This window comes from Scyliorhinus torazame, chromosome 5 (genome assembly GCF_047496885.1).
Source record: "Scyliorhinus torazame isolate Kashiwa2021f chromosome 5, sScyTor2.1, whole genome shotgun sequence".
In the NCBI taxonomy this organism is placed as follows: Eukaryota; Metazoa; Chordata; class Chondrichthyes; order Carcharhiniformes; family Scyliorhinidae; genus Scyliorhinus; species Scyliorhinus torazame.
The window spans coordinates 193897941-195009319 of record NC_092711.1 but is presented as its reverse complement, the minus strand read 5'-3'; the positions used below and the strand labels follow the sequence as shown (position 1 = coordinate 195009319).

The 1111379-nt window shown below is 52.1% G+C and overlaps 4 protein-coding genes across 12 annotated transcripts; 3 read left to right on the top strand and 1 right to left on the bottom strand.

The window, feature by feature from the left end:
* Positions 1 to 89740: 89740 nt before the first annotated feature.
* Positions 89741 to 112706, top strand: LOC140422732 (probable G-protein coupled receptor 139). The gene is made up of 2 exons (XM_072507684.1): positions 89741 to 89860; positions 111808 to 112706. The coding sequence occupies exons 1-2, from the start codon at positions 89749 to 89751 to the stop codon at positions 112704 to 112706; spliced, it is 1011 nt and encodes a 336-aa protein (XP_072363785.1). The 5' UTR covers positions 89741 to 89748.
* A 70113-nt stretch (positions 112707 to 182819) lies between these two features.
* LOC140420858 (probable G-protein coupled receptor 139) lies at positions 182820 to 228080 on the top strand. Of its 5 annotated transcripts, none has more exons than XR_011946623.1 (7): positions 182820 to 182990; positions 190347 to 190532; positions 198296 to 198423; positions 200117 to 200601; positions 201020 to 204818; positions 207186 to 207334; positions 227150 to 228080. XR_011946623.1 is itself a non-coding variant. In XM_072504949.1 (7 exons), exons 6-7 carry the CDS (start codon positions 207223 to 207225, stop codon positions 228046 to 228048), a joined length of 1011 nt encoding a protein of 336 aa, XP_072361050.1. In that variant the 5' UTR covers positions 182820 to 182990; positions 190347 to 190532; positions 198296 to 198423; positions 200117 to 200601; positions 202387 to 204818; positions 207186 to 207222; the 3' UTR covers positions 228049 to 228080. The 5 variants fall into 5 exon arrangements, 2 of the variants coding, with proteins under 2 accessions (XP_072361050.1, XP_072361049.1); XM_072504949.1 differs by having other exon boundaries at positions 202387 to 204818; XR_011946625.1 differs by lacking the exons at positions 182820 to 182990; positions 190347 to 190532 and having other exon boundaries at positions 198244 to 198423.
* Positions 228081 to 299798: 71718 nt separating this feature from the next.
* On the top strand, positions 299799 to 814135 carry LOC140420857 (nitric oxide synthase 1-like). Its single transcript, XM_072504947.1, has 26 exons — positions 299799 to 299927; positions 309505 to 309607; positions 529503 to 529651; positions 531179 to 531341; positions 534875 to 534966; positions 535773 to 535914; positions 555728 to 555867; positions 561574 to 561748; positions 574970 to 575071; positions 582847 to 583041; positions 588229 to 588314; positions 588433 to 588577; positions 590682 to 590786; positions 625039 to 625097; positions 628368 to 628478; positions 641634 to 641808; positions 714418 to 714553; positions 716865 to 716943; positions 725633 to 725826; positions 733591 to 733760; positions 749171 to 749381; positions 758256 to 758343; positions 758891 to 759012; positions 765497 to 765645; positions 796830 to 797024; positions 811015 to 814135. The coding sequence occupies exons 1-26, from the start codon at positions 299833 to 299835 to the stop codon at positions 811138 to 811140; spliced, it is 3507 nt and encodes a 1168-aa protein (XP_072361048.1). The 5' UTR covers positions 299799 to 299832; the 3' UTR covers positions 811141 to 814135.
* Positions 814136 to 844759: 30624 nt separating this feature from the next.
* Positions 844760 to 1090395, bottom strand: LOC140420856 (uncharacterized). 5 transcript variants are annotated; one of them, XM_072504945.1, is made up of 5 exons: positions 1090170 to 1090392; positions 1063241 to 1063301; positions 1044099 to 1044431; positions 897258 to 897386; positions 844760 to 847626 (listed from the first exon to the last, which is right to left on the bottom strand). In XM_072504945.1, exons 1-5 carry the CDS (start codon positions 1090210 to 1090212, stop codon positions 846663 to 846665), a joined length of 1530 nt encoding a protein of 509 aa, XP_072361046.1. In that variant the 5' UTR covers positions 1090213 to 1090392; the 3' UTR covers positions 844760 to 846662. The 5 variants fall into 5 exon arrangements, with proteins under 5 accessions (XP_072361046.1, XP_072361045.1, XP_072361042.1 ...); XM_072504944.1 differs by lacking the exon at positions 844760 to 847626 and adding an exon at positions 889574 to 892917 and having other exon boundaries at positions 1063270 to 1063301; positions 1090170 to 1090395; XM_072504941.1 differs by lacking the exon at positions 844760 to 847626 and adding an exon at positions 889574 to 892917 and having other exon boundaries at positions 1090170 to 1090381.
* Positions 1090396 to 1111379: the final 20984 nt, after the last annotated feature.

Genomic DNA, 1111379 nt, shown 5'->3' with positions numbered 1-1111379 from the left:
CATTGGGGACATTTAAGCGATTCTTGGACAGGCTCATGGACAGCAGTAAATTGAAGGGGTGAAGGTTGACTTCCGGGTGCGGCTATGCAGAGCTAGGTCGCATATTCGGCAGCTCCCGCTTGGAACGGACTTTTGGGCTCTTTTACAGGGCCCCCACGGCATTTGTTTGACATTTCCCGGTGTGGGAAGAAGGCTGCAGCATTCCCCTGACAGTGTCCCCCAGGTGTGTTGTGTCTTTTGGCTACCAGACCCGGCAGAAACAATGAAATATTTGGCTTGAGCTGCAGCAGTAGACGAGGGCCTCTTCCAGCATGCAGGCGGGGGAAGGGCAAGCTTAAAGCTGCAATCTGGCTTGACTCTATCAAAGGTGAATTCTAGCAGCAGAGGGAACAACTGAAATGATCTACCAGGGCCATTGAAGAAGCAGGGACCAGGCTTCTGGTGGCGGCCATGGAGGAGTAGGTCGCGCATTCGGCAACTCCCGTCTAGAGCCGACTCTCAGACCTTTTTCAGGAGTTTCCATAGACTTTTTGGGGCAGACTGGTGAAGCAAACACTGCCAACTTCTATGAAACGGACCAGAAGTGTAACGACGAAAGGAGCGGCACTGGAGCAACGGGAGAAGCGAGGGAAAGAAAAAATGGCGGCAGCCAGGGACAAAGGGGAGCTGCAGGAGTTCATCAAGCGCTGCTTCGAGGAGCAGCGCGAGGAGATGCGCAAAGAGATGTTGGCGCCTATGCTTTCGGCAATTGAAGGACTCTGGATCACGCAGAAGGCCCATGAAGCTAAGATCCAGGAGGTACAGAAAAGAGTCAGTCAGAACGAGGACGAGCTCGTGAGCCTGGCGGTGAGAGTGGAGCAGAACAAGGCGCTACACAGGAGGTGGGCGGGAAGACTCGAAGACCTGGAGAACAGGTCGAGGAGAAAGAATCTGCAAATCCTGTGGCTCCCTGAGGGAGTGGAGGGGGCTGATGCCGGGGCATACGCAAGCACGATGCTCGAGGCGATGATGGGCACGAAGGCCCCTTCGAGGCCGCTGGAGTTGGACGGGGCACATCGGGTGCTGGCGAAGAAGCCCCAGGCAAATGAGACGCCAAGGGCGATGGTGGTGAGGTTCCACCGGTTCACGGACAGAGAGTGGGTCCTGAGATGGGCCAAGAAGGAGCAGAGCAGTAAGTGGGACAATGCAGAGATCCGAATATACCCGGACTGGAGCACGGAGGTTGCAAAGCGGAGAGCGGGTTTCAACTGGGCCAAAGCGGCGTTGTACTGGAAAGAAGTGAAATTCGGAATGCTGCAGCCAGCGCGACTGTGGGTCACATACAAGGGCCAACACTATTACTTCGAAACGCCTGAAGAGGCGTGGACCTTTGTACAAGCCGAAAAGTTGGACTCGAACTGAGGGTTTGTGAGGGTGGGGGGGATGTTTTGGGGTTTGATGTGTGATGGTTGTTGTATATAGGGGGTCAATCACGCGCAGGAAATGTTACATGGGCTGGGGGAGAGAGACAAGAAAGGAGCTGCACCAGAGGGGGCGGAGCGGGCTTTGGAAAGTGCGGGTTTTTTCCCCCGCGCGCGGGAAGAAAGGCGGGAAGGGGAACAAAGGAATGCATATGGATTGGGAGACTCCCACGCGGGGAGGTCAATGGGACGGCGGGGGAAGCCGGGGTCAGCAGGCGTCAGCTGACTTACGGGATTGACATGGGGGGAGCAAAAAAGCTAGTCAGGGGTCTAGCGGGAGGGGGGGGAGGGGGGAAGGGGGGGGGGGGGAAGGGTTGCTGCACTGGCCGAAAGGGAATGGGACACAGAAGAGGTGGTCGGGACGGGGGTCCCCCCTCTGGGGGACTGGAGGGTGAGGGAGGCGTGGACACGGGACTGGCCCAGAAAAGGAGATGGCTAGTCGACGGGGCGTGGGGGGGGTGAGAGCCCCTCCAATCCGGCTGATAACGTGGAATGTGAGGGGCCTGAATGGGCCGGTGAAGAGGGCTCGAGTGTTCGCGCACTTAAAGGGACTGAAGGCGGACGTGGCCATGCTCCAAGAGACACATCTGAAGGTGGCGGACCAGGTCAGGTTAAGAAAGGGATGGGTAGGACAGGTGTTCCACTCGGGACTGGACGAGAAGAATAGAGGGGTGGCAATATTGGTGGGAAAGCGGGTGTCATTTGAGGCCAAGACTATTGTAGCGGACAATGGAGGGCGATATGTAATGGTGAGCGGTAGGCTGCAAGGGACGTGGGTGGTGTTGGTAAACGTATACGCCCCGAACTGGAATGATGCAGTATTCATGAAGCGCATGTTGGGGCGCATTCCGGACCTGGAGATAGGAGGCCTGAGAATGGGAGGGGACTTCAATACAGTGTTGGATCCAGCACTGGACCGCTCCAAATCAAGGACTGGAAAGAGGCCGGCGGCGGCCAAGGTACTTAGGGGGTTTATGGATCAGATGGGGGGAGTGGACCCATGGTGGTTTGCAAGGCCGCAGGCCAGGGAATTTTCTTCTCCCATGTACACAAAGCCTACTCCCGGATAGATTTCTTTGTTCTGGGTAGGGCGCTCATCCCGAGGGTGGAGGGGACATAGCCGTTTCGGACCATGCCCCGCACTGGGTGGAACTGGAGCTGGGAGAGGAAAGGGACCAACGCCCGTTGTGGCGGCTGGATGTGGGACTGCTGGCGGACGAGGCGGTGTGTGGGAAGGTGAGGGGGTATATCGAAAGGTACTTGGAGGCCAACGACAACGGGGAGGTGCAGGTGGGGGTGGTATGGGAGGCGGTGATCAGGGGAGAGTTAATTTCCATTAGGGCTTACAGGGAGAAGACCGAGGGTATGGAAAGGGAGAGGTTAGTGGGGGAGATTTTGAGAGTGGACAGGAGATATGCAGAGGCCCTGGAGGAAAGATTACTTGGGGAAAGACGACGGCTCCAGACGGAGTTTGACCTGTTGACCACAGGGAAGGCGGAGGCACAGTGGAGGAAAGCGCAGGGGGCGACATACGAGTATGGGGAAAAGGCTAGTCGGATGCTGGCACACCAGCTCCGTAAGAGGATGGCAGCGAGGGAAATAGGGGGAGTCAAAGATGGAAGGGGAGCCACGGTTCGGAGTGCAACGAAAATAAACGAGGTATTCACAGCCTTTTATGAAGAGCTGTACAGATCCCAGCACCCAGCGGGGGAAGAGAGGATGAGACGATTCCTAGATCAGCTGAGATTCCCAAGGGTGGAGGAGCAAGAGGTGGCTGGTTTGGGGGCACCAATTGGGTTGGAGGAGCTGAGCAAGGGTTTGGGGAGCATGCAGGCGGGGAAGGCCCCGGGACCGGACGGATTCCCGGTGGAGTTCTACAGGAAGTACGCAGACCTGTTGGCCCCGCTACTGGTGAGGACCTTTAATGAGGCAAGAGAGGAGGGGACCCTGCCCCCGACAATGTCGGAAGCGACAATTTCTTTGATCCTAAAGCGGGACAAGGACCCACTGCAATGTGGATCGTACAGGCCGATCTCGCTCCTCAATATTGATGCAAAGTTGCTGGCAAAAGTGCTGACCACGAGGATCGAGGACTGTGTCCCGGGGGTAATCCACGAGGACCAGACGGGATTTGTAAAGGGCAGGCAACTAAACACCAATGTGCAGCGGCTCTTAAACGTGATAATGATGCCATCGGAGGAGGGAGAGGCGGAGATAGTGGCAGCTATGGACGCGGAGAAGGCCTTTGACCGAGTAGAGTGGGAGTACCTCTGGGAGGTGCTGCGTAGGTTTGGGTTTGGGGTAGGGTTTATCAATTGGGTTAAGCTCCTTTACAGAGCACCGATGGCGAGTGTAGTGACGAACCGGTGGAGGTCGGAGTACTTTCGACTGTACCGAGGGACGAGGCAGGGGTGCCCCCTGTCCCCCCTGTTGTTCGCATTGGCGATCGAACCATTGGCCATGTCATTGAGGGAGTCTAATAAATGGAGGGGGGTGGTCCGAGGGGGAGAAGAGCATATAGGTCGCTATATGCGGATGACCTGTTGCTGTACATGGTGGATCCAATGGAGGGGATGGTGGAGGTCATGCAGACTCTAAGGGAGTTTGGGGAGTTTTCGGGCTATAAGCTCAATGTAGGGAAGAGTGAGCTCTTTGTATTACAAGCGGGGGACCAAGAAAGAGGGATAGGGGAGCTTTCGGTATCTGGGGATCTAGATAGCCAGGAGTTGGGGGACCCTACATAAACTGAATCTGACGAGGTTGGTGGAGCAAATGGAGGAGGATTTCAAAAGATGGGACATGTTACCGCTCTCGCTGGCGGGTAGAGTGCAGTCGGTCAAAATGGTGGTCCTTCCGAGGTTTCTGTTTGTGTTTCAGTGCCTTCCCATCGTGATCACTAAGGCCTTCTCTAAGAGAGTAGGCAGGAGTATTATGGGGTTTGTGTGGGCGAATAAGACCCCGAGAGTAAGGAGAGGGTTCCTGGAACGCAGTAGGGACCGAGGAGGGTTGGCGCTGCCAAACCTGGGGAGCTACTACTGGGCAGCAAATGTGGCGATGATCCGCAAGTGGGTTATGGAGGGAGAGGGGGCGGCATGGAAGAGGATGGAGATGGCATCCTGTAAAGGAACGAGCCTGGGGGCGTTGGTGACAGCACCGCTGCCGCTCTCGCCGACAAAGTATACCACGAGCCCGGTGGTGGTGGCAACGCTAAGGATCTGGGGCCAGTGGAGACGGCACCGGGCTGCAGTGGGAGCATCGGTGTGGTCCCCGATCAGGGGTAACCACCGGTTTGTCCCAGGGAAGATGGACGGGGGGTTCCAGAGCTAGCATCGGGCGGGGATTGGAAGAATGGGGGACTGTTCATCGACGGGACGTTTGCGAGCCCAGGGGCACTGGAGGAGAAGTTCGAGTTACCCCCGGGAAATGCCTTTAGATATATGCAGTTGAGGGCTTTTGTGAGGCGACAGGTGAGGGAATTCCCGTTGCTCCCAGCACAAGAAGTTCAAGATAGGGTGATCTCGGGTGTATGGGTCGGGAAGGGCAAGGTGTCGGAAATACACCAGGAGTTGAAAGAAGAGGGGGAATGGGAGGAGGAGCTGGGGGAGGAGATCGAGGAAGGTCTGTGGACTGATGCCCTAGGTAGGGTTAATGCCTCCTCCTCGTGTGCCAGGCTCAGCCTGATACAATTTAAGGTGGTCCACAGAGCGCACTTGACGGGGCGAGGTTGAGTAGGTTCTTTGGGGTAGAGGACAGATGTGGAAGGTGCTCAGGGAGCCCGGCGAACCATGTCCATATGTTTAGGTCATGCCCGGCACTGGAGGGGTTCTGGAGAGGAGTGGCGGGAGCAATAAGGTTTGTGAAGAAGGCCTATGGAGTGTTGGCCTTTATTGGTAGAGGGATTGAGTTCCGGAGTCGGGAGGTCATGTTGCAGCTGTACAGAACTCTGGTACGGCCGCATTTGGAGTATTGCGTACAGTTCTGGTCACCGCATTATAGGAAGGACGTGGAGGCTTTGGAGCGGGTGCAGAGGAGATTTACCAGGATGTTGCCAGGTATGGAGGGAAAATCTTATGAGGAAAGGCTGATGGACTTGAGGTTGTTTTCGTTGGAGAGAAGAAGGTTAAGAGGAGACTTAATAGAGGCATACAAAATGATCAGGGGGTTGGATAGGGTGGACAGTGAGAGCCTTCTCCCGCGGATGGAAATGGCTGGCACGAGGGGACATAACTTTAAACTGAGGGGTGATAGATATAGGACAGAGGTCAGAGGTAGGTTCTTTACGCAAAGAGTAGTGAGGCCGTGGAATGCCCTACCTGCTACAGCAGTGAACTCGCCAACATTAAGGGCATTTAAAAGTTTATTGGATAAACATATGGATGATAATGGCATAGTGTAGGTTAGATGGCTTTTGTTTCGGTGCAACATCGTGGGCCGAAGGGCCTGTACTGCGCTGTATTGTTCTATGTTCTATGTTCTAATATCTCAGGTGGTGAAAGTCCGGGTCAAGCTAAGCTGGGGGCTAGCAATATTTGGAGTAGTGGACGAACCGGGATGCAGGAGTCGAAAGAGGCCGGCATTCTGGCCTTTGCGTCCCTAGTAGCCCGGCGAAGGATCTTGCTAATGTGGAAGGAGGCGAAGCCCCCCAGCCTGGAGGCCTGGATAAATGATATGGCTGGGTTCATAAAGTTGGAGAGGATTAAGTTCGCCTTGAGAGGGTCTGCGCAGGGGTTCTACAGGCGGTGGCAACCGTTCCTAGACTATCTCGCGTAGGGTTAGAGGAAGGTCGGTCAGCAGCAGCAACCTTGGGGGGGGGGACGTCCTGGGAGGGGGGGAGAAAGGGGGGACTGCCTGGGAGGGTGGATGAGCAAGAGATAACATGAAGGGTTGGGGAAACTGGCACGTACGGGTGAGGACCAGTGTACAAAGCTGTGTAAATATATCATTTTGCCATGTATATATCTTGCTCTGCGCGATTTCTCGTTTTTTTTTGTTACGAGGGGGGGTTATTGTTTGTAAGGGAGAAAAATTGTGTTAAAAAAACTTTAATAAATATATATATTTTTTAAAAGATAGATTGGTTAGATTGATCTTTGATTAGGATAAGTGGTCGGCACAACATCGTGGGCCGAAGGGCCTGTGCTGTACTGTTCTATGTTCTAATCCCTGGTCTGCCTTTCCTGAATTTTAAACTGTCCCCAACCCTCAGGTCTATTGCTATTTCTTGCTAACTTATATTCTTCTTTGAATCTAATACTATCTCCAATTGCCCTTGTAAGCCATGGTTTGGCCACAATTCCCTTTCTAATCTTGCGCCAAATAGGAATAAACAACTTTTGGAATTCAACCATGAATGTCTTGAGTGCCTGTCCACTGCATTTCAGTAATGTTTTCCAGTCCATCATGCCTCATTCCATCATAGTTACCTTTACTGAGGTTCGTGACCCTGGTCTCAGAATCAACTACCCAGTCCAAGATGGCCTGTCCCATCGTTGGTTCCTCAATGTGCTGGTCACAAAATCTATCCCGTTGACCCTCCGGAAATTCTCTTCTATTGTATTGTGACTAATTTGACTCACCCAATCTATATGCAGATTAAAGTCACCTATAATCACAGATGTTCCTTTAGCACATGCATCTCTGATTCCATGTATAATGCTATTCCCAACATTACCGCTGCAGTTTGGTGGTCTGTATACAACCCCGATGAATGTTTTTTGCCCGTGGTGTTTCTTAGCTCAACCAATGGTTGAGGTTTTCTCAAAATTGTTTAGCTATCTATTGCCCATAGATAGTGGTCAGGGTTCGGTTCTGTTACCTGGCATCATCCTCCACCCTCCAGGCAATGTGATTCATGGTTTGTGCATGTACTTCTAGTACTGCAACCATAAGGCTACTGGCCCTGTTCCAAGCCACATCTCCCTTGGCATCCCACTGACCGTTTTCATTTAAGTTGGCCAAGGTCTGTTTAAATTGTCGGGTTCGGACCTTGAGCTTATTGTCTAAATCAGCCAAATTGAGCATATGCAGTGGCCAAATCATTCAGGATTTCCCTCTTCTTGCGCCCTTTAATCTGGACATCTCCTCCCCCCTCCCCCTGTTTGTCCTAGTCTTTCGGCTCAGTATCCTTCTGGTCCAATGGAGGTATGAACTCCTGAGTGCAGAGGGACACCAGTCTAGTTACTGTGTTCTGGTGAGGTCTACTAGTACTGGTGCCAATTCTACTGGGTGTTGTTGAATAATACCTTCCCTGTATGTTTTAATGTTGAGCCGTTTTAGGGCCCTGAGGCAGCTTCAGGACTAGTGGAGAGGGGTGTGCTGGCTGTTGGCCGTAATCCATTTTAAATTTCATAATAGATGTACTTGTTCTGTATAACCTTACCTGGGCACCTCTGTCCTTCCAGCCCTTTTTCCAGGCCCTATGCCAGACAGGCTAGCTCCATATACCCATGGTTAGTGTTTACCGACCAATCACTGATGAGAGTTGACTGTAAGGAGTAGTAGCTCCCATTGTCCTTCCTGTACACCACCCTCTGGTTGTTGCACCCATAGGTGACACTCTTATTGGGGTATTGCCATTACAGAGACCTGGTTGAGGGAAGGGCAGGATTGGCAGCTAAACGTTCCAGGATTTAGATGTTTCAGGCGGGATAGAGGGGGATGTAAAAGGGGAGGCGGAGTTGCGCTACTTGTTCAGGAGAGTATCACAGCTATACAGCGAGAGGACACCTCAGAGGGCAGTGAGGCTATATGGGTAGAGATCAGGAATAAGAAGGGTGCAGTCACAATGTTGGGGGTATACTACAGGCCTCCCAACAGCCAGCGGGAGATAGAGGAGCAGATAGGTAGACAGATTTTGGAAAAGAGTAAAAACAACAGGGTTGTGGTGATGGGAGACTTCAACTTCCCCAATATTGACTGGGACTCACTTAGTGCCAGGGGCTTAGACGGGGCAGAGTTTGTAAGGAGCATCCAGGAGGGCTTCTTAAAACAATATGTAAACAGTCCAACTAGGGAAGAGGCGGTACTGGACCTGGTATTGGGGAATGAGCCCGGCCAGGTGGTAGATGTTTCAGTAGGGGAGCATTTCGGTAACAGTGACCACAATTCAGTAAGTTTTAAAGTACTGGTGGACAAGGATAAGAGTGGTCCGAGGATGAATGTGCTAAATTGGGGGAAGGCTAATTATAACAATATTAGGCGGGAACTGAAGAGCATAGATTGGGGGCGGATGTTTGAGGGCAAATCAACATCTGACATGTGGGAGGCTTTCAAGTGTCAGTTGATAGGAATACAGGACAGGCATGTTCCTGTGAGGAAGAAAGACAAATACGGCAATTTTCGGGAACCTTGGATGACGAATGATATTGTAGGCCTCGTCAAAAAGAAAAAGGAGGCATTTGTCAGGGCTAAAAGGCTGGGAACAGACGAAGCCTGTGTGGCATATAAGGAAAGTAGGAAGGAACTTAAGCAGGGAGTCAGGAGGGCTAGAAGGGGTCATGAAAAGTCATTGGCAAATAGGGTTAAGGAAAATCCCAAGGCTTTTTACACTTACATAAAAAGCAAGAGGGTAGCCAGGGAAAGGGTTGGCCCACTGAAGGATAGGCAAGGGAATCTATGTGTGGAGCCAGAGGAAATGGGCGAGGTACTAAATGAATACTTTGCATCAGTATTCACCAAAGAGAAGGAATTGGTAGATGTTGAGTCTGGAGAAGGGGGTGTAGATAGCCTGGGTCACATTGTGATCCAAAAAGACGAGGTGTTGGGTGTCTTAAAAAATATTAAGGTAGATAAGTCCCCAGGGCCGGATGGGATCTACCCCAGAATACTGAAGGAGGCTGGAGAGGAAATTGCTGAGGCCTTGACAGAAATCTTTGGATCCTCGCTGTCTTCAGGGGATGTCCCGGAGGACTGGAGAATAGCCAATGTTGTTCCTCTGTTTAAGAAGGGTGGCAGGGATAATCCCGGGAACTACAGGCCGGTGAGCCTTACTTCAGTGGTAGGGAAATTACTGGAGAGAATTCTTCGAGACAGGATCTACTCCCATTTGGAAGCAAATGGACGTATTAGTGAGAGGCAGCACGGTTTTGTGAAGGGGAGGTCGTGTCTCACTAACTTGATCGAGTTTTTCGAGGAGGTCACTAAGATGATTGATGCAGGTAGGGCAGTAGATGTTGTCTATATGGACTTCAGTAAGGCCTTTGACAAGGTCCCTCATGGTAGACTAGTACAAAAGGTGAAGTCACACGGGATCAGGGGTGAACTGGCAAGGTGGATACAGAACTGGCTAGGCCATAGAAGGCAGAGGGTAGCAATGGAGGGATGCTTTTCTAATTGGAGGGCTGTGACCAGTGGTGTTCCACAGGGATCAGTGCTGGGACCTTTGCTCTTTGTAGTATATATAAATGATTTGGAGGAAAATGTAACTGGTCTGATTAGTAAGTTTGCAGACGACACAAAGGTTGGTGGAATTGCGGATAGCGATGAGGACTGTCTGAGGATACAGCAGGATTTAGATTGTCTGGAGACTTGGGCGGAGAGATGGCAGATGGAGTTTAACCTGGACAAATGTGAGGTAATGCATTTTGGAAGGGCTAATGCAGGTAGGGAATATACAGTGAATGGTAGAACCCTCAAGAGTATTGAAAGTCAAAGAGATCTAGGAGTACAGGTCCACAGATCACTGAAAGGGGCTACACAGGTGGAGAAGGTAGTCAAGAAGGCATACGGCATGCTTGCCTTCATTGGCCGGGGCATTGAGTATAAGAATTGGCAAGTCATGTTGCAGCTGTATAGAACCTTAGTTAGGCCACACTTGGAGTATAGTGTTCAATTCTGGTCGCCACACTACCAGAAGGATGTGGAGGCTTTAGAGAGGGTGCAGAAGAGATTTACCAGAATGTTGCCTGGTATGGAGGGCATAAGCTATGAGGAGCGATTGAATAAACTCGGTTTGTTCTCACTGGAACGAAGGAGGTTGAGGGGCGACCTGATAGAGGTATACAAAATTATGAGGGGCATAGACAGAGTGGATAGTCAGAGGCTTTTCCCCAGGGTAGAGGGGTCAATTACTAGGGGGCATAGGTTTAAGGTGAGAGGGGCAAAGTTTAGAGTAGATGTACGAGGCAAGTTTTTTACGCAGAGGGTAGTGGGTGCCTGGAACTCACTACCGGAGGAGGTAGTGGAGGCAGGGACGATAGGGACATTTAAGGGGCATCTTGACAAATATATGAATAGGTTGGGAATAGAAGGATACGGACCCAGGAAGTGTAGAAGATTGTAGTTTAGTCGGGCAGTATGGTCGGCACGGGCTTGGAGGGCCGAAGGGCCTGTTCCTGTGCTGTACATTTCTTTGTTCTTTGTTCTTTGTTTGTTTGTATGTTATATTACTGAATTGTAATATAAATATTACTCATTTGTCTTGTCGAGTAGTATTGCATTCTGATGATAAACAGTTGAAGTCTTCCAGATGATGACAGATTATTTATTGAGTAATAAAATAATATACTTGAGAATTCATTCACTTTAATACTTTGACCAGTAAAACAAATAACTAAGATTAGATTAAACTAACAATTATGATAATACACCACACTCTGATCTGGTCACGTCTTCACTCTAGCTGTCCTACACACACACTAACTAAAGAAAGAGCGGGAACTCCTTATATAGGTCCTGTTAGTGATGCCATCTAGTGTACTGACTTCACATTAACTAAACATGTATTAATACATTCAGAGATCACGACATCCCCCTTATTTTGCATTATACTTTTCTATGTACTTTATAAAGAAAATTGTACATAAGAAATGCAGTATTCTGTTGTGCATTGTACAGTAAATATGAATTAATCAGTCAAAAGTTCATAAATTCAGATGATTTGGTTGTATTTTACATCTGTTAGATCTTCTCAATTTGATTGGAGAGGTAGAAACTTTGATGTTCTGCTGTTCTGGTTCAACAGTTTGATTTGTAGATGACGATTTAAAGATTGGTTTAAGTTCAGATCTGGAAAAATTGGTTGAGGAACATGGGCTGGATTCTCCCAAAATGGGACTATGTCCCCACGCCAGCATAAAAACGCTGGCGTTTCAGTCCTGAGTTTCCGATAAAAAGATCATCCATTTCACTCACCTGCATGGGGCTAGCAGGGACCCAGAGTAGTTTACGCAGCTTTAGCTGCAAATACGGGGCCCCCACACTACCGGTTTTGAGTCCTCCAGTGGCCACGCCGAGCGCCATGGCGCACCAGGACCGTTGAGGCAGCTGTAATATGTAGGCCTTCCCGATCGGCTGCGTGTCTGAAGATCCAACTGGCCCGATCTGTCCCCTGGCCGCCCATATGCCCCCCCCCCCCCCCCCCCCGGGTGTCAGATCCCCCTGCCCCCCACCAGGGCGGCCGTGGACTGAGTCAGCAGCCGCCACGCGAGCTTCCCGAACGTCAATAGGTGGTTAGGACGACGGCATTGGGAACCCGGCCGGTCAGGTGCAGAGGATCGCTGGGCGTGCCTCTGGCAATAGTCCCCCAGCCGCGCGGAGTACTCCGTGAACAGGCCGATTCTCGGGTCCTGGAGAATTGCCGGGCCCGATTTTGGCGTGAAATTGGATTCTCAGCCTCCCTGCCAAACACGATTTAGGCATGGGGCTGCGGAGAATCCAGCCCATGAACTTTTAAAATATCACGTCTGTTTCTTCTCATCAATCCACCTTCTGAAGTTTTGATTAGATAGGATCTTGTTGTGATTTGCCTAATAACAATAGTGACGAATGTGATATAAAATAGTTACTTTAGAGATATTAGTTACTGTAATGTAGAGATAGGCCAGTCTCATTCTGGTGAGTTCACAGACAAAGGATTTCAGACCGCATGGCAAAGCAAGGAGGAGGTGTGTCCACCAAAGGAGGAGAAAAGGATGCTGGGTAATAGGGGCCAGAGGAAGGGATTGGAAGTGAGCCAATTAGAATGTATGGATAGGTCAGGAGGGGTATAGGATGACCTATGGGAATCGTGTATGTGAGACTTGATGCCAGTTGTGTGAGTAGTAGAGATCCCTTTGTCCTACAGACTCACTTGATTCCGGAGGTGTACGAAGCAAGATGTGCTTTGTACTTGCTGTGAATTGAGAAAGGCTTGCAAGCCAAATAAAATAACTAATGCTGTACCTGCAAATACATCTCGACTTTTATTGAGGCCAGACTGACGGGTAAAGAAATTTGTATTTTGTCATTTGGTGCCGGAAACCCGGGATTTCTCAAGACGGTTCTGACCAACCGCGAAATCAGAATTAGACTGATTATGAACAGGGAGAGTGGGAAGACGGGGCCCACAATGTATAGCTGGAAAATGACCACGCATTGTTTTTTCCCCTCTTCTTATCGTCTGATTAGTCTGGTCACTCGCGGTTGGTACGGAAAGATCGTCTCGACGAAATCAAAGGTCAGTCTGGGGATTAGAAAAATAAACTGATGGGATATCATAATTGACAGTTCAGTTTTGGGTTAATTGTGTTGTTGACGACTGATGTGACTTCAGCAGATGAGGGTTCAGTTAAATAAGTGTTTTTAAATCTGAAGATGGTTCAACTCCATGTGTGAGTTCTGATTCGGCTTGGGTTAGGTTTTGGGTTGATGGGACATCTAAAACGATGATTCAATTCCATGTATAAGTGTTTTTAAGGCTGATGTGACTTCAGTAGATGAAGGTTCAGTTAAGTAAGTGTTTTTAGGGCTGATGGGACTTCAGTAGATGAAGGTTCAGTTCAATAAGTGTTTTTTAATCTGAAGATGATTCAGTTCCATGTGTGAGTGTTTTAAATCTATAGTTGATTAAGCTAAAATTGTACCCTTGGACTGTAGTGGCGAAAAACGCAGTTCTGAGGACTAGTTGAGATTGTGGGGAATTGCTTGGATAAATTTCAAGACAAAGAACATCCATAGAGCTGGATGCTGCATGTTGGTTGAAGCAGAAGCCTCTCAAAGGGTTAACAGCAGCAGCCAAAGTTAAAGACGACAGACAGTGCTTCTCACTCAGGCCTTGAGATAACAGCAGCAGCCTGTAGTGTAATCGGATACCTTTCCTTTGAGTCAGTGAACTCAAGCAAAGTTACGTTTTGAATTGATTAAAGGAAACCAGTGGGTTTCTCCACCTCTTTGATAAAAGTTATTATTTTCGAAAGCAATTGATTGAAATTGCCAGAATCTTAAGTTTTACTTACTTGAAATAATGTTTATCTCATTTTATTTGTGAATTAATAGAAACTTAAAGAAACTCACTGATACCATTTTAAAAAGTTAAAGATAAAGAATTAATTAAGTTGGAAATGTTATACAACTTTGTGTTAAGCAAATCGTAAATTTAGTTCTGAGTTGAGATCAGAGCTAAGCTTGCAAGTTGCAGTAATTCAATTTGAATTTTCAAACATTTTAAGTTTTAAAAGAACACTGTTAGAACCTTTTCAATCATTTTGCCAAGGAGCAAAAATTGCCATTGGTTATAAATAAGCAAATTAAAAAAAGATATATAATAATTTTTTTTTTAAAAACGCGCAAGTAAAGATAGGAAAGGCTCGGGTCAAACAAAAGATGGGCTACGTAGTTCAATGGCTGACCTTGAATTGACAGAAAATGATCAATTCCGATGTTTAAAAATGTCAGTAAAGGTTCCGACTGCACCTGTAGCATTGTCTGCACTAATTCCAGAACCACCAGAGTATAATAATTTAGATCCAGTCACTGCTCCCCAGATTCCAATCATGCCAGTAACTCCAGCCCTTTTGGTTGATAGCGTGGGTCCCGATTTACCATCTTCACGGTCAGTAGGGGAAGAGGAGCTCTGTTCCGCAAGCCCAGTTAGCTCTAGGACCCGATCTCGGACAGCGAGAGAAGGGCTTGATCCTAACCAGAAACAATTAAGCATACCACCTAAATCCCTTCAGACCAAGGGGAAACCGCAAATTTTGAGAACAAAGGGAGATGCCACAGATGATTTTGAAGAGAAAGAACTCCCTCTAGTGGCAGGGAGGGACGTCGAAGTCTTGGAAGAACCAGAGGAAATAGCTAGAGTGCCCCCTGGTGAGACTCGGAGACAGTTGTCGATTAGGAAGATACCAAACCCTGACGCGATGACCGCCGGGGCACAGCCCACGATAGACATTTACTTCCCATGGACACCCAGTGAGATGATGGCTATTATGGCTACAATCCCAGATAGAAAAAAATCTCCTGCTGCTTTCGTGGATTCCCTGAGAACTACCATCTCAATTTATCACGCTGATTCTAGGGACCTCTGGGCCCTAGTCCAGCAGGTTTTAACCCCAGCAGAGTACCGCAATTATCTTAATCACTTGAATTATGCTAGCCACGCCGCACTTCAGCAAGCCCATGCGTTAGACGACGATAGACGGACACAAATCTTGAATGCGTTGAATAGCACATTTCAAAAGCCCATAAATATTTCTGCTATCTTAGACCTAAAACCTAAGAAGATTGAAGAGCCAGAGGTATTTCTGGAACGTTTTAATGAAATCTACCGTGGGCAGTCAGGCGACTTGCCATATCAAAATGGTCAGAATTCCCCTCAATATTGTGCTATGTTAATGCATTGCCTACCACCTTCCGTGGCTACTGCTGTGAAATGTAATAACATGAATTGGACAGAGAACGACCCTTCCCAGATGGCAAGGGCAGTCAGATTTTATTGGAAGGAGGGTGTAGGCCAGGAAAGAGGCTCAGTTACAAAGGTTAAGACTGAGTATGAAATGAAAAAGGATGATCTGCGACCCCAACAAGCGGCAGAAATGGTAGCTTACCAGCTGGAGCCCCAATATTGTGACTTTGGGTGGGTGGATCAGCGAGGGGGAGGATATCAAACCCACCCAAAGGGACCCTCAGGTCCTTTTTATGGCCCACCGTATGCACCAACAGCTTTACAACCGCGGCCCCCTCTGAGGGGCCATTGGTCTACTGGGAGAAGAGGACGGGGCAGATATAGAGGGAGCAATGCATGTTTTAATTGCGGCCGTGCAGATCACTGGCAACAGGAATGCCCCTTTAAAAGACAGGCAGCAGAAGGAGATTATCCGACCCAAAGGAGGGGGTACCCACCAAGGGGAGGACAGACGAGATACACTGACTTCTCCCAGGCAAACCCTTTCCCAACACAGGATTGACTAGCTAATTTAGTCATAAGGACTCTCCAATCGGACAGGGAACCTATTATTTCTCTGCAGATCGGAGATCAGCATCACTCATTTGTAATCGACACTGGAGCAGCCATGTCTTCTGTGCAATCAGAACTTCGACTACCATTATCCGACCACACGCAGCAATTGTCGGGGTTCCAAGGACAGGTGTGTGAGTATCCTATTTCTGAACCTGTGACAGTCACTTATGAGAATAAGTCTGCAGATCATCAGTTTGTAGTGACTACTGGATTGGACTGTAACTTGTTGGCCCGAGATTTACTGTGTATCTTCCAGCTACAGCTAGAGTGCGGAGACGAGGGGGTAACGGTTAAATCATGGAGGATGAGACAGCAGTGCTATATTTTTATCACCCCCCAGTGGTGGACGTTAGACATTGAACATTCACTGCATCACGTTACCCTGGCCTATGACAGAACTGGACAAAACAGGGAGTTGGAGGACAAATACCGGCCATTAATTGGGACCGAATGGCCAGTCAAAGTTACAGCCACAGTCACGGGAAAAGAAGGTACAGCCGATTTTGTTCCAATACCACCACATTTATGGCCACAGTCTGCTTCGGTAAGCCCTCATATTACACGTCAGGTCCACGACCAGTACCATGCCAGGGATCTGGGACCTATGGTAAGGAGGGCAGTGGATCATTCAGATCCAACAGAGTACGCACTTCAAGTCACGCCAGACGGCACTGCCATAAAATATTTTGAGGTCCCTGTAACGATTAACACTCGACTGCACCCCCGTCTATGGACAAATTAATCCGAGAGCTGTTGCAACAGGGTATTTTGGTCCCTTGCCAATCAGAATGTAACACCCCCATACTTGCTGTGCCTAAACCAGCCAAGCCAGACCAGTACTGATTAGTGCAGGATTTACGTTCAATCGATGCCATCGCATAGCCGTTATATGCTCTCATTCTCCAACAGGATATTACGGTGTATAGCTTCCACTCGGTCATCGCACTACTGAGGCAACTGCAGACTCAGCATCTTACCGCAGCTCGACAGAATAGGTATGAGATATACCTTTCGAACAATCCACGTCTGATATTTAAACACTGTACCACGATCAATCCAGCCTGTTTTCTTAGTGGTCCCCCTGCCCATGAAGACGCACCTGGCCACGACTGTTTAGCCTTGATTCAGGAAACTACCACAATAAGGGACGATTTGAGTGATATTTCGTCAGAACAACCTGACATGATTATGTGTGGTCAAATATCCCACTGGGGTTTAGTTAATGACTTACTGCAGGCCCTCCTTATGCCCGCGCAGATTTTCGTCATTAAATGCGCTGCCCTCACAAATGGTAAGACCCCAATTGACGTTGGTAATGAACAAGCAGATTGTGCAGCGCGGACAGCCGCGCAAATTCAGCTAGAAATGGTGCCTAAAATGTTAAGTCAGACTAAACGATCTACTATAAATATGTCTGCTTCTGACAAGTCAATGCCAACCATCCAAGGCGTCATAAGGTTACAGAAGGACGCTCCTGAGAGTGATAAACAAATGTGAAAACAGTTAAGTTGTACATATGATTCTGTTTCCTCTTTATGGACCACGCCAGCACATCAGACTTGTATGTCTGATGTACTGGCTTTATGGGTCACTGAATGTGTACACTTTGTAACTCATTGTGGGGCTCGAGGGACTAGTGATTTGTTGCTGGACACTTAGTGGCACCCTGAAATGCAGGGGTTGGCCCAGTGACTCGCGTGTAATCGGTGTTTGATTTGTCAGCAATATAACACCGGCAAAGGTATCCCTTGTGGGATGGGGCACACCCGGTTACCCAGTGGTCCCTTTGAGACGCTACAAATGGATTACATTGAGTTGCAAAGGTGTCAATGTTCTAAATATGTTTTGGTCATTGTGGATGGGTTCAGCAGATGGGTTGAGGCGTATCCGACTACCGATAATAAAGCTGCTACTGTGGTTAAAGTTCTGATGCGGGAAATCATTCCCCGGTACAGTATACCAGCTCAGTTGAGTTCTGATAACGGGCCTCATTTTCTTGGACAGATTAACCTGCCTCCCTGCCCCAGTGCTATTTTACAGGTGTGGAGCATGATGGGGTGGCTACGCATACCCCATCATGCCCCCAGAGACGAGGACATGGTATCGACTCTTGGAAGGTCATCAGGATAACGAAAAATACAGGAGTCATGAAGCAATTGCACCGGTCCCGGCGATGGGAAGGGAACATTATATGGACATTGCCTTGTTTTTGGAGTGCATGTAAATTTGATTTTGGATGTGTTAAGATTGGTGCGATAAAGGTAACATCAGACCGTCAGGAGAGCGTAGGAAGAGGCTGTGAGAGAGAGAGAGGGACTAGAGAGAGGACGGGGCGTGTGAGAAGGGAAGTACAGCTAGAACGTAGGTTATCGGGAGATACACTTAATTTAGTTAAAGGCCAAACTGAGGAAAACCTGGGTAGTATGAATCTCTTCTACCAGATTTACCACCACTTGTATGGCCACGGACGGGTTGTCTGCTACCCGAACCCCGCAGCGGTGTCTAGGTTATTTTCTGTTTCACCGCTTTGGGGCACTCCCCAAACGGTGGTTCATTGTCAGCGTTCCGAGTCACCGCCCGAGCAAGTCACTCTTCCTTACGATCCGGGTTCAGCACCACCGGCTATTTGCCTTCCCCTTCCTCGGGATAATTCCCACTCACAGTATGATAGGCTGCAACGGTGGAGGGCGTATATACCTAGCCACTTCACTCCCAATAGGGATTCCCGGTCGTACGAGAATTGTTTCAGCAGTGAAGGATAAGGCTGTTTGCTGGTAGAGGTGGAAACGAATATAACATGTCTGTTCCCCACCTGTACGGACAGGATGTGTCATATCACCCAGGCGTCTGGCCAATGCGTTTGTTACAACACCACTGACATTCTATTGAACGCCGGCATCCAGCTCCTTTGTGGCTGGGCGAATGTCTCTCATATCACTGTTGGGACTAGGGCTTTCCACATTGCTAGGCGGCCCGAATGGGCGTTCCAAAGCTGGATAAACTGGGCTACTGGGGGATCCCTACGCAACCGATATACTGATTGTGATGCTCACCTGTACACGGAACAAGGATACTACTTTTTTTAAAAAAAATGGTACAGCAACTAATGTTTTGTCACCCCCATTTCCCCGCCAAATTGCTATTGGGACTCTAGTCCCTACCACAGTCCCCTGGCCCTCGGCGTGGATGCTGCATAATCAGTTAGCACGCCGGGCAGTCTCAGCTGAATTCTGCGAGAACTGGAAAAAAACTCAGGTTCTCGCACCCAACCGGGGCCCCTCAGCCGGGTGGGGAATTCGGAGCGTCTTGACACTGGGAGGTGTGGGGGGTTCCTTGGCTGTCAGCGATAGGAATTATTTTATTTGTGGCCTTACCATCTTGGGAAATGAAACCTTGGGAGCCTTCGGGGCAATAACCAAGGAATTGTCTCAGCTGCGGTTGTTTGCAATGCAGAACCGGTATGCTCGTAACTATCTTCTGGCCCGTGAGGGTGGGGTATGCGCCATAGTACAGGGCAAGTGTATCATGGGAGTTCAAGACTTAACCGCTAACATCACTAAATTTATGGATCACATACGGGATCACCTGGATGGAATGCAGGATCCTGGCTCTTGGGGTGTCTGGGGATTTGGAGGTTGGAAGGACTGGTTGATAAATATGGCCATGTATTTAGCAGTGGCTATTGGCTGCATCTTTGTGGGCCCAGCCATCCTTAAATGTGTGATGGGTAGAATGCGGGGTGCACTGGAACAGATCAACGCCCCTGAAATCTTAGCTGTCAAAATCCATGAGGGTGCAGCCAGGAATTGGAAATGCAGCGACGGATCTTTTTAGATGAGGGACCATAGCTATGGATTGGATAGTTCGGTTATCATGGAATGATAAAAGGAGGGAATGACGAATGTGATATAAAATAGTTACTTTAGAGATATTAGTTACTGTAATGTAGAGATAGGCCAGTCTCATTCTGGTGAGTTCACAGACAAAGGATTTCAGACCGCATGGCAAAGAAAGGAGGAGGCGTGTCCACCAAAGGAGGAGAAAAGGATGCTGGGTAATAGGGCCCAGAGGAAGGGATTGGAAGTGAGCCAATTAGAGTGTATGGATAGGTCAGGAGGGGTATAGGATGACCTATGGGAATCGTGTATGTGAAACTTGATGCCAGTTGTGTGAGTAGTAGAGATCTCTTTGTCCTACAGACTCACTTGATTCCAGAGGTGTACGAAGCAAGATGTGCTTTGTACTTGCTGTGAATTGAGAAAGACTTGCAAGCCAAATAAAATAACTAATGCTGTACCTGCAAATCCATCTCAACTTTTATTGAGGCCAGACTGACGGGTAAAGAAATTTGTATTTTGTCAATTGCAGTGTCAGACCATCCTCCATCCGGACATATGATTCTGACAACATCATCTGCTGCGAGAGGTTTTCGCAGTTTTGCATGTCAGTTGTAGTAACGTTGTTGTTTCCCATGTTGTTGGTGAATGTTCTTCAAAACACCTAGTTGATCTGGATCATCAACTTTAATTTTCGGTCATGTTCTAATTTCAGAATTGTACACCATTTGTGCTGGAGATAAGCCTGAATTCAACTGAGAGGCTCTATAGGATAATAAAGCCAAGTGGAAATCTGAGTGAGAATCTCTTGCTTTATCATAGAATTTACAGTGCAGAAGGAGGCCATTCGGCCCATCGTGTCTGCACCGGCTCTTGGAAAGAGCACCCCACCCAAGGTCAACACCTCCACCCTATCCCCATAACCCTGTAACCCCATCCAACACTAAGGGCAATTTTGGACTCTAAGGGCAATTTATCATGGCCAATCCACCTAACCTGCGCAACTTTGGACTGTGGGAGGAAACCGGAGCACCCGGAGGAAACCCACGCACACATGGGGAGAACGTGCAGACTCCGCACAGACAACGACCCAAGCCGGAATTGAACCTGGGACCCTGGAGCTGTGAAGCAATTGCGCTATCCACAATGCTACCGTGCTGCCCACTTTACTCAACAATTGCTTCACAATGTGTACATCTTTTTCTACTCTTCCATTTGATTGAGGAAAATGAGGACTTAAAGTATTGTGATTGAAGTTATATGTTTCTGAACATTCCGTCCACTCCCAGCTTGCAAAGCACGGACCATTATCTGACATAACAGTTTGCGGTATGCCGTGTCTCGCAAAAAATTCTATACATGCTTTTATTATAGCTGTAGAGGTGAGATCAGGTAGTCTCATTACTTCCGGAAAGTTGGAGTCATAATCAATTACAAGAACATAGTCTTTCCATTTGAATGAAATAAATCTACACCTACTTTCACCCATGGTGACGTAGTAATGCCATGTTGTTGTAATGGTTCTTTGCATTGAGATGGTTGATGTCTTTGACATGTTGAACACAATATAATCATTTCTGCAATGTCTTTGTTTATACCCGACCAGTACACATCTTACGTAGCTCTTCGTTTCCACTTCTCAATGCCAAGATGTCCTTCATGGAGTTTGCTTAACATTTCTGACCTCCGATTTTCTGGAATGACAATTCCATCATTTCTCAATAGTATGCCATCTAATACAGTAAATTCATTTTGAATACTTTGTTACTGAGGGCCGTGCCCTTTTGGTCACCCATTCTGTAGATGATCAATCGCTCTACACAAGGTTACATCCTTCTGTGTTTCTTTATGGAAAGTATATCATGGAGTTCACCTGACCCACAATTTTTGATAGATTTTGGTTATGGGGAGCACAAGGGCCCACTTTCCAGGTGTTGTGCAACAGAGACCTTAACTATTTTAAAAACAAAACAATGTTTATTCTATGAATCCAGTTAACATTTTATAAACACACAGTCAACAGTTTATCAACTACCAATCCTGATAACCCCCAAAAGATACAGTACTCTATTGATAACCCTTAATAACTTTCCAAACAACATCCATAAGTCAAAAAACCCTTTTTAACAAAGACAGTAGGTTTGCATTCCTTACAGAAACGGGTATTACTTTGAAATTATCAAGTGATCTGGAGACATTCTTTAGATTGCAGAGAGAGATCAATACACACATCTGCTTGGTTTGAATGCAGCTCTCCAACTGAAAGCGAAACTGAACACAGAGCCAAAACAGCTCCCAGCTCAAAACGAAAGTAAAAAGCAGAGCAGAGATCAGCTCCACCCACTGCAGCCATTTGATAAAGCACACTTTTCTTGAAGGGACAATTGTCTGTGTTGTCAGATCTCGAAAGTGTATCCGCAATTACTAGATCTTTACCAGGAGTATCGATTAAAGTGAAATCACATCTCCTTAACTTCATCATTATTCTCTGTAATCTGGGAGTCATATCATTGAGATTTTTATCAATGATATTTACAAGAGGCCGATGGTCAGTTTCAACTGTGAATTTTGGTAGACCATATTCAGAATCATGAAACTTAGATATGCCAGTTATGAGTCCGAAGCATTCTTTTTATATTTGCGCATATCTGCACCCTGTGACTGTCATGGCTCTCGATGCACATGCACTGGGTATCCAATTGGTCTGGTCGTCTTGCTGCAGTAAGGCTGCACCTATGCCATCTTGACTTGCATCTGTCGAGACTTTTGTGGACTCGGATCAAAACAATTTAAGCTTGGAGCTTGTATTAATTGAGGTCCAGCCATTCTGCATTATGACGTGGAGTCTACTCAAAATCAGTGTTTTTCTTAATCAAGTTACGTAGCGCAACAGCTCTTGAAAATAAGTTGGAGATGAATTTCCAGAGGAAATTTACAAAACCAAGAAACCTCAGTACAGCTTTCTTGTCTTTTGTTTGCAGCATTTTCTTTATTGCTTCTATCTTTCCTTCATCCGGTCTCATACCTTTGGCTGTGATGGACTCACCTAGAAATTTTAACAACGAGGTAGCAAATGTGCATTTGACTGGTTAAATTTTAAACCATTCTGATGCATGCATTTAAATACTTTCCTCAGCCTAGCAATATGCTCTTCCTCAGCGGGAGACCATATAATGATGTCGTCCACATAGACTCGAACACCATCAATGTTTTCGGTCATTTGCTCCATAATTTGGTGAAAAATCTCTGAGGCAGAGATGACCCAAAGGGCATTCTATTAAAGCAGCACCTTCCAAAAGGCGTGTTGAATGTACAGAGGAGCTTGCTGGAGTTGTCAAGCTGCATCTGCCAAAAACCTTATGATGTGTCCAGCTTTGTGAAATTTTGTGCATTCGACATTTCAGATGTAATTTCTTCTCTTTTGGGAATAGGATAATGTTCCCTATGAATGTTTTTGTTAAGATCTTTGGGATCCATGCAAATTCTTATATCTCCTGTCGTTTTTTTTACACAAACCAAGGAGCTGACCCAATCAGTCGGCTGCGTGATCTTGGATATGATACCTTGAGATTGCCATCTCAGTAGTTCAGCTTTCAATTGCTCTCTTAGAAGTGCTGGAACTCTTCTGGGTGGATGGATGACAGGCTAAGCATCCTTCTTTAACAGAATTTTAGACTGATATGGCCATGTGCCCTCACCATGAAAAACATCAGGGTATTCACTGAGTAACTGTTGAATGTCACCTTCTATTCTCAATGTCCCATTTGTATGCATGGTGATTCGTTGAATTAACTGCAACTGCATGCCTGAGCACCTAATAAAGAAGATCTGTGATCATCCACAATCTCAAAACGCAGTGTTTTCTGTACTTCTCTGTTGACAACTTTTAAATGGCACGAACCATGTGACACAATCTGATTGCCATTATAATCTTTAAATTTGCATGCCGCAGGTAAACTCTTGTAATCCCCTTGGATAGATGATAAATCCTGGCAGTTGAGCAAATTGTCGGAAGCACCAGTGTCAAGCTTAAATAACATAGGGCTGTTAATAACATGTATGGTCATTGTCTATTCATTGTTACTAATGATGTTTATTTGACGAGGAACCTTCTTTGGTGCATGGAGATCTTTTGTTGTTGCTTGAAGGTCTGTTATTGTTGCTTGAAGATCTTTTGTTTCAATGACTCCAACAAAAAATGTGTTTTCCAGAGAAAACGTTTCACCTTCAACTGAAAAATTACTTTGTGAATTTTTATTTTCAGTTTTCTCGATGGATCTAACATTGAAATGCTTTTTCTGTGCGGTAGTGAGACAAATTGCTGATAATTTACATTGAGAAGCAAAGTGGTTTAATTTTGAGCACTTTAAACAACGTTTTCCATGAGCAGGACAATTTCCCTTTAAGTGGAAGTTACCACATCTGTAGCACGTCATGACGTTGTCTCTCTGACTCATGAGTGACGTTCACGCATGCACAGACTTCTTCTGTTGAGTCTCGCATTTCTGGATGAACTGCGCATATCCCACATTTGTCAACTTCTGTCTTAAAGACACTCAACGTCCCGGCCTCCACCGCCCTCTGTGGCAATGAATTCCACAGACCCACCACTCTCTGGCTGAAGAAATTTCTCCTCATCTCTGTTCTAAAGTGACTCCCTTTTATTCTAAGGCTGTGCCCCCGGGTCCTAGTCTCCCCTGCTAATGGAAACAACTTCCCTACGTCCAACCTATCTAAGCCATTCATTATCTTGTAAGTTTCTATTAGATCTCCCCTCAACCTCCTAAACTCCAATGAATATAATCCCAGGATCCTCAGACGTTCATCGTATGTTAGGCCTACCATTCCTGGGATCATCCGTGTGACTCTCCGCTGGACCCGCTCCAGTGCCAGTATGTCCTTCCTGAGGTGTGGGGCCCAAAATTGCCCACAGTATTCTAAATGGGGCCTAACTAATGCTTTGTAAAGCTTCAGAAGTACATCCCTGTTTTTATATTCCAAGCCTCTTGAGATGAATGACAACATTGCATTTGCTTTCTTAATTACGGACTCAACCTGCAAGTTTACCTTTAGAGAATCCTGGACTAGGACTCCCAAGTCCCTTTGCACTTCAGCATTATGAATTTTGTTACCGTTTAGAAAATAGACCATGCCTCTATTCTTTTTTCCAAAGTGCAAGACCTCGCACTTGCCCACGTTGAATTTCATCAGCCATTTCTTGGACCACTCTCCTAAACTGTCTAAATCTTTCTGAAGCCTCCCCAACTCCTCCATACTACCTGCCCCTCCACCTATCTTTGTATCATCGGCAAATTTAGCCAGAATGCCCCCAGTCCCGTCATCTAGATCGTTAATATATAAAGAGAACAGCTGTGGCCCCAACACTGAACCCTGCGGGACACCACTCGTCACCGGTTGCCATTCCGAAAAATAACCCTTTATCCCAACTCTCTGCCTTCTGCCTGACAGCCAATCATCAATCCATGTTAGTACCTTGCCTCGAATATCATGGGCCCTTATTTTACTCAGCAGTCTCCCGTGAGGCACCTTATCAAAGGCCTTTTGGAAGTCAAGATAGATAACATCCATTGGCTCTCCTTGGTCTAACCTGTTTGTTATCTCTTCAAAGAACTCTAACAGGTTTGTCAGGCACGACCTCCCCTTACTAAATCCATGCTGACTTGTCCTAATCCGACCCTGCACTTCCAAGAATTTAGAAATCTCATCCTTAACAATGGATTCTAGAATCTTGCCAACAACCGAGGTTAGGCTAATTGGCCTATAATTTTCCATCTTTTTCTTTGTTCCCTTCTTGAACAGGGGGGTTACAACAGCGATTTTCCGATCCTCTGGTACTTTCCCTGACTCCAGTGACTTTTGAAAGATCATAACTAACGCCTCCACTATTTCTTCAGCTATCTCCTTTAGAACTCTAGGATGTAGCCCATCTGGGCCCGGAGATTTATCAATTTTTAGACTTCTTAGTTTCTCTAGCACTTTCTCCTTTGTGATGGCTACCATATTCAACTCTGCCCCCTGACTCTCCTGAATTGTTGGGATATTACTCATGTCTTCTACTGTGAAGACTGACGCAAAGTACTTATTTAGTTCCTCAGCTATTTCCTTGTCTCCCATCACTAGATTACCAGCGTCATTTTGGAGCGGCCCAATGTCAACTTTTGCCTCCCGTTTGCTTTTAATGTATTTAAAGAAACTTTTACTATCATTCCTAATGTTACTGGCTAGCCTACCTTCATAATTGATCCTCTCTTTCCTTATTTCTCTCTTTGTTATCCTCTGTTTGTTTTTGCAGCCTTCCCAATCTTCTGACCTCCCACTACTCTTTGCCACATTATAGGCTTTCTCTTTTGCTTTGATGCATTCCCTAAGTTCCTTTGTCAGCCATGGCTGCCTAATCCCCCCTCTGATAACCTTTCTTTTCTTTGGGATGAACCTCTGTACTGTGTCCTCAATTACTCCCAGAAACTCCTGCCATTGCTGTTCTACTGTCTTTCCCACTAGGCTCTGCTCCCAGTCGATTTTCGTCAGTTCCTCCCTCATGCCCCTGGAGCTACCTTTATTAAACTGAAACACCTTTACATCTGATTCTACCTTCTTTCTTTCAAATTGGAGATTGAATTCTACCATATTATGATCACTGCCTCCTAAGTGCTCCCTTACTTTAAGATCTTTAATCAAGTCTGGTTCATTACATAACACTAAGTCCAGAATGGCCTGTTCCCTCGTGAGCTCCATCACAAGCTGTTCCAAAAAGCCCTCCTGTAAACATTCAATGAATTCCCTTTCCTTGGGTCCACTGGCAGCATTATTTACCCAGTCCACCTGCATATTGAAGTCCCCATTGATCACTGTGACCTTGCCATTCTGACATGCACTTTCTATTTCGTGGTGCATTTTGTGCCCCCCGGTCCTGACCACTGTTAGGAGGCCTGTACATAACTCCCATTATGGTTTTTTTGCCTTTGTGGTTCCTCAACTCTACCCACACAGACTCCACATCATCTGACCCTATGTCGTTTAGTGCTATTGATTTAATTTCATTCCTAATTAACAAGGCAACCCCGCCCCCTCTGCCCACCTCTCTGTCTTTTCGATAGGTTGTGCCAGTCCTGAACCCCCTGCAACCACGTCTCTGTGATGCCTACCACATCATACCTGCCAGTCACAATCTGGGCCACAAGCTCATCTACCTTGTTCCGTACACTGCGCACATTTAAATATAGCACCTTTAATTCTCTATTGACCGTCCCTTTTTGTTTTCTTAGTGTGGTGGACCTTGGTTTACTGAGCCTTTCCATACACTGTGTCATATTTTGTGGGATGGGGACTATCGTAACCTCTCCTGAGTTTTGTCTTTTCGTGCTTTTTTGTATTCCTCAGCAGCTACGCTTCCCACTGATTACTTCACCTCTTGGTTCCCTGACTTTCCCTTCCCCCCCCCCAATCTCTAGTTGAAAGTCCTATTGACCATCCTATTTACTCTTTTCGCCAGAACAGTGGTCCCAGCTCGGTTCAGGTGGAGACCATCCCAACGGTATAGGTTCCCCCCCTGTCCCAAAACTGATGCCAGTGTCCCATGAAAAGGAACCCCTCTTTCCCACACCACTCTTTCAGCCACGTGTTAACTTCCCTTATTCTTGCCTCCCTATGCCAATTTGCACGTGGCTCGGGCAGTAATCCGGAGATTATGACCCTTGAGGACCTGTTTTTTAATTTGAATCCTAGCTCTTTATAATCTCTAAACAGGTCCTCTTTCCTAGACTTGCCTATGTTGTTGGTACCGAAATGGACCACAACAACTGGATCCTCCCCCTCCCTCTCCAGTATCCTTTCAAGCCGGTCAGAGATGTCCCGCACCCTAGCACCGGGCAGGCAACATACCATGCGGGACTCTTTATCCTGCTCGCAAGGGATACTATCTATCCCCCTGATAATAGAATAAGTGTGAGGTGATTCATTTTGGTAGGGCAAATTTGAATGTGGATTACAGGGTTAACGACAGGGTTCTGAAGAATGTGGAGGAGCAGAGAGATCTCGGAGTTCATGTCCATAGATCTCTGAAAGTTGCCACCGTGAAGAAAGCCTATAGTGCAGTCGCATTTATTAACAGGGGGATTGAGTTTAAGAGCCGTGAGGTTATGCTGCAACTGTACAAGACCTTGGTTAGACCACATTTGGAGTATTGTGTGCAGTTCTGGTCACCTCATTATAGTAGGGATGTGGAAGCATTGGAAAGGGTGCAAAGGAGATTTACCAGGATGCTGCCTGGATTCGTGGATGGGTCTTATGAGGAAAGGTTGAGGGAGCTAGGGCTTTTTTCATTGGAGCAAAGGAGGATGAGAGTTGACTTAATTGAGGTGTATAAGATGATGAGAGGGATAGATATATTGGACGTTCAGCGACTTTTTCCTCGGGTGGATGTAGCTGTTACAAGGGGGAATAACTATAAGGTTCATGGTGGAAGATATAGGAGGGATGTCAGAAGTAGGTTCTTTACTCAGAGAGTGGTTGGGGCGTGGAACGCACTCCCAGTTGTGGTAGTGGAGTCGGACACTTTAGCAACTTTCAAGCAGTTATTGGATAGGCATATGGAGTGCACTAGAATGATTGGGAGCTGGTTGATTTGATCTTAGTTTCAGACTAGTTCGGCACAACATTGTGGGCCGAAGGGCCTGTACTGTGCTGTACAGTTCTATATTCTATGTTCTAGAAGGCACCTTGACAAATACATGGATAGGGTGGGTATAGAGGGATACGGCACAAGGAAGTGCTGAGGGCTTTGGCCAAGGTTGGTATCATGACTGGTACAGGCTTGGAGAGTCGAGGGGCCTGTTCCTGTGCTGTATTGTTCCTTTGCTATAACTACAAATTCTCAAGCATAGTTTAGACTGTTAATATTTATCTAACTTCTAGTAGTGGACTTGTTGAGGATTTCACTACCCAAACATACTTGTCCAGGCACAAGTGGGAATCAGACACCGTCTTCAAACTGGAGTCATGAGGCTTCATTCTTCTGCAGTGCTGTTCCTTGAGGTTTCACTGATGAAATCGCTTTGACTCTCCTTATTCTGATCTCACTAGCACTATCTAAAGCCTCCATTCATCACAGGACAGCACTCATCAATCACTGTTCTTTCTGATCACAAATTGTCAAAGAATCGTGACTGACTCAGGGGCTGTAATTCTCTCAGGAACACATAATCACTGGCTGTCCAAGGCATAACAACAGCCATTGTCCAATCAGTTCCTGTGCTTACTCCCTGACTGCACAACCTGTCCTTCACTGCAGACCTCCACTGTGTAAGCTACTTATGCTGATACAGAGTTAGCCTTTTTAACCATTAGGTGTTGCTGGTGTCTTCACTTTGTTGATGTCTTTACGAAGAGATTATAGTGTCTCTTACCTTGGCGATATTTCCCAGTAGGCTTAGGGCCAGGTCTATAATCTTCACCCAATAGGTGATGATTTTCTATAATAATACTAATCTTTCTTATTGTCACAAGTCGGCTTACGTTAACACTGCATGAAAAGCCCCTGGTCGCCACATTCGGGCACCTGTTGGGGTACACAGAGGGAGAATTCAGAATGTCCAAATTAACAGCATGTCTTGTGAGAGGAAACGGTAACACCCGGAGGAAATTCTTGCAGGTGCGGGGAGAACGTGCAGACTCCGCACAGACAGTGACCCAAGACAGGAATTGAACCTGGGTCATGGCGCTGTGATGCAACAGTGCTAACCACTGTGCTATCATCAATGTAAGACCCTTACTTATATTGCGTCTCCGCATCGGTCACTTGCCTCCTTAGTATTATCCCCTAAGAGCCAGCCGATCGCTCTGGGGTGTCCCTCAAAGATGCCAGGGAGCTCTGACTGCTCCAGGAATATTATTATTATGTAGCTGCTGTGCACACACCCGGAAATGTGCGCACACACTTACATGATTGTGCAGCAGGGTAGCACAGTGGTTAGCCAAGTTGCTTCACAACTCCAGGGTCCCAGGTTCAATGCCTGGCTTGGGTCACTGTCTGTGCGGTGTCTGCACGTTCTCCCTGTGTCTGCATGGGTTTCCCCCGCGTGCTCTGGTTTCCTTCCACAGTCCAAAGATGTGCAGGTCAGGTGGATTGGCTATGCTAACTTGCCCTTAGTGTCCAAAAAGGTTAGGTGGATTACTAGGTTACGAGGGATAGGGTGGAGGTGTGGGCTTGGGTGGGGTGCTCTTTCCAAGGACCAATGCAGACACAATGGGCCGAATGGCCTCCTTCTGCTCTGTAAATTCTATGACCTTCAGGTTGGGCATTTAGGGAGTGGAACCCCTTCCTGTGGCAGTAAGTTAGCTTGTTTCTTATCTAGCTGTAATTACTATATATTTCATCTTTATTCCTGTTATAAATAAACAATAATTGTGTTTCAACTTACAAACCTGGTGACTGTAATTACTGGGCAGCCAAGGCTCAAAGACTTTGGAATTTTTATAAGAATTATTGGTTAATTCACTTGTGTTGTGACTCTGGGCACATGGGCTGGAATTGACCGTGCAACAGCTCAGGGTGGCGTAACACTGCTCAAAATAAATCATGTAATTTGTAAAAAAAGACTAACGGTGCATATTAAAAAATGAAGGAACAATTCTCAATCTCAGTAAGATCAATACTGGAAAAGAAATGAGCTGAAACCAGAGCACGTGAAGGAAACCAGTGTCATGGTGGCATGGCTTAGAACTATCTCATCCCTATCAAGGTCATAATACAGGCCTGGTTAAAAAGACATTCATCTTTGGTTTTTGAAGACAGCAAATGATGGAGGAAGATGTAAGGAGTGGGGATAAATAAGCAAACAAAATACTCAATAAATCACTTATCTCCGGGCTCGAAGTCAGAGGACTATAATTGGCCTCATCAAACTCAGGCGACGGGAAGCTTTGAAATATCAGCTCGGCGTCGAGTTTCTGATTTCCGTCCAGTTTTTGTGCTGGGAAGTGTAATGTATCGGGGAGCGAAATATGTGTGGTATTCGCTCAACCGTCTTCAAAACCCTCGTCCAGGTTTTGGTTTTGGTTGAGTGTGAAGTGATGACACATGTTACTTGTGTAAAGTCAAAATTACTTCCACACATATGGATACTGACTGAGTGTAGTTGAGGTGGCTTCAGTTGAGGCTTTCAAAAGGGTTTTGAGTAAGCAGCTGAAGTGAGAAAAGTTTCAAGTGGGGAGTGGAACTGGCTGAATTGCTCTTGTGGAGATTCTGCATGACATGAGGGACAGAATGACCTGGACTGTAACCAGTCTGGGATACTATGGCTTTCCCAATCTCCTGACATCCCAAAGCAATTCTCAACCAATGAAGTACTTTTAAAGTGTATTCATAGTTTTAATACAACAGCCATATTGTATACAACAGTTTCCCACAAACAGTAATGCATTGATAAGCAGATCATCTCTTTTTATGATGTTGATTGAAGAATAAATATTGCCAGGACACCCGGAGCACTGTCCTGCTCTTCTACTAAGTAGTGCTTGAAGGTCTTTTTATATCCATCTTGGAGAACAGACGTGGTATCATTTAATGTCTCAGCTCTGTCAATACTGCCCTGGCGTGTCAACTTCAATATCTGTACTGAAATCCTAGAGTGGGAATTGAACCCATAACTTCCTGACTCAGGGATAAGAATGCTGCCAGTGGAGTCACACTGTGATTGAACTTATTGATAGTAAACATACCACTGGTGGAGAGGAAGTTGAATGGAATCTAAGACAGGATTGAGTTCTGATGGTGGAAGATATTTAGTTCTTTTCATTTAATGAGGTTTACAAAAAGAGTAAAGGGATATTTCCCCACATTCTTTAACTGCTCTCTGAACTTGGTTTGTGTCACCACATAAATACATGTGTTTGTGCAACAACTGAGGAGCTGGAGCATGAACCCCAGTTCTTGTACAAAATCAGGGAAACGGACAAACACAACCCCGAAATCCCACATTCGTGACCATATTGAATTCACCACAAACACTGACCATAAAAATATGAAATTCCCTGAGATAACAAATAGTAAAATGATGGATTTCCTTCGGATCTCCATCTCTGGATCTCTGGGATTCTCTCCACTGCTGTGAGCCCGGAGCCTCTTGCGGGACTTGTTGGCCATTAAAATGTGTCTGATGGTTAAAACATTGAGCAGAAGAATCAGCAAAAATGGAACCGCTGGTGTTAGGATATAATGAAGCAGCTCAATTACTGCCCAGCCTAGTGACTGCCCAACATTGATCGTTACATAACAAAACCAGGGAAAATTCTGAAGCCTATATTCACCTGCATATGCAAAAAACCAGGTGATGTTCTTTAAACAACTCAATATGATCACTGTTCCCAGAACCACAGCTGCGGATTTCTTGGTGCAATATTTTGTTTTCAGCTTCTGGCAACAAATGGTCACAAATCTATCAAAGGTGAAAGAGACAGTGAACCAGACAGAACAGTCAGTGGTTGCAAAAATCAGGACAGCATGAACATTACACAGAGGGATAGAATACATGAAAGTAAACTGATACCAATAAACAATTGGAATGTGCCTCAATATTAAGTCAAGGATAACGACCAGTAGATCTGCTACAGCCATGGCCACCAAATAGCAAGTAACACATTTGGAGAGACCACAGTTTTCTCGAGATAGTATCACGATCGTAACTAAGTTAGCTGTAAAGAAAGGAAATAAACATCATTCTAATAACAAGGTTATCAGTTTGAGTGAGTACTTATAGAACTTTCACTATTCAGTGAAATAAATCTTTAAATAGAAATTAATATTGCAAGGAATCTCTTTTAAATCCTTGTTTGATCCTTGTGTTGCTTTTACTGTTTTGCTGACTGCTGGAACATTGCAGCTTTTGGGTTTAAACTGCAGACTTTTTTCTTAATTTGAATTCCCCCCACCCCCCGCCCGGAAGCTGCTATTTGACGTGGCTCAAGTGGATTCCCCTCCTTGCAGTGTGCTGTGTTGAAGGGTCCCGTGATGTAATTTTGATGGACTTGGCCAGCAACCAATCGGCTATTCTGGAATTCCAGGTCTCGTTCAATTCTCAATTGTGATTGGTGGACCCCTCGAGAAGTTTCTGGAAGGATTCTTGAAAAGAAGGCAGGTTCCATTTTGGCTTTAAGTCTCTGCCTGGACCTGGAAGTCTACACACAGCAAGTCTGGACTCTCTCTATCACCTCTCAAGCTGGTGACTTGACATGCTTCCAGCCAGCCTGTGAAAGTTCCATTGGAAGCTAACGCAGATCTTTCTTAGCTGAGGGCTTGTGATCTTCATCTTTCAGAATGACCAGGGAGCTGTTGGCAAGTAGTCATTTTTGTTCTGATTAGGCAACTCTGAGACCAGAGCTCTGAATTCTGACTCAGCTGTGGGTTTCTATCTGAGGGTTCAATATAAAGAGAGGGGCTGTTCGAAAACCGACTTAAAATCCTCATGTTGAGAACTGTAGATTTAGCTCAGTGAGGCTGATATATGGTGGACACAAGCTAGAATTGCATAGAACTGAAGGGCCTGTTCCTGTGCTGTTTTGTTCTTTAGGGTTTTGTCCAAGGTTGGTATCATGACCGGTACAGGCTTGGAGGGCTAAAGGGCTTGTTCCTGTGCTGTATTGTTCTTTGTTCTTTGAAATCTTCTCTTTGAAAGCCCAAGTCAGTGGAAGTGCAGGTGACTTCCCAGCCTGAGAGTTCTAATTTCAGACAAACATTAGAAGATCCAAATCAACCAACGATTTCAACACTTTGCATCCCTTGGAAGATTGCCAAATACAAAGGCTACCACCTCAGCAGCAAAGATTCATCTCATGCCCTTTAAATCCCTGTTATTTTTTAACCTTTCCTCCTCGCTCACCATGAGTCTATCTTGTATATGTCTGGGAGGAGGGTGGGACAGGGTTCAGGGAATAATTAGATAAGCAGACAATTGTTTCATTATTTCAATTTCATGTGTATCCCTACTCTTGATATAGCAGTTTCAATGTTGTACTTACAAATCTGGTCCCTGTAAGTCATTGGATCAGTCAATGATCGAAGATCTCTGTAAAATTTTGAATTATTGGTTAATTCACTTCTGTTGGTACTCAGGGGTCGGTGGGGCTGGAATTGACCACACAACCACCAAGGGTGTCATAACAATATTTTGGATGGAATGGCTCCTGATGAAATTAACTTTATAAGCGGTCATTTTTTTTTTTCAACTCCAGTACAAACTACTGACTGTTGTTCAAGACCATAAAGGCTTTGAGCGAAGCTTCAGTTTGGGTAAATAAAACTAAAACATTGGGATCAGTGTGGGAAATCAATTGGGTTTCCTGTTGTTGATCATTACTCAGTGACAGAGGGCAGCACGGTGGCACAGTGGTTAGCACAGTTGCTTCACAGCTCCAGGGTCCCAGGTTCGATTCCAGGCTTGGGTCACTGTGCGGAGCCTGCACATTCTCCCTGTGTCTGTGTGGGTTTCCTCCGGGTGCTCCGGTTTCCTCCCAAAGTTCAAAGATGTGCAGGTTAGGTGGACTGGCCATGATAAATTGCCCTTAGTGTCCAAAAAAGGTTAAGTGGGGTTACTGGATTATGGGGATAGGGTGGAAGCTGGGTGGGCTTGAATGGGGTGCTCTTTCCGGGGGACGGTGCAGACTCGATGAGCACTGTAAATTCTATAACACTGGGTTAGTGTGGGAGAATCAATTGTATTAGCTGATGTTGACCAATTGTTACAACACCCTGGGTCAGTTCCAGCCCCACAGACCTTGGAGTCCGAACATAAGTGAATTAACTAATAATTTGTGTTTTCCCGAGATCTTCAACCTCTGACTGCTTCAATGAGTTACAGACACCAGATTTATAAGTAAAGCATTAACAAATTGTTTATTTATAACAAGAGTAAAAGGTAAACCTAAAAAGGAAACAACGGAACATTGATCTACTCGTCTACCTACGCCAAGAACCCCACCCCACCCTCCACCCAGATACACAAAATAGACACACAGTGTAGAGATGGGAAAAGGGTTTGAATAACAGGATCTGAAGGGAAAGGGTTGAGATGAAACTTCACTGCTGCGGTTGTGGCCTCTGTAGATGATGGACTCCTCCAAGTGTGGACTCCTCCAAATGTGACCTTCGGAAATGTGGCGACTAGGGGCTTTTCACAGTAACTTCATTTGAAGCCTACTTGTGACAATAAGCGATTTTCATTTCATTTCATTTTCATTTCTGCGGAAATGATTTATACAAGAGTTTGAGGTCAGTGCAATTCTGACCTCAGACCACTAGTTGGAGCTCACACAGGAGATTCATGCCAGTGAATTGAGCTCTTGTCTCCCTGAGATATTATTTGAAGTTTAAACCTGAGAATTTTACAGGCTCTGACCTCTGTGCAGAAACATCAGCTGTATTATAAAGAGTGTTCGCAGATTAGGTTCTTCCCAACCATTAAGACAGATATTTTAAGTGTTCCAGACTTGAGGAAAAAAAGCTTGCACTCTGGCACTCCACTGGGTCCCCTCACAAATCTGGGGTAGGATTTCCCATCCCACCGCATCAGATTTCTAGTGCCCACCCCTGGCAGCGGGATTCTCTGGCTTGCCCACAGGCCAATGGGGATTCGTCGGAAATACCTGGTCTTGGGTGCGCTGCCGGCGCAACGTAGGATCCCGAAAGTGGAGAATCCAGTCCCTGATTGCTGCCTGTGTCTTTTAAACAAGAGTGCCGTCACAGATCTGACTGCCAGCCTTTTAAATCACCTGGCAGAGAGAGCAAAGAGAAAACATGTTTTCTAGCTGCACCCTGGCAAAATGGAGCTCTCCAGTTGACCCGCCTTTCTTCCAGAGGAATCTGAATGGCTCCGCCAATCGCAAGCAACAACAGGAGATTTCAGCTTCACTGATCGGCTGTTTGCAAAGTCTATCAAACTGACATCATGCGCTCTGTCACAGAGTCTAAAAGGGAAGTCGTGGCAAGTCCATTAGACCAGGGGGCTTCAACGTTGCCCAAAGTCTGTAGTTTTAAGGAAAAGATCTCACTGGCAGCAGCTAGCAAGAAGTCTGTAGATTAAAGCAATCAGCAGCACATGAATTAAAAAGGAAACACAGAACACACCAACTGTATCCTAATACAATACTCAATGACACTGGGTTAGTGTGGGAAAATCAATCTGGTTTCTGTTGTTAACCAATACTCAGTGACACTGGGTTTGTGTGGGAGAATCCATGAAGTTTCCTGTTGTTAGGGGCGGCACGTGGCGCAGTGGTTAGCACTGGGACTATTGTGCTGAGGACCCGGGTTCGAATCCCGGCCCTGGGTCACTGTCTGTGTGGATTTGCACATTCTCTACGTGTCTGTGGGTTTCACCCCTACAACCCAAAGATGTGCTGGTTAGGTGGATTGGCCATGCTAAATTGCTCTTAATTGGAAAAGAAAAAATATGTAATTGGGTAGTTTAAATTTATTTTTAAAAAAGTATCCTGTTGTTGACCGATAATAGAATCATAGAATTCCTACAATGCAGAATGAGGCCATTTGGCCCATCAGGTCTGCACTGACTGTCTGAAAGAGTACCCTCCCTAGGCCCATCCCACTCTCTATCCCTGTAAACCCATAAATTAACCTACCCTGGACACTTAAGGGCAATTTAGCATGGCTAATCCACCTAACCTGCACTTCCTTGGACTGTGGCAGGAAACCGGAGCACCCGGAGGAAACCCACACAGACACGGGGTGAAAGTCCAAACTACACACAGATTCCACCCGAGGCTGGAATTGAACCTGGGACCCTGGCAGCAATGCTAACCACTGTGCCACCTTGCCACCACCATATCTGCGTGAGTTTCAACGAACAAAGAACAAAGAAAGGACTACGCACAGGACTAGCCTTTCAGCCCTGCAAGTCTGCGCCGACCTTACTGCTCATCTAAGCTAAAACCTTCTACGTTTCTGGGGTCCGTATTCCTCTATTCCCATCACATTCATGTATTTGTTGACGCCCCTTAAACCTTACTATTGTACCTGCTTCCACCACCAACTCCGACAGCGACTTCCAGGCACCCACGACCCTCTGTGTAAAAATACTTCCCTCGCACATCTCCTCTAAACTTTGCCCCTTGTGCCTTAAACCTATGTCCCCTAGGAATTGACTTTCCACCCTGGGAAAAAGCTTCTGACTAACCTTTGGATACTAAAATCTGACTATCCATTCTGTCCATGCGCCTCATCAATTTGTAGACTTTTATCCAGTCACCCCTCAACCCCTGTTGTTCCAGTGAGAACAAGGCGAGTTTATCCAATTTCTCCAAATAACTAATTTACAAGTGTCTTGTGAGCTCAGGTGATCCTTTTCTTGTACTGAATGTTTAACATTTTGTCAGCCGGGTAATGCAACCATAAACATGTGTGTGTGGATTGTACTCTGCCCTGCATACTAGGCAACATCCTGGTAAACCTCTTCTGTACACTCTCCACATTCTGGATGTGGCGACCAGACCATTTCCAGACCAGGCCATTTCCCCCGGGTGCTCCGGTTTCCTTCCTCAGTCCAAAGATGTGCAAGTCAGGTGGTTTGGCATACTAAAATTGCCATTTAATATCCAAAGGTTAGGTGGGATTAAGGGGTTATAGAGATATGGTGGGGAAATGGGCCTATGTAAAGTGCTCATTGGAGGGTCGGGGCAGACTTGATGGACTGAATGGCCTCGTGCACTGTAGGGGTTCTATGAAAGGGATTAGTTGGAGGGGTGAGGTCATGGAGGTATTTGAACATATGAATGCAAATATTAACATTGAGAATTTGAATTTTTCACCTCCACCTTTGGTTCCATGTTTGGATTCCTCTCAGTCAGGATTTTGTCCATGACACGGTATTGAAACGACTCTTATCCAAGTCACAGATGACTTCCTATGACCCCTCATCATTCATAAAAACATAAGAACTAGGAGCAGGAGTAGGCCATCTGGCTCCTCGCGCCTGCTCCACCATTCAATGAGATCATGGCTGATCTTTGTTGGACTCAGCTCCACTTTCCAGCCCGAACACCATGACCCTTAATCCCTTTATTCTTCAAAAAACGATCTATCTTTATCTTAAAAACATTTAATGAAGGAGCCTCAACTGCTTCACTGTGCAAGGAATTCCATAGATTCACAACCCTTTGGGTGAAGAAGTTCCTCCTAAATCTACTTCCCCTTATTTTGAGGCTATGCCCCCTAGTTCTGCTCTCACCCGCCAGTGGAAACAACCTGCCCGCATCTATGCTATCTATTCCCTTCATAATTTTATACGTTTCTATAAGATCCCACCGCATCCTTCTAAATTCCAACGAGTACAGTCCCAGTCTACTCAACCTCTCCTCCTAATCCAACCCCTTCAGATCTGGGATTAACCTAGTCAATCTCCTCTGCACACCCTCCAACACCAGTACGTCCTTTCTCAGGTAAGGAGACCAATACAGAACACAATAGTCCAGGTGTGGCCTCGCTAACACCTTATACAATTGCAACATAATCACCCTAGTCTTAAACTCCATGTTTTAATATCTTATCATTTAAATAATAATCCCTTTTGCTATTATTCCTACCAAAATGGATAACCTCACATTTGTTAACATTGTATTCCATCTGCCAGACCCTAGCCCATTCACTTAAACTATCCAAATCCCTCTGCAGACTTCCGGTATCCTCTGCACTTTTTGCTTTACCACTCATCTTAGTGTTGTCTGCAAATTTGGACACATTGCGCTTGGTCCCCAACTCCAAATCATCGATGTAAATGGTGAACAATTGTGGGCCCAACACTGATCCCTGAGGGACACCACTAGCTATTGATTGCCAACCAGATAAACACCCATTAATCCCCACTCTTTGCTTCCTATTCATTCACCAATCCTCTATCCATGCTACTACTTTACCCTTAATGCCATGCATCTTTATCTTATGCAGCAATCCTTTGTGTGGCACCTTGCCAAAATCTTTCTGGGAATCCAGATATACCACATCCATTGGCTCCCCGTTATCTACCGCACTGGTAATGTCCTCAGAGAATTCCACTAAATTAGTTAGGCACGACTTGCCCTTTATGAACCCATGCTGCATCTGCCCAATGGGACAATTTCCATCCAGATGCCTCGCTATTTCTTCCTTGATGATAGATTCCAGCATCTTCCCTACTACTGAAGTTAAGATAACTGGCCTATAATTACCCGCTTTCTGCTACCTCCTTTTTTAAACAGTGGTGTCACGTTTGCTAGTTTCCAATCCGCCGAGACCACCCCAGAGTCTAGTGAATTTTGGTAAATTATCACTCATGCATTTGCAATTTCCCTAGCCATCTCTTTTAGCACTCTGGGATGCATTCCATCAGGGCCAGGAGACCTGTCTACCTTTAGGCCCATTAGCTTGCCGATCACTACTTCCTCAGTGATAACAATCATCTCAAGGTCCTCATCTGTCATAGCCTCATTTTCATCAATCAGTGGCATGTTATTTGTGTCTTCCACTGTGAAGACTGACCCAAACAACCTGTTCAGTTCCTCAGCCATTTCCTCATCTCCCATTATTAAATCTCCCTTCTCATCCTCTAAAGGACCATTCCTGACCTGTTTTCATCTCTTGACATGACTGACCATATCATATCCCCATCCTTCCCCATCATATCTCAAATGTTATCCCAGCTGATTGGCAATCCACTCGTCTGGTTACATTTTTACCAATCTAATCATAGCTAGAAGATCACTGCTCTTACCTCTGGTATTCACCAAGGATCTATACTTGCACCCCTCCTATTTTTCATCCACATGTGGCCCTGCTCCTTCACAGAAGAACATAGGAGCAGGAGTAGACCATTCAGACCATTGAGCCTTCTCCACCATTCAAATTGATCATGGTGAAATAGATTTGATAAAAAGAGATCAGATATCTCTCCCTCCCTGATCCATTGTCAATCTGTTCGCCATAGCCCACTGTCTTTCTGTCCCCCATACCCCATTGTCTACCTGCCCCTCATAATCCATTGTCTATCTGCCCCATAACCCATTGCCTGTATGCCCCCCATAATCAGAGAATTTACAGTGCAGAAGGAGGCCATTCAGCCCATCGAGTCTGCACCGGCTCTTGGAAAGAGCACCCTACCCAAGGTCAACACCGCCACCCTAGCCCCATAACCCAGTAACCACACCCAACACTAAGGGCAATTTTGGACACTAAGGGCTATTTATCATGGCCAATTCACCTAACCTGCACATCTTTGGACTGGGGAGGAAACCGGAGCACCCAGAGGAAACCCACGCACACGCGGGGAGGATGTGCAGACTCCGCACAGACAGTGACCCAAGCCGGAATCGAACCTGGGACCCTGGAGCTGTGAAGCAATTGTGCTATCCACAAGGCTACCCATAACACATTGGCCATCTGTCCCCCCAATGACCCATTGTCTACCTGTCACCCAACGACCCATTGTCTACCTGTCCCTCAATGACCCATTTTCTATCTGTCCCCCCAATGACCCATTGTTTATCTTCCCCCATAACCCATTGTCCATCTGTCCCCCCCAATGACCCATTATCTACCTGTCCCCCAATAACCCATTGTCTACCTGACCCCCCAATGACCCATTGTCTGCCTGTCCGCCAATGACCCATTGTCTACCTGCCCCCCCAATGACCCTTTGTCTACCTGTTCACCAATGACCCATTGTACACCTGTCCCCCAATGACCCATTGTCTACCTGTCCCTCAATGATGCATTGTCTATCTGTCCCTCCAGTGACCCATTGTCTATCTGCCTCCCATAACCCATTATCCACATGTCCCCCCCCAATGACCCATTATCTACATGTACCCCAATGACCCATTGTCTACCTGTCCCCGAATGACCCATTGTCTACCTGCCCCCAATGACCCATTGCCTACCTGTCCCCCAATGACCCATTGCGTACCTGTCCCCCAATGACCCATTGTCTACCAGTCCCCCAATGACCCTTTGTCTACCTGTCCACCAATGACCCATTGTATACCTGTCCCCCAATGACCTATTGTCTACCTGTCCCTCAATGACGCATTGTCTATCTGTCCCCCCAATGACCCATTGTCTATCTGTCTCCCATAACCCATTGCCCATCTGTCCCCCCAATGACCCATTATCTACCTGCCCCCCAATAACCCATTGTCTACCTGACCCCCCAATGACCCATTGTCTGCCTGTCCGCCAATGACCCATTGTCTACCTGCCCCCCCAATGACCCTTTGTCTACCTGTTCACCAATGACCCATTGTACACCTGTCCCCCAATGACCCATTGTCTACCTGTCCCTCAATGATGCATTGTCTATCTGTCCCTCCAGTGACCCATTGTCTATCTGCCTCCCATAACCCATTGTCCACATGTCCCCCCCAATGACCCATTATCTACATGTACCCCAATGACCCATTGTCTACCTGTCCCCGAATGACCCATTGTCTACCTGCCCCCAATGACCCATTGCCTACCTGTCCCCCAATGACCCATTGCCTACCTGTCCCCCAATGACCCATTGTCTACCAGTCCCCCAATGACCCTTTGTCTACCTGTCCACCAATGACCCATTGTATACCTGTCCCCCAATGACCTATTGTCTACCTGTCCCTCAATGACGCATTGTCTATCTGTCCCCCCAATGACCCATTGTCTATCTGTCTCCCATAACCCATTGCCCATCTGTCCCCCCAATGACCCATTATCTACCTGTACCCCAATGACGCATTGTCTACCTGTCCCCCCCAATGACCCATTGTCTAACTGTCCCCCAATGACCCATTGTCTACCTGTCCCCCAATGACCCATTGTCTACCTGTCCCCCAATGACCCATTGTCTACCTGTCCCCCAATAACCCATTGTCTACCTGTCCCCCCAATGACTCATTGTCTACCTGTCCCCCAATGACCCATTGTCCACCTGTCCGCCAATGATCCATTGTCTATCTGTCACCCAACGACCCATTGTCTACCTGTCCCTCAATGACCCATTTTCTATCTGTCCCCCCAATGACCCATTGACTATCTTCCCCCCCATTACCCATTGTCCATCTGTCCCCCCAATGACCCATTATCTACCGGTCCCCCAATGACCCATTATCTACCTGTCCCCCCAATGACCCATTGTCTACCTGTCCCCCCCAATGACTCATTGCCTACCTGCCCCCCAATGACCCATTGTCTACCTGTCCCCCCAATGACCCATTGTCTACCTGTCCCTCCAATGACCCATTGTCTACCTGTCTCCCCAATGGCCAATTGTCTACCTGTCCCCCAATGACCTATTGTCTACCTGTCCCTCAATGACGCATTGTCTATCTGTCCCCCCAATGACCCATTGTCTATCTGTCTCCCATAACCCATTGCCCATCTGTCCCCCCAATGACCCATTATCTACCTGTACCCCAATGACGCATTGTCTACCTGTCCCCCCCAATGACCCATTGTCTAACTGTCCCCCAATGACCCATTGTCTACCTGTCCCCCAATGACCCATTGTCTACCTGTCCCCCAATGACCCATTGTCTACCTGTCCCCCAATAACCCATTGTCTACCTGTCCCCCCAATGACTCATTGTCTACCTGTCCCCCAATGACCCATTGTCCACCTGTCCGCCAATGATCCATTGTCTATCTGTCACCCAACGACCCATTGTCTACCTGTCCCTCAATGACCCATTTTCTATCTGTCCCCCCAATGACCCATTGACTATCTTCCCCCCCATTACCCATTGTCCATCTGTCCCCCCAATGACCCATTATCTACCGGTCCCCCAATGACCCATTATCTACCTGTCCCCCCAATGACCCATTGTCTACCTGTCCCCCCCAATGACTCATTGCCTACCTGCCCCCCAATGACCCATTGTCTACCTGTCCCCCCAATGACCCATTGTCTACCTGTCCCTCCAATGACCCATTGTCTACCTGTCTCCCCAATGGCCAATTGTCTACCTGTCCCCCAATGACCCATTGTCTACCCGACCCCCAATGACCCTTTGTCTACCTGTTCACCAATGACCCATTGTACACCTGTCCCCCAATGACCCATTGTCTACCTGTCCCTCAATGATGCATTGTCTATCTGTCCCTCCAGTGACCCATTGTCTATCTGCCTCCCATAACCCATTGTCCACATGTCCCCCCCAATGACCCATTATCTACATGTACCAAAATGACCCATTGTCTACCTGTCCCCGAATGACCCATTGTCTACCTGCCCCCAATGACCCATTGCCTACCTGTCCCCCAATGACCCATTGCCTACCTGTCCCCCAATGACCCATTGTCTACCAGTCCCCCAATGACCCTTTGTCTACCTGTCCACCAATGACCCATTGTATACCTGTCCCCCAATGACCTATTGTCTACCTGTCCCTCAATGACGCATTGTCTATCTGTCCCCCCAATGACCCATTGTCTATCTGTCTCCCATAACCCATTGCCCATCTGTCCCCCCAATGACCCATTATCTACCTGTACCCCAATGACGCATTGTCTACCTGTCCCCCCCAATGACCCATTGTCTAACTGTCCCCCAATGACCCATTGTCTACCTGTCCCCCAATGACCCATTGTCTACCTGTCCCCCAATGACCCATTGTCTACCTGTCCCCCAATGACCCATTGTCTACCTGTCCCCCAATAACCCATTGTCTACCTGTCCCCCCAATGACTCATTGTCTACCTGTCCCCCAATGACCCATTGTCCACCTGTCCGCCAATGATCCATTGTCTATCTGTCACCCAACGACCCATTGTCTACCTGTCCCTCAATGACCCATTTTCTATCTGTCCCCCCAATGACCCATTGACTATCTTCCCCCCCATTACCCATTGTCCATCTGTCCCCCCAATGACCCATTATCTACCGGTCCCCCAATGACCCATTATCTACCTGTCCCCCCAATGACCCATTGTCTACCTGTCCCCCCCAATGACTCATTGCCTACCTGCCCCCCAATGACCCATTGTCTACCTGTCCCCCCAATGACCCATTGTCTACCTGTCCCTCCAATGACCCATTGTCTACCTGTCTCCCCAATGGCCAATTGTCTACCTGTCCCCCAATGACCCATTGTCTACCCGACCCCCAATGACCCATTGTCTACCTGTCCCCCAATGACCCATTGTCTACCTGTCCCCCATTGACCCATTGTCTACCTGTCCCTCCAATGACCCATTGTCTACCTGTCCCGCAATGACCATTGTCTACCTGTCCCCCATTGACCCATTGTCTACCTGTCCCCCATTGACCCATTGTCTACCTGTCCCCTGTGGCGCACAAAGACTCCGTGAGACGAATAGAGTGAAGTCGATGAGGCTTTATTAAGCGTGTCTGTTCCCCAGCAGCCCGATAGTAAACTGGCCTGCGGGGGAAGGCACCGGCTTCTTATACTTCGCCTTCAGGGCGGAGTATGAGGTCAACGGCCAACCAGGACCCGGGATCTGTCAGCCAATGACATTAGGGCTTCCAGTCCCACATGACCCCCAATACATACTACCACATCCCCCAATGACCCATTGTCTCCCTGTCCCCCATTGACCCATTGTCTACCTGTCCTCCAATGACCCATTGTCTACCTGTCCCACAATGACCCATTGCCTACCTGTCCCCCAATGACCCATTGCCTACCAGTCCCCCAATGACCCATTGTCTACCTGTCCCCCAATGACCCATTGTCCATCTGTCCCCGTAACCCATTGTTTATATGCCCCCCACAACCCATTGTCAATTTGTCCCCCAATAACCCATTGTCTATTGGTCCCCCATAATCTATTGTCTATCTGTCACCGCCATGACCCATTGTCTATCTGTCCCCCATAACTGTTGAGGGTAATGGCCTCTCATGGGAGAACAGCAACAGCCAAACTTGTGGCACCACGGTTGATTCTGCTGCAGGGTGGAGGGGTAATAATTGTGCCAATGCAATAGTTATGGGGAATCAATTGTAAGGAGACTAGACAGGCATTTCTGTGACTGCAAACGAGACTCCAGGATGGTATGTTGCCTCCCCGGTGCTAGAATCAAAGATGTCTTGGAGCGGGTACAGGACATTCTGGAGGGGGAGGATGAACAGCCAGTGGTACACATCGGTAAAAATGCCATAGGTTAAAAAAAGGGATGAGGTCAGAAAAGCATAATGCAGGGTGCTCGGAAAGAAGTTAAGAAATCAGATCTCAAAGGTAGTGATCTCAGGATTACTACCGCTGCCATGTGCTATTCAGAGTAGAAATGATTGGATGAATACGCAGCTGAAGAAATGGTGTCAGGAGGAGGGTTTCAGATTCCTGGGGCATTGGGACCGGTTCAGTGGGAGGTGGGACCTGTACAAACTGGACAGGTTACACCTGGTCAGGACTGAGACTGATGTCCTAGTGGGACTGTTTGCTCGAGCGGTTGGGGAGGGTTTAAACTAATATGCCAGGGGGATGGGAATCTATGTAATGAGTCAAAGAACGAGGGAGCAAGGACAAAAACAAAAGGTAGAAAAGAGAATAAGAAAAGTGATAGGTGGAGAAACCAAGGACAAACAGGGCAAAAGAGAAAAATATTGTGAGTAAGACAAACAATGTGAAAAAGACAAACTCAAAGGCTTTGTGCCTTAATGCACAGAGCATTTGCAATACAGTGGGTGAACTAATCGCGCATATAGATATAAATAGGTACGATATAATTGGGATTACGGAGACATGGGTGACCAGGGATGGGAACTGAATGTCCTAGGGTATTCGGTATTTAGGAAGGACAAGTATAAAAGAAAAGGTGGTGGCATGACCTTGCTGGTTAAAGAGGAAATTAACAGAATAGTGAGAAAGGATATTAGCTCTGACAATGTGGAGTCTATATGGGTGGAGTTGAGAAATACCAAAGGCTAAAATAATTAATGGGTGTCACACATAGACCCCCAAACTGCAGAGGTGATGTTGGGAATGGCATTAAACACAAAATTAGGGTTTTTTAATAAGGGAATATCGGTGACCATGGGTGATTTTAATCTTCACATAGATTGGGCAAATCAAATTAGCCACAATGTCGTAGAGGAGGAATTCCTTGAGTGTATACTGGATGGTTTTCTTGACCAATATGTGGAGGAACCAACTAGAGAGCAGGCCATCTTAGACTGCGTACTGTGTAATGAGAAAGGAATCATTGCCAATCTGGCTGTTGGAGACCCCTTGGGGATGAGCGACCATAACATGATAGAATTTTTTATCAAGATGGAGAGTGAGGTAGTCAATTGAGTGGCTCGGGTGCTGAATCTTCATAAAGGAAACGTAAAGATATGAGGCGTGAGTTGGCCTTGATAGATTGGGGAGAGTTACTTAAAGGGATGACAGTGGATGGGCAATGGTAAACATTGAAGGAACGCATGGGGAACTGCAGCACCTTTTCATTCTTGTCTGACACAAAAGCAAAATGGGTATGAGGACAAATCCATGGCTTACAAAGGAAATTGGCCAAGAAAAATAATAGGTCTGAGGATTGGAAGCAGTTTAGAATTCAACAAAGAAGGAACAAGGAATTGATTAAGAAGGGGAAAATACAGTCCGAAAATAAGTTGTAGGGAACATAAAGACTGACATGAAGAGTTTCTATAGATATGTGAAGAGAAAGAGATTGGTAAAGATAAATGTAGGCTCCCTGCAGACAGAAACAGGGGAATGTGTAATAAGGGACAAAGAAATGGCTACGCCATTGAATACATACTTTGGTTCTGTCTTCACAAAAGAGGACACCAGAAATGTTGGAGAATAAAAGGTTTAGTGAGCGGGAAGAACTAAGGGAGATCAATATTAGTAGAGAAATGGTGCTTGGAAAATTGATGGGATTGAAGGTGGATAAATCCCCAGGGCCTGAGAATCTGCGTCCCAGAGTGCTAAAGGAGGTGGCTCTGGAAATAGTGGATGAATTGATGGTCATCGTCCGGGATTCTATAGACTCTGGAACTGTCCCTGCAGATTGGAGGGTAGCTAATGTAACACTAATGTTCAAAAAGGGAGGTAGAGAGAAAACAGGGAATTATAGACCAGTAAGCCTAACATCGGTAGTGGGGAAAATTCTTGAATCCATTCTCAAGGACATTATAGTGGAACATTTAGAAAGCAGTGGCAGGATCAGTCAGCACGGATTTATGAAGGGAAAATCATGCTTGACAAATCTGTTGGAATTATTTGAAGTTGTAACTAGTACAGTTGACAAGGAAGAGCCAGTCGATGTGATATATTTGGACTTTCAAAAGGCGTTTGACAAAGTCACCCATAAGAGATTATTGTGCAATATTAAAGCGCAAGGGATTGGGGGGAAGTGTATTGAGGTGGATAGAAAACTGGTTGGCAGAGAAGAAACAAAGAGTAGGAATTAATGGGTCCTTTTCAAATTGGCAGGCAGTGACTCGTGGGGTGCCACAGGGATCGGTGCTGGGACCCCAGCTATTCACAATATATATTAATGTTTTGGATGAGGGAACAAAATGTAACATCTCAAAGTTTGCAGATGATACAAAGTTGGGTGGGAGGGTGAACTGTGACGAGGATGCAGAGATCTTGCAGCTTGATCTGGACAGGTTGGGCGAGTGGGCAAATCAATGGCAGATGGAGTATAATTTGGATAAGTGTGAGGTTATTCACTTTGGCAGCACAAACAGGATGGCAGATTACTACCTGAACGGTCAAAAAATGGGAGAGGGGAGTGTGCAGCAGGACCTGGGTGTCCTTGTACATCAGTCGCTGAAGGTAAGCATGCAGGTGTAGCAAGCGGTAAAGAAGGCTAATGGTATGTTGGCCTTCATTGCGAGAGGTTTTGAGTACAGGAGCAGGGATGTGTTGCAATTATACAGGGCCTTGGTGAGGCCACATCAAGAATATTGTGTGCAGTTTTAGTCTCCCAATGGCAGGGTCTTGTGTTAGAATAGCAAGCGACGGGAAGGACAGGGTCCTGAATGTGCACAGACCGAAGGTGCTCTGCAAAGTGATCACCCAGTCTACATTTGGTCTCTCCGATATAGAGGAGACCACATTGGGAGCAGCAAATGCAATAGACCAAATTGAAAGAGGTGCAACTGAAACGCTGCTTAACCTGGAATGAGTGTTTTGGGCCTCGGATATCAAACATGGAAGAGGTAAAGGGGCAGGTGTTACACCTTCTACGATTGCATGGGAAGGTGCCATGGGTGATGGGAGAGAAGGTGGGTATGGTGGAGGAGTGAACGAGATTATCTTGGAGGGAGTAGTCTCTGCAGACTGCTGACAGAAGGAGTGAAGGGAAGATGTGTTTGGTGGTGGCATCACGCTGGAGTTGGCAAACATGGCGGAGGATCATGCTTTGCATACGGAGGCTGGTTGGGTGAAATGTGACAACGCGGTGGACTCTATCCTTGTTCTGAGTGGGGGCGAGTGTCATGGCGCGGGAGATGTACCGCACACTGTTGAGGGCCCTGTCAACAATTGTAGGTGGGAAATCATGGTTGAGGAAGGAATCATGGTCTTTGCGCACACTGGACCCTGACCTACCCGTTGCTTGCCATTTTAAAACAAGACCCTGCTCCGATGCCCACATATCTATCTTTGCCTGCTGCAGTTTTCCAGTGAAGCTCAATGCAAGCTGGAGTAACAGCATCTCATCTTCCGGTTAGGCACGCTACAGCCTTTCCGGTCTCAACATCGAAATCAACAACTTCAGATGATTAGCTCGACCGCACCTCAACCCCTTTGTTTTCATTCCATTTCATTTTTCTTTTAATAAATTTAGAGTACCTAATTCATTTTTTCCAATTAAGGGGCAATTTAGCATAGCCAATCCACCTAGCCTGCACATCTTTGGTTTGTGGGGGCGAAACCCACGCAGACATGGGGAGAATGTTCTAACACCACATGGACAGTGATCCAGAGCTGGGATCGAACCTGGGAACTCGGCGCCATGAGGCAACAATGCTAACCACTGCGCCACTGTGCTACCCATTCCATTTCATGTTAACTGTCTTTTATCTTTTATTTCTTCCTTTATATATATATATATATATTTCTGCCCCTATCTGATCCCCCCCTCTCCTGACCTTTTCTCCCTTTTGCTTCCCGCTTTCCCCCTACATCTGTTACAGTTACACTCTGATTTTAGTTTCTCTGCTGTTTGGCCTTTCATATCTTTTATTCTTTCTAGGGACTGCCATTAGCACTCTTTTCACTTCGTTTCTGTGGCTATTAGTACTCTTTTCTTTTGGTTTCTGTGGCTATGACTCATCTTTCAATCCCTCATCTCACAATATAAATATCTCCCACTTTCTATGCCTTTTAGTTTTGACAAAGGGTCATCTGAACTCAAAACGTTTGCTCTTTTCTCTCCTTACAGATTCTGCCAGACCTGCTGAGATTATGCAGCATTTTTTCTTTTGGTTCCATTGTCTATCTGTCCCCAAAATCCATTGTTTATCTATCCCCCATAACCCATTGTTTATCTACCCCCCATAACCCATTGTCTATCTGTCCCCATAACCCATTGTCTATCTGTCCCCCCATAATCCATTATCTATCTATCCCCTATAGCCCATTGTCTATCTGTCCCCATAACCCATTGTTTATCTATCCCCCATAATCCATTGTTTATCTACCCCCCCATAACCTATTGTCTATCTGTCCCCATAACCCATTGTCTATCTGTCCCCCCATAATCCATTATCTATCTGTCCCCTATAACCCATTGTCTATCTGTTCCCCATAACCATTGCCTGTCTGTCCCTATAACCCATTGTCTACTTTCCCCTATAACCCAATGCATATCTGCCCCCCATAACCCATTGTCTATCTGTCCCCTGTAACCCATTGTCTATCTGTCCCCTGTAAACCATTGTCTATTAGGAAACTAAGGAAATTCGGCATGTCCACATTGACCCTTACCAACTTTTACAGATGCACCATAGAAAGCATCCTATCGGGCTGCATCACAGCCTGGTATGGCAACTGCTCGGCCCAGGACCGCAAGAAACTTCAGAGAGTCGTGAACACCACCCAGTCCATCACACGAACCTGCCTCCCATCCATTGACTCCATCTACACCTCCCGCTGCCTGGGGAAAGCGGGCAGCATAATCAAAGATCCCTCCCACCCGGCTTACTCACTCTTCCAACTTCTTCCATCGGGCAGGAGATACAGAAGTCCGAGAACACGCATGAACAGACTCAAAAACAGCTTCTTCCCCACTGTCACCAGACTCCTAAATGACCCTCTTATGGACTGACCTCATTAACACTACACCCTGTATGCTTCATCCGATGCCAGTGCTTATGTAGTTACATTGTATATGTTGTGTTGCCCTATTATGTATTTTCTTTTATTCCCTTTTCTTCTCATGTACTTAATGATCTGTTGAGCTGCTCGCAGAAAAATACTTTTCACTGTACCTCGGTACACGTGACAATAAACAAATCCAATCCAATCCAATCCAATAACCCACTGTCTATCTTTCCCCATAACCCATTATCTATCTATCCCCGTGACCCATTGCCTATCTATTCCCCATAATCCATTGTCTATCTGCCCACCATAACCATTGTCTATTTGTCTCCTGTGACCCATGTATATCTGTGCCCCATAACTCATTGTATTCCCCCATAGTCCATTGTCTGCCCCCCATAGCCAATTGTTCATCTGACACCGCTGCTCCCCCCCCCCCTCCCCCCGCAATAACCCATTGTCGATATGCCCCGCCATAGCCCATTGTCTATCAGAAATCTTAATGCACATCAGGTTCCATAACTAAGTGACCAATACCCAGGTTCACCATCTCTCTCACTCCCATCTCTAAATGATCAAATCGCTCGTCTGACATACTATTCTGGATGAACAAATCTTTCCTCCAATTAAATATCATGGAAGATCTAAGCTGCTTTTTTTAGTCCCCACCACCAACTCCATTCCTCAGACACTGACTCCAATACACTCAATGGCAATGAGAACTAGACCAAGTAGACTGCTCGGAGAGATGATGTAGAATAGTTTGATAAAACATGTCTGAGTCAAATATTAGACATTAAAACTGCATTTCAATCTCTGTAACATCAGTTGACTCCATTCCTGCCTCAGGTCATTTGCTGCTGAAATGCCTATCCATGTCTTTGTTACCTCCAGACTTGACTATTCCAACTCACTACCGGCCAGCCTCCAATGTTCCATTTGCTTTGATAGTTGAAGGGATTTCTAGATGAGCTCAGTTTGTTGAGGCTTATCCAAGGTAGCATTGGGATAGTCAAACTGGTTGTAAAAAATGGCATGGATGGGGAATTATGTAGAAGATGTGTTGTTGCAGGGGTGGAGACAGGTGACATGATAGAGATGGCAGTGGGCAGAGTTGGTCATAGGGAGGACATGGAATTGTAAATCAATTTGGGATCAAGTATAAAGACAATATTGTTAACAGTCTGGTTCCAGGTGAGACATTGACTGGGGAGGGAGATGAACTTGTTGGAAGTTATGAAAGGGACTGAAGACAACCACTGTATCTTCCCAAGAGTGAAACAACAAGAAATAATTTTGTGAAAGATAATTTTCAGATCTAACAGTTGGATATAGAAATTTACCAATTTCACCAACAGCATCAAACAAGATAGAACAAAATAAAACATCCGTAATATATCTGGTAAAGGATTGTGAAGTTAATCAGAGACTTAACAGGAATAATAACAGCAAGAAGGGGATAATAAATGCTAGGGATGCAGTTACCAATGGTTTCGAAAGTTAACAGAGACTTACCAGGGACACCAACAAAGGCAAGGAGAGGATAGTAAACCTTCTGAATAATAAGGAGTGCCAACTTTATCCGGTGTGTTAAGGGTAATCTATTATAATACATAGACAGATAGTCAAACTCCCAAGAGAAACTCTTGTCCGTTTGTGTAGCATTCCAATCCATTATACTCTGGTTGCAAGCCATTCCAAAATCCTGCTCTCAGATTCTGAATTCTCCTCTTTTTAGGTTGTGCTGATCCTTGTTAGTGCAGACTTATATTACGGAACAATACAGTGAACACAGTGGCTTATTAATAGCAGAGGGATATCACAATTTGGGTCAATAGAGACTGACGTTAGTTCCAGTTGCTGAACAAACATGTCAGTTAACCCCTTTCAATCCAACACTTTTTAGACCACAAAGTGGAACATATATTCAGGACAGATGGCAATGGACAAAATACTAGAGGAAATATTCAGAATCTTTCAATACTTTCAATATGGGATTGATGCCAGAACACTGGAGGATTGCAAATGAAATCCAAAGATGTGCAGGTTAGGTTGATTGGCCAGGCTAAATTTCCCCTTGGTGTCCAGAAATGTGCATGTTAGGTGAATTGGCCAGGCTAAGTTTCCCCTTGGTGTCCAAAAGGTTAGGTGGATTGGTTAAGCTACGTTTCCCCTTGGTGTCCAGAAATATGCAGGTTAGGTGGATTGGCCAGGCTAAAATTGGCCCTTGGTGTCCAGGAATGTTCAGGTTAGGTTGATTGGCCAGGCTAAGTTTTCCTCTTGGTGTCCAAAAGGTTAGGTGAATTGGCCAGGCTATAATTGCCCCTTGGTGTCCAGAGATGTGCGGGTTAGGTGGATTGGCCAGGCTAAGATTTCCCCTTGGTGTGTCAGGGATGTGCAGGTTAAGTTACAGGGATGGGGGAGGGGGAGGGGAGGGTGGTGGATGCTCTTCCCATTGGCAACTGGTACAGACACCATTTGCAGCTCATGAATGCTGATAAAACAGCTGCCCGTTGGTCTGCCCTCCAAATTTTCAATCTTGCATTGCACCAGCGGGAATTCACATCAGTTTCAAACCTGTTTGACAATGAATGGCGGGTGGCCACATGGTGGTCTGCAGTTCACCAAAGACTTGGGGGTGAGTGCAATAACTTTCTGCCATGGTGCTGCACAGCTCCTGATATGCTGTTCACCACTCTGCCGGGGCAGCCCAGTTCCTGCCTCCAACCCTGCCATTCATTATGATCATGGCTGATCAAGTTCAATACCTGATCACACCTTCCCCTCTTATCAAAGAATAATGAAGGAAAAAAAGTGCAGCACAGAAACAGGCCCTTCAGCCCTGCACTGACCATGCTGCCTGACTAATCTAAAATCTTCTACACTTTTCATAGAATTTACAGTGCAGAAGGAGGCCATTCGGCCCATCGAGTCTGCACCGGCTTTTGGAAAGAGCACACTACCAAAGCCCACACTTCCAACCTACCCCCATAACCCAGTAACCCCACCCAATACAAAGGGCAATTTTGGATACTAAGGGCAATTTAGCATGGCCAATCCACCTAACCTGCACATCTTTCGACTGTGGGAGAAAACCGGAGCACCTGGAGAAAACCCACGCACACACGGGGAGAACGTGCAGACTCCGCACAGACAGTGATCCAAGCCGGGAATCGAACCTGGGACCCTGGAGCTGTGAAGCAATTGTGCTAACCACTATGCTACCGTGCTGCCCAACTTCCGGGGTCCCTATCCCTTTATTCCCATCTTATGTGTTAAAAACGTACCTCACACACCTCCTCTAAACTTTGCCCCTTGCACCTTAAACCTATGCCCCCTAGTAATTGACTCTTCCACCCTGGCTTCTGACCAGCCATTCTGTCCATGCCCCTCATAATTTTGTAGATCTCTATCAGGTCGCCCCTCAACCTCTGTTGTTCCAGTGAGAGCAACCCGACTTTATCCAACCTCTCCTCATAGCTAATGGCCTCCATACCAGGCAACATCCTGGTAAACCTCTTCTGCACCCTCTCCAAAGCCTCCACATCCTTCTGGTAGTGTGTTGACCAGAATTGAACGCTATATTCCAAGTGTGGCCTAACTAAGATTCCATACATCTGCAGCATGACTTGCCAATTTTTATTCAGATTGATTCAGTTTTTCATTCAGATTTACATTAAGAGAGATTCAGATTCTCATTCAGATTCACATTCAAATTGATTCTGATTCGCATTCAGATTGATTCTGATTTGCATTCAGAGTGATTCAGATTCTCATTCAGAGAGATTCAGATTCTCATTCAGATTAATTCAGATCGATTCTGATTCGCATTCAGATTGATTCTGATTCACATTCAGATTGATTCAGGGGCGAGATTCTCCGACCCCCCCGGGGGCTGCCGTGAATCTCGCCCCCGCTGGTTGCCGAATTCTCCGGCACCTGAAATTCGGCGGGGGCGGGAATCGCGCCGCGCCGGTTGGCGGCCCCCCCCCGCGAATCTCCGGCCCGGATGGGCCGAAGTCTCGCTGCTAAAATGCCTGCCCCACCGGCGTAGATTAAACCACCTACCTTATCGGCGGGACAAGGCGGCGCAGGCGGGCTCTGGGGTCCTGGGGGGGCGCGGGTGATCTGGCCCCGGTGGCCTGGCCCGCGATCGGGGCCCACCGATCCGCAGGCGGGCCTGTGCCGTGGGGGCACTCTTTTCCTTCTGCCTTCGCCACGGTCTCTACCATGGCAGAGGCGGAAGAGACTCCCTCCACTACGCATGCGCGGGAATGCCGTCAGCGGCCGCTGACGCTCCCACGCATGCGCCGCCCGGAGATGTCATTTCCGCGCCAGCTGGCGGGGCACCAAAGGCCTTTTCCGCCAGCTGGCGGGGCGGAAATTCGTCCGGCGCGGGCCTAGCCCCTTAAGGTTGGGGCTCGGCCCCCCAAGATGCGGAGCATTCCGCACCTTTGGGGCGGCGCGATGCCCGACTGATTTGCGCCGTTTTGGGCGCCAGTCGGCGGACATCGCGCCGATACTGGAGAATGTCGCCCCAGATTCTCATTCAGATTCCCAAAGAACAAAGAAAAGTACAGCACAGGACCAGGCCCTTCGGCCATCCAAGCCTGCGCTGAACATGCTGCCATCTAACTTCAAATCTTTTACATTTCCAGGGACCATATTCCTCAATTCCCATACTATTCATATCTTTCCCAAGACACCCCTTAAACCTCACTATCATACCTGCTTCCACCACCTCCTCCAGTAGTGAGTTCCAGGCACCCCCAACCTTTGTGTACAAAATGTCCCTCTCACATCTCCTCTAAACTGTGCCCCTCACACCTTAAACCTATATCCCCTAGTAATTGACCCTTCCACCCTGGGAGAGCTGCAACATGACTTGCTAATTTTTATACTCGATGCCACATCCGATGATGGCAAGCATGCTGTGTAGCTTCTTGACTACCTTCTCCACCTGCGTTGCCACTTTCAGTGACCTGTGGACATGTGCAACCAGATCCCTCTGCCTGTCAATGAATCTGCCATTTATTGGATATTTCCCATCTGTATTAGACCTTCCAAAATGCATTACCTCACATTTGTCCAGATTAAACTCGATCTGCCATCTCCCTTGCCCAAGTCTCTAACCGATTTACTTTCTGCTGTATCCTCAGACAATCTTCATCGCTATCCGCAATTCCACCAACCTTTGAGTCACCTGTGTGGGCAGCACGGTGGCACAGTGGTTTATTTAGGATTGTGGGATCACAGAAGCGCATAGTGCAGTGATATAATGATTGAGAAGCAGGCACTAGGACCCTAGTGGAGCCGGGCTGTGGACACAGAACCACAGACAGGCTGCGGCAATTTCATGTTAATTTCCCAACTTCAAAGCGGGAGCTGCTGCTGCCGCCGGATAGCATCGATCACTTTTGTTAGGTGGTGGCAGAACCCAGGGAACGGGATGAATTGACCGCAGTGGGGAGGGATATGTAACGCCCAGGGAAGGGATGACTGTAAAGGCTACCCGAACTGCTGGTTCAGGTAAAGAGACCCCTGCCCACAGCCCAACCAATCGACCCTCACAACTGTCCGATCACCACCAGGGGGCCTGAGAATGGTTTAGTGTAAATAACCCACACACCACTAAACACTAATTAGAACTAACAGGGGGGGAATGTTATATACAATGCCACCCGTCTCCGGGTGGCCAAATTAAAACTGGACCCCACTATACTGGGGCTGTTCACCTGTTTGGACCAACGGCTCGGGCCAGACCTCCCCCTCCCGGGGGTCCGGACTGCCCCTTGCCTCTCCTTCCCCAAAGGGGTTCGGGGATCCCTTTCTGCTCCCTCCGGAGACTGGGCTACCTGTGGCAGCACTGGATAATGTCCTACATCCCTCACCGTTCCCTTCTACTGGGGACCATCTTACCGGGGGCTTGGAGACCCGACTGCTCCTTCGTCCCCTGGATGGTTCCCACGCCCAAGGTGATACCTCCCTCTCCTCTGCCTCCCTAGCCTCTATACTAAGGCAGGCCACCTGACCCACAGGTAATGGCTTGGGAATCGTTACTGTCCCTGGGCTGGGTGCTTGCAGCACTGTCGGTTTCTTTGGGACTGCCCCTTTGGGACAGCACCTTGTCACCGGTTGTGTGACCGTGGAGTCAGGGACCTCCCCCACCGTCGTTAATTCTACGGGGGGTTTCTCCACTACCACCCCCAGTCTTCCCCCCACCTTGCTCTTTCTTGCCCTTATGGGGTGGAACAATTTAAATTGACTGATGTGGCGATCGCAGGGGTCCCACCTTAAGGGATTTAAACTGCAAATAGCCGCTGAGGCAGCCTCCAGAATGGGACCCTGAACCTGGACCGGACCAGGGTCTGGGGCTAGAACAACCCCTGTGCTCCCTTTTTCCTGAGGCTGCTCCCTGGGTAGTCATACGGGTTCTTGTGGTGTGGGTGCGGGCAGGTCCTGGCCCGTTGCCATTGCCACCTGTCCCGACCCAGCTGCTAGGCTCTGCAAAAAGGCTAAAAGCCTTTTCAAGTTGATGGTTTCCGGGGCAGCTGCTCCTGCCGCCGGGGTCTGACTCTCTACTGCGGGAGCCCTCTCCTCCTTGCCAGGGTTCTCACACTCCCTCTTGAAATGCCCGGTCTTTCCACACCCGTAGCATACCGGTCTCTTGTCGGAGGTCCGGGTGCCCTCATGCTTCCACTCGCTCTTAGGGGGTGCTGGTATGATTCCATGCACCTGACTCTTATGGGGCTTTTCCTCACTCCTCTCCCCGTTGCGATATGCAAGGGTGAGTTTTCTAAGGACCTCTGCCTCATTAAGGTCCGGACTCTGCGGGTCGAACCAGTGTTCGGCCTTTGCCGTAACGTGAGGGAGACAGTTAGCTACGAGGGTCTTCAGCCAGTGGGCTGTTCTCTCATCTAAATTCTGCCTATCCGCGGGAGTCCCGCACGCCTCCACATAGACAGTCCACAGCCTGTCTGCGAACATATTTGGCGATTCCCCTAGCTGCTGCTTGGTTTCCCCCACCCTCATGAAAGGGCTACCCAGATTCAAGCCCATTGCCTCCAGAACAGCAGTCCGTGCTGCCACCCATGTGTCAGGTCGTCCCCCATTCCCGGAGGTCACTGCCCTGCATAGTTGGGGATCTAGGGTCATCAGGAGCATCCTTACTTGCTCCCTCTCGTCGCAGTCATTAATGCTGGCAGCCTGCTTCACCTCCATAAAATGAAGCGACGGATCCCCTTTCGAAGTTAGCCTGGGAACGTGGGCCACCATCCCCCTGAGCGCGGATGCCCCATGAGAAATGATAATGTCGCCCTCAACCGGTCCCCTATTCGCCAGCCCCGCCGGGGGACCATACCTTCTCTGCCTGACAGGACACATCTGCCCTACCTGGGGTTCCTGCTCCTCCGCCTCCCCGGCGTCCAGCTCTCCTGCCCCGTTGGGTAGCCCCCCTGTCCCCGGGCTAACTACCCATATAGGAGACGCCGCTATTTGGGGATACACCACTGACCCCTCTTGGACCTACCCCTGACCGGGCGGTCCGAACCCTACCTGCTGACCCGGCCCCATCACCGGCATCCCAGGCAGTGGTCTGTCCCCATCCCATGGGGACCCACATACGAAACCAGGCGGACACGCCGCCAGCTGGGGGTACCCTGCCGACCCCCCTTGGACTTGCCCCTGAACGTGCAGTCCGATCCCCCCCTGCCGACCTGGACACAATCCCGGCACCTCAGGAGGCGGTCTATTCCCCTTAGCCTTTGGGGAATCATCCACTGCGAGGAGCCCCTTGCCCCTTGGGAACCCCCCTGGACCTACCAGGTGTACCTGTCCCCTGACCTTGGACAAGGTCTCCTCCAACTCCGTTATCCGTGCCTGGCACGGCCCGTGAGCACAGTCCCGTACTTCCTCGCGAGCCACTCGGTACGCTGCTTGGATGTCCCGGAACTTCCCCTCCAGCTTCCTACACTGCTCTGTACTCCGAGCATAGAGTTCCTGGAGCCTCCGTTCCTTTGTCTTACCCTCCACTATCTGGCAGTGGAGATATTCCTTCTCGCACCGGTTAGACTCGCTTTCCTGTAGGCTGCCCTGTTTCATTTCTGCCAATTCCTCCCGCAGTCGTTCAGCTGCACTAGCGCTGTCCCCTGCGCTGGCCCTAACTTCTCCCAACTCCTGCTCTAATTCTTCGACCCTTCGCTGTTTTGGCTACCTGCTGGGACAAGCAGACCAGCCACACTGCCTTCTCCAAGTGCCTTTTGTGTGCCTTACTTTCTGTCCATGCGGCCGCTGCCATTACAGGTCGCTCCGCATTGATTAGCTCTGAGACCCAAGGTTTGGTGAGGTTGACCTTTTGCCACATATACGAGGAGATACTCTCCTCCATTTTACTTCGTTCCCTCGCCCCCTCTGCCAAGTCACATACTCCAAACCACCGGGCTCCTGCCGCGGTCGCCATTGTAGAGGGTTCCATCTCTGCTACTCCACTACTGGGCCGATATCTGGGGTTTGAGTATCTGTGTGTGTCTCTCTCCAGCTGGCACTGAAACTTCAGAGGCCAGGGGATGCCGCACTGGGACACCTCCACGGGAGAGAGCACTGAATCAAGCCTGCCGTTTATCCCTAACCGGAAGCCTGCGGCTTATATCACACAGATATCCAGACCCCCACCAATGCCCAGGTGATTCTCTCTCTTGCCAGTGGTACAACCCCCACCCGGTTCCTACTTCGCTGGAGTAGCTTTCCCAAGAGAGAGAATAGGACACTGCTGTTTATTACCTAACCAGCAGCCTGTCCTGAGTGAACGGGTTCGAATCGTTCAAGATGACCCTAGATTCTCGACCCCGGAATTAAGGTGAGGAATATCTTAACAATGACTTGGTCAGAGATCGCTGGTGAGAGATTGAAGAATTGAAACGACTCCAATTATCAGCAAATCGAGGTTTATTGCAAAACCCAGGTCAAAATCATCAAACAGAAGAAATTATAATAAAATCTTAAACTCTAACACAAACTAAGTCTATTCAGGAAGTACTATAACGGACACAACGTAAAATCTTATTGTTACACAATTTTAGCAAAGGCACAAAACACAAATCAAGTCCCCTTCCCCAAAGCCTCAACCACTATCAAAGTCAAGGGAGTTTCGCAAGCTGCTGCAGGGTACTTACGGTCACAGGCTGCGAGAGGTCAAGTCGAAGGTGGAGAGGTCAAGCCAAGAGACCCTCAATCGAAACACAGCCCCTTTTATATCCGTTTTACCTGGCTTTTTCCTGTGTTCGGCCAGCCCCTTTTGCATTGAATCCATAAGGTTTAAAGTTCCCGCTGGTCCTGCCCCCTTTGAGCTGGTCAGACCTGTCAAGATGGGAGTACCTCCCCTAGGTCCGCCTCCAGTCTGCTTTTTGAGATAACGAGGTTGAGCTCCCTTGTGAAGATTTTCAAAGTCTTCCATCTGCTCCGGAGATCGTTTCTATTCTCACCACGCTGTGTTGATGGGGTGTTGATTGGATTCTGCTCTGGTGGAGGCAAAGTCATTTACATCTGCATGGGGCTATGACCATCCCATTGTCCTGCTTGCAGGCAGGGCCCTTACAGCATTACCATTCCCCTTTGTCTCTGTTTTTAATCCTATTTCGTTGTCTGGCTTCTTCTTCCTTGTAGCTCCGGGGGGGAGGGGGGGGGGGTTTGTAAATACCTATGCCCCTACTCAGCTCAGCAGACCAAGCCTGCTGGGAAATTTGGTTACGTTCCTTTGGCTGAAAAATGTCCAGTTTACAGTCTCTGGGTTTGATTCTTGTGCAGTCCAAAAAGGGCCGAATTGCCCGAAAACCTTACAGATTCCTGCCAAGTCCAAGAAATTTCCACCCTTGCCTCCCTCAGCATTCGGGGAGAGATCCCATCAGGTCCTGGGGATTTATTTACTTTCGAGTTTTTCAAGATGCCCAACACTTTTGTGATCGTTTATGATCTTAATGTGACCCAGACTATCTACACACCCTTCCCCAATCTCATCATCCACAAAGTCCTTCTCTTTGGTGAACACTGATACAAAGTACTCATTTAGTATCCCGCCCATTTCCACCGACTCCACGCATAGATTCCCTCCCCTGTCCTTGAGTGGGCCAATCCTCTCTCTGGCTACCCTCTTGCTCTTTATATATGTATAAAAAGCCTTGGGATTTTCCTTCATCCTGTTTGCCAATGACTTTTCATGACTCTTTTTAGCCCTCCTGACTCCTTGTTCCTTTCTACTTTTGTTATATTCCTCACGGGCTTCATCTATTCTCAGCCTTCTTGCCCTTACAAATGATTCGCACAGAGCCTGGGATTGTGGGGTGCAGGGGTTGGGGGTCTATCTGGACAAGACTGTGCTGCCAGTCCCAGAATCAGATTAGTACAGAGCCTGGGGTCGGGGAGTATAGGGGCCTCATGTACACTGCTGTATGGCACCAGGGACAATCTGTTCAAAACTGTGCTGTGGCACACAAACAGTCACCGCAACAGAGGTCCACAGTTGGACTGGGGGTGGAGTGTGATGTGAGCCCGGGGATAGGGGATTTGGGTCTAATGAAGACAAGGTGGGCAATATGGAAGGAGGGCTGTGCAAAGAAATGGGGTAGAAGGGCGAAGGCTCATGATGAATACAGCAAGTAGGCCGCATTTCTGGAGAAAGCGAGAGGGAGAGAGACAGCAGGTCACAACTTCTTCCCTCAGTGTGCAGAACCTGACTGCCCCTTCATGGGTCCTCTGAAAACCATCCCACAGGGGTAGGACCCATCACCACCTGTCACTGTGCAGAATACGGCCATTGGCAAATTCATTGGCCACCAGCCAACCAATCAAATTGAATCCCTCTGATTTCTTGGGTGCCAGAAAGTCTGAGTTATGCTGTTCAAAAGCTAAATCTCCAAGAGCACAGTGTAAAATTGCTGAGTTCCTCATTTCCTCTGCTCGACTTAAAGATATATGTTCATTGAATATAAATGGATCGAAATGCTAACCACAAAGTAAAAGAAATGGGAAATAAGGGAATCAACAAGAAGGAACCAGATGACCCCTTGTCAAAGCTGCAACAGAGGTTTGACAAAGGGTCATCTGGACTTGAAACATCAGCTCTATTCTCTCCCTACAGATGCTGCCAGACCTTCTAAGATTTTCCAGCATTTTCTCTTTGGTTTCAGATTCCAGCATCCGCAGTAATTTGCTTTTAATCAACAAGAAGGACCCTTACATAATACTTCAGCTTAAATTAAGGTAGGGACTTTTGATTATAATAGATGTGTTTGAAACAAAGGAAGGTGCCTAGATTAATTAAATTATCTTAAAGGGAGTAACTAGCTTAATCTAGAGCAAGGTTATGGCAAGAGTCCTCAGATCCATGGTGTGCTTTGCTTGAACAGTGGGAAATAAGGGTTGCTTATGTCCCTGATGACCACGTTTGCAGGAAGTGTGTCCAACAGTGGCTACTGGCTAATCGCATTTGGAGCTGGAGCTCTAGGTAGACTCACTGTGGAGCTTTTGCAATGCTGAGAACGATGGGTGGCACATTTAGCAAGGTAGACAGAGCACAGTTGAGGATTGCACAGGCAGAAAGGGAATGGATGACCAACAGACAAAGTAAAAATACCAGGAAGAAAGTGCAGGACTCCCCTGCGGTCAGCGCCGCTGGTCATGTAGGAGGGAGGGTTTCAGATTTCTTGACCAGTGGGACTTCTTCTGGGGCAGGTGTGACCTGTACAAGAAGGACGAGTTGCATCTAAACTGGAGGGGCACCGATATCCTGGCTGGGAGGTTTGCTAGAGTCACTCGGGAGGATTTAAACTAGTATGGCAGGGGGGTGGGAACCAGAACGCTAGCCTAGAAGGTGTAATAACTGAAGAGGAAATAGAGAACAAAAATAAGAGAACAACACCACCCTATCTGCTCAAACACAGTGGTTTGAAGTGTATTTGTTTCAAGTATAGCGGGTAAGGCAGACAAACATCGAGCACTTATTAGTACTTGGAATTATGATGTTGTGGCCATAACAGAAACTTGGTTAAAGGAAGGGCAGGATTGGCAGCTGAACGTTGGAGGATATAGATGCTTCAGGAGAGATATAGAGGGGGATGTAAAAGGGGTGGGGGAGTAGCATTACTGGTTAAGGAGAATATTGTAGCCATAATGTAGGAGAACATCTCTGAGGGCTCATACAATGAGTCAATCTGGGTAGAGCTCAGGAACAGGAAAGGGGCAGTCACAATGTTGGGCGTTTATTACAGGCCCCCGAACTGCCAGCGAGAGATAGAGGAGCAGATAGTTTGAGAGATTTTGGATAGGTAGGGAATAATAATTTCCCCGATATTGACTCACTTACTGCTAGGGGCTTAGATGGGCAGAGTTTGTAAGGTGTATCCAGGAAGGCTTCTTGATGCAATATGTAGATAGACCAACTAGGGAAGGGGCAGTACTGGACCTGGTATTGGGGGATGAGTCTAGACAGCTGGTTGAAGTTGCAATAGGGAAGCATTTTGGGAGTAGTGACCACAATTCCGTACGTTTTAGAGTACTTTTGGATAGGGATGAGGGTAACCCTTGTGATAAGGTGCTGAGTTGGGGAACGGCAAATTCCGATAACATGAGACAGGATTGAAGAATTTGGATTGGGTGCAGCTGTTGAATGGTAAATCAACATTGGACATGTGGAAGTCTTTCAAGCGACAGTTGATTATGAACAAAGAACAAAGAAATGTATAGCACAGGAACAGGCCCTTCGGCTCTCCAAGCCCGTGCCGACCATGCTGCCCGACTAAACTACAATCTTCTACACTTCCTGGGTCCGTATCCCTCTATTCACATCCTATTCATGTATTTGTCAAGATGCCCCTTAAATGTCACTATCGTCCCTGCTTCCACCACCTCCTCCGGTAGTGAGTTCCAGGCACCCACTACCCTCTGCGTAAAAAACTTGCCTCGTACATCTACTCTAAACCTTGCCCCTCTCACCTTAAACCTATGCCCCCTAGTAATTGACCCCTCTACCCTGGGGAAATGCCTCTGACTATCCACTCTGTCTATGCCCCTCATAATTTTGTAGACCTCTATCAGGTCTCCCCACAACCTCCTTCGTTCCAGTGAGAACAAACCGAGTTTATTCAACCGCTCCTCATAGCTAATGCCCTCAATACCAGGCAACATTCTGGTAAATCTCTTCTGCACCCTCTCTAAAGCCTCCACATCCTTCTGGTAGTGTGGTGACCAGAATTGAACACTATACTCCAAGTGTGGCCTAACTAAGGTTCTATACAGCTGCAACATGACTTGCCAATTCTTATACTCAATGCCCCGGCCAATGAAGGCAAGCATGCCGTATGCCTTCTTGACTACCTTCTCCACCTGTGTTGCCCCTTTCAATGACCTGTGGACCTGTACTCCTAGATCTCTTTGACTTTCAATACTCTTGAGGGTTCTACCATTCACTGTATATTCCCTACCTGCATTAAACCTTCCAAAATGCATTACCTCATTTTGTCCGGATTAAACTCCATCTGCCATCTCTCCGCCCAAGTCTCCAAACAATCTAAATCCTGCTGTATCCTCTGACAGTCCTCATCGCTATCCGCAATTCCACCAACCTTTGTGTCGTCTGCAAACTTACTAATCAGACCAGTTACATTTTCCTCCAAATCATTTATATATACTACGAACAGCAAAGGACCCAGCACTGATCCCTGTGGAACACCACTGGTCACAGCCCTCCAATTAGAAAAGCATCCTTCCATTGCTACTCTCTGCCTTCTATGACCTAGCCAGTTCTGTATCCACCTTGCCAGCTCACCCCTGATTCCGTGTGACTTCACCTTTTGTACTAGTCTACCATGAAGGACCTTGTCAAAGGCCTTACTGAAGTCCATAGAGACAACATCCACTGCCCTACCTGCATCAATCATCTTAGTGACCTCCTCGAAAAACTCTATCAAGTTAGTGAGACACGACCTCCCCTTCACAAAACCATGCTGCCTCTCACTAACCCCATCAGGCAACCAATACCTCGTCTTTTTGGATCTCAATGTGACCCAGGCTATCTACACACCCTTCTCCAGACTCAACATCTACCAATTTCTTCTCTTTGGTGAATACTGATGCAAAGTATTCATTTAGTACCTCGCCCATTTCCTCTGGCTCCACACATAGATTCCCTTGCCTATCCTTCAGTGGGCCAACCCTTTCCCTGGCTACCCTCTTGCTTTTTATGTACGTGTAAAAAGCCTTGGGATTTTCCTTAACCCTATTTGCCAATGACTTTTCGTGACCCCTTCTAGCCCTCCTGACTCCTTGCTTAAGTTCCTTCCTACTTTCCTTATATTCCACACTGGCTTTGTCTGTTCCCAGCCTTTTAGCCCTGACAAATGCCTCCTTTTTCTTTTTGACGAGGCCTACAATATCTCTCGTTATCCAAGGTTCCCGAAAATTGCCGTATTTATCCTTCTTCCTCACAGGAACATGCTGGTCCGGAATTCCTTTCAACTGACACTTGAAAGCCTCCCACATGTCAGATGTTAATTTGCCCTCAAACATCCGCCCCCGATCTATGTTCTTCAGTTCCCGCCTAATATTGTTATAATTAGCCTTCCCCCAATTTAGCACATTCATCCTTGGACCACTCTTATCCTTGTCCACCAGTACTTTAAAACTTACTGAATTGTGGTCACTGTTACCGAAATGCTCCCCTACTGAAACATCTACCACCTGGCCGGGCTCATTCCCCAATACCAGGTCCAGTACCGCCCCTTCCCTAGTTGGACTGTCTACATATTGTTTTAAGAAGCCCTCCTGGATGCTCCTTACAAACTCCACCCCGTCTAAGCCCCTGGCACTAAGTGAGTCCCAGTCAATATTGGGGAAGTTGAAGTCTCCCATCACCACAACCCTGTTGTTTTTACACTTTTCCAAAATCTGTCTACCTATCTGCTCCTCTATCTCCCGCTGGCTGTTGGGAGGCCTGTAGTAAACCCCCAACATTGTGACTGCACCCTTCTTATTCCTGATCTCTACCCATATAGCCTCACTGACCTCTGAGGTGTCCTCCCGCAGTACAGCTGTGATATTCTCCCGAACCAGTAGCGCAACTCCGCCACCCCTTTTACATCCCCCTCTATCCCGCCTGAAACACCTAAATCCTGGAACGTTTAGCTGCCAATCCTGCCCTTCCCTCAACCAGGTCTCTGTAATGGCAACAACATCATAGTTCCAAGTACTCATCCAAGCTCTAAGTTCATCTGCCTTACCCGTAATACTTCATGCATTAAAACATATACACTTCAGGCCACCAGACCCGCTGTGTTCAGCAACTTCTCCCTGTCTGCTCTGCCTCAGAGCCCCACTGTCCCTATTCCCTAGTTCTCCCTCAATGCTCTCACCTTCTGATCTATTGCTCCCGTGCCCATCCCCCTGCCATACTAGTTTAAACCCTCCCGTGTGACACTAGCAAACCTCGCGGCCAGGATATTTATGCCTCTGCAGTTTAGATGCAACCCGTCCTTCTTATATAGGTCACACCTGCCCCGGAAGAGCTCCCAGTGGTCCAGATAATGGAAACCCTCCCTCCTACACCAGCTGTTTAGCCACGTGTTTAGCTGCTCTATCTTCCTATTTCTAGCCTCACTGGCACGTGGCACGGGGAGTCATCCCGAGATTACAACCCTAGAGGTCCTGTCTTTTAACTTTCTGCCTAGCTCCCTGAACTCCTGCTGCAGGACCTCATGCCCCTTCCTGCCTATGTCGTTAGTACCAATATGTACAACGACCACTGCCTGTTTGCCCTCCCCCTTCAGGATGCCCTCTACCCGTTCGGAGACATCCTGGACCCTGGCACCAGGGAGGCAACATACCATCCTGGAGTCTCTTTTACGTCCACAGGAGCGCCTATCTGTGCCTCTGACTGTAGAGTCCCCTATTACTATTGCTCTTCTGCGCTTTGACCCTCCCTTCTGAACATCAGAGCCAGCCGTGGTGCCACTGCTCTGGCTGCTGCTGTTTTCCCCTGATAGGCTATCCCCCCCGACAGTATCCAAAGGGGTATACCTGTTCGAGAGGGGGACAACCACAGGGGATTCCTGCACTGACTGCCTGCCCTTTCTGGTGGTCACCCATTTCTCTGCCTGCACCTTGGTTGTGACCACATTTACATAACTGCGATCTATGATGCTTTCCGCCACCTGCATGCTCCTAAGTGCATCCAATTGCTGCTCCAACCGAACCATGCGGTCTGTGAGCTCCAGTTGGGTGCACTTTCTGCAGATGAAGCCATCCGGGACGCTGGAAGCCTCCCAGACCTGCCACATCTCACAGTCAGAGCACTGCACCCCTCTAACTGACATTGTGTCAATTAATTAAAATTAAAATTAAAAAAATAAAAAAATAGTGTAGATTCCCAACCAGCCACTCAGGTCACAGCTTTTCTGTGATGTCACTTCAGTTTCACGCGACACACACAATTTGAAAAAGGTATAAAAGTAAAAATGAGTAAAAATCACTTACTTACCTTCTTACCTTCTGAGTGTCTTAGATGTTCTCAGGTTCTCTCCCTGACAGAGACTGCTCCTCCACCTCCGAACCTTGACCTGCACAATGCTAATAATATAATATAATAATAATATAATATGGCACTCACACCAATGGGTCTTATTATTAGGTAAGAGGAGGAGGGCGGGTGGGTTTCCTCTCCACCATAATTTATTGGTTGGGGGGAGGGGGGGGGGGGGGTCTTCCCAGAAGTCCGCGGGTCGAAAGAAATTAACAGAAAAGAAGTGTTTTTTTAAAGGATACACTTACCTCCCTGAAATCACTTGCGCACCGCTCCCGCTGAAATCGACTGGCCTGTTCCTGTGAAGGTAAGTGTTTTTAAAGGATACACTTACCTCCCAGAAATCACTTGCGCACCGCTCCCGCTGAAATCGATTGGCCTGCTCCTGTGAAGGTAAGTGTTTTAAAGGATACACTTACCTCCCTGAAATCAGTTGCGCACCGCTCCCGCTGAAATCGACTGGCCTGTTCCTGTGAAGGTAAGTGTTTTTAAAGGATACACTTACCTCCCAGAAATCACTTGCTCACCGCTCCCGCTGAAATCGACTGGCCTGCTCCTGTGAAGGTAAGTGTTTTTAAAGGATACACTTACCTCCCTGAAATCACTTGCGCACCGCTCCCGCTGAAATCGACTGGCCTGTTCCTGTGAAGGTAAGTGTTTTTAAAGGATACACTTACCTCCCTGAAATCAGTTGCGCACCGCTCCCGCTGAAATCGACTGGCCTGTTCCTGTGAAGGTAAGTGTTTTTAAAGGATACACTTACCTCCCTGAAATCAGTTGCGCACCGCTCCCGCTGAAATCGACTGGCCTGTTCCTGTGAAGGTAAGTGTTTTTAAAGGATACACTTACCTCCCTGAAATCACTTGCGCACCGCTCCCGCTGAAATCGACTGGCCTGTTCCTGTGAAGGTAAGTGTTTTTAAAGGATACACTTACCTCCCTGAAATCAGTTGCGCACCGCTCCCGCTGAAATCGACTGGCCTGCTCCTGTGAAGGTAGGTGTTTTTAAAGGATACACTTACCTCCCTGAAATCACTTGCGCACCGCTCCCGCTGAAATCGACTGGCCTGTTCCTGTGAAGGTAAGTGTTTTTAAAGGATACACTTACCTCCCTGAAATCAGTTGCGCACCGCTCCCGCTGAAATCGACTGGCCTGTTCCTGTGAAGGTAAGTGTTTTTAAAGGATACACTTACCTCCCTGAAATCACTTGCGCACCGCTCCCGCTGAAATCGACTGGCCTGTTCCTGTGAAGGTAAGTGTTTTTAAAGGATACACTTACCTCCCTGAAATCAGTTGCGCACCGCTCCCGCTGAAATCGACTGGCCTGTTCCTGTGAAGGTAAGTGTTTTTAAAGGATACACTTACCTCCCTGAAATCAGTTGCGCACCGCTCCCGCTGAAATCGACTGGCCTGCTCCTGTGAAGGTAAGTGTTTTTAAAGGATACACTTACCTCCCAGAAATCACTTGTGCACCGCTCCCGCTGAAATCGACTGGCCTGCTCCTGTGAAGGTAGGTGTTTTTAAAGGATACACTTACCTCCCTGAAATCACTTGCGCACCGCTCCCGCTGAAATCAACTTGATTTCGACTTGAAATCGAAAATGATTCAGGAAAGTCACGTTCCTGAGAGAACAAAGGATAAGTATGGGAAGTTTAAGGATCCTTGGATAACAGGAGATATTGTGAACCTCGTACGGTCTAGGGGACAGTGGAAACCGTTGAGGAATATAAAGAAAGTAGGAAGGGACTGAAGCGTGAAATTAGGAGGGCGAGGAGGGGTCCTAAAAAGTCCTTGGCTGTGGGATGTCCTTTCAATAATTCTCGACCTTTTCCTGCGGACCTGTTCACTATCCGATGTACTATCTGAACTGGCACTGCGTTTCTGTGCCCTCCATTTTTGAACTTCGTTTTCCCAATCCATTGTCTTGACTCCTTCCGCTGAATGCTGTACATTCAACCAATGTTTATACTTTCCAGTGGCCTTCCCTGCTCAACTAATAACAGTTGCATCCTTCCATTGACTAGACCCTTCAGGCAAGTATGTCACTTTTGTACCAACTTTTGGCAGTTGCCATTTCGGAAAAATGGCCTGTTCTGTGTTCCTCTACAGAAACCCTGTCTATATCTGTTAACTGGTCCTCATAGTTCTGTAGCACATGCGTACCAGATGACTCTGGTTCCTCGTCATGTCTGTCTGCTCTGTCTAAATTTGAAAATTTGTAATCTGTACCCATTATCCTTAATGAATGTACCCTAACAGTTTGATTACCATGTTGCAAAATAATTGTTTTGCCATCTATGCCTATGATCTTCCCTAGGCCTTTCCATTCATTAGAATTGTCTCTCTTATAGTATACCATGTCTCCTTGCTGAAAAACGGCATCTGATAGCCGTACGTTATGTCTTAAAGCTCTGCGAATTCTGTCAGAGACTTTTGCTTCCAAAAAAGCATTTCTACTGCTATGCAATGCATTTAAATGGTCAGCAAAACCAGAGCTAATTGTAGTCCCCTCCCAAGCTGGAGACTGGTCATCCAAAATGGATGGAATTTTAGGATTTCTACGAATCACTAATTGATAAGGACTATAGCCTCCAACCATCTGCAATGAATTTTTTGCATGTACTGTCCATGTTAAAGCTGAATTTAGCCAGCAATTTGGTCGATCTGCCACAATTTTCCGAAGCATGTCATCGATGACAGCATGATTTCTTTCACAGACACCATTACTAAATGGGCTTTCTGCAGCCGTATTCATAATGCTGATATTCACGTTTTCACACAGATCCCTAAACTCATCCTTAGCAAATTCTCCCCCATTGTCCGTAAGGAATTTTGCCGGTGGACCCATTCCTGTCCCTATCCATTTTTCCATGATTTGATCCAGAATTATTCTCTTTTCTTTACTTCGTACAATCGTTGATTGACTAAATCTGGTTGCTAAATCTACAAAATGCAAAATAAATATATTATTTGCTTTATCCCAGATCTTAAGGTCCATGGCCAAAATGTTGTTAAAATCCCTGGCCAAAGGTAGGGAAACTAACGGTCGTGCTGGTGTCCTTCTGTACTTCCTACAAACATAACAGCGGTCACTAAACTGTTCTGTCAGTTTAGTATAGTCGTCATCCCTTACCCCTGCATCCTTTAATAAAATTTTCAGCCTGCGAGGAGACGGATGTGCAAATTGCCTATGTTTTAATACCACAAGCTTTTTATCAGCTAAAGTCCCATTTTCAACTGCCATTAACACATCCTTAACCACTCTACTTGAAAGATTATTTGTCAGTAATGGAATACAATAGTGTCCCGACTGCGTAAATTGTAAGTCCACCGTCTTTCCAAAAACCGTTGCCTTATCCTGTTCCATATCCAGTTTCATGTGTGCTTTCTTCATCGACGGTCTGCTCAGAAGCAAAGGTATCTCACTTGATACAACCTCCGTGCTAATGAAGTGATTCACTCCGGCAATATTGCAAGGGATCACCACTCTTTTCAGCGACTTCAGAGTATTATCATCCCCAAACCTAAAACTTGTGGAACTTTCAAATTCCTTAACCCTGTTATGATTTTCAGCATTCAAGGAGTCCAGATAACATTTTAACCAGTCAATTCCACACACAGTAGATGTGCAGCCACTGTCCAATACAGCACAGTTGAAGGATTCTGCAACCAACACCCTCATTACCGGTGTAAAACTGCTTGTCAATAGGACAATGCCTTCTTTCTGGTCACTATCTTTTTCCTCTCCTGACTCTTCCGTGTCATGTGTCGCTTCAAACACTCTATCATAACGAGTTGGACAGTGGAAAGCATAATGGTATTGAGAGTCACACCAAAGACATCGATTTATCATGCCCCGTGTATTTCTGGGTTTCATCTTCCTATTGGAAGCTTCAGACTTCATAATTTCCTTGTCTCGGTCTCCTTCTATAGTCTTGAGCCCTGTTCGTAGCCATACGATTTCGCCATCCTGTTCGTAATGTATCTTCCATATTATGCCTTTTTGCAGGTGGACCTATTTGCGTCATCAGAGCCATCGGAATAGAATGTTTCCCCAGAACATTGGGGAAAACAGCAGCAGCCAGAGCAGTGGCACCACGGCTGGCTCTGATGTTCAGAAGGGAGGGTCAAAGCGCAGAAGAGCAATAGTAATAGGGGACTCTATAGTCAGGGGCACAGATAGGCGCTTCTGTGGACGTGAAAGAGACTCCAGGATGGTATGTTGCCTCCCTGGTGCCAGGGTCCAGGATGTCTCCGAACGGGTAGAGGGCATCCTGAAGGGGGAGGGCAAACAGGCAGTGGTCGTTGTACATATTGGTACTAACGACATAGGCAGGAAGGGGCATGAGGTCCTGCAGCAGGAGTTCAGGGAGCTAGGCAGAAAGTTAAAAGACAGGACCTCTAGGGTTGTAATCTCGGGATTACTCCCTGTGCCACATGCCAGTGAGGCTAGAAATAGGAAGATAGAGCAGCTAAACACGTGGCTAAACAGCTGGTGTAGGAGGGAGGGTTTCCATTATCTGGACCACTGGGAGCTCTTCCGGGGCAGGTGTGACCTATATAAGAAGGACGGGTTGCATCTAAACCGGAGAGGCATAAATATCCTGGCCGCGAGGTTTGCTAGTGTCACACGGGAGGGTTTAAACTAGTATGGCAGGGGGGTGGGCACGGGAGCAATAGGTCAGAAGGTGAGAGCATTGAGGGAGAACTAGGGAATAGGGACAGTGGGGCTCTGAGGCAGAGCAGACAGGGAGAAGTTGCTGAACACAGCGGGTCTGGTGGCCTGAAGTGCATATGTTTTAATGCAAGAAGTATTACGGGTAAGGCAGATGAACTTAGAGCTTGGATGAGTACTTGGAACTATGATGTTGTTGCCATTACAGAGACCTGGTTGAGGGAAGGGCAGGATTGGCAGCTAAACGTTCCAGGATTTAGATGTTTCAGGCGGGATAGAGGGGGATGTAAAAGGGGAGGTGGAGTTGCGCTACTGGTTCGGGAGAATATCATAGCTGTACTGCGGGAGGACACCTCAGAGGGCAGTGAGGCTATATGGGTAGAGATCAGGAATAAGAAGGGTGCAGTCACAATGTTGGGGGTTTACTACAGGCCTCCCAACAGCCAGCGGGAGATAGAGGAGCAGATAGGTAGACAGATTTTGGAAAAGAGTAAAAACAACAGGGTTGTGGTGATGGGAGACTTCAACTTCCCCAATATTGACTGGGACTCACTTAGTGCCAGGGGCTTAGACAAGGTGGAGTTTGTAAGGAGCATCCAGGAGGGCTTCTTAAAACAATATGTAGACAGTCCAACTAGGGAAGGGGCGGTACTGGACCTGGTATTGGGGAATGAGCCCGGCCAGGCGGTAGATGTTTCAGTAGGGGAGCATTTCGGGAACAGTGACCACAATTCAGTAAGTTTTAAAGTACTGGTGGACAAGGATAAGAGTGGTCCAAGGATGAATGTGCTAAATTGGGGGAAGGCTAATTATAACAATATTAGGCGGGAACTGAAGAACATAGATTGGGGGCGGATGTTTGAGGGCAAATCAACATCTGACATGTGGGAGGCTTTCAAGTGTCAGTTGAAAGGAATTCCGGACCGGCATGTTCCTGTGAGGAAGAAGGATAAATACGGCAATTTTCGAGAACCTTGGATGACGAGAGATATTGTAGGCCTCGTCAAAAAGAGAAAGGAGGCATTTGTCAGGGCTAAAAGGCTGGGAACAGACAAAGCCTGCGTGGAATATAAGGAAAGTAGGAAGGAACTTAAGCAAGGAGTCAGGAGGGCTAGAAGGGGTCACGAAAAGTCATTGGCAAATAGGGTTAAGGAAAATCCCAAGGCTTTTTACACGTACATAAAAAGCAAGAGGGTAGCCAGGGAAAGGGTTTGCCCACTGAAGGATAGGCAAGGGAATCTATGTGTGGAGCCAGAGGAAATGGGCGAGGTACTAAATGAATACTTTGCATCAGTAGTCACCAAAGAGAAGAAATTGGTAGATGTTGAGTCTGGAGAAGGGTGTGTAGATAGCCTGGGTCACATTGAGATCCAAAAAGACGAGGTGTTGGGTGTCTTAAAAAATATTAAGGTAGGTAAGTCCCCAGGGCCTGATGGGATCTACCCCAGAATACTGAAGGAGGCTGGAGAGGAAATTGCTGAGGCCTTTACAGAAATATTTGCAACCTCACTGTCTTCAGGGGATGTGCCGGAGGACTGGAGAATAGCCAATGTTGTTCCTCTGTTTAAGAAGGGTAGCAAGGATAATCCAGGGAACTACAGGCCGGCGAGCCTTACTTCAGTGGTAGGGAAATTACTGGAGAGAATTCTTCGAGACAGGATCTACTCCCATTTGGAAGCAAATGGACGTATTGGTGAGAGGCAGCATGGTTTCGTGAAGGGGAGGTCGTGTCTCACTAACTTGATAGAGTTTTTCGAGGAGGTCACTAAGATGATTGATGCAGGTAGGGCAGTGGATGGTGTCTATATGGACTTCAGTAAGGCCTTTGACAAGGTCCCTCATGGTAGACTAGTACAAAAGGTGAAGTCACACGGGATCAGGGGTGAGCTGGCAAGGTGGATACAGAACTGGCTAGGTCATAGAAGGTAGAGAGTAGCAATGGAAGGATGCTTTTCTAATTGGAGGGCTGTGACCAGGGGTGTTCCACAGGGATCAGTGCTGGGACCTTTGCTGTTTGTAGTATATATAAATGATTTGGAGGAAAATGTAACTGGTTTGATTAGTAAGTTTGCAGACGACACAAAGGTTGGTGGAATTGCGGATAGCGATGAGGACTGTCAGAGGATACAGCAGGATTTAGATTGTTTGGAGACTTGGGCGGAGAGATGGCAGATGGAGTTTAATCCGGACAAATGTGAGGTAATGCATTTTGGAAGGTCTAATGCAGGTAGGGAATATACAGTGAATGGTAGAACCCTCAAGAGTATTGAAAGTCAAAGAGATCTAAGAGTACAGGTCCACAGGTCACTGAAAGGGGCAACACAGGTGGAGAAGGTAGCCAAGAAGGCTTTCCTTCATTGGCTGGGGCATTGAGTATAAGAATTGGCAAGTCATGTTGCAGCTGTATAGAACCTTAGTTAGGCCACACTTGGAGTATGGTGTTCAATTCTGGTCGCCACACTACCAGAACGATGTGGAGGCTTTAGAGAGGGTGCAGAAGAGATTTACCAGAATGTTGCCTGGTATGGAGGGCATTAGCTATGAGGAGCGGTTGAATAAACTCGGTTTGTTCTCACTGGAACGAAGGAGGTTGAGGGGCGACCTGATAGAGGCCTACAAAATTATGAGGGGCATAGACAGAGTGGATAGTCAGAGGCTTTTCCCCGGGGTAGAGGGGTCAATTACTAGAGGGCATAGGTTTAAGGTGAGAGGGGCAAGGTTCAGAGTTGATGTACGAGGCAAGTTTTTTACGCAGAGGGTAGTGGGTGCCTGGAACTCGCTACTGGAGGAGGTGGTGGAAGCAGGGACGATAGTGACATTTAAGGGGCATCTTGACAAATACATGAATAGGATGGGATTAGAGGGATACGGACCCAGGAAGTGTAGAAGATTGTAGTTTAGTCGGGCAGCATGGTCGGCACGGGCTTGGAGGGCCGAAGGGCCTGTTCCTTTGCTGTACATAGAACATAGAACATAGAACAGTACAGCGCAGTACAGGCCCTTCGGCCCACGATGTTGCACCCAAACAAAAGCCAGCTAACCTACACTATGCCATTATCATCCATATGTTTATCCAATAAACTTTTAAATGCCCTCAATGTTGGCGAGTTCACTACTGTAGCAGGTAGGGCATTCCACGGCCTCACTACTCTTTGCGTAAAGAACCTACCTCTGACCTCTGTCCTATATCTATTACCCCTCAGTTTAAAGTTATGTCCCCTCGTGCCAGCCATATCCATCGCGGGAGAAGGCTCTCACTGTCCACCCTATCCAATCCCCTGATCATTTTGTATGCCTTTATTAAGTCTCCTCTTAACCTTCTTCTCTCCAACAAAAACAACCTCAAGTCCATCAGCCTTTCCTCATAAGATTTTCCCTCCATACCAGGCAACATCCTGGTAAATCTCCTCTGCACCCGCTCCAAAGCTGCCACGTCCTTCCTATAATGCGGTGACCAGAACTGTACGCAATACTCCAAATGCGGCCGGACCAGAGTTCTGTACAGCTGCAACATGACCTCCCGACTCCGGAACTCAATCCCTCTACCAATAAAGGCCAACACTCCATAGGCCTTCTTCACAACCCTATCAACCTGGGTGGCAACTTTCAGGGATCTATGTACATGGACACCTAGATCCCTCTGCTCATCCACATTTTCAAGAACTTTACCATGAGCCAAATATTCCGCATTCCTTTTATTCCTTCCAAAGTGAATCACCTCACACTTCTCTACATTAAACTCCATTTGCCACCTCTCAGCCCAGCTCTTCAGCTTATCTATATCCCTCTGTAACCTGCTACATCCTTCCACACTATCGACAACACCACCGACTTTAGTATCGTCTGCAAATTTACTCACCCACCCTTCTGCGCCTTCCTCTAGGTCATTGATAAAAATGACAAACAGCAACGGCCCCAGAACAGATCCTTGTGGTACTCCACTTGTGAGTGTACTCCATTCTGAACATTTCCCATCAACCACCACCCTCTGTCTTCTTTCAGCTAGCCAATTTCTGATCCACATCTCTAAATCACCCTCAATCCCCAGCCTCCGTATTTTCTGCAATAGCCTACCGTGGGGAACCTTATCAAACGCTTTGCTGAAATCCATATACACCACATCAACTGCTCTACCCTCGTCTACCTGTCACCTTCTCAAAGAACTCAATAAGGTTTGTGAGGCATGACCTACCCTTCACAAAGCCATGCTGACTATCCCTGATCATATTATTCCTATCTCGATGATTATAAATCTTGTCTCTTATAATCCCCTCCAAGACTTTACCCACGACAGACGTGAGGCTCACCGGTCTATAGTTGCCGGGGTTGTCTCTGCTCCCCTTTTTGAACAAAGGGACCACATTTGCTGTCCTCCAGTCCTCTGGCACTATTCCTGTAGCCAATGATGACATAAAAATCAAAGCCAAAGGTCCAGCAATCTCTTCCCTGGCCTCCCAGAGAATCCTAGGATAAATCCCATCAGGTCCCGGGGACTTATCTATTTTCAGCCTGTCCAGAATTGCCAACACCTCTTCCCTACGTACCTCAATGCCATCTATTCTATTAGCCTGGGGCTCAGCATTCTCCTCCACAACATTATCTTTTTCCTGAGTGAATACTGACGAAAAATATTCATTTAGTATATCGCCTATCTCTTCAGACTCCACACACAATTTCCCATCCCTGTCCTTGACTGGTCCTACTCTTTCCCTATTCATTCGCTTATTCCTGACATACCTATAGAAAGCTTTTGGGTTTTCCTTGATCCTTCCTGCCAAATACTTCTCATGTCCCCTCCTTGCTCGTCTTAGCTCTCTCTTTAGATCCTTCCTCGCTACCTTGTAACTATCCATCGCCCCAACCGAAACTTCACACCTCATCTTCACATAGGCCTCCTTCTTCCTCTTAACAAGAGATTCCACTTCCTTGGTAAACCACGGTTCCCTCGCTCGACGCCTTCCTCCCTGTCTGACCGGTACATACTTATCAAGATCACGCAGTAGCTGATCCTTGAACAAGCCCCACTTATCATTACCCAAAACCAAATCCAACGTGGCCTCGCCTCTTGTTGGCCTGTCAACATATTGTTTCAGGAAACCCACCTGCACACACTGTACAAAAAACGACCCATCTATTGTACTCGAACTATATCTTTTCCAGTCAATATTTGGAAAGTTAAAGTCTCCCATAATAACTACCCTGTTACTTGCGCTCTTATCCAGAATCATCTTCGCCATCCTTTCCTCTACATCCCTAGAACTATTAGGAAGCCTATAAAAAAACTCCCAACAGGGTGACCTCTCCTTTCCTGTTTCTAACTTCAGCCCATACTACCTCGGAAGAAAAGTCCCCATCTAGCATCCTCTCCGTCACCGTAATACTGCAGTTGACTAGCAGCGCCACACCTCCCCCTCTTTTGCCTCCTTCTCTGAGCTTACTAAAACCCTAAACCCCGGAACCTGCAACATCCATTCCTGTCCCTGCTCTCTCCATGTCTCCGAAATGGCCACAACATCGAAGTCCCAGGTACCAACCCATGCTGCCAGTTCCCCTACCTTGTTTCGTATACTCCTGGCATTGAAGTAGACACACTTCAAACCACCTACCTGAACACTGGCCCCCTCCTGCGACGTCAAATCTGTGCTCCTGACCTCTATACTCTCATTCTCCCTTACCATAAAACTACAATCCAGGTTCCCATGCCCCTGCTGCATTAGTTTAAACCCCCCCAAAGAGCACTAACAAATCTCCCCCCCAGGATATTTGTGCCCCTCAGGTTCAGATGTAGACCATCCTGTCTGTAGAGGTCCTACCTTCCCCAGAAAGAGCCCCAGTTATCCAGAAATTTGAATCCCTCCCGCCTGCACCATCCCTGTAGCCACGTGTTTAAATGCTCTCTCTCCCTATTCCTCATCTCACTATCACGTGGCACGGGCAACAACCCAGAGATAACAACTCTGTTTGTTCTAGTTCTGAGCTTCCATCCTAGCTCCCTGAAAGCCTGCCTGACATCCTTGTCCCCTTTCCTACCTATGTCGTTAGTGCCAATGTGGACCACGACTTGGGGCTGCTGCCCCTCCCCCCTAAGGACCCGGAAAACAGGATCCGAGACATCACGTACCCTTGCACCTGGGAGGCAACATACCAAACGTGAGTCTCTCACGCTCCCACAAAATCTCCTATCTGTGCCCCTGACTATAGAGTCCCCAATTACTAATGCTCTGCTCCTCTCCCCCCTTCCCTTCTGAGCAACAGGGACAGACTCCGTGCCAGAGGCCCGTACCCCATGACTTACCCCTGGTAAGTCGGGGTCTCCTGGCTCTTGGGCAGAGGGCTTGTGTCCGGGCTGCTCTCCCCGTCAGTGCTCGGCCGTCTGGGGGCAACTGCTTTGGCACTGGCTGGGGGTTCCAGATGAAACGGCCCCACCTCCGGCAGGTCCTGTGAGACACAAGACGTCATGTATGATTAGACAACGTGCTGGGGGACATGTGGGGGGTGGGAGTGGGGTGACGTGGGTCAGAGGTGTGGGGGGTGCCTACACATGTGTCATCGGGATCTGCAACTGCACAGGGTCTCACTTGCTCGCCCGCCGCCGCCCTCTGCGTCGGCGACCTCCCTTTTCTCCAGGCCGACAACCATGTCCAATGCCCTCTGCTCAGGCATGGTGAGGGACCACAGGTCTGATGGGCCTCCTCCGGTCTTTTCGCGCTCTCGGCGGTTGTGCGCGGCCTTCTCCTGGGGGGGGTGGGAGGGGGGGGTTGGCGGGGGGGGGGGGGGGATTGGGGGGGGTGGGAGGGGGATTGGGGGGAGGAGGCAAACACAAATAAGAACATAAGAACATAAGATCTAGGAGCAGGAGTAGGCCATCTGGCCCCTCGAGCTTGTTGCGCCATTCAATTAAATCATGGCTGATCTTTTGTGGACTCAGCTCCACTTTCCGGCCCGAATCTCATCACCCTTAATCCCTTTATTCTTCAAAAAACTATCTATCTTTATCTTAAAAACATTTAATGAAGGAGCCTCAACTGCTTCACTGGGCAAGGAATTCCATAGATTCACAACCCTTTGTGTGAAGAACATAGAACGATACAGCGCAGTACAGGCCCTTTGGCCCACGATGTTGCACCGACATGGGAAGTCAAAAAACAAAAGCCATCTAACCTACACTATGCCATTATCATCCATATGCTTATCCAATAAACTTTTAAATGCCCTCAATGTTGGCGAGTTCACTACTGTTGCAGGTAGGGCATTCCACGGCCTCACCACTCTTTGCGTAAAGAATCTACCTCTGACCTTTGTCCTATATCTATTACCCCTCAGTTTAAGGCTATGTCCCCTCGTGCTAGCCATTTCCATCCGCGGGAGAAGGCTCTCACTGTCCACCCTATCTAACCCCCTGATCATTTTGTATGCCTCTATTAAGTCTCCTCTTAACCTTCTCCTCTCGAACGAAAACAACCTCAAGTCTATCAGCCTTTCCTCATAAGAATTTCCCTCCATACCAGGCAACATCCTGGTAAATTTCCTCTGCACCCGCTCCAAAGCTTCCACGTCCTTCCTATAATGCGGTGGCCAGAACTGTACGCAATAATCCAAATGCGGCCGTACCAGAGTTTTGTACAGCTGCAACATGACCTCATGATTCCGGAACTCAATCACTCTACCAATAAAGGCCAACACTCCATAGGCCTTCTTCACAACCCTATCAACCTGGGTGGCAACTTTCAGGGATCTATGTACATGGACACCTAGATCCCTCTGCTCACCCACACTTCCAAGAACTTTTCCATTAACCAAATATTCCACATTCCTGTTATTCCTTCCAAAGTGAATCACCTCACACTTCTCTACATTAAACTCCATTTGCCTCCTCTCAGCCCAGCTCTGCAGCTTATCTATGTCCCTCTGTAACCTGCTACATTCTTCTGCACTGTCGACAACACCACCGACTTTCGTGTCGTCTGCAAATTTACTCACCCACCCTCCTCTAGGTCATTGATAAAAATGATAACAAGCAACAGCCCCAGAACAGATCCTTGTGGTACGCCACTTGTAACTGAACTCCATTCGGAACATTTCCCATAAACCACCACCCTCTGTCTTCTTTCAGCTAGCCAATTTCTGATCCACATCTCTAAATCACCCTCAATCCCCAGCCTCCGTATTTTCTGCAATAGCCTACCGTGGGGAACCTTATCAAATGAAATCCATATACACCACATCAACTGCTCTACCCTCGTCTACCTGTTCAGTCACCTTCTCAAAGAACTTGATAAGGTTTGTGAGGCATGACCTACCCTTCACAAAGCCATGCTGACTAACCCTGATCATATTATTCCTATCTAGATGATTATAAATCTTGTCTCTTATAATCCCCTCCAAGACTTTACCCACAACAGATGTGAGGCTCACCAGTCTATAGTTGCCGGGGTTGTCTCTACTCTCCTTCTTGAACAAAGGGACCACATTTGCTATCCTCCAGTCCTCTGGCACTATTCCTGTAACCAATGATGACATAAAAATCAGAGCCAAAGGCCCAGCAATCCCTTCCCTGGCTTCCCAGAGAATCCTAGGATAAATCAGATCAGGCCCCGGGGACTTATCTATTTTCAGCCTGTCCAGAATTGCCAACACCCCTTCCCTACGTACCTCAATGCCATCTATTCGAATAGCCTGAGTCTCAGCATTCTCCTCCACAACATTATCTTTTTCCTGAGTGAACACTGACGAAAAATATTCGTTTAGTATCTCGCATATCTCTTCAGACTCCACGCACAACTTCCCATCCCTGTCCTTGACTGGCCCTACTCTTACCCTAGTCATTCTTTTATTCCTAACATACCTATAGAAAGCTTTTGGGTTTTCCTTGATCCTACCTGCCAAATACTTCTCATGTCCCCTCCTTGCTCGTCTTAGCTCTCTCTTTAGATCCTCCCTCGCTACCTTGTAACTATCAAGCGCCCCAACTGAAACTTCACTCCTCATCTTCACATAGGCCTCCTTCTTCCTCTTAACAAGAGATTCCACTTCTTTGGTAAACCACGGTTCCCTCGCTTGACGCCTTCCTCCCTGCCTGACCGGTACGTACTTATCAAGAACACGCAGTAGCTGTTCCTTAAACAAGCTCCACTTATCCAGTGTGCCCAACACTTGCAGACTACTTCTCCAACCTATCCCCCCCAAGTCATGTCTAATGGCATCATAATTGCCCTTCCCCCAGCTATAACTCTTGCCCTGCGGGGTATACTTATCCCTTTCCATCACTAACGTAAACGTCACCGAATTGTGGTCACTGTCCCCAAAGTGCTCACCTACCTCCAAATCTAACACCTGGCCTGGTTCATTACCCAAAACCAAATCCAATGTGGCCTCTCCTCTTGTTGGCCTGTCAACATATTGTGTCAGGAAACCCTCCTGCACACATTGTACAAAAAACGACCCATCTAATGTACTCGAACTATATCTTTTCCAGTCAATATTTGGAAAGTTAAAGTCTCCCATAATAACTACCCTGTTACATTCGCTCTTATCCAGAATCATCTTCGCCATCCTTTCCTCTACATCCCTAGAACTATTTGGAGGCCTATAGAAAACTCCCAACAGGGTGACCTCTCCTTTCCTGTTTCTAACCTCAGCCCATACTATCTCGGAAGAAGAGTCCCCATCTAGCATCCTCTCCGCCACCGTAATACTGCAGTTGACTAGCAGCGCCACACCTCCCCCTCTTTTGCCTCCTTCTCTGAGCTTACTAAAACACCTAAGCCCCGGAACCTGCAACAACCATTCCTGTCCCTGCTCTATCCATGTCTCCGAAATGGCCACAACATCGAATTCCCAGGTACCAACCCATGCTGCCAGTTCCCCTACCTTATTTCGTATACTCCTGGCATTGAAGTAGACACATTTCAAACCAACTACCTGAACACTGGCCCCCTCCTGCGAAGTCAATTCTGTGCTCCTGACCTCTATACTCTCAATCTCTCGTACCCTAAAACTACAATCCAGGTTCCCATGCCCCTGCTGTATTAGTTTAAACCCCCCCAAAGAGCACTAACAAATCCCGCCCCAGGATATTTGCGCCCCTCAGGTTCAGATGTACACCATCCTGTCTGTAGAGGTCCCACCTTCCCCAGAAAGAGCCCCAGTTATACAGAAATCTGAATCCCTCCTGCCTGCACCATCCCTGTAGCCACGTGTTTAATTGCTCTCTCTCCCTATTCCTCATCTCATTATCACGTGGCACGGGCAACAACCCAGAGATAACAACTCTGTTCTCGTTCTGAGCTTCCATCCTAGCTCCCTGAAAGCCTGCCTGACATCCTTGTCCCCTTTCCTACCTATGTCGTTAGTGCCAATGTGGACCACGACTTGGGGCTGCTCCCCCTCCCCCTTAAGGACCCGGAAAACACGATCCGAGACATCACGTACCCTTGCACCTGGGAGGCAACATACTAAACGTGAGTCTCTCACGCTCCCACAAAATCTCCTATCTGTGCCCCATGGTAAATTTGGTAAATTATCACTAGTGCATTTGCAATTTCCCTAGCCATCTCTTTTAGCACTCTGGGATGCATTCCATCAGGGCCAGGAGACTTGTCTACCTTTAGCCCCATTAGCTTGCCCATCACTGTCTCCTTGGTGATATCAATCCTCTCAAGGTCCTCACCTGTCATAGCCTCATTTCCATCAGTCCCTAGCATGTTATTTGTGTCTTCCACTGTGAAGACCGACCCAAAAAACCTGTTCAGTTCCTCAGCCATTTCCTCATCTCCCATTATTAAATCTCCCTTCTCATCCTCTAAAGGACCAATATTTACCTGAGCCACTCTTTTTTTGTTTTCTATATTTGTATTAACTTTTACTATCTGTTTTTATATTCTGAGAAGTTTACTCTCATAGTCTATCTTACTCTTCTTTATAGCTTTTTTAGTAGCTTTCTGGTGCCCCCTAAAGATTTCCCAGTCCTCTAGTCTCCCACTAATATTTGCCACTTTGTATGCTTTTTGTTCAATTTGATACTCTCCCTTATTTCCTTCGATCTCCATGGTCGATTTTCCCTCTTTCTACCGTCCTTCCTTTTTGTTGGTATAAACCTTTGCTGAGCACTGAAAAATCGCTTGGAAGGTTCTCAACTGTTCCTCAACTGTTTAACCATAAAGTCTTTGCTCCCAGTCTACCTTAGCTAGTTCTTCTCTCATCCCATTGTAATCTCCTTTGTTTAAGCACAAATCACGAGTGTTTGATTTTACCTTCTCACTCTCCATCTGTATTTTAAATCCATCATATTGTGATCGCTCCTTCTGAGAGGATCCCTAACTATGAGATCATGAATCAATCCTGTCTCATTACACAGGACCAGATCTAGGACCGCTTGTTCCTCATAGGTTCCATTACATACTGTTCTAGGAAACAATCGCGGATACATTCTATAAACTGCTGCTCAAGGCTGCCTTGACCGACCTGGTTAAACCAATCGACATGTGGATTAAAATCCCCTATGATAACTGCTGTACCATTTCTACATGCATCCGTTATTTCTTTGTTTATTGCCTGCCCCTCCATAATGTTACTATTTGGTGGCCTATAGACTACTCCTATCAGTGACTTTTTCACCTTACTATTCCTGATTTCCACCAAAATTCCACCTTATCCTCCAGAGCACCAATGTCATCGCTTACTATTGCCCGGATGTCTCAGTAAATAACAGAGCTGTACCACCTCCCTTACCATCCACTCTGTCCTTCCGAATAGTTTGATACACTTGGATATTTAACTCCCAGTCGTGACCATCCTTTAACCATGTTTCAGTAATGGCCACTAAATCATAGTCATTCACGATGATTTGCGCCATCAACTCATTTACCTTATTCCGAATACTACGAGCATTCAGATAAAGTACACTTATGTTGGCTTTCTTACCTCTGTTTTGAATCTTAATACGTCGATCAGTAACCTCTCCTAAGTTAGATTTCCTCTTAACTTTTCTCCTAATTTTCCTTGTCGTGGAAGTCATATCTTCATGTAACAACCTGCCACGTCGCTGACAATTAATGTTTTTACTTCCCGTTTTATTCCTTTCAGTATTACTGGGCCTATTCGCTGAGCACCGTTCAGTCACTGTACCTTGTACTGTCGCCCGATTTGATTTTTGACTCCGATTTCTCTGCCTTACACTTTCCCCCTTACTACCTTTTGATTCTGTCCCTGTTTTACTACCTTCCAACATCCTGCCACATTAGTTTAAACCCTCCCCAACAGCTCTAGCAAACCCCCCCCCCCCCCCAGGACATCGGTTCCAGTCCTGCCCAGGTGCAGACCGTCCGGTTTGTACTGGTCCCACCTCCCCCAGAACCAGTTCCAATGCCCCAGGAATTTGAATCCCTCCCTCTTACACCATCTCTCGAGCCACGCATTCATCCTATCTATCCTGACATTCATACTCTGACTAGCTCGGGGCACTGGTAGCAATCCTGAGATTACTACCTTTGCGGTGCTACTTTTTAGTTTAACTTCTAATTCCCTGAATTCAGCTTGTCGGACCTCGTCCCATTTTTTACCTTTATCGTTGGCGCCTAAGTGCACCACAACAGCTGGCTGTCCCCCCCCCCCCCCCCCCGCCCCCAGAATGTCCTGCAGCCGCACCGAGACATCCTTGATCCTTGCACCAGGGAGGCAACATACTAACCTGGAGTCTCAATTGCGTTCGCAGAACCGCCTGTCTATTCCCCTTACAATTGATCCCCTAGCACTATCGCCCTGCCATTCTTCTTCCTGCCCAGCTGTGCAGCAGGGCCAGCCACGGTGCCATGAACCTGGCTGCTGCTGCCTTCCCCTGGTGAGCCATCTCCCTCAACATTATCTAAAGCGGTATATCTGTTTTGCAGGGAGATGACCGCAGGGGACACCTGCACTGCCTTCCTACTCTTGCTCTGGCTTTTGGTCACCCATTCTATATCTCCCTCAGTAACCTTCACCTGCGGTGTGACCAACTTGCTAAACGTGCTATCCATGATGTCCTCAACATCGCGGATGCTCGAAAGTGAGCCCATCTGCAGCTCCAGAGCCGTCAAGCAGTCTAACAGGAGCTGCAACTGGACACACTTCTTACACATGAAGGAGCCAGGGACAGTGGACATGTCCCTGAGCTCCCACATCGCATATGAGGAGAATGACACGAGTCTGGGATCTTCTGCATGTCTTAAACATTAGGTAAACTTATACAACTACAATTCCAAAAAACGAAAGAAAAAATAAATATATTAGACAATGAAAAGAAAAACTACTTACCAGTCACTTACCAGAAATAAAAAGCACCTCCTCCCCAAGCTTCGAATTCCCACCTCGATTCAAATTTCCAAACTCACTCTTGGTTGTGTCTCACTCTTGGCTGTGTCTTCTCTGGCTCACTGGGAGAACTCACTGGGAGTGGGTTACAAGTTGCACTTTTTAAATTGGCCTGAGTTGACTCCCCTCCCCCACCTGCTTTTAGATCAACGTAGATTAAAGTGACTGACACTTAACTGCCAACCAGTTTTGTGAGTGGGTGGGGCGTCCCTTGTTAACCTACACTGCACAATTCTAGATTCATTTAAATTAATTTAAACTCCTGAAATTTAAAAGGAACAGTCTTACTGATTGGATTGGATTCAGTTCCCACCTAGTCCGCCGCATGCAGCCCAGGGGTTGGGTAGATCATGATATCAGTGGCCAGAACACCTGACCATTGTGGCTGGCGTGGGTGCTGGCATGTGGGGCGGGCTGAGGGTTTGGCCATCCCCTGAGGGGGAAGGGCCAGGTTGCGGGTGTGTGGAGGGGTGGGGTTAGTGCCAGTGGCATAGCGCTCACCTTGGCCATCATGAGGAGGTTGTGCAGTTTCTTCCTGCACTAGATGCCAGTCCAGACGACGTTGCCCATGGCGCTGACTGCATCTGCCACCTGCGTCCATGCATGGAGAACGGCGGCGCCTGGTGGCCTTTCTCCCGGGCTTGGGTACCGGATCATCCACCTCTCCTCCACAGAGCCCAGGAGGGTGTCCAGCTCAGCGTCCCTGAACCATGGCGCTGTTCTCCTTCCAGCCAGCTTGGTGACTGTGATGGTGTTTGTGGGGGTAAGGATCTTTTAAAGGTGCCTAAGAACTCTGTTGAATAACACCTGAAAGGCAGGCTCTTGTACTCATCGTAACCAAAATCAATAAACAGTTATAGGTCAGGTGAACTCCATGGTATACTTTGGAGTTTTCTAAAACTGGCCCAGAACAAATTGGAGACTTGTCTGGGGTAAAAGTCTATCTTTCGTGATTGGGTTGGCTTAGTGAACTTAAAGACAGTGAGTGGTGAGCATATTTGTGTTTGCTTTTCGGGTGTTGTATTCAAGTTTAAATAGGGAGTGTGTTGTGGAGAATGGCTCTTCCAGAGGCTCAGAAATCTTTGGAGGTGGAGAAGGCCGCACGCAGTACCTTACAAATGGAGACTAAAAAAGGCTTTTAGATTTGGCAACAACGTTGCAGTTAACATTGCCTGACAAAATACGAAAGTAGAGGTAATTGCAGCGGTATCTGAGCATTTAAAATTGCCTGAGGCACAGTCAGAATAATTCAATTACAGATCAAGCAGCTGGAATATGAAAAAGAATTAAAGCAGCTTGAATACGAAATGAGGGAAAAAGAAAGAATAGCCTGAGCAGAACAAAAAGAAAGAGAAAGGGAGGTACAGATCAGGGAAAAAGAAAAGGAGAGCGAGGAAAGGGAAAAAGAATGAATACCCTTGCAGAACAAAAAGCGAGCGAAAGGAAGTTACAGATCAGGGAAAAAGAGAGATTTCTAACTTCAGTAAGTGGCCATGAAACGTGAAAGTCAGGTAAAATTGGCGGAGGTAAAGAGAAACACACAGACTGAGGATAGTAATGAGGATAGTGAGAAAGAATGTCATAGTCGAAGGCTTGGTGAGGATCTATTTAAATATGTCCAAGTATTGCCAAGGTTTGATGAGAAGGATGCAGAAAACGTTTTCATTTTGTTTGGGAAGATAACTAAACAAATGAAATCAGCACAGGACATGTGGGTATTACTGATTGAAACAAAGTTGGTAGGTAGCTAATGAAGTGTTGCATCACTATCAGTGGAGGTATCTGGGACATATGAAGAGGTAAAAAAATCCATCTTGGGTGCATATGAACTAGTGCCCGAAGCTTACACAGAAAGGTTTAGAAATTTAAGGAAAGAACCTGGTCAAACATAGAGTTTGAAAGGATCAAACAGTAATGTTGATAAGTGGATAAGGGCTTTGAAAATAGACCAAACGTATGAAGCTCCCAGAGAAATTATACTTTTGGAGGAGTTTAAAAATTTAATTCCTGATGTCGTGAGAACTCATGTGGAAGAGCAAAGGGTTAAAACTGCATGAGTAGCAGCAGAAATGGCAACTAATTATGAATTAGTTCATAAATCAAAGTTTGGTTTCCGACATCAGTTTCAGCTGGTGAGCGATAGAAACTGGGGACATGAGAAATACACAAGTGGTAAAGGTAAAGGGGATATAGTGCACCTCAGAACAAGAAAGAAAACCTGGAGGGTGAAAGACAAACTTAAAGTTTCAGATGTTTTTACTGTAATAAATTGAATACATATTTTGGTTCTGTCTTCACAAAAGATGAAACAATTCAGACACCAGAAATGTTGGAGAATGAAAGGTTAAGTGAGAGGGAAGAACTTAGGAAGATCAATACTGGGGGGGAAATGGTGCTTGGAAAATTCATGGGATTGAAAGTGGATAAATCTCCAGAGCCTGCTAATGAGGGAAAAAGAATCTGCATCCCAGAGTGCTTCAGGAGGTGGCTCTGGAAATAGTGGATGCATCGGTGGTCACCTTCCGGGATTCTTTACGGAATTATCGACCAGTAAGCCTAACATCAGTAGTGGGGAAAATTCTTGCATTCATTCTCAAGAACTTTATAGCGAAATGTTTAGAAAGCAATGGCAGGATCAGTCAGAGTCAGCATGGATTTATGAAGGGGAAATCATGCTTGACAAATCTGTTGGAATTCTTTGAAGATGTAACCAGTACAGTTGACAAGGGGAAGCAAGTCGATGTGTTATATTTGGATTTTCAGAAGGTGTTTGACAAAGTTTGACAGGCGCATAAGAGATTATTGTGCAAGATTAAAGTGCATGGGATTGGTGGATAGAAAACTGGTTGGCATAGAGGAAACAAAGAGTAGGAATTAATGGGTCCTTTTCAAATTGGCAGGTAGTAACTAGTGGGGTGCCACAGGGATCGGTGCTGGGACCCCAGCTATTCACAATATATGTTAATGATTTGGATGAGCGAACAAAATATAACATCTCAAAGTTTGCAGATGATACCAAGTTGTGTGGGAGGGTGAATTGTGACAAGGATGCAGGGATCCTACAGCATGACCTGGACAGGTCGGGCGAGTGGGCAAATGAATGGCATATGCAGAATAATTTGGATAAGTGTTAGATTATCCACTTTGGAAGCAAAAATAGGAAGGCAGATTACTACCTGAATGGTTGTAAATTGGGAGAGGGGGCAGGAGGACCTGGGTGTTCTTGTGCACCAGTTGCTGAAGGGAAGCATGCAGGTGCAGCAGGCGGTAAAGAAGGCTAATGGTATGTTGGCCTTCATTGCGAGACCATTCACCTGAAGAAGGAGCAGTGCTCGGAAAGCTAGTGATTCGAAACAAACCTATTGGACTTTAGCCTGGTGTTGTAAGACGTTTCATTGTGAGAGGTTTCGAGTACAGGAGTAGCGATGTGTTGTTGTAATTCTACAGGGCCTTGGTGAGACCACACCTGGAGTATTGTGTGCAGTTTTGGTCTCCTTTTCTGAAGAAGAGTGTTCTTGCCCTCGAAGAAGTGCAGTGAAGGTTTACCAGACTGATTCCAGGGATGGCGGGACTGTCCTATGAGGAGAGATTGACTAGGTTGGGATTGTTCTCACTGGAGTTCAGAAGAATGAGGGCGGATCTCATAGGGACTTATAAAATTCGAACAGGACTAGACAGGGCAGATGCAAGGAAGATGTTACCAATGGTGGGTGTGTCCAGAACCAGGGGTCACAGTCTGAGGATTCAGGGTAAACAATTTTGGAAAGATATAAGGAGATATTTCTTCACCCAAAGAGTAGTGAGCCTATGGAATTCATTACCACAGGAAGTAGTTGATGCTAAAACATTTAATATATTCAAGAGGCGGCTGGATATAGCACTTGGGAATAATGGGATCAAGGGCTATGGGGAGAAAGCAGGATTAGGCTATTGAGGTGGATGATCAGCCATGCTCGTGATTAATGACGGAGCAGGCTCTGTCTTCTATGTATCTATGAGTTCGGTGAACTCTCCTGGAGCTACTCTAAGTGTGACTATCCTGTTCTTCATCTTACTGCCAACTGGCGTGTATCTCAAGTCACATGACGGATGTCTGATGCTACCAGCTAGTTGGAGGTTGCATTACTAACCATATACAAAACTATGCTCAAGCATATCACCACAGGATGAGAAGGAATTTCTCTGAAAGGGTAGTGAATGTGTGGAATTCTTTACTGTGAAGGGCTGTAGAGGCTGGGTCATTAAGTATGATCAAGGCTGAGATAGACAGTGAGGGAATCAAGGATTATGAGAAAAGTGGTGTTTAGGATTATAATATTCATGATCTCATTATGTGCGGCATGGTAGCATAGTGGTTAGCACTGTTGCTTCACAGCGCCAGGGTTCCAGGTTTGATTCCTGCTTGGGCTACTGTCTGTGCGGAGTCTGCATGTTCTCTCCGTGTCTGCGTGGGTTTCCTCCAGGTGCTCCAGTTTCCTCCCACAAGTCACGAAAGACGTGCTTGCTCGGTAATTTGGACATTGTTAATTCTCCCTCTGTGTACCCAAACAGGCGCCGGAGTGTGGCGACGAGGAGATTTTCATAGTAACTTCATTGCAGTGTTAATGTAAGCCTACTTGTGACAATAATAAAGATTATTATTATCATTGAATGGCAGAGCAGACTCAATGGTCTGAATCTCCTATTCCTGCTCCTGCACTGGAATTAATGCCACTTACTTCAATGCTTAATTGAATTGGAAAAGACTGAAGATGAAAATAATTGCAGTTCTACAGGGGAAAGACGAGTTAAATTGCTGCTGTGGAGTATGGATACGAGGGGCAGAATGGCCTCTTTCTGAACCCACTCTATGAACTGAGGCAGGAGCAGTGCAGCTGAGTTGGCATAGGGAATGAAATTCCTGGATGGAAGCAGACGCCACTACAATCATTCTATTAGTGGAATCAGCAATTTGTAGATTCTGTTCTTGAGGAAAGTGAAAAGTTTGAGCAGTTTCTTGTTCAGTAATTTCTTCATTTTCCAGTCACTTTCTCCTCTTGCGTGCTCCATGTTAGACTATCGCAGGAAGAGAAACTCCAATCTCTCCGCTCTATCTTTGGCCTTTTCTGCACAGCTGAAGTATTTTGCCCTTGCTCAATTTCAGTCTCAAACTCTACAATGCACTGAACTAGATTCTGTCGTAACCAAGTGTTGTAACAGCAGTGCCTCAATACACTTGTTTGTTCATTGAATGGAATTAATGCCACTTACTTTAATGCTTAATGATAGCACTTGGGAATTTCTCAGCTCTATATGATGAGTTCCCATCACTGCGTTACCTTATATTTGTGTGTTGCCACAAGTACAAATGCCATCGGCGATTATCAAAGAACTGAAATCATGGTTTCAAGTACTGATCTTCAAATTTTCTTTCAAAAGCTTCGGATAAGAAAACTATTTAAGGGTCTACAACAGATTTTTTATCCCATCCTAGCGGCAGTTAGTGTCCCTGGTAAGTACTTACGTTTTGTTATTAATTCGAGAAAACATGTTTCACTGTAATATTCGTATAATTTACCTCTGTACGCTCAGCATCACTGATAAGTTTCTCTGTAGAGCTGTGGGGCCATTGAGTTATGTCAGCAAGAACAATCAAGCCCACGCCAGCTCACCATGAAGCAATCAAAGTCAGTCCCATCTCACTGCTCCATCCTTGTAACTCTGAAAGTTTGTCTTTTGTAATCATCGATTGTATTTCCACCACCCTCATTGGCTGTGTGTTCCAGGTCATAACCAGTCATTCTGTAAAATTATTCCCAGATTCTTCTGCATCACTTGCCCAAGACCTTATATCTGTGCCCCCTAGTCCTTGTGCCATAATTCAAATGGATCAGTTTATCCTTGTTTATCTTCTCTAATCCTCGATCACATCTGCCGTCAATCTCCTTCACTCCAAGGAGAACAGCCCCAGCTTCTCCAACTCAACCCCCCCTCATCCCTGGACCCATTCTGGTAAATCTCCTCCACACCCTCTCAAGGACCCTCACATACTTCCGATAGTGTGTTGACCAGAACTGGGTGCAATCCTGCAGTGGGACCTAACCAGAGTTTTATAAAGGTACAGCATACATTCCCCACATCCGTACTCAATGTCTTTATTTCTGATGCTCAAGATCCCATATACTTTGCTAACCACAGTATCAATATATGTTGCCTTCTTCAATGATCTCTTTCTATCCCTGCACATTCCTTAGAACTGTACCATTCAATCTATATTGCATCACCATAGCCCTTCTACCAAAATGCAGCACCTCACACTACCTGTATTATATTTCATTTACATTTGCCTCTTGGCTGCCCATTCTGCTATAGCACATAGAACATAGAACATTCAGTGCAGAAGGAGGCCATTCGGCCCATCGGGTCTGCACCGACCCACTTAAGCCCTCACTTCCACCCTATCCTGTAACCCAATAACCCCTCCTAAACATTTTGGACACTGAGGGCAATTTAACATGGTCAATCCACCTAACCTGCACGTCTTTGGACTGTGGGAGGAAACCGGAGCACCAGGAGGAAACCCACGCAGACACGGGGAGAACGTCCAGACTCCGCACAGACAGTGACCCAGCGGGGAATCAAACCTGGGACCCTGGCGCTGTGAAGCCACAGTGCTAGCCAATTGTGCTACCGTGTTTTTGTTTGTGGGGTTTTCAGTGATGGGAATGCCATTGAATGTCAAGGGCATAGTTAGACCCTCTCTTCTAGGTGATGCTCATTGCCTGGCACATGTGTGGCATGAATATAACTTTCCACTTGTCAGCCCAAGCCTGGATATTGTTCAGGTCTTACTGCATTTCAACATGGACTGCTTCATTATCTGAGGAGGTGTGAATGATGCTGAACATTATGCAGTCATCTGCGAACATCCCCACTTCTGACCTTATTATGGAAGGGGGGTCATTGATAAAGCAACTGTAGATGGTTGGGCCTAGGTCACTACCAGGACATCACTGAGGAACTCCTGCAGTGATGTCCTGGAGCTGAGATGATTAACTTCCAACCAAGACAACCATCTTCCTTTGTGCCAGGTACAGCCAGCAGAGAGTCTTATCCCTGATTCCCATTGATTCCAGTTTAGCTAGGGATCCTTGCCATACTTGGTCAAATACTGCCTTGATGTAAAGGGCATTCACTCTCACCTCACCTCTGGCATTCAGCTCTTTTGTCCATGTTTGAACCAAGGCTGTAATGGGGTCAAGAGCTGAGTGACCCTGGCAGAACCCAAACTGAGCGTCCCTGAGCAAGTAATTGCTGAGTAAAGTCCGCTTAATAGCTCTTTGGATGACTCCTTCCATCACTTTGCTGATGATGGACAGTAGACTGATAGGGCGGTAACTCGCTGGGTTGAATGTGTCCTGTTTCTTGTGTGCAGGACACACCTGGGAAACTTTCCCCATTGCCAGGTAGGCGCCGGTGTTATAGCTGTTCTGGAACAGCTTGGCTAGGGGGTGTGGCAAGTTCAGGAGCAGAAGTGTTCAGTACTATTGCCGGAATAATATCAGGACCCATAGCCTTTTCAGTATCCAGTGCCTTCAGCCGTTTCTTGATGTCACGTGGAGTGAATCGTATTGGCTGAAGACTGACATCTGTGCTGCTGTGGATGTCCGGAGGAGACCGAGATGGATCACCTACTCAGCACTTCTGGCTGAAGATTGTTGCGAATGCCTCAGCTTTGTCTTTTGCACTTATGTGCTAGGCTCCTCCAACATTGAGGATGGGATATTTGTTCAGCCTTCTTCTCCAGTGAGTTGTTTAATTGTCCACCATTATTCACGGCTGGTTGTGGCAGGACTGCTGAACTTAGATCCCTCCCACCCGGCTTACTCACTCTTCCAACTTCTTCCATCAGGCAGGAGTTATAAAAGTCTGAGAGCACGCACTAACAATTCAAAAACAGCTTCTTCCCCGCTGTTACCAGACTCCTAGAAGACCCACTTATGGACTGAGCTGATTAATACTACACCCCTGTATGCTTCACCCGATGCCGGTGTCTATGATTTGGTAAAGTACAGGAAAATCCTCAGTTTTTTACAAGTGCATAAGGGTGTTGCTCTCTTTGCTGTTGTCTCTTAATTTGGCTCTGTTTAATTATGTTTGCTCAAGAGTCGCCAGGTATCTTTCGACACCGCCACAAGGTTCAGAACCGAATCCTGATCAAAGACTCGATACACCAGTTAGTAAGTTCAAAAGCAATGCTCATTTATTTACACACAGTCAGATATACTCATGCATAAACTCTACAAACTAAACTATCACTATTACTAAAGCCTATCCTTAGCTTCGGGTGCCCACTTAGTCAAAGGAACAATGGCCATTGCTCGGTTCTGAGGCTGCTGGGTTGAGCTGTTTACAGGATAGCAACTAGGAGCGTCTATCTCGTAGCGTGCGTTGACTTGGAACTTACTTGGTCTGGCGTAGCTGCTTGGCTGGTCTCTCTTCGCTGAGAGCCAAGAGCCTCTAAAAGGGCTTCGCGCGCTTTTGGGTGAGCCTTGAACTTGGCCTCAATTAATTGGGCCTTTCCCAATCATTCTTATCGATCTTCCTTCAATAGAGAGGTGGGGTCCCTGGTTGCTGGGCGTGTCCTAGGTGGCCATTGTTTTGCTTTGTTTGAGTCTCCTCTGGTGCCGGGGTGTCTGCCTTAACATTGTTTATCTAAATGTTTCCCTTTTGTCCCCGGAGATGGCTCATTAGTATGTAGATGGCTAAGCAGTTTCTGTCCTGTCTGAGAGCCAAGGCTCTAATCAACAGACAGACCTTGCACCTGCTTGTTTCTCAGTATTGTCCAATTTTCCCTGCATTCTTTGCAAGTGTCCATTTTGTAATACCCTCCTTGTGATCCTCAACGGAAGTGTGAAGGATCACACTACTGCGACGTCTTCATCCTCTGACCAAATGGGGCACCCATACTTAGGCTCTACACTGTCCTATCCTATGCAACACAATCTTACCTAAACCATTTTAAATACATTCGTTATCATAAAACTCAGCGGGGCGCTATGACATTAATACATGCATTACAGAAAAGTAAAAAACTGAAATCTCTAACTATTCTCAATAAACTATCCTTCTTCAAACAATCCAAAAATAATCGTTACATCTTAACCTGTACAAAATAGCAGCACACAAATTCCTCTGGCCCGGCAGTCAGACACAGAGGTTTACATCTCTTTATTTCACAGAATACATAAGGAAAAATGGATGCACTTTAATCCGTCCCAAGGGGTTAGGGGGTCTGGTGAGATCCGAAAATGGGGGACCTAAACCTGTATACCGGGATGCGAGAGCGATATGCTCTCTTTCGCCATTTCCTAACTCTAAATGTTTGCACGACACTTCAAAGTGCTTCGACTACATGTGAGAGTGAGTACCAGGTGATAAACTTCTCACACCAGGTCGGGGTATTGCTAGCTGTTGCGGGGCTAGTTATCTCGGGGTTCCGTGTATTGCAGTGGTGAGAATCATTTACAGTTTGTGTGGTAGGGGTTAGGGGGGTAGCGTCCGCGTGCAACTGAAGGGATCCCGCTAAGATCCATCTGAACACGAAGGCTGTCTTCATCTTTGTTGGTCTTCTTCTTTGTCTTCCTCTGGGGTTCCTGAGATTCCGGAGTTCTGTGAACACAAGCATAATATCTGTTATTATCTTGCTTAAGATCTCGTCTGTCTGTCTGTCTGTCCTTTATTGCCAATTTCCCTTTATAATTCATCACCATCTGTGACTCCCTCATTTTTTTTTTCTCTTTAAAACCAAATGTTGAGACAAGACATCAAAGAAAAATACTGCCGTACTGCGAGCCGTCTCGCAGCCTGTGTGATTTACCATCCCAGTGTTTGAGGATGTAAGTAGCATAGGGAAGCAACCTAAGGGTTGTCAAACCAAGCAAAAGAATTTCAAACATAATGAGCCAAAATGGGGTGCGTATGGGCAAGGAATGGGTGGAATCCCCGGGTAGGACGGTGATCAATGCTGTATATGCTCTACCCGAGTGTAGCTGACCAGAGGTGGGGGGTCCTCAGGCAGGGCAGGGACCAATGACGTTTCTCCACTGCCTGAGCAACTGGCAAGAACAGGTATGAATGTGGTCGTCGTAAGGGATTCCTTTTGAATCAGGAGAGTAGCTATGAGTCGTGTCTGTCAACAAACTAGTTCCTCTGAACGGTTGTCTGGCGACAAACTTGTTCCTTTAACAGGCATTGGGCGTCAAAGGAGTGGCGACGTGGGGCCGTGATATCTTTTGAGTTTACGGACAACACTTAACGTTAACACTAACGAACAAACATACAACAAAAATGGTGCAGGTTCCATCAGAAAGGCCACCGTATCTCTCCACCGGTTCCTTTTTCCTCCATCATCTGGACACCTCACTGCTCAATAGCGAATAGGGTTGCAAAAGGATTTTTTTGGTGGGAGTCAGAATGTAAGTCATCATCTTCTCCCAGCTGCCAAACTCTTGACTGCAGAAACCTTGCTAAAGCTGCTTGGGGTGAATTGGGGTCCATCTCATCATTCCGGATGAGCCTGAACAAATTGTTTCGGTGCCAGAATCGTGTGTCGAGGTTGGAGCTACTATGCTTCAATGCGTAATCGTCGGGCGGTGGGTCTGGGTCAGAGGCTTTGATATATGTAATCTCGAAGGGGTCAGCGGAATCATACTCGGATTCGCTGGGAGTGGGGCCTGGTTCAGAGGTATAGTCGTAACGTGGTGTGCTGTGGCTATCATCATCGTGATCGCTATCACTGTCGCTGCTGGTTGAGGGAAGGGAGAGGCGGAGTCGTGCCTCTGGGGGCGGAATTGAAGTCGTGTCTGAGGGCAGGTGGGACTGGGTCGGGGAGGGTAGGAATATGTCATCTGTGGGCGGGGCGTGATCGTCTGCTGCTGCGAGCAGGATGTGGTGTGTGTGGTTATTCTGCGAGCCATAAGCCTTGAGCTGGTTTATATGAAACCACGCAGACTTACCATTGGGATAGGATATTTTGTATACTGAGGGGCTGACTTTATCCGAAATGGAGTACGGTCTGGAAAATTTTGGGGGAAAGGAATGAACTGGGGATGTGAAGGGAAAGCATAACTTGTTGCCCTACTGTAAACTCAGTGGCGTGTACTGTTTTGTTGAAACAAGCCTTGCTCTGTTTCTTCCTGGTCCCAAGTCTCACAGCTGCTGTGAGTTGGGCTGCCTTTCTGTTCTCCAACAATTGTTTAACCGCATTTTCATGCGTGAGGGCTGTAACTGCGGGGCTGGCCAAATCCAGTCCTAATAAATACTCAGTGCCTTTCATGGGGTGTCCGGTCATGAGAGTGTCGGGGGTGTATCCTGTGGACGTGGATACCGTGTTTCTTTAAAATATTAAAGCAAATGGGAGAACTGAATCCCAGATGCTGTTATTCTGCTAAACCATTTTCCTGAGGGTGGCTTTTAATGTCCTATTCATTCATTCTGCAATACCACTTGACTGGGGGTGGTATTCGATATGAAACTTTTGTCGAATGCCGAAAATCGTGAGGACGTTTTCCATTACACGTCCTGTGAAATGGGAGCCTTGATCGGACTCTATACTGCGGGGGAGGCCCCATCTTGTCAAGGTGTGGTGTGTTAATATTTTAGCCGTTGTCTTGGCCGTATTAGTTCGCGATGGAAATGCTTCCACCAATTTTGTGAAGGTGTCTATGACCACCAGCACATACTTATAACCATTTCTGCAAGGGGGTAGGGGTCCTATATAATCTATCTGGAGATTTGTCCAGGGTCCATTAACGGGGCCTTTTTAGCATATCTGTCCGGATTGTTCTGGGCACAGATTAAGCAATTCTCTATGTAGTGTGTTACATCGGTTTTTAAATCAGGCCACCAGCAGAGCGGTCTGAGGTGGGCTAGGGTGGGTTCAATTCCTTGGTGTCCATGATTGTTATGGAACTGACAAATGATCTGGTTCCTGTCCTGGATGGGAACTATATAAATGACATCCTTTAAAATCACACCGTCGTGTGTGGTGGTTGCGTTTTTGTATTTATCATACGAAGCTGGGAAGGTACCTTTTAAAACTTCCCCGAGTTTCTCATCCTCTTTCTGTGCCTTCGCTAAATCCTGAATATTGGTCTGTGAGACGTGAACTGCGTGTACTGGGGTGCTTTCGGGTGGTTTCCAAAAATAACCAAAAATGCCTGGAGCCTGCCTTCGCTGGGGCATCTGCTTTAATGTTACCAGGGGTGGGGGAAGAACGTTGATGACTGCGAACCTTAAATATTCTGTATTTCCTATCCTTCACTATCTCTAAGATATGGCGGAGTAATGGGGCTGAGGGTAGGGGTTTACCGTCCGCAGAAACAAATCCTCTTGTTTCCCACAGGGGTAGGAATTCTATCAAACTATTACAAACAAACAAGCTGTCTGAATAGATGTCTGCTGGGGTCGGGAACGAGTCGGAGTGGTCTACAATGTCTGCAATCGCTACCAGTTCTGCTGCCTGCGAGCCGAAGTGTCCTGGCAACTTTAATGAGACCTCATCTAGGGCGCGTCCCTGTGCGTCCTCTACGTAAATACCGCAACCGGTAATTCTCTTTCCATTTAACACTGTGGAGGAGCCATCCACATAAATCTTCAGGGGTGCGCATGTGTCTGTGGGCTGGGATCTCTGGGGTGTACTATCTTTTTTCCTGGGAGGTGTTTTCAGAATAAATGGGCCTGTGTTCTGTTTTGTGGTGATGATCTCACATTCATGAGGGGTGCCTGCATACTGCAAATTATCGGCAAGGAAGGTGTGGGTCTTGATTCGTTTTACTGTGATGTCCCGTCTCTGTAAAAGAAGGGTCCAATGGGCTGCGTGGATTTGGCTGACTGTGCCATCCTTAAGTCGGCCGTCTAACAATAGCTGTGTCGGGGTGTGTTCTGTGAGGATGGTGATGGGGTTGACTCCTGTAATGTAGGCAAAGTATTGTACTGCCCAAAAAACTGCGAGCAGATGCCTTTCACAGGCAGAAAATCCTAGCTCTACAGGGTCGAACACCCGTGAGGCATATGCTATGGGGCGTAATTGGGCATGACGTTCCTGGAGGAGCACGGCCGAAAGGGTTCGGTCGGTGCTTGCAACTTCGATTGCGTACGGGGAAAGTGGATCTGGGACCTGTAGTGCGGGGGCTGTGCTGAGTACTCTTTTTAAATTATCCACGGCATCGTATGCTGTGGAAGCCATTCCCAAGGTGCCTGCTTATTGAAAAGTTTGGAAATGGGCGCTGCTTTAGTGGCGAAACCGTCAATCTGGTTTCGGCAGTAGCCAACCAGTCCTAAAAATGACCAGAGGGCTGAGACATTATGGGGAAGGGGCAATTTGACGATTGAGTCAATTCTCTTTTGCTCGATCTCGCATTTACCATGTGTGATCACTGTTCCCAAGTAAATCACTTTCTCGTTCAAAATCTGGGCCTTCTTGGGGTTGACTTTACAACCAATTTCTTTTAGGAGTGCTAGGAGTTCGGCGAGAAGCAAAATGTGCTCTCCCTTTGTGTCTGTCTGTAGTAACAAGTCTGGACCAGACAATTGGGGTGGAAAGTTTTGCCAGCTGTCGGTAAAAAATGGAGGGGGAGTTGTGGAAGCCTTGTGGAAGGCACGCCCACGTGTACTGTTGCTCTTGGAATGTAAAGGCGAATTTGTACTGGCACGCTTTAGCCAATGGAATGGACCAAAAGCCGTTACTAATGTCCAAAACCGATAAATCTTTTGACTGGAGTCCCTGTTTGAGCATGGTCTCAGGACTCGTGGCTATAGTAGGGGCTGCTGCCGGGGTTACTTTGTTCAGTTCCCAGTAATTAATGGTCAGTCACCATGATCCATCCGGTTTCCTGACGGGCCAAATTGGTGCGTTGTTTGTGGAGGCTACTGATCTGAGTACGTCTTGATCCAACAAACTCTCTATTACTTTGGAGATTTCTCCCTCTGCTTCCTGGGGAAATCCGTACTGCTTCTGGGGTTTGGTGTCGGGACCTGTAATGTTCACAAAGCCAGCCAATTTGCCACAGTCGTGCTTGTGCTGTGCAAATGCCGCTTTGTGTTCCTGCAGGACTGCCCTAACCTGTTTGTCTGCACTAATGGTTCGAGGGTAGAATCAGAAGTCTCCTACTGAGCTAATCCTGTTTACGTACTCTCCGACTGTGAGCGTGACGGGGGCTCAAAACAAACAAAGAACAAAGAAATGTACAGCACAGGAACAGGCCCTTCGGCTCTCCAAGCCCGTGCCGACCATGCTGCCTGGCTAAACTACAATCTTCTACACTTCCTGGGTCCGTATCCCTCTATTCCCATCCTATTCATGTATTTGTCAAGATGCCCCTTAAATGTCACTATCGTCCCTGCTTCCACCACCTCCTCCAGTAGCGAGTTCCAGGCACCTCCTCCAGTAGCTGGTCCCACTACCCTCTGCGTAGAAAACTTGCCTCGTACATCGACTCTATACCTTGCCCCTCTCACCTTAAACCTATGCCCCCTAGTAATTGACTCTTCTACCCCGGGGAAAAGCCTCTGACTATCCACTCTGTCTATGCCCCTCATAGTTTTGTAGACCTCTATCAGGTCGCCCCTCAACCTCCTTCGTTCCAGTGAGAACAAACCAAGTTTATTCAACCGCTCCTCATAGCTAATGCCCTCCATACCAGGCAACATTCTGGTAAATCTCTTCTGCACCCTCTATAAAGCCTCCAGGTAGTGTGGCGACCAGAATTGAACACTATACTCCAAGTGTGGCCTAACTAAGGTTCTATACAGCTGCAGCATGACTTGCCAATTCTTATACTCAATGCCCCGGCCAATGAAGGCAAGCATGCTGTATGCCTTCTTGACTACCTTCTCCACCTGTGTTGCCCCTTTCAGTGACCTGTGGACCTGTACTCCTAGATCTCTTTGACTTTCAATACTCTTGAGGGTTCTACCATTCACTGTATATTCCCTAACTGCATTAGTACTTCCAAAATGTATTACCTCACATTTGTCCGGATTAAACTCCATCTGCCATTTCTCCGCCCATCTCTCTCGTGCTGCCTTTGCCATTTTCCAAACACGCTTGTTAACTGGGTCAAAAGAAAGGTTATGGGAGCTCATGAAATCGATCCCAAGGATATGTTCTGCTGTCTGGGGCAGATCAACCAAAACTACGGGGTGCTTAGTCGCGATGTTCCCTATTTGTATTGCTTCCGGGGCTGTGCTGTGTACCTGTTGTAAATGGCTTGTAAAGCCGCTGAATGTGATGGTGTTTGTTGTGGGCCACATGTCTCGCTGGAACATCGTGGAGGAATTGAGTGTGGTGCGGGACCCTCCTGTGTCCTAAAGAAATTCTACGGGTTGTCCCCGGACTTTGCCTGCTACTACCGGTCTACAGGACTTGTCCCAAAGGGTGTCGCAGACCCAAGTTGGTGAGCCCGAACACCGTCAGTCAGTGCCATTCATGTCTGCATTCTCTGAACGGGCGCTAACGCTATGGATCGGCTGTGCCTTATTTCTGTTTAGGGTTGGCTTCTCTGCTGCTTCTGGGGCACATTGCACTCTCGTGCAAAGTGTCCTAACTGTCCGCAGTTGTGACATTCCTGAGTTTTAGGCTGGGGTGGGCTGTTCCTGCCCTCATTTGCCCATACTGGGTTCTGGTGCGCTTTAACTGGGTTCATCTCTGCCTGCTCTTCATTGGGTGTTATAAATGCTGTTTTGCCTGCAATTGATTGCTCCCAAAACCCATTTTTCATTGTGGGCCTCATCTGAGGGGTCATAATTTGCGCAAGCTTTTCGTCCTGCGTCTGTGGCATGGGAGACTAGAATAGGGGTCCATTTGGCCATATTATCTGGGGACAAATGGGCGCGGGCTAACTCTCCGAAAACTGCGGTGAAGTGTACCCACAAGCGTCCAGCCAACGCTGTGGGGTGCTCGGTCTTCTTTTGCCTACACTTATTTCGGCCTTCTACGGGGTCTCCTCTGTTGAAACCGATCGCATCAAGGATCGCTGTGTGCATCTCTTGGAGTGTGCCTCCTCCAACATTCTGTGGTCGGGAAGGGTCGAGGCTTAAAACTGTGAGCTTCACTTGCTCCTTTTCGTCCAGGCTGTACATGGTAGCCTGCTGTTTGACTTTAACGAAAAATTGGTGGGGGTCTGAAGTGGGAAGGAACAGTGTAATTTTTCCACGCGCGTCCCGTAATTGGGTCACGGTTAACGGGGTTGTGGAAAGGAGATTTGCTTCTCCTTCTCATGCGCCCCTGCGGTGTGTGGTTACAGGGTTCATTGGGGGGGTGTTCTGCCTGTTCGGTGGGCATTGGGGCGCTTTCCTTTTCTGGGGGTTTTCCTTTGTGCATGTCCCATGTACGTATCTATGGGCAGTCTCGTTCAATTCCTGCCAATCGGTGCTTTGGAACCCATTTTGAATGGAAAGCAGGGGTTGCAATTTGCTTCCGGCACTTTGCGTGGTCTACTGAGCTCTGCCTTTGTTCCGTCGTGGAAGTATGGCGTGCTCGTAGGGCTGCTTTCAAATCATTGCACTGTTTCTGCAATTTCTCAACTTGTTGCTCGGTCTCTTGTCTTACCAAGACCGCACGTTGCGTGTCCTGGTAGGCCTTATCATATTGCGTTTGGAAGCTACTCAAATGCGTGAGACAAGGCTGGTGTGCCCACTTGGCATCATCCACCTCTCTGTCTCTTGCTGCGAATTGCTCTTCAAGATCTCTATTCTCCTTCTCTACTTCGCTCACGTCTACCTCACTACTTCTATCTCTCTCCTCTACCTCTCTACAGAGCATCCCAACGACCTCCTCTGTGCCTCACAATTGTGCCAAACAGGACACGATTGCCATCGGCTTGCGAGCTTTCCCTAAGCTCTTCTTGTGGATCTCTGACAGGTCTCCCACCAAGTATGTCCTATACTCCCGGGACCTCTTTCCTCATTAGAACATAGAACATAGAACGATACAGCGCAGTACAGGCCCTTCGGCCCACGATGTTGCACCGAAACAAAAGCCATCTAACCTACACTATGCCATTATCACCCATATGCTTATCCAATAAACTTTTAAATGCCCTCAATGTTGGCGAGTTCACTACTGTTGCAGGTAGGGCATTCCACGGCCTCACCACTCTTTGCGTAAAGAACCTACCTCTGACCTCTGTCCTATATCTATTACCCCTCAGTTTAAAGCTATGTCCCCTCGTGCCAGCCATTTCCATCCGCGGGAGAAGGCTCTCACTGTCCATCCTATCTAACCCCCTGATCATTTTGTATGCCTCTATTAAGTCTCCTCTTAACCTTCTTCTCTCCAACGAAAACAACCTCAAGTCCATCAGCCTTTCCTCATAAGATTTTCCCAGATTAGCGCAGAATTCACTCCAAAGGGGCCATCCTTTCCCTTTGAGATATTTCCTGATCTCATCTCCCAAACGGGACACTGTCCTACTCTACTGGTCGCTGCGACCTCAAATTCCTGGGGGTTCATAAGGCATTCCATTGCCTTCATTGCCATTTTCTTTGTCTAGGTTCTCTACCAAATTTAGAACAGGGGTGATAAAGTGGTGATGTAAACACGGGTACGGCTTACGCTAATTTCTGGCCTACAAAACTCCCGACAGTTTTACTCACCAAAATCTCTTAGGTTTACCTTATATCCCTGTTAGTACGCATGCATTAACACACTTCCGAATCTCAGAGGCTTGATCAGTACTGTTCTTACGCTTGTGGTTTTTCTGTTTCCAATTGGATTCTCAATTCAAATTTTGGGTTCTCTCGGAGTGGTTAGGCCACTTCTAAGTCGAGTCCCGTCAGATGTCGCCAGTAAATGTTGCTCTCTTTGGTGTTGTCTCTTAATTTGGCTCTGTTTAATTACGTTTGCTCAAGAGTCGGCAGGTATCTTTCGACACCGCCACAAGGTTCAAAACCGAATACTGATCAAAGGCTCGATACACCAGTTAGTAAGTTCAAAAGCAATGCTCATTTATTTACACACAGTCAAATCTACTCATGCATAATCTCTACAAACTAAACTATCACTATTATGAAAGCCTAGCTTCGGGTGCCCACTCAGTCAGAGGAACAATGGCCGTTGCTCGGTTCTGAGGCAGCTGGGTTGAGCTGTTTACAGGATAGCAACTAGGAGCGTCTATCTCGTAGCGTGAGTTGACTTGGAACTTACTTGGTCGGGGGTAGCTGAGAGCCAAGGCCAATGAAGAAAGATTCTCTCTTGGGGAATACCTTTTATCCCTAAAAGGGCTTCGCGCGCTTTTGGGCGGGCCTTGAACTTGGCCTCAATTAATTGGGCCTTTCCCAATCATTCTTATCGATCTTCCTCCAATAGAGGGGTGGGTTCCCTGGTTGCTGGGCGTGTCCTAGGTGGCCATTGTTTTGCTTTGTTTGAGTCTCCTCTGGCACCTGAGTGTCTTGCCTTAACATTGTTTATCTAAATGTTTCCCTTTTGTCCCCGGAGATGGCTCATTGGTATGTAGATGGCTTAGCAGTTTCTGTCCTGCCTGAGAGCCAAGGCTCTAATCAACAGACAGACCTTGCACCTGCTTGTTTCTCAGTATTGTCCAATTTTCCCTGCATTCTTTGCAAGTGTCCATTTTGTAATCGGGACGTGGCCATCCCAGATGGCTACAAGGGTAAAAAGATAACTATGGAAAGAGAAGGGCCCATTAAGGACCACAGTAGTAATTTGTGTGTGGAGCCAAAGGACGTAGGTAGGGTTCTAAATAAATACTTTGCATCAATGTTCACTCATGAGAGGGATGGTGTGGGTATGGAAATCAGGACTGTGATAAAATTAAAAAGATTAACATAGACAGAGAGGAGGTTCGGAGTGGTCTGGCAGGCTTAAAATAAACAAATTTCAAGGGCTAGATGAAATGTCGCCCAGGCTATTCAGTGAGGCAAGGGAGGAAATAGCACAGGCGCTGGCAATAATTTTCAATTCCTCTCTGGCCACAGGAGAGGTGCCGGAAGACTGGAAGATGACCAATGTGGTCCCATTATTCAAGAAGTGAGTTAGGAATAAACCAGGAAACTACAGGCCAGTTATTCTAACCTCAGTGGTGGGTAAACTATTGGAAGCAATTCTGAGGAACAGCATTAATCTGCATTTGGAGAAGCAGGGATCAATCAGGAACATCAGCATGGTTTTGTTAACGGGAGGTCATGTCTGGCCAACTTGATTGAATTTTTCAAAGAGGCGACCAGGTGTGTAGATGAGTGAAATGCATTTTACGTAGACTCATTGGACTTTCAGCATGTCTTTTGAAAAGGTTCCACATGGGAGGCTGATAGTGAAGGTAAGAGCCCATGGGATCCAAGGAAACTTTGCAAATTGGATTCAAAATTGGCTGAGTGACTGAAGCAGAGATTGATCATAGAATCATAGAATTTACAGGGCCGTAGAAGACCATTCGGCCCATTGAGTCTACATCGGCCATTTTAAAGAGCACCCTACTTAATCCCACGCCTCTACCCTATCCCCATAACCCAGTAACCCCACCTAACCCTTCGGACACTAAGGGACAATTTATCACGGCCAATCGACCTAACCTCACATCTTTGGACCGTGGGAGGATACCGGAGCACCCAGAAGAAACCTACGCAGAAAAGGGGAGAAAGTGCAAACTCCAAACAGACAGTCACCCAAGACTGGAACTGAACCAGGGTCCCTGGAACTGTGAAGCAGCATTGCTAACCACTGTGTTGATGGTCAAGAGCTGTTTTTCTGACTGGAAGCCTGTGTCCAGTGGGTTCATGCAGGGATCGGTGTTGGAGATCTAGGTCTTTGTGGTGTATGTAAATTATATGTTAATGATTTTGACAAGATGTTTCCAATTAAGGGGCAATTTAGCATGGCCAATCCACCTTCCCTGTGTTATATTACGTTGTGTAATATTTTGTTACTCATTTGCTTTCTGCCAGAATGGTCAAATGCGTGATGTTCAGTAACACTCAAAGTCTTCAAATAAAGCAAATACTATTTATTAAGTAACGATAATAAATTAACTATGAGTTTGTTCACTCTTCAATAACTAAAACTGTAGATTAGATTAACAAGATTCAATATCTATAATAATGATTAAGTGCACCGCACACTAAGCTCTCTCTCTCTCTAACTCTGTTCACTAGTCACTCCTAACACGAAGAGGCGGGAACTATCTCTGAGTTTATCTTTTATACCCATATCTGGTGCTGCCATCTAGTGGTTATCTAGCTGTTGCTTATGAATGTTAACCCTTTACATACACTCAGATATGCAGATCACTACGTTCTGCACATCTTTGGGTGTGGGGAGGTGAGACCACGCAGACATGAGAAAATGTGCAAATTTCCACTCCACTCGGACAGTGACCTTCTCCATGAGGCAGCAGTGCTCATCACTGATTTCGACATGAATGTAGAAGGGTTGATCAGTAAGCTTGCAGATGACACAAAAAATGGTGGAGTGATATATAGTGGGAAGAATAGCCTTAGATTACAGGAGGATACAGATGGGGTGGTCAGATGGGCTGATCAGTGGCAAATGAAATTCAATCTGGATAACTGTGAGATGATGCACTTGGGCAGGACATATAAGGCAAGGGAATACATGATAAACAGTAGGACCCTGTAAAATACGAAGGACCAGAGAGACCTTGGTGTGAATATGCACAAGTCCATTAAGGTGGCAGAGCAGGTGGATAAAGTGGTTCAGAAGGCATATGGTATACTTGCCTTTATTAGCCAAGGCATAGTGTTTAAGAGTGGGGAGGCAATGCTGGAACTGTATAAAACATTGGATTGGCCGCAGCGAGAGTATTGTGTGCAGTTATGGAATCCACATTATAAGAGGGATGTGATAACACTTTAAAAAGTGCAGTGGAGATTTAGCAGGATGTTGCCTGCGCTGAAGAGTGTGAGTTATGAAGAGAGATTGGATAGACTGGGGTTGTTTTCTTTGGAGCAGAGGATGCTGTGGGGGGACATTATTGAGATATATAAAATTGTGAGGGGCATAGAGTAGACAGGAAGAAACTTTTCCCCTTTGTGGAAGGTTCAATGACCAGGGGGCATAGATTTAAGGTAAGGGGCAGGAAGTTTAGAGGGGATGTTAGGAAAAACATTTTTACCCATTTTAAAAAACATTTTATGGTAAGGGGCAGTACGGTAGCACAGTGGATAGCACTGTGGCTTCACAGTGCCAGGGTCCCAGGTTCGATTCCCCGCTGGGTCACTGTCTGTGCGGAGTCTGCACATTCTCCCTGTATCTGCGTGGGTTTCCTCTGGGTGCTCCGGTTTCCTCCCACAGTCCAAAGACGTGCAGGTTAGGTGGATTGGACATGCTAAATTGCCCTTATCGTCCAAAAAAATGTTATGAGGGGTTATTGAGTTATGGGGATAGGGTGGAAGTGAGGGCTTAAGTGGGTCGGTGCAGACACGATGGGCCGAATGACCTCCTTCTGCACTGTATGTTCTATGTACCCAGAGGGTGATGGAAGTATGAAATTCGCTGCCTGAAAGGCTGGTGGAGGCAGTGACCCTCATAGCATTTAAGAAGTATTTAGATGGGCACTTGCGATGCCAAGGCATACAAGGCTCTGGCGAAGTTGCTGGAAAATGGGATTAGAATAGTTAGGTGGTTGTTTTTGACCGACGCAGATGCGATGGGCCTTTTCTGTGCCTTGGGACTCCGTGGCTACCCGTTAGAGCATATCTGTTGGGTTTTTGTGGTTATTTTGAATTTAAGAATCTGCACCTTTCTCCTTCGATGTCCTGGGCAGATTATGTATCATTGGGAGGACTGGGTTCCATCTGACTCCTCCTTGATGTTGGAATTTTTCCTTTGGGTCTCTTTCTGTAAAGCTATTAGAATGGGAGGAACTGAGTGGTGGGGCATGTCGAGATTGGTTTGGTTAATGCATGGTGGTCTGTTGCAGAGAGAGATTTTTTGCCATGGTTTTGTCTTGTTAGAGCCCTTCCCCTCGTGTGTGAATAGGTTTGATGGCGAAGTCAGGCACCCTCCTCCTCGGGTCTTATATGGCGGTCTCTTATTATCCTCCTCATTGTGGTTGACTTTTCCATGTGTAAGCAGTGCTTGTGCCTCTGTTGAGGTCACACTGCTGAAATTCTTAGTAGCGGTCAGCTGGAGCATTCTTCCCTGCGGGATTTTTGATTTCGTCTTTCTCCTCTTAATCCGGGTGAGTGTGTACTGTCTCTAATCCTGGTTCAGTCCATTGGTTCAGGGAGGTTCCATTGTTTATACCAAGGAGGAGGCAATCACCCCATCCCTTTCCCAGGGCGACCAATTGTTGGGTGTCCTGATGATTCTTCTCCTCTTCCGCGATGGGATCTTCCCACCTGGAGCTGGCGTAATCATCCTTTTTTCTTCAGTATAATTGAGGATGTTATATTGCCCTGGATGTGGTTGGAGATGTACAGAACCTGCTGGGGTGTAGGTTTTAGGGTGTGCTCGAGGTCCTGAGGTGTTACACCGATTCCTGTGTGTCAGGATGTGCTGGGATATGCCCGATTCCAGTGCTGTGGCTTGTATCCCGTTGCCCCCTGTAGCTTGGGATGTCCCTTCTCAAAGGCACTGATTAGGGACGTTCTGAGAGGCTGGGTTTTGCTTTTTGGGTCAGTGGGTCCTGGCGGTGAGCTGAATCCTGTACTTTGGATTATATCCCATTGCCCCACTGGGGTGTGGGACACTTTCTTGCTTCAATAAGCAGCCTGTTCTCTTTTTCATTAATAGGTGATTGGCGTGTACCAGGGAAATATGGAACCAAGGCTGGGGCCTGGTCCTTTCTTATCTTGTGATCTGTGTCTGGTAACTCTAGCTCTTTCTCTTCTCTGATTTTCTTGCGAGGCCCCGAAGGTTTGATCATAATATTAACAAGTTGCTGGTTCTCTTTGTATAAGTATATGGGGCGGGATTCTATGATAATGGGGCTATGTCCTCACGTCCGCGAGAAAACGGGCGGGAATCACTCTGGACTGACCTGGAGAAAGTCCAGAGTGATTCTCCTACCTGAAGGGGGCTAGTTGGGCCCTGGAGTAATCCCCGCAGCTCCGGCTGCTGATACGGGGCCCTGCACTTCTGGCCGGAGGTCTGTGCATGCGCGCGGCGGCGGTCTGCGTCGGGGGCCCCATGCAACATAGTGGACCCACACAGGGGACTGACCCCGAGATCGCACCAGCCCGCTGATTGGTGGCCCTCAATCGCGAGCCTGGCCATCCTGGAGGTTCCCGCTGGTGATGGATCCCCCCACCAGGGTGGCCGTGGACTGAGTCTGCAGCCGCCACTCAGGGTTCCCCCCCGGGTGGAACCATGAGTGAACAATACCGACAGGAACTCAGCCATTTGCCGCTGGAGAATCGCCACGGAGGCCTCTTTCAATGGTCCCCGACTGGCGCCATGTTGATCTCGCGATTGGCAGTGATCCTCCGATCCCTGGAGAATCGCGGGAGCGGCGTTGCACCCGATTGCGGGTCTGACGCCCAATTCTCCGCCCCCATGCCGAGTGCAATTAAGGTGCAGAGACTCGGAGTATCCTGGCCATGGAATGATGGTGATTCTGTACTGGGCCTGAGACTAGGGTTAAGTTACATTGTGTGGTATATATGTAACCCCCCTTTAGAACTGGGGTTTTCTCGTATTTTCTTTATTTTATTTTAATTTGTAAGAGTGGATATAAAGAATCCATGATTTGTTCCTGCATGTGTGCAGACGGGTCTTCTATCCAAGGGGAGGAGGCTGTGGAGTACCATTGTGCTGCTGGAGCTGAGGGAGATATATATTGGTACATGCCCAATCATGGTGCAGAAAACGGATCAAGATCTCTTGGAAGCACACATTGAATGCATCCACAAATGGCATTGTGGAAAGAAAACTCTAACCTTAGCCTTGAACTGCAGTGGAGGTGGTTGTTTGTTCGACAGTGAGCCGCGCCAACTGTAGCTCCACTTTTATTCTCATCGCCAGTTTAGTGACCACACACAGGTCCGAGGCGAGTGAATGAAGAGAAACAAGTTTTATGCAAAAGTAATAATATGTACAATACTCTTCAGATTCAAAGTTGTCCGACTTTTATATCACAGGTTCTTAGAGTGTCCATGGACCCGCTGCCTCACAGCGAGAGGTCTCATACTCAACGAGACTCATGGTTAGACTAATTGCTTCTACTCCGTAGGTCTCGTGTGGGTTATAATAGTTGTGTTATTTGCAAAATGTAAAAGCTGAGTAAACATACTTTTTAAAAAAACTTCAAAAAAGCCTCCATGATGGGTAGCACGGTAGTACAAGTGGATAGCACTGTGGCTTCACGGCGCCAGGGTCCCAGGTTCGATTCTCCGCTGGGTCACTGTGTGAGGAGTCTGCACGTTCTCCCTGTGTCTGCGTGGGATTGCTCCGGGTGCTCCGGTTTCCTCCCACAGTCCAAAGATGTGCAGGTTAGGTGGATTGGCCATGGTAAATTGCCCTTAGTGACCAAAAAGGTTAGGAGGGGTTATTGGGTTTCGGAGATAAGGTGAATGTGAGGGCTTAAGTGGGTCGGTGCAGACTCGATGGGCCAAATGGCCTCCTACTGCATTGTATATTCTATGTTCTATGTTCTAATTGCCAAATATCAATTGGAAAAATGTTTCTTCACCTTCTTCATGACTAATCTATGTCTTACCTTGTAACTATCATCCTTACCCAAATATCTCCTCACAGACATATCATCCACTTGTCCCATCTCCTTCCCCAGCAACAGAATCAGCAGTGTCTCCTTTCTAGCTGGGCTGAGAAAATACTGGGCTAGAAATCTATCCTAATGTATTTGAGAAATTCCTCCACTTCACCACTGACCCAAGGCCTAGGCCGATATTTCCAATAATTAATTTGCTCCTTTCCATTCCCTGACTCATCCTCACTGCTGTCTGCTGTTGATTTTGGACGTGATACCGTATTATCAAGATTCTGTTTTTTCTTCAGAAGCTCCGGTCACTTACATCCCTGTTACCTCTGTCAGGTTTCTAATGTGCTGATCAAAATGTATTTAAATAATTTAATCTCTCCTTGATCAAACATCTGTAAACGTTCATGTTGTATTTATTCACATCAATGCATTGATTCCACATTTTATTGCCAATTATACATATATTTAACCTTATGTATGTGCACAGGTAAAGGATCTAAATTGCATAATTTAAACATAAAGATTGCACAGTGGTCAGCACTGCTGCCTCACAGAGCCAGGAACCTGGGTTCCAATCCGGTCTTTGGTGACTGCGTGGAGTTTGCACATTCTCCACATAGAATATAGAACATAGAACATAGAACATTACAGCGCAGTACAGGCCCTTCGGCCCTCGATATTGCGCTGGCCTGTGAAACCAATCTAAAGCCCATCTACACTATTCCCTTATCATCCATATGTTTATCCAATGACCATTTAAATGCCCTTAATGTTGGCGAGTCCACTACTGTTGCAGGCAGGGCATTCCACGCCCTTACTACTCTCTGAGTAAAAGAACCTACCTCTGACATCTGTCTTATATCTATCGCCCCTCAATTTAAAGCTATGTCCCCTCGTGCTAGCCATCACCATCCGAGGAAAAAGGCTCTCACTGTCCACCCTATCTGATCCGCTGATCATCTTGTATGCCTCAATTAAGTCACCTCTTAAACTTCTTCTCTCTGATGAAAACAGCCTTAAGCCCCTCAGCCTTTCCTCATAAGATCTTCCCTCCATACCAGGCAACATCCTGGTAAATCTCCTCTGCACCTTTCCAATGCTTCCACATCCTTCCTATAATGCGGCGACCAGAACTGCACGCAATACTCCAAATGCGGCCGCACCAGAGTCCTGTACAGCTGCAACATGACCTCATGGCTCCGAAACTCAATCCCTCTGCCAATAAAAGCCAACACACCGTACGCCTTCTTAACAACCCTCTCAACCTGGGTGGCAACTTTCAGGGATCTATGTCATGGACACCGAGATCTCTCTGCTCATCCACACTGCTAAGAATCTTACCATTAACCCAGTACTCTGTATTCCTGTTGCTCCTTCCAAAATGAATCACCTCACACTTTTCTGCATTAAACTCCATTTGCCACCTCTCAGCCCAGCTCTGCAACTTATCTATGTCCCTCTGTAACCTGCAACATCCTTCCGCACTGTCCACAACTCCACCGACTTTAGTGTCATCTGCAAATTTACTCACCCATCCTTCTACACCCTCCTCCAGGTCATTTATAAAAATGACAAACAGCAGTGGCCCCAAAACAGATCCTTGTGGTCCACCACTAGTAACTGAACTCCAGGCTGAACATTTCTCATCAACCACCACACTCTGTCTTCTCACAGCTATCCAATTTCTAATCCAAACCGCTAAATCACCCTGAATCCCATGCCTCTGTATTTTCTGCAGTAGCCTACCAGGGGGAACCTTATCAAACGCTTTACTGAAATCCATATACACAACATCAACTGCTTTACCCTCGTCCACCTGTTTGGTCATCTTCTCAAAGAACTCAAGAAGGTTTGTGAGGCACAACCTACCCTTCACAAAACCGTGTTGACTATCCCTAATCAAATTATTCCTTTCTAGATGATTATAAATCCTATCTCATATAAACTTTTCCAAGACTTTGCCCACAACAGACGTAAGGCTCACTGGTCTTTAGTTACCGGGGTTGTCTCCACTCCCCTTCTTGAACAAGGGGGACAACATTTGCTGTCCTCCAGTCTTCTGGCACTATTCATGTTGACAAAGGTGACTTAAAGATCAAAGCCAAAGGCTCAGCAATCTCCTCCCTAGCTTCCCAAAGAATCCTAGGATAAATCCCATCCGACCCAGAGGACTTATCTATTTTCACACTTTCCAGAATTTCTAACACGTCCTCCTTATGAACCTCAATCCTCTCTAGTCCAGTAGCCTGGATCTCAGTGTTCTCCTCGACAACATTGTCTTTATCCTGTGTGAATACTGATGAAAAATATTCATTTAGCACCTCTCCTATCTCCTCGGACTCCACGCACAACTTTCCACTACTGTCCTTCACTGTCCCTACTCTTACCCTCGTCATTCTTTTATTCCTGACATACCTATAGAAAGATTTAGGGTTATCCTTGATCCTACCTACCTTCATGCGTTTCCTCCGGGTGCTCCAGTTTTATCCCACAGTCCAAAAATGTGTAGGTTAGGTGGATTGGCCACGATAAATGTGCCGGATTAGATGGATGGGGTGAGGGAGTGGGCCGAGGTTCAGTGCGCTTTCGGCGGATCAGTGCAAGCTTGATGGGCCAAATGGCCTCCTTCTGTATTGTAGGGATTCTATGATAATTGAATGTCTGTGATGAGTTGCAGATTTATCTTAAATTCCACAATGTCACTGTTTTTACTCGCAATATGATGTCTAACTTACCTGTTCATTTCTCTTCCTCACAGTTAACATCGTGACAATTATGATCCTAATTCAAAGAAAGTGTGGTCTCTCCAAATGTGTTACCTGCTACCTGGTGGCCATGGCAGTGGCGGATTTACTGGTTATTATCCTCGACTTGATATTGAGACATATTCCAATTGTTTATTGGGAACAGTTTCGTTTTGTGCGGTACATCCCAGTCTGTAATATTCATGCTGTCCTACTTTATGCAGTCACTGATTGTTCTGTCTGGTTCACTGTCAGTTTCACCTTTGATCGATTTGTGGCCATTTGTTCCCAAAAGTTGAAAACTAACTATTGCACCGAGAAAATGGCAACTGTGGTTCTGGGAACAGTGACTGTCCTCAGCTGCTTAAAGAATATTTTCTGGTATTTTATGTATACGAGTAAGTATGAACTTGATAATAGTCCATGGTTTTGCCGTGTAACAGGCGAAAATATGGATTCACTGCTGTGGACAATATTTGAACTGCTTCATTACATTTTTACTCCATGTATCCCATTTGCTCTGATTCTGCTGCTCAATGCTTTAACTGTTAGATACATTTTAGTGAGCAGCAGAGCCCGTAGGAGACTCCGAGCTCACAACAGTGGGGAGAGACCCAGAGACCCAGAGCTGGAGAGTCGAAGGAAATCTATCATTTTACTTTTTGTTATCTCTGGGAATTTCATATTATTATGGTCAAATTTTATGGTATATTATGTGTGGAATCGGATGTGGTATTTTCTTGGTACTGTTGGATCTATTAATGGGATTGTACAAGAAACTGGTTATATGTTCCAGCTTCTGAGTTGCTGCACAAATACTTGTATTTACGCAGTCACCCAGACTAAATTCAGAGAACAGTTCAAGACTGTCGTGAAATATCCCTTTACTGTAATCTGTAAAATCATTAAATAATAGAAGCTGCTGACTTTTCTGGAATAGAACTCACTCGTCTAATATTGTGTCCTTTACAGAACCTCTCTGAATGACCTATTCCCTGTATAAAGTGAGTTTCAATGTAAATGAGGATAGTGAGAATAGCAGAATAAGATACCTGTGTGCAATGTACAATTTCAAAACATACGTTATTAGCTGTAAAGCACTTTGAGACATCTATTAGTCATGCAAAATGCAATATCAAACCATAGAAGAGTTTCATTGTAGAAAGAAGCCAGTCAGCCCATCATATCTGTGCCAGACAGGGAAGAGAAAAAAATGAACTAGAATCATAGAATCTAAGTGCAGAGGGAGACCATTCGGCCCTTCAAGTCTGCACCGGCCCTTGGAAAAAGTACTGTTATAACCTGCCTACTTACCATTGGCTGGGGACTAATGACAATCCCACAATCCTGTGGGAGTATGAGCTTCCCCAATGAGGGGGGCGGAGAAACCATTAGTAAACTCCTAGCATAAATAAAGCTGGCCAGTTTAGCAACCAGCAGGAAGTAGTGTGCAGCAAGGGAAGTTGCTGCTGCTGTTATATATATATATAAATGTTATTGTAAATAAATGTCATTACTTTGTATCCTTAAAACACGTGCTGGATTCTTCGTGGCCCTCACAAAACTGGCGACGAAGGTTAAAGTGAATAGCTGTCTACACTGCTGAAGCCACCTCCCTGGATTTTTGTTGGATACAGGTTGGAAGTTGTTTTCTATTATACCATGCCTCTGTACGGACGTTTGGATGTTTTTGATGCTGCACTGGAAAGCTGGAACCAGTACACACAACGGATGCGTTACTATTTCCGGGCAAACAGTATCACCGAAAACGAGCGCCAGGTGGTCATATTGCTCACCGCCTGCGGCCCGCATACGTTTGGGGTGATTAGGAGCCTTACGTACCCAGCTGCGCCGGACACCAAAACGTTTGATGAACTTGTGAATATAGAGGGGCAACATTTTAACCCAACCCCATCCACGATAGTCCAGCGTTACCGGTTTAATACCGCTGAGAGGACCCCTGGAGAATCCCTTGCCGATTTTCTATCCAGGCTACGCAGGATTGTGGAGTACTGTGACTATGGTGAGACCATGCCAGAAATGTTACGCGACCGTTTGGTTAGCGGTATTAACAATGCGGCCACCCAGAGCAAGTTGTTAGCTGAGCCAACATTGACTTTTCAACAGGCCATTCAAATAGTATTGTCCCGAGAGAGCGTAGAACGATGTGTGCAGGAGCTACAGGGAATGGAAGTACATGCCTTGGGGCGCAACCCCTTCCGTCCGAAAACGTCCCCCCGCACTTCTGCGGTACCTTGGGCGAGGCAACGTCCGGACCGACGCCAGTGGCCGTCGGACATTCCTCCCCGAAGGGAGCCTTCTCCAGAACCAATGGATGAGGAGCCATGTCCGTGTCAGACTTGAAGGCGCCGTCCCCATCGTGGACGGCGGTCCTGGGGACGCCAGAGGCGCCGTCGTTCTGACCGAAACTGGGACCAGCCCAGGGGCCATAACTGGGACCAGCCCAGGGGCTGTACCTTCCATGTGGATGAACCTGCGGCGACTACTCCTGAGGACGTGGAGACAGAGGACGACTGCCTGCAGTTGCATTGTGTGGCAGCTCCCCGTGTGGCCCCCATTAAGGTGACAATACGGGTCAATGGCCACCCGCTTGAGATGGAGTTGGACACTGGCACAGCGGTCTCCGTGATCGCCCAGAGGACATTCGACCACATCAAGCAGGGTATACAGACCCTTACATTAACCGACTCACAGGCCAGGTTGGCCACCGACACGGGGGAACCACTGGATATTGCAGGAACTACAATGACCCCTGTTGTTTATGGACGCCAGGAGGGGCGTTTCCCACTTATCGTGGTGCACGGCCATGGGCCCAGCCTGTTGGGTCAGGACTGGTTGCGCCATTTGCGGTTGCAATGGCAGCACATCCTCCAAACAGTTTCTGAAGGGTTGACTGAGGTGCTAAGACGATACCCAGATGTATTCCAGCCTGGTTTGGGGAAAATAAAAGGGGCCATAGCCCATATCCAAGTTGAACCAGGAGCCACGCCGCGCTATTTCCGGGCGCGCCCGGTGCCTTACGCCTTGCTCGAGAAGGTAGAAGGGGAGCGCACTCGTTTGGAGAGTTTGGGTATTATCAGACCCGTCCGTTTTGCTGACTGGGCAGCACCAATTGTACCTGTAATGAAGCCAGATGCCACAGTTCGCTTGTGTGGCGACTATAAACTTACAGTGAATACGGCTTCCCGACTCGACCGATATCCAATGCCTCGCATAGAGGATCTCTACGCGAAGCTTGCAGGTGGACTCTCGTTCACAAAATTAGATATGAGTCACGCCTACCCGCAGTTGGAGCTGGACCCTGCCTCCCGACCATATGTAACGATTAATACACACCGGGGCCTATATGAATATACACGGTTGCCCTTTGGAATATCCTCTGCCTGCGCAATTTTTCAACGAGTTATGGAGTGATTTTGAGAGGTTTACCACGTGTTGCTGTCTACTTAGATGACGTTTTGATTCCAGGGATGTCGGAGCAGGAACATTTGGAAAATCTGGAGGCTGTCTTCAGACGCCTTTCGGAGGCTGGAGTCCGTTTACGTCGCACAAAGTGCGTATTTCAGGCAAAGGAAGTAGTCTACCTAGGTTATCGGGTGGACCGTGAAGGTTTGCACCCCGTCGCAGAGAAGGTGCGTGGAATTCAAAAGGCCCCCGCCCCGACTGACACTTCGCATCATCGTACTTTTCTCGGTCTCGTAAACTATTACGGGAAGTTCCTCCCCAATCTGGCAACTACGCTGGCCCCTTTGCACCTTCTGCTAAAGAAAAATCACACCTGGGTTTGGGGTCAGCCGCAAGAAACCGCTTTCCGGTGGGTAAAGCAACAATTGTCGTCGTCTGGGTTACTAACCCACTATGATCCTCGAAAGCTTTTGCTCGTCACATGTGATGCATCCCCGTATGGTATTGGGGCCGTCCTGTCCCACAAGATGGAGAACGGGGCCGAGCGACCGATAGCTTTTGCCTCCCGCACATTGACTGCAGCGGAGAAAAAGTACGCGCAGATCGAGAAGGTTGTCCCGGAAAAAGGCCAGGAGCTAATACTAACAGACTTGCACAATGGGCATCCAGGTGTGACCAAAATGAAAATGTTGGCCCGGAGTTATGTCTGGTGGCCAGGCCTCGACACCGACATTGCGAAGGTGGCCCAAAAGGTGCTCCATTTGCCAGGAGCATCAGAAGCTTCCACCGGCCGCGCCCCTACATCACTGGGAATGGCCAGGGCAGCCTTGGGCAAGCTTGCATGCAGATTTTGCAGGCCCTTTTCAAGGATCCATGTTCCTTCTATTAATTGACGCCCAGTCGAAATGGCTAGAGGTGCAGAAGATGCAGGGGACAACGTCCTGCGCAACAATTGAAAAGCTGCGTTTGTCGTTTAATACGCATGGCCTCCCCGAGGTGCTGGTCACGGATAACGGGACTCCATTCACGAGTGAGGAGTTTACGAGGTTCACGAAGATGAACGGCGTATGCCATATCCGCACTGCCCCTTACCACCCGGCTTCAAATGGGTTGGCAGAGTAGACATTCAAAAGAGGCCTAAAGAAGCAGTCTTCCGGATCAGTGGACACGAGACTGGCTCGCTTTTTGCTTACGTATAGGACCACCCCCCATGCGGTGACTGGGGTAGCTCCCGCAGAACTCCTAATGAGCCGGAGACTTCGCACCCGTCTTAGTATGGTTTTCCCGGACATTGGCGCAAAAGTACTCCGCACACAAGAACGGCAGGGACAGGGATTTTCTCGGCATCGGCCGATTCGGCAGTTTGCACCCGGTGACCCAGTGTTCGTTCGGAATTTTGCTGGTGGTGTCCAGTGGGTTCCTGGTGTAATCTTTCGCCAAACGGGCCCTATATCTTACCAGGTGCAAGCCCAGGGTCGTCTCCAGCACAAACATGTAGACCACGTTCGGTCCAGAAGACTATCCCTTCAAAAGATTCCCCGCCCCCGGAGCTCATTTCTACAGCCGCAGAGACCAGATACAAGGGAAGGTAGTCCTCACAGTCTTCCACTGGTGCCTCACTCGAAGCCTGCGCAGGTCGTTACAGAACCGAATGGAGATAGAGACGCTGACATGACGGAGGCAGCAGACTCTGACTCCGAGATGGAGACACAGGATGCATCAGAGGGGGAATCCTCAGGTCCACGGGCAGTGGATGTACAACCGTTGCGCCATTCATCACGGAAGCGCCGGTCTCCGTCTTGTTACACGCCGCCTGATCCAGCGCCGCGTGCAAATGGTGTCCGGCCTGCGGCAAAACGAGTCCGACGCCCTCCTTCGCCAGGGTCTTCGGTGGATTCCTTGGACTTTGGGGGGGAGGGATGTTATAACCTGCCTACTTACCATTGGCTGGGGACTAATGACAATCCCACAATCCTGTGGGAGTATGAGCTTCCCCAATGAGGTGGGGGCGGAGAAACCATTAGTAAACTCCTAGTATAAATAAAGCTGGCCAGTTTAGGAACCAGCAGGAAGGAGTGTGCAGCAAGGAAAGTTGCTGCTGCTGTTATATATATATATGTTATTGTAAATAAATGTTATTACTTTGTATCCTTAAAACACGTGCTGGATTCTTCATGGCCCTCACAAAAAAGCACCTTACCTAAGCCCATACCTCCACCCTATCCCGACACCTCCACCCTATCCCCGTAACTGCACCTAATCTTTTTTGGACACTGAGGACAATTTAGCATAGCCAATCCACCTAACCTGCACATCTTTGGACTGTGGGAGAAAAGTCGAGCACCTGGAGGAAACCCACGCAAACACAGGGAGAACTTGTAGACTCCGCACAGACAGTGAACCAAGCTGGGAATCGAACCTGGGACACTGGAGCTGAGAATATAGAACATAGAATATACAGTGCAGAAGGAGGCCATTCGGCCCATTGAGTCTGCACCAACCCACATAAGCCCTCACTTTCACCCTATCCCCGTAACCAATAACCCCTTCTAACCTTTTTGGACACTAAGGGCAATTTAGCATGGCCAGTCCAACTAACCTGCACGTCTTTGGACTGTGGGAGGAAACCGGAGCACCCAGAGGTTTCCACGCAGACACAGGGAGAACGTGCAGACTCCGCAGTGACCCAGCAGGGAATCGAACCTAGGACCCTACCGTACTGCCCCAGCTGCAAATTTTAATCCCATTTTCCAGCACCTGGTCTATAGCCTTGCAGGTTCCAGCACTACAGATGCAGATCTGAGTACCTGTTAAAGGAATTGAGCATTTCAGCCTTAACCAGCAAATTGGGCAGTAAATTCTAGACATCCACCTACCCTCTGAGTGGAAAATCTTTTCTTCCTGTGCCCTCGAATCTTTCTACCAATCACCTGAAATCTATGGCCACTCAGCTCAGGGTAATAACTCTGACCCTCTGAGAGAAGGAAATTCTGCTTATCTCCGTTTTAAATGGGAGACACTTTATTTTTAAACAATGACCCATGGGTCTAGATTCACCGACAAGAGGAAGCATCCTGTATACATCCACCCTGTCAATACCCCTTAGGACCTTAAAGGTTGGTCAATGGGTTTCCTCTGGGTTCTCCGGTTTCCTCCCACAATGTCCCAAAAGACATGTTTGTTAGATGAATTGGACATTTCTGAATTCTCCCGCTGTGTACCCGAACAGATGCCGTAGCGATTAGGGGATTTTCACAGTAACTTCATTGCAGTTTAATGTAAGCCTACTTGTGACACTGATAAAGATTATTATTATTATTGTTAAAAGTCACCTCTGACTCGTTCAAACTCTGGTGCAAACAAACCTCACGTCTCCAACATTTCCTCCTAAAACAACCGCCTATTCCTGGTTTTAGCTTAGTAAACCTTCCCTGAACTGCTTCTAACACATTTACATCTTTCCTTAAATTGTGAGACCAATATGTACACACAACTCCAGATCTGGTCTCACCAATGCCCTATACAACTTGAGTATAACCTCCTTAATTTTGTAATCAATTCCCCTCCACAATAAATGAATACATTCTATTAGGTTTCCTGATAATTAGCCTTATGTGATTCATGCACTGGGATAGCCAGATTCCTCTACACCTCGGAGCTCTGCAATCTATCACCATTTAGAGAATAAGCTAATATCTTATTCTTCCTGCCAAAATACACAATTTCATATTTGCCCACATTATACTCCATTGCCAGATCAGCCTATCTATATCTTTTTGTGGCTTCCTTATGTCCTCTTCACAGCTTAGTTTCTTAGCTATCTTTGTGACATCGGCAAATTTTGCATCAATCTCTTCAATCCCTTTATCTAGGACATTTATATTTAAATTGTGGAAAGTTGAGGTTCCAGCACTGATCCTTGTGGCACACCACTCATGACATCCTGCCAGCCAGAAAAAATAATTATGCCAACTCTGTTTCCTGTCAACTAGTCAATTTTCTGACTCTGCCAATGCATTATCCCCTACCCCATGAGCTTTAATTTTACACAACAGCGTTTGCAGGGGCAGCACGGTAGCATTGTGGATAGCACACTTGCTTCACAGCTCCAGGGTCCCAGGATCGATTCCGGCTTGGGTCACTGTCTGTGCGGAGTCTGCACATCCTCCCCGTGTGTGCGTGGGTTTCCTCCGGGTGCTCCGGTTTCCTCCCACAGTCCAAAGATGTGCAGGTTAGGTGGATTGGCCATGATATATTGCCCTTAGTGTCCAAAATTGCCCTTAGTGGGGCAGAGTTGACCTAGAGTGGGGTTACTGGGTTATGGGGATAGGGTGGAGGTGTTGACCTTGGGTAGGGTGCTCTTTCCAAGAGTCGGTGCGGACTCGATGGGCCGAATGGCCTCCTTCTGCACTGTAAATTCTATGATAATCTATGATAATCTATGATGTGGCACCTCAACAAATGTCTTCTAGAAATCTTAGTACAGTACCTCCACCGGTTCCCCTTCATCCACAACACATGTGACTCCTCAAATGGCAGTAGAAACAGAGTGTTTAAATATTCTTAAGGCAGAGCTGGATAGATTTTTGATTAGCAAGACAGAGAAAGGTTATTTGGTGCAGGCAGGAATGTGAGATTGAAGTTACAATCCTATCAGCCGTGATCTTAATGAACAGTGCAGCAGGCTCAAAAGGCTAAATTGCCTACTCCCAGCCCTTGAATTCTAATGGTTCGAAGAAACAACTATTTTGTCTAATTCCACCTTCCAGCTCTTGGTCTGTAACCCTGTAGGTAACAGCACCTCAAGCACAAATCTGGTGTTCTTGATTAATAAGGGGATTTCTTGATTTATTAGGGGATCAGGGGTTATAGAACAAACAAAGAAAATTACAGCACAGGAACAGGCCCTTCGGCCCTCCCAGCCTGCGCCGATCCAGATCCTTTATCTAAACCTGTCACCTATTTTCCAAGGATCTACTTCCCTCTGTTCCCTGCCCGTTCATATATCTGTCTAAATGCATCTTAAATGATGCTATCGTGCCCGCCTCTACTACCTCCGCTGGCAAAGCGTTCCAGGCAGCCACCACCCTCTGCGTAAAAAACTTTCCACGCACATCTCCCTTAAACTTTCCCCCTCTCACCTTGAAATCGTGAGCCCTTGGAATTGACACCCCCACTCTTGGAAAAAGCTTGTTGCTATCCACCATGTCCATACCTCTCATAATTTTGTAGACTTCAATCAGGTCCCCCCTCAACCTCCGTCTTTCCAATGAAAACAATCCTAATCTACTCAACTTTTCTTCATAGCTAGCATCCTCCATACCAGGCAACATCCTGGTGAACCTCCTCTGCACCCTCTCTAAAGCATCCACATCCTTCTGGTAATGTGGCGACCAGAACTGCACGCAGTATTCCAAATGTGGCCTAACCAAAGTCCTATACAACTGTAACATGACCTGCCGACTCTTGTACTCAATACCCCGTCCGATGAAGGCAAGCATGCTGTCTGCCTTCTTGACCACTCTATCACCCAAAACTTCCCCCTTCCTTATGCCGACTTGACCTAGAGTATTTAAACATCCATCCTTAGCCTCAACATCCGTGATGTCCCTCTCCTTGGTGAATACCGATGCAAAGTACTCATTAAGAATCTCACCCATTTCCTCTGACTCCACGAATAAATTACCTCTTTTGTATTTGAGTGGGCCAATCCTTTCTCCAGTTACCCTCTTGCTCCTTATATACGAATAAAAGGCTTTGGGAATTTCCATAACCCTGTTAGCCAAAGATATTTCATGACCCTTGTTGCTAACTTTTGGTTGGTTCACTTGGCTCTGTTTTATAACCTTTGCTCTCGAGTCGCCAGGTATCTTTATGATACCGCCACGAGGTTTAAGTTCAAGTAATGACCAATAACTCAATACACCGATTAGTAAGATTTAAATCAAAGCACATTTATTATGCACAGTAATCGCTACGCATGCACAAATGCTACGTCTAAGCTACTTCTACGACTAACAGGCCTGTACTTAGCTTTGGACTGGCCCATCAGGTCAGGGGAACAAATGGCCTTTCGTTCGGGTTCTGAGTCTGCGGGATTCGAAGTTGGTATGGATTGATAGCGAGGAGCGCCTATCTCATAGCGAGCGTTGACTTAAGACGTACGATCTCACGGCGGCCGTTGGGCCGGTCACGGTCAATGTTGGTTCGTGTTGCTGGGTGACGTGGTCAAGAAGAAGGGGCGATTTGAACTTGGGGGCATAACTTTATAGTCCCCAGGGGATTCCCGCCTTTCGGGGAAGACCCTGTACCTGGTTGTAGGTGATTGGACTGCATTCCAATCGCTTGGTTCGATTTCTCCAATACTGGAGCGGTTCCCTGATCGATGGGCGGTCTTGAGGTGTTCGTTAACCTCTTTTGTGTTGGCTCCTGCTGGCGCCGGGGAGTCTGGCTTACTTTTGTTTGTCCCAAATGTTGCTATTGTTCCCGGGGATTGCTTATTAGTATGTAGATGGTTGCTACATTATTATGCAGATGGCTGTTGTATCGATGCTGTCTGGGCCTTTGCAGAGTTAAATACACAGCAAACCTGCCCCTGCTGGTTTCTGCCTGTGTTGACTGAATTTCCCTTCAGCCTTTGCTGTTCGCCATTTTAAATCGGGACTTGGCCAACTCAGGTGGCTACTCACCCTCCTTGTGATCCTAACGCGAAGAGTGAAGGATCACATAACTGCGTTGCTTTCCATTCCCTGACCCGGCGAGCACTCTTCGATGGCCTCCACACTGACCATAACTATGCAAAAATGTTTTAACTAACAATTCCGAGGGGCGCTATGTCAAACTGGGACATGCAATACAAAACAAAAAAATGGGAACCTCTAACTATCCTTAATAAACACTCACTCAAATATTTCATCACACTAACTTCCTAAACCATACAAACAAAATCATAGCAGTTTTATACACATTTTCCTGGCTTGGCAGTCAAGCTCAGGATTGTACAATTGCTCATGAACATTTCTTTATTTACAACAAAACGCAAATGAATGCTCTTTATTATAGATCGCGGGGGTCTGGTCGTATCCGAAAATAGGGGATTTTATTCTATATACCGGGGTGCAAGCGCGGTAGGCTCTCCTTCTCCATTTCCTCAGGCGAATAGTCTGCATGATGCAGCAGAGTATCGCCAATCCTAGTAGGGATTCTATCAAGTAGGACGGGGAGTACCAGGTTATAAACCTGTCACACCAAGGTGGTGTGGTGTCGCTTGTGACTGGGCTCTGGGTACTGTGGGGAAGTGAATCATTAACGGCAGGGGGATGTAAGGTCAGGGGGTTCGCGTTCGCGCGCAACCAAATGTCCATTATAACGATGAGCCACGCGGAGGATGTCCTCATGGTTCTTCTTTCACTTCTCTTCTCTTCTCTTCTCTTTTCCGGCCCTGGAGCTTCTGGAGTTCTGTGTGATCAAGCATAGTGTCTGTTACTATCTTGGTTTAATATCTCGTATGATATCCTGTCTGTCCTTTAGTGCCAATTACTCCCTTTATAATTGGTCACTATGTATGACTCCCTCATTTCGTTTTTCAAAAACCGAATTTCAAGACAAGACACACTTACAAATAATGAACCAGTGCAAGCCGTCTCGCAGGCTGTGAGAGTTACCATCCAAACGTTGGAGGATGTAAATAGCATAAGGTTGGCAACCTAAAGGTTACCTGAAAACAAAACAAAACTTTTTGAACCAAATTTTCCGAAATGAAGTGCGTATGGGCCGCGCCGGGTAAGAGTTGGATGGAATCCCCGCGTAGGACGGCGACCAATGCCGTGTGTGCTCTACACGAGCGTAGCTGATCAGAGGGGGAGTTCCCAGGCAGGGCGGGTCCCAAGCTGTTTCTCCACTGCCTGAGCAACCGACAAGAACGGGCAAGAAATGTAGTCATCGTGGGGGGCTGCCGTATTGGTTCCTTCCTCGAACCAGAAGAGCAGTTACGAACGGGGAACTGTGTTTCCGTCGACAGACAAGTTCCTCTGAACTGGCGTCTGAACATAGAACATTGAAAATACAGCACAGAGCAGGCCCTTCGGCCCACGATGTTGTGCCGAACCTTTGTCCGAGATTAATCATAGATTATCATTGAATTTACAGTGCAGAAGGAGGCCATTTGGCCCTTTGAGTCTGCACCGGCTCTTGGAAAGAGCACCCTACCCAAACTCAACACCTCCACCCAACACCAAGGGCAATTTTGGACACTAAGGGCAATTTATCATGGCCAATCCACCTAACCTGCACATCTTTGGACTGTGGGAGGAAACCGGAGCACCCGGAGGAAACCCACGCAGACACGGGGAGGACGTGCAGACTCCGCACAGACAGTGACCCAAGCCGGAATCGAACCTGGGACCCTGGAGCTGTGAAGCAATTGTGCTATCCACAATGCTACCGTGCTGCCCTTAAGAACAAATAAATCTACACTATATCATTTTACCGTAATCCATGTACCTATCCAATAGCTGCTTGAAGGTCCCTAATGTTTCCGACTCAACTACTTCCACAGGCAGTGCATTCCATGCCCCCACTACTCTCTGGGTAAAGAACCTACCTCTGATATCCCTCCTATATCTTCCACCTTTCACCGAAAATTTATATCCCCTTGTAATGGTTTGTTCCACCCGGGGAAAAAGTCTCTGACTGTCTACTCTATCTATTCCCCTGATCATCTTATAAACCTCTATCAAGTCGCCCCTCATCCTTCTCCGTTCTAATGAGAAAAGGCCTAGCACCCTCAACCTTTCCTTGTAAGACCTACTCTCCATTCCAGGCAACATCCTGGTAAATCTTCTTTGCACCTTTTCCAAAGCTTCCACATCCTTCCTAAAATGAGGCGACCAGAACTGTACACAGTACTCCATATGTGGCCTGACCAAAGTTTTGTACAGCTGCATCATCACCTCACGGCTCTTAAATTCAATCCCTCTGTTAATGAACACGAGCACACCATAGGCCTTCTTCACAGCTCTATCCACTTGAGTGGCAACTTTCAAAGATGTATGAACGTAGACCCCAAGATCTCTCTGCTCCTCCACATTGCCAAGAACTCTACCTTTAACCCTGTATTCCGCATTCATATTTGTCCTTCCAAAATGGACAACCTCACACTTTTCAGGGTTAAACTCCATCTGCCACTTCTCAGCCCAGCTCTGCATCCTATCTATGTCTCTTTGCAGCCGGCAACAGCCCTCCTTACTACCCACAACTCCACCAATCTTCGTATCGTCTGCAAATTTACTGACCCACCCTTCAACTCCCTCATCCAAGTCATTAATGAAAATCACAAACAGCAGAGGACCCAGAACTGATCCCTGCGGTACGCCACTGGTAACTGGGATCCAGGCTGAATATTTGCCATCCACCACCACTCTCTGACTTCTATCGGTGAGCTAGTTCGTTATCCAACTGGCCAAATTTCCCACTACCCCATGCCTCCTTACTTTCTGCATAAGCCTACCATGGGGAACCTTATCAAATGCCTTACTAAAATCCATGTACACTACATCCACTGCTTTACCTTCATCCACATGCTTGGTCACCTCCTCAAAAGAATTCAATAAGACTTGTAAGGCAAGACCGACCCCTCACAAATCCGTGCTGACTATCCCTATCAAGCAGTGTCTTTCCAGATGATCAGAAATCCTATCCTTCAGTACCCTTTCCATTACTTTGCCTACCACCGAAGTAAGACTAACTGGCCTGTAATTCCCAGGGTTATCCCTAGTCCCTTTTTTGAACAGGGGCACAACATTCGCCACTCTCCAATCCCCTGGTACCACCCCTGTTGACAGTGAGGACGAAAAGATCATTGCCAACGGCTCTGCAATTTCATCTCTTGCTTCCCATAGAATCTTTGGATATATCCCGTCAGGCCCGGGGGACTTGTCTATCCTCAAGTTTTTCAAAATGCCCAACACATCTTCCTTCCTAACAATTATTTCCTCGAGCTTACCAATCTGTTTCACACTGTCCTCTCCAACAATATCGCCCCTCTCATTTGTAAATACAGAAGGAAAGTACTCGTTCAAGACCTCTCCTATCTCTTCAGACTCAATACACAATCTCCCGCGACTGTCCTTGATCGGACCTACCCTCGCTCTAGTCATTCTCATATTTCTCACATCTGTAAAAGGCCTTGGGGTTTTCCTTGATCCTACCCGCCAAAGATTGTTCATGCCCTCTCTTAGCTCTCCTAATCCCTTTCTTCAGTTCCCTCCTGGCTATCTTGTATCCCTCCAATGCCCTGTCTGAACCTTGTTTCCTCAGCCTTACATAAGTCTCCTTTTTCCTCTTAACAAGACATTCAACCTCTCTTGTCAACCATGGTTCCCTCACTCGACAATCTCTTCCCTGCCTGACAGGGACATACATATCAAAGACACGTAGTACCTGTTCCTTGAACAATTTCCACATTTCACTTGTATCCTTCCCTGCCAGCCTATGTTCCCAACTTATGCACTTCAATTCTTGTCAGACAACAACGTATTTACCCTTCCCCCAATTGTAAATCTTGCCCTGTTGCACGCACCTATCCCTCTCCATTACTAAAGTGAAAGTCACAGAATTGTGGTCACTATCTCCAAAATGCTCCCCCACTAACAAATCTATCACTTGCCCTGGTTCATTACCAAGTACTAAATCCAATATTGCCCCTCCTCTGGTCGGACAATCTACATACTGTGTTAGAAAAGCTTCCTGGACACACTGCACAAACACCACCCCATCCAAACTATTTGATCTAAAGAGTTTCCACTCAATATTTGGGAAATTAAAGTCACCCATGACTACTACCCTGTGCCTTCCGCACCTTTCCAAAATCTGTTTCCCAATCTGTTCCTCCACATCTCTGCTACTATTGGGGGGCCTATAGAAAACTCCTAACAAGGTGACTGCTCCTTTCCTATTTCTGACTTCAACCCATACTACCTCATTAGGGTGATACTCCTCGAACTGCCTTTCTGCAGCTGTTATACTATCTCTAATTAACAATGTCACCCCCCCCCCCCCCACCTCTTTTACCACCCTCCCTAATCTTATTGAAACATCTATAACCAGGGACCTCCAACAGCCATTTCTGCCCCTCTTCTATCCAAGTTTCCGTGATGGCCACCACACCGTAGTCCCAAATACCGATCCATGCCTTAAGTTCACCCACCTTATTCCTGATGCTTCTTGTGTTGAAGTATACACACTTCAACCCATCTCCGTGCCTGCAAGTACTCTCCTTTGTCAGTGTTCCCTTCCCCACTGCCTCATTACACGCTTTGGCACCCTAAATATCGGCTACCTTAGTTGCTGGACTACAAATCCGGTTCCCATTCCCCAGCCAAATTAGTTTAAACCCTCCCGAAGAGTACTAGAAAACCTCCCTCCCAGGATATTGGTGCCCCTCTGGTTCAGATGCAACCCGTCCTGCTTGTACAGGTCCCACCTTCCCCAGAATGCGCTCCAATTATCCAAATACCTGAAGCCCTCCCTCCTACACCATTCCTGCAGCCACATGTTCAACTGCACTCTCTCCCTATTCCTCGCCTCGCTATCACGTGGCACCGGCAACAAACCAGAGATGACGACTCTGTCTGTCCTGGGTTTTAACTTCCAGCCTAACTCCCTAAACTTGTTTATTACCTCCACACCCCTTTTCCTACCTAAGTCGTTGGTACCAATGTGCACCATGACTTCTGGCTGCTCCCCCTCCCCCTTAAGGATCCTGAAGACATGATCCGAGACATCCCTGGCCCTGGCACCCGGGAGGCAACATACCTTCCGGGAGTCTCGCTCCCGTCCACAGAATCTCCTATCTATTCCCCTAACCATTGAATCTCCTACAACTATTGCTTTTCTATTCTACCCCCTTCCCTTCTGAGCCCCAGAGCCAGACTCAGTGCCAGAGACCTGGCCGCTAGGGCCTTCCCCCGGTAGGTCATCCCCTCCAACAGCATCCAAAATGGTATACTTGTTTTGAAGGGGAACGGCCACGAGGGATCCCTGCACTGTCTGCCTGTTTGTTTTTTTCCCCCTAACTGTAACCCAGCTATTCTTGTCCTGTACCTTGGGTTTGGTTACCTCCCTGTAACTCTTCTCAATCACCCCCTCTGCCTCCCGGATGATCCGAAGTTCATCCATCTTCAGCTCCAGTTGCCTAACACGGTCTTTGAGGAGCTGAAGTTGGGTGCACTTCCCGCAGGTATTATCAGCGGGGACACCGGTGGTATCCCTCACCACCCACATCCTACAGGAGGAGCATGCAACTGGCCTAGCCTCCATCCCCTCTTACCTGACAGAATATTAGCCCTGTGGACTAACTAGATCTCCGCCCTCCGACTCTGCTCCCAGTCAGCTACACTTTCTGTAAACTCCTGGCTCTCTTCTCACTCTTTGCGGAAATGTCGGAAACAAAATGAAAGGAGCACCTTACTCCCTCCTCACCTAACTCCCTCGGTCACCAAACTCTTACTATAGCACTCAAAATGCACCAAATTCAGCACTCCCTCAGTCACCAAACTCTTACTATAGCACTCAAAATGCACCAAATTCAGCACTCAGTGAAAACAAAGTCTGCACTGTCGGGGATCACTTTTATACTGTGAATCTAGCCTCTGAAAACTGGCCTAATCCAATTAACTAATTAACAAGCTCCAGCTGCAAGTGCCTACAAGTAGAAGCTTGTTTAAAGCTGATTGAAAATTCACCTTCTTCTAAACCAAACAGCAACTTTTAAGTTAATTAACTAAAGAAAAGAAAGACTAAACTTTAGATAGAAATGAAGCCTTATAATCCCTCGGTCACCAAACTCTTACTATAGCACTCAAAATGCACCAAATTCAGCACTCAGTGCAAAACCACTGGGACCTTAACAAGTCTTTGTGGGCAAATTCTCAGAGGTTTCGGCTGAAAAGGCGTGGGGCCGTGGAAATTTTGTTTTCCGGTCTGACATACAACATTTAACAAAACGCTACAAACAACATCAAACATGCTGCAGGTTCCATTAGAAATGATACCGTTTCTCCCAGGCGGTTCCTTTTAAAACATCATCTGGACACCTCAGTTATCGGTTGCGAACAGGGTCGCAAAGGGGTTCTCGTTTTGGGAGTCAAACTCAAGGTCGTCATCTTCTCCCGGATGCCACACTCTCGAGTGTATCAGGGCTGATAGGGCTGAATGGTGTGATTTTGGATCGCTCTCGTCATTCCGGACGAGTCTGCATGAGTTATCTCGGTGCCAAAAGGTGGTGTCTAGTTCTGTGGGGACGGAATCGGGGTCGTCATTGTAGGTCGGTGATCGGTGGTGGGGTTTGTTTATGAACGTGATCATGAAGGGATCACTCGAGTCGTGGTCAGATTCGCTGGGTGTCGGTCCTGTTGCATGGGGATAGTAGGGAGGTGTGCTGTGGCTATTGTCTGAGTCACAGTCACTGTCGCTGCTGCTGCTGTCTGTGGGCATTCCGGGGCGGAGTGTATATTTTAGGGGTGGAGTCGAGGTTGAGTCCGTGGCTGGGCTGGACATGTTGGGGGATGGTAGGGTTACGTTGGCTGTGGGCGGGGTGTGGTGTGTTGCGTCGAGCATGACGTGGTGTGCTTGGTTAGACTGTGTTCCATATGCCTTCATCTGGTTGATATGGAACCACGCAGTCTTTCCATTGGGGTACTTTATTTTGTAGACGAGAGGGCTTACTTTGTCCGCAATGGAATATGGACCCGAGTACTTCGGTGACAGGAATGTGCTGGGGTTGTATACGAAGAGCATGACTTGCTGTCCTACACTGAGCTCAGTCGCATGCATTGTCTTATCAAAACAAGCCCTGCTCTGTTTCTTTCTTGTGCCCAATTTCACTGCGGCTGCTAGGTGAGCCGTTTTAATGTTTTCCGCTAATTGTTCGACTGCTTTCTCGTGTGTGAGGGCCGTCACTTCGGGGCTGGTCAAATCTAAACCTAATAAAAATTCTGTGCCTTTCATGGGGCGTCTGGTCATGAGGGTGTGTGGGGTGTAACCTGTGGAAGTTGAAACTGTATTTTGCAAAAACATCAGCGCAAAAGGGAGGACTGAGTTCCAAGTGGTGTTGTTTTGCTGGACCATTTATCTGAGGGTGGATTTTAGGGTCCGATTCATGCGCTCGACGATACCACTTGACTGGGGGTGGTCTGCAATGTGGAATTTTTGGGTGATGGCCAAATATCGTGAGGACGTTCTTCATGACACTTCCCGTAAAATGGGAACCTTGGTCGGATTCAATGCTGCGGGGGAGTCCCCATCTCGTAAAGATGTGGTGGGTTAGGATCTTGGCTGTGGTCTTTGCCGTGTTTGTTCTGGATGGGAATGCTCCCACCCATTTTGTAAACGTGTCTATCACCACGAGTACATATTTGTAACCATTGCTGAAAGGGGGCAATGGGCCTATATAATCAATCTGGAGGTTAGTCCAGGGGCCATTAACGGGCCGGGTGTGACTGAGCTGAGCCTTTTTGGCATATCTGTCCGGAAAATGGAGGGGGAGTTGTGGAACCCTTGTGGAAGGCATGTCCACGTGTGCTGTTGATTTTTAAAGGTGAAGGCAAATTTGTACTGGCACGCCTTTGCCAATGGAATGGACCAGAATCCATTATCTTAACTGTTCGTGCCGTTCCTGAAGGACCACGGCCGAAAGGGTGTGGTCTGTGCTTGCTACCTCTATCGCAAAGGGGGAAAGCGGGTTTGGAACTTGTAGTGCGGGGGCTGCTTATGAGTGCTCTTTTCAACGCATCCACGGCATCCGTATGCTGCGGAAGCCATTCCAGGGGGCTCCTTTCTTTAGGACGTCTGAGAGGGGCGCTGCCTTGCTGGCGAAACCGTCACTGTGGTTTTGGCAGTCGCCAACCAGTCCTAAAAACGACTGGAGGGCTGAAACGTTCTGGGGAAGGGGCAATTTAGCAATCGAGTCAATCCTTTTATGCTCGATCTCGCGTTTACCATGTGTGATAATTGTTCACAAATATATCATTTATCTTCTAAAAACTGGGCCTTTTTGGGGTTAACTTTACAACCAATTGAGTATAAGAGTTCCAGGAGTTCGGACAGAAGCTTAATGTGCTCTTCCTTGGTGTCTGTCTGCAGAAGTAGATCGTCTACGTACTGGACCAGACATTCGGGGCGAGAGAATTTGGCTAAACCATTTGCCAGCTGTCGGTGGAAAATGGAGGGGGAGTTGTGGAATCCTTGTGGAAGGCATGTCCACGTGTACTGCTGATTTTTAAAGGTGAAGGCAAATTTGTACTGGCACGCCTTTGCCAATGGAATGGACTAGAATCCATTACTGATGTCCAAAACCGTAAAGTATCGGGAATTGAGTCCCTGCTTGAGCATGGTCTCAGGACTTGTTGCTACTGTGGGGGCTGCTGCGGGGGTGATTTTGTTGAGTTCCCGGTAATCGATGGTCAGTCGCCATGATCCATCGGGCTTTCTCACTGGCCAAATCGGGGCATTATTAGTGGAGGCTACTGATCTAAGTACGCCCTGCTCTAATAAGCTTTCGATTACTTTTGCGATTTCTCCCTCTGCCTCTTGGGGAAATCCATACTGTTTTTGGGGTCTTGGGTCAGGTCCTGTGATTTGTACGGAACCGGTCATTCGGCCACAGTCGTGCTTGTGGGTCGCGAATGCTGTCCTGTTCCTTTGTAAAACTGCCCTAACCTGCTTGTCCGTGCTAAGTGTCGTTGGGTTAAACCAAAATTCACCTACTGCGCTAATTTTGTTGGCGTATTCACCTATTGTGAGCGTTGCGGGGGCTCCTGCAGATTTTGCCATTTTCCAGACACACTGGTTGACTGGATCAAATGATAGATTGTGGGAATTCATGAAGTCTATTCCCAGAATGCGTTCTGCTGTGTGGGGCAGATCAACTAAAACCACAGGGTGCTTGGTGGTGATGGTGCCGATTTGAATGGGTACAGGGGCTGTGATGTGTCCCTGCTGTGAATGGCCTGTAAAGCCACTGAGGGTGATAGTGGCTGTAGTGGGCCACGTGTCCTTTTGGAACATTGTGGAGGAATTTATTGTGGTGCGGGACCCTCCTGTGTCCCAGAGAAACTCGATGGGCTGTCCCTGAATTTCTGCTGCAACTGCCGGTCGTCCGGACCTATCCCAAAGGGTGTCGCAGACCCAACTGGGGGAGCCCGAACACCGTCAGTCCGTTCCGTTCAGGTCCGTCTGATCTGAACGGGTGCTCACACTATATATGGGCTCTGTCTTATTCTTACTTAGAGTGCCCGTCTGCTGGCTCTCTGTGGCTTTCGTGGGGCATTGCATTCCCTTCCAAAGTGTCCCAACTGTCCACAGTTGTAACACTCCTGTGACTTTTGTGGGGGGCTGTTCTTTCCTTCATTTACCCATGCGGGGTTCTGGCGTGTTTTAACGGCTTGTATGTCTGCTTCTGCCTGCTTTTCAATCTGGATAATCTTTTTACGACCCATTTCTCGTTATGAGCCTCCTCTGAGGGATCATAATTGGCGCAAGCTTTTTGTCCTGTTCCTGTGGCATGGGAGGTAAGGGTGCGGGTCCATTTGGCCATGTTGTCTCCAAAAACTGCTGCAAAGTGGATCCTCAGGCGACAAGCAAACGCCGTGGAGTGCTCGGTTTTCTTTTGCCTGCATTTATTGAGGCCATCTACGGGGTCACCCCGGTTATACCCGATCGCATCCAGGATCGCGGTATGCATTTCTGCAAGGGTGCCTTCTCCTACATTCTGTGGGTCGGGAAGGGCTGCTACGACCGAAGGGTCTAGACTCAAAACTGTGGGCTTTACATGCTCTCGCTCATCCAGGTAGTACATGGTCGCCTGCTGCTTTACTCTGGCAAAGAAATGGTGGGGGTCTGAGGTGGGGAGGAACGGTTTGATTTTATCGCACGCGTCCCGTAATTGGGTCACTGTTAAGGGGGTGGTGTACAGAAATTCCATATCGTCCAATTTGGCTGTGCGGTGGGTGGTTACTGGGTTCATTGGAGCCTGAACTATCTGCTCTGTGGGGGGTTGGGGCGCTTTCCTCTTTTGGGGCTTTCCCTGCGCACATGTTCCCTGAACATATCTCTGCACTGTCTCATTTAGCTCTTCCCAACCAGGGCCGTCTTCCTCATCTAATTTTACTCCAAAGGTTTCCTGGAATCCTTTTTGGACTGAAAGCAGCTCTGCAATCTGCTTCCGGCACTTTGCGTGGTCTAGTGAGCTTTGTCTTTGCTCCGTGGTGGCAGCATGGAGTGCTCTTAACGCTGCCTTCAGGTCACTGCACTGCCTCTGCAATGCTTCTACCTGCTTCTCGGTTTCTTCACGTAGCAGGACTGTACGTTGCGTGTCCTGATAGGCCTTTTCATATTGGGACTGGAAGCTGTTGAAGTGCACCAGACAAGACTGGTGTGCCCACTTGGCATCATCCACCTCTTCATCTTTTGCTGCCAACTTCCTCCTTAACTCTACATTCTCCCTTTCTACCTCACTAACATCGACCTTACTCATTCGATATATGCCTTCTATCTCTTTCCGGAGCGTCCTAACGACCTCCTCTGTGCCTCGCAACTGTGCCAAGCAGGACACGATTGCCATCGGCTTGCGAGCTTTCGCTGAGCTCTTCTGGTGAATCTCGCTCAGGTTCTCCCACCAAGTATGTCCTATACTCCCGGGACCTGTTTCGTCATTAGCACAGAATTCGCTCCAAAGGGGCCATCCTTTCCGAGTTTCCTAGTTTCGGGAACCGTTCGGATGAGGAGGAGCAGTCTCTGTCAGGGAGAGAACCTGAGAACATCGAAGACACTCAGAAGGTAAGAAGGTAAGTAAGTGAGTTTTACTCATTTTTACTTTTATACCTTTTTCAAATTGTGTGTGTCGGGGGAAACTGAAGTGACATCACAGAAAAGCTGTGGCCTGAGTGGCTGGTTGGGAATCTACACTAAATTGAAAAAATTAAGCATTGGTACCTAATTAAACATAATTACTTAATTATAATTTATCTAAGCCAGAGATCGGAGAGTACTATATTTAGCTTTCGCATTTATATTAGAAATCTAGTGCTAGGAAACAGATAGTTAAAAGTAACTTTGAAAAAATGTTTAAAAATATATAAACATTTTAAAAAAAATTTTTAAATTTTAATTAATTGACGCAATGTCAGTTAGAGGGGTGCAGTGCTCTGACTGTGAGATGTGGCAGGTCCGGGAGGCTTCCAATGTCCCGGATAGCTTCATCTGCAGAAAGTGCACCCAACTGGAGCTCCTCACAGACCGCATGGTTCGTTTGGAGCAGCAATTGGATGCACTTAGGAGCATGCAGGTGGCGGAAAGCGTCATAGATCGCACCCAATGTGCAGGCAGAGAAATGGGTGACCACCAGAAAGGGCAGGCAGTCAGTGCAGGAATCCCCTGTGGTTCTCCCCCTCTCGAACAGGTATACCCCTTTGGATACTGTCGGGGGGGGATAGCCTATCAGGGGAAAACAGCAGCAGCCAGAGCAGTGGCACCACGGCTGACTCTGATGTTCAGAAGGGAGGGTCAAAGCGCAGAAGAGCAATAGTAATAGGGGACTCTATAGTCAGGGGCACAGATAGGCGCTTCTGTGGACGTGAAAGAGACTTCAGGATGGTATGTTGCCTCCCTGGTGTCAGGGTCCAGGATGTCTCCGAACGGGTAGAGGGCATCCTGAAGGGGGAGGGCAAACAGGCAGAGGTCGTTGTACATATTGGTACTAACGACATGGGCAGGAAGGGGCATGAGGTCCTGCAGCAGGAGTTCAGGGAGCTAGGCAGAAAGTTAAAAGACAGGACCTCTAGGGTTGTAATCGCGGGATTACTCCCTGTGCCACGTGCCAGTGAGGCTAGAAATAGGAAGATAGAGCAGCTAAACACGTGGCTAAACAGCTGGTGTAGGAGGGAGGGTTTCTGTTATCTGGACCACTGGGAGCTCTTCCGGGGCAGGTGTGACCTATATAAGAAGGACGGGTTGCATCTAAACCGGAGAGGCATAAATATCCTGGCCGCGAGGTTTGCTAGTGTCACACGGGAGGGTTTAAACTAGTATGGCAGGGGGGTGGGCACGGGAGCAATAGGTCAGAAGGTGAGAGCATTGAGGGAGAACTAGGGAATAGGGACAGTGGGGCTCTGAGGCAGAGCAGACAGGGAGAAGTTGCTGAACACAGCGGGTCTGGTGGCCTGAAGTGCATATGTTTTAATGCAAGAAGTATTACGGGTAAGGCAGATGAACTTAGAGCTTGGATTAGTACTTGGAACTATGATGTTGTTGCCATTACAGAGACCTGGTTGAGGGAAGGGCAGGATTGGCAGCTAAACATTCCAGGATTTAGATGTTTCAGGCGGGATAGAGGGGGATGTAAAAGGGGAGGCGGAGTTGCGTTACTGGTTAGGGAGAATATCACAGCTGTACTGCGGGAGGACACCTCAGAGGGCAGTGAGGCTATATGGGTAGAGTTCAGGAATAAGAAGGGTGCAGTCACAATGTTGGGGGTTTACTACAGGCCTCCCAACAGCCAGCGGGAGATAGAGGAGAAGATAGGTAGACAGATTTTAGAAAAGAGTAAAAACAACAGGGTTGTGGTGATGGGAGACTTCAACTTCCCCAATATTGACTGGGACTCAGTTAGTGCCAGGGGCTTAGATGGGGCGGAGTTTGTAAGGAGCATCCAGGAGGGCTTCTTAAAACAATATGTGGATAGTCCAACTAGGGAAGGGGCGGTACTGGACCTGGTATTGGGGAATGAGCCCGGCCAGGTGGTAGATGTTGCAGTAGGGGAGCATTTCGGGAACAGTGACCACAATTCAGTAAGTTTTAAAGTACTGGTGGACAAGGATAAGAGAGGTCCAAGGATGAATGTGCTAAATTGGGGGAAGGCTAATTATAACAATATTAGGTGGGAACTGAAGAACATAGATTGGGGGCGGATGTTTGAGGGCAAATCAACATCTGACATGTGGGAGGCTTTCAAGTGTCAGTTGAAAGGAATTCAGGACCGGCATGTTCCTGTCAGGAGGAAGGATAAATACGGCAACGAGAGATATTGTAGGCCTCGTCAAAAAGAAAAAGGAGGCATTTGTCAGGGCTAAAAGGCTGGGAACAGACGAAGCCTGCGTGGAATATAAGGAAAGTAGGAAGGAACTTAAGCAAGGAGTCAGGAGGGCTAGAAGGGGTCATGAAAAGTCATTGGTAAATAGGGTTAAGGAAAATCCCAAGGCTTTTTACAAGTACATAAAAAGCAAGAGGGTAGCCAGGGAAAGGGTTAGCCCACTAAAGGGTAGGCAAGGGAATCTATGTGTGGAGCCAGAGGAAATGGGCGAGGTACTAAATGATTACTTTGCATCAGTATTCACCAAAGAGAAGAAATTGGTAGATGTTGAGTCTGGAGAAGGGTGTGTAGATAGCCTGGGTCACATTGAGATCCAAAAAGACGAGGTGTTGGGTGTCATAAAAAATATTAAGGTAGATAACTCCCCAGGGCCTGATGGGATCTACACCAGAATACTGAAGGAGGCTGGAGAGGAAATTGCTGAGGCCTTGACAGAAATCTTTGGATCCTCACTGTCTTCAGGGGATGTCCCGGAGGACTGGAGAATAGCCAATGTTGTTCCCCTGTTTAAGAAGGGCAGCAAGGATAATCCAGGGAACTACAGGCCGGTGAGCCTTACTTCAGTGGTAGGGAAACTACTGGAGAGAATTCTTCGAGACAGGATCTACTCCCATTTGGAAGCATATGGACGTATTAGAGAGAGGCAGCATGGTTTTGTGAAGGGGAGGTCGTGTCTCACTAACTTGATAGAGTTTTTCGAGGAGGTCACTAAGATGATTGATGCAGGTAGGGCAGTGGATGTTGTCTATATGGACTTCAGTAAGGCCTTTGACAAGGTCCCTCATGATAGACTAGTACAAAAGGTGAAGTCACACGAGATCATGGGTGAGCTGGCAAGGTGGATACAGAACTGGCTAGGTCATAGAAGGCAGAGAGTAGCAATGGAAGGATGCTTTTCTAATTGGAGGGCCAGTGGTGTTCCACAGGGATCAGTGCTGGGACCTTTGCTGTTTGTAGTATATATAAATGATTTGGAGGAAAATGTAACTGGTTTTGATTAGTAAGTTTGCAGACGACACAAAGGTTGGTGGAATTGCGGATAGCGATGAGGACTGTCAGAGGATACAGCAGGATTTAGATTGTTTGGAGACTTGGGCGGAGAGATGGCAGATGGAGTTTAATCCGGACAAATGTGAGGTAATGCATTTTGGAAGGTCTAATGCAGGTAGGGAATATACAGTGAATGGTAGAACCCTCAGAGTATTGACAGTCAGAGAGATCTTGGTGTACAGGTCCACAGGTCACTGAAAGGGGCAACACAGGTGGAGAAGGTAGTCAAGAAGGCATACGGCATGCTTGCCTTCATTGGCCGGGGCATTGAGTATAAGAATTGGCAAGTCATGTTGCAGCTGTATAGAACCTTAGTTAGGCCACACTTGGAGTATAGTGTTCAATTCTGGTCACCACACTACCAGAAGGATGTGGAGGCTTTAGAGAGGGTGCAGAAGAGATTTACCAGAATGTTGCCTGGTATGGAGGGCATTAGCTATGAGGAGCGGTTGAATAAACTCGGTTTGTTCTCACTGGAACGAAGGAGGTTAAGGGGCGACCTGTTAGAGGTCTACAAAATTATGAGGGGCATAGACAGAGTGGATAGTCAGAGGCTTTTCCCCGGGGTAGAGGGGTCAATTACTCGGGGGCATAGGTTTAAGGTGAGAGGGGCAAGGTTTAGAGGAGATGTACGAGGCAAGTTTTTTTACGCAGAGGGTAGTGGGTGCCTGGAACTCGCTACCGGAGGAGGTGGTGGAAGCAGGGACGATAGTGACATTTAAGGGTCATCTTGACAAATACATGAATAGGATGGGAATAGAGGGATATGGACCCAGGAAGTGTAGAAGATTGTAGTTTAGTCGGGCAGCATGGTCGGCACGGGCTTGGAGGGCCGAAGGGCCTGTTCCTGTGCTGTACATTTCTTTCTTCTTTGTTCTTTGTTCTTTCCCTTTGAGGTACTTCCTGAATTCTTCCTCCCATACGGGACATTGTCCTACTCTACTGCTGCTGGTCGCTGCGACCGCAAATTCTTCTTGTTTCATGAGGCGTTGCATTGCCTGCATTGCCATCTTTCTTGTCCGAATGCTTCTTTTAAGTTTGGAACAGTGGCTCTAAGGCGGTGTTGTAAATACGAGTACTGCTTTCGCTAATTTCCGAAGTAAAAACTCCCGACAGTTTTGTCGCAACAAAAATCTATCAGTTTACCTTATAGCAATGTTAGTTACGCATGCATACACACACTTCCGAATTATGAGGATTGGTCAGAACTTCTTGAACACTTGTGGTTTTCTGTTCCCAATTAGATCTCTAATTCAAATTTATGGGTCCTCCCGGAGTGGTTAAGCCACTTCTAGTTCGGGTCCCATCAGAATGTCGGCAGTAATATGTTACTAACTTCTGGTTGGTTCACTTGGCTCTGTTTTATAACCTTTGCTCTCGAGTCGCCAGGTATCTTTATGATATCGCCACGAGGTTCAAGTTCAAGTAATGACCAATAACTCAATACACCGATTATTAAGATTTAAATCAAAGCACATGTATTATACACAGTAATCGCTACTCATGCACAAATTCTACGTCTAAGCTACTTCTACCACTAACAGGCCTGTACTTAGCTTCAGACTGGCCCACCAGGTCAGGGGAACAAATGGCCTTTCATAGAATTTACAGTGCAGAAGGAGGCCATTCGGCCCATCGAGTCTGTACCGGCTCTTTGAAAGAGCACCCTACCCAAGGTCAACACCTCCACCCTATTCCCATAACCCAGTAATCCCACCCAACACTAAGGGCAATTTTGGACACTAAGGGCAATTTATCATGGCCAATCCACCTAACCTGCACATCTTTGGACTGTGGGAGGAAACTGGAGCACCCGGAGGAAACCCACGCACACTCGGGGAGGATGTGCAGACTCCGCACAGACAGTGACCCAAGCCGGAATCGAACCTGGGACCCTGGAGCTGTGAAGCAATTGTGCTATCCACAATGCTACAGTGCTGCCCTTTCGTTCGGGTTCTGAGTCTGCGGGATTCGAAGTTGGTACGGATTGATAGCGAGGAGCGCATATCTCGTAGCAAGCGTTGACTTAGGACTTACGATCTCTCGGCGGTCGTTGGACTGGTCACGGTCAATGTTGGTTCGTGTTGCTGGGTGACCCGGTCAAGAAGAAGGGGCGATTTGAACTTGGGGGCTTAACTTTATAGTCCCCAGGGTCTTCCCGCCTTTCTGGGTGAACCCCGTACCTGGTTCTAGGTGATTGGACTTTGTTCCAATCGCTTGGTTCAATTTCTCCAATATTGGAGCGGTTCCCTGATTGATGGGCGGTCTTGAGGTGTTCGTTAACCTCTTTTGTGTTGGCTCCTGCTGGCGCCGGGGAGTCTGGCTTACTTTTGTTTGTCCCAAATGTTGCTATTGTTCCCGAGGATTGCTTATTAGTATGTAGATGGTTGCTACATTATTATGCTGATGGTCGCTGGTATCGATGCTGTCTGGGCCTTTGCAGAGTTAAATACACAGCAAACGTGCACCTGCTGGTTTCTGCCAGTGTTGGCTGAATTTCCCTTCAGCCTTTGCCGTTCGCCATTTTAAATTGGGACTTGGCCAACTCAGGTGGCTACATCCCTTTGAGCCCTCTTTATTGCGCGTTTGAGATTTGTTCTACTTTCCCGATATTCCTCTATAGCTTCATCAGATTTAAGTCGCCTAGATCTTATGTATGCTTCCTTTTTCATCTTAGCTAGTCTCACAATTCCACCCGCCATCAATGGTTCCCTCATCTTGCCATTTCTATCCCTCAATTTCACAGGAACATGTCTGTCCTGTACTCTAATCAACCTTTCCTTAAAAGACTCCCACATTTCAAATGTGGATTTACCCTTAAAGAGCTGCTCCCAATCCACATTCCCAAGCTCCTGCCGAATTTTGTTATACTTGACCTTTCCCCAATTTAGCACTCTTTATTTAGGACCACTCTCGTCTTTGTCCATGAGTATTCTAAAACTTATGGAATTGTGATCGCTATTCCCAAAGTAATCACCGACTGAAACTTCAACCATCTTGGCCGGGATCATACTGAAGGACAGATCTGAGACGTTCAAGGCAGACGACCCTGACCTATACAAGAAATCCAGGTACGACCTCCGCAAAGCCATCCGGAATGCCAAAAGAGAACATCAAACCAAGCTAGAGTCACAGACAGACTCTCGGCGGTTGTGGCAAGGACTAAACAACATAACGGGCTACAAAGCAAAGCCGAGCAGTATCTCTGGCAGCAGCGCGCCCCTCCCCGATGAACTCAATGCATTCTATGCTCGGTTCGAGCAGGTAACCAACAATCCGCTGTCGAGTGCCCCAGCAGCCCATAATTCACCCATACCCACCATCACAGCTTCCGAAGTCAGATTGGCCTTCCTGAAAGTGAACCCTCGGAAGGCGACGGGCCCGGACGGGATCCTTGGTCGTGCACTCAGAGCCTGCGCGGACCAGCTGGCAGAGGTATTTGCGGACATCTTTAACCTGCCCCTACTCCACTCCGAGGTCCCCACCTGCTTCAAGAAGACCACCATCATACCGGTACCAAAGAAGAACCAGGCAACGTGCCTCAATGACTACCGACCAGTGGCCCTGACTTCAGTCGTAATGAAGTGCTTCGAGAGGTTGATCATGAAGCGCATCACCTCCATACTCCCAGAACGCCTTGATCCACTGCAATTCGCATACCGCTGCAACCGGTCCACATCGGACACCATTTCCCTGGCCCTACACTCATCCCTTGAGCATCTCGAAAACAAGGACTCCTACATTAGATTCCTATATATTGACTACAGCTCCGCCTTCACCACCATAATCCCAGCCAAGCTCATATCAAAGCACCAAAACCTAGGACTTGGCTCCCCACTCTGCAACTGGATCCTCGATTTTCTGACCAACAGACCACAATCAGTAAGAATGAACAACAACATCTCCTCCACAATAGTCCTCAACACCGGCGCCCCGCAAGGTAGCGTACTTAGGCCCCTACTCTACTCCCTGTACACACACGACTGCGTGGCAAAACTTGGTTCCAACTCCATCTACAAGTTTGCTGATGATACGACCATAGTGGGCCGGATCTTGAATAACGATGAGTCCGAATACAGGAGGGAGACAGAGAACCTAGTGGATTGGTGTAGCGACAACAATCTCTCTCTCAATGCCAGCAAAGCTAAAGAGCTGATAATTGACTTCAGGAAGCAAAGTACTGTACATACCCCTGTCAGCATCAACGGGGCCGAGGTGGAGATGGTTAGCAGTTTCAAATTCCTAGGGGTGCACATCTCCAAAAATCGGTCCTGGTCCAGCCACGTCGACGCTACCACCAAGAAAGCACAACAGCGCCTATACTTCCTCAGGAAACGAAGGAAATTCGGCAGGTCCACATTGACTCTTACCAACTTTTACAGGTGCACCATAGAAAACATCCTATCGGGCTGCATTACAGCCTGGTATGGCAACTGCTCGGCCCAGGACCGCAAGAAACTTCAGAGAGTCGTGAACACCGCCCAGTCCAACACACGAACCTGCCTCCCATCCATTGACTCCATCTACATCTCCCGCTGCCTGGGGAAAGCGGGCAGTATAATCAAAGGTCCCTCCCACCCGGCTTACTCACTCTTCCAACTTCTTCCATCGGGCAGGAGATACAGAAGTCTGAGAACACGCACGAACAGACTCAAAAATAGCTTCTTCCCCCCTGTCACCAGACTCCTAAATGACCCTCTTATGGACTGACCTCATTAACACTACACCCCTGTATGCTTCATCCGATGCCAGTGCTTATGTAGTTACATTGTATATGTTGTGTTGCCCTATTATGTATTTTCTTTTGTTCCCTTTTCTTCTCATGTACTTAATGATCTGTTGAGCTGCTCGCAGAAAAATGCTTTTCACTGTACCTCGGTACACGTGACAATAAACAAATCCAATCCAATCCAATCCAATACCAGGTCCAGTATGGCCCCTTCCCGAGTTGGACTATTTACATACTGCTCTAAAAAACTCTCCTGGATGCTCCTTACAAATTCTGCTCCATCTATGCCTCCAACACTACATGAGTCCCATTCAATGCTGGGGAAGTTAAAATCTCCCATCATGACCACCCTATTGCTCCTACATTTTTCTATAATCTGTCTACATATTTGTACCTCTACTTCACGCTCGCATTTGGGAGGCCTGTAGTAAAGTCCCAACAATGTTACTGCACCCTTCCTATTTCTTAGCTCTACCCATATTGCCTTAGTGCTCGAATCCTCCATCGTGCCTTCCTTCATCATAGCTGTGATATCATCTCTGACCAGTAATGCAACTCCTCCAACCCTTTTACCTCCCTTTCTATCCCTCCTGAAGCACCTATACCTTGGGATATTTAGTTGCCAGTCTTGCCCTTCCCTCAACCAAGTTTCTAATACCAATAACATCATATTCCCAGGTGCTAATCCAAGACCTAAGTACCTTACCTGCTACACTTCTCGCATTGAAACAAATGCACCTCAGACCACCTGTCCCTTTGCGTTCATCATCTCTTCCCTGTCTACTCTTCCCCTTAGTCACATTGAGTTTATTATCTAGTACCTTACTGGCTTTAGTTGCTGCCTCTTTACTGACCTCTAACTTCCTGGAGTCAATTTCAGCGGGAGCGGAGCAGGCTAGTCAATTTCAGCGGGAACAGTGCGCAAGTGATTTCTGGGAGGTAAGTCTCTCCTTTAAAAACACTTGTCTTTGCAGGAGCAGGCCAGTCGATTTCAGCGGGAGCGGAGCAGGTTAGTCAATTTCAGCGGGAGCAGTGCGCAAGTGATTTCTGGGAGGTAAGTCTTTCCTTTAAAAACACTTGTCTTTGCAGGAGCAGGCAAGTCGATTTCAGCGGGAGCGGAGCAGGCTAGTCAATTTCAGCGGGAGCAGTGCGCAAGTGATTTCTGGGAGGTAAGTCTCTCCTTTAAAAACAGTTGTCTTTGCAGGAGCAGGCCAGTCGATTTCAGCGGGAGTGGAGTAGGCTAGTCAATTTCAGCGGGAGCAGTGCGCAAGTGATTTCTGGGAGGTAAGTCTCTCCTTTAAAAACAGTTGTCTTTGCAGGAGCAGGCCAGTCGATTTCAGCGGGAGCGGAGCAGGCGAGTCAATTTCAGCGGGAGCAGTGCGCAAGTGATTTCTGGGAGGTAAATCTCTCCTTTAAAACACTTGTCTTTGCAGGAGCAGGCCAGTCGATTTCAGCGGGAGCGGAGTAGGCTAGTCAATTTCAGTGGGAGCAGTGCGCAAGTGATTTCTGGGAGGTAAGTCTTTCCTTTAAAAACACTTGTCTTTGCAGGAGCAGGCCAGTCGATTTCAGCGGGAGCGGAGTAGGCTAGTCAATTTCAGCGGGAGCAGTGCGCAAGTGATTTCTGGGAGGTAAGTCTCTCCTTTAAAAACACTTGTCTTTGCAGGAGCAGGCAAGTCGATTTCAGCGGGAGCGGAGCAGGCTAGTCAATTTCAGCGGGAGCAGTGCGCAAGTGATTTCTGGGAGCTAAGTCTCTCCTTTAAAAACACTTGTCTTTGCAGGAGCAGGCTAGTCGATTTCAGCGGGAGCGGTGCGTTAGTGATTTCTGGGAGACCTTCACAGGAGCAGGCTAGTCAATTTCAGCGGTAAACACTTACCTGGTCCCGTTTTCGGTCCCTCTTTGCTGTTTGTTTTTAAATTTTAGTGTTTAAGGCGGGAACAGGAAGTTCGACCCGCATTGTTGAGGGACTTCTGGGAAGACCCTCACCAATAAATTCTGGTGGAGAGGAAACCCGAGACACTACACGTGTAGTGTCTCCCACCCGCCCTCCTCCTCTAACCTAATAATAAAACCCATTGGTGTGAGGTAAGTACCATATTTTATTATTATTATTTTTTTAAAATTTGATTTAGTTGTTAGCCAGATCTTGGTAGAAAGTTAGAGGGATGGCAGGGAAGGGAGTGCAATGTTCCTCCTGCAGGATGTTTGAGATGAGGTATGCCGTTAGTGTCCCTGCTGATTTTACCTGCAGGAAGTGCTGCCATCTCCAGCTCCTCCAAGACCGAGTTAGGGAACCGGAGCTAGAGTTGGAAGAACTTCGGATCATTCGGAAGGCAGAGGGGGTCATAGATAGCAGCTTCAGGGAATTAGTTACACCAAAGATTGGAGATAGATGGGTAACTGTAAGAGGGACTAGGAAGAAGCAGTCAGTGCAGGGATCCCCTGCGGTCGTTTCCCTGAGAAACAAGTATACCGCTTTGGATACTTGTGGGGGGGACGACTTACCAGGGGTAAGCCATGGGGTACGGGCCTCTGGCACGGAGTCGGTCCCTGTTGCTCAGAAGGGAAGGGGGGAGAGGAGCAGAGCATTAGTAATTGGGGACTCGATAGTCAGGAGCACAGATAGGAGATTTTGTGGGAGCGTGAGAGACTCACGTTTGGTATGTTGCCTCCCAGGTGCAAGGGTACGTGATGTCTCGGATCGTGTTTTCCGGGTCCTTAGGGGGAGGGGGAGCAACCCCAAGTCGTGGTCCACATTGGCACAAACGACATAGGTAGGAAAGGGGACAAGGATGTCAGGCAGGCCTTCAGGGAGGTAGGATGGAAGCTCAGAACTAGAACAAACAGAGTTGTTATCTCTGGGTTGTTGCCCGTGCCACGTGATAGTGAGATGAGGAATAGGGAGAGAGAGCAATTAAACACGTGGCTACAGGGATGGTGCAGGTGGGAGGGATTCAGATTTCTGGATAACTGGGGCTCTTTCTGGGGAAGGTGGGACCTCTACAGACAGGATGGTCTACATCTGAACCTGACGGGCACAAATATCCTGGGGGGGAGATTTGTTAGTGCTCTTTGGGGTGTTTAAACTAATGCAGCAGGGGCATGGGAACCTGGATTGTAGTTTTAGGGTAAGGGAGAATGAGAGTATAGAGGTCAGGAGCACAGATTTGACGTCGCAGGAGGGGGCCAGTGTTCAGGTAGGTGGTTTGAAGTGTGTCTACTTCAATGCCAGGAGTATACGAAATAAGGTAGGGGAACTGGCAGCATGGGTTGGTACCTGGGACTTCGATGTTGTGGCCATTTCGGAGACATGGATGGAGCAGGGACAGGAATGGATGTTGCAGGTTCCGGGGTTTAGGTGTTTTAGTAAGCTCAGAGAAGGAGGCAAAAGAGGGGGAGGTGTGGCGCTGCTAGTCAAGAGCAGTATTACGGTGGCGGAGAGGATGCTAGATGGGGACTCATCTTCCGAGGTAGTATGGGCTGAGGTTAGAAACATGAAAGGAGAGGTCACACTGTTGGGAGTCTTCTATAGGCCTCCAAATAGTTCTAGGGATGTAGAGGAAAGGATGGTGAGGATGATCCTGGATAAGAGCGAAACTTTCCAAATATTGACTGGAAAAGATATAGTTCGAGTACATTAGATGGATTGTATTTTGTACAGTGTGTGCAGGAGGGTTACCTGACACAATATGTTGACAGGCCAACAAGAGGCGAGGCCACGTTGGATTTGGTTTTGGGTAATGAACCAGGCCAGGTGTTGGAGTGGAGGTAGGAGAGCACTTTGGGGACAGTGACCACAATTCGGTGACGTTTACGTTAATGATGGAAAGGGATAAGTATACACCGCAGGGCAAGAGTTATAGTTGGGGGAAGGGCAATTATGATGCCATTAGACGTGACTTGGGGGGGATAAGGTGGAGAAGTAGGCTGCAAGTGTTGGGCACACTGGATAAGTGGAGCTTGTTCAAGGATCAGCTACTGCGTGTTCTTGATAAGTATGTACCGGTCAGGCAGGGAGGAAGGCGTCGAGCGAGGGAACCGTGGTTTACCAAAGAAGTGGAATCTCTTGTTAAGAGGAGGAAGGAGGCCTATGTGAAGATGAGGTGTGAAGTTTCAGTTGGGGCGATGGATAGTTACAAGGTAGCGAGGAAGGATCTAAAGAGAGAGCTAAGACGAGCAAGGAGGGGACATGAGAAGTATTTGGCAAGTAGGATCAAGGAAAACCCAAAAGCTTTCTATAGGTATGTCAGGAAGAAGCGAATGACTAGGGAAAGAGTAGGACCAGTCAAGGACAGGGATGGGAAGTTGTGTGTGGAGTCTGAAGAGATAGGCGAGATACTAAATGAATATTTTTTGTCAGTATTCACTCAGGGAAAAGATAATTTTGTGGAGGAGAATGCTGAGCCCCAGGCTAATAGAATAGATGGCATTGAGGTACGTAGGGAAGAGGTGTTGGCAATTCTGGACAGGCTGAAAATAGATAAGTCCCCGGGTCTGATGGGATTTATCCCAGGATTCTCTGGGAGGCCAGGGAAGAGATTGCTGGACCTTTGGCTTTGATTTTTATGTCATCATTGGCTACAGGAATAGTGCCAGAGGACTGGAGGATAGCAAATGTGGTCCCTTTGTTCAAAAAGGGGAGCAGAGACAACCCCGGCAACTATAGACCGGTGAGCCTCACGTCTGTAGTGGGTAAAGTCTTGGAGGGGATTATAAGAGACAAGATTTATAATCATCTAGATAGGAATAATATGATCAGGGATAGTCAGCATGGCTTTGTGAAGGGTAGGTCATGCCTCACAAACCTTATCGAGTTCTTTGAGACGGTGACTGAACAGGTAGACGAGGGTAGAGCAGTTGATGTGGTGTATATGGATTTCAGCAAAGCGTTTGATAAGGTTCCCCACGGTAGGCTATTGCAGAAAATACGGAGGCTGGGGATTGAGGGTGATTTAGAGATGTGGATCAGAAATTGGCTAGCTGAAAGAAGACAAAGGGTGGTGGTTGATGGGAAATGTTCAGAATGGAGTTCAGTTACAAGTGGAGTACCACAAGGATCTGTTCTGGGGCCGTTGCTGTTTGTCTTTTTTATCAATGACCTAGAGGAAGGCGCAGAAGGGTGGGTGAGTAAATTTGCAGACGATACTAAAGTCGGTGGTGTTGTCGATAGTGTGGAAGGAAGTAGCAGGTTACAGAGGGATATAGATAAGCTGCAGAGCTGGGCTGAGAGGTGGCAAATGGAGTTTAATGTAGAGAAGTGTGAGGTGATTCACTTTGGAAGGAATAACAGGAATGTGGAATATTTGGCTAATGGAAAAGTTCTTGAAAGTGTGGATGAGCAGAGGGATCTAGGTGTCCATGTACATAGATCCCTGAAAGTTGCCACCCAGGTTGATAGGGTTGTGAAGAAGGCCTATGGAGTGTTGGCTTTTATTGGTAGAGGGATTGAGTTCCGGAGTCAGGAGGTCATGTTGCAGCTGTACAGAACTCTGGTATGTCCGCATTTGGAGTATTGCGTACAGTTTTGGTCACCGCATTATAGGAAGGACGTGGAGGCTTTGGAGCGGGTGCAGAAGAGATTTACCAGGATGTTGCCTGGTATGGAGGGAAAATCTTATGAGGAAAGGCTGATGGACTTGAGGTTGTTTTCGTTGGAGAGAAGAAGGTTAAGAGGAGACTTAATAGAGGCATACAAAATGATCAGGGGGTTGGATAGGGTGGACAGTGAGAGCCTTCTCCCGTGGATGGAAATGGCTGGCACGAGTGGACATAGCTTTAAACTGAGGGGTAATAGATATAGGACAGAGGTCAGAGGTAGGTTCTTTACGCAAAGAGTAGTGAGGCCGTGGAATGCCCTACCTGCTACAGTAGTGAACTCGCCAACATTGAGGGCATTTAAAAGTTTATTGGATAAACATATGGATGATAATGGCATAGTGTAGGTTAGATGGCTTTTGTTTCGGTGCAACATCGTGGGCCGAAGGGCCTGTACTGCGCTGTATCGTTCTATGTTCTATGTTCCTAAGCTGGTTCCCACCCCCCTGCCGCATTAGTTTAAAACCTCCCCAACAGTGTTAGCAAAAGCACCCCCGAGGACATTGTTTCCAGTCCTGCCCAGGTGTAGACCATTCGATTTGTAATGGTCCCACCGCCCCAGAACCAGTTCCAATGTCCCAAAAATCTGAATCCCTCCCTCCTGCACCATCTCTCAAACCACGTATTCATTCTGACTATTCTTGAATTTCTACACTGACTGTCTCGTGGCACTGGTAGCAATCCTGAGATTACTACCTTTGAGGCCCTCCTTTTTAACTTATCTCCTAACTCCCTCAATTCTGATTGTAGGACCTCATCCCGTTTTTTACCTATATCGTTGGTGCCTATATGTACCACGACAACTGGCTGTTCACCCTCCCCCTTCAGTATGTCCTGCAGCCGATCTGGTACAACCCTGACCCGTGCACCCGGGAGGCAACATACCATTCGGGAGTCTCGTTTTCGACCGCAGAAACGCCTGTCTACTCCCCTTATGATTGAATCCCCTATGACTATAGCCCTGCCAGTCGTTTTCCCGCCCTTCTGTGCAGCAGAGCCAGCTACGGTGCCATGATCCTGGCTAATACTGCCTTCCCCTGGTGAGCCATCTCCCCCAACAGTATCCAAAACGGTATACCTGTTTTGGAGGGAGATGACCACAGGGGACACCTGCATTGCCTTCCTGCTCTTTCTCTGCCTTTTGGTCACCCATTCCCTGTCACCCTCACCAACCCTAATCTGCGGTGAGACCAACTCACTGAACGTGCTATCCACGACCTCCTCAGCATCGCAGATGCTCCAAAGTGAGTCCATCCGCAGCTCCAGAGCTGTCATGCGGTCTAACAGGAGCTGCAGCTGGACACACTTCCCGCACATGAAGGAGTCAGGGGCATCGACCTCGTCCCTGAACTCCCACATTGAGCACAAGGAGCATAACACGGGTCTGAATCTCCTGCCATTTTTACACTTTACAGTAACTGATTACAAATATAATATCAAATAATGAATAAGTGAAAGGAATAAGGATTTTACTTACCAATCACAATACTTACCAACCCAGGAAGAGTTAAATTTCTCCTAGCTACTTACCTTCCCGACAGACCCCAGGCCACTGCTCCTGCCGAAACTCTGAAGCGGATAAAAGACGAAGAAAAGAGAAAAGAGATAGCTTACCTGATATTCACTCACCCCCTTAAGTTAGAAGAGGTGGAAGGGTGGGAGACACTACAAGTGTAGTGACTCGGGTTTAGCAACCGCCCAACTTAAATAGAGGTAAAAACACTTAAGCCCCTACCTGATTTCCAAGCTGCACTCGCTGCGCTCCGGCTCCCTCTCTCTCCCGGAAATGAAGGCCGCTGGAACCTGGGGGCAAGTTTAAACACCTACCTGAATCCCAAGCTGCACTCGCTGCGCTCCGGCTCCCTCTCTCTCTCCCGCTCCCTTATGGTGAAATGGCAGGAGAATGGGGATGATGCACATATCAGCCATGATCAAATGGCGGAGCAGACCCATTGGGCCAAATAGCCTAATCCTGCTCCTATATTTTATGGTTTTATGGTCTAATGCTTATGTTCATAAAGAATAAATTAGTTGAGGAGAAATTTCTTCAGCCAGAGAGTGGGGTCTGTGGAATTCATTGCCACAGAGGGCGGTGGAGGCCGGGACGGTGAGTGTCTTTCAGACAGAAGTTGATAAATTCTTGATTTCTCGAGGAATTAAGGGCTATGGAGAGAGAGCGGGTAAATGGAGTTGAAATCAGCCATGATTGAATGGTGGAGTGGACTCGATGGGCCGAATGGCCTTACTTCCGCTCCTATGTCTTATGGTCTTATGGTGTTAAACATGATTTTCCTTTCACAAAACCATGTTGACTTTGCCTGGTTGCCTTGAATTTTTCCAAGTGTCCTGTGATAACATCTTTAATAACATCTTCCAACATTTTCCCAGTGACAGAGGTTAAGCTAACCGACATGTATTTTTCCACTCTCTGTCTTCTTCCAGTTTTGAATAAATGAGTTACATTTGCTACCTGCCAATCGAATAGAATCTTTCCCGGATCTAGGGAATTTTGGAAAATCAAAACCAAAGTGGTCAATTGGTCACTTCTTTCAATACCTGAGGGTGAGGTCCATCCTGTCCTGGAGAATTGTCAGCCTGCAGACACAATAATTTGTTGAATACCACAGGTGATTGTAATCCTGAGTTCCTTCCCTCCCTTCCACTTCCTGATTTACAGTGATATCTGGAATGTTACTTGTATCATCCATAATGAAGATCGATGCAAAATAACTTTACCTCATCTGCCATAGCCTTACTTCCATCACCAATTCCCCAGACACACTTTCGATAGGACCATTGCTCACTTTGTTAACTCTTCTCTTGTTTAAAATTCTACAGAAACATTTTTCTTCAATTTTTTCTTAACAAAAACAATAACAGGTGATGACAAATTCCCTCCTGAGCTCTCCTCCCTTAGAAAACCAAAGAGAAATACCACCAGTCCGCCTCCCCGCCCCCTACCCATTCCCTAAAAACTAACGGTGTAAAACGGTTTAAAGTATAAAATAAACAGCCGCCATCTTCAGTAGAATCCTTCAATTGCTCCCCTCATGCTGTGCTTAACTTTCTCGACGTACAGAAACTCCATAAGATCCCCCAGCCATACCGAGGCACTGGGTGGAGAAGCTGACCTCCAACCCATCTCACCACAATTTGAACAATCAGCGAGGCGATGGCCAGGAAATCAGCCCCCTGCCCCAGTCTGCAGCTCTGGCTGGTCAGATTCACAAATATAATCCCAAAGGGACAAGCCTTCAGTTCAATTTGTAGGATCGCCAACATGGTGCCAAAGAAGGAGACCCAGAATCCCACGAGTTTAGAACATAATCAGAACATGTATACATGGGTAGCTGGGCCCCTCCCACAACCCTCACACTCATCCTCCATACCTGCAAATAGTCTCCTGATCCTGGATTTGGTCAAATGGGCCCTGTGCACTACCTTCAGCTGTATCAACCCTAACCTCTCGCATGATTACATTGCGTTCACCCTACACAGAATCTCACACCACACCCCTCCTCCAGCTCGAACACCAACTACTCCTCCCACTTGGCTTTAATCCCTCCAAGGATACTGCTCCTCTGCTATAAGCTTCCCTTAAATCCCCGGGGTACTCCTCTTCTCCGTCCCTGCTCATGACAAAACCCACTGCAGCAATGCGGAAGGGGGAACAGCGAACATCTCCTCCCATCATCTAATATAGTGTCCAGCCTGGCCAGCTCAAAGATGCAGTTTCTGCAAACCAGCACCAGCTTTGATACCACTCCCGATTTGAAGTGCTGCTGAAACTGTCTCCGTATCTTCAATGTGGAAATGTGAAGGTCAGCACCGGATAGTGAAGCTGTCATAAAACTTTCGGATCCCCACACCATACCAACACCTTCTCAGCGTTCGCTGCCCAATAGTAATATCTCAGACCTGGCAAGGCCAAGCCCTCCGACTGCCAATCCCTCTGAAGCACCGTCTTCCGAATCCTGCATACCATTCCCACCCAAATAAATGTCGCAATCAATCTCTCCAATCCCCCCAAAAATGATTTTGGCAAAAAAACTGGCAAGCAGTGAAATAAACAGAGAAAGTGTGGCAGAACATTCTTTTCCACCGACTGAATTCTGCCAGCCAAGGACAGAGGGATGTTGTCGCACCTCTGCAAGTCCACTTTAACCCTGCTCACCAAGCTCATAAAATTCAAATTCTGAAACCAGGCCCAATCTCGGGCCATGTGCGTCCCTAATTATCTAAAATGAGAACTCGTAAGCGTTCTCCACCTGAGTTACCGGTGACAAATGTTGAATTCTTTACCCATCAGTCTGGCCTCAATAAAACTCGAGATGGATTTGTAGGCATAGTATTATTTATTTTTACCCGACTTGCAAGTCTGACTCGCTTCACAAAAACCCAGAATACAAGCAGCCTCCTGGGTCTTCAGAATCGAGTGCTATTGGAGACAAAGGAATCTCTACAAATACATTCAAATGGCATCAAGTTTCACATAAACGATTCACATAGGTCATCCTATACCCCTCCTGACCTGGCCATACATCCTAATTGGCCCACTTATTATTCCTTTCTCCTGGCCTTTTGTTACCCAGCATCCTAGCATCCTTTTCTCCTCCTCTACTAGACACCCCTCCCCCTTCCGTGCCATGCTTTCTGAAATCCTTTGTCTGTGAACTCACTAGAATTAGACAGGCCTACATCTACATTACTGTAACTAATATATTTAAACTAACTATTTTATATCACATTCGTCATTCCCTCCTTTTATCATTTCATGATAACCTATTTATTCAATCGTAGCTATGGCCCCTCATCTAAAAAGATTCGTCGCTGCATTTCCAATTCCTGTTGCAGCCCCCCCTTCATTTGCTGCACCCTCGTGGATCCTAACAGCCAAGATTCGAGGGGCGTCTATCTGTTCTAGTGCATCCCACATTCTACCCATCACGCATTTAGGGATGGCCAGGCCCACAAAGATGCAGCCGAGTGCCACTGCTAAATACATGGCCATATTTATCAACCAGTCCTTCCAACCTCCAAATCCCCAGACACCCCAAGAGCCAAGATCCTGCATTCCGTCCAGGTGATCCCGTATGCGATCCATAAATTTAGTGATGTTAGCGGTTAAGTCTTGAACTCCCATGATACACTTGCCCTGCACTATGGCGCATACCCCACCCTCACGGGCCAGAAGATAGTCAAGAGCATTGCATTGCAAACAACCGCAGTAGAGACAATTCCTTGGTTATTGCCCCGAGGGCTCCCAAGGTTTCGTTTCCCAGGATGGTAAGGCCACAAATAAAATAATTCCTATCGCTGACCGCCAAGGAACCCCCCACACCTCCCAGTGTCAAGACGCTCAGAATTCCCCATCCGCCTGAGTGGCCCCGGTTGGGTGCGAGAATCTGAGGTTTTTTCCAGTTCTCGCAGAATTCAGTTGAGACTGCCCGGCGTGCTAACTGATTATGCAGCATCCACGCCGAGGGGCAGGGGACTGCGGTAGGGACTAAAGTCCCGCTAGCAATTTGGCGGGGAAATGGGGGTGACAAAACATTGGTCGCTGTGCAATTAAAAAAAAGTAGTATCCTTGCTCCGTGTACAGGCTAGCATCACAATCAGTATATCGGTTGCATAGGGATCCCCCAGTAGCCCAGTTTATCCAGCTTTGGAACGCCCATTCGGGCCTCCCAGCATTGCGGAAAGCCCTAGTCCCAACAGTGATATGAGAGATATTCGCCCAGCCACAAAGGAGCTGGAGGCCGGCGTTCAATGGAACGCAGGTGGTGTTGTAACAAACGCATTGGCCAGACGCCTGACTGATATGACACCTCCAGTCCGTACAGGTGGGGGATAGACATGTTATATTCGTTTCCACCTCTACCAGCAAACAGCCTTATCCTTCACTACGCCCTCCACCGTTGCAGCCTATCATACTGTGAGTGGGAATTATCCCGAGGCAGGGGAAGGCAAATAGCCAGTAGTGCTGAACCCGGATTGTAAGGAAGAGTAACTTGCTCGGGCAGTGGCTCGGAACGCTGACAATGAACCACATTTTGGGGAGTGCCCCAAAGCGGTGAAACAGAAAATAACCTAGACACCGCTGCGGGGTTCGGGTAGCAGACAACCCGTCCCTGGCCATACAAGCGGTGGTAAATCTGGTAGAAGAGATTCATAATACCCGGGTTTTCCTCAGTCTGGGCCCTAAATGAATTAAGTTTATCTCCTGATAACCTACGTTCTAGTTGTACTCCCCTCCTTACACGCCCCGTCCTCTCTCTAGTCCCCCTCTCTCTCTCACAACCTCTTCCTACCCTCTCCTGACGGCCTGATTTTACCTTTATGGCACCAATCTTTCCACATCCAAAATCAAATATACATGTACTCCAAAAACAAGGCAATGTCCATGTAATGTTCCCTTCCCATCGCCGGGACCGGTGCAATTACTTCATGAGTCCTGCATTGTCCGTTAACCTGATGACCTTCCATGAGTCGATACCATGCCCTCGTATATGGGGGCAGCGAAGAACATCACCTCTGCATAAATGAAATGTCCTTGTAGTTTGGTTGCGGTTACAGATGTAGATAATCTTTCCCTTTTCCATGTCCGTCGCCGATGTCACTCCAAGCGAGGTGAGGCCGAAGATCACACAGGCGGTACGTAGCCACCCCATCATTTTTCACACCTGTAAACAGCGCTGGGGAAGGGAGGTTGGTTAGTAACCGACCTTTTTACAGTGGTAGAGGTGGACCCAAGCACTCCGCCCCTCCACTTTAACTGCCGTGGGGGTGGTAAGGAGAACTTGGAAGGGCCCCTCCCATCGCGGCTCCGACCCTTTCCGAGTCCAATTTTTGACCATGACATAACTACCGGGCTGCACTGAAAGTGAGCTAGGTAATGGGGGCGGTGGCTGGTGAGCTGCGCGGACCTGGCCATGGAGCTCTTTGAGGACCTTAGTGAGGGCTAGAACATAGGTGGTCATTTCTTCAGTCATATGGTGAAACTGAACCAGTCTGGGAACATGCAGGCTCCAGGGAGTTCTAAGAGGCCTGCCATAAAGGATCTCGGCAGGAGAGAGCCGGGCCGGTCCCGTAGGTGTAACCCACAGCTGGAAGAGGGCAACGGGGAGAAACTTAAGCCATGTCAGTCCCGTGCCTGCTCTTAATTTAGCCAATTTAGTTTTGAGGGTCTGATTGTGTCTCTCAACCAACCCGGCCGCCTGCGGTCTGTACGCACAGTGTAATTGCTGGCGTATGCCCAACTGGGAGCAGAATTCCTTGTTAATCTGTCCAATAAATGAGGCCCGTTATCAGAACTTAACTGAGCTGGTATACCGTACCGGGGAACGATTTCCCGCATCAGAACTTTAACCACAGTAGCAGCTTTATTATCGGTAGTCGGATACGCCTCGACCCATCTGCTGAACACATCCACAATGACCAAAACATATTTACAACATTGACACCTTTCTAACTCAATGTAATCCATTTGGAGCGTCTCAAAGGGACCATTGGGCAACGGGGTTTGCCCCATACCACAAGGGATACCTTTGCCAGTGTTATATTGCTGACAGATCAAACACCGATTACTGATACTCTGGGCCAACCCCTGCATTTTAGGGTGCCACCAAGTGTCTAGCAACAAATCACTAGTTCCCCGAGCCCCACAATAAGTTGCAAAGTGTACACATTCGATGACCCATAAAGTCAGTACATCAGACATACAAGTCTGATGTGCTGGTGTGGTCCATAAAGAGCAAACAAAATTATATGTACAACCTAACCGTTTCCACATTTGTTTATCACTGTCAGGAGCGTCCTCCTGTAACCTTATGATGTCTTGGATGGTTGGCATTGGCTTGTCAGAAGCAGACATATTTATAGCAGATCGTTTAGTCTGACTTAACATTTTAGGCACCATCACTTGCTGAATTTGCGCGGCTGTCCGCGCTGCACAATCTGCTTGTCCATTACCAACGTTAACTGGGGTTTTACCGTTTGTATGGGCAGCGCATTTAATGACGGAAATCTGCGCGGGCATAAGGAGGGCCTGCAGTAGGTCATTAACTAAACCCCGGTGGGATATTTCCGTGCCGGCCGAGGTAAGGAATCCCCTATTCTTCCAGAGCTGTCCGAAGTCATGAACTACCCCGAAGGCGTATCGGGAGTCAGTGTAAATATCTACCCGACGATCTACCCCAAGTATACATGCACGGGTAAGGTTAAAAAGTTCGGCTTGTTGGGCTGAATAAGGGGTCTGAAAAGCGTCCGCTTCTAGGATCAGACCATCCTGATCTACGATTGCATAACTGGACAGTCTCCGGCCAGTGGGGCTTATTAATGCACTGCCATCAACATACATAATCATCTCAGGTTGTTCTAACGGAATATCACTCAGATCGTCCCTTATTGTGGTAGTTTCCTGAATCAAGGCTAAACAGTCGTGGCCAGGTGCGTCTTCATGGACAGGGGGACTGCTAAGAAAACAGGCTGGATTGATAGCGGTACAGTATTTAAATGTCAGACGTGGATTGTTCAAAAAGTATATTTCATACCTATTCTGACGAGCTGAATAAGATGCTGAGTCTGCAGTTGCCCCAGTAGTGCGATGACCGAGTGGGAGCTATATACCGTAATATCCTGTTGGAGAGTTATATTGGCAGCAGCCTGCAAACTATTGTATATCGCTGCCGTGCAAACAGGGTGGCCCAACGCCACTGGATCAAGTTTGGAAGAGTAATATGCTGCGGGCCGGTGCTTGTCCCCATGTTGCTGGGTGAGTACCGCTGTTGAACATCCTTCCAGAACAGTACAGTATATCTGGAACGGTCAGTCGTACAGGGGCCTACCAAGGGCCGATGCTTGTACCAAGGCCTGCTTCAGGCAACGGAAGGCTTCGAGTGCCTCGGTGGTGAGAGTAAAATTCCCCCCTTCACTATTGTAAGGCGTCAGCAGCTTTGTTTAGACAGCGATGTTTGGTATCCACTGCCTACAATAATTCACCATACCCAGCCAATGATGGACCTCCCTGGCTGTGGTAGGGGCGGGGAATTGGCATATTGGTTCAATCCTATTGGGTTCGAGACTGCTTTCTGTGGCTGTAAGTAAAATCCCTAAGAACTTGACCTTTGTCTGAGCCACCAGGACCTTTGATTGTGAAACAACATAACCCAACGAGGATAGGTGGTTTTATAACTGGATCACATCATCCCTGTTACTGGGCACGTCAGGACTCGCTACCAATATGTCATCTACATACTGCACTAAAGTGGAACCATGCTCCAATGTCGGCCTGGAGTTGAGTCTGCAGACATCTGGAGAAGAGCGTAGGTGAGTTGACGAACCCCTGGTACAGTCAGGTCCAGGTATACTGCTGTCCATTGTAAGTGAAGGCAAAAAAATATTGGCTTTCAGATGCGAGTGGAAGGGCAAAGAAGGCGTGCTGAAGGTCAATTATGGCAAAGACCCTGGCTCGAGCTGGAATTTGAGCCAGTATGTTGGCAGGATTAGGGACGAGAGCATGTAACGGCTGTGCGATGGCATTGATTGGACGTAAATCCTGTACTAATCGGTATTGGTCTGGTTTGGCTGGTTTAGGCACAGCAAGTATGGGGGTGTTACATTCTGATTGGCAAGGGACCAAAATACCCTGTTGCAACAGCTCTCGGATTAATTTGTCTGGGCAGCTTGGGGTTTCAGGGGGTATTGCCGAATGGAAGGCAATGGTCCTTAATTGTTACCTTAATAGGTGTAACATTTGTCTTTCCCACTTGTGATGGGTATTCCGCCCAGACCTGTGGATTGACATATTCCAAAACGTCACGTCCCCGGTGATGCTGAAGTCGAGTGTTAATCGTTTCAGGGACCTCAAAATATTTTATGCAAGTGCCGTCTGGCGTGACTTCAAGTGCGTACTCTGTGGGATCTGAATGATCCACTGCCCTCCTTACCATAGGCCCCAGATCCTTGGCATGGTACTGGTCGTGGACCTGACGTGTAATATGAGGGCCTCCAGAAGCTGACTGTGGCCATAAATGTGGTGGTATTGTAACAAAATTGGCTGTACCTTCTTTTCCCGTGACTGTGGCTGTAACCTTGACTGGCCATTTGGTCCCAATTAATGGCCGGTATTTGTCCTCCAACTCCCTGTTTTGTCCGGTTCTGTCATAGGCCAGGGTAATGTGATGCAGTGAATGTTCAATGTCTAACATCCACCACTGGGGAGTGATAGAAATATAGCACTGTTGTCTCATCCTCCATGATTGAACCGTTACCCCTTCATCTCCGCACTCTAGCTGCAGCTGGAAGATACACAGTAAATCTCGGGCCAACATGTTACAGTCCAATCCAGTAGTCACCACAAACTGATGATCCGCAGACTTATTCTCGTAAGTGACTGTCACAGGTTCAGAAATAGGATACTCACACACTTGTCCTTGGAACCCCGACAAATGCTGGGTGTGGTCGGATAGTGGTAGTCGAAGTTCTGATTGCACCGAAGACATTTCTGCTCCAGAGTCGATGACAAATGGGCAGTGTTGATCTCCTATCTGCAGAGAAATAATAGGTTCCCTGTCCAATTGGAGAGTCCTTATGACTCAATTAGCTAGTCAATCCTGTGTTGGGAAAGGGTTTGCCTGGGAGAAGTCAGTGTATCTCGTCTGTCCTCCCCTTGGTGGGTACCCCCTCCTTTGGGTCGGGTTGTCTCCTTCTGCTGCCCGTCTTTTAAAGGGGCATTCCTGTTGCCAGTGATCTGCACGGCCGCAATTAAAACATGCATTGTTCCCTCTATATCTGCCCCGTCTTCTTTTCCCAGTAGACCAATGGCCCCTCAGAGGGGGCAGCAGTTGTAAAACTGTTGGTACATATGGTGGGCCATAAAGAGGAACTGAGGGTCCATTTGGGTGGGTTTGATATCCACCCACCCAAGGTCACAATATTGGGGTTCCAGCTGGTAAGCCACAGTTTCTGCCGCTGGTTGGGATCTCAGATCATCCTTTTTCATTACATACTCAGTCTTAATCTTTATAACTGAGCCTCCTTCCTGGCCTACACCCTCCTTCCAATAAAATCTGACTGCCCTGGCCATCTGAGAAGGGTCGTTCTCTGTCCAATTCATGTTATTACATTTCACGGCAGTAGCCACGGAAGGTGATAGGCAATGCATTAACATAGCACAATATTGAGGGGAATTCTGACCATTTTGGTATGGTAAGTCGCCTGACTGTAATTGGTAGATTTCGTTAAAACGCTCCAGAAATTCCTCTGGCTCTTCAGTCTTTTTATGTTTGAGGTCTAGGATAGCAGAAATGTTTATGGGCTTTTGAAATGTGACATTCAACACATTCAGAACTTGTGCCCGTCTATCATCGTCCAAAGCATGGGCTTGCTGGAGTGCGGCGTGGCTAGCATAATTCAAGTGATTGAGATGAGTGCGGTACTCTGCTGGGGTTAAAACCTGCTGGACTAAGGCCCAGAGGTCCCTAGAATCAGCTTGCTAAACTGAGATGGTAGTTCTCAGATAATCCACAAAAGCAGCAGGAGATTTCTTCCTGTCTGGGATTGCAGCCAGAATTGCCATCATCTCACTTGGTCTCCATGGGAAATAAATGCCTATAGTGGGCTGGGCGGCTGTCGTTACAGTGTCAGGATTTGGTATTTTCCTAATCGGCAACTGTCTCAGAGTCTCACTACGGGGCACTCTAGCGGATCCCTCTGGCTCTTCAAAGACTTTGATGTCCTTCCCTGTCACTAGGGGGAGCTCCAGCTCCTCAGAACTATCCCCATCCTCTTTCTTTGTTCTCATACTTTTCTGTCCTACCATATCGGTCTGAAGGGATCTAGGTGGTATGTGTGATTGTTTCTGGATAGGATCAGGCCCCTCTCTCATTGTCCGAGATCTGGTCCGAGAGCTAACTGGGCTTGTTGAACAGAGCTCCCCTTCTCTAACAGACAGTGAAGATGCTAAAATAGGACCCAAGCTATCAACCGAAGGGGGTGGAGAGGCTGGCATGATTTGAGTCTGGGGAGCAGTGACTGGATATAAATTATGATACTCTGGTGGTTCCGGAATTAGTGCAGTCAATGCTACTGGTGCAGTCGGGACTCTGGCCGACATGGTCCAATTTTCTAAGTCTTCATCGTCTGTCAATGCAAGGCCAGCCATTGAACTACGTAGCCCATTTTTTTTTTTGAGTCCACCTTCTTTTTACTTGTGCGTTTTTTTGAATGCACACTTCTTTTTCAAGATCTCCAGACTTTTCTGGTTCCCCCCTTCACTAATTGGAATTCCCATTTTAAGGGCATGTTCTTGCCAACTTGATAACATGATCTTATCTCTTTCCTCTTGACAATATTGTCTCCATAATCCAATTAATTCTTTTGCTTTCATACTTTGGCTCTTTTTCCAGATTTTTCTCTGAATTTTCTTAATGATGTCCAGGTCTTTAGTGCCCCCTAGTGGCCATTTGTCACCCAATTTGTTCCTTCAGGTTGCTGACATTTTCCTAAAATCTCTCGCTTTATCTGGATAAATATCACAATATTTGCAATAGTGTGCCTGGATCATTCGTGTTATCCAAGAAATTCCCCATAATCTCAAACTAGTCCTCAAGACTGCGTTTTTTCGCCACTACAGTCCAAGGATACAATTTTAGCTCAATCAACTATAGATTTAAAAACACTCATTGAACTAAACCCTCAATATCTGAGGACCCATCAGTTCATCAAAAACACTCACACATAGAATTAAACCATCATTTTGATGTCCCATCAATTCCAAAACAAACCCAAAACCGAATCATCAATTATGAAATCCTATCAGTTAAATTTTCAAATCCCCAGACTGACCTTTGATTTTGTCGAGACGATCTTTCCATACCAACCGCGAGTGACCAGACCAATCAGACCATAAGAAGAGGGGAACATTTTCCAGCTACACATTGTGGGCCCTTTTCCACTTTCCTTGTCCAAAATCAGTCTAATTCTGATTTCGCGGTTGGTCAGTAACCGTCTTGAGAAATCCCGGGTTTCTGGCACCAAATGACAAATGTTGAATTCTTTACCCGTCAGTCTGGCCTCAATAAAACTCGAGATAGTATTATTTATTTTTACCCGACTTGCTAGACTGACTCGCTTCACAAAAACCCAGAACACAAGCAGCCTCCTGGGTCTTCAGAATCGAGTGCTATTGGAGACAAAGGAATCTCTACAAATACATTAAAATGGCATCAAGTTTCACATAAACGATTCCCATAGGTCATCCTATACCCCTCCTGACCTGGCCATACATCCTAATTGGCTCACTTCTTATTCCTTTCCCCTGGCCTTTTGTTACCCAGCATCCTTTTCTCCTCCTCTACTAGACACCCCTCCCCCTTCCGTGCCATGCTTTCTGAAATCCTTTGTCTGTGAACACACTAGAACTAGACCGGCCTACATCTACATTACTGTAACTAAGATATTTAAACTAACTATTTTATATCACATTCGTCATTCCCTCCTTTTATCATTTCATGATAACCTATCTATTCAATCCGTGACTATGGCCCCTCATTTATAAAGATTCGTCGCTGCATTTCCAATTCCTGTTGCAGCCCCCCCTTCATTCGCTGCACCCTCATGGATCCTGACAGCCAAGATTCGAGGGGCGTCTATCTGTTCTAGTGCACATTACTGTAACTAATATATTTAAACTAACTATTTTATATCACATTCGTCACCAGGAAGCACTCACTTTTCTCCCAATTCAATTTATATCCTGAAAAAGTCTGAAATCGCTTCAGCAATGTCATGATATCAGCCATCGTGGGGATTGGATCAGTTACATATAAAAGAAGATCATCAGCGTATAAGGACACCCGAGGCGGGATTCTCCGTTTGAGAAACTAATTATTGACTCCGGGACTGAATAGGTTGACTTCTATGACAGCAAAATTGGCCCCATTCCCAGAGCAATTCATCAACCGTTAATGGGATACCACTGGCGCCACATGGAACAAGACCGATTGCAATGAAAAAGGGTGCCTGATTCACCAGAGGCGAGACTGACACTTGAAAGGCTGACAAGCTGCAGCCACATATTAACACTCCATTCCCCCACACTCATCGTACACGCAGCAATCAACGTAAATGAATATGCCAACACCGTTACAGACTTCATCAGCAAATGTGTGGATGACTGCGTGCCAAGGAAAGCAGTACATACGTTCCCCAACCGGAAACCATGGCTCAATCGCGAGATTGACTCCCGACTGAAGGACAGATCTGAGGCGTTCAATTCAGACGACGCTGACCTGTACAAGAAATCCAGGTACGACCTCCGCAAAGCCATCCGAGATGCCAAGAGAGAATATCAGACCAAGCTAGAGTCACAAACTAGCGTTACAGACTCTCGGCGGTTGTGGCAAGGCCTAAACAACATAACGGGCTACAAAGCGAAGCCAAGCAGTATCTCCAGCAGAAGCGCACCCCTTTCCGATGAAGTCAACGCATTCAATGCTCGGTTCGGGCAGGAAACCAATGATCCGCTGTCGAGTGCCCAAGCAGTCCATAGCACACCCATACCCACCATCACAGCTTCCGAAGTCAGACCGGCCTCCCTGAAGGTGAACCCTCGGAAGGCGACGGGTCCGGAATGGATCCTTGGCCTGGACTCAGAGCCTGCGCTCCGAGGTCCCCACCTGCTTCAAGAAGACCACCATCATACTGGTGCCATAGAAGAAACAGGCAGCGTGCCGCAATGACTACCGTTTGGTGGCCCTGACTTCAGTTATAATGAAGTGCTTCGAGAGGTTGGTCATGAAGCGCATCAACTCCATGCAATTCGCATACCACCGCAACCGGTCCACAGCAGACACCATCTCCCTGGCCCTACACTCATCCCAAGAGCATCTCGACAACAACATCAGACTCTTATTTATTGACTACAGCTCTGCCTTCAATACCATAACCCCAGCCAAGCTCATATCAAAGCTCCAAAACCTAGGACTTGGCTCCTCACTCTGAAACTGGGCTTTCTGACCCACAGACTACAATCAGTAAGAATAAACAACAACACCTCCTCCACAATAGTCATCAATACCGGGGCCCTGCAAGGCTGCGTACTTAGTCCCCGACTATACTTCCTGTACACACACGACTCCGTGGCAAAATTTGGTTCCAATTCTATCTACAGGTTTGCTGACATCAACAAAAATCTGTCCTGGTCTACCCACATCGATGCTACCACCAAGAATGCATAACAGCGCCTATATTTCCTCAGGAAACTAAGGAAATTCGGCATGTCCGCATTAACTCTTACCAACTTTTTCAGATGCACCATAGAAAATATCCTCTCTGGCTGCATCACAGCCTAGTATGGCAACTGCTCGGACCATGACCGCAAGAAACTTCAGCGAGTCATGAACATAGCCCAGTCCATCACACAAACCTGCCTCCCATCCATTGACTCCATACACCTTCTGCTGTCTGGGGAAAGTGGGCAGCATAATCAAAGATCTCTCCCACCAAGCTTACTCACTCTTCCAACTTCTTTCATCAGCCAGGAGATACAAAAGTCTGAGAACATGTACGAACGGACCTAAAAACAGGTTCTTTCCCGCTGTTACCAGACTCCTAAATGACCCTCTTATGGACTGACCTCATTAACACTACACCCCTGTATGCTTCACCCGATTGTATACAGTTACACTGTGTACCTTGTGTTGCCCTATTATGTATTTTCTTTTATTTCCTTTTCTTTTCATGTACTTAATGATCTGTTGAGCTGCTCGCAGAAAAATACTTCTATTTTAAAAAAAATTTAGAGTACCCAATTATTTTTTTCCAATTAAGGGGCAATTTAGCATGGCCAATCCACCCAGCCTGCACATATTTAGGTTGTGGGGCGAAACCCACGCAAACACGGAGAGAATGTGCAAACTCCACACAGACAGTGACCCAGAGCCGGGATCGAACCTGGGACCTCGGCGCCGTGAGGCAGCAGGGCTAATTCACTGCACCACCGTGCTGCCCTAGAAAAAGACTTTTAACTGTACCTCGGCACACGTGACAGTAAACCTATCCAATCTAATCCCAGCCAACAAGATGGCTGCAAGAAGAGCAGCACCCCGATGGTGAACTAGAGACCCTGTTGGACTCGTGGAGGAATGGCGGGCCAACCTGTACCCCGGGGTGGGATGCAGGTGGCACAGGTCATGAGTATTGTGGGCAACACCACCAGGACTGGCAAGCAGTGCAGGAAAAAGCTGCATGGCCTCCTCAGGGCGGCCAGGATAGGAAGGCAGCACTGTGTCCCTGGCAATAACCCATGACCCACACATCATAACCCTACCCCTCCACCCTCCATCTCCTACCCAGAGGGTGACCGAAGCACCAACCTGCACCACCTGCCACCACCCATACCGGTTGCCATGGCTGGGTGCTGTAGTGATATCATAGTTGTGTTGTAATTCACCGACTGACCACTAGAAGTCTCACTAGCATATATTGAATGTTAGAGTCAGCTGAGCTGAGAGAGGTTGCTTGGGCATGATTTTACTGTTGTTTATCTGTTGTCTTGTATATATTTTACCCAGAGTAAATGTTAATAAATCGTTTATAGCTTTAGCTACAAGCATACTTGTGATAAATCAGGCTATCCAACAAGAATTTTACATGGTACCAGGGCTGGATGGTATTAAACACTAGGAAAGCCTTCCACAGAGATTTCAAGATTTTGCAGGCTGCAGAATTAATAGCATGGAGTCATTGAAGCCACTAAAGAGTCTCAGCTTTCATGGCAATGTGGACAGCAACTGGCAAGTGTTTAAACAACAGTTTAATCTGTTTCTGACTGCAGAAAATTTAGAAGATCAATCAGATTCTCGTAAGGTAGCGATGCTCTGAGCAGCGGCAGGACCCAAAACAATTGCTGTGTTGGTTATGTTTAAATTTGCAAGCGATTAAGGTAGTAAACATTTTAACAAAGTAATTCGAAGATTTGATGCACATTGCAACCCCAGAAAGAATTACATTTATGAATGCTATGTGTTTCGATCACGTTTACAGAAGACAGGAGAGTCCATAGATCATTTCATCACTGATTAAAGCTAAACGTTAAACCTGTAATTTTTCTGCTGTGGACTTTTCCATGATTAGGGACCAGATTGTGTTTGGTGTGAATGAAATTAAGCTGCGGGAATGGTTGCTTAGGGAATCGGAGCTGTCTTTGGAACAAACAATTAAGATTTGCCAAGGTCACGAGCTAGTAGCACAACATTCAAAATGTTTCTCAGTAATAGAGGCATCTTCTTGGAAGAAAGCACGCAGGTTGCCTTCCTATTTCCAATATGGTGGGAAACTTCTGAAAAAAGGTGGGAAAGTTCCTGCGACACCTCGCACATCAACAAACAGGTTAAAGATCAGGAAAAAGTATTTCTGTGTAAAAGATGTGGTCAAAGGCACTATTTAAGGCAGTGTTTAGTGGTACGGTGGTGCAGTGGTTTGCACTGCTGCCTCACAGCGCCGAGGAACCAGGTTCGATCCCTGCCCCGGGTCACTGTCCGTGTGGGGTTTTCACATTCTCCCCGTGTCTGCGTGTGCCCAACCCCCACCACCCAAAGATGTGCATGGTGGGTGGATTGGCCATACTAAATTGCCCCTTAATTGGAAAAAAAGAATTGAGCACTCTAAATTTATTTAAAAAAACTTAAGGCAGTGTCTAGCGTTTGGCATGTCTTGTTCGAAATGCAAAGGAAAATAATCACTTTGCTCAAAATTGTTACTGTTAGCTCAACTCCAGACCCTGTCAGCACAATGGAAGACACTCCACTGATGAAACATCATTGTTTGCTGGAGTAATAACAGAGAAGAATATATTTTTGGAAACATCAAAAAAATTTCCAGCACTTAAAAAAATGCAAACAGGTAATCCACTTAAAATAAACAAGGTTGATGAGGACAAATGGCTGCTACCACTTTAAGCGAATGGTACAGTGGTCCGATTGAAGTTCGACAGTGGTGCCAAAGCCAATTTAATCAGCATGACTGATTTAAAAAATCAAAAAATTCAGCAATAGATAAAATCACAAAATATCTCTGAGAGATTATAATGGTTCAAACATTAAATGTTATGGTGCTTGTGACCAGAGTGTGGTGGTGAAGAACAGTTTATTCTGTCCCATTCTATATTGTATCCGAGGGCTTGGATTCATTATTAGGTGATCACTCCTGTGGAGAATTAGGTCTAGTGCAGTTGATATATAGCATCCACAAAGGATTGGGGCAGCACGGTAGCACAAGTGATTAGCACTGTTGCTTCACAGCGCCAGGGTCCCAGGTTTGATTCCCTGCTGGGTCACTGTCTGTGCGGATTCTCCCCGTGTCTGTCTGGGTTTCCTCCTGGTGCACCGGTTTCCTCACACAGTCCAAAGACGTGCAGGTTAGGTGGATTGGCCATGTTAAATTGCCTTTAGTGACCAAAAAAAGTTGGATGGGGTTATTGGGTTACGGGTATAGGGTGGAAGTGAGGGATTAAGTGGGTCGGTGCAGACTCGATGGGCTGAATTGCCTTCTTCTGCATTGTATGTTCTATGTTCTATGATTGAATCAACTCTCCAACGATTCTGTGAATATTATCAGCAAATTCAGTGATGTGTTCACAGGTTTTGGTACACTACCATTCACCTACAAGATACAACTCAACGAGGATGCAAAATCTGTGATACTGGCACCCAGAAGAGTAGCTGCACCTCTTCAGGATTGCCTCAAAAAGGAGCTAGACAGAATGACAAAATTAAAAGTAATCAGAGAAATAGAAGAACCTACCGACTGCGTAAACTCCATGATTGGGTAAAGAAAAAGAATGGTGACATTCGCATATGCCTGGATCCTAAAGATCTTAATAAGAATATCAAAAGAGAACACTACCAAATACCAAAGCATGAGGAAATCACATCTGAGATAGCTGGTGCACAATTCTTTACGAAACTTGATGCATCGCAGAGTTTCTGACAACTAAAGCTAGAGGAACAAAGTACAAGGTATTGCACTTTTAATGTGCCATTTGGACGCTACTCCTTTCTGAGAATGCCATTTGGCATAATTCCGGCATCAGAAATTTTTCACCGTGCCATGGAGCACATAATCAAAGGCATCGAAGGTGGACGTGTGGATGACATCATTGTTTAGGGCTCAACCATAGAAGTGCACAATTTAAGGTTGCTTAAAGTTCTAACGAGCATCAGGAGAAATGGACTGTTGCTCAACAATCAAAAGTGCCAATTTGGAGAAACTGAGGTCACATTCCTCAGCTCTCATCACATGGCATTGAAACTGGCAAGGACAAAATCCAAACAATTCTCAACATGCCAAAACCACACAACAAGAAAGCCATCTGAATAGTGATGGGTATGATCAATTTTATAGGGAAATTCATTCCAAACCTGTCAGCAAAAACAACACATCTACATGATCTCCTGCACAGGACAACAGATTTCATTTGTACTGAGCAACATGGGCAACAGTGGAAGAGGCTCAAGACTTCACTAACCACCACGCCAGTTCTCACATTTTTTGACCCATCTAAGGACGAGATAGGAGAGGTGCTAAATGAATATTTTTCGTCAGTATTCACACAGGAAAAAAACAATGTTGTTGAGGAGAATACTGGGATTCAGGCTACTAGACTAGAAGGGCTTGAGGTTCATAAGGAGGAGGTGTTAGCAATTCTGGAAAGTGTGAAAATAGACAAGTCCCCTGGATGGGATTTATCATAGGATTCTCTGGGAAGCTAGGGAGGAGATTGCTGACCCTTTGGCTTTGATCTTTAAGTCATCTTTGTCGACAGGAATAGTGCCAGAAGACTGGAGGATAGCAAATGTTGTCTCTTTGTTCAAGAAGGGGAGTAGAGACAACCCCGGTAACTATAGACCAGTGAGCCTTACTTCTGTTGTGGGAAAATTTTGGAAAGGTTGATAAGAGATAGGATGTATAATCATCTGGAAAGGAATAATTTGATTAGAGATAGTCAACACAGTTTTCTGAAGGGTAGGTCGTGCCTCAAAAACCTTATTGAGTTCTTTGAGACGGTGGCCAAACAGGTGGATGAGGGTAAAGCAGTTGATGTGGTACATATGGATTTCAGTAATGCATTTGATAAGGTTCCCCACGGTAGGCTACTGCAGAAAATACGGAGGCATGGGATTCAGGGTGATTTAGCAGTTTGGATCAGACATTGGCTAGCTGGAAGGAGACAAAGGGTGGTGGTTGATGGGAAATGTTCAGACTGGAGTCCAGTTACTAGTGGTGTACCACAAGGATCTGTTTTGGGGCCACTGCTGTTTGTCATTTTATAGATGACCTGGAGGAGGGCGTAGAAGGATGGGTGAGTAAATTTGTAGATGACACTAAAGTTGGTGGAGTTGTGGACAGTACGGAAGGATGTTACAAGTTACAGAGGGACATAAGTAAGCTGCAGCGCTGGGCTGAGAGGTGGCTAATGGAGTTTAATGCAGAAAAGTGTGAGGTGATTCATTTTGGAAGGAATAACAGGAAGACAGAGTACTGGGCTAATGGTAAGATTCTTGGCAGTGTGGGTGAGCAGAGAGATCTCGGTGTCCATGTACATAGATCCCTGAAAGTTGCCACCCAGGTTGAGAGGGTTGTTAATAAGGTGTACGTTGTGTTAGCTTTTATTGGTAGAGGGATTGAGTTTCGGAGCTATGAGCTCATGTTGCAGCTGTACAAAACTCTGTTGCGGCCGCATTTGGAGTATTGCATGCAATTCTAGTCGCCGCATTGTAGGAAGGGAATGCAAGCATTGGAAAGGGTGCAGAGGAGATTTACCAGAATGTTGCCTGGTATGGAGGGAAGATCTTATGAGGAAAGGCTGAGAGACTTGAGGCTGTTTTCGTTAGAGGGAAGAAGGTTAAGAGGTGACTTAATTGAGGCATGCAAGATGATCAGAGGATTGGATAGGGTGGATAGTGAGAGCCTTTTTCCTCGGATGGTAATGTCGAGCACGAGGGGACATACCTTTAAATTGAGGGGAGATAGATATAGGACAGGTGTCAGAGGTAGGTTCTTTACTCAGAGAATAGTAAGGGCATGGAATACCCTGCCTGCAACAGTAGTGGACTCGACAACACTAAGGGCAATCAAATGGTCATTGGATAGACATATGGACGACAAGGGAATAGTGTAGATGGGCTTTAGAGTGGTTTCACAGGTCGGCGCAACATCGAGGGCCGAAGGGCCTGTACTGCGCTGTAATGTTCTATGTTCTATGTTCTAAGCAGATTAAAGTGTCAACAGATGTGTCAAAAGATGGTCTGGGAGCAGTTCTTCTGCAACTCGAGCATGATGATTGGAAACCAGTCGTGTATGCATCACGATCCAAAGAACAGAGGTACGCTCAAATTGAGTGAGACTGCCTGGATTTAGTTGTTGGCTTAGAGAAATTCCATGACTATGTCTATGGGCTTCCAACTTTCACAGTTGTGACAGATCATCCTGGAGCTGTGAAGCAATTGTGATATCCACAAGGCTACCGGGCAGCACGGTAGCCTTGTGGATAGCACAATTGCTTCGCAGCTCCAGGGTCCCAGGTTCGATTCCGGCTTGGGTCACTGTCTGTGCGGAGTCTGCACATCCTCCCCGTGTGTGCGTGGGTTTCCTCCGGGTGCTCCGGTTTCCTCCCACAGTCCAAAGATGTGCAGGTTAGGTGGATTGGCCATGATAAATTGCCCTTAGTGTCCAAAAATTGTCCTTAGCATTGGGTGGGGTTACTGGGTTATGGGGATAGGGTGGAGGTGTTGACCTTGGGTAGGGTGCTCTTTCCAAGAGCCGGTGCAGACTCGATGGGCCGAATGGCCTCCTTCTGCACTGTAAATTCTATGATAATCATCATCATTTGATGAACATAATCAAAAAAAATCTCAACCATATGTCTCTGCGCATTTAGAGGTTGATGATGAAGTTACAACGCTATGACTTCAATCTCATCTGCATGCCAGGCAAATATTTGTTCTTAGACAGTGAAAGAGCGCGAGGAGAGCGGCGGGGGCACAGTTAAAGAGCGCGAGGAGAGCAGCGGGGACACAGTGGAAGAGCGCGAGGAGAGCGGCAGGGACACACAATAAAAGAGCGTGAGGAGAGCAGCGGGGACACAGGATAAAAGAGTACGAGGTGAGCGGCGGGGACACAGTGAAAGAGCGTGAGGAAAGCGGTGGGGACACAGTGAAAGAGCACGAGGAGAGTGGCGGTGACACATCTGCCAGAGAAGCGGCCTTCAGATTTTCGGCGGGAGCAGTGGCCAGTGGTCTGTTGGGAAGGTAAGTTTACCTCTTTAATAACTTACCTTGCAGGAGAAGCGGCCTTCTGATTTTCGGCTGGGGAAGTGGCGAGGGGTCTGTCGGGAATGTAAGTTTACCTCTTTAAAAACTTTAAAAACTTACCTTGAAGAGTGACAGCACAGCAAAGCAGTGACCTGAATGGCTGGTAAGGAAAGTGCTCCAATTGGCAGTAGCTGGGAGAAATTTAACTCTTCGTGTGTTGGTAAGTATTGTGATTGGTAAGTAAAATCTTTATTCCTTTCACTTATTCATTATTTGATATTATATTTGTAATCAGTTAAGGTAAAGTGTAAAAATGGCAGGAGATCCCAGACCCGTGTTATGCTCCACGTGCTCAATGTGGGAGTTCGGGGACACGGCCGATGCCCCTGACTCCTTCATGTGCGGGAAGTGTGTCCAGCTGCAGCTCCTGTTAGACTGCATGACGGCTCTGGAGCTGCGGATGGACTCACTTTGGAGCATCCGTGAGGCTGAGGAGGTCTTGGATAGCATGTTCAGTGAGTTGGTCAGACCGCAGATTAGGATTGGTGAAGGAGACAGGGAATGGGTGACCAAAATGCAAAGAAAGAGCAGGAAGGCAGTGCAGGTGTCCCCTGCGGCCATCTCCCCCCCAAAACAGGTATACCGTTTTGGATACTGTTGGGGGAGATGACTCACCAGGGGAAGGCTGTAGGAGCCAGGCTCATGGCACCGTGGCGGCTGGCTCTGCTGCACGTAAGGGCGGGAAAAAGACTGGCAGGGCTATAGTCCTAAGGGATTCAATCGTAAGGGGTGTAGACAGGCGTTTCTGTGGTTGAAAACGAGACTCCCGAATGGTATGTTGCGTCCCGGGTGCACGGGTCAGGGATGTCTCAGATCGGCTGCAGGACATACTGAAGGGGGAGGGTAAACAGTCAGTTGTCGTGGTGCATGTAGGCACCAACGATATAGGTAAAAAATGGGAGGAGGTCCTACAATCAGAATTTAGGGAGTTAGGAGATAAGTTTAAAAAGTAGGACCTCATAGGTAGGAATCTCAGGATTGCTACCAGTGCCACGAGACAGTCAAAGTAGAAATTCAAGAATAGTCAGAATGAATACGTGGCTTGAGAGATGGTGCAGGAGGGAGGGGTTCAGATTCTTGGGACATTGGAACCGGTTCTGGGGGCGGTGGGAACATTATAAATCGGATTGTCTACACCTGGGCAGGACTGGAACCAATGTCCTCGGGGGTGCTTTTGCTAACACTGTTGGGGAGGTTTTAAACTAATGTGGCAGGGGGGTGGGAACCAGATTAGGAAGTTAGAGGTCACTAAAGAGGCAGCAACTAAATCCAGTAAGCTCATAGATAATAAACTCAATGTGACTAAGGGGAAGAGTAGACAGGGAAGAGATGATGAACGCAAAAGGACAGGTGTTCTGGGGTGCATTTGTTTTAATGCGAGAAGTGTAGCAGGTAAGGCAGATGAACCTAGGGTTTGGATTAGTACCTGAGAATATGATGTTATTGGTATTACTGAGACTTGGTTGAGGGAAGGGCAAGACGGGCAAGAAGGGCAACTAAATATCCCAGGGTATAGATGCTTCAGGAAGGATAGAGTGGGAGGTAAAAGGAGTGGAGGAGTTGCTTTACTGGTCAGAGATGATATCACAGCTGTGATTAAGGAGGGCACGATGGAGGATTCGAGCACTGAGGCAATATGGGTAGAGCTAAGAAATAGGAAGGGTGCAGTAACATTATTGGGACTTTACTACAGGCCTCCCGAAAGCGAGCGTGAAGTAGAGGTACAAATATGTAGACAGATTATAGAAAAATGTAGGAGTAATAGGGTGATCGTGATGGGAGATTTTAACTTCCCAACCATTGAATGGGACTCATGTAGTGTTGGAGGCGTAGATGGAGCAAAATTTGTAAGGAGCATTCAGGAGAGTTTTTTAGAGCAGTATGTAAATAGTCGAACTCGAGAAGGGGCCATACTGGACCAGGTATTGGGGAATGATCCCGGCCAGGTGGTTGAAGTTTCAGTCGGTGATTACTTTGGAAATAGCGATCATAATTCCGTAAGTTTTAGAATACGCATGGACAAAGACGAGAGTGGTCCTAAAGGAAGAGTGCTAAATTGGGGAAAGGCCAAGTATAACAAAATTCGGCAGGAGCTGGGGAATGTGGATTAGGAGCAGCTGTTTAAGGATAAATCCATATTTGAAATGTTGGAGTCTTTTAAGGAAAGGTTGATTAGAGTGCAGGACAGACATGTCCCTGTGAAAATGAGGGATAGAAATGGCAAGATTAGGGAACCATGGATGACGGGTGGAATTGTGAGACTAGCTAAGATGAAAAAGGAAGCATACATAACATCTAGACGACTTAAAACTGATGAAGCTTTGGAGAAATATCAGGAAAGTAGGACAAATCTCAAACGTGCAATAAAGAAGGCTAAAAGGGGTCATATAATATCTTTGGCTAACAGGGTTAAGGAAAATCCCAAAGTCTTTTATTCATATCTCAGGTGGACAAGTCCCCAGGTCCCGATGGGATCTATCCCAGGTTACTGAGGGAAGCGAGGGAAGAAATAGCTGGGGCCTTAACAGATATATTTGCAGCATCCTTGAGCATGGGTGAGGTCCCGGAGGACTGGAGAATTGCTAATCTTGTCCCTTTGTTAAAGAAGGGTAGCAGGGATAATCCAGGGAATTATAGACCTGCAAGTTTGAGGTCAGTGGTAGGTAAACTGTTGGAGAAGATACTGCGGGATAGGATCTATTCACATTTGGAAGAAAATAGACTTATCAGTGATAGGCAGCATAGTTTTGTGCAGGGAAGGTCATGTGTTACAAACCTAATAGAATTCTTTGAGGAAGTGACAAAGTTAATTGATAAGGGAAGGGCTGTAGATGTCATATACATGGACTTCAGTAAGGCGTTTGATAAAGTTTCCCATGGCAGGTTGGTGGAAAAAGTGAAGTCGTATGGGGTTCAGGGTGTACTAGCTCGATGGATAAAGAACTGGCTGGGCAACAGGAGACAGAGAGTCGTGGTGGAAGAGAGTGTCTCAAAATGGAGAAAGGTGACTAGTGGTGTTCCACAGGGATCCGTGCTCGGACCACTGTTATTTGTGATATACATAAATAATCTGGACGAAGGTATAGGTGGTCTGATTAGCAAGTTTGCAGCTGATACTAAGATTGCGAGGAGGACTGTCAGAGAATACAGCAAAATATAGATAGATTGGAGAGTTGGGCAGTGAAATGGCAGATGGAGTTCAATCCAGGCAAATGCGAGATGATGCATTTTGGAAGATCTAATTCATAGAACATAGAACATAGAACGATACAGCGCAGTACAGGCCATTCGGCCCACGATGTTGCACCGAAACAAAAGCCATCTAACCTACATTATGCCATTATCATCCATATGCTTATCCAATAAACTTTTAAATGCCCTCAATGTTGGCGAGTTCACTACTGTTGCAGGTAGGGCATTCCACGGCCTCACCACACTTTACGTAAAGAACCTACCTCTGACCTCTGTCCTATATCTATTACTCCTCAGTTTAAAGCTATGTCCCCTCGTGCCAGCCATTTCCATCCACGGGAGAAGGCTCTCACTGTACACCCTATCTAACCCCCTGATCATTTTGTATGCCTCTATTAAGTCTCCTCTTAACCTTCTTCTCTCCAACGAAAACAACCTCAAGTCCATCAATCTTTCCTCATAAGATTTTCCCTCCATACCAGGCAACATCCTGGTAAATCCCCTCTGCACCCGCTCCAAAGCCTCCACATCCTTCCTATAATGCGGTGACCAGAACTGTACGCAATACTCCAAATGCGGCCGTACCAGAGTTTTGTACAGCTGCAACACAACCTCATGACTCCGGAACTCAATCCCTCTACCAATAAAGGACAACACTCCATCGGCCTTCTTCACAACCCTATCAACCTGGGTGGCAACTTTCAGGGATCTACGTACATGGACACCTAGATCCCTCTGCTCATCCACACTTCCAAGAACTTTACCATTAGCCAAATATTCCGCATTCCTGTTATTCCTTCCAAAGTGAATCACCTCACACTTCTCTACATTAAACTCCATTTGCCACCTCTCAGCCCAGCTCTGCAGCTTATCTATGTCCCTCTGTAACCTGCTACTTCCTTCCACACTGTCGACAACACCACCGACTTTAGTGTCGTCTGCAAATTTACTCACCCACCCTCCTGCGCCTTCCTCTAGGTCATTGATAAAAATGACAAACAGCAACGGCCCCAGAACAGATCCTTGTGGTACTCCACTTGTAACTGAACTCCATTCTGAACATTTCCCATCAACCACCACCCTCTGTCTTCTTTCAGCTAGCCAATTTCTGATCCACATCTCTAAATCACCCTCAATCCCCAGCCTCCGTATTTTCTGCAATAGCCTACCGTGGGGAACCTTATCAAACACTTTGCTGAAATCCATATACACCACATCAACTGCTCTACCCTCGTCTACCTGTTCGGTCACCTTCTCAAAGAACTCGATAAGGTTTGTGAGGCATGACCTACCCTTCACAAAGCCATGCTGACTATCCCTGATCATATTATTCCTATCTAGATGATTATAAATCTTGTCTCTTATAATCCCCTCCAGGACTTTACCCACTACAGACGTGAGGCTCAACGGTCTATAGTTGCCGGGGTTGTCTCTGCTCCACTTTTTGAACAAAGGGACCACATTTGCTATCCTCCAGTCCTCTGGCACTATTCCTGTAGCAAATGATGACATAAAACTCAAAGCCAAAGGTCCAGCAATCTCTTCCCTGGCCTCCCAGAGAATCCTAGGATAAATCCCATCAGGTCCCGGGGACTTATCTATTTTCAGCCTTGTCCAGAATTGCCAACACCTCTTCCCTACGTACATCAGTGCCATCTATTCTATTAGCCTGGGTCTCAGCATTCTCCTCCACAACATTATCTTTTTCCTGAGTGAATACTGACGAAAAATATTCATTTAGTATCTCGCCTATCTCTTCAGACTCCACACACAACTTCCCATCCCTGTCCTTGACTGGTCCTACTCTTTCCCTAGTCATTCGCTTATTCCTGACATACCTATAGAAAGCTTTTGGGTTTTCCTTGATCCTACCTGCCAAATACTTCTCATGTCCCCTCCTTGATCGTCTTAGCTCTCTCTTTAGATCCTTCCTCGCTACCTTGTAACTATCCATCGCCCCAAATGAAACTTCACACCTCATCTTCACATAGGCCTCCTTCTTCCCCTTAACAAGAGATTCCACTTCTTTGGTAAACCACGGTTCCCTCGCTCTACGCCTGCCTCCCTGCCTGACCTGTACGTACTTATCAAGAACACGCAGTAGCTGTTCCTTGAACAAGCTCCACTTATCCAGTGTGCCCAACACTTGCAACCTACTTCTCCAACCTATCCCCCCCAAGTCACGTCTAATGGCATCATAATTGCCCTTCCCCCAGCTATAACTCTTGCCCTGCGGTGTATACTTATCCCTTTCCATCACTAACGTAAACGTCACCGAATTGTGGTCACTGTCCCCAAAATGCTCTCCTACCTCCAAATCTATCACCTGGCCTGGTTCATTACCCAAAACCAAATCCAACGTGGCCTCGCCTCTTGTTGGCCTGTCAACATATTGTGTCAGGAAACCCTCCTGCACACATTGTACAAAAAACGACCCATCTAATGTACTCGAACTATATCTTTTCCAGTCAATATTTGGAAAGTTAAAGTCTCCCATAATAACTACCCTGTTACTTTCGCTCTTATCCAGGATCATCCTCGCCATCCTTTCCTCTACATCCCTCGAACTATTTGGAGGCGTATAGAAAACTCCCTTTCCTGTTTCTAACCTCAGCCCATACTACCTCGGAAGAAGAGTCCCCATCTAGCATCCTCTCCGCCACCGTAATACTGCTCTTGACTAGCAGCGCCACACCTCCCCTCTTTTGCCTCCTTCTCTGAGCTTACTAAAACACCTAAACCCCGGAACCTGCAACATCCATTCCTGTCCCTGCTCTATCCATGTCTCCGAAATGGCCACAACATCGAAGTCCCAGGTACCAACCCATGCTGCCAGTTCCCCTACCTTATTTCGTATACTCCTGGCATTGAAGTAGACACACTTCAAACCACCTACCTGAACGGGCCCCCTCCTGCGACGTCAATTCTGTTCTCCTGACCTCTATACTCTCATTCTCCCTTACCCTAAAACTACAATCCAGGTTCCCATGCCCCTGCTGCATTAGTTTAAACCCCACCAAAGAGCACTGACAAATCTCCCCCCCCAGGATATTTGTGCCCCTCAGGTTCAGATGTAGACCATCCTGTCTGTAGAGGTCCCACCTTCCCCAGAAAGAGCCCCAGTTATCCAGAAATCTGAATCCCTCCCGCCTGCACCATCCCTGTAGCCTCGTGTTTAATTGCTCTCTCTCCCTATTCCTCATCTCATTATCACGTGGCACGGGCAACAACCCAGAGATAACAACTCTGTTTGTTCTATTTCTGAGCTTCCATCCTAGCTCCCTGAAGGCCTGCCTGACATCCTTGTCCCCTTTCCTACCTATGTCATTAGTGCCAATGTGGACCACGACTTGGGGCTGCTCCCCCCCCCCCCCCCCCCCCCCGCAAGGACCCGGAAAACACGATACGAGACATCACGTACCCTTGCACCTGGGAGGCAATATACCAAACGTGAGTCTCTCACGCTCCCACAAAATGTCCTATCTGTGCCCCTGGCTATCGAGTCCCCAATTACTAATGCTCTGCTCTTCTCCCCCCTTCCCTTCTGAGCAACAGGGACCGACTCCGTGCCACAGGCCCGTACCCCATGGCTTACCCCTGGTAAGTCCCCCCCCCACAAGTATCCAAAGCGGTATACTTGTTACTCAGGGGAACGACCGCAGGGGATCCCTGCACTGACTGCTTCTTCCCAGTCCTTCTTATAACTAATTCCCTGAAGCTGCTATCTATGACCTCCTCTGCCTCCCGAATGATCCGAAGTTCTTCCAACTCCAGCTCCAGTTCCCTAACTCGGTCTTGGAGGAGCTGGAGATGGCAGCATTTCCTGCAGGTAAAATCAGCAGGGACACTAACGGCATCCCTCACCTCAAACATCCTGCAGGAGGAACATTGCACTCCCTTCCCTGCCATCCCTCGAACTTTCAACCAAGATCTGGCTAACAAATAAATTAAGAAATTAATAAATTCAAAAGCGGACTATACGGTCAATGGAAGAGTCCTGATGAAAATTGATGTACAGAGAGATCTGGGAGTTCAGGTCCATTGTACCTTGAAGGTGGCAACGCAGGTCGATAGAGTGGTCAAGAAGGCATACAGCATGCTTGCCTTCATCGGACGGGATATTGAGTACAAGAGTCAGCAGGTCATGTTACATTTGTATCGGACTTTGGTTTGGCCACATTTGGAATACTGCGTGCATTTCTGGTCACATTACCAGAAGGATGTGGATGCTTTAGAGAGTGTGCAGAGGATGTTCACCAGGATGTTGCCTGGTATGGAGGGTGCTAGCTATGAAGAAAGGTTGAGTAGATTAGGATTGTTTTCATTGGAAAGACAGAGGTTAAGGGGAGACCTAATTGAGGTCTACAAAATTATGAGAGGTATGGACAGGGTGGATAGCAACAAACTTTTTCCAAGAGTGGGGGTGTCAATTAGAAGGGTCACGATTTCAAGGTGAGAGGGGTAAAGTTTAAGGGAGTTGTGCGTGGAAAGTTTTTTACACAGAGGGTGGTGGGTGCCTGGAACGCTTTGCCAGTGGAGGTGGTAGAGGCGGGCACGATAGCATTATTCAAGATGCATCTAGACAGATATATGAACGGGCAGGGAACAGGGGGAAGTAGATCCTTGGAAAATAGGCGACAGGTTTAGATAAAGGATCTGCATCGGCGCAGGCTGGGAGGGCCGAAGTTCCCTCACAGTTCCTGTGCTGTAATTTTCTTTGGTCTTTTTCAGATGCATTATCGAGAGCGCCAATACAAAGTATTAGTAGTGAAATTGTTGAAGCTGTAGATCTACATGCCAATCTTATTTATGCACTACTACCAGTATCAGATATGAAACTATGTGAGATCCAAGAAGAGACCAGGAAGGATCAAACTCTTCAAGTGGTGATGAAAAACATCAACTCACACTGGTCCAGAGGTCAATGTGTGGAGTTCTACAATGTAAGATCTGAACTCAGTATCATTAATGGAGTGGGACTTTGTTTGAACATCATAGTCATATGTCAGTTTCATTGCAAGAATGTATGAAAGAGGATACACGAAGAACATCATGGGATTGAAAAATGAAAAAGGAGAGATCGTGACTCTGTTTACTGGCCAGATATAAACCAAAATATCGACGGAATGGTCAGTTGTTGTGACACATGCCAGACGCATTGTTGCAAGCAAACAAAATCCTATGCAAATATCTGATTTACCTACGGCACCTTGGCAGAAAGTAGCTATTGATCTCTTTTGTCTGCGAGGGAAAGATTATTTAATGATCCTGAACTATTTTTCAAACTATACTGAGAAGACTCTCCTGTCAAGCATAATGGCAAACAGTGTAATACTGCATACCAAGGCAATTTTTGACAAAACACGGAATTCCTCAAGTCATCGTGAGTGAGAGCGGTCCTTGTTCTAGCTGTAAAGAGTGGCAACACTGCAGTCACGTATGATTTAATCACATCACGTTGAGTCCGTTGTACCCTCAAGCCAATGGAAAAACCGAAAAAGGTGTACATATTGTTAAGCAATTGTTGAGGAAAACAATGGACAGCCAATCTGAACCATATCTTGCAATACTGAGTTACAGAGCATCACCATTGTCACATGGTAGATCGCCAGCAAAGTTACTCATGAATAGAAGGTTGCGTATTCACTTTCATACTTGGAAAAGAAGGAGGAGAATACAGTGGTACTGCAAAACAAAAGCAGCTATATAACATAGTGTCTAGAACTTTACCACCTCTGAGCAATGATGACATTGTGAGAGTAGAAGATTCAGGCAATTGGCCGAGAAAAGCCATTGTACATGAAGAAGTAGCACCTCGATCCTACAATGTACAGACAGAGGATGGGTTGGTTTTAAGAAGAATCATCGCGCGCTCTTGAAAACCAGAGAAGACTTTGACAACAACGTGATGGATGACAAATCTACCTCAGAATCAGCATCAGCTGTAGTGTCAGATAGTTCAACACTTCCTGAACATGAGAATGTCATGGAGAACATTGAATCTACAAGTTCTGAGCAGCAAGGTCAAACTTTGAGAAGATTAACCAGAGTCAGAAGAAAACCTGACTGACTCAATTTGTAGATTTGGACTTTTGTACATACTATGCCTGCTGTTCTTGTGTATCTCTCTCTCTCGAAAATATGAACATGCATGTCTATTTGTTAAACCAGTTTTAACCCATCCCAGTTTTAAAAATTAAAAGTAAAATAATACTGTTAGACTCAGGCTCATAACACGGTGGCGCAGTGGTTAGCCCTGCTGCCTCACGGCGCCGAGGTCCCAGGTTCGATCCCGGCTCTGGGTCACTGCCTGTGTGGACTTTGCACATTCTCCCTGTGTTTGCGTGGGTTTCACCCTCACAACCCAAAGATGTGCAGGTGGTGCGGCCATGCTAAATTGCCACTTAATTGGAAAAAATGAATTGGGTACTCTAAATTTTAAAAGAGAATAAAAAAACTCGCAGACTCATGATATCACATGTAAATATATTGATGATAATATACTGTCAGGCAGGGAGGAAATGGTCAAGTGAGGTAACCATGGTTTACAAAAGAGGTTGAATGTCTTGTCAAGAGGAAGAAGGGGGCTTCTGTAAGGATGAGAAAACAAGGTTCAGTTAGGGCACTTGAGGGATACAAGATAGCTAGGAAGGAGCTCAAGAAAGGGCTTAGGCGAGCTAGGAGGGGGCATGAGAAGTCCTTGGCGGGTAGGATCAAGAAAAACCCCAAGGCTTTTTACACTTATGTGAGGAATAAAAGAACGACCAAGGTGAAGTTAGGGCCAGTCAAGGACAGTAGTGGGAACGTGTGCATGGAGTCTGAAGATATAGGAGAGGCCCTAAATGAATACTTTTCTTCAGTGTTCACAAAGGAGAGGGGCCACGTTGTTGAGGAGGATAGTGCGATACAGGCTGGTAGGCTGGAGGAGGTAGATATTCGGTAGGAAGATGTGTCAGAAATTTTGAGAAACTCGAGGATAGATAAGTCCCCTGGGCCTGATGGGATATATCCTAAGATTCTTTGGGAGGCGAAGGATGAGATTGCAGAGCCTTTGGCTTTGATCTTTATGTCCTCACTGTCTACAGGAATATTGCCAGAAGACTGGAGAGAGGCGAATGTTGTCCCCTTGTTCAAGAAAGGGAATAGGTTTAACCATGGGAATTATAGGCCGATTATCATTTCGGTCATCGGTAAATTATTGGAATGAGTCCTGAGGGATAGGATTTATGATCATTTGGAAAGATACAGCTTAATCCAGGATAGTCAGCATGGATTTGTGAGGGGTAAGTCTTGCCTCACAAGTTTGATTGTATTCTTTGAGGAGGTAACTAAGTACATAGATGAAGGTCGAGCAGTTGCTGTTGTATACATGGATTTTAGTAAGGCGTTTGATAAGGTGCCCCATGGTCGGCTTATGCTGAAAATAAGGAGGCATGGCATAGAGGGAAATTTGGCCAATTGGATCAGTAACTGGCTATCACACAGAAGACAGAGGGTGGTGGTAGATGGTAAATTTTCATCCTGGAGCCCAGTCAGCAGCGGTGTACCACAGGGATCAGTGCTGGGTCCTCTGCTATTTGTGATTTTTATTAATGACTTGGATGATGGAGTTGAAGGTTGGGTTAGTAAATTTGCTGATGGCACCAAGATTGGTGGAGTAGTGGATAATGTGGAGGGCAGTTGTAGGCTGCAAAGAGACATCGATAGGATGTAAAGCTGGGCTGAGAACTGGCAGATGGAGTTTAACCCTGATAAGTGTGAGGTGATTCATTTCGGTAGGACAAATTTGAATGCGGATTACATGGTTAAGGGTAGGGTTCTGAAGAATGGAGCAGAGGGATCTCTGAAAGTTGCCACCCAAGTGGATCGAACCGTGAAGAAAGCCTATAGTGTGTTAACATTTATTAACAGGGGCATTGAGTTTAAGAGCTGTGAGGTTATGTTGCAACTGTACAAGACCTTGGTTAGACCACATTTGGAGTATTGTGTGCAGTTCTGGTCACCTCATTATAGGAAGGATGTGGAAGCATTGGAAAGGGTGCAAAGGAGATTTACCAGGATGCTGCCTGGATTGGTGGATGGGTCTTCTGAGGAAAGGTTGAGGGAGCTAGGGCTTTTCTCATTGGAGCAAAGGAGGATGAGAGGTGACTTAATTGAGGTGTATAAGATGATGAGAGGGATAGATAAGAGTGGACGTTCAGCGACTTTTTCCTCGGGTGGATGTAGCTGTTACAAGGGGGCATAACTATAAGGTTCATGGTGGAAGATATAGGAGGGATGTCTGTAAGAATCTTTACTTTATGGGATCTTAACCTTATATTATGGCTTGTAATCAGAAGATTCTAGGTTCGACTCCTGGCTGGCTCGCCAATTATCGGAATCTTTAATTTATGGGATCTTAACCTGTCGAACTACGCCAAGTTTGGGGGAAGCTTAGTTGATGAATCAAGTCCTGGCGCAATACGACAAGTTGTAAGATTTGTAATATTTCTGGACTATGCCAAGTTGTTCAATTCCTTGTATTATTCGACTGTGTATAGTTGAAGGAATTTATATTATTTCTGCTATTCGGTTACCAGTAGCACTTTGCGAATACTGGGACTCAGCAGAAACTTCAGTTAAAACTTCTCAGGTGCCAAAAAGAATTGTTTTATTTGTAGTTGCTTGATTACAATTTGAAAGTCATTTAAAAGGCAATTCGTAGACAATTCGAAGCTTTCAGAGAATTACAGACATTATCTTTTTTGCTTAGGCAGACAGCTCGAAAGTAACTTTTAAAAGGTCAAAATCTGGCAATGCAACATGAAGTGAGAGAGAGAGAGAGCTAATCTTCAGCTAAACTCAAACTCAAAGTCAAAAGTAGACTAACAGACTGACAGGCTGACAGAATCAAAGACCAGAACCCCCAAAAGACATCTCTAAAATGGTGGGCGGAAACTTTTCAGTTATACACTTTCATATCTGTCTTAAGTCATCTAATCACACCCCAATATAATCCTAATTGGTTTGGGTTCGACTCAAACACATTTGATTTGATGGCAAGCCGTCCATCTTCAATGTGCAACATTAGCTTTTCTGACTTAGCTGTTATCTGCATTGTGAACAATGGTGCCTTCATGTTGCTATGGTATTCAGTCCTTGTCCTTGACAATTAGCACAAGCAGTGTCAAATTGTCTTGCAACTGTGCTGTTTTAATGTCACACTGTCTTTGAAAATATGCATTTGCCAGAACAACGGACCTCAGTAAAAGTGAATTATGCTGTATAAGTGGGTATTTAAAACTGGGGCTTAATATTTATGCTTAAACAGCTATATTTTACCTATACAAGTTGTATTCGAAATACCTGGCTTCTACAAAGATATAGGAGGGATGTCAGAGCAGGTACTTTACTCAGAGAGTGGTGGGGGCGTGGAATGCACTCCCAGCTATGGTAGTGGAGTCGGACACTTTAGGAACTTTCAAACGGTTATTGGATAGGCATATGGAGTGCACTAGAATGATTGGGAGTAGGTTGATTTGATCTTAGTTTCAGACTAGTTCGGCGCAACATCGTGGGCCGAAGGGCCTGTACTGTGCTGTACAGTTCTATGTTCTATGTTCTAATATATTAATTTATTCTTTCAAAGGAAAGGAGATCGTAGATAATAGAATTTACAGTGCAGAAAGAGGCCATTCGGCCCATCGAATCTGTATCATCCCTTGGAAAGAGTACCCTACTTAATCTCATACCCTATCCCCGCAACCCCACCTCACCTTTTGGACAATAAGGGGCAATTTAGCACAGCCAATCCATCTAATCTGCACATCTATGGACTGTGGAAGGAAACCGGAGCATCCAGAGGAAACCCACGCAGACAGGGAGACAATGTACAAACTTCACACACACAGTCACCCGAGGAGGGAATTGAACCCTGGACCCTGTAGCTGTGAGGCAGCAGTGCTAACCACTGTGCCCCATTATATACATTGCCTAAAACCCTGTTTAGATCTCAAGCTGGCATACTGCGTCTTGGGAAGAAGGTCAAGAGGAGATTTACGGGAAGTTTAACTGATCTCCCTCAACCAAGGTAATGTGGAGAGAGAAGCTGGGATTCTTGGCCTTAGAGGTGAAAAAGCTGGGGGGAGGGGGAAGGAGGGAAGAGATTTAATTGTGGTGTTCAAAATCATGGAAGGGTCTTTGGATCGAGTCAAATGAGAAACTCTATTTTCACTGGCAGGAGGGTCGTTAACCAAAGGGGCACAGGTTTACGACAGAACCAGAGGGGAGATGAGGATTATTTAAAAAGAAACAGCAAGTTATGATCTTGACTGCATTGAATGTTAATCTGTTTCCACTGCCCTTTAAGTACAAGGTAAACGATTCACAGCTTTAATGAATATCTTACCATTTCCCCCGCCCCAAGTTACTAATAACTATTGCTATGCTTGTCTCTCCACCTGAGTTCAAACATGTGCAAAAAACCCTCTGCCAGTTGAATGCAGGCGCTGGTTGGCAGCAAGGTGCTGAGTACATTGTACACACACAGAATGGGACAGATGTGTACCCACCCGAGAGGCACAACAGAATAGGTGTCAGGCTGCAACAAAATATCCGGGGATTCAATTATTGAAGGACAATCTGAACTGCAAGAAAAATTCGCCAACAAGACACACAAACTACTGCTCTTCTGTCAAGTAAGGGTGCAGGTGAGACTGTGAGCCCAGATCGAATTCCAATCACTCAGGACAGCCAGACACCCCCCTCCCCACCCACCCCCAGAATTAATTCACCACTACGGCAGCACAAGGGTAGAAGATAATAAAAACACACCCGACAATTTCTTCAGATAACTGCCTCCATTATTTGCATGGAGAAGGTTATTCGGCCAGGAGGTTAACCAGCCGATGCTCATGACTCTTAAACACATCACCCCCCAGCCCCCACCCCCCACCCCCAACTCCCAGGATGTAGGGACTCCCAGAGAGAGTTTTAAAGGGCAGTTTGATAAAGGGTGCGGGAGATTGTGATATCACGGGTGTGTTGTAATTCACTGACTGACCACTAGGAGTCGCACTGGTAGATAAGTGAATGTTAGAGTCAGCTGACCTCAGAATGTCTGGAGGAAGATGAAGAGAGAGGTTGCTTGTGCTTGATATTACTGTTATTCATCTGTGGTCTCATATATAGTTTACCCGCAGTTAATGTTAATAAATCATTCTTGTAATAAATCAGGTGATCCGATAAGAATGTTACAGGCGCCCTGGCCACGAACGTCACCAGATAACCACCACTCCGCTCCCCTCCCCCCCACCGCCACCCATGCTGCACGACTCCTTCTGTTTAACACTGCATTTTCTGTCCCCTCCTCCGCCCCACCAGGACAAGGTGGCCCACAACTGCCGGGACAGGGAAAAGATTGGAGGGGGACCGCCGAACCTGTGACCCTCACCACAGCAGGGCAGTGGGCACTGGACCTGATCGGTGGGCCTGGAGAGAGGCAGAGGTTGGCATCAGGAGACCAACTGAGACTAGCTGAGTTGCCGTTTCCCATGGCGCATGTGTCATCACCCCGACCACTACACCCACAAACCTCCACCACTCTCGAACACCGCCACCCCCTCACATCCCTCCACCACCCCCCTAGACCGCCACCACCCCCTCCGCCATCACACCGCTCTCTACCACCACACCCCCTCCTTCACTGTCACACCGTTCCTCCACCATCACACCACACCCTCCACCAACACACCCCTTCCATCCCCATCACCCCCCTCCACCATCACACCGTCCATCCACCACCCCCTCCACCACCACACCCCCTCCACCACCACACCCCCCCACCACCACGCCCCCTCCACCACCACACCCCCTCCACCACCACGCCCCCTGCACCACCACACCCCCTCCACCACCACGCCCCCTGCACCACCACGCCCCCTCCACCACCACCCCCCCTCCACCACCACCCCCCCACCACCACACCCCCTCTACCACCACACTCTCTACACCACCACCCCCCCTCCACCACCACACCCCCTCTACCACCACACTCCCTACACCACCACACCCCCCTTCACCACCATACCCCCCTCCACCACCACCCCCCTTCACCACCCCCCCGCTTCACCACCATACCCCCTTCACCACCCCCCTCCACCCCCACCCTCCCTTCACCACCACTCCCCCTTCACCACCACCTCCCTTCGCCACCACACCCCCCTCCACCACCACACCCCTGCTCCACCACCACCACCACCCCCCACCACCACACCAATCCCCCTTCACCACCACACCCCCCTCCACCACCACCCCCCTTCACCACCACACCCCCCTCCACCACCACCCCCTCCTTCACCACCACACACCCCCTTCTCCACCACGCCCCCTCCACCAATACCACCCCTCCACCACCCCCCCCCTTCACCACCACACCCCCTCCATCACCACCACCACCCCAGCCGCTCCACCACCACACCCCGCTTCACCACCACACCCCCCCTTCACCACCACCCCCCCTTCACCACCACCCCCCTCTTCACCACCACCACCCCCGTTCACCATCCCCCCCCACTACCACCACCCCCCCACCACCACCTCCCCCCCACCACCACCTCCCCCCACCACAACACCAATCCCCCTCCACCACCACCTCCCCCCTCCACTCCCACCCCCTCCCTTCACCACCACCCCCCCTTCACCACCACACCCCCCTCCACCAAACCCCCCCTTCACCACCCCCCCCCTCCACCACCACCCCCCTCCACCACCATAAACCCCTCCATCACCACCACCACAACCCCAACCCCCTCGACCGCCCATCACACAAATCTACGATCCAATCATACGTCATGTCTTGTGTAATGCGGGTTCACCTGGCAATGAAGCTGGCCTGTCTGGTGCCCCCTGCCCCCAATCACAGCCCCAAGTGCAGAGCAGCGAGGAACAGAAAAAAGACAGCTAAGGGAGCTCTCAACCCACAGCCAGAGACACCTTGCAGCACCATAGAACATAGAACATTACCGCGCAGTACAGGCCCTTCGGCTCTCGATGTTGCGCGACCTGTGAAGCCACTCTAAAGCCCATCTACACTATTCCCTTATCGTCCATATGTCTATCCAATGACCATTTGAATGCCCTTAGTGTTGGCGAGTCCACTACTGTTGCAGGCAGGACATTCCATACCCTTACTACTCTCTGAGTAAAGAACCTACCTCTGACATCTGTCTTATATCTATCTCCCCTCAATTTAAAGCTCTGTCCCCTTGTGCTAGGCATCACAATCCGAGGAAAAAGGCTCTCACTGTCCACCCTATCCAATCCTCTGATCATCTTGTAAGCCTCAATTAAGTCACCTCTTAACCTTCTTCTCTCTAACGAAAACAGCCTCAAGTCCCTCAGCCTTTCCTCATAAGATCTTCCCTCCATACCAGGCAACATTCTGGTAAATCTCCTCTGCACCCTTTCCAATGCTTCCACATCCTTCCTATAATGCAGCGACCAGAATTGCACGCAATACTCCAAATGCGGCCGCAACAGAGTGTTGTACAGCTGCAACATGACCTCATGGCTCCGAAACTCAATCCCTCTGCCAATAAAAGCTAACCCAGTTCAAGGATGACATTGACTTCCCATCACGGCTGTCCCCAACACCCTCCACCATCCCAGAGATACTCACCTCGGTTGGCCATGTGAGTGAAGAGGCTCCTGGAGGCACTCTCTGGTGCGCACCACACACGTGCAGCAGTCCAGCAGGTAGAGGTAGGGGTGGGGGTGGAGGACAGCCTGACCCCAGGGTCAAACTGCCTTACAGACAGGCTTCAGGCTTCTGTATAGGGAAGTCCCATCCATACTGGAGTTGCAGTCGCAGAGCCAGGAACTTCATGAGGGGTTGTGAGCAACCATCCAGGAGGAGTCCAACCACCTGTAGGAGCAGGAAGTGGTGCTGACCATGCGTGTCACCCAAAACACCGCACGGGTGGCATCTGCGGTGGAGACCATGGGAGCATATATTTTGGCCATGGGTCAGAATATCCAAGGCCTGCACTCTTTGTAGGTGGTGTCTGAGGCCCAGGACAGGGCTGCCCTGTCACAGGTGTTATATTACGTTATAGTAATATGTCGTTATTCGTTTGCTTACTTCCAGAATGGTCTGATGGTTGATGTTCAGTCAAACTGTCAGTCTTCAAATTAAGCAAATAACATTTATTGAGTAACGAATATAAATATCTGTCAGTTCGTTCACTCTTCTACAATTATAACTGAAGATTAGGTAAATACAAATAAGTATATATAATGTTTACCTACACATGCCAACTAAGCTATATCTCTAACACTAGTCACTCCTGATATGAAGAGGCAGGAATCTCCTTTGAGTGTAGTTTACATACATAGATCTGGTGCTGCCATCTAGTGGTTGTCTAGCACTATAATACAGATGTTAACCCCTTGCATACCAGCAGGCATACAAATCACTACACCCCCCTTTTTTCTTTTTATTATCATATTTTCTATGTGACTGACAAAATTGTATAACAAGATGTATATCTGTACAATTGAGTAATGACTATACACTATAATACAGTATTTAATACGTTAGGTCTGTTAGGCTTTCGTCATCGTCAAGTTGATCTTAACTGACGTGGTGGTGAATCTGAAAGTTTGACAGTTTTGTGCATGTCATCTGATTTTTCGGTATGCAGTAGATAGCTATGAAATAATGAGTCATTGAAGTTTAAATTTGGAAATATTGGTTGTTGAAGCCTAATTTTCTGCAAAGCACGTCTGTTACATCGAAGAATCGTGCCTTCTGTTGAGTTTACTGTGTAGGAACTTGGAGCTGCTTGGCAAATGATTGTACCTGGAGCAGATCATCCACATTCTGGATTTTTGATTCTGAGAATCCTTTGTCAGTTGTCCTAATTGAGCTGTATTTTGATCATAGTGCGACCTTTGTTTTGAATGTTGTTCTTCAATCTTCTTCAGAACAGGCAAATAGTCTGGATTCTGCAGTCTGATCGCTGGTAAGGTAGTTCTGAGATCCCTGTTGAATAACATTTGAGCTGGCGAGAGTCCTGAAGATAGAGGGGTAGCTCTGTATGACAACAAAGTAAGATGGATGTCTGACCTTGAGTCATTTGCTTTACTTATCAACTGTTTGATTATGTGAACAGAGTGTTGTACAGCTGCAACATGACCTCATGGCTCTGAAACTCAATCCCTCTGCCAATAAAAGCTAACCCAGTTCAAGGATGACATTGACTTCCCATCACGGCTGTCCCCAACACCCTCCACCATCCCAGAGATACTCACCTCGGTTGGCCATGTGAGTGAAGAGGCTCCTGGAGGCACTCTCTGGTGCGCACCACACACGTGCAGCAGTCCAGCAGGTAGAGGTAGGGGTGGGGGTGGAGGACAGCCTGACCCCAGGGTCAAACTACCTTGCCATTGAGCTGACGGTCGTGAGGACTGGATGTCACATGCCTGAAGTTATATTTCTTCGAGAATTCTGACCATTCCAAACTTGCAAAACATGGACCATTGTCCAACATTACTGATTCCGGAATTCCATGCCTTGAGAATATTTCTTTACACGCTTTGATTGCTGAATTGGATGTCAGGTCTGGAAGTTTCATAACTTCTGGGTAGTTAGAATAATAATCCATTATTAAAACATAATCTCGACCAGTTGTATGGAAAAGGTTGATCCCTACTTTGGTCCAAGGAATTGTGATCAGTTCATGCTGTTGAAGGGTCTCCTTGCATTGCACAGATTGGTGTCTTTGATAGGTTTTGCAGGTTATAATCATGTCAATAATTTCCCTATTTATCCCCGGCCAGTAGACTGCCTGTCGTGCTCATAGAACATAGAACGTACAGTGCTGAAGGAGGCAATTCGGCCCATTGAGTCTGCACCGACCCACTTAAGCCCTCACTTCCACCCTATCCCCGTAACCCAATAACCCCTGCTACCCTTCCTACCCCTCGTAACATTTTGCACACTAAGGGCAATTTAGCGTGGCCAATCCACCTAACCTGCACGTTTTTGGACTGGGACTCTTTTACATTTTCCGATACCGAGGTGTCCCTTGTGAATGTTTTCTAAAATGTCGGATCGAAGATATTGTGGAATGACAATTTAGTCTAGTCTCAACAATAGACGATCAACTATTGTCAAATCAGATTGTATGTTACGGTATTGAGGACAACGCCCTTCGGCTACCCATGTTGTAGGTAGTGCATGACCCACTGAAGTGTAGCGTCCTTCTTCGTTTCTGACTTGATTAATTGCAGTTTTTTGTCTGTGCAGGTAGGTTCTCCACACAGAATTGAGCCTGAGCTTCTACATCTCGCATGAATTCCATTGGTGTGCTATCTTCTGCAATGGAACGTGCTAAAGTGTCTGCAATTATTAGCTCTTTCACAGGTGTATAAATTAAATTGAAATCATACCTTCGTAATTTCATCATTATTCGCTGAAGTCTGGCATCATATCGTTTAGATCTTTGTCAATGATGTAGACCAACGGCCTGTGATCCGTCTCAACTGTGAAGGTTGGGAGTCCATAGACATAATCATGGAATTTGAGTATTCCTGTCAATAGACCTAGACGTTCCTTCTCAATTTGTGCGTATCTGCATTCCGTTGCTGTCATTGCTCTTGAAGCATATGTTACAGGAATCCAATGAGAATATTCATCTTGTTGTAATATAGACTGCGCCTATTCCATCCTGACTTGCATCAGTGGATAATTTGGTTGCTCTTTTCGGGACTGAAGAAAGCGAGTATCGGTGCAGTCATAAGTTGTGCTTTTAGATCTGCCCACTCCTTCTGCGTCTACTCAAAAGTAGTAGATTTTCTGATTACATTTCTCAATGCTGTTGTTCTTGCTGACAAGTTGGAAATAAATTTGCCAAGAAAATTGACAAAGCCCAGAAATCTAAGAACAGCTTTCTTGTCTTCTGGAATTAGCATGTTCTGAATTGCTGCTATCTTACCATCATCAGGCCTGACACCTTGATGAGAAATGGTATCTCCCAAGAATTTCAGCGAAGACTGTGCAAATATACATGTGGTTTGAGTCCAAACTTGTTAATGCGTTTGAATACTTGTTTTCTGCGATGAATGTGTTCTCCCCTGATCGTAACCCAAATTATGATGTCGCCAACGTATACCCTCAGAGCAAATGACAGAAGGAATTGATCCTGTGGAATATCTCAGATGCTGATATTGTTCCAAACGGCATATGGTTGAAGCAATATCGTCCAAACGGGCGTGTTGAAAGTATATAATAGTCTGCTCGAGTCTGTTATATTACGTTATAGTAATATCTTGTTACTCATTTGCTTACTTCCAGAATGGTCTGATGGTTGATGTTCAGTAAAACTGTCAGTCTTAAAATTAAGCAAATACTGTTTATTGAGTAACGATTATAAATAACTACGAGTTTGTTCACTCTTCCACAATGATAACTGAAGATTAGATAAATAAGATTAAGTATATATAATGTTTAATTACACCTGCTCACTAAGCTATGTCTCTAATACTCTGTTCACTAGTCACTCCTGATATGAAGAGGCGGGAATCTCCTCTGAGTGTAGCTTATATACATAGATCTGGTGCTGCCGTGCTGCCATCTAGTGGTTGTCCAGCACTGATTTACAGATGTTCACTCCTTTCATACCAGCAGATATACAGATCACTACACCCCCCTTTTTTTTAACTCATCTCGAGAAAATTGTATAACAAATAAGTATAAATCATGAGATGGATATCTGTACAAACATGTTGAATAATGTCTATACACAGTATAATATTTATAATATTTATAAGTTCAGTCTGTTAGGTTTTTGTCGTCTTCCTGTTGATCTTCTTAACTGATGAAGTGGTGAGTCTGAAACTTTGACAGTTTTGTGCATGTCATCTGATTTTCTGGTATGCAGTAAATTTTCTTGAAACACTGAGTCATTGAAGTTTAAGGTTGGAAATATTGGTTGTTGAAGCCTAATTTTCTGCAAATTCAGCTTTGACAAAGGATTCACCTGGACTCTTTTCTCTCCCAACAGATGCTGTCAGTTCTGCTGAGATTTTCCAACATTTTCTTTTGGTTTCTGCAAAGCGTCTATTGACGTCTATTGCGTCATAAAAATCATGCCTTCTGCAGGTTTGACTATATAGGAACGTGGAGCTGCTTGCCTAATGATAGAAGCTGGAGCAGACCATCCTCTTTCTGGATTCATGATTCTGACAAGGTCAGTGGTTCTATTGAGCTGTATGTTGGTCATAGTATAATCTTTGTTGAAACGTTGTTCTTCCATTTTCTTCAGAACAGGCAAATGATCCGGATTCTGCCGTCTGATCGCTGGCAGGGTAGTTCTGAGATCCTTGTTAAATAATATTTGAGCTGGCGAGAGTCCTGAAGATAGAGGAGTAGCTCTGTATGAAAATAAAGTAAGATGGATGTCTGACCTTAAGTGATTTGCTTTACTTATCAACTGTTTGATTATGTGAACACCCTTCTCTACCTTGCCGTTGGAATGAGGGTAGTGAGGACTGGATGTCAAATGTCTAAAGTTATATTTCTTCGAAAATTCTGACCATTCCAAACATGGACCATTGCCCGACATTACTGTTTCCGGTATGCTATGTGTGGAGAATGTTTCTTCACACGCTTTGATTACTGAATTTGATGTCAGGTCTGGAAGTTTCATAACTTCTGGGTATTTAGAATAATAATCCATTATTAGAACGTAGTCTCGACCAGTTGCGTGGAAGAGATTGATCCCTACTTTTGTCCAAAGAGATGTGTTCAGTTTGTGCAGTTGAAGGGTCTGCTTGCATTGCGCAGATTGGTGTCTTTGACAGGTTTCGCAGGTTATTTTAATGTCAGTGATATTCCTATTTATCCCCGGCCAGTAGACTGCCTGTCTTGCTCTTCTTTTGCATTTTTCAATACCGAGGTGCATCGTGAATTTTCTCAGAAAAGTTGGATCGAAGACTTTATGGTATGACAATTTGGTCTTGTCTCAGCAATAGACCATTAACTATTGTTAAATCTGATTGTATGTTGCGGTATTGAGGACAACGCCCCTTTGGCCACCCATGCTGTAGATGGCGCATTGCCCCTGAAGAGTTGTGTCCTTCTTCATTTCTTGCTTTATTAATTGCAGTTTTTCATCTGATGAGGTGAAATTTGAGGAGGTGACAAATTTGATTGATGAGGGGAGGGCGGTGAATGTTGTTTACATGGACTTCAGTGACGCTTTTGACAAGGTGCCTCATGGATGACTGGTACAAAAGATGAAATCACACAGGATCAGAGGTGAGGTGGTAAGATGAGTACAGAACTGGCTCAGTCATAGAAAGCAGCGGGTAGCAGTAGAAGGATGTTTTTCTGAATGAAATATTGTGACTAGTGGTGTTGTAAAGAACAATACTGCACAGGAACAGGCCCTTCAGCCCTCCAAGCCTGTACCGGTCATGATACCAACCTTTGGCAAAATCCTCAGCACTTCCTTGTGCCGTATTTAGGATACAATGATTTAGGATACTTTTAATAAGTACAAGGGGAGCAAATCAACAGAGGCATTAATGGAGTACAGAATGAAGCTTAAGAAAGCAATCAGGAGAGCAAAGACGGGATATAAGAAGCCTCTAGCTGGTAAAAGTAGGGAAAATCCCAAGATATCCAAATCATGGATCAAATCATAGAATCTATAGTGCAGAAGGAGACCATTCGGCCCATCAAGTCTGCACCAGCCCTTGGAAAGGGCAGTCTACCCTAGCCCACACCTCCACCCTATCCCTGTAACCCAGTAACCTGCCCAACATTTGGGACACTGAGGGCAATTTAGAATGGCCAATCCACCTGACTTGGACATCTTTGGACTATGGGAGGAAACCAGAGCTCCCGGAGGAAACCCACGCAGATATGTGGAGAATGTGCAGACTCTGCACAGGCGGTGACCCAAGCCGGGAATCTAACCTGCGACCCTGGAGCTGTGAACCAACTGTGCTAACCACTGTGCATCTGCGTCATCCATTCCATAAGTATATCAATGGGGAGAGGATAACTCGAGAAAAAGTAGGGCCCATTAGGGACCAAGGAGGGAATCTGTGGATGGAGCCAGAGGGCATTGGTAGGCTGGACAAATTGTGCCTCAGGTTGCTGTTGGGCCTGTGCACATTGGAATTTAGAAAAATGGGAGACAAACTTATTGAGGCAGATAGGATTCTCAGGGATGCTGAGAGGATGTTTCTTCTTCTGGGACAGTCAAGGAACAGAGTGCATAATATCACAGTAAGGATTGCTTATTTCAGATGGGGATGAGGAGAAATTTCTTCTCTTAGAGGGTAGTGAATCTGTGGAATTCTTTACCGCAGTGGGCTGTGGAAGCTGGGTCGTTAAGTGTGTTCAAGGATGAGGTAGACAGTTTTTTAATCAATAAGGGAATCAAGGGTTATGGGGATAAGGTGGGAAAGTGGAGTTGAGAATTATCATATTCAGGATCTCATTCTATGGCCAAGCAGACTCAATAGGCTGAATGGCCTATCTCTGCTCCTACATCATATGGTCTTATGGAATTGAAAAAGCATGAATTGGAAAAAAAAGACTGCAGTTCTCGAAGACAAAGACGAGTTACATTGCTGCTGTGGAGACCTAGTATGGACACAACGAACAGAATATCCTCTTTCTGAACCCAGTGTATAAGAACATAAGAACTAGGAGCAGGAGTAGGCCACCTGGCCCCTCGAGCCTGCTCCGCCATTCAATGAGATCATGGCTGATCTTTTGTTGACTCAGCTCCACTTTCTGGCCCGAACACCATAACCTTAATCCTTTTATTCTTCAAAAAACTATCTATCTTTATCTTAAAAACATTTAATGAAGGAGCCTCAACTGCTTCACTGGGCAAGGAATTCCATCGATTTGCAAGCCTTTGTGTGAAGAAGTTCCTCCTAAACTCAGTCCTAAATCTTCTAAATCTAAATCTATTTTGAGGCTATGCCCCCTAGTTCATCTTTCGCCAGTCAGTGGAAACAACCTGCCCGCATCTATCCTATCTATCCTCTTCATAATTTTATATGTTTCTATAAGATCCCCCCCGCATCCTTCTAAATTCCAACAAGTACACTCCCAGTCTAATCAACCTCTCCTCGTAATCCAACCCCCTCAACTCTGGGATTAACCAAGTGAATCTCCTCTGCAAACCCTCCAGCGCCAGTACATCCTTTCTCAGGTAAGGAGACCAAAACTGAACACAATACTCCAGGTGTAGCCTCACTAACACCTTATATAATTGCAGCATAACCTCCCTAGTCTTAAACTCCATCCCTCTAGCAATGAAGGACAAAACTCCATTTGCCTTCTTAATCACCTGTTGCACCTGTAAACCAACTTTTTGCGACTCATGCACTAGCACACCCAGGTCTCTCTGCACAGCAGCATGTTTTAATATTTTATCATTTAAATAATAATCCCTTTTGCTGTTATTCCTACCAAAATGGATAACCTCACATTTGTCAACATTGTATTCCATCTGCCAGACCCTAGCCCATTCACTTAACCTATCCAAATCCCTCTGCAGACTTCCGGTATCCTCCGCACTTTTTGCTTTGCCACTCATCTTAGTGTCATCTGCAAACTTGGACACATTGCACTTGGTCCCCAATCCCAAATCATCTATGTAAATCGTGAACAATTGTGGGCCCAACACTGATCCCTGAGGGACACCACTAGCTACTGATTGCCAATGCGAGAAACACCCATTAATCCCCACTCTTTGCTTTCTATTAATTAACCAATCCTCTATCCATACTACTACATTAACCTTAATGCCATGCATCTTTATCTTATGCAGCAATCTTTTATGTGCCACCTTGTCAAAAGCTTTCTGGAAATCCAGATATACCACATCCATTGGCTACCCGTTATTTACTGCACTGGTAATGTCCTCAAAAAATTCCACTAAATTAGTTAGGCACGACCTGCCCTTTGTGAACCCATGCTGCATCTGCCCAATGGGACAATTTCCATCCAGATGCCTCGCTATTTCTTCCTTGATGATAGATTCCAGCATCTTCCCTACTAAGCTAACTGGCCTATAATTACCAACTTTCTGTCTACCTCCTGTTTGAAACAGTGGTGTCACGTTTGCTAATTTCCAATCCGCCGGGACCACCCCAGAGTCCAGTGAATTTTGGTAAATTATTACGAGTGCATTTCCAATTTCCCAAGCCATCTCTTTTAGCATTCTGGGATGCATTCCATCAGGTCCAGGAGACTTGTCTACCTTTAGCTCCATCAGCTTGCCCATCACTACTTCCTTTGTAATAACAATCATCTATCTGAAGGTCCTTACCTGTCAAGCCTCATTTCCATCAGTCACTGGCATGTTATTTGTGTCTTCCACTGTGAAGACCGACCCAAAAAACCTGTTCAGTTCCTCAGCCATTTCCTCATCTCCCATTATTAAATCTCCCTTCTCATCCTCGAAAGGACCAATATTTCCCTTAGCCACTCTTTTTTGTTTTATATATTTGTAGAAACCTTTACTATCTGTTTTTATATTCTGAGCAAGTTTACTCTCATAATCTATCTAACTCTTCTTTATAGCTTTTTTAGTAGCTTTCTGTTGCCCCCTAAAGATTTCCCAGTCCTCTAGTCTCCCACTAACCTTTGCCACTTTGTATGCTTTTTCCTTCAATTTGATACTCTCCCTTATTTCCTTGGCTATCCATGGTCGATTTTCCCTCTTTCTACGTCCTTCCTTTTTGTTGGTATAAACCTTTGCTGAGCACTGTGAAAAATCACTTGGAAGGTTCTCCACTGTTCCTCAACTGTTTCCCCATAAAGTCTTTGCTCTCAGTCTACTTTAGCTAGCTCTTCTTTCATCACATTGTAATCTCCTTTGTTTAAGCACAAAACACTAGTGTTTAATTTTATCTTCTCACCCTCCATCTGTATTTTAAATTCCACCATATTGTGATCGCTCCTTCCGAGAAGATCAATCAACCCTGTCTCATTACACAGGACCAGATCCAGGACCGACTGTTCCCTCGTAGATTCCATTACATACATTATATACATTACAGGACATTATCGCGGATACATTCTATCAACTCCTCCTCAAGGCTGCCTTGACCGACCTGGTTAAACCAATCGACATGTAGATTAAAATCCCCCATGATAACTGCTGTACCATTTCGACGTGCATCTGTTATTCTTTGTTTATTGCCTGCCCCAACATAATGTTACTATTTGGTGGCCTATAGACTACTCCTATCCGTGACTTTTTCGCCTTACTATTTCTGATTTCCACCCAAGTCGATTCAACCTTATCTTCCATCGCACCAATGTCACCCCTTACTATTGCTCCGATGTCATCCTTAAATAACAGAGCTACACCACCTCCCTTATCATCCACTCTGTCCTTCTGTATAGTTTGATACCCTTGAATATTTAACTCCCAGTCGTGATCATCCTTTAACCATGTTTCAGTAATGGCCACTAAATCATAGTCATTCCTGATGATTTGCGCCATCAACTCATTTACCTTCTTCCGAATGCTACGAACATTCAGGTAAAGTACACTTATGTTGGCTTTTATACCTCTGTTTTGAATCTTAACATCTTGATCAGTAACCTCTCGTAAGTTATTTATCCTCTTAACTTTTCTCCTAATTTTCCGAGTCATTGAACCCATATCTTCATGTAGCAACCTGCCGTGTAGCTTTCCATTTATGTTTTTACTTCCCGTTTTATTCCTTTTAGTATTACTGGGGCTATTCACTGAGCTCCCCTCAGTCACTGTACCTTGTACTGTCGCCCTTTTTGATTTTTGGCTATGATCTCTCTGCCTTACACTTTCCCCCTTACTGCCTTTTGTTTCTGTCCCTGTTTTACTACCTTCCTCTTCCTGCATCGGTTCGCATCCCCCTGCCACATTAGTTTAAACACTCCCCAACCACTCTAGCAAATAGGACATCAGTTCCAGTCCTGCCCAGGTGTAACCTGTCCAGTTTATACAGGTCCCACCTCCCCAAGAACTGGTCCCAATGCCCCAGGAATCTGAAATCCTCCCCCTGACACCATCCCTTCAGCCACGTATTCATCCTATATATCCTGTCATTTCTACTCTGACTAGCACGTGGCACCAGTAATAATCCTGAGATCACTACCTTTGAGGTCCGATTTCTTAACTTCCTTCCTTGCTCTCTGTATTCTGCTTTTAGGACCTCATCCCTTTGTTTACCTGTGTTGTTTGTATCGATGTGTACTACGACCACTGGCTGTTCACCCTCCCCCTCCAAAATGTCCTGAACCCGCTCCGAGACATCCTTGACCCTAGCACCAGGGAGGCAACATACCATCCTGGAGTCTCGTTTGCGGCCACAGAAACGCCTGTGTATTCCCCTTACAATTGAATCCCCTATAACTATTGCACTGTCACACTTATCACCCCTCCCCTCTGCAGCAGAACCAACCGTGGTGCCACAAGTTTGGCTGTTGCTGTTTTCCTCTGAGAGGCCATTCCCCTCAACAGTATCCAAAACGGTACATCTGTTCTGCCGGGGTATGGCCACAGGAGATTCCTGCACTATCTGCCTCACTCTCTTGCTCTGTCTGGTGGTCACCCATTCCCTTCATGCCTGTGGAGTCTGAGCCTGCGGTGTGACTGACGAATGTGATATAAAATAGTTACTTTAGAGATATTAGTTACTGTAATGTAGAGATAGGCCAGTCTCATTCTGGTGCGTTCACAGACAAAGGATTTCAGACCGCATGGCAAAGCAAGGAGGAGGTGTGTCCACCAAAGGAGGAGAAAAGGATGCTGGGTAATAAGGGGGCCAGAGGAAGGGATGAGAAGTGAGCCAATCAGAATGTATGACCAGGTCAGGAGGGGTATAGGATGACCTATGGGAATCGTGTATGTGAAACTTGATGCCATTTGAATGTATTTGCAGAAATCCCTTTGTCTCCTTGTTCATTCGCTTTTCCGGGGTGTAGGAGACTAGATGTGTCCTGTGCCTCTGTGAAATGAATCAGGCTTGCAAGTCAAATAAAATAACTAATGCTGTACCTACAAATCCATCTCGACTTTTATTGAGGCCAGACTGACGGTTAAAGAAATTTAGTTTTGTCATTTGGTGCCGGAAACCCGGGATTTCTCAAGACGGTTCTGACCAACCGCGAAATCAGAATTAGACTGATTATGAACAGGGAGAGTGGGAAGAAGGGGCCCACAATGTGTAGCTGGAAAATGACCGCGTATTGCTTTTTACCCTCTTCTTATCGTCTGATTTGTCTGGTCACTCGCGGTTGGTACGGAAAGATCGTCTCGACGAAATCAAAGGTCAGTCTGGGGATTAGAAAATTAAACTGATGGGATATCATAATTGATAGGTCAGTTTTGGGTTAATTGTGTTGTTGATGGACTGTTGTGACTTCAGCAGATGAAGGTTCAGTTAAGTAAGTGTTTTAAAGACTGATGTGACTTCAGCAGATGAAGGTTCAGTTCAATGAGTATTTTTAAATCTAAAGATGATTCAATTCCATGTGTGAGTGTTTTAAATCTATAGTTGATTAAGCTAACATTGTACCCTTGGACTGTAGTGGCGAAAAACGCAGTTATGAGGACTAGTTGAGATTATGGGGAATTGCTTGGATAAATTTCAAAACAAAGAACATCCATAGAACTGGATGCTGCATGTTAGTTAAAGCAGAAGTCTCTCAAAGGGTTAACAGCAGCAGCCAAAGTTAAAGACGACAGACAGTGCTTCTCACTCAGGCCTTGAGATAACAGCAGCAGCCTGTAGTGTAATCGGATACCTTTCCTTTGAGTCAGTGAACTCCAGCAAAGTTACGTTTTGAATTAATTAAAGGAAACCAATGGGTTTCTCCACCTCTTTGATATAAGTTATTATTTTTGAAAGCAATTGATTGAAACTGCCAGAATCTTAAGTTTTACTTACTTGAAATAATGTTTATCTCATTTTATTTGTGAATTAATAGAAACTGAAAGAAACTCACTGACACCATTTTAAAAAGTGTAAATCTGGAGATGACTTTTGACTTTGCTCCGGTATACATCACCGCAGCTAACTGCTCCCTCATTGATAGCAGCCAACATTTTTGAGAATGTAAGAAAAACTTGTTAAAAGAAAAATTGTTAAGATAAAGAATTAATTAAGTTGTAAATGTTATACAAGTTTGTGTTAAGCAAATCGTAAATTTAGTTCTGTGTTGAGATCAGAGCTAAGTTAGCAAGTTGCAGTAATTCAATTTGAATTTTCAAACAAGTTAAGTTTTAAAAGATCATTGTTAGAACCTTTTGAATAATTTTGCCAAGGAGCAAAAAAAAATAAAAAATTTGCCATTGGTTATAAATAAGCAAATAAAAAAAATATATATAATTTTAAAAAAGAAAGAGCCAAAGTATGAAAGCTAAAGAGTTAATTAGATTATGGAGACAATATTGTCAAGAGGAAAGAGATAAGATCATGTTATCAAGTTGGCAGGACAATGCCCTTAAAATGGGAATTCCAATTAGTGAACAGGGTAACCAAAAAACATTACAGGTCTCGAAAAAGGAATGTGCATTCAAAAAAACGCGCAAGTAAAGACAGGAAAGGCTCAGTCAAACAAAAGATGGGCTACGTAGTTCAATGGCTGGCCTTGAATTCACAGAAAATGACCAATTGGATGAATTGAAAATGTCAGCAAAGGATTTCGACTGCACCTGTAGCATTGTCTGCACTAACTCCAGAACCACCAGAGTTTAATAATTTATATCCAGCCACTGCTCCCCAGATCCCAATCATGCCAGTCACTCCAGCCCTTTTGGTTGATAGCGTGGGTCCCGATTTACCATCTTCACGATCAGTAGGGGAAGAGGAGCTGTGTTCCACAAGCCCAGTTAGCTCTAGGACCCGATCTCGGACAGCGAGAGAAGGGCTTGATCCGAACCAGAAACAATTAAGCATACCACCTAAATCCCTTCAGACCAAGGGGAAACCGCAAATTTCGAGAACAAAGGGAGATGCCAGGGATGATTCTGAAGAGAAAGAACTCCCTCTAGTGACAGGGAGGGACGTCGAAGTCTTGGAAGAAGAGCCAGAGGAATTTCTGGAACGTTTTAATGAAATCTACCGTGGGCAGTCAGGCGACTTGCCATATCAAAATGGTCAGAATTCCCCTCAATATTGTGCTATGTGAATGCATTGCCTACCACCTTCTGTGGCTACTGCTGTGAAATGTAATAACATGAATTGGACAGAGAACGACCCTTCCCAGATGGCACGGGCAGTCAGATTTTATTGGAAGGAGGGTGTAGGCCAGGAAGGAGGCTCAGTTACAAAGATTAAGACTGAGTATGTAATGAAAAAGGATGATCTGCGACCCCAACAAGCGGCAGAAACGGTAGCTTACCAGATGGAGCCCCAATATTGTGACTTTGGGTGGGTGGATCAACGAGGGGGAGGATATCAAACCCACCCAAAGGGACCCTCAGCTCCTTTTTATGGCCCACCGTATGCACCAACAGCTTTACAACCGCCGCCCCCTCTGAGGGGCCATTGGTCTACTGGGAGATATAGAGGGAGCAATGCATGTTGTAATTGCGGCCATGCAGATCACTGGCAACAGGAATGCCCCTTTAAAAGACAGGCAGCAGAAGGAGACTACCCGACCCAAAGGAGGGGGTACCCACCAAGGGGAGGACAGACGAGATACACTGACTTCTCCCAGGCAAACCCTTTCCCAACACAGGATTGACTAGCTAATTTAGTCATAAGGACTCTCCAATCGGACAGGGAACCTATTATCTCTCTGCAGATAGGAGATGAACATCACCCATTTGTAATCGACACTGGAGCAGCCATGTCTTCGGTACAATCAGAACTTCGACTACCACTATCCGACCACACCCAGCATTTGTCGGGGTTCCAAGGACAGGTGTGTGAGTATCCTATCTCTGAACCTGTGGCAGTCACTTACGAGAATAAGTCTGCAGATCATCAGTTTGTAGTGACTACTGGATTGGACTGTAACTTGTTGGCCCGAGATTTACTGTGTATCTTCCAGCTACAGCTAGAGTACGGAGACGAAGGGGTGACGGTCCAATCATGGAGGATGAGACAACAGTGCTATATTTCTATCACCCCCCCAGTGGTGAACTTTAGACATTGAACATTCACTGCATCACGTTACCCTGGCCTATGACAGAACTGGACAAAACAGGGAGTTGGAGGACAAATACCGGCCATTAATTGGGACCGAATGGCCAGTCACAGTTACAGCCACAGTCACGGGAAAAGAAGGTACAGCCAATTTTGTTACAATACCACCACATTTATGGCCACAGTCCGCTTTGGTAAGCCCTCATATTACACGTCAGGTCCACGACCAGTACCATGCCAGGGATCTGGGACCTATGGTAAGGAGGGCAGTGCATCATTCAGATCCAACAGAGTACGCACTTCAAGTCACACCAGACGGCACTGCCATAAAATATTTTGAGGTCCCTGAAACGATTAACACTCGACTGCAGCCCTGTCTATAGACAAATTAATCCGAGAGCTGTTGCAACAGGGTATTTTGGTCCCTTGCAAATCAGAATGTAATACCCCCATACTTGCTGTGCCTAAACCAGCCAAGCCAGACCAGTACTGATTAGTACAGGATTCACGTTCAATCAATGCCATCGCACAGCCGTTACATGCTCTCACTCTCCAACAGGATATTACGGTGTATAGCTCCGACTCGGTCATCGCACTATTGAGGCAACTGCAGACTCAGCATCTTACCGCAGCTCGTCAGAATAGGTATGAGATATACCTTTTGAACAATCCACGTCTGACATTTAAATACTGTACCACTATCAATACAGCCTGTTTTCTTAGCGGTCCCCCTGTCCATGAGGACGCACCTGGTCACGACTGTTTAGCCTTGATTCAGGAAACTACCACAATAAAGGACGATCTGAGTGATATTCCGTTAGAACAACCTGACATGATAATGTATGTTGATGGCAGTGCATTAGTAAGCCCCACTGGCCGGAAATTGTCCGGTTATGCAATCGTAGAACAGGATGGTCTGATTCTAGAAGCGGCTGCTTTCCAGACCCCTTATTCAGCCCAACAAGCCGAACTTTTTGCCCTCACCCGAGCATGTATACTTGGGGTAGATCGTCGGGTAAATATTTACACTGACTCCCGATACGCTTTCGGGGTAGTTCATGACTTCGGACAACTCTGGAAGAATAGGGGATTCCTTACCTCGGCAGGCACGGAAATATCCCACCGGGGTTTAGTTAATGACCTACTGCAGGCACTCCTTATGCCCGCGCAGATTTCCGTCATTAAATGTGCTGCCCGCACAAATGGTAAGACCCCAGTTGACGTTGGTAATGAACAAGCAGATTGTGCAGCGCGGACAGCCGCGCAAATTCAGCAAGTGATGGTGCCTATAATGTTAAGTCAGACTAAACGATCTACTATAAATATGTCTGCTTCTGACACGTCAATGCCAACCATCCAAGACGTCATAAGGTTACAGGAGGACGCTCCTGAGAATGATAAACAAATGTGGAAACGGTTAGGTTGTACATATGATTCTGTTTCCTCTTTATGGACCACGCCAGCACATCAAACTTGTATGTCTGATGTACTGGCTTTATGGATCATTGAATGTGTACACTTTGCAACACATTGTGGGGCTCGGGGGACTAGTGATTTGTTGCTGGACACTTGGTGGCAGGGGTTGGCCCAGAGTATCAGTAATCGGTGTTTGATTTGTCAGCAATATAACACCGGCAAAGCTATCCCTTGTGGGATGGGGCAAACCCCGTTGCCCAGTGGTCCCTTTGAGATGCTACAAATGGATTCCATTGAGTTGGAAAGGTGTCAATGTTATAAATATGTTTTGGTCATTGTGGATGTGTTCAGCAGATGGGTTGAGGCGTATCCAACTACCGATAATAAAGCTGCTACTGTGGTTAAAGTTCTGATGCGGGAAATCATTCCCCGGTACAGTATACCAGCTCAGTTGAGTTCTGATAATGGGCCTCATTTTCTTGGACAGATTAACCTGCCTCCCTTTCCCAGTGCTATTTTACAGGTGTGGAGCATGATGGGGTGGCTACGCACCGTCTGTGTGATCTACGGCCTCACCTCGCTTGGAGTGTTATTGGCGACGGACATGGAAAAGGGAAAGATTATCTATATTTGTAACCCCAACCAAACTACAAGGATATTTCATTTATGCAAAGGTGATGTTCTTCGCTGCCCCCATATACGAGGACATAGCATCGACTCATGGAAGGTCACTAAATTCAAGGAAAATGCAGGATCATGAAGCAATTGCACCGGTCCCGGCGATGGGAAGGAAACATTATATGGACATTGCCTTGTTTTTGGAGTACATGTAAATTTGATTTTGGATGTGTTAAGATTGGTGCGATAAAGGTAACATCAGACCGTCAGCTGAAGGTAGGAAGAGGTTGTGAGAGAGAGAGGGGGACTAGAGAGAGGACGGAGCGTGTGAGAAGGGGAATACAGCTAGAACGTAGGTATCAGGAGATACACTTAATTTAGTTAAAGGCCACACTGAGGAAAACCCGGGTAGTATGAATCTCTTCTACCAGATTTACCACCGCTTGTATGGCCAGGGACGGGTTGTCTGCTACCCGAACCCCGCAGCGGTGTCTAGGTTATTTTCTGTTTCACCGCTTTGGGGCACTCCCCAAAGGGTGGTTCATTGTCAGCATTCCGAGCCACCGCCCGAGCAAGTCACTCTTCCTTACGATCCGGGTTCAGCACCACCGGCTATTTGCCTTCCCCTTCCTCGGGATAATTCCCACTCACAGTATGGTAGGCTGCAAAGGTGGAGGGCGTATATACCTAGCCACTTCACTCCCAATAGGGATTCCCGGTCGTACGAGAATTGTTTCAGCAGTGAAGGATACGGCTGTTTGCTGGTAGAGGTGGAAACGAATATAACATGTCTGTTCCCCACCTGTACGGACAGGAGGTGTCATATCACCCAGGCGTCTGGCCAATGCGTTTGTTACAACACCACTTGCGCTCCTTTGTGGCTGGGCGAATGTCTCTCATATCACTGTTGGGACTAGGCCTTTCCACATTGCTAGGCGGCCCGAATGGGTGTTCCAAAGCTGGATGAACTGGGCTACTGGGGGATCCCTACGCAACCGATATACTGATTGTGATGCTCACCTGTACACGGAACAAGGATACTACTTTTTTTTAAAAAAGTACAGCAACTAATGTTTTGTCACCCCCATTTCCCCGCCAAATTGCTATTGGGACTCTAGTCCCTACCACAGTCCCCTGACCCTCGGCGTGGATGCTGCATAATCACTTAGCACGCCGGGCAGTCTCAGCTGAATTCTGCGAGAACTGGAAAAAACCTCAGGTTCTCGCACCCAACCAGGGCCCCTCAGCCCGGTGGGGAATTCGGAGCGTCTTGACACTGGGAAGTGTGGGGGGTTCCTTGGCTGTCAGCGATAGGAATTATTTTATTTGTGGCCTTGCCACCTTGGGAAATGAAACCTTGGGAGCCCTCGGGGCATTAACCAAGGAATTGTCTCAGCTGCGGTTGTTTGCAATGCAGAACCGGTATGCTCGTAACTATCTTCTGGCCCGTGAGGGTGGGGTATGTGCCATAGTACAGGGCAAGTGTAACATGGGAGTTCAAGACTTAACCGCTAACATCACTAAATTTATGGATCGCATACGGGATCACCTGGACGGAATGCAGGATCTTGGCTCTTGGGGTAACGGGGGATTTGGATGTTGGAAGGTCTGGTTGATAAATATAGCCATGTATTTAGCAGTTGCTATTGGCTGCATCTTTGTGGGCCCAGCCATCCTTAAATGTGTGATGGGTAGAATGCGGGGTGCACTGGAACAGGTCAACGCCCCTAAAATCTTGGCTGTCAAAATCCATGAGGGTGCAGCGGATGAAGGGGGGGCTACTACAGGAATTGGAAATGCAGCGACGGATCTTTTTAGATGAGGGACCGTAGCTATGGATTGGATAGTTCGGTTATCATGGAATAATAAAAGGAGGGAATGACGAATGTGATATAAAATAGTTACTTTAGAGATATTAGTTACTGTAATGTAGAGATAGGCCAGTCTCATTCTGGTGAGTTCACAGACAAAGGATTTCAGACCGCATGGCAAAGCAAGGAGGAGGTGTGTCCACCAAAGGAGGAGAAAAGGATGCTGGGTAATAAGGGGGCCAGAGGAAGGGATGAGAAGTGAGCCAATCAGAATGTATGACCAGGTCAGGAGGGGTATAGGATGACCTATGGGAATCGTGTATGTGAAACCTGATACCATTTGAATGTATTTGCAGAAATCCCTTTGTCTCCTTGTTCATTCGCTTTTCCGGGGTGTAGGAGACTAGATGTGTCCTGTGCCTCTGTGAAATGAATCAGGCTTGCAAGTCAAATAAAATAACTAATGCTGTACCTGCAAATCCATCTCGACTTTTATTGAGGCCAGACTGACGGGTAAAGAAATTTTGTTTTGTCATGACCACTTCTCTATACGTGCTATCCACGATACTCTCCGACTCGTGGACGCTCCACATTGTCTCCAGCCGCCGCTCCAGCTCTGAAACTCGAGCTTCCAGGAGCTGCAACTGGAGACACTTCCTGCACACATGGTGACCCTGGGGACTGGAACTGTCCCCAGCCTGCCACATGGAGCAAGAGGAGCAGACTATGCCTTGGAGCTGTCCTGCCATGCCAATTCCTTTAAATTAAACCTTTGAAATTAAACTTTAGAAAGATGTTTTTGGGTCAGATTAAATCCAATCCCAGAGTACTATTGAATTAGATTTTTTTTTTTAAATTGAGTATTTATCCATTTTGATCTGACAACAAATTAAAAACAGTTATTTAATTGAAATTTAAAAAGTTATTTAAATCAAATTAAAAATATTAATTTAAATCACCCCAGAATAGTTATTTAAGTCAAATTTAAAAATTTTAAAATAGTAATTCAAATCAACTTAAAAATGGTAATTTTTACTCAAATCAAAACTGGTATTTAAATCAGTAACTCCAGATATTTAAATTTAGCCCAGTCTGACTTTCAGCCAATCAGGTTACATTCTCCTGTGACGTCACATTACCGTTTTCTTTTCAATTTTGAAACAAACAAACAGCTGTCTGACCCAAGAACGCTCTTTACTGAAGTCTCACACCCCCTCTCCACGCTCTTTACTGAAGTCTCGCACCCCCTCTCCACGCTCTTTACTGAAGTCTCGCCCCCCCTCCACGCTCTTTACTGAAGTCCCGCCCCCTCTCTCTCCACGCTCTTTACTGAAGTCTCGCCCCCTCTCTCACCGCGCTCTTTACTGAAGTCTCGCACCCCCTCTCCACGCTCTTTACTGAAGTCTCGCCCCCCCTCCACGCTCTTTACTGAAGTCTCGCCCCCCCTCCACGCTCTTTACTGAAGTCTCGCCCCCCCTCCACGCTCTTTACTGAAGTCTCGCACCCCCTCCACGCTCTTTACTGAAGTCTCGCCCCCTCTCTCTCCACGCTCTTTACTGAAGTCTCGCCCCCTCTCTCACCGCGCTCTTTACTGAAGTCTCGCCCCCTCTCTCTCCGCACTCTTTACTGAAGTCTCGCCCCCTCTCTCTCTGCGCTCTTTACTGAAGTCTCGCCCTCTCTCTCTCCGCGCTTTTTACTGAAGTCACGCCCCCCCTCTCTCCGCACTCTTTACTGAAGTCTCGCCCTCTCTCTCTTTGCGTTCTTTACTGAAGTCTCACCCTTCTCACTCTGCGCTCTTTACTGAAGTCTCGCCCCCTCTCGCTCCACGCTCTTTACTGAAGTCTCGCCCCCTCTCTCACCGCGCTCTTTACTGAAGTCTCGCCCCCTCTCTCTCCGCACTCTTTACTGAAGTCTCGCCCTCTCTCTCTTTGCGCTCTTTACTGAAGTCTCACCCTCTCTCTCTGTGCGTTCTTTACTGAAGTCTCGCCCTCTCTCTCTCCGTGCTCTTTACTGAAGTCTCGCCCTCTCCGCGCTCTTTATTGAAGTGTCGCCCTCTCTCTCCACGCTCTTTACTGATATCTCGCCCTCTCTCTCCGCACTCTTTATTGAAATCTCGCCCTCTCTCTCTCTTCTCTTTACTGAAGTTTCGCCCTCTCTCTCTCTGTGCTCTTTACTGAAGTCTCGTCCTCTCTCTCTCTGCGCTCTTTACTGAAGTTTCGCCCTCTCTCTCTTTGCGCTCTTTACTGAAGTCTCGCCCTCTATCTCTCTGCGCTCTTTACTGAAGTCTCGCCCTCTCTCTCTCTGCGCTCTTTACTGAAGTTTCGCCCTCTCTCTCTTTGCGCTCTTTACTGAAGTCTCGCCCTCTATCTCTCCGCGCTCTTTACTGAAGTCTTGCCCTCTCTCTCTCCGCGCTCTGAACTGAGATAGGTTTAGGTGGAATAGGGAATGATATTCCTGGATGGAAGCACAGGCCACTTCACTCATTCTATTAGTGAAATCAGCAATTTGTAGATTCTGTTCTTGTAAGGAGCAGTTTCTTGTTCAGTAATTCCTTCATTTTCCAGTTACTTTCTACTCTTGTGTGCCCTGTTTTAGACCAATGCAGGATGAGAAACTCCAATCTCTCCGTTCTATCTTTGACCTTTTCTGCACAGCTGAAGTATTTTGCAATTGCTCAATTTCAGTTTCAAACTGAACAATGAACTAGATTCTGTATTAACCAAGTGTAACAACAGTGGCTCAGTAAGTTTGTTTGTTCATTGACTGGAATTAATGCCACTCACATCAATGCCTAATGACAGCACTTGGGGATTTCTCAGCTCTATATGACGAGTTCCCTTCACTGCGTTACCTTATATTATCTGTGTTTGTTGCCTCAAGTACAAATGCCATCGGCGATTATCAAAGAACTGAAATCATGGTTTCAAGTATTGGTCTTCAAACATTCCTTCAAAAGCTTCAGATAAGAAAACTATTTAAGGATCTACAACAGATTTTTTATCCCATCCTAGCGGCAGTTAGTGTCCCTGGTAAGTACTTATGTTTTGTTATTAATTCGAGAAAACATGTTTCACTGTAATATTCGTATAATTTACCTCTGTACGCTCAGCGTCACTGATAAGTTTCTCTGTAGAGCTGTGGGGCCATTGAGTAATGCCAACAAGAACAATCAAGCCCACGCCAGCTCACCATGAAGCAATCAAAGTCAGTCCCATCTCACTGCTCCATCCATGTAACCCCGCATGTTTGTCTTTTGAAATCGTCGAATGTCTGTTTCCACCACCCTCACAGGCAGTCAGTTCCAGGTCATGACCATTCATTGTGTAAAATTATTCCCAGATCCTTCTGCATCACTTGCCCAAGACCTTAAATTTGTGCCCTCCAGTCCTTGTGCCATAATTCAAATGGATCAGTTTATCCCTGTTTATCTTCTCTAAAGCTTGTACACCTCGATCACATCTGCCATCAATCTCCTTCACTCCAAGGAGAACAACCCCCCTTATTCCTGGACACATCCTGGTAAATCTCTTCCATGCCCTCTCAAGGACCCTCAGATCCTTCCCGTAGTGTGGTGACCGGAATTGGATTCAATCCTGTAGTGGGGCCTAACCATAGTTTTATAAAGGTTCAGCATAACTTCCCCACAACAGTACTCAGTGCCTCTATTTATGATAGCCATGATGTGGAGATGCCGGCGTTGGACTGAGGTGAGCACAGTACGAAGTCTTACAACACCAGGTTAAAGTCCAACAGGTTTGTTTTGATGTCACTAGCTTTCGGAGCGCTGCTCCTTCCTCAGGTGTTCCTTCCTGAGGAAGGAGCAGCGCTCCGAAAGCTAGTGACATCGAAACAAACCTGTTGGACTTTAACCTGGTGTTGTAAGACTTTGTACTCTATTTATAATGCTCAAGATCATTTCGCTAACCACCACCTCAATATATGTCGCCATCTTCAAAGCTCAATGTGTATCTTTCCATCCCTGCACATTCTTTAGAACTGTACCATTCAATCTATATTGCATCGCCATAGCCCTTCGACCAAATGCAGCACCTCACACTATCTGTATTAAATTTAATTTATATCTGCCTCTTGGCTGCCCATTCTGCTATCTTTTCATCATTCTCACTGTGAAATACTCCTCCAAGTTTACTATTATTCCCAAATTATTTTCTGCAACATCTGTGGTGCCAGCACTGGCTGTTGGGTAAACAAATGTATACAATTTTCCCATCTGACAAAGTACCATTGACCTTGATTGTGAAATTCTGTCCTCAATGTATTTTAATTCATTGGAACATTAATCCTCCTATTCCAGGAGCCAGAGATGTGTTGACCAACCTTTGATGCAGTACTTTGTCAAACCCTTTCTTCAAAACATGTTCCCTTCTTCAGCCTTCACTGTTACTTCATCGAGAAATTCATCAAACACAATCTGCCTTTTACAAACCATGCTGGCTCTCCTTAATTCACTCAAAGTGCTGATGAATGTGTCCCTGATTAGTGTTTTAAAATCTTACCCATCATTGAAGTTAACTACAGAGAGGTAAGTTTATCTGGATTGTCCTTGCACTCTTTCTTGAATAGGGGTGTCACATTCCCACTCTGCAATCCTTTAGTATCTCCTGTATTTTGGGAAGTTTGGAAGATACAGCAAGCTCTTTACTATCTCCACCCCACTTAGAACATAGAACATAGAACAGTACAGCGCAGTACAGGTCCTTCGGCCCACAATGTTGCACCGAAACAAAAGCCATCTAACCTACACTATGCCATTATCATCCATATGTTTATCCAATAAACTTTTAAATGCCCTCAATGTTGGCGAGTTCACTACTGTAGCAGGTAGGGCATTCCACGGCCTCACTACTCTTTGCGTAAAGAACCTACCTCTGACCTCGGTCCTATATCTATTACCCCTCAGTTTAAAGTTATGTCCCCTCGTGCCAGCCATATCCATCCGCGGGAGAAGGCTCTCACTGTCCACCCTATCCAACCCCCTGATCATTTTGTATGCCTCTATTAAGTCTCCTCTTAACCTTCTTCTCTCCAACGAAAACAACCTCAAGTCCATCAGCCTTTCCTCATAAGATTTTCCCTCCATACCAGGCAACATCCTGGTAAATCTCCTCTGCACCCGCTCCAAAGCCTCCACGTCCTTCCTATAATGCGGTGACCAGAACTGTACGCAATACTCCAAATGCGGCCGTACCAGAGTTCTGTACAGCTGCAACATGACCTCCCGACTCCGGAACTCAATCCCTCTACCAATAAAGGCCAACACTCCATAGGCCTTCTTCACAACCCTATCAACCTGGGTGGCAACTTTCAGGGATCGATGTACATGGACACCTAGATCCCTCTGCTCATCCACACTTCCAAGAACTTTACCATTAGCCAAATATTCTGCATTCCTGTTATTCCTTCCAAAGTGAATCACCTCACACTTCTCTACATTAAACTCCATTTGCCACCTCTCAGCCCAGCTCTGCAGCTTATCTATATCCCTCTGTAACCTGCTACATCCTTCCACACTATCGACAACACCACCGACTTTAGTATCGTCTGCAAATTTACTCACCCACCCTTCTGCGCCTTCCTCTAGGTCATTGATAAAAATGACAAACAGCAACGGCCCCAGAACAGATCCTTGTGGTACTCCACTTGTGACTGTACTCCATTCTGAACATTTCCCATCAACCACCACCCTCTGTCTTCTTTCAGCGAGCCAATTTCTGATCCACATCTCTAAATCATCCTCAATCCCCAGCCTCCGTATTTTTTGCAATAGCCTACCGTGGGGAACCTTATCAAATGCTTTGCTGAAATCCATATACACCACATCAACTGCTAACCATCGTCTACCTGTTCAGTCACCTTCTCAAAGAACTCACTAAGGTTTGTGAGGCATGACCTACCCTTCACAAAGCCATGCTGACTATCCCTGATCATATTATTCCTATCTAGATGATTATAAATCTTGTCTCTTATAATCCCCTCCAAGACTTTACCCACTACAGACGTGAGGCTCACCGGTCTATAGTTGCCGGGGTTGTCTCTGCTCCCCTTTTTGAACAAAGGGACCACATTTGCTGTCCTCCAGTCCTCTGGCACTATTCCTGTAGCCAATGATGACATAAAAATCAAAGCCAAAGGTCCAGCAATCTCTTCCCTGGCCTCCCAGAGAATCCTAGGATAAATCCCATCAGGTCCCGGGGACTTATCTATTTTCAGCCTGTCCAGAATTGCCAACACCTCTTCCCTACGTACCTCAATGCCATCTATTCTATTAGCCTGGGGCTCAACATTCTCCTCCACAACATTATCTTTTTCCTGAGTGAATACTGACGAAAAATATTCATTTAGTATCTCGCCTATCTCTTCAGACTCCACACACAATTTCCCATCCCTGTCCTTGACTGGTCCTACTCTTTCCCTAGTCATTCGTTTATTCCTGACATACCTATAGAAAGCTTTTGGGTTTTCCTTGATCCTTCCTGCCAAATACTTCTCATGTCCCCTCCTTGCTCGTCTTAGCTCTCTCTTTAGATCCTTCCTCGCTACCTTGTAACTATCCATCGCCCCAACCGAAACTTCACACCTCATCTTCACATAGGTCTCCTTCTTCCTCTTAACAAGAGATTCCACTTCCTTGGTAAACCACGGTTCCCTCGCTCGACGCCTTCCTCCCTGTCTGACCGGTACATACTTATCAAGAACACGCAGTAGCTGATCCTTGAACAAGCCCCACTTATCCAGTGGGCCCAACACTTGCAGCCTACTTCTCCACCTTATCCCCCCAAGTCACGTCTAATGGCATCATAATTGCCCTTCCCCCAGCTATAACTCTTGCCCTGCGGTGTATACTTATCCCTTTCCATCATTAACGTAAACGTCACCGAATTGTGGTCACTGTCCCCAAAGTGCTCTCCTACCTCCAAATCCAACACCTGGCCTGGTTCATTACGCAAAACCAAATCCAACGTGGCCTCGCCTCTTGTTGGCCTGTCAACATATTGTGTCAGGAAACCCTCCTGCACACACTGTACAAAAAACGACCCATCTATTTTACTCGAACTATATCTTTTCCAGTCAATATTTGGAAAGTTAAAGTCTCCCACAATAACTACCCTGTTACTTTCGCTCTTATCCAGAATCATCTTCGCCATCCTTTCCTCTACATCCCTAGAAATATTTGGAGGCCTATAAAAAACTCCCAACAGGGTGACCTCTCCTTTCCTGTTTCTAACTTCAGCCCATACTACCTCGGAAGAAGAGTCCCCATCTAGCATCCTCTCCGCCACCGTAATACTGCTCTTGACTAGCAGCGCCACACCTCCCCCTCTTTTGCCTCCTTCTCTGAGCTTACTAAAACACCTAAACCCCGGAACCTGCAACATCCATTCCTGTCCCTGCTCTATCCATGTCTCCGAAATGGCCACAACATCGAAGTCCCAGGTACCAACCCATGCTGCCAGTTCCCCTACCTTGTTTCGTATACTCCTGGCATTGAAGTAGACACACTTCAAACCACCTACCTGAACACTGGCCCCCTCCTGCGACGTCAAATCTGTGCTCCTGACCTCTATACTCTCATTCTCCCTTACCCTAAAACTACAATCCAGGTTCCCATGCCCCTGCTGCATTAATTTAAACCCCCCCAAAGAGCACGAACAAATCTCACCCCCAGGATATTTGTGCCCCTCAGGTTCAGATGTAGACCATCCTGTCTGTAGAGGTCCCACCTTCCCGAGAAAGAGCCCCAGTTATCCAGAAATCTGAATCCCTCCCGCCTGCACCATCCCTGTAGCCACGTGTTTAAATGCTCTCTCTCCCTATTCCTCATCTCACTATCACGTGGCACGGGCAACAACCCAGAGATAACAACTCTGTTTGTTCTAGTTCTGAGCTTCCATCCTAGCTCCCTGAAAGCCTGCCTGACATCCTTGTCCCCTTTCCTACCTATGTCGTTAGTGCCAATGTGGACTACGACTTGGGGCTGCTCCCCCTCCCCCTAAGGACCCGGAAAACACGATCCGAGACATCACGTACCCTTGCACCTGGGAGGCAACATACCAAACGTGAGTCTCTCACGCTCCCACAAAATCTCCTATCTGTGCCCCTGACTATAGAGTCCCCAATTACTAATGCTCTGCTCCTCTCCCCCCTTCCCTTCTGAGCAACAGGGACAGACTCCGTGCCAGAGGCCCGTACCCCATGGCTTACCCCTGGTAAGTCCCCCCCCCCACAAGTATCCAAAGCGGTATACTTGTTTCTCAGGGGAACGACCGCAGGGGATCCCTGCACTGACTGCTTTTTCCCAGTCCCTCTTACAGTTACCCACCTATCTCCAATCTTTGGTGTAACTAATTCCCTGAAGCTGCTATCTATGACCCCTTCTGCCTCCCGAATGATCCGAAGTTCTTCCAACTCCAGCTCCAGTTCCCTAACTCGGTCTTGGAGGAGCTGGAGATGGCAGCACTTCCTGCAGGTAAAATCAGCAGGGACACTAACGGCATCCCTCACCTCAAACATCCTGCAGGAGGAACATTGCACTCTCTTCCCTGCCATTCCTCTAACTTTCTACCAAGATCTGGCTAACAACTAAATTAAATTTTTTATAAAAAATAATAATAATATAATAAAATATGGTACTTACCTCAGACCAATGGGTTTTATTATTAGGTTAGAGGAGGAGGGCGGGTGGGAGACACTACACGTGTAGTGTCTCGGGTATCCTCGCCACCAGAATTTATTGGTGAGGGTCTTCCCAGACATCCGCGGGTCGACATCCTGCTCCCGCCTAAAACACTAATTAAAAAAAAAAAATTCTCAGCTCCTGCTGAAATTGACAAACCAGCCAGCTCCACTCCCGCCAAAATCGACTGGCCTGCCCCTGCAAAGACAAGGACAGACTTACCTCCCAGCAACCACTTCCGCACTGCTCCCGCTGAAACGGACTCACCAGCTGTTCTCCTGCCGAAATCGACTGGCCTGCCCCTGCAAAGACAAGTGCTTTTAAAGGACAGACTTACCTCCCAGCAACCACTTCCGCACTGCTCCCGCTGAAACTGACTCACCAGCTGTTCTCCCGCCGAAATCGACTGGCCTGCCCCTGCAAAGACAAGTGCTTTTAAAGGACAGACGTACCTCCCAGCAACCACTTCCGCACTGCTCCCGCTGAAACTGACTCACCAGCTGTTCTCCCGCCGAAATCGACTGGCCTGCCCCTGCAAAGACAAGTGCTTTTAAAGTTCAGACTTACCTCCCAGCAACCACTTCCGCACTGCTCCCGCTGAAACTGACACACCAGCTGTTCTACCGCCGAAATTGACTGGCCTGCCCCTGCAAAGACAAGTGCTTTTAAAGGACAGACTTACCTCCCAGCAACCACTTCCACACTGCTCCCGCTGAAACTGACTCACCAGCTGTTCTCCCGCCGAAATCGACTGGCCTGCCCCTGCAAAGACAAGTGCATTTAAAGGACAGACTGACCTCCCACCAACCACCTCCACACTGCTCCCGCTGAAACTGACTCACCAGCTGTTCTCCCGCCGAAATCGACTGGCGTGCCCCTGCAAAGACAAGTGCTTTTAAAGGACAGACTTACCTCCCAGCAACCACTTCCGCACTGCTCCCGCTGAAACTGACTCACCAGCTGTTCTTCCGCCGAAATCGACTGGCCTGCCCCTGCAAAGACAAGTGCTTTTAAAGGACAGACTTACCTCCCAGCAAACACTTCCGCACTGCTCCCGCTGAAACTGACTCACCAGCTGTTCTCACACCAAAATCGACTGGCCTGCCCCTGCAAAGACAAGTGCTTTTAAAGGACAGTCTTACCTCCCAGCAACCACTTCCGCACTGCTCCCGCTGAAACTGACTCACCAGCTGTTCTCCCGCCGAAATCGACTGGCCTGCCCCTGCAAAGACAAGTGCTTTTAAAGGACAGACTTACCTCCCAGCAACCACTTCCGCACTGCTCCCGCTGAAACTGACTCACCAGCTGTTCTCACGCCGAAATCGACTGGCCTGCCCCTGCAAAGACAAGTGCTTTTAAAGGACAGACTTACCTCCCAGCAACCATTTCCGCACTGCTCCCGCTGAAACTGACTCACCAGCTGTTCTCCCGCCAAAATCGACTGGCCTGCCCCTGCATAGACAAGTGCTTTTAAAGGACAGACTTACCTCCCAGAAACCACTTCCGCACTGCTCCCGCTGAAGCTGACTCACCAGCTGTTCTCACGCCGAAATCGACTGGCCTGCCCCTGCAAAGACAAGTGCTTTTAAAGGACAGACTTACCTCCCAGCAACCACTTCCGCACTGCTCCCGCTGAAGCTGACTCACCAGCTGTTCTCACGCCGAAATCGACTGGCCTGCCCCTGCAAAGACAAGTGCTTTTAAAGGACAGACTTACCTCCCAGCAACCACTTCCGCACTGCTCCCGCTGAAACTGACTCACCAGCTGTTCTCCCGCCGAAATCGACTGGCCTGCCCCTGCAAAGACAAGTGCTTTTAAAGGACAGACTTACCTCCCAGCAACCACTTCCTCACTGCTCCCGCTGAAACTGACTCACCAGCTGTTCTCCCGCCGAAATCGACTGGCCTGCCCCTGCAAAGACAAGTGCTTTTAAAGGACAGACTTACCTCCCAGCAACCACTTCCGCACTGCTCCCGCTGAAACTGACTCACCAGCTGTTCTCCCGCCGAAATCGACTGGCTTGCCCCTGCAAAGACAAGTGCTTTTAAAGGACAGACTTACCTCCCAGCAACCACTTCCGCCCTGCTCCCGCTGAAACTGACTCACCAGCTGTTCTCACGCCGAAATCGAATGGCCTGCCCCTCCAAAGACAAGTGCTTTTAAAGGACAGACTTACCTCCCAGCAACCACATCCGCAGTGCTCCCGCTGAAACTGACTCACCAGCTGTTCTCCCGCCGAAATCGACTGGCCTGCCCCTGCAAAGACAAGTGCTTTTAAAGGACAGACTTACCTCCCAGCAACCACTTCCGCACTGCTCCCGCTGAAACTGACTCACCAGCTGTTCTCCCGCCGAAATCGACTGGCTTGCCCCTGCAAAGACAAGTGCTTTTAAAGGACAGACTTACCTCCCAGCAACCACTTCCGCCCTGCTCCCGCTGAAACTGACTCACCAGCTGTTCTCACGCCGAAATCGAATGGCCTGCCCCTCCAAAGACAAGTGCTTTTAAAGGACAGACTTACCTCCCAGCAACCACATCCGCAGTGCTCCCGCTGAAACTGACTCACCAGCTGTTCTCCCGCCGAAATCGACTGGCCTGCCCCTGCAAAGACAAGTGCTTTTAAAGGACAGACTTACCTCCCAGCAACCACTTCCGCACTGCTCCCGCTGAAACTGACTCACCAGCTGTTCTCCCGCCAAAATCGACTGGCTTGCCCCTGCATAGACAAGTGCTTTTAAAGGACAGACTTACCTCCCAGCAACCACTTCCGCCCTGCTCCCGCTGAAACTGACTCACCAGCTGTTCTCACGCCGAAATCGAATGGCCTGCCCCTCCAAAGACAAGTGCTTTTAAAGGACAGACTTACCTCCCAGCAACCACATCCGCAGTGCTCCCGCTGAAACTGACTCACCAGCTGTTCTCCCGCCGAAATCGACTGGCCTGCCCCTGCAAAGACAAGTGCTTTTAAAGGACAGACTTACCTCCCAGCAACCACTTCCGCACTGCTCCCGCTGAAACTGACTCACCAGCTGTTCTCCCGCCGAAATCGACTGGCCTGCCCCTGCAAAGACAAGTGCTTTTAAAGGACAGACTTACCTCCCAGCAACCACTTCCGCACTGCTCCCGCTGAAACTGACTCACCAGCTGTTCTCCCGCCAAAATCGACTGGCCTGCCCCTGCAAAGACAAGTGCTTTTAAAGGACAGACTTACCTCCCAGCAACCACTTCCGCACTGCTCCCGCTGAAACTGACTCACCAGCTGTTCTGCCGCCGAAATCGACTGGCCTGCCCCTGCAAAGACAAGTGCTTTTAAAGGACAGACTTACCTCCCATAAACCACTTCTGCACTGCTCCCGCAGAAACTGACTCACCAGCTGTTCTCCCGCCGAAATCGACTGGCCTGCACCTGCAAAGACAAGTGCTTTCAAAGGACAGACTTACCTCCCAGCAACCACTTCCGCACTGCTCCCGCTGAAACTGACTCACCAGCTGTTCTCCCGCCGAAATCGACTGGCCTGCACCTGCAAAGACAAGTGCTTTTAAAGGACAGACTTACCTCCCAGCAACCACTTCCGCACTGCTCCCGCTGAAACTGACTCACCAGCTGTTCTCCCGCCGAAATCGACTGGCCTGCCCCTGCAAAGACAAGTGCTTTTAAAGGACAGACTTACCTCCCAGCAACCACTTCCGCACTGCTCCCGCTGAAACTGACTCACCAGCTGTTCTCCCGCCGAAATCGACTGGCCTGCCCCTGCAAAGACAAGTGCTTTTAAAGGACAGACTTACCTCCCAGCAACCACTTCTGCACTGCTCCCGCTGAAACTGACTCACCAGCTGTTCTCCCGCCGAAATCGACTGGCCTGCCCCTGCAAAGACAAGTGCTTTTAAAGGAGTGACTTACCTCCCAGCAACCACTTCCGCACTGCTCCCGCTGAAACTGACTCACCAGCTGTTCTCCCGCCGAAATCGACTGTCCTGCCTCTGCAAAGACAAGTGCTTTTAAAGAACAGACTTACCTCCCAGCAACCACTTCCGCACTGCTCCCGTTGAAATTGACTCACCAGCTGTTCTCCCGACGAAATCAACTGGCCTGCCCCTGCAAAGACATGTGCTTTCAAAGGACAGACTTACCTCCCAGCAACCACTTCCGCACTGCTCCCGCTGAAACTGACTCACCAGCTGTTCTCCCGCCGAAATCGACTGGCCTGCCCCTGCAAAGACAAGTGCTTTTAAAGGACAGACTTACCTCCCAGCAACCACTTCCGCACTGCTCCCGCTGAAACTGACTCACCAGCTGTTCTCCCGCCGAAATCGACTGGCCTGCCCCTGCAAAGACAAGTGCTTTTAATGGACAGACTTACCTCCCAGCAACCACTTCAGCACTGCTCCCGCTGAAACTGAAACAGCAGCTGTTCTCCCGCCGAAATCGACTGGCCTGCCCCTGCAAAGACAAGGGCTTTTAAAGAACAGACTTACCTCCCAGCAACCACTTCCGCACTGCTCCCGTTGAAATTGACTCACCAGCTGTTCTCCCGCCGAAATCGACTGGCCTGCCCCTGCAAAGACAAGTGCTTTCTAAGGACAGACTTACCTCCCAGCAACCACTTCCGCACTGCTCCCGCTGAAACTGACTCACCAGCTGTTCTCCCGCCGAAATCGACTGGCCTGCCCCTGCAAAGACAAGTGCTTTTAAAGGACAGACTTACCTCCCAGCAACCACTTCCGCACTGCTCCCGCTGAAACTGACTCACCAGCTGTTCTCCCGCCGAAATCGACTGGCTTGCCCCTGCAAAGACAAGTGCTTTTAAAGGACAGACGTACCTCCCAGCAACCAGTTCCGCCCTGCTCCCGCTGAAACTGACTCACCAGCTGTTCTCACGCTGAAATCGAATGGCCTGCCCCTCCAAAGACAAGTGCTTTTAAAGGACAGACTTACCTCCCAGCAACCACATCCGCAGTGCTCCCGCTGAAACTGACTCACCAGCTGTTCTCCCGCCGAAATCGACTGGCCTGCCCCTGCAAAGACAAGTGCTTTTAAAGGACAGACTTACCTCCCAGCAACCACTTCCGCACTGCTCCCGCTGAAACTGACTCACCAGCTGTTCTCCCGCCGAAATCGACTGGCTTGCCCCTGCAAAGACAAGTGCTTTTAAAGGACAGACTTACCTCCCAGCAACCACTTCCGCCCTGCTCCCGCTGAAACTGACTCACCAGCTGTTCTCACGCCGAAATCGAATGGCCTGCCCCTCCAAAGACAAGTGCTTTTAAAGGACAGACTTACCTCCCCGCAACCACATCCGCAGTGCTCCCGCTGAAACTGACTCACCAGCTGTTCTCCCGCCGAAATCGACTGGCCTGCCCCTGCAAAGACAAGTGCTTTTAAAGGACAGACTTACCTCCCAGCAACCACTTCCACACTGCTCCCGCTGAAACTGACTCACCAGCTGTTCTCCCGCCGAAATCGACTGGCCTGCCCCTGCAAAGACAAGTGCTTTTAAAGGACAGACTTACCTCCCAGCAACCACTTCCGCACTGCTCCCGCTGAAACTGACTCACCAGCTGTTCTCCCGCCAAAATCGACTGGCCTGCCCCTGCAAAGACAAGTGCTTTCAAAGGACAGACTTACCTCCCAGCAACCACTTCCGCACTGCTCCCGCTGAAACTGACTCACCAGCTGTTCTGCCGCCGAAATCGACTGGCCTGCCCCTGCAAAGACAAGTGCTTTTAAAGGACAGACTTACCTCCCATAAACCACTTCTGCACTGCTCCCGCAGAAACTGACTCACCAGCTGTTCTCCCGCCGAAATCGACTGGCCTGCACCTGCAAAGACAAGTGCTTTCAAAGGACAGACTTACCTCCCAGCAACCACTTCCGCACTGCTCCCGCTGAAACTGACTCACCAGCTGTTCTCCCGCCGAAATCGACTGGCCTGCACCTGCAAAGACAAGTGCTTTTAAAGGACAGACTTACCTCCCAGCAACCACTTCCGCACTGCTCCCGCTGAAACTGACTCACCAGCTGTTCTCCCGCCGAAATCGACTGGCCTGCCCCTGCAAAGACAAGTGCTTTTAAAGGACAGACTTACCTCCCAGCAACCACTTCCGCACTGCTCCCGCTGAAACTGACTCACCAGCTGTTCTCCCGCCGAAATCGACTGGCCTGCCCCTGCAAAGACAAGTGCTTTTAAAGGACAGACTTACCTCCCAGCAACCACTTCTGCACTGCTCCCGCTGAAACTGACTCACCAGCTGTTCTCCCGCCGAAATCGACTGGCCTGCCCCTGCAAAGACAAGTGCTTTTAAAGGACTGACTTACCTCCCAGCAACCACTTCCGCACTGCTCCCGCTGAAACTGACTCACCAGCTGTTCTCCCGCCGAAATCGACTGTCCTGCCTCTGCAAAGACAAGTACTTTTAAAGAACAGACTTACCTCCAGCAACCACTTCCGCACTGCTCCCGTTGAAATTGACTCACCAGCTGTTCTCCCGCCGAAATCGACTGGCCTGCCCCTGCAAAGACATGTGCTTTCAAAGGACAGACTTACCTCCCAGCAACCACTTCCGCACTGCTCCCGCTGAAACTGACTCACCAGCTGTTCTCCCGCCGAAATCGACTGGCCTGCCCCTGCAAAGACAAGTGCTTTTAAAGGACAGACTTACCTCCCAGCAACCACTTCCGCACTGCTCCCGCTGAAACTGACTCACCAGCTGTTCTCCCGCCGAAATCGACTGGCCTGCCCCTGCAAAGACAAGTGCTTTTAAAGGACAGACTTACCTCCCAGCAACCACTTCAGCACTGCTCCCGCTGAAACTGAAACAGCAGCTGTTCTCCCGCCGAAATCGACTGGCCTGCCCCTGCAAAGACAAGGGCTTTTAAAGAACAGACTTACCTCCCAGCAACCACTTCCGCACTGCTCCCGTTGAAATTGACTCACCAGCTGTTCTCCCGCCGAAATCAACTGGCCTGCCCCTGCAAAGACAAGTGCTTTCTAAGGACAGACTTACCTCCCAGCAACCACTTCCGCACTGCTCCCGCTGAAACTGACTCACCAGCTGTTCTCCCGCCGAAATCGACTGGCCTGCCCCTGCAAAGACAAGTGCTTTTAAAGGACAGACTTACCTCCCAGCAACCACTTCCGCACTGCTCCCGCTGAAACTGACTCACCAGCTGTTCTCCCGCCGAAATCAACTGGCCTGCCCCTGCAAAGACAAGTGCTTTTAAAGGACAGACTTACCTCCCAGCAACCACTTCCGCACTGCTCCCGCTGAAACTGACTCACCAGCTGTTCTCACGCTGAAATCAACTGGCCTGCCCCTGCAAAGACAAGTGCTTTTAAAGGACAGACTTACCTCCCATAAACCACTTCCGCACTGCTCCCGCTGAAACTGACTCACCAGCTGTTCTCCCGCCGAAATCGACTGGCCTGCACCTGCAAAGACAAGTGCTTTTAAAGGAAAGACTTACCTCCCAGCAACCACTTCTGCACTGCTCCCGCTGAAACTGACTCACCAGCTGTTCTCCCGCCGAATTCGACTGGCCTGCCCCTGCAAAGACAAGTGCTTTTAAAGGACAGACTTACCTCCCAGCAACCACTTCCGCACTGCTCCCGCTGAAACTGACTCACCAACTGTTCTCACGCCGAAATCGACTGGCCAGACCCTGCAAAGACAAGTGCTTTTAAAGGACAGACTTACCTCCCAGCAACCACTTCCGCACTGCTCCCGCTGAAACTGACTCACCAGCTGTTCTCCCACCGAAATCGACTGGCCTGCCCCTGCAAAGACAAGTCCTTTTAAAGGACAGACTTACCTCCCAGCAACCACTTCCGCACTGCTCCCGCTGAAACTGACTCACCAGCTGTTCTCCCGCCGAAATCGACTGGCCTGCCCCTGCAAAGACAAGTGCTTTTAAAGGACAGACTTACCTCCCAGCAACCACTTCCTCACTGCTCCCGCTGAAACTGACTCACCAGCTGTTCTCCCGCCAAAATCGACTTGTATCCAAATGCAGCAAGACCTGGACAATATTCAGGTTTGGGCTGACAAGGTGCAAGTAACATTCATGCCACATAAGTGCCAGGCAACCTCCAACAAGAGATAATTTAACCATCATCCTTCACATTCAATGGCCTTACCATTGCTGAATCCCCCATCATCAGCATCCTGGGGGTCACCATTGACCAGAAACTGAACTGGATTAGCCATATAAATCAATGAAGGGAAAGGGTGGCAAGCCCCTGGATGTGAAACCCCACTATGGCAGATGGTGATATTTGAATTCAATAAAAATCTGGAATTAGATGTAAAGGTAACTATTGTCGATTGTTGTTAAAAGCCATATTGTTCACTAATGTCCTTCAAGGAACAAAATCTGTCATCCTTACCTTGTCTGGCCTACATGCGCCTCCATACCCTCAGCAATTTGGTTTACTCTTAAATACTCTCAGGGATGGGCAATAAATATTGGCCTAGTCAGCGACGCCCACATCTAATAAACAAAAGCATAAAGGTCAGGGTGGTGAGTGGCTTGGAGGGGAATCTCCAGGTGGTGAGGTACCCAGGAATCTGCTGCTCTTGTCTTTCTAGATAGTAATGGTCGTGGGCTTGGAAATTGCTGTCTTAGGAACCTTGGTGAGTTACTGCAGTACATCTTGTAGGTGGTACACATGGCTGCCACCGTTCTTCGGCGGTGGAGGGTTTGTACGTTTTTTGGAAGGGGGAGCAATCAAGTGAGCTGCTTTGTTGTTGATGATGTTGAGGTTCTTGAGTGTTATTGGAATTGCACTCAACCAGGCAAGTGGAGAGTATTCCATTAAACTCCTGACTCGTGCCTTGTAGATGTGAGAGAGAGAGGAGGAGGGGGGGGGGGTTCAGGAGGTGAGTTATTCGCCATAGGATTCCTAATCTTTTTTCCGATCAATGAAATCCCTGGGAAGTTGATTCTGGAGGTTTCAGTGATGGTAATCCCATTGAATGTCAAGGGAATGGTTAGATCCTCTCTTCCAGGAGTTGGTCATTGCCTGGCACATGTGTGGCGCGAATGTAACTTGCCACTTGTCAGCCCAAGCCTGGATATTGTCCGGGTCTTGCTGAATTTGGACATGGACTGCTTCATTATCTGAGGACGTGAGAATGATGCTGAAAATTGTGCAGTCATCTTCAAACACCCCTACTTCAGACCTTATGGTGGAAGGGAGGTCATTGGTGAAGCCACAGTAGATGGTTGTGCCTAAGTCACTACCCTGAGGAACTCCTGCAGTGATGTCCTGGAGCTGAGTTAATTGACCTCTAACCACGACAACCATCTTTCTTTGTGCCAGGTACAGCCAGCAGAGAGTCTGATCCCTGATTCCCATTGACTCCAGTTTAGCTAGGGCTCCTTGCCATACTTGGTCAAATACTGCCTTGATGTCAAGGGCATTCATTCTCGCCTCACCTTTGGCATTCAGCTCTTTTGTCCATGTTTGAACCAAGGCTGTAATGACGTCAGGAGCTGAGTGACCCTGGCAGAACCCAAACTGAGCGTCCCAGAGCAGGTAATTGCTGAGTAATGTCCGCTTGATAGCACTTTTGATGACTCCTTCCATTACTTTGCTGATGGTGGACAGTAGACTCATAGGACGTAATTGGCTGCGTTGGATTTGTCCTGTTTCTTGTGTACAGGACACACCTGGGAAAGTGTCCACGTTGCCGGGTATATGCCAGTGTTATAGCTGTACTGGAACAGGGCCCAGAATGCGCAGGGTCCTGAGTGCTGAGCACCTTCAGTCTGTGCACATTCAGGACCCTGACCCTCCCGTTGCTTGCCATTTTAACACAAGACCCTGCTCCCATGCGCACATGTCTGTCCTTGGCCTACTGCAATGTTCCAGTGGAGCTCAATGCAAACTGGAGGAACAACATCTCATCTTCCGGTTAGGCACACTGCATCCTTCCGGTCTCAACATTGAATTCAACAACTTCAGATGATTAGTTCTACCCCACCTTGACCCATTTGTTTTCATCCCATTTCATTTTAACTGTCTTTTACCATTTATTTTTTTCTTGTCTTTGTTTATATATATTTACCCCCACATTTCATTTCATTTATCCCCCTTTCCTGACCTTTTCTCCCCTTTGCTTCCCCCTTCCCCTCCCCCACATCTATCCTCTGATGTTAGTTTCTCTGCTGTTTGGCCTTTCACACCTTTGTTCTCTCTGGGGACTGCAATTAGCAATCTTGCCCTTGGTTTCTGTGACTTTGTTTCATCTTTCATTCTCTCACTCCACAGTATAAATATTTCCCACTGTCTCTGTCTTTTAGCTTTGACAAAGGATCAACTGGACTCAAAACGTTAGCTCTTTTCTCTCCCTGCAGATGCTGCCAAACTAGCTGAGAATTTCCAGCATTTTCTCTTGGTTCTCAAGTTTCCTGTTTTGGTGTGCATACAGGTGGTGTAATACCGTTGTCTCATCTATTTGGCAGTGTCCCACAGCTGGTCTGCTGCATCCTGAGTAAAAGTTGAGAATATCTGCTCTATCTTGGTTTCCAGGTTTCAGCGTCTGCTGTAGAGCTGGTGTATGAGGTGGTTGAGCAGTGTGAGAGAGGTGCGACGGCAGAGTCCCTCAGTGCAGTCTGTGGTGTTGGTCGATTTGAGTGTGTTTGTGGTCTATAGTCCTTTCGGGATCTTGTCTGCTTTCTTGCATTACCCGCAGATCCGACCAAAGAACACACCCGCCAACTCGCCAACTCAACAGACTGATCAAAACCTTGGAACCAGTGCTTCAGAGCACCCTACGTGCTCTCATCCCATGTTGCAGATCTCTACTGCCTCCCAAAAATACACAAGGCCAACACACGAGGCCACCCTACCGCATCAGGCAATGGGACCCTGTGTGAGAACCTCTCTGGCTATAACGAGGGCATCTTAAAACCCTGATGTGGAGATGCTGGCGTTGGACTGGGGTGAGCACAGTAAGAAGTCTTACAACACCAGGTTAAAGTCCAACAGGTTTGTTTTGATGTCACTATCTTTCGGAGCGCTGCTCCTTCCTCAGGTGAATGAAGAAGTATGTTCCAGAAACATATATATAGACAGATTCAAAGATGCCAGACAATGCTTGGAATACGAGCATTAGCAGGTGATTAAATCTTTACAGATCCAGAGATGGGGTAACCCCAGGTTAAAGAGGTGTGAATTGTGTCAAGCCAGGACAGTTGGTAGGATTTCGCAGGCCAGATGGTGGGGGATGAATGTAATGTGACATGAATCCCAGGTCCCGGTTGAGGCCGCACTCATGTGTGCGGAACTTGGCTATAAGTTTCTGCTCGGCGATTCTGCGTTGTCGTGCGTCCTGAAGGCCGCCTTGGACAACGCTTACCCAGAGATCAGAGGCTGAATGCCCTTGACTGCTGAAGTGTTCCCTGACTGGAAGGGAACATTCCTGCCTGGTGATTGTCGTGCAATGTCCGTTCATTCGTTGTCGCAGCGTCTGCATGGTCTCGCCAATGTACCACGCTTCGGGACATCCTTTCCTGCAGCGTATGAGGTGGACAACGTTGGCCGAGTCGCACGAGTATGTACCGCGTACCTGGTGGGTGGTGTTCTCATGTGTAATGGTGGTGTCCATGTTGATGATCTGGCACGTCTTGCAGAGATTGCCATGGCAGGGTTGTGTGGTGTCGTGGTCACTGTTCTGAAGGCTGGGTAGTCTGTTGCAAACAATGGTTTGTTTGAGGTTGCGCGGTTGTTTGAAGGCAAGTAGTGGGGGTGTGGGGATGCTTGGCAAGATGTTCATCTTCATCGATGATGTGTTGAAGGTTGAAAAGAAGATGTCGTAGTTTCTCCGCTCCGGGGAAGTACTGGACGACAAAGGGTATTCTGTCGGTTGTGTCCCATGTTTGTCTTCTGAGGAGGTCGGTGCGGCTTTTTGCTGTGGCGCGTTGGAACTGTCGATCGATGAGTCGAGCGCCATATCCCGTTCTTAGGAGGGCATCTTTCAACATCTGTAGATGTCTGTTATGCTCCTCTTCGTCTGAGCAGATCCTGTGTATACAGAGAGCTTGTCCCTAGGGGATGGCTTCTTTAATGTGTTTAGGGTGGAAGCTGGAGAAGTTTGAACAAGACCTCCTCACCGCACAGGATCTTCAACCAACGTTATACACCAGATACATCAATGACATTTTCTTCCTTCGGATCTACGGTGAAGAATCACTGAAACGACTACACGATGACGTCAATAAGTTCCACCCCACCATCAGACTCACCATGGACTACTGTCCAGAATCGGTTGCATTCTTGGACACACTCATCTCCATCAAGGACGGTCACCTCAGCACTTTGCTTTACCCCAAGCCCACGGAGAACCTCACGATGCTCCACTTATCCAGCTTCCAGCCTAAACACATTAAAGAAGCCATCCCTGTGGACAAGCGCTCCGTATATACAGGAACATAACAGACAAACACGGGACACAACCGACAGAGTACCCTTCATCGTCCAGTACTTCCCTGGAGTGGAGAAACTATGACATGTTCTTTGCAGCTTCAACGCATCATCTATAAAGACGAACACCTTGCCAAGGCCATCCCCACGCCCCCACTACTTCATAGAATCATAGCATTTACAGTAGAGAAGGAGGCCATTTGGCCCATCGAGTCTGTCCCGGCCCTTGGAAAGAGCACCCCATTTAAGCCCACACTTCCAACCTACCCCATCACCCAGTAACACCCCACCTAACCTTTCTGGACACTCGGCAATTTAGCATGGCCAATCCACCAAACCTGCACATGTTTGGACTGTGGGAGGAAACCGGAGCACCCGGAGTTAAACCCACGCAGACAGTGACACAAGCCGGGAATCGAACCTGCGATCCTGGAGCTGTGAAGCAGCTGTGCTAACCATTATGCTACCATGCTGCCCAAACAACCGCGCATCCTCAAGCAGACCATTGTTTGCAGCAAACTACCCAGCCTTCAGAAGAACAGCAACCACGACACCACACAACCCTGCCATGGCAACCTCTGCAAGACGTGCCAGATCATCGACATGGGTATCACCATTACATATGAGAACACCACCCACCAGATTCGTGGTACATACTCGTGAGGCTCGGCCAACATGGTCTACCTCATATGCTGCAGGAAAAGATGTCCCGAGGCGTGGTACATTGGCGAGACCATATAGACGCTGCGACAACGGATAAACGGACATCGCGCGACAATCGCCAGGCAGGAACGTTCCCTTCCGGTCGGGGAACACTTCAGCAGTCAAGGGCATTCAGCCTCTGATCTTCGGGTAAGCGTTCTCGAAGGCGGCCTTCAGAACATACAACAACGCAGAATCGCCGAGCAGAAACCGATAGCCAAGTTCCGCACGCATGAGTACGGCCTCAACCAGGACCTTGGATTCATGTCGCATCACATTCATCGCCCACCATCTGGTCTGGGCATGCAAAATCCTATCAACTGTCCTGGCTTGAGACAATTCACATCTGTTTAACCTGGGGTCACCTCTATCCCTGGATCAGTAAAGACTTAATTACCTGCAAAGACTCGAATAAGAAGTATTGTCTTGCATAATTGACTTTGTCTACATATGTGTTTCTCAAACCCACCTCTTCATTCACCTGAGGAAGGAGCTACGCTCTGAAAGCTAGTGATTCAAACCAAACCTGTTGGACTTTAACCTGGTGTTGTAAGGTTTATAATGTGCTCATCAAAAGATATTTAAATCATTTAATCACTCCTGGATCAAACATCTGTCACTTCCATGTTGTATTTATTCCCATTCATGTGTTGAATCCACATTTTATTACCAATTCGAATCCGGCCTTGGGTTACTGCGTAGAGTTTTCACGTTCTCCACATCTCTTCTTGTGTTTCTTCAGGCAGCTCCGGTTTTGTCCCACAGTTCAAAAATGTGTAGGTTAGGTGGATTGGCCATGATAAATGTGTGGGATTACAGGGATAGGGTGGGGGAGTGGGCCGAGGTTCAGAGCTCTTTCGGAAAATTGGTGCAGACTTGATGGGCCAAATGGCCTCCTTCTACATTGTAGGGATTCTATGATAATTGAATGACTGTGATGAGTTGCAGATTTATCTTAAATGTCAGTAGTGTTACTCCCAATTTGATGTCTAACTTACCTGTTCATTTCTCTTCCTCACAGTAAACATAGTGACAATTATGATCCTAATTCAAAGAAAGTGTGGTCTCTCCAAATGCGTTACCTGCTACCTGGTGGCCATGGCAGTGGCGGATTTACTGGTTATTATCCTCGACTTGATATTGAGACATATTCCAATTGTTTATTGGGAACAGTTTCGTTTTGTGCTGCATATTCCAGTCTGTAATATTCATGCTGTCCTACTTTATGCAGTCACCGATTGCTCTGTCTGGTTCACTGTCAGTTTCACCTTTGATCGATTTGTGGCCATTTGTTATCAGAAGTTGAAAACTAACTATTGCACCGAGAAAATGGCAACTGTGGTTCTGGGAACAGTGACTGTCCTCAGCTGCTTAAAGAATATTTTCTGGTATTTTATGTATACGAGTAAGTATGAACTTGATAATAGTCCATGGTTTTGCCGTGTAACAGTTGAAAATACAGAATCACTGCTGTGGGCAATATTTGAACTGCTTCATTACATGTTTACTCCATGTATCCCATTTGCTCTGATTCTGTTGCTCAATGCTTTAACTGTTAGATACATTTTAGTGAGCAGCAGAGCCCGAAGGAGACTCCGAGCTCACAACAGTGGGGAGAAACCCAGAGACCCAGAGCTGGAGAGTCGAAAGAAATCTATCATTTTACTTTTTGTTATCTCTGGGAATTTCATATTATTATGGTCAAATTTTATGGTATATTATATATGGAATCGGATGTGGTATTTTCTTCGTACTGTTGGATCTATTAATGGGATTGTACAAGAAACTGGTTATATGTTCCAACTTCTGAGTTGCTGCACAAATACTTGTATTTACGCCGTCACCCAGACTAAATTCAGAGAACAGTTCAAGTCTGTGGTGAAATATCCCTTTACTGTAATTTGTAAAATCATTAAATAATAGGAGGTGCTGCTGACTTTTCTGGAATAGAACTTGACTGTGTCGAATATTGTGTCCAGTGAGATCCTTTACAGAACCTCCCTAAAGGACCTGGTGCCTGGATAAAGTAAGTTTCAATGTAAACGAGGATAGTGAGGAATGTACAACTTGAAACATACTTCATTACCTGTAAAGCACTTTGAGACATCTATTAGTCACGCAAAATGCTATATTGAACTATAGAAGAGTTACATTGCAGAAAGAAGCCATTAAGCCCATAATATTTGTGCCAGCCAGGGAAGAGAAAAAAATTAGGAAGTAAATTCGAGATACCCACCACCTTCTGAGTGGAAAATCTTTTCCTCCTGTCCCCTCGAGTCTTTCTACCAATCACCTGAAATCTATAGAACATAGAACATAGAACAATACAGCGCAGTACAGGTCCTTCGGCCCACGATGTTGCACCGAAACAAAAGCCATCTAACCTACACTATGCCATTATCATCCATATGGTAAATCTCCTCTGCACCCGCTCCAAAGCCTCCACGTCCTTCCTATAATGCGGTGACCAGAACTGTACGCAATACTCCAAATGCGGCCGTACCAGAGTTCTGTACAGCTGCAACATGACCTCCCGAATCCGGAACTCAATCCCTCTACCAATAAAGGCCAACACTCCATAGGCCTTCTTCACAACCCTATCAACCTGGGTGGCAACTTTCAGGGATCTATGTACATGGACACCTAGATCCCTCTGCTCATCCACACTTTCAAGAACTTTACCATTAGCCAAATATTCCGCATTCCTGTTATTCCTTCCAAAGTGAATCACTTCACACTTCTCTACATTAAACTCCATTTGCCACCTCTCAGCCCAGCTCTGCAGCTTATCTATATCCCTCTGTAACCTGCTACATCCTTCCACACTATCGACAACACCACCGACTTTAGTATCGTCTGCAAATTTACTCATCCATCCTTCTGCGCCTTCCTCTAGGTTATTGATAAAAATGACAAACAGCAACGGCCCCAGAACAGATCCTTGTGGTACTCCACTTGTAACTGAACTCCATTCTGAACATTTCCCATCAACCACCACCCTCTGTCTTCTTTCAGCTAGCCAATTTCTGATCCACATCTCTAAATCACCCTCAATCCCCAGCCTCCGTATTTTCTGCAATAGCCTACCGTGGGGAACCTTATCAAACGCTTTGCTGAAATCCATATACACCACATCAACTGCTCTACCCTCGTCTACCTGTTCAGTCACCTTCTCAAAGAACTCGATAAGGTTTGTGAGGCATGACCTACCCTTCACAAAGCCATGCTGACTATCCCTGATCATATTATTCCTATCTAGATGATAATAAATCTTGTCTCTTATAACCCCCTCCAAGACTTTACCCACTACAGACCTGAGGCTCACCGGTCTATAGTTGCCGGGGTTGTCTCTGCTCCCCTTTTTGAACAAAGGGACCACATTTGCTATCCTCCAGTCCTCTGGCACTATTCCTGTAGCCAATGATGACATAAAAATCAAAGCCAAAGGTCCAGCAATCTCTTCCCTGGCCTCCCAGAGAATCCTAGGATAAATCCCATCAGGTCCCGGGGACTTATCTATTTTTAGCCTGTCCAGAATTGCCAACACCTCTTCCCTACGTACCTCAATGCCATCTATTCTATTAGCCTGGGTCTCAGCATTCTCCTCCACAACATTATCTTTTTCCTGAGTGAATACTGACGAAAAATATTCATTTAGTATCTCGCCTATCTCTTCAGACTCCACACACAACTTCCCATCCCTGTCCTTGACTGGTCCTACTCTTTCTCTAGTCATTCGCTTATTCCTGACATACCTATAGAAAGCTTTTGGGTTTTCCTTGATCCTACCTGCCAAATACTTCTCATGTCCCCTCCTTGCTCGTCTTAGCTCTCTCTTTAGATCCTTCCTCGCTACCTTGTAACTATCCATCGCCCCAACTGAAACTTCACACCTCATCTTCACATAGGCCTCCTTCTTCCTCTTTACAAGAGATTCCACTTCTTTGGTAAACCACGGTTCCCTCGCTCGACGCCTTCCTCCCTGCCTGACCGGTACATACTTATCAAGAACACGCAGTAGCTGATCCTTGAACAAGCTCCACTTATCCAGTGTGCCCAACACTTGCAGCCTACTTCTCCACATTATCCCCCCCAAGTCACATCTAATGGCATCATAATTGCCCTTACCCCAGCTATAACACTTGCCCTGCGGTGTATACTTATCCCTTTCCATCATTAATGTAAACGTCACCGAATTGTGGTCACTGTCCCCAAAGTCTCCTACCTCCAAATCCAACACCTGGCCTGGTTCATTACCCAAAACCAAATCCAACATGGCCTGGCCTCTTGTTGGCCTGTCAACATATTGTGTCAGGAAAACCTCCTGCACACACTGTACAAAAAACGACCCATCTAATGTACTCGAACTATGTACTCGAACCCACTACAGAGGGTGGTGGTTGGTGGGAAATGTTCAGAATGGAGTACAGTCACAAGTGGAGTACCACAAGGATCTGTTCTGGGGCCGTTGCTGTTTGTCATTTTTATCAATGACCTAGAGGAAGGCACAGAAGGGTGGGTGAGTAAATTTGCAGATGATACTAAAGTCGGTGGTGTTGTCGATAGTGTGGAAGGATGTAGCAGGTTACAGGGGGATATAGATAAGCTGCAGAGCTGGGCTGAGAGGTGGCAAATGGAGTTTAATGTAGAGAAGTGTGAGGTGATTCACTTTGGAAGGAATAACAGGAATGCGGAATATTTGGCTAATGGTAAAGCTCTTGAAAGTGTGGCTGAGCAGAGGGATCTAGGTGTCCATGTACACAGATCCCTGAAAGTTGCCACCCAGGTTGATAGGGTTGTGAAGAAGGCCTATGGAGTGTTGGCCTTTATTGGTAGAGGGATTGAGTTCCGGAGTCGGGAGGTCATGTTGCAGCTGTACAGAACTCTGGTCCGGCCGCATTTGGAGTATTGCGTACAGTTCTGGTCACCGCATTATAGGAAGGACGTGGAGGCTTTGGAGCGGGTGCAGAGGAGATTTACCAGGATGTTGCCTGGTATGGAGGGAAAATCTTATGAGGAAAGGCTGACGGACTTGAGGTTGTTTTCGTTGGAGAGAAGAAGGTTAAGAGGAGACTTAATAGAGGCATACAAAATGATCAGGGGGTTGGATAGGGTGGACAGTGAGAGCCTTCTCCCGCGGATGGATATGGCTGGCACGAGGGGACATAACTTTAAACTGAGGGGTAATAGATATAGGACAGAGGTCAGAGGTAGGTTCTTTACGCAAAGAGTAGTGAGGCCGTGGAATGCCCTACCTGCTACAGTAGTGAACTCGCCAACATTGAGGGCATTTAAAAGTTTATTGGATAAACATATGGATGATAATGGCATAGTGTAGGTTAGATGGCTTTTGTTTCGGTGCAACATCGTGGGCCGAAGGGCCTGTACTGCGCTGTATTGTTCTATATGTTCTATATATGTTCTATATCTTTTCCAGTCAATATTTGGAAAGTTAAAGTCTCCCATAATAACTACCCTGTTACTTTCGCTCTTATCCAGGATCATCCTCGCCATCCTTTCCTCTACACCCCTAGAACTAATTGGAGGCCTATAGAAGACTCCCAACAGTGTGACCTCTCCTTTCATGTTTCTAACCTCAGCCCATACTACCTCGGAAGATGAGTCCCCATCTAGCATCCTCTCCGCCACCGTAATACTGCTCTTGACTAGCAGCGCCACACCTCCCCCTCTTTTGCCTCCTTCTCTGAGCTTACTAAAACACCTAAACCCCGGAACCTGCAACATCCATTCCTGTCCCTGCTCTATCCATGTCTCCGAAATGGCCACAACATCGAAGTCCCAGGTACGAACCCATGCTGCCAGTTCCCCTACCTTATTTCGTATACTCCTGGCATTGAAGTAGACACACTTCAAACCACCTACCTGAACACTGGCCCCCTCCTGCGACGTCAAATCTGTTCTCCTGACCTCTATACTCTCATTCTCCCTTACCCTAAAACTACAATCCAGGTTCCCATGCCCCTGCTGCATTAGTTTAAACCCCCCCAAAGAGCACTAACAAATCTCCCCCCCAGGATATTTGTGCCCCTCAGGTTCAGATGTAGGCCATCCTGTCTGTAGAGGTCCCACCTTCCCCAGAAAGAGCCCCAGTTATCCAGAAACCTGAATCCCTCCCGCCTGCACCATCACTGTAGCCACGTGTTTAATTGCTCTCTCTCCCTATTCCTCATCTCACTATCACGTGGCACGGGCAACAACCCAGAGATAACAACTCTGTTTGTTCTAGTTCTGAGCTTCCATCCTAGCTCCCTGAAAGCCTGCCTGACATCCTTGTCCCCTTTCCTACCTATGTCGTTAGTGCCAATGTGGACCACGACTTGGGGCTGCTCCCCCTCCCCCCTAAGGACCCGGAAAACATGATCCGAGACATCACGTACCCTTGCACCTGAGAGGCAACATACCAAACGTGAGTCTCTCACGCTCCCACAAAATGTCCTATCTGTGCCCCTGACTATCGAGTCCCTAATTACTAATGCTCTGCTCCTCTCCCCTCTTCCCTTCTGAGCAACAGGGACAGACTCCGTGCCAGAGGCCCGTACCCCATGGCTTACCCATGGTAAGTCCCCCCCCCCCACAAGTATCCAAAGCGGTATACTTGTTTCTCAGGGGAACGACCGCAGGGGATCCCTGCACTGACTGCTTCTTCCCAGTCCCTCTTACAGTTACCCATCTATCTCCAATCTTTGGTGTAACTAATTCCCTGAAGCTGCTATCTATGACCCCCTCTGCCTCCCGAATGATCCGAAGTTCTTCCAACTACAGCTCCAGTTCCCTAACTCGGTCTTGGAGGAGCTGGAGATGGCAGCAATTCCTGCAGGTAAAATCAGCAGGGACACTAATGGCATCCCTCACCTCAAACATCCTGCAGGAGGAACATTGCACTCCCTTCCCTGCCATCCCTCTAAACTTTCTACCAAGATCTGGCTAACAACTAAATTACACTTTAAAAAAAAAAAAATAATAATAATAATAAAATATGGTACTTACCTCACACCAATGGGTTTTATTATTAGGTTAGAGGAGGACGGCGGGTGGGAGACACTACACGTGTAGTGTCTCGGGTTTCCTCTCCACCAGAATTTATTGGTGAGGGTCTTCCCAGAAGTCCGCGGGTCGAACTTCCTGTTCCCGCCTTAAACACTAAAATTTTTTTTAAAACAGCAAAAGAGGGACCGAAAACGTTCCAGGTAAGTGTTTTTAAAGGAGTGACTTACCTCCCAGAAATCACTTCCGCACTGCTCCCGCTGAAATTGACTAACCTGCTCCGCTCCCGCTGAAATCGACTGGCCTGCTCCTGCAAAGACAAGTGTTTTTAAAGGAGAGACTTACCTCCCAGAAATCACTTCCGCACTGCTCCCGCTGAAATTGACTAACCTGCTCCGCTCCCGCTGAAATCGACTGGCCTGCTCCTGCAAAGACAAGTGTTTTTTAAAGGAGAGACTTACCTCCCAGAAATCACTTCCGCAGTACTCCCGCTGAAATTGACGAACCTGCTCCGCTCCCGCTGAAATCGACTGGCCTGCCCCTGCAAAGGCAAGTGTTTTTTAAAGGAGAGACTTACCTCCCAGAAATCACTTCCGCACTGCTCCCGCTGAAATTGACTAACCTGCTCCGCTCCCGCTGAAATCGACTGGCCTGATCCTGCAAAGACAAGTGTTTTTTAAAGGAGAGACTTACCTCCCAGAAATCACTTCCGCACTGCTCCCGCTGAAATTGACTAACCTGCTCCGCTCCCGCTGAAATCGACTGGCCTGCCCCTGCAAAGACAAGTGTTTTTTAAAGGAGAGACCTACCTCCCAGAAATCACTTCCGCACTGCTCCCGCTGAAATTGACTAACCTGCTCCGCTCCCGCTGAAATCGACTATGGCGACTATGGCCACTCAGCTCAGGGAAATAACTCTGACCCTCTGAGAGAAGAAAATTCTCCTCATCTTCGTTTTAAATGAGGGGCACTTTATTTTTAAACAGTGACCCCTGGGTCGAGTAAACCTTAATTACCCCCACCCCCACCCCTTCCCTAACAACTAACGGTGACCAGCTCTTTAAAGTATAAAATAAACAGCTTCAATTGCTCCCCTCATGCTGTGCTTAACTTTCTCGACGTACAGAAACTCCATAAGATCCCCCAGCCATACCGAGGCACTGGGTGGAGAAGCTGACCTCCAACCCATCTCACCACAATTTGAACATTAAGCGAGGCGATGGCCAGGACATCAGCCCCCTGCCCCAGTCTGCAGCTCTGGCAGGTCAGATTCACAAATACGACCCCGAGGGGACAAGGCTTCAGTTCAATTTGCCGGATCGCCGACATGGTGCCAAAGAAGGAGACCCAGAATCCCACGAGTTTAGGACATAATCAGAACATGTATACATGGGTAGCTGGGCCCCTCCCACAACCCTCACACTCATCTTCCATACCTGCAAATAGCCTCCTGATCCTGGATTTGGTCAAATGGGCCCTGTGCATTACCTTCAGCTGTATCAACCCTGACCTCTCGCATGATTACATTGCGTTCACCCTACACAGAATCTCACACCACACCCCTCCTCCAGCCCGGACACCAACTACTCCTCCCACTTGGCTTTAACCCCAACTAGGATACTGCCTCGTACGCTATAAGCTTCCCCTAAATCCCCGGGGTACTCCTCACCTCCGTCCCTGCTTCCTCTCAGCAATGCGGAAGGGAGAATAGGGACCTCTCCTCCCATCACCTAATATAGTGTCCAGCCTGGCCAGCTCAAAGATGCAGTTTCTGCAAACCAGCACCAGCTTTGATACCACTCCCGATTTGAAGTGCTGCTGAAACTTCTCCGTATCTTCAATGTGGAAATGTGGAGGTCAGCATCGGATTCCCTGAGTACCTCCCCGGAGAAAAGGATAGTGAAGCCGCCATAAAGCTTTCGGATCCCCACACCATACCAGCACCTTCTCCGCGTTCGCTGCCCAATAATAATACATCAGACTTGGCAACGCCAAGCCTTTCGACTGCCGATCCCTCTGACGTCTTCCGAATCTTGAATAATTTTCCCGCCCAGACGTTGAAATCAATCTCTCCACTCCCCCAAAAAAGGGTTTTGGCAAACAAACTGGTAAACAGAAGACGTGGAAGGGCAGTCATTTCCACCGACTGAATTTTGCCAGCCACGACAGAGGGAGGCTGTCGCAACTCTGCAAGTCCACTTTAACCCTGCTCACCAAGCTCATAAAATTCAAATTCTGAAGCTGGGCCCAATCCTGGGCCATCTGCATCCCTAATCATCTAAAATGAGAACTCAGAGTTCTCCGCCTGAATTACCGGGAAACGCTCACTGTATCCCTAAGTATTTAAAATGGTAACCCATAAGAGGAAATGTCAACCCCACCTAATTGAGCCCCCCCCTGTCATAATCAACACACACAACACCGCAGCCAATCACCAGTTAGAGCACACGCACTATAAAGACAGGCGGCATCAGAGTTCCCGCTGATTCGGGACACAGCCTCCTACAAGGACAGAGCTTACAGCGTACAGCACAGTTCTTCACCTTGTGGTGAGTGCATAGACTGGTTCTGACAGGCATAGGTCTTTAGTTTAACCTAACATCATGTTAACCCACAGTGAAAGTATGTTCAGCAGTTTCTAACTGAATTAAATAGTGTTGCACTATTTTAAGTGTTGGTGGCCTGTATGTGTTCCACGGATCCAGAGCACCCAACACATCACCCCCCACCGCCCCCTGCTGTGTTACCGGGAAACACTCACTTCTCTCCCAATTCAATTTGTACCCTGAAAAAGTCCGAGGTGGCTTCAGCAATGTCATGATATCACCCATTGTGGGGTTTGGATCAGTTACATACAAGAGATCATCAGCGTATCAGGACACCCGGGGTAGGATTCTCCGTTTGAGTGTTGACGCTGGGACTGAATCGGTGGACTTCTATGATTGCAAAATTGGCGCCATTCCCAGAGCAATTCATCAACCATTAATGGGATGCCACTGGACATGATCGATTCGAATGAAAAGGGTGTCCGATTCGTCAGAGTCAGGATTGACACTCGAGAGGCTGTCAAGCTGCAGCCACATATTAGCACTCCATTCCCCACACACACCATCCCAGCCAACAAGATGGCTGCAAGAAGTGCAGCACCGCGATTCAATGATGGTGAACTAGAGACCCTGTTGGACACATGGAGAAGTGGCGAGCCACCCTGTTCCCCGGGATGGGGAGGAGTTTGCCACCCACCACTTTACACCGGACCTGGATGCAGGTGGCACAGGTAGTGAGTGCTGTGGGCAACACCGCCAAGGCCAGCCAGCAGTGCAGGAAGAAGCTGCACACCTACCCAGGGTGGCCAGGATGGAACGCAGCACTAACCTATGACCCACACATCATAACCCTACCCCTCCACCCCTCCTCCCACCCAGAGGGTGACCGAACCACCAACCTGTCAGCACCCATACCGGTTCCCATGGCTGGGTGCTGTTGTGATATCATTGTTGTGCTGTAATTAACCCACTAATTAGTCTCACTAGTATATATATGAATGCTTAGAGTCAGCTGAGTTGAGAGAGGTTGCTTGGGCATGATTTTACTGTTATTCATCTGTCGTCTTGTGTATATTTTACCCACAGTAAATGTTAATAAATCATTCATAGCTTTAGCTGCAAGCATTCTTGTAATTAATCAGGCCGTCCGACAAGAACATTACATGGTACCAGGGCTGGACCTTTACTCCCGATTTACGGTGGATTTGACTGACAAAAAAAGGGACTGGTGAAGTAGTAGGGGAGGATTCCCCACCAGTGTATGGATTCGTAGGTCAGAAGTGGTCTTTGTGTTTGTTGAGGATTGTAATGTTTGCATATGTATGTTCGAGCGGGGGGCAGGGAGATCAGTGGGGAGTCAGATGTTTCGCGTCATGGGCTATCAGGCTAGCTGGGTGGGCTAGCTCACGGAAGCTCAGTTGGGGACGAGCAGGTGAAAAGTTTGTTGATAGGGGATGGGATTGTTATTTTGTTATGGGGGGAAGGGAAGGGAAGGAGGGTATTGATCTGCTGACAGGGGTGGGACTGGCGTTTGGCGACAGAATGGGGGCCGATGATGGTGGGTGCCCTGAGGGTGGGCCGGAAGAGGGGCAGAATGCGGTCTGGAAGCTGGACCAATAAGGGTTGTGGTTGATCGGAGACGGGGCTGTGCCCCCTGACCAGGCTGATCACATGGAACGTGAGAGGGTTGAAGTTGAATGGGCAGGTCAAGAGGGCTCGCATGATCGTGTATCTGAAGGCGGACGTGGCAATGTTACAGGAGACATTCCTGAGGGTGATAGATCAGACTAGGCTGAGGAAGGGATGGAAGACTCTAAAATTAGAGCGGTTGTGATCTTGATCAATATGCGGGTGTCGTTTGAAGTGGGGAGCATAGTGGTACGTTATGGTGAGTGGGAAGCTGGAGGGAATGCCGGTGGTATTAGTGAACATCTATGCACCAAACTGGGACGACGCAGAGTTTATGAGGCGGGTGTTGGGGAAGATTCCTGATTTGGACTCGCATAGGCTGATCATGGGGGGGAATTTTAATATGGTTGTAGATCCAAAGCTGGATCGGCCGAGTTCGAGGACAGGGAGGGTGCCAGCCGCCGCAAAGGTGCTAAAGGGGTTTATGGAACAGATGGGAGGGGTAGATCCATGGAGTTTGGGTGACTGAGATCAAAGGAGTTTTCTTATTTCTCCCATGTACACAAAGTGTACTCCCGGATCGACTTTTTAGTTTTGGATAGGGCTTTCCTGGTGGGGGTGGTAGACACCGAGTATTTGCCGATTGTAGACAATGCGCCACACTGGGTGGATTTATGGGTGAGCAAGGAGGGGGGCCAGCGCTGGCACTGGAGATTGGATGTCGGACTGTTGGCAGATGAGGAGGTGTGTGTGCGGGTGAGGGAGGCCATCCAGAACTATGTGGAGGTAAATGGCACAGGGGAGGTTTCGGCAGCAATGGTAGGCATTGAAGGCAGTAGTGAGGGGGGGAGTTTGTTACAATATGGGCTCATAGGGAGAAGGTGGAACGGGCGGAAATGGACAGGCTGGTTAGGAAGATTCTCCAGGTGGACAGGAGCCGGGGCCGTTGAAAGAACGGCAGAAGTTGCAGCTGGAGTTTGGGCTGCTATCCACAGAGAAGGCGCTGGGGCAGCTGTGTGATGTTGTAAAAATTAAGTAATGGCATGATGGTTAAACTGGTCAACTATTTGGTACAATGTCAGAAAAGCTGACCTAGTGATTTTAATGTACCAGAGCGTTGTTGAATCTTTCTACTACAGTCCAGAAGCAGGAAATTATTGACTCCAATATTTGGCGCAAGCGAGCAGCTACCAATACCCTGAGTGAATTCCGTGGGGGACTAAAGAAGTGATCGAGCCACGACCCGTAGGGAAGAGACGGGCGCCGGCACAAGGTAAGATTCACCTTGGTCTCTCTCTCTCTCTCTCGGATTGGTGGTTCGACCCCTCATCCCTGACAGAAGAAACTAACAGGTGACGGTACTCAAATCTAAATTGGACTGTGAGTAGAGTGTTTAGGGTCAGGAACCCGATTGTGGTTAGCCTCAGGTCAGGGACCTCTTGTTATACAGGCTTAGTTTGGGTCAGGGACCCTATGATTTGATTTTAGTACCGGTACTTATTTTTACATTTTTGCCAGGGGCAAAGCATACTAACATTATGGGACAGAGTTTAGACAAAACAGGGGGCAATTCTCCTCCATTTTCTATGTGTTCTGAAACCCCCTCCCAAGAACATAATTTCCGAAGATTATCTGCTGCGCAGATCTTTGAAAATTGCATTGCTGCAGAAAAAGCTATTTGGAAGACAAATACAGGCTTCAAATGGAAAACTTTAATTTCAGAATGGAAAAAACAGTCCAATAAACGCCACGAACAATCACTATGAATGAGTAGGAGGGATAACGCCCGTAAAAAAGGGATTGATGAGTGTGTGGGCGGTAAATCAAAGAACTGGGAAACTTTAAAGTAATAAGAAATCTACAACCAATAGGCAGGTAGGTCTAGCCCATCAGATTAAATGAAAAGAGGATCCTCCCAGTTGCCCTGGCATGCTGATGTTTCCCTTCTCAGGCGATACAGAGGAAGAGGAGGAGTTGGCCCCCAGACCCCACCTTTATCCAGCACTCCCCACTCCTTCAATGCCACCGCCCCAAGTCCAGCCTCCCCCTTATGGTCCCACTGCCAATGAAATTCCCGCTGCAACTTCTCCCGTCGCATCACGCACTCGATCACAAACGCAACTCCTGATTATGGACCAACCCTTCACCTCTGTCAATCGGGCTCTTATTTATTTATCACTCCAACCTAAGGAGGAGGAGGCTTTTCCGCCACCACCTCCCCCCCCCCCCCCGCAAATTATCCCATTAGGAGTGTTATCAACCCCCACGCTGGTGATACTGGCGAACCATTCATTGAGGTGTGGCACGCATTTAAACCTCAGGAACTATGTTTGATCATGGCCCAATGTCCCTCCTGCAAAGATGACCCAGAAGGGTTCACTGAATTTTTGAGACGAATTGCGACCATGTACGGTGCTACTGCACGGGATCAATATTCACTGATTTATTCATCCCTTCCCCCAGAGTTAGGGGAGAGGTGGAAAAATGAATTAGGACTGCATGGGGGCACGTGGACGGCCTTCAGCGTCGCACACCAAACTGAGGACAATCAGCGTACTTTAATGTTCTCGGCACTGAAACGGGCTCTCCGTAAGCCCATTGACATCGGCAAACTCCTTGAATGTACCCCCACTTCTAAGGAAGATGGTCCAGAATTTTTTGACCAATTTGTGGCGTGTACACTCTTTACTCCGGGGACATTGCTTTCAATGAAGGAACACAGTCTCCCCAATTTAATGCACTATTAATGCAGGTATTGCCTGACTGTGTAGCGTCCAGTATTAAAACGAATTAACATGGATTGGTCTGACAATTCTAAATCTCAAATGAAACGGGCTGTTCCTTATTATTGGAGCAATGGCCTCAACCGTGAGACCTGTTATAAAGACACTATGCCTAGAATTGAGTCCGAATTTGTCCAACGTCCCTCTCAAAGAAAACCTCCGAAAGGTCAAAACTCTCAGACAGATTCAGGTTACTGTCGCCCAGATTGCAGATCCTCCTGAATTTGGTTACCGCTCACAGGTTCCTTACTCCTGAACTCCACACATGGAGGATTTCGACAGCGCTCCTCCGCGTCGTCCTCCTGCCAAGTATAATGTCACTTGCTTCAACTGTCAACGGACAGGGCACTACGCTAGGAATCGTCCAGCACCCCGACTACAAGGTAGATTTCAACCCCGTCGGCAGACACCCTTCACTGCCTCTAACCCCTATTGACTAGCCCGATCGAACTTTCTGGTCCTTTCAGCGGACCACTCTGACGAACCCACGGCTACGATTTACATAGAAGGCGTGCCCATCCCCTTCTTGATTGACACCGGCGCGACTAATTCTACGTTAGACTGGACATTAATTCAGAAACATAGATTTCCCCTCTCTGATAAGCATGTGGAACTTGCTGGTTTCATGAGAGAAGGTGCTGTTTATCCGCTTACAAAGCCGCTCTCTGTTCAGTTTGAGGGCCGGGAATGCTGCATTCCTTTCACGGTTACCCGCGTCTTCGGTGTCAACCTGGCCGGACATGATTTGCTGTGTCCCTTGCAGATTGAAATTGTGTGCCTTGATAACGGCATTACTATATCAGCTATCCCACAGGCCCAGCTTCGAAATTTCCCCCTTTTCACTACTCCACAGTGGTCGGTTGATTTTGATCCCTCCCACTTTTCACCTCCCTTAGATATTCCTAATCCACATGTAACTCTTTGCTACGATCATATGGGATGCTCGACTGAATTGGAGAGCATTTACTAAGAGGCCCTCGGTTCTCTACAATCCGTTTCCTTTGTTGGCCTCGCTGAGGGTAAAGAGGGTTCTGCCTTTCTTGTTGAGGTACACCATGGCCTTTGGTATCAGTCGGGACTCGTGTCACCCCACGTGACCCTTACTGTCAACGAAGGCTACAGTGCCAAATCCTTGGGATTTTTGGTAGCTTCCCTACGAGAGAAGGCTGATCCTTTCTTTACTGGACGACAAACCTTTCCCGAAGGCACTTTAGAATATTTTCCACAACCATTTTGTCTCAATGGTACATTGCACCACCATCGAGCAGTCCAGTCTCCGATTTTGGGAGTCCCCGCAGATTTATGGACGGCTTCCAAACACGAGATTGGTCTCCCTGATGTACCTCCCGTCGTTATTAAAGTCAAGCCTGAGATGCCCTTGCCCTCCATTTCACAGTACCCTTTATGCCCCGAGGCTGAAGAAGGAGTCTCGGTCATGATTCAATCATTCCTTCAACAGGGAATTTTGATACCATGCCAATCGCCCTGTAACACCCCGATTCCTCCAGTTCCTAAGATAGGAAGACCATCCGAATGGCGTTTGGTCTAAGACGTATTAATCAGATAGTGGAACCCTTACATCCTATTGTCCCAAACCCGGCTACAATCCTTAGTAATGTTCCACCTGAGGTGACTGTTTTTACCCTTCTGGATTTACAACATGCCTTTTTTTGCAATGCCCCTCGCCCCTGAATCACAGTATTTGTTTGCCTTTACATTTAAGGGCAACCAGTACACTTGGACTAGGCTGCCACATGGCTTCATTCATTCTCTGCCCCTTTTCTCACAGGGACTGCACTCCCAGTTAGAGACATTATCACCCCCTGGTGGCTCCACCATCATCCAATATGTTGATGACTTACTCCTTGCCAACCCTGACTTCACCGCTAACCAGCGTGACACCGTTTACCTGTTCATCCGTCTCCATTCGTGGGGATATGTGATCCCGCCCGCTAAAGTTCATAAAGGCTAATGACAGGTCAAATTTTTGGGTGACCTAATAAGTGCTACTGATCGCTCCCTTACTCAGGAACGTATTAATCTTATACTGCAGACCCCATTTCCTACCTCGCCCAAGCAGGTGCGAGCCTTTTTAGGATTGGTGAACTTTTCAGACAATGGATTTCGAATGTTACTGTCCATACTAAAGAATTAACTCCGTACTCCTCTCAAAATGCTCCTTTTAAGTTTGAACTACCCGATTCAGCAAAGCAATCTTTTGTTACTCTCAAAAACGCCCTGGCTACCGCCCCAGTGCTAGGACGACCTATGTATGACAGACCCTTTCAGTTGTACGTTAATGTTCTTAATGAATATGCCACTGGTGTTCTGACACAAGAGCACGGTGACCGGTGTCGCCTGATCGCCTACTATTCTACTAAATTGAATCCTGTAGTTTGTGGTCTACCTCCCTGCACCCAAATTCTTATGGCTGCCATTTGTTAGCGCAGGCAGCCTCTAATCTGACCCTTCACCAGCCAGTACAAGTGCATACCTCGCACTCTATTGTGGCTCTCCTAACGTCGCAGCAAACCCAGCATCTGACTCAAGCCCGCTTGAGCTGCTATGAGGTTTCACTATTGCAGAACCCCTACCTCTTTTTTCATTACTGTTCAACCTTAAATCCTGCTGTGTTCCTCGAGCAGCTCCCCAATAACTTTGCTGGCCCACTGCACGATTGTTTGCTTAAGAATCACTTCCTTACCGCGCTTCGCCCGGATTTAACGGATCGGCCTCTTGAAAATCCAGATCTCATTTTTTATGTTGATGGCAGTTCCTCCATTTCTCTCACAGTCAGGATATGCCGTTGTAACAGGCACTGACGTTCAGGAAGCAGCAGCCTTCCAGACCCCTGTCTCTGCACAAAAAGCCGAGCTATTCGCCCTTACTCGAGCATGTATTTTGGCCGCAGATAAAAGTGCAAATGTTTACAGTGATTCTAGGTGTACCTTTGGTGTGACCCACAATTTTGGCCGCCTCTGGCAACAACGAGGCTTTCTCACCTCTGCGGGAGCTCCCATTCAAAATGCTCTTTGGGTTAAAAATCTCCTCGATGCTATTCAACTTCCTCATCAATTGGCAATTATTAAATGTGCTGCGCACACGAAGGGGGACACTCCTGTTCAATTAAGTAATACCCATGCTGATTCAGCTGCTAAGGTTGCGGCTACATCAGCCTCTTTGATTGTTCCCAATGGGGCTAATCAGGCTCTAAATCAGGTACCTGCATTAGGAACGAAGGGCATGCCAGAGATAACTGGGGTTCAATATTTACAGAGGGGCGCCTCTGATTCTGAGCACTCACTATGGAAGTCAATGGGGTGTTCGCACTCCTTGACACGGGACCTCTGGCTTACTCCAGTTGGTCAAGTTTGTATTCCGAATTCTTTATTGCCGGTACTTATTGGTTATTTGCATTCTTGTACCCATCTTGGCAAGGAGGGAATGGTACAGCTACTCCTGAAAACTTGGTTGCATCCAGATTTGAATACAGCAGCGCAAACGCAACTGGATCGATGACTCATTTTCATGAAACATAATAAGGGTAAAGGCATTAAATGCCCTCCAGGAACCAATCCCTTGCCAGATGGCCCTTTTGCCTGTATACAGCTTGATTTTATTGAATTGCCAAAAGCACAGTGCTATAAATATTGTTTAGTAATAATCGATGTGTTTAGTAAATGGATTGAAGCCTTCCCCACCACGAATTGTACTGCACATACGGTGGTGAAGTTGTTGTTAACATATGTCATTCCTCGTTTTGGGGTACCCAAAATGGTGAGCTCAGACAATGGACCACATTTTGTGGCTCGGATCAATACTGAATTGTGCGAAGCACTCGTAATTAAACAGCAACTGCACTGCGTGTATCACCCGCAGGCTGCAGGAATTGTGGAAAAGCCAACTGGACTTTAAAAGAAAAATGATCTAAATTGACTGAAGAAACTGAGTTAAATTGGCTAAAGGTATTACCCTTGGCACTGTTTCACATGCGAGTGACTCCACATTCACGGACCGGACTGTCAGCTGCAGAGATAGTCTATGGTCGGCCAATTAGGACTCCCTGGGATGCCCATGAAAAACCCTTGGAGGGAGTAGACCTCCATGCGATGGGGGAACAAATGCAGACTATTTAAAGCAATTAACACTTTCTCTGAAGTTTCTCCACTTACAGGTGAAACAGGCACATCTCCCAGTGACAGCAGGGACAGCCGCCCCTCGATATCGAGTGATCGACCCCGGAGATTACATACTGGTGAAAAACTTGGACAGAAAGAAACTAGGACAACACTGGAGCGGACCTTTTCTAGTACTACTGACTACACCGACTTCTGTCAAGCTTGAAGGACGTTCAGGTTGGATACATCGATCCGATTGCAAGAAGATAGTCTTTCAACCCAGACGAGAACACTGGATGAATATACAGCAAAATATAGATAGATTGGAGAGTTGGGCAGATAAATGGCAGATGGAGTTCAATCCAGGCAAATGCGAGGTGATGCATTTTGGAAGATCTAATTCAAGAGTGGACTATACGGTCAATGGAAGAGTCCTGGAGAAAATTGATGTACAGAGAGATCTGGGTGTTCAGGTCCATTGTACCCTGAAGGTGGCAACGCAGGTCGATAGAGTGGCCAAGAAGGCATACAGCATGCTTGCCTTCATCGGACGGGGTATTGAGTACAAGAGTCGGCAGGTCATGTTACAGTTGTACAGGACTTTGGTTAGGCCACATTTGGAATACTGCGTGCAGTTCTGGTCGCCACATTACCAGAAGGATGTGGATGCTTTAGAGAGGGTGCAGAGGAGGTTCACCAGGATGTTGCCTGGTATGGAGGGTGCCATCTATGAAGAAAGGTTGAGTAGATTAGGATTGTTTTCGTTGGAAAGATGGAGGTTGAGGGGGGACCTAATTGAGGTCTACAAAATTATGAGAGGTATGGACAGGGTGGATAGCAACAAGCTTTTTCCAAGAGAGGCTCAATTACAAGGGGACATGATTACAAGGTGAGAGGGGGAAATTTTAAGGGAGATGTGCATGGAAGGCTTTTTATGCAGAGGGTGGTGGATGCCTGGAACGCTTTGCCAGTGGAGGTGGTAGAGGCGGGCACGATAGCATCATTTAAGATGCATCTAGACAGATATATGAACGGGCGGGGAACAGAGGGAAGTAGATCCTTGGAAAATAGAAGACAGGTTTAGACAAAGGATCTGGATCGGCACAGGCTGGGAGGGCCGAAGGGCCTGTTCCTGTGCTGTAGTTTTCTTTGTTCTTTGTTCTTTAAGATCTTCATTATAATTTTTGGACTCTCTGGACTATTTAGCCTTGATGGCCACTCGGTAGTAAAATAACGAACTACCCGGGAACTGTATTCCAATACCTATTTATATATATATCATATCTTTATGCTGAAAAATTGAATGTAAGCAAGTGGTGGGTTTGTACCCACATCCCCATCCATTCGAGGGAAGGAATACCTCTCCAATCCCTCCCCTTTCATATCGCAGAGACAGGTAAATGGATTTTACGACAAAATCAAACAGGGATCAGAAGAGATAGGGGAGATATGGAAATATGGACATCTGCTGGCTATGACATGACAACATTTTTGGCTTTGTATCAACCTGTTTATAATCATGCCTTGACTCCACCCTCCCTCACTGTCCACTCGTATAATGTTCAAGGTTCCATGTGTTTTAATAAATCAGGGAAAGGAAAGCTGATGGGGCAAAGTAGGTGCAACCTTACAGTTGACTGGCAAGGACCGGTACCAGGCATATCCAACAAGGGTATTTTTAACTCTGATTGGTCCGGGGTATGGAATATAACCTCTGACAGCTCATGGGGACAGACATCCCCAATCCCCTGGATGACGTTAGCTGATAATTTTACGGCCTGTAATGGAACCTATTTTATATGCGACACTAAAGCATACCCGTGGCTCCCTATTGATTGGACAGGATCCTGCTTTTTGGGATATGTCGTACCTCAAATGTGTCACCTACCCACCCTTAAGCACTCCCCCTCGCGAGCCAAGAGGACTATTACTAAAACGGAACAGTTCTTCATGATGGCCTTTCCATTGTATGGAACGGGTAAGGCAGCCAACGAAATGATCCACATGGCCTCAGCATTGGAACAACTGGCGAACGTAACGGCAGCAGAAGCCAGGGAAACTGGACAGGCACTGGCTGAGGTCTCAGCTGAGCTGGTGGCTGCCACGACCGTGGCATTACAAAATTGACTGGCTTTGGATTAACTGTTAGCCTCGCAGGGAGGAACATGCGCTATTGTAGGTCAGGAGTGCTGTACGTATATATCAGATGGCTCTGAAAATATCACCAGCCTGGCCGACCATATTAAGGGGCAGGCTGATCAAATTCAAGAGATTGGCAGTGAATTTCATGACTATAACCCGCCTGGTTGGCTAGGATGGTTGGGTCACGGATTATTTGATTGGATCTTTAAGGCCTTCATTCTACTACTACTAGGGATAGGATTGCTTGGTTGCTTGTCTAAATGCATTTTCAATCGAGTCATGGATATCCCTATTTAACTAGTTGTCATGATATGACAAAAGGAGGGAATGTGATGTTGTAGGAATTAAGTAATGGCATGATGGGAAAACTGGTCAACGATTCGGTACAATGTAAGAAAAGCTGACCTAGCCATTTTAATGTACCAGACCCCTTTGTAAGACCAATAAGGCTGACTCCGCATAACCTAAAGCATGAATAAGATCAGAGAAGGTCAAAGTATTCCAAAATACCTGACCTCTGTAACTTCTGATAAGGCTAACTCGTCATAACCCAGGGCGGTATGAATAAGACAAGATAAGGAATGGATGAGTCTCCTCCGACCTTTTAATGTTCTATCAAAGGACAAGATAATGGTATGAGGGATGAGACAAAGAGTCCGAGAAGATCAACAGGTCAGCAGGTGTATGACATTGCTTCCATTTCTACTTCCGATCGAATTCCTGACTAAGCTGTAGTCACGCAATCTTGATAATGATAATGTAAAAATACTGAGCTAATTCTCTGTGAAAGCGCAGACTTAGGAAAGAATCAGCAATGGTAATAACTGCTCTCTGACCTCAAGTTTCAGCCATTACTGCCTGCAGTCTTTTTGTAAATAAAGACTTGTTATTTTGCCATAACAAGCATTGTTGATTCTTTCTATTACAGTCCAGAAGCAGGAAATTATTGACTCCAACAGCTGAGGAAGGCAAGAGTATGAGTATGGGGAGAAGGCCAGCAGCATGTTAGCGCACCAGCTCAAGAAACGGGAGGCACCTATGGAGATAGGAAGAGTGAAGGATAGAAGGCGGAACACGATCTTGGACCCAGCGGGGTTGAATGGGGTGTTTAAGGAATTTTCTGGGTGGCTGTATGAGTCAGAGTCCCCAGCTGGGGTGGAGGGAATGAGGCGATTCTTGGAATGTTTGGAGTTTCCGAAGGTGGAGCAAGGATTGGTGGTGTGTCTGGGAGCCCCGATTTGGCTTGTTGAAGTAGTGGAGGGATTGAAGGCCATGCAGTCGGGCAAGACCCCTGGGCCAAAAGGATACCCAATGGAATTTTATAAGAAGTTTTCTGGGGTGCTGGGGCCTTTGCTGGTGAGGGCATTTAACGAGGCTAGGGAGTGATGCGTTCTTCCCCCAACAATGTCACAGGCTTCGATTTCTCTGATTCTGAAGCAGGAGAAGGACCCAGAACAATGCAGGTCGTATAGGCCAATCTTCTTACTGAATGTGGCCGCTAAATTGCTGGCCAAGATTCTGGCCTTGAGAATAGAGGATTGTGTTCTGGGGGCTGATGGGGGAGGACCAGATGGGATTTGTCAAAGGAACGCAGTTTATGGCCAATGTTAGAAGGCTCTTGAGTGTTATCATGATTCCCTCCGAGGGTAGGGAGGTGAAGGCAGTGGTCGCTATGAACGCGGAAAAGGCCTTTGACCGGGTGGAATGGAAGTATTTGTGGGAGGTCGTGGGGCGGTTTGGGTTTGGGAAGGGCTTAGTAGACTGAGTCCCGTTGCCGTACCAGGTACCAGTGGTGAGTGTGTGGATGAACCGAGTGAGCTCGGTATATTTCAGGCTGCACCAGGGGACAAGGCAGGGATGTCCACTCCCCACTGCTGTTTGCCTTGACTATAAAGCCATTGGCAATGGTTGAGAGTGCCAAAGAGCAGGAAGGGGTTAGGCCGGGGTGGGTGGGTGGAGCACAGGGTCTTGTTATATGAGTACGACCTACTCCTGTACATTTGGGACCAGTTAGGGAGGATAGGAGAGATTATGTGGATACTAAGGGAATTTGGCCGGTTCTCGGGATATAAATTGGATATGGGTAATAGTGAGATCTCTGTGATCCAGGCGAGGGGGCAGGATAGGAGGCTGGGGGTGATGCCGTTTAAAGGCGTGGGAGGGAGTTTTCGATACTTGGGAATTCAGGTGGCGCGGGGATGGGAGTAGTTACATCAATTAAATCTGATCCGGTTAGTTGAGCAAATGAAGGAGGACTTTTGGAGGTGGGACATGCTCCCGCTGTCACTGTGGGGAGGGTGCAGACCGTAAAGATGATGGTTATCCTGAGATTTTCCAGTGTCTGATGTGTTGGGTGTTCTGGATCACAAACAGGTCACCAACACTTGAAGTGGCGCAACTCTATTTTATTATAAGGTTAACTATATTAACATACTTGAACTGTGGGTAAATGCAATACCAGCTTTAACTGTTGACCCTTGCCTAGTCCTAACCAGGTGATGCACTCAGCACATGGTGAATGTCTGTGTTGCAGGCTGTGGGCTCTGTGCTCCGAGCTGGCTGCTACTAGAATGAGCGGGAACTCTCCTGTCCCCTGTCTTTATAGTGTGTGCACTCTCACTGGTGATTGGCTGCAGTGTTGTGTATGCTGATTGGTCCTACTGCATGTCCATCAGTGTGTGTGTGTGTCTGCATCATAATATACTGGTGTATATTATACGAAGTCTTACAACACCAGGTTAAAGTCCAACAGGTTTGTTTCGATGTCACTAGCTTTCGGAGCGCTGCTCCTTCCTCAGGTGAATGAAGAGGTATGTTCCAGAAACAAATATATAGACAAATTCAAAGATGCCAGACAATGCTTGGAATGCGAGTATTAGCAGGTGATTGAATCTTTACAGATCCAGAGATGGATTAACCTCAGGTTAAAGAGGTGTGAATTGTGTGAAGCCAGGACAGTTGGTAGGATTTTGCAGGCCGGATGGTGGGGGATGAATGTAATGCGACATGAATCCCAGGTCCCGGTTGAGGCCGCACTCATGTGTGCGGAACTTGGGTATAAGTTTCTGCTCGGCAATTCTGCGTTGTCGCGCGTCCTGAAGGCCGCCTTGGAGAACGTTTACCCGGAGATCTGAGGCTGAATGCCCTTGATTGCTGAAGTGTTCCCCGACTGGAAGGGAACATTCCTGCCTGGTGATTGTCGTGCGATGTCCGTTCATTCCACTCACAACATGTGCGGCCGTGGGCGCCGCCATCTTGCTTGCCTCAGAACCAATGGACACCGCCATCTTGCCTGCCCCAGGACACGTGCGGCCCGAGGGAGCCACCATCTCGCCTGCCCCAGGACACGTGCGGCCCGTGGGCGCCGCCATCTTACCTGCCTCTGGACCCCTGCCCATCTGGCACCTCATCGGGCCGCTCATCGCCTGCAACTGCCGACGACCAGCCACGTCTTGCCTCGGTCACGATCGACCAGTCTCAACCGCACAACCTCACAACCTCTTCGACAAAGGTGAAGGTCGACGGGCACGAGATATCCTGCTTTCTGGACTCCGGGAGCACTGAGAGCTTCATCCACCCCGATACGGTAAGGCGCTGCTCCCTCGCGGTACACCCCACTAACCAAAGAATCTCCCTGGCCTCCGGATCCCACTCCATGGCGATCCAGGGATACTGCATCGCCGCCCTCACCGTCCAGGGCGTAGAGTTCAGCGGCTTCCGGCTCTGCGTCCTCCCCAACCTCTGCGCTGCCTTGCTATCTGGCCTAGACTTCCAGTGCAACCTCCAGAGCCTAACCCTGAAATTACCACCCCTTACTGTGTGCGGCCTTGTGACCCTTAAGGTCGACCCGCCTTCCCTGTTTGCGAACCTCACCCCGGATTGCAAACCCGTTACCACCAGGAGCAGACGGTACAGCGCCCAGGACCTGACCTTAGAACATATAGAACATAGAACAATACAGCGCAGTACAGGCCCTTCGGCCCACGATGTTGCACCAAAACAAAAAGCCATCTAACCTACACTATACCATTATCATCCATATGTTTATCCAATAAACTTTTAAATGCCCTCAATGTTGGCGAGTTCACTACTGTAGCAGGTAGGGCATTCCACGGCCTCACTACTCTTTGCGTAAAGAACCTACCTCTGACCTCTGTCCTATATCTATTACCCCTCAGTTTAAAGTTATGTCCCCTCGTGCCAGCCATTTCCATCCGCGGGAGAAGGTTCTCACTGTCCACCCTATCCAACCCCCTGATCATTTTGTATGCCTCTATTAAGTCTCCTCTTAACCTTCTTCTCTCCAACGAAAACAACCTCAAGTCCATCAGCCTTTCCTCATAAGATTTTCCCTCCATACCAGGCAACATCCTGGTAAATCTCCTCTGCACCCGCTCCAAAGCCTCCACGTCCTTCCTATAATGCGGTGACCAGAACTGTACGCAATACTCCAAATGCGACCATACCAGAGTTCTGTACAGCTGCAACATGACCTCCTGACTCCGGAATTCAATCCCTCTACCAATAAAGGCCAACACTCCATAGGCCTTCTTCACAACCCTATCAACCTGGGTGGCAACTTTCAGGGATCTATGTACATGGACACCTAGATCCCTCTGCTCATCCACACTTCCAAGAACTTTACCATTAGCCAAATATTCCGCATTCCTGTTATTCCTTCCAAAGTGAATCACCTCACACTTCTCTACATTAAACTCCATTTGCCACCTCTCAGCCCAGCTCTGCAGCTTATCTATATCCCTCTGTAACCTGCTACTTCCTTCCACACTGTCGACAACACCACCGACTTTAGTATCGTCTGCAAATTTACTCACCCACCCTTCTGCGCCTTCCTCTAGGTCATTGATAAAAATGACAAACAGCAACGGCCCCAGAACAGATCCTTGTGGTACTCCACATGTGACTGAACTCCATTCTGAACATTTCCCATCAACCACCACCCTCTGTCTTCTTTCAGCTAGCCAATTTCTGATCCACATCTCTAAATCACCCTCAATCCCCAGCCTCCGTATTTTCTGTAATAGCCTACCGTGGGGAACCTTATCAAACGCTTTGCTGAAATCCATATACACCACATCAACTGCTCTACCATCTTTGAGAAGGTTCAGTCACCTTCTCAAAGAACTCGATAAGGTTTGTGAGGCATGACCTACCCTTCACAAAGCCATGCTGACTATCCCTGATCATATTATTCCTATCTAGATGATTATAAATCTTGTCTCTTATAATCCCCTCCAAGACTTTACCCACTACAGACGTGAGGCTCACCGGTCTATAGTTGCCGGGGTTATCTCTGCTCCCCTTTTTGAACAAAGGGACCACATTTGCTATCCTCCAGTCCTCTGGCACTATTCCTGTAGCCAATGATGACATAAAAATCAAAGCCAATGGTCCAGCAATCTCTTCCCTGGCCTCCCAGAGAATCCTAGGATAAATCCCATCAGGTCCCGGGGACTTATCTATTTTCAGCCTGTCCAGAATTGCCAACACCTCTTCCCTACGTACCGCAATGCCATCTAATCTATTTACCTGGAGCTCAGCATTCTCCTCCACAACATTATCTTTTTCCTGAGTGAATACTGACGAAAAATATTCATTTAGTATCTCGCCTATCTCTTCAGACTCTACACACAACTTTCCATCCCTGTCCTTGACTGGTCCTACTCTTTCCCTAGTCATTCACTTATTCCTGACATACCTATAGAAAGCTTTTGGGTTTTCCTTGATCCTTTATGCCCTTCATCAGGTCTGAGGTCCAGCGGCTGCCGCGGGAAGGTATCATCGAGGCCGGCAACAGCCCCTGGAGAGCCCAAGTGGTAGTGGTGAAAACCGGGGAGAAAAACAGGATGGTCGTTGACGACAGTCAGACCCTCAATCGGTACACGCAGCTCGACGCCTACCCCCTCCCAGGTTGCACAGTACCGGACCTGAAATCTGCCTACCACCAGCTCCCCATCTGTAAGGCGGAGCGCCTATACACTGCGTTTGAAGCAGACGGCCGCCTACACCATTTCCTTTGGGTTCCCTTCGGCGTCTCCAACGGGGTCTCGGTCTTCCAATGGGAGATGGACCGAATGGTTGACCGGTACGGGCTCCGGGCCACTTTCCCGTACCTGGACAACGTCACCATCTGCGGCCATGACCAGCAGGACCACGACGCTAACCTTTCCAAATTTCTCCACACCGCCACACTCCTCAACCTAACTTACAACAAGGAGAAGTGTGTGTTCAGCACAAACCGATTAGCCATCCTCGGCTATGTGGTTCAGAACAGAGTTCTAGGGCCCGACCCCGATCGCATGCGCCCCCTCATGTAACTCCCCCTTCCCCACTGCCCCAAGGCCCTCAAATGTTGCCTGGGGTTCTTTTCGTATCACGCCCAGTGGGTCCCAAACTATGTGGATAAGGCCCGCCCACTCATTCAATCCACCACTTTCCCCCTGATGGCCGAGGTTCACCAGGCCTTCAACCATATCAAAGCCGACATCGCCAAGGCCACAATGCACGCGGTCGATGAGACAGTTTCCTTCCAAGTCGAGAGTGATGCATCTGACGTCGCTCTGGCCGCCACCCTCAACCAGGCAGGCAGACCCATGGCATTCTTTTCCCGCACTCTCCATGCCTCCGAAATTCGGCACTCCTCCGTCGAAAAGGAGGCCCAAGCGATCGTTGAAGCTTTGCGACATTGGAGGCATTACCTGGCCGGCAAGAGATTCACTCTCCTCACTGACCAACGGTTGGTTGCCTTCATGTTTAGCAACACACAGCGGGGTAAGATCAAAAATGATAAAATCTTGAGGTGGAGGATCGATCTCTCCACCTACAATTATGAGATTTTGTATCGCCCCGGTAAGCTCAACGAGGTACATGTGCCAGCGCACAATGGACCGACTCCGGACCCTGCACGACGATCTCTGTCACCTGAGAGTCACCCGCTTTTACCACTTCATCAAGGCCCGCAATCTGCCTTACTCCATTGAGGAAGTCAGCGTTATCACCAGAGACTGGCAGGTCTGCGCGGAGTGTAAACCGCACTTCCACCGACCAGACCGTGCGCGCCTGGTGAAGGCCTCCCTCCCCTTTGAACGCCTCAGCGTGGACTTCAAAGGACCCCTCCCCTCCACCGACTGCAACACGTGCTTTCTTAATGTGGTCGGCGAGTATTCCCGATTCCCCTTCGCCGTCCCATGCCCCGATATGACGTCTGCCACCGTCATCAAAGCCCTAAACAACATCTTCGCTCTGTTCGGTTTCCCCGCCTACGTCCACAGCGACCAGGGATCCTCATTTATGAGCGAGGAGCTACGCCAGTACCTGCTCAACAGGGTAATTGCCTCGAGCAGGACGACCAGCTACAACCCCAGGGGAAATGGCCAGGTGGAGTGGGGGAATGGGACGGTCTGGAGGGCCGTCCAGCTGGCCCTACAGTCCAGAAATCTCCCGGCCTCCCGCTGGCAGGAGGTCCTCCCCGACGCACTTCACTCCATTCGGTCGCTCCTGTGCACCGCGACCAACGAAACCCCCCATGAACGTCTCTTTGCCTTCCCCAGGAAGTCCACCTCCGAGGTTTCGCTCCCAACATGGCCGGCAGCTCCAGGACCCGCTCTCCTCCGCAAGCATGTGCGGCTCCACATGGTGGACCTGTTGGTTGAGAGAGTACAGCTACTCCATGCGAACCCGCAGTACGCCTACGTAGCGTACCCCGACGGCCGCCAAGACACAGTCTCCCTCAGGGACCTGGCACCAGCTGGGTCCCCGCAGCCCCTCCCCCTGCCCCGGTGCCACCCTCCCCTCCCCCGGTGCACCCCACCGCAGCCCCCGCTCCAGGACAATCCGTCCTCCCCTTGCTCCCACCGCGGATGAAGACGATTTCGACACGCTCCCGGAGTCACCGAAGACCAAGCCGACGCCTGAGTCGCCACCAGCACTGCGGCGCTCTCAACAAAAGATCAAGGCGCCCGATCGTCTAAATTTGTAACCTTTTCTGTAATGTTAAAACCAATCTATATGTAAAGAGTTTTCCACCATCCCCGCTGGACTCATTTTTAACAGGGGGTGAATGTGGTAGTCACCACTGTTGTATTATATTATATGTATGGGTATTACGGTAAGGCCCCTGTACTACAGGTACGGGGGTAGATCCCTGCCTGCTGGCTCCACCCAGGAGGCTGAGTATAAATGTGTGTGCTCTCCGAACAGCAGCCATTTCATAGGCTGCTGTAGGAGGCCATACATCTCTGTGTAATAAAGCCTTGATTACATTCTACTCTCGTCTCATCGTAATTGATAATGCATCAGTTTGAATAATTATAAGTGTAGGGGAATGATCTAGAGAATTTACGGTGTGTCATTGCAAGGATTTCCTTATCCTGTATTTTTTTGTTGCTCTCTTTAGTTGGCTATGAATATGGCAGTCAATATGGTCACCTTCCTTAATTCTCATTACGTTTGCTCGAGAGTCGCGAGGTATCTTTCGATACCGCCACAAGGTTCAAACCCGAATACTGATCAAATACCCGATACACCAGTTAGTTAGTTCAAAGTCAATGCTTATTTATTTACACACACAGTTAAATATACTCATTCAAATCAGGTGAGTAGTTATGATTGGTTGTCTGCCGACAAACTTGTTCCATTAACTGCCAGTGGGAGTCAAAAGAGTGGTGGCGTGGGGCCATGAAAACTTTTAAATTCACAAACAACATTTAACATGTACATTAAACGAACAAACATACATTACAAACATGGTGCAGGTTCCATCAGAAAGGACACCGTACCTCTCCATCGGTTCCTTTTCATCATCATGTGGACACCTCATTGCTCAGTAGCGAACAGGGTCGCAAAGGGATTTGTTTGGTGGGAGTTAGACTCTATGTCATCATCTTCTCCCGGCTGCCATACTCTTAACTGGAGTATAAAGTACAAAGAAAATTACAGCACAGGAACAGGCCCTTCGGCCCTCCCAGCCTGCACCGATCCAGATCATTTATCTTAACCTGTCACCTATTTTCCAAGGATCTACTTCCCTCTGTTCCCCGCCCGTTCATGTATCTGTCTGGATGCATCTTAAATGACGCTATTGTGCCCGCCTCTACCACCTCCGCTGGCAAAGCGTTCCAGGCACCCACCACCCTCTGCATAAAAAACTTTCAACGCACATCTCCCTTAAACTTCCCCCTCTCACCTTGGAATCGTGACCCCTTGTAATTGACACCCCCACTCTTGGAAAAAGCTTGTTGCTATCCACTCTATCCATACCTCTCATAATTTTGTAGACCTCAATCAGGTCCCCCCTCAACCTCCGTCTTTCCAACGAAAACAATCCTAATCTACTCAACCTTTCTTCATAGCTAGCACCCTCCATATCAGGCAACATCCTGGTGAACCTCCTCTGCACCCTCTCTAAAGCATCCACATCCTTCTGGTAATGTGGCGACCAGTACTGCACGCAGTATTCCAAATGTGGCCTAACCAAATTCCTATACAACTGTAACATGACCTGCCGACTCTTGTAATCAACACCCCGTCCGATGAAGGCAAGCATGCTGTATACCTTCTTGGCCACTCTATCGACCTGCGTTGCCACCTTCAGGGTACAATGGACCTGAACTCCCAGATCTCTCTGTACATCAATTTTCCCCAGGACTCTTCCATTGACTGTATAGTCCGCTCTTGAATTAGATCTTCCAAAATGCATCACCTCGCATTTGCCTGGACTGAACTCCATCTGCCATTTCTCTGCCCAACTCTCCAATCTATTTATATTTTGCTGTATTCTCTGACAGCCTTCCTCACTATCTGCAACTCCACCAATCTTAGTATCATCTGCAAACTTGCTATTCAAACCACCTATACCTTCGTCCAGATCATTTATGTATATCACAAACAACAGTGGTCCGAGCACGGATCCCTGTGGAACACGACTAGTCTCCATTCTCCATTTTGAGACACTCCCTTCCACCACTATTCTCTGTCTCCTATTGCCCAACCAGTTCTTTATCCATCTAGCTAGTACACCCTGAACCCCATACGACTTCACTTTTTCCATCAAGTTTGTCTAAAGCTGCTTGGGGCAAATTGGGGTCCATCTCATCATTCCAGATGAGCCTGAACGAATTGTCTCGGTGCCAGAAGCGTGTGTCGAGGTTGGAGCTACTAGGTTTTAATCCGTAATCGTCGGGCGGTGGATCTGGGTCAGGGGCTTTGATGTACGTGATTTTGAAGGGGTCACTAGAATCATGCTCGGATTCGCTGAGAGTGGGGCCTGGTGCAGGGGTGTAATCATAACGTGGTGTGCTGTGGCTGTCGTCATTGCTATCACTATCACTGTCACTGTTGCTGCTGGTTGAAGGAAGGGAGAGGCGGAGTCAGGCCTCTGGGGGTGGAGTTGAAGATGTGTCTGAGGACAGGCTGGACTGGCTGGGGGAGGGTAGGAATGCGTCATCTGTGGGCGGGGCGTGCTCGTCTGCTGCTGCAAGCGAGATGTGGTGTGCATGATTGTTCTGCGAGCCTTAAGCTGGTTTGTGTGAAACCACGCAGAGTTGCCATTGGGATATGTGACCTTGTACACCGAGGGCTGACTTTGTCTGAAATGGTGTGCGGTCCGGAAAATTTGGGGGAAAGGAATGAACTGTGGTTGTATAGGGAAAGCATCACTTGCTGCCCTACTACAAACTCGGTGGTGTGTACCGTTTTATTGAAACAAGCTTTGCTTTGTTACTTCCTGGTCCCAAGTCTTACAGCTGCTGTGAGCTGGGCTGCCTTTATATTCTCAATAAGCTGCTGTACAGCATTTTCATGCGTGAGGGCGGTGACTGCGGGGCTGGGCAAATCCAGTCCTACTAAATACTCTGTCCCTTTCATGGGGCGTCCGGTCATGAGAGTGTGGGGGTGTATCCTGTGGACGTGGATACCGTGTTTCTTATGAACATGAGTGCAAAGGGGAGAACTGAGTCCCAGGTGCTGTTGTTCTGTTGCACCATTTCCCTGAGAGTGGCTTTTAGAGTTCTGTTCATCCTCTCTACAATGCCGCTTGACTGGGGGCAGTAGGCTATGTGAAACTTCTGCCTAATTCCGAAAATTGTGAGGACGTTCTTCATTACTCGTCCTGTAAAATGGGAGCCTTGATCGGACTCTATACTGCATGGGAGGCCCCATCTTGTGAAGATGTGCTGTGTTAGGATTTTAGCTGTTGTTTTGGCTGTATTCGTTCTGGATGGAAAAGCTTCCACCCATTTTGTGAAGGTGTCGATGACCACCAACACATACTTATAACCATTTCTGCAGGGGGGTAGGGGTCCTATGTAATCTATCTGCAAATTCATCCAGGGGCCATTAACAGGGCGGGTGTGACTAAGCTGAGCCTTTCTTGCATATCTGTTCTGGGCACAGATCAAGCAATTTTCAATGTAATGGGTTACATCGGCTTTTAAATCAGGACACCAGCAGAGCGGTCTGAGGTGGGTTAGGGTGGGTTCAATGCCTTGGTGTCCATGATTGTCATGGAACTGACAAATAATCTGGTTCCTGTCCTGGCTGGGAACTACATAAATGCCGTCTTTCAAAAGCACACCGTCATGTGTGGTTATTGCGTTCTTAAACTTATCGAAAGGGGCTGGGAAGGATCCTTTTAAAACTTCCCTGAGCTTTTCATCTTTCTTTTGGGCTTTCGCTAGATCCTGAATGTTGGTCTGTGAGACCTGAACAGTGTGTACTGGGGTGCTCTCGGGGGGGTAGGAATTCTGTTAAACTATTGCAGACATATAAACTGTCCGAATATATGTCTGCTGGGGTCGGAAACGAGTTAGAGTGATCAACAATGTAAGCTATGGCTGCCAGTTCTGCTGCCTGCGAGCCTATATGTCCTGGCAACTTTAATGAAATCTATTCAAGGGCGCGTCCCTGCGCGTCCTCTACATAAATGCCGCAACCGGTGATTCTCATTCCATTCAAAACTGTGGAGGAGCCATCCACATAAATTTTCAGAGGTGCGCACGTGTCTGTGGGCTGGGATCTCTGGGGTGTATTACCTGCTTTCCTGGGAGCTGACTTAGGTATAAATGGGCCTGAATTATGGTTTGTGGTGATGATCTCACACTCATGTGGGGTACCTGCATATTGCAAATTGTCGGCTAGGAAAGTGTGGGTCTTGGTTCTTTTAACTGTAATGTCCCGTCCCTGTAATAGAAGAGTCCAACGGGCTGCGCGGATTTGGCTGAGTGCCATCTTTAAGTCGACAGTGTAATAATAGCTGTGTTGGGGTGAGTTCAATGAGAATGGTGATGGGGTTGAGTCCTGTAATGTAGGCGAAGTACTGAACTGCCCAAAAAACTGCGAGCAGGTGCCTTTCGCAGGCAGAAAATCCTTGCTCGAAAGGATCTAACACGCGTGATGTGTATGCCACGGGGCCTAATCGGTCATGGCGTTCCTGGAGGAGCACGGGCGATTGCTACTTCGATTGCGTACGGGGAAAGTGGATCTAGGACCTATAATGCGGGGGCTGTGCTGAGGGCTCTCTTTAAAACATCCACGGCATCCGTGTGCTGTGGAAGCTATTCCCAAGGTGCTTGTTTCTTGAGAAGGTCGGATAGGGGCGCTGCTTTTGTGGCGAAACCATCGATATGGTTTCTGCAGTAGCCAACCAGTCCTACAAATGACCGGAGGGCTGTGACATTATGGGGAAGGGGCAATTTGACAATCGAGTCAATTCTCTTTTGCTCGATGTCGCGTTTACGATGAGTGATTACTGTACCCAAGTAAATCACTATTTCCTGCAAAATCTGGGCCTTCTTCGGGTTGACTTTACATACAATCTGTTTTAGGAGTCCTAGGGGTTCGGCGAGAAGTGAAATGTGCTCCCCCTTTGTGTCTGTCTGTAGTAGCAAGTTATCTACATACTGGACCAGACAATCGGAGCGGGAAAATTTTGCTAGTCCATTTGCCAGCTGTCGGTGGAAAATGGAGGGGGAGTTGTGGAAGCTTTGTGGAAGGCACGCCCACGTATATTGTCCATAGAATGAAAAGGAGAATTTGTATTGGCACGCTTTATCCAATGGAATGGACCAAAAGCCGTTGCTAATGTCCAAAACCGAAAAAAAGTTTGACTGGAGTCCCTGTTTGAGCATGTTCTCGGGACATGTGGCTACAGTGGGGGCTGCGACTGGGGTTACTTTGTTCAGTTCCCGGTAATCAACCATGATCCGTTGGGTTTCCTGCCGGGCCAAATTGGTGCGTTATTCGTGGAGGTTACTGATCGGAGTATGCTTTGATCAAGCAAACTCTTCAGGGATGTAGATACTCCGAAGAATAAAGATAGATGGGTGATGGTGAGAGGGGCTGGGAGGAAGCAGTCAGTACAGGGATCCCCTGTGGCCGTTCCCCTTAGTGACAAGTATACCGCTTTGGATACTGTTGGGGGGGGGGGGTACTTACCAGGGTTAAGCCATGGGGTACAGGTCTCTGGCACAGAGTCTGTCCCTGTTGCTCAGAAGGGAAGGAGGGAGAGGAGTAGAGCATTAGTCATTGGAGACTCCACAGTTAGGGGGATAGATAGAAGATTCTGTGGGAACGAGAGAGACTCACGGTTGGTGTGTTGCCTCCCAGGTACCAGGGTGCGTGATGTCTCGGATCGTGTTTTCGGGATCCTTAAGGGGGAGGGGGAGCAGCCCCAAGTCGTGATCCACATAGGTACCAACGACATAGGTAGGAAAAGGGATGGGGATGTAAGGCAGGAATTCAGGGAGCTAGGGTGGAATCCTAGAGCTAGAACAAACAGAGTTATTATCTCTGGGTTGTTACCCATGCCACGTGATAGCGAGACGAGGAATAGGGAGAGAGAGGAGTTGAACACGTGGCTACAGGGATGGTGCAGGAGGGAGGGTTTCTGATTTCTGGATAATTGGGGCTCATTCTGGGGTCGGTGGGACCTCTACAAACGGGATGGTCTACACCTGGACCAGAGGGGTACCAATATTCTGGGGGGGAAATTTGCTAATGCTCTTCGGGAGAGTTTAAACTAGTTCAGCAGGGGCTTGGGAACCTGAATTGTAGCTCCAGTATACAGGAGGTTGAGAGTAGTGAGGTCATGAGTAGGGTTTCAAAGTTGCAGGAGTGTACCAGCAGGCAGGAAGGTGGTTTAAAGTGTGTCTTCTTCAATGCCAGGAGCATCCGGAATAAGATGGGTGAACTTGCGGCATGGGTTGGTACCTGGGACTTCGATGTTGTGGCCATTTCGGAGACATGGATAGAGCAGGGACAGGACTGGTTGTTGCAGGTGCCGGGGTTTAGATATTTCAGTAAGCTCAGGGAAGGTGGTAAAAGAGGGGGAGGGGTGGCATTGTTAGTCAAGGACAGTATTACGGTGGCAGAAAGGACGTTTGATGAGGGCTCGTCTACTGAGGTAGTATGGGCTGAGGTTAGAAACAGGAAAGGAGACGTCTCCCTGTTAGGGGTTTGCCATAGGCCTCCGAAAAGTTCCAGAGATGTAGAGGAGAGGATTGCAAAGATGATTCTGGATAGGAACGAAAGCAACAGGGCAGTTGTTATGGGGGACTTTAACTTTCCAAATATTGACTGGAAACGCTATAGTTCGAGTACATTAGAAGGGTACGTTTTTGTCCAATGTGTGCAGGAGGGTTTCATGACACAGTATGTAGATAGGCCAATGAGAGGTGAGGCCATATTGGATTTGGTACTGGGTAATGAACCAGGACAGGTGTTAGATTTGGAAGTAGGTGAGCACTTTGGTGATAGTGACCACAATTCGATTACGTTTACTTTAGTGATGGAAAGGGATAGGTATATACCGCAGGGCAAGAGTTATATCTGGGGGAAAGGCAATTATGATGCGATGAGGCAAGACTTAGCATACATCGGATGGAGAGGAAAACTGCAGGAGATGGGCACAATGGAAATGTGGAGCTTGTTCAAGGAACAGCTACTGCGTGTCCTTGATAAGTATGTACCTGTCAGGCAGGGAGGAAGTGGGCGAGTGAGGGAACCGTGGTTTACTAAAGCAGTTGAAACACTTGTCAAGAGGAAGAAGGAGACTTATGTAAAGATGAGACATGAAGATTCAGTTAGGGCGCTCGAGAGTTACAAGTAAGCTAGGAAGGACCTAAAGAGAGCTAAGAAGAGCCAGGAGGGGACATGAGAAGTCTTTGGCAGGTAGGATCAAGGATAACCCTAAAGCTATGATGCTGTTGCCATTATAGAGACCTGGTTGAGGGAAGGGCAGGATTGGCAGCTAAACGTTCCAGGATTTAGATGTTTCAGGCGGGATAGAGGGGGATGTAAAAGGGGTGGCGGAGTTGCGCTACTGGTTAGGGAGAATATCACAGCTGTACTGCGGGAGGACACCTCAGAGGGCAGTGAGGCTATATGGGTAGAGATCAGGAATAAGAAGGGTGCAGTCACAACGTTGGGGGTTTACACAGGCCTCCCAACAGCCAGCGGGAGATAGAGGAGCAGCTAGGTAGACAGATTTTGGAAAAAAAGTAAAAACAACAGGGTTGTGGTGATGGGAGACTTCAACTTCCCCAATATTGACTGGGACTCACTTAGTGCCAGGGGCTTAGACGGGGCGGAGTTTGTAAGGAGCATCCAGGAGGGCTTCTTAAAACAATATGTAGACAGTCCAACCAGGGAAGGGGCGGTACTGGACCTGGTATTGGGGAATGAGCCCGGCCAGGTGGTAGATGTTTCAGTAGGGGAGCATTCAGTAAGTTTTAAAGTGCTGGTGGACAAGGATAAGAGTGGTCCTAGGATGAATGTGCTAAATTGGGGGAAGGCTAATTATAACAATATTAGGCGGGAACTGAAGAACATAGATTGGGGGCGGATGTTTGAGGGCAAATCAACATCTGACATGTGGGAGGCTTTCAAGTGTCAGTTGAAAGAAATTCAGGACCGGCATGTTCCTGTGAGGAAGAAGGATAAATACGGCAATTTTCGGGAATCTTGGATAACGAGAGATATTGTAGGCCTCGTCAAAAAGAAAAAGGAGGCATTTGTCAGGGCTAAAAGGCTGGGAACAGACGAAGCCTGTGTGGAATATAAGGAATTGGGACTAGCGTAATGGTAAAAACTAGGCGGCATGGACTGGTTGGGCCGAAGGGCCTGTTTCCATGCTGTAAACTTCAATGATTCTATGATTCTATGAATGTAGGAAGGAACTTAAGCAAGGAGTCAGGAGGGCTAGAAGGGGTCACGAAAAGTCATTGGCAAATAGGGTTAAGGAAAATCCCAAGGCTTTTTACATGTACATAAAAAGCAAGAGGGTAGCCAGGAAAAGGGTTGGCCCACTGAAGGATAGGCAAGGGAATCAATGTGTGGAGCCAGAGGAAATGGGCGAGGTACTAAATGAATACTTTGCATCAGTATTCACCAAAGAGAAGAAATTGGTAGATGTTGAGTCTGGAGAAGGGTGTGTAGATAGCCTGGGTCACATTGAGATCCAAAAAGACGAGGTGTTGGGTGTCTTAAAAAATATTAAGGTAGATAAGTCCCCAGGGCCTGATGGGATCTACCCCCAGAATACTGAAGGAGGCTGGAGAGGAAATTGCTGAGGCCTTGACGGAAATCTTTGGATTCTCACTGTCTTCAGGTGATGTCCCGGAGGACTGGAGAATAGCCAATGTTGTTTCTCTGTTTAAGAAGAGTAGCAAGGGCCCCAGTGGCGAGTGTGATCACGAATGGACGGGGATCTGCATACTTTCGACTCCATAGAGGGACAAGGCAGGGATGCCCTCTGTCCCCATTACTCTTTGCACTGGCGATTGAGCCCCTGGCAATAGCATTGAGGGGTTCCAAGAAGTGGAGGGGAGTACTTAGAGGAGGAGAAGAACACCGGCTATCTCTGTATGCGGATGATTTGTTGCTATATGTAGCGGACCCGGCGGAGGGGATGCCAGAGATAATGCGGACACTTCGGGAGTTTGGAGAATTCTCAGGATATAAACTGAACATGGGGAAAAGTGAGTTGTTTGTGGTGCATCCAGGGGAGCAGAGCAGAGAAATAGAGGACTTTCCGCTGAGGAAGGTAACAAGGGACTTTCGTTACTTGGGGATCCAGAGAGCCAAGAATTGGGGTATATTGCATAGGTTAAATTTAACGCGATTGGTGGAACAAATGGAGGAGGACTTCAAGAGATGGGACATGGTATCCCTGTCACTGGCAGGGAAGGTGCAGGCAGTTAAAATGGTAGTCCTCCCGAGATTCCTCTTTGTGTTTCAGTGCCTCCCGGTGGTGATCACGAAGGCTTTTTTCAAAAGGATCGAAAAGAGTATCATGAGTTTTGTGTGGGCCGGGAAGACCCCGAGAGTGAGGAAGGGATTCTTACAGCATAGTAGGGATAGGGGGGGGCTGGCACTACCGAGCCTAAGTGAGTACTACTGGGCCGCCAATATCTCAATGGTGAGTAAGTGGATGGGGGAAGAGGAGGGAGCGGCGTGGAAGAGATTGGAGAGGGCGTCCTGTAGGGGGACTAGCCTACAAGCTATGGTGACGGCCCCATTGCCGTTCTCACCGAAGACATGCACCACAAGCCCGGTGGTGGTGGCGACTTTGAAAATTTGGGGGCAGTGGAGACGGCATAGGGGAAAGACGGGAGCCTTGGTGGGGTTCCCGATAAGAAACAACCATAGGTTTGCCCCAGGGAGAATGGATGGGGGATTTGGAATATGGCAAAGAGCAGGAGTAACGCAACTGAAAGATCTGTTTGTGGATGGGAAGTTCGCAAGTCTGGGAGCGCTGACCGAGAAATATGGGTTGCCCCAAGGGAATGCATTCCGGTATATGCAACTGAGGGCTTTTGCGAGGCAGCAGGTGAGGGAATTCCCGCAGCTCCCGACGCATGAGGAGCAGGACAGAGTAATCTCAAAGACATGGGTGGGGGACGGTAAGGTGTCAGATATATATAGGGAAATGAGGGACGAGGGGGAGATTATGGTAGATGAGCTGAAAGGGAAATGGGAAGAAGAGCTGGGGGAGGAGATTGAGGAGTGGCTGTGGGCGGATGCCCTAAGTAGGGTAAACTCATCGTCCTCGTGTGCCAGGCTAATCCTGATTCAATTTAAGGTGTTACACAGGGCGCATATGACTGGAGCACGGCTCAGTAAATTTTTTGGGGTAGAGGATAGGTGTGCGAGATGCTCGAGAAGCCCAGCGAATCACACCCACATGTTCTGGTCATGTCCGGCACTACAGGGGTTCTGGGTGGGGGTGCCAAAGGTGCTTTCGAAAGTAGTGGGGGTCCAGGTCGAACCAAGCTGGGGGTTGGCTATATTTGGGGTTGCACAAGAGCCGGGAGTGCAGGAGGCGAGAGAGGCCGAAGTTTTGGCCTTTGCGTCCCTAGTAGCCCGGCGCAGGATACTGTTGATATGGAAGGAAGCCAAGCCCCCGGGGGTGGAGACCTGGATAAATGACATGGCAGGGTTTATAAAGCTGGAACGGATTAAGTTCGTCCTAAGGGGATCGGCTCAAGGGTTCACCAGGCGGTGGCAACCGTTCGTCGAAAACCTCACAGAAAGATAGAGGGAATGGAAAAGAAGAAGGCAGCAGCAGCAGCCCAGGGGGGAGGGGGGGGGGGGGGGAGGAACCAGAAGGAGTCTCAGGGTTATTAATATATATGTATAATATGTATAGGTCGTTGCTATAAATAATTGTATATTGGATTGTTAAACCATATTTTTGGAGAGTGTTTATCTGAGACAAGGCAGTTGCCATTTAGTTTTAGTTTTCGTTTTTGTTATATATTATTTATTCTTTGTTTATAAAACAGGTCATTGTTATTTATACTGTTATATTATTGTGTAAAGAATACACAATGTACTGTGATGGTTGACCAAAAATTTTCAATAAAATAGTCTTAAAAAAAAAAAGAAGAGTAGCAAGGATAATCCAGGGAACTACAGGCCGGTGAGCCTCACTTCAGTGGTAGGGAAATTACTGGAGAGAATTCTTCGAGAGAGGATCTACTCCCATTTGGAAGCAAATGGACGTATTAGTGAGAGGCAGCATGGTTTTGTGAAGGAGGTCGTGTCTCACTAACTTTATAGAGTTTTTCGAGGAGGTCACTAAGATGATTGATGCAGGTAGGGCAGTGGATGTTGTCTATATGGACTTTAGTAAGGCCTTTGACAAGGTCCCTCATGGTAGACTAGTACAAAAGGTGAAGTCACACGGGATCAGGGGTCAGCTGGCAAGGTGGATACAGAACTGGCTAGGTCATAGAAGGCAGAGAGTAGCAATGGAAGGATGCATTTCTAATTGGAGGGATGTGTCCAGTGGTGTTCCACAGGGATCAGTGCTGGGGCCTTTGCTGTTTGTAGTATATATAAATGATTTGGAGGAAAATGTAACTGGTCTGATTAGTAAGTTTGCAGACGACACAAAGGTTGGTGGAATTGCGGATAGCGATGAGGACTGTCAGAGGATACAGCAGGATTTAGATTGTTTGGCGACTTGGGCGGAGAGATGGCAGATGGAGTTTAATCCGGACAAATGTGAGGTAATGCATTTTAGAAGGTCTAATGCAGGTAGGGAATATACAGTGAATGGTAGAACCCTCAAGAGTATTGAAAGTCAAAGAGATCTAGGAGTACAGGTCCACAGGTCACTGAAAGGGGCAACATAGGTGGAGAAGGTAGTCAAGAAGACATACGGCATGCTTGCCTTCATTGGCCGGGGCATTGAGTATAAGAATTGGCAAGTCATGTTGCAGCTGTATAGAACCTTAGTTAGGCCACACTTGGAGTACAGTGTTCAATTCTGGTCGCCACACTACCAGAAGGATGTGGAGGCTTTAGAGAGGGTGAAGAAGAGATTTACCAGAATGTTGCCTGGTATGGAGGGCATTAGCTATGAGGAGTGGTTGAATAAACTCGGTTTGTTCTCACTGGAATGAAGGAGGTTGAGGGGCGACCTGATAGAGGTCTACAAAATTATGAGGGGCATAGACAGAGTGGATAGTCAGAGGCTTTTCCCCGTGGTAGAGGGGTCAATTACTAGGGGGCATAGGTTTAAGGTGAGAGTGGCAAGATTTAGAGTAGATGTATGAGGCAAGTTTTTTACGCAGAGGGTAGTGGGTGCCTGGAACTCGCTGCCGGAGGAGGTGGTGGAAGCAGGGACAATAGTGACATTTAAGGGGCATCTTGACAAATACATGAATAGGATGGGAATAGAGGGATACGGATCCAGGAAGTGTAGAAGATTGTAGTTTAGTCGGGCAGCATGGTCGGCACGGGTTTGGAGGGCCGAAGGGCCTGTTCCTGTGCTGTACATTTCTTTGTTCTTTGTAGATATGTCAGGAATAAAAGGATGACTAGGGTAAGAGTAGGGCCAGTCAAGGACAGGAGTGGGAAGTTGTGCTTGGAGTCCGAGGAGATAGGAGAGGTGTTAATGAATATTTTTTGTCAGTGTTCACACAGAAAAAAGACAATGTTGTCGAGGAGAATACTGAGATTCAGGCTACTAGACTAGCAGGGCTTGAGGTTCATAAGGAGGATGTGTTAGCAATTCTGGAAAGTGTGAAAATCGATAAGTCACCTGGGCCGGATGGGATTTATCCTAGGATTCTCTGGGAAGCTAGGGAGGAGATTGCTGAGCCTTTGGCCTTGATCTTTAAGTCATCTTTGTCGACAGGAATTGTGCCATAAGACTGGAGGAGAGCAAATGTTGTCCCCTTGTTCAAGAAGGGGAGTAGAGACAACCCCGGTAAGTATAGACCAGTGAGCCTTACTTCTGTTGTGGGAAAAAACTTGGAAAGGTTTATAAGAGATAGGATGTATAATCATCTGGAAAGGAATAATTTGATTAGAGATAGTCAACACGGTTTTGTGAAGGGTAGGTCGTGCCTCACAAACCTTATAGAATTCTTGGAGAAGGTGAGCAAACAGGTGGATGAGGATAAAGCAGTTGAAGTGGTGTATATGGATTTCAGTAAAGCATTTGATAAGGTTCCCCATGGTAGGCTACTGCAGAAAATACGGAGCCATGGAATTCAGGGAGATTGAGCAGTTTGGATCAGAAATTGGAAATGTTCAGACTGGAGTCCAGTTACTAGTGGTGTACCAGAAGAATCTGTTTTGGGGCCACTGCTGTTTGTCATTTTTATAAATGACCTGGTAGAAGAATGGGTGAGTAGATTTGCAGATGACACTAAAGTCGGTGGATTTGTGGACAGTGCGGAAGGATGTTACAAGTTACAGAGGGGCATAGATAAGCTGCAGCGCTGGGCTGAGAGGTGGCAAATGGAGTTTAATGCAGAAAAATGTGAGGTGATTCATTTTGGAAGGAATAACAGGAAGACAGAGTACTGGGCTAATGGTAAGATTCTTGGCAGTGTGGGTGAGCAGAGGGATCTCAGTGTCCATGTACATAGATCCCTGAAAGTTGCCACCCAGGTTGAGAGAGTTGTTAAGAAGGTGTACGGTGTGTTAGCTTTTATTGCAGTACAAAGTCTTACAACACCAGGTTAAAGTCCAACAGGTTTGTTTCGATGTCACTAGCTTTCGGAGCGCTGCTCCTTCCTCAGGTGAATGAAGAGGTCTGTTCCAGAAACACATATATAGACAAATTCAAAGATGCCAAACAATGCTAGGAATGCGACCATTAGCCGCACTCATGTGTGCGGAACTTGGCTATAAGTTTCTGCTCGGCGATTCTGCGTTGTCGCGGGTCCTGAAGGCTGCCTTGGAGAACGCTTACCCGGAGATCAGAGGCTGAATGCCCTTGACTGCTGAAGTGTTCCCCGACTGGAAGGGAACATTCCTGCCTGGTGATTGTTGCGCGATGTCCGTTCATTCGTTGTCGCAGCGTCTGCATGGTCTCGCCAATGTACCACGCTTCGGGACATCCTTTCCTGCAGCGTATGAGGTAGACAACGTTGGCCGAGTCGCACGAGTATGTACCGCGTATCTGGTGGGTGGTGTTCTCACGTGTAATAGTGGTATCCATGTCGATGATCTGGCACGTCTTGCAGAGATTGTCATGACAGGGTTGTGTGGTGTCGTGGTCACTGTTCTGAAGACTGGGTAGTTTGCTGCAAACAATGGTTCGTTTGATGTTGCGCGGTTGTTTGAAGGCAAGTAGTGGGGGTGTGGGGATGACCTTGGCAAGATGTTCATCGTCATCAATGACGTGTTGAAGGCTGTGAAGAAGATGACGTAGTTTCTCCGCTCCGGGGAAGTACTGGACGACGAAGGGTATTCTGTCGGTTGTGTCCCATGTTTGTCTTCTGAGGAGGTCGGTCCGGTTTTTCGCTGTGGCGCGTTGGAACTGTCGCTCGATGAGTCGAGTGCCATATCCTGTTCGTATGAGGGCATCTTTCAACGTCTGTAGATGTCTGTTACGCTCCTCCTCGTCTGAGCAGATCCTGTGTATACGGAGCGCTTGTCCAGAGGGGATGGCTTCTTTAATGTGTTTAGGGTGGAAGCTGGAGAAGTGGAGCATCATGAGGTTATCTGTGGGTTTGCGGTAAAGCGAAGTGCTGAGGTGACCGTCCTTGATGGAGACGAGTGTGTCCAAGAATGCGACCGATTTGGGAGAGTAGTCCATGGTGAGTCTGATGGTTGGATGGAACTTATTAATGTCATCGTGTAGTTGTTTCAGTGATTCTTCGCCGTGGGTCCAAAGGAAAAAAATGTCATTGATGTATCAGGTGTATAACGTCGGTTGAAAGTCCTGTGCGGTGAGTAGGTCCTGTTCAAACTTGTGCATGAAGATGTTGGCGTATTGGGGTGCGAATTTGGTCCCCATGGCTGTTCCGTGCGTCTGGATGAAGAACTTGTTGTCGAAGGTGAAGACGTTGTGATCCAGAATGAAGCGGATGAGTTGCAGAATTGCGTCTGGAGATTGGCAGTTGTCGGTGTTGAGTACTGAGGCTGTTGCAGCAATGCTGTCGTCATGGGGGATGCTGGTGTAGAGTGCCGAGACGTCCATTGTGACGAGGAATGTTCCTGGTTCAACTTGTCCATGGGTGCTGAGTTTCTGTAGGAAGTCCGTCGTGTCGCGACAGAAGCTGGGTGTACCTTGTACGATGGATTTCAAGATGCCCTCGATGTAGCCAGAGAGGTTCTCACACAGGGTCCCATTGCCTGAAACGATAGAGCGGCCTGGTGTGTTGGCCTTATGTATTTTCGGGAGGCAGTAGAGATCTCCAATGCGGGGAGTACGTGGGATGAGAGCACGTGGATTTGTTAAGTTGGCGAATGTGTTCCTTGGTCGGTTCTGACCAAGGAACATATCCGCCAACTTAACAGACTGATCAAGACCTTGGATCCAGATCTTCAGAGCACCCTACGTGCTCTCATCCCACGTACTCCCCGCATTGGAGATCTCTACTGCCTCCCGAAAATACATAAGGCCAACACACCAGGCCGCTCTATCGTTTCAGGCAATGGGACCCTGTGTGAGAACCTCTCTGGCTACATCGAGGGCATCTTGAAACCCATCGTACAAGGTACACCCATCTTCTGTCGCGACACGACGGACTTCCTACAGAAACTCAGCACCCATGGACAAGTTGAACCAGGAACATTCCTCGTCACAATGGACGTCTCGGCACTCTACACCAGCATCCCCCATGACAACGGCATTGCTGCAACAGCCTCAGTACTCAACACCGACAACTGCCAATCTCCAGACGCAATTCTGCAACTCATCCGCTTCATTCTGGATCACAACGTCTTCACCTTCGACAACAAGTTCTTCATCCAGACGCACGGAACAGCCATGGGGACCAAATTCGCACCCCAATATGCCAACATCTTCATGCACAAGTTTGAACAGGACCTACTCACCGCACAGGACTTTCAACCGACGTTATACACCAGATACATCGATGACATTTTTTTCCTTTGGACCCACGGCGAAGAATCACTGAAACAACTACACGATGACATTAATAAGTTCCATCCAACCATCAGACTCACCATGGACTACTCTCCCAAATCGGTCGCATTCTTGGACACACTCGTCTCCATCAAGGACGGTCACCTCAGCACTTCGCTTTACCGCAAACCCACAGATAACCTCATGATGCTCCACTTCTCCAGCTTCCACCCTAAACACATTAAAGAAGCCATCCCCTCTGGACAAGCGCTCCGTATACACAGGATCTGCTCAGACGAGGAGGAGCGTAACAGACATCTACAGACGTTGAAAGATGCCCTCGTATGAACGGGATATGGCACTCGCCTCATCGATCGACAGTTCCAACGCGCCACAGCGAAGAACCGGACCGACCTCCTCAGAAGACAAACATGGGACACAACCGACAGAATACCCTTCGTCGTCCAGTACTTCCCCGGAGCGGAGAAACTACGTCATCTTCTTCACAGCCTTCAACACGTCATTGATGACGATGAACATCTTGCCAAGGTCATCCCCACACCCCCACTACTTGCCTTCAAACAACCGCACAACATCAAACGAACCATTGTTTGCAGCAAACTACCCAGTCTTCAGAACAGTGACCACGACACCACACAACCCTGTCATGGCAATCTCTGCAAGACGTGCCAGATCATCGACATGGATACCACTATTACACGTGAGAACACCACCCACCAGATACGCGGTACGTACTCGTGCGACTCGGCCAACGTTGTCTACCTCATACGCTGCAGGAAAGGATGTCCCGAAGCGTGGTACATTGGCGAGACCATGCAGACGCTGCGACAACGAATGAACGGACATCGCGCAACAATCACCAGGCAGGAATGTTCCCTTCCAGTCGGGGAACACTTCAGCAGTCAAGGGCATTCAGCCTCTGATCTCCGGGTAAGCGTTCTCCAAGGCAGCCTTCAGGACCCGCGACAACGCAGAATCGCCGAGCAGAAACTTATAGCCAAGTTCCGCACACATGAGTGCGGCCTCAACCGGGACCTGGGATTCATGTCGCATTACATTCATCCCCCACCATCTGGCCTGCGAAATCCTACCAACTGTCCTGGCTTGATACAATTCACACCTCTTTAACCTGGGGTTACCCCATCTCTGGATCTGTAAGGATTTAATCACCTGCTAATGCTCGCATTCCTAGCATTGTTTGGCATCTTTGAATTTGTCTATATATGTGTTTCTGGAACAGACCTCTTCATTCACCTGAGGAAGGAGCAGCGCTCCGAAAGCTAGTGACATCGAAACAAACCTGTTGGACTTTAGCCTGGTGTTGTAAGACTTCGTACTGTGCTGACCCCAGTCCAACGCCGGCATCTCCACATCTTAGCTTTTATTGGTACAGGGATTGAGTCTCGGAGCCATGAGGTCATGTTGCAGTTGAAGTGGTGTATATGGATTTCAGTAAAGCAGTTGATAAGGTTCCCCATGGTAGGCTACTGCAGAAAACACTTGCCTTACAGGAGCAGTCCTCAGAATTTCTGCGGGAGCAGAGTGCAGGGGCCTGTCGGGAGGTACGTTTTGGATTTAAAAACACTTGCCCAACAGGAGCAGTCCTCAGAATTTCGGCGGGAGCAGAGTGCAGGGGCCTGTCGGGAGGTAAGTTTTTGATTTAAAAAACACTTACCTGGTCCCGGTTCTGTTCTTCTTTTCTGTTTTATTTTTTATTTTTTTAATATAAGGCGGGAACCGGAAGTTCGACCCGCGGACTTCTGGGAACGTTCCCCCCCTCACCCAATGAATTCTGGTGGAGAGGAAACCCGAGACACTACACGTGTAGTGTCTCCCACCCGCCCTCCTCCTCTAACCTAATAATAAGACCCATTGGTGTGAGGTAAATGCCATATTATATATATATATTTTTAAAAATTTATTTATTAACCAGAACTTGGTTGTAAGTTAGAGGGATGGCAGGGAAGGTAGTGCAATGTTCCTCCTGCAGGATATTTGAGGTGAGGGATGCCGTTAGCGTCCCTGCTGATTTTACCTGGAGGAAGTGCAGCCATCTCCAGCTCCTCCAAGACCGAGTTAGGGAACTGGAGCTGGAGTTGGATGAACTTCGGATCATTCGGGAGGCAGAGGGGGTCATAGATAGCAGCTTCAGGGAATTAGTTACACCAAAGATTGGAGATAGATGGGTAACTGTAAGAGGGACTGGGAAGAAGCAGTCAGTGCAGGGATCCCCTGCGGTCGTTCCCCTGAGTAACAAGTATACTGCTTTGGATTCTTGTGGGGAGGGGGGGACTTACCAGGGGTAAGCCATGGGGTACAGGCCTCTGGCACGGAGTCTGTCCCTGTTGCTCAGAAGGGAAGGGGGGAGAGGAGCAGAGCATTAGTAATTGGGGACCCGATAGTCAGGGGCACAGATAGGAGATTTTGTGGGAGCGAGAGAGACTCACGTTTGGTATGTTGCCTCCCAGGTGCAAGGGTACGTGATGTCTCGGATCATGTTTTCTGGGTCCTTAAGGGGGAGGGGGAGCAGCCCCAAGTCGTGGTCCACATTGGCACTAATGACATAGGTAGGAAAGGGGACAAGGATGTCAGGCAGGCTTTCAGGGAGCTAGGATGGAAGCTCAGAACGAGAACAAACAGAGTTGTTATCTCTGGGTTGTTGCCCGTGCCACGTGATAATGAGATGAGGAATAGGGAGAGAGAGCAATTAAACACGTGGCTACAGGGATGGTGCAGGCGGGAGGGATTCAGATTTCTGGATAACTGGGGCTCTTTCTGGGGAAGGTGGGACCTCTACAGACAGGATGGTCTACATCTGAACCTGACGGGCACAAATATCCTGGGGGCGAGATTTGTTTGTGCTCTTTGGGGGGGTTTAAACTAATACAGCAGGGGCATGGGAACCTGGATTGTAGTTTTAGGGTACGGGAGATTGAGAGTATAGAGGTCAGGAGCACAGATTTGACTATGCAGGATGGGGCCAGTGTTCAGGTAGGTGGTTTGAAGTGTGTCTACTTCAATGCCAGGAGTATACGAAATAAGGTAGGGGAACTGGCAGCATGGGTTGGTACCTGGGACTTCGATGTTGTGGCCATTTTGGAGACATGGATAGAGCAGGGGCAGGAATGGTTGTTGCAGGTTCCGGGGTTTAGGTGTTTTAGTAAGCTCAGAGAAGGAGGCAAAAGAGGGGGAGGTGTGGCGCTGCTAGTCAAGAACAGTATTACGGTGGCGGAGAGGATGCTGGATGGGGACTCATCTTCCGAGGTAGTATGGGCTGAGGTTTGAAACAAGAAAGGTGAGGTCACCCTGTTGGGAGTTTTCTATCGGCCTCCTAATAGTTCTAGGGATGTAGAGGAAAGGATGGCGAAGATGATTCTGGATAAGAGCGAAAGTAACAGGGTAGTTATTATGGGAGACTTTAACTTTCCAAATATTGACTGGAAAAGATATAGTTCGAGTACATTAGATGGGTCGTTTTTTGTACAATGTGTGCAGGAGGGTTTCCTGACACAATATGTTGACAGGCCAACAAGAGGTGAGGCCACATTGGATTTGGTTATGGGTAATGAACCAGGCCAGGTGTTAGATTTGGAGGTAGGTGAGCACTTTGGGGACAGTGACCACAATTCGGTGATGTTTACGTTAGTGATGGAAAGGGATAAGTATACCCCGCAGGGCAAGAGTTATAGCTGGGGGAAGGGCAATTATGATGCCATTAGACATGACTTGGGAGGGGTAGGTTGGAGAAGTAGGCTGCAAGTGTTGTGCACACTGGATATGTGGAGCTTGTTCAAGGAACAGCTACTGCGTGTTCTTGATAAGTACGTACCGGTCAGGCAGGGAGGAAGACGTCGAGCGAGGGAACCGTGGTTTACCAAAGAAGTGGAATCTCTTGTTAAGAGGAAGAAGGAGGCCTATGTGAAGATGAGGTGTGAAGTTTCAGTTGGAGCGGTTGATAGTTACAAGGTAGTGAGGAAGGATTAAAGAGAGAGCTAAGATGAGCAAGGAGGGGACATGAGAAGTATTTGGCAGGTAGGATCAAGGAAAACTCAAAAGCTTTCTCTAGGTATGTCAGGAATAAAAGAATGACTAGGGTAAGAGTAGGGCCAGTCAAGGACAGGGATGGGAAGCTGTGTGTGGAGTCTGAAGAGATAGGCGAGATACTAAATGAATATTTTTCGTCAGTATTAACTCAGGAATAAGAGAATGTTATAGAATCATAGAATCATAGAAGTTTACAGCATGGAAACAGGCCCTTCGGCCCAACCAGTCCATGCCGCCCAGTTTTTACCATTAAGCTAGTCCCAGTTGCCCGCACTTGGCCCATAACCCTCTATACCCATCTTACCCATGTAACTATCTAAATGCTTTTTGAAAGACACAATTGTACCCGCCTCTACTACTACCTCTGGCAGCCCATTCCAGACACTCACTACCCTTTGAGTGAAGAAATTGCCCCTCTGGGCCCTTCTGAATCTCTCCCCTCTCACCTTAAACCTATGCCCTCTAGTTTTAGACTCCCCTACCTTTGGGAAAAGATGTTGACTATCTACCTTATCTATGCACCTCATTATTTTATAGACCTCTATAAGATCACCCCTAAGCCTCCTACGCTCCAGGGAAAAAAGTCCCAGTCTATCCAGCCTCTCCTTATAACTCAAACCATCAAGTCCCGGCAACATCCTAGTAAATCTTTTCTGCACTCTTTCTAGTTTAATAATATCCTTTCTATAATAGGGTGACCAGAACTGCACACAGTATTCCAAGTGTGGCCGTACCAATGTCTTGTACAACTTCAACAAGACGTCCCAACTCCTGTATTCAATGTTCTGACCAATGAAACCAAGCATGCCGAATGCCTTCTTCACCACCCTGTCCACCTGCGACTCCACCTTCAAGGAGCTATGAACCTGTACTCCTAGATCTCTTTGTTCTATAACTCTCCCCAACGCCATACCATTAACTGAGTAGGTCCTGGCCTGATTCGATCTGCCAAAATGCATCACCTCACATTTATCTAAATTAAACTCCATCTGCCATTCGTCGGCCCACTGGCCTAATTGATCAAGATCCCGTTGCAATCCTAGATAACCTTCTTCACTATCCACTGTGCCACCAATCTTGGTGTCATCTGCAAACTTACTAACCATGCCTCCTAAATTCTCATCCAAATCATTAATATAAATCACAAATAACAGTGGACCCAGCACCGATCCCTGAGGCACACCACTGGTCACAGGCCTCCAGTTTGAAAAACAACCCTCTACAACCACCCTCTGCCTTCTGTCGTCCAGCCAATTTTGAATCCAATTGGCAACCTCACCCTGGATCCCGTGAGCTTTCACCTTCTGCAACAACCTACCATGCGGTACCTTGTCAAAGGCTTTGCTAAAGTCCATGTAGACAACGTCTACTGCACTGCCCTCATCTACCTTCTTGGTCACTCCCTCAAAAAACTCAATCAAATTTGTGAGACATGATTTTCCACGCACAAAGCCATGCTGACTGCCCCGAATCAGTCCTTGCCTCTCTAAATGCTTGTAGATCCTGTCTCTCAGAATACCTTCTAGCAACTTACCTACTACAGACGTTAGGCTCACCGGTCTGTAGTTCCCAGGCTTTTCCCTGCTGCCCTTCTTAAACAAGGGCACAACATACGCCACTCTCCAATCTTCAGGCACCTCACCTGTTGTGGAGGAGAATGCTGAGACCCAGGCTATTAGAATAGATGGCATTGAGGTACGTAGGGAAGAGGTGTTGGCAATTCTGGACAGGCTGGAAATAGATAAGTCCCCGGGGCCTGATGGGATTTATCCTAGGATTCTCTGGGAAGCCAGGGAAGAGATTGCTGAGCCTTTGGCTTTAATTTTTATGTCATCATTGGCTTCCGGAATAGTGACAGAGGACTGGAGGATAGCAAATGTGGTCCCTTTGTTCAAGAAGGGGAATAGAGACAACCCCGGCAAATATAGACCGGTGAGCCTCATGTCTGTTGTGGGTAAAGTCTTGGAGGGGATTATAAGAGACAAGATTTATAATCATCTAGATAGGAATAATATGATTAGGGATAGTCAGCATGGCTTTGTGAAGGGTAGGTCATGCCTCACAAACCTTATTGAGTTCTTTGAGAAGGTGACTGAACAGGTAGACGAGGGTAGAGCAGTTGATGTGGTAGCATTTGATAAGGTTCCCCACGGGAGGCTATTGCAGAAAATACGGAGGCTGGGGATTGAGGGTGATTTAGAGATGTGGATCAGAAATTGGCTAGCTGAAAGAAGACAGAGGGTGGTGGTTGATGGGAAATGTTCAGAATGGAGTTCTGGGGACTCCATTCTGGAGGACTCCATTATGGATCTGTTCTGGGGCCTTTGCTCTTTGTCATTTTTATAAATGACCTTTGTCATTTTTGTCATGTCTCTTTGCTCTTTGTCATTTTTATAAATGACCTAGAGGAGGGCGCAGAAGGGTGGGTGAGTAAATTTGCAGGCGACACTAAAGTCGGTGGTGTTGTTGACAGTGCGGAAGGATGTTGCAGGTTACAGAGGGACATAGATAAGCTGCAGAGCTGGGCTGAGTGGTGGCAAATGGAGTTTAATGTAGAGAAGTGTGAGGTGATTCACTTTGGAAGGAATAACAGGAATGCGGAATATTTGGCTAATGGTAAAGTTCTTGGAAGTGTGGATGAGCAGAGGGATCTAGGTGTCCATGTACATAGATCCCTGAAAGTTGCCACCCAGGTTGATAGGGTTGTGAAGATGGCCTATGGAGTGTTGGCCTTTATTGGTAGAGGGATTGAGTTCCGGAATCATGAGGTCATGTTGCAGCTGTACAAAACTCTGGTACGGCCGCATTTGGAGTATTGCGTACAGTCCTGGTCACCTCATTATAGGAAGGACGTGGAAGCTTTGGAACGGGTGCAGAGGAGATTTACCAGGATGTTGCCTGGTATGGAGGGAAAATCTTATGAGGAAAGGCTGATGGACTTGAGGTTGTTTTCGTTAGAGAGAAGAAGGTTAAGAGGAGACTTAATAGAGGCATACAAAATGATCAGAGGGTTAGATAGAGTGGACAGTGAGAGCCTTCTCCCGCGGATGGAAATGGCTTGCACGAGGGGACATAGCCTTAAACTGAGGGGTAATAGATATAGGACAGAGGTCAGAGGTAGGTTCTTTACGCAAAGTGTGGTGAGGCCGTGGAATGCCCTACCTTCAACAGTAGTGAACTCGCCAACATTGAGGGCATTTAAAAGTTTATTGGATAAGCATATGGATGATAATGGCATATGGATGATAATGGCATAGATTGCTTTTGTTTTTTGACTTCCCATGTCGGTGCAACATCGTGGGCCGAAGGGCCTGTACTGCGCTGTATCGTTCTATGTTCTATGTACTCTAAGTAAACTAACATTAACTATCTAAACCAGGCTATCTCTGGTCCACGTGTAGAAGGTGTTGAATGATTTGTACACCCTGACTGTCACTACAGCTAACACCAGTGGAAAGAGGTAGAGTGCTGATGCCTCATGTGTTTTATAGTTGGAAGCCCCCCTCTGGTGTCCTGTCGTGTGATTGGTCGTGTTTTGTTCTGTACATTGATTGGCTCATCTGGGTGTCTATCACTGCCTGCTTTTACCTCATCATGTGCATGGGTGCATATTATGACAGAGGGTCAGTCACCAGGGGGCATAAGTTTAAGGTCCATGGGGCAAAGTTTAGAGGAGATGTGCGAGGCAGCTTTTTTACGCAGAGGGTACTAAGTTCCTGGAACACGTTGCCAGGGGAGGTTGTGGAAGCAAATACATTAACAGCATTCAAAAGGCATCTTGACAAACACATGGATAGGATGCGTATAGTGGGATACAGCACAAGGAAGTGCTGAGGGTTTTGGCAAAGATTGGTATCATGAGGTACAGGCTTGGAGGGCCGATGGGCCTGTTCCTGTGCTGTATTGTTCTTTGTTCTTTGGGAGTGATGAAAAGTTGCAAAAATGTTTTAGGATTGGGGAGAGTGGATTTTAGTAAAATAAGGCAGGGTCTGGCCAAGGTAGACTGGAAGAAGAGCAATGTTGGAGGGTGGGGGTTCAAAAGGAAATGGGGAGGGTACAGGCCCAACCTGTTCCCTCTAGAGTAACAAGCCCAAAGAATCATGGATGACCAGAGATATTCCGGATTTGATGAGAAGGAAAAGAGAGGCTCCAGCAAGTACAAGGGGAGCAAAGCAACGGAGGCATTAGTGGAGTACAGAAAGTGCAGGGTGGAGCTTAAGAAACCAATTAGGAGAGCAAAGAGGGGAATGTGAGAAAGATCTGGCTGGTAGAAATAGGGAAAATTCCAAGTTATTCCTTAAGTATATCAAAGGGAAGAGAATAACCAGGAAAAGAGTAGGGCCCATTAGGGACCAAGGGGGAAGTCTGTGGGTGGCGCCAGAGGACATTGGTAGAGTGTTGAATGAATACTTCATATCTGTCTTCACCTAAGGAAATGAGGAGGTAGATATGGAACTCAGTGAGAGAGACTGTGAGGTCCATGAGCAAATTGTCTTAGGGAGTGGCAAGGTATTGGAGATATTGGCAGGCTTAAAAGTGGAGAAATCTCCAGATCCTGATTAATTGTATCTCAGGTTGCTATGGGAGGCATGATAGGAGATTGTCAGGGCTCTGACCCAAATTTTTAATTCCTCCCTGTCCATGGGGGAGTTGCCAGATGACTGGAGAACAGCTAATGTGGTCCCACTGTTTAAGAAAGGTTGTAGAGATAAGCCAGGGATCTACAGACCAGTGAGTCTAACCCCAGTGGTATTGAAACTATTGGAGAAAATTCTGTAGGACAGAATCTATCTCCAATTGGAGAGGCAAGGTTTGATCAGGGTTAGTCAGCATGGATTTGTTGGAGGGAGGTCATGCCGAACAAATTTGACTGATTTTTTTGAGCATGTGACCAGGTGTGTAGATGAGTGTAGTGCAATTGATGTAGATTTCAGATTTCAGCAAAGCCTTGGACAAGGTCCCACATGGGATACAGGGTAACCTGATAAAGTAGATTTGAAACTGAGTTAGCTGTAGGAGGCAGAGGGTGATGACAGACAGCTGCTTCAGTGACTGGAAGCCAGTGTCCAGTGGAGTACCACAGGGATCTGTGTTGGGTTCCCTATTATTTGTTATTTATATTAAAAAAACAGATGACTATACATGGTGTCATGTGAGAGTCCCTTTAAGAAATGTACCTTTAAGAAATGGAGCTGCTCATGTTACTGGAGTGATGTCAGAGTGTGGGTGGAGCTGAGCTCTACTTCTGCTTTTTAGTTTCAGTTTGAGAAAAGCTTGGGTGTGTCTGTGTTTTTCAGTGAGCTGCATCTGAAGTTTAAACAAAGAGCTGTACGGTTGATCTCTGCCATCCAAGACTATCTATGGATGTTTTGTTTTAAAAAATACTTTTCTGCTGTACCACACCTGTAGAGTGGGCCGTGTGCTCCCCATACCACAATCTATTAAAAATTGTGGGTCAGATGGACTCCATGATAAACCATGATAACAATGGGTAGGACCAGTATGGTTGCGGATGACTCGAAGATTGACTGGGTGGTTAACAGTGAGGTTGAGTGTCTTGGGTTACAGGAAGATATAGATGGGATGGACAAATGGGTAGAAAAGTGACAGATGGAATTTAAACCCGGGGCAGCATGGTGGCACAGTGGCACAGTCGTTAGCACTGCTGCCTCACAGCACCAGGTACCCGGGTTCAATTCCAGCCTCAGGTGCCTGTCTGTGTGTAGTTCAGATTTCAGCAAAGCCTTGGACAAGGTCCCACATGGGATACAGGGTAACCTGATAAAGTAGATTTGAAACTGAGTTAGCTGTAGGAGGCAGAGGGTGATGACAGACAGCTGCTTCAGTGACTGGAAGCCAGTGTCCAGTGGAGTACCACAGGGATCTGTGCTGGGTTCCCTATTATTTGTTATTTATATTAAAAAAAGAGAGGGTGCAGAAGAGATTTACCAGAATGTTGCCTGGTATGGAGGGCATTAGCTATGAGGAGCAGTTGAATAAACTCGGTTTGTTCTCACTGGAACGAAGGAGGTTGAGGGGAGACCTGATAGAGTATACAAAATTATGAGGGGCATAGACAGAGTGGATAGTCAGAGGCTTTTCCCCAGGGTAGAGGGGTCAATTACTAGGGGGCATAGGTTTAAGATGAGAGGGGCAAGGTTTAGAGTAGATGTACGAGGCAAGTTTTTTACGCAGAGGGTAGTGGGTGCCTGGAACTCGCTACCGGAGGAGGTAGTGGAAGGAGGGACGATAGGGACATTTAAGGGGCATCTTGACAAATATATGAATAGGATGGGAATAGAAGGATACGGACCCAGGAAGTGTAGAAGATTGTAGTTTAGTCGGGCAGCATGGTCGGCATGGGCTTGGAGGGCCGAAGGGCCTGTTCCTGTGCTGTACATTTCTTTGTTCTTTGTCTTTGTTCTTTGTGGAGTTTGCACTTTCTTACCTGGATTTTCTCCGGATGCCCTGGTTTCCTCCCACAGTCTAAAGATGTGGAGGTTAGGTTAATTCGCCATGCTAAATTGCCCCTCAATGTCCAAAAGATTAGGTGGGGTTACTGGGTTACGGGGATACGGTTGCAGCGTTGGCCTTGGACCCTCCATCCAAGGATCGATGCAGACTCGATGGGCCCAATGGCCTCCTTCTGCACTGCACAGAGTCAAAGTGATGTGATTCAGTTTGGAAGGAGTAATTTGACAAGGAAGTATTCAATGAATGTCCTGACGGTGGGAGGTTCTGAGGAATAAAATGACCTTAGAGTGTTTGTTCGTTGAAGGCAGAAGGGCAGGTTAATAAGGTGGTGAAAAAGGCATATAGAACACTTACCTTCATCAATCGAGGCATAGATTACAAAAGCAGGGTGTTCATGTTGGAGTTGTATAAAACTTTGGTGAGGTCACAGCTGGAGTGCTGTGAGCAATTCTGGTCGTCACATTATAGGAAGGGTGTGAATGCACTGAGGGGGTGCAGAGAAGATTCACCAGGATGTTGCCTGGGATGGAACATTTAAGTTATAAAGAGAGGTTGGATAGGCTTGGGCTGTTTTCGCTGGAGCAGAGAAGACTGAGGGGCGACCTAATCGAGGTGTACAAGATTATGAGGAGCATGGGCAAGGTGGATAGGGAACAGCTGTTCCCCTTAGCTGTAGGGTCAGTTACGAAGGGACACAAATTCAAAGGGATGATTAGGGAAAAAAATGTTTACCCAGAGAGTGGTGATGGTCAGGAATGCATTGTCTGGGAGGGTGGAAGAGGTGGGTTGTCTCACATCCTTTAAAAAGTACCTGGATGAGCACTTTGCACATCATAACATTCAAGAAATGGGCCAAGTACTGGAAAATGGGATTAGGTAGGCAGGTCAGGTGTCTTACATGCGTTGGTACAGACTCGATGGGCTGAAGGGCCTCTTGTGCACTGTATTATTCTGTGATTCTGTGTATCTGTGTACAGTTTGTGTCAGTGAGGAATAACACGCTGCCGCCTGTGTATCTGTGCACAGTGTGTGTGTGTGTCCGTAAGGATTGACCGCAGCCTTTGAATTTGTGTGCAGTGTGGGTAGCCGCGTGGATTAAAATGCTGCAGTCTGTGTATTTGTGTACAGTGTGTGTGTGTCAGCAAGGTTTAACTCCCTGCAGCTTGTGTAGCTGTGTACACAGTGTGTGCGTGTAGAAGCCAGGTATTTCGAATACAACTAGTATAGGTAAAAGATAGCTGTTTAAGCATAAATGTTGAGCCCCAGTTTTAAATACCCATTTATTCAGCATAATTCACTTTTACTGAGGTCCGTTGTTCTGGCAAATGCATATTTTCAGAGTCAGTGTGACATTAAAACAGCTCAGTTGCAAGATAATTTGACACTGCTTGTGCTAATTGTCAAGGACAGGGACTGAATACACAGCAACATGAAGGCACCATTGTTCACAATGCAGATAACAGCTGGGTCAGAAAAGCTGATGTTGCACATTGAAGATGGACGGCTTGCCATCAAATCAAATGTGTTTGAATTTAACCCAAACCAATTAGGATTATATTGGGGTGTGATTAGATGACTTAAGTCAGATATGAAAGTGTATAACCGAAAAGTTTCCGCCCGCCATTTTAGTGTTGTCTTTTGGTGTTGTCTTTGATTCTGCCAGTGTTGTCTTTAGGGTGTTGGGGTGTGTTGTCTTTGTGTTGTCTTTCTGTTAGTTCAGTCAGTTTTGTCCTTAATAGTCGCCATTTTAGGAGATGTCTTTTGGGGGTTCTGTCAGCCTATCAGTCTGTTAGTCTGTGTCAGTGATGTTAGTCCACTTTTGACTTTGAGTTTGAGTTTAGCTGAAGATTAGCTTTCTCTCTCTCTTCATGTTTCATTGCCAGACTTTGACCTTTTAAAAGTTACTTTTGAGCTGTCTGCCTAAGCAAAGAAAGATAATGTCTGTAATTCTCTGAAAGCTTCGAAATGTCTACGAATTGCCTTTTAAATGACTTTTAAATTGTAATCAAGCAACTACAAATAAAACAATTCTTTTTGGCACCTGAGAAGTTTTAACTGCAAATTTCTGCTGAGTTCCAGTATTCGCAAAGTGCTACTGATAACCGAATAGCAGAGATGATATAAATTCCTTCAACTATACACAGTCGAATAATACAAGGAATCAAACAACTTGGCATAGTCCAGAAATATTACAAATCTTACAACTTGTATTGCGCCAGGACTTGATTCATCAACTAAGCTTCCCCCAAACTTGGCGTAGTTCGACAGGTTAAGATCCCATAAATTAAAGATTCCTATAATTGGCGAGCCAGCCAGGAGTCGAACCTAGAATCTTCTGATTACAAGCCATATATAATTGGCGTAGTCAGCAGATGGGGGAGGAGTACTGAACAACCTTGGGAGGCCCAGGTGACGACGGAAAGCTTTGAAGATAATCGGAGGAGTTCCGGAACCTTCGGGCAGCTTCGGAGATAATCGGAGGAGGCCCAGAAGACAGCCGGAACCCACGGCTAGACTAGGGTAAGAAATATCTTTTTCACCCATTAAAAGTCTTAAAGCCGCATCAATCAGTATTTCGACCCTTGAAAAGAACATTTTTTATAGACTGTGTTAAATAAATCAAGTGCCAGTCGTTCAGACTATCATAGACGTGACTGGAAGATTAGTCACTGCAGTAACTAAAATAAAACGGCAGTCAGCGATCAAGAAAATTAATGGCTGATCCAAATCAAAGTGTAGATTCAGAGCCTTTAGCAGGCAGAAAATTACTCCCCACTACATCCAAGGGGGTTACTGGAATACCAAATGTTTCTGTAGAAGATATGTTGGGGGATTGTAGATCTTTCACTCGTAGACAATTTAACCTATGTGTAACCTAAAAAAAAATTGAATCAAAGTATGATATCCCCAGAGGACAGTGGTCCTTCAATAATATCAAGAGAGCATGGGGAAAATGCACACGATTACACGGTGCAGAACGTGTAAAATGGTCCCTGGTAATTACGGGACAGATACACAGTCAGCAAAAGATCATTATTAAAAATAAAAGTGATCATCAGCTTCAGTCCACTAAAGACCAACTAATTGAAATTAAAACAGATTTGCAAGATGCAAAATCCAAACTTGAGCATTATGATGAAATCAAAACAGATTTGCAAGTTGCAAAATCCAAACTTGAGCATTATGATGAAATTAGAACAGATTTGCAAAATAAAACCTCTGAACTCCAGCAGTTATCTGTTCAAATTGGAGAATTTCAAAATCAAGTTTTTAAAGTGGAGTCAAAATACCAACAGTTGCAATTCAATACTGAGCGAAGTGATGATGAGTATAGGTCCACTAAAAAGCAACTAATTGCAGTTGTTGAAGAATTGCAAGATGCAAAATCCAAACTTGAGTATTATGATGAAATTAAAACAGAATTGCGAGTTGCAAAATCCAAACTTGAGCATTATGATGAAATTAAAACAGAATTGCGAGTTGCAAAATCCAAACTTGAGCATTATGATGAAATTAAAACAGATGTTTTCCCCTGTGGTCGTTCCCCTGAGAAACAAGTATACCGCTTTGGATACTTGTGGGGGGGGGGGGGGGGGACTTACCAGGGGAAAGCCATGGAGTACGGGCCTCTGGCACGGAGTCTGTCCCTGTTGGTCAGAAGGGAAGGGGGGAGAGGAGCAGAGCATTAGTAATTGGGGACTCGATAGCCAGGGGCACAGATAGGAGATTTTGTGGGAGCGTGAGAGACTCACGTTTGGTATATTGCCTCCCAGGTGCAAGGGTACGTGATGTCTCGGATCGTGTTTTCCGGGTCCTTGGGGGGGGGGGGGGAGCAGCCCCAAGTCGTGGTCCACATTGGCACTAACGACATAGGTAGGAAAGGGGACAAGGATGTCAGGCAGGCTTTCAGGGAGCTAGGATGGAAGCTCAGAACTAGAACAAACAGAGTTGTTACCTCTGGGTTGTTGCCCGTGCCACGTGATAGTGAGTTGAGGAATAGGGAGAGAGAGCAATTAAACACGTGGCTACAGGGATGGTGCAGGCGGGAGTGATTCAGATTTCTGGATAACTGGGGCTCTTTCTGGGGAAGGTGGGACCTCTACAGACAGGATGGTCTACATCTGAACCTGAGGGGCATAAATATCCTGGGGGGGAGATTTGTTAGTGCTCTTTGGCGGGGTTTAAACTAATGCAGGAGGGGCATGGGAACCTGGATTGTAGTTTTAGGGTAAGGGAGAATGAGAGTATAGAGGTCAGGAGAACAGAATTGACCTCTCAGGAGGGGGCCAGTGTTTAGGTAGGTGGTTTGAAGTGTGTCTACTTCAATGCCAGGAGTATACGAAATAAGGTAGGGGAACTGGCAGCATGGGTTCGTACCTGGGACTTCGATGTTGTGGCCATTTCGGAGACATGGCTAGAGCAGGGACAGGAATGGATGTTGCAGGTTCCGGGGTTTAGGTGTTTTAGTAAGCTCAGAGAAGGAGGCAAAAGAGGGGGAGGTGTGGCACTGCTAGTCAAGAGCAGTATTACGGTGGCGGAGAGGATGCTAGATGGGGACTCATCTTCCGAGGTAGTATGGGCTGAGGTTAGAAACATGAAAGGAGAGGTCACACTGTTGGGAGTCTTCTATAGGCCTCCAAATAGTTCTAGGGATGTAGAAGAAAGGATGGCGAGGATGATCCTGGATAAGAGCGAAAGTAACAGGGTAGTTATTATGGGAGACTTTAACTTTCCAAATATTGACTGGAAAAGATATAGTTCGAGTAAAATAGATGGGTCGTTTTTTGTACAGTGTGTGCAGGAGGGTTTCCTGAAACAATATGTTGACAGGCCAACAAGAGGCGAGGCCACGTCGGATTTGGTTTTGGGTAATGAACCAGGCCAGGTGTTGGATTTGGAGGTAGGAGAGCACTTTGGGGACAGTGACCACAATTCGGTGACGTTTAAGTTAATGATGGAAAGGGATAAGTATACCCCGCAGGGCAAGAGTTATAGCTGGGGGAAGGGCAATTATGATGCCATTAAACGTGACTTGGGGGGGATAAGGTGGAGAAGTAGGCTGCAAGTGTTGGGCACACTGGATAAGTGGAGCTTGTTCAAGGATCAGCTACTGCGTGTTCTTGATAAGTATGTACCGGTCAGGCAGGGAGGAAGGCATCGAGCGAGGGAACCGTGGTTTACCAAAGAAGTGGAATCTCTTGTTAAGAGGAAGAAGGAGGCCTATGTGAAGATGAGGTGTGAAGTTTCAGTTGGGGCGATGGATAGTTACAAGGTAGCGAGGAAGGATCTAAAGAGAGAGCTAAGACGAGCAAGGAGGGGACATGAGAAGTATTTGGCAGGTAGGATCAAGGAAAACCCAAAAGCTTTCTATAGGTATGTCAGGAATAAGCGAATGACTAGGGAAAGAGTAGGACCAGTCAAGGACAGGGATGGGAAGTTGTGTGTGGAGTCTGAAGAGATAGGCGAGATACTAAATGAATATTTTTCGTCAGTATTCACTCAGGAAAAAGATAATGTTGTGGAAGAGAATGCTGAGCCCCAGGCTAATAGAATAGATGGCATTGAGGTACGTAGGGAAGAGGTGTTTGCAATTCTGGACAGGCTGAAAATAGATAAGTCCCCGGGTCCTGATGGGATTTATCCAAGGATTCTCTGGGAGGCCAGGGAAGAGATTGCTGGACCTTTGGCTTTGATTTTTATGTCATCATTGGCTACAGGAATAGTGCCAGAGGACTGGAGGATAGCAAATGTGGTCCCTTTGTTCAAAAAGGGGAGCAGAGACAACCCCGGCAACTATAGACCGGTGAGCCTCACGTCTGTAGTGGGTAAAGTCTTGGAGGGGATTATAAGAGACAAGATTTATAATCATCTAGATAGGAATAATATGATCAGGGATAGTCAGCATGGCTTTGTGAAGGGTAGGTCATGCCTCACAAACCTTATCGAGTTCTTTGAGAAGGTGACCGAACAGGTAGACGAGGGTAGAGCAGTTGATGTGGTGTGTATGGATTTCAGCAAAGCGTTTGATAAGGTTCCCCACGGTAGGCTATTGCAGAAAATACGGAGGCTGGGGATTGAGGGTGATTTAGAGATGTGGATCAGAAATTCGCTAGCTGAAAGAAGACAGAGGGTGGTGGTTGATGGGAAATGTTCAGAATGGAGTTCAGTTACAAGTGGAGTACCACAAGGATCTGTTCTGGGGCCGTTGCTGTTTGTCATTTTTATCAATGACCTAGAGGAAGGCGCAGAAGGGTGGGTGAGTAAATTTGCAGACGACACTAAAGTCGGTGGTGTTGTCGATAGTGTGGAAGGATGTAGCAGGTTACAGAGGGATATAGATAAGCTGCAGAGCTGGGCTGAGAGGTGGCAAATGGAGTTTAATGTAGAGAAGTGTGAGGTGATTCACTTTGGAAGGAATAACAGGAATGTGGAATATTTGGCTAATGGTAAAGTTCTTGGAAGTGTGGATGAGCACAGGGATCTAGGTGTCCATGTACATAGATCCCTGAAAGTTGCCACCCAGGTTGATAGGGTGGTGAAGAAGGCCTATGGAGTGTTGGCCTTTATTGGTAGAGGGATTGAGTTCCGGTGTCTGGAGGTCATGTTGCAGCTGTACAGAACTCTAGTACGGCCGCATTTGGAGTATTGCGTACAGTCCTGGTCACCTCATTATAGGAAGGACGTGGAAGCTTTGGAACGGGTGCAGAGGAGATTTACCAGGATGTTGCCTGGTATGGAGGGAAAATCTTATGAGGAAAGGCTGATGGACTTGAGGTTGTTTTCGTTAGAGAGAAGAAGGTTAAGAGGAGACTTAATAGAGGCATACAAAATGATCAGAGGGTTAGATAGAGTGGACAGTGAGAGCCTTCTCCCGCGGATGGAAATGGCTTGCACGAGGGGACATAGCCTTAAACTGAGGGGTAATAGATATAGGACAGAGGTCAGAGGTAGGTTCTTTACGCAAAGAGTGGTGAGGCCGTGGAATGCCCTACCTTCAACAGTAGTGAACTCGCCAACATTGAGGGCATTTAAAAGTTTACTGGATAAACATATGGATGATAATGGCATAGTGTAGGTTAGATGGCTTTTGTTTTGGTGCAACATCGTGGGCCGAAGGGCCTGTACTGCGCTGTATCGTTCTACGTTCTATGTTCTATGTGCAAAACAAAATCTCTGAACTCCAGCAGTTATCTATTCAAATAACAGAATTCCAAAATCAAGTCTTTGAAGTGGAGTCAAAATACCGACAATTGCAATTAAAAACTGAGCGAATTGATCTTGAAAATTGCAAGTTAATCAAAGAAAGATGTGTTTTAGCTGAACACTGCAAAATTTCTGTGCAGAAATTTGAACAAACAGCACAAACTCAGAAAGCAGCCCAAGCACCCCTAGTGGCACAATCGGCAATTGCACAGCCAAGTACAAATGTCACGAATAAATCAGTTACTTTGTCAGATGAATCAGATGAAGATAGTGTTCAAATCCAGCCCATGTTACCTGCTGCTCCAGCGGTGGCTGATGCAGCACCTGCAGGAATATCAGCAGTAACTACAATTTCACCACCAGCGCCAGGGCAAACATGTACCCTTGCTCCATTAAAATCACGTAAGGAAATACCACAATGTCTTTTCTGTGGTAGAGTAGGGCACTGGATGGCAAAATGCTATCAAAAACAACGGATGGATTCAAGAGATGATAATGAAGTAGACAATGTTCACTACAATACATTTCCACCTCGTGGTCAACCATGTAACACGTACCAACAAGACACACCCAGTTTGGCTTCTGGTCAGCAACACTGGCTAAGCAACTACAACCATGGTTTGCTTTTACAGTTAATCAACAACAGTATCATAATAGCCCAACTGTTTACCACATGGCTTTACAGAATCATCTCAGGCAACTGCCTGTTCGGCCTTCCACCATTATCCAATATGAAGATGATGTTCTGATAACCTCCATCAATAAAGATGATCATGACAAAGATTTACGGATGGTCTTGAACCACCTCAGTACTAACAGTCACAAAGCTAGCTTTCACAAAGCACAAATTGCCCAGAAAGATGTTTACTTGGGACAGAAAATTTCCAAACGAAAAAGGGAACTTACTCAGAACAGAACGGCTGCCATCAAAGCAGCTAAAGAAACCTCAATTTATCGCTAAAAAGTTGCCAAGAACTGTCAACTTAAGAAAACTGTCATTATTCTGAACGTTGCTTTATTAATTTAAAGAAATTAACATATCTTGTTAGCTGTGTTTCCTTTAACAGAATCGACAAATTCATCTACAGAAAATCAAGATACAGCACAAGATTGGTTCAGTTATATATTTAATAAGTTATTGTATTTGATATTTTAAAATAAATGTTTAAAATTAGCCTGGAAATTAAAACTACAAACAATGTGGAAGCTGGTTTAAAAAAAAAAACAATCTTTGATTAAAAGCCAAAAGAACAGGTCGTTCAAAGACATTTGATAACGGGAATTTGGCAGCAATCCAACTTTTACTCCCAGTCCATTTGAGTGACAAAAAAAAAGTTTAAAGATGCGAATGGCATCATTCCAAGCTATACACCTCTTTTTGTCTCTGCAAGAAAATTAACCCTTTCAACAAGCTTTTGTGTATTATCCAGAAGATGTCAAAGACTTGACATCAATTTTGATAATCATTTTACCATTTATTACTAGATCATATGTTCAACTTTTATTGTATAATCATTTTATTTGTATACAAGAAGTTATTATTAATTGTTTATTGCTGAAATATGTAATCATGATATCAATTTTCAATCAGAATATCAATATTAAGATCTGTAAAATGTTAACCGTAGTATTACAAAATCGAATGACACTTGACTATATGCTAGCTGAAAAAGCTGCCACCTGCACCCTGATTGGTGCAGAGTGTTGCACTTTCATTCCCGATAACTCGAAAGAAGTTAAAGATTTGGCATTACATATCCAAAAAGAAATCAAAAACTTGATCCACCCCAATTTATCTCTCTCTGGGATAAAATTTGTGGGTGGTTTGGACACACTGGGTGGAATGTCCAGAATAAGAATAATCCTATTCGCCTGTGTAGCTGTATTCATCATTTACATAACATACCAATGTGATCAAATTTGATTAATTTATTAATTATAAGAATTATTTTGAAATGTATGTTGCAATGTTAAGTGTCCATTTTATTGTTTAAAACTGTAATGACAAAATGAATGAGTTATTATTTGTGCTTTTACCTATCCTATCGCATTTTAATCTTTTCTGATATAACTCACTTAATTTTTCGATTTATCAAAGGGCCGACTGTAGAAGCCAGGTATTTCGAATACAACTAGCATAGGTAAAAGATAGCTGTTTAAGCATAAATGTTGAGCCCCAGTTTTAAATACCCATTTATACAGCATAATTCACTTTTACTGAGGTCCGTTGTTCTGGCAAATGCATATTTTCAGAGTCAGTGTGACATTAAAACAGCACAGTTGCAAGATAATTTGACACTGCTTGTGCTAATTGTCAAGGACAGGGACTGAATACACAGCAACATAAAGGCACCATTGTTCACAATGCAGATAACAGCTAGATCAGAAAAGCTGATGTTGCACATTGAAGATGGATGGCTTGCCATCAAATCAAATGTGTTTGAGTCTAACCCAAACCAATTAGGATTATATTGGCGTGTGATTAGATGACTTAAGACAGATATGAAAGTGTATAACTGAAAAGTTTCTGCCCGCCATTTTAGTGTTGTGCTGTGTTGTCTTTGGTGTGTTGTCTTTCTGTTAGTTTAGTCAGTTTTGTCCTTAATAGTCGCCATTTTAGGAGATGTCTTTTGGGGGTTCTGTCAGCCTGTCAGTCTGTTAGTCTGTGTCAGTGATGTTAGTCCACTTTTGACTTTGAGTTTGAGTTTAGCTGAAGATTAGCTTTCTCTCTCTCTTCATGTTTCATTGCCAGACTTTGACCTTTTAAAAGTTACTTTTGAGGTGTCTGCCTAAGCAAAGAAAGATAATGTCTGTAATTCTCTGAAAGCTTCGAATTGTCTACGAATTGCCTTTTAAATGACTTTCAAATTGTAATCAAACAACTACAAATAAAACAATTCCTTTTGGCACCTGAGGAGTTTATACTGCAGATTTCTGCTGAGTTCCAGTATTCGCAAAGTGCTACTGATAACCGAATAGCAGAGATGATATAAATTCCTTCAACTATACACAGTCGAATAATACAAGGAATCGAACAACTTGGCATAGTCCAGAAATATTACAAATCTTACAACTTGTCGTATTGCGCCAGGACTTGATTCATCAACTAAGCTTCCCCCAAACTTGGCGTAGTTCGACAGGTTAAGATTCCATAAATTAAAATTTCCTATAGTGCGTCAGTGAGGATGAACACTCTGCAGCCTGTGTATCTGTGTACACAGTGTGTGTGTGTCAGTGAGGATTAACACGCTACAGCCTGTGTACCTGTGTACACAGTGTGTGTGTCAGTGAGGATTAACACTCTACAGACTGTGTATCTGTGTACACAGGGTGTGTGTCAGTGAGGATTAACACTCTACAGACTGTGTATCTGTGTACACAGGGTGTGTGTCAGTGAGGATTAACACTCTGCAGCCTGTGTGTCTGTGTACACGGTGTATGTGTCAGTGAGGATTAACATTCTGCAGCCTGTGTGTCTGTGTACACAGTGTGTGTGTCAGTGAGGATTAACACTCTGCAGCCTGTGTGTCTGTGTACGCAGTGTATGTGTCAGTGAGGATTAACATTCTGCAGCCTGTGTGTCTGTGTACACAGTGTGTGTGTCAGTGAGGATGAACACTCTGCAGCCTGTGTACCTGTGTACATAGTGTGTGTGTCAGTGAGGATTAACACTCTACAGCCTGTGTGTCTGTGTACGCAGTGTGTGTGTCAGTGAGGATTAACATTCTGCAGCCTGTGTGTCTGTGTACACAGTGTATGTGTCAGTGAGGATTAACATTCTGCAGCCTGTGTGTCTGTGTACACAGTGTATGTGTCAGTGAGGATTAACACTCTGCAGCCTGTGTACAATAATGTTGCTGATTTTCTCCTTGGTTCATTTGCTCTGTTTTATTACCTTTGCTCTCGAGTCGCCAGGTATCTTTATGATACCGCCACGAGGTTCAAGTCTGAGTAATGATCAATAATCCAATACACCGATTAGTAAGATTTAAATCAAAGCACTTTTATTGTGCACAGTAATCGCTACTCATGCACAAATTCCACGTCTAAGCTACTTCTACAACTAACAGGCCTATGCTTAACTTTGGATTGGCCTACCAGGTCAGGGGAACAAATGGTCTTTCGCTCGGGTTCTGAGTCTGCGGGATTCGAAGTTGGTACGGATTGGTAGCTAGGAGCGCCTATCTTGTAGCGAGCGTTGAATTAAGACTTACGATTTCGATGATCACTGGAGTCACTGCACCGGTCACGGTCAATGTTGGTTCCTTTTGCCGGGTGACTCGGGCAGGAAGAAGAGAGCGATGAAGAGAGCGAAGAGGTGAAGCAGAGCGCGGTTTGAACTTGGGGCTCAATTCTTATAGTCCCCAGGGGCTTCCCGCCTTTCGGGGCGGACCCTGTACCTTGTCCCAAGTGATTGGACTTTGTCCCAATCGCTTGGTTCGATTTTCTCCAATACTGGAGCGGTTCCCTGATCGATTGGCGGTCTTGAGGTGCTCGTTCACCTCCTATGTTTTGGCCCCTGCTGGCGCCGAGGAGTCTGGCTTTGCTTTGTGTGTCAAAATGTTACTTATTGTTCCCGGGGATTGCTCATCTGTATGCAGATGGCTGTTCACTTTGTTATGCTGATGGCCGCTGGTATCGATGTTGTCTGGTTTTTGCAGAGGTAAATACACAGCAAACCTGCAGCTGCTGGTTTTTGTCTTGTTGGCTGACTTTCCCATCAGCCTTTGCCATGCGCCATTTTAAATCGGGAGTTGGCCAATTTCAGTGGCTACAGTACCTGTGTCAGTGTCACAGTCGATTTCGGCGGCGTGAGAACAGCTGGTGAGTCAGTTTCAGCGGGAGCATTGCGGAAGGAGGTTGCTGGGAGGTAAGTCAACCTTTAAAAGCACTTGTCTTTGCAGGGGCAGGCCAGTCGATTTCGGCGGCGTGAGAACAGCTGGTGAGTCAGTTTCAGCGGGAGCATTGCGGAAGGAGGTTGCTGGGAGGTAAGTCAACCTTTAAAAGCACTTGTCTTTGCAGGGGCAGGCCAGTCGATTTCGGCGGGAGAACAGCTGGTGAGTCAGTTTCAGCGGGAGCATTGCGGAAGGAGGTTGCTGGGAGGTAAGTCAACCTTTAAAAGCACTTGTCTTTGCAGGGGCAGGCCAGTCGATTTCGGCGGCGGGAGAACAGCTGGTGAGTCAGTTTCAGCGGGAGCACTGCGGAAGGAGGTTGCTGGGAGATAAGTCAACCTTTAAAAGCACTTGTCTTTGCAGGGGCAGGCCAGTCGATTTCGGCGGGAGAACAGCTGGTGAGTCAGTTTCAGCGGGAGCATTGCGGAAGTGGTTGCTGGGAGGTAAGTCAACCTTTAAAAGCACTTGTCTTTGTAGGGGCAGGCCAGTCGATTTCGGCGGGAGAACAGCTGGTGAGTCAGTTTCAGCGGGAGCATTGCGGAAGGAGGTTGCTGGGAGGTAAGTCAACCTTTAAAAGCACTTGTCTTTGCAGTGGCAGGCCAGTCGATTTCGGCGGCGGGAGAACAGCTGGTGAGTCAGTTTCAGCGGGAGCATTGCGGAAGGAGGTTGCTGGGAGGTAAGTCTGTCCTTTAAAAGCACTTGTCTTTGCAGGGGCAGGCCAGTCGATTTCGGCGGGAGAACAGCTGGTGAGTCAGTTTCAGCGGGAGCATTGCGGAAGGAGGTTGCTGGGAGGTCAGTCAACCTTTAAAAGCACTTGTCTTTGCAGGGGCAGGCCAGTCGATTTCGGCGGCGTGAGAACAGCTGGCTGGTTAGTCAATTTCTTTTTTTTTTAATTAGTTTTTTAGGCGGGATCAGGAAGTCGACCCGCGGACGTCTGGGAAGACCCTCACCAATAAATTCTGGTGGAGAGGAAACCCGAGACACTACACGTGTAGTGTCTCCCACCCGCCTTCCTCCTCTAACCTAATAATAAAACCCATTGGTCTGAGGTAAGTACCATATTTTATTATATTATTATTATTTTTTATAAAAATTTAATTTAGTTGTTAGCCAGATCTTGGTAGAAAGTTAGAGGAATGGCAGGGAAGGGAGTGCAATGTTCCTCCTGCAGGATGTTTGAGGTGAGGGATGCAGTTAGTGTCCCTGCTGATTTTACCTGCAGGAAGTGCTGCCATCTCCAGCTCCTCCAAGACCGAGTTAGGGAACTGGAGCTGGAGTTGGAAGAACTTCGGATCATTCGGGAGGCAGAAGGGGTCATAGATAGCAGCTTCAGGGAATTAGTTACACCAAAGATTGGAGATAGGTGGGTAACTGTAAGAGGGACTGGGAAAAAACAGTCAGTGCAGGGATCCACTGCGGTCGTTCCCCTGAGAAACAAGTATACCGCTTTGGATACTTGTGGGGGGGACGACTTACCAGGGGTAAGCCATGGGGTACGGGCCTCTGGCACGGAGTCTGTCCCTGTTGTTCAGAAGGGAAGGGGGGAGAGGAGCAGAGCATTAGTAATTGGGGCCTCTATAGTCAGGGGCACAGATAGGAGATTTTGTGGGAGCGTGAGAGACTCACGTTTGTGATCGTGTTTTCCGGGTCCTTAGAGGGGAGGGGGAGAAGGCCCAAGTCGTGGTCCACATTGGCACCAACGACATAGGTAGGAAAGGGGACAAGGATGTCAGGCAGGCTTTCAGGGAGCTAGGATGGAAGCTCAGAACTAGAACAAACAGAGTTGTTATCTCTGGGTTGTTGCCCGTGCCTCGTGATAGTGAGATGAGGAATAGGGAGAGAGAGCATTTAAACACGTGGCTACAGGGATGGTGCAGGCGGGAGGGATTCAGATTTTTGGATAACTGGGGCTCTTTCTGGGGAAGGTGGGACCTCTACAGACAGGATGGTCTACATCTGAACCTGAGGGGCACAAATATCCTGGGGGGGAGATTTGTTAGTGCTCTTTGGGGGTGTTTAAACTAATGCAGCAGGGGCATGGGAACCTGGATTGTAGTTTTAGGGTAAGGGAGAATGAGAGTATAGAGGTCAGGAGCACAGATTTGACGTCGCAGGAGGGGGCCAGTGTTCAGGTAGGTGGTTTGAAGTGTGTCTACTTCAATGCCAGGAGTATACGAAACAAGGTAGGGGAACTGGCAGCGTGGGTTGGTACCTGGGACTTCGATGTTGTGGCCATTTCGGAGACATGGATAGAGCAGGGACAGGAAAGGATGTTGCAGGTTCCGGGGTTTAGGTGTTTTAGTAAGCTCAGAGAAGGAGGCAAAAGAGGGGGAGGTGTGGCGCTGCTAGTCAAGAGCAGTATTACGGTGGCGGAGAGGATGCTAGATGGGGACTCTTCTTCCGAGGTAGTATTGGCTGAAGTTAGAAACAGGAAAGGAGAGGTCACCCTGTTGGGAGTTTTTTATAGGCCTCCTAATAATTCTAGGGATGTAGAGGAAAGGATGGCGAAGATGATTCTGGATATGAGCGAAAGTAACAGGGTAGTTATTATGGGAGACTTTAACTTTCCAAATATTGACTGGAAAAGATATAGTTTGAGTACAATAGATGGGTCGTTTTTTGTACAGTGTGTGCAGGAGGGTTTCCTGACACAATATGTTGACAGGCCAACAAGAGGCCAGGCCACGTTGGATTTGGTTTTGGGTAATGAACCAGGCCAGGTGTTGGATTTGGAGATAGGAGAGCACTTTGGGGACAGTGACCACAATTCGGTGACGTTTACGTTAATGATGGAAAGGGATAAGTATACACCGCAGGGCAAGAGTTATAGCTGGGGGAAGCGCAATTATGATGCCATTAGACGTGACTTGGGGGGGATAAGGTGGAGAAGTAGGCTGCAAGTGTTGGGCACACTGGATAAGTGGGGCTTGTTCAAGGATCAGCTACTGCGTGTTCTTGATAATTATGTACCGGTCAGACAGGGAGGAAGGCGTCGAGCGAGGGAACCGTGGTTTACCAAGGAAGTGGAATCTCTTGTTAAGAGGAAGAAGGAGGCCTATGTGAAGATGAAGTGTGAAGTTTCGGTTGGGGCGATGGATAGTTACAAGGTAGCGAGGAAGGATCTAAAGAGAGAGCTAAGACGAGCAAGGAGGGGACATGAGAAGTATTTGGCAGGAAGGATCAAGGAAAACCCAAAAGCTTTCTATAGGTCTGTCAGGAATAAGCGAATGACTAAGGAAAGAGTAGGACCAGTCAAGGACAGGGATGGGAAATTGTGTGTGGAGTCTGAAGAGATAGGCGAGATACTAAATGAATATTTTTCGTCAGTATTCACTCAGGAAAAAGATAATGTTGTGGAGGAGAATGCTGAGCCCCAGGCTAATAGAATAGATGGCATTGAGGTACGTAGGGAAGAGGTGTTGGCAATTCTGGACAGGCTGAAAATAGATAAGTCCCCGGGACCTGATGGGATTTATCCTAGGATTCTATGGGAGGCCAGGGAAGAGATTGCTGGACCTTTGGCTTTGATTTTTATGTCATCATTGGCTACAGGAATAGTGCCAGATGACTGGAGGACAGCAAATGTGGTCCCTTTGTTCAAAAAGGGGAGCAGAAACAACCCCGGCAACTATAGACCGGTGAGCCTCACGTCTGTAGTGGGTAAAGTCTTGGAGGGGATTATAAGAGACAAGATTTATAATCATCTAGATAGGAATAATATGATCAGGGATAGTCAGCATGGCTTTGTGAAGGGTAGGTCATGCCTCACAAACCTTATTGAGTTCTTTGAGAAGGTGACTGAACAGGTAGACGAGGGTAGAGCAGTTGATGTGGTGTATATGGATTTCAGCAAAGCGTTTGATAAGGTTCCCCACGGTAGACTATTGCAAAAAATACGGAGGTTGGGGATTGAGGGTGATTTAGAGATGTGGATCAGAAATTGGCTAGCTGAAAGAAGACAGAGGGTGGTGGTTGATGGGAAATGTTCAGAATGGAGTACAGTCACAAGTGGAGTACCACAAGGATCTGTTCTGGGGCCGTTGCTGTTTGTCATTTTTATCAATAACCTAGAGGAAGGCGCAGAAGGATGGATGAGTAAATTTGCAGACGATACTAAAGTCGGTGGTGTTGTCGATAGTGTGGAAGGATGTAGCAGGTTACAGAGGGATATAGATAAGCTGCAGAGCTGGGCTGAGAGGTGGCAAATGGAGTTTAATGTAGAGAAGTGTGAAGTGATTCACTTTGGAAGGAATAACAGGAATGCGGAATATTTGGCTAATGGTAAAGTTCTTGAAAGTGTGGATGAGCAGAGGGATCTAGGTGTCCATGTACATAGATCCCTGAAAGTTGCCACCCAGGTTGATAGGGTTGTGAAGAAGGCCTATGGAGTGTTGGCCTTTATTGGTAGAGGGATTGAGTTCCGGATTCGGGAGGTCATGTTGCAGCTGTACAGAACTCTGGTACGGCCGCATTTGGAGTATTGCGTACAGTTCTGGTCACCGCATTATAGGAAGGACGTGGAGGCTTTGGAGCGGGTGCAGAGGAGATTTACCAGGATGTTGCCTGGTATGGAGGGAAAATCTTATGAGGAAAGGCTGATGGACTTGAGGTTGTTTTCGTTGGAGAGAAGAAGGTTAAGAGGAGACTTAATAGAGGCATACAAAATGATCAGGGGGTTGGATAGGGTGGACAGTGAGAGCCTTCTCCCGCGGATGGATATGGCTGGCACGAGGGGACATAACTTTAAACTGAGGGGTAATAGATATAGGACAGAGGTCAGAGGTAGGTTCTTTATGCAAAGAGTAGTGAGGCCGTGGAATGCCCTACCTGCTACAGTAGTGAACTCGCCAACATTGAGGGCATTTAAAAGTTTATTGGATAAACATATGGATGATAATGGCATAGTGTAGGTTAGATGGCTTTTGTTTCAGTGCAACATCGTGGGCCGAAGGGCCTGTACTGCGCTGTATTGTTCTATGTTCTATGTTCTATGTCAGTGAGGATTAACACTCTACAGCCTGTGTAGCTGTGTACACTGTGTGTGTGTCAGTGAGGATGAACACTCTACAGCCTGTGTATCTGTGTACACAGGGTGTGTGTCAGTGAGGATTAACACTCTGCAGCCTGTGTATCTGTGTACACAGTGTGTGTGTCAGTGAGGATTACCATTCTACAGACTGTGTATCTGTGTACACAGGGTGTGTGTCAGTGAGGATTAACACTCTGCAGCCTGTGTATCTGTGTACACAGTGTGTGTGTCAGTGAGGATTAACACTCTACAGCCTGTGTATAGTGTGTGTCAGGCCTAGGTATATAGTCTGTAATCCAATCTCTTTTCCCATTCTGGCTCCATTAACCCCTGCCAATCCAATAATTTACAAGCTTGTTTAAACACATATGAAATTCAACTGTCTGAATTAAGCAAGTTACTGTGAATGGAGAAGTTTTGAGATAAGGGAATATTGGAATAGTGTGAGTTGTCAGACATTTGAAGTGATATTTATCTGAAATTTATAAAGTGATGGTGGGTCTGGACATATCTAGGGGCAGAGTTAGAGTGAGGTTGGAGTTTTTAAGTGGATGCAAGTTTTGGGACCCACTATCTGAAAGCATCATCTCGGCTGAGAGCATGTTGCTTTTTCAAGCTAAGAATGGACCAAGATTAGCAAAATTGGATTAGGTTTAATGGCTACTTAGAACATAGAACATTACAGCACAGCACAGACCCTTCGGCCAACGATGTTGTGCTGACCACTTAGCCTAAACTAAGGTGAACCTAATCCACATGCCTTCCATTTGCTGCTGTCCATGTGCCTGTCGAAGAGTCGCTTAAATATCCCTAATGTGTCTGCCACCTCTGCTGGCAGCGCATTCCACGCACCCACCACTCTCTGTGTGAAGCACCAACCTCTGATATCACCTCTATATCTTCCTCCAATCGCCTTAAAATTATGTCCCCTCGCGACAGCCATTTCCGCCCTGGGGAAAAGTCTCTGGCTATCCACTCTATCCATGCCTCTCATCACCTTGTACACCTCTATCAAGTCACCACTCTTCATTCTTCGCTCCAGTGAGAAAAGCCCTAGCTCTCTCAACCTTTCTTCATAAGACATGCCCTCCAGTCCAGGCAGAAGCCTGATAAATCTCCTCTGCACCCTCTCCAAAGCATCTACATCCTTTCTATAATGAGGTGACCAGAACTGGACACAATATTCCAAGTGTGGTCTTACCAAGGTTTTATTAAGCTGCAGCAAAACCTCGTGGCTCTTAAACTCAATCCCCCTGTTAATGAAAGCCAACACACCATACGCCTTCTTAACAATCCTATCAACCTGGGTGGCAGGTTGAGGGATCTACGTACCTGGACCCCAAGATCCCTCTGATCCTCCACACTTCCAAGAATCCTGCCTTTAACCCTGTATTCAGCATTCAAATTCGACCTTCCAAAATGAATCAATTCAATATTATCTAGGTTGAACTCCATCTGCCACTTCTCAGCCCAGCTCTGTATCCTGTCAGTTGGTGCAGAATTGTTGGGCCAAGTGACTCTCTGTTATGGTATAAATTTATATTCTGTCTGTGAATCTCTCTCTATACCAGTTTCACTCATTCTGTCTGTCTTATTCTCACTCTATCTGTTGCTCCCTCTCCATCTTTCTCTCTCTCATTCTATATATGTGTCTATTTCATTATTCTAAGTGATTGCCAAAGTCGTTATTGTGAAACTGGATTACTTTTGGCAATAACTTCTTGTCAGGCTTGTTTCAGTTGCCACAGAAATGATTGGTAACTGGGAGATAATGTCCCAACCCAGCTACAGGACCGGCAAAGCAGTAACTAATTGTGCAACGGATCCAGTTACTGGAATGTGACGTGGTAGAAAGCAGCCTTCCTCAGCTCTGATTTCAACCTGTGCTCATAGTTTGGAGAAGCTGAATCCCATCAGTCCACTTTAGATTCTGTTCTGTCACAAAGGCAAGCACAGAATTGGGAAAGGATGGAGGTCAAGGAGCTGAGAAAAGCCAAGGAATTGGATCCAGATTCTGAGGAGAAGACTCCAGCTCCTCAGAACAGCAAGGCAGCTGAGCAAGGGTGAGCATTCCAGCATTGGCTGTCCATTTGTTAAGAGCCAAGTCCATGATACCAGCCCCATACTGAAGGCCAACACACCGAGTCCATTCCTGAGGGAGTACTGAACTGTCAGAGGGTCAGTACTGAGGGAGTTCTGCATAGTCAGGGGGTCAGTACAGAGGGAGTGCTGTCCTGTCAAAGGATCAGAACTGAAGGGGGTTTGCCCTGTCAGGGGGTACTGTACTGTGGGGGTGGAGGGAGGGGTGTTCAATAGTGAGGGAGGGCTGCTTTGTCAGAGTCAGTACTGAGGGAGTGCTGCACTGTTGCTGGTGTCAGAGGGTCAGTACTGAGGGAGTGCTGCACTGTTGGAGGTGTCAGAGGGTCAGTATTGAGGGAGTGCTGCACTGTTGGAGGTGTCAGAGGGTCAGTACTGAGGGAGTGATTCACTGTTGGAGGTGTCAGAGGGTCAGTACTGAAGGAGTGCTGCACTGTTGGAGGTGTCAGAGGGTCAGTACTGAAGGAGTGCTGCACTGTTGGGGGTGTCAGAAGGTCAGTAATCAGGGAGTGTTGCACTGTTGGAGGTGTCAGAGGGTCAGTACTGAGGAAGTGACGCACTGTTGGAGGTGTCAGGGTCAGTAATGAGGGAGTGTTGCATTGTTGGAGGTGTCAGAGGGTCAGTACTGAGGGAGTGCTGCACTGTTGGAGGTGTCAGAGGATCAGTACTGAGGGAGTGCTGCACTGTTGGAGGTGTCAGGGTCAGTAATGAGGGAGTGTTGCATTGTTGGAGGTGTCAGAGGGTCAGTACTGAGGGAGTGCTGCACTGTTGGAGGTGTCAGAGGATCAGTACTGAGGGAGTGCTGATCTGTTGGAGGTGTCAGAAGGTCAGTACTGAGGGAGTGGCGCACTGTTGGAGGTGTCAGAGGGTCAGTACTGAGGGAGTGATACACTGTTGGAGGTGTCAGAGGGTCAGTACTGAGGGAGTGCTGACCTGCTGGAGGTGTCAGAGCGTCAGTACTGAGGGAGTGCTGCACTGTTGGAGGTGTCAGAGGATCAGTACAGAGGGAGTGCTGATCTGTTGGAGGTGTCAGAGGGTCAGTATTGAGGGAGTGCTGATCTGTTGGAGGTGTCAGAGGGTCAGTATTGAGGGAGTGCTGCACTGTTGGAGGTGTCAGAGGGTCAGTACTGAGGGAGTGCTGACCTGTTGGAGGTGTCAGAGGGTCAGTACTGAGGGAGTGCTGACCTGTTGGAGGTGTCAGAGGGTCAGTACTGAGGGAGTGACGCACTCAAATTTTGAGCTCCTTAACTTTTCTTTCCAATGAGAAATATTTGTACTGATTTGTATCTTCCCAACCACCAGATATCTCAATGGGCTGCATAGCCGATTTTTAATTGTAGCCACTGTTGTAATGTGCGAAACACAGCAGCCAATCTGTACATGCAAAATTCCCACAAACAGTGATGAGATATTGAGCTGAAAATCCATTTATTGCTGTTTATTGAGTAATATATATTAGTCAGTACCCTAAGGATAACATTTCTATAATAGCGGCACTGAAATCATTCACACTCGCCCGAGAATCGACAGCGCAGTTATCACCATTGAACAAATCATTAATCTGGTGGTTTCACATATTTACAAGTTCAACTCCAGCTACCATAGTTTTGTACACCCACCTCATCTGTCAAATCCCTTTTGCACACTCCCAGTCTTACTACATCCTTTGCCAACTAGCTTCATTGTGTCAGCAACTTGGATATGTGCCTCTGTACGCAGGGAATCAGGTAACAGCATTTCTGCATTTCTCTGATGTATAAACAAGAACAAAGAACAAAGAAATGTACAGCACAGGAACAGGCCCTTCGGCCCTCCAAGCCCGTGCCGACCATGCTGCCCGACTAAACTACAATCTTCTACACTTCCTGGGTCCGTATCCTTCTATTCCCATCCTTTTCATATATTTGTCAAGATGCCCCTTAAATGTCCCTATCGTCCCTGCTTCCACTACCTCCTCCGGTAGCGAGTTCCAGGCACCCACTACCCTCTGCGTAAAAAACTTGCCTCGTACATCTACTCTAAACCTTGCCCCTCTCATCTTAAACCTATGCCCCCTAGTAATTGACCCCTCTACCCTGGGGAAAAGCCTCTGACTATCCACTCTGTCTATGCCCCTCATAATTTTGTATACCTCTATCAGGTCTCCCCTCAACCTCCTTCGTTCCAGTGAGAACAAACCGAGTTTATTCAACCGCTCCTCATAGCTTATGCCCTCCATACCAGGCAACATTCTGGTAAATCTCTTCTGCACCCTCTCTAAAGCCTCCACATCCTTCTGGTAGTGTGGCGACCAGAATTGAACACTATACTCCAAGTGTGGCCGAACTAAGGTTCTATACAGCTGCAACATGACTTGCCAATTCTTATACTCAATGCCCCGGCCAATGAAGGCAAGATCTCCTAGAGGAAAATGTAACTGGTCTGATTAGTAAGTTTGCAGACGACACAAAGGTTGGTGGAATTGCGGATAGCGATGAGGACTGTCAGAGGATACAGCAGGATTTAGATTGTTTGGAGACTTGGGCGGAGAGATGGCAGATGGAGTTTAATCCGGACAAATGTGAGGTAATGCATTTTGGAAGGTCTAATGCAGGTAGGGAATATACAGTGAATGGTAGAACCTTCAAGAGTATTGAAAGTCAAAGAGATCTAGGAGTACAGGTCCACAGGTCACTGAAAGGGACAACACAGGTGGAGAAGGTAGTCAAGAAGGCATACGGCATGCTTGCCTTCATTGGCCGGGCCATTGAGTATAAGAATTGGCAAGTCATGTTGCAGCTGTATAGAACCTTAGTTAGGCCACACTTGGAGTATGGTGTTCAATTCTGGTCGCCACACTACCAGAAGGATGTGGAGGCTTTAGAGAGGGTGCAGAAGAGATTTACCAGAATGTTGCCTGGTATGGAGGGCATTAGCTATGAGGAGCGGTTGAATAAACTCGGTTTGTTCTCACTGGAACGAAGGAGGTTGAGGGGAGACCTGATAGAGGTATACAAAATTATGAGGGGCATAGACAGAGTGGATAGTCAGAGTTTTTTCCCCAGGGTAGAGGGGTCAATAACTAGGGGGCATAGGTTTAAGGTGAGAGGGGCAAGGTTTAGAGTAGATGTACGAGGCAGGTTTTTTACGCAGAGGGTAGTGGGTGCCTGGAACTCGCTACCGGAGGAGGTAGTGGAAGCAGGGACGATAGGGACATTTAAGGGGCTTCTTGACAAATACATGAATAGGATGGGAATAGAGGGATACGGACCCAGGAAGTGTAGAAGATTGTAGTTTAGTCGGGCAGCATGGTCGGCACGAGCTTGGAGGGCCGAAGGGCCTGTTCCTGTGCTGTACATTTCTTTGTTCTTGTTCTTTGTACCTGTCCCTTGTCATAATATACACATCAGTATATGATGGTGCAGAGACACACACTGACTGACACACTGCAAGACCAATCAACGCACACAACACAGCAGCCAATCACCAATTAGGGCACTGTCACTATAAAGACAGAGGGCACTAGTTTTCCCGCTCATTCGGGATGCAGTCTCTGACACAGACAGAGCCCGCAGTCAGTAGCACAAACATCCACCATGTGCTAGCAGTATAGGCTGGTCAGGTTAGGCATAGGTCTTTAGTCAATCTAACATAGTGTCGACCAACAGTGCAAGTATGTTTAACAGCTCTTATTTAAATAAAATAGAGTTGTACTATTACAAGTGTTGGTAGCCTGCTAAGGTAAATGCAGTCTCCACAGATCCAGAGTACCCAACACATCATCCCTCTCTCTCTCTCTGACTTGTGTACCTGTCTGTATCTCTGTGCTCTGCACCTGTCTCTCTCTGTGTCTCTGAGCTGTGTACCTGTATGTCTCTCTGTGCTATGCACCTGTCTCTCTCTGAGCTGTGTACCCGTCTCACGCTGAGTTGTGTACCCATCTTTCTCTGAGCTGTGTACCCGTCTCTCTCTCTGAGTTGTGTGCCCATCTCTCTCTGAACTGTGTACCCATCCCTCTCTGAGCTGTGTACCCGTCTCTCTCTGAGCTGTGTACCCGTCTCTCTCTGAGATGTGTACCCGTCTCTCTCTGAGCTGTGTACCCGTCTCTCTCTGAGCTGTGTACCCGTCTATCTCTGAGCTGTGTACCTGTCTCTCTCTGAGCTGTGCACACATCGATCTCTGAGCTGTGTATCCATCTCTCTCTGAGCTGTGTACCCATCTCTCTCTGAGTTGTGTACCTGTCCCTCTCTGAGCTGTGTACCTGTGTGTCTCTCTGAGCTGTGTGCCTGTCTCTCTCTCCTGAGCTGTGCACCTGTCTCTCTCTCTGAGCTGTGTACCCATCTCTCTCTGAGCTGTGTACCCGTCTATCTCTGAGCTGTGTACCTGTCTCTCTCTGAGCTGTGTACCCGTCTCTCTGAGATGTGTGACCATCTCTCTCTGAGCTGCATACCCGCCTGTCTCTGAAATGTGTACCTGTCTGTCTCTGTGCTGTGTACCTGTCTCTCTCTCTGAACTGGGTGTGATGATATGCTTAAGCAATCATCTACACAATGATGTACATGACTTCCGACCAGCAGGTGGAAGTGCAAATCTACCATGTGACTCTATACCTCGAGGAGTTGAGAGTTAATCGTGTTAGTGGACAGTCTTACTTGCAGTAGCTCTGGAATAATTTATCAGTATTAGTAGTTTGTAATATATTTCTTATAGTTATCTTTACCTCGCATTTGTTTTCTAATAAAATACTTTAACTAGTCAAGAACTAGATGTTCTACTGTGCATCATTCGGGCGGCCAGCACAAGAACTGTGTACCATCTCTCTCTCTCCCTCTCTGAGCTGTGTAATGTCTCTCAGACTGAGTTGTTTACCTGTCTTTCTGACTGGGCTGTGTACCTGACTCTCTCAGAGCTGTGTACCTGTCTCTCAGAGCTGTGTACCTGTCTCTCAGAGCTGTGTACCTGTCTCTCAGAGCTGTGTACCTGTCTCTCAGAGCTGTGTACCTGTCTCTCAGAGCTGTGTACCTGTTTCTCTGCAACATTGTGTGCTTAGGGCATGTTTCCTCAGCTGTGACTCTCATTTCTAAACTGGGTCACTGAGATTCATTATTTCTCTCCATCGACCCTGCCAGTTCACCTTTAATATTTTGAACAAGGTGATCTAATTTAATCTCAATCTTCTGTCATCTCTCCTCAAAACTGAACCCTTTGAGGCCAGTCATTATTCTGGCAAAGAAATGGTGGAGCTCTGTGACCAGGAAGCTGAACAGTTGAACAACTGCACAGGAAATCCTGCAGCAGATGGGCCCTATCCATGAAACCACAAACTGAAATACTACCGGAACATAAAGAGCAGAGAACTTTGGCAGGCATACTGATCAGAGAGAAGGGTACACAGCTCTGAGAGAGACACGTACAGAGCTTAGAGAGCCATGTACGCAGTTCAGAGCGACAGGTACACAAATCAGAGAGAGACAGGTGCACAGCTCAGAGAGAGAGAGATGGGTACACAGCTCTGAGACGGACACGTACACAGCTTAGAGAGCCATGTACCCAGTTCGGAGAGAGACAGGTACACAAATCAGAGAGAGATAGATACAAAGCTCAGAGAGAGACAGGTACACAGCTCTGAGAGACAGATACACAGCGAGGCATAGGCGACCGGGGCCCATGACGCAGTATCATCCCGCTGCAGGAGCAATGCCCCAATGCCTGACTGGCTGGCATCAGTCGAGATTTTAGTGGCACGAGATGTGTCGAAAAACACCAGTACCGGTGCAGTGGTGAGCTTGAGTTTGAGCTCCTCCCATTCCTGCTGGCGTGTGTGCTGCCACTGGAACTCCGTGGACTTTTTGGCAAGGTGGCGCAGAGCTGTTGTGTGGGAGACATGGTTGGGAATGAAAGTCCACAGGAAGTTGACCATGCCTAGGAAGCTTGGCACTGCTTTCGTGTCTGCCGGCTGCGGCATGGCTGTGATGGCGCTCACCTTGTTTGCATCCGGACGGACCCCTGACCGGGAAATGTGGTCCCCCAGGAACTTCAGCTCGGTTTGGCCGAAAGAACACTTGGCTCGGTTGAGGCGCAGGCCGTTTTCACGTATGCGTGCAAAGACGCGTTGGCGACGATAGATGTGCTCCTGTGTTGTGGTGGACCAGATTATGACGTTGTCCACGTAGACGCGCACCCCTTCGATGCCTTCCATCATCTGCTCCATGATCCTATGAAAGACCTCGGACGCCAAGATGATGCCAAATGGCATTCGGTTGTAGCAGAACCTGCCGAAAGGGGTGTTCAAAGTGCACAGCTTTCGGCTGGACGGATCCAGTTGGATCTGCCAAAAGCCTTTAGAGGCATCCAGTTTGGTAAATATTTTCGCCTGGGCCATTTCACTCGTGATCTCTTACCGTTTGGGTATGGGGTAATGTTCCCTCATAATATTGTTGTTGAGGTCTTTTGGGTCAATACAGATCCGGAGCTCACCGGAGGGCTTCTTGACACACAACATGGAGCTGACCCATGGCGTGGGCTCCGTGACCCTGGATAGGACCCCTTGGTCCTGGAGATCCTGCAGCTGCTGCTTGAGGCAGTCTTTGAGTGGCGCAGGGACCCTGCGAGGTGCGTGAATGACCGGGGTGGCGTCTGGTTTGAGCCGAATTCTATAGGTGTATGGCAACGTTCCCATGCCCTCGAATGCCTCCTGGTTGTGGGCGAGGAGTGATCGGAGCTATGCGTTAAACTCTGCATCCGGGAAGTCAGATGTTCCGTCTGGAGCGAGAGAGTGGACTCGTTGCACGAGGTGGAGAGCTTTGCATGCCTGTGCGCCTAGCAGGGAGTCCTTCGATGAGCCGACTATCTCGAATGAGAGTGTGGCCGTGTGTGTGTTATATGTCACCTGGAGCTGGCAGGATCCCATAGTCGGGATAATGTTCCCATTGTTGTCGACCATCCTGCACCGGGACGGCCAAATTGGTGGTCTGACCTTCATGGCGTAGAAGGCTGACCATGCTATGAGGTTGGCGGAGGCGCCAGTGTCCAGGCGGAAAGTTATCGGCGATCGGTTGACCGTCAGGCTGGCACACCATTCATCACCCGGATTGATCGTGTTAACTCGGTTCCCATCAATGACCGCAACACGGAAGGCGTCTCGGTCATCTGTGTCACCGGTCTGGATGTCGTCTGGGCAAGATTCGTAATGGGGAGGCTGAATGGTCCGCACGTCCCTGCGAGGTTGTCGGAGTTGTGGAAGATTGACAGGTTGAGCTGCTCGACAGTAAGCAACGTAGTGGCCCACCTTGCCACAGCGTAGGCATTGTCGGGTTCTTGCGGGACATTGCCACTTTAAATGTGCAGCTCCACAGTTGCCGCACGTCGTGACGTCATGACGTTCGTTGCGCCACTGCGCATGCGCAGTTTGGTCTTGCGTCGGGCACGCCTGTGTATCACGTCCCTCAGTGTTGCCGTAGGTTTTGGCGCGCGGGAGGCCCCGAAAAGCGCGCAAAATGACCGACGTCGTCCGGGCCGCAGGCCGGGAGGAACTCGATCGCCTGGACCCGTTCGGCCTCGTGGGGCACCTGGCTCACCGATCCGGCCGCGTAGGACCCCTGCCGCGCTGATTCGGTCGCCTGAAATTGTGCATAGCGGCTAGTCGCGTTTTCGTGCAGGACACAGGCTTCGATTGCGGAGGCTAAGGTGAGGCCTTTTATTTTTAAAAGCTGCTGGCGTAGGCTGCCCGAGGCGACCCCAAAAACAATCTGGTCCTGAATCATGGAGTCTGAGGTGGTGTCGTAACCGCAGGACTGCGCGAGGATGCGGAGATGGGTAAGGAATGACTGAAAGGGCTCATCCTTACCTTGCAGGCACTGCTAGAAGACATATCTCTCAAAGCTTTCGTTGACCTCGATGTTGAAGTGTTGGTCGAGCTTGAGAAGGACCGCCTTGTATTTGGATTTGTCCTCGCCTTCCGCGAACACCAGGGAGTTGTAGACATGGATGGCGTGCTGCCCTGCGGTGGTGAGGAGGATGCCGATCTTTCTGGTGTCCGAGGCGCTCTCTCTTTTGTTGGCTTCCAGAAAGAGCTGGAAGCGCTGCTTGAACAGCTTCCAATTTACGCTGAGGTTCCCAGCGACTTGCTGCGGTGTGTTGACGGTGTCCATGGCGCAGGATGGCTGATTTGTGGGTAGGTGTCAAATCACTCCTGGTACCATGAAGTGTTGGGTACTCTGATACACAGACGAACCAACATGGTTGCGAATGGTACAACACAGTTTTATTTCCAATGAACTATTAACATATTAAACTCTGGTATTCAGCACATGGTGAACCTCTGAGTGGCTGGCAATGAGGTCTGTGCCCTGAGCCCTCGCCTGCACGAGTGCCCAGGAAGTGTCGTGTTGCCTGCTTTGTACTGTGTATGCTCTTGTCCGTGATTGGCTGCCATGTTTTGTGTGTTGATTGGTCCGTTGATCTGTCCATCATTATGTATGTGCTGTGATGTTCACCTGAATATCATGACACACAGCTCTGAGAGACAGGTACACAGCTCTGAGAGGCAGGTACACAGCTCTGAGAGACAGGTACACAGCTCTGAGAGACAGGTACACAGCTCTGAGAGACAGTTACACAGCTCAGAGAGAAAGACAGATATACAGTTGAGAGAGAGATAGATGAGCAGCTCAGAGAGGGAGACAAGTAGACAGCGGGGGGTTTGAAGGGTGGAAGTCTTCAAGGCAGTTAAGGAGGGGCCTCCGGGAGTTTGGGGGATGTCGGAAGGGAAAGAGGTGCTGTCAATGTGGTGATGGGCATCAATGTAAATACATGTAGGCTAGCTAGACAATAGAGGGAGCACAAGAGACACCACACACACACACACACACTCAACCAATAAATCAGTTAGATAGGACATGACCAATGGACATTCACGATACACACAGAGGTGACACAACCACAGGAGGGCATTACACCAACCCATATATAAAGGACACCACACACATGATCTGCCTCTTTCCAGTGGAGACAGTCAGTGAGTCGAGACACAGGGTTGATTCAATATCACTCCCACCACGTGGATTGCAGCAACTGGTTAGTCAGTCTGGGTAGCTATTGTAGGATTAGCAGTAGTGTCAAACCCGAGTAATGGAAGTGTAAGTAGTTTAATAAACGTGTTGAAGTTATCTCCATGTCTGAACCTTCCTTTGTCAAGTGCACCACAAGGAAGCAGCTTATGTTACACCTAGAACATAACAAATCAGTCAAGGGGCTTGAAGATGGTGGGGTCAGGTTTCCAAGGAGCCGAGCGGGGTTTCCTCATTTGCGTGGTGTGGGATAGTATCCATGGGTGGGGGTGACATTGCCCATATGTGGGGGATGTGGGGGACCCGCAAGCTCACTTAGAGATCGGAGCACCCTTTTAAATGGGTTAGATACAAAATAAAGCTCCTTCGACACTCCCAGGACATGTACACGTGTTTAGATGCAGAATACAGTGCAATGAGTGAATCCACCCTATGTCCATTTACCATCCCAATGCTTTGATTATTGTTGATCTGACCTTTTTGTATTTTTCCACAGCCTGTCTCTGAACACCCGTTTCCAGAAGCCCAAGTATGTGCGATTGAAGAACTGGCTGAGCGGTGACCTGTTGTATGACACACTCCACCAACAGGCACACAGGGTATGTCTCTCTTTCAGTGTCCAAAGTCTTGGGGTCAGGGGATGAGAGAAGTTGAGCTGCAGAAAATACCAACATCAGTGTCAACGTGGTAGCTGGTGTTTCTATGTGGGCAAGTCTGAGATTATCCATTTCAGGCCTCAAATGCAGCAATGAAATCAATGATAAACTAGGAGCTGCAGAGGAGCTGAGAGCTCCCCAGATCCATATACTGGCTATGTGTAATTAGTAATAGCTCCCAAGAAACAGAGAGGGAGTGAATAATAGTTTGAGGGGCAGCATTCTGCATCCATAATTCTGGACAAGGAGTTTCTCTAACTCTTCCCGTTGCCACCACCATGCCATACAATTATTGGTTTGTTTGGTCATGTCACAAACACGTCTTCAATGGCCAACATGTTTGTGGTGGTTCTTGAACCCAGAACATCAGGGCTGCCACCCAGTATGGCAAAGACTTCCCAAATCCATGTGTAGAAAACAGATAAAGCCTGTGGACAGGTATAAAGACATAATTAGAAAGCTAACAGAAACTTATCGTTACTTAAAGAAATGAGATAGAAAGGGCAGCACGGTAGCATAAGTGGATAGCACTATGGCTTCACAGCGCCAGGGTCCCAGGTTCGATTCCCTACTGGGTCACTGTCTGTGCGGAGTCTGCACGTTCTCCCATGTCTGCGTGAGTTTCCCCCGGGTGCTCCGGTTTCCTCCCACAGTCCAGAAACGTGCAGGGTAGGTGGATTGGCCGGATAAATTGCCCTTAGTGACCCAAAAGGTTTGGAGGGGTTATTGGGTTACGGGGATAGGGTGGAAGTGAAGGGTTAAGTGGGTGGCTGCAGACTCGCTGGGCCGAATGGCCTCTTTCTGCACTGTATGTTCTATGTTCTATGGAAGTGGAGTTATTCTCAAGTTGTAGAAATTCTGCTCAGAGCCAATGGGAGAACTCTTTTTCCTCTGGGCCCTCACCTTCGGAAAGACATGTTGAAGTGAACACTGCAGATTATGTTTTCAAAACTACAACTTTCTGTAGGACATCAGAAACACGCAAAGACATTCAAGGCAGAGTTAGACAGACTTTTTACAGTATGAAGTTTTACAACACCAGGTTAAAGTCCAACTGGTTAGTTTCCAATCACTAGCTTTCGGAGCACTCCTTCCTCAGGCGAATGATTTTTTTTACAGACAGGGGAGTCAAGGGTTACGGAGGGACAAATGGCAAAATAGAGTTGAGACAGCAGCCAGATCAGAGTCAAACTTCTTGAATGGTGAAGCAAGCCCAGAAGGAGAAACAGTAAAACAGGGAAGAAGAATACTGGTCCGAACTGTTTTTTGCTTCGGAGGACCGGAAGGGCTGAATGGACAATTCCAGTTCCAATGTGACTATAGAATCCACAGAATCTCTACAGTGCATTCGGCCCATCGTGTCTGCACTTAGCCTCTGAAAAAGCACCCTACCCAGGCCCATTCCCCCGCCTCATCCCCATAACCCCACCTATGCTTCACACCTTTGGTTACTCAAAGGCAAATTAGCACGGCCAATCCACCTCACCTGAACATCTTTGGACTGTGGGAGGAAACCGGAGCACCCGGAGGAAACCTACACAGAGAACGTGCAGACTCCGCACAGACAGTGACCAATGCGGGAATCAAACCCTGGTCCCTGCTGTGGTAAGGCAGCAGTGCTAACCACAGAGACCCATGCAGGTTATGCAGCCAGGAAGTATCAAACAAACTTTAAGCAATTTAAACAACATTTAAACAACATCAGAATTTTAAAAATCATGAATAACATACAAACGGACTGTGTAGGAGCTGACACTGAGACACACACAGACACAGATCATACAGGAGCTGACACTGAGACACACACAGACACAGATCATACAGGAGCTGACACTGAGACACACACAGACACAGATCATACAGGAGCTGACACTGAGACACACACAGACACAGATCATACAGGAGCTGACACTGAGACACACACAGACACAGATCATACAGGAGCTGACACTGAGACACACACAGACACAGATCATACAGGAGCTGACACTGAGACACACACAGACACAGATCATACAGGAGCTGACACTGAGACACACACAGACACAGATCATACAGGAGCTGACAATGTGCTGGGAATTTGAAACTAGGTGGGAATTGAATTGGCAAGACTGTTCCTTTTTAAATTTCAGCTGTGTAATTTAATTTAATCTAGAAGTTGTGCCCTAAAGGTTAATATGGGGCTGCCCCACCCACTCACATAACTGAGTGGCAGTTACTGTCAGTCACCTAAAGCACAAAAAAGGACACAAATCAGTGGAGAATGTACGGTTTAATGAAAAGGAAAAACTGAGGGAGATCAATATTAGAAGAGAAATGGTGCTGGGAAAATTGATGGGATTGGAGGCGGATAAATCTCCAGGGCCTGATGATCTGAATCCCAGAGTGCTAAGGAGATGGCTCTGGAAATATGGATGCATTGGTGGTCATCTTCCGGGATTCTATAGACTCTGGAACAGTCCCTGCAGATTGGATGGTAGCTAATGTCACTCTAATATTCAAAAAGGGAGGTAGAGAGAAAGCAGGGAATTATAGATGAGTAAGCCTAACATCGGTAGTGGGAAACATTCTTGAATCCATTATCAAGGACTTTATAGCGGAACATTTAGAAAGCAGTGGCAAGATCAGTCAGAGTCAGCATGGATTTATGAAGGGGAAATCATGCTTGACAAATCTGCTGAAATTCTTTGAAGACGTAACCAGTACAGTTGACAAAGGGGAGTCAGTCGATGTGGTATATTTGGACTTTCAGAAGGTGTTTGACAAGGTCCCGCATAAGAGATTATTGTGCAAAATTAAAGCGCACGGGATTGGGGGAAATGTATTGAGGTGGATAGAAAACTGGTTGGCAGAGAGGAAATAAAGAGTAGGAATTAATGGGTCCTTTTCAATTGGCAGACAGTAACTAGTGGGGTGCCACAGGGATCGGTGCTGGGACCCCAGCTCTTCATAATATATATTAATGATTTGGATGAGGGAACAAAATGTAACTTCTCAAAGTTTGCAGATGATACGAAGTTGGGTGGGAGGGTGAATTGTGATGAGGATGCAGGGATCCTACAGCATAATCTGGACAGATTGGACGAGTGGGCAAAGCAATGGCAGATGCAGTATAATTTGGATAAGTGTGAGGTTATTCACTTTGGAAGCAAAAACAGGAAGGTAGATTACTACCTGAATGGTTGTAAATTGGGCGAGGAGAGTGTGCAGCGGGACCTGGGTGTCCTTGTGCACCAGTTGCTGAAGGTAAGCATGCAGGTGCAGCAGGTGGTAAAGAAGGCTAATGGCATGTTGGCCTTCATTGTGAGAGGTTTCGAGTACAGAAGCAGGGATGTGTTGCTGCAATTATACAGGGCCTTGGTGAGGCCACACCTAGAATATTGTGTGCAGTTTTTCTGGGGAAGGATGTTCTTGCTCTCTCTCTCTGTGCAGCAAAGGTTTACCAGACTGATTCCAGGGATGGCGGGACTGTCATATGAGGAGAGATTGACCAGGTTTGGCTTGTTCTCGCTGGAGTTCAGAAGAATGAAGGGGGATCTCATAGAGACTTCTAAAATTCTAACATGACTGGACAGGGTAGATGCAGGGAAGATGTTCCCACTCGTGGGTGTGTCCAGATCCAGGGGTCAAAGTCTGAGGATTCAGGGTAAACCATTTCGGACAGAGATGAGGAGATATTTCTTCACCCAAATAGTGTTGAGACTGTGGAATTCATTACTACAGGAAGTAGTTGATGCTAAAACATTGAATATATTCAAGAGGTGGCTAGATATAGGACTCAGGAAGCGTACTATGACACACACTCCCGTTTGCATCAGTGGCTCCGAAGTGGAGATAATAATAATCGCTTATTGTCACAAGTAGGCTTCAATGAAGTTACTGTGAAAAGCCTCTGGTCGATAGCTTTAAGTTCCTGGGGGTCACCATCACCAACAGTCTGTCCTGGTCCACTCACATTGATGTAAGAGTCAAAAAAGTCCAACAATGTCTCTACTTCCTACGGAAGCTAAAGAAATATGGCATGTCTGCATCGACTCTCACAAACATCTACAGATGTGCGATAGAGAACATTCTATCCGGCTGTTCGGATATGGCAATTGAGATTGCAAGAAACTGCAGAGTGTGGTGAATTCAGCCCAACGCATCACACAAGCTTGCCACCCCTCCATTGATTCTGTATACACCTCCAGCTGCCTCAGGAAGGCAGACAGCATTATCAGAGATCCCCCCCACCCAGGCATTGCCTTCTTCCAGACCCTTCCATCAGGCAGAAGGTACTGAAGTCTGAAGACCTGCACATCCAGACATAGGAACAGCTTCTTCCCCACAGCTACAAGACTCCTCAACAACTCCCCCTCGGACTGATCTGTTCCATGTAAGAACACTATTCACGATGCCCTATGCTGCTCTTGCTCATGTATCTGCTTTGTTTGGCCCCTTGTTCCGCACTGTAACCAATCACTGTTTGCCGATGTACCATTTGTCAATGTTCTCTGTTGATTATTCTTTTGTCTACGATGTACGTACTGTGTACGTTCCCTCGGCCGCAGAAAAATACTTTTCACTGTACTTCGGTACGTGTGACAATACATTAAATCAATAAATTAAATAAAATAAATCAATCAATTTGGGGAGAATGGGATCAAAGGCTATGGGAAGAAAGCAGGATTAGGCTATTGAATTGGATGATCAGCCATGATCGTGATAAATGACAGGGCAGGCTCGAAGGGCTCCTATCTTCGATGTATATGTAGCATAATTAGGAGGCACTGATTGCAATTGTTTTGATCTAAAGTTACCAGGTGTGTGAGACATCTCAGGCCTATTTAAGAAAGGGTTTTGAAACTCACTCCCAGTCAGCCAGCGGACACATCCAGAGGAGACACATCGAAGAGTGAGTTTGGGAGCTGTGAATTTGAAGCTAGGTGGGAATTAAAGACTGGGTGGGAGAAGGTGCTTTTTATCCCTTGAATTGTTACACTCAAATTTCCAGTGAGTGGCCTTGCCCTCTGAACGAACACAGGAGATCCTGAAGGGGGAGGGTGAACAACCAGAGGTCGTAGTACACATAGGTACTAAGCACATAGGCAGGAAGAGTGATGAGGTCCTGCAGAAGAAGTTCAGGGAATTAGGCAGTAAGCTCAAAAGCAGGACCTCTCTGGTTGTAATCTTAGGATTACTCCCTGTGCCACGTGCCAGTGAGGCTAGAAAAAGGAGGATAGTGCAGCTAAATAGGTGGCTAAACTGGTGGAGTAGGAGGGAGCGTTTCAGATTTCTGGACCACTGGGATCTCTTCCCGGGCAGGTGTGACCTGTACAAGAAGGACGGGTTGCATATAAAATGGAGGGGCACCGATATCCTGTCTGGGAGGTTTGCTAGAGTCACTCAGAAGGATTTAAACTAGTATGGCAGAGGGGGTGGGAACCAGAGAGCTAGCTTAGAAGGTGTAATAACTGAAGGGGAAGTAGAGTACAAAAATAAGAGAACAACATCACCCTGTCTGCTCAAACACAGTGGTTTGAAGTATTTTTTTTAACGCCAGAAGGATAGCAGTTAAGGCAGATGAACTTCGAACACATAATAGTACTTGGAATTGGTGTTGTGGCTATCACAGAAACATGGTTAAAGAAAGGGCAGGATTGGCAGCTGAACATTGGAGGATATAGATGCTTCAGGTGAGATAGAGGGGGATGTAAAAGGGGTGGGGGAGTAGCATTACTAGTACAGGGGCAGCACAGTAGCCTTGTGGATAGCACAATTGCTTCACAGCTCCAGGGTCCCAGGTTCGATTCCAGCTTGGGTCACTGTCTGTGCGGAGTCTGCATATCCTCCCCGTGTGTGCGTGGGTTTCCTCCGGGTGCTCCGGTTTCCTCCCACAGTCCAAAGATGTGCAGGTTAGGTGGATTGGCCATAATAAATTGCCCTTAGTGTCCAAAATTGCCCTTAGTGTTGGGTGGGGTTACTGGGTTATGGGGATAGGGTGGCGGTGTTGACCTTGGGTAGGGTGCTCTTTCCAAGAGCCGGTGCAGACTCGATGGGCCGAATGGCCTCCTTCTGCACTGTAAATTCTATGGTAAATTCTATGGTAATGGAGAATATTATAGCCGTACTGGGAGAGGACACCTCTGAGGGCTCATACAATGAGGTAATCTGGGTAGAGCTCACGAACAGGAAGGGGGAAATCACAATGTTGGGCGTTTATAACAGGCCCCCCAACTGCCAGCGAGAGATAGAGGAGCAGGTAGGTAGAGAGATTTTGGTTAGGTGCAAAAGTAACAGGATTGTTGTGGTAGGGGATTTTAATTTCCCCTATATTGATTGGGACTCACTGGGCTTGGATGAGGCAGAATTTGTAAGGTGTATCTAGGAAGGCTTCTCGATGCAATATGGACAGTCCAATGAGGATGGGGCAATACTGGTATTGGGGAATGAGCCTGGACAGGTAGTTGAGGCTTAAGTAGGGGAACATTCTGTGTGTAGTGACCACAATTCCGTAGGTTTTAGGGTACTTTTGGATAGGGATGAGAGTAACCCTTGCGTTAAGGTGCAAAACTGGGGAAAAACAAATTACAATAACATCAGGAGAGGAAATTGCTGAGGCCTTGACAGAAATCTTTGGATCCTCACTGTCTTCAGGGGATGTCCCGGAGGACTGGAGAATAGCCAATGTTGTTCCTCTGTTTAAGAAGGGTAGCAAGGATAATCCAGGGAACTACAGGCACAATTACTGGAGAGAATTCTTCGAGACAGGATGTGCTCCCATTTGGAAGCAAATGGATGTATTAGTGAGAGGCAGCATGGTTTTGTGAAGGGGAGGTCGTGTCTCACTAACTTGATAGAGTTTTTCGAGGAGGTCACTAAGATGATTGATGCAGGTAGGGCAGTGGATGTTGTCTATATGGACTTCAATAAGGCCTTTGACAAGGTCTCTCATGGTAGACTAGTACAAAAGGTGAAGTCACACGGGATCAGGGGTGAGATGGCAAGGTGGATACAGAACTGGCTAGGTCATAGAAGGCAGAGAGTAGCATGGAAGGATGCTTTTCTAATTGGAGGGATGTGACCAGTGGTGTTCCAATGGAGGGATCAGTGCTGGGACCTTTGCTGTTTGTAGTATATATAAATGATTTGGAGGAAAATGTAACTGGTCTGATTAGTAAGTTTGCAGACGACACAAAGGTTGGTGGAATTGCGGATAGCGATGAGGACTGTCAGAGGATACAGCAGGATTTAGATTGTTTGGAGACTTGGGCGGAGAGACGGCAGATGGAGTTTAATCCGGACAAATGTGAGGTAATGCATTTTGGAAGGTCTAATGCAGGTAGGGAATATACAGTGAATGGTAGAACCCTCAAGAGTATTGAAAGTCAAAGAGATCTTGGAGTACAGGTCCACAGGTCACTGAAAGGGGAGAAGGTAGTCAGGAAGGCATACGGCATGCTTGCCTTCATTGGCCGGAGCATTGAGTATAAGAATTGGCAAGTCATGTTGCAGCTGTATAGAACCTTAGTTAGGCCACACTTGGAGTATAGTGTTCAATTCTGGTTGCCACACTACCAGAAGGATGTGGAGGCTTTAGAGAGGGTGCAGACGAGATTTACCAGAATGTTGCCTGGTATGGAGGGCATTAGCTATGAGGAGCGGTTGAATAAACTTGGTTTGTTCTCACTGGAACGAAGGAGGTTGAGGGGCGACCTGATAGAGGTCCACAAAATTATGAGGGGCATAGACAGAGTGGATAGTCAGAGGCTTTTCCCCGGGTTAGAGGGGTCAATTACTAGGGGGCACAGGTTTAAGGTGAGAGGGGCAAGGTTTAGAGTAGATGTACGAGGCAAATATTTTACGCAGAGGGTAGTGGGTGCCTGGAATTCGCTACCGGAGGAGGTGGTGGAAGCAGGGACGATAGTGACATTTAAGGGGCATCTTGACAAATACATGAATAGGATGGGAATAGAGGGATACGGACCCAGGAAGTGTAGAAGATTGTAGTTTAGTCGGGCAGCATGGTCGGCACGGGCTTGGAGGGCTGAAGGGCCTGTTCTTGTGCTGTACATTTCTTTGTTCTATTAGGAATTGAAGAATTTGGATTGGGTGCGGCTGTTGGAGGGTCAATCACACTGGACATGTGGGAGCCTTTCAAGCAACAGTTGATTAGGATTCAGGAAAGTCACGTTCCTGAGAGAACGAAGGATGAGTACGGAAAGTTTAGGGAGCCTTGGATAACGAGCGATATTGTGAACCTTGTCAAAAAGAAAAAGGAGGCTTTTGTACGGTCTAGAAAGGTGGTGACAGTCGAAACCCTTGAGGAGTATAAAGAAAGTAAGAATGTACTTAAGCGGGAAATTAGGAGGGGATCATGAAAAGTCCTTGGCAATAGGGTTAAGGTCAATCCCAAAGCTTTTTATTCATGTGTAAAAGCAAAAGGGTGGCCAGGGAAAGACTATAAGACCATAAGAAATAGGAGCAAAATTAGGCCACTCGGCCCATCGAGCCTGCTCCGCCGTTCAATCATGGCTGATATTTTCTCATCCCCATTCCCCTGCCTTCTCCCCATAACCCCTGATCCCCTTATTAATCAAGAACCTATCTCTCTCCTCATACAACAAGCTCTTCATTCCAGGGATCATTCTTGTGAACCTCCTCGGAACCCTTTCCAAGGCCAGCACATCCTTCCTTCGATACGGGGCCCAAAACTGCTCCCAATACTCCAAATGGGGTCTGACAGCCTCAGAGGTACATCCATGGTCTAGTATTCTAGCCCTCTTGACATGAATGCTAACATGGCATTTGCGTTCTTAACTGCTGACTGAACCTGCACGTTAATCTTAAGAGAATGGTGAACAAGGACTCCCAAGTCCCTTTGTGCTTCTGATTTCCTAAGCATTTCCCCATTTAGAAAATAGCCTATGCCCAAATTCCTCCTTCCAAAGTGCAGAACCTCACACTTTTCCACATTGTATTTCATTTGCCACTTCACTGCCCACTCTCCTACACTGTCCAAATCCTTCTGCAACCCCCTTGCTTCCTCAATACAACCTGTCCCTCTACAGATCTTTGTATCATCTGCAAACTTAGCAACAGTCCCTTCAGAAAGGACACTTAAGGACAGTGGGGGGACTCTATGTGTTGAATCAAAGGAAATGAGCGAGGTACTAAATGAGTACTTTGCATCAGTGTTCACGAAAGAAAAGGACGTTGTGGAAGTTGATTATTGGGTATGGTGCGTGGACAGCCTGGATCATGTTAATATTGCAAAGGAGGAGGTATTGGGCCTTTAAAAAGACAGTAAGATAGATAAGTCTCTTGGGCCGGATGGGATTCACTGCAGAATCCCAAGGGAAGCAAGAGAAGAAATTGCTGGGGCCATGACTGACATCTTTGTATCCGCATTGGCTACAGGTGAGATTCCAGAGGACTGGAGAATAGCTAATGTGGTACTGCTGTTTAAGAAAGGTAGCAGAGAGAATCCAGGAAACTATAGGTCAGTGAGCATCACGTCGGTGGTGGATAAACCTTTGGAGAGAATTCTCAGGGACAGGATTTATACCCATTTGGAAACAAATGGACTCATTGGCGATAGACAGCATGGTTTTGTGAAGGGGACGTCATGCCTCACTACCGTGATCAAGTTTTTTGAGGAGGTGGAAAAATTATTGATGAGGGGGGGGGCATTAGATTTAGTTTACATGGACTTCACACATGGAAAATACAGGAGCTGACAATGAGACACACAAACTGACGGTACAGGAGCTGACAATGGGACACACACATAGACCGTACAGGAGCTGACAATGGGACAAACACATAGACCGTACAGGAGCTGACAATGAGACACACAAACTGACGGTACAGGAGCTGACAATGGGACACACACACAGACCGTACAGGAGCTGACACTGGGACACACACATAGACCGTACAGGAGCTGACACTGAGACACACACATAGACCGTACAGGAGCTGACACTGGGACACACACATAGACCGTACAGGAGCTGACACTGAGACATACACATAGACCGTACAGGAGCTGACACGGGGACACACACATAGACGTACAGGAGCTGACACTGGGACACACACATAGACCGTACAGGAGCTGACACTGGGACACACACATAGACCGTACAGGAGCTGACACTGAGACACACACATAGACGTACAGGAGCAGACACTGAGACACACACATAGACCGTACAGGAGCTGACACTGGGACACACACATAGACCGTACAGGAGCTGACACTGAGACACACACATAGACCGTACAGGAGCTGACACTGAGACACACACATAGACCGTACAGGAGCTGCCACTGGGACACACACATAGACCGTACAGGAGCTGACACTGGGGGACACACATAGACCGTGCAGGAGCTGACACTGAGAAATACACATAGACCGTACAGGAGCTGACACTGAGACACACACATAGACCGTACAGGAGCTGACACTGAGACACACACATAGACCATACAGGAGCTGACACTGAGACACACATATAGACCGTACAGGAGCTGACACTGAGACACACACATAGACCGTACAGGAGCTGACACTGAGACACACACATAGACCGTACAGGAGCTGACACTGAGACACACACATAGACCGTACAGGAGCTAAAACTGGGACACACACATAGACCGTACAGGAGCTGACACTGAGACACACACATAGACCGTACAGGAGCTGACACTGAGACCGACACATAGACCGTACAGGAGCTGACACTGGGACACACACATAGACCGTACAGGAGCTGACACTGGGACACACACATAGACAATACAGGAGCTGACGCTGGGACACGCACATAGACCGTACAGGAGATGACACTGGGACACAAACATAGACCATACAGGAGCTGACACTGGGACACACACATAGACGTACAGGAACTGACACTGGGACACACACATAGACCGTACAGGAGCTGACACTGGGACACACACATAGACCGTACAGGAGCTGACACTGTGTCACACACATAGATGTACAGAAGCTGACACTGGGCCACACACATAGACCGTACAGGAGCTGCCACTGAGACACACAAATAGACCGTACAGGAGCTGACTATGGGTCACACACGTAGACCGTACTGGAGCTGACACTGAGACACACACATAGACCGTACAGTAGCTGACACTGGGACACACACATAGACCGTACAGGAGCTGACACTGGGGGACACACATAGACCGTACAGGAGCTGACACTGAGACACACACATAGACCGTACAGGAGCTGACACTGAGACCGATACATAGACCGTACAGGAGCTGACACTGGGGGACACACATAGACCGTACAGGAGCTGACACTGAGACATACACATAGACCGTACAGGAGCTGACACTGAGACACACACGTAGACCGTACAGGAGCTGACACTGAGACACACACATAGACCATACAGGAGCTGACACTGAGACACACATATAGACCGTACAGGAGCTGACACTGAGACACACACATAGACCGTACAGGAGCTGACACTGAGACACACACATAGACCGTACAGGAGCTGACACTGAGACACACACATAGACCGTACAGGAGCTAAAACTGGGACACACACATAGACCGTACAGGAGCTGACACTGAGACACAGACATAGACCGTACAGGAGCTGACACTGAGACACACACATAGACCGTACAGGAGCTGACACTGAGACCGGCACATAGACCGTACAGGAGCTGACACTGGGACACACACATAGACAGTACAGGAGCTGACACTGGGACACACACATAGACAATAGAGGAGCTGACGCTGGGACACGCACATAGACCGTACAGGAGCTGACACTGGGACACACACATAGACCATACAGGAGCTGACACTGGGACACACACATAGACCGTACAGGAGCTGACACTGAGACACACACATATCGTACAGGAATTGACACTGGGACACACACATAGACCGTACAGGAGCTGACACTGGGACACACACATAGACCGTACAGGAGCTGACACTGTGTCACACACATAGATGTACAGGAGCTGACACTGGGCCACACACATAGACCGTACAGGAGCTGACACTGGGACACACACATAGATCGTACAGGAGCTGTCACAGAGACACACAAATAGACCGTACAGGAGCTGACTCTGGGTCACACACATAGACCGTACTGGAGCTGACACTGGGTCACACACATAGACCGTACTGGAGCTGACACTGGGTCACACACATAGACCGTACAGGAGCTGACACTGAGACACACACATAGACCGTACAGGAGCTGACACATAGACCGTACAGGAGTTGACACTGAGACACACACATGGACAGTACAAGAGCTGATGCTGTGACTCACACACATAGACCGTAGAGGAGCTGATACTGTGTCACACACATCGACATTACAGGAGCTGACACTGGGTCACACACACATAGACCGTACAGGAGCTGACACACAGACCGTACAGGAGTTGACACTGAGACACATACATGGACCGTACAAGAGCTGATGCTGAGACATACACAAAGACCGCACAGGAGCTGACACTGGGTCACACACACATAGACCGTACAGGAGCTGACACTGAGACACACACATAGATCGTATAGGAGCTGATACTGAGACACACACATAGACCGTACAGGTGCTGACACTGTCTCACACACATAGACCGTACAGGAGCTGACACTGGGTCACACACACATAGACCGTACAGGAGCTGACACTGAGACCGGCACATCGACCGTAAAGGAGCTGACACTGGGTCACACACACACAGACCATACAGGAGCTGACACTGAGACCGGCACACAGACCGTACAGGAGCTGACACTGAGACACACACATAGACCGTACAGGAGCTGACACTGTGACCGACACACAGACTGTACAGGAGCTGACACTGAGACACACACATAGACCGTACAGGAGCTGACACTGAGACACACACACAGACCATACAGGAGCTGACACTGAGACACACACATAGACCGTACAGGAGCTGACACTGAGACACACACATAGACCGTACAGGAGCTGACACTGAGACACACACATAGACCGTACAGGAGCTGACACTGAGACACACACATAGACCGTACAGGAGCTGACACTGAGACACACACATAGACCGTACAGGAGCTGACACTGAGACACACACATAGACCGTACAGGAGCTGACACTGAGACACACACATAGACCGTACAGGATCTGACACTGGGACACACACATACACCGTAAAGGAGCTGACACTGAGACACACACATAGACCATACAGGAGCTGACACTGTGACCGACACACAGACTGTACAGGAGCTGACACTGAGACACACACATAGACCGTACAGGAGCTGACACTGAGACACACACACAGACCATACAGGAGCTGACACTGAGACACACACATAGACCGTACAGGAGCTGACACTGAGACACACACACAGACCATACAGGAGCTGGCACTGAGACACACACATAGACCGTACAGGAGCTGACACTGAGACACACACATAGACCGTACAGGAGCTGACACTGAGACACACACATAGACCGTACAGGAGCTGACACTGAGACACACACATAGACCGTACAGGAGCTGACACTGAGACACACACATAGACCGTACAGGAGCTGACACTGAGACACACACATAGACCGTACAGGAGCTGACACTGAGACACACACATAGACCGTACAGGATCTGACACTGGGACACACACATACACCGTAAAGGAGCTGACACTGAGACACACACATAGACCATACAGGAGCTGACACTGGGTCACACACACATAGACCGTACAGGAGCTGACACTGAGACCGGCACATCGATCGAACAGGAGCTGACACAGGGTCACAGACACATAGACCGTACAGGAGCTGACACCGAGAACGGCACACGGACCGTACAGGAGCTGACACTGAGACACACACATAGACCGTACAGGAGCTGACACTGAGACACACACATAGACCATACAGGAGCTGACACTGAGACACACACATAGACCGTACAGGAGCTGACACTGAGACACACACATATACCGTACAGGAGCTGACACTGAGACACACACATAGACCGTACAGGAGCTGACACTGAGACACACACATAGACCGTACAGGAGCTGACACTGAGACACACACATAGACCGTACAGGAGCTGACACTGGGACACACACATAGACCGTACAGGAGCTGACACTGAGACACACACATAGACCGTACAGGAACTGACACTGGGACACACACATAGACCGTACAGGAGCTGACACTGAAACATACACATGGACCGTACCGGAGCTGACACTGGGACACACACATAGACAATACAGGAGCTGACGCTGGGACACGCACATAGACCGTACAGGAGCTGACACTGGGACACACACATAGACCATACAGGAGCTGACACTGGGACACACACATAGACCGTACAGGAGCTGACACTGAGACACACACATAGATCGTATAGGAGCTGACACTGAGACACACACATAGACCGTACAGGAGCTGACACTGAGACACACACATAGACCGTACAGGAGCTGACACTGAGACCGACACATAGACCGTACAGGAGCTGACACTGGGACACACACATAGACCGTACAGGAGCTGACACTGGGACACACACATAGACAATACAGGAGCTGACGCTGGGACACGCACATAGACCGTACAGGAGATGACACTGGGACACACACATAGATCATACAGGAGCTGACACTGGGACACACACATAGACGTACAGGAACTGACACTGGGACACACACATAGACCGTACAGGAGCTGACACTGTGTCACACACATAGATGTACAGAAGCTGACACTGGGCCACACACATAGACCGTACAGGAGCTGTCACTGAGACACACAAATAGACCGTACAGGAGCTGACTCTGGGTCACACACATAGACCGTACTGGAGCTGACACTGGGTCACACACATAGACCGTACAGGAGCTGACACTGAGACACACACATAGACCGTACAGGAGCTGACACATAGACCGTACAGGAGCTGACACTGAGACACACACATAGACCGTACAGGAGTTGACTCTGAGACACACACATAGACCGTACAGGAGCTGACACTGAGACACACACATAGACCGTACAGGAGCTGACACTGGGACACACACATAGACCGTACAGGAGCTGACACTGGGGGACACACATAGACCGTACAGGAGCTGACACTGAGACACACACATAGACCGTACAGGAGCTGACACTGAGACCGATACATAGACCGTACAGGAGCTGACACTGGGGGGGACACATAGACCGTACAGGAGCTGACACTGAGACATACACATAGACCGTACAGGAGCTGACACTGAGACACACACATAGACCGTACAGGAGCTGACACTGAGACACACACATAGACCATACAGGAGCTGACACTGAGACACACATATAGACCGTACAGGAGCTGACACTGAGACACACACATAGACCGTACAGGAGCTGACACTGAGACACACACATAGACCGTACAGGAGCTGACACTGAGACACACACATAGACCGTACAGGAGCTAAAACTGGGACACACACATAGACTGTACAGGAGCTGACACTGAGACACACACATAGACCGTACAGGAGCTGACACTGAGACACACACATAGACCGTACAGGAGCTGACACTGAGACCGACACATAGACCGTACAGGAGCTGACACTGGGACACACACATAGACCGTACAGGAGCTGACACTGGGACACACACATAGACAATAGAGGAACTGACGCTGGGACACGCACATAGACCGTACAGGAGCTGACACTGGGACACACACATAGACCATACAGGAGCTGACACTGGGACACACACAGAGACCGTACAGGAGCTGACACTGAGACACACACATAGACGTACAGGAACTGACACTGGGACACACACATAGACCGTACAGGAGCTGACACTGGGACACACACATAGACCGTACAGGAGCTGACACTGTGTCACACACATAGATGTACAGGAGCTGACACTGGGCCACACACATAGACCGTACTGGAGCTGACACTGGGACACACACATAGATCGTACAGGAGCTGTCACTGAGACACACAAATAGACCGTACAGGAGCTGACTCTGGGTCACACACATAGACCGTACTGGAGCTGACACTGGGTCACACACATAGACCGTACAGGAGCTGACACTGAGACACACACATAGACCGTACAGGAGCTGACACATAGACCGTACAGGAGTTGACACTGAGACACACACATGGACAGTACAAGAGATGATGCTGTGACTCACACACATAGACCGTAGAGGAGCTGATACTGTGTCACACACATCGACATTACAGGAGCTGACACTGGGTCACACACACATAGACCGTACAGGAGCTGAGACATAGACCGTACAGGAGTTGACACTGAGACACAACATGGACCGTACAAGAGCTGATGCTGAGACATACACAAAGACCGCACAGGAGCTGACACTGGGTCACACACACATAGACCGTACAGGAGCTGACACTGAGACACACACATAGATCGTATATGAGCTGATACTGAGACACACACATAGACCGTACAGGTGCTGACACTGTCTCACACACATAGACCGTACAGGAGCTGACACTGGGTCACACACACATAGACCGTACAGGAGCTGACACTGAGACCGGCACATCGACCGTAAAGGAGCTGACACTGGGTCACACACACATAGACCGTACAGGAGCTGACACTGAGACCGGCACATCGATCGAACAGGAGCTGACACAGGGTCACAGACACATAGACCGTACAGGAGCTGACACTGAGAACGGCACACGGACCGTACAGGAGCTGACACTGAGACACACACATAGACCGTACAGGAGCTGACACTGAGACACACACATAGACCATACAGGAGCTGACACTGAGACACACACATAGACCGTACAGGAGCTGACACTGAGACACACACATAGACCGTACAGGAGCTGACACTGAGACACACACATAGACCGTACAGGAGCTGACACTGAGACACACACATAGACCGTACAGGAGCTGACACTGAGACACACACATAGACCGTACAGGAGCTGACACTGGGACACACACATAGACCGTACAGGAGCTGACACTGAGACACACACATAGACCGTACAGGAACTGACACTGGGACACACACATAGACCGTACAGGAGCTGACACTGAAACATACACATGGACCGTACCGGAGCTGACACTGGGACACACACATAGACAATACAGGAGCTGACGCTGGGACACGCACATAGACCGTACAGGAGCTGACACTGGGACACACACATAGACCATACAGGAGCTGACACTGGGACACACACATAGACCGTACAGGAGCTGACACTGAGACACACACATAGATCGTATAGGAGCTGACACTGAGACACACACATAGACCGTACAGGAGCTGACACTGAGACACACACATAGACCGTACAGGAGCTGACACTGAGACCGACACATAGACCGTACAGGAGCTGACACTGGGACACACACATAGACCGTACAGGAGCTGACACTGGGACACACACATAGACAATACAGGAGCTGACGCTGGGACACGCACATAGACCGTACAGGAGATGACACTGGGACACACACATAGATCATACAGGAGCTGACACTGGGACACACACATAGACGTACAGGAACTGACACTGGGACACACACATAGACCGTACAGGAGCTGACACTGGGACACACACATAGACCGTACAGGAGCTGACACTGAGACACACACATAGACCGTACAGGAGCTGACACTGAGACACACACATAGACCGTACAGGAGCTGACACTGGGACACACACATAGACCGTACAGGAGCTGACACTGAGACACACACATAGACCGTACAGGAACTGACACTGGGACACACACATAGACCGTACAGGAGCTGACACTGAAACATACACATGGACCGTACCGGAGCTGACACTGGGACACACACATAGACAATACAGGAGCTGACGCTGGGACACGCACATAGACCGTACAGGAGCTGACACTGGGACACACACATAGACCATACAGGAGCTGACACTGGGACACACACATAGACCGTACAGGAGCTGACACTGAGACACACACATAGATCGTATAGGAGCTGACACTGAGACACACACATAGACCGTACAGGAGCTGACACTGAGACACACACATAGACCGTACAGGAGCTGACACTGAGACCGACACATAGACCGTACAGGAGCTGACACTGGGACACACACATAGACCGTACAGGAGCTGGCACTGGGACACACACATAGACAATACAGGAGCTGACGCTGGGACACGCACATAGACCGTACAGGAGATGACACTGGGACACACACATAGATCATACAGGAGCTGACACTGGGACACACACATAGACGTACAGGAACTGACACTGGGACACACACATAGACCGTACAGGAGCTGACACTGGGACACACACATAGACCGTACAGGAGCTGACACTGTGTCACACACATAGATGTACAGAAGCTGACACTGGGCCACACACATAGACCGTACAGGAGCTGTCACTGAGACACACAAATAGACCGTACAGGAGCTGACTCTGGGTCACACACATAGACCGTACTGGAGCTGACACTGGGTCACACACATAGACCGTACAGGAGCTGACACTGAGACACACACATAGACCGTACGGGAGCTGTCACATAGACCGTACAGGAGCTGACACTGAGACACACACATAGACCGTACAGGGGTTGACTCTGAGACACACACATAGACCGTACAGGAGCTGACACTGAGACATACACATAGACCGTACAGGAGCTGACACTGGGACACACACATAGACCGTACAGGAGCTGACACTGGGGGACACACATAGACCGTACAGGAGCTGACACTGAGACACACACATAGACCGTACAGGAGCTGACACTGAGACCGATACATAGACCGTACAGGAGCTGACACTGGGGGGGACACATAGACCGTACAGGAGCTGACACTGAGACATACACATAGACCGTACAGGAGCTGACACTGAGACACACACATAGACCGTACAGGAGCTGACACTGAGACACACACATAGACCATACAGGAGCTGACACTGAGACACACATATAGACCGTACAGGAGCTGACACTGAGACACACACATAGACCGTACAGGAGCTGACACTGAGACACACACATAGACCGTACAGGAGCTGACACTGAGACACACACATAGACCGTACAGGAGCTAAAACTGGGACACACACATCGACTGTACAGGAGCTGACACTGAGAGACACACATAGACCGTACAGGAGCTGACACTGAGACACACACATAGACCGTACAGGAGCTGACACTGAGACCGACACATAGACCGTACAGGAGCTGACACTGGGACACACACATAGACCGTACAGGAGCTGACACTGGGACACACACATAGACAATAGAGGAGCTGACGCTGGGACACGCACATAGACCGTACAGGAGCTGACACTGGGACACACACATAGACCATACAGGAGCTGACTCTGGGACACACACATAGACCGTACAGGAGCTGACACTGAGACACACACATAGACGTACAGGAACTGACACTGGGACACACACATAGACCGTACAGGAGCTGACACTGGGACACACACATAGACCGTACAGGAGCTGACACTGTGTCACACACATAGATGTACAGGAGCTGACACTGGGCCACACACATAGACCGTACTGGAGCTGACACTGGGACACACACATAGATCGTACAGGAGCTGTCACTGAGACACACAAATAGACCGTACAGGAGCTGACTCTGGGTCACACACATAGACCGTACTGGAGCTGACACTGGGTCACACACATAGACCGTACAGGAGCTGACACTGAGACACACACATGGACAGTACAAGAGCTGATGCTGTGACTCACACACATAGACCGTAGAGGAGCTGATACTGTGTCACACACATCGACATTACAGGAGCTGACACTGGGTCACACACACATAGACCGTACAGGAGCTGAGACATAGACCGTACAGGAGTTGACACTGAGACACAACATGGACCGTACAAGAGCTGATGCTGAGACATACACAAAGACCGCACAGGAGCTGACACTGGGTCACACACACATAGACCGTACAGGAGCTGACACTGAGACACACACATAGATCGTATATGAGCTGATACTGAGACACACACATAGACCGTACAGGTGCTGACACTGTCTCACACACATAGACCGTACAGGAGCTGACACTGGGTCACACACACATAGACCGTACAGGAGCTGACACTGAGACCGGCACATCGACCGTAAAGTAGCTGACACTGGGTCACACACACATAGACCGTACAGGAGCTGACACTGAGACCGGCACACAGACCGTACAGGAGCTGACACTGAGACACACACATAGACCGTACAGGAGCTGACACTGAGACACACACATAGACCATACAGGAGCTGACACTGAGACACACACACAGACCGTACAGGAGCTGACACTGAGACACACACATAGACCGTACAGGAGCTGACACTGAGACACACACATAGACCGTACAGGAGCTGACACTGAGACACACACATAGACCGTACAGGAGCTGACACTGAGACACACACATAGACCGTACAGGATCTGACACTGGGACACACACATACACCGTAAAGGAGCTGACACTGAGACACACACATAGACCGTACAGGAGCTGACACTGGGTCACACACACATAGACCGTACAGGAGCTGACACTGAGACACACACATAGACCGTACAGGAGCTGACACATAGACCGTACAGGAGTTGACACTGAGACACACACATGGACAGTACAAGAGCTGATGCTGTGACTCACACACATAGACCGTAGAGGAGCTGATACTGTGTCACACACATCGACATTACAGGAGCTGACACTGGGTCACACACACATAGACCGTACAGGAGCTGACACATAGACCGTACAGGAGTTGACACTGAGACACAACATGGACCGTACAAGAGCTGATGCTGAGACATACACAAAGACCGCACAGGAGCTGACACTGGGTCACACACACATAGACCGTACAGTAGCTGACACTGAGACACACACATAGATCGTATAGGAGCTGATACTGAGACACACACATAGACCGTACAGGTGCTGACACTGTCTCACACACATAGACCGTACAGGAGCTGACACTGGGTCACACACACATAGACCGTACAGGAGCTGACACTGAGACACACACATAGACCGTACAGGAGCTGACACTGAGACCGGCACATCGACCGTAAAGGAGCTGACACTGGGTCACACACACATAGACCGTACAGGAGCTGACACTGAGACCGGCACACAGACCGTACAGGAGCTGACACTGAGACACACACATAGACCGTACAGGAGCTGACACTGAGACACACACATAGACCATACAGGAGCTGACACTGGGACACACACATAGACCGTACAGGAGCTGACACTGAGACACACACATAGACCGTACAGGAGCTGACACTGAGACACACACATAGACCGTACAGGAGCTGACACTGAGACACACACATAGACCGTACAGGAGCTGACACTGAGACACACACATAGACCGTACAGGATCTGACACTGGGACACACACATACACCGTAAAGGAGCTGACACTGAGAGACACACATAGACCGTACAGGAGCTGACACTGAGACACACACATAGATCGTATATGAGCTGATACTGAGACACACACATAGACCGTACAGGTGCTGACACTGTCTCACACACATAGACCGTACAGGAGCTGACACTGGGTCACACACACATAGACCGTACAGGAGCTGACACTGAGACCGGCACATCGACCGTAAAGGAGCTGACACTGGGTCACACACACATAGACCGTACAGGAGCTGACACTGAGACCGGCACATCGATCGAACAGGAGCTGACACAGGGTCACAGACACATAGACCGTACAGGAGCTGACACTGAGAACGGCACACGGACCGTACAGGAGCTGACACTGAGACACACACATAGACCGTACAGGAGCTGACACTGAGACACACACATAGACCATACAGGAGCTGACACTGAGACACACACATAGACCGTACAGGAGCTGACACTGAGACACACACATAGACCGTACAGGAGCTGACACTGAGACACACACATAGACCGTACAGGAGCTGACACTGAGACACACACATAGACCGTACAGGAGCTGACACTGAGACACACACATAGACCGTACAGGAGCTGACACTGGGACACACACATAGACCGTACAGGAGCTGACACTGAGACACACACATAGACCGTACAGGAACTGACACTGGGACACACACATAGACCGTACAGGAGCTGACACTGAAACATACACATGGACCGTACCGGAGCTGACACTGGGACACACACATAGACAATACAGGAGCTGACGCTGGGACACGCACATAGACCGTACAGGAGCTGACACTGGGACACACACATAGACCATACAGGAGCTGACACTGGGACACACACATAGACCGTACAGGAGCTGACACTGAGACACACACATAGATCGTATAGGAGCTGACACTGAGACACACACATAGACCGTACAGGAGCTGACACTGAGACACACACATAGACCGTACAGGAGCTGACACTGAGACCGACACATAGACCGTACAGGAGCTGACACTGGGACACACACATAGACCGTACAGGAGCTGACACTGGGACACACACATAGACAATACAGGAGCTGACGCTGGGACACGCACATAGACCGTACAGATGATGACACTGGGACACACACATAGATCATACAGGAGCTGACACTGGGACACACACATAGACGTACAGGAACTGACACTGGGACACACACATAGACCGTACAGGAGCTGACACTGGGACACACACATAGACCGTACAGGAGCTGACACTGAGACACACACATAGACCGTACAGGAGCTGACACTGAGACACACACATAGACCGTACAGGAGCTGACACTGGGACACACACATAGACCGTACAGGAGCTGACACTGAGACACACACATAGACCGTACAGGAACTGACACTGGGACACACACATAGACCGTACAGGAGCTGACACTGAAACATACACATGGACCGTACCGGAGCTGACACTGGGACACACACATAGACAATACAGGAGCTGACGCTGGGACACGCACATAGACCGTACAGGAGCTGACACTGGGACACACACATAGACCATACAGGAGCTGACACTGGGACACACACATAGACCGTACAGGAGCTGACACTGAGACACACACATAGATCGTATAGGAGCTGACACTGAGACACACACATAGACCGTACAGGAGCTGACACTGAGACACACACATAGACCGTACAGGAGCTGACACTGAGACCGACACATAGACCGTACAGGAGCTGACACTGGGACACACACATAGACCGTACAGGAGCTGGCACTGGGACACACACATAGACAATACAGGAGCTGACGCTGGGACACGCACATAGACCGTACAGGAGATGACACTGGGACACACACATAGATCATACAGGAGCTGACACTGGGACACACACATAGACGTACAGGAACTGACACTGGGACACACACATAGACCGTACAGGAGCTGACACTGGGACACACACATAGACCGTACAGGAGCTGACACTGTGTCACACACATAGATGTACAGAAGCTGACACTGGGCCACACACATAGACCGTACAGGAGCTGTCACTGAGACACACAAATAGACCGTACAGGAGCTGACTCTGGGTCACACACATAGACCGTACTGGAGCTGACACTGGGTCACACACATAGACCGTACAGGAGCTGACACTGAGACACACACATAGACCGTACGGGAGCTGACACATAGACCGTACAGGAGCTGACACTGAGACACACACATAGACCGTACAGGGGTTGACTCTGAGACACACACATAGACCGTACAGGAGCTGACACTGAGACATACACATAGACCGTACAGGAGCTGACACTGGGACACACACATAGACCGTACAGGAGCTGACACTGGGGGACACACATAGACCGTACAGGAGCTGACACTGAGACACACACATAGACCGTACAGGAGCTGACACTGAGACCGATACATAGACCGTACAGGAGCTGACACTGGGGGGGACACATAGACCGTACAGGAGCTGACACTGAGACATACACATAGACCGTACAGGAGCTGACACTGAGACACACACATAGACCGTACAGGAGCTGACACTGAGACACACACATAGACCATACAGGAGCTGACACTGAGACACACATATAGACCGTACAGGAGCTGACACTGAGACACACACATAGACCGTACAGGAGCTGACACTGAGACACACACATAGACCGTACAGGAGCTGACACTGAGACACACACATAGACCGTACAGGAGCTAAAACTGGGACACACACATCGACTGTACAGGAGCTGACACTGAGAGACACACATAGACCGTACAGGAGCTGACACTGAGACACACACATAGACCGTACAGGAGCTGACACTGAGACCGACACATAGACCGTACAGGAGCTGACACTGGGACACACACATAGACCGTACAGGAGCTGACACTGGGACACACACATAGACAATAGAGGAGCTGACACTGAGACACACACATAGACGTACAGGAACTGACACTGGGACACACACATAGACCGTACAGGAGCTGACACTGGGACACACACATAGACCGTACAGGAGCTGACACTGTGTCACACACATAGATGTACAGGAGCTGACACTGGGCCACACACATAGACCGTACTGGAGCTGACACTGGGACACACACATAGATCGTACAGGAGCTGTCACTGAGACACACAAATAGACCGTACAGGAGCTGACTCTGGGTCACACACATAGACCGTACTGGAGCTGACACTGGGTCACACACATAGAACGTACAGGAGCTGACACTGAGACACACACATGGACAGTACAAGAGCTGATGCTGTGACTCACACACATAGACCGTAGAGGAGCTGATACTGTGTCACACACATCGACATTACAGGAGCTGACACTGGGTCACACACACATAGACCGTACAGGAGCTGAGACATAGACCGTACAGGAGTTGACACTGAGACACAACATGGACCGTACAAGAGCTGATGCTGAGACATACACAAAGACCGCACAGGAGCTGACACTGAGACACACACATAGATCGTATATGAGCTGATACTGAGACACACACATAGACCGTACAGGTGCTGACACTGTCTCACACACATAGACCGTACAGGAGCTGACACTGGGTCACACACACATAGACCGTACAGGAGCTGACACTGAGACCGGCACATCGACCGTAAAGTAGCTGACACTGGGTCACACACACATAGACCGTACAGGAGCTGACACTGAGACCGGCACACAGACCGTACAGGAGCTGACACTGAGACACACACATAGACCGTACAGGAGCTGACACTGAGACACACACATAGACCATACAGGAGCTGACACTGAGACACACACACAGACCGTACAGGAGCTGACACTGAGACACACACATAGACCGTACAGGAGCTGACACTGAGACACACACATAGACCGTACAGGAGCTGACACTGAGACACACACATAGACCGTACAGGAGCTGACACTGAGACACACACATAGACCGTACAGGATCTGACACTGGGACACACACATACACCGTAAAGGAGCTGACACTGAGACACACACATAGACCGTACAGGAGCTGACACTGGGTCACACAAACATAGACCGTACAGGAGCTGACACTGAGACACACACATAGACCGTACAGGAGCTGACACATAGACCGTACAGGAGTTGACACTGAGACACACACATGGACAGTACAAGAGCTGATGCTGTGACTCACACACATAGACCGTAGAGGAGCTGATACTGTGTCACACACATCGACATTACAGGAGCTGACACTGGGTCACACACACATAGACCGTACAGGAGCTGACACATAGACCGTACAGGAGTTGACACTGAGACACAACATGGACCGTACAAGAGCTGATGCTGAGACATACACAAAGACCGCACAGGAGCTGACACTGGGTCACACACACATAGACCGTACAGTAGCTGACACTGAGACACACACATAGATCGTATAGGAGCTGATACTGAGACACACACATAGACCGTACAGGTGCTGACACTGTCTCACACACATAGACCGTACAGGAGCTGACACTGGGTCACACACACATAGACCGTACAGGAGCTGACACTGAGACACACACATAGACCGTACAGGAGCTGACACTGAGACCGGCACATCGACCGTAAAGGAGCTGACACTGGGTCACACACACATAGACCGTACAGGAGCTGACACTGAGACCGGCACACAGACCGTACAGGAGCTGACACTGAGACACACACATAGACCGTACAGGAGCTGACACTGAGACACACACATAGACCATACAGGAGCTGACACTGGGACACACACATAGACCGTACAGGAGCTGACACTGAGACACACACATAGACCGTACAGGAGCTGACACTGAGACACACACATAGACCGTACAGGAGCTGACACTGAGACACACACATAGACCGTACAGGAGCTGACACTGAGACACACACATAGACCGTACAGGATCTGACACTGGGACACACACATACACCGTAAAGGAGCTGACACTGAGACACACACATAGACCGTACAGGAGCTGACACTGGGTCACACACATATAGACCGCACAGGAGCTGACACTGAGACCGGCACATCGACCGAACAGGAGCTGACACAGGGTCACAGACACATAGACCGTACAGGAGCTGACACTGAGAACGGCACACGGACCGTACAGGAGCTGACACTGAGACACACACATAGACCGTACAGGAGCTGACACTGAGACACACACATAGACCATACAGTAGCTGACACTGAGACACACACATAGACCGTACAGGAGCTGACACTGAGACCCACACATAGACCGTACAGGAGCTGACACTGAGACACACACATAGACCGTACAGGAGCTGACACTGAGACACACACATAGACCGTACAGGAGCTGACACTGAGACACACACATAGACCGTACAGGAGCTGACACTGGGACACACACATAGACCGTACAGGAGCTGACACTGAGACACACACATAGACCGTACAGGAACTGACACTGAGACACACACATAGACCGTACAAGAGCTGACACTGAGACCGACACATAGACCGTACAGGAGCTGACACTGGGACACACACATAGACCGTACAGGAGCTGACACTGAAACATACACATAGACCGTACAGGAGCTGACACTGGAACACGCACATAGACAATACAGGAGCTGACGCTTGGACACGCACATAGACCGTACAGGAGCTGACACTGGGACACACACATAGACCATACAGGAGCTGACACTGGGACACACACATAGACCGTACAGGAGCTGACACTGAGACACACACATAGATCATATAGGAGCTGATACTGAGACACACACATAGACCGTACAGGTGCTGACACTGTCACACACACATAGACCGTACAGGAGCTGACACTGGGTCACACACACATAGACCGTACAGGAGCTGACACTGAGACACACACATAGACCGTACAGGAGCTGACACTGAGACACACACATAGACCGTACAGGAGCTGACACTGAGACACACACATAGACCGTACAGGAGCTGACACTGAGACACATACATAGACCGTACAGGAGCTCACACTGAGACACACACATAGACCGTACAGGAGCTGACACTGAGACACACACAAACACCGTAAAGGAGCTGACACTGAGACACACACATAGACCGTACAGGAGCTGACACTGGGTCACACACACATAGACCGTACAGGAGCTGACACTGAGACCGGCACATCGACCGAACAGGAGCTGACACAGGGTCACAGACACATAGACCGTACAGGAGCTGACACTGAGAACGGCACACGGACCGTACAGGAGCTGACACTGAGACACACACATAGACCGTACAGGAGCTGACACTGAGACACACACATAGACCATACAGGAGCTGACACTGAAACACACACATAGACCGTACAGGAGCTGACACTGAGACACACACATAGACCGTACAGGAGCTGACACTGAGACACACACATAGACCGTACAGGAGCTGACACTGAGACACACACATAGACCGTACAGGAGCTGATACTGAGACACACACATAGACCGTACAGGAGCTGACACTGGGACACACACATAGACCGTACAGGAGCTGACACTGAGACACACACATAGACCGTACAGGAACTGACACTGAGACACACACATAGACCGTACAAGAGCTGACACTGAGACCGACACATAGACCGTACAGGAGCTGACACTGGGACACACACATAGACCGTACAGGAGCTGACACTGAAACATACACATAGACCGTACAGGAGCTGACACTGGGACACACACATAAACCATACAGGAGCTGACACTGGGACACACACATAGACTGTACAGGGGCTGACACTGAGACACACACAGAGACGTACAGGAGCTGACACTGGGACACACACATAGACCATACAGGAGCTGACACTGGGACACACACATAGATCAGACAGGAGCTCACACTGGGACACACACATAGACCGTACAGGAACTGACACTGAGACACACACATAGACGTACAGGAGCTGACACTGGGACACACACATAGACCGTACAGGAGCTGACACTGGGACACACACATAGACCGTACTGGAGCTGACACTGAGACACACACATAGACCGTACAGGAGCTGACACTGGGACACACACATAGACCGTACAGGAGCTGACACTGAGACACACACATAGACCGTACAGGAGCTGACACTGAGACACACACATAGATGGTACAGGAGCAGACACTGAGACCGACACATAGACCGTACAGGAGCTGACACTGAGACACACACATAGACCGTACAGGAGCTGACACTGATACACACACATAGACCGTACAGGAGCTGACACTGAGACACACACATAGACCGTACAGTAGCTGACACTGAGACACACACATAGACCGTACAGGAGCTGACACTGAAACACACACATAGACCATACAGGAGCTTACACTGAGACGCACACATAGACCGTACAGGAGCTGACACTGAGACACACACATAGACCGTACAGGAGCTGAAACTGGGACACACACATAGACCGTACAGGAGCTAACACTGAGACACACACATAGACCGTACTGGAGCTGGCACTGAGACCGACACATAGACCGTACAGGAGCTAACACTGAGACACACACATAGACCGTACAGGAGCTGACACTGAGACGCACACTTAGACCGTACAGGAGCTGGCACTGAGACCGACACATAGACCGTACAGGAGCTGACACAGGGACACACACATAGACCGTACAGGAGCTGACACTGAGACACACACGTCGACTGTACAGGAGTTGTCACTGAGACAAACGTGTAACATTCATGAGCTGTCACTGAGAGACACACATGGAACATACATAAGCTGACACTGAGACACACACATGGACCGTACAGGAGCTGATGCTGAGACACACACACAGACCGTACAGGAGCTGACACTGAGAGACACACAAAGATCGAACAGGAGCTGACACTGAGACACATACATAGACTGTAAAGGAGCTGACACTGGGACACACACATAGACCGTACAGGAGCTGGCACTGTGTCACACACATAGACCGAACAGGAACTGACACTGGGTCACACACACATAGACCATACAGGAGCTGACACTGAGACACACATAGACCGTACAGGAGCTCACCCTGGGACACACACATAGACCGTACAGGAGCTGACACTGAGACACACACAGAGACCGTACAGGAGATGACACTGAGACACACACATAGACCGTACAGGAGCTGACACTGAGACACACACATAGACCGTACAGGAGCTGACACTGAGACACACACATAGGTTGTACAGGAGCTGACACTGAGACACTCACATAGACCGTACAGGAGCTGACACTGGGACACACACATAGACCGTACAGGAGCTGATACTGAGACACACATAGACCGTACAGGAGCTGACACTGAGACACACACATAGACCGTACAGGAGCTGGCACTGAGACACACACATAGACGTACAGGAGTTGACACTGAGACACACACATAGACCATACAGGAGCTGACACTGAGACACACACATGGACCGTAAAGGAGCTGACACTGAGACACACACATAGATCGTGCAGGGGCTGACACTGGGACACACATATAGACCGTACAGGAGCTGACACTGGGACACACGCACAGACCGTACAGGAGCTGACACTGAGACACACACATAGACCGTACAGGAGCTGACACTGGGTCACACACACATAGACCGTACAGGAGCTGACACAGAGACACACATATAGACCGTACAGGAGCTGACACTGTGTCACACACATAGACCGTACAGGAGCTGACACTGAGCCACACACAAGGACGGTAGAGGACTTGACACTGACACACATATGTGGACCACAAAGCAGCTCACTCTGAGACACACACGTGAACTGCACAGGAGTTGTCACGGAGACAAACATGTAACATTCGTGAGATGTCACTGAGAGACACTCATGGAATATATATAAGCTGACACTGAGACACACACATGGACCGTACAAGAGCTGATACTGAGACACACACACAGACCGCACAGGAGCTGACACTGTGTCACACACACATAGACCGTACAGGAGCTGACACTGAGACACACACATAGATCGTATAGGTGCTGATACTGAGACACACACATAGACTGTACAGGAGCTGACACTGAGACACACACATAGACGTACAGGAGCTGACACTGCGTCACACACGCATAGACCGTACAGGAGCTGACACTGGGTCACACACTGAGACCGTACAGGAACTGACACTGAGACCCACACATAGACCGTGCAGGAGCTGACACTGGGACCGACACATAGACCGTACAGGAGCTGACACTGAGACACACACATAGACCGTACAGGAGCTGACACTGAGACACACACATAGACCGTACAGGAGCTGACACTGGGACACACAGATAGACCGTACAGGAGCTGACACTGGGACCGACACAAAGGCCGTACAGGAGCTGACACTGAGACACACACATAGACCGCACAGGAGCTGACACTGAGACACACACATAGACCGTACAGGAGCTGACACTGGGACACACACATAGACCGTACAGGAGCTGACACTGGGACCGACACATGGACCGTACAGGAGCTGACATTGAGACACACACATAGACCGTACAGGAGCTGACACTGAGACACACACATAGACCGTACAGGAGCTGACACTGAGACCGGCACACAGACTGTACAGGAGCTGACACTGAGACACACACATAGACCGTACAGGAGCTGACACTGAGACACACACATAGACCATACAGGAGCTGACACTGAGACACACACATAGACCGTACAGGAGCTGACACTGAGACACACACATAGACCGTACAGGAGCTGACACTGAGACACACACATAGACCGTACAGGAGCTGACACTGAGACACACACATAGACCGTACAGGAGCTGACACTGAGACACACACATAGACCGTACAGGATCTGCCACTGGGACACACACATACACCGTAAAGGAGCTGACACTGAGACACACACATAGACCGTACAGGAGCTGACACTGGGTCACACACACATAGACCGTACAGGAGCTGACACTGAGACCGGCACATCGACCGAACAGGAGCTGACACAGGGTCACAGACACATAGACCGTACAGGAGCTGACACTGAGAACGGCACACGGACCGTACAGGAGCTGACACTGAGACACACACATAGACCGTACAGGAGCTGACACTGAGACACACACATAGACCATACAGGAGCTGACACTGAGACACACACATAGACCGTACAGGAGCTGACACTGAGACACACACATAGACCGTACAGGAGCTGACACTGAGACACACACATAGACCGTACAGGAGCTGACACTGAGACACACACATAGACCGTACAGGAGCTGACACTGAGACACACACATAGACCGTACAGGAGCTGACACTGGGACACACACATAGACCGTACAGGAGCTGACACTGAGACACACACATAGACCGTACAGGAACTGACACTGGGACACACACATAGACCGTACAGGAGCTGACACTGAAACATACACATAGACCGTACAGGAGCTGACACTGGGACACACACATAGACCATACAGGAGCTGACACTGGGACACACACAAAGACCGTACAGGAGCTGACACTGAGACACACACATAGATCGTATAGGAGCTGACACTGAGACACACACATAGACCGTACAGGAGCTGACACTGAGACACACACATAGACATTACAGGAGCTGACACTGAGACCGACACATAGACCGTACAGGAGATGACACTGGGACACACACATAGACCATACAGGAGCTGACACTGGGACACACACATAGATGTACAGAAGCTGACACTGGGCCACACACATAGACCGTACAGGAGCTGTCACTGAGACACACAAATAGACCGTACAGGAGCTGACTCTGGGTCACACACATAGACCGTACTGGAGCTGACACTGGGTCACACACATAGACCGTACAGGAGCTGACACTGAGACACACACATAGACCGTACAGGAGCTGACACATAGACCATACAGGAGCTGACACTGAGACACACACATAGACCGTACAGGAGTTGACTCTGAGACACACACATAGACCGTACAGGAGCTGACACTGAGACACACACATAGACCGTACAGGAGCTGACACTGGGACACACACATAGACCGTACAGGAGCTGTCACTGCGGGACACACATAGACCGTACAGGAGCTGACACTGAGACACACACATAGACCGTACAGGAGCTGACACTGAGACCGATACATAGACCGTACAGGAGCTGACACTGGGGGACACACAAGACCGTACAGGAGCTGACAATGAGACATACACATAGACCGTACAGGAGCTGACACTGAGACACACACATAGACCGTACAGGAGCTGACACTGAGACACACACATAGACCATACAGGAGCTGACACTGAGACACACATATAGACCGTACAGGAGCTGACACTGAGACACACACATAGACCGTACAGGAGCTGACACTGAGACACACACATAGACCGTACAGGAGCTGACACTGAGACACACACATAGACCGTACAGGAGCTAAAACTGGGACACACACATAGACCGTACAGGAGCTGACACTGAGACACACACATAGACCGTACAGGAGCTGACACTGAGACACACACATAGACCGTACAGGAGCTGACACTGAGACCGACACATAGACCGTACAGGAGCTGACACTGGGACACACACATAGACCGTACAGGAGCTGACACTGGGACACACACATAGACAATAGAGGAGCTGACGCTGGGACACGCACATAGACCGTACAGGAGCTGACACTGGGACACACACATAGACCATACAGGAGCTGACACTGGGACACACACATAGACCGTACAGGAGCTGACACTGAGACACACACATAGACGTACAGGAACTGACACTGGGACACACACATAGACCGTACAGGAGCTGACACTGGGACACACACATAGACCGTACAGGAGCTGACACTGGGACCGACACAAAGACCGTACAGGAGCTGACACTGAGACACACACATAGACCGCACAGGAGCTGACACTGAGACACACACATAGACCGTACAGGAGCTGACACTGGGACACACACATAGACCGTACAGGAGCTGACACTGGGACCGACACATGGACCGTACAGGAGCTGACATTGAGACACACACATAGACCGTACAGGAGCTGACACTGAGACACACACACAGACCGTACAGGAGCTGACACTGAGACCGGCACACAGACTGTACAGGAGCTGACACTGAGACACACACATAGACCGTACAGGAGCTGACACTGAGACACACACATAGACCATACAGGAGCTGACACTGAGACACACACATAGACCGTACAGGAGCTGACACTGAGACACACACATAGACCGTACAGGAGCTGACACTGAGACACACACATAGACCGTACAGGAGCTGACACTGAGACACACACATAGACCGTACAGGAGCTGACACTGAGACACACACATAGACCGTACAGGATCTGCCACTGGGACACACACATACACCGTAAAGGAGCTGACACTGAGACACACACATAGACCGTACAGGAGCTGACACTGGGTCACACACACATAGACCGTACAGGAGCTGACACTGAGACCGGCACATCGACCGAACAGGAGCTGACACAGGGTCACAGACACATAGACCGTACAGGAGCTGACACTGAGAACGGCACACGGACCGTACAGGAGCTGACACTGAGACACACACATAGACCATACAGGAGCTGACACTGAGACACACACATAGACCGTACTGGAGCTGACACTGAGACACACACATAGACCGTACAGGAGCTGACACTGAGACACACACATAGACCGTACAGGAGCTGACACTGAGACACACACATAGACCGTACAGGAGCTGACACTGGGACACACACATAGACCGTACAGGAGCTGACACTGAGACACACACATAGACCGTACAGGAACTGACACTGGGACACACACATAGACCGTACAGGAGCTGACACTGAAACATACACATAGACCGTACAGGAGCTGACACTGGGACACACACATAGACCATACAGGAGCTGACACTGGGACACACACATAGACCGTACAGGAGCTGACACTGAGACACACAGATAGATCGTATAGGAGCTGACACTGAGACACACACATAGACCGTACAGGAGCTGACACTGAGACACACACATAGACCGTAGAGGAGCTGACACTGAGACCGACACATAGACCGTACAGGAGCTGACACTGGGACACACACATAGACCATACAGGAGCTGACACTGGGACACACACATAGACAATACAGGAGCTGACGCTGGGATACGCAGATAGACCGTACAGGAGATGACACTGGGACACACACATAGACCATACAGGAGCTGACACTGGGACACACACATAGATGTACAGAAGCTGACACTGGGCCACACACATAGACCGTACAGGAGCTGTCACTGAGACACACAAATAGACCGTACAGGAGCTGACTCTGGGTCACACACATAGACCGTACTGGAGCTGACACTGGGTCACACACATAGACCGTACAGGAGCTGACACTGAGACACACACATAGACCGTACAGGAGCTGACACATAGACCGTACAGGAGCTGACACTGAGACACACACATAGACCGTACAGGAGTTGACTCTGAGACACACACATAGACCGTACACGAGCTGACACTGAGACACACACATAGACCGTACAGGAGCTGACACTGGGACACACACATAGACCGTACAGGAGCTGACACTGGGGGACACACATAGACCGTACAGGAGCTGACACTGAGACACACACATAGACCGTACAGGAGCTGACACTGAGACCGATACATAGACCGTACAGGAGCTGACACTGGGGGACACACATAGACCGTACAGGAGCTGACAATGAGACATACACATAGACCGTACAGGAGCTGACACTGAGACACACACATAGACCGTACAGGAGCTGACACTGAGACACACACATAGACCATACAGGAGCTGACACTGAGACACACATATAGACCGTACAGGAGCTGACACTGAGACACACACATAGACCGTACAGGAGCTGACACTGAGACACACACATAGACCGTACAGGAGCTGACACTGAGACACACACATAGACCGTACAGGAGCTAAAACTGGGACACACACATAGACCGTACAGGAGCTGACACTGAGACACACACATAGACCGTACAGGAGCTGACACTGGGACACACACATAGACCGTACAGGAGCTGACACTGAGACACACACATAGACCGTACAGGAACTGACACTGGGACACACACATAGACCGTACAGGAGCTGACACTGAAACATACACATAGACCGTACAGGAGCTGACACTGGGACACACACATAGACCATACAGGAGCTGACACTGGGACACACACATAGACCGTACAGGAGCTGACACTGAGACACACACATAGATCGTATAGGAGCTGACACTGAGACACACACATAGACCGTACAGGAGCTGACACTGAGACACACACATAGACCGTACAGGAGCTGACACTGAGACCGACACATAGACCGTACAGGAGCTGACACTGGGACACACACATAGACCATACAGGAGCTGACACTGGGACACACACATAGACAATACAGGAGCTGACGCTGGGATACGCAGATAGACCGTACAGGAGATGACACTGGGACACACACATAGACCATACAGGAGCTGACACTGGGACACACACATAGATGTACAGAAGCTGACACTGGGCCACACACATAGACCGTACAGGAGCTGTCACTGAGACACACAAATAGACCGTACAGGAGCTGACTCTGGGTCACACACATAGACCGTACTGGAGGTGACACTGGGTCACACACATAGACCGTACAGGAGCTGACACTGAGACACACACATAGACCGTACAGGAGCTGACACATAGACCGTACAGGAGCTGACACTGAGACACACACATAGACCGTACAGGAGTTGACTCTGAGACACACACATAGACCGTACAGGAGCTGACACTGAGACACACACATAGACCGTACAGGAGCTGACACTGCGACACACACATAGACCGTACAGGAGCTGACACTGGGGGACACACATAGACCGTACAGGAGCTGACACTGAGACACACACATAGACCGTACAGGAGCTGACACTGAGACCGATACATAGACCATACAGGAGCTGACACTGGGGGACACACATAGACCGTACAGGAGCTGACAATGAGACATACACATAGACCGTACAGGAGCTGACACTGAGACGCACACATAGACCGTACAGGAGCTGACACTGAGACACACACATAGACCATACAGGAGCTGACACTGAGACACACATATAGACCGTACAGGAGCTGACACTGAGACACACACATAGACCGTACAGGAGCTGACACTGAGACACACACATAGACCGTACAGGAGCTGACACTGAGACACACACATAGACCGTACAGGAGCTAAAACTGGGACACACACATAGACCGTACAGGAGCTGACACTGAGACACACACATAGACCGTACAGGAGCTGACACTGAGACACACACATAGACCGTACAGGAGCTGACACTGAGACCGACACATAGACCGTACAGGAGCTGACACTGGGACACACACATAGACCGTACAGGAGCTGACACTGGGACACGCACATAGACAATAGAGGAGCTGACGCTGGGACACGCACATAGACCGTACAGGAGCTGACACTGGGACACACACATAGACCATACAGGAGCTGACACTGGGACACACACATAGACCGTACAGGAGCTGACACTGAGACACACACATAGACGTACAGGAACTGACACTGGGACACACACATAGACCGTACAGGAGCTGACACTGGGACACACACATAGACCGTACAGGAGCTGACACTGGGACCGACACAAAGACCGTACAGGAGCTGACACTGAGACACACACATAGACCGCACAGGAGCTGACACTGAGACACACATATAGACCGTACAGGAGCTGACACTGGGACACACACATAGACCGTACAGGAGCTGACACTGGGACCGACACATGGACCGTAAAGGAGCTGACATTGAGACACACACATAGACCGTACAGGAGCTGACACTGAGACACACACATAGACCGTACAGGAGCTGACACTGAGACCGGCTCACAGACTGTACAGGAGCTGACACTGAGACACACACATAGACCGTACTGGAGCTGACACTGGGTCACACACATAGACCGTACAGGAGCTGACACTGAGACACACACATAGACCGTACAGGAGCTGACACATAGACCGTACAGGAGTTGACACTGAGACACACACATGGACAGTACAAGAGCTGATGCTGTGACTCACACACATAGACCGTAGAGGAGCTGATACTGTGTCACACACATCGACATTACAGGAGCTGACACTGGGTCACACACACATAGACCGTACAGGAGCTGACACATAGACCGTACAGGAGTTGACACTGAGACACATACATGGACCGTACAAGAGCTGATGCTGAGACATACACAAAGACCGCACAGGAGCTGACACTGGGTCACACACACATAGACCGTACAGGAGCTGACACTGAGACACACACATAGATCGTATAGGAGCTGATACTGAGACACACACATAGACCGTACAGGTGCTGACACTGTCTCACACACATAGACCGTACAGGAGCTGACACTGGGTCACACACCCATAGACCGTACAGGAGCTGACACTGAGACCGGCACACCGACCGTACAGGAGCTGACACTGAGACACACACATAGACCGTACAGGAGCTGACACTGAGACACACACATAGACCGTACAGGAGCTGACACTGAGACACACACATAGACCGTACAGGAGCTGACACTGAGACACACACATAGACCGTACAGGAGCTGACACTGAGACACACATATAGACCGTACAGGATCTGACACTGGGACACACACATACACCGTAAAGGAGCTGACACTGAGACACACACATAGACCGTACAGGAGCTGACACTGGGTCACACACACATAGACCGTACAGGAGCTGACACTGAGACCGGCACATCGACCGAACAGGAGCTGACACAGGGTCACAGACACATAGACCGTACAGGAGCTGACACTGAGAACGGCACACGGACCGTACAGGAGCTGACACTGAGACACACACATAGACCGTACAGGAGCTGACACTGAGACACACACACATAGACCGTACAGGAGCTGACACTGAGACACACACATAGACCGTACAGGAGCTGACACTGAGACACACACATAGACCGTACAGGAGCTGATACTGAGACACACACATAGACCGTACAGGAGCTGACACTGGGACACACACATAGACCGTACAGGAGCTGACACTGAGACACACACATAGACCGTACAGGAACTGACACTGAGACACACACATAGACCGTACAAGAGCTGACACTGAGACCGACACATAGACCGTACAGGAGCTGACACTGGGACACACACATAGACCGTACAGGAGCTGACACTGAAACATACACATAGACCGTACAGGAGCTGACACTGGGACACACACATTAACCATACAGGAGCTGACACTGGGACACACACATAGACTGTACAGGGGCTGACGCTGAGACACACACAGAGACGTACAGGAGCTGACACTGGGACACACACATAGACCGTACAGGAGCTGACACTGGGACACACACATAGATCATACAGGAGCTCACACTGGGACACACACATAGACCGTACAGGAGCTGACACTGAGACACACACATAGACGTACAGGAGCTGACACTGGGACACACACATAGACCGTACAGGAGCTGACACTGGGACACACACATAGACCGTACTGGAGCTGACACTGAGACACACACATAGACCGTACAGGAGCTGACACTGGGACACACACATAGACCGTACAGGAGCTGACACTGAGACACACACATAGACCGTACAGGAGCTGACACTGAGACACACACATAGACGGTACAGGAGCAGACACTGAGACCGACACATAGACCGTACAGGAGCTGACACTGAGACACACACATAGACCGTACAGGAGCTAACACTGAGACACACACATAGACCGTACAGGAGCTGACACTGAGACACACACATAGACCGTACAGGAGCTGGCACTGAGACCGACACATAGACCGTACAGGAGCTAACACTGAGACAAACACATAGACCGTACAGGAGCTGACACTGAGACGCGCACATAGACCGTACAGGAGCTGGCACTGAGACCGACACATAGACCGTACAGGAGCTGACACAGGGACACACACATAGACCGTACAGGAGCTGACACTGAGACACACACGTCGACTGTACAGGAGTTGTCACTGAGACAAACGTGTAACATTCATGAGCTGTCACTGAGAGACACACATGGAACATACATAAGCTGACACTGAGACACACACATGGACCGTACAGGAGCTGATGCTGAGACACACACACAGACCGTACAGGAGCTGACACTGAGAGACACACATAGATCGAACAGGAGCTGACACTGAGACACATACATAGACTGTAAAGGAGCTGACACTGGGACACACACATAGACCGTACAGGAGCTGGCACTGTGTCACACACATAGACCGAACAGGAACTGACACTGGGTCACACACACATAGACCATACAGGAGCTGACACTGAGACACACATAGACCGTACAGGAGCTCACCCTGGGACACACACATAGACCGTACAGGAGCTGACACTGAGACACACACAGAGACCGTACAGGAGATGACACTGAGACACACACATAGACCGTACAGGAGCTGACACTGAGACACACACATAGACCGTACAGGAGCTGACACTGAGACACACATAGACCGTACAGGAGCTGACACTGAGACACACACATAGACCGTACAGGAGCTGGCACTGAGACACACACATAGACGTACAGGAGCTGACACTGAGACACACACATAGACCATACAGGAGCTGACACTGAGACACACACATGGACCGTAAAGGAGCTGACACTGAGACACACACATAGATCGTGCAGGGGCTGACACTGGGACACACATATAGACCGTACAGGAGCTGACACTGGGACACACGCACAGACCGTACAGGAGCTGACACTGAGACACACACATAGACCGTACAGGAGCTGACACTGGGTCACAGACACATAGACCGTACAGGAGCTGACACAGAGACACACACATAGACCTTACGGGAGCTGACACTTTGTCACACACATAGACCGTACAGGAGCTGACACTGAGCCACACACAAGGACGGTAGAGGACTTGACACTGACACACATATGTGGACCACACAGCAGCTCACTCTGAGACACACACATGAACTGCACAGGAGTTGTCACGGAGACAAACATGTAACATTCGTGAGATGTCACTGAGAGACACTCATGGAATATATATAAGCTGACACTGAGACACACACATGGACCGTACAAGAGCTGATACTGAGACACACACACAGACCGCACAGGAGCTGACACTGTGTCACACACACATAGACCGTACAGGAGCTGAAACTGAGAGACACACATAGATCGTATAGGTGCTGATACTGAGACACACACATAGACTGTACAGGAGCTGACACTGAGACACACACATAGACGTACAGGAGCTGACACTGCGTCACACACGCATAGACCGTACAGGAGCTGACACTGGGTCACACACTGAGACCGTACAGGAGCTGACACTGAGACCCACACATAGACCGTGTAGGAGCTGACACTGGGACCGACACATAGACCGTACAGGAGCTGACACTGAGACACACACATAGACCGTACAGGAGCTGACACTGAGACACACACATAGACCGTACAGGAGCTGACACTGGGACACACACATAGACCGTACAGGAGCTGACACTGGGACCGACACAAAGACCGTACAGGAGCTGACACTGAGACACACACATAGACCGCACATAAGCTGACACTGAGACACACACATAGACCGTACAGGAGCTGACACTGGGACACACACATAGACCGTACAGGAGCTGACACTGGGACCGACACATGGACCGTACAGGAGCTGACATTGAGACACACACATAGACCGTACAGGAGCTGACACTGAGACACACACATAGACCGTACAGGAGCTGACAATGAGACCGACACATAGACCGTCCAGGAGCTGACACTGAGACACACACATAGACCGTACAGGAGCTGACACTGAGACACACACATAGACCGCACAGGAGCTGACACTGAGACACACACATAGACCGTACAGGAGCTGACACAGGGACACACACATAGACCGTACAGGAGCTGACACTGAGACATACACGTAGACCGTACAGGAGCTGACACTGGGACACAGACATAGACCTTACAGGAGCTGACACTGGGACACACACATAGACCGTACAGGAGCTGACACTGGGACACACACATAGACCATACAGGAGCTGACACTGGGACACAGACATAGACCTTACAGGAGCTGACACTGGGACACACACATAGACCGTACAGGAGCTGACACTGGGACACACACATAGACCGTACAGGAGCTGACACTGGGTCACACACACATAGACCGTACAGGAGCTGACACTGAGACACACACATAGACCGTACAGGAGCTGACACTGTGTCACACACATAGACGTACAGGAGCTGAAACTGGGCCACACACACATAGACCGTACAGGAGCTGACACTGGGACACACACATAGATCGTACGGGAGCTGACACTGAGACACACAAATGGACCATAAAGGAGTTGACTCTGGGTCACACACATAGACCGTACAGGAGCTGACACTGGGTCACACACATAGACCGTACAGGAGCTGACACTGAGACACACACATAGACCGTACAGGAGCTGACACATAGACCGTACAGGAGTTGACACTGAGACACACACATGGACCGTACTAGAGCTGATGCTGAGACACACACACATAGACCGTAGAGGAGCTGACACTGGGTCACACACACATAGACCGTACAGGAGCTGACACATAGACCGTACAGGAGTTGACACTGAGATACATACATGGACCGTACAAGGGCTGATGCTGAGACACACACAAAGAGCGCACAGGAGCTGACACTGGGTCACAGACACATAGACCGTACAGGAGCAGACACTGAGACACACACATAGATCGTACAGGAGCTGACACTGAGACACACACATAGACCGTACAGGAGTTGACTCTAAGACACACACATAGATCGTACAGGAGCTGACACTGAGACCGACACATAGACCGTCCAGGAGCCGACACTGAGAAACACACATAGACCGTAGAGGAGCTGACACTGAGACACACACATAGACCGTACAGGAGCTGACACTGGGACACACACATAGACCGTCCAGGAGCCGACACTGAGAAACAGACATAGACCGTACAGGAGCTGACACTGAGACCGACACATAGACCGTCCAGGAGCCGACACTGAGAAACACACATAGACCGTAGAGGAGCTGACACTGAGACACACACATGGACCGTACAGGAGCTGACACTGAGACACACACACATAGATCGTACAGGAGCTCACACTGTGACACACACATAGACCGTAGAGGAGCTGACACTGGGTCACACACACATAGACCGTACAGGAGCTGACAATGAGACCAACACATGGAACGTACAGGACCTGACACTGAGAAACACACACAGACGGTACAGGACATGGCACTGATACACATATGTGGACCATACAGCAGTTCACACTGAGACACACATGTCGACTGTACAGGAGTTGTCACTGAGACAAACGTGTAACATTCATGAGCTGTCACTGAGAGACACACATGGAACATACATAAGCTGACACTGAGACACACACATGGACCGTACAGGAGCTGATGCTGAGACACACACACAGACCGTACAGGAGCTGACACTGAGAGACACACATAGATCGAACAGGAGCTGACACTGAGACACACACATAGAATGTAAAGGAGCTGAGACTGGGACACACACATAGACCGTACAGGAGCTGGCACTGTGTCACACACATAGACCGAACAGGAACTGACACTGGGTCACACACACATAGACCATACAGGAGCTGACACTGAGACACACATAGACCGTACAGGAGCTCACCCTGGGACACACACATAGACCGTACAGGAGCTGACACTGAGACACACACAGAGACCGTACAGGAGATGACACTGAGACACACACATAGACCGTACAGGAGCTGACACTGAGACACACACATAGACCGTACAGGAGCTGACACTGAGACACACACATAGGTTGTACAGGAGCTGACACTGAGACACTCACATAGACCGTACAGGAGCTGACACTGGGACACACACATAGACCGTACAGGAGCTGATACTGAGACACACATAGACCGTACAGGAGCTGACACTGAGACACACACATAGACCGTACAGGAGCTGGCACTGAGACACACACATAGACGTACAGGAGCTGACACTGAGACACACACATAGACCATACAGGAGCTGACACTGAGACACACACATGGACCGTAAAGGAGCTGACACTGAGACACACACATAGATCGTGCAGGGGCTGACACTGGGACAAACATATAGACCGTACAGGAGCTGACACTGGGACACACGCACAGACCGTACAGGAGCTGACACTGAGACACACACATAGACCGTACAGGAGCTGACACTGGGTCACACACACATAGACCGTACCGGAGCTGACACAGAGACACACACATAGACCTTACGGAAGCTGACACTGTGTCACACACATAGACCGTACAGGAGCTGACACTGAGCCACACACAAGGACGGTAGAGGACTTGACACTGACACACATATGTGGACCACACAGCAGCTCACTCTGAGACACACACGTGAACTGCACAGGAGTTGTCACGGAGACAAACATGTAACATTCATGAGATGTCACTGAGAGACACTCATGGAATATATATAAGCTGACACTGAGACACACATATGGACCGTACAAGAGCTGATACTGAGACACACACACAGACCGCACAGGAGCTGACACTGTGTCACACACACATAGACCGTACAGGAGCTGACACTGAGACACACACATAGATCGTATAGGTGCTGATACTGAGACACACACATAGACTGTACAGGAGCTGACACTGAGACACACACATAGACGTACAGGAGCTGACACTGCGTCACACACGCATAGACCGTACAGGAGCTGACACTGGGTCACACACTGAGACCGTACAGGAGCTGACACTGAGACCCACACATAGACCGTGCAGGAGCTGACACTGGGACCGACACATAGACCGTACAGGAGCTGACACTGAGACACACACATAGACCGTACAGGAGCTGACACTGAGACACACACATAGACCGTACAGGAGCTGACACTGGGACACACACATAGACCGTACAGGAGCTGACACTGAGACCGACACAAAGACCGTACAGGAGCTGACACTGAGACACACACATAGACCGCACAGGAGCTGACACTGAGACACACACATAGACCGTACAGGAGCTGACACTGGGACACACACATAGACCGTACAGGAGCTGACACTGGGACCGACACATGGACCGTACAGGAGCTGACATTGAGACACACACATAGACCGTACAGGAGCTGACACTGAGACACACACATAGACCGTACAGGAGCTGACAATGAGACCGACACATAGACCGTCCAGGAGCTGACACTGAGACACACACATAGACCGTACAGGAGCTGACACTGAGACACACACATAGACCGCACAGGAGCTGACACTGAGACACACACATAGACCGTACAGGAGCTGACACTGAGACACACACATAGATCGTACAGGAGCTGACACTGAGACACACACATAGACCGTACAGGAGCTGACACTGGGTCACACACACATAGACCGTACAGGAACTGACATTGAGACCCACACATGGAACGTTTAGGACCTGACACTGAGCCACACACAAGGACGGTAGAGGACTTGACACTGACACACATATGTGGACCACACAGCAGCTCACTCTGAGACACACACGTGAACTGCACAGGAGTTGTCACGGAGACAAACATGTAACATTCATGAGATGTCACTGAGAGACACTCATGGAATATATATAAGCTGACACTGTGACACACACATGGACCGTACAAGAGCTGATACTGAGACACACACACAGACAGCACAGGAGCTGACACTGTGTCACACACACACATAGACTGTAAACGAGCTGACACTGAGACACACACATAGATCGTATAGGTGCTGATACTGAGACACACACATAGACTGTACAGGAGCTGACACTGGGACACACACATAGACCGTACAGGTGCTGACACTGTCTCACACACATAGACCGTACAGGAGTTGACACTGGGTCACACACACATAGACCGTACAGGAGCTGACACTGAGACCGGCACATCGACCGGACAGGAGCTGACACTGTGTCACACACATATAGACCGTACAGGAGCTGACACTGAGACCGGCACATAGACCGTACAGGAGCTGACACTGAGAATCACACATAGACCGTACAGGAGCTGACACTGGGACACACACATAGACCGTACAGGAGCTGACACTCAGACACACACATAGACCGTACTGGAGCTGAGACTGAAACACACACATTGACCGTACAGGAGCTGACACTGAGACACACACATTGATCGTACAGGAGCTGACACTGGGCCACACACATAGACCGTACAGGAGCTGACACTGGGACACACACATAGATCGTACAGGAGCTGACACTGGGACACACACATAGACCGTACAGGAGCTGACACTGGGACACACACATAGACCGGACAGGAGCTGACACTGAGACACACACATAGACCGTACAGGAGCTGACACTGAGATCGACACATAGACCGTACAGGAGCTGACACTGAGGCACACACATAGACCGTACAGGAGCTGACACTGGGACCCACACGTAGACCGTACAGGAGCTGACACTGGGACACACTCATAGACCGTACAAGAGCTGACACTGAGACACACACATAGACCGTACAGGAGCTGACACTGAGACACACACATAGACGTACAGGAGCTGACACTGCGTCACACACGCATAGACCGTACAGGAGCTGATATTGGGTCACACACATAGACCGTACAGGAGCTGACACTGAGACACACACATAGACCGTACAGGAGCTGACACTGAGACACACACATAGACCGTACAGGAGCTGACACTGAGACCGACACATAGACCGTCCAGGAGCTGACACTGAGACACACACATAGACCGTACAGGAGCTGACACTGAGACACACACATAGACCGTACAGGAGCTGACACTGAGACCGACACATAGACCGTACAGGAGCTGACACTGAGACACACACATAGATCGTACAGGAGCTGACACAGGGTCACACACACATAGACCATACAGGAGCTGACACTGAGACCCACACATGGAATGTTTAGGACCTGACACTGATACACATATTTGGACCATACAGCAGCTTACACTGAGACACACACGTGGACTGTACAGGAGTTGTCACTGAGACAAACGTGTAACATTCATGAGCTGTCACTGAGAGACGCACATGGAATATACATAAGCTGACACTGAGACACACACATGGACCGTACAGGAGCTGATGCTGAGACACACACACAGACCGTACAGGAGCTGACACTGAGACACACACATAGACCGTACAGGAGCTAATACTGAGACACAGACATAGACCATACAGAAACTGACACTGAGACACACACATTGATCGTACAGGAGCTTACACTGGCTCACACACATAGACCGTACAGGAGCTGACACTGAGACACACACATAGACCGTACAGGAGCTGACACTGAGACCGACACATAGACCGTTCAGGAGCTGACACTGGGACACACACATAGACCGTACAGGAGCTGACACTGAGACATACACATAGACCGTACAGGAGCTGACACTGGGACACACACATAGACAATACAGGAGCTGACACTGGGACACACACATAGACCGTACAGGAGCTGACACTGGGACACACACATAGACCATACAGGAGCTGACACTGGGACACACACATAGACCGTACAGGAGCTGACACTGAGACACACACATAGACGTAGAGGAACTGACACAGGGACACACTCATAGACCGTACAGGAACTGACACTGGGACACACACATAGACCGCACAGGAGCTGACACTGTGTCACACACATAGACGTACAGGAGCTGACACTGGGCCACACACATAGACCGTACAGGAGCTAACACTGGGACACACAAATAGATCGTACAGGAGCTGTCACTGAGACACACAAATAGACCGTACAGGAGCTGACTCTGGGTCACACACATGGACCGTACAGGAGCTGACACTGGGTCACACACATAGACCGTACAGGAGCTGACACTGAGACACACACATAGACCGTACAGGAGCTGACACTGAGACCGACACATAGACCGTTCAGGAGCTGACACTGGGACACACACATAGACCGTACAGGAGCTGACACTGAGACATACACATAGACCGTACAGGAGCTGACACTGGGACACACACATAGACAATACAGGAGCTGACACTGGGACACACACATAGACCGTACAGGAGCTGACACTGGGACACACACATAGACCATACAGGAGCTGACACTGGGACACACACATAGACCGTACAGGAGCTGACACTGAGACACACACATAGACGTAGAGGAACTGACACAGGGACACACTCATAGACCGTACAGGAACTGACACTGGGACACACACATAGACCGCACAGGAGCTGACACTGTGTCACACACATAGACGTACAGGAGCTGACACTGGGCCACACACATAGACCGTACAGGAGCTAACACTGGGACACACAAATAGATCGTACAGGAGCTGTCACTGAGACACACAAATAGACCGTACAGGAGCTGACTCTGGGTCACACACATGGACCGTACAGGAGCTGACACTGGGTCACACACATAGACCGTACAGGAGCTGACACTGAGACACACACATAGACCGTACAGGAGCTGACACATAGACCGTACAGGAGTTGACACTGATACACACACATGGACCGTACAAGAGCTGATGCTGAGACACACACACATCGACATTACAGGAGCTGACACTGGTTCACACACACATAGACCGTACAGAAGCTGACACATAGACCGTACAGGAGTTGACACTGAGACACATACATGGACCGTACAAGAGCTGATGCTGAGACACACACAAAGACCGCACAGGAGCTGACACTGAGACACACACATAGATCGTATAGGAGCTGATACTGAGACACACACATAGACTGTACAGGAGCTGACACTGGGACACACACATAGACCGTACAGGTGCTGACACTGTCTCACACACATAGACCGTACAGGAGCTGACACTGGGTCACAAACACATCGACCGTACAGGAGCTGACACTGAGACACACACATAGATCGTATAGGTGCTGATACTGAGACACACACATAGACGGTACAGGAGCTGACACTGAGACCGACACATAGACCGTACAGGAGCTGACACTGGGACACATACATAGACCGTACAGGAGCTGACACTGAGACACAGACATAGACCGTACAGGAGCTGAAACTGATACACACATATAGACCGTACAGGAGCTGACACTGAGACACACACATAGACCGTACAGTAGCTGACACTGAGACACACACATAGACCGTACAGGAGCTGACACTGAAACACACACATAGACCGTACAGGAGCTTACACTGAGACACACACATAGACCGTACAGGAGCTGACACTGAGACACACACATAGACCGTACAGGAGCTGACACTGAAACACACACATAGACCGTACAGGATCTGACACTGAGACACACACATAGACCGTACAGGAGCTGAAACTGGGACACACACATAGACCGTACAGGAGCTAACACTGAGACACACACATAGACCGTACAGGAGCTGACACTGAGACACACACATAGACCGTACAGGAGCTGACACTGAGACCGACACATAGACCGTACAGGTGCTGACACAGGGACACACACATAGATAGTACAGGAGCTGATACTGAGACATACACATAGACCGTACAGGAGCTGACACTGGGACACACACATAGACCTTACAGGAGCTGATACTGGGACACACACATAGACCGTACAGGAGCTGACACTGAGTCACACACATAGACCGTACAGGAGCTGACACTGGGACACACACATAGACCGTACAGCAGCCGGCACTGGGACACACACATAGACCGTACAGTAGCTGACACTGTGTCACACACATAGACGTACAGGAGCTGAAACTGGGCCACACACATAGACCGTACAGGAGCTGAAACTGGGACACACAAATAGATCGTACAGGAGCTGACACTGAGACACACAAATAGACCGTAAAGGAGTTGACTCTGGGTCACACACATAGACCGTACAGGAGCTGACACTGGGTCACACACATAGACCGTAAAAGAGCTGACACTGAGACACACACATAGACCGTACAGGAGTTGACACATAGACCGTACAGGAGTTGACACTGAGACACACACATGGACCGTACAAGAGTCTGATGCTGAGACACACACACATAGACCGTAGAGGAGCTGACACTGGGTCACACACACATAGACCGTACAGGAGCTGACACATAGACCGTACAGGAGTTGACACTGAGACACATACATGGACCGTACAAGAGCTGATGCTGAGACACACACAAAGAGCGCACAGGAGCTGACACTGGGTCACAGACACATAGACGGTACAGGGGCAGACACTGAGACACACACATAGATCGTACAGGAGCTGACACTGAGACACACACATAGACCGTACAGGAGTTGACTCTGAGATACACACATAGATCGTACAGGAGCTGACACTGAGACCGACACATAGACCATCCAGGAGCTGACACTGAGACACACACACAGACCGTACAGGAGCTGACACTGAGACACACACATAGACCGTACAGGAGCTGACACTGAGACACACACATGGACCGTACAGGAGCTGACACTGAGACACACACACATAGATCGTACAGGAGCTGATACTGAGACACACACATAGACCGTAGAGGAGCTGACACTGGGTCACACACACATAGACCATACAGGAGCTGACACTGAGACACACATAGACCGTACAGGAGCTCACCCTGGGACACACACATAGACCGTACAGGAGCTGACACTGAGACACACACAGAGACCGTACAGGAGATGACACTGAGACAAACACATGGACCGTACAGGAGCTGACACTGAGACACACACATAGACCGTACAGGAGCTTACACTGAGAAACACACATAGGTTGTACAGGAGCTGACACTGAGACACACACATAGACCGTACAGGAGCTGACACTGGGACACACACATAGACCGTACAGGAGCTGATACTGAGACACACATAGACCGTACAGGAGCTGACACTGAGACACACACATAGACCGTACAGGAGCTGGCACTGAGACACACACATAGACGTACAGGAGCTGGCACTGAGACACACACATAGACCATACAGGAGCTGACACTGAGACACACACATAGACCGTAAAGGAGTTGACACTGAGACACACACATAGATCGTGCAGGAGCTGACACTGGGACACACATCTAGACCGTACAGGAGCTGACACTGGGACAAACGCACAGACCGTACAGGAGCTGACACTGAGACACACACATAGACCGGACAGGAGCTGACACTGGGTCACACACACATAGACCGTACAGGAGCTGACACAGAGACACACACATAGACCTTACGGGAGCTGACACTGTGTCACACACATAGACCGTACAGGAGCTGACACTGAGCCACACACAAGGACGGTAGAGGACTTGACACTGACACACATATGTGGACCACACAGCAGCTCACACTGAGACACACACGTGAACTGTACAGGAGTTGTCACGGAGACAAACATGTAACATTCATGAGATGTCACTGAGAGACACTCATGGAATATATATAAGCTGACACTGAGACACACACATGGACCGTACAAGAGCTGATACTGAGACACACACACAGACCGCACAGGAGCTGACACTGTGTCACACACACATAGACCGTACAGTAGCTGACACTGAGACACACACATAGATCGTATAGGTGCTGCTACTGAGACACACACATAGACTGTACAGGAGCTGACACTGAGAGACACACATAGACGTACAGGAGCTGACACTGCGTCACACACGCATAGACCGTACAGGAGCTGACACTGGGTCACACACAGAGACCGTACAGGAGCTGACACTGAGACCCACACATAGACCGTCAGGAGCTAACACTGGGACCGACACATAGACCGTACGGGAGCTGACACTGAGACACACACATAGACCGTACAGGAGCTGACACTGAGACACACACATAGACCGTACAGGAGCTGACACTGGGACCGACACATAGACCGTACAGGAGCTGACACTGAGACACACACATAGACCGTACAGGAGCTGACACTGAGACACACACATAGACCGTACAGGAGCTGACACTGGGACACACACATAGACCGTACAGGAGCTGACACTGGGACCGACACATAGACCGTACTGGAGCTGACACTGAGACACACACATAGACCGTACAGGAGCTGACACTGAGACACACACATAGACCGTACAGGAGCTGACAATGAGACCGACACATAGACCGTACAGGAGCTAATACTGAGACACAGACATAGACCATACAGGAACTGACACTGAGACACACACATTGATCGTACAGGAGCTTACACTGGCTCACACACATAGACCGTACAGGAGCTGACACTGGGACCGACACATAGACCGTACAGGAGCTGACACTGAGACACACACATAGACCGTCCAGGAGCTGACACTGAGACACACACATACACCGTACAGGAGCTGACACTGAGACACACACATAGACCGCACAGGAGCTGACACTGAGACACACACATGGACCGTACAAGAGCTGGTACTGAGACACACACATAGACTGTACAGGAGCTGACACTGGGACACACACATAGACCGTACAGGTGCTGACACTGTCTCACACACATCGACCGTACAGGAGCTGACACTGGGTCACACATACATAGACCGTACAGTAGCTGACACTGAGACCGGCACACCGACCATACAGGAGCTGACACTGGGTCACACACATATAGACCGTACAGGAGCTGACACTGAGACCGGCACATAGACCGTACAGGAGCTGACACTGAGAATCACACATAGGCCGTACAGGAGCTGACACTGGGACACACACATAGACCGTACAGGAGCTGACACTGTTACGGACACATACACCGTACAGGAGCTGATACTGAGACACACACATAGACTGTACAGGAGCTGACACTGGGACACACACAAAGACTGTACAGGAGCTGACACTGTGTCACACACATAGACCGTACAGGAGCTAACACTGTCACACACATAGACCGTACAGGAGCTGACACTGAGAGACACACACAGACCGTTCAGGAGCTGACACTCTGACCGACACATAGACCGTACAGGAGATGACACAGAGAAACACACACATAGACCGTACCGGAGCTGACACTGGGACACACACATAGGCCGTACAGGAGCTGACACGGGGTCACACACACATAGACCGTACAGGAGCTGACACTGTGTCACACACATGGACCGTACAGGATCTGACACTGAGATAAACACATAGACCGTACAGGAGGTGACACTGTGTCACACACATAGACCGTACAGGAGCTGACACTGAGACACACACATAGACCGTACAGGAGCTGACAGTGTGTCACACACATAGACCGTATAGGAGCTGACACTGAGACACACACATAGACCGTACAGGAGCTGACACAGTGTCACACACATAGACCGTACAGGAGCTGACACTGGGGGACACACATAGACCGTACAGGATCTGACACTGTGTCACACACACATACACCTTACAGGAGCTGACACTGAGACACACACATAGACCGTACAGGATCTGACACTGAGTCACACACACATAGACCGTACAGGAGCTGATACTGAGACACACACATAGACCGTAAATGAGCTGACACTGAGACACTCACATAAACCGTACAGGAGCTGACACTGAGACACACACATAGACCGTACAGGAGCTGACACTGGGCCACACACATAGACCGTACAGGAGCTGCCACTGGGACACACACATAGACCGTACAGGAGCTGACACTGGGACACACACATAGACCGTACAGGAGCTGATACTGAGACACACACATAGACCGTACAGGAGCTGACACTGAGATCGACACATAGACCGTACAGGAGCTGACACTGAGACACACACATAGACCGTACAGGAGCTGACACTGGGACCCACACGTAGACCGTACAGGAGCAGACACTGGGACACACACATAGACCGTACAAGATCTGACACTGAGACACGCACATAGACCGTACAGGAGCTGACACTGAGACACACACATAGACGTACAGGAGCTGACACTGCGTCACACACGCATAGACCGTACAGCAGCTGACATTGGGTCACACACATAGACCGTACAGGAGCGGACACTGAGACCCACACATAGACCGTACAGGAGCTGACACTGGGACACACACATAGACCGTACAGGAGCTGACACTGGGACCGACACATAGACCGTACAGGAGCTGAAACTGAGACACACACATAGACCGTACAGGAGCTGACACTGAGACACACACATAGACCGTACAGGAGCTGACACTGAGACCGACACATAGACCGTCCAGGAGCTGACACTGAGACACACACAGACCGTACAGGAGCTGACACTGAGATACACACATAGACCGCACAGGAGCTGACACTGAGACACACACATGGACCATACCGGAGCTGACACTGAGACCCACACATGGAACGTTTAGAACCTGACACTGAGAAACACACACGGACGGTACAGGACCTGACACTGATACACATATTTGGACCATACAGCAGCTCACACTGAGACACACACGTGGGCTGTACAGGAGTTGTCACTGAGACAAACGTGTAACATTCATGAGCTGTCACTGAGAGACGCACATGGAATATACATAAGCTGACACTGAGACACACACATGGACCGTACAGGAGCTGATGCTGAGACACACACACAGACCGTACAGGAGCTGACACTGAGACACACACATAGACCGTACAGGAGCTAACACTGAGACACAGACATAGACCGTACAGGAACTGACACTGAGACACACACATTGATCGTACAGGAGCTGACACTGGGCCACACACATAGACCGTACAGGAGCTTACACTGACTCACACACATAGACCGTACAGGAGCTGACACTGAGACACACACATAGACCGTACAGGAGCTGACACTGATACCGACACATAGACCGTACAGGAGCTGACACTGGGACACACATATAGACCGTACAGGAGCTGACACTGAGACATACACATAGACCGTACAGGAGATGACACTGGGACACACACATAGACAATACAGGAGCTGACACTGGGACACACACATAGACCATAGAGGAGCTGACACTGGGACACACACATAGACCATACAGGAGCTGACACTGGGAAACACACATAGACCGTACAGGAGCTGACACTGAGACACACACATAGACGTACAGGAACTGACACTGGGACACACTCATAGACCGTACAGGAACTGACACTGGGACACACACATAGACCGCACAGGAGCTGACACTGTGTCACACACATGGACGTACAGGAGCTGACACTGGGCCACACACATAGACCGTACAGGAGCTAACATTGGGACACACACATAGACCGTACAGGAGCTGACACTGAGACACACAAATAGACCATACAGGAGCTGACTCTGGGTCACACACATAGACCGTACAGGAGCTGACACTGGGTCACACACATAGACCGTACAGGAGCTGACACTGAGACACACACATAGACCGTACAAGAGCTGACACATAGACCGTACAGGAGTTGACACTGATACACACACATGGACCGTACAAGAGCTGATGCTGAGACACACACACATAGACCATAGAGGAGCTGACACTGTGTCACACACATCGACATTACAGGAGCTGACACTGGGTCACACACACATAGACCGTACAGAAGCTGACACATAGACCGTACAGGAGTTGACACTGAGACACATACATGGACCGTACAAGAGCTGATGCTGAGACACACACAAAGACCGCACAGGAGCTGACACTGGGTCACACACACATAGTCTGTACAGGAGCTGATACTGAGACACACATATAGACCGTACAGGAGCTGACACTGAGACACACACATAGATCGTATAGGAGCTAATACTGAGACACACACATAGACTGTACAGGAGCTGACACTGGGACACACACATAGACCGTACAGGTGCTGACACTGTCTCACACACATAGACCGTACAGGACCTGACACTGGGTCACACACACATCGACCGTAGAGGAGCTGACACTGGGTCACACACACATAGACCGTACAGGAGCTGACACTGAGACCGGCACATAGACCGTACAGGAGCTGACACTGAGACACACACATAGACCGTACAGGAGCTGATACTGAGACACACACATAGACTGTACAGGAGCTGACACGGGGTCACACACACATAGACCGTACAGGAGCTGACACTGGGTCACACACATATAGACCGTACAGGATCTGACACTGAGACACACACCTAGACCGTACAGGAGCTGACACTGTTACGGACACATACATCGTACAGGAGCTGACACTGAGACACACACATAGACCGTACAGGAGCTGACACTGGGACACACACATAGACCGTACAGGAGCTGACACTGTGTCACACACATAGACCGTACAGGAGCTGACACTGTGTCACACACATAGACCGTACAGGAGCTGACACTGTGACCGACACATCGACCGTACAGGAGCTGACACAGAGAAACACACACATAGACCGTACCGGAGCTGACACTGGGACACACACATAGGCCGTACAGGAGCTGACACGGGGTCACACACACATAGACCGTACAGGAGCTGACACTGTGTCACACACATGGACCGTACAGGATCTGACACTGAGATAAACACATAGACCGTACAGGAGGTGACACGGTGTCACACACATAGACCGTACAGGAGCTGACACTGAGACACACACATAGACCGTACAGGAGCTGACAGTGTGTCACACACATAGACCGTATAGGAGCTGACACTGAGACACACACATAGACCGTACAGAAGCTGACACAGTGTCACACACATAGAGCGTACAGGAGCTGACACTGGGGGACACACATAGACCGTACAGGATCTGACACTGTGTCACACACACATACACCGTACAGGAGCTGACACTGAGACACACACATAGACCGTACAGGATCTGACACTGAGTCACACACACATAGACCGTACAGGAGCTGATACTGAGACACACACATAGACAGTAAATGAGCTGACACTGAGACACTCACATAAACCGTACAGGAGCTGACACTGAGACACACACATAGACCGTACAGGAGCTGACACTGAGACACACACATAGACCATACAGGAGCTGACACTGACACACACATATAGACCATACAGGAGCTGACACTGGGTTACACACACATAGACCGTACAGGAGCTTACACTGAGACACACACATAGACCGTACAGGAGCTGACACTGGGTCACACACAGATAGACCGTACAGGAGCTGACACTGAGACACACACATTGACCGTACTGGAGCTGACACTGAAACACACACATAGACCGTACAGGAGCTGGCACTGAGACACACACATAGACCGTACAGGAGCTGACACTGAGACACACAGATAGACAGTACAGGAGCTGACACTGAGACATACACATAGACCGTACAGGAGCTGACACTGAGACCGACACATGGAACGTACAGGACCTGACGCTGAGACACACACACTGTCGGTACAGGACCTGACACTGAGACACACATGGACCATACAGCAGCTCACGCTGAGACACACACGTGGACTTTACAGGAGTTGTCACTGAGACACACATGGAACAAACATGAGCTGTCACTTAGACACACTCGTGGAATATACATAAGATGACACTGAGACGCACACATGGACCGTACAAGAGCTGACACTGAGACACACACATAGACCGTACAGGAGCTGACACTGAGACACACACATAGACCGTACAGGAGCTGACACTGGATCACACACATAGACCGCACAGGAGCTGACACTGGGTCACACACATAGACCGTACAGAAGCTGACACTGGGATCGACACATTGACCATATAGGAGCTGACACTGAGGCACACATCTAGACCGTACAGGAGGTGACACTGAGACACACACATAGACCGTACAGGAGCTGACACTGGGCCACACACATAGACCGTACAGGAGCTTACACTGACTCACACACATAGACCGTACAGGAGCTGACACTGAGACACACACATAGACCGTACAGGAGCTGACACTGAGACCGACACATAGACCGTACAGGAGCTGACACTGGGACACACATATAGACCGTACAGGAGCTGACACTGAGACATACACATAGACCGTACAGGAGATGACACTGGGACACACACATAGACAATACAGGAGCTGACACTGGGACACACACATAGACCATAGAGGAGCTGACACTGGGACACACACATAGACCATACAGGAGCTGACACTGGGAAACACACATAGACCGTACAGGAGCTGACACTGAGACACACACATAGACGTACAGGAACTGACACTGGGACACACTCATAGACCGTACAGGAACTGACACTGGGACACACACATAGACCGCACAGGAGCTGACACTGTGTCACACACATGGACGTACAGGAGCTGACACTGGGCCACACACATAGACCGTACAGAAGCTGACACAGTGTCACACACATAGAGCGTACAGGAGCTGACACTGGGGGACACACATAGACCGTACAGGATCTGACACTGTGTCACACACACATACACCGTACAGGAGCTGACACTGAGACACACACATAGACCGTACAGGATCTGACACTGAGTCACACACACATAGACCGTACAGGAGCTGATACTGAGACACACACATAGACAGTAAATGAGCTGACACTGAGACACTCACATAAACCGTACAGGAGCTGACACTGAGACACACACATAGACCGTACAGGAGCTGACACTGAGACACACACATAGACCATACAGGAGCTGACACTGACACACACATATAGACCATACAGGAGCTGACACTGGGTTACACACACATAGACCGTACAGGAGCTTACACTGAGACACACACATAGACCGTACAGGAGCTGACACTGGGTCACACACAGATAGACCGTACAGGAGCTGACACTGAGACACACACATTGACCGTACTGGAGCTGACACTGAAACACACACATAGACCGTACAGGAGCTGGCACTGAGACACACACATAGACCGTACAGGAGCTGACACTGAGACACACAGATAGACAGTACAGGAGCTGACACTGAGACATACACATAGACCGTACAGGAGCTGACACTGAGACCGACACATGGAACGTACAGGACCTGACGCTGAGACACACACACTGTCGGTACAGGACCTGACACTGAGACACACATGGACCATACAGCAGCTCACGCTGAGACACACACGTGGACTTTACAGGAGTTGTCACTGAGACACACATGGAACAAACATGAGCTGTCACTTAGACACACTCGTGGAATATACATAAGATGACACTGAGACGCACACATGGACCGTACAAGAGCTGACACTGAGACACACACATAGACCGTACAGGAGCTGACACTGAGACACACACATAGACCGTACAGGAGCTGACACTGGATCACACACATAGACCGCACAGGAGCTGACACTGGGTCACACACATAGACCGTACAGAAGCTGACACTGGGATCGACACATTGACCATATAGGAGCTGACACTGAGGCACACATCTAGACCGTACAGGAGGTGACACTGAGACACACACATAGACCGTACAGGAGCTGACACTGGGCCACACACATAGACCGTACAGGAGCTTACACTGACTCACACACATAGACCGTACAGGAGCTGACACTGAGACACACACATAGACCGTACAGGAGCTGACACTGAGACCGACACATAGACCGTACAGGAGCTGACACTGGGACACACATATAGACCGTACAGGAGCTGACACTGAGACATACACATAGACCGTACAGGAGATGACACTGGGACACACACATAGACAATACAGGAGCTGACACTGGGACACACACATAGACCATAGAGGAGCTGACACTGGGACACACACATAGACCATACAGGAGCTGACACTGGGAAACACACATAGACCGTACAGGAGCTGACACTGAGACACACACATAGACGTACAGGAACTGACACTGGGACACACTCATAGACCGTACAGGAACTGACACTGGGACACACACATAGACCGCACAGGAGCTGACACTGTGTCACACACATGGACGTACAGGAGCTGACACTGGGCCACACACATAGACCGTACAGGAGCTAACATTGGGACACACACATAGATCGTACAGGAGCTGTCACTGAGACACACAAATAGACCATACAGGAGCTGACTCTGGGTCACACACATAGACCGTACAGGAGCTGACACTGGGTCACACACATAGACCGTACAGGAGCTGACACTGAGACACACACATAGACCGTACAGGAGCTGACACATAGACCGTACAGGAGTTGACACTGATACACACACATGGACCGTACAAGAGCTGATGCTGAGACACACACACATAGACCATAGAGGAGCTGACACTGTGTCACACACATCGACATTACAGGAGCTGACACTGGGTCACACACACATAGACCGTACAGAAGCTGACACATAGACCGTACAGGAGTTGACACTGAGACACATACATGGACCGTACAAGAGCTGATGCTGAGACACACACAAAGACCGCACAGGAGCTGACACTGGGTCACACACACATAGTCTGTACAGGAGCTGATACTGAGACACACATATAGACCGTACAGGAGCTGACACTGAGACACACACATAGATCGTATAGGAGCTAATACTGAGACACACACATAGACTGTACAGGAGCTGACACTGGGACACACACATAGACCGTACAGGTGCTGACACTGTCTCACACACATAGACCGTACAGGACCTGACACTGGGTCACACACACATCGACCGTAGAGGAGCTGACACTGGGTCACACACACATAGACCGTACAGGAGCTGACACTGAGACCGGCACATAGACCGTACAGGAGCTGACACTGAGACACACACATAGACCGTACAGGAGCTGACACTGAGACACACACATAGATCGTACAGGAGCTGATACTGAGACACACACATAGACTGTACAGGAGCTGACACGGGGTCACACACACATAGACCGTACAGGAGCTGACACTGGGTCACACACATATAGACCGTACAGGATCTGACACTGAGACACACACCTAGACCGTACAGGAGCTGACACTGTTACGGACACATACATCGTACAGGAGCTGACACTGAGACACACACATAGACCGTACAGGAGCTGACACTGGGACACACACATAGACCGTACAGGAGCTGACACTGTGTCACACACATAGACCGTACAGGAGCTGACACTGTGTCACACACATAGACCGTACAGGAGCTGACACTGAAAGACACACACAGACCGTACAGGAGCTGACACTGTGACCGACACATCGACCGTACAGGAGCTGACACAGAGAAACACACACATAGACCGTACCGGAGCTGACACTGGGACACACACATAGGCCGTACAGGAGCTGACACGGGGTCACACACACATAGACCGTACAGGAGCTGACACTGTGTCACACACATGGACCGTACAGGATCTGACACTGAGATAAACACATAGACCGTACAGGAGGTGACACGGTGTCACACACATAGACCGTACAGGAGCTGACACTGAGACACACACATAGACCGTACAGGAGCTGACAGTGTGTCACACACATAGACCGTATAGGAGCTGACACTGAGACACACACATAGACCGTACAGAAGCTGACACAGTGTCACACACATAGACCGTACAGGAGCTGACACTGGGGGACACACATAGACCGTACAGGATCTGACACTGTGTCACACACACATACACCGTACAGGAGCTGACACTGAGACACACACATAGACCGTACAGGATCTGACACTGAGTCACACACACATAGACCGTACAGGAGCTGATACTGAGACACACACATAGACAGTAAATGAGCTGACACTGAGACACTCACATAAACCGTACAGGAGCTGACACTGAGACACACACATAGACCGTACAGGAGCTGACACTGAGACACACACATAGACCATACAGGAGCTGACACTGACACACACATATAGACCATACAGGAGCTGACACTGGGTTACACACACATAGACCGTACAGGAGCTTACACTGAGACACACACATAGACCGTACAGGAGCTGACACTGGGTCACACACAGATAGACCGTACAGGAGCTGACACTGAGACACACACATAGACCGTACTGGAGCTGACACTGAAACACACACATAGACCATACAGGAGCTGGCACTGAGACACACACATAGACCGTACAGGAGCTGACACGGAGACACACAGATAGACAATACAGGAGCTGACACTGAGACATACACATAGACCGTACAGGAGCTGACACTGAGACCGACACATGGAACGTACAGGACCTGACGCTGAGACACACACACTGTCGGTGCAGGACCTGACACTGAGACACACATGGACCATACAGCAGCTCACGCTGAGACACACACGTGGACTTTACAGGAGTTGTCACTGAGACACACATGGAACAAACATGAGCTGTCACTTAGACACACTCGTGGAATATACATAAGATGACACTGAGACGCACACATGGACCGTACAAGAGCTGACACTGAGACACACACATAGACCGTACAGGAGCTGACACTGAGACACACACATAGACCGTACAGGAGCTGACACTGGATCACACACATAGACCGCACAGGAGCTGACACTGGGTCACACACATAGACCGTACAGAAGCTGACACTGGGATCGACACATTGACCATATAGGAGCTGACACTGAGGCACACATCTAGACCGTACAGGAGGTGACACTGAGACACACACATAGACCGTACAGGAGCTGACACTGAGACACACATAGAGACCGTACACGAGCTGACACTGAGGCACACATCTAGACCGTACAGGAGCTGACAATGAGACTCACACATAGACGATACAGGAGCTGACACTGAGACACACATATAGACCGTACAGGAGCTGACACTGTGACCGACACATAGACCGTACAGGAGCTGACACTGAGACACACACACATAGACCGTACCGGAGCTGACACTGGGACACACACATAGGCCGTACAGGAGCTGACATGGGGTCACCCATACATAGATCGTACAGGAGCTGACACTGTGTCACACACATGGACCGTACAGGATCTGTCACTGAGATACACACATAGACCGTACAGGAGCTGACACTGTGTAAGGCACATAGACCGTACAGGAGCTGACACTGAGACACACACATAGACCGTACAGGAGCTGACTCTGTGTCACACACATAGACCGTACCGGAGCTGACACTGGGACACACATATAGACCTTACAGGAGCTGACACTGTGTCACACACATAGACCGTACAGGACCTGACTCTGAGACACACACATAGACCGTACAGGAGCTGACACTGTGTCACACACATAGACCGTACAGGAGCTGACACTGAGACACACACATAAACCGTTTAGGAGCTGATATTGAGCCCGACACATCGACCGTACAGGAGCTGACACTGGGGGACACACATAGACCGTACAGGAGCTGAAACTGAGACACACACAAAGACCGTACAGGATCTGACACAGTGTCACACACACATAGACCGTACAGGAGCTGAAACTGAGACACACACAAAGACCGTACAGGATCTGACACAGTGTCACACACACATAGACCGTACAGGAGCTAATACCGAGACACACACCTAGACCGTAAAGGAGCTGACACTGAGACACACACATAAACCGTACAGGAGCTGGCACTCAGACCCACATATAGACCGTACAGGAGCTGACACTGAGACACACACATAGACCGTACAGGAGCTGGCACTGGTACCGACACATCGACCGCACAGGAGCTGACACTGTGTCACACACATAGACCGTACAGGAGCTGACACTGGGACACACACATAGACCGTACAGGAGCTGACACTGAGACACACACATAGACCGTACAGGAGCTGACACTGGGACCGACACATAGACCGTACAGGAGCTGACACTGAGACACACACATAGACCATACAGGAGCTGACACTGACAGACACACATAGACCGTACAGGAGCTGACACTGGGACACACACATAGACCATAGAGGAGCTGACAGTGAGACACGCACATAGACCGTACAGGAGCTGACACTGTGTCACACACATAGACCATACAGGAGCTGACACTGGGTTACACACACATAGACCGTACAGGAGCTTACACTGAGACACACACATAGACCGTACAGGAGCTGACCCGAGGTCACACACAGATAGACCGTACAGGAGCTGACACTGGGTCACACACACATCGACCGTAATGGAGCAGAAACACTTAAACACACACATAGACCGTACAGGAGCTGACACTGAGACACACACACATAGACCGTACCGGAGCTGACACTGGGACACACACATAGACCGTACAGGAGCTGACACTGAGACACACACATCGACCGTAGAGGAACTGACACTGAGACACACGTAGAATGTACAGGGGCTGACACTGAGACACACACATAGACAGTACAGGAGCTGACACTGAGACATACACATAGACCGTACAGGAGCTGACACTGAGACCGACACATGGAACGTACAGGACCTGACACTGAGACACACACACGGACGGTACAGGACCTGACACTGAGACACACGTGGACCATACAGCAGCTCACACTGAGACACACACGTGGACTGTACAGGAGTTGTCACTGAGACACACATGGAACATACATGAGCTGTCACTTAGACACACACATGGAATATACATAAGATGACACTGAGACGCACACATGGACCGTACAAGAGCTGACACTGAGACACACACATAGACCGTACAGGAGCTGACACTGAGACACACACATAGACCGTACAGGAGCTGACACTGGATCACACACATAGACCGCACAGGAGCTGACACTGGGTCACACACATAGATCGTACAGAAGCTGACACTGGGATCGACACATTGACCATATAGAAGCTGACACTGAGGCTCACATCTAGACCGTACAGGAGCTGACACTGAGACACACACATAGACCGTACAGGAGCTGACACTGAGACACACATATAGACCGAACAGGAGCCGACACTGAGACACACATAGAGACCGTACACGAGCTGACACTGAGGCACACATCTAGACCGTACAGGAGCTGACAATGAGACCCACACATAGACGATACAGGAGCTGACACTGAGACACACATATAGACCGTACAGGAGCTGACACTGTGACCGACACATAGACCGTACAGGAGCTGACACTGAGACACACACACATAGACCGTACCGGAGCTGACACTGGGACACACACATCGGCCGTACAGGAGCTGACACGGGGTCACCCATACATAGACCGTACAGGAGCTGACACTGTGTCACACACATGGACCGTACAGGATCTGTCACTGAGACACACACATAGACCGTACAGGAGCTGACACTGTGTCAGACACATAGACCGTACAGGAGCTGACACTGAGACAAACACATAGACCGTACAGGAGCTGACACTGTGTCACACACATAGACCGTACCGGAGCTGACAATGGGACACACATATAGACCTTACAGGAGCTGACACTGTGTCACACACATAGACCGTACAGGAGCTGACTCTGAGACACACACATAGACCCTACAGGAGCTGACACTGTGTCACACACATAGACCGTAAAGGAGCTGACACTGAGACACACACATAGACCGTACAGGAGCTGACATTGAGACCGACACATCGACCGTACAGGAGCTGACACTGGGGGACACACATAGACCGTACAGGATCTGACACTGTGTCACACACACACAGACCGTACAGGAGCTGAAACGGAGACACACACAAAGACCGTCCAGGATCTGACACAGTGTCACACACACATAGACCGTACAGGAGCTGATACCGAGACACACACCTAGACCGTAAAGGAGCTGACACTGAGACACACACATAAACCGTACAGGTGCTGGCACTCAGACCCACATATAGACCGTACAGGAGCTGACACTGAGACACACACACAGACCGTACAGGAGCTGACACTGGGACCGACACATCGACCGCACAGGAGCTGACACTGTCACACACATAGACCGTACAGGAGCTGACACTGGGACACACACATAGACCGTACAGGAGCTGACACTGAGACACACACATAGACCGTACAGGAGCTGACACTGGGACCGACACATAGACCGTACAGGAGCTGACACTGAGACACACACATAGACCATACAGGAGCTGACACTGACACACACATATAGACCATACACGAGCTGACACTGGGACACACACATAGACCATAGAGGAGCTGACACTGAGACACGCACATAGACCGTACAGGAGCTGACACTGTGTCACACACATAGACCATACAGGAGCTGACACTGGGTTACACACACATAGACCGTACAGGAGCTTACACTGAGACACACACATAGACCGTACAGGAGCTGACCCTAGGTCACACACAGATAGACCGTACAGGAGCTGTCACTGGGTCACACACACATCGACCGGACTGGAGCTGAAACACTTAAACACACACATAGACCGTACAGGAGCTGACACTGAGACACACACACATAGACCGTACCGGAGCTGACACTGGGACACACACATAGACCGTACAGGAGCTGACACTGGGTCACACACACATAGACCGTACAGGAGCTGACACTGTGACCGACACATAGACTGTACAGGAGCTGACACTGAGACACACACATAGATTGTACAGGAGCTGACACTGAGGCACACACATAGACCGTACAGGAGCTGATACTGAGGCACACACACAGATCGTACAGGAGCTGACACTGGGTCACACACATAGACCGTACAGGAGCTGACACTGGGTCACACACATAGACCGTACAGAAGCTGACACTGGGATCGACACATTGACCATACAGGAGCTGACACTGGGGGACACACATAGACCGTACAGGATCTGACACTGTGTCACACACACATAGACCGTACAGGAGCTGACAGTGTGTCACACACATAGACCGTATAGGAGCTGACACTGAGACACACACATAGACCGTACAGAAGCTGACACAGTGTCACACACATAGACCGTACAGGAGCTGACACTGGGGGACACACATAGACCGTACAGGATCTGACACTGTGTCACACACACATACACCGTACAGGAGCTGTCACTGAGACACACACATAGACCGTACAGGATCTGACACTGAGTCACACACACATAGACCGTACAGGAGCTGATACTGAGACACACACATAGACAGTAAATGAGCTGACACTGAGACACTCACATAAACCGTACAGGAGCTGACACTGAGACACACACATAGACCGTACAGGAGCTGACACTGAGACACACACATAGACCATACAGGAGCTGACACTGACACACACATATAGACCATACAGGAGCTGACACTGGGTTACACACACATAGACCGTACAGGAGCTTACACTGAGACACACACATAGACCGTACAGGAGCTGACACTGGGTCACACACAGATAGACCGTACAGGAGCTGACACTGAGACACACACATAGACCGTACTGGAGCTGACACTGAAACACACACATAGACCATACAGGAGCTGGCACTGAGACACACACATAGACCGTACAGGAGCTGACACGGAGACACACAGATAGACAATACAGGAGCTGACACTGAGACATACACATAGACCGTACAGGAGCTGACACTGAGACCGACACATGGAACGTACAGGACCTGACGCTGAGACACACACACTGTCGGTGCAGGACCTGACACTGAGACACACATGGACCATACAGCAGCTCACGCTGAGACACACACGTGGACTTTACAGGAGTTGTCACTGAGACACACATGGAACAAACATGAGCTGTCACTTAGACACACTCGTGGAATATACATAAGATGACACTGAGACGCACACATGGACCGTACAAGAGCTGACACTGAGACACACACACATAGACCGTACAGGAGCTGACACTGAGACACACACATAGACCGTACAGGAGCTGACACTGGATCACACACATAGACCGCACAGGAGCTGACACTGGGTCACACACATAGACCGTACAGAAGCTGACACTGGGATCGACACATTGACCATATAGGAGCTGACACTGAGGCACACATCTAGACCGTACAGGAGGTGACACTGAGACACACACATAGACCGTACAGGAGCTGACACTGAGACACACATAGAGACCGTACACGAGCTGACACTGAGGCACACATCTAGACCGTACAGGAGCTGACAATGAGACTCACACATAGACGATACAGGAGCTGACACTGAGACACACATATAGACCGTACAGGAGCTGACACTGTGACCGACACATAGACCGTACAGGAGCTGACACTGAGACACACACACATAGACCGTACCGGAGCTGACACTGGGACACACACATAGGCCGTACAGGAGCTGACACGGGGTCACCCATACATAGATCGTACAGGAGCTGACACTGTGTCACACACATGGACCGTACAGGATCTGTCACTGAGACACACACATAGACCGTACAGGAGCTGACACTGTGTAAGGCACATAGACCGTACAGGAGCTGACACTGAGACACACACATAGACCGTACAGGAGCTGACTCTGTGTCACACACATAGACCGTACCGGAGCTGACACTGGGACACACATATAGACCTTACAGGAGCTGACACTGTGTCACACACATAGACCGTACAGGACCTGACTCTGAGACACACACATAGACCGTACAGGAGCTGACACTGTGTCACACACATAGACCGTACAGGAGCTGACACTGAGACACACACATAAACCGTTTAGGAGCTGACATTGAGCCCGACACATCGACCGTACAGGAGCTGACACTGGGGGACACACATAGACCGTACAGGAGCTGAAACTGAGACACACACAAAGACCGTACAGGATCTGACACAGTGTCACACACACATAGACCGTACAGGAGCTGAAACTGAGACACACACAAAGACCGTACAGGATCTGACACAGTGTCACACACACATAGACCGTACAGGAGCTAATACCGAGACACACACCTAGACCGTAAAGGAGCTGACACTGAGACACACACATAAACCGTACAGGAGCTGGCACTCAGACCCACATATAGACCGTACAGGAGCTGACACTGAGACACACACATAGACCGTACAGGAGCTGGCACTGGTACCGACACATCGACCGCACAGGAGCTGACAATGTGTCACACACATAGACCGTACAGGAGCTGACACTGGGACACAAACATAGACCGTACAGGAGCTGACACTGAGACACACACATAGACCGTACAGGAGCTGACACTGGGACCGACACATAGACCGTACAGGAGCTGACACTGAGACACACACATAGACCATACAGGAGCTGACACTGACAGACACACATAGACCGTACAGGAGCTGACACTGGGACACACACATAGACCATAGAGGAGCTGACAGTGAGACACGCACATAGACCGTACAGGAGCTGACACTGTGTCACACACATAGACCATACAGGAGCTGACACTGGGTTACACACACATAGACCGTACAGGAGCTTACACTGAGACACACACATAGACCGTACAGGAGCTGACCCTAGGTCACACACAGATAGACCGTACAGGAGCTGACACTGGGTCACACACACATCGACCGTAATGGAGCAGAAACACTTAAACACACACATAGACCGTACAGGAGCTGACACTGAGACACACACACATAGACCGTACCGGAGCTGACACTGGGACACACACATAGACCGTACAGGAGCTGACACTGAGACACACACATCGACCGTAGAGGAACTGACACTGAGACACACGTAGAATGTACAGGGGCTGACACTGAGACACACACATAGACAGTACAGGAGCTGACACTGAGACATACACATAGACCGTACAGGAGCTGACACTGAGACCGACACATGGAACGTACAGGACCTGACACTGAGACACACACACGGACGGTACAGGACCTGACACTGAGACACACGTGGACCATACAGCAGCTCACACTGAGACACACACGTGGACTGTACAGGAGTTGTCACTGAGACACACATGGAACATACATGAGCTGTCACTTAGACACACACATGGAATATACATAAGATGACACTGAGACGCACACATGGACCGTACAAGAGCTGACACTGAGACACACACATAGACCGTACAGGAGCTGACACTGAGACACACACATAGACCGTACAGGAGCTGACACTGGATCACACACATAGACCGCACAGGAGCTGACACTGGGTCACACACATAGATCGTACAGAAGCTGACACTGGGATCGACACATTGACCATATAGAAGCTGACACTGAGGCTCACATCTAGACCGTACAGGAGCTGACACTGAGACACACACATAGACCGTACAGGAGCTGACACTGAGACACACATATAGACCGAACAGGAGCCGACACTGAGACACACATAGAGACCGTACACGAGCTGACACTGAGGCACACATCTAGACCGTACAGGAGCTGACAATGAGACCCACACATAGACGATACAGGAGCTGACACTGAGACACACATATAGACCGTACAGGAGCTGACACTGTGACCGACACATAGACCGTACAGGAGCTGACACTGAGACACACACACATAGACCGTACCGGAGCTGACACTGGGACACACACATAGGCCGTACAGGAGCTGACACGGGGTCACCCATACATAGACCGTACAGGAGCTGACACTGTGTCACACACATGGACCGTACAGGATCTGTCACTGAGACACACACATAGACCTTACAGGAGCTGACACTGTGTCAGACACATAGACCGTACAGGAGCTGACACTGAGACAAACACATAGACCGTACAGGAGCTGACACTGTGTCACACACATAGACCGTACCGGAGCTGACAATGGGAAACACATATAGACCTTACAGGAGCTGACACTGTGTCACACACATAGACCGTACAGGAGCTGACTCTGAGACACACACAAAGACCCTACAGGAGCTGACACTGTGTCACACACATAGACCGTAAAGGAGCTGACACTGAGACACACACATAGACCGTACAGGAGCTGACATTGAGACCGACACATCGACCGTACAGGAGCTGACACTGGGGGACACACATAGACCGTACAGGATCTGACACTGTGTCACACACACAAAGACCGTACAGGAGCTGAAACGGAGACACACACAAAGACCGTCCAGGATCTGACACAGTGTCACACACACATAGACCGTACAGGAGCTGATACCGAGACACACACCTAGACCGTAAAGGAGCTGACACTGAGACACACACATAAACCGTACAGGTGCTGGCACTCAGACCCACATATAGACCGTACAGGAGCTGACACTGAGACACACACACAGACCATACAGGAGCTGACACTGGGACCGACACATCGACCGCACAGGAGCTGACACTGTCACACACATAGACCGTACAGGAGCTGACACTGGGACACACACATAGACCGTACAGGAGCTGACACTGAGACACACACATAGACCGTACAGGAGCTGACACTGGGACCGACACATAGACCGTACAGGAGCTGACACTGAGACACACACATAGACCGTACAGGAGCTGGCACTGGTACCGACACATCGACCGCACAGGAGCTGACAATGTGTCACACACATAGACCGTACAGGAGCTGACACTGGGACACAAACATAGACCGTACAGGAGCTGACACTGAGACACACACATAGACCGTACAGGAGCTGACACTGGGACCGACACATAGACCGTACAGGAGCTGACACTGAGACACACACATAGACCATACAGGAGCTGACACTGACAGACACACATAGACCGTACAGGAGCTGACACTGGGACACACACATAGACCATAGAGGAGCTGACAGTGAGACACGCACATAGACCGTACAGGAGCTGACACTGTGTCACACACATAGACCATACAGGAGCTGACACTGGGTTACACACACATAGACCGTACAGGAGCTTACACTGAGACACACACATAGACCGTACAGGAGCTGACCCTAGGTCACACACAGATAGACCGTACAGGAGCTGACACTGGGTCACACACACATCGACCGTAATGGAGCAGAAACACTTAAACACACACATAGACCGTACAGGAGCTGACACTGAGACACACACACATAGACCGTACCGGAGCTGACACTGGGACACACACATAGACCGTACAGGAGCTGACACTGAGACACACACATCGACCGTAGAGGAACTGACACTGAGACACACGTAGAATGTACAGGGGCTGACACTGAGACACACACATAGACAGTACAGGAGCTGACACTGAGACATACACATAGACCGTACAGGAGCTGACACTGAGACCGACACATGGAACGTACAGGACCTGACACTGAGACACACACACGGACGGTACAGGACCTGACACTGAGACACACGTGGACCATACAGCAGCTCACACTGAGACACACACGTGGACTGTACAGGAGTTGTCACTGAGACACACATGGAACATACATGAGCTGTCACTTAGACACACACATGGAATATACATAAGATGACACTGAGACGCACACATGGACCGTACAAGAGCTGACACTGAGACACACACATAGACCGTACAGGAGCTGACACTGAGACACACACATAGACCGTACAGGAGCTGACACTGGATCACACACATAGACCGCACAGGAGCTGACACTGGGTCACACACATAGATCGTACAGAAGCTGACACTGGGATCGACACATTGACCATATAGAAGCTGACACTGAGGCTCACATCTAGACCGTACAGGAGCTGACACTGAGACACACACATAGACCGTACAGGAGCTGACACTGAGACACACATATAGACCGAACAGGAGCCGACACTGAGACACACATAGAGACCGTACACGAGCTGACACTGAGGCACACATCTAGACCGTACAGGAGCTGACAATGAGACCCACACATAGACGATACAGGAGCTGACACTGAGACACACATATAGACCGTACAGGAGCTGACACTGTGACCGACACATAGACCGTACAGGAGCTGACACTGAGACACACACACATAGACCGTACCGGAGCTGACACTGGGACACACACATAGGCCGTACAGGAGCTGACACGGGGTCACCCATACATAGACCGTACAGGAGCTGACACTGTGTCACACACATGGACCGTACAGGATCTGTCACTGAGACACACACATAGACCTTACAGGAGCTGACACTGTGTCAGACACATAGACCGTACAGGAGCTGACACTGAGACAAACACATAGACCGTACAGGAGCTGACACTGTGTCACACACATAGACCGTACCGGAGCTGACAATGGGAAACACATATAGACCTTACAGGAGCTGACACTGTGTCACACACATAGACCGTACAGGAGCTGACTCTGAGACACACACAAAGACCCTACAGGAGCTGACACTGTGTCACACACATAGACCGTAAAGGAGCTGACACTGAGACACACACATAGACCGTACAGGAGCTGACATTGAGACCGACACATCGACCGTACAGGAGCTGACACTGGGGGACACACATAGACCGTACAGGATCTGACACTGTGTCACACACACAAAGACCGTACAGGAGCTGAAACGGAGACACACACAAAGACCGTCCAGGATCTGACACAGTGTCACACACACATAGACCGTACAGGAGCTGATACCGAGACACACACCTAGACCGTAAAGGAGCTGACACTGAGACACACACATAAACCGTACAGGTGCTGGCACTCAGACCCACATATAGACCGTACAGGAGCTGACACTGAGACACACACACAGACCATACAGGAGCTGACACTGGGACCGACACATCGACCGCACAGGAGCTGACACTGTCACACACATAGACCGTACAGGAGCTGACACTGGGACACACACATAGACCGTACAGGAGCTGACACTGAGACACACACATAGACCGTACAGGAGCTGACACTGGGACCGACACATAGACCGTACAGGAGCTGACACTGAGACACACACATAGACCATACAGGAGCTGACACTGACACACACATATAGACCATACAGGAGCTGACACTGGGACACACACATAGACCATAGAGGAGCTGACACTGAGACACGCACATAGAACGTACAGGAGCTGACACTGTGTCACACACATAGACCATACAGGAGCTGACACTGGGTTACACACACATAGACCGTACAGGAGCTTACACTGAGACACACACATAGACCGTACAGGAGCTGACCCTAGGTCACACACAGATAGACCGTACAGGAGCTGTCACTGGGTCACACACACATCGACCGGACTGGAGCTGAAACACTTAAACACACACATAGACCGTACAGGAGCTGACACTGAGACACACACACATCGACCGTACCGGAGCTGACACTGGGACACACACATAGACCGTACAGGAGCTGACACTGGGTCACACACACATAGACCGTACAGGAGCTGACACTGTGACCGACACATAGACTGTACAGGAGCTGACACTGAGACACACACATAGATTGTACAGGAGCTGACACTGAGGCACACACATAGACCGTACAGGAGCTGATACTGAGGCACACACACAGATCGTACAGGAGCTGACACTGGGTCACACACATAGACCGTACAGGAGCTGACACTGGGTCACACACATAGACCGTACAGAAGCTGACACTGGGATCGACACATTGACCATACAGGAGCTGACACTGGGGGACACACATAGACCGTACAGGATCTGACACTGTGTCACACACACATAGACCGTACAGGAGCTGATACTGAGACACACACATAGACCGTAAAGGAGCTGACACTGAGACACACACATAAACCGTACAGGAGCTGACACTCAGACCCACAAAAAGACCATACAGGAGCTGACACTGAGACACACACATAGACCGCACAGGAGCTGACACTGTGTCACACACATAGACCGTACAGGAGCTGACACTGGGACACACGCATAGACCGTACAGGAGCTGACACTGAGACACACACATAGACCGTACAGGAGCTGACACTGAGACACACACATAGACCATACAGGAGCTGACACTGACACACACATGTAGACCGTACAGGAGCTGACACTGGGACACACACATAGACCATAGAGGAGCTGACACTGAGACACACGCATAAACCGTACAGGAGCTGGCACTCAGACCCACATATAGACCGTACAGGAGCTGACACTGAGACACACACACAGACCGTACAGGAGCTGACACTGGGACCGACACATCGACCGCACAGGAGCTGACACTGTCACACACATAGACCGTACAGGAGCTGACACTGGGACACACACATAGACCGTACAGGAGCTGACACTGAGACTCACACATAGACCGTACAGGAGCTGACACTGGGACCGACACATAGACCGTACAGGAGCTGACACTGAGACACACACATAGACCATACAGGAGCTGACACTGACACACACATATAGACCGTACAGGAGCTGACACTGGGTTACACACACATAGACCGTACAGGAGCTTACACTGAGACACACACATAGACCATACAGGAGCTGACCCTAGGTCACACACAGATAGACCGTACAGGAGCTGACACTGGGTCACACACACATAGACCGTACAGGAGCTGACACTGGGACACACACATAGACCGTACAGTAGCTGACACTGGGTCACACAACACATAGACCGTACAGGAGCTGACACTGTGACCGACACATAGACCGTACAGGAGCTGACACTGAGACACACACATCGACCGTACAGGAACTGACACTGAGACACACGTAGAATGTACAGGAGCTGACACTGAGACACACACATAGACAGTACAGGAGCTGACACTGAAACATACACATAGACCGTACAGGAGCTGACACTGAGACCGACACATGGAACGTACAGGACCTGACACTGAGACACACAAACGGACGGTACAGGACCTGACACTGAGACACACGTGGACCATACAGCAGCTGACACTGAGACACACACGTGGACTGTACAGGAGTTGTCACTGAGACACACATGGTACATACATGAGCTGTCACTTAGACACACACATGGAATACACATAAGATGACACTGAGACGCACACATGGACCGTACAAGAGCTGACACTGAGACACACACATAGACCGTACAGGAGCTGACACTGGATCACACACATAGACCGCACAGGAGCTGACACTGGGTCACACACATAGACCGTACAGAAGCTGACACTGGGATCGACACATAGACCGTACAGGACCTGACACTGAGACACACATCTAGACCGCACAGGAGCTGACACTGAGACACACATATAGACCGAACAGGAGCTGACACTGAGACACACATATAGACCGTACAGGAGCTGACACTGAGGCACACATCTAGACCGTACAGGAGCTGACACTGAGACACACATATAGACCGTACAGGAGCTGACACTGAGGCACACATCAAGACCGTACAGGAGCTGACACTGAGACACACATCTCGACCGAACAGGAGCTGACACTGAGACCGACACATAAACCGTACAGGAGCTGACACTGAGACACACACATAGATTGTACAGGAGCTGACACTGAGACACACACATAGATTGTACAGGAGCTGACACTGAGGCACATACATAGACCGTAAAGGGGCTGATACTTTGGCACACACATAGATCGTACAGGAGCTGACACTGGGTCACACACATAGACCGTACAGAAGCTGACACTGGGATCGACACATAGACCGTACAGGTGCTGACACAGGGACACACACATAGACCGTACAGAAGCTGACACTGAGACACACATATAGACCGTACAGGAGCTGACACTGAGACACACACATAGACCGCACAGGAGCTGACACTGAGACACACACATGGACCGTACAGGAGCTGACACTGAGATACACACATAGACCGAATAGGAGCTGACACTGAGCCACACATATAGACCGTACAGGAGCTGACACTGAGGCACACATCTAGACCGTACAGGAGCTGACAATGAGACCCACACATAGACCATACAGGAGCTGACACTGAGTCACACATATGGACTGTACAGGAGCTGACACTGAGACACACACATAGATTGTACAGGAGCTGACACTGAGATCGACACATAGACCGTACAGAAGCTGACACTGGGATCGACACATAGACCGTACAGGTGCTGACACAGCGACACACACATAGACCGTACATAAGCTGACACTGAGACACACATATAGACCGTACAGGAGCTGACACTGAGACACACACATAGACCGCACAGGAGCTGACACTGAGACACACACATGGACCGTACAGGAGCTGACACTGAGACACACATATAGACCATACAGGAGCTGACACTGAGACACACATATAGACCGTACAGGAGCTTACACTGAGACACACATATAGACCGTACAGGAGCTGACACTGAGACACACATATAGACCGAATAGGAGCTGACACTGAGACACACATATAGACCGTACAGGAGCTGACACTGAGGCACACATCTAGACCGTACAGGAGCTGACAATGAGACCCACACATAGACCATACAGGAGCTGACACTGAGACACACATATGGACCGTACAGGAGCTGACACTGTGACCGACACATAGACCGTACAGGAGCTGACACTGAGACACACACACATAGACCGTACCGGAGCTGACACTGGGACACACACATAGGCCGTACAGGAGCTGACACGGGGTCACACACACCTAGACCGTACAGGAGCTGACACTGTGTCACACACATGGACCGTACAGGATCTGACACTGAGACACACACATAGACCGTACAGGAGCTGACACTGTGTCACACACATAGACCGTACAGGAGCTGACACTGAGACACACACATAGACCGTACAGGAGCTGACACTGTGTCACACACATAGACCGTACCGGAGCTGACACTGGGACACATATATAGACCTTACAGGAGCTGACACTGTGTCACACACATAGACCGTACAGGAGCTGACACTGAGACACACACATAGACCGTACAGGAGCTGACACTGTGTCACACACATAGACCGTACAGGAACTGACACTGAGACACACACATAGACGTTTAGGAGCTGACATTGAGACCGACACATCGACCGTACAGGAGCTGACACTGGGGGATACACATAGACCGTACAGGATCTGACACTGTGTCACACACACATAGACCGTACAGGAGCTGACACTGAGACACACACAAAGACCGTACAGGATCTGACACTGTGTCACACACACATAGACCGTACAGGAGCTGACACTGAGACACACACAAAGACCGTACAGGATCTGACACTGTGTCACACACACATAGACCGTACAGGAGCTGATACTGAGACATACACATAGACCGTAAAGGAGCTGACACTGAGACACACACATAAACCGTACAGGAGCTGACACTCAGACCCACATATAGACCGTACAGGAGCTGACACTGGGACCGACACATCGACCGCACAGGAGCTGACACTGTGTCACACACATAGACCGTACAGGAGCTGACACTGAGACACACACATAGACCGTACAGGAGCTGACACTGGGACCGACACATCGACCGCACAGGAGCTGACACTGTGTCACACACATAGACCGTACAGGAGCTGACACTGGGACACACACATAGACCGTACAGGAGCTGACACTGAGACACACACATAGACCGTACAGGAGCTGACACTGGGACCGACACATTGACCGTACAGGAGCTGACACTGAGACACACACATAGACCATACAGGAGCTGACACTAACACACACATGTAGACCGTACAGGAGCTGACACTGGGACACACACATAGACCATAGAGGAGCTGACACTGAGACACGCACATAGACCGTACAGGATCTGACACTGTGTCACACACATAGACCATACAGGAGCTGACACTGGGTTACACACACATAGACCGTACAGGAGCTTACACTGAGACACACACATAGACCGTACAGGAGCTGACCCTAGGTCACACACAGATAGACCGTACAGGAGCTGATACTGGGTCACACACACATAGACCGTACAGGAGCTGACACACTTAATCACACACATAGACCGTATAAAGAACAAACAAAGAACAAAGAAATGTACAGCACAGGAACAGGCCCTTCGGCCCTCCAAGCCCGTGCCGACCATACTGCCCGACTAAACTACAATCTTCTACACTTCCTGGGTCCGTATCCTTCTATTCCCATCCTATTCATATATTTGTCAAGATGCCCCTTAAATGTCCCTATCGTCCCTGCTTCCACTACCTCCTCCGGTAGTGAGTTCCAGGCACCCACTACCCTCTGCGTAAAAAACTTGCCTCGTACATCTACTCTAAACTTTGCCCCTCTCACCTTAAACCTATGCACCCTAGTAATTGACCCCTCTACCCTGGGGAAAAGCCTCTGACTATCCACTCTGTCTATGCCCCTCATAATTTTGTATACCTCTATCAGGTCGCCCCTCAACCTCCTTCGTTCCAGTGAGTACAGGAGCTGACACTGAGACACACACACATAGACCGTACCGGAGCAGACACTGGGACACACACATAGACCGTACAGGAACTGACACTGAGACACACGTAGAATGTACAGGAGCTGACACTGAGACACACACATAGACAGTACAGGAGCTGACACTGAGACATACACATAGACCGTACAGGAGCTGACACTGAGACCGACACATGGAACATACATGAGCTGTCACTTAGACACACACATGGAATATACATAAGATGACACTGAGACGCACACATGGACCGTACAAGAGCTGATACTGAGACACACACATAGACCGTACAGGAGCTGACACTGGATCACACACATAGACCACACAGGAGCTGACACTGGGTCACACACATAGACTGTACAGAAGCTGACACTGGGATCAACACATAGACCGTACAGGAGCTGACATTGAGGCACACATCTAGACCGTACAGGAGCTGACACTGAGACACACAGATAGACCGAACAGGAGCTGACACTGGGACACACATATAGACCGTACAGGAGCTGACACTGAGGCACACATCTAGACCGTACAGGAGCTGACACTGAGACACATATATAGACCGTACAGGAGCTGACACTGAGGCACACATCTTGACCGTACAGGAGCTGACACTGAGACACACACATAGACCGTTTAGGAGCTGACATTGAGACCGACACATCGACTGTACAGGACCTGACACTGGGGGACACACATAGACCGTACAGGATCTGAAACTGTGTCACACACACATAGACCGTACAGGAGCTGATACTGAGACACACACATAGACCGTAAAGGAGCTGACACTGAGACACATACATAAACCGTACTGGAGCTGACACTCAGACCCACATATAGACCGTACAGGAGCTGACACTGAGACACACACATAGACCGTACAGGAGCGGACACTGGGACAGACACATCGACCGCACAGGAGCTGACACTGTGTCACACACATAGACCGTACAGGAGCTGACACTGGGACACACACATAGACCGTACAGGAGCTGACACTGAGACACACACATAGACCGTACAGGAGCTGACACTGGGACCGACACATAGACCGTACAGGAGCTGACACTGAGACACACACATAGACCATACACGAGCTGACACTGACACACACATGTAGACCGTACAGGAGCTGACACTGGGACACACACATAGACCATAGAGGAGCTGACACTGAGACACGCACATAGACCATACAGGAGCTGAAACTGTGTCACACACACAGACCATACAGGAGCTGACACTGGGTTACACACACATAGACCGTATAGGAGCTTACACTGAGACACACACATAGACCGTATAGGAGCTGACCCTAGGTCACACACAGATAGACCGTACAGGAGCTGACACTGGGTCACACACACATAGACCGTACAGGAGCTGACACACTTAAACACACACATAGACCGTACAGGAGCTGACACTAAGACACACACTCATAGACCGTACCGGAGCTGACACTGGGACACACACATAGACCGTACAGGAGCTGACACTGGGTCCGACACATGGAACGTACAGGACCTGACACTGAGACACACACACGGACGGTACAGGACCTGACACTGAGACACACGTGGACCATACAGCAGCTCACACTGAGACACACACGTGGACTGTACAGGAGTTGTCACTGAGACACACATGGAACATACATGAGCTGTCACTTAGACACACACATGGAATATACATAAGATGACACTGAGACGCACACATGGACCGTACAAGAGCTGACACTGAGACACACACATAGACCGTACAGCAGCTGACACTGGATCACACACATAGACCACACAGGAGCTGACACTGGGTCACACACATAGACCGTACAGAAGCTGACACTGGGATCAACACATAGACCGTACAGGAGCTGACACTGAGGCACACATCTAGACCGTACAGGAGCTGACACTGAGACACACATATAGACCGAACAGGAGCTGACACTGAGACACACATATAGACCGTACAGGAGCTGACACTGAGGCACACATATAGACCGTGCAGGAGCTGACACTGAGGCACACACATAGACCGTACAGGAGCTGACACTGAGACACACACATAGACCGTTTAGGAGCTGACATTGAGACCGACACATCGACTGTACAGGACCTGACACTGAGACACACACATAGACCGTACAGGATCTGACACTGTGTCACACACACATAGAGCGTACAGGAGCTGATACTGAGACACACACATAGACCGTAATGGAGCTGACACTGAGACACACACATAAACCGTACAGGAGCTGACACTCAGACCCACATATAGACCGTACAGGAGCTGACACTGAGACACACACATAGACCGTACAGGAGCTGACACTGGGACCGACACATCGACCGCACAGGAGCTGACACTGTGTCACACACATAGACCGTACAGGAGCTGACACTGGGACACACACATAGACCGTACAGGAGCTGACACTGGGACCGACACATAGACCGTACAGGAGCTGACACTGAGACACACACATACACCATACACGAGCTGACACTGACACACACATGTAGACCGTACAGGAGCTGACACTGGGACACACACATAGACCATAGAGGAGCTGACACTGAGACACGCACATAGACCATACAGGAGCTGACACTGTGTCACACACATAGACCATACAGGAGCTGACACTGGGTTACACACACATAGACCGTATAGGAGCTTACACTGAGACACACACATAGACCGTACAGGAGCTGACCCTAGGTCACACACAGATAGACCGTACAGGAGCTGACACTGGGTCACACACACATAGACCGTACAGGAGCTGACACACTTAAACACACACATAGACCGTACAGGAGCTGACACTGAGACACACACTCATAGACCGTACCGGAGCTGACACTGGGACACACACATAGACCGTACAGGAGCTGACACTGGGTCACACACACATAGACCGTACAGGACCTGACACTGTGACCGACACATAGACCGTACAGGAGCTGACACTGAGACACACACATCGACCGTACAGGAACTGACACTGAGACACACGTAGAATGTACAGGAGCTGACACTGAGACACACACATAGACAGTACAGGAGCTGACACTGAGACATACACATAGACCGTACAGGAGCTGACACTGAGACCGACACATGGAACGTACAGGACCTGACACTGAGACACACACACGGACGGTACAGGACCTGACACTGAGACACAGGTGGACCATACAGCAGCTCACACTGAGACACACACGTGGACTGTACAGGAGTTGTCACTGAGACACACATGGAACATACATGAGCTGTCACTTAGACACACACATGGAATATACATAAGATGACACTGAGACGCACACATGGACCGTACAAGAGCTGACACTGAGACACACACATAGACCGTACAGGAGCTGACACTGGATCACACACATAGACCGCACAGGAGCTGACACTGGGTCACACACATAGACCGTACAGAAGCTGACACTGGGATCGACACATAGACCGTACAGGAGCTGACATTGAGACCGACACATCGACTGTACAGGACCTGACACTGGGGGACACACATAGACCGTACAGGATCTGACACTGTGTCACACACACATAGACCGTACAGGAGCTGATACTGAGACACACACATAGACCGTAAAGGAGCTGACACTGAGACACACACATAAACCGTACTGGAGCTGACACTCAGACCCACATATAGACCGTACAGGAGCTGACACTGAGACACACACATAGACCGTACAGGAGCTGACACTGGGACAGACACATCGACCGCACAGGAGCTGACACTGTGTCACACACATAGACCGTACAGGAGCTGACACTGGGACACACACATAGACCGTAAAGGAGCTGACACTGAGACACACACATAGACCGTACAGGAGCTGACACTGGGACCGACACATAGACCGTACAGGAGCTGACACTGAGACACACACATAGACCATACACGAGCTGACACTGACACACACATGTAGACCGTACAGGAGCTGACACTGGGACACACACATAGACCATAGAGGAGCTGACACTGAGACACGCACATAGACCATACAGGAGCTGAAACTGTGTCACACACATAGACCATACAGGAGCTGACACTGGGTTACACACACATAGACCGTACAAGAGCTGACACTGAGACACACACATAGACCGTACAGGAGCTGACACTGGATCACACACATAGACCGCACAGGAGCTGACACTGGGTCACACACATAGACCGTACAGAAGCTGACACTGGGATCGACACATAGACCGTACAGGAGCTGACATTGAGACCGACACATCGACTGTACAGGACCTGACACTGGGGGACACACATAGACCGTACAGGATCTGACACTGTGTCACACACACATAGACCGTACAGGAGCTGATACTGAGACACACACATAGACCGTAAAGGAGCTGACACTGAGACACACACATAAACCGTACTGGAGCTGACACTCAGACCCACATATAGACCGTACAGGAGCTGACACTGAGACACACACATAGACCGTACAGGAGCTGACACTGGGACAGACACATCGACCGCACAGGAGCTGACACTGTGTCACACACATAGACCGTACAGGAGCTGACACTGGGACACACACATAGACCGTAAAGGAGCTGACACTGAGACACACACATAGACCGTACAGGAGCTGACACTGGGACCGACACATAGACCGTACAGGAGCTGACACTGAGACACACACATAGACCATACACGAGCTGACACTGACACACACATGTAGACCGTACAGGAGCTGACACTGGGACACACACATAGACCATAGAGGAGCTGACACTGAGACACGCACATAGACCATACAGGAGCTGAAACTGTGTCACACACATAGACCATACAGGAGCTGACACTGGGTTACACACACATAGACCGTATAGGAGCTTACACTGAGACACACACATAGACCGTATAGGAGCTGACCCTAGGTCACACACAGATAGACCGTACAGGAGCTGACACTGGGTCACACACACATAGACCGTACAGGAGCTGACACACTTAAACACACACATAGACCGTACAGGAGCTGACACTAAGACACACACTCATAGACCGTACCGGAGCTGACACTGGGACACACACATAGACCGTACAGGAGCTGACACTGGGTCCGACACATGGAACGTACAGGACCTGACACTGAGACACACACACGGACGGTACAGGACCTGACACTGAGACACACGTGGACCATACAGCAGCTCACACTGAGACACACACGTGGACTGTACAGGAGTTGTCACTGAGACACACATGGAACATACATGAGCTGTCACTTAGACACACACATGGAATATACATAAGATGACACTGAGACGCACACATGGACCGTACAAGAGCTGACACTGAGACACACACATAGACCGTACAGGAGCTGACACTGGATCACACACATAGACCACACAGGAGCTGACACTGGGTCACACACATAGACCGTACAGAAGCTGACACTGGGATCAACACATAGACCGTACAGGAGCTGACACTGAGGCACACATCTAGACCGTACAGGAGCTGACACTGAGACACACATATAGACCGAACAGGAGCTGACACTGAGACACACATATAGACCGTACAGGAGCTGACACTGAGGCACACATATAGACCGTACAGGAGCTGACACTGAGGCACACACATAGACCGTACAGGAGCTGACACTGAGACACACACATAGACCGTTTAGGAGCTGACATTGAGACCGACACATCGACTGTACAGGACCTGACACTGAGACACACACATAGACCGTACAGGATCTGACACTGTGTCACACACACATAGACCGTACAGGAGCTGATACTGAGACACACACATAGACCGTAATGGAGCTGACACTGAGACACACACATAAGCCGTACAGGAGCTGACACTCAGACCCACATATAGACCGTACAGGAGCTGACACTGAGACACACACATAGACCGTACAGGAGCTGACACTGGGACCGACACATCGACCGCACAGGAGCTGACACTGTGTCACACACATAGACCGTACAGGAGCTGACACTGGGACACACACATAGACCGTACAAGAGCTGACACTGGGACCGACACATAGACCGTACAGGAGCTGACACTGAGACACACACATACACCATACACGAGCTGACACTGACACACACATGTAGACCGTACAGGAGCTGACACTGGGACACACACATAGACCATAGAGGAGCTGACACTGAGACACGCACATAGACCATACAGGAGCTGACACTGTGTCACACACATAGACCATACAGGAGCTGACACTGGGTTACACACACATAGACCGTATAGGAGCTTACACTGAGACACACACATAGACCGTACAGGAGCTGACCCTAGGTCACACACAGATAGACCGTACAGGAGCTGACACTGGGTCACACACACATAGACCGTACAGGAGCTGACACACTTAAACACACACATAGACCGTACAGGAGCTGACACTGAGACACACACTCATAGACCGTACCGGAGCTGACACTGGGACACACACATAGACCGTACAGGAGCTGACACTGTGTCACACACACATAGACCGTACAGGACCTGACACTGTGACCGACACATAGACCGTACAGGAGCTGACACTGAGACACACACATCGACCGTACAGGAACTGACACTGAGACACACGTAGAATGTACAGGAGCTGACACTGAGACACACACATAGACAGTACAGGAGCTGACACTGAGACATACAGATAGACCGTACAGGAGCTGACACTGAGACCGACACATGGAACGTACAGGACCTGACACTGAGACACACACACGGACGGTACAGGACCTGACACTGAGACACAGGTGGACCATACAGCAGCTCACACTGAGACACACACGTGGACTGTACAGGAGTTGTCACTGAGACACACATGGAACATACATGAGCTGTCACTTAGACACACACATGGAATATACATAAGATGACACTGAGACGCACACATGGACCGTACAAGAGCTGACACTGAGACACACACATAGACCGTACAGGAGCTGACACTGGATCACACACATAGACCGCACAGGAGCTGACACTGGGTCACACACATAGACCGTACAGAAGCTGACACTGGGATCGACACATAGACCGTACAGGAGCTGACACTGAGGCACACATCTAGACCGTACAGGAGCTGACACTGAGACACACACATAGACCATACAGGAGCTGACACTGAGACACACATATAGACCGTACAGGAGCTGACACTGAGACCGACACATAAACCGTACAGGAGCTGACACTGAGACACACACATAGACTGTACAGGAGCTGACACTGAGGCACACATATAGACCGTACAGGAGCTGATACTGAGGCACACACATAGATCGTACAGGAGCTGACACTGTGACACACACACAAACTAATTTACAGTGACCCACACTGATGTCTGACTGACACCACACATGCGTTCGCACTGACGCCCTGGCCCACAAGGATTCAAACTGACCCCCGACCTTCATGAACCCACATTAATCCCTTGAGCCACTCCGACTCATACTGCCTCACAGACTCTCACAGATTCTCACTGACCCCATTGACCCACACTCATTTGATCAAAATTAACTGCGACTCACACAGATCCATTGACCACCTGACCCATATGGACCCTCACTGGCAGCTGACCCCCGCGGTATCGCCCTGACCGCCTGACCCATACATGGAAACATAGAAAATAGGAGCGGAAGGAGACCATTCGGCCCTTCATGTCTGCTGCACCATTCATTATGCTGTGTTTCATGATCGCGCCAGGCAGAGATAATTGGAACACTGTTTTTTCATAGTTAACCAGCCAACACCAACCAGTTGGTAATAGATACCAAACATGATTCGAACCAGGAAAGCTTATATTTTATTTCTCTGTTTGTGTTGGGGAATTTTCGTCAATGAGTTTCCCAGAACTATTTGGATGTTGTCATTAACCGGAATGAGGTGGATGATTGGATTAGAAACAGTCAGAGATTGTTCTTGGTTGTTTTGATTATTGTTTTCATCCAGGGTCTGAATGACAGAACTGGTTTGGCTCCCGTCCCTCCATTCCGAGCAGAGACTGTCCTTTTGTTCCAGCAGATTTGTTTTCAGCTCCATTTACCTGTCAGTTGTGAGCCACACAGAGGTTCTGCTGGGGTTAGGTGACTGGAACTGGAGGGGGTCACTGTAATTTGACCTGTCAACTTACCTCGCCAGAGAATGAAAGGTAGGAATAACAGCAAAAGGGATTATTATTTAAATGAAAAAATAGTAAAACATGCTGCTGTGCAGAGAGATCTGGGTGTGCTAGTGCATGAGTCGCAGAAAGTTGGTTTTCAGATGCAACAGGTGATTAAGAAGGCAAATGGAGTTTTGTCCTTCATTGCTAGAGGGATGGAGTTTAAGACTAGGGAGGTTATGCTGCAATTGTATAAGGTGTTAGTGAGGCCACACCTGGAGTATTGTGTTCAGTTTTGGTCTCCTTACTTGAGAAAGGACGTACTGGCACTGGAGGGTGTGCAGAGGAGATTCACTAGGTTAATCCCAGAGCTGAAGGGGTTGGATTACGAGGAGAGGTTGAGTAGACTGGGACTGTACTCGTTGGAATTTAGAAGGATGAGGGGGGATGTTATAGAAACATATAAGATTATGAAGGGAATAGGTAGGATAGATGCGGGCAGGTTGTTTCCACTGGCGGGTAAAAGCAGAACTAGGGGGCATAGCCTCAAAATAAGGGGAAGTAGATTTAGGACTGAGTTTAGGAGGAACTTCTTCACCCAAAGAGTTGTGAATCTATGGAATTCCTTGCCCAGTGAAGCAGTAGAGGCTCCTTCATTAAATGTTTTTAAGATAAAGATAGATAGTTTTTTGAAGAATAAAGGGATTAAGGGTTATGGTGTTCGGGCCTGAAAGTGGAGCTGAGTCCACAAAAGATCAGCCATGATCTCATTGAATGGTTCGAGGGGCCAGATGGCCTACTCCTGCTCCTAGTTCTTATGTTCTTATGTTCTTATGTCATTGGCTGACTTGTAACTCGCTTCCCTCCAGTCAGAGACAGGCGGCGGCATCCTCCGTTTCTGAGACGAAGTGTTCATGCAGAATTAGTGGAATTTCACGACAGCCATACCTGGACTGATTCCGCTACTATTAAGGGGCTAGCACCAGCGCCACGTGGAACACAATCGATTCCAATGCAAAATGATGTGAGATTCGCTGGGTCCGTGACTGACACTCAGGAGGCTGACAAGCTGCAGCCGCACATACACATTACAATCTCCACACACACTTATCCCAGCCAACCAGATGGCACTGGTTGTGCTGGAGCGCGTACATCCAGGTGATGGGTCGGTGGGGGCTAGAGTGCACCAAGGAGGATGGCCAAAGGAGAAACCCTATATGACCCGTGGCCCTAAGTTCAAAGTGAGCTGTCAGTGTCGTGCGCAGCTGCATGGTCGCTTTGCCAGCTGCGGCAATGGTGTTCCATGCCCGTGCACCTCGACTTCACAGCCCACCTCCTGGCCACTCCCCACTACTCGCACTGGCAGAAGCCCCCAGGCCAGTAGCACAACTGTCAGCAAACTGTGGCAATGTTGGACAATTTCCGCAGCTCCTCTCCCTCTGCAGACACGATGCCGGTTTCACAATTTTTAAAAGCACAAGTGAACTGCGCCATCGGGAACTCGGCCCATTGGAGGCGGAGCAACACGGAGCCCCCGGAGAATACTGTCTCTGGCCCGCTAATGATATGCAAATGGTGTTTAGTGTACGTGTGTTCCGGTATGCATTGATACTGCTGTGGAGGTGAAGGAGAATCGCCATTTGGTGTCAAATCAGCACCCGCCGCAATTCTTTTTGCCGTTGGAACCAATTCTCCACCCAATCGCGTTTCGTAATTTCGGTGTCACAAAACGGGGAATCCCGCCCAGGAATCCTTCACTTCCATGGATCTTGCCAGCTCTGTGTAAACTGCTCTCACACCTTCAGCCTTTTTAAATGCAGTATCGTTCAGATGAATCTGCACTGCCCCACTCCAACAACAGTGGATATTGCTGAGTTACCCGGTAAGAATACTGCTTTGAGCTGATGTTTTGTCTTCAATTCTCGGAATCTCACTTCAGATTTGAGAGGCAGGTTGTTGGATTGGGCAGGCAGATGAAGTGTGAAGTCATTCATTTTGATAAGAAGAATGCAAAACGACAATGTAAAATAGTGTGAGCAACTGTAAAGGCAGCGGACGGAGCTGTGTCTGTACGTGCATATCTCATTGAAGGTGACTGGAGGGCACAGAGGGTCAGTGTACGGAGAGCGCAGAGGGTCAGTGACTGGAGGGCGCAGCGGGTCAGTGACTGGAGGGCGCAGAGGGTCAGTGACTGGAGGGCGCAGCGGGTCAGTGACTGGAGGGCGCAGCGGGTCAGTGACTGGAGGGCGCAGAGGGTCAGTGACTGGAGGGTGCAGAGTGTCAGTGACTGGAGAGCGCAGAGGGTCAGTGACTGGAGGGCGAAGAGGGTCAGTGACTGGAGGGCACAGAGGGTCAGTGACTGGAGGGCGCAGAGGGTCAGTGACTGGAGGGCGCAGAAGGTCAGTGACTGGAGGGCGCAGAGTGTCAGTGACTGGATGGTGCAGAGGGTCACTGACTGGAGGGTATAGAGGGTCAGTGACTGGAGGGCGAAGAGGGTCAGTGACTGGAGGGTGCAGCGGGTCAGTGACTGGAGGGTGCAGAGGGTCAGTGACTGGAGGGCGAAGAGGGTCAGTGACTGGAGGGTGCAGCGGGTCAGTGACTGGAGGGTGCAGAGGGTCAGTGACTGGAGGGCACAGAGGGTCAGTGACTGGAGGGCGAAGAGGGTCAGTGACTGGAGAGCGCAGAGGGTCAGTGACTGGAGGGCATAGAGGGTCAGTGACTGGAGGGCGCAGAGGGTCAGTGACTGGAGGGCGCAGAGGGTCAGTGACTGGAGGACGCAGAGGGTCAGTGACTGGAGGGCGCAGCGGGTCAGTGACTGGAGGGCGAAGAGGGTCAGTGACTGGAGGGTGCAGCGGGTCAGTGACTGGAGGGTGCAGAGGGTCAGTGACTGGAGGGCACAGAGGGTCAGTGACTGGAGGGCGAAGAGGGTCAGTGACTGGAGAGCGCAGAGGGTCAGTGACTGGAGGGCATAGAGGGTCAGTGACTGGAGGGCGCAGAGGGTCAGTGACTGGAGGGCGCAGAGGGTCAGTGACTGGAGGACGCAGAGGGTCAGTGACTGGAGGGCGCAGCGGGTCAGTGACTGGAGGGCGCAGAGGGTCAGTGACTGGAGGGCATAGAGGGTCAGTGACTGGAGGGCGCAGAGGGTCAGTGACTGGAGGGCGCAGAGGGTCAGTGACTGGAGGGCGCAGCGGGTCAGTGACTGGAAGGCGCAGAGGGTCAGTGACTGCAGCTGTATAGAACCTTAGTTAGGCCACACTTGGAGTATAGTGTTCAATTCTGGTCGCCACACTACCAGAAGGATGTGGAGGCTTTAGAGAGGGTGCAGAAGAGATTTACCAGAATGTTGCCTGGTATGGAGGGCATAAGCTATGAGGAGCGATTGAATAAACTCGGTTTGTTCTCACTGGAACGTAGGAGGTTGAGGGGCGACCTGATAGAGGTATACAAAATTATGAGGGGCATAGACAGAGTGGATAGTCAGAGGCTTTTCCCCAGGGTAGAGGGGTCAATTACTAGGGGGCATAGGTTTAAGGTGAGAGGGGCAAAGTTTAGAGTAGATGTACGAGGCAAGTTTTTTACGCAGAGGGTAGTGGGTGCCTGGAACTCACTACCGGAGGAGGTAGTGGAGGCAGGGACGATAGGGACATTTAAGGGGCATCTTGACAAATATATGAATAGGATGGGAATAGAAGGATACGGACCCAGGAAGTGTAGAAGATTGTAGTTTAGTCGGGCAGTATGGTCGGCACGGGCTTGGAGGGCCGAAGGGCCTGTTCCTGTGCTGTACATTTCTTTGTTCTTTGTTCTTTGTTCACAGAGGGTCAGTGACTGGAGGGTGCAGAGGGTCAGTGACTGGAGGGCGAAGAGGGTCAGTGACTGGAGGGCGCAGAGGGTCAGTGACTGGAGGGCGAAGAGGGTCAGTGACTGGAGGGCGCAGAGGGTCAGTGACTGGAGGGCACAGATGTCAGTGACTCGAGAATACAGAGGGTCAGTGACTGGAGGGCGCAGAGGTCAGTGACTGGAGGGCGCAGAGGGTCAGTGACTGGAGGGCGCAGAGAGTGAGTGGCTGGAAAGCACAGATGGTCAGTGACTGGAGGGTGCAGAGGGTCAGTGACTGGAGAACGAAGAGGGTCAGTGACTGGTGGGCGCAGAGGGTCAGTGACTGGAGAGCGCAGAGGGTCAGTGACTGGAGGGCGCAGAGGGTCAGTGACTGGAGGGCGCAGAGGGTCAGTGACTGGAGGGCGCAGAGGGTCAGTGACTGGAGGGCGCAGAGGGTCAGTGACTGGAGGGCGCAGAGGGTCAGTGACTGGAGGGCACAGAGGGTCAGTGACTGGATGGCGCAGAGGGTCAGTGACTGGAGAGCGAAGAGGGTCAGTGACTGGAGGGCGCAGAGGGTCAGTGACTGGAGGGCTCAGAGGTCAGTGACTGGAGGGCTCAGAGGTCAGTGACTGGAGGGTGCAGAGGGTCAGTGACTGGAAGGCGCAGAGGGTCAGTGACTGGAGGGCGCAGCCGGTCAGTGACTGGAGGGTGCAGAGGGTTAGTGACTGGAGGGCGCAGCCGGTCAGTGACTGGAGGGTGCAGAGGGTCAGTGACTGGAGGGCGCAGAGGGTCAGTGACTAGAGGGCGCAGATGTCAGTGACTCGAGAATACAGAGGGTCAGTGACTGGAGGGCGCAGAGGTCAGTGACTGGAGGGCGCAGAGGGTCAGTGACTGGAGGGTGCAGAGGGTCAGTGACTGGAAGGCGCAGAGGGTCAGTGACTGGAGGGCGCAGAGGGTCAGAGACTGGAGAGCGCAGAGGGTCAGTGACTGGAGGGTGCAGAGGGTCAGTGACTGGAAGGCGCAGAGGGTCAGTGACTGGAAGGCGCAGAGGGTCAGTGACTGGAGGGCGCAGAGTGTCAGTGACTGGATGGTGCAGAGGGTCACTGACTGGAGGGTATAGAGGGTCAGTGACTGGAGGGCGAAGAGGGTCAGTGACTGGAGGGTGCAGCGGGTCAGTGACTGGAGGGTGCAGAGGGTCAGTGACTGGAGGGCGAAGAGGGTCAGTGACTGGAGGGTGCAGCGGGTCAGTGACTGGAGGGTGCAGAGGGTCAGTGACTGGAGGGCACAGAGGGTCAGTGACTGGAGGGCGAAGAGGGTCAGTGACTGGAGAGCGCAGAGGGTCAGTGACTGGAGGGCATAGAGGGTCAGTGACTGGAGGGCGCAGAGGGTCAGTGACTGGAGGGCGCAGAGGGTCAGTGACTGGAGGACGCAGAGGGTCAGTGACTGGAGGGCGCAGCGGGTCAGTGACTGGAGGGCGCAGAGGGTCAGTGATTGGAGGGCGCAGCGGGTCAGTGACTGGAGGGCGCAGAGGGTCAGTGACTGGAGGGCGCAGAGGGTCAGTGACTGGAGGGTGCAGAGGTCAGTGACTGGAGGGTGCAGCGGGTCAGTGACTGGAGGGTGCAGAGGGTCAGTGACTGGAGGGCGAAGAGGGTCAGTGACTGGAGGGCGCAGAGGGTCAGTGACTGGAGGGCGCAGCGGGTCAGTGACTGGAGGGCGCAGCGGGTCAGTGACTGGAGGGCGCAGAGGGTCAGTGACTGGAGGGTGCAGAGGTCAGTGACTGGAGGGTGCAGCGGGTCAGTGACTGGAGGGTGCAGAGGGTCAGTGACTGGAGGGCGAAGAGGGTCAGTGACTGGAGGGCGCAGAGGGTCAGTGACTGGAGGGCGAAGAGGGTCAGTGACTGGAGGGCATAGAGGTCAGTGACTGGAGGGTGCAGCGGGTCAGTGACTGGAGGGCGAAGAGGGTCAGTGACTGGAGGGCACAGAGGTCAGTGACTGGAGGGTGCAGCGGGTCAGTGACTGGAGGGTGCAGAGGGTCAGTGACTGGAGGACGCAGAGGGTCAGTGACTGGAGGGCGCAGAGGGTCAGTGACTGCAGGGCGCAGAGGGTCAGTGACTGCAGGGCGCAGAGGGTCAGTGACTGGAGGGCGAAGAAGGTCAGCGACTGGAGGGCGCAGAGGATCAGTGACTGGATGTCATAGAGGGTCAGTGACTGGAGGGAAGGTGGGTCAGTGACTGGAGGGCGCAGAGGTTCTGTGTCTGGAGAATGCAGAGGGTCAGTGACTGGAAGGCGCAGAGGGTCAGTGACTGGAGGGCGCAGCCGGTCAGTGACTGGAGGGTGCAGAGGGTCAGTGACTGGAGGGTGCAGAGGGTCAGTGACTGGAAGGCGCAGAGGGTCAGTGACTGGAGGGCGCAGATGTCAGTGACTCGAGAATACAGAGGGTCAGTGACTGGAGGGCGCAGAGGTCAGTGACTGGAGGGCGCAGAGGGTCAGTGACTGGAGGGTGCAGAGGGTCAGTGACTGGAAGGCGCAGAGGGTCAGTGACTGGAGGGCACAGAGGGTCAGTGACTGGAGGGCGCAGAGGTCAGTGACTGGAGGGCGCAGAGGGTCAGTGACTGGAGGGCGCAGAGAGTGAGTGGCTGGAAAGCACAGATGGTCAGTGACTGGAGGGCGCAGAGGGTCAGTGACTGGAGGGCGCAGATGTCAGTGACTCGAGAATACAGAGGGTCAGTGACTGGAGGGCGCAGAGGTCAGTGACTGGAGGGCGCAGAGGGTCAGTGACTGGAGGGCGCAGAGAGTGAGTGGCTGGAAAGCACAGATGGTCAGTGACTGGAGGGTGCAGAGGGTCAGTGACTGGAGAACGAAGAGGGTCAGTGACTGGTGGGCGCAGAGGGTCAGTGACTGGAGAGCGCAGAGGGTCAGTGACTGGAGGGCGCAGAGGGTCAGTGACTGGAGGGCGCAGAGGGTCAGTGACTGGAGGGCGCAGAGGGTCAGTGACTGGAGGGCGCAGAGGGTCAGTGACTGGAGGGCGCAGAGGGTCAGTGACTGGAGGGCACAGAGGGTCAGTGACTGGATGGCGCAGAGGGTCAGTGACTGGAGAGCGAAGAGGGTCAGTGACTGGAGGGCGCAGAGGGTCAGTGACTGGAGGGCTCAGAGGTCAGTGACTGGAGGGCGCAGAGGGTCAGTGACTGGAGGGTGCAGAGGGTCAGTGACTGGAAGGCGCAGAGGGTCAGTGACTGGAGGGCGCAGCCGGTCAGTGACTGGAGGGTGCAGAGGGTTAGTGACTGGAGGGCGCAGCCGGTCAGTGACTGGAGGGTGCAGAGGGTCAGTGACTGGAGGGCGCAGAGGGTCAGTGACTAGAGGGCGCAGATGTCAGTGACTCGAGAATACAGAGGGTCAGTGACTGGAGGGCGCAGAGGTCAGTGACTGGAGGGCGCAGAGGGTCAGTGACTGGAGGGTGCAGAGGGTCAGTGACTGGAAGGCGCAGAGGGTCAGTGACTGGAGGGCGCAGAGGGTCAGTGACTGGAGAGCGCAGAGGGTCAGTGACTGGAGGGTGCAGAGGGTCAGTGACTGGAAGGCGCAGAGGGTCAGTGACTGGAAGGCGCAGAGGGTCAGTGACTGGAGGGCACAGAGGGTCAGTGACTGGAAGGCGCAGAGGGTCAGTGACTGGAGGGTGCAGAGGGTCAGTGACTGGAAGGCGCAGAGGGTTAGTGACTGGAAGGCGCAGAGGGTCAGTGACTGGAGGGCGCAGATGTCAGTGACTCGAGAATACAGAGGGTCAGTGACTGGAGGGCGCAGAGGTCAGTGACTGGAGGGCGCAGAGGGTCAGTGACTGGAGGGTGCAGAGGGTCAGTGACTGGAAGGCGCAGAGGGTCAGTGACTGGAGGGCGCAGAGGGTCAGTGACTGGAGGGCGCAGATGTCAGTGACTCGAGAATACAGAGGGTCAGTGACTGGAGGGCGCAGAGGTCAGTGACTGGAGGGCGCAGAGGGTCAGTGACTGGAGGGCGCAGAGGGTCAGTGACTGGAGGGCGCAGAGAGTGAGTGGCTGGAAAGTACAGATGGTCAGTGACTGGAGGGTGCAGAGGGTCAGTGACTGGAGAACGAAGAGGGTCAGTGACTGGAGGGCGCAGAGGGTCAGTGACTGGAGAGCGCAGAGGGTCAGTGACTGGAGGGCGCAGAGGGTCAGTGACTGGAGGGCGCAGAGGGTCAGTGACTGGAGGGCGCAGAGGGTCAGTGACTGGAGGGCGCAGAGGGTCAGTGACTGGAGGGCGCAGAGGGTCAGTGACTGGAGGGCAAAGAGGGTCAGTGACTGGATGGCGCAGAGGGTCAGTGACTGGAGAGCGAAGAGGGTCAGTGACTGGAGGGCGCAGAGGGTCAGTGACTGGAGGGCGCAGAGGGTCAGTGACAGGAGGGCGCAGAGGGTCAGCGACTGGAGGGCGCAGAGGGTCAGTGACTGGAGGGCGTAGGGTGTCAGTGATGGAGGGCGCAGAGGGTCAGTGACTGGAGGGCGCAGAGGGTCAGTGACTGGAGGGCACAGAGGGTCAGTGACTGGAGGGCACAGAGGTCAGTGACTGGAGGGTGCAGCGGGTCAGTGACTGGAGGGCGCAGAGGGTCAGTGACTGGAGGGCGCAGAGTGTCAGTGACTGGAGGGCGCAGAGTGTCAGTGACTGGAGGGCACAGAGGGTCAGTGACTGGAGAGCGCAGAGGGTCAGTGACTGGAGGGTGCAGAGGGTCAGTGACTGGAGGGCGCAGAGGGTCAGTGACTGGAGGGTGCAGAGGGTCAGTGACTGGAGGGTGCAGAGGGTCAGTGACTGGAGGGTGCAGAGGGTCAGTGACTGGAGGGCGCAGAGTGTCAGTGACTGGAGGGCGCAGAGGGTCAGTGACTGGAGAGCGAAAAGGGTCAGTGACTGGAGGGCGCAGAGGGTCAGTGACTGGAGGGCGAAGAGGGTGAGTGGCTGGAGAGTGCAGAGGGTCAGTGACTGGAGGGCGCAGAGGGTCAGTGACTGGAGGGCGCAGAGGGTCAGTGACTGGAGGGCGCAGAGGGTCAGTGACTGGAGGGCGCAGAGGGTCAGTGACTGGAGGGCGAAGAGGGTCAGTGACTGGAGGGCGCAGAGGGTCAGTGACTGGAGGGCGCAGAAGGTCAGTGACTGGAGGGCGCAGAGTGTCAGTGACTGGATGGTGCAGACGGTCACTGACTGGAGGGTATAGAGGGTCAGTGACTGGAGGGCGAAGAGGGTCAGTGCCTGGAGGGCGCAGAGTGTCAGTGACTGGAGGGCGAATAGGGTCAGTGACTGGAGGGCACAGAGGGTCAGTGACTGGAGGGCGCAGAGGGTGAGTGACTGGAGGGCGCAGAGGGTCAGTGACTGGAGAGCGAAGAGGGTCAGTGACTGGAGGGTGCAGCGGGTCAGTGACTGGAGGGCACAGAGGGTCAGTGACTGGAGGGCGCAGAGGGTCAGTGACTGGAGGGCACAGAGGGTCAGTGACTGGAGGGCGCAGAGGGTCAGTGACTGGAGGGCGCAGAGGGTCAGTGACTGGAGGGCGCAGAGGGTCAGTGACTGGAGGGCGCAGAGGGTCAGTGACTGGAGGGCGCAGGGGTCAGTGACTGGAGGGCGCAGTGGGTCAGTGACTGGAGGACGCAGAGGGTCAGTGACTGGAGGGCGCAGCGGGTCAGTGACTGGAGGGCGCAGAGGGTCAGTGACTGGAGGGCATAGAGGGTCAGTGACTGGAGCGCGAAGAGGGTCAGTGACTGGAGGGTGCAGCGGGTCAGTGACTGGAGGGCGCAGCGGGTCAGTGACTGGAGGGCGCAGCGGGTCAGTGACTGGAGGGCGCAGAGGGTCAGTGACTGGAGGGTGCAGAGGTCAGTGAGTGGAGGGCGCAGCGGGTCAGTGACTGGAGGGCGCAGAGGGTCAGTGACTGGAGGGCGCAGCGGGTCAGTGACTGGAGGGCGCAGAGGGTCAGTGACTGGAGGGCGCAGAGGTCAGTGTCTGGAGGGCACAGAGGGTCAGTGACTGGAGGGCACAGAGGTCAGTGACTGGAGGGTGCAGCGGGTCAGTGACTGGAGGGTGCAGAGGGTCAGTGACTGGAGGGCGCAGAGGGTCAGTGACTGGAGGGCGAAGAGGGTCAGTGACTGGAGGGCGCAGAGGGTCAGTGACGGCAGGGCGCAGAGGGTCAGTGACTGGAGGGCGAAGAAGGTCAGCGACTGGAGGGCGCAGAGGGTCAGTGACTGGAGGGCACAGAGGGTCAGTGACTGGAGGGCGCAGAGGGTCAGTGACTGGAGGGTGCAGAGGGTCAGTGACTGGAGGGCGCAGAGGGTCAGTGACTGGAGGGCGCAGAGGGTCAGTGACTGGAGGGCGCAGAGTGTCAGTGACTGGAAGGCTCAGAGGTCAGTGACTGGAGGGCGCAGAGGTTCTGTGTCTTGAGGGCGCAGCCGGTCAGTGACTGGAGGGTGCAGAGGGTTAGTGACTGGAGGGCTCAGAGGTCAGTGACTGGAGGGCGCAGAGGTTCTGTGTCTTGAGGGCGCAGCCGGTCAGTGACTGGAGGGTGCAGAGGGTTAGTGACTGGAGGGCGCAGCCGGTCAGTGACTGGAGGGTGCAGAGGGTCAGTGACTGGAGGGTGCAGAGGGTCATTGACTGGAAGGCGCAGAGGGTCAGTGACTGGAGGGCGCAGAGGGTCAGAGACTGGAGGGCGCAGATGTCAGTGACTCGAGAATACAGAGGGTCAGTGACTGGAGGGCGCAGAGGGTCAGTGACTGGAGGGCGCAGAGGGTCAGTGACTGGAGGGCGCAGAGGGTCAGTGACTGGAAAACGAAGAGGGTCAGTGACTGGAGGGCGCAGAGGGTCAGTGACTGGAGAGCGCAGAGGGTCAGTGACTGGAGGGCGCAGAGGGTCAGTGACTGGAGGGCGCAGAGGGTCAGTGACTGGAGGGCGCAGAGGGTCAGTGACTGGAGGGCGCAGAGGGTCAGTGACTGGAGGGCGCAGAGGGTCAGTGACTGGAGGGCGCAGAGGGTCAGTGACTGGAGGGCGCAGAGGGTCAGTGACTGGAGGGCGCAGAGGTCAGTGACTGGTGTGCACAGAGGGTCAGTGACTGGAGGGCACAGAGGTCAGTGACTGGAGGGTGCAGCGGGTCAGTGACTGGAGGGTGCAGAGGGTCAGTGACTGGAGGGCGCAGAGGGTCAGTGACTGGAGGGCGAAGAGGGTCAGTGACTGGAGGGCGCAGAGGGTCAGTGACGGCAGGGCGCAGAGGGTCAGTGACTGGAGGGCGAAGAAGGTCAGCGACTGGAGGGCGCAGAGGGTCAGTGACTGGAGGTCATAGAGGGTCAGTGACTGGAGGGAAGGTGGGTCAGTGACTGGAGGGCGCAGAGGGTCAGTGACTAAAGGGCGCAGAGGGTCATTGACTGGAGGGCACAGAGGGTCAGTGACTGGAGGGCGCAGAGGGTCAGTGACTGGAGGGTGCAGAGGGTCAGTGACTGGAGGGCGCAGAGGGTCAGTGACTGGAGGGCGCAGAGGGTCAGTGACTGGAGGGCGCAGAGGGTCAGTGACTGGAGGGCGCAGAGGGTCAGTGACTGGAGGGCTCAGAGGTCAGTGACTGGAGGGCGCAGAGGTTCTGTGTCTGGAGGGCGCAGCCGGTCAGTGACTGGAGGGTGCAGAGGGTTAGTGACTGGAGGGCGCAGCCGGTCAGTGACTGGTGGGTGCAGAGGGTCAGTGACTGGAGGGTGCAGAGGGTCATTGACTGGAAGGCGCAGAGGGTCAGTGACTGGAGGGCGCAGAGGGTCAGAGACTGGAGGGCGCAGATGTCAGTGACTCGAGAATACAGAGGGTCAGTGACTGGAGGGCGCAGAGGGTCAGTGACTGGAGGGCGCAGAGGGTCAGTGACTGGAGGGCGCAGAGGGTCAGTGACTGGAGAACGAAGAGGGTCAGTGACTGGAGGGCGCAGAGGGTCAGTGACTGGAGAGCGCAGAGGGTCAGTGACGGGAGGGCGCAGAGGGTCAGTGACTGGAGGCCGCAGAGGGTCAGTGACTGGAGGGCGCAGAGGGTCAGTGACTGGAGGGCGCAGAGGGTCAGTGACTGGAGGGCGCAGAGGGTCAGTGACTGGAGGGCGCAGAGGGTCAGTGACTGGAGGGCGCAGAGGGTCAGTGACTGGAGGGCGCAGAGGGTCAGTGACTGGAGGGCGCAGAGGGTCAGTGACTGGAGGGCGCAGAGGGTCAGTGACTGGATGGCGCAGAGGGTCAGTGACTGGAGAGCGAAGAGGGTCAGTGACTGGAGGGCGCAGAGGGTCAGTGACTGGAGGGTGCAGTGGGTCAGTGACTGGAGGACGCAGAGGGTCAGTGACTGGAGGGCGCAGCGGGTCAGTGACTGGAGGGCGCAGAGGGTCAGTGACTGGAGGGCGCAGAGGGTCAGTGACTGGAGGGTGCAGCGGGTCAGTGACTGGAGGGCGCAGCGGGTCAGTGACTAGAGGGCGCAGCGGGTCAGTGACTGGAGGGTGCAGAGGTCAGTGACTGGAGGGTGCAGCGGGTCAGTGACTGGAGGGCGCAGCGGGTCAGTGACTAGAGGGCGCAGCGGGTCAGTGACTGGAGGGTGCAGAGGTCAGTGAGTGAAGGGCGCAGCGGGTCAGTGACTGGAGGGCGCAGAGGGTCAGTGACTGGAGGGCGCAGCGGGTCAGTGACTGGAGGGCGCAGAGGGTCAGTGACTGGAGGGCGCAGCGGGTCAGTGACTGGAGGGCGCAGAGGGTCAGTGACTGGAGGGCGCAGAGGGTCAGTGACTGGAGGGCGCAGAGGGTCACTGACTGGAGGGTGCAGAGGTCAGTGAGTGGAGGGCGCAGCGGGTCAGTGACTGAAGGGCGCAGAGGGTCAGTGACTGGAGGGCGCAGCGGGTCAGTGACTGGAGGGCGCAGAGGGTCAGTGACTGGAGGGCGCAGAGGTCAGTGTCTGGAGGGCACAGAGGGTCAGTGACTGGAGGGCACAGAGGTCAGTGACTGGAGGGTGCAGCGGGTCAGTGACTGGAGGGTGCAGAGGGTCAGTGACTGGAGGGCGCAGAGGGTCAGTGACTGGAGGGCGAAGAGGGTCAGTGACTGGAGGGCGCAGAGGGTCAGTGACTGAAGGGCGCAGAGGGTCAGTGACTGCAGGGCGCAGAGGGTCAGTGACTGGAGGGCGAAGAAGGTCAGCGACTGGAGGGCGCAGAGGGTCAGTGACTGGAGGTCATAGAGGGTCAGTGACTGGAGGGAAGGTGGGTCATTGACTGGAGGGCGCAGAGGGTCAGTGACTAAAGGGCGCAGAGGGTCATTGACTGGAGGGCACAGAGGCCAGTGACTGGAGGGCGCAGAGGGTCAGTGACTGGAGGGCGCAGAGGGTCAGTGACTGGAGGGTGCAGAGGGTCAGTGACTGGAGGGCGCAGAGGGTCAGTGACTGGAGGGCGCAGAGGGTCAGTGACTGGAGGGCGCAGAGGGTCAGTGACTGGAGGGCTCAGAGGTCAGTGACTGGAGGGCGCAGATGTTCTGTGTCTGGAGAATGCAGAGGGTCAGTGACTGGAAGGCGCAGAGGGTCAGTGACTGGAGGGCGCAGAGGGTCAGTGACTGGAGGGCGCAGCCGGTCAGTGACTGGAGGGTGCAGAGGGTTAGTGACTGGAGGGGGCAGCCGGTCAGTGACAGGAGGGTGCAGAGGGTCAGTGACTGGAGTGCGCAGAGGGTCAGTGACTGGAGGGCGCAGAGGGTCAGTGACTGGAGGGCGCAGATGTCAGTGACTCGAGAATACAGAGGGTCAGTGACTGGAGGGCGCAGAAGGTCAGTGACAGGAGGGTGAAGAGGGTCAGTGACTGGTGTGCGCAGAGGTAAGTGACTGGAGGGCGCAGCGGGTCAGTGACTGGAGGGCGCAGAGGGTCAGTGACTGGAGGGCGCAGAGGGTCAGTGACTGGAGGGCGAAGAGGGTCAGTGACTGGAGGGCGCAGAGGGTCAGTGACTGAAGGGCGCAGAGGGTCAGTGACTGCAGGGCGCAGAGGGTCAGTGACTGGAGGGCGCAGAGGGTCAGTGACTGGAGGTCATAGAGGGTCAGTGACTGGAGGGAAGGTGGGTCAGTGACTGGAGGGCGCAGAGGGTCAGTGACTAAAGGGCGCAGAGGGTCATTGACTGGAGGGCTCAGAGGGTCAGTGACTGGAGGGTGCAGAGAGTCAGTGACTGGAGGGCGCAGAGGGTCAGTGACTGGAGGGCGCAGAGGGTCAGTGACTGGAGGGTTCAGAGGTCAGTGACTGGAGGGCGCAGAGGGTCAGTGACTGGAGGGTGCAGAGGGTCAGTGACTGGAGGGCGCAGAGGGTCAGTGACTGGAGGGCGCAGAGGGTCAGTGACTGGAGGGCGCAGAGGGTCAGTGACTGGAGGGCGCAGAGGGTCAGTGACTGGAGGGCGCAGAGGGTCAGTGACTGGAGGGTGCAGAGGGTCAGTGACTGGAGGGCGCAGAGGGTCAGTGACTGGAAGGCGCAGAGGGTCAGTGACTGGAGGGTGCAGAGGTTCTGTGTCTGGAGAATGCAGAGGGTCAGTGACTGGAGGGCGCAGAGGGTCAGTGACTGGAGGGCGCAGCCGGTCAGTGACTGGAGGGTGCAGAGGGTTAGTGACTGGAGGGCGCAGCCGGTCAGTGACTGGAGGGCGCAGAGGGTCAGTGACTGGAGTGCGCAGAGGGTCAGTGACTGGAGGGCGCAGAGGGTCAGTGACTGGAGGGTGCAGAGAGTCAGTGACTGGAGGGCGCAGATGTCAGTGACTCGAGAATACAGAGGGTCAGTGACTGGAGGGCGCAGAGGTCAGTGACTGGAGGGCGCAGAGGCTCAGTGACTGGAGAGCGCAGAGGGTCAGTGACTGGAGGGCGCAGAGGGTCAGTGACTGGAGGGCGCAGAGAGTGAGTGGCTGGAAAGCACAGATGGTCAGTGACTGGAGGGTGCAGAGGGTCAGTGACTGGAGGGCGCAGAGGGTCAGTGACTGGAGAACGAAGAGGGCCAGTGACTGGAGGGCGCAGAGGGTCAGTGACTGGAGAACGAAGAGGGTCAGTGACTGGAGGGCGCAGAGGTCAGTGACTGGAGGGCGCAGAGGGTCAGTGACTGGAGGGCGCAGAGGGTCAGTGACTGGAGGGCGCAGAGGGTCAGTGACTGGAGGGCGCAGAGGGTCAGTGACTGGAGGGCGCAGAGGGTCAGTGACTGGAGGGCGCAGAGGGTCATTGACTGGAGGGCGCAGAGGGTCAGTGACTGGAGGGCGCAGAGGGTCAGTGACTGGAGGGCACAGAGGGTCAGTGACTGGATGGCGCAGAGGGTCAGTGACTGGAGGGCGCAGCGGGTCAGTGACTGGAGGGCGCAGAGGGTCAGTGACTGGAGGGCGCAGCGGGTCAGTGACTGGAGGGCGCAGAGGGTCAGTGACTGGAGCGCGTAGAGGGTCAGTGACTGGAGGGTGCAGCGGGTCAGTGACTGGAGGGCGCAGCGGGTCATTGACTGGAGGGTGCAGCGGATCAGTGACTGGAGGGTGCAGAGGTCAGTGAGTGGAGGGCGCAGCGGGTCAGTGACTGGAGGGCGCAGAGGGTCAGTGACTGGAGGGCGCAGCGGGTCAGTGACTGGAGGGCGCAGAGGGTCAGTGACTGGCGGGCGCAGAGGGTCAGTGACTGGAGGGTGCAGAGGTCAGTGAGTGGAGGGCGCAGCGGGTCAGTGACTGGAGGGCGCAGAGGGTCAGTGACTGGAGGGCGCAGCGGGTCAGTGACTGGAGGGCGCAGAGGGTCAGTGACTGGAGGGCGCAGAGGTCAGTGTCTGGAGGGCACAGAGGGTCAGTGACTGGAGGGCACAGAGGTCAGTGACTGGAGGGTGCAGCGGGTCAGTGACTGGAGGGTGCAGAGGGTCAGTGACTGGAGGGCGCAGAGGGTCAGTGACTGGAGGGCGCAGAGGGTCAGTGACTGGAGGGCGAAGAGGGTCAGTGACTGGAGGGCGCAGAGGGTCAGTGACTGAAGGGCGCAGAGGGTCAGTGACTGCAGGGCGCAGAGGGTCAGTGACTGGAGGGCGAAGAAGGTCAGCGACTGGAGGGCGCAGAGGGTCAGTGACTGGAGGTCATAGAGGGTCAGTGACTGGAGGGAAGGTGGGTCAGTGACTGGAGGGCGCAGAGGGTCAGTGACTAAAGGGCGCAGAGGGTCATTGACTGGAGGGCACAGAGGCCAGTGACTGGAGGGCGCAGAGGGTCAGTGACTGGAGGGCGCAGAGGGTCAGTGATTGCAGGGCGCAGAGGGTCAGTGACTGGAGGGCGAAGAAGGTCAGCGACTGGAGGGCGCAGAGGGTCAGTGACTGGAGGTCATAGAGGGTCAGTGACTGGAGGGAAGGTGGGTCAGTGACTGGAGGGCGCAGAGGGTCAGTGACTAAAGGGCGCAGAGGGTCATTGACTGGAGGGCACAGAGGCCAGTGACTGGAGGGCGCAGAGGGTCAGTGACTGGAGGGTGCAGAGGGTCAGTGACTGGAGGGCGCAGAGGGTCAGTGACTGGAGGGCGCAGAGGGTCAGTGACTGGAGGGCTCAGAGGTCAGTGACTGGAGGGCGCAGAGGTTCTGTGGCTGGAGAATGCAGAAGGTCAGTGACTGGAAGGCGCAGAGGGTCAGTGACTGGAGGGCGCAGAGGGTCAGTGACTGGAGGGCGCAGCCGGTCAGTGACTGGAGGGTGCAGAGGGTCAGTGACTGGAGTGCGCAGAGGGTCAGTGACTGGAGGGCGCAGATGTCAGTGACTCGAGAATACAGAGGGTCAGTGACTGGAGGGCGCAGAGGTCAGTGACTGGAGGGCGCAGAGGGTCAGTGACTAGAGGGCGCAGAGGGTCAGTGACTGGAGGGCGCAGAGGGTCAGTGACTGGAGGGAGCAGAGAGTGAGTGGCTGGAAAGCACAGATGGTCAGTGACTGGAGGGTGCAGAGGGTCAGTGACTGGAGGGCGCAGAGGGTCAGTGACTGGAGGGTGCAGAGGGTCAGTGACTGGAGGGCGCAGAGGGTCAGTGACTGGAGAGCGCAGAGGGTCAGTGACTGGAGGGCGCAGAGGGTCAGTGACTGGAGGGCGCAGAGGGTCAGTGACTGGAGGGCGCAGAGGGTCAGTGACTGGAGGGCGCAGAGGGTCAGTGACTGGAGGGCGCAGAGGGTCAGTGACTGGAGGGCGCAGAGGGTCAGTGACTGGAGGGCACAGAGGGTCAGTGACTGGATGGCGCAGAGGTTCAGTGACTGGAGAGCGAAGAGGGTCAGTGACTGGAGGGCGCAGAGGGTCAGTGACAGGAGGGCACAGAGGGTCAGTGACTGGAGGGCACAGAGGTCAGTGACTGGAGGGTGCAGCGGGTAAGTGAATGGAGGGTGCAGAGGGTCAGTGACTGGAGGGCGCAGAGTGTCAGTGACTGGAGGGCGCAGAGGGTCAGTGACTGGAGGGCGCAGAGGGTCAGTGACTGGAGGGCGCAGAGGGTCAGTGACTGGATGGTGCAGAGGGTCAGTGACTGGAGAGCGAAGAGGGTCAGTGACTGGAGGGCGCAGAGGGTCAGTGACTGGAGGGCGCAGAGTGTCAGTGACTGGAGGGCGCAGAGGGTCAGTGACTGGAGGGCACAGAGGGTCAGTGACTGGAGGGCACAGAGGTCAGTGACTGGAGGGTGCAGCGGGTAAGTGAATGGAGGGTGCAGAGGGTCAGTGACTGGAGGGCGCAGAGTTTCAGTGACTGGAGGGCGCAGAGGGTCAGTGACTGGAGGGCGCAGAGGGTCAGTGACTGGAGGGCGCAGAGGGTCAGTGACAGGATGGTGCAGAGGGTCAGTGACTGGAGAGCGAAGAGGGTCAGTGACTGGAGGGCACAGAGGGTCAGTGACTGGAGGGCGCAGAGTGTCAGTGACTGGAGGGCGCAGAGGGTCAGTGACTGGAGAGCGAAAAGGGTCAGTGACTGGAGGGCGCAGAGGGTCAGTGACTGGAGGGCGAAGAGGGTGAGTGGCTGGAGAGCGCAGAGGGTCAGTGACTGGAGGGCGCAGAGGGTCAGTGACTGGAAGGCGCAGAGGGTCAGTGACTGGAGAGCGAAGAGGGTCAGTGACTGGAGGGCGAAGAGGGTCAGTGACTGGAGGGCGCAGAGGGTGAGTGACTGGAGGGCGCAGAAGTCAGTGACTGGAGGGCGACGAGTGTGAGTGGCTGGAAAGCACAGAGGGTCTGTGACTGAGGGCGCAGAGGGGCAGTGATTGGAGGCGCAGAGAGTGAGTGGCTGGAAAGCACAGATGGTCAGTGATTGGAGGGCGCAGAGGGTCAGTGACTGGAGGGCACAGAGGGTCAGTGACTGGAGAACGAAGAGGGTCAGTGACTGGAGGCCGCAGAGGGTCAGTGATTGGAGGGCGCAGAGGGTCAGTGACTGGAGGGCACAGAGGGTCAGTGACTGGAGGGCGCAGAGGGTCAGTGACTGGAGAGCGAAGAGGGTCAGTGACTGGAGGGCGCAGAGGGTCAGTGACTGGAGGGCGCACAGGGTCAGTGACTGGAGGGCGCAGAGGGTCAGTGACTGGAGAGCGCAGAGGGTCAGTGACTGGAGGGCGAAGAGGGTCAGTGACTGGAATGCGCAGAGGGTCAGTGACTGGAGGGCGCAGCCGGTCAGTGACTGGAGGGTGCAGAGGGTTAGTGACTGGAGGGCGCAGCCGGTCAGTGACTGGAGGGTGCAGAGGGTCAGTGACTGGAAGGCGCAGAGGGTCAGTGACTGGAGGGCGCAGATGTCAGTGACTCGAGAATACAGAGGGTCAGTGACTGGAGGGCGCAGAGGTCAGTGACTTGAGGGCGCAGAGGGTCAGTGACTGGAGGGTGCAGAGGGTCAGTGACTGGAAGGCGCAGAGGGTCAGTGACTGGAGGGCACAGAGGGTCAGTGACTGGAGGGCGCAGAGGTCAGTAACTGGAGGGCGCAGAGGGTCAGTGACTGGAGGGCGCAGAGAGTGAGTGGCTGGAAAGCACAGATGGTCAGTGACTGGAGGGCGCAGAGGGTCAGTGACTGGAGGGCGCAGATGTCAGTGACTCGAGAATACAGAGGGTCAGTGACTGGAGGGCGCAGAGGTCAGTGACTGGAGGGCGCAGAGGGTCAGTGACTGGAGGGCGCAGAGAGTGAGTGGCTGGAAAGCACAAATGGTCAGTGACTGGAGGGTGCAGAGGGTCAGTGACTGGAGAACGAAGAGGGTCAGTGACTGGTGGGCGCAGAGGGTCAGTGACTGGAGAGCGCAGAGGGTCAGTGACTGGAGGGCGCAGAGGGTCAGTGACTGGAGGGCGCAGAGGGTCAGTGACTGGAGGGCGCAGAGGGTCAGTGACTGGAGGGCGCAGAGGGTCAGTGACTGGAGGGCGCAGAGGGTCAGTCACTGGAGGGCACAGAGGGTCAGTGACTGGATGGCGCAGAGGGTCAGTGACTGGAGAGCGAAGAGGGTCAGTGACTGGAGGGCGCAGAGGGTCAGTGACTGGAGGGCTCAGAGGTCAGTGACTGGAGGGCTCAGAGGTCAGTGACTGGAGGGTGCAGAGGGTCAGTGACTGGAAGGCGCAGAGGGTCAGTGACTGGAGGGCGCAGCCGGTCAGTGACTGGAGGGTGCAGAGGGTTAGTGACTGGAGTGCGCAGCCGGTCAGTGACTGGAGGGTGCAGAGGGTCAGTGACTGGAGGGCGCAGAGGGTCAGTGACTAGAGGGCGCAGATGTCAGTGACTCGAGAATACAGAGGGTCAGTGACTGGAGGGCTCAGAGGTCAGTGACTGGAGGGCGCAGAGGGTCAGTGACTGGAGGGTGCAGAGGGTCAGTGACTGGAAGGCGCAGAGGGTCAGTGACGGGAGGGCGCAGAGGGTCAGTGACTGGAGAGCGCAGAGGGTCAGTGACTGGAGGGTGCAGAGGGTCAGTGACTGGAGGGCGCAGAGGTCAGTGACTGGAGGGCGCAGAGGGTCAGTGACTGGAGGGTGCAGAGGGTCAGTGACTGGAAGGCGCAGAGGGTCAGTGACTGGAGGGCGCAGAGGGTCAGTGACTGGAGGGCGCAGAGAGTGAGTGGCTGGAAAGCACAGATGGTCAGTGACTGGAGGGTGCAGAGGGTCAGTGACTGGAGAACGAAGAGGGTCAGTGACTGGAGGGCGCAGAGGGTCAGTGACTGGAGAGCGCAGAGGGTCAGTGACTGGAGGGCGCAGAGGGTCAGTGACTGGAGGGCGCAGAGGGTCAGTGACTGGAGGGCGCAGAGGGTCAGTGACTGGAGGGCGCAGAGGGTCAGTGACTGGAGGGCGCAGAGGGTCAGTGACTGGAGGGCACAGAGGGTCAGTGACTGGATGGCGCAGAGGGTCAGTGACTGGAGAGCGAAGAGGGTCAGTGACTGGAGGGCGCAGAGGGTCAGTGACTGGAGGGCGCAGAGGATCAGTGACTGGAGGGCGCAGGGTGTCAGTGATGGAGGGCGCAGAGGGTCAGTGACTGGAGGGCGCCGAGGGTCAGTGACTGGAGGGCACAGAGGGTCAGTGACTGGAGGGCACAGAGGTCAGTGACTGGAGGGTGCAGCGGGTCAGTGACTGGAGGGCGCAGAGGGTCAGTGACTGGAGGGCGCAGAGTGTCAGTGACTGGAGGGCACAGAGGGTCAGTGACTGGAGAGCGCAGAGGGTCAGTGACTGGAGGGCGCAGAGGGTCAGTGACTGGAGGGCGCAGAGGGTCAGTGACTGGAGGGTGCAGAGGGTCAGTGACTGGAGGGTGCAGAGGGTCAGTGACTGGAGGGTGCAGAGGGTCAGTGACTGGAGGGCGCAGAGTGTCAGTGACTGGAGGGCGCAGAGGGTCAGTGACTGGAGAGCGAAAAGGGTCAGTGACTGGAGGGCGCAGAGGGTCAGTGACTGGAGGGCGAAGAGGGTGAGTGGCTGGAGAGTGCAGAGGGTCAGTGACTGGAGGGCGCAGAGGGTCAGTGACTGGAGGGCGCAGAGGGTCAGTGACTGGAGGGCGCAGAGGGTCAGTGACTGGAGGGCGCAGAGGGTCAGTGACTGGAGGGCGAAGAGGGTCAGTGACTGGAGGGCGCAGAGGGTCAGTGACTGGAGGGCGCAGAAGGTCAGTGACTGGAGGGCGCAGAGTGTCAGTGACTGGATGGTGCAGACGGTCACTGACTGGAGGGTATAGAGGGTCAGTGACTGGAGGGCGAAGAGGGTCAGTGCCTGGAGGGCGCAGAGTGTCAGTGACTGGAGGGCGAAGAGGGTCAGTGACTGGAGGGCACAGAGGGTAAGTGACTGGAGGGCGCAGAGGGTGAGTGACTGGAGGGCGCAGAGGGTTAGTGACTGGAGAGCGAAGAGGGTCAGTGACTGGAGGGTGCAGCGGGTCAGTGACTGGAGGGCACAGAGGGTCAGTGACTGGAGGGCGCAGAGGGTCAGTGACTGGAGGGCACAGAGGGTCAGTGACTGGAGGGCGCAGAGGGTCAGTGACTGGAGGGCGCAGAGGGTCAGTGACTGGAGGGCGCAGAGGGTCAGTGACTGGAGGGCGCAGTGGGTCAGTGACTGGAGGACGCAGAGGGTCAGTGACTGGAGGGCGCAGAGGGTCAGTGACTGGAGGGCGCAGAGGGTCAGTGACTGGAGGGCATAGCGGGTCAGTGACTGGAGGGTGCAGAGGGTCAGTGACTGGAGGGCGCAGAGGGTCAGTGACTGGAGGGCGAAGAGGGTCAGTGACTGGAGGGCGCAGAGGATCAGTGACGGCAGGGCGCAGAGGGTCAGTGACTGGAGGGCGAAGAAGGTCAGCGACTGGAGGGCGCAGAGGGTCAGTGACTGGGGGTCATAGAGGGTCAGTGACTGGAGGGAAGGTGGGTCAGCGACTCGAGGGCGCAGAGGGTCAGTGACTAAAGGGCGCAGAGGGTCATTGACTGGAGGGCACAGAGGGTCAGTGACTGGAGGGCGCAGAGGGTCAGTGACTGGAGGGTGCAGAGGGTCAGTGACTGGAGGGCGCAGAGGGTCAGTGACTGGAGGGCGCAGAGGGTCAGTGACTGGAGGGCGCAGAGTGTCAGTGACTGGAGGGCTCAGAGGTCAGTGACTGGAGGGCGCAGAGGTTCTGTGTCTTGAGTGCGCAGCCGGTCAGTGACTGGAGGGTGCAGAGGGTTAGTGACTGGAGGGCGCAGCCGGTCAGTGACTGGAGGGTGCAGAGGGTCAGTGACTGGAGGGTGCAGAGGGTCATTGACTGGAAGGCGCAGAGGGTCAGTGACTGGAGGGCGCAGAGGGTCAGAGACTGGAGGGCGCAGATGTCAGTGACTCGAGAATACAGAGGGTCAGTGACTGGAGGGCGCAGAGGGTCAGTGACTGGAGGGCGCAGAGGGTCAGTGACTGGAGGGCGCAGAGGGTCAGTGACTGGAGAACGAAGAGGGTCAGTGACTGGAGGGCGCAGAGGGTCAGTGACTGGAGAGCGCAGAGGGTCAGTGACTGGAGGGCGCAGAGGGTCAGTGACTGGAGGGCGCAGAGGGTCAGTGACTGGTGGGCGCAGAGGGTCAGTGACTGGAGGGCACAGAGGGTCAGTGACTGGAGGGCGCAGAGGGTCAGTGACTGGAGGGCGCAGAGGGTCAGTGACTGGAGGGCGCAGAGGGTCAGTGACTGGAGGGCGCAGAGGTCAGTGACTGGTGTGCACAGAGGGTCAGTGACTGGAGGGCACAGAGGTCAGTGACTGGAGGGTGCAGAGGGTCAGTTACTGGAGGGCGCAGAGGGTCAGTGACTGGAGGGCGAAGAGGGTCAGTGACTGGAGGGCGCAGAGGGTCAGTGACGGCAGGGCGCAGAGGGTCAGTGACTGGAGGGCGAAGAAGGTCAGCGACTGGAGGGCGCAGAGGGTCAGTGACTGGAGGTCATAGAGGGTCAGTGACTGGAGGGAAGGTGGGTCAGTGACTGGAGGGCGCAGAGGGTCAGTGACTAAAGGGCGCAGAGGGTCATTGACTGGAGGGCACAGAGGGTCAGTGACTGGAGGGCGCAGAGGGTCAGTGACTGGAGGGTGCAGAGGGTCAGTGACTGGAGGGCGCAGAGGGTCAGTGACTGGAGGGCGCAGAGGGTCAGTGACTGGAGGGCGCAGAGGGTCAGTGACTGGAGGGCGCAGAGGGTCAGTGACTGGAGGGCTCAGAGGTCAGTGACTGGAGGGCGCAGAGGTTCTGTGTCTGGAGGGCGCAGCCGGTCAGTGACTGGAGGGTGCAGAGGGTTAGTGACTGGAGGGCGCAGCCGGTCAGTGACTGGAGGGTGCAGAGGGTCAGTGACTGGAGGGTGCAGAGGGTCATTGACTGGAAGGCGCAGAGGGTCAGTGACTGGAGGGCGCAGAGTGTCAGAGACTGGAGGGCGCAGATGTCAGTGACTCGAGAATACAGAGGGTCAGTGACTGGAGGGCGCAGAGGGTCAGTGACTGGAGGGCGCAGAGGGTCAGTGACTGGAGGGCGCAGAGGGTCAGTGACTGGAGAACGAAGAGGGTCAGTGACTGGAGGGCGCAGAGGGTCAGTGACTGGAGAGCGCAGAGGGTCAGTGACTGGAGGGCGCAGAGGGTCAGTGACTGGAGGCCGCAGAGGGTCAGTGACTGGAGGGCGCAGAGGGTCAGTGACTGGAGGGCGCAGAGGGTCAGTGACTGGAGGGCGCAGAGGGTCAGTGACTGGAGGGCGCAGAGGGTCAGTGACTGGAGGGCGCAGAGGGTCAGTGACTGGAGGGCGCAGAGGGTCAGTGACTGGATGGCGCAGAGGGTCAGTGACTGGAGAGCGAAGAGGGTCAGTGACTGGAGGGCGCAGAGGGTCAGTGACTGGAGGGCGCAGTGGGTCAGTGACTGGAGGACGCAGAGGGTCAGTGACTGGAGGGCGCAGCGGGTCAGTGACTGGAGGGCGCAGAGGGTCAGTGACTGGAGGGCGCAGAGGGTCAGTGACTGGAGCGCGTAGAGGGTCAGTGACTGGAGGGCGCAGAGGGTCAGTGACTAGAGGGCGCAGCGGGTCAGTGACTGGAGGGTGCAGCGGGTCAGTGACTGGAGGGCGCAGCGGGTCAGTGACTAGAGGGCGCAGCGGGTCAGTGACTGGAGGGTGCAGAGGTCAGTGAGTGGAGGGCGCAGCGGGTCAGTGACTGGAGGGCGCAGAGGGTCAGTGACTGGAGGGCGCAGCGGGTCAGTGACTGGAGGGCGCAGAGGGTCAGTGACTGGAGGGTGCAGAGGTCAGTGAGTGGAGGGCGCAGCGGGTCAGTGACTGAAGGGCGCAGAGGGTCAGTGACTGGAGGGCGCAGCGGGTCAGTGACTGGAGGGTGCAGAGGGTCAGTGACTGAAGGGCGCAGAGGGTCAGTGACTGGAGGGCGCAGCGGGTCAGTGACTGGAGGGCGCAGAGGGTCAGTGACTGGAGGGCGCAGAGGTCAGTGTCTGGAGGGCACAGAGGGTCAGTGACTGGAGGGCACAGAGGTCAGTGACTGGAGGGTGCAGCGGGTCAGTGACTGGAGGGTGCAGAGGGTCAGTGACTGGAGGGCGCAGAGGGTCAGTGACTGGAGGGCGAAGAGGGTCAGTGACTGGAGGGCGCAGAGGGTCAGTGACTGAAGGGCGCAGAGGGTCAGTGACTGCAGGGCGCAGAGGGTCAGTGACTGGAGGGCGAAGAAGGTCAGCGACTGGAGGGCGCAGAGGGTCAGTGACTGGAGGTCATAGAGGGTCAGTGACTGGAGGGAAGGTGGGTCATTGACTGGAGGGCGCAGAGGGTCAGTGACTAAAGGGCGCAGAGGGTCATTGACTGGAGGGCACAGAGGCCAGTGACTGGAGAGCGCAGAGGGTCAGTGACTGGAGGGCGCAGAGGGTCAGTGACTGGAGGGTGCAGAGGGTCAGTGACTGGAGGGCGCAGAGGGTCAGTGACTGGAGGGCGCAGAGGGTCAGTGACTGGAGGGCGCAGAGGGTCAGTGACTGGAGGGCTCAGAGGTCAGTGACTGGAGGGCGCAGAGGTTCTGTGTCTGGAGAATGCAGAGGGTCAGTGACTGGAAGGCGCAGAGGGTCAGTGACTGGAGGGCGCAGAGGGTCAGTGACTGGAGGGCGCAGCCGGTCAGTGACTGGAGGGTGCAGAGGGTTAGTGACTGGAGGGCGCAGCCGGTCAGTGACAGGAGGGTGCAGAGGGTCAGTGACTGGAGTGCGCAGAGGGTCAGTGACTGGAGGGCGCAGAGGGTCAGTGACTGGAGGGCGCAGATGTCAGTGACTCGAGAATACAGAGGGTCAGTGACTGGAGGGCGCAGAAGGTCAGTGACAGGAGGGTGCAGAGGGTCAGTGACTGGAGTGCGCAGAGGTCAGTGACTGGAGGGCGCAGCGGGTCAGTGACTGGAGGGCGCAGAGGGTCAGTGTCTGGAGGGCACAGAGGGTCAGTGACTGGAGGGCACAGAGGTCAGTGACTGGAGGGTGCAGCGGGTCAGTGACTGGAGGGTGCAGAGGGTCAGTGACTGGAGGGCGCAGAGGGTCAGTGACTGGAGGGCGAAGAGGGTCAGTGACTGGAGGGCGCAGAGGGTCAGTGACTGAAGGGCGCAGAGGGTCAGTGACTGCAGGGCGCAGAGGGTCAGTGACTGGAGGGCGCAGAGGGTCAGTGACTGGAGGTCATAGAGGGTCAGTGACTGGAGGGAAGGTGGGTCAGTGACTGGAGGGCGCAGAGGGTCAGTGACTAAAGGGCGCAGAGGGTCATTGACTGGAGGGCACAGAGGGTCAGTGACTGGAGGGTGCAGAGGGTCAGTGACTGGAGGGCGCAGAGGGTCAGTGACTGGAGGGCTCAGAGGTCAGTGACTGGAGGGCGCAGAGGGTCAGTGACTGGAGGGTGCAGAGGGTCAGTGACTGGAGGGCGCAGAGGGTCAGTGACTGGAGGGCGCAGAGGGTCAGTGACTGGAGGGCGCAGAGGGTCAGTGACTGGAGGGCGCAGAGGGTCAGTGACTGGAGGGCGCAGAGGGTCAGTGACTGGAGGGTGCAGTGGGTCAGTGACTGGAGGGCGCAGAGGGTCAGTGACTGGAAGGCGCAGAGGGTCAGTGACTGGAGGGTGCAGAGGTTCTGTGTCTGGAGAATGCAGAGGGTCAGTGACTGGAGGGCGCAGAGGGTCAGTGACTGGAGGGCGCAGCCGGTCAGTGACTGGAGGGTGCAGAGGTTTAGTGACTGGAGGGCGCAGCCGGTCAGTGACTGGAGGGTGCAGAGGGTCAGTGACTGGAGTGCGCAGAGGGTCAGTGACTGGAGGGCGCAGATGTCAGTGACTCGAGAATACAGAGGGTCAGTGACTGGAGGGCGCAGAGGTCAGTGACTGGAGGGCGCAGAGGCTCAGTGACTGGAGAGCGCAGAGGGTCAGTGACTGGAGGGCGCAGAGGGTCAGTGACTGGAGGGCGCAGAGAGTGAGGGGCTGGAAAGCACAGATGGTCAGTGACTGGAGGGTGCAGAGGGTCAGTGACTGGAGGGCGCAGAGGGTCAGTGACTGGAGAACGAAGAGGGTCAGTGACTGGAGGGCGCAGAGGGTCAGTGACTGGAGAACGAAGAGGGTCAGTGACTGGAGGGCGCAGAGGGTCAGTGACTGGAGGGCGCAGAGGGTCAGTGACTGGAGGGCGCAGAGGGTCAGTGACTGGAGGGCGCAGAGGGTCAGTGACTGGAGGGCGCAGAGGGTCAGTGACTGGAGGGCGCAGAGGGTCAGTGACTGGAGGGCGCAGAGGGTCAGTGACTGGAGGGCACAGAGGGTCAGTGACTGGATGGCGCAGAGGGTCAGTGACTGGAGAGCGAAGAGGGTCAGTGACTGGAGGGCGCAGAGGGTCAGTGACTGGAGGGCGCAGCGGGTCAGTGACTGGAGGGCGCAGAGGGTCAGTGACTGGAGGGTGCAGCGGGTCAGTGACTGGAGGGCGCAGCGGGTCATTGACTGGAGGGTGCAGCGGGTCAGTGACTGGAGGGTGCAGAGGTCAGTGAGTGGAGGGCGCAGCGGGTCAGTGACTGGAGGGCGCAGAGGGTCAGTGACTGGAGGGCGCAGCGGGTCAGTGACAGGAGGGCGCAGAGGGTCAGTGACTGGAGGGCGCAGAGGGTCAGTGACTGGAGGGTGCAGAGGTCAGTGAGTGGAGGGCGCAGCGGGTCAGTGACTGGAGGGCGCAGAGGGTCAGTGACTGGAGGGCGCAGCGGGTCAGTGACTGGAGGGCGCAGAGGGTCAGTGACTGGAGGGTGCAGAGGTCAGTGTCTGGAGGGCACAGAGGGTCAGTGACTGGAGGGCACAGAGGTCAGTGACTGGAGGGTGCAGCGGGTCAGTGACTGGAGGGTGCAGAGGGTCAGTGACTGGAGGGCGCAGAGGGTCAGTGACTGGAGGGCGAAGAGGGTCAGTGACTGGAGGGCGCAGAGGGTCAGTGACTGAAGGGCGCAGAGGGTCAGTGACTGCAGGGCGCAGAGGGTCAGTGACTGGAGGGCGAAGAAGGTCAGCGACTGGAGGGCGCAGAGGGTCAGTGACTGGAGGTCATAGAGGGTCAGTGACTGGAGGGAAGGTGGGTCAGTGACTGGAGGGCGCAGAGGGTCAGTGACTAAAGGGCGCAGAGGGTCATTGACTGGAGGGCACAGAGGCCAGTGACTGGAGGGCGCAGAGGGTCAGTGACTGGAGGGCGCAGAGGGTCAGTGACTGGAGGGTGCAGAGGGTCAGTGACTGGAGGGCGCAGAGGGTCAGTGACTGGAGGGCGCAGAGGGTCAGTGACTGGAGGGCTCAGAGGTCAGTGACTGGAGGGCGCAGAGGTTCTGTGTCTGGAGAATGCAGAAGGTCAGTGACTGGAAGGCGCAGAGGGTCAGTGACTGGAGGGCGCAGAGGGTCAGTGACTGGAGGGCGCAGCCGGTCAGTGACTGGAGGGTGCAGAGGGTCAGTGACTGGAGTGCGCAGAGGGTCAGTGACTGGAGGGCGCAGATGTCAGTGACTCGAGAATACAGAGGGTCAGTGACTGGAGGGCGCAGAGGTCAGTGACTGGAGGGCGCAGAGGGTCAGTGACTAGAGGGCGCAGAGGGTCAGTGACTGAAGGGCGCAGAGGGTCAGTGACTGGAGGGCGCAGAGAGTGAGTGGCTGGAAAGCACAGATGGTCAGTGACTGGAGGGTGCAGAGGGTCAGTGACTGGAGGGCGCAGAGGGTCAGTGACTGGAGGGTGCAGAGGGTCAGTGACTGGAGGGCGCAGAGGGTCAGTGACTGGAGAGCGCAGAGGGTCAGTGACTGGAGGGCGCAGAGGGTCAGTGACTGGAGGGCGCAGAGGGTCAGTGACTGGAGGGCGCAGAGGGTCAGTGACTGGAGGGCGCAGAGGGTCAGTGACTGGAGGGCGCAGAGGGTCAGTGACTGGAGGGCGCAGAGGGTCAGTGACTGGAGGGCGCAGAGGGTCAGTGACTGGAGGGCACAGAGGGTCAGTGACTGGATGGCGCAGAGGTTCAGTGACTGGAGAGTGAAGAGGGTCAGTGACTGGAGGGCGCAGAGGGTCAGTGACTGGAGGGCACAGAGGGTCAGTGACTGGAGGGCACAGAGGTCAGTGACTGGAGGGTGCAGCGGGTAAGTGAATGGAGGGTGCAGAGGGTCAGTGACTGGAGGGCGCAGAGTGTCAGTGACTGGAGGGCGCAGAGGGTCAGTGACTGGAGGGCGCAGAGGGTCAGTGACTGGAGGGCGCAGAGGGTCAGTGACTGGATGGTGCAGAGGGTTAGTGACTGGAGAGCGAAGAGGGTCAGTGAATGGAGGGCGCAGAGGGTCAGTGACTGGAGGGCGCAGAGTGTCAGTGCCTGGAGGGCGCAGAGGGTCAGTGACTGGAGGGCACAGAGGGTCAGTGACTGGAGGGCACAGAGGTCAGTGACTGGAGGGTGCAGCGGGTAAGTGAATGGAGGGTGCAGAGGGTCAGTGACTGGAGGGCGCAGAGTTTCAGTGACTGGAGGGCGCAGAGGGTCAGTGACTGGTGGGCGCAGAGGGTCAGTGACTGGAGGGCGCAGAGGGTCAGTGACAGGATGGTGCAGAGGGTCAGTGACTGGAGAGCGAAGAGGGTCAGTGACTGGAGGGCACAGAGGGTCAGTGACTGGAGGGCGCAGAGTGTCAGTGACTGGAGGGCGCAGAGGGTCAGTGACTGGAGAGCGAAAAGGGTCAGTGACTGGAGGGCGCAGAGGGTCAGTGACTGGAGGGCGAAGAGGGTGAGTGGCTGGAGAGCGCAGAGGGTCAGTGACTGGAGGGCGCAGAGGGTCAGTGACTGGAAGGCGCAGAGGGTCAGTGACTGGAGAGCGAAGAGGGTCAGTGACTGGAGGGCGAAGAGGGTCAGTGACTGGAGGGCGCAGAGGGTGAGTGACTGGAGGGCGCAGAGGTCAGTGACTGGAGGGCGACGAGTGTGAGTGGCTGGAAAGCACAGAGGGTCTGTGACTGGAGGGCGCAGAGGGGCAGTGATTGGAGGCGCAGAGAGTGAGTGGCTGGAAAGCACAGATGGTCAGTGATTGGAGGGCGCAGAGGGTCAGTGACTGGAGGGCACAGAGGGTCAGTGACTGGAGAACGAAGAGGGTCAGTGACTGGAGGCCGCAGAGGGTCAGTGATTGGAGGGCGCAGAGGGTCAGTGACTGGAGGGCACAGAGGGTCAGTGACTGGAGGGCGCAGAGGGTCAGTGACTGGAGAGCGAAGAGGGTCAGTGACTGGAGGGCGCAGAGGGTCAGTGACTGGAGGGCGCACAGGGTCAGTGACTGGAGGGCGCAGAGGGTCAGTGACTGGAGAGCGCAGAGGGTCAGTGACTGGAGGGCGAAGAGGGTCAGTGACTGGAGGGCGCAGAGGGTCAGTGACTGGAGAGTGCAGAGGTTCAGTGACTGGAGGGTGCAGAGGGTCAGTGACTGGAGGGCACAGAGGGTCAGTGACTGGAGAGCGAAGAGGGTCAGTGACTGGAGGGCATAGAGGGTCAGTGACTGGAGTGCGAAGAGGGTCAGTGACTGGAGGGTGCAGCGGGTCAGTGACTGGAGGGTGCAGAGGGTCAGTGACTGGAGGGCACAGAGGGTCAGTGACTGGAGAGCGAAGAGGGTCAGTGACTGGAGGGTGCAGCGGGTCAGTGACTGGAGGGTGCAGAGGGTCAATGACTGGAGGGCACAGAGGGTCAGTGACTGAAGGGCGAAGAGGGTCAGTGACTGGAGAGCGCAGAGGGTCAGTGACTGGAGGGCGCAGAGGGTCAGTGACTGGAGGGCGCAGCGGGTCAGTGACTGGAGGGCGCAGAGGGTCAGTGACTGGAGGGCATAGAGGGTCAGTGACTGGAGGGCGCAGAGGGTCATTGACTGGAAGGCGCAGAGGGTCAGTGACTGGAGGGCGAAGAGGGTCAGTGACTGGAGGGCGCAGATGTCAGTGACTCGAGAATACAGAGGGTCAGTGACTGGAGGGCGCAGAAGGTCAGTGACTGGAGGGCGCAGAGGTCAGTGACTGGAGAGCGCAGAGGGTCAGTGACTGAAGGGTGCAGGGGGTCAGTGACTGGAGGGCGCAGAGGGTCAGTGACTGGAGAACGAAGAGGGTCAGTGACTGGAGGGCGCAGAGGGTCAGTGACTGGAGAGCGCAGAGGGTCAGTGACTGGAGGGCGCAGAAGGTCAGTGACTGGAGGGTGCAGAGGGTCAGTGACTGGAGGGCGCAGAGGGTGAGTGGCTGGAGGGCGCAGAGTGTCAGTGACTGGAGGGCGCAGAGGGTGAGTGGCTGGAAAGCACAGATGGTCAGTGACTGGAGGGTGCAGAGGGTCAGTGACTGGAGAGCGCAGAGGGTCAGTGACTGGAGAACGAAGAGGGTCAGTGACTGGAGGGCGCAGAGGGTCAGTGACTGGAGAGCGCAGAGGGTCAGTGACTGGAGGGCGCAGAGGGTCAGTGACTGGAGGGCGCAGAGGGTCAGTACTGGAGGGCGCAGAGGGTCAGTGACTGGAGGGCGCAGAGGGTCAGTGACTGGAGGGCGCAGAGTGTCAGTGACTGGAGGGCGCAGAGGGTCAGTGACTGGAGGGCGCAGAGGGTCAGTGACTGGAGGGTGCAGAGGGTCAGTGACTGGAGAGCGCAGAGGGTCAGTGACTGGAGAACGAAGAGGGTCAGTGACTGGAGGGCGCAGAGGGTCAGTGACTGGAGAGAGCAGAGGGTCAGTGACTGGAGGGCGCAGAGGGTCAGTGACTGGAGGGCGCAGAGGGTCAGTGACTGGAGAGCGCAGAGGGTCAGTGACTGGAGGGCGCAGAGGGTCAGTGACTGGAGGGCGCAGAGGTTCAGTGACTGGAGAACGAAGAGGGTCAGTGACTGGAGGGCGCAGAGGGTCAGTGACTGGAGAGCGCAGAGGGTCAGTGACTGGAGGGCGCAGAGGGTCAGTGACTGGAGGGCGCAGAGTGTCAGTGACTGGAGGGCGCAGAGGGTCAGTGACTGGAGGGCGCAGAGGGTCAGTGACTGGAGAGCGCAGAGGTTCAGTGACTGGAGAACGAAGAGGGTCAGTGTCTGGAGGGCGCAGAGGGTCAGTGACTGGAGAGCGCAGAGGGTCAGTGACTGGAGGGCGCAGAGGGTCAGTGACTGGAGGGCGCAGAGTGTCAGTGACTGGAGCGCGCAGAGGGTCAGTGACTGGAGGGTGCAGAGGCTCAGTGACTGGAGGGTGCAGAGGGTCAGTGACTGGAGAGCGCAGAGGGTCAGTGACTGGAGAACGAAGAGGGTCAGTGACTGGAGGGCGCAGAGGGTCAGTGACTGGAGAGCGCAGAGGGTCAGTGACTGGAGAGCGCAGAGGGTCAGTGACTGGAGAGAGCAGAGGGTCAGTGACTGGAGGGCGCAGAGGGTCAGTGACTGGAGGGCGCAGGGTGTCTGTGACTGGAGGGTGCAGAGGGTCAGTGACTGGAGGGCGCAGAGGGTCAGTGACTGGAGAGCGCAGAGGGTCAGTGACTGGAGAGAGCAGAGGGTCAGTGACTGGAGGGCGCAGAGGGTCAGTGACTGGAGGGCGCAGGGTGTCTGTGACTGGAGGGTGCAGAGGGTCAGTGACTGGAGAGCGCAGAGGTTCAGTGACTGGAGAACGAAGAGGGTCAGTGACTGGAGGGCGCAGAGGGTCAGTGACTGGAGAGCGCAGAGGGTCAGTGACTGGAGGGCGCAGAGGGTCAGTGACTGGAGGGCGCAGAGTGTCAGTGACTGGAGGGCGCAGAGGGTCAGTGACTGGAGGGCGCAGAGGGTCTGTGACTGGAGGGCGCAGAGGGTCAGTGACTCGAGAATACAGAGGGTCTGTGACTGGAGGGCGCAGAGGTCAGTGACTGGAGGGCGCAGAGGGTAAGTGACTGGAGGGCGCAGATGCCAGTGACTCGAGAATACAGAGGGTCAGTGACTGGAGGGCGCAGAGGTCAGTGATTGGAGGGCGCAGAGGGTCAGTGACTGGACGGCGCAGAGGTCAGTGACTGGAGAGCGCAGAGGGTCAGTGACTGGAGGGCGCAGAGGGTCAGTGACTGCAGGGCGCAGAGGGTCAGTGACTGGAGGGTGCAGAGGGTCATTGACTGGAAGGCGCAGAGGGTCAGTGACTGGAGGGCGAAGAGGGTTCAGTGACTGGAGGGCCCGGATGTCAGTGACTCGAGAATACAGAGGGTCAGTGTCTGGAGGGCGCAGAGGTCAGTGACTGGAGGGCGCAGAGTGTCAGTGACTGGAGGGCGCAGAGGGTCAGTGACTGGAGGGCGCAGAGGGTCAGTGACTGGAGAACGAAGAGGGTCAGTGACTGGAGGGCGCAGAGGGTCAGTGACTGGAGAACGAAGAGGGTCAGTGACTGGAGGGCGCAGAGGTCAGTGACTGGAGGGCGCAGAGGTCAGTGACTGGAGAGCGCAGAGGGTCAGTGACTGGAGGGCGAAGAGGGTCAGTGACTGGAGGGTGCAGAGGGTGAGTGACTGGAGGGCGCAGAGGTCAGTGACTGGAGGGCGACGAGTGTGAGTGGCTGGAAAGCACAGAGGGTCAGTGACTGGAGGGCGCAGAGGGTCAGTGACTGGAGAGCGCAGAGGGTCAGTGACTGGAGGGCGCAGAGGGTCAGTGACTGGAGAACGAAGAGGGTCAGTGACTGGAGGGCGCAGAGGGTCAGTGACTGGAGAACGAAGAGGGTCAGTGACTGGAGGGCGCAGAGGTCAGTGACTGGAGAGCGCAGAGGGTCAGTGACTGGAGGGCGAAGAGGGTCAGTGACTGGAGGGCGCAGAGGGGCAGTGATTGGAGGGCGCAGAAGGTCAGTGACTGGAGGCGCAGAGAGTGAGTGGCTGGAAAGCACAGAGGGTCAGTGACTGGAGGGTGCAGAGGGTCAGTGACTGGAGGGCACAGAGGGTCAGTGACTGGAGAACGAAGAGGGTCAGTGACTGGAGGCCGCAGAGGGTCAGTGATTGGAGGGCGCAGAGGGTCAGTGACTGGAGGGCTAAGAGGGTCAGTGACTGGAGGGCGCAGTGGGTCAGTGACTGGAGAGCGAAGAGGGTCAGTGACTGGAGGGCGCAGAGGGTCAGTGACTGGAGGGCGCAGAGGGTCAGTGACTGGAGAGCGAAAAGGGTCATTGACTGGAGGGCGAAGAGGGTCAGTGACTGGAGGCACAGAGAGTGAGTGGCTGGAAAGCACAGAGGGTCAGTGACTGGAGGGTGCAGAGGGTCAGTGACTGGAGGACGCAGAGGGTCAGTGACTGGAGAACGAAGAGGGTCAGTGACTGGAGGCCGCAGAGGGTCAGTGACTGGAGGGCGCAGAGGGTCAGTGACTGGAGAGCGCAGAGGGTCAGTGACTGGAGGGCGAAGAGGGTCAGTGACTGGAGGGCGCAGAGGGTCAGTGACTGGAGAGCGCAGAGGTTCAGTGACTGGAGGGTGCAGAGGGTCAGTGCCTGGAGGGCGCAGAGGGTCAGTGACTGAAGGGCGAAGAGGGTCAGTGACTGGAGAGCGCAGAGGGTCAGTGACTGGAGGGCGCAGAGAGTCAGTGACTGGAGGGCGCAGCGGGTCAGTGACTGGAGGGCGCAGAGGGTCAGTGACTGGAGGGCGCAGAGGGTCAGTGACTGGAGGGCGCAGAGGGTCAGTGACTGGAGGGCGCAGAGGGTCAGTGACTGGAGGGCGCAGCGGGTCAGTGACTGGAGGGCATAGAGGGTCAGTGAGTGGAGGGCGCAGCGGGTCAGTGACTGGAGGGCGCAGAGGGTCAGTGACTGGAGGGCGCAGAGGGTCAGTGACTGGAGGGCGCAGATGCCAGTGACTCGAGAATACAGAGGGTCAGTGACTGGAGGGCGCAGAGGTCAGTGACTGGAGGGCGCAGAGGGTCAGTGACTGGAGGGCGCAGAGGGTCAGTGACTGCAGGGCGCAGAGGGTCAGTGACTGGAGGGTGCAGAGGGTCATTGACTGGAAGGCGCAGAGGGTCAGTGACTGGAGGGCGAAGAGGGTCAGTGACTGGAGGGCGCAGATGTCAGTGACTCGAGAATACAGAGGGTCAGTGAATGGAGGGCGCAGAGGGTCAGTGACTGGAGGGCGCAGAGGTCAGTGACTGGAGAGCGCAGAGGGTCAGTGACTGAAGGGTGCAGGGGGTCAGTGACTGGAGGGCGCAGAGGGTCAGTGACTGGAGAACGAAGAGGGTCAGTGACTGGAGGGCGCAGAGGGTCAGTGACTGGAGAGCGCAGAGGGTCAGTGACTGGAGGGCGCAGATGGTCAGTGACTGGAGGGTGCAGAGGGTCAGTGACTGGAGGGCGCAGAGGGTGAGTGGCTGGAGGGCGCAGAGGGTCAGTGACTGCAGGGCTCAGAGGGTCAGTGACTGGAGGGCGCAGAGGGTGAGTGGCTGGAGGGCGCAGAGTGTCAGTGACTGGAGGGCGCAGAGGGTGAGTGGCTGGAGGGCGCAGAGTGTCAGTGACTGGAGGGCGCAGAGGGTGAGTGGCTGGAAAGCACAGATGGTCAGTGACTGGAGGGTGCAGAGGGTCAGTGACTGGAGAGCGCAGAGGGTCAGTGACTGGAGAACGAAGAGGGTCAGTGACTGGAGGGCGCAGAGGGTCAGTGACTGGAGAGCGCAGATCAGTGACTGGAGGGCGCAGAGGGTCAGTGACTGGAGGGCGCAGGGGGTCAGTGACTGGAGGGTGCAGAGGGTCAGTGACTGGAGGGTGCAGAGGGTCAGTGACTGGAGGGTGCAGAGGGTCAGTGACTGGAGAGCGCAGAGGGTCAGTGACTGGAGAACGAAGAGGGTCAGTGACTGGAGGGCGCAGAGGGTCAGTGACTGGAGAACGAAGAGGTTCAGTGACAGGAGAACGAAGAGGGTCAGTGACGGGAGGGTGCAGGGGGTCAGTGACTGGAGGGCGCAGAGGGTCAGTGACTGGAGGGCGCAGAGGGTCAGTGACTGGAGGGCGCAGAGTGTCAGTGACTGGAGGGCGCAGAGGGTCAGTGACTGGAGGGCGCAGAGGGTCAGTGACTGGAGGGTGCAGAGGGTCAGTGACTGGAGAGCGCAGAGGGTCATTGACTGGAGAACGAAGAGGGTCAGTGACTGGAGGGTGCAGAGGGTCAGTGACTGGAGAGAGCAGAGGGTCAGTGACTGGAGGGCGCAGAGGGTCAGTGACTGGAGGGCGCACGGTGTCAGTGACTGGAGGGTGCAGAGGGTCAGTGACTGGAGAGCGCAGAGGTTCAGTGACTGGAGAACGAAGAGGGTCAGTGACTGGAGGGCGCAGAGGGTCAGTGACTGGAGAGCGCAGAGGGTCAGTGACTGGAGGGCGCAGAGGGTCAGTGACTGGAGGGCGCAGAGTGTCAGTGACTGGAGGGCGCAGAGGGTCAGTGACTGGAGGGTGCAGAGGGTCAGTGACTGGAGGGTGCAGAGGGTCAGTGACTGGAGGGTGCAGAGGGTCAGTGACTGGAGAGCGCAGAGGTTCAGTGACTGGAGAACGAAGAGGGTCAGTGACTGGAGGGCGCAGAGGGTCAGTGACTGGAGAACGAAGAGGTTCAGTGACAGGAGAACGAAGAGGGTCAGTGACGGGAGGGTGCAGGGGGTCAGTGACTGGAGGGCGCAGAGGGTCAGTGACTGGAGGGCGCAGAGGGTCAGTGACTGGAGAGCGCAGAGGGTCAGTGACTGGAGGGCGCAGAGTGTCAGTGACTGGAGGGCGCAGAGGGTCAGTGACTGGAGGGCACAGAGTGTCAGTGACTGGAGGGCGCAGAGGGTCAGTGACTGGAGGGCGCAGAGGGTCAGTGACTGGAGGGCGCAGAGGGTCAGTGACTGGAGGGCGCAGAGGGTCAGTGACTGGAGGGCGCAGATGCCAGTGACTCGAGAATACAGAGGGTCAGTGACTGGAGGGCGCAGAGGTCAGTGATTGGAGGGCGCAGAGGGTCAGTGACTGGAGGGCGCAGATGTCAGTGACTCGAGAATACAGAGGGTCAGTGACTGGAGGGCGCAGAGGGTCAGTGACTGGAGTGCGCAGAGGTCAGTGACTGGAGGGCGCAGAGTGTCAGTGACTGGAGGGCGCAGAGGTCAGTGACTGGAGAGCGCAGAGGGTCAGTGACTGGAGGGCGCAGAGGGTCAGTGACTGGAGGGCGCAGAGGGTCAGTGACTGGAGGGCGCAGAGGGTCAGTGACTGGAGGGTGCAGGGGGTCAGTGACTGGAGGGCGCAGAGGGTCAGTGACAGGAGAACGAAGAAGGTCAGTGACTGGAGGGCGCAGAGGTCAGTGACTGGAGAGCGCAGAGGGTCAGTGACTGGAGGGCGCAGTGGGTCAGTGACTGGAGGGCGCAGAGGGTCAGTGACTGGAGGGCGCAGAGGGTGAGTGGCTGGAGGGTGCAGAGTGTCAGTGACTGGAGGGCGCAGAGGGTGAGTGGCTGGAAAGCACAGATGGTCAGTGACTGGAGGGTGCAGAGGGTCAGTGACTGGAGAGCGCAGAGGGTCAGTGACTGGAGAACGAAGAGGGTCAGTGACTGGAGGGCGCAGAGGGTCAGTGACTGGAGAGCGCAGAGGGTCAGTGACTGCAGGGCGCAGAGGGTCAGTGACTGGAGGGCGCAGAGGGTCAGTGACTGGAGGGTGCAGAGGGTCAGTGACTGGAGGGTGCAGAGGGTCAGTGACTGGAGGGTGCAGAGGGTCAGTGACTGGAGAGCGCAGAGGTTCAGTGACTGGAGAACGAAGAGGGTCAGTGACTGGAGGGCGCAGAGGGTCAGTGACTGGAGAACGAAGAGGTTCAGTGACAGGAGAACGAAGAGGGTCAGTGACGGGAGGGTGCAGGGGGTCAGTGACTGGAGGGCGCAGAGGGTCAGTGACTGGAGGGCGCAGAGGGTCAGTGACTGGAGAGCGCAGAGGGTCAGTGACTGGAGGGCGCAGAGTGTCAGTGACTGGAGGGCGCAGAGGGTCAGTGACTGGAGGGCACAGAGTGTCAGTGACTGGAGGGCGCAGAGGGTCAGTGACTGGAGGGCGCAGAGGGTCAGTGACTGGAGGGCGCAGAGGGTCAGTGACTGGAGGGCGCAGAGGGTCAGTGACTGGAGGGCGCAGATGCCAGTGACTCGAGAATACAGAGGGTCAGTGACTGGAGGGCGCAGAGGTCAGTGATTGGAGGGCGCAGAGGGTCAGTGACTGGAGGGCGCAGATGTCAGTGACTCGAGAATACAGAGGGTCAGTGACTGGAGGGCGCAGAGGGTCAGTGACTGGAGTGCGCAGAGGTCAGTGACTGGAGGGCGCAGAGTGTCAGTGACTGGAGGGCGCAGAGGTCAGTGACTGGAGAGCGCAGAGGGTCAGTGACTGGAGGGCGCAGAGGGTCAGTGACTGGAGGGCGCAGAGGGTCAGTGACTGGAGGGCGCAGAGGGTCAGTGACTGGAGGGTGCAGGGGGTCAGTGACTGGAGGGCGCAGAGGGTCAGTGACAGGAGAACGAAGAAGGTCAGTGACTGGAGGGCGCAGAGGTCAGTGACTGGAGAGCGCAGAGGGTCAGTGACTGGAGGGCGCAGTGGGTCAGTGACTGGAGGGCGCAGAGGGTCAGTGACTGGAGGGCGCAGAGGGTGAGTGGCTGGAGGGTGCAGAGTGTCAGTGACTGGAGGGCGCAGAGGGTGAGTGGCTGGAAAGCACAGATGGTCAGTGACTGGAGGGTGCAGAGGGTCAGTGACTGGAGAGCGCAGAGGGTCAGTGACTGGAGAACGAAGAGGGTCAGTGACTGGAGGGCGCAGAGGGTCAGTGACTGGAGAGCGCAGAGGGTCAGTGACTGCAGGGCGCAGAGGGTCAGTGACTGGAGGGCGCAGAGGGTCAGTGACTGGAGGGCGCAGAGGGTCAGTACTGTAGGGCGCAGAGGGTCAGTGACTGGAGAGCGCAGAGGGTCAGTGACTGGAGGGCGCAGAGGGTCAGTGACATGAGAGCGCAGAGGGTCAGTGACTGGAGGGCGCAGAGGGTCAGTGACTGGAGGGCGCAGAGGGTCAGTGACTGGAGGGCGCAGAGTGTCAGTGACTGGAGGGCGCAGAGGCTCAGTGACTGGAGGGCGCAGAGGGTCAGTGACTGGAGAACGAAGAGGGTCATTGACTGGAGGGCGCAGCGGGTCAGTGACTGGAGGGCATAAAGGGTCAGTGACTGGAGGGCGCAGCGGGTCAGTGACTGGAGGGCGCAGAGGGTCAGTGACTGGAGGGCGCAGAGGGTCAGTGACTGGAGGGCGCAGATGCCAGTGACTCGAGAATACAGAGGGTCATTGACTGGAGGGCGCAGAGGTCAGTGACTGGAGGGGCAGAGGGTCAGTGACTGGAGGGCGCAGAGGGTCAGTGACTGCAGGGCGCAGAGGGTCAGTGACTGGAGGGTGCAGAGGGTCATTGACTGGAAGGCGCAGAGGGTCAGTGACTGGAGGGCGAAGAGGGTCAGTGACTGGAGGGCGCAGATGTCAGTGACTCGAGAATACAGAGGGTCAGTGACTGGAGGGCGCAGAGGTCAGTGACTGGAGAGCGCAGAGAGTCAGTGACTGAAGGGTGCAGGGGGTCAGTGACTGGAGGGCGCAGAGGGTCAGTGACTGGAGAACGAAGAGGGTCAGTGACTGGAGGGCGCAGAGGGTCAGTGACTGGAGAGCGCAGAGGATCAGTGACTGGAGGGCGCAGATGGTCAGTGACTGGAGGGTGCAGAGGGTCAGTGACTGGAGGGCGCAGAGGGTGAGTGGCTGGAGGGCGCAGAGGGTCAGTGACTGGAGGGCGCAGAGGGTCAGTGACTGGAGGGCGCAGAGGGTGAGTGGCTGGAGGGCGCAGAGTGTCAGTGACTGGAGGGCGCAGAGGGTGAGTGGCTGGAGGGCGCAGAGTGTCAGTGACTGGAGGGCGCAGAGGGTGAGTGGCTGGAAAGCACAGATGGTCAGTGACTGGAGGGTGCAGAGGGTCAGTGACTGGAGAGCGCAGAGGGTCAGTGACTGGAGAACGAAGAGGGTCAGTGACTGGAGGGCGTACAGGGTCAGTGACTGGAGAGCGCAGAGGGTCAGTGACTGGAGGGCGCAGAGGGTCAGTGACTGGAGGGCGCAGAGGGTCAGTACTGGAGGGCGCAGAGGGTCAGTGACTGGAGGGCGCAGAGGGTCAGTGACTGGAGGGCGCAGAGTGTCAGTGACTGGAGGGCGCAGAGGGTCAGTGACTGGAGGGCGCAGAGGGTCAGTGACTGGAGGGTGCAGAGGGTCAGTGACTGGAGAGCGCAGAGGGTCATTGACTGGAGAACGAAGAGGGTCAGTGACTGGAGGGTGCAGAGGGTCAGTGACTGGAGAGAGCAGAGGGTCAGTGACTGGAGGGCGTACAGGGTCAGTGACTGGAGAGCGCAGAGGGTCAGTGACTGGAGGGCGCAGAGGGTCAGTGACTGGAGGGCGCAGAGGGTCAGTACTGGAGGGCGCAGAGGGTCAGTGACTGGAGGGCGCAGAGGGTCAGTGACTGGAGGGCGCAGAGTGTCAGTGACTGGAGGGCGCAGAGGGTCAGTGACTGGAGGGCGCAGAGGGTCAGTGACTGGAGGGTGCAGAGGGTCAGTGACTGGAGAGCGCAGAGGGTCATTGACTGGAGAACGAAGAGGGTCAGTGACTGGAGGGTGCAGAGGGTCAGTGACTGGAGAGAGCAGAGGGTCAGTGACTGGAGGGCGCAGAGGGTCAGTGACTGGAGGGCGCACGGTGTCAGTGACTGGAGGGTGCAGAGGGTCAGTGACTGGAGGGCGCAGAGGTCAGTGATTGGAGGGCGCAGAGGGTCAGTGACTGGAGGGCGCAGATGTCAGTGACTCGAGAATACAGAGGGTCAGTGACTGGAGGGCGCAGAGGGTCAGTGACTGGAGTGCGCAGAGGTCAGTGACTGGAGGGCGCAGAGTGTCAGTGACTGGAGGGCGCAGAGGTCAGTGACTGGAGAGCGCAGAGGGTCAGTGACTGGAGGGCGCAGAGGGTCAGTGACTGGAGGGCGCAGAGGGTCAGTGACTGGAGGGCGCAGAGGGTCAGTGACTGGAGGGTGCAGGGGGTCAGTGACTGGAGGGCGCAGAGGGTCAGTGACAGGAGAACGAAGAAGGTCAGTGACTGGAGGGCGCAGAGGTCAGTGACTGGAGAGCGCAGAGGGTCAGTGACTGGAGGGCGCAGTGGGTCAGTGACTGGAGGGCGCAGAGGGTCAGTGACTGGAGGGCGCAGAGGGTGAGTGGCTGGAGGGTGCAGAGTGTCAGTGACTGGAGGGCGCAGAGGGTGAGTGGCTGGAAAGCACAGATGGTCAGTGACTGGAGGGTGCAGAGGGTCAGTGACTGGAGAGCGCAGAGGGTCAGTGACTGGAGAACGAAGAGGGTCAGTGACTGGAGGGCGCAGAGGGTCAGTGACTGGAGAGCGCAGAGGGTCAGTGACTGCAGGGCGCAGAGGGTCAGTGACTGGAGGGCGCAGAGGGTCAGTGACTGGAGGGCGCAGAGGGTCAGTACTGTAGGGCGCAGAGGGTCAGTGACTGGAGAGCGCAGAGGGTCAGTGACTGGAGGGCGCAGAGGGTCAGTGACATGAGAGCGCAGAGGGTCAGTGACTGGAGGGCGCAGAGGGTCAGTGACTGGAGGGCGCAGAGGGTCAGTGACTGGAGGGCGCAGAGTGTCAGTGACTGGAGGGCGCAGAGGCTCAGTGACTGGAGGGCGCAGAGGGTCAGTGACTGGAGAACGAAGAGGGTCATTGACTGGAGGGCGCAGCGGGTCAGTGACTGGAGGGCATAAAGGGTCAGTGACTGGAGGGCGCAGCGGGTCAGTGACTGGAGGGCGCAGAGGGTCAGTGACTGGAGGGCGCAGAGGGTCAGTGACTGGAGGGCGCAGATGCCAGTGACTCGAGAATACAGAGGGTCATTGACTGGAGGGCGCAGAGGTCAGTGACTGGAGGGGCAGAGGGTCAGTGACTGGAGGGCGCAGAGGGTCAGTGACTGCAGGGCGCAGAGGGTCAGTGACTGGAGGGTGCAGAGGGTCATTGACTGGAAGGCGCAGAGGGTCAGTGACTGGAGGGCGAAGAGGGTCAGTGACTGGAGGGCGCAGATGTCAGTGACTCGAGAATACAGAGGGTCAGTGACTGGAGGGCGCAGAGGTCAGTGACTGGAGAGCGCAGAGAGTCAGTGACTGAAGGGTGCAGGGGGTCAGTGACTGGAGGGCGCAGAGGGTCAGTGACTGGAGAACGAAGAGGGTCAGTGACTGGAGGGCGCAGAGGGTCAGTGACTGGAGAGCGCAGAGGATCAGTGACTGGAGGGCGCAGATGGTCAGTGACTGGAGGGTGCAGAGGGTCAGTGACTGGAGGGCGCAGAGGGTGAGTGGCTGGAGGGCGCAGAGGGTCAGTGACTGGAGGGCGCAGAGGGTCAGTGACTGGAGGGCGCAGAGGGTGAGTGGCTGGAGGGCGCAGAGTGTCAGTGACTGGAGGGCGCAGAGGGTGAGTGGCTGGAGGGCGCAGAGTGTCAGTGACTGGAGGGCGCAGAGGGTGAGTGGCTGGAAAGCACAGATGGTCAGTGACTGGAGGGTGCAGAGGGTCAGTGACTGGAGAGCGCAGAGGGTCAGTGACTGGAGAACGAAGAGGGTCAGTGACTGGAGGGCGTACAGGGTCAGTGACTGGAGAGCGCAGAGGGTCAGTGACTGGAGGGCGCAGAGGGTCAGTGACTGGAGGGCGCAGAGGGTCAGTACTGGAGGGCGCAGAGGGTCAGTGACTGGAGGGCGCAGAGGGTCAGTGACTGGAGGGCGCAGAGTGTCAGTGACTGGAGGGCGCAGAGGGTCAGTGACTGGAGGGCGCAGAGGGTCAGTGACTGGAGGGTGCAGAGGGTCAGTGACTGGAGAGCGCAGAGGGTCATTGACTGGAGAACGAAGAGGGTCAGTGACTGGAGGGTGCAGAGGGTCAGTGACTGGAGAGAGCAGAGGGTCAGTGACTGGAGGGCGCAGAGGGTCAGTGACTGGAGGGCGCACGGTGTCAGTGACTGGAGGGTGCAGAGGGTCAGTGACTGGAGAGCGCAGAGGTTCAGTGACTGGAGAACGAAGAGGGTCAGTGACTGGAGGGCGCAGAGGGTCAGTGACTGGAGAGCGCAGAGGGTCAGTGACTGGAGGGCGCAGAGGGTCAGTGACTGGAGGGCGCAGAGTGTCAGTGACTGGAGGGTGCAGAGGGTCAGTGACTGGAGGGTGCAGAGGGTCAGTGACTGGAGGGTGCAGAGGGTCAGTGACTGGAGGGTGCAGAGGGTCAGTGACTGGAGAGCGCAGAGGTTCAGTGACTGGAGAACGAAGAGGGTCAGTGACTGGAGGGCGCAGAGGGTCAGTGACTGGAGAACGAAGAGGTTCAGTGACAGGAGAACGAAGAGGGTCAGTGACGGGAGGGTGCAGGGGGTCAGTGACTGGAGGGCGCAGAGGGTCAGTGACTGGAGGGCGCAGAGGGTCAGTGACTGGAGAGCGCAGAGGGTCAGTGACTGGAGGGCGCAGAGTGTCAGTGACTGGAGGGCGCAGAGGGTCAGTGACTGGAGGGCGCAGAGTGTCAGTGAATGGAGGGCGCAGAGGGTCAGTGACTGGAGGGCGCAGAGGGTCAGTGACTGGAGGGCGCAGAGGGTCAGTGACTGGAGGGCGCAGAGGGTCAGTGACTGGAGGGCGCAGATGCCAGTGACTCGAGAATACAGAGGGTCAGTGACTGGAGGGCGCAGAGGTCAGTGATTGGAGGGCGCAGAGGGTCAGTGACTGGAGGGCGCAGAGGTCAGTGACTGGAGAGGGCAGAGGGTCAGTGACTGGAGGGCGCAGAGGGTCAGTGACTGCAGGGCGCAGAGGGTCATTGACTGGAAGGCGCAGAGGGTCAGTGACTGGAGGGCGAAGAGGGTCAGTGACTGGAGGGCGCAGATGTCAGTGACTCGAGAATACAGAGGGTCAGTGACTGGAGGGCGCAGAGGGTCAGTGACTGGAGTGCGCAGAGGTCAGTGACTGGAGGGCGCAGAGTGTCAGTGACTGGAGGGCGCAGAGGTCAGGGACTGGAGAGCGCAGAGGGTCAGTGACTGGAGGGCGCAGAGGGTCAGTGACTGGAGGGCGCAGAGGGTCAGTGACTGGAGGGCGCAGAGGGTCAGTGACTGGAGGGTGCAGGGGGTCAGTGACTGGAGGGCGCAGAGGGTCAGTGACTGGAGAACGAAGAGGGTCAGTGACTGGAGGGCGCAGAGGTCAGTGACTGGAGAGCGCAGAGTGTCAGTGACTGGAGGGCGCAGTGGGTCAGTGACTGGAGGGCGCAGAGGGTCAGTGACTGGAGGGCGCAGAGGGTGAGTGGCTGGAGGGTGCAGAGTGTCAGTGACTGGAGGGCGCAGAGGGTGAGTGGCTGGAAAGCACAGATGGTCAGTGACTGGAGGGTGCAGAGGGTCAGTGACTGGAGAGCGCAGAGGGTCAGTGACTGGAGAACGAAGAGGGTCAGTGACTGGAGGGCGCAAAGGGTCAGTGACTGGAGAGCGCAGAGGGTCAGTGACTGCAGGGCGCAGAGGGTCAGTGACTGGAGGGCGCAGAGGGTCAGTGACTGGAGGGCGCAGAGGGTCAGTACTGTAGGGCGCAGAGGGTCAGTGACTGGAGAGCGCAGAGGGTCAGTGACTGGAGGGCGCAGAGGGTCAGTGACTTGAGAGCGCAGAGGGTCAGTGACTGGAGGGCGCAGAGGGTCAGTGACTGGAGGGCGCAGAGGGTCAGTGACTGGAGGGCGCAGAGGGTCAGTGACTGGAGGGCGCAGAGTGTCAGTGACTGGAGGGCTCAGAGGCTCAGTGACTGGACGGCGCAGAGGGTCAGTGACTGGTGAACGAAGAGGGTCATTGACTGGAGGGCGCAGAGGGTCAGTGACTGGAGGGCGCAGAGGGTCAGTGACTTGAGAGCGCAGAGGGTCAGTGACTGGAGGGGCAGAGGGTCAGTGACTGGAGGGCGCAGAGGGTCAGTGACTGCAGGGCGCAGAGGGTCAGTGACTGGAGGGTGCAGAGGGTCATTGACTGGAAGGCGCAGAGGGTCAGTGACTGGAGGGCGAAGAGGGTCAGTGACTGGAGGGCGCAGATGTCAGTGACTCGAGAATACAGAGGGTCAGTGACTGGAGGGCGCAGAGGTCAGTGACTGGAGAGCGCAGAGAGTCAGTGACTGAAGGGTGCAGGGGGTCAGTGACTGGAGGGCGCAGAGGGTCAGTGACTGGAGAACGAAGAGGGTCAGTGACTGGAGGGCGCAGAGGGTCAGTGACTGGAGAGCGCAGAGGATCAGTGACTGGAGGGCGCAGATGGTCAGTGACTGGAGGGTGCAGAGGGTCAGTGACTGGAGGGCGCAGAGGGTGAGTGGCTGGAGGGCGCAGAGGGTCAGTGACTGGAGGGCGCAGAGGGTCAGTGACTGGAGGGCGCAGAGGGTGAGTGGCTGGAGGGCGCAGAGTGTCAGTGACTGGAGGGCGCAGAGGGTGAGTGGCTGGAGGGCGCAGAGTGTCAGTGACTGGAGGGCGCAGAGGGTGAGTGGCTGGAAAGCACAGATGGTCAGTGACTGGAGGGTGCAGAGGGTCAGTGACTGGAGAGCGCAGAGGGTCAGTGACTGGAGAACGAAGAGGGTCAGTGACTGGAGGGCGTAGAGGGTCAGTGACTGGAGAGCGCAGAGGGTCAGTGACTGGAGGGCGCAGAGGGTCAGTGACTGGAGGGCGCAGAGGGTCAGTACTGGAGGGCGCAGAGGGTCAGTGACTGGAGGGCGCAGAGGGTCAGTGACTGGAGGGCGCAGAGTGTCAGTGACTGGAGGGCGCAGAGGGTCAGTGACTGGAGGGCGCAGAGGGTCAGTGACTGGAGGGTGCAGAGGGTCAGTGACTGGAGAGCGCAGAGGGTCATTGACTGGAGAACGAAGAGGGTCAGTGACTGGAGGGTGCAGAGGGTCAGTGACTGGAGAGAGCAGAGGGTCAGTGACTGGAGGGCGCAGAGGGTCAGTGACTGGAGGGCGCACGGTGTCAGTGACTGGAGGGTGCAGAGGGTCAGTGACTGGAGAGCGCAGAGGTCCAGTGACTGGAGAACTAAGAGGGTCAGTGACTGGAGGGCGCAGAGGGTCAGTGACTGGAGAGCGCAGAGGGTCAGTGACTGGAGGGCGCAGAGGGTCAGTGACTGGAGGGCGCAGAGTGTCAGTGACTGGAGGGTGCAGAGGGTCAGTGACTGGAGGGTGCAGAGGGTCAGTGACTGGAGGGTGCAGAGGGTCAGTGACTGGAGGGTGCAGAGGGTCAGTGACTGGAGAGCGCAGAGGTTCAGTGACTGGAGAACGAAGAGGGTCAGTGACTGGAGGGCGCAGAGGGTCAGTGACTGGAGAACGAAGAGGTTCAGTGACAGGAGAACGAAGAGGGTCAGTGACGGGAGGGTGCAGGGGGTCAGTGACTGGAGGGCGCAGAGGGTCAGTGACTGGAGGGCGCAGAGGGTCAGTGACTGGAGAGCGCAGAGGGTCAGTGACTGGAGGGCGCAGAGTGTCAGTGACTGGAGGGCGCAGAGGGTCAGTGACTGGAGGGCGCAGAGTGTCAGTGAATGGAGGGCGCAGAGGGTCAGTGACTGGAGGGCGCAGAGGGTCAGTGACTGGAGGGCGCAGAGGGTCAGTGACTGGAGGGCGCAGAGGGTCAGTGACTGGAGGGCGCAGATGCCAGTGACTCGAGAATACAGAGGGTCAGTGACTGGAGGGCGCAGAGGTCAGTGATTGGAGGGCGCAGAGGGTCAGTGACTGGAGGGCGCAGAGGTCAGTGACTGGAGAGGGCAGAGGGTCAGTGACTGGAGGGCGCAGAGGGTCAGTGACTGCAGGGCGCAGAGGGTCATTGACTGGAAGGCGCAGAGGGTCAGTGACTGGAGGGCGAAGAGGGTCAGTGACTGGAGGGCGCAGATGTCAGTGACTCGAGAATACAGAGGGTCAGTGACTGGAGGGCGCAGAGGGTCAGTGACTGGAGTGCGCAGAGGTCAGTGACTGGAGGGCGCAGAGTATCAGTGACTGGAGGGCGCAGAGGTCAGGGACTGGAGAGCGCAGAGGGTCAGTGACTGGAGGGCGCAGAGGGTCAGTGACTGGAGGGCGCAGAGGGTCAGTGACTGGAGGGCGCAGAGGGTCAGTGACTGGAGGGTGCAGGGGGTCAGTGACTGGAGGGCGCAGAGGGTCAGTGACTGGAGAACGAAGAGGGTCAGTGACTGGAGGGCGCAGAGGTCAGTGACTGGAGAGCGCAGAGTGTCAGTGACTGGAGGGCGCAGTGGGTCAGTGACTGGAGGGCGCAGAGGGTCAGTGACTGGAGGGCGCAGAGGGTGAGTGGCTGGAGGGTGCAGAGTGTCAGTGACTGGAGGGCGCAGAGGGTGAGTGGCTGGAAAGCACAGATGGTCAGTGACTGGAGGGTGCAGAGGGTCAGTGACTGGAGAGCGCAGAGGGTCAGTGACTGGAGAACGAAGAGGGTCAGTGACTGGAGGGCGCAAAGGGTCAGTGACTGGAGAGCGCAGAGGGTCAGTGACTGCAGGGCGCAGAGGGTCAGTGACTGGAGGGCGCAGAGGGTCAGTGACTGGAGGGCGCAGAGGGTCAGTACTGTAGGGCGCAGAGGGTCAGTGACTGGAGAGCGCAGAGGGTCAGTGACTGGAGGGCGCAGAGGGTCAGTGACTTGAGAGCGCAGAGGGTCAGTGACTGGAGGGCGCAGAGGGTCAGTGACTGGAGGGCGCAGAGGGTCAGTGACTGGAGGGCGCAGAGGGTCAGTGACTGGAGGGCGCAGAGTGTCAGTGACTGGAGGGCGCAGAGGCTCAGTGACTGGACGGCGCAGAGGGTCAGTGACTGGTGAACGAAGAGTGTCATTGACTGGAGGGCGCAGCGGGTCAGTGACTGGAGGGCATAGAGGGTCAGTGACTGGAGGGCGCAGCGGGTCAGTGACTGGAGGGCGCAGAGGGTCAGTGACTGGAGGGCGCAGAGGGTCAGTGACTGGAGGGCGCAGATGCCAGTGACTCGAGAATACAGAGGGTCAGTGACTGGAGGGCGCAGAGGTCAGTGACTGGAGGGGCAGAGGGTCAGTGACTGGAGGGCGCAGAGGGTCAGTGACTGCAGGGCGCAGAGGGTCAGTGACTGGAGGGTGCAGAGGGTCATTGACTGGAAGGCGCAGAGGGTCAGTGACTGGAGGGCGAAGAGGGTCAGTGACTGGAGTGCGCAGATGTCAGTGACTCGAGAATACAGAGGGTCAGTGACTGGAGGGCGCAGAGGGTCAGTGACTGGAGGGCGCAGAGGTCAGTGACTGGAGAGCGCAGAGGGTCTGTGACTGAAGGGTGCAGGGGGTCAGTGACTGGAGGGCGCAGAGGGTCAGTGACTGGAGAACGAAGAGGGTCAGTGACTGGAGGGCGCAGAGGGTCAGTGACTGGAGAGCGCAGAGGGTCAGTGACTGGAGGGCGCAGATGGTCAGTGACTGGAGGGTGCAGAGGGTCAGTGACTGGAGGGCGCAGAGGGTGAGTGGCTGGAGGGCGCAGAGGGTCAGTGACTGGAGGGCGCAGAGGGTCAGTGACTGGAGGGCGCAGAGGGTGAGTGGCTGGAGGGCGCAGAGTGTCAGTGACTGGAGGGCGCAGAGGGTGAGTGGCTGGAGGGCGCAGAGTGTCAGTGACTGGAGGGCGCAGAGGGTGAGTGGCTGGAAAGCACAGATGGTCAGTGACTGGAGGGTGCAGAGGGTCAGTGACTGGAGAGCGCAGAGGGTCAGTGACTGGAGAACGAAGAGGGTCAGTGACTGGAGGGCGCAGAGGGTCAGTGACTGGAGAGCGCAGAGGGTCAGTGACTGGAGGGCGCAGAGGGTCAGTGACTGGAGGGCGCAGAGGGTCAGTACTGGAGGGCGCAGAGGGTCAGTGACTGGAGGGCGCAGAGGGTCAGTGACTGGAGGGCGCAGAGTGTCAGTGACTGGAGGGCGCAGAGGGTCAGTGACTGGAGGGCGCAGAGGGTCAGTGACTGGAGGGTGCAGAGGGTCAGTGACTGGAGAACGAAGAGGTTCAGTGACAGGAGAACGAAGAGGGTCAGTGACGGGAGGGTGCAGGGGGTCAGTGACTGGAGGGCGCAGAGGGTCAGTGACTGGAGGGCGCAGAGGGTCAGTGACTGGAGAGCGCAGAGGGTCAGTGACTGGAGGGCGCAGAGTGTCAGTGACTGGAGGGCGCAGAGGGTCAGTGACTGGAGGGCGCAGAGTGTCAGTGACTGGAGGGCGCAGAGGGTCAGTGACTGGAGGGCGCAGAGGGTCAGTGACTGGAGGGCGCAGAGGGTCAGTGACTGGAGGGCGCAGAGGTCAGTGACTGGAGAGCGCAGAGGGTCAGTGACTGGAGGGCGCAGAGGGTCATTGACTGGAAGGCGCAGAGGGTCAGTGACTGGAGGGCGAAGAGGGTCAGTGACTGGAGGGCGCAGATGTCAGTGACTCGAGAATACAGAGGGTCAGTGACTGGAGGGCGCAGAGGGTCAGTGACTGGAGAGCGCAGAGGGTCAGTGACTGGAGGGCGCAGAGGGTCAGTGACTGGAGGGCGCAGAGGGTCAGTACTGGAGGGCGCAGAGGGTCAGTGACTGGAGGGCGCAGAGGGTCAGTGACTGGAGGGCGCAGAGTGTCAGTGACTGGAGGGCGCAGAGGGTCAGTGACTGGCGGGCGCAGAGGGTCAGTGACTGGAGGGTGCAGAGGGTCAGTGACTGGAGAGCGCAGAGGGTCATTGACTGGAGAACGAAGAGGGTCAGTGACTGGAGGGTGCAGAGGGTCAGTGACTGGAGAGAGCAGAGGGTCAGTGACTGGAGGGCGCAGAGGGTCAGTGACTGGAGGGCGCACGGTGTCAGTGACTGGAGGGTGCAGAGGGTCAGTGACTGGAGAGCGCAGAGGTTCAGTGACTGGAGAACGAAGAGGGTCAGTGACTGGAGGGCGCAGAGGGTCAGTGACTGGAGAGCGCAGAGGGTCAGTGACTGGAGGGCGCAGAGGGTCAGTGACTGGAGGGCGCAGAGTGTCAGTGACTGGAGGGTGCAGAGGGTCAGTGACTGGAGGGTGCAGAGGGTCAGTGACTGGAGGGTGCAGAGGGTCAGTGACTGGAGGGTGCAGAGGGTCAGTGACTGGAGAGCGCAGAGGTTCAGTGACTGGAGAACGAAGAGGGTCAGTGACTGGAGGGCGCAGAGGGTCAGTGACTGGAGAACGAAGAGGGTCAGTGACTGGAAGGCGCAGAGGGTCAGTGACTGGAGAGCGAAGAGGGTCAGTGACTGGAGGGCGCAGAGGGTCAGTGACTGGAGGGCGCAGAGGGTCAGTGACTGGAGGGCGCAGAGGGTCAGTGACTGGAGAGCGAAAAGGGTCAGTGACTGGAGGTCGCAGAGGGTCAGTGACTGGAGGGCGAAGAGGGTCAGTGACTGGAGTGCGAAGAGGGTGAGTGGCTGGAGAGCGCAGAGGGTCAGTGACTGGAGGGCGCAGAGGTCAGTGACTGGAGGGCGAAGAGGGTGAGCGGCTGGAGAGCGCAGAGGGTCAGTGACTGGAGGGCGCAGAGGGTCAGTGACTGGAGGGCGCAGAGGGTCAGTGACTGGAGAGCGCAGAGGGTCAGTGACTGGAGGGCGAAGAGGGTCAGTGACTGGAGGGCGCAGAGGGTCAGTGATTGGAGGGCGAACAGGGTCAGTGACTGGAGGGCACAGAGGGTCAGTGACTGGAGGGCGCAGAGGGTCAGTGACTGGAGAGCGAAGAGGGTCAGTGACTGGAGGGCGCAGAGGGTCAGTGACTGGGGGGCGCAGAGGGTCAGTGAATGGAGGGCGCAGAGGGTCAGTGACTGGAGAGCGAAAAGGGTCATTGTCTGGAGGGCGCAGAGGGTCAGTGACTGGAGGGCGAAGAGGGTCAGTGACTGGAGGGCGAAGAGGGTGAGTGGCTGGAGAGCGTAGAGGGTGAGTGACTGGAGGGCGCAGAGGTCAGTGACTGGAGGGCGAAGAGTGTGAGTGGCTGTAAAGCACAGAGGATCTGTGACTGGAGGGCGCAGAGGGGCAGTGATTGGAGGGCGCAGAGGGTCAGTGACTGGAGGGCGCACAGGGTCAGTGACTGGAGGGCGCAGAGGGTCAGTGACTGGAGGCCGCAGAGGGTCAGTGACTGGAGGGCGCACAGGGTCAGTGACTGGAGGGCGCAGAGGGTCAGTGACTGGAGGGCGAAGAGGGTCAGTGACTGGAGGGCGCAGAGGGTCAGTGACTGGAGAGCGCAGAGGTTCCGTGACTGGAGGGTGCAGAGGGTCAGTGACTGGAGTGCGAAGAGGGTCAGTGACTGGAGGGTACAGAGGGTCAGTGACTGGAGGGCGCAGAGGGTCAATGACTGGAGGGCGAAGAGTGTCAGTGACTGGAGGGCACAGATGGTCAGTGACTGGAGGGCGCAGAGGGTGAGTGACTGGAGGGCGCAGAGGGTCAGTGACTGGAGAGCGAAGAGGGTCAGTGACTAGAGGGTGCAACGGGTCAGTGACTGGAGGGTGCAGAGGGTCAGTGACTGGAGGGCACAGAGGGTCAGTGACTGAAGGGTGAAGAGGGTCAGTGACTGGAGAGCGCAGAGGGTCAGTGACTGGAGGGCGCAGAGGGTCAGTGACTGGAGGGCGCAGCGGGTCAGTGACTGGAGAGCGCAGAGGGTCAGTGACTGGAGGGCATAGAGGGTCAGTGACTGGAGGGCGCAGAGGGTCAGTGAATGGAGGGCGCAGAGGGTCAGTGACTGGAGGGCGCAGAGGGTCAGTGACTGGAGGGCGCAGAGGGTCAGTGACTGGAGGGCACAGAGGGTCAGTGACTGGAGGACGCAGCGGGTCAGTGACGTGAGAACGAAGAGGGTCAGTGACTGGGAGGGCGCAGAGGGTCAGTGACTGGAGAGCGCAGAGGGTCAGTGACTGGAGGGCGCAGAGGGTCAGTGACTGGAGGGCGCAGAGGGTGAGTGGCTGGAGGGCGCAGAGTGTCAGTGACTGGAGGGCGCAGAGGTGAGTGGCTGGAAAGCGCAGATGGTCAGTGACTGGAGGGTGCAGAGGGTCAGTGACTGGAGAACGAAGAGGGTCAGTGACTGGAGGGCGCAGAGGGTCAGTGACTGGAGAGCGCAGAGGGTCAGTGGCTGGAGGGCGCAGAGGGTCAGTGACTGGAGGGCGCAGAGGGTCAGTACTGGAGGGCGCAGAGGGTCAGTGACTGGAGGGCGCAGAGGGTCAGTGACTGGAGGGCGCACAGTGTCAGTGACTGGAGGGCGCAGAGGGTCAGTGACTGGAGGGCGCAGAGGGTCAGTGACTGGAGAACGAAGAGGGTCATTGACTGGAGGGCGCAGAGGATCAGTGACTGGATAGCGCAGAGGGTCAGTGACTGGAGGGTGCAGAGGGTAAGTGACTGGAGAGCGCAGAGGGTCAGTGACTGGAGAACGAAGAGGGTCAGTGACTGGAGGGCGCAGAGGGTCAGTGACTGGAGAGAGCAGAGGGTCAGTGACTGGAGGGCGCAGAGGGTCAGTGACTGGAGGGCGCAGAGTGTCAGTGACTGGAGGGTGCAGAGGGTCAGTGACTGGAGAGCGAAGAGGGTCAGTGACTGGAGGGCGCAGAGGGTCAGTGACTGGAGAGCGCAGAGGGTCAGTGACTGGAGGGCGCAGAGGGTCAGTGACTGGAGGGCGCAGAGGGTCAGTGACTGGAGGGCGCAGAGTGTCAGTGACTGGAGGGCGCAGAGGGTCAGTGACTGGAGGGCGCAGAGGGTCAGTGACTGGAGGGCGCAGAGGTTCAGTGACTGGAGGGCGCAGAGGGTCAGTGACTGGAGGGCGCAGATGCCAGTGACTCGACAATACAGAGGGTCAGTGACTGGAGGGCGCAGAGGTCAGTGACTGGAGGGCGCAGAGGGTCAGTGACTGGAGGGCGCAGAGGTCAGTGACTGGAGAGCGCAGAGGGTCAGTGACTGGAGGGCGCAGAGGGTCAGTGACTGCAGGGCGCAGAGGGTCAGTGACTGGAGGGTGCAGAGGGTCATTGACTGGAAGGCGCAGAGGGTCAGTGACTGGAGGGCGAAGAGGGTCAGTGACTGGAGGGCGCAGATGTCAGTGACTCAAGAATACAGAGGGTCAGTGACTGGAGGGCGCAGAGGTCAGTGACTGGAGGGCGCAGAGGGTCAGTGACTGGAGGGCGCAGAGGTCAGTGACTGGAGGGCGCAGAGGGTCAGTGACGGGAGGGTGCAGGGGGTCAGTGACTGGAGGGCGCAGAGGGTCAGTGACTGATGGGCGCAGAGGTCAGTGACTGGAGAGCGCAGAGGGTCAGTGACGGGAGGGTCCAGGGGGTCAGTGACTGGAGGGCGCAGATGGTCAGTGACTGGAGAACGAAGAGGGTCAGTGACTGGAGGGCGCAGAGGGTCAGTGACTGGAGAGCGCAGAGGGTCAGTGACTGGAGGGCGCAGAGGGTCAGTGACTGGAGGGCGCAGAGGGTCAGTGACTGGAGGGCGCAGAGGGTGAGTGGCTGGAGGGCGCAGAGTGTCAGTGACTGGAGAGCGCAGAGGGTCAGTGACTGGAGGGCGCAGAGGGTCAGTGACTGGAGGGTGCAGCGGGTCAGTGACTGGAGGGCGCAGAGGGTCAGTACTGGAGAACGAAGAGGGTCAGTGACTGGAGGGCGCAGAGGGTCAGTGACTGGAGAGCGCAGAGGGTCAGTGACTGGAGGGCGCAGTGGGTCAGTGACTGGAGGGCGCAGAGGGTCAGTACTGGAGGGCGCAGAGGGTCAGTGACTGGAGAACGAAGAGGGTCAGTGACTGGAGGGCGCAGACGGTCAGTGACTGGAGAGCGCAGAGGGTCAGTGACTGGAGGGCGCAGAGGGTCAGTGACTGGAGGGCGCTGAGGGTCAGTACTGGAGGGCGCAGAGGGTCAGTGACTGGAGGGCGCAGAGGGTCAGTGACTGGAGGGCGCAGAGTGTCAGTGACTGGAGGGCGCAGAGGGTCAGTGACTGGAGAACGAAGAGGGTCATTGACTGGAGGGCGCAGAGGGTCAGTGACTGGAGAGCGCAGAGGGTCAGTGACTGGAGGGTGCAGAGGGTCAGTGACTGGAGAGCGCAGAGGGTCAGTGACTGGAGAACGAAGAGGGTCAGTGACTGGAGGGCGCAGAGGGTCAGTGACTGGAGGGCGCAGAGGGTCAGTGACTGGAGAACGAAGAGGGTCAGTGACTGGAGGGCGCAGAGGGTCAGTGACTGGAGAGCGCAGAGGGTCAGTGACTGGAGGGCGCAGAGGGTCAGTGGCTGGAGGGCGCAGAGGGTCAGTACTGGAGGGCACAGAGGGTCAGTGACTGGAGGGCGCAGAGGGTCAGTGACTGGAGGGCGCAGAGTGTCAGTGACTGGAGGGCGCAGAGGGTCAGTGACTGGAGGGCGCAGAGGGTCAGTGACTGGAGGGCGCAGAGGGTCAGTGACTGGAAGGCGCAGAGGGTCAGTGACTGGAGGGTGCAGAGGGTCAGTGACTGGAGAGCGCAGAGGGTCAGTGACTGGAGAACGAAGAGGGTCAGTGACTGGAGGGCGCAGAGGGTCAGTGACTGGAGAGAGCAGAGGGTCAGTGACTGGAGGGCGCAGAGGGTCAGTGACTGGAGGGCGCAGGGTGTCAGTGACTGGAGGGTGCAGAGGGTCAGTGACTGGAGAGCGCAGAGGTTCAGTGACTGGAGAACGAAGAGGGTCAGTGACTGGAGGGCGCAGAGGGTCAGTGACTGGAGAGCGCAGAGGGTCAGTGACTGGAGGGCGCAGTGGGTCAGTGACTGGAGGGCGCAGAGGGTCAGTGACTGGAGGGCGCAGAGGGTCAGTGACTGGAGGGCGCAGAGGGTCAGTGACTGAAGGGCGCAGAGGGTCAGTGACTGGAGGGCGCAGTGGGTCAGTGACTGGAGGGCGCAGAGGGTCAGTGACTGGAGGGCGCAGAGGGTCAGTGACTGGAGGGCGCAGAGGGTCAGTGACTGGAGGGCGCAGAGGTCAGTGACTGGAGAGCGCAGAGGGTCAGTGACTGGAGGGCGCAGAGGGTCAGTGACTGCAGGGCGCAGAGGGTCAGTGACTGGAGGGTGCAGAGGGTCATTGACTGGAAGGCGCAGAGGGTCAGTGACTGGAGGGTGCAGCGGGTCAGTGACTGGAGGGCGAAGAGGGTCAGTGACTGGAGGGCGCAGATGTCAGTGACTCGAGAATACAGAGGGTCAGTGACTGGAGGGCGCAGAGTTCAGTGACTGGAGGGCGCAGAGTGTCAGTGACTGGAGGGCGCAGAGGTCAGTGACTGGAGAGCGCAGAGGGTCAGTGACTGGAGGGCGCAGAGGGTCAGTGACTGGAGGGTGCAGGGGGTCAGTGACTGGAGGGTGCAGTGGGTCAGTGACTGGAGAACGAAGAGGGTCAGTGACTGGAGGGCGCAGAGGTCAGTGACTGGAGAGCGCAGAGGGTCAGTGAATGGAGGGCGCAGTGGGTCAGTGACTGGAGGGCGCAGAGGGTCAGTGACTGGAGGGCGCAGAGGGTGAGTGGCTGGAGGGCGCAGAGGGTCAGTGACTGGAGGGCGCAGCCGGTCAGTGACTGGAGGGCGCAGAGGGTCAGTGACTGGAGAACGAAGAGGGTCAGTGACTGGAGAACGAAGAGGTCAGTGACTGGAGAGCGCAGAGGGTCAGTGACTGGAGGGCGCAGTGGGTCAGTGACTGGAGGGCGCAGAGGGTCAGTGACTGGAGGGCGCAGAGGGTGAGGGGCTGGAGGGCGCAAAGTGTCAGTGACTGGAGGGCGCAGAGGGTGAGTGGCTGGAAAGCACAGATGGTCAGTGACTGGAGGGTGCAGAGGGTCAGTGACTGGAGAGCGCAGAGGGTCAGTGACTGGAGGGCGCAGAGGGTCAGTGACTGGAGAGCGCAGAGGGTCAGTGACTGGAGGGCGCAGTGGGTCAGTGACTGGAGGGCGCAGAGGGTCAGTGACTGGAGGGCGCAGAGGGTGAGGGGCTGGAGGGCGCAAAGTGTCAGTGACTGGAGGGCGCAGAGTGTCAGTGACTGGAGGGCGCAGTGGGTCAGTGACTGGAGGGCGCAGAGGGTCAGTGACTGGAGAGCGCAGAGGGTCAGTGACTGGAGGGTGCAGAGGGTCAGTGACTAGAGAGCGCAGAGGGTCAGTGACTGGAGAACGAAGAGGGTCAGTGACTGGAGGGCGCAGAGGGTCAGTGACTGGAGAACGAAGAGGGTCAGTGACTGGAGGGCGCAGAGGGTCAGTGACTGGAGAGCGCAGAGGGTCAGTGACTGGAGGGCGCAGAGGGTCAGTGGCTGGAGGGCGCAGAGGGTCAGTACTGGAGGGCACAGAGGGTCAGTGACTGGAGGGCGCAGAGGGTCAGTGACTAGAGAGCGCAGAGGGTCAGTGACTGGAGGGCGCAGAGGGTCAGTGACTGGAGGGCGCAGAGGGTCAGTGACTGGAGAACGAAGAGGGTCAGTGACTGGAGGGCGCAGAGGGTCAGTGACTGGAGAGCGCAGAGGGTCAGTGACTGGAGGGCGCAGAGGGTCAGTGGCTGGAGGGCGCAGAGGGTCAGTACTGGAGGGCACAGAGGGTCAGTGACTGGAGGGCGCAGAGGGTCAGTGACTGGAGGGCGCAGAGGGTCAGTGACTGGAGGGCGCAGAGGGTCAGTGACTGGAGGGCGCAGAGGGTCAGTGACTGGAGGGCGCAGAGGGTCAGTGACTGGAGGGCGCAGAGGTCAGTGACTGGAGAGCGCAGACGGTCAGTGACTGGAGGGCGCAGAGGGTCAGTGACTGCAGGGCGCAGAGGGACAGTGACTGGAAGGCGCAGAGGGTCAGTGACTGGAGGGTGCAGCGGGTCAGTGACTGGAGGGCGAAGAGGGTCAGTGACTGGAGGGCGCAGATGTCAGTGACTCGAGAATACAGAGGGTCAGTGACTGGAGGGCGCAGAGTTCAGTGACTGGAGGGCGCAGAGTGTCAGTGACTGGAGGGCGCAGAGGTCAGTGACTGGAGAGCGCAGAGGGTCAGTGACTGGAGGGCGCAGAGGGTCAGTGACTGGAGGGTGCAGGGGGTCAGTGACTGGAGGGTGCAGTGGGTCAGTGACTGGAGAACGAAGAGGGTCAGTGACTGGAGGGCGCAGAGGTCAGTGACTGGAGAGCGCAGAGGGTCAGTGACTGGAGGGCGCAGTGGGTCAGTGACTGGAGGGCGCAGAGGGTCAGTGACTGGAGGGCGCAGAGGGTGAGTGGCTGGAGGGCGCAGAGGGTCAGTGACTGGAGGGCGCAGCCGGTCAGTGACTGGAGGGCGCAGAGGGTCAGTACTGGAGGGCGCAGAGGGTCAGTGACTGCAGGGCGCAGAGGGTCAGTTACTGGAGGGCGCAGAGTGTCAGTGAATGGAGGGCGCAGAGGGTCAGTGACTGGAAGGCGCAGAGGGTCAGTGACTGGAGAGCGAAGAGGGTCAGTGACTGGAGGGCGCAGAGGGTCAGTGACTGGAGGGCGCAGAGGGTCAGTGACTGGAGGGCGCAGAGGGTCAGTGACTGGAGAGCGAAAAGGGTCAGTGACTGGAGGGCGCAGAGGGTCAGTGACTGGAGGGCGAAGAGGGTCAGTGACTGGAGGGCGAAGAGGGTGAGTGGCTGGAGAGCGCAGAGGGTCAGTGACTGGAGGGCGCAGAGGTCAGTGACTGGAGGGCGAAGAGGGTGAGTGGCTGGAGAGCGCAGAGGGTCAGTGACTGGAGGGCGCAGAGGGTCAGTGACTGGAGGGCGCAGAGGGTCAGTGACTGGAGAGCGCAGAGGGTCAGTGACTGGAGGGCGAAGAGGGTCAGTGACTGGAGGGCGCAGAGGGTCAGTGACTGGAGAGCGAAGAGGGTCAGTGATTGGAGGGCGAAGAGGGTCAGTGACTGGAGGGCACAGAGGGTCAGTGACTGGAGGGCGCAGAGGGTCAGTGACTGGAGAGCGAAGAGGGTCAGTGACTGGAGGGCGCAGAGGGTCAGTGACTGGAGGGCGCAGAGGGTCAGTGACTGGAGAGCGAAAAGGGTCATTGACTGGAGGGCGCAGAGGGTCAGTGACTGGAGGGCGCAGAGGGTCAGTGACTGGAGGGCGAAGAGGGTGAGTGGCTGGAGAGCGCAGAGGGTGAGTGACTGGAGGGCGCAGAGGTCAGTGACTGGAGGGCGAAGAGTGTGAGTGGCTAGAAAGCACAGAGGGTCTGTGACTGGAGGGCGCAGAGGGGCAGTGATTGGAGGGCGCAGAGGGACAGTGACTGGAGGCGCAGAGAGTGAGTGGCTGGAAAGCACAGAGGGTCTGTGACTGGAGGGCGCAGAGGGGCAGTGATTGGAGGGCGCAGAGGGGCAGTGACTGGAGGGCGCAGAGGGTCAGTGACTGGAGGGTGCAGAGGGTCAGTGACTGGAGAACGAAGAGGGTCAGTGACTGGAGGCCGCAGAGGGTCAGTGACTGGAGGGCGCAGAGGGTCAGTGACTGGAGGGCGCAGAGGGTCAGTGACTGGAGGGCGAAGAGGGTCAGTGAGTGGAGGGCGCAGAGGGTCAGTGACTGGAGAGCGCAGAGGTTCAGTGACTGGAGGGTGCAGAGGGTCAATGACTGGAGGGCACAGAGGGTCAGTGACTGGAGGGTACAGAGGGTCAGTGACTGGAGGGCGCAGAGGGTCAGTGACTGGAGGGCGCAGAGGGTCAGTGACTGGAGTGCGAAGAGGGTCAGTGACTGGAGGGTACAGAGGGTCAGTGACTGGAGGGCGCAGAGGGTCAGTGACTGGAGGGCGCAGAGGGTCAGTGACTGGAGGGCGCAGAGGGTCAGTGACTGGAGGGCGCAGAGGGTCAGTGACTGGAGGGCGAAGAGTGTCAGTGACTGGAGGGCACAGATGGTCAGTGACTGGAGGGCGCAGAGGGTGAGTGACTGGAGGGCGCAGAGGGTCAGTGACTGGAGAGCGAAGAGGGTCAGTGACTGGAGGGTGCAGAGGGTCAGTGACTGGAGAGCGAAGAGGGTCAGTGACTAGAGGGTGCAACGGGTCAGTGACTGGAGGGTGCAGAGGGTCAGTGACTGGAGGGCACAGAGGGTCAGTGACTGAAGGGCGAAGAGGGTCAGTGACTGGAATGCGCAGAGGGTCAGTGACTGGAGGGCGCAGAGGGTCAGTGACTGGAGGGCGCAGCGGGTCAGTGACTGGAGAGCGCAGAGGGTCAGTGACTGGAGGGCATAGAGGGTCAGTGACTGGAGGGCGCAGAGGGTCAGTGAATGGAGGGCGCAGAGGGTCAGTGACTGGAGGGCGCAGAGGGTCAGTGACTGGAGGGCGCAGAGGGTCAGTGACTGGAGGGCACAGAGGGTCAGTGACTGGAGGACGCAGCGGGTCAGTGACTGGAGAACGAAGAGGGTCAGTGACTGGAGGGCGCAGAGGGTCAGTGACTGGAGAGCGCAGAGGGTCAGTGACTGGAGGGCGCAGAGGGTAAGTGACTGGAGGGCGCAGAGGGTCAGTGACTGGAGGGCGCAGAGGGTGAGTGGCTGGAGGGCGCAGAGTGTCAGTGACTGGAGGGCGCAGAGGGTGAGTGGCTGGAAAGCACAGATGGTCAGTGACTGGAGAGCGCAGAGGGTCAGTGACTGGAGGGTGCAGAGGGTCAGTGACTGGAGAGCGCAGAGGGTCAGTGACTGGAGAGCGCAGAGGGTCAGTGACTGGAGGACGCAGAGGGTCAGTGACTGGAGGGCGCAGAGGGTCAGTACTGGAGGGCGCAGAGGGTCAGTGACTGGAGGCCGCAGAGGGTCAGTGACTGGAGGGCGCAGAGGGTCAGTGACTGGAGGGCGCAGAGGGCCAGTGACTGGAGAACGAAGAGGGTCATTGACTGGAGGGCGCAGAGGATCAGTGACTGGAGGGCGCAGAGGGTCAGTGACTGGAGGGCGCAGAGGGTCAGTGACTGGAGAACGAAGAGGGTCAGTGACTGGAGGGCGCAGAGGGTCAGTGACTGGAGAGAGCAGAGGGTCAGTGACTGGAGGGCGCAGAGGGTCAGTGACTGGAGGGCGCAGAGTGTCAGTGACTGGAGGGTGCAGAGGGTCAGTGACTGGAGAGCGCAGAGGGTCAGTGACTGGAGAGCGCAGAGGGTCAGTGACTGGAGGGCGCAGAGGGTCAGTTACTGGAGGGCGCAGAGGGTCAGTGACTGGAAGGCGCAGAGTGTCAGTGACTGGAGGGCGCAGAGTGTCAGTGACTGGAGAACGAAGAGGGTCAGTGACTGGAGGGCGCAGAGGGTCAGTGACTGGAGAGCGCAGAGGGTCAGTGACTGGAGAACGAAGAGGGTCAGTGACTGGAGGGCGCAGAGGGTCAGTGACTGGAGAACGAAGAGGGTCATTGACTGGAGAACGAAGAGGGTCAGTGACTGGAGGGCGCAGAGGGTCAGTGACTGGAGGGCGCAGAGGGTCAGTGACTGGAGGGCGCAGAGTGTCTGTGACTGGAGAACGAAGAGGGTCAGTGACTGGAGGGCGCAGAGGGTCAGTGACTGGAGAGCGCAGAGGGTCTGTGACTGGAGGGCGCAGAGGGTCAGTGGCTGGAGGGCGCAGAGGGTCAGTACTGGAGGGCGCAGAGGGTCAGTGACTGGAGGGCGCAGAGGGTCAGTGACTGGAGGGCGCAGAGTGTCAGTGACTGGAGGGCGCAGAGGGTCAGTGACTGGAGGGCGCAGAGGGTCAGTGACTGGAGGGCGCAGAGGGTCAGTGACTGGAAGGCGCAGAGGGTCAGTGACTGGAGAGCGAAGAGGGTCAGTGACTGGAGGGCGCAGAGGGTCAGTGACTGGAGGGCGCAGAGGGTCAGTGACTGGAGGGCGCAGAGGGTCAGTGACTGGAGAGCGAAAAGGGTCAGTGACTGGAGGGCGCAGAGGGTCAGTGACTGGAGGGCGAAGAGGGTCAGTGACTGGAGGGCGAAGAGGGTGAGTGGCTGGAGAGCGCAGAGGGTCAGTGACTGGAGGGCGCAGAGGTCAGTGACTGGAGGGCGAAGAGGGTGAGTGGCTGGAGAGCGCAGAGGGTCAGTGACTGGAGGGCGCAGAGGGTCAGTGACTGGAGGGCGCAGAGGTCAGTGACTGGAGGGCGCAGAGGGTCAGTGACTGGAGGGCGCAGAGGTCAGTGACTGGAGAGCGCCGAGGGTCAGTGACTGGAGGGCGCAGAGGGTCAGTGACTGGAGAGCGCAGAGGGTCAGTGACTGCAGGGCGCAGAGGGTCAGTGACTGGAGGGTGCAGAGGGTCATTGACTGGAAGGCGCAGAGGGTCAGTGACTGGAGGGCGAAGAGGGTCAGTGACTGGAGGGCGCAGATGTCAGTGACTCAAGAATACAGAGTGTCAGTGACTGGAGGGCGCAGAGGTCAATGACTGGAGGGCGCAGAGGGTCAGTGGCTGGAGGGCGCAGAGGTCAGTGACTGGAGAGCGCAGAGGGTCAGTGACGGGAGGGTGCAGGGGGTCAGTGACTGGAGGGCGCAGAGGGTCAGTGACTGGAGAACGAAGAGGGTCAGTGACTGGAGGGCACAGAGGGTCAGTGACTGGAGAGCGCAGAGGGTCAGTGACTGGAGGGCGCAGAGGGTCAGTGACTGGAGGGCGCAGAGGGTCAGTGACTGGAGGGCGCAAAGGGTCAGTGACTGGAGGGCGCAGAGGGTGAATGGCTGGAGGGCGCAGAGTGTCAGTGACTGGAGGGCGCAGAGGGTGAGTGGCTGGAAAGCACAGATGGTCAGTGACTGGAGGGTGCAGAGGGTCAGTGACTGGAGGGCGCAGAGGGTCAGTGACTGGAGAGCGCAGAGGGTCAGTGACTGGAGGGCGCAGAGGGTCAGTGACTGGAGGGCGCAGAGGGTCAGTACTGGAGGGCGCAGAGGGTCAGTGACTGGAGGGCGCAGAGGGTCAGTGACTGGAGGGCGCAGAGTGTCAGTGACTGGAGGGCGCAGAGGGTCAGTGACTGGAGGGTTCAGAGGGTCAGTGACTGGAGAACGAAGAGGGTCATTGACTGGAGAACGAAGAGGGTCAGTGACTGGAGGGCGCAGAGGGTCAGTGACTGGAGGGCGCAGAGGGTCAGTGAATGGAGGGCGCAGAGTGTCAGTGACTGGAGAACGAAGAGGGTCAGTGACTGGAGGGCGCAGAGGGTCAGTGACTGTAGGGCGCAGAGGGTCAGTGGCTGGAGGGCGCAGAGGGTCAGTACTGGAGGGCGCAGAGGGTCAGTGACTGGAGGGCGCAGAGGGTCAGTGACTGGAGGGCGCAGAGTGTCAGTGACTGGAGGGCGCAGAGGGTCAGTGACTGGAGGGCGCAGAGGGTCAGTGACTGGAGGGCGCAGAGGGTCAGTGACTAGAAGGCGCAGAGGGTCAGTGACTGGAGAGCGAAGAGGGTTAGTGACTGGAGGGCGCAGAGGGTCAGTGACTGGAGGGCGCAGAGGGTCAGTGACTGGAGAGCGCAGAGGGTCAGTGACTGGAGAGCGAAAAGGGTCAGTGACTGGAGGGCGCAGAGGGTCAGTGACTGGAGGGCGAAGAGGGTCAGTGACTGGAGGGCGAAGAGGGTGAGTGGCTGGAGAGCGCAGAGGGTCAGTGACTGGAGGGCGCAGAGGTCAGTGACTGGAGGGCGACGAGGGTGAGTGGCTGGAGAGCGCAGAGGGTCAGTGACTGGAGGGCGCAGAGGGTCAGTGACTGGAGGGCGCAGAGGGTCAGTGACTGGAGAGCGCAGAGGGTCAGTGACTGGAGGGCGAAGAGGGTCAGTGACTGGATGGCGAAGAGGTTCAGTGACTGGATGGCGCAGAGGGTCAGTGACTGGAGGGCGCAGAGGGTCAGTGACTGGAGGGCGCAGAGGGTCAGTGACTGGAGAGCGAAAAGGGTCATTGACTGGAGGGCGCAGAGGGTCAGTGACTGGAGGGCGAAGAGGGTCAGTGACTGGGGGGCGAAGAGGGTGAGTGGCTGGAGAGCGCAGAGGGTGAGTGACTGGAGGGCGCAGAGGTCAGTGACTGGAGTGCGAAGAGTGTGAGTGGCTGGAAAGCACAGAGGGTCTGTGACTGGAGGGCGCAGAGGGGCAGTGATTGGAGGGCGCAGAGGGTCAGTGACTGGTGGCGCAGAGAGTGAGTGGCTGGAAAGCACAGAGGGTCAGTGACTGGAGGGTGCAGAGGGTCAGTGACTGGAGGGCGCAGAGGGTCAGTGACTGGAGAACGAAGAGTGTCAGTGACTGGAGGGCACAGAGGGTCAGTGACTGGAGAGCGCAGAGGGTCAGTGACTGGAGGGCGAAGAGGGTCAGTGACTGGAGAGCGCAGAGGTTCAGTGACTGGAGGGTGCAGAGGGTCAATGACTGGAGGGCATAGAGGGTCAGTGACTGGAGTGCGAAGAGCGTCAGTGACTGGAGGGTACAGAGGGTCAATGACTGGAGGGCGCAGAGGGTCAGTGACTGGAGGGCGAAGAGTGTCAGTGACTGGAGGGCACAGATGGTCAGTGACTGGAGGGCGCAGAGGGTGAGTGACTGGAGGGCGCAGAGGATCAGTGACTGGAGAGCGAAGAGGGTCAGTGACTGGAGGGTGCAGAGGGTCAGTGACTGGAGAGCGAAGAGGGTCAGTGACTGGAGGGTGCAACGGGTCAGTGACTGGAGGGTGCAGAGGGTCAGTGACTGGAGGGCACAGAGGGTCAGTGACTGAAGGGCGCAGAGGGTCAGTGACTGGAGGGCGCAGCGGGTCAGTGACTGGAGAGCGCAGAGGGTCAGTGACTGGAGGGCATAGAGGGTCAGTGACTGGAGGGCGCAGAGGGTCAGTGAATGGAGGGCGCAGAGGGTCAGTGACTGGAGGGCGCAGAGGGTCAGTGACTGGAGGGCGCAGAGGGTCAATGACAGGAGGGCACAGAGGGTCAGTGACTGGAGGGCGCAGCGGGTCAGTGACTGGAGGGCGCAGAGGGTCAGTGACTGGAGGGCGCAGAGGGTCAGTGACTGGAGGGCGCAGCGGGTCAGTGACTGGAGGGCGCAGAGGTCAGTGACTGGAGGGCACAGAGGGTCAGTGACTGGAGGGCACAGAGGTCAGTGACTGGAGGATGCAGCGGGTCAGTGACTGGAGGGTGCAGAGGGTCAGTGACTGGAGGGCGCAGAGGGTCAGTGACTGGAGGGCGCAGAGGGTCAGTGACTGGAGGGCGCAGAGGTCAGTGACTGGAGGGCGCAGAGGGTCAGTGACTGGAGGGCACAGAGGGTCAGTGACTGGAGGGCGCAGAGGGTCAGTGACTGGAGGGCGCAGAGGGTCAGTGACTGGAGGGCGCAGAGGGTCAGTGACTGGAGGGCGCAGAGGGTCAGTGACTGGAGGGCGCAGAGGGTCAGTGACTGGAGGGCGCAGAGGGTCAGTGACTGGAGGGCACAGAGGGTCAGTGACTGGAGGGCGCAGAGGGTCAGTGACTGGAGGGCGCAGAACGTCCGTGACTGGAGGGCACAGAGGGTCAGTGACTGGAGGGCGCAGAGGGTCAGTGACTGGAGGGCGCAGAGGGTCAGTGACTGGAGGGCGCAGAACGTCAGTGACTGGAGGGCACAGAGGGTCAGTGACTGGAGGGCGCAGTGAGTCAGTGACTGGAGGGCGCAGAGGGTCAGTGACTGGAGGGCGCAGAACGTTAGTGACTGGAGGGCACAAAGGGTCAGTGACTGGAGGGCGCAGAACGTCAGTGACTGGAGGGCGCAGAGTGTCAGTGACTGGAGGGCGCAGAGGGTCAGTGACTGGAGGGTGCAGAGGGTCAGTGACTGGAGAGCGCAGAGGGTCAGTGACTGGAGGGTGCAGAGGGTCAGTGACTGGAGAGCGAAAAGGGTCAGTGACTGGAGGGCGCAGAGGATCAGTGACTGGAGGGCGCAGAGGGTCAGTGACTGGAGGGCGCAGAGGGTCAGTGACTGGAGGGCGCAGAGTGTCAGTAACTGGAGAACGAAGAGGGTCAGTGACTGGAGGGCGCAGAGGGTCAGTGACTGGAGAGCGCAGAGGGTCAGTGACTGGAGGGCGCAGAGGGTCAGTGGCTGGAGGGCGCAGAGGGTCAGTACTGGAGGGCGCAGAGGGTCAGTGACTGGAGGGCGCAGAGGGTCAGTGACTGGAGGGCGCAGAGTGTCAGTGATGGAGGGCGCAGAGGGTCAGTGACTGGAGGGCGCAGAGGGTCAGTGACTGGAGAGCGCAGAGGGTCAGTGACTAGAAGGCGCAGAGGGTCAGTGACTGGAGAGCGAAGAGGGTCAGTGACTGGTGGGCGCAGAGGGTCAGTGACTGGAGGGCGCAGAGGGTCAGTGACTGGAGGGCGCAGAGGGTCAGTGACTGGAGAGCGAAAAGGGTCAGTGACTGGAGGGCGCAGAGGGTCAGTGACTGGAGGGCGAAGAGGGTCAGTGACTGGAGGGCGAAGAGGGTGAGTGGCTGGAGAGCGCAGAGGGTCAGTGACTGGAGGGCGCAGAGGTCAGTGACTGGAGGGCGAAGAGGGTGAGTGGCTGGAGAGCGCAGAGGGTCAGTGACTGGAGGGCGCAGAGGGTCAGTGAATGGAGGGCGCAGAGGGTCAGTGACTGGAGAGCGCAGAGGGTCAGTGACTGGAGGGCGAAGAGGGTCAGTGATTGGAGGGCGCAGAGGGTCAGTGATTGGAGGGCGAAGAGGGTCAGTGACTGGAGGGCACAGAGTGTCAGTGACTGGAGGGCGCAGAGGATCAGTGACTGGAGAGCTAAGAGGGTCAGTGACTGGATGGCGCAGAGGGTCAGTGACTGGTGGGCGCAGAGGGTCAGTGACTGGAGAGCGAAAAGGGTCATTGACTGGAGGGCGCAGAGGGTCAGTGACTGGAGGGCGAAGAGGGTCAGTGACTGGAGGGCGAAGAGGGTGAGTGGCTGGAGAGCGCAGAGGGTGAGTGACTGGAGGGCGCAGAGGTCAGTGACTGGAGTGCGAAGAGTGTGAGTGGCTGGAAAGCACAGAGGGTCTGTGACTGGAGGGCGCAGAGGGGCAGTGATTGGAGGGCGCAGAGGGTCAGTGACTGGAGGCGCAGAGAGTGAGTGGCTGGAAAGCACAGAGGGTCAGTGACGGGAGGGTGCAGAGGGTCAGTGACTGGAGGGCGCAGAGAGTCAGTGACTGGAGAACGAAGAGGGTCAGTGACTGGAGGCCGCAGAGTGTCAGTGACTGGAGGGCGCAGAGGGTCAGTGACTGGAGAGCGCAGAGGGTCAGTGACTGGAGGGCGAAGAGGGTCAGTGACTGTAGAGCGCAGAGGTTCAGTGACTGGAGGGTGCAGAGGGTCAATGACTGGAGGGCATAGAGGGTCAGTGACTGGAGTGCGAAGAGCGTCAGTGACTGGAGGGTACAGAGGGTCAGTGACTGGAGGGCGCAGAGGGTCAGTGACTGGAGGGCGAAGAGTGTCAGTGACTGGAGGGCACAGATGGTCAGTGACTGGAGGACGCAGAGGGTGAGTGACTGGAGGGCGCAGAGGATCAGTGACTGGAGAGCGAAGAGGGTCAGTGACTGGAGGGTGCAGAGGGTCAGTGACTGGAGAGCGAAGAGGGTCAGTGACTGGAGGGTGCAACGGGTCAGTGACTGGAGGGTGCAGAGGGTCAGTGACTGGAGGGCACAGAGGGTCAGTGACTGAAGGGCGAAGAGGGTCAGTGACTGGAGAGCGCAGAGCGTCAGTGACTGGAGGGCGCAGAGGGTCAGTGACTGGAGGGCGCAGCGGGTCAGTGACTGGAGAGCGCAGAGGGTCAGTGACTGGAGGGCATAGAGGGTCAGTGACTGGAGGGCGCAGAGGGTCAGTGACTGGAGGGCGCAGAGGGTCAGTGACTGGAGGGCGCAGAGGGTCAATGACTGGAGGGCACAGAGGGTCAGTCACTGGAGGGCGCAGCGGGTCAGTGACTGGAGGGCGCAGAGGGTCAGTGACTGGAGGGCACAGAGGGTCAGTGACTGGAGGGCGCAGAGGGTCAGTGACTGGAGGGCGCAGAACGTCAGTGACTGGAGGGCACAGAGGGTCAGTGACTGGAGGGCGCAGAGGGTCAGTGACTGGAGGGCGCAGAGGGTCAGTGACTGGAGGGCGCAGAACGTCAGTGACTGGAGGGCACAGAGGGTCAGTGACTGGAGGGCGCAGAGGGTCAGTGACTGGAGGGCGCAGAAGGTCAGTGACTGGAGGGCGCAGAACGTCAGTGACTGGAGGGCACAGAGGGTCAGTGACTGGAGGGCGCAGAGGGTCAGTGACTGGAGGGCACAGAGGGTCAGTGACTGGAGGGCGCAGAACGTCAGTGACTGGAGGGCGCAGAGGGTCACTGACTGGAGGGCATAGAGGGTCAGTGACTGGAGGGCGAAGAGGGTCAGTGACTGGAGGGCACAGAGGGTCAGTGACTGGAGGGCGCAGAGGGTCAGTGACTGGAGGGCGAAGAGGGTCAGTGACTGGAGGGCACAGAGGGTCAGTGACTGGAGGGCGCAGAGGGTGAGTGACTGGAGGGCGCAGAGGGTCAGTGACTGGAGAGCGCAGAAGGTCAGTGACTGGAGGGTGCAGAGGGTCAGTGACTGGAGGGCGAAGAGGGTCAGTGACTGGAGGGTGCAGCGGGTCAGTGACTGGAGGGTGCAGAGGGTCAGTGACTGGAGGGCACATAGGGTCAGTGACTGGAGGGCGAAGAGGTTTAGTGACTGGAGAGCGCAGAGGGTCAGTGACTGGAGGGCGCAGAGGATCAGTGACTGGAGGGCGCAGCGGCTCAGTGACTGGAGGGCGCAGAGGGTCAGTGACTGGAGGGCATAGAGGGTCAGTGACTGGTGGGCGCAGAGGGTCAGTGACTGGAGGGCGCAGAGGGTCAGTGACTGGAGGGTGCAGAGGGTCAGTGACTGGAGGGCGCAGAGGGTCGGTGACTGGAGGGCGCAGCGGGTCAGTGACTGGAGGGCGCAGCGGGTCAGTGACTGGAGGTCGCAGAGGGTCAGTGACTGGAGGTCGCAGAGGGTCAGTGACTGGAGGGCGTAGAGGGTCAGTGACTGGAGAGCGTAGAGGGTCAGTGACTGGAGGTCGCAGAGGGTCAGTGACTGGAGGGCGCAGAGGGTCAGTGACTGGAGGGCGTAGAGGGTCAGTGACTGGAGAGCGTAGAGGGTCAGTGACTGGAGGTCGCAGAGGGTCAGTGACTGGAGGGCGCAGAGGGTCAGTGACTGGAGGGAGCAGAGGGTCAGTGACTGTAGAGCGTAGAGGGTCAGTGACTGGAGGGTGCAGCGGGTCAGTGACTGGAGGGCGCAGCGGGTCAGTGACTGGAGGGCGCAGCGGGTCAGTGACTGGAGGGCGCAGAGGGTCAGTGACTGGAGGGCGCAGAGGTCAGTGAGTGGAGGGCGCAGCGGGTCAGTGACTGGAAGGCGCAGAGGGTCAGTGACTGGAGGGCCCAGTGGGTCAGTGACTGGAGGGCGCAGAGGGTCAGTGACTGGAGGGCGCAGAGGCCAGTGACTGGAGGGCACAGAGGGTCAGTGACTGGAGGGCACAGAGGTCAGTGACTGGAGGGTGCAGCGGGTCAGTGACTGGAGGTTGCAGAGGGTCAGTGACTGGAGGGCGCAGAGGGTCAGTGACTGGAGGGCGACGAGGGTCAGTGACTGGAGGGCGCAGAGGGTCAGTGACTAAAGGGCGCAGAGGGTCAGTGACTGGAGGGCGCAGAGAGTCAGTGACTGGAGGGCGAAGAGGGTCAGTGACTGGAGGGCGCAGAGGGTCAGTGACTGGAGGACATAGAGGGTCAGTGACTGGAGGGCACAAAGGGTCAGTGACTGGAGGGCGAAGAGGGTCAGTGACTGGAGGGCACAGAGGGTCAGTGACTGGAGGGCACAGTGGGTCAGTGACTGGAGGGCACAGTGGGTCAGTGACTGGAGGGCGCAGAGGGTCAGTGACTGGAGGGCGCAGAGGGTCATTGACTGGAGGGCACAGAGGTCGGTGACTGGAGGGCGCAGAGGGTCAGTGACTGGAGGGCGCAGAGGGTCAGTGACTGGATGGCGCAGAGGGTCAGTGACTGGAGAGCGAAGAGGGTCAGTGACTGGAGGGTGCAGAGGGTCAGTGACTGGAGGGCGCAGAGGGTCAGTGACTGGAGGGCGCAGAGGGTCAGTGACTGGAGAGCGAAAAGGGTCAGTGACTGGAGGGCGAAGAGGGTCAGTGACTGGAGGGCGAAGAGCGTGAGTGGCTGGAGAGCGCAGAGGGTCAGTGACTGGAGGGCGCAGAGGTCAGTGACTGGAGGGCGAAGAGGGTGAGTGGCTGGAAAGCACAGATGGTCAAACACTGGAGGGCGCAGAGTGGCAGTGATTGGAGGGCGCAGAGGGTGAGTGGCAGGAGAGCGCAGAGTGTCAGTGACTGGAGGGCGCAGAGGTCAGTGACTGGAGGGCGCAGAGGGTCAGTGACTGGAGGGCGCAGAGGGTCAGTGACTGGAGAGCGCAGAGGGTCAGTGACTTGAGGGCGAAGAGGGTCAGTGACTGGAGGGCGCAGAGGGTCAGTGACTGGAGAACGAAGAGGGTCAGTGACTGGAGGGTGCAGAGGGTCAGTGACTGGAGAGCGCAGAGGGTCAGTGACGGGAGGGCGCAGATGGTCAGTGACTGGAGGGCGCAGATGGTCAGTGACTGGAGAGCGCAGAGGGTCAGTGACTTGAGGGCGAAGAGGGTAAGTGACTGGAGGGCGCAGAGGGTCAGTGATTGGAGGGCGAAGAGGGTCAGTGACTGGAGGGCACAGAGGGTCAGTGACTGGAGGGCGCAGAGGGTCAGTGACTGGAGAGCGAAGAGGGTCAGTGACTGGAGGGCGCAGAGGGTCAGTGACTGGAGGGCGCAGAGGGTCAGTGACTGGAGGGCGCAGAGGGTCAGTGACTGGAGAGCGAAAAGGGTGAGTGGCTGGAAAGCACAGAGGGTCAGTGACTGGAGGGCGCAGAGGGGCAGTGATTGGAGGGCGCAGAGGGTCAGTGACTGTAGGGCGCAGAGAGTGAGTGGCTGGAAAGCACAGATGGTCAGTGACTGGAGGGTGCAGAGGGTCTGTGACTGGAGGGCGCAGAGGGTCAGTGACTGGAGAACGAAGAGGGTCAGTGACTGGAGGGCGCAGAGGGTCAGTGACTGGAGGGCGAAGAGGGTCAGTGACTGGAGGGCGCAGAGGGTCAGTGATTGGAGGGCGAAGAGGGTCAGTGACTGGAGGGCACAGAGGGTCAGTGACTGGAGGGCGCAGAGGGTCAGTGACTGGAGGGCGCAGAAGGTCAGTGATTGGAGGGCGCAGAGTGTCAGTGACTGGAGAACGAAGAGGGTCAGTGACTGGAGGGCGCAGAGGGTCAGTGACTGGAGAGCGCAGAGGGTCAGTGACTGGAGAACGAAGAGGGTCAGTGACTGGAGGGCGCAGAGGGTCAGTGACTGGAGGGCGAAGAGGGTCAGTGACTGGAGGGCGCAGAGGGACAGTGACTGGAGGGCGAAGAGGGTCAGTGACTGGAGGGCGCAGAGGGTCAGTGACTGGAGAGCGCAGAGGGTCAGTGACAGGAGAACGAAGAGGGTCAGTGACTAGAGGGCGCAGAGGGTCAGTGACTGGAGGGCGCAGAGGGTCAGTGACTGGAGGGAGAAGAGGGTCAGTGACTGGAGGGCGCAGAGGGTCAGTGATTGGAGGGCGAAGAGGGTCAGTGACTGGAGGGCACAGAGGGTCAGTGACTGGAGGGCGCAGAGGGTCAGTGACTGGAGGGCGCAGAAGGTCAGTGATTCGAGGGCGCAGAGGGTCAGTGATTGGAGGGCACAGAGGGTCAGTGACTGGAGAGCGCAGAGGTTCAGTGACTGAAGGGTGCAGAGGGTCAGTGACTGGAGAGCGAAGAGGGTCAGTGACTGGAGGGTGCAGCGGGTCAGTGACTGGAGGGTGCAGAGGGTCAGTGACTGGAGGGCACAGAAGGTCAGTGACGGGAGGGCGATGAGGGTCAGTGACTGGAGAGCGCTGAGGGTCAGTGACTGGAGGGCGCAGTGGGTCAGTGACTGGAGGGCGCAACGGGTCAGTGACTGGAGGGCGCAGAGTGTCAGTGACTGGAGGGCGCAGAGGGTCAGTGACTGGAGGGCGCAGAGGGTCAGTGACTGGAGGGCGCAGAGGGTCAGTGACTGGAGGGCGCAGCGGGTCAGTGACTGGAGGGCACATAGGGTCAGTGACTGGAGGGCACAGAGGTCAGTGACTGGAGGGCACAGAGGTCAGTGACTGGAGGGTGCAGCGGGTCAGTGACTGGAGGGCACAGAGGGTCAGTGACTGGAGGGCGCAGCGGGTCAGTGACTGGAGGGCGCAGAGGTCAGTGACTGGAGGGCGAAGAGGGTCAGTGACTGGAGGGCGCAGAGGGTCTGTGACTGGAGCGTGCAGAGGGTCATTGACTGGAGGGCGCAGCGGGTCTGTGACTGGAGGGCGCAGCGGGTCAGTGACTGGAGGGCGCAGAGGGTCAGTGACTGGAGGGTGCAGAGGTCAGTGAGTGGAGGGCGCAGCGGGTCAGTGACTGGAGGGCGCAGATGGTCAGTGACTGGAGGGCGCAGCGGGTCAGTGGCTGGAGGGCGCAGAGGGTCAGTGACTGGAGGGCGCAGAGGTCAGTGACTGGAGGACACAATGGGTCAGTGACTGGAGGGCACAGAGGTCAGTGACTGGAGGGTGCAGCGGGTCAGTGACTGGAGGGTGCAGAGGGTCAGTGACTGAAGGGCGCAGAGGGTCAGTGACTGGAGGGCGAAGAGGGTCAGTGACTGGAGGGCGCAGAGGGTCAGTGACTGAAGGGCGCAGAGGGTCAGTGACTGGAGGGCGAAGAGGGTCAGTGACTGGAGGGCGAAGAGGGTCAGTGACTGGAGGGCGCAGAGGGTCAGTGACTGGAGGACATAGATGGTCAGTGACTGGAGGGCACAGTGAGTCAGTGACTGGAGGACGCAGAGGGTCAGTGACTGGAGGGCGCAGAGGGTCATTGACTGGAGGGCACAGAAGTCAGTGACTGGAGGGCGCAGAGGATCAGTGACTGGAGGGCGCAGAGGGTCAGTGACTGGAGGGCGCAGAGGGTCAGTGACTGGAGGGTGCAGAGGGTCAGTGACTGGAGGGCGAAGAGGGTCAGTGACTGGAGGGCGCAGAGGGTCAGTGACTGAAGGGCGCAGAGGGTCAGTGACTGGAGGGCGCAGAGGGTCAGTGACTGGAGGGCGAAGAGGGTCAGTGACTGGAGGGCGCAGAGGGTCAGTGACTGGAGGACATAGATGGTCAGTGACTGGAGGGCACAGTGGGTCAGTGACTGGAGGACGCAGAGGGTCAGTGACTGGAGGGCGCAGAGGGTCAGTGACTGGACAACGAAGAGGGTCAGTGACTGGAGGGCGCAGAGGGTCAGTGACTGGAGGGCGCAGAGGTTGAGTGACTGGAGGGTGCAGAGGGTGAGTGACTGGAGGGCGCTGAGGGTCAGTGACTGGAGGGCACAGAAGTCAGTGACTGGAGGGCGCAGAGGGTCAGTGACTGGAGGGCACAGAAATCAGTGACTGGAGGGCGCAGAGGGTCAGTGACTGGAGGGCGCAGAGGGTCAGTGACTGGAGGGCGCAGAGGGTCAGTGACTGGAGGGCGCAGAGGGTCAGTGACTGGAGGGCGCAGAGGTTGAGTGACTGGAGGGTGCAGAGGGTGAGTGACTGGAGGGCGCAGAGGGTCTGTGTCTGGAGAATGCAGAGGGTCAGTGACTGGAGGGCGCAGAGGGTGAGTGACTGGAGGGCGCAGAGGGTCTGTGTCTGGAGAATGCAGAGGGTCAGTGACTGGATGGCGCAGAGGGTCAGTGACTGGAGGGCGCAGAGGGTCAGTGACTGGAGGGCGCAGAGGGTCAGTGACTGGAGGGCGCAGCCGGTCAGTGACTGGAGGGTGCAGAGGGTCAGTGACTGGAGGGCGCAGCCGGTCAATGACTGGAGGGTGCAGAGGGTCAGTGACTGGAGGGTGCAGAGGGTCAGTGACTGGACGGTGCAGACGGTCATTGACTGGAGGGCGCAGAGGGTCAGTGACTGGAGGGTGCAGAGGGTCAGTGACTGGAGGGCGCAGAGGGTCAGTGACTGGAGGGCGCAGAGGGTCAGTGACTGCAGGGCGCAGAGAGTGTGAGGCTGGAAAGCACAGATGGTCAGTGACTGGAGGGTGCAGGGGGTCAGTGACTGGAGGGCGCAGAGGGTCAGTGACTGGAGAACAAAGAGGGTCAGTGACTGGAGTGCGCAGAGGGTCAGTGACTGCAGGGCGCTGAGAGTGTGTGGCTGGAAAGCACAGATGGTCAGTGACTGGAGGGTGCAGGGGGTCAGTGACTGGAGGGCGCAGAGGGTCAGTGACTGGAGGGCGCAGAGGGTCAGTGACTGGAGGGTGCAGGGGGTCAGTGACTGGAGGGCGCAGAGGGTCAGTGACTGGAGAACAAAGAGGGTCAGTGACTGGAGGGCGCAGAGGGTCAGTGACTGGAGAGCGCAGAGGGTCAGTGACTGGAGAACAAAGAGGGTCAGTGACTGGAGGGCGCAGAGGGTCAGTGACTGGAGGGCGCAGAGGGTCAGTGACTGGAGGGTGCAGGGGGTCAGTGACTGGAGGGCGCAGAGGGTCAGTGACTGGAGAACAAAGAGGGTCAGTGACTGGAGGGCGCAGAGGGTCAGTGACTGGAGAGCGCAGAGGGTCAGTGACTGGAGAACAAAGAGGGTCAGTGACTGGAGGGCGCAGAGGGTCAGTGACTGGAGGGCGCAGAGGGTCAGTGACTGGAGGGTGCAGGGGGTCAGTGACTGGAGGGCGCAGAGGGTCAGTGACTGGAGAACAAAGAGGGTCAGTGACTGGAGGGTGCAGGGGGTCAGTGACTGGAGGGTGCAGGGGGTCAGTGACTGGAGGGCGCAGAGGGTCAGTGACTGGAGAACAAAGAGGGTCAGTGACTGGAGGGCGCAGAGGGTCAGTGACTGGAGAGCGCAGAGGGTCAGTGACTGGAGGGTGCAGAGGGTGAGTGGCTGGAGGGCGCAGAGGGTCAGTGACTGGAGGGCGCAGAGGGTCAGTGACTGGAGGGCGCAGAGGGTCAGTGACTGGAGAGCGCAGAGGGTCAGTGACTGGAGGGCGCAGAGGGTCAGTGACTGGAGGGCGCAGAGGGTCAGTGACTTGAGGGCGCAGAGGGTCAGTGACTTGATGGCGCAGAGGGTCAGTGACTGGAGAGCGAAGAGGGTCAGTGACTGGAGGGCGCAGAGGGTCAGTGACTGGAGGGCGCAGAGGGTCAGTGACTGGAGGGCGAAGAGGGTCAGTGACTGGAGGGCGAAGAGGGTGAGTGGCTGGAGAGCGCAGAGGGTCAGTGACTGGAGGGCGCAGAGGTCAGTGACTGGAGGGCTAAGAGGGTGAGTGGCTGGAAAGCACAGAGGGTCAGTGACTGGAGGGCGCAGAGTGGCAGTGATTGGAGGGCGCAGAGGGTGAGTGGCTGGAGAGCGCAGAGGGTCAGTGACTGGAGGGCGCAGAGGTCAGTGACTGGAGGGCGAAGAGGGTGAGTGGCTGGAAAGCACAGAGGGTCAGTGACTGGAGGGTGCAGAGTGTCAGTGACTGGAGAACGAAGAGGGTCAGTGACTGGAGGGCGCAGAGTGTCAGTGACTGGAGGGCGCAGAGGGTCAGTGACTGGAGAGCGCAGAGGGTCAGTGACATGAGGGCGAAGAGGGTCAGTGACTGAAGGGCGCAGAGGGTCAGTGACTGGAGAACGAAGAGGGTCAGTGACTGGAGGGTGCAGAGGGTCAGTGACTGGAGGGCGCAGAGGGTCAGTGACTGGAGGGCGAAGAGGGTCAGTGACTGGAGAGCGCAGAGGGTCAGTGACTTGAGGGCGAAGAGGGTCAGTGACTGGAGGGCGCAGAGGGTCAGTGATTGGAGGGCGAAGAGGGTCAGTGACTGGAGGGCACAGAGGGTCAGTGACTGGATGGCGCAGAGGGTCAGTGACTGGAGAGCAAAGAGGGTCAGTGACTGGAGAACGAAGAGGGTCAGTGACTGGAGGGCGCAGAGGGTCAGTGGCTGGAGGGCGCAGAGGGACAGTGACTGGAGAGCGAAAAGGGTCAGTGACTGGAGGGCGCAGAGTGTCAGTGACTGGAGGGCGATGAGGGTCAGTGACTGGAGGGCGAAGTGGGTGAGTGGCTGGAGAGTGCAGAGGGTGAGTGACTGGAGGGCGCAGAGGTCAGTGACTGGTGGGCGAAGAGGGTGAATGGCTGGAAAGCACAGAGGGTCAGTGACTGGAGGGCGCAGAGGGGCAGTGATTGGAGGGCGCAGAGGGTCAGTGACTGGAGGGCGCAGAGAGTGAGTGGCTGGAAAGCACAGATGGTCAGTGACTGGAGGGTGCAGAGGGTCAGTGACTGGAGACCGAAGAGGGTCAGTGACTGGAGGGCGCAGAGGGTCAGTGACTGGAGGGCGCAGAGGGTCAGTGACTGGAGGGCGCAGAGGGTCAGTGACTGGAGGGCGCAGAGGGTGAGTGGCTGGAGGGCGCAGAGGGTCAGTGACTGGAGTTCGCAGAGGGTCAGTGACTGGAGGGCGCAGAGGGTAAGTGACAGGAGGGCGCAGAGTGTCAGTGACTGGAGAACGAAGAGGGTCAGTGACTGGAGGGCGCAGAGGGTCAGTGACTGGAGAGCGCAGAGGGTCAGTGACTGGAGGGCGCAGAGGGTCAGTGACTGGAGGGCGCAGAGGGTCAGTGACTGGAGGGCGCAGAGGGTCAGTGAATGGTGAGCGCAGAGGGTCAGTGACTGGAGGGCGCTGAGGGTCAGTGACTGGTGGGCGCAGAAGGTCAGTGACTGGAGGGCACAGAGGGTCAGTGACTGGAGGGTGCAGCGGATCAGTGACTGGAGGGCACAGAGGGTCAGTGACTGGAGGGCGCAGCGGGTCAGTGACTGGAGGGCGCAGAGGTCAGTGACTGGAGGGTGCAGAGGTCAGTGAGTGGAGGGCGCAGCATGTCAGTGACTGGAGGGCGCAGAGGGTCAGTGACTGGAGGGCGCAGCGGGTCAGTGACTGGAGGGTGCAGCGGGTCAGTGACTGGAGGGTGCAGAGGTCAGTGAGTGGAGGGCGCAGCGGATCAGTGACTGGAGTGCGCAGCGGGTCAGTGGCTGGAGGGCGCAGAGGGTCAGTGACTGGAGGGTGCAGAGGGTCAGTGACTGGAGGGCGCAGAGGGTCAGTGACTGGAGGGCGAAGAGGGTCAGTGACTGGAGGGCGCAGAGGGTCAGTGACTGAAGGGCGCAGAGGGTCAGTGACTGGAGGGCGAAGAGGGTCAGTGACTGGAGGGCGCAGAGGGTCAGTGACTGGAGGACATAGATGGTCAGTGACTGGAGGGCACAGTGGGTCAGTGACTGGAGGACGCAGAGGGTCAGTGACTGGAGTGCGCAGAGGGTCATTGACTGGAGGGCACAGAAGTCAGTGACTGGAGGGCGCAGAGGGTCAGTGACTGGAGGGCGCAGAGGGTCAGTGACTGGAGGGCGCAGAGGGTCAGTGACTGGAGGGCGCAGAGGGTCAGTGACTGGAGGGCGCAGAGGTTGAGTGACTGGAGGGTGCAGAGGGTGAGTGACTGGAGGGCGCAGAGGGTCTGTGTCTGGAGAATGCAGAGGGTCAGTGACTGGAGGGCGCAGAGGGTGAGTGACTGAAGGGCGCAGAGGGTCTGTGTCTGGAGAATGCAGAGGGTCAGTGACTGGAGGGCGCAGAGTGTCAGTGACTGGAGGGCGCAGAGGGTCAGTGACTGGAGGGCGCAGAGGGTCAGTGACTGGAGGGCGCAGCCGGTCAGTGACTGGAGGGTGCAGAGGGTCAGTGACTGGAGGGCACAGCCGGTCAATGACTGGAGGGTGCAGAGGGTCAGTGACTGGAGGGCGCAGCCGGTCAGTGACTGGAGGGTGCAGAGGGTCTGTGACTGGACGGTGCAGACGGTCAGTGACTGCAGGGCGCAGAGAGTGTGAGGCTGGAAAGCACAGATGGTCAGTGACTGGAGGGTGCAGGGGGTCAGTGACTGGAGGGCGCAGAGAGTCAGTGACTGGAGAATAAAGAGGGTCAGTGACTGGAGGGCGCAGAGGGTCAGTGACTGGACGGTGCAGACGGTCATTGACTGGAGGGCGCAGAGAGTGTGTGGCTGGAAAGCACAGATGGTCAGTGACTGGAGGGTGCAGGGGGTCAGTGACTGGAGGGCGCAGAGGGTCAGTGACTGGAGAACAAAGAGGGTCAGTGACTGGAGAGCGCAGAGGGTCAGTGACTGGAGGGCGCAGAGTGTCAGTGACTGGAGGGCGCAGAGGGTGAGTGGCTGGAGGGCGCAGAGGGTCAGTGACTGGAGGGCGCAGAGGGTCAGTGACTGGAGGGCGCAGAGGGTCAGTGACTGGAGGGCGCAGAGGGTCAGTGACTGGAGAACGAAGAGGGTCAGTGACTGGAGGGCGCAGAGGGTCAGTGACTGGAGGGCGCAGAGGGTCAGCGACTGGAGGGCGCAGAGGGTCAGTGACTTGAGGGCGCAGAGGGTCAGTGACTTGATGGCGCAGAGGGTCAGTGACTGGAGAGCGAAGAGGGTCAGTGACTGGAGGGCGCAGAGGGTCAGTGACTGGAGGGCGCAGAGGGTCAGTGACTGGAGGGCGCAGAGGGTCAGTGACTAGAGAGCGAAAAGGGTCAGTGACTGGAGGGCGCAGAGCGTCAGTGACTGGAGGGCGAAGAGGGTCAGTGACTGGAGGGCGAAGAGGGTGAGTGGCTGGAGAGCGCAGAGGGTCAGTGACTGGAGGGCGCAGAGGTCAGTGACTGGAGGGCTAAGAGGGTGAGTGGCTGGAAAGCACAGAGGGTCAGTGACTGGAGGGCGCAGAGTGGCAGTGATTGGAGGGCGCAGAGGGTGAGTGGCTGGAGAGCGCAGAGGGTCAGTGACTGGAGGGCGCAGAGGTCAGTGACTGGAGGGCGAAGAGGGTGAGTGGCTGGAAAGCACAGAGGTTCAGTGACTGGAGGGTGCAGAGTGTCAGTGACTGGAGAAAGATGAGGGTCAGTGACTGGAGGGCGCAGAGGGTCAGTGACTGGAGGGTGCAGAGTGTCAGTGACTGGAGAACGAAGAGGGTCAGTGACTGGAGGGCGCAGAGGGTCAGTGACTGGAGGGCGCAGAGGGTCAGTGACTGGAGAGCGCAGAGGGTCAGTGACTTGAGGGCGAAGAGGGTCAGTGACTGGAGGGCGCAGAGGGTCAGTGACTGGAGAACGAAGAGGGTCAGTGACTGGAGGGTGCAGAGGGTCAGTGACTGGAGGGCGCAGAGGGTCAGTGACTGGAGGGCGCAGAGGGTCAGTGACTGGAGGGCGCAGAGGGTCAGTGACTGGAGAGCGCAGAGGGTCAGTGACTTGAGGGCGAAGAGGGTCAGTGACTGGAGGGCGCAGAGGGTCAGTGATTGGAGGGCGAAGAGGGTCAGTGACTGGAGGGCACAGAGGGTCAGTGACTGGAGGGCGCAGAGGGTCAGTGACTGGAGAGCAAAGAGGGTCAGTGACTGGAGGGCGCAGAGGGTCAGTGACTGGAGGGCGCAGAGGGTCAGTGACTGGAGGGCGCAGAGTGACAGTGACTGGAGAGCGAAAAGGGTCAGTGACTGGAGGGCGCAGAGTGTCAGTGACTGGAGGGCGAAGAGGGTCAGTGACTGGAGGGCGAAGTGGGTGATTGGCTGGAGAGTGCAGAGGGTGAGTGACTGGAGGGCGCAGAGGTCAGTGACTGGAGGGCGAAGAGGGTGAATGGCTGGAAAGCACAGAGGGTCAGTGACTGGAGGGCGCAGAGGGGCAGTGATTGGAGGGCGCAGAGGGTCAGTGACTGGAGGGCGCAGAGAGTGAGTGGCTGGAAAGCACAGATGGTCAGTGACTGGAGGGTGCAGAGGGTCAGTGACTGGAGGGCGCAGAGGGTCAGTGACTGGAGACCGAAGAGGGTCAGTGACTGGAGGGCGCAGAGGGTCAGTGACTGGAGGGCGCAGAGGGTCAGTGACTGGAGGGCGCAGAGGGTGAGTGGCTGGAGGGCGCAGAGGGTCAGTGACTGGAGTTCGCAGAGGGTCAGTGACTGGAGGGCGCAGAGTGTAAGTGACAGGAGGGCGCAGAGTGTGAGTGACTGGAGAACGAAGAGGGTCAGTGACTGGAGGGCGCAGAGGGTCAGTGACTGGAGAGCGCAGAGGGTCAGTGACTGGAGGGCGCAGAGGGTCAGTGACTGGAGGGCGCAGAGGGTCAGTGACTGGAGGGCGCAGAGGGTCAGTGACTGGAGGGCGCAGAGGGTTAGTGACTTGAGGGCGCAGAGGGTCAGTGACTGGATGGCGCAGAGGGTCAGTGACTGGAGAGCGAAGAGGGTCAGTGACTGGAGGGCGCAGAGGGTCAGTGACTGGAGGGCGCAGAGGGTCAGTGACTGGTGGGCGAAGAGGGTCAGTGACTGGAGGGCGAAGAGGGTGAGTGGCTGGAGAGCGCAGAGGGTCAGTGACTGGAGGGCGCAGAGGTCAGTGACTGGAGGGCGAAGAGGGTGAGTGGCTGGAAAGCACTGAGGGTCAGTGACTGGAGGGCGCAGAGTGGCAGTGATTGGAGGGCGCAGAGGGTGAGTGGCTGGAGAGCGCAGACGGTCAGTGACTGGAGGGCGCAGAGGTCAGTGACTGGAGGGCGAAGAGGGTGAGTGGCTGGAAAGCACATAGGGTCAGGGACTGGAGGGTGCAGAGTGTCAGTGACTGGAGAACGAAGACGGTCAGTGACTGGAGGGCGCAGAGGGTCAGTGACTGGAGGGCTCAGAGGGTCAGTGACTGGAGAGCGCAGAGGGTCAGTGACTTGAGGGCGAAGAGGGTCAGTGACTGGAGGGCGCAGAGGGTCAGTGACTTGAGGGCGAAGAGGGTCAGTGACTGGAGGGCGCAGAGGGTCAGTGACTTGAGGGCGAAGAGGGTCAGTGACTGGAGGGCGCAGAGGGTCAGTGATTGGAGGGCGAAGAGGGTCAGTGACTGGAGGGCGCAGCCGGTCAGTGACTGGAGGGTGCAGAGGGTCAGTGACTGGAGGGCACAGCCGGTCAATGACTGGAGGATGCAGAGGGTCAGTGACTGGAGGGCGCAGCCGGTCAGTGACTGGAGGGTGCAGAGGGTCTGTTACTGGACGGTGCAGACGGTCAGTGACTGCAGGGCGCAGAGAGTGTGAGGCTGGAAAGCACAGATGGTCAGTGACTGGAGGGTGCAGGGGGTCAGTGACTGGAGGGCGCAGAGAGTCAGTGACTGGAGAATAAAGAGGGTCAGTGACTGGAGGGCGCAGAGGGTCAGTGACTGGACGGTGCAGACGGTCATTGACTGGAGGGCGCAGAGAGTGTGTGGCTGGAAAGCACAGATGGTCAGTGACTGGAGGGTGCAGGGGGTCAGTGACTGGAGGGCGCAGAGGGTCAGTGACTGGAGAACAAAGAGGGTCAGTGACTGGAGAGCGCAGAGGGTCAGTGACTGGAGGGCGCAGAGGGTCAGTGACTGGAGGGCGCAGAGGGTGAGTGGCTGGAGGGCGCAGAGGGTCAGTGACTGGAGGGCGCAGAGGGTCAGTGACTGGAGGGCGCAGAGGGTCAGTGACTGGAGGGCGCAGAGGGTCAGTGACTGGAGAACGAAGAGGGTCAGTGACTGGAGGGCGCAGAGGGTCAGTGACTGGAGGGCGCAGAGGGTCAGTGACTGGAGGGCGCAGAGGGTCAGTGACTTGAGGGCGCAGAGGGTCAGTGACTGGATGGCGCAGAGGGTCAGTGACTGGAGAGCGAAGAGGGTCAGTGACTGGAGGGCGCAGAGGGTCAGTGACTGGAGGGCGCAGAGGGTCAGTGACTGGAGGGCGCAGAGGGTCAGTGACTGGAGAGCGAAAAGGGTCAGTGACTGGAGGGCGCAGAGCGTCAGTGACTGGAGGGCGAAGAGGGTCAGTGACTGGAGGGCGAAGAGGGTGAGTGGCTGGAGAGCGCAGAGGGTCAGTGACTGGAGGGCGCATAGGTCAGTGACTGGAGGGCTAAGAGGGTGAGTGGCTGGAAAGCACAGAGGGTCAGTGACCGAAGGGCGCAGAGTGGCAGTGATTGGAGGGCGCAGAGGGTGAGTGGCTGGAGAGCGCAGAGGGTCAGTGACTGGAGGGCGCAGAGGTCAGTGACTGGAGGGCGAAGAGGGTGAGTGGCTGGAAAGCACAGAGGTTCAGTGACTGGAGGGTGCAGAGTGTCAGTGACTGGAGAAAGATGAGGGTCAGTGACTGGAGGGCGCAGAGGGTCAGTGACTGGAGGGTGCAGAGTGTCAGCGACTGGAGAACGAAGAGGGTCAGTGACTGGAGGGCGCAGAGGGTCAGTGACTGGAGGGCGCAGAGGGTCAGTGACTGGAGAGCGCAGAGGGTCAGTGACTTGAGGGCGAAGAGGGTCAGTGACTGGAGGGCGCAGAGGGTCAGTGACTGGAGAACGAAGAGGGTCAGTGACTGGAGGGTGCAGAGGGTCAGTGACTGGAGGGCGCAGAGGGTCAGTGACTGGAAGGCGCAGAGGGTCAGTGACTGGAGGGCGCAGAGGGTCAGTGACTGGAGAGCGCAGAGGGTCAGTGACTTGAGGGCGAAGAGGGTCAGTGACTGGAGGGCGCAGAGGGTCAGTGATTGGAGGGCGAAGAGGGTCAGTGACTGGAGGGCACAGAGAGTCAGTGACTGGAGGGCGCAGAGGGTCAGTGACTGGAGAGCAAAGAGGGTCAGTGACTGGAGGGCGCAGAGGGTCAGTGTCTGGAGGGCGCAGAGGGTCAGTGACTGGAGGGCGCAGAGGGACAGTGACTGGAGAGCGAAAAGGGTCAGTGACTGGAGGGCGCAGAGTGTCAGTGACTGGAGGGCGAAGAGGGTCAGTGACTGGAGGGCGAAGTGGGTGATTGGCTGGAGAGTGCGGAGGGTCAGTGACTGGAGGGCGAAGAGGGTGAATGGCTGGAAAGCACAGAGGGTCAGTGACTGGAGGGCGCAGAGGGGCAGTGATTGGAGGGCGCAGAGGGTCAGTGACTGGAGGGCGCAGAGAGTGAGTGGCTGGAAAGCACTGATGGTCAGTGACTGGAGGGTGCAGAGGGTCAGTGACTGGAGGGCGCAGAGGGTCAGTGACTGGAGACCGAAGAGGGTCAGTGACTGGAGGGCGCAGAGGGTCAGTGACTGGAGGGCGCAGAGGGTCAGTGACTGGAGGGCGCAGAGGGTGAGTGGCTGGAGGGCGCAGAGGGTCAGTGACTGGAGTTCGCAGAGGGTCAGTGACTGGAGGGCGAAGAGCGTAAGTGACAGGAGGGCGCAGAGTGTGAGTGACTGGAGAACGAAGAGGGTCAGTGACTGGAGGGCGCAGAAGGTCAGTGACTGGAGAGCGCAGAGGGTCAGTGACTGGAGGGCGCAGAGGGTCAGTGACTGGAGGGCGCAGAGGGTCAGTGACTGGAGGGCGCAGAGGGTCAGTGACTGGAGGGCGCAGAGGGTCAGTGACTTGAGGGCGCAGAGGGTCAGTGACTGGATGGCGCAGAGGGTCAGTGACTGGAGAGCGAAGAGGGTCAGTGACTGGAGGGCGCAGAGGGTCAGTGACTGGAGGGCGCAGAGGGTCAGTGACTGGTGGGCGAAGAGGGTCAGTGACTGGAGGGCGAAGAGGGTGAGTGGCTGGAGAGCGCAGAGGGTCAGTGACTGGAGGGCGCAGAGGTCAGTGACTGGAGGGCGAAGAGGGTGAGTGGCTGGAAAGCACAGAGGGTCAGTGACTGGAGGGCGCAGAGTGGCAGTGATTGGAGGGCGCAGAGGGTGAGTGGCTGGAGAGCGCAGACGGTCAGTGACTGGAGGGCGCAGAGGTCAGTGACTGGAGGGCGAAGAGGGTGAGTGGCTGGAAAGCACAGAGGGTCAGGGACTGGAGGGTGCAGAGTGTCAGTGACTGGAGAACGAAGACGGTCAGTGATTGGAGGGCGCAGAGGGTCAGTGACTGGAGGGCGCAGAGGGTCAGTGACTGGAGGGCGCAGAGGATCAGTGACTGGAGGGCGTATAGGGTCAGTGATTGGAGGGCGAAGAGGGTCAGTGACTGGAGGGCGCAGAGGGTCAGTGACTGGAGGGCGAAGAGGGTCAGTGACTGGAGGGCACAGAGGGTCAGTGGCTGGAGGGCGCAGAGGGTGACTGACTGGAGGGCGCAGAGGGTCAGTGACTGGAGGGTGCAGAGGGTCAGTGACTGGAGAGCGCAGCGGGTCAGTGACTGGAGGGCGCAGAGGGTCAGTGACTGGAGGGCGCAGAGGGTCAGTGACTGGAGAGCGCAGAGGGTCAGTGACTTGAGGGCGAAGAGGGTCAGTGACTGGAGGGCGCAGAGGGTCAGTGATTGGAGGGCGAAGAGGGTCAGTGACTGGAGGGCACAGAGGGTCAGTGACTGGAGGGCGAAGAGGGTCAGTGACTGGAGGGCACAGAGGGTCAGTGGCTGGAGGGCGCAGAGGGTGAGTGGCTGGAGAGCGCAGACGGTCAGTGACTGGAGGGCGCAGAGGTCAGTGACTGGAGGGCGAAGAGGGTGAGTGGCTGGAAAGCACAGAGGGTCAGGGACTGGAGGGTGCAGAGTGTCAGTGACTGGAGAACGAAGACGGTCAGTGATTGGAGGGCGAAGAGGGTCAGTGACTGGAGGGCGCAGAGGGTCAGTGACTGGAGGGCGCAGAGGATCAGTGACTGGAGGGCGTATAGGGTCAGTGATTGGAGGGCGAAGAGGGTCAGTGACTGGAGGGCGCAGAGGGTCAGTGACTGGAGGGCGAAGAGGGTCAGTGACTGGAGGGCACAGAGGGTCAGTGGCTGGAGGGCGCAGAGGGTGACTGACTGGAGGGCGCAGAGGGTCAGTGACTGGAGGGTGCAGAGGGTCAGTGACTGGAGAGCGCAGCGGGTCAGTGACTGGAGGGCGCAGAGGGTCAGTGACTGGAGGGCGCAGAGGGTCAGTGACTGGAGAGCGCAGAGGGTCAGTGACTTGAGGGCGAAGAGGGTCAGTGACTGGAGGGCGCAGAGGGTCAGTGATTGGAGGGCGAAGAGGGTCAGTGACTGGAGGGCACAGAGGGTCAGTGACTGGAGGGCGCAGAGGGTCAGTGACTGGAGAGCAAAGAGGGTCAGTGACTGGAGGGCGCAGAGGGTCAGTGACTGGAGGGCGCAGAGGGTCAGTGACTGGAGGGCGCAGAGGGACAGTGACTGGAGAGCGAAAAGGGTCAGTGACTGGAGGGCGCAGAGTGTCAGTGACTGGAGGGCGAAGAGGGTCAGTGACTGGAGGGCGAAGTGGGTGATTGGCTGGAGAGTGCAGAGGGTGAGTGACTGGAGGGCGCAGAGGTCAGTGACTGGAGGGCGAAGAGGGTGAATGGCTGGAAAGCACAGAGGGTCAGTGACTGGAGGGCGCAGAGGGGCAGTGATTGGAGCGCGCAGAGGGTCAGTGACTGGAGGGCGCAGAGAGTGAGTGGCTGGAAAGAACAGATGGTCAGTGACTGGAGGGTGCAGAGGGTCAGTGACTGGAGGGCGCAGAGGGTCAGTGACTGGAGACCGAAGAGGGTCAGTGACTGGAGGGCGCAGAGGGTCAGTGACTGGAGGGCGCAGAGGGTCAGTGACTGGAGGGCGCAGAGGGTGAGTGGCTGGAGGGCGCAGAGGGTCAGTGACTGGAGTTCGCAGAGGGTCAGTGACTGGAGGGCGCAGAGAGTAAGTGACAGGAGGGCGCAGAGTGTGAGTGACTGGAGAACGAAGAGGGTCAGTGACTGGAGGGCGCAGAGGGTCAGTGACTGGAGAGCGCAGAGGGTCAGTGACTGGAGGGCGCAGAGGGTCAGTGACTGGAGGGCGCAGAGGGTCAGTGACTGGAGGGCGCAGAGGGTCAGTGACTTGAGGGCGCAGAGGGTCAGTGACTGGATGGCGCAGAGGGTCAGTGACTGGAGAGCGAAGAGGGTCAGTGACTGGAGGGCGCAGAGGGTCAGTGACTGGAGGGCGCAGAGGGTCAGTGACTGGTGGGCGAAGAGGGTCAGTGACTGGAGGGCGAAGAGGGTGAGTGGCTGGAGAGCGCAGAGGGTCAGTGACTGGAGGGCGCAGAGGTCAGTGACTGGAGGGCGAAGAGGGTGAGTGGCTGGAAAGCACAGAGGGTCAGTGACTGGAGGGCGCAGAGTGGCAGTGATTGGAGGGCGCAGAGGGTGAGTGGCTGGAGAGCGCAGACGGTCAGTGACTGGAGGGCGCAGAGGTCAGTGACTGGAGGGCGAAGAGGGTGAGTGGCTGGAAAGCACAGAGGGTCAGGGACTGGACGGTGCAGAGTGTCAGTGACTGGAGAACGAAGACGGTCAGTGACTGGAGGGCGCAGAGGGTCAGTGACTGGAGGGCTCAGAGGGTCAGTGAATGGAGAGCGCAGAGTGTCAGTGACTTGAGGGCGAAGAGGGTCAGTGACTGGAGGGCGCAGAGGGTCAGTGACTTGAGGGCGAAGAGGGTCAGTGACTGGAGGGCGCAGAGGGTCAGTGACTTGAGGGCGAAGAGGGTCAGTGACTGGAGGGCGCAGAGGGTCAGTGATTGGAGGGCGAAGAGGGTCAGTGACTGGAGGGCGCAGAGGGTCAGTGACTGGAGGGCGCAGAGGATCAGTGACTGGAGGGCGCATAGGGTCAGTGACTGGAGAGCGCAGAGGGTCAGTGACTTGAGGGCGAAGAGGTTCAGTGACTGGAGGGCGCAGAGGGTCAGTGACTTGAGGGCGAAGAGGGTCAGTGACTGGAGGGCGCAGAGGGTCAGTGATTGGAGGGCGAAGAGGGTCAGTGACTGGAGGGCGCAGAGGGTCAGTGACTGGAGGGCGAAGAGGGTCAGTGACTGGAGGGCACAGAGGGTCAGTGGCTGGAGGGCGCAGAGGGTGACTGACTGGAGGGCGCAGAGGGTCAGTGACTGGAGGGTGCAGAGGGTCAGTGACTGGAGAGCGCAGCGGGTCAGTGACTGGAGGGCGAAGAGGGTCAGTGACTGGAGGGTGCAGCGGGTCAGTGACTGGAGGGTGCAGAGGGTCAGTGACTGGAGAACGAAGAGGGTCAGTGACTGGAGGGCGCAGAGGGTCAGTGACTGGAGGGCGAAGAGGGTCAGTGACTGGAGGGCGCAGAGGGTCAGTGACTGGAGAACGAAGAGGGTCAGTGACTGGAGGGCGCAGAGGGTCAGTGACTGGAGAACGAAGAGGGTCAGTGACTGGAGGGCGCAGAGGGTCAGTGACTGGAGAACGAAGAGGGTCAGTGACTGGAGGGCGCAGAGGGTCAGTGACTGGAGAACGAAGAGGGTCAGTGACTGGAGGGCGCAGAGGGTCAGTGACTGGAGGGCGCAGAGGGTGAGTGGCTGGAGGGCGCAGAGGGTCAGTGACTGGAGGGCGCAGAGGGTAAGTGACAGGAGGGCGCAGAGTGTCAGTGACTGGAGAACGAAGAGGGTCAGTGACTGGAGGGCGCAGAGGGTCAGTGACTGGAGAACGAAGAGGGTCATTGACTGGAGAGCGCAGAGGGTCAGTGACTGGAGGGCGCAGAGGGTCAGTGAGTGGAGGGCGTAGATGGTCAGTGACTGGAGGGTGCAGAGGGTCAGTGACTGGAGGGCGCAGAGTGTCAGTGACTGGACGGCGCAGAGGGTCAGTGACTGGAGGGCGCAGAGGGTCAGTGACTTGAGGGCGCAGAGGGTCAGTGACTGGATGGCGCAGAGGGTCAGTGACTGGAGAGCGAAGAGGGTCAGTGACTGGAGGGCGCAGAGGGTCAGTGACTGGAGGGCGCAGAGGGTCAGTGACTGGAGGGCGCATAGGGTCAGTGACTGGAGAGCGCAGAGGGTCAGTGACTTGAGGGCGAAGAGGTTCAGTGACTGGAGGGCGCAGAGGGTCAGTGACTTGAGGGCGAAGAGGGTCAGTGACTGGAGGGCGCAGAGGGTCAGTGATTGGAGGGCGAAGAGGGTCAGTGACTGGAGGGCGCAGAGGGTCAGTGACTGGAGGGCGAAGAGGGTCAGTGACTGGAGGGCACAGAGGGTCAGTGGCTGGAGGGCGCAGAGGGTGACTGACTGGAGGGCGCAGAGGGTCAGTGACTGGAGGGTGCAGAGGGTCAGTGACTGGAGAGCGCAGCGGGTCAGTGACTGGAGGGCGAAGAGGGTCAGTGACTGGAGGGTGCAGCGGGTCAGTGACTGGAGGGTGCAGAGGGTCAGTGACTGGAGAACGAAGAGGGTCAGTGACTGGAGGGCGCAGAGGGTCAGTGACTGGAGGGCGAAGAGGGTCAGTGACTGGAGGGCGCAGAGGGTCAGTGACTGGAGAACGAAGAGGGTCAGTGACTGGAGGGCGCAGAGGGTCAGTGACTGGAGAACGAAGAGGGTCAGTGACTGGAGGGCGCAGAGGGTCAGTGACTGGAGAACGAAGAGGGTCAGTGACTGGAGGGCGCAGAGGGTCAGTGACTGGAGAACGAAGAGGGTCAGTGACTGGAGGGCGCAGAGGGTCAGTGACTGGAGGGCGCAGAGGGTGAGTGGCTGGAGGGCGCAGAGGGTCAGTGACTGGAGGGCGCAGAGGGTAAGTGACAGGAGGGCGCAGAGTGTCAGTGACTGGAGAACGAAGAGGGTCAGTGACTGGAGGGCGCAGAGGGTCAGTGACTGGAGAACGAAGAGGGTCATTGACTGGAGAGCGCAGAGGGTCAGTGACTGGAGGGCGCAGAGGGTCAGTGAGTGGAGGGCGTAGATGGTCAGTGACTGGAGGGTGCAGAGGGTCAGTGACTGGAGGGCGCAGAGTGTCAGTGACTGGACGGCGCAGAGGGTCAGTGACTGGAGGGCGCAGAGGGTCAGTGACTTGAGGGCGCAGAGGGTCAGTGACTGGATGGCGCAGAGGGTCAGTGACTGGAGAGCGAAGAGGGTCAGTGACTGGAGGGCGCAGAGGGTCAGTGACTGGAGGGCGCAGAGGGTCAGTGACTGGAGGGCGCAGAGGGTCAGTGACTGGAGGGCGAAGAGGGTCAGTGACTGGAGGGAGAAGAGGGTGAGTGGCTGGAGAGCGCAGAGGGTCAGTGACTGGAGGGCGCAGAGGTCAGTGACTGGAGGGCAAAGAGGGTGAGTGGCTGGAGAGCGCAGAGGGTCAGTGACTGGAGGGCGAAGAGGGTGAGTGGCTGGAGAGCGAAGAGGGTCAGTGACTGGAGGGTGCAGAGGGTCAGTGACTGGAGGGCGCAGAGGGTCAGTGACTGGAGGGCGCAGAGGGTCAGTGACTGGAGGGCGCAGAGGGTCAGTGACTGGAGAGCGCAGAGGGTCAGTGACTTGAGGGCGAAGAGGGTCAGTGACTGGAGGGCGCAGAGGGTCAGTGACTTGAGGGCGAAGAGGGTCAGTGACTGGAGGGCGCAGAGGGTCAGTGATTGGAGGGCGAAGAGGGTCAGTGACTGGAGGGCGCAGAGGGTCAGTGACTGGAGGGCGCAGAGGGTCAGTGACTGGAGGGCGCAGAGGGTCAGTGACTGGAGAGCGAAAAGGGTCAGTGACTGGAGGGCGCAGAGGGTCAGTGACAGGAGGGCGAAGAGGGTCAGTGACTGGAGGGCGAAGTGGGTGAGTGGCTGGAGAGCGCAGAGGGTGAGTGACTGGAGGGCGCAGAGGTCAGTGACTGGAGGGCGAAGAGGGTGAGTGGCTGGAAAGCACAGAGGGGCAGTGACTGGAGGGCGCAGAGGGGCAGTGATTGGAGGGCGCAGAGGGTCAGTGACTGGAGGGTGCAGAGGGTCAGTGACTGGAGGGCGCAGAGGGTCAGTGACTGGAGAACGAAGAGGGTCAGTGACTGGAGGGCGAAGAGGGTCAGTGACTGGAGGGCGCAGAGGGTCAGTGACTGGAGAGCGCAGAGGGTCAGTGACTGGAGAACGAAGAGGGTCAGTGACTAGAGGGCGCAGAGGGTCAGTGACTGGAGGGCGCAGAGGGTCAGTGACTGGAGGGCGAAGAGGGTCGGTGACTGGAGGGCGCAGAGGGTCAGTGATTGGAGGGCGAAGAGGGTCAGTGACTGGAGGGCACAGAGGGTCAGTGACTGGAGGGCGCAGCGGGTCAGTGACTGGAGGGCGCAGAAGGTCAGTGATTGGAGGGCGCAGAGTGTCAGTGACTGGAGGGCGCAGAGGGTCAGTGACTGGAGAGCGCAGAGGTTCAGTGACTGGAGGGTGCAGAGGGTCAGTGACTGGAGGGCGAAGAGGGTCAGTGACTGGAGGGCGAAGAGGGTCAGTGACTGGAGGGCACAGATGGTCAGTGACTGGAGGGCGCAGAGGGTGAGTGACTGGAGGGCGCAGAGGGTCAGTGACTGGAGAGCGAAGAGGGTCAGTGACTGGAGGTTGCAGAGGGCCAGTGTTTGGAGAGCGAAGAGGGTCAGTGACTGGAGGGTGCAGCGGGTCAGTGACTGGAGGGTGTAGAGGGTCAGTGACTGGAGGGCACAGAGGGTCAGTGACGGGAGGGCGAAGAGGGTCAGTGACTGGAGACGCTGAGGGTCAGTGACTGGAGGGCGCAGAGGGTCAGTGACTGGAGGGCGCAGCGGGTCAGTGACTGGAGGGCGCAGAGGGTCAGTGACTGGAGGGCATAGAGGGTCAGTGACTGGAGGGCGCAGAGGGTCAGTGACTGGAGGGCGCAGAGGGTCAGTGACTGGAGGGCGCAGCGGGTCAGTGACTGGAGGGCACAGAGGGTCAGTGACTGGAGGGCGCAGCGGGTCAGTGACTGGAGGGCGCAGGGGGTCAGTGACTGGAGGGCATAGAGGCTCAGTGACTGGAGGGCGCAGACGTCAGTGAATGGAGGGCGCAGCGGGTCAGTGACTGGAGGGCGCAGAGGGTCAGTGACTGGAGGGCGCAGCGGGTCAGTGGCTGGAGGGCGCAGAGGGTCAGTGACTGGAGGGCGCAGAGGTCAGTGACTGGAGGGCACAGAGGGTCAGTGACTGGAGGGCGCAGAGATCAGTGACTGGAGGGCACAGAGGGTCAGTGACTGGAGGGCACAGAGGTCAGTGACTGGAGGGCGCAGAGGTCAGTGACTGGAGGGCACAGAGGGTCAGTGACTAGTGGGCACAGAGGTCAGTGACTGGAGGGCACAGAGGGTCAGTGACTGGAGGGCGCAGAGGTCAGTGACTGGAGGGCACAGAGGGTCAGTGACTAGTGGGCACAGAGGTCAGTGAGTGGAGGGCGCAGAGGGTCAGTGACTGGACGGCGCAGCGGGTCAGTGACTGGAGGGCGAAGAGGGTCAGTGACTGGAGGGCACAGAGGGTCAGTGATTGGAGGGCGCAGAGGGTCAGTGACTGGAGGGCGCAGTGGGTCAGTGACTGGAGGGCGCAGAGGGTCAGTGACTGGAGGCCGAAGAGGGTCAGTGACTGGAGGGCACAGAGGGTCAGTGACTGGAGGGCGCAGAGGGTCAGTGACTGGAGAGCGCAGAGGGTCAGTGACTGGAGGGCGCTGAGGGTTAGTGACTGGTGGGCGCAGAAGGTCAGTGACTGGAGGGCGCAGAGGGTCAGTGGCTGGAGGGCGCAGAGGGTCAGTGACTGGAGGGCGCAGAGGGTCAGTGACTGGAGAGCGCAGAGGGTCAGTGACTGGAGGGCGCTGAGGGTTAGTGACTGGTGGGCGCAGAAGGTCAGTGACTGGAGGGCGCAGAGGGTCAGTGACTGGAGGGCGCAGAGGGTCAGTGACTGGAGGGCGCAGAGGGTGAGTGACTGGAGGGCGCAGAGGGTCAGTGACTGGAGGGCGCAGAGGGTCAGTGACTGGTGAGCGCAGAGGGTCAGTGACTGGAGGGCGCTGAGGGTTAGTGACTGGTGGGCGCAGAAGGTCAGTGACTGGAGGGCACAGAGGGTCAGTGACTGGAGAGCGCAGAGGGTCAGTGACTGGAGGGCGCTGAGGGTTAGTGACTGGTGGGCGCAGAAGGTCAGTGACTGGAGGGCACAGAGGGTCAGTGACTGGAGGGCGCAGAGGGTCTATGACTGGAGGGCGCTGAGGGTTAGTGACTGGAGGGCGCAGAGGGTCAGTGACTGGAGAGCGCAGAGGGTCAGTGACTGGAGGGCGCTGAGGGTTAGTGACTGGTGGGCGCAGAAGGTCAGTGACTGGAGGGCACAGAGGGTCAGTGACTGGAGGGCGCAGAGGGTCAGTGACTGGACGGCGAAGAGGGTCAGTGATTGGAGGGCGAAGAGGGTCAGTGACTGGAGGGCACAGAGGGTCAGTGACTGGAGGGCGCTGAGGGTTAGTGACTGGTGGGCGCAGAAGGTCAGTGACTGGAGGGCACAGAGTGTCAGTGACTGGAGGGCGCAGAGGGTCAGTGACTGGAGAGCGCAGAGGGTCAGTGACTGGAGGGTGCAGAGGGTCACTGACTGGAGGGCATAGAGGGTCAGTGACTGAAGGGCGAAGAGGGTCAGTGACTGGAGGGCGAAGAGGGTCAGTGACTGGAGGGCACAGAGGGTCAGTGACTGGAGGGCGCAGAGGGTGACTGACTGGAGGGCGCAGAGGGTCAGTGACTGGAGAGCGCAGAGGGTCAGTGACTGGAGGGTGCAGCGGGTCAGTGACTGGAGGGCGAAGAGGGTCAGTGACTGGAGGGTGCAGCGGGTCAGTGACTGGAGGGTGCAGAGGGTCAGTGACTGGAGGGCACATAGGGTCAGTGACTGGAGGGCGAAGACGGTCAGTGACTGGAGAGCGCAGAGGCTCAGTGACTGGAGGGCGCAGAGGGTCAATGACTGGAGGGCGCAGCGGGTCAGTGACTGGAGGGCGCAGAGGGTCAGTGACTGGAGGGCGCAGAGGGTCAGTGACTGGAGGGGGCAGAGGGTCAGTGACTGGAGGGTGCAGAGGGTCAGTGACTGGAGGGCGCAGAGGGTCAGTGACTGGAGAGCGCAGAGGGTCAGTGACTGGAGGACATAGAGGGTCAGTGACTGCTGGGCGCAGAGGGTCAGTGACTGGAGGGCGCAGAGGGTCAGTGACTGGAGGGGGCAGAGGGTCAGTGACTGGAGGGCGCAGAGGGTGACTGACTGGAGGGCGCAGAGGGTCAGTGACTGGAGAGCGCAGAGGGTCAGTGACTGGAGGGTGCAGCGGGTCAGTGACTGGAGGGCGAAGAGGGTCAGTGACTGGAGGGTGCAGCGGGTCAGTGACTGGAGGGTGCAGAGGGTCAGTGACTGGAGGGCACATAGGGTCAGTGACTGGAGGGCGAAGACGGTCAGTGACTGGAGAGCGCAGAGGCTCAGTGACTGGAGGGCGCAGAGGGTCAATGACTGGAGGGCGCAGCGGGTCAGTGACTGGAGGGCGCAGAGGGTCAGTGACTGGAGGGCGCAGAGGGTCAGTGACTGGAGGGGGCAGAGGGTCAGTGACTGGAGGGTGCAGAGGGTCAGTGACTGGAGGGCGCAGAGGGTCAGTGACTGGAGAGCGCAGAGGGTCAGTGACTGGAGGACATAGAGGGTCAGTGACTGCTGGGCGCAGAGGGTCAGTGACTGGAGGGCGCAGAGGGTCAGTGACTGGAGGGGGCAGAGGGTCAGTGACTGGAGGGCGCAGAGGGTCAGTGACTGGAGAGCGCAGAGGGTCAGTGACTGGAGGGCGAAGAGGGTGAGTGGCTGGAGAGCGAAGAGGGTCAGTGACTGGAGGGTGCAGAGGGTCAGTGACTGGAGGGCGCAGAGGGTCAGTGACTGGAGGGCGCAGAGGGTCAGTGACTGGAGGGCGCAGAGGGTCAGTGACTGGAGAGCGCAGAGGGTCAGTGACTTGAGGGCGAAGAGGGTCAGTGACTGGAGGGCGCAGAGGGTCAGTGACTTGAGGGCGAAGAGGGTCAGTGACTGGAGGGCGCAGAGGGTCAGTGATTGGAGGGCGAAGAGGGTCAGTGACTGGAGGGCGCAGAGGGTCAGTGACTGGAGGGCGCAGAGGGTCAGTGACTGGAGGGCGCAGAGGGTCAGTGACAGGAGGGCGAAGAGGGTCAGTGACTGGAGGGCGAAGTGGGTGAGTGGCTGGAGAGCGCAGAGGGTGAGTGACTGGAGGGCGCAGAGGTGAGTGGCTGGAAAGCACAGAGGGGCAGTGACTGGAGGGCGCAGAGGGGCAGTGATTGGAGGGCGCAGAGGGTCAGTGACTGGAGGGCGCAGAGAGTGAGTGGCTGGAAAGCACAGATGGTCAGTGACTGGAGGGTGCAGAGGGTCAGTGACTGGAGGGCGCAGAGGGTCAGTGACTGGAGAACGAAGAGGGTCAGTGACTGGAGGGCGAAGAGGGTCAGTGACTGGAGGGCGCAGAGGGTCAGTGACTGGAGAGCGCAGAGGGTCAGTGACTGGAGAACGAAGAGGGTCAGTGACTAGAGGGCGCAGAGGGTCAGTGACTGGAGGGCGCAGAGGGTCAGTGACTGGAGGGCGAAGAGGGTCGGTGACTGGAGGGCGCAGAGGGTCAGTGATTGGAGGGCGAAGAGGGTCAGTGACTGGAGGGCACAGAGGGTCAGTGACTGGAGGGCGCAGCGGGTCAGTGACTGGAGGGCGCAGAAGGTCAGTGATTGGAGGGCGCACAGTGTCAGTGACTGGAGGGCGCAGAGGGTCAGTGACTGGAGAGCGCAGAGGTTCAGTGACTGGAGGGTGCAGAGGGTCAGTGACTGGAGGGCACAGAGGGTCAGTGACTGGAGGGCGAAGAGGGTCAGTGACTGGAGGGCACAGATGGTCAGTGACTGGAGGGCGCAGAGGGTGAGTGACTGGAGGGCGCAGAGGGTCAGTGACTGGAGAGCGAAGAGGGTCAGTGACTGGAGGTTGCAGAGGGTCAGTGACTGGAGGGTGCAGCGGGTCAGTGACTGGAGGGTGTAGAGGGTCAGTGACTGGAGGGCACAGAGGGTCAGTGACGGGAGGGCGAAGAGGGTCAGTGACTGGAGACGCTGAGGGTCAGTGACTGGAGGGCGCAGAGGGTCAGTGACTGGAGGGCGCAGCGGGTCAGTGACTGGAGGGCGCAGAGGGTCAGTGACTGGAGGGCATAGAGGGTCAGTGACTGGAGGGCGCAGAGGGTAAGTGACTGGAGGGCGCAGAGGGTCAGTGACTGGAGGGCGCAGCGGGTCAGTGACTGGAGGGCACAGAGGGTCAGTGACTGGAGGGCGCAGAGGGTCAGTGACTGGAGGGCGCAGGGGGTCAGTGACTGGAGGGCATAGAGGCTCAGTGACTGGAGGGCGCAGACGTCAGTGAATGGAGGGCGCAGCGGGTCAGTGACTGGAGGGCGCAGAGGGTCAGTGACTGGAGGGCGCAGCGGGTCAGTGGCTGGAGGGCGCAGAGGGTCAGTGACTGGAGGGCGCAGAGGTCAGTGACTGGAGGGCACAGAGGGTCAGTGACTGGAGGGCGCAGAGGTCAGTGACTGGAGGGCACAGAGGGTCAGTGACTGGAGGGCACAGAGGTCAGTGACTGGAGGGCGCAGAGGTCAGTGACTGGAGGGCACAGAGGGTCAGTGACTAGTGGGCACAGAGGTCAGTGACTGGAGGGCACAGAGGGTCAGTGACTGGAGGGCGCAGAGGTCAGTGACTTGAGGGCACAGAGGGTCAGTGACTAGTGGGCACAGAGGTCAGTGAGTGGAGGGCGCAGAGGGTCAGTGACTGGACGGCGTAGCGTGTCAGTGACTGGAGGGCGAAGAGGGTCAGTGACTGGAGGGCACAGAGGGTCAGTGACTGGAGGGCGCAGAGGGTCAGTGACTGGAGGGCGCAGTGGGTCAGTGACTGGAGGGCGCAGAGGGTCAGTGACTGGAGGCCGAAGAGGGTCAGTGACTGGAGGGCACAGAGGGTCAGTGAATGGAGGGCGCAGAGGGTCAGTGACTGGAGAGCGCAGAGGGTCAGTGACTGGAGGGCGCTGAGGGTTAGTGACTGGTGGGCGCAGAAGGTCAGTGACTGGAGGGCGCAGAGGGTCAGTGGCTGGAGGGCGCAGAGGGTCAGTGACTGGAGGGCGCAGAGGGTCAGTGACTGGAGAGCGCAGAGGGTCAGTGACTGGAGGGCGCTGAGGGTTAGTGACTGGTGGGCGCAGAAGGTCAGTGACTGGAGGGCGCAGAGGGTCAGTGACTGGAGGGCGCAGAGGGTCAGTGACTGGAGGGCGCAGAGGGTGAGTGACTGGAGGGCGCAGAGGGTCAGTGACTGGAGGGCGCAGAGGGTCAGTGACTGGTGAGCGCAGAGGGTCAGTGACTGGAGGGCGCTGAGGGTTAGTGACTGGTGGGCGCAGAAGGTCAGTGACTGGAGGGCACAGAGGGTCAGTGACTGGAGAGCGCAGAGGGTCAGTGACTGGAGGGCGCTGAGGGTTAGTGACTGGTGGGCGCAGAAGGTCAGTGACTGGAGGGCACAGAGGGTCAGTGACTGGAGGGCGCAGAGGGTCTATGACTGGAGGGCGCTGAGGGTTAGTGACTGGAGGGCGCAGAGGGTCAGTGACTGGAGAGCGCAGAGGGTCAGTGACTGGAGGGCGCTGAGGGTTAGTGACTGGTGGGCGCAGAAGGTCAGTGACTGGAGGGCACAGAGGGTCAGTGACTGGATGGCGCAGAGGGTCAGTGACTGGACGGCGAAGAGGGTCAGTGATTGGAGGGCGAAGCGGGTCAGTGACTGGAGGGCACAGAGGGTCAGTGACTGGAGGGCGCTGAGGGTTAGTGACTGGTGGGCGCAGAAGGTCAGTGACTGGAGGGCACAGAGTGTCAGTGACTGGAGGGCGCAGAGGGTCAGTGACTGGAGAGCGCAGAGGGTCAGTGACTGGAGGGTGCAGAGGGTCACTGACTGGAGGGCATAGAGGGTCAGTGACTGAAGGGCGAAGAGGGTCAGTGACTGGAGGGCACAGAGGGTCAGTGACTGGAGGGCGCAGAGGGTCAGTGACTGGAGGGCGAAGAGGGTCAGTGACTGGAGGGCACAGAGGGTCAGTGACTGGAGGGCGCAGAGGGTGACTGACTGGAGGGCGCAGAGGGTCAGTGACTGGAGAGCGCAGAGGGTCAGTGACTGGAGGGTGCAGCGGGTCAGTGACTGGAGGGCGAAGAGGGTCAGTGACTGGAGGGTGCAGCGGGTCAGTGACTGGAGGGTGCAGAGGGTCAGTGACTGGAGGGCACATAGGGTCAGTGACTGGAGGGCGAAGACGGTCAGTGACTGGAGAGCGCAGAGGGTCAGTGACTGGAGGGCGCAGAGGGTCAGTGACTGGAGGGCGCAGCGGGTCAGTGACTGGAGGGCGCAGAGGGTCAGTGACTGGAGGGCGCAGAGGGTCAGTGACTGGAGGGGGCAGAGGGTCAGTGACTGGAGGGTGCAGAGGGTCAGTGACTGGAGAGCGCAGAGGGTCAGTGACTGGAGGGCGCAGAGGGTCAGTGACTGGAGGGCATAGAGGGTCAGTGACTGGAGGGCGCAGAGGGTCAGTGACTGGAGGACATAGAGGGTCAGTGACTGGAGGGCGCAGAGGGTCAGTGACTGGAGGACATAGAGGGTCAGTGACTGCTGGGCGCAGAGGGTCAGTGACTGGAGGGCGCAGAGGGTCAGTGACTGGAGGGGGCAGAGGGTCAGTGACTGGAGGGCGCAGAGGGTCAGTGACTGGAGGGCGCAGCGGGTCAGTGACTGGAGGGCACAGAGGGTCAGTGACTGGTGGGCGCAGCGGGTCAGTGACTGGAGGGCGCAGAGGGTCAGTGACTGGAGGGCATAGAGGGTCAGTGACTGGAGAGCGTAGAGGGTCAGTGACTGGAGGGTGCAGCGGGTCAGTGACTGGAGGGCGCAGCGGGTCAGTGACTGGAGGGCGCAGCGGGTCAGTGACTGGAGGGCGCAGAGGGTCAGTGACTGGAGGGCACAGAGGTCAGTGAGTGGCGGGCGCAGCGGGTCAGTGACTGGAGGGCGTAGAGGGTCAGTGACTGGAGGGCGCAGCGGGTCAGTGACTGGAGGGCGCAGAGGGTCAGTGACTGGAGGGCACAGAGGTCAGTGACTGGAGGGTGCAGCGGATCAGTGACTGGAGGGTGCAGAGGGTCAGTGACTGGAGGGCGCAGAGGGTCAGTGACTGGAGGGCGAAGATGGTCAGTGACTGGAGGGCGCAGAGGGTCAGAGACTGGAGGGCGCAGAGAGTCAGTGACTTGAGGGCGAAGAGGGTCAGTGACTGGAGGGCGTAGAGGGTCAGTGACTGGAGGGCACAAAGGATCAGTGACTGGAGGGCGAAGAGGGTCAGTGACTGGAGGGCACAGAGGGTCAGTGACTGGAGGGCACAGTGGGTCAGTGACTGGAGGGTGCAGAGGGTCAGTGACTGGAGGGTGCAGAGGGTCAGTGACTGGAGGGCGTAGAGGGTCATTGACTGGAGGGCACAGAGGTCAGTGACTGGAGGGCGCAGACTGTCAGTGACTGGAGGGCGCAGAGGGTCAGTGACTGGAGGGCGCAGAGGGTCAGTGACTGGAGGGCGAAGAGGGTCGGTGACTGGAGGGCGCAGAGGGTCAGTGATTGGAGGGCGAAGAGGGTCAGTGACTGGAGGGCACAGAGGGTCAGTGACTGGAGGGCGCAGCGGGTCAGTGACTGGAGGGCGCAGAAGGTCAGTGATTGGAGGGCGCAGAGGGTCAGTGACTGGAGGGCGCAGAGGGTCAGTGACTGGAGAGCGCAGAGGGTCAGTGACTTGAGGGCGAAGAGGGTCAGTGACTGGAGGGCGCAGAGGGTCAGTGACTTGAGGGCGAAGAGGGTCAGTGACTGGAGGGCGCAGAGGGTCAGTGATTGGAGGGCGAAGAGGGTCAGTGACTGGAGGGCGCAGAGGGTCAGTGACTGGAGGGCGCAGAGGGTCAGTGACTGGAGGGCGCAGAGGGTCAGTGACAGGAGGGCGAAGAGGGTCAGTGACTGGAGGGCGAAGTGGGTGAGTGGCTGGAGAGCGCAGAGGGTGAGTGACTGGAGGGCGCAGAGGTGAGTGGCTGGAAAGCACAGAGGGGCAGTGACTGGAGGGCGCAGAGGGGCAGTGATTGGAGGGCGCAGAGGGTCAGTTACTGGAGGGCGCAGAGAGTGAGTGGCTGGAAAGCACAGATGGTCAGTGACTGGAGGGTGCAGAGGGTCAGTGACTGGAGGGCGCAGAGGGTCAGTGACTGGAGAACGAAGAGGGTCAGTGACTGGAGGGCGAAGAGGGTCAGTGACTGGAGGGCGCAGAGGGTCAGTGACTGGAGAGCGCAGAGGGTCAGTGACTGGAGAACGAAGAGGGTCAGTGACTAGAGGGCGCAGAGGGTCAGTGACTGGAGGGCGCAGAGGGTCAGTGACTGGAGGGCGAAGAGGGTCGGTGACTGGAGGGCGCAGAGGGTCAGTGATTGGAGGGCGAAGAGGGTCAGTGACTGGAGGGCACAGAGGGTCAGTGACTGGAGGGCGCAGCGGGTCAGTGACTGGAGGGCGCAGAAGGTCAGTGATTGGAGGGCGCAGAGTGTCAGTGACTGGAGGGCGCAGAGTGTCAGTGACTGGAGAGCGCAGAGGTTCAGTGACTGGAGGGTGCAGAGGGTCAGTGACTGGAGGGCACAGAGGGTCAGTGACTGGAGGGCGAAGAGGGTCAGTGACTGGAGGGCACAGATGGTCAGTGACTGGAGGGCGCAGAGGGTGAGTGACTGGAGGGCGCAGAGGGTCAGTGACTGGAGAGCGAAGAGGGTCAGTGACTGGAGGTTGCAGAGGGTCAGTGACTGGAGGGTGTAGAGGGTCAGTGACTGGAGGGCACAGAGGGTCAGTGACGGGAGGGCGAAGAGGGTCAGTGACTGGAGACGCTGAGGGTCAGTGACTGGAGGGCGCAGAGGGTCAGTGACTGGAGGGCGCAGCGGGTCAGTGACTGGAGGGCGCAGAGGGTCAGTGACTGGAGGGCATAGAGGGTCAGTGACTGGAGGGCGCAGAGGGTAAGTGACTGGAGGGCGCAGAGGGTCAGTGACTGGAGGGCGCAGCGGGTCAGTGACTGGAGGGCACAGAGGGTCAGTGACTGGAGGGCGCAGAGGGTCAGTGACTGGAGGGCGCAGGGGGTCAGTGACTGGAGGGCATAGAGGCTCAGTGACTGGAGGGCGCAGACGTCAGTGAATGGAGGGCGCAGCGGGTCAGTGACTGGAGGGCGCAGAGGGTCAGTGACTGGAGGGCGCAGCGGGTCAGTGGCTGGAGGGCGCAGAGGGTCAGTGACTGGAGGGCGCAGAGGTCAGTGACTGGAGGGCACAGAGGGTCAGTGACTGGAGGGCGCAGAGGTCAGTGACTGGAGGGCACAGAGGGTCAGTGACTGGAGGGCACAGAGGTCAGTGACTGGAGGGCGCAGAGGTCAGTGACTGGAGGGCACAGAGGGTCAGTGACTAGTGGGCACAGAGGTCAGTGACTGGAGGGCACAGAGGGTCAGTGACTGGAGGGCGCAGAGGTCAGTGACTGGAGGGCACAGAGGGTCAGTGACTAGTGGGCACAGAGGTCAGTGAGTGGAGGGCGCAGAGGGTCAGTGACTGGACGGCGTAGCGGGTCAGTGACTGGAGGGCGAAGAGGGTCAGTGACTGGAGGGCACAGAGGGTCAGTGACTGGAGGGCGCAGAGGGTCAGTGACTGGAGGGCGCAGTGGGTCAGTGACTGGAGGGCGCAGAGGGTCAGTGACTGGAGGCCGAAGAGGGTCAGTGACTGGAGGGCACAGAGGGTCAGTGAATGGAGGGCGCAGAGGGTCAGTGACTGGAGAGCGCAGAGGGTCAGTGACTGGAGGGCGCTGAGGGTTAGTGACTGGTGGGCGCAGAAGGTCAGTGACTGGAGGGCGCAGAGGGTCAGTGGCTGGAGGGCGCAGAGGGTCAGTGACTGGAGGGCGCAGAGGGTCAGTGACTGGAGAGCGCAGAGGGTCAGTGACTGGAGGGCGCTGAGGGTTAGTGACTGGTGGGCGCAGAAGGTCAGTGACTGGAGGGCGCAGAGGGTCAGTGACTGGAGGGCGCAGAGGGTCAGTGACTGGAGGGCGCAGAGGGTGAGTGACTGGAGGGCGCAGAGGGTCAGTGACTGGAGGGCGCAGAGGGTCAGTGACTGGTGAGCGCAGAGGGTCAGTGACTGGAGGGCGCTGAGGGTTAGTGACTGGTGGGCGCAGAAGGTCAGTGACTGGAGGGCACAGAGGGTCAGTGACTGGAGAGCGCAGAGGGTCAGTGACTGGAGGGCGCTGAGGGTTAGTGACTGGTGGGCGCAGAAGGTCAGTGACTGGAGGGCACAGAGGGTCAGTGACTGGAGGGCGCAGAGGGTCTATGACTGGAGGGCGCTGAGGGTTAGTGACTGGAGGGCGCAGAGGGTCAGTGACTGGAGAGCGCAGAGGGTCAGTGACTGGAGGGCGCTGAGGGTTAGTGACTGGTGGGCGCAGAAGGTCAGTGACTGGAGGGCACAGAGGGTCAGTGACTGGATGGCGCAGAGGGTCAGTGACTGGACGGCGAAGAGGGTCAGTGATTGGAGGGCGAAGAGGGTCAGTGACTGGAGGGCACAGAGGGTCAGTGACTGGAGGGCGCTGAGGGTTAGTGACTGGTGGGCGCAGAAGGTCAGTGACTGGAGGGCACAGAGTGTCAGTGACTGGAGGGCGCAGAGGGTCAGTGACTGGAGAGCGCAGAGGGTCAGTGACTGGAGGGTGCAGAGGGTCACTGACTGGAGGGCATAGAGGGTCAGTGACTGAAGGGCGAAGAGGGTCAGTGACTGGAGGGCACAGAGGGTCAGTGACTGGAGGGCGCAGAGGGTCAGTGACTGGAGGGCGAAGAGGGTCAGTGACTGGAGGGCACAGAGGGTCAGTGACTGGAGGGCGCAGAGGGTGACTGACTGGAGGGCGCAGAGGGTCAGTGACTGGAGAGCGCAGAGGGTCAGTGACTGGAGGGTGCAGCGGGTCAGTGACTGGAGGGCGAAGAGGGTCAGTGACTGGAGGGTGCAGCGGGTCAGTGACTGGAGGGTGCAGAGGGTCAGTGACTGGAGGGCACATAGGGTCAGTGACTGGAGGGCGAAGACGGTCAGTGACTGGAGAGCGCAGAGGGTCAGTGACTGGAGGGCGCAGAGGGTCAGTGACTGGAGGGCGCAGCGGGTCAGTGACTGGAGGGCGCAGAGGGTCAGTGACTGGAGGGCGCAGAGGGTCAGTGACTGGAGGGGGCAGAGGGTCAGTGACTGGAGGGTGCAGAGGGTCAGTGACTGGAGGGCGCAGAGGATCAGTGACTGGAGAGCGCAGAGGGTCAGTGACTGGAGGGCATAGAGGGTCAGTGACTGGAGGGCGCAGAGGGTCAGTGACTGGAGGACATAGAGGGTCAGTGACTGCTGGGCGCAGAGGGTCAGTGACTGGAGGGCGCAGAGGGTCAGTGACTGGAGGGGGCAGAGGGTCAGTGACTGGAGGGCGCAGAGGGTCAGTGACTGGAGGGCGCAGCGGGTCAGTGACTGGAGGGCACAGAGGGTCAGTGACTGGTGGGCGCAGCGGGTCAGTGACTGGAGGGCGCAGAGGGTCAGTGACTGGAGGGCGTAGAGGGTCAGTGACTGGAGGGCGCAGCGGGTCAGTGACTGGAGGGCGCAGAGGGTCAGTGACTGGAGGGCACAGAGGTCAGTGACTGGAGGGTGCAGCGGATCAGTGACTGGAGGGTGCAGAGGGTCAGTGACTGGAGGGCGCAGAGGGTCAGTGACTGGAGGGCGAAGATGGTCAGTGACTGGAGGGCGCAGTGGGTCAGTGACTGAAGGGCGCAGAGGGTCAGAGACTGGAGGGCGCAGAGAGTCAGTGACTTGAGGGCGAAGAGGGTCAGTGACTGGAGGGCGTAGAGGGTCAGTGACTGGAGGGCACAAAGGATCAGTGACTGGAGGGCGAAGAGGGTCAGTGACTGGAGGGCACAGAGGGTCAGTGACTGGAGGGCACAGTGGGTCAGTGACTGGAGGGTGCAGAGGGTCAGTGACTGGAGGGTGCAGAGGGTCAGTGACTGGAGGGCGTAGAGGGTCATTGACTGGAGGGCACAGAGGTCAGTGACTGCAGGGCGCAGACTGTCAGTGACTGGTGGGCGCAGAGGGTCAGTGACTGGAGGGCGCAGAGGGTCAGTGACTGGAGGGCGCAGAGGGTCAGTGACTGGAGGGCGCAGAGGGTCAGTGACTGGAGGGCGCAGAGGGTTAGTGACTGGAGGGCGCAGAGGGTCTGTGACTGGAGGGCGCAGAGGGTCAGTGACTGGAGGGCGCAGAGGGTCTGTGACTGGAGGGCGCAGAGGATCAGTGACTGGAGGGTGCAGAGGGTCATTGACTGGACGGCGCAGAGTGTCAGTGACTGGAGAGCGCAGAGGGTCAGTGACTGGAGGGTGCAGAGGGTCCGTGTCTGGAGGGCGAAGAGGGTCAGTGACTGGAGGGTGCAGCGGGTCAGTGACTGGAGGGTGCAGAGGGTCAGTGACTGGAGGGTGCAGAGGGTCCGTGTCTGGAGGGCGAAGAGGGTCAGTGACTGGAGGGTGCAGCGGGTCAGTGACTGGTGGGCACATAGGGTCAGTGACTGGAGGGCGCAGAGGGTCAGTGACTGGAGGGCACATAGGGTCAGTGACTGGAGGGCGAAGAGGGTCAGTGACTGGAGAGCGCAGAGGGTCAGTGACTGGAGAGCGCAGAGGGTCAGTGACTGGAGGGTGCCGAGGGTCCGTGTCTGGAGGGCGAAGTGGGTCAGTGACTGGAGGGTGCAGCGGGTCAGTGACTGGAGGGTGCAGAGGGTCAGTGACTGGAGGGCGAAGAGGGTCAGTGACTGGAGAGCGCAGAGGGTCAGTGACTGGAGGGCGCAGAGGGTCAGTGACTGGAGGGCGCAGCGGCTCAGTGACTGGAGGGCGCAGAGGGTCAGTGACTGGAGGGCATAGAGGGTAAGTGACTGGTGGGCGCAGAGGGTCAGTGACTGGTGGGCGCAGAGGGTCATTGACTGGAGGGCCAGAGGGTCAGTGACTGGAGGGCGCAGCGGGTCAGTGACTGGAGGGCACAGAGGGTCAGTGACTGGAGGGCGCAGCGGGTCAGTGACTGGAGGGCGCAGAGGGTCAGTGACTGGAGGGCGCAGAGGGTCAGTGACTGGAGGGCGCAGCGGGTCAGTGACTGGAGGGCGCAGAGGGTCAGTGACTGGAGGGCGCAGCGGGTCAGTGACTGGAGGGCGCAGAGGGTCAATGACTGGAGGGCGAAGACGGTCAGTGACTGGAGAGCGCAGAGGCTCAGTGACTGGAGGGCGCAGAGGGTCAGTGACTGGAGGGCGCAGAGGGTCCGTGTCTGGAGGGCGAAGAGGGTCAGTGACTGGAGGGTGCAGCGGGTCAGTGACTGGTGGGCACATAGGGTCAGTGACTGGAGGGCGCAGAGGGTCAGTGACTGGAGGGCACATAGGGTCAGTGACTGGAGGGCGAAGAGGGTCAGTGACTGGAGAGCGCAGAGGGTCAGTGACTGGAGAGCGTAGAGGGTCAGTGACTGGAGGGTGCCGAGGGTCCGTGTCTGGAGGGCGAAGTGGGTCAGTGACTGGAGGGTGCAGCGGGTCAGTGACTGGAGGGTGCAGAGGGTCAGTGACTGGAGGGCGAAGAGGGTCAGTGACTGGAGAGCGCAGAGGGTCAGTGACTGGAGGGCGCAGAGGGTCAGTGACTGGAGGGCGCAGCGGCTCAGTGACTGGAGGGCGCAGAGGGTCAGTGACTGGAGGGCATAGAGGGTAAGTGACTGGTGGGCGCAGAGGGTCAGTGACTGGTGGGCGCAGAGGGTCATTGACTGGAGGGCCAGAGGGTCAGTGACTGGAGGGCGCAGCGGGTCAGTGACTGGAGGGCACAGAGGGTCAGTGACTGGAGGGCGCAGCGGGTCAGTGACTGGAGGGCGCAGAGGGTCAGTGACTGGAGGGCGCACAGGGTCAGTGACTGGAGGGCGCAGCGGGTCAGTGACTGGAGGGCACAGAGGGTCAGTGACTGGAGGGCGCAGCGGGTCAGTGACTGGAGGGCGCAGAGGGTCAATGACTGGAGGGCGAAGACGGTCAGTGACTGGAGAGCGCAGAGGCTCAGTGACTGGAGGGCGCAGAGGGTCAGTGACTGGAGGGCGCAGCGGGTCAGTGACTGGAGGGCGCAGAGGGTCAGTGACTGGAGGGCGCAGAGGGTCAGTGACTGGAGGGGGCAGAGGGTCAGTGACTGGAGGGTGCAGAGGGTCAGTGACTGGAGGGCGCAGAGGGTCAGTGACTGGAGAGCGCAGAGGGTCAGTGACTGGAGGGCATAGAGGGTCAGTGACTGGAGGGCGCAGAGGGTCAGTGACTGGAGGACATAGAGGGTCAGTGACTGCTGGGCGCAGAGGGTCAGTGACTGGAGGGCGCAGAGGGTCAGTGACTGGAGGGGGCAGAGGGTCAGTGACTGGAGGGCGCAGAGGGTCAGTGACTGGAGAGCGCAGAGGGTCAGTGACTGGAGGGCGAAGAGGGTGAGTGGCTGGAGAGCGAAGAGGGTCAGTGACTGGAGGGTGCAGAGGGTCAGTGACTGGAGGGCGCAGAGGGTCAGTGACTGGAGGGCGCAGAGGGTCAGTGACTGGAGGGCGCAGAGGGTCAGTGACTGGAGAGCGCAGAGGGTCAGTGACTTGAGGGCGAAGAGGGTCAGTGACTGGAGGGCGCAGAGGGTCAGTGACTTGAGGGCGAAGAGGGTCAGTGACTGGAGGGCGCAGAGGGTCAGTGATTGGAGGGCGAAGAGGGTCAGTGACTGGAGGGCGCAGAGGGTCAGTGACTGGAGGGCGCAGAGGGTCAGTGACTGGAGGGCGCAGAGGGTCAGTGACAGGAGGGCGAAGAGGGTCAGTGACTGGAGGGCGAAGTGGGTGAGTGGCTGGAGAGCGCAGAGGGTGAGTGACTGGAGGGCGCAGAGGTGAGTGGCTGGAAAGCACAGAGGGGCAGTGACTGGAGGGCGCAGAGGGGCAGTGATTGGAGGGCGCAGAGGGTCAGTGACTGGAGGGCGCAGAGAGTGAGTGGCTGGAAAGCACAGATGGTCAGTGACTGGAGGGTGCAGAGGGTCAGTGACTGGAGGGCGCAGAGGGTCAGTGACTGGAGAACGAAGAGGGTCAGTGACTGGAGGGCGAAGAGGGTCAGTGACTGGAGGGCGCAGAGGGTCAGTGACTGGAGAGCGCAGAGGGTCAGTGACTGGAGAACGAAGAGGGTCAGTGACTAGGGGGCGCAGAGGGTCAGTGACTGGAGGGCGCAGAGGGTCAGTGACTGGAGAACGAAGAGGGTCAGTGACTAGGGGGCGAAGAGTGTCGGTGACTGGAGGGCGCAGAGGGTCAGTGATTGGAGGGCGAAGAGGGTCAGTGACTGGAGGGCACAGAGGGTCAGTGACTGGAGGGCGCAGCGGGTCAGTGACTAGGGGGCGAAGAGTGTCGGTGACTGGAGGGCGCAGAGGGTCAGTGATTGGAGGGCGAAGAGGGTCAGTGACTGGAGGGCACAGAGGGTCAGTGACTGGAGGGCGCAGCGGGTCAGTGACTGGAGGGCGCAGAAGGTCAGTGATTGGAGGGCGCAGAGTGTCAGTGACTGGAGGGCGCAGAGGGTCAGTGACTGGAGATCGCAGAGGTTCAGTGACTGGAGGGTGCAGAGGGTCAGTGACTGGAGGGCACAGAGGGTCAGTGACTGGAGGGCGAAGAGGGTCAGTGACTGGAGGGCACAGATGGTCAGTGACTGGAGGGCGCAGAGGGTGAGTGACTGGAGGGCGCAGAGGGTCAGTGACTGGAGAGCGAAGAGGGTCAGTGACTGGAGGTTGCAGAGGGTCAGTGTTTGGAGAGCGAAGAGGGTCAGTGACTGGAGGGTGCAGCGGGTCAGTGACTGGAGGGTGTAGAGGGTCAGTGACTGGAGGGCACAGAGGGTCAGTGACGGGAGGGCGAAGAGGGTCAGTGACTGGAGACGCTGAGGGTCAGTGACTGGAGGGCGCAGAGGGTCAGTGACTGGAGGGCGCAGCGGGTCAGTGACTGGAGGGCGCAGAGGGTCAGTGACTGGAGGGCATAGAGGGTCAGTGACTGGAGGGCGCAGAGGGTCAGTGACTGGAGGGCGCAGAGGGTCAGTGACTGGAGGGCGCAGCGGGTCAGTGACTGGAGGGCACAGAGGGTCAGTGACTGGAGGGCGCAGCGGGTCAGTGACTGGAGGGCGCAGGGGGTCAGTGACTGGAGGGCATAGAGGCTCAGTGACTGGAGGGCGCAGACGTCAGTGAATGGAGGGCGCAGCGGGTCAGTGACTGGAGGGCGCAGAGGGTCAGTGACTGGAGGGCGCAGCGGGTCAGTGGCTGGAGGGCGCAGAGGGTCAGTGACTGGAGGGCGCAGAGGTCAGTGACTGGAGGGCACAGAGGGTCAGTGACTGGAGGGCGCAGAGGTCAGTGACTGGAGGGCACAGAGGGTCAGTGACTGGAGGGCACAGAGGTCAGTGACTGGAGGGCGCAGAGGTCAGTGACTGGAGGGCACAGAGGGTCAGTGACTAGTGGGCACAGAGGTCAGTGACTGGAGGGCACAGAGGGTCAGTGACTGGAGGGCGCAGAGGTCAGTGACTGGAGGGCACAGAGGGTCAGTGACTAGTGGGCACAGAGGTCAGTGAGTGGAGGGCGCAGAGGGTCAGTGACTGGACGGCGCAGCGGGTCAGTGACTGGAGGGCGAAGAGGGTCAGTGACTGGAGGGCACAGAGGGTCAGTGACTGGAGGGCGCAGAGGGTCAGTGACTGGAGGGCGCAGTGGGTCAGTGACTGGAGGGCGCAGAGGGTCAGTGACTGGAGGCCGAAGAGGGTCAGTGACTGGAGGGCACAGAGGGTCAGTGAATGGAGGGCGCAGAGGGTCAGTGACTGGAGAGCGCAGAGGGTCAGTGACTGGAGGGCGCTGAGGGTTAGTGACTGGTGGGCGCAGAAGGTCAGTGACTGGAGGGCGCAGAGGGTCAGTGGCTGGAGGGCGCAGAGGGTCAGTGACTGGAGGGCGCAGAGGGTCAGTGACTGGAGAGCGCAGAGGGTCAGTGACTGGAGGGCGCTGAGGGTTAGTGACTGGTGGGCGCAGAAGGTCAGTGACTGGAGGGCGCAGAGGGTCAGTGACTGGAGGGCGCAGAGGGTCAGTGACTGGAGGGCGCAGAGGGTGAGTGACTGGAGGGCGCAGAGGGTCAGTGACTGGAGGGCGCAGAGGGTCAGTGACTGGTGAGCGCAGAGGGTCAGTGACTGGAGGGCGCTGAGGGTTAGTGACTGGTGGGCGCAGAAGGTCAGTGACTGGAGGGCACAGAGGGTCAGTGACTGGAGAGCGCAGAGGGTCAGTGACTGGAGGGCGCTGAGGGTTAGTGACTGGTGGGCGCAGAAGGTCAGTGACTGGAGGGCACAGAGGGTCAGTGACTGGAGGGCGCAGAGGGTCTATGACTGGAGGGCGCTGAGGGTTAGTGACTGGAGGGCGCAGAGGGTCAGTGACTGGAGAGCGCAGAGGGTCAGTGACTGGAGGGCGCTGAGGGTTAGTGACTGGTGGGCGCAGAAGGTCAGTGACTGGAGGGCACAGAGGGTCAGTGACTGGATGGCGCAGAGGGTCAGTGACTGGACGGCGAAGAGGGTCAGTGATTGGAGGGCGAAGAGGGTCAGTGACTGGAGGGCACAGAGGGTCAGTGACTGGAGGGCGCTGAGGGTTAGTGACTGGTGGGCGCAGAAGGTCAGTGACTGGAGGGCACAGAGTGTCAGTGACTGGAGGGCGCAGAGGGTCAGTGACTGGAGAGCGCAGAGGGTCAGTGACTGGAGGGTGCAGAGGGTCACTGACTGGAGGGCATAGAGGGTCAGTGACTGAAGGGCGAAGAGGGTCAGTGACTGGAGGGCACAGAGGGTCAGTGACTGGAGGGCGCAGAGGGTCAGTGACTGGAGGGCGAAGAGGGTCAGTGACTGGAGGGCACAGAGGGTCAGTGACTGGAGGGCGCAGAGGGTGACTGACTGGAGGGCGCAGAGGGTCAGTGACTGGAGAGCGCAGAGGGTCAGTGACTGGAGGGTGCAGCGGGTCAGTGACTGGAGGGCGAAGAGGGTCAGTGACTGGAGGGTGCAGCGGGTCAGTGACTGGAGGGTGCAGAGGGTCAGTGACTGGAGGGCACATAGGGTCAGTGACTGGAGGGCGAAGACGGTCAGTGACTGGAGAGCGCAGAGGGTCAGTGACTGGAGGGCGCAGAGGGTCAGTGACTGGAGGGCGCAGCGGGTCAGTGACTGGAGGGCGCAGAGGGTCTGTGACTGGAGGGCGCAGAGGGTCAGTGACTGGAGGGGGCAGAGGGTCAGTGACTGGAGGGTGCAGAGGGTCAGTGACTGGAGGGCGCAGAGGGTCAGTGACTGGAGAGCGCAGAGGGTCAGTGACTGGAGGGCATAGAGGGTCAGTGACTGGAGGGCGCAGAGGGTCAGTGACTGGAGGACATAGAGGGTCAGTGACTGCTGGGCGCAGAGGGTCAGTGACTGGAGGGCGCAGAGGGTCAGTGACTGGAGGGGGCAGAGGGTCAGTGACTGGAGGGCGCAGAGGGTCAGTGACTGGAGGGCGCAGCGGGTCAGTGACTGGAGGGCACAGAGGGTCAGTGACTGGTGGGCGCAGCGGGTCAGTGACTGGAGGGCGCAGAGGGTCAGTGACTGGAGGGCATAGAGGGTCAGTGACTGGAGAGCGTAGAGGGTCAGTGACTGGAGGGTGCAGCGGGTCAGTGACTGGAGGGCGCAGCGGGTCAGTGACTGGAGGGCGCAGCGGGTCAGTGACTGGAGGGCGCAGAGGGTCAGTGACTGGAGGGCACAGAGGTCAGTGAGTGGCGGGCGCAGCGGGTCAGTGACTGGAGGGCGTAGAGGGTCAGTGACTGGAGGGCGCAGCGGGACAGTGACTGGAGGGCGCAGAGGGTCAGTGACTGGAGGGCACAGAGGTCAGTGACTGGAGGGTGCAGCGGATCAGTGACTGGAGGGTGCAGAGGGTCAGTGACTGGAGGGCGCAGAGGGTCAGTGACTGGAGGGCGAAGATGGTCAGTGACTGGAGGGCGCAGTGGGTCAGTGACTGAAGGGCGCAGAGGGTCAGAGACTGGAGGGCGCAGAGAGTCAGTGACTTGAGGGCAAAGAGGGTCAGTGACTGGAGGGCGTAGAGGGTCAGTGACTGGAGGGCACAAAGGATCAGTGACTGGAGGGCGAAGAGGGTCAGTGACTGGAGGGCACAGAGGGTCAGTGACTGGAGGGCACAGTGGGTCAGTGACTGGAGGGTGCAGAGGGTCAGTGACTGGAGGGCGTAGAGGGTCATTGACTGGAGGGCACAGAGGTCAGTGACTGGAGGGCGCAGACTGTCAGTGACTGGAGGGCGCAGAGGGTCAGTGACTGGAGGGCGCAGAGGGTCAGTGACTGGAGGGCGCAGAGGGTCAGTGACTGGAGGGCGCAGAGGGTCAGTGACTGGAGGGCGCAGAGGGTCAGTGACTGGAGGGCGCAGAGGGTCTGTGACTGGAGGGCGCAGAGGGTCAGTGACTGGAGGGCGCAGAGGGTCTGTGACTGGAGGGCGCAGAGGATCAGTGACTGGAGGGTGCAGAGGGTCATTGACTGGACGGCGCAGAGTGTCAGTGACTGGAGAGCGCAGAGGGTCAGTGACTGGAGGGTGCAGAGGGTCAGTGACTGGAGGGTGCAGAGGGTCAGTGACTGGAGGGTGCAGAGGGTCCGTGTCTGGAGGGCGAAGAGGGTCAGTGACTGGAGGGTGCAGCGGGTCAGTGACTGGTGGGCACATAGGGTCAGTGACTGGAGGGCGCAGAGGGTCAGTGACTGGAGGGCACATAGGGTCAGTGACTGGAGGCCGAAGAGGGTCAGTGACTGGAGAGCGCAGAGGGTCAGTGACTGGAGAGCACAGAGGGTCAGTGACTGGAGGGTGCCGAGGGTCCGTGTCTGGAGAGCGAAGTGGGTCAGTGACTGGAGGGTGCAGCGGGTCAGTGACTGGAGGGTGCAGAGGGTCAGTGACTGGAGGGCGAAGAGGGTCAGTGACTGGAGAGCGCAGAGGGTCAGTGACTGGAGGGCGCAGAGGGTCAGTGACTGGAGGGCGCAGCGGCTCAGTGACTGGAGGGCGCAGAGGGTCAGTGACTGGAGGGCATAGAGGGTAAGTGACTGGTGGGCGCAGAGGGTCAGTGACTGGTGGGCGCAGAGGGTCATTGACTGGAGGGCCAGAGGGTCAGTGACTGGAGGGCGCAGCGGGTCAGTGACTGGAGGGCACAGAGGGTCAGTGACTGGAGGGCGCAGCGGGTCAGTGACTGGAGGGCGCAGAGGGTCAGTGACTGGAGGGCGCAGAGGGTCAGTGACTGGAGGGCGCAGCGGGTCAGTGACTGGAGGGCACAGAGGGTCAGTGACTGGAGGGCGCAGCGGGTCAGTGACTGGAGGGCGCAGAGGGTCAGTGACTGGAGGGCGCAGAGGGTCAGTGACTGGAGGGCGCAGAGGTCAGTGAGTGGAGGGCGCAGCGGGTCAGTGACTGGAGGGCGCAGAGGATCAGTGACTGGAGGGCGCAGCGGGTCAGTGACTGGAGGGCGCAGAGGTCAGTGACTGGAGGGCACAGAGGGTCTGTGACTGGAGGGCACAGAGGTCAGTGACTGGAGGGTGCAGCGGGTCAGTGACTGGAGGGTGCAGAGGGTCAGTGACTGGAGGGCGCAGAGGGTCAGTGACTGAAGGGCGCAGAGGGTCAGTGACTGGAGGGCGCAGAGAGTCAGTGACTGGAGGGCGAAGAGGGTCAGTGACTGGAGGGCGCAGAGGGTCAGTGACTGGAGGACATAGAGGGTCAGTGACTGGAGGGCACAGAGGGTCAGTGACTGGAGGGCACAGAGGTCAGTGACTGGAGGGCGCAGAGGGTCAGTGACTGGAGGGCTCAGAGGTCAGTGACTGGAGGGCGAAGAGGGTCTGTGTCTGGAGAATGCAGAGGGTCAGTGACTGGAGGGCGCTGAGGGTCAGTGACTGGAGGGCTCAGAGGTCAGTGACTGGAGGGCGAAGAGGGTCTGTGTCTGGAGAATGCAGAGGGTCAGTGACTGGAGGGCGCAGAGGGTCAGTGACTGGAGGGCGCAGCCGGTCAGTGACTGGAGGGTGCAGCCGGTCAGTGAATGGAGGGCGCAGAGGGTCAGTGACTGGAGGGCGCAGCCGGTCAGTGACTGGAGGGTGCAGAGGGTCAGTGACTGGAGGGCGCAGAGGGTCAGTGACTGGAGGGCGCAGAGGGTCAGTGACTGGAGGGCGCAGAGGGTCAGTGACTGGAGGGTGCAGAGGGTCATTGACTGGACGGCGCAGATGGTCAGTGACTGGAGGGCGCAGAGGGTCAGTGACTGGAGGGCGCAGAGGTCAGTGACTGGAGGGCGCAGAGGGTCAGTGACTGGAGGGCGCAGAGGGTCAGTGACTGGAGGGCTCAGAGGTCAGTGACTGGAGGGCGCAGAGGGTCAGTGACTGGAGGGCGAAGAGGGTCAGTGACTGGACGGCGCAGAGGGTCAGTGACTGGAGGGCGCAGAGGGTCAGTGACTGGAAGGCGCAGAGGGTCAGTGACTGGAGGGCGCAGAGGGTCAGTGACTGGAGGGCGCAGAGGTCAGTGACTGGAGGGCGAAGAGGGTCATTGACTGGAGGGCGCAGAGGATCAGTGACTGGAGGGCGCAGAGGCCAGTGACTGGAGGGCGAAGAGGGTCAGTGACTGGAGGGCGCAGAGGGTCAGTGACTGGAGGGCGCAGAGGGTCATTGACTGCAGGGCGCAGAGGGTCAGTGACTGGAGGGCGCAGAGGTCAGTGACTGGAGGGCGCAGAGGTCAGTGACTGGAGGGCGCAGAGGGTCAGTGACTGGAGGGCGCAGTGGGTGAGTGACTGGAGGGCGCAGAGGGTCAGTGACTGGAGGGCGCAGAGGGTCATTGACTGGAGGGCGCAGAGGGTCAGTGACTGGAGGGCGCAGAGAGTCAGTGACTGGAGTGCGCAGAGGGTCAGTGACTGGAGTGCGCAGAGGTCAGTGACTGGAGGGCGCAGAGGGTCAGTGACTGGAGGGCGCAGAGGGTCAGTGACTGGAGGGCGCAGGTGTGTTATAAGGAAACCTTTTGTCAAGTATGGTGAACCAATTACTCCTGACCTACCTCACTCCAAGCCACATGGAATCGCACTGGCCCCCTGAGCGTACGGATTCACATTGACCCCCTAGCCCACAGAGACCACACTGACCCCAACACACATGGACTTGTACTTAAAAAGTGAAAGGCCATGCCATACTGGGTAGTGTGGCAAATTGTATCCAAAGTTGGCTTGGTAACAGGAAACAAATGGTCATGGTCGATAGCTGCCCTTGTGAATGGAAAGCTGTTTCAAGTGGTGCACTTCAAAATAATAATATTTCTTATTGTCAAAAGTTACATTAACAATACTGTGAAAAGTTCCTAGTCGCACCTGTTCGGGTACACGGAGGGAGAATTCAGAATGTCCAAATTACATGACAGCACGTCTTTCGGGACTTGTGGGAGGAAACCGGAGCACCCGGAGGAAACCCACCTCAGATCATGGAGAACGTGCAGACTCCACACAGACAGTGACCCAAGCCGGGAATCAAACCTGCGATCCTGGATCTGTGAAGCAACTGTGCTACCCTCTGTGCTACCATACTTCCCTTGGCTCAGTATTGGAATCTTTGCTGTTTGTTTTATATATTTAATGATTTGGACTTGAATATGAGGCGCACGATTGGGAAATTTACAGACTACATAGTGTCGAGGAAAGATAGTAACTCCAAAATGATTTCGAGAGATTGGTGGAGGTGTCAGGAAAGCGGCAGATGGAGTTCACTCTGATTGATGTGAGGTCATGCATTTGGGGAGGTCAAACAGTAAAATGGAATATGCAATAAATGGGAATATACTGAGAGGGGTAGATGAAGTGAGAGATCTTGACGTGCAAGTGCTCAGGTTCCTGAAGGCAGCAATACAAGTGGTTGTAAAAAAGGCATATGGAATGGTCTCATTCTTGGCAGAGGTGTAGAATACAAAAGTAGAGATATAATGATGGAACTGTATAAGAGACTGGTGAGGTCACAACTGAAGTATTGTGTGCAGTTCTGGTCACCACAGTACAGGAAGGATGTAATTACTCTGGAGAGCGCAGAGAAGGTTTACTAACATGTTCCCAGGGCTGGAGAATTGTAGCTACGAGGAGAAATTTGAGAGGGTGGAATTTATTTCCTTCCAACAGACAGGTGACATGATTGAAATATACAAAATTGTGAGGGGTAGAGATAGAGTAGACCTGTTCCCTTGGCAGAGTTCAAAGACCAGGGGCGTAATTCTCCGACCCCCCGCCTGGTTGGAGAATAGCCGGGGGGCTGCCGTGAATCCCGCCCCCGCCGGTTGCCGAAGTCTCCGGCACCGGATATTCGGCGGGGGCGGGAATCGGGCCGCGCCGGTTGGCGGGCCCCCCCGCTGGATTCTCCGGCCCTGATGGGCCGAAGTCCCGCCGATAAATTGCCTGTCCCGCCGGCATGGATTAAACCACCTTTTGAACGGCGGGACAAGGCGGCGTGGGCGGGTCCTGGGGGGGGCGCGGGGCGATCTGGCCCCGTGGGGTGCCCCCACGGTGGCCTGGCCCGCGATCGGGGCCCACCGATCCGCGGGCGGGCCTGTGACGTGGGGGCACTCTTTCCCTTCCGCCTCCGCTACGGTCTCCACCATGGCGGAGGCGGAAGAGACTCCATCCACTGCGCATGCGTGGGAAACTGTCAGCGGCTGCTGACGCTCCCGCGCATGCGCCGCCCGGGGATGTCATTTCCGCGCCAGCTGGCGGGGCAACAAAGGCCGTTTCCGCCAGCTGGTGGGGCGGAAATTCCTCTGGCGTCGGCCTAGCCCCTCAATGTTGGGACTCGGCCCCCAAAGATGCGGAGCATTCCGCACCTTTGGGGGGGGGCGCGATGCCCGTCTGATTGGCGCTGTTTTGGGCGCCAGTCGGCGGACATCGCGCCGTTTCGGGAGAATTTCGCCCCTGGTGTCATAGATTCAAGCGAAGTGGCAGAAGGATTAGTTGGGTCATGAGGAAAAACATTTTTTTTAAACGCAGAGGGTGTCTGGAATTCACTGCCTGAGTTGGTGGCAGAGACTCTAAACTATTTTAAAAGGTATCTGGATCTGAACCATAAATGCTGTAAGCCGCAGGGCATATGGGTCGTGTGCAGGAAAATGGGAATAGAAAGGCCACATGGACAATATGGGCCGAATGGCCCCTTCTATGCAGTAGCTTTTCTTTGCTGCTATGACCCACATGGAGTCACACTGACCCCTGGTCCACAGGGATTTGACTACAAATGATCCCTGACCTGCATGCATTTGACTCAAAATTAACCCCGACTCAAATATATTTTCCCTGACCTTCTGACCCACTCATGGAAATATGGAAACATAGAAAATAGTAGCAGGGGAAAGCCATTTGGCCCTTCAAGCCTGCTGCACCATTCATTAAGCCATGTTTAATGATCACGCCAGGCAAAGTAAGTTGGTGAACTGAACACTGTCTTTTCATAGTTAACCAGCCAACACCAACCAGTTGGTAATCAATACAGAACAAGATTCGAACCAGGAAAGCTTTTCTTTTCTTTTTCTGTTTGTGTCGGGGAATTTTCGTCAATTAATTTCCCAGAACTATTTGGAAGTTGTCATTAGCCGGAATGAGGTGGATGATTGGATTAGAAACAGTCAGAGATTGTTCTTGGTTGTTTTGATTATTGTTTTCATCCAGGGTCTGAATGACAGAACTGGTTTGGCTCCCGTCCCTCCATTCCGAGCAGAGACTGTCCTTTTGTTCCAGCAGATTTGTTTTCAGCTCCATTTACCTGTCAGTTGTGAGCCACACAGAGGCTCTGCTGGGGTTAGGTGACTGAAACTGGTGGGGTCACTGTAATTCAACCTGTCAACCCAGTTCGTTAGAGTGAAATGTCATTGCCTGATTTGTAATCCTTTAGCTTTCCTTCCAATCAGAGACAGGGGCCATGATTCTCCGTTTCAGAAACTAAGTGTTGACATCGAGACTGAATCAGTGGACTTTTACGGCAGCAAAAGTGTTGCCGCTCCCGGAGAATTCCATCAACCGTTAATGGGACGCACCAGTGCCACGTGGAACACGATCCATGCCAATGAAAATGGTGTCGGATTGGCACTCGAGAGCAGCACGGTAGCACAGTGGTTAGCACAGTTGCTTCACAGCTCCAGGGTCCCAGGTTCGATTCCCGGTTTGGGTCACTGTCTGTGCGGAGTCTGCACGTTCTCCCCGTGTCTGCGTGGGTTTCCTCCGGGTGCTCCGGTTTCCTCCCACAGTCCAAAGATGTGCAGGTTAGTTGGATTGGCCATGCAAAATTGCCCTTAGTATCTAAAAAAGGTTGGGTGGGGTTACTGTGTTATGGCGTTTGGGTGTGGGCTTGGGTAGGGTGCTCTTTCCAGGGGCCAGTGCAGACTCGATGGGCCGAATGGCTTCCTTCTGCACTGTAGATTCTATGACAAGCTGCAGTCGCATATAAGCACTCCACACCCCACTCATCCCAGCCAACAAGGTGGCAGCAAGTAGAGCGGCACCCCATTTTGCAGGTGCAGATCTGAAGACCCTGTTGGATGCTGTGGAGGAGAAGTGGGCTACCATGTGCCCAGGGGTGGGAAGGAGGCTGCCACCTGCCACCGTACACCGCGCCTGGGATCAGGTGGCGGAGGCGGTCAGCGCCATGGGTAACACCACCAGGACCGGCCAGCAGTGCCGTAAAAAACTGCACAACCTCCTCGGGGGGGACTAGGATGAGTGGCACCATTCCCTGTTCCCCACAGCGGCAGCCCGCCCCCCCCCCCAACCCTGAGGGTGACCGAACCCCCACCCTGCACCACCTGCCAGCAACCATATCGGCCGCCATAGCTGGGTGCCCTGGTCGTGAAGGCCACTAGCTACCCCCCCTTCCCCCACACCCTCCCCCAAATGCTGCAAACGTTCCCCGGAGCAGCAGTCGGAGATTGAACTGACTTCCCGACACTGCTCTCTCCAACACTCTCCACCATCCCAGAGACACTCACTTCGGTTGGCCATGTGAGTGAAGAGGCTCCTGGGGCACTCTCTGGTGCTCATCACACATGTGCAGCAGTCCAGTAAGTAGAGGTAGAAACTCCCGAGTGGGCAGATGGTGGAAGGCGGGTCATCCCGAGAGACTAGCTGCCCTCCAGATGGGTTTCGGGCTTCTGGAAAGGGTAGGCCCAGTGGAGATGCAGTCGCAGAGCCAGGGACAGCATGAGCGGGTGTCAGCGAGCAACCAGCACCCGAAGGTGCAATTGGAGGAATCCAACCGTATGCAGGAACAGGTCTCAGCCATGGGTCAAGATGTCCAAGCCCTGGGGCACTCTTTGCAGGCGGTGGCCGAGGCCCAGGACAGCGTTGCCCTGTCACAGGCAGCTATGTACCAGGGACACCTGGACATTGCAGGGACACCACAGATTGTGGCCCAGTCACAGCGGGCCATGGCTGAAGTCGTGGCGGCATTGTCCAGGCACTGTCTGACTGGCACACACCTAGAGAGAGGTGGCGCAGTCACTGGCTGATGTGGCACAGACCCAGAAGGTGGTGGCAGTCACAGATGATGCAGCACATTCCCAGAGGGAGGTGATCCACCCCCTGTGCTCCATGGTCGCGAGCATCGGGACCCTGTTTGGGATGGGAGCGGGCCACCAGAACTGGCAGCTCCAGGTCACAGAGGGATTAGCTCTGCTCACACCCCCAACCCATGGAGTAGGCTGGGGGGGCTATCGGGCACACTGACAAGGAGGAGCTGATGGTACCCATGCCAATGACTCCCGCAGGGGAGTTGCCGGAATACCACAGCGTCTTGAACTCCTCCTCTCCTATCCCTGCCACATCTTATGGGCAGCGGGCAGAACACGGTGGCATCATGCAACCTGGGACACTTGCTTAGATGCTCTTTCAGAAGGGTGTGAGGGACGGACTGGGCTGGGCTGGCTGCAGAGGGAGCGATTGGCAGAGGGGGGGAGAAGATGGGCAGATATTGGAGGTTGGCATGAGCCAGGGACCCCAGTTCAGCCAACGCTCACTGCTCTAGGGCCCCAGATCCGTCGCTCTCCACCCAATCCTCCACCACTTTCCTCACTCCACCTCCACCACCCCAAGGGTTTTGTGGGACCGTGTGATGGAATAGCTAGCTTGCATCAAGGATCACCCAGGTGGACGGTGGAAAGTGGACAGGAGTCAAATGGTGCGGAGCACCAGAGCTCATTACAGACTGGGGTTGTCATCATCCTCCATCCCATGGACCAGACCCGCTGATACTGCCATCCCAGGCCCCCAGTTCGTAGTGAGGCAGGTAGGAATCATGGAGCGGGTTGCAAAGTGTGGGGGGGAGGGGGTGTTCATGAGAGGGCGTGGTCGGCCAGGGACGTGTGGAGGTTGGGTGGGATATCCGTGGCAATGGCCAGGCCGCCAAGCCGGTGAACACGGAGGCAATTAGAGCGTCCCATGCGCGTCAGTCCAGACACACATCTTGTGTGGTTTCATGCCCCTGCTCGGGTCCCATGTCCTGCCACCCTCGCCTTTACCCACATCCTCCTAATCAGACGCAACCTGGCCTTCATCTTCCACCTCCTGCATGTCGCCCCTCTGCTGCAGGCAACCTCAATGTGGAAGACTCTCCAAGTGCTGTACTGGAGGGCACCTCCAGAGTGCTCCAGGCACCTGAAACGCAGCTTCAGGATGCCAAAACACTGCTTGATCATGCTCCCAGTCACGGTATGAAAGTCATTGCAACCCGTCACCGTGTCGGTCTGTAGCCTCCAGGTAGGTGTCATCAGCCACGACCACAGCGGAAAACCCTGTCGCCCAGGAGCCAACCACTCCGCTGTCATGGTCCGGTGCTCATAGGGAGTCATGCTTCCCATCGACCATGCCTTGGACCCGGGGCATCTCCAATGGCAACAAACCCCACTGCCCGGTCATCCTGGTGTGCTCGATGCACGTTGAATTTGATGATTTGTGCTGACCTGGTATACAGGGCCACCGTTACTGCACGATACACCTGATTCCAGGCGGTATGCACTTGGCGCCTGGAAGAACACTGTGGCATAAAAGTTCAGGGCAACCTTCACCTTGACAGCCACCGGGAGTGGGTGTCCTTCCCCATACCCCCGCGGTGCCAGGTGCGCCATGTTTTGCAGATATGTTGCATTGACCCTTGCTCAGCCGGAGTCTTCGACAGCATGCCCGGTCTAGCAGGTCCTCAAATGGCAGTCGCTGCTGGTAGAAAGCCTCATGCCCTGCCTTATTCCCAACTCCTTCTTGGCCTGTTGGGCAGCCGGCTCTCCTTCCTCACCAGATGCCTCCTGTTACTCTGGAGCGACTGTGGCCGCTGCCCTTGGGTGGGCCGCGTGCTTCTCCACCAGCAGCTGGTTGTGGGGTGGGGGTGGGGGAGTTGGTGGGGTGGGGAATGGAATACGGGGTGGTGGGATGGGTGCACCCATATAGCCGGTGTCACTGCACAACGATGGGCCACGGTGGGTGGTCAGTGAGATGTGCAGCAAGATGGTTGCCTAGCAGGCCGCGGCAATGGCGGTCCATATCTGGACACCCCAGTCCCATGGGGGGGGAGAAACATCTCGAACCTGGAACCCCCACCACGGCCGGCAGATGTCTCCCACCCCAGCCAGCCCTACCAACGGCAGGACCGGCAGCCTGCAGTCACGACTCTGCATGTCCTACCTCCTCCCTCTCCCTTGCCAACCATGGAGCCTGTTTCCTGTATTTTGAAACCACAAGTGAAACACTTCCCTAGCGGAGGCGGAGCATCTTGGAGACCCCGGAGACTACCGGGTCAGGCCCGCTAATGATATGCAAATGGAACATACTGTACGTGGAGAATAGAATGCATTGATGCCGCTGTCTAGGCATCAGAGCATGGTATTCTGGTGGGCTCCTGGTGCTGGCCACAATTTTGGCTTCTCGACTGAAACGCCGCCCATTTGCCTCCCGATTTCAATGTCGGCCAACGGAGGATCCCACCCAGGATTCCTACAATTCCTCTGCCTTTGCCAGCTCTCTGCATACTACTCTCACACCTTCATCCTTTGTAAGTGAAGGACTGTTCAGCTGAATGTGCACTGCCCACCTCTTCGGACAGTCAATCTTCCCGAGGTACTCGATACAAATACTGCTTTGAGCTGATGTTTTGTCAATTCTTGGAATCTCACTTCAGATTTGAGAGACAGGTTGTTGGATTGGGCAGGCAGATGAAGTGTGAAGTGATTTATTTTGGTAAGAAGAATGCAAAACGACAATATAAAATAGTGTGAGCAACTGTAAATTGCACATTCTCCCCGTGCCTGCGTGAGTTTCGCCCCCACAACCCATAGATGTGCAGGATTGGCCACGCTAAATTGCCGCTTAATTAGAAAAAATGAATTGGGTACTCTAAATCTTTTTAAAAAGTAAAGCCTTTGGCAAAGTGCCTCATGGCAGACTGGTACAAAAGGTGAATCACATGGTTCAGAGGTGAGGTGGTAAGATGGATACAGAACTGGCTCAGCCACAGAAGGCAAAGGGTAGCAGTAGAAGGGAGTTTTTCTGAATGGGAGGTTGTGACTAGTGGTGTTCCACAGGGATCGGTGCTGGGGCCTTTGTTGTTTGGACCGGGGCATCGAGAATAAAAATTGGCAAGTCATGCTACAGCTGAATAGAACGTTAGTTCGGCCACACTTGAGGTTGGATAAACTCGGTTTCTTCTCACTGGAACAACGGAGTTTGAGGGGTGACCTGACAGAAGTCTACAAAATAAGGAGGGGCATTGACAGGGTGGATAGTCAGAATTTTTTTTCCCTGGGTGGAAGAGTCAATACCAGGGCACATACCAGGGTGACGGTGAGAGGGGCTGGGAGGAAGCAGTCAGTGCAGTGATCCCCTGTGGTCGTTTCCCTTAGTAACAGCTTTGGATACTGGTGGGGGGGGGGGGAGAGGGGAGGGGAGGGGAGGGGTGGCTTACCAGCGGTAAGCCATGGGGTACAGGTCTCTGGCACAGAGTCTGTCCCTGTTGCTCAGAAGGGAAGGGGGGAGAGGAGTAGAGCATTAGTCATTGGGGACTCCATCGTTAGGGGGACAGATAGGAGATTCTGTGGGAACGACAGAATCGCAGTTGGTGTGTTGCCTCCCAGGGGCCAAGGTCTGTGATGTCTCGGATCGTGTTTTCAGGATCCTTAGGAAATAGGTAGGAAAAAGGATGGGGATGTAAGGCAGATATTCAGGAGCTAGGGTGGAATCCTAGAGCTAGAACAAACAGAGTTATTATCTCTGGGTTGTTACCCGTGCCACGTGCTAGCGAGATGAAGAATAGGGAGAGAGAACAGTTGAACACGTGGCTACAGGGATGGTGCAGGAGTGAGGGATAATTAGGGCTCATTCTGGGGTAGGCGGGACCTCTACAAACGGGATGGTCTGCACCTGAACCAGAGGGGTACCAATATCCTGGGGGGGGAAATTTGCTAATGCTCTTCGGGAGGGTTTAAACTAATTCAGCAGGTGGATGGGAATCTGAATTGTAACTCCAGTGTACAGGAGGTTGAGAGTAGTGAGGTCATGAGTAAGGTTTCAAGGTCGCAGTAGTGTACCGGCAGGCAGGAAGGTGGTTTGAAGTGTGTCTACTTCAACGCCAGGAGCATCCGGAATAAGGGTGGACTTGCAGGATGGGTTGGTACCTGGGACTTCGATGTTGTGGCCATTTCGGAGACATGGATAGAGCAGGGATAGGAATGGTTGTTGCAGGTTCCGGGGTTTAGATGTTTCAGTAAGCTCAGGGAAGGGGGTAAAAGAGGGGGAGGTGTGGCATTGTTTGTCAAGGACAGTAGCACGGTGGCAGAAAGGACATTTGAAGAGGTCTCATCTACTGAGGTAGTATGGACTGAGTTTAGAAACAGGAAAGGAGAGGTCACCCTGTTGGGAGTTTTCTATAGGCCTCTGAAAAGTTCCAGAGATGTAGAGGAAAGGATTGCAAAGATGATTCTGGATAGGAGCGAAAGTAACAGGGTAGTTGTTATGGGGGACTTTAACTTTCCAAATATTGACTGGAAACGCGATTGACTTGAGTACTTTAGATGGGTTAGTTTTTGTCCAATGTGTGAAGGAGGGTTTCCTGACACAGTATGCAGATAGGCCAACAAGAGGCGAGGCCACATTCGATTTGGTACTGGGTAATGAACCAGGACAGGTGTTAGATTTGGAGGTAGGCACTTTGGTGATAGTGACCACAATTCGGTTACATTTACTTTAGCGATGGAAAGGGATAGGTATATACCGCAGGGCAAGAGTTATAGCTGGGGGAAAGGCAATTTTGGTGCGATTAGGCAAGACTTAGGATGCATAGGATGGGGAAGGAAACTGCAGCGGATGGGCACAATTGAAATGTGGAGCTTGATCAAGGAACAGCTACTGCGTGTCCTTGAAAAGTATGTACCTGTCAGGCAGGGAGGAAGTGGTTGAGCGAGGGAACCGTGGTTTACTAAAGTAGTTGAATCACTTGTCAAGAGGAAGAAGAGGCTTATGTAAAGTTGAAATGTAAAGGTTCAGTTAGGGCGCTTGAGAGTTACAAGTTAGCCAGGAAGGACCTAAAGAGAGCTAAGAAGAGCCAGGAGGGGACATGAGAAGTCCTTGGCATGTAGGATCATGAAAAGCCCTAAAGCTTTCTATAGGTATGTCATGAATAAAAGAATGACTAGGGTAAGAGTAGGGCCAGTCAAGGCAGTATTGGGAAGTTGTGAATGGCGTCCGAGGAGATAGGAGGCGCTAAATGAATATTTTTTGTCAGTATTCACACAGGAAAAAGACAATGTTGCCGATGTGAATACTGAGATACAGGATGCTAGACTAGACGGGATTGAGGTTCATAAGGAGGAGGTGTTACCAATTCTGGAAAGTGTGAAAATAGATAAGTCCCCAGGGCTGGATGAGATTTATCCTAGGATTTTCTGGGAAGGTAGGGAGGAGATTGCAGAGCCTTTGGCTTTGATCTTTATGTCATCATTGTCTACAGGAATAGTGCCAGAAGACTGAAGGATAGCAAATATTGTCCCCTTGTTAAAGAGGGGGAGTAGAGACAACCCCGGTAACGATAGACCAGTGGGCCTTACTTCTGTTTTGGGCAAAGTCTTGGAAAGGATTATAAGAGATAGGATTTATAATCATCTAGAAAGGAATAATTTGATTAGGGATAGTCAACACGGTTTTGTGAAGGGTATGTTATGCCTCACAAATCTTATTGAGTTCTTTGAGAAGGTGACCAAACAGGTGGACGAGGGTAAATGACCTGGAGGAGGGCGTGGAAGGATGGGTGAGTAGATTTGTGGATGACACTAAAGTCAGCGGAGTTGTGGACAGTGCGGAAGGATGTTGCAGGTTACAGAGGGACATAGATAAGCTGCAGAGCTGGGCTGAGAAGTGGCAAATGGAGTTTAATGCAGAAAAGTGTGAGGTGATTCATTTTGGAAGGAGTAAGAGGAATGGGTAAGTAAGGGCATGGAATGCCCTGCCTGCAACAGTAGTGGACTCGCCAACATTAGGAGCATTTAAATGGTCATTGGATAAACATATGGATGTTAATGGGCTAATGGTAAGATTCTTGGTAGTGTGGATGAGCAGAGAGATCTTGGTGTCCATGTACATAGATCCCTGAAAGTTGCCACCCAGGTTGATAGGGTTGATAAGAAGGCGTACGGTGTGTTAGCTTTTATTGGTAGAGGGATTGAGTTTCGGAGCCATGAGGTCATGTTGCAGCTGTACAAAACTCTGGTGCGGCCGCATTTGGAGTATTGTGTGCAGTTCTGGTCGCCGCATTATAGGAAGGATGTGGAAGCATTGGAAAGGGTGCAGAGGAGATTTAGCAGGATGTTGCCTGGTATGGAGGAAAGATCTTATGAGGAAAGGCTGAGGGACTTGAGGCTGTTTTTGTCAGAGAGAAGAAGGTTAAGAGGTGACTTAATAGAGGCATACAAGATGATCAGAGGATTAGATAGGGTGGACAGTGAGAGCCTTTTTCCTCGGATGGTGATGGCTCGCACGAGGGGACATAGCTTTAAATTGAGGGGAGATAGATATAGGACAGATGTCAGAGGTAGGTTCTTTACTCAGAGAGTAGTAAGGGCGTGGAATGCCCTGCCTGCAACAGTAGTGGACTCGCCAACATTAGGAGCATTTAAATGGTCATTGGATCGACATATGGATGATAATGGAATAGTGTCGAAGGGCTTTAGATTGGTTTCACATGTCGCCGCAACATCGAGGGCCGAAGGGCCTGTACTGCGCTGTAATGTTCTATTCTATTCGATAGGTTTAAGGTGCAACGATTCTAATTAATGTATGGCAGTCAATTAAAAAGCACAGTTTTGGGATTGCTGGATTTGACTTACTTGTCTGTTTTCATAGAATCCCTACAGTGCAGAAGGCGGCCCATCGAGTCTGGACCAGCCCTTAGAAAGAGCACCTTACTTAAGCCCTGGCCTCCACCCTATCCCTATAACCCAGTAACCCCACCAAATCTTTTGGACACTAATGGATAATTTAACATGACCAATCTACCTAACCTGCACATTTTTGGACTGTGGGAGGAAACCAACGCAGACATGGGGAGAAAGTGCAAACTCCACAGTCACCCAAGGCCTGAATTGAACCCAGGACCCTGGAGCTGTGAGGCAACAGTACTAACCGCTGTGCCAACGTGCCAACCCTTTATCTGAAAACAAGTATGCACAAACTTCAGGAGAGAAGGAGTTTAATTGCTCCTTTGTCATTGTTGACGTGAAGTGTTGAGTGGCCTCTGTCTGTGTTTGAAAGATTCTCGATAAAATCCTGAGTTTTGAGCAACTGCATTAGGAGAAATAGATTCCAATCACAGAGAGTCAGTGACCTGAGGACATAGAGGGCCAGTGACTGGAGGGCACAGAGTCAGTGACTTGTGGGCACAGAGTGGCACTAACTTGAGTGCACAGAGGGTCAGTGTCTCAAGTGTGCCACAACATGCTGGGCTTGTACATGGTCAATTCCAGCCCCACGTGTCCGGGAGTCAATGCACAAGTGAATTAACCAGTAATAATTATAAAAATACCCCAAGTCTTTGACCCTTGGTTGTCTAATAATTACAGTCGCCAGGTTTGTAAATGTAAACACGATAGCTGTTTATTTATAACAGGAGCTTTCATGAAATATGCTGCAAATAACTATTAACCTAATCCCCACCTTAACTTGTCCCCACCCTCTATTACACACACACACACAATACAAATAAACACCGAGGGGAGGAAAGGGGTAAAAATCAGAAGTGGAGGTTTTTGTTTATAGCCTGTGATGATCTTCTCTATATTTAGAAATACATTACTCACAAGTTTTCCTGGAGAGGCCCCTTGTTTCTGTTCAAGCTTTGCTTTCAGTTCAAGGTTTACATTCAGGCTTCTGTAGTTTCTGGAGAGAGAGTTGGTCGGTTCTGGTCTTTGTTTGCGCAGCCTGTAATGGTTCTCCTGCACATAAATTCAGCCAGACTCTCTGCCAGTTCAGAAACACAGCCTTTTTGGAGAAAAAGGGAGAGGAAAGGATAGCAGGACTTTTCCCGGGGCGTCCCAGATCAAAACTGAAACTAAACTCAAATCTTGGGACTCTTAAAAACATCCTAAAGGAAAAGGATCCAATCACCACCACCTGTTACTCGGCAGAACACACCCTTTTTTGCGAATCCATTGGCCACCAGCAAATCAATCAATCCAAGTCCCAATCCATTTCTTTGTCACTGATGCCGGCCAGTCTGCAACTTCTGTTTAAAGGGGCTGGTTTAGCACAGTGGGATAAACAGCTGACTTGTCATGAAGAACAAGGTCAGCAGCGCGGGTTCAATTCCCGTACCAGCCTACCCGAACAGGCGCCGGAATGTGGCGACTAGGGGCTTTCATGATAATTTCATTGAAGCCTACTTGTGACAATAAGCCATTATTATTATTGAACAAGCATAGCTTTCTGGATTCTATCTGCTTGAATTAAAGATACGGGCTTCTTGTCTTCAAGTGATATGTCCATTTATAATGCATGGGTCAAAAAATCTAATGCTATTAGGACGCCCTGTGCGAGGGCACGGTCAGTTCCAGCCCCACCAACCCAGAAGTCCCTCTCAATAATTTGTGTTTTCCTGAGATTTTCAACCTCTGACTGCTCCAATGAGTTACAGACACTGGAGGAAGGATTCTCCGTCCCGCCGCACCAGCAGCGGGATTCTCCATCCCGCCAGCCGACCAATGGGGTTTCCCATTGTGGGCAGCCCTCGGGAAATCCCTGGGCGTGGGTGCATTGCCAGCACAACAGAGAATCCCAACAGTGGAGAATCCAGCCCCAGATTTATAAGTAAAACATTAACAAATTGTTTATTTATCACAAGAGTAAAATTAACGTATAATGTAAATAATTGGAATTATGGTCTACTAGTCTACCTATTCCCAAAACCTGCCCCATCCTCCACCCAGGCACACACAAAACATACACACAGTGAAGAGATAGGAAAAGGGTTAGAATAACGGGAATGGAAGGAAAAGGTTTGACATTAATATTCGCTGTTGCAATTGTGGCCTCTGTAGGCCCTGGTCTTCTCAAAATGCAACGCTCTGGGGATTTGGTTCCGACAAGAGATTCAGTTCAGTGCAATTCTGACCACCGATCACCAGGTGGAGCCTCTGTCTCCCTGGCATATTACTGTAGCTTTACACCTGAGAATTTTACAGGCTTTTCTGTTCGCCTGATCTCTGTGCAGACAAACCAGCTGTATTATGAAGAGAGATCCAAGTTTGGGTTCTTAGAATCATAGAATCCATACAGTGCAAAAAGAGTCCATTTGGCCCATTGAGTCTACACCTGCCCTTGGATAGAGCTCCCCACCCAGCCCTGACGAGTCCCCCAGCCCAGCCCAACCATTCCCCCCCCCCCCCCCCGAACACCCGACTAAACCCCATGCCTCAATCCAAATATTCCCAACCCATCCTTCTACCACCTCAACCATTTACCCCTGATGCACCTCATCCAGTTACCCATTAACCACCTTATCCAGTTACCCATTAACCACTTCATCCATTTACCCCTTATCCACCTCACCCACCCGACATACCTGACCAGTTATCTTTCATCCATCTCACCCAGTTACCCCTGACCTACTTCACCTCCAACCCCTTACCCACCTCCCACAGTTGGCCCTGACCCACCTCACCCAGTTACCCCTGACCCACCTCACCCAGTTACCCCTGACCCACCTCACCCAGTTACCCCCTGACCCACCTCACACAGTTGGCCCTGACCCACCTCACCCAGTTACCCCTGACCCACCTCACCCAGTTACCCCTGACCCACCTCACCCAGTTACCCCTGACCCACCTCACCCAGTTACCCCTGACCCACCTCACACAGTTAGCTACCTTACTCATTTACCCCTTACCCACCTCACCCAGTTACCCCTTGTGGCGCACAAAGACTCCGTGAGACGAATAGAGTGAAGTCGATGAGGCTTTATTAAGCGTGTCTGTTCCCCAGCAGCCCGATAGTAAACTGGCCTGCGGGGGAAGGCACCGGCTTCTTATACTTCGCCTTCAGGGCGGAGTATGAGGTCAACGGCCAACCAGGACCCGGGATCTGTCAGCCAATGACATTAGGGCTTCCAGTCCCACATGACCCCCAATACATACTACCACACCCCTTACCCACCTCACCCAGTTACCCCTGACCCACCTCACCTAGTTACCACTTACCCACCTCACCCAGGTATCCCTGACCCACCTCACACAGGTACACCTGACCCACCTCACCCAGTTACCCCTTACCCACCTCACCCAGTTACCACTTACCCACCTCACCCAGTTACCACTTACCCACCTCACCCAGGTATCCCTGATCCACCTCACATTTATCCCTTACCCACTTCACCCAATTACCCACCTCCCACAATTACCCACCAGCCAATTTAGCCAGTCCATTCACCAAGGTTTGGCTGCTGGTATTGTCACTGGGGGTATTGTCACTGGGGGACTTGCCCTGGTTTACCCCCACTCCATTCCGCTTTAACAAGCTCCTCGTAGGGCACTGCACTGCCCATTTCTATGGCAGCTGGGATTGGAAGATTCCGCAAGATTTGTGCATCAGCTTCAGGTCGGGAGAATGTTTGAACACAGTAATAATCTGAGGATTATCATCGCTCCTTGGAAGATGCAGCTCATTGTTTCCTCAAAGCGAGGTCTAAGGATTTGGAATGAACTGTCTGAAGAATATTCAATGATAACTTTCAAAATGAATTGGATAAGCGGTTTCAAAGAAGTAATTCTAATCCACTGACCCCCGATCCACTTGACCCATGACCCACATTGACCCCCCCAACAGACTCAAAATGACCCTCGACCCACATTGTCCCCCAACCCACACGAACCACCAATACACATTGACCCCCGACCCACACTGACTCCCAACTCACATTGGCTCCCGACCCACATGACCCCTGATCCACATTGACCTCTGAACCACACATAACATTTTAAGTTATGAAGAGGCGCTGGATATGCTTGGGTGGTTTTCACTGGAGCAGAGAGGGGCGACCTGATCGAGGTGTATAAGGTTATGAGAGGCATGGACAGGATGGATAGGGAGCAGCTGTTCCCTTTAGTAAAGGGTCAGGCACGAGGGGGAAAAAGGTGAGGGCAGGAGGTTTAGGGGAATTTGAGGAACAGCTTTTTTACCCAGAGGGTGGTGATGGTCCGGAACGCACTGCCTGGGAGGATGGGAGAGCCGGGTTGCTTCACATCCTTCAAAAAGTATCTGGATGAGCCTTTGGCACGTCATAATATTCAAGGCTATGGGCCAAGTGCTGGAAAATGGAATTAGGTAGGCAGGTCAGGTGTTTTTCATTTTTTAATTTAATGCTGGTTAGGCTAACATTTATTATCCATCCCTAGTTGTCCTTCAGAAGGTGGTAGTGAGTTGCCTTCTTGAACCGCTGCAGTTCATGCGTTGGTGAAGACACAATGAGCTGAAAGGCCTCTTCTACACTGTATTATTCTGTGATTTTTATTCTGTGACCACAAATCCACATTGACCCCCAAGCCACACAATTCACACTCACCCCGCAGAATAACACTGACCCCCAACCCAAAGTGACCCCTGTGGCACAATCAATTACTCACGAGACGAGAAGTGATGAAGCCAATCAAAGGCTTTATTAAGCAAGACTTGTTCCCCAGCAGCTCAGTTACAGAATGCGGTTGCTGGGAGAACCCGGGTTCTTACACTCCGCCTTACTGGGTGGTGCCAGCAGGCGGAAGATCCAATCAGGACCCAGTGTCTGTCTACCAATAGCCTCTCGGCATCACAGGTACCGTACTACCCCTAATACACACCACCACATTCACCCCTTGTTAAAAAAGAACCTGGCGGGGTGGTGGGTCGCATGGTGGTAGCGGTTTACAAAGCTGGTCCTGGAATTATCTTCATACAGTGGCTATGCCTCGATCTCAACAGTTAACTATTTACACTGCCGTTTTTACTGGGCTATTGAATTATTTACAGATTTTTGCTTTGTCACACGGATTCCACGAGTCGAGTGGGTGCCCTGGTCGTCCTTGTCGATCGTCTCAGCCCCGGTGGTGGTGCTGGTGCTGGCTCGGGCACTGTCGTCTCTGGGAGCATCGCGCTGTTTGTTCCTGTTTCACTACTCCTGGGCGGGCACGGGAGGAGGACCGATCCACCCGGGAAGGGAGCGTCCGTGGGGTGTGCAGGCGGGAGGGAGGGGTTAATAGTGTTGGGGGGGCGGGGTGTGGTTCCGGCGGGTGCCAGGTCCTGCAGGGAGACCGTGTCCTGTCGGCCGTCGGGGTACGCCACGTAGGCGTATTGGGGGTTTGCATAGAGAAGATGAACCCTCTCGACCAACGGGTCCGATTTGTGCGTCCGCACATGCTTTCGGAGCAAGATGGGTCCTGGGGCTGCCAGCCAGGTCGGAAGTGACGTTCCGGAGGAGGACTTCCTCGGGAAGACAAGGAGGCTCTCGTGAGGCGTTTGATTAGTTGTGGTGCACAGCAGCGACCGGATGGAGTGGAGAGCATCCGGGAGGACTTCTTGCCAATGGGAAACTGGGAGACTTCTGGACCGTAGGGCCAGTAGGACGGTCTTCCAGACCGTACCGTTCTCCCTCTCTACCTGACCGTTCCCCCGGGGGTTGTAACTGGTCGTCTTGCTCGAGGCAATGCCCTTGCTGAGCAGGAATTGATGCTCATGAGGGAGGACCCCCTGTCGCTATGGATGTATGTGGGGAAACCGAACAGTGTAAAGATGGTGCAGAGGGCTTTAATGACCGTGGCCGCGGTCATGTCGGGGCAGGGGATGGTGAAGGGGAAACGGGAGTATTCGTCCACCACGTTTAGGAAGTATGTGTTGAGGTCGGTGGAGGGAAGGGGGCCTTTGAAATCCAGACTGAGGCGCTCAAAGGGACGGGAAGCCTTTATCAGGTGCGCTCTATCTGGCCTGAAAAAGTGCGGCTTGCACTCTGCGCAGATTTGGCAGTTCCTGGTGGCTGTTCGGACCTCCTCAACAGAGTAGGGGAGGTTGCGGGTCTTCACAAAGTGGTAGAATCGAGTGACCCCCGGGTGGCAGAGGTCCTCGTGGAGGGCTTGGAGGCGGTCTACTTGTGCGTTGGCACATGTGCCGCGGGATAGGGCATCGGAAAGCTCGTTCAGCTTTCCGGGACGATACAAGATCTCATAGTTATAGGTGGAGAGCTCGATCCTCCACCTCATGATCTTGTCATTCTTGATTTTGCCCCGTTGTGCATTATCGAACATAAAGGCTACCGACCGTTGGTCAGTGAGGAGAGTGAATCTCCTGCCAGCCAGGTAATGTCTCCAATGTCGCACAGCTTCCACTATGGCTTGGGATCCTTTTCCACTGAGGAGTGGCAGATTTCTGAGGCATGGAGGGTCCGGGAGAAAAAGGCCACGGGTCTGCCCGCTTGGTTGAGAGTGGCCGCCAGAGCTACATCGGATGCGTCACTCTCGACTTGGAAGGGGAAGGATTCGTCGATTGCGTGCATCGTGGCCTTTGCGATATTCGCGTTGATGCGTCTGAAGGCCTGGCGGGCCTCTGTCGACAGGGGGAAGGTAGTGGACTGAATTAACGGGCGGGCCTTGTCCGTGTAGTGGGGAACCAACTGGGCGCAATACGAGAAGAAGCCCAGGCAGCGTTTCATGGCTTTGGAGCACTGGGGGAGGGGGAATTCCATAAGGGGGCGCATGCGTTCAGGGTCGGGGTCTATCACTCCATTACGCACTACGTAGCCAAGGATGGCTAGACGGTTGGTGCTAAACGCGCATTTTTCCTCGTTGTAGGTGAGGTTCAGGGCGTTAGCGGTCTGAAGGAATTTGCGGAGGTTGGCGTCGTGGTCCTGCTGGTCATGGCCGCAGCTAGTTACATTGTCGAGGTATGGGAACGTGGCCCGCAAACCGTGCTGGTCAACTATTCGGTCCATCTCCCGTTGGAAGACCGAGACTCCGTTAGTGACGCCAAATGGGACCCTTAAAAAGTGGTAGAGCCGCCCGTCTGCCTTGAAGGCCGTGTACCTGTGGTCGCTCGGGCGGATGGGAAGCTGGTGGTATGCGGACTTAAGGTTCACGGTGGAAAAGACCTTGTACTGTGCAATCCGATTGACCATGTCGGATATGCGGGGGAGAGGGTTCGCATCTAGCTGCGTGTACCTATTGATGGTCTGACTGTAGTCTACGACCATCCTCTGCTTCTCCCCGGTCTTTACAACTACCACCTGTGCTGGCCTGGATTATGCCTTCCTTCAGCAGCCGCTGGACTTCAGACCGGATAAACGTTCGGTCCTGGGCGCTGTGTCGTCTGCCCCTAGTGGCGACGGGTTTGCAATCCGGGGTGAGGTTCGCAAACAAGGACGGCGGTTCAACCTTGAGGGTCGCGAGGCTGCAGATAGTGAGTGGGGGTATAGGGCCGCCGAATTAGAACGTTAGGCTCTGGAGGTTACATTGAAAATCTAACCCTAGGAGAGTGGGAGCGCAGAGTTGGGGAAGGACATAAAGCCGATTATTCTTAAATTCTCTCCCTTGCACTGTTAGGTTCGCGATGCAGAACCCTTTGATTTCTGCGGAATGGGATCCCGCTGCCAGGAAAATCTTTTGGGTGCTCAGATGAATTGAAAGAAAACAGCGTCTTACCGTATCCGGATGGATAAAACTTTCTGTGCTCCCAGAATCGATCAGGCATGGCGTTTCGTACCCGTTAACCAGCACCGTTGTTGTTGCCATTTGGAGCGTCCGGGGCAGCGACTGGTCCAGGGTCACCGAAGCCAGTCGTGGCTGCTGCATCGGGGCGTTTTCTTCCGACCCCGTGGAGCCGTCCACCCTAGGGTCCTTGGCTATCAGCCAAGATGGCGGCGTCCATGGATCACACCCGGTCGGGGGCGGACTAAATTGCCGCGCCCATGGATCGCAGTTGGCCGGGGGGGGTCACAAGATGGCGGCACCCATCCTCCCCACGTGGAGCCCGGGACCCAAAATGGCGGCGCCCGTTGGCCGCACATGGATCGTTGGGGGGGTTGAGTCTGCTGTCCTCGTTCTCTCCCGGAGATTGCGGTGACCCCCCCCGGGACTGGCACACCGCTGAGTAGTACCCCTTTTTGCCACAACTTTTTACAGATGGCCGAGCGGGCCGGGCAGCGCTGCCGGGGGTGTTTCGACTGCCCGCAAAAATAGCAGCGGGGCCCACCCGGGTGGTCTGGTGCGCTGGCCGCGCAGGCTTGCGGGGGGTGTGGGGGGTGCCGGGGAGTCGGTCGCAGCGGGGGTCCACAGAGCCCAAAGGGCTGCCGCGCGGTCGGGGCCGTAGGCATTTTGTGAGGCCACGTCGAGGGAGGCCGCAAGGGCCCGTGCCTCTGTGAGCCCTAGTGAGTCTCTCTCTAGCAATCGCTGGCGAATTTGGGATGAGGTCATACCTGCCACAAAAGCATCCCTGATTAGGAGCTCCGTATGTTCGTTTGCGCTCACCGATGGGCAGTTGCAGTTCCTTCCCAATATTAGCAGCGCGCTGTAGAACTCGTCCAGCGATTCTCCGGGGATTTGCCGTCTCATCGCGAGTTGGTGGCGTGCGTAGACTTGGTTTACGGGCCAAATGTAGACCCCTTTCAGCATGGTGAGCGCCGTCGGGAAATCCTCCGCGTCTTCGATGAGCGTGTAGATCTCCGGACTCACCCTGGAATGCAGGACCTGCATTTTCTGGTCTTCTGTGGTCCGGCCAGGGGCCGTTCGGCGGTATCCCTCAAAACACGCTAGCCAGTGTTTAAATACGGCCGCTGAGTTTGCTGCATGGGGGCTGATTGGCAGACACTCCGGGGTGATCCGGAGCTCCATAGTCTTCTAAGTCTGCTTAATAAATTGTGGCACAATCAATTACTCACGAGACGAGGAGTGATGAAGTCAATCGAAGGATTTATTAATCAAAACTTGTTCCCCAGCAGCTGAGTTACAGAATGCGGCTGCTGGGAGAACCCGGGTTCTTATACTCCGCCTTACTGGGTGGAGCCAGCAGGCGGCAGATCCAATCAGGACCCAGTGTCTGTCTACCAATAGCCTCTCGGCATCACAGGTACCGTACTACCCCTAATACATACCACCACAACCCCCGACCCATACTGACTCACACTGACCCCAACTCACACTGACTAACACCGACCCCCAATACACACAAACTCACACTGGTCGCTGCAGAATAACACTAACCCCCCAACCCACACAGACTCACACTGTCCCCGACCCACACAAACTCACTCTGGACCCCGACCCACACAAACTCTCCCTGACCCCGACCCACATGGACTCACACTGATCCCCAGCCAAAAGTGACACCTGACCCACCTGGACTCACACTGACCCCTACCCACACACACTCACTCTGACCCACAACCTATATGGACCCACATTGACCCCTGACCCAGATGGACTCACACTGCCCCCTGACCGACACATTGATGAATCCTCACTATCAACATCCCAGAGTTATCACTAACCAGAAACTGAACCATATAGATTCTGTGGCTACAAGAGCAGGTCAGATGCTAGGAATCTTGCGGCGAGTAACTCGCCTCCTAACCCCCCAAAATCTGTCCACCATCGACAAGGCACATGTCCGGAGTGTGATGGATTACTCTCCACTTGCCTGGATGAGTGCGGCTCCAACAACACTCAAGAAGCTCGACACCATCCAGGACAAAGCAGTCAGTTTGATTGACGCAAACATTCAATCCCTCTACCACCGACAAACAATGGCAGCCATGAGTACCAGCTACAAGATGTACTGCAGTAACTCGCCAAGGTTCCTTAGGCAGCACCTTCCAAACCCACAACCGAGAAGGAGATCCACAAGATCTAGAAGGACAAGGGAACCCCACCACCTGGAGGTTCCTCTCCAAGTCACTCACCACCCTGACTTGCAAATATATTGCTGCTGCTTAATTGTCACTGGGGCAAATCCTAGAACTTCCTCCCTAACAGCACAGTGGGTGCACCTACACCCCAGGGACTGCAGCGATTCAAGAAGGTGGGTGAGCCAACAGCTTCTCAATGGCATCTAGGGATGTGTAATAAATGCTGATCTAGACACCCTGTTAATAAAAAAAACTGCTTTTCTGAGTCTGCACCCTCCCTTCAGAGGGACCACCTGCTCTACATATGTGCTGTGAACATACACAATTCCCATGCTGATTCACTATGCAATGATGGTTACTGCTTGTTCCGGTACAGGTTGGGGAGAGTGTTTGAATAGTGAGTGTGTTTGGTTTGTAATAATCTGTTGATGTTTGCTTTCCTTCAGCCAAGCCCGTGCTCGGAGACCCAATGTCTGGGGTCTGTCATGTTCCCCAAGGAGCTTGTGTCCAAACCAGAAGGTGAAGCCCAGTCCAAGGAACAACTCCTGCAGCGAGCAACAGACTTCCTCAACCAGTACTACACAGCCATGAAAAGGTGCAGGGAATTCACAGGGGCAGGGGATGGGGTGAAGGGGTGGGGCCAAGAAGAGATTGGGTTGATGGGAAGGTGGGATAGGTCTCAGTGGAGGGAGTATGAGGGCCGGGATTCCCCGATTCTGCGCTGGATCGGAGAATCGCCGGGGGTGGCGCGAGAATCATGCCACACCACTCCGACCACGGCCCGCCGATTCTCCGGCGCCGATTCTCCGGCACCTGTGAGATCGCCGCCGTGCCGGTCAGGGGGCGTTTAAAGCGGAGCCCCCCCCCCAGCGATTCTCCGCGCCTCGACGGGCCGAGTGCCCGCCGGGTTCGGCTGAGTCCTCCCGGCGTGGGTTCCGTATGGTTCCTCCAGGCGAGACCTCGGAGTTCTGGCTGCGAGGGCCATCCGTCCTGGTTTGGGGGGAGGGGGTGAGGATCTGACTCTGGGGGGTGCCTCCACGGTGGCCTGGCCCGCGATCGGGCCTACCAATCGGCGGGCGGGCTAATATGCAGGTTCAGTTAAGAAGGCAAATGCAATGTTAGCATTCATGTCAAGATGGCTAGAATACAAGGCCAGGGATGTACTTATGAGGCTGTATAAGGCTCTGGTCAGACCCCATTTGGAATATTGTGAGCAGTTTTGGGTCCCGTATCTAAGGAAGGACATGCTGGCTTTGGAAAGGGTCCAGAGGAGGTTAACAAGAATGAACCCTGGAATGAAGAGCTTGTCGTATGAAGAACGGTTGAGGACTCTGGGTCTGTACTCGTTTGAGTTTAGAAGGATGAGAGGGGATCTTATTGAAACGTACAGGATACTGCGTGGCCTGGATAGAGTGGACGTGGAGAGGATGTTTCCACTTGTAAGAAAAACTAGAACCAGAGGACACCATCTCAGACTAAAGGGATGATCCTTTAAAACAGATGAGGGGAATTTCTTCAGCCAGAGGGTGGTGAATCCGTGGAACTCTTTGCCGCAGAAGCTGTGGAGGCCAATTCACTGAGTGTCTTTAAGACAGAGATAGATAGGTTCTTGTTTAATAAGGGGATCAGGGGTTATGGGGAGAAGGCAGGAGAATGGGGATGAGAAAATATCAACCATGATTGAATGGCGGAGCAGACTCGATGGGCCAAGTGGCCTAATTCTGCTCCTATGTCTTATGGTCTTGTGGTTTTATGGGCCCCTGTAGGGTTCTGCCATATTGCCCTGGGGCCGGCGCGCATGCACGAACACGCGCCGCCTGTGGCATGCCAGCTTTCGAGCACCGGACACCACTCCGGCGCTAGGAAGGGGTGAATGCCCGTGATGGCGGCCCGTTGACGCCAGAGTGGCACGCGCCGCTTTTGATGTTGCCGTTAGAACTTGGCCGCAGGATCGGAGCATCCTGGCCGGGGTTTCAGTGGCTTAGGGTGGGCTGAGGTGGTAGGTGAGGGTAGGTGGGAATGAGGGTAATTCTGGCCAAGTGCGGTTGGAAGGTGTGTGAGATATTCAGCTCCACTCTCAATGGGCATTGACTGAGTTGCTCTCTCTCATCCCCTGTCTCAGGACAGGGACTCCAGAACACAGCGAGCGCCTGATGGAGGTGTCATTGGAGGTACAGAGGACTGGCACCTATCAGCTGACCCTGAATGAATTGATCTTTGGTGCAAAGCAGGCCTGGCGAAATGCTGCCCGATGTGTAGGCCGAATCCAGTGGAGCCGCTTGCAGGTCAGGGACCAGAAAGCTCACACCAACCTCTTCCTCCATTCCCTTAGTTTATTATATCATATCTCTGTCTCTGTCTGTCTCACTCAAAGAACAAAGAATAAAGAAAAGTACAGCACAGACACTGGCTATTCGGCCCTCCAAGCTTGCGCCAACGCAGTCCGTCAAACAGAAAACTTTCTACACTTTTGGGACAGTATCCCGCTATTCCCATCCTATTCATCTATTTGCCAAGATGCCCCTTAAACGTCACTATCAGACCTGCTGCCACCAACTCCTCCAGCAGCGAGTTCCAGGCACCCACTAACCTCTGTGTAAAAAAGTTCCCTTGCACATCTCCTCTAAACTTTGCCCCTTGCACCTTGAACCTATGTCACCTGCAAATTTACTCTTCCACCCTGAGAAAAAGCTTCTGGCTATCCACTCTGTCTATGCCCCTCATAATTTTGTAGACCTCTATCAGGTCACCCCTCAACCTCCGTTGTTCCAGTGAGAACAAACCGAGTTTATCCAACCTCTCTTCATAGCTAATGCCATCCAGACCAGGCAACATTTTGGTAAGCCTCTTCTGTACGCTCCCTAAAGCCTCCACATCCTTCTGGTAGTGTGGCGACCAAAATTGAACACTATACTCCAAGTGTGGCCTAACTAAGTCAGCATGACTTGCGAATTTTTATACTCAATGTCCTGACCAATGAAGGCAAGCATGCTATACGCCTTCTTGACTACCTTCTCCACCTGCGTTGCCACCTTCAGTGACCTGTGAACCTGTACACCCAGATCCCTCTGTCTATCAATACTCTTAAAGGGTCTGCCATTTACTGTATATTTCCCATCTGTATTAGACGTTCCAAATACATTACCGTACATTTGCCCAGATTAAATCTCCATCTGCCCTTTCTCCGCCCAACTGATCTATATCCTGCTGTATCCTCTGACAATCGTCATCGCTTTCCGCAGTCCCACCAACCTTTGTGTCGTCCACAAACGTACGAATCAGACCAGTTACATTTTCCTCCAAATATATACTACAAACAAAGGTCCCTGGACTGATCCCTTTAGTCACCACTAGTCACCGCCCTCCATTCAGAAAAGCACCCTTCCACTGCCACCCTCTGTCTTCTATGACCGAGCCAGTTCTTTCCCCATCTTACCAGCTCACCTCTGATCCCTTGTGACTTCTGAACCAGTCTGCCATGAGGGACTTTGTCAAAGGCCTTACTGAAGTCCATGTAGACAACATCCGCTGCCCTACCTTCATCAATCACCTTCGTCACTTCCTCAAAAATCCAGATCACGTTAGTGAGACACGTCCTCACCCTCACAAAACCATGCTGCCTCTCGCTAATACATCCATTTGTTCCAAATAGCAGTAAATGCCATCTCGAAGAATCCACTCCAATAATTTCCGTGCCACTGATTTAAGGCTCGCTGGCCTGTAATTTCCTGGATTATCTTTTCTACCCTTCTTAAACAAACACATTAGCTAGAATCCAGACATCTGGGACCTCACCTGTAGATCTGAGGTAGATCTGGGGTAGATCTGGGGTAGATCCCACCAGCCCCTGGGGACGTTTTGATTTCCACCTCTCCTTCCCTTCTCTCCCCTCTCTTTTTAAAGAATTGTTTTAAAGGATGTGGGTGTCACTGGCTAGGCCATTTATTGCCCATCCCTAATTGCTCTTGGGAAGATGATGGTGAGTTGCCTTTTTGAACGGCTGCAATCCATGTGATGTAAGTACACCCACAGCGCTGTTGGGAAGGGAGTTTTAGGATTAGATCAGGAGCGCAATCTAATGGGAAAAGCACTAAGTGTGGGAGCGAGCAAGAATCACCAGGTGCTTCCCGACGGCCAGCCCAGTGAGACTGCCACCGGTATCTACTGTCAATTAGGGCATGTAATGATCCCCCATGTGCTTCGGCGGAAATGGCTGAGCCTGAAATGAACTCAAAGCGTGAAGGTTCAGGTGATAAGACTTGCCTGCGACATGGCACGTCAACCCACGGGAATGAACTTGAGAGTTGTAAAGTGCTTGTGTAACTAACAATGCTTAATCCTTATTTGCAATAGCCTTCAGCTGTGCTACCAAAGGCCGCCATGGTGTAAGGGGGTTAAAGTGATCTTTACCATATTATCAGGGACATGGCTCTATCCTGGAGATGTTCGGTGGGATAGACAGACAGCTTCTGAAGTTTTCCCTCGTATGGGTATACATGATCTGGGGGGTGGCCTGTTAGTCCCGGTGGTGGCCTGTTGGACCTGTGGGCGCTGAGCCCCTCAGCCCCCTGGCCCAGGGGAGGCTTCCCAGCCGTTGTCACCTGCCCCCACCAACCAGGGCTCCCCCACCGTGCACTGAGGCAACATCAAAAAGATAAATTCCATTTTAACAAGACTGCCATTGGAGAGAGCCAGTCAGAGTACACACACTCTGCAAGAATCATCCCAAGTACTTCCATTGTATTTGGTTGAAGTGAATGACTAAATATACCGGCACAGCCACAGGCATATCCAAAGAACCTGAAGGATGTGGGCATCGTTGGCTAGGCCAACATTTATTGCCAAGGACTTGACCCAGCAGCAGTGAAGGATATATTTCCAAGTCAGGATGGCGAGTGACTTGGAGGGGAACTAGCAGACACGCTCATGTATCTGTGCCAGATGGAAGATATGGAAAGATTAAGGAAGGTCAAGTGAGAGGGGAAAACGAGAGACACAAAAAGAGAGAGTGGGAGGCAGATTTGGGGCGCGATCTAACAGTCTTGTTGCGCCTGACGCGGACTCTTGCGAGTCGGCTAGATTTGCTCCATTTCTTTAACGATTTTGCCCCTTTTTTTTACCCCTTTTAAAGAAAGATATTTGATCACCATAAACTCTCACAGAAACGTACATACGTTCCCCTGATTGTTCAGAGAATACCCCTATCAGGCCAGCTAACAAATTAGCAACCTCAGATATACAAAGTATCTCCTCCCTCTCTGAGTTTCCCCCGCTGGACATCAACCTGTTGACATGTGTTTCTTGAACAATGGCATATTTTCAACCCCAAATTAATCAAGCAGACTTTAGAAAGTAACTCAGGAGGGAGAATAGCCAAAAATTCCGTGTCCTTCAATTTTTCCTGAAACAGATTCCTCAGAGTAGAGAAACACGTTTCATATTCAATTGTTGTTGCAGTACAATATTTTAAAGTAAGAAATCTATCAACACTCCCTCTCACTTGACATGCTCTCTATCACTATCCTTCTCTTTTTTTGTCTCTCCAAATCTCTCCTTCTGCCTCTCTCTGTCACAGATTATGCCTTTCTCCCTGTTCTGAACTCTCCCCTCTCTTGCTTTGTATTCCTCTCTCCCTGCCTCCCCTCTCTCACTCTACCTCTCTCTCTCTCCCTGTCTCCCTGCCTCACTTTGCTTCTTCTTATCTCCCTGTCTCTCCTCTCCCACTCTGGCTCTTCCTCTCTCCCCCACTCACCATTTATCCTTCACTTGGATTAATTAGTTTGCTGGATTACTCTCAGTTATTGGTCTGTGCCAACAGTTGTTTGATGCTCGAGACTGCAATACAGTGGAAGAAATGTTCACCTACATCTGCAATCACATCAAGTATTCAACGAACAAGGGAAATATCAGGTAACAGTTCCCTCTTCTTCATACCCAGTGTCGGCATCAAGCACTCCCAGGACAGTATAGTGCAGAGCTTCCTTTGCATTACCCTGACAGTGTAAACACCTGCCCCCATTTTATACTGAGTGTCGGCATCAAGCACTCCCAGACCGCATACAGTATAGATCTCCCTCTACATTAAGACATAGGAGCAGAATTAGGTCACTTGGCCCATCGAGTCTGCTCCACCATTCAATCATGGCTGATAGGTTTCTCCTCCCCATTCTCCTGCCTTCTCCCCATAACCCCTAATCTCCTTATTAATCAAGAACCTATCTAACTCTGTCTTAAAGACACAGTGATGTGGCCTCCACAGCCTTCTGTGGTAAAGAGTTCCACAGATTCACCACCCTCTGGCTGAAGAAATTCCCCCTCATCCCTGTTTTAAAGGTTGAAGTTGTAACCTCAGGTTCTAGTTTTTCCTACAAGTAGAAACATCCTCTCCACGTCCACTCCATCCAGGCTTTTCAGAATCCTGTAAGTTTCAATAAGATCCTCCCTCATCCTTCTAAACTCCACCGGGTACAGACCCAGAGTCATCAACCGCTCCTCATATGACAAGCATATTGCTTGGACAGTGTAACCCCCCTGCCCCCACTTTCCACATAGCATCCCAGGACAGCTCCCCCTACATTACCCTGACAGAGTAACCCTCCCCACTCCATACCCAGTGTCAGTACTGAGCACTCCCAGGTCAGGAAGAATATAGAGCTCCCTCTCTGCTCTCTTTGCTGCATGTTGGTGTTTCCTACATTTAACTCTCTCCCCTGCAGATCTGCCATCACAATCTTCCCTCAGAGGTCAGATGGGAACAAGGACTTCCGTGTGTGGAATAGTCAATTTTTTCGCTATGCTGGCTTCACTCTGGAAGATGGAACAGTTCTGGGAGATGGTGCGAGTGTTGATTTCACGGAGGTACGAGCCTTTCATATAATTCAATTCCCGTGCTGCCTTGTTGCAAAGATTAAAATACACCCCCTTGTAACGTACTTCAAATATGTTCAGAATGATGAGGAGCTCCAGTTCAGGCAGTAGTTGCAGAGAAACTGCACATCAGGCCTAGGCATTGATGCACGATCAATTACTGCAAAGCCGAGGTTAAAGCATAACTGAAGGCTTTAATAGACTAGAACTGTTCCCCAGCAGCTCAGGTACAGAATGAGGGCTGCTGGGATGGCACCGACTCTTATACCCCGCCTATCAGGGTGGAGCTACATACTATACAGCCAATGGTAAACCCCCAGGTTTAACCAATGGGCTTCAGCCTCTCAGGTGCTGCAATACCTGATAATACCACATTCACCCCCTGTTAAAAAAGAGTCCGGCGGGGGTGGTGGCCAGCGGCTACAACTGTATTCAACATGGTATGATCAGATATGGAGATACCGTGATACCTCCTTACAGTGTTTAGAGGATATTTACAGTCATGGCAGATATATACAGTCAGTGTTTATTATTTACAGTTACAGATCGGTTAAGGTGAGGAAATCAGTCGGTCGGGTGCCCTGGCCGTCCTCTGGGATTGTCTGGGCCTCGGTGGTGATTCCGGTGGGGGTCCAGGCATCTGTGATTCCGGGAGCGTGGCTTCGGCCTCCATGGCAGCTTCGGCACCCCGAGACGGCGCTAGTGGGGAAAACGGTTGACCGGGGAGGGGGGCACCTGCAGGGGGCGTCGGTGGGTGGGAGGGCCCAGGCAGGAGCAGCGGGAGGACTGACCCTCCTGTGAGGTGGTCCGGAGGCGGGTGGTGGTTGGGGTGCGCATGGGGTTCCGGCGGGCGCCAGGTCCCGTAGGTAGAACGTATCTTGTCAGCCGTCAGGGAACGCCACGTAGGCGTACTGGGGGTTAGCGTGCAGCAGATGGACCCTCTCGAACAACGGGTCCGACTTGTGCGCCCGCACGTGTTTTCAGAGCAGGATGGGTACGGGTGTCACTAGCCAGGTCAGGAGCGCGGTCCCGGAGGAGGACCTGAGGAAGAGTTTTTCGAGGAGGTCACTAAGGTGATTGATGCAGGTAGGGCAGTAGATGTTGTCTATATGGACTTCAGTAAGGCCTTTGACAAGGTCCCTCATGGTAGACTAGTACAAAAGGTGAAGTCACACGGGATCAGGGGTGAACTGGCAAGGTGGATACAGAACTGGCTAGGCCATAGAAGGCAGAGGGTAGCAATGGAGGGATGCTTTTCTAATTGGAGGGCTGTGACCAGTGGTGTTCCACAGGGATCAGTGCTGGGACCTTTGCTCTTTGTAGTATATATAAATGATTTGGAGGAAAATGTAACTGGTCTGATTAGTAAGTTTGCAGACGACACAAAGGTTGGTGGAATTGCGGATAGCGATGAGGACTGTCTGAGGATACAGCAGGATTTAGATTGTCTGGAGACTTGGGCGGAGAGATGGCAGATGGAGTTTAACCTGGACAAATGTGAGGTAATGCATTTTGGAAGGGCTAATGCAGGTAGGGAATATACAGTGAATGGTAGAACCCTCAAGAGTATTGAAAGTCAAAGAGATCTAGGAGTACAGGTCCACAGATCACTGAAAGGGGCTACACAGGTGGAGAAGGTAGTCAAGAAGGCATACGGCATGCTTGCCTTCATTGGCCGGGGCATTGAGTATAAGAATTGGCAAGTCATGTTGCAGCTGTATAGAACCTTAGTTAGGCCACACTTGGAGTATAGTGTTCAATTCTGGTCGCCACACTACCAGAAGGATGTGGAGGCTTTAGAGAGGGTGCAGAAGAGATTTACCAGAATGTTGCCTGGTATGGAGGGCATAAGCTATGAGGAGCGATTGAATAAACTCGGTTTGTTCTCACTGGAACGAAGGAGGTTGAGGGGCGACCTGATAGAGGTATACAAAATTATGAGGGGCATAGACAGAGTGGATAGTCAGAGGCTTTTCCCCAGGGTAGAGGGGTCAATTACTAGGGGGCATAGGTTTAAGGTGAGAGGGGCAAAGTTTAGAGTAGATGTACGAGGCAAGTTTTTTACGCAGAGGGTAGTGGGTGCCTGGAACTCACTACCGGAGGAGGTAGTGGAGGCAGGGACGATAGGGACATTTAAGGGGCATCTTGACAAATATATGAATAGGATGGGAATAGAAGGATACGGACCCAGGAAGTGTAGAAGATTGTAGTTTAGTCGGGCAGTATGGTCGGCACGGGCTTGGAGGGCCGAAGGGCCTGTTCCTGTGCTGTACATTTCTTTGTTCTTTGTTCTTTGTTCTAAGACAAGGAGACATTCATGAGGTGGCTGATTGATGGTCATGCAGAGCAATGACCGGATGGAGTGGAGGGCCTCCTGGAGGACTTCTTGCCAGCGGGAGACTGGGAGGTTCCTGGACCGTAGGGCCAGTAGGACGGTCTTCCAGACCGTTCCGTTCTCCCTCTATACCTGCCCGTTTCCCCGGGGGTTGTAACGGGTCGTCCTGCTTGAGGCGATGCTCTTGCTGAGCAGGAATTGATGCAGTTCGTCGCTCATAAAGGAGGACCCCCTCTCACTGTGTATGTAAGCGGGGAACCCGAACAGTGCAAAGATACCATGGAGGGCCTTGATGACGGTGGTTGCGGTCATGTCGGGGCAGGGGATGGCGAAGGGGAACCGGGAGTACTCGTCAATCATGTTCAGGAAATACGTGTTGCGGTTGGTGGAGGGGAAGGGGCCTTTGAAGTTCATGCTGAGGCGTTCAAAGGGACGGGAAGCCTTTATCAGGTGCGCCCTCTCTGGCCGGTAGAAGTGCGGTTTGCACTCCGCGCAGATTTAGCAGTCCCTGGTGGCTGTCCTGACCTCCTCGATGGAGTAGGGCAGGTTGCGGGTCTTAACAAAATGGAAAAAGCGAGTGACCCCGGGGTGGCAGAGGTCCTTGTGAAGGGCTCGGAGGCGGTCCACTTGTGCAGTAGCACATGTGCCACGGGACAGGGAGTCAGGAGGCTCGTTTAGCTTCCCGGGACGCTACAAGATCTCATAGTTGTAGTCGGAGAGTTCTATCCTCCGCAAGATCTTGTTGTTTTTTATCTTGCCCCGCTGTGCATTATCGAACATGAACACCACCGACCGTTGGTCAGTGAGGAGAGTGAATCTCCTGCCGGCCAGGTAATGCCTCCAGTGTCGAACAGCTTCTACTTTGGCTTGGGCCTCCTTTTCGACTGAGGAGTGGCGGATTTCGTAAGCATGGAGGGTACGGGAGGCTATGGGTCTGCCCGCTTGGTTGAGGGTGGCCACCAGAGCTACGTCGGATGCATCGCTCTCGACCTGGAAGGGGAGGGACTCGTCGATGGCGCGCATCGTGGCCTTTGATGCGGCAGAAGGCCTGGTGGGCCTCCATCGACAGGGGGAAGGTTGTGGACTGGATCAGGGGACGGGCTTTGCCTGCGTAGTTAGGGACCCACTGGGCGTAGTAACTAAAAAACCCGAGGCAGCGCTTCAGGGCCTTGGGGCAGTGAGGGAGGGGGAAGTCCATGAGAGGGCGCATGCATTCAAGGTCGGGGCCTATACCTCCAGTTCGCACTACGTAGCCGAGAATGGCGAGAAGGTCGGTGCTAAATACGCATTTATCCTTATTGCACGTAAGGATTTTAGCGGTCTGGAGAAATTTTCGGAGGTTGGTGTCATGGTCCTGCTGGTCATGGCCACAGATGGTGACATTATCGAGATACGGAAACGTTGCGCGCAAGCCGTACCGGTCAACCATTCGGTCCATCTCGCAGTGGAAGATCGAGACCCCGTTAGTGACACCGAAGGGAACCCTTAAAAATTATAGGGCCGCCCATCTGCTTCGAAGGCAGTGTATTTATGGTCACTCGTGCAGAGGGGTAGCTGGTGGTAGGCGGACTTGAGACCCGCCGTGGAGAAGACCTTATAATGCGCGATCCTGTTTACCAGGTCGGATATGCGGGGGAGAGGGTACGCGTCCAGCTGCGTAAACCTGTTGATGGTCTGACTGTAATCAATGACCATCCTATGTTTCTCCCCGGTCTTTGCCACCATTACTTGGGCTCTCCAGGACTGTTGCTCACTTCAATGACTCCTTCCCTTAGTAGCCTTTGGACCTCCGACCTAATGATGGTCCGGTCCTGGGCACTGTACCGTCTGCTCCTGGTGGCGACGGGTTTGCAATCCGGGGTGAGGTCCGCAAACAAGGAAGGCGGGTCGACCTTAAGGGTCGCGAGGCCGCAGACAGTAAGGGGGGGTGCCGAATTTGAAAGTCAGACTTTGATGGATACATTGGAAGTCCAACCCCAGGAGTGTAGCCGCGCAGAGGTGCGGCAGGACATAAAGGCGGAAATTGTTGAACTTCCTTCCTTGGACTGTGAGGTTTGCTAGGCAGAACCCCTTTATCTCCACTGAGTGGGAACCGGAGGCCAGGGAGATTCTTTGATTTACAGGGTGGGTAAAAAGTGAACAGCACTTTACCGTGTCGGGGTGTATAAAGCTCTCCGTACTCCCAGAGTCGATCAGGCAGGACGTCTCGTGGCCATTGGTGAAGACTGTCATCGTTGCTGTTGAGAGTGTTCGATAGAAGATAGAAGAATACAGCTCAGTACAGGCCCTTCAGCCCTCAATGTTGCACCGAAACAAAAGCCATCTAACCTACACTATGACATTATCATCCATATGTTTATCCAATAAACTTTTAAATGCCCTCAATGTTGGCGAGTTCACTACTGTAGCAGGTAGGGCATTCCATGGCCTCACTGCTTTTTGCGTAAAGAACCTACCTCTGACCTCTGTCCTATATCTATTACCCCTCAGTTTAAAGCTATGTCCCCTCGTGCCAGCCATTTCCATCCGCGGGAGAAGGCTCTCACTGTCCACCCTATCCAACAGCCTGATCATTTTGTATGCCTCTATTAAGTCTCCTCTTAACCTTCTTCTCTCCAACGAAAACAACCTCAAGTTCATCAGCCTTTCCTCATAAGATTTTCCCTCCATACCAGGCAACATCCTGGTAAATCTCCTCTGCACCCGCTCCAAAGCCTCCACGTCCTTCCTATAATGTGGTGACCAGAACTGTATGCAATACCCCAAATGCGGCCGTACCAGAGTTCTGTACAGCTGCAACATGACCTCCTGACTCCGGAACTCAATCCCTCTACCAATAAAGGCCAACACTCCATAGGCCTTCTTCACAACCCTATCAACCTGGGTGGCAACTTTCAGGCATCTATGTACATGGACACCTAGATCCCTCTGCTCATCCACATTTTCAAGAACTTTTCCATTAGCCAAATATTCCGCATTCCTGTTATTCCTTCCAAAGTGAATCACCTCACACTTCTCTACATTAAACTCCATTTGCCACCTCGCAGCCCAGCTCTGCAGCTTATCTATATCCCTCTGTAACCTGCTACATCCTTCCACACTATCGACAACACCACCGACTTTAGTATCGTCTGCAAATTTACTCACCCACCCTTCTGCGCCTTCCTATAGGTCATTGATAAAAATGACAAACAGCAACGGCCCCAGAACAGATCCTTGTGGTACGCCACTTGTAACTGAACTCCATTCTGAACATTTCCCATCAACCACCACCCTCTGTCTTCTTTCAGCTAGCCAATTTCTGATCCACATCTCTAAATCACCCTCAATCCCCAGCCTCCGTATTTTCTGCAATAGCCTACCGTGGGGAACCTTATCAAACACTTTGCTGAAATCCATATACACCACATCAACTGCTCTACCCTCGTCTACCTGTTCAGTCACCTTCTCAAAGAACTCAATAAGGTTTGTGAGGCATGACCTACCCTTCACAAAGCCATGCTGACTATCCCTGATCATATTATTCCTATCTAGATGATTATAAATCTTGTCTCTTATAATCCCCTCCAAGACTTTACCCACTACAGACGTGAGGCTCACCGGTTGCCGGGGTTGTCTCTACTCCCCTTTTTGAACAAAGGGACCACATTTGCTATCCTCCAGTCCTCTGGCACTATTCCTGTTGCCAATGATGACAGAAAAATCAAAGCCAAAGGTCCAGCAATCTCTTCCCTGGCCTCCCAGAGAATCCTAGGATAAATCCCATCAGGTCCCGGGGACTTATCTATTTTCAGCCTGTCCAGAATTGCCAACACCTCTTCCCTACGTACCTCAATGCCATCTATTCTATTAGCCTGGGGCTCAGCATTCTCCTCCACAACATTATCTTTTTCCTGAGTGAATACTGACGAAAAATATTAATTTAGTATCTCGCCTATCTCTTCAGACTCCACACACAACTTCCCATCCCTGTCCTTGACTGGTCCTACTCTTTCCCTAGTCATTCGCTTATTCCTGACATACCGATAGAAAGCTTTTGGGTTTTCCATGATCCTACCTGCCAAATACTTCTCATGTCCCCTCCTTGCTCGTCTTAGCTCTCTCTTTAGATTCTTCCTCGCTACCTTGGAACTATCCATCGCCCCAACTGAAACTTCACACCTCATCAGCACGGTAGCCTTGTGGATAGCACAATTGCTTCACAGCTCCAGGGTCCCAGGTTCGATTCCGGCTTGGGTCACTGTCTGTGCGGAGTCTGTACATCCTCCCCGTGTGTGCGTGGGTTTCCTCCGGGTGTTCCGGTTTCCTCCCACAGTCCAAAGTGTGCAGGTTAGGTGGATTGGCCATGATAAATTGCCCTTAGTGTCCAAAATTGCCCTTAGTGTTGGGTGGGGTTACTGATTTATGGGGATAGGGTGGCGGTGTTGACCTTGGGTAGGGTGTTCTTTCCAAGAGCCGGTGCAGACTCGATGGGCCGAATGGCCTCCTTCTGCACTGTAAATTCTATGAAATCTATGAAATCTTCACATAGGCCTCCTTCTTCCTCTTAACAAGAGATTCCACTTCTTTGGTAAACCATGGTTCCCTCGCTCGACGCCTTCCTCCCTGCCTGACCGGTACATACTTATCAAGAACACGCAGTAGCTGATCCTTGAACAAGCTCCACTTATCCAGTGTGCCCAACACTTGCAGCCTACTTCTCCACCTTATCCCCCCCAAGTCACGTCTAATGGCATCATAATTGCCCTTCCCCCAGCTATAACTCTTGCCCTGTGGTGTATACTTATCCCTTTCCATCATTAACGTAAACGTCACCGAATTGTGGTCACTGTCCCCAAAGTGCTCTCCTACCTCCAAATCTAACACCTGGCCTGGTTCATTACCCAAAACCAAATCCAACGTGGCCTCGCCTCTTGTTGGCCTGTCAACATATTGTGTCAGGAAACCCTCCTGCACACACTGTACAAAAAACGACCCATCTAATGTACTCGAACTATATCTTTTCCAGTCAATATTTGGGAAGTTAAAGTCTCCCATAATAACTACCCTGTTACTTTCGCTCTTATCCAGGATCATCCTCGCCATCCTTTCCTCTACATCCCTAGAACTATTTGGAGGCCTATAGAAGACTCCCAACAGTGTGACCTCTCCTTTCATGTTTCTAACCTCAGCCCATACTACCTCGGAAGATGAGTCCCCATCTAGCATCCTCTCGGCCACCGTAATACTGCTCTTGACTAGCAGCGCCACACCTCCCCCTCTTTTGCCTCCTTCTCTGAGCTTACTAAAACACTGAAACCCCGGAACCTGCAACATCCATTCCTGTCCCTGCTCTATCCATGTCTCCGAAATGACCACAACATCGATGCCGAGGTCCATAGTCACCGAGGCCAGACGCAGTAGCTGTGAATTTTGATCGGGCAGAGTATAGTTGGCCGGGCTGGGGTCCTGGGGCCCCATCCAAGATGGCGTCTCCCATGGGTCGCACATGGTGGTCGGAGATGGACAGAATGGCGGCTCCCATCCGTCCAGCGCGGTGTCCGGGGAACAAGATGGTGGCGCCCGTGGGCTGCACGTGGCCCTAGGATACGGGGGTGGCAGTGACTGCTGGCTGTCTGGGGCCCGAGGGGACGTTCACTGTGGCAGCCCGGAGTCGCCGCTGGAGACCGCGGCCACTGCTCGTGCCTGCCAGACCCCCACAAAATGGCCCTCCTTGCCGCACCCTTTGCAGGTGGATGTGCGGGCCGGGCAGCGCTGGCGGGGGTGCTTTTCTTGCCCACAGAAGAAACAGCGGGGCCCGTCGGAGTTAGCGGGCCGCCTTACAGCGCAGGCCTGCGGGGACAGGTGGAAGGTCTGTGGGGCTGCTGCTGCGGGATTCCACGCTGCCCAGTGGGCCGCCGCGCGGTCGGGCACGTAGGATTGTGTGTTCCTGGAGGCAACGTCCATGGACCCTGCCAGGGCCCGTGCCTCCCTAAGTCCCAGGGTGTCTTTCTCTAAAAGACGCTGGCGGATCTCTGAGGAGCTCATACCTGCTATGAAGGCATCCCGGATTAGGAGTTCCGTGTGGTCGCTCGCTGAAACTTGTGGGCAGCCACAGCTTCTGCCCAGCACCAGTAGCGCGCGGTAGAACCCCTCCAACGATTCCCCGGGGCTTTGTCGTCTCGTTGCAAGCAGGTGACGTGCGTAGACCTGATTTACCGGGCGGATATAATGTCCTTTTAAAAGTTCGATTGCTGCATCAAAGTCTTCCGCCTCCTTGATGAGGGTGTAGATCCCAGGGCTTACCCTTGAGTGCAGGAGATGCAGTTTCTGCTCCCCCGTGGGTGTGCCGCCAGCCGTCTCAAGGTATCCTTTGAAACACGCCAGCCAGTGTTTGAAAATCGCCGCTGAGTTCGCCACGTGGGGACTGAGTTGCAGACACTCCGGCTTGATTCGGAGATCCATCTTCTCTGTTTAAGTGTAGTCTATTAAATTGATGCACGATCAATTACTGCAAAGCCAAGGTTAAAGCATAACTGAAGGTTTTAATAGACTAGAACTGTTCCCCAGCAGCTCAGAATGAGGGCTGCTGGGACGACACTGACTCTTATACCCCGCCTATCAGGGCGGAGCTACATACTATACAAAGAACAAAGAACAAAGAAATGTACAGCACAGGAACAGGCCCTTCGGCCCTCCAAGCCCATGCCGACCATGCTGCCCGACTAAACTACAATCTTTTACACTTCCTGGGTCCGTATCCCTCTATTCCCATCCTATTCATGTATTTGTCAAAATGCCCCTTAAATGTCATTATCGTCCTTGCTTCCACCACCTCCTCCGGTAGCGAGTTCCAGGCACCCACTACCCTCTGTGTAAAAAACTTGCCTCGTACATCTCCTCTAAACCTTGCCCCTCTCACCTTAAACCTATGCCCCCTAGTAATTGACCCCTCTACCCTGGGGAAAAGCCTCTGAGTATCCACTCTGTCTATGCCCCTCATAATTTTGTAGACCTCTATCAGGTCGCCCCTCAACCTCCATCGTTCCAGTGAGAACAAACCGAGTTTATTCAACCGCTCCTCATAGCTAATGCCCTCCATACCAGGCAACATTCTGGTAAATCTCTTCTGCACCCTCTCTAAAGCCTCCACATCCTTCTGGTAGTGTGGTGACCAGAATTGAACACTATACTCCAAGTGTGGCCTAACTAAGGTTCTATACAGCTGCAACATGACTTGCCAATTCTAATACTCAATGCCCCGGCCAATGAAGGCAAGCATGCCGTATGCCTTCTTGTCTACCTTCTCCACCTGTGTTGCCCTTTTCAGTGACCTGTGGACCTGTACTCCAAGATCTCTCTGACTTTCAATACTCTTGAGGGTTCTACCATTCACTGTATATTCCCTACCTGCATTAGACCTTCCAAAATGCATTACCTCACATTTGTCCGGATTAAACTCCATCTGCCATCTCACCGCCCAAGTCTCCAAACAATCTAAATCCTGCTGTATCCTCTGACAGTCCTCATCGCTATCCGCAATTCCACCAACCTTTGTGTCGTCTGCAAACTTACTAATCAGACCAGTTACATTTTACTCCAAATCATTTATAGATACTACAAACAGCAAAGGTCCCAGCACTGGTCCCTGCAGAACAACACTGGTCACAGCCCTCCAATTAGAAAAGCATCCTTCCATTGCTACTCTCTGCCTTCTATGGCCTAGCCAGTTTTGTATCCACCTTGCCAGCTCACCCCTGATCCCGTGTGACTTCACCTTTTGTACTAGTCTACCATGAGGGACCTTGTCAAAGGCCTTACTGAAGTCCATATAGACAACATCTACTGCCCTCCCTGCATCAATCATCTTTGTGACCTCCTCGAAAAACTCTATCAAGTTAGTGAGACACGACCTCCCCTTCACAAAACCATGCTGCCTATCACTAATACGTCCATTTGCTTCCAAATGGGAGTAGATCCTGTCTCGAAGAATTCTCTCCAGTAATTTCCCTACCACTAAAGTATGGCTCACCGGCCTGTAGTTCCCTGGATTATCCTTGCTACCCTTATTAAACAGAGGAATAACATTGGCTATTCTCCAGTTCTCCGAGACATCACCTGAACACAGTGAGGATCCAAAGATTTCTGTCAAGGCCTCAGCAATTTATTCTCCAGCCTCCTTCAGTATTCTGGGGTAGATCCCATCAGGCCCTGGGGACTTATCTACCTTAATATTTTTTAAGATGCCCAACACCTCGTCTTTTTGGATCTCAATGTGACCCAGGCTATCTACACACCCTTCTCCAGACTAAACATCTACCAATTCCTTCTCTTTGGTGAATACTGATGCAAAGTGTTCATTTAGTACCTTGCCCATTTCCTCTGGCTCCACACACATCCCTTGCCTATCCTTCAGTGGGCCAACCCTTTCCCTGGCTACACTCTTGCTTTTTATGTACGTGTAAAAAGCCTTGGGATTTTCCTTAACCCTATTTGACAATTACTTTCCGTGACCCCTTATAGCCCTCCTGACTCCTTGCTTAAGTTCCTTCCTACTTTCCTTATATTCCACACAGGCTTCGACTGTTCTCAGCCTTTTAGCCCTGACAAATGCCTCCTTTTTCTTTTTGACGAGGCCTACAATATCTCTTGTTATCCAAGGTTCCCGAAAATTGCCGTATTTATCCTTCTTCCTCACAGGAACATGCCGGTCCTGAATTCCTTTCAACTGACACTTGAAAGCCTCCCACATGTCAGATGTTGATTTGCCCTCAAATATCCGCCCCCAATCTATGTTCTTCAGTTCCCACCTAATATTGTTATAATTAGCCTTCCCCCAATTTAGCACATTCATCCTAGGGCCACTCTTATCCTTGTCCACCAGCACTTTAAAACTTACTGAATTGTGGTCACTGTTCCCGAAATGCTCCCCTACTGAAACTTCTAACACCTGGCCGGGCTCAACCCCCAATACCAGGTCCAGTACCGCCCCTTCCCTAGTTGGACTGTCTACATATTGTTTTAAGAAGCCCTCCTGGATGCTCCTTACAAACTCTGCCCCGTCTAAGCCCCTGGCACTAAGTGAGTCCCAGTCAATATTGGGGAAGTCTCCCATCACCACAACCCTGTTGTTTTTATCTTTTCCAAAATCTGTCTACCTACCTGCTCCTCTATCTCCCGCTGGTTGTTGGGAGGCCTGTAATAAACCTCCAACATTGTGACTGCACCCTTCTTATTCCTGATCTCTACCCATATAGCCTCACTGCCCATGAGGTGTCCTCCCGTAGTAAAGCTGTGATATCCTCCCTAACCAGTAGTGCAACTCCTTTTACATCCCCCTCTATCCCGCCTGAAACATCTAAATCCTGGAATGTTTAGCTGCCAATCCTGCCCTTCCCTCAACCAGGTCTCTGTAATGGCAACAACATCATAGTTCCAAGTACTAATCCAAGCTCTGAGTTCATCTGCCTTACCCGTAATACTTCTTGCATTAAAACATATGCACTCCAGGCCACCAGACCCGCTGTGTTCAGCAACTTCTCCCTGTCTGCTCTGCCTCAGAGCCACACTGTCCCTATTCCCTAGTTCTCCCTCAATACTCTCACCTTCTGACCTATTGCTCCCGTGCCCACCCCCCTGCCATACTACAATGGTAAACCCCCAGGTTTAACCAATGGGCTTCAGCCTCTCGGGTGCTGCAATACCTGATAATACCACAGGCATAGAATCATAAAATGGTTAGATATAGGCTTATTTCTGCTGCTTATCTGCAAGATCAACTCACCGAGTGCCACTCCCCCCACCTTCACTCCAGATCACCCAATTCCCTTTCCACAGCCACAATTGAGCCTGCTTCCATCAGGACCTCCGGTGGCGGCCATGGAGTGAGTGGTCCCACATTTGTTGGCTCCTGCTCGAGGTGCAATTGTTTGATCGTCTTTCACTCTATTTAGCGGGTGTTTGCTGGTGTGAGGTGCATGAGCACTGAGAGATAGAAGAGTTTCTTCAGTGGAGCCGGTTTATGGCTTACCAGATGAGGAGTGTGACAAGCAAGGGGCAGCAGTCTGGCCAGGAGTTTTTTTCGAAGTGCAACAGGGGGCAAGATGGCAGAGGGCTCTGGGTTGTCATTGCCTGCCCAGTGACGTACTGCTGGAATTCTAGAATACTAAGCTCCAGCAACAGAGGCTGAAGCCTCAAAGGTAGGCTTTTGAGAGAGTGGAGCAGAGGCTGGAGGTGCAGAGTTCGGTGCTCCAGAAGGCAGAGATCAGAGATGGTGCTGATGGCGGAGGGCCAGAAGCGCTGAGGGAGAATGTGGACGACCTGCAGAATCGCTTCAGGAGGCAGAGTCTCCGGATTGTGGGGCTGCTTGAATGGATTGAGCAACCGCAGGCCACAAAGTATGTGGCAAATATGTTTGAGAAGTTGGTGGGTGAGGGGGTCTTTGTCCTTCCCCCCGAGGTGGCATCGAGCGTACAATACATTGAGAAGGAGGCCGAAGGCGGGGGGAGCAGCCAAGGGCGGTGGTGGTGAGGCTGCATCGTTTCCTCGATAAGAAGGATCTGAGGTGGGCGAAGGAAATGAGCAAATCATCCGGGAAGGAAACTTGCTGAGGATCTACCAGGACTTGGGTGCGGAGTTGGCCAAGCGGTGAGCCGGTTTCAATCAGATCAAGGCTGCCATCTACAAGGAAGGAGTGAAGTTTGGGGTATTGTATCCTGCTCGTCTGTGGGTTACGCACCAAAATCGAGAATTCTGATTTGATACGCCAGAGGAGGCGAGTCAATTTATGAGACATCATGGACTGGGAGACATGTGAGGATATTGAACTTTGGAGATGACAATGTGGGAAATGTGGGTGTGTATGCCAGGCAGATTTATGTATTTACTGTGAAGGTAAGCATGCAGGTGCAGCAGGCAGTAAAGAAGGCTAATGATATGTTGGCCTTCATTGCAAGAGGTTTCGAGTATAGAAGCAGGGATGTGTTGCTGCAATTGTTCAGGGCCTTGGAGAGGGCACACTTGCAGTTTTAGTCTCCTTCTCTGAGGAAGGATGTTCTTGCACTCGAGGGAGTGCAGCAAAGGTTTACCAGACTGATTTCAGGGATGGCGGAACTGTCATATGAGGAGACATTGACTAGGTTGGGATTTTTCTAGCTGGAGTTCAGAAGAACGAGGGGGGATCTCATAGAGACTTATAAAATTCTTACAGGACTAGACAGGGTGGATGCAGGAAAGATGTTACCAATGATGAGTGTGTCACAGCCTGAGGATTCAGGGTAAACCATTTCGGACAGAGATAAGGAGACATTTCTTCACATAAAGAGTTGTGAGCCTGTGGAATTCATTACCACAGGAAGTAGTAGATGCTAAAACTTTGAATATATTCGAGAGGCGGCTGGATTTGGCACTTGGGGAGAATGGGATGAAAGGCTTTGAGGAGAAAGCAGGATTAGACTATTGAGTTGAATGATCAGCCATGTTCGTGATGAATGGCGCAGCAGGCTCGAAGGGCCAAAAGGCCTCCTCCTGATCCTATCTTCTATGTATCTATGTATCTATGTTTGGGTGCAGAGTGGGTAAATGCGTTTTACTATTCTTGGGGAATTGCAGATGAAGGGTGGCTGGGGGGAAGGAGGGTAGGTGGCCTATAGTGGGGCCACCATGCTAGCTGGTTGGCCATTTAACGGGAGCGAAGTGGGGGTCGATCTGTGGAGGGAGTGGGAGAGGGTGTAGTGGCTTTTCTTTTTCTCTGTTTATGGGGCGAGAGGGGGGATGCTGGCATGGGTGGAGTTGGTGTGGCACAGTTGGTTAAGGGGAGATGGCGGCAGGCATCTTGGGGAGGATCCAAGGGTGAGCGAGGCATGGACCTGAGGGAGCTGCTTAAAGAGGGGCTGTGGCTGATTGGAGGGGGAGGGGGCTTGTGAGCCCTTCGACCCACTTGTTTGATTACGTGGAACCTTCGGGGTTTGAATGGCCCGGTTAAAAGGTCTTGTGTTTTTTATTATAATAATAATCTTTATTATCGTCACAAGTAAGCTTACATTAACACTGCAATGAAATTACTGTGAAAATCCTCCAGTCGCCACATTCCGGCGCCTGTTCAGATACACTGAGAGAGAATTCAGAATGTCCAATTCACCCAATAGCACATCTTTGGACTGTGGGAGGAAACTGGAGCACCCGGAGGAAACCCACTCATATTCGGGGAGGAGGTGCAAACTCCACACAGACAGTGGCACAAGCCGGGAATCGAACCCGGGTTCCTGGTGCTGTGAAATAACAGTGCTATCCACTGTGTCGTGCATTTAAGCAATTCGAAGGGGGACTTTGAGTTTCTTCATGAGACGTACTTGAAGTTGGGGGATAAGACGAGGTTGAGGAAGGGCTGGGTGCAGCAGGTGTTCCATTTGGGGTTGGACATGAAGACGAGGGGGGTGATGATGTTGATCAATCAGAGGGTTGGTTTTGCGATCGGGTGTACTGTGACTGACTCGGGGGTAGGTTTGTGATGGTGAGTGGTAGCTGGAAGCCACGCCGATGGGGCTCATGAATGTATATGCCCCAAATTGGAACAAAGTGGATTTTCTGAGGCGCCTTTTAGCAAAGATTCAGGACCTGAACATGGCGGGGGGTGGGATGTAACAATATGGATATTGTATGGGAGATAAAGGGTTAACAATTTCATGTACATACTTCTTACCACCAGATGGTGATCAAGAGCAGTCGCATATATATAATCACGTGATGACCCTTGACTCAGGGAGAAGGTGTTTAGGCGTGAGATAGAGTAGTTGTGTATTTGAGAATTCTGTAGTTCAAGTTATAACATAGTTTATTTTAGCAACCTTGTAGTTAGGAATACGTTTGAATCTTATTTAAATAGTGTTAATAAATCAGCTTTGTTAATTTGCTTAGCTTGATGTTCTTCGTTAAACACTTAGGGATCCAGACAAAGAAAACAAAGAACATCACGGGGGCGGCGGGAGGGGGCGCATTTTATTACGGTGCTGGACCCTAGGTTGGACTCGTCGATCCCATGGCCCCTGAATGTTTTGGACATGGCAAAGGAACTGTTGGGGTTTATGGAACGTATGGGACCCGTGGCAGTGTGAGAGGCCAAGCGTCAGGAGTTTTCATATTTCTCAAACAGGCATTGGCTGTACTCCCGGATTAGTTTCTTTGTCTTAGACAAGGCGCTGATGGTGATTATGGTCGCGGATCATTCACTAGATTTGGGTGGACTTGTGGGTGGCGAAGGGGGATGCCCAGCAGCAGCAGTGGAGGTTAGATGTGGGGCTATTGGCAGACAGGGGTGTTTGAAAAAGAGTGAGGGTGGCCATCTGGAACTATGTGATAACAGAATAAGACTGGGGAGGTTTCCATCTCCAAACTGTGGGAAGTGTTGTATTGGGGGAGCTTATCTCAATTTGTGCGCACAGGGAGAGGGTGGAGTGGGCAGAGGTTGAGGTTGGTAGAGGCCATTCTGAGGGTGGGCCTACTAAAGGAGAGGAAGAGGCTCCAGATGGAGTTTTGGCTGGTAACCACGGGAAAGGCTGCGGGCCATGAGCAGGTTGAGGGAGGTGATGGATTGCGTGAGGTCGATGCAGGCGGAGTAGGCCCCAGATGGGTTTCCTGTTGAATTCTATAAAACGCTTGGGTTGGAGCTGGAGCCCCTGCTAGCCGAGATGTATAAATAGTCAATGGAGAGGGTGAAGCTCTCCCCCAAGTTGTCTCAGGCTTCAATATCGCTTATTTTAAAGAAGGACAAGGACATGGAGCAATGTGGATCGTACCACCCGATCTCGCTGCTGAATGTAGATGCGAAGTTGCTGGCAAAGGTGCGGGTGATGCAGATAGAGGATTGAGATAGAGGGGTGATAGGTGAGGACCAGATGGGATTTGTGAAGGGGCGACAGCTGTTGGTTAATGTATGGAGGTTATTTAATGTAATTATGATGCCCTCGGAGGGTCAAGAGGTTGAAGTGGTTGTGGCAATGGATGCGAGAAGGTTTTCGAACGTGCCGAATCGGCACATTCGTTCGAGGTCCTGGGGCGGTTCGAGTTTGGGCAGGGATTTGTGGATTGGGTCCGGCTGCTGTGGTGAGTGATCGGACTAACAAGGTCAGCTTGGAGTACTTTGGGTTACATGGCATGGGTGTCCGCTCTACCTGTTGCTATTTGCTCTGGCTGGCAATTGAGTCGTTAGCAATGGCACTTTGGAGCTCGAGGGGATGGAGGGATATTGAGTGTGCACACACGGGGCGGGGGTGGGGGTGTCGGGCACCAAGTTTCTTTATATGTGGATGATCTCCTGGTGTACATTTATTTCAGACCTGGTCGCGAGCTTCAACAGAATTATGGAGATTTTGAGGGTTTGCAGACTTGGAGGGGACATACCAGTTGCCAAAGGGAATGGGTTCAGGTATCTGCAGGTTTGGGACTTGATGAGGAAGGAGGTGCCGTCATTTCTGATGCTGCTGCCCCCGGTGCTGCAAGATAAACTCCTATCCGAGGTGAAATAGGGGAGGGCAAGGTTGCGGATATATAGGGGAACTGTTGAAGGGGGCGAGTGTGCCCATGAAGGAGGTTAGATGCAAGTGGGAGAATGAGCAGGGTAGGGTGCTGGGGCCTGGAGCATAGAGTGAAGCTTGGCAGAGGGTTAATGCGTTTGTGTTGTGCACAAGACTAAGCCTCATCCAGTTTAATGGGGGTGCACAGGACCCACATGATGGTGTTCAGGATGAGTCGGTTCTTTCTGGGGGTGGAGGATATGTGTGGGCAGTATGCGGGGGGGACTGACAAATCATGTTCATATGTTTTGGCTGTGTCCCTCTTTGAGGGAGTTTTGGACGGGATTTGCGGACGTAATGTCAAAGATTTGGGGCATGATGTGGAGATGCCGCGTTGGACTGGGGTGAGCACAGTAATAAATCTTACAACACCAGGTTAAAGTCCAACAGGTTTGTTTCGAATCACTAGCTTTCGGAGCGCTGCTCCTTCCTCAGGTGAATCACCAAAATCAAGATTTTGGGGGTGGAGGTAGCTCCAATTCCAGAGGTGACGGTGATATTTGGAGTGTCGGAGGATCCGGGAGTGCAGGAGGGGAGAGAGGCCAACATATTGGCCTTGGCCTCCCTGATACCCCAGAGATGGATTCTGTTGTGCTGGCGGGACTTGGAGCCTCCAAGGGCAGTATGGGTGAACATATTTGCATTTGGAAAAGATCAAGTTCGCCATTCGAGGTGCGGAGGAGGTGGAAGCTGTCCATCGACTTCTTTTTCCTGTTTGTGCTGGGGGGTTTAGGCAAAACTAGAAAAGGGGGGAGGGTGCGAGTGGGGATGTTTTTGGGGGGGTATGTAACTTAGAAACATAGAAAATAGGAGCAGGAGAAGGCCATACGGCCTTTTGAGCCTGCTTCACCATTCATTATGGTCATGGCTGGTCATCCAACTAAGTAGCGTAATCCAGTTTCCCCCCATGTCTTTTGCTACCCTTTACCCTAAGTGCTGTATCTAACTGCTTCTTGAAAACATGCAATGTTTTAGCCTCAGCTACTTCCTGTGGTAACAGTCTCTGGGTGAAGAAATTTCTCCTCGTCTTTGGCCTAAATGGTCTACCGCAGAGGGAGGGTGTGATCTTTTCCTGCCTCTCACTTTTATTCCCCTTTCTGTCTTGTTTTTGTCTTTGAGTCCCCCAGGTTCCATCCCCCAGTCATTTTAGTTTAAATCGTCCCAAGCCACTTTAGCAAAAATTCACACTGGGACATCAATCCTAGTCCTGCCCAGTCCAGTAACCCGTCCAGTTCCTACAGTCCCATGTCCCCAGAACCAGTCCCAATACCCCAGGAATCTGAAATCCTCCCCTCACACCAGCTCTTCAACCACGTAGTCATCCGCTGTATCCTGCTATTTCTACTTTGACTAGCACGTGGCACTGGTGGTAATCTTGAGATCACTACCTTTGAGGTCCTACTTTTCAACTTATTTCCTAACTCCTTATAATCTGTTTTTAGGACTTTGTCCATTTTTTAATCTATTTTGTCTGTACCGATGTGTACCATGACCACTCACAGCCCTTCGCCTCCAGAATGTCATGAGCTGCTCTTAGACATCCTTGAAATGAGCACCAGGGAGGTAATATGCAATCCTGGAGTCTCCCTTGTGGCCACAGAAACACCTATCTGCTCCCCTTGCAATTGAATCCCCTATAACTATTGCATTTCCACACATTTTACTCCTCCCCTGTTCAGCAGAACCAACTGTGGTGCAACAAATTTGGCTGTTGCTGCTAATCCCCTCAACAATGTTTGAAAACCAGCTGTCCCTACCAGCAAAGTAGGTTGCATGGGTGGCAAGGTGGCACTGTGGTTAGCATTACTGCCTCACAGCGCCAGGGACCCGGGTTCAAATCTTGCCTTAGATGACTGTGTGGAGTTTGCACTTTCTCCCCGTGCGTGTGTGCGTTTCCGCCGGGTGCTCCGGCTTCCTCCCACAGTCCAAAGATGTGTAGGTTAGGTGGATTGGCCATGATAAGTTGCCCCTTAGTGTTGAAATGTTAGATAGGATTAAGGAATTATGGGGATAGGGTGGGAGATTGCACCTAGGTAAGGTGCGCTTTCAGAGCAGACTCAATGGGCTGAATGGCCTCTTTCTACACTGTATGGGATTCTATTGTATGGCAATGTGTGCAACAGCACCCAAAGAGGTATATTGGGCTGGATTGTCCGCTGTCGGGATTCTCCGTTGCACCAGCAGCCCGGGGATTTCCCAATGGCATGGGGCTGCCCACAATAGGAAACCCCATTGGCCAGCTGGCGAGGTGGCGAATCCCTGGGGGGAGCGACACGCCAGAAATCTGGTACGGCGGGACGAAGAATCCCGCCCATTGTTTTTCAGGGAAATGGCCACAGGAGATTCCTACCTAGTCTTCTTGCTTTGCCTGTTGATCACTCGTTCGCTTACTGCTTGTGGAACCTTATACCTGTGGTGTGACCACCTCTCCATGCGTGCTCTCAAGAATACTCTCCACCTTGTGGACAAGTGGTTCAGGTCTGAAATGCATTTCCTGGAAGTGTGGTGAAGACAGGTTCAATCAAGGCATTCAAGAGGGAATTATAAGATTATTTGAATAGAAACAATGTTCAGGGATATGGATAAAGACAGGGGAATGGCACTAAGTCATGATGCTCATTTGGAGAGCTGGTGCAGACACAATGAGCATCATGGCCTCCTCCTGCACCGTAACAATTCCGCGACACTATGTTTGTATACAGGCACAGTCAAACTGAACAGACTAGCGGTGAGGAAGATATATTCTGAATGCACACAGCAGTTTCTAGGATTGATTTTTGACAAGTCCTGGTGCTAATTAAGATTTAGGATCTACTGAGCTTGGAAATAAAGCATGACCTTTGGTGAGCTGCTTTATTTTCTGTATGTCAAGAACTCTACTGCTTTTCTCAGTTTGTTCTCTTGTCTGTTCTGTCTCCAGCTTTGCCTGAATCTGGGTTGGAAGCCTGACAGGAGCCGATTCACAGTATTACCCTTAGTCCTACAAGCAAATGGCGAGGACCCTGAGCTCTTTGAAATCCCACCGGAACTGATCCTTGAGGTTCCCATAAGACATCCACAGTAAGTCAGATGGAGAAAATTTTATTTGCGCGGCTGATGTAAATGATTGAGTGTCGATTCCTCCCTCAGAACCTGCTGCTTGTGTAAACAAAGCCTTTGCTGCATGGAGCACGGGTTTCAACAGAAGAAAATCTCCCTTACCGCGTCCGAGTTCTGGCGCCGGCGTCAAAATCGTGGCGGTAGGGTCGCTGCCAACACCAGCCAGCGCATGTAGAGGGAGGTGGGAGACGCTGTCAGCGCCATGGGGGGTAACCCCCAGGACCAGCAGCCAGTGCCACAAGAAGGTCAATGATCTAGTCAGGGCAGCCAGGGTGGAGTACCCCCCCCACAGTGCCCATGGCACCACAGCCCCAACCCCCCCCCCCCCCTCCCCACATGTGGCATTGCCCCCCTCCCCCGCATGATCAACCCCCCCCCTCCCCAGGAGAAGTGCACCTATAACAATCGGGAGCGTGCCAGAACCGGAGGAGGTCCACCTGAATTGTGCCCCCTCACCATTCATGAAGAGAGGGCCCTGGACCTCGCAGGCGGACCCGAGGACCGGGAGGTCACAAATGCAGAGATCGGGGGCGCACCACCAAGTGAGACCCCCTTCCCCCCTGCCCTCATCCCCACTTGCCCCCTCCCCTCATCCCCCCTTCCCCCCACCCCTCATCCCCTTCCCTCCACCCCTCATCCCCCTTTTCCCCCTCCCCTCATCCACCCTGCCCTCATCCTCCCTTCCCCCTCCCCTCATCCCCCCTTCCGCCTCCCCTCACAGCCCCTTGCCCCCTCCCCTCATCCCCCCTTCCCCCCTCCCCTCATCCCCCGTCCCCCCTCCCCTCATCCCCCCTTGCCCCCTCCCCTCTTCCCCTTCCCCCTGCCTTTCCCTCCTGCCCCCTCCTCTCATCCCCCCTGCCCTCATCCCCCCTTTCCCACTCCCCTCGTCCCCCCTTTCCCCCTTCCTCCTCCCCTCATCCCCCTTCCCCCCGCCCTCATTCCCCCCCTTCCCCCCTGCCCTCATTCCCCCCTTTTCCCCTGTCCCCACCACTCCCCAGCCCCGTCTGCGTATCTAACCATGCCTGCCGTCTTGTGTATTGCAGGACCACATGCCGATGCACCCGTCCCTGCGGATGCAGACCAACCCCAGGCTGTGCCAGGGGATCGACCCGGGCCATAAGGCGTAGCTCGCCCCCATCCAGTACCAGGGCCAGCACGACATAGGGACTCATCCAGCGACGGTGGGCAGCCACACCAACTGCCCCCTGTCCCAGTCGACCCAAGATACAACGACACAGGGCACCCACAATGATGACACCGACACCCAGGACACCCACCAGGCCACACACACCCAGGACACCCGAACACAGAACACACCACCCCAGGGGACCCCGGACTTCGGCTCCGATGAGGACATCGACGGAATGCCACTGCTATCTCCTACACCCTCCACCATCGCAAAGTCTCTCACCTCGGTTGGGCACTTTAGTGATGAGGCTTCTGGTACATTAACTGGCCTGCACCACACAGCTGTCCCGGTACAGCAGGTAGAGGTAGGACCTGCCGAGGGGCCAGACGGTCAGAGGGCAGCCCGGCCCCAGCAACCAGCTGCCGCGCAGACAGGTCCCGGGTTCCTGGAGTTCCCACACCCACCCAGTGACCCGTTGCAGTCAGGGACCCTGGGACAAGTGGAGGGGGTGACGGCCAGCTTGCAGCAGGTGCAGGCGCAGGTGATGGAGTCCATCTACATGCAGGAGCAGCGAGTGGTGCCGGTCATTGCTGCCATCCAGGCCGACACCGCATGGGTGGCGTCCACGGTGGAGGCAATGGGTGCGACGGTGTTGAACATGGGCAGCAATATGCAAGGCCTGGGGCTTTCTATGCAGGCAGCGTCCATGGCCCACGCTCATGGCTGCCCTCCCACAGGCAGCCATGAGCGAGAGCCAACTGCAGATCATAGAGGTGCTCATCGCAGAGGCGCTCAACGCCATGGCTCGGTCCCAGCAGGCTATGGCTCAGTCTCAGCATGCCATCGCTGAGGGCATGGGCGCCATTGCCCAGGTGCTAGCCGGCGTTGCACGGATACAGACAAGGATGGCCAACTCCCTGAGCTCCATGGCTGCAAACTTGCAGACCCTCGTCAATACCAGGGCAGGTCTCCAGGACTGGCAGCGATACCAGGGCAGGTCTCCAGGACTGGCAGCGATACCAGGGCAGGTCTCCAGGACTGGCAGCGATACCAGGGCAGGTCTCCAGGACTGGCAGCGATACCAGGGCAGGTCTCCAGGACTGGCAGCGATACCAGGGCAGGTCTCCAGGACTGGCAGCGATACCAGGGCAGGTCTCCAGGACTGGCAGCGATACCAGGGCAGGTCTCCAGGACTGGCAGCGATACCAGGGCAGGTCTCCAGGACTGGCAGCAATACCAGGACAGGTCTCCAGGACTGGCAGCGCCAGGTGCCGGGGGTGCCTCGGCTGCTGGATCCGTTCGCATCTCCGACCCATGGAGAACCCCGGGGGCCATCGGGCACCCCGAGGGAGGAGGAGGTGCTGGGGTCCATTCCGGGTCCCCCGGCAGGGGAGGTCCCGGGACACTGTGACACCTCGGACTCCTCCCCCCCTTCCGTCCCAGGTGCATCTCGTGGGCAATGGGCAGAACAGGCTGGCAGAACGCCATCCCGGTCGCCCGAGGAGCAGCCTGGCCCATCCAGGCTGGGCCACCCCAGAAAACGGCCGCCAAAGAGGACCCTAGTCTCAGGGCAGGAATCACAGGAGTCCATCCCCAGTTCTGTTGTACAGTCTGGGGAAGCACCTAGGCGTGAGTCAGACATCGTCTAACGATGTAGAGCCCGAAGCTCATCGCAGAGCGGGTTGTCATCATCCTCCATGCCATGAAATAGACCCGCTTCCACCGGCGACCGTGTGAGCCCGACCCGCTGTGGCACAGGTGGATGTGCAATGGAGGGCTGGTGTGCATGCGGGAGGTTGTTGCTAGGTGTGGTGAGGGTGGTGGGTGATGGGCGGGGTGAGGGTGGTGGGTAGTGGGCGGGTTGAGAGTGGTGGGGTGGTGCCGTACTGTGCTGTCCATGCCCATGCTCATCGATTCCCCCCCCACTAGTCTGTGAACTGTGCGGCTTTCAGCTCTCCCGTGCCCGCTGGCCCATCCGGTATCGGTGGTCAGCCTCCCGTCCCTGTCCAGCTCGTAAGTCCCGTGCATTCCCCCCCCCCCCTCCACATCCTCCTCATCTGGGGAGGCGTGCGCCGGGGGGTGGGGGTGGGGGGTGGGGGGGGGAGGGTGGGGGGGTCCCTCGAACATGGCGGGGATGAACGTTTGTGCCAATATGAAAGGGTCATGCACACTGCCTGGGTAATGGGCGCAGACATGCAGGATTTTAATTCGGTGGTCACAGGCCACCTGCAAGTTCATGGAGTTGTTCATGAACACGGCCCTGATCTCAGCTGGTGGCCGCATGGCGAGGTGCACCCCATCGATCACCCCATGGACCATGGGTTTCCTGGCCATGGCAGCGAAGCCTGCTGCCCGGGCATTCTGGTGGACGCGGTCCGCGATGTCATCACTGCATGGAAGCACCGGTGCACCGATGTCTGGGAGATGCCGGAGAGGTCCCCACTCGGCAACTGGAACGACCCCGTGGCATGTAAGTTCAGGGCCACCATCACGTTGACGGCCACCGGCAGAGGGTGTCCACCTCCCAGTCCTATGCAGTGCCAGATGTGCCATCAGGTGGCAGATATGGGCGACGGTTTCAAGCTTCACCCAGAGTCTCCTCCTGCATGCCCGGTCCGTGAGGTCCTGGTACGATGTGCGACTTGGTACACATGGGACCTCATTGGGCAACTCCATCGCCGTGGCACCACCTCCTCCTCCTCGTCCTGTTGGTGACCGGCCCTCCAGCCTGCACGGCTGACACCTGGCGCTCTGTGGCATGCTCCTCTGCGGCAAGTTCATAGCTCCTTGAAAGTGGAGTCACAAGTGGACAAGGTGGTGAAGAAGGCATTCGGCATGTTTGGTTTCATTGGTCAGAACATTGAATATATGTTGGGATGTCTTGTTGAAGTTGTAGAAGATAATAGTAAGGCCACACTTGGAATACCGTGTACAGTTCTGGTCACCCTATTATAGAAAGGATATTATTAAACTAGAAAGAGTGCAGACAATATTTACTTGGATGTTACCGGGACTTGATGGTCTGTGGTATAAGGAGAGGCTGGATAGACTGGGACTTTTTTCCCTGGAGTATAGGAGGCTAGGGGGTGAACTTATAGAGGTCCATAAAATAAGACGGGCATAGAGAAGGTTGATAGTCAAAATCTTTTCCAAAAGGAAGGGGAGTCTAAAACTAGAGGGCATAGGTTTAAGATGAAAGGGGAGAAATACAAAAGGATCCAGAGGAGCAATTTTTTCACATAGAGGGTGGTGAGTGTCTGGAATGAGCTGCCAGAGGCAGTAGCAGAGGAGGGCACAATTTTTTGTTTTTTAAAAAGCACTTAGTTATGTGGGTAAGATGGGTATATCATAGAATGTACAGTGCAGACGAAGGCCATTCAGCCCATCGAGTCTGCATGGGTCCTTGGAAAGAACACCCCACTTAAACTCATACCTCTACCCTATCCCCCTAACCCAGTAATCACATCTAACCATTTTGGACACTAAGGGCAATTTTAGCATGGCCAGTCTACCTAATCTGCACATCTTTGGATTGTGGGAGGAAACCCACACAGACACGGAACAAAAGTGCAGACTCCACACAGACAGTGACCCAAGCCGGGAATCGTACGTGGGACCCTGGAGCTGTGAAGTGACAGTGCTAACCACTGTGCTACCGTGCCGGGTATAGAGGGATATGGGCCAAATGTGGGCAATTGGGACCAGCTTAGTGGTAAAACTGGGCAGCATGGACAAGTTGGGCTGAAGGGTTTGTTTCCATGCTATAAACGTCTATGAGCTCTATGACCTCTGTGAGATCCACAACCTCTGTGAGATCTATGACTGCAGGTAGATGTGCAGGGTAAGTTTTCACACAGAGTGGTGGGTGCCTGGAATGCGCTGCCGGAGAATATGGTGGAAGCAGGCACATTCGCAACATTTAAGAGACATCTGGATGGATACATGAACAGGGAGGAAATAGAAGGATACGGACTGAATAAGGGCAGAAGGATTTTTTGGTTAGGGCATCATGATCGGCACAGGCTTGGAGGGCCGAAGGGTCTATTTCTGTGCTATCTTTTCCTTTGTTCTTTGTTCTCAGGGTGTTATTGTCCAGTAGCAGTTGCGACTGAGACCAGGAGAAGAGTGGTACAGGCATATTGCAGATATGATTCAGATCTGAAATAAAAACAGAAAATGCTGGATAAATCCATCAGGTCTGGCAGGATCCGTGGTGAGAGAAACAGAGTTAACGTTTTGAGTCTTAATGGCCCTTCTGCAGTACTGAAACCTGGGGTCGGGGTACTGCCTGGAGGGGTGTATGGCCATGCGTATAAGCACTTACACCCAGCATGTGTAGGCCTGAAATAGACCTCATTTAGGTGTACTTCAAGCCTGACTCCATTCCAAATATAAATGTACTTCAAGCCTGATGTGTGTATGTTTGGTACAGACCATGTATTGATGCGTTTAAGGCTTCAGGTGCACTCAGAGTAGATGTATTTCAGGACTGTTACGGACTGTCCAGAGGTTCACCTTGGTATTCTCTCTCTCTCTAGCTCTGAATGGTTCTCGGACCTCGATCTAAAGTGGTATGCACTTCCAGCTGTTGCTAACATGCTGCTTGAAATTGGAGGTGTAGAGTTCCCAGCCTCGCCTTTCAATGGTTGGTACACAGGCACTGAGATTGGTGTGCGGAATTTCTGTGATTCGACAAGATACAACTTACTCCAGGTAGCGATTCATCTTTCTATATTAGGGAGTTGCAAACCAGATATTACAAAGTTCCAAAGAACAAAGAAAAGTACAGCACAGGACCAGGCCCTTCACCATGCTACCCGACTAAACTAAAATCTTCTACACTTCCGGGGTCCGTATCCCTCTATTCCCATCCTATTCATGTATTTGTCACTATCGTCCCTGCTTCCACCACCTCCTCCGGTAGCGAGTTCCAGGCACCCACTACACTCTGTGTAAAAAAACTTGCCTCGTACATCTCCTCTAAACCTTGCCCCTTGCACCTTAAACCTATGCCCCCCAGTAATTGACCCCTCTACCCTGGGGAAAAGCCTCTGACTATCCACTCTGTCTATGCCCCTCATAATTTTGTAGACCTCTATCAGGTCGCCCCTCCACCTCCGTCGTTCCAGTGAGAACAAACCGAGTTTATTCAACCGCTCCTCATAGCTAATGCCCTCCATACCAAGCAACATCCTGGTAAATCTCTTCTGCAGCCTCTCTAAAACCTCAACATCCTTCTGGTAGTGTGGCGACCAGAATTGAACACTATACTCCAAGTGTGGCCTAACTAAGGTTCTATACAGCTGCAAAATGACTTGCCAATTCTTATACTCAATGCCCCGGCCAATGAAAGCAAGCCTGCCGTATGCCTTCTTGACTACCTTCTCCACCTGTGTTGCCCCTTTCAGTGACCTGTGGACTTGTATACCTAGATCTCTCTGACTTTCAATACTCTTGAAGGTTCTACCACTCACTGTATATTCCCTACCTGCATTAGACCTTCCAAAATGCATTACCTCACATTTGTCCGGATTAAACTCCATCTGCCACCTCTCCGCCCAAGTCTCCAAACGATCTAAATCCTGCTGTATCCTCTGACAGTCCTCACCGCTATCCACAATTCCACCAACCTTTGTGTCGTCTGCAAACTTACTAATCAGACCAGTTACATTTTCCTCCAAATCATTTATATATACTACGAACAGCAAAGGTCCCAGCACTGATCCATGCGGACCACTAGTCACAGTCCTCCAATTATAAAAGCAACCTTCCATTGCTACTCTCTGCCTTCTATGACCTAGCCAGTTCTGTATCCATCTTGCCAGCTCACCCCAGATCCTGTGTTACTTCACCTTTTGTATCAGTCTACCATGAGGGACCTTGTCAAAGGCCTTACTGAAGTCCATATTGTTATGGGAGAGGTGTTTTCAGAACCCCGAAATGTATCATGGAGTTCAACCAACCTCCCTCTTTAATGGATTGTTGCTTTTGAAGCCCACGGCTTGTTCCCCAGGTGTGATATTACAGTTATGGACACGTGGGTTTTAACACAAAACAGTGTTTATTCCATGAACTCAACTTAACCTTTTAAATATACATTGGATCCCTTAACACCGCTTACTTCAAAGGTAACCCCGAAAATAATACAACACTAAATAATCCCTCAAAATGCTCCTTTAAACATCCAGAAGACTTCACCTTTAACAACAAACATGAGGTTACATTCAATATACTTATAGTCTTTGGATTTGCAGACATCCACCGACCACCTCTGTGTTTTTCTTCCTGCAACTATTTTCAAAACACACAGACACTCCTGGCTTTCTCCTTTCAAGCAGCTCTCAGAAAAACCAGCCAGGCACTTTTCAGCTGCTCTCAGCAAAACACACAGACACACCCAAGCTGCTCTCTCAAACTGAAACCAAAAGCAGAAGTGAGCTCAGCTCCCCCCAACCTCTGACATCACTTCAGTAATATGATCAGCTCCATTCCTTAAAGGTACATTGCTTAAACATCCATTTCTTAAAGGTACTCTCACATGACAATATAGACAACATCCACTGCCCTACCTGCATCAATCATCTTTGTTGATGCAGGTAGGGCATCTGGAGTTGAGTTTCAGTTTAAACCTTTATTGCGAGTTATAGCAAGGGAGGTCTGCTGCCACTAGATGGCTTGACAGCTCCCCGACCACAGAAAATACAGGTCAGTATTGATAAGTATATACCGGTCAGGCAGGGAGGAAGGTGCCGAGCGAGGGAACCATGGTTTACCAAAGAAGTGGAATCTCTTGTTAAGAGGAAGAAGGAGGCCTTTGTGAAGATGAGGTGTGAAGTTTCAGTTGGGGCGATGGATAGTTACAAGGTAGCGAGGAAGGATCTAAAGAGAGAGCTAAGACGAGCAAGGAGGGGACATGAGAAGTATTTGGCAGGAAGGATCAAGGAAAACCCAAAAGCTTTCTATAGGTATGTCAGGAATAAGCGAATGACTAGGGAAAGAGTAGGACCAGTCAAGGCCAGGGATGGGAAGTTGTGTGTAGAGTCTGAAGAGATAGGCGAGATACTAAATGAATATTTTTCGTCAGTATTCACTCAGGAAAAAGATAATGTTGTGGAGGAGAATGCTGAGCTCCAGGTAAATAGATTAGATGGCATTGAGGTACGTAGGGAAGAGGTGTTGGCAATTCTGGACAGGCTGAAAATAGATAAGTCCCCGGGACCTGATGGGATTTATCCTAGGATTCTCTGGGAGGCCAGGGAAGAGATTGCTGGACCATTGGCTTTGATTTTTATGTCATCATTGGCTACAGGAATAGTGCCAGAGGATTGCAGGATAGCAAATGTGGTCCCTTTGTTCAAAAAGGGGAGCAGAGACAACCCCGGCAACTATAGACCGGTGAGCCTCACGTCTGTACTGGGTAAAGTCTTGGAGGGGATTATAAGAGACAAGATTTATAATCATCTAGATAGGAATAATATGATCAGGGATAGTCAGCATGGCTTTGTGCAGGGTAGGTCATGCCTCACAAACCTTATCGAGTTCTTTGAGAAGGTGACTGAACAGGTAGACGAGGGTAGAGCAGTTGATGTGGTGTATGTGGATTTCAGCAAAGCGTTTGATAAGGTTCCCCACGGTAGGCTATTGCAGAAAATACGGAGGCTGGGGATTGAGGGTGATTTAGAGATGTGGATCAGAAATTGGCTAGCTGAAAGAAGACAGAGGGTGGTGGTTGATGGGAAATGTTCAGAATGGAATTCAGTCACAAGTGGAGTACCACAAGGATCTGTTCTGGGGCCGTTGCTGTTTGTCATTTTTATCAATGACCTAGAGGAAGGCGCAGAAGGGTGGGTGAGTAAATTTGCAGACGATACTAAAGTCGGTGGTGTTGTCGATAGTGTGGAAGGAAGTAGCAGGTTACAGAGGGATATAGATAAGCTGCAGAGCTGGGCTGAGAGGTGGCAAATGGAGTTTAATGTAGAGAAGTGTGAGGTGATTCACTTTGGAAGGAATAACAGGAATGTGGAATATTTGGCTAATGGAAAAGTTCTTGAAAGTGTGGATGAGCAGAGGGATCTAGGTGTCCATGTACATAGATCCCTGAAAGTTGCCACCCAGGTTGATAGGGTGGTGAAGAAGGCCTATGGAGTGTTGGCCTTTATTGGTAGAGGGATTGAGTTCCGGAGTCAGGAGGTCATGTTGCAGCTGTACAGAACTCTGGTACGGCCGCATTTGGAGTATTGCGTACAGTTCTGGTCACCGCATTATAGAAAGGACGTGGAGGCTTTGGAGCGGGTGCAGAGGAGATTTACCAGGATGTTGCCTGGTATGGAGGGAAAATCTTATGAGGAAAGGTTGATGGACTCGAGGTTGTTTTCGTTGGAGAGAAGAAGGTTAAGAGGAGACTTAATAGAGGCATACAAAATGATTAGGGGGTTGGATAGGGTGGACAGTGAGAGCCTTCTCCCGCGGATGGAAATGGCTGGCACGAGGGGACATAACTTTAAACTGAGGGGTAATAGATATAGGACAGAGGTCAGAGGTAGGTTCTTTACGCAAAGAGTAGTGAGGCCATGGAATGCCCTACCTGCTACAGTAGTGAACTCGCCAACATTGAGGGCATTTAAAAGTTTATTGGATAAACATATGGATGATAATGGTATAGTGTAGGTTAGATGGCTTTTGTTTCGGTGCAACATCGTGGGCCGAAGGGCCTGTACTGCGCTGTATTGTTCTATGTTCTATGTTATTGTTTTCCCTGTTATCTCAAGTAATTAACATACACCAATCGAAAGAATACATTTATTCAAAATGATCTATGTCCACTCACAACTAATAATTAGGATTACATAATGCATTACACATGAGCATAGTTGCCAATCATAGTCAAATCACGTACATAATATAATATCGCCAGTCACGTATGTATCTACAAGCTTCCAGACAGTTATTAGATTAAGTAGTCACCTGAGCTGCAGTCCCCAGACTCCCTTCCATTATCCTGTGTTCTATGATGATCATGTGAGTGGCAGCTGCCTGGTACCAATTAACTTCATAGTGCAGACATCCTTGCCAAAACTACAAGTCCTTGGGAATTTTATCTGTTGCTATAGGAATGGCTTGTCTATGAAGTGCTACTAACGTCTCCAAGCTGGCACTCATGTTAACCCTTAGGTTTTATTTAAACCTGGGGCCGGATTCTCTGTTTCTGAGACTATATCCCCACTCCTCGATAAAAGCTGTGGCCTTTCAAGCCAGAAAGACTGGCATGAAAGGGCAACGTATTCATAGCCCTGCAGGGGGCTAGCAATGACCCGTAGAGAAGCACGCAGCTTTTGCCGCAGATGTGGGCCCTGCACTTCCGGGTCAGAGGCCGCGCATGCACTTGGCTGCGGCCTCCAGCGGCCGCGCCGTGCTCCATGGCGGACTCGGACCACGGAGCTGGACTTCCCAAATAGATCCCCGATCGGCCATGCTCCCAACCTGGACCGCCCGCCTAAAATTAGCCAGGTGTCGTTCAACCCCTGCCCACCGATTGGCCCGCCCCCGACCATGGCGGCCTTTGAGCCCGCAGCCTCACGCGAGTATCCCGACCGGCAGGACCACATTATTTCCATGCCGTCAGGACTTCAGCCAGCTGGGGGTGGAGAATGGCGGGGCGGGCCTCCAGCAATGGCCACACGTTGGGGATACGGCGGTGCAGCGTACTCTCTGTCTGAGTACGCCGCTTTTCGGGACCCAGAGAATCGAGGAACCGGCGCCGGTCCCAATTCCATGTGGGAAACTGGAAGTTTAGGGAGCCTTGGATCACGAGGGATATTGCCAAAAAGAAAAGGGGGGTTTTTGTACGGTCTAGAGGGGTGGGGACAGTCAAAACCCTTGAGGAGTATAAAGAAAGTAGCAAGGTTCTTCAGTGGGAAATTAGGGGGGCTAGGAGGGGTCACGGAAAGTCCTTGGCAAGTAGGATTAAAGTGAATCCCAAAGTTTTTTATTCATATGTAAAAAGCAAGAGGGTGGCCAGGGAAAGGATTGGACCACTTAAGGACAGTGGGGGGAATCTATGTGTTGAGCCAGAGGAAATGGGTGAGGTACTAAATGAGTACTTTGCATCAGTGTTCACCAAAGAAAAGGACTTTGTGGAAGATGATTCTTGGGTAGGGTGTGTGAATAGTTTGGGTCATGTTGACATCGAAAAGGAGAAGGTATTGGGTCTTTTGAAAGATATTAAGGTAGATACGTTTCCCGGGCCGGATGAGATTTATCCCAGAATACTGAGGGAAGCAAGGGCGGATATTGCTGGGGCTTTGACTGACATCTTTGTATCCTCATTGGCTACAGGTGAGATCCCACAGGACTGGAGAATAGCTAATGTGGTACCGCTGTTTAAGAAAGATAGCAGAGATAATCTTGGAAACTGTAGGTCAGTGAGCCTCACATCAGAAGTAGGTACATTATTGGAGCAAATTTGCAGGATTTATACCTATTTTGAAACAAATGGACTCATCAGCGAGAGACAGCATGGTTTTGTGAAGGGAAGGTCGTGCCTCATTAACTTGATCACGGTTTTTGAGGAGGTGGCAAAGATAATTGATGTGAAGAGGGCGGTGGATGTTGTTTACACGGACTTCAGTAAAGCCTTTGACAAGGTGCCTCGTGGCAGACTGGTATAAAAGGTGAAGTCACATGGGATTAGAGGTGAGGTGGTAAGATGGATACAGAACTGGCTCGGTCACAGAAGGCAAAGGGTAGCAGTAGAAGGGTGGTTTTCTGAATGGAAGGTTGTGACTAGTGGTGTTCCAAAGGGATTTGTGCTGGGGCCTCTGCTGTTTGTCGTATACATAAACGATTTGGAGGAAAATATAGCTGGTATGATTAGTAAGTTTGCAGATGACACCAAGGTTGGTGGAATGGCAGATAATGTTGAGGATTGTCCGAGGATACAGCAGGACATAGATAGGTTGGAGACTTGGGCAGAGAAATGGCAAATGGAGTTTAATCCAGAAAAATGTGAGGTCATGCATTTTGGTAGGCCTAACATAAATGAGAAATATACCGTAAATGGCAAAACTCTTAGGAATATAGAAAGTCAGAGAGATCTGGGCATGCAGGTCCACAGATCCTTGAAAGTGGCAACACAAGTGGACAAGGTAGTCAAGAAAGCATACGGAATGCTTTTCTTCATTGGACGGGACATCGAGTATACAAACTGGCAAGTCATGCTACAGTTGTATAGAACCTTGGTACTTCGGATATTATGCACAATTCTGGTCGCCACACTACCAGAAGGATGTGAAGGGTTTGGAGAGTGTGCAGAGGAGGCTTAATCAGGATGTTGCCTGGTCTGGAGGGTGTTAGCTATGCGGAGAGGCTGACTAGACTTGGACTGTTTACATTCGAACAACGGGAGTGGAGGGGGGACCACAAGATTATGGGTGGCATGGATAGAATGGATGGACAGACACTCTTTCCCAGGGTGGGTCCTTCAGCCCTCCAAGACTGTACCGGTCGTGATACCACCCTTGGCCAAAACCCACAGCACTACCTTGTGCCGTATCCCTCTGTACCCATCCATATGTTTATCCATATGTTTATCAAGATGCCTTTGAATGCCATTAATTTATCTGCTTCCACAACCTCCCCTGACAATGCTTTCCAGGCACGCAGCACCCTCTGTAAAAAAAAACCTACCTCGCATATTTCCTCTAAACTTTGCCCCACGGACCTTAAACCTATGCCCCCTGGTGACTGACACCTCAATCCTGGAAAAGAGTGTCTGCCCATCCACTCTATCCATGCCTTTCATAATTTTTGTCCATACCTATCATCATCTTTAACCATGCCCCTCATAATCTTGCAATAAAGGTCAACCTTCCATTAGCCTTCCTGATTACCTGCTACACCTGGCCTGGCAGATTCTGGGTGAGATTCTCCAATAATGGGGCTATGTCCCCACACACTCAAAGAAACGGGAGCGAATCACTCTGGACTTACCTGGAGTAAGTCCAGGGTAATTCTCCGATTTGTAGGGGCCTAGCAGGGCCCCAGAGTAGTCCTCGCAGCTCCGGCTCCCGATACGGGGCCCTGCACTTCCGGTCGGGGGTCCGCGCATGCGCACGGCGGCAGCCTGCGTCGGCCATCCCGCGCGACATGGCCGTCCCACACTTGGGCTGGCACCAAGAAGATAGGCCCCCCCCCCCGCAGATCGCACGAGCCCGCGGATCGCTGGTGCCCGATCAATTGCCTGGCCGTCCTTGAGGCCCCCCCGGTGAATTATTCCCCCGCCTCGCACCAGGGTGGCCACGGACTGAGTCCGCAGCCGCCATGCCGAATGCCCGCCGGGTGGAACCATGAGAGAGCCACGCCGGCAGGAACTCGGCCAGCTGCACCTGGAGAATCGCTGCGGGGGCCTCTTTCAATGGCCCCCGACTGCCGCTACGTTGACCACGCACGCCCGATTGGCAGCGATTCTCCGGGGACAGGAGAATCGCAGGAGCGGGGTCGGACCCGATCGCGGGTCTGACGCCCATTCTCCTCCCCGCGCCGAGCGCGATTTCGGCGTGGAGGCTCAGAGAATCCTGCCCCCTAACTTTTTTTAAACGGTGAAGGTCAGGTACTTATGCACAAGAATCAGTCAGTATCGCGGTGACACAAAGAATGAAATATTCATCAAACAGAAAAAAACGAACTATGTTACACTAGACAAACAGTTTGGAAAGATTTCCATACAAACATCAGAAAATCATTCAAACTCACATTATTCCTTTTATCGCATACACAAAGGCCTCGGTAATAATTTACCACCATCTTAACACCCTTGCTCAGGCTGGTCCAGTTGCACACAATTCTTCTTCTGGCAGATTTCTGAACGTTCGCTAAATGCTTCACTAGCTGATATTTCTCTCAGAAACCACAATCTAAACTCCCAGTTGCATCAACTTCAGAGAAAATGCATGAATTTCCTTCATTCAATTTCCCAGCAATCTTTCATGAACTCCTAATAAAAGCAAATTACTGGAATCTGAAACAAAAACAGAAAATACTGGAAAATCTCAGCAGGTTTGACAACATCCATTGAGGCATGAATGCTTTGACAAAGAGTCATCCAGACTCGAAACATTAGTTCCCTTTTCTCTCCACAGATGCTGTCAGACCTGCTGTGATTATCAAGTATTTTCTGGTGGGGTTTCGTGAACTCATGCCTTCACTCTCTGGTGGACACATACTGACTTACCTACCCTTCCATCTTTCAAAGAACAATACAGCACAGGAACAGGCCCTACGGCGCTCCAAGCCTGTGCCGATCTTGTGTCCTATCTAGACCAATCACCTGTCTCCTTCTGTACCCCGTCGGTTCCTGTGCCTATCCAGATAGGTCTTAAAGGTCGCTAACGTATCTGCCTCAACCACCTCACTTGGCAGTGCATTCCAGGCCACCACCACACTCTGTGTAAAAAACTTCCCCCACACATCTCCACTGAATCTTTCCCCCTCACCTTGAACTTGTGCCCCCTTGTAATTGTCATTTCCACTCTGGGAAAAAGCCTCCACTCTATCGATACTCCTAATAATTTTATAAACTTCTATCAGGTCGCCCCTCAGCCTCTGTCTCTCTAGGGAGAACAATCCAAGTTTATTCAATCTCTCCTCATAGCGAATACCCTCCGTACCTGGCAAAATTCTGGTAAACCTTTTCTGTACTCTCTCCAAAGCCTCCACGTCCTCCTGGTAGTGTGGTGACCAGAAATGGACGCAGTATTCCAAATGTGGCCTAACCAACATTCTATATAATTGTAACGTAATTCTCGAGCTTTTATACTCGATATCCTATGAAGGCAAGCAAGCCATATGCTTTCTTTACGACCATTTCCACCTGTGCTGCCACTTTTAAGGATCTGTGGACCTGCACGCCCAGATCTCTCTGTCTCTATACTCCTGTTCCTGCCATTTATTTTATAGCTCCCACCTGAATTGGATCTACCAAAATGCATCACCACGCATTTGTCCAGGTTAAATTCCATCTGCTATTTCTCTGCGCAATTTTGCAGCCTATCTATATCCTGTTGAATTCTCTGACAATCTTCATCGCTATCCGCAACTCCTGCAATCTTAGTATCACCCGCAAACTTGCTAGTCAGACCCTCTACGTTTTCTTTCAAGTCATTTACATATATTACAAAGAGCAGAGGTCCCAGTACGGATCCCTGCGGAACACCACTAGTTGCAGACTTCCATTCGGAAAAACACTCTTCCACTGTTCCCCTCTGTCTTCTATGGCCAAGCCAGTTCTGGATCCATCCAGCTAGTTCACCCCTAACCCTACGTGACTTAATGTTTTGCACCAGCCTGCCATGAGGGACCTAATCAAATGCTTTACTAAAGTCCATGTAGACAACATTCACAGCCCTTCCCTCGTCAATCATTTTTGTCATCTCCTCAAATAATTCAATCAAATTAGTGAGACTTGACCTCCCTCATACAAAACCATGCTGTCTGTCGCTAATAAGACCTGATGGGGAGATGCCGGCGTTGGACTGGGGTGAGCACAGTAATAAGTCTTACAACACCAGGTTAAAGTCTAACAGGTTTGTTTCACCTGAGGAAGGAGCAGTACTCCGAAAGCTAGTGATTTGAAACAAACCTGTTGGACTTTAACCTAGTGTTGTCAGACTTCTTACTGTGCTAATAAGATCATTCACCTCCAAATGGTCATGGATCCTGTCTCTGAGAATCTTTTCCAACAATTTCACTGTCATTGACATCAAGCTCACTGGCCTATAATTACCCGGATTATCCTTGCAACCCTTCTTAATTAACGGTACAACGTTGGCTATCCTCCAATCCTCTGGGACCTCACCTGTGGCCAATGAGGACACAACGATTTCTGTCAGAGGCCCAGTGATTTCATCTCTTGTCTCCCTCAGTAATCTGGGATAGATGCCATCTGGGCCTGGGATTTGTCTACCTTAATGTTTTTTAACACACCTAAAACGTTCTCCCTCGTAATAATGACCTGTTCTAAAGTGTTTACACATCCCTCTGAGACACCACCAGAGGAGTGCCCCTCTCCTTTGTGAATACCGATGCAAAATACTCAATAAGGACCTCACTTACTTCCTCTGATTCTACACGTAATTTCTCTCCTTTGTCCTTGAGTGGACCAACTCTTACTCTCGCTACCCTCTTGTTCCTAATATATGTGTAATATGCCTTGGGATTCTCCTTAATCCTGTCTTCCAAGGAAATTTTGTGACCCCTTTTTGCCCTCCCCACTCCCTTCTTGAGCTCTTTTCTACTTTCCTTGTATTCCTCAAGTGCTTTATCTGTTTTTAGTTGCCTGTACCTCATATATGCATCTTTTTTCTTTTTCACAATATTTTCAATTTCCCTGGTCATTCGTGGTTCCCGAATTCTGCCTTTCCTGTCCTTATTTTTTACCGGCACATGCCCGTCCTGCACTCCCATCAACTGCTCCTTAAAAGACTCCCACATGGCAAATGTGGATTTACCCTCAAACAGCCTCTCTCAAACAACAGCCTCCAAATCCTGCCTAATCTGGTTGCAGTTAGCCTTCCCCCAATTTAGCACCTTACCCCTCGGACAACACTTGTCCTGAGTATCCGAAACCTTCCAGAATTGTGGTCACTGTTTGCCACATGTTCTCCCACTGCAACTTTGATGACCTGACTGGGCTCATTCCCTAGTATTAGGTCGCGTGTAGTTCCCTCTCTCATCGGACTATCCACATATTGTTCCAAAAAACCTTCCTGGACACACTTAACAAATTCCTCACCATCCAGACCCCTAGCCCTAAGGCATTTCCAGTCAATGTGCGGAAAATTAAAGTCTCCCACTACAGCCACTCGATTATTTCTACATCTATCCAGAATCTGTTTACATATCTGGGGCGGGATTCTCCACGAACCGGCGGGGCGGGCCACTCTGGAGCCGAGGAGAGGCGTGAACCACTCCGGCGTGGGCCGCACCTTCAGGGGCTAGGCCGGCAGCAGAGTGTTTGGCGCTGTGCCAGCTGGCGCTGAAGGGCTCGGCGCCATGCCAACCAGCGCCGAAGGGCCTCCGCTGGCCGGCGCGAGTTGGTGTATGCGCGTCATCCCAGCGAATCCGCAGGGGGTTCTTCTCCGCACCGGCCATGGCGGAGGTTGACAGTGGCAGGTGCGGAGGGAAAGGGTGCCCCCACGGCACAGGCCCACCTGCGGATCGGTGGGCCCCGATCGCCTGCGCCCCCCTGAGTAATCTGCAGGCCGCCCGTGGAACCAGGTCCTGCCGGTAAGGACCTGTTGTGATTTACGCCGGCGGGACCCGCCGAAAACGGGCGCCCACTCAGCCCATCGTGGGCCGGTGAATTGCCGGGGGGCCTGCTGCCAGCGGCCGCCGACCGGCGCGGCGCGATTCCCGCCACCACCAAAACCTCGGCGCCGGAGAATTCGGCAGACGGCGGGGGTGGGATTCACGCCGCCCCCTGCCGATTCTCCGACCCGGCGGGAGGTTGGAGAATCCCGCCCCTGATCTTCAACTTCCCGTGGGCTGTTGGGAAGCCTGTAGTACATTCCCATCATAGTGACTGCCCCCTTCCTGTTTCTGAGCTCTACCCACAGTTATTTCCATGGTGTCCTCCCTCTGTACAACTGTAATATGTTCTCTAACCAGTATTGCAACTGCCCCACCTCTTTTACCTTCCTGCAAGGCAGCCATGCATCTGCGCACACCGTTGACAGCTCACTGTGAACTTAGGGCCATGGGCCATATATGTGTCCTCTCATGCCACCCTCCTAGGTGGTCTCTGGCCCAGGTGACCCATCAGCAGGATGGGCACGTTCCAGTGCAACCAGTACCATCTTGTTGGCTGGGGTTAGGTTGTGTGGGAGTGAAGTGTATATATGTAGCTGCAACTTAACGGCCTCCTGAGTGTCGATCATGAATCCAGCGAATCTTGCACCGTTTTTCATTGGAATCGATTGTGTTCCACATGATGCCGGCTCTAGCCTCTTACCAGTTGCTGAATCAGTCTAGATGTGGCGCCAGTTTTGCTGTCATGGAAGTCCACGAATCCTGCCCCGACCCCAGGAACGGAGAACCCAGCCGGGGGTCTCTCTTAAGTCTGAAGCCAGAGATGGGGTAGAATGCCTTCTCTCAGAGGGTCATTAGTTTTTAGAATTCTCTTCCCAGAAAGCTGTGGAAATTGCTTCATTCAAGGCCAATTTAGACAGATTTTTTATTGGCAAGGGATTCACGGATTAATGCGTTATGGCTACTACCTGATTGACTGATGGAGCAGGCTGAATGGAATATTTCTGAATGTTCTTATTTCTTATGATCTTATAATACATAGGTACATCGAAGATAGGAGCAGCCCTTCGAGCCTGCTCCGCCATTCATCAAGATCATGGCTGATCAACCAACTCAATAGCCTAAACCTGCTTTCTCCGCATAGCCTTTGATCCCATTCTCTCCAAGTGCTATATCCAGTCGTCTCTTGAATAAATTCAAAGTTTTGGCATCAACAACTCCCTGTGGTAATGAATTCCACAGGCTCACCACTCTTTGTGTGAAGAAATATCTCCTTATCTCTGTCTGAAACGGTTTACCCTGAATCCTCAGACTGTGACTCCTGGTTCTGGACACACCCATCATTGGTAACATCTTCCCTGCATCTACTCTGTCTAGTCCTGTTAGAATTTTATAAGTCTCTATGAGATCCCCCTCACTCTTCTGAACTCCAGCGAGAACAATCCCAACCTAGTCAATCTCTCCCCATATGACAGTCCCGCCATCCCTGGAATCAGTCTGGTAAACCTTCGCTGCACTCCCTCGAGAGCAAAAACATCCTTCCTCAGAGAAGGAGACCAAAACTGCACACAATGTTCTGTCTTTCTCCCACATTCCATTCTTCATTAACCTGTCAGCTTTATCATTTGGCAGGAAGTTGCAGAGAGGATGGGGTTGGATACCAGGAAGATTGTGTCCCTTTGGAAGGACAAGGTTGCTGTGGAATTGACTGTTGCTGTTCTTCACAGTTTCCAGGTAAAGCAGGGTTGGTATGAAGGTAAGCACCCACACCAAACCATCGTAAACCACACCAAACCACCCCAATCCACTCCAAACCACCCCAAACCACCCCAAACCACACCAAGCCACACCAAACCACATCAAACCACACCAAACCACCCCAAACCACCCCAAACCACCCCAAACCACACCAAACCACGGTAAACCACACCAACCCACACCAAACCACCCCAAACCACTCCAAACCACACCAAACCACCCCAAACCACACCAAACCACGGTAAACCACACCAACCCACACCAAACCACCCCAAACTACTCCAAATCATGCTAAACCACACCAAACCACGGTAAACCACACCAAACCACCCCGATCCACACCAAACCACCCCAAACCACCCCAAACTGTGGAATGTACTCGGTGGAATTTAGAAGGATGCGGGGGGATCTTATAGAAACTTCTAAAATTAGGAAGGGAATAGATAGGATAGGTGCGAGCAGATTTTTTCGACTGGCGGGTGAAAGCAGAACTAGGGGGCATAGCCTTAAAATAAGGGGAAGTAGATTCAGGACTGAGCTTAGGAGGAACTTCTTCACCCAAAGGGTTGTGAATCTATTGAATTCCTTGCCCAGTGAAGTAGCTGAGGCTCCTTCATTAAATGTTTTTAAGATAAAGTTGGAAAGTTCGGGCCGGAAAGTGGAGCTGAGTCCACAAAAGATCAGCCATGATCTCATTGAATGGCAGCAGGCTCGAGGGGCCAGATGGCCTACTCCTGCTCCTAGTTCTTATGTTCTTATGTTAAATCACACCAAACCACCCTAATCCACACCAAATTACCCCAAACCATGCTTAACCACACCAACCACGCCAAACTACACCAAACCACCCCAAACCATGCTCAACCACACCAAACCACCCCAATCCACACCAAACCATACTAAACCACACCAAACCATCCCAATCCACACCAAACCACGCCAAACCATGCTAAACCACACCAAACCATCCCAATCCACACCAAACCACCCTAAACCATGCCAAGCCACTCCAATCCACACCAAACTACACCAAACCACACCTAACAACCAAAAACCATGCCAAACCATCCCAAACCATGCCAAACCACCCCAGGTTGAGAGGGTTGTTAAGAAGGCGTATGGTGTGTTAGCTTTTATTGGTAGAGGGATTGAGTTTCAGAGCCATGAGGTCATGTTGCAGCTGTACAAAACTCTGGTGCGGCCGCATTTGGAATATTGCGTGCAATTCTGGTCGCCGCATTATAGGAAGGATGTGGAAGCATTGGAAAGGGTGCAGAGGAGATTTACCAGAATGTTGCCTGGTATGGAGGGAAGATCTTATGAGGGAAGGCTGAGGGACTTAAGACTGTTTTCGTTAGAGAGAAGAAGGTTAAGAGGTGACTTCATTGAGGCATACAAGATGATCAGAGAATTGGATAGGGTGGACAGTGAGAGCCTTTTTCCTCGGATGGTGATGTCTAGCACGAGGGGACATAGCTTTAAATTGAGGGGAGATAGATATAGGACAGATGTCAGAGGTAGGTTCTTTACTCAGAGAGTAGTAAGAGCGTGGAATGCCCTGCCTGCAACAGTAGTGGACTCGCCAACACTAAGGGCATTCAAATGGTCATTGGATAGACATACGGATAATAAGGGAATAGTGTAGATGGGCTTTAGAGTGGTTTCACAGGTCGGGCAACATCGAGGGCCGAAGGGCCTGTACTGCGCTGTAATGTTCTATGTTCTATGTTCTAAACCATGCCAAACCACCTCAATCCCCACCAAACCATGCCAAACCACACCAAACTACGTTAAACCAAACAACGCCAAACCACGCAAATCCCCACCAAACTACCCCAAACCATGCCAAACCACACCAAACCACCCCCTTGTGAGACCATTGAGACCTTCCTCTTTTTTTGATATTATTATTCAAATAAGGAATATACAAAACAGCATTTAAACAATCAATCAAAATACAATCATCCTAATTTGAGATTTTTGTTCTTATTTCTTTTTCCTCCCCCTTATCCCATCTCCCCTACCCCACTCATTTTACCCACTGGCAACAAATAGATCTGTAAATAGTGGCAAGAATAGCTTTCATCTCATCCAGAATTCCCCATCTGAGCCACCAAGGGAAAACTTAATTTTCTCAAGTTTAAAGAATTCGACAAGTTCCCCCAACCATGTTGATATTTTTGCGGACCTTTGGGATTTTCATCATAATAAAATTTGCTTTCGGACAATCAATGTTGCAAAGGCCACCACATCGGCTCGTTTCCCTTCTTTAAGTCTTGGTATTTCTGAGACTCCAAAATTTGCCTCAAGTGGCCAGGTAATATTGCCACTTCTACTATTTTTGATAATGATTTAAACACCGAGGTCCAAAACTCCACCAAACGGAGGCCTGACCAGGGGACTTCTGGTGATGGCGGGCGGGAGGCAACCGCACACTGGAGGGTTCCCGCTTGGGAATAGGAATTTTGCCATTTTAACGCCCGGTCCCGGGGGCAACGGAGGCTGAAAAGGCTGTAAGAAGGCACAGGGAGGAGAAATGTCCAAGTTTGGGAGAAAAACGGCTGTGAAAAAGGGGGTTTAACGGAAGTCCGCCGGTGAGTGAAAAAGTCAGCGCAGGAACTGTAAAGAAAGCGGAGGCTGGAGCACCAGGGGTGGCCACATCGTTCACAGCAGAAGAAATGACCAAGGTGTTGGCTGTGGAACTTGAAAAACAGTTCACAAAACACATGGAAGCGATGAAGAAGGAGATGGGGGCGGTATTGAAAGTGCTGGTGGAGGAGGCGATTGCCCCGGTGAGGGTGGCGGTATCAAGCGCAGTGGCGGAGGTGCGGAAGCAAGGTGAGACACTGAAGGAAGTGGAAGAGGCATTATCGCAGTACAGTGATCAACTCACCTGAATGGGGAAGGAGTTGCGGAGGTTGATAGAGACCAACAAGGGTCTGCGAGCCAAGATGGAAGACCTGGAAAACAGATCCAGGTGACAGAATTTGCGGATTGTAGGTCTGTCCGAGGCCGACGGAGTATTTTGCCACGATGTTGGCGAAGCTATTGGGGGAGGGGGACGATCCCTCCTGATATGAACTGGATCGGGCTCATCGGTCGTGGAGGCCTATACCAAAGGCGAGTGAACTGCCAAGAGTAGTAACTCTGTGTTTCCATAGGTATAGCGTGAAGGAGAAAGTCCTGTGCTGAGCAAAGCAGAAGCGGGTGGTGCAGTGGGCTGGAGCTGGTATACACATATATCAGGACTTTACGGTGGAGCTGGCGAGGAGGCGGGCTGCCTTCAGCCGGGTGAAGAAGGCACTGTACATCAGCAAGGTGCAGTGCGGCATAATATATCCAGCTAAGTTGAGCATGACCTACAAATCCAAGGACTTTTATTTTGGGACGGCGGAAGCAGCGGAGGAGTTTGCGAAGGCAGAAGGACTGTGGCAGAATTGAGAAATGGTCGTGTACCGACGTAGCCTCTTGTAACTTTATTTTTTCACTGCGTGTTGGTGTATGTACTAAATGAGTCGACGCTGTATATATTTGGACAAGGGAAATGATGGGACTTTCATTTGCAGTGATGGTTCTTTGGGGCTTGGGTGTGTATGTGGGGGTTGTGTTCTAAAGGGGATTTCTTGGTTTTCCTGGGATCGGGCAAAGGGGAAGGAGCGGGGGCCTCCACGCTGGCCGGTTTAAGCCGGCCAGTGAGCGGGAGTGAAGCGGGGGGAGAGGCTGCGGCCATCGGAGCCTGGTAGAACAGGTTTCGGTGAGTCTAGCCGGGGCGAAAAGTCGGGGGAAGGAACCGAGGTTGGGGGAAGGGGTTTACAAGAGGAAGTGGAGGGGAGGAGTCTGGGTGGGGGGGGTCTACAATTCATGGGTGTCATTCACGGTACTCTTTCGGGGATTGGATGGCATTGAATATTAGAGGGGTGGTTTGGGGGTGGACTGTATATGTCAATGGTGACCATAGGTGATTCCTGATTCCTTTTTCTTTTTTCCTTTCTTTTCCCACCTTGGGAGGGTTTGTTTTATTTGATGCTTATATTGTCAGGTGGGCCGTTACTTGGGGTGGTCGGAGGATGGGATTGTTGTTGTTGATACGGGGATTGATATTGCATTTGCTACTGTTTACTGCTTGTTGGTGGGGTGTAAATTCTGAAGAAAATGTGAAAATGGAGAATAAAAATATATATTTTTTAAAACAAAAAAACAGAGACCTGACCAGAACATGTGGACATGGTTGGGCCGATCCTCTTTTACATGTCTCACATTTACCTTCTATTTCTGTGAAAAATCTGCCTTATTCTTTCTTGTGTAGATGGGCTCTATGTACTACTTTGAATTGTATTAAGCTTATTCCAACACATGAAGATGAATTATTGACCCTGTGCATAATTTCACTCCATAGTCCCCATTCTAATTCCATATCCAACTCTTTCTCCAACTTTGTTTTATTTCTTCAATCGACACATTCTTTGTGTCCACCATGTTAGTAATTTTCCCATCTCCCAAATCATCTGGCAAGAACAATTTATTCAGGAGGTTGTTATCTGGTAGTCGAGGGAAAGAGGACAAATCCTTTTTCACCAAATTTCATAATTGAAGATATTTAAAATTCTTCTCCTTCTGCATTTTGTGTTTTTCCCTCAATTCTTCAAACTTTGCAAATCAACCTTCGAAGAATAAGTCTTTTACTTGTCTCAATCCCTCTTTATACCACTGTTCAAATGTTATATCCAGTCTTGTCATGGTGAATTAGTGGTTTCCATAAATAGAGGCTGGCACCGACATGTTTCCCAAATCAAAATGTTGTCTCAATTGGCTCCAGATATTTAAGGAAGAAGCCACTAGCGGATGTTCTGTAAACTTCCCCGGAGTAAATGGGAGTGGGGCCGCAGCGAAAGCCTTCAAGCTGGCCCCCTTACACGAAGCTTCCTCCATTAACCATTTTTCCTCTTTCCACCATTGCAGAATCTTTTCTATATTAGCCGCCCAATACTAATATAAAAGATCCTTTGTAAGAGTATCCGTCGAGTTCGAGAATTTTATTGGCTTATACAAAATCCGAAATTATTTTATCCCTTGAATAGAAAATGTCTTAGGTAGAAATATCGGGAGGGAATGAAACACAAATAAAATTTTGGTAGGATGTTCACTTTGATCGTTTGTACCCGCCTAGCAAATGAAAATGGAAGAGTACCTTTTAAAATCTTCTTTTACCCCCTCCACCAGGGCTGTCAGATTATATTTATACATTGTGGCCCAATTATGAGCCACCTGAATACCTGAATATTTGAATTTGTTTTTGGTTAGTTTGAATGGAAGGGCACTTAAATCTGTTTCTCTCCCTGGGGTATTTATTGAAAATATTTCACTTTTTTGTTATGTTCAATTTATAATCCGGGAAGGTTACAAATTTTTTTCTATATATTCATAACCTAAAAAAGAATTTGGTACTCTAAATTTTATAGGAAATTCATAACATTACCCGTAGATTTCAATGGATTAGATGTATATAATAATAAATCGTCGGCATATAGCAAAACTCTATGTTCTCTATTCCCTCCAACAATACCTGACCATTCCCGAGAACCCAAAGGTTCTATTGCTAATGTGAACAGAAGTAGGGATAATGGACAACCCTAAATAGTTGGAAATACCCCTAGCTAATCGAGGGGGCCATATATAATAATCTAACCCGTGAGATTAATGTTAGTCCAAATCTGAATTTAACCAAAACCTCAAGCAAATAACTTCACTCAACTCTATCAAAAGCTTTCTCCGCATCCATAACCACCACAACTTCCAGCATCTTATTTTCAGAGGATGTCATAATAACATTTAATAGACAACTACCTACCTTTCACAAAACCAGTTTGATCGGCATCACCACATCTGGAACACACCCCTCAAGCCATAGTGCTAAAACCTGAGCGTCTGTATGATCCACATTCCACTGGGTCTTTTTCTTTTTGGGGGATTAATAAAATAGATGCCTGAGTAAGAGTGGTTGGGAATCCCCCCCGTGTCAAAGAACAAGGAAACATCTTTAAGGGATGTGGGCCATTATTGTCGCAAATCATTTCTAAAAATCAATTGGAAATTAATTTGGGCCTGGAGCCTTCCCTGACTGCATTGCACCAATTGCATCAATCACTTCCTCTAATTTCAGTGGAGCATCCATTTCCTGCCATTTCTCTTTTTCTTTAAAAAATCTTCAAAAATATCTTCTCATTTCATCTCCTTCCCCAGATTTGTATAAAATGATTCAAATACTTTATTATTACGTTCCAGTGTTGTTACATATTCTCCTCCTTCTTCCCTCACTTGTACTATTTATAATAATAATAATAGAAGTGAAGCTTCTTCTTTCTGATGGATGTCTCGAGTGAGGCAGTGAAAATTTCAACTCTGTGAGACTTGCAAATGTGCCACTTCTCACTGGGAGGCAGGATCTAGGGACCTGTTGAATTTTCCTAAGGGCAGTTGCTGATTATGATGGAGAACTCCATGTGAGAGCTGTCAGCCAGCAAACCAATCAAAATTAAGCTGGATACAGTCGCCCGATGACTCTCCTGAGTCTCCTTCCTCCCCCATTCAGTGACTCCCCATCTACCCCTCCCCTCTCCTCCACTGACTCCCCGCTATACCCGACCCCCAACCACCTAGCCCCCCCTCGCCTCCACTGACTCCCCACCATGCCCAACCCCCACCATACCCCACCCCCAAGCACCTAGCCCCCCCTCGCCTCCACTGACTCCCCACCATGCCCAACCCGCACCATACCCCACCCCCAACCACCTAGCCCCCCTCTCCTCCACTGACTCCCCACCATGCCCAACCCCCACCATACCCCACCCCCAACCACCTAGCCCCCCTCTCCTCCACTGACTCCCCACCATGCCCAACCCCCACCATACCCCAACCCCAACCACCTAGCCTCCCCTCTCCTCCACTGACTCCCACCATGCACAACCCCCACCATACCCCACCCCCAAGCACCTAGCCCCCCTCTCCTCCACTGACCCCCACCATACCCCACCCCCAACTACCTAGCACCCCCCCTTCTCCACTGACTCCCCACCATGCCCAACCCCCACCATACCCCACCCCCAACCACCTAGCCCCCCCTCTCCTCCACTGACTCCCCACCATGCACAACCCCCACCATACCCCACCCCCAACCACCTAGCACCCCCCTCTCCTTCACTGACTCCCCACCATGCACAACCTCCACCATACCCCACCCCCAAGCACCTAGCCCCCTCCCGTTTCCCCCACTGACTCCCCAACAAACACACATTCCCCTCCCCCGCTCCCCACTGACACCCCACCATACCCCCTGCCACCTTCCGCCAGGTCACCTCCTCTCCGCCAGTGACTCCTCATCATAACAACCCTCTCTTACCCTCACTCACCCCTGCCACATCCACAGACTCCCCACCATACCCAACCAATAATGGGTTCCACCTCCACGCTCCTCAAGTGGCTCCCTACCATACCCCACCTCCAACCACCCCCCCCCCTCCACCGCTCCTCGAGTGACTCCCCACCATAACACTCCCTCCTACCCCCAGGTCATCCCCACCCCTCCACTGACTCCCCAGCATACCCCTTCCCCTCCCCTGCTCTTCCAGTGACCACCACCCCTGGTTCTCATAGGCCCGCCCCCTCCCATGCCCAATCCTCACTGCTGATTGGGGTGGGTGATTAGTACATTGACCTGATACTGTCACTTCAATTTGAAACTCTTGTTTTTGCAGCTTGCTAAAGTGACGATTGTCGACCATCATACAATCAATGAGTCCTTCATGAAGCATCTGGAAAATGAGTACCGTATCCGTGGCGGGTGCCCCACAGATTGGGTTTGGATTGTACCTCCAATATCTGGGAGTTTAACTCCTACATTCCATCAGGAATTTCTCAACTATAACCTCTCACCTGTCTTCTCTTACCAGGTAATAGTTAACAATGGTGCTCACCCTGTCACAAACCCACTTCGTCCCCAAATCCCTCAAACTAATGACCCGTTTTCTCCAATTGCCACTGAACCTCATTAACCCACCTTTTTCCATTTCCTAATTCTCACAAGTTCCCATCTCCTTCACCAGCATCTGCAAATGGTATATTTAGAAACATGGAAATAGGAGCAGGAGTGTGTTGTTGCTGTATGGTTCTTTTCTATCCTTCGACCCTGATCCACCATCCAGTATGATTCTGATGATCCTATATCTCAATCCTCACCTCAATCCTCATCTCCTCATCTCAGGCCTAAGTGGCCTACCCTGTATTCTGAGACTTTGATCCCTTATTCTAGACTCCCCCAGTCAGAGGAAATATCATTCCTGTATCCAGTCTGTCCAGCTCTGTCAGAATTTTATATGTTTCAATGAGATTCCCATTCATTCTTCTCAATTCAAGTGAATACAAATTCCTTCGACCCACTTTCTCCTCACTCGGCCCAAGACCATAAGAAACTACAGAGAGTCGTGAACACTGCCCGGTCCATCACGCAAAACCTCCTCCCATCCACCGACTCTGTCTACACCTCCCACTGCCTTGGAAAGCGGGCAGCATAATCAAAGACCCTTCCCACCGGGTTATTCTCTCTTCCAACTTCTACCACTTTGACAAGATCCCTCATGGCAGACTGGTACAGAAGGTGAAGTCACATGGGATCAGAGGTGAGCTGGCAAGATGGATACAGAATTGGCTCATTCATAGAAGACAGAGGGTGGCAGTGGAAGAATGCTTTTCTGAATGGAGGGCTGTGACTACTGGTGTTCAGTAGGGATCAGTACTGGGAACTTTGCCTTTTGTAGTATATACATAAATGATTTGGAGGAAAATGTAACTGGTCTGATTAGTAAGTTTACGACGACACAAAGGTTGGTGGAATTGAGGATAGTGATGAGGACTGTCAGAGGATACAGCAGGATATAGATCGGTTGGACTTAGGCGGAGAGATGGCAGATGGAGTTTAATTCAGACAAATGTGAGGTAGTGCATTTTGGAAGGTCTAATACAGGTGGGAAATATACAGTAAATGGTAGAATCCTTAAGAGTATTGACAGGCAGAAAGATCTGGGTGTACAGGTCCACAGGTCACTGAAGGTGGCAACGCACGTGGAGAAGTTAGTCAAGAAGGCATACGGCTTGCTTTCCTTCATCGGCCAGGACATTGAGTATAAAAATTGGCAAGTCATGCGGCAGCTGTATAGTTAGGCCATGCTTGGAATATAGTGTTCAATAAATCAAATCATACAACTATGCTGCCATTCCAGAAATCAATCTGGTGAATCTTCATTGCACTCCCTCAATGGCAATTCGATCCTTTCTTTGATACAGAGACCAAAACTGCACACAATACTGCAGGTGTTGTCTCACCAAGCCCCTGTACACTGCAGTAAGACATCTGGGCAGAAATTAGTGGGACTAAAAACCAATAAATCCCCAGGGCCTGAAAATCTACATCCCAGGGTACTAAAGGAGGTGGCCAAGAAAATAGTGGATGTATTAGTTGTCATCTTCCAAACTTCTGTAGACACTGGATTTGTCCTGGCAGATTGGAGGTTGGCAAATGTAACCCCGTTATTGAAAAAAGGAGGGAGCGAGAAAACAGGGAATTACAGATTGGTTAGCCTAATGTCAGTGATAGGAAAAATGCTGGCGTCTATTATAAAGGCTGAGATAACAGGCACTTGGGAAATGGCAACAGGAAAATGACAAAGTCAAAATGGATTTATGAGCGGTATCACATTTGACAAACCTACTGGAGTTTTTCGAGGATGTCGAATAGGATAAGGCTGAACCAGTGGATTTAGATTCTCAAAAGCTTTTGACCAAGTCCCAAATAAGAGGTTAGTGTGGAAAATTAAATCATATGGGTTTGGGAATAATATATTGGCAGGGATTAAGAATTGGTTAAAAACAGAGTAGGATTGATTGGGTCTTGTGACGAGTGGGGTCCCGCAAAGGAATCAAATGAAATATTTCCAAGTTTATTGACAAGGCACGGTTTGTTTGGGTGGCACAGTGGCACAGTGGTTAGCACTGCTGCCTCACAGCACCAGGGACCGATTCTGGTCTCGGATGACTGTGTGGAGTTTGCACTTTCTCCCCATGTCTGCGTGGCTTTCTTCCGGGTGCTCCAGTTCCCTCCCACAGTCCAAAAATGTTTAGGTTAGGTGGATTGGCCATGCTAAATTGTCCCTTAGTGTCCAGGGATGTGCTGATTAGGCTGAGGGCTTATTGGGATAGTGTGAGCTGGGATGGATTGCTCTGTCAGAGGGTGGGTGCAGACCCAATGGGCCAAATGGCCTCCTTCTGCACTGTAGGGATTCTATGATTCTAAGACAACACAAAACTTGGAAGGAATGTGAGCGGTGATAAGGATGTTAAGAGGCTTCAGGTGATATAGACAAATTGAATAAGTGGGCAAATACATGGTCACAGGGGCACAGATCAAGATTCATGGGAAGCATGGATCAAGGATCATAGGGTCACGGATGAGGTTCACGGGGTCAAGGATTGAGGGTCAAGGGGGACACAGATCCAGGTTCACAGGGGACATAGATCAAGGATCATGGAGCGCATCGATCGTGGTTTACGTGAACACGGATCGAGGGTCACGGGGCATACAAAATGAGGGTCATGAGGCATAGCGAATGAGGTTACTGGGAGCACGGATTGAGGGTAATGGGGAACACAGATCAACGGTCACATGGGACACGGATTGAGGTTACTGGAGGCACGGATTGAGGTTGGCACTGGCCTCAGCACTAACCTTGGCATTATCTCTGTTGCCAGTATTGTTCTCAGCAGTGGATACTGCACTGAATCTAACCCCTGCCTGATGACAATTCCCACTATGGGCACAGACTCTGACAGTGGCCAATTCCTCAGACTCCAACACTGACACTGTTACTCTCAAAGAACAAAGAACAAAGAAAAGTACAGCACAAGAACAGGCCCTTCGGGCCTCTAAGCCTGCGTCGACCATGCTGCCTGGCTAAACTAAAATCTTCTACACTTCCGGGGTCCATATCCCTCTATTCCCATCCTATTCATGTATTTGTCAAGGTGTCCCTTAAACGTCACTATCGTCCCTGCTTCCACCACCACCTTCAGCAGCGAGTTCCAGGCACCCACTACCCTCTGTGTAAAAAACTTACCTCGTATGTCTCCTCTAAACCCCTCGCACCTTAATGCCCCCTAGTAATTGACCCCCTCATAATCTGTCTATGCCCCTCATAATTTTGTAGACCTCTATCAGGTCGCCCCTCAACCTCCTTTGTTCCAGTGAGGACAAACCAAGTTTATAGAATCATAGAAGTTTACAGCATGGAAACAGGCCCTTCGGCCCAACCAGTCCATGCCGCCCAGTTTTTACCATTAAGCTAGTCCCAGTTGCCCGCACTTGGCCCATAACCCTCTATACCCATCTTACCCATGTAACTATCTAAATGTTTTTTAAAAGACACAATTGTACCCGCCTCTACTACTACCTCTGGCAGCCCATTCCAGATACTCACTACCCTCTGAGTGAAGAAATTGCCCCTCTGGGCCCTGCTGAATCTCTCCCCTCTCACCTTAAACCTATGCCCTCTAGTTTTAGACTCCCCTACCTTTGGGAAAAGATGTTGACTATCTACCTTATCTATGCCCCTCATTATTTTATAGACCTCTATAAGATCACCCCTAAGCCTCCTACGCTCCAGGGAAAAAAGTCCCAGTCTATCCAGCCTCTCCTTATAACTCAAACCATCAAGTCCCGGCAACATCCTAGTAAATCTTTTCTGCACTCTTTCCAGTTTAATAATATCCTTTCTATAATAGGGTGACCAGAACTGCACACAGTATTCCAAGTGTGGCCGTACCAATGTCTTGTACAACTTCAACAAGACGTCCCAATTCCTGTATTCAATGTTCTGACCAATGAAACCAAGCATGCCGAATGCCTTCTTCACCACCCTGTCCACCTGCGACTCCACCTTCAAGGAGCTATGAACCTGTACTCCTAGATCTCTTTGTTCTATAACTCTCCCGAACGCCATACCATTAACTGAGTAGGTCCTGGCCTGATTCAATCTGCCAAAATGCATCACCTCACATTTATCTAAATTAAACTCCATCTGCCATTTGTCGGCCCACTGGCCTAATTGATCAAGATCCCGTTGCAATCCTAGATAACCTTCTTCACTATCCACTGTGCCACCAATCTTGGTGTCATCTGCAAACTTACTAACCATGCCTCCTAAATTCTCATCCAAATCATTAATATAAATCACAAATAACAGTGGACCCAGCACCGATCCCTGAGGCACACCACTGGTCACAGGCCTCCAGTTTGAAAAACAACCCTCTACAACCACCCTCTGCCTTCTGTCGTCCAGCCAATTTTGAATCCAATTGGCAACCTCACCCTGGATCCGGTGAGCTTTAACCTTCTGCAACAACCTACTATGCGGTACCTTGTCAAAGGCTTTGCTAAAGTCCATGTAGACAACGTCTACTGCACTGCCCTCATCTACCTTCTTGGTCACCCCCTCAAAAAACTCAATCAAATTTGTGAGACATGATTTTCCACGCACAAAGCCATGCTGACTGCCCCGAATCAGTCCTTGCCTCTCTAAATGCTTGTAGATCCTGTCTCTCAGAATACCTTCTAGCAACCTCTACTCATAGCTAATGCCCTCCATACCAGGCAACATCCTGGTAACTCTCTTCTGCACCTCTAAAGCCTCCACATCCTTCTGGTAGTGTGGCAACCAGAATTGAACACTATACTCCAAGTGTGGCCTAACTAAGGTTCTATACAGCTGCAACATTACTTGCCAACTTTCATACTCAATGCCCCAGCCAATGAAGGCAAGCATGCCGTATGCCTGCTTGACTACCTTCTCCACCTGTGTTGCCCCTTTCAGTGACCTGTGGACCTGTACACCTAGATCTCTCTGACTGTCAATACTGTTGAGGGTTCTACTATTCACTGTATATTCCCTACCTGTATTAGTCCTTCCAAAATGCATTACCTCTCAATGCTTACTGCACTGGCGATTATCAAATATAAGTTCCCAGCTTCTCTGAAATTCTCAGATGTGAAAAAGGTATATATACTCACTGATTTATCATTAATTTTCTAGACAGATCCTTGGAAAACCTACAATTGGAAAAAAAGTGATAGGTTCCCGATCAAACACCACATGATTGGATTCAAGGAACTTGCAAAGTAAGAACTAAGCATGATGCTTGACCAAGTGAAGTGCATGCTGGGAGGGGTGTGCTGCAGGGACAGGCGGCAGTGGGGGAGGAGTTTCTGAAGGGTATCCTGATATTGTATTTTGCAGGGCAGTGACATTCTCTACAAAGCTGATGGTCCAAGCCATGGCCAAACGGATAAAAGTGACAATTCTCTATGCCTCAGAAACTGGAAAATCAGAAAATTTTGCCAAGAAATTGTGTGAAATCTTTAAGAAGGCCTTTAATCCAAAGGTAAGTGTTTGTGTTCCATGATGTACAGAGTTAAGATTTGTATGAGACTCTTGAATGGTTCTGAGGATTCATGTGATTACAGAAGAGTATAGCAGCAGTAATACACAATGCAAACAATCCCAGACCACACCTCAAAAGTTTCAAGGAAACTGGACAGAAACCCCAATATTTTATTTTAATTTTATAAGACATGCTCCAGGAGGGATCTCATGAAGAAATAAGGATATGGTAGATTAATACAAACTTTATTGTGAACGCGATATCAAAATATCTTTGACATCACATCAGAAAACAGTTTACAATTACCCCTTAAACAATGCTACTCAATACAGTGAATACACTACCTTTATCTTTATTCCCACTGAAACAACAAGGAATACCATTTTATGGGCGGCACGGGAGCACAGTGGTTAGCACTGTTGCTTCACAGCACCAGGGTCCCGGGTTCAATTCCGGGCTTGGATCACCGTCTGTGCGGAGTCTGCATGTTCTCCCCGTCGTCTGCGTGGGTTTCCTCGTGGCACTCCGGTTTCCTCCCACAAGTCCCGAAAGATGTGCTTGTGAGGTGAATTGGACATTCTGAATTCTCTCTCAGAGTACACGAACAAGCGTCGGAATGTGATGACTAGGGGCTTTTCACAGTAACTTCATTGCAGTGTAAGTCTACTTGTGACACTAATAAAGATTATTATTATTCAGCTCTCAATCCACTGTTAAAATACCTTTAGAACTCAGGAATATCTGTTTTACAGAGCTGTCATGTCTGGATAATCTACTTTGAGAAATAAAGATTCTTTGGCACTGCTTTAAAGAACGGATCTGACTCCTGTCGGAACCATGCAGAAACTCTGGCTGCATTTCTTGAGAAGCTGTTTCCAATGGTTTGTTCACCTTGCCAAGCACAAGGCTCTTTTGTCTGCAGAAGTAACCTTTAACTGAACTGCAGAGAGCAAACTGCTTGACTTCTGTTCGCAACTTCATCGAGAATCTACTGACCTGCTTTTCGTGCAAAATGCCAGATACCTTCGCTCCACCCAGTAACAACATCATCTTACCAAGCTGAAATCTAATTAACTCCACAAAGAATCCTCTTAATCCAAACTAAACTACATTAGCCCAAGCTTTTTACGAGATTTAATTGCATCTCTGGCTCTCAAAAGCTTTGTTGTTATTCAAACTAGGATTGTTTTAAAAACATGGCTGTAACAGTCACACACACTCTAACCCTGGCATTTAACCTTTACTGCACCTAGAATACATCTGAAATTCCTACATTCATCACACTACACACAGGGTTTGATGCAGGGAGAGATGGACAGGTAAAAAAGGAATTAAGGGATGGATGGAGAGATAAGAAATGGAAATGATGGATGTATTCAGGTATCAATGGAAGGGACAGAGTGTGTAGTGATGAAAGAATGAAGAGATTAAAGCAAAAATCATGTGATTAATGGAAGTGTTGAAAGAGAGAGAGGGGAAGGGAGCAGAACAGAAGTGAGGAATGTTGGACTGGAAGAACCTGGGATGATGGATTCACTTGATGGAGAGGAAGGGATGAATGGATAGATGAAAGATAGAGAGTGGAATGAAAGGGAATGGAGATGGTTTGAACATAGAACATACAGTGCAGAAGGAGGCCATTCGGCCCATCGAGTCTGCACCGACCCACTTAAGCCCTCACTTCCACCCTATCCCCGTAACCCAATAACCCCATCTAACCTTTTTGGTCACTAAGGGCTATTCATCATGGCCAATCCACCTAACCTGCACGTCATGGACTGTGGGAGGAAACGGAAGCACCCGGAGGAAACCCACGCAGACATGCGGAGAATGTGCAGACTCCGCATAGTTAGTGACCCAGTGTGGAATCGAACCTGGGACCCTGGCGCTGTGAAGCCACAGTGCTAGCCACTTGTGCTACCATTCTGCCCACCATCCATTGTGCTGGTTGGATGAATATAGTGTCTGGAAGGATTTAAGAATGAATAAATTTGAGGGATGGTTCTGTAAACAGTGAACATGCATGTATCTCGCTCGATGTCTCGCTCACACTCCAGCTGCATCTTACAAAGTCTCACTGGCTCTCTGCCCACTTGTGTTGCAGGTCATGTGTACAGATGAGTATGATATCATTAATCTTCAACACGAAACGTTGGTTTTAGCCGTTGCCAGCACATTTGGAAATGGTGACCCCCCAGAGAATGGACAGGTACAATTCCTATCCATCTGTCCTGAACAAGTGTCACTGAGAATCTATCAATTGTTTTTGAGATTCCACAATTGATTACACACTGGGAAAACTGTCACTGATAATCCACAATCAACCACATACGGCGGACACTGTCACTAATAATACACACTCGATCACACACTCGGAACACTGTCACTGACAATCCACAATCATTTATACACTGGGGAAACTGTCGCTAATAATCCACAATCGATCACACACTAGGGGCACTGTCACTGATAATCCAAAATCGATCACACACTGGGGCACTGTCACTGATAATCCAAAATCGATCACACACTATGGACACTGTCACTGATACTCCACAATCATTCACACACTGGGGACACTCACTGATAATCCACACTCGATCACACACTGGAGACACTGTCACTGATAATCCACAATCGATCACACACAGGGGACAGTCACTGATACTCCACAATCATTCACACACTGGGGACACTGTCACTGATACTCCACAATCATTCATACACTGGGGACACTGTCACTGATAATCCACACTCGATCACACACTGGGGACACTGTCACTGATAATCCACAATCGATCACACACTGGGGATAGTCACTGATACTCCACAATCATTCACACACTGGGGACACGGTCACTAATAATAGACAATCAATCACACATTGGGGACACTGTCACTGATAATCCACAATCGATCACACACTCGGGACACTGTCAGTGATACTCCACAATACTCACACACTGTGGACACTGTAAGAAGTCTTACAAAACCAGGTTAAAGTCCAACAGGTTTGTTTCAAACACTAGCTTTCGGAGCACTGCTCCTTCCTCCGGTAAATTAAGAGGTATGTTCCAGAAACATATATATATAGATGAAGTCAAAGATGCAAGACAATGCTTTGATTGAGAGCATTTGCAGGTTACTAAGTCTTAACAGATCCAGAGATAGGGATAACCACAGGTTAAAGAGGTGTGAATTGTCTCAAGCCATGACATTTGGTAGGATTTCGCAAGCCCAGGCCAGATGGTGGGGGATGAATGTAATGCAACGTTAATCCCAGGTCCCGGTTGAGGCCGCACTCATGTGTGCGGAACTTGGCTATAGGTTTCTGCTCGGCGATTCTGCATTGTCACGCGTCCTGAAGGGCGCCTTGGAGAATACTTATCCGGAGACCAGAGGCTGAATGCCCTTGACTGCTGAAGTATTCCCCGACTGGAAGGGAACATTCCTGCCTGGCGATTGGCGCGTGATGTCCGTTCATCCGTTATCGCAATGCCTGCATGGTCTCGCCAATGTACCATGCTTCGTGTCACACATTAGGGACACTGTCACTGATAATCCACAATCGATCACACACTAGGGACACTGTCACTGATGATACACAAACAATCATACTGCGTGTTCTTGATAAGTATGTACCGGTCAGACAGGGAGGAAGGCGTCGAGCGAGGGAACCGTGGTTTACCAAGGAAGTGGAATCTCTTGTTAAGAGGAAGAAGGAGGCCTATGTGAAGATGAAGTGTGAAGTTTTGGTTGGGGCGATGGATAGTTACAAGGTAGCGAGGAAGGATCTAAAGAGAGAGCTAAGACGAGCAAGGAAGGGGCATGAGAAGTATTTGGCAGGAAGGATCAAGGAAAACCCAAAAGCTTTCTATAGGTATGTCAGGAATAAGCGAATGACTAGGGAAAGAGTAGGACCAGTCAAGGACAGGGATGGGAAATTGTGTGTGGAGTCTGAAGAGATAGGCGAGATACTAAATGAATATTTTTCGTCAGTATTCACTCAGGAAAAAGATAATGTTGTGGAGGAGAATGCTGAGCCCCAGGCTAATAGAATAGATGGCATTGAGGTACGTAGGGAAGAGGTGTTGGCAATTCTGGACAGGCTGAAAATAGATAAGTCCCCGGGACCTGATGGGATTTATCCTAGGATTCTCTGGGAGGCCAGGGAAGAGATTGCTGGACCTTTGGCTTTGATTTTTATGTCATCATTGGCTACAGGAATAGTGCCAGAGGACTGCAGGACAGCAAATGTGGTCCCTTTGTTCAAAAAGGGGAGCAGAGACAACCCCGGCAACTATAGACCGGTGAGCCTTACGTCTGTAGTGGGTAAAGTCTTGGCGGGGATTATAAGAGACAAGATTTATAATCATCTAGATAGGAATAATATGATCAGGGATAGTCAGCATGGCTTTGTGCAGGGTAGGTCATGCCTCACAAACCTTATCGAGTTCTTTGAGAAGGTGGCTGAACAGGTAGACGAGGGTAGAGCAGTTGATGTGGTGTATGTGGATTTCAGCAAAGCGTTTGATAAGGTTCCCCACGGTAGGCTATTGCAGAAAATACGGAGGCTGGGGATTGAGGGTGATTTAGAGATGTGGATCAGAAATTGGCTAGCTGAAAGAAGACAGAGGGTGGTGGTTGTTGGGAAATGTTCAAAATGGAGTACAGTCACAAGTGGAGTACCACAAGGATCTGTTCTGGGGCCGTTGCTGTTTGTCATTTTTATCAATGACCTAGAGGAAGGCGCAGAAGGGTGGGTGAGTAAATTTGCAGACGATACTAAAGTCGGTGGTGTTGTCGATAGTGTGGAAGGATGTAGCAGGTTACAGAGGGATATAGATAAGCTGCAGAGCTGGGCTGAGAGGTGGCAAATGGAGTTTAATGTAGAGAAGTGTGAGGTGATTCACTTTGGAAGGAATAACAGGAATGCGGAATATCTGGCTAATGGTAAAGTTCTTGAAAGTGTGGATGAGCAGAGGGATCTAGGTGTCCATGTACGTAGATCCCTGAAAGTTGCCACCCAGGTTGATAGGGTTGTGAAGAAGGCCTATGGAGTGTTGGCCTTTATTGGTAGAGGGATTGAGTTCCGGAGTCGGGAGGTCATGTTGCAGCTGTACAGAACTCTGGTACGGCCGCATTTGGAGTATTGCGTACAGTTCTGGTCACCGCATTATAGGAAGGACGTGGAGGCTTTGGAGCGGGTGCAGAGGAGATTTACCAGGATGTTGCCTGGTATGGAGGGAAAATCTTATGAGGAAAGGCTGGTGGACTTGAGGTTGTTTTCGTTGGAGAGAAGAAGGTTAAGAGGAGACTTGATAGAGGCATACAAAATGATCAGGGGGTTGGATAGGGTGGACAGTGAGAGCCTTCTCCCGCGGATGGATATGGCTGGCACGAGGGGACATAACTTTAAACTGAGGGGTAATAGATATAGGACAGAGGTCAGAGGTAGGTTCTTTACACAAAGAGTAGTGAGGCCGTGGAATGCCCTACCTGCTACAGTAGTGAACTCGCCAACATTGAGGGCATTTAAAAGTTTAGTGGATAAACATATGGATGATAATGGCATAGTGTAGGTTAGATGGCTTTTGTTTTGGTGCAACATCGTGGGCCGAAGGGCCTGTACTGCGCTGTATTGTTCTAAAAAAAAAAAATTAGGGACACTGTCACTTATAATACATACACGATCACACATGAGAGACACTGTCACTGAAAATCCACAATCGTTCACACACTGCGGACACTGCCAATGATAATCCAAAATCGATCACACACTAGGCACACTGTCACTGATAATCCAAAATCGATCACACAATGGGGACACTGTCACTGATAATCCAAAATCGATCACACACGAGGCACACTGTCAACGATAATAAACAATCAATCACACACCAGGGACACTGTCACTGATAATCCACAATCGATCAGACACTGGGGACACTGTCACTGATAATACACAAACAATCAAGCACAAGGGACACTGTCACTGATATTCCACAAACGTGTCACACATTGTGGACACTGCCATTGATAATCCACAATTCTCACACACTGTGGACACTGTCACTAATAATCCACAATCAATCACTAGGGGCACTGTCACAGATAATCAACACTCGATGACACACTATGGACACTGCCACTGGGAATCCACAATCGATCACACACTCGGGACACTGCCACTGATAATACACATTCGATCACACAGGAGGGACACTGTCATTGATAATGCACACTCAATAACACACGAGGGACCCTGTCACTGATAATCCACAACCGATCACACACTGCGGACACTGTCACTGATAATTAACACTCAATCACACACTAGGGATACTGTCACTGATAATATACCATCAATCACGCACTGTGGACACTGTCACTGATAATCCACAATAGATCTCACACTCGGGACCGTGACACTGATAATACACAATCAATCACACACTGGGCACACAGTGATTAATACTCCACAATCATTTACACATTGGGGACAATGTCTCTGATAATACACACTCGATCACACACTAGGGACACTGTCACTGATAATACACCAACGATCACACACTGGGGACACTGTCACTGATGATCCACAATGGATCACACACTAGGGACACTGTCATTGATAATCCACAATCGATCACACAGAGGGGACACAGTCACTGATAATAGACAATCGATCACACACTAGGGACACTGCCACTGATAATATACACTTGATCACACACTAGGCACACTGTCACTGATAATCCACAATCATTCGCACACTGGGGACACTGTCACTGATAATACACAACTGATCACACACGAGGGACAGTGTCAATTATTAAAGACACTCAATCACACACGAGGGACACGGTCACTGATAAACCACAATCGATCACACACTGGGGATAATGTTACTGATAATACACACTCGATCACACACTAGTGACACTGTCACTGACAATCCACACTCGATCACACACTTGGGACGCTGTCACTAATAATCCACAATCGATCACACTCTAGGGTCACTATCACTGATAAAACACAAACAATCACACACTCGGGACACTGTCACTGATAATCCACATTCGCTCACACACTAGTGACACTGCCACTGATAATAGACAATCGATCACACATGAGGGACACTGTCACTCATAATGCACAATCGAACACACACAAGGGACACTGCCACTGACAATACACAATCGATCACACGCTTGGGACACTGTCACTGATAATACACCATCGAACACACACTGGGGACACTGTCACTGATAATCCACAATGGATCACACACTGGGGTCACTGTCACTGAAAATACACACACGATCACACACAAGCGACACTGTCACTGATAATCCACAATCGATCACACACGAGGGACACTGCCACTGACAATACACAATCGATCACACACTAGGGACACTGCCACTATAATACACATTTGATCACACTCTAGGGACACTGTCACTGATAATACACACTTGATCGCACATGAGGGACACTGATATTGATAATCCACAATCGATCGCACACTGCAGACACTGTCACTGATAATATACACTCGATCACACACTGGGGACACTGTCACTGATAATACACAAGCAATCACACAATGGGATACTGCCACTGGTTTTACACACTCGATCACACATTAGGGACACTGTCACTGATAATCCACAATCATTCACACACTGGGGTCACTGCCAATAATAATACACACTCGATCACACACTGGGGACACTGTCACTGATAATACACACTCGATCACACGCTAGGGACACAGTCACTGATAATACACCATTGATCACACACTGGGGACACTGTCACTGATAATCCACAATGGATCACACACTAGGGACACTGTGACTGATAATCGACAATCAATTGATCACACATGGGGACACTGTCACTGATAATAGACACACAATCACACTTGAGTGACACTGTCACTGATAATCCACAATCGATCACACACTGCGGAATCTGTCACTGATAATACACACTCAATCAAACACTAGGGATACTGTCACTGATAATTCACAATCGATCACACACTCGGAGCACTGTGACTGGCAATCCACTCTCGATCACACACTAGGGACACTGTCACTGATAATCCACAATCAATCACACACTAAGCACACTGTCACTGATAATCCACAGTCGATCACACTAGGGACACTGTTACTGATAATACTCAAACGATCACACACTAGGGACACTGTCACTGGTAATACACACTTGATCGCACATGAGGGACACTGTTATTGATAACCCACAATCGATCACACACTGCGGACACTGTCACTGATAATATACACTCGATCACACACTGGGGACACTGTCACTGATAATACACAAGCAATCACACAATGGGATACTGCCACTGGTTTTACACACTCGATCACACATTAGGGACACTGTCACTGATAATCCACAATCATTCACACACTGGGGTCACTGTCAATGATAATACACACTCGATCACACACTGGGGACACTGTCACTGATAATACACACTCGATCACACAGTAGAGACACTGTCACTGATAATCCTCAATCAATCACACACTGCGGACACTGTCACTGATAATACACACTCGATCACACGCTAGGGACACAGTCACTGATAATACACCATTGATCACACACTCGGAGCACTGTGACTGGCAATCCACTCTCGATCACACACTAGGGACACTGTCACTGATAATCCACAATCGATCACACGCTAAGCACACTGCCACTGATAATCCACAATCGATCACACTAGGGTCACTGTCACTGATAATACTCAAACGATCACACACTAGGGACACTATCACTGATAATCCACATTCGATCAAACACTAGTGACACTGCCACTGATAATACACAATCGATCACACACTACATAGAACATAGAATGATACAGCGCAGTACAGGCCCTTCGGCCCACCATGTTGCACCGACATGGGAAGTCAAAAAACAAAAGCCACCTAACCTACACTATGCCATTATCATCCATATGCTTATCCAATAAACTTTTAAATGCCCTCAATGTTGGCGAGTTCAATACTGTTGCAGGTACGGCATTCCACGGCCTCACCACTCTTTGCGTAAAGAACCTACCTCTGACCTCTGTCCTATATCTATTACCCCTCAGTTTAAGGCTATGTCCCCTCGTGCTAGCCATTTCCATCCGCGGGAGAAGGCTCTCACTGTCCACCCTATCTAACCCCCTGATCATTTTGTATGCCTCTATTAAGTCTCCTCTTAACCTTCTTCTCTCTAACGAAAACAACCTCAAGTCCATCAGCCTTTCCTCAGAAGATTTTCCCTCCATACTAGGCAACATCCTGGTAAATCTCCTCTGCACCCGCTCCAAAGCTTCCACGTCCTTCCTATAATGCGGTGACCAGAACTGTACGCAATACTCCAAATGCGGCCGTACCAGAGTTTTGTACAGCTGCAACATGACCTCATGACTCCGGAACTCAATCCCTCTACCAATAAAGGCCAACACTCCATAGGCCTTCTTCACAACCCTATCAACCTGGGTGGCAACTTTCAGGGATCTATGTACATGGACACCTAGATCCCTCTGCTCATCCACACTTTCAAGAACTTTTCCATTAGCCAGATATTCCGCATTCCTGTTATTCCTTCCAAAGTGAATCACCTCACACTTCTCTACATTAAACTCCATTTGCCACCTCTCAGCCCAGCTCTGCAGTTTATCTATGTCCCTCTGTAACCTGCAACATCCTTCCGCACTGTCGATAACACCACCGACTTTAGTGTTGTCTGAAAATTTACTCACCCACCCTTCTGCGCCCTCCTCTAGGTCATTGATAAAAATGACAAACAGCAACGGCCCCAGGACAGATCCTTGTGGTACGCCACTTGTAACTGAACTCAATACTGAACATTTCCCATCAACCACCACCCTCTGTCTTCTTTCAGCTAGCCAATTTCTGATCCACATCTCTAAATCACCCTCAATCCCCAGCCTCCATATTTTCTGCAATAGCCTACCGTGGGGAACCTTATCAAACGCTTTACTGAAATCCATATACACCACATCAACTGCTCTACCCTCGTCTACTTGTTCAGTCACCTTCTCAAAGAACTCGATAAGGTTTGTGAGGCATGACCTACCCTTCACAAAGCCATGCTGACTATCCCTAATCATATTATTTCTATCGATATGATAAGAAATCTTGTCTCTTATAATCCCCTCCAAGACTTTACCCACAACAGACGTGAGGCTCACTGGTCTATAGTTGCCGGGGTTGTCTCTACCCCCCTTCTTGAACAAAGGGACCACATTTGCTATCCTCCAGTCCTCTGGCACTATTCCTGTAGCCAATGATGACATAAAAATCAAAGCCAAAGGCCCAGCAATCTCTTACCTGGCTTCCCAGAGAATCCTAGGATAAATCCCATCAGGCCCCGGGGACTTATCTATTTTCAGCCTGTCCAGAATTGCCAACACCTCTTCTCTACGTACCTCAATGCCATCTATTCTAATGGCCTGGGTCTCAGCATTCTCCTCCACAACACTCTCTTTTTCCTGAGTGAATACTGACGAAAAATATTCATTTAGTATCTCGCCTATCTCTTCAGACTCCACACACAATTTCCCATCCCTGTCCTTGACTGGCCCTACTCTTACCCTAGTCATTCTTTTATTCCTGACATACCTATAGAAAGCTTTTGGGTTTTCGTTGATCCTACCTGCCAAATACATCTCATGTACCCTCCTTGCTCGTCTTAGCTCTCTCTTTAGATCCTTCCTCGCTACCTTGTAACTATCAAGCGCCCCAACTGAAACTTCACTCCTCATCTTCACATAGGCCTCCTTCTTCCTCTTAACAAGAGATTCCACTTCTTTGGTAAACCACGGTTCCCTCGCTCAACACCTTCCTCCCTGCCTGACCGGTACGTACTTATCAAGAACACGCAGTCATGTCTAATGGCATCATAATTGCCCTTCCCCCAGCTATAACTCTTGCCCTGCAGGGTATACTTATCCCTTTCCATCACTAACTTAAACGTCACCGAATTGTGGTCACTGTCCCCAAAGTACTCACCTACCTCCAAATCTAACACCTGGCCTGGTTCATTACCCAAAACCAAATCCAATGAGGCCTCTCCTCTTGTTGGCCTGTCAACATATTGTGTCAGGAAACCCTCCTGCACACATTGTACAAAAAACGACCCATCTAATGTACTCGAACTATATCTTTTCCAGTCAATACTTGGAAAGTTAAAGTCTCCCATAATAACTACCCTGTTACTTTCGCTCTTATCCAGAATCATCTTCGCCATCCTTTCCTCTACATCCCGAGAACTATTTGGAGGCCTATAGAAAACTCCCCACAGGGTGACCTCTCCTTTCCTGTTTCTAACCTCAGCCCATACTACCTCGGAAGAAGAGTCCCCATCTAGCATCCTCTCGGCCACCGTAATACTGTTTTTGACTAGCAGCGCCACACCTCCCCCTCTTTTGCCTCCTTCTCTGAGCTTACTAAAACACCTAAACCCCGGAACCTGCAACAACCATTCCTGTCCCTGCTCTATCCATGTCCCCGAAATGGCCACAACATCGAAGTCCCAGGTACCAACCCATGCTGCCAGTTCCCCTACCTTATTTCGTATACTCCTGGCATTGAAGTAGACACACTTCAAACCACCTACCTGAACACTGGCCCCCTCCTGCAAAGTTAAATCTGTGCTCCTGACCTCGATACTCTCAATCTCTCGTACCCTTAAACTACAATCCAGGTTCCCATGCCCCTGCTGCATTAGTTTAAACCCCCCCCAAAGAGCACTAACAAATCTCCCCCCCCCAGGATATTTGTGCCTGTCAGGTTCAGATGTAGACCATCCTGTCTGTAGAGGTCCCACCTTCCCCAGAAAGAGATAGGGACACTGTCACTTATAATACACACATGATCACACATGAGAGACACTGTCACTGATAACACAGAATCGATCACACACTGATGACACTGTCACTGATAATCAACAATCGATCACACAATGGGAACTCTGTCACTGATAATACACAGTGAATCACACAATAGGGACACTGTCACTGATAATCCACAATCGATCACACAATGGGAACACTGTCAATGATAATCCACAATCGATCACACAATGGGAACTCTGTCACTGATAATACACAGTCAATCACACAATAGGGACACTGTCACTGATAATACACAGTCAATCACACAATAGGGACACTGTCACTGATAAATCACAGTCAATCACACAATAGGGACACTGTCAATGATAATCCACAATCGATCACACACTGGGGACACTGTCACTGGTAATACACAAAAAAAAAAATCACACACTAGGGACAAAATCACTGATAATCCACACTCGATGACACACTATGGACACAATCATTGATAATCCACAATCGGTCATACACTGGGGACAGTCACTGATAATCCACAATCATTTACACACTAGGGACACTGCCACTGATAATGCACATTCGATCTCACAGGAGAGACACTGTCACTGATAATACACACTCAATAACACACTGCAGACACTGTTACAGATAATCCACAATCAATCACACACTGGGGACACTGTCACTGATAATCCACACTCGATCACACACTAGGGACACTGTCACTGATAATCCACATTCAATCACTCACTGGGGACAGTAATAATACACAATCGGTCACACACTCGGGACACGGCCACTAATAATACAAAATCGATCGCACATGAGGGGCACTTTCAATGATAACATACACTTGATCACACACGAGAGACACTGTCACTGATAATCCACAATCAGTCGCACACTGGGGATACTGTCACAGCTAATACACAATCGATCACACACTCGGGACACTGTCACTGATAATCCACACTCGATCACACACTGATGACAGTCACTGATGATCCACACTCGATCACACACTAGAGACACTGTCACTGATAATCCACAATCGATCACACACTGCGGACACAGTCTCTGATAATACACACTCGATCACACACTTGGGACACTGTCACTGATAATACACCAATGATCACACACTGGGGACACTGCCACTGATAATACACACTTGATCACACATTAGGCACACTGTCACTGATAATCCACAATCGATCACACACTGGGGACACAGGCACTAATAATAGACAATCGATCACACACTAGGAACACTGCCACTGATAATACACACTTGATCACACATTAGGCACACTGTCACTGATAATCCACAATCATTCGCACACTGTGGACACTGTCACTGATAATACACAACTGATCACACACGAGGGACAGTGTCACTTATTAAAGACACTCAATCACACACGAGGGACACTGTCACTGATAAACCACAATCGATCACACACTGGGGATACTGTTACTGATAATACTCACTCGATCACACACTAGGGACACTGTCACTGATAATTCACAATCGATCAAACACTGGGAACACTGTCACTGATACTCCAAAATCATTCACACACTGGGGACACTGTCACTGATAATACACAATCGAACACACTAGTGACACTGTCACTGACAATCCACACTCGATCACACACTTCGGACACTGTCACTAATAATCCACAATCGATCACACACTAGGGTCACTGTCACTGATAAAACACAAACAATCACACACGAGGGACACTGTCACTGATAATCCACATTCGCTCACACACAGTGAACACTGTCACTGATAATCCACAATGATCAGACACTGCGGTTACTGTCACTTATAATACACAACCGATCACACACTAAGGACACGGTTACTGATAATTCACAATCCACCACACACTGGAAACACTGTCACTGATACTCCAACATCATTCACACACTGGGGACACTGTCACTGATAATACACAATCGATCACACACTAGGGACACTGTCACTGACAATCCACACTCGATCACACACTTGGGACACTGTCACTGGTTATCCACAATCGATCACACACTAGGGTCACTGTCACTGATAATACACAAACAATCACACACTAGGAACACTGCCACTGATAATACACACACGATCATACACGAGAGACACTGTCACTGATAATCCACAATCATTCGCACACTGTGGACACTGTCACTGATAATACACAACTGATCACACACGAGGGACAGTGTCACTTATTAAAGACACTCAATCACACACGAGGGACACCGTCACTGACAAACCACAATCGATCGCCCACAGGGGATAGTGTTACTGATAATACTCACTCGATCACACACTAGGGACACTACCACTGATAATCAACATTCGATCACACACTAGTGACATTGCCACTGATAATACAGAATCGATCACACGCGAGGGACACTGTCACTCATAAAACACACACGATCATACACGAGAGCCAATGTCACTGGTAATCCACAATCGATCACACACTCGGGACACTGTCACTGATAACACACAATCGATCAGCCACTGATGGCACTGTCACTGATTATCCAAAAGCGATCACACACAAGGGACACTGCCACTGACAATACACAATTGATCACACACTATGGAAACTGTCACTGATTATACACATTCAATCAGGCACGAGAGATCCTGTCACTGTTAATCCACAATCGATCACACACTGCAGACGCTGTTACAGATAATCCACAATGGATCACACACGAGGGACACTGCCACTGACAATACGCAATCGGTCACACACTAGGGAAACTGTCACTGATAATACACACTCGATCAGACACGAGAAATCCTGTCACTGATAATCCACAATCGATCACACACTGCAGACACTGTTACAGATAATCCACAATCGATCACACACTAGGGGCACTGTCACTAATAATCCACACTCGAACACACACTAGGGACACTGTCACTGATAATCCACAATCAATCACTCACTGGGGACAGTGATAATCCACAATCAATCACACACTAGGGACACTGCCACTAATAATACACAATCGATCACACACTAGGGACACTGTCACTGATAATCCACACTCGATCACACACTATGGACACGGTCACTGATAATCCACAATCGATCACACACTGATGACAGTCACTGCGAATCCACACTCGATCACACACGAGAGACACTGTTACTGATAATCCACAATCGATCACACACTGCGGACACTGTGTCTGATAATACACACTCGATCACACACTAGGGACACTGTCACTGATAATAGAAAGTCGATCACACACTAGGCACTCTGTCACTGATAATCGACAATCAGTCACACACTGGGGACACTGTCACAGCTAATACACAATCAATCACACACTCGGGACACTGTCACTGATAATCCACCATCGATCACACACTATGGACACTGTCACTGATAATCCACAATCGATCACACACACTGATGACAGTAACTGATAATCCACATGCGATCATACACTAGAGACACTGTCACTGATAATCCACAATCGATCACACACTGCGGACAAAATCTCTGATAATACACACTCGATCACACACTAGGGACACTGTTACTGATAATACACCAACGATCACACACTGGGGATACTGTCACTGATGATCCACAATGGATCACACACGAGGGACACTGTCACTGATAATCCAGAATCGATCACACACTAGGAACACTGCCACTGATAATACACACTTGATCACACATTAGGCACACTGTCACTGATAATCCACAATCATTCACACACTGTGGACACTGTCACTGATAATACACAACTGATCACACACGAGGGACAGTGTCACTTATTAAAGACACTCAATCACACACGAGGGACACTGTCACTGATAAACCACAATCGATCACACACTGGGGATACTGTTACTGATAATACACACTCGATCATACACTGGGGGCACTGTCACTGATAATTCACAATGGATCGCACACTGGGAACACTGTCACTGATACTCCAAAATCATTCACACACTGGCTACACACTCGGGACACTGTCCCTGATAATCCACATTCGCTCACACACAGTGAACACTCTCACTGATAATCCACAATGATCAGACACTGCGTATACTGTTTCTGATAATACACGACCGATCACACACTAAGGACATGGTCACTGATAATTCACAATCCATCACACACTGGTAACACTGTCACTGATACTTCAACATCATTCACACACTGGCGACACTGTCACTGATAATCCACATTCGCTCACACACGAGTGACAATGCCACTGATAATACAGAATCGATCACACACTAGGGACACTGTCACTCATAATACACACACGATCATACACGAGGGACTCTGTCACAGAGAATCCACAATCGATCACACACTGCGGACACTGTCACTGATAATCCAAAAGCGATCACACACAAGGGACACTGCCACTGACAATACACAATCGGTCACACACTAAGGAAACTGTCACTGATAATACACACTCGATCAGACACGAGAAATCCTGTCACTGATAATCCACAATCGATCACACACTGCAGACACTGTTACAGACAATCCACAATCGATCACACACTGATGACAGTCACTGATGATCCACACTCGATCACACACTAGAGACACTGTCACTGATAATCCACAATCGATCACACACTGCGGACACAGTCTCTGATAATACACACTCGATCCCACACTTGGGACACTGTCACTGATAATACACCAATGATCACACACTGGGGACACTGCCACTGATAATACACACTTCATCACACATTAGGCACACTGTCACTGATAATCCACAATCGATCACACACTGGGGACACAGGCACTAATAATAGACAATCGATCACACACTAGGAACACTGCCACTGATAATACACACTTGATCACACATTAGGCACACTGTCACTGATAATCCACAATCATTCGCACACTGTGGACACTGTCACTGATAATACACAACTGATCACACACGAGGGACAGTGTCACTTATTAAAGACACTCAATCACACACGAGGGACACTGTCACTGATAAACCACAATCGATCACACACTGGGGATACTGTTACTGATAATACTCACTCGATCACACACTAGGGACACTGTCACTGATAATTCACAATCGATCAAACACTGGGAACACTGTCACTGATACTCCAAAATCATTCACACACTGGGGACACTGTCACTGATAATACACAATCGAACACACTAGTGACACTGTCACTGACAATCCACACTCGATCACACACTTCGGACACTGTCACTAATAATCCACAATCGATCACACACTAGGGTCACTGTCACTGATAAAACACAAACAATCACACACGAGGGACACTGTCACTGATAATCCACATTCGCTCACACACAGTGAACACTGTCACTGATAATCCACAATGATCAGACACTGCGGTTACTGTCACTTATAATACACAACCGATCACACACTAAGGACACGGTTACTGATAATTCACAATCCACCACACACTGGAAACACTGTCACTGATACTCCAACATCATTCACACACTGGGGACACTGTCACTGATAATACACAATCGATCACACACTAGGGACACTGTCACTGACAATCCACACTCGATCACACACTTGGGACACTGTCACTGGTTATCCACAATCGATCACACACTAGGGTCACTGTCACTGATAATACACAAACAATCACACACTAGGAACACTGCCACTGATAATACACACACGATCATACACGAGAGACACTGTCACTGATAATCCACAATCATTCGCACACTGTGGACACTGTCACTGATAATACACAACTGATCACACACGAGGGACAGTGTCACTTATTAAAGACACTCAATCACACACGAGGGACACCGTCACTGACAAACCACAATCGATCGCCCACTGGGGATAGTGTTACTGATAATACTCACTCGATCACACACTAGGGACACTACCACTGATAATCAACATTCGATCACACACTAGTGACATTGCCACTGATAATACAGAATCGATCACACACGAGGGACACTGTCACTCATAAAACACACACGATCATACACGAGAGCCAATGTCACTGGTAATCCACAATCGATCACACACTCGGGACACTGTCACTGATAACACACAATCGATCAGCCACTGATGGCACTGTCACTGATTATCCAAAAGCGATCACACACAAGGGACACTGCCACTGACAATACACAATTGATCACACACTATGGAAACTGTCACTGATTATACACATTCAATCAGGCACGAGAGATCCTGTCACTGTTAATCCACAATCGATCACACACTGCAGACGCTGTTACAGATAATCCACAATGGATCACACACGAGGGACACTGCCACTGACAATACGCAATCGGTCACACACTAGGGAAACTGTCACTGATAATACACACTCGATCAGACACGAGAAATCCTGTCACTGATAATCCACAATCGATCACACACTGCAGACACTGTTACAGATAATCCACAATCGATCACACACTAGGGGCACTGTCACTGATAATCCACACTCGAACACACACTAGGGACACTGTCACTGATAATCCACAATCAATCACTCACTGGGGACAGTGATAATCCACAATCAATCACACACTAGGGACACTGCCACTAATAATACACAATCGATCACACACTAGGGACACTGTCACTGATAATCCACACTCGATCACACACTATGGACACGGTCACTGATAATCCACAATCGATCACACACTGATGACAGTCACTGCGAATCCACACTCGATCACACACTAGAGACACTGTTACTGATAATCCACAATCGATCACACACTGCGGACACTGTGTCTGATAATACACACTCGATCACACACTCGATCACACACTAGGGACACTGTCACTGATAATAGAAAGTCGATCACACACTAGGCACTCTGGCACTGATAATCGACAATCAGTCACACACTGGGGACACTGTCACAGCTAATACACAATCGATCACACACTCGGGACACTGTCACTGATAATCCACCATCGATCACACACTATGGACACTGTCACTGATAATCCACAATCGATCACACACACTGATGACAGTAACTGATAATCCACATGCGATCATACACTAGAGACACTGTCACTGATAATCCACAATCGATCACACACTGCGGACAAAATCTCTGATAATACACACTCGATCACATACTAGGGACACTGTTACTGATAATACACCAACGATCACACACTGGGGATACTGTCACTGATGATCCACAATGGATCACACACGAGGGACACTGTCACTGATAATCCAGAATCGATCACACACTAGGAACACTGCCGCTGATAATACACACTTGATCACACATTAGGCACACTGTCACTGATAATCCACAATCATTCACACACTGTGGACACTGTCACTGATAATACACAACTGATCACACACGAGGGACAGTGTCACTTATTAAAGACACTCAATCACACACGAGGGACACTGTCACTGATAAACCACAATCGATCACACACTGGGGATACTGTTACTGATAATACACACTCGATCATACACTGGGGGCACTGTCACTGATAATTCACAATGGATCGCACACTGGGAACACTGTCACTGATACTCCAAAATCATTCACACACTGGCTACACACTCGGGACACTGTCCCTGATAATCCACATTCGCTCACACACAGTGAACACTCTCACTGATAATCCACAATGATCAGACACTGCGTATACTGTTTCTGATAATACACGACCGATCACACACTAAGGACATGGTCACTGATAATTCACAATCCATCACACACTGGTAACACTGTCACTGATACTTCAACATCATTCACACACTGGCGACACTGTCACTGATAATCCACATTCGCTCACACACGAGTGACAATGCCACTGATAATACAGAATCGATCACACACTAGGGACACTGTCACTCATAATACACACACGATCATACACGAGAGACTCTGTCACAGAGAATCCACAATCGATCACACACTGCGGACACTGTCACTGATAATCCAAAAGCGATCACACACAAGGGACACTGCCACTGACAATACACAATCGGTCACACACTAAGGAAACTGTCACTGATAATACACACTCGATCAGACACGAGAAATCCTGTCACTGATAATCCACAATCGATCACACACTGCAGACACTGTTACAGACAATCCACAATCGATCATACACTGGGGACACTGTCACTGATAATACACAATCGATCACACACTAGGGGCACTGTCACTGATAATCCACACTCGAACACACACTAGGGACACTGTCACTGATAATCCACAATCAATCACTCACTGGGGACAGTGATAATACACAATCAATCACACACTAGGGACACTGCCACTAATAATACATAATCGATCGCACACGAGGGACACTGTCACTGATAACATACACTTGATCACACATGAGAGACACTGTCACTGATAATCCACAATCAGTCACACACTGGGGACACTGTCACTGATAATCCACACTCGATCACACACTATGGACACTGTCACTGATAATCCACAATCGATCACACACTGATGACAGTCACTGATAATCCACACTCGATCACACACTAGAGACACTGTTACTGACAATCCACAATCGATCACACACTGCGGACACAGTGTCTGATAATACACACTCGATCACACACTAGGGACACTGTCACTGATAATACACCAACGATCACACACCACTGGGGACACTGTCACTGATGATTCACAATGGATCACACACTAGGGACACTGTCACTGATAATCCACATTCGCTCACACACCAGTGACATTGCCACTGATAATACAGAATCAATCACACACTAGGGACACTGCCACTGATAATACACACTTGATCACACTCTAGGCACACTGTCACTCATAATCCACAATCGATCACACACTGCGGACACTGTCACTGATAATACATACTCGATCACACACTCGGGACACTGTCACTGATAACACACAATCGATCACACACTGCAGACACTGTTACAGATAATCCAGAATCGATCACACACTGGGGACACTGTCACTGAAAATACACAATCGATCACACACTAGGGGCACTGTCACTGATAATCCTCACTCGAACACACACTAGAGACATTGTCACTGATAATCCACAATCAATCACTCACTGGGGACAGTGATAATCCACAATCAATCACACACTAGGGACACTGCCACGAATAATACACAATCGATCGCACATGAGGGACACTGTCACTGATAACATACACTTGATCACACACGAGAGACACTGTCACAGATAATACACAATCGATCTCACACTAGGGACACTGTCACTCATAATCCACACTCGATCACACACTATGGATACTGTCACTGATAATCCACAATCGATCACACACTCGGGACACTGTCACTAATAACACACAAGCGATCACCCACTGATGACACTGTCACTCATAATCCACACTTGATCACACACTAGGGACACTGCCACTGGCAATACACACTCGATCAGGCACGAGAGACCCTGTCACTGATAATCCACAATCAATCACACACTAGGGAAACTGTCACTGATAATACACACTCGATCAGGCATGAGAGACCCTGTCACTGATAATCCACAATCAATCACACACTGCAGACACAGTTACAGATAATCCACAATCGATCACACACAAGGGGCACTTTCACTGACAATACACCAACGATCACACACTGGGGGCACTGTCACTGATAATCCACAATGGATCTCACAGTAGGGACACTGTCACCAATAATCCACAATCGATCACACACTGGGGTCACAGTCACTGATAATAGACAATTGATCACACACTAGGGACATTGACACTGATAATACACATTCGATCACACACTAGGCACACTGTCACTGATAATCCACACTCATTCACACACTGTGAAGACTGTCACTGATAATCCACAATCGATCACACAATAGGGTCACTATCACTGACAATCAACACTCGATCAGACACTTGGGACGCTGTCACTGATAATCCACAATCGATCACACATTCGGGACACTGTCACTGATAATCCACATTCGCTCACACACTAGTGACACTGCCACTGATAATACACAATCGATCACACACAAAGAACACTGCCATTGACAATACACAATCGATCACACACTAGGGGCACTGTCAAGGATAATACACACTCGATCACGCACGAGAGATCCTGTCACTGATAATCCACAATCAATCACACACTGCGGACACTGTTACTGGTAATCCACTATCTATCACACACTGGGGACACTGTCACTGATAATACACAATCGATCACACACTAGGGGCACTGTCACTGATAATCCACACTCAATCACTCACTGGGGACAGTCACAGATAATACAGAATCGATCACACACTAGGGACACTGTCACTCATAATACACAATCGATCACACACGAGAGACACTGTCACTGATAATCCTCAATCAGTCACACACTGGGGACACTGTCACTAATAATACACAATCGATCACACATTAGGGACACTGTCACTGATAATCCACACTCGATCACACACTATGGACACTGTCACTGTTAATCCATAATCGATCACGCACTGATGACAGTCACTGATAATACACAAACAATCACACACCAGGGACACTGCCACTGATTTTACACACTCGATCACACATCAGGGACACTGTCACTGATAATCCACAATCATTCAAACACTGGGGCCACTGTCAATGATAATACACACTCGATCACACAGTAGAGACACTGTCACTGATAATCCTCAATCGATCACACACTGCGGACACTATCACTGATAATACACACTCGATCACACGCTAGGGACACTGTCACTGATAATACACCATCGATCACACACTGGGGACACTGTCACTGATGATCCACAATGGATCACATACGAGGGACACTGTGACTGACAATCGACAAGCAATTGATCACACATGGGGACTCTGTCACTGAGAAGACACACACGATCACACACAAGCGACACTGTCACTGATAATCGACAATCATTCGCACACTGGGGACACTGCCACTGATAATAGACAACTGATCACACACGAGGGACAGTGTCACTTATTAAAGACACTCAATCACACACGAGGGACACTGTCACTGATAAACCACAATTGATCACACACTGGGGACACAGTCACTGATAATACACAATGGATCACACACTAGGGACACTGTGACTGACAATCGACAAGCAATTGATCACACATGGGGAATCTGTCACTGAGAAGACACACACGATCACACACAAGCCATACTGTCACTGATAATCCACAATCGATCACACACGAGGGACACTGCCACTCATAATCCACAATCAATCACACACTTGGGACATTGTCCCTAATAATCCACAATCGATCACACACTAGGGTTACTGTCACTGACAATCCACAATCGATCACACACGAGGGACACTGCCTCTCATAATCCACAATCGATCACACACTTGGGACACTGTCCCTAATAATCCACAATCGATCACACACTAGGGTCACTGTCACTGATAATCCACAATCGATCACACACTGGGGACAGTCGCTGATAATACACAAACAAGCACACATTCGGGACACTTTTCCTGATAATCCACAATCGATCACACACTAGGGACACTGCCACTGATAACCCACAATCGATCACACACTGCGGACACAGTCACTGATAATACACACTCGATCACACACTGGGGGCACTGTCACTGATAATCCACAATGGATCACACACTAGGCACACTGTCACCGATAATCCACAATCTATCACACACTGGCTACACAATCACTGATAATAGACAATCGATCACACACTAGGGACACAGACACTGATAATGCACATTCGATCACACACTAGGCACACTGTCACTGATAATCCACAATCATTCACACACAGTGAACACTGTCACTGATAATCCACAATGATCAGACACTGCGGATACTGTCACTGATAATACACAACCAATCACACACTAAGGACACGGTCACTGATAATTCACAATCCATCACACACTGGGAACACTGTCACTGACACTCCAACATCATTCACACACTGGGGACACAGTCACTGATAATACACAATCGATCACACACTATGGACACTGTCACTGATAATCCACACTCGATCACACACTGATGACAGTCACTGATAATCCACACTCGATCACACACTAGAGACACTGTCACTGATAATCCACACTTGATCACACACTATGGACAGTCACTGATAATCCATAATCGATCACACACTGATGACAGTCACTGATAATACACAAACAATCACACACTCGGGACACTGCCACTGATTTTTTTTTTTTAAATATATTATATTCAAGATTTTTGGCCAAACATAACAGTACATAGTGTTTCTTTTACACAACAATAAAGCAATATAAATAACAGTGGCCAATTTTAAACAAATAAATAAATAATATATAAACAAAAACAAAAACAAAACTGAATGGCAACTGCCTTGTCCAAAATAAATACTCTCCAAAAATACAATCCAACAATCCAATATACAATTACCTATAACAACTACCTATACATATTATACATATACAATAACATCTCTGAGAGTCCGTTCGATTCCTCCCCCCCCTCCCCCGCTCCCCCCCCCTCCCCCCTGGGTTGCTGCTGTTGTCTACTTCTTTTCCATTCCCTCTATCTTTCTGTGAGGTAATCGACGAACGGTTGCCACTGCCTGGTGAACCCCTGAGCCGAACCCCTTAACACAAACTTAATCCGTTCTAACTTTATAAACCCTGCCATGTCGTTTATCCAGGTCGCCACACCCGGGGGTTTGGCTTCCTTCCACATTAACAATATCCTGCGCCGGGCTACTAGGGACGCAAAGGCCAACACGTCAGCCTCTCTCGCCTCCTGCACTCCCGGCTCTTCTGCAACCCCAAATATAGCCAACCCCCAGCTTGGTTCGACCCGGACCCCCACCACCTTCGAAAGCACCTTTGCCACCCCCACCCCAAACCCCTGTAGTGCCGGGTATGACCAGAACATGTGGGTGTGATTCGCTGGGCCTCTCGAGCATCTCGCACACCTATCCTCTACCCCAAAAAATTTACTAACTCGTGCTCCAGTCATATGCGCCCTGTGTAACACCTTAAATTGTATCAGGCTTAGCCTGGCACACGAGGACGATGAGTTTACCCTACGTAGGGCATCAGCCCACAGCCCCTCCTCAATCTCCTCCCCCAGATCTTCTTCCCATTTCCCTTTCAGCTCATCTACCATGATCTCCCCCTCGTCCCTCATTTCCCTGTATATGTCCGACACCTTACCATCCCCCACCCATGTCTCTGAGATCACTCTATCCTGCACCTCCTGCGTCGGGAGCTGCGGGAATTCCCTCACCTGTTGCCTCGCAAAAGCCCTCAATTGCATATACCGAAATGCATTCCCTTGGGGCAACCCATATTTTTCCGTCAGCGCTCCCAGACTCGCAAACGTCCCATCTACAAACAGATCGCTCAGTTGTACTATCCCAGCTCTTTGCCATGCTCCAAATCCCCCATCCATTCTCCCCGGAACGAACCTATGATTGTTTCTTATTGGGGACCGCACCGAAGCTCCCGTCCTTCCCCTATGCCGTCTCCACTGCCCCCAAATTTTCAATGTAGCCACCACCACCGGGCTTGTGGTGTATTTCTTTGGTGAGAACAGCAACGGTGTCGTCACTATTGCTTGTATGCTAGTCCCCCTGCAGGACGCCCTCTCCAATCTCTTCCACGCCGCTCCCTCCCCTTCTCCCATCCACTTACACACCATTGAAACATTGGCGGCCCAGTAGTACTCACTTAGGCTCGGTAGTGCCAGCCCCCCCCCTGTCCCTACTACGCTGCAAGAATCCCCTCCTCACTCTCGGGGTCTTCCCAGCCCACACAAAACTCATAATACTCTTCTCGATTCTTTTGAAAAAAGCCTTCGTGATCACCACCGGGAGGCACTGAAACACAAAAAGAATCTCGGGAGGACCACCATTTTAACCGCCTGCACCCTACCTACCAATGACAGGGACACCATGTCCCATCTCTTAAAGTCCTCCTCCATCTGTTCCACCAACCGCGTTAAATTAAGCCTATGTAATGTACCCCAATTCTTGGCTATCTGGATCCCCAAGTACCGGAAGTCCCTTGTTACCTTCCTCAACGGTAAATCCTCTATCTCTCTGCTCTGCTCCCCTGGATGCACCACAAACAACTCACTTTTCCCCATGTTCAGTTTATACCCTGAAAAATTCCCAAACTCCCCAAGTATCCGCATTATCTCTGGCATCCCCTCCGCCGGGTCCGCCACATATAGCAACAAATCATCCGCATACAGAGATACCCGGTGTTCTTCTCCCCCCCTGAGTACTCCCCTCCACTTCCTGGAACCCCTCAATGCTATGGCCAGGGGTTCAATCACCAGTGCAAACAATAACGGGGACAGAGGACATCCCTGCCTCGTCCCTCTATGGAGCCAAAAATAGTCAGACCCCCGTCCATTCGTGACCATGCTCGCCATCGGGGCCCTATACAGCAACTGTACCCACCTGATATACCCATCCCCAAAACCAAATCTCCTCAGCACCTCCCACAAATAATCCCACTCCACTCTATCAAATGCTTTCTCGGCATCCATCGCCACCACTATCTCCGCTTCCCCCTCTGGTGGGGGCATCATCATTACCCCTAGCAGCCTCCGTATATTTGTATTCAGCTGTCTCCCCTCCACAAACCCAGTTTGGTCCTCATGAACCACCCCCGGGACACAATCCTCTATCCTCATTGCCATTACCTTGGCCAGAATCTTAGCGTCCACATTCAGGAGGGAAATGGGCCTGTAGGACCCGCATTACAGCGGGTCTTTTTCCTTCTTTAGGAGGAGCGATATCGTTGCCTCTGACATAGTCGGGGGCAGCTGCCCCCTTTCCCTCGCCTCATTAAAGGTTCTCATCAGTAGCGGGGCCAGCAAGTCCATATATTTCCTATAGAATTCAACTGGGAATCCGTCTGGTCCCGGGGCCTTCCCCGCCTGCATGCTCCCAATCCCTTTCACCACTTCCTCCGTCTCAATCTGTGCTCCCAGTCCCACCCTCTCCTGCTCCTCCACCTTAGGAAATTCCAGCTGATCCAGAAAGCACATCATTCTCTCCTTCCCATCCGGGGGCTGAGCTTCATATAATCTTTCGTAAAATGCCTTGAACACTCCATTCACTCTCTCCGCTCCATCTCTCCCTCCTCATTTCTCACCCCCCCTATCTCCCTCGCTGCTCCCCTTTTCCTCAGTTGGTGGGCCAGCAACCTGCTCGCCTTCTCCCCGTATTCGTACTGTACACCCTGTGCCTTCCTCTATTGTGCCTCTGCATTACCCGTAGTCAACAAGTCAAGTTCTACATGTAGCCTTTGCCTTTCCCTGTACAGCCCCTCCTCCGGTGCCTCCGCATATTGTCTGTCCACCCTCAGAAGCTCTTTCAACAACCGCTCCCATTCCCTACCCTCCTGCTTTCCTTTATGTGCCCTAATAGATATCAGCTCCCCTCTAACCACTGCCTTCAGCGCCTCCCAGACCACTCCCACCTGTACCTCCCCATTATCATTGAGATCCAAGTACCTTTCAATACACCCCCTCACCCTTAAACACACCCCCTCATCTGCCAATAATCCCATGTCCATTCTCCAAGGTGGACGCTGTTGTTTTTCTTCCCCTATCTCCAGGTCCACCCAATGTGGAGCATAATCCGAAATGGCTATAGCCGTGTACTCCGTCCCCGTCACCTTTGGGATCAGTGCCCTTCCCAAAACAAAAAAATCTATTCGTAAATAAACTTTGTGGACATAGGAGAAAAACGAAAACTCCTTACTCCTAGGTCTACTAAATCTCCAGGGGTCTACTCCTCCCATCTGCTCCATAAAGTCCTTAAGCACCCTAGCTGCAGCCGGCCTCCTTCCGGTCCTGGACCTCGATCTGTCCAGCCCTGGGTCCAGCACCGTATTAAAATCTCCACCCATTACCAACTTCCCCACTTCTAGGTCCGGGATTCGTCCTAACATACGCCTCATAAAGTTGGCATCATCCCAGTTCGGGGCATACACGTTCACTAATACCACCGCCTCCCCTTGCAATTTGCCACTCACCATCATGTATCTGCCCCCACTATCCGCCACTGTAGTCTTTGCCTCAAACATTACCCGCTTCCCCACTAGTATGGCCACCCCCCTGTTTTTTGTGTCTAGCCCCGAATGAAACACCTGCCCCACCCATCCTTTGCATAGTCTGACCTGGTCTATCAGCTTCAGATGCGTCTCCTGAAGCATAACCACATCTGCCTTAAGTTTCTTTAGGTGTGCGAGTACCCATGCCCTCTTAATCGGCCCGTTCAGCCCTCTCACATTCCACGTGATCAACCGGGTTGGGGGGCTCTTTACCCCCCTCCCTTGACGACTAGCCATTACCTTTTTCAATCCAGCTCCTCACCCGGTTCCCACGTAGCCGTATCTCCCCCAAGCGGCAGCCCCCCCGCCCCGACCACCCCCCCCCCCCCCATACCAGCTCCCCCTTCTCCCCAGCAGCAGCAACCCAGTTAACCCCCCCCCCCGCTAGATCCCAAACTAGCGTAATTGCACCCCCCATGTTGCTCCCAGAAGTCAGCAAACTCTGGCCGACCTCGGCTTCCCCCCGTGACCTCGGCTCACACTGTGCGAGGCCCCCTCCTTCCTGCTTCCCTGTTCCCGCCGTGATTACCATAGCGCGGGAACAAAGCCCGCGCTTCCCTTTTGACCCCGCCCCCAATGGCCGGTGCCCTCAGCTCCTCATCCTCCCTCCCCCCCTCCCCCACGACATGGGGAAGAGAGAAAAGTTACAGGGTTGCAGGATTAACAACTTGGGAAGTCATCTCTTCCCTCTTTTCCCCCCCTTCATCCCACATATTCACCCCCCCACTTTGTCCCAAACGTTCTTTTTATGGCCCGCTCACTCCAGTTTCTCCTTGACAATAAATGTCCACGCCTCATCTGCCGTTTCGAAGTAGTGGTGTTTCCCTTGATGTGTGACCCACAGTCTTGACGGTTGCAGCATTCCAAATTTAATCTTCCGTTTGTGCAGCACCGCTTTGGCCCGATTAAAGCTTGCCCTCCTTGCACCTCCGCACTCCAATCTTGATATATGCGGATCACCGCGTTCTCCCACCTACTGCTCCGAGTTTTCTTTGCCCATCTGAGGACCATCTCTCTGTCCTTATATCGGAGAAATCTCACCACTATGGCTCGAGGAATTTCTCCACCCTCGGTCTTCGCGCCATAACTCGATAGGCTCCCTCCACCTCCAGCGGACCCGTCGGGGCCTCCGATCCCATTAACAAGTGCAGCATCGTGCTCACATATGCCCCGACGTCCGCCCCTTCTACACCTTCGGGAAGACCAAGAATCCTTAAATTCTTCCTCCTCGCATTATTCTCCAGCACCTCCAGCCTTTCCACACACCTTTTGTGTTGTGCCTCGTGCGTCTCCGTTTTCACCACCAGGCCCTGTATGTCGTCCTCATTCTCAGCAGCCTTTGCCTTCACGACCCGAAGCTCCTGTTCCTGGGTCTTTTGCTCCTCCTTTAGCCCCTCAATCGCTTGTAATATCGGGGCCAACAGCTCCTTCTTCATCTCCTTTTTGAGTTCTTCCACGCAACGCCGCAGGAACTCTTGTTGGTCAGGGCCCCATATTAAACTGCCTCCTTCCGACGCCATCTTGCTTTGTGCCTCCTTCCTGGCCGCTGCTCTAGAGGATCCACCGCAATCCGGCCACTTTCCTCTCTTTTTTCTATCCGTGTCCAGGGGGAATCCCTTCTGGATTACAGCACAGTGCTTTTTGCCGATAAAATTGCCGTTGGGGCTCCTATCAAGAGCCCAAAAGTCCGTCCACGGGGAGCTGCCGAAACGTGCGACCTAGCTGGTCATCGCCGCACCCAGAAGTCCCTGCCACTGATTTTACACACTCGATCACACATAAGGGACACTGTCACTGATAATCCACAATCATTCACACATTGGGGCCACTGTCAATGATAATACACACTCGATCACACAGTAGAGACACTGTCACTGATAATCCTCAATCGATCACACACTGCGGACACTGTCACTGATAATACACAACTGATCACACACGAGGGACAGTGTCACTGATAATACACCATCGATCACACACTGGGGACACTGTCACTGATGATCCACAATGGATCACACACTAGGGACACTGTGACTGACAATCGACAAGCAATTGATCACACATGGGGACACTGTCACTGATAATACACACACGATCACACACAAGCGACACTGTCACTGATAAACCACAATTGATCACACATGAGGGACACCACCACTCATAATCCACAATCGATCACACACTAGGGACACTGTGACTGATAATCGACAATCAATTCATCACACATGGGGACACTGTCACTGACAATACACACACGATCACACACAAGCGACACTGTCACTGATAATCCACAATCGATCACATACTGCGGACACTGTCACTGATAATACACACTCAAACAAACACGAGGGTTACTGTCACTGATAATCTACCATCGATCACGCATGGCGACACTATCACTGATAATCCACAATAGATCTCACACAAGTTCTGAACTTAGAGCTTGGATTAGTACTTGGAACTATGATGTTGTTGCCATTACAGAGACCTGTTTGAGGGAAGGGCAGGATTGGCAGCTAAACGTTCCAGGATTTAGATGTTTCAGGCGGGATAGAGGGGGATGTAAAAGGGGAGACGGAGTTGCGCTACTGGTTCAGGAGAATATCACAGCTGTACTGTGGGAGGACACCTCAGAGGGCAGTGAGGCTATATGGGTAGAGATCAGGAATAAGAAGGGTGCAGTCACAATGTTGGGGGTTTACTACAGGCCTCCCAACAGCCAGCGGGAGATAGAAGAGCAGATAGGTCGACAGATTTTGGAAAAGAGTAAAAACAACAGGGTTGTGGTGATGGGAGACTTCAACTTCCCCAGTATTGACTGGGACTCACTTAGTGCCAGGAGTTTAGACGGGGCGGAGTTTGTAAGGAGCATCCAGGAGGGCTTCTTAAAACAATATGTAGACAGTCCAACCAGGGAAGGGGTGGTACTGGACCTGGTATTGGGGAATGAGCCCGGCCAGGTGGGAGATGTTTCAGTAGGGGAGCATTTCGGTAACAGTGACCACAATTCATTAAGTTTTAAAGTACTGGTGGACAAGGATAAGAGTGGTCCTAGGATGAATGTGCTAAATTGGGGGAAGGCTAATTATAACAATATTAGGTGGGAACTGAAGAACATAGATTGGGGGCGGATGTTTGAGTGCAAATCAACATCTGGCATGTGGGAGGCTTTCAAGTGTCAGTTGAAAGGAATTCAGGACTGGCATGTTCCTGTGAGGAAGAAGGATAAATACGGCAATTTTCGGGAACCTTGGATAACGAGAGATATTGTAGGCCTCGTCAAAAAGAAAAAGGAGGCATTTGTCAGGGCTAAAAGGCTGAGAACAGACAAAGCCTGCGTGGAATATAAGGAAAATAGGAAGGAACTTAAGCAAGGAGTCAGGAGGGCTAGAAGGGGTCACGAAAAGTCTTTGGCAAATAGGGTTAAGGAAAATCCCAAGGCTTTTTACACGTACATAAAAAGCAAGAGGGTAGCCAGGGAAAGGGTTGGCCCACTGAAGGATAGGCAAGGGAATCTATGTGTGGAGCCAGAGGAAATGGGCGAGTTACTAAATGAATACTTTGTATCAGTATTCACCAAAGAGAAGAAATTGGTAGATGTTGAGTCTGGAGAAGGGTGTGTAGATAGCCTGGGTCACATTGAGATCCAAAAAGACGAGGTGTTGGGTGTCTTAAAAAATATTAAGGTCGATAAGTCCCCAGGGCCTGATGGGATCTACCTCAGAATACTGAAGGAGGCTGGAGAGGAAATTGCTGAGGCCTTGACAGAAATCTTTGGATCATCACTGTCTTCAGGGGATGTCCCGGAGGACTGGAGAATAGCCAATGTTGTTCCTCTGTTTAAGAAGGGTAGCAAGGATAATCCAGGGAACTACAGGCCGGTGAGCCTTACTTCAGTGGTAGGGAAATTACTGGAGAGAATTCTTCGAGACAGGATCTACTCCCATTTGGAAGCAAATGGACGTATTAGTGAGAGGCAGCATGGTTTTGTGAAGGGGAGGTCGTGTCTCACTAACTTGATAGAGTTTTTTGAGGAGGTCACTAAGATGATTGATGCAGGTAGGGCAGTGGATGTTGTCTATATGGACTTCAGTAAGGCCTTTGACAAGGTCCCTCATGGTAGACTAGTACAAAAGGTGAAGTCACACGGGATCAGGGGTGAGCTGGCAAGGTGGATACAGAACTGGCTAGGTCATAGAAGGCAGAGAGTAGCAATGGAAGGATGCTTTTCTAATTGGAGTGCTGTGACCAGTGGTGTTCCACAGGGATCAGTGCTGGGACCTTTGCTCTTTGTAGTATATATAAATGATTTGGAGGAAAATGTTACTGGTCTGATTAGTAAGTTTGCAGACAACACAAAGGTTGGTGGAATTGCGAATAGCGATGAGGACTGTCAGAGGATACAGCAGGATTTAGATTGTTTGGAGACTTGGGCGGAGAGATGGCAGATGGAGTTTAATCCGGACAAATGTGAGGTAATGCATTTTGGAAGGTCTAATGCAGGTAGGGAATATACAGTGAATGGTAGAACCCTCAAGAGTATTGAAAGTCAAAGAGATCTAGGAGTACAGGTCCACAGGTCACTGAAAGGGGCAACACAGGTGGAGAAGGTAGTCAAGAAGCCATACGGCATGCTTGCCTTCATTGGCCGGGGCATTGAGTATAAGAATTGGCAAGTCATGTTGCAGCTGTATAGAACCTTAGTTAGGCCACACTTGGAGTACAGTGTTCAATTCTGGTCGCCACACTACCAGAAGGATGTGGAGGCTTTAGAGAGGGTGCAGAAGAGATTTACCAGAATGTTGCCTGGTATAGAGGGCATTAGCTATGAGGAGCGGTTGAATAAACTCGATTTGTTCTCACTGGAACGAAGGAGGTTGAGGGGCGACCTGATAGAGGCCTACAAAATTATGAGGGGCATAGACAGAGTGGATAGTCAGAGGCTTATCCCTGGGGTAGAGGGGTCAATTACTAGGGGGCATAGGTTTAAGGTGAGAGGGGCAAGGTTTAGAGTAGATGTACGAGGCAGGTTTTTTACGCAGAGGGTAGTGGGTGCCTGGAACTCCCTACCGGAGGAGGTGGTGGAAGCAAGGACGATAGTGACATTTAAGGGGCATGTTGACAAATACATGAATAGGATGGGAATAGAGGGATACGGACCCAGGAAGTGTAGAAGATTGTAGTTTAGTCGGGCAGCATGGTCGGCACGGGCTTGGAGGGCTGAAGGGCCATTTCTTTGTTCTTTGATTGTTCTCGGGACAGTGACACTGATAATACACAATCGATCACACACTGGGGACACTGCCAATCATAATACACACTCGATCACACACTGGGCACACAGTGATTAATACTCCACAATCATTCACACATTGGGGACACTGGCTCTGATAATCCGCAATCAATCACATACTCGGGACACTGTCACTGATAATCCACAATCGATCACACACTGGGGACAGTCGCTGATAATACGCAAACAAGCACACATTAGGGACACATTTCCGGATAATCCACAATCGATCACACACTAGGGACACTGCCACTGATAATCCACAATCGATCACACACTAGGGACACTGCCACTGATAATCCACAATCGATCACACACTGCGGACACAGTCACTGATAATCAACACTCGATCACACACTAGGGGCACTTTCACTGATAATACACCAACGATCACACACTGGGGGCACTGTCACTGATAATCCACAATGGATCACACAGTAGGGACTCTCTCACCGAAATTCCACAATCGATCACACACTGGCAACACAGTCACTGATAATAGACAATCGATCACACACTAGGGACACTGTCACTGATAATACACATTCGATCACACACTAGGAACACTGTCACTGATAATCCACAATCATTCACACACAGTGAACACTGTCACTGATAATTCACAATGATCAGACACTGCGGATACTGTCACTGATAATACACAACCGATCACACACTAAGGACACGGTCACTGATAATTCACAATCCATCACACACTGGGGACACTGTCACTGATAATACACAATCGATCACACACTAGGGACACTGTCAGTGGTTATCCACACTCGATCACACACTTGGGACACTGTCACTGGTTATCCACAATCGATCACACACTAGGGTCACTGTCACTGATAATACACAACCAATCAGACACTAGGGACACTGTCACTGATAATCCACATTCGCTCACACACTAGTGACATTGCCACTGATAATACAGAATCGATCACTAGGGACACTGTCACTCATAATACACACACGATCATACGCGAGAGACACTGTCACTGACAATCCACACTCGATCACACACTGGGGACACTGTCACTGATGATCCACACTCGATCACACAGTAGAGACACTGTCACTGATAATCCTCAATCAATCACACACTGCGGACACTGTCACTGATAATACACACTTGATCACACGCTAGGGACACTGTCACTGATAATACACACTCGATCACACAGTAGAGACACTGTCACTGATAATCCTCAATCAATCACACACTGCGGACATTATCACTGATAATACACACTCGATCACATGCTAGGGACAATGTCACTGATAATTCACAATCGATCACACACTGGGAACACTGTCACTGGCAATCCACACTCGATCACACACTCGGGACACTGTCACTGATAATCCACAATCGATCACACACTAAGCACACTGTCACTGATAATCCACAATCGATCACACAATAGTGACACTGTCACTGATAATCCGCAATCGATCACACAATGGGAACACTGACACTGATAATCCACAATCGATCACACACTGGGGACACTGTCACTGATAATCCACAATGGATCACACACTAGGGACACTGTGACTGATAATCGACAATCAATTGATCACACATGGGGACACTGTCACTGATAAATCACACACGATCACACACGAGCGACACTGTCACTGATAATCCACAATCGATCACAAACTGCGGACTCTGTCACTGATAATACACACTCAATCTAACACTAGGGATACTGTCACTGATAATTCACAATCGATCACCCACTGGGAACACTGTCACTGGCAATCTACACTCGATCACACACTCGGGACACTGTCACTGATAACCACAATCGATCACACACTAAGCACACTGTCACTGATAATCCACAATCGATCACACTAGTGACACTGTCACTGATAATACTCAAACAATCACACAGTCGGGACACTGTCACTGATAATTCACATTCGATCACACACTAGTGATACTGCCACTGATAATACACATTCGATCACACACTAGGGACACTGTCGCTGATAACACAGAATCGATCACACACTGATGACACTGTCACTGATTATCCACAATCGATCACACAATGGGAACACTGTCACTGATAATACACAGTCAATCACACAATAGGGACACTGTCACTGAGAATCCGCAATCGATCACGCAATGGGAACACTGTCAATGATAATCCACAATCGATCACACACTGGGGACATTGTCACTGATAATACACAAAAAAATCACACACTAGGGACAATGTCACTGATAATCCACACTCGATGACACACTATGGACACAATCATTGATAATCCACAATCGGTCACACACGGGACAGTCACTGATAATACAGTCATTTACACACTAGGGACACTGCCACTGATAGTGCACATTCGATCTCACAGGAGGGACACTGTCACTGATAATACACACTCAATAAGAACAACAAAGAACAAAGAATTGTACAGCACAGGAACAGGCCCTTCGGCCGTCCAAGCCCGTGCCGACCATGCTGCCCGACTAAACTACAATCTTCTACACTTCCTGGGTCCGTATCCCTCTATTCTCAACCTATTCATGTATTTGTCAAGATGCCCCTTAAATGTCCCTATCGTCCCTGCTTCCACCACCTCCTCCGGTAGCGGGTCCCAGGCACCCACTACCCTCTGCGTAAAAAACTTGCCTCGTACATCTACTCTAAACCTTGCCCCTCTCACCTTAAACCTATGCCCCCTAGTAATTGACCCCGCTACCCTGGGGAAAAGCCTCTGACTATCCACTCTGTCTATGCCCCTCATAATTTTGTAGACCTCTATCAGGTCGCCCCTCAACCTCCTTCGTTCCACTGTCTCTGTGGCGAGGGCCACTGTCAATGATAATCCACAACCGATCACACACTGCGGACACTGTCACTGATAATTAACACTCGATCACATGTATAAATTTTGAAACTTTCTCAGATTGAGTGATGTGATGTTGTGTTGTGTTGTTTAATCTTATTTCTTGTACAGCTGTGTACTTCACTCCCGAATCTCTTTGTAGATTTTTGCAGACCTTTTGATGGCAATGACACATCCGAGCTCCGCCGCCAAGCTGACACAGTGAGTTAAGTAGGCCTGGTGCCGAGCAGATACTGGCACTGTGCTGATCATTTTACAGATTAGATCATCACAAATACAGACTGGTCTCCGTAGTTTGATTGCCCAGAGGCCATTTAGCTGCTCATACAAGTTGCACCGATGGGTACTCATGGCTTATCATCCTCCAACCTAATTGGATTGTAAACTCTTCAATTATGAACAAGTTTTCAATTCACTCTCATTCACCACAGTTTTCGAACATTGTTTGTTCAAAAATACCTTTCCTGACACCGTTCCCAAATCATATTCACTCACTCGCTGGGCACTCCCTCTCTCCATCACCGTGAAATCCCTCACTCCTTCTCGGGGAACCCCCTCACCGGGAAACCCCTCACTTCCTCACTGGGATTCCCTCACTCCAACAGCGGAAACCCCCTCACTCCAACACTGGGAACTCCCTCACTCTCTCACCAGTACTTTCCTCACTCCCTCACCGGTAACTTCCTCACCCCATCACCGGGAACCCTCTCACTCCCTCACCAGGAACTTCCTCACTTCCTCACCGGGAACTTCTCCCTCACCGGGACCCCCTCACTTATTCAGTGGAAACTGCCTCACTCTATCAGTGGGAACTCCCCCACTGTAAAACTGGCAACTTCCTCAATACATCATCGGAACATAACTCATTCTATCACCGGGCATTCCCTCAATCAATCACCATGAACTCCCTCACCGGGAACTCCCTCACTCGTTTACCGGAAACACCCTCACTCCATCTTCACAATGTCCCTCACTCCCAACACCAAGATCTACTCCACTCCAACACTGGTTAGCCCCCTCACTGCAACACTGGGAACTCCCTCACTTAATCACCAGGAACTCCTTCAATGCAACACTGGGAACTCCCTCAATCTATTACCGGGAACACACTCACTCCATCGCAATAACTCCCTCACTCAAACACCAAGATCTGCTCCACTCCAACACCGGTAATCCGCTCACTACAACACTGGGAATTCCCTCTCTCCATCACTGGGAACGCCCCAAATCCATCATTGGGAACTCCCTCACTCCAACACCAGGGACACTCACGCTCCATCACCAGGACCTCCCTCACTCCAACACCGGGAACTCCCTCACTCCATCATCAGGAACTCCCTCACTCCATCACCAGGAACTCCCTCACTCCAACACCAGGAACGCCCTCATTCCAACACCAGGAACACCCTCACTCCAACACCAGGAACTCCCTCACTCCAACACCAGGAACGCCCTCATTCCAACACCAGGAACACCCTCACTCCAACACCAGGAACTCCCTCACTCCAACACCAGGAACTCCCTCACTCCAACACCAGGAACTCCCTCACTCCATCACCGGGAACTCCTCAAATCCATCACCAGGAACTCCCTCACTCCAACACCAGGAACTCCCTCACTCCATCACCGGGAACTCCCCAAATCCATCACTAGGAACTCCCTCACTCCAACACCAGGAACTCTCTCACTCCAACACCAGAAACTCCCTCACTCCATCACCAGGAACTCTCTCACTCCATCATCAGGAACTCCCTCACTCCAACACCAGGAGTTTCCTCACTCCATCATCAGGAACTCTCTCACTCCATCACCAGGAACTCCCTCACTCCAACACCAGGAACTCCCTCACTCCATCACCGGGAACTCCCTCACTCCAACACCAGGAGCTCCCTCACCAGGAACTCTCTCACTCCATCACCGGGAACTCCCTCACTCCAACACCGGGAGTTTCCTCACTCCATCATCAGGAACTCCCTCACTCCATCACCGGGAACTCCCCAGATTCATCATCGGGAACTCCCTCACTCCATCGCCAGGAACTCACTCACTCCATCACTGGGAACTCCCTCACTCCAACACCGGGAGTTTCCTCACACCATCATCAGGAACTCCCTCAGTCCATCACCGGGAACTCCCCAGATTCATCACCGGGAACTCCCTCACTCCATCGCCAGGAACTCTCTCACTCCATCACCGGGAACTCCCTCATCACCGGGAACTCCCTCACTCCATCACCGGGAACTCCCTCACTCCATCACTGGGAACTCCCTTACTCCAATACTAGGAACACGCTCACTCCAACACTGGTAACTCCCTCTCTACAACACTGGGAATTCCCTCACTCAATCGCCAGGAAGTCCCTCACCCCAACACATGAACCCGCTCACTCCAAAACTGAGAAATCCCTCACTCCAGCATACTGAAACACCTCACCCCATCACCGGGAACTCCCCAAATCCATCATCGGGAACTCCCTCACTCCATCACCGGGAACCCCCTCACTCCCTCACCGGTAACTTCCTCAATCCCTCACTGGTAACTTCCTCACCCCACCACCGGGAACTCCCTCACTCCAACACCAGGAACTCCCTCAATCCATCTCCAGGAACTCCCTCGATCCATCTCCAGGAACTCCCTCACCGGGAACTCCCTCACCGGGACTCTCATTCTCTCAACCCATCTCCGGGAACTTCCTCACTCCATTACCGATAACATTCTCACTGCACCATCGGCAACATCCTAACTCAATCACTGGAAACTCCCTCACTATATGACTGACAACTCCCTCTGTCAATCACAGGGAATTCCCTCACACAGACATTGGGAACTTCCTCACTCCAATGTTGGGAACTCCCTCATCCAACACCGGAACTCCCTCTCTTCAACACTGGGAACTGCCTTGAGCCTTTATTATTGCACTGATGGCTCTTTTCCGGAGTTTTACCAATTATATTTTATCCTGAACTTGCATGTGAGTTCATTTTTGTAGGAAAGCATTGTGGTCAGAATTTGAAATCATGGGCGCAGTGGTTTGGTGAGGTAATTTGGGAGCCTTTTACCAAGGGTGTGGGAGCTGTCGCTGCAGGTGCTGATGCGATTTAAATTGTGAATAATCTGGAATGTAGTTTGAAGGTGGATGGTTGGCTTCAGGAAATGGCAGGGATTGGAAGTGAGAAACCCATGAATGGATTGGAAAACGTGACAACATTTTAATCTCGCAGAATTGCTGTCCGGCTGCCAGTTTGGCTCAGTACAGTTTTGAGTCTGGCAGCTGTCTTTGTATGGTAAGGGGTTGACGGAGTGGAAGATTTGGGATGCCAGCTGGGATATTTTTAAAATCTGGAGTCAAATCAGTTTCTTGTCAGTTGTGTGTCCAGTATCACTCTGTCCAATATGTCCAATGTCGGTACACAAATTGTTCTTCATATTTAATTCTGCTACACATTTTTGAGTGGTTACTTTCTCTTTCAGGAGTTATAAAGCTCGATTTAACAGTTTATCTGATGATGATTTTGAGCCGTTCAATGGGACAGCCTCTGAGGAGAATTGTTTTGAGAGCACAGGACCATTGGCTAGTGTGCGGTAAGTAGAATATATACCTATTCGGATCTCATGTCAGTTGTCAGTTGTCGGTCAGTTGGTACCAAATTCCCTTCTCAGTCACTGAGAAGACCCACTCCAGTAGTTGAGCACAAACATCGAGGTTTGCTCTCTGGTGCAGTGCTGAGGGAGAACTGTAACTGTGACTGTGATGTCTTTCAGATGTGATATTAAACTAAGGCTCCATCTACCTGCTCTCTACTTCATATAAGAGCAGGGGAGTTCTACCTCTGTCCTGGCCAAAATGTATCTCTCAATCAATATTAATATAAACAGATTATCTGCTCATTCTCACATGCTGGTTAGAACATAGAACATAGAACAATACAGTGCAGTACAGGCCCTTCAGCCCACGATGTTGCACCGAAACAAAAGCCATCTAACCTACACTATACCATTATCATCCATATGTTTATCCAATAAACTTTTAAATGCCCTCAATGTTGGCGAGTTCACTACTGTAGCAGGTAGGGCATTCCACGGCCTCACTACTCTTTGCGTAAAGAACCTACCCCTGACCTCTGTCCTATATCTATTACCCCTCAGTTTAAGGCTATGTCCCCTCGTGCTAGCCATTTCCATCCGCGGGAGAAGGCTCTCACTGTCCACCCTATCTAACCCTCTGATCATTTTGTATGCCTCTATTAAGTCTCCTCTTAACCTTCTTCTCTCTAACGAAAACAACCTCAAGTCCATCAGCCTTTCCTCATAAGAATTTCCCTCCATACCAGGCAACATCCTGGTAAATCTCCTCTGCACCCGTTCCAAAGCCTCCACGTCCTTCCTATAATGCGGTGACCAGAACTGTACGCAATACTCCAAATGCGGCCGTACCAGAGTTCTGTACAGCTGCAACATGACCTCCTGACTCCAGAACTCAATCCCTCTACCAATAAAGGCCAACACTCCATAGGCCTTCTTCACCACCCTATCAACCTGGGTGGCAACTTTCAGGGATCTATGTACATGGACACCTAGATCCCTCTGCTCATCCACACTTTCAAGAACTTTTCCATTCGCCAAATATTCCACATTCCTGTTATTCCTTCCAAAGTGAATCACCTCACACTTCTCTACATTAAACTCCATTTGCCACCTCTCAGCCCAGCACTGCAGCTTATCTATATCCCTCTGTAACCTGCTACTTCCTTCCACACTATCGACAACACCACCGACTTTAGTATCGTCTGCAAATTTACTCACCCACCCTTCTGCGCCTTCCTCTAGGTCATTGATAAAAATGACAAACAGCAACGGCCCCAGAACAGATTCTTGTGGTACTCCACTTGTGACAGAACTCCATTCTGAACATCTCCCATCAACCACCACCCTCTGTCTTCTTTCAGCTAGCCAATTTCTGATCCACATCTCTAAATCACCCTCAATCCCCAGCCTCCGTATTTTCTGCAATAGCCTACCGTGAGGAACCTTATCAAACGCTTTGCTGAAATCCATATACACCACATCAACTGCTCTACCCTCGTCTACCTGTTCAGTCACCTTCTCAAAGAACTCGATAAGGTTTGTGAGGCATGACCTACCCTTCACAAAGCCATGCTGACTATCCCTGATCATATTATTCCTATCTAGATGATTATAAATCTTGTCTCTTATAATCCCCTCCAAGACTTTACCCAGTACAGACGTGAGGCTCACCGGTCTATAGTTGCCGGGGTTGTCTCTGCTCCCCTTTTTGAACAAAGGGACCACATTTGCTATCCTCCAGTCCTCTGGCACTATTCCTGTATCCAATGATGACATAAAAATCAAAGCCAATGGTCCAGCAATCTCTTCCCTGGCCTCCCAGAGAATCCTAGGATAAATCCCATCAGGTCCCGGGGACTTATCTATTTTCAGCCTGTCCAGAATTGCCAACACCTCTTCCCTACGTACCTCAATGCCATCTAATCTATTTACCTCGAGCTCAGCATTCTCCTCCACAACATTATCTTTTTCCTGAGTGAATACTGACGAAAAATATTCATTTAGTATCTCGCCTATCTCTTCAGACTCTACACACAACTTCCCATCCCTGTCCTTGACTGGTCCTACTCTTTCCCTAGTCATTCGCTTATTCCTGACATACCTATAGAAAGCTTTTGGGTTTTCCTTGATCCTTCCTGCCAAATACTTCTCATGTCCCCTCCTTGCTCGTCTTAGCTCTCTCTTTAGATCCTTCCTCGCTACCTTGTAACTCTCCATCGCCCCAACTGAAACTTCACACCTCATCTTCACATAGGCCTCCTTCTTCCTCTTAACAAGAGATTCCACTTCTTTGGTAAACCACGGTTCCCTCGCTCGGCACCTTCCTCCCTGCCTGACCGGTACATACTTATCAAGAACACGCAGTAGCTGATCCTTGAACAAGCTCCACTTATCCAGTGTGCCCAACACTTGCAGCCTACTTCTCCACCTTATCCCCCCCAAGTCATGTCTAATGGCATCATAATTTCCCTTCCCCCAGCTCTAACTCTTGCCCTGCGGTGTATACTTATCCCTTTCCATCCTTAACGTAAACGTCACCGAATTGTGGTCACTGTCCCCAAAGTGCTCACCTACCTCCAAATCCAACACCTGGCCTGGTTCATTACCCAAAACCAAATCCAATGTGGCCTCGCCTCTTGTTGGCCTGTCAACAAACTGTGTCAGGAAGCCTTCCTGCACACACTGTACAAAAAACGACCCATCTAATGTACTCGAACTATATCTTTTCCAGTCAATATTTGGAAAGTTAAAGTCTCCCATAATAATTGAACCTAGGTTGTGGGATCTTGCTGTGTGCAAACTTGCTGCTTTCCTGCATCACCAAAGTGACCGCACTTTAAATGACTGCATTGGGTGTTGAGCACCTTGACACATCCACAGATCATCGAAGGGCCAATAGAAATGTCCATCTCACTTTTTGAAATCGTTGGGCCGGTCAGCCACAAACAAGAAAACCAGCGAGGAAGAAAATAAATTATTTCCAAAATTTTCCACAACGTACTTGTTTAATTTGATGCAATTGTGTTTTGTTGAGTGATGTTTGATTGGGATTATACACAGCAAGATCACATAAACAGTGATTTGAATCATATTTGAATCTGTTGAGGGTGATGCTCGCTGAGGGGTCCTTTCCAGGAGAACCCCCTGCATTCCCAATGAAATGTGGAGATGTAGAACAAATATTCAATGGTAGATTTAAATTTAGATTTAATGTCACGTATACCGAGGTACAGTGAAAAGTATTGTTCCACATACAGATTGGACAGATCGTTCCATACATGAGAAACATAGGACATGCATAAATACGCAATGTAAATACATAGACATAGACATCGGGTGAAGCATATGGAGTGTAGGCTACATAGTAGAGAAGATATGTGGAGCGATCAGTTCAGTTCATCAGAAGACCATTCAGGAGTCTAGTAGCAGCGGGGAAGAAGCTGTTTTTGAAGCTGTTAGTGCGTGTTCTCAGACTTTTGTATCTTCTGTCCGATGGAAGAGAGAATAACCCGGGTTTCCTCAGGTTCCTCTAACCCACTTACTCCTCACCTTAAATCTATGCCCTCTGGTCTTAGACACCTCTGCCATGGGGAAAAGGTTTTTACGATCTACGCTATCTATGCCTCTCATAATTTTGTAGACACAGATACATAGATACATAGAACATACAGTGCAGAAGGAGGCCATTCGGCCCATTGAGTCTGCACCAACCCACTTAAGCCCTCACTTCCACCCTATCCCGGTAACCCAATAACCCCTCCTAACCTTTTTGGACACTAAGGGCAATTTAGCATGGCCAATCCACCTAACCTGCACGTCTTTGGACTGTGGGAGGAAACGGGAGCACCCGGAGGAAGCCCACGCAGACACGGGAGAATATGCAGACTCCGCACAGACAGTGACCCAGCGGGGAATTGAACCTAGGACCCTGGCGCTGTGAAGCCACAGTGCTAGCCACATGTGCTACCATGCTGCCCTACCTTTATCAGATGCCCCCTCCTCAGTCTCCTCTATTCCAGGAAACAAACCCAGCCTATCCATTCTCTCCTCATAGCTGAAACCTTCCAACCCAGGCAACTTCCTGGTGAATCTCCTCTGCACCTCCTCGAGTGCAATCACGTCCTTCCTTGTGGCGAAAGAAACTGCACATAATATTCCATCTGTCGCCTAATCAATATTTTATAAAAGCAAATTACTGTGGATACTGGAATCTGAAACCAAGGAGAAAATGCTGGAAAATTTCAGCAGGTCCTGTAGGGACAAAGGGTCATCTGGACTCAAAATGTTCGCTCTTTTCTCTCCCAACAGATGCTGCCAGATTTTCCATCATTTTCTCTTTGGGTTCAATATTTCATAAAGTTGCACCAAGACCTCCCTGCTCCTATGTTCTATGCCCCAGCTAATGAAAGCAAGCATTTTGTGTGCCTTCTTCACCAACCTACCTATCTGTGCTGCCACCTTCAGGGATCCATGGGCGTGTACATCAAGGTCCCTTTGTTCCTCAATACCCCCTAGGGGCTCACCGTTCATTGTGTATATACTACACTTATTAGACCTCCCAAAATGTATTACCTCACACTTATCAGAATCACAGAATAATACAGCACAGATGAGGCCCTTCGGCCCATTGAGTTTGCACCGACATATGAAAAACACCTGACCTGCCTACCTAATCCAGCACTTGGCTCATAGGCTTGAATGTTCTGACATGTTATGACATTCCAAGTGCTCATCCGGGTACTTTTTAAAGTGTCCAGGGAAGTGGGACGGAAATTTTCGGAAATGGGAAAAGGGGATTAAGACACTAAAAGATTTGTTTCTTGGGGGTCGGTTTGCAGGATTGAAGGGGCTGGGAGCAAAGTATGGGCTGGAGCAGGGGGAAATGTTTAGATACATGTAGGTTCGAGATTTTGCCAGGAAGGAGGTACAGAGCTTCCCGGTGGAGCCGGCCTCCACATTGCTGGAGGAAGTGCTGACGACGAGGAAGTGGAGAAGGGGTTAGTGTCGGCGGTTTATGGAGCTATTTTGGAAGCAAAGTGGGAGAAAGAATTGGACTGTATCTGTTAATGGTGACTATGGGTGATTCCTGATTCCTTTTTGTTATTTGTTTATGTTCACATGCGGACAGTTGTTTTGGGGTTGGTGGGAGGATGGGATTGTTGTTGGTGATATGGGGATTGACATTATATTCGTTATTGCTCATTGTTTCTTGTTGGTGGGTGCAAATTTGGGAGAAAATGTGAAAATGGAGGAGAATAAAAAATCTTTTTAGAAATAGGATGCGAGTGTTATGGGCCAGGGTTTTGAGAACACCAAAATATATCACGGAGTTCACCTGACCTACAACTGTTTATTGATTTTGGGGAGGAGCATAAGGACCTACCTTTCAGGTGTTATTCAACAAGAGGCCTTAAGCACTTTTAAACAAAACAAAGTGTATCCTACGAATTCAGTTAACAGTTTACAAACACACACAGTAAGCATTTTATCAACTACAAACATAAATACCCCACACAGCTACAGTACTCTATATATAACCCTTAATAACTTACCTTTCTGCTGTTTAAACTTGATAACAACATCCAATAAAACCAGGAAAACCCTTTTAACAAAACAGTAGGTTTGAATTCTTTACAGAAAACAGTTATCACTTTTAAATTATCAAATGATCTGGCCACCTTTTAACATACAGAGAGAGAGAGAGGAGAAGCCTTCTTTTTTCTGAATCCAGCTTCCAACAGTGTAAACAGAAAGTAAAACTCAGAGCCACTCCCAGCTCAAAACAAAAGTAAAACTAGAGCCACAGCCCAGCGCCACCCAAAGAATGACATCACTGAAGCCATGTTCTTAAAGTGACACTCACATGACAGTGAGGTAACCCACCCTCTGGGCAAAAACGTTTTTCCTCAAACCCCCCCTTGAACCTCCTGCCCCTCACCTTGAACTTGCATCCCCTCGTAACTGACCCTTCAATAAGGAGAACAAAGTACAATACAGCACAGGAACAGGGCCTACGGACCTCTAAGCCTGCGCCGACCATAGTCCCTGTCCAGATTAAACTGTATGCACTTATGGAGTCCGTATCATAAGAACATAAGAACTAGGAACAGGAGTAGGCCATCTGGCCCCTCGAGCCTGCTCCGCCATTCAATGAGATCATGGCTGATCTTTGTGGACTCAGCTCCACTCTCCGGCCCTTACACCATATCCCCGAATCCCTTTATTCTTTAGAAAGGCATCTATCTTTTTCTTAAAAACGTTGAAAGAAGGAGCCTCAACTGCTTCACTGGGCAAGGAATTCCAGAGATTCACAACCCTTTGGGTGAAGAAGTTCCTCCTATACTCCGTCCTAAATCTACCTCCCCTTATTTTGAGGCTATGCCCCCTAGTTCTGCTTTCCCCGACCAGTGGAAACAATCTGCCCGCATCTATCCTATCCCTTCATAATTTTATATGTCTCAATAAGATCCCCCCGCATCCTTCTGAACTCCAATGAGTACAATCCCAGTCTACTCAACCTCGTCATAATGTAATCCCCTCAACTCTGGGATCAACCTAGTGAATCTCCTCTGCACTCCCTCCAGTGTCAATATGTCCTTTCTCAGGTAAGGAGACCAAAACTGAACACAATACTCCAGATGCGGCCTCACCAACACCCTATACCAATTGCAGCATAACCTCACTAGTCTTGAACTCCATCCCTCTAGCAATGAAAGACAAAACTCGATTAGCCTTCTTAATTACCTGTTGCAACTTTTTGCGACTCGTGCACCAGCACACCCAGATCCCTCTGCACAGCAGCATGTTTTAACATCTTACCGTTTAAATAATAATCCATTCTGCTGTTATTCCTCCCAAAATGGATAGCCTCACACTTGGTAACATTGAATTCCATCTGCCAGACCCTAGCCCAATCACCTAACCTATCCAAATCCTTCTACAGACGTCCGGTATCCTCTGCCCTTTTTGCTTTACCACTCATCTTAGTGTCGTCTACAAACTTTGACACATTGCACTTGGTCCCCAACTCCAAATCGTCTATGTAAATTGTGAACAACTGCGGGCCCAACACTGATACTTGAGTGACCCCACTAGTTACAGGTTGCCAACCAGAGAAACACCCATTTATCCCCACTCTCTGCTTTCTGTTAGTTAACCAATCCTCTACCCATGCTACCACTTTACCCTCAATGCCATGCATCTTTAGTTTATGCAGCAACCTTTTGTGTGGCCCCTTGTCAAAAGTTTTCTGGAAATCCAGATATACCACATCCATTGGCTCCCCGTTATCTACTGCACTGGTAACGTCCTCAAAAAATTCTACCAAATTAGTCAGACACGACCTACCCTTTGTAAACCCATGCTGTGTCTGCCCAATGGGACAATTTCCCTCCAGGTGCCCCGCTATTTCCTCCTTAATGATAGATTCCAGCATTTTCCCTACAACCGAAGTTAAGCTTACCGGCATATAATTACCCGCTTTCTGCCGACCTCCTTTTTTAAACAGTGGTGTCACGTTTGCTACTTTCCAATCCTCTGGGACCACCCCAGAGTCTAGTGAATTTTGATAAATTATCACTAGTGCGTTTACAATTTCCCTAGCCATCTCTTTTAACACTCTGGGATGCATCCCATCAGGGCCAGGAGACTTGTCTACCTTTAGCCCCATTAGCTTGCCCAATACTGCCTCTTTAGTGATTACAATCATCTCAAGGTCCTCACCTATCATATCCTTATTTCCATCAGTCACTGGCATGTTACTTGTGTCCTCCACTGTGAAGACTGACCCAAAACACCTGTTCAGCTCCTCAGCCATTTCCCCGTCTCCTATTATTAAATCTCCCTTCTCATAAGAACATAAGAACTAGGAGCAGGAGTAGGCCATCTGGCCCCTCGAGCCTGCTGTACCATTCAATGAGATCATGGCTGATCTTTTGTGGCCTCAGCTCCACTTTCCGGCCTATCTTCCAAAGGACCAATATTTACCTTAGCCACTCTTTTTTGTCTTATTTATTGGTAGAAGCTTTTACTATCTGCTTTTATGTTCTGAGCCAGTTTACTTTCATAGTCTACCTTACTCTTCTTTATGGCTTTTTTAGTAGCTTTCAGTTGTCCCCTAAAGACTTCCCAGTCCTCTAGTCTCCCACTACTTTTTGCCACTTTGTATGTTTTTTCCTTCAATTTGTTACTCTCCCTCACCTCCTTAGATATCCATGGTCGATTTTTCCCCTTTCTACCGTCTTTCTTTTTTGTCGGTATGAACCTTTTCTGAACACTGTGAAAGATCGCTCGGAAGGTTCTCCACTGTTCCTCAACTGCTTCAACATGAAGTCTTTGCTCCCAGTCTACCTTAGCTAGTTCTTCTCTCATCCCATTGTAATCGCCTTTGTTTAAGCACAAAACACTAGTGTTTGATTTTACCTTGTCATCCTCCAACTGTATTTTAAATTCCACCATATTGTGGTCGCTCCTTCCAAGAGGATCCCGAACTATGAGATCATTAATCAATCCTGCCTCATTACACAGGACCAGATCTAGGACCGCTTGTTCCCTTGTAGGTTCCATTACATACTGTTCCAGGAAATTATCCCGGGCACATTCTATAAACTCCTCCTCAAGGCTGCCTTTACCAACCTGGTTAAACCAATCGATATGCAGATTAAAATCTCCCATGATAACCGCTGTACCATTTCTACATGCATCCGTTATTTCTTTGCTTATTGCCTGCCCTACCATCCTGTTACTATTTGGTGGCCTATAGACTACTCCTATCAGTGACCTTTTCGCCTTACTATTCCTGATTTCCACCCAAATTGATTCAACCCTGTCCTCCATAACACCAATATCATCCCTTACTATTGCCCGGATGCCATCCTTAAACAACAAAGCTACACCACCTTTACCGTCCATTCTATCCTTTCGTATAGTCTGATACCCTTGGATATTTAACTCCCAGTCGTGACCATCTTTTAACCATGTTTCAGTAATGGCCACAAAATCATAGCCATTCACGATGATTTGCACCATCAACTCATTTACCTTATTTCGTATACTACGAGCATTCAGGTAAAGTACACTTATGCTGTTTTTTATGTCTTTGTTATGAATCCTAACACCTTGATCAGTAACTTTTCACAATTTATTTTTCCTCTTACCCTTTCTCCTAATTTTCCTTGTCTTTGAACCCATATCTCTACATAATAACCTGTCACGTTACCTGATGCCTTGATCTCCATGAACCATTATACTGTCCATAGCTTTACACTTCCCTTCCCCCCAACTTGCTAGTTTAAAGTCCTTGTGACCAACCTATTTATCCTATTTGCTAGAACACTGGTCCCAGAATGGTTCAGGTGAAGACCGTCCCAACGGTACAGGTCCCTCCTGCCCCAGTACTGATGCCAATGCCCCATGAAATGGAATCCCTCTTTCCCACACCACTCCTTTAGCCACGTGTCAACTTCTCTAATTTTCTCAACCCTATGCCAATTGGCACGTGGCTCGGGTAGTAATCCAGAGATTATAACCCTGGAGGACCTGCTCTTTAATTTAGTCCCTAGTGTTTGATAATCCCCAAACAGGTCCTCTTTCCTAGTCTTACCTTAGTCCCAACGTGGACCACAACAACTGGATCCTCCCCCTTTCTCTCCAAGATCCTTTCAAGCCGATCAGAGATGTCCCTCACCCTGGCACCGGGCAGGCAACATACCATGCGGGACTCTCGATCTGGCTTACAAAGGATACCATCAATCCCCCTAATTATAGAATCCCCTACAACTACCACTTGTCTTTTTGCTCCCCCCTCTTGAATGGCTTCCTGTACCACGGTGCAGTGGTCAGTCAACGCATCCTCCCTACAGCCCTCTTCCTCATCCACACAGGGAGCTAGTACCTCATACCTGTTGGACAAGGTCAAGGGCTGAGGCTCCTCAACTCCTAAACTCAGGATCCCCCTAACTGCCTCCCTTGCAGTCACAACACTCTGTCCCTGACCACTGTCCGAATTAACAGAACTTATTCTACCGGATGTGACTGCCTCCTGAAACAAAGTGTCCAGGTAATGTTCCCCCTACCTGATGTGCCGCAGTGTGTGCAGCTCGGTCTGCAGCTCATCAATTCTGAGCCGAAATTCCTCGAGCAGCCAACACTTGCTGCAGATGTGGTCACTGACGGTCTCAATGGGATCCACCAGTTCCATCATCATACAGCAACAGCACATTACCTGTCCAGCCATATTCAACTAGTTAATTAATTTAAATATATATTTTTTAATTTTATTTATATAACCTCAAGGATAAACCCGAACACCAACAAAAACACAGCCCTCTCTCGCCACTCACCCGAACTCAGTCACTCACCAAAACTCAGATGCACTCTGTTCCAATCAGCACTCCGTGTCTAAAGGCACTCCTGCCACACCTTTTGTGCACTCACCTCTCCCAGCACTGTCCCGGCTCTCTCTGCTCCCACGCTGTTTTCGCTGACCCGGCTCTCTCCTCCCGCGCTTTTTAAATCTCCCGGCTCTCTCCTCCGGCGCTGTTTTCGCTGTCCCGGCTCTCTCTGCTCCCGCGCTGTTTTCGCTGTCCCGGCTCTCTCCTCCCGCGCTTTAAAAATCTCCCGGCTCTCTTCTCCGGCGCTGTTTTCGCTGTCCCGGCTCTCTCTTCTCCCGTGCTGTTTTCGCTGTCCCGGCTCTCTCCTCCCGCGCTTTTTAAATCTCCCGGCTCTCTCCTCCGGCGCTGTTTTCGCTGTCCCGGCTCTCTCTGCTCCCGCGCTGTTTTCACTGTCCCGGCTCTCTCCTCCCGCGCTTTTTAAATCTCCCGGCTCTCTCCTCCGGCGCTGTTTTCGCTGTCCTGGCTCTCTCTGCTCCCACGCTGTTTTTGCTGTCTCGGCTCTCTCCTCCCGCGATTTTAAAATCTCCCGGCTCTCTCCTCCGGCGCTGTTTTCACTGTCCCGGCTCTCTCTGCTCCCGCGCTGTTTTCGCTGTCCCGGCTCTCTCCTCCCGCCCTTTTTAAATCTCCCGGCTCTCTCCTCCTGCGCTGTTTTCGCTGTCCCGGCTCTCTCTGCTCCCGTGCTGTTTTCGCTGTCCTGGCTCTCTCCTCCCGCGCTTTTTAAATCTCCCGGCTCTCTCCTCCGGCGCTGTTTTCGCTGTCCCGGCTCTCTCTGCTCCCGCGCTGTTTTCACTGTCCCGGCTCTCTCCTCCCGCGCTTTTTAAATCTCCCGGCTCTCTCCTCCGGCGCTGTTTTCGCTGTCCTGGCTCTCTCTGCTCCCACGCTGTTTTCGCTGTCTCGGCTCTCTCCTCCCGCGATTTTAAAATCTCCCGGCTCTCTCCTCCGGCGCTGTTTTCACTGTCCCGGCTCTCTCTGCTCCCGCGCTGTTTTCGCTGTGTATCGTTCTATTCGCTGTATCCTTCCATTCCCACCCTATTCATATATTTGTCTAGATGCCCCTGAAATGCTGCTATCATACCTGCACCTAGCAGCGTGTTCCATATATTTACCATCCTCTGTGTAAAAAACTTGCCTTGCTCATCAGTTCTAAACTTTTCCCCACACACTTTAAACCTATGTCCCCTAGTACTTGACTCTCCTACCCTAGGAAAGAGCATCTGACTATCCACTCTATCCATGCCACTTGTAATCTTGTAGACCTCCTATCAGGTCACCTCTCAACCTCCATCCTTTCAGTGACAACAGACCGAGTTTATCTAACCTGTCCTTGTGGCTAATGCCCTCCATGCCAGGCAACATCCTTGTAAACTACTTCTGTACCCTCTCCAAAGCATCCACATCCTTCTGCTGTAGTGTCCTTAAGACAAAGATAGATAGGTTCTTGGTCAATAAGGGGATCACGGGTTAAAGGGCGGAGGCAGAAAAATGAAGATGCGAAAAATATCAGCCATGATTGAATGGCAGAGCAGACCCGAGGGGCCGAGTGGCCTAATTCTGCACCAAGACCCTGTACAGCTGCAGTAAGACATCTTTGCTCCTGTACTCAGTCCTCTTGCAATGAAGGCCAACATACCAAGAAGAACTAGTTGTTCTTCTTGCACGTTTGCTTTCAGTGGCTGGAATGTAGGTCACTTTGTACTTCAACATTTATTAACCTATCTCCATTTAAATAACACTCTGCCATCCTGTTTCACTATCTGAGTGTTTTGAGTGTGGGTGGGGTTTGGAGTGGGGGTAGGGTTTCGATTGGAGGCAGAGATTGGAGTGGGGGCCGGGCTTTTATTGGAGGCGAGATTTGGCATAGGGGCAGGGTTTGGCATGGGGGCGGGATTTGTAGTGGGGTGGGGTCTGGTGTGGGGGTGGGGTTTGGTGTGGAGGCAGGGTTTGGAGTGGGGGGTGGGTTTGGAGTGGGGGTGGGATTTGTAGTTGGGGTGGGGTTTGGTGTGGAGGCGGGGTTTGGCATGGAGGCAGGGTTTGGAGTGGGGGTGGGGTTTGGAGTGGGGGTGGGGTTTGGTGTGGGGGTGGGGTTTGGAGTGGGGGTGGGGTTTAGAGTGAGGGATGGGGTTTGGAGTGGGGGTGGTTTGGCGTGGGGGGCAGTGTTTGGAGTGGGGGTGGGGTTTGGAGTGGGAGTGGGGTTTGGTGTGGGGGTGGGGTTTGGTGTGGAGGCTGGGTTTGAGTGGGGGGTGGGTTTGGAGTGGGGGTGGGATTTGTAATGGGGGTGGGGTTTGGTGTGGGGGCGGGGTTTGGCATGGAGGCAGGGTTTGGAGTGGGGGTGGGGTTTGTTGTGTGGGTGGGGTTTGTTGTGTGGGTGGGGTTTGGAGTGGGGGCGGCGTTTGTTGTGGGGGCAAGGGGCGGGGTTTGGTGTGGGAGGTCGGCGTTTGGTTTGCAGTTGTGGTTTGGGGTGGAGGCGGCCATGTGGGGGATTCATGCATGGAGTTTTAGGAATGATGGTAACAGATATTATGACAAATGTTGAATGAGTTTGGAGATGAAAGGAAAGTTGGAGATTACTTGTACAGGGTTCACGGCTTGGTTCTTTGAGGAGAGGCGGAATGATGGGAGAACTGGAACAGAAAGAAACAATGCCTCAAAAGAGGGAACCATTAACAGTACCAGCGGACGTGGAAATGCTTGCCCTCTCCATCTCTGTCTCATTCAGTGAGGTGCCTATGGCAGAGTTACAGTCTAATTTTGATTCTTGCAGGTTTGCAGTTTTTGGCCTGGGTTCACGAGCATACCCACATTTCTGTGCTTTTGCTCGTGCCATTGACACAAGACTAGAAGAACTCGGAGCAGAAAGAATTCTACCAATGGGGGAAGGAGACGAGCTGTGCGGGCAAGAGGATCTCTTCCGCATCTGGTCCAAGAGCATTTTCAAGGTCTGAGACAATGACTGACAAACCTGTTTATTTGACAGTCTATTCTGTCTGTCTGTCTCTCTGTCTATCTGTCTGTCACATCTCATGTTCCCTGTATTCCTGTGAATATTCTTTTGTTACGACACCCTGGGCGAGTGCGTGGTCAATTCCAGCCTCACAGATCCCGGAGTCCCAACCAAAGTGAATTAACCACTAATTTGTATATTGTTCTTAGATCTTTGATCCCTGACTGCTTCAATGACTTACAGGCACCAAATTTGTAGGTAAAACACAAAATAAATGTATTTACAACAAGAGAGTTCAACATGTAATGGCCATAATAGAACAACAGTCTGCTAATCTAACTACTCCCATAACACCATCCCACTCTCCACACACGGACACACAAGACAGACACACAGCAGGGAAGGGAAGGATCAAAATAATGGAGATTAAATGGGACGAGAGACGAGAATCTTCGCTGCGGAGGTTGCGGTCTTTGTCTGCAGTGATCTTCTTAGAATGCGGGGTGTTGCAAACCATTGGATTATTTGGATCGTCTAGTATCTGCCTTCAATCAGAACTCTCAGGCTGTAAGTACTCTTCTAGTACTCTTCGGGAGGGTTTAAACTAATTTGGCAGGGGAATGGGAACCGGATTTGTAGTCCAGCAACTTAGGTAGCAGATGTTCAGGACGCCAAAGCATGTAGTGAGGCAGTGGGGAAGGTAACACTGACAAAGGAGAGTACTTGCAGGCATGGAGATGGGTTGAAGTGTGTATACTTCAACGCAAGAAGCATCAGGAATAAGGTGGGTGAACTTAAGGCATGGATTAGTACTTGGGACTACGATGTGGTGGCCATCACAGAAACTTGGATAGAAGAGGGGCAGAAATGGTTGTTGGACGTTCCTGGTTATAGATGTTTCAATAAGATTAGGGAGAGTGGTAAAAGAGGTGGGGGGGGGGGGTTGCATTGTTAATTAGAGATAGTATAACAGCTGCAGAGAGGCAGTTTGAGGAGGATCTGCCTACTGAGGTAGTATGGGTTGAAGTCAGAAATAGGAAAGGAGCAGTCACCTTGTTGAGAGTTGTCTATAGGCCCCCCAATAGCAGCAGAGATGTGGAGGAACAGATTGGGAAACAGATTTTGCAAAGGTGTAGAAGTCAAAGGGTAATAGTCATGGCTGACTTCAACTTCCCAAATATTGAGTGGAAACACTTTCGATCAAATAGTTTGGATGGGGTGGTGTTTGTGCAGTGTGCCTAGGAAACTTTTCTAACACAGTATGTAGATTGTCCAACCAGAGGGGAGGCCATATTGGATTTGGTACTTGGTAATGAACCAGGGCAAGCGATAGATTTGTTAGTGGGGGAGCATTTTGGAGATAGTGACCACAATTCTGTGACTTTCACTTTAGTAATGGAGAGGGATAGGTGTGCGCAACAGGGCAAGGTTTACAATTGGGGGAAGGGTAAATACGATGCTGTCAGACAAGAACTGAAGTCAGAAGTTGGGAACATAGGCTGTCACGGAAGGACACAATTGAAATGTGGAACTTGTTCAAGGAACAGATACTACATGTCCTTGGTATGTATGTCACTGTCAGGCAGGGAAGATTAGGTCGAGTGAGGGAACCATGGTTGACAAGAGAGGTTGAATGTCTTGTTAAGAGGAAGAAGGATACTTATGTAAGGCTGAGGAAACAAGGTTCAGACAGGGTGCTGGAGGGATACAAGATAGCCAGGAGGGAACTGAAGAAAGTGATTGGAAGAGCTAAGAGAGGGCATGAAAAATCTTAGGTGGGTAGGATCAAGGAAAACCCAAAGGCCTTTTACACATATGTGAGAAATATGAGAATGACTAGAGCGAGGGTAGGTCCCATCAAGGACAGTAGCGGGAGATTGTATATTGAGTCTGAAGAGATAGGAGAGGTCTTGAACGAGTACTTTTCTTCAGTATTTCCGAATGAGAGCGGCCATATTGTTGGAGAGGACAGTGTGAAACAGACTGGTAAGCTCGAGGAGATACTTGTTCGGAAGGAAGATGTGTTTTGCATTTTGAAAAACTTGAGGATAGACAAGTCCCCCGGGCCTGATGAGATATCCAAGGATTCTATGGGAAGCAAGAGATGAAATTGCAGAGCCGTTGGCAATGATCTTTTCATCCTGTCAACAGGGGTGGTACCAGGGGATTGGAGAGTGGCGAATGTCATGCCTCTGTTCAAAAAAGGGAAGAGGGATAACCCTGGGAATTACAGGCCAGTTAGTCTTACTTCGGTGGTAGGCAAAATAATGGAAAGGGTACTGAGGGATAGGATTTCTGAGCATCGGGAAAGACACTGCTTGATTAGGGATAGTCAGCAGGGATTTGTGAGGGGTAGGTCTTGCCTCACAAGTCTTATTGAATTCTTTGAGGAGGTGACCAAGCACGTGGATGAAGGTAAAGCAGTGGATGTAGTATACATGAATTTTGGTCAGGCATTTGATAAGGTTCCCCATGGTAGGCTTATCAGAAATAAGGAGGCATGTGATAGTGGGAAATTTGGCCAGTTGGATAATGAACAGAGTTGGATAATGGTGAATGGCAAATATTCAGCCTGGAGCCCAGTAACTAGTGGCGTACTGCAGGGATCAGTTCTGAGTCCTCTGCTGTTTGTGATTTTCATTAATGACTTGGATGAGGAAGTTGAAGGGTGGGTCAGTAAATTTGCAGACGATATGAAGATTGGTGGAGTTGTGGATAGTGAGGAGGGCTGTTGTCGGCTGCAAAGAGACATAGATAGGATGCAGAGCTGGGCTGAGAAGTGGCAGATGGAGTTTAACCCTGAAAAGTGTGAGGTTGTCCATTTTGGAAGGACAAATATGAATGCGGAATACAGGGTTAACGGTAGGGTTCTTGGCAATGTGGAGGAGCAGAGAGATCTTGGGGTCTATGTTCATAGATCTTTGAAAGTTGCCACTCAAGTGGATAGAGCTGTGCAGAAGGCCTATGGTATGCTAGCATTCATCAGCAGAGGGATTGAATTTAAGAGCCGTGAGGTGATGATGCAGCTGTACAAAACCTTGGTAAGGCCACATTTGGAGTACTGTGTGCAGTTCTGGTCGCCTCATTTTAGGAAGGATATGGAAGCTTTGGAAAAGATGCAAAGGAGATTTACCAGGATGTTGCCTGAAATGGAGAGTAGGTATTACGAGGAAAGGTTGAGGGTGCTAGGCCTTTTCTCATTAGGACAGAGAAGGATGAGGGGCGACTTGATAGAGGTTTATAAGATGATCAGGGGAATAGATAGAGTAGACAGTCAGAGACTCGGGTGGAACAAACCATTACAAGGGGACATAAATTTAAGGTGAAGGGTGGAAGATATAGGGGGGATGTCAGATGTAATTCTTTACCCAGAGAGTAGTAAGGACATGGAATGCACTGCCTGTGGAAGTAGTTGAGTCGGAAACATTAGGGACCTTCAAGCGGCTATTGGATAGGTAACATGGATTATGGTAGATTGATTTGTTCTTAATCTAGGACAAAAGTTTGGCACAACATTGTGGGCCCAAGGGCCTGTTCATTGCTGTATTTTCTATGTTCTATGTAAGGCTTTCTCAGGGAAGTTACAGAGAAGATTCCCCTTTGGTCTGTACAATTCTAACTTACACCCAGCAGATGGATTACCTGAATCCATCTCAACATGAGAGTTTTAAATGGATTTTCAAATGGCCACTCTGCCTTTCAACTGCCTTTGTGCAGGATTTCTGGCTGTTGTGTGGAGAGTGAGACAAGGGCATGGTCAACAGGACCTTTTAGGATTATCAGGAGAGATCAGGATTTTCCCAGCCTTTCAAACAGAGGATTAAACTTCTACAGGCCTACCTACTGCTTGCAGTCTTTCAATCAGAAATTACCTTCACTGGCCTGGCTGGTCAGTGTTTTAAAATCACCAGCCTTTGCTGATGTTGTTCCTGCTGCTGTCCAGATTGCAGCAGAAACTGAAAGCCAAGATGGAACCTGTCTTCTTCTCCAGAAACCTTCCAGAAACTTCTGAGGGGCTCCTCCAATCACAATCGAGAATCGAACAAAATCAAGAATTCCAGAAGAGCCGATTGGCTGCTGGTCAAGTCCATCAAAATGGCATCACAGGGCCCTGCTGCACAGTACACAGCATGGAGGGACTGTTTAGCACAGGGCTAAATCGCTGACTTTGAAAGCAGACCAAGGCAGGCCAGCAGCATGGTTCGTTTCCTGTAACAGCCTCCCCGAACAGGTGCCGGAATGTGGCGACTAGGGGCGTTTCACAGCAACTTCATTTGAAGCCCACTTGTGGCAATAAGCGATTTTCATTTCATTTCATGGAGGGATTGGATTGGAGTTGTTTATTGTCATGTGTACCGAGGTACAGTGAAAAGTATTTTTCTGCGAGCAGCTCAACAGATCATTAAATACATGAGAAGGAAAGGGAATAAAAGAAAATACATAATAGGGCAACACAACATATACAATGTAACTACATAAGCACTGGCATCGGATGAAGCATACAGGGTGTAGTGTTAATGAGGTCAATCCATAAGAGGGTCATTTAGGAGTCTGGTGACAGTGGGGAAGAAGCTGTTTTTGAGTCTGTTCGTGCGTGTTCTCAGACTTCTGTATCTCCTGCCCGATGGAAGAAGTTGGAAGAGTGAGTAAGCCGGGTGGGAGGGATCTTTGATTATGCTGCCCGCTTTCCCCAGGCAGCGGGAGGTGTAGATGGAGTCAATGGATGGGAGGCAGGTTTGTGTGATGGACTGGGCGGTGTTCACGACTCTCTGAAGTTTCTTGCGGTCCTGGGCCGAGCAGTTGCCATACCAGGCTGTGATGCAGCCCGATAGGATGCTTTCGATGGTGCATCTGTAAAAGTTGGTAAGGGTCAATGTGAATATGCCGAATTTCCTTAGTTTCCTGAGGAAGTGTAGGTGCTGTTGTGCTTTCTTGGTGGTAGCGTCGACGTCGGTGGACCAGGACAGATTTTTGGAGATGTGCATACCTAGGAATTTGAAACTTATAACCATCTCTCTACCTCGGCCCCGTTGCTGCTGACAGGGGTATGGACAGTACTTTGCTTCCTGAAATCAATGACCAGCTCTTTAGTTTTGCTGGCATTGAGGGAGAGATTGTTGTCGCTACACCACTCCACTAGGTTCTCTATCTCCCACCTGTATTCGGACTCATCGTTATTCGAGATTTGGCCCACATCGTATCGTCAGCAAACTTGTAGATGGAGTTGGGACCAGGTTTTGCCACGCAGTCGCGTGTGTACAGGGAGTAGAGTCAGTATGCAGCCTTGCGGGGCCCCGGTCTTGAGGACTATTGTGGAGGAGGTGTTGTTGTTCATTCTTACTGATTGTGGTCTGTTGGTCAGAAAATCGAGGATCCAGTTGCAGAGTGGGGAGCCAAGTCCTAGGTTTTGGAGCTTAGATATGAGCTTGGCTGGGATTATGGTATTGAAGGCAGAGCTGTAGTCAATAAATAGGAGTCTGATGAAGGAGCCCTTGTTTTCGAGATGCTCTTGGGATGAGTGTAGAGCCAGGGAAATGGCATCTGATGTGGACCGGTTGCAGCGGTATGCGAATTGCAGTGGATCAAGGCGTTCTGGGAGTATGGAGGTGATGCGCTTCATGATCAACCTCTCGAAGCACTTCATTACGACTGAAGTCAGGGCCACTGGACGGTAGTCATTGAGGCACGTTGCCTGGTTCTTCTTTGGTACCGGTATGATGGTGGTCTTCTTGAAGTAGGTGGGGACCTCGGAGTGGAGTAGGGGCAGGTGAAAGATGTCAACGAATACCTCTGCCAGCTAAAACATTTTTAAACATTTTTAAATTTTAATTAATTGACGCAATGTCAGTTAGAGGGGCGCAGTGCTCTGACTGTGAGATGTGGCAGGTCCGGGAGGCTTCCAGCGTCCCGGATGGCTTCATCTGCAGAAGGTGCACCCAACTGGAGCTCCTCACAGACCGCATGGTTCGGTTGGAGCAGCAATTGGATGCACTTAGGAGCACGCAGGTGGCGGAAAGCGTCATAGATCGCAGTTATGTAAATGTGGTCACACCCAAGGTGCAGGCAGAGAAATGGGTGACCACCAGAAAGGGCAGGCAGTCAGTGCAGGAATCCCCTGTGGTTGTCCCCCTCTCGAACAGGTATACCCCTTTGGATACTGTCGGGGGGGGTTGCCTATCAGGGGAAAACAGCAGCAGCCAGAGCAGTGGCACCACGACTGGCTCTGATGTTCAGAAGGGAGGGTCAAAGCGCAGAAGAGCAATAGTAATAGGGGACTCTATAGTCAGGGGCACAGATAGGCGCTTCTGTGGACGTGAAAGAGACTCCAGGATGGTATGTTGCCTCCCTGGTGCCAGGGTCCAGGATGTCTCCGAACGGGTAGAGGGCATCCTGAAGCGGGAGGGCAAACAGGTAGAGGTCGTTGTACATATTGGTACTAACGACATAGGCAGGAAGGGGCATGAGGTCCTGCAGCAGGAGTTCAGGGAGCTAGGCAGAAAGTTAAAAGACATGACCTCTAGGGTTGTAATCTCGGGATTACTCCCTGTTTCCATTGCCAGTGAGGCTAGAAATAGGAAGATAGAGCAGCTAAACACGTGGCTAAACATGTGGTGTAGGAGGGAGGGTTTCCGTTATCTGGACCACCGGGAGCTCTTCAGGGGCAGGTGTGGCCTATATAAGAAGGACGGGTTGCATATAAACCGGAGAGGCATAAATATCCTGGCCGCGAGGTTTGCTGGTGTCACACGGGAGGGTTTAATCTAGTATGGCAGGGGGGTGGGCACGGGAGCAATAGGTCAGAAGGTGAGAGCATTGAGGGAGAACTAGGGAATAGGGACAGTGTGGCTCTGAGGCAGAGCAGACAGGGAGAAGTTGCTGAACACAGCGGGTCTGGTGGCCTGAAGTGCATATGTTTTAATGCAAGAAGTATTACGGGTAAGGCAGATGAACTTAGAGCTTGGATTAGTACTTGGAACTATGATGTTGTTGCCATTACAGAGACCTGTTTGAGGGAAGGGCAGGATTGGCAGCTAAACGTTCCAGGATTTAGATGTTTCAGGCGGGATAGAAGGGGATGTAAAAGGGGAGACGGAGTTGCGCTACTGGTTCGGGAGAATATCACAGCTGTACTGCGGGAGGACACCTCAGAGGGCAGTGAGGCTATATGGGTAGAGATCAGGAATAAGAAGGGTGCAGTCACAATGTTGGGGGTTTACTACAGGCCTCCCAACAGCCAACGGGTGATAGAGGAGCAGATAGGTAGACAGATTTTGGAAAAGAGTAAAAACAACAGGGTTGTGGTGATGGGAGACTTCAACTTCCCCAATATTGACTGGGACTCACTTAGTGCCAGGGGCTTGGACGGGGCGGAGTTTGTAAGGAGAATCCAGGAGGGCTTCTTAAAACAATATGTAGACAGTCCAACTAGGGAAGGGGTGGTACTGGACCTGGTATTGGGGAATGAGCCCGGCCGGGTGGTAGATGTTTCAGGAGGGGAGCATTTCGGTAACAGTGACCACAATTCAGTAAGTTTTAAAGTACTGGTGGACAAGGATAAGAGTGGTCCTAGGATGAATGTGCTAAATTGGGGGAAGGCTAATTATAACAATATTAGGCGGGAACTGAAGAACATAGATTGGGGGCGGATGTTTGAGGGCAAATCAACATCTGACATGTGGGAGGCTTTCAAGTGTCAGTTGAAAGGAATTCAGAACCGGCATGTTCCTGTGAGGAAGAAGGATAAATACGGCAATTTTCGGGAACCTTAGATAACGAGAGATATTGTAGGCCTCGTCAAAAAGAAAAAGGAGGCATTTGTCAGGGCTAAAAGGCTGGGAACAGACGAAGCCTGCGTGGAATATAAGGAAAGTATGAAGGAACTTAAGCAAGGAGTCAGGAGGGCTAGAAGGGGTCACGAAAAGTCATTGGCAAATAGGGTTAAGGAAAATCCCAAGGCTTTTTACACGTACATAAAAAGCAAGAGGGTAGCCAGGGAAAGGGTTGGCCCACTGAAGGATAGGCAAGGGAATCTATGTGTGGAGCCAGAGGAAATGGGCGAGGTACCAAACGAATACTTTGCATCAGTATTCACCAAAGAGAAGAAATTGGTAGATGTTGAGTCTGGAGAAGGGTGTGTAGATAGCCTGGGTCACATTGAGATCCAAAAAGACGAGGTGTTGGGTGTCTTAAAAAATATTAAGGTAGATAAGTCCCCAGGGCCTGATGGGATCTACCCCAGAATACTGAAGGAGGCTGGAGAGGAAATTGCTGAGGCCTTGACAGAAATCTTTGGATCCTCACTGTCTTCAGGGGATGTCCCAGAGGACTGAAGAATAGCCAATGTTGTTCCTCTGTTTAAGAAGGGTAGCTAGGATAATCCAGGGATCTACAGGCCGGTGAGCCTTACTTCAGTGGTAGGGAAATTACTGGAGAGAATTCTTCGAGACAGGATCTACTCCCATTTGGAAAGAAATGGACGTATTAGTGAGAGGCAGCATGGTTTTGTGAAGGGGAGGTCGTGTCTCACTAACTTGATAGAGTTTTTCGAGGAGGTCACTAAGATGATTGATGCAGGTAGGGCAGTGGATGTTGTCTATATGGACTTCAGTAAGGCCTTTGACAAGGTCCCTCATGGTAGACTAGTACAAAAGGTGAAGTCACACGGGATCAGGGGTGAGCTGGCAAGGTGGATACAGAACTGGCTAGGTCATAGAAGGCAGAGAGAAGCAATGGAAGGATGCTTTTCTAATTGGAGGGCTGTGACCAGTGGTGTTCCACAGGGATCAGTGCTGGGACCTTTGCTGTTTGTAGTATATATAAATGATTTGGAGGAAAATGTAACTGGTCTGATTAGTAAGTTTGCAGATGACACAAAGGTTGATGGAATTACGGATAGCGATGAGGACTGTCAGAGGATACAGCAGAATTTAGATTGTTTGGAGACTTGGGCGGAGAGATGGCAGATGGAGTTTAATCCGGACAAATGTGAGGTAATGCATTTTCGAAGGTCTAATGCAGGTAGGGAATATACAGTGAATGGTAGAACCCTCAAGAGTATTGAAAGTCAAAGAGATCTAGGAGTACAGGTCCACAGGTCATTGAAAGGGGCAACACAGGTGGAGAAGGTAGTCAAGAAGGCATACGGCATGCTTGCCTTCATTGGCCGGGGCATTGAATATAAGAATTGGCAAGTCATGTTACAGCTGTATAGAACCTTAGTTAGGCCACACTTGGAGTATAGTGTTCAATTCTGGTCGCCACACTACCAGAAGGATGTGGAGGCTTTAGAGAGGGTGCAGAAGAGATTTACCAGAATGTTGCCTGGTATGGAGGGCATTAGCTATAAGGAGCGGTTAAATAAACTCGGTTTGTTCTCACTGGAACGAAGGAGGTTGAGGGGAGACCTGATAGAGGTCTACAAAGGTATGAGGGGCATAGACAGAGTGGATAGTCAGAGGCTTTTCCCCAGGGTAGAGGGGTCAATTACTAGGGGGCATAGGTTTAAGGTGAGAGGGGCAAAGTTTAGAGTAGATGTACGAGGCAAGTTTTTTACGCAGAGGGTAGTGGGTGCCTGGAACTCGCTACCGGAGGAGGTGGTGGAAGCAGGGACGATAGTGACATTTACGGGGCATCTTTACAAATACATGAATCGGATGGGAATAGAGGGATACGGACCAAGGAAGTGAAGAAGATTGTAGTTTAGTCGGGCAGCATGGCCGGCACGGGCTTGGAGGGCCGAAGGGCCTGTTCCTGTGCTGTACATTTCTTTGTTCTTTGTTCTTGTTCTTTGGTCCGCTCAGGCTCTGAGTGCACGACCAGGGATCCCGTCCGGGCCCGTCGCCTTCCGAGGGTTCACTTTCAGGAAGGCCAATCTGACTTTGGAAGCTGTGATGGTGGGTATGGGTGAATTATGGGCTGCTGGGGCACTCGCCAGCGGATTGTTGGTTACCTGCTCGAACCGAGCATAGAATGCATTGAGTTCATCGGAGAGGGGTGCGCTGCTGCCAGAGATACTGTTCTACTTCGCTTTGTAGCCCGTTATGTTGTTTAGTCCTTGCCACAACTGCCGAGAGTCTGTCTGTGACTAGCTTGGTTTGATATTCTCCCTTGGCATCTCGGATAGCTTTGCGGAGGTCGTACCTGGATTTCTTGTATAGGTCAGGATCGTCTGTCTTGAACGCCAAAGATCTGTCCTTCAGTAGGGAGTCAATCTCGCGATTAAGCCATGGTTTCTGGTTGGGGAACGTACGTAATGCTTTCTTTGGCACACAGCCGTCCACACATTTGCTGATGAAGTCTGTGACGGTGGTGGGACACTTATTTAAGTTGGTCACTGATTTCTTAAATATGGACCAGTCCACTGTCTCTAAGCAGTCACATAAGAGCTCTTAATCACATAAGAGATTATGAATGTCAAATGATTGGAGTAACAGAACAATAACTGATCTTTAAGGAAAGGATACAGATTACATTCCAAAAAGAGGAAAAGGCAGGGGAATGAACGTCAGCGCTCTTGGAATAACATGAGAGATAGTGATCAAACACACCTTCTCCCCCACAACCCTGCACATTCTTCCTATTCAGATAATAATCCAACTACCTCCAGAAAATGTTGATTCACCTGCTTTCACCACACTCTGACAGTGCATCCCGGATCCTAACCACTCGCTGTGCGAATCTGCCTCCGCCACACTCTGACAGTGCATCCTAACCACTCGCTGTGTGAATCTGCCTCCGCCACACTCTGACAGTGCATCCCGGATCCTAACCACTCGCTGTGTGAATCTGCCTCCACCACACTCTGACAGTGCATCCTAACCACTCGCTGTGTGAATCTGCCTCCACCACACTCTGTCAGTGCATCCTCACCACTCGCTGTGTGAATCTGCCTCCGCCACACTCTGACAGTGCATCCCGGATCCTAACCACTCGCTGTGTGAATCTGCCTCCACCACACTCTGACAGTGCATCCCAGATCCTAACCACTCGCTGTGTGAATCTGCCTCCACCACACTCTGACAGTGCATCCTAACCACTCGCTGTGTGAATCTGCCTCCGCCACACTCTGACAGTGCATCCTAACCACTCGCTCGGCGAATCTGCCTCCACCACACTCTGACAGTGCATCCCGGATCCTAACCACTCGCTGTGTGAATCTGCCTCCACCACACTCTTGACAGTGCACCCGGATCCTCACCACTCGCTGTGTGAATCTGCCTCCACCTTAACTCTGACAGTGCATCCCGGATCCTCACCACTTGCTGTGTGAATCTGCCTCCACCTTAACTCTGACAGTGCATCCCGGATCCTAACCATACACTGTGTGAATCTGCCTCCACCACACTCTGACAGTGCATCCCGGATCCTAACCATACACTGTGTGAATCTGCCTCCAACACACGCTGACAGTGCATCCCGGATCCTAACCACTGATTGTGTGAATCTGCTTCCACCACACTCTGACAGTGCCACCCGGATCCTAACCACTCGCTGTGTGAATCTGCCTCCACCACATTCTGACAGTGCATCCCGATCCCTAACCACACGCTGTGTGAATCTGCCTCCACCACACTCTGTCAGTGCATCCCGGATCCTAACCACTCGCTGTGTGAATCTGCCTCCACCTTAACTCTGACAGTGCCTCCCGGATCCTAACCACTCGCTGTGTGAATCTGCCTCCACCACACTCTTACAGTGCACCCGGATCCTAACCACTCGCTGTGTGAATCTGCCTCCACCACACTCTGACAGTGCATCCCGGATCCTAACCACACACTGTTTGAAAATGCCTCCACCACACTCTGACAGTGCATCCCGGATCCTAACCACTCGCTGTGTGAATCTGCCTCCTCCACACTCTGACAGTGCACCCGGATCCTAACCACTCGCTGTGTGAATCTGCCTCCTCCACACTCTGACAGTGCACCCGGATCCTAACCACTCGCTGTGTGAATCTGCCTCCTCCACACTCTGACAGCGCATCCCGGATCCTAACCACTCGTTGTGTGAATCTGCCTCCACCACATTCTGACAGTGCATCCCGAACCCTAACCACACGCTGTGAAAATCTGCCTCCGCCACACTCTGACAGTGCATCCTGGATCCTAACCACTCGCTGTGTGAATCTGCTTCCACCACACTCTGACAGTGCATCCTAACCACTCGCTGTGTGAATCTGCCTCCACCACACTCTGTCAGTGCATCCTAACCACTCGCTGTGTGAATCTGCCTCCGCCACACTCTGACAGTGCATCCTGGATCCTAACCACTCGCTGTGTGAATCTGCCTCCACCACACTCTGACAGTGCATCCTAACCACTCGCTGTGTGAATCTGCCTCCGCCACACTCTGACAGTGCATCCCGGATCCTAACCACTCGCTGTGTGAATCTGCCTCCACCACACTCTGACAGTGCATCCCGGATCCTAACCACTCGCTGTGTGAATCTACCTCCACCACACTCTGACAGTGCATCCCGGATCCTAACCACTCGCTGTGTGAATCTGCCTCCACCTTAACTCTGACAGTGCCTCCCGGATCCTCACCACTCGCTGTGTGAATCTACCTCCATCACACTCTTGACAGTGCATCCCGGATCCTAACCACTCGCTGTGTAAATCTACCTCCACCACACTCTGACAGTGCCTCCCGGATCCTAACCACTCGCTGTGTGAATCTGCTTCCACCTTAACTCTGACAGTGCCTCCCGGATCCTAACCACTCGCTGTGTGAATCTGCCTCCACCTTAACTCTGACAGTGCATCCTGGATCCTAACCACTCGCTGTGTGAATCTGCTTCCACCTTAACTCTGACAGTGCCACCCGGATCCTAACCACTCGCTGTGTGAATCTGCCTCCACCACACTCTGACAGTGCATCCTGGATCCTAACCACTCGCTGTGTGAATCTGCCTCCTGCTTAACTCTGACAATGCATCCCGGATTCTAACCACTCGCTGTGTGAATCTGCCTCCACCACACTCTGACAGTGCATCCTGGATCCTAACCACTCGCTGTTTGAATCTGCCTCCACCACACTCTGACAGTGCATCCCGGATCCTAACCACTCGCTGTGTGAATCTGCTTCCACCACACTCTGACAGTGCATCCTAACCACTCGCTGTGTGAATCTGCCTCCACCACACTCTGTCAGTGCATCCTAACCACTCGCTGTGTGAATCTGCCTCCTCCACACTCTGACAGTGCATCCTGGATCCTAACCACTCGCTGTGTGAATCTGCCTCCTCCACACTCTGACAGTGCACCCGGATCCTAACCATACACTGTGTGAATCTGCCTCCACCACACTCTTGACAAATTCCAAATTTCATTACCCGTCAGTCTGGCCTCAATAAAAGTCGAGATGTATTTGCAGGTACAGCATTAGTTATTTTATTTGACTTGCAAGTCTTTCTCAATTCACAGCAAGTACAAAGCACATCTTGCTTCGTACACCTCTGGAATCAAGTGAGTCTGTAGGACAAAGAGATCTCTACTATTAACACAAATGGCATCAAGTTTCACATACACGATTCCCATAGGTCATCCTATACCCCTCCTGACCTAGCCATACACTCTAGTTGGCTCACTTCCAATCCCTTCCTCTGGCCCCTATTACCCAGCATCCTTTTCCCCTCCGTAGCTGGACACACCTCTTCCTTGCTTTGCCATGCGGTCTGAAATCCTTTGTCTGTGAACATACCAGGATGAGACTGGCCTATCTCTACATTACAGTAACTAATATCTCTAAAGTAACTATTTTATATCACATTCGTCATTCCCTCCTTTTATCATTCCATGAAAACCGAACTATCCAAACCATAGCTACGGTCCCTCATCTAAAAGGATCCGTCGCTGCATTTCCAATTCCTGGCGTAGCCCCCCCTCATCTGCTGCACCCTCCTGGATTTTGCCACCATCTCCCTCTGACCTCTTTGCTTCCATCTCCCTCTGGCCCCTTGGTCTCTGTCTCCCTCTGGCCTCTCTGTCTCCATCTCCCTCTGACCTCTTTGTCTCCATCTCCCTCTGGCGTCTCTGTCTCCATCTACATCTCGCCTATCTGTCTCTATCAACCTCTGGTCTCTCTGTATCCATCTCCCTCTGGCCTCTTTGTCCCTATATACCACTGGCCTCTCTGTCTCCATTTCCTTCTGGCCTCTTTGCATCCACCTCCCTCAGGCCTCTCTGACTCCATCTATCTCTGGCCTCCCTGGCTCTATCTACCCCTGGCCTCTCTGTCTCCATCTATCTCTGGCCTCCTGTCTCCATCTCACTCTGGCCTCTCTGTCTCCATCTTCCTCTGGCCTCTCTGTCTCCATCTTCCTCTGGCCTCTCTGCCTCCTTCTCCCTCTGGCCTCTTTGGCTCCATCTCCCTCTGGCCTCTTGTCTCCATCTCCCTCTGGCCTCTCTGTCTCCATCTTCCTTTAGCCCATTTCTCCATCTCCCTCTAGCCTCTTTTTCTCCATCATCGTCTGGCCTCTCTGTCTCCATCTCCCTCTGGGCTCTCTGTCTCCATCTCCTTCTGGCCTCTTTGCTTCCACCTCCCTCTGGCCTCTCTGGCTCCATCTACCTCTGGCCTCTCTCTCTCTATCTACTTCTGGCCTCTCTGTCTCCATCTCCCTCTGGCCTCTCTGTCTCCATCTCCCACTGGCCAATCTGTCACCATCTCCCTCTGGCCTCTCTGTCTCCATCTACCTCTGGCATCTCTCTCTCTCTCAAGCTCTCGCCTCTCTGACTCCATTTGCCTCTGGCCTCTGTCTCCATCTCCCTCTGGCCTCTCTGAATCTTCCTCTGGCCTCTGTTTGAATCTCCCTCTGGCCTCTCCATCTCCTTTTCCCTCTGGCCTATCCGTCTCCATCTCCCTCTGGCCTCTTTGTTTCCATCTCCCTCTGGCCTCTCTGTCTCCATCTACCTCTGGCCTCTCTGTCTCTATTTAGATCTCGCCTCTCTGCCTCCATCTACATCTGGCCTCTGTCTCCATCTCCCTCTGTCCTCTCTGTCTCCATCTCCCTCTGGCCTCTCTGTCTCCTCCTTCTGGCCTCTTTGTCTCTTTCTCCCTCTGGCCTCTTTGTCTCCATCTTCCTCTGGCCCCTGTGACTCCATCTCCCTCTGGCCTCTTTTTCTCCATCTCCCTCTGGCCTCACTGTCTCCATCTACCTCTGGCTTCTCTGTCTCCATCTCACTCTGGTCTCTTTGTCTCCATCTCCCCCTGGCCTCTCTGTCTCCATCTACGTTTCGCATATCTAGCTGTAACTACCTCTGGCCTCTCTGTCTCCATCTCCCTCTGTCCTCTCTGTCTCCATCTCCCTCTGGCCTCTGTCTCTATATACCACTGGCCTCTCTGTCTCCATCTCCTTCTGGCCTCTCTGTCTCCATCTCCCACTGGACACTCTGTCTCCATCTACGTTTCGCATATCTAGCTGTAACTACCTCTGGCCTCTCTGTCTCCATCTACCTCTGGCCTCTCTCTCTCTATCTACTTCTGGCCTCTCTGTCTCCATCTCCCTCTGGCCTCTCTGTCTCCATCTCCCACTGGACACTCTGTCACCATTTCCCTCTGGCCTCTCTGTCTCCATCTACCTCTGGCATCTCTCTCTCTCTCAAGCTCTCGCCTCTCTGACTCCATTTACCTCTGGCCTCTCTGTCTCTATTTAGATCTCGCCTCTGCCTCCATCTACATCTGGCCTCTGTCTCCATCTCCCTCTGTCCTCTCTGTCTCCATCTCCCTCCGGCCTCTCTGTCTCCTCCTTCTGGCCTCTTTGTCTCTTTCTCCCTCTGGCCTCTTTGACTCCATCTCCCTCTGGCCTCTCTGTCTCCATCTCCCACTGGCCATTCTGTCTCCATCTCTCTCTGGCCTCTTTGTCTCCCTTTCCCGAAAACCTCTCTTGTCTCCATCTCACTCTGGGCTCTTTTACTCCATCTCCCTCTGACGTCTCTGCCTCCATCTACTCTGGCCTCTCTGTCTCTAGATACCACTGACCTCTCTGTCTCCATTTCATTCTGGCCTCTTTGCCTCCACCTCCCGCTGGCCTCCCACTCACCATCGCCCGCTGGCCTCTCTGTCTCCATCTTCCTCTGGCCGCTTAGACACCATCTCCCTCTGGCCTCTTTGTCTCCATCTCCCTCTGTCCTCTTTGCCTCCATTTTCCTCTGGCCTCGTTGTTTCCATCTCCCTCTGGCCTCTTTGTCTCTGTCTCACTCTGGCGTCCCTGTCTCAATCTCCCTCTGGACTCTTTGTCACCAACTCCCTCTTGCCTCACTTTCTCCACCTACCTCTGGCCTCTCTCTCTCTATCTACCTCTGTCGTCTCTGTCGCCATCTCCCTCTGGCCTCTCTGTCTCCATCTCCCTCTGGCCTCTCTGTCTCCATCTACCTCTGGCCAATCTGTCTCTATTTAGATCGCGCCTCTCTCTCTCCATCTACATAAGGCCTCTGTCTCCATCTCCCTCTGGCCTCTCTGTCTGAATCTCCCTCTGGCCTCTCTGTCTGAATCTCCCTCTGGCCTCTCTGTCTCCTTCTCCCTCTGGCCTCTTTGTCTCCATCGTCCTCTGGCCCCTGTGTCTCCATCTCCCTCTGGCCTCTTTTTATCAATCTCCCTCTGGCCTCACTGTCTCCATCTACCTCTGGCCACTCTATCTCTATCTACCTCTGGCCTGCCTGCCTCCATCTACCTCTGGCCTCTCTGTCTGTATATACCCCTGGCCTCTCTGTCTCCATCTATCTCTGGCCTCTCTGTCTCCATCTCACTCTGGCCTCTCTAGCTCTATATCCCGCTGGCCTCTTTGCCTCCATCTCCCTCTGGCCTCTCAGTCTCCATCTACCTCTGGCCTCTCTGTGTCTAACTTCCACTGGCCTCTTTGCCTCCATCTCCCTGTGGCGTCTCTGTCTCTATCTCCCTCTGGCCGCTTTGACACCATCTCCCTCTGGCCTCTCTGTCTCTATATACATCTGGCCTCTCTGTCTCCACCTCCCTCTGTCCTCTCTGTCTCCATCTACCTCTGGCCTCTCTGTCTCCATCTCACTCAAGCCTCTCTAACTCTAAATACCGCAGGCCTCTTTTCCTCCATCTCCCTCAGGCCTCTTTGGCTCCATCTCCATCTGGCCACTTTGCCTCCATCACCCTCTTGCCTCTCTGTCTCTAGCTACCCCTGGCCTCTCTCTCTCCATCAATCGCTGGCCTCTCTGTCTCCATCTCACTCTGGCCTCTCTCTCTCTATCTACTTCTGGCCTCTCTGTCTCAATCTCCCTCTGGCCTCTCTGTCTCCTTCTCCCTCTGGCCTCTTTGTCTCCATCTCCCTCTGGCCTCTTTGTTTCCATCTCCCTCTGGCCTCTCTGTCTCCATCTCCCTCTGACCTCTTTATTTCCACCTCCCTCTCGCCTTTTTGCCTCCATCTCCCTCCAGCCTCTCTGTCTCCACCTCCCTCTGCCCTCTCTGTCTCCATTTCCATCTGGCCTCTTTGCCACTATCTCGCTCTGGCCTCTCTTTCTCCATCTACCTCTGGTCTCTCTGTCTCTATCTAGCTCTCACCTCTCTGTCTCCATCTACCTCTGGCCTCTGTCTCCATCTCCCTCTGGCCTCTCTGTTTCCATCTCCCTCTGGCCTCTCTGTCTCCATCTCCTCTGGCCGCTTTGCCTCTATCTCACTCTGGCCTCTCTGTCTGCATCTCCCTCTGCCCTCTCTGGCTCCATCTCCATCTGGCCTCTTGTCTGCATCTCCACTTGGCCTCTCAATCTCCATCGCTCTCTGGCATATCTGTCTCCAGCAACCTCTTGCCTATCTGTCACTATCTACCTCTGACCTTCTGTCTCAATCTCCCTCTACCCTCTCTGTCTCCATCTATCTCTGGCCCCTGTGTCTCCATCTCCCTCTGGCCTCTTTTTATCAATCTCCCTCTGGCCTCACTGTCTCCATCTACCTCTGGCCACTCTATCTCTATCTACCTCTGGCCTGCCTGCCTCCATCTACTCTGGCCTCTCTTTCTCTATAGACCACTGGCGTCTCTGACTCCATCTCCTTCTGGACTCTTTTCCTCCACCTCCCTCTGGCCTCTCTATCTCCATCTCCCTCTGGCCTCTCTGTCTGAATCTCCCTCTGGCCTCTCTGTCTCCTTCTCCCTCTGGCCTCTTTGTCTCCATCTCCTTCTGGCTTCTTTGTCTCCATCGTCCTCTGGCCCCTGTGTCTCCATCTCCCTCTGGCCTCTTTTTATCAATCTCCCTCTGGCCTCACTGTCTCCATCTACCTCTGGCCACTCTATCTCTATCTACCTCTGGCCTGCCTGCCTCCATCTACTCTGGCCTCTCTTTCTCTATAGACCACTGGCGTCTCTGACTCCATCTCCTTCTGTCCTCTTTTCCTCCACCTCCCTCTGGCCTCTCTATCTCCATCTACCTCTGGCCTCTCTGTCTGTATATACCCGTGGCCTCTCTGTTTCCATCTCCCTCTGGCCTCTCTGTCTCCATCTCCTCTGGCCGCTTTGCCTCTATCTCACTCTGGCCTCTCTGCCTGCATCTCCCTCTGCCCTCTCTGGCTCCATCTCCATCTGGCCTCTTGTCTGCATCTCCACTTGGCCTCTCAATCTCCATCGCCCTCTGGCATATCTGTCTCCAGCAACCTCTTGCCTATCTGTCACTATCTACCTCTGACCTTCTGTCTCAATCTCCCTCTACCCTCTCTGTCTCCATCTATCTCTGGCCCCTGTGTCTCCATCTCCCTCTGGCCTCTTTTTATCAATCTCCCTCTGGCCTCACTGTCTCCATCTACCTCTGGCCACTCTATCTCTATCTACCTCTGGCCTGCCTGCCTCCATCTACTCTGGCCTCTCTTTCTCTATAGACCACTGGCATCTCTGACTCCATCTCCTTCTGGACTCTTTTCCTCCACCTCCCTCTGGCCTCTCTATCTCCATCTCCCTCTGGCCTCTCTGTCTGAATCTCCCTCTGGCCTCTCTGTCTCCTTCTCCCTCTGGCCTCTTTGTCTCCATCTCCTTCTGGCTTCTTTGTCTCCATCGTCCTCTGGCCCCTGTGTCTCCATCTCCCTCTGGCCTCTTTTTATCAATCTCCCTCTGGCCTCACTGTCTCCATCTACCTCTGGCCACTCTATCTCTATCTACCTCTGGCCTGCCTGCCTCCATCTACTCTGGCCTCTCTTTCTCTATAGACCACTGGCGTCTCTGACTCCATCTCCTTCTGTCCTCTTTTCCTCCACCTCATTCAGTATGTGGATGGACCGACTAGAGAGGGGGCAAAACTTGACCTCGTCTTGGGAAATAAGGAAGGGCAAGTGATAGAAGTGCTAGTGAGGGATCACTTTGGGACAAGTGACCATAATTCCATTAGTTTTAAGATAGCTATGGAGAATGATAGGTCTGGCCCAAGAGTTAAAATTCTTAATTGGGGCAAGGCCAATTTTGATGGTATCAGACAGGAACTTGCAGAGGTAGATTGGGGGAGACTATTGGCAGACAAAGGGACGGCTGGTAAATGGGAGGCTTTTAAAAATGTGTTAACCAGGGTGCAGGGTAAGCACATTCCCTTTAGAGTGAAGGGCAAGGCTGGTAGAAGTAGGGAACCCTGGATGACTCGAGATATTGAGACTCTGGTCAAAAAGAAGAAGGAGGCATATGACGTACATAAGCAACTGGGATCAAGTAGATCCCTTGAAGAGTATAGAGATTGTCAAAATAGAGTTAAGAGGGAAATCAGGAGGGCAAAAAGGGGACATGAAATTGCTTTGGCAAATAATGCAAGGGTGAATCCAAAGAGATTCTACAGATACATAAAGGGGAAAAGAGTAACTAGGGACAGAGTAGGGCCTCTTAAGGATCAACAAGGGCATCTATGTGCAGAGCCACAAGAGTTGGGTGAGATCCTGAATGAATATTTCTCATCGGTATTCACGGTGGAGAAAGGCATGAATGTTAGGAAACTAAGGGAAATAAATAGTGATGTCTTGAGAAGTGTGCATATTACAGAGGAGGAGGTGCTGGAAGTCTTAAAGCGCATCAAGGTAGATAAATCCCCGGGACCTGATGAAATGTATCCCAGGATGTTGTGGGAGGCTAGGGAGGAAATTGCGGGTCCCCTAACCGAGATATTTGAATCATCGGCAGCCACAGGTGAGGTGCCTGAAGATTGGAGAGTGGCGAATGTTGTGCCCTTGTTTAAGAAGGGCAGCAGGGAAAAGCCTGGGAACTACAGACCGGTGAGCCTAACGTCTGTAGTAGGTAAGTTGCTAGAAGGTATTCTGAGAGACAGGATCTACAAGCATTTAGAGAGGCAAGGACTGATTCGGGGCAGTCAGCATGGCTTTGTGCGTGGAAAATCATGTCTCACAAATTTGATTGAGTTTTTTGAGGGAGTGACCAAGAAGGTAGATGAGGGCAGTGCAGTAGACGTTGTCTACATGGACTTTAGCAAAGCCTTTGACAAGGTACCGCATGGTAGGTTGTTGCAGAAGGTTAAAGCTCACGAGATCCAGGGTGAGGTTGCCAATTGGATTCAAAATTGGCTGGACGACAGTGGTTGTAGAGGGTTGTTTTTCAAACTGGAGGCCTGTGACCAGTGGTGTGCCTCAGGGATCGGTGCTGGGTCCACTGTTATTTGTGATTTATATTAATGATTTGGATGAGAATTTAGGAGGCATGGTTAGTAAGTTTGCAGATGACACCAAGATTGGTGGCACAGTGGATAGTGAAGAAGGTTATCTAGGATTGCAACGGGATCTTGATCAATTAGGCCAGTGGGCCGACGAATGGCAGATGGAGTTTAATTTAGATAAATGTGAGGTGATGCATTTTGGCAGATCGAATCAGGCCAGGACCTACTCAGTTAATGGTATGGCGTTGGGGAGAGTTATAGAACAAAGAGATCTAGGAGTACAGGTTCATAGCTCCTTGAAGGTGGAGTCGCAGGTGGACAGGGTGGTGAAGAAGGCATTCGGCATGCTTGGTTTCATTGGTCAGAACATTGAATATAGGAGTTGGGACGTCTTGTTGAAGTTGTACAAGACATTGGTACGGCCACACTTGGAATACTGTGTGCAGTTCTGGTCACCCTATTATAGAAAGGATATTATTAAACTAGAAAGAGTGCAGAAAAGATTTACTAGGATGTTGCCGGGACTTGATGGTTTGAGTTATAAGGAGAGGCTGGATAGACTGGGACTTTTTTCCCTGGAGCGTAGGAGGCTTAGGGGTGATCTTATAGAGGTCTATAAAATAATGAGGGGCATAGATAAGGTAGATAGTCAACATCTTTTCCCAAAGGTAGGGGAGTCTAAAACTAGAGGGCATAGGTTTAAGGTGAGAGGGGAGAGATTCAGAAGGGCCCAGAGGGGCAATTTCTTCACTCAGAGGGTAGTGAGTGTCTGGAATGGGCTGCCAGAGGTAGTAGTAGAGGCGGGTACAATTGTGTCTTTCAAAAAGCATTTAGATGGTTACATGGGTAAGATGGGTATAGAGGGCTATGGGCCAAGTGCGGGCAACTGGGACTAGCTTAATGGTAAAAACTGGGCGGCATGGACTGGTTGGGCCGAAGGGCCTGTTTCCATGCTATAAACTTCTATGATTCTATGATTCTATACCTCCCTCTGGCCTCTCTATCTCCATCTACCTCTGGCCTCTCTGTCTGTATATACCCGTGGCCTCTCTGTCTCCATCTATCTCTGGCCTCTCTGTCTCCATCTCACTCTGGCCTCTCTAGCTGTATATCCCGCTGGCCTCTTTGTCTCCATCTCCCTCTGACCTCTCTGTCTCCGTCTCCCTCTCGTCTGTTTGTCTTCATATCCCTCTCGCATCTCTGTCTCCTTTTCCCTCTGGAGTCTTTGTCTCCATTTCCCTCTGGCCTCTTTGTCTCCATCTCCCTCTGGCCTCTCTGTCTCCATCTCCCTCTGGCCTCTCTGTCTCCAACTCCCTCTGACCTCTTTGTCTCCATCTCCCTCTGGCCTCTCTGACTCCATCGCCCTCTGGTCTCTCTGTCTCCATCTACATCTGGCATCGCTGTCTCAATCTAGCTCTCGCCTCTCTGTCTCCATCTACCTGAGGCCTCAGTATCCAACTCCCTCTGCCCTCTCTGTCTGAATCTCCCTCTGGCCTCTCTGTCTGAATCTACCTTTGGCCTCTCTGTCTCCTTCTCCCTCGGGCCTCTTTGTCTCCAACTCCCTCTGGCCTCTTTGTTTCCATCTCCCTCTGGCCTCTCTGTCTCCATCTCCCTCTGACCTCTTTATTTCCATCTCCCTCTCTCCTCTTTGCCTCCATCTCCCTCCAGCCTCTCTGTTTCCACCTCCCTCTGCCCTCCCTGTCTCCATCTCTAATTGGCCTCTTTGCCACTATCTCCCTCTGGCCTCTCTTTCTCCATCTACCTCTGGTCTCTGTGTCTCTATCTAGCTCTCACCTCTCTGTCTCCATCTACCTCTGGCCACTGTCTCCATCTCCCTCTGGCCTCTCTGTTTCCATCTCCCTCTGGCCTCTCTGTCGCCATTTATCTGGCCTCTTTGCCTCTATCTCACTCTGGCCTCTCTGTCTGCATCTCCCTCTGCCCTCTCTGGCTCCATCTCCATGTGGCCTCTTCTCTGCATCTCCACCTGGCCTCTCAATCTCCATTGCCCTCTGGCATCTCTGTCTCCAGCAACCTCTTGCCTATTATCTCTATCTACCTCTGACCTTCTGTCTCAATCTCCCTCTACCCTCTCTGTCTCCATCTCCCCCTGGCTTCACTGCCTCCATCTACCTCTGGCCTCTCTGTCTCTATCTACCTCTGGCCTCTCTGTATCCATCTACCTCTGTCCTCTCTGTCTCCATCTCTCTCTGGCCTCTTTGTCTCCCTTTCCCGAAAACCTCTCTTGTCTCCATCTCACTCTGGGCTCTTTTACTCCATCTCCCTCTGACGTCTCTGCCTCCATCTACTCTGGCCTCTCTGTCTCTAGATACCACTGACCTCTCTGTCTCCATTTCATTCTGGCCTCTTTGCCTCCACCTCCCGCTGGCCTCCCACTCACCATCGCCCGCTGGCCTCTCTGTCTCCATCTTCCTCTGGCCGCTTTGACACCATCTCCCTCTGGCCTCTTTGTCTCCATCTCCCTCTGGCCTCTTTGTCTCTGTCTCACCCTGGCGTCCCTGTCTCAATCTCCCTCTGGACTCTTTGTCACCAACTCCCTCTTGCCTCACTTTCTCCACCTACCTCTGGCCTCTCTCTCTCTATCTACCTCTGTCGTCTCTGTCTCCATCTCCCTCTGGCCTCTCTGTCTCCATCTCCCTCTGGCCTCTCTGTCTGAATCTCCCTCTGGCCTCTCTGTCTCCTTCTCCCTCTGGCCTCTTTGTCTCCATCTCCTTCTGGCTTCTTTGTCTCCATCGTCCTCTGGCCCCTGTGTCTCCATCTCCCTCTGGCCTCTTTTTATCAATCTCCCTCTGGCCTCACTGTCTCCATCTACTCTGGCCTCTCTTTCTCTATAGACCACTGGCGTCTCTGACTCCATCTCCTTCTGTCCTCTTTTCCTCCACCTCCCTCTGGCCTCTCTATCTCCATCTACCTCTGGCCTCTCTGTCTGTATATACCCGTGGCCTCTCTGTCTCCATCTCCCTCTTGCCTCTTTGTCTCCATCTCGCTCTAGCCTCTTTGTCTCATTCACCCTCTGGCCTCTCGGTCTCCATCTACTTCTGGCCTCTCTGTCGCCATCTCCCTCTGGCCACTGTCCCCATTTCCCTCTGGCCTCTTTGTCTCTATCTCCCTCTGACATCTTTATTTCCATCTACCTCTGGCCTGCCTGCCTCCATCTACCTCTGGCCTCTCTGTCTGTATATACCCCTGGCCTCTCTGACTCCATCTATCTCTGGCCTCTCTGTCTCCATCTCACTCTGGCCTCTCTAGCTCTATATCCCGCTGGCCTCTTTGCCTCCATCTCCCTCTGGCCTATCAGTCTCCATCTACCTCTGGCCTCTCTGTGGCAAACTTCCACTGGCCTCTTTGCCTCCATCTCCCTGTGGCGTCTCTGTCTCTATCTCCCTCTGGCCGCTTTGACACCATCTCCCTCTGGCCTCTCTGTCTCTATATACATCTGGCCTCTCTGTCTCCACCTCCCTCTGTCCTCTCTGTCTCCATCTACCTCTGGCCTCTCTGTCTCCATCTCACTCTGGCCTCTCTAACTCTAAATACCGCAGGCCTCTTTTCCTCCATCTCCCTCAGGCCTCTTTGGCTCCATCTCCATCTGGCCACTTTGCCTCCATCACCCTCTTGCCTCTCTGTCTCTAGCTACCCCTGGCCTCTCTCTCTCCATCAATCGCTGGCCTCTCTGTCTCCATCTCACTCTGGCCTCTCTCTCTCTATCTACTTCTGGCCTCTCTGTCTCCATCTCCCTCTGGCCTCTCTGTCTCCTTCTCCCTCTGGCCTCTTTGTCTCCATCTCCCTCTGGCCTCTTTGTTTCCATCTCCCTCTGGCCTCTCTGTCTCCATCTCCCTCTGACCTCTTTATTTCCACCTCCCTCTCGCCTTTTTGCCTCCATCTCCCTCCAGCCTCTCTGTCTCCACCTCCCTCTGCCCTCTCTGTCTCCATTTCCATCTGGCCTCTTTGCCACTATCTCCCTCTGGCCTCTCTTTCTCCATCTACCTCTGGTCTATCTGTCTCTATCTAGCTCTCACCTCTCTGTCTCCATCTACCTCTGGCCTCTGTCTCCATCTCCCTCTGGCCTCTCTGTTTCCATCTCCCTCTGGCCTCTCTGTCTCCATCTCCTCTGGCCGCTTTGCCTCTATCTCACTCTGGCCTCTCTGTCTGCATCTCCCTCTGCCCTCTCTGGCTCCATCTCCATCTGGCCTCTTGTCTGCATCTCCACTTGGCCTCTCAATCTCCATCGCCCTCTGGCATATCTGTCTCCAGCAACCTCTTGCCTATCTGTCACTATCTACCTCTGACCTTCTGTCTCAATCTCCCTCTACCCTCTCTGTCTCCATCTATCTCTGGCCCCTGTGTCTCCATCTCCCTCTGGCCTCTTTTTATCAATCTCCCTCTGGCCTCATTGTCTCCATCTACCTCTGGCCACTCTATCTCTATCTACCTCTGGCCTGCCTGCCTCCATCTACTCTGGCCTCTCTTTCTCTATAGTCCACTGGCGTCTCTGACTCCATCTCCTTCTGGACTCTTTTCCTCCACCTCCCTCTGGCCTCTCTATCTCCATCTCCCTCTGGCCTCTCTGTCTGAATCTCCCTCTGGCCTCTCTGTCTCCTTCTCCCTCTGGCCTCTTTGTCTCCATCTCCTTCTGGCTTCTTTGTCTCCATCGTCCTCTGGCCCCTGTGTCTCCATCTCCCTCTGGCCTCTTTTTATCAATCTCCCTCTGGCCTCACTGTCTCCATCTACCTCTGGCCACTCTATCTCTATCTACCTCTGGCCTGCCTGCCTCCATCTACTCTGGCCTCTCTTTCTCTATAGACCACTGGCGTCTCTGACTCCATCTCCTTCTGTCCTCTTTTCCTCCACCTCCCTCTGGCCTCTCTATCTCCATCTACCTCTGGCCTCTCTGTCTGTATATACCCGTGGCCTCTCTGTCTCCATCTCCCTCTTGCCTCTTTGTCTCCATCTCGCTCTAGCCTCTTTGTCTCATTCACCCTCTGGCCTCTCGGTCTCCATCTACTTCTGGCCTCTCTGTCGCCATCTCCCTCTGGCCACTGTCCCCATTTCCCTCTGGCCTCTTTGTCTCTATCTCCCTCTGACATCTTTATTTCCATCTACCTCTCGCCTCTTTGCCTCCATCTCTTTCTTGCCTCTCAGTCTCCATCTCCCTCTGCCCTCTCTGGCTCCAACTGCCTCTGGCCTCTTTGTTTTCATCTCCCTCTGACCTCTCTGTCCCGTCTCTCTCTGGCCTCTCTGCCTCCATCTCCCTCTGGCCTTTTTGTCACTATCTCCCTCTGACCTCTTTATTTCCATCTCCCTCTCGCCTCTTTGCCTCCATCTATCTCTGGCATCTCTGTCTCCATCTCCCTCTGGCCTCTTTGTCTCCGTCTCCCTCTGGCCTCTGTCTCCATCTCCCTCTGGCCTTTTTGTCACTATCTCCCTCTGACCTCTTTATTTCCATCTCCCTCTCGCCTCTTTGCCTCCATCTATCTCTGGCATCTCTGTCTCCATCTCCCTCTGGCCTCTCTGTCTCCATCTCCCTCTGGCCTCTCTGTCTCAAACTCCCTCCGGACTCTTTGTCTGCAACTACCTCTGGCCTCTCTTTCTCCACATACCTCTGGCCTCTCTCTCTCAATCTACTTCTGGCCTCTCTGTCTCCATCTCCCTCTGGCCTCTCTGTCTCCATCTCCCTCTGACCTCTCTGCCTCCAGCTAGCTCTGGCCTCTCTGTCTCCATCTATCTCTGGCATCTCTGTCTCAATCTAGCTCTAGCCTCTCTGTCTCCATCTACCTCTGGCCTCTGTCTCCATCTCCCTCTGGTCTCTCTGTCTGAATCTCCCTCTGGCCTCTCTGTCTCCGTCTCCCTCTGGCCTCTTTGTCTCCATCTGCCTCTGGCCTCTTTGATTCCATCTCCCTCTGGCCTCTCTGTCTCCATCTCGCTCTGGCCTCTTAATCTTCATCTCCCTCTGGCCTCTCTGTCTTTATATACATCTGGCCACTCTGTCTCCATCTCCCTCTGGACTCTCTGTCTCCATCTCCCTCTGTCCTCTTTGTCTCCATCTCCCTCTGACCTCTTTATTTCCATCTCCCTCTCGCCTCTTTGCCTCCATCTCCCTCCAGCCTCTCTCTCTCCACCTCCGGCTGCCCTCTCTGGCTCCATCTCAATCTGGCCTCTCTGTCTGCATCTCCACCTGGCCACTCTGTGTCCATCTCCCTCTGGCCTCTCTGTCTCCATCTTCCACTGGCCTCTTTGTCTCCATCTCCCTTTGGCGTTTTGGTCTCCATCTCGCTCTGGCGTCACTGTCTCCATGAATCTCTTGCCTATCTGTCTCGATCTACCTCTGACCTTCTGTCACCATCTCCCTCTCGCCACTCTGTCTCCATCTCCCTCTCGCCTCTCTGCCTCCATCTACCTCTGGCCTCTCTGTCTCTATCTACCTCTGGCCTCTCTGTCTCCATCTACCTCTGACCTCTTTGCCTCCATCTCCCTCTGGCGTCTCTGTCTCTATCTCCCTCTGGCCGCTTTGACAGCATCTCCCTCTGGCCTCTCTGTCTCTATATACATCTGGCCTCTGTCGCCGTCTCCCTCTGGCCTCTCTGTCTCCATTTCCCTCTGGCCTCTTTGTCTATATCTCCCTCTGACATCTTTATTTCCATCTACCTCTCGCCTCTTTGCCTCCATCTCTTTCCTGCCTCTCAGTCTCCATCTCCCTCTGCCCTCTCTGGCTCCATCTCCATCTGGCCTCTCTGTCTCCATCTCCCTCTGGCCTCTCTGTCTCCATCTCCCTCTGGCCTCTTTGCCTCCACCACCCTCTGGCCTCTCAGTCTCCATCTACCTCTGGCCTCTCTGTGTCTAACTTCCACTGGCCTCTTTGCCTCCACCTCCCTGTGGCGTCTCTGTCTCTATCTCCCCCTGGCCGCTTTGACACCATCTCCCTCTGGCCTCTCTGTCTCTATATAGATCTGGCCTCTCTGTCTCCATCTCCCTCTGGCCTCTTTGTCTCCGTCTCCCTCTGGCCTCTGTCTCCATCTCCCTCTGGCCTTTTTGTCACTATCTCCCTCTTACCTCTTTATTTCCATCTCCCTCTCGCCTCTTTGCCTCCATCTATCTCTGGCATCTCTGTCTCCATCTCCCTCTGGCCTCTCTGTCTCAAACTCCCTCCGGACTCTTTGTCTGCAACTACCTCTGGCCTCTCTTTCTCCACATACCTCTGGCCTCTCTCTCTCAATCTACTTCTGGCCTCTCTGTCTCCATCTCCCTCTGGCCTCTCTGTCTCCATCTCCCTCTGACCTCTCTGCCTCCAGCTAGCTCTGGCCTATCTGTCTCCATCTATCTCTGGCATCTCTGTCTCAATCTAGCTCTAGCCTCTCTGTCTCCATCTACCTCTGGCCTCTGTCTCCATCTCCCTCTGACCTCTCTGCCTCCAGCTAGCTCTGGCCTATCTGTCTCCATCTATCTCTGGCATCTCTGTCTCAATCTAGCTCTAGCCTCTCTGTCTCCATCTACCTCTGGCCTCTGTCTCCATCTCCCTCTGGTCTCTCTGTCTGAATCTCCCTCTGGCCTCTCTGTCTCCATCTCGCTCTGGCCTCTTAATCTTCATCTCCCTCTGGCCTCTCTGTCTTTATATACACCTGGCCTCTCTGTCTCCATCTCCCTCTGGACTCTCTGTCTCCATCTCCCTCTGTCCTCTTTGTCTCCATCTCCCTCTGACCTCTTTATTTCCATCTCCCTCTCGCCTCTTTGCCTCCATCTCCCTCCAGCCTCTCTCTCTCCACCTCCGGCTGCCCTCTCTGGCTCCATCTCAATCTGGCCTCTCTGTCTGCATCTCCACCTGGCCACTCTGTGTCCATCTCCCTCTGGCCTCTCTGTCTCCATCTTCCACTGGCCTCTTTGTCTCCATCTCCCTTTGGCGTTTTGGTCTCCATCTCGCTCTGGCGTCACTGTCTCCATGAATCTCTTGCCTATCTGTCTCGATCTACCTCTGACCTTCTGTCACCATCTCCCTCTCGCCACTCTGTCTCCATCTCCCTCTCGCCTCTCTGCCTCCATCTACCTCTGGCCTCTCTGTCTCTATCTACCTCTGGCCTCTCTGTCTCCATCTACCTCTGTCCTCTCTGTCTCCATCTCTCTCTGGCCTCTCTGTCTCCATTTCCCTCTGGCCACTTTGTCTCCACCTCCCTCTGACCTCTTTATTTCCATCTCCTTTTCACCTCTTTGCCTCCATCTCTTTCCAGCCTCTCAGTCTCCATCTCCCTCTGCCCTCTCTGGCTCCATCTCCACCTGGCCACGTTGTCTCCAACTCCCTCTTGCCTCACTTTCTCCACCTACCTCTGGCCTCTCTCTCTCTATATACCTCTGGCCTCTCTTTCTCCATCTCCCTCTGGCCTCTCTTTCTCCATCTACCTCTGGCCTATCTGTCTCTATTTAGATCGCGCCTCACTGTCTCCATCTACATCAGGCCTCTGTCTCCATCGCCCTCTGGCCTCTCTGTCTGAATCTCCCTCTTGCCTCTCTGTCTCCATCTCCCTCTGACCTCTTTATTTCCATCTCATTTTCGCCTCTTTGCCTCCATCTCTTTCCAGCCTCTCAGTCTCCATCTCCCTCTGCCCTTTCTGGCTCCATCTCCATCTGGCCTCTCTGTCTCCATCTCCCTCTGGCCTCTCTGTCTCCATCTCCCTCTGGCCTCTTTGCCTCCACCTCCCTCTGGCCTCTCAGTCTCCATCTACCTTTGGCCTCTCTGTGTCTAACTTCCACTGGCCTCTTTGCCTCCATCTCCCTGTGGCGTCTCTGTCTCAATCTCCCTCTGGCCGCTTAGACACCATCTCCCTCTGGCCTCTCTGTCTCTATATACATCTGGCCTCTCTGTCTCCACCTCCCTCTGTCCTCTCTGTCTCCATCTACCTCTGGCCTCTTTGTCTCCGTCTCCCTTTGGCCTCTTTGTCTCCGTCTCCCTTTGGCCCCTGTCTCCATCTCCCTCCAGCCTCTCTGTCTCCATCTCCCTCTGCCCTCTCTGGCTCCATCTCCACCTGGCCACTTTGTCTCCAGCTCCCTCTTGCCTCACTTTCTCCACCTACCTCTGGCCTCTCTCTCTCTCTATACCTCTGGCCTCTCTGTCTCTATCTCCCTCTGGCCTCTCGGTCTCCATCTCCCTCTGGCCTCTCTGCCTCCAGCTACCTCTGGCCTCTGTTTTCAAGTTCCTCTGTGCTCTTTGCCTCCATCTCCCTCTGGCCTCTCTGTCTCCATCTTCCTCTGGCCTATCTGTCTCTATTTAGATCGCGCCTCACTGTCTCCATCTACATCAGGCCTCTGTCTCCATCTCCCTCTGGCCTCTCTGTCTGAATCTCCCTCTGGCCTCTCTGTCTCCTTCTCCCCCTGGCCTCACTGTCTCCATCTACCTCTGGCCTCTCTATCTCTATCTACCTGTGCCCTCCCTGCCTCCATCTACTCTGGCCTCTCTCTCTCCCCCTGGCCGCTTTGACACAATCTCCCTCTGGCCTCTCTGTCTCTATCTCCCTCTGGCCGCTTTGACACCATCTCCCTCTGGCCACTCTGTCTCTATATACATCTGGCCTCTTTGTCTCCGACTCCCTCTGGCCTCTCTGTCTCCATTTCCCTCTGGCCTCTTTGTCTCCATCTCCCTCTGACCTCTTTATTTCCATCTCCCTCTCGCCTCTTTGCCTCCATCTCTTTCCAGCCTCTCAGTCTCCATCTCCCTCTGCCCTCTCTTGCTCCATCTCCATCTGGCCTCTCTGTCTCCATCTCCCTCTGGCCTCTTTGTGTCCGTCTCCCTCTGGCCTCTGTCTCCATCTCCCTCTGGCCTTTTTGTCACCATCTCCCTCTGACCTCTTTATTTCCATCTCCCTCTCGCCTCTTTGCCTCCATCTATCTCTGGCATCTCTGTCTCCATCTCCGTCTGGCCTCTCTGTCTCAAACTCCCTCCGGACTCTTTGTCTGCAACTCCCTCTGGCCTCTCTTTCTCCACATACCTCTGGCCTCTCTCTCTCTATCTACTTCTGGCCTCTCTGTCTCCATCTCCCTCTGGCCTCTCTGTCTCCATCTCCCACTGACCTCTCTGCCTCCAGCTAGCTCTGGCCTCTCTGTCTCCATCTCCCTCTGGCCTCTTGGCCTCCATCTCTCTTTGGCCTCTCTGTCTCCATCGATCTCTGGCATCTCTGTCTCAATCTAGCTCTAGCCTCTCTGTCTCCATCTACCTCTGGCCTCTGTCTCCATCTCCCTCTGGTCTCTCTGTCTGAATCTCCCTCTGGCCTCTCTGTCTCCTTCTCCCTCTGGCCTCTTTGTCTCCATCTGCCTCGGGCCTCTTTGTTTCCATCTCCATCTGGCCTATCTGTCTCCATCTCCCTCTGGCCTCTTTGTCTCCATCTCCCTCTGGCCTCTTAATCTTCATCTCCCTCTGGCCTCTCTGTCTTTATATACATCTGGCCTCTCTGTCTCCATCTCCCTCTGGCCTCTTTGTCTCCATCTCCCTCTGGACTCTCTGTCTCCACCTATGTCTGCCCTCTCTGGCTCCATCTCAATCTGGCCTCTCTGTCTGCATCTCCACCTGGCCAATCTGTCTCCATCTCCCTCTGGCCTCTCTGTCTCCATCTCCCACTAGCCTCTTTGTCTCCATATCCATCTTGCCTCTTTGTCTCCCTATCCCTCTTGCCTCTTTGCCTCCATCTCCCTCTGGCCTCTTTGCCTCCATCTCCCTTTGGCGTTTTGGTCTCCATCTCGCTCTGGCGTCACTGTCTCCATGAATCTCTTGCATATCTGTCTCGATCTACCTCTGACCTTCTGTCACCATCTCCCTCTCGCCTCTCTGCCTCCATCTACCTCTGGCCTCTCTGTCTCTATCTACCTCTGGCCTTTCTGTCTCCATCTACCTCTGTCCTCTCTGTCTCCATCACTCCCTGGCCTCTTTGTCTCCCTTTCCCTATGGCCTCTCTGTCTCCATCTTCCTGTGGGCTCTTTGACTCCATCTCCCTCTGGCCTCTTTGTCTTCATCTACCTCTGACCTCTCTGTCCCGTCTCCCTCTGGCCTCTCTGCCTCCATCTCCCTCTGGCCTCTCTGTGTCTATCTCCCTCTGGCCGCTTTGACACCATCTCCCTCTGGCCTCTCTGTCTCTATATACATCTGGCCTCTTTGTCTCCGTCTCCTTCTGGCCTCTCTGTCTCCATTTCCCTCTGGCCTCTTTGTCTCCATCTCCCTCTGACCTCTTTATTTCCATCTCCCTCTCGCCTCTTTGCCTCCATCTCTTTCCAGCCTCTCAGTCTCCATCTCCCTCTGCCCTCTCTGGCTCCATCTCCCTCTGTCCTCTCTGTCTCCATCTCCATCTGGCTTCTTTGCCTCCACCTCCCTCTGGCCTCTCAGTCTCCATCTACCTCTGGCCTCTCTGTGTCTAACTTCCACTGGCCTCTTTGCCTCCATCTCCCTGTGGCGTCTCTGTCTCTATCTCCCTCTGGCCGCTTTGACACCATCTCCCTCTGGCCTCTCTGTCTCCATCTCCCTCTGGCCTCTCTGTCTCTACATACGCCTGGCCTCTCTGTCTCCATCTCCCTCTGGCCTCTTTGTCTCCGTCTCCCTCTGGCCTTTTTGTCACCATCTCCCTCTGACCTCTTTATTTCCATCTCCCTCTCGCCTCTTTGCCTCCATCTCCCTCCAGCCTCTCTGTCTCCATCTCCCTCTGCCCTCTCTGGCTCCATCTCCACCTGTCCACTCTGTCTCCATCTACCTCTGGCCTCTCTGTCTCCATCTCCCTCTGGCCTCTCTGTCTCCATCTCCCTCTGGCCTCCCTGTTTCCATTTCCCTCTGGACTCTCTGTCTCCATCTCCCTCTGGCCTGTGTCCCCAACTCCCTCTGTCTTCTCTGTCTCCATCTCCCTCTGGCCTCTTTGTCTGCATCTCCCTCTGGCCTCTTAATCTCCATCTCCCTCTGGCCTCTTTGTTTCCATCTACCTCTGGCCTCTCTGTCTCCATCTCCCCCTGGCCTCTCTCTCTCTATATACCTCTGGCCTCTCTTTCTCCATCTCCCTCTGGCCTATCTGTCTCTATTTAGATCGCGCCTCACTGTCTCCATCTACATCAGGCCTCTGTCTCCATCTCCCTCTGGCCTCTCTGTCTGAATCTCCCTCTGGCCTCTCTGTCTCCATCTCCCTCTGACCTCTTTATTTCCATCTCATTTTCGCCTCTTTGCCTCCATCTCTTTCCAGCATCTCCGTCTCGATCTCCCTCTGCCCTTTCCGGCTCCATCTCCATCTGGCCTCTCTGTCTCCATCTCCCTCTGGCCTCTCTGTCTCCATCTCCCTCTGGCCTCTTTGCCTCCACCTCCCTCTGGCCTCTCTGCCCCATCTCCCTCTGGCCTCTTTGCCTCCATCTCCCTCCGGCCTCTCTGTCTCCATCTCCCTCTGACCTCTTTGTCTCCATCTCCCTCTGGCCTCTCTGTCTCCATCTCTCTCTGTCTCATTCTCCCTCTGGCCTCTTTGTCGCCACCTCCCTCTGGCCTCTTTGTCTCCATCTTCCTTTGGCCCCTGTGTCTCCATCTCCCTCTGGCCTCTTTTGCTCCATCTCCCTCTGGCCTCTCTATCTCAATCTACCTCTGGCCTCTCTGTCTCCATCTCCCTCTGGCCTCTCTGTCTCTATCTACCTCTGGCCTATCTATCTCTATCTACCTCTGGCCTCTCTGACTGAATCTCCTTCTGGCCTCTTTTCCACCACCTCCCCCTGGCCTCTCTGTCTCCATCTACTTCTGGCCTCTCTGTCTCTATATACCCTTGGCATCTCTGTCTCCAACTCTCTCTCGACCTCTCTGTCTCCATCTGGCCTCTCTATCTCCATCTCCTGGCCTCTCTGTCTCCATCTCCCTCTGGCCGCTTTGTCACCATCTCCCTCTGACCTCTCGGTCTCCATCTACCCCTGGCCTCTCTGTCTCTATATACCGCAGTCCTCTTTGCCTGCATCTTCCTCTGGCCTCTCTGTCTCCGTCTTCCTCTGGCCTATCTGTCTCTATTTAGATCGCGCCTCACTGTCTCCATCTACATCAGGCCTCTGTCTCCATCTCCCTCTGGCCTCTCTGTCTGAATCTCCCTCTGGCCTCTCTGTCTCCTTCTCCCCCTGGCCTCACTGTCTCCATCTACCTCTGGCCTCTCTATCTCTATCTACCTGTGCCCTCCCTGCCTCCATCTACTCTGGCCTCTCTCTCTCCCCCTGGCCGCTTTGACACAATCTCCCTCTGGCCTCTCTGTCTCTATCTCCCTCTGGCCGCTTTGACACCATCTCCCTCTGGCCACTCTGTCTCTATATACATCTGGCCTCTTTGTCTCCGACTCCCTCTGGCCTCTCTGTCTCCATTTCCCTCTGGCCTCTTTGTCTCCATCTCCCTCTGACCTCTTTATTTCCATCTCCCTCTCGCCTCTTTGCCTCCATCTCTTTCCAGCCTCTCAGTCTCCATCTCCCTCTGCCCTCTCTTGCTCCATCTCCATCTGGCCTCTCTGTCTCCATCTCCCTCTGGCCTCTTTGTGTCCGTCTCCCTCTGGCCTCTGTCTCCATCTCCCTCTGGCCTTTTTGTCACCATCTCCCTCTGACCTCTTTATTTCCATCTCCCTCTCGCCTCTTTGCCTCCATCTATCTCTGGCATCTCTGTCTCCATCTCCGTCTGGCCTCTCTGTCTCAAACTCCCTCCGGACTCTTTGTCTGCAACTCCCTCTGGCCTCTCTTTCTCCACATACCTCTGGCCTCTCTCTCTCTATCTACTTCTGGCCTCTCTGTCTCCATCTCCCTCTGGCCTCTCTGTCTCCATCTCCCACTGACCTCTCTGCCTCCAGCTAGCTCTGGCTTCTCTGTCTCCATCTCCCTCTGGCCTCTTTGCCTCCATCTCTCTTTGGCCTCTCTGTCTCCATCGATCTCTGGCATCTCTGTCTCAATCTAGCTCTAGCCTCTCTGTCTCCATCTCCCTCTGGCCTCTTTGCCTCCATCTCTCTTTGGCCTCTCTGTCTCCATCGATCTCTGGCATCTCTGTCTCAATCTAGCTCTAGCCTCTCTGTCTCCATCTACCTCTGGCCTCTGTCTCCATCTCCCTCTGGTCTCTCTGTCTGAATCTCCCTCTGGCCTCTTTGTCTCCATCTGCCTCGGGCCTCTTTGTTTCCATCTCCATCTGGCATATCTGTCTCCATCTCCCTCTGGCCTCTTTGTCTCCATCTCCCTCTGGCCTCTTAATCTTCATCTCCCTCTGGCCTCTCTGTCTTTATATACATCTGGCCTCTCTGTCTCCATCTCCCTCTGGCCTCTTTGTCTCCATCTCCCTCTGGACTGTCTGTCTCCACCTATGTCTGCCCTCTCTGGCTCCATCTCAATCTGGCCTCTCTGTCTGCATCTCCACCTGGCCACTCTGTCTCCATCTCCCTCTGGCCTCTCTGTCTCCATCTCCCACTAGCCTCTTTGTCTCCATATCCATCTTGCCTCTTTGTCTCCCTATCCCTCTTGCCTCTTTGCCTCCATCTCCCTCTGGCCTCTTTGCCTCCATCTCCCTTTGGCGTTTTCGTCTCCATCTCGCTCTGGCGTCACTGTCTCCATGAATCTCTTGCATATCTGTCTCGATCTACCTCTGACCTTCTGTCACCATCTCCCTCTCGCCTCTCTGCCTCCATCTACCTCTGGCCTCTCTGTCTCTATCTACCTCTGGCCTTTCTGTCTCCATCTACCTCTGTCCTCTCTGTCTCCATCTCTCCCTGGCCTCTTTGTCTTCCTTTCCCTATGGCCTCTCTGTCTCCATCTTCCTGTGGGCTCTTTGACTCCATCTCCCTCTGGCCTCTTTGTCTTCATCTACCTCTGACCTCTCTGTCCCGTCTCCCTCTGGCCTCTCTGCCTCCATCTCCCTCTGGCCTCTCTGTGTCTATCTTCCACTGACCTCTTTGCCTCCATCTCCCTCTGGCGTCTCTGTCTCTATCTCCCTCTGGCCGCTTTGACACCATCTCCCTCTGGCCTCTCTGTCTCTATATACATCTGGCCTCTTTGTCTCCGTCTCCTTCTGGCCTCTTTGTCTCCATCTCCCTCTGACCTCTTTATTTCCATCTCCCTCTCGCCTCTTTGCCTCCATCTCTTTCCAGCCTCTCAGTCTCCATCTCCCTCTGCCCTCTCTGGCTCCATCTCCCTCTGTCCTCTCTGTCTCCATCTCCCTCTGGCCTCTTTGCCTCCACCTCCCTCTGGCCTCTCAGTCTCCATCTACCTCTGGCCTCTCTGTGTCTAACTTCCACTGGCCTCTTTGCCTCCATCTCCCTGTGGCGTCTCTGTCTCTATCTCCCTCTGGCCGCTTTGACACCATCTCCCTCTGGCCTCTCTGTCTCCATCTCCCTCTGGCCTCTCTGTCTCTACATACGCCTGGCCTCTCTGTCTCCATCTCCCTCTGGCCTCTTTGTCTCCGTCTCCCTCTGGCCTTTTTGTCACCTCTTTATTTCCATCTCCCTCTCGCCTCTTTGCCTCCATCTCCCTCCAGCCTCTCTGTCTCCATTTCCCTCTGCCCTCTCTGGCTCCATCTCCACCTGTCCACTCTGTCTCCATCTACCTCTGGCCTCTCTGTCTCCATCTCCCTCTGGCCTCCCTGTTTCCATCTCCCTCTGGACTCTCTGTCTCCATCTCCCTCTGGCCTCTCTGTCTCCATCTCCCTCTGGCCTCCCTGTTTCCATCTCCCTCTGGCCTGTGTCCCCAACTCCCTCTGTCTTCTCTGCCTCCATCTCCCTCTGACCTCTTTGTCTCCATCTCCCTCTGGCCTCTCTGTCTCCATCTCCCTCTGGCCTTTTTGTCTGCATCTCCCTCTGGCCTCTTAATCTCCATCTCCCTCTGGCCTCTTTGTTTCCATCTACCTCTGGCCTCTCTGTCTCCATCTCCCCCTGGCCTCTCTCTCTCTATATACCTCTGGCCTCTCTTTCTCCATCTCCCTCTGGCCTATCTGTCTCTATTTAGATCGCGCCTCACTGTCTCCATCTACATCAGGCCTCTGTCTCCATCTCCCTCTGGCCTCTCTGTCTGAATCTCCCTCTGGCCTCTCTGTCTCCATCTCCCTCTGACCTCTTTATTTCCATCTCATTTTCGCCTCTTTGCCTCCATCTCTTTCCAGCCTCTCAGTCTCGATCTCCCTCTGCCCTTTCCGGCTCCATCTCCATCTGGCCTCTCTGTCTCCATCTCCCTCTGGCCTCTCTGTCTCCATCTCCCTCTGGCCTCTTTGCCTCCACCTCCCTCTGGCCTCTCTGCCTCCATCTCCCTCTGGCCTCTTTGCCTCCATCTCCCTCCGGCCTCTCTGTCTCCATCTCCCTCTGACCTCTTTGTCTCCATCTCCCTCTGGCCTCTCTGTCTCCATCTCTCTCTGTCTCATTCTCCCTCTGGCCTCTTTGTCGCCACCTCCCTCTGGCCTCTTTGTCTCCATCTTCCTTTGGCCCCTGTGTCTCCATCTCCCTCTGGCCTCTTTTGCTCCATCTCCCTCTGGCCTCTCTATCTCAATCTACCTCTGGCCTCTCTGTCTCAATCTCCCTCTGGCCTCTCTGTCTCTATCTACCTCTGGCCTATCTATCTCTATCTACCTCTGGCCTCTCTGACTGAATCTCCTTCTGGCCTCTTTTCCACCACCTCCCCCTGGCCTCTCTGTCTCCATCTACTTCTGGCCTCTCTGTCTCTATATACCCTTGGCATCTCTGTCTCCAACTCTCTCTCGACCTCTCTGTCTCCATCTGGCCTCTCTATCTCCATCTCCTGGCCTCTCTGTCTCCATCTCGCTCTGGCCGCTTTGTCACCATCTCCCTCTGACCTCTCGGTCTCCATCTACCCCTGGCCTCTCTGTCTATATATACCGCAGTCCTCTTTGCCTGCATCTTCCTCTGGCCTCGTTGTTTCCATTATTCTCTGGCCTCTTTGTCTACGACTCCCTTTGGCCGCTCTGTCTCAATCTCCCTCTGGAAATTTGTCTGCAACTCCCTCTGGCCTCTCATTCTCCACCTACCATTGGTCTCTCTCTCTCTATCTACTTCTGGCATTTCTGTCTCCATCTCCCTCTGGCGTCCCTGCCTCCATCTCCCTCTGGCCTCTTTGCCTCCATCTCCTTCGGCCTCTCTGTCTCCATCTCCCTCTGGCCTCTTTGTCTCCATCTCCCTCTGGCCTCTCTGTCTCCATCTCCCTCTGGCCTCTTTGTCTCCACCTCCCTCTGGCCTCTTAATCTCCATCTCTCTCTGGCCTCTCTGTCTCCATCTACCTCTGGCCTCCCCGTTTCCATCTCCCTCTGGCCTGTGTCCCCATCTCCCTCTGTCCTCTCTGCCTCCATCTCCCGATGGCCTCTTTGCCTCCATCTCACTCCGGCCTCTCTGTCTCCATCTCCCTCTGGCCTCTCTGTATCCATCTCCCTCTGGCCTCTCTGTCTCTATCAAACTCTCGCCTCTCTGTCTCCATCTATCTCTGGCCTCTGTCTCCATCTCCCTCTAGCCTCTCTGTCTACATCTCCCTCTGGCCTCTCTGTCTCCACTACCTCTGGCCTCTTTGTCTCCATCTCCCTCTGGCCTCTCTGTCTCCATCTCCCTCTGGCCTCTTTGTCTGCATCTCCCTCTGGCCTCTTAATCTCCATCTCCCTCTGGCCTCTTTGTTTCCATCTACCTCTGGCCTCTCTGTCTCCATCTCCCTCTGGCTTCTCTGTCTCCATCTCCCTCTGGCCTCTTTGTCTCCATCTCCCTCTAGCTTCTCTGCCTCCATCTCCCTCTGGCCTCTCTGTCTCCATCTCCCTCTGGCCTCTTTGTCTCATTCTCCCTCTGTCCTCTCGGTCTCCATCTACCTCTGCCCTCTCGGTCGCCATCTCCCTCTGGCCTCTGTCACCATCTCCCTCTGGCCTCTTTTTATCCATCTCCCTCCGGCCTCTCTGTCTCCATCTCCCTCTGGCCTCTTTGTCTCCATCTCCCTCTGGTCCTCTCTGTCTCCATCTCCCTCTGGCCTCTTTGTCTCCATCTCCCTCTGGCCTCTTAATCTCCATCTCCCTCTGGCCTCTCTGTCTCCATCTACCTCTGGACTCTCTGTCTCCATCTCCCTCTGGCCTCTCTGTCTCCATCTCCCTATGGCCTCCCTGTTTCCATCTCCCTCTGGCCTGTGTCCCCATCTCCCTCTGTCCTCTCTTGTCTCCATCTCCCTCTGGCCTCTCTGTATCGATCCCCCTCTGGCCTCTCTGTCTCTATCTAACTCTCGCCTCTCTGTCTCCATCTATCTCTGGCCTCTGTCTCCATCTCCCTCTGGCCTCTCTGTCTACATCTCCCTCTGGCCTCTCTTTCTCCACTCCCTCTGGCCTCTTTGTCTCCATCTCCCTCTGGCCTCTCTGTCTCCATCTCCCTCTGGCCTCTTTGTCTGCATCTCCCTCAGGCCTCTTAATCTCCATCTCCCTCTGGTCTCTTTGTTTCCATCTACCTCTGGCCTCTCTGTCTCCATCTCCCTCTGGCCTCTCTGTCTCCATCTCCCTCTGGCCTCTCTGTCTCCATCTCCCTCCGGCCTCTTTGTTTCCATCCCCCTCTGGCCTCTTTGTCTGCATCTCCCTCAGGCCTCTTAATCTCCATCTCCCTCTGGTCTCTTTGTTTCCATCTACCTCTGGCCTCTCTGTCTCCATCTCCCTCTGTCCTCTCGGTCTCCATCTACCTCTGACCTCTCGGTCGCCATCTCCCTCTGGCCTCTGTCATCATCTCCCTCTGGCCTCTTTGAATCCATCTACCTCTGGCCTCTCTGTCTCCATCTCCCTCTGGCGTCTCTGTCTCTATCTCCCTCTGGCCGCATTGACACCATCTCCCTCTGGCCTCTCTGTCTCTATTTACATCTGGCCTCTTTGTCTCCGTCTCCCTCTGGCCTCTCTGTCTCCATTTCCCTCTGGCCTCTTTGTCTCCATCTCCCTCTGACCTCTTTATTTCCATCTCCCTCTCGCCTCTTTGCCTCCATCTCTTTCCAGCCTCTCAGTCTCCATCTCCCTCTGCCCTCTCTGGCTCCATCTCCATCTGGCCTCTCTGTCTCCATCTCCCTCTGTCCTCTCTGTCTCCATCTCCCTCTGGCCTCTTTGCCTCCACCTCTCTCTGGCCTCTCAGTCTCCATCTACCTCTGGCCTCTCTGTGTCTATCTTCCACTGGCCTCTTTGCCTCCATCTCCCTCTGGCCTCTTTGTCTGCATCTCCCTCTGGCCTCTCTGTCACCATCTCCCTCTGGCCTCTTTGTCTCCATCTCCCTCTGGCCTCTTTGTCTGCATCTCCCTCTGGCCTCTTAATCTCCATCTCACTCTGGCCTCTTTGTTTCCATCTACCTCTGGCCTCTCTGTCTCCATCTCCCTCTGGCCTCTCTGTCGCTATATACGCCTGGCCTCTCTGTCTCCATCTCCCTCTGGCCTCTTTGTCTCCGTCTCCCTCTGGCCTCTGTCTCCATCTCCCTCTGGCCTTTTGGTCACCATCTCCCTCTGACCTCTTTATTTCCATCTCCCTCTCGCCTCTTTGCCTCCATCTCCCTCCAGCCTCTCTGTCTCCATCTCCCTCTGCCCTCTCTGGCTCCATCTCCACCTGGCCACTCTGTCTCCATCTCCCTCTGGCCTCTCTGTCTCCATCTCCCTCTGGCCTCTCTGTCTCCATCTCCCTCTGGCCTCCCTGTTTCCATCTCCCTCTGGACTCTCTGTCTCCATCTCCCTCTGGCCTCTCTGTCTCCATCTCCCACTGGCCTCCCTGTTTCCATCTCCCTCTGGCCTGTGTCCCCATCTCCCTCTGTCTTCTCTGCCTCCATCTCCCTTTGGCCTCTTTGTCTCCATCTCCCTCTGGCCTATCTGTCTCCATCTCCCTCTGGCCTCTTTGTCTGCATCTCCCTCTGGCCTCTTAATCTCCATCTCCCTCTGGCCTCTTTGTTTCCATCTACCTCTGGCCTCTCTGTCTCCATCTCCCTCTGGCCTCTCTGTCTCTATATACGCCTGGCCTCTCTGTCTCCAGCTCTCTCTGGCCTCTCAGTCTCCATCTCACTCTGGCCTCTCTATCTCCATCTCCCTCTGGCCTCTTAATCTCCATCTCCCTCTGGCCTCTCTGTCTCCATCTACTCCTGGACTCTCTGTCTCCATCTCCCTCTGGCCTCTCTGTCTCCATCTCCCTCTGGCCTCCCTGTTTCCATCTCCCTCTGGCCTCTTTGTCTCCATCTCGCTCTGGCCTCTTTGTCTCATTCTCCCTCTGGCCTCTCGGTCTCCATCTACTTCTGGCCTCTCTGTCGCCATCTACCTCTGGCCACTGTCCCCATTTCCCTCTGGCCTCTCTGCCTCCATCTCCCTCTGGCCTCTTTGCCGCCATCTCCCTCCGGCCTCTCTGTCTCCATCTCCCTCGGGCCTCTCTGTATCCATCTCCCTTTGGCCTCTCTGTCTCTATCTAACTCTCGCCTCTCTGTCTCCATCTATCTCTGGCCTCTGTCTCCATCTCCCTCTGGCCTCTCTGCCTCCATCTCCCTCTGGCCTCTTTGCCTCCATCTCCCTCCGGCATCTCTGTCTCCATCTCCCTCTGGCCTCCCTGTTTCCATCTCCCTCTGGCCTGTGTCCCCATCTCCCTCTGTCCTCTCTTGTCTCCATCTCCCTCTGGCCTCTCTGTATCCATCCCCCTCTGGCCTCTCTGTCTCCATCTCCCTCTGGCCTCTCTGTCTACATCTCCCTCTGGCCTCTCTTTCTCCACTCCCTCTGGCCTCTTTGTCTCCATCTCCCTCGGGCCTCTCTGTCTCCATCTCCCTCTGGCCTCTTTGTCTGCATCTCCCTCTGGCCTCTTAATCTCCATCTCCCTCTGGCCTCTTTGTTTCCATCTACCTCTGGCCTCTCTGTCTCCATCTCCCTCTTGCCTCTCTGTCTCCATCTCCCTCTGGCCTCTCTGTCTCCATCTCTCTCCGGCCTCTTTGTTTCCATCTCCCTCTGGCCTCTTTGTCTCATTCTCCCTCTGTCCTCTCGGTCTCCATCTACCACTGACCTCTCGGTCGCCTTCTCCCTCTTGCCTCTGTCACCATCTCCCTCTGGCCTCTTTGAATCCATCTACCTCTGGACTCTCTGTCTCCATCTTCCTCTGGCCTCTCTGTGTCTATCTTCCACTGACCTCTTTGCCTCCATCTCCCTCTGGCGTCTCTGTCTCTATCTCCCTCTGGCCGCTTTGACACCATCTCCCTCTGGCCTCTCTGTCTCTATATACATCTCACCTCTTTGTCTCCGTCTCCCTCTGGCCTCTCTGTCTCCATTTCCCTCTGGCCTCTTTGTCTCCATCTCCCTCTGACCTCTCAGTCTCCATCTACCTCTGGCCTCTCTGTGTCTAACTTCCATTGGCCTTTTGCCTCCATCTCCCTGTGGCGTCTCTGTCTCTGTCTCCCTCTAGCCGCTTTGACACCATCTCCCTCTGGCCTCTGTCTCTATATACAGATGGCCTCTCTGTCTCCATTTCCCTCTGGCCTCTCTGTCTCCGTCTCCCTCTGGCCTCTCTGTCTCCATCTCCCTCTGGCCTCTCTGTCTCCATCTCCCTCTGTCCTCTCTGTCTCCATCTCCCTCTGGCCTCTTTGCCTCCACCTCCCTCTGGCCTCTCAGTCTCCATCTACCTCTGGCCTCTCTGTGTCTAACTTCCATTAGCCTTTTGCCTCCATCTCCCTGTGGCGTCTCTGTCTCTGTCTCCCTCTGGCCGCTTTGACACCATCTCCCTCTGGCCTCTGTCTCTATATACAGATGGCCTCTCTGTCTCCATTTCCCTCTGGCCTCTTTGTCTCCGTCTCCCTCTGGCCTCTGTCTCCATCTCCCTCTGGCCTTTTTGTCACCATCTCCGTCTGACCTCTTTATTTCCATCTCCCTCTCGCCTCTTTGCCTCCATCTCCCACCAGCCTCTCTGTCTCCATCTCCCTCTGCGCTCTCTGGCTCCATCTCCACCTGGCCACTCTGTCTCCATCTCCCTCTGGCCTCTCTGTCTCCATCTCCCTCTGGCCTCTCTGTCTCCATCTCCCTCTGGCCTCCCTGTTTCCATCTCCCTCTGGACTCTCTGTCTCCATCTCCCTCTGTCCTCTCTGTCTCCATCTCCCTCTGGCCTCCCTGTATCCAGCTCCCTCTGGCCTGTGTCCCCATCTCCCTCTGTCTTCTCTGCCTCCATCTCCCTCTGGCCTCTTTGTCTCCATCTCCCTCTGGCCTCTCTGTCTCCATCTCCCTCTGGCCTCTTTGTCTGCATCTCCCTCTGGCCTCTTAATCTCCATCTCCCTCTGGCCTCCTTGTTTCCATCTACATCTGGCCCCTCTGTCTCCATCTCCCTCTGGCCTCTTTGTCTCTATATACGCCTGGACTCTCTGTCTCCAGCTCTCTCTGGCCTCTTTGTCTCCGTCTCCCTCTGGCCTCTGTCTCCATCTTCCTCTGGCCTTTTTGTCACCATCTCCCTCTGACCTCTTTATTTCCATCTCCCTCTCGCCTCTTTGCCTCCATCTCCCTCCAGCCTCTCTGTCTCCATCTCCCTCTGCCCTCTCTGGCTCCATCTCCACCTGGCTACTCTGTCTCCATCTCCCTCTGGCCTCTCTGTCTCCATCTCCCTCTGGCCTCTCTGTCTCCATCTCCCTCTGGCCTCCCTGTTTCCATCTCCCTCTGGACACTCTGTCTCCATCTCCCTCTGGCCTCTCTGTCTCCATCTCCCTCTGGCCTCCCTGTTTCCATCTCCCTCTGGCCTGTGTCCCCATCTCCCTCTGTCTCCTCTGCCTCCATCTCCCTCTGGCCCCTTTGTCTCCATCTCCCTCTGGCCTCTCTGTCTCCATCTCCCTCTGGCCTCTTTGTCTGCATCTCCCTCTGGCCTCTTAATCTCCATCTCCCTCTGGCCTCTTTGTTTCCATCTACCTCTGGCCTCTCTGTCTCCATCTCCCTCTGGCCTCTCTGTCTCTATATACGCCTGGCCTCTCTGTCTCCAGCTCTCTCTGGCCTCTCAGTCTCCATCTCACTCTGGCCTCTCTATCTCCATCTCCCTCTGGCCTCTTAATCTCCATCTCCCTCTGGCCTCTCTGTCTCCATCTACTTCTGGACTCTCTGTCTCCATCTCCCTCTGGCCTCTCTGTCTCCATCTCCCTCTGGCCTCCCTGTTTCCATCTCCCTCTGGCCTCTTTGTCTCCATCTCGCTCTGGCCTCTTTGTCTCATTCTCACTCTGGCCTCTCGGTCTCCATCTACTTCTGGCCTCTCTGTCGCCATCTCCCTCTGGCCACTGTCCCCATTTCCCTCTGGCCTCTCTGCCTCCATCTCCCTCTGGCCTCTTTGCCTCCATCTCCCTCCGGCCTCTCTGTCTCCATCTCCCTCTGGCCTCTCTGTATCCATCTCCCTCTGGCCTCTCTGTCTCTATCTAACTCTCGCTTCTCTGTCTCCATCTATCTCTGGCCTCTGTCTCCATCTCCCTCTGGCCTCTCTGCCTCCATCTCCCTCTGGCCTCTTTGCCTCCATCTACCTCAGGCATCTCTGTCTCCATCTCCCTCTGACCTCTTTGTCTCCATCTCCCTCTGGCCTCTCTGTCTCCATCTCTCTCTGTCTCATTCTCCCTCTGGCCTTCTGTCGCCATCTCCCTCTGGCCTCTTTGTCTCCATCTTCCTTTGGCCCAGTGTCTCCATCTCCCTCTGGCCTCTTTTGCTCCATCTCCCTCTGGCCTCTCTGTCTCAATCTACCTCTGGCCTCTCTGTCTCCATCTCCCTCTGGCCTCTCTGTCTCCATCTACGTTTCGCCTATCTATCTCTATCTACCTCTGGCCTCTCTGACTGAATCTCCTTCTGGCCTCTTTTCCACCACCTCCCCCTGGCCTCTCTGTCTCCATCTACTTCTGGCCTCTCTGTCTCCATATACCCTTGGCGTCTCTGTCTCCGTCTCTCTCTCGACCTCTCTGTCTCCATCTGGCCTCTCTATCTCCATCTCCTGGCCTCTCTGTCTCCATCTCCCTCTGGCCGCTTTGTCACCATCTCCCTCCGGCCTCTCTGTCTCCATCTCCCTCTGGCCTCTTTGTCTCCATCTCCCTCTGGTCCTCTCTGTCTCCATCTCCCTCTGGCCTCTTTGTCTCCATCTCCCTCTGGCCTCTTAATCTCCATCTCCCTCTGGCCTCTTTGTCTGCATCTCCCTCTGGCCTCTTAATCTCCATCTCCCTCTGGCCTCTTTGTTTCCATCTACCTCTGGCCTCTCTGTCTCCATCTCCCTCTGGCCTCTCTGTCTCTATATACGCCTGGCCTCTCTGTCTCCAGCTCTCTCTGGCCTCTCAGTCTCCATCTCACTCTGGCCTCTCTATCTCCATCTCCCTCTGGCCTCTTAATCTCCATCTCCCTCTGGCCTCTCTGTCTCCATCTACTTCTGGACTCTCTGTCTCCATCTCCCTCTGGCCTCTCTGTCTCCATCTCCCTCTGGCCTCCCTGTTTCCATCTCCCTCTGGCCTCTTTGTCTCCATCTCGCTCTGGCCTCTTTGTCTCATTCTCACTCTGGCCTCTCGGTCTCCATCTACTTCTGGCCTCTCTGTCGCCATCTCCCTCTGGCCACTGTCCCCATTTCCCTCTGGCCTCTCTGCCTCCATCTCCCTCTGGCCTCTTTGCCTCCATCTCCCTCCGGCCTCTCTGTCTCCATCTCCCTCTGGCCTCTCTGTATCCATCTCCCTCTGGCCTCTCTGTCTCTATCTAACTCTCGCTTCTCTGTCTCCATCTATCTCTGGCCTCTGTCTCCATCTCCCTCTGGCCTCTCTGCCTCCATCTCCCTCTGGCCTCTTTGCCTCCATCTACCTCAGGCATCTCTGTCTCCATCTCCCTCTGACCTCTTTGTCTCCATCTCCCTCTGGCCTCTCTGTCTCCATCTCTCTCTGTCTCATTCTCCCTCTGGCCTTCTGTCGCCATCTCCCTCTGGCCTCTTTGTCTCCATCTTCCTTTGGCCCAGTGTCTCCATCTCCCTCTGGCCTCTTTTGCTCCATCTCCCTCTGGCCTCTCTGTCTCAATCTACCTCTGGCCTCTCTGTCTCCATCTCCCTCTGGCCTCTCTGTCTCCATCTACGTTTCGCCTATCTATCTCTATCTACCTCTGGCCTCTCTGACTGAATCTCCTTCTGGCCTCTTTTCCACCACCTCCCCCTGGCCTCTCTGTCTCCATCTACTTCTGGCCTCTCTGTCTCCATATACCCTTGGCGTCTCTGTCTCCGTCTCTCTCTCGACCTCTCTGTCTCCATCTGGCCTCTCTATCTCCATCTCCTGGCCTCTCTGTCTCCATCTCCCTCTGGCCGCTTTGTCACCATCTCCCTCCGGCCTCTCTGTCTCCATCTCCCTCTGGCCTCTTTGTCTCCATCTCCCTCTGGTCCTCTCTGTCTCCATCTCCCTCTGGCGTCTCTGTCTCTATCTCCCTCTGGCCGCATTGACACCATCTCCCTCTGGCCTCTCTGTCTCTATTTACATCTGGCCTCTTTGTCTCCGTCTCCCTCTGGCCTCTCTGTCTCCATTTCCCTCTGGCCTCTTTGTCTCCATCTCCCTCTGACCTCTTTATTTCCATCTCCCTCTCGCCTCTTTGCCTCCATCTCTTTCCAGCCTCTCAGTCTCCATCTCCCTCTGCCCTCTCTGGCTCCATCTCCATCTGGCCTCTCTGTCTCCATCTCCCTCTGTCCTCTCTGTCTCCATCTCCCTCTGGCCTCTTTGCCTCCACCTCTCTCTGGCCTCTCAGTCTCCATCTACCTCTGGCCTCTCTGTGTCTATCTTCCACTGGCCTCTTTGCCTCCATCTCCCTCTGGCCTCTTTGTCTGCATCTCCCTCTGGCCTCTCTGTCACCATCTCCCTCTGGCCTCTTTGTCTCCATCTCCCTCTGGCCTCTTTGTCTGCATCTCCCTCTGGCCTCTTAATCTCCATCTCACTCTGGCCTCTTTGTTTCCATCTACCTCTGGCCTCTCTGTCTCCATCTCCCTCTGGCCTCTCTGTCGCTATATACGCCTGGCCTCTCTGTCTCCATCTCCCTCTGGCCTCTTTGTCTCCGTCTCCCTCTGGCCTCTGTCTCCATCTCCCTCTGGCCTTTTGGTCACCATCTCCCTCTGACCTCTTTATTTCCATCTCCCTCTCGCCTCTTTGCCTCCATCTCCCTCCAGCCTCTCTGTCTCCATCTCCCTCTGCCCTCTCTGGCTCCATCTCCACCTGGCCACTCTGTCTCCATCTCCCTCTGGCCTCTCTGTCTCCATCTCCCTCTGGCCTCTCTGTCTCCATCTCCCTCTGGCCTCCCTGTTTCCATCTCCCTCTGGACTCTCTGTCTCCATCTCCCTCTGGCCTCTCTGTCTCCATCTCCCACTGGCCTCCCTGTTTCCATCTCCCTCTGGCCTGTGTCCCCATCTCCCTCTGTCTTCTCTGCCTCCATCTCCCTTTGGCCTCTTTGTCTCCATCTCCCTCTGGCCTATCTGTCTCCATCTCCCTCTGGCCTCTTTGTCTGCATCTCCCTCTGGCCTCTTAATCTCCATCTCCCTCTGGCCTCTTTGTTTCCATCTACCTCTGGCCTCTCTGTCTCCATCTCCCTCTGGCCTCTCTGTCTCTATATACGCCTGGCCTCTCTGTCTCCAGCTCTCTCTGGCCTCTCAGTCTCCATCTCACTCTGGCCTCTCTATCTCCATCTCCCTCTGGCCTCTTAATCTCCATCTCCCTCTGGCCTCTCTGTCTCCATCTACTCCTGGACTCTCTGTCTCCATCTCCCTCTGGCCTCTCTGTCTCCATCTCCCTCTGGCCTCCCTGTTTCCATCTCCCTCTGGCCTCTTTGTCTCCATCTCGCTCTGGCCTCTTTGTCTCATTCTCCCTCTGGCCTCTCGGTCTCCATCTACTTCTGGCCTCTCTGTCGCCATCTACCTCTGGCCACTGTCCCCATTTCCCTCTGGCCTCTCTGCCTCCATCTCCCTCTGGCCTCTTTGCCGCCATCTCCCTCCGGCCTCTCTGTCTCCATCTCCCTCGGGCCTCTCTGTATCCATCTCCCTTTGGCCTCTCTGTCTCTATCTAACTCTCGCCTCTCTGTCTCCATCTATCTCTGGCCTCTGTCTCCATCTCCCTCTGGCCTCTCTGCCTCCATCTCCCTCTGGCCTCTTTGCCTCCATCTCCCTCCGGCATCTCTGTCTCCATCTCCCTCTGGCCTCCCTGTTTCCATCTCCCTCTGGCCTGTGTCCCCATCTCCCTCTGTCCTCTCTTGTCTCCATCTCCCTCTGGCCTCTCTGTATCCATCCCCCTCTGGCCTCTCTGTCTCCATCTCCCTCTGGCCTCTCTGTCTACATCTCCCTCTGGCCTCTCTTTCTCCACTCCCTCTGGCCTCTTTGTCTCCATCTCCCTCGGGCCTCTCTGTCTCCATCTCCCTCTGGCCTCTTTGTCTGCATCTCCCTCTGGCCTCTTAATCTCCATCTCCCTCTGGCCTCTTTGTTTCCATCTACCTCTGGCCTCTCTGTCTCCATCTCCCTCTTGCCTCTCTGTCTCCATCTCCCTCTGGCCTCTCTGTCTCCATCTCTCTCCGGCCTCTTTGTTTCCATCTCCCTCTGGCCTCTTTGTCTCATTCTCCCTCTGTCCTCTCGGTCTCCATCTACCACTGACCTCTCGGTCGCCTTCTCCCTCTTGCCTCTGTCACCATCTCCCTCTGGCCTCTTTGAATCCATCTACCTCTGGACTCTCTGTCTCCATCTTCCTCTGGCCTCTCTGTGTCTATCTTCCACTGACCTCTTTGCCTCCATCTCCCTCTGGCGTCTCTGTCTCTATCTCCCTCTGGCCGCTTTGACACCATCTCCCTCTGGCCTCTCTGTCTCTATATACATCTCACCTCTTTGTCTCCGTCTCCCTCTGGCCTCTCTGTCTCCATTTCCCTCTGGCCTCTTTGTCTCCATCTCCCTCTGACCTCTCAGTCTCCATCTACCTCTGGCCTCTCTGTGTCTAACTTCCATTGGCCTTTTGCCTCCATCTCCCTGTGGCGTCTCTGTCTCTGTCTCCCTCTAGCCGCTTTGACACCATCTCCCTCTGGCCTCTGTCTCTATATACAGATGGCCTCTCTGTCTCCATTTCCCTCTGGCCTCTCTGTCTCCGTCTCCCTCTGGCCTCTCTGTCTCCATCTCCCTCTGGCCTCTCTGTCTCCATCTCCCTCTGTCCTCTCTGTCTCCATCTCCCTCTGGCCTCTTTGCCTCCACCTCCCTCTGGCCTCTCAGTCTCCATCTACCTCTGGCCTCTCTGTGTCTAACTTCCATTAGCCTTTTGCCTCCATCTCCCTGTGGCGTCTCTGTCTCTGTCTCCCTCTGGCCGCTTTGACACCATCTCCCTCTGGCCTCTGTCTCTATATACAGATGGCCTCTCTGTCTCCATTTCCCTCTGGCCTCTTTGTCTCCGTCTCCCTCTGGCCTCTGTCTCCATCTCCCTCTGGCCTTTTTGTCACCATCTCCGTCTGACCTCTTTATTTCCATCTCCCTCTCGCCTCTTTGCCTCCATCTCCCACCAGCCTCTCTGTCTCCATCTCCCTCTGCGCTCTCTGGCTCCATCTCCACCTGGCCACTCTGTCTCCATCTCCCTCTGGCCTCTCTGTCTCCATCTCCCTCTGGCCTCTCTGTCTCCATCTCCCTCTGGCCTCCCTGTTTCCATCTCCCTCTGGACTCTCTGTCTCCATCTCCCTCTGTCCTCTCTGTCTCCATCTCCCTCTGGCCTCCCTGTATCCAGCTCCCTCTGGCCTGTGTCCCCATCTCCCTCTGTCTTCTCTGCCTCCATCTCCCTCTGGCCTCTTTGTCTCCATCTCCCTCTGGCCTCTCTGTCTCCATCTCCCTCTGGCCTCTTTGTCTGCATCTCCCTCTGGCCTCTTAATCTCCATCTCCCTCTGGCCTCCTTGTTTCCATCTACATCTGGCCCCTCTGTCTCCATCTCCCTCTGGCCTCTTTGTCTCTATATACGCCTGGACTCTCTGTCTCCAGCTCTCTCTGGCCTCTTTGTCTCCGTCTCCCTCTGGCCTCTGTCTCCATCTTCCTCTGGCCTTTTTGTCACCATCTCCCTCTGACCTCTTTATTTCCATCTCCCTCTCGCCTCTTTGCCTCCATCTCCCTCCAGCCTCTCTGTCTCCATCTCCCTCTGCCCTCTCTGGCTCCATCTCCACCTGGCTACTCTGTCTCCATCTCCCTCTGGCCTCTCTGTCTCCATCTCCCTCTGGCCTCTCTGTCTCCATCTCCCTCTGGCCTCCCTGTTTCCATCTCCCTCTGGACACTCTGTCTCCATCTCCCTCTGGCCTCTCTGTCTCCATCTCCCTCTGGCCTCCCTGTTTCCATCTCCCTCTGGCCTGTGTCCCCATCTCCCTCTGTCTCCTCTGCCTCCATCTCCCTCTGGCCCCTTTGTCTCCATCTCCCTCTGGCCTCTCTGTCTCCATCTCCCTCTGGCCTCTTTGTCTGCATCTCCCTCTGGCCTCTTAATCTCCATCTCCCTCTGGCCTCTTTGTTTCCATCTACCTCTGGCCTCTCTGTCTCCATCTCCCTCTGGCCTCTCTGTCTCTATATACGCCTGGCCTCTCTGTCTCCAGCTCTCTCTGGCCTCTCAGTCTCCATCTCACTCTGGCCTCTCTATCTCCATCTCCCTCTGGCCTCTTAATCTCCATCTCCCTCTGGCCTCTCTGTCTCCATCTACTTCTGGACTCTCTGTCTCCATCTCCCTCTGGCCTCTCTGTCTCCATCTCCCTCTGGCCTCCCTGTTTCCATCTCCCTCTGGCCTCTTTGTCTCCATCTCGCTCTGGCCTCTTTGTCTCATTCTCACTCTGGCCTCTCGGTCTCCATCTACTTCTGGCCTCTCTGTCGCCATCTCCCTCTGGCCACTGTCCCCATTTCCCTCTGGCCTCTCTGCCTCCATCTCCCTCTGGCCTCTTTGCCTCCATCTCCCTCCGGCCTCTCTGTCTCCATCTCCCTCTGGCCTCTCTGTATCCATCTCCCTCTGGCCTCTCTGTCTCTATCTAACTCTCGCTTCTCTGTCTCCATCTATCTCTGGCCTCTGTCTCCATCTCCCTCTGGCCTCTCTGCCTCCATCTCCCTCTGGCCTCTTTGCCTCCATCTACCTCAGGCATCTCTGTCTCCATCTCCCTCTGACCTCTTTGTCTCCATCTCCCTCTGGCCTCTCTGTCTCCATCTCTCTCTGTCTCATTCTCCCTCTGGCCTTCTGTCGCCATCTCCCTCTGGCCTCTTTGTCTCCATCTTCCTTTGGCCCAGTGTCTCCATCTCCCTCTGGCCTCTTTTGCTCCATCTCCCTCTGGCCTCTCTGTCTCAATCTACCTCTGGCCTCTCTGTCTCCATCTCCCTCTGGCCTCTCTGTCTCCATCTACGTTTCGCCTATCTATCTCTATCTACCTCTGGCCTCTCTGACTGAATCTCCTTCTGGCCTCTTTTCCACCACCTCCCCCTGGCCTCTCTGTCTCCATCTACTTCTGGCCTCTCTGTCTCCATATACCCTTGGCGTCTCTGTCTCCGTCTCTCTCTCGACCTCTCTGTCTCCATCTGGCCTCTCTATCTCCATCTCCTGGCCTCTCTGTCTCCATCTCCCTCTGGCCGCTTTGTCACCATCTCCCTCCGGCCTCTCTGTCTCCATCTCCCTCTGGCCTCTTTGTCTCCATCTCCCTCTGGTCCTCTCTGTCTCCATCTCCCTCTGGCCTCTTTGTCTCCATCTCCCTCTGGCCTCTTAATCTCCATCTCCCTCTGGCCTCTTTGTCTGCATCTCCCTCTGGCCTCTTAATCTCCATCTCCCTCTGGCCTCTTTGTTTCCATCTACCTCTGGCCTCTCTGTCTCCATCTCCCTCTGGCCTCTCTGTCTCTATATACGCCTGGCCTCTCTGTCTCCAGCTCTCTCTGGCCTCTCAGTCTCCATCTCACTCTGGCCTCTCTATCTCCATCTCCCTCTGGCCTCTTAATCTCCATCTCCCTCTGGCCTCTCTGTCTCCATCTACTTCTGGACTCTCTGTCTCCATCTCCCTCTGGCCTCTCTGTCTCCATCTCCCTCTGGCCTCCCTGTTTCCATCTCCCTCTGGCCTCTTTGTCTCCATCTCGCTCTGGCCTCTTTGTCTCATTCTCACTCTGGCCTCTCGGTCTCCATCTACTTCTGGCCTCTCTGTCGCCATCTCCCTCTGGCCACTGTCCCCATTTCCCTCTGGCCTCTCTGCCTCCATCTCCCTCTGGCCTCTTTGCCTCCATCTCCCTCCGGCCTCTCTGTCTCCATCTCCCTCTGGCCTCTCTGTATCCATCTCCCTCTGGCCTCTCTGTCTCTATCTAACTCTCGCTTCTCTGTCTCCATCTATCTCTGGCCTCTGTCTCCATCTCCCTCTGGCCTCTCTGCCTCCATCTCCCTCTGGCCTCTTTGCCTCCATCTACCTCAGGCATCTCTGTCTCCATCTCCCTCTGACCTCTTTGTCTCCATCTCCCTCTGGCCTCTCTGTCTCCATCTCTCTCTGTCTCATTCTCCCTCTGGCCTTCTGTCGCCATCTCCCTCTGGCCTCTTTGTCTCCATCTTCCTTTGGCCCAGTGTCTCCATCTCCCTCTGGCCTCTTTTGCTCCATCTCCCTCTGGCCTCTCTGTCTCAATCTACCTCTGGCCTCTCTGTCTCCATCTCCCTCTGGCCTCTCTGTCTCCATCTACGTTTCGCCTATCTATCTCTATCTACCTCTGGCCTCTCTGACTGAATCTCCTTCTGGCCTCTTTTCCACCACCTCCCCCTGGCCTCTCTGTCTCCATCTACTTCTGGCCTCTCTGTCTCCATATACCCTTGGCGTCTCTGTCTCCGTCTCTCTCTCGACCTCTCTGTCTCCATCTGGCCTCTCTATCTCCATCTCCTGGCCTCTCTGTCTCCATCTCCCTCTGGCCGCTTTGTCACCATCTCCCTCCGGCCTCTCTGTCTCCATCTCCCTCTGGCCTCTTTGTCTCCATCTCCCTCTGGTCCTCTCTGTCTCCATCTCCCTCTGGCCTCTTTGTCTCCATCTCCCTCTGGCCTCTTAATCTCCATCTCCCTCTGGCCTCTCTGTCTCCATCTACCTCTGGACTCTCTGTCTCCATCTCCCTCTGGCCTCTCTGTCTCCATCTCCCTATGGCCTCCCTGTTTCCATCTCCCTCTGGCCTGTGTCCCCATCTCCCTCTGTCCTCTCTTGTCTCCATCTCCCTCTGGCCTCTCTGTATCGATCCCCCTCTGGCCTCTCTGTCTCTATCTAACTCTCGCCTCTCTGTCTCCATCTATCTCTGGCCTCTGTCTCCATCTCCCTCTGGCCTCTCTGTCTACATCTCCCTCTGGCCTCTCTTTCTCCACTCCCTCTGGCCTCTTTGTCTCCATCTCCCTCTGGCCTCTCTGTCTCCATCTCCCTCTGGCCTCTTTGTCTGCATCTCCCTCAGGCCTCTTAATCTCCATCTCCCTCTGGTCTCTTTGTTTCCATCTACCTCTGGCCTCTCTGTCTCCATCTCCCTCTGGCCTCTCTGTCTCCATCTCCCTCTGGCCTCTCTGTCTCCATCTCCCTCCGGCCTCTTTGTTTCCATCCCCCTCTGGCCTCTTTGTCTCATTCTCCCTCTGTCCTCTCGGTCTCCATCTACCTCTGACCTCTCGGTCGCCATCTCCCTCTGGCCTCTGTCATCATCTCCCTCTGGCCTCTTTGAATCCATCTACCTCTGGCCTCTCTGTCTCCATCTCCCTCTGGCGTCTCTGTCTCTATCTCCCTCTGGCCGCATTGACACCATCTCCCTCTGGCCTCTCTGTCTCTATTTACATCTGGCCTCTTTGTCTCCGTCTCCCTCTGGCCTCTCTGTCTCCATTTCCCTCTGGCCTCTTTGTCTCCATCTCCCTCTGACCTCTTTATTTCCATCTCCCTCTCGCCTCTTTGCCTCCATCTCTTTCCAGCCTCTCAGTCTCCATCTCCCTCTGCCCTCTCTGGCTCCATCTCCATCTGGCCTCTCTGTCTCCATCTCCCTCTGTCCTCTCTGTCTCCATCTCCCTCTGGCCTCTTTGCCTCCACCTCTCTCTGGCCTCTCAGTCTCCATCTACCTCTGGCCTCTCTGTGTCTATCTTCCACTGGCCTCTTTGCCTCCATCTCCCTCTGGCCTCTTTGTCTGCATCTCCCTCTGGCCTCTCTGTCACCATCTCCCTCTGGCCTCTTTGTCTCCATCTCCCTCTGGCCTCTTTGTCTGCATCTCCCTCTGGCCTCTTAATCTCCATCTCACTCTGGCCTCTTTGTTTCCATCTACCTCTGGCCTCTCTGTCTCCATCTCCCTCTGGCCTCTCTGTCGCTATATACGCCTGGCCTCTCTGTCTCCATCTCCCTCTGGCCTCTTTGTCTCCGTCTCCCTCTGGCCTCTGTCTCCATCTCCCTCTGGCCTTTTTGTCACCATCTCCCTCTGACCTCTTTATTTCCATCTCCCTCTCGCCTCTTTGCCTCCATCTCCCTCCAGCCTCTCTGTCTCCATCTCCCTCTGCCCTCTCTGGCTCCATCTCCACCTGGCCACTCTGTCTCCATCTCCCTCTGGCCTCTCTGTCTCCATCTCCCTCTGGCCTCTCTGTCTCCATCTCCCTCTGGCCTCCCTGTTTCCATCTCCCTCTGGACTCTCTGTCTCCATCTCCCTCTGGCCTCTCTGTCTCCATCTCCCACTGGCCTCCCTGTTTCCATCTCCCTCTGGCCTGTGTCCCCATCTCCCTCTGTCTTCTCTGCCTCCATCTCCCTTTGGCCTCTTTGTCTCCATCTCCCTCTGGCCTATCTGTCTCCATCTCCCTCTGGCCTCTTTGTCTGCATCTCCCTCTGGCCTCTTAATCTCCATCTCCCTCTGGCCTCTTTGTTTCCATCTACCTCTGGCCTCTCTGTCTCCATCTCCCTCTGGCCTCTCTGTCTCTATATACGCCTGGCCTCTCTGTCTCCAGCTCTCTCTGGCCTCTCAGTCTCCATCTCACTCTGGCCTCTCTATCTCCATCTCCCTCTGGCCTCTTAATCTCCATCTCCCTCTGGCCTCTCTGTCTCCATCTACTCCCGGACTCTCTGTCTCCATCTCCCTCTGGCCTCTCTGTCTCCATCTCCCTCTGGCCTCCCTGTTTCCATCTCCCTCTGGCCTCTTTGTCTCCATCTCGCTCTGGCCTCTTTGTCTCATTCTCCCTCTGGCCTCTCGGTCTCCATCTACTTCTGGCCTCTCTGTCGCCATCTACCTCTGGCCACTGTCCCCATTTCCCTCTGGCCTCTCTGCCTCCATCTCCCTCTGGCCTCTTTGCCGCCATCTCCCTCCGGCCTCTCTGTCTCCATCTCCCTCGGGCCTCTCTGTATCCATCTCCCTTTGGCCTCTCTGTCTCTATCTAACTCTCGCCTCTCTGTCTCCATCTATCTCTGGCCTCTGTCTCCATCTCCCTCTGGCCTCTCTGCCTCCATCTCCCTCTGGCCTCTTTGCCTCCATCTCCCTCCGGCATCTCTGTCTCCATCTCCCTCTGGCCTCCCTGTTTCCATCTCCCTCTGGCCTGTGTCCCCATCTCCCTCTGTCCTCTCTTGTCTCCATCTCCCTCTGGCCTCTCTGTATCCATCCCCCTCTGGCCTCTCTGTCTCCATCTCCCTCTGGCCTCTCTGTCTACATCTCCCTCTGGCCTCTCTTTCTCCACTCCCTCTGGCCTCTTTGTCTCCATCTCCCTCGGGCCTCTCTGTCTCCATCTCCCTCTGGCCTCTTTGTCTGCATCTCCCTCTGGCCTCTTAATCTCCATCTCCCTCTGGCCTCTTTGTTTCCATCTACCTCTGGCCTCTCTGTCTCCATCTCCCTCTTGCCTCTCTGTCTCCATCTCCCTCTGGCCTCTCTGTCTCCATCTCTCTCCGGCCTCTTTGTTTCCATCTCCCTCTGGCCTCTTTGTCTCATTCTCCCTCTGTCCTCTCGGTCTCCATCTACCACTGACCTCTCGGTCGCCTTCTCCCTCTTGCCTCTGTCACCATCTCCCTCTGGCCTCTTTGAATCCATCTACCTCTGGACTCTCTGTCTCCATCTCCCTCTGGCCTCTCTGTGTCTATCTTCCACTGACCTCTTTGCCTCCATCTCCCTCTAGCGTCTCTGTCTCTATCTCCCTCTGGCCGCTTTGACACCATCTCCCTCTGGCCTCTCTGTCTCTATATACATCTCACCTCTTTGTCTCCGTCTCCCTCTGGCCTCTCTGTCTCCATTTCCCTCTGGCCTCTTTGTCTCCATCTCCCTCTGACCTCTTTATTTCCATCTCCCTCTCGCCTCTTTGCCTCCATCTCTTTCCAGCCTCTCAGTCTCCATCTCCCTCTGCCCTCTTTGGCTCCATCTCCATCTGGCCTCTCTGTCTCCATCTCCCTCTGTCCTCTCTGTCTCCATCTCCCTCTGGCCTCTTTGCCTCCACCTCCCTCTGGCCTCTCAGTCTCCATCTACCTCTGGCCTCTCTGTGTCTAACTTCCATTGGCCTTTTGCCTCCATCTCCCTGTGGCGTCTCTGTCTCTGTCTCCCTCTGGCCGCTTTGACACCATCTCCCTCTGGCCTCTGTCTCTATATACAGATGGCCTCTCTGTCTCCATTTCCCTCTGGCCTCTTTGTCTCCGTCTCCCTCTGGTCTCTGTCTCCATCTCCCTCTGGCCTTTTTGTCACCATCTCCGTCTGACCTCTTTATTTCCATCTCCCTCTCGCCTCTTTGCCTCCATCTCCCACCAGCCTCTCTGTCTCCATCTCCCTCTGCGCTCTCTGGCTCCATCTCCACCTGGCCACTCTGTCTCCATCTCCCTCTGGCCTCTCTGTCTCCATCTCCCTCTGGCCTCTCTGTCTCCATCTCCCTCTGGCCTCCCTGTTTCCATCTCCCTCTGGACTCTCTGTCTCCATCTCCCTCTGTCCTCTCTGTCTCCATCTCCCTCTGGCCTCCCTGTATCCAGCTCCCTCTGGCCTGTGTCCCCATCTCCCTCTGTCTTCTCTGCCTCCATCTCCCTCTGGCCTCTTTGTCTCCATCTCCCTCTGGCCTCTCTGTCTCCATCTCCCTCTGGCCTCTTTGTCTGCATCTCCCTCTGGCCTCTTAATCTCCATCTCCCTCTGGCCTCCTTGTTTCCATCTACATCTGGCCCCTCTGTCTCCATCTCCCTCTGGCCTCTTTGTCTCTATATACGCCTGGACTCTCTGTCTCCATCTCCCTCTGGCCTCTTTGTCTCCGTCTCCCTCTGGCCTCTGTCTCCATCTCCCTCTGGCCTTTTTGTCACCATCTCCCTCTGACCTCTTTATTTCCATCTCCCTCTCGCCTCTTTGCCTCCATCTCCCTCCAGCCTCTCTGTCTCCATCTCCCTCTGCCCTCTCTGGCTCCATCTCCACCTGGCTACTCTGTCTCCATCTCCCTCTGGCCTCTCTGTCTCCATCTCCCTCTGGCCTCTCTGTCTCCATCTCCCTCTGGCCTCCCTGTTTCCATCTCCCTCTGGACACTCTGTCTCCATCTCCCTCTGGCCTCTCTGTCTCCATCTCCCTCTGGCCTCCCTGTTTCCATCTCCCTCTGGCCTGTGTCCCCATCTCCCTCTGTCTCCTCTGCCTCCATCTCCCTCTGGCCCCTTTGTCTCCATCTCCCTCTGGCCTCTCTGTCTCCATCTCCCTCTGGCCTCTTTGTCTGCATCTCCCTCTGGCCTCTTAATCTCCATCTCCCTCTGGCCTCTTTGTTTCCATCTACCTCTGGCCTCTCTGTCTCCATCTCCCTCTGGCCTCTCTGTCTCTATATACGCCTGGCCTCTCTGTCTCCAGCTCTCTCTGGCCTCTCAGTCTCCATCTCACTCTGGCCTCTCTATCTCCATCTCCCTCTGGCCTCTTAATCTCCATCTCCCTCTGGCCTCTCTGTCTCCATCTACTTCTGGACTCTCTGTCTCCATCTCCCTCTGGCCTCTCTGTCTCCATCTCCCTCTGGCCTCCCTGTTTCCATCTCCCTCTGGCCTCTTTGTCTCCATCTCGCTCTGGCCTCTTTGTCTCATTCTCACTCTGGCCTCTCGGTCTCCATCTACTTCTGGCCTCTCTGTCGCCATCTCCCTCTGGCCACTGTCCCCATTTCCCTCTGGCCTCTCTGCCTCCATCTCCCTCTGGCCTCTTTGCCTCCATCTCCCTCCGGCCTCTCTGTCTCCATCTCCCTCTGGCCTCTCTGTATCCATCTCCCTCTGGCCTCTCTGTCTCTATCTAACTCTCGCTTCTCTGTCTCCATCTATCTCTGGCCTCTGTCTCCATCTCCCTCTGGCCTCTCTGCCTCCATCTCCCTCTGGCCTCTTTGCCTCCATCTACCTCAGGCATCTCTGTCTCCATCTCCCTCTGACCTCTTTGTCTCCATCTCCCTCTGGCCTCTCTGTCTCCATCTCTCTCTGTCTCATTCTCCCTCTGGCCTTCTGTCGCCATCTCCCTCTGGCCTCTTTGTCTCCATCTTCCTTTGGCCCAGTGTCTCCATCTCCCTCTGGCCTCTTTTGCTCCATCTCCCTCTGGCCTCTCTGTCTCAATCTACCTCTGGCCTCTCTATCTCCATCTCCCTCTGGCCTCTCTGTCTCCATCTACGTTTCGCCTATCTATCTCTATCTACCTCTGGCCTCTCTGACTGAATCTCCTTCTGGCCTCTTTTCCACCACCTCCCCCTGGCCGCTCTGTCTCCATCTACTTCTGGCCTCTCTGTCTCCATATACCCTTGGCGTCTCTGTCTCCATCTCTCTCTCGACCTCTCTGTCTCCATCTGGCCTCTCTATCTCCATCTCCTGGCCTCTCTGTCTCCATCTCCCTCTGGCCGCTTTGTCACCATCTCCCTCTGGCCTCTCGGTCTCCATCTACCTCTGGCCTCTCTGTCTATATATACCGCAGTCCTCTTTGCCTGCATCTTCCTCTGGCCTCGTTGTTTCCATTATTCTCTGGCCTCTTTGTCTACGACTCCCTTTGGCCGCTCTGTCTCAATCTCCCTCTGGAAATTTGTCTGCAACTCCCTCTGGCCTCTCATTCTCCACCTACCATTGGTCTCTCTCTCTCTCTCTACTTCTGGCATTTCTGTCTCCATCTCCCTCTGGCGTCCCTGTCTCCATCTCGCTCTGGCCTCTCTGCCTCCATCTCCCTCTGGCCTCTTTGCCTCCTTCTCCCCCCGGCCTCTCTGTCTCCATCTCCCTCTGGCCTCTTTGTCTCCATCTCCCTCTGCCCTCTCTGTCTCCATCTCCCTCTGGCCTCTTTGTCTCCATCTCCCTCTGGCCTCTTAATCTCCATCTCCCTCTGGCCTCGCTGTCTCCATCTACCTCTGGACTCTCTGTCTCCATCTCCCTCTGGCCTCTCTGTCTCCATCTCCCTCTGGCCTCCCTGTTTCCATCTCCCTCTGGCCTGTGCCTCCATCTCCCTCTGTCCTCTCTGCCTCCATCTCCCGCTGGCCTCTTTGCCTCCATCTCACTCCGGCCTCTCTGTCTCCATCTCCCTCTGGCCTCTCTGTATCCATCTCCCGCTGGCCTCTCTGTCTCTATCTAACTCTCGCCTCTCTGTCTCCATCTATCTCTGGCCTCTGTCTCCATCTCCCTCTGGCCTCTCTGTCTACATCTCCCTCTGGCCTCTCTGTCTCCATCTCCCTCTGGCCTCTCTGTCTCCATCTCCCTCCGGCCTCTTTGTTTCCATCTCCCTCTGGCCTCTTTGTCTCATTCTCCCTGTGACCTCTCGGTCTCCATCTACCTCTGACCTCTCGGTCGCCATCTCCCTCTGGCCTCTGTCACCATCTCCCTCAGGCCTCTTTGTATCCATCTCCCTCCGGCCTCTCTGTCTCCATCTCCCTCTGGCCTCTTTGTCTCCATCTCCCTCTGGCCTCTCTGTCTCCATCTCCCTCTGGCCTCTTTGTCTCCATCTCCCTCTGGCCTCTTAATCTCCATCTCCCTCTGGCCTCTCTGTCTCCATCTACCTCTGGACTCTCTGTCTCCATCTCCCTCTGGCCTCTCTGTCTCCGTCTTCCTCTGGCCTCTCTGAGTCTATATATATCTGGCATTTCTGTCTCCATCTCCCTCCTGCCTCTTTATCTCCGTCTCCCTCTGGCATCTCCGTCCCGATCTCCCTCTGGCCATTTGTCACCATCCCCCTCTGTCCTCTTTATTTCCATCTCCCTCTCGCCTCTTTGCCTCCATCTCCCTTCGGTTTCTGTGTCTCCATCTCCCTCTGGCCTCTCTGGCTCCATCTCCATCTGGCCTCTCTGTCTGCATCTCCACCTGGCCTCTCTGTCTCCATCTCCCTCTGGCCTCTCTGTCTCCATCCCCCTCTGGCCTCTTTGTCTCCAGATCTCTCTGGCCAGTTGCCTCCATCTCCCTCTGGCCTCTTTGCCTCCATTTCCTTCTGGCCTCTTTGCCTCCATTTCCTTCTGGCCTCTTGCCTCCATCTTCCTCTGGCCTCTCTGTCTCCATATACCGTTGGCCTCTTTGCCTCCATCTCCCTCTGGCCTCTTTGTTTCCATCTACCTCTGGCCTCTTTGCCTCCATCTCCCTCTGGCCTCGTTGTTTACATCTCCCTCTGGCCTCTTAATCTCCATCTCCCTCTGGCCTCCTTGTTTCCATCTACATCTGGCCCCTCTGTCTCCATCTCCCTCTGGCCTCTCTGTCTCTATATACGCCTGGACTGTCTGTCTCCATCTCCCTCAGGCCTCTTTGTCTCCGTCTCCCTCTGGCCTCTGTCTCCATCTCCCTCTGGCCTTTTTGTCACCATCTCCCTCTGACCTCTTTATTTCCATCTCCCTCTCGCCTCTTTGCCTCCATCTCCCTCCAGCCTCTCTGTCTCCATCTCCCTCTGCCCTCTCTGGCTCCATCTCCACCTGGCTACTATGTCTCCATCTCCCTCAGGCCTCTCTGTCTCCATCTCCCACTGGCCTCTCTGTCTCCATCTCCCTCTGGCCTCCCTGTTTCCATCTCCCTCTGGCCTGTGTCCCCATCTCCCTCTGTCCTCTCTTGTCTCCATCTCCCTCTGACCTCTCTGTATCCATCCCCCTCTGGCCTCTCTGTCTCTATCTAACTCTCGCCTCTCTGTCTCCATCTATCTCTGGCCTCTGTCTCCATCTCCCTCTGGCCTCTCTGTCTACGTCTCCCTCTGGCCTCTCTTTCTCCACTCCCTCTGGCCTCTTTGTCTCCATATCCCTCTGGCCTCTCTGTCTCCATCCCCCTCTGGCCTCTTTGTCTGCATCTCCCTCTGGCCTCTTAATCTCCATCTCCCTCTGGCCTCTTTGTTTCCATCTACCTCTGGCCTCTCTGTCTCCATCTCCTTCTGGCCTCTCTGTCTCCATCTCCCACTGGCCTCTCTGTCTCCATCTCACTCCGGCCTCTTTGTTTCCATCTCCCTCTGGCCTCTTTGTCTCATTCTCCCTCTGTCCTCTCGGTCTCCATCTACCTCAGACCTCTCGGTCGCCATCTCCCTCTGGCCTCTGTCACCATCTCCCTCTGGCCCCTTTGAATCCATCTACCTCTGGCCTTTTTGTCTCCATCTTCCTCTGGCCTCTCTGTCTCCGTCTTCCTCTGGCCTCTCTGAGTCTATATATATCTGGCATTTCTGTCTCCATCTCCCTCCTGCCTCTTTATCTCCGTCTCCCTCTGGCATCTCCGTCCCGATCTCCCTCTGGCCTCTTTGTCACCATCCCCCTCTGTCCTCTTTACTTCCATCTCCCTCTCGCCTCTTTGCCTCCATCTCCCTTCGGTTTCTGTGTCTCCATCTCCCTCTGGCCTCTCTGGCTCCATCTCCATCTGGCCTCTCTGTCTGCATCTCCACCTGGCCTCTCTGTCTCCATCTCCCTCTGGCCTCTCTGTCTCCATCCCCCTCTGGCCTCTTTGTCTCCAGATCTCTCTGGCCAGTTGCCTCCATCTCCCTCTGGCCTCTTTGCCTCCATTTCCTTCTGGCCTCTTTGCCTCCATTTCCTTCTGGCCTCTTGCCTCCATCTTCCTCTGGCCTCTCTGTCTCCATATACCGTTGGCCTCTTTGCCTCCATCTCCCTCTGGCCTCTTTGTTTCCATCTACCTCTGGCCTCTTTGCCTCCATCTCCCTCTGGCCTCGTTGTTTACATCTCCCTCTGGCCTCTTAATCTCCATCTCCCTCTGGCCTCCTTGTTTCCATCTACATCTGGCCCCTCTGTCTCCATCTCCCTCTGGCCTCTCTGTCTCTATATACGCCTGGACTGTCTGTCTCCATCTCCCTCTGGCCTCTTTGTCTCCGTCTCCCTCTGGCCTCTGTCTCCATCTCCCTCTGGCCTTTTTGTCACCATCTCCCTCTGACCTCTTTATTTCCATCTCCCTCTCGCCTCTTTGCCTCCATCTCCCTCCAGCCTCTCTGTCTCCATCTCCCTCTGCCCTCTCTGGCTCCATCTCCACCTGGCTACTCTGTCTCCATCTCCCTCTGGCCTCTCTGTCTCCATCTCCCTCTGGCCTCCCTGTTTCCATCTCCCTCTGGCCTCTCTGTCTCCATCTCCCTCTGGCCTCCCTGTTTCCATCTCACTCTGGCCTGTGTCCCCATCTCCCTCTGTCTCCTCTGCCTCCATCTCCCTCTGGCCTCTTTGTCTCCATCTCCCTCTGGCCTCTCTGTCTCCATCTCCCTCTGGCCTCTTTGTCTGCATCTCCCTCTGGCCTCTTAATCTCCATCTCCCTCTGGCCTCTTTGTTTCCATCTACCTCTGGCCTCTCTGTCTCCATCTCCCTCTGGCCTCTCTGTCTCTATATACGCCTGGCCTCTCTGTCTCCAGCTCTCTCTGGCCTCTCAGTCTCCATCTCACTCTGGCCTCTCTATCTCCATCTCCCTCTGGCCTCTTAATCTCCATCTCCCTCTGGCCTCTCTGTCTCCATCTACTTCTGGACTCTCTGTCTCCATCTCCCTCTGGCCTCTTTGTCTCCATCTCCCTCTGGCCTCCCTGTTTCCATCTCCCTCTGGCCTCTTTGTCTCCATCTCGCTCTGGCCTCTTTGTCTCATTCTCACTCTGGCCTCTCGGTCTCCATCTACTTCTGGCCTCTCTGTCGCCATCTCCCTCTGGCCACTGTCCCCATTTCCCTCTGGCCTCTCTGCCTCCATCTCCCTCTGGCCTCTTTGCCTCCATCTCCCTCCGGCCTCTCTGTCTCCATCTCCCTCTGGCCTCTCTGTATCCATCTCCCTCTGGCCTCTCTGTCGCTATCTAACTCTCGCTTCTCTGTCTCCATCTATCTCTGGCCTCTGTCTCCATCTCCCTCTGGCCTCTCTGCCTCCATCTCCCTCTGGCCTCTTTGCCTCCATCTACCTCAGGCATCTCTGTCTCCATCTCCCTCTGACCTCTTTGTCTCCATCTCCCTCTGGCCTCTCTGTCTCCATCTCTCTCTGTCTCATTCTCCCTCTGGCCTTTTTGTCGCCATCTCCCTATGGCCTCTTTGTCTCCATCTTCCTTTGGCCCAGTGTCTCCATCTCCCTCTGGCCTCTTTTGCTCCATCTCCCTCTGGCCTCTCTGTCTCAATCTACCTCTGGCCTCTCTGTCTCCATCTCCCTCTGGCCTCTCTGTCTCCATCTACGTTTCGCCTATCTATCTCTATCTACCTCTGGCCTCTCTGACTGAATCTCCTTCTGGCCTCTTTTCCACCACCTCCCCCTGGCCTCTCTGTCTCCATCTACTTCTGGCCTCTCTGTCTCCATATACCCTTGGCGTCTCTGTCTCCATCTCTCTCTCGACCTCTCTGTCTCCATCTGGCCTCTCTATCTCCATCTCCTGGCCTCTCTGTCTCCATCTCCCTCTGGCCGCTTTGTCACCATCTCCCTCTGACCTCTCGGTCTCCATCTACCTCTGGCCTCTCTGTCTATATATACCGCAGTCCACTTTGCCTGCATCTTCCTCTGGCCTCGTTGTTTCCATTATTCTCTGGCCTCTTTGTCTACGACTCCCTTTGGCCGCTCTGTCTCAATCTCCCTCTGGAAATTTGTCTGCAACTCCCTCTGGCCTCTCATGCTCCACCTACCATTTGTCTCTCTCTCTCTATCTACTTCTGGCATTTCTGTCTCCATCTCCCTCTGGCGTCCCTGTCTCCATCTCGCTCTGGCCTCTCTGCCTCCATCTCCCTCTGGCCTCTTTGCCTCCTTCTCCCCCCGGCCTCTCTGTCTCCATCTCCCTCTGGCCTCTTTGTCTCCATCTCCCTCTGCCCTCTCTGTCTCCATCTCTCTCTGGCCTCTTTGTCTCCATCTCCCTCTGGCCTCTTAATCTCCATCTCCCTCTGGCCTCGCTGTCTCCATCTACCTCTGGACTCTCTGTCTCCATCTCCCTCTGGCCTCTCTGTCTCCATCTCCCTCTGGCCTCCCTGTTTCCATCTCCCTCTGGCCTGTGCCTCCATCTCCCTCTGTCCTCTCTGCCTCCATCTCCCGCTGGCCTCTTTGCCTCCATCTCACTCCGGCCTCTCTGTCTCCATCTCCCTCTGGCCTCTCTGTATCCATCTCCCGCTGGCCTCTCTGTCTCTATCTAACTCTCGCCTCTCTGTCTCCATCTATCTCTGGCCTCTGTCTCCATCTCCCTCTGGCCTCTCTGTCTACATCTCCCTCTGGCCTCTCTGTCTCCATCTCCCTCTGGCCTCTCTGTCTCCATCTCCCTCCGGCCTCTTTGTTTCCATCTCCCTCTGGCCTCTTTGTCTCATTCTCCCTGTGACCTCTCGGTCTCCATCTACCTCTGACCTCTCGGTCGCCATCTCCCTCTGGCCTCTGTCACCATCTCCCTCAGGCCTCTTTGTATCCATCTCCCTCCGGCCTCTCTGTCTCCATCTCCCTCTGGCCTCTTTGTCTCTATCTCCCTCTGGCCTCTCTGTCTCCATCTCCCTCTGGCCTCTTTGTCTCCATCTCCCTCTGGCCTCTTAATCTCCATCTCCCTCTGGCCTCTCTGTCTCCATCTACCTCTGGACTCTCTGTCTCCATCTCCCTCTGGCCTCTCTGTCTCCATCTCCCTCTGGCCTCCCTGTTTCCATCTCCCTCTGGCCTGTGTCCCCATCTCCCTCTGTCCTCTCTTGTCTCCATCTCCCTCTGACCTCTCTGTATCCATCCCCCTCTGGCCTCTCTGTCTCTATCTAACTCTCGCCTCTATGTCTCCATCTATCTCTGGCCTCTGTCTCCATCTCCCTCTGGCCTCTCTGTCTACGTCTCCCTCTGGCCTCTCTTTCTCCACTCGCTCTGGCCTCTTTGTTTCCATCTACCTCTGGCCTCTCTGTCTCCATCTCCTTCTGGCCTCTCTGTCTCCATCTCCCACTGGCCTCTCTGTCTCCATCTCCCTCCGGCCTCTTTGTTTCCATCTCCCTCTGGCCTCTTTGTCTCATTCTCCATCTGTCCTCTCGGTCTCCATCTACCTCAGACCTCTCGGTCGCCATCTCCCTCTGGCCTCTGTCACCATCTCCCTCTGGCCCCTTTGAATCCATCTACCTCTGGCCTTTTTGTCTCCATCTTCCTCTGGCCTCTCTGTCTCCGTCTTCCTCTGGCCTCTCTGAGTCTATATATATCTGGCCTTTCTGTCTCCATCTCCCTCCTGCCTCTTTATCTCCGTCTCCCTCTGGCATCTACGTCCCGATCTCCCTCTGGCCTCTTTGTCACCATCCCCCTCTGTCCTCTTTATTTCCATCTCCCTCTCGCCTCTTTGCCTCCATCTCCCTTCGGTTTCTGTGTCTCCATCTCCCTCTGACCTCTCTGGCTCCATCTCCATCTGGCCTCTCTGTCTGCATCTCCACCTGGCCTCTCTGTCTCCATCTCCCTCTGGCCTCTCTGTCTCCATCCCCCTCTGGCCTCTTTGTCTCCAGGTCTCTCTGGCCAGTTGCCTCCATCTCCCTCTGGCCTCTTTGCCTCCATTTCCTTCTGGCCTCTTTGCCTCCATTTCCTTCTGGCCTCTCTGTCTCCATATACCGTTGGCCTCTTTGCCTCCATTTCCCTCTGGCCTCTTTGTTTCCATCTACCTCTGGCCTCTTTGCCTCCATCTCCCTCTGGCCTCGTTGTTTACATCTCCCTCTGGCCTCTTCGTCTCTGTCCCCCTCTGGCCTCTCTGTCTCTATATACCGTTGGCCTCTCTGTCTCCATCTCCCGCTGGCCCATTTGTCTCCATCTCCCTCTGGTGTCTCAGTCTCCATCTATCTCTGCCTCCATCTACCTCTGGCCTCTCTGTCTCTATTTACCTCTGGCCTCTCTGTCTCCATCTACCTCTGTCCTCTCTGTCTCCATATCTCTCTGGCCTCTTTCTCTCCATCTCCCTCTGGGCTCTTTTAGTCCATCTCCCTCTGGCCACTTTGTCTTCATCTCCCTCTGACCTATCTGGCTCCGTCTCACTCTGGCCTCTTTGTCTCCATCTCCCTCTACCCGTTCTGTCTCCATCTACCTCTGGCCTCTTTGTCTCTAGAAACCGCTGGCCTCTCTTGTCTCCATCTACCTCTGGCCTCTCTGTCTCGATCTCCCTCTGGCCTCTTTGCCTCCATCTCTCTCTGGCCTCTCTGTCTCCATCTCCCTCTGGCCTCTCTGTCTCCAGATACCACCGGCCTCTCTGTCTCCATCTGGCCTCTTTGCCTCCATCTCCCTCTGCCCTCTTTTCCTCCATCGACCTCTGGTCTCTCTGTCTCTATCTACCTCTGGCCTCTTTATCTCCATCTTCCTCTGGCCTCTCTGTCTCCATTTCCCTCTGGCCTCTTTGTCTCCATCTCCCTCTGGCCTCTTTGCCTCCATCTCCCTCAGGCCTCTCTGTCTCCATCTCCCTCTGGCCTCTTTGTCTCCATCTCCCTCTGGCCTCTCTGTTGTCATCTCCCTCTGGTCTCTCTGTCTCCATCTCCCTCTGGCCTCTCTGTCTCCAACTCCCTCTCATCTCTTTGCCTCCATCTCCCTCTGACCTCTTTGTTTCCATCTAACTCTCGCCTCTTTGCCTCCATCTCCCTCTGGCCTCTCTGTCTCCATCTCCCTCTGGCCTCTCTGTCTGCATCTCCCCCTGCCCTCTCTGTCTCCATCACCCTCTGGCTGTATTTGCCCTCTGGGGCAGCACAGTAGCATTGTGGTTAGCACAATTGCTTCACAGCTCCAGGGTCCCAGGTTCGATTCCTGGCTTTGGTCACTGTCTGTGTGGAGTCTGCACGTTCTCCCCGTGTGTGCGTGGGTTTCCTCCAGGTGCTCTGGTTTCCTCCTACAGTCCAAAGACGTGCAGGTTAGGTGGATTGGCCAAGCTAAGTTGCCCTTTGTGTCCAAAATTGCCCTTAGTGTTGGGTGGGGTTACTGGGTTATGGGGATATGGTGGAAGTGTGGACCTTGGGTACGGTGCTCTTTCCAAGAGCCGGTGCAGACTCGATGGGCCGAATGGCCTCCTTCTGCACTGTAAATTCTATGATTCTATGATCTCCCTCTGGCCTCTTTGCCTCCATCTCCCTCTGGCGTCTTTGTTTCCATCTACCTCTGGCCTCTTTGCCTCCATCTCCCTCTGGCCTCTTTGCATCCATCTCCCTCTGGCCTCTTTGCCTCCATGTCCCTCTGGCCTCTTTGCCTCCATCTCCTTCTGGCGTCTTTGTTTCCATCTACCTCTGGCCTCTTTGCCTCCATCTCCCTCTGGCCTCGTTGTTTCCATCTCACTCTGGCCTCTTGGTCTCTGTCTCCCTCAGGCCTCTTTGTCTCCATCTCCTTCTGGCCTCTTTGTCTCCATCTCCCTCTGGCCTCTCTGTCTCCATTTCCCTCTGGCCTCTTTGTCACCATCTACTTCTGGCCTCTCTGTCTCTATATACCTCTGGCCTCTCTGTCTCCATCTCCTTCTGGCCTCTTTGTCTCCATCGCCCTCTGGCCTCTCTGTCTCCATCTCCCTCTGGCCTCTCTGTCTCCATCTCCTTCTGGCCTCTTTGTCTCCATCTCCCTCTGGCCTCTTTGTCTCCATCTCCCTCTGGCCCCTCTGTCTCCATCTCCCTCTGGCCTCGCTGTCTCCATCTACTTCTGGCCTCTTTGCCTCCAACTCCATCTGGCCTCTTTGCCTCCATCTCCCTCTGGCCTCTTTGTCTCCATCACCCTCTGGCCTCTCTGTCTCCATCTGCCTCTGGCCTCTCTGTCTCTATATACGCTGACCACTTTGCCTCTATCTCCCTCTGGCCTCTTTGTCTCCATCTACCTCTGGCCTCTTTGCCTCCATCTCCCTCTGTCCTCGTTGTTTCCATCTCCCTCTGGCCTCTTTGTCTCCATGTCCCTCTGGCCTCTCTGTCTCTCTCTCCCTCTGGCCTCTTTGTCTCCATCTCCCTCTGGCCTCTCTGTCTCCATCTACCTCTGGCCTCTCTGTCTCTCTCTACCTCTGGCCTCTCTGTCTCCATCACCCTCTGGCCTCTTTGTCTCCATCTCCCTCTGGTCTCTCTGTCTCCATCTCCCTCTGGCCTCTTTATCTCCATCTCCCTCAGGCCTCTTTGTCTCCATCTCCCTCTAACCTCTCTGTCTCTATATACCTCTGGCCTCTCTGTCTCCATCTACCACTGGCCTCTCTGTCTCCATCTCCTCTTACACCCTCTCCCTATCCTCTCTTTGTCCCTGCTTCAGTCCCCCTCTGCCTCTATGTCTCCATCTCCCTCTGGCCTCTCTGTTTCCATCTCCCTCTGACTCCATTTCACTGTCACTGTTTGCCTCCAACTCTCTGTCTCTATCTCCCTCTGCCTCTCTGTCACTGTTTGCCTCCACCTTTCTGTCTCCATCTCCCTCTGCCTTTCTGTCACTGTTTGCCTCCACCTCTCTGTCTCCATCTCCTGTCATGTTCTGTAGACTGGCCAAATTGAATGATGAACTCGAGAACATTTCGTTTAAATAATTTATTGTAGAACAACTGCGTGAGAAGATAACTCGGGTACATAAAATAATAAACTACTGACTATTGTGGAACTGCTGCAAAATACGTCTATCCTCCAGCACAACCTATTCCCAACTCCCAGACCATAGGGCCACGTGATGAGTTTACACAGCCACCTAGTGGTCGGAGGTGGTGCATTACATGATGTACAAACTTGCCTTATGCTTATCATCACATCCCCTTTCCTTTGGAAAATGAAATTATTTACATGCATTAAATTAGTTGTTATATTTCAGCATGATATGCATAATTATATACATGTTCAGAATATTTTTTTTTACAGTCTGTTAGAAGTTCAGTCTTTCTGGCTTGCATCATATTCTTGCAGACCTTCTGAGTGTCTGCTGAACTGGCAAAGGTTCTTCATGTTCTCTAGCGTTTGTTGCTTCAGTTTGATGTTCTTCATGTATTGATGTATCATCCTCTTTTTGTGTTTGTTCCGTATGTTCTTCAGATGTTCTCCGACTGCTGCATGCTTCTTCTGGCGGTTGCATCACAAGGTTTGAGGCATTTTGGAGACTCATCTGCAAACTTCTTTCTTGGTTTGTCTTAAAATCTCTCCATTGCCCCTTTTTTTTGACAAGAGTGGTTGCTTCTCTGTTCCTGGATTAGCGGAGTTCTCCAAAACATGGAACTGAAGCAGTTCACAGTTTGTGTCTTTTGTTTGCTTCTCGCACTGTGTGCAGACGTTCACCTCCTGTGCCATGTGCAGTTCCGTAATATTGTGTCGATATCCCGGAGAAGGCCTGGCCAATGGACTGTGCCTTCGGCTTTCTTTTTGCACGTTTTCTTTCCATTATGCTCTGCATGGTGCATGGAGTTCGCTCAGAACCATCGATCTTAAAGATTTCGCAATTACTATTCACTTTTATCACACTCCATCTGCAACACTCAAACCCTGCTGTCACGTTGCAGAAACCGGAGCAGGATTCTCTGGGCCATCCTTCGCGAAGATATCTTCACACCTTTTGCAACATTGGGTCTTTCTTGATTTCTTCTCTTAATTTGACATCATCAATACAGGTCATCTATTGTGGAGGTTCTTTTTGCGCTTCTTTACATATACCATTGTATGAATCCAGTCTGTGGGGGCTTCAATATGCTTAATAACACCCAAGGCAGTCAGTCTCTCTAGCTCTGCCCTTATTTTATCCCTTAATGGCGCCGGCACATGTCTCGATGCATGATTCACAGGCTTCACATCTTCCTTCAATTGAATCTTGTAAGTGTATGGTAATGTACCAAAATCTTGGAAAATGTCAGGGAAATCATTCAGTATGGAGTCGCCTGAGAGTTGAGGGCCTGTTGCAGCATTGTCTGCACTATAGACTTGTCGGATTAGCTGTCCACACACGCCTCAACTCCAATTAAAGACTTGCGGTCCACTGCCACAACAGAAAATTTCAACTTGTACATTTTATTTTTGACACCGAAATCAAGCTCACATGCTCCTAACGACGAGATTTTGTTACCATCTCTTAATAATACTGTTCTGGTGATTATTTTTGGTTGAATTCACAGCTTTTTTGCATCAGACAGATATGAATAATAATAATCTTTATTGTCATAAGTAGGCTCACATTCATATTGCAATGAAGTTACTCTGGTCCTAGTCGCCACATTCTGGCACCTGTTCGGGTACACAGAGGGAGAATTCAGAATGTCTAAATTTTTTGACAGAGTGGTTGCTTCTCTGCTTCTGGATTAGCAGCGTTCTCCAACACTTGGAGGTTGATGAGGTTGATAAGGTTGGCCTTCGCACCAGTGTCAAGCTTGACTGTTATCACTGTGCCATTTATCTTAATGGTTCTGTTCATTTATCTTTATGATGATCTGCCTTCAATTTACTGTTGCTGCAGATTGAAACAAATACATTGCCATTTTGTATGACTTGAGACTCCTCTGTTGCCGGATGCCGATATCATAATCGGCGATCGCGCGCAGAATCCCTGTTTACGACCAAATCGGGGGCGGCGCCTGTTTTCGGATGCTTCACCCCTCCAAAACAGCGTCATCAAGGAGTACGCCGGACGCTGTTGGGACAGCCTCAGGACGTTACCTTAAGGCCCTCCCCCGATGCTCTGCCGCCGATGGGCCGTGTTCCCGATGGCATGAGACACGTGTGCTCTCAATTTTCGTGAACCCGGCGTAGCGGCTGCAGACTGTGTCCAGCGCGCCACAGTCGGGGGTGGGGAGGAGCCGTGCTACTGGCCGGGGGGGCTTCAGCCAGGGCTGGAGTGACTGGTGGGGTGTGGGCCGGGGGTGGCAAGGGGGTGACCAGGGGGGCACTATCTGGCAGGTTGTGTCTGCGTGCGGCCGATGCCATGTTGTATGGTGTGACTGCTGCAGTTTGCCCGGCAATGGACCCGGCAATTCTCCAGCCGTTGAGATTGGGAAGGCCGTGCGTTTTACGTGGCGTGGCTGCTAGCCCCTCACCGGTTAGAGGATCAGTGCTGTGGCCTCGCTGAATTTTTCGTTGTAAAACCAGGCACTTCCTCCAGACATAGCCTCAAAATCGGAGAATCCAGCATCTTGTCTTTGCTGGAGATCATGTCTACAAAAAAAGTGTCCTCCAGACACACCTCATCAAATGCCTTTTGCCACATCACAGACACAAAATGGAGGGGGATGGACACTCAGAATGGCCACCTGCACTGGGAGCACGTTTCTTATTCAGCTGCGTCACCACACTAATGGTGTCAGCCGCCTCTTCTGCCTTTGCACCGAAATTACGGAGATTCAAAGTGTTGACTGCTTTGCAGCAAGCTCACTAGCGTGACATATTTGAATTGCACTTTCAGGTTGCAGGTCTGTTTCCCGCAGAAGCTGCTCATGCACTTTATCACTGGAGATTCCAAAAACTATCTGGTCTCATATCATTGACGACAGGATTTTTTTCTCGGGGAGCAATGCTGATTGCATTGTTGAAATACTTCTTTGAATCTTTTGCTATCAGCCTTGTTTTCAAATACAAGTGTTGAATGTTTCAATTGCTTGGGGACCTGCAACAGTGAGCAGCAACATGATACGCCTCTCATTGGGCTGTGGTCTGCAGACCAAGGGCTGAAACATAGAATTTAAACTGTTGCTTAAACACCCTCCAATTCTCGTCTATGTTACCGGTAATCAAAAGCTGTTGAGGCACCTTGATGCCTTCCATCCTGGGCTTCGAAGTTTTACCGCACGTTGAGCACCAGATGCCAGTAGCTTGCAAGGCTGGTAGCAAAGATGCATTTCCTTCCTTATCCTTCAAGGTTACCTTTAGTGGTTCAGATATTTTCGTACAGAATCTTCTAGTTCTTGTTAAATCCTGGTACCAAGTCATGTTCTGTTGACTGACCAAAGTGAATGATGAGCTATCGAACATTTAGTTTAAATAATTTATTGTAGAACAACTGCGTGATAAGATAACTAGGGTAAATAAAATAATAAACTACTAACACTAATTAACGATTGTGGAAACACTGCAAAATACGTCTATCCACCAGCACGACCTACTCCCAACTCCCAGACCATAAGATCATGCTGTCACCGAGTGGTCGGAGGTTGTGCATTACATTATGTACAAACTTGCCTCATGCACATCATCACATTCCCTTTCCTTTGGAAAAATGAAATGATTTACATGCATTAAATTACTTGTTACATTTCATCATGATATGCATAACTACATACATGTTCAGAATAATTGTTTTTACAGTCTGTTAGAAGTTCAGTCTTTCTGGCTTGAATCTTATTCTTGTAGAGCTTCCGAGTGTCTGCTGAACTGGCAAAGGTTCTTCATGTTCTCTAGTGTTTGTTGCTTCAGTTTGATGTTCTTCGTGTATTGATGTATAATCCTCTTTTTGTGTTTGTTCCGTATGTTCTTCAGATGTTTTAGGACGGCTCCATGCTTCTTCTGGCAGTTGCATCACAATGGTTTGAGGCATTTTGGAGACTCATCGGCAAACCTCTTTGTTGATTTGGCTTGAACTCTCTCCATCCCCCTTTTTTGACAGAGTGATTGCTTCTCTGCTTCTGGATTAGCGGAGTTCTCCAACACATGGAACTAAAGCAGTTCACAGCGTGTGCCTTTTGTTTGCGTCCCACACTGTGTTCAGACTGTCTCCCTCTGCCTCCCAGTCTCCACCTTCATCTGCCTCCACATTGCCAACTCACTCTGTCACCATGTGCCACTGCCTCCCTGTGTCTCACTGCCACACAATCCTGCATCATATATCTACAGTCAATCACGGATAAATGTCATTCTATGTATTCTATGAATTAATCACGTTGCTAACATCGTGTTCTATTCACCCCACAGGCAGCCTGTGAAGTTTTCTGTATCGATGAGGAATCTTTAGGAAATGACGAGAACTCAGATTTCCACAATGACAGTGCTTGGAAACCAAACAAATATAGATTGTCTGTCGTGCCTGACGTGATAGAACTAGCATCAGGTGAAACTTGACGGATGCTACATTTCAGGACTGCACTACGTGTGTTTGTGTGTGTGTGTGTGTGTGTGCGTGTAAAACCCAATTTTTTTTAAATTCTTCAGATAATGGTCCAATTCTCCTTTGAAAACTATACTCGCTCTGTATACTTCCCTCACACCTTATCTATGACTTGTACTATCACTCCTTTCTCCATCTCTTTCAAGGACTCTAAATGAGTACTTTGCATTAGTGTTCACCAAAGGACTTTGTGGAAGATGATTTTGGGGTAGGGTGTGTGGACAATCTGGATCATGTTAACATTGAAAAGGAGGGGGCAGCACGGTGACACAATGGTTAGTATTTCTGCCTCACGGCGCCGAGGTCCCGGGCTCGATCCCAGCTCTGGGTCACTGTCCGTGTGGAGTTTGCACATTCTCCCCGTGTTTGCGTGGGTTTCACCAAAGATGTGCAGGATAGTTAGATTGGCCATGCTAAATTGCCCCTTAATTGGAAAAAATTAATTGGGTACACTAAATTTTTTTAAAACATTGGTTTTTTTAAAAGATATTAAGGTAGATAAGTATCCTAGGCTGGATGGGATTTATCCCAGAATACGGGAAACAAGGGAGGAAATTGCTGGGGCCTTGACTGACATCTTTGTATCCTGGTTGGCTACAGATGAGATTCCAAAGGGCTGGAGAATAGCTAATGTGGTACCGCTGTTTAAGAAAGATAGCAGAGATAATCCTAGAAACTATAGGTCAGTGAGCCTCACGTTGGTAGTAGGTAAATGATTGGACAGAGTTCTCAGAGACAGGATTTATACCCATTTGGAAACAAATGTACTCATGAACGATAGACAGCATGGTTTTGTGAAGGGGAGGTTGTGCCTCATTAACTTGATCGAGTTTTTTGAGGAGGTAACAAAGATGATTGATGAGGGAAGGGCGGTGGATGTTGTTTACATGGACTTCAGTAAAGCCTTTGACAAGGTGCTCATTTCAGACTGGTACAAAAGGTGAAGGCACACAGGATCAGAGGTGAGGTGGCAAGATGGATACAGAACTGGCTCGGTCACAGAAGGCAAAGTAGTGGAAGGGCGTTTTTCTGATTGGAAGGCTGAGACTAGTGGTGTTCCACAGGGATCTGTGCTTGGGCCTCTGTTGTTCGTAGTGTACGTCAAGGATTTGGAGGAAAATGTAGCCGGTCTGATTAGTAAGTTCGTGGATGGTGGAATGGCAGATAGTGTTGAGGATTGTCAGAAGATACACAGGACATAGATAGGTTGGAGACTTGGGCAGAGAAATGGCAAATAGAGTTTAATCCGGACAAATGTGACGTAATGCATTTTGGTAGGTCTAACATAGAGGGAAAATATACCATAAATGGCAAAACTCTTGGGAATATAGAAAGTCAGAGATCTGGGCGTGCAGGTCCACAGATGTTTGAAGGTGGCAACACAAGTGGACAAGGTAGTCAAAAAAACATATGGAATGCTTGCCTTCATTGGAAGGGGCATCGAGTATAAAAACTGGCAAGTTGTGTAGAAGCTTGGCACTTGGAATATTGCGCACAATTATGGTCGCCACACTTCCAGAAGGATGTGGAGGCTTTGGAGAGGGTGCAGAGGAGATTTACCAGGATGCTGTCTGGTCTGGAGGGTGTTCGGTATGTGGAGAGGCAGAATGGACCCAGACTGTTTTCATTAGTAAGACAGAGGTTGAGGGGTGACCTGATAGAGGTCTACAGGATTATGAGGGGCGTGGATAGAGTGGATGGGCAGACACTCTTTCCCGGGTGGAGGGGTCAGTCACCAGGGGGCATAGGTCTCAGGTCCTTGCAGTAAGGTTTAGAGGAAATGTGTGAGGCAGGTTTTTTACGCAGTGAGTGTAAGTGCCTGGAACGTGTTGCCAGGGGAGGTTATGGAAGCAGATATATTAACAGCGTTCAAAATGACAAACACATAGATAAGGGGAAGGGTTCAGAGGGATACAGCACAAGGAGGTGCTGAGAGTTTTGGCAAAGTTTGGTATCATGGCCGGTACAGGTTTGGAGGGCAGAAGGGCCTGCTCCTGTGCTGTACTGTTCTTTGATCTTTTTCATGTCCTCTTGTACATTCTTTTGCAATCTGTCATGCTCCCTCTTCCTAACATGATGATTTTTCCACCTTATTTTCAAATGCCCAGCTGCCTTTCTCTTGTTCTGTCTCATTTTCTCTCTGTCTCTCTTTTATTAGGAACTCTCACATTGCACTCACTCCCACTGCTTCCTCTCTGTTCTCTTCTGGGATAAAAATCAGCTAATGTTCTCAGCCTTCTCTCTTTTTGAACAGCTCTCAGTCACTTGCACAATCGGAAACTTTTTCAAACACGGATATTATCCAGACGGAATCTCCAGCATGAGAGCTCTGGGTAAGTGAAGGGTTTTAACATTTTAGATTCTTGCTGGGGTTTCAGTAGCAATTGCATCAGGGTGGTCAACTGCAGCATTGTCTGACTTGTCCCAGAATTTGGCTTCCTCTGCCTAGCCTTCCTAGACCACTTGTCGAGGAATCTCTGTCCAGGCTATTTGTCCTTGGTTCCCGGATCAATTTAACCTGGATTCCCAGGTCCATGTGTCCAGGATTCCTGGGGCTATTTGTCCAGCATTCCCAGGGCCTTTTATCCAGGATTTCCAGAGCCAATTGTCCCTGGATTCCCAGGGTATTTGTCCAGAATTCCCAGGGCCATTTGTCCAGGATTCCCAGGACTATTTGTTCGGGGTTTATATTCCCTTCAACCCTTCAATTCGTTGTAGCCTCCTGTTCCATTCTGCCTGGTGCTCTTCCAGCCACTCATGCTCTCCCTGTGATCGTCTACTTACTAAATCCTTCATAATTTTAAAAGCTACTAGATTTCCACCTTTTTGAAAGAAGACCTACAGCCAGTTCTGCCTTGCTGGTGATTCTCAAATAGGAGAAGATTTAACAAAGTGAGCATTGTTCCTACAGAAAGTGTGTCTGGAGAATTGATGATGGGAATTAGGGCTTTGGTGCATGAATCATAGAATTACAGTGCAGAAGGACGCCATTCAGCCCATCGAGTCTACATCAGCCCCTGAAAGAGCACCCTACCTAAACCCACACCTCCACCCTATCCCCGTAAACCATTAACCCCACCTAACCTTTGGACACTAAGGGCAATTTAGCATGGCCAATCCACCTATCCTGCATATCTTTCGACTGTGGGAGGAAACCGGAGCACCCGGAGGAAACCCACGCAGACACGGGAAGAACGTGCAGACTCCGCACAGATAGTGACCCAAGCCGGGAATCGAACCCGGGTCCATGGCGCTGTGAAGCAACAGTGCTAATCACTGTGCTACTGTGCCCCCCATTATTAATAATTAAACAATTATTTTGTATCTTTATTCACTACAGACAACATAAGTAACATTCCAAAAATCAGAAAATGAAGGAAGGGTCGAACGCAGGAAAATTACAATCACAAGGGAAGTGATATTAAGCAAATTGTCTGTGGGCTGACAAATCCCCAGGGCCAAATGGACCTCATACTAAGGTTTGAAATAAATGACCAATGAGATGCATTTGTTTAATTTCCCCAAATTCCCTAGATTCAGGAAAGTTTCATTAGATTGGGAGATAGCAACTGTAACTCCTTTCTTCAAAAAGGGAGAGATAAAGAAACTACAGACCAGTTAGCCTCACATCTGTATTTAATTTTACATATGTTCGGATGGGGCAGTTTTTGTACAGTGTGTGCAGGAGAGTTTCCTGACACAATATGTGGATAGGCCGACAAGAGGTGGGGCCACATTAGATTTGGTACCGGGTAATGAACCGGGCCAAGAGTTAGATTTGTTTGTGGGAGAGCACTTTGGAGATAGTGACCACAATTCGGTGTCTTTCAATGGAGAGGGATAGAGCAATACGGCAGGGCAAGGTTTATAATTGGGGGAGGGATAATTATGATGCGATGGCAAGAATTTGGGAGCATAAGATGGGGACAGAAACTGTCAGGGAAAGGCACAAATGAAAAGTGGAAGGTGTTCAAGGAACAAATACTGCGTGTCCTTGATACGTATGTCCCTGTCAGGCAGGGAGGAAATGGCCTCAATTAAGTCACCTCTTAACCTTCTTCTCTCTAACGAAAACAGCCTCAAGCCCCTCAGCCTTTCCTCATAAGATCTTCCCTCCATATCAGGCAACATTCTGGGAAATCTCCTCTGCACCCTTTCCAATGCTTCCACATCCTTCCTATAATGCGGCGACTAGAATTGCACGCAATACCCCAAATGCGGCCGCACAAGAGTTTTGTACAGCTGCAACATGATCTCATGGCTCCGAAACTCAATCCCTCTACCAATAAAAGCTAACACACCGTATGTGTTCTTAACAACCCTCTCAACCTGGGTGGCAACCTTCAGGGATCTATGTACATGGACACCGAGATCTCTCTGCTCATCCACACTGCCAAGAATCTTACCATTAGCGCAGTATTCTGTCTTCCTGTTATTCCTTCCAAAATGAATCACCTCACACTTTTCTGCATTAAACTCCATTTGCCACCTCTCAGCCCAGCGCTGCAGCTTATCTATGTCTCTCTGTAACTTGTAACATCCTTCCGCACTGTCCACAACTCCACCGACTTTAGTGTCATCTGCAAATTTACTCACCCATCCTTCTACGCCCTCGTCCAGGTCATTTATAAAAATGACAAACAGCAGTGGCCCCAAAACAGATCCTTGTGGTACACCACTAGTAACCGGGCTCCAGTCTGAACATTTCCCATCAACCACCACCCTTTGTCTTCTTCCAGCTAGCCAATTTCTGATCCAAACTGCTAAATCTCCCTGAATCCCTTGCTTCCGTATTTTCTGCAGTAGCCTACCGTGGGGAACCTTATCAAACGCTTTACTGAAATCCATATACACCACATCAACTGCTTTACCCTCATCCACCTGTTTGGCCACCTTCTCAAAGAACTCAATAAGGTTTGTGAGGCACGACCTACCCTTCACAAAACGGTGTTGACTATCTCTAATCAAATTATTCCTTTCCAGATGATTATACATCCTATCTCTTATAAACCTTTCCAAGATTTTGCACACAACAGAAATAGACCACAACTGGTCTATAGTTACCTGGGTTGTCTCTACTCCCCTTCTTGAACAAGGGGACAACATTTGCTATCCTCCAGTCTTCTGGCACTATTCCTGTAGACAAAGATGACTTAAAGATCAAAGCCAAAGGCACAGCAATCTCCTCCCTAGCTTTCCAGAGAATCCTAGGATAAATCCCATCCAGCCCAGGGATGAGTGTAAGAATCAATCCAATTTCTGTTAAAATTACAGAGTCCTAAAAAGGATCTTACTTCCTGTACAGTTGAGAGTTCTTTAGCTGCTTTGATGGCAGCCGTTCTGTCCTGAGTATGTTCCCTTTTTCCTTTGGATATTTTCTGACCTAAGTAGACAACTTCTTCTTGGGAAATCTGGGCTTTGGCAAAACTAGCTTTGTGACTATTAGTACTGAGGTGCACATCCTCCCCGTGTCTGCGTGTGTTTCCTCCGGGTGCTCCGGTTTCCTCCCACAGTCCAAAGATGTGCAGGTTAGGTGGATTGACCATGATAAATTGCCCTTAGTGTCCTAAATTGCCCTTAGTGTTGGATGGGGTTACTGGGTTATGGGGATAGGGTGGAGGTGTTGACCTTGGGTAGGGTGCTCTTTCCAATGGTGCAGATTCGATGGGCCGAATGGCCTCCTTCTGCACTGTAAATTCTATGATAAATTCTATGATGTGTTCTATGTGATTCAATCTGGTGTATATTTGTCCATATCCCGTTACTTCATGTGATTTTCCTATGGTGATGAGCCATATTAATATTCCCAAGCTATTTACTGTAACCCCCATTAACATTGTTGCCCCCCCCATTTCAACCAATCTAGCCTATTCCTAATCCTAATTTCTTTCATTCCTTCTTCAAATTTGATCCTTATTTTTTTCTTGAGTGTAGTCCTCTTTTCTCGTCCAAACAAATAGGTCTGTATTATTTTTTCCATCTGTAAAACCAAACGAACAAGTCAAGGTTGGAGAGGGCCCTATTTCTTAATTTGTATTTTTCTACTCTTATTTGGATGTACCAGAAGTGCTCTCCAGGACCTCCGGATTTCCTTTCCTTTTTTAACTGGTTTGTTTTTCTGATCATTTACGCACATTGTACAATTAAGGCCTTCTATCATTGCACCCCTGAGTGAGATTCGAAGAATCTCTCTATTGTTATTTAATTGGGTCAGATGTTTGAGCTCTGATACAATTTATTTTGCTCCAGACGCCATTCTTCACTAATTAAACTGTATGTTCTCCCAAATCTTGAACGACCGTGTATTTACCTTTCACTGCTTCACTGATTACTTTTCCTGTTGTTTTAGTTGGTAGTCAAACTTCATCACCTACTTGGTAATTTTCTGATTCACTTGGGCCCTCTGGTCCCTGAGAGCCAGAGGTTCCAAGGTTACGATTAAGGTCAAATACTATTCTCTCAATGTCTTTATCCCAACCGTTATTCTGATTTTTTATTATCTAATCCTTTCCTTTTCTTACAGATTGCTCTGTCATTCCATTATTATCAGGTGCATATTTCACGGCCCAATTTATTCTTATTCCTCTGTCCGCACAAAGGTTAATCACGGTATTATTTTCAAAGTGTGTGAGGTACCCTCAATAACGATGCTTAGAGATTAAACTGTAAAGAAGGCTTTATTAGACTAATAACTATACTACAGCTAGAGACGAGAGCTGACTGTTACACAGACCATGAGGCAGGCCTTTATGTATGGCTCCCAGGTGGGCGGAGCCAGGGGCGGAGTCCCCAGGGTTCCAAGCCCGGTCTTAAAGGGGACATCACCTTACATGATGATAAGGCAGTAACCGTTCATCACAGTGTGACACATTGTCCATTCTAAGCGATTCTGGTCTACCTTTGGAGGTCATCATTTCTGCCAATGCCTTTTTGGTAGTGGCTCCATTTGCTTTGCTGGTTGCTCTAAGATTAATTTCTCCCGTGCAGCTATCAGCTTGACTAAAAAGTACAAATTACCTTTGCTGCTTCTCGGAAAAAGAGTTCCTGCACAATTTAATGACCATTCTTCCATTGATTTCTCGGTTTTTATGCTCCCATATGTTTTATTCCCTCTCTGTCCTCCACAGGCCATACATAGTTCACATTTTCTCCTTACTGCTGTTAAGCATTGCCTCCAATAGGCTATTTTAATTTCTAACTTTTTCAACTCCCTTGCAACTACAGTATTACCTCCATGCCCTGTAGCTTCATGCATGTGTTTGATCGCCGCTTGATGTGCGGCCGCTGTGTTTACAATAGTCCCCAAGATTAACATTCAAAGTCTGGCTAACTCATCCACCTCCTTATTGCCTTTACACAGTTCCATGGTTCCCTTTGTGTGTGCTTTCTGATGAATAGTCTGGATTTCTATATCGACTAAAACTTTGTCAATCTCTTCCCATTGTTCTTTTTGTTCCAATAGTTTATTTTTACCGTTTGTCCAACCGTTTAATTTCCAAAACATCAATTCTTTCTCTAATCCTTGTTGCGCATAAAAGCTGTCTGTTACTATGGTTACTTCGTGCAGTTCGTTCTGCTGGCAGTCTTTTAACCCTGCAATACTCCATAAACTTTTGCTGCTTACGCCGACCCAAACTCGAGCAGCTGCATGTTTCTGTTTGTTTCCGCTCACAATTAGAGATATAGCTTGACTTTCATTTGCAAATTTACATAGTGTTTTAAGAATCCCGATTAGATCTCTATGTTTTCAGGCTTTAGTTACTCAAACAAAGAATGCTACTCCTCCTTTCGGATAAGTCTCTCTCATCCAGGAGCTTTGTGTCTCTTTTAATTTTAGCCACTATTGTTCCATTGCTTTATTCCTCTCGGCCATGTTCCAGGACAAGAGGATTACACGAATTGCCATTTTTGGGGATTTTCTAATTTTCTGTTCCTGGTTGTCCCTTTCAAGTGCATTCTGAAATTAAGGATAAATCTCCTTTCTGGGTCTTTTCCACGGGTACTGAGGCAACTATCTTCCTGTTTTAGTTAAGGGTCGATTGATTGGTCTTTAAAGGTTTCTAGGTGTCCCTATTTCTCAAGGTTTACCCTCTCAATCTGCCTGACTGTAAGGATGATTTCTTTTTTGCTCGCTTTTTACCAGTAATGGATGCAAGATTTTTCGTGGGTTCACTAAGATGACTTGCGGACTTGTTCTCAAGGGCAGTTTCTTTCGAACAACTGACTCTCACACCCAACCTAAGTTTTACGTCCCACAATCCACAGAAATATCCTTATACAAAAGTCAATAACACATGACTTCTCAAACTAAACTTGGCGGGTAAAGTTTGACTTACACATAGACTAGAAACTTCTTATATTCTAACCTCTGTTCGCTAGCTAGAAACTTCTTATATTCTAGCCCCTCACATTGGGCGCCATGAAGTGAAAATCACCACTATTCTTTGAAATCTCCCCCTGAACTAAAAAGGGTCAAAAAAGATGTTCTAAATGTTGAACAAGGATGTTCACTCCTTGACTCCTTCGCAGACTTAAGTAGGTGCTATTCAGGTCAAACTAGTGTTTCAGTTATCCCCGGTATAACCTATATCTTCAAAGAAGGTTTTATCTACTTACCACTTAGTAGCTTCGATCCTGGGTCCTGCCTTGCTAAGAAAGCATAGTAGACTTATCGATAGTTTGTAATAACCAGTTTCAGGTTACGGTTAATTATTAAATTACTTTATTTTACTTCAAAAGATAATATCACTGTCTTTACAACAAGTAAAAAAATCTTGCTTCAGGATTTTCCTTTCTGGTTGTTCGAACCATCGTGGCCCCCTTGACAATCTCTCTTCTTATCTGTGGGTGTTCTCAGTTGCTTCGATTCCTTTTCGGCCCCTGCATTCAATCATTCCCATGTACCGAAGCAGTTCTGAGGGCTGGAAGTGAATGGTACTCGCTGCGAGCGATTCAGAATATTTATTTATCCTTCTCACAGCCATGCTGGTTACATTTTATTATATGTTTCAATGATGAACATTGGTAAAAAATGCTTTGATGCTTGCCTCAAATCTTAGAGGAGTGATATTTCCGGTTCTAGTCATGTTTAAACTGACTCCTTCTTGGTGCTAATTTATGCTTTATTAGACTCTGGCAATTTTTATCAACTGCTTGCTAAAATAATTAACTTCTATGAAAGTGTGAACTATTGTTTCCTTTATGTAACTAAAAACTTAAATCCCTAGTGTTTCTTTAACTTGAATGGACAGCAGCAGGTTACAGCATGAACTGTCTCAAGCTGGTTTTCAAGCTGATAAAGGCTATTTGCATTTCAAACCCTCTTTTCTGAATGCTGTTAACCTTTTGTCGGATTTTTGCTTACTTTTTCTCATATTCCTTCGGGTTTTGTCAGACCTTCATGTTTCAAATGACATCTTTCCCATTTTACTTTACACACTTTAATGTCGGTCTTGATTTCTTCCTTGAACTCCCTTAGTTTCCAGGTGACGAACGTCCTCCATCCACCCTCCCAGTGAGTGGGAGCCCCTTGTGCTGAAGTGGCCGGCGTTTTGTCACCTCCTGCGTCCGTGGTCTCGACCACTTGTTCCTGCTGGTTTCTGCCGCTTTTTGTTTCTTTGCGGCTTCTGCAGCTATTGTTGCTGGGCATTGTCTCTTGTGCTGCTGTTAGGTAGGGGGAGGGGTTACTTTTTTCCCTGTGCAGCATTCCCTCAGTGCTGACTCTCTGACAGTGCAGCACTCCCTCAGTGCGGACCCTCTGACAGTGCAGCATTCGCTCAGTGCGTCCTTCTGACAGTGCAGCATTCCCTCAGTGCTGACCCTCCGACAGTGCAGCATTCCTTCAGTGTTGACCCTCCGACAGTGCAGCATTCCCTCAGTGCGGACCCTCCGACAGTGTAGCATTCCCTCAGTGCTGATCCTCCGACAGTGTAGCATTCCCTCAGGGCTGACCCTCCGACAGTGCAGCATTCCCTAAGTGCTGACCCTCCGACAGTGCCGCATTCTCTAAATGCTGACCCTTCAACAGTGCAGCATTCCCTCCGACAGTGCTGCATTCCCTCAGTGCTGACCCTCCGACAGTGCAGCATTCCCTAAGTGCTGACCCTCCGACAGTGGAGCATTCCCTCGACAATGCTGCATTCCCTCAGTGCTGACCCTCCGACAGTGTAGCATTCCCTCAGTGCTGATCCTCCGACAGTGTAGCATTCCCTCAGGGCTGACCCTCTGACAGTGCAGCATTCCCTAAGTGCTGACCCTCCGACAGTGCCGCATTCTCTAAGTGCTGACCCTTCAACAGTGCAGCATTCCCTCCGACAGTGCTGCATTCCCTCAGTGCTGATCCTCTGACAGTGCAGCATTCCCGAAGTGCTGACCCTCTGACAGTGCAGCATTCCCTCCGACAGTGCTGCATTCCCTCAGTGCTGACCCTCTGACACTGCAGCACTCCCTCAGTGCTGAACCTCTGACACTGCAGCATTCCCTCAGTGCTGACCCTCTCAACAACGTAGCACTCTCTCAGTGCTGACCCTCCAGAAGTGCAGCACTCCCTCAGTACTGACCCTCTGACAGTGCAGCACTACCTCAGTACTGACCCTCCTATAGAATCATAGAATCATCGAAGTTACAGCAGAGAAGGAGGCCATTCGGCTCATCGAGTCTGCACCCGTCCTTTAAACAGCACGCTTATTAAGCCCACGCCTATAGTGCAATAATATTTTACACTGAGTTGCCCCAAGTAAATAGCTTGTTTGAGACATTCTAACTATTTGATTTGAGCTGATCTTGCCGATAACCGTGACACCTCCTCTGCCAATCAGATAAGCAGACCAAACATCTTAATAATCATTGCACCAGTTTCCACCTTCCTCTGTAATAAACCTGACAGGATCTTGAAGATGGAAGGCAATTTGAACATTTGCACACTCTTTGAAAGAACTACCACATACATAATAGCCGAGATTTTGGGTCCGCATTTGTCACAACGCTCCTTGTTTTTTGACATGTTTTCTATTTTGCCTGCAGCCGATCAACCATCCTGGTATGTCTTCAGGCTTCAGATTCACAGGAGCTGAAATACGTTCCGGGAGATCATGTGGGAATTCACCCAGGCAATCAGGAGGAGCTGGTCGAGAGGATGATGGAGAGGATGGTGGAGTTGCCAGCATTTAATGACACCATCTGTATGGAGACAGTTTTCGAGACACAAACTGAACAAAGTGAGAGCAGCGAGTTGGTCCTATTTACATTATCTTAACATCACCTGTAATTTCCCCTCCAAGTCACAGACAGACTTGGAAATATATCACCATTCCTTCACTGTTGCTGGGTCAAAATCTTGGAACTCCCTCCCTAACAGCACTTAGAACATAGAACATAGAACGATACAGCGCAGTACAGGCCCTTCGGCCCACGATGTTGCACCGAAACAAAAGCCATCTAACCTACACTATGCCATTATCATCCATATGTTTATCCAATAAACTTTTAAATGCCCTCAATGTTGGCGAGTTCACTACTGTAGCAGGTAGGGCATTCCATGGCCTCACTACTCTTTGCGTAAAGAACCTACCTCTGACCTCTGTCCTATATCTATTACCCCTCAGTTTAAAGCTATGTCCCCTCGTGCCAGCCATTTCCATCCGCGGGAGAAGGCTCTCACTGTCCACCCTATCTAACCCCCTGATCATTTTGTATGCCTCTATTAAGTCTCCTCTTAACCTTCTTCTCTCCAACGAAAACAACCTCAAGTCCATCAGCCTTTCCTCATAAGATTTTCCCTCCATACCAGGCAACATCCTGGTAAATCTCCTCTGCACCCGCTCCGAAGCCTCCACGTCCTTCCTATAATGCGGTGACCAGAACTGTACGCAATACTCCAAATGCGGCCGTACCAGAGTTCTGTACAGCTGCAACATGACCTCCTGACTCCGGAACTCAATCCCTCTACCAATAAAGGCCAACACTCAATAGGCCTTCTTCACAACCCTATCAACCTGGGTGGCAACTTTCAGGGATCCATGTACATGGACACCTAGATCCCTCTGCTCATCCACACTTCCAAGAACTTTACCATTAGCCAAATATTCCGCATTCCTGTTATTCCTTCCAAAGTGAATCACCTCACACTTCTCTACATTAAAATCCATTTGCCACCTCTCAGCCCAGCTCTGCAGCTTATCTATATCCCTCTGTAACCTGCTACATCCTTCCACACTATCGACAACACCACCGACTTTAGTATCATCTGCAAATTTACTCACCCACCCTTCTGCGCCTTCCTCTAGGTCATTGATAAAAATGACAAACAGCAATGGCCCCAGAACAGATCCTTGTGGTACTCCACTTGTAACTGAACTCCATTCTGAACATTTCCCATCAACCACCACCCTCTGTCTTCTTTCAGCTAGCCAATTTCTGATCCACATCTCTAAATCACCCTCAATCCCCAGCCTCCATATTTTCTGCAATAGCCTACCGTGATAGCTTTGCTGAAATCCATATACACCACATCAACTGCTCTACCCTCGTCTACCTGTTCAGTCACCTTCTCAAAGAACTCGATAAGGTTTGTGAGGCATGACCTACCCGTCACAAAGCCATGCTGACTATCCCTGATCATATTATTCCTATCTAGATGATTATAAATCTTGTCTCTTATAATCCCCTCCAAGACTTTACCCACTACAGACGTGAGGCTCACCGGTCAATAGTTGCCGGGGTTGTCTCTGCTCCCCTTTTTGAACAAAGGGACCACATTTGCTATCCTCCAGTCCTCTGGCACTATTCCTGTAGCCAATGATTACATAAAAATCAAAGCCAAAGGTCCAGCAATCTCTTCCCTGGCCTCCCAGAGAATCCTAGGATAAATCCCATCAGGACCCGGGGACTTATCTATTTTCAGCCTGTCCAGAATTGCCAACACCTCTTCCCTACGTACCTCAATGCCATCTATTCTATTAGCCTGGGTCTCAGCATTCTCCTCCACAACATTATCTTTTTCCTGAGTGAAAACTGACGAAAAATATTCATTTAGTATCTCGCCTATCTCTTCAGACTCCACACACAACGTCCCCATCCCTGTCCTTAACTGGTCCTACTCTTTCCCTCGTCATTCGCTTATTCCTGACATACCTATAGAAAGCTTTTGGGTTTTCCTTGATCCTACATGCCAAATACTTCTCATGTCCCCTCCTTGCTCGTCTTAGCTCTCTCTTTAGATCCTTCCTCGCTACCTTGTAACTATCCATCGCCCCAACTGAAACTTCACACCTCATCTTCACATAGGCCTCCTTCTTCCTCTTAACAAGAGATTCCACTTCTTTGGTAAACCACGGTTCCCTCGCTCGACGCCTTCCTCCCTGCCTGACCGGTACATACTTATCAAGAACACGCAGTAGCTGATCCTTGAACAAGCTCCACTTATCCAGTGTGCCCAACACTTGCAGCCTACTTCTCCACCTTATCCCCCCCAAGTCACGTCTAATGGCATCATAATTGCCCTTCCCCCAGCTATAAATCTTGCCCTGCGGTGTACACTTATCCCTTTCCATCATTAACGTAAACGTCACCGAATTGTGGTCACTGGCTGTACCTACACCTCACAGGCAGCAGCAATTCAAGAAGGCAGCTCACCCCCACCTTCTCAAGGGCATTGAGCCTGTCCAGCAATGCTCACATTCTATGAAGGAATAATTAAAATCCTGTTGCTGCTCTTGTTATGACACCCAGGCTGAGTGCTCGGTCAATTCCAGTCCCACAGACCCCCAAAGTCCCAACATAAGTGAATTAACCAATAATTTGAGTATTCTCCTGAGATCTTTGATCCTTGACTGTTCCAATGAGGTACAGGCACCATATTTGGAAGTAAAACATTAAAAAACTTGATTTACAACACAGAAAAGGATGAATATATAATGATAAGAATGGGAATATGGTCTGCTAATCTATTTCCCAATTTCCATCCAATCCTCTACCCAGACACACACAAGACAAACATACAGTGGGGTAGGGAAAGGATTGACAATAACAAGGATTAAAAGGTGTGAGATAGAACAAAGAACAAAGAAATGTACAGCACAGGAACAGGCCCTTTGGCCCTCCAAGTCCGTGCCGACCATGCTGCCCGACTAAACTGCAATCTTCTACACTTCCTGAGTCCGTATCCCTCTATTCCCATCCTATTCATGTATTTGTCAAGATGCCCCTTAAACGTCACTATCATCCCTGCTTCCACCACCTCCTCCGGTAGCGAGTTCCAGGCACCCACTACCCTCTGTGTAAAAAAACTTGCCTCGTACATCTACTCTAAACCTTGCCCCTCTCACCTTAAACCTATGCCCCCTAGTAATTGACCCCTCGACCCTGGGGAAAAGCCTCTGACTATCCACATGTCTATGCCCCTCATAATTTTGTAGACCTCTATCAGGTCGCCCCTCAACCTCTGTCGTTCCAGTGAGAACAAACCGAATTTATTCAACCGCTCCTCATAGCTAATGCCCTCCATCCCAGGCAACATTCTGGTAAATCTCTTCTGCACCCTCTCTAAATCCTCCACATCCTTCTGGTAGTGTGGCGACCAGAATTGAACCCTATACTCCAAGTGTGGCCTGACTAAGGTTCTATACAGCTGCAACATGACTTGCCAATTCTTATACTCAATGCCCCGGCCAATGAAGGCAAGCATGCCGTATGCCTTCTTGACTACCTTCTCCACCTGTGTTGCCCTTTTCAGTGACCTGTGGACCTGTACTCCTAGATCTCTCTGACATTCAATACTCTTGAGGGTTCTACCATTCACTGTATATTCCCTACCTGCATTAGACCTTCCAAAATGCATTACCTCACATTTGTCCGGATTAAACTCCATCTGCCATCTCTCCGCCCAAGTCTCCAAACAATCTAAATCCTGCTGTATCCTCTGACAGTCCTCATCGCTATCCGCAATTCCACTAACCTTTGTGTTGTCTGCAAACTTACTAATCAGACCAGTTACATTTTCCTCCAAATCATGTATATGTACTACAAACAGCAAAGGTCCCAGCACTGATCCCTGCGGAACACCACTGGTCACAGCCCTCCAATAAGAAAAGCATCCTTCCATTGCTACTCTCTGCCTTCTATGACCTAGCCAGTTCTGTATCCACCTTGCCAGCTCACCCCTGATCCCGTGTGACTTCACCTTTTGTATTAGTCTACCATGAGGGACCTTGTCAAAGGCCTTACTGAAGTCCATATAGACAACATCCACTGCCCTACCTGCATCAATTATCTTTGTGACCTCCTCGAAAAACTCTATCAAGTTAGTGAGACATGACCTCCCCTTCACAAAACCATGCTGCCTCTCACTAATACGTCCATTGCTTCCAAATGGGAGTAGATTCTGTCTCGAAGAATTCTCTCAAGTAATTTCTCTACCACTAATGGTTCTTTGCTGATGATATCGAGGTCTTTGTAGCCAGCGATCTTTTCATGGTGGTCTTCAGCTAGAATCTGCAGGATGTAGAACACTCTCTGATAAACCACTTTCACTTTTAACATTTAACAACTCCTCACACTGAGAATTTAACCTCAGCATTCTCTACCTGAGAATTTAAACAAAGGTTGTCCGCCGCTCCATTCATAGAACATAGAACATAGAACATTACAGCGCAATACAGGCCCTTCGGCCCTCGATGTTGCGCCGACCTGTGAAACCAATCTAAAGCCCATCTACACTATTCCCTTATCGTCCATATGTCTATCCAATGACCATTTGAATACCCTTAGTGTTGGCGAGTCCACTACTGTTGCAGGCAGGGCATTCCACACCCTTACTACTCTCTGAGTAAAGAACCTACCTCTGACATCTGTCTTATATCTATCTCCCCTCAATTTAAAGCTATGTCCCCTCATGCTAGACATCACCATCCGAGGAAAAAGGCTCTCACTGTCCACCGTATCCAATCCTCTGATCACCTTGTATGCCTCAATTAAGTCACCTCTGAACCTTCTTCTCTCTAACGAAAACAGCCTCAAGTCCCTCAGCCTTTCATCATAAGATCTTCCCTCCATACAAGGCAACATTCTGGTAAATCTCCTCTGCACACTTTCCAATGCTTCCACATCTCCTATAATGCGGCGACCAGAATTGCACGCAATACTCCAAATGCGGCCGCACCAGAGTTTTGTAGAGCTGCAACATGGCCTCATGGCTCCGAAACTCAATCCCTCTACCAATAAAAGCTGACACACCGTATGCCTTCTTAACAACCCTCTCAACCTGAGTGGCAACTTTCAGGGATCTATGTACATGGACACCGAGATCTCTCTGCTCATCCACACTGCCAAGAATCTTACCATTAACCCAGTACTCTGTCTTCCTGTTATTCCTTCCAAAATGAATCACCTCACACTTTTCTGCATTAAACTCCATTTGCCACCTCTCAGCCCAGCGCTGCAGCTTATCTATGTCCCTCAGTAACTTGTAACATCCTTCCGCACTGTCCACAACTCCACCGACTTTAGTGTCATCTGCAAATTTACTCACCCATCCTTCTACGCCCTCGTCCAGGTCATTTATAAAAATGACAAACAGCAGTGGCCCCAAAACAGATCCTTGTGGTACACCACTAGTAACTGGACTCCAGTCTGAACACTTCCCATCAACCACCACCCTTTGTCTTCTTCCAGCTAGCCAATTTCTGATCCAAACTGCTAAATCTCCCTGAATCCCTTGCTTCCGTATTTTCTGCAGTAGCCTACCGTGGGGAACCTTATCAAACGCTTTACTGAAATCCATATACACCACATCAACTGCTTTACCCTCATCCACCTGTTTGGTCACCTTCTCAAAGAACTCAATAAGGTTTGTGAGGCACGACCTACCCTTCACGAAACCGTGTTGACTATGTCTAATCAAATTATTCCTTTCCAGATGATTATACACCCTATCTCTTATAAATCTTTCCAAGATTTTGGCCACAACAGATGTAAGGCTCACTGGTCTATAGTTACCGGGGTTGTCTCTACTCCCCTTCTTGAACAAGGGGACATTTGCTATCCTCCAGTCTTCTGGCACTATTCCTGTTGACAAAGATGACTTAAAGATCAAAGCCATAGGCTCAGCAATCTCCTCCCTAGCTTCCCAGAGAATCTTAGGATAAATCTCATCCGACCCAGGGGACTTATCTATTTTCACCCTTTCCAGAATTGTTAACACCTCCTCCTTATGAACCTCAAGCCCTTCTTGTCTAGTAACCTGAATCTCAGTATTCACCTCGACAACATTGTCTTTTTCCTGTGTGAATACTGACGAAAAATATTCGTTTTACACCTCACCTATCTCCTCAGACTCCAAGCACAACTTCCCACTACTGTCCTTGACTGGCCCTACTCTTACCCTCGTCATTCTTTTATTCCTGACATATCTATAGAAAGCTTTAGGGTTATCCTTGATCCTACCTGCCAAAGACTTCTCATGTCCCCTCCTGGCTCTTCTTAGCTCTCTCTTTAGGTCCTTCCTAGCTAACTTGTAACTCTCGAGCGCCCTTACTGAACCTTCATGTCTCATCTTTACATAAGCCTCCTTCTTCCTCTTGACAAGTGTTTCGACTGCCTTAGTAAACCACGGTTCCCTTGCTCGACTACTTCCTCCCTGCCTGACAGGTACATACTTATCAAGGACATGCAGTAGCTGTTCCTTGAACAAGCTCCACATTTCTATTTTGCCCATCCCCTGCAGTTTTCCTCTCCATCTGATGCATCCTAAGTCTTGCCTCATCGCATCATAATTGCCTTTCCCCAAGATATAACTCTTGCCCTGTGGTATATACCTATCCCTTTCCATCACTAAAGTAAATTGCATCTAATGCTTGTCTGTCATTTTTGCAGATGAAGGTTCACTTCCAGGGGAACTCCCATAGGTTAAATTGACTGCAGAGAGGAACATTAGTTTCAGCTCCCTAGCCTTCAATCTCAGATTTTAACCTTCACATGTCTGATAGGGAGAGAGTGCTTAAACTAGCTCCTGGCTGCTCTTGAGTCCCAAAGAGAACTGAGATTTTATAAAAGGAGTTGATCTTCTGAGCAGCCTTTCTTCCAGAAGATTCTGAATGGCCCAGCAATCGCAATTGAGAACAGGAGATGTCCCAGAATTTCAGAAACACTGATTGGCTGCTTGACAAGTCCATCAAAATGACATCATGGACTATGCCACAACGCATCAAGGGAGAGACCTGGAATAGGACATTAGACCAGGGTGTTTTCTGTTAACTATAGTCTGCAGTTTAAAACAAAATCTGAAATGTTGGAGGACTGGGGTTAAAAAGAGAAACACGAAATAGACAAGGATTTAGCCAGTTCCTTACACCCTTGTCCTCGTTCATCTGCTACTGAAACACTCATTCATTGCCTTTGTGATCTCCAGATGTGACTTTTTCAATATGTCCCAGGCTATTCACCCACATTCTACCCTCTGTGAATTTGAGGTCATTCAAAACTCTGCTCCCTGTATAACATGTACCAAGAACATTACCCAATCACTCTGTACTCAATGATTTACATTGGCTTCCACTCCACCATTTTAAATTGCGCTTCTTTGTTTGCAGATCCCTCCATATACTGCCCCCCCCCCACCCTGCCCCCGATCGCTGTAATCTCCTCCAGCCCCATGACCCTCCAAGATATCTGTGCCCCTGTAATTCTGGCCTGATTTTAATTACTCTGCCATTACTTGTCAAGGGCCAAAGCCCTCCCACTCTCTTGGCCTCAATACATCTATTTTATATGTTCTGATATTCATTACAACCTTTGAACAAGATTTGGGCCATCTGCTCTCAAGTGGCATTTTGTGGTTCACTCTCAAATGTTATTTATTGGCTCCAGACAAACATTTGGGATATTTTATTGTGTAAATGCCAATACATTAAATCAAATTGTTGTTGTTCTATTCAAACCAAACACTGGACACTGATGAACAGTAAGGATCTTCTGTTTGTCTGCAGGACCCCAGCATAAGTGGGTGTTTGACAGGCGCCTCCCACCCTGTACCATATTCCAGGCACTAACATACTTCCTCGATATCACTTCACCACCGGCTCCAGAACTGTTGCACACTTTTGCACAACTCGCAGAAGATCCCAGCGAGAAAAAGGAGCTGGAAGAGCTGAGTCAGGTAAACAAAATGAATGAGGAGATAGGTTGAGGAAACCAGTCACTCTGTCAGGACAGTGTGAGGGGGCGGCTCACTCTCTGTCAGAGTGAGGGAAGGGTCACTCCCTGTCAGGACAGACCAAGGGGATTGGGGTCACTGTCGGGACAGAGTAAGAAGTCTTACCAGGTTAAAGTCCAACAGGTTTGTTTGAAATCATTAGCTTTGGGAGCGCAGCTCCTTTGAAGGAGTTTGTCACTCCCTGTCAGGACAGAGTGAGGGACGAGTCGCTCCCTACCGGGACAGAGTGAGGGACGGGTCACTCCCTGTCAGGACAGAGTGAGGGACGGGTCACTCACTGTCTGTGCGGTCAGAGTGAGGGATGGGTCAATGTCTGTTGGATCAGAGTGAGTGACGGGTCGCTGTTGGGTCAGAGTGAAGGGATAGTTCACTCCCTTTCGGGACTTGTGGGGGATTGGTTCACTGCCTATTGAGACAGAGAGAAGGGAAGGTTCAATGAGCTGTCGGGACAAAGTGAGCGGGTGGTTCACTCATATAGGGACAGGGAGAGGGGAGATATCACTCGCTGTCGGGACAGATTGATGGGGATGGATTACTTGCTATCTGGACAGACTGATAGGACTGGTCACACTCTGTCTGGACAGGCTGAGAGGACCGGTCACACTCTGTCTGGACAGACTGAGAGGCCTGGTCACACTCTGACTGGACAGACTGAGGGGACCGGTCACACTCTGTCTGGACAGACTGAGGGGACCGGTCACACTCTGTCTGGACAGACTGAGAGGCCTGGTCACACTCTGTCTGGACAGACTGAGAGGCCTGGTCACACTCTGACTGGACAGACTGAGGGGACTGGTCACACTCTGTCTGGACAGACTGAGGGGACCGGTCACACTCTGTCTGGACAGACTAACGGGACCAGTCACGCTCTGTCCTGACAGACCGAGGGGACCGGTCACACTCTGTCCTGACAGGCTGAGGGGACCGGTCACACTCTGTCCTGACAGACTGAGGGGACCGGTCACACTCTGGACAGACAGAGGGGACCGGTCACACTCTGTCCTGACAGACTGAGGGGACCGGTCAGCCTCTGTCTAGACAGACTGAGGGGACCGGTCACTCTCTGTCTGGACAGACTGAGGGGACTGGTAACTCTCTGTCTAGACAGACTGAGGGGACCGGTCACACTCTGTCTGGACAGACTGAGGGGACTGGTATCTCTCTGTCTAGACAGACTGAGGGGACCGGTCACACTCTGTCTGGACAGACTGAGGGGACTGGTAACTCTCTGTCTGGACAGATTGAGGGGACCGGTCACACTCTGTCGGGAGAGATCACCCCATGTCGGTACAGAGTCAAGGGATGGTTCACCCTCTTCGGTGAAGGGGTGGGTCACTTTCTGTGGGAACAGAGTGAGTGGAAGGGTCACTCAGAGAGTTAGTGGATGGGTCACTTCCGGGTCAGAGAGTGGGGACGGGTCATTCTCTTTCGCAACAGGACAAGGGTATGGGTCACTATCTGTTGGGATATAATGAGGGGACAGGGGTCAGATCAGTCCCAATTCGGACGGAGTGAAGAATGGGTAACTCCCTGTCGGGACAAAGTGAGGGGACGGCTCCCTCGCTGACGAGACAGGGCGAAGAGAAGGGTCCCTCCCCGCCAGGACACAGTGAGGGGATTGATCACCCTGTCTTCAGATACAGGGATAAGATGGGTCACTTCTTTCAGGACAGAATAGTAAGAAGTCTTACTACACCAGGTTAAAATCCAACAGGTTTATTTGGAATCACTAGCTTTCAGAGCTTAGCTCATTCATCAGGTAAGTGAGGAGATGGGTCACTCCCTGTGAGGGGATGGGTCACTCCCTGTCAGGACGGTGTGAGGGGATGGGTCACTCCCTGTCACAACAGTGTGAGAGGATGGGTCACTCCCTGTGAGGGGATGGGTCACTCCCTGTCACGACAGTGTGAGAGGATGGGTCACTCCCTGTGAGGGGATGGGTCACTCCCTGTCACAACAGTGTGAGAGGATGGGTCACTCCCTGTGAGGGGATGGGTCACTCCCTGTCAGGGGATGGGTCACTCCCTGTCACGACAGTGAGAGGGGATGGGTCACTCCCTGTCACGACAGTGTGAGAGGATGGGTCACTCCCTGTGAGGGGATGGGTCACTCCCTGTCACAACAGTGTGAGAGGATGGGTCACTCCCTGTGAGGGGATGGGTCACTCCCTGTCACGACAGTGTGAGGAGATGGGTCACTCCCTGTCAGGGGATGGGTCACTCCCTGTCACGAGAGTGAGAGGGGATGGATCACTCCCTGTCAGGGGATGGGTGACTCCCTGTCACGACAGTGAGAGGGGATGGATCACTCCCTATGAGGGATGGGTCACTCCATGTCAGAACAGAGTGAGGGGACGGGTTACTCCCTGTCAGGACAGAGTGAGAGGATGGGTCACTCAGTGTCAGGACAGAGTGACGGGCTGGGTCACTCCCTGTGAGGGGATGGGTCACTCCCTGTCAGGACAGAGTGAGGGGATGGGTCACTCAGTGTCGGGATCATGTGAGGGGATGCTCACTCTCTGTTGGGACAGTGTGAGGGGACGGGTCACTCCCTGTCAGGACAGTGTGAGGAGATGGGAGGGGATGGGTCACTCTCTGTAAGGACAGTGTGAGGGAAGGGTCACACCCTTCGGGCCAGTGTGAGGGGACGGGTCACTCCCTGTCTGCACAGTGTGAGGGAAGGGTCACTCTCTGTAAGGACAGTGTGAGGGGCAGGATCACTCCCTGTGTTGGGATGGGTCACTCCCAGTCAGGACAGTGTGAGGGAAGGGTCACACCCTTCGGGCTAGTGTGAGGGGATGGGTCACTCACTGTCTGGACAGTGTGAGGGGATGGGTCACATCCTTCGGGCCAGTGTGAGGGGTTGTGTCACTCCCTTCAGGACAGTGTGAGGATAGGGGTCACTCCTTGTCTGGACAGTGTGAGGGAATGTGTCCCACCCTTCGGGCCAGTGTGAGGGAATGGTCACTCCCTGTCTGGACAGTGTGAGGTTAAGGGTCACTCCCTGTCTGGACAGTGTGAGGGGAAGTGTCACTCCCTTCAGGACAGTGCGACGGTATGGGTCACACCCTGTCTGGACAGTGTGCGGGAACGGGTCACACCCTTCGAGGTAGTGTGAGGGGATGTGTCACTTCCTTCAGGACAGCATGAGGCTATGTGTCTCCCTGTCTGGACAGTGTGAGGGTAGGGGTCACATCCTTCGGGACAGTGCGAGGGGATGGGTCACTCCCTTCAGGACAGTTTGAGGGTAGGGGTCACTACCTGTCAGGACAGTGTGAGGGGATGGGTCCCACCCTTCGGGACAGTGTGAGGGAATGGTCACTCCCTGTCAGGACAGTGTGAGTGTAAGGGTCACTCCCTGTCAGGACAGTGTGAGAGGATGGGTCACTCCCTGTGAGGGGATGGGTCACTCCCTGTCACGACAGTGTGAGAGGATGGGTCACTCCCTGTGAGGGGATGGGTCACTCCCTGTCACAACAGTGTGAGAGGATGGGTCACTCCCTGTGAGGGGATGGGTCACTCCCTGTCACAACAGTGTGAAAGGATGGGACACTCCCTGTGAGGGGATGGGTCACTCCCTGTCACGGCAGTGTGAGGAGATGGGTCACTCCCTGTCAGGGGATGGGTCACTCCCTGTCACGACAGTGAGAGGGGATGGGTCACTCCCTGTCACGACAGTGTGAGAGGATGGGTCACTCCCTGTGAGGGGATGGGTCACTCCCTGTCACAACAGTGTGAGAGGATGGGTCACTCCCTGTGAGGGGATGGGTCACTCCCTGTCATGACAGTGTGAGGAGATGGGTCACTCCCTGTCAGGGGATGGGTCACTCCCTGTCACGCCAGTGAGAGGAGATGGATCACTCCCTGTCAGGGGATGGGTCACTCCCTGTCACGACAGTGAGAGGGGATGGATCACTCCCTATGAGGGATGGGTCACTCCATGTCAGAACAGAGTGAGGGGACGGGTTACTCCCTGTCAGGACAGAGTGAGAGGATGGGTCACTCAGTGTCAGGACAGAGTGAGGGGACGGGTTACTCCCTGTCAGGACAGAGTGAGAGGATGGGTCACTCAGTGTCAGGACAGAGTGACGGGCTGGGTCACTCCCTGTGAGGGCATGGGTCACTCCCTGTCAGGACAGAGTGAGGGGTTGGGTCACTCTCTGTTGGGACAGTGTGAGGGGATGGGTCACTCCCTGTCAGGACAGTGTGAGGAGATGGGAGGGGATGGGTCACTCTCTGTAAGGACAGTGTGAGGGAAGGGTCACACCCTTCGGGCCAGTGTGAGGGGACGGGTCACTCCCTGTCTGCACAGTGTGAGGGAAGGGTCACTCTCTGTAAGGACAGTGTGAGGGGCAGGATCACTCCGTGTTGGGATGGGTCACTCCCAGTCAGGACAGTGTGAGGGAAGGGTCACACCCTTTGAGTCAGTGTGAGGGGATGGGTCACCCCCTGTCTGGACAGTGTGAGGGGATGGGTCACATCCTTCGGGCCAGTGTGAGGGGATGGGTCACACCCTTCTGGACAGTGTGAGGGGTTGTGTCACTCCCTTCAGGACAGTGTGAGGATAGGGGTCACTCCCTGTCTGGACAGTGTGAGGGAATGTGTCACTCCTTTCAGGACAGTGCGAGGGGATGGGTCACTCCCTTCAGGACAGTATGAGGGTAGGGGTCACTACCTGTCAGGACAGTGTGAGGGGATGGGTCCCACCCTTCGGGACAGTGTGAGGGAATGGTCACTCCCTGTCAGGACAGTGTGAGGGTAAGGGTCACTCCCTGTCTGGACAGTGTGAGGGGATGTGTCACTCCCTTCAGGACAGTGCGACGGTATGGGTCACACCCTGTCTGGACAGTGTGCGGGAACGGGTCACACCCTTCGGGGTAGTGTGAGGGGATGTGTCACTCCCTTCAGGACAGCATGAGGCTATGGGTCTCCCTGTCTGGACAGTGTGAGGGTAGGGGTCACACCCTTCGGGACAGTGCGAGGGGATGGGTCCCTCCCTTCAGGACAGTTTGAGGGTAGGGGTCACTACCTGTCAGGACAGTGTGAGGGTAAGGGTCACTACCTGTCAGGACAGTGTGAGGGTAAGGGTCACTCCCTGTCAGGACAGTGTGAGGGTAAGGGTCACTCCCTGTCAGGACTGTGTGAGGGTAAGGGTCACTCCCTGTCAGGACAGTGTGAGGGTAAGGGTCACTCCCTGTCAGGACAGTGTGAGGGAATGGTCACTCCCTGTCAGGACAGTGTGAGGGTAAGGGTCACTCCCTGTCAGGACAGTGTGAGGGTAAGGGTCACACCCTGTCTGGACAGTGTGCGGGAACGGGTCACACCCTTCGGGGTAGTGTGAGGGGTTGTGTCACTCCCTTCAGGACAGCATGAGGCTATGGGTCTCCCAGTCTGGACAGTGTGAGGGTAGGGGTCACACCCTTCGGGACAGTGTGAGTGGATGGGTCACTCCCTTCGGGACAGTGCGAGGGGATGGGTCACTACCTGTCAGGACAGTGTGAGGGGATGGGTCACTACCTTCAGGACAGTGTGAGGATAGGGGTCACTCCCTGTCAGGACAGTGTGAGGGAATGGTCACTCCCTGTCAGGACAGTGTGAGGGTAAGGGTCACTCCCTGTCAGGACAGTGTGAGGGTAAGGGTCACTCCCTGTCAGGACAGTGTGCGGGAACGGGTCACACCCTTCGGGGTAGTGTGAGGGGATGTGTCACTCCCTTCAGGACAGCATGAGGCTATGGGTCTACCTGTCTGGACAGTGTGAGGGTAGGGGTCACACCCTTCGGGACAGTGTGAGTGGATGGGTAACCCCCTGTCAGGGCAGAGTGAGGGGACGGGTCACTATCTGTCAGGACAGTGTGAGGGGACGGGTCAGTCCCTGTCAGGACAGTGTGGGGATGGGTCACTCCCTGTCGGGACAGAGTGAGGGGATGAGTCACTCCCTGTGAGGGACGGGTCACTCCCTGTGAGGACAGTTTGAGGGGATGGATCATTCCCTGTCAGGACAGTGAGGGAATGGGAGTGGATGGGTCACTCCCTGTCAGGACAGTGTAAGGGAAGGGTCAATTCCTCTCTGGACAGTTTTAAGAGGTGGGGCACTCCCTGTCAGGACAGAGTGAGGGGATGATTCCCTGTCAGGAAATGTGAGGGGTAGGGTCACTCCCTGTCAGGATAGTGCGAAGGGAAGGGTCACTCCCTGTCTGGACAGTGTGAGGGGATGGGTCACACCCTTCGGGACAATCTGAGGGGTTGTGTCACTTCCTTCAGGACAGTGTGAGGGTAGAGGTCACTCCCTGTCTGGACAGTGTGAGGGGACAGGTCACACCCTTTGGGACAGTGTGAGGGTAGGGGTCACTCCCGGTCTGGACGTGTGAGGGTAGGGGTCACATACTGTTAGGACAGTGTGAGGGGATGGGTCACTCCCTGTCAGGACAGAGTGAGGGATGGGTTACTCCCTGTGAGGGACAGGTCACTCCCTGTCAGGACAGTGTGAGCGGACGGGTCACTCCAGATCAGGACAGTGTGAGGGATGGGTTACTCCCTGTGAGGGACGGGTCACTCGCTGTCAAAGAACAAAGAACAAAGAAATGTACAGCACAGGAACAGGCCCTTCGGCCCTCCAAGCCCGTGCCGACCATACTGCCCGACTAAACTACAATCTTCTACACTTCCTGGGTCCGTATCCTTCTATTCCCATCCTATTCATATATTTGTCAAGATGCCCCTTAAATGTCCCTATCGTCCCTGCTTCCACTACCTCCTCCGGTAGTGAGTTCCAGGCACCCACTACCCTCTGCGTAAAAAACTTGCCTCGTACATCTACTCTAAACTTTGCCCCTCTCACCTTAAACCTATGCCCCCTAGTAATTGACCCCTCTACCCTGGGGAAAAGCCTCTGACTATCCACTCTGTCTATGCCCCTCATAATTTTGTATACCTCTATCAGGTCGCCCCTCAACCTCCTTCGTTCCAGTGAGAACAAACCGAGTTTATTCAATCGCTCCTCATAGCTTATGCCCTCCATACCAGGCAACATTCTGGTAAATCTCTTCTGCACCCTCTCTAAAGCCTCCACATCCTTCTGGTAGTGTGGTGACCAGAATTGAACACTATACTCCAAGTGTGGCCTAACTAAGGTTCTATACAGCTGCAACATGACTTGCCAATTCTTATACTCAATGCCCCGGCCAATGAAGGCAAGCATGCCGTATGCCTTCTTGACTACCTTCTCCACCTGTGTTGCCCCTTTCAATGACCTGTGGACCTGTACTCCTAGATCTCTTTGACTTTCAATACGCTTGAGGGTTCTACCATTCACTGTATATTCCCTGCCTGCATTAGACCTTCCAAAATGCATTACCTCACATTTGTCCGGATTAAACTCCATCTGCCATCTCTCCGCCCAAGTCTCCAGACAATCTAAATCCTGCTGTATCCTCCGACAGTCCTCATCGCTATCCGCAATTCCACCAACCTTTGGGTCGTCTGCAAACTTACTAATCAGACCAGTTACATTTTCCTCCAAATCATTTATATATACTACAAACAGCAAAGGTCTCAGCACTGATCCCTGTGGAACACCACTGGTCACAGCCCTCCAATTAGAAAAGCATCCCTCCATTGCTACTCTCTGCCTTCTATGGCCTAGCCAGTTCTGTATCCACCTTGCCAGCTCACCCCTGATCCCGTGTGACTTCACCTTTTGTACTAGTCTACCATGAGGGACCTTGTCAAAGGCCTTACTGAAGTCCATATAGACAACATCTACTGCCCTACCTGCATCAATCATCTTAGTGACCTCCTCAAAAAACTCTATCAAGTTAGTGAGACACGACCTCCCCTTCACAAAACCGTGCTGCCTCTCACTAATACGTCCATTTGCTTCCAAATGGGAGTAGATCCTGTCTCGAAGAATTCTCTCCAGTAAATTCCCTACCACTGAAGTAAGGCTCACCGGCCCCTTCCCTAGTTGGACTATCTACATATTGTTTTAAGAAACCCTCCTGGATGCTCCTTACAAACTCTGCCCCGTCCAAGCCCCTAGTACTAAGTGAGTCCCAGTCAATATTGGGGAAGTTAAAGTCTCCCATCACAACAATCCTGTTGCTTTTACTCCTTTACAAAATCTGTCTACCTATCTGCTTCTCTATCTCCCGCTGGCTGTTGGGAGGCCTGTAGTAAACCGACAACATTGTGACTGCACACTTCTTATTTCTGATCTCTACCCATATAACCTCGCTGCCCTCTGAGGTGTCCTCCCGTAGTACAGCTGTGATATTCTCCCGAACCAGTAGCGCAACTCCGCCACCCCTTTTACATTCCCCTCTATCCCGCCTGAAACATCTAAATTGTGGAATGTTTAGCTGCCAATCCTGTCCTTCCCTCAACCAGGTCTTTGTAATGGCAACAACATCATAGTTCCAAGTACTAATCCAAGCTCTAAGTTCATCTACCTTACCCGTAATGCTCCTTGCATTAAAACATATGCACTTCAGGCCACCAGACCCGCTGTGTTCAGCAGCTTCTCCCCGTCTGCTCTGCCTCAGAGCCACACTGTCCCTATTCCCTAGTTCTCCCTCAATGCTCTCACCTTCTGACCTATTGCTCCCGTGCCCACCCCCCTGCCATACTAGTTCAAACCCTCCCATGTGACACTAGCAAACCTCGCGGCCAGGATATTTATGCCTCTCCGGTTTCGATGCAACCCGTCCTTCTTATACAGGTCACACCTGCCCCGGAAGAGCTCCCAGTGGTCCAGATAATGGAAACCCTCCCTCCTACACCAGCTGTTTAGCCACGTGTTTATCTGCTCTATCTTCCTATTTCTAGCCTCACTGGCACGTGGCACAGGGAGTAATCCCGAGATTACAACCCTCGAGGTCCTGTCTTTTAACTTTCTGCCTAGCTCCCTGAACTCCTGCTGCAGGACCTCATGCCCCTTCCTGCCTTTGTCGTTAGTACCAATATGTACAACGACCTCTGCCTGTTTGCCCTCCCCCTTCAGGATTCCCTCTACCCGTTCGGAGACATCCTGGACCCTGGCACCAGGGAGGCAACATACCATCCTGGAGTCTCTTTCACGTCCACAGAAGCACCTATCTGTGCCCCTGACTATAGAGTCCCCTATTACTATTACTCTTCTGCGCTTTGACCCTCCCTTCTGAACATCAGAGCCAGCCGTGGTGCCACTGCTCTGGCTGCTGCTGTTTTCCCCTGATAGGCTATCCCCCCCGACAGTATCCAAAGGGGTATATCTGTTCGAGAGGGGGACAACCACAGGGGATTCCTGCACTGACTGCCTGCCCTTTCTGGTGGTCACCCATTTCTCTGCCAGCACCTTGGGTGTGACCACATTTACATAACTGCGATCTATGACGCTTTCCGCCACCTGCATGCTCCTAAGTGCATCCAATTGCTGCTCCAACCGAACCATGCGGTCTGTGAGGAGCTCCAGTTGGGTGCACTTTCTGCAGATGAAGCCATCCGGGACGCTGGAAGCCTCCCGGACCTGCCACATCTCACAGTCAGAGCACTGCACCCCTCTAACTGACATTGCGTCAATTAATTAAAATTAAAATTTGTCTTTTTAAAAAAAATATTTTTATAAAAATTTCTAAGTTGCTGTCAACTATCTGTTTCCTAGCACTAGATTTCTAATAGAAATAGGACAGTGTGAGGGTTCGGATCACTCCCTGTCTGGACATTGTGAAGAGATGGCACACTCCCTGTCAGGACAGTGTGAAAGGACAGGTCACTCCCTGTCAGGATAGTGTGAGGGAACGGGTCACTCCCTGTCAGGACAGTGTGGGGTGGGTCATTCTCTTCGGGAGAGTGTGGGGATGGGTCACTCCCTGTCAGGACAGTGTGGGGCTGGGTCACTCCCTTCAGGACAGTATGGGGATGGGTCACTCCCTTCAGGACAGTATGGGGATGGGTCACACCCTGTCAGGACAGTGTGGGGATGGGTCACTCCCTGTGAGGGATGGTTCCCTCCCTGTCGGGACAGTGTGAGAGGATGGGTCACTGCCTTCAGGACAGTGTGAGTGGACGGGTCACTCCCTGTCAGGACAGTGAGAGGGGATGGGTCACTCCCTTCAGGGCAGTGTGAGGGTTTGTGTCACTTCCTTCAGGGCAGTGTGAGGGATGTGTCACTCCCTGTGAAGGATGGTTCACTCCCTGTCGGGAATGTTTGAGGGGACGGGTCACTCCCTGTGAGGGACAGGTCACTCCCTGTTGGGACAGTGTGAGGGGATGGGTCACTCCCTTCGGGACAGAATGACAGCTGGTTCATTCCCTTCTGCACAGTGTGAGGGTAGGGCTCACTCCCTGTCAGGACAGTGTGAGGTGATGGGTCATTCACTGTCAGGACAGAGTGAGGGCATCGGTCACTCCCTGTAAGGCCAGAGTGAGGGGATGGGCCACTCCCTGTCAGGACAGTGTGGGGATGGGTCATTCCCTTCGGGAGAGTGTGGAGATGGGTCATTCCCTTCAGGACAGTATGAGGATGGGTCACTCCCTGTCAGGACAGTGTGAGGGGATGGGTCATTCCCTCTCAGGACAGTGTGGGGATGGGTCACTCCCTGTGAGGGATGGTTCACTCCCTGTCGGGGCAGTGTGAGGGGATGGGTGACACACTTCGGGACAGTGTGATGGGTTGTGTCACTACCTTCAGGACAGTGTGAGGGGATGGGTCACTGCCTGTCAGGACAGTGTGAGGGGATGGGTCACACCCTTCGGGACAGTGTGAGTGGATGCGTCACTCCCTTCGGGACAGTGTGACGGGATGGGTCACTCCCTGTCAGGACAGTGTGAGGGGTTATTTCACTCCCTTCAGGAAAGTGTGAGGGATGGGTCACTCCCTGTCGGGGCAGTGTGAGGGGATGGGTGACACACTTCGGGACAGTGTGATGGGTTGTGTCACTACCTTCAGGACAGTGTGAGGGGATGGGTCACTGCCTGTCAGGACAGTGTGAGGGGATGGGTCACACCCTTCGGGACAGTGTGAGTGGATGCGTCACTCCCTTCGGGACAGTGTGACGGGATGGGTCACTCCCTGTCAGGACAGTGTGAGGGGTTATTTCACTCCCTTCAGGAAAGTGTGAGGGACGGGTCACTCCCTGTCTGGACAGTGTGAGGGGATGGGTCACTCCCTGTCAGGACAGTGTGAGGGGACAGGTCACTCCCTGTCAGGACAGTGTAAGGGGATGGGTCACTCCCTGTCAGGACAGTGAGAGGGGATGGGTCACTACCTGTCAGGACAGTGTGAGGGGATGGGTCACTCCCTGTGAGGGACGGGTCACTCCCAGGAGGGACAGAGTGAGGGGATGGGTCACTCCCTGTGAGGGGACTTGTCACTCCCTTTAGGGACAGAGTGAGGGGATGGGTCACTCCCAGTGAGGGACGGTTCACTCACTGTCGGGGCAGAGTGAGGGGATGGGTCACTCCCTGTGAGGGACGGGTCACTCCCTGTCGGGACAGTGTGAGGGTAGGGGTCACTCCCTGTCAAGACAGTGTGAGGGGTTATGTCACTCCCTTCAGGAAAGTGTGAGGGACGGGTCACTCCCTGTCTGGACAGTGTGAGGGGATGGGTCACTCCCTGTCAGGACAGTGTGACGGGACAGGTCACTCCCTGTCAGGACAGTGTAAGGGGATGGGTCACTCCATGTCACGACAGTGAGAGGGGATGGGTCACTACCTGTCAGGACAGTGTGATAAAATGGGTCACTCCCTGTGAGGGATGGGTCACTCCCAGGAGGGACAGAGTGAGGGGATGGGTCACTCCCTGTCAGGACAGTGTGAGGAGATGGGTCACTCACTGTGAGGGGAGGGGTCACTCCTTTTCAGGACAGTGTGAGGGTAGGGGTCACGCCCTTCCGGACAGTGTGAGGGTTGGGTCACTCCATGTCAAGACAGTGTGAGGGGACGGGTCACTCCCTGTCAGGATAGTGTGAGGGGATGGGTCACACCCTGTCAGGACAGTGTGAGGGGAAGGGTCACTCCCTGTCGGGATAGTGCGAGGGGACGGATCACTCCCTTCGGGACAGTGTGAGGGACGGTTCACTCCCTGTCGTGGCAGAGTGCGGGGATAGGTCACTCCCTCTGTGGGGACGGATCACTCCCTGTCAGGACAGTGTTTGGGAATGGGTCACTCTTTGTCAGGAAGGTGTGAGGGAAGGGTCACTCCCAGTCAGGACAGTGTGAGGGAAGGGTCACTCCCTGTATGGACAATGTGAGGGGATGGGTCACTTCCTTCGGTACAGTGTGAGGGGTTGTGTCTCTGCCTTCAGGACAGTGTGAGGGATGGGTCACTCCCTGTGAGGCATGGGTTAATCCCTGTAGGGACAGAGTGTGGGGATGGGTCACTCCCTGTGAGGGATGGGTCACTCCCTGTCGGGACAGAATGAGGGGTGAGTCACTCCCTGTGAGGGACGGGCCACTCCCTGTCAGGACAGTGTGAGGCGATGGATCACTCCCTTCGGGACAGTGTGAGGGGACGGGTCAATCCCTGTCAGGACAGTGTGAGGGATGGGCCACACTCCATGTGAGGGACGGTTCACTCCCTCTAGGGACAGAGTGAGGAGATGGGTCACTCCCTGTGAGGGGATGGGTCACTCCCTGTCAGGTCATGGAGGACCAGATCCCTCACACTGAGGGGAAGGGTCACTCCCTGAGAGGACAGTGTGTGGGGACAGGTCACACCCTGTCAGGACAGTGTGAGGGGAAGGGTCACTCCCTGAGAGGACAGTGTGTGGGGACAGGTCGCTCCCTGTCAGGACAGTGTGAGGGACGGGTCACTCCCTGTCAGGACAGTGTGAGGGGAAGGGTCACTCCTGAGAGGACAGTGTGTGGGGACAGGTCACTCCCTGTCAGGACAATGTGAGGGACGGGTCAATCCCTGTGAGGGTCGGGGCAGAGTGAGGGGATAGGTCACTTCCTGTGAGGGGACTGGTCACTCCCTGTCAGGACAGAGTGAGGGGATGTGTCACTCCCTTCTGGACAGTATGAGGGGATGGGTCACTCCCTGTCAGGACAGTGTGAGGGATCTGGTCCTCCATGTCAGGACAGTGTGAGGGGTCTGGTCCTCCCTGTCGGGACAGAATGAGGGGTGAGTCACTCCCTGTGAGGGACGGGCCACTCCGTGTCAGGACAGTGTGAGGCGATGGATCACTCCCTTCGGGACAGTGTGAGGGGATGGGTCAATCCCTGTCAGGACAGTGTGAGGGATGGGTCACTCCCTGTCAGGAAAATGTGAGGGTATGGGTCACTCCCTGTCAGGACAGTGTGAGGGGATGGGTCACTCCCTGTCAGGACAGTGTGAGGGGATGGGTCGCTCCCTGTCAGGAAAATGTGAGGGGATGGGTCACTCCCTGTCAGGAAAATGTGAGGGGATGGGTCACTCCCTGTCAGGACAGTGTGAGGGGCAGGGTCACTCCCTGTGAGGGGATGGGTCACTCCCTGTCAGGAAAATGTGAGGGGACGGGTCGATCCTTGTCAGGACAGTGTGAGGGGACGGGTCACTCCCTGTCAGGACAGTGTGAGGGGAAGGGTCACTCCCTGAGAGGACAGTGTGAGGGACGGGTCACTCCCTGTGAGTGTCGGGGCAGAGTGAGGGGATAGGTCACTCCCTGTGAGGGGACTGGTCACTCCCTGTCAGGACAGTGTGAGGAAATGGGTCACTCCCTGTCAGGACAGTGTGAGGGGATGTGTCACTCCCTTCTGGACAGTATGTGGGGTCTGGTCCTCCCTGTCAGGACAGTGTGAGGGGTCTGGTCCTCCCTGTCAGGACAGTGTGAAGGGACAGGTCACTCCCTGTCAGGACAGTGTGAGGGGATGGGTCACTCCCTGTGAGGACAGTGTGTGGGACAGGTCACTCCCTGTCAGGACAGAGTGAGGGGATGGGCCACACCCTGCGAGGGACGGGTCACTCCCTGTTGGGACAGAGTGAGTGGATGGGTCACTCCCTGTCAGGAGTGTGAGGGGAAGGATCACTCCCTGTCAGGACAGTGTTGGGTGGGTCACTTCCTGTCAGGACAGTGTGAGGGGAAGGATCACTCCCTGTCAGGACAGTGTGAGGGGATGGGTCACTTCCTGCGAGGGACGGGTCACTCCCTGTTGGACAGAGTGAGGGGATAGAACATAGAACATAGAACATAGAACAATACAGCGCAGTACAGGCCCTTCGGCCCACGATGTTGCACCGAAACAAAAGCCATCTAATCTACACTATGCCATTATCATCCATATGTTTATCCAATAAACTTTTAAATGCCCTCAATGTTGGCGAGTTCACTACTGTAGCAGGTAGGGCATTCCACGGCCTCACTACTCTTTGCGTAAAGAACCTACCTCTGACCTCTGTCCTATATCTATTACCCCTCAGTTTAAAGTTATGTCCCCTCGTGCCAGCCATATCCATCCACGGGAGAAGGCTCTCACTGTCCACCCTATCCAACCTCCTGATCATTTTGTATGCCTCTATTAAGTCTCCTCTTAACCTTCTTCTCTCCAACGAAAACAACCTCAAGTCCGTCAGCCTTTCCTCATAAGATTTTCCCTCCATACCAGGCAACATCCTGGTAAATCTCCTCTGCACCCGCTCCAAAGCCTCCACGTCCTTCCTATAATGCGGTGACCAGAACTGTACGCAATACTCCAAATGCGGCCGGATGTGTCACTCCCTGTCAGGACAGTGTGAGGGGATGGGTCGCTCCCTGTCAGGACAGTGTGAGGGGATGGGTCGCTTCCTGTCAGGATAATGTGAGGGGATGGGTCACTCCCTGTCAGGACAGTGTGAGGGGATGGGTCGCTCCCTGTCAGGACAGTGTGAGGGGATGGGTCACTCCCTGTCAGGACAGTGTGAGGGGATGGGTCGCTCCCTGTCAGGACAGTGTGAGGGGATGGGTCACTCCCTGTCAGGACAGTGTGAGGGGATGGGTCACTCCCTGTCAGGACAGTGTGAGGGGACAGGTCACTCCCTGTCAGGACAGTGTGAGGGGACGGATCAATCCCAATCAGGACAGTGTGAGGGGACAGGTCACTCCCTGTCAGGACAGAGTGCGGGGATGGGTCACTCCCTGCGAGGGACGGGTCACTCCCTGTTGGGACAGGGTGAGGGGATGGGTCACTCCCTGTCAGGACAGTGTGAGGGGAAGGGTCACTCCCAGTCAGGACAGTGTGAGGGGATGGGTCGCTCCTGTCAGGACAGTGTGAGGGGACGGGTCAATCCCAATCGGGACAGTGTGAGGGAATGGGTCACTCTCTGTTGGGACAGAGTGGGTGGACTTGGCTGCTCTCTATGGGAATAGAATACTTGCATTCTGTGTCCTCCTGGCTGCCTCTAATCTTTGTTTCTGATTCAGGGGACACATATGTATGAAGAATGGAAATGGGAGAACATTCCGACTATTGCGGATGTCCTCGAGGAGTTTGTGTCTGTTAGACCTCCAGCAACTCTGCTACTCACACAGCTTCCTTTGCTTCAACCCCGATTTTACTCCATCAGCTCATCACCTGATACCCACCCGTCAGAAATTCATTTAACAGTGGCAGTGCTGAAATACCACACCAGAAGTAAGTACTCTTCATTAACTTTGGCCATTGACTCTGCCCAATTGGCATAGATCGTAAATGGATGAAACAAGGGGTTACTTTTACCCAAAAATTGGTAACCATAAAATACCATAAATTCTAAGGAATGTAAAACAATAGAGTTAAAGATGAAAGAGAAAAAGCATTTTATATGCCTATTGTCACAAGTAGCCTTACATTAACAGTGCTTTTGAAAGAGTTAGTGAAGACTGCATTGGTCAGTGTGGTTATGGGATGCTGAGGTAGTGTGTGCTGGAAACAACCCTGGGAAGAAGGAATTGCCTCCAACATGAGAGAAAAGTGTTTGTGTCTGCAGCATTTAGAGACAAGCTTTGGCTCCCAGTATCGAATGAGAACCTGTGTAAGACATCCCCGACAGCAACAATAGATTTGTGGTAATATCACTGGAATATTTATAGATAAAAGCTCTGAGGAATGTTGCCTAAAAGGGATCTTTAGCTCGGAGTTAAAACAATTTTGGGAAATATTTGTAGAAGTACCGCGAACTGTGTAAATGTAATCCTGGACAGGGATGTGCTGTGAAGACACACGAAAGGTGGCTCTCCTCCTAAAAGCCTGAAATTAGGCTTGTTTATTCAAAATAACCCATTAGAAAAGGGAGAAAAGTAACCCCTCACCCTACCGAACAGCAGCACAAGAGACGATGCTCAGTAACAGTAGCTCCAGAAGCCGCAAAGAAACAAAAAGCGGCAGAAGCCAGGAGGAACAAGCGGTCGAGAAGGCGGGCGCAGGAGATGACGAAGGGCGGCCCCACCAGAATGAGAGGGATTGGCAAACCGCACACGGGGCTCCACCTCACTGGGGAGTGGATGGAGGAAGTTCCTCATGTGGATCCCCAAATTTCTTTCTCTGTCAGTCTGGCCTCAATAAAAGTTGAGATGGATTCGCACGTAAAAAGAAGTTATTTATTTAGCTTGCAAGCTTGATTCATTTCATAGAAATATAAGAGACATCCAGTTTCCTATATCCCAGAAAGCGAATGAACAAAGAAACAAAGGGATCTCTGCAAATCAATTCAAATGGTATCAAGTTTCACATACTCGACGGACATAGGTCAGCCTATGTCCCTCCTGACCTGTTCGATCTATTCTGATTGGCTCACTTCCAATCCCTTTCTCTGGCCCCTATCAATGCAGCATCACTCTCATAGACACACCTCTTCCTGCTTTTTCCATGCGGTCTCAAACCCCTTTGTCCCTAACTGCCAGAATCAAAGTGGCTTATTTCTACATTACATTAACTAGTATCTCTAAAGTAACTATTTTATATCACATTCGTCATTCCCTCCTTTTATCATTCCATGATAACCGAACTATCCAATCCATAGCTACGGTTCCTCATCTAAAAAGATCTGTTGCTGCATTTCCAATTCCTGTCTTAGCCCCCCTTCATCTGCCTCACCCTCATGGATTTTAACAGTTAAATTTTTTTTTCCGGTGATTGGGGCGGTGATCTGATCTAGTGCACCCCGCATTCTACCCATCACACATTTAAGGATGGCCAGGCCCACAAAGATGCAGCCGATAGCTACCACTAGATACATGGCCTTATTTATCAACCAGTCCTTCCATCCTCCAAATCCCCAGTTACCCCAAGAGTCAGGATCCTGCATCCCGTCCAAGTGATCCCGTATGCGATCCATAAATTTAGTAATGTTAGCGGTCAAGTCCTGAACACCCATGATACACTTGCCCTGTACTATGGCGCATACCCCACCCTCACGGGCCAGAAGATAGTCAAGAGCATACCGGTTCTGCATTGCAAACAACCGTAGCTGAGACAACTCCTTGGTTATTGCCCCGAGGGCTCCCAAGGTTTACTACCCGGGTTTTCCTCAGTTTGGCCTTTAACTAACTTAAGTGTATCTCCCGGTAACCTACGTTCTAGCTGTACTTCCCTTCTCATACGCCCCGTCCTCTCTCTAGTCCCTTTCTCTTTCTCATGGTCTCTTCCTACACTCTTCTGACAGCCTGATTTTACCTTTATTGTACCACTCTTAACACATCCAAAATCAAATTTACATGTATTCCAAAAACAAGGCAATGTCCATATAATGTTCCCTTCCCATCGCCGGGACCGGTGCAGCTGCTTCATGACTCCTGCATTCTCCTTAACTTTGATGACCTTCCATGAGTCGATACCATGTCCTCGTATATGGGGGCAGCGAAGAACATCACCTTTGCATAGGTGATGTATCCTTGTAGATTGGTTGGGGCTACACAGATACATAATATTCCCCTTTTCCATGTCCATCGCCAATAACACGCCAAGCGAAGTGAGGCCAAATATCAGACAGACGATGCGTAGCCACTCCATCATGCTCCACACCTGTAAAATAGCACTGGAGAAGGGAGGCAGGTTAGTATCCGACCTTTTACAGTAGTGGAGATGGACTCAATTTACAGTGATGTAGGTGGAACCAAGCACTTCGCCCCTCCACTTTAACTGCTGTGGGGGTGGTAAGGAGAACTTGGAAGGGCCTGTCCCATCGCGGCTCCGACCCCTTCCTAGTCCAATTTTTGACCATGACATAACTACCGGGCTGGACTGAAAGTGAGCTAGGTACTGGGGCAATGGCTCGTGAACCGCGCGGACTTGGCCATGGAGTTCCTTGAGCACTTGCGTAAGGGCTAGAACATAGGCGGTCATTTCTTCAGTCATCTGATGAAACTGAACCCGTCTGGGAACCTGCCATAAAGAATCTCGGCGGGAGAGAGCCGGGCTGGTCCCGCAGGTGTAACCCGCAGCTGGAAGAGGGCAACGGGGAGCAACTTAAGCCATGTCAGTCCCGTGTCTGCTCTTAATTTAGCCAATTTAGTTTTGAGGGTCTGATTGTGTCTCTCAACCAACCCGGCCGCCTGCGGTCTGTAATCACAGTGTAACTGCTGGCGTATGCCCAACTGGGAGCAAAACTCCTTGTTAATTTGTCCAATAAAATGAGGCCCATTATCAGAACTTAACTGAGCTGGTATACCGTACCGGGGAATGATTTCCCTCACCAAGACTTTAACCACAGTAGCAGCTTTACTATAGATAGTCGGATACGCCTCGACCCATCTGCTGAACACATCCACAATGACCAAAACATATTTGTAACATTGACACCTTTCCAACTCAATGTAATCCATTTGGAGCGTCTCAAAGGGACCACTGGGCAACGGTGTTTGCCCCTTCCCACAAGGGATACCTTTTCCGGTGTTATATGGCTGACAAATCAAACACCGATTACTGATACTTTGGGCCAACCCCTGCATTTTAGGGTGCCACCAAGTGTCCAGCAACAAATCACTAGTCCCTCGAGCCCCACAATGAGTTGCAAAGTGTACACATTCAATGACCCATAAAGCCAGCACATCAGGCATACAAGTCTGATGTGCAGGCGTGGTCCATAAAGAGGAAACAGAATCATATGTACAACCTAACCGTTTCCACATTTGTTTATCACTCTCAGGAGCGTCCTCCTGTAACCTTATGACGTCTTGGATGGTTGGCATTGGCTTGTCAGAAGCAGACATATTCATAGTAGATCGTTTAGTCTGACTTAACATTTTAGGCACCATCACTTGCTGAATTTGTGTGGCTGTGCGCGCTGCACGATCTGCTCGTTCATTACCAACGTCAACTGGGGTTGTACCATTCGTGTGGGCAGCGCATTTAATAACGGAAATCTACGCGGGCATAAGGAGGGCCTGCAGTAGGTCATTAACTAAACCCCGGTGGGATATTTGACCACACATAATCATGTCAGGTTGTTCTGACGAAATGTCACTCAAATCGCCCCTTATTGTGGTAGTTTCCTGAATCAAGGCTAAACAGTCGTGGCCAGGTGTGTCTTCATGGACAGGGGGACCACTAAGAAAACAGGCTGGATTGATAGTGGTACAGTATTTAAATGTCAGACGTGGATTGTTCAAAAGGTATATCTCATACCTATTCTGACGAGCTGCGGTAAGATGCTGACCATTCGCCCCATATCCCTGGCATGGTACTGGTCATGGACCTGACGTGTAATATGAGGGCTTACCGAAGCTGACTGTGGCCATAAATGTGGTGATATTGTAACAAAATCGGCTGTACCTTCTTTTCCCGTGACTGTGGCTGTAACCTTGACTGGCCATTCGGTCTCAAGTAATGGCCGGTATTTGTCCTCCAACTCCCTGTTTCGTCCAGTTCTGTCATAGGCCAGGGTAACGTGATGCAGTGACTGTTCAACGTCTAACGTCCACCACTGGGGGGTGATAGAAATATAGCACTGTTGTCTCATCCTCCTCTTCGCTGATCCACCCACCCAAAGTCACTATATTGGGGCTCCTGCTGGTAAACTACCATTTCTGCCGCTTGTTGGGGTCGCAGATCATCCTTTTTCATTACATACTCAGTCTTAACCTTTGTAACTGAGCCTCCTTCTTGGCCTACACCCTCCTTCCAGTAAAATCTGACTGCCCTTGCCATCTGGGAAGGGTCGTTCTCTGTCCAATTCATGTTATTACATTTCACAGCAGTAACCACAGAAGGTGGTAGGCAATGCATTAACATAGCACAGTATTGAGGGGAATTCTGACCATTTTGATACAGCAAATCGCCTGACTGCCCCCGGTGGATTTCATTAAAACGCTCCAGACATTCCTCTGGCTCTTCAATCTTCCTAGGTTTTAGGTCTAAGATAACAGAAAGATTTATGGGCCTTTGAAATGTGCTATTCAACGCATTCAAGATCTGTGTCCTTCTTTTCTCTATTTGCTCTCTTTTTTTTTAAACTTAAAAATGTTTGAAAATTCAAATTGAATTACTGCAACTTGCAAGCTTAGCTCTGATCTCAACTCAGAACTAAATTTACAATTTGCTTAACACAAACTTGTATAACATTTACAACTTAATTATTTCTTTATCTTAACAATTTTTCTTTTAACAAGTTTTTTTTTCTTTTACATACACATAAGTATTAGCAAAATCAACTATCATCTCCAGATTGACACTTTTTAAAATGGTGTCCATGATCTTCTTTAAGTTTCTATTAATCTCCAGATAAAATGAGATAAACCTTATTTCAAGTAAGTAAAACTTAAGATTCTGGCAATTTCAATCAATTGCTTTCGAAAATAATAACTTTTATCAAAGAGGTGGAGAAACCCACTGGTTTCCTTTAATTAATTCAAAACGTAACTTTGCTGGTGTTCACTGACTCAAAGGAAAGGTATCCGATTACACTAGGGCTGCTGCTGTTATCTCAAAGCCTGAGTGAGAAGCACTGTCTGTTTTCAACTCCGCCTGCTGCTGTTAACCCTTTGAGAGACTTCTGCTTCAACCAATATGCAGCATTCCTCACAATCTCAACTGGACCTCGGAACTTTACAGTCCAAGGAGACAATTTTAGCTTAATCAACTATATATTTAAAACACTCACACATAGAGTTGAACCATCTTCAGATTTAAAAACAGTTATACTGGACTGAACCTCCATCTATTGAAGTCCCATCAGCCCCTGAACCCATATAATAGACTGAACCTTCATTAATGAAGTCACATCAGCCTCTGAACCCATATAATAGACTGAACCTTCATTAATGAAGTCACATCAGCCTCTGAACCCATATAATAGACTGAACCTTCATTACTAAAGTCCCATCAGCCCAAAACCCTAACCCAAGCCGAAACAACAATATGAAATCCCATCAATTAAAGTGCTAATCCCCAGACTGACCTGTGATTTCGTCGAGGCGGTCTTTCTGTGCCAACCGCGAGTGACCAGACTAATCAGACGATAAGAAGAGGGGAACAATCAATGCGCGGTCGTTTTCCAGTTCTACATTGAGGGCCCTTTGTTCCCCATCCTCCTGTTCATAATCAGTCTCATTCTGATTTCGCAGTTGGATCAGGATCGCCCTGAGAAATCCCGGTTTTCGGCACCAAATGTGGATCCCCAAATTTCTTTCTCTGTCAGTCTGGCCTCAATAAAAGTTGAGATGGATTCGCACGTAAAAAGAAGTTATTTATTTAGCTTGCAAGCTTGATTCATTTCATAGAAATATAAGAGACATCCAGTTTCCTATATCCCAGAAAGCGAATGAACAAAGAAACAAAGGGATCTCTGCAAATCAATTCAAATGGTATCAAGTTTCACATACTCGACGGACATAGGTCAGCCTATGTCCCTCCTGACCTGTTCGATCTATTCTGATTGGCTCACTTCCAATCCCTTTCTCTGGCCCCTATCAATGCAGCATCACTCTCATAGACACACCTCTTCCTGCTTTTTCCATGCGGTCTCAAACCCCTTTGTCCCTAACTGCCAGAATCAAAGTGGCTTATTTCTACATTACATTAACTCGTATCTCTAAAGTAACTATTTTATATCACATTCGTCACTCACTAGAGAGTTGAAGGGAGGAAATCGAAGCCGACACTAAAGCGGCGATCAGGGTGGCAGTCATGGAGCCCCGGCGATCATGCAGGTGGCCCTGGATAAGGCAGAGAGATGACTGGAGGCCCAGGGGTACATCATCAAGGAACTGGAAAAAGTCTTAATGGATCAGAGCAACCGGATCACCGCCCTAGAGATGGAGATAGCGAGGTTTCTGGTGACACACAGGGAAGCCTAAAAGGGAAAATAGAGGACCAGGAGAACCGGTCACGGTGCCAGAACCTAAGGATAGTTGGCCTGCCGGAGGGAATCGAAGTCAGGGACCTCAGGGTCTATATTGCCCAGATGTTGGGAAACCTGGTGGGAAGGGACAGCTTCCCTAACCCGTCAGGAATAGACAGAGCCCACTGTCGCTATGGCCGAAACCCAAGGCCGGAGAGCAGCCGAGTGCGATAATTGCCAAAATGCACCAATACCAGGACTGGGAAAGGATCCTGTAGAAGTGAAAGAGAGAAGGAAGTGGGAAGTGGGGATGTGTGTGGAGGGTGATGAGATTCACATGGTGTTGCCCCTGCTGCCCCCTCCCTGCTTGGACACACTGATACAGCACCTCATTCACCACGTTCAAGTTAGCTCAACATCACAAAAAGCAAAGTTTCAATTCCCAGGATGAGGCCGTGATTCCGACATGGACAACAGCCGGATTATTGGCCTATTGTTGTCCCCGCTCCCTACTCCCCATCACCCATTTACCTCCATCTATCCCCCTGTTGCTGGTGTGTACACCCACCCCCGTCAGCTGGACCAGACAAACAAAGGCCTACAACTGGGAAGGACACCAGATCAGGATTTATCAGGACATTGGGACAGACCTGGCCAAGCGCTGGGGGGGGGGGGGGGGGGAGTTCAACAGAGCGAATGCGGCTCCGTGCAAGAGCAAAGTGAAGTTTGGGATGCTGTACCCGGCCAATCTTTGGGTCAAATTCCAGGGCAGGGAATACTTTTTCACGAGCCCTGCGGACGGGGACAAATTTATCCAGGAGAACGGGCTGGGAAAACAGCAGCAAAGATAGCGGTGAAAAGATCGCCTAAAGGGACTGAAATAATCTGAGAGACACTTTGTTCAGGACTGTACCACTTCACTCTGAATCCGGGAACCAAAACATAGGAAGGAAGAGGCAAGGGTGGCGGAGTGTAAGAGAGGGTAAGGAGGATGAAAAGAGAGGAAACTATATAGCGAGCGAAGGGTAGGCTTATAACCGACTCCAGGATCCAGGAGGGGAGGGCCACCACAGTGTCAGGAAAGCTAGTGCCAGAAGGTACGAGTGAGGTGGGGACCGCGATGAATCTCCTGCAGAGGAGAGTGCACCTGCCGACCACCACGCACATGCATGACCCCATGCTGCATATATATCGGATGGTATCTGTAATCCGATACCAACAAGGGGCTGGTTTAGCACAGGGCTAAACCTGGCTTTGAAAGCAGACCAAGGGAGGCCAGCAGCACGGTTCAATTCCCGTAACAGCCTCCCCGAACAGGCGCCGGAATGTGGCGACTAGGGGCTTTTCACAGTAACTTCATTTGAAGCCTACTTGTGACAATAAGTGATTTTCATTTCATTTCATTTCAATTCATTCATTTCACAATGGGAGTTTTCATTTCACTCTGACCTTTCTGTGTTTCTTTGGTGAATTGATTGGTGAATCTTGAAAGGGGAAAATATCGTGCCTGATTGTGGGAAGGATTGGGCCGGGGAAGGATATATGGGACATGGAAATAAGAGAAGACCCAGGGCCCATGATTCCTGACCCTTCCCACATGCCTGACTTTTCCTAAGGTCGAGACCCACACGGACACTGGCTCTCTCCAGGGAGCGGGTTCCTTGGGTACTGACTCTCCCCGAGGAGTGGGTCTATTGGGTACTGACTCTCCCCGAGAGCGGGTCCCTTGGGTACTGACTCTCCCTGAGGAGTGGGTCTATTGGGTACTGACTCTCCCCGAGAGCGGGTCCATTGGGTACTGACTCTCCCCGAGGAGTGGGTCTATTGGGTACTGACTCTCCCCGAGAGCGGGTCCCTTGGGTACTGACTCTCCCTGAGGAGTGGGTCTATTGGGTACTGACTCTCCCCGAGAGCGGGTCCCTTGGGTACTGACTCTCCCCGAGGAGTGGGTCTATTGGGTACTGACTCTCCCCGAGAGTGGGTCCCTTGGGTACTGACTCTCCCCGAGGAGTGGGTCTATTGGGTACTGACTCTTCCCGAGAGCGGGTCCCTTGGGTACTGACTCTCCCCCAGAGCGGGTCCCTTGGGTACTGACTCTACCCGAGGGTTGGGTCTATTGGGCACTGACTCTCCCCTGTGAGTGGGCCCACATGGGTACTAATTTTCCCCAGGGAAAGAGCCCATTAGATATTGACTCACCTGAGGGTATGGGTCCACATGTGTTCACTGTATTTTGTTCTGCATCTTTTCAGATGAACAGGGTCCAGTGCGGTATGGAGTGTGCTCCTCCTGGCTGAATCACATCAGTCCTGGTGAGGCTGTCACATGTTTCATCAGAAGGTAGGAGTTCAAACAGAACAAAACATATACCATCCCTGCCCATCCTCCCTGTACATATGAACTATGGTATTATCATACATGAAGATAATGTAAGGGTTAATTAAATGTTTACAGACAGCCACTAGAGGGAGCTAATCTTGAAAGCCTATAAGGGATGACACTGAGCCTTGTGGGGCAGAAGGTTGGACTAGGTGGTAGGAGCTGGAGCTGACTAGGAGAACTGAAGATAGTGAGAGAGCAACAGAGTAGTTTAATCTGTGAGTTAAATGTAGATGAGTGTAGTTTATGTGTGATCAATCAACTGTTTGTTTCTTAGGGATAAGTGTTGATTCCAATTAGTAGTGTTTAATAAATAGTTTTGTTGGTTTACGAGACTCGTTTTCTCAACTACACATCAAAGCCATCTGGATAGAGCAAGGCAGAAAACAACACATGAACCTGGAATGTTGGGACTCGAAGGCAAAAGTGTGGAGAGAGAGAGAGATTCACAGCTGCCATTCTGAACTGTTACATCAACATGAAATGTGTAACCCTGTCTTGTTTCTAGGGCTCCACTGTTCCACCTGCCATCTGAAATGTCAGTCCCATGTATGCTTGTGGGTCCTGGCACTGGGATCGCTCCTTACAGAAGCTTCTGGCAACAGAGATTATATGAAATTGAAAACAAAGGTTTGTGCATTCATACTCACCATTTAATTTAGAGTCTTGATTCCTCATTTCACCATCAGTATCCCGCAAGCTATCCCTCTCTTTTCCCTCAGGCTATCCCTCGTTCTCTCTCTCATAGAAGCATAGAAACCAGGAGTAGGCCATTCAGCCCTTTGAGCTTCCCAAGGGGCCCTTCCTCTCCCATGGCGGCCCATCTCAGGCGAGGGTGCCCTCCCAAAAGAGGGTGCCCCACCCCCAGACCCAGCCGAGCAATGGGGCAACAAGCCCAATGTCCCGGGCTCATTGCCTGTGAGCAAAGATGGCTACTCACCTCCTCGACTCCCACAGAAGCCCAGCGGCCAGTTTCACGTTTTTCGAAAGGAGTACTAATTGGCCCCATTGTGACCACTTGCTGGGGAAGCTGCTGAATCACGGCAGCCCGTTGGATATGGGGTGGCTCCCGTTAATTGTATGGAAATAGGGCTTAAGTGATGATTATTGGCTTCTCGCCACACTGTTGCGGAATCCCAATGTCACACATGGAGGCGGGTGGTTGCATCGCAAATTGTTTGGTGCCCGACATTTTTCTCGTTTTTGACCTTTCCTGCTACACCGTCACGCTTTCGCTCGAGCGCAATGAGGCCAGAAAATCGTGACCTCTGTTTTCCCCACTTGATCAAATTTTTTGTTCTCTTTTGCTGAATTCTCCCACTCCTCAGTCTTGCTGCTTTTTCTGGCAATTTTATCTGTCTCCTCTTTTGATTTAATATTTTCACTAATTTCTTTTGTAAGTCATGGTTGAGTCACCTTTCCTCTTTTATTTATGCACCAGACAGCTATGAATAATTGTTTTAATTGCCTTTCCACCACCAACCCCTTTCGTAGGATATTAGCTCTGACAATGTGGAATCTGTATGGGTAGAGTTGAGCAATACCAAGGGACAAAAAACATTAGTGGGTGTCATATGTAGACCCCCAAACTGCACTGCTGAACATAGAATATAGAACATTACCGCGCAGTACAGGCTCTTCGGCCCTCGATGTTGCGCCGAACTGTGAAACCACTCTAGAGCCCATCTACACTATTCCCTTATCGTCCATATGTCTATCCAATGACCATTTGAATGCCCTTAGTGTTGGCGAGTCCGCGACTGTTGCAGGCAGGGCATTCCACGCCCTTACTATTCTCTGAGTAAAGAACCTACCTCTGACAATATCTCCCCTCGATTTAAAGCTATGTCCCCTCGTGCTAGACATCAACATCCGAGGAAAAAGGCTCTCACTGTCCACCCTATCCAATCCTCTGATCATCTTGTATGCCTCAATTAAGTCACCTCTTAACCTTCTTCTCTCTAACGAAAACAGCTTCAAGTCCCTCAGCCTTTCCTCATAAGATCTTCCCTCCATACAAGGCAACATTCTGGTAAATCTCCTCTGCACACTTTCCAATGCATCCACATCCTTCCTATAATGTGGCGACCAGAATTGCACGCAATACTCCAAATGCGGCTGCACCAGAGTTTTGTACAGCTGCAACATGACCTCATGGCTCCGAAACTCAATCCCTCTGCCAATAAAAGCTAACACACCGTACGCCTTCTAAACAACCCTCTCAACCTGGGTGGCAACTTTCAGGGATCTATCTACATGGACACTGCTCATCCACACTGCCAAGAATCTTACCATTACCCCAGTACTCTGTGAGGTGATTCATTTTGGAAAGAATAACAGGGAGACACTTTTCTGCATTAAACTCAATTTGCCAACTCTCAGCCCAGCGCTGCAGCCTATCTATGTCCCTCTGTAACTTGTAACATCCTTCCGCACTGTCCACAACTCCACCGACTTTAGATCATCTGCAAATTTACTCACCCATCCTTCTACGCCCTCGTCCAGGTCATTTATAAAAATGACAAACAGCAGTGGCCCCAAAACAGATCCTTGTGGTACACCACTAGTAACTGGACTCCAGTCTGAACACTTCCCATCAACCACCACCCTTTGTCTTCTTTCAGCTAGCCAATTTCTGATCCAAACTGCTAAATCACCCTGAATCCCATGCCTCCGTATTTTCTGCAGTAGCCTACCATGGGGAACATTATCAAATGCTTTACTGAAATCTATATACACCACATCAACTGCTTTACCCTCATCCACCTGTTTGGTCACCTTCTCAAACAACTCAATAAGGTTTGTGAGGCACGACCTACCCTTCACAAAACGGTGTTGACTATGTCTAATCAAATTATTCCTTTCCAGATGATTATACATCCTGTCTCTTATAAATCTTTCCAAGATTTTGGCCACAACAGACGTAAGGCTCACTGGTCTATAGTTACCGGGGTTGTCTCTACTCCCCTTCTTGAACAAGGGGACAACATTTGCTATCCTCCAGTCTTCTGGCACTATTCCTGTTGACAAAGATGACTTAAAGATCAAAGCCATAGGCTCAGCAATCTCCTCCCTAGCTTCCCAGAGAATCCTAGGATAAATCTCATCCGACCCAGGGGACTTATCTATTTTCACCCTTTCCAGAATTGTTAACACCTCCTCCTTATGAACCTCAAGCCCTTCTAGTCTAGTAACCTGAATCTCAGTATTCACCTCGACAACATTATCTTTTTCCTGTGTGAATACTGACGAAAAATATTCATTTAGCACGTCTCCTAACTCCTCGGACTCCACGCACAACTTCCCGCAACTGTCCTTGACTGGCCCTACACTTACCCTCGTCATTCTTTTATTCCTGACATATCAATAGAAAGCTTTAGGGTTATCCTTGATCCTACCTGCCTGTCCCCACCTGGCTCTTCTTAGTTCTTTAGGTCCTTCCTAGCTAACTTGTAACTCTCGAGCGCCCTAACTGAACCTTCATGTCTCATCTTTACATAAGCCTCCTTCTTCCTCTTGACAAGTGTTTCGACTGCCTTAGTAAACCACGGTTCCCTTGCTCGACCACTTCCTCCTTGCCTGACAGGTACATACTTATCAAGGACACGCAGTAGCTGTTCCTTGAACAAGCTCCACATTTCCATTGTGCCCACACCCTGCAGTTTTCCTCTCCATCTGATGCATCCTAAGTCTTGCCTCATCGCATCATAATTGCCTTTCCCCCAGATATAACTCTTGCCCTGCGGTATATACCTATCCCTTTCCATCACTTAAAGTAAACGTAATCGAATTGTGGTCACTATCACCAAAGCGCTCACCTACCTCCAAATCCACCACCTGTCCTGGTTCATTACCCAGTACCAAATCCAAAATGGCCTCGCCTCTCATTGGCCTAGCTACATATTGTGTCAGGAAACCCTCCTGCGCACATTGGACAAAAACGGACCCATCTAAAGTACTCGAACTATAGCGTTTCCAGTCAATATTTGGAAAGTTAAAGTCCCCCATAACAACTACCCTGTTGCTTTCGCTCCTATCCAGAAGCATCTTTGCAATCCTTTCCTCTACATCTCTGGAACTTTTCAGAGGCCTATAGAAAACCCCTAACAGGGAGACCGCTCCTTTCCTGTTTTTAACCTCAGCCCATACTACCTCAGTAGACGAGCCCTCATCAAACGTCCTTTCTGCCACCGTAATACTGTCCTTGACTAACAATGCCACCCCTCCCCCTCTTTTACCACCTTCCCTGAGCTTACTGAAATATCTAAACCCCGGCACCTGCAACAACCAGTCCTGTCCCTGCTCTATCCATGTCTCCGAAATGGCCACAACATCGAAGTCCCAGGTACCAACCCATGCCGCAAGTTCACCCATCTTATTCCGGATGCTCCTGGCATTGAAGAAGACACACTTTAAACCACCTTCCTGCTTGCCGGTACACTCCTGCAACTTTGAAACCTTACTCATGACCTCACTACTCTCAACCTCCTGTATACTGGAGCTACAATTCAGGTTACCAAGCCCCGGCCGAACTAGTTTAAACCCTCCCGAAGAGCATTAGCAAATCTCCCCCCCATGATATTGGTACCCCTCTGGTCCAGGTGTAGACCATCCCGTTTGTAGAGGTCCCACCGACCCCAGAATGAGCCCCAATTATCCAGAAATCTGAAACCCTCCCTCCTGCACCATCCCTGTAGCCACATGTTCAACTCCTCTCTCTCCCTTTTCCTCGACTCGCTAGCACGTGGCACGGGTAACAACCCAGAGATAATAACTCTGTTTGTCCTAGATCTAAGTTTCCACCCTAGCTCCCTGAATTCCTGCCTTACATCCCTATCCCTTTTCCTACCTATGTCGTTGGTATCTATGTGGACCACGACTTGGGGCTGCTCCCCCTCCCCCTTAAGGATCCTGAAAACACGATCCGAGACATCACGGACCCTGGCACCTGGGAGGCAACACACCAATCGCGAGTCTCTCTCGTTCCCACAGAATCTCCTATCTATCCCCCTAACTATGGAGTCTCCAATGACTAATGCTCTGCTCCTCTCCCCCCTGCCCTTCTGAGCAACAGGGACCACCTCTGCCTCCCGAATGATCCGAAGTTCATCCAGCTCCAGCTCCAGTTCCCTAATGCGGTTTCTGAGGAGCTGGAGATGGGTGCACTTCCTACAGATGAAATCAGCAGGGACACTGACAGCATCCCTCACCTCAAACATTCTGCAGGAGGAACATTGCACTACCTTCTCTGCCATCCCCCCCCAGATAAAAAAAGAAAAAGAAAGAAAGAGCTTACCTGGTATTCACTCCCCTTCTCAGCAAGCACTCACTCAGCAACCTCTGCGCCCCGCACGATAACACCTGAGGGAAACGAAAAGAAAAACTACTTACCAGTAACCAGCCAATCCCTTACCTGCAGGCTGTGACATCACGGTTCAACTTGTTTCTACTTCTACCTGCCCTCGAGCCTGCCTCCTGATCTTTACAGCGGTTGTTTTTTTGTTTGGTTAGAGGAGGGGGTAGGGAGGGAAACACTGAAGAAGTGTTTTGGGTTGAAGTGTCACTTGACAACAGCTCCTCCACAAACCACCTTCAAGTTAGAGTGACCACACCGGATGTATGCAAATTCTCCCTGCAACAGCCAATCAGCAGCTCCGCTCTACTGCCCTCTGCTGGATGCTTGTCATCACTTGAACAGCTAGGGTCTCTTGCACAGGTACACCTTCAAGTTAGAGTGACCGCACCGGACGTATGCAAATTTTCCCTGCAACAGCCAATCAGCAGCTCTGCTCTACTGCCCTCTGCTGGATGCTTGTCTTCACTTGAACAGCTAGGGTTTCTTGCACAGGTACACCTTCAAGTTAGAGTGACCGCACCGGACGTATGCAAATTTCCCCCGCAACAGCCAATCAGCAGCTCCACTCTACTGCCCTCTGCTGGATGCTTGTCTTCATTTGAACAGCTAGGGTTTTTGGGTGATTTTAATCTTCACATAGATTGGTCAAATCAAATGAGCCACAATGCGGTGGAGGAGGAATTCCTGGAGTATTTTCTTGACCAATATGTGGAGGAACCAACTAGAGAGTAGGCCATCTTAGACTGGGTACTGTGTAATGAGAAGGGAGTCATTGCCAATCTGGCTGTACGAGACCCCTTGGGAATGAGCGACCATACCATGATAGAACTTTTTATCAAGATGGAGAGTGAAGTAGTTGATTCGGAGACAAGGGTGCTGAATCAATAAAGGGGACTATGAGGATATGAGGTGTGAGTTGGCCTTGATAGATTGGGGAGAGTTACTTAAAGGGATGACAGTGGATAGACAATGGCAAACATTCAAGGAATGCATGGAGGAAATACAGCAACTGTTCATACCTGTCTGGCACAAAAGCAAAGGAGGTAAGAGGGCCAATCCATGACTTACAAAGGAAAATAAAAATAGTATCCGATACAAGGAAGAAACATACAGATTGACCAAGAAAAATAATAGGTCTGAGGATTGGGAGCAGTTTAGAATTCAGCAAATAAGGACAAAGGGATTGATTAAGAAAGGGAAAGTACAGTACGAAAGGAAGCTTGCAGGGAACATAAAGACTGACACTAAGAGTTTCTACAGATAAGTGAAGAGAAAGAGATTGGTAAAGAGAAATGTAGGCCCACTACAGACAGAAACAGGGGAATGCATAATAAGGGACAAAGAAATGGCTGAGCAATTGAATACATACTTTGGTTCTGTTTTCACAAATGAGGACACAAATCAGATGAATAGAAATTTCTTCACCCAGAGAATGGTCAACCTGTGGAATTTCCTACCACAGAAAATAGTTTAGGTCAAAACATTGTACGTTTTCAACCCTTTTACTATTTAATCCACCTGTGAAAGATTTTGGGATTCCCCTTTATGTTGGCTGCCAGTCTTTTCTCATAACTCCTCTTCGCTTCTTTAATGAGCATTTCACCTCCCCTCTGAACCTTCTGTGTTCCTCTTGGTTCTCAGCTGAACTTTATACCTGACACCTGTTCAATGTTCTCTTTATCTCTCTGATCTCCCGCCCCTCACTGTGTGTGTGACTTTCTCACTATTGCTCACTGACTCATTCCTCTCTGGAAGCAGGATGCGAGCCGTGTCCAATGACACTGATCTTTGGATGTCGTCGTTCTCAAATGGATCATCTTTACAGAGAGGAAATCATGGACGCAAAGATGAAAGGAGTTTTCAAGGAAATTTACACCGCATATTCGAGAGAGCCAGATAATAAAAAGGTAAAGCGAGAGTGAGATATGTCATGGAGACTGGGGGTGATAGTAGCTGGGCGAGATGGATAGGGTGATACAGAGATAGGGATGAGTGGGACAGATTGTGCGATATACAAAGAGAGTGGGAGAGTGCATCTGATTGAGAAGGAGTGGGACAGAGTGTGTGCGAGGAGGAGAGGGGGAAGAGCCTGTGGTAGAGAGTGGGAGAGAGCATATGATCGAGAGAGAGAAAGAAGAGTGGGACAGAGGGTCTGATAGAGAGAGCAAGAGGAGAGGGTGAAAAAGCCTATGATAGATTGAGAGAGAAGATGAGTAGGACAGAGCATGCGATAGAGAGGAGAATGTGTCAATGAGAATGAGAGAGAGGGAGATGAGGGGGCAGAGTGTTTGAGAGAGAGTTAGAGAGGGAGGGGAAAGTGGGTCAGACTGTAAGAGCGAGAGTGAAGAGAGTACAACGGAGCATATGATAGAGACAAAAAGTAGGGTAGGGCATGAGATAGAGAGAGAGAAAAAGGAACGTGGGATAGAGAAAGAGAATAATAATAATCTTTTATTGTCACAAGTATGAAGTTACTGTGAAAAGCCCCTAGTCGCCACATTCCAGCACCTTTCGGGTAAGCTGGTACGGGGATTGAACCCGCGCTGCTGGCCTTGTCTGCATTACAAACCAGCTGTCTAGCCCACTGAGCTAAACCAGCCCCACAAAGTGTGTTAGATCGACTGATAAAGGGTGGTGATGGAATAGAGAGGAGGGAGTCAGACAGAGGATACATAGAAATAAATAGGATTTGATAGCCATTAAAACGATATAACTGCAGGAGGGCATGGATTGGGACCTGAAAATTGAAGGGTACATTATATTTTGGAACAAAGAAGATTAATACAGCACAGGAACAGGCCTTTCAGCCCTCCAAGCCTTTGCCGGAATTGATCCCACCCTTGGCCAAAACCCTCAGCACTTCCTGGTGCCGTATCCCTTACAGATAGTGAGGAAAATGTGGAGTGTGGCTCTGTTAGTTAATAATTGTATCCGCACAATAGAGAGGAATGACCTAAGTTTGGGTAATCAGGATGTGGAAACAGTTTGGGTCGAGATGAGAAATGGTAAAGGCAAGAAGTCATTTGTGGGCGATCCTCTAACAGTAACCACATGATAGGGTGGAGCAAAAAGGGAGAAATAATGGGAGCTTGCCAGAAAGGCACGATGATAATCATGACAGATTTTAATCTACATAGAAACTGGAAAAGTTAGATAGGCAAAGTGAGGCACGATCAATTTGGCTGGAGACGAAGTTGAATTCAAACTGAGGCTTTATTAGTATCGGATATGTGGCCTCCTATAGCAGCTGACGAAATGGCAGCGAGCTGGAGGACATGCATATTTATAACCTGGCTCCTGGGCGGAGCTAGCATGCAGGGGCCCAGGTGAACCTGTAGTGTAGGTTCTACCATACAACCCTTAATATACGAACACAGTGGTTTGCCACATTCACCCCCCTGTTAAAATTGAGTCCGGCGGGGGTGGTGGATAAGTATATACAATTAGCAATCTTTAATATTTACAGAACAGTAAGAAAATGTCTCTGGTCATCCGGTGGACCAGTCAGAGGTTCAGCCGATCCGGCGCCTTGATTGTCCTCTGAGATCGACGAAATGGAGCCGGCGATGTTAGTGCTGTCGTGGTCGAAGTTGACTCCGGGAGCGTGCCGAAATCCTCTTTATCAACGGGGGTGGGCAGGGGGAGAACGGACGTTCCTAGGGGATGTGATGGGGGCGGCGGGGGTGGTGTGGGGGTGGAACCTGCTGGTGCCAGGTCCCTGAGGGAGACGGTATCCTGGCGGCCGTTGGGGAACGCCACGTAGGCGTACTTTGGGTTTACGTGGAGCAGGTGCACCCTTTCCACCAATGGATCCGCCTTGTGGAGCCGCACATGTTTACGGAGAAGCATGGTTCCCGGAGCTGTGAGCCAAGTTGGGAGCGATACCCCGGATGTGGACTTCCTGGGGAAGGCAAAAAGACGTTCATGCGGTGTACTGTTAGGAGCAGTGCAGAGTAATGAGCAGATGGAATGTAGTGCATCAGGGAAGACCTCGTGCCAGCGGGAGGCCGGGAGATTTCTGGAGCGTAGGGCCAGCTGGACAGCCCTCCATAGCGTCCCATTCTCCCTTTCTACCTGTCCGTTTCCCCGGGGGTTGTAGCTCGTCGTTCTGCTGGAGGCGATACCCCTGCTGAGCAGGAACTGACGTAGCTCATCACTCATGAATGAGGATCCCCTGTCACTGTGGATGTAGGCGAGGAAGCCGAACAGGTTGAACATACAATTAAGGGCTTTAATGACGGTGGCAGACGTCATGTCGGGGCATGGGATGGCGAAGGGAAAACGGGAGTATTCATCGATCACACTGAGGAAATATGTGTGACAATCGGAGTAGGGGAGGGGGCATTTGAAATCCACACTGAGGCATTCAACGGGGCGGGAGACCTTCCCAGGTGCGCGCGGTCCGGTTTGCCGCACAGACCTGGCAGTCCTTGGCGATCGTCCTTACTTCCTCGACGGAGTAGTGCAAATTTTGTGCCTTAATGAAGTGGTACAACCGAGTGACCCCTGGGTGACAAAAGCTGTCGTGCAGGGCCCGGAGTCGGTCTACCTGTGTGCTAGCACATGTACCTCGGGATAGGGCGTCTGGGGGCTCGTTGAGTTTGCCAGGGTGATACTTAATCTCGTAGGTATAGGTGGAGAACTCGATTCTCCACCGCAAGATTTTGTCATTTTTGATCTTGCCCCGCTGTGTGTTGTTGAACATGAAGGCAACCGACCGTTGGTCAGTGAGGAGAGTGAATCTCCTGCCGGCCAGGTAATGCCTCCAATGTCGCACAGCCTCAACGATAGCCGGGGCCTCCTTTTCGACGGATGAGTGCCGAATTTCAGAGGCATGGAGGGTGCGGGGAAAGAATGCCACGGGCCTGCCTGCCTAGTTGAGGGTGGTGGCAAGGGCGACGTCCGATGCGTCGCTTTTGACTTGGAAAGGAAGTGTTTCGTCTACAGCGTGCATTTCAGCTTTGGCAATATCAGCTCTGATCCGGGCGAAAGCCTGTTGGGCCTCGGCCGTCAGGGGGAAATGAGTGGACTGTATGAGTGGGCGGGCCTTGTCCGCATAGTTTGGGACCCACTGAGCGTAATACGAGAAGAACCCCAGGCAGCGTTTGAGGGCCTTGGGGCGGTGGGGGAGGGGAAGCTCCATGAGGGGGTGCATGCAGTCGGGATCGGGCCCCAGAACTCCGTTCTGGACCACGTAGCCGAGGATGGCTAAGTGGTTTGTACGGAACACACACTTCTCCTTGTTGTACGTGAGGTTGAGGAGAGTGGCGGTGCGGAGAAATTTAGCGAGGTTGGTGTCGTGGGCCTGCTGATCATGGCCGCAGATGGTCACATTGTTTAGGTACGGAAACGTGGCCCGCAAGCCGTACCGGTCGACCATTCGGTCCATCTCCCTTTGGAAGACCAAAACCCCATTGGTGACGCCAAAGGGGACCCTAAGGAAGTGATATAGCCGGCCGTCTGCCTCAAAGCGGTGTATGGCCTGTCCGATTTACGGATGGGGAGCTGGTGGTAAGTGGATTTCAGGTCCACCGTTGAGAAGACCCGGTACTGTGCAATCTGGTTAACATGTCAGATATGCGTGGGGGGGGGGGGTATGCGTCGAGCTGCGTGTACCTGTTGATGGTCTGGCTGTAGGCCACGACCATTCGTTTTTTCTCCCCAGACTTAACCACTGCCACTTGAGCTCTCCAGGGGCTGTTGCTGGCCTCGATGACTCCCTCCCGAAGCAACCGCTGGACCTCGGACCCGATGAAGGCCTTATCCTGGGTGCTGTACCGTCTGCTCCTGGTGGCGACGGGTTTGCAATATGGAGTTAGATTGGCAAAGAGGGAAGGAGGATCGACCTTTAGGGTCGCGAGGCCGCACACAGTGAGGGGTGGTAAGGGTCCGCCGAATTTAAGGGTTAGGCTCTGGAGGTTGCACTGAAAATCCAGGTCGAGGATAAGTGCAGCGCAGATGTTAGGGAGGACATAGAGGCGAAAACCGTGGAACTCTAGCCTTGGACTGTGAGCGTAACCGTGCAGTACCCCCGGATCACTACGCGATGGGATCCGGAGGCCAGGGAGATACTTTGATTGGTAGGGTGTACCTTAAGGGAGCAGCGCCTTACCGTATTTGGATGTACAAAGCTCTCGGTGCTCCCAGAGTCCAGCAGGCAGGAGGTCACATGGCCGTTGACTTTCATGCTGGTGGATGCGTTGGTCAGAGTATGTGGTCGGGACTGGTCGATTGCCATGGATGCCAGTCATGGTTGATCGTCGGGTAATGAGGCGGCCGCTGAGTTGGCATCCTGAAACGCCGTTGGTTTCCATGTGCTGCGGGGTGGTCAAGATGGCGGCGCCTGGAGGTCCTGGGGATCACAAAATGGCGGTGCCCATGGCATGTAGGTTGCGGGGGTGGAGCAAGATGGCGGCGCCCATGAAACGCACGTGTTGTGCGGGGGAGAAGATGGCAGCGCCTATTGCTCGCACATGGCCTGGGGAGGATAGCGGTGCCCATTGTCCGTGACCGGGGGGTGTGGGGGGGGGGGCAGGGGGGGGGCCGACTGCTGCCGCTGAGTGGGCCTGGCACACCGCTGCGTAGTGGCCCTTATTCCCGCAGGCCTTAAAAAGGGCAGCGCGGGCCGGGCAGCGTTGGCGGGGTTTTCTTTGGTGGCCGCAAAAATAGCATCCGGGCCCCCCGGAGATCACTGGCTGGCATGTAGCGCAGTCGTATTGGGTGGATAGCGCCCCCGCTGGGGCGGCTGCCTGTGGGGCCCATGAAGCGTAGGGGGAGTGGGCCACGTGGTTGGGGGCGTAGGACTGTACATTGCGCAGGGCGACCGTCATGGAAAGCGCTAGTGTTTTAGTCTCTGTGAGGTCGCGCATGGCCCCTTCTAGGAGCCGCTGCCTGATAACATCGAACCCAATCCCAGTTACAAAAGCGTCCCTCATTAGGAGATCTGAGTGCTCCTTAGCTGTAATGTCCTGGCAGTCACAGTCCCGCACGAATGGGATCAGGGCCCTCCAGAAGTCCTCGATTGACTCACCAGGTAGTTGAGTACGCGTTGCGAGCACGTGTCTGGCGCAGAGCGTGTTCGTCTTCTGCTCATAATTTTCTTTGAGTCGAGTCATAGCATCAGCATAATTGGGCACATCCTGGATCAGCGGGAAGACTTTAGAGCTGAGTCTGGAGTACAAAATTTGAATCTTCTGAGCCTCTGGAACAGGGGTTGGCGCCGCGTTGATATACGCTTCAAAACAATCTAGCCAGTGTTGAAAGTTCTTTCTGGCGTCGCTTGCATGTGGATCCAGCTGCAGTCGATCTGGTTTAATCCGGAGGTCCATCTTCTGAATCCGATACTAATAAATTGAGGCAAGACCAATTTGGCTGGAGACGAAGTTAAATTCAAACTGAGGCTTTATTAGTATCGGATGTGTGGCCTCCTACAGCAGCTGACGAAATGGCAGTGAGCTGGAGGCCACGCATATTTATAACCCGGCTCCTGGGCGGAGCTAGCATGCAGGGGCTCAGGTGAACCTGTAGTGCAGGTTCTACCATACAACCTTTACTATAAGAACACAGTGGTTTACCACACAGAGGTAGCCGAGGTGAGTTCAGAGAATGTTTTCGGCACACTTTTAGAATAGCATTTCTGGAGACAACCAGAGAGCAGGCTATATTAGACCTGGTATTGTGCAACAAGATGGCATTAATTAATGATCTCAAAGTGATTATGGTGATTATAAGTTACAGCAACCATAATATGATTGGATTTTACATTCAATATAAGAGAGAGAGGACTGTTTCTAAAGTTAAATCTGGGCAATTATAAGGGCACGAAACCAGAGCTGGCTAAAGTGAATTGCCAAATTAGATTAAGGGGTATGTCAATAGAGATGTCATAGAATCATAGAATTTACAGTGCAGAAGGAGGCCATTCAGCATCGAGTCTGCACCGGCTCTTTGAAAGGGCACCCTACTTCAGCCCACGCCTCCACCCTATCCCTGTAACCCAATAACCCCACCAACCTTTTTGGAACGAATGGCAATTTAGAATGGCCTGCACACGCAAACCTAACTTGCACACCTAACCTGCACATCTTTGGACTGTGGGAGGAAACCGGAGCACCCGGAGGAAACCCACGCAGACACGGGGAGAACGTGCAGACTCTGCACAGACAGTGACCCAAGCCGGGAATCGAACCTGGAACCCTGGAGCTGTGAAGCAACTGTGCTAATCACTGTATACCGTATTGCCCGTCATGGCAAACATTTGATAAATATTTCAGAATAAACAGAATAGACACATTCCAACAAGCAAGAAAAAGTCCAAAGGATGGATATGCCAGCCATGGTTAACTAGAAAAACAAAGACAAAAAACACAGCACAAGAACAGGGCCTTCGGCCCCCCAAGCCTGCGTCGAACATGCTGCCCATCTAAACTAAAATCTTCTACACCTCCGGAGTCCGTATCCCTCTATTCCCATCCTATTCATGTATTTGTCAAGATGCCCCTTAAACGTCACTATCGTCCCTCCTTCCACCACCTTCTCCGGCAGCGAGTTCCAGGCACCCACCACCCTCTGTTTAAAAAACTTGCCTTGCACATCTCCTCTAAACCTTGCCCCTCGCACCTTAAACCTATGCTCCCTAGTAATTGACCCCTTTACCCTGGAAAAAAGTCTCTGACTATCCACTCCGTCTATGCCCCTCATAATTTGTAGTCCTCTATCAGGTCGCCCTTCTTCGTTCCAGTGAGAGCATACCAAGATTATTCAACATCTCCTCATAGCTAATGCCCTCCATACCAGGCAACATCCTGGTAAATCTCTTCTGCACCCTCTCTAAAGCCTTCACATCCTTCTGGTAGTGTGGCGACCAGAATTGAACACTATACTCCAAGTGTGGCCTAACTAAGGTTCTATACAGCTGCAACATGACTTGCCAATTTTTATACTCAATGCCCCAGCCAATGAAGGCAAGCATGCCATATGCCTTCTTGACTACCTTCTCCATCTGTGTTGCCCCTTTCAGTGACCTGTGGACCTGTATACCAAGATCTCTCTGACTGTCAATACTCTGAGGGTTCTACCATTCACTGTATATTCCCTACCTGTATTAGACCTTCCAAAATGCATTACCTCACATTTGTCCGAATGAAACTCCATCTGCCATCTCGCCGCCCAAGTCTCCAAACAATCTAAATCCTGCTGTATCCTCTGACAGTTCTCATCACGATCCGCAATTCCACCAACCTTTGTGTCGTCCGCAAACTTACTAATCAGACCAGTTACATTTTCCTCCAAACCATTTATGTATGCTACGAACAGCAAAGGTCCCAGCACTTATCCCTGCGGAACACCACTGGTCACAGCCCTCCAATCAGAAAAACACCCTTCCATTGCTACTCTCTGCCTTCTATGACCTAGCCAGTTCTGTATCCATCTTGCCAGCTCACCTCTGATCCCGTGTGACTTCACCTTTTGTACCAGTCTGCCATGAGGGACCTTGTCAAAGGCCTTACTGAAGTCCATATAGACAACATTCACTGCCCTACCTGCATCAATCATCTTTGTGACCTCCTCGAAAAACTCTTATCAAGTTAGTGAGACACAACCTCCCCTTCACAAAACCGTGCTGGCCTCTTGCTAATACGACCCCTTGCTTCCAAATGGGAGTAGATCCTGTCTCGAAGAATTCTCTCCAGTAATTTCCCTACCACTGACGTAAGGCTCACCAGCCTGTAGTTCCCTGGATTATCCTTGCTACCCTTCTTAAACAAAGAAACAACATTGGCTATTCTCCAGTCCTCCGGGACATCACCTGAAGACAGTGAGGATCCAAAGATTTCTGTCAAGGCCTCAGCAATTTCCTCTCTTGCCTCCTTCAGTATTCTGGGGTAGATCCCATCAGGCCCTGGGGACTTATCCACCTTAATATTTTTCAAGACGCACAACACCTCGTCTTTTTGGATCTCAATGTGACTCAGGCTACACACCCTTCGCCAGACTCAACATCCACCAATCCCTTCTCTTTGGTGAATACTGATGCAAAGTATTCATTTAGTACCTCGCCCATTTCCTCTGGCTCCACACATAGATTCCCTCCCCTGTCCTTCAGTGGGCCAACCCTTTCCCTGGCTACCCTCTTGCTTTTTATGTACGTTAGAAAGGTTAAAGATAGTATCAAACTTAAAGAAAAAGCATATAGTTGTGTAAAGACAGTTGGCATGTCAGAAGGTTGGAACAACGGATGATGACTAAAAGATTAATAACGAGGGAAAAGTTAGAGAATGAGGGAAAGCGAGCCAGAAATATAAAAAGACAGAAAGAATTTTTATAAACATTTAAAAAAGAAGAGTTACAAAGTGAGCATTCGTCCTATTGAAAGTGAGTCTAGAGATTTGATAATGGAAAACAAGGAAATGGCAGGTGAATTGAACTGGTATTTTGCATCAGTCTTCATTATAGAAAATATAAATAAAATCGGTCATGATTATCATTGTGCCTTTCTGGCAAGCTCCCATTATTTCTCCCTTTATGCTCCACCCTACCATGTGGTTACTGTTAGAGGATCTCCCACAAATAACATGGGCAGCATGGTAGCACAAGTGGCTAGCACAGCGCCAGGGTCCCAGGTTCGATTCCCCGCGTGTCTGCGTGGGTTTCCTCCAGGTGCTCCGGTTTCCTCCCACAGTCCAAAGACGTACAGGTTAGGTGGATTGGCCATGCTAAATTGCCCTTAGTGTCCAAAAAGGTTAGGCTATTGGGTTATTGGGTTATAAGGTTATTGGGTTACCGGGATAGGGTGGAAGTGAGGGCTTAAGTGGGTCGGTGCAGACTCGATGGGCCAAATGGCCTCCTTCTGCACTGTATGTTCTATGTTGTATCCCAGAAACAGCTATAAACCTGGAAATGGAAGGAGGGAGGAACTCAGGAAAATTAGTCACTGGAGAAGGGGTACTGAGTAAATTGTTGGAGCAGCGGATTGACAAGAGCCCAGATCCTGATGGACGTCATCCTAGGGTCTAAAAAAAATGGCTTGTGTGATAGTCGATGCATTGGTTTAAATTTTCCAAAATGCCCCAGATTCAGATGAGGTCTCATTAGATTGGAATACATAAAATATAAATCCTTCATTCAAAAGTGGATGGAGACAGGAAGTGAGAAAAAACAAGCTTAATATCTGTCACAGGAAAATGTAAGAAGCTATTATTAAATAAGTTATAGCAAGGCACTGAGATAAGCTCGCGATAATCAGGCAGAGTCAACATTGTGAAAAGCAATTACAGACCAGCTAATTTACGTCAGTGGTGGGGAAGCTACCGGTAACAATTAATCGGGAGAGAATTGGAGTATTGCGTACAGTTCTGGTCACCGCATTATAGGAAGGACGTGGAAGCTTTGGAGCGGGTGCAGAGGAGATTTACCAGGATGTTGCCTGGTATGGAAGGAAAATCTTATGAGGAAAGGCTGATGGACTTGAGGTTGTTTTCGTTAGAGAGAAGAAGGTTAAGAGGAGACTTAATAGAGGTATACAAAGATCAGGGGGTTAGATAGGGTGGACAGTGAGAGCCTTCTCCCGCGGATGGAAATGGCTAGCACGAGGGGACATAGCCTTAAACTGAGGGGTAATAGATATAGGACAGAGGTCAGAGGTAGGTTCTTTACGCAAATAGTGGCATGCCGTGGAATGCCCTACCTGCTACAGTAGTGAACTCGCCAACATTGAGGGCATTTAAAAGTTTATTGGATAAGCATATGGATGATAATGGCATAGTGTAGGTTAGATGGCTTTTGTTTTTTGACTTCCCATGTCGGTGCAACATCGTGGGCCGAAGGGCCTGTACTGTGCTGTATCGTTCTATGTTCTATGTTCTAATTGTGGTCACATGGAAAAATGTGGGTTAATTAGAGATAGCCAGCATGGATTACTAAAGGGCGGAAAGTACGGTGGCGCAGGGTTAGCATTATTGCCTTACGCGCCGAGGCCCAGGGTTTGATCCTGGCCCCGGGTCACTGTCCGTGTGGAGTTTACACATTCTCCCCATGTCTGTGTGCGTCTCACCCCCACAACCCAAAGATGTGAAGGTTAGGTGCATTGGCCACCCTAAAATGCCCCTTAATTGGAAAAAAAGAATTGGGTACTCTAAATTTATTTTTTAAAAATGTATTTCTAAAGGGCAATTCAGGCTTAACTAAATCGCTGGAGTTTTTTTGAGGAGATAGCAGAAAGGATCGGTGAGCGTAATGCTGTTGATGTGGACTTTCAAAAGACTGGTGGTGGGATACATTGGTGGTGGGATACAGGGCAATGTGGCAAATTGGATAAAAAGTTGGCTCAGTGACAGAAAACAAAGTCAATGGCTGTCCATGCAAATGGAAAGTTGTTTCAACTGGTGTTCCACAGGCCTAGGTGTTGGGACCATTACTGTTTGTGTTATATATTAACGATTTGGATGTGAACGTGGGGGGAGCGATTGGGAAATTTGAAGATGACACAATGATTGGCCGAGTGCTGGACAGTGTAGAGGATAGCTATCATCTCCAAAACGATACAGATGGATTGGTGGAGTGAGGGATAAACTGGCAGATGGAATTTAACCAGAGAAGTGTAAGGTTATGCATTTAAGGAGGTCAAATGGTTATAGGGAGGTACGCAATAAATGGGAATATACTATGAGGGCTAGATGAAGTGAGAAATTTTGGCGTAAAAGTACACCGTTAGTTCAGGAGTCCCTTGTAGTCCCGCTTGCAAATCGATATTCCATTTCGGAGACTGCTGAGTCTGGTTCAAAGAACAATACAGCACAGGAACAGGCGCTTCAGCCCTCCAAGCCTGCGCCGGCTATGGTACCTGCCTAAACTAAAACCGTATGCACTAATGCGGGGGCCAATGCAGGCGGCGTCGTGTAGGGGGCCGAATTTGAGGGCACTGTTGTTGGCCCCCTTCCGTTCCCGTGGGTCTGGTACTCCATGAGCCCATGGTGAATTGGATGTGGAGTCAGCGCAGGCAACATTTCAGGCTGGAGGGCGTGTCGTTGTGGGCGCCAAACTGTGACAACCATAGGTTTGTGCCGGTGGGTCTGGATGTGAGGTTCCGGCAGTGGCAGCAGTTGGGGATAGAGTATTTTAGGGGCTTTAGGAGTTGGGTGGGGAGATGCGAGCTGGGACTGGAAAGACGCCCTGCGGAGGGTGAACGTGTCCTCATTGTGTGCGAGATTAACCCTCATCCAGGTGCATAAGGCCCACATGGCAGTTGCGAGGATGAGCCGCTTCTTTGCAGGGGTGGAGGATAAGTGTGTGCGTGTGTGGTGGGCGGGGGGGGGGGAGAGAATTACATCCACATGTTTTGAGCGTGTCCAAAGTTGAGGGGGTTCTTGGATGTTATGTCCAGGATTCTGGGTGAGGGGGTGGCTGGCCCTGAGTGTGGAGGTGGCGATATTCGATGTGTTGGAAGATCGGGAGTTGAGGTGGCAGAGAGGCTAATGTATTGGCCTTTGCCTCCCTAATAACCCAGAGACTGATCTTGTTGTGTTGGCGGGACTCAGAGCCACCGAAGGCAGAGGTGTGGGTGAGTGACCCGGCAGAATTCCTGCAGTTGGATGTTAAGTTCGCTTTGCGGGGATCGGAGGAGGGGTTCACCCAGATGTGGAAGTCGTTCATTGATTTCTTCGAGGTGGTCTTAGGGGTTGTGGATAAGGGGGTGTTGGCTGAGGGAGGGATAAGGGGAAAAATTAAGAAGGTGGGGTGCGGTTGGGCATTGGTATCGGGAGACGTTCGGGGTTTGTGGTTTCTGTTTGGTCTTCTGATATTTTCATGTATAGATGTAAAATGTATAGAGTGAATAAAAATAATTTTAAATTAAATCCATGGTTCTCTGGGATTGTTACTCCTTCCTATTACTCAAGAGGGAATATGTTGGGCCTGTACGCTCCCCATTTCCTTTTTTTTTAATAAATATGTTTTATTAAAGTTTTTCGATCAAACAAAAATTTCCCATTTTACAACTTTGTAACAATATATATACATTGATCGTTTTTTAAAATAAATAATATGCTACCTAACGGCAACTGCCAACAACAAAATAAGAAACAACAGAAATAGTAACTAAAATAGTAACTTCGTAACATCTAATATAAATAACTAATATATAAACACACACATAAAACCCCTGAGGACCCAAATGAGCCCTGGGTTGCTGCTACTACCTTTCCTATTTTCCCTTATCGCTCTGCGAGATAGTCGAGGAACGGTTGCCACCGCCTGGTGAACCCTTGAGCCGAACCTCTTAGTGCGTACTTTATCCGCTCCAATTTTATGAACCCTGCCATGTCATTGATCCAGGCCTCCACACGCGGGGGCTTAGCTTCTTTCCACATAAGTAGAATCCTTCGCCGGGCTACTAGGGACGCAAAGGCCAAAACATCGGCCTCTCTCGCCTCCTGCACTCCCGGCTCATCTGCAACCCCAAATATAGCCAACCCCCAGCCTGGTTCGACCCGGACCCCCACCACCTTTGAAATCACTTTTGCCACCCCCACCCAGAACCCATGCAATACCGGACAGGACCAAAACATGTGGGTGTGGTTCGCCAGGCTTCCCGCGCATCTCCCGCACCTATCCTCCACTCCAAAAAATCTACTCAGCCTTGCTCCAGTCATATGCGCCCTGTGTAGAACCTTGAATTGTATCAGGCTGAGCCTGGCACACGAGGACAAAGAGTTTACCCTACTTAGGGCATCTGCCCACAGCCCCTCCTCAATCTCTTCCCCCAGCTCCTCCTCCCATTTTCCCTTCAGCTCCTCTACCATCGTCTCCCCCTCGTCTCTCATTTCCCTATATATATCTGACACCCTACCATCACCCACCCATGCCCCCAAAATCACTCTGTCCTGGATCTCTTGCGCCGGGAGCTGCGGAAATTCCCTCACCTGTTGCCTCACAAATGCCCTCACTTGCATATAGCGAAATGCATTCCCAGGTGGCAACCCATATTTTTCTGTCAGTGCTCCCAGACTCGCGAACGTCCCGTCTAAGAACAAGTCCTTCAATTTCGCAATTCCTGCTCGCTGCCAAGATTTAAATCCCCCATCTATCCTTCCCGGGACGAACCTATGGTTGTTCCTTATCGGGGACCACACTGAGGCACCCGTCACTCCCATATGTCGTCTCCACTGCCCCCAAATTTTCAGAGTTGCCACCACCACAAGAGGTGTATTGTGGTGTATTTTTTCAGGGAGAACGGTAACGGCGCCGTCGCCAGTGCTTTTAGACCAGTTCCCCTACAGGACGCCATCTCCAGTCTTTTCCACGCCGCTCCTTCCTCTTCCCTCATCCACTTACATATCATTGACACGTTGGCGGCCCAATAATAATCACTTAGACTCGGCGGTGCCAGTCCCCCTCTGTCCCTACTGCGCTGCAGGAACCCCCTCTTTACTCTTGGGGTCTTTCCAGCCCACACAAAGCTCATAATACTCTTGTCCACCTTCTTAAAAAAGGCCTTTGTAATCAGTACAGGGAGGCACTGGAACACAAAAAGAAACCTCGGGAGGACCACCATTTTAACCGCCTGCACCCTGCCCGCCAATGACAGGGGCGTCATGTCCCACCTCCTAAAGTCCTCTTCCATCTGCTCTACCAGTCGTGCCAAGTTAAGCTTATGCAAGGTTCCCCGGTTCCTGGCCACCTGGATCCCTAAATACTGGAAATCTCTTGTTACCCTCCTCAACGGTAAATCGTCTATTCCCCTGTCCTGTTCCCCAGGGTGCATCACAAACAGTTCACTCTTCCCCATATTCAATTTATATCCTGAAAATTCTCCAAACTCCCTGAGTGTCTGCATTATCTCAGGTATCCCCTCCACTGGGTCCGCAACATACAACAACATATCATCCGCGTATAATGACACCCGATGCTCTTCTCCTCCTCTAAGTACCCCCTTCCACTTCCTAGAGCCCCTCAGCGCTATGGCCAGTGGTTCAATTGCCAACGCAAACAGTAACGGGGACAGGGGACATCCCTGTCTTGTACCCCTAAATAGTCGGAAGTGGTCAGATCGTTGCCTCTTTGTAAATCACACTTGCCACCGGGGCCCTGTACAGGAGCTGAACCCATCTAATGAACCCCTCTCCAAATCCAAATCTCCTCAGTACTTCCCACAGGTAGTCCCACTCCACTCTATCAAATGCTTTCTCTGCATCCATCGCCACCACTATCACCGCCTCCCCCTCCGGTGGGGGCATCATCATCACCCCCAGCAGCCTCCGTATATTAGCAGTCAATTGCCTCCCTTTAACAAACCCCGTTTGATAATCATGCACCACCCCAGGGACACAGTCCTCTATCCTCGTCGCCATCACCTTGGCCAAAAGCTTGGCATCTATGTTCAAAAGGGAAATAGGCCTGTATGACCCGCACTGCAGCGGGTCTTTGTCTCTTTTCAGGATCAGCGATATCGTCGCCTCCGACATCGTCGGGAGTAGTGTCCCCCTTTCCCTAGCCTCATTAAAGGTTCTCGTCAGAAGTGGGGCCAGCAGGTCCACGTATTTCCTATAGAACTCCACCGGGAACCCATCCGGTCCCGGGGCCTTCCCTGCCTGCATCTTCCCATTTCCTTTTACCACCTCCTCCACCTCAATCTGCGCTCCCAGTCCTGTCATCTCCTGTTCCTCAACCTTCGGGAACTCCAGCTGGTCTAGGAAACGCATCATTCCCTCTTTCCCTTCCGGGGGTTGAGCCTTATATAGCCTCTCGTAAAATACCTTAAACACCCCGTTCACCCTCTCCGCTCCCCGTTCCATCTTTCCCTCCTCGTCTCTAACCCCTCCGATCTCTCTCGCCGCCCCCCTCTTCCTAAGTTGTTGGGCCAGCAGCCGGCTCGCCTTCTCTCCATACTCATACTGCACTCCCCGTGCCTTCCTCCATTGTGTCTCCGCCTTACCCGTGGTCAACAAGTCAAAGTCCATGTGCAATCTCCGTCTTTCCCTGTATAGCCCTTCATCTGGAGCCTCCGCACATTGCCTATCCACCCTCAAAATCTCCCTCAACAATCTCTCCCTTTCTTTACCCTCTTGTTTCCCCTTATGGGCCCTTATGGAGATCAGCTCCCCTCTAACCACCGCCTTCAGCGCCTCCCAGACCACTCCCACCTGGACCTCTCCGTCATCATTAATCTCTAGGTACCTTTCAATACATCCCCTCACCCTTACACATACCACCTCACCCGCCAACAGTCCCATATCTAATCTCCAGAGTGGGCGCTGTTCCTTTTCCTCTCCTACTTCCAGATCTACCCAATGTGGGGCATGATCTGAAATGGCTATAGCCGAATACTCCGTTCCTGCCACCTTCGGGATCAGCGCCCTTCCCAGGACAAAGAAGTCTATCCGGGAGTACACTTTGTGGACATGGGAGAAGAAGGAAAACTCTTTACTCCTTGGCCTTGTAAATCTCCAGGGATCCACTCCTCCCATCTGCTCCATAAAGTCCTGAAGCACCTTGGCCGCTGCCGGCCTCCTCACGGTCCTAGATCTGGACCGGTCCAGCCCTGGGTCCAGTTGACGTCCCCCCCCCATTACCAACTTTCCCATCTCCAGGTCCGGGATGCGCCCCAACATACGCTTCATAAAGTTCACGTCATCCCAGTTCGGGGCATATACATTCACCAGCACCACCGCCTCACCTTGCAATCTGCCACTCACCATCACGTATCTACCCCCACTGTCCGCCACTATGGTCTTCGCCTCAAACGATACCCGTTTCCCCATCAGTATTGCCACCCCTCTATTTTTCGCATCCAAGCCCGAGTGGAATACCTGTCCCACCCATCTTTTTCTTAATCTGACCTGATCCGCCAGTTTCAGGTGCGTCTCCTGAAGCATGACCACGTCTGCCTTTAGCTTCTTTAGGTGCGCAAGTACCTTTGCCCTCTTAATCGGCCCATTCAACCCTCTCACGTTCCACGTGATCAACCGTGGGCTCTTTACCACCCCCCCCCCTCGTCGACTAGCCATCCCCTTTTTTAGACCAGCTCCTCACCCGGTTCCCACGCACCCGCTTATCCCCCCGACGGCGCCCTCCCATCCCTCCCATCCCATTCCGTAACAGCTCCCCCTTCCCCTTAGCAGCAGCAACCCAGTTAACCCCCCACCCCCGCTAGATCCCTCTCTAGCTTAGTTGCTCCCCCCATATTACTTCCGGAAGTCAGCAAACTCTGGCTGGCCTCAGCTCCCTTAAGGTATGAAGCATCGTGCTCATATACGCCCCAACGTCGGCTCCCTCTGCCCCTTCGGGAAGACCCAAGATTCTTAAGTTCTTCCTCCTCGAGCTATTTTCCAGGGCTTCCAGTCTCTCCATACACCTCTTATGCAGTGCCTCGTGCGTCTCCGTCTTCACCACCAAGCCCTGTATCTCGTCCTCATTTTCGGCAGCTTTTGCCTTCATTCCACGGAGCTCCATCTCTTGGGTCTTCTGCGCCTCCTTTAACCCCTCAATCGCCTGCAGCATCGGCGCCAGCACCTCCTTCTTGAGCTCCTCCACACATTGCCGGAGGAACTCCTGCTGTTTCAGGCCCCATACCAACTGGCCTCCCTCCACCGCCATCTTGCTTCTCACTTCCCTTCTTTGCCGCTGCTCCAGAGGATCCTCCGCAATCTCTTCTGTCCATTCACATCCGGGGGGACTCCCTTCTATGTCGCCTCACAGTGGGTTTAGCCTTCAAAAATTGCCGTTCGGGCTCCCGATAAGAGCCCAAAGGTCCGTTAAAACGGGAGGTGCCGGAACGTGCGACTTAGCTGGCCATCGCCGCACCCGAAAGTTCCTCCCCATTTCCTTTTAACACCCCCACTGCTCTTCTGTAAATTTTCCCACAAGTAACTCATTCCAGTGTACCTTGGCCAGATCTGCCTTATTTTACTAAAATCCGCTGCCCCCCATTCCAAAACCTTTTTTTGCAACTTATCCATTTCTTCGTTGATAACAATCTTAAATTGTACCATATTGTGGTCGCTATCACTAAAATATCATCCCACCAACACATCAACCACTTATCCGGCTTCATTCCCCAGAATTAGGTCCAGCACTGCACCCATTCCTTGTTGGACTCTCTAAATATTAAGCTAAAAAGTTCCCATGAATATATTTTAAGAACTTCACTCCGTCTATGCACCTAGCACGATGCCCATCCCAATTAATGTTGAAAGTTGAAATCACCTAATATAATTACCCTATTATTATTTTTACACACTATTACGAATTGCGCACATATTTTCTCCTCAATTTCCTGCTGACTACCTGGGGGTCGATAATAAAACCTACCAATGTGGCTGTCCCTTTTTTATTGCTAAACTCTACCCACAAAGGTTCATTTGATGCTCCCTCCAAGGTGTCATCTCTCCTTACTGCAGTAACTGCCTCCTTAACTAATAATAATAATATTTATTAGTGTTACAAGTAGGCTTACGTTAACACTGCAATGAAGTTACTGTGAAAATCCCTTAGTCCCCACACTCCAGCACCTGTACACTGAATGAGAATTTAGAATATCCAATTTACCTAACAAGCACATCTTTCGGGATTTGTGGGAGGAACCTGGAGCCGGAGGAAATCAACGCAGACACTGGGAGAACGTGCAGACTCTGCACAGACAGTGGCCAAAGCCGGGAATCGAACCTGGGTCCCTGGCGCTGTGAGGCAACAGTGCTAACCACTGTGCTACCATTATGCAACGCCTCCTCCTCTTTTACCTGCTTCTCTGTCTCACCTAAAAATTCTATATCCTGGGATGTTGAGCTGCCAATCTGGCCCCTCCCTCAACCATATCTCTGTGATAGCTACAATTTCACATGTCAATCCTCGCCCTTAACTCATCCGTTTTACCTGTAATATTACTGGCATCAAAGTAGTGGCCATCCAGCCTCGTCTTACTCCCTTGTAACATACTACCGCTGTATCCCCTCTTGATTGCTTTTCTGTGTTATGCTGTGTCCCTATTCTGCTATCAGTCTGCATCCCCTCCCCCTGCCAAACTAGTTTAAACTCCTCCCAACAGCACCAGCAAACCCACCAGCAAGGATGAAAGTGAAAATTAAAATGAAAATCACTTATTGTCACAAGTAGGCTTCAAATGAAGTTACTGTGAAAAGCCCCAAGTTGCCACCAATTGAACCATGCTGCTGGCCTACCTTGTTCTAAACCAGCCCTGTGCTAAACCAGCCCCTGATGTTAGTTCCATTCTGTTTCAGTTGTACACCGTCCCGCTTGTACAGGTCCCACCTTCCCAGAAATAGTCCCAGTGGTCCAAAATCTAAAGCCCTCCCTCCTGGGCACCAACACTTGAGCCACGTATTCATGTGTGCTATTCTCCTATTTCTGCACTTGCTAGCACATGGCACTGGGAGTGATCCAGAGATTACAAATCCGAGAGGTCCTGCTTTTTAGTCTACTGCCAAAATCCCTGAATTCTTGATGCAAGACCTCCTCACTATTTCTATCTATGTTATTGGTACTAATATGTACAATGTCCTCTGACTTATCATCCTCCCCCTTCAGGATGCCCTGCAGCCGTTCAGTGACATCCCAGACCCTGGTACCAGGGAGGCAGCACACCATCCTGGAGTCACATTGATGGCCACAGTAGTGCCTATCTGTTACCCTGACTATACAGTGCCCCATTACTATTGCTCTTCTTCTATTTCCCCCCTTCTGTGCCAGAACCTTGGCTCTCTCTGCACTCCCTGGAAGAACCATTGTCCCATTGTTTAAGAGGGGCAGCAGGGATAATCCAGGAAATTATAGGCCGGTGAGCCTGACGTCAGTGGAAAGGAAATTATTGGAAAAGGTTCTTAGAGACAGGATTTACTCACATTTGGAAAGAAGTGGACTTATTAGTGATGGACAGCATGGTTTTGTGAAGGGGAGGTCGTGCCTCACTAATTTGATCGAGTTTTTTGAGTAAGTAACAAAGATGATAGATGGGGGAAAGACAGTAAATGTTGTATACATGGACTTCAGTAAAGCCTTTGACAAGGTATCTCGTGGTAGACTGGTACAAAAGGTGAAGTCACATGGGATCAGAAGAGAGCTGGCGAGATAGATACAGAACTGGCTTGGGCACAGAAGACTGGGTAGCAGTCGAAGGGTGCTGTTCTGAATGGAAGGCTGTGACTAGAGGCGTTCCACAGGGATCAGTTCTGGGACCTTTGTTTTTTGTTGTGTATATAAATGATTTGGAAGAAAATGTAGCTGGTCTGATTAGTAAGTTTGCGGAAAGCACAAGAATTGGTGGAGTTGCGGATAGTGAAGAGGATTGTCAGAGAATGCAGCAAGATATAAACTAGTTGGAGTCTTGGGCGGAGAAATTGCAGATGGAGCTTAATCCGGACAAGTGTGAGGTAATGCGCTTTGGAAGGTCCAATGCATGCAGGTGTGGTGATATGCATATCCAAATACACAAGGGGTTAATGTCAATACACGATGACTAAGTAAACACTAGAGGGAGCACCAGAGACATCATGACATGCAGACATACAGCTAATGAACACATAGAATAGGACACGACCAATGGGGAGTCAAGACACCCAGAGGTGACACTACCACAAGGGGGCAACCCATATAAAAGGACATGCTCTTTCTCTTTCCACAGGCGACACTCAGAGAAAAGGACAGGGGCAGATCAGAAGCATCACACCAACCGCATGGCTTAGAGCAGACTGGTTAGTTAGACTGAGTTACTATAGCAAGATTAGCAGGAGAGTCGAACTCAAGTAGGAGAATTGTTAACTGTTCAATAAATGGGTTAAACATATCTCCAAGTCTGAACCTTCCTTTGCCAGAGCATACATCAAGGAAGCAGCTTATGCTACATGAAGAAGCATACCACAACAGCACGAATTACACAGTAAATGGTAGAACTCTTGCGAATATTGACAGGCAGAGAGATCTGGGCGTGCATGTCCACCGATCACTGAAAGTGGCAATGCATGTGGATAAGGTGGTCAAGAATGCATACTGCATGTTGGCCTTCATCGGTCGGAGCATTGAATATAAAAATTGGCTAGTCATGTTGCAGCTGTACGGGACGTTAGTTAGGCCTCATTTGGAATATTGTGCACAATTCTGGTCGTCACACTACCAGAAGGATGTGGATGCCTTGGAGAGAGTAACAAGTGGTTTACAAAGAACAAAGAACAAAGAAATGTACAGCACAGGAACAGGCCCTTCGGCCCTCCAAGCCCGTGCCGACCATACTGCCCGACTAAACTACAATCTTCTACACTTCCTGGGTCCGTATCCTTCTATTCCCATCCTATTCATATATTTGTCAAGATGCCCCTTAAATGTCCCTATCGTCCCTGCTTCCACTACCTCCTCCGGTAGTGAGTTCCAGGCACCCACTACCCTCTGCGTAAAAAACTTGCCTCGTACATCTACTCTAAACTTTGCCCCTCTCACCTTAAACCTTTACTAGGATGTTGCCTGGTATGGAGGGCATTAGCTATGAGGAGGGGTTAGATAAACTCAGTCTGTTCTCACTGGAATGACAGAGGTTGAGAGGTGACCTGATAGAGGTCTACAAGATTATGAGTGGCATGGACAGTGTGGATAGTCAGATGCTCTTTCCCAGGGTTGGAGAGTCAAGTACAAGGGGGCATAGATTTAAAGCACGTGGGGAAAAGTTTAGAATGGATGTGCGTAGCAAGTTTTTTTACACAGAGGGTGGTAAATATAGGGGGCGGGATTCTCTGAGCCTCGCGCCGGGCCGGAGAATCGCCGCAACCGTGCCACGCTGCCAGCACGCGATTCTTCGAGGAGCAGAGAATCAATGCCATTTGCGCCGGTGCATTTGGTACCTTGATGGGCAGAGCGGGTGTGCGGAAACGGCAGAGTCCCACCGGCGCCATCCACACCTGCTTGCAGCCGGCAGGAACTCTGTGCGCAGGGACGGGGGGGGCGGCCTGTGGCGGGGGCTCCTTCACCGGGGGGGGCCTCCGCTGGGGTCTGGCTCGCGATCGGGGCCCACCAATTGGCAGGCTGGCCTCCCCAGCCCCGGCCCCATTTTGTTACGCGGCAGGCCCCTGAACCCCCACGCATGTTGCGTCGGGGCCGGCGCATTGAGGAAGCCCCCCACGCATGCGCGAGTTGGTACAGCACCATTGCACATGCGCGAGTTGGCGTGGAGCCCAGTTGGCATCGGGAAGGGAGGCGTGAACCGCTCCAGTGCCGTACTAGCCCCCTGTGGGGGCCAGAATCGGTAGTGCCCGCCCCGTTTCGCGCCGTCGTGAAATGCGACGGTGTTCACGATGGGGTGGACACTCTTCCTCCATTTCAGAGAATTCAGCCCAGGGAACGCGTTGCCTGGGGTGGTGGTGGGAGCAGGTACGGTAGCGGCATTTAAGAGGCATCTAGACAAATATATGAATAGGGTGGGAATGGAAGCATACGGACTCCTCCTCCACTGGCCATTTTCTCATCATTGCGATGTTCGTTGCCCAATCATAATTTATCAAAATCGGCACACCAGCAGCACCCCCCCACCCCCACCCCGCCTCCTCTCCAGGAACACTCTCCTCACCCACGGGATCTTCCCCCCTCATACAAGCCCCGAGGTTAACCCGTGCACCTTCCTGGAAAAGGACTTGGGAACAATGAAGGGGAGGTTCTGAAACATGAACAAGAACCTGGGCAGCACCGTCATTTTCACCGTCTGCACACGCCCAGCCAGTGACAGCGGCAACACTTCTCACCACTTGAAATCCACCTTCAATCCCCCCACCAGGCAGGCCAAGTTCAATTTGTGTGGCTGGGCCCAGCTTCGTGCTACCTAGGATTCCTAGACACCGAAAATTTACCCCCATCCCAGGCAGCACTGTGGTGAATTGCCTTTTCACCCCCTCCAGTGCAATCACATCTTTCCTATAATGTGGCGACCAGTATTGCTCACAGTACTCCAGCTGTGGCCTCTCCAAAGTTCTATACAACTCCAACATGATCTTCCTGCTTTTGTAATCTATGCCTCGATTGATATGCCTTTTTCACCACCCGAGTAACCTGCCCTTCTGCCTTCAGAGATCTGTGGACAAACGCACAAGGTCCCTTTGTTCCTCGGAACTTCCCAGTGTGAGGCCATTCATTGGATACTTCCTTGTCACATTACTCCTTCCAATGTGTATCACCTCACACTTTTCAGGGTTAAATTGAGAGTGACACACAGCATGTGGAGAGGGAGAGAGAGTGATCCACAGGACGTGATAGAGAGAAAGATAGAGAGGAGAGTGACACACAGTATGTGATTGAGAGTGAGTTAGGAGAGTGACGCACAGCCTGTGGGAGAGAAAGTGAGAGGGGAGAATGACACACATTATGTGATAAAAGATTGAGAGAGAGGAGAGTGACACAGAGCATGTGATAGAGTAAGTGACAAAAGAGAGTGATGCACAGCATGTGATAGAGAGAGGAGAGAGTGACACACTGCATGTGATAGAGTGTGAGAGGAGAGTGACACAGCATCTGATGGAGAGATTGATAGGAGAGTGACATACAGTATGTGACAGAAAGCATGAGAGAGGAGAGTGACGCACAGCATGTGATAGAGAGAGTGAGAGGCAACAGTGACACTGTTGTGGCCGAAGGTAAGAACTTCACACCCAGCCAGATAGACAGGCTACAACTGGGTTTATTCTACTACTCCTTAATACAATACTCTCCACTCCCCCTCAGGGTCCTCTTCCCCAACCTGCTCCAAGCCAGGGTTTATATTCTGAGGGGGATCCTCCAATTGGGAGGAAGCTCCGCCCCTAATTATCCGAGGAGTTCAGTGCTCTGCCCGGTAACAGGTGGCGATTAGAAAAGTTCCCACTGAAATAGTTCAGAGACTCAAAGAGTTTCCCTTTGGCAGGTAAGTGAACACCTCTCTTCTTCCCAATCTGGTTTCTATAAAAATAATCAGCAAATTCATATTCTTAGGTGTAGGAGGGGAATCTGATACAAAGTAGGTTCAAATCCTTTTGGGGCCGTAACACACACATTATGTGATGGAGAGAGAGAAGAGACACACTCAGCATGTGATAGAGTGAGTGAGGGAGGACAGTGCCACACATCATGTGATAGAGAGGGGGGGGGGGATTGACACACAGCATGTGATAGAGGGAGAGTAGAATAGAGAGAGGAAGGTGATAGCATGTCATAGAGAGAAAGGGGAGAGTGACACAGGTGGATCGAGTGAGAGAATACATGTGGTAGAGATAGAGGAGAGTGGCGCATAACATGTGATAGAGAGAGTGAGTGACGCACAGCATGTGATAGAGAGAGTGAGTGACACGCAGCATGTGAGAGTGAGGAGAGTGACACACAGCCTGAGAGAGTGAAGAGAGTTGTTATAATATACATCAGTACATCATGGTGCAATCACATACACACACTGATGGACATGCAGTAGGACCAACCAGCATACATAACACTGCAGCCAATCACCAGTGAGAGCACAAGCACTATAAAGACAGGGGACAGGAGAGTTCCTGCTCATTCTAGCAGCAGCCAGCTCAGAGCACAGAGCTCACAGCCTGCATCACAGACATTCACCATGTGCTGAGTGCCTCACCGTAGCTAGTGATAGGAAAGGGTCCACAGTTAAGCTGGTATTGCTTATAACCACGTTTACAGTATGTTAGCATAGTTGAACAGTTAATAAAATAGCGTTACATCACTTCCAGCATTGTTGGCTTGTTTGTGAACCAGAACACCCAACACAACATGGTACAAGGAGTGGCCGCAATCTAGCACTTGTGAGACCTACCTGCAACTTCTCAGCATTCTGGCATCCTATAGCATGGAGAACATCGACCCGCCGCCGCCGCTCCGCATCGCTGGCAATCTCAGGGTAAATTGGAAGATATTTAAACAGCGCTTCCAGCTCTTCCTCAAGGCCACGGACAGGGAGAATGCATCAGACACCAGGAAGATAGCCCTTTTTCTCTCCACGGCTGGGCAACATGCCATCCACATCTTTAACTCCCTGACATTTGCGGACGACGAAGACAAGACCAAGTACAAGACGGTGCTCCTCAAATTCGACACACACTTCAGTGTTGAAGTCAACGAAAGCTTCAAAAGGTACCTGTTCCAGCAGCGCTTGCAGGGTAAGGATGAACCTTTCCAGTCCTATTTAACACACCTCCGCATCCTCGCGCAATCCTGCGGCTACGGGCCCACCTACGACTCCATGATACACGACCAGATTGTTTTTGGGGTCATGCAGCACGGTAGCCTTGTGGAGGGCAGCACGATAGCCTTGTGGATAGCACAATTGCTTCACAGCTCCAGGGTCCCAGGTTCGATTCCCGGCTTGGGTCACTGTCTGTGCGGAGTCTGCACATCCTCCCCGTGTGTGCGTGGGTTTCCTCCGGGTGCTCCGGTTTCCTCCCACAGTCCAAAGATGTGCAGGTTAGGTGGATTGGCCATGGTAAATTGCCCTTAGTGTCCAAAATTGCCCTTAGTGTTGGGTGGGGTTACTGGGTTATGGGGTGGCGGTGTTGACCTTGGGTAGGGTGCTCTTTCCAAGAGCCGGTGCAGACTCGATGGGCCGAATGGCCTCCTTCTGTGCTGTAAATTCTATGAATTCTATGTCGCACATCATGCGTCAGCAGCTCCTTAAAGTTAAGCAACTAACCCTAGCGACTGCCATCGAGACCTGTGTCCTGCACGAGAATGCCACCAGCCGGTACTCCTACATACAGGCAGCTGAAATGGCGCGGCAAGGGCCCCATGGGCGGAACGGGTCCAAACAATCGAACACCTCTCGGGCCGCAGTCTGGAGGAGGGCGGCCATTTTGCGTGCTTTCCGAGGCCTCCCGCGCTTGTATGCGGCAAACGAGGGATGGTGACGTGGAGGAACGCGATGCGCAGGCCCGCACCATGCAAGACCGTACCGCGCATGCGCAGTTGCGCAACGAACGCACTGACGTCACGACGTGCGGCTACTTAAAGCGGCAATGCCCTGCAAAATCGCGACAGTGCCTACGCTGTGGCAGGCTTAGCCACTATGCTGCCTGCTGTCGAGCAGCCCAGCCTGCCAACTCGCAACGATTTAACCAGCCTCGCAGGAATGTTCGGACAATCAAACCCACCTTCACCGAGTCCGATCCTGACTTCATGCAGACCAGTGACACCGAGGACAGGGAGCCTTTTCGAGTCGCTGTCATAACCAAGAACAGGCTGTCCACGAATCGAAAGCACCAGCCGCTGTTGGTACACAGCATTGATCTGGACGACGAGTGGTGTGCCACCCTGACGGTCAACCAATCCCAGATCAGATTCCGTCTGGACACTGGTTCTTCCGCCAATCTCCTCGCATGGTCAGCATTTCAAACCCTGGGGGTCAAACCACCAATTCTTCCATCCAATTGCCAACTGGTCAACTATAATGGTAACGTCATCCCCGCCACCGGGTCATGCCAACTCGAGGTGACGCACAACTCGTGAAAAGTCACCCTACCCTTCAAGATCGTGGGCTCCTCAAAGGACTCCCTGCTAGGCGCACAGGCATGCAAGCTCCTCAACCTCGTGCAGCGCGTACATTCCCTCTCTCCAGAGGACACGTCTGACTTCCAAGATGCGGACTTCAGGGCACAACTAAGTGCCATCATCACTCAACACCGAGATGTCTTTGAAGGCATGGGCACACTTCCCTGCACATACAAAATCCTGCTCAAACAGGACACCACGCCTGTGGTTCATGCACCTCGCAGAGTCCCAGCACCCCTCAAGGACCGCCTCAAGCAACAGCTGCAGGACCTCCAGGACCAAGGAGTGCTTTCCAGAGTGACAGAACCAACCGACTGGGTCAGTTCCATGGTGTGCGTCAAAAGCCTTCCAGCAAGCTCCGGATCTGTATCGACCCAAAGGATTTAAATCGTAACATCATGCGGGAGCATTACCCTATCCCCAAGTGTGAGGAGATCACGTGCGAGATGGCTCGAGCCAACATATTCTGGATGCATCAAACGGCTTCTGGCAGATTCAATTGGACAAGTCCAGCAGAAAGCTGTGTACTTTCAACACCCCATTTGGCAGGTACTGCTACAATAGAATGCCATTTGGAATCATATCAGCATCTGAAGTGTTCCACCGTATCATGGAGCAGATGATGGAGGGCAGCAAGGGTGTGCGCGTCTATGTGGACGACATCATCATCTGGTCCACCACCCCGCAGGAGCATATCAGTCGCCTCCAACGTGTTTTTAAGCGAATACGGGACCAAGGCCTGCGCCTCAACAGAGCCAAATGTTCTTTCGGCCAGACCGAACTCAAGTTTTTAGGGGACCACATCTCCCGGTTGGGTGTGCGGCCGGATGCGGACAAGGTGGCAGCCATCACGGCCATGCAGAAGCCGGCGGATAAGAAGGCGGTGCTCAGGTTCTTAGGAATGGTCATCTTCCTAGGAAAGTTCATCCCTAACCTCGCTTCCCACACCACGGCTTTCCGCAATCTAGTTAGGAAGACGACGGACTTCCAGTGGCTTCCCGCCCACCAGCATGAATGGGAGGAGCTCAAGGTCAAGCTGACCACCGCCCCGGTATTGGTGTTTTTCGATCCTGCAAGGGAGACGAAAATATCAACGGACGCTAGCCAATCTGGCATAGGGGCTGTACTCTTCGTCATGGGCCCCTGTTGCCTATGCGTCACAGGCCATGACCCCCACAGAGCAGCGCTATGCGCAAATCGAGAAGGAGTGCCTAGGCCTGTTGACCGGTGTCGACAAGTTCCATGACTACGTGTATGGCCTTCCCCAGTTCACTGTGGAGACCGACCATCGCCCGCTGGTCGGCATCATCCAAAAAGGTCTCAATGACATGACCCCTCGCCTACAACGCATTCTGCTCAAGTTCCGGAAATACGATTTCCAGCTCGTGTACACACCGGGTAAGGACCGACGCTCTGTCCAGGGCAGTCCCCACTCCGTCTGACCCAGAGGGGTTTGTTTGCCAAGTCGACACCCATGTGGCCTTCATGGCCGCCAATCTGCCGGCCACGGATGAATGCCTAACCCACATTCGCCGTGAGACTGCGGCTGACGCCCTGCTACAACGTGTGATGCGCCACATGACTGACGGATGGCTCAAGGGACAATGCCCGCAGTTCTATAATATTCGAGACGATCTGGCAGTCGTTGATGGCGTCCTCCTGAAGCTGGACCTCATCGTGATCCCACACAGCATGCATCACCTGGTTTTAGAGCAGCTGCACGAGGGCCATCTCGGCGTAGAGAAGTGCCGTCGGAGGGCCCTAGAGGCTGTCTACTCGCCTGGCATAAATGAGGACATTGCCAACACTGTGCTCAATTGCCCCACCTATCAGCGGTTCCAGCCGGCCCAACCACGGGAGACCCTTCAGCCCCATGAGCTGGTCACGTCCCCTTGGTCTAAGGTAGGCGTGGACCTGTTCCATGCATTCGGCAGGGACTATGTTCTCATAGTTGATTATTTTTCCAGCTATCCCGAGGTTGTACGCCTGCACGACATCACGTCATCGGCTGTTATCCGTGCCTGCAAAGAGACCTTTGCTCGTCACGGCATCCCACTCACTGTGATGTCGGACAATGGCCCCTGCTTCGCGAGCCAGGAATGGTCCAACTTCGCCAGCAGGTACAACTTTGTACACGTGACGTCCAGTCCCCTGCGCCCCCAGTCAAATGGCAAAGCAGAAAACGGCATCCACATCGTAAAGAGGCTCCTCTGCAAGGCTGCTGATGCAGGATCCGACTTCTGCCTCGCCTTGCTGGCCTATCGCTCGGCTCCACTGTCAATGGTCCTGTCACCAGCCCAGCTGCTGATGGGTCGCACCCTCAGGACCACTGTACCATCCATTCACGTCCCAGACCTCGACCATGCTCCGGTCCTTCAGCGGATGCAACAGTCTCGAGCGCAGCACAAGGCGGCGCATGACGCTCGAGCGACTGATCTTCCTGCTCTAGCGCCAGGTGACAACGTCCAAATCCATCTTCCGGAGGGTGGCTGGTCTGCGACTGCTGTGGTTCTTCGGCTGGTGGCAACCCGCTCATTCCTGGTTCATCTGCCTGATGGCTCCATTCGCCACCGCAATCGGCGTGCCCTTCATCTGGTTCCACGCTCGCTACGCGATCCTCCACCGGTGCCACGCCCTCCTGTTGTCCCCAACCTGGACTTTGTAGAGCTTCCGGATACTCTGCATCCTCCTCACTTGGCCGTGGCCCGGCCCGATCCTCAGCCGGTGGCTCCTGACCCACCCTTGAGGCGGTCAGCCCGAATTCGTCGCCCACCTCAGAGACTTGATTTATGAGCCTTGCAATGTTGGACTCAATGCTTTGTTCTTTCATCCTGTTTCAGCATTTCACTAGTTTGTTTATTGCATTCGTTATTAGTTTTCTTTTTCTTTTCTCTGCACCAGGCACCTTCCCGTCTATATAGACTAGCCTCATGTACATAGTTATGTAAATACTGCACACACATGGTCAGATACACTCATTACACATTATTTATTCTCACATAGGCACATGTTCTTTGTAAAAAAGGGGGATGTCATAATATACATCAGTATATTATGGTGCAATCACATACACACACTGATGGACATGCAGTCGGATCAACCAGCAGACATAACACCGCAGCCAATCACCAGTGAGAGCACAAGCACTATAAAGACAGGGGACAGGAGAGTTCCCGCTCATTCTAGCAGCAGCCAGCTCAGAGCACAGAGCTCACAGCCTGCAACACAGACATATTCACCATGTGCTGAGTGTCTCACCATAGCTAGTGATAGAGAAGGGTCCACAGTTAAGCTGGTATTGCTTATACCCACGTTTACAATATGTTAGCATAGTTGAACAGTTAATAAAATAGCGTTACACCACTTCCAGCATTGTTGGCTTGTTTGTGAACCAGAACACCCAACACGACAAGAGTGACACACAGTATGTGATAGAGTGAGTGAGGGAGAGTGACCTACAACATATGATAGGAATAGAGCGTGACGCACAGCATGAGAGAGAGAGTGGGGAGAGTGACACACAGTATGCGTTAGAGGGACGGAGGGAGCAGAGTGACACACAGCATGTGATAGAAAGTGAGATGAGAATGACAGCGTGTGATAGAGAGTGAGGGAGAATAGTGACACACAACAAATGATATAGAGTGAGAGAGGAGAGTGAAACACAGCACAGAATCATAGAATCACACAATTACAGTTTATTTATCGCAGGAACAAATATGTAACATTCAGTAAATACAGCTGCTCAATGACAGGTTAGGTAAAGTCACCATAGTCCCAGATGACAATATTAACAACAAGCTAATACCGGACTCCCCCTTTAACTGCCGCATCCTCTACCCACACATGAGACAGACAAACATGGACGAGTGGAAAAGAGTAGAAATAATAAGGATTAAGGTCAAAAGATAAGAGTATTTGCTTTGGATATTGAGTTCTTTAGTGCATTTCCATCACAGTATGAGTGGGTTAAAGTCCCTGGTATACAGCCTGTACCAATCTTTCCTGATGTTTAGCAGTATATCTTACTCACAGCTTTTCCAGGAGAGGCCCTTGGCTTCACATCAGCCTGGTCTACAGAGCGAGTGATCAGGTCCTGGGACGGGATTCTCCGACCCCCCGCCAGGTCGGAGAATCGCCGGGGGCTGGCATGAATCCCGCCCCCGCCGGTTGCCGAATTCTCCGGCACCGGATATTCGGCGGGGGTAGGAATCACGCCGCGCCGGTTGGCGGGCCCCCCCCCCCCGGCGATTCTCCGGCCCGCGATTCTCTCTGCCTGCATCAGCCTTTCCCACCAGCTGGCGGGGCGGAAATCAGTCCAGCGCAGGCCTAGCCCCTCAAGGTGAGGGCTCGGCCCCCCAAGGTGAGGGCTCAGCCCCCCAAGATGCGGAGAATTCCGCACCTTTGGGGCGGCGTGATGCCGGACTAATTCGTGCCGTTTTTGGTGCCGGTCGGCGGACATCGCGCCGATTGCGGAGAATCCTGCTGCAGGTCTCTGCCTGCAACAGCCTTTTCTGCAGAGAGAGTTATCAGATTCTGATCTCTTCCTAAATCAGCCTTTTCTGCAGAGAGAGTTATCAGATTCTGGTCTTTGCCTGCATCAGCCTTTTCTGCAGAGAGAGTTATCAGATTCTGGTCTCTGCCTAAATCAGCCTTTTCTGCAGAGAGAGTTATCAGATTCTGGTCTCTGCCTGCACCAGCCTTTTCTGCAGAGAGAGTTGGTTCCCACGGCCTTTTGGTGAGAATTTGCTGGTTATTTCTGTAGAAACTAGATTGGGAAAAATCTTATCTCTTACCTGTCAACGGGAAACTCTTTAGGTCTCTGAGCCATTTCAGTGGGAACTTTTCCAATCACCACCTGTTATCGGGCAGAACACCACCTTTTAGGCCAATTCATTGGCCACCTGTTAAATTGAGTGATGACAGATCTCCCCTGCTGCTGACATCCTCTTGCATTAAAACACGGGACACTTTGCCTTAAAGACACGTATCCACAAATAAAACATGAAACGGCAAAAATAAAAGAAACCCCCAGGCTGCCGGCAAAATAGCAAATCCCGACAGCAGAGAATTCAGCCCAAGGAGAGAGTAACCAAGCGTGTGTGATAGAGCAAGAGTAGGACTGAGCGAGTGATGGAGTGAGGGCAGCATGGTAGCATAGTGGTTAGCACAGTTGCTTCACAGCTCCAGGGTCCCAGGTTCGATATCCCGGCTTGGGTCACTGTCTGTGCGGAGTCTGTACGTTCTCCCCGTGTCTGCGTGGGTTTCCTCCGGGTGCTCCGGTTTCCTCCCACAGTCCAAAGATGTGTGGGTTGGGTGGATTGGCTATGCTAAATTGCCCTTAGTGTCCAAAAAAGGTTAAGTGGGGGTTACTGGGTTACGGGGATAGGGTAGATAGGGACTTGGGTAGGGTGCTCTTTGCAAGGGCCAATCCAGACTCGATGGGCTGAATGGCCTCCTTCTGCACTGTAAATTCTCAGATTCCCTGATAGGGAGAGAGTATGACCCTGGTCGAAATTGGGAGAGTCTGACATGATTTAAGTTATGTTGTTGGTTTGTTTAGTTGACTTTTTTCATCCCCTAGGTGTATGTACAAGATATCATTCAAAATCAGCTACCCGATGAGCTGTACCACATCTTGAATTCAATGAACGGACACCTGTACATTTGTGGTGATGTTACGATGGCTCAAGATGTTGCAAAAACTGTCCAAGAAATTATTGCGAACCAGGGAGACATGAGCTTCAATGATGCAGCAACCTATATTGCAAAGCTGAAGGTAAGCAAGTCGCTTATCTGCTGGCCTATCAAGTGACAATATTACAATGCTGTAGAAAATGGTGAGAGGTAAATATACCATTTGGTTTGGAGTCCAAACAGATGACCATTTTAAAATGACCAATATTCAAAGGTGATTTGAGATTTCAAGGAAGTTTAGCATCACTAGCTGGTGAACCTGGATCAGATTAGAATGAGATGCTCTGAGCTGTCTTCTTTGAAAAGTCAGCTCAGAAATATTTGTCAGACAGCAAGATTAATCGTAAGACATAGAATCGTGCCACAGAGACAGAGGTCCAGTCCCTGTACAAGCTCTCAAAAACACCAGTCATGCTTCGTCACACAGAGTAATGGTCACTGGATATTTTTCAGACTGGAGAAAGGTTTGTAGTGGTTTTCCCCCCAAGTGTCGATATTGGAACCGTTGCTTTTCCTGATGTATATCAATAATCTTGGTCATGATGTGGAGATGCCGGTGTTGGACTGGGGTGAGCACAGTAAGAAGTCTTACAACACCAGGTTAAAGTCCAACAGGTTTGTTTCAAACACTAGCTTTTGGAGCACTGCTCCTTCCTAAGGTGAATGAAGAGGTATGTTCCAGAAACATATATACAGACAAATTCAAAGATGCAAGACAATGCTTAGAATGTGAGCATTTGCAGTTAATTAAGTGTTTACATATCCAGAGATAGGGGTAACCCCAGGTTAAAGAGGTATGAATTGTCTCAAGCCAGGACAGTTGGTAGGATTTCACAAGTCCAGGCCAGATGGTGAGGGGTGAATGTAATGTGACATGAATCCCAGGTCCCGGGTGAGGCCGCACTCATGTATGCGGAACTTGGCTATAAGTTTCTGCTCGTCGCACCTCTCTCACATTCCTCAACCACCTCGTACGCCAGCTCTACAGCAGACGACGCAACCTGGAAACCAAGATAGAGGCCATATTCTCAACTTGCGCTCAGGACGCAGCAGACCAGTTGCGGAACACCCCAAACAGATGAGACAACGATACTATGCCACCTATTTGCACACCAAGAACAGGAAGCTTGAGAAACTCGGCATCACCACCAGCAGCAACCAAGCCTCCCCGGTACCACAGCAGAAAACAATACAGGGAAATCTATTGTCAACTTGTCGGACTACACCCTTCAACCAGACAAAATCGAAGTCCTCAGCAGAGGGCTCAATTTCTGCACCACCACCAAAATGGACCCCATCAGTCTCGTGGCAGACACGTAGGAATTCATCAGGCGATTGAGGCTCCGGGAATTCTTCCACAGACCCCAAGAGGTCGACCGGGAACCCAAGGAGACTACCAACGAACCGGAAAAGCAGGCCGAGAGATCTGCGGTGTGGAAACCGAAGAGGAAAGAGTCGATTTGGAACCCTCCGGAAGCCACTGCCCTAGACTTGAAATGTATGCTCAGGCCATCAGGAGTCGCATCAATACCAGATTCATCAGTCGCATTCACAAGCCAGCCTCGAACGTCACCCAAGCACAACGCAATGCTAACCGCGCTCTCAAGACCAACCGCAACATCGTCATCAAACCAGCAGACAAAGCAGGGGCCACCGTCACACTGAACAGAACGGACTACTGCAAAGAAGTATACCGACAACTCAACAACCAGGAACACTACAGACAGTTACCCGCAGATCCGACCAAGGAAGACATCAACTCAACAGACTGATTAAGACCTTGGATCCAGACCTTCAGAGCACTCTACGTGCTCTCATCCCGCATTGGAGATCTCTACTGCCTCCCGAAAATACACAAGGCCAACACACCAGGCCGTCCTATCGTTCCAGGCAATGGGACCCTGTGTGAGAACCTCTCTGGCTACATCGAGGGCATCTTGAAACCCATCGCACAAGGTATACCCAGCTTCTGTCGCGACACAACGGACTCCCTACAGAAACTCAGCACCTATGGACCAGTTGAACCAGGAACATTCCTCGTCACAATGGACGTCTTGGCACTCTACACCAGCATCCCCCATGACGACGGCATTGCTGCAACAGCCTCAGTACTCAACACCGACAACTGCCAATCTCCAGACGCAATTCTGCAACTCATCCGCTTAATTCTGGATCACAATGTCTTCACCTTCGGCAACAAATTCTTCATCCAGATGCACGGAACAGCCATGGGGACCAAATTCGCACCTCAATATGCCAACATCTTCATGCACAAGTTTGAACAAGACCTCCTCACCGCACAGGACCTTCAACCGATGTTATACACCAGATACATCAATGACATTTTTTCCTTTGGACCCACGGCGAAGAATCACTGAAACGACTACACGATGACATCAATAAGTTCCATCCCACCATCAGACTTACCATGGACTACTCTCCAAAATCAGTTGCATTCTTGGACACACTGATCTCCATCAAGGACGGTCACCTCAGCACTTCGCTTTACCGTTATAAGACTTCTTACAATAATCTTGGTGTGCAGGGACAATTTCAAAGTTTATGGATGATACTCAAAACTTGTCAATTGTGAAGAGAACATAGACAAGTTGGCAGGTATGTAGTGGCTGAAGTTAAATGCAGAGAAGTGTGAGGTGATGCATTTTGGTAATCAATGTGTCAATTGTCTCAAGCCAGGACAGTTAGAAGGATTCTACAAACCTGGGCAGTATGGTGGGGGTTCCATATAATGTGACATAAACCCAAAATCTCGGTTGAAGCCGTCCTCATGCGTGCGGAGCTTGGCGACCAGTTTCTGCTCGGCGATTCTGCCTGGTGTCTTGAAAGCCGCCTTGGAGAGACATGCTGTGTGCCATTCTCCTCTCTCCTTCTTTACATTCTCCAAGAACATAGAACATAGAACATCGAACGATACAGCGCAGTACAGGCCCTTCGGCCCACAATGTTGCACCGAAACAAAAGCCATCTAACCTACACTATGCCATTATCATCCATATGTTTATCCAATAAACTTTTAAATGCCCTCAATGTTGGCGAGTTCACTACTGTTGCAGGTAGGGCATTCCACGGCCTCACTACTCTTTGCGGAAAGAACCTACCTCTGACCTCTGTCCTATATCTATTACCCCTCAGTTTAAAGCTATGTCCCCTCGTGCCAGCCATATCCATCCGCGGGAGAAGGCTCTCACTGTCCACCCTATCTAACCCCCTGATCATTTTGTATGCCTCTATTAAGTCTCCTCTTAACCTTCTTCTCTCCAACGAAAACAACCTCAAGTCCATCAGCCTTTCCTCATAAGATTTTCCCTCCATACCAGGCAACATCCTGGTAAATCTCCTCTGCACCCGTGGCTTTAAAGACTGGGAGGGGACTGTGGTGACAGGAGGATGGGCGGTGGAGCTGGGGTGACCCCCCATGGAACTGTGGCGGTGTCCAGGCACGGACCACCATTGCCGCGACCTGCATCCATCTTGGCTCCTAGTTCTGCAGAGTTCCACTGGCCATAAGGCTGCCACACCCCTACAACCTAGCCCCTACCCTCACACTCCGCAATACCACCCCTCCCCCAACCGGCCATCACCCGCCAGCGGGGCATCACACGGCCTGCCCAAGGGCAATGTCCACTGTAGACCCTATAGTGGGGCGCCAGACGGGGCCCACAATGCAAACCGTTGGCAAGGGCCTCATGAGCAGCAGGATCAGGGCATCGACGAGGCCAGAGGTGCTAGGATGGGGATGGTGCCGGGGCACAGAGCTGCCTACTCACCCTAGCCACCCTGAGGAGGTCATGCAGCTTATTCCCTTTTTTGAACAGGGGCACAGCATTCGCCACTCTCCAATCCCCTGGTACCACCCCTGTTGACAGGATGAAAAGATCATTGCCAACGGCTCTGCAATTTCATCTCTTGCTTCCCATAGAATCCTTGGATATACCCCGTCAGGCCCGGGGAACTTGTCTATCCTCAAGTTTTTCAAAATGCCCAACACATCTTCCTTCCTAACAAGTATCTCCTCGAGCTTACCAGTCTGTTTCACACTGTCCTCTTCAACAATATGGCCCCTCTCATTCGTAAATACTGAAGAAAAGTACTCGTTCAAGGCCTCTCCTATCTCTTCAGACTCAATACACAATCTCCCGCTACTGTCCTTGATCGGACCTACCCTCGCTCTAGTCATTCTCATATATCTCACATATGTCGATTTCGGCGTGAGAACAGCTGGTGAGTCAGTTTCAGCGGGAGCATTGCGGAAGGAGGTTGCTGGGAGGTAAGTCAACCTTTAAAAGCACTTGTCTTTGCAGAGGCAGGCCAGTCGATTTCGGCGTGAGAACAGCTGGTGAGTCAGTTTCAGCGGGAGCATTGCGGAAGGAGGTTGCTGGGAGGTAAGTCAACCTTCAAAAGCACTTGTCTTTGCAGGGGCAGGCCAGTCGATTTCGGCGTGAGAACAGCTGGTGAGTCAGTTTCAGCGGGAGCATTGCGGAAGGAGGTTGCTGGGAGGTAAGTCAACCTTTAAAAGCACTTGTCTTTGCAGGGGCAGGCCAGTCGATTTCGGCGTGAGAACAGCTGGTGAGTCAGTTTCAGCGGGAGCATTGCGGAAGGAGGTTGCTGGGAGGTAAGTCAACCTTTAAAAGCACTTGTCTTTGCAGGGGCAGGCCATAGAACATAGAACATAGAACAATACAGCGCAGTACAGGCCCTTCGGCCCACGATGTTGCACCGAAACAAAAGCCATCCAACCTACACTATGCCATTATCATCCATATGTTTATCCAATAAACTTTTAAATGCCCTCAATGTTGGCGAGTTCACCACTGTAGCAGGTAGGGCATTCCACGGCCTCACTACTCTTTGCGTAAAGAACCTACCTCTGACCTCTGTCCTATATCTATTACCCCTCAGTTTAAAGTTATGTCCCCTCGTGCCAGCCATATCCATCCGCGGGAGAAGGCTCTCACTGTCCACCCTATCCAACCCCCTGATCATTTTGTATGCCTCTATTAAGTCTCCTCTTAACCTTCTTCTCTCCAATGAAAACAACCTCAAGTCCATCAGCCTTTCCTCATAAGATTTTCCCTCCATCCCAGGCAACATCCTGGTAAATCTCCTCTGCACCCGCTCCAAAGCCTCCACGTCCTTCCTATAATGCGGTGACCAGAACTGTACGCAATACTCCAAATGCGGCCGTACCAGAGTTCTGTACAGCTGCAACATGACCTCCCGACTCCGGAACTCAATCCCTCTACCAATAAAGGCCAACACTCCATAGGCCTTCTTCACAACCCTATCAACCTGGGTGGCAACTTTCAGGGATCTATGTACATGGACACCTAGATCCCTCTGCTCATCCACACTTTCAAGAACTTTACCATAATCCAAATATTCCACATTCCTGTTATTCCTTCCAAAGCACTTGTCTTTGCAGGGGCAGGCCAGTTTTTTTCGGCGTGAGAACAGCTGGTGAGTCAGTTTCAGCGGGAGCATTGCGGAAGGAGGTTGCTGGGAGGTAAGTCAACCTTTAAAAGCACTTGTCTTTGCAGGGGCAGGCCAGTCGATTTCGGCGGGAGTGGAGCTGGCTGGTTAGTCAATTTCAGCAGGAGCTGAGAATTTTTCTTCTTTTTTTTAAAATTAGTTTTTTAGGCGGGAACAGGAAGTCGACCCGTGGACGTCTGGGAAGACCCTCACCAATAAATTCTGGTGGAGAGGAAACCCGAGACACTACACGTGTAGTGTCTCCCACCCGCCCTCCTCCTCTAACCTAAAAATAAAACCCATTGGTCTGAGGTAAGTACCATATTTTATTATATTATTATTATTTATAAAAATTTAATTTAGTTGTTCGCCAGATCTTGGTAGAAAGTTAGAGGAATGGCAGGGAAGGGAGTGCAATGTTCCTCCTGCAGGATGTTTGAGGTGAGGGATGCAGTTAGTGTCCCTGCTGATTTTACCTGCAGGAAGTGCTGCCATCTCCAGCTCCTCCAAGACCGAGTTAGGGAACTGGAGCTGGAGTTGGAAGAACTTCGGATCATTCGGGAGGCAGAAGGGGTCATAGATAGCAGCTTCAGGGAATTAGTTACACCAAAGATTGGAGATAGGTGGGTAACTGTAAGAGGGACTGGGAAAAAGCAGTCAGTGCAGGGATCCCCTGCGGTCGTTCCCCTGAGAAACAAGTATACCGCTTTGGATACTTGTGGGGGGGATGACTTACCAGGGGTAAGCCATGGGGTACGGGCCTCTGGCACGGAGTCTGTCCCTGTTGCTCAGAAGGGAAGGGGGGAGACGAGCAGAGCATTAGTAATTGGGGACTCTATAGTCAGGGGCACAGATAGGAGATTTTGTGGGAGCGTGAGAGACTCGCGTTTGGCATGTTGCCTCCCAGGTGCAAGGGTACGTGATGTCTCGGATCATGTTTTCCGGGTCCTTAGGGGGAGGGGGAGCAGCCCCAAGTCGTGGTCCACATTGGCACTAACGACATAGGTAGGAAAGGGGACAAGGATGTCAGGCAGGCTTTCAGGGAGCTAGGATGGAAGCTCAGAACTAGAACAAACAGAGTTGTTATCTCTGGGTTGTTGCCCGTGCCACGTGATAGTGAGATGAGGAATAGGGAGAGAGAGCATTTAAACACGTGGCTACAGGGATGGTGCAGGCGGGAGGGATTCAGATTTTTGGATAACTGGGGCTCTTTCTGGGGAAGGTGGGACCTCTACAGACAGGATGGTCTACATCTGAACCTGAGGGGCACAAATATCCTGGGGGGGAGATTTGTTAGTGCTCTTTGGGATGGATAATGCAGCAGGGGCATGGGAACCTGGATTGTAGTTTTAGGGTAAGGGAGAATGAGAGTATAGAGGTCAGGAGCACAGATTTGACGTCGCAGGAGGGGGCCAGTGTTCAGGTAGGTGGTTTGAAGTGTGTCTACTTCAATGCCAGGAGTATACGAAACAAGGTAGGGGAACTGGCAGCATGGGCTGGTACCTGGGACTTCGATGTTGTGGCCATTTCGGAGACATGGATAGAGCAGGGACAGGAATGGATGTTGCAGGTTCCGGGGTTTAGGTGTTTTAGTAAGCTCAGAGAAGGAGGCAAAAGAGGGGGAGGTGTGGCGCTGCTAGTCAAGAGCAGTATTACGGTGGCGGAGAGGATGCTAGATGGGGACTCTTCTTCCGAGGTAGTATGGGCTGAAGTTAGAAACAGGAAAGGAGAGGTCACCCTGTTGGGAGTTTTTTATAGGCCTCCTAATAGTTCTAGGGATGTGGAGGAAAGGATGGCGAAGATGATTCTGGATATGAGTGAAAGTAACGGGGTAGTTATTATGGGAGACTTTAACTTTCCAAATATTGACTGGAAAAGATATAGTTCGAGTACAATAGATGGGTCGTTTTTTGTACAGTGTGTGCAGGAGGGTTTCCTGAAACAATATGTTGACAGGCCAACAAGAGGCGAGGCCACGTTGGATTTGGTTTTGGGTAATGAACCAGGCCAGGTGTTGGATTTGGAGTGAGGAGAGCACTTTGTGGACAGTGACCACAATTCGGTGACGTTTACGTTAATGATGGAAAGGGATAAGTATACACCGCAGGGCAAGAGTTATAGCTGGGGGAAGGGCAATTATGATGCCATTAGACGTGACTTGGGGGGGATAAGGTGGAGAAGTAGGCTGCAAGTGTTGGGCACACTGGATAAGTGGGGCTTGTTCAAGGATCAGCTACTGCGTGTTCTTGATAAGTATGTACCGGTCAGACAGGGAGGAAGGCGTCGAGCGTGGGAACCGTGGTTTACCAAGGAAGTGGAATCTCTTGTTAAGAGGAAGAAGGAGGCCTATGTGAAGATGAAGTGTGAAGTTTTGGTTGGGGCGATGGATAGTTACAAGGTAGCGAGGAAGGATCTAAAGAGAGAGCTAAGACGAGCAAGGAAGGGGCATGAGAAGTATTTGGCAGGAAGGATCAAGGAAAACCCAAAAGCTTTCTATAGGTATGTCAGGAATAAGCGAATGACTAGGGAAAGAGTAGGACCAGTCAAGGACAGGGATGGGAAATTGTGTGTGGAGTCTGAAGAGATAGGCGAGATACTAAATGAATATTTTTCGTCAGTATTCACTCAGGAAAAAGATAATGTTGTGGAGGAGAATGCTGAGCCCCAGGCTAATAGAATAGATGGCATTGAGGTACGTAGGGAAGAGGTGTTGGCAATTCTGGACAGGCTGAAAATAGATAAGTCCCCGGGACCTGATGGGATTTAACCTAGGATTCTCTGGGAGGCCAGGGAAGAGATTGCTGGACCTTTGGCTTTGATTTTTATGTCATCATTGGCTACAGGAATAGTGCCAGAGGACTGGAGGACAGCAAATGTGGTCCCTTTGTTCAAAAAGGGGAGCAGAGACAACCCCGGCAACTATAGACCGGTGAGCCTCACGTCTGTAGTGGGTAAAGTCTTGGAGGGGATTATAAGAGACAAGATTTATAATCATCTAGATAGGAATAATATGATCAGGGATAGTCAGCATGGCTTTGTGAAGGGTAGGTCATGCCTCACAAACCTTATTGAGTTCTTTGAGAAGGTGACTGAACAGGTAGACGAGGGTAGAGCAGTTGATGTGGTGTATATGGATTTCAGCAAAGCGTTTGATAAGGTTCCCCACGGTAGGCTATTGCAAAAAATACGGAGGCTGGGGATTGAGGGTGATTTAGAGATGTGGATCAGAAATTGGCTAGCTGAAAGAAGACAGAGGGTGGTGGTTGATGGGATATGTTCAGAATGGAGTACAGTCACAAGTGGAGTACCACAAGGATCTGTTCTGGGGCCGTTGCTGTTTGTCATTTTTATCAATGACCTAGAGGAAGGCGCAGAAGGGTGGGTGAGTAAATTTGCAGACGATACTAAAGTCGGTGGTGTTGTCGATAGTGTGGAAGGATGTAGCAGGTTACAGAGGGATATAGATAAGCTGCAGAGCTGGGCTGAGAGGTGGCAAATGGAGTTTAATTTAGAGAAGTGTGAGGTGATTCACTTTGGAAGGAATAACAGGAATGCGGAATATTTGGCTAATGGTAAAGTTCTTGAAAGTGTGGATGAGCAGAGGGATATGGGTGTCCATGTACATAGATCCCTGAAAGTTGCCACCCAGGTTGATAGGGTTGTGAAGAAGGCCTATGGAGTGTTGGCCTTTATTGGTAGAGGGATTGAGTTCCGGAGTCCGGAGGTCATGTTGCAGCTGTACAGAACTCTGGTACGGCCGCATTTGGAGTATTGCGTACAGTTCTGGTCACCGCATTATAGGAAGGACGTGGAGGCTTTGGAGCGGGTGCATAGGAGATTTACCAGGATGTTGCCTGGTATGGAGGGAAAATCTTATGAGGAAAGGCTGATGGACTTGAGGTTGTTTTCGTTGGAGAGAAGAAGGTTAAGAGGAGACTTAATAGAGGCATACAAAATGATCAGGGGGTTGGATAGGGTGGACAGTGAGAGCCTTCTCCCGCGGATGGATATGGCTGGCACGAGGGGACATAACTTTAAACTGAGGGGTAATAGATATAGGACAGAGGTCAGAGGTAGGTTCTTTACGCAAAGAGTAGTGAGGCCGTGGAATGCCCTACCTGCTACAGTAGTGAATTCGCCAACATTGAGGGCATTTAAAAGTTTATTGGATAAACATATGGATGAATAATGGCATAGTGTAGGTTAGATGGCTTTTGTTTCGGTGCAACATCGTGGGCCGAAGGGCCTGTACTGCGCTATATTGTTCTATGTTCTATGTTCTATGTGTAAAAGGCCTTGGTGTTTTCCTTGATCCTACCCACCAAAGATTTTTCATGCTTTCTCTTAGCTCTCCTAATCCCTTTCTTCAGTTTCCTCCTGGCTATCTTGTATCCCTCCAGCGCCCTGTCTGAACCTTGTTTCCTCAGCCTTACATAAGTCTCCTTCTTCCTCTTAACAAGACATTCAACGTCTCTTGTCAACCATGGTTCCCTCACTCGACCATCTCTTCCCTGCCTGACAGGGACAGACATATCAAGGACACTGTTCCTTGAACAAGTTCCACATTTCAATTGTGTCCTTCCCTGACAGCCTATGTTCCCAACTTATGCACTTCAGTTCTTGTCTGACAGCATTGTATTTACCCTTCCCCAAATTGTAAACCTTACTCTGTTGCATGCACCTATATCCCACTCCATTACTAAAGTGAAAGTCACAGAATTGTGGTCACTGTCTCCAAAATGCACCACCACTAACACATCTATCACTTACCCTGGTTCATTACCAAGTACCAAATCCAATATGGCCTCCCCTCTAGTCGGACAATCTACATACTGTGTGAGAAAAGCTTCCTGGACACACTGCACAAACACCACCCCATCCAAACTATTTGATAGAAAGAGTTTCCACTCAATATTTGGGAAGTTGAAGTCACTCATGACTACTACCCTGTGACTTCTGCACCTTTCCAAAATCTGTTTCCCAATCTGTTCCTCCACATCTCTGCTGCTATTGGGGGGGCCTATAGAAAACTCCGAACAAGGTGACTGCTCCTTTCCTATTACTGACTTCAACCCATACTACCTCAGTAGGCAGATCTTCCTCGAACTGCCTTTCTGCAGCTGTTATACTATCTCTAATTAAAAATGCCATCCTTCCACCTCTTTTACTACCAAAGTGGATAACCTCACATTTGTCATGATATTCAGGTACACATCATAGCACATACATACATACATACATACTGATGGACAGATCAACGGACCAATCAACACACACAACACGACAGCCAATCACAGGCAAGAGCATACACAGTACAAAACAGGGAACACGACACTTCCTGGGCACTCGAGCAGGAGACGGCTCAGGGCACAGAGCTCATTGCAGGCCACTCAGACATCCACCATGTGCAGATTGCCACCACAAGATAGAATTAGGAATAGGTCCACAGAATCAAGGGTCATGATCGAACCTCAGTAAACAGTTTACCAATGTGAATAGATGTTTAAAATAAAACTGCGTTGTACCATTCACAACCGTGTTGGTTCATCTGTGTGGCAGAGCACCCAACACTTCAACATTTATCCACATTTTACTGCCTCTGCCATGCATTTGCCCACTCACTCAGCTTGTCCAAATCACACTGAAGGATCTTTGCATCCTCATCACAGCCCACTCTCCCATCCAGCTTTGTGTCATCTGCAAATGTGGAAATATTACATTTAGTTCCCTCATCTCAATCATTTATACTGTGAATAGCTACGGTACCAGCATCAATCTCTGCGGTACCCCATTTGGAAAATTACCCATTTATTCCTACTTTTTGTTTCTTGTCTGCCAACCAGTAATCTATCCATCTCGATATACCTAATCCCATAAATTTTAATTTTACATGCTAATCTGTTGTGTGGGACTTTGTCGAAAGCCTTCTGAAAGTTCAAGTTGGCTCCCCTTCATCAACTCAACTAGCTGAAGGGTTCCAGTAGATTTGTCAAGCATGATTTCCCTTTTGTAAATCTGCGCTGACTCTGTCCGAGCCTGCCTCTGTTTTCCAAGTGCTCTGTTATTAAATCTTTTGTAATGGACTCTAGAATTTTCCCCATTATTAATGTCAGGCTGGCTGGTCTTTCTTTCACTGTTTCTAGGAGGTCCCTTGGAAGGATATTAATGCATGAGAGAGAGTGCAGAAGAGATTTACCTGAATGGTTCCAGTGATGAGAAATTTCAGTTATGAAGATAGATTGGAGAAGTTGGGACTGTACTCCTTGGAGAGAAGAAGGCTGAGGAGGATATTTGATAGAGATGTTCAATGAGGGGCTAGACAAAGTAGATTGGATGAAACTGCTCCCCCCTGTAAAAAGATCAATACCGAGAGGGCACAGATTTATAGTGATTTGCAAAAGAAGCAAATGTGACGTCAGAAAAACTTTAGCACATGAGTGGGGAGGCAGGTTCAATGCTGCTGAATTCATTGAAAAGTCCATGTCTGACATGTGGGAGGCTTTTAAATGCCAGTTGATTGAAGTGCAGGACAGACATGTCCCTGCAAAAATTAAGGATAGAAATGGCAGGATTCGGGAACCATGGATGACAAGGGAAATTGTAAGCTTAGTCAATAGGAAAATGGAAGTATACGATAGGTCTAGGCATTTAAAATCTAACAAAGCCCTTGAGGAGTACAGTGAAAGTAAGAAGTAACTTAAACGTGGAATTAGGAGGGCTAAAAGGGGCTACGAAATGTCTTTCGCAAACACGGTCAAGGAGAATCCCAAAGCTTTTTATGCATATGTTAGGAGCAAGAGGGTAGCAAGAGAAAGAGTAGACCCACTGAAGGACAACGGAGGGAAGTTATGCATAGAAGTGGGTGAAAATCTGAATGAGTACTTTGTATCGGTATTGACAGAAGGACATGGCGGATGTTGAGGTCAGGGTTAGGTATGTGAACTCCCTTGAGAACATCAGTATACCATAGGAGGAAGTGTTGAATATCCTAAATTGCATTAAAGCAGACAAGTCCCGAGGGCCGGATGGGATCTATCCCAGGTTACTGCGGGAGGCAAGGGGAGAAATAGCTGGGGCCTTAAAAGATATTTTCACATCCTTGTTGACCACAGGTGATGTTGCAGAGGACTGGAGAATAACCAATGTTATTCCTTTGGTTCAGAAAGGAAGCAGGGATAATCCAGCAAATTATAGGCCGGTGAGCCTGACATCAGTGGTGGGGAAGCTTTTGGGTGAGATAATGAGGGCCAGGATGCATGCACATTTGGAGGAAAATGGACTAATTAGTGACAGGCAGCATGGTTTTGTACAGGAAAGGTCATGCCTCACCAACTTGATTGAGTTTTTTGAAGAGGGAAGGGCTGTGGATGTAGTGTCTGAGGCGTTTGACAAGGTCCCACATGGCAAGGTCCCACATGGCAAACTGATACAAAAACTAAAATCAGGTGGGTTTTGGGGTAGGAGGGGGAAAGTTTAAGGGAGATGTGCGGGGGTAAGTTTTTTACGCAGAGAGTGGTGGGTGCCTGGAAAGCGCTGACAGAGGATGTGGTGGAAGCGGGCACATTAGCAACATTTAAGAGGCATCTGGATGGATACATGAATAGGGAGGAAATAGAGGGATACTGAGGACAGAAGGTTTTTTGTTTAGTTAGGGCATTATCATCAGCGTGGAGGGCCAAAGGGCCTGTTCCAGTGCTGTACTTTTCTTTGTTCTTTGTTCTTTGTGCGACCTTGATCAATTTCATCAATGAATTCAAGAGTTACTTAGACACAATTTTTCTTTCACAATTTGGTTGTCTTTGATTAACCCATCCTCTCCAAACAAAAACTTATTTTGTAACTGTTAATGGTTTCCAATAACGTCCCCACTCGGGATCCACGAATGGGGAGAGACTGGTGGCACAGGAAGAGTGGAAGCTGGGCCTAGGAAGCAGAATTATCATGAACAGCCAGAAGATCACGATAATGTAGAAGTTCAACCATGATTACAACAGACTCAAAGAGCCACATAATCACCCGCTGTTCCTATTTCCTGTGATCTTCTATGGAGATGCAGAAATATTCTGCCATTTTTTTCTGGATTCAATTTGGTGACCGCTGAATATTAAAATGGGCTCTTTCTCAAGATTAAATGGGTGGGTGGAATTAATAATAGGAGAGTGATCTTGAAGTATATTGACCGGTGTATTTACTCTTGTCAAGGGCGGCACATGGCACAGTGGTTAGCACTGCTGCCTACGGTGCTGAGGACCCCGGTTTGAATCCCTGCTCTGTATCACTGTCTGTGTGGAATTCGCACATTCGCCTCGTGTCTGTGTGGGTCTCACCCCCGCAACCCAAAGATGTGCAGGTTAGGTGGATTGGCCACGCTAAATTGCCCCTTAATTGGAAAAAAAATAATTGGGTACTCTTAAATTTATTTTAAAAAAGAAAAAAAAAAGGATTTACCCTTGTCTTCTGTTCTACGGTGTGTTTTTGTCCTTTCCTCTAATCTTGTTCAAGGAATTGTTGCATTCCATTCACAATTGACCAAACACAATCCTGATTCACCTTAGTGTCCTGGTATTTTTTCTTCCTTGCAGGATGAAAATCGCTACCATGAAGATATATTTGGCGTGACGCTGAGAACCCGGGAGATTACTACAAAAATACGATCAACATCTTTGAAAAACTGGCAGGGAACAAAGTCAATGATTAGCTCTGATTAATTCGCTGAGATAAACAACTGATCAAAACCTTTCAGAAATGAATGAAGAATTCTTGGAAATTCATAAAGAAAAAGTAGTTAAAATTAATGGGAATTGCATCTGCAGAATGTTATAGCTCACATTTTGAGCATTTGGTATTGTGTGTATAAGAGGGAGTGTCACCAGAATCAGGTGTTGCACGGTGGTTAACACTGCTGCCTCATAACGCAAAGACCCGTGTTTGATTTCAGCCTTGGGTGACTGTGTGGAGTTTGCACAATCTCTCCATGTCTGCATGGGTTTCTTCCCACAGTCCAAAAATGTGCAGGTTTGGTGGATTGACCATGATAAAATTGCTCCTTAATGTCCAAAGATGTGTAGGTTCGGTGGGGTTACAGGGATAGGACGGGGGAGTGAGCCTAGGTAGGATGATCTTTCAGAGGGTTGGTGCAAACTCGATGGGCTGAATGGCCCCCTTCTGCACTGTAGGGATTCTATGATAATACAGAACATTTGGATGTTAAAGCTTGTCTTTCTCTCAGGCATTATCTGACAAATACATTTTAAAATGTATCCCAGTGTATTTCAGAATTAAGACTTTTACGATTATCATTTCCCGAAACAAGACTGACCTAAGTTGGTTTAACTGCACCAGTGTCTAAAATATGTTGTTTTGGTGTCTCTCTTTTCCTCCCATCCCCTATGTATCTTTTGCAACAATGTCCCTTAGTCCTTGTACTATGAGCTAATGGGCACATCTTTCTTTTCTTTGTCTTATATGTCAATATCGTGTACAACTCTGGAATCTTTCCTCAATTTTCTTTGGTCCAAGGAGAACAATCACAGTTTATCCACCTTAACCTTGCTGCTGAAAGCCCTCATCCATGGAACTATACTGGTAAATCTCCTCCGCACCCATTCGAGGAACCTTACACTCTTTCCTCAGGTGTGGTGACCAGAACTGGCAGCAGTAGTACATTACAAATAGATGCCTACCTCACTGACAAGCACTTGTTGCCAGAAAACCAAACTTTTTTCACAAATAAATCAAATGTTATTGGACTGAAGTTGTGGCCTAACCAGAGGGTTATTGCAGGTTCAGCATATTCTTCCTCTAATTATGAATCTCAAAACATATAAGCATTGCTAACTATCTTGTCACCTTCAAGAATCTATGTCCATGAATCCCCAGGTCTTTGTGGCTCAGTGTACTCTTTAGAATTGTGTACTCAGCCAATATTCCCTCTCCTTATCATTTCTTTCCATTTGCCACCTGCCTAGCATTCTTCTAAGTTTGGTACCATTGACAAAATTTGAAACGTTTCTCTATCTTCCAAAATCCAAATAATTTATAGCTATCAAAAAGGAAGAACCTAGATAACGCCAATGACCCTCTCCAGTCTGAAAAACCACAACTCACTGTTTTCTGTCCTTAAACCAATTTTTGTCCAAATCCTAAACCTATTCAATAGACTGTAATTTCATTAACTGGCTTTTCATGCAGTACTCTGTCAAATGTTTTTAAAATTTCATGAAGTTTAGACCATCATCCTTCATCAAAAATTTAATTAGATCAGTCAACCAAAATCTGCTTTTTATTAATCTATGCTGGCCTCCTGAATGAACTCTTTTTGTTTATTGATTCATGGGGCGTGGGGGTCGCTGACTGAGCCCATCCCAGAGGGCAATTACGAGTCAACCACATTACTGTGGGTCTGGAGTCACATATAAGCCACACCAGGGAAAGATGACAGATTTCCTTCCCTATAGGATATTATTGAACCAGATGGGCTTTTACAACAATGGTCATCGTTAGACATTACTTCTAGATTTTTTTAAATTTAATTTAAATTTTATCATCTGCCATAGTGGGATTTGAACCCAAATTCCCAAAGCATTACCCTGGGTCTCCAGATTATTAGTCCAGTGACAGTACCACTACAGTACCATTTTCTCCCCTGTAATTTCTTTTCTACTCATGATTTTGTTCTAAAACCTTACCCATCTCTGAAGTTAAATTAGAGCGTGACATCCTTGTATAAGGATGTCACACTTGCCAACATGCAAACTTCTGGCACCTCCGCATTACCTTGGGGAAATTGGAAGATTATGGCAAACACTTGTAGGGCAGCAAGGTAGCATTGTGGATAGCACAATTGCTTCACAGCTCCAGGGTCCCAGGTTCGAGTCCGGCTTGGGTCACTGTCTGTGCGGAGTCTGCACATCCTCCCTGTGTGTGCATGGGTTTCCTCCGGGTGCTCCGGTTTCCTCCTACAGTCCAAAGATGTGCAGGTTAGGTGGATTGGCCATGATAAATTGCCCTTAGTGTCCAAAATTGCCCTTAGTGTTGGGTGGGGTTGCTGGGTTATGGGGATATGGTGAAGGTGTTGACCTTGGGTGGGGTGCTCTTTCCAAGAGCTGGTGCAGACTCGATGGGCCGAATGGCCTCCTTCTGCACTGTAAATTCTATGACATCTATGACTTCCACCAGCTCCACTCCCACTTCCTTCAGCAGCCTGAGATGTAAACTGTGCGCACCTATTCACTGTGCAAAACCAACCTTTTTAGTATATCCTGCTGATCAATTTTCACCCCATCCATTATCTTTACCATCTCCACTTCCATGTTGACCTTATATTGTCTTTGTTGGAATGTCCTTAGCCTCTGACTTAAACATCCCCATCTTAATTATTGTTTGTTACACTATTTCAAGTCATGTCAAAGCACCATTTACAACTAAACCATATGCATTTAGTAGCAGTGTGAGCTCAATATAAAGTGGTTTCAGATCTCAATCAAATCCCAAATTCCACACCCCATTTTTAGAAATTTTTTTAACGTTTCTGTATGGCAATTCATATTTTCTGTGTTACGTATCCAATTCCTATATATTGAAATGTTCATGATTTTCTCCATCATCAATAACCATAGCTTCAATGATTTCTTTCTAAAAAAAATTACATTTTCTGCTGAACTTGTTATAAATTGAATAAAGTTCTCTGAAATATATGCATCAGTCTGTGGTCTTACAATTTGGCTTATTAGTTTGTAATAATTTCAACAAGCCTAAGGGGACACCTTGATTGATCTCTCCGTGGGGCTCGTGGAATACCAGCTTCCCGCTCATGGGCAGAGGCCCACCCAACTTGGGCTCATAAGAGTTGAATATAAAGGCCAGCCCAGACAGTCTGCACGGTCTCCCCGTGTCTCCGTGGATTTCCTCCGGGTGCTCCGGTTTCCTCCCACAGTCCAAAGACGTGCAGGTTAGGTGGATTGGCCATGATAAATTGCCCTTAGTGACCAAAACGTTTAGGAGGGGTTATTGGGTTACGGGGATAAAGGGAAGTGAGGGCTTAAGTGGGTCAGGGCAGACTCGATGGCTCGAATGGCCTCCTTCTGCACTGTATGTTCTATGAGGGGAAGTTCTGGCAATGTGGGCACAGAAAACGCAGCTATCAAGCGGCCAGGATCGGCAGAGAGCGCTGCCCTGGACAGATGGTGAGATTGCCCCGAGCCAGGGCCTTGCACATGGTCACACCCGAGGACAGCATGATGCAACTGAACAGCATCATGGCTCTAAAGGTGGTGCTGATTTGATCACAGTGACAGACAGAAAGAGAGTGACCGAGAGAGTGGGAGGCGGAGAGAGAGATTACAGAGATGAAGGAAAAGAGAGACAATGAAAGAGATATAGACTAAGAAAGCAACTAAGAGACTGAGATAGAAAGATGGAGAGGGAGACAAATGGAGAAGGGACAGAGGGAGAGTGAAAGAGACAAAGGGAGAGAGAGTGAGAAAAAGAAAGATAAACAGTGAGAGAGACAAAGAATTCCGGTGACGGTCATAGGGCAGCACGGTAGCACAGTGGTTAGCACTGTTGCTTCACAGCGCCATGGTCCCGAATTCGATTCCCGCTTGGGTCACTGTCTGTGCGGAGTCTGTACGTTCTCCTCGTGTTTGCTCCGATTTCCTCCCACAAGTCCCGAAAGACTTGCATGCTAGGTTAATTGGACATTCTGAATTCTCCCTCTGTGTATCCGAAGAGAATGTGGCGACTAGGGGATTTTCACAGTAACGTCATTGTAGTGTTAATGTAAGCCTACTTGTGACACTAATGAAGATTGTTAGCATTATTATTATTAAGGTGTACAGCAGGAATACAGGCCCATTGGCCCAACTTGACCATGTCACCCAGTTCTTACCACTAAGCTAGTCCCAATTGCCTGCATTTGGCCCTCTATACCCATATAACTGTCTAAATGCTTTTTAAAAGACAAAATTGTACCTGCCTCTACTGCTGCCTCTGGCAGCTCGCTCCAGACACTCACCACCCATTGTGTGAAAAAACTGCCCTTCTGGATGCTTTTGCATCTCTCACCTTAGACGTAATCCCTCTAGTTTTAGACTTCGCTACCTTTGGGAAAAAAAGATGTTGATTATCTGATGTGCTGAGCAGTCGCACATCTTCTTCTGCACTGCGTTGTTGTTCGCCCCGTCTGGTTTGGGAGAGTTTCACTATTTTGGGTCTGATTGGGAGGGGAGCCACCTGATGTGCGTCCGCTCAGCACATCACCGCCACCGGAAGTCCAGAATGTCTAGTTCTTTACTAGTTAAATGTTTATTATTAACTGACAGCGAACCCAATGAAACAACCAATGAACTGAAACAGCAGACTGAGAGAACTGTGGTGCGGCAACCAAAGAGGAAAGAGTCTTGGACCCCTCCAGAAGGCCGCTGCCCGAGATTCGACATGTATGCTCAAGCCGTCAGGTGTCGCGTCAATGTCAGATTCATCAGTCGCATTCACAAGATAGCCCCGAACGTCACCCAAGCACAACGCAATGCCATCCTGCTCTCAAGACCAACTGCAACATTGTCATCAAACCAGCAGACAAAGGAGGGGCCACCATCATACTGAACAGAATGGACTATTGCAAAGAAGTGTAATGACAATTCAACTACCAGGAACACTACAGACAGTTACCCGCAGATCTAACCAAAGAACACACCCACCAATGCAACAGACTGATCAAGCCCTTGGATCCAGACCTTCAGAGCACCTTCAAGACCTTGGAGCTGTGACGCGTTGGAACTGTCAATCGATGAGTCGAGCGCCATATCCCCTTCTTACAAGGACGTCTTTCAGCATCTGTCGATGTGTTATGTTCCTCCTCGTCTGAGCAGATCCTGTGTTACCGGAGGGCTTGTCCATAGGGGATGGCTTCTTTAATGTGTTTAGGGTGGAAGCTGGAGAAGTGGAGCATCGTGAGGTTATCCGCTGGCTTGCGGGACAGGGAAGTGCTGAGGTGACCTTCTTTGATGGAGATGCGTGTGTCCAAGAACGCAACCGATTCTGGAGAGTCCCGCAGATCTAACCAAAGAACACACCCACCAATGCAACAGACTGATCAAGCCCTTGGATCCAGACCTTCAGAGCACCTTCAAGACCTTCAAAGTGCTCTCATCCCACCGTTGGAGATCTCTACTGCCTCCCGAAAATACACAAGGCCAACACACCAGGCCGTCCTACCCATATCAGGCAATGGGACCCTGTGTGAGAACCTCTCTGGCTACATTGAGGGCACCTTGAAAGCCATTGAACAAGGAACGCCCCTCTTCTGTCGTGACACAACGGACTTGTTACAGAAACCTGCACCCGTGGACCGGTTGAACCAAGGACATGCCATCATCTTGGCATGTTTCACCAGCATCCCCCATGTCGACGGCATTGCTGCAACAGCCTCAGTACTCAACACCGACAACTGCCAATCTCCAGACGCAATTCTACAACTCATCCGCTTCATCCTGGATCACAACGTTTACACCTTCGACAACAAGTTCTTTATCCAGACACATGGAACAGCCATGGGGACCAAATTCACACCTCAATACGCCAACATCTTCATGCACAAGTTTGAACAAAACCTCCTCATCGCACAGGACCTTCAACCAACGTTATACACCATCGACGACACTTTTTTCCTCTGACCCCATGGCGAAGAATCACTGAAACGACTACACGATGACATCAATAAGTTCCATCCCACCATCAGACTCACCATGGACTACTCTCCAGAATCGGTTGCATTCTTGGACACACGCATCTCCATCAAGGAAAGTCACCTCAGCACTTCCCTGTCCCGCAAGCCAGCGGATAACCTCACGATGCTCCACTTCTCCAGCTTCCACCCTAAATACATTAAAGAAGCCATCCCCTATGGACAAGCCCTCCGGTAACACAGGATCTGCTCAGACGAGGAGGAACATAACAGACATCGACAGATGCTGAAAGACGTCCTTGTAAGAAGGGGATATGGCGCTCGACTCATCGATTGACAGTTCCAACGCGTCACAGCGAAAAACCACACCGACCTCCTCAGAAGACAAACATGGGATGCAAGCGACTGAGTACGCTTCGTCATCCAGTACTACCTCAGAGTGGAGAGACTATGACATCTTCTTCGCAGCCTTCAATACGTCATCGATGAAGATGAACATCTTGCCAAGGCCATCTCCACATCCCCACTACTTGCCTTCAAACAACCGCGCAACCTCAAACAGTCCATTGTTTGCAGCAAACCACACAGCCTTCAGAACAGCGACCACGACACCACACAACCCTGCCATGGCAACCTCTGCAAGATGTGCCAGATCATTGACATGGGTACCATCATTACACGTGAGAACACCACCCACCACAGGGTACATACTCATGCGACTCGGCTAACATTGTCTACATCATAAGCTGCATGAAAGGATGTCCCGGGGCATGGTACATTGGCAAGACCATGCAGACGCTGCAACAACGGATGAACGGACATTGCGCGACAATCGCCAGGCAGGAGAGTTCCCCTCCAGTCGGGAAACACTTCAGCAGTCAACCTCTGGTCTTCGGGTAAGCTTTCTCCAAGACGGCCTTCAGGATGTACGACAACAAAGAATTGTCGAGCAGAAACTTATAGCCAAGGTCCGCACACATGAGTACGGCCTCAACCGGGACCTTGGGTTCACGTCGCATTACATTCACCCCCACCATCTGGCCTGAGCTTGTGAAATCCTACCAACTGTCCTGGTTTGAGACAATTCACACCTCTTTAACCTGCGATTATCGTCTCTCCAGTCGCTCCGCCTGGACCTGTAAAGACTTAATTATTTGCAAATACTCGCATTCAAAGTATCATCTTGCAACACGGGGCAGCACGGTCGCATAGTGGCTAGCACTATGCTTCACAGGGCCATGGTCCCAGGACCCCCGGCTTGGGTCACTGTCTGTGCGGAGTCTGCACGTGGCTGCGTGGTTTCCTCCCGCAAGTCCCGAAAGACATGCTGTTAGGAATATGAACATTCTGAATTCTCCCTCTGTGTACCCGATCAGGCGCCGGAATGAGGCGACTAGGGGCTTTTCACAGTAACTTCATTGCATTAATGTAAGCCTACTTTTAATGGAGCTGGTACTCACCTTGCTGCGTGTATGACCAATTGCGCATTCTCTTTTAACTGGATTTGATAAATGAATGGTAAAATGCAAAAGTTTTGAAATATTTCAGGAAATTCTTTCAGGATTGAATCCACTGATGTACTTTGTGTGGTTACAGCAGTCAGACTTTTAAAACTAACTTGAGTGCTTCACAGGCTTCCACTCCCAGTGATGATTCACGCTCAGCCTCTACAATGGAAAACTTCAGTCTTTCTTTACACTGACTTCTAGCTTGCATGTTCCCAGAGTATTAATTCTTTTGTCATCTTAATCCTTCAACAGTGCTGTTTTATTTAAAACATGTGATTTAATTTTCATTTCTTGCATATCCGACAAACTCGGAAGATTGGCCTTCGCTCCCGTGTCACATTAAACAATGTTTTATTAATCATCAAAGGAACTGCCCAGTTATCTCTTTGAACACTTGTATTTGCATCACTGGATCTGCAAATTTGCTTTAAAACCTTTTTTTTTTGCATGCCATTACAAGGCTGATCTTCACTAGATATCATGTTAATGACAAATGTATCTTTGAGATTTATTTAATCAATCATGTTAATTGCTTTTTAAAAAATAAATGTTTATTGGGTTTTTGAACAAAATATATTTGCCGTTATATACACAGGATATGATATATATATATATATATAGAAGAGAAGGGCACACACACAAATCAAAAAGGGAGAAAAAAAAAATAACAACACGAGAGAAATACAAAATCAAATAATGTAACTGGTAGGGTATTATGCACCCGCCCAACTGCAGCAACTCTGTACACGGGGCAAAATTATTTACACACATGAGTAGGCATCTGTTTGGGGGGGGGGGGGTAGATATACATTTGGGTGCCGGAGAGACAATTACGGAGGGCAATCCTCGAATGGGTCTGGTGCTGGTGTTGCCACTTGCTTCTCATGGACGGATTTTGTTGCCGTTGTTGTCTCATGCTCACTTCCGCTTCAGCCGGCCCTCCCGTCTTCCCATGTATCCTCCTTTTTCTCTGTTCCTGTGGATGCCAAGTTTGTTAACGTTTCCCTGCCCCCCCCCCCCCCCCCCACCTCCCTGGCTCTCCTCTATTGTTCCCTGTCTCTTCCCTCTTCCCCCCTGTGGCTCGCCTTTCCTTCATCTTAGATTTAGCTTCCCCCCCCCCCCCCTCCCCCATCCTCCCGGTCTATCTCTCCTTCTCGTGCTTTGGCTACTTTCCCCTGGTTCTTGGCTCCTTGGCTATTCTTCTGCTCGTTTGTTGGCCATAAACAGGTCCCGGAACATTTGGGCGAATGGCTCCCACGTTCTGTGGAAGCCGTTGTCTGACCCTCGGATGGCGAATTTGATTTTCTCCATTTGGAGAGATTCCGAGAGGTCGGACAGCCAGTCTGCAGCTTTGGGTGGTGCTGCTGACCGCCAGCCGAACAGAATTCTACGGCGGGCGATCAGTGAGGCAAAGGCAAGGCCATCTGCCCTCCTCCCCAGGAGTAGATCTGGCTGGTCTGAAACACCGAAGACAGCTACTTTCGGGAATGGCTCCGCCCTCAGCCCCACCACTTTGGACATTGCCTCGAAGAAGGCTGTCCAGTCCTCCACAAGTCTGGGGCAAGACCAGAACATGTGGGCGTGGTTGGCCGGGACTCCTTGGCATCCTTGTCACCATGACTCGTTGTCACATCTATCCTCCACCTCCGGGAAGAACCTACTCATACGGGTTCTTGTTAAGTGGGCTCTATGTACCACTTTTAGTTCAGTCAGGCTGAGCCTTGCGCACGTGGAGGTGGAATTGACCCTTTGCAGTGCTTCACTCCAGAGTCCCCACCCTATTTTGATCCCCAGGTTCTCCTCCCATTTCATTCTTGTTGCGTCTAGTATGGTGTCGGCCCCTTCTACCAGTCGGTCATACATGTCGCTACAGTTTCCTTTCTCTAGTATGCTTGCGTCCAGTAACTCTTCCAGTAATTTTTTTTTTTTAACAATACAGCGCAGTACAGGCCCTTCGGCCCATGATGTTGCACCGAAACAAAAGCCATCTAACCTACACTATGCCATTATCATCCATATGTTTATCCAATAAACTTTTAAATGCCCTCAATGTTGGCGAGTTCACTACTGTAGCAGGTAGGGCATTCCACGGCCTCACTACTCTTTGAGTAAAGAACCTACCTCTGACCTCTGTCCTATATCTATTACCCCTCAGTTTAAAGTTATGTCCCCTCGTGCCAGCCATTTCCATCCGCGGGAGAAGGCTCTCACTGTCCACCCTATCCAACCCCCTGATCATTTTGTATGAGTCTATTAAGTCTCCTCTTAACCTTCTTCTCTCCAACGAAAACAACCTCAAGTCCATCAGCCTTTCCTCATAAGATTTTCCCTCCATACCAGGCAACATCCTGGTAAATCTCCTCTGCACCCGCTCCAAAGCCTCCACATCCTTCCTGTAATGTGGTGACCAGAACTGTACGCAATACTCCAAATGCGGCCGTACTAGAGTTCTGTACAGCTGCAACATGACCTCCTGACTCCGGAACTCAATCCCTCTACCAATAAAGGCCAACACTCCATAGGCCTTCTTCACAACCCTATCAACCTGGGTGGCAACTTTCAGGGATCTATGTACATGGACACCTAGATCCCTCTGCTCATCCACACTTTCAAGAACTTTACCATTAGCCAAATATTCCGCATTCCTGTTATTCCTTCCAAAGTGAATCACCTCACACTTCTCTACATTAAACTCCATAAAGTTTGTAATGTCTGTCATGGCGGTTGTGGGTATGTCCTTGTCTCCTTTCGTAGGAAGTTTTTGCGTTGCAGGCACCTTAGCTCGTTCCCCCTGGCTAGCTGGAATTTTTCTGTCAGTTCGTCCAGTGTTGTGACCCTGCCATCGGTGTATAGGTCCCTGACTGTCAGTGTCAGGGACCTATACACTTTTGAAGGTGGTGTCAGTCAGCGCTGGTGTGAACCTATGGTTGTTGCAGATGGGAGCTTTGTCCGACATTTTGGTCAGGCAAATTGCTGCCGTAGTTGGTTCCAGGACTGGAGGGTGGCTATCACCACCGGGCTGTTGGAGTGTTTTTTGGGTGGGGATGGGAGTGCCGCCGTGGCGAGGGCCCGGAGGGAGGTCCCTTTGCAGGAGGCCTCTTCCGCCAGCACCCACTCGGCTTCTGGCCCCTTATTCGCTCGGCCGTCACCGCCCAATGGTAGAATTGTAGGTTTGGGAGGGCGAGCCCCCCCCCCCCATCCCCGGATTTGGTTTTGTCGTACCTTCTTTGGGATCCTGGCATTCTTTCCACCCCCCCCCCCCCAAACGAACGCCATGATTAGTTTGTCTAGTGCTTTCAAAAAGGCCTTGGGGATGTAGATCAGGATGGATCTGAATAGAAAGAGGTACCTGGGCAGCACGTTCATTTTGATCGTCTGGACTCTCCCCGCGAGGGAGAGTGGGAGTGTGTTACATCTTTGGAGGTCCTTTTTTATTTCCTCTCTCAGACTGGTGAGGTTCCATTTGTGGATCCCTTTCCAGTCATGGCTATTTGGATCTCCAGGTAGCGGAATTTGTGTCGGGCTTGTTTAAACGACCGTCCCGTTAGTGCTGCCCCACCTACTTGTGGGTGTACCGGGAAGATCTCGCTTTTGCTCATGTTGAGTTTGTAGCCCGAGAAGGTGCCAAACTCTTTCAGGAGTGTGATGATTCCATCCATGATGCTTTGTGGGTCCGAAATGTAGAGGAGCAGGTCATCTGCATAGAGTGAGACTCTGTGCTCTCTGCCACCCCTTTGGATCCCTCTCCAGCCTTTTGCTGCTCTTAGAGCGCAATTGCTAGTGGCGCGATCGCTAGAGCAAACAGCAGCAGGGAAGTGGGCATCCTTGTATGGTGCCCCTGTGCAGCTGGAAGTATCGGGAGTTGGTGTTGTTTGTCCGTACGCTCGCCATGGGAACGTTGTATAGGAGTCTTACCCAGGAGGTGAATCCTGTTCCAAGCCCGAACTGCTCCAGTACCTCGATGAGGTATTTCCATTCGACTCTGTTGAAGGCCTTTTCTGCGTCTAGGGAGACAACCATCTCTGATGTTTTCTCCCCAGATGGGGTCATCCCTGACTGCTGAACGCAGATGCCAAAATACTGGCCAAGATTCTAGCCAAAACGCTAGAGGACTGCGTGCCAGAGGTGGTCACAGAGGACCAGACGTGCTTTGTCAAAGGTAGACAGCTTACTTTGAACATTAGGCGCCTCCTGAACCTGATAATGACCCCATCTGGGGAGAGATCAGAAATGGTTGTCTAGCTAGCGTGGGTGACAGTGTGCCCTTAGCCAGCGAGTCTGTGAACATCTCCCGCAGGTGCTGTCGCAAATTTTTTGTAGAAGTCCGACGGGAACCCGTCTGGTCCCGGCGCCTTCCCTGCCTGCATGGAGCTAATGCTGTCCATTTCTCCCAGTGCTAGTGGTACTTGCAGGCCCTGTTTTCTGTCCTCCCCCACGACTGGTATGTCCAGTCCATCAAGGAACTGTTTCACCCCGAACTCCCCCATTGGGGGCGCTGAGGTGTACAGCCCTTAGTAAAAGGCCCTGAAGGCTTTGTTGATCTTTTCTGGTTCTGTTTCTAATGTGCCTCTAGTATCCCTGATTTGTGCAATTTCTCTGGTGGCTGCCTGCTTTCTCAATTGGTGTGCCAGCAGGTGGCTGGCTTTGTCTCCGTGTTCGTATAGGGTCCCACCTGCCTGGTGGAGTTGATGCAATGCTTTCCTGGTGGAGAGCAGATCAAAGTTCCTTTGTAACTCTTTCCTCTCCGCCAGGAGCTCTACGGTCGGGGCCTCGGAGTATTTACGGTCTACCTCCAGTAACGAGTCGACCAGCTGCTGCCTAGCCGCCCTTTCCTCCCTAGCTCTTCGCGCTTTGAAAGCGATGATTTCCCCTCTTAGCGCTTCCCAGAACGTGGAGGGTGCTGTTCTGGTTGTTCTCCATGTACTCTTCTATGGCCTGCGATATCTTTTCGTTGAAGGCCTTGTCAGCTAGTAGGGCAACGTCCAACCTCCATGTGGGGCGTTGGGCCCTGCCCGTCTCCAGCCTCACGTCCATGTAGTGTGGAGCGTGGTCTGATATCACAATTGCGGAATATTCCACTTTGTCTATCCCCGGAAGCACTGTTTTCCCCACCACAAAGAAGTCAATTCTTGTGTATACGTTATGTACTGAGAAGAAGGAAAACTCCTCCCCTGGGTGGATGAACCTCCAGGGGTCCACCGCTCCCATGTGTTCCATAAAGTGACCGAGTTCCCTTGCCATGTTTGAGGTTTTCCCCGTCTTGGGGTTTGATCTGTCAGTCGTTGGGTCCTGTACACAGTTGAAGTCATGGGGGGGCCATGATTAGCCGGTGTGTCGCTGTCAGGGATTTCTGCCATGGTCTTCTTGATGAAGCTCGTGTCGTCCCAGTTGGGCGCGTACACGTTATTTAGTACTACCGGTGCCCCATCAAGGGCCCCTGGATGGCTCCAGGGCTGACCATGACGTACCGCCTCCCTGGGTCCGTAACCATCTTTGTTGCCCTAAACATCGTCCATTTGCTGATCACTATTGCCACCCCCCTGGCCCTCATCCTGTAACAGGAATGGTGGGTCCCACCATTCTTAAATACTTACCTTGAAGAGTGACATCACAGCAACGCAGTGACCTGATTGGCTGGTAAGGGAAGTGCTCCAATTAGCAGTAGCTGAGAGAAATTTAACTCTTCGTGTGTTGTTAAGTATTGTGATTGGTAAGTAAAATCTTTATTCCTTTCACTTATTCATTATTTGATATTATATTTGTAATCAGTTAAGGTAAAGTGTAAAAATGGCAGGAGATCCCAGACCCGTGTTAGAACATAGAACAGTACAGCACAGAACAGGCCCTTTGGCCCTCGATGTTGCGCCGAGCATTGTCCGAAACCAAGATCAAGTTATGCTCCTCGTGCTCAATGTGGGAGTTCAGGGACGCGGCCGATGCCCCTGACTCATTCATGTGCGGGAAGTGTGTCCAGCTGCAGCTCGTTAGACCGCATGATGGCTCTGGAGCTGCGGATGGACTCACTTTGGAGCATCCGCGATGCTGAGGAGGTCGTGGATAGCACGTTCAGTGAATTGGTCACACCGCAGATTAGGATTGGTGAGGGAGACAGGGAATGGGTGACCAAAAGGCAGAGAAAGAGCAGGAAGGCAGTGCAGGTGTCCCTTGCGGTCATCTCCCTCCAAAACAGGTATACCATTTTGGATACTGTTGGGGGATATGATTCACCAGGGGAAGGCAGTAGCAGCCAGGCTCATGGCACCATGGCTGGCTCTGCTGCACAGAAGGGCGGGAAAAAGACTGGCAGGGCATAGGGGATTCAATCGTAAGGGGAGTAGACAGGCGTTTCTGTGGTCGAAAACGAGACTCCTGAATGGTATGTTGCCTCCCGGGTGCATGGGTCAGTGATGTCTCATGGTGCATATGTCTCATGGTAGCCTTGTGGATAGCACAATTGCTTCACAGCTCCAGGGTCCCAGGTTCGATTCCGGCTTGGGTCACTGTCTGTGCGGAGTCTGCACATCCTCCCCGTGTGCGCGTGGGTTTCCTCCGGGTGCTCCGGTTTCCTCCCACAGTCCAAAGATGTGCAGGTTAGGTGGATTGGCTATGATAAATTGCCCTTAGTGTCGAAAAATTGCCCTTAGTGTTGGGTGGGGTTACTGGGTTATGGGGATAGGGTGGTGGTGTTGACCTTGGGTAGGGTGCTCTTTCCAAGAGCCGGTGCAGACTCGATGGGCCGAATGGCCTCCTTCTGCACTGTAAATTCTATGATAATCTATGTAAATTCTATGATATGGGTAAAAAACGGGATGAGGTCCTACAATCAGAATTTAGGGAGTTAGGAGATAAGTTAAAAAGTAAGACCTCAAAGGTAGTCATCTCAGGATTGCTACTAGTGCCACGAGACAGTCAGAGTAGAAATTCAAGAATAGTCAGAATGAATACGTGGCTTGAGAGATGGTGCAGGAGGGAGGGGGTTCAGATTTTTGGGACATTGGAACCGGTTCTGGGGGCGGTGGGACCATTACAAATCGGATGGTCTACACCTGGGCAGGACTGGAACCAATGTCCTAGCTTTTGCTAACATTGTTGGGGAGGTTTTAAACTAATGTGGCAGAGGGATGGGAACCAGATTAGGAAGTTAGAGGTCAGTAACGAGGCAGCAACTAAAGCCAGTAAGGTACTAGATAATAAACTCAATGTGACTAAGGGGAAGATGATGAATGCAAAGGTACAGGTGGTCTGAGGTGCATTTGTTTCAATGCGAGAAGTGTAGCAGGTAAGGCAGATGAACTTAGGGCTTGGAGTAATACCTGGGAATATAATGTTATTGGTATTACTGAGACTTGGTTGAGGGAAGGGCAAGACTGGTAACTAAATATCCCAGGGCATAGATGCTTCAGGAGGGATAGAGAGGGAGGTAAAAGGGGTGGAGGAGTTGGATTACTGGTCAGAGATATCACAGATGTGATTAAGGAGGGCACGGTGGAGGATTCGAGCACTGAGGTAATATGGGTAGAGCTAAGAAATAGGAAGGGTGCAGTGGCATTGTTGGGACTTTACTACACGCCTCCCAAAAGCAAGCGTGAAGTAGAGGTACAAATATGTAGACAGATTATAGAAAAATGTAGGAGCAATAGGGTGGTTGTGATGGGAGATTTTAACTTCCCCAACATTGAATGGGACTCATGTAGTATTGGAGGCGTTGTTGGAGCAGAATTTGTAAGGAGCATCCAGGACAGTTTTTTAGAGCAGTCTGTAAATAGTCCAACTCGGGAAGGGGCCATACTGGACCTGGTATTGGGGAATGATCCCGGCCAGGTGGTTGAAGTTTCAGTCGGTGATTACTTTGGGAATAGCAATCACAATTCCGTAAGTTTTAGAAAACTCATGGACAAAGACGAGAGTGGTCCTAAAGGAAGAGTGCTAAATTGGGGAAAGGCCAAGTATAACAAAATTCGGCAGGAGCTAGGGAATGTGGATTGGGAACAGCTGTTTAAGGGTAAATCCACATTTGAAATGTGGGAGTCTTTTAAGGAAAGGTTGATTAGAGTGCAGGACAGACATGTCCCTGTGAAAATGAGGGTTAGAAATGGCAATATTAGGGAACCATGGATGACGGGTGGAATTGTGAGACTAGCTAAAATGAAAAAGGAAGCATCCATAAGATCTAGGCGACTTAAAACTGATGAAGCTTTGGAGGAATATCGGGAAAGTAGGACAAACCTCAAACGCGCAATAAAGAGGGCTAAAAGGGGTCATGAAATATCTTTGGCTAACAGGGTTAAGGAAAATCCCAAAGCCTTTTATTCGTATATAAGGAGCAAGAGGGTAACTAGAGAAAGGATTGGCCTTCTCAAAGACAAAAGAGGGAATTTATGTGTGGAGTCAGAGGAAATGGGTGAGATTCTTAATGAGTACTTTGCATCGGTATTCACCAAGGAGAGGAACATGACGGATGTTGAGGTTAGGGATGAATGTTTAAATACTCTAGGTCAAGTCGGCATAAGGAAGTTTTGGATATTCGAAAAGGCATTCAGGTGGACAAGTCCCCAGGTCCGGGATCTATCCCAGGTTGCTGAGGGAAGCGAGGGACGAAATAGCTGGGGCCTTAACAGATATCTTTGCAGCATCCGTGAGCAAAGGTGAGGTCCCGGAGGACTGGAAAATTGCTCATGTTGTCCCTTTGTTTAAGAGGGGTAGCAGGGATAATCCAGGGAATTATAGACTTGTGAGCTTGACGTCAGTGGTAGGCAAACTGTTGGAGAAGATACTGAGGTATAGGATCTATTCACATTTGGAAGAAAATAAGCTTATCAGTGATAGGCAGCATGGTTTTGTGCAGGGAAGGTCATGTCTTACAAACTTAATAGAATTCTTTGAAGAAGTGACAAAGTTAATTGATGAGGGAACGGCTGTAGATGTCATATACATGGACTTCAGTAAGGCATTTGATAAAGTTTCCCATGGCAGGTTGATGGAAAAAGTGAAGTTGTGTGGGGTTCAGGGTGTACTAGCTAGATGGATAAAGAACTGGCTGGGCAACAGGAGACAGAGAGTAGTGGTGGAAGGGAGCGTCTCAAAATGGAGAAAGGTGACTAGTGGTGTTCCACAGGGATCCGTGCTCGGACCACTGTTGTTTGTGATATACATAAATGATCTGGACGAAGGTATAGGTGGTCTGATTAGCAAGTTTGCAGATGATACTAAGATTGGCGGAGTTGCAGATAGCGAGGAGGACTGTCAGAGAATACAGCAAAATATAGATAGATTGGAGAGTTGGGCAGAGAAATGGCAGATGGAGTTCAATCCAGGCAAATGCGAGGTGATGCATTTTGGAAGATCCAATTCAAGAGCAGACTATAAGTTCAATGGAAGAGTCCTGAGGAAAATTGATGTACAGAGAGATCTGGGAGTTCAGGTCCACTGTACCTTAAGGTGGCAACACAGGTCGATAGAGTGGTCAAGAAGGCATACAGCATGCTTGCCTTCATCGGACGGGGTATTGAGTAGAAGAGTCGGCAGGTCATGTTACAGTTGTATAGGACTTTGGTTCGTCCACATTTGGAATACTGCGTGCAGTTCAAGTCGCCATATTACCAGAAGGATGTGGATGCTGTAGAGAGGGTGCAGAGGAGATTCATCAGGATGTTTCCTGGTATGGAGGGTGCTAGAAAGGTTGAGTAGATTAGGATTGTTTTCGTTGGAAAGACGGAGGTTGAGGGGGACCTGATTGAGGTCTACAAAATTGTGAGAGGTATGGACAGGGTGAATAGCAACAAGCCTTTTCCAAGAGTGGGGGTGTCAATTACAAGGGGGTCACGATTTCAAGGTGAGAGGGGGAAAGTTTAAGGGAGATGTGTGTGTAAAGTTTTTTTACGCAGAGGGTGGTGGGTGCCTGGAACGCCTTGCCAGCGGAGGTGGTAGAGGTGGGCACGATAGCATAATTTAAGATGCATCTAGACGGATATATGAACGGGCGGGGAACAGAGGGAAGTAGATCCTTGGAAAATAGGCGACAGGTTTAGATAAAGGATCTGGATCAGCGCTCGCTGGGAGGGCCGAAGGGCTTGTTCCTGTGCTGTCATTTTCTTTTTTCTTGTTCTTTGTTCACCCAGCCCTTTCTTACCTCTCTCAGTCGGCCCTGCCCTCTCAGGTGCGTCTCTTGGAGGAAGATTATGTCTGCCTTCATGTTTCTTAGGTGGTTGAGGACTCTGGATCTTTTGACTAGGCCGTTGAGTCCCCTTACGTTCCAGGTGACTATCCTGGTGGGGGGCTTCTGCCCCCTTGCTCCTGTGGGATTAACCATATTTATCTGGTGGACGCACCTCTGCCTTCCAGGGTTCCCCTTTGTTAGGAGGGCTGTCCAGGATGGCAGCTGTCACTGCTCTCTCCATGCGGTCGGGCCCCTGTGCTCCGGGGTTTCCCTTCATCTAGGGGGCACCCGGCATGGCGGCCTGCTCTGCGACCGCCACGCGGGTAGCCCCCTGCACTCTGGGGTCTCCCTTCGCCCAGAGACCGTACTGGTTGGATGCTTTCAGCGATTCTTTGTTCCAAGCCCTTGGTTGTGGCACTTTGTAGCCCTATTGCTGTTCCTTTTCTAGCCTTGTTTATCCCTCCGACCCTGTGTCCCCCCCCCGGTCCCTTCCATCCTGTGCGCCCCGCCCGGTCCCTCCCTTTCCTCTCCCTCCCTTCTCCCTTTTATCCCTCCTTTGTCCCTTTTTCCACTGCTCCTACCCCCGGTTGCTCTCCCGCCTCTGTTGAGTGGTCCCCCCCCCACCCCCCCGGCGCCATCCCCCCTGTTGGGGGCACGCTGCGGCCCTGCTTTGTTGCATGTGCCCAGTGCTAGCTTTCTTGCTAGTGCAGTGACCCTCCTCTTGGGAGTTACTGTCTCGCTTCTCCCTTGCCCAGCCTCTGCGTTTTTCTGCCCGCTCTTCCCCCATCCTACCCTGTGCTCCCCTCGCTTGCTCTCCCTTTTCCGCTACTCTCGTTCCTTCGTGCAGGTCTCCCACCTGTGGCGGTCCCTCGGGTAGCGGTTTGCTTTTTGTTCAGGTGCGCTCGCCATGGTGGGGGTGGGAGCGTGGGGGGCCTGGCGTTGCCTCACCCCTCCCCCCCCCGTCGGCGTGTTGTTGCCCCTCGCCAGGGGCCCTGTACTTCTACCCTCGCTGTTGGTTTTCCAGCCCGTGTTCCTCGATAAACTAGTTTGCTTCGGCGGGGGCTGTGAAGAAATATTCTCTTTCTTGGTACGTGTCCCAGAGTTTCGCTGGGTACAGCACACCAAAACGCACAATGTTCTTGTGAAGGGCTGCTTTTGCTCTATTGAATTCGGCCTGTCTCCTGGCGAGACCTGCCCCAATGTCCTCGTAAACTCTAATGAAGTGTCCTTCCCATTTGCAAGTTCTGTTTATCCTGGCCCAGCGCAGTATTGTTTCCCTGTCTTGGTACCGGTGCAGTTTAGCTATAACTGCCCTCGGGTGATCCCCTGCCCTGGGCTTCGGGCGCAGCGACCGCTGTGCTCTGTCCATTTCTGGTGGGTTGGGGAAAATTTCCCTCCCCACTAAGTTGCCCAGCATCTCGGCCACATAGACCGTGGGTTTCTACCCTCGATCCCCTCTGGTAGGCCCACAATCCTGACATTTTGTCTTCTTGAGCGGTTTTCCTGATCTGCCACCCTGCCCTTCAGGCTGCCCTGCGTAGTGCCCAGTCTCGCCACCTCTTTCTCCAGGGCCATGATCCGGTCGCTCATGTCAGTTGCTGCTTTTCCAGCTCCTTAATGGTCACCTTTTGGGTTTCCAGTTTCTCCTCTTGGGCTTCCAGTTTCTTCTCTGCTCTGCCCAGGGCGAGCTGCACCTCTACCAGGGCCTTGGCTATTGCTGCCTGTACTGCGGCCTCTATGTCTGCTCTGGTCCCTGCCTTGTTTTCCTGCTGATGTTCCCTCAGCGCCTTGGCAAAGGCTGCCTTCCAGTTCCGGATCCCCTCTGGCCCAGGGGGGAAATACTCCTGTCTGACCAGCACTTTTTGTTGCAGCAAGGTTTCCATTCCCCCGCTTCGTGCACCGATTAGCTTGTTTGCTTTTGGTGCCTTTCTCCCTCTGCTTTGGCTCCCTTCTGGCATTTTTCCCCCCTTTTCTTTCCCCCCTTCCCCCCTTCTAAAAAGACTCTTTTCAGGTAAGTTTTTTTTAAAACGTGGAAAAAAAAGGAATTTTACGTTAATTGCTTATGGCAGTTCCGATTTTTTATTTGAAAAACATTGTTTAGCAAAGAAATTTTTGCCTTTTTTCCAAATGCTGGACATTGCCTTTGTAAATGCTTGTTGCCACATCGCTTGCACAAAATGGTGGTTTTGGTTGGTTGTTTTAAATGGCCACCACAATTGGGACCATGTTTTGCCTAAGGGCGTGTGACAACACTAATCGCGTTGGCTGCTTCTCCGATCTTCGTCCCAAAATGGTTTTGTGTGCTAATTTGCTGCGCAGCTAGCTCGCTGGCATGGCAGATTTTAATGCCATCGTCGAGCTGGAGTTCATTCTCCCTCAACAATCACTCCCGAACTTTGTCATTGCTAAACCCGAACTCGATTTGATCATAGACGCTTGCAAAGTCACAAAATTACACGTCTGAGCTTTCAACTGCAAGTCTGTTAAAAAGCAGTTGAACGATTCACCTGTCTGTTGTGTACGCGTGTGAAAAACATACTGCTCAAACATTTTTTTTTCCGGGTTTTCGCGGTGTGCAGTGCCAATTGAACTGTTTCACAACTTCATCAAATTTCTTTTTATCAGCTTCATTATCAAAAACGAAGGTGTTAAAAATTTCTATCGCCTGTGGACCTGCTATAGTGAACAGCAACGCTATTTTATTCATCAGGCTGTATCTGAAACCTAGAGCTTCTACATAGAGTGTGAATTGCTGTTTAAAAGCACGCAAATTTGCATCTACAGTACCAGTGACTCGAGACTGGTGTGGTGTCTTCAGACCTTCCATCTTGATGCCGAGTAGTGTGTTGAGTGAGATTTGCCAGAACTTTACGTGGTTAGTAAAAATTATTTTTCTTCTCAGTTTTCTTTTATCTTTTTGGATCTTGAAAACAAATCCTGGAATTCTGTTAGATCTTCAAAGCAAGTCCTGATACCATGTTACGTTCTTGTGCTTGACCGCTAGAAATCATGCACAAGAGAACATCTAGTTCTTGACTAGTTAAACATTTATTATTAAATAATTGCGTGGGTTAGATAAACATGAGAAGAATATCAAAAACTACTAGCCACAATAAATTATCCAAGAGCTACTACAAATATGACTATCCACTACGACGACTATCTCCAGACTCCCTGAGGTAACAGAGCCACGTGGTTGTTCTCTACTGACACCTGCTGTTGGTAGTCATATAGATTACTATTTACATGATTGCTTATGCATATCATCACAGTCGAGATCCAGGGGAGCCTGAAGGGGAATGTCGAAGGCCAGGAGATTATGTGGCCCGACAGATTATGTATCCCAGACGCTGGGCAATTTAATCTGGAGGGACAACTTCCTCAAGCCGCCGGAGAATGAGAGGGCACATAAGTTGCTCCGATCAAAGCCCAAGGCGGGGGAGCAGCCAAGGGGATTAATTGCCAAATTACATTATCAACAGGATTGGGAGAAGATCCTGTGGTGGGCAAGGCAGACAAAGGCCTCAGGGAAGGACACAGAATACGAGTGTACCAGAACATTGTGGCAGACCTGGCAAAGCGCAGGGTCGAGTTCAACCAGCCAAAATCGGCCCTGTACAAAAGTGAAGTGAAATTAGGAATGCTATTCCCAGCCAGGCTCTGGACTACATTCCAAAACAAGGTAGAGGCAGGCGAGTTCATGCAGACAAATGGCCTGGACAAGGGACAGACAAGGCAGGGTTGAGGATGAAGCACAGAAAGAACAGAGAAAAAAAATCTGTGATGGACTTGTACAATGTTTGCGCGGGACAGTACTGCCTTGCCTTGAGCAAAAATACCAGATCACAGGAAAGGGCGAGGGCAGCAGAGCACAGGAGAGGGTGAAAAGGAGAGAGAGCGAACAGCTATCTAACAGGCATAGGAAAGGGGTAAGGTCAACCTGGGGAGGGGGATCACATTAGCAGGCCGCGGCACATCTCCTGGCAGGGAGGGAGCATCTGGCAAGGGGGAGGGACTACAGGAGCAGGGATGGGGAATGTAAGGGGGGGAGACAGGGAAGGGGGGGCACAAGGGGCGGGTAGGTAGCAAGTGGGACAGAGGGAGGGGAAGGGGGACCACAAAGGGCATACAAAGATAAGAAAGGGATGGGCTTCAGCAGGTAAGTTGCAGGTTGAGGGAACAAGATGACATCGCAATCAGCTGCTTTGGAGGGAACTCCGGAGTGCAGGGGCGCACCCACATGCTGTACACACAGTTGGTGGCAATGTTGGGTGCCCCCTGGCCAAAGCGAAACCCTGGAGCACAGGGGCCCAGCCTCATGGTGAGAACGATGACTGTGGCCATTTTGGACGGCCCCTTACAAAGGGAAATCCTGGCGTGCAGGGACGCGTCCACCAGGTAAGTATGGTTGATCCCGCAGGAATGGGGGGGGTGGGGGGGGGAACAAAAGTCCCCCATCAGGATTATCACCTGAAACGTCAGGGGAATCAACGGTCCAGTGAAAAGATCCAGAGTCTTCACCCATTTGACAAGTGTAAAAGCCGACATAGTCTTTCTGCAAGAGACACGCCTGAGGGAGAAAGACTGACTGTGGGTAAGGAACGGATGGGTGGGACAGATGTACCATGTTACGGGATTGGGGCTGGGGATAGCTATTTTGATCAGCAAGAGGACGGTGTTTACGGCAACAAGGAGTTATGGACCAAGGGGAATGGTCCGTCATGGTCAGCAGTGTCCTGGACGTAACAATGGTCGTCCTGGTTAAGGTGTATGCGCCCAACTGAGGCAACACGGAGTTTATAAAGAAGACCATCGTGGAAATTCCCACCGTCGCCACACACCGACTGATCATGTGGGAGGAGGGTTAAAGAACTGCATACAGGACCCATTGGCGAACCAATCAAACCCCAGTACGGGGAAAAGAAAAGTTTATCTAAGGAACTGGGAAAGTCATGGAGCAGGTGAGGGCTCTGGACCCATGACAGTTCCTGAACCAGGGTGAGAAGGAATGCTCGTTCTTTTCACCAGTACACAAGATATATACCTGTATCAACTTCTTTGCAGTGGGGAAATCGGTGCTTCCAGAAATAGTAAGAGCGGAATACTTCGCAATAGTCATCTCCGACCACGTTCCACATTTCGTGGGTGGGAAGTTGGAGATGGGCCACCCCCAACATCCCTCATGGAGGTTGGCCGACAAGGTCTTCTGCCAGAAAAAATCACAGGCCATAGTACATTACTAACAACCAGAATGGGAAGTCTCACCTTCCATGTTCTGGGAGGCGCTAAAGGCCACTAAAGCACTAGGAGAGAGATTATAGCCTAAAAGGCACATAGAGATAGAGAAGAGAGGGTGGCTAGGCAGCAACTGATTGACTCCATTCTGGAGGTCGACAGAAGATACTCCGAGGCCCCGACCGTAGAGCTTCTGGCGGGAATGAAAAAGCTACAAATGGACTTTACCTGCTATCCACCAGGAAGGCGGTGCACCAAGTTACCAGACACGGGGGACCTTTTATGAACACGGAGAGAAGGCTACCCACCTGTTGGCTCACCAGCTGAGAAAGCAGACAGTCATGAGGGAAATAGCGCAGGTAAAGGACAGTGAAAGGCAGACTGGTAATCGAACCAAAAGAGGTCAACCAAGCATTTGAGGCCTTTTACCAGGGATTGTACAGCCCTGAACCCCCCGATGGGGACGCGGGGATGAAACAGTTCCTCGTAGGACTGGACATGCCAACTAACTTGATAGAGTTTTTCGAGGAGGTCACTAAGATGATTGATGCAGGTAGGGCAGTAGATGTTGTCTATATGGACTTCAGTAAGGCCTTTGACAAGGTCCCTCATGGTAGACTAGTACAAAAGGTGAAGTCACACGGGATCAGGGGTGAACTGGCAAGGTGGATTCAGAACTGGCTAGGCCATAGAAGGCAGAGGGTAGCAATGGAGGGATGCTTTCTAATTGGAGGGCTGTGACCAGTGGTGTTCCACAGGGATCAGTGCTGGGACCTTTGCTCTTTGTAGTATATATAAATGATTTGGAGGAAAATGTAACTGGTCTGATTAGTAAGTTTGCAGACGACACAAAGGTTGGTGGAATTGCGGATAGCGATGAGGACTGTCTGAGGATACAGCAGGATTTAGATTGTCTGGAGACTTGGGCGGAGAGATGGCAGATGGAGTTTAATCCGGACAAATGTGAGGTAATGCATTTTGGAAGGTTTAATGCAGGTAGGGAATATACAGTGAATGGTAGAACCCTCAAGAGTATTGAAAGTCAAAGAGATCTAGGAGTACAGGTCCACAGGTCATTGAAAGGGGCAACACAGGTGGAGAAGGTAGTCAAGAAGGCATACGGCATGCTTGCCTTCATTGGCCGGGGCATTGAGTATAAGAATTGGCAAGTCATGTTGCAGCTGTATAGAACCTTAGTTAGGCCACACTTGGAGTATAGTGTTCAATTCTGGTCGCCACACTACCAGAAGGATGTGGAGGCTTTAGAGAGGGTGCAGAAGAGATTTACCAGAATGTTGCCTGGTATGGAGGGCATAAGCTATGAGGAGCGGTTGAATAAACTCGGTTTGTTCTCACTGGAACGAAGGAGGTTGAGGGGCGACCTGATAGAGGTATACAAAATTATGAGGGGCATAGACAGAGTGGATAGTCAGAGGCTTTTCCCCAGGGTAGAGGGGTCAATTACTAGGGGGCATAGGTTTAAGGTGAGAGGGGCAAGGTTTAGAGTAGATGTACGAGGCAAGTTTTTTACGCAGAGGGTAGTGGGTACCTGGAACTCGCTACCGGAGGAGGTAGTGGAAGCAGGGACGATAGGGACATTTAAGGGGCATCTTGACAAATATATGAATAGGATGGGAATAGAAGGATACTGACCCAGGAAGTGTATAAGATTGTAGTTTAGTCGGGCAGTATGGTCGGCACGGGCTTGGAGGGCCGAAGGGCCTGTTCCTGTGCTGTACATTTCTTTGTTCTTTGTTCATGGGGGATGATAGACGGAGGGAGCTGGACGCACCAACAGGACTGGGTGGGGTCATGGAGAGCATCAACTCCATGCAGGCAGAAAAGGCGCCGGGACCTGATGGGTTCCCGGCGAACTTCTATAAAATATTTGCACCAGCTTTTGCTCCGCATCTACGGGAGATGTTCAAAGACAAACGGGAGGGAAATCAGACAAAGGTCATTGTCCACATTTGTACGAATGACATAGGTAGAAAGAGTAGCGAGGTCCTGCAATGGCAATTTAAGGAGCTAGGCAGAAGATTAAAAAGCAGGACCTCTAGGGTAGTAATCTCAGGATTACTCCCCATACCACATGCTCGCGAGGCCAGCAACAGGGAGGTAGTGCAGTTGAACACGTGGCTAAAGAACTGGTGCAGGAAGGAGGGCTTCAGTTTTTCGGATCACTGGGATGTCTTCCAGGGAAGGAGGAGCCTTTACAAGAAGGACGGGTTACACCTGAACTGGAGGGGCACTGGAGGTTTGCTAATATGGGGTGGGTTTAAACTAATTTGGCAGGTGGGTGGGAATCAGAACAGGAAGCCAGCAAGTGTAGAGACTGGGGATGAGCATGGTACCAGGGTCAGTTTCGCTAAGAGGAAGTGTAGGCTGGGAGAGGTCGAACTCAGTGGGACTGGAGTCTGGAGTGTATCTGCTTCAATGCACGAGGTATAACAGGTAAGACAGATGAACTTAAAGCCTTGATTCACACATGGAACTTTGATGTGGTTGCTGTCACAGAGACTTGGTTAAAAAGGGGACAGGACTGACAGATAAATATTCCAGGATATAGGGGTAAAATTCTCCGATATCGGCGCGTTGTCCGCCGACTGGCGCCCAAAAGGTCGCAAATCAGTTGGGCATCGCGCCGCCCCAAAGGTGCGGAATGCTCCGCATCTTTGGGGGCCGAGCCCCAACGTTAAGGGGCTAGGCCCGCGCCGGACGAATTTCCGCCCCGCCAGCTGGTGGAAAAGGCCTTTGGTGCCCCACCAGCTGGCGCAGAAATGACATCTCCGGGCGGCACATGCGCGGGAGTGTCAGCGGCCGCTGACGGCATTCCCGCGCATGCGCAGTGGAGGGAGTCTCTTCCACCTCTGCCATGGTGGAGACCGTGGCGAAGGCGTAAGGGAAAGAGTGCCCCCACGGCACAGGCCCGCCCGCGGATCGGTGGGCCCCGATCGCGGGCCAGGCCACCGTGGGGGCACCCCCCGGGGCCAGATCGCCCCGCGCCCCCCCCCAGGACCCCGCCCGCGCTGCCTTGTCCCGCCGGTAAGGTAGCTGATTTAATTTACGCCGGCGGGACAGGCATTTTAGCGGCGGGACTTTGGCCCATCCGGGCCGAAGAATCGCGCGGGGGGGCGCCAACGTGTGATTCCCGCCCCCGCCGAATATCCGGTTGTGGAGAATTCGGCAACCGGCGGGGGCGGGATTCACGCCAGCCCCCGGCGATTCTCCGACCCGGCGGGGGGTTGGAGAATCTCGCCCTAGGTGTTTTAGGCGAGACAGGGAATAAGGTAAAAGAGTTGGGGGAGTTGCAATACTGGTTAGGGAACATATTACAGTTGTACAGAGGGCGGACACCATGGAAGAATCAAGTAACGAGACACCTATGGTAGAGCTCAGAAACAGGAAGGGGCAGTCACTATAATGGGGGCGTACTACAGGTTTCCCAACAGCCCATGGGAAGTTGAAGAACAGGGGCGAAATTCTCCCCCAATGGCGCGATGTCCGCAGACTGGCGCCAAAAACGGCGCCAATCAGACGGGCATCGCGCCGGCCCAAAGGTGCGGAATGCTCTGCATCTTTGGGGGCCGAGCCCCAACATTGAGGGGGCTAGGCCGACGCCGGAGGGATTTCCGCCCCGCCAGCTGGCGGAAATGGCGTTTGTTGCCCCGCCAGCTGGCGGAAGTGGCGTTTGTTGCCCCGCCAGCTGACGCGGAAATGCGGCGCATGCGCGGGAGCGTCAGCGGCCGCTGACAGTTTCCCGCGCATGCGCAGTGGGGAGAGTCTCTTCCGCCTCCACCATGGTGGAGGCCGTGGCGGAGGCGGAAGGGAGAGTGCCCCCACGACACAGGCCCGCCCGCGGATTGGTGGGCCCCTATCGCGGGCCAGGCCACCGTGGGGGCACCCCCCGGGGTCAGATCGCCCCGCGCCCCCCCCAGGACCCCGGAGCCCGCCCACGCCGCCTGGTCCCGCCGGTAAATACCAGCTTTGATTTACGCCGGCGGGACAGGCAATTTCTGGGCGGGACTTCGGCCCATCCGGGCCGGAGAATTGAGCGGGGGGGGGGATTCCCGCCCCCGCCCAATCTCCGGTACCGGAGACTTCGGCGGAGGCGGGATTCACGGCGGCCAACGGCCATTCTCCGACCCGGCGGGGGGTCGGAGAATGACGCCCCAGATATGTAAGCAGATTCTGGATAGATGTAGAAATAATAGGGTTGTTGTAATGGGAGACTTTAATTTTCCTCATATTGACTGGAAATCCCTTAGGGCTAGAGGTCTGGATGGTGAGGAATTTGTTAAGTGTGTCCAGGAAGGTTTTTTGGAACAATATCTGGATAGTCCGACTAGAGAGTGGGCTATATTGGACCTAGTACTAGGGAACGAGCCTGGCCAGGTCATCAACGTTGTAGTGGGAGAACATGTGGCGAACAGTGACCACAATTCCATAAACTTTCGGATACTCATGGAAAAGGACAAGTGTTGTCCTAGGGTTAATGTGCTAAATTGGGGGAAGGCTAATTACAACCAGATTAGGCAGGATTTGGAGGCTGTTGTTTGGCAGAGGGTGTTTGAGGGTAAATCCACATTTGCCATGTGGGAGTCTTTTAAGGAAGTGTAGGACAGGCATGTGCTGTTAAAAAGGAAGGACAGGAAAGGCAGGATTCGAGAACCATGGATGACCAGGGAAATTGAGAATATTGTCAAATAGAAAAAAGATGCATATGTGAGGTACAGGCAACTAAAAACCGATAAAGCACTTGAGGAATACAAGGAAAGTAGAAAAGAGCTCAAGCAAGGAGTTAGGTGAAATGTCCTTGGCAGACAGGATTACGGAGAATCTCAAGGCATTTTATACGTATATTAGGATCAAGAGGGTAGCTAGAGAAAGGGTTGGCCCACTCAGGGACAAAGAGGGAAATTATGTGTAGAACTAGAGGAAGTAGGTGAGGTCCTTAATGAGTATTTTGCATCGGTATTCGCAAAGGAGAGGGACATGCTGATTGGCGGTGTCTCAGAAGGATGTGTAAACACTTTAGAACAGGTCGTTATTACGAGGGAGGAAGTGTTAGGCGTGTTAAAAAGCATTAAGGTAGACAAATCCCCAGGGCCAGATGGCATCTATCCCAGATTCGTGAGGGAGGAAAGAGATCAAATTGCTGGGCCTGTGACAAAAGTCTTTGTGCCCTCATTGGCCACAGGTGAGATCCCAGAGGGTTGGAGGATAGCGTAATGTTGTACCGTTATTTAAGAAGGGTTGCAAGGATAATCCGCGTAATTATAGGTCAGTGAGCTTGACGTCAGTGATAGTGAAATTGTTGGAAAAGATTCTCAGAGGTAGGATCCATGCACATTTGGAAGTGAATGGTCTTATTAGCGACAGACAGCATGGTTTTGTACGAGGGAGGTCATGTTTCACTACGGGCAGCACGGTAGCATTGTGGATAGCACAATTGCTTCACAGCTCCAGGGTCCCAGGTTTGATTCCGGCTTGAGTCACTGTCTGTGCGGAGTCTGCACATCCTCCCCGTGTGTGCGTGGGTTTCCTTCGGGTGCTCCGGTTTCCTCCCACAGTCCAAAGATGTGCAGGTTAGGTGGATTAGCCATGATAAATTGCCCTTAGTGTCCAAAATTGCCCTTAGTGTTGGGTGGGGTTACTGGGTTATGGGGATAGGGTGGAGGTGTTGACCTTGGGTATGGTGCTCTTTCCAAGAGCCGGTGCAGACTCGATGGGCCGAATGTCCTCCTTCTGCACTGTAAAGTCTATGATAACTATGATTCACTAATTTGATTGAATTCTTTGAGGTGACAAAAATGACGAGGAAAGGGCTGTTGATGTTGTCTACATGGACTTTAGTAAAGCATTGGCAGGTTTTAGTAAAGCATTGGTGCAAAAGTTTAGGTCACATGGGGTCAGGGGTGAACTAGCTGGACGGATCCAGAACTGGCTTGACCATAGAAGACAGAGGGTAGCAGTGGAAGGATGTTTTTCCGAATGGAGGTCTGTAACTAGTGGTGTTCCGCAGGGATCAGTTCTGAGACCTCTGCTCTTTGTAATATATATATAAATGATTTGGAAGTAAACGTAGTGGGTCTGATTAGCAAGTTTGCGGATGATACTAAGATTGCAGGAGTTGCGGATAGTGATGAAGATGGTCAGAGAATACAACAGGATATAGATAGGCTGCAAAACTGGCAGAGAAATGGCAGATGGAATTTAACCAGGATAAATGCGAGGTGATGCATTTTGGAAGATCCAATTCAGATGGGAGCTATAAAATAAATGGCAGAACTATCAGCAGCATAGAGACACAGAGAGATCTGGGTGTGCAGGTCCACAGATCCTTAAAAGTGGCAGCACAGGTGGAAATGGTGGTAAAGAAAGCATATGGCATGCTTGCCTTCATAGGACAAGATATTGTGTATAAAAACTCAAAAATTATGTTACAATTCTACAGAACGTTAGTTAGGCCATATTTGGAGTACTGTGTCCAATTCTGGTCACCGCACTACCAGAAGGACGTGGAGGTTTTGGAGAGAGTACAGAAAAGGTTTACCAGGATGTTGCCTGGTATGGAGGGTATTCGCTATGAGGAGAGATTGAATAAAATGCGACTGTTCTCCCTAGAGAGACGGAGGCTGAGGGGTGACTTGATAGAAGTTTATAAAATTATCAGGGGTATAGATAGGGTGAACAATTAGAGGCTGTTTCCTAGGGCGGAAATGACAATTACAAGGCGGCACAAGTTCAATGTGAGGGGGGGAAAGGTTTTGTGGAGGTGTGCGGGGGAAGTATTTTACACAGAGGGTGGTGGTGGCCTGGAATGCACTGTCAAGTGAGATGGTTGAGGCAGATACATTAGCGAACTTTAAGACTTATCTGGATAGGCATATGAACAGACAGGGTATAGAAGGATACAGTCGGTTGGTCTAGATATCAGCACAGGCTTGGAGGGCCGAAGGACCTGTTCCTGTGCTGTATTGTTTTTTGTTCAGACTCGCTAGCAAGGGCCACTTTGCCTCTTACACTAACATAGGCATGTCGCTGACACCCAAAAAAGACAAGGCCCCGAGGGAATGTAGATCATATAGACCCATTTTGCTTCTTAATGTAGATGCAAAGATACTTGGAAAAGTCCTGACCAAGAGACTGGAAAACTATGCACCAGAAGTGACCGGCAATGACCAGATGGGCTTTGTCAAGGGTAGACAACTAACAGCAAACATCAGATAACTGCTAAATGTGATACTGACCCTATCTGGGGAGAGAACACCAGGGGTATCGTCTCCCTGTCCGCAGAAAAGGCCTTCGACATAGTCTAATTGAAGTACCTCATTGAGGTACTGGAGTGGTTTGGGCTAGGGATGGTTTTCAGCTCGTGGGTGAAACTCCTGTACTCTACCCCCAAGGTGAGCATTCGGACCAACACCAACAGCTCTGGATACTTCCAGTTGCCCAGGCAGGGGTGACCGCTGTTCCCCTCCTGGTTGCCCTGGCAATTGAACCCCTGACGATCGCCCTGCGAGACATGAAAGGCTGGAAGGGAATCCGAAGAGGAGGCAGAGAGCAGAGTCTCACTCTATACAGATGTATACAGATAGTCACTTCTCTACATTTGGATCCGCAGAACGGCTTGAAGGAAATCATGAAGCTCCTGGAAGAGATCGGGGCCTTCTTGGGCTACAAACTCAACCTGAGCAAAAGTGAGATATTCCCGGTGAACCGGAACGTGAGAGAGACAAAGCTGGAAGGTTCACCATTCAAAATAGCCCTAAGCAAATTCCGCGATCTGGGAATCCAGATATCCCACAACTGGACACGGATCCGCAAGTGGAATCTCACCAGTCTGGATCTACAGAGATGGGATGTTCTCCGGCTTTCCTTGGCGAGGAGGGTGCAGACGATCAAGGTGAAAGGTTAAAAGTGGACAAATCTCCAGTTCCGGATGAATTGTGTCCCAGGCTGCTGTGGGAAGTGAGGGAGCAAATTGCAGGGGCTCTGACCAAATTTTTAATTCCTCCGTGGCCTCGGGAGAGGTCCCAGAGGACAGGAGAACAGCTAGTGTGGCCCCATTATTTAATAAAGGTAGTGGAGAAAAGCCAGGGAAATACAGACCAGTGAGTCTCATGTCAATGATAGGGAAACTATTGGAGAAAATTCTGAAGGAAAGAATCTATCTCCACTTGGAGAGGCAAGGTTTGATCAGGAATAGTCAGCATGGCTGTGTTAGAGGGAGGTTATGCTTAACAAATTTGATTGATTTTTTTTGACCATGTATCCATTATAGCGATATGGACAGTTAGAGGAACAGGAAACGCAACAGAAAGACAGTGCTAGAGGGAGGTGGGAGAGAGAAAACAGAGTGAGGAAGTAGAGAAAGGGAGACACAGTGTGAAAGAAAATAGACTGAAAGAGAGAGAGAGTCAGTGAAATGAAATTAAAATCGCTTATTGTCACAAGTCGGCTTCAAATGAAGTTACTGTGAAAAGCCCCTAGTCGCCACATTCCAGCGCCTGTTCGGGGAGGCTGGTACGGGAATTGAACCGTGCTGCTGGCCTGTTTTCAAAGCCAGCGATTTAGCCGTGTGCTAAACCAGCCCCTAAACCAGTGACTGATAGAGTGAGAGACAGACAAAGGAGGAGAAAGAGACAGAGTGGGAGACGGCGGGATAAATAATGAGATAGACAGAGAGACTCAATGAGAGAGAAAAACAAACAGAAAAGATGAACAGAGAGAGACAGAGGAAGGGAGAGAGAAAGAGGAAAGAGGACAAGTAGGGAAAATGACAGAGAGGAAAAGAGACAGAGGTAGACAAAGGGACAGAGAGGGAAAAAGAGAGGCAGGGTGCGAGAGAGACCGGGACAGTGAGAGTAAGAGTGAGAGACAAAGAGAGAAATAGAGTGTGTGAGATTGAGAGGTAGGGAGAGAAACAAGGAGACAGAGAGATAGATAGGGAGAGATTGATTGAGAGATTGAGGAAGAAGAGAAAGGGAAGAGCTAGACAGATAAAAACAGAAGGAAGAGAGTGAAAATAGGAGATAGACACAGAGAGAATCAGAGAGAGTGCGTGACAGCCAGAGACAGTGGGAGTCACAGCAAGAGAAGTAGAGTGTGGGAGAGTGAGGGAGGGAGTTAAGAAGGCAGAGGCGGAATTCTCCCCCCCCCACACGCTGAGTGGGAGAATCGCCGGGGCGCCGCGCGAGTCCCGCCACGCCGCCCTGGCACCCGCATGCGATTCTCCCACCCCCAACCGGCGCGGCGAGAATCACGGCTGGCCACTGGGAGAATCGCCGCTCGCCTGCCCAATATGACACGTTCCCGCCGGCGCCGTCGACACCTGGTCGCTACCGGTGGGAACAGCGCGGGAACATTGGGGGCGCGGCCTGTGGGGGGGAGGGGGGGATCTGGCCCACCGATCGGCGGGCCGGCCTCTCTGAAGGAGGACCTCCTTTCCTCCGCCGCCCCGCAAGATCCACCCGACATCTTCTTGTGGGGCGGCCTCGGGGAGGACGGCAACCGCGTATGCGTGGGTGACGTCATATACGTGGCGCCCCTTTTATGCGGCGCCAAGGCCTGGCGTGCATAAATGATGCGACGCCGCTCCTAGTCCCCGGGTGGGGGAGAATAGGGGGCTGGGAGCGGCCTCCTATGCCGGAGTGAAACACTCCGGTTTTCACTCCGGCGTCGGCACTTTGTCTCCCGATGGGAGAATTGCGCCCAGAGTGTTTGATAGAGAGAGAGAGTGATTTGAGAGAGAGAAGACAGATTGACCAAAACAGAAGGCCAAGATGGATAGAGGCAGGGAGACTTTTTTTTTGGGGGGGGGGGGATGGGGTATGAAGTGAATGAGAAAAATAGAGATACAAAGAGAGTCAGAGAGAGAGTAACAAAGTTCCAATTGGAAAGGATGACTATGTCAGGGGAGATCATGTTGAACAAATTATAATTTTCCGAGGAGGTGACTGGGTGTGCAGATGAGGGTAGTACAGTTGATGTAGTCTACATGGATTTCAGTAATGCTTTTGACAAGACCCATATGGGAGCCTGATCAAGAAGGTAAGAGCCCGTAGGATCCAGGGCAATTTGGCAAATTGGATCCAAAATTGGCTTTGTGGCAGGAGACAGAGGGTGATGGAGGAAGTTTGTTTCTGTGACTGGAAGTCTATGTCCAGTGGTGGACCACAGGGATCGGTGCTGGGACCTTTGCTGTTTGTCGTGTACATTAAAGATCTATGCCGGAATGTGGGGGTGGTATGATCCGTAAGTCCAGATGACACAAAAATTGGTGGTGTGGCAAATACCGAGGAGCAAAGCTTTAGGCTTTGATATACATGGGCTGGTCGGATGGGAAGAACAGTGGCAAATGGAATTCACCCCTGAAAAGTGTGAGGTGATATATTTTGGGAAGATTAACAACGCAAGGGAACATATAATGAATGGTAGGACCATACAAAGTACAGAGGACCAGAGGGAGCTTGCATGACCAAAAATCTCTGAAAGCAGGACAGGTAGATAAGGTGGTTAAGAAGGATTCTTGCAGGTTGTTGCCTGAGCTGGAGTGTTTCAGCTATGAAGAGAGGCTGGTTAGGCTGGGGTTGTTGTCCTTAGAGCAAAGAAGGGGGAGGGGGTATGCCATGTGTTAATACAGTGCCCAGGGGATAAAGTTGTCTCTGTTTTGATTAAATCCCCTGCGGATATTTGAATTTCTTTTCTCGTTCAAAAGACTGGAAACTACTTGAGGATTGAATTGTCAAACATTTATTTAGTTAAGTTTCACATTTAAAACATTTGGCCAGTAACTATCAAAGCCGGCATTCTGTGAAGCCTATCTTTGCTTTGATAAATCTGGTGGGAACTGTGAAGATATTCTAGCTTTCCCACCTCATTCACATCGAGCCAGACAATGAGCCAGATTCATTAATGGTTCAAAGATATTTAACATTTCACATGTGCAAATTCCTAGATGGTTGAATGCAGCATGTAATATTGCTTCAACAATTAAACATCTGGTTAGAGTACTCTGTTCAGTGATGGGCTACACCACACCAGGGAGAATATTGAGATGGCCGAGAGGGTCACTAAGATGTTGGGAGGTACATGAAATCCAAAGAAAAGTTTGAAAACTAGGAAGAGAGCCATTCATATAACAGATTTCAGGGTTGCGGAATAGAGGCAATGGGAGACCACAACACTGTTTTCCAATCATTGGGATAAAGGGTAAAGTTTCGAGAGATATCGAATTGCGAGGATGAGCAGTGCGGATGCAACGTTGCCTCTTGAACCTCCCAAACCCATGGCCACCACATCTAGAAGGACAAGGGCAACACCTTGGGGTTTCCTTCTAGGTCTGGCACAGTAGTTAGCACTGCTGCCTCACAGCACCAGGGGCCCTGTTCAATTCCAGCTTTAGGTGACTGTCTGTGTGGAGTTTGTACATTCTCCCCGTGTCTGCGTGGGTTTTCTCCGGGTGCTCCGGTTTCTTCCCACAGTCTAAAAATGTGCAGGTTAGGTGGATTGGCCAGCCAAATTGCACCGCAGTGTCCAGTGTTAGGTGGGGTCACTGGAAGAGGGCAGTGCAGTGGGCAGTGTAGACTCGATGGGCTGAATGGCTTCCCTTTGCTCTGTAGAGATGTTATAATTCTATGAAGTCACTCACCATCCTGACTTGGAAATATATCGGCCATTCCTTTACTGTCGCTGGGTCAAAATCCTGGAGCTCACTCCCTAACAGCACTAACTACAGATTGCAGTGGTTCAAGAAGACAGCTCACTACTACTTTCTCAAAGGGCAATTAGGATGGGCCTAGCCAGCATCCTGTCTGTTAATATATAAAATTGTCTTTACACAACAGAGGTCATGTCGAGGATTGATAATTGAAATATGTATGGCTTCAGGATCAAATTGGACAGGTGGATGAAGAGAGGTGAATGGAATGAATGGGTGGGATGTAACTTTCCTCTGACATGTAAATTTCCTGTATTTCAATGTGTAGGCATGTAAACACATGAATCTTTCAGCATTTCTTGACGTAATTTCTGATGGCAAAGATCGATATTAAACTCAGCGTTAAGGAAGGAAACACAAATAAGCTACATAAGGAATTATAGCAGGAGTTGCTGGCGTTCCAGATTTTGCAGGGGAGCTCTGACTGGAACAGTAAGTGTGAGTGAATGGGGGAGGGGCAGCAGTAAAGTGGTTGAACTTCAAAAATGTGCAGGTTAGGTGGATTGGCCATGCCAAATTGCACCGCAGTGTCCAAAGTGTTAGGTGGGGTTACTGGAAGAGGGCAGTGCAGTGGGCAGTGTAGACTCGATGGGCTGAATGGCTTCCCTTTGCTCTGTAGAGATTTTATAATTCTATGAAGTCACTCACCATCCTGACTTGGAAATATATCGGCCATTCCTTTACTGTCGCTGGGTCAAAATCCTGGAGCTCCCTCCCTAACAGCACTAACTGACAGAGGTGCTTATGGTCCAACTGTCTGTCGTTCTACAAGATCACCTGGTCACTATCTGTCATGCTGCCCAATCCCAGCCCTGCCTCCCATCTCAGTTCTCCTCCAGAACTTGCCCACAGTGTCCCTCCCTCAATATGCCTTTCTCAAACAGCTGGAGTCTTCTGCTGCTCCTCCAGCATCCAGGGTACTACCAGATCCAGTGGTGCCTCTGCCAGTGCGCCCTGTGCCCAAAGTCCCCTCCAGTCCTCTCAGAGCCCAGCTCACCCTCTCCCCAATGTTCCCAGATCCGGGGTTCCCTCTCCCATTCACCCCAGGAAGCGGGGATTTCCCCAGCACTCCCGGATGCAGCTACGCTCCCAGGGTTGGCAGATTCCAGGAAGCGCCTGGAGGCCACGCGGGAGGCTGTGCATCTCGCTGGCCTCTCGTCAGTGTGAACCCGCTGGTGGGTCAGCAGATGGGAGGAGCGGGTGAAGCCCTTACCGCACACGGAGCAGGTGAACGGCCTCTCCCCGGTGTGAGTGCGCTGGTGTCTCAGCAAGGTGGAGGACTGGGTGAAGCCTTTCCCGCAGAGTGTGCAGAGGAAAGGCCTGTCACCGGCGTGCACTCGCTGGTGCCTCAGCTGGTTAGACATCTGAGTGAAACCCTTGCCACAGACGGTGCAGCGGAAGGGCCGCTCCCCGGTGTGGATGTGCTGGTGCGTCAGGAGGTGGGAGGACTGCGTGAATCCCTTCCGACAAACTGAGCAAGTGAAGGGTCGCTCCCCGGTATGGACAGGCCGGTGGGTCAGCAGGTGGGAGCTGCGGGTGAAGCGTTTTCCACACACCGGGCAGCTGAAGAGTCTCTCGCCTGTGTGGCTGCGGCGATGAGTCTCCAGCTCAGACGGGTAGTTGAATCCCTTCCCGCAGTCTGCACACTTGTAGGGCTGCTGGCCGGTGTGGCTGCGCATGTGGATTTTGAGGTTGGACGAGCGGCTGAAGGCACAATCACACAATGAGCACAGGAACGGCTTCTCGCCACTGTGAACTCCCCGCTTCCCTTCCATCTTCTCTGGCAAATGATATTCTGCTCCCAATGCATTGAGCGACTCTGGCAAATCTCGGTGCAATGTCTGGCAGGAGCTCGATGCCTGCAAATCCAAATGTTCCATATTCCTGCAAATAGAGGGAAAGAGAAAATTACCTGGCATCCTTCATACATTTTACACCTAATAGAGTATTTTAAAAGCATTGTCGTGTCTTTAGGAACAGAAGACTTAGGAACATAGGAACAGTAGGCCATTCAGCCCCTTGAGCCTGTACCGCCCGCCATTCAATGAGATCATGGCTGATCTGTAGCCTAACTTCATATGGATGTCTTTGGCCCATGTACATTAATATTTTTGCTGAACAAAGATGTATCTATATCATATTCAAAATTTACAACTGATCTAGCATCAATTGCCATTTGTGGAAGAATGTTCCAAATCACTACCACCTTTTGCATGAAGAAGTTCTTCTTAACACCTCTCCTGAAAGGTCTGGCCCTAATTTTTAGATTATGCTCCCCCGATCCAGTTCTAGAATCTCCAACGAGTGGAAATAGTTTAGCTTTACTTACCCTGGGCGGAATTCTCTCCCCCCACGCCGGGTGGGAGAATCGCCGGGGTCCCGCCACGACGCCCCGACGCCTGCACGCAATTCTCCCAACCCCCCCAAACCGGCACGGCGAGAATCACGGCTGGCCGCTGGGAGAATCGCCGCTCGCCGTTTGCCACGGGCAAGCGGTGATTCTCCGGCCCGAGCGGCCTGCCCAATACGACGGGTTCCAGCCGGCGCCATCCACACCTGGCCGCTGCCGGCAGGAACAGCGCGTGGAGGCTGGGACGGCCTGTGGGGGGGGGTTCCTGCACCGGGGTGGGGGGGAGCTCAAATGGGGTCTGGCCCGCGATCGGTGCCCACCAATCGGCGGGCCGGCCTCTCTGAAGGAGGACCTCCTTTCCTCCGCTGCCCCGCAAGATCCATCCGACATCTTCTTGCGGGGCGGCCTCGGGGAGGACGGCAACCGCACATGCGCGGGTGACATCATTTACGCGGCGCCGCTTTTACGTGTAAATGAAGTGACGCCGCTCCTAGCCCCCGGGGCGGGAGAATAGGGGGCTGGGAGTGGGCTCCGACGCCTGAGTGAAAACCGGAGGGTTTTCACTCCGGCGTCGGCACTTAGACTCCCGATGGGAGAATTGCGCCCCCTGTCTTTTCCTGTTAATATCTTGAAGACTTCGATCAGATAACCCCTTTGTCCTGGATGGTGTTGAGCTTCTTGAGTGTTGTTGAAGCCACACTCATCCAGGCAAGTGAGGGATATTCTATGACTTGTGAACAGGCTTTGGGGGAGGAGGGTGACAGGACGTGAGTTACTTGCACTGGCAGATGTTTGCCTTTCATTTATTAAGGGACAATTTAGCATTGCCAATCCACCTATTCTGCACATCGTTGGTTGTGGGGGTGAGACCCATGCAGACACGGGGAAAATTTGCAAACTCCACACGGGCAGTGACCCGGGGCCGGGATCAAACCTGGGTCCTCGCGCCGTGAGACAGCGGTGCTAACCACTGTGCCACCGTGCCGCCCTGTTTGCCTTTCAGAAGGTGGGGAAGAAAGACAGTGCAGCTCTGCCAAAGTTCAGTGTTAGGGTTGCTGCTTCTTTTTGATGCACACAAATGACCTGGAGATTGGAATATGGAGGAAACATTCAGAAGAGCCTCTGCTCTGACATTTGGAAAAGTGAGAAAATTCCAAAACGATAGGAAAGTACTGGAAGCAAACAGACTAATAGAATGAGAAGCAGAATGTCAGCTAGAATTGGAGGAAGAGAGGTGATATATTTTGGCAGAAGACATAGGGCGGCAACGAATAGAAAGAATAGACAGTCATGAAGGTTGCCGGTGAAGAAAGAGAACGGAGGGCGCATTGGTGGAGGTCAAAGAGAGTAGATATTGGCGGTACTAGGACACATTGAAACTATGACAATTGAATGTGCTGACACGCATTTAGCGGTTATTGAAGGTGCTGGCAAACATTGAGAGAGGGATATTGAAGGTACTGGCACACAGACTGAGTGAGTGGATATTGACTGTGTGGATATTGCAAATACTGGCATACACTGAGAAAGTAGATATTGAAGGCGCTGGCACACATTGAGTGCACTAAGAAGTCTAACAACGGCAGGTTAAAGTCCAGAAGGTTTGTTCAAATCACTAGCTTTTGGAGCGCAGCTCCTTAATCAGATGAGTGATGAGTGGATATTGAAGGAGCTGGCTCACATTGAGACTGGATGATGAAGGCACTGGGACACACTGAGAGAGTGGATATTGAAGGTGCTGGCACACATTGAGAGAGTGGATATTGAAGGTACAGGCACACATTGAGAGAGTGGATATTGAAGGTGCTGGCACACATTGAGAGAGTGGATATTGAAGGTACAGGCACACATTGAGAGAGTGGATATTGAAGGAGCTGGATTACATTGAGAGTGGATATTGAAGGTGCTGGCACACATTGAGAGTGTGGATATTGAAGGAGCTGGATCACATTGAGAGTGGATATTGAAGGTGCTGGCACACATTGAGAGTTGATATTGAAGGTGCTGGCACACATTGAGAGTGTGGATATTAAAGGTGCTGACACACATTGAGAGAGTGGATATTCAAGATACTGGCACATAGAACATACAACATACCAGCGCAGTACAGGCCCTTCGGCCCTCGTTGTTGCGCCGACCTGTGACACCACTCTAAAGCCCATCTACACTATTCCGTTATCGTCCATATGTCTATCCAATGACCATTTGAATGCCCTTAGTGTTGGCGAGTCCACTACTGTTACAGGCAGGGCATTCCACGCCCTTACTACTCTCTGAGTAAAGAACCTACCTCCGACATCTGTCTTATATCTATCTCCCCTCAATTTAAAGGTATGTCCCCTCGTGCTAGACACACCATCCGAGGAGAAAGGCTCTCACTGTCCACCCTATCCAATCCTCTGATCATCTTGTATGCCTCAATTAAGTCACCTTCTTCTCTCGAACAAAAATCCCTCAGCCTTTCCTCTTAAGATCTTCCCTCCATACCAGGCAACATTCTGGTAAATCTCCTCTGCACCCTTTCCAATGCTTCCACATCCTTCCTATAATGCGGCGACCAGAATTGCACACAATACTCCAAATGCGGCCGCACCAGAGTTTTGTACAGCTGCAACATGACCTCATGGCTCCGAAACTCAATCCCTGTACCAATAAAAGCTAACACACCGTACGCCTTCTTAACAACCCTCTCAACCTGGGAGGCAACTTTCAGGGATCTATGTACATGGACACTGAGATCTCTCTGCTCATCCACACTGCCAAGAATCTTACCATTAGCCATGTACTCTGCCTTCCTGTTATTCCTTCCAAAATGAATCACCTCACACTTTTCTGCATTAAACTCCATTTGCCACCTCTCAGCCCAGCGCTGCAGCTTACCTATGTCCCTCTGTAACTTGTAACATCCGTCCGCACTGTCCAAAACTCCACCGATTTTAGTGTCATCTGCAAATTTACTCACCCATCCTTCTACGCCCTCCTCCAGGTCATTTATAAAAATGACAAACAGCAGTGGCCCCAAACAGATCCTTGTGGTACACCACTAGTAACTGGACTCCAGTCTGAACATTTCCCATCAACCACCACCCTTTGTCTTCTTCCAGCTAGCCAATGTCTGATCCAAACTGCTAAATCACCCTGGATCCCTTGCCTCTGTATTTTCTGCAGTAGCCTACCGTAGGGAACCTTAACAAACGCTTTACTGAAATCAATATACACCACATCAACTCCTTTACCCTCATCCACCTGTTTAGTCACCTTCTCAAAGAACTCAATAAGGTTTGTGAGGCAGGACCTACCCTTCCCAAAACCGTGTTGACTATCTCTAATCAAATTATTCCTTTCCAGATGATTACACATCCTATCTCTTATAAATCTTTCCAAGATTTTGCCCACAACAGAAGTAAGGCTCACTGATCTATAGTTACCGGGGTTGTCTCTACTCCCCTTCTTGAACAAGGGGGCAACATTTGCTATCCTCCAGTCTTCTGGCACTATTCCTGTAGACAAAGATGACTTAAAGTTCAAAGCCAAAGGCTCAGCAATTTCCTCCCTAGCTTCCCAGAGAATCCTAGGATAAATCCCATCCAGCCCAGGGGACTTATCTATTTTCACACTTTCCAGAATTGTAATTCCAGAACACCTCCTCCTTATGAACCTCAAGCCCTTCTAGTAGCCTGAATCTCAGTATTCGCCTCAACATCATTGTCTTTTTCCTATGTGAATACTGACAAAAAATATTAATTTAGTACCTCTCCTATCTCCTCGGACTCCAAGCACAACTTCCCGCTACTGTCCTTGACTGGCCCTATTCTTACTCTAGTCATTTGTTTATTCCTGACATATCTATATATTGAGTAAGTGGTTATTGAAGGCACTGGGACACATTGAGAGAGTGGATATTGAAGGCACTGGCACATATCGAGAGAGTGGATATTGAAGGTGCTGGCACACATTGAGAGAGTGGATATTGAAGGTGCTGGCACACATTGAGAGAGTGGATATTGAAGGTGCTGGCACACATTGAGAGAGTGGATATTGAAGATACTGGGATACATTGAGAGTGGATATTGAAGGTGCTGGCACACATTGAGAGAGTGAATATTGAAGATGCCAGCACACATTGGGAGAGTGATATTGAAGGTGCTGGCACACATTGAGAGTATGGATATTGAAGGTGCTAGCACACATTGCGAGTGTTGATATTGAAGATTCTGGCACACATTGAGAGTGTGCATATTGAAGGTGCTGGCACATATTGAGAGAGGGGATATTGAAGGCACTGGCACACATTGAGATAGTGGATATTGAAGGTGCTGGCACACATTAAGAGAGTGGATATTGAAGATGCTGGCACTTATTGAGATAGTGGATATTGAAGGTGCTAGAACAATTGAGAGAGTGGATGTTGAAGGTACTGGCACACATTGAGAGAGTGGATATTGAAGGAGCTGGCACATATTGAGAGAGTGGATATTGAAGGTGCTGGCGCACATTGAGAGAGTGGATGTTGAAGGTGCTGGCACATTGAGAGAGTGGATATTGAAGGTGCTGGCACACATTGAGCAGATATTGAAGATGTTGGCACACAGAGAGAGTGGATATTGAAGGTGCTGGCACACATTGAGAGAGTGGATATTGAAGGTGCTGGCGCACATTGAGAGAGTGGATGTTGAAGGTGCTGGCACACATTGAGAGAGTGGATATTAAAGGTGCTGGCACTTATTGAGATAGTGGATATTGAAGGTGCTAGAACAATTGAGAGAGTGTATATTGAAGGTGCTGGCACACATTGCGAGTGTTGATATTGAAGATTCTGGCACACAATGAGAGAGTGGATATTGAAGGTGCTGGCAGACAGTAAGAGAGTGGATAATGAAGGTAATGGGACACGTTGAGAGAGTGGATATAGAAGGTGCTGACACACATTGAGAGTCAATTTTGAAGGTACTGGCAATAAGTGAGTGAGTGGATACTGTCCAATGTGTGCAGGAGGGTTTCCTGACACAGTATGTAGATAGGCCAACGAGAGGCGAGGCCATATTGGATTTGGTACTGGGTAATGAACCAGGACAGGTGGTAGATTTGGAGGTTGGTGATAGTGACAATTCGATTACATTTACTTTAGTGAAGGAAAGGGATAGGTATATACCGCAAGGCAAGAGTTATAGCTGGGGGAAAGGCAATTATGATGCGATTAGGCAAGACTTAGGATGCATCGGATGGAGGAAAACTGCAGGGGATGGGCACAATGGAAATGTGGAGCTTGTTCAAGGAACAGCTACTGCGTGCCTCCCTGTCAGGCAGGGAGGAAGTGGTCAAGCAAGGGAACCGTGGTTTACTAAAGCAGTCGAAACACTTGTCAAGAGGAAGGAGGCTTATGTAAAGATGAGACATGAAGGTTCAGTTAGGGCGCTCGAGAGTTACAAGTTAGCTAGGAAGGACCTGAAGAGAGAGCTAAGAAGAGCCAGGAGGGGACATGAGAAGTCTTTGGCAGGTAGGATCAAGGATAACCCTAAAGCTTTCTATAGATATGTCAGGAATAAACGAATGACAAGGGTAAGATTAGGGCCAGTCAAGGACAGTAGTGGGAAGTTGTGCTTGGAGTCCGAGGGGATAGGAGAGGTGCTAAATGAATATTTTTCGTCAGTATTCACACAGGAAAAAGACAATGTCGTCGAGGAGAATACTGAGATTCACACTACTAAACTAGAAGGGCTTGAGGTTCATAAGGAGGAGGTGTTATCTATTTTCACACTTTCCTGAATTGCTAAGTCCCCTGGGCCGGATGGGATTTATCCTAGGATTCTCTGGGAAGCTAGGGAGGAGATTGCTGAACCTTTGGCTTTGAACTTTAAGTCATCTTTGTCTACAGGAATAGTGTCAGAAGACTGGAGGATAGCAAATGTTGTCCCCTTGTTCAAGAAGGGGAGTAGAGACAACCCCGGTAACTATAGACCAGTGAGAGCCTTACTTCTGTTGTGGGCAAAATCTTGGAAAGCGATAGGATGTATCTCTGAAAGGAATAATTTGATTAGAGATAGTCAACACAGTTTTGTGAAGGGTAGGTCCTGCCTCACAAACCTTATTGAGTTCTTTGAAAAGGTGACTAAACAGGTGGATGAGGGTAAAGCAGTTGGTGTGGTGTACATGGATTTCAGCAAAGCGTTTGATAAGGTTCCCCACGGTAGGCTACAACAGAAAATACGGAGCCATGGGATTCAGGGTGATTTAGCAGTTTGGATCAGACATTGGCTGGCTGGAAGAAGACAAAGGGTGGTGGTTGATGGGAAATGTTCAGACTGGAGTCCAGTTACTAGTGGTGTACCACAAGGATCTGTTTTGGGACCACCGCTGTTTGTCATTTTTATAAATGACCTGGAGGAGGGCGTAGAAGGATGGGTGAGTAAATTTGCAGATGACACTAAAGTCGGTGGAGTTTTGGACAGTGCGGACGGATGTTACAAGTTACAGAGGGACATAGATAAGCTGCAGCGCTGGGCTGAGAGGTGGCAAATGGAGTTTAATGCAGAAAAGTGTGAGGTGAGTCATTTTGGAAGGAATAACAGGAAGACAGAGTACTGGGCAAATGGTAAGATTCTTGGCAGTGTGGATGAGCAGAGAGATCTCGGTGTCCATGTACATAGATCCCTGAAAGTTGCCACCCAGGTTCAGAGTGTTGTTAAGATGGCGTACGGTGTGTTAGGTTTTATTGGTAGAGGGATTGAGTTTCGGAACCATGAGGTCAGGTTGCAGCTGTACAAAACTCTGGTGCAGCCGCATTTGGAGTATTGCGTGCAATTCTGGTCGCCGCATTATAGGAAGAATGTGGAAGCATTGGAAAGGGTGCAGAGGAGATTTACCAGAATGTTTCCTGGGAAGACCTTATGAGGAAAGGCTGAGGGACTTGAGGCTGTTTTCGTAGGAGAGAAGGTTAAGAGGTGACTTAATTGAGGCATACAAGATGATCAGAGAATTGGAAAGGGTGGACAGTGAGAGCCTTCTTCCTCGGATGGTGATGTCTAGCACGAGGGGACATAGCTTTAAATTGAGGGGAGATAGATATAAGTCAGATGTCAGAGGTAGGTTCTTTACTCGGAGAGTAGCAAGCGCGTGGAATGCCCTGCCTGCAACAGTAGTGGACTCGCCAACACTAAGGGCATTCAAATGGTCATTGGATAGACATATGGACGATAAGGGAATAGTGTAGATGGGCTTTAGAGTGGTTTCACAGGTCGGCGCAACATCGAGGGCCGAAGGGCCTGTACTGCACTGTAATGTTCTATGAAGGCAGATTGAGAGAGTGGATATTGAAGGTGCTGGCACACATTGAGAGAGTTGGTATTGAAGGTACTGGCACACATTGAGAGAGTGGATATTGAAGGTGCTGGCACACATTGAGAGAGTTGGTATTGAAGGTACTGGCACAAATTGAGATTATAGATATTGTAGTTAGCAGCACACATTGAGAGAGTGGATATTGAAGGTGCTGGCTCACATTGAGAGAGCGGATATTCAAGATACTGGCACAAATTGAGATTATGATATTGTAGGTGCTGGAATACATTGAGTGTGTGGATATTGAAGGTGCTGCCACACATTGAGTGGATATTGATGCGACTAGCTCGCATTGAAAGTGTAGATATTAAAGGTGCTTGCACACAGGCAGTGGATATTGAAGATACTGGCACACATTGAGATTGTAGATATTGAAGGTGCTGGCACACATTGAGTGGATATTGAAGATGCTGGCACACATAGAGAGAGTGGATATTGAAGGTGCTGGCACACATTGAGTGGATATTGAAGGTGCTGGCACACATTGAGAGAGTGGATGTTGAAGGTGCTGGCACACATTGAGAGAGTGGATGTTGAAGGTGCTGGCACACATTGAGAGAGTGGATGTTGAAGGTGCTGGCATACATTGAGAGAATGGATATTGAAGGCACTGGCACACATTGAGAGAGTGGATATTGAAGATACTGTGTCACATTGAGAGAGTGGACATTGAGGGTGCTGGCACATATTGAGGGAATGGTAATTGAAGGAATTGGCACACCTTGAGAGAGCGGATATTGAAGTTTCTGGGAGATATTAAATATAAATATTGAAGGTACTGGCACGTATTGAGAGAGTGGATGTTGAAGGAGCTGGCACACATTGAGAGAGTGGATATTGAAGGTGCTGGCCCACAATGAGAGAGTGGATATTGAAGGTGCTGGCACACATTGAGAGAGTGGATGTTGAAGGTGCTGGCACACATTGAGAGAGTGGATATTGAAGGCACTGGCACACATTGAGAGAGTGGATATTGAAGGTGCTGGCACACATTGAGGGAGTAGATATTGAATGAATTGGCACACATTGAAGGAGTGGATATTGATGTACATGCACACATTGACGGAGTGGATAGTGAAGTACTGGCACACATTAAGAGAGTGGATTTTGAAGGTACTGGCACACATTGAGGGAGTGGATATTGAAGGTCCTGGAACACATGAGAGTGGATAGTGAAGGTGCTGGCATACATTGAGTGAGCGGATATTGAAAGCAATGGGACACATTGAGATGGTGGATATTCACGATACTGGCACATATGAGTGTGGATACTGAAGGTGCTGGCACACGTTGAGAGAGTGGATACTGAAGCTGCTGGCACACATTTAGTGTGTGGATATTGATGCGACTAGCCCCCATTGAAAGTGTGGATGTTGAAGGTGCTGGCACACACAGAGTGGATATTGAACATACTGGCACATATTGAGAGTGTGGATTTTGAAGGTGCTGGCACACATTGAGAGTGTGGATATTGAAGGTGCTGGCACATATTGAGGGTGGATACGGAGGATACTGGCACATATTGAGAGTGTGGATTTTGAAGGTGCTGGGGGGAAACATCGAGTGTGGATTTTGAAGATATTGACACAACATTGATATACGTGGATATTGAAGAGCTGGAATACAAATGAGAGAGGGAAGATTAAAGGCGCTGGCACACCTTGAGAGTGCGGATATGGAATGTGCTGGCGCACATTGAGAGTGTTTATATTGAAGATGCTGGCTCACATTGAGAGAGTGGATAATGAAGGTACTGGCACACACTGGGAGAGTGGATATTGAAGGTACTGGCACACATTGAGAGTGGATAATGAAGGTACTGGCACACACTGGGAGAGTGGATATTGAAAGTACTGGCACATGTTGAGAGTGGATATTGAAGGGGCTGGCTCACATTGAGAGAGTGGATAATGAAGGTACTGGCACACATTGAGGGAGTGGATATTGAAGGTACTGGGACACATGGTAAGAGTGAGTGGATATTGAAGCTACAGATTTATTGAGAGAGTGGATATTGACCGTCCTGATAAAAAAGGGAGAGTGGATATTGAAGGTGCGGGGGCAGATTGAGAGAATGGGTATTGAAGATCCTGGGACACATTGAGACAGTGAATAATGAAGGTACTGGAACACATTGAAAGAGTCAATTTTGAAGGTACTGCGACACATTTGAGTGGATATTGAAGGTACTGGGACACATTGAGAAAGTGCATATTGAAAGTTTTCGGACAAACTGATAGCAGATATTGACGGCACTGGGACATATTGAGTGAGTGGATATATAAAGCTCCTGGGACACATTTGAAAGAGTGGACATTGAAGCTTCTGGGCTAAATTTACAGAGTAAATAGTGAAGGTAGTGAATGCATTGACTCAGTGGTTATGGGACACATTGAGAGAGTGGATATTGATGTACCTGGGAAATGTGCGAGAGTGGATATTGAGGCTCCTGCGAAATATTGCGAGAATGGATATTAAAGTCAGCATGGATTTATGAAGGAGAAATCCTGTTTGACAAATCTACTTGAATTCTTCGAAGATGTAACCAGTCGAGTAGATGAAGGGGACCCAGTGAATGTGGTGCATTTGGACTTTCAGAAGGACAAAGTCCCGCGTAAAAGATTAGCGTGTAAAAATAAAGTGCAAGGGATTAGTGGCAGTGTATTGAGATGTATCAAATTTCGGAGCAGGGATGTCTTGCTGCAATTATATAGGGCCTTGGTGAGGCCACACCTGGAATATTGTGTGAAGTTTTGTCTCCTTAACTGAGGAATGATGTTCTAGCTATAGAGGGAGTGCAGTAAAGATTTACCAGACTGATTCCTGGGATGGCAGGACTGATATACGAGGAGAGATTGAATTGGTTTGGATTGTATTCGCTGGAGTTCAGAAAAATGAGGCGTGTTCTCACAGAAACCTATAAAATTCTAATAGGAATGGACAGGGTAGATGCAGGAAGGATGGAAGCAGATGAAATAATGGCGTTCAAAAGGCATCTCAACTTTGGACTTACAAACTTAAAACAGTTTTTTTTCCAATAAATGTGCAGTTTTAGCATGGCCAATCCACCTACCCTGCATATCTCTGGATTGTAGCGGTGAGACCCACGCAAACTCAACACTGACAATGACTCAGGACCGGGATCAAACCTGGGTCCTTGGTACTGTGAGGCAGCAGTGCTAACCACTGCGCCTCCGTGCCACCTCTCAACTTACAAACCTGGTGGCTGTAACTTCTTGAGCAATCCAGGGACCAATGATTCTGCAGCTTTTATTATAAATTATTGGTTAATTCACTTGTGCTGGGACTCTGAGGCTTGTGGGGCTGGAATGGATCGCGCCCACCCATCAGGGTGGTATAACATAAATGTGGGGCTATTCCAGGATCTTGGAACATTAGATGGTGAATTTGAGTTACAAAGTAAATTGAAAAGAGACACCAGTTTGTAGTGATATAACAGGATGACTCTGGAAGCTGCCAAGCATTTTCTTCAGGTGGAAGTCTTAACTCTGGTTTATTTAGAGATGCTTCGCAAAGAACCACTAGTCAAATTGACAGGGAAATTATAACTGGATGTACCAGTTAAAGCTAAGAAAGTGGAGGTAATTTAAGTAATTACTAAACATTTAAATTTGATGGAGATGCAAGGAGAAGCAGGTGAAGTAGTGTAGCATCAGGGACAGCTTCTGTGGGGAAACTGACCTGGAGAGATTGCTTGCAGTTAAGAGAATGCGAGGGAATTAAAAAGAATGGAAATAGAGATGCAACAAAAACAGAGAGAAGTAGAGATGAAGCAAAAAGCAATGGAGATAGAAATGAGGAGAGAGGAAAAAGAAAAATAGAGCAAAAGGAAGAAAATGGAGATGGAAATGAGGAGGTTGGAAATAGAGAAACACTTCCAGTTAAGGCACTGGAAATGATTGGAGAACTGCCAGAACTTAAAGGGGAGCTTAGTGCTAGAACTGAACCCAGTGGCGATATGTTTAAATTTCTACAGGCCCTCCATAGATTTGATGAGAAGTAGAAACATTTCTTAGGGTTTTTGAGAAACTAGCAACCCAAATGGAGTTGTCAAAAGCAAGTGGACTTAACCCTGCAGAGTAAATTGACAGGGCACGCCCAGGAGGTTCATGCTGCCTTGTCAGAGCAGGAGTCGAAGGATTATGAGATGGTAAAAAACGCTATTCTGGGTGCATACGAACTGGTCCCCAAAGCATATATGTAAAAGTTTTGGAATTTAAGGAGACAGTCGGGACGGACTTATGCAGAATTTGAAAGGGTTAAACAGACCAATTTTAATAGATGCATTGGGAGTTGAAACTATCTATGAGGCTCCGAGAGAGGTCATTCTCTTAGAGGAATATAACAATTCCTTACCTTCGATCATACGATCCCATGTTGAAGGTCAGAGGGTGCAAATTGCTAGGCAAGCAGCATTTATGGCTGATGATTATGCGCTAATCTATAAATTTACATTTTTGTTCCATCATGCCAATAATTTTGAAAAGGATAGGAAGTGGGAGAGTGAGAGGAAGTCAGGTGGCCAAGGTAGAGGACGAATAGCAGGGAATACTCTGAAATCTCCTTCTCAGACCAGGAAAGAAGATACTGCGGGTGGAGGTGACACTTGGAAGCCTTGGCGTCATCATTGTAACAAGATGGGACACGTTCATTCAGCATGTTGGAAATTGCAATGCAAGATTTGTGGGGGTTCATAGGGAGGATTATGAAAAGGGAATGAAAGTGGAGAATACTACATCATAGGCTACATTACTACATTAACCGGATTTAGGAGACCTGAGGTAAATACTGCTGTGGGGGCAGGTGTGAGGAAAGAGGTAGACGAGAGATATGGCTCTTTTATGTCTAAGGGGAAGGTCATCTCATTTTCCTCAACTGATATACTCAAATTTAAAACAATTTCAAGGGTCACAACTATCATGCTGGAAAAGGATTTGTTTTTTCTTCCAGCGAGTTCAGTGAAAGCTGAGGTACTCGTAAATAGGATAGCTGGAAGTTGCATCCTCGTTCCATTGCATAAAGTGCAATTGGAGTGTGATTTAGTGTCAGGTGCAGTAGTTGTTGGAGTGAGTAAGGAATTCCCAGTGGAAGGAATAGACTTACTTTTGGGGAATGATTTAATAGGAGTGAAGGTTGTGGCTTCACCCATGGTTACAGAGAGTCAGAAGGAAGCACTGCAGTTAGCATGAGGTGCCAATGGTTTTTTGGGAGCTAGGAAAACTCATGGGCAGCAGGTGACTCAAAGAAAGAGCTGTTGACAGCTATTGATCACATATCAACTAATAGTGGTGGTGAATCAGATTCTGAGCACTCTCAGGCCAAAGGTGACCAGAGGGATGAAGAGTCAGACGAGAGTTTTGGCTTTGATTTTGGATCTGATTGTGAAATTATGATAAATACTTGTTACTGAATTGACCCGTCACTAATTGATCGTGAACAATTGGCAAACAATTCTTCCAAAGTTAGGAAAGGAGATAGCAAACCGGAAGAAGAAAGTGAATTGGACTTTTCTAAAAAGTAATTTATTGCTGCCTCTTGCAATAAACCCATTACTATTCCCTTCAGGTGAAAGAATTTACCAGAGCAGGCTGGCATGACAGCATGACATCAGCTATTCAGGATGAGGATAGTAGGACCTGTAAAGTGATCCCAAGCAAGCGGCTGTTTGACTCACATTCTTTTGAATGTTGACAGCACCTCTTCGAGGTAAAAGAAACAGAAAGCTGGGTGGGTAACAGTGAGGTTGAGTATCTTGGGTTACAGGAAGATATAGGCGGGATGATCAAATGGGCAGAAAAGTGGCAGATGGAATTCAACCCTGAAATGTGTGGGGTGATATACTTTGGAAGGAGCAATTTGACAAGGAAGTATGCAATGAATGGCATGACACTAGCAAATTCCGAGTAACAAAGGTACCTTGCATGTTTTCCCATAGGTCTCTAAAGGCAGAAGGGCAGGTTAATAGGGTGGTGAAAAAGGCATATGGGACGCTTACCGTTATCAATCGAGGCATAGATTACAAAAGCAGGGAGGGCATGTTGGAGTTGTATAGAACTTTGGTGAGGCCACATCTGGAGTACTGTGTGCAATTCTGGTCGCCACATTAAAGGAAGGATGTGAATGCTCTGGAGGGGATGCAGAGGCGAATCACCAGAATGTTGCCTTGAATGGAATATTTAAGTTATGAAGAGAGGTTGAATAGGTTTGGATTGTTTTGATTGAGCGGTGACCTGATCGAGGTGTACAAGATTATATGGGGCATGGGTAGGGTGGATAGGGAGCAGCTCTTCCCCTTTGGGTTTTTTGGGAGCTAGGAAAACTCATGGGCAGCAGATGACTCAAAGAAAGAGATGTTGACAGCTATTGATCACATATCAACTAATAGTGGTGGTGAATCAGATTCTGAGCACTCTCAGGCCAAGGGTCAGTTACGAGGGGACACAGGTTCAAGGTCAGGAGGTTTAGGGGGATTTGAGGAAAAACATTTTTACTCAAAGTGTGGTGGTGGTCTGCAAATTACTGCCTGGAAGGGTGGTAGAGGCGGGTTGCCTCATATCCTTTATAAAGTACCTGGATGAGCACTTGGCATATCATAAAGGGCAGCACAGTAGCATTGTGGATACCACAATTGCCTCACAGCTCCAGGGTCCCAGCTTCGATTCTTGCTTGGGTCACTGTCTGTGCGGAGTCTGCACATCCTCCCCGTGTGCGCGTGGGTTTCCTCCGGGTGCTCCGGTTTCCTCCCACAGTCCAAAGATTAGGTGATTGGCCATGATAAATTGCCCTTAGTGTTGGGTGGGGTTACCCCAGGTTATGGGGTTGGGTGGCGGTGTTGACCTTGGGTAGGGTGCTCTTTCCAAGAGCCAGTGCAGACTCGATGGGCCGAATGGCCTCCTTCTGCACTGTAAATTCTATGATAACATTCAAGGCTATGGGCCAACTGCTGGCAAATGGCATTAGAACAAAGAAAATTACAGCACAGGAACAGGCCCTTCGGCCCTCCCAGCCAGTGCCGATCCAGATCCTTTATCTAAACCTGTCGCCTATTTTCCAAGGATCTACTTCCCTCTGTTCCCCGCCCATTCATACATCTGTCTAGATGCATCTTAAATGATGTTATCGTGCCCGCCTCGACCACCTCTGCTGGCAAAGCATTCCAGGCACTCACCACCCTCTGCGTAAAAAAACCTTTCCACGCACATCTCCCTTAAACTTTCCCCTCTCATCTTGAAATCGTGACCCCTTGTAATTGGCACCCCCACTCTTGGAAAAAGTTTGTTGCTCTCCACCCTGTCTATACCTCTCATAATTTTGGAGACCTCAATCAGATCCCCCCTCAACCTCCGTCTTTCCAACGAAAACAATCCTAATCTACTCAACCTTTCTTCATAGCTAGCACCCTCCATACCAGGCAACATCCTGGTGAACCTCCTCTGAACTCTCTCTAAAGCATCCACATCCTTCTGGTAATGTGGCGACCAGAACTGCACGCAGTATTCCAAATGTGGCCTAACCAAAGTCCTATACAACTGTAACATGACCTGCCGACTCTTATAATCGATACCCCGTCCGATGAAGGCAAGCATGCTGTATGCCTTCTTGACCACTCTTATCGACCTGCGTTGCCACCTTCAGGGTACAATGGACCTGAACTCCCAGATTTCTCTGTACATCAATTTTCCCCAGGACTCTTCCATTGACCGTATAGTCCGTTCTTGAATTGGATCTTCCAAAATGCATCACCTCTCATTTGCCTGGATTGAATTCCATCTGCCATTTCTCTGCCCAACTCTCCAATCTATCTATATTTTGCTGTGTTCTCCGACAGTCTCCCTCGCTACCTGTAACTCCACCAATCTTAGTATCATCTGCAAACTTGCTAATCAGACCACCTATACCTTCGTCCAGATCATTTATATATATCACAAACAACAGTGGTCCAAGCACGAATCCCTGTGGAACACCACTAGTCACCTTTCTCCATTTTGAGACACTCCCTTCCACCAGGTCTCTCTGTCTCCTGTTGCCCAGCCAGTTCTTTATCCATCTAGCTCGTACACCATGAACCCCATGCGACTTCACTTTTTCCATCAACCTGCCATGGTAAACCTTTATCAAACGCCTTACTAAAGTCCATGTATATGACATCTACAGCCCTTCCCTCATCAATTAACTTTGTCACTTCCTCAAAGAATTCTATTAAGTTTGTAAGAAATTACCTTCCCTGCACAAAACCATGCTGCCTATCACTGATAAGTCTATTTTATTCCAAATGTGAATAGATCCTATCCCTCAGTATCTTCTCCAACAGTTTGCCTACCACTGACGTCAAGCTCACAGGTCTATAATTCTCTGGATTTTCCCTGCTACCCTTCTTAAACAAAAGGGACAACATTAGCAATTCTCCAGTCCTCTGGGACCGCACCCGTGCTCAAGGATGCTGCAAAGATATCTGTTAAGGCCCCAGCTATTTCGTTCCTCGCTTCCCTCAGTAACCTGGGATAGATCCCATCCGGACCTGGGGACTTAGCCACCTTAATGCCTTTTAGAATACCCAAAACTTCCCTCTTCCTTACGCCGACTTGACCGAGAGTATTTAAACATTCATCTCGAACCTCAACATCCGTCATGTCCCTCTCCTTGGTGAATACCGATGCAAAGTACTCATTAAGAATCTCACCCATTTCCTCGGAGTCCACGCATAAATTCCCTCTTTTGTCTTTGAGTGGGTCAATCCTTTCTCTAGTTACCCTCTTGCTCCTTATATATGAATAAAAGGCTTTGGGATTTTCCTTTAGCCAAAGATATTTCATGACCCCTTTTAGCCCTCTTTATTGCGTGTTTGAGATTTGTCCTACTTTCCCGATATTCCTCCAAAGCTTCATCAGTTTTAAGTCGCCTAGATCTTATGTACGCTTCCTTTTTCATCTTAGCTAGTCTCACAAAGGGGCAGCACGGTAGCCTTGTGGATAGCACAATTGCTTCACAGCTCCAGGGTCCCAGGTTCGATTACAGCTTGGGTCACTGTCTGTGCGGAGTCTGCACATCCTCCCAGTGTGTGCGTGGGTTTCCTCCGGGTGCTCCGGTTTCCTCCCACAGTCCAAAGATGTGCAGGTTAGGTGGATTGGCCATGATAAATTGCCCTTAGTGTCCAAAATTGCCCTTAGTGTTGGGTGGGGTTACTGGGTTATCTGGATAGGGTGGAGGTGTTGACCTTGGGCCGGTACAGACTCGATGGGCCGAATGGCCTCCTTCTGCACTGTTAATTTCTATGAATTCCACCCGTCATCCATGTTTCCCTAACCTTGCCATTTCTATCCCTCATTTTCACAGGGACATGTCTGTCCTGCACTCTAATCAACCTTTCCTTAAAAGGCTCTCACATTTCAAATGTGGATTTACCCTTAAACAGCTGCTCCCAATCCACATTCCCTAGCTCCTGCAGAATTTTGTTATACTTGGCCTTTCCCCAATTTAGCCCTCTTCCTTTAGGGCCACTCTCGTCTTTGTCCATGAGTATTCTAAAACTTACGGAATTGTGATCGCTGTTCCCAAAGTAATCACCGACTGAAACTTCAACCACCTGGTCGGGATCATTCCCCAATACCAGGTCCAATACGGCCCCTTCCCGAGTTGGACTATTTGCATACTGCTCTAAAAAACTCTCCTGGCTCTTTACAAATTCTGCTCCATCTACGCCTCCAACAGTCGACGAGTCCCATTCAATGTTGGGGAAGTTAAAATCTCCCATCACGACCACCCTATTGTTCCTATATTTTTCTATAATCTATCTACATATTTGTACCTCTACTTCACGCTCGCTTTTGGGAGGCCTATAGTAAAGTCCCAACAATGTTACTGCACCCTTCCTATTTCTTAGCTCTACCCATATTGCCTCAGTGCTTGAATCCTCCATAGTGCCCTCCTTAATCACAGCTGTGATATCATCTCTGACCAGTAATGCAACTCCTCCACCCCTTTTACCTCCCTCTCTATCCCTCCTAAAGCATCTATACCCTGGGATATTTAGTTGCCAATCTTGTCCTTCCCTCAACCAAGTCTCAGTAATACCAATGACATCATATTCCCAGGTACTAATCCAAGCCCTAAGTTCATCTGCCTTACCTGCTACACTTCTCGCATTAAAACAAATGCACCTCAGACCACCTGTCCCTTTGCGTTCATCATCTCTTCCCTGTCTACTCTTCCCCTTAGTCACAATGAGTTTATTATCTAATACCTTATTGGCTTTAGTTGCTGCCTCTTTACTGACCTCTACCTTCCTAATCTGGTTCCCATCCCCCTGCCACGTTAGTTTAAAACCTCCCCAACAGTGTTAGCAAAAGCACCCCCTAGGACATTGGTTCCAGTCCTACCCAGGTGTAGACCACCCAATTTGTAATGGTCCCACCGCCCCCAGAACCGGTTCCAATGTCCCAAGAATCTGAACCCCTCCCTCCTGCACCATCTCTCAAGCCACGTATTCATTCTGACTATTCTTGAATTTCTACTCTGACTATCTCGTGGCACTGGTAGCAATCCTGAGATTACGACCTTTGAGGTCCTACTTTTTAACTTATCTCCTAACTCCTAAATTCTGATTGTAGGAGCTCATCCCGTTTTAGGTAGCTAGGTCAGGTGTTTTTGATATGTCAGTGCAGACTCGATGGACCAAAGGGCCTCTTCTGTGCTATATTATTCTGTGAATCTGTGAATTCCTTTCAAGAGTTAACTGGAAGGTGGATGGAGAACTCTGTAGTAGTTCTACAGCCTGAGATGTTAGTAAAACCCCAAAAATTCATAGAACCAATAATAATAAGAATAATATCATGTGCCATCCTCTTGATTCTGAAAGTGGAAAAGCAAAATTCAAATCTGGGAAGCGCAAATCATGTCAGTCTGCTATTCCCGGGGTGGCGAGACTGTCATATGAGGAGAGAATAAATTGGTTAGGAATATATTCATTGGAGTTTAGAAGAGTAAGGGGGATCTCACAGAAAGTTATAAAATTCTAACAGGATTAGACAGAGTAGATTCAGGAAGAATGTTCCGATGGTGGGGGGGGTACAGAACTAGGGGTCATAGTTTTGAGGATAAGGGGCAAACCTTTTAGGACTGAGGTGAGGAGAAATTTCTTCACCCAGAGAGTGCCGAATCTGTGGAGTTCGCTACCACAGAAAGTAGTTGAGGCTAAAACGTTGAGTAATTTCGAGAAGGAATTAAATGTAGCTCTTGGGGCTAAAGCGTTGAGTGAGTTGGTCAACCGCAGGTGAAAATTACTGAGGGAGATAGAAAATGGGTGACCAAAAGACAGAGAAAGAGTAGGAAGGCAGTGCAGGTGTCCCCTGCGATCATGTCCCTGGAAAACAGGTCTACCGCTTTGGATACTGTTGAGGGGGTTGGCTCACCAGAGGAAGGCAGCAGCAGCTAGGTTCATGGCACCATGGCTGGCTCTGCTGTAGAGGGCAGGAAGAAGAATGGCAGGGCTACAGCGATAGGGGACTCAATCATAAGGGGAATAGACAGGCGGTTCTGCGGACGCAATCGAGACTCCAGGATGGTATGTTGCCTCCCTGGTGCAAGGGTTAAGGATGTCGCGGAGCGGCTGCAGGATATTCTGGGGGGGGGTGGAGGGTGAACAGCCAGCTGTCGTGGTGCACATATGCACCAACGACATAGGTAAATGACGGGATGAGGTCCTACAAGCTGAATTCAGGGAGTTAGGAGTTAAACTACAAAGTAGGACCTCAAAGGTAGTAATGTCAGGATTGCTACCAGTGCCACGAGCTAGTCAGAGTAGGAATGTCAGGATAGATAGGATGAATGCGTTGCTCGAGAGATGGTGTAAGAGGGAGGGATTCAAATTCATGGGGCATTGGAACCGGTTCTGGGGGAGGTGGGACCAGTACAAACCGGACGGTCTGCACCTGGGCAGGACTGATGTCCGAGGAGGGGTGTTTGCTAGTGCTGTCAGGGAGGGTTTAAACTAATATGGCAGGGGAATGGGAACCGATGCAGGAAGTCGGAGGGAAGTAAAACAGGGCCAGAAACAAAAAGCAGTAAAATAGCAGTAAGCTATAGTCAAAAATCAAAAAGGGCCACAGTACAGGGTACAGTGACTGAGGAGAGTGTGAAAAGGGAGGTGGCCAATGCAGGATTGAGGGTATTGTATCTAAATGCGCGCAGTATACGGAACAAGGTAAATGAGCTTGTTGCGCATATTGAAATTGGCCGGTATGATGTTGTGGGCATCACAGAGAAGTGGTTGCAAGGGGATCAGGGCTGGGATCCAAATATCCAAGGATATATGTCCTATCGAAAGGACAAGCAGATGGGCAAAGGGGCCGGGGTTGCATTGTTAGTAAGGAATAAAGTTAAATCGATAGCAAAGAGTGATATAGGATCAGAAGGCATAGAATCTCTGTGGGTAGGGTTGAGGAATCGCAAAGATAAAAAGACCCTGATGGAAGTTATGTACAGACCAGGGGGCAGTAGTCAAGATGTGGGACAAAAAATAAATCAGGAGATAGAAAAGGCATGTAAAAAAGGCAACATTACAATAATCATGGGGGACTTCAATATGCAGGTGGACTGGGAAAATCAGGTTGTTAGTGGATCCCAAGAAAAGGAATTTGTGGAATATCTAAGAGATGGGGGTTTTCGAGCAGCTAGTGGCAGAGCCTACTAGGGAACAGGCAATTCTGGATTTGGTGATGTGTAATGAGGCAGACTTGATTAGGGAACTTAAGGGAAGGACCCCTTAGGGAGCAGTGACCACAATATGATAGAATTTACTCTGCAGTTTGCGAGGGAGAAGCTGGAGTCAGATGTAACCGTATTACAATTAAATAAGGGTAACTGCAAAGACATGAGGGAGGAGCTGGCCAGAGTTGATTGGAAAAGGAAGACAGTGGAACAGCAATGGCAGGTGTTTTGGGGGGTTATTAGGGAGGCACAACAGAAATAAATTCCAAGGAGGAGGAAACATGCTAAAGGGAGGACAAGGCATCCATGACTGATGAGGACAGCATAAAAGCTAAAGAAAAAGCATACAAAGTGGCGAGCATTTGTGGGAAATCAGAGGATTGGGAAGCCTTTAAAAGCGAGCAGAGGACAACTAAAAAAGCAATAAGGGGGGAGAAGACGAAATATGAGTGCAAGCTAGCTAGCAATATAAAGGAAGATAGGAAGAGTTTTTTTCAATATATAAAAGGTAAGAGAGAGGCAAAAATAGCCATTGGACGATTGGAAAATGTGGCTGGAGAAGTAATAATAGGAAACAAAGAAATGGCAGATGAACTGAATAGTTACTTTGCATCAGTCTTCACAGTGGAAGACACCAGTGGGATGCCAGAGCTCCAGTAGAACGAGGGGGCAGAGTTGAGTGCAGTGACCATTACTAAGGAGAAGGTTCTGGTGAAACTGAAAGGCCTGAAGGTGGGTAAGTCTCTGGACCGGACGGACTACACCCCAGGGTCCTAAAAGAGATAGCTGAGGAAATTGTGGAGGCATTGGTGATGATCTTTCAGGAATCACTGGAGACAGGAAGGATCCTAGAAGACTGGAAAGTGGCTAATGTAACACCCCTGTTTAAGAAGAGAGGGAGGCAGAAGACGGGAAATTATAGGCCGGTTAGCCTGACTTTGGTCATTGGTAAGATTTTAGAGTCTTTTATTAAAGATGAGATCGCAAAGTACTTGGAAGTGCATGGTAAAATAGGACTGAGTCAGCACCGCTTTGACAAAGGGAGGTCGTGTCTGACAAATCTGTTAAGAGTTCTTTGAGGAGGTAACAAGCAAATTAGACAAAGGAGAATCAGTGGACGTGATTTATTTAGATTTCCAGAAGGCCTTTGACAAGGTGCCGCATAGGAGACTGTTAAATAAGTTAAAAGCCCATGGTGTTCAGGGTAAGATCCTGGCATGGATAGAGGATTGCCTGACTGGCAGAAGGCAGAGAGTGGGGATAAAGGGGTCTTTTTCAGGATGGCAGTCGGTGACTAGTAGTGTCCCTCAGGGGTCTGTGCTGGGACCACAACTTTTTACAATATACATAAATGATCTGGAAGAAGGAACTGAAGGCACTGTTGCTAAGTTTGCAGATGATACAAAGATTATAGAGGGACAGGTAATATTGAGGAAGCAAGGGGGCTGCAGAAGGATTTGGACAAGCTAGGAGAATGGGCAATGAAGTGGCAAATGAAATATAATGTGGAAAAGTGTAAGGTTATGCACTTTGGAAGGAGGAATTTAGGCATAGATTATTTTCTAAATGGGGAAATGCTTAGGAAATCAGAAGCACAAAGGGACTTGGGAGTCCTTGTTCACGATTCTCTTAAGGTTAATGTGCAGGTTCAGTCGGCAGTTAAGAAGGCAAATGCAATATTAGCATTCATGTCAAGAGGGCTAGAATACAAGACCAGGGATGTACTTCTGATGCTGTATAAGGCTCTGGTCAGACCCCATTTGGAGTATTAGGAGCAGTTTTGGGTCCCATATCTAAGGAAGGATGTGCTGACCTTGGAAAGGTTCCAGAGGAGGTTCACAAGAATGAGCCCTGGAATGAAGAACTTGTCCTATGAGGAACAGTTGAGGACTCTGGGTCTGTACTCGTTGGGGTTTAGAAGGATGAGGGGGGAATCTTATTGAAACTTACAGGATACTGCGAGGCCTGGATAGAGTGGATGTGGAGAGGGTGTTTCCACTTGTAGGAAAAACTAGAACCAGAGGACACCATTTCAGACTAAAGGGACGATCCTTTAAAACAGGGATGAGGAAGAATTTCTTCAGCCAGAGGGTAGTGAATCTGTGCAACTCTTTACCGCAGAAGGCTGTGGAGGCCAAATCATTGAGTGTCTTTAAGTCAGAGATAGATAGGTTCTTGATTAATAAGGGGATTAGGGGTTATGGGGAGAAGGCAGGAGAATGGGGATGAGAAAATATCAGCCATGATTGAATGGCTGAGCAGACTCGATGGGACGAGTGGCCTAATTCTGCCCCTATGTCTTATGGTCTATGGATCAAGGGATATTGGGGAAGGTGAGATTAGGGTATTGAACTTGATGATCAACCATGATCATAATGAATGGCAGAGCAGGCTCGAAGGACCGAATGGCTCCTCCTGCTTCTATTTTCTATGTATGTTTCTATGCATTACTAATTGGGCAGCACGGTAGCACAGTGTTTAACACTGTAGCTGCACAGCGCCAGGGTCCCAGGTTCGATTCCCGGCTGGGTCACTGTCTGTGTGGGCTCTGCACGTTCTCCCTGTGTCTGCGTGGTTTCCTCCGGGTGCTCCAGTTTCCCCCCACTAGTCCCGAAGACGTGCTGTTAGGTTATTTAGACATTCTGAATTCTCCCTCTGTACCCGAACAGGCGCTGGAATGTGGCGACTAGGGGCTTTTCACAGTAACTTCATTGCAATGTAAGCCTACTTGTGACAGTAATGATTATATTATAAAGATTATATTATATAATTGGAGATAAAGGTGGTGGTCACACCTGTAAAGTGGGCCCTTGTGCTCCCCATAACCAAAATCTATTAAAGGTTGTGGGTCAGGTGAACTCCATGATATACTTTGGTACTTTTGAGCATAGAACATAGAACATAGAACATAGAAAATACAGCACAGAACAGGCCCTTCGGCCCACGATGTTGTGCCGAACCTTTGTCCTAGATTAATCATAGATTATCATTGAATTTACAGTGCAGAAGGAGGCCATTCGGCCCATTGAGTCTGCACCAGCTCTTGGAAAGAGCACCCTACCCAAACTCAACACCTCCACCCAACACCAAGGGCAATTTGGACATTAAGGGCAATTTATCATTGGCCAATTCACCTAACCCGCACATCTTTGGACTGTGGGAGGAAACCGGAGCACCCGGAGGAAACCCACGCAGACACGGGGAGGACGTGCAGACTCCGCACAGACAATGACCCAAGCTGGAATCGAACCTGGGACCATGGATCTGTGAAGCAATTGTGCTATCCACAATGCTACCGTGCTGCCCTTAAGAACAAATAAATCTACACTATATCATTTTCCCGTAATCCATGTACCTATCCAACAGCTGCTTGAAGGTCCCTAATGTTTCCGACTCAACTACTTCCACAGGCAGTGCATTCCATGCCCCCACTACTCTCTGGGTAAAGAACCTACCTCTGATATCCCTCCTATATCTTCCACCTTTCACCTTAAATTTATGTCCCCTTGTAATGGTGTGTTCCACCTGGGGAAAAAGTCTCTGACTGTCTATATTTGTGTTTGCTTTTCAGGTGGTGGTATTCCAGTTTAAGTAGGGAGTGTGTTGTGGACAATGGCTCTTTCAGAGGCTAGGACGTTTTTGGGGGTGGAGAAGGACACATGCAGTACCTTACAAACAGAGACTAAAAAAAGGGCTTTTCGATTTGGCAAAAAAATTGCAGCTAATGTTACCTGACAGCATACAAAAAGAAGAGTACAGATTAACTTACTTACCTTGCAGGTCAGCTGTTGAGTTCGGGAGTGAGAGCTGGGACCTTAGAATCAGCGCGGGAATTTGAAAAAGCGCGGGAGCTGTGAGGCAGAGGGGACCGTTTAAAAGGTCGCTGCCTGTGGTGAGGCCAAGTCGATTTCAGCAGGAGCGGAGCAGGCTAGTCCATTTCAGCGGGGGCAGTGCGGAAGTGATTTCTGGGCGGTAAGTTTCTCCTTTAAATTTTTAAAAAAGAAATTCTAGTGTTTAAGGTGGGAACAGGAAGTCGATCCGCGGACTTCTGGGAAGACACTCACCAATAAATTCTGGTGGAGAGGAAACCCATTGGTGTGAGGTAAGTACCATATTTTATTATTGTTATTAATTTTTTTTTATATTAAAAAATTTAATTTAGTTGTTAGCCAGATCTTGGTAGAAAGTTAGAGGAATGGCAGGGAAGGGAGTGCAATGTTCCTCCTGCAGGATGTTTGAGGTGAGGGATGCAGTTAGTGTCCCTGCTGATTTTACCTGCAGGAAGTGCTGCCATCTCCAGCTCCTCCAAGACCGAGTTAGGGAACTGGAGCTGGAGTTGGAAGAACTTCGGATCATTCGGGAGGCAGAGGGGGTCATAGATAGCAGCTTCAGGGAATTAGTTACACCAAAGATTGGAGATAGATGGGTAACTGTAAGAGGGACTGGGAAAAAACAGTCAGTGCAGGGATCCCCTGCGGTCGTTCCCCTGAGAAACAAGTATACCGCTTTGGATACTTGTGGGGGGGGGACGACTTACCGGGGTAAGCCATGGGGTACGGGCCTCTGGCACGGAGTCTGTCCCTGTTGCTCAGAAGGGAAGGGGGGAGAGGAGCAGAGCATTAGTAATTGGGGACTCGATAGTCAGGGGCACAGATAGGAGATTTTGTGGGAGCGTGAGAGACTCACGTTTGCAAGGGTACGTGATGTCTCGGATCGTGTTTTCCGGGTCCTTAAGGGGGAGGGGGAGCAGCCCCAAGTCGTGGTCCACATTGGCACTAACGACATAGGTAGGATGTCAGGCAGGCTTTCAGGGAGCTAGGATGGAAGCTCAGAACTAGAACAAACAGAGTTGTTATCTCTGGGTTGTTGCCCGTGCCACGTGATAGTGAGATGAGGAATAGGGAGAGAGAGCAATTAAACACGTGGCTACAGGGATGGTGCAGGCGGGAGGGATTCAGATTTCTGGATAACTGGGGCTCTTTCTGGGGAAGGTGGGACCTCTACAGACAGGATGGTCTACATCTGAACCTGCGGGGCACAAATATCCTGGGGGGGAGATTTGTTAGTGCTCTTTGGGGGGGGTTTAAACTAATGCAGCAGGGGCATGGGAACCTGGATTGTAGTTTTAGGGTAAGGGAGAATGAGAGTATAGAGGTCAGGAGCTCAGATTTGACGTCGCAGGAGGGGGCCAGTGTTCAGGTAGGTGGTTTGAAGTGTGTCTACTTCAATGCCAGGAGTATACGAAATAAGGTAGGGGAACTGGCAGCATGGGTTGGTACCTGGGACTTCGATGTTGTGCTCATTTCGGAGACATGGATAGAGCAGGGACAGGAATGGATGTTGCAGGTTTCGGGGTTTAGGTGTTTTAGTAAGCTCAGAGAAGGAGGCAAAAGAGGGGGAGGTGTGGCGCTGCTAGTCAAGAGCAGTATTACGGTGGCGGAGAGGATGCTAGACGGGGACTCATCTTCCGAGGTAGTATGGGCTGAGGTTAGAAACTTAAAAGGAGAGGTCACACTGTTGGGAGTCTTCTATAGGCCTCCAAATAGTTCTAGGGATGTAGAGGAAAGGATGGCAAGGATGATCCTGGATAAGAGCGAAAGTAACAGGGTAGTTATTATGGGAGATTTTAACTTTCCAAATATTGACTGGAAAAGATATAGTTCGAGTACATTAGATGGGTCGTTTTTTGTACAGTGTGTGCAGGATCGTTTCCTGACACAGTTTGTTGACAGGCCAACAAGAGGCGAGGCCACATTGGATTTGGTTTTGGGTAATGAACCAGGCCAGGTGTTGGATTTGGAGGTAGGTGAGCACTTTGGGGACAGTGACCACAATTCGGTGACGTTCACATCACGTAAACGATGGAAAGGGATAAGTATACACCGCAGGGCAAGAGTTATAGCTGGGGGAAGGGAAATTATGATGCCATTAGACGTGACTTGGGGGGATAAGGTGGAGAAGTAGGCTGCAAGTGTTGGACACACTGGATAAGTGGAGCTTGTTCAAGGATCAGCTACTGCGTGTTCTTGATAAGTATGTACCGGTCAGGCAGGGAGGAAGGTGCCGAGCGAGGGAACCGTGGTTTACCAAAGAAGTGGAATCTCTTGTTAAGAGGAAGAAGGAGGCCTATGTGAAGATGAGGTGTGAAGTTTCAGTTGGGGCGATGGATAGTTACAAGGTAGCGAGGAACGATCTAAAGAGAGAGCTAAGACGAGCAAGGAGGGGACATGAGAAGTATTTGGCAGGAAGGATCAAGGAAAACCCAAAAGCTTTCTATAGGTATGTCAGGAATAAGCGAATGACTAGGGAAAGAGTAGGACCAGTCAAGGACAGGGATGGGAAGTTGTGTGTAAAGTCTGAAGAGATAGGCGAGATACTAAATGAATATTTTTCGTCAGTATTCACTCAGGAAAAAGATAATGTTGCGGAGGAGAATGCTGAGCTCCAGGTAAATAGATTAGATGGCATTGAGGTACGTAGGGAAGAGGTGTTGGCAATTCTGGACAGGCTGAAAATAGATAAGTCCCCGGGACCTGATGGGATTTATCCTAGGATTCTCTGGGAGGCCAGGGAAGAGATTGCTGGCTTTGATTTTTATGTCATCATTGGCTACAGGAACAGTGCCAGAGGACTGGAGGATAGCAAATGTGGTCCCTTTGTTCAAAAAGGGGAGCAGAGACAACCCCGGCAACTATAGACCGGTGAGCCTCACGTCTGTAGTGGGTAAAGTCTTGGAGGGGATTATAAGAGACAAGATTTATAATCATCTAGATAGGAATATGATCAGGGATAGTCAGCATGGCTTTGTGAAGGGTAGGTCATGCCTCACAAACCTTATCGAGTTCTTTGAGAAGGTGACTGAACAGGTAGACAAGGGTAGAGCAGTTGATGTGGTGTATATGGATTTCAGCAAAGCGTTTGATAAGGTTCCCCACGGTAGGCTATTGCAGAAAATACGGAGGTTGGGGATTGAGGGTGATTTAGAGATGTGGATCAGAAATTGGCTAGCTGAAAGAAGACAGAGGGTGGTGGTTGATGGGAAATGTTCAGAATAGAGTTCAGTCACAAGTGGAGTATCACAAGGATCTGTTCTGGGGCCGTTGCTGTTTGTCATTTTTATCAATGACCTAGAGGAAGGCGCAGGAGGGTGGGTGAGTAAATTTGCAGACGATACTAAAGTCGGTGGTGTTGTCGATAGTGTGGAAGGAAGTAGCAGGTTACAGAGGGATATGGATAAGCTGCAGTGCTGGGCTGAGAGGTGGCAAATGGAGTTTAATGTAGAGAAGTGTGAGGTGATTCACTTTGGAAGGAATAACAGGAATGTGGAATATTTGGCTAATGGAAAAGTTCTTGAAAGTGTGGATGAGCAGAGGGATCTAGGTGTCCATGTACATAGATCCCTGAAAGTTGCCACCCAGGTTGATAGGGTGGTGAAGAAGGCCTATGGAGTGTTGGCCTTTATTGGTAGAGGGATTGAGTTCCGGAGTCAGGAGGTCATGTTGCAGCTGTACAGAACTCTGGTACGGCCGCATTTGGAGTATTGCGTACAGTTCTGGTCACCGCATTATAGGAAGGACGTGGAGGCTTTGGAACGGGTGCAGAGGAGATTTACCAGGATGTTGCCTGGCATGGAGGGAAAATCTTATGAGGAAAGGCTGATGGACTTGAGGTTGTTTTCGTTAGAGAGAAGAAGGTTAAGAGGAGACTTAATAGAGGCATACAAAATGATCAGAGGGTTAGATAGGGTGGACAGTGAGAGCCTTCTCCCGCGGATGGAAATGGCTAGCACGAGGGGACATAGCCTTGATCAGGGATAGTCAGCATGGCTTTGTGAAGGGTAGGTCATGCCTCACAAACCTTATCGAGTTCTTTGAGAAGGTGGCTGAACAGGTAGACGAGGGTAGAGCAGTTGATGTGGTGTATGTGGATTTCAGCAAAGCGTTTGATAAGGTTCCCCACGGTAGGCTATTGCAGAAAATACGGAGGCTGGGGATTGAGGGTGATTTAGAGATGTGGATCAGAAATTGGCTAGCTGAAAGAAGACAGAGGGTGGTGGTTGATGGGAAATGTTCAAAATGGAGTACAGTCACAAGTGGAGTACCACAAGGATCTGTTCTGGGGCCGTTGCTGTTTGTCATTTTTATCAATGACCTAGAGGAAGGCGCAGAAGGGTGGGTGAGTAAATTTGCAGACGATACTAAAGTCGGTGGTGTTGTCGATAGTGTGGAAGGATGTAGCAGGTTACAGAGGGATATAGATAAGCTGCAGAGCTGGGCTGAGAGGTGGCAAATGGAGTTTAATGTAGAGAAGTGTGAGGTGATTCACTTTGGAAGGAATAACAGGAATGCGGAATATCTGGCTAATGGTAAAGTTCTTGAAAGTGTGGATGAGCAGAGGGATCTAGGTGTCCATGTACGTAGATCCCTGAAAGTTGCCACCCAGGTTGATAGGGTTGTGAAGAAGGCCTATGGAGTGTTGGCCTTTATTGGTAGAGGGATTGAGTTCCGGAGTCGGGAGGTCATGTTGCAGCTGTACAGAACTCTGGTACGGCCGCATTTGGAGTATTGCGTACAGTTCTGGTCACCGCATTATAGGAAGGACGTGGAGGCTTTGGAACGGGTGCAGAGGAGATTTACCAGGATGTTGCCTGGTATGGAGGGAAAATCTTATGAGGAAAGGCTGATGGACTTGAGGTTGTTTTCGTTAGAGAGAAGAAGGTTAAGAGGAGACTTAATAGAGGCATACAAAATGATCAGAGGGTTAGATAGGGTGGACAGTGAGAGCCTTCTCCCGCGGATGGAAATGGCTAGCACGAGGGGACATAGCCTTAAACTGAGGGGTAATAGATATAGGACAGAGGTCAGAGGTAGGTTCTTTACGCAAAGAGTAGTGAGGCCGTGGAATGCCCTACCTGCTACAGTAGTGAACTCGCCAACATTGAGGGCATTTAAAAGTTTATTGGATAAACATATGGATGATAATGGTATAGTGTAGGTTAGATGGCTTTTGTTTCGGTGCAACATCGTGGGCCGGAGGGCCTGTACTGCGCTGTATTGTTCTATGTTCTATGTAAGAGGTACTTACATAGCTGAGCATTTAAAATTGCCTGACATACACTCTGACTCATTAGAAATGACAAAAAATTCAGTTCCAGATTAAACAACTTGAACATGAAAAAGAATTAAAGCAGCTTGAATACGCAATGAGGGAAAAAGAAAAGGAGAGAGAAGAAAGAAAAAAAGAAATAGCCGAAGCAGAACAACAAGAGAAAGGGAGGTACAGATCAGGGAAAAAGAAAAAGAGAGAGAAAGACTTAGAGAGGGAAAATAAAAAGAGAGAGGAAAGGGAAAAAGAGAGAGGGGAAAGGGAAAGAGAGGGAGAGGAAAGGGAAAGCTCTGATGAGGAGGTAAAAGTTGTCACCCAAGGAAAAGTGCAGATTAAGTCAACCAACTCAAGAGGATTGAACCCTCAGCTGTATTTGTTGATGAAGGTAGCCATGTGAAAGACAAGAGAGAATGTAAAGCTGGAAGGGTTGTAAAGAGCCCATTGATTTAAAGTGAACCCAACACCCCCCATAGCGTTGGCAATCCTACTCGTAGTTTAGTTGTAGGAAAAAAACTTTCAGAAACTTTAAATCACTGAAGCCACACCAGTCTCGACAAAAAACAGTGACTGGCACAGTTAGAGATTGAGGAACAAAGTATGTTGGACATGTGCAGAAACAAGCAAAACTGTTCTGGTCCACAGAACATCAAGGAAAGTTTGGAAGATTATCGACCATGTTGGAGAGGAAATTGGTGCTGGCTACTGTCATGAGAATGTCACTTTAAGAAATGTTTGCCTTCTCAAGTGGTGGCAGTGATGTGATTGTGTGGATGGAGCTGGGCTCTGGCTGTTTTTTACTTTTGTTTTGATCTGGAAGCTGGAAGCTCTTGAGTTTTAGTTTTGTTTTCAGTTGGAGAGCTGCAATCAAACCAAAGAGGTGTATTTTGGCCTCTCTCTCTGCATGCTAAAGAATGTCTCCAGATCACTTGATGATTTCAAATAATATCTGTTTCTGTAAGGAATGCAAACTTATTGTCTTTGTGATGTACCATCAATGACGACAGACGAGAGTTGGAAGAGTAAACTGTGGCTTTAATCAGCTAAAAGATACCTGCTGGCAGCCGGTCCCAGAATGAGGGCAGGCTGGAGGTTAGCTATCTTTATACTTGAGCCCAAGGGGCAGAGCCAACAGGGACAAACCCAGACATGTAATAAACAGTAAGTACCATAAGTAAGAACAGTATGTACACTATAATACAGTGGTTCACCACATTCACCCCCTGTTCAAAAAGAGTCCGGCGGGGGTGAAGTGGACGGGTTGAATTAGAGATCGAGTCTGTCGGGGTTCTGACCTTCCGTTGTGATCGCCTCAGTCCCGGCTGTGGTGAGGACAGTGGTGTCGGATGAAGTGTTGAGGCCTGCGTATCCAGGTCTTTCCCAATGCGCTACACTCCATCCAGTCTTCCGGATAAGTAGCAACGGAGGGAGACGGTGTAGAGTTGTGAGTAGCAATGGAGGGCGACAATGTAGAGTCGGGGGTAGTGGTGATGGTCGCTGGGGAACCTGCGGGTGCCAAGTCCCGAAGGGAGACTGTGTGCTCCCGCCCGTCATGGTGTGCCACGTAGGCATATTGGGGGTTAGCATGGAGGAGAAGGACCAGTTCAACCAGGGGATCCGACTTGTGACTCCTCGCATGCTTCCGGAAGAGGACGGGCCCTGGAACCGTCAGCCAGGACGGGAGCGAGACCCCTGAGGTGGACTTCCTGGGGAAGACAAACATCCTCTCATGAGGGGTCACGTTGGTGGTGGTACACAGGAGCGACTGGATGGAGTGTAGCACATTGGGAAGGACCTCCTGCCAGCGGGAGACAGGAAGACTTCTAGAGCGTAGGGCAAGACCGTCACGTTCTCCCTCTCCACCTGTCCATTTCCCCGGGGGTTGTAGCTGGTAGTCCTGCTTGAGGCGATGCCCTTGCTAAGCAGGAACTGACGCAGCTCATCACTCATGAAGGAGGAACCCCGATCGCTATGGATGTAAGTGGGGAAACCAAACAAGGTGAAGAGGCCGTGCAAGGCCTTGATGACTGTGGCAGAGGTCATGTCAGGGCACGGGATGGCGAAAGGGAAACGCGAGTACTCATCAATGATGTTGAGAAAGTACACATTACGGTCAGTGAAGGGGAGTGGCCCTTTCAAATCGATGCTGAGGCGCTCAAAGGGTCGGGCCTGCGGACAAGGCCTGCCCACTCATTAAATCCACCATTTCTCCCCTGACGGCTGAGGCCCACCTGACCTTTAACCGCATCAAAACAGCTATTGCCAAAGCCAGGATGCACGCAGTAGATGAGTCCATCCCGTTCCAAGTGGAGAGCGATGCGTCTGACTTTGCTCTGACCGCTACCCTCAACCAGGTGTGCTCTATCCGGCCGATAGAAGTGCGGTTTGCACTCCGCGCAGGCCTGGCAGTCCCTGGTCATTGTCCTGACCTACTCGATGGAGTACGGCAGGTTGCGGACCTTGATAAAATGGAAACAACGGGTGACACCAGGGTGACAGAGGTCATTGTGGAGGGCCCGAAGTCGGTCTACTTGTGCACTGGCACATGTACCGCGGGATAGGGCATCTGGGGCTCATTGAGCTTCCCAGGTCGATACAAGATATCATAATTATAGGTGGAGAGTTCGATCCTCCACCTTAGGATCTTGTCGTTCTAGATCTTGCCCCGCTGCGTATTGTTAAACATGAAGGCAACCGACCGTTGGTCAGTGAGAAGAGTGAATCGCTTGCCGGCCAGGTAATGCCTCCAATGTCGCACAGCTCCCACAATGGCCTGGGCTTCCATTTCGACGGAGGAGTGTTGAATTCCGGAGCCCTGGAGGATACGGGAGAAGAAAGCCACGGGCCTGCCCGCCTGGTTGAGGGTAGCGGTCAGAGCAAAGTCAGACGCATCGCTCTCCACTTGGAACGGGATGGACTCATCTACTGCGTGCATCCTGGCTTTGGCAATAGCTGTTTTGATGCGGTTAAAGGTCAGGTGGGCCTCAGCCGTCAGGGGAGAAATGGTGGATTTAATGAGTGGGCAGGCCTTGTCCGCGTAATTGTGGACCCACTCGGCATAATAGGAAAAGAACCCCAGGCATCTCTTCAGGGCCTTGGAGCAGTGGAAGTTCCAGGAGGCATGCGGTCGGGATCGGGCGCTAGGACTCTGTTTTCCGCAACATAGCCAAGGATGGCTAGGCGGGTTGTGCGGAAAACGCATTTCTCCTTATTGTATGTTAGGTTAAGGAGCTTCGCGGTGTGGAGGAAATGTTGGAGGTTAGCGTCATGGTCCTGCTGGTCATGGCTGCAGATGGTGACATTATCCAGATACGGGAACGTGGCCCGCAGCCCGTACTGGTCAACCATTCGGTCCATCTCCTGTTGGAAGACCGAGACTTCATTGGTGACGCCGAAGGGGACCTTGAGGAGGTGGCCATCTGCCTCGAAGGCAGTGTATTGGCGGTCCTCCGGGTGGATAGGGAGCTGGTGGTACACGGACTTCAAGTCAATAGTGGAGAAGACTTGGTACTGCGCAATCTGATTGACCATGTCAGATATGCGGTGCAGGGTACGCATCGATCTGCGTGTACCGGTTGATGGTCTGACTGTAGTCGATGACCATCCGGTGCTTCTCCCCAGTTTTGACGACCACGACTTGGGCTCTGCAGGGGCTAGTACTGGGCTCTATAATCCCTTCCCGCAGGAGTCGCTGGACCTCTGACCTGATGAAGGCCTTATCCCGAGCACTGTGTCGACTGCTCCTAGTGGCGACGGGCTTACAGCAAAGAGCGGGGGCGGGGACGAAAGGGTCGAGAGGCTACAGACGGTGAGAGGGGGCAGGGGTCCATCGAACTCCAAGGTAAGACTTTTGAGGTGGCATTGGAAATCTAGACCTAGTAGTAGGGCAGCGCAGAGTTGGGAGAGGACGTAGAGCTTGAAATTTTTGTACTCGACGCCCCGTACTGTAAGGGTTGCGACACAGTACCCACGGACTTCCACGGAATGTGATTCGGAAGCCAGGGAGATTTTCTGGGTTGCGGGTAAAATTGGGAGGAAGCAGCGCCGTACCGTATCTGGGTGAATGAAACTCTCCGTGCTCCCGGAGTCGAAGAGGCAGGTCGTCTCGTGGGCGTTGATCCGGATGGCCATCATGGATTTAGCGAGGTGATGAGGTCGAGATTGGTCGAGGGTGATGGAGGTGAGCTTCGGAAGGTGAGTGCGCTGATCGAGGCTAGCGGAGGCCAGCGTACGATCTGGTGAGCAGAGGTTTCGGGAGGCAGTGGGGTGATTCCAAGTTGGTGGCCCCCACGGGGCGGGTGGCGTTGAAGATGGCGGCCCCCACATGGCCAGTGGCGTCAAAGATGGCGGCCTGCACGGAGCGGGTGGCGTCGAAGATGGCGGTCCCCACGGGTCACAAGTGGCGGCTGACATGGAAGATGGGGGCGGTCCCCGCGGGTTACACGCAGCGCTGCTGGGTTTAGAAACAGGTCGGGCCTGGCAAACCTTTGAGAAGTGGCCCTTCTTTCCGCACCCGTTGCAGATCACGCTCCTCGCTGGGCAGCATTGTCTGGGGTACTTACCCTGGCCACAGAAGTAACATTTCAGGCCTCCGGAGTTGGCGGGTCGCTGCGCAGCACAGGCTTGCGGCGCCCTAGGTCGCGTGATGGCGGCGCCACGACGTCCACAAGGGTCGGAGGTGTAGGCATCCATGTTATGGAAGGCCACTTCCAACGAGTCCGAGAGTTGTCCTGTGTCTTGGAGGTCGAGTGTACCCCCTTCTAGTAGGCGCTGGCGGATGTAATTAGATTTTATGCCTGGATCAGCAATTCGGTGTGCTAGACAGCCGATACCACCTTACAACTGCAGTTCCGGCCGAGTACCCGCAAGGTGTGCAGAAATTCAGCTTGCGATTCTCCGGGGCGCTGTCGCCTCGTGGCAAGATGCCTAACGTACACCTCATTGACTTCCTCAACATACTGCCCCTTCAACAGCGTTATCGCATCCTCGTACGAGGTAGCGTCTCTGATAAGAAGGAAAACTTGCGGGCTCACCCGGGAGTTGAGGACTCGCAGCTTGTGGGTCTCAGCGACGGCGGCGGCAGAGGAATCAATGTAAGATTGGAAGCAGCTTAGCTAGTGTTCAAATGTGGCAGTGGCATCGGCTGCTTGGGGTCCAGCTCCAGGTGATCAGGCTTGAGTGATGGATCCATCTTAAAATTTTAGCTGATTAAATTGATGTACCATCAAAGACGACAGACGAGAGTCGGAAGAGTAAACTGTGGCTTTAATCAGCTAAAAGACACCTGCTGGTAGCCAGTCCCAGAATGAGGGCAGGGCTAGAGGTTAGCTACCTTTATACTTGAGCCCGAGGGGTGGAGCCAGCATGGACAAACCCAGACATGTAACAAACAGTAAGAACAGTAAGTACCATAAGTAAGAACAGTATGTACAATATAATACAGTGGTTCACCACACTTTGTTAAAAAGGGTCTTTGACTTATGAATGTTGTTAGGAAAGTTATTAAGGTTAACCTATAGAGTACTGTATCTTTGGGGGGTATCAGTGTTGATAATTGATAAGATGTTTACTGTGTGTTTATAAATTGTTAACTGGGTTCATAGAATAAACATTGTTTTTGTTTAAAAATACTTTAGATCTCTTGCATCACACCTGTAAAGTGGGCCCTTGTGCTCCCCATAACCAAAATCTATTAAAAGTTGTGGGTCAGGTGAACTCCAAGATATACTTTGGTGTTCTTTAAACCCTGGCCCATAACACTACTCTGGATTTTCCAAACCATTATCCACTTGCGGTTATAAAGACGTTTAAAACCCGGCAAGAGTATTTGTTCCAGTTTATTATTGCAACAACTTGATGGTGAACTGTACATATTCCTGGAAAAGATAATGTGTTTGTAAATGCTTTGTCATGTGTTTAAAGGCTGAAACGAGGAAAGGGTCTTTGTATAATGGGGCTGGTATATGTTGGTGTTTTATGTCTTGCATACCTCACAATGAAACACTTGTGCCCAGAAGTTTTATTCCTTTAGTGGCCCGGGGGCGGCGGTGGGGGGGGGGGTGATGATGTGGGGAGGAGAACGTAGGTCCTCTTGTTTAATCCCTGGCTGTTGCCCTTTTCTCCTTTTAATTTCCATTAATCTTTTCACTATGGCCACTTTCTGTCCATGGGTGATTAATGCCTTTAAGACCAAGCAGCTTACCTTTAATTTAAAAACAGGAAACTCCAGCAGGAGTGTTTGGTCCGACATCGGTGATGACCCAGACTGACTGGCTTGGCTGATGGCCAATGAGCTTTTCCCTAAAGCTGGGTTCTTCTCGAGGACAGGCAGTGATTGGTTCTGCTTTTTCTGAAATGTTCCTCAAGGGGACCAGATTACTTTTGTTTTGGTCAGAAGATGGAGGATCACAGCTCTGATTTCTCTCATCTCATGGATTCTTTCTGAAGATCCAAAGTAAAGAACTTCCTCTGTCCACAGCCAGATTGAACTGCAAAGGAATTCAGACCAGCCACTGGCTGAAGGCAGGGTCAGTTGTTCAGCAAATCTTTAAAAAATCTTGTGTGATGGCAGCACGGTGGCGCAGTGGGTTAGCCCTGTTGCCTCACGGTGCCGAGGTCCCAGGTTCGATCCCGGCTCCCCACTGCTGTTCGCCTTGGCCATAGAGCCACTCGCGATGGCGCTGAGAGCATCGAAGGACTGGCAGAGGATAGTGCGGGGGGCGCGGGGGTTTGGAGCACAGGGCCTCGTTATACGCGGATGACCTTCTCTTGTATATTTCTGACCCATTGGGGGGGATTGGAGAGATTATACGTATCCTAGGGGAATTTGCTGGTTTTTGGGGTATAAATTGAATATGGGTAAGAGTGAGGTCTTTGTGATCCAGGCGAGGGGGCAAGGTGATGGGAGTTTTCGGTACTTGGGAATCCAGGTGGCACGGGAGTGGGAGCTACACAAGTTAAATTTGTCTTGGTTAGTGGAGCAGATGAAGGAGGACTTTTGAAGGTGGGATATGCTCCTGTTGTCACTGACAGGGAGGGTACAAACCGTAAAGATGACATTTCTCCCGAAATTGTTGTTCATATTCCAGTGTCTCCCTATTTTTATTCCAAAAATCTTCTTTGAGAGGGTCAATGCAGTGATCTCTGGGTATTTGTGGGCAAGTAAAGTGGGTGCTGCCGGAGCGGGGCCGAGGGAGGTGGGGGGAGACTGGCCCTACCGAATTTTAGGAACTATTATTGGGCGGCAAATATAACAATGATCAGGAAGTGGGGGAGGGGTCGGTGTGGGAAAGGGTGGAGGCAGCAAGTTTAGGGGCATTGGTAATGGCATCTCTGCCATTCTCGCCGGCTCGGTACTCCACCTTTCCGCTTCTACCATCTCAGGGGATATTGTGATCATGGCTGATCATCAAGTTTAATACCCTGATCCCACTTTACCACCATATTCCTTTAGCCTCAAGAGCTGTATTTAATTCCTACTTGGAATACACAACGCTTGGCCTCAACTATTTTCTGTGGTAGCAAATTCCACAGATTCACCACTCTCTGGGTTAAGTAATTTCTCCTTACCTCAGTCCTAAAAGGTTTACCCCTTATCCTCAAACTATGACCCCTGGTTCTGAACTCCCCATCGTTGGGAACATTCTTTCTTAATCTACACTGTCTAAGCTTGCTAGAATTTTGTAAGTTTCTATGAGATCCCCTCTCATTCTTCTAAACTCCAATGAATATAATCCTAACCAATTTGGGTCTCTCATGACAGTCCAACCATCCCAGAAATCAGCCTGGTAAACCTTTGCTGCACTCCCTCCATAGCAAGAACACCCTTCCTCAGATAATGACACCAAAACTGCACACAATACTCCAGGTATGGCCTCACCAATGTCCTGTACAATTGCAGTATTACATCCCTATTCCTATATTCAAATCCTCTCGCTATGAAGGCCATTTACCTTCTTTACTGCCTGCTGTACCTGTGCGTTTACTTCCAGCGACTGATGTACAAGGACACCAAGGTCTCGCTGAATATCCCCCTCCCTCAATTTACAGCCATTCAAATAATAATCTGTCTTCCTATTTTACTACCAAAGCAGATAATCTCACATTCGTACATATTAGACTGCATCTGCCATGGTGTACCAAAAACAACCTTTCTCTAAATGTCGGAAAGACCAAGGAACTGATCATCGACTTCAGCGTAGCACGACACCCCCCCCCACCCCTCCCGTCTGTATTAATGGCTCTGAAGTGGACATGGTCGTTAGCTTTAAGTTCCTGGTGATCACCATCACCAACAGTCTGTCCTGGTCCACTCGCGTTAATGCAAGTCAAGAAAGCCCAACAATGTCTCTACTTCCTAAGGAAGCATGTCTGCACCGACTCTCACAAACTTCTACAGATGTGCCATAGAGAGCATCCTATCTGGCTACATCACAGCTTGGCATGGCAACTGCTCGGCCCGAGATCGCAAGAAACTGCAGAGTGTGGTGAACTCAGCCCAACGCATCACACGAGTTTGCCACCCTCACATTGATTCGGTATACATCTACTGCTGCCTCAATTGCCGGTGCAGACTCAAAGGGCCGAATGGCCTCCTTCTGCACTGTAAATTCAATGATAATCTATGATTAATCTAGGACAAAGGTTCGGCACAACATCGTGGTCCGAAGGGCCTGTTCTGTGCTGTATTTTCTATGTTTTCTATGTTCTATGAAGGCAGACAGCATTATCCGAGACCCCTCCCACCCAGGCATTGCCTTCTTCCAGGCAGAAGATACATAAGTCTGAAGACCCGCACATCCAGACATAGGAACAGCTTCTTCCCCAGTTACAAGACTCCTCAACGACTCCCCCTCGGACTGATCTGTTCCCAGTAAGAACACCATTCACAATGCCCTATGCTGCTCTTGCTTATGTATTTGCATTGTTTGGCCCCTTGTTCTGCACTGTAACCAATCACGGTTTGTCGATATACCATTTGTCAATGTACTCATCGATTATTCATTTTTTGTGTACTATGTACGTACTGGGTACGTTCCCTTGGCCGCAGAAAAATACTTTTCACTGTACTTCGGTACAAATCATATGTCCACTCATTCAGCCTGTCCAAATCCCGCAGAAGCATCTCTGCATCCTCCTCACAGCTCACCTTCCCACCCAACTTTGTATCATCTCCAAATTTGGAGACAATACGTTTAATTCTCTCGTCCAAGTCATTAATATATAATGTGAACAGTTGGAATCCTAGCACAGATCTCTGGTGGCATCCCACTGGTCAATGCCTGACAACCTGAAAAAGTCCCATTTATTCCATTGCGACACAGAGAGTTGAAGGTAATGGGATACATGGAGAGAGTGGATATTGAAGGTACTTGGAAACACAGAGTGGATATTGAAGACACTGCAACACATTGACAGAGTGGATATTGAAGGTACTGGGACACATTGAGAGTGGATTTTGAAGGCAGTGGGATACATTGAGAGAGTGGTTAATAAAGCCACTGGGACACATTGAGGGAGTGGATACTGAAGGCACTAAGACACATTGAGAGTGGATTTTGAAGGCAGTGGGATACATTGAAAGAGTGGTTAATAAAGCCACTGGGACACATTGAGGGAGTGGATAATGAAGGCACTGGGATACATTGAGAGAGTGGTTAATAAAGCCACTGAGAAACGTTGAGGGAGTGGATATTGAAAGTGCTGGGACACATTTGGAAAGGTGATATTGGAGGTAAGAGGTCTCTTACCTCTTATGTTAACTGTGGTTGCTTCAGGGCACAAGTGGAATCCCCACTCCTTCGGGTTTTGTGCACAGCTACTCGCTTCTCCTCGCAATATAGATATATTTCTCTGCAGGTCCATCTGTTAAGAGTTTTGTTCAGTTTATCGTGTTCAGCTGCTGTCACATTGCTTCTTAGTCAGCCATTGCTGAATTTAAGACAGAGGTCAGTGTGTGAGCTTTCCCCTTGACCATTTCTAACAAACAGTTAGTTCACTGTTTGAAAAATGCTCCCATCCCATCAACACAATTAGGTCTGTTCCCAATCATGTTTTTGTTATCAATATTTGATGAGGTGTGGGCATCAGTGTGACGCGTTGCTCTTCCACTGGAGTGTCGTCAACAGTGAATCACATTGCTATGGGTCTGGAGTCCATCAAACAGATTTTCTTCCCTAAAGGGGCATTTGTGAAGAACATGGGTTTTTGATGACCATCAGTGGTAGTTTAATGCCCACTAACTTTCCACTCCAGATCCAAATAATGATATTTAAATTCCCTCTTCTGCCCTGGTGGGATTTGAACCCATGTCCCCTTTGTATTACCCTGGGCCTCTGGATTACAAGACTTGCGACATTAGCGCTCTGCCACCGTCTCCGTCTTAATGGTTGTAAATCCTAGGTTGTAAATCCACTGTCCCTCGCATTTTCTTTTTAGTTAAAACCTCCCTTTTCAGAAACTGTCCAAAATCAATTATTTTCATAATGACAGTGGTTTGTTTCTCCCAATCCATGCAACGATTAAAATTGCCTCTTTTTGTTAAATGCGTTCCAGATCTCTCCGTTCCAGCCAGACTGTCACCTGAAACTGGAGGGTTTCCATGGCCTTCTCAACTTTACAGATGATCTTTTCCTTCACATTCAGCCATGTTTCTGTTCCTCCTTCCCTGCTTTTTCTGAGATATTTGATAGGCTGGGCCCTCTTCCTAGACCAAACTTACCAAAAGGTACCTCTGGCTGTTGGGAGAATTTCTCCCAGTGATGTCTCTCTGGAGGATAGTCCAAGTCAATTGGATAAGCCAAACCCCAGCATCCTGACTGATGCCCAACTCCTCTGGTTGCACCAACTCATTTCTGCTGGTCTGCACACTGCTTTCACACACCGATTCTCTTTCAGAAAACAAGAACATCACCCAATGTCAAGGAGGACAGAGCTTTGAGGACATTCTGAAGGGATTCGTTGAAAATGGGCGGGATTCGCAAATCTGACATGGGTGGCTGGAGGAACTTGCCACAAACCGTGATGGTGCCTCGTCCAACCCAGCACATAAACTCTGTGATGGAGAAGTGAGGGAAGCAGGGGAGTGGAGAGCAGGAGCTGGGCTGGAGAACCCTTCCCTTCCTCGGGGGAACTCCTGTCCAAAGCCTCCGATTGGTGTGCTCTGTGACAGCGGACACAGCAGTCTTGAATCTTGAAGCCTAGCAGACGGCACCCTCGTTTTGAGGGACGGACTCTGATGATACCTCTATCACGGCATGGTGGCACAATGGTGAGGTTAGCACTGCACCAGGGAACCGGGTTAGATTCCAGCCTCAGGTGACCGTGTGGAGTTTGCACATTCTCCCCGTGTTTGCGTGGATTTATTCCAGGTGCTCCTGTTTACTCTCAATCTAAAGATATGCAGGTTAGGTGGATTGATCATGCTAACTTGCCCCATAGCGTCCAAATATGTGCAGGTTATGTGGATTTGCCATGATCAATTGCATCTTTGTGTCTAAAGATGTGCAGGTTAGGTGTGGTTACAGCGACAGGGTTGGAGAGTGGCCTTGGTCGGGTGCCCTTTCAGAGGGTCAGTGCAGACTCGATGGGCTGATGGCCTCCTTCAGCACTGCAGGGATTCTATAGCCCTGCACATTAAGTGCTCTAAGTTACAGGGCTATGGACCGGTGCAGAAAGGTGCTGTAACTTTCCTATGATTCCAAGTTGGAATTTTGTAAACTGCCATTCCTGCCCAGTTTGTAGCCAGGTCTATGGCTATGTCAGTGATGATGTTCTTCTCTGAACTGAATTTGCACTTTTAGTGCCATTGTTTTATACCGTAGGGCCGCACCCAACCCCCAGTCATGCCTAAGCAATGTTTAACTGATCATACATTGTCTGAGAAACAAAGCAGGAATGTCGAAATTGGCCAGTTATGTCAATTCCTACATTGGAACTTGGATTACTTTGAAAGCTCGGTTTTGCTCTTATTTAGTCTCGGTTTTATTTCCCAACTATAAACCCTCAGCCCTTTCTGAGCTGACGCTCCACAGCTGCAGTTTTTCCCCATTCTGCCCAACGCTTCCTCACTCGGCCATTGTGCCTGCCTTCCCCGCAGCCTCTCGCGTTACCATCATGGCTAGCCAGGGCCTCCTATCTTGCCTCGCCTGGATGCCCAGAGCTAGTCCAGTGCCAGTCGCACACTCCTCGTTCTGCTCATCAACCTCACTGCGTGAAATGCCTCCCTCTCTGCGAGGCCCAGGGCACAATCTGCTATCCCGTCCCATCAGGTGAGTCCAGAGTAACCCAAAATCATGGAGGTTCCAATCCAAAAGATAAATCAACTTGTTGGTTTATTGAACAGACAAAGTACAAGCAGTCTATATAACTTACAAATAGGATAGCCATTGGAGTATGTGAACTATCAACTCGAGTGAGCTCTCAGCACGGAATACAAAGGAACAACCGAAAACAGTTCATATTTACGCAGAGTTTCAAGACTTGATGAGCATGTCAATTTGGAGATTATTGGCATGTGACCGCTGCACTAGATCCAAATCTGGTACCTCTTAAACGCCATCATCGCCGGAATGTAAAGAACTTCACCTCTTCATCAGTAGACACCAAGAAACTTGCATAATTATCAGACACATTCACTCTTCTTCCCAGGATATTACGAAGATGAACCAGACATGCTGTCTCCAGACTAGACCGTTATTTTTTATGTACAATGCTTTGATCCTCGCATTCGATGGAGTGTTCCTGCCCGAGCTATTGCCTAATCTAAACCATGTTATCCTGCGTCACAAATATGGATATTAGTACTGACATCTGCATCGGTCAATTATAGCTCCTTTCACACTGGACGTTCAGAGCCTTCTAACGAACGGCCCATGTTACATCTGTTACTTTCTACATTGCCTCCACTATTGGAGCTAACTATCCCTTTAGCTAACTATCCAAGCAGTCAACCTACAGTAATCATACCCTGCCCAAGAGGTCCTTGCTCCTCTCAAATCCTTACTCCTTTTCATTCAGAGATATCAAGGATGGACACAGTGTTTGTGAAAAAGCTACTTTATTTTATTCCTATATCAACAACAAACCTCAGCCCGGTTTATAGAGGTTATTATCAGACACAAACCTCAACCAAATTCAGAATAGCCAATCCCGGTTGTGAACTTTCTCTGGTCTTGCATCCCAGTTCAGCTCTCTGATGGGAGTCAGGACACAAACGGAGCCCAGCGCTCGCTGACCAGCTCAGTGGCTGACTTGGTTTGGGATCTGGTGATCCAACAGTCCATTGGATCTGTCGGATGCTGCTCCACATTGGTCAAAGATGTTGGATATCGACTGATGGGGGTCTCCCTCAGCACTATTCCTCCTTCCCTTGTATGGTAAGAGCGAATTTCATCCATCTTTTGTTTCGTCCATTTGGACATCTGGTCATTTTACAACTGCCTTGCCCCTCTCCACCACCCAGTTTGGTATCACTTGCAATTCGTATTCGGCGTTTTTAATCCAGGTTTTCCTTGTACATTTGAGCCAGCCATGGTCGTGGTTCCCCCCCACCCATTTCCACCAGCACGGTCCACTCGAGGTGTCACTCCCTTAAGGAAAGCAGAACCAGCAGCTTCCAGCAAATTGTATTTCTATTGTGCCTGCAACCTGGAGAATGAAAGAGAAAAAAAGACAAATGCCAAGGTGCTTCCCAGAGGCGTAAGCAAGAAATGCAGACATGTGCTGAATCAGTGTTGACTGTTGTTCTCTGCAGGATTATGTTACAGATACAGAATCTACAGCAGAAACAGGCCATTTGGCACGTCTAGACTCTGCTGTTATTTATTCTCCTTGTGCTTCCTCCCAGTCTGGTGATCTATATCCTCTCTGCCCCACCCCAGTCTCCCCACCTTTGACTGAAAATACATCCACCATTCCAAGTGATAGAGCTCCGCATATTCTGCGTAAAGATATTCCCCCTAAATTTTTGATTTGATGGGTTCCTGTAGATTACCTACCCTGGCTTCCCAATGTCAAGTTTCAAATCACCCTGCCTGTCGCCCCTTTGTCAAAGTATTTCCCCTCATCTTCACCACCCTGCCCTGCCTCTATCCCAGCTTTCAGACTCCCCTCCCCCACTGGCTCGGGTACTGGGAGCTCAGGAATTGCCCCCATCACCTGATCAAAAGCATCCGCAGGACCCAGCTAGCTTTCCATCCACCTCCTGATGAACCATGATCGGCTTTGGTGCCCGGTTTCACTTGGAGCAGCACCTTGGGACCATTTCTTCAATCTCCCGCGACATGGCAGAAATACAACTTGCTGGTTCTGTGGTGCGAATGGACTTGCATTTCCAAATCAGTCCTTTTCTGCATCTCCGGTTGACTCGCCACTTTGTCCTTGGCTTGATGCTGATAAACTGCAACTTTTATACCTGGAACTGAAGGAAAACCACAGGCTCGGTGGCTTGCTGCGCCTGATTGCTTGACGCACACTGATGAGTCAGCAAATCGGGCCACTGGGTGAAGTCCTTACCACACATGGAGCAGATGAATGGCCTCTCTCCAGAGTGCAGGCGCTGGTGCCGCAGAAGGTGAGAGGACTGAGTGAATTCCTTGCTGCAAATGGTGCAGCTGAACGGCCTCTCGCCGGTGTGCACACGCTGGTGTGTGAGCAGGTGAGACAGCTGCCGGAACCTCTTCCCGCAGAGGGTGCAGCCGCAGGGACGCTCGTCGGTGTGGATGCGTTGGTGCTTTATCAACTCCTCCGAGCCCTTGAAGGTCTTGCCACACTCAGTGCATTTAAAGGGGCGGGCGTCGGTGTGAACTCGCCGGTGGGTCACCAAGTGGGAGCTCCGAGTAAAGCCCTTCCCGCACACTGAACAGGTGAATGGCCGTTCGCCAGTGTGGATGCGCTGGTGGGTAAGCAGGTGGGATGACCGAGTGAAGCCCTTCCCGCACATGGAGCAGGTGAAAGGGCGTTCTCCAGTGTGGATACGCTGGTGGGTCAGCAGGCTGGATGCCTGCGTGAATTCCTTGCCGCACAGAGTGCAGTTGAATGGCCGCTCGCCGGTGTGAGTGCGCTGGTGGATCTGCAGGTTGGACGAGCCAGTGAAGCCCTTCCCGCACACCGAGCAGGTGAACGGCCGCTCCCCCGAGTGGATGCGCTGGTGGGTCAGCAGGTTTGACGTCTGAGTGAAGCGTTTGCCACACACCGAGCAGCTGAACGGCCTCTCCCCGGTGTGACTGCGCCAGTGAGTCTCAAGCTTCGACGGGTAACTAAAGCCCTTGCCACAGACTCCGCACTTATAGGGTTGCTCGCCTGTGTCGTTACACTTGTGCATCATTAAGCTGTCGGAACCGCTGAAGGTCCTGTCACAGATGGAGCACGTGTACGGTTTCTCGTGACTGTGAATGTTACAGTGATTGCGCAGACTGTGCAACTGGTTGAAGCTCTTCCCACAGTCGGAACACTGGAACACCCGGCCCCGCGTGTGTGTGTCTCGGTGCTTCTCCATCCACACTAAAGTTTTAAATCGTTTCCCACACACAGAACACACAAACCCTTGTCCAGGCTTTAAGGACCGGTGGAAGCCAGGTCCTCCGGAATCGGAGGACTTGCTCTGTTCTTGACGTGAAGCTTGGTTTGAGTTTCCCGCCTCCACATCCTCCCCATCCTCCCTGCAAAAGGAGTTTATAAGAGTCATCACAAGACAGAAATTCACAACTTTCGTCCCGCTCCTTTACGCAGAATTTGTTACCCAACCACTCGGTAAATTTGGGTGCCAATTCAGATACATCACTTTATCGGCTGGTACACGACTTCTCTCTCCTTCCGGAGGTGCTGACTCTGACTGGGTTCAGCCCCACACACTGCTTACTCTCTGTCTCAAAATTGCTGACTGACTGGGTTCAGTTCCACACTCTCGTTCCTCTCTCTCCCTCCTGAAGGTGCTGACTCTGACTGGGTTCAGTTCCACACTCACTCATTCTCTCTCACTCCTGAAGCCTCTGACTGGGTTCAGTTCTCCACTCACTCATTCTCTCCTGAAGGTGCTGACTCTGACTGGGTTCAGTTCTACACTCACTCATTATCTCTCCCTCCTGAAGGTGCTGACTCTGACTGGGTTCAGTTCTACACTCACTCATTCTCTCCTGAAGGTGCTGACTCTGACTGGGTTCAGTTCCACACTCACTCATTCTCCCTCTCTCCTGAAGTTGCTGACACTCACTAGGTAGGCTCAGTTCCACACTCACTCATTCTCTCTCTCCTGAAGTTGCTGACACTCACTAGGTAGGCTCAGTTCCACACACACTCATTCTCTCTCTCTCCTGAAGTTGCTGACACTCACTAGGTAGGCTCAGTTCCACACTCACTCATTCTCTCTCCCTCCTGAAAGTGCTGACTCTGACTGGGTTCACATGCTTGTTCCTCTCTCTCTCTCCTCAAGGTTCCCAGTGTCTGGGTTCAGTCACTGACTGGGTTCAGTTCCCCACTCACTCGTTCCTCTTTTGCTCTTCAAGGTGCTGACTCTGACTGGGTTTAATTCCACACTCTCTCGTGTTCAGTTCCACACGCAAGTTTTCTTGTTCTCTCATGAAGGTGCTGACTCTGACCGGATTTAGCTCCACACATACTCGCGGCTCTCCCTCTCTCCTGAATGTGCTGACTCTGATTGGGCTCAGTGTCACACTCATTTGTTCCTCTCTCCCTCCTCAAGGCGCTGACTCTGACTGGGTTCACACTGACTTGTTCCTCTCTCCTGAACATGCTGACTCTGATTGGGTAGAATTCCACACTCAATTTGTTTCTCTCTCTCCTGAAGGTGCTGTCTCTTGCTGGGTTCAATTCCACACTCACTCGTTCCTGTCCTCCTCTCACTTTCTCTCCTGAACATACTGACTGACTGAGTTCAGTTCCACACACTGATTCCTCTTGCTCTCTCTCTGAAAATGCTGACTCTGACTGGTTCCACACTCACTCGTTCCGCTCTCATTCTTCACCCCCCGCCCCCCATCTCCCCTGAAGCTGCTGACCGATTGGGCTCTGTTCCACACTCATTCATTCCCCTCTCTCCCCTTAAGGTGTTGACTCTGACTGGATTCACACTCACTTGTTTTTCTCTCTCTCTCGCTCTGTCTCTCTTGAAGTTGCTGACTCTGATTGGGCTCTGTTCTGCATTCACTCATTTCTCTGTCTGTCTGTCTCTCTCTTTCTCTCTCTCCTCAAGGTGCTGACTCTGACTGGGTTCACTTCCGCACTCACTCGTTCCTCACTCTCTCTGTCCTGAAGGCGTTGACTCTGACTGGGTTTAGTTCCAAACACACTTTCCTCTCTCTCCTCAAGGTGCTGACTCTGATTAGGCTCCGTTCCATAGTCACTTGTTCCCCTGTCTCTCTCATCTCCTGAAGGTGTCGACTCCGACTGGCTTTAGTTCCAAACACACTCGTTCCTCTCTCTTTCTCCTCAAGGGCGCTGACCCTGATTGGGCTCCATTCCATAGTCACTTGTTCCTCTGTCTGTCTCTCGCTCCTGAACATACTGATTCTGACTGGGTAGATTTCCACACTTACTCATTTCTCTCTCTCTCCTATCTCTAACCTTTTCTATCCATGATTCAGTCCAAATGCCTTTTAAATGTTGTCAATGTCCCTGCCTCAGCTTCCTCCGGCAGCTCATTTCACATAAGTACCACCCTGTGTAAAATAGTTGCTCCTCAGGTTCCCATTAATTCTTACCCCTCTTAACTTAAACCTGTGTCATCTAGTTTTCGATTCTCCAACCCTGGGAAAAAAACTGAGTACATTCACCCTATCCGTGCCTCTCCTGATCTTATTCACCTCTGTAAGATCACCCCTCAGTTTCCTACGTTCCAAAGAAAAAAGTCCCAGCCTGTCCAATCTCTCCCTATAACTCAGTCCCTTGAGTTCTGGTAACATCCTTGTAAATCTCTTCTGCACTCTCTCCAGTTTAATAACATCTTTCCTGCAGCAAGGCGACCAAAACTGAACACTCCAGGTATACTCCAGGTGTGGCCTCACCAACATCTTGTACAATTACAACATAACTTCCTAACTTCTGTACTCAATGCCCTGACTGATGAAGGCCAGCATGCCAAAAGCCTTCTTCACTACCTGTGACTCCACCTTTAGAGAACCATGCACCTGAGGTTCCGCTGTTCCACGGCACTCAATGTGAAAGTCCCATCTTGATTTGACTTTCCAAAATGCTACACCTCGCACTTGTCTTATTGAATTCCACTTGCCATTTCTCGGCCCAGATCCTGCTGCAATGTTTGATAACTTTCCTCACTGTATACAATACCACCTATTTTAATGTCATCTGCAAACTAACTGATCATGCCTTGTACATTTCTCTCTCTCATGAATAGGCTAACTTTGACTGGGTAGATTTCCATACTCACTCGTTCTCTCTCTCTCCTGAAGGTGCTGACTCTGACTGGGTTCAGTTACACACTCACTCGTTCCTCTCTCTCTCTCTTCTGAAGGTGCTGACTCTGATTGGGCTCCGTTCCAAACTCACCTGTTCTCTCTCTCTCTCTCTCTCTCTCACACACACTCACTCACTCCTGAAGGTTCCAGCTCTGCCTGGGTTCAGTCCCACACTCTCTTTGTCTCTCTCTCTTCTCTATCTCCTGAAGGTGCTGACTCTGTCTGGGCAAGTTCCAAACTGATTTGTTCCTGTCCCCCTCTCCCTTTCCCTTTGTGCTGAACATACTGCCTTTGTCTGGCTTCAGTTCCACACACTGGTTCCTCTTGTTCTCTCGTGAAGATGCTGATTCTGACTGGGCTCAGTTCCACTCTCTTTCTCTTCAATATGCTGACTCTGTCTGGGTGGGTTTCCACACACACTCATTCTCTGACTGGGTTCAGTTCCACAGACACTCGTTCCTCTCTCTCTCTTTCCTGAAGGTGCTGACTCTGACTGGGTTCAGTTCCACACTCACTCATTCCTCTCTCTCTCTTTCCTGAAGGTGGTGACTCTGACTGGGTTCAGTTCCACACTCACTCGTTCCTCTCTCTCTCTCTCTCTCTTCCCCCCACCCCCTGACGTTGCTGACTCTGATTGGGCTCTGTTCCGCATTCACTCGTCCATCTGTCTGTCTGTCTCTTTCTCTACCCTCAAAGTGCCTGTCTCTTACTGAGTTTAATCCCGTACTCACTGGCTCCCCTCGCTCCAGAATTGGCAGATGTCTTAAACATTTGCGTCAGTCTTTACAATGAAACAAGAGGATAGAGTATCGCATGTATTGGGGAAAAAGTAAAAAATAAATGGCAGTGAGAACTTCGGTGATGAAGTGCAAGATAAATAACTTGGCAGCGGAGGAAATACTGTGGTCAAGAATAGAATAATCTCCACAATCTGATGGGTTGTAACATTACCGATGTCATTGCATTATGTTTAGGGTGAGGGGCATTGGAGGCGGATAGGAGGGTCAGATCAAGAAATTCAGGATTACTATGTCATGTTCTGGGAAGTTATGTTATTTTCAAACAAACATGAATGGATTAAAAGAATCAGCTCGGAATGTGTAGGCTGAGTCACACCAACCAACGTTTTGCTTTAATTTTTAAAGGCATGCGAGACTTGATGGATAATGGATGCATCTGGATGTTGTTTATTCAGACTGGATGTTGTTTATTCGGACTTCAAGAAAGCTCTCGAATATTAGCAAGGGAGACACCGTCTTGGTGTCCACCCTGTCAAGCCTCTTGAAAAATGTAATTGATCAGATTCTAAAATCCAAGGATTATGGTGGGCCCAGCCAACTTAGCCTCTTCTCTAAGGACCAATCTCCTCATGCCAGTTGCCTGTCTCGTGAACCTTCATTGCATTTTCTCTCCCCCCACAGTAACATGTCTATCCTTCAGTATGGAGCCAAAACTGCACACAGTGCTCCAGGTGTGGCCTCGCCTCGCCTATACCTTGCCAAATTGTTGCACAATCACCAAGACTTTTAATTCTTTCATGGGATGTGGTCAACCTGGCAAAGGCCTACCTTAGTTGCCCTCTGAGGAATGTCTTGCTTGGCCATTTCAGAGCGGCAGAACATGAGGGTCTGGAGTCAGGTGTAGCATAGACCAAGTTAAGGACGGCCAATTTCCTTCCCAGAAGGACATCAGTGAACCTGGTGAGTTTTTACAACAATCGATAAGAGCTTCCTAGTCATGTTGAGCAGATTTTACATTCCATATTTTATTAACAGTATTTAAATTCCACTGGGGTTGGGGAGTTGCGGTGGCAACGGTAATGCACCTTGGGGGAATTGAACACCGCTCTCCAGCGTGGCATGTGGAGATTCTAACCACTATTCTAATGAAGGGCCCAGTCTATTCATCTGCTTCCATACAGGAAGCCTTGTCTGGTGAACCTTCATTGCACGCCCGAGGAGAGCCAGGTCGCAACACCATTCCAAAACAAACTATATTTTACTTACTCGCCCAAACAGCCCCACCCAGGAGAGTGCCGCAGTTCGCCACAGTATGTATTGCGCCGACCACGTTCCCGCCCCTCGCCCAAGCTGTCTGGATCCCTCTGCAGTCTCTTCGCGTCCTCCTCATAACCTACTTGCCCACCGAAAGCTGTACTCCCCACACATCCGGAAAAGTCGCACTCGGTCCCTCACCTATCCAAAGCTCTCAAAGATTGCCTCGTACACTCATCAGGACAGATTTGCGAGCAAATCAAACCTCCCGAGTGAACTGTAATGAGTATGGACTGATTCTCTATGAATATAAACTGTACGTTGCTGAGACCGAAGACTGAACCATGATATTTGTTTAATTAAGTAAGGGCTGCCGAGCCCAAAACCATCCCCTTTCTTTCTACTCTGTCCTTTTCTTGATCCACAACCAATGCTAATGACCATTTCCAGGAAGAGATCTAAACATCACCATTTGCCACTCCATTCAAAGTCATTACAGTACCGTCACTGAATTCCCCCACTAGCAATATCCTGGGGGTTACCAATGACCACAAACTGAACTGGACCCAGCCGTACAAATACTGTGGCTACAAGAGCAGGTCAGAGGCTGGGAATCCTGCAGCGAGTATCTCACCTCCTGACTCTCCAAAGCCTGTCCACCACCTGCAAGGCACAAATAAGATTTGCTATGGAATACTCACCATTTGCATTGATGAGTGCAGCTCTAACAACACTCAAGAAGCTCCACACCATCCAGGACAAAGCAGCCTGCTTTATTGGCCCCCCCCTTCCAAGATTTTCACCCCGCCCCCCCCCCACCACCATCGCACAGTAGCAGCAGTGTGTACCAGCTACAAGATGCACTGCAGGAACTCACCAAGGCTCCTTAGGCAGCACCTTCCAAATCCATGAACTCTACCAGCACGGTAGCACACGTGGCTAGCACTGTGGCTTCACAGCGCCACAGTCCCAGGTTTGATTCCCTGCCGGATCACTGTCTGTGTGGAGTCTGCATGTTCTCCCCGTGTCTGCGTGGATTTCCTCTGGGGGCTCCGGTTTCCTCCCACAGTCCAAAGATGTGCAGGTTAGGTGGACACCTTTAGTGTCCAAAAAGGTTAGGAGGGGTTATGGGGATCGGGTGGAAGAAAGGTCGGTGCAGACTCAATGGGCCGAATGGCCCCCTTCTGCATTGTTCTATATATGTCCTTCTGGACAAGGGTTGCAGATACCTGGGAACACCGCCACCTGGAAGTTCTCCTCCAAGTCACTCACCATCCTGACTTGGAAATATATCAGCCATTCCTTCACTGTCACAGGGTCGAAATCGTGGAACTCGCTCCCTAACAGCACAGTGAGTGTAGCTACATCACAGGGACTCTCTCTCTCTGCTGAAGGTGCTGACTCAGACTGGGTTCAGCCCCACAATCACTCATTCCGCTCTCTCCCCTGAAGGTGGAGAATGGGGCAGGCGGGATTCTAACCACTCTTCTAACGAAGGGCCCCGTCTACACACCCTCTTCCGTACAGGAAGCCTTGTCTAGTGAGCCTTCACTGAATTCTCGAGGACAGCCAGATCACACCCCCATTCCAAAACAAACTGTATTCTTACTTACTGTCCCGAATACTGCCCCTCCCCATCCCACCAGGAGAGTGCCGCTTTTCGCCACAAAATTTATTGCAGCTGATACATAACTACCCCCTCGCCTAAGCTGTCTGGATCCCTCTGCAGTCTGTTCTCATCCACCTCATAACCTACTTGCCGATCGAAGTACTGAACCATGATATCCGTTTTAATTATTCACAGTAACTTCATTGCAGTGTTAATGTAAGCCTACTTGTGACACTAATAAAGATTAAGTAAGGGCTGCCGAACCCAAAACCGTCCCCTTTCTTTCTACTCTGTCCTTTTCTTGATCCACAACCAATGGTAAGACATTTTTCCCAATCCACTGAAACAGTCCATGTCCAAATGCAGTAAGACCTGGGCAATATCCAGGCTTGTGCTGACAAGTGGCAAATAACATTTGTGCCGCACAAGTACCAGGTAATGACCATTTCTAAAAAGAGAAGATCTAACCATCACCACTTGACACTCAATGGCATTACCATCACTGAATCTTGGGGGTTACCACTGACAACAAACTGAACTGAACCCAGCCATAATAATGCTGTGGATACAAGAGTAGGTCAGAGGCTGGGAATGCTGCAGCGAGTAATTCTCCTCCTGACTCTCCAAAGCCTGTCCGCCCACATGCTACAGCTGCAATACATTACCTTCCCTGCCATCACTCAACAATTATCCAAACTTACATTATGTGGTTCAACACAAGTTCAAGTTCAGGGGCATAAGACATGGGAGCAGAATTAGGCCATTCTGCCCATCAAGTCCGCTCCACCATTCAGAAGCAAGAAGTTTAGTGGAAATTTGAGAAAAAACATTTTTACCCAGAGGGTGGTGACGGTGTGGAGCGCACTGCCTGGTAGAGGTGGGTTGCCTCACATCCTTTATAAAGTACCTGGATGAACACTCGGCACATCATAACATTCAATGCTATGGACCAAGTGCTGGCAAGTGGGATTAGGTAGGCAGGTCTGGTGTTTTTCATGCTTCGGTGTAGACCCAATGGGCCAAAGGGCCTCTTTTGTGCGGTGTCATTCTGTGATTCTGTGAACCAGTTATGCTATAAATTTATGATACTTCTTCCCCCCCCCAGTACCATTTTAAACTACTGCCACAAGAACAAAAAAAACGTCCCGGCTTTGGGTCACTGTCCATGTGGAGTTTGCACATTCTCCCTGTGTTTTGCCCCCACAACCCAAAGACATGCAGAGTAGGTGGATTGGCCACACTAAATTGCCCCCTAATTGGAAAAAATGAATTGGGTTCTCTAAATTTATATTTAAAAAAAGAAGAAAAAAAACATAACTGACCAACTTAGTGCCTCCAGGTTTCAGTTCTGGGTCTCACCGCCTGTGGTTCTCTCTCTTGGGCCACTCCTCTTTGTAAAAGGCCAAAATGGGATCTCACTGCACCAAACCCCCTCACTTCAAAAATTCTCAGTTCTAAACACTGCTTACTGCTTCTGCTAAGCCTGTTGTATTGATTCTACCTCAGCTCCCAGTGCTATAGAACCATAGAATTCCTGCAGTGCAGAAGGGGGCAATTTGGTCCATTGAGTCTGTACCAACCATCTGAAAGAACATGCTACCAAGGCCCAGGCCCTGCCCTATCTCCACCTAACCTGCACATCTTTGGGCACACAAAGAGGCAATTTAGTATGCCAATCGAACTAACATGAGCATCTTTGGACTGTGGGAGGAAACCCATGTAGACAGTTCTGATTTTTAATTGAACTTCAACTCCTGGGGCGAGATTCTCCGACCCCCCCCCCGCCGGTATGGAGAATCGCCGGGGGCTGGCGTGAATCCCGCCCCCGCCGGTTGCCGAAGTCTCCGGCACCGGATATTCGGCGGGGGCGGGAATGGCACCGCGCCGGTTGACGGGCCACCCCCCCGCGCGATTCTGCGGCCCGGATGGGCCGAAGTCCCGCCGCTAAAATGCCTGTCCCGCCGGCGGAAATTAAACCACCTACCTTACCGGCGGGCAATCTGGCCCCGGGGGTGCCCCCACGGTGGCCTGGCCCTCGATCGGGGCCCACCGATCCGCGGGCGGGCCTGTGCCGTGGGGGCACTCTTTCCCTTCCGCCTTCGCCACGGTCTCCACCATGGCGGAGGCGGAAGAGACTCCCTCCACTGCGCATGCGCGGGAATGCAGTCAGCGGCCGCTGACGCTCCCGCGCATGTGCCGCCCAGAGATGTCATTTCCGCGCCAGCTGGCGGGGCACCAAAGACCTTTTCCGCCAGCTGGCGGGGCGGAAATTCGTCCGGCGCGGGCCTAGCCCCTTAAAGTTGGGGCTCAGCCCCCAAAGATGCGGAGCATTCTGCACCTTTGGGGCGGCGCAATGTCCGACTGATTTGCGCCGTTTGGGGCGCCAGTCGGCGGACATAGCGCCGTTTCCAGAGAATTTCGCCCCTGGTTCTGATTAAGGATCCTTCCTGTTTGTTCCCTTATTTTTCCTTTCTTTTATTTTTGTTGTTACTTTTTTGATCCATGTTGTTTAATGGGCCTGTGGCTTTAAGGCAAAGTAGCCTGCACCTTTAATTCAATTGGAAGATCCAGAAGGCTGTGCTGTTTTAGACTGACATCAATGATGACTTGGATTGATTGATGTGGCTGGTGGCCAATGAATGGGTCCAGAAGGCTGTGCTCTGCCTGGTAACAGGTGGTGATTGGAATGTTTCTCAGAGCCAGGAGATTCCATTTTAGTTTCACTTTTGATTCTGCAGTGTGGTGGAGGATTCCAACTAATTTTCTCCCAAAAGATTCAGCTCAACTTTTATAAGATCATTGTGAGGGCTGATTCTCTCGCCAGTAAGTCTGGGTGCTAGTCTCGAGTGTGTAAAGGCTTTAAGTCAAACCATGGGCTGGAAGCAGGGTTTGATGTGAGACAGTAGCTCAAGAAAGAAATAGGCCTGAATGCAAACTTTTGAGTTGAAGGCCCAGTTTGATAAGAACCCAGTTCAGCACGGTAGCTTTGTGGATAGCACAATTGCTTCACAGCTCCAGGGTCCCAGGTTCGATTCTTGACTTGGGTCACTGTCTGTGCGGAGTCTGCACATCCTCCCCGTGTGTGCTTGGGTTTCCTCCGGGTGCTCCGGTTTCCTCCCACAGTCCAAAGATGTGCGGGTTAGGTGGATTGGCCATACTAAATTGCCCATAGTGTCCAAAATTGCCCTTAGTGTTGGGTGGGGTTACTGGGTTATGGGGATAGGGTGGAGGTGTGGACTTGGGTAGGGTGCTCTTTCCAAGAGCCGGTGCAGACTCGATGGGCCGAATGGCCTCCCTCTGCACTGTAAATTCTATGATCTATGATTAGCACTCTGTTCTTTTGGTTTCTGTGGCTATGACTCATCTTTTATTTCCTCACCCCACAGTATAAATACTTTCCACTTTCTATGTCTTTTAGCTTTGACAAAGGGTCACCTGGACTCAAAATGTTAGCTCTTTTCTCTCCCTACACATGCTACCAGACCCGCTGAGATTTCCCAACATTTGATCTTTCTGAAGAACTAAAGTGACTCTACAGAAATCCTGTAAGTACCATACTGAATAAATGACTCTGACAAGAAGACCATCACCAAGTGTAAACCAGAGGCTTTGATCATCCAGCATTCTGAGGAATGCCTGCTACAAAACCACCATTGGAAGCAAGGACTTGGACCTTAATCCTTTTTATTTTTACCCCTTTCCACTCCTGTGTTATCTGTCTTGTGTGGGTGGGGCAGTTAAAGGGGAAAGTTTGTCATTAAGCAGTTGTACTTGCTGCTTATTTCATATTTGTTCTTGTTACAAATAAACAGTAATTGTGTTTAAACTTACAAACCCGGTGACTGTAATTATTGGACAGCCAGAACTTGTGGGTATTTTCATAAGAATTATTGGTTTATTCACTTGTGTTGTGAGTCCGGGATGAGTAAGGTTAGAATTGATCATGCCCAGCATGCCCAGGGTGTGGTAACACTATGACTACAAGAGCAGGTCAGAGGCTAGGAATACTGCAGAGAGTAACCCACACTTCCTGACTCCCCAGAGCCTGCCCACCATCCATGAGACACAAGTCAGGAGTGTAATGGAATACTCTCCATTTGCCTGGATGAATGCAGCTCCAAAAACACTCAAGAAGCTCAACAGCATCCAGGACAAAGCAGCCCATTTGATTGGCACACCTCCCACAAACATTCCATCCCTCCACCACCAATGCACACATTCCATAAATATTCCCTCCCTCCACCACCAAAGCATAGAGCAGCCATGTGTACCATCTGCAAGATGTAGTGTTGCAACTCACCAAGGCTCCTTAGTACACAACCAGTACTCTAAAAGGACAATGGGCAGCAGATGGAAAACCATCACCTGGAAGTTTCAAGTTGCTCACCATCCTGACTTGGATACACTATCGCCAGGTTAAAATCCGGGAACTCCCTCCCTAGCAGCACTGTAGATGTACCTACACCACAGGGACAGCAGTAGGTTCAAGAAGACAGCTCACCCACCATCTTCGAGGATACACATGGAGACTCCTGAGACAGTAAATGAATGCTTTGCATCCATCTTATAATCATTGAATCACTCCAGTGCAGAAGGAGACCATTCAGCCGATCCGAGTCTGCACCGGCCCTCTGAAAGAGCACCCCACCTAGGCTCACTCCCCTGGAGTAGAGGCACCTGCTTTAACCCAATACCCTGCCTTATCCCCATAACCCCACCTAACCTGCACATCTTTGGACATTAGGTCAATTTAGCATGGCCAATCCACCTAACGTGCATATTTTTGGATTGTGTGTATTTAGTTGCTTGCTGAGGAACATATGGACAGCAGTGGGCCATTTAGCCCATCGAGCCTGTTCCGCCACACAATGAAATCATGGGTGATCAAAGAACAAAGAAATGTACAGCACAGGAACAGGCCCTTCGGCCCTCCAAGCCCGTGCCGGCCATGCTGCCCAACTAAACTACAATCTTCTACACTTCCTGGGTCCGTATCCCTCTATTCCCATCCTATTCATGTATTTGTCAAGATGCCCCTTAAATGTCACTATCGTCCCTGCTTCCACCACCTCCTCCGGTAGCGAGTTCCAGGCACCCACTACCCTCTGCGTAAATAACTTGCCTCGTACATCTACTCTAAACCTTGCCCCTCTCACCTTAAACCTATGCCCCCTAGTAATTGACCCCTCTACCCTGGGGAAAAGCCTCTGACTATCCACTCTGTCTATGCCCCTCATAATTTTGTATACCTCTATCAGGTCTCCCCTCAACCTCCTTCGTTCCAGTGCGAACAAACCGAGTTTATTCAACCGCTCCTCATAGCTAATGCCCTCCATACCAGGCAACATTCTGGTAAATCTCTTCTGCACCCTCTCCAAAGCCTCCACATCCTTCTGGTAGTGTGGCGACCAGAATTGAACACTATACTCCAAGTGTGCACAGGAAGTTTCTTCTCCGTGCCGGCCATTGCGGAGCCTTAAGGAGGCCGGCGCGGAGGGAAAGAGTGTCCCCATGGCACAGGCCCGCCCGATGGGCCCCAATCGCGGGCCAGGCCACCGTGGGGGCCCCCTGGAGCCCCCCCCCCCCCCCGGGACCCCACTAACTGCCCTCCAAGCCAGGTCACACCGGTATGGACCACGCTGGCGGGACTGGCTGAAAATGAGCGGCCGCTTGGCCCATGGGGACCTGGAGAATTGCCGCAAAAACTGGCGCCGGAGAATTCGGCAGCCGGGGTGGGATTCACGCCACCCCCCCCGGCGATTCTCCGCCCCAGCGGGGGGGGGGGGGGGGGGGAAATCTCACCCCTAGTCTCTCCTTAATCTCCCTTTGTAGGACAACCCCACCATCCCAGGTATCAGTCTGGCAAACGTCCGCGGAACCCCCTCTCTGGCAGGTGCACCCTTCCTGAGATAAGGGCACCAACGCTGTATACAGGTCTGACCAAGCAGAAAGACATCCATAGAATCCCTACAGTGCAGACGGAGGCCATTCGGCCCATCTCGCGTGCACCGACCTTACAAAAGAGGCCCACTTCCCCACCGTATCATCGATCATGGCAAATTCACCTAACCTGCACATCTTTGGACCGTGGGAGGAAACACACAGACACAGTTTGGGTTCCCTTATATGAGAAAAGATTTACTGGCATTGGAGGAAATCTAGAGAGGTTTACTAGGTTGATCCTGGCTATGGAGGGATTTTCTTATGAGGAGAGGGTGAGTAGGTTGGATCTGTACTCATAGAGTTTAGAAGAATGAGAGGCGACCTTATTGAGACAGAGAGGATTCTCAGGGGGGCTGATAGGGTAGATGCTGAGAGGTCGTTTCTCATTGTGGGTGGGTCTAGGTAAGGGGTCACTCATTTAAAACAGAGATGAGGAGGAAATTCTTCTTTTGGAAGGCAGTGAAGCTGCGGAATTCTTTACCGCAGATGGCTGTAGAGGCTGGGTGGGTAAGTATGTTCAAGGCTGAGAAAGGCAAAAGGGAAGCAAGGGTTACGGGGTTGAGGCAGATCAGCCATGATCTCATTGAATGGTGGAGCAGATCAGATGGGCTGAATGGCCTATTTCTGCTCCTCTGTTTTAAGATCATTTCACATACTGATAACAATGATTCAAATGAAGGAAAAGAAAGCCTGATATTCAAGTTCGAGGACGACAGAAAGTCAAGATGTGATGGCAAGTCACCAAGGTGAGAGCACGGAGTTCATCGTGGATACCTATGAGCTGCACTAAAGGCGGAGGATTTTTGCAATGGGGTCAGCCGCAGTGAGGGGCTGTGGGGGAGGGACTGAGGAAAATTCACAGATCCAAGAGCAGAGATCACAACAAGCTAGGGGGCACAATCAAACCAAAATTCAAACTGTTAATGGTATGTACCCGGTTTCAGGAATACAAACCGGTGTTAAAGCAAACTCCTGTTGCATCTGATCTGGGGTTTCAGTCCTGGGCATGACGATACTGGGGTGAAAGGGTTGCGCAGGCAAGGTTTATATCCCCTGAACTCGGGGTGGTTTAACTGAGCTGTTAGGATCTAAGTATTTGCAGCGAGTGAACAATTTTCTCAGGCCGAGAGCTAGTGTCCAGAACAAAGGGCACAATCTTAAATTCGGAGCCAGTTCATCGAGGGTTGGTGTCAGAAAAGGAGGAAAATCATGGAACTCCTCCCCCAAACTAAGCAGCTTTCTTGGAAACACCACCACCTGGAGGTTCCCCTCCAAGTCACTCACCACCTTGACTTAGAAATGTATCAGCTATTCCTTCACTGACGCTGGGTCAAAATCCTGAAACTCCCTCCCTAACGGCACTACGGATGCATCTACACCTCAGGGACTGCAGCGATTCATGAAGGCAGCTCACCACCACCTTCTCAAGGGCAATTAAGGATGGGAACTAAATGCTGACCTACCCCATGAAGGACCATATTTTTTTAAAAAAGAGGACAACTGAAGTTTCCTGGATTAAGAGACACTAGGTGGGGGTGTCCAGAACCAGGGGTCACAGTCTGGGGATATGGGGTAGGCCATTTGGGGCTGAGATGAGGAGAGACTTATTCACAGAATGGTGATCCTCTGGAATTTGCTACCAAAGGAAGCAATTGAGGCCAAAACATTGTCTGTTATATATAGTACTTGGGGAGAAGGGAATCAAAGGGTATGGGGGTGGGGGGGGGAAGGCAGGAAGAGGTGTATTGCGTTGAATGATCAGCCATGATCAGAATGGCGGGGCAGGCTTGAAGGGCTGAATGGTCTCCTCCTGCTCCTATTTTCTATGACATGGCTGTGGTATTGAATGAATGTTTTGCATTCAAGTTCACTAGAGATGCTGCGAAGCATGATAACAAAGGGAGATGTGGGGGCAAGGGTGGAAGGTGTGGAGGAGGCAGTGGCTGCCTGGATAAAAGGAAAGAGGTGCTGGAAATGTTGGCTACAGTGCGGCGATGATGTAAGTAAATGTGAAGCGTGCAGTCGCCAGGGTGTGTGTGTGTGTGTGTGGGGGGGGGGGGGGGGGGGGGGGAGAAGAGAGAGAGAGAGAGAGAGAGAGAGAGAGAGAGAGAGAAGGAAAGTAAGGAGAGGAGAAGGAAAGAGAATCCACTCAATACAAGTCAATCAGTTGAGGGTCTGAGCTGGCCAGAGCAGTGGCACCACGGCTGGCTCTGATGTTCAGCAGGGAGAGTCAAAGCGCAGAAGAGCAATAGTCATAGGGGACTCTATAGTCAGGGGCACATATAGGCGCTACTGTGGATGTGAAAGAGACTCCAGGATGGTATGTTGCCTCCCTGGTGCCTGGTCTCAGAACGGGGAGCGGACATCCTGAAGGGGGAGGGCAACCAGGCAGAGGTTGTTGTACATATTGGTACTAACGACATAGGCAGGAAGGGGCTTGAGGTCCTGTAGCAGAAGTTCAGGGAGCTAGGCAGAAAGGTAAAAGACAGGACCTCTAGGGTTGTAATCTCGGGATTACTCCCTGTGCCACGTGCCAGTGAGACTAGAAATAGGAAGATAGAGCAACTAAACACGTGGCTAAATAGCAGGTGTAGGAGGGAGGGTTTCCGTTACCTGGACCACTGGGAGCTCTTCCGGGGCAGGTGTGACCTGTATAGGAAGGACGGGTTGCATCGGTAGCATTGTGGATAGCACAATTGCTTCACAGCTCCAGGGTTCCAAGTTCGATTCCGACTTGGGTCACTGTCTGTGCGGAGTCTGCACATCCTCCCCGTGTGTGCATGGGTTTCCTCCGGGTGCTCCGGTTTCCTCCCACAGTCCAAAGATGTGCAGGTTAGGTGGATTGGCCATGATAAATTGCCCTTAGTGTCCAAAATTGTCCTTAGTGTTGGGTGGGGTTACTGGGTTATGGGGATCGGGTGGAGGTGTTGACCTTGGGTAGGGTGCTTTTTCCAAGAGCCGGTGCAGACTCGATGGGCCGAATGGCCTCCTTCTGCACTGTAAATTCTATGTTAATCATCTAAACTGGAGAGGCATAAATATCCTGGCCGCGAGGTTTGCTAGTGTCACACGGGAGGGTTTAAACTAGTATGGCAGGGGGGTGGGTACCGGAGCAATAGGTCAGAAGGTGAAAACATTGAGGGAGAACGAGGGAGTAGGGCCAGTATGGCTCTGAGGAAGAGCAGACAGGGAGATGTTGCTAAAAACAGTGGGTCTGGTGGCCTGAAGTGCATATGTTTTAATGTAAGAGTATAACGGGTAAGGCAGATGAACTTCGAGCTTGGATTAGTACTTGGAACTATGATGTTGTTGCCATTACAAAGACCTGGTTGAGGGAAGGACAGGATTGGCAGCTAAACATTCCACAATTTAGATGTTTCAGGCGGGATAGAGGGGAATGTAAAAGGGGTGGCGGAGTTGCGCTACTGGTTCGGGAGAATATCACAGCTGTACTACGGGAGGACACCTCAGAGGGCAGCGAGGTTATATGGGTAGAGATCAGAAATAAGAAGTGTGCAGTCACAATGTTGTCGGTTTACTACAGGCCTCCCAACAGCCAGCGGGAGATAGAGAAGCAGATAGGTAGACAGATTTTGTAAAGGAGTAAAAGCAACAGGATTGTTGTGATGGGAGACTTTAACTTCCCCAATATTGACTGGGACTCACTTAGTACTAGGGGCTTGGACGGGGCAGCGTTTGTAAGGAGCATCCAGGAGGGTTTCTTAAAACAATATGTAGATAGTCCAACTAGGGAAGGGGCTGTACTGGACCTGGTATTGGGGAATGAGCCCGGCCAGGTGGTAGAAGTTTCAGTGGGGTAGCATTTCGGGAACAGTGACCACAATTCAGTAAGTGTTAAAGTGCTGGTGGACAAGGATAAGAGTGGTCTTAGGGTGAATGTGCTTAATTTGGGGGGGGGGGGGGGGCTAATTATAACAATATTAGGCGGGAACTGAAGAACCTAGATTGGGGGCGGATGTTTGAGGGCAAATCAACATCTGACATGTGGGAGGCTTTCAAGTGTCAGTTGAAAGGAATTCAGGACCGGCATGTTCCTGTGAGGAAGAAGGATAAATACGGCAATTTTCGGTAACCTTGGATAACGAGAGATATTGTAGGCCTCGTCAAAAAGAAAAAGGAAGCATTTGGCAGGGCTAAAAGGCTGGGAACAGACAAAGCCTGTGTGGAATATAAGGAAAGTAGGAAGGAACTTAAGCAAGGAGTCAGGAGGGCTAAAAGGAGTCACGAAAAGTCATTGGCAAATAGGGTTAAGGAAAATTCCAAGGCTTTTTACTCGTACATAAAAAGCAAGAGGGTAGCCAGGGAAAGGGTTGGCGCACTGAAGGACAGGCAAGGGAATCTATGTGTGGAGCCAGAGGAAATGGGCGAGGTACTAAATGAATACTTTGCATCAGTATTCACCAAAGAGAATGAATTGGTGGATGCTGAGTCTGGAGGATGGTATGTAGAATGGGTCACATTGAGATCCAAAAAGACGAGGTGTTGGCCGTCTTCATTGATGCAGATAGGGCAGTGGATGCTGTCTATATGGACTTCAGTAAGGCCTTTGACAAGGTCCCTCATGGCAGACTGGTACAAAAGGTGAAATCATACGGGATCAGGGGTGAGCTGGCAAGATGGATACAGAACTGGCGAGGTCATAGAAGGCAGAGAGCAGCATTGGAAGGGTGCTTTTCTGATTGGAGGGCTGTGACTAGTGGTGTTCCGCAGGGATCAGTGCTGAGACCGTTGCTGTTTGTAGTATATATAAATGATTTAGAGGAAAATGTAATTAGTCTGATTAGTAAGTTTGCAGACGACGCAAAGGTTGGTGGAATTGCGGATAGCTATGAGGACTGTCAGAGGATACAGCAGGATTTAGATCGTTTGGAGACTTGGGCGGAGAGATGGCAGATGGAGTTTAATCCGGACAAATGTGAGGTAATGCATTTTGGAAGGTCTAATGCAGGTAGGAAATATACAGTGAATGGTAGAACCCTCAAGAGTATTGACAGTCTCTCTAGATCTAGGTGTACAGGTCCACAGGTCACTGAAAGGGGCAACACAGATGGAGAAGGTAGTCAAGAAGGCATACGGCATGCTTGCCTTCATTGGCTGGGGCATTGAGTATAAAAATTGGCAAGTCATGTTGCAGCTGTATAGAACCTTAGTTAGGCCACACTTGGAGTATAGTGTTCAATTCTGGTTGCCACACTACCAGAAGGCTTTAGAGAGGGTGCAGAAGGGCTTTTTACCAGGATGTTGCCTGGTATGGAGGGCATTAGCTGTGAGGAGCGGTTGAATAAACTCGGTTTGTTCTCACTGGAACGACAGAGGTTGAGGGGCGACCTGATAGAGGTCTTCAAAATTATGAGAGGCATAAAGAGTGGATCGTCAAGAGGCTTTTTCCCTAGGGTAGAGGGGTCAATTACTAGGGGGCATAGGTTTAAGGTGCGAGGGGCAAGGTTTAGAGGAGATGTATGAGGCAAGTTTTTTTTTTACAAAGAGGGTAGCGGGTGCCTGGAACTCGCTGTCGGAGGTGGTGGTCGGAGCAGGGACGATAGTGACATTTAAGGGGCATCTTGACAAATACATGAATAGGATGAGAATAGAGGGATAGGGACCCAGGAAGTGTAGAAGATTTTAGTTTAGACGGGCAGCATGGTCGGCACAGGCTTGGAGGGCCAAAGGGCCTGTTCCTGTGCTGTACTTTTCTTTGTTCTTTGTTTGTTCTTTGACAGCAAGACAATCACCTGGGACAAAATTCATACCGACTGAGAAACGTCTGGGCTGACAAATGGAAGTTGCCGATTATTCCACTTTCCCTTTTTTCATCTCCACTCTACCCTTCTTTCACCACTTGCACCATCGTCCTTTCTGTCCTTCCCGCTCTCCCGTCTTCCACCGTCAGATCATCCACCCCACACAAAAGAATTAAACTGTTCCGTCTTTAAGTCTCTCTCTCTCTCTCTCTCTGCTCCGACGCAAACTCATCGTCCTGAGCTTCGCCTGCCACAGCAGGCCTGTGTATTTCCAGAATGTTCTCTTTCCATTCCACTTTAACTCACTTGAGTTCTTTGACAAGTTCAGATTGACAACTGAGGGTGATACTGGAGAGACAGTGGCTTCGGGACCAGTAATCGAGAGGCCCCAGGTTGATACTCAGAAGACTCCGATTTAAATCCCACCCTGGTTCAGATTCCAAAGATCCACTAAAGGGCAATTTAGCATGGCCAATCCACCTAACCTGCACATCTTTGGACTGTGGGAGGAAACTGGAACATCCGGAGGAAACCCACGTAGACAGGGGGAAAGTGCAAACTCCACACAGTTACCCAAGGCCAGAATCAAACCTGGTCCCTGGCGCTGTGAAGCAGTAATGCTAACCAATGTGCCATCGTTCAACCCTTCATTCCAGACACTAACAACCCTCTGAATGAAAGAACCTTTCTTCACATCTTTTCAATACTTTTGCTAATTATTTTGAATCTGTGCCTGACATATATAGATATATATTTAATATTGATATACACCGATACATCGGCAATATAGATCCTGGCAAGACACCATGAGTCACACACATCCTGCAAATCTGAGAGTGTGGCCATTATCGTTACTCAGCTTCCTGCCACTCAGTTTCCCAACAAGGTCAATATTTTGCCTTTAGATCCATGATGTAATAAGTCCACGGAGGCAGAAATCCCATCACCAGAATTCCTTTTATTTATAAACCCAACAGCTGAACAACCATGACCATTCAGTCTGCTGTCTTCACCGAGAGTGCAGAGGATTTGTCACTTCCTGTTATATACACAGAAAGGGGTTCCCTGATTGGGACACTAATCAGGGAACTCGTATTCTAATTGGCCAATCTCAAAGGCCTGGCCTAAGTCATTACACATGAGTTGCAGTCTTTCTTGGGGAACTTCACCAAATGCCATTTGGCCTATCAAGTCTGCAATGACACTCCGAGAGAGCACCCCACCTCTGCCCAATCCTCCGCCTATCCCTGAAACTCCACCTAGCCTTTGGACACTCAGGGGCAATTTAGCATGGCCAATCCATCTAGTCTGCACATTTTGGTCTGTGGGAGGAAACCCACGCAGAGAAACTCCACAGTCACCCGAGGTAAGAATCGAACCCAGGTCTCTGGCGCTGTGAAGCAGTGCCAACCAATGTACCACCATGCTGCCCATGGACCTTCATGGGCGTCCCCCCGTCACCTGTTCAAGAAATTCAGATGGGGGGGGGGGGGGGGGGGGGCGTCGACAGTGGTGTAATGGTGCTGGACTAGTAATGTGAGGTTAATACACCATGGGTATCAGGGATTTTGGAGAGAAGGCAGGAGAATGGGGATGAGAAAAATATCAGCCACGATTGAATGGTGGAGCAGACTCGATGGGCTGAGTTGCATAATTCTGCTCCTATGTCTTATGGTCTTTTGGGTTCAAATCCAGCCATTGCAGCTACAAATGTAAATAAATATAAACCTGGAATTGAAAGCTGGTCTCAGTAAAGGCAACCAGGAAACTATCATTGATTGTCTCAAAAACTCATCTGATTGACTTTACCCCAGAATGGCCTACACGGGATACACCGCAATGTGGTCTACTCTTAACTGCTCTCTGAGGCACTCGATTCAAGGGCAATTAGGGATGGGCAATTAATGCTGACCTCATACAGCCACATCCCACAGGCTTTAATCCGGGATACAAGCCCACAACGTTCAGTCGCTCTATCCTAGATTAGGCTCCAGGGCCAGGATTCTCCCTTTTGGGGACTAAGTCCCCACACCCGCCGGAAAATGGGCTAGAATCGCTCCGGACTTTTTCCTCGAAAGTCCGGGGTGATTCTCCGTTTTCCAGGGGGCTAGCAGGGCTGGCTGCCGGCGGGGCCCTGCTGTCTAGACCGTGCGGCCATGCATGTGCACGGCGGGTGTAAGCAGGTCGATTTACGGGAGCCACTTTATGGGAGGAAATCTGCCAGCCTTCCGCAGTCTGGCCAACAAGGTGAAGCCAGAGCCACAGTAACACGGTTGACTCTTTTTCCCATGGCACCTTCGAAACGTCAATTCAGGATGGGTTGTTGTGGTGAGCTGTGCATCAGATGGCTATGGGTTCAAGTGCCAGGACCTGAGCACGAGTACCAATGGGGATTGCCGCAATGCTGGTTGTGGCCAGCCTTTCGCCCGATGTGAAAGCCTGCCTGCCGTCTTGGGCGGACATTGAAGATCCCATGTCAATATTTCGAAGCTGATCATAGAACATTACAGCGCAGTACAGGCCCTTCGGCCCTCGATGTTGCGCCGACCTGTGAAACTACTCTAAGGCCCATCTACACTATTCCATTATCATCCATATGTCTATCCAATGACCATTTGAATGCCCTTAGTGTTCGCGAGTCCACTACTGTTGCAGGCAGGGCATTCTCTGAGTCTTTACTCAGAGAACCTACCTCTGACATCTGTCCTATATCTATCTCCCCTCAATTTAAAGCTATGTCCCCTCGTGCTAGACATCACCATCCGAGGAAAAAGGCTCTCACTGCCCACATCATCGAATCCTCTGATCATCTTGTATGCCTCAATGAAGTCTCTCTAACGAAAACAGCCTCAAGTCCCTCAGCCTTCCCTCATAAGATCTTCCCTCCATACCAGGCAACATTCTGGTAAATCTCCTCTGCACCCTTTCCAATGCTTCCACATCCTTCCTATAATGCGGCGACCAGAATTGCACGCAATACTCCAAATGCGGCCACACCAGAGTTTTGTACAGCTGCAACATAACCGCATGGCTCCGAAACTCAATCCCTCTACCAATAAAAGCTAACACACCGTACGCCTTCTTAACAAGCGGGCATATGCACACGGAGGCCCACTTCGGCGTGGGCGCCGCCAACATGGCTGACCCGCGCGGAGTAAGGTACGTCCCCCCCCCCAGATCGTGATGGCCCGCCGATCAGTGGCCCCCGATCGCGGGCGTGGCCACCGCTGAGGCCCCCCCGCCCCCCCACCAGGACCGCCACCGCGGGTCCGAGCTCCTGCCGGGTGGTATCAGATGTGAACCATGCCGGCGGGAACTCGTCCGGTCGACTGCGGAGAATTCTCGCGGGGGTTCTTCCAACGGCCCCCGAACGGCGTCGCGTCGACCACGCGCGCAACTGGCGGGTCCACGGAGAATCGCGGAAGTGCCGTCTCGCCGGATTTCTGGCATGATCACCTATTCACCGTCCCCGCGCCGGGCGCAATTCCAGCACGGAGGGTCATAGAATCCCGCCTCAGGAGTTTCCTGTCATCTTGGCTCTAATTCCCTGGTTTACCTTTCAGCTCCCTTGAACAGCAAAGCAACTGGAGCAATTTTCCAATGTAAAGGAACAGTTCTTGAATCATAGAATTTACAGTGCAGGAGGAGCCCATTCAGCTCATCAAGTCTGCTCCGGCCCTTGGAAAGAGCACCCTACTTAAGCCCACAGCTCCACCCTATCCCTGGAACCCAGTAACCCACCTCACCTTTTTGGGGGGACCTTAAGGTCAATTTAGCATGGCCAATCCACCTAACTTGCACATCTCTGGACTGTGGGAGGAAACTGGAGCACCTGGAGGAAACCCACACAGACACGGGGAGAATGTGCAAACTCCACACAGACAGTGACCCAAGCCGGGAATCGAACCTTGGAATCCAGAGAACCTTGGAAGATTAGTTATTTGCACCTATTTCCTTTGATATCCTGGGATGTGTCATTCTACAGCTCCATGATATCCTCCAATACTGTTATTTTGTTTAACCCCTGTCCCCGATTCAACATCCATTCGTATTAATGCTCCAGCGACAAGGGTTGAATTCCCACCAAGAAGCTAGGTAATTTAAACATGGTTAAATAATTAATCAGTTTGGAATTAAAAGCTGCCACTGGTCCTGATAGCCAGCCACTTTACAGGAGGAAATCTGCCAGCCTTCCGCAGTCTGGCCAACAAGGTGAAGCCAGAGCCACAGTAACACGGTTGACTCTTTTTCCCATGGCACCTTCGAAACGTCAATTCAGGATGGGTTGTTGTGGTGATCTGTGCATCAGATGGCTATGGGTTCAAGTGCCAGGACCTGAGCACGAGTACCAATGGGGATTGCCGCAATGCTGGTTGTGGCCAGCCTTTCGCCCGATGTGAAAGCCTGCCTGCCGTCTTGGGCGGACATTGAAGATCCCATGTCAATATTTCGAAGCTGATCATAGAACATTACAGCGCAGTACAGGCCCTTCGGCCCTCGATGTTGCGCCGACCTGTGAAACTACTCGAAAGCCCATCTACACTATTCCATTATCGTCCATATGTCTATCCAATGACCATTTGAATGCCCTTAGTGTTGGCGGGTCCACTACTGTTGCAGGCAGGGCATTCCACTCCCTTACTACTCTCTGAGTAAAGAACCTACCTGTGACATCTGTCCTATATCTATCGCCCCTCAATTTAAAGCTATGTCCCCTCGTGCTAGACATCACCATCCGAGGAAAAAGGCTCTCACTGCCCACCTCATCGAATCCTCTGATCATCTTGTATGCCTCAATGAAGTCTCTCTAACGAAAACAGCCTCAAGTCCCTCAGCCTTCCCTCATAAGATCTTCCCTACATACCAGGCAACATTCTGGTAAATCTCCTCTGCACCCTTTCCAATGCTTCCACATCCTTCCTATAATGCGGCGACCAGAATTGCACGCAATACTCCAAATGCGGCCGCACCAGAGTTTTGTACAGCTGCAACATAACCGCATGGCTCCGAAACTCAATCCCTCTACCAATAAAAGCTAACACACCGTACGCCTTCTTAACAACCCTCTCAACCTGGGTGGCAACTTTCAGGGATCTATGTACATGGACACCGAGATCTCTCTGCTCATCCACACTACCAAGAATCTTACCATTAGCCCAGTACTCTGTCTTCCTGTTATTCCTTCCAAAATGAATCACCTCACACTTTTCTGCATTAAACTCCATTTGCCACCTCTCAGCCCAGCGCTGCAGCTTATCTATGCCATCTGTAACTTGTAACATCCTTCCGCACTGTCCACAACTCCACCGACTTTAGTGTCACATGCAAATTTACTCACCCATCCTTCTACACCCTCGTCCAGGTCATTTAATAAAAATGACAAACAGCAGTGGCCCCAAAACAGATCCTTGTGGTACACCACTAGTAACTGGACTCCAGTCTGAACATTTCCCATCAACCTTTCTCTTCTTCCAGCTAGCCAATTTCTGATCCAAACTGCTAAATCACCCTGAATCCCATGCCTCCGTATTTTCTGCAGTAGCCTTCTCAAAGAACTCAATAAGGTTTGTGAGGCACGACCTACCCTTCACAAAACCGTGTTGACTATCTCTAATCAAATTATTCCTTTCCAGATGATTATACATCCTATCTCTTATAATCATTTCCAAGATTTTGCCCACAACAAAAGTAAAGCTCACTGGTCTATAGTTACCGGGGTTGTCTCTACTCCCCTTCTTGAACAAGGGGACAACATTTGCTGTCCTCCAGTCTTCTGGCACTATTCCTGTAGACAAAGATGACTTAAAGATCAAAGCCAAAGGCTCAGCAATCTCCTCCCTGGCTTCCCAGAGAATCCTAGGATAAATCCCATCCGGCCCAGGGGACTTATCTATTTTCACACTTTCCAGAATTGCTAACACCTCCTCCTTATGAACCTCAAGCCCTTCTAGTCCAGTAGCCCGAATCTCAGTATTCTCCTCGACAACATTTTCTTTTTCCTGTGTGAATACTGACGAAAAATATTCATTTAGCATCTCTCCTATTTGCTCGGACTCCACGCACAACTTCCCACTACTGTCCTTGACTTGCCCTTGAATAACCCTAGTCATTCTTTTATTCCTGACATATCTATAGAAAGCTTTAGGGTTATCCTTGATCCTACCTGCCAAAGACGTCTCGTGTCCCCTCCTGGCTCTTCTTAGCTCTCTCTTTAGGTCCTTCCTAACTAACTTGTAACTCTCGAGCGCCCTAACTGAACCTTCATGTCTCATCTTTACATAAGCCTCCTTCTTCCGCTTGACAAGTGTTTTGACTGCTTTAGTAAACCACGGTTCCCTCGCTCGACCACTTCCTCCCTGCCTGACAGGTACATACTTATCAAGGACATGCAGTAGCTGTTCCTTGAACAAGCTCCACATTTCCATTGTGCCTATCCCCTGCAGTTTTCCTCTCCATCCGATGCATCCTAAGTCTTGCCTCATCGCATCATAATTGCCTTTCCCCCAGATGTAACTCTTGCCCTGCGGTATATACCTATCCCTTTCCATCACTAAAGTAAATGTAATCGTATTGTGGTCACTATCACCAAAGTGCTCACCTACCTCCAAATCTAACACCTGTCCTGGTTCATCACCCAGTACCAAATCCAATATGGCCTCGCCTCTCGTTGGCCTATCTACATACTGTGTCAGGAAACCCTCCTGCACACATTGGACAAAAACGGACCCATCTAAAGTACTCGAACTATAGCGTTTCCAGTCAATATTTGGAAAGTTAAAGTCCCCCGTAACATCTACCCTGTTGCTTTCGCTCCTATCCAGAATCATCTTTGCAATTGTTTCCTCTACATCTCTGGAACTTTTCGGAGGCCTCTAGAACACCCCTAACAGGGTGACCTCTCCTTTCCTGTTTCTAACCTCAGCCCATACTACCTCAGTAGACAAGTCCTCATCAAACGTCCTTTCTGCCACCGTAATACTGTCCTTGACTAACAACGCCACCCCTCCCCCTCTTTCCCCACCTTCCCTGAGCTTACTGAAATATCTAAACCCCGGGGGATCTGTTCCCCTGCTCCCAACACCCGGCTGTGGCCATCCTTCAACCAATACCAGAAAAATGAACTGGTCACGATCGAATGACTTGCTAAGTGCACATTCCTAAAGTATGACTACACTTCAGAAACACTTCACTGGCTGGTTTCTTACACCCAGTGGCTGTGAAAGGTGCTACATAAATGCAAGTCCCCATCTGTTCCCTTCTGAGTACTGGCCTGGTCAACGACACTCCCATCCTGTGAATAGACAAACAAACTTCCTTGCAATGGCTGACACGCTGGCCCAATCCTTCTCATGAAAACCGTGCCACCAGATGTCTGCCCGGAGCTACGTTTCAAAATGGAAGGTTCACTCGACTTGTTCCTGGGTTGAGGTGATGATCTTATGACGAAAAGATTTCCAGGGTGCGCCTCCGCCCATTGGAGTTCAGAAGATCGAAAGGCAATCTAATTGGAACAGATGAGATTCTGAGGGGATTTGACGGGGAAGATACCTGGAGGATGTTTCGACTTGTGGGGGAGACGAGAAGCAGAGACATCAGGAATTCCATTATTCAATCTAGATAATGGAATTCAATCCGGATAAGTGAGAGGAGATGCAATTGGGCAGGACAAATAAGGCAAGGGAATACATGATGAATGAAAGGACCCTTGAAACCACCGAGGTTCAGAGGCACTTTGGTGTGCATGTACACAGGTCCCTTGAGATAGCAGGGCAGACGATACAGTGGTTAAGAAGGCATGTGATATACTTGCCTTTATTAGCCGAGGCATAGAGTTTAAGAGCAGGGAGGTTATGCTGGGACTGTATAAAATGTTCATTAGGCTACAGCTAAAGTATTGTGTGCAGTTCTGGAATCCACATTATAGGCGGGATGAGAGCGCTCTGGAAAGTGTGTGGAGGAGATTTACCAGAATGTTGCCTGGGCTGGAGAGTGTTAGTTATGAAGATTGATTGAGATTATTTTCCTTCGGGCAGAAGAGACTGAGGGGGTCATCACAGATGGATAAAAGTATGAAGAGGTATAGAGTAGACAGGAAGAAATTCCATAGTGGGACCAATGACCAGGGGCATAGCTTTAGGGTAAGGGACAGGAGGTTTGGATGGGATTACAATAGTTAGGTGCTTGATTTTGACTGGTTAGATGGGCCAAATCGCCTTTTCTGTGCTTGAGACCTCTATGAATCTACAGTTTAAAAATAAAAGACCTACTCTTTTCAAAAAAAGATTTTATCATCTCTTACAGTGCCGTTAGTCGGTGCAGGGGATGCTGGATCATTAAATACATTCAACAAGAACAAAGAACAAAGAAATGTACAGCACAGGAACAGGCCCTTCGGCCCTCCAAGCCCGTGCCGACCATGCTGCCCGACTAAACTACAATCTTCTACACTTCCTGGGTCCGTATCCCTCTATTCCCATCCTATTCATGTATTTGTCAAGATGCCCTTAAATGTCACTATCGTCCCTGCATCCACCACCTCCTCCGGTAGCAAATTCCAGGCACCCACTACCCTCTGCGTAAAAAACTTGCCTCGTACATCTACTCTAAACCTTGCCCCTCTCAGCTTAAACCTGTGCCCCCTAGTAATTGACCCCTCTACCCTGGGGAAAAGCCTCTGACTATCCACTCTGTCTATGCCCCTCATAATTTTGTAGACCTCTATCAGGTCGCCCCTCAACCTCCTTCGTTCCAGTGAGAACAAACCGAGTTTATTCAACCGCTCCTCATAGCTAATGCCCTCCATACCAGGCAACATTCTGGTAAATCTCTTCTGAACTCTCTCTAAAGCCTCCACATCCTTCTGGTAGTGTGGCGACCAGAATTGAACATTATACTCCAAGTGTGGCCTAACTAAGGTTCTATACAGCTGTAACATGACTTGCCAATTCTTATACTCAATGCCCCGGCCAATGAAGGCAAGCATGCCGTATGCCTTTGTGACTACCTTCTCCACCTGTGTGCCCCTTTCAGTGACCTGTGGACCTGTACTCCTAGATCTCTCTGACTTTCAATACTCTTGAGGGTTCTACCATTCACTGTATATTCACTACCTGCATTAGACCTTCCAAAATGCATTACCTCACATTTGTCCGGATTAAACTCCATCTGTCCCTTAAATTTCCACGTGATAGTGAGATGAGGAATAGGGAGAGAGAGCAATTAAACACGTGGCTACAGGGATGGCGCAGGCGGGAGGGATTCAGATTTCTGGATAACTGGGGCTCTTTCTGGGGAAGGTGGGACCTCTACAGACAGGATGGTCTACATCTGAACCTGCGGGGCACAAATATCCTGGGGGGGAGATTTGTTAGTGCTCTTTGGGGGGGTTTAAACTAATGCAGCAGGGGCATGGGAACCTGGATTGTAGTTTTAGGGTAAGGCAGAATGAGAGTATAGAGGTCAGGAGCTCAGATTTGACGTCGCAGGAGGGGGCCAGTGTTCAGGTAGGTGGTTTGAAGTGTGTCTACTTCAATGCCAGGAGTATACGAAATAAGGTAGGGGAACTGGCAGCATGGGTTGGTACCTGGGACTTCGATGTTGTGGCCATTTCGGAGACATGGATAGAGCAGGGACAGGAATGGATGTTGCAGGTTCCGGGGTTTAGGTGTTTTAGTAAGCTCAGAGAAGGAGGCAAAAGAGGGGGAGGTGTGGCGCTGCTAGTCAAGAGCAGTATTACGGTGGCGGAGAGGATGCTAGATGGGGACTCATCTTCCAAGGTAGTATGGGCTGAGGTTAGAAACAGGAAAGGAGAGGTCACCCTGTTGGGAGTTTTCTATAGGCCTCCAAATAGTTCTAGGGATGTAGAGGAAAGGATGGCGAGGATGATCCTGGATAAGAGCGAAAGTAATAGGGGAGTTATTATGGGAGACTTTAACTTTCCAAATATTGACTGGAAAAGATATAGTTCGAGTACATTAGATGGGTCGTTTTTTGTACAGTGTGTGCAGGAGGGTTTCCTGACACAGTTTGTTGACAGGCCAACAAGAGGCGAGGCCACATTGGATTTGGTTTTGGGTAATGAACCAGGCCAGGTGTTGGATTTGGAGGTAGGTGAGCACTTTGGGGACAGTGACCACAATTCGGTGACGTTTACGTTAAGGATGGAAAGGGATAAGTATACACCGCAGGGCAAGAGTTAGAGCTGGGGGAAGGGAAATTATGATGCCATTAGACGTGACTTGGGGGGTATAAGGTGGAGAAGTAGGCTGCAAGTGTTGGACACACTGGATAAGTGGAGCTTGTTCAAGGATCAGCTACTGCGTGTTCTTGATAAGTATGTACCGGTCAGGCAGGGAGGAAGGTGCCGAGCGAGGGAACCGTGGTTTACCAAAGAAGTGGAATCTCTTGTTAAGAGGAAGAAGGAGGCCTATGTGAAGATGAGGTGTGAAGTTTCAGTTGGGGCGATGGATAGTTACAAGGTAGCGAGGAAGGATCTAAAGAGAGAGCTAAGACGAGCAAGGAGGGGACATGAGAAGTATTTGGCAGGAAGGATCAAGGAAAACCCAAAAGCTTTCTATAGGTATGTCAGGAATAAGCGAATGACTAGGGACAGAGTAGGACCAGTCATGGACAGGGATGGGAAGTTGTGTGTAGAGTCTGAAGAGATAGGCGAGATACTAAATGAACATTTTTCGTCAGTATTCACTCAGGAAAAAGATAATGTTGTGGAGGAGAATGCTGAGCTCCAGGTAAATAGATTAGATGGCATTGAGGTACGTAGGGAAGAGGTGTTGGCAATTCTGGACAGGCTGAAAATAGATAAGTCCCCGGGACCTGATGGGATTTATCCTAGGATTCTCTGGGAGGCCAGGGAAGAGATTGCTGGACCATTGGCTTTGATTTTTATGTCATCATTGGATACAGGAACAGTGCCAGAGGACTGGAGGATAGCAAATGTGGTCCCTTTGTTCAAAAAGGGGAGCAGAGACAACCCCGGCAATTATAGACCGGTGAGCCTCACGTCTGTAGTGGGTAAAGTCTTGGAGGGGATTATAGGAGACAAGATTTATAATCATCTAGATAGGAATAATATGATCAGGGATAGTCAGCATGGCTTTGTGAAGGGTAGGTCATGCCTCACAAACCTGATCGAGTTCTTTGAGAAGGTGACTGAACAGGTAGACGAGGGTAGAGCAGTTGATGTGGTGTATATGGATTTCAGCAAAAGCGTTTGATAAGGTTCCCCACGGTAGGCTATTGCAGAAAATACGGAGGCTGGGGATTGAGGGTGATTTAGAGATGTGGATCAGAAATTGGCTAGCTGAAAGAAGACAGAGGGTGGTGGTTGATGGGAAATGTTCAGAATGGAGTTCAGTTACAAGTGGAGTACCACAAGGATCTGTTCTGAGGCCGTTGCTGTTTGTCATTTTTATCAATGACCTAGAGGAAGGCACAGAAGGGTGGGTGAGTAAATTTGCAGACGATACTAAAGTCGGTGGTGTTGTCGATAGTGTGGAAGGAAGTAGCAGGTTACAGAGGGATATAGATAAGCTGCAGTGCTGGGCTGAGAGGTGGCAAATGGAGTTTAATGTAGAGAAGTGTGAGGTGATTCACTTTGGAAGGAAAAACAGGAATGTGGAATATTTGGCTAATGGAAAAGTTCTTGAAAGTGTGGATGAGCAGAGGGATCTAGGTGTCCATGTACATAGATCCCTGAAAGTTGCCACCCAGGTTGATAGGGTGGTGAAGAAGGCCTATGGAGTGTTGGCCTTTATTGGTAGAGGTATTGAGTTCCGGAGTCAGGAGGTCATGTTGCAGCTGTACAGAACTCTGGTACGGCCGCATTTGGAGTATTGCGTACAGTTCTGGTCACCGCATTATAGGAAGGACGTGGAGGCTTTGGAACGGGTGCAGAGGAGATTTACCAGGATGTTGCCTGGTATGGAGGGAAAATCTTATGAGGAAAGGCTGATGGAATTGAGGTTGTTTTCGTTAGAGAGAAGAAGGTTAAGAGGAGACTTAATAGAGGCATACAAAATGATCAGAGGGTTAGATCGGGTGGACAGTGAGAGCCTTCTCCCGCGGATGGAAATGGCTAGCACGAGGGGACATAGCCTTAAACTGAGGGGTAATAGATATAGGACAGAGGTCAGGGTTAGGTTCTTTACGCAAAGAGTAGTGAGGCCGTGGAATGCCCTACCTGCTACAGTGATGAACTCGCCAACATTGAGGGCACTTAAAAGTTTATTGGATAAACATATGGATGATAATGGTATAGTGTAGGTTAGATGGCTTTTCTTTCGGTGCAACATCGTGGGCCGAAGGGCCTGTACTGCGCTGTATTGGTCTATGTTCTATGTTCTGCCACCTCTCCGCCCAAGTCTCCAAACAATCTAAATCCCGCTGTATCCTCTGACTGTCCTCATCGCTATCCGCAATTCCATCAACCTTTGTGTCGTCTGCAAACTTACTCATCAGACCAGTTACATTTTCCTCCAAATCATTTATACTACAAACAGCAAAGGACCCAGCACTGATCCCTGTGGAACACCACTGCAATTAGAAAATTAGCCCTCCAATTAGAAAAGCATCCTTCCATTGCTACTCTCTGCCTTCTATGACCTAGCAGTTCTGTATCCAACTTGCCAGCTCACCGCTGATCCCGTGTGACTTCACCTTTTGTACTAGTCTACCGTGAGGGACTTTGTCAAAGGCCTTACTGAAGTACATATAGACAACATCCACTGCCCTACCTGCATCAATCATCTTAGTGAACTCCTCGAAAAACTCTATCAAGTTAGTGAGACACGACCTCCCCTTCACAAAACCATGCTGCCTCCCACTAATACGTCCATTTGCTTCCAAATGGGAGTAGATCCTGTCTCGAAGAATTCTCTCCAGTAATTTCCCTACCACTGAAGTAGGGTTCACCGGCCTTTAGTTCCCTGGAGTATCCTTACTACCCTTCTTAAATAGAGGAACAACATTGACTATTCTCCAGTCCTCCGGGACATCACCTGAAGACAGTGAGGATCCAAAGATTTCTGTCAAGGCCTCAGCAATTTCCTCTCCAGCCTCCTTCAGTATTCTGCGGTAGATCCCATCAGGCCCTGGGGACTTATCTACCTTAATATTTTTTAAGACACCCAACACCTCGTCTTTTTGGATCTCAATGTGACCCAGGCTATTTACACACCCTTCTCCAGACTCAACATCTACCAATTCCTTCTCTTTGGTGAATACTGATGCAAAGTATTGACTTAGTACCTCGCCCATTTCCTCTGGCTCCACACATAGATTCCCTTACCTATCCTTCAGTGGGCCAACCCTTTCCCTGGCTACCCTCTTGCTTTTTATGTACGTGTAAAAAGCCTTGGGATTTTCTTAACCACATTTGCCAATGACTTTTCGTGACCCCTTCTAGCCCTCCTGACTCTTTGCTTAAGTTCCTTCCTACTTTCCTTATATTCCACACAGTCTTCGTCTGTTCCCAGTCTTTTAGCCCTGCCAAATGCCTCCTTTTTCTTTTTGACGAGGCCTACAATATCTCTCGTTATCCAAGGTTCCCGAAAATTGCCGTATTTATCCTTCTTCCTCACAGGAACATGCCTGTCCTGAATTCCTTTCAACTGACACTTGAAAGCCTCCCACATGTCAGGTGTTGATTTGCCCTCAAACATCTGCCCCCAATCTAGGTTCTTCAGTTCCCGCCTAATATTGTTATAATTAGCCTTCCCCCAATTTAGCACATTCATCCTAGGACCACTCTTATCACTTTAAAACTTACTGAATTGTGGTCACTGTTCCCGAAATGCTCCCCTACTGAAACTTCTACCACCTGGCCGGGCTCATTCCCCAATACCAGGTCCAGTACCGCCCCTTCTCTAGTTGGACTGTCTACATATTGTTTTAAGAAGTCCTCCTGGATGCTCCTTACAAACTCTGCCCCGTCTAAGCCCCTGGCACTAAGTGAGTCCCAGTCAATATTGGGGAAGTTGAAGTCTCCCATCACCACAACCCTGTTGTTTTTACTCTTTTCCAAAATCTGTCTACCTATCTGCTCCTCTATCTCCCGCTGGCTGTTGGGAGGCCTGTCGTAAACCCCCAACATTGTGACTGCACCCTTCTTATTCCTGATCTGTACCATATAGCCTCATTGCCCTCTGAGGTGTCCTCCCGTAGTACAGCTGTGATATTCTCCCTAACCAGTAGCATAACTCCGCCACCCCTTTTACATCCCCCTCTATCCACCCTGAAATTTCTAAATCCTGGAATGTTTAGCTGCCAATCCTGCCGTTCCCTCAACCAGGTCTCTGTAATGGCAACAACGTCATAGTTCCCAGTACTAATCCAAGCTCTAAGTTCATCTGCCTTACCCATAATACTTCTTGCATTAAAACATATGCACTTCAGGCCACCAGACCCGCTGTGCTCAGCAACTTCTCCCTGTCTGCTCTGCCTCAGAGCCACACTGTCCCTATTCCCTAGTTCTCCCTCAATGCTCTCACCTTCTGACCTATTGCTCCCGTGCCCACCCCCCTGCCATACTAGTTTAAACCCTCCCATGTGACACTAGCAAACCTCGAGGCCAGGATATTTATGCCTCTCCAGTTTAGATACAACCCGTCCTTCTTATATAGGTCACACCTGCCCTGGAAGAGCTCCCGGTGGTCCAGATAACGGAAACCCTCCCTCCTACACCACGTGTTTAGCCACGTGTTTAGCTGCTCTATCTTCCTATTTCTAGCCTCACTGGCACGTGGCACAGGGAGTAATCCCGAGATTACAACCCGAGAGGTCCTGTCTTTTAAGGCCGAGTTAGGCAGATTTCTGATTGAGACAAGACAGTTGAGGGTTGTGGCGGAGGGAGGGTTGGGGGCAGGGCAGACAGGGAAGTAGCATTGAATCCACAATATTAGCAGCGATCTGATTAAAAGGCGAGAGGGGCCAAGGGAGCGAGGGGCCGAGGGGCCGAGGGAGAGAGGGGCCGAGGGAGAGAGGGGCCGAGGGAGAGAGGGGCCGAGGGAGAGAGGGGCCGAGGGAGAGAGGGGCCGAGGGAGAGAGGGGCCGAGGGAGAGAGGGGCCGAGGGAGAGAGGGGCCGAGGGAGAGAGGGGCCGAGGGAGAGAGGGGCCGAGGGAGAGAGGGGCCGAGGGAGAGAGGGGCCGAGGGAGAGAGGGGCCGAGGGAGAGAGGGGCCGAGGGAGAGAGGGGCCGAGGGAGAGAGGGGCCGAGGGAGAGAGGGGCCGAGGGAGAGAGGGGCCGAGGGTGAGAGGGGCCGAGGGAGAGAGGGGCCGAGGGAGAGACGGGCCGAGGGAGAGAGGGGCCGAGGGAGAGAGGGGCCGAGGGAGAGAGGGGCCGAGGGAGAGAGGGGCCGAGGGAGAGAGGGGCCGAGGGAGAGAGGGGCCGAGGGAGAGAGGGGCCGAGGGAGAGAGGTGGCGAGGGAGAGAGGTGGCGAGGGAGAAAGGGGGCGAGGGAGGGGGCAAGTGAGAGAGGGAGAGTGGAGGCGGAGGAGAGAGGGGGCCGATAGGAGAGAGGGGGCGAGGGAGAGAGGGAGAGAGGGGGCGAGGGAGAGAGGGGGCGAGGGAGAGAGGGGGGCGAGGGAGAGAGAGGGCGAGGGAGAGAGAGGGCGAGGGAGAGAGAGGGCGAGGGACAGAGAGGGCGAGGGACAGAGAGGGCGAGGGACAGAGAGGGCGAGGGACAGAGAGGGCGAGGGACAGAGAGGGCGAGGGACAGAGAGGGCGAGGGACAGAGAGGGCGAGGGACAGAGAGGGCGAGGGACAGAGAGGGCGAGGGACAGAGAGGGTCGAGGGACAGAGAGGGCGAGGGACAGAGAGGGCGAGGGACAGAGAGGGCGAGGGACAGAGAGGGCGAGGGACAGAGAGGGCGAGGGACAGAGAGGGCGAGGGACAGAGAGGGCGAGGGACAGAGAGGGCGAGGGACAGAGAGGGCGAGGGACAGAGGGCGAGGGACAGAGAGGGCGAGGGACAGAGAGGGCGAGGGACAGAGAGGGCGAGGGACAGAGAGGGCGAGGGACAGAGAGGGCGAGGGACAGAGAGGGCGAGGGACAGAGAGGGCGAGGGACAGAGAGGGCGAGGGACAGAGAGGGCGAGGGACAGAGAGGGCGAGGGACAGAGAGGGCGAGGGACAGAGAGGGCGAGGGACAGAGAGGGCGAGGGACAGAGAGGGCGAGGGACAGAGAGGGCGAGGGACAGAGAGGGCGAGGGACAGAGAGGGCGAGGGACAGAGAGGGCGAGGGACAGAGAGGGCGAGGGACAGAGAGGGCGAGGTACAGAAAGGGCGAGGGACAGAAGGGGCGAGGGACAGAGAGGGCGAGGGACAGAGAGGGCGAGGGACAGAGAGGTCGAGGGACAGAGTGGGCGAGGGACAGAGAGGGCAAGGGACAGAGAGGGCAAGGGACAGAGGGAGCGAGGCACAGAGGCAGAGAGAGGGAAAGAGGGGGCAAGCCACAGAGAGGGGGGAAAAGGGAGAGAGGGGCAAGGGAGAGAGAGGCGAGGGCAAGGGAGACAGAGGGCGAGGGAGACAGAGAGCGAGGGAGAAAGGGGGGGATGGAGGGCGAGGGGTTGAGGGAGAGAAGGGCCTGGGGAAAGAAGGGCCTAGGGGGAGAGGGGGCGAGGGACAGAGGGGGCGAGGGACAGGGAGAGAGGGAAAGAGGGGGCAAGGGAGAGAGGGGCGAGCTACAGAGAGGGGAGAGAGAGGCGATGGCAAGGGAGACAGAGGGCGAGGGAGACAGAGGGCGAGGGAGAGAGGGCGAGGGAGAGAGGGCGAGGGAGACGGAGGGCGAGGGAGACGGAGGGCAAGGGACAGAGAGGGCGAGGGACAGAGAGGGCGAGGGACAGAGAGGGCGAGGGACAGAGAGGGCGAGGGACAGAGAGGGCGAGGGACAGAGAGGGCGAGGGACAGAGAGGGCGAGGGACAAAGAGGGCGAGGGACAGAGAGGGCGAAGGAGAGAGAGGGCGAGGGACAGAGAGGGCGAGGGACAGAGAGGGCGAGGGACAGAGAGGGCGAAGGACAGAGAGGGCGAGGGACAGAGAGGGCGAGGGACAGAGAGGGCGAGGGACAGAGAGGGCGAGGGACAGAGAGGGCGAGGGACAGAGAGGGCGAGGGACAGAGAGGGCGAGGGACAGAGAGGGCGAGGGACAAAGAGGGCGAGGGACAAAGAGGGCGAGGGACAGAGTGGGCGAGGGACAGAGTGGGCGAGGGACAGAGAGGGCGAGGGACAGAGAGGGCGAGGGACAGAGAGGGCGAGGGACAGAGAGGGCGAGGGACAGAGAGGGCGAGGGACAGAGAGGGCGAGGGACAGAGAGGGCGAGGGACAGAGAGGGCGAGGGACAGAGAGGGCGAGGGACAGAGAGGGCGAGGGACAGAGAGGGCGAGGGACAGAGAGGGCGAGGGACAGAGAGGGCGAGGGACAGAGAGGGCGAGGGACAGAGAGGGCGAGGGACAGAGAGGGCGAGGGACAGAGAGGGCGAGGGACAGAGAGGGCGAGGGACAGAGAGGGCGAGGGACAGAGAGGGCGAGGGACAGAGAGGGCGAGGGACAGAGAGGGCGAGGGACAGAGAGGGCGAGGGACAGAGAGGGCGAGGGACAGAGAGGGCGAGGGACAGAGAGGGCGAGGGACAGAGAGGGCGAGGGACAGAGAGGGCGAGGGACAGAGAGGGCGAGGGACAGAGAGGGCGAGGGACAGAGAGGGCGAGGGACAGAGAGGGCGAGGGACAGAGAGGGCGAGGGACAGAGAGGGCGAGGGACAGAGAGGGCGAGGGACAGAGAGGGCGAGGGACAGAGAGGGCGAGGGACAGAGAGGGCGAGGGACAGAGAGGGCGAGGGACAGAGAGGGCGAGGGACAGAGAGGGCGAGGGACAGAGAGGGCGAGGGACAGAGAGGGCGAGGGACAGAGAGGGCGAGGGACAGAGAGGGCGAGGGACAGAGAGGGCGAGGGACAGAGAGGGCGAGGGACAGAGAGGGCGAGGGACAGAGAGGGCGAGGGACAGAGAGGGCGAGGGACAGAGAGGGCGAGGGACAGAGAGGGCGAGGGACAGAGAGGGCGAGGGACAGAGAGGGCGAGGGACAGAGAGGGCGAGGGACAGAGAGGGCGAGGGACAGAGAGGGCGAGGGACAGAGAGGGCGAGGGACAGAGAGGGCGAGGGACAGAGAGGGCGAGGGACAGAGAGGGCGAGGGACAGAGTGGGCAAGGGACAGAGAGGGCAAGGGACAGAGAGGGCAAGGGACAGAGGGAGCAAGGGACAGAGGAAGAGAGAGGGAAAGAGGGGGCAAGGGAGAGGGGCGAGCCACAGAGAGGGGGGAAAAGGGAGAGAGGGGCAAGGGAGAGAGAGGGCGAGGGAGACAGAGAGCGAGGGAGAAAGGGGGAGATGGAGGGCGAGGGACAGAGGGGGCAAGGGACAGAGGGAGAGAGGGAACGAGGGGGCAAGGGAGAGAGGGGCGAGCTACAGAGAGGGGCGAGAGAGAGGGGGGAAAGGGAGAGAGGGGCAAGGGAGAGAGAGGCGATGGCAAGGGAGACAGAGAGCGAGGGAAAAAGGGGGGGATGGAGGGCGAGGGGTTGAGGGAGAGAAGGGCCTAGGGGGAGAGGGGGCGAGGGAGAGAGGGGGCGAGGGAGAGAGGGGGTGAGGGAGAGAGGGGGCGATTGAGAGAGGGCGCGAGGGAGAGAGAGGGCGAGGGAGAGAGGGGGCGAGGGAGAGAGGGCGCGACTGACAGAGGGGTCGACTGACAGAGGGGTCGAGGGAGAGAGGGGTCGAGGGAGAGAGGGGTCGAGGGAGAGAGGGGGCGAGGGCGAGAGGGGGCGAGGGATAGAGGGGGCGAGGGATAGAGGGGGCGAGGGATAGAGGGGGCGAGGGATAGAGGGGGCGAGGGATAGAGGGGGCGAGGGATAGAGGGGGCGAGGGATAGAGGGGGCGAGGGATAGAGGGGGCGAGGGATAGAGGGGGCGAGGGATAGAGGGGGCGAGGGATAGAGGGGGCGAGGGATAGAGGGGGCGAGGGATAGAGGGGGCGAGGGATAGAGGGGGCGAGGGATAGAGGGGGCGAGGGATAGAGGGGGCGAGGGATAGAGGGGGCCGAGGGATAGAGGGGGCGAGGGATAGAGGGGGCCGAGGGATAGAGGGGGCCGAGGGATAGAGGGGGCCGAGGGATAGAGGGGGCCGAGAGATAGAGGGGGCCGAGGGATAGAGGGGGCCGAGGGATAGAGGGGGCCGAGGGATAGAGGGGGCCGAGGGATAGAGGGGGCCGAGGGATAGAGGGGGCCGAGGGATAGAGGGGGCCGAGGGATAGAGGGGGCCGAGGGAGAGAGGGGGCCGAGGGAGAGAGGGGGCCGAGGGAGAGAGGGGGCCGAGGGAGAGAGGGGGCCGAGGGAGAGAGGGGGCCGAGGGAGAGAGGGGGCCGAGGGAGAGAGGAGGCCGAGGGAGGGAGGAGGCCGAGGGAGGGAGGAGGCCGAGGGAGGGAGGGGGCGAGGGAGGGAGGGGGCGAGGGAGAGAGGGGGCGAGAGGAGAGAGGGGGCGAGAGGAGAGAGGGGGCGAGAGGAGAGAGGGGGCGAGAGGAGAGAGGGGGCGAGAGGAGAGAGGGGGCGAGAGGAGAGAGGGGGCGAGAGGAGACGAGGGTTAGAGGGGGCGAGGGATAGAGGGGGCGATGGATAGAGGGGGCGAGGGATAGAGGGGGCGAGGGATAGAGGGGGCGAGGGATAGAGGGGGCGAGGGATAGAGGGGGCGAGGGATAGAGGGGGCGAGGGATAGAGGGGGCGAGGGATAGAGGGGGCGAGGGATAGAGGGGGCGAGGGATAGAGGGGGCGAGGGATAGAGTGGGCGAGGGATAGAGGGGCGAGGGATAGAGGGGCGAGGGATAGAGGGGCGAGGGATAGAGGGGCGAGGGATAGAGGGGGCGAGGGATAGAGGGGGCGAGGGATAGAGGGGGCGAGGGATAGAGGGGGCGAGGGATAGAGGGGGCGAGGGATAGAGGGGGCGAGGGATAGAGGGGGCGAGGGATAGAGGGGGCGAGGGATAGAGGGGGCGAGGGATAGAGGGGGCGAGGGATAGAGGGGGCGAGGGATAGGGGGGGCGAGGGATAGGGGGGGCGAGGGATAGGGGGGGCGAGGGATAGGGGGGGCGAGGGATAGGGGGGGCGAGGGATAGGGGGGGCGAGGGATAGGGGGGGCGAGGTATAGAGGGGGGAGGTATAGAGGGGGAGGTATAGAGGGTGCGAGGGATAGAGGGTGCGAGGGATATAAGGTGCGAGGGATATAAGGTGCGAGGGATAGAAGGTGCGAGGGATAGAAGGTGCGAGGGATAGAAGGTGCGAGGGATAGAAGGTGCGAGGGATAGAAGGTGCGAGGGATAGAAGGTGCGAGGGATAGAAGGTGCGAGGGATAGAAGGTGCGAGGGATAGAAGGTGCGAGGGATAGAAGGTGCGAGGGATAGAAGGTGCGAGGGATAGAAGGTGCGAGGGATAGAAGGTGCGAGGGATAGAAGGTGCGAGGGTTAGAAGGTGCGAGGGATAGAAGGTGCGAGGGATAGAAGGTGCGAGGGATAGAAGGTGCGAGGGATAGAAGGTGCGAGGGATAGAAGGTGCGAGGGATAGAAGGTGCGAGGGATAGAAGGTGCGAGGGATAGAAGGTGCGAGGGATAGAAGGTGCGAGGGATAGAAGGTGCGAGGGATAGAAGGTGCGAGGGATAGAAGGTGCGAGGGATAGAAGGTGCGAGGGATAGAAGGTGCGAGGGATAGAAGGTGCGAGGGATAGAAGGTGCGAGGGATAGAAGGTGCGAGGGATAGAAGGTGCGAGGGATAGAAGGTGCGAGGGATAGAAGGTGCGAGGGATAGAAGGTGCGAGGGATAGAAGGTGCGTGGGATAGAGGGGGCGAGGGATAGAAGGTGCGAGGGATAGAAGGTGCGAGGGATAGAAGGTGCGTGGGATAGAGGGGGCGAGGGATAGAGGGGGCGAGGGATAGAGGGATCGAGGGATGGAAGGGGCGAGGGATGGAAGGGGCGAGGGATAGAGGGTGCGAGGGTTAGAGGGTGCGAGGGATAGAGGGTGCGAGGGATAGAGGGATAGAGGGTGCGAAGGATAGAGGGTGCGAGGGATAGAAGGTGCGAGGGATAGAAGGTGCGAGGGATAGAAGGTGCGAGGGATAGAAGGTGCGAGGGATAGAAGGTGCGAGGGATAGAAGGTGCGAGGGATAGAAGGTGCGAGGGATAGAAGGTGCGAGGGATAGAAGGTGCGAGGGATAGAAGGTGCGAGGGATAGAAGGTGCGAGGGATAGAAGGTGCGTGGGATAGAGGGGGCGAGAGATAAGGGGGCGAGAGATAGAGGGGGTGAGGGATAGAGGTGGCGAGGGATAGAGGGGGCGAGGGATAGAGGGGGCGAGGGATAGAGGGGGCGAGGGATAGAGGGGGCGAGGGATAGAGGGGGCGAGGGATAGAGGGGGCGAGGGATAGAGGGGGCGAGAGATAGAGGGGGCGAGAGATAAGGGGGCGAGAGATAAGGGGGCGAGAGATAGAGGGGGCGAGGGAGAGGGGGCGAGGGAGAGGGGGCGAGGGAGAGGGGGCGAGGGATAGAGGGGCCGAGGGATAGAGGGGGCGAGGGATAGAGGGGGCGAGGGATAGAGGGGGCGAGGGATAGAGGGGGCGAGGGATAGAGGGGGCGAGGGATAGAGGGGGCGAGGGATAGAGGGGGCGAGGGATAGAGGGGGCGAGGGATAGAGGGGGCGAGGGATAGAGGGGGCGAGGGATAGAGGGGGCGAGGGATAGAGGGGACGAGGGATAGAGGGGGCGAGGGATAGAGGGGGCGAGGGATAGAGGGGGCGAGGGATAGAGGGGGCGAGGGATAGAGGGGGGCGAGGGATAGAGGGGGGCGAGGGATAGAGGGGGGCGAGGGATAGAGGGGGGCGAGGGATAGAGGGGGGCGAGGGATAGAGGGGGCGAGGGATAGGGGGTCGAGGGATAGGGATAGGGCGAGGGAGAGTGAGCCAGGAGAGAGGGGATGAGAGAGGGCGAGAGGGGGCGAGAGAGAGAGAGCGAGAGAGAGGGCAAGGGGGAGAGGGGCGAGAGAGAGCGAGCCAGAGAAGGCGAGAGGCGGCGGATGAGAGAGGGGGCAAGGGATAGAGGGGCGAGAGAGAGAGCGAGGGGGCGAGAGAGAGAGCGAGGGGGCGAGGGGGCAGAGAGAGAGCGAGGGGGCGAGAGAGAGAGAGCGAGGGGGTAGAGAGAGAGAGAGCGAGGGGGCGAGAGAGAGAGAGCCAAAGGGGAGAGGGGTTGAGGGAGAGAGGTGCGACAGAGAGAGGGGTCGAGGGAGAGAGGGGGGCAGGAGAGAGAGGGGTCGAGGTAGAGAAGGGGCGAGGGAGAGAAGGGGCGAGGGAGAGAGGGGGCGAGGGAGAGAGGGGGCGAGGGAGAGAGGGCGCGACTGACAGAGGGGTCGACTGAGAGAGGGGTCGAGGGAGAGAGGGCCAAGGGGGAGAGGGGTTGAGGGAGAGAGGTGCGACAGAGAGGGGTCGAGGAAGAGAGGGGTCGAGGGAGAGAAGGGGCGAGGGATTGAGGGGGCGAGGGATAGAGGGGGCGAGGGATAGAGGGGGGCGAGGGATAGAGGGGGGCGAGGGATAGAGGGGGCGAAGGATAGAGGGGGCGAGGGATAGAGGGGGCGAGGGATAGAGGGGGCGAGGGATAGAGGGGGCGAGGGATAGAGGGGGCGAGGGATAGAGGGGGCGAGGGATAGAGGGGGCGAGGGATAGAGGGGGCGAGGGATAGAGGGGGCGAGGGATAGAGGGGGCGAGGTATAGAGGGGGCGAGGTATAGAGGGGGCGAGGTATAGAGGGGGCGAGGGATAGAGGGTGCGAGGGATAGAGGGTGCGAGGGATAGAGGGTGCGAGGGATAGAGGGTGCGAGGGATAGAGGGTGCGAGGGTGCGAGGGATAGAGGGTGCGAGGGATAGAAGGTGCGAGGGATAGAAGGTGCGAGGGATAGAAGGTGCGAGGGATAGAAGGTGCGAGGGATAGAAGGTGCGAGGGATAGAAGGTGCGAGGGATAGAATGTGCGAGGGATAGAAGGTGCGAGGGATAGAAGGTGCGAGGGATAGAAGGTGCGAGGGATAGAAGGTGCGAGGGATAGAAGGTGCGAGGGATAGAAGGTGCGAGGGATAGAATGTGCGAGGGATAGAAGGTGCGAGGGATAGAAGGTGCGAGGGATAGAAGGTGCGAAGGGATAGAAGGTGCGTGGGATAGAGGGGGCGAGGGATAGAGGGGGCGAGGGATAGAGGGGGCGAGGGATAGAGGGGGCGAGGGATAGAAGGGGCGAGGGATGGAGGGTGCGAGGGATGGAGGGTGCGAGGGATAGAGGGTGCGAGGGATAGAAGGTGCGAGGGATAGAAGGTGCGAGGGATAGAAGGTGCGAGGGATAGAAGGTGCGAGGGATAGAAGGTGCGAGGGATAGAAGGTGCGAGGGATAGAAGGTGCGAGGGATAGAAGGTGCGAGGGATAGAGGGGGCGAGGGAGAGGGGGCGAGGGATAGAGGGGGCGAGGGATAGAGGGGGCGAGGGATAGAGGGGGCGAGGGATAGAGGGGGCGAGGGATAGAGGGGGCGAGGGATAGAGGGGGCGAGGGATAGAGGGGGCGAGGGATAGAGGGGGCGAGGGATAGAGGGGGCGAGGGATAGAGGGGGCGAGGGATAGAGGGGGCGAGGGATAGAGGGGGCGAGGGATAGAGGGGGCGAGGGATAGAGGGGGCGAGGGATAGAGGGGGCGAGGGATAGAGGGGGCGAGGGATAGAGGGGGCGAGGGATAGAGGGGGCGAGGGATAGAGGGGGCGAGGGATAGAGGGGACGAGGGATAGAGGGGGCGAGGGATAGAGGGGGCGAGGGATAGAGGGGGGCGAGGGATAGAGGGGGGCGAGGGATAGAGGGGGGCGAGGGATAGAGGGGGGCGAGGGATAGAGGGGGCGAGGGATAGGGGGTCGAGGGATAGGGATAGGGCGAGGGAGAGTGAGCCAGGAGAGAGGGGATGAGAGAGGGCGAGAGGGGGCGAGAGAGAGAGAGCGAGAGAGAGGGCAAGGGGGAGAGGGGCGAGAGAGAGCGAGCCAGAGAAGGCGAGAGGCGGCGGATGAGAGAGGGGGCAAGGGATAGAGGGGCGAGAGAGAGAGCGAGGGGGCGAGAGAGAGAGCGAGGGGGCGAGGGGGCAGAGAGAGAGCGAGGGGGCGAGAGAGAGAGAGCGAGGGGGTAGAGAGAGAGAGAGCGAGGGGGCGAGAGAGAGAGAGCCAAAGGGGAGAGGGGTTGAGGGAGAGAGGTGCGACAGAGAGAGGGGTCGAGGGAGAGAGGGGGGCAGGAGAGAGAGGGGTCGAGGTAGAGAAGGGGCGAGGGAGAGAAGGGGCGAGGGAGAGAGGGGGCGAGGGAGAGAGGGGGCGAGGGAGAGAGGGCGCGACTGACAGAGGGGTCGACTGAGAGAGGGGTCGAGGGAGAGAGGGCCAAGGGGGAGAGGGGTTGAGGGAGAGAGGTGCGACAGAGAGGGGTCGAGGAAGAGAGGGGTCGAGGGAGAGAAGGGGCGAGGGATTGAGGGGGCGAGGGATAGAGGGGGCGAGGGATAGAGGGGGCGAGGGATAGAGGGGGGCGAGGGATAGAGGGGGGCGAGGGATAGAGGGGGCGAAGGATAGAGGGGGCGAGGGATAGAGGGGGCGAGGGATAGAGGGGGCGAGGGATAGAGGGGGCGAGGGATAGAGGGGGCGAGGGATAGAGGGGGCGAGGGATAGAGGGGGCGAGGGATAGAGGGGGCGAGGGATAGAGGGGGCGAGGGATAGAGGGGGCGAGGTATAGAGGGGGCGAGGTATAGAGGGGGCGAGGTATAGAGGGGGCGAGGGATAGAGGATGCGAGGGATAGAGGGGGCGAGGGATAGAGGGGGCGAGGGATAGAGGGGGCGAGGGATAGAGGGGGCGAGGGATAGAGGGGGCCGAGAGAGAGAGTGTGCCAGGAGAGAGGGGATGAGAGAGGGGGAGAGGGGGCGAGAGAGAGAGAGAGGGGGCAAGGGGGAGAGGGGCGAGGGAGAGCGAGCCAGAGATGGCGAGAGGCGGCGGAGGAGAGAGGGGGCAAGGGAGAGAGGGGACGAGAGAGAGAGCGAGGGGGCGAGAGAGAGAGCGAGGGGGCGAGAGAGAGAGAGCGAGGGGGCAAGAGAGGGAGAGCGAGGGGGAGAGAGAGAGAGAGAGAGCCAAAGGGGAGAGGGGTTGAGGGAGAGAGGTGCGATAGAGAGAGGGGCGAGGGAGAGAGGGGGCGAGGGAGAGAGGGGGCGAGGGAGAGAGGGGGCGACTGACAGAGAGGTCGACTGAGAGAGGGGGCGAGAGAGAGAGAGCGAGGGGGCAAGAGAGGGAGAGCGAGGGGGAGAGAGAGAGAGAGAGAGCCAAAGGGGAGAGGGGTTGAGGGAGAGAGGTGCGATAGAGAGAGGGGCGAGGGAGAGAGGGGGCGAGGGAGAGAGGGGGCGAGGGATAGAGGGGGCGAGGGATAGAGGGGGCGAGGGATAGAGGGGGCGAGGGATAGAGGGGGCGAGGGATAGAGGGGCGAGGGATAGAGGGGCGAGGGATAGAGGGGCGAGGGATAGAGGGGCGAGGGATAGAGGGGCGAGGGATAGAGGGGCGAGGGATAGAGGGGGCGAGGGATAGAGGGGGCGAGGGATAGAGGGGGCGAGGGATAGAGGGGGCGAGGGATAGAGGGGGCGAGGGATAGGGGGGGCGAGGGATAGGGGGGGCGAGGGATGGGGGGGCGAGGGATAGGGGGGGCGAGGGATAGGGGGGGCGAGGTATAGAGGGGGGGAGGTATAGAGGGGGAGGTATAGAGGGTGCGAGGGATAGAGGGTGCGAGGGATATAAGGTGCGAGGGATATAAGGTGCGAGGGATATAAGGTGCGAGGGATAGAAGGTGCGAGGGATAGAAGGTGCGAGGGATAGAAGGTGCGAGGGATAGAAGGTGCGAGGGATAGAAGGTGCGAGGGATAGAAGGTGCGAGGGATAGAAGGTGCGAGGGATAGAAGGTGCGAGGGATAGAAGGTGCGAGGGTTAGAAGGTGCGAGGGATAGAAGGTGCGAGGGATAGAAGGTGCGAGGGATAGAAGGTGCGAGGGATAGAAGGTGCGAGGGATAGAAGGTGCGAGGGATAGAAGGTGCGAGGGATAGAAGGTGCGAGGGATAGAAGGTGCGAGGGATAGAAGGTGCGAGGGATAGAAGGTGCGAGGGATAGAAGGTGCGAGGGATAGAAGGTGCGAGGGATAGAAGGTGCGAGGGATAGAAGGTGCGAGGGATAGAAGGTGCGAGGGATAGAAGGTGCGAGGGATAGAAGGTGCGAGGGATAGAAGGTGCGAGGGATAGAAGGTGCGAGGGATAGAAGGTGCGTGGGATAGAGGGGGCGAGGGATAGAAGGTGCGAGGGATAGAAGGTGCGAGGGATAGAAGGTGCGTGGGATAGAGGGGGCGAGGGATAGAGGGGGCGAGGGATAGAGGGATCGAGGGATGGAAGGGGCGAGGGATGGAAGGGGCGAGGGATGGAAGGGGCGAGGGATAGAGGGTGCGAGGGTTAGAGGGTGCGAGGGATAGAGGGTGCGAGGGATAGAGGGTTCGAAGGATAGAGGGTGCGAGGGATAGAAGGTGCGAGGGATAGAAGGTGCGAGGGATAGAAGGTGCGAGGGATAGAAGGTGCGAGGGATAGAAGGTGCGAGGGATAGAAGGTGCGAGGGATAGAAGGTGCGAGGGATAGAAGGTGCGAGGGATAGAAGGTGCGAGGGATAGAAGGTGCGAGGGATAGAAGGTGCGAGGGATAGAAGGTGCGAGGGATAGAAGGTGCGAGGGATAGAAGGTGCGAGGGGTAGAAGGTGCGTGGGATAGAGGGGGCGAGAGATAAGGGGGCGAGAGATAGAGGGGGTGAGGGATAGAGGTGGCGAGGGATAGAGGGGGCGAGGGATAGAGGGGGCGAGGGATAGAGGGGGCGAGGGATAGAGGGGGCGAGGGATAGAGGGGGCGAGGGATAGAGGGGGCGAGGGATAGAGGGGGCGAGGGATAGAGGGGGCGAGGGATAGAGGGGGCGAGAGATAGAGGGGGCGAGAGATAAGGGGGCGAGAGATAAGGGGGCGAGAGATAAGGGGGCGAGAGATAGAGGGGGCGAGGGAGAGGGGGCGAGGGAGAGGGGGCGAGGGAGAGGGGCCGAGGGATAGAGGGGGCGAGGGATAGAGGGGGCGAGGGATAGAGGGGGCGAGGGATAGAGGGGGCGAGGGATAGAGGGGGCGAGGGATAGAGGGGGCGAGGGATAGAGGGGGCGAGGGATAGAGGGGGCGAGGGATAGAGGGGGCGAGGGATAGAGGGGGCGAGGGATAGAGGGGGCGAGGGATAGAGGGGACGAGGGATAGAGGGGGCGAGGGATAGAGGGGGCGAGGGATAGAGGGGGCGAGGGATAGAGGGGGGCGAGGGATAGAGGGGGGCGAGGGATAGAGGGGGGCGAGGGATAGAGGGGGGCGAGGGATAGAGGGGGCAAGAGATAGGGGGTCGAGGGATAGGGATAGGGCGAGGGAGAGTGAGCCAGGAGAGAGGGGATGAGAGAGGGCGAGAGGGGGCGAGAGAGAGAGAGCGAGAGAGAGAGAGGGCAAGGGGGAGAGGGGCGAGAGAGAGCGAGCCAGAGAAGGCGAGAGGCGGCGGATGAGAGAGGGGGCAAGGGATAGAGGGGCGAGAGAGAGAGCGAGGGGGCGAGAGAGAGAGCGAGGGGGCGAGGGGGCAGAGAGAGAGCGAGGGGGCGAGAGAGAGAGAGCGAGGGGGTAGAGAGAGAGAGAGCGAGGGGGCGAGAGAGAGAGAGCCAAAGGGGAGAGGGGTTGAGGGAGAGAGGTGCGACAGAGAGAGGGGTCGAGGGAGAGAGGGGGGCAGGAGAGAGAGGGGTCGAGGTAGAGAAGGGGCGAGGGAGAGAAGGGGCGAGGGAGAGAGGGGGCGAGGGAGAGAGGGGGCGAGGGAGAGAGGGCGCGACTGACAGAGGGGTCGACTGAGAGAGGGGTCGAGGGAGAGAGGGCCAAGGGGGAGAGGGGTTGAGGGAGAGAGGTGCGACAGAGAGGGGTCGAGGGAGAGAAGGGGCGAGGGATTGAGGGGGCGAGGGATAGAGGGGGCGAGGGATAGAGGGGGCGAGGGATAGAGGGGGCGAGGGATAGAGGGGGCGAGGGACAGAGGGGGCGAGGGACAGAGGGGGCGAGGGACAGAGGGGGCGAGGGACAGAGGGGGCGAGGGACAGAGGGGGCGAGGGACAGAGGGGGCGAGGGACAGAGGGGGCGAGGGACAGAGGGGGCGAGGGACAGAGGGGGCGAGGGACAGAGGGGGCGAGGGACAGAGGGGGCGAGGGACAGAGGGGGCGAGGGACAGAGGAGGCGAGGGACAGAGGGGGCGAGGGACAGAGGGGGCGAGGGACAGAGGGGGCGAGGGACAGAGGGGGCGAGGGACAGAGGGGGCGAGGGACAGAGGGGGCGAGGGACAGAGGGGGCGAGGGACAGAGGGGGCGAGGGACAGAGGGGGCGAGGGATAGAGGGGGCGAGGGATAGAGGGGGCGAGGGATAGAGGGGGCGAGGGATAGAGGGGGCGAGGGATAGAATGGGCGAGGGATAGAGGGGACCGAGGGAGAGAGGGGGCGAGGGAGAGAGGGGGCGAGGGAGAGAGGGGGCGAGAGGAGAGAGGGGGCGAGAGGAGAGAGGGGGCGAGAGGGGAGAGGGGGCGAGAGGAGAGAGGGGGCGAGAGGAGAGACGGGGCGAGAGGAGAGAGGGGGCGAGAGGTGAGAGGGGGCGAGAGGTGAGAGGGGGCGAGGGATAGAGGGGGCGAGGGAGAGAGGGGGCGAGGGATAGAGGGGGCCGAGGGATAGAGGGGGCCGAGGGATAGAGGGGGCCGAGGGATAGAGGGGGCCGAGGGAGAAAGGGGGCCGAGGGAGAGAGGGGGCCGAGGGAGAGAGGGGGCCGAGGGAGAGAGGGGGGCGAGGGATAGAGGGGGCGAAGGATAGAGGGGGCGAAGGATAGAGGGGGCGAAGGATAGAGGGGGGCGAAGGATAGAGGGGGCGAAGGATAGAGGGGGCGAGGGATAGAGGGGGCGAGGGATAGAGGGGGCGAGGGATAGAGGGGGCGAGGGATAGAGGGGGCGAGGGATAGAGGGGGCGAGGGATAGAGGGGGCGAGGGATAGAGGGGGCGAGGGATAGAGGGGGCGAGGGATAGAGGGGGCGAGGGATAGAGGGGGCGAGGGATAGAGGGGGCGAGGGATAGAGGGGGCGAGGGATAGAGGGGGCGAGGTATAGAGGGGGCGAGGTATAGAGGGGGCGAGGTATAGAGGGGGCGAGGGATAGAGGGTGCGAGGGATAGAGGGTGCGAGGGATAGAGGGTGCGAGGGATAGAGGGTGCGAGGGATAGAGGGTGCGAGGGATAGAAGGTGCGAGGGATAGAAGGTGCGAGGGATAGAAGGTGCGAGGGATAGAAGGTGCGAGGGATAGAAGGTGCGAGGGATAGAAGGTGCGAGGGATAGAAGGTGCGAGGGATAGAAGGTGCGAGGGATAGAAGGTGCGAGGGATAGAAGGTGCGAGGGATAGAAGGTGCGAGGGATAGAAGGTGCGAGGGATAGAAGGTGCGAGGGATAGAATGTGCGAGGGATAGAATGTGCGAGGGATAGAAGGTGCGAGGGATAGAAGGTGCGAGGGATAGAGGGGGCGAGGGATAGAGGAGGCGAGGGATAGAGGGGGCGAGGGATAGAAGGGGCGAGGGATAGAAGGGGCGAGGGATGGAGGGTGCGAGGGATAGAGGGTGCGAGGGATAGAGGGTGCGAGGGATAGAAGGTGCGAGGGATAGAAGGTGCGAGGGATAGAAGGTGCGAGGGATAGAAGGTGCGAGGGATAGAAGGTGCGAGGGATAGAAGGTGCGAGGGATAGAAGGTGCGAGGGATAGAAGGTGCGAGGGATAGAGGGGGCGAGGGATAGAGGGGGCGAGGGATAGAGGGGGCGAGGGATAGAGGGGGCGAGGGATAGAGGGGGCGAGGGATAGAGGGGGCCAGGGATAGAGGGGGCGAGGGATAGAGGGGGCCGAGAGAGAGAGTGTGCCAGGAGAGAGGGGATGAGAGAGGGGGAGAGGGGGCGAGAGAGAGAGAGAGGGGGCAAGGGGGAGAGGGGCGAGGGAGAGCGAGCCAGAGATGGCGAGAGGCGGCGGAGGAGAGAGGGGGCAAGGGAGAGAGGGGACGAGAGAGAGAGCGAGGGGGCGAGAGAGAGAGCGAGGGGGCGAGAGAGAGAGAGCGAGGGGGCAAGAGAGGGAGAGCGAGGGGGAGAGAGAGAGAGAGAGAGCCAAAGGGGAGAGGGGTTGAGGGAGAGAGGTGCGATAGAGAGAGGGGCGAGGGAGAGAGGGGGCGAGGGAGAGAGGGGGCGAGGGAGAGAGGGGGCGACTGACAGAGAGGTCGACTGAGAGAGGGGGCGAGAGAGAGAGAGCGAGGGGGCAAGAGAGGGAGAGCGAGGGGGAGAGAGAGAGAGAGAGAGCCAAAGGGGAGAGGGGTTGAGGGAGAGAGGTGCGATAGAGAGAGGGGCGAGGGAGAGAGGGGGCGAGGGAGAGAGGGGGCGAGGGAGAGAGGGGGCGACTGACAGAGAGGTCGACTGAGAGAGGGGTCGAGGGAGAGAGGGCCAAAGGGGAGAGGGGTTGAGGGAGAGAGGTGCGACAGAGAGGGGTCGAGGGAGAGAGGGGGCGAGGGCGAGAGGGGCAGGAGAGAGAGGGGTCGAGGTAGAGAAGGGGCGAGGGAGAGAAGGGGCGAGGGAGAGAGGGGGCGAGGGAGAGAGGGCGCGACTGACAGAGGGGTCGACTGAGAGAGGGGTCGACTGAGAGAGGGGTCAAGGGAGAGAGGGCCAAAGGGGAGAGGGGTTGAGGGAGAGAGGTGCGACAGAGAGAGGGGTCGAGGGAGAGAGGGGGCGAGGGCGAGAGGGGCAGGAGAGAGAGGGGTCGAGGTAGAGAAGGGGCGAGGGATAGAGTGGGCGAGGGATAGAGGGAGCCGAGGGATAGAGGGGGCCGAGGGAGAGAGGGGGCTGAGGGAGAGAGGGGGCCGAGGGAGAGAGGAGGCTGAGGGAGAGAGGGGGCGAGGGATAGAGGGGGCGAGGGATAGAGGTGGCGAGGGATAGAGGGGGAGAAGGATAGAGGGGGCGAGGGGTAGAGGGGTCGAGAGATAGAGGGGTCGAGGGATAGAGGGGGCGAGGTATAGAGGGGGCGAGGTATAGAGGGGGCGAGGTATAGAGGGGGCGAGGTATAGAGGGGGCGAGGTATAGAGGGGGCGAGGTATAGAGGGGGCGAGGTATAGAGGGTGCGAGGTATAGAGGGTGCGAGGGATAGAGGGGGCGAGGGATAGAGGGGCGTGGGATAGAGGGGGCGAGTAAGTTTTAAAGTACTGGTGGACAATTCAGTAAGTTTTAAAGTACTGGTGGACAAGGATAAGAGTGGTCCGAGGATGAATGTGCTAAATTGGGGGAAGGCTAATTATAACAATATTAGGCGGGAACTGAAGAACATAGATTGGGGGCGGATGTTTGAGGGCAAATCAACATCTGACATGTGGGAGGCTTTCAAGTGTCAGTTGAAAGGAATACAGGACAGGCATGTTCCTGTGAGGAAGAAAGATAAATACGGCAATTTTCGGGAACCTTGGATGACGAGTGATATTGTAGGCCTCGTCAAAAAGAAAAAGGAGGCATTTGTCAGGGCTAAAAGGCTGGGAACAGACAAAGCCTGTGTGGCATATAAGGAAAGTAGGAAGGAACTTAAGCAAGGAGTCAGGAGGGCTAGAAGGGGTCATGAAAAGTCATTGGCAAATAGGGTTAAGGAAAATCCCAAGTCTTTTTACACGTACATAAAAAGCAAGAGGGTAGCCAGGGAAAGGGTTGGCCCACTGAAGGATAGGCAAGGGAATCTATGTGTGGAGCCAGAGGAAATGGGCGAGGTACTAAATGAATACTTTGCATCAGTATTCACCAAAGAGAAGGAATTGGTAGATGTTGAGTCTGGAGAAGGGGGTGTAGATAGCCTGGGTCACATTGTGATCCAAAAAGACGAGGTGTTGGGTGTCTTAAAAAATATTAAGGTAGATAAGTCCCCAGGGCCGGATGGGATCTACCCCAGAATACTGAAGGAGGCTGGAGAGGAAATTGCTGAGGCCTTGACAGAAATCTTTGGATCCTCGCTGTCTTCAGGGGATGTCCCGGAGGACTGGAGAATAGCCAATGTTGTTCCTCTGTTTAAGAAGGGTAGCAAGGATAATCCCGGGAACTACAGGCCGGTGAGCCTTACTTCAGTGGTAGGGAAATTACTGGAGAGAATTCTTCGAGACAGGATCTACTCCCATTTGGAAGCAAATGGACGTATTAGTGAGAGGCAGCACGGTTTTGTGAAGGGAAGGTCGTGTCTCACTAACTTGATAAGAGTTTTTCGAGGAGGTCACTAAGATGATTGATGCAGGTAGGGCAGTAGATGTTGTCTATATGGACTTCAGTAAGGCCTTTGACAAGGTCCCTCATGGTAGACTAGTACAAAAGGTGAGGTCACACGGGATCAGGTGTGAACTGGCAAGGTGGATACAGAACTGGCTACGCCATAGAAGGCAGAGGGTAGCAATGGAGGGATGCTTTTCTCATTGGAGGGCTGTGACCAGTGGTGTTCCACAGGGATCAGTGCTGGGACCTTTGCTCTTTGTAATATATATAAATGATTTGGAGGAAAATGTAACTGGTCTGATTAGTAAGTTTGCAGACGACACAAAGGTTGGTGGAATTGCGGATAGCGATGAGGACTGTCTGAGGATACAGCAGGATTTAGATTGTCTAGAGACTTGGGCGGAGAGATGGCAGATGGAGTTTAATCCGGACAAATGTGAGGTAATGCATTTTGGAAGGGCTAATGCAGGTAGGGAATATACAGTGAATGGTAGAACCCTCAAGAGTATTGAAAGTCAAAGAGATCTAGGAGTACAGGTCCACAGGTCATTGAAAGGGGCAACACAGGTGGAGAAGGTAGTCAAGAAGGCATACGGCATGCTTGCCTTCATTGGCCGGGGCATTGAGTATAAGAATTGGCAAGTCATGTTGCAGCTGTATAGAACCTTAGTTCGGCCACACTTGGAGTATAGTGTTCAATTCTGGTCGCCACACTACCAGAAGGATGTGGAGGCTTTAGAGAGGGTGCAGAAGAGATTTACCAGATTGTTGCCTGGTATGGAGGGCATAAGCTATGAGGAGCGATTGAATAAACTCGGTTTGTTCTCACTGGAACGAAGGAGGTTGAGGGGCGACCTGATAGAGTTATACAAAATTATGAGGGGCATAGACAGAGTGGATAGTCAGAGGCTTTTCCCCAGGGTAGAGGGGTCAATTACTAGGGGGCATAGGTTTAAGGTGAGAGGGGCAAAGTTTAGAGTAGATGTACGAGGCAAGTTTTTTACGCAGAGGGTAGTGGGTGCCTGGAACTCACTACCGGAGGAGGTAGTGGAAGCAGGGACGATAGGGACATTTAAGGGGCATCTTGACAAATATATGAATAGGATGGGAATAGAAGGATACGGACCCAGGAAGTGTAGAAGATTGTAGTTTAGTCGGGCAGTATGGTCGGCACGGGCTTGGAGGGCCGAAGGGCCTGTTCCTGTGCTGTACATTTCTTTGTTCTTTGAGGGATAGAGGGGGCGAGGGATAGAGGGGGCGAGGGATAGAGGGGGCGAGGGATAGAGGGGGCGAGGGACAGAGGGATAGAGGGGGCGAGGGATAGGGGGTCGAGAGAGAGAGTGGGCCAGGAGAGAGGGGATGAGAGAGGGGAAGAGGGGGCGAGAGAGAGAGAGAGAGAGAGAGAGAGAGGGCAAGGGGGAGAGGGGCGAGGGAGAGCGAGCCAGAGAGGGCGAGAGGCGGCGGAGGAGAGAGGGGGCAAGGGAGAGAGGGGACGAGAGAGAGAGCGAGGGGGCGAGAGAGAGAGCGAGGGGGCAGAGAGAGAGCGAGGGGGCGAGAGAGAGAGAGCGAGGGGGCGAGAGAGAGAGAGCGAGGGGGCGAGAGAGAGAGAGCGAGGGGGCGAGAGAGAGAGAGCGAGGGGGCGAGAGAGAGAGAGCCAAAGGGGAGAGGGGTTGAGGGAGAGAGGTGCGACAGAGAGAGGGGTCGAGGGAGAGAGGGGGTGAGGGGGGCAGGAGAGAGAGCGGTCGAGGTAGAGAAGGGGCGAGGGAGAGAAGGGGCGAGGGAGAGAGGTGGCGAGGGAGAGAGGGGGCGAGGGAGAGAGGGGGCGAGGGAGAGAGGGGGCGAGGGAGAGAGGGGGCGAGGGAGAGAGGGGGCGAGGGAGAGAGGGGGCGAGGGAGAGAGGGGGCGAGGGAGAGAGGGGGCGAGGGATAGAGGGGGCGAGGGAGAGAGGGCGCGACTGACAGAGGGGTCGACTGACAGAGGGGTCGACTGAGAGAGGGGTCAACTTTTAGAGGGGTCGACTTTTAGAGGGGTCGACTTTTAGAGGGGTCGAGGGAGAGAGGGCCAAAGGGAGAGAGGTGCGACAGAGAGTGGTCGAGGGAGAGAGTGGTCGAGGGAGAGAGGGGGCGAGGGCGAGAGGGGGCGAGGGCGAGAGGGGGCGAGGGCGAGAGGGGGCGAGGGCGAGAGGGGGCGAGGGCGAGAGGGGGCGAGGGCGAGAGGGGGCGAGGGCGAGAGGGGGCGAGGGCGAGAGGGGGCGAGGGCGAGAGGGGGCGAGGGCGAGAGGGGGCGAGGGCGAGAGGGGGCGAGGGAGAGAGGGGGCGAGGGAGAGAGGGGGCGAGGGAGAGAGGGGGCGAGGGAGAGAGGGGGCGAGGGAGAGAGGGGGCGAGGGAGAGAGGGGGCGAGGGAGAGAGGGGGCGAGGGAGAGAGGGGGCGAGGGAGAGAGGGGGCTAGGGAGAGAGGGGGCGAGGGAGAGAGGGGGCGAGGGAGAGAGGGGGCGAGGGAGAGAGGGGGCGAGGGAGAGAGGGGGCGAGGGAGAGAGGGGGCGAGGGAGAGAGGGGGCGAGGGAGAGAGGGGGCGAGCGAGAGAGGGGGCGAGCGAGAGAGGGGGCGAGCGAGAGAGGGGGCGAGCGAGAGAGGGGGCGAGGGAGAGAGGGGGCGAGGGAGAGAGGGGGCGACTGAGAGAGGGGTCGAGGGAGAGGGCCAAAGGGGAGAGTGGTTGAGGGAGAGAGGTGCGACAGAGAGAGGGGTCGAGGGAGAGAGGGGGCGAGGGCGAGAGGGGCAGGAGAGAGAGGGGTCGAGGTAGAGAAGGGGCGAGGAAGAGAAGGGGTGAAGGATAGAGTGGGCGAGGGATAGAGGGGGCGAGGGATAGAGGGGGCGAGGGATAGAGGGGGCGAGGGATAGAGGGGGCGAGGGATAGAGGGGGCGAGGGATAGAGGGGGCGAGGGATAGAGGGGGCGAGGGATAGAGGGGGCGAGGGATAGAAGGTGCGTGCGATAGAGGGTGCGAGGGATAGAGGGGGCGAGGGATAAAGGGGTCGAGGGATGGAGGGGTCGAGGGATGGAGGGGTCGAGGGATGGAGGGGTCGAGGGATGGAGGGGTCGAGGGATGGAGGGGTCGAGGGATGGAGGGGGCGAGGGATGGAGGGGGCGAGGGATGGAGGGGGCGAGGGATGGAGGGGGCGAGGGATGGAGGGGGCGAGGGATGGAGGGGGCGAGGGATGGAGGGGGCGAGGGACGGAGGGGGCGAGGGACAGAGGGGGCGAGGGACAGAGGGGGCGAGGGACAGAGGGGGCGAGGGACAGAGGGGGCGAGGGACAGAGGGGGCGAGGGACAGAGGGGGCGAGGGACAGAGGGGGCGAGGGACAGAGGGGGCGAGGGACAGAGGGGGCGAGGGACAGAGGGGGCGAGGGACAGAGGGGGCGAGGGACAGAGAGGGCGAGGGACAGAGGGGGCGAGGGATAGAGGGGGCGAGGGATAGAGGGGGCGAGGGACAGAGGGATAGAGGGGGCGAGGGATAGGGGGTCGAGAGAGAGAGTGGGCCAGGAGAGAGGGGATGAGAGAGGGGAAGAGGGGGCGAGAGAGAGAGAGAGAGAGAGAGAGAGAGGGCAAGGGGGAGAGGGGCGAGGGAGAGCGAGCCAGAGAGGGCGAGAGGCGGCGGAGGAGAGAGGGGGCAAGGGAGAGAGGGGACGAGAGAGAGAGCGAGGGGGCGAGAGAGAGAGCGAGGGGGCAGAGAGAGAGCGAGGGGGCGAGATAGAGAGAGCGAGGGGGCGAGAGAGAGAGAGCGAGGGGGCGAGAGAGAGAGAGCGAGGGGGCGAGAGAGAGAGAGCGAGGGGGCGAGAGAGAGAGAGCCAAAGGGGAGAGGGGTTGAGGGAGAGAGGTGCGACAGAGAGAGGGGTCGAGGGAGAGAGGGGGTGAGGGGGGCAGGAGAGAGAGCGGTCGAGGTAGAGAAGGGGCGAGGGAGAGAAGGGGCGAGGGAGAGAGGGGGCGAGGGAGAGAGGGGGCGAGGGAGAGAGGGGGCGAGGGAGAGAGGGGGCGAGGGAGAGAGGGGGCGAGGGAGAGAGGGGGCGAGGGAGAGAGGGGGCGAGGGAGAGAGGGGGCGAGGGAGAGAGGGGGCGAGGGAGAGAGGGGGCGAGGGAGAGAGGGCGCGACTGACAGAGGGGTCGACTGAGAGAGGGGTCAACTTTTAGAGGGGTCGACTTTTAGAGGGGTCGAGGGAGAGAGGGCCAAAGGGGAGAGGGGTTGAGGGAGAGAGGTGCGACAGAGAGTGGTCGAGGGAGAGAGGGGGCGAGGGCGAGAGGGGGCGAGGGCAAGAGGGGGCGAGGGCGAGGGGGGCGAGGGCGAGAGGGGGCGAGGGCGAGAGGGGGCGAGGGCGAGAGGGGGCGAGGGCGAGAGGGGGCGAGGGCGAGAGGGGGCGAGGGCGAGAGGGGGCGAGGGCGAGAGGGGGCGAGGGAGAGAGGGGGCGAGGGAGAGAGGGGGCGAGGGAGAGAGGGGGCGAGGGAGAGAGGGGGCGAGGGAGAGAGGGGGCGAGGGAGAGAGGGGGCGAGGGAGAGAGGGGGCGAGGGAGAGAGGGGGCGAGGGAGAGAGGGGGCGAGGGAGAGAGGGGGCGAGGGAGAGAGGGGGCGAGGGAGAGAGGGGGCGAGTGAGAGAGGGGGCGAGGGAGAGAGGGGGCGAGGGAGAGAGGGGGCGAGGGAGAGAGGGGGCGAGCGAGAGAGGGGGCGAGCGAGAGAGGGGGCGAGCGAGAGAGGGGGTGAGGGAGAGAGGGGGCGAGGGAGAGAGGGGGCGACTGACAGAGAGGTCGACTGAGAGAGGGGTCGAGGGAGAGGGCCAAAGGGGAGAGTGGTTGAGGGAGAGAGGTGCGACAGAGAGAGGGGTCGAGGGAGAGAGGGGGCGAGGGCGAGAGGGGCAGGAGAGAGAGGGGTCGAGGTAGAGAAGGGGCGAGGAAGAGAAGGGGTGAAGGATAGAGTGGGCGAGGGATAGAGGGGGCGAGGGATAGAGGGGGCGAGGGATAGAGGGGGCGAGGGATAGAGGGGGCGAGGGATAGAGGGGGCGAGGGATAGAGGGGGCGAGGGATAGAGGGGGCGAGGGATAGAAGGTGCGTGCGATAGAGGGTGCGAGGGATAGAGGGGGCGAGGGATAAAGGGGTCGAGGGATGGAGGGGTCGAGGGATGGAGGGGTCGAGGGATGGAGGGGGCGAGGGATGGAGGGGGCGAGGGATGGAGGGGGCGAGGGACAGAGGGGGCGAGGGACAGAGGGGGCGAGGGACAGAGGGGGCGAGGGACAGAGGGGGCGAGGGACAGAGGGGGCGAGGGACAGAGGGGGCGAGGGACAGAGGGGGCGAGGGACAGAGGGGGCGAGGGACAGAGGGGGCGAGGGACAGAGGGGGCGAGGGACAGAGGGGGCGAGGGACAGAGGGGGCGAGGGACAGAGGGGGCGAGGGACAGAGGGGGCGAGGGATAGAGGGGGCGAGGGATAGAGGGGGCGAGGGATAGAGGGGGCGAGGGATAGAGGGGGCGAGGGATAGAGGGGGCGAGGGATAGAGGGGGCGAGGGATAGAGGGGGCGAGGGATAAAGGGGGTCGAGAGAGAGAGAGTGGGCCAGGAGAGAGGGGATGAGAGAAGGGGAGAGGGGTCGAGAGAGAGAGAGAGAGAGAGAGAGAGAGAGAGAGAGAGAGAGAGAGAGAGAGAGAGGGGGGCAAGGGGCAGAGGGGCGAGGGAGAGCGAGCCAGAGATGGCGAGAGGCGGCGGAGGAGAGAGGGGGCAAGGGAGAGAGTGGACGAGAGAGAGCGCGAGGGGGCGAGAGAGAGAGCGAGGGGGCGAGAGAGAGAGCGAGGGGGCGAGAGAGAGAGCGAGGGGGCAGAGAGAGCGAGAGAGAGAGCGAGGGGGCGAGAGAGAGAGAGCGAGGGGGCGACAGAGAGCGAGGGGGCGAGAGAGAGAGCCAAAGGGGAGAGGGGTTGAGGGAGAGAGGTGCGACAGAGAGAGGGGGCGAGGGCGAGAGGGGTCAGGTAGAGAAGGAGCGAGGGATAGAGGGGGCGAGGGATAGAGGGGGCGAGGGATAGAGGGGGCGAGGGATAGAGGGGGCGAGGCATAGAATGGGCGAGGGATAGAATGGGCGAGGGATAGAATGGGCGAGGGATAGAATGGGCGAGGGATAGAATGGGCGAGGGAGAGAGGGGGCGAGGGAGAGAGGGCCAAAGGGGAGAGGGGTTGAGGGAGAGAGGTGCGACAGAGAGAGGGGGCGAGGGCGAGAGGGGTCAGGTAGAGAAGGAGCGAGGGATAGAGGGGGCGAGGGATAGAGGGGGCGAGGGATAGAGGGGGCGAGGGATAGAGGGGGCGAGGGATAGAGGGGGCGAGGGATAGAGGGGGCGAGGCATAGAATGGGCGAGGCATAGAATGGGCGAGGCATAGAATGGGCGAGGGATAGAATGGGCGAGGGATAGAATGGGCGAGGGATAGAATGGGCGAGGGATAGAATGGGCGAGGGATAGAATGGGCGAGGGATAGAATGGGCGAGGGATAGAATGGGCGAGGGATAGAATGGGCGAGGGATAGAATGGGCGAGGGATAGAGGGTGCGAGGGATAGAGGGTGCGAGGGATAGAGGGTGCGAGGGATAGAAGGTGCGAGGGATAGAAGGTGCGAGGGATAGAAGGTGCGAGGGATAGAAGGTGCGAGGGATAGAAGGTGCGAGGGATAGAAGGTGCGAGGGATAGAAGGTGCGAGGGATAGAAGGTGCGAGGGATAGAAGGTGCGAGGGATAGAAGGTGCGAGGGATAGAAGGTGCGAGGGATAGAAGGTGCGAGGGATAGAAGGTGCGAGGGATAGAAGGTGCGAGGGATAGAAGGTGCGAGGGATAGAAGGTGCGAGGGATAGAAGGTGCGAGGGATAGAAGGTGCGTGGGAGAGAGGGTGCGAGGGATAGAGGCGGCGAGGGATAGAGGTGGCGAGGAATAGAGGGGGCGAGGGATAGAGGGGGCGAGGGATAGAGGGGGCGAGGGATAGAGGGGGCGAGGGATAGAGGGGTCGAGGGATAGAGGGGTCGAGGGATAGAGGGGTCGAGGGATAGAAGGGTCGAGGGATAGAAGGGGTCGAGGGATAGAAGGGGCGAGGGATGGAGGGGTCGAGGGATAGAGGGGTCGAGGGATAGAGGGGTCGAGGGATAGAGGGGTCGAGGGATAGAGGGGGCGAGGGATAGAGGGGGCGAGGGATAGAGGGGGCGAGGGATAGAGGGGGCGAGGGATAGAGGGGGCGAGGGATAGAGGGGGCGAGGGATAGAGGGGGCGAGGGATAGACGGGGCGAGGGATAGAGGGGGCGAGGGATAGAGGGGGCGAGGGATAGAGGGGGCGAGGGATAGAGGGGGCGAGGGATAGAGGGGGCGAGGGATAGAGGGGGCGAGGGATAGAGGGGGCGAGGGATAGAGGGGGCGAGGGATAGAGGGGGCGAGGGATAGAGGGGGCGAGGGATAGAGGGGGCGAGGGATAAAGGGGGCGAGAGAGAGAGTGGGCCAGGAGAGAGGGGTCGAGAGAGAGAGAGAGAGAGGGGGGCAAGGGGCAGTGGGGCGAGGGAGAGCGAGCCAGAGATGGCGAGAGGCGGCGGAGGAGAGAGGGGGCAAGGGAGAGAGTGGACGAGAGAGAGAGCGAGGGGGCGAGAGAGAGAGCGAGGGGGCAGAGAGAGAGCGAGAGAGAGAGCGAGGGGGCGAGAGAGAGAGAGCGAGGGGGCGGGAGAGAGAGAGCGAGGGGGCGAGAGAGAGAGCCAAAGGGGAGAGGGGTTGAGGGAGAGAGGTGCGACAGAGAGAGGGGTCGAGGGAGAGAAGGGGCGAGGGACAGAAGGGGCGAGGGAGAGAGGGGGCGAGGGAGAGAGGGCGCGACTGAGAGAGGGGTCGACTGAGAGAGGGGTCAAGAGAGAGAGGGCCAAAGGGGAGAGGGCTTGAGGGAGAGGTGCGACAGAGAGGGGTCGAGGGAGAGAGGGGGCGAGAGGGGCAGGAGAGAGAGGGGTCGAGGTAGAGAAGGGGCGAGGGAGAGAGGGGGCGAGGGAGAGAGGGCGCGACTGACAGAGGGGTCGACTGAGAGAGGGGTCGAGGGAGAGAGGGCCAAAGGGGACAGGGGTTGAGGGAGAGAGGGGGCGAGGGCGAGAGGGGTCGAGGTAGAGAAGGAGCGAGGGATAGATGGGGCGAGGGATAGAGGGGGCGAGGGATAGAGGGGGCGAGGGATAGAGGGGGCGAGGGATAGAGGGGGCGAGGGATAGAGGGGGCGAGGGATAGAGGGGGCGAGGGATAGAGGGGGCGAGGGATAGAGGGGGCGAGGGATAGAGGGGGCGAGGGATAGAGGGGGCGAGGGATAGAGGGGGCGAGGGATAGAGGGGGCGAGGGATAGAGGGGGCGAGGGATAGAGGGGGCGAGGGATAGAGGGGGCGAGGGATAGAGGGGGCGAGGGATAGAGGGGGCGAGGGATAGAATGGGCGAGGGATAGAGGGGGCGAGGGATAGAGGGTGCGAGGGATAGAGGGTGCGAGGGATAGAGGGTGCGAGGGATAGAGGGTGCGAGGGATAGAAGGTGCGAGGGATAGAAGGTGCGAGGGATAGAAGGTGCGAGGGATAGAAGGTGCGAGGGATAGAAGGTGCGAGGGATAGAAGGTGCGAGGGATAGAAGGTGCGAGGGATAGAAGGTGCGAGGGATAGAAGGTGCGAGGGATAGAAGGTGCGAGGGATAGAAGGTGCGAGGGATAGAAGGTGCGAGGGATAGAAGGTGCGTGGGAGAGAGGGTGCGAGGGATAGAGGGGGCGAGGGATAGAGGGGGCGAGGGATAGAGGGGGCGAGGGATAGAGGGGGCGAGGGATAGAGGGGTCGAGGGATAGAAGGGGCGAGGGATAGAAGGGGCGAGGGATAGAAGGGGCGAGGGATAGAAGGGGCGAGGGATAGAAGGGGCGAGGGATAGAAGGGGCGAGGGATAGAAGGGGCGAGGGATAGAAGGGGCGAGGGATGGAGGGGGCGAGGGATAGAAGGGGCGAGGGATAGAAGGGGCGAGGGATAGAAGGGGCGAGGGATAGAAGGGGCGAGGGATAGAAGGGGCGAGGGATAGAAGGGGCGAGGAATAGAAGGGGCGAGGGATGGAAGGGGCGAGGGATGGAGGGGGCGAGGGATGGAGGGGGCGAGGGATGGAGGGGGCGAGGGATGGAGGGGGCGAGGGGTAGAGGGGGCGAGGGATAGAGGGGGCGAGGGATAGAGGGGGCGAGGGATAGAGGGGGCGAGGGATAGAGGGGGCGAGGGATAGAGGGGGCGAGGGATAGAGGGGGCGAGGGATGGAGGGGGCGAGGGATAGAGGGGGCGAGGGATAGAGGGGGCGAGGGATAGAGGGTGCGAGGGATAGAAGGTGCGAGGGATAGAAGGAGCGAGGGATAGAAGGTGCGAGGGATAGAAGGTGCGAGGGATAGAAGGTGCGTGCGATAGAGGGTGCGAGGGATAGAGGGGGCGAGGGATAGAAGGGCCGAGGGATGGAGGGGGCGAGGGATGGAGGGGGCGAGGGATGGAGGGGGTGAGGGATAGAGCGGGCGAGGGATAGAGGGGGCGAGGGATAGAGGGGGCGAGGGAGAGAGGGGGCGAGGGAGAGAGGGGGCGAGGGAGAGAGGGCGTGGGACAAAGAGGGCGAGGGACAAAGAGGGCGAGGGACAAAGAGGGCGAGGGACAAAGAGGGCGAGGGATAGAGGGGGCGAGGGATAGAGAGGGCGAGGGACAGAGAGGGCGAGGGACAGAGAGGGCGAGGGACAGAGGGGGCGAGGGCCAGAGGGGGCGAGGGCCAGAGGGGGCGAGGGCCAGAGGGGGCGAGGGCCAGAGGGGGCGAGGGCCAGAGGCGGCGAGGGACAGAGAGGGCGAGGGACAGAGAGGGCGAGGGACAGAGAGGGCGAGGGACAGAGAGGGCGAGGGACAGAGAGGGCGAGGGACAGAGAGGGCAAGGGACAGAGGGAGCGAGGGACAGAGGGAGAGAGGGAAAGAGGGGGCAAGGGAGAGGGGCGAGCCACAGAGAGGGGGAAAAGGGAGAGAGGGGCAAGGGAGAGAGAGGCGAGGGCAAGGGAGACAGAGGGCGTGGGAGACAGAGGGCGAGGAAGACAGAGAGCGAGGTAGAAAGGGGGGGATGGAGGGCGAGGGGGAGGGGTTGAGGGAGAGAAGGGCCTGGGGAGAGAAGGGCCTAGGGGGAGTGGGGGCGAGGAACAGAGGGACAGAGGGCGAGGGAGACAGAGGGCGAGGGAGACAAAGGGCGAGGGAGACAGAAGGCGAGGGAGACAGAAGGCGAGGGAGACAGAGGGCGAGGGAGACAGAGGGCGAGGGAGACAGAGGGCGAGGGAGACAGAGGGCGAGGGAGACGGAGGGAGAGGGAGACAGAGACCGAGGGCGAGGAAGACAGAGTGCAAGGGCGAGGGCGACAGAGAGCGAGAGCGAGGGCGACAGAGAGCGAGGGCGACAGAGAGCGAGGGCGACAGAGAGCGAGGGCGACAGAGAGCGAGGGCGACAGAGAGCGAGGGCGACAGAGAGCGAGGGCGACAGAGAGCGAGGGCGACAGAGAGCGAGGGCCAGGGAGACAGTGCTAGGACAGGGAGACAGAGAGCGAGGGCGAGGGAGAGCGAGGGCGAGGGAGGGCGAGGGAGAGCGAGGGTGAGGGAGAACGAGGGCGAGGGAGAACGAGGGCGAGGGAGAACGAGGGCGAGGGAGAACGAGGGCGAGGGAGAACGAGGGCGAGGGAGACAGAAGGCGAGGGAGACAGAGGGCGAGGGAGACAGAGGGCGAGGGAGACAGAGGGCGAGGGAGACAGAGGGCGAGGGAGACAGAGGGCGAGGGAGACAGAGGGCGAGGGAGACAGAGGGCGAGGGAGACAGAGGGCGAGGGAGACAGAGGGCGAGGGAGACAGAGGGCGAGGGAGACAGAGGGCGAGGGAGACAGAGGGCGAGGGAGACAGAGGGCGAGGGAGACAGAGGGCGAGGGAGACAGAGGGCGAGGGAGACAGAGGGCGAGGGCGAGGAAGACAGAGTGCAAGGGCGAGGGCGACAGAGAGCGAGGGCGAGGGAGACAGAGAGCGAGGGAGACAGAGAGCGAGGGAGACAGAGAGCGAAGGCAAGGGAGAGAGAGCGAGGAAGAGAGTGCGAGGGAGACAGAGTGCGAGGGAGACAGAGTGCGAGGGAGACAGAGTGCGAGGGAGACAGAGTGCGAGGGAGACAGAGTGCGAGGGAGACAGAGTGCGAGGGAGACAGAGTGCGAGGGAGACAGAGTGCGAGGGAGACAGAGTGCGAGGGAGACAGAGTGCGAGGGAGACAGAGAGCGAGGGCGACAGAGAGCGAGGGCGACAGAGAGCGAGGGCGACAGAGAGCGAGGGCGACAGAGAGCGAGGGCGACAGAGAGCGAGGGCGACAGAGAGCGAGGGCGACAGAGAGCGAGGGCGACAGAGAGCGAGGGCGACAGAGAGCGAGGGCGACAGAGAGCGAGGGCGACAGAGAGCGAGGGCGACAGAGAGCGAGGGCGACAGAGAGCGAGGGCGACAGAGAGCGAGGGCGACAGAGAGCGAGGGCGACAGAGAGCGAGGGCGACAGAGAGCGAGGGCGACAGAGAGCGAGGGCGACAGAGAGCGAGGGCGACAGAGAGCGAGGGCGACAGAGAGCGAGGGCGACAGAGAGCGAGGGCGACAGAGAGCGAGGGCGACAGAGAGCGAGGGCGACAGAGAGCGAGGGCCAGTGAGACAGTGCTAGGACAGGGAGACAGAGAGCGAGGGCGAGGGAGAGCGAGGGCGAGCTAGGGCGAGGGAGAGCGAGGGAGAACGAGGGCGAGGGAGAGCGAGGGCGAGGGCGAGGGAGAGCGAGGGCGAGGGAGAGCGAGGGCGAGGGAGAGCGAGGGAGAACGAGGGCGAGGGAGAGCGAGGGCGAGGGAGTGCGAGGGCGAGGGAGGGCAAGGGCGAGGGAGAGGGCGAGGGCGAGAGCGAGGGCGAGGGAGAGGGCGAGGGAGAGGGAGAGGGCGAGAGCGAGGGCGAGGGCGAGGGAGGGCGAGGGAGAGGGAGAGGGCGAGGGAGAGCGAGGGCGGGCGAGGGAGAGCGAGGGCGGGCGAGGGCGAGGGAGAGCGAGGGCGGGCGAGGGAGAGCGAGGGCGGGCGAGGGCGAGGGAGAGCGAAGGCGGGCGAGGGAGAGCGAGGGCGGGCGAGGGAGAGCGAGGGCGGGCGAGGGCGAGGGAGAGCGAGGGCGGGCGAGGGAGGGCGAGGGCGGGCGAGGGAGGGCGAGGGCGGGCGAGAGCGGGCGAGGGCGGGCGAGCGAGAGCGTGCGAGGGCGGGCGAGAGCGTGCGAGGGCGGGCGAGAGCGTGCGAGGGCGGGCGAGAGCGTGCGAGGGCGGGCGAGAGCGTGCGAGGGCGGGCGAGAGCGTGCGAGGGCGGGCGAGAGCGTGCGAGGGCGGGCGAGAGCGTGCGAGGGCGGGCGAGACAGTGCGAGGGCGGGCGAGACAGTGCGAGGGCGGGCGAGACAGTGCGAGGGCGGGCGAGACAGTGCGAGGGCGGGCGAGACAGTGCGAGGGCGGGCGAGACAGTGCGAGGGCGGGCGAGACAGTGCGAGGGCGGGCGAGACAGTGCGAGGGCGGGCGAGACAGTGCGAGGGCGGGCGAGACAGTGCGAGGGCGGGCGAGACAGTGCGAGGGCGGGCGAGACAGTGCGAGGGCGGGCGAGACAGTGCGAGGGCGGGCGAGACAGTGCGAGGGCGGGCGAGACAGTGCGAGGGCGGGCGAGACAGTGCGAGGGCGGGCGAGACATTGCGAGGGCGGGCGAGACATTGCGAGGGCGGGCGAGACAGTGCGAGGGCGGGCGAGACAGTGCGAGGGCGGGCGAGACAGTGCGAGGGCGGGCGAGACAGTGCGAGGGCGGGCGAGACAGTGCGAGGGCGGGCGAGACAGTGCGAGGGCGGGCGAGACAGTGCGAGGGCGGGCGAGACAGTGCGAGGGCGGGCGAGACAGTGCGAGGGCGGGCGAGACAGTGCGAGGGCGGGCGAGACAGTGCGAGGGCGGGCGAGACAGTGCGAGGGCGGGCGAGACAGTGCGAGGGCGGGCGAGACAGTGCGAGGGCGGGCGAGACAGTGCGAGGGCGGGCGAGACAGTGCGAGGGCGGGCGAGACAGTGCGAGGGCGGGCGAGACAGTGCGAGGGCGGGCGAGACAGTGCGAGGGCGGGCGAGACAGTGCGAGGGCGGGCGAGACAGTGCGAGGGCGGGCGAGACAGTGCGAGGGCGGGCGAGACAGTGCGAGGGCGGGCGAGACAGTGCGAGGGCGGGCGAGACAGTGCGAGGGCGGGCGAGACAGTGCGAGGGCGGGCGAGACAGTGCGAGGGCGGGCGAGACAGTGCGAGGGCGGGCGAGACAGTGCGAGGGCGGGCGAGACAGTGCGAGGGCGGGCGAGACAGTGCGAGGGCGGGCGAGACAGTGCGAGGGCGGGCGAGACAGTGCGAGGGCGGGCGAGACAGTGCGAGGGCGGGCGAGACAGTGCGAGGGCGGGCGACACAGTGCGAGGGCGGGCGACACAGTGCGAGGGCGGGCGAGACAGTGCGAGGGCGGGCGACACAGTGCGAGGGCGGGCGACACAGTGCGAGGGCGGGCGACACAGTGCGAGGGCGGGCGACACAGTGCGAGGGCGGGCGACACAGTGCGAGGGCGGGCGACACAGTGCGAGGGCGGGCGACACAGTGCGAGGGCGGGCGACACAGTGCGAGGGCGGGCGACACAGTGCGAGGGCGGGCGACACAGTGCGAGGGCGGGCGACACAGTGCGAGGGCGGGCGACACAGTGCGAGGGCGGGCGACAGTGCGAGGGCGGGCGACAGTGCGAGGGCGGGCGACAGTGCGAGGGCGGGCGACAGTGCGAGGGCGGGCGACAGTGCGAGGGAGACTGAGTGCGAGGGAGACAGAGTGCTAGGGAGAGAGAGCGAGGGCTAGGGAGAGAGAGCGAGGGCTAGGGAGAGAGAGCGAGGGCTAGGGAGAGAGAGCGAGGGCTAGGGAGAGAGAGCGAGGGCTAGGGAGAAAGTGCGAGGGCGAGGGAGTGCGCGAGGGCGAGGGAGGCAGAGGGCGAGGGAGGCAGAGGGCGAGGGAGGCAGAGGGCGAGGGCGAGGGAGACAGGGCGAGGGCGAGGGAGACAGGGCGAGGGCGAGGGAGACAGGGCGAGGGCGAGGGAGACAGGGCGAGGGCGAGGGAGACAGGGCGAGGGCGAGGGAGACGGAGACAGAGCGAGGGAGACAGAGCGAGGGAGACAGAGCGAGGGAGACAGAGCGAGGGAGACAGAGCGAGGGAGACAGAGCGAGGGAGACAGAGCGAGGGAGACAGAGCGAGGGAGACAGAGCGAGGGAGACAGAGCGAGGGAGACAGAGCGAGGGAGACAGAGCGAGGGAGACAGAGCGAGGGAGACAGAGCGAGGGAGACAGAGCGAGGGAGACAGAGCGAGGGAGACAGAGCGAGGGAGACAGAGCGAGGGAGACAGAGCGAGGGAGACAGAGCGAGGGAGACAGAGCGAGGGAGACAGAGCGAGGGAGACAGAGCGAGGGAGACAGAGCGAGGGAGACAGAGCGAGGGAGACAGAGCGAGGGAGACAGAGCGAGGGAGACAGAGCGAGGGAGACAGAGCGAGGGAGACAGAGCGAGGGAGACAGAGCGAGGGAGACAGAGCGAGGGAGACAGAGCGAGGGAGACAGAGCGAGGGAGACAGAGCGAGGGAGACAGAGCGAGGGAGACAGAGCGAGGGAGACAGAGCGAGGGAGACAGAGAACGAGGGTGAGGGAGACAGAGAGCGAGGGAGACTGGGGTCGAGGGAGGGAGAGCGAGGGAGAGAGGGCGAGAGGGCTAGGGAGAGAGAGCGAGGGCTAGGGAGAGAGAGCGAGGGCTAGGGAGAAAGTGCAAGGGCTAGGGAGAAAGTGCAAGGGCGAGGGAGAGTGCGAGGGCGAGGGAATCAGAGGGCGAGGGAGTCAGAGGGCGAGGGAGTCAGAGGGCGAGGGAGGCAGAGGGCGAGGGAGGCAGAGGGCGAGGGAGGCAGAGGGCGAGGGAGGCAGAGGGCGAGGGAGGCAGAGGGCGAGGGAGGCAGAGGGCGAGGGAGGCAGAGGGCGAGGGAGGCAGAGGGCGAGGGAGGCAGAGGGCGAGGGAGGCAGAGGGCGAGGGAGGCAGAGGGCGAGGGAGGCAGAGGGCGAGGGAGGCAGAGGGCGAGGGAGGCAGAGGGCGAGGGAGGCAGAGGGCGAGGGAGGCAGAGGGCGAGGTCGAGGGCGAGAGAGAGCGAGGGCGAGAGAGAGCGAGGGCGAGAGAGAGCGAGGGCGAGAGAGAGCGAGGGCGAGAGAGAGCGAGGGCGAGAGAGAGCGAGGGCGAGAGAGAGCGAGGGCGAGAGAGAGCGAGGGCGAGAGAGAGCGAGGGCGAGAGAGAGCGAGGGCCTGGGAGACAGTGCGAGGAGAGGGAGACAGAGCACGAGGGCGAGGCAGACAGTGGGCGAGGGAGAGGGAGCGAGGGCTAGGGAGAAAGTGCGAGGGCGAGGGAGGGTGCGAGGGCGAGGGAGACAGGGTGCGAGGGCGATGGAGACAGGGTGCGAGGGCGATGGAGACAGAGGGCGAGGGAGGCAGAGGGCGAGGGAGGCAGAGGGCGAGGGAGGCAGAGGGCGAGGGAGGCAGAGGGCGAGGGAGGCAGAGGGCGAGGGAGGCAGAGGGCGAGGGAGGCAGAGGGCGAGGGAGGCAGAGGGCGAGGGAGGCAGAGGGCGAGGGAGGCAGAGGGCGAGGGAGGCAGAGGGCGAGGGAGGCAGAGGGCGAGGGAGGCAGAGGGCGAGGGAGGCAGAGGGCGAGGGAGGCAGAGGGCGAGGGAGTCAGAGGGCGAGGGAGACAGAGGACGAGGGAGACAGAGAGCGAGGGTGAGAGAGAGCGAGGGCAAGAGAGAGCGAGGGCAAGAGAGCGAGGGCGAGGGAGGCAGAGGGCGAGGGAGGCAGAGGGCGAGGGAGGCAGAGGGCGAGGGAGGCAGAGGGCGAGGGAGGGAGAGGGCGAGGGAGGCAAAGGGCGAGGGGGACAGAGAGCGAGGGAGACAGAGAGCGAGGGCGAGGGAGACAGAGAGCGAGGGCGAGGGAGACAGAGAGCGAGCGCGAGGGAGACAGAGAGCGAGGGCGAGGGAGAGCGAGGGCGAGGGAGACCGAGGGAGACAGAGCGAGGGCGAGGGAGACAGAGCGAGGGCGAGGGAGACAGAGCGAGGGCGAGGGAGACAGAGCGAGGGCGAGGGAGACAGAGCGAGGGAGACAGAGCGAGGGCGAGGGAGACAGAGCGAGGGCGACAGAGCGAGGGCGAGGGAGACAGAGCGAGGGCGAGGGAGACAGAGCGAGGGCGAGGGAGACAGAGCGAGGGCGAGGGAGACAGAGCGAGGGCGAGGGAGACAGAGCGAGGGCGAGGGAGACAGAGCGAGGGCGAGGGAGACAGAGCACGACGAGGGAGACAGAGAGCGAGGGCGAGAGACAGCGAGGGCCAGGGAGACAGTGCTTGGAGAGGGAGACAGAGCATGAGGGCGAGGCAGACCGTGGGCGAGGGAGAGGGAGCGTGCGAGGGCGAGGGAGACAGGGTGCAAGGGTGATGGAGACAGAGGGCGATGGAGACAGAGGGCGAGGGAGTCAGAGGGCGAGGGAGTCAGAGGGCGAGGGAGTCAGAGGGCGAGGGAGTCAGAGGGCGAGGGAGTCAGAGGGCGAGGGAGTCAGAGGGCGAGGGAGTCAGAGGGCGAGGGAGTCAGAGGGCGAGGGAGTCAGAGGGCGAGGGAGAAAGAGAGCGAGGGCAAGATAGAGCGAGGGCGACAGAGAGCGAGGCGAGGGAGGCAGAGGGCGAGGGAGGCAGAGGGCGAGGGAGGCAGAGGGCGAGGGAGGCAGAGGGCGAGGGAGGCAGAGGGCGAGGGAGGCAGAGGGCGAGGGAGGCAGAGGGCGAGGGAGGCAGAGGGCGAGGGAGGCAGAGGGCGAGGGAGGCAGAGGGCGAGGGAGGCAGAGGGCGAGGGAGGCAGAGGGCGAGGGAGGCAGAGGGCGAGGGAGGCAGAGGGCGAGGGAGGCAGAGGGCGAGGGAGGCAGAGGGCGAGGGAGGCAGAGAGCGAGGGAGACAGAGAGCGAGGGAGACAGAGAGCGAGGGAGACAGAGAGCCAGGGCGAGGGAGACAGAGAGCGAAGGCGAGGGAGACAGAGCGAGGGCGAGGGAGACAGAGCGAGGGCGAGGGAGACAGAGCGAGGGCGAGGGAGACAGAGCGAGGGCGAGGGAGACAGAGCGAGGGCGAGGGAGACAGAGCGAGGGCGAGGGAGACAGAGCGAGGGCGAGGGAGACAGAGCGAGGGCGAGGGAGACAGAGCGAGGGCGAGGGAGACAGAGCGAGGGCGAGGGAGACAGTGCGAGGGAGACAGAACGAGGGCGAGGGAGACAGAGCGAGGGCGAGGGAGACAGAGCGAGGGCGAGGGAGACAGAGCGAGGGCGAGGGAGACAGAGCGAGGGCGAGGGAGACAGAGCGAGGGCGAGGGAGACAGAGAGCGAGGGAGACAGAGAGCGAGGGAGACGGAGAGCGAGGGCGAGGGAGACAGAGAGGGAGGGCGAGGGAGACAGAGAGGGAGGGCGAGGGAGACAGAGAGGGAGGGCGAGGGAGACAGAGAGGGAGGGCCAGGGAGACAGAGAGCGAAGGCGAGGGAGACAGAGAGCGAAGGCGAGGGAGAAAGTGCAAGGGCTAGGGAGAAAGTGCAAGGGCGAGGGAGAGTGCGAGGGCGAGGGAATCAGAGGGCGAGGGAGTCAGAGGGCGAGGGAGTCAGAGGGCGAGGGAGTCAGAGGGCGAGGGAGTCAGAGGGCGAGGGAGGCAGAGGGCGAGGGAGGCAGAGGGCGAGGGAGGCAGAGGGCGAGGGAGGCAGAGGGCGAGGGAGGCAGAGGGCGAGGGAGGCAGAGGGCGAGGGAGGCAGAGGGCGAGGGAGGCAGAGGGCGAGGGAGGCAGAGGGCGAGGGAGGCAGAGGGCGAGGGAGGCAGAGGGCGAGGTCGAGGGAGACAGAGAGCGAGGGCGAGAGAGAGCGAGGGCGAGAGAGAGCGAGGGCGAGAGAGAACGAGGGCCTGGGAGACAGTGCGAGGAGAGGGAGACAGAGCACGAGGGCGAGGCAGACAGTGGGCGAGGGAGAGGGAGCGAGGGCTAGGGAGAAAGTGCGAGGGCGAGGGAGACAGAGTGCGAGGGCGATGGAGACAGAGGGCGAGGGAGTCAGAGGGCGAGGGAGTCAGAGGGCGAGGGAGTCAGAGGGCGAGGGAGTCAGAGGGCGAGGGAGTCAGAGGGCGAGGGAGTCAGAGGGCGAGGGAGTCAAAGGGCGAGGGAGGCAGAGGGCGAGGGAGGCAGAGGGCGAGGGAGGCAGAGGGCGAGGGAGGCAGAGGGCGAGGGAGGCAGAGGGCGAGGGAGGCAGAGTGCGAGGGAGGCAGAGGGCGAGGGAGGCAGAGGGCGAGGGAGGCAGAGGGCGAGGGAGGCAGAGGGCGAGGGAGTCAGAGGGCGAGGGAGTCAGAGGGCGAGGGAGTCAGAGGGCGAGGGAGTCAGAGGGCGAGGGAGTCAGAGGGCGAGGGTGAGAGAGAGCGAGGGCGAGAGAGAGCGAGGGCAAGAGAGAGCGAGGGCAAGAGAGCGAGGGCGAGGGAGGCAGAGGGCGAGGGAGGCAGAGGGCGAGGGAGGCAGAGGGCGAGGGAGGCAGAGGGCGAGGGAGGCAGAGGGCGAGGGAGGCAGAGGGCGAGGGAGGCAGAGGGCGAGGGAGGGAGAGGGCGAGGGAGGCAAAGGGCGAGGGGGACAGAGAGCGAGGGAGAGAGAGAGCGAGGGCGAGGGAGACAGAGAGCGAGAGCGAGGGAGACAGAGAGCGAGGGCGAGGGAGACAGAGAGCGAGGGCGAGGGAGACAGAGAGCGAGGGCGAGGGAGACAGAGAGCGAGCGCGAGGGAGACAGAGAGCGAGGGCGAGGGAGAGCGAGCGCGAGGGAGACCGAGCGCGAGGGAGAGCGAGGGCGAGCGCGAGGGAGACCGAGCGCGAGGGAGAGTGAGGGCGAGGGAGAGCGAGCGCGAGGGAGAGCGAGCGCGAGGGAGAGCGAGCGCGAGGGAGAGCGAGCGCGAGGGAGAGCGAGCGCGAGGGAGAGCGAGCGCGAGGGAGAGCGAGCGCGAGGGAGAGCGAGCGCGAGGGAGAGCGAGCGCGAGGGAGAGCGAGCGCGAGGGAGAGCGAGCGCGAGGGAGACCGAGCGCGAGGGAGGCAGAGCGCGAGGGAGGCAGAGCGCGAGGGAGGCAGAGCGCGAGGGAGGCAGAGCGCGAGGGAGGCAGAGCGCGAGGGAGGCAGAGCGCGAGGGAGACAGAGCGAGGGCGAGGGAGACCGAGGGAGACAGAGCGAGGGCGAGGGAGACAGAGCGAGGGCGAGGGAGACAGATCGAGAGCGAGGGAGACAGATCGAGGGCGAGGGAGACAGAGCGAGGGCGAGGGAGACAGAGCGAGGGCGAGGGAGACAGAGCGAGGGCGAGGGAGACAGAGCGAGGGCGAGGGAGACAGAGCGAGGGCGAGGGAGACAGAGCGAGGGCGAGGGAGACAGAGCGAGGGCGAGGGAGACAGTGCGAGGGCGAGGGAGACAAGAGCACGACGAGGGAGACAGAGAGCGAGGGCGAGAGACAGCGAGGGCCAGGGAGACAGTGCTTGGAGAGGGAGACAGAGCATGAGGGCGAGGCAGACCGTGGGCGAGGGAGAGGGAGCGTGCGAGGGCGAGGGAGACAGGGTGCAAGGGCGATGGAGACAGAGGGCGATGGAGACAGAGGGCGAGGGAGTCAGAGGGCGAGGGAGTCAGAGGGCGAGGGAGTCAGAGGGCGAGGGAGTCAGAGGGCGAGGGAGTCAGAGGGCGAGGGAGTCAGAGGGCGAGGGAGTCAGAGGGCGAGGGAGAAAGAGAGCGAGGGCAAGATAGAGCGAGGGCGAGGGAGACCGAGCGAGGGCGAGGGAGACCGAGCGAAGGCGAGGGAGAGCGAAAAAGAGAGTGCGACGCGAGGGAGACCGAGCGAGGGCGAGGGAGACCGAGCGAGGGCGAGGGAGAGCGAAAAAGAGAGTGCGACGCGAGGGAGACCGAGCGAGGGCGAGGGAGACCGAGCGAGGGCGAGGGAGACCGAGCGAGGGCGAGGGAGACCGAGCGAGGGAGACCGAGCGAGGGAGACAGAGCGAGGGAGACAGAGCGAGGGCGAGGGAGACAGAGCGAGGGCGAGGGAGACAGAGCGAGGGCGAGGGAGACAGAGCGAGGGCGAGGGAGACAGAGCGAGGGCGAGGGAGACAGAGCGTGGGCGAGGGAGAGAGCGAGGGCGAGGGAGACAGAGCGAGGGCGAGGGAGACAGAGAGCGAGGTCGAGGGAGACAGAGAGCGAGGGCGAGGGAGCCAGAGAGCGAGGGCGAGGGAGCCAGAGAGCGAGGGCGAGGGAGACAGAGAGCGAGGGCGAGGGAGACAGAGAGCGAGGGCGAGGGAGACAGAGAGCGAGGGCGAGGGAGACAGAGAGCAAGGCCGAGGGAGACAGAGAGCGAGGGAGACAGAGAGCGAGGGAGACAGAGAGCGAGGGAGACAGAGAGCGAGGGAGACAGAGAGCGAGGGCGAGGGAGACAGAGAGCGAGGGAGACAGAGAGCGAGGGCGACAGAGAGCGAGGGCGACAGAGGGCGAGGGAGACAGAGGGCGAGGGAGACAGAGTGTGAGGGCAAGGGAGAGAGCGAGGGCAAGGGAGGCACAGCGAGGGTGAGGGAGACAGAGCGAGGGAGATAGGGCGAGGGCGAGAGAGACAGAGCGAGGGCGAGGGAGACAGAGCGAGGGTGAGGGAGACAGAGCGAGGGCGAGGGAGACAGAGCGAGGGCGAGGGAGACAGAGCGAGGGCGAGGGAGACAGAGCGAGGGCGAGGGAGACAGAGCGAGGGCGAGGGAGACAGAGCGAGGGCGAGGGAGACAGAGCGAGGGCGAGGGAGACAGAGCGAGGGCGAGGGAGACAGAGCGAGGGCGAGGGAGACAGAGCGAGGGCGAGGGAGACAGAACGAGGGCGAGGGAGACAGAACGAGGGCGAGGGAGACAGAGCGAGGGCGAGGGAGACAGAGCGAGGGCGAGGGAGACAGAGCGAGGGAGACAGAGCGAGGGCGAGGGAGACAGAGAGCGAGGTCGAGGGAGACAGAGAGCGAGGGCGAGGGAGCCAGAGAGCGAGGGAGCCAGAGAGCGAGGGCGAGGGAGACAGAGAGCGAAGGCGAGGGAGAGCGAAAAAGAGAGTGCGACGCGAGGGAGACCGAGCGAGGGCGAGGGAGACCGAGCGAGGGCGAGGGAGACCGAGCGAGGGCGAGGGAGACCGAGCGAGGGCGAGGGAGACCGAGCGAGGGCGAGGGAGACCGAGCGAGGGCGAGGGAGACCGAGCGAAGGCGAGGGAGAGCGAAAAAGAGAGTGCGACGCGAGGGAGACCGAGCGAGGGCGAGGGAGACCGAGCGAGGGCGAGGGAGACCGAGCGAGGGCGAGGGAGAGCGAAAAAGAGAGTGCGACGCGAGGGAGACCGAGCGAGGGCGAGGGAGACCGAGCGAGGGCGAGGGAGACCGAGCGAGGGCGAGGGAGACCGAGCGAGGGCGAGGGAGACCGAGCGAGGGCGAGGGAGACCGAGCGAGGGCGAGGGAGACCGAGCGAGGGCGAGGGTGACAGAGCGAGGGCGAGGGAGACAGAGCGAGGGCGAGGGAGACAGAGCGAGGGCGAGGGAGACAGAGCGAGGGCGAGGGAGACAGAGCGAGGGCGAGGGAGACAGAGCGAGGGCGAGGGACAGAGCGAGGGAGACAGAGCGAGGGAGACAGAGCGAGGGAGACAGAGCGAGGGAGACAGAGCGAGGGAGACAGAGCGAGGGCGAGGGAGACAGAGCGAGGGCGAGGGAGACAGAGCGAGGGCGAGGGAGACAGAGCGAGGGCGAGGGAGACAGAGCGAGGGCGAGGGAGAGAGCGAGGGCGAGGGAGACAGAGCGAGGGCGAGGGAGACAGAGAGCGAGGTCGAGGGAGACAGAGAGCGAGGTCGAGGGAGCCAGAGAGCGAGGGCGAGGGAGACAGAGAGCGAGGGCGAGGGAGACAGAGAGCGAGGGCGAGGGAGACAGAGAGCGAGGGCGAGGGAGACAGAGAGCGAGGGCGAGGGAGACAGAGAGCAAGGCCGAGGGAGACAGAGAGCGAGGGAGACAGAGAGCGAGGGAGACAGAGAGCGAGGGCGAGGGAGACAGAGAGCGAGGGCGAGGGAGACAGAGAGCGAGGGAGACAGAGAGCGAGGGAGACAGAGAGCGAGGGCGACAGAGGGCGAGGGAGACAGAGGGCGAGGGAGACAGAGGGCGAGGGAGACAGAGGGCGAGGGAGACAGAGGGCGAGGGAGACAGAGTGTGAGGGCAAGGGAGAGAGCGAGGGCGAGGGAGGCACAGCGAGGGTGAGGGAGACAGAGCGAGGGAGATAGGGCGAGGGCGAGAGAGCGAGGGCGAGGGCGAGAGAGCGAGGGCAAGGGAGACAGAGCGAGGGCGAGGGAGACAGAGCGAGGGAGACAGAGCGAGGGCGAGGGAGACAGAGCGAGGGCGAGGGAGACAGAGCGAGGGCGAGGGAGACAGAGCGAGGGCGAGGGAGACAGAGCGAGGGCGAGGGAGACAGAGCGAGGGCGAGGGAGACAGAGCGAGGGCGAGGGAGACAGAGCGAGGGCGAGGGAGACAGAGCGAGGGCGAGGGAGACAGAGCGAGGGCGAGGGAGACAGAGCGAGGGCGAGGGAGACAGAGCGAGGGCGAGGGAGACAGAGCGAGGGCGAGGGAGACAGAGCGAGGGCGAGGGAGACAGAGCGAGGGCGAGGGAGACAGAGCGAGGGCGAGGGAGACAGAGCGAGGGCGAGGGAGACAGAGCGAGGGCGAGGGAGACAGAGCGAGGGAGACAGAGCGAGGGAGACAGAGAGCGAGGGCGAGGGAGACAGAGAGCGAGGGCGAGGGAGACAGAGCGCGAGGGAGACAGAGCGCGAGGGAGACAGAGCGCGAGGGCGAGGGAGACAGAGAGCGAGGGCGAGGGAGACAGAGAGCGAGGGCGAGGGAGACAGAGAGCGAGGGCGAGGGAGACAGAGAGCGAGGGAGACAGAGAGCGAGGGCGAGGGAGACAGAGCGAGGGCGAGGGAGACAGAGCGAGGGCGAGGGAGACAGAGCGAGGGCGAGGGAGACAGAGCGAGGGCGAGGGAGACAGAGCGAGGGCGAGGGAGACAGAGAGCGAGGGAGACAGAGAGCGAGGGAGACGGAGAGCGAGGGCAATTTAAGCTATGAGGAGCGATTGAATAAACTCGGTTTGTTCTCACTGGAACGAAGGAGGTTGAGGGGCGACCTGATAGAGGTATACAAAATTATGAGGGGCATAGACAGAGTGGATAGTCAGAGGCTTTTCCCCAGGGTAGAGGGGTCAATTACTAGGGGGCATAGGTTTAAGGTGAGAGGGGCAAAGTTTAGAGTAGATGTACGAGGCAAGTTTTTTTACGCAGAGGGTAGTGGGTGCCTGGAACTCACTACCGGGGGAGGTAGTGGAGGCAGGGACGATAGGGACATTTAAGGGGCATCTTGACAAATATATGAATAGGATGGGAATAGAAGGATACGGACCCAGGAAGTGTAGAAGATTGTAGTTTAGTCGGGCAGTATGGTCGGCACGGGCTTGGAGGGCCGAAGGGCCTGTTCCTGTGCTGTACATTTCTTTGTTCTTTGTTCTTGTTTGGAGACAGAGAGGGAGGGCGAGGGAGACAGAGAGGGAGGGCGAGGGAGACAGAGAGGGAGGGCGAGGGAGATAGAGAGGGAGGGCGAGGGAGACAGAGAGCGAAGGCGAGGGAGACAGAGAGCGAAGGCGAGGGAGAGCGAAAAAGAGAGTGCGACGCGAGGGAGACCGAGCGAGGGCGAGGGAGATCGAGCGAGGGCGAGGGAGACCGAGCGAGGGCGAGGGAGACCGAGCGAGGGCGAGGGAGACCGAGCGAGGGCGAGGGAGACAGAGCGAGGGCGAGGGAGACAGGGCGAGGGAGACCGAGCGAGGGCGAGGGAGACCGAGCGAGGGCGAGGGAGACCGAGCGAAGGCGAGGGAGACCGAGCGAAGGCGAGGGAGAGCGAAAAAGAGAGTGCGACGCGAGGGAGACCGAGCGAGGGCGAGGGAGAGCGAAAAAGAGAGTGCGACGCGAGGGAGACCGAGCGAGGGCGAGGGAGACCGAGCGAGGGCGAGGGAGACCGAGCGAGGGCGAGGGAGACAGAGCGAGGGAGACAGAGCGAGGGAGACAGAGCGAGGGCGAGGGAGACAGAGCGAGGGCGAGGGAGACAGAGCGAGGGCGAGGGAGACAGAGCGAGGGCGAGGGAGACAGAGCGAGGGCGAGGGAGACAGAGCGTGGGCGAGGGAGAGAGCGAGGGCGAGGGAGACAGAGCGAGGGCGAGGGAGACAGAGAGCGAGGTCGAGGGAGACAGAGAGCGAGGGCGAGGGAGCCAGAGAGCGAGGGCGAGGGAGCCAGAGAGCGAGGGCGAGGGAGACAGAGAGCGAGGGCGAGGGAGACAGAGAGCGAGGGCGAGGGAGACAGAGAGCGAGGGCGAGGGAGACAGAGAGCAAGGCCGAGGGAGACAGAGAGCGAGGGAGACAGAGAGCGAGGGAGACAGAGAGCGAGGGAGACAGAGAGCGAGGGAGACAGAGAGCGAGGGAGACAGAGAGCGAGGGAGACAGAGAGCGAGGGCGACAGAGGGCGAGGGAGACAGAGGGCGAGGGAGACAGAGTGTGAGGGCAAGGGAGAGAGCGAGGGCAAGGGAGGCACAGCGAGGGTGAGGGAGACAGAGCGAGGGAGATAGGGCGAGGGCGAGAGAGACAGAGCGAGGGCGAGGGAGACAGAGCGAGGGCGAGGGAGACAGAGCGAGGGCGAGGGAGACAGAGCGAGGGCGAGGGAGACAGAGCGAGGGCGAGGGAGACAGAGCGAGGGCGAGGGAGACAGAGCGAGGGCGAGGGAGACAGAGCGAGGGCGAGGGAGACAGAGCGAGGGCGAGGGAGACAGAGCGAGGGCGAGGGAGACAGAGCGAGGGCGAGGGAGACAGAGCGAGGGCGAGGGAGACAGAGCGAGGGCGAGGGAGACAGAGCGAGGGCGAGGGAGACAGAGCGAGGGCGAGGGAGACAGAGCGAGGGCGAGGGAGACAGAGCGAGGGCGAGGGAGACAGAACGAGGGCGAGGGAGACAGAACGAGGGCGAGGGAGACAGAGCGAGGGCGAGGGAGACAGAGCGAGGGCGAGGGAGACAGAGCGAGGGCGAGGGAGACAGAGCGAGGGAGACAGAGCGAGGGCGAGGGAGACAGAGAGCGAGGTCGAGGGAGACAGAGAGCGAGGGCGAGGGAGCCAGAGAGCGAGGGAGCCAGAGAGCGAGGGCGAGGGAGACAGAGAGCGAGGGCGAGGGAGACAGAGAGCGAGGGCGAGGGAGACAGAGAGCGAGGGCGAGGGAGACAGAGAGCGAGGGAGACAGAGAGCGAGGGAGACAGAGAGCGAGGGAGACGGAGAGCGAGGGCGAGGGAGACGGAGAGCGAGGGCGAGGGCGACAGAGAGCGAGGGCGACAGAGAGCGAGGGCGACAGAGGGCGAGGGAGACAGAGGGCGAGGGAGACAGAGGGCGAGGGAGACAGAGGGCGAGGGAGACAGAGGGCGAGGGAGACAGAGGGCGAGGGAGACAGAGTGTGAGGGCAAGGGAGGCACAGCGAGGGTGAGGGAGACAGAGCGAGGGAGATAGGGCGAGGGCGAGAGAGCGAGGGCGAGGGAGACAGAGCGAGGGCGAGGGAGACAGAGCGAGGGCGAGGGAGACAGAGCGAGGGCGAGGGAGACAGAGCGAGGGCGAGGGAGACAGAGCGAGGGCGAGGGAGACAGAGCGAGGGCGAGGGAGACAGAGCGAGGGCGAGGGAGACAGAGCGAGGGCGAGGGAGACAGAGCGAGGGCGAGGGAGACAGAGCGAGGGCGAGGGAGACAGAGCGAGGGCGAGGGAGACAGAGCGAGGGCGAGGGAGACAGAGCGAGGGCGAGGGAGACAGAGCGAGGGCGACAGAACGAGGGCGAGGGCGACAGAGCGAGGGCGAGGGAGACAGAGCGAGGGCGAGGGAGACAGAGCGAGGGCGAGGGAGACAGAGCGAGGGCGAGGGAGACAGAGCGAGGGCGAGGGAGACAGAGCGAGGGCGAGGGAGACAGAGCGAGGGCGAGGGAGACAGAGCGAGGGCGAGGGAGACAGAGCGAGGGCGAGGGAGACAGAGCGAGGGCGAGGGAGACAGAGCACGACGAGGGAGACAGAGAGCGAGGGCGAGAGACAGCGAGGGCCAGGGAGACAGTGCTTGGAGAGGGAGACAGAGCATGAGGGCGAGGCAGACCGTGGGCGAGGGAGAGGGAGCGTGCGAGGGCGAGGGAGACAGGGTGCAAGGGTGATGGAGACAGAGGGCGATGGAGACAGAGGGCGAGGGAGTCAGAGGGCGAGGGAGTCAGAGGGCGAGGGAGTCAGAGGGCGAGGGAGTCAGAGGGCGAGGGAGTCAGAGGGCGAGGGAGTCAGAGGGCGAGGGAGTCAGAGGGCGAGGGAGTCAGAGGGCGAGGGAGTCAGAGGGCGAGGGAGTCAGAGGGCGAGGGAGTCAGAGGGCGAGGGAGTCAGAGGGCGAGGGAGTCAGAGGGCGAGGGAGAAAGAGAGCGAGGGCAAGATAGAGCGAGGGCGACAGAGAGCGAGGCGAGGGAGGCAGAGGGCGAGGGAGGCAGAGGGCGAGGGAGGCAGAGGGCGAGGGAGGCAGAGGGCGAGGGAGGCAGAGGGCGAGGGAGGCAGAGGGCGAGGGAGGCAGAGGGCGAGGGAGGCAGAGGGCGAGGGAGGCAGAGGGCGAGGGAGGCAGAGGGCGAGGGAGGCAGAGGGCGAGGGAGGCAGAGAGCGAGGGAGACAGAGAGCGAGGGAGACAGAGAGCGAGGGAGACAGAGAGCGAGGGAGACAGAGAGCCAGGGCGAGGGAGACAGAGAGCGAAGGCGAGGGAGACAGAGCGAGGGCGAGGGAGACAGAGCGAGGGCGAGGGAGACAGAGCGAGGGCGAGGGAGACAGAGCGAGGGAGAGGGAGACAGAGCGAGGGCGAGGGAGACAGAGCGAGGGCGAGGGAGACAGAGCGAGGGCGAGGGAGACAGAGCGAGGGCGAGGGAGACAGAGCGAGGGCGAGGGAGACAGAGCGAGGGCGAGGGAGACAGAGCGAGGGCGAGGGAGACAGAGCGAGGGCGAGGGAGACAGTGCGAGGGAGACAGAACGAGGGCGAGGGAGACAGAGCGAGGGCGAGGGAGACAGAGCGAGGGCGAGGGAGACAGAGCGAGGGCGAGGGAGACAGAGCGAGGGCGAGGGAGACAGAGAGCGAGGGAGACAGAGAGCGAGGGAGACGGAGAGCGAGGGCGAGGGAGACAGAGAGGGAGGGCGAGGGAGACAGAGAGGGAGGGCGAGGGAGACAGAGAGGGAGGGCGAGGGAGACAGAGAGGGAGGGCCAGGGAGACAGAGAGCGAAGGCGAGGGAGACAGAGAGCGAAGGCGAGGGAGAAAGTGCAAGGGCTAGGGAGAAAGTGCAAGGGCGAGGGAGAGTGCGAGGGCGAGGGAATCAGAGGGCGAGGGAGTCAGAGGGCGAGGGAGTCAGAGGGCGAGGGAGTCAGAGGGCGAGGGAGGCAGAGGGCGAGGGAGGCAGAGGGCGAGGGAGGCAGAGGGCGAGGGAGGCAGAGGGCGAGGGAGGCAGAGGGCGAGGGAGGCAGAGGGCGAGGGAGGCAGAGGGCGAGGGAGGCAGAGGGCGAGGGAGGCAGAGGGCGAGGGAGGCAGAGGGCGAGGTCGAGGGAGACAGAGAGCGAGGGCGAGAGAGAGCGAGGGCGAGAGAGAGCGAGGGCGAGAGAGAACGAGGGCCTGGGAGACAGTGCGAGGAGAGGGAGACAGAGCACGAGGGCGAGGCAGACAGTGGGCGAGGGAGAGGGAGCGAGGGCTAGGGAGAAAGTGCGAGGGCGAGGGAGACAGAGTGCGAGGGCGAGGGAGTCAGAGGGCGAGGGAGTCAGAGGGCGAGGGAGTCAGAGGGCGAGGGAGTCAGAGGGCGAGGGAGTCAGAGGGCGAGGGAGTCAGAGGGCGAGGGAGTCAGAGGGCGAGGGAGTCAAAGGGCGAGGGAGGCAGAGGGCGAGGGAGGCAGAGGGCGAGGGAGGCAGAGGGCGAGGGAGGCAGAGGGCGAGGGAGGCAGAGGGCGAGGGAGGCAGAGTGCGAGGGAGGCAGAGGGCGAGGGAGGCAGAGGGCGAGGGAGGCAGAGGGCGAGGGAGGCAGAGGGCGAGTGAGGCAGAGGGCGAGTGAGGCAGAGGGCGAGGGAGGCAGAGGGCGAGGGAGTCAGAGGGCGAGGGAGTCAGAGGGCGAGGGAGTCAGAGGGCGAGGGAGTCAGAGGGCGAGGGTGAGAGAGAGCGAGGGCGAGGGCAAGAGAGAGCGAGGGCAAGAGAGCGAGGGCGAGGGAGGCAGAGGGCGAGGGAGGCAGAGGGCGAGGGAGGCAGAGGGCGAGGGAGGCAGAGGGCGAGGGAGGCAGAGGGCGAGGGAGGCAGAGGGCGAGGGAGGCAAAGGGCGAGGGAGGCAAAGGGCGAGGGGGACAGAGAGCGAGGGAGAGAGAGAGCGAGGGCGAGGGAGACAGAGAGCGAGAGCGAGGGAGACAGAGAGCGAGGGCGAGGGAGACAGAGAGCGAGGGCGAGGGAGACAGAGAGCGAGCGCGAGGGAGACAGAGAGCGAGGGCGAGGGAGAGCGAGCGCGAGGGAGACCGAGCGCGAGGGAGAGCGAGGGCGAGGGAGAGCGAGCGCGAGGGAGACCGAGCGCGAGGGAGAGTGAGCGCGAGGGAGAGTGAGCGCGAGGGAGAGTGAGCGCGAGGGAGAGCGAGCGCGAGGGAGAGCGAGCGCGAGGGAGAGCGAGCGCGAGGGAGAGCGAGCGCGAGGGAGAGCGAGCGCGAGGGAGAGCGAGCGCGAGCGAGCGCGAGGGAGAGCGAGCGCGAGGGAGAGCGAGCGCGAGGGAGAGCGAGCGCGAGGGAGAGCGAGCGCGAGGGAGACCGAGCGCGAGGGAGACCGAGCGCGAGGGAGGCAGAGCGCGAGGGAGGCAGAGCGTGAGGGAGGCAGAGCGCGAGGGAGGCAGAGCGCGAGGGAGACAGAGCGAGGGCGAGGGAGACCGAGGGAGACAGAGCGAGGGCGAGGGAGACAGAGCGAGGGCGAGGGAGACAGATCGAGGGCGAGGGAGACAGATCGAGGGCGAGGGAGACAGAGCGAGGGCGAGGGAGACAGAGCGAGGGCGAGGGAGACAGAGCGAGGGCGAGGGAGACAGAGCGAGGGCGAGGGAGACAGAGCGAGGGCGAGGGAGACAGAGCGAGGGCGAGGGAGACAGAGCGAGGGCGAGGGAGACAGTGCGAGGGCGAGGGAGACAAGAGCACGACGAGGGAGACAGAGAGCGAGGGCGAGAGACAGCGAGGGCCAGGGAGACAGTGCTTGGAGAGGGAGACAGAGCATGAGGGCGAGGCAGACCGTGGGCGAGGGAGAGGGAGCGTGCGAGGGCGAGGGAGACAGGGTGCAAGGGCGATGGAGACAGAGGGCGATGGAGACAGAGGGCGAGGGAGTCAGAGGGCGAGGGAGTCAGAGGGCGAGGGAGTCAGAGGGCGAGGGAGTCAGAGGGCGAGGGAGTCAGAGGGCGAGGGAGTCAGAGGGCGAGGGAGTCAGAGGGCGAGGGAGTCAGAGGGCGAGGGAGAAAGAGAGCGAGGGCAAGATAGAGCGAGGCGAGGGAGGCAGAGGGCGAGGGAGGCAGAGGGCGAGGGAGGCAAAGGGCGAGGGAGGCAGAGGGCGAGGGAGGCAGAGGGCGAGGGAGGCAGAGGGCGAGGGAGGCAGAGGGCGAGGGAGGCAGAGGGCGAGGGAGGCAGAGGGCGAGGGAGGCAGAGGGCGAGGGAGGCAGAGGGCGAGGGAGGCAGAGGGCGAGGGAGGCAGAGGGCGAGGGAGGCAGAGGGTGAGGGAGACAGAGAGCCAGGGCGAGGGAGACAGAGAGCGAAGGCGAGGGAGACAGAGCGAGGGCGAGGGAGACAGAGCGAGGGCGAGGGAGACAGAGCGAGGGCGAGGGAGACAGAGCGAGGGCGAGGGAGACAGAGCGAGGGCGAGGGAGACAGAGCGAGGGCGAGGGAGACAGAGCGAGGGCGAGGGAGACAGTGCGAGGGAGACAGAACGAGGGCGAGGGAGACAGAGCGAGGGCGAGGGAGACAGAGCGATGGCGAGGGAGACAGAGCGAGGGCGAGGGAGACAGAGCGAGGGCGAGGGAGACAGAGCGAGGGCGAGGGAGACAGAGCGAGGACGAGGGAGACAGAGCGAGGGCGAGGGAGACAGAGCGAGGGCGAGGGAGACAGAGAGCGAGGGAGACAGAGAGCGAGGGAGACAGAGAGCGAGGGAGACGGAGAGCGAGGGAGACGGAGAGCGAGGGCAAGGGAGACAGAGAGGGAGGGCGAGGGAGACAGAGAGGGAGGGCGAGGGAGACAGAGAGGGAGGGCGAGGGAGACAGAGAGGGAGGGCGAGGGAGACAGAGAGCGAAGGCGAGGGAGACAGAGAGCGAAGGCGAGGGAGAGCGAAAAAGAGAGTGCGACGCGAGGGAGACCGAGCGAGGGCGAGGGAGACCGAGCGAGGGCGAGGGAGACCGAGCGAGGGCGAGGGAGACCGAGCGAGGGCGAGGGAGACCGAGCGAGGGCGAGGGAGACCGAGCGAGGGCGAGGGAGACCGAGCGAAGGCGAGGGAGAGCGAAAAAGAGAGTGCGACGCGAGGGAGACCGAGCGAGGGCGAGGGAGACCGAGCGAGGGCGAGGGAGACCGAGCGAGGGCGAGGGAGACCGAGCGAAGGCGAGGGAGAGCGAAAAAGAGAGTGCGACGCGAGGGAGACCGAGCGAGGGCGAGGGAGACCGAGCGAGGGCGAGGGAGACCGAGCGAGGTTGAGGGAGACCGAGCGAGGGCGAGGGAGACCGAGCGAGGGCGAGGGAGACAGAGCGAGGGCGAGGGAGACACAGCGAGGGCGAGGGACAGAGCGAGGGAGACAGAGCGAGGGAGACAGGGCGAGGGAGACAGAGCGAGGGCGAGGGAGACAGAGCGAGGGCGAGGGAGACAGAGCGAGGGCGAGGGAGACAGAGCGAGGGCGAGGGAGACAGAGCGAGGGCGAGGGAGACAGAGCGAGGGCGAGGGAGACAGAGAGCGAGGTCGAGGGAGACAGAGGGCGAGGTCGAGGGAGCCAGAGGGCGAGGGCGAGGGAGACAGAGAGCGAGGGCGAGGGAGACAGAGAGCGAGGGAGACAGAGAGCGAGGGAGACAGAGAGCGAGGGAGACAGAGAGCGAGGGCGAGGGAGACAGAGAGCGAGGGCGACAGAGAGCGAGGGCGACAGAGGGCGAGGGAGACAGAGGGCGAGGGAGACAGAGGGCGAGGGAGACAGAGTGTGAGGGCAAGGGAGGCACAGCGAGGGTGAGGGAGACAGAGCGAGGGAGATAGGGCGAGGGCGAGAGAGCGAGGGCGAGGGAGACAGAGCGAGGGCGAGGGAGACAGAGCGAGGGCGAGGGAGACAGAGCGAGGGCGAGGGAGACAGAGCGAGGGCGAGGGAGACAGAGCGAGGGCGAGGGAGACAGAGCGAGGGCGAGGGGACAGAGCGAGGGCGAGGGAGACAGAGCGAGGGCGAGGGCGACAGAGCGAGGGCGAGGGAGACAGAGCGAGGGCGAGGGAGACAGAGCGAGGGCGAGGGAGACAGAGCGAGGGCGAGGGAGACAGAGCGAGGGCGAGGGAGACAGAGCGAGGGCGAGGGAGACAGAGCGAGGGCGAGGGAGACAGAGCGAGGGCGAGGGAGACAGAGCTCGACGAGGGAGACAGAGAGCGAGGGCGAGAGACAGCGAGGGCCAGGGAGACGGTGCTTGGAGAGGGAGACAGAGCATGAGGGCGAGGCAGACCGTGGGCGAGGGAGAGGGAGCGTGCGAGGGCGAGGGAGACAGGGTGCAAGGGCGATGGAGACAGAGGGCGATGGAGACAGAGGGCGAGGGAGTCAGAGGGCGAGGGAGTCAGAGGGCGAGGGAGTCAGAGGGCGAGGGAGTCAGAGGGCGAGGGAGTCAGAGGGCAAGGGAGGCAGAGGGCGAGGGAGGCAGAGGGCGAGGGAGGCAGAGGGCGAGGGAGGCAAAGGGCGAGGGAGGCAGAGGGCGAGGGAGGCAGAGGGCGAGGGAGGCAGAGGGCGAGGGAGGCAGAGGGCGAGGGAGGCAGAGGGCGAGGGAGGCAGAGGGCGAGGGAGGCAGAGGGCGAGGGAGGCAGAGGGTGAGGGAGACAGAGAGCCAGGGCGAGGGAGACAGAGAGCGAAGGCGAGGGAGACAGAGCGAGGGCGAGGGAGACAGAGCGAGGGCGAGGGAGACAGAGCGAGGGCGAGGGAGACAGAGCGAGGGCGAGGGAGACAGAGCGAGGGCGAGGGAGACAGAGCGAGGGCGAGGGAGACAGTGCGAGGGAGACAGAACGAGGGCGAGGGAGACAGAGCGAGGGCGAGGGAGACAGAGCGAGGGCGAGGGAGACAGAGCGAGGGCGAGGGAGACAGAGCGAGGGCGAGGGAGACAGAGCGAGGGCGAGGGAGACAGAGCGAGGACGAGGGAGACAGAGCGAGGGCGAGGGAGACAGAGCGAGGGCGAGGGAGACAGAGAGCGAGGGAGACAGAGAGCGAGGGAGACGGAGAGCGAGGGAGACGGAGAGCGAGGGCAAGGGAGACAGAGAGGGAGGGCGAGGGAGACAGAGAGGGAGGGCGAGGGAGACAGAGAGGGAGGGCGAGGGAGACAGAGAGGGAGGGCGAGGGAGACAGAGAGCGAAGGCGAGGGAGACAGAGAGCGAAGGCGAGGGAGAGCGAAAAAGAGAGTGCGACGCGAGGGAGACCGAGCGAGGGCGAGGGAGACCGAGCGAGGGCGAGGGAGACCGAGCGAGGGCGAGGGAGACCGAGCGAGGGCGAGGGAGACCGAGCGAGGGCGAGGGAGACCGAGCGAGGGCGAGGGAGACCGAGCGAAGGCGAGGGAGAGCGAAAAAGAGAGTGCGACGCGAGGGAGACCGAGCGAGGGCGAGGGAGACCGAGCGAGGGCGAGGGAGACCGAGCGAGGGCGAGGGAGACCGAGCGAAGGCGAGGGAGAGCGAAAAAGAGAGTGCGACGCGAGGGAGACCGAGCGAGGGCGAGGGAGACCGAGCGAGGGCGAGGGAGACCGAGCGAGGTCGAGGGAGACCGAGCGAGGGCGAGGGAGACCGAGCGAGGGCGAGGGAGACAGAGCGAGGGCGAGGGAGACAGAGCGAGGGCGAGGGACAGAGCGAGGGAGACAGAGCGAGGGAGACAGAGCGAGGGCGAGGGAGACAGAGCGAGGGCGAGGGAGACAGAGCGAGGGCGAGGGAGACAGAGCGAGGGCGAGGGAGACAGAGCGAGGGCGAGGGAGACAGAGCGAGGGCGAGGGAGACAGAGCGAGGGCGAGGGAGACAGAGAGCGAGGTCGAGGGAGACAGAGGGCGAGGTCGAGGGAGCCAGAGGGCGAGGGCGAGGGAGACAGAGAGCGAGGGCGAGGGAGACAGAGAGCGAGGGAGACAGAGAGCGAGGGAGACAGAGAGCGAGGGAGACAGAGAGCGAGGGAGACAGAGAGCGAGGGCGAGGGAGACAGAGAGCGAGGGCGACAGAGAGCGAGGGCGACAGAGGGCGAGGGAGACAGAGGGCGAGGGAGACAGAGGGCGAGGGAGACAGAGGGCGAGGGAGACAGAGTGTGAGGGCAAGGGAGGCACAGCGAGGGTGAGGGAGACAGAGCGAGGGAGATAGGGCGAGGGCGAGAGAGCGAGGGCGAGGGAGACAGAGCGAGGGCGAGGGAGACAGAGCGAGGGCGAGGGAGACAGAGCGAGGGCGAGGGAGACAGAGCGAGGGCGAGGGAGACAGCGAGGGCGAGGGAGACAGAGCGAGGGCGAGGGAGACAGAGCGAGGGCGAGGGAGACAGAGCGAGGGCGAGGGAGACAGAGCGAGGGCGAGGGCGACAGAGCGAGGGCGAGGGAGACAGAGCGAGGGCGAGGGAGACAGAGCGAGGGCGAGGGAGACAGAGCGAGGGCGAGGGAGACAGAGCGAGGGCGAGGGAGACAGAGCGAGGGCGAGGGAGACAGAGCGAGGGCGAGGGAGACAGAGCGAGGGCGAGGGAGACAGAGCGAGGGCCAGGGAGACAGTGCTTGGAGAGGGAGACAGAGAGCGAGGGCGAGGCAGACCGTGGGCGAGGGAGAGGGAGCGTGCGAGGGCGAGGGAGACAGGGTGCAAGGGCGATGGAGACAGAGGGCGATGGAGACAGAGGGCGAGGGAGTCAGAGGGCGAGGGAGTCAGAGGGCGAGGGAGTCAGAGGGCGAGGGAGTCAGAGGGCGAGGGAGTCAGAGGGCGAGGGAGTCAGAGGGCGAGGGAGTCAGAGGGCGAGGGAGTCAGAGGGCGAGGGAGTCAGAGGGCGAGGGAGTCAGAGGGCGAGGGAGTCAGAGGGCGAGGGAGTCAGAGGGCGAGGGAGAAAGAGAGCGAGGGCAAGATAGAGCGAGGGCGACAGAGAGCGAGGCGAGCGAGGCAGAGGGCGAGGGAGGCAGAGGGCGAGGGAGGCAAAGGGCGAGGGAGGCAGAGGGCGAGGGAGGCAGAGGGCGAGGGAGGCAGAGGGCGAGGGAGGCAGAGGGCGAGGGAGGCAGAGGGCGAGGGAGGCAGAGGGCGAGGGAGGCAGAGGGCGAGGGAGGCAGAGGGCGAGGGAGACAGAGAGCGAGGGAGACAGAGAGCGAGGGAGACAGAGAGCCAGGGCGAGGGAGACAGAGAGCGAAGGCGAGGGAGACAGAGCGAGGGCGAGGGAGACAGAGCGAGGGCGAGGGAGACAGAGCGAGGGTGAGGGAGACAGAGCGAGGGCGAGGGAGACAGAGCGAGGGCGAGGGAGACAGAGCGAGGGCGAGGGAGACAGTGCGAGGGCGAGGGAGACAGTGCGAGGGAGACAGAACGAGGGTGAGGGAGACAGAGCGAGGGCAAGGGAGACAGAGCGAGGGCGAGGGAGACAGAGCGAGGGCGAGGGAGACAGAGCGAGGGCGAGGGAGACAGAGCGAGGGCGAGGGAGACAGAGCGAGGGCGAGGGAGACAGAGCGAGGGCGAGGGAGACAGAGAGCGAGGGAGACAGAGAGCGAGGGAGACGGAGAGCGAGGGCAAGGGAGACAGAGAGGGAGGGCGAGGGAGACAGAGAGGGAGGGCGAGGGAGACAGAGAGGGAGGGCGAGGGAGACAGAGAGGGAGGGCGAGGGAGACAGAGAGGGAGGGCGAGGGAGACAGAGAGCGAAGGCGAGGGAGAGCGAAAAAGAGAGTGCGACGCGAGGGAGACCGAGCGAGGGCGAGGGAGACCGAGCGAGGGCGAGGGAGACCGAGCGAGGGCGAGGGAGACCGAGCGAGGGCGAGGGAGACCGAGCGAGGGCGAGGGAGACCGAGCGAAGGCGAGGGAGAGCGAAAAAGAGAGTGCGACGCGAGGGAGACCGAGCGAGGGCGAGGGAGACCGAGCGAGGGCGAGGGAGACCGAGCGAGGGCGAGGGAGACCGAGCGAGGGCGAGGGAGAGCGAAAAAGAGAGTGCGACGCGAGGGAGACCGAGCGAGGGCGAGGGAGACCGAGCGAGGGCGAGGGAGACCGAGCGAGGGCGAGGGAGACCGAGCGAGGGCGAGGGAGACCGAGCGAGGGCGAGGGAGACCGAGCGAGGGCGAGGGAGACCGAGCGAGGGCGAGGGTGACAGAGCGAGGGCGAGGGAGACAGAGCGAGGGCGAGGGAGACAGAGCGAGGGCGAGGGAGACAGAGCGAGGGCGAGGGACAGAGCGAGGGAGACAGAGCGAGGGAGACAGAGCGAGGGAGACAGAGCGAGGGAGACAGAGCGAGGGAGACAGAGCGAGGGCGAGGGAGACAGAGCGAGGGCGAGGGAGACAGAGCGAGGGCGAGGGAGACAGAGCGAGGGCGAGGGAGACAGAGCGAGGGCGAGGGAGAGAGCGAGGGCGAGGGAGACAGAGCGAGGGCGAGGGAGACAGAGAGCGAGGTCGAGGGAGACAGAGAGCGAGGTCGAGGGAGCCAGAGAGCGAGGGCGAGGGAGACAGAGAGCGAGGGCGAGGGAGACAGAGAGCGAGGGCGAGGGAGACAGAGAGCACGGCCGAGGGAGACAGAGAGCGAGGGAGACAGAGAGCGAGGGAGACAGAGAGCGAGGGCGAGGGAGACAGAGAGCGAGGGCGAGGGAGACAGAGAGCGAGGGAGACAGAGAGCGAGGGAGACAGAGAGCGAGGGCGACAGAGGGCGAGGGAGACAGAGGGCGAGGGAGACAGAGGGCGAGGGAGACAGAGGGCGAGGGAGACAGAGCGAGGGAGATAGGGCGAGGGCGAGAGAGCGAGGGCGAGGGCGAGAGAGCGAGGGCAAGGGAGACAGAGCGAGGGCGAGGGAGACAGAGCGAGGGAGACAGAGCGAGGGCGAGGGAGACAGAGCGAGGGCGAGGGAGACAGAGCGAGGGCGAGGGAGACAGAGCGAGGGCGAGGGAGACAGAGAGCGAGGGCGAGGGAGACAGAGCGAGGGCGAGGGAGACAGAGCGAGGGAGATAGGGCGAGGGCGAGAGAGCGAGGGCGAGGGCGAGAGAGCGAGGGCAAGGGAGACAGAGCGAGGGCGAGGGAGACAGAGCGAGGGCGAGGGAGACAGAGCGAGGGCGAGGGAGACAGAGAGCGAGGGCGAGGGAGACAGAGAGCGAGGGCGAGGGAGACAGAGAGCGAGGGCGAGGGAGACAGAGCGCGAGGGAGACAGAGCGCGAGGGAGACAGAGCGCGAGGGAGACAGAGCGCGAGGGCGAGGGAGACAGAGAGCGAGGGCGAGGGAGACAGAGAGCGAGGGCGAGGGAGACAGAGAGCGAGGGCGAGGGAGACAGAGAGCGAGGGCGAGGGAGACAGAGAGCGAGGGAGACAGAGAGCGAGGGCGAGGGAGACAGAGCGAGGGCGAGGGAGACAGAGCGAGGGCGAGGGAGACAGAGCGAGGGCGAGGGAGACAGAGCGAGGGCGAGGGAGACAGAGCGAGGGCGAGGGAGACAGAGAGCGAGGGAGACAGAGAGCGAGGGAGACGGAGAGCGAGGGCAAGGGAGACAGAGAGGGAGGGCGAGGGAGACAGAGAGGGAGGGCGAGGGAGACAGAGAGGGAGGGCGAGGGAGATAGAGAGGGAGGGCGAGGGAGACAGAGAGCGAAGGCGAGGGAGACAGAGAGCGAAGGCGAGGGAGAGCGAAAAAGAGAGTGCGACGCGAGGGAGACCGAGCGAGGGCGAGGGAGACCGAGCGAGGGCGAGGGAGACCGAGCGAGGGCGAGGGAGACCGAGCGAGGGCGAGGGAGACAGAGCGAGGGCGAGGGAGACCGAGCGAGGGCGAGGGAGACCGAGCGAGGGCGAGGGAGACCGAGCGAAGGCGAGGGAGACCGAGCGAAGGCGAGGGAGAGCGAAAAAGAGAGTGCGACGCGAGGGAGACCGAGCGAGGGCGAGGGAGACCGAGCGAGGGCGAGGGAGAGCGAAAAAGAGAGTGCGACGCGAGGGAGACCGAGCGAGGGCGAGGGAGACCGAGCGAGGGCGAGGGAGACCGAGCGAGGGCGAGGGAGACCGAGCGAGGGCGAGGGAGACCGAGCGAGGGCGAGGGAGACCGAGCGAGGGAGACAGAGCGAGGGAGACAGAGCGAGGGAGACAGAGCGAGGGAGACAGAGCGAGGGAGACAGAGCGAGGGAGACAGAGCGAGGGCGAGGGAGACAGAGCGAGGGCGAGGGAGACAGAGCGAGGGCGAGGGAGACAGAGCGAGGGCGAGGGAGACAGAGCGTGGGCGAGGGAGAGAGCGAGGGCGAGGGAGACAGAGCGAGGGCGAGGGAGACAGAGAGCGAGGTCGAGGGAGACAGAGAGCGAGGGCGAGGGAGCCAGAGAGCGAGGGCGAGGGAGCCAGAGAGCGAGGGCGAGGGAGACAGAGAGCGAGGGCGAGGGAGACAGAGAGCGAGGGCGAGGGAGACAGAGAGCAAGGCCGAGGGAGACAGAGAGCGAGGGAGACAGAGAGCGAGGGAGACAGAGAGCGAGGGAGACAGAGAGCGAGGGCGAGGGAGACAGAGAGCGAGGGAGACAGAGAGCGAGGGCGACAGAGGGCGAGGGAGACAGAGGGCGAGGGAGACAGAGTGTGAGGGCAAGGGAGAGAGCGAGGGCAAGGGAGGCACAGCGAGGGTGAGGGAGACAGAGCGAGGGAGATAGGGCGAGGGCGAGAGAGACAGAGCGAGGGCGAGGGAGACAGAGCGAGGGCGAGGGAGACAGAGCGAGGGCGAGGGAGACAGAGCGAGGGCGAGGGAGACAGAGCGAGGGCGAGGGAGACAGAGCGAGGGCGAGGGAGACAGAGCGAGGGCGAGGGAGACAGAGCGAGGGCGAGGGAGACAGAGCGAGGGCGAGGGAGACAGAGCGAGGGCGAGGGAGACAGAGCGAGGGCGAGGGAGACAGAGCGAGGGCGAGGGAGACAGAGCGAGGGCGAGGGAGACAGAGCGAGGGCGAGGGAGACAGAACGAGGGCGAGGGAGACAGAACGAGGGCGAGGGAGACAGAGCGAGGGCGAGGGAGACAGAGCGAGGGCGAGGGAGACAGAGCGAGGGCGAGGGAGACAGAGCGAGGGAGACAGAGCGAGGGCGAGGGAGACAGAGAGCGAGGTCGAGGGAGACAGAGAGCGAGGGCGAGGGAGCCAGAGAGCGAGGGAGCCAGAGAGCGAGGGCGAGGGAGACAGAGAGCGAGGGCGAGGGAGACAGAGAGCGAGGGCGAGGGAGACAGAGAGCGAGGGCGAGGGAGACAGAGAGCGAGGGAGACAGAGAGCGAGGGAGACAGAGAGCGAGGGAGACGGAGAGCGAGGGCGAGGGAGACGGAGAGCGAGGGCGAGGGAGACAGAGAGCGAGGGCGACAGAGAGCGAGGGCGACAGAGGGCGAGGGAGACAGAGGGCGAGGGAGACAGAGGGCGAGGGAGACAGAGGGCGAGGGAGACAGAGGGCGAGGGAGACAGAGGGCGAGGGAGACAGAGGGCGAGGGAGACAGAGGGCGAGGGAGACAGAGTGTGAGGGCAAGGGAGGCACAGCGAGGGTGAGGGAGACAGAGCGAGGGAGATAGGGCGAGGGAGACAGAGCGAGGGCGAGGGAGACAGAGCGAGGGCGAGGGAGACAGAGCGAGGGCGAGGGAGACAGAGCGAGGGCGAGGGAGACAGAGCGAGGGCGAGGGAGACAGAGCGAGGGCGAGGGAGACAGAGCGAGGGCGAGGGAGACAGAGCGAGGGCGAGGGAGACAGAGCGAGGGCGAGGGAGACAGAGCGAGGGCGAGGGAGACAGAGCGAGGGCGAGGGAGACAGAGCGAGGGCGAGGGCGACAGAGCGAGGGCGAGGGAGACAGAGCGAGGGCGAGGGCGACAGAGCGAGGGCGAGGGAGACAGAGCGAGGGCGAGGGAGACAGAGCGAGGGCGAGGGAGACAGAGCGAGGGCGAGGGAGACAGAGCGAGGGCGAGGGAGACAGAGCGAGGGCGAGGGAGACAGAGCGAGGGCGAGGGAGACAGAGCGAGGGCGAGGGAGACAGAGCGAGGGCGAGGGAGACAGAGCGAGGGCGAGGGAGACAGAGCGAGGGCGAGGGAGACAGAGCGAGGGCGAGGGAGACAGAGCGAGGGCGAGGGAGACAGAGCACGACGAGGGAGACAGAGAGCGAGGGCGAGAGACAGCGAGGGCCAGGGAGACAGTGCTTGGAGAGGGAGACAGAGCATGAGGGCGAGGCAGACCGTGGGCGAGGGAGAGGGAGCGTGCGAGGGCGAGGGAGACAGGGTGCAAGGGCGATGGAGACAGAGGGCGATGGAGACAGAGGGCGAGGGAGTCAGAGGGCGAGGGAGTCAGAGGGCGAGGGAGTCAGAGGGCGAGGGAGTCAGAGGGCGAGGGAGTCAGAGGGCGAGGGAGTCAGAGGGCGAGGGAGTCAGAGGGCGAGGGAGTCAGAGGGCGAGGGAGTCAGAGGGCGAGGGAGTCAGAGGGCGAGGGAGTCAGAGGGCGAGGGAGAAAGAGAGCGAGGGCAAGATAGAGCGAGGGCGACAGAGAGCGAGGCGAGCGAGGCAGAGGGCGAGGGAGGCAGAGGGCGAGGGAGGCAAAGGGCGAGGGAGGCAAAGGGCGAGGGAGGCAGAGGGCGAGGGAGGCAGAGGGCGAGGGAGGCAGAGGGCGAGGGAGGCAGAGGGCGAGGGAGGCAGAGGGCGAGGGAGGCAGAGGGCGAGGGAGGCAGAGGGCGAGGGAGGCAGAGGGCGAGGGAGGCAGAGAGCCAGGGCGAGGGAGACAGAGAGCGAAGGCGAGGGAGACAGAGCGAGGGCGAGGGAGACAGAGCGAGGGCGAGGGAGACAGAGCGAGGGCGAGGGAGACAGAGCGAGGGCGAGGGAGACAGTGCGAGGGAGACAGAACGAGGGCGAGGGAGACAGAGCGAGGGCAAGGGAGACAGAGCGAGGGCGAGGGAGACAGAGCGAGGGCGAGGGAGACAGAGCGAGGGCGAGGGAGACAGAGCGAGGGCAAGGGAGGCAGAGCGAGGGCGAGGGAGACAGAGCGAGGGCGAGGGAGACAGAGCGAGGGCGAGGGAGACAGAGAGCGAGGGAGACAGAGAGCGAGGGAGACGGAGAGCGAGGGCAAGGGAGACAGAGAGGGAGGGCGAGGGAGACAGAGAGGGAGGGCGAGGGAGACAGAGAGGGAGGGCGAGGGAGACAGAGAGGGAGGGCGAGGGAGACAGAGAGCGAAGGCGAGGGAGAGCGAAAAAGAGAGTGCGACGCGAGGGAGACCGAGCGAGGGCGAGGGAGACCGAGCGAGGGCGAGGGAGACCGAGCGAGGGCGAGGGAGACCGAGCGAGGGCGAGGGAGACCGAGCGAGGGCGAGGGAGACCGAGCGAGGGCGAGGGAGACCGAGCGAAGGCGAGGGAGAGCGAAAAAGAGAGTGCGACGCGAGGGAGACCGAGCGAGGGCGAGGGAGACCGAGCGAGGGCGAGGGAGACCGAGCGAGGGCGAGGGAGAGCGAAAAAGAGAGTGCGACGCGAGGGAGACCGAGCGAGGGCGAGGGAGACCGAGCGAGGGCGAGGGAGACCGAGCGAGGGCGAGGGAGACCGAGCGAGGGCGAGGGAGACCGAGCGAGGGCGAGGGAGACCGAGCGAGGGCGAGGGAGACCGAGCGAGGGCGAGGGAGACAGAGCGAGGGCGAGGGAGACAGAGCGAGGGCGAGGGAGACAGAGCGAGGGCGAGGGAGACAGAGAGCGAGGGAGACAGAGAGCGAGGGAGACGGAGAGCGAGGGCAAGGGAGACAGAGAGGGAGGGCGAGGGAGACAGAGAGGGAGGGCGAGGGAGACAGAGAGGGAGGGCGAGGGAGACAGAGAGGGAGGGCGAGGGAGACAGAGAGCGAAGGCGAGGGAGACAGAGAGCGAAGGCGAGGGAGAGCGAAAAAGAGAGTGCGACGCGAGGGAGACCGAGCGAGGGCGAGGGAGACCGAGCGAGGGCGAGGGAGACCGAGCGAGGGCGAGGGAGACCGAGCGAGGGCGAGGGAGACCGAGCGAGGGCGAGGGAGACCGAGCGAGGGCGAGGGTGACCGAGCGAAGGCGAGGGAGAGCGAAAAAGAGAGTGCGACGCGAGGGAGACCGAGCGAGGGCGAGGGAGACCGAGCGAGGGCGAGGGAGACCGAGCGAGGGCGAGGGAGAGCGAAAAAGAGAGTGCGACGCGAGGGAGACCGAGCGAGGGCGAGGGAGACCGAGCGAGGGCGAGGGAGACCGAGCGAGGGCGAGGGAGACCGAGCGAGGTCGAGGGAGACCGAGCGAGGGCGAGGGAGACCGAGCGAGGGCGAGGGTGACAGAGCGAGGGCGAGGGAGACAGAGCGAGGGCGAGGGAGACAGAGCGAGGGCGAGGGAGACAGAGCGAGGGCGAGGGAGACAGAGCGAGGGCGAGGGACAGAGCGAGGGAGACAGAGCGAGGGAGACAGAGCGAGGGAGACAGAGCGAGGGAGACAGAGCGAGGGCGAGGGAGACAGAGCGAGGGCGAGGGAGACAGAGCGAGGGAGACAGAGAGCGAGGGCGACAGAGGGCGAGGGAGACAGAGGGCGAGGGAGACAGAGGGCGAGGGAGACAGAGGGCGAGGGAGACAGAGGGCGAGGGAGACAGAGTGTGAGGGCAAGGGAGAGAGCGAGGGCAAGGGAGGCACAGCGAGGGCGAGGGAGACAGAGCGAGGGCGAGGGAGACAGAGCGAGGGCGAGGGAGACAGAGCGAGGGCGAGGGAGACAGAGCGAGGGCGAGGGAGACAGAGCGAGGGCGAGGGAGACAGAGCGAGGGCGAGGGAGACAGAGCGAGGGCGAGGGAGACAGAGCGAGGGCGAGGGAGACAGAGCAAGGGCGAGGGAGACAGAGCAAGGGCGAGGGAGACAGAGCAAGGGCGAGGGAGACAGAGCGAGGGAGACAGAGAGCGAGGGAGACAGAGAGCGAGGGCGAGGGAGACAGAGAGCGAGGGCGAGGGAGACAGAGAGCGAGGGCGAGGGAGACAGAGAGCGAGGGCGAGGGAGACAGAGAGCGAGGGCGAGGGAGACAGAGAGCGAGGGCGAGGGAGACAGAGAGCGAGGGCGACGGAGACAGAGAACGAGGGCGAGGGAGTCAGAGAGCGAGGGCGAGGGAGACAGAGAGCGAGGGCGAGGGAGACAGAGAGCGAGGGCGAGGGAGACAGAGAGCGAGGGAGACAGAGAGCGAGGGAGACAGAGAGCGAGCGCGAGGGAGACCGAGCGCGAGGGAGACAGAGACCGAGCGCGAGGGAGACAGAGACCGAGCGCGAGGGAGACAGAGACGGAGCGCGAGGGAGACCGAGCGCGAGGGAGACCGAGCGCGAGGGAGACAGAGCGCGAGGGAGACAGAGCGCGAGGGAGACAGAGCGCGAGGGAGACAGAGCGCGAGGGAGACAGAGCGCGAGGGAGACAGAGCGCGAGGGAGACAGAGCGCGAGGGAGACAGAGCGCGAGGGAGACAGAGCGCGAGGGAGACAGAGCGCGAGGGAGACAGAGCGCGAGGGAGACAGAGCGCGAGGGAGACAGAGCGCGAGGGAGACAGAGCGCGAGGGAGACAGAGCGCGAGGGAGACAGAGCGCGAGGGAGACAGAGCGCGAGGGAGACAGAGCGCGAGGGAGACAGAGCGCGAGGGAGACAGAGCGCGAGGGAGACAGAGCGCGAGGGAGACAGAGCGCGAGGGAGACAGAGCGCGAGGGAGACAGAGCGCGAGGGAGACAGAGCGCGAGGGAGACAGAGCGCGAGGGAGACAGAGCGCGAGGGAGACAGAGCGCGAGGGAGACAGAGCGCGAGGGAGACAGAGCGCGAGGGAGACAGAGCGCGAGGGAGACAGAGCGCGAGGGAGACAGAGCGCGAGGGAGACAGAGCGCGAGGGAGACAGAGCGCGAGGGAGACAGAGCGCGAGGGAGACAGAGCGCGAGGGAGACAGAGCGCGAGGGAGACAGCGCGAGGGAGACAGAGCGCGAGGGAGACAGAGCGCGAGGGAGACAGAGCGCGAGGGAGACAGAGCGCGAGGGAGACAGAGCGCGAGGGAGACAGAGCGCGAGGGCGAGGGAGACAGAGAGCGAGGGCGAGGGAGACAGAGAGCGAGGGCGAGGGAGACAGAGAGCGAGGGCGAGGGAGACAGAGAGCGAGGGCGAGGGAGACAGAGAGCGAGGGCGAGGGAGACAGAGAGCGAGGGCGAGGGAGTCAGAGAGCGAGGGCGAGGGAGACAGAGAGCGAGGGAGACAGAGAGCGAGGGCGAGGGAGACAGAGCGAGGGCGAGGGAGACAGAGCGAGGGCGAGGGAGACAGAGCGAGGGCGAGGGAGACAGAGCGAGGGCGAGGGAGACAGAGCGAGGGCGAGGGAGACAGAGCGAGGGCGAGGGAGACAGAGCGAGGGCGAGGGAGACAGAGCGAGGGCGAGGGAGACAGAGAGCGAGGGAGACAGAGAGCGAGGGAGACGGAGAGCGAGGGCAAGGGAGACAGAGAGGGAGGGCGAGGGAGACAGAGAGGGAGGGCGAGGGAGACAGAGAGGGAGGGCGAGGGAGACAGAGAGGGAGGGCGAGGGAGACAGAGAGCAAAGGCGAGGGAGAGCGAAAAAGAGAGTGCGACGCGAGGGAGACCGAGCGAGGGCGAGGGAGACCGGGCGAGGGAGACCGGGCGAGGGAGAGAGCGAGGGCGAGGGAGACAGAGCGAGGGCGAGGGAGACAGAGAGCGAGGTCGAGGGAGACAGAGAGCGAGGGCGAGGGAGACAGAGAGCGAGGGCGAGGGAGACAGAGAGCGAGGGCGAGGGAGACAGAGAGCGAGGGCGAGGGAGACAGAGAGCAAGGCCGAGGGAGACAGAGAGCGAGGGAGACAGAGAGCGAGGGAGACAGAGAGCGAGGGCGAGGGAGACAGAGAGCGAGGGCGAGGGAGACAGAGAGCGAGGGAGACAGAGAGCGAGGGCGACAGAGGGCGAGGGAGACAGAGGGCGAGGGAGACAGAGGGCGAGGGAGACAGAGGGCGAGGGAGACAGAGGGCGAGGGAGACAGAGGGCGAGGGAGACAGAGGGCGAGGGAGACAGAGTGTGAGGGCAAGGGAGAGAGCGAGGGCAAGGGAGGCACAGCGAGGGTGAGGGAGACAGAGCGAGGGAGATAGGGCGAGGGCGAGAGAGCGAGGGCGAGGGTGACAGAGCGAGGGCGAGGGAGACAGAGCGAGGGCGAGGGAGACAGAGCGAGGGCGAGGGAGACAGAGCGAGGGCGAGGGAGACAGAGCGAGGGCGAGGGAGACAGAGCGAGGGCGAGGGAGACAGAGCGAGGGCGAGGGAGACAGAGCGAGGGCGAGGGAGACAGAACGAGGGCGAGGGAGACAGAACGAGGGCGAGGGAGACAGAACGAGGGCGAGGGAGACAGAACGAGGGCGAGGGAGACAGAACGAGGGCGAGGGAGACAGAGCGAGGGCGAGGGAGACAGAGCGAGGGCGAGGGAGACAGAGCGAGGGCGAGGGAGACAGAGCGAGGGAGACAGAGCGAGGGCGAGGGAGACAGAGCTAGGGCGAGGGAGACAGAGCAAGGGCGAGGGAGACAGAGCAAGGGCGAGGGAGACAGAGCAAGGGCGAGGGAGACAGAGCAAGGGCGAGGGAGACAGAGCAAGGGCGAGGGAGACAGAGCGAGGGAGACAGAGAGCGAGGGCGAGGGAGACAGAGAGCGAGGGCGAGGGAGACAGAGAGCGAGGGCGACAGAGAGCGAGGGCGAGGGAGACAGAGAGCGAGGGCGAGGGAGTCAGAGAGCGAGGGCGAGGGAGACAGAGAGCGAGGGCGAGGGAGACAGAGAGCGAGGGCGAGGGAGACAGAGAGCGAGGGCGAGGGAGACAGAGAGCGAGGGAGACAGAGAGCGAGGGAGACAGAACGAGGGCGAGGGAGACAGAGCGAGGGAGACAGAGCGAGGGCGAGGGAAACAGAGCGAGGGCGAGGGAGACGGAGAGCGAGGGAGACGGAGAGCGAGGGAGACGGAGAGCGAGGACGAGGGAGACGGAGAGCGAGGACGAGGGAGACAGAGAGCAAGGGCGAGGGAGACAGAGAGGGAGGGCGAGGGAGTCAGAGAGGGAGGGCGAGGGAGACAGAGAGCGAAGGCGAGGGAGAGCGAAAAAGAGAGTGCGGCGCGAGGGAGACAGAGCGCGAGGGCGAGGGAGACAGAGCGCGAGGGCGAGGGAGACAGAGCGCGAGGGCGAGGGAGACAGAGCGCGAGGGCGAGGGAGACAGAGCGCGAGGGCGAGGGAGACAGAGCGCGAGGGCGAGGGAGACAGAGCGCGAGGGAGACAGAGCGCGAGGGCGAGGGAGACAGAGCGCGAGGGCGAGGGAGACAGAGCGCGAGGGCGAGGGAGACAGAGCGCGAGGGCGAGGGAGACAGAGCGCGAGGGCGAGGGAGACAGAGCGCGAGGGCGAGGGAGACAGAGCGCGAGGGCGAGGGAGACAGAGCGCGAGGGCGAGGGAGACAGAGCGCGAGGGCGAGGGAGACAGAGCGCGAGGGCGAGGGAGACAGAGCGCGAGGGCGAGGGAGACAGAGCGCGAGGGCGAGGGAGACAGAGCGCGAGGGCGAGGGAGACAGAGCGCGAGGGCGAGGGAGACAGAGCGCGAGGGCGAGGGAGACAGAGCGCGAGGGCGAGGGAGACAGAGCGCGAGGGCGAGGGAGACAGAGCGCGAGGGCGAGGGAGACAGAGCGCGAGGGCGAGGGAGACAGAGCGCGAGGGCGAGGGAGACAGAGCGCGAGGGCGAGGGAGACAGAGCGCGAGGGCGAGGGAGACAGAGCGCGAGGGCGAGGGAGACAGAGCGCGAGGGCGAGGGAGACAGAGCGCGAGGGCGAGGGAGACAGAGCGCGAGGGCGAGGGAGACAGAGCGCGAGGGCGAGGGAGACAGAGCGCGAGGGCGAGGGAGACAGAGCGCGAGGGCGAGGGAGACAGAGCGCGAGGGCGAGGGAGACAGAGCGCGAGGGCGAGGGAGACAGAGCGCGAGGGCGAGGGAGTCAGAGCGCGAGGGCGAGGGAGACAGAGCGCGAGGGCGAGGGAGACAGAGCGCGAGGGCGAGGGAGACAGAGCGCGAGGGCGAGGGAGACAGAGCGCGAGGGAGACAGAGCGCGAGGGCGAGGGAGACAGAGCGCGAGGGCGAGGGAGACAGAGACCGAGCGCGAGGGAGACCGAGACCGAGCGCGAGGGAGACCGAGCGCGAGGGAGACCGAGCGCGAGGGAGACCGAGCGCGAGGGAGACCGAGCGCGAGGGAGACCGAGCGCGAGGGAGACCGAGCGCGAGGGAGACCGAGCGCGAGGGAGACCGAGCGCGAGGGAGACCGAGCGCGAGGGAGACAGAGCGCGAGGGAGACAGAGCGCGAGGGAGACAGAGCGCGAGGGAGACAGAGCGCGAGGGAGACAGAGCGCGAGGGAGACAGAGCGCGAGGGAGACAGAGCGCGAGGGAGACAGAGCGCGAGGGAGACAGAGCGCGAGGGAGACAGAGCGCGAGGGAGACAGAGCGCGAGGGAGACAGAGCGCGAGGGAGACAGAGCGCGAGGGAGACAGAGCGCGAGGGAGACAGAGCGCGAGGGAGACAGAGCGCGAGGGAGACAGAGCGCGAGGGAGACAGAGCGCGAGGGAGACAGAGCGCGAGGGAGACAGAGCGCGAGGGAGACAGAGCGCGAGGGAGACAGAGCGCGAGGGAGACAGAGCGCGAGGGAGACAGAGCGCGAGGGAGACAGAGCGCGAGGGAGACAGCGCGAGGGAGACAGAGCGCGAGGGAGACAGAGCGCGAGGGAGACAGAGCGCGAGGGAGACAGAGCGCGAGGGAGACAGAGCGCGAGGGCGAGGGAGACAGAGAGCGAGGGCGAGGGAGACAGAGAGGGAGGGCGAGGGAGACAGAGAGCGAGGGCGAGGGAGACAGAGAGCGAGGGCGAGGGAGACAGAGAGCGAGGGCGAGGGAGACAGAGAGCGAGGGAGACAGAGAGCGAGGGAGACAGAGAGCGAGGGCGAGGGAGACAGAGCGAGGGCGAGGGAGACAGAGCGAGGGCGAGGGAGACAGAGCGAGGGCGAGGGAGACAGAGCGAGGGCGAGGGAGACAGAGCGAGGGCGAGGGAGACAGAGCGAGGGCGAGGGAGACAGAGCGAGGGCGAGGGAGACAGAGCGAGGGCGAGGGAGACAGAGAGCGAGGGAGACAGAGAGCGAGGGAGACGGAGAGCGAGGGCAAGGGAGACAGAGAGGGAGGGCGAGGGAGACAGAGAGGGAGGGCGAGGGAGACAGAGAGGGAGGGCGAGGGAGACAGAGAGGGAGGGCGAGGGAGACAGAGAGGGAGGGCGAGGGAGACAGAGAGCGAAGGCGAGGGAGAGCGAAAAAGAGAGTGCGACGCGAGGGAGACCGAGCGAGGGCGAGGGAGACCGGGCGAGGGAGACCGGGCAAGGGAGAGAGCGAGGGCGAGGGAGACAGAGCGAGGGCGAGGGAGACAGAGAGCGAGGTCGAGGGAGACAGAGAGCGAGGGCGAGGGAGCCAGAGAGCGAGGGCGAGGGAGACAGAGAGCGAGGGAGACAGAGAGCGAGGGCGAGGGAGACAGAGAGCGAGGGCGAGGGAGACAGAGAGCGAGGGAGACAGAGAGCGAGGGCGACAGAGGGCGAGGGCGACAGAGGGCGAGGGAGACAGAGGGCGAGGGAGACAGAGGGCGAGGGAGACAGAGGGCGAGGGAGACAGAGGGCGAGGGAGACAGAGGGCGAGGGAGACAGAGGGCGAGGGAGACAGAGGGCGAGGGAGACAGAGGGCGAGGGAGACAGAGGGCGAGGGCAAGGGAGAGAGCGAGGGCAAGGGAGGCACAGCGAGGGTGAGGGAGACAGAGCGAGGGAGATAGGGCGAGGGCGAGAGAGCGAGGGCGAGGGTGACAGAGCGAGGGCGAGGGAGACAGAGCGAGGGCGAGGGAGACAGAGCGAGGGCGAGGAAGACAGAGCGAGGGCGAGGGAGACAGAGCGAGGGCGAGGGAGACAGAGCGAGGGCGAGGGAGACAGAGCGAGGGCGAGGGAGACAGAGCGAGGGCGAGGGAGACAGAGCGAGGGCGAGGGAGACAGAGCGAGGGCGAGGGAGACAGAACGAGGGCGAGGGAGACAGAACGAGGGCGAGGGAGACAGAACGAGGGCGAGGGAGACAGAGCGAGGGCGAGGGAGACAGAGCGAGGGCGAGGGAGACAGAGCGAGGGAGACAGAGCGAGGGCGAGGGAGACAGAGCAAGGGCGAGGGAGACAGAGCAAGGGCGAGGGAGACAGAGCAAGGGCGAGGGAGACAGAGCGAGGGAGACAGAGAGCGAGGGCGAGGGAGACAGAGAGCGAGGGCGAGGGAGACAGAGAGCGAGGGCGACAGAGAGCGAGGGCGAGGGAGACAGAGAGCGAGGGCGAGGGAGTCAGAGAGCGAGGGCGAGGGAGACAGAGAGCGAGGGCGAGGGAGACAGAGAGCGAGGGCGAGGGAGACAGAGAGCGAGGGCGAGGGAGACAGAGAGCGAGGGAGACAGAGAGCGAGGGAGACAGAACGAGGGCGAGGGAGACAGAGCGAGGGAGACAGAGCGAGGGCGAGGGAAACAGAGCGAGGGCGAGGGAGACGGAGAGCGAGGGAGACGGAGAGCGAGGGAGACGGAGAGCGAGGACGAGGGAGACGGAGAGCGAGGACGAGGGAGACAGAGAGCAAGGGCGAGGGAGACAGAGAGGGAGGGCGAGGGAGTCAGAGAGGGAGGGCGAGGGAGACAGAGAGCGAAGGCGAGGGAGAGCGAAAAAGAGAGTGCGGCGCGAGGGAGACAGAGCGCGAGGGCGAGGGAGACAGAGCGCGAGGGCGAGGGAGACAGAGCGCGAGGGCGAGGGAGACAGAGCGCGAGGGCGAGGGAGACAGAGCGCGAGGGCGAGGGAGACAGAGCGCGAGGGCGAGGGAGACAGAGCGCGAGGGCGAGGGAGACAGAGCGCGAGGGCGAGGGAGACAGAGCGCGAGGGCGAGGGAGACAGAGCGCGAGGGCGAGGGAGACAGAGCGCGAGGGCGAGGGAGACAGAGCGCGAGGGCGAGGGAGACAGAGCGCGAGGGCGAGGGAGACAGAGCGCGAGGGCGAGGGAGACAGAGCGCGAGGGCGAGGGAGACAGAGCGCGAGGGCGAGGGAGACAGAGCGCGAGGGCGAGGGAGACAGAGCGCGAGGGCGAGGGAGACAGAGCGCGAGGGCGAGGGAGACAGAGCGCGAGGGCGAGGGAGACAGAGCGCGAGGGCGAGGGAGACAGAGCGCGAGGGCGAGGGAGACAGAGCGCGAGGGCGAGGGAGACAGAGCGCGAGGGCGAGGGAGACAGAGCGCGAGGGCGAGGGAGACAGAGCGCGAGGGCGAGGGAGACAGAGCGCGAGGGAGACAGAGGGCGAGGGAGACAGAGTGTGAGGGCAAGGGAGAGAGCGAGGGCAAGGGAGGCACAGCGAGGGCGAGGGAGACAGAGCGAGGGCGAGGGAGACAGAGCGAGGGCGAGGGAGACAGAGCGAGGGCGAGGGAGACAGAGCGAGGGCGAGGGAGACAGAGCGAGGGCGAGGGAGACAGAGCGAGGGCGAGGGAGACAGAGCGAGGGCGAGGGAGACAGAGCGAGGGCGAGGGAGACAGAGCGAGGGCGAGGGAGACAGAGCAAGGGCGAGGGAGACAGAGCAAGGGCGAGGGAGACAGAGCAAGGGCGAGGGAGACAGAGCGAGGGAGACAGAGAGCGAGGGAGACAGAGAGCGAGGGCGAGGGAGACAGAGAGCGAGGGCGAGGGAGACAGAGAGCGAGGGCGAGGGAGACAGAGAGCGAGGGCGAGGGAGACAGAGAGCGAGGGCGAGGGAGACAGAGAGCGAGGGCGAGGGAGACAGAGAGCGAGGGCGACGGAGACAGAGAACGAGGGCGAGGGAGTCAGAGAGCGAGGGCGAGGGAGACAGAGAGCGAGGGCGAGGGAGACAGAGAGCGAGGGCGAGGGAGACAGAGAGCGAGGGAGACAGAGAGCGAGGGAGACAGAGAGCGAGCGCGAGGGAGACCGAGCGCGAGGGAGACAGAGACCGAGCGCGAGGGAGACAGAGACGGAGCGCGAGGGAGACCGAGACCGAGCGCGAGGGAGACCGAGCGCGAGGGAGACCGAGCGCGAGGGAGACAGAGCGCGAGGGAGACAGAGCGCGAGGGAGACAGAGCGCGAGGGAGACAGAGCGCGAGGGAGACAGAGCGCGAGGGAGACAGAGCGCGAGGGAGACAGAGCGCGAGGGAGACAGAGCGCGAGGGAGACAGAGCGCGAGGGAGACAGAGCGCGAGGGAGACAGAGCGCGAGGGAGACAGAGCGCGAGGGAGACAGAGCGCGAGGGAGACAGAGCGCGAGGGAGACAGAGCGCGAGGGAGACAGAGCGCGAGGGAGACAGAGCGCGAGGGAGACAGAGCGCGAGGGAGACAGAGCGCGAGGGAGACAGAGCGCGAGGGAGACAGAGCGCGAGGGAGACAGAGCGCGAGGGAGACAGAGCGCGAGGGAGACAGAGCGCGAGGGAGACAGAGCGCGAGGGAGACAGAGCGCGAGGGAGACAGAGCGCGAGGGAGACAGAGCGCGAGGGAGACAGAGCGCGAGGGAGACAGAGCGCGAGGGAGACAGAGCGCGAGGGAGACAGAGCGCGAGGGAGACAGCGCGAGGGAGACAGAGCGCGAGGGAGACAGAGCGCGAGGGAGACAGAGCGCGAGGGAGACAGAGCGCGAGGGAGACAGAGCGCGAGGGCGAGGGAGACAGAGAGCGAGGGCGAGGGAGACAGAGAGCGAGGGCGAGGGAGACAGAGAGCGAGGGCGAGGGAGACAGAGAGCGAGGGCGAGGGAGACAGAGAGCGAGGGCGAGGGAGACAGAGAGCGAGGGCGAGGGAGTCAGAGAGCGAGGGCGAGGGAGACAGAGAGCGAGGGAGACAGAGAGCGAGGGCGAGGGAGACAGAGCGAGGGCGAGGGAGACAGAGCGAGGGCGAGGGAGACAGAGCGAGGGCGAGGGAGACAGAGCGAGGGCGAGGGAGACAGAGCGAGGGCGAGGGAGACAGAGCGAGGGCGAGGGAGACAGAGCGAGGGCGAGGGAGACAGAGAGCGAGGGAGACAGAGAGCGAGGGAGACGGAGAGCGAGGGCAAGGGAGACAGAGAGGGAGGGCGAGGGAGACAGAGAGGGAGGGCGAGGGAGACAGAGAGGGAGGGCGAGGGAGACAGAGAGGGAGGGCGAGGGAGACAGAGAGCAAAGGCGAGGGAGAGCGAAAAAGAGAGTGCGACGCGAGGGAGACCGAGCGAGGGCGAGGGAGACCGGGCGAGGGAGACCGGGCGAGGGAGAGAGCGAGGGCGAGGGAGACAGAGCGAGGGCGAGGGAGACAGAGAGCGAGGTCGAGGGAGACAGAGAGCGAGGGCGAGGGAGACAGAGAGCGAGGGCGAGGGAGACAGAGAGCGAGGGCGAGGGAGACAGAGAGCAAGGCCGAGGGAGACAGAGAGCGAGGGAGACAGAGAGCGAGGGAGACAGAGAGCGAGGGCGAGGGAGACAGAGAGCGAGGGCGAGGGAGACAGAGAGCGAGGGAGACAGAGAGCGAGGGCGACAGAGGGCGAGGGAGACAGAGGGCGAGGGAGACAGAGGGCGAGGGAGACAGAGGGCGAGGGAGACAGAGGGCGAGGGAGACAGAGTGTGAGGGCAAGGGAGAGAGCGAGGGCAAGGGAGGCACAGCGAGGGTGAGGGAGACAGAGCGAGGGAGATAGGGCGAGGGCGAGAGAGCGAGGGCGAGGGTGACAGAGCGAGGGCGAGGGAGACAGAGCGAGGGCGAGGGAGACAGAGCGAGGGCGAGGGAGACAGAGCGAGGGCGAGGGAGACAGAGCGAGGGCGAGGGAGACAGAGCGAGGGCGAGGGAGACAGAACGAGGGCGAGGGAGACAGAACGAGGGCGAGGGAGACAGAGCGAGGGCGAGGGAGACAGAGCGAGGGCGAGGGAGACAGAGCGAGGGCGAGGGAGACAGAGCGAGGGCGAGGGAGACAGAGCGAGGGAGACAGAGCGAGGGCGAGGGAGACAGAGCTAGGGCGAGGGAGACAGAGCAAGGGCGAGGGAGACAGAGCAAGGGCGAGGGAGACAGAGCAAGGGCGAGGGAGACAGAGCGAGGGAGACAGAGAGCGAGGGCGAGGGAGACAGAGAGCGAGGGCGAGGGAGACAGAGAGCGAGGGCGACAGAGAGCGAGGGCGAGGGAGACAGAGAGCGAGGGCGAGGGAGTCAGAGAGCGAGGGCGAGGGAGACAGAGAGCGAGGGCGAGGGAGACAGAGAGCGAGGGCGAGGGAGACAGAGAGCGAGGGCGAGGGAGACAGAGAGCGAGGGAGACAGAGAGCGAGGGAGACAGAGAGCGAGGGAGACAGAACGAGGGCGAGGGAGACAGAGCGAGGGAGACAGAGCGAGGGCGAGGGAAACAGAGCGAGGGCGAGGGAGACGGAGAGCGAGGGAGACGGAGAGCGAGGGAGACGGAGAGCGAGGACGAGGGAGACGGAGAGCGAGGACGAGGGAGACAGAGAGCAAGGGCGAGGGAGACAGAGAGGGAGGGCGAGGGAGTCAGAGAGGGAGGGCGAGGGAGACAGAGAGCGAAGGCGAGGGAGAGCGAAAAAGAGAGTGCGGCGCGAGGGAGACAGAGCGCGAGGGCGAGGGAGACAGAGCGCGAGGGCGAGGGAGACAGAGCGCGAGGGCGAGGGAGACAGAGCGCGAGGGCGAGGGAGACAGAGCGCGAGGGCGAGGGAGACAGAGCGCGAGGGCGAGGGAGACAGAGCGCGAGGGCGAGGGAGACAGAGCGCGAGGGCGAGGGAGACAGAGCGCGAGGGCGAGGGAGACAGAGCGCGAGGGCGAGGGAGACAGAGCGCGAGGGCGAGGGAGACAGAGCGCGAGGGCGAGGGAGACAGAGCGCGAGGGCGAGGGAGACAGAGCGCGAGGGCGAGGGAGACAGAGCGCGAGGGCGAGGGAGACAGAGCGCGAGGGCGAGGGAGACAGAGCGCGAGGGCGAGGGAGACAGAGCGCGAGGGCGAGGGAGACAGAGCGCGAGGGCGAGGGAGACAGAGCGCGAGGGCGAGGGAGACAGAGCGCGAGGGCGAGGGAGACAGAGCGCGAGGGCGAGGGAGACAGAGCGCGAGGGCGAGGGAGACAGAGCGCGAGGGCGAGGGAGACAGAGCGCGAGGGCGAGGGAGACAGAGCGCGAGGGCGAGGGAGACAGAGCGCGAGGGCGAGGGAGACAGAGCGCGAGGGCGAGGGAGACAGAGCGCGAGGGCGAGGGAGACAGAGCGCGAGGGCGAGGGAGACAGAGCGCGAGGGCGAGGGAGACAGAGCGCGAGGGCGAGGGAGACAGAGCGCGAGGGCGAGGGAGACAGAGCGCGAGGGCGAGGGAGACAGAGCGCGAGGGCGAGGGAGACAGAGCGCGAGGGCGAGGGAGACAGAGCGCGAGGGCGAGGGAGACAGAGCGCGAGGGCGAGGGAGACAGAGCGCGAGGGCGAGGGAGACAGAGCGCGAGGGCGAGGGAGTCAGAGCGCGAGGGCGAGGGAGACAGAGCGCGAGGGCGAGGGAGACAGAGCGCGAGGGCGAGGGAGACAGAGCGCGAGGGCGAGGGAGACAGAGCGCGAGGGAGACAGAGCGCGAGGGCGAGGGAGACAGAGCGCGAGGGCGAGGGAGACAGAGACCGAGCGCGAGGGAGACCGAGACCGAGCGCGAGGGAGACCGAGCGCGAGCGAGACCGAGCGCGAGGGAGACCGAGCGCGAGGGAGACCGAGCGCGAGGGAGACCGAGCGCGAGGGAGACAGAGCGCGAGGGAGACAGAGCGCGAGGGAGACAGAGCGCGAGGGAGACAGAGCGCGAGGGAGACAGAGCGCGAGGGAGACAGAGCGCGAGGGAGACAGAGCGCGAGGGAGACAGAGCGCGAGGGAGACAGAGCGCGAGGGAGACAGAGCGCGAGGGAGACAGAGCGCGAGGGAGACAGAGCGCGAGGGAGACAGAGCGCGAGGGAGACAGAGCGCGAGGGAGACAGAGCGCGAGGGAGACAGAGCGCGAGGGAGACAGAGCGCGAGGGAGACAGAGCGCGAGGGAGACAGAGCGCGAGGGAGACAGAGCGCGAGGGAGACAGAGCGCGAGGGAGACAGAGCGCGAGGGAGACAGAGCGCGAGGGAGACAGAGCGCGAGGGAGACAGAGCGCGAGGGAGACAGAGCGCGAGGGAGACAGAGCGCGAGGGAGACAGAGCGCGAGGGAGACAGAGCGCGAGGGAGACAGCGCGAGGGAGACAGAGCGCGAGGGAGACAGAGCGCGAGGGAGACAGAGCGCGAGGGAGACAGAGCGCGAGGGAGACAGAGCGCGAGGGAGACAGAGCGCGAGGGCGAGGGAGACAGAGAGCGAGGGCGAGGGAGACAGAGAGGGAGGGCGAAGGAGACAGAGAGCGAGGGCGAGGGAGACAGAGAGCGAGGGCGAGGGAGACAGAGAGCGAGGGCGAGGGAGACAGAGAGCGAGGGAGACAGAGAGCGAGGGAGACAGAGAGCGAGGGCGAGGGAGACAGAGCGAGGGCGAGGGAGACAGAGCGAGGGCGAGGGAGACAGAGCGAGGGCGAGGGAGACAGAGCGAGGGCGAGGGAGACAGAGCGAGGGCGAGGGAGACAGAGCGAGGGCGAGGGAGACAGAGCGAGGGCGAGGGAGACAGAGAGCGAGGGAGACAGAGAGCGAGGGAGACGGAGAGCGAGGGCAAGGGAGACAGAGAGGGAGGGCGAGGGAGACAGAGAGGGAGGGCGAGGGAGACAGAGAGGGAGGGCGAGGGAGACAGAGAGGGAGGGCGAGGGAGACAGAGAGGGAGGGCGAGGGAGACAGAGAGCGAAGGCGAGGGAGAGCGAAAAAGAGAGTGCGACGCGAGGGAGACCGAGCGAGGGCGAGGGAGACCGGGCGAGGGAGACCGGGCAAGGGAGAGAGCGAGGGCGAGGGAGACAGAGCGAGGGCGAGGGAGACAGAGAGCGAGGTCGAGGGAGACAGAGAGCGAGGGCGAGGGAGCCAGAGAGCGAGGGCGAGGGAGACAGAGAGCGAGGGCGAGGGAGACAGAGAGCGAGGGCGAGGGAGACAGAGAGCAAGGCCGAGGGAGACAGAGAGCGAGGGAGACAGAGAGCGAGGGAGACAGAGAGCGAGGGCGAGGGAGACAGAGAGCGAGGGCGAGGGAGACAGAGAGCGAGGGAGACAGAGAGCGAGGGCGACAGAGGGCGAGGGCGACAGAGGGCGAGGGAGACAGAGGGCGAGGGAGACAGAGGGCGAGGGAGACAGAGGGCGAGGGAGACAGAGGGCGAGGGAGACAGAGGGCGAGGGAGACAGAGGGCGAGGGCAAGGGAGAGAGCGAGGGCAAGGGAGGCACAGCGAGGGTGAGGGAGACAGAGCGAGGGAGATAGGGCGAGGGCGAGAGAGCGAGGGCGAGGGTGACAGAGCGAGGGCGAGGGAGACAGAGCGAGGGCGAGGGAGACAGAGCGAGGGCGAGGGAGACAGAGCGAGGGCGAGGGAGACAGAGCGAGGGCGAGGGAGACAGAGCGAGGGCGAGGGAGACAGAGCGAGGGCGAGGGAGACAGAGCGAGGGCGAGGGAGACAGAACGAGGGCGAGGGAGACAGAACGAGGGCGAGGGAGACAGAACGAGGGCGAGGGAGACAGAGCGAGGGCGAGGGAGACAGAGCGAGGGCGAGGGAGACAGAGCGAGGGAGACAGAGCGAGGGCGAGGGAGACAGAGCTAGGGCGAGGGAGACAGAGCAAGGGCGAGGGAGACAGAGCAAGGGCGAGGGAGACAGAGCAAGGGCGAGGGAGACAGAGCGAGGGAGACAGAGAGCGAGGGCGAGGGAGACAGAGAGCGAGGGCGAGGGAGACAGAGAGCGAGGGCGACAGAGAGCGAGGGCGAGGGAGACAGAGAGCGAGGGCGAGGGAGTCAGAGAGCGAGGGCGAGGGAGACAGAGAGCGAGGGCGAGGGAGACAGAGAGCGAGGGCGAGGGAGACAGAGAGCGAGGGCGAGGGAGACAGAGAGCGAGGGAGACAGAGAGCGAGGGAGACAGAACGAGGGCGAGGGAGACAGAGCGAGGGAGACAGAGCGAGGGCGAGGGAAACAGAGCGAGGGCGAGGGAGACGGAGAGCGAGGGAGACGGAGAGCGAGGGAGACGGAGAGCGAGGGAGACGGAGAGCGAGGACGAGGGAGACAGAGAGCAAGGGCGAGGGAGACAGAGAGGGAGGGCGAGGGAGTCAGAGAGGGAGGGCGAGGGAGACAGAGAGCGAAGGCGAGGGAGAGCGAAAAAGAGAGTGCGGCGCGAGGGAGACAGAGCGCGAGGGCGAGGGAGACAGAGCGCGAGGGCGAGGGAGACAGAGCGCGAGGGCGAGGGAGACAGAGCGCGAGGGCGAGGGAGACAGAGCGCGAGGGCGAGGGAGACAGAGCGCGAGGGCGAGGGAGACAGAGCGCGAGGGCGAGGGAGACAGAGCGCGAGGGCGAGGGAGACAGAGCGCGAGGGCGAGGGAGACAGAGCGCGAGGGCGAGGGAGACAGAGCGCGAGGGCGAGGGAGACAGAGCGCGAGGGCGAGGGAGACAGAGCGCGAGGGCGAGGGAGACAGAGCGCGAGGGCGAGGGAGACAGAGCGCGAGGGCGAGGGAGACAGAGCGCGAGGGCGAGGGAGACAGAGCGCGAGGGCGAGGGAGACAGAGCGCGAGGGCGAGGGAGACAGAGCGCGAGGGCGAGGGAGACAGAGCGCGAGGGCGAGGGAGACAGAGCGCGAGGGCGAGGGAGACAGAGCGCGAGGGCGAGGGAGACAGAGCGCGAGGGCGAGGGAGACAGAGCGCGAGGGCGAGGGAGACAGAGCGCGAGGGCGAGGGAGACAGAGCGCGAGGGCGAGGGAGTCAGAGCGCGAGGGCGAGGGAGACAGAGCGCGAGGGCGAGGGAGACAGAGCGCGAGGGCGAGGGAGACAGAGCGCGAGGGCGAGGGAGACAGAGCGCGAGGGCGAGGGAGACAGAGCGCGAGGGAGACAGAGCGCGAGGGCGAGGGAGACAGAGCGCGAGGGCGAGGGAGACAGAGCGCGAGGGCGAGGGAGACAGAGCGCGAGGGCGAGGGAGACAGAGCGCGAGGGCGAGGGAGACAGAGAGCGAGGGCGAGGGAGACAGAGAGCGAGGGCGAGGGAGACAGAGAGCGAGGGAGACAGAGAGCGAGGGCGACAGAGGGCGAGGGCGACAGAGGGCGAGGGAGACAGAGGGCGAGGGAGACAGAGGGCGAGGGAGACAGAGGGCGAGGGAGACAGAGGGCGAGGGAGACAGAGGGCGAGGGAGACAGAGTGTGAGGGCAAGGGAGAGAGCGAGGGCAAGGGAGGCACAGCGAGGGTGAGGGAGACAGAGCGAGGGAGATAGGGCGAGGGCGAGAGAGCGAGGGCGAGGGAGACAGAGCGAGGGCGAGGGAGACAGAGCGAGGGCGAGGGAGACAGAGCGAGGGCGAGGGAGACAGAGCGAGGGCGAGGGAGACAGAGCGAGGGCGAGGGAGACAGAACGAGGGCGAGGGAGACAGAACGAGGGCGAGGGAGACAGAACGAGGGCGAGGGAGACAGAGCGAGGGCGAGGGAGACAGAGCGAGGGCGAGGGAGACAGAGCGAGGGAGACAGAGCGAGGGCGAGGGAGACAGAGCTAGGGCGAGGGAGACAGAGCAAGGGCGAGGGAGACAGAGCAAGGGCGAGGGAGACAGAGCAAGGGCGAGGGAGACAGAGCGAGGGAGACAGAGAGCGAGGGCGAGGGAGACAGAGAGCGAGGGCGAGGGAGACAGAGAGCGAGGGCGACAGAGAGCGAGGGCGAGGGAGACAGAGAGCGAGGGCGAGGGAGTCAGAGAGCGAGGGCGAGGGAGACAGAGAGCGAGGGCGAGGGAGACAGAGAGCGAGGGCGAGGGAGACAGAGAGCGAGGGCGAGGGAGACAGAGAGCGAGGGAGACAGAGAGCGAGGGAGACAGAACGAGGGCGAGGGAGACAGAGCGAGGGAGACAGAGCGAGGGCGAGGGAAACAGAGCGAGGGCGAGGGAGACGGAGAGCGAGGGAGACGGAGAGCGAGGGAGACGGAGAGCGAGGACGAGGGAGACGGAGAGCGAGGACGAGGGAGACAGAGAGCAAGGGCGAGGGAGACAGAGAGGGAGGGCGAGGGAGTCAGAGAGGGAGGGCGAGGGAGACAGAGAGCGAAGGCGAGGGAGAGCGAAAAAGAGAGTGCGGCGCGAGGGAGACAGAGCGCGAGGGCGAGGGAGACAGAGCGCGAGGGCGAGGGAGACAGAGCGCGAGGGCGAGGGAGACAGAGCGCGAGGGCGAGGGAGACAGAGCGCGAGGGCGAGGGAGACAGAGCGCGAGGGCGAGGGAGACAGAGCGCGAGGGCGAGGGAGACAGAGCGCGAGGGCGAGGGAGACAGAGCGCGAGGGCGAGGGAGACAGAGCGCGAGGGCGAGGGAGACAGAGCGCGAGGGCGAGGGAGACAGAGCGCGAGGGCGAGGGAGACAGAGCGCGAGGGCGAGGGAGACAGAGCGCGAGGGCGAGGGAGACAGAGCGCGAGGGCGAGGGAGACAGAGCGCGAGGGCGAGGGAGACAGAGCGCGAGGGCGAGGGAGACAGAGCGCTAGGGCGAGGGAGACAGAGCGCGAGGGCGAGGGAGACAGAGCGCGAGGGCGAGGGAGACAGAGCGCGAGGGCGAGGGAGACAGAGCGCGAGGGCGAGGGAGACAGAGCGCGAGGGCGAGGGAGACAGAGCGCGAGGGCGAGGGAGACAGAGCGCGAGGGCGAGGGAGACAGAGCGCGAGGGCGAGGGAGACAGAGCGCGAGGGCGAGGGAGACAGAGCGCGAGGGCGAGGGAGACAGAGCGCGAGGGCGAGGGAGTCAGAGCGCGAGGGCGAGGGAGACAGAGCGCGAGGGCGAGGGAGACAGAGCGCGAGGGCGAGGGAGACAGAGCGCGAGGGCGAGGGAGACAGAGCGCGAGGGCGAGGGAGACAGAGCGCGAGGGAGACAGAGCGCGAGGGCGAGGGAGACAGAGCGCGAGGGCGAGGGAGACAGAGACCGAGCGCGAGGGAGACCGAGACCGAGCGCGAGGGAGACCGAGCGCGAGGGAGACCGAGCGCGAGGGAGACCGAGCGCGAGGGAGACCGAGCGCGAGGGAGACCGAGCGCGAGGGAGACCGAGCGCGAGGGAGACCGAGCGCGAGGGAGACCGAGCGCGAGGGAGACCGAGCGCGAGGGAGACAGAGCGCGAGGGAGACAGAGCGCGAGGGAGACAGAGCGCGAGGGAGACAGAGCGCGAGGGAGACAGAGCGCGAGGGAGACAGAGCGCGAGGGAGACAGAGCGCGAGGGAGACAGAGCGCGAGGGAGACAGAGCGCGAGGGAGACAGAGCGCGAGGGAGACAGAGCGCGAGGGAGACAGAGCGCGAGGGAGACAGAGCGCGAGGGAGACAGAGCGCGAGGGAGACAGAGCGCGAGGGAGACAGAGCGCGAGGGAGACAGAGCGCGAGGGAGACAGAGCGCGAGGGAGACAGAGCGCGAGGGCGAGGGAGACAGAGAGCGAGGGCGAGGGAGACAGAGAGCGAGGGCGAGGGAGACAGAGAGCGAGGGCGAGGGAGACAGAGAGCGAGGGCGAGGGAGACAGAGAGCGAGGGCGAGGGAGACAGAGAGCGAGGGCGAGGGAGACAGAGAGCGAGGGAGACAGAGAGCGAGGGCGAGGGAGACAGAGCGAGGGCGAGGGAGACAGAGCGAGGGCGAGGGAGACAGAGCGAGGGCGAGGGAGACAGAGCGAGGGCGAGGGAGACAGAGCGAGGGCGAGGGAGACAGAGCGAGGGCGAGGGAGACAGAGCGAGGGCGAGGGAGACAGAGAGCGAGGGAGACAGAGAGCGAGGGAGACGGAGAGCGAGGGCAAGGGAGACAGAGAGGGAGGGCGAGGGAGACAGAGAGGGAGGGCGAGGGAGACAGAGAGGGAGGGCGAGGGAGACAGAGAGGGAGGGCGAGGGAGACAGAGAGCGAAGGCGAGGGAGAGCGAAAAAGAGAGTGCGACGCGAGGGAGACCGAGCGAGGGCGAGGGAGACCGGGCGAGGGAGACCGGGCGAGGGAGAGAGCGAGGGCGAGGGAGACAGAGCGAGGGCGAGGGAGACAGAGAGCGAGGTCGAGGGAGACAGAGAGCGAGGGCGAGGGAGCCAGAGAGCGAGGGCGAGGGAGACAGAGAGCGAGGGCGAGGGAGACAGAGAGCGAGGGCGAGGGAGACAGAGAGCAAGGCCGAGGGAGACAGAGAGCGAGGGAGACAGAGAGCGAGGGAGACAGAGAGCGAGGGCGAGGGAGACAGAGAGCGAGGGCGAGGGAGACAGAGATCGAGGGAGACAGAGAGCGAGGGCGACAGAGGGCGAGGGCGACAGAGGGCGAGGGAGACAGAGGGCGAGGGAGACAGAGGGCGAGGGAGACAGAGGGCGAGGGAGACAGAGGGCGAGGGAGACAGAGGGCGAGGGAGACAGAGTGTGAGGGCAAGGGAGAGAGCGAGGGCGAGGGAGGCACAGCGAGGGTGAGGGAGACAGAGCGAGGGAGATAGGGCGAGGGCGAGAGAGCGAGGGCGAGGGTGACAGAGCGAGGGCGAGGGAGACAGAGCGAGGGCGAGGGAGACAGAGCGAGGGCGAGGGAGACAGAGCGAGGGCGAGGGAGACAGAGCGAGGGCGAGGGAGACAGAGCGAGGGCGAGGGAGACAGAGCGAGGGCGAGGGAGACAGAGCGAGGGCGAGGGAGACAGAGCGAGGGCGAGGGAGACAGAGCGAGGGCGAGGGAGACAGAACGAGGGCGAGGGAGACAGAACGAGGGCGAGGGAGACAGAGCGAGGGCGAGGGAGACAGAGCGAGGGCGAGGGAGACAGAGCGAGGGAGACAGAGCGAGGGCGAGGGAGACAGAGCTAGGGCGAGGGAGACAGAGCAAGGGCGAGGGAGACAGAGCAAGGGCGAGGGAGACAGAGCAAGGGCGAGGGAGACAGAGCGAGGGAGACAGAGAGCGAGGGCGAGGGAGACAGAGAGCGAGGGCGAGGGAGACAGAGAGCGAGGGCGACAGAGAGCGAGGGCGAGGGAGACAGAGAGCGAGGGCGAGGGAGTCAGAGAGCGAGGGCGAGGGAGACAGAGAGCGAGGGCGAGGGAGACAGAGAGCGAGGGCGAGGGAGACAGAGAGCGAGGGCGAGGGAGACAGAGAGCGAGGGAGACAGAGAGCGAGGGAGACAGAACGAGGGCGAGGGAGACAGAGCGAGGGAGACAGAGCGAGGGCGAGGGAAACAGAGCGAGGGCGAGGGAGACGGAGAGCGAGGGAGACGGAGAGCGAGGGAGACGGAGAGCGAGGACGAGGGAGACGGAGAGCGAGGACGAGGGAGACAGAGAGCAAGGGCGAGGGAGACAGAGAGGGAGGGCGAGGGAGTCAGAGAGGGAGGGCGAGGGAGACAGAGAGCGAAGGCGAGGGAGAGCGAAAAAGAGAGTGCGGCGCGAGGGAGACAGAGCGCGAGGGCGAGGGAGACAGAGCGCGAGGGCGAGGGAGACAGAGCGCGAGGGCGAGGGAGACAGAGCGCGAGGGCGAGGGAGACAGAGCGCGAGGGCGAGGGAGACAGAGCGCGAGGGCGAGGGAGACAGAGCGCGAGGGCGAGGGAGACAGAGCGCGAGGGCGAGGGAGACAGAGCGCGAGGGCGAGGGAGACAGAGCGCGAGGGCGAGGGAGACAGAGCGCGAGGGCGAGGGAGACAGAGCGCGAGGGCGAGGGAGACAGAGCGCGAGGGCGAGGGAGACAGAGCGCGAGGGCGAGGGAGACAGAGCGCGAGGGCGAGGGAGACAGAGCGCGAGGGCGAGGGAGACAGAGCGCGAGGGCGAGGGAGACAGAGCGCGAGGGCGAGGGAGTCAGAGCGCGAGGGCGAGGGAGACAGAGCGCGAGGGCGAGGGAGACAGAGCGCGAGGGCGAGGGAGACAGAGCGCGAGGGCGAGGGAGACAGAGCGCGAGGGCGAGGGAGACAGAGCGCGAGGGCGAGGGAGACAGAGCGCGAGGGCGAGGGAGACAGAGCGCGAGGGAGACAGAGCGCGAGGGAGACAGAGCGCGAGGGAGACAGAGCGCGAGGGCGAGGGAGACAGAGCGCGAGGGCGAGGGAGACAGAGCGCGAGGGCGAGGGAGACAGAGCGCGAGGGCGAGGGAGACAGAGCGCGAGGGCGAGGGAGACAGAGCGCGAGGGCGAGGGAGACAGAGCGCGAGGGCGAGGGAGACAGAGCGCGAGGGCGAGGGAGACAGAGCGCGAGGGCGAGGGAGACAGAGCGCGAGGGCGAGGGAGACAGAGCGCGAGGGCGAGGGAGACAGAGCGCGAGGGCGAGGGAGACAGAGCGCGAGGGCGAGGGAGACAGAGCGCGAGGGCGAGGGAGACAGAGCGCGAGGGCGAGGGAGACAGAGCGCGAGGGCGAGGGAGACAGAGCGCGAGGGCGAGGGAGACAGAGCGCGAGGGCGAGGGAGACAGAGCGCGAGGGCGAGGGAGACAGAGCGCGAGGGCGAGGGAGACAGAGCGCGAGGGCGAGGGAGACAGAGCGCGAGGGCGAGGGAGACAGAGCGCGAGGGCGAGGGAGACAGAGCGCGAGGGCGAGGGAGACAGAGCGCGAGGGCGAGGGAGACAGAGGGCGAGGGCGAGGGAGACAGAGGGCGAGGGCGAGGGAGACAGAGGGCGAGGGCGAGGGAGACAGAGCGCGAGGGCGAGGGAGACAGAGCGCGAGGGCGAGGGAGACAGAGCGCGAGGGCGAGGGAGACAGAGCGCGAGGGCGAGGGAGACAGAGCGCGAGGGCGAGGGAGACAGAGCGCGAGGGCGAGGGAGACAGAGCGCGAGGGCGAGGGAGACAGAGCGCGAGGGCGAGGGAGACAGAGCGCGAGGGCGAGGGAGACAGAGCGCGAGGGCGAGGGAGACAGAGCGCGAGGGCGAGGGAGACAGAGCGCGAGGGCGAGGGAGACAGAGCCCGAGGGAGACAGAGCGCGAGGGAGACAGAGCGCGAGGGAGACAGAGCGCGAGGGAGACAGAGCGCGAGGGAGACAGAGCGCGAGGGAGACAGAGCGCGAGGGAGACAGAGCGCGAGGGAGACAGAGCGCGAGGGAGACAGAGCGCGAGGGAGACAGAGCGCGAGGGAGACAGAGCGAGGGCGAGGGAGACAGAGCGAGGGCGAGGGAGACAGAGCGAGGGCGAGGGAGACAGAGCGAGGGCGAGGGAGACAGAGCGAGGGCGAGGGAGACAGAGCGAGGGCGAGGGAGACAGAGCGAGGGCGAGGGAGACAGAGCGAGGGCGAGGGAGACAGAGCGAGGGCGAGGGAGACAGAGCGAGGGCGAGGGAGACAGAGCGAGGGCGAGGGAGACAGAGCGAGGGCGAGGGGGACAGAGCGAGGGCGAGGGAGACAGAGCGAGGGCGAGGGAGACAGAGCGAGGGTGAGGGAGACAGAGAGCGAGAGAGAGCGAGGGCCAGGGAAACAGTGCTAGGAGAGGGAGACAGAGCATGAGGGCGAGGGAGACAGAGAGCGAGGGCGAGGGAGACAGAGAGCGAGGGCGAGGGAGACAGAGAGCGAGGGCGAGGGAGACAGAGAGCGAGGGCGAGGGAGACAGAGAGCGAGGGCGAGGGAGACAGAGAGCGAGGGCGAGGGAGACAGAGAGCGAGGGCGAGGGAGACAGAGAGCGAGGGCGAGGGAGACAGAGAGCGAGGGCGAGGGAGACAGAGAGCGAGGGCGAGGGAGACAGAGAGCGAGGGCGAGGGAGACAGAGAACGAGGGAGACAGAGAGCGAGGGCGAGGGAGACAGAGAGCGAGGGCGAGGGAGACAGAGAGCGAGGGTGACAGAGAGCGAAGGCGAGGGAGAGAGCGAGGGAGACAGAGAGCGAGGGCGAGGGAGACAGAGCGAGGGCGAGGGAGACAGAGCGAGGGCGAGGGAGACAGAGCGAGGGCGAGGGAGACAGAGCGAGGGAGACAGAGCGAGGGCGAGGGAGACAGAGCGAGGGCGAGAGAGACAGAGCGAGGGCGAGAGAGACAGAGCGAGGGCGAGGGAGACAGAGCGAGGGCGAGGGAGACAGAGCGAGGGAGACAGAGCGAGGGCGAGGGAGACAGAGCGAGGGCGAGGGAGACAGTGCGAGGGAGACAGAGCGAGGGCGAGGGAGACAGAGCGAGGGCGAGGGAGACAGAGCGAGGGCGAGGGAGACAGAGCGAGGGCGAGGGAGACAGAGCGAGGGCGAGGGAGACAGAGCGAGGGCGAGGGAGACAGAGCGAGGGCGAGGGAGACAGAGCGAGGGCGAGGGAGACAGAATGCGAGGGAGACAGAGGGCGAGGGAGACAGAGGGCGAGGGAGACAGAGGGCGAGGGAGACAGAGGGCGAGGGAGACAGAGGGCGAGGGAGACAGAGGGCGAGGGAGACAGAGGGCGAGGGAGACAGAGGGCGAGGGAGACAGAGTGCTAGGGAGACAGAGGGCGAGGGAGACAGAGCAAGGGCGAGGGAGACAGAGCAAGGGCGAGGGAGACAGTGCGAGGGAGACAGAGCGAGGGCGAGGGAGACAGAGCGAGGGCGAGGGAGACAGAGCGAGGGCGAGGGAGACAGAGCGAGGGCGAGGGAGACAGAGCGAGGGCGAGGGAGACAGAGCGAGGGCGAGGGAGACAGAGCGAGGGCGAGGGAGACAGAGCGAGGGCGAGGGAGACAGAATGCGAGGGAGACAGAATGCGAGGGAGACAGAGGGCGAGGGAGACAGAGGGCGAGGGAGACAGAGGGCGAGGGAGACAGAGGGCGAGGGAGACAGAGGGCGAGGGAGACAGAGGGCGAGGGAGACAGAGGGCGAGGGAGACAGAGGGCGAGGGAGACCGAGAAAGAGGGTGACCGAGAGCGAGAGCAAAGGAGACACAGTGCGAGGGCAAGGGAGAGAGCGAGGGCAAGGGAGACAGAGAGCGAAGGCGAGGGAGACAGAGAGCGAGGGCGAGGGAGACAGAGAGCGAGGGCGAGGGAGACAGAGAGCGAGGGAGACAGAGAGCGAGGGCGAGGGAGACAGAGAGCGAGGGCGAGGGAGACAGAGAGCGAGGGCGAGGGAGACAGAGAGCGAGGGCGAGGGAGACAGAGAGCGAGGGCGAGGGAGACAGAGAACGAGGGAGACAGAGTGCGAGGGCGAGGGAGACAGAGAGCGAGGGAGACAGAGAGCGAAGGCGAGGGAGAGAGCGAGGGAGACAGAGGGCGAGGGAGACAGAGAGCGAGGGCGAGGGAGACAGAGAGCGAGGGAGACAGAGAGCGAGGGCGAGGGAGACAGAGAGCGAGGGCGAGGGAGACAGAGAGCGAGGGCGAGGGAGACAGAGAGCGAGGGCGAGGGAGACAGAGAGCGAGGGCGAGGGAGACAGTGCGAGGGAGACAGAACGAGGGCGAGGGAGACAGAGCGAGGGCGAGGGAGACAGAGCGAGGGCGAGGGAGACAGAGCGAGGGCGAGGGAGACAGAGCGAAGGCGAGGGAGACAGAGCGAGGGAGACAGAGCGAGGGCGAGGGAGACAGAGCGAGGGCGAGAGAGACAGAGCGAGGGCGAGAGAGACAGAGCGAGGGCGAGGGAGACAGAGCGAGGGCGAGGGAGACAGAGCGAGGGCGAGGGAGGCAGAGCGAGGGCGAGGGAGGCAGAGCGAGGGCGAGGGAGGCAGAGCGAGGGCGAGGGAGGCAGAGCGAGGGCGAGGGAGGCAGAGCGAGGGCGAGGGAGGCAGAGCGAGGGCGAGGGAGACAGAGCGAGGGCGAGGGAGACGGAGAGCGAGGGCGAGGGAGACAGAGAGCGAGGGCGAGGGAGACAGAGAGCGAGGGCGAGGGAGACAGAGAGCGAGGGAGACAGAGAGCGAGGGCGAGGGAGACAGAGAGCGAGGGCGAGGGAGACAGAGAGCGAGGGCGAGGGAGACAGAGAGCGAGGGCGAGGGAGACAGAGAACGAGGGAGACAGAGTGCGAGGGCGAGGGAGACAGAGAGCGAGGGAGACAGAGAGCGAAGGCGAGGGAGAGAGCGAGGGAGACAGAGAGCGAGGGCGAGGGAGACAGAGAGCGAGGGAGACAGAGAGCGAGGGCGAGGGAGACAGAGAGCGAGGGCGAGGGAGACAGAGAGCGAGGGAGACAGAGAGCGAGGGCGAGGGAGACAGAGAGCGAGGGCGAGGGAGACAGAGAGCGAGGGCGAGGGAGACAGAGAGCGAGGGCGAGGGAGACAGTGCGAGGGAGACAGAACGAGGGCGAGGGAGACAGAGCGAGGGCGAGGGAGACAGAGCGAGGGCGAGGGAGACAGAGCGAGGGCGAGGGAGACAGAGCGAGGGCGAGGGAGACAGAGCGAGGGCGAGGGAGACAGAGCGAGGGCGAGGGAGACAGAGCGAGGGCGAGGGAGACAGAGCGAGGGCGAGGGAGACAGAGCGAGGGCGAGGGAGACAGAGCGAGGGCGAGGGAGACAGAGCGAGGGCGAGGGAGACGGAGAGCGAGGGAGACGGAGAGCGAGGGAGACGGAGAGCGAGGGAGACGGAGAGCGAGGACGAGGGAGACAGAGAGCAAGGGCAAGGGAGACAGAGAGGGAGGGCGAGGGAGTCAGAGAGCGAGGGCGAGGGAGACAGAGCGAGGGCGAGGGAGACAGAGCGACGGCGAGGGAGACAGAGCGAGGGCGAGGGAGACAGAGGGCGAGGGAGACAGAGGGCGAGGGAGACAGAGCAAGGGCGAGGGAGACAGTGCGAGGGAGACAGAGCGAGGGCGAGGGAGACAGAGCGAGGGCGAGGGAGACAGAGCGAGGGCGAGGGAGACAGAGCGAGGGCGAGGGAGACAGAGCGAGGGCGACAGAGCGAGGGCGAGGGCGACAGAGCGAGGGCGAGGGCGACAGAGCGAGGGCGAGGGAGACAGAGCGAGGGCGAGGGAGACAGAGCGAGGGCGAGGGAGACAGAGCGAGGGCGAGGGAGACAGAGCGAGGGCGAGGGAGACAGAGCGAGGGCGAGGGAGACAGAGGGCGAGGGAGACAGAGGGCGAGGGAGACAGAGGGCGAGGGAGACAGAGGGCGAGGGAGACAGAGGGCGAGGGAGACAGAGGGCGAGGGAGACAGAGGGCGAGGGAGACCGAGAAAGAGGGTGACCGAGAGCGAGAGCAAAGGAGACACAGTGTGAGGGCAAGGGAGAGAGCGAGGGCGAGGGAGACAGAGAGCGAGGGCGAGGGAGACAGAGAGCGAGGGCGAGGGAGACAGAGAGCGAGGGCGAGGGAGACAGAGAGCGAGGGCGAGGGAGACAGAGAGCGAGGGCGAGGGAGACAGAGAGCGAGGGCGAGGGAGACAGAGAGCGAGTGCGAGGGAGACAGAGAGCGAGGGCGAGGGAGACAGAGAGCGAGGGCGAGGGAGACAGAGAACGAGGGAGACAGAGAGCGAGGGCGAGGGAGACAGAGAGCGAGGGTGACAGAGAGCGAAGGCGAGGGAGAGAGCGAGGGAGACAGAGAGCGAGGGCGAGGGAGACAGAGAGCGAGGGCGAGGGAGACAGAGAGCGAGGGCGAGGGAGCCAGAGCGAGGGCGAGGGAGACAGAGGGCGAGGGAGAGCGAGGACGAGGGAGACAGAGAGCAAGGGCAAGGGAGACAGAGAGGGAGGGCGAGGGAGTCAGAGAGGGAGGGCGAGGGAGACAGAGAGCAAAGGCGAGGGAGACAGAGAGCGAAGGCGAGGGAGAGCGAAAAAGAGAGTGCGGCGCGAGGGAGACAGAGCGAGGGCGAGGGAGACAGAGCGAGGGCGAGGGAGACAGAGCGAGGGCGAGGGAGACAGAGCGAGGGCGAGGGAGACAGAGCGAGGGCGAGGGAGACAGAGCGAGGGCGAGGGAGACAGAGCGAGGGCGAGGGAGACAGAGCGAGGGCGAGGGAGACAGAGCGAGGGCGAGGGAGACAGAGCGAGGGCGAGGGAGACAGAGCGAGGGCGAGGGAGACAGAGGGCGAGGGAGACAGAGGGCGAGGGAGACAGAGGGCGAGGGAGACAGAGGGCGAGGGAGACAGAGGGCGAGGGAGACAGAGGGCGAGGGAGACCGAGAAAGAGGGTGACCGAGAGCGAGAGCAAAGGAGACACAGTGTGAGGGCAAGGGAGAGAGCGAGGGCGAGGGAGACAGAGAGCGAGGGCGAGGGAGACAGAGCGAGGGCGAGGGAGACAGAGCGAGGGCGAGGGAGACAGAGCGAGGGCGAGGGAGACAGAGCGAGGGCGAGGGAGACAGAGCGAGGGCGAGGGAGACAGAGCGAGGGCGAGGGAGACAGAGCGAGGGCGAGGGAGACAGAGCGAGGGCGAGGGAGACAGAGCGAGGGCGAGGGAGACAGAGCGAGGGCGAGGGAGACAGAGCGAGGGCGAGGGAGACAGAGCGAGGGCGAGGGAGACAGAGCGAGGGCGAGGGAGACAGAGCGAGGGAGAGAGCGAGGGCGACAGAGCGAGGGCGAGGGAGACAGAGCGAGGGCGAGGGAGACAGTGCGAGGGCGAGGGAGACAGTGCGAGGGCGAGGGAGACAGAGCGAGGGCGAGGGAGACAGAGCGAGGGCGAGGGAGACAGAGCGAGGGCGAGGGAGACAGAGCGAGGGCGAGGGAGACAGAGCGAGGGCGAGGGAGACAGAGCGAGGGCGAGGGAGACAGAATGCGAGGGCGAGGGAGACAGAATGCGAGGGAGACAGAGGGCGAGGGAGACAGAGGGCGAGGGAGACAGAGGGCGAGGGAGACAGAGGGCGAGGGAGACAGAGGGCGAGGGAGACAGAGGGCGAGGGAGACAGAGGGCGAGGGAGACAGAGGGCGAGGGAGACAGAGGGCGAGGGAGACCGAGAAAGAGGGTGACCGAGAGCGAGAGCAAAGGAGACACAGTGTGAGGGCAAGGGAGAGAGCGAGGGCGAGGGAGACAGAGAGCGAAGGCGAGGGAGACAGAGAGCGAGGGCGAGGGAGACAGAGAGCGAGGGCGAGGGAGACAGAGAGCGAGGGCGAGGGAGACAGAGAGCGAGGGCGAGGGAGACAGAGAACGAGGGAGACAGAGAACGAGGGAGACAGAGAGCGAGGGCGAGGGAGACAGAGAGCGAGGGCGAGGGAGACAGAGAGCGAGGGCGAGGGAGACAGAGAGCGAGGGCGAGGGAGACAGAGAGCGAGGGCGAGGGAGACAGAGAGCGAGGGCGAGGGAGACAGAGAGAGAGGGAGACAGAGAGCGAGGGCGAGGGTGACAGAGAGCGAAGGCGAGGGAGAGAGCGAGGGAGACAGAGAGCGAGGGCGAGGGAGACAGAGAGCGAGGGCGAGGGAGACAGAGCGAGGGCGAGGGAGACAGAGCGAGGGCGAGGGAGACAGAGCGAGGGTGACAGGGCGAGGGCGAGGGAGACAGAGCGAGGGCGAGGGAGACAGTGCGAGGGCGAGGGAGACAGAGCGAGGGCGAGGGAGACAGAGCGAGGGCGAGGGAGACAGAGCGAGGGCGAGGGAGACAGAGCGAGGGCGAGGGAGACAGAGCGAGGGCGAGGGAGACAGAGCGACGGCGAGGGAGACAGAGCGACGGCGAGGGAGACAGAGCGACGGCGAGGGAGACAGAGCGACGGCGAGGGAGACAGAGCGACGGCGAGGGAGACAGAATGCGAGGGAGACAGAGGGCGAGGGAGACAGAGGGCGAGGGAGACAGAGGGCGAGGGAGACAGAGGGCGAGGGAGACAGAGGGCGAGGGAGACAGAGGGCGAGGGAGACAGAGGGCGAGGGAGACAGAGGGCGAGGGAGACAGAGGGCGAGGGAGACAGAGGGCGAGGGAGACCGAGAAAGAGGGTGACCGAGAGCGAGAGCAAAGGAGACACAGTGAGGGCAAGGGAGAGAGCGAGGGCGAGGGAGACAGAGAGCGAGGGCGAGGGAGACAGAGAGCGAGGGCGAAGGAGACAGAGAGCGAGGGCGAGGGAGACAGAGAGCGAGGGCGAGGGAGACAGAGAACGAGGGAGACAGAGAGCGAGGGCGAGGGAGACAGAGAGCGAGGGCGAGGGAGACAGAGAGCGAGGGCGAGGGAGACAGAGAGCGAGGGCGAGGGAGACAGAGAGCGAAGGCGAGGGAGAGAGCGAGGGAGACAGAGAGCGAGGGCGAGGGAGACAGAGAGCGAGGGCGAGGGAGACAGTGCGAGGGAGACAGAACGAGGGCGAGGGAGACAGAGCGAGGGCGCGGGAGACAGAGCGAGGGCAAGGGAGAGAGCGAGGGCGAGGGAGACAGAGCGAGGGCGAGGGAGACAGAGCGAGGGCGAGGGAGACAGAGCGAGGGCGAGGGAGACAGAGCGAGGGCGAGGGAGACAGAGCGAGGGCGAGGGAGACAGAGCGAGGGCGAGGGAGACAGTGCGAGGGAGACAGAACGAGGGCGAGGGAGACAGAGCGAGGGCGAGGTAGACAGAGCGAGGGCGAGGGAGACAGAGCGAGGGCGAGGGAGACAGAGCGAGGGCGAGGGAGACAGAGCGAGGGCGAGGGAGACAGAGCGAGGGCGAGGGAGACAGAGCGAGGGCGAGGGAGACAGAGCGAGGGCGAGGGAGACAGAGCGAGGGCGAGGGAGACAGAGCGAGGGCGAGGGAGACAGAGCGAGGGCGAGGGAGACAGAGCGAGGGCGAGGGAGACAGAGCGAGGGCGAGGGAGACAGAGAGCGAGGTAGACGGAGAGCGAGGACGAGGGAGACAGAGAGCAAGGGCGAGGGAGTCAGAGAGGGAGGGCGAGGGAGACAGAGAGCGAAGGCGAGGGAGACAGAGAGCGAAGGCGAGGGAGAGCGAAAAAGAGAGTGCGGCGCGAGGGAGACAGAGTGAGGGCGAGGGAGACAGAGCGTGGGCGAGGGAGACAGAGCGAGGGCGAGGGAGACAGAGCGAGGGCGAGGGAGACAGAGCGAGGGCGAGGGAGACAGAGCGAGGGCGAGGGAGAGAGCGAGGGCGAGGGAGACAGAGCGAGGGCGAGGGAGACAGAGCGAGGGCGAGGGAGACAGAGCGAGGGCGAGGGAGACAGAATGCGAGGGCGAGGGAGACAGAATGCGAGGGCGAGGGAGACAGAATGCGAGGGAGACAGAATGCGAGGGAGACAGAATGCGAGGGAGACAGAGGGCGAGGGAGACAGAGGGCGAGGGAGACAGAGGGCGAGGGAGACAGAGGGCGAGGGAGACAGAGGGCGAGGGAGACAGAGGGCGAGGGAGACAGAGGGCGAGGGAGACAGAGGGCGAGGGAGACAGAGGGCGAGGGAGACAGAGAGCGAGGGCGAGGGAGACAGAGAGCGAGGGAGACAGAGAGCGAGGGCGAGGGAGACAGAGAGCGAGGGCGAGGGAGACAGAGAGCGAGGGCGAGGGAGACAGAGAGCGAGGGAGACAGAGAACGAGGGAGACAGAGAGCGAGGGCGAGGGAGACAGAGAGCGAGGGCGAGGGAGACAGAGAACGAGGGAGACAGAGAGCGAGGGAGACGGAGCGCGAGGGAGACGGAGAGCGAGGACGAGGGAGACAGAGAGCAAGGGCGAGGGAGCCAGAGAGGGAGGGCGAGGGAGTCAGAGAGGGAGGGCGAGGGAGACAGAGAGCGAAGGCGAGGGAGACAGAGAGCGAAGACGAGGGAGAGCGAAAAAGAGAGTGCGGCGCGAGGGAGACAGAGCGAGGGCGAGGGAGACAGAGCGAGGGCGAGGGAGACAGAGCGAGGGCGAGGGAGACAGAGCGAGGGCGAGGGAGACAGAGCGAGGGCGAGGGAGACAGAGCGAGGGCGAGGGAGACAGAGCGAGGGCGAGGGAAACAGAGCGAGGGCGAGGGAGACAGAGCGAGGGCGAGGGAGACAGAGCGAGGGCGAGGGAGACAGAGCGAGGGCGAGGGAGACAGAGCGAGAGCGAGTGAGACAGAGCGAGGGCGAGGGAGACAGAGCGAGGGCGAGGGAGACAGAGCGAGGGCGAGGGAGACAGAGCGAGGGCGACAGAGCGAGGGCGAGGGCGACAGAGCGAGGGCGAGGGCGACAGAGCGAGGGCGAGGGCGACAGAGCGAGGGCGAGGGAGACAGAGCGAGGGCGAGGGAGACAGAACGAGGGCGAGGGAGACAGAACGAGGGCGAGGGAGACAGAGCGAGGGCGAGGGAGACAGAGCGAGGGCGAGGGAGACAGAGCGAGGGCGAGGGAGACAGAGCGAGGGCGAGGGAGACAGAGGGCGAGGGAGACAGAGGGCGAGGGAGACAGAGGGCGAGGGAGACAGAGGGCGAGGGAGACAGAGAACGAGGGAGACAGAGAACGAGGGAGACAGAGAGCGAGGGCGAGGGAGACAGAGAGCGAGGGCGAGGGAGACAGAGAGCGAGGGCGAGGGAGACAGAGAACGAGGGAGACAGAGAGCGAGGGAGACAGAGAGCGAGGGCGAGGGAGACAGAGAGCGAGGGCGAGGGTGACAGAGAGCGAGGGCGAGGGAGAGAGCGAGGGAGACAGAGAGCGAGGGCGAGGGAGACAGAGAGCGAGGGCGAGGGAGACAGAGCGAGGGCGAGGGAGACAGAGCGAGGGCGAGGGAAACAGTGCGAGGGCGAGGGAGACAGAGCGAGGGCGAGGGAGACAGAGCGAGGGCGAGGGAGACAGAGCGAGGGAGACAGAGCGAGGGCGAGGGAGACAGAGCGAGGGCGAGGGAGACAGAATGCGAGGGAGACAGAGACCGAGGGAGACAGAGGGCGAGGGAGACAGAGGGCGAGGGAGACAGAGGGCGAGGGAGACAGAGGGCGAGGGAGACAGAGGGCGAGGGAGACAGAGGGCGAGGGAGACAGAGGGCGAGGGAGACAGAGGGCGAGGGAGACAGAGGGCGAGGGAGACAGAGGGCGAGGGAGACCGAGAGCAAAGGAGACACAGTGTGAGGGCAAGGGAGAGAGCGAGGGCGAGGGAGACAGAGAGCGAGGGCGAGGGAGACAGAGAGCGAGGGCGAGGGAGACAGAGAGCGAGGGCGAGGGAGACAGAGAGCGAGGGCGAGGGAGACAGAGAGCGAGGGCGAGGGAGACAGAGAGCGAGGGCGAGGGAGACAGAGAGCGAGGGCGAGGGAGACAGAGAGCGAGGGCGAGGGAGACAGAGAGCGAGGGCGAGGGAGACAGAGAACGAGGGCGAGGGAGACAGAGAACGAGGGAGACAGAGAGCGAGGGCGAGGGAGACAGAGAGCGAGAGCGAGGGAGACAGAGAGCGAGGGAGACAGAGAGCGAGGGAGACAGAGAGCGAGGGCGAGGGAGACAGTGAGCGAGGGCGAGGGAGACAGAGAGCGAGGGCGAGGGAGACAGAGAGCGAGGGCGAGGGAGACAGAGAGCGAGGGCGAGGGAGACAGAGAGCGAGGGCGAGGGAGACAGAGAGCGAGGGCGAGGGAGACAGAGAGCGAGGGCGAGGGAGACAGAGAGCGAGGGCGAGGGAGACAGAGAGCGAGGGCGAGGGAGACAGAGAGCGAGGGCGAGGGATACAGAGAGCGAGGGCGAGGGAGACAGAGAGCGAGGGCGAGGGAGACAGAGAGCGAGGGCGAGGGAGACAGAGAGCGAGGGCGAGGGAGACAGTGCGAGGGAGACAGAACGAGGGCGAGGGAGACAGAGCGAGGGCGAGGGAGACAGAGCGAGGGCGAGGGAGACAGAGCAAGGGCGAGGGAGACAGAGCAAGGGCGAGGGAGACAGAGCAAGGGCGAGGGAGACAGAGCAAGGGCGAGGGAGACAGAGCAAGGGCGAGGGAGACAGTGCGAGGGAGACAGAACGAGGGCGAGGGAGACAGAGCGCGGGCGAGGGAGACAGAGCGAGGGCGAGGGAGACAGAGCGAGGGCGAGGGAGACAGAGCGAGGGCGAGGGAGACAGAGCGAGGGCGATGGAGACAGAGCGAGGGCGAGGGAGACAGGGCGAGGGAGACGGAGAGCGAGGGAGACGGAGAGCGAGGGAGACGGAGAGCGAGGGAGACGGAGAGCGAGGACGAGGGAGACAGAGAGCAAGGGCAAGGGAGACAGAGAGCGAAGGCGAGGGAGACAGAGAGCGAAGGCGAGGGAGAGCGAAAAAGAGAGTGCGGCGCGAGGGAGACAGAGCGAGGGCGAGGGAGACAGAGCGAGGGCGAGGGAGACAGAGCGAGGGCGAGGGAGACAGAGCGAGGGCGAGGGAGACAGAGCGAGGGCGAGGGAGACAGAGCGAGGGCGAGGGAGACAGAGCGAGGGCGAGGGAGACAGAGCGAGGGCGAGGGAGACAGAGCGAGGGCGAGGGAGACAGAGCGAGGGCGAGGGAGACAGAGCGAGGGCGAGGGAGACAGAGCGAGGGCGAGGGAGACAGAGCGAGGGCGAGGGAGACAGAGCGAGGGCGAGGGAGACAGAGCGAGGGCGACAGAGCGAGGGCGAGGGAAACAGAGCGAGGGCGAGGGAAACAGAGCGAGGGCGAGGGAAACAGAGCGAGGGCGAGGGAAACAGAGCGAGGGCGAGGGAAACAGAGCGAGGGCGAGGGAAACAGAGCGAGGGCGAGGGAGACAGAGCGAGGGCGAGGGAGACAGAGCGAGGGCGAGGGAGACAGAGAGCGAGGGCGAGGGAGACAGAGAGCGAGGGCGAGAGCGAGGAAGAGAGTGTGACGCGAGGGAGACAGAGCGAGGGCGAGGGAGACAGAGCGAGGACGAAGGAGACAGAGCGCAAGGGCAGGGGGACAGAGAGCGAGGGAGACGGAGAGCGAGGACGAGGGAGACAGAGAGCCAGGGCGAGGGAGACAGAGAGGGAGGGCGAGGGAGACAGAGAGGGAGGGCGAGGGAGACAGAGAGCGAGGGCGAGGGAGACAGAGAGCGAGGGCGAGGGAGACAGAGAGCGAGGGCGAGGGAGACAGAGAGCGAGGGCGAGGGAGACAGAGAGCGAGGGCGAGGGAGACAGAGAGCGAGGGCGAGGGAGAGAGAGAGCGAGGGCGAGGGAGACAGAGAGCGAGGGCGAGGGAGACAGAGAGCGAGGGCGAGGGAGACAGAGAGCGAGGGCGAGGGAGACAGAGAGCGAGGGCGAGGGAGACAGAGACCGAGGGCGAGGGAGACAGAGAACGAGGGAGACAGAGAGCGAGGGCGAGAGAGACAGAGAGCGAGGGCGAGAGCGAGGGAGACAGAGAGCGAGGGAGACAGAGAGCGAGGGCGAGGGAGACAGAGAGCGAGGGCGAGGGAGACAGAGAGCGAGGGCGAGGGAGACAGAGAGCGAGGGCGAGGGAGACAGAGAGCGAGGGAGACAGAGAGCGAGGGCGAGGGAGACAGAGAGCGAGGGCGAGGGAGACAGGAGCGAGGGCGAGGGAGACAGTGCGAGGGAGACAGAACGAGGGCGAGGGAGACAGAGCGAGGGCGAGGGAGACAGAGCGAGGGCGAGGGAGACAGAGCGAGGGCGAAGGAGACAGAGCGAGGGCGAGGGAGACAGAGCGAGGGCGAAGGAGACAGAGCGAGGGCGAAGGAGACAGAGCGAGGGCGAGGGAGACAGTGCGAGGGAGACAGAACGAGGGCGAGGGAGACAGAGCGAGGGCGAGGGAGACAGAGCGAGGGCGAGGGAGACAGAGCGAGGGCGAGGGAGACAGAGCGAGGGCGAGGGAGACAGAGCGAGGGCGAGGGAGACAGAATGCGAGGGCGAGGGAGACAGAATGCGAGGGCGAGGGAGACAGAATGCGAGGGAGACAGAATGCGAGGGAGACAGAGGGCGAGGGAGACAGAGGGCGAGGGAGACAGAGGGCGAGGGAGACAGAGGGCGAGGGAGACAGAGGGCGAGGGAGACAGAGGGCGAGGGAGACAGAGGGCGAGGGAGACAGAGGGCGAGGGAGACAGAGGGCGAGGGAGACAGAGCGAGGGCGAGGGAGACAGAGCGAGGGCGAGGGAGACAGAGCGAGGGCGAGGGAGACAGAGCGAGGGCGAGGGAGACAGAGCGAGGGCGAGGGAAACAGAGCGAGGGCGAGGGAAACAGAGCGAGGGCGAGGGAAAGAGCGAGGGCGAGGGAGACAGTGCGAGGGAGACAGAGCGAGGGCGAGGGAGACAGAGCGAGGGCGAGGGAGACAGAGCGAGGGCGAGGGAGACAGAGCGAGGGCGAGGGAGACAGAGCGAGGGCGAGGGAGACAGAGCGAGGGCGAGGGAGACAGAGCGAGGGCGAGGGAGACAGAGCGAGGGCGAGGGAGACAGAGCGAGGGCGAGGGAGACAGAGCGAGGGCGAGGGAGACAGAGCGAGGGCGAGGGAGACAGAGGGCGAGGGAGACAGAGGGCGAGGGAGACAGAGGGCGAGGGAGACAGAGGGCGAGGGAGACAGAGGGCGAGGGAGACAGAGGGCGAGGGAGACAGAGGGCGAGGGAGACAGAGGGCGAGGGAGACAGAGGGCGAGGGAGACAGAGGGCGAGGGAGACAGAGGGCGAGGGAGACAGAGAGCGAGGGAGACAGAGAGCGAGGGCGAGGGAGACAGAGAGCGAGGGCGAGGGAGACAGAGAGCGAGGGCGAGGGAGACAGAGAGCGAGGGCGAGGGAGACAGAGAGCGAGGGCGAGGGAGACAGAGAGCGAGGGCGAGGGAGACAGAGAGCGAGGGCGAGGGAGACAGAGAGCGAGGGCGAGGGAGACAGAGAACGAGGGCGAGGGAGACAGAGAACGAGGGAGACAGAGAGCGAGGGACACAGAGGGCGAGGGAGACAGAGAGCGAGGGCGAGGGTGACAGAGAGCGAGGGCGAGGGAGAGAGCGAGGGAGACAGAGAGCGAGGGCGAGGGAGACAGAGAGCGAGGGCGAGGGAGACAGAGCGAGGGCGAGGGAGACAGAGCGAGGGCGAGGGAGACAGAGCGAGGGCGAGGGAGACAGAGCGAGGGCGAGGGAGACAGAGCGAGGGCGAGGGAGACAGAGCGAGGGCGAGGGAGACAGAGCGAGGGCGAGGGAGACAGAGCGAGGGCGAGGGAGACAGAGCGAGGGCGAGGGAAACAGTGCGAGGGCGAGGGAGACAGAGCGAGGGCGAGGGAGACAGAGAGCGAGGGAGACAGAGGGCGAGGGAGACAGAGGGCGAGGGAGACAGAGGGCGAGGGAGACAGAGGGCGAGGGAGACAGAGGGCGAGGGAGACAGAGAGCAAAGGAGGGAGAGAGCGAGGGCGAGGGAGACAGAGAGCGAGGGCGAGGGAGACAGAGAGCGAGGGAGACAGAGAGCGAGGGCGAGGGAGACAGAGAGCGAGGGCGAGGGAGACAGAGAGCGAGGGCGAGGGAGACAGAGAGCGAGGGCGAGGGAGACAGAGAGCGAGGGCGAGGGAGACAGAGAGCGAGGGCGAGGGAGACAGAGAGCGAGGGCGAGGGAGACAGAGAGCGAGGGCGAGGGAGACAGAGAGCGAGGGCGAGGGAGACAGAGAGCGAGGGCGAGGGAGACAGAGAGCGAGGGCGAGGGAGACAGAGAACGAGGGAGACAGAGAGCGAGGGCGAGGGAGACAGAGAGCGAGGGCGAGGGAGACAGAGAGCGAGGGCGAGGGAGACAGAGAGCGAGGGCGAGGGAGACAGAGAGAGAGGGCGAGGGAGACAGAGAGCGAAGGCGAGGGAGAGAGCGAGGGAGACAGAGAGCGAGGGCGAGGGAGACAGAGAGCGAGGGAGACAGAGAGCGAGGGCGAGGGAGACAGAGAGCGAGGGCGAGGGAGACACGAGAGCGAGGGCGAGGGAGACACGAGAGCGAGGGCGAGGAAGACACGAGAGCGAGGGCGAGGGAGACAGAGAGCGAGGGCGAGGGAGACAGAGAGCGAGGGCGAGGGAGACAGAGAGCGAGGGCGAGGGAGACAGAGAGCGAGGGCGAGGGAGACAGAGAGCGAGGGCGAGGGAGACAGAGAGCGAGGGCGAGGGAGACAGAGAGCGAGGGCGAGGGAGACAGTGCGAGGGAGACAGAACGAGGGCGAGGGAGACAGAGCGAGGGCGAGGGAGACAGAGCGAGGGCGAGGGAGACAGAGCAAGGGTGAGGGAGACAGAGCAAGGGCGAGGGAGACAGAGCAAGGGCGAGGGAGACAGTGCGAGGGAGACAGAACGAGGGCGAGGGAGACAGAGCGAGGGCGAGGGAGACAGAGCGAGGGCGAGGGAGACAGAGCGAGGGCGAGGGAGACAGAGCGAGGGCGAGGGAGACAGAGCGAGGGCGAGGGAGACAGGGCGAGGGAGACGGAGAGCGAGGGAGACGGAGAGCGAGGGAGACGGAGAGCGAGGGAGACGGAGAGCGAGGACGAGGGAGACAGAGAGCAAGGGCAAGGGAGACAGAGAGCAAGGGCAGGGGAGACAGAGAGCGAAGGCGAGGGAGACAGAGAGCGAAGGCGAGGGAGAGCGAAAAAGAGAGTGCGGTGCGAGGGAGACAGAGCGAGGGCGAGGGAGACAGAGCGAGGGCGAGGGAGACAGAGCGAGGGCAAGGGAGACAGAGCGAGGGCGAGGGAGACAGAGCGAGGTCGAGGGAGACAGAGCGAGGGCGAGGGAGACAGAGCGAGGGCGAGGGAGACAGAGCGAGGGCGAGGGAGACAGAGCGAGGGCGACAGAGAGAGGGCGAGGGAAACAGAGCGAGGGAGACAGAGCGAGGGCGAGGGAGACAGAGCGAGGGCGAGGGAGACAGAGCGAGGGCGAGGGAGACAGAGCGAGGGCGAGGGAGACAGAGCGAGGGAGACAGAGCGAGGGCGAGGGAGACAGAGCGAGGGCGAGGGAGACAGAGCGAGGGCGACAGAGAGAGGGCGAGGGAAACAGAGCGAGGGCGAGGGAAACAGAGCGAGGGCGAGGGAAACAGAGCGAGGGCGAGGGAAACAGAGCGAGGGCGAGGGAAACAGAGCGAGGGCGAGGGAGACAGAGCGAGGGCGAGGGAGACAGAGCGAGGGCGAGGGAGACAGAGCGAGGGCGAGGGAGACAGAGCGAGGGCGAGGGAGACAGAGAGCGAGGGAGACAGAGAGCGAGGGCGAGGGAGACAGAGAGCGAGGGCGAGGGAGAGAGCGAGGAAGAGAGTGTGACGCGAGGGAGACAGAGCGAGGGCGAGGGAGACAGAGCGAGGACGAAGGAGACAGAGCGCAAGGGCAGGGGGACAGAGAGCGAGGGAGACGGAGAGCGAGGACGAGGGAGACAGAGAGCCAGGGCAAGGGAGACAGAGAGGGAGGGCGAGGGAGACAGAGAGGGAGGGCGAGGGAGACAGAGAGCGAAGGCGAGGGAGACAGAGAGCGAAGGCGAGGGAGAGCGAAAAAGAGAGTGCGACGCGAGGGAAACAGAGCGAGGGCGAGGGAGACAGAGCGAGGGCGAGGGAGACAGAGCGAGGGCGAGGGAGACAGAGCGAGGACGAGGGAGACAGAGCGAGGGCGAGGGAGACAGAGCGAGGGCGAGGGAGACAGAGCGAGGGCGAGGGAGACAGAGCGAAGGAGACAGAGCGAGGGCGAGGGAGACAGAGCGAGGGCGAGGGAGACAGAGCGAGGGCGAGGGAGACAGAGCGAGGGCGAGCGAGACAGAGCGAGGGCGAGGGAGACAGAGCGATGGCGAGGGAGACAGAGCGAGGGCGAGGGAGACAGAGCGAGGGAGACAGAGCGAGGGCGAGGGAGACAGAGCGAGGGAGAGGGACAGATGGAGAGGGAGAGAGTGAGAGAGAGGGCGTGGGAGGCAGGCGGAGAGAGGGGCAGGCGGAGAGAGGGGCAGGCGGAGACGGGGGCAGGCGGAGACGGGGGCAGGCGGAGACGGGGACAGGCGGAGACGGGGACAGGCGGAGACGGGGACAGGCGGAGACGGGGACAGGCGGAGACGGGGACAGGCGGAGACGGGGGCAGGCGGAGAGAGGGGCAGGCGGAGAGAGGGGCAGGCGGAGAGAGGGGCAGGCGGAGAGAGGGGCAGGCGGAGAGAGGGGCAGGCGGAGAGAGGGGCAGGCGGAGAGAGGGGCAGGCGGAGAGAGGGGCAGGCGGAGAGAGGGGCAGGCGGAGAGAGGGGCATGCGGAGAGAGAGGCAGGCGGAGAGAGAGGCAGGCGGAGAGAGAGGCAGGCGGAGAGAGAGAGACAGACGGACAGAGAGGCAGGCGGAGAGAGAGAGGCAGGCGGAGAGAGAGAGGCAGGCGGAGAGAGAGAGGCAGGCGGAAAGAGAGAGGCAGGTGGAGAGAGAGGCAGGCGGAGAGCGAGGCAGCCGGAGAGACAGTCAAATGGAAAGAGGTAGCAAAGGGGAGCAAGAGAAAGACAAAGAGAGAGACACACACACACACACACACACACACACACACACACACACACACACACACACAGAGGGCGAGAAAGACAGACAGAGGGTGAGAGACAGAAGTATAGAGAAACAGATAGACCGAGAGAGACAGAAAGTCAGAGAGGCAGAAAGACAGACAGACAAAGAGAAAGATCGAGAGATTAAAAGACAGAGGGACAAAGAGGGAGTAAAGAGCGAACGAGCTGCGGCTGGGCAGACACCAATCATTGACGGTGCAGGCCATGTCAATCAGCTGTGGGGATGCGAGGAAGACGATTTGGGGTCCATTGTTGCAGGAACTGAGTGGAAATAACGTTCCGGTGACACTGCACAAGTCAGCAGTTAGGCAACAGGTGAAAGAGCGTCTTCCAGGGCAGTCTTGTTCGAGAACACAACCAAGGTATTGAAACGAGGGTAGGGAAGGCTGACTAAGCCGGTGACCAGCCTGCGGGCCCACCTGTCAGAGGGAGGCGGAGAATTAAAAAGCGGCTGCGGGTAATCAGGGAACATTTTGGGCAGAGGAACAGGAAAGGGCAGCAATGAGAGGGCACAGAGTCGGCAGCAGCAGAAAGGAGTCATCTTTAATGTGGAGAGCAGCAGAGACAGCAAGATGTAGAAAAACTGTAGGAGAAAAAGGGGTCACTGTGAGCGGGAGTCACTGTGAGCCGGGGTGAGCGGTCGTCATTGTGAGCAAGGTGAGTGGGGGTTACTGTGAGCGAGGTGGTGAGTGGGGTCACAGAGAGCGAGGTGAGTGCGGGTCACTGTGAGCGAGGTGAGTGGGGGGTCACTGTGAGCGAGGTGAGTGGGGGGTCACTGTGAGCGAGGTGAGTGGGGGGTCACTGTGAGCGAGGTGAGTGGGGGTCGCTGTGAACGAGGTGAGCGGGGGTCGCTGTGAGCGAGGTGAGTGGGAGTCACTGTGAGCGAGGTGAGTGGGGGCTGCTGTGAGCGAGGTGAGAGGGGGTTACTGTGAGAGGGGGTTACTGTGAGCAAGATGAGTGGGGGTTACTGTGGTCGAGGTGAGTGGGGGTCACTGTGGGCGAAGTGAGTGGGGGTCGCTGTGAACGAGGTGAGCGGGGGTCGCTGTGAGCGAGGTGAGTGGGAGTCACTATAATCGAGGTGAGTGGGGGTCACTGTGAGCGAGGCGAGTGGTGCTCACTGTCAACGAGGTGAGTGGGGGTCACTGTGGAAGAGGTGAGTGGGGGTCACTGTGGAAGAGGTGAGTGGGGGTCACTGTGGAAGAGGTGAGTGGGGGTCACTGTGGAAGAGGTGAGTGGGGGTCACTGTGGAAGAGGAGAGTGGGGGTCACTGTGGAAGAGGAGAGTGGGGGTCACTGTGGAAGAGGTGAGTGGGGGTCACTGTGAGCGAGGTGAGTGGCGGTTGCTGTGAGCGAGGTGAGAGGGGGTTACTGAGAGCGAGGTGGTGAGTGGGGTCACTGAGAGCGAGGTGAGTGCGGGTCACTGTGAGCGAGGTGAGTGGGGGGGTCACTGTGAGCGAGTTAAGTGGGGGTTACTGTGAGCGAGGTAAGGGTCACTGTGAGCAAGGTGAGTGGGGGGGTCACTGCGAGCGAGTTGAGTGGGGGCTGCTGTGAGCGAGGTGAGAGGGGGTTACTGTGAGAGGAAGTTACTGTGAGAGGGGGTTACTGTGAGCAAGGTGAGTGGGGGTTACTGTGGACGAGGTGAGTGGGGGTCACTGTGGGCGAAGTGAGTGGGGGTTGCTGTGAACGAGGTGAGCGGGGGTCGCTGTCAACGAGGTGAGTGGGGGTCACTGTGGAAGAGGTGAGTGGGGGTCACTGTGGAAGAGGTGAGCGGGGGTCACTGTGGAAGAGGTGAGCGGGGGTCACTGTGGACGAGGTGAGTGGGGTTCACTGTGAGCGAGGTGAGTGGGGGTCACTGTGAGCGAGGTGAGTGGGGGTCACTATGAACGAGGTGAGTGGGGGACACTATGAACGAGGTGATTGGGGGTCACGGAGGGCGAGGTGAGTGGGGGTCACGGAGGGCGAGGTGAGTGGGGGTCACTGTGGGCAAGGTGAGTGGGGGTCACTGTGAGCGAGGGTCACTGTGATCGAGGTGAGCGGGGGTCACTGTGATCGAGGTGAGCGGGGGTCAGTGAGCGGGGGTCACTGTGAGCGAGGGTCACAGTGAGCGAGGGTCACAGTGAGCGAGGGTCACAGTGAGCGAGGGTCACAGTGAGCGAGGGTCACAGTGAGCGAGGGTCACAGTGAGCGAGGGTCACAGTGAGCGAGGGTCACAGTCAGCGAGGGTCACAGTCAGCGAGGGTCACAGTCAGCGAGGGTCACAGTCAGCGAGGGTCACAGTCAGCGAGGGTCACAGTCAGCGAGGGTCACAGTGAGCGAGGGTCACAGTGAGCGAGGGTCACAGTCAGCGAAGGTCACAGTCAGCGAGGGTCACAGTCAGCGAGGGTCACAGTCAGCGAGGGTCACAGTCAGCGAGGGTCACAGTCAGCGAGGGTCACAGTCAGCGAGGGTCACAGTCAGCGAGGGTCACAGTCAGCGAGGGTCACAGTCAGCGAGGGTCACAGTCAGCGAGGGTCACTGTCAGCGAGGGTCACTGTCAGCGAGTGTCACTGTCAGCGAGGGTCACTGTCAGCGAGGGTCACTGTCAGCGAGGGTCACTGTCAGCGAGGTGAGCGGGGGTCACTGTCAGCGGGATGAGTGGGGGTCACTGTGAACGAGGGGAGTGGGGGTCACTGTGGAAGAGGTGAGTGGGGGTCACTGTGAGCGAGGTGAGTGGCGGTTGCTGTGAGCGAGGTGAGAGGGGGTTACTGAGAGCGAGGTGGTGAGTGGGGTCACTGAGAGCGAGGTGAGTGGGGGGTCACTGTGAGCGAGGTAAGTGGGGGTTACTGTGAGCGAGGTAAGGGTCACTGTGAGCGAGGTGAGTGGGGGTCACTGTGAGCGAGGTGAGTGGGGGTCACTGTGGGCGAGGTGAGTGGGGGTCACTGTGGGCGAGGTGAGTGGGGGTCACTGTGGGCGAGGTGAGTGGGGGGCACTGTGGGCGAGGTGAGTGGGGGTCACTGTGGGCGAGGTGAGTGGGGGTCACTGTGGGCGAGGTGAGTACGGGTCACTGTGGGCGAGGTGAGTGCGGGTCACTGTGGGCGAGGTGAGTGGGGGTCACTGTGGGGGAGGTGAGTGGGGGTCACTGTGAACGAGGTGAGTGGGGGTCACTGTGGGCGAGGTGATTGGGGGTCACTGTGGGCGAGGTGAGAGGGGGTCACCGTGGGCGAGGTGAGAGGGGGTCACCGTGGCGAGGTGAGGGGGTCACTGTGAGCGAGGTGAGCGGGGGTCACTGTGGGCGAGGTGAGTGGGGGTCACGGTGAACGAGGTGAGTGGGGGTCACTGTGAACGAGGTGAGAGGGGGTCACTGTGAACGAGGTGAGAGGGGGTCACTGTGAGCGTGGTAAGCGAGGGTCACTGTGAGCGAGGTGAACGGGGGTCACTGTGAGCGAAGTGAGTGGGAGTCACAGTGAGCGAAGTGAGTGGGGGTCACTGTGACCGAGGTGAGTGGGGGTCAGTGAGCAAAGTGAGTGGGGGTCAGTGAGCAAAGTGAGTGGGGGTCACTGTGAGCAAAGTGAGTGGGGGTCACTGTGAGCGAGGTGAGTGGAGGTCACTGTGAGCGGAGGTCACTGTGAGCGAGGTGAGTGGGGGTCACGGTGAGCAAGGAGAGTGGGGGGGGAAACTGTTAACCAGGTGAGTGAGGGTCACTGTGGGCGAGGTGAGTGCGGGTCACTGTGGGCGAGGTGAGTGCGGGTCACTGTGGGCGAGGTGAGTGCGGGTCACTGTGGGCGAGGTGATTGGGGGTTACTGTGGACGAGATGAGCGGTGGTCGCTGTGAGCAAGGTGTGTGGGGGTCACTATAATCGAGGTGAGTGGGGGTCACTGTGAGCGAGGCGAGTGGTGTTCTCTGTCAACGAGGTGAGTGGGGGTCACTGTGGAAGAGGTGAGTGGGGGTCACTGTGAACGAGGTGAGTGGGGGTCACTGTGAACGAGGTGAGTGGGGGTCACTGTGAACGAGGTGAGTGGGGGTCACTGTGAACGAGGTGAGTGGGGGTCACTGTGAACGAGGTGAGTGGGGGTCACTGTGAACGAGGTGAGTGGGGGTCACTGTGAACGAGGTGAGTGGGGGTCACTGTGAACGAGGTGAGTGGGGGTCACTGTGAACGAGGTGAGTGGGGGTCACTGTGAACGAGGTGAGTGGGGGTCACTGTGAACGAGGTGAGTGGGGGTCAATGTGGGCGAGGTGAGTGGGGGTCACTGTGGGCGAGGTGAGTGGGGGTCACTGTGGGCGAGGTGAGTGGGGGTCACTGTGGGCGAGGTGAGTGGGGGTCACTGTGGGCGAGGTGAGTGGGGGTCACTGTGGGCGAGGTGAGTGGGGGTCACTGTGGGCGAGGCGAGTGGTGCTCACTGTCAACGAGGCGAGTGGGGGTCACTGTGGAAGAGGTGAGTGGGGGTCACGGTGGAAGAGGTGAGTGGGGGTCACGGTGGAAGAGGTGAGTGGGGGTCACTGTGGACAAGGTGAGTGGGGTTCACTGTGAGCGAGGTGAGTGGGGGTCACTGTGAGCGAGGTGAGTGGGGGTCACTGTCAACGAGGTGAGTGGGGGTCACTGTGGAAGAGGTGTGTGGGGTTCACTGTGAGCGAGGTGAGTGGGGTTCACTGTAAGCGAGGTGAGTGGGGTTCACTGTGAGCGAGGTGAGAGGGGTTCACTGTGAGCGAGGTGTGTGGGGGTCACTGTGAGCGAGGTGAGTGGGGGTCACTGTGAGCGAGGTGAGTGGGGGTCACTGTGAGCGAGGTGAGTGGGGGTCACTGTGAGCGAGGTGAGTGGGGGTCACTGTGAGCGAGGTGAGTGGGGGTCACTGTGAGCGAGGTGAGTGGGGGTCACTGTGAGCGAGGTGAGTGGGGGTCACTGTGAGCGAGGTGAGTGGGGGTCACTGTGAGCGAGGTGAGTGGGGGTCACTGTGAGCGAGGTGAGTGGGGGTCACTGTGAGCGAGGTGAGTGGGGGTCACTGTGAGCGAGGTGAGTGGGGGTCACTGTGAGCGAGGTGAGTGGGGGTCACTGTGAGCGAGGTGAGTGGGGGTCACTGTGAGCGAGGTGAGTTGGGGTCACTGTGAACGAGGTGAGTGGGGGTCACTGTGAACGAGGTGAGTGGGGGTCACTGTGAACGAGGTGAGTGGGGGTCACTGTGAACGAGGTGAGTGGGGGTCACTGTGAGCGAGGTGAGAGGGGTTCACTGTGAGCGAGGTGTGTGGGGGTCACTGTGAGCGAGGTGAGTGGGGGTCACTGTGAGCGAGGTGAGTGGGGGTCACTGTGAGCGAGGTGAGTGGGGGTCACTGTGAGCGAGGTGAGTGGGGGTCACTGTGAGCGAGGTGAGTGGGGGTCACTGTGAGCGAGGTGAGTGGGGGTCACTGTGAGCGAGGTGAGTGGGGGTCACTGTGAGCGAGGTGAGTGGGGGTCACTGTGAGCGAGGTGAGTGGGGGTCACTGTGAGCGAGGTGAGTGGGGGTCACTGTGAGCGAGGTGAGTGGGGGTCACTGTGAGCGAGGTGAGTGGGGGTCACTGTGAGCGAGGTGAGTGGGGGTCACTGTGAGCGAGGTGAGTGGGGGTCACTGTGAGCGAGGTGAGTGGGGGTCACTGTGAGCGAGGTGAGTGGGGGTCACTGTGAACGAGGTGAGTGGGGGTCACTGTGAACGAGGTGAGTGGGGGTCACTGTGAACGAGGTGAGTGGGGGTCACTGTGGGCGAGGTGAGTGGGGGTCACTGTGAGCGAGGTGAGTGGGGGTCACTGTGAGCGAGGTGAGTGGGGGTCACTGTGAGCGAGGTGAGTGGGGGTCACTGTGAGCGAGGTGAGTGGGGGTCACTGTGAGCGAGGTGAGTGGGGGTCACTGTGAGCGAGGTGAGTGGGGGTCACTGTGAGCGAGGTGAGTGGGGGTCACTGTGAGCGAGGTGAGTGGGGGTCACTGTGAGCGAGGTGAGTGGGGGTCACTGTGAGCGAGGTGAGTGGGGGTCACTGTGAGCGAGGTGAGTGGGGGTCACTGTGAGCGAGGTGAGTGGGGGTCACTGTGAGCGAGGTGAGTGGGGGTCACTGTGAGCGAGGTGAGTGGGGGTCACTGTGAACGAGGTGAGTGGGGGTCACTGTGAACGAGGTGAGTGGGGGTCACTGTGAACGAGGTGAGTGGGGGTCACTGTGAACGAGGTGAGTGGGGGTCACTGTGAACGAGGTGAGTGGGGGTCACTGTGAGCGAGGTGAGTTGGGGTCACTGTGAACGAGGTGAGTGGGGGTCACTGTGAACGAGGTGAGTGGGGGTCACTGTGAACGAGGTGAGTGGGGGTCACTGTGAACGAGGTGAGTGGGGGTCACTGTGAGCGAGGTGAGAGGGGTTCACTGTGAGCGAGGTGTGTGGGGGTCACTGTGAGCGAGGTGAGTGGGGGTCACTGTGAGCGAGGTGAGTGGGGGTCACTGTGAGCGAGGTGAGTGGGGGTCACTGTGAGCGAGGTGAGTGGGGGTCACTGTGAGCGAGGTGAGTGGGGGTCACTGTGAGCGAGGTGAGTGGGGGTCACTGTGAGCGAGGTGAGTGGGGGTCACTGTGAGCGAGGTGAGTGGGGGTCACTGTGAGCGAGGTGAGTGGGGGTCACTGTGAGCGAGGTGAGTGGGGGTCACTGTGAGCGAGGTGAGTGGGGGTCACTGTGAGCGAGGTGAGTGGGGGTCACTGTGAGCGAGGTGAGTGGGGGTCACTGTGAGCGAGGTGAGTGGGGGTCACTGTGAACGAGGTGAGTGGGGGTCACTGTGAACGAGGTGAGTGGGGGTCACTGTGAACGAGGTGAGTGGGGGTCACTGTGAACGAGGTGAGTGGGGGTCACTGTGAACGAGGTGAGTGGGGGTCACTGTGAACGAGGTGAGTGGGGGTCACTGTGGGCGAGGTGAGTGGGGGTCACTGTGGGCGAGGTGAGTGGGGGTCACTGTGGGCGAGGTGAGTGGGGGTCACTGTGGGCGAGGTGAGTGGGGGTCACTGTGGGCGAGGTGAGTGGGGGTCACTGTGGGCGAGGTGAGTGGGGGGCACTGTGGGCGAGGTGATTGGGGGTCACTGTGGGCGAGGTGAGTGCGGGTCACTGTGGGCGAGGTGAGTGCGGGTCACTGTGGGCGAAGTGAGTGGGGGTCACTGTGGGCGAGGTGAGTGGGGGTCACTGTGGGCGAGGTGAGTGCGGGTCACTGTGAGCGAGGTGAGTGGGGGTCACTGTGAACGAGGTGAGTGGGGGTCACTGTGGGCGAGGTGAGTGGGGGTCACTGTGGGCGAGGTGAGTGCGGGTCACTGTGAGCGAGGTGAGTGGGGGTCACTGTGAACGAGGTGAGTGGGGGTCACTGTGGGCGAGGTGAGTGCGGGTCACTGTGGGCGAGGTGAGTGCGGGTCACTGTGGGCGAGGTGAGTGCGGGTCACTGTGAGCGAGGGGAGTGGGGGTCACTGTGAACGAGGTGAGTGGGGGTCACTGTGGGCGAGGTGAGTGGGGGTCACTGTGGGCGAGGTGAGTGGGGGTCACTGTGAGCGAGGTGAGTGGGGGTCACTGTGAGCGAGGTGAGTGGGGGTCACTGTGAGCGAGGTGAGTGGGGGTCACTGTGAGCGAGGTGAGTGGGGGTCACTGTGAGCGAGGTGAGTGGGGGTCACTGTGAGCGAGGTGAGTGGGGGTCACTGTGAGCGAGGTGAGTGGGGGTCACTGTGAGCGAGGTGAGTGGGGGTCACTGTGAGCGAGGTGAGTGGGGGTCACTGTGAGCGAGGTGAGTGGGGGTCACTGTGAACGAGGTGAGTGGGGGTCACTGTGAACGAGGTGAGTGGGGGTCACTGTGAACGAGGTGAGTGGGGGTCACTGTGAACGAGGTGAGTGGGGGTCACTGTGAACGAGGTGAGTGGGGGTCACTGTGAGCGAGGTGAGTTGGGGTCACTGTGAACGAGGTGAGTGGGGGTCACTGTGAACGAGGTGAGTGGGGGTCACTGTGAACGAGGTGAGTGGGGGTCACTGTGAACGAGGTGAGTGGGGGTCACTGTGAGCGAGGTGAGAGGGGTTCACTGTGAGCGAGGTGTGTGGGGGTCACTGTGAGCGAGGTGAGTGGGGGTCACTGTGAGCGAGGTGAGTGGGGGTCACTGTGAGCGAGGTGAGTGGGGGTCACTGTGAGCGAGGTGAGTGGGGGTCACTGTGAGCGAGGTGAGTGGGGGTCACTGTGAGCGAGGTGAGTGGGGGTCACTGTGAGCGAGGTGAGTGGGGGTCACTGTGAGCGAGGTGAGTGGGGGTCACTGTGAGCGAGGTGAGTGGGGGTCACTGTGAGCGAGGTGAGTGGGGGTCACTGTGAGCGAGGTGAGTGGGGGTCACTGTGAGCGAGGTGAGTGGGGGTCACTGTGAGCGAGGTGAGTGGGGGTCACTGTGAGCGAGGTGAGTGGGGGTCACTGTGAACGAGGTGAGTGGGGGTCACTGTGAACGAGGTGAGTGGGGGTCACTGTGAACGAGGTGAGTGGGGGTCACTGTGAACGAGGTGAGTGGGGGTCACTGTGAACGAGGTGAGTGGGGGTCACTGTGAACGAGGTGAGTGGGGGTCACTGTGGGCGAGGTGAGTGGGGGTCACTGTGGGCGAGGTGAGTGGGGGTCACTGTGGGCGAGGTGAGTGGGGGTCACTGTGGGCGAGGTGAGTGGGGGTCACTGTGGGCGAGGTGAGTGGGGGTCACTGTGGGCGAGGTGAGTGGGGGTCACTGTGGGCGAGGTGAGTGGGGGGCACTGTGGGCGAGGTGATTGGGGGTCACTGTGGGCGAGGTGAGTGCGGGTCACTGTGGGCGAGGTGAGTGCGGGTCACTGTGGGCGAAGTGAGTGGGGGTCACTGTGGGCGAGGTGAGTGGGGGTCACTGTGGGCGAGGTGAGTGCGGGTCACTGTGAGCGAGGTGAGTGGGGGTCACTGTGAACGAGGTGAGTGGGGGTCACTGTGGGCGAGGTGAGTGGGGGTCACTGTGGGCGAGGTGAGTGCGGGTCACTGTGAGCGAGGTGAGTGGGGGTCACTGTGAACGAGGTGAGTGGGGGTCACTGTGGGCGAGGTGAGTGCGGGTCACTGTGGGCGAGGTGAGTGCGGGTCACTGTGAGCGAGGGGAGTGGGGGTCACTGTGAACGAGGTGAGTGGGGGTCACTGTGGGCGAGGTGAGTGGGGGTCACTGTGGGCGAGGTGAGTGGGGGTCACTGTGGGCGAGGTGAGTGGGGGTCACTGTGGGCGAGGTGAGTGGGGGTCACTGTGGGCGAGGTGAGTGGGGGGCACTGTGGGCGAGGTGATTGGGGGTCACTGTGGGCGAGGTGAGTGCGGGTCACTGTGGGCGAGGTGAGTGCGGGTCACTGTGGGCGAGGTGAGTGCGGGTCACTGTGGGCGAGGTGAGTGCGGGTCACTGTGGGCGAGGTGAGTGCGGGTCACTGTGGGCGAGGTGAGTGCGGGTCACTGTGAACGAGGTGAGTGGGGGTCACTGTGGGCGAGGTGATTGGGGGTCACTGTGATCGAGGTGAGCGTGGTCACTGTGAGCGGGGTCACTGTGAGGAGGGTCACAGTGAGCGAGGGTCACAGTGAGCGAGGGTCACAGTGAGCGAGGGTCACAGTGAGCGAGGGTCACAGTGAGCGAGGGTCACAGTGAGCGAGGGTCACAGTGAGCGAGGGTCACAGTCAGCGAGGGTCACAGTCAGCGAGGGTCACAGTCAGCGAGGGTCACAGTCAGCGAGGGTCACAGTCAGCGAGGGTCACAGTCAGCGAGGGTCACAGTCAGCGAGGGTCACAGTCAGCGAGGGTCACAGTCAGCGAGGGTCACAGTCAGCGAGGGTCACAGTCAGCGAGGGTCACTGTCAGCGAGGGTCACTGTCAGCGAGGGTCACTGTCAGCGAGGGTCACTGTCAGCGAGGGTCACAGTCAGCGAGGGTCACAGTCAGCGAGGGTCACAGTCAGCGAGGGTCACTGTCAGCGAGGGTCACAGTCAGCGAGGGTCACAGTCAGCGAGGGTCACAGTCAGCGAGGGTCACTGTCAGCGAGGGTCACTGTCAGCGAGGGTCACTGTCAGCGAGGGTCACTGTCAGCGAGGGTCACTGTCAGCGAGGGTCACTGTCAGCAAGGGTCACTGTCAGCGAGGGTCACTGTCAGCGAGGTGAGCGGGGATCACTGTCAGCGGGATGAGTGGGGGTCACTGTGAACGAGGGGAGTGGGAGTCACTGTGAACGAGGGGAGTGGGGGTCACTGTGAACGAGGGGAGTGGGGGTCACTGTGAACGAGGTGAGTGGGGGTCACAGTGAACGAGGTGAGATGGGGTCACTGTGAGCGAGGGGAGCGGGGGTCACTGTCAGCGGGATGAGTGGGGGTCACTGTGAACGAGGGGAGTGGGGGTCACTGTGAACGAGGGGAGTGGGGGTCACTGTGAACGAGGGGAGTGGGGGTCACTGTGAACGAGGTGAGTGGGGGTCACTGTGAACGAGGTGAGTGGGGGTCACTGTGAGCGAGGTGAACGGGGGTCACTGTGAGCGAAGTGAGTCGGGGTCACAGTGAACGAGGTGAGTGGGGGTCACTGAGAGCGCAGTGAGTGGGGGTCACTGTGGCCGAGGTGAGTGGGGGTCACTGAGCAAAGTGAGTGGGGGTCACTGTGAGCGAAGTGAGTGGGGGTCACTGTGAGCGAAGTGAGTGGGGGTCACTGTCAGCGAGGTGAGCGGGGGTCACTGTCAGCGGGATGAGTGGGGGTCACTGTGAACGAGGGGAGTGGGGGTCACTGTGAACGAGGGGAGTGGGGGGTCACTGTGAACGAGGGGAGTGGGGGTCACTGTGAACGAGGTGAGTGGGGGTCACTGTGAACGAGGTGAGATGGGGTCACTGTGAGCGAGGTGAGCGGGAGTCACTGTCAGCGGGATGAGCGGGGGTCACTGTGAACGAGGGGAGTGGGGGTCACTGTGAACGAGGGGAGTGGGGGTCACTGTGAACGAGGTGAGTGGGGGTCACTGTGAACGAGGTGAGTGGGGGTCACTGTGAGCGAGGTGAACGGGGGTCACTGTGAGCAAGGTGAGCGGGGGTCACTGTGAGCAAGGTGAGCGGGGGTCACTGTGAGCGAGGTGAGTGGGGGTCACTGTGAGCGAGGTGAGTGGGGGTCACTGTGGGCGAGGTGAGTGGGGTTCACTGTGAGCGAGGTGAGTGGGGGTCACTGTGAGCGAGGTGAGTGGGGGTCACTGTGAGCGAGGTGAGTGGGGGTCACTGTGATCGAGGTGAGCGGGGTCACTGTGAGCGGGGTCACTGTGAGCGAGGGTCAATGTGAGCGAGGGTCACAGTGAGCGAGGGTCACAGTGAGCGAGGGTCACAGTGAGCGAGGGTCACAGTGAGCGAGGGTCACAGTGAGCGAGGGTCACAGTGAGCGAGGGTCACAGTGAGCGAGGGTCACAGTGAGCGAGGGTCACAGTGAGCGAGGGTCACAGTGAGCGAGGGTCACAGTGAGCGAGGGTCACAGTCAGCGAGGGTCACAGTCAGCGAGGGTCACAGTCAGCGAGGGTCACAGTCAGCGAGGGTCACAGTCAGCGAGGGTCACAGTCAGCGAGGGTCACAGTCAGCGAGGGTCACAGTCAGCGAGGGTCACAGTCAGCGAGGGTCACAGTCAGCGAGGGTCACTGTCAGCGAGGGTCACTGTCAGCGAGGGTCACTGTCAGCGAGGGTCACTGTCAGCGAGGGTCACTGTCAGCGAGGGTCACTGTCAGCGAGGTGAGCAGGGGTCACTGTCAGCGGGATGAGTGGGGGTCACTGTGAACGAGGGGAGTGGGAGTCACTGTGAACGAGGGGAGTGGGGGTCACTGTGAACGAGGTGAGTGGGGGTCACTGTGAACGAGGTGAGATGGGGTCACTGTGAACGAGGTGAGCGGGGGTCACTGTCAGCGGGATGAGTGGGGGTCACTATGAACGAGGGGAGTGGGGGTCACTGTGAACGAGGGGAGTGGGGGTCACTGTGAACGAGGTGAGTGGGGGTCACTGTGAACGAGGTGAGTGGGGGTCACTGTGAGCGAGGTGAACGGGGGTCACTGTGAGCGAAGTGAGTGGGGGTCACAGTGAACGAGGTGAGTGGGGGTCGCTGAGAGCGCAGTGAGTGGGGGTCACTGTGGCCGAGGTGAGTGGGGGTCACTGAGCAAATTGAGTGGGGGTCACTGTGAGCGAAGTGAGTGGGGGTCACTGTCAGCGAGGTGAGCGGGGGTCACTGTCAGCGGGATGAGTGGGGGTCACTGTGAACGAGGGGAGTGGGGGTCACTGTGAACGAGGGGAGTGGGGGTCACTGTGAACGAGGTGAGTGGGGGTCACTGTGAACGAGGTGAGATGGGCTCACTGTGAGCGAGGTGAGCGGGGGTCACTGTCAGCGGGATGAGTGGGGGTCACTGTGAACGAGGGGAGTGGGGGTCACTGTGAACGAGGGGAGTGGGGGTCACTGTGAACGAGGGGAGTGGGGGTCACTGTGAACGAGGTGAGTGGGGGTCACTGTGAGCGTGGTAAGGGAGGGTCACTGTGAGCGAGGTGAACGGGGGTCACTGTGAGCGAAGTGAGTGGGGGTCACAGTGAACGAGGTGAGTGGGGGTCACTGAGAGCGCAGTGAGTGGGGGTCACTGTGACCGAGGTGAGTGGGGGTCACTGAGCAAAGTGAGTGGGGGTCACTGTGAGCGAGGTGAGTGGGGGTCACTGTGAACGAGGTGAGTGGGGGTCACTGTGAACGAGGTGAGTGGGGGTCACTGTGAACGAGGTGAGTGGGGGCTGCTGTGAGCGAGGTGAGAGGGGGTTACTGTGAGAGGGGGTTACTGTGAGCAAGGTGAGTGGGGGTTACTGTGGACGAGGTGAGTGGGGGTTACTGTGGACGAGGTGAGTGGGGGTCACTGTGGGCGAAGTGAGTGGTGGTCGCTGTGAACGAGGTGAGCGGGGGTCTCTGTGAGCAAGGTGAGTGGGGGTCACTATAATCGAGGTGAGTGGGGGTCACTGTGAGCGAGGCGAGTGGTGCTCACTGTGAACGAGGTGAGTGGGGGTCACTGTGGAAGAGGTGAGTGGGGGTCACTGTGGAAGAGGTGAGTGGGGGTCACTGTGGAAGAGGTGAGTGGGGGTCACTGTGGAAGAGGTGAGTGGGGGTCACTGTGGAAGAGGTGAGTGGGGGTCACTGTGGAAGAGGTGAGTGGGGGTCACTATGAACGAGGTGATTGGGGGTCACAGAGGGCGAGGTGAGTGGGGGGGTCACTGTGGGCAAGGTGAGTGGGGTCACTGTGGAAGAGGTGAGTGGGGGTCACTGTGGAAGAGGTGAGTGGGGGTCACTGTGGACAAGGTGAGTGGGGGTCACTGTGAGTGAAGTGAGTAGGGGTCACTGTGAGCAAGGTGAGTGGGGGTCACTGTCAACGAGGTGAGTGGGGATCACTGTGGAAGAGGTGAGTAAGGTTCACTGTGAGCGAGCTGAGTGGGGTTCACTGTGAGCGGGGGTCATTGTGAGCGAGGGTCAATGTGAGCGAGGGTCAATGTGAGCGAGGGTCACAGTGAGCGTGGGTCACAGTGAGCGTGGGTCACAGTGAGCGAGGGTCACAGTGAGCGAGGGTCACAGTGAGCGAGGGTCACAGTGAGCGAGGGTCACAGTGAGCGAGGGTCACAGTCAGCGAGGGTCACAGTCAGCGAGGGTCACAGTCAGCGAGGGTCACAGTCAGCGAGGGTCACAGTCAGCGAGGGTCACAGTCAGCGAGGGTCACAGTCAGAGAGGGTCACAGTCAGAGAGGGTCACAGTCAGAGAGGGTCACAGTCAGAGAGGGTCACAGTCAGAGAGGGTCACAGTCAGCGAGGGTCACAGTCAGCGAGGGTCACAGTCAGCGAGGGTCACAGTCAGCGAGGGTCACAGTCAGCGAGGGTCACAGTCAGCTAGGGTCACAGTCAGCGAGGGTCACTGTCAGCGAGGGTCACTGTCAGCGAGGGTCACTGTCAGCGAGGGTCACTGTCAGCGAGGGTCACTGTCAGCGAGGGCCACTGTCAGCGAGGGCCACTGTCAGCGAGGGCCACTGTCAGCGAGGGCCACTGTCAGCGAGGGCCACTGTCAGCGAGGGCCACTGTCAGCGAGGGCCACTGTCAGCGAGGGCCACTGTCAGCGAGGTGAGCGGGGGTCACTGTCAGCGGGATGAGTGGGGGTCACTGTGAACGAGGGGAGTGGGGGTCACTGTGAACGAGGTGAGAGGGGGTCACTGTGAGCGTGGTAAGCGAGGGTCACTGTGAGCGAGGTGAAAGGGGGTCACTGTGAGCGAAGTGAGTGGGGGTCACAGTGAGCGAGGTGAGTGGGGGTCACTGTGAACGAGGTGAGTGGGGGTCACTGAGCAAAGTGAGTGGGGGTCACTGTGAGCGAGGTGAGGGGGTCACTGTGAGCGAGGTGAGTGGAGGTCACTGTGAGCGAGGGTCACGGTGAGCAAGGAGAGTGGGGGGGGGGAACTGTGAACCAGGTGAGTGAGGGTCACTGTGAGCGAGGTGAGTGGGGGTCACTGTGAACGAGGTGAGTGGGGGTCACTGTGAACGAGGTGAGTGGGGGTCACTGTGAACGAGGTGAGTGGGGGTCACTGTAAACGAGGTGAGTGGGGCTCACTGTGAACGAGGTTAGTGGGGGTCACTGTGAACGAGGTGAGTGGGGGTCACTGTGAACGAGGTGAGTGGGGGTCACTGTGAACGAGGTGAGTGGGGGTCACTGTGAACGAGGTGAGTGGGGGTCACTGTGAACGAGGTGAGTGGGGGTCACTGTGAACGAGGTGAGTGGGGGTCACTGTGAACGAGGTGAGTGGGGGTCACTGTGAACGAGGTGAGTGGGGGTCACTGTGAACGAGGTGAGTGGGGGTCACTGTGAACGAGGTGAGTGGGGGTCACTGTGAACGAGGTGAGTGGGGGTCACTGTGAACGAGGTGAGTGGGGGTCACTGTGAACGAGGTGAGTGGGGGTCACTGTGAACGAGGTGAGTGGGGGTCACTGTGAACGAGGTGAGTGGGGGTCACTGTGAACGAGGTGAGTGGGGGTCACTGTGAACGAGGTGAGTGGGGGTCACTGTGAACGAGGTGAGTGGGGGTCACTGTGAACGAGGTGAGTGGGGGTCACTGTGAACGAGGTGAGTGGGGGTCACTGTGAACGAGGTGAGTGGGGGTCACTGTGAACGAGGTGAGTGGGGGTCACTGTGAACGAGGTGAGTGGGGGTCACTGTGAACGAGGTGAGTGGGGGTCACTGTGAACGAGGTGAGTGGGGGTCACTGTGAACGAGGTGAGTGGGGGTCACTGTGAACGAGGTGAGTGGGGGTCACTGTGAACGAGGTGAGTGGGGGTCACTGTGAACGAGGTGAATGGGGGTCACTGTGAACGAGGTGAATGGGGGTCACTGTGAACGAGGCGAGTGGGGGTCACTGTGGGCGAGGTAAATGGGGGTCACTTTGGCGAGGTGAGTGGGGGTAACTGTGAGCGAGCTGAGTGGGGTTAACTGTGAGCGAGGTGAGTGGGGGTCACTGTGGGCGAGGTGAGTGGGGGTCACTGTGGGCGAGGTGAGTGGGGGGCACTGTGGGCGAGGTGAGTGGGGGGCACTGTGGGCGAGGTGAGTGGGGGTCACTGTGGGCGAGGTGAGTGGGGGTCACTGTGGGCGAGGTGAGTGGGGGTCACTGTGAACGAGGTGAGTGGGGGTCACTGTGAACGAGGTGAGATGGGCTCACTGTGAGCGAGGTGAGCGGGGGTCACTGTCAGCGGGATGAGTGGGGGTCACTGTGAACGAGGGGAGTGGGGGTCACTGTGAACGAGGGGAGTGGGGGTCACTGTGAACGAGGGGAGTGGGGGTCACTGTGAACGAGGTGAGTGGGGGTCACTGCGAGCGTGGTAAGGGAGGGTCACTGTGAGCGAGGTGAACGGGGGTCACTGTGAGCGAAGTGAGTGGGGGTCACAGTGAACGAGGTGAGTGGGGGTCACAGTGAACGAGGTGAGTGGGGGTCACAGTGAACGAGGTGAGTGGGGGTCACAGTGAACGAGGTGAGTGGGGGTCACTGAGAGCGCAGTGAGTGGGGGTCACTGTGATCGAGGTGAGTGGGGGTCACTGAGCAAAGTGAGTGGGGGTCACTGTGAGCGAGGTGAGTGGGGGTCACTGTGAACGAGGTGAGTGGGGGTCACTGTGAACGAGGTGAGTGGGGGCTGCTGTGAGCGAGGTGAGAGGGGGTTACTGTGAGAGGGGGTTACTGTGAGCAAGGTGAGTGGGGGTTACTGTGGACGAGGTGAGTGGGGGTTACTGTGGACGAGGTGAGTGGGGGTCACTGTGGGCGAAGTGAGTGGGGGTCGCTGTGAACGAGGTGAGCGGGGGTCTCTGTGAGCAAGGTGAGCGGGGGTCACTATAATCGAGGTGAGTGGGGGGTCACTGTGGGCAAGGTGAGTGGGGTCACTGTGGAAGAGGTGAGTGGGGGTCACTGTGGACAAGGTGAGTGGGGGTCACTGTGAGTGAAGTGAGTAGGGGTCACTGTGAGCAAGGTGAGTGGGGGTCACTTTCAACGAGGTGAGTGGGGATCACTGTGGAAGAGGTGAGTGGGGTTCACTGTGAGCGAGCTGAGTGGGGTTCACTGTGAGCGGGGGTCATTGTGAGCGAGGGTCACAGTGAGCGAGGGTCACAGTGAGCGAGGGTCACAGTGAGCGAGGGTCACAGTGAGCGAGGGTCACAGTGAGCGAGGGTCACAGTGAGCGAGGGTCACAGTGAGCGAGGGTCACAGTGAGCGAGGGTCACAGTGAGCGAGGGTCACAGTCAGCGAGGGTCACAGTCAGCGAGGGTCACAGTCAGCGAGGGTCACAGTCAGCGAGGGTCACAGTCAGCGAGGGTCACAGTCAGCGAGGGTCACAGTCAGCGAGGGTCACAGTCAGCGAGGGTCACAGTCAGCGAGGGTCACAGTCAGCGAGGGTCACAGTCAGCGAGGGTCAGTCAGCGAGGGTCACAGTCAGCGAGGGTCACTGTCAGCGAGGGTCACTGTCAGCGAGGGTCACTGTCAGCGAGGGTCACTGTCAGCGAGGGTCACTGTCAGCGAGGGTCACTGTCAGCGAGGGTCACTGTCAGCGAGGGTCACTGTCAGCGAGGGCCACTGTCAGCGAGGGCCACTGTCAGCGAGGGCCACTGTCAGCGAGGGCCACTGTCAGCGAGGGCCACTGTCAGCGAGGGCCACTGTCAGCGAGGGCCACTGTCAGCGAGGGCCACTGTCAGCGAGGGCCACTGTCAGCGAGGGCCACTGTCAGCGAGGGCCACTGTCAGCGAGGGCCACTGTCAGCGAGGGCCACTGTCAGCGAGGGCCACTGTCAGCGAGGGCCACTGTCAGCGAGGGCCACTGTCAGCGAGGGCCACTGTCAGCGAGGTGAGCGGGGGTCACTGTCAGCGGGATGAGTGGGGGTCACTGTGAACGAGGGGAGTGGGGGTCACTGTGAACGAGGGGAGTGGGGGTCACTGTGAACGAGGTGAGTGGGGGTCACTGTGAACGAGGTGAGAGGGGGTCACTGTGAGCGTGGTAAGCGAGGGTCACTGTGAGCGAGGTGAAAGGGGGTCACTGTGAGCGAAGTGAGTGGGGGTCACAGTGAGCGAGGTGAGTGGGGGTCACTGAGAGCGCAGTGAGTGGGGGTCACTGAGAGCGCAGTGAGTGGGGGTCACTGTGAACGAGGTGAGTGGGGGTCACTGTGAACGAGGTGAGTGGGGGTCACTGAGCAAAGTGAGTGGGGGTCACTGTGAGCAAAGTGAGTGGGGGTCACTGTGAGCAAAGTGAGGGGGTCACTGTGAGCGAGGTGAGTGGAGGTCACTGTGAGCGAGGGTCACGGTGAGCAAGGAGAGTGGGGGGGGAAACTGTGAACCAGGTGAGTGAGGGTCACTGTGAGCGAGGTGAGTGGGGGTCACTGTGAACGAGGTGTGTGGGGGTCACTGTGAACGAGGTGAGTGGGGGTCACTGTGAACGAGGTGAGTGGGGGTCACTGTGAACGAGGTGAGTGGGGGTCACTGTGAACGAGGTGAGTGGGGGTCACTGTGAACGAGGTGAGTGGGGGTCACTGTGAACGAGGTGAGTGGGGGTCACTGTGAACGAGGTGAGTGGGGGTCACTGTGAACGAGGTGAGTGGGGGTCACTGTGAACGAGGTGAGTGGGGGTCACTGTGAACGAGGTGAGTGGGGGTCACTGTGAACGAGGTGAGTGGGGGTCACTGTGAACGAGGTGAGTGGGGGTCACTGTGAACGAGGTGAGTGGGGGTCACTGTGAACGAGGTGAATGGGGTTCACTGTGAACGAGGCGAGTGGGGGTCACTGTGGGCGAGGTAAATGGGGGTCACTTTGGCGAGGTGAGTGGGGGTAACTGTGAGCGAGCTGAGTGGGGTTAACTGTGAGCGAGGTGAGTGGGGGTCACTGTGGGCGAGGTGAGTGGGGGTCACTGTGGGCGAGGTGAGTGGGGGGCACTGTGGGCGAGGTGAGTGGGGGTCACTGTGGGCGAGGCGAGTGGGGGTCACTGTGGGCGAGGCGAGTGGGGGTCACTGTGGGCGAGGTGAGTGGGGGTCACTGTGGGCGAGGTGAGTGGGGGTCACTGTGGAAGAGGTGAGTGGGGGTCACTGTGGAAGAGGTGAGTGGGGGTCACTGTGGCCGAGGTGAGTGGGGGTCACTGTGGGCGAGGTGAGTGGGGGTCACTGTGGGCGAGGTGAGTGGGGGTCACTGTGAACGAGGTGAGTGGGGGTCACTGAGATCCAGGTGAGTGGGGGGGGTCACTGTGAGAGAGGGGAGTGGGGGTCACTGAGAGCGTGGGTCACCGTGAGCAGGGGTCATTGTGAGCGAGATGAGTTGGGATCACTGTGAGCGATGTGAGCAAGGGTCACTGTGGCCTGTTGAGTGGGGGTCACTGAGAGAGGTGAGTGGCGAAGGTAGTGGGGGTCACTGTAAGCGAGATGAGCGGGGGTCACTGTGGTTGAGGTGAGTGGGGGTCACTGTGGACGAGGTGAGTGGGGGGGTCACTGTGGCCGAGGTGAGTGGGGGTCACTGTGAGCGAGGGTCACTGTGAGCGAGGTGAGCGGGGATCAGTGTGAGCGAGGTGAGTGGGGGTCACTGTGAGCGAGGGTCACTGTGAGCAACATGAGTGGGGGTCATCGTGAACGGGGGTTCTGTGAGTGGGATCTCTGACCACCTGTTCGTGATGTTCTCTCAGAGCTGAGCCAGTTTAAATAGGGGAAGGATGTGACCAAGCTGTGCTGTCTCTGAATCGAAGCCTGGAGGAAGGTAATGATGGCGGGTGGCTGAGGCAGCAGGAGTGTAGGGCTTCCAGCATTGGAGTGAGGGGCAGGATTTTGTTCTGTAGCAGATGGTGAGTGAGTGCACGTGTGTCCGTGAATGAGAGTGTCTGTGCACGTGTGTGTCTGCCTTCACGTATGTCTGCATTTGCGCACTTACTGTTCCTGCATGCACGCTTGCGTGTTTCTGAGCGTGTTTCTCCTTGTGTTTGTCTCCAATTGTGCCCATATGTGTGTGTGTGACTGTGTGCATGCTTCTGAGAGCGTGTGCGTCTGCAAGCATGCGCGGCGGCAATGAGCGTGTGCACGTGCACACCTGTGGTGCATGTGACTGCACATGTGCATCTGCTTGTGCACGGGTTCGTCTCCAGTTCTGTACGTGTGCCGTGTGCGTGTATCCGCCTCAGTGTGTGCACGCGCATGCCTCCTTGTGTTTGTCCGATTGTTTCCGTGTGTGTATGCTCGTGTCCATATGTCTGTGTATGTGTGCGCATATGTCTCCGGTTGTGTCTATGTGTGTGTCTGTGTGTGCGTGCCCATGTGGCTATGCAATCCGTGTGGCTGTGCACATGTGCATCTCGGTATGCATGGTGTGTGGCTCCAGTTGTGTCCATGTGTGCATGCCTCCTTGTGTATGTGTGCGCCTGCGTATGTGTATCTCTACATGAAGGCCTCTGTTGTGAAGCCATGTTAAACAAGTTTAGCAACATTCCTCACTCTGCAGGCTCCCTATCGACTATCACATCCCATCAATCAATCACTGATATTTCTTACACTGCTGCTCAGAGCAGGCCAGCTTACCTCGGCTGTGCATCTGCCTCAATGCGATCTGTTGCATCCTCGCTGGGGGTCTGCTCATCGTCGTCGCTGCTCTCAGCCTCTGATAATGGGGAGGACGGGGTTGAGGCCATTTCAGGATCTGTTGCTTCGTCGCTCAGATCCTCCTCGCTGCTCTCGGTCTCTGATTCAGGGGAGGAAGGGACTGAGGCCATTTCGGGATCTGTGGCCTCGTCGTTCGGCTCCTCCTCACCACTCACAGTCTCTGGTTTGGGCTCTGAATGTTTTTCCGCATCCATTGTAGCTCTGCATCTGTCCTTCTGCTCCTTGTCTCGGACTGAAGACCCGTCTCTGTGGCTGGTCCCAGGAAAGAGAGAGGGAACAATCATGTTAGCTGCGTTTTTAGCTCTGCCTCTGGCACCCCACGGTGGAGATTAATCGCGATTATTGTCAGGAGGAAGCAGAAGCCCCTCCTCCCATTCCCCCTCCCCCTTCAGGCCCTCTCACTACTGCAAACAGGCGCTTCTCTTGTTTCACATGCAAGGAATACAGCCACTCCAAGCTTTGAAAAGACTGCCCTTTCTCGCTGTAATCTCTGCTTCAGCTGGAAGCTGTACAGTGACAAAGGCCTCAGTTGGAACCACCCCTGTAACATACACTTCAGTCCAGGAAAAAGCAGTCAGGCCTCACAGATCATTCAGACCTCATAAACTAGAATATACAGGCCAACAAAGGGACGAACAAAGAGAGACAGAGAGAGACCCACAGAGAGAAAGAGAGAGACACACACAAACAGACAGAGAGAGAGGCAGGCAGAGGGAACGGGACACAGGAGAGAATGAGAGAGAGAGAGAGTGAGAGAGAGAGACACACACAGAGAGTGACACAGGGAAGAGAGAGGCAGAGACACAGGGACAGAGAGAGAAATAGAGACACAGAGGCAGGGTAGCACGGTGGCAGTCGTTAGCACTGCTGCCTCACAGCGCCAGGGACCCGGAGTCGGCCAATTCCAGACCTGGGTGACTGTGTGGAGTTTGCACGTTCTCTCCGTGTCTGTGTGGGTTTCCTCCGGGTGCTCCAGTTTCCTCCCACAATCCAAAGATATGCAGGTTAGATGGGGTTATGAGGATAGGGCAGGGGAATGGGCCTAAGTCATGTAGCAATCTGGGTGGCCACGTCCCGATTACAAAATGGACGCCTGCAAAGAATGCAGGGAAAATTGGACAATGCAAAGAAACATGCAGGTGCAAGCTCAGTCTGTTGATTAGAACCTTAAACTCTCAGACAGGACAGAAACTACCAAACAATCTACATACTAATGAGCCATCTCCGGGACAAAAGGGAAACATTTAGATGCACAATGTTAAGGCAGACTCCCCGGCGCCAGAAGAAGCTAAGACAAAGCAGATTGACAGTCACCAGGACACGCCCAGCGATCAGGGAACCGCCCCTCTATTGGAGGAAAATCGATACAGATGATTGGGAAAGACCCAATTAGTTGAGGCCAAGTTCAAGGCCCGCCCAAAAGCACGCAAAGCCCTTTTCCGTATAAAAGGTACCCCCCAAGGGAGAAACGCCCTCCTTTGGCTTTTGCTCTCACCGAAGAGGCCTGCCTAGCAGCTGCATCAGACCAAGTAAGTCCCAAGTCAACGCACGCTACGAGATAGACGCTCCTAGTTGCTACCCTGTAAACAGCTCAACCCAGCAGCCTCAGAACCGAGCAACGACCATTGTTCCTCTGACTGAATGGGCACCCAAAGCCAAGTATAGGCTTTAGCGGTAGTTTAGTTTGTAGAGTTTATGCATGAGTAGATTTGACTGTGTGTAAATAAATGAGCATTGTTTTTGAACTTGGGCAGCACGGTAGCATTGTGGTTAGCACAATTGCTTCACAGCTCCAAGGTCCCAGGTTCGATTCCCAGCTTGGGTCACTGTCTGTGCGGCGTCTGCACATTCTCCCCGTGTGTGCGTGGGTTTCCTCCCACAGTCCAAAGATGTGCAGGTTAGGTGGATTGGCCATGATAAATTGACCTTAGTGTTGGGTGGGATTACTGGGTTATGGGGAAAGGGTGGAGGTGTGGACCTTGGGTAGGATGCTCTTTCCAAGAGCCAGTGCTGACTCGATGGGCCGAATGGCCTCCTTCTGCACTGTAAATTCTATGATAAACTTACTAATTGGTATATCGAGTCATTGATCAGTATTCGGTTCTGAACCTTGTGGCGGTCTCGAAAGATACCTGGCGACTCTTGAGCAAACGTGATTAAACATAGCCAAATTAAGAGCCAACCAAAAGTTAGCAACAGTAGGATGCTCTTTCAGAGTGTCGATGCATATTCGATGGGCCGAATGGCCTCCTTCTGCACTGTCAAGATTCTATGAGACAGACAGAGAGAGAGAGAGAGAGAGAGAGAGGGAGAGGGAGAGAGAGACAGAGTCAGAGTCGTACAGTGCAGAAAAGGCTCTTCGGCCCATCGGGTCTGCACCAGCAATAACCCCACAATTTCGCGCTAATCTTATTTACCAGCATTTGTCCCATATCCTTGAATGTGTTGATGTTTCAAGTGCTCACCCAAGTGGCGTTTTAAAGGTTGTGAGTTTGTAGCCGCCACTACCTTCCCAGGCAATATATTCCAGATTCTCAGCATCCAGGTGCCTCTTAAATGTTGCTTATGTGTTTTGCTTGAACCACCTCCTCTGGCAGGGCGTTCCAGGCACTCTGCGTGTAAAACGTACCCGTGCACATCTCCCTTAAACTTTCCCCTTCTCACCTTGAACCTGTGCACCCTTGTAATTGACATTTCCATCCTTGGAAAAAGTGTCCGACTATCCACGTAGCCACGTAAAATGGCTGCGTTCCGATTAATCGGGCCAAAACCCAGATTGAAATGGCTACCCCGAAAGACTGCTGGGAAAAGCAGCTAACAAGACACAAGCAGGCAGCTGCAGACAGTATTGCATATTCGGCTCTGGGGAAGTTAGCCCAGATCGATACTCAGGGCTATCAACAGCCCATCAACCCAGGTATTTGCAGTTACATTCAGGACTGTTTGCAGCCCATCTATTCAGACATCTGCAGTTAAATTGGCTATCCCCGGGAACAATTGCAACATATTAGCAATTGAATACCGGGCCAGACCTGTCGGCGCCTGCAGTGGCCGAAACAAAGGCAGGTGAACGACCACCCCCCGATCGAGGAATCACCTCACCATTGGACACATCGACCCCAGGGATTGGGGACAAATCCAATCACTTGGGACTCAAGGTCAAGGGCCGCCCCGGGAGGCGGGAAGCCCCTGGGCCCTATAAAAGTGAGGGGCCAAGTTCAGATCTCTTTCTCTCTCCTCTTCGCCTGCTCCGAGACCTTCGCAAGAACAGCAACCGGCAACAGTAAGTTTGAATCCAGCGATCGCTATCCGGTAGAGACACCTAGCCACCGACCTGTAGCAGCCTTTTGAATCCCGCGGGCCTGATTTGATTGGACAAGCCATTCGTTTCCCTGACCTGGTGGGCTCTTCCTAAGTTAAGTATTGACCAGTAGTGATAGGTTTATTATATAGATAGTAGTATTAGTGTATTAATATTGCTTGTTGTATATTATCTATATAATAAATGACCGTTGTTTTAATCCTTACTAAGCGGTGTGCTGTATTATTAATCATAACCTGAACTTGAACCACGTGGCGGTGTCATAAAGATACCTGGCGACTCATGAGCAAAGGTGACGTAATCAGAGCAAATAGACTAAGGTTAAAAAGAGTAACAATGCTATCTATGGCTCTCATAATTCTGAAGACCTCTATCAGGTCTTCCCTCAGCCTCCGTCTTTCCAAGGAAAACAATCCTAGTTTATTCAACCTCTCCTCACAGCCAACACCCTCGAGACCAGGCAACATCCTGGTGACCCTTCTTTGCACTCTCTCCAAAGCTTCCACGTCCTTCTGATAATGTGGTGACCAGAACTGCACGCAATACTCCAAATGTGGCCTAATCAAGGCTTTATATAGCTGCAACATGATTTCCCAACCCTTGTACTCAATGCCCCGACTGATGAAGGCAAGCATGCCTTCATAATGCCTTCTTAATCACCCTGGCCACCTGTGTTGCCACTTTTAGGTAACTCGGACCTGCACGCCCAGATCCCTTTGTATGTTAATGTTCCTAAGGGTTCTGCCATTTACCTAGATTTGATCCTCCAAAATGCATCACCTTGCATTAAACTCCACCTGCCAATTCTGTGTCCAAGTCTTCAATCTATCTATATCCTGTTGTATCTTCTGACAATCCTCGGCACTATCAGCCAATCTCCGTGTCATCCGCAAACTCAGTAATCAGACCATCCACATTTTCCTCCAGATCATTAAAAAAAAATGTAGAGTGCCCAATTCATTATTTCCAATTAAGCGGCAATTCTGCGTGGCCAATCCACCTACCCTGCACATCTTTGGGTTGTGGGGGCGAAACCCACGCTAACATGGGGAGAATATGCAAACTCCACAGGGACAGTGACCCAGAGCCAGGATCGAACCTGGGACCTCGGCGTGTGAGGCAGCAGTGCTATCCACTGCGCCACCGTGCTGCCCCATCTTCCAGATCATTTACATATAATACAAACAACAGAGGCCCCAGCACTGATCCCTGCGGAACACCACTAGCTACAGATCTCCATTCAGAAAAACACCCTTCCACCGCTACTCTGTCTTCTATAACCAAGCCATGTGATTTTAGTTTTGCACCAGTCTGCAACGTGGAACCTTGTCAAACGCCTTACTAAAGTCCATATAAACTACATCGACCTCTTGCCTCATCAATTTTCTTTGTCACCTCTTCAAAAAACTCAAGATCCCCTGAGCTTAGTGTCCTGTCATTCATTACATACTCCCTAGTACTGTTTCTTCCTCCAAAGTGCACCACCTCGCACTTATCAGGGTTAAACATCTTCCACTGTTGTGCCTATCTGACCCACTTCTTGGAGTCGTCTGCAAACTTCCTTATTCCCCCCACATTCTCAGTCTATATATAAATGATCTGGAGGATGGGCAGCACGGTGGCATAGTGGTTAGCACTGCTGTCTCACGGCGCTGAGGTCCCAGGTTCAATCCCGGCTCTGGGAGTATTTGCAATAAAGTGGATGAACTAATCGTGCAGATAGATATAAATGGGTATGATATAATTGGGATTACGGAGACATGGCTGTGGGGTGACCAGGGATGGGAACTGAATGTCCCAGGATTTGCAGCATTTAAGATGAACAGGCATAAAAGAAAAGGTGGTGGCGTGGCACTGCTGGTTAAAGAGGAAATGAACACAGTAGTGAGAAAGGATATTAGCTCTGACAATGTGGAATCTGTATGGGTAGAGTTGTGTTATGGGCCAGGGTTTAGAGAACCCCAAAGTGTATCATGGAGTTCACCTGACCCACAGCTTTTAATAGATTGTGGTATGGGGAGCACACGGCCCACGCTACAAGTGTGGTACAGCAGAAATGGAAAAGTATTTTTTAAAGCAAAACAATGTTTATTCTATGAACCTTTTTAAAACATAGTGAACATCTTAGCAGCCATTAATTCAAATACAACCCCCAAAGAATACAACACTAAGTAATCCTTTAAGCTTTCCTTTTAACATCCATAAGACTTAAAACACCTTTTACGAGAAGCACATCAGGTTAAAGTCACTACTGTAATTAGTTTTAAATCATCAGGATCGATTTACAGTCTTTAGATTAGAGAGAGAGATTCATACACCTTTTGGCTGTGACTGCAGCTATCCAGCTCTGAAAACTAAACTAAAACACACCCTGCAGCAAACAGCCTAAAACGAAAGTAAAAAGCAGACAGGCAGCCCAGCGCCACCCACACTCTGACATCACTGATAAACACCCATTTCTTAAAGGTACTCTCACATGACACCTTCCCCAAGAAAAAAAAACCCCCATCAACTTCAAGATGGTTTCATTTTTCACCTTTTCACCATCCTTTAAGAAATGCACACAATAAATATACTTTATCGTTTAAAAAAAACAACACACGAACACAGGTATAATAATAGTGTCCATTTTTTTTCGTTCTTCTTCCTCCAATTGAAATCCTTCTCAATTGACAGTCTCTTTGAACAAGAAGGTCCTTGCATGATCCGTCCATTTCTCTACACCTCGGCATTTCTCTTTAAAGTCAGATAATTTAGTTCAATCTGATCACAGAGTCCCTTGTAATTCTCCAACACAGGAGCATTGGTTATCACAGCTGTCAGGCAGTCAAATGCCTGTTGAAAGTCTGCTTGTCCACTGAAATTTCGACGTTTCTTCAGCAAGACCATCAGTGGAGCAAACACGCTGCAAAACCTTTCCACAAATGTTCGATCAAATCTACTCATGCCAAGAACTCCCTTCGTCTTGAGGGTATCGGAAATTCCTCAATAACTATTGGTTTCACATGCCGTGTGACCATTTGACCCTGTCCGATTGTATGGCCAAGGAAAGCGACTTGGGCTTTTCCAAATTCACTTTTGGCTAGGTTTATCACCAAACCCGCCTCCTGAAGTCGATCGAATAACTCCATCAGATGTTTTAAATGTTTTGTCCATGTCTGGCTGAAAATGACCAGATCGTCGATGTATACCGCACAATTGGGCAATCCTGAAACAACGTTGTTAGTTAACCGCTGAAATGTGGCTGGGGCGTTTTTCATAACTTTGGCATAACTTTGAATTGGTACATACCATCTGGAGCCACAAAAGCTGAAATCTCCTTCGCCCTTTCGGATAAAGTAACCTTTAAGCAAATTCAGTTTGGAAATAAAAGTTCATTGTCCCACTTTCTCAATGCAATCCTCCAAAGGTGGTATTGGATAAGAGTCCGTTCTTGTAACTGCATTAACCTATCTATAATCCACACACAACCGTTGGGTACCGTCTGGTTTAGGTACCATCACTATGGGTGAGCTCCTTTGGCCGCAACCCACTTCAATTATGCCGCTCACCAAATTTTCCTCAATCAATTTAAGTGGTCCTCTTAGCTCATGACCAAAAATTAGTGCAAAAAGACTGAATTTGGTTGACTCATTAGGTGCATCCCTAATTGCAAACCGTACAAATGGAATTCCTTTACCCCAATCCTCTGGATAATCGTGACAATAAGCCCTCAACATTGTCTTTAATGTCTGATGCCACCTTTCTAACGCACCCAACACTCCATAGGCCTTCTTCACAACCCTATCAACCTGGGTGGCAACTTTCAGGGATCTATGTACATGGACACCGAGATCCCTCTGCTCATCCACACTTCCAAGAACTTTACCATTAGCCAAATACTCCGCATTCCTGTTATTCCTTCCAAAATGAATCACCTCACACTTCTCTACATTAAACTCCATTTGCCACCTCTCAGCCCAGCTCTGCAGCTTATCTAAATCCCTCTGTAACCTGCTACATCCTTCCACACTATCGATAACACCACCGACTTTAGTATCGTCTGCAAATTTACTCACCCACCCTTCTGCGCCTTCCTCTAGGTCATTGATAAAAATGACAAACAGCAACGGCCCCAGAACAGATCCTTGTGGTACTCCACTTGTGACTGTACTCCATTCTGAACATTTCCCATCAACCACCACCCTCTGTCTTCTTTCAGCTAGCCAATTTCTGATCCACATCTCTAAATCACCCTCAATCCCCAGCCTCCATATTTTTTGCAATAGCCTACCGTGGGGAACCTTATCAAACGCTTTGCTGAAATCCATATACACCACATCAACTGCTCTACCCTCGTCTACCTGTTCAGTCACCTTCTCAAAGAACTCAATAAGGTTTGTGAGGCATGACCTACCCTTCACAAAGCCATGCTGACTATCCCTGATCATATTATTCCTATCTAGATGATTATAAATCTTGTCTCTTATAATCCCCTCCAAGACTTTACCCACTACAGACGTGAGGTTCACCGGTCTATAGTTGCCGGGGTTGTCTCTGCTCCCCTTTTTGAACAAAGGGACCACATTTGCTGTCCTCCAGTCCTCTGGCACTATCCCTGTAGCCAATGATGACATAACAATCAAAGCCAAAGGTCCAGCAATCTCTTCCCTGGCCTCCCAGAGAATCCTAGGATAAATCCAATCAGGTCCCGGGGACTTATCTATTTTCAGCCTGTCCAGAATTGCCAACACCTCTTCCCTACGTACCTCAATGCCATCTATTCTATTAGCCTGGGGCTCAGCATTCTCCTCCACAACATTATCTTTTTCCTGAGTGAATACTGACGAAAAATATTCATTTAGTATCTCGCCTATCTCTTCAGACTCCACACACAATTTCCCATCCCTGTCCTTGACTGGTCCTACTCTTTCCCTAGTCATTCGCTTATTCCTGACATACCTATAGAAAGCCTTTGGGTTTTCCTTGATCCTTCCTGCCAAATACTTCTCATGTCCCCTCCTTGCTCGTCTTAGCTCTCTCTTTAGATCCTTCCTCGCTACCTTGTAACTATCCATCGCCCCAACCAAAATTTCACACTTCATCTTCACATAGGCCTCCTTCTTCCTCTTAACAAGAGATTCCACTTCCTTGGTAAACCACGGTTCCCTCGCTCGACGCCTTCCTCCCTGTCTGACCGGTACATACTTATCAAGAACACGCAGTAGCTGATCCTTGAACAAGCCCCACTTATCCAGTGTGTCCAACACTTGCAGCCTACTTCTCCACCTTATCCCCCCCAAGTCACGTCTAATGGCATCATAATTGCCCTTCCCCCAGCTATAACTCTTGCCCTGCGGTGTATACTTATCCCTTTCCATCATTAACGTAAACGTCACCGAATTGTGGTCACTGTCCCCAAAGTGCTCTCCTACCTCCAAATCCAACACCTGGCCTGGTTCATTACCCAAAACCAAATCCTACGTGGCCTCGCCTCTTGTTGGCCTGTCAACATATTGTTTCAGGAAACCCTCCTGCACACACTGTACAAAAAACGACCCATCTATTGTACTCGAACTATATCTTTTCCAGTCAATATTTGGGATAGTCAATCTGGGATAGTCAACACGGATTCGTGAAGGGTAGGTCTTGCCTCACAAATTTGATTGAATTCTTTGAGGAGGTAACTAAGTGTGTAGATGAAGGTAGAGCAGCTGATGTCGTATACATGGATTTTAATAAGGCGTTTGATAAGGTTCCCCATGGTTGGCTCATGAAGAAAGTAAGGAGGTGTGGGATAGAGGGAAATTTGGCCAATTGGATAAGTAACTGGCTATCACATAGAAGACAGAGGATGGTGGTGGATGGAAAATTTTGCAGACTGGAGACCAGTTACCAGCGGTGTACCACAGGGATCAGTGCTGGGTCCTCTGCTATTTGTGATTTTTATCAATGACTTGGAGGAGGGGGCTGAAGGGTGGGTCAGTAAATTTGCTGATGACACCAAGATTGGTGGAGTAGTGGATGAGATGGAGGGCTGTTGTAGGCTGCAAAGAGACATTGATAGGATGCAGGGCTGGGCCGAAAAATGGCAGATGGAGTTTAACCCTGATAAGTGCAAGGTGATTCATTTTGGTAGAAAACATTTGAATGCAGATTACAGGGTCAATGGCAAGAGTTCTGAGGAATGTGGAGGAACAGAGAGATCTTGGGGTTCATGTCCACAGATCTCTGAAGGTTGCCACTCAAGTGGATAGAGCCGTGAAGAAGGCTAATAGTGTGTTTGCGTTTATTAACGGGGGCTTGAGTTTAAGAGCCGCGGGGTTATGCTGCAACTATACATGACCCTGGTGAGACCACATTTGGAGTATTGTGTGCAGTTCTGGTCACCTCATTATAGAAAGGATGTGGAAGCATTAGAAAGGGTGCAAAGGAGATTTACCAGGATGCTGCCTGGTTTGCAGGATAGGTCTTATGAGGAAAGGTTGAGGGAGCTAGGGCTTTTCTCTTTGGAGAAGAGGAGGATGAGAGGCGACTGAATAGAGGTTTATAAGATAATGAGGGGGATAGATAAAGTGGACGTTCAGAGACTATTTCCTCGGGTGGATGTAGCTGTTATAAGGGGGCATAACTATAAGATTCAGGGTGGGAGATATAGGAGGGATGTCCGAGGTAGGTTCTTTACTCAGAGTAGTTAGGGTGTGGAATGAACTGCCTGCTGTGATAGTGGAGTCGGACACTTTAGGAACTTTCAAGCAGTTATTGGATAGGCACATGGAGCACACCAGAATGTCGGGGAGTGGGATAGCTTCATCTTTGTTTCGGACAATGCTCGGCACAACATCGAGGGCTGAAGGGCCTGTTTTGTGCTGTACTGTTCTATGTTCTATAGGATAGATGCAGGCAGGTTGTTTCCACTGGCGGGTGAAAGCAGAACTAGGGGGCATAGCCTCAAAATAAGGGGAAGTAGATTTAGGACTGAGTTTAGGAGGAACTTCTTCGCTCAAAGGGTTGTGAATCTATGGAATTCCTTGCCCAGTGAAACAGTAGAGGCTCCTTCATTAAATGTTTTTAAGTTAAAGATAGATAGTTTTTTGAAGAATAAAGGGATTAAGGGTTATGATGTTCGGGCCGGAAAGTGGAGCTGAGTCCACAAAAGATCAGCCATGATCTCATTGAATGGCGGAGCAGGCTCGAGGGGCCAGATGGCCTACTCCTGCTCCTAGTTCTTATGAATAGGATGGGAATAGTGGGATACGGACCACGGAAGTGTAGAAGATTTTAGTTTGGACGGACAGCATGGTCGGCACAGGCTTGGAGGGCCGAAGGGCCTGTTTCTGTGCTATACTTTTCTTTGTTCGACTGGATACTTAACATAAATGAGACATTTAATTGGAATGTCTCTTAACCCATTCCTTAACAGTCTCCCCTTCCTTGGAGAAAAAAAAATTGGGGGAAAACAAAATCACAAGAAACTCAAAAACACACGCAATTTCCCCCCCTTTTTTTAGTTTTGGAAGGAAAAAAAACCAAAGTCACAGAAACACGCACCCTTCATTAACAATATCCAAACGTTTCTGTGAACTAGCCCCTCTTTTCGTAAAACAGTTGGACAATTGAAAGCTCCTGTCGACCCATTTAATTTTTGCCAACTCCCCTCTGTCCAACATCTGCTTCAAACTTACGATGTCTATCCTTAATCTTTTCTCATTGACACTTTTTGTAGAATGCACATTTTCCCACAGGGATGTTTGGTCAATGTGACACTCAATGGGTGTTAACCAAATCCCCTAATCCCAAAATTTCTCAATATCTGAGCTATATATAATGCCATATCCATCGCCTCGACAAGGCTTAATGTCTCAGCAGCCAAAGTGCTTTTGACCACTCTCCTTATTTTCTTTGTTTCCCACACAAGAGGGCAACATTTACTATTGTTCCCGAAAAGGAAAATTATAAAACCTCCTGTGCTTGAAACACCATCGCATATAAGATGCATCACTATAAACTATGAGTTTCATTTGCCTAAGGTAACCTAAAACTGGGAACCTCAAAACACACTCCTGCATTTTTAGTTGACCCATGCTTTATTTGCTCTTATTATGTCTTCCACTTTGGGATCATTCATTTTTGTACTCAACTCTAAGACATCAAAACTAACATCCGGTTCAGTTGCCCAATTAAACTTCGCAGTTGCTCTTTTTCCATCTTTGAAACTACTGCGTCTTTTTGTGAAACCCGACCACAACTAATTGTATTGGACTGATGCTCTCCAAATAAGATTGCTGACGTAAAGTTGCCCCTAACTTCGTCTGTCCGATTTCCAGTCCAATATATTTAAATGCACCGGAAGCCTGACTTCCAACTCTGAATTCCTTCCTCAAACCAGAGATTACAATAGCTTCGAAATCACTAGTCCCACCCCACAAAAAATCATCGACAGGCATCATAATGACAGAAAGATTTCCTTTATAGTGCCAGTAAAACATTGCCGGATCTGCTTTCAACTGGCAACAGCCTAACTTTAACAAAACAGACCTTACCGAAAAATACCAGACTCTAGGCGCATCATTTAATCTGTATACACATTTGTTCAACTTCCAGAGTACCCCTTCTGTGTTAGTTGCCTCTTTAGTAGGACGGAGAAAAATGTCTCTCTGGAGCTGATGCCCCTGCAAAAAGGCAGCTTTTATATGTATAGATTTGCATTCCCATGCCTTTGTGGCTAATAGAGCCAAGGAGATCTCCAAAATAACTTTTCCTTCCGTAGGTGAATCTACCCTTAAATCCTGATCTTCTAAGTTTTCTTCAAATCCCCTTGCCACAAGTCTGGCCTTTGCCTTATAAGTTTCATCCAGAAGAATCTTTTCCGTGCAAATCCATCTGTGGGATAGAGCTCTTTGTCCCCTATCTGGTACTTCTGTGTATACCCCAAATTCACTCCAACTATGCAATTCTTGCTGTTTGGCATCTTTGATAACTTTTTCATCTAATTTATTGGAAGCCACCAAAATCTCACGTGCATGTGGGCTTCTACTCCTATTAGTATTCGTAGTCTTACTCATGTTCCGAGATCTTGATAAACTACGTCCCCTCTCCCGCCTGGTATCTCGTTCTGTACTGCTACTGCTTGATCTTTCCCTTCTGCTGTGGGATGTCCTTTCAATAGTTCTCAACCTTTTCCTGCGGACCTGTTCACTATCTGATGTACTATCTGAACTGGCACTGCGTTTGTGCCCTCCATTTTTGAACTTTGTTTTCCCAATCCATTGTCTGGACTCCCTCCCCTGAATGTTGTACATTCAACCAATTTTTATACTTTCCAGTGGCCTTCCCTGCTCTAATAACAGTTGCATCCTTCCATTGACTCGACCCTTCAGGCAAGTATGTCACTTTTGTACCAAGTTTTGGTAGTTGTGGGTCTTCCGGTGGAGGCCATGCACGGGTAGGTCGCGTTATCAGCAGTTCCCGCCGCTAATGGACTAAGGGGCCCTTTTAAGGAGCTTTGATGGCCCCTTTTCGACGAAAATCGGCAGGCAAACGGCGCTAGAAGGCTCCCCACATCAGTTTATGGAGGGGACCAGGAGCAGGACGGCCAAACAAACGACCACTGAGAAGCGGCAGGAACGGGCACGGGAACAGAAAATGGCGGCCGGCTCGGATCAGGCAGCGTGGGCCGAGTGGTCGCGGGAACAAGAGTTCCTTAGAAGCTGCTTTGCTGACCTGAGAACTTTTGGCAGTTGACCTTTCGGAAAAATGGCCTGTTCTAATTCATCAGAAGTGTTGTGTTCCTCTACAGAAACCGTCTCTATCAGTTAACTGGTCCTCATAGTTCTGTAACACTTGCGTACCAGATGACCCTGGTTCCTCGAAGTCTGTCTGCTCTGTCTAAATTAGAAAATTTGTAATCTGTACCCATTATCCTTGATGAATGTACCCTAACAGTTTGATTGTCATGTTGCAAAATAATTGTTTTGCCATCTATGACGATGATCTTCCCTGAGCCTTTCCATTCATTAAAATTGTCTCTCTAATAGTATACTATGTCTCCTTACTGAAAAACGGTATTTGATGGCCGTACATTATGTCGTAAAGCTCTGCGAATTCTTTCAGACTTCTGCTTCCAAAAAAGCTTTTCTACTGCATTTAAATGCTCAGCAAAGGCAGAACTAATTGTAGTCCCTTCCCAAGCTGGAGGCTGGTCATCCAAAATGGATGGAATTTTAGGATTTCTACCAAACACTAATTGATAGGGCTCCCAACAACCTGCAATTAATTCTTTGAAGGTACCGCCCTTGCTAAAGCTGAATTTAGCTTGCAGTTTGGTCTATCTGCCAAAATTTTCCGGAGCATGTCATTCTCCCCCATTGTCCGTAAGGAATTTTGCCGGTGGGCCTATTCCTGTCCCTATCCATTGTTCCACGATTTGATCCAGAATTACTCTCTTTTCTTTACTTCGTACAATCGTTGATTGACTAAATCTGGTTGCTAAATCTACAAAATAAATATATTATTGGCTTTACCCCAGATCTTAAGGTCCATTGCCACAGTGTCGTTAAAATCCCTGGCCAAAGGTAGGGTTACTATCGGTCGTGCTGGTGTCCTTCTGTACTTCCTACAAACTTCACAGCGATCACTAACCTGTTCTATCAGTTTAGCATAGTCTTTATCCCTTACCCCTGCATCCTTTAATAAATTCCGAGGCGACGGATGCGCAAATTGCAGTTTTAATATCAGCTAAAGTCCCATTTTCAACTGCCATTAACACCTCCTTAACAACTGTACTTGAAATATTATTTGTCAGTCAAGGAATACAATAGTGTCCCGACTGTGTAAATTGTAAGTCCACCGTCTTTCCAAAAACTGTTGCCTTATCCTGTTCCATATCCAGTTTCATGTGTGCTTTCTTCATCGACGGTCTGCTCAGAAGCAAAAGTATCTCACTTGATACAACATCCGTGCGAATGAAATGATTCACTCCGGCAATATTGCAAGGGATCACCACGCTTTTCAGCGACTTCAGATTTTATCATCCCCAAATCTGAAACTTTCAAATTCCTTAACCTTGTTACGATTTTCAGCATTCAAGGAGTCCAGTTAACATTTTAACCAGTCAATTCCACACACAGTAAATGTGCAGCCACTGTCCAATACAGCACAATTAAAGGAATCTGCAACCAACACCATCATTACCGGCGTAAAACTGCTTGTTAATAGGACAATGCCTTCTTTCTGGTCACTATCTTCGTCCTCTTCCGTGTCATGTGTCGCTTCACTCTATTATAATGTGTTGGACAGTGGAAAGCATAATATTGACCCGGTATTGAGTCACATCGAAAACATCAATTTATCATTTAGCATTTCTGAGGTTCATCTTCCTATTGTAGGTTCTAACTGGCTTTCTGTCTCCACAATTTCGGGGTCCCGATCTCCTTCTAAATCTATTTGTCGCTGTGCGATTTCGCCATCCTGTTAGTAATGTATCCTCCATATTCTGCTTTATTGCAGACTGACCTATTTGGGTCATCAGAGCCATCGGAATCAAATGTTCCCCCAGAAACATTTTTAAAGCTTCTGTCATCTGATCGAATAAGGTATCCTTATCCGCAAACTGAACTCCTGTCAAAACAGGAGCCTATCCATGTTGCTCGCTCTCGCACAGTCAAGTAATTTAAAGGCCAACACAGACTGTGGAAATTCCAGGTGGTGTTTCTGCAGCCTTTTATACAGTCTGCCAAATTCCATTATATAGTCTTCAATGGAGAAATCCTCTCCCTATCAAAATCCGACCATGCTTCATATGCACTTAACAAGTCATCCTTTTTATAAATCTTATCCATATAACGTAATAGAGTCTCCAGGCCTACTTATGAGTCTAGCTCTTCCAATTCCAGCTCAGAAAACATTTTGCTTCGGATTTTACTGCAATAAGGTAGAGAAAGAGCTAATGCCATACCTCATTCCCAAGGCAGTTACCTTAGTCCACATAACTACTGCATTTCTCCTTTGGTCGTACAATCCACTTTCAGAAAATATGGGGGGCTCGTCATATCCAGCCACCTTTATCCTAGGTTCAGCCATATATCCTTTTTTTTTTTTTAAATCACTCACTCCTTGGTTTGGTCTGGAAAAGTTGTATCTTTCAACCCTTCACATTTGCACAGCAACCATCCTCTGTTACCATTTGTTAGACGTTTGGCTGCTGTTGTATAAAGAGTCAAAGGTTCTGCTCCTTTTCACAAACACAGTTATTTCACTTTAACAGACTCTGCACAAAATTCTTATCATCACATCACCTGACCCAAAGGCCACCTGAAGCTTCTTTACAGCCCCACATCCAACCTCCATTGCGGACGCTTTTGACCGGCCCATTCAGTCCCTAAACGTTCCACGTGATCAATTTGGGCGCCCCTCCCCCTGCCGATCAGCCATATCCTCTCCTAGGCCAGTCTTCGGCCCATGTCCCGCACCTCCCCCGGCCTGCCCTCGGGCGATTACCGTCATCCACCCTCCTCCTCCACGTTGAAAGTTCCCTCCCAGTCAGCAGTACTGTTTCTCTCTCCCCCGCCGATCCGCCCACTCCTTCTCCAACCCAACGCCAATCAAGGCACTGCTTGTGGTTAATCAGCTACATTGTTAGGGCCACACGGTCCACATGACGGACACAAGTCTCCTAAAACAGGCTCTCAATTTCCTCACGGCATGCAGCTACGAAGCGGCAGAGAAAATGTTTCCAGGATGTCCTCAAAGCCTCTCGGAAAAGAAAATGCAACATCCCCAGCGATTTGTTCAAATCTCTTGCTGGAGACCACCCAAGCTAGGGGAGAATTCTCCTCGAATGGCCCAATTATCCGGATAATCACCGACATGCCCAGCCAGATCTGAGTCAAAAGCAAATAACGGAGGGAGTGGACCGAAAGCCGGGCGCCCCATCCAGGGTTCAAAAGCCGGGCGCCCATCCAGAGTTCAAAAACCGGGAGCCCCATCCACGGTTCAAAAGCCGGGAGTCCCATCCACGGTTCAAAAACCGGGCGCCACATCCACGGTTCAAAAGCCGGCGCACCATCCACGGTTCAAAAGCCGGGTGTCCCATCCACGGTTCAAAAGCCGGGCGCCCCGTCCACGGTTCAAAAGCCGGGCACCCCGTCCACGGTTCAGAAAAAGGGCGCCCCGTCCACGGTTCAGAAAAAGGGCGCCCCATCCACGGTTCAGAAAAAGGGCGCCCCATCCACGGTTCAGAAACCAGGCGCCCCATCCACGGTTCAGAAACCAGGCGCCCCATCCACGGTTAAGAAACCAGGCGCCCCATCCACGGTTCAGAAACCAGGCGCCCCATCCACGGTTCAGAAACCAGGCGCCCCATCCACGGTTCAGAAACCAGGCGCCCCATCCACGGTTCAGAAACCAGGCGCCCCATCCACGGTTCAGAAACCGGGTGCCCCATCCACGGTTCAGAAACCGGGCGCCTCATCCACGGTTCAAAAGCCGGTCGCCTCATCCACGGTTCAAAAGCCGGGCGCCTCATCCACGGTTCGAAAGCCGGGCGCCCCATCCACGGTTCAAAAGCCGGGCGCCCCATCCACGGTTCAAAAGCCGGGCGCCCCATCCACGGTTCAAAAGCCGGGCACCCCATCCACGTTTCAAAAGCCGGGCGCCCCATCCACGGTTCAAAAGCCGGGCGCCCCATCCACGGTTCAAAAGCCGGGTGCCCCATCCACAGTTCAAAAGCCAGGCGCCCCATCCACAGTTCAAAAGCCAGGCGCCCCATCCACGGTTCAAAAGCCGGGCGCGCCCCATCCACGGTTCAAAAGCCAGGCACCCCATCCACGGTTCAAAAGCCGGGCGCGCCCCATCCACGGTTCAAAAGCCGGGCGCGCCATCCACGGTTTAAAAACCGGGCGCCCCATCCACGGTTCACAAGCCGGGCGCCCCATCCACGGTTCAAAAGCCGGGCGCCCCATCCACGGTTCAAAAGCCGGGCGCCCCATCCACGGTTCAAAAACCGGGCGCCCCATCCACGGTTCAGAAAAAGGGTGCCCCATCCATGGTTCAGAAACCAGGCGCCCCATCCACGGTTCAGAAACCAGGCGCCCCATCCACGGTTCAGAAACCAGGCGCCCCATCCACGGTTCAGAAACCAGGCGCCCCATCCACGGTTCAGAAACCAGGCGCCCCATCCACGGTTCAGAAACCAGGCGCCGCATCCACGGTTCAGAAACCAGGCGCCCCATCCACGGATCAGAAACCAGGCACCCATCCACAGTTCAGAAACCAGGCGCTGCATCCACGGTTCAGAAAAAGGGCGCCCCATCCACGGTTCAGAAAAAGGGCGCCCCATCCACGGTTCAGAAAAAGGGCGCCCCATCCACGGTTCAGAAAAAGGGTGCCCCATCCATGGTTCAGAAACCAGGCACCCATCCACAGTTCAGAAACCAGGCGCTGCATCCACGGTTCAGAAACCAGGCGCCCCATCCACGGTTCAGAAACCAGGCACCCCATCCACGGTTCAGAAACCAGGCACCCCATCCACGGTTCAGAAACCAGGCACCCCATCCACGGTTCAGAAACCAGGCGCCCCACCCACGGTTCAGAAACCAGGCGCCCCATCCACGGTACAGAAACCAGGCGCCCCATCCATGGATCAAAATCCGAGCATCCCATCCACATGCCTCACCTGTGGCTGAGTGCGCTGATCCAGCACTGGACCTTTAAGGTCACATCAGTACCCACAGCAGCAGAGTGAAAGAAATTCACCTTCGATCCACAGAAGTGGCTACACTCACAGTGCTGTTAGAGAGTTCCAGGATTTTGACCCAGTGACAGTAAAGGAACGGCCAAAAAATTTCCAAGTCAGGACTTGGAGGGGAACCTCCATGTGGTGGGGCTCCCAGATATCTGCTACCCTTGTCCTTCTAAATGTAGTGGTCGGGGGTTTGTAAGGTTCTGCCCAAGGAGTCTTGGTCAGTTACTGCAGTGCATCTCATAGATCGAACATAGGACTGCTACTGTGTGTCGGTGGTGGAGAGAGTGAATGTTTGTGGAGGGGTAGTAATCAAGTGGGCTGCTTTTCCTGGATGACGTTGAGCTTCTTCAGTGCTGTTGGAGTTGCCCTCATCCATGCAAATCGGGAGTATTCCATTACACTCATGACTTGTGCCTTGTAGGTGGTGAACAGGCTTTGGAGAGTCAGGAGGTGCAGGATGCCTAGCCTTTGACCTGCTCTGTTAGCCACAGTAGCTAGGTCCCGTTCAGTTTCTGGTCAATGATAACCTCTAGGATGCCGCTAGTGGGGGATTCAGTGATGGTGGTCATTGCATGGTGGTGTGAGCGTGACTTGCCGTTTGTCAGCCAAAGCCTGGATACTGTCCAGGTCCTGCTGCCTACGAGTATGGACTGCTTCTGAAATCTTCAAAAAGCTTGGTTACATACAACCAGTAAACCCTGTTGACTGCCATATGACCCGTTATCCAAATGTCAGTCACTGGGGAAATACTAGAATCGATTAGTGTGCTTTATTATTTTCAAATATTAGGCCGCAAATCCAATGTCAGCACCTTGCAAAGACACAAACTTTGATACTCTGTCCAAATGAAACTTCCCCTGTTGGAGTGCTACCACTGACTATTCTCTCCCCTACTGTCACTAGTCTGCTCTCTGGATCACTTTTCACTTTCTGATAAGGGGCTGCCTGCTCCGAAAAAACAATGTTGTCTGGTGTAGACACCGACGCTCGGTGCTGAGTCAGGCAGGCCAAGCTCACCTGGATAAGGACACGATCACCTTTCTCACCTCCAGATCCCCAGCTTCAGTGACAGGAAGTGCTGCAGAAGATCGAGAAAACAAAACAATCCGAGGTTTTACAATGCAGAATCAGTGAGAAAGAACAAAGAAAAGTACAGCACAGGGACAGGTCCTTCGGCCCTCCAAACCTGTGCCATTCATGATCATAGAATCTACAGTGCAGGAGGAGGTCATTCGGCCCATCGGGTCTGCACCGGCCCTTAGAAAGAGCAACCAACCTAAGCCCACCCCTCCACTCTATCCCCGTAACCCCACAAAACCGTTTGGACACCAAGAGGCAATTTAGCATGGCCAATCCATCAAACCTGATTCTTTGGACTGTGGGAGGAAACCGGAGCACCCAGATGAAACCCACGCAGACACGAGGAGAAAGTGCAAACTCCACACAGGGAGTCACCCGAAGCCGGAATTGAATCCGGGTCCCAGGAGCTGTGAGGAAGCAGTGTTAACCACTGTGTCACCGTGATGCCCCAACTAAAAAAAAAACCTTCTGCCCTTACTCGACCCATTTCCCTCTATTTCCTCCCTATTCATGTACCCATCCAGATGCCTCTTGAAAGTTGCTAATGTGCCTGCTTCCACCACATCCTCTGACAGCACGTTCCAGGCACCCACCTCGCACATCTCCCGTAAACCTTCCCCCCTCACCTTGAACCTGTGCACCCTTGAAATTGACACTTCCACCCTGTCCATGCCTCTCATAATTCTATCAGGTCTCACCTCAACCTCCGTCTTTCCAGTGAAAACAATCCTAGTTTATTCAACCTCTCCTCATAGCTAACCAATACCTCGAGACCAGGCAACATCCTGGTGAACCTTCTTTGCACTCTCACCAAAGCTTCCACGTCCTTCTGATAATGTGGTGACGAGAACTGCACGCGATACTCCAAATGCGGCCTAACCAGTTTTCTACAGCTGCAACATGATTTCCCAACTCTTGTACTCATGCCCTGGCTGATGAAGGCAAGCATGCCATATGCCTTCATAATCACCTTGGACACCCGTGTTGCCAATTTTGGGGAACTGTGAACCTGCACGCCCAGATCCCTCTGTCTGTTAATGTTCCTTAGTGTCCCCCAGGAATCGTATGACTTTTGGTTACCAGACCCGGCAGAAACAGTCAAAGATTTGGCTGCAACTGCAGGGGAGAGAGGAGCCTCTTCCAGCATGCAGGCGGGGGCAGGGCAAGCTTAAAGCTGCAAGCTGAGTTGAGGGCCTCTATTAAAGGTGAATTCTAGCAGCAGAGGGAACAACTGTGAAGAGATCTACCAAGGCCATTGAAGAAGCGGGGACGAGGCTTCCGGTGGCGGCCATGGAGGAGTAGGTCGCGCATTTGGCAGCTCCCGTCTGGAACTTACTCTCAGACCTTTTTCAGGAGTTTTCACAGACTTTTTGGGGCAGATTGGATTCCCTCTCGAGACTTCCGGTTGCGGCTATGCGGAGCTAAGTCGCACATTCGGCGGCTCCCGCAAAAACGGACTTTTGGGCTCTTTTCAGGGCCCCCAAGGGGACTTTTCCGACGTTTCCCGATGTGGAAAGGAGTTAATAATAGCTCCCCGTCAGTATATGGCTTTAACTAGGAGCGGGGCGACAAAAAAGGTGGTGGTGGACCAGAAGACGGGAGGGAAGAAGGACAAAATGGCGGCGGGCGACGACCAGGCAGCGTGGAGGCAGTGGGCGGAGCAACAGGAGGGTATCCAGCGCTGCCTCAGAGAGATTAAAACGGACCTGCTAGAGCCGATGAAGGCTTCTATTGATAAGCTGCTGGAGACACAGACGGCCCAGGAGGTGGCGATCCGAGAGGCTCGACAAAAGATCTCTGACAATCAGAACGAGATCTTAGGCCTGGCGGTAAAGGTGGAGGCGCACGAGGCGTTCCACAAGAAATGGCAGGAGCGGTTCGAGGAGATGGAGAATCGGTCGAGGCGGAAGAATCTGCGGATTCTGGGCCTCCCGGAGGGGCTGGAGGGGCCTGACGTGGGGGCCTATGTGGTCACCATGTTGAACTCGCTGATGGGAGCGGGGTCCTTCCAGGGGCCCCTGGAGCTGGAAGGGGCCCATAGAGTGTTGGCGAGGAGGCCCAAGGCTAACGAGCCTCCGCGGGCGGTGCTGGTGCGGTTCCATCAGTTCGTCGATCGGGAGTGTGTGCTCAGGTGGGCCAAGGAGGGGAGCAGCAGGTGGGAGAATGCGGAGGTTCGGATATATCAGGGCTGGAGTGCGGAGGTTGCGAAGAGGAGGGCCGGGTACAATCGAGCGAAGGCGGTGCTGCACAGAAAGGGGGTAAAGTTTGGCATGTTGCAGCCGGCGCGACTGTGTGTTACCTACAAGGACCGGCACCATTATTTTGAGTCTCCGGAGGAGGCGTGGGCCTTTGTTCAGGCCGAGAAGCTGGACACAGACTGAGGGTCGGGGTGGGCGATTGGGGACTGCGGTGGATATGTTATGCCTATTTTTGGTTCGGGGGAGGGGGGGGCCTTTGCATTGTTTTGGGTTTCTTTTTCTCTGTGTTTTTCTCTTTCGGGTTGGGGAGGGTGGATGGGGCGGGTTGGGCACTGTTTTGGTTGGTGGAGGGGCCTGGTAGGTGGAGAGCGCAGGATTCCTTCCCGCGCCGAAGACTGGGGGGGGGGGGGGGGGGGGGGGGGGCGGGGTTGCGAGGATTGTTTCCCGCGCTTAGAACGGAGGGGGGAGGGGGAGAGCCTGTCGATGGGGAGCAGGAGAGGGGGGTGTGCCACACAATAGGAGTCGAAGGGAAGGCGGGAGTGGCCGGGGTCAGCTGACTTGCAGAAGTGGGGGGGGGGTAAACCAGCTAGGATGGGTCCTAGCCGGGGGGGGGGGGGGTCGAGTTGCTGCTGCTAAGGTCAAGGAGGAGCTGGAGCAAGTGGGGGGTGGGGGGGGGGGAAATCGAGATAGGGGTATGCCGCTGTGGGGAACGGGCCGGGTATGGGGTGCGGACGCGTGGCTGGCTGAGGAGGGGTCATGGCTAGTCGGCGGGGGAGGGGGGCGGGTAGCCCACTGATCCGGCTGATAACCTGGAATGTAAGGGGACTGAATGGGCCGGTTAAGTGGGCCCGCGTGTTCGCGCACCTGAAGGGGCTCAAGCCGGCGGCGGCTAGACTGTTGAGGGGATTTATGGACCAAATGGGAGGGGTGGACCCTTGGAGATTTGCAAGGCCGGGGGCTAGGGAATTTTCATTCTTCTCACATGTCCATAAGGCTTATTCGCGAATCGACTTTTTCATTTTGAGTAGGGCGCTGATAGGGAGAGTAGAGGATACCAAGTATTCGGCAATAGCCATTTCGGTCCACGCCCTGCATTGGGTGGACTTGGAGGTGGGGGAGGAGAGGGATCAACGCCCGCTGTGGCGCTTGGAAGTGGGGCTGTTGGCGGACGAGGAGGTTAGCGAGCGGGTCCGAGGAAGTATAGAGAGGTACTTGGAGACAACGGGGAGGTCCGAGTGGGGATGGTATGGGAGGCACTGAAGGCGGTGGTGAGGAGAGAGCTGATCTCCATTAGGGCCCACAAGGAGCGGAGGGAGCGGGGGGGAGAGGGAGAGGCTGGTGGGGGAGATGGTGAGGGTAGACAGGAGGTATGCGGAAGAGCCTGAGGAAGGATTGTTGAGGAAGAGGAGCAGCCTCCAGGCCGAAGTCGACCTGGTGACCACTAGGAAGGCGGAGGTGCAGTGGAGGAAGGCCCGGGGGCGGTCTACAAGTATGGGGAAAAGGCAAGTCGGATGCTGGCGCATCAGCTTCGGAAGCGGGACGCAGCTAGGGAGATCGGGGGAGTTAAGGACAGGGGAGGGAGCGTGGTGCGGAGTGGGGTCGGCATCAATGGGGTCTTCAGGGACTTCTATGGGGAATTGTACCGATCCGAGCCCCCACAGGAGGAGGGAGGGATGGGCCGTTTCCTGGATCAATTGAGGTTTCCAAAGGTGGAAGAGGGACTGGTGGCGGGACTGGGGGCCCTGATTGGGCTGGAGGAGCTGATCAAAGGGATAGGAAGCATGCAGGCGGGGAAGGCACCGGGGCCGGACGGTTTCCCGGTCGAATTCTATAAAAAATATATGGACCTGTTGGGCCCGCTGTTAGTTAGGACCTTTAATGAGGCAAGGGAGGGGGGGCTTTACGCCCGACGATGTCCCGGGCACTGATCTCCTTGATCCTGAAGCGGGACAAGGAACCCCTGCAATGTGGGTCTTACAGACCGATTTCCTTGCTAAATGTAGATGCCAAGGTGCTGGCGAAGGTCTTAGCCACGAGGATTGAGGATTGTGTGCCGCAGATCATCCATGAAGACCAGGCGGGGTTTGTGAAGGGGAGACAGTTGAACGCGAATGTGCAGAGGCTTTTGAACGTTATCATGATGCCGGCGAGGGAGGGGGAGGCGGAGATAGTGGTGGCGATGGACGCTGAGAAAGCCTTCGATAGGGTAGAGTGGGGGTACCTGTGGGAGGTGCTGAAGAGGTTCGGGTTTGGGGAGGGGTTTGTCAGGTGGGTTAGGCTGTTGCATGAGGTCCCGATGGCGAGTGTGGCCACAAATAGGAGGAGGTCCGAGTACTTTCGGTTTCACCGAGGGACGAGACAGGGGTGTCCCCTGTCCCCCCTGCTCTTCGCACTGGCGATTGGACTTCTGGCTATGGCACTGAGAGAGTCGAGGAACTGGAGGGGGTTGGTGCGGGGTGGGGAGGAGCATAGGGTATCGCTTTATGCGGACGACCTGCTGCTGTATGTGGCGGACCCGGTGGGAGGAATGCCAGAGGCAATGAGGATCTTTAGGGAATTCGGGGTACAAGCTCAATATGGGGAAGAGCGAGCTGTTCGTAGTTCAGCTAGGGGACCAGGAGAGGGGGATTGGCGAGCTCCCACTAAAAAGGGCGGAGAGGGGCTTCAGATATTTGGGGGTCCAGGTGGCCAGGAGCTGGGGGGCCCTGCAAAGGCTTAACTTTACAAGGCTGGTGGAGCAAATGGAGGAGGAGTTCAAGAAGTGGGATGCGTTGCCACTGTCCTTGGCGGGTAGGGTGCAGTCAATCAAAACGACGGTGCTCCCAAGGTTTTTGTTCCTGTTCCAGTGCCTCCCCGTGTTTATCCCGAAGGCTTTTTTCAGACGGGTTAACAGGAGTATAATGGGGTTTACGTGGGCGCGAGGGACTCCGAGGGTGAGAAGGGTGTTCCTATAGCGGAGTAGAGATAGGGGGGTACCCAACCTCTGTGGGTACTACTGGGCCGCCAATGCGACGATGTTGCGCAAGTGGGTGATGGAGGGGGAGGGGGCTGCATGGAAGAGGCTGGAGACGGCGTCCTGTGTGGGTACAAATCTGGGGGTGCTGGCAACGGCGCCGCTGCCGCTCCCTCCAAGGAGGTATACAACGAGCCCGGTGGTGGTGGCGGCCCTTAAAATTTGGGGGCAGAGGAGGCGGCATAGGGGGGGGGAAGTTGGGGCCTCGGCGTGGACCCCATTACGGGGGAACCACCGGTTCGCCCCAGGAAGAACAGGTGGAGGGTTTTCGGGGTGGCACAGGGCAGGGATACAAAACAATGTAAATCCTGCTGTATCCTCTCGACAGTCCTCATCGCTATCCACAATTCCACCAACCTTTGTGTCGTCTGCAAACGTACTAATCAGACCAGTTACATTTTCCTCCAAATCATTAAGATATACTACAAAGAGCACAGGTCCCAGCACTGATCCCTGTGGAACACCACTGATCACAGCCCTCCAATTAGAAAAGCATCCTTCCATTGCTACTCTCTGCCTTCTATGACCTAGCCAGTTCTGTATCCACCTTGCCAGCTCACCCCTGATCCCGTGTGACTTCACCTTTTGTACTAGTCTACCATGAGGGACCTTGTCAAAGGCCTTACTGAAGTCCATATAGACAACATCCACTGCCCTACCTGCATCAATCATCTTAGTGACCTCCTCGAAAAACTCTATCAAGTTAGTGAGACACGACCTCCCCTTCACAAAACCATGCTGCCATGCTAAATGTTAATTTATTATTTATGTATGGGGGGGGGGGGTTGCTTTTTTAGATTGTGTTTTGTACTTAACCCTGTTGGGTTTTTTTTTCTGTCTCATTTTGTTATTGATATTTTATGAAAACCTTTAATAAAAATTATTTTGAACTGAGTAGTTTGTTCAGGCATTTCAGAGGACATTTTAAGAGTCAAGTGCATTGCTGTGGGTCTGGAGTCAAGTGCAGGCCAGACCAGGTAAGAATGGCAGATTTCCTTCCCAAAATGATATTAGTGAACAAGGGGGCTTTTTACAAAAATTGACGATGGTTTCATTGTCATTGCTGGATTTCTAATTCCAGATTCCTATTGAATCCAAACTTCACCATCTGCCATGGTGAGATTCGGGATTCAAAGCCGGTTCCCTGGGTCTCTGAATTTAAACAAAACAGGGTGGCAAAAACACTGCTGCCTCACAACAGGGACCCGGGTTCAATTCTGGCCTATGGTAACTATCTATGTGGAGTTTGGTATCCAAGGCCAATCACTGTGCCACCATGCTGCCCCAACTATTTAAAAATAAGTGATCATCCATTCAGGACAGAGGCAAGGAGAAATTTTTCACACGTTCCTTCTCTCGGAGTTACACTCTTCCTCTCAGAATGTGGAGATGCCAGCGTTGGACTGGGGTGAGCACAGTAAGAAGTCTTACAACACCAGGTTAAAGTCCAACAGGTTTGTTTCGAATCACTAGCTTTCGGAGCACAATTCCTTCCTCAGGTGAATGAAGAGGTGGGTTCCAGAAACATATATATATAGACAAAGTCAATGATGCAAGACGATACTTTGAATGCAAGTCTTTGCAGGTAATTAAGTCTTTACAGGTCCAGACGGAGCGACTGTAGAGAGGGATAATCACAGGTTAAAGAGGTATGAATTGTCTCAAGCCAGGACAGTTGGTAGGATTTTGAAAGCCCAGGCCAGATGGTGGGGTGTGAATGTAATGAGACATGAATCCAAGGTCCCGGTTGAGGCCGTACTCATGTGTGCAAAACTTGGCTTCCTCTCAGAAGGCAGTGGAAAGCAGAGTCTTTGAATATTTGTACGGCAGGGCTCGAGAAATTCCTGATGTTAATCAGGAAGGGGGGGTGAAAGGTTATGGGGGGGCAGGAATGTGGGGTTCAAGTTCTAGTCAGATCATACATGATCATATTGAATGGTGAAGCAGATTTGAGGTGTCTGTTCCTACTCCTAAATCATACATTTGTACAAACTCGAATGTGATGAGTCAGTCAATCTCGGATGTGTTTGGATGCACGTTATTTCAAATCTTAAAATAAGCGACGAGTGAGCGGGCGTTTGGACCCATATAACCCAATCGGAAAAAGTCAATAGAGATTTGTCAAGCAAGCTTCAGGATTGTCAAATTACATCAGATATACAACACAGGCCACACATGACAGAGTTTCTGCTCCAATCTGTCCTCGTTTAACTATATACTGCTCCTCTGTCCCTCTCTTCCTCTCGTTACTAATCCCCCCGCCCCCCCCCGCCCCCCAATTGCCCAAATCAATACCATCATCCACCCAACCCCTCTCTATTCTGGCGAGATCCATCTTCTCGCCACTCACTGCATAAAGAGGTTTTTAAATAGTTACTCGGTAACACAGAATTGGGTTGTTGCTGAAAATAGAGACATGAACAAAGAACAAAGAAATGTACAGCACAGGAACAGGCCCTCCGGCCCTCCAAGCCCGTGCCGACCATGCTGCCCGACTAAACTACAATCTTCAAGTCCGTATCCTTCTATTCCCATCCTATTCATATATTTGTCAAGATGCCCCTTGAATGTCCCTATCGTCCCTGCTTCCACTACCTCCTCCGGTAGCGAGTTCCAGGCACCCACTACCCTCTGTGTAAAAAACTTGCCTCGTACATCTACTCTAAACCTTGCCCCTCTCACCTTAAACCTATGCCCCCTAGTAATTGACCCCTCTACCCTGGGGAAAAGCCTCTGACTATCCACTCTGTCTATGCCCCTCATAATTTTATATACCTCTATCAGGTCTCCCCTCAACCTCCTTCGTTCCAGTGAGAACAAACCAAGTTTATTCAATCGCTCCTCATAGCTAATGCCCTCCATACAGGCAACATTCTGGTAAATCTCTTCTGCACCCTCTCTAAAGCCTCCACATCCTTCTGGTAGTGTGGCGACCAGAATTGAACACTATACTCCAAGTGTGGCCTAACTAAGGTTCTATACAGCTGCAACATGACTTGCCAATTCTTATACTCAATGCCCCGGCCAATGAAGGCAAGCATGCCGTATGCCTTCTTGACTACCTTCTCCACCTGTGTTGCCCCTTTCAATGACCTGTGGACCTGTACTCCTAGATCTCTTTGACTTTCAATACTCTTGAGGGTTCTACCATTCACTGTATATTCCCTACCTGCATTAGACCTTCCAAAATGCATTACCTCACATTTGTCCGGATTAAACTCCATCTGCCATCTCTCCGCCCAAGTCTCCAGACAATCTAAATCCTGCTGTCTCCTCCGACAGTCCTCATCGCTATCCGCAATTCCACCAACCTTTGTGTCGTCTGCAAACTTACTAATCAGACCAGTTACATTTTCCTCCAAATCATTTATATATACTACAAAGAGCAAAGGTCCCAGCACTGATCCCTGTGGAACACCACTGGTCACAGCCCTCCAATTAGAAAAGCATCCCTCCATTGCTACTCTCTGCCTTCTATGGCCTAGCCAGTTCTGTATCCACCTTGCCAGCTCACCCCTGATCCCGTGTGACTTCACCTTTTGTACTAGTCTACCATGAGGGACCTTGTCAAAGGCCTTACTGAAGTCCATATAGACAACATCTACTGCCCTACCTGCATCAATCATCTTAGTGACCTCCTCGAAAAACTCTATCAAGTTAGTGAGACACGACCTCCCCTTCACAAAACCGTGCTGCCTCTCACTAATACGTCCATTTGCTTCCAAATGGGAGTAGATCCTGTCTCGAAGAATTCTCTCCAGTAATTTCCCTACCACTGAAGTAAGGCTCACCGGCCTGTAGTTCCCGGGATTATCCTTGCTACCCTTCTTAAACAGAGGAACAACATTGGCTATTCTCCAGTCCTCCGGGACATCCCCTGAAGACAGCGAGGATCCAAAGATTTCTGTCAAGGCCTCAGCAATTTCCTCTCCTTCAGTATTCTGGGGTAGATCCCATCAGGCCCTGGGGACTTATCTACCTTAATATTTTTTAAGACACCCAACACCTCGTCTTTTTGGATCACAACGTGACCCAGGCTATCTACACCCCCTTCTCCAGACTCAACATCTACCAATTCCTTCTCTTTGGTGAATACTGATGCAAAGTATTCATTTAGTACCTCGCCCATTTCCTCTGGCTCCACACATAGATTCCCTTGCCTATCCTTCAGTGGGCCAACCCTTTCCCTGGCTACCCTCTTGCTTTTTATGTACGTGTAAAAAGCCTTGGGATTTTCCTTAACCCTATTTGCCAATGACTTTTCGTGACCCCTTCTAGCCCTCCTGACTCCTTGCTTAAGTTCCTTCCTACTTTCCTTATATTCCACGCAGGCTTTGTCTGTTCCCAGCCTTTTAGCCCTGACAAATGCCTCCTTTTTCTTTTTGACGAGGCCTACAATATCACTCGTCATCCAAGGTTCCCGAAAATTGCCGTATCTATCTTTCTTCCTCACAGGAACATGCCGGTCCTGTATTCCTTTCAACTGCCACTTGAAAGCCTCCCACATGTCAGATGTTGATTTGCCCTCAAACATCCGCCCCCAATCTATGTTCTTCGGTTCCCGCCTAATATTGTTATAATTAGCCTTCCCCCAATTTAGCACATTCATCCTCGGACCACTCTTATCCTTGTCCACCAGTACTTTAAAACTTACTGAATTGTGGTCACTGTTACCGAAATGCTCCCCTACTGAAACCTCTACCACCTGGCCGGGCTCATTCCCCAATACCAGGTCCAGTACCGCCCCTTCCCTAGTTGGACTGTCTACATATTGTTTTAAGAAGCCCTCCTGGATGCTCCTTACAAACTCCGCCCCGTCTAAGCCCCTGGCACTAAGTGAGTCCCAGTCAATATTGGGGAAGTTGAAGTCTCCCATCACCACAACCCTGTTGTTTTTACTCTTTTCCAAAATCTGTCTACCTATCTGCTCCTCTATCTCCCGCTGGCTGTTGGGAGGCCTGTAGTATACCCCCAACATTGTGACTGCACCCTTCTTATTCCTGATCTCTACCCATATAGCCTCACTGCCCTCTGAGGTGTCCTCTCGCAATACAGCTGTGATATTCTCCCGAACAAGTAGCGCAACTCCACCTCCCCTTTTACATCCCCCTCTATCCCGCCTGAAACATCTAAATCCTGGAACGTTTAGCTGCCAATCATGCCCTTCCCTCAACCAGGTCTCTGTAATGGCCACAACATCATAGTTCCAAGTACTAATCCAAGCTCTAAGTTCATCTGCCTTACCCGTAATGCTCCTTGCATTAAAACATATGCACTTCAGGCCACCAGACCCGCTGTGTTCAGCAACTTCTCCCCGTCTGCTCTGCCTCAGAGCCACACTGTCCCTATTCCCTAGTTCTCCCTCAATGCTCTCACCTTCTGACCTATTGCTCCCGTGAAGTGGAGGCCTTTTGTCTCATGCTCATTCAGGCAGACACAAGAACACCAAATTACAAAGGAAACAAAATTTTTTACTGTCTATAGGCTGCTGATTGGTTGGCAAGTCGTCATTAATTAGGCGGGACAGTGCCATGGTGAATGCATCGCACCTGCCCAACCCAGCCAAAGCTTAATTTTGTCAAATTTTAAATGGCCGCAATGGGATGCCTGCACCTGTTCCTTTTACTTGCAGCTGACTGGTCGCTACCATTGAATATGTGTAGCTTCTCAGAAACTTGACAAACCAGTCTAAATCACAGCCAGTAATGACCAATCGCGGAATCACAATTAAACTCCTGAATTTTGCAACTAGTCGAACACGATTTTCCCATCGAGAACATCCAAAGAGACATGCTTAGAATCATAGTGAGCTTCCGACATAGAAAGAGACCACTTGGCCCATCGTGTCAGCACCAGCCGTGAACGGGCCATTCAGCATAATCCCACCGGCCATGCAGTTTCAGGTACTTGAGACGCGCTTCCAGACATCTTTCAAATAAAATGAAGGTTCCTGCCTCTACCCGGTCCGGCACCGAGTTCCAGGACTTCCGTGCCACTCTGGGGGCCTCAGGACCTTTTCCCCTATCACACCTTCAATCTTTCTACCAATCAGATTAAATCTCTGCCTCCTCATCACTGAACTCTCTGCTAAAGTGCATATAATCTTTCCCATCCACTCCAGTCAGGCCCCTCACAATTTCATATATCTCAATCCAATATCCCCCTCAGCCTCCTCTGCCCGAGCCTATCCAATCTTTCCTCATAGCTGCAATTTTCCAGTCCTGGGTGGTAACATCCTGGTAAATCTCCTCTGTTGAAGGTAAAAGGATAAGCAGGGAAAGAGTAGGGCCCATAGTGGTAGTTTGTGTGTGGAGCCGGAGGATGTCAGTAGGGTTCTAAATGAATACTTTGCGTCAGTGTTCACTCGTGAGAGGGACAGTGTGGATAAAGAAATCAGGGAGAAGGCTTGTAATAAAATAAGAGATTAACATAGATGGGGAGGAGCTTCTGAGTGATCTGACAGGCTTAAGACAAATCTCTGTATCGCAGGCTGTTGAATGAGGCAAGACAGGAAGTAGCAAGGGCACTAGCAATAATTTTCAATTTCTCTCTGGCCACAGGAGAGGTGACGGAGGACTGGAGGATAGCCAATGTGGTCCCATTATTCAAAAAGGGAGGAAGGGATAAACCAGGAAACTACAGGCCAATCAGTCTAATCTCCTGGTGGGAAACTGTTGGAAGAAATTCTGAGAGCCAGAATTAATCTCTATTTGGAGAGGCAGGGATCAATGAGGAACAGTCACCATGGTTTTGTTGAGGGGAGGTCATGTCTGATCAGCTTGATTGAATTTTTTGAAGAAGTGACCAGGTGTGTAGATGAAGGAAATACATTTGACGTAGTCTTGGATGTCAGCAAGACTTTTGATAAAGTCCCACATGGGAGACTAATAGCTAAGGTAAGAACAAAGAAAATTACAGAACAGGAACATGCCCTTGGGCCCTCCAAGCCTGCACCGACCATGTTGCCTGTCTAAACTAAAACTCCTTACACTTCCTGGAGCTGAGTCCACAAAAGATCAGCCATGATCTCATTGAATGGTGGAGCAGGCTCGAGGGGCCAGATGGCCTACTCCTGCTCCTAGTTCTTATGTTCTTATATCCCTTTATTCCCATCCTATTCATGCATTTGTCAAGACGCCCCTTAAAAGTCACCTAGTATCTACTTTCATTACCTCCCCCTGCAGCGGGTTCCAGGCTCCCATCACCCTCATGTTAGAAAAAAACTCCCTCGTACATCTCCTCTAAACATTGCCCCTCGCACCTAAAACCTATGCCCCCTAGAAATTAACTCTTCCACCCTGGGAAAAAGCTTCTGACCAGCCTCTCTGTCCATGCCCCTCATAATCTTATAGACCTCTGTCAGGTCGTCCCTCAGCCTCCGTCATTCCAATGAAAACAAACCAAAATTGTCCTCACCTCATAGCTAATGCCCTCCATACCAGGCAACATCCTGGTAAATCTTTTCTGTACCCTCTCCAAAGCCTCCACATCCTTTTGATATGTAGCGACCAGAATTGAACACTATATTCCAAGTTGGATACTCACTGTCTTCAGGTGATGTCCCGGAGGACTGGAGAAGAGCTAATGAGAAGGGTAGCAAGGATAATCCAGGGAACTACAGGCCGGTGAGCCTTACCGTCAGTGGTAGGGAAATTACTGGAGAGAATTCTTCGAGACAGGATCTACTCCCATTTGGAAGCAAATGGACGTATAAGTGAGAGGCAGCATGGTTTTGTGAAGGGGAGGTCGTGTCTCACTAATTTGATAATAGTCTTTCGTAGAGGTCACAAAGATGATTGATGCAGGTAGGGCAGTGGATGTTGTCTATATGGACTTCAGTAAGGCCTTTGACAAGGTCCCTCATGGTATGCTGGTACAAAAGGTGGTCACACGGGATCACGATCTAAATCCTGCTGTATCCTCTGACAGTCCTCATCGCTATCCGCAATTCCACCAACCTTTGTGTCATCTGCAAACTTACTAATCAGACCAGTTACATTTTCCTCCAAATCATTTATATATATTCCAAACAGCAAATGTCCCAGCATTGATCCCTGAGGAACCCCACTATTCAGTCCTCCATTCAGAAACGCACCCTTCCATACTACCCCGTCTTCTCTGACTGAGCCAGTTCTGTAACCATCTTGCCAGCTCACCTGATCTCGTACGACTTCACCTTCTGCACCAGTCTGCCATGAGGGACCTTGTCAAAGGACTTAATGAATTCGATGCAGACAGCATCCACTGCCTTACATTCATCAATCATCTTCATCGCTTCCTCGAAAAACTCGATCAAGTTAGTGAGACACGACCTCCCCTTCACAAAACCCCGCCGAAGGGCCGAACGGCCTCCTTCTGCACTGTAAATTATATATGATTCATGCTGCCTCTCGGTAATACGTCCACTTATTTCCAAGTGGGAGCAAATCGTTTTTGTTTTTTTTTTAAATTTGTTCATGGACGTGGGCGTCGCAGGCTGTGCCAGCATTTATTGCCCATCCCGAACTACCCTTGAGGGGACAGTTAAGAGTCAACCGCATTGCTATGGGTCTGAAGTCACATGTGGGCCAGACTAGGTAAGGATGCAGATTTTCGTCCCTAAAGGTCATTAGTGAACCAACTGGGTTTTTTTTTTTAACTATACCAACGCTGGAACGAAGAAGGTTGAGGGGCGACCTGATAGAGGTCTACAAAATTATCAGGGGCATATACAGAGTGGATAGTCAGAGACTTTTTCCCAGGGTAGAGGGGTCAATTACTAGGGGGCATAAGTTTAAGGTGCGAAGAGGTGGTGGAAGCAGGGACGATAATAACGTTTAAGGGTCATCTTGACAAATACATGAATAGGATGGGAATAGAGGGATACGGACCCCGGAAGTGTAGAAGCTTTTAGTTAAGATGGGCAGCATGGACTTCCGGGTGCGGCGATGACCAGCTAGGTCGCACGTTTCGGCAGCTCCCGTTGGAACGGACTTTTGGGCTCTTAATAGGAGCCCCAACGGCAATTTAAACGACAAAAACACTGTGCAGTAAACCAGAAGGGAATCCCCCCCCGGACACGCATGGAAAAGGGAGAGGATAGCGGCCGGATTGCGGAGGATCCTCTGGAGCAGCGGCAAGGAAGGGAAGCTCAAAGCAAGATGTCATCGGAAGGTGGCCGTTTGTTATGGGGCCCGGAGCAACAAGAGTTCCTGCGGCGCTGTGTGGAAGAGCTGAAGAAGGAGTTGAAGAAGGAGCTGTTGACCCCGATATTGCAGGCGATTGAAGGACTAAAGGAGGAGCAGAGGACCCAAGAGCTGGAGCTTCGGGTCGTGAAGGCAAAGACTGCTGAAAACGAAGATGAAATACAGGGCCTGGTGGCGAAGGCAGAAACGAGGCACAGCATAAAAGGTGTGTGGAGAGGTTGGAAGCGCTGGAGAATAATTCAAGGAGGAAGAATTTAAGAGTCCTGGGTCTTCCCGAAGGTGCAGAAGGGGCGGACATCGGGACATATGTGAGCACGATGCTTCACTTGCTAATGGGATCGGAGGCCCCGACGGGCCCTTTGGAGGTGGAGGGAGCTTATCGAGTTCTGGCGCGAAGACCAAAGGCTGGAGAAATACCTTGAGCTATAGTGGTGAGGTTTCTCCGCTACAATGACAGAGAGACGGTTCTCAGATGGGCGAAGAAAACTCGGAGCTGTAGGTGGGAGAACGTGGTGATCCGCGTATACCAGGATTGGAGTGCGGAGGTGGCGAGAAGGAGGGCAAGTTTCAATCGGGCTAAGGCGGTGCTTCACAAAAAGGTCCAGTTTGGAATGTTGCAACCGGCGAGATTGTGGGTCACACACCAAGGGAAGCACCACTACTTTGAGACGGCAGAAGAGGCGTGGACATTCATTGTGGACGAGAAGCTGGAATAGTCTGGCGAGAGAAAGAGCTTTTGGGACAAAGTGGTGGGCTGATTATGTGGGGCGAGGAAGGGGAAGGGGAAGGGGGGGATGATTTTTCAATTTGTTAATTTTGTGATCCTGTAACTTTTCTTTCTTCCCCATGTTGGGGGGGGGGGGGGGGAGCATGAGGAACTGTGGGCGCCGGCCATTAGGAGCGGGGCCGAGTGGGAAACGCAGGCTTTGTTCCCGCGCTATGGTAATTATGGCGGGAACAGGGACGCAGGAAGGAGGGGGCCTCGCACAGTGGGAGCCGAGGACAAGGGGGGAAGCCGAGGTCAGCCAGAGTTTGCTGACTTCTGGGAGCAACATGGGGGGTGCAACTACGCTAGAGGGGGATCTAGCGGAGGGGGGGCGGGGGTGTTAACTGGGTTGCTGCTGCTAAGGAGAAGGGGGAGCTGTTATGGGATGGGGTGGTCGAGGCGGGAGGGCACCGTCGGGGGGATATATGGGTACGTGGGAACCGGGTGAGGAGCTGGGTTAAAAAAGGGGATGGCTAGTCGACAAGGGGGGGGGTAAAGAGCCCCCCAACCCGGCTGATCACGTGGAACGTGAGAGGGCTGAACGGGCCGATTAAAAGGGCACGGGTACTCGCACACCTAAAGAAATTAAAGGCAGATGTGGTTATGTTGCAGGAGACGCATCTGAAACTGATAGACCAGGTCAGACTACGTAAAGGATGGGTGGGACAGGTGTTTCATTCGGGTTTAGATGCGAAGAATAGGGGGGTGGCTATCTTAGTGGGGAAACGGGAAAGACTTCATGAATGTAAGGCAGTGGATGCTGTCTGCATCGAATTCATTAAGTCCTTTGACAAGGTCCCTCATGGACCATAGTGGCGGATAGTGGGGGTAGATATGTGATGGTGAGTGGCAGATTGCAAGGGGAAGCGGTGGTTCTGGTGAACGTATACGCCCCGAACTGGGATGATGCAAATTTTATGAGGCGTATGTTGGGACGTATCCCGGACCTGGAGGCGGGAAAGTTGGTAATGGGGGGGGGAGACTTCAATACGGTGCTTGATCCAGGGCTGGACCGGTCGAGATCCAGGACCAGGAGGAGGCCGGCAGCGGCCAGGGTGCTCAAGGACTTCATGGAGCAGATGGGAGGGGTAGACCCCTGGAGATTTAGTAGGCCTAGAAGTAAGGAGTTCTCATTTTTCTCCCATGTTCACAAAGTATACTCACGGATAGACTTTTTTGTCTTGGGAAGGGCACTGATTCCGAAGGTGACAGGGACGGAATATACGGCCATAGCCATTTCGGACCACGCTCCACATTGGGTAGACCTGGAGGTAGGAGAGGAAAAAGAACAGCACCCACTCTGGAGAATGGATATGGGCTTATTGGCGGATGAGGGGGTATGTTTAAGGGTGAGGGGGTGTATTGAAAGGTACTTGGAGCTTAATGACAATGGAGAGGTTCAGGTGGGAGTGGTCTGGGAGGCGTTGAAGGACAGAGGGGAACTGATATCCATAAGGGCACATAAAGGGAAGCAAGAGGGTAAAGAAAGGGAGCGATTGTTGAAAGAACTTTTGAGGGTGGACAGGCAATATGCAGAGGCACCGGAGGAGGGACTGTACAGGGAAAGACAAAGGTTACATGTGGAATTTGACCTGCTGACCACGGGTCAGGCAGAGGCACAGTGGAGGAGGGCACAGGGTGTACAGTATGAGTATGGAGAGAAGGCGAGTCGGCTACTGGCCCACCAATTGAGGAAGAGGGGAGCAGCGAGGGAGATAGGTGGGGTGAGATATGAGGAGGGAGAGATGGAACGGGAAGCGGAGAGAGTGAACGGGGTTCAAGGCATTCTATGAGAGGTTATATAAGGCTCAGCCCCCGGAAGGGAAGGAGGGAATGAGGTGTTTCCTGGATCAGCTGTAATTCCCAAAGGTGGAGGAGCAGGACAGGGCAGGACTGGGAGCACAGATTGAGATGGAGGAGGTGGTAAAAGGGATTGGGAGCATGCAGGCGGGGAAGGCCCCGGGACCGGATGGATTCCCGGTGGAATTTTATCGGAAATATATGGACCTACTGGCCCCGCTTTTGACGAGAACCTTTAATGAGGCCAGGGAAAGGGGGCAGTTGCCCCCGACTATGTCGGAGGCGACGATATCGCTCCTTTTGAAGAAGGAAAAAGACCCGCTGCTGTGTGGGTCCTACAGGCCCATTTCCCTTTTAAATGTAGATGCTAAGCTCCTGGCCAAGGTGATGGCGACGAGGATAGAGGACTGTGTCCCGGGGGTGGTCCACGAGGATCAAACTGGGTTCGTTAAGGGGAGACAGCTGAACACGAACATACGGAGGTTGCTAGGGGTAATGATGATGCCCCCACCAGAGGGGGAGGCGGAGATAGTGGTGGCGATGGACGCCGAGAAAGCATTCGACAGAGTGGAGTGGGATTATCTGTGGGAGGTGCTGAGGAGATTTTGGAGGAGGGTTTATTGGATGGGTACACCTGCTGTATAGGGCCCCGGTGGCGAGTGTGGTCACGAACAGGCAGAGGTCTGACTACTTCCGTCTTCATAGAGGGACGAGACAGGGGTGTCCCCTGTCTCCGTTACTGTTTGCATTGGCGATTGAGCCCCTGGCCATAGCACTGAGGGGCTCCAGGAAGTGGAGGGGAGTACTCAGGGGAGGAGAAGAACACCCGGTATCTTTGTATGCTGTATGATTTATTGCTGTATGTTGCAGACCCAGTGGAGGGGATGCCTGAGATAATGCAGACACTCAGGGAGTTTGGGGAATTTTCAGGGTCCAAATTGAATATGGGGAAGAGTGAGTTGTTTGTGGTGCATCCGGGGGAGCAGAGCAGAGGAATAGATGATTTACCGCTGAGGAAGGTAACAAGAGATTTCCGGTACTTAGGGATTCAGATAGCCAGGAGTTGGGGAACCTTACATAGGCTTAATTTAACAAGATTGGTGGAACAGATGGAGGAGGACTTTAAGAGATGTGACATGGTGCCCCTGTCACTGGTGGGTCGGGTGCAGGCGGTCAAAATGGTAGTCCTCCCGAGATTCCTTTTTGTGTTTCAGTGCCTTCCGGTGATGGTCACGAAGGCCTTTTTCAAGAAAATTGAGAAAAGTGTCATGAGTTTTGTGTGGGCCGGGAAGACCCCGCGAGTGAGGAGGGGGTTCTTGCAGCGTAGCAGGGATAGGGGGGGGCTGGCACTACCGAGCCTAAGTGAATACTACTGGGCCGCCAATAACTCAATGGTGTGTAAGTGGATGGGAGAAGGGGAGGGAGCGGCGTGGAAGAGATTGGAGATGGCGTCCTGCAAAGGAACCAGCCTACAAGCACTGGTGACGGCGCCGTTGCCGTTCTCCCCGAAGAAATACACCGCAAGTCCAGTGGTGGTGGCAACGCTAAAAATTTGGGGGCAGTGGAGACGACATAGGGGAAGGACGGGAGCCTCGGTGCGGTCCCCGATAAGAAATAATCATAGGTTTGTCCCGGGGAGAATAGATGGGGGATTTGGAGCATGGCAGAGCTGGGGTTGTGCAACTGAGAGGTCTGTTCGTAGACGGGACGTTTGCGAGTCTGGGAGCGCTGACGGAAAAATATGAGTTGCCCCAAGGGAATGCATTTCGGTACATGCAACTGAGGGCATTTGCGAGGCAACAGGTGAGGGAATTCCCGCAGCTCCCGACGCAGGAGATTCAAGATAGAGTGATCTCAGGGACATGGGTGGGGGATGGTAGGGTGTCGGATATATACAGGGGAATGAGGGACGAGGGGGAGATCATGGTGGATGAGCTGAAGGAGAAATGGGAAGAAGAGCTGGGGGAAGAGATTGAGGAGGGGCTGTGGGCTGATGCCCTACGTAGGGTAAACTCGTTGTCCTCGTGCGCCAGGCTAAGCCTGATACAAGTCAAGGTTTTGCACAGGGCGCATATGACCGGAGCAAGGCTCAGTAAATTTTTCGGGGTAGAGGATAGGTGTGGGAGATGCTCGAGAAGCCCAGCAAACCACACCCACATGTTTTGGTCATGCCCGGCACTGCAGGGGTTCTGGGTGGGGGTGGCAAAGGTGCTTTCGAAGTTGGTGGGGGTCCGGGTCGAGCCAGGCTGGGGGTTGGCTATATTCGGGGTTGTAGAAGAGCCGGGAGTGCAGGAGGCGAAAGAGGCTGATGTCTTGGCCTTTGCGTCCCTAGTAGCCCGGCGAAGGATATTGCTTATGTGGAAGGAAGCCAAACCCCCGGGCATGGAGACCTGGATAAATGACATGGCAGGGTTTATAAAACTAGAACGGATAAAGTTTGCACTAAGGGGTTCAGCTCAAGGGTTCACCAGGCGGTGGCAACCGTTCATTGACTACCTCGCCGAACGATAAAGGAAATGGGAAGGTAACAGCAGCAACCCAGGCCGGGGGGGGGGGGGGGGGGGGGGGGGGGGGCATGGGTGGGTCCTCAGGGGTGTTTTTGGATAGATATTTGTACTTGGTTATGTATATTGGATTGTTTGGTTTTATTTCTGGAGAGTTATTATTTTTGTTATGGCAGTTGCCATGTAGTTTATATATTATTTATTTATTTGTTAAAACGGTCACTGTTATTTATATTGTTCATTGTTGTAAAAAGATAAACCTTTGTATTGTTTTGTTTGGCCGAAAAATTTGAATAAAATATATATTTTTTTAAAAAGATGGGCAGCATGGTCGGCACAGGCTTGGAGGGCCGAAGGGCCTGTTCCTGTGATGTACTTTTCTTTGTTCTTTGTTCTAACAATGGTTTCATGGTCATCACTAGAACATAGAAAAAAAGTGCACAGAACAGGCCCTTCAGCCCACGATGTTGTGCCAAACATTTGTCCCGGATTAAGAACAAATTAATCTACACCCCATCATTCTACCGTAATCCATGTACCTATCCAACAGCCGCTTGAAGGTCCCTAATGTTTCCAACTCAACTACGTCCACAGGCAGTGCATTCCATGCCCCCACAACTCTCTGGGGAAAGAACCTACCTCTGACATCCCCTCTATATCTTCCACCATTCACCTTAAATTTATGGCCCCTTGTAATGGTTTGTTCCACCCGGGGAAAAAGTCTCTGACTGTCTATCTATTCCCCTGATCATCTTATAAACCTCTATCAAGTCGCCCCTCATCCTTCTCCGTTCTAATGAGAAAAGGCCTACCACCCTCAACCTTCCCTCGTAAGACCTACTCTCCATTCCAGGCAATATCCTGGTAATCTCCTTTGCACCTTTTCCAGAGCTTCCACAGCCTTCCTAAAATGAGGCGACCAGAACTGCACACAGTACTCCAAATGTGGCCGTATCAAGGTTTTGTACAGCTGCATCATCACCTCACGGCTCTTAAATTCAATCCTTCTGCTAATGAACGCTAGCACACCTAGGCCTTCTTCACAGCTCTATCCACTTGAGTGGCAACTTTCAAAGATCTATGAATATAGACCACAAGATCTTTCTGCTCTTCCACATTGCCAAGAACCCTGTATTAACCCTGTATTCCGCATTCATATTTGTCCTTCTAAAATGGACAACCTCACACTTTTCAGGATTAAACTCCATCTGCCACTTCTCAGCCCAGCTCTGCATCCTATCTCGATCTCTTTGCAGCCAACGGAACAGGCCTCCTCACTATCCACAACTCCACCAATCTTCGTGTCGTCTGCAAATTTACTGACCCACCCTTCAACTCCCTCATCCAAGTCATTAGCGAAAATCACAAACAGAAGAGGACCCAGAATTGATCCCTGCGGTACGCCACTAGTAACTGGGCTCCAGGCTGAATATTTGCCATCCATCACCACTCTCTGATTTCTATCGATTAGCCAGTTCGTTATCCAACTGGCCAAATTTCCCACTATCCCATGCCTCCTTACTTTGTTTAGCACTGGGCTGTTTAGCACTGGCCTAAAATCGCTGGCTTTGAAAGCAGACCAAGGCAGGCCAGCAGCGCGGTTCGATTCCCGTACCAGCCTCCCCGAACAGGTGCCGGAATGTGGCGACTAGGGGCTTTTCACAGTAACTTCATTTGAAGCCTACTTGTGACAATAAGCGATTTTCATTTCATTTCATTCATTTTTTCTGCATAAGCCTACCATAGGGAACCTTATCAAATGCCTTACTAAAATCCATGTACACTACATCCACTGCTTTACCTTCATCCACGTGCTTGGTCACCTCCTCAAAGAATTCAATAAGACATTCAATTCCAGATTTTTATGGAATTCAAATTCACCATCTGCAGTGGCGGAATTTGATCCTGGGACCCCAGAGTACTCTGGGTTACTAGTACAGTGACAATGCCACTGCACCAGCCTGTCTCGAAGATTCCTCTCCAATAATTTCCCGACCACTGACGTAAGGCTAACCGGCCTGTAATTACCTGGATTATCTTTGCTCTCCTTCTTAAGAAAGGAAGGACATTGGCTATTCTCCAATCCTCTGGGACCTCCCCTGTAGCAGTAGGATACAAAGATTTATCTCAAGGCCCCCTATCTTGCCTCTCTCAGTATTCTGGAGTGTTTCCCATTATGTCCTGGGGACTTGTCTACCTTAATGTTTTTCAATACCTCTTCCTTTTTGATCTCAAACATGACCCAAAACTATCTACACACCCTTCTCCATACTCATCATCCATCAAGTTCTTCTGTTTGGTGAATACTGAAACAAAGTACTCATTTAATACCTCGCCCATTTCCTCTGGCTCCACTCATAGATTCTCTCCCCTGTCCTTCAGTGGGCCAATGCTCTCCCTGGCCACCCTCTTGTTCTTTATGTATGAATATAAAGAGCCCACGGGATCCAAGGAAATATGGCAAATTGGATCCAAAATTGGTTGAGTGGCAAGAATAGAGGGAGATGGTTGAGGGGTGTTTTTCTGACTGGAAGTCGGTGTCCAGTGAGGTCCTGCAGGTATCAGTGTTGGGGCCCTTGCTGTTTGTGGTTTATAGAAATGATTTAGATATGAATGTAGGAGGGCTGATCAGTAAGTTTGCAGATGATACCGAAATTGGTGAGGTTGTAAATAGTGAGGGGGGATAGCCTTCAATTACAGGATGAAGACCGGCTGGTCAGATGGACTGATCAGTGACAAATGGAATAAGTGTAAGGCGATGCACAGTGTAAGGGGAGGACAAACGACGAATGGGAATACATTATAACCGGCAGGATCCTGGGAAGCACCCAAGGATCAGAGGGTCCTTGGTATACATGTACACCGATCCCTTAAGATAGCAGAGCAGTGGTTTAAGAAGGCACATGATGTACTTGCCTTTATTAGACAAGTCGGAGAGTTTAAGAGCAGGGAGGTTATGCTGGAACTGTATAAACCGCTGGGTTAGGCCACGGCTAGAGTATTGTGTATAGTTCTGGAATCCACATTATAGGAGGGAGGTGATAGCACTGGAAATGGTGCAGAGGAGATTTACCAGGATGTTGCCTGAGCTGGAGAGACTAGATTGGGGGGGGGGGGGGAGATGTATAAAACGAGTAACATGGTGGGATCAATGACCATGAGGCAGAAATTTAAGGTTATCGAAGCAAACACAAGTGGCTCCAAGTGGAGCATAATGACAGCAGGGAAGCTGCCCAGAATGAGGAGACGCAGCAAAGGAAATCTGACTGACTGCTGGGAGGAGCTTGAGTGATACTTGGTTCTCTGCCTCAATGTTGGTCCACAATTCGGTTTGCACCATTCTTCACTGCTTGTATTTATAGTCATGCTTTCTTTGATTTCCTTCTGCACCTAATTCAGCGTAATTATGTGCACAAGTGAAGAAATCTGCCTGATCAGCACTATATTTCAATTGAGTCAGTGTTGGTAATCTATCTGTTGTGCCATAATTATTTCAATAAATGTGATTACATGTTTTCCATTTTGGTGACTTTTCACTATAAGTTGCTCCATTAGTGTTCATTATTTGACATCAGCTTAACTGAATGCCTAAATATAATTATATTTATTAATATTTTACCTCACTTTTTAATTTAAGTTTGCCCCTTCAAGCAAAGGAGGGTGGTAGGACTATTGACGGTACAAGTGAATTGTGATCTGAAAGGAAAAACATACTTGTTGCTCCTCCAATTAGCTCTGCTGTATGATGCTTTTCAGTCTGGGTGAGAAGGGATAAAAGTCTATCCAGTAAGTTGAATTTGAATGTTTGTTGAAGCTGGAATTTGTTGGAGACCAGTACCTGACCAGCATTGGGTGTTGTTCTGGACCATATGTGCCTCAAATTATTTAACTTTGACAAGCATTCTTGGAGCAACTCAGTATCCAGGTGCAACAGACACCATTGATTTGAGATAATAAGGGTGATCCAGCAACTTAACTTTCAATTGATCTTAACATACTTTCTCAGCGACGTTGTGTTATGTTTTTTACTTTTACAACTCTACCATCTTTTCCCCTCTCGAGTGAAGATACTGACTGATGCTCTGATTAGGAGGGTTTAGTGGGTTATGGGGATAGGGTGGAAGTGAGGGCTTAAGTGGGTCGGGGCAGACTCGCTGGGCCAAATGGCCTCCTTCTGCACTGTATGTTCTATGTATCTATGTTATGGGGCAGGAGGTTTAGAGGGAATGTGGGGAAAAACCTTTTTATCCAGAGGGTGTTGGGAATTTGGAACTCACTGCCTGAAAGGGGGTGGAGGCAGAGACATTCATAACATTTAAGAAGTATTTAGATGTGCACTTGCGATCCCAAGGCTACAGGTAAAGTGCTGGACAATGGGATTAGAATAGTGGTTGTTTTTGACGGCAGCAGATATGATGGGCCAAAGGGCGTTTACTGTGCTGTTTGACTACGTTCCCTTTAGAGGCCTTTGACAAGGTACCGCATGGTAGTTTGTTGCAAAAGGTTAAATCTCACGGAATCCAGGGTGAGGTACCCAATTGGATACAAAATTGGCTTGGCGACCAAAGATTGTGGAGGGGTGTTTTTGAAACTGGAGGCCTGTGCCCAGAGGTGTGCCTCAGGGATCGGTGCTGGGTCCACTGTTATTTGTGATATATATAAATGGTTTTGATGAGAATGGAGGAGACATGGTTAGTAAGCTTGCAGATGACACCATGATTGGTGGCATAGTGGATAGTGAAGGAGGTTATATAAGATTGCAACAGGATCATGATCAATTGGGCCATTGGGCCGATGAATGGCAGATGGGAGTTTAATTTGGATAAATGTGAGATGATGCATTTTGGTAGCTCAAATCAGGGCAGGACCTATTCAGTTAATGGTAGGGAGTTGGGGAGTTACAGAACAAAGAGATCTAGGAATACAGGTTGAAGTTGGAGTCGCAGGTGGACAGAGTGGTGAAGAAGGCATTCAGCATGCTAGGATTTATTGGTCAGAATATTGATACAGGAGTTGAGACGTCATGTTGAGGTTGTGCAAGACATTGGTGAGACCACACATGGAATACTTTATTCAGTTCTGATCACCTATTATGGGAAGGATATTGTTAAACTAGAAAGGGTGCAGAAGAGATTTACTTGGATGCTACCAGCACTTGATGGTCTGAGTTATGAGAGATTGGATAGGCTGGGACTTTTTTCCCTGGAACATAGGTCTTATACAGGGCTGTAAAGTAATGAGGAGCATCAATAAGGTATATCGTCAACATCTTTTCCCAAAGGTAGAGGAGTCTAGAACTGGAGGGCATACGTGTCAGGTGAGAGGAGAGAGATACAAAAGAGACCAGTGGGCAAATTTCTTCACACAGAGCGTGGTGAGCATCTGGAACAGGCTGCCAGAGGTAGTAGTAGGAGAGGCAGGTATAACTTTGTCCTTCAAAAAACTCACCGCACAGGACCTTCAACCGATGTTATACACCAGATACATCGATGACATTTTTTTCCTTTGGACCCACGGTGAAGAATCACTGAAACGACTACACGATGACATTAATAAGTTCCATCCAACCATCAGACTCACCATGGACTACTCTCCAAAATCAGTTGCATTCTTGGACACACTCGTCTCCATCCAAGACGGTCACCTCAGCACTTCGCTTTACCGCAAACCCACGGATAACCTCATGATGCTCCACTTCTCCAGCTTCCACCCTAAACACATTAAAGAAGCCATCCCCTATGGACGAGCGCTCCGTATACACAGGATCTGCTCAGACGAGGAGGAGCGTAAGACATCTACAGACGTTGAAAGATGCCCTCGTACGAACGGGATATGGCACTCGACTCATCGATCGACAGTTCCAACGCGCCACAGCGAAAAACCGCACCGACCTCCTCAGAAGACAAACATGGGACACAACCGACAGAATACCCTTCGTCGTCCAGTACTTCCCCGGAGCGGAGAAACTACGTCATCTTCTTCACAGCCTTCAACACGTCATTGATGACGATGAACATCTTGCCAAGGTCATCCCCACACCCCCACTACTTGCCTTCAAACAACCGCGCAACCTCAAACGAACCATTGTGTGCAGCAAACTACCCAGTCTTCCGAACAGTGACCACGACACCACACAACCCTGTCATGGCAATCGCTGCAAGACGTGCCAGATCATCGACATGGATACCACTATTACACGTGAGAACACCACCCACCAGGTACGCGGTACATACTCGTGCGACTCGGCCAACGTTGTCTACCTCATACGCTGCAGGAAAGAATGTCCCGAAGCGTGGTACATTGGCGAGACCATGCAGACGCTGCGACAACGAATGAACGGACATCGCGCAACAATCACCAGGCAGGAATGTTCCCTTCCAGTCGGGGAACACTTCAGCAGTCAAGGGCATTCAGCCTCTGATCTCCGGGTAAGCGTTCTCCAAGGCGGCCTTCAGGACCCGCGACAACGCAGAATCGCCTAGCAGAAACTTATAGCCAAGTTCCACACACATGAGTGCGGCCTCAACCGGGACCTGGGATTCATGTCACATTACATTCACCCCCCACCATCTGGCCTGCAAAATCCTACCAACTGTCCTGGCTTGAGACAATTCACACCTCTTTAACCTGGGGTTACCCATCTCAGGATCTGTAAAGATTTAATCACCTGCTAATGCTCGCATTCCTAGCATTGTTTGGCATATTTGAATTTGTCTGTATATGTGTTTCTGGAACAGACCTCTTCATTCACCTGAGGAAGGAGCAGCGCTCCGAAAGCTAGTGACATCGAAACAAACCTGTTGGACTTTAACCTGGTGTTGTAAGACTTCAAAAAACAGTTAGACAGTTACATGAACAGGTGGGTATAGAGGGATATGGGCCAAATGCAGGCAAGTGGGACTAGTTTAGTGATAGAAACTGGGCAGCATGGTCCAACTGGGCTTCTTTATGCTGTAAACATCTATGACTCTACATCGTTTCTGAATTGATGGCATGAAAACAGTGACAAAAACAAAGTACTCAAGTTGTGGCCTAGTTTTATCCAGCATAACCTCTCAGCTCATGGAGCAGACCAGGCTGTGATTGGTCACTGGGAGGAATGGGATTGAGGTCATGTGGCAGATCAGGCTGTGATTAGTCACTGGGTGGAATGGGATTGTGAAGTCATGGGCTGTCCCGTTCTCCCGGTTCCTGCAGCAAGATGGCGGTTGCGCATGCTCTTGGCAGACTGGTGCTGCTGTAAAATGGCTGCCGAAGTTAGCTCCCTCTCCCCCCGCCGCCATTTCCCAGACCCCGAGTCCGCACTGAGTCACTCAGGAACCAAGCTGCTCCAGACAACGGTGAGGAGATGATCGGGTGGGCGTTGTAAGGTGGTGGAGTCGTTGGGCCTAGAAACCTACCTCTTCCGGAGCGGCAGGCCGAGGCTCCGCTCCCAGTTGCCATCCTCTTTTTCGGGCAACATCCAACAGTGAGCCGCACCTCGAGCTGCGTCCCACCGCCTGCGCACTCGTCTGGCCCCGTCCACCCTGATAATTGGCGTCACGGTAACGGAACAATGGGAGGCGGGGCCTGGAGACGCCACACGCCCTGGAGAGGGCGGGCCGCGCCGCGCGCCACCAACCCGGAAAAGCGTAAGGTGGGTTGGGGGGAAGGGTAAGGTAGGTCCAATCGGCCAATCGGAGGGCAAGACCCTTAAACCCCATCAATCAAAAGACAGCGCCCTCGCGTGGCCCGGACGATCAGTGAAGCGGGAAGGGGTTTAATGTCGGAAATCCCGCTGAAAGGGAGCGGGGCTGCTCTTGGTGTCACTAATCGACATTGTAGATTTTACAGCATAGAAAGGCCCATCGTGTCCACGCCAGCCATCGAGAGTGTATTTACTCCAATCTGAGATAGTAGATGTTATAACCCAGTGTTTTTCAAACTTCTTTCCCGACACCCACTTTTACAAACTGGTGGACCTTCGGGACACAGCTGGTCGACGTTTGCGAGACATGCGGCTGACATTAGTGGATACACTATTATGAAATGAAAAAATGAAATGAAAATTGCTTATTGTCACAAGTAGGCTTCAAATGAAGTTACTGTGAAAAGCCCCTAGTCGCCACATTCCGGTGCCTATTCGGGGAGGCTGTTACGGGAATCAAACTGTGCTGCTGGCCTGCCTTGGTCTGCTTTCAAAGCCAGTGATTTACTTTTATTGTGGCAGGAGGGCCTGCTTGGTCCTCACAATCTCTCTTGCTTCGTCATTCGATGTTACATTTCTGCCAAGGAATCCAGCTGACGATTTAAGTTCTTGCTGCGTGCTTTGAAAAAAATCTCTCCATGCTGAGTCTTCAAATGCCTTTGAAGATTTGAGGGTTTTAAACTTAATTTGTCAGTACTTACCTGCATATAACATGGTGTGGAGATGCTGGCGTCGGACTGGGGTGAGCACAGTAAGAAGTCTTACAACACCAGGTTAAAGTCCAGCAGGTTTGTTTCAAATCACTAGCTTTCGGAGCACTGCTCCTTCCTCAGGTGAATGAAGAGGTAGGTTCCAGAAACATATTGTAGACAAAGTCAAAGATGCAAGACAATGCTTCAAATGCGAGCATTTGTAGGTAATTAAGTCTACAGATCCAGAGAGAGGGGTAATCCCAGGTTAAAGAGGTGTGAATTGTCTCAAGCCAGGACAGTTGGTAGGATTTCACAAGCCCAGGCCAGCTGGTGGGGGGTGAATGTAATGCCACATGAATCCAAGATCCCGGTTGAGGCCGTACTCATGTGTGCGGAACTTGGCTATAAGTTTCTGTTCGGCGATTCTGCGTTGTCGCGCGTTCTGAAGGCCGCCTTGGAGAATGCTTACCCGGAGATCAGAGGCTGAATGCCCTTGACTGCTGAAGTGTTCCCCGACTGGAAGGGAACATTCCTGCCTGGCGATTGTCGCGCAATGTCCATTCATCCATTGTCGCAGCGTCTGCATGGTCTCGCCAATGTACCACGCTTCGGGACATCCTTTCCTGCAGCGTATGAGGTAGACAACCAGGGGCTGGTTTAGCACACTGGGCTAAATCGCTGGCTTTGAAAGCAGACCAAGGCAGGCCAGCAGCACGGTTCAATTCCTGTACCAGCCTATCCGAACAGGCGCCGGAATGTGGTGACTAGGGGCTTTTCACAGTAACTTCATTTGAAGCCTACTTGTGACAAGCGGTTTTCATTTTCATTTCAACGTTGGCCGAGTCGCACGAGTATGTACCGCGTACCTGGTGGGTGGTGGTCTCACGTGTAATGGTGGTACCCATGTCGATGATCTGGCACGTCTTGCGGAGATTGCCATGGCAGGGTTGTGTTGTGGTCGCTGTTCTGAAGGCTGGGTAGATTGCTGCAAACAATGGTTTGTTTGAGGTTGCGCAGTTGTTTGAAGGCAAGTAGTGGGGGTGTGGGGATGACCTTGGCAAGAGGTTCATCTTCGTCGATGACATGTTGAAGGCTGCAAAGAAAATGTAGTTTCTATTGTTTTTTTTTGCACTGAGTGCTGAATTTGGTGCATTTTGAGTGCTGTAGTAAGAGTTTGGTGACCGAGGGAGTATAAGGCTTCATTTTTATCTAAAGTTTAGTCTTTCTTTTATTTAGTTAATTAACTTAAAAGTTGCTGTTTGGTTTAGAAGAAGGTGAATTTTCAATCAGCTTTAAACAAGCTTCTACTTGTAGGCACTTGCAGCTGGAGCTTGTTAATTAGTTAATTGGATTAAGCCAGTTTTCAGAGGCTAAATTCACAGTATAAAAGTGATCCCCTACACTGCAGACTTTGTTTGCATTGAGTGCTGAATTTGGTGCATTTTGAATGCTCTAGTAAGAGTTTGGTGACCGAGGGAGTATAAGGCTTCATTTTTATCTCAAGTTTAGTCTTTCTTTTATTTAGTTAATTAACTTAAAAGTTGCTGTTTGGTTTAGAAGAAGGTGAATTTTCAATCAGCTTTAAACAAGCTTCTACTTGTAGGCACTTGCAGCTGGAGCTTGTTAATTAGTTAATTGGATTAGGCCAGTTTTCAGAGGCTAGATTCACAGTATAAAAGTGATCCCCTACAGTGCAGACTTTGTTTGCACTGAGTGCTGAATTTGGTGCATTTTGAGTGCTTTAGTCAGAGTTTGGCGACCGAGGGAGTGCTGAATTTGGTGCATTTTGAGTGCTATAGTAAGAGTTTGGTGACCGAGGGAGTGCTGAATTTGGTGCATTTTGAGTGCTTTAGTAAGAGTTTGGCGACCGAGGGAGTGCTGAATTTGGTGCATTTTGAGTGCTATAGTAAGAGTTTGGTGACCGAGGGAGTTAGGTGAGGAGGGAGTAAGGTGCTCCTTTCATTTTGTTTCCGACATTTCCGCAAAGAGTGAGAAGCGAGCCAGGAGTTTACAGAAAGTGTAGCTGACTGGGAGCAGAGTCGGAGGGCGGAGATCTAGTTAGTCCACAGGGCAGATATATTCATAGAATCATTGAATTTACAGTGCAGAAGGAGGCCATTCGGCCCATCGAGTCTGCACCGGCTCTTGGAAAGAGCACCTTACCCAAGGTCCACACCTCCACCCTATCCCCATAACCCAGTAACCCCACCCAACACTAAGGGCAATTTAGGCACTATGGGCAATTTATCATGGCCAATCCACCTAACCTGCACATCTTTGGACTGTGGGAGGAAACCGGAGCACCCGGAGGAAACCCACGCACACACGGGGAGGATGTGCAGACTCCACACAGACAGTGACCCAAGCCGGAATCGAACCTGGGATCCTGGAGCTGTGAAGCATTTGTGCTATCCACAATGCTACCGTGCTGCCCACTTTGAGTGCTATAGTCTGAGTGCTTACCTGATATTCTGTCAGGTAACAGGGGATGGAGGCTAGGCCAGTTGCATGCTCCTCCTGTAGGATGTGGGTGGTGAGGGATACCACCGGTGTCCCCGCTGACTATATCTGCGGGAAGTGCACCCAACTTCAGCTCCTCAAAGACCGTGTTAGGGAACTGGAGCTGAAGATGGATGAACTTCGGATCATCCGGGAGGCAGAGGGGGTGATTGAGAAGAGTTACAGGGAGGTAACCACACCCAAGGTACAGGACAAGAATAGCTGGGTTACAGTCAGGGGGAAAAAAACCAAACAGGCAGACAGTGCAGGGATCCCTCGTGGCCGTTCCCCTTCAAAACAAGTATACTGTTTTGGATGCTGTTGGGGGGGATGACCTACCGGGGGAAGGCCCTAGCGGCCAGGTCTCTGGCACTGAGTCTGGCTCTGGGGCTCAGAAGGGAAGGGGGGAGAATAGAAAAGCAATAGTTGTAGGAGATTCAATGGTGAGGGGAATAGATAGGAGATTCTGTGGTCGCGAGCGAGACTCCCGGAAGGTATGTTGCCTCCCGGGTGCCAGGGCCAGGGATGTCTCGGATCGTGTCTTCAGGATCCTTAAGGGGGAGGGGGAGCAGCCAGAAGTCGTGGTGCACATTGGTACCAACGACATAGGTAGGAAAAGGGGTGTGGAGGTAATAAACAAGTTTAGGGAGTTAGGCTGGAAGTTAAAAGCCAGGACAGACAGAGTTGTCATCTCTGGTTTGTTTCCGGTGCCATGTGATAGCGAGGCTAGGAATAGGGAGAGAGTGCAGTTGAACACGTGGCTGCAGGAATGGTGTAGGAGGGAGGGCTTCAGGTATTTGGATAATTCGAGCGCATTCTGGGAAAGGTGGGACCTGTACAAGCAGGACGGGTTGCATCTGAACCAGAGGGGCACCAATATCCTGGGAGGGAGGTTTTCTAGTACTCTTCGGGAGGGTTTAAACTAATTTGGCAGGGGAATGGGAACCGGATTTGTAGTCCAGCAACTAAGGTAGCCGATATTCAGGACGCCAAAGCGTGTAATGAGGCAGTGGGGAAGGGAACACTGACAAAGGAGAGTACTTGCAGGCACGGAGATGGGTTGAAGTGTGTATACTTCAACGCAAGAAGCATCAGGAATAAGGTGGGTGAACTTAAGGCATGGATCGGTACTTGGGACTATGATGTGGTGGCCATCACGGAAACTTGGATAGAAGAGGGGCAGAAATGGTTGTTGGAGGTCCCTGGTTATAGATGTTTCAATAAGATTAGGGAGGGTGGTAAAAGAGGTGGGGGGTGGCATTGTTAATTAGAGATAGTATAACAGCTGCAGAAAGGCAGTTCGAGGCGTATCACCCTAATGAGGTAGTATGGGTTGAAGTCAGGAATAGGAAAGGAGCAGTCACCTTGTTAGGAGTTTTCTATAAGCCCCCCAATAGTAGCAGAGATGTGGAGGAACAGGTTGGGAAACAGATTTTGGAAAGGTGCAGAAGTCACAGGGTAGTAGTCATGGGTGACTTTAACTTCCCAAATACTGAGTGGAAACTCTTTAGATCAAATAGTTTGGATGGGGTGGTGTTTGTGTAGTGTGTCCAGGAAGCTTTTCTAACACAGTATGTAGATTGTCCGACCAGAGGAGGGGCAATATTGGATTTAGTACTTTGTAATGAACCAGGGCAAGTGATAGATTTGTTAGTGGGGGAGCATTTTGGAGATAGTGACCACAATTCTGTGACTTTCACTTTAGTAATGGAGAGGGATAGGTGCGTGCAACAGGGCAAGGTTTACAATTGGGGGAAGGGTAAATACGATGTCAGACAAGAATTGAAGTGCATAAGTTGGGAACATAGGCTGTCAGGGAAGGACACAAGTGAAATGTGGAACTTGTTCAAGGAACAGGTACTACGTGTCCTTGATATGTATGTCCCTGTCAGGCAGGGAAGAGATGGTCGAGTGAGGGAACCATGGTTGACAAGAGAGGTTGAATGTCTTGTTAAGAGGAAAAAGGAGACTTATGTAAGGCTGAGGAAACAAGGTTCAGACAGGGCATTGGAGGGATACAAGATAGCCAGGAGGGAACTGAAGAAAGTGATTAGGAGAGCTAAGAGAGGGCATGAACAATCTTTGGCGGGTAGGATCAAGGAAAACTCCAAGGCCTTTTCCACATATGTGAGAAATATGAGAATGACTAGAGCGAGCGGAGGTCCGATCAAGGACAGTAGCGGGAGATTGTGTATTGAGTCTGAAGAGATAGGAGAGGTCTTGAACAAGTACTTTTCTTCTGTATTTACAAATGAGAGGGGCGATATTGTTGGAGAGGACAGCGTGAAACAGATTGGTAAGCTCGAGGAAATACTTGTTAGGAAGGAAGATGTGTTGGGCATTTTGAAAAACTTGAAGTCCCCTGGGCCTGACGGGATATACATAGAACATAGAAAATACAGCACAGAACAGGCCCTTCGGCCCACGATGTTGTGCCGAACCTTTGTCCTAGATTAATCATAGATTATCATTGAATTTACAGTGCAGAAGGAGGCCATTCGGCCCCCCGAGTCTGCACCAGCTCTTGGAAAGAGCACCCTACCCAAACTCAACACCTCCACCCAACACCAAGGGCAATTTGGACATTAAGGGCAATTTATCATTGGCCAATTCACCTAACCCGCACATCTTTGGACTGTGGGAGGAAACCGGAGCACCCGAAGGAAACCCACGCAGACACGGGGAGGACGTGCAGACTCCGCACAGACAATGACCCAAGCCGGAATCGAACCTGGGACCATGGATCTGTGAAGCAATTGTGCTATCCACAATGCTACCGTGCTGCCCTTAAGAACAAATAAATCTACACTATATAATTTTCCCGTAATCCATGTACCTATCCAACAGCTGCTTGAAGGTCCCTAATGTTTCCGACTCAACTACTTCCACAGGCAGTGCATTCCATGCCCCCACTACTCTCTGGGTAAAGAACCTACCTCTGATATCCCTCCTATATCTTCCACCTTTCACCTTAAATTTATGTCCCCTTGTAATGGTGTGTTCCACCTGGGGAAAAAGTCTCTGACTGTCTACTCTATCTATTCCCCTGATCATCTTATAAACCTCTATCAAGTCGCCCCTCATCCTTCTCCGCTCTAATGAGAAAAGGCCTAGCACCCTCAACCTTTCCTCGTAAGACCTACTCTCCATTCCAGGCAACATCCTGGTAAATCTTCTTTGCACCTTTTCCAGAGCTTCCACATCCTTCCTAAAATGAGGCGACCAGAACTGTACACAGTACTCCAAATGTGGCCTTACCAAAGTTTTGTACAGCTGCATCATCACCTCACGGCTCTTAAATTCAATCCCTCTGTTAATGAACGCGAGCACACCATAGGCCTTCTTCACAGCTCTATCCACTTGAGTGGCAACTTTCAAAGATGTATGAACATAGACCCCAAGGTCTCTCTGCTCCTCCACAATGCCAAGAACTCTACCGTTAACCCTGTATTCCGCATTCATATTTGTCCTTCCAAAATGGACAACCTCACACTTTTCAGGGTTAAACTCCATCTGCCACTTCTCAGCCCAGCTCTGCATCCTATCTATGTCTCTTTGCAGCCGACAACAGCCCTCCTTACTATCCACAACTCCACCAATCTTCGTATCGTCTGCAAATTTACTGACCCACCCTTCAACTCCCTCATCCAAGTCATTAATGAAAATCACAAACAGCAGAGGACCCAGAACTGATCCCTGCGGTACACCACTGGTAACTGGGATCCAGGCTGAATATTTGCCATCCACCACCACTCTCTGACTTCTATCGGTTAGCCAGTTCGTTATCCAACTGGCCAAATTTCCCACTATCCCATGCCTCCTTACTTTGTGCAGAAGCCTACCATGGGGAACTTTATCAAATGCCTTACTAAAATCCATGTACACTACATCCACTGCTTTACCTTCATCCACATGCTTGGTCACCTCCTCAAAGAATTCAATAAGATTTGTAAGGCAAGACCTACCCCTCACATATCCAAGGATTCTATGGGAAGCAAGAGATGAAATTGCAGAGCCGCTGGCAATGATCTTTTCGTCCTCACTGTCAACAGGGGTGCTACCAGGGGATTGGAGAGTGGCGAATGTCGTGCCCCTGTTCAAAACAGGGACTAGGGATAACCCAGGGAATTACAGGCCAGTTAGTCTGACTTCGGTGGTAGGCAAAGTAATGGAAAGGGTACTGAAGGATAGGATTTCTGAGCATCTGGAAAGACACTGCTTGATTAGGGATAGTCAGCACGGATTTGTGAGGGGTAGGTCTTGCCTTACAAGTCTTATTGAATTCTTTGAGGAGGTGACCAAGCATGTGGATGAAGGTAAAGCAGTGGATGTAGTGTACATGGATTTTAGTAATACATTTGATAATGTTCCCCATGGTAGGCTTCTGCAGAAAGTAAGGAGGCATGGGATAGTGGGAAATCTGGCCAGTTGGATAACGAACTGGCTGACTGATAGAAGTCAGAGAGTGGTGGTGGATGGCAAATATTCAGCCTGGATCCCAGTTACCAGGGGCGTACAGCAGGGATCAGTTCTGGGTCCTCTGCTGTTTATGATTTTCATTAATGACTTGGATGAGGGAGTTGAAGGGTGGGTCAGTAAATTTGCAGACGATACGAAGATTGGTGGAGTTGTGGATAGTAACAGTCAGCTGCAAAGAGACATAGATAGGATGCAGAGCTGGGCTGAGAAGTGGCAGATGGAGTTTAACCCTGAAAAGTGTGAGGTTGTCCATTTTGGAAGGACAAATATGAATGCAGAATACAGGGTTAACGGTAGAGTTCTTGGCAATGTGGAGGAGCAGAGAGATCTTGGGGTCTATGTTCATACATCTTTGAAAGTTGCCACTCGAGTGGATAGAGCTGTGAAGAAGGCCTATGGTGTGCTCGCGTTCATTAACAGAGGGATTGAATTTAAGAGCCGTGAGGTGATGATGCAGCTGTACAAAACTTTGGTAAGGCCACATTTGGAGTACTGTGTACAGTTCTGGTTGCCTCATTTTAGGAAGATGTGGAAGCTTTGGAAAAGGTGCAAAGAAGATTTACCAGGATGTTGCCTGGAATGGAGAGTAGGTCTTATGAGGAAAGGTTGAGGGTGCTAGGCCTTTTCTCATTAGAATGGAGAAGGATGAGAGGCGACTTGATAGAGGTTTATAAGATGATCAGGCGAATAGATAGAGTAGACAGTCAGAGACTTTTTCCCCGGGTGGAACAAACCATTACAAGGGGACATAAATTTAAGGTGAAAGGTGGAAGATATAGGAGGGATATCAGAGGTAGGTTCTTTACCCAGAGAGTAGTGGGGGCATGGAATGCACTTCCTGTGGAAGTAGTTGAGTCGGAAACATTAGGGACCTTCAAGCAGCTATTGGATAGGTACATGGATTACGGTAAAATGATATAGTGTAGATTTATTTGTTCTTAAAGGCAGCACGGTAGCATTGTGGATAGCACAATTGCTTCACAGCTCCAGGGTCCCAGGTTCGATTCCGGCTTGGGTCGCTGTCTGTGCGGAGTCTGCACGTCCTCCCCGTGTCTGCGTGGGTTTCCTCCGGGTGCTCCGGTTTCCTCCCACAGTCCAAAGATGTGCAGGTTAGGTGGATTGGCCATGATAAATTGCCCTTAGTGTCCAAAATTGCCCTTGGTGTTGGGTGGAGGTGTTGAGTTTGGGTAGGGTGCTCTTTCCAAGAGCCGGTGCAGACTCAATGGCCGAATGGCCTCCTTCTGCACTGTAAATTCAATGATAATCTACGATTAATCTAGGACAAAGGTTCGGCACAACATCGTGGACCGAAGGGCCTGTTCTGTGCTGTGTTTTCTATGTTCTATGTTCTCCGCTCCGGAGAAATACTGGACGAAGGGTCCTCTGTCAGTTGTGTCCCGTGTTTGTCTTCTGAGGAGGTCGGTGCGTTTTTTTGCTGTGGCATTTTGGAACTGTCGATCGATGAGTCGGGCGCCATATCCCGTTCGTACGAGGGCATCTTTCAGCGTCTGTAGATGTCTGTTACGCTCATCGTCTGAGCAGATCCTGTGTATACGGAGGGCTGGTCCATAGGGGATGGCTTCTTTAATGTGTTTAGGATGGAAGCTGGAGAAGTGGAGCATCGTGAGGTTATCCGTGGGCTTGCGGTAATGCGAAGTGCTGAGGTGACCGTCCTTGATGGAGATGAGTGTGTCCAAGAATGCAACCGATTTTGGAGAGTAGTCCATGGTGAGCCTGATGTGGGATGGAACTTATTGATGTCATCGTGTAGTCGTGTGAAAGGCTGCAACAACGGATGAACAGACATGGTGCAACAATCGCCAGGCAGGAATGTTCCCTTCCAGTCGGGGAACACTTCAGAAGTCAAGGGCATTCAGCCACTGATCTCCGGGTAAGCGGCCTTCAGTTCGCGTGACATAGCAATATCGCCAAACAGAAACTTATAGCCAAGTTCCGCACACGTGAGTACGGCCTCAACTGGAATCTTGGATTCATTCGCATTACATTCACCGCCCCCCCCCCCCCCCCCCCCCCCCCCCCCCCACCATCTGGCCTGGGCTTGTGAAATCCTACCAACTGTCCTGGCTTGAGACAATTCACACTTCTTTAACCTGGGATTACCCATCTCTCTGGATCTGTAAAGACTTAATTACCGGCAAATGCTCGCATTTAAAGCATTGTCTTGCATCTTTGACTTTGTTTATATATATTATATATGTTTCCGGAACCTGAGGAAGAAGATGTTTTCATTCACCTGAGGAAGAAGCAGTGCTCTGAAAGCTAGTGATTTGTAACAAGCCTGTTGGACTTTAACCTGGTGTTGTAAGACTTGTTACTGCGCGTAACACACATGGGCTTTTCATCCTGATTTCCAATTACACAATTAAAGCCATACCTCCAGAAATCATCTTGATACTGCTTTTTTCCCTATTTCAGTTTTGTCTTAATTGTTTATTCACCACAGGCCCTAGAGCTCAAGATACAGCTCATACCAGCACTGCCTTGTTCTACCGTAGACTCTCCTGACAAGCTCTTTCCAGCAGATTTCATTGTGAGATCCTGGTCTGTTACATTTTTGCTGGCAGCTCCAAAATGGGGGAATTTCACCTCTATGATTTTGCACCCAAAGCTTTGGTGTGCTGGACACGTCACCGCTGCCTCTGGCAGAAAGACTCATCATTCATATTTAAAGGCCGGTCGTGGCCGGCATTTTTTTTTTTAACTTTGAAATTTTATTTCTCAGATGTAGTTTTTCCAAATTGGTGACTTTTTACTGCTAAAAATTAAAACAACTCCAGTTGAACTTGTGCATCCTTACATTTACACACAAACTTTATTTTAAATATATTACCATTTCTTTAGAAATGTAACCAATTATAGAAAAAAGCACAATCTTGCTTTTACTTTACAAACTGACTTTTGGGGAGATGAAGTAACTTGTCAAACACACACAATGTCAGACTATTTCTTACTGGTTCCACTGCATTGCACTATCCAAACATACAAGTCACCTCCTGCTCCATTCTCACCAAAAGCTCTGACTTCCTAGTTTCCAGAGAGTGTCGACACAAAGTGATGATTGTAGGTTTATTCCAGTGTTCACATATGTCAGCCCTATTGACTGGCCTCAGTTAATCAGTATTCTGAGAAAACGCCTGACTTCCTTTCCCTGTACCCACCCTAGTCACAGACCACTTCCCGACCAGTACTTACATTTGTGGGAGTGCAAACGGACGTTGTGCTGGTCGTTGAACGGATTGACCAAGTAGCCGCAGTTTGCATACTGCCGATCAGTGGCGGGGACAAGACGAGCAGCACGCATAGGACGAGAACCAGAGCGGAGCTCCAAGCTCCAAGCACTGTTAGCATCACGTCCATGTGGACACCCTTCAGCCCCAGTCCACCCCCTGTCCACTGTGCGCGCAGTGACCAGCACACAGCTGAGCCTCGCACTGCCTGCCCCCTCAAACATGGCAACCAATCAGGGACTGCAGTTTCATACTTCTTCCCGCAATCGTGTCCGCCACAACCAATTGCTCCACAACCCTCACGATACCCACCTGCGGCTCGCGACACTGAGTTTGAAACCCAATTGGAGGCCACGGGGTCTGCAACATCAAAGTCGCTGTGACCTCACCTGAGTAGGATCTCCCCAGATGAGGGAGCAGAGCCAGCTATGGGCATAATGGGGCATAAATACTGAAGCTAGATAAATACTAAAGCTGCATAAAGCTAGAGTCACAGCCTAATGATATGGATGCTTGTCTGTTGTGCCAAGGCTTAAATATTATAACGGGCTCCAAAGCAAAGTCGAGTAGAGTATCTGGCAACAACGCACCCCTACTCGATGACCTCAATGAATTCTATGCTTATTCCGAGCAGGAAACCAACAAACCATTGTCAACAGCTTTGGACACAGCCATACCTAGTCACAGCCTCCGAAGTCAGATCGGCCTTCCTGAAAGTGAACCCTTGGAAAGCAACGAGTCCTGACAAAGAGTCCCTAGTCGTGCACTCAGAACCTGCGTGGACCAACTGACAGATGTGTTCACAGACATCTTCAGCCTCTCCCTACTCCGTTCTGAGGTTCCCACTGGTTTCAAGAAGTCCACCATCAAACCAGCACCAAAGAAGGACTAGGCAACGTGCCTCAACGGCTACCGTCCAGTGACCTTGACATTTATCACTATGAAGTGCTTCGAGAGGTCGGTCCTGAAACACATCAACTCCATTTAAGGACAGCACAGTAGCACAGTGGTTAGCACAGCTGCTTCAGAGCTCCAGGGTCCCAAGTTCGAGTACTGGCTTGGGTCACTGCGTGCGGACTCTGCACTCACTCCCCGTGTCTGCGTGAGGTTCCTCCGGGTGCTCCGGTTTCCTCAGTCCAAAGATGTACAGGTTAGGTGGATTGGCCATGCTAAATTGCCCTTAATGTCCCAAAAAAAATTGGGTGGGGTTACTGGGATAGGGTAGAGGTGTGGACTGAGGTAGGGTGCTCTTTCCAAGGACCGGTGCAGACTCGATGGATCGAATGGCCTCCTTCTGCACCGTAAATTCTATGATTCTTCATACTCCCAGAATGCCTGGTCCACTGCAATTCACATACTGCCACCACCTGGCCCTACACTCATCTCTGAAGCATCTTGACAACAAGGACTCCTACCTCAGACTTCTATTCATTGACTACAGCTCTATTTTCAACACCATAATCCCAACCAAGCTCATATTAAAACTCCAAAACCGAGAACTTGGCCCCTCCCGCAGCAACTGGATCCTCGACTTCTGGACCCATATACCACAATAGGATAAACAACAACACCTCCTCCATGATAGTCCTCAATAACGGGGTTGCTTACTTAGCACCCCCCCCCCCCACTATGTTCCCCCATACACACAACTTTGGTAGAATATGGCTCCAACTCCATTTACAAGTTTGCTGATGGCACAACCATAGTGAGTCGGATCTCAAACAACAATGAGTTAGAATACAGGAGGGAGATAGAGAACGTAGTGGCATGGTGTAATGACAACAATCTCTCCCTCAATGTCAGCAAAACTTAGGAGTAGCCATTGATTTCAGGAAGTGAAGCGTTGCACACCCCCTTGTCTGCATCAATGGTGCCGAGGTGGAGATCGTGAACAGCTTCAAATTCCTAGGTGTGCACATCACCAACAATCTGTCCTGGTCCACCCACGTCGGCGCACCAACCAAGAAAGCACAACATCGTCTATACTTTCTCAAGAAGCTGAGGCAATTTGGCATGTCCACATTGACTCTTACCAATTTTTACAGATGCAAAATAGAAAGTATCCTATCTGGCTGCATCACAGCTTGGTATGGCAACTGCTCGGTACAAGTCCGTAAGATCCATTCAATTCCTGCCTTGGGTCACTGTCTGTGTGGAGTTTGTATGTTCACCCCGTGTCTGCGTGGGTTTTCCCTGGATGCTCCGGTTTCCTCCCACAGTCCAAAGATGTGTAGTAGATTAGGTGGATTGGCCATGATGAATTACCACTGATTGATCAAAAGGTTAATTGGGTTATGGGGATAATAATAATCTTTATTATTGATCAAACTACTGAGAGTCATGAACACAGCCCAATCTATCACACAACCCCGCCTCCCATCCATTGACTGTGTCTATAGGAGCTTAACGGAATGGCCGTCGTCAGCTTAGGTTGGAGTACCACCTCCCTATGCTGCATTTCAGGACTCCCGCATTAGAGGCCAGGTGATTTATCATGGCCAATCCACTCCTCGAGGCCAGGACCAGCATCAGCATTTTCCCGGCAAGAGATGCTGGAAGTCCCCCACGCCGGAGACACACGACCTGTAGGATTGACGCACCGGTACCCGGAGAAAATGATTGGAACGGGTGACAGCGGGTATGCCCGCCCGCTGCTATGCCCCCGATGACTGTCCCTGGGGACAGGCCTATTTCGTGGAGGACCAGGGGGAGGATGTCCACAACTTCTGTTGTATCTCGGTGCCGCGGATGACGCCCATCCAGCTGACAGACTGGATCAACGGGTTTCCCTTCCAGGTGGAGCTCGATACCGAGCTGCGGATTCAGTAATCAGCTGGCGCATGTATGAGCGAGTCCACTCGGGCATCTGATATTGGGGACACCGCACAGCTGGCAACGTAACCGGGGGAGCCTTGGAGATCGCGGGCACCTTGGTTGTCCCTGTGGAATACGGGGCACAGTCAGCAAACCAACCATTCTTGCCCTTGGCTAAAAACAACTCGAGTACACATTTTGTTATCTTTCGGAGGACAATGTGTTATTATATTATACTAAAATATTAAGTAGTATTTTGTTTACATTACCTGACCTACTTATTTTCATTCAAAAGCAGTGTTAAACTATAGTCAAGCATTTCCCAGCATGCTTCTAATTGGGCAACTCATTAATTTCCCTTCCACAATTCCCTCCTTGTTGATCTTTTGATCAACACCTTTTCGTACAGTATCGTGTCCTCCGTCGAGAAGGGTGGTTTATAATGTAAGGGGAGCGGATGTATGACAGTTCCCTGCATGTTATGACTATGGTACCAAGGAGGCAAGGCGGCTAGGGTTGTTCCCGTGTTCGTACAATAAATATATCTTGCGCAACATTTAAACAGTAACCATACGACAATCAAGATTACAATGGCGATTATAATCCAGAACACTGTCCTAACACTCCTAACCACCCAAAGCTAAAGTCCATCCCTCATTTTCATGTAATCTTGTTACCTCTCTACGAATGTGATCCACCAGATTATCAATTTTCTCTGAGTTATCTGGGATGTACGTGCAACAGTCACTTCCAATTAGGGCACAAGTACCTCCCTTTTCAGCTAACAAGAAATCAAGGGCCATTCTATTCTGCAGGGCAACCGTTCTTATAGCAACCATCTCAGTTTCTATCTGATTAACAGCTTCTGCAGTATCATTAGCTACCTTTCAAGGATGTCTTGTAGTTCACGTCGTTCCTATGCATGATTGGCTATTCCTAATGGTGGTATAATTATTCCCAGCATTTGTGCCCATTCAGAATATTTTGTGTCATAGAACATAGAACATAGAACAATACAGCGCAGTACAGGCCCTTCGGCCCACGATGTTGCACCGAAACAAAAGCCATCTAACCTACACTATGCCATTATCATCCATATGTTTATCCAATAAACTTTTAAATGCCCTCAATGTTGGAGAGTTCACTACTGTAGCAGGTAGGGCATTCCATGGCCTCACTACTCTTTGCGTAAAGAACCTACCTCTGACCTCTGTCCTATATCTATTACCCCTCAGTTTAAAGTTATGTCCCCTCGTGCCAGCCATATCCATCCGCGGGAGAACCTATCCAATCCCCTGATCATTTTGTATGCCTCTATTAAGTCTCTTAACCTTCTTCTCTCCAACGAAAACAACCTCAAGTCCATCAGCCTTTCCTCATAAGATTTTCCCTCCATACCAGGCAACATCCTGGTAAATCTCCTCTGCACCCGCTCCAAAGCCTCCACGTCCTTCCTATAATGCGGTGACCAGAACTGTACGCAATACTCCAAATGCGGCCGTACCAGAGTTCTGTACAGCTGCAACATGACCTCCTGACTCCGGAACTCAATCCCTCTACCAATAAAGGACAACACTCCATAGGCCTTCTTCACAACCCTATCAACCTGGTGGCAACTTTCAGGGATCTATGTACATGGACACCTAGATCCCTCTGCTCATCCACACTTCCAAGAACTTTACCATTAGCCAAATACTCCGCATTCCTGTTATTCCTTCCTAAGTGAATCACCTCACACTTCTCTACATTAAACTCCATTTGCCACCTCTCAGCCCAGCTCTGCAGCTTATCTATATCCCTCTGTAACCTGCTACATCCTTCCACACTATCGACAACACCACCGACTTTAGTATCGTCTGCAAATTTACTCACCCACCCTTCTGCGCCTTCCTCTAGGTCATTGATAAAAATGACAAACAGCAACGGCCCCAGAACAGATCCTTGTGGTACTCCACTTGTGACTGTACTCCATTCTGAACATTTCCCATCAACCACCACCCTCTGTCTTCTTTCAGCTAGCCAATTTCTGATCCACATCTCTAAATCACCCTCAATCCCCAGCCTCCGTATTTTTTGCAATAGCCTACCGTGGGGAACCTTATCAAACGCTTTGCTGAAATCCATATACACCACATCAACTGCTCTACCCTCGTCTACCTGTTCAGTCACCTTCTCAAAGAACTCAATAAGGTTTGTGAGGCATGACCTACCCTTCACAAAGCCATGCTGACTATCCCTGATCATATTATTCCTATCTAGATGATTATAAATCTTGTCTCTTATAATTCACTCCAAGACTTTACCCACTACAGACGTGAGGCTCACCGGTCTATAGTTGCCGGGGTTGTCTCTGCTCCCCTTTTTGAACAAAGGGACCACATTTGCTGTCCTCCAGTCCTCTGGCACTACTCCTGTAGCCAATGATGACATAAAAATCAAAGCCAAAGGTCCAACAATCTCTTCCCTGGCCTCCTAGAGAATCCTAGGATAAATCCCATCAGGTCCCGGGGACTTATCTATTTTCAGCCTGTCCAGAATTGCCAACACCTCTTCCCTTCATACCTCAATGCCATCTATTCTATTAGCCTGGGGCTCAGCAGTCTCCTCCACAACATTATCTTTTTCCTGAGTGAATACTGATGAAAAATATTCATTTAGTATCTCGCCTATCTCTTCAGACTCCACACACAATTTCCCATCCCTGTCCTTGACTGGTCCTACTCGTTCCCTAGTCATTCGCTTATTCCTGACATACCTATAGAAAGCTTTTGGGTTTTCCTTGATCCTTCCTGCCAAATACTTCTCATGTCCCCTCCTTGCTCGTCTTAGCTCTCTCTTTAGATCCTTCCTCGCTACCTTGTAACTATCCATCGCCCCAACCAAAACTTCACACTTCATCTTCACATAGGCCTCCTTCTTCCTCTTAACAAGAGATTCCACTTCCTTGGTAAACCACGGTTCCCTCGCTCGACGCCTTCCTCCCTGTCTGACCGGTACATACTTATCAAGAACACGCAGTAGCTGATCCTTGAACAAGCCCCACTTATCCAGTGTGCCCAACACTTGCAGCCTACTTCTCCACCTTATCCCCCCCAAGTCACGTCTAATGGCATCATAATTGCCCTTCCCCCAGCTATAACTCTTGCCCTGCAGTGTATACTTATCCCTTTCCATCATTAACGTAAACATCACCGAATTGTGGTCACTGTCCCCAAAGTGCTCTCCTACCTCCAAATCCAACACCTGGCCTGGTTCATTACCCAAAACCAAATCCAACGTGGCCTCGCCTCTTGTTGGCCTGTCAACATATTGTTTCAGGAAACCCTCCTGCACACACTGTACAAAAAACGACCCATCTATTGTACTCGAACTATATCTTTTCCAGTCAATATTTGGAAAGTTAAAGTCTCCCATAATAACTACCCTGTTACTTTCGCTCATATCCAGAATCATCTTCACCATCCTTTCCTCTACATCCCTAGAACTATTAGGAGGCCTATAAAAAACTCCCAACAGGGTGACCTCTCCTTTCCTGTTTCTAACTTCAGCCCATACTACCTCAGAAGAAGAGTCCCCATCTAGCATCCTCTCCGCCACCGTAATACTGCTCTTGACTAGCAGCGCCACACCTCCCCCTCTTTTGCCTCCTTCTCTGAGCTTACTAAAACACCTAAACCCCGGAACCTGCAACATCCATTCCTGTCCCTGCTCTATCCATGTCTCCGAAATGGCCACAACATCGAAGTCCCAGGTACCAACCCATGCTGCCAGTTCCCCTACCTTGTTTCGTATACTCCTGGCATTGAAGTAGACACACTTCAAACCACCTACCTGAACACTGGCCCCCTCCTGCGACGTCAAATCTATGCTCCTGACCTCTATACTCTCATTCTCCCTGACCTTAAAACTACAATCCAGGTTCCCATGCCCCTGCTGCATTAGTTTAAACCCCCCCAAAGAGCACTAACAAATCTCCCCCCCAGGATATTTGTGCCCCTCAGGTTCAGATGTAGACCATCCTGTCTGTAGAGGTCCCACCTTCCCCAGAAAGAGCCCCAGTTATCCAGAAATCTGAATCCCTCCCGCCTGCACCATCCCTGTAGCCACGTGTTTAAATGCTCTCTCTCCCTATTCCTCATCTCACTATCACGTGGCACGGACAACAACCCAGAGATAACAACTCTGTTTGTTCTAGTTCTGAGCTTCCATCCTAGCTCCCTGAAAGCCTGCCTGACATCTTTGTCCCCTTTCCTACCTATGTCGTTCGTGCCAATGTGGACCACGACTTGGGGCTGCTCCCCCTCCCCCCCAAGGACCCGTAAAACACGATCCGAGACATCACGTACCCTTGTACCTGGGAGGCAACATACCAAACGTGAGTCTCTCACGCTCCCACAAAATCTCCTATCTGTGCCCCTGACTATAGAGTCCCCAATTACTAATGCTCTGCTCCTCTCCCCCCTTCCCTTCTGAGCAACAGGGACAGACTCCGTGCCAGAGGCCCGTACCCCATGGCTTACCCCTGGTAAGTCCCCCCCCCCACAAGTATCCAAAGCGGTATACTTGTTTCTCAGGGGAACGACCGCAGGGGATCCCTGCACTGACTGCTTTTTCCCAGTCCCTCTTACAGTTACCCACCTATCTCCAATCTTTGGTGTAACTAATTCCCTGAAGCTGCTATCTATGACCCCCTCTGCCTCCCGAATGATCCGAAGTTCTTCCAACTCCAGCTCCAGTTCCCTAACTCGGTCTTGGAGGAGCTGGAGATGGCAGCACTTCCTGCAGGTAAAATCAGCAGGGACGCTAACTGCATCCCTCACCTCAAACATCCTGCAGGAGGAACATTGCACTCCCTTCCCTGCCATTCCTCTAACTTTCTACCAAGATCTGGCTAACAACTAAATTAAATTTTTATAAAAAATAATAATAATATAATAAAATATGGTACTTACCTCAGACCAATGGGTTTTATTATTCGGTTAGAGGAGGAGGGCGGGTGGGAGACACTACATGTGTAGTGTCTCGGGTTTCCTCTCCACCAGAATTTATTGGTGAGGGTCTTCCCAGACGTCCGCGGGTCGACTTCCTGTTCCCGCCTAAAAAACTAATTTTAAAAAAAAAGAAAAATTCTCAGCTCCTGCTGAAATTGACTAACCAGCCAGCTCCACTCCCGCCGAAATCGACTGGCCTGCCCCTGCAAAGACAAGTGCTTTTAAAGGACAGACTTACCTCCCAGCAACCACTTCCGCAATGCTCCCGCTGAAACTGACTCACCAGCTGTTCTCACGCCGAAATCGACTGGCCTGCCCCTGCAAAGACAAGTGCTTTTAAAGGACAGACTTACCTCCCAGCAACCACTTACGCAATGCTCCCGCTGAAACTGACTCACCAGCTGTTCTCACGCCGAAATCGACTGGCCTGCCTCTGCAAAGACAAGTGCTTTTAAAGGACAGACTTACCTCCCAGCAACCACTTCCGCAATGCTCCCCCTGAAACTGACTCACCAGCTGTTCTCACGCCGAAATCGACTGGCCTGCCCCTGCAAAGACAAGTGCTTTTAAAGGACAAACTTACCTCCCAGCAACCACTTCCGCAATGCTCCCCCTGAAACTGACTCACCAGCTGTTCTCACGCCGAAATCGACTGGCCTGCCCCTGCACAGACAAGTGCTTTTAAAGGACAGACTTACCTCCCAGCAACCACTTCCGTAATGCTCCCGCTGAAACTGACTCACCAGCTGTTCTCATGCCGAAATCGACTGGCCTGCCCCTGCAAAGACAAGTGCTTTTAAAGGACAGACTTACCTCCCAGCAACCACTTCCACAATGCTCCCGCTGAAACAGACTCACCAGCTGTTCTCACGCTGAAATCGACTGGCCTACCCCTGCAAAGACAAGTGTTTTTAAAGGTTGACTTACCGCCCAGCAGCCACTTCGCAATGCTCCCGCTGAAACTGACTCACCAGCTGTTCTCACGCCGAAATTGACTGGCCTGCCCCTGCAAAGACAAGTGCTTTTAAAGGACAGACTTACCTCCCAGCAACCACTTCCGCAATGCTCCCGCTGAAACTGACTCACCAGCTGTTCTCACGCCGAAATCGACTGGCCTGCCCCTGCAAAGACAAGTGCTTTTAAAGTTCAGACTTACCTCCCAGCAACCACTTCCGCAATGCTCCTGCTGAAACTGACTCACCAGCTGTTCCCACGCCGAAATCGACTGGCCTGCCCCTGCAAAGACAAGTGCTTTTAAAGGACAGACTTACCTCCCAGCAACCACTTCCGCAATGCTCCCCCTGAAACTGACTCACCAGCTGTTCTCACGCCGAAATCGACTGGCCTGCCCCTGCAAAGACAAGTGCTTTTAAAGGACAAACTTACCTCCCAGCAACCACTTCCGCAATGCTCCCCCTGAAACTGACTCACCAGCTGTTCTCACGCCGAAATCGACTGGCCTGCCCCTGCAAAGACAAGTGCTTTTAAAGGACAGACTTACCTCCCAGCAACCACTTCCGTAATGCTCCCGCTGAAACTGACTCACCAGCTGTTCTCATGCCGAAATCGACTGGCCTGCCCCTGCAAAGATAAGTGCTTTTAAAGGACAGACTTACCTCCCAGCAACCACTTCCGCAATGCTCCCGCTGAAACTGACTCACCAGCTGTTCTCACGCTGAAATCGACTGGCCTACCCCTGCAAAGACAAGTGTTTTTAAAGGTTGACTTACCGCCCAGCAGCCACTTCGCAATGCTCCCGCTGAAACTGACTCACCAGCTGTTCTCACGCCGAAATCGACTGGCCTGCCCCTGCAAAGACAAGTGCTTTTAAAGGACAGACTTACTTCCCAGCAACCACTTCCGCAATGCTCCCGCTGAAACTGACTCACCAGCTGTTCTCACGCCGAAATCGACTGGCCTGCCCCTGCAAAGACAAGTGCTTTTAAAGGACAGACTTACCTCCCAGCAACCACTTCCGCAATGCTCCCGCTGAAACTGACTCACCAGCTGTTCTCACGCCGAAATCGACTGGCCTGCCCCTGCAAAGACAAGTGCTTTTAAAGGACAGACTTACCTCCCAGCAACCACTTCCGCAATGCTCCTGCTGAAACTGACTCACCAGCTGTTCTCCCGCCGAAATCGACTGGCCTGCCCCTGCAAAGACAAGTGCTTTTAAAGGACAGACTTACCTCCCAGCAAC

What these genes read in the sequence shown, in the direction of transcription:
- LOC140420857 (XM_072504947.1), top strand. Translation starts at nt 299,833, where the DNA reads ATGGAGGTCAAGGAGCTGAGAAAAGCCAAGGAATTGGATCCAGATTCT. An exon ending in GTTCCCATAAGACATCCACA is followed by an intron (nt 555,868 to 561,573) that starts GTAAGTCAGATG and finishes CTCTCTCTCTAG; the next exon opens with CTCTGAATGGTTCTCGGACC. An exon ending in GGACCATTGGCTAGTGTGCG is followed by an intron (nt 628,479 to 641,633) that starts GTAAGTAGAATA and finishes TGATTCTTGCAG; the next exon opens with GTTTGCAGTTTTTGGCCTGG.
- LOC140420856 (XM_072504941.1), bottom strand. Translation starts at nt 1,090,212, where the DNA reads ATGGCAACTGGGAGCGGAGCCTCGGCCTGCCGCTCCGGAAGAG. An exon ending in GGCCTGCCGCTCCGGAAGAG is followed by an intron (nt 1,063,302 to 1,090,169) that starts GTAGGTTTCTAG and finishes GATCTTCTGCAG; the next exon opens with CACTTCCTGTCACTGAAGCT. An exon ending in GAGGCAGATGCACAGCCGAG is followed by an intron (nt 897,387 to 1,044,098) that starts GTAAGCTGGCCT and finishes AAAACTCACCAG; the next exon opens with GTTCACTGATGTCCTTCTGG.
- LOC140422732 (XM_072507684.1), top strand. Translation starts at nt 89,749, where the DNA reads ATGGTTTCAAGTACTGATCTTCAAATTTTCTTTCAAAAGCTTCGGATA. An exon ending in AGCGGCAGTTAGTGTCCCTG is followed by an intron (nt 89,861 to 111,807) that starts GTAAGTACTTAC and finishes TCTTCCTCACAG; the next exon opens with TTAACATCGTGACAATTATG.
- LOC140420858 (XM_072504948.1), top strand. Translation starts at nt 207,100, where the DNA reads ATGACAGCACTTGGGGATTTCTCAGCTCTATATGACGAGTTCCCTTCA. An exon ending in AGCGGCAGTTAGTGTCCCTG is followed by an intron (nt 207,335 to 227,149) that starts GTAAGTACTTAT and finishes TCTTCCTCACAG; the next exon opens with TAAACATAGTGACAATTATG.